This window comes from Nipponia nippon, unplaced genomic scaffold, assembly GCF_047370975.1.
Source record: "Nipponia nippon isolate SJK-2023a ecotype South Korea unplaced genomic scaffold, ASM4737097v1 scaffold_5, whole genome shotgun sequence".
NCBI lineage: Eukaryota > Metazoa > Chordata > Aves > Pelecaniformes > Threskiornithidae > Nipponia > Nipponia nippon.
In genome coordinates this window covers 16,966,885-18,084,244 of record NW_028262369.1, presented here as the reverse complement: position 1 = coordinate 18,084,244, position 1,117,360 = coordinate 16,966,885, and the positions used below count along the sequence as shown (strand labels likewise).

The following is a 1,117,360-nucleotide window of genomic DNA, read 5'->3' as shown; positions in this document are numbered from 1 at the left end:
CCAAACTGCGTGGAGGAGCAGCCAGTGTGCTGGGAAAGCAGCCTGAGGAGCCCAGCCAGCAGCTGAGCTAGGGGACAAGCAGCCCCGATCTCAGTGCTGGGTCATGACAGACCCGCTGGGGCATGCAGAGTTGCTGCTCCCCACACCCCACATCCCTCTCCCCTGCCGCAGTGAGCTATGAAGACAGACCCCAGTGCCAGATGCCTGAACCTCGGGGCCACGGCTCAGGGAACCATCTGAGCCCTGCAGGAAGCCTCTCCCTGGCCCTCCTGCCTTTGGGGGGTGCCAAGGGCACCCTGCCACAGCAGGGTCAGCATGAGCAACCCCAGCTCTGCTGTCAGTTAGGTGTGACCTCTCCCAAGGTGCCTGCTCCACCTTCGTCCTTCGCAGACGATGCAAAGCCCTTGGCCGGTAGCAGAGCAGCATCCCTCCATGCTCTGCACCAGTCTCTGCCAGCTCCGGTTCAAACTCTTGATTTAATGGTCCCGCTTTAATCCAGGGGCCACCCTCTGGCAAGCGGCCAGTCTGGGGGCACTCCAAGCATCCCCAGGCACCACAGGGAAGGCCTCACCCATTGGCAAATCTTCCAGGGCATTTTCCATGTGTAAAGCACCGCATGTGGCAACGGGACCGTCGGCCCTACAGTGCCTGCAGGGTGTCCCTGCCCAATAGCTCCAGGCTCGTTGCAGCGAGCCCTGCCTTTTAGGTAATATCAGATTTAATTTGGAAGAGATGAACTCATATAACACATCTTGTATGCGCTGGTTTTGTAAAGGCATCCCTTCCCCTTCCGCAGGGCTGTTTTTCATCCCGCGCTCCGCGTGATTCTTCGATCCCTCTCATCCCCACCGGATCAGAGCATCCTCGAGCTGCACGTTAAATAACGTGACTAACGCCTGCCTCCTGCGAGTCACCCCTTCTCCCCCGGACAAGGGCTGCCTTACACAGGGTAACGTTTCGTTTCAGCAGGGTTTTGTCGCTGCTGCTTTAGTTCATTTGTATTTCGATGTACCTACTCTCTGCACTGAATTTATTGGAGAAAGCAAAGGCAATTAATTGATTTGATCTCAGGTCTTTTTCCTCTCAAAGCCTTTTTCCCCAGGGAGGGCTGTGGGGGGTGGGGAAGGGGTTGTGAGGGAAGTACGATGCTCCTGATGGTGGAAATACGGCTAAGAATATCAATCCTAACCCAGAGAGCCAGAAGACTAAAGAGCTCTAGTTATGGTTTTAAAATCACATTACTTTTCATCCAGTGGAACAGTTTTCCAGGGACTATTCTGGTTGTTACTGCTCAGCGTGCAAACTAAGACTCAGGCTGGGGAAGATGAGCTAACACTGTTCTTAAATGAGAAGAAAATTCCTCTCTCCCCTCGTGTTGGTTGGCTCAGCCAGGAGGAGGAGAAGTCCTGGGGCAAAGTCACATTTCAGCACTCCGCTCTCTGCACCTCCTGATAAATTCAAGTGAGTTATCTTCTAAGTTGTGGTTTACAGTAATGACCTTCCTAAAGATACCTCGTCACACCAACATTTGGAGGAAGTGGTGAGGTCATTATGGTTTAAGTTCTCTGAAAATTAATATTTGTTGGAGAATCAGATGTCCAAGCTTAGCTGGCAAGTGCTGGGGTACAGCCTGTGGCACATCCTCAGAGATGCTCAGGCTCTACAGTCCCTTGAGTAACAAGAGCAAGATACCTAAATATCTCCAAGGAATTAAAACTTCAGGGCTCATCTTTTTTTACCTCCCACCCACCTCCCAGATGCTTGGAGAGATGGAAAGAAATTCATCTTTACTCCTTCCCTTTCCCAGCTTCACGCTCTGCGAGGGATCCTGAGGCTCTTTGCATAAGGTCCCCGGAGTGAGATTGCAAAGCTCTGGGGTTTCAGGTCTCCATCACCCAGAGACCAGCGGCCACCGCACAGGGCTCAGCTCAGCCAGCACGGGAGCGCTGGCACTGAGCAGCTCCCACACGGCAGCAGCTGTCCCATGTCCCCAGGAAGGGCTGCTGGGTCCCAGCCACTCCCCAGCATCTTGTTTGCCTCCCATATCACAAAGTCTTCGATACAGCCCAGTTTCAAAGACAACACAAGTAGCTTAGAAAAGTGTCAGGGAAGGCTGGTGGGATGGCTATGGATGTCCCAGACCCGTGGCTCAGAGCGACCCAGCTGGAAGAGCTGCTCAAGCCAAGGACACTGCCCAATCCAGCCACCTTGGGAAGGGGTCTGCTCTCCTTCCAAAGCCAGGGAAACCTCGGGGAGTCAGGCGAGCACCAGTCCTCGCCATCAAGTCGGTTTTGTGACTCCTCAGCCCATAGGCTGTCACCGCTTCACACATCCATCTGTTTGCTTAAACTGCACTGGAGAGCAGCTAAATTAAGGCAAAACCTGTGCATTGGTTTAAAAAAGCCCCCTATCCCACGTTACTCTGTAGCCAGCAGCTCTCTCCTTGTTGGGATGGGTGCTGGGCTCCCCACCACCAGCCAGTGGGACGAATCCTCCTCCCCAGGACTGAGATCTCCCCACTAGCACATCCCCATCGCCCCAGCGGCCCCACACCAGCTTCCCACCAGGGTACCAGTGTAATCTGGCTCCATCTCTACTTCACACTCTCTCCCCCTCTCTGCGGTGGTGGTTTGTGTCTGAGCAGAGTCACCTACACAGATATGCCTTTTCTGAAGGATTTTTTCCCCATTGCAAAAAAAAAAAAAACAGTGGAAAAACACCCAAGTCAAATGAAACGAGCGCAACAGCAAGGAGGCGGCAGAGGTGGGCTCTGCGGTGCTGGTTGGATGCTGAGGCCAGCGCAAACACACGCTTGAACACACACACGGCAGTGCAAGAACTGAGCCCCCCCTGTGCATCCCCGACAGCTCAGTGGGATTTGGGGAGCAGCACCCAGCTCCGCGCTGCCCGTGATGGGTGTCCCCATGAGGGACACGTCGGGGTGGTCACGGGCACAGCCCAGGCACTCACACCCATGAGTGGACTGGGAGCTTCTGCCAGTTTTAGCCTGTGAGGTGCCGGCGATCGGCGTGTGTCACGGAGACTTTACTCCCTCAGCGTTGCTAAAAGGAAAAAAAAAAAAAATCTACATTTTGACAGTGACTCATCATCTCCCATTCTGGAATCTGTGGGGTTGTTGCAACCTACACAAGGCAGTTCAGAAAAGCAAAACAATTCTGAATAATAGAGGAGGAAAAAAGTTTGAAAATGATGGGTAATTTCTAGCACTCTGCTTCAAGGGTTGAGCTTTATTTTTCTCATTATAAAAGTAATCAGGTAACGCACTGGAGCTGCCTTCCAGGGTCTCCCCCATGCTCTGCTAGGTTTCCTACCTCCCTCCATCCTTCCACATCAGTGGAGCTCATGGCAGGGAAACGCCCTGCTGCAAGCCTGGCTCCTGGAAAGATGCCGGGCTTTCCTGGCCAGGATGAGGTAGGAAGGTGCAGGGGGCTGTGGCGAGCACAGGGACCCAGGGTGGCCCCTTCCCTGCAGGGGGGCCAACGCATGGCGGTGCCCTCCACGGCATGGGAATGGGCAGCCGGCTGCCAATGCCAGGAGCCCCCGGACTGGGCTGGGCAGGAGAGCACTCATTAGCATGTCTAAGGAAACCATTTCATGTTTTATCTTTAACAATGAATAAACATTGATTTTTATTTTAAAAGGTAATTGACATTCCTGTAATAGCAAAATGAGTACTGGAGCAGCCAGAATCAGCGTAAATAAGCCATGTGCTAGAAATTAATGAGCTTTGCTGATTGAGTTTATCCATTTAAACTAATACAATTCTAGCAATTAAAAGAAAGTAATAATCTTTTGTTTGTTTGCCTGCTCAGAGATGTTGATGGTAAGAGACGGGGCAGGAGCAGGAGCCCTGGCCCCGGCTGAGCATCCCCGTGCCCGATGTGCCAGGACCTCCCTCTGCACAGACGCACTGTCAGGATCCTGCTTGCACTCGTTTAATGAACATTTTAGGTTCACTTGGGTTAATTGATGAGCTTCTGGGAAGGGTTTGCCTTCCAGCCTCATCTTCGACTGTCAGTAACAGGAGCGGCCAGCTCAGCCCCGGGAGATTCCTGGATCACAAAGCTTTTTACTAACAGGACATGGGGAAAGGAGGTCCGACCCACAGCGTGGGAGCTCTGAGCCCATTTGGGGAAGGAGGGCTTGGGTTAATCCCCTTCCCATCGCCGCTGAGAACTGGTGCATCTGAAAGCTCCCCGCAGGGATCTCTCCATGTTTCCCCAGGTGAGTGTTTTCCGCCCTGTGTGCATCCTTCTGTCCTTGTCTACAGCAGACGCCATCGGCCACTTTACCCTCCAGCCACGGCTGCCACACGGTCCTTGCCACAGACCTCGCAGGGTAACCCCGTCCCCTGCTCGCTGCTGCGTGCCTCCTTGGGGCTTGATAACATTTTGGGCAGAGCACGGGGGGGTCCCCGCTGGCACCCCCCTGCCAGAGCTGAGCTGGTACGTCCAGCCCCCAGCTTCACCCCTCTGTGAAACTCCGCAGTTTCACACATCTGTCCAGAGGCACAGCAGCCTCACCTTGGGGAGAGCGACATGGACCTGCTCCCATCCCATGGCCTTCCCAAACCTCACTTCTCCTGCCAGCTCCCCAGAGCCCTGCCCCACAGAGAGATCTGGCAACCACCGCCGCAGGAAGAAATCCTCCCATTTCCCCGCAGGGAGCCAATGCTCCCTGAGCCACAGCCGCCTGCCAGACAGCAGCCAGGGACGTGTTTGAGAGTAAAGATTTTATTATTGCTTTTTATGCCTTCAGCAAGTTGTCCTTCATGATCATTTCTGCCTGCCTTATAATGGCTCCTCATTTAACTTGTCAAAAATCATGCCCTTTTCTGTTTCTCTTATTTGGACACAACTTCCATGCATCAAACGATGTCTTTTTCTCTCCTTTGCTCTTTCACTATAATGTTTATTTGGTCTTCTTCACTGCTGGTGTACCTCTAGCCTGGCTCCATCATGTTTGCAGCCATCGTACCCCATCAGCCCACTCTGGTCACCTCACAGACGTGGGACGCAGGACTAAACCAAGACTTGTGTCCCTTGCCAGGCTGCTGATCAGCTCCTCCAAAAAGTGTCATTCATGGTGTCTACAACTTCCATTTCTGTGTCCCATGTCAGGCTGCCCTTTCTGCAGCCTGTGGAATAACCAAAGTTTCCCATTAACACAGTCCATCTTCAGCCTCTGCAGCCTCTCCAGCACAGCGCCGTGCCTCATGTCAGCAAACCTTCAGCAGGGACTTGCACACAGCTGCACTTCTGCTGCAGAGTGCAGCAGCTCCCGAATCCGCCCTGAGAAGGCTGGAGCTGGAGGTCACCGCTCCGACAGTGACGGCCTCCTCGGCAGCAGTCAGCAATGCAGAGGCATTAACCAGCAGAAAAAGAGGAAGGAGGAACCAGGGAGCAACCAAGCCCTTCTCCAGCACGACGTCAAGATGGCGAGAACAAAACTCACCAAGAAAGCAAAAGGCAGCCCTTCAGTCGCCTGCGCATCCTGGCCACAAGCTGGGATAACGAACAGAAGGATCCGGACTCGCTCATTTGTTGGAGTGAGTTTGACCCACGTGGCATTTCTGAGCCCTACAGAGACCTATATGGCCAGAGAGCTGAAAATCTATGACAATGATGCCCAGAAGGGACCAGGTGGGAAAAACAAGGGTCAAGTGTGTAAAAACCTGGGATCCTCTGTCTGAATCATAGACTCATTGAGGTTGGAAAGGACCTCCGAGATCATCGAGTCCAACTGTTACCCTAACTGCCTGGTCCACCTCTAAACCATGTCCCTAAGCACCACATGCACACTTTTTTTAATACTTGCAGGGACCGTGATTGCACCACTTCCCTGGGCAGCCTGTTCCAATGCCCAACCTGAGTTACTGGCAACTTGTTTAACCAAAGATGATCCATAGATACGGAGAGCTCTGGTGTCGTCTTCAAACCCTGAGCTGTGCCAGAGGCCAGACCATACCAGAGGCTGCTTAAGCACCTACTTATAATAAGCAGGAGAGAAAGCTGCATTATGATGGGAAGCTGGAGGTTTCACTTCACCGGTATTAAAATGTCCTCTGAATTTCTAAAAACCTATAAATGACCATTTCATAGCTCTGAAGCGTGGCATCCAGCACAGGGGAGTGCTATTTTAGACTCTGTGTTGACAGCTGAGGGGAATGGATCACAGAATTAAAAACTAGTTGCTACTCAAGTCCAAGCAATCATGACTTGATTACGCTTCTTATGGGCAAACAGAGGCAAGTCCAAGGCACTAGCATATATTCTTGGTGCTTTGAAAGGTCAATTCACAGAGCAGAAAACAATTATAAGCCAAATCAGTTAGAAGAATGGACTTAAGCATAAAAGCATGACTGTGAATAGAGAATTATTTAAGAGTGTTTTACCCCAAAACTCATAACTGTGACAGGAGTTTGCATCAGTTTAAAAACTGCCTGGCTAATATGTAAACAGCTATAAAAATAAAACCATGCCCAACAAAAAGAAGAAAGGAGATATTCATAACTCTGAATATAAATCAGCAACTAGAAATTGTAGAGCACTCATAAAGGATGCAAACAAACAGTAGAAAAACCATCAAAACATCTTTCCCCAATGCATTAGGATGAACAACAACAACAGAAAGGAGCAATGCTATCGCCCGTTACCAAACACAAGTGGCAGAAGCGTTAGTCACAGGACCGAGAAATGTTAAATAACTGTTATTAGAACCGCGACATTTCATATTCAGCATATTCACATCCCAGAGCTTGAAGAGACATGCTGAAGGAGCCGACTGAGCAATTAACAGCAATGCTTAATGCCTCGCCAGGACGTTCCCGAGGACTGTGAGGATGGAGATGCTCCGCGGCAGGGCAGCAGTGGTGTGGCTGCCTGTGGCTGCCTGCAGCTGCCTGCCCTCCCCGGGCTCCAGCACAGCGAAGAGCAGTGCCGCTGTGTTCCTTCGACTGCTCCAGGTGCTGGTATCTGACGGCACGAGTAGGGACTGGGAACAAGGGGACAGGCCACGGACACAGAGCAATGAGGTCACTGGTCACCAAATTTGCTTTGGTGCAACCGATGGCAGGCTGTGGGAGTGCTGGCAACAGGGGCTTCGTGCCAGCAAACACAGACCTTGAGCTCAAGCAGCTCGGCAGGCAAGCAGGTGACTATAAACATGATGGCCAAAAGAGCTAACCTGGTGCTTTGATGCACAGCAGCCTGGAATAATGGCTTCAAAGTTTTATTCCCTATTTCAAGGTGAAGCAGCTGCTCAAATTTGTGACTAATACCATGGTCCACTTTTCAAGGAGGATGTTAATAAAACCAGGGAGGGTTCAAAGAGGCAGAAGCGTTGGAAGGTGTGCTGTAAAGAGCCCGACAGGCGAGCAAGCGAATCCCTCTGCGCCCTCTGCACAGCCTGATCTCAGCCCAGCGCTGCAGATACCGAATTGCATTGAGGGCTGCGAAAAGCATATAATTTTCCAAAGGAGCCCCACAGTGCAGAATATCAAGGCTAAAAATATGTAAATCGCTATGGAAAGCACTGTCAGAGCTTCAGCAAGACTAGCAAGTTGCCAAAAGGCAATTTCGAATTTCCGAGCTCGCTGCACAAGGCATTAAAAAGGTCACTATTTCTGAAATAAGGATCTTTACAAATAAACACATCTGCTGAGGACTCAGTGAGTCATGCTGGAGCGGAGCACAGAGCATTTCCAACCTAATGCTTTTGACAGGCCACGAGCAGGGCGATCTTTTCATGTTTACAGTTCATCAATAGTTTTTACAGCTGCACAGTCAATCTTTAAAGCACATTTAGCCTGGGAGGAGGCTCAGCAGGTTGTTTTCCTTGCAAAAGTGATATTAAATTTATTTCTTTCTTCCTCTTTTATAGCATTGATTTGAAGGTAAGTATTTGAACTTCAAATATAGGACTGCCACTCAAGCACCTGCCTTTTTTTTATATACATATATACACACACACACTTCTGCTACATCTCCCTAACAATATAAATATTTGAAGTTTTCAGCTGATGCGCTAAAAGGGACCCGATCCATCAAAGCCTGTTTATTTCAGGGAATTTGGTGGGCATCGTGCTGCATGTTTGCTGGTGCGGGACTGGGGGGTGCTGGCAGCTTGCAGATGCAGGCTCCCCACTTTCCCTTACCCGGCTGGCACCAGGCATGCTCTGCTCAGTGTAACCCAGGGGTCAGGGTCCAGCCCAGCCCTGCTCGCTATCGCAGGTACCAGAGCGCATCCGGCACTGACGGATTTAGCTCGCTGCCTGCTGGGAGGCAGAGCCGCCTCCTCACCATCTGCGGGAGGGGAAGAGAGCCCCGGGAAGCCGGTTCCAATGCCCCAGATGGGGAAAAGCGATATTCAAGAGTAGCACCATAGTTTCACTCTTGGCTTTTTTGGGAGAACTAGAGGGGACTATCCTACAGACTGAGCATTGGGAGAGGACTTCGCTGGTGAATGAGTGAGTGACACCAACCTTGCCTTCCCCCTCCAAGAAATGAAAGATGCCTACCTATGCCCTGGTAAGCTCTCCAGAAATTCAGAGCAGTTTCCAACGCACAGCACTCGCTCTGCCTCGCTGCCTTGGGGAGGGCTTCGCCATTGGAAACTCCTCCACGCTGCCATACAGGCAGTGTGCTCCCTGCCTGGGGGCAGCAGTGAGGACAGCTACAGGAGGATGGTGCGTCCTGTCCATCATCCATCGCTTTGGGCTTTCACAGCACCGAGAGACCCCACCATATTGCAACCAGCTTCTCCAGGCCCTTGAAACGCTCTCCTGCCCACAGGCAGCGTGTGGGACTCCTCTATTTAAGGCTGTCACTTCCCCTGCCCACACCACAGCCCCAGCACTGCAGGCTCTGCGTTCAGATAACCTCAGGGCAGGGAACAGGACCATGCTGCCAGCTACAAACCTGCTCTGCTTTCACACAGGTCAGACCCAGGCAAACTGCCCCACGGGTCCCCGAGCCACTCATACCATGACCTTGGCCATAAACCAGCCTTGCCTTCCCCCAGCTTCCCAAATCTGGCCCAAAGCACAAAACATTTTGCTAGAACAACTCTGGGGCTTCGAAACAACCCCAGCTCCCACACAGCTCTGCCCTTCCAGGAGGCGGCAGCAGCCAAATAGAAATTTGAAGGGGAAGAGAAGAAAACCAGAAAAGACCCTGAGATGGATGGGCAAGCAGACAGCTTCACAGCTCGTGCCAATGCTTTCCATCTCCTTCCTATTTTGCATGAAATCACACAGAAGAACCCATCATGCTGCCATTGAAGCCAGGTAATGTTTTGCTGTCAGCTTCAAGGACAGCAGGGCTGCGCCCCACGGCACAGCAGGGAGAGCCGGAGGGGTTGTGCCTGCCAGAGGCACAAGATTCCCCCAAGCATGCAGGAAGCCTCCCAGGACGTGCGCTGCTACACCTGCATGGCGCAGGCTGCCTGCGCTGCCTCGGCACTGCCCCGGCTCTGCCGGCACTGGACCCCCCCCCCAGCCCTGCCTCTCCCCCGGCACTTACCTAGGCCTGCTCCCACGGGTTCATTCCCCCATTTTCAGCTCAGGCTCAGTGCCCAGGGTCTGTCGCTTTGCCCTCAGCACTGCTCAGCCCACACCGCACCTCCCTGCAGGGAGATCAGTGCCCCGTGGCAGCCCTTTTAATGGGTCTGTGCCAGCTGCAGCCCAGCAGCTCCCACCTGCTTAATGCTTGCAGCACACACCTGCTTCACTCTTGATGAGGCACCGACAGTTTTGGCTAAAGGAGATGATGAAAGCTGTACTGAGGGCAGGGCTGCAGGGATGGGGCAGTCTGTACAGCTTGGGGCCAGTCCCCACGAATGTTGGGTTACCAGTATTTGCTACGTTATTGCTTCCCATCCCTCACCTGCTCCCACCTCTGCCAGCTCCCTCGGAGCACGGCGCTTTCTGCTGGAGCTGTGTTCGTTATCTGCCCTCGGTGCTCAGCGCGTGGCCCCCAGCCTCATCCACCTTGCCCCGAGCGGGGAGCTACTCCCCCTCCACCAGCTCCCCGCTCGGCTCTGGCAGCACGGGAGTGTCTCAGAGGCTCCTCCGGCTCCCGCGCTGAGCCAGGGCAGGTGATGTTATCCCCAATTTACAGATGGTAGGACTGGAGAGATGGAGATCACAAGCGTCTGCTCATTTTGGGCGCTCAGCTGGAGCTGCGCAGAGCCTGGGATTTCACAGCCCTCAGCACAGCCCTGGAAATAGGCTCTGCGCGGGAGGTGACAGCGCTGCCGCCCAGCTGGCCGGACGCGCTGCCAGAGCCTGCGCTGCGAGCGGGGCTAATGACGACGACACCCGGGCCCCGAGGAACAAAGCTTCTGGATGCCAATGGGATGTTCTGCTTCTCTTGTTTTCTGGAAGACTTTTCCTCATTCTGGGTGGGAGATCTGTCCAAATTGACAATGCAAATCATTTCTAAACAAGTGACTGAACTTGCATATCCTGAAAAACCTTTGCTTAAGACACAGGGCTGCTTCCAAGATCCCCTGGTGAGTGGCACAGACATGATACCGGACGTACGCACTGAGATGCTGCAGTTTTACATACGCTGCGCTCGTACTGAACCGCAGGTGATGGAGACCAGCTCATACATACCAAATGCCTGTGACAGACTTGGCCACTGCAGGCAGAGAGGGCCATTCTGTTGCAGTGGTCCTGCACCCCAGCGTACCATACCGCACCCCAGCGCACCACAACGTACCATACCGCACCCCTTGTTCCCCCGGGCCGAGCGCTCGCTGCCTGCAGACGGGCTGCTCTGCGGGAGCGCGGCTCAGGGGCGGAGGCGCTGACACGTCTGTCTCTCACTTCAGCCGCAAGCGAGCTAGGAAAACCATACGGCACACATCTATAGGGATCCACAGAAGCTCAGCCAGGGGGTGCCTCTGCCCCGAGGGGACGAGCTGGTTGCCCCTACCTGGCAGCAGAGACCTGCTCTTCTCCAGCTGAGGCTGTGGGGCAGCAGCAGCTCTCCTGCTTCCCACAGCAGCAGCAGGAATTGGGGCAGGTTGGGGCAATATGCAGAGTAGATATAATTTAAAGCTATTATTACTACTTAAAATTATTTAAAACATGCATGCCATGTCCCCCTGGCCTCACTGCCGTCCCTGTGCCCTCGCTGGAGCACACTTCAACTGCTTGGTGACAGAAGCAGAAGACCCAGTTCCCACTTCTCCCCCAGCTAAGAGGTCTCACACCCTGGGCTGCAGCTCTCCTACTTCCTATGAAAGGTGTAATCACTCCTGTCCTCCTTCGGCTTCTCACGTTGGAGGGAAGGCCAAAGACTAATGTATAGAAAACACTTTCATCCTTGGCTGAAGCATGCTGAGGAATGACAAGAGATTCTCCCGGCGCAGAGAGGAGCCTCGGGGCTGCGAGAGGCTTCCAGACACTGTCGGCAGCTGCCGGCTTGCTGCCGCACCACGGGCTGGCAGGTGGGAGCAGCAGGTCCCCGTCCGGAGGGGACCCTGCTCCGCTGCCTCACGGGGTCCCCGTTTCCCCAGCCCGCTCTGCGGCAGTGTCGCCGGCTGCTCGGCAGTGAAGCCGTGCGGCGCAGCTGCTGCGCCGTGATAAGGTTTGCTCAGCTGAGCGAGGCTGTTAAGGCAAATGGAGGATTTGGCAAGGATGCTGTGCAGCCTGGCAGAAATGACTGCCTCGGCTGGCTGGTAAGGCAAAGCTGGAGCTGCTGCAGGCTCAGGGCAGCAGGGAAAGTCGGTGTGAGATTGCAGTCTGTCTCACAAAGTGACAGTGACCTTTCCTGGCCTTTCCCTTTTCCGAAGTCAGGGTTGGGCAGGAGGCAGCCCGAGGGAAGGCAGCCGGTGACTCTTGCAGCCCCTTGCAATTGCTCATGCGATGATGTCATGTGATGCAATTGATGATGCTGATGCATCAAAGCATTCTGATAGTTGCAAAAAATAATTGTTAGTTGGTCTTTTACATCCAACCGAGCATCAGCCGGCCTGTCCCGAGGGGTTTCTGCTCCCTTGTCAGGAGGGAGCCCAGCCTCGCCGGGGGGACAGAGGTGCCACCCCTGGGACCAGGGGTAGTTCTGCAGGACATGAGCGGCTCGACGAAGGTGCCAGTAGCATAAGCCAACACTGATTTTAGGAAGCTAAAATCAGGAATAGTTTAAAAGGGTAGTCGCCTGTTGGTAGCCTCTTTGGGGGTTGCTTTCCCCTCCCCTTGCAATTCCAGGCGCGAACCGAGAATAAAGGTATAATTAGGGGACAATTACCAAATCACCAGCAAAATTGGAAATGTGAGCGTTCGAGAGGCACAAACACAAATGTCACTCTCAAATGCCACCTTTTGTCACTGCTTTCCACTGCCCGAGTCCCACAGGGTGTATTGTGAATGCCAACACCCCCCGCAGGCTCCCAGCGGCCCCAAGCAAGGCTGGGAGGTCACACATCCCCCTCCGCTCCCTGCGCCCACCCCAGAGCTCCTGTCCTGGCCCAATTCTCCTCCTTCAGTACAAACCACTTGGCAAAAAGCAAATGCACAAAGCCCCCAGTGAGAGTGGTGGGATGGCAGTGAGGTGCTGCTCCTGCTCCCACACCTGCCCTCTGCTTTCCCTTGCCTGCCTTATCATTTCTTTATGACTCTGTCTCTGTACAATAAAACAACACAATTCCTAATAATCTGACGTGGGAATGGCTAAGCCATCCTCTGCAGCGCAACAGTGCCAGGTTTGTCTATAGATTGTGGTGTCAGGAGATAAGAAACAGGCAATATCTGAGAAAATCATCATGCAATATCACCCGTCCAGCAGCCACAATCATTTCTCCTGCCTCTCCCCATGATGACTATGAAAAACCCTGATATTTTCAAGCCTGTCAAATGCAGTCACTCACTCAGTGTGCAAATGATTTTTGCAAGGGTTAGGGAGACAAGCAAAGCCCAGGTGTCCTGCCACATGTTTCAAAAGGGAGCAAAATCCTGTTGTGAGAAAACCTTTCCACCCCTTCTCCTTTGGGCAAGTGAGCCGTGGGGCGGCAGCAGCCCCAGTGCAGGGAGGGCAGCAGCAAGAGCATAGCCAAAGCAAGGGGGAAAGGTGGGATGGAGGAATGGACCATGGCAGTTTTAGCATTAACACCCTTGTAAACCCTTGGAACTGAGACTGTGGTTAAATGATGGCGAATCAGCCCTGCTGCTGAGGCAGCCTGCACGGCGAGGACGGGAAACCCGCCTCTGGGAGCCTGATTACCAACGATGTGCAAACAAATGCAAAACATCAAGTTGCCATAAGAGCAACTCAATTACAATCTGGCCCTTTTGCCAGCGCTGGCCCAGAGGCAGAGCTGCTAAGGGAGGCCGGCCGGGTTTTCTGGTCCTGCCAAAGGCAGCTGGCCCTCCTCTGGTTGTGGAGCGTGAGCTAACCCGAATGCAGAAATCCCACTTTGTCCTCATGTTTCTCCAGAGACCACAGAGCGAGCAGACCTTCCTTTGTGCCAGCTGCTCTGCATCCCTCCCAACCTTGGACAAGTGAGAGACCGGACCAGGCAAGCGAAGCCATCGCTCAACAGCTTTAGCTAGGGAAGCCCATGGCCAGGCAGAGGTGTGCTGCTCGTCACGCAGCACCTCTGGTCCAGAGAGGGACCGTGAGAAGTCAATGTGATTCTGTTTCTGATAGAATCACTCCAAAGGACATGGGACAGTTTAAAGCACAAAGCATACCCCGGCCTGAACTTTTCATTTTGAAAATACTGTTAACTACCTGCTGCAAGTAGATGGTTAAAAGATAACACAAATGTAAATTAAGAAAATTTCAGAAAGCATCCCTGAGTCCCAGGGCTGACCCACCGGCCCATGACACAAGCGGTGTTTTACGCCGGGGGTTGTGTAACAGATCTGCCGCGCGGCGATGCAGCCCGCTGCTCCTCCCTGGAGCCGCCGCAGAGCTGTCAGCACGCACAAGCCGAGGGAGAAGACACCAGTTGTCACCCCGGCACTGTCATTCTTTATCACAGCAGGTGTCTTCTTAATCAAAGACATATCTCGAGATGCCCGCTGCTGCGGTCCTCTCAGGCAAGCCACAGCTCATTACAGCCTGAGCAGTGGGACTGCGCAGAGCGAGCGGCAACGGATGCATTCCCGGGGTGCTTCACCCCAGAGAAAAGCTACAGAAAACCTCTGCTGCTGAGCCTGAAGTGTCAGCCAAAGCAAACCCACCCTTGAACCCTTAGGAAGGGACGTGAAACCACCCTCTACACACCAAGCACTAACCCAAAACGCAGTCAAACACCAGCTTCAAGGAACATGCTTCCAAGTGTCATTTAAAAAACTGAAGTGAGTTTTAGGTGTTGTAGCACAGTTGCAGCCCATACCGATGAGGGAGCAGGGCAGTGGGCGGGCAGGAGCCCTCCCCAGTTCCTCCAACATCGCAGGCGCATGGAGAAAACCCTCGCCAAGTGCGCGGCCCTGCTCGCACCCCGCTGTGCTTCCCCGCTCGCTCCCCATCTCCCCACGGGTGCTTTGGAGTGACTCAGTAAACGGGGTGGGCACCTTTCCCCTCAGATGTCTTTGACTAACTCACCCTCAGCACCTATCAGCGCTGATGTGCATTAATGACAGTGGATACGTCGCATCTGCATCCTGCCAGTGCACAGCCGTGAGTCAGCCAGTGACACTCATCAGCAAGGTGAGCCAGGGATTAACCCCCCTGCCAAGCAGGACCCCTTGGGCAGCGGCTTAGCAACCCCCCTATACTTATGGGTTACCCCATTTATATAATTTTAAGAGCAATTTTGATTTGCTGGAAAAAGGAGCTTAATGTCTATTTATGAAGTGCGCATTGCGTTCATTAAAAATCCATGGTGAAATCCATGTGAAAAGTAACCACCGAGATGCAAGAAGCACTGAGCAAGTTTAATACCATGGCTGTCTCACCTCATCTCATCCCAAATAGCACGGGCAATTGAAGAGCATCACAAGTCTCCACATCTGGACCATCACCCTGAACCACTGTGCTAAAGAGCACCGCGTGGTGCAGGCGGGCTGTGCCGGTGGGCAGGGAAGGGTCTTTACCCTACGGACCAGCGATAATGGTGCTGTGTGCCTTTCCAGGAGCTGTATAAGAGACAAACACTGATGAATCTACGTGGCCTCACATTACAAAAGGCAAAACTCATGCAGAGAGAAGGGAAGTGATTTACCAAAGGCCACATAACTCTCAGCAGCGGAGCCAACCCTCTCTCCCCGCTCCCTGGCTGCTCTCAGCAAACATCATCCACTGGCACCTCCTGGCCAGCCCGCGCCAGCGCCCCACCTTCCCGGGGAGTGGGGAGAGGAGGATCCAGCATCAATCCGTGGGGCATCCTCCCCCAAACCACAGCTACGCTCCCAGCCGCCAGCCCCAGCACCAGGGCTTGCAGCCTTCATTAGCCATCCCTAATTATTTACAGCCGTAATGGAGATAGTGACCTTGCATGGGAAAAAAAACACTTGAGCCTCATTCAAATTCAGACTTCCACCTCTATTAAACAGTAACAGCTCTTGAGATGACAGACTCTGCACCACGCCTATGCAGCAATAAAATGCCTGTTTCTGAGCTGTTCACAGCATACATTTTACTCATCACGTGCTGCTCACAGGCAATGTGGGAACCAGCTCTCTACACCACCCCAGAAGACCGGATTTTTGTAAATGCTGCAGCATCCCAGTAGGGTAAATTCTACACCCCCTGTTTGAAGTGACAGTTTCTCAAAGCAGAGCTGGTGGCAGTGAGCTGGAGCACGGCTCCTCTCCGGACACCTTCCGAACAGCAGTGAGATCCAAAGGCACGGCTGCCTGGATGCGCAGCCCCGGCTGGCAGCGGCCTGGGACACCTCTCTGTCCAGAAGGATTTTTATGGCTCTTGGCACTTGGCCACATGCCACAAGAACATGGGTCTGGAGCAGACCAAGGGTCCAGTTAGCCTGATTTCCATCTCTATCAGAGGACAGTAATTAATGCTTATTCAATACATCCTCCACTAAGCCGAGGTTCAAGGATTTCCTAAGTCAGCGGTTATGCCTGGGGCATCGTACGCAACACCTTGCAGACCCCATGCTCAAAGCATTCGTTCAATCCTGTTTTGACCCCGGTGACACAACTGACCTCAGTGCCGGGCATGTGGCCTGTCCCCCCCTCAGTGCCGTGCTGGTGGAAAGGCTTTCTGGGGGTGGAGCGGAAGGGTTGTTAAACCTGCAGTCTGGTAATTACATCAGATATTCTCAAATGAGTAACTGGTCCCTCTTCACCTTCACCCACCACTATCATCTTCAATGTCTCCATCATCTACTTTCCATCACACAAGTTAACTTGATGCCTCCTAGCTCTCATATAATGAAGAGCAATTAACCATTCCCCATTCACCTCCTCCAACCTCCCACGCTGTTACAGACCTGTCCTGTCTCCCCTTCCATCACCTCCAGCCCATGCCGATGGTCCCCCCTCCACACAGCTGTCATCCCAGGGCTCTCCCCGCTGTGGTGCCAAAGCCAGTGAGCACCCCCAGGTCAGAGCCACGTGCAGTGGCATCGGCGCAGGGGGCCATGCTGGGAGTGACGGCTCGGTGGGCTGGAGCAGCCGCCTGCCAGGGAGGTCAGCGTGGCTGCGTACGGAGAGCTTGGAAGCCACAGCAGAGTCACCATCACCAGCGCTGGTGCCGCTGGCAGCACCGCGAAGCTGGACCAAGAGCACCGTGGAGAAGTGTTCAATTGCAAGATGGGTTGTTGATGAGAATCTATTACAGACACCAACCAGACAGAGGAACAGGATGAGCAGCTCCTTAAATACCTACCTATAATGAGTAGCGAGAAAAAGTGCTCTATCATGGATGATTGCAATCTCAGGGACATTTGCTTGGCGCTTTTAAAAATTAAAGATAATAACTTTCTAACAGAAACAATATTGCTGTCACCTTGGGGAAATTCTCTGCTTGGCCTCACTCAGAAGGACTGAGAGGAGCTGAAAGCAGGGGAAGAGCTGGTGGCTGTCCAGGGGCAGCTGCTTCCAGCCCAATTTAACGCCTTCGGTGCAAACCAGCTCAGCTCAGCAGAGCCAAAAGCAACCACGGACAAAACCAATTGAGGGAAAAGCGTAAACGCAGAAGCATGATTGCTACTCAGGAGCAAGGGCAGAGTGCTTCCCCCGCACCCCACGCTTCTGTCAGGCCTGCTGAAAGGGGAACTGAAAATTGCAATTAAAAAATTAAAACTCAGGGGTTTTAATATTGGAAGTAGCAGTCAGGACATGCACGTGGCTGATAAGAGAAGCTAATGGGATCAGTTAAAATACATCTGCAACCAAAAGGTTTAAGCAAAACAAGGAGGAATTCTTTAGTCACGTTAGAAGAAAGGAGCTTTACCGCTGATGTAAATCACTACCAGATCATGATGGTGCAACTGTCAGTCATGAAGGAGCAGTGACACACAATTATTTATTCATCAGCTACTTCTGTTCTGTACTTGGAGACAAATAGGCTCCTGTATTCCGCCAGGAGTTAGGGAGGATGCTAAACAGCAACTATTAAGTGTAAACATGAAATTGGTAGGACTAGAGAACTTTCTCCCAAGAGCATTCAGAGAATAGGCTGAGAGGTTTTTCTGAAGATCTAAAATGGATTTTAATAAATCTTGGCATTCTGTTGAATTTCTAGAAGACAGGAAAAGCTGGTTTAATGTTTAATCAGCCTGTGCCACGAGCAATGGCGATGGGCAATGGCAGGAGCTGTGTCCCCAGCATCGCCTGTGGGTTAGCTGAGGTGGGCAGCGGCAGGGAGGAACCAGGGGACGAGACAAATGTCAAACAGCCTGGTGGAAAACAGATTTATCAAACTTCATAAATTATTCTTCATATGGTTACAAATTCAGTTGATAAAGGAAATCAGTAACATAATACATTTAAGAGTTCCACAGGGTATTTGATTTAGCTCTCCTGAAAAAGTGAAAGACCAGTATTATGCAGAATCAACAGCACTTTATTAAAGGGACTGGGAGGCAGATTGCAGAGATTGTACATTGTCATCCGATGGGATATTTCTACACGGGATCACCTGTTACCGGAATAGTGTCAAGCTATAACAACTTCTTTATCAAGAGTATTAAAGAAAACATGAAATAATTGTGGGTAAAAGAGGCAAAGGGCAGAGATTATTTCTTATGTTCAACAGAAGTTTGAGGGGCTCATTTCTCTTCCCAGTGCAACAGCTGGCCGAGGGACACGGCAGACTCACCCTCAGCTGAAGCCTCCATCTATCTAAAACGCACCAGGAGCCAAGCAGGAGCTGGAGGTCAGGTGTAGCAATGGCTCAGCAGGGTCCTGTGGGCTGTAGGGGTCAACTGACAATAGGCTTAATATTAGGTTTTAATCTAGACAAAGAAATATTAGGTTTTAATCTAGACCCCCAAAAAAGACCAAAACCCAAGCCAAGCTCTCCAGGTTTGGCAGGGAGGAATTACCGGCTTGGCAAAGGCTGCATTGATGCTGCTGGCGGGACGCTGGAGGGGGGTGCTGGGACAGGTCCGAGCAGGACAGCTCGGCTGAGGAATGGCTCGGGGTCCCCGCATCCTTGCACAGCCACAGGCAGATGTGTCCGTCCTCTGCAAACCGCCCCGCATCCTCTGCAAACCGCCCCGCGTCCTCTGCAAACCGCCCCGCGTCCTCTGCAAACCGCCCCGCGTCCCACCGCAGCTGAGGACGCCCCAGCAGCAGGGACGGCAGGACGCTGTGCATCCTCCAGGAGGGAGGCAGGCAGAGCAACACTCGTGGTCCTCCAGAAATGACGGAGCACTTTATTCTGATGAGGGAAATGAAGGAGGAAAGGAAAAGTACCACGTTGCCTTAAAATACGGTATTTCAAGCAGCCTTGGCCAAATTCTCCTGCTACTTCTGCCTGTTTCAGCTCCACATGATGCCATGGAGCCAGTCCCAATCTATACCACGCAGCAGGGAGGACAAGGAGGCTCCCTGCGTTTAACGATGCTGAATTTAATTAAGTTTGATGAAAACCAAAGTTCTTTTACTTGCCTAAAACCAACACAAGCCTAAGCAGCTATTTCTCAACTTCAGCTTTCTCCCTGAAGTGCCGTGTGTTTCCCTACCTTTTATATTAACAAGGAAGTCACAGAGGAAAACAACTGATGATAAACAGCCACAGGGGACACACATTGACAAACGCTGGTCACGTTTGAGCGGGAAGTACAAGAAGACACCTACTAAGTATTTGCATATTGTAAAAGTGATAATTAGAATCCAAACGCTGCAATTTAAAACAGAGGCCATCCTAGCACAGCAGTCTGGGAACGCCTGCCTGGGCTCCAGATATTGAGTCAACCACTAATTTGTGTTTTCCAGCGTGGGTGTCTCTACATAGGTCTGCGGCGGCTTCATTCAAGATTTATCCGCTCTCGCCTATGGGCTTTTGATGCTCACGTGGTGCAAGCGGCTCCCACGCAGGCGCTGCGCGTGTGTGACTGACATGGATTTAAAGAGCATCTGCGACGGAGCGTGCACCCAGTGCTCACGTCGGTCATTTCAATAATCTACCAGGCACACTCAGCCAGACGAGCGACTGGAGCTCACCACTTAATTCCTCCGTTGTTACACACATTAAATCCCCGTTAGCGGCAGAAAGTTCAAGGCCGAGGTGCTTTCCGATGGGCAGAGAGCACTGCTCAGTGCTAAAAGCATCTTCTGCACCACAGGAGAAGTGGCCCTTTCAACTGACCATGTTCATTCCTAGCACAGGATGATCAAGTGCAACTTCTGTCCATTTTTCAAGCCAGATCCAATGAGTGCACAGAAATTAGAGACACAGCGAGGCCCTGCCAGCAGGAATCAGACAGGACCTGCTGCACGTAAAAGTACTGGGTGCAGGGGCTCAGCACCCAGCACTGCCCCGGCGCAGGGCGCACTGGTGGAGAGAGCGGCCAAGTGGCTGCAGCACCGATCCTCAGCTCCAGGGGGGCTCAGCCCCTGCTGCAGCACCGTCCTTCCTCCGCGCGGGAACGTGCGTGATGAGCTCTGCACAGCTCGGCTGGGGGAAGTTTTCCATTCCCAGCATCGCATCAGTTAACAGCCTGTGAGACACCCGCTCATTTCTCCAGCGAAATTCTGGAGGGTGATGAGCAGCACCGCTGCGGCCCCCCAGCACCATCGCAGCCCCGCGTGCTCACCCCGAACACTGGCTGGGACCCTCCCCGCCCGGCCGCTGACTCGGTGCCGTGTGCCCCCCACAGCCCCCGTTGCCCGCCTGCACTCTCACGCACACGCAAGGGATGACAGAGCCTGTGCCCAGCGCCAGGCCTTGATTGTGCCACGGCCACGGCAGAGCAGCACCGGCACAGCACTGTTCAGAGCCACCCTGTTCCCGCTCCCACCCCGGCAGCTGTCGGTGTGCTGGCCCGGGGGAGAACGTGCGGCGGGGAGCGACGAGCCCCACGGTGAGCACATGCCCCACTGCTCCCAGCCCCACAGCTGGGCTCAGGGCGAGGGACTGTGATTCAGCTCTGAGCTCTGGCATGGCACTGTTAAGCCCTTTCCTGAGTGTGCTGTGCCCAAGAGACCAGGGCCTCACTGGCTCCTTCCAAAGCAGTGATTTATCGCAGTGAGGGAAACATAAAACATTCGCTGAAAAAAAATACAGCCAGCAAACCCAAGAATTTTGGAAATTACTCATGCCTCCAGTGATCCCATCTTTCACAGCCCTGGCTGCTGCCTCCCTGGCTCCCTCAGCCCAAGAGGGGAGACAGATTATCTCAAATTATTTATTATGGAATTAGAGCCTGATCCAAACCCTCCTTGAATCAATAAGGAAGCTCTGACTGCCTTCACCGGGTTTAGGACCGAGCACCAGGAACAGACAGGGTATTTCTGCATCTGTGGCCGTGACTCACCGAGAACTTTCCAATGTGGAGGGAGCAGCTCGGCCACCGCGGCTCGCTTGCCCCCACCGTCGGAGGTGTCGCTCCTGGGCTGGGGGGAGCCTGACGCCCCCAGGGCCCTGTAGGACAGTGGGGCAGGTCCCCCCGAGTACACAGGACACCAACTGCTGCCGCTAATTTTAAAAGTTACAGCCCAGTGTGATTCCATCAGCCACTTTTTGCTGCGCAGGTACCAGCACCTGGCTCCGTTCAAGCTCATGTTTAAGCACAGCCTACTGTTGCTCGTAAAAATCTCAACCAGTAGCTTTGGGGCAAAACTGCCCCCAAAGCGTGGCCTGCGCTGCAGGAGGGCAGCAGCTGCCGTGGCCTCGCCGGCCAGGCGCTGCTGCAGGAGTGAAGCAACGGGGCGAAGCAGCGAGGCCAGGCAGGCGGGAGCCCAGGCGTGGGGCAGCCGCGGCGGAGCAGCCCAGCCGTGGGGCAGCCCAGGCAGGCCATGGGGCGCAGTCCCCGAGGAACAGTGGAGGCACAAGCTACGGTGGGGCAGCAGCAGCACACCTTGCCCAGCTCTGCAGTTCAGAGGGGAAGGGCTGGCACTGCTGGTGGGGATCGGCCATAAAAATGCCGGGTGTGATGGGTTTCCCCCGGATAGGGACACGGTGCCTGCGGAGCATCGCAGAGGGGGAGAGGCTGAGGGGCTTTGCTCTCGGAGCCATTCACATTAAAACAGCCCCCGGGGCCGGGAGAGGGACCTGTGGCCTCTCAGCCTGAAGCTCCCCGTCTCCCCGAGAGCGGGCACAGGCGCCGCGCCGCCGGGAGGATGCACAGCGCGGCGGCCCAGGGACAGCGCCGGTCCCCGGGCACGGGGGACCCCAGCACCCCGCGGCCGCACCCGCGGCCCGGCTCCACCCGGACCCCGCGTCCTGCGTGCAGGAGCCACCCGCGAAGTTTCACCCTCGCCCGCGGCGGTGCCACGCCAAGCGCCGTCTCCCTGCCCGGGGAGGGGAGGGCGGCAGCCGGGGGGCGGCGGGGCCGCCCAACAGCCCGGCCGGGAGGGATGCTCCGCTCGCCGGCCGCGGACGCCGGGGCTGGCCGGGCCCCGGCTCTGGGGTGGGGGAGTCCCGGGATGCCCCTGCCCTCCCCCGAACTTTTGGGCAGGGCCCCCCGCGGGGCCGGGGCGGGGGGGGGGGGCGCGGCGGGGCGCCCCGGCGGGGCGGTCGGTACCTTCCAGGCAGCACGTCCTCCAGAGCCCCGAGTGGGTCATCACCTCCTCGTTCTTGCGGCTCGTGTCGTTGTCGCTCGTGGACTTAGTCCTGCACACGCCGCGCGAGTAGAGCCAGTAGTCGGTGCCCACGGCGATGGTCATCAGGCTGAAGGCTGCGAAGGCTCCCACCGTGGTGATGAGCATCTGGACGCCTCTGTCACACATCCTCATGCTGCTTCATCCTACGGCGGCGGCTCGCAGGGGAAGGGCCGGCGCCGCCGCCCGCCGCCGCGCTCCGCGCTCGGCGCCTCATGCCCCCGCGGCCCGCGGCGAGCCGGGCCCCCGCGGCGGCGCTGCGCGGGGCCGCCGAGCCCCCGGGCCCCCGGCCGGCATGGCCCCCGCGGCGGCGCGGGGCGCGGAGCGGCTCCGCCGTGCGCCCGCGGCGGGAGCGCGGCGCCTCTCCCGGCGCCTCCCCCGCGCCGCCCGGCCAAGGCATCCGCGGGGGGCGGCGGGGGCGGGGGGCAGCGGAGGGCGGGCCGCGGGGGGCCGCGCCGCCTGGAAACCGCCCCCCGCCCGGCCGGCGGCGGGGACAGCGCCCGGGGATGGGGACCGGGACCGGGGCGGGGAGCTCGCCCCGGGGTGCCAGGACCGGGAGGGGAGCGGCCCCGGCGGGGCGGCCGGGGAGCGGGAAGGGGAGCCCGCTCCGGGGCGCCGGGACCGGGCGAGGAGGGGGACCGGGACCTCACGGGGGAGCCCACCCCGGGGTGCTGGGACCGGGAGGGGACTGACCCGGTGCGGGGCCGGGAGCCCAGCCCGGGGAGCCGGGACCGGGCGGGGACTGGACGAGGACCGGGACCGCCCCGGGGGACCGTGACCGCGCGGGGAGCCCACCCCGGGGTGCTGGGACGGGACTGCCCCGGGGGACCGCTCTGGGGGTGCCGGGCTGACACCCGCCCCCAGCCCGCCGGTACGGGGCAGCTCGGCTCCCCGATCCCCTCCCGGCCTCGTCCGGGAGCCCTGGAGCGCGGTCCGCCCCGGCACCCGAGCTGCTCCCCGGTACCGAGCTGGCTGCGAGGGGCCGCGCACCGACCCAGCCCCCGGGGCGGGGGGCACTGCACCCGCGGCCCCGGGGGATGCCCCAGCACCGGCCCCCGCTGACACGGAGCTTGCCCCCAGGAGACCAGCTTTTATCACCTGCACAGACCAAAACCACCGCAGGTGCCACCGAACAGCCGCTGTGCCTTGGGGTTTTCCACACCACGGTCCTTAATTGTTTGCCACCAGTTAAAGCCCTCTCTCTCTCTCTGCCCCTCTCTGTTGCCTCCTCATCTCTCAAACATTTTTGCAGCCAGTTGGAGGAGCTTATGACTCATGTGACCTTTCAAATAAGCCCTATAATATACTCACCTCTTAAATTAATAGTATTTTAAGGGCTACGGGTGAGACAGGAAAGTATATGATTTACCTTATAGTGTGTACGTCCACAGTTCTCATTTGTATGCACTCACATATAAATACTAGTTATTTACTCCCAAAATGCAAACAGAAAATTATGAAGGTTACCAAAAACTCAGGTACTGAGAAATTAAGAAGTGTGAAAATTAAGTAGCCTCCTCAACCTTAAATCACCTTCTTTGTGCAGACTCATTAGGCAGGGCATGCCGATTGCAACGCTGCTGTATTTCTTCCCCAGCACCCTGCCACGCGCAGTGCACCTGCTGTACCGGCTGCCCAGCTGTGGGTCACCCTGGTTTATTCCCCTGCTTCGTTACGGGCCCTTTGCCTCGTTTACTGCCTCTGTTGAGAGCCCAGGCTCTCCCGGGTGCACCGCGCCAGTTCCTGCTGTTCCGGTGTTTCCACCCGGGGAGCTGCAGTGCCCGGTGTGCTGGGGGCCGCCAACATTCCCTGATGAGGGTGAGGATGGACACTCTGGGATTGTGGTCAGAAGCATCCACCCAAGCTGAATCACAGGGCTTTTTTCTGTGCATTTTTTGAGGAGAGGTTATAGTTGCCCGGTTTCTGTGACTGGCATTGGCAGTGGTGCATGGTCACAGGTCACACCTTGGTGTCACAGGCCGGACACCAAGATGAGCCCTGCGCAGCCGGAATGCTTCTCTGAGCGATCGGGTGGGTACCACGAAGGTAGCTCGGGGCAAGGTGCAGGGAGAGACGGTGCCTCTCCAGGACAGCTGCCTCAGCCTTGGCATTACGCTCCCTCGTCCTGCCACCTCCAGCACTCCCACCGCCTGTCACCCAGCTCCTGCAGCGCGTGGGGCAGAGCCTGACACCAGCACCCGGCCTGGCCCCCATCCTGCGCAGAGGCAGGCGTCCCGGGGAGGAGGCAGCAAAGATATCTCACACCTACAGCGAAGGGGCTGCAAATTGCATTCTGAGTGGGGGATTTTGCAGCCTTAATTGTGTTATTTTAACATAGTGTGTGTAGGTGTGTGCAGAGTGCACATGTACCGTTTCCTAGGCTTTTAACAAAGCAAGCTCAAACAGAATCAAAGTCCATGTCAGATCATGTTGGACCTTGTAGGGGTTGGTGGCAGGGCACCCCTCTTACCACCCCTCTTACCACTCATTGCATGGAGTAGCCAGTCCCAGGAGTGAGCCTGGAGCTCTGCCCAGAGCAGCCACCCCAAGGGTTTCTCTAAGATTTGCAGCCAACAAGAATCTGGGGACCTTGCCACCCTGCTTTGCAGCTCTGGCTTTGCAGCTCAGGCTCTGGAGGGCAGCGTGCTCTGGTGGTCACAGCCTGGCGCCCTGCCCTGTGCAGCCTGGGCTCCTCCAGCCCCGGCCCCCGTCACCCCTTGCTGTCCACTGCCTTATCCATCACCTTCTACCTGCTCACAGATCTGGACTCTTCTGAGTTTGGCAAAGTGGAAACAAATAACAGAAACCAGCTCATGCTGCAAAGATTGTACAACTTGTGCAAAAAAAAAAGCTGTCCTTGCAGGTAAAAATGTCCTAAACCGAGATCTGCTAGGCTTTGTCCTTCCAAATCCGGTGATGAAAGCTCTGCTGCATTTAAATTGGCAAAGTGACAGAAAGTAAGTAGTCAGAAATAATCCCTAGCTGGATTAGGTTTTTTCCTTGAAGGAAGAGAGGTTCTGATACAAGGCGAGTTTAGGTCATTAGCAATGCAGTGAGATGCTGAGCTCCAGCCTTGCCTAGTCCTCACTTCATTTCCCTGCTCCTGGGGGCTGCAAGGGGATAAGGACTCCAGAGCCTTTGGCACATGTGTTCATCCTTCCCCACTCCTACGAGGGGATTATTTATATCTGCACATGCTTTGGAAATGCTGGTTGCAATCTACTGGCTCTAACAGGACTCCAGTGGTGAGGCTGGTGTGTCCTTATGTGATGAGCTACTGAGATCAGGAAGGTTCTCCTAGATGTGACACGAGTGAGCAATGCCATACGTGCGAGCTCCTACAGTTGCCTACCAGCTCTGCAGCTCCCTGCTGGACTTCCGACAGTTCAGTAGCAATAAAAATAGCAGGGGAGAGAAACAGAAATCCATTCTTATTAAGCCTCTTTACTCTGGGAAGATGCAAAGGCAGTGCAGGAGTGGCCATGCATGGGCTAGCAAGCAGCACGCAGCCTCTTGGGAGACCCAGGTGAATGCGCTTACGGCAGCTGCATGCTAAAGGCCACCTTGCTTTGCCCACACTTCTGCTTTCACATGCACCAGCTGCATACACTGGCGTGCCTCACCATTGCATCTGCTTTTTTTTTCCTCTGCACCAATACCCCGGGTAGACAAAACAAGTTCAGGAGAGGGAAGGGGATGACAGGGGACAGCAAACGTCACGCAAGTGCCACAGGGTTCCCCCAGCTGCTCTGTGCTGGGTACGGGGTGCTGTGTGCAGTTCAGCAGTTCCCCATCCCAGCAGCCCTGCCGGGGACATCCCAATCCCAGGCTGCAGGAAGGAAGCCGAGGGAATCCCTTCCCCAAGGTCATACACAGACCAGCCTCTACATGGAGCATGACTGCATGGGATGGGAGGGAAAGGAGGGAGATTATCAAAGGGATTCTATGAGGCAGTGGTACCACAGAAGTAATAAAAGAACAAATAGCAGGAGATTAAAAGATATTTTGTAGTCTGAGTCCAACTGGACCATGCTGAACCACCATAAAAGGTTTGCTGCTGCTCTGACCCACTGCAATTTAATTGATTTGATTTAAATTCTTTGAAGAAGAAGTGGATAACGAATAATGAGGCAAACAGGATTGTAATGCAAATGAAAGAGATGAAAGATGGCTTTAGGGAGACGGCTCTTGAAGGTCAGAGTCTAACGCAAAGCTGCTTCTGGTCACTCATTCAAACATTAATGAGGCTGTGTTCCTCCTGATGTCTTTGATGGATGGAGGGATGGCTCGGGAGGCAAACGCTGTGCTGATGTCTGGCCTTTCTCCTCCTCGCTCCAAGCGCATCATCCCCTTGCAGCGGTGGTGAGGATTTTACCTGGCATGTTGTAGGGACTTGGGGTTTTGCTGCCCATCTTACACTGGGTAAGCAGACTTCTTAATAGGGTTCTTCCAGATACTCCGATGGAGACTCTAACTTCAGAATTAATTAACTTCACTATCAAAAGCTGAGTCATTTGTCACAATGGTTTTGTCATTAGCTCCCATAATTAAGGAAAGTGTCACAAAACCAAACGTTTCACTTACACAAGCCAGGGTAACTGAGGCTCAGAAGCATTTCTGACATGCTGGGAATGGGCACGTCAGCAAAGCTGGGGAGGAGCTTGACGGGCCACCCCGAAACCCTGTGCCGGGGCAGTGGGAGACCTTCCTGGCATGGCCCCACAGACCAACCCGTCCTGCAGCTTGCCCTGCCCCATGGCCGGGGGCTGTAGAGGAACAGTAACGGTGCCAGCAGCAGGACACAGACCAGGACTCTCCGGCCTGGAGGAGAGATGCTAGGGGTACGCGGGCAGCACCAGGACCGGTTGAGCCCTGCAGTTTTCCCATCCCCATGTGAAATGGGGTGGACCCCGGTGACCACCAGCCAAGCCAGGTGGGAGAGACGAGGACATCTTGCTGAAAGCTTAGCTGAAGTCTGCAAAGGGAGAAGGCAATGCCCTTCCTAACATGCTCACCAGCTTTCACAAGGGCACTTCCTAAAAAGGCAAATTTCCTCGATGGAGAAAAGCACGTCTGTGCCGTGCAGCTTTCTGTGCAAGTGAGCAGAAAGCTGCATAACAGTGCACTCGGCCAGGAAACCCTTCACAGCTTCAGGAGCACGTGCAGACATGAGGGGATTTGCAGAGCTCCGGCCCTCCGAGCCCGCAGCTCGCCTGCCCTCACTGCCGTGGCAGGGCAAGGCTGTGCAAAGCGCCTGCAGAGGGTCTGCCCAGCACCCAACCTCCCCAGCGCCAGCCAGCCCACCCCCCGCAGCCCTGCGTGAGTACAGGGACTGGGAACCAGTGCTGATGGGGTAGTGGGAAGAGCATCTGCAACAGTGTTAATTAACTCATCTTAATTAGCAATTAACTGACAATCCAAAAAACAAACACCTTCCCTCCCCCTTGGTCTATACTGTTATCTTTAAGCACAGCCACAGCCCAACCACAAGTCTCCACTCCTGGCCCTGCATTCAGGCAGGCTCCATTTGCGAATATTCTCTAGCTGTGCAGATATGCTTCTTTTTTACCGAAAAGCTGCAACATTTCAGCACTTGCTGCTGTAGCAGTGCTTGGCGGGACCCCTCCAGGTGACCAGGCAGGCGGCCAACAGCCAGAACCAGCTGTGGATTGCCGGGGATCCCATGGCATGCCCAGCCCGCCCGCTCTCCCCCCGCATGCCACTGGAGTCTCGCAGGCAAAGGAAGTCAAGTTCTCAAGGTTTCTTTAAAATTATATATTTTATTTTTTCATACATGCAGCAAATAGAATAAAGAGTATATGCCCATCTAAAAGGAGATCTTTATGAGAATCTTTTGACAACACACAGCAGGTAGTCTAGGATGTAGAAAAGTCATCAAATACTTGCAGGTGAAATCAAATTCACAAACACAAACTGTTCAACAATAAACATTTTCTTTTTTTTTTTTTTCTTGTTTTAATTGCCACTTTGAACGTGATCAGAAATAAACAGTTTGGATGACACTTCCATGCACGGAGCAAGATGCTTGTTGCTTCTTTTGCTGTTGCAGGCTCAGTGGCTCACCTGCTTCCGCAAAAGCAGAGAACCTGCACTTAGTATGAGCTAGTTCCACCCTCCAGATGGAAGCCCTACCTTTTGAACAGCTAGATCCTTGCACTCTGCACTAGAAATAACCCTAGTTCTTCGCTTGTATTAGAGCTCCTGGGATTAACAATTATCAGAGCGTATCTACTGCCCAGAGCGCTCGCTCATCTTTCCATCTTTCAGACTACCTATACGGGTCGGCCACTATGCAAATTTGCATGTATTGATTAAATGGATCGATAACTCCTTTGGTGATGGCTCTCTTGTCAAGAGAAGGCTGCTCAGATGTTCAGCCAGGGGAGACAAGAGCAGCAGCAGCAGGTCCCCCTTGCCACGTGCAAATGACATCGCGCTGGGGCAGTCCCCGAGCATGCACTGGCTGGAGAGCAGCTACGTTTGGGCCGTGCAGCAGCGCTGACAGCCCTGCACAGACCTGCCCTGAACGGCTGGGTCAGAACCAGCTGTATCCCAAACAGCCACGTGCAGCTACAGGACAGCAGAGTCGGAGTGGATCAGGGTTTCCAGTCCCCCCTCGCCTGCCCACAGCCTCACAGCCCTTAACAGAGCCCTGCAGGCCTCCAGGACCAGGCAATTCCTCAGGCTGAGCCCAAGCAGCCAGCCCTGGCTCTCCCCTGACTTCAGGCAGGTCCCTGCTCAGGCTCTCCTCCATTCCCTTCGCTCTTCCACTGTCCCAGTGTGCCATGCAAGCTCTCCAGCAGCGCTCCACCGCTGCAGGCACCCAGCAGCCTCCCCACCGCTTCCCAGCTCAAGCTGGGCTGCGCTTTAGACCAGCAACGCAGAAGGCCTGCACAAAGAGCCGTAGTCCTCTCTCCTTTTCTTCAGCAAAATGTCCAAGTGAAAGACTAGGGCATGCCCAGGGAGCACCGGCATTTGCAGCCCTAACATCCCTGCAGACAGGAATGGGAATCTACTCCTGCACCAAGGTACCCTGGCGTATTTCCAAATACCAGTGTTGGGAATGAAATCCTTAGCCAGGGGGTAAACACAAGCAGTTATTTCTTCGCTTCCAGGCGCCTCAGCCCTCCTCCCCCATGTCTTCTTCAGTATGCCATCTCCTTTGCAAAGCCCATGCTGCCGATCAGCCCCCCCGCTGGGTGCTGGAGCCGTGCAGGTTCTGCTGCCTGGAGCAGTCACCGCAGCCCCAGCTGCAGCTGCCGACCAGCAGCGAAGGGGCCGACACAGCCCCTGGGGGGGATGTCTAATCCACCCTGCCCCATGGGGAACCACCTCAGGAGCCTGAACCCCACTTACCTGCCGCGTTCAGGTGTAAGCCAGCCCAGGAGAAAGAGTCAGGACTTGCCATCCTTGGCGGGTGGGGTAACTATATGTCCTGCCTCCTCGGTCCCTCCTGCCTCACCTGGGGAGGTGCAGGGCTCTGGGTCCCACCCTGCCACTGCTGGACCCCACTGCCCATCCCACCGCAGCCAGGCTGCTCAGTGTGGGACACCGGACTTGCAGCCAAACCCCCTCCAGCACGCAGGCGAGTGGTCAGGGTGCACCCTGCAAGCCCTGGCGGATTTTTCTCTCCTCTGTAGCTGCAGGCTGAGATGTCTCCTCTGTTCCCCAGAGCATCCTTCTCCTGCCTCACCCGCTGCTCGCTCACACTGTCCCTTTGTCCCCCCGGCACTGCATGCAGCAATGGGTGCACCACATGCTGGCAGCGCGCTCAGGTGTCATTTTCTGAGCTTTATCTGTGTATCAGAGCACCTGGGGACTGACTAACGGGGCTCTTCTGAAGCCTCTCAGCTCTGAGCACCTTCCTGAAGCATTGCTTTCCCCATCCAATAGTGAAGACTAAATCATCAAATTACAGCAAACAGTGACTCAACCACTGTCACTCTGCCCTTCCTTGGAAGAGTTTGTACAAATCTCAATGTCTGTGCAGGGCCAGGCGTATCCCATTTTACATTTCTCCACAGAAGAAACAGGTCATCTGGAAATAAACCTTGAAATAAGAGTTTGGCAAGTAGCAGAATGGACATCAGAAATGCACACGGTACGAATCCTGCAAACAGGACCTAGCCTTTGCTAAGCTCTCCCTGGAGCATGGATCTTAACCCTGCAGATCCCGAAGATGCCACCGAAGATGCCTGGCGGCACAGCTGAGCACGGCCATGTGCTGGCCCGGCTTCCCCGCGGGGCCCCATCCGAGGCTGCCCGGCTCGCTTGGCGGTCCAGTAACGCCTGCTCCATGCAGAAGTGTCACCCCAACACGTACACAGAAGTCCCGAACAGAAAAGACGTAACTCCCCCCACAGCAGCCCCTGCGTGTAACCACGGCCCCGCAGTGCCCCTCGGCACGGGAGACCTTACAGCAGCATCCTGGACAGACCCTGGGAGCGGCTTCAGAGCTGAAGATACGGAAATTAAAAACATTCACCACTGAAGTAATACTAATTCTGCAGCAACAGGTTTGAAAGTTACAGTAACGTACATGCTCTGAACATCAACTGTGGTCTGCAGAGGATGGCGAGACGTCTTCTGAAACGTGTGCTGGAGTTACGAGAACCCTCACCAGAAACTAGCCCACGCGTGAGGCTTCCCTGGGCTTCGTCTGATGCAGAGTGTCTCATAAACTCTCTTGGCAATCTGGCACAATTTGCAGTTTTTCTGGGTTTGGTTTTGTTTCCTCCAGCCTAGGTCATTACCCGAGACCATGGACTCACAGCTCACATCCCCCACACGCACAGGGCACTGCCTGCCTGCAATTTAATAACGGGGCGAGGACACCCGGCTGCCCGCTCCCTGGCAGGCGGGACATCAGCTTTAGCTTCTAGCAGCCTTTTTTCCTCAATGAATCATTAAAAGAAGAAAATAATTTCAAAAGGTAGAGTTTGATATTTATAAAAGATCTACAAACCAGAATTTCCTTTATAGGATTCCTCGTGATTCATAAAATTCCACCCCCATTTTCCCCTATAGGCATGGAGTAATGTGTATTTACATTAGAATTGGTAGTGGTTCAGAAAATATACATATGGGTTTTCTTTTTTTTTTTTTGCAAACCAACCAAACTGGTGTGTAATAAGAGAGGAATAACAGCCAGTGACTCAAAGGATGCTCACGCTGGGGGCTCAGCCTGCTGCGGACCCAACAGCGAGTCCCCCCCCCAGCTGCCGACGGACAGTCCCTGCCTGCCCCTGCCCGCCCCTGCCTGCCCCTGCCCTCCCGCACGGCACTGCTGCTGCACGCGCGGCGCAGCTCGGCCTTACAAATAGCTGCTGGAATTGTCTCTTCTGATTCAGAATTTTTGAAATGATGCAGAAGGTCCTGGTTGGCTGAATAAAACCCCCAGGAATTTTGGCGGAAATCAGGTAAATCAAGATGCCTGTGAAATTACCTGGGTTTTGAGCCTTTAAGATAATAGCAGAGGGTGTAAAGTAGAAAAGTTACCTTTATAAATAGCCCTCAGTACAGCCCTTTTGTAGTGGGCATATTTTCAGTTGGTAAATTGTAAACCGAGAATATAAATGTGTTTTGTTTTGGTAGAATATTAATATCCTTTACAGAGCTGTTAAATTTTGACAGTGTTTGTGAAAAAACAGGAGAAAGATTTATGAGAGTGCTGACAGAGTGTATCAAAACTGCAAACTGTTCCAGATGTTAAAAAAAAATCCCACCTTTCACTTAGAAAAAGATTTGCTCTGATTTACAAGAACTGGCATGGAATTTGTTTGGAGTCTTAATGCCTGAGTGTAGGAAAGGACGTGTGGCGAGGCGCAGGCTTGCGGGAGGCGAGGGAGGAAGACGGCTTCGATGAGCCAGGCTGACGGTATATACAATGCATTTAAAAATATATGTCTATAAGCAGACTTTTCCACACTGATCAAATGTATCCATGTCTTGAACAAAAGGCTCCTCTAAGACAAGCTCACAGTCATCGCAAGCTTCAGCACAACGGTTTAAGATATCAACCATGCTTAGCATTCAACAGAAACGATTTGTGAGTAGCTAGGGTCACTGGAATCTCAGCATCCGATTTCAAAAATTACAAAGACTGTAGCAATTTGGTATATTTCTGTTTAAAAACTCTATTAGTCACCACCAACTATAGTTCCTAGAAGTATTACTGACTGTCAACTCGAACCCCAAACATCTCCAGCTAGGGAAACCAAGCTAGCAAGTGACACAGACATAGAAAGGCCTCCTAAAACAAGCGGTCGGCGTGTTTCGCATGAGGGTATGTATGTCTGCATTGCTAATCCCGGAAGACTAGTGTCGGTATGTACAAGGCGATCTGGAGTTTCGGACTGCGAGGAGAGGGCGGGCGGCGGCCGCACCGCGACTACACGTTAATGACAAACTCGGGGTTAGTGTAGGAGAATCCAGCAAACTCGTTCTGGTCCAAGTTCATGATGAAGAGTTTGTCCGTGGGCGTGAGCTCCACTGGCTGCCGGGTGAACTCTTTGTCGAAGTTGGAAGTGTCTCGTTTGTCCTTCTGTTAAACGGAAAGCACAGAGTTAAACGCAGTAAAGCGGGGAGCGCGAGCGAGCAAGCGAGCGAGCGGTGGCAGCACCCAAGGGCGCTCGGCCGGAGAGCTGTGCTGTCCCTGGGCTTCGTGCCCAGCACTCAAGATCTCCGCGCTGGTTTCTACAGCCGCCGCCGCCGATGAGGAATACACACCCAAACAGGCAGCCGCAGCCCCTGTACAACAGAAGCAACCCCACACCACGGGCAAGAACGGAAGAACACCAGTTTAACGCGCCTGAAACACACAACCAGACAGTAAAGGGACACGATGAGAGCATGGGGCGTCGGGGAGGGCTGCGGTGCTCCCAGGCCGAGCATCCCTCCTCTCCTGGCTGCTGCGAGAGAGAGAAACAGAGCAGTTTCTCAGCATGCAAAACCATCACTGCAAACAGAGATTCGCAATACACAGGAGGAAGGAGCCTGGAGGAAGCAACATGCCTTGAAATAGAAGTAAACATTCAATACGATTTCAAAATTTGCACAAAGTAATCAGCTGTAGGATCTCCTTTTGCTTTAAGCTTGATTTTTGAAAATTATGCTATGATATAGTATTGACCGACACAGTGTTTTATTGATTTGAGGATGTGATTTGCTCCAGGGCTGTATGTAGAAAATATACAGTAGTTCAAAACCTCGAAGAATGAAAATTCCACATATGCAACCTTTTATCATTTTAATTTCATAAGAAGAACAACTTTGCAGCTACATCCAACTCAAAAAAGAAAAAAAAAAGTTACTGTCTCGATTAGCGCTGGTAATCTGCTATTGGCACTGCAGAGCCCATCAGTCAGGAATGCTTGGGCCATTTTTATAAAAGGGTGTGCATCAGAGATTGCCCAATTAAGCTATGTTCTGGCTGCGGGAGGTTACCAGAGCACGGAAGATACAATATAAGCACCCAGGATCCTTCATCAGTAAAGAAAGCCCACGGAGGGACGACCCGCTCCCTGCAGCGCGGCAGCAGCGTGAGCAGCCAGGCAGCCCGTGGGCTGGGAGCCTGCTCTGCTTCATCTCCTTATTAAAGCAAACTTTCCCTATCTCTTTTTCTGTGTCTCTATGTAAGAGCTTAAACGAGCCAGAAGCACAGTCATTTGCAGTCCTCTCCCAGTGTTCCTAACTACCCGTAAAGGCTGTGCACAGGGTGCGGGGCTGGGGTGCTGCTGGGTGGGAGTCCTGCAGCATCGCCCCGGGGCCGGACAAGCCTCACCACAGAGCACTGCGCTTTCCACCGCTTTTTCATTTTTACGAGCAGGCGCAGCCACCCCCATGCCCTGACTCTGTGCTGGAGGTGACCTTCCCCTGATGTGACACTGGCAGGACCCTGTCACAAATTTGATGCCTTACAGGAACCTGCAAAACGGCCTGGTTTTTTGGGTATTTTTTTGACTCTGCCTTTGGACCAAGGCCCCCGTAGCTTGCCTGCACTCTGCTACGATGGGAGATTTCCAACTCTGGCTTATTTTGTCAGCTCATGGCAGAGGGGTAACCGCGGGGGGGCCCCGCCGCGCTCACACCCCTGCCGCTCCATCACCGGACACGTGCGTGCCATGGGCCGCAGGAGGGACCACGCTGGCCGGTCTGTGGCCCCACCCCGCTCCCTCCCGCCGCGGCCATCCTCCCCACTGCTCAGTACTGATGAAGCACCTGGCGGGCGATATGTTGTGTCCTCACTGCAGCACCTCTCATCCCACTGGCTGCTGCTGGTCCAGGGATGCGGGGGCAGAACCATCAGCACCTTCATGCCTCAAGCAAGAGCACGGCCAGAATACCGCCAAGAGCCAGGTCCTCCCTGCCCTCCTCCTGCCAGCCCGGCCAGGCCAGGACCACCACATCACAACTGCAGCTGGATCGAGCCTCTGGAGATGAGCCCTGTTGCCAGCAGTGGACCAGGACATCCACGGCCGCTCAGAGACTCCACTTGCCGCAGGAGGCATCCCATTAGGATGGCTTCAGCCTTGCAGGGGGAAGACCAGAGAGCAGAGAGAGCCAAGAGTGGCTGAGAGGAGACGAGGTGGGAAGAAAAACAGGGCCGGAGCTCAAGGAACAAAGAGGGAAAAGCCAGGAGAAGAGCCAGGACATGGCTGTGTCATCAAGCCAGCGAGGCTTTGAGCACGCAGCAGTGCTCAGGGCACTGGTGTCCCGACCTGCCGGCGCCTGTTGGGTCCCAGCCTGTCCCTGAGCAGGAGCTGGGTCTCTGCCTTCGCTCTCGAACAAGTGGCACTCGGGAGCCAGCGCAATCCCTGCAGGGCTCCTCTCCCCAACACAGAGAAGGAAGAAGAGGTGGATTTGGGCGCACAGAGCAGGAGTGAGGAAAGGCAGGCAAGGTGAGGGAGCAGACTTCAGGTGCAGAATTCTGCCAGGCAAAGGGTGAAGTGGTTGAAACATAAGTGTAAGCCCACCTCGATGGAGGGCAGCATCCACCCTAGGACGAGAAGGGCCAGCGTGGAGCTATGGAAGAGCAGAGGCACTACCCTTCACTGCAAAGAGGCTGTTCCGAAGCAGTTGCACAGCGGCTCTCTCTTGCAGGCCCACCACATGCAGAAGGAAGGAGGTGACGGTGGCACCAGGCTCCTGCCCTGCTCCCGGAGGGATGCTGAGCTGACCAAATGGTTCCTGAAGGCCACATCCACTCGAACCAACATGTGCCAAAACAACACCGTCCTACCAAGCCAGGAGCTTCTCCCAAGCAGGAATGCTGTGGGATGCTACAAAGGGGAATGAAATGTCCACATTTGCTGCTGGTCCAAATTGCCACCACGGTCCCCAGCCCTTCGGAGCGGCCTCTGCTGATGGCACCAGAGAGGGCAAGTGCTCAGCCTGGGAGCCCTCGGGTGAGCAAAACCTCCTGCTGCTTTTTGGTGGCAGAAAACTCTGGCAAAGGCTGTGATGTGCCTGGGAGGGGGCTCAGGGCAGCCCATCTCCCCCCTACAGCATCCTCAGGCAGCTTCCCCCCCACACACTCCTCCAGGGGCTCGGCAGGAAAGCACAGCACCATGAGGGCCCAGCTGTGAGAGCAGCAAAGCAGGGTTTGCTGATTTCTTACCTTGAGTTTTGTCTGAAATTGGTGGCAATTTGGCCTCTGTCAAAGATGATGAATAGCCTGGGAGCAGGTAGGGAATGGCTACGTGGATCTGGTAAACAGAGAGAGGGGAAAGGCAGGGGAAATTCAAGGCTGAAAATGCCTCCAGCAAAGGGCTAATTGACTCTGGGAGGTAAGGAGGAGCACGGGAGGGACCCTGGGCTCCTGCATGCCCAGGGCAGTGGGCCTGCAGGGCACATCTGGCCCAGAACAGCATTTGTGCCTGGACCACAGGGGATGGCCATCCTTCCTGACCACCGCCGCTGTCGCCCCTTCCCTGTGGCAGAGCTCTCGGGCTTCCCCAGGTGGAGGGAGCCGGGGAGCAGCTCCTGCCGGCGCCGTCGGTGCTGCCGTTCGGTGCCTTTCAGAACATTCCTGCAGAGTTCAGAACCGCAGCAATTCAGCAGAAGCGGATTTCCAAAGACAGAAGGGAAATTCTGCATGTGCTCAGGAGAAGGGAAGTTAAACAGGAACCTGTAATCCCTCTTTAGCTGAAACTGCCAATTGCTTTTAACAACTGCTCCTCTGAGAGCGCAGGAGCAGGGCGATGAGTCACCGACACACGGCGCTGCCTCACCGAGAGCCTTGCCTCTGCAGTCTCCAGAAATCCAAAGCGCATACCGCAGTTGTCTCTGTTCAAGGCATTTCAAGAGATCCCCAAGCGGCAGAGCTTTGCTTGCCTCGGCAGCACCCCGCAGGAGGGCCATCCTGACGCCCCAAATCATTCTTCCTCCAAGGGACATCAGAGAGAAACTCCTTTCCCTGTCCGTGTTTCAGCGGCACGAGCGAGCAGGATCAGGCGCTGCGCAGCACGAGCTGGTGCAGAGGGCACGCAGGCATTTACTCTCCACTTGGAAGATGCTTCCAGTACGTCGCACCTCAGTTTGGGGACAAATGCTGCAGAGGACGGACAGGCCACGGCTCCGCTGGCGGTGCAGGAGGCTGCGTTGTGATGGGGGCTGCTGCCTGCGCTGCTGCCTGCGCTGCAGCCGCCGTGCCCCCGAGCCGGCATCCCCGAGTGGCTGGGGCAGCTTCCAGCCCTTGGCACGGTGCAGCCCCATCTCTCGGCACTCCTGGCATCTCTTGAGCCCAGAACTGTAGAAACTCATTACTGCCAAACACATGCAGGTTTCTTTGACATTATTTCTCACTTTTTATTTTATAATCAGTATTGGAAAAAAAAATTGGCACATTACAACTTAAAGCAGATTGATACAGTGACAGGCCACGAACATCTGCAGAATAGTATAAAAGGAAGCTGCATGATTGTTATTGGTTCAAGAGAAATTCATCCTTCCCGAAACTTTTTCTTTGATGCCAGAAACAAAACTTAGGCCATTTAAATATTGAGCGGCATTTTTTAGAAGTAGGACTATTAGTTGAAACAAGTTTCTTTACAAGCTTCATATCAGAATTCACAATACTGTTCAAAGTTAAATAGCATCCCATTTGTGTTAATACCATTTTTTGACACATTTAAAGCGCAGGTAACAAACTCAATCAACTGCTTTGGCATTTGAAAAAAAGAAAAAGTTTGCTATGAAAACCAATGTTGTGTGGTATTTACTAGAGTGACCATGGATTTGAAAGCACCTGCAACAGCTCTTTCAAATTTCCCATTTACAACTGAGTATGTTTCTTTTAATTAAAAAATGCTACTTAGAAACAGCATAATCACGAGAAATCTCTGCAAACAGCAGAGCTGGCTTCCCTAATGATTCATCACCGCTGCTGAAGACCCAGCACAGAGAACCATGCCTGCCCAAATCCGCGTACGTACGAGTCTACAGCGGCAAGGGGTGCTGCGGTGGGTTTCAACAACCAGCAGGACAGAACTACAAAAGAAGCCAGAATCAGCATTTCAGCTCTCCAGAGCAACTGCTCAGTTTTGGGAGGAGCCGAGAGGCTCGGCCGGCAGCACCCGCGCTGCGGGATGCACGTTCACACTGGGAAAGGTTGCGTTAAAAACACTTACTTGCCACTAAGGCTAAGAAGGCTATAATATTAAATTTTCATGATTATATTAAAAGACTAGGAAAAGAGAAAAGCAGGAATCACATGCTGAAGAGATTTCTCCTAATTGTCATGGCCTACACCTCTCCATTTTACCTCCGTTAGCCAATGAACAGTTTTCATTTTCTACAAATGAAATGTCAGAAAAGCACATTTGCAGCGCTTCGTGCACGTCACCTACCCCTCAGGCACGCCCCAAATCATGTGAAGACACTTCTGGCTTTGAAATATGGTCACTCTAGTAGTAGTACTAAAGAAAAACCATGAATGCAAGTTTTGCAATGGAAAATGTCACCACAACAGCAGTTGGGACTGGATGATAGAGATGCAGGAATGAGATCTACACAGCTACTTAGCTCTTGGCTTCAGGTTTAAAAAACTGAGAGTTAACAAAGGAAAATCCTTCGAATTCTGACTGGTCAATGTTCCTGATGACTTCCTGGTCAGGAGGTGTTAAGACGGGTGGATGTCGGGTGAAAAACCGGTCGAAGTTTTCAGCATTGCGTCCGCACTATGAGAGGGGAAGAAAAGAACGTATGGTGGGTGGAGAAAGAAGCATGCGGGATGCGGCTGCAGCCACCCGCCCAGCCTCGCCGCGCGCCGCCGCTTATCTCGGTGCAGCAATGACAGAAAAGAAAAAGGTGCAAAATACGTATGAGCTTTGTTAGTTGCAAGGCGATGTTATCTCATGGCACAGCTAGAGACCGGCAAAACCCCCCGGCTGCGCCATGGCAAGTAATTGCAGGAGAGGAATGAGATGAGAGTGCAATTACTTGCTGTTGTTCCCTGCCTACACACAGCACTGTCCCTTCTCTCTGGCTACGCCATGCACATGGCAGCTTCTTCTGAAAGACCCCTGCAGCTTCACCCGCTCGGCTGTCCCTCCTTCCCTGGGAGCGGGAAGTTTTCATCATGTCTGGACTGCTTAGAGGATTCTCCTTGCTCCTGCCCAAGGAGAGAGCTTCTCACCTTCCGCAGAGCTCTTGTAAACTGCTGCTGGCCGAATGCTTAGTGGAGGCAGTTGTGCCTGGGAATCTCCAGGGCTGCTCCGTCCCTTCCTGACATGCCTGTCAGACCCTGACGGTGCACGGGGTGCCACTCGGCTGATGCAGGCGGGAGCTGGGGCACCGGGGTGCTCCTGGCCACCAGCTTTCTGCCATGTGGCAGCCAGGCCCTCCACACGGCATCCCTACAGCTCTCCACTGCAACTGGGCAAGGCTGGCTATCCCCAAAACCCTTGCTCACAGTGACGTTTTTCTTTCTTGCCCCTGAAAGCAGCTAATGACAACCCCTACTTCAGGCAGGGCAGGAGTCCAACAGCACTGTTGAGCTCTCTACAGCCAGCAAAGCCAGACGAGAGAAGAAACCAAAAGCTCTGGAGTCCGGGTGACCACCACCCTGGCTGGCACGGCACTGCAGGGCAGGAAAACATGGGGCCTGGAAAGCACCCGAGCGCGCCAGACCCTCATGGGGGGTCGGTCAGCATCCATCGCTCCTGGGCTGCGGCGGCGTAGGAGCCCTGGGCAGCCGCTGAGGATCCGGCTGGCTGCGCTGCGGTCTCTGCAGCGGAAGGGGGAGGTCGGGAGCAGGGAGACATGCCAAATGCCTTATTTAATTTTCTCAGCAATCAAAACAAGCATCCTGTAACTTCCCGTGCTTCAAGTCATGATTTAATATAATAATAATAGCAACAGCTAATAATAGGTGGATACCGGGTCACTGCAGCAGCTACAAATTGTGCTCAATTACTACCTATCACACGCATGTCACATCCCTATGAACTGCACTTGATGACTCTCGCTCTAATGGTTGGCGAACTCTCCCTCCTATAGCAGCCGTCACACAACCGATGCTCTCCTGGCCCTGTTTTCTCAGAAGAGATGCAGAAGCCAGCACCTCTCAGTCCCTTTGTTCTCTCCTTCCATTTCCCCATGGAGAACGTACACTTCAAGTGCTGGGACAATTTTTCCTGGCATTTAACTTTCATTTGCTAAGGAAACTGATTTACATTTTTAATAAATGTCAGACTAAATATAATAAAATATTAAAGACAACTACATGTAAACTTCAACATTTCCCAGTTCCTTCCTCTGCCACAAAGGTTTCAGGGAAGACAATGTGAACATCTATCAGCCTCCAATGGCATGTTCCTTTGGCAGCTCTTATATGTTCTTATAGCACCAAGTGAGACACTTATTATCCCCAAGTCTCTAAAAAAAGTTCAACGGTAACGTTTGAGTTGATTGAACTCTAGCTACAGCCGTGCTGAATGCCAGCCCATCCAGCCTCTGAGCCCATCCTTCCACACCACTGTACCTCTTGTATTTTGTAAGGCCATGTCTTAACCTATAGCGCCTTTCTAGTCAGGATTTGTTAAGCTTCTGCTCCCAAATGCATCTCCTGTCCATGACCATGAGCTCAGCATGGTTTCTAACTCAGCCCTCAAACTTACTCAGAGACCTCGGAGGCACTTTTTCCCTCCTGCATCTCTTCTGGGCTGCCGTGGTTGCACACAGTGCAGCATCAGCCACAGTAAACACAGCTCCTGCCTCTGGCCCCATGGCTGAGCCCAGGCAAGAGCAGATGCTGCTCTTGGTGTGGTAGCTTGCAATGCGGTTTGCTCTTTTTCAAGTATTTGGATGCAAAAATGAGTTGGTGCTGCCTGGGGGGGGAGGGGGGGGGGTTAGGAGGAAAAAAATAAAAAGAAAAGAAAAAAAATCCAAACAAAGACAAACAAAATCCCCCCCAAACCAAACATGCAAACAGTGCAAACCAGTTTACCAGGAGGGTACCAAAGATGAGGGCTTCCCCAATGAGCCTGAGAAGCCTTTTCATGCAGCCTATGAAGAGCATTGCGTTGGTGGGGGAGAACCTGCCCCAGCTGCCCTTGGCTGTGGTCCCAGCACGATGCCGTCTGCATCGTGGCCCTCCAGGAGCAACTTTTTGGAAATCCCTGATTTCAAGCACAGAGACCCAAATGGAAAATGACCTCTCCAAAGAAAGGGTGAGGCTCCCTGCACCAGAAAACATAGAGCCCCGGCCAAATTAACAACAGAAACCCAGTAAGGAGATGGAGAATGAAGACACAAGCACAGCAAGCAGACTGGCAGACACAGGGCTTGTTAGCTGCTCTTTATAAGAAGCCCAGGTTCTTGTACCTTGCCAATCCCTGACTGCTGTACGGACCCCATCCTGAGGCAATTCTCCGCATCTTTTCTTCTCTCCAAACACCTTATTCCTGAGAGCAGCAGGCGGGTGCAAACTAACAGGGATGTGCCCATCTCCTGGGCAGGTGGAGGCTCTGCTTCACATGAAGAAGTGGCCAAACAGGGACCTTCTGGTTACCTTCCCCTCTCGGTGACTCCAGCTCCCCTCTGCAGCTCATGTCTGATCCCAGCCCGTTGTCTCTGCTGAGGCCGGGAGCAGTGGGAAAGCAGCACCCCAGCCGTGCTCGGGGATGGAGACGAGGGCAGCACACACCCCGAGCCTCCCCTGGGGGCTGCTCAGACCAGGCACCGCATCGCCAGAGGGCTCAAAGGCCGACAGATACCCCCTCTCTAGAGCAGCAGGACAGCAGCGAGGTTCATGGATGTCCAGAAACAAACAGCGAGGTTATCTGCTGATGAGCTGAAAATTCCCACCATAAGGAACTTCAACAAGAGCTGTCACAGCTCCATTTTTTTGGGAAGAGCTGGTCACTGCTCCAGACCATGCCATCAAGTACAGCTTTAGAGTCTCGCAAAAGTATGTTTTAGATGTTTGGCAAGTCAGCATCAGCCAAATGTCTTCCTGAAAGCCATCATATTAACATCAAAATAGAAAATAAATTCCCAAAATTGAAGTTGCCAGTTCTACAAAGCCTGGAAGCTAAAGTCATGAAACAAAGAGACAGGGGCTTTTCTAGGCCACGTTGTCACTAGTCGTCCCCCTCAGCGCTGAGATAAAACTATGAGCAAGATTACTTAGAAAGTCTGAAGTGCTTAAGGTTATCAGTGCAGTAACACATAACATAGCAGGGTTTACCTACTAATAAGCCACTCACCTGCAGATTCTATCAACTTCCAACATACAGTGAAAGCTTTACAGTGCTTTGAAAATATAGCTGTCATTGCCTATTAGCTTCATGAGATCTTGGTGGAGACATGCAAGGCAGTTCATGTGAAATGTCTGACAGAACTAACTTTCTTTTTGCTATAAAGAAATGTGCTGTCTTAAAAAAAAAAAAATCAAACAAAAGCAACCCCATCATTAAGATGTAAAAACTAATCCTTGTGAAATGCTTCCAGTTATTGGGATAGAAGGTACAAATATATTTTTAATATGTACATTGGCAAGCAGTAATTTTCACTGTAATGCAATAAGGCAAGAATATGTGGATGGAAAATTTAAAAAGTTGCATCTATCCATAGTATTTCATGTCCAGCTTTGTGAAGTTCGCTTTTATTCCTGCGGACTTTCTGTTCAGATGCATAAGAACTTGGCCTGGTCAGCAAATCAAACAGCATATCCTCCTCTTTGGGAGCTTTCACATGGACAAAATATGTACTTTAAGGCTGGAAATTGTCTTTGGGTTTATAGAAGCCAGATCCAAGCCCAAAGCCAAGGTCTAAAGGCTGTGACCATGCACCCGTGCTGTTCTGCACGCCACGTCCCGAGCCACCCCCACGATGCCCTAGGCGGCCACTTGGCTCTTGGGATCATGGCAGATTTTATTCCAGTGGCCAAGGCCCAACACTGCTGGAGTTTCAGACACAAGGTCTGGCCCTTGTGTGTGATAAGAGAAAGCAAGAAGGATAAATGCCGCTCCAGACGGCAAACAATCGCTATCTGCAGGAGCACCATCTTTAAAGCTTCTGAAATTAAGTTCCTCTTTAAGGGATGGGAGACATGCTGGATGAATTTGTACATTTATCTAAAGCCACGTTGTGAAAAATCTGCCTCATTTTCGTACTATATTAATGTACAGGCATCACTCCATCCTGAATGGAGAAAGGGGGAGGGTGGGAATTTATCTTACATAAATCCCCAATGTGTCCTGTCTAATATTTATAGCCAGCACAGAATGACTTTTTTTTCAAGCTGCAGAAATAAAACTGTCAGCTTAGAAGATAGCTTTTTTATTTTATCAGTTTCTAGCTTGATTTCAAATAGAGACAAAAGGCATAATAAAATATTTTCCATTGATCCCCGAGATGCGATCAAAGATCATAAAAAGCCAAGGATGGCTGTTCTCCTGCTGCGACGAAGCCCTCGCTTCCAGCGCCGAGGAGAAGCAGTGGGCTGAACATGCCCTCCATTTCCCAGTTTTTTGGCCCAAACCAGTGGTACAGCCACAATCCTGCTGGCCTTGCAGGCATTTCTTGGGCAAGTCTGACCTTCCTGGTGCTGCTCCATGTTAGAAACCTGGCTCCTTGCCACCCAAGGGAGGATCAGGGCTCTCAGACACTTCTGCCAATAGATGCATCATGTTTGGGGAAATTTGGGTCACATCATGAACCTGGGGCCACACCAAGGGCCCCTTTGCGCTGGTCAGGGGGAAAGATGGTGCTTTTCATTCCTAAATGTCTGGCTAACAATCCCAGGCCCCAGCTCAGGATGCTCCAGCGCGCGTTCACCCTTGCTCAAGGCAAAGGCTGCGAGGGTTTTCTGATGTAGGACCCTGGCTTTCATCTCTCCCCTATGAACAAAGCCAAGTTTCTGCCCAATATACTGAAAATATTGGGTGAATAATCAGAGGGGAATCTCAGAGAAAGCCTTTACAGGACCCTGAGGCTACCAGAGTAAATCTTGTCTCGATTACGAGAGGAGATGTTTAACCTTAACGCATTCAACCGCCTCCCCACGGCACGCTCCTTGCCCACTGTTGGCCTCTTCAATCCTTAAATCTCATCTAATTAGGAAATTACTTATGCAAACATTTGAACTCACCTTGTAAAGACTGAAAATAAGGCTACAAAAATGCACATGCAGGAGAACCAGAGTTTTTACAAATCTGGGTCTATAAATGGCATTTCAATATTAATTAATTCAATGCAGTTAGAGGAAAATTAATTTATGCAATTAAAAATTATTAGATTAAAAGCAATTTTTTTAAACCACTGTCCTGTTGTGATTAATCCTGTGCTCTGTCGTGTGATTTCAATGCTTTCAAAATGAGGAGACTTTTCAAATCACTACGCTTTATGTAAAGTAGAGGAGTAATTAGATACCAAAAACAATAATTATCTCAATGAGAGACAGAGAAGCAGGCAAGTGTAAATACACTTCCCAGGGTAAATGCAGACCCACGAAAGGAATTGTTATGCACAAGCCAAACCACGGAGCAGCCAAGCACAGCCCTATGTCAAAACCGCTGAGTTTCTGCACACCAAAGACAACCCAGACCCTGATCTGTCTCGTTACCGTCTCTGTGATAAAGGTTAATCAAGCACAAAGCAGGAAGCAACACATGAGCTCTTGGGAATTTATCTTCAGCTCTGGGTACATAACACCCAAGCCAGGCAGAGGGCTGAAGTGTCCATTTTTCCTGTTGGTATAAAATGAAGCAGGTTTCTGGGAAGTGATGTGAAGCCCTTCCCGGCAAGCAGACGCTGGGAAGGCACGGAGAGCCCTCTCTTGTACCCACGCTCACTACCTGTAGAGATGCTACAAAATCGTAGAAACGTGGCAAAAAAAATGTGGGTGCTACGGAAGAGATAACTAGCAAAGATGCTTCTGCGGAGACCAGGTGTGGAGAGGGGACCACCCGGCAGGGAGAGGTGTGGAGGCAGCATGGGAGATGCCCACCCGGCTGCTCTGCAACGGGACCTTCCCCGGTGCCTCCATTTCACCTCCTGCACCCACCCTGCCACAGCACTCACATATGCAAGAGAAGGCTTTGTGCTACTTGAGCAATGAGCAAACATGAATTAATGATAGCTTCTGATAAGCAGAATCTGTTGACATGAGGCTAAAGACAATTTGGACCGGGTTCTGCTCACCCCTGACTTGTGTTCACAGGGCTGAAGCACTCAGGCACTACATGGTGCTGGAGCACAGGAAGGCTGTGGGCATTTGCGGGCAGATACCAAGCCCACATCTGCATATTATTCCATATTTTGAAACTTTGGCTTGCAGACAATCTCTGTAACCTTATCTTTAGAGAAGTTAATTTAAAAAAAAAAAAATAGACTTAAGCCAAGGTAAAAAGCCAGGCTAGCACAAATCCCCTGCTCCAGCAGGCACTCGAGCCCTGCATGAATGGCTGAAGGTCAGAAGCAGTAAGCAATGTCTTTCCTCGTGACCCACCTGAATACATTGTGAAGGTGCACAAACCCAGATTTTCATTTCTGTGCTGCTCTGATCTGCGCTCACAGCTGGCATTAAAGGAGCAGCATTTTTCAGCACAGATGCACTGCTGTTGAAATATCAGCTATCAGCAGGTACCTGAGTTGTCTTAATCCTACCTAAATCCTAAATCAGCTGTGCCTACCTTTCTATTAATCTTCCTGTCCTATCAAATGGTGAATTTTCCCCAGCACCAGCCATTAGGTGAGACATGACAGATGGCAGCTTACTGTCCCCCCTCCAAGGTCCAGCGTCAAAAGGATTTTCAAAGAAATAAGACATTTAAAGTAGCACAAAAATTGCACATTTTAGAATAGTAAGAAAGCACTTTTGGCAGAATTCAATTGTTTTTAACTGTAAAACACCAAACAATAATGCTATGCCACAACCCATGGCAAAGAGCATCACTGGGGATCTGCTCAGGAAGAAAGGGCAGACAGAGGAGCGACGCAGCAACAGCTTCATTGGCAAATGACCACAGAGGTCAGAAACAGCAGGAGTTACGGATATCAGGAGAAACGAGCTCTTGCAGAATAAGACCCCCGCAGCCCGCTCCGTGTGCGGAGCAGCGTCCCCGCCACGGCTGGAGCTCACAGACCACCCTGCCTGGTCTCTCAGCATCCTTTGCACAAAGGTCGGATCCCACCCTAAGCCAACAAATCATGGTGTTACAGGCAGTCCCAAACACTTTTGCACTATTATACTTTAATGTCATATATACCATTACTTCCCAGTAACGCCTTTCCTACATGGTCTAATGGCTTGAAGATGCCATTCCTTCCGAGGGAAAGGAAAGCAGGCAGCAATTCGGACCTCTGTGCTACCCATCACTAGCTGCTTACCAGCAACCTGGGTCTCCACATTTCTGAGACAGATAAAGAGAACAGGACATTTTTCTCCTTGCTGATGCAGAGGGCAGCCCAAGACTGCACTGCACAGAAGCAGCTCTCAGCCATGGAAGCAAAAGACTCTGAGGACAGCACCCCATATATAGTTTCCTGCAAAGGCATTGCTGCACAGGAGTTAACTTTGTAAAAACATTTGTCTGAAATTAAAATATGCCAAGTGCACACAGGGCATCCCTGGCAGACCTGGGGCAAGGAGCAGACCTCCCAGTCGGCAGCCGCTCTCCCATCAATACTGCATGCCAGCAGGGAGACAAGGCTGTGGAGGCTCCTGCCAGGCCCAGCTAACGGGCGGTTTATTCATATTTGATCAGTCAAAGCAAGGACCTGTAGAAGGGAAAAGGCTGCTAGAGCAGAGAGGCATTTAGAGGGAGGAGAGCTAAAGGAGCTGAGCACCCTACACCAAATGGACTCCATTCCATGTTTTCCCTGAAAGCGGAGTTTTTCCAAGCACTGAAAGGGTGCCTTCAAAAGAACAGGTTTACTGTAAAGCACAGGAAAAGCAGACGCATCCAAGGTTCTTAAGGACAGTGGGGCAGGGGAAGGCTCAGTTAAATACATGGAGCATCTCTGGACTCCAAGTTGTGATCCAGGATGATGGATTAAGACAGCATGCACTGTTCCCACCTTCATCACTGGGCATAAATATCAGTCCATGTCAGCCATGTAAATCAGATTTAACTTTGGATTCACAGTTTTCTGTAAAACACCAGTGCCCAACTAGGGCACAGCAGCTAACAGGCATGCAGGAGGTGGAAACGTATGAATAAGCCCATGCCTTAAGGACCTGGATCACTGCAGAGAGACTCAGACACAGCTGTGACCCTGCCAGTGCCAACAGTGGGAAAGAGAAATAGAGAAATCCAGGGAGAGATGTCCCTGTCCCCGAGTCTATGTGGTCACTGCTGCCTGTGCATCCCCTCTCGGGAAGGGCAGAGACCACAGGCAGAGAGGTGCAGCAAACCAACGTGCTCGGGGTCACACAGAGAAGCCCGAGCACCGCAGCTTGCAGGCTTGTGCCCTCAGGCTGCTTCAGCATGAACCGCGTACGCAGCAGGCAATGAAACCCGCTCAGGCTGCAGCCCTGCACCGGCACAGGCATTACCCAGACAGATACCACTGCAAAGACGGCTGGACCAAGGAGTAGTCAAGTAGTCTCATCTTTTTTGACAAATAGCTTTCAGATTACTCATGCCTCCACCTCAGTTTCGCTGCTGGCAGCTTATCTCCCCCTACAGCCTCGCACTCCCAGCACACACAGCATCTCTCTCGCTAGTAGAACCCATCTTAAAGCAAGGCAGAGACGAGAGAGATCAGGCAGGTTCTCCTCACTGCAGAGCTCCTCTCCACCCGCGTCAGTGCCCACACGCGAGCCAGGCTCCAGCCTTCCACTGCTTTACCTTGGAGAGAAACTGTTGAGTGAAATACAGCTCCAGTGCCAATTCAGACAGACTACGGTGCTGAGCTAGATGTTGAAATAAAGTTTCAATTAAAAAAAAAAAAAAAAAAAGAGACCTGTTCAGCTTAAGAAGAAAGGATGAAAAGAAACAACAGAAAGACTGACCCCTGGGATAACAAACAGACAGTATTGCAATTAAATCCATGAGCTAAACGCGTGGTGTTTCTACCCCTGCAAGTCAGAGCAAGACAAGGCATCCGAGAGTTATCCTTTCACAGCAGTGGTTTGACATGTGCCAAATCTGAGGAGACGTAATCTTCTAAGCAGAGAGAGAAATGAAACCTCCACGTTGCGGGCAGGATGAGCAGCGCCTGCACGTATACCTGCGTGCGTGCACCCAGGAGCGCGAGCGGGAGAGACTGTGCAAGAGAGAATCGGCGTGTGGGAGAGTGAGAGGGGAGAAACACGCTTAACGCAGCCACACTTACAGCCTTTGGCTTGAAAGGAGGCTGGATCTCCTTGCGCTCCAGCTTATCCCAGTCGATGTAGCGGAAGAACGCATGCTCCTTGATGTCCCGCTCCCCTTCTGGGCCACATCCCAGTCGCTTGGCAGGGTGCTTGGTCATCAGCTTGGGGAGAGGAAGAGAAGAAACAGTCACTCACAGAGTGGTCAACTGCTTCACAAAACGTCCACTCTGTGAAGTCCCCAGGGTGCTGCAACGCCCGGCTGGGCAGCCTGCACCACGCGGCCGCTGCCCCAGGATGCCCCACATCAGTGCCCAGACCCCAAGAGGGGCTCCCATCTCCTCTCCTGGCTTTTGGTGCTCAAAGCAAAGGACAGAGGGAGAAGCTGGAGCAGCTCCGGGGACAGGGAAGGTTGTCAACTGCTTACAACAGCAGACTAAGCACATCACAGGTACATGAGCACTGGCTGGGATGAGCACATCCCCTTCTCCTCTGGGAATGAAACTGTTTCACCAAGAAATAATGTCAGGGTGTTGGCAGACCCCCCCACCACTGCAGTCTCACCAGCCTGCTACAACGGGGGGAGCAGCATGTGTGCAAAGCTGCTTAGCAGTCTGCTTGGTAGCAAACTTCTCAGCATCTGCATAACTAATTTTAAAGGCCACTGCCCATTTAAGATGAACAATCTGCTCTCAGAAACTTTCATTAGCCCTAGAAGCAGACCCTTCACTTCTCTGGAGCCGCGGCAGCACAGACGAGAGGCGTATTTCTACTCAAAGAGTCAATTTGGAGAAAAAAAGCGCAAACAGTCCATTAATGTTGTTTGTCATCTAAACTTCTCCTCTTCACTGCCTCAATAAGAAAAGTAAAATGGGCCACAGGAATTAAGGGCGGCTGTACAAACATTAATATCCTGGGGGCATTGTTTGAGCTGTGTTCAGAGATCAGATGGAGATTCCAGAGATCTGTAAGACATTGATAAGTGCGGAGAATATGAGCTGTACGCCTGCAACAAAAGGACTACTTTATTAAAAGCAGGGCAGTTAAAACTGATGCCAGAGCTGTGCAGAGGTTGCAGCAAGCCTGACTCCATCTCCTGGGGCTGTGGGTCTGCAAGAGACCTCCACTGCCCTCCCGTGGGCCCCCGAGAGGGGACAGTGCACCCGCGGCTCTGCAGGGAGGCACTAACACTCCGAGAAACCTCCCCACCTTTCTGTTGAGACTGACCCACTCTCGAAATAAAAGTTTTTTATAAGCAAGCATCTTCTGACAAAAAAACCCCACATCTGCCCAAGCACCCAGGTGGCAGGCAGCCCACCGTGCCACGGGGAGCTGATGAGCCCCCACCAGGTCCTGCGTCCAGGCAGAGGTCCTCTGCCCCAAGGTGTAAGTGTTTTGACACAAATCAGCCCTGCCATCCATGATTGCACAAAACAAACTTGTTCAGGGAAGCTGATCTTTAAAAGTAATGCTACAACAGGGAGCTGAAAGCAAGGAAAAGCCTGCAAGAAAAGAAAAACCCCTAAAAGAAAAAAAAAAAAACCACCAAACCAACAAACGTGAAGTAAGAGTGGAGCCACTAACCACTCTGCTAGCAAATAGCCCTACATCCATGGCCAGCCGGTTGCGAAGGCAACCTGCAGCCGAAAGACTGATGGAGCCAGGCTTCCTTGAACCAGCGTCACCCCCTGGAAAGCCCATCTGCAAACAGCAAGGGCCCACCAGCCTTCGCAAGCTGGACAAGTGATTTTCCAGATGGTGAGATCTGCCTCTCCTCAGGGCAAGGACGTGACTGGCATCAGCATCAGTCTTGCAGAGCCCATCCCCGTGCGAGGAGTCCCACTGGAGCTGCTGCTGGTGGGCTGGAGAGGGAGGGCCGTGGGGGTGCGAGGTGGCAGTAAAAACAAAAGCAAGATTTTTTTTCTAACTCATGTTTTACTTTTTTTTGTAAATAATACAGTTTCCCTCGGTATTGCAGCATGCCGCCCTTTACAAAAAAAACCAAACCCCAGCGTAAGAAGCCTGGCAAGGTGGAAGATGTTATGTGTCTTGGTCTCTTGAATGAGCGTGGCAGCAGCGTGGACAAGCAGGCAGGGCTGGATCCAGCGCCGCTGTCCCTGCCAGGAGAGGGCAGCGGTGCCACCAGGTGCTGCTGGCAGCGCGCGGGCAGGTGGCCCTGGCAGGCAGGCAGGCAGCCCCACCGCGGGCTTACGTGCTGCCAAGGCAGCACAGCGAGGTGGGCAACCCGCCAGCCCCTCGGTGCCGCTGGGCAGATTTCACATCACCCTCGGCACACGGACAGGCATCTGTCTACTCCGGCTGTGGTCTGTCTGCCCCGGCAGCAGGCAGGGCGATGTTGTGCCCCGCTGAACCTCGCCACCCCTCGGCTTTCACTACATCCACTTCAAGCTGACTCGGGTTCAGCTAAACAAGAGGATCTTTGCATCTCCTTGGCAGGCTCCGGACAGCATCCTGACAATTCAATTGGGTCCCACTTAGCTGTGCTAAAGCAGGAGAATAAAAAGCATCCTGTGACTCAATAAGGTTTTCCTAAAGCAAGTCCCTGACAACAATGCGAGAGCCTGAAATGTGCTAATAAACTGATTTGGTGATTTGGCTGTCATGTCAAAGAGCTTAGTTTGCTTTCAGCAAACATGAAAAGAAATCTGTTTGTGGGTCTTTTCTGTTAAGTGCTGATCCTGAACACACTGACACGCCTCTAGCTTTTACTGACAGAGATCATTTGGGACAAGGAGGGAAAGCAGGTCTGTGCCGCCAGGATCTGTGCCTCTGTCGACACTAAAGCTCGCAGATGCCTGTGCATAAAATTCAGCTGTGAAAGCATCTGACGGTGGGAGCTGGACAGATGTGTGCTCGCTCACCTGCAACGGAGGCGTTAGGAAGGGGGTAGGCTGCAGCCCTGTGGAGGATTTGAAGGTCAGCAGTGCTGGTGGGCAGGCAGCTCGCTGCCCTGTCCCCATGCACCCCGGTCCGCTTCCCGGCTCCGGCTCCCTCCTGGAGGCCAGCAAAGCTGCTGAGGCTGCGCCACGCCGGGGCTCCCCCCGAGCAGACCCTCCGCTGTGGGAGAGCGATTCCCCCAGGTGCACCCAGTGAAAACGTCTACAACTCCGCTCGCATCTGCTGAGCCTCAGCCGCCACGCTGCCCTGCACACGCTTCCTACACCCGCCCCACTAAATCCAGTCCATGCTCTTTTACTAATTAGATTTTCCAGTCAAAGCCCAGGTTCGTACCTGCCGCATTACGCTGGAAACTTTTACATACACCCACCCCCAAATTGAAGTGTCATGGTTAAACCCCCCGCTTCCTCAGTGTAACACAAATGCACACCAAATTCAGAGCAGCTCAACCAACTAATGAATTGTAAAAGATTTTCTACTTCATGTACCTGCCTGTAAAGCTGTACTACAGTGCAGTTATTCAGTATTTTCAATATATGCATCCAGAAATTAAATTTTCTTATTTTCCTATTGTGCTTTTATGCATGTGAGCATGAAGGCACCATCTGTTATTGATATATAGGACCCCATCAACATGCAGACTGATTCTCCTGGCTCACATAGGATAATTATTTAGTTTTGTTTGTATTAAACAGGAAGAGGTTGATTTAATCCCATACTAACGCAGTGAAAACCCTTCAGGCTTCTGCAGGTAAGGAAGGATGCTTTAGACCAAATCACCTGTAATGGTACATCTGATGTGTGGAGTTCAGATACAGGAAAGTCCAAGTCTGGACTCAACTGCTTTGCTAAACTGCAGCTTTATTTTTTGTCTCTGGAAGGCAAGCGGGTGCTGCATGTTCACGGGCTTCATTTAGCAGCAGCATGTTTTGCACCAAGGGGCAAAGCTGATCCAAATGATCTTTGTCCACATTTGATGAGACCACAGGGCTTACGGGCAGCAGCCACCACCAGGACCTTCCCATCAGGGCACCGCTCCCTCTGCCATCCCGGCACACAGCCTGGGCACGCTCCTGCTCAGCACAGCCGTGCCACTGTGGCAGCACATCCCAGCCCCATCCCAACCGCAGCCCGGCGTTTCAGCCGGAGTCAGAGGCAGCAAACCCCTCTGCAGCCAGCAGTGCCCGCCACGCGCCGCCCCAAAACGCTCCCACCTTCCAGCCGCCCTTTGCATACCCACAGCCACCGAGACACGGGCACACCCACTCCTCCGAGAGGGCTGCAGCGCCGCGCTAAGCAGCTATTATGAGCTTTTCCCAGGCAGCACCACCAGTGGAAAGACCACTCAAAATACCTGTAAACTTTACTGCGGAAAACATGTCATTTTATGCCTTTGCTACCAGGCAGAGATTAAAGAGGGAGCTGATATTCGCAGGCAATCTGTTCACCTGGAAAGGGCTGCTTTGCTCAGGCACAGTCAAATCCCTCCATATGGGACAGAAAACGGGTGACGGTCTGTGCCAGTGCCTGTGTGCATGCACACGCACATCGCTCCACGGGTCTGAAACGGGCTCCTGATAACCAAACCAGAGCTCAAGAGAGCAAAGCTAAGCTACCTGCACCACGGAAACAGCAGCTCCGACATCAGCCTTCGGAAAAAAATCCAAGTTGACAGCAGAGGAGGGAAATGCTCCATTTGATCTGCTAATTGATGCTGACTGTCGAGTCAAGGAGCTGTGTTCTGGTTAACTCTCCATTTTGCTTCCCAGCCAACTATCTCTGATTAACACTTGTTTCTTGGCTCAGGCCGATACAAGGCTTTCAGGATCAAATGCTTTTCATCTCCGAGCTGTGCAACAGTAAGTGATGACTGGCACCGGCATGCCGGAGTGAAACCGCGTGGGAACAACAAAATTGTTTTGGAGAGCACGTAAGTGAAATACCAAACCCTTCATGTTGAGGAGTAGAGCCTTCTCCAATTGCTTGTTCTCTGGACTGACATAAGCCTGGTTTTGTGCCCTCCTGGAAGACCTACCACATACCACCACAAACAGCAGGGCTCCAATGCCCCTGTGGTTAATTGAGACATAGTTTACTGTATTCCAGAGGAAAATGTAAATACTTTGTTTCCACTTTACTGACAGTTTGTAAATACTGCACATATTTTTAATTAAACTTTCTGGTGTAGCAGTTTGGTGGCGGCAAAGAATGTCAGGAGTTTTTGTGCACTTCCCTGAAACAACAGTTGTACAAGGGGAACCACCACTTGGCTGCAAAAAAAAAATACAAGAATTTATAAAGAACCAAGCTCTCCATGCGTGGCTAAATGTCCTCCCATGCAGCCTCACATTTCCAAAAGCGAGAAAAGCCATTACAGCTACACCCAGCAGACGTTTCAGTCATGGTCTCTTCTTGTCTATTTACAGCATTCACATTTTGACTGATGCAACAGCAAACAAAGCCGACAGTGAGATTCATCCCTGTTCCAGCCCCCGCTCCCCCGAAAGCACCGTTCCCTCGGGCACCCTGGGGATAACGATGCTCAGCATCATGAAGCATCTTCCCTCCCTCCCGCCAGTCAGGGACACAGGGGACCTTCCCCTTATGTCCCAACCAACAACAGCAAGAGGAACGAGAGAGGGTGAGAAAGTTGGTGGAAACTCCCCCTTTCATCACCAGTGTGGTTTCTGAATTAAGGACTCGATTTTACTACATTCTGCTGAAGGTGAGTGCCAGATGGCCCAGACAGCATCCCCTCCCTGTGCCCCGCTCCAGGCGGGGAACACCTGCAGCAGCTTTTCCCCATGGGACAAGTGAATACTCCTCTAACACCAGCTCTGAATCCCGGCAACACTGGAAAGAGGCTTTGAAATGCCGCAGTGGGAGCGTTAAGTGCAAGATGTGTCATTTGTAGATAGAAACACTATTTTGAGATATAGAACATTCAGATATTTTAAATATTAACTATTAAAAGCAAACATATTTTAAGCTCCTACACAAACACTTATTTATAGCACTGTTTGACACTGGCTGGCTGAGATGAGGCTCAGTCCCAAGCAATAACCATATGCATAGCATCAGGACCTAGCCAGCCTTTATTCATCACTACCCAAACTAATTCAGACTGCACTTAAGTCTTGCCTAGGCCCAGTCCTTAGAGAGCTCAGGACACTGGGCAATGCAGAGCTTCACTGCAATTTAAGAGATATGATAATGAAAATACTGCTCTGACCCAACACAGACACACACCAGCACTGAACTTCATGTGCCCCTAAAGGGAGACTCATCATTGCTAAATGGAAACCTCTGCAGGATGAAGGCTTTGTATCTGATCTCAGGAAAACTATTTAGAAATCTCATTCATTTTCTCTAGGCATAATTTTTCTTTTCAGGCAAAGATGCATAAAGCTCCCCTGTTGTCACCTAATGGGGAGGAGGGTCTCTGGGCAGATGCCCTCAGCTCCCACATCCCATCCAACACTCCAGTTTTCTCCTGACCTTCACCTGAGCAAAGACAGGCCAGCCCTCAAGTCCTCCCTGTGTTTCTGCTCAGTGTAGCGGAAGGGCACAGAAAGGATCTAGCTGTTATTTTTAATTGTTTTTAGTACACATACACAAAGTAGCACAAGTTGTGGTTCTAGGAGCAGAGAGCAGGGGCACCAGAACACAACTGAGTTTTGTCAGATCCCCCTTGTGCTGGGAGCCTGCAGCTTGGACCAGGGCAAGGAGGGCAAGGAGGGCAAGGAGGGCAAGGAGGGCAAGGAGGGCAAGGAGGGCAAGGAGGGCAAGGAGGGCAAGGAGGGCAAGGAGGGCAAGGAGGGGCTTGGGCCCCCTGTGCGCAGACAGCGCTGTGCCCACCAGCTGCCCTTCTCCCTCCTCCCAGAAACCGAAGGCCAGCCCTTACCCCTTTGCAGATTGCCACTGCCTCCTTGGACATGGACTTGGGGTAGGCTACGTTGTGCTCCATGATGGACTGGAAGAGCTCATCTTCATCTTCTCCCTCAAAGGGAGCCTAGAGCAAAGCAAACAGAGGTTCAGCGGCATTTCTTCATCTTTGAGCTTCCATTTGCTGCTGCGATCCTCAGCCATGGAACCAGCCCCGGCTGTGCTGCGTGGTGACTCATGTCTCAGCCTTGCAGTCCCCGGGGCTGCATCCACGGCTTCATCTCCAGCACCGAGGAGATGGCCTCCCGCCGTGTGCCAGCAACAAAACAAATTACACGTCAGCATATGCTCACAATGGAGTTTAACACAATCCCATAGGAATCAATTAAAATTCAATTACCTGGCCAGCTAACATTTCATAGAGCAGGACTCCAAATGCCCACCAATCCACGGACTTCCCATAGGGCTGATAAGCAATTATCTGAAAACAACACAAACAGCAGGATTACACTCCCATTTTTAACCTGTTGGCACAATGCAAACTAATTTCAAGCTGTAGTCCAGGTCAAAAGGACAAGGTTATTTACTGAGACACCAGTCCCTGAATAGTGGGAAATTGCAATTATAAACAGAACACACGATAGGCAAAGGGTTCAGTAACTTTAAAAAAAATCATCAGCCTTCAAATATGCACTAAATATTAGAAAAAAACAGTAAAATTCACTGTGATTTCAGACAGATTCATTCCGATTCAGATGAAACTTTAGCATGTTTGTTGTGCTCCTGCAGACTCATCGCAGCCAGGTGCCTCGGAGCAGGAGCAGCAGCCGTTCCTGCTTCCCCTTGATGCACTTTGGGATTTTTTTTCCACTGACTTCAGCGCAGTTGGTTTGAAATAACAACACAGAGTTTGGTCCTCCGTGGAGGGTATGTGGCCCTTTAAAACAGACTCACAGCATATGGGTAGTCAAAACCCTCTGCATTCCAGGCTGCCAGTTTGCTTTCTAGTATTTATTGCAGAACATACCTCACAAAATAACGTAGTAACCAATGGCCCTATCCTTACCTGAGCAGTGTGGTTGTTTTGGAGTTAGGATATAACTTCAGGATTTGGGGTTTTTTTCTTAATTGAAAAATATCAACATTATTTTGGATAAGGCACCAAAACATGAATTTTTGTATTTTTCCATGATTTACTCTGGAAAATCTGAAATACCTTAAATTTCATAACCATACAACCCTGCAGCAAAGCCACCCAGCTAGCCTGCCTCCGCAGCGCAGGCGACCTCACCCGTGCGTGCCGGTGGTTTGCGGTACCTACAGCTGAGCCAGTGAGGGGGTCAGTCCCTCGCTAACAAGACCCCACATACAAACAAGACAAACAGCTGGCAGAGAAACAGACCCAGCCCTGGGAAAGCCCCGCGGCACCTTCCCACGGCACCTCTGCTGCTCGGCTCTCCGTGTCCCTCGGCCAGGTGCACAGCAAGACGCTGGGTCCGCACCCTTGGCGGAGGGCTGCTGCCAGAAGCCAGCCTCCTCCTTCCTTCCCTTCAGCACGGGGGGTCCCTCCACCTCCAGCACCCCGGGCTGCAGCAGGAGGCTGCAGCCACACCTATAGAGAAGCAGTGACAGGTCCAATCCAGGGACTGCAGAAGAAGCCGGGCTCCCACAGGCACCCTTCTACTTTGAAGGGTCTTTCAAGCTCTGGTTTATTTGCTGGGTTGCTGTTGCTGGGCGTCATTTCAGCGTTTGGGGTTTGACAGGCCTTGGGCTTTGCCATCTGTTACTTAATGCAAAACAATTACTCAATTTATTCATCCTAATTACAGAATTCTATTCTGCAAATATTCCTATACTTGAGTACAAATGCAAATTGTATGCTAATCACAGGAGAATGTACACAGCAATCCAGCCCTAGGGGTCTGCTCCTGCCTTGCCACCCCTGCTCGGGAGAGCAAGGCTCCAGTCCCGCAGCTCTGTGGCTGCGCAATCTCAAAAGTCCTCATGTTCAGCCACCCCTGTCCTTGCAAAAGACCTCTGCAATGTCCAACAGGATTTGACCAGGAGGTATGTCAAGATGCAGGTCAGGTGCTGCCACCCCACCCAAAAAGAGACAAGTTCCATCCTGCGAAAGCATCAGCACCGAGCCACGATTAGAGAACAAGACTGATACCAATCTTCTCTTCTGTTCTGGTCCTGGTCCAGCCACATGTCCAAACGCGGTGACACGACTCTGAGTGCCTTGACAGCGTCCTGCGGTCAGGCCTGACCCTTCCCACTGAGATCAGACATTAAGTTTCAGCTCTGAAATTCCTCGACCGAGTGCACTTGAAGTTCCTCCTACTTGTTCTTTAGATGAGTTACGGGTGCTCTGGGAAATTTAGGTGTGAACTGTTCACACCATAAAAGGCCTTTAAAAGAAAATAGTACTTAGAAGAAATCCTTGTAGAAAAGCAGTGTCTGTAAATTGAAGTCGCCGAGTGCACATTAGGGAAGGTCAAAACCCAACAGCTGAAGAACACGTTTTGTTCAGAGGAGATCATACACGCCGGATCATTTGCACTCAGTGCCTGTCACCTTGGCACGCAGAGCTGTATCTTAGAACAGAAAAAGCCCTAAAAATGGGTCAAGCAAATCACAGGACATTTTTACCCTGAAGACATGTTGGCTTGAGAACATTGCGGCTTCCTAACGGGAGGAAGCACGGTCCAGCAGAAGGGCCCTGGCGTGGAGCTACACGCAGGGACCCCGGCTCTGCCGCAGGCTTGGCCACCCAGCAGGAGACCACGCCAGAACTGTGTACCCCCTATTTCTATTGACAAAGTAGGGGATGTGTATATACACTCTTTTGAGACTCACTGGCAGCAGGCTTTAACACCATTCCGGGGTACTGTAGTGATTTGCACCTTAATTTCCGATCTTCTGTTTTTCTTTTGGAAAAAAAAACCCAGAGCAAGCAGAAGAAAATAAGAGTTTAAGTGATAATGCTCAGGCAAATACCAAGAGAGCTGGTCATTTGTCCTGCTTTGAAAGAGTATTAATCACACACAGCAACTGAGCTATGTACCAACAGGTACATATTAATCTTGGTAGGATGAGGATATGTAATACACATTTGAACGGGTAATTAAAAACCTCTCTGGCTGCAGCAAAACACAATGTAGTTCAGCACACAAGCACATCTAACTATGTCCTAGCAAAGAGAATCTCTTCCTCTAAAATATTTAAATGAATAAATATTAATCTCATCATTGAAAATTCCGCAGAGTGAGAAGATTTTAGAGGGATATTTTTATGTTAAGGGAACAGGCATTTGGAAATAATTACCTACCTGAATTTCACATGTCTGACATTAAATTGCACCCATCCAGCACTTCATGTAAGTGTCATATATGACTCCATCACATAAGTAATAACCAAACGCAAAATAATTTTGGAGCGATCTAGAGCTGTATATAGGGAGCCCCTCCTCAACAGGCGCACAGCCCTTTGCTGCAAGTAGCAAGCTGGAGAGATCTAAAGATTTCCACTTCACATGGAAATATTATCCACTGATAATTCCATTTTTCCCCACCGGTCACATTGTGCTGGAAGCGGCTGTCACACGCAGAGAGAGGCAAAGCCAAGCTCCTAGGCTCACCTTTCCCAGGAGCACGGGAGTGTGCGAGGAGCAGCCCTTGGTGGGTTTGAGCATGCCAAGGATCAGACAGGCACAGGGACGCCCATGGCACAGACATGGGAAAAACACCCAGAGAGGGAAAACACACTGCAGGGAGAACAGCACAGAGGATTTTCTGTACTTTGAGGCAGAAGCAGGGCACACAGCCAAACGAAGAGGCAAATCCAGCATTGCTGCTTTGTTAAAGACAGCTGTAGCCTTTGGGGGGATGGACAGTGCTGGGGGGGATGAACTTCCCAGGCTGACGGTGAATTCACTCATGTCCCTGTTTCAATCAGAAAGCTGCCCAAAGCAAAGTCATCCCATAGAAAAGAGCATCAGACAGGCTGCTGAAACACGTATGGAGCATCTATTGCCTTTCTCTACCTCCTACCTCAGGTGCAATGTAGTCTGGAGTGCCACAGAAGGTCTTGGTAGTCACCCCGTCCCAGATGTTCTCCTTGCACATGCCGAAGTCTGCAATCTTTATGTGCCCCTCGCTATCCAGCATCACGTTGTCCAGCTTTAGGTCTCTACAAAGAGAAAGCAAAACAATGACACAAAAGACGACATGCGAAGCCACCCAGCAAAGACACAAGTTTCCTGACTCCAGGGGCTCTCCAGCGAGTGAGCTCTGGCTTCATCTCACACCCAGACTCTTTGTAGGATGATGTTCGGGGAAATGAGTAAAAATAAGTCAGAGATCTGTCAGGATGAAGCGTTTATTTTACTTTTAACCCACAGGAACGCCATGCTGGGCAAATCGCTTTTAAATGTACGACAGAAAACACTCTCATCCAGCAGGGAGACAGATTTAATAGATTTTTTCTTTTTTTTTGCGCCTATGAAAATCAAAGTGTACTTAAAGCTCACCCGCAATGAAGAAGTACCTACTCAGCAGAAGTCCCTGCATCACCTATGCACATGAAAATACAAATCAACCGTGTTTCTCTCTGATCCTTGTCCACAGAATATCTGTTAGTTATATCCAGCCCTGCAGGAGATTTGCTCTTTAGCACAAACTGTAGAGACAGTTTCAGCTGTAGAGGTCCCGATCTGACTCCCGGCCCTGACAGGCCCCTCCGGAGGTGGGTGCTCCAGCCTGAAGGACAGTTTGGCAGCAAACACTCAGTATTTCAGGTGCAATTACTACCTTATCAGCCATGTAACTACCACACAGTTGTGTGATCTGTGCCATTCCTGGCTTATGTTCTATACAGTAAAGCATTACTCAAAGGTCTTCATTTCAATATTGGAGCATGTCTGCAAGATTTCCCTTGCCCAAAGGCAACATTAAGGGACAAGGCAGGTGACAGAGCAGCACACTGGTGCAGGCACAAGGTGTGCCCTGCCTGCCCATCGGCTCAGCTGGCCAGGTCCCTGCAGCTCTGCCCAGCCACACACCTCATCTGCAGTTGAAGATCAAATGCACATCGCACATCCCAGAGCTGGCGTGAAGGGCACACCATGTTTGTGTGAGCCCTCTTCTTAGAGACCCCCCACTGAAATACTCCATTGGGAACAGCCTGCTCAGCAGAGCTGTGGGGCTGCACAGTGCATGAGGCTTCATTTTGTTAAGTGAGAAGCCAATAAACGGAACAGCATAATTTACAACTTCTTGCTGGTTTTTAAGATTGTTTTTTCCAATTACTGTGTCAGTGCTCAGAACCCTGATGGGCCAAAGGCAGACGGACAGAAGTCTGGATTCAGAGGAAGGGAGGAAGGGAGGAAGGGGCACTGGGGACCAGCAGACCTAGAATCTCTGTGCAGCATCTGAGAGCAAAAAAAAACATCCTTCACGTCAGGTTTGTTCCACTTCTTTCATCTTCGGAACAGTCTTCAGCATCTCATAACTTCAGTTGCACAGCCGGCATTTCTTTTTGCAAAGCAGTTAATGGTATCTGACACTCATTAGGATGCTCTGCTCTACCTTGGGCTCTGCGAATACTCCCGAGCAGGGAAGAGCAGGGGTACACTAGTTTCAGTGCTTAACCAGCAGCCTCAGAGCCCAGTCCGGCACTTGGCAGTAACCTAGCTAACTCTGGATGCTATAATCATATTGTGAATGGAAAAGAACTTTTACTGTCTGAACCAGAAGTGACAGACTTGCACTGCACATCTCAGAATAAGCTATTCATAAGCACCTACTCTACTGTTAATGGTAAGAAAATAGTGCCCTGCAGCAAAATACGTGGCTCAGAACTGGTCCATCCTGCCAGTGAGCATTTGTGTCGTATGGAGAGAAACGCATGAAACAGAGGCAAGAGAGGAACCAAAGCTGCCTTCCTATAAAATGGGGACAAAGACAAGAACCTTCTCAAAAACCAGTGACAGTACGAGGCTCCCAGCTCCATTTCGGGTGTGCGCACCCGACAGGCAGCTGCCAGACCCCATCTGTGGCCCTCGCAGGGAGGAAAGCCCTGCGGCTGGTCGCTGTACCGCAGAGGCGGCAGCGGGGCTGCAGCAGCCCTGCAGAGCATCGCGGTCGTTACATCGCTCTGGCTGTGGCGGGGGTTCTGGGGGGAAGAGAGGAAGGAGGAACTCGCTCACCTACCGATAAATGATGCCTTTGCTCTGCAGGAAGAAGAGGCCGATGGCTATTTCTGCTGCGTAGAATCTGAAATGGAATATTTAAAAGGAAGACTGATAATTAAAGGAGATGAATCAAAATAAAAACCTTTCAAATCCAATCATACTAAATGAAACGCATTGGGCATACATGACCAAAGGATAAAGACAGCCACAACTTAAAAATACCAGACAAGTATCACACGAGAATGACACAACCCACCCTCCACTCGTATCGGGTAGGGATGCGATCAGGTTGCTGTGGGCTAGCAGGGGGCTGTCACTTCTTGTTACACAAATTCTCATTAAGCAAGAGCTGGGATCTACAGCTGTTCGTTACTGTGTGCTGGCAATGCGGCTTGCAAAGTTATCTGTCATCTCGGGGAGGCTGAGGAGATAACATGCACTGCCATCGCTTTCTTTAAAGAATAATCTGGGTCTCAGAGGACTCTGCCAGAGTGCAAAACACCGGTTCAAACCCAGCCGGGCTCTGCTCACTGTTTGTGTTTTTTACTTAAGCATATGAAGGCTTTCACAAGCACATTTTGCTCTGTCCAGGTTACAGGGAGCAGGAGCCAAAAGCCACCAGTTAACACTCGGGTTGGCAACCCCACTAGGAGAGTCAAAGACCCAACATGCCTTGTATGTCCTGGGGAAGGGCACGGGCAGGATAGAGGCATGCTGGCAGCATGGCGGGCTGGGAGCTCACCAGCTGCTGCCGGTGTCTCCCAGGAAGCTTCCAAACCTCCCTGCCTGGTGCTTTTATGAAGGTCAATTATTTACCTATCAACAAGTGCAATGTATCCCAAAGATGAGCTGGAGGCACCAGCATCCTTGGCACCAGGCAAAGAATCATCCTGAACCTTCCAATTCCTGCTGTCCTTCCTTTCCCTTCCCTTTCTGCCCAGGACTTGCACCACAAAAGCCTGTGCCTTGGACTATATTTCCAGCTATGTGACAAAGGTACATCAAATACGTACCCTGAAGCTGCCAAACTAGGGCTACTGAACTTACACAGCATGTGGCTCTTTAAACCTCCCAACCTGCTGGATCTGGTACATTAAGTCCCCACCATTCACGTATTCCATCACAAAATACAAGCGATCCTAAAGGAAAAAAGCAAACAATTAGCAGCAGAATTATTAGAGCAGGTAATCTGCAGAGGTCAGAAGGACGGACCATGGCAACTGACAGCTCCAGCCTGCATTTTTCATGGCAATACAGTTATCACCATTGCCCTCCCCAAGGGGTGCAGATGGAGCTCGTGTTCATATGGAGCCCATAAGACACGTGTACTAATTTCTTTCCAACACTCCAGACTTAAGCTTTGCACCACTGCAGATAGATCCGATGGAGAAGGCAAGTAAAGGAATTCCTAAAACAAAGGGTTTTCACTTCCCATTAATAAATTTGCTCTCATTCTTCACTGAGCCCATTTTGCAGGGTGTTTGATCAGACAGCTCCTTGCTGGTATTTCCCCAGGAAGCGCACGGCTTCAATTAAGAGATGCACAAGAGACGTGAGCAGCTCCTATGGGGACCAGCCTCCGTGCGCAGGCAGTGACCAGTAGGATTTGGCCAAGCACCAGGAGGGACGTGCGACATTCCCAGCTCACCAGCCTCACCCTCTCCCTGGGAGCTGCCTGTGGCAGTGCCAGGGACCCCCGTGCCTGCAGGGGACCCAGCAGCCCCCAGCCAAGCCAGGGAGGCAGGAGGAGGCTGCAGAGCCCCCCGCCTCCCCGCAGCCTCAGCACAGCCCTCTCCTCACTCCTCCCAGCCTGGTCTGAGGGTGCACTTAATGTTCACACATGTTTAATTAATTAATCGTTAAGAGCAGAACAAACAGGTCAATCAGTGACTTTGAAGGAATTAAAATACTTGCTAGTTAGTAGGTGCAATCACAGCCACTATAAGCACACACTGACTTTGCCTCTAATGTGTAATACGCACTTTGCTTTCATTAATTAAGACTCTCCAGATTAAAGCACCCCTCCTCTTCCGCAGTGTGGCAGCCACATAGCTGCAGACCTAAGAAATTTCCAAGTAAGCTTCTGAAGCGATGTGTACCGTCCCCAGGGAAAGCCAAGCCGTGTGGAGGGGCAGGCTCAGGCTTGCACCATGCACTGCCCTGGAGCCGCAGCGACTGCAGTGAGCTGGTGAGGGTCTTGTACACACAGCACAGCGCCTGCCTTCATTGCTAGCATTAGTCCTGCTAGATGTAAGCCCAGTCCTCTACAGATTGCTAGAAATTTGAGAAAGTATGGGCCATGATCAAGCCCGAGGAGAGCTACAAGGCAAGAAACAAGATCCGAGCATTCCCACAAAGCTCAGAACTGTGGATTAATAAAATAAAAGCAGCGGGATCTTACCATGCCACATCCCGAACTGAGCTCTAGCATGAGCTCTGCAAGTCCTGGGAGACACAAGATTTGGGCAAGCAGGAGCTCCTCACCAGTGACACCTTCACCTTGGGGAATCTGTGTCCCTGAAACGCCACTTTCCTCTGATGTTTCACAGCTCTTTTCTTTAATGGGAAATGGCTGAGAAGAAAATCGTGCAAGACTGCCAAAACCACCAACCTGAACCTGCCAAGAGCGCAGGACGTTTCTCAGGGAGGGAACAGCGACGGCTCTGGACCACCGGAGTGAATGCAGGAGGGGGACACAGCCTGCCATCTGAGTGGATCTTCCCTGCCAGCAGGCATCTGTGCTCCAGCCTGTGCACGTGTTGGTTATGGATGAGAACAGCAAAGCGCTGCGTAACATCAGGCCTGAGTCACCTTTCTTACAACAAGCAACTTTCTACAGCCTTCAAAAACCCATCGTGGGGCCTCGACACACAGGAGCCCAAAGACATCCGTGGGCTCACCCAGCCCCACACCACGGAAGGAGAGACACAAAGGCTGGAGCACCGCGAGAGCTTCAGATTGGCAATATTACATAATAATTCATAATATTTCCTGTTCTTCATTTCCTCCTTAAATAAACCTTGCCCTGCTTTTAACACAGTAAGGACAAGGAGCCCAGAAGATATGCAAATGTGAGCATTACCATAATAAGGGCTGCCGAGTAACTCGGGTAATCAGTTCTTCCACCCCAGGTGCAGCACAGCCTGGTGATGCACAGCCCACCCTGACAGCGGGGCGGCCTCAAAGGTCATTAAATACGGTAACAAAGGGGCAATCAGGCTATGTAAAACATGCGGCACTGATGGGACAGAAAAGAGATTTCGGCGTATCAGATGACTGGGAATTTCGGCACATACCCCTCTGTAAACGACTGCCTCTGCCAAGGCGTCAATCCAGTTCAGCAGTAAGGCACAGGGCAGGCAAAGTCACCTTCAGCAGCCACTGTCACGCTAGTCATCCTGTGACAGTAACTGGAAAGGAAAGCAATATTGTGCTCATTTGCAGCTGTTTCCTAAATATATCGATCAACTTCAAGAAGGAAGAATATTAAAAAGATGGTCTCTTGAAACAGCCAGCTGAGGTCTAAAAGCAGAATTTGAGCTTTCCTCATTTGGGTGGAGAAGAGAATTCTGGTGCTTCAGAGAAAAAAATGTCATGAATAAAGCAGCCAGATGGCTGGCCAGCCTACAGGCTGGAAGAGAGGGATGGATACAGAAAGCTGTCCTGGCTCTTGTCTGTGGGAGAAAAGGATGGGGTCTATCCAAGTCTGGAGCATCCGAACTCACTGAGCAACAGCGATTTACAGATACATAAATACCCCCTGCAGAGACTTGCATGAAGCTAGTAAAACATGCACACCCCTTTCCTTGGGCTGCCAAGGCGAAACTGCCAGGGCTCCTTCCAATGCCCTCCTCCTCCTAATTAACCACTCCTTAGGTCCTCCTCCTGCCTGACTCCCCACTGTGAACACAAGTCAGAGCCAGGACAACAGCCGAGTTCCCCATCCACCCGTTATTTATCATTTCTCAGTGTCACTGCCACTGCTGTGCCCTTCGCTGCTGAGCCCCAAAGGGAAGGGAGGTCATCAGCGAAGGCACGGCTCACCCGGGGACACCAGACTCGCCCCCTGCTCCCGGGAGCCCAGGCTCAGACCCAGGACCTTTTTGGGGCACAGCACCCCAAGATCCCTCAGTCAGAACAGCATGGGGCTTCTCTTGTCCTTCAGACTCAGGCAGGAGCTCTCTCATTGCTCATCTTCACTTACTCTTTAAAACGCAGTTTTAGGGCTTTTCTCTCTCCCACCAGTCGCTGAACTAACAGCCCCGGCGGCGAAGTGCGCTCCGGACTGTGCTCCCAGAAATCAGTGTGCATTGTGCCAGCATTTGATAATACACCCTGCTATACATTTTGATTACATTACAAATACGATTACTATTAAGCTACTATAGGTCTGCCAGGAATAATCCTGCGCTGACTCACTTCAGATGCCAGAGAGATGCTGTGTGAAATAGCTTCTCCTGCCACATTTTGATTACTGTGCTGCAAAGCCGGTCCGCAGACTTTAAATACAGTGAATGTGTTTGGTAAATGAAATTTCTGGGATAATATTAAAATGTAATCCTCCTGGATAGCATTGTCATCGTTCTAAAGGACTCTGCTGATTCCCTCTCCCTGCTCCCGCTGACACGTACCTGGACATTTTCATTCACAGGTTGCTCGACGGCTGGTCAGAGACTGTTTTAAAGGTCCCCCGTCCCCTTCCCCACTCCCCCTCCCCACTTCCGATTTGTACAAACTCAATCACATGCCCGTTTCAAACTGAATTTCCTGCAGTTTGTATTAGGTTTCACTATCTACTCCAATTTTTGATCAAAAGAATGAATCCTGAGAAAAAGCGCAGCACTTTGCTATCGAATCATAACAGACATCACGGGCCGGGGGGCCACCTGAGGGGTCGGGAAATCACATCTAACACCATCAACAGCTCCCTGATGAAAAAATCTCGGGGATGTAGATATTCTCCATTACAGCCTCCAGTTTAAGACGCATACAATTTGTTCATGGAGGCATTTTTGCAAGCACATTGGACAAATTGCGAGGTTGCCAAGGCAGAAAATACATGGCTGCTTTTGCAAGTGTAGTGATGTATCTCCAGAAAAGAAACATGAATAAAAGCAAAGGCATGTTTTCAAGAAGCTAAAATGTGTGACCAGGGCAGAAGTCCCTACAGCTCCATCCACACAGCTTCCGGGCGCCCTGCAGCCACCCCGAAAGGCACTGGTCCCGGATAACTGGTGACACTGGGTCTCTAGAAGAGGGTTTCTGCCCACAAACTCACCACTGAAGCCAAGTGACTAAAATCCATTTTGCAAAGTGTGAGACTCCCCCTGCTCAATGTTCAGGGTCCAGCAGGGTCCCCAGCCCACCCTTTGCCCAGGGACAGACTGTGGCGGCACTGGCACTTACCATCGTCTGAAAGCAGGAGTGGAGCTGGGTCAGGAATGGAGGCTTCCCGGAGAGAGCCAGGACGCGTTTTTCAACCATTGTGCACTCTACGTCGTCGTCCTGGATAACAACGTCCTTCTTCAAGATCTTAACGGCATAGAGCTCGTCGGTGCCCTTCCTCTCCGCCAGCATCACCTGCATGAGGGAGAGGACACACACAGGATAAAGGAAAACGTGGATCTGCGATGCTTCTAGCTTGCCACAGCCAATAGTTAAAAATAGCAGCTTGCTTATTATTCTTTCGGCTCCCATCATAGTCCTGAAAAGAGATTCAGGAGCCAAATGATGCAGAAAGCTACCAGTGGTATCTCCAAAATTATTCAGGAACCCTAAGTCTAACAAGTAAGACATCTAGTTCCTCGCCACCTCATCACCTCGAGGAACCCAGTCCAAGGGGTTTGCTGATGTCTGAGTCACAGATCACCCTTCCTCACCTTTCACCCCCGAATCGGGGCCTGGTTCGGCACCCTCAGGGTGGAAGCAGCATCGGGGAAGACGTCAAGAACTTGAACACAGAGTCCATCAAGTTACAAAGCAGTAAAAACTTAAAGTGGAAAAGAGTTAGTATATAGCCAGTAAGTAAGAAAAAGCCAGCAAGGTTTTCCCTGCCTCACACACCCCCTCCACAATGTGCGCAGCGATCAAAACTCAATTACTTGCCGGTCCATCACCCAGCCAAAGCCCCTCTCATGCAGAAGAATCCATTCAACCTCCCATTTTAAACCAGTTTCACCCATTTGCAAGTTTATTTATCGCAATAAATGGGATGCACTGGTTCTGCTGGTGCAAATTTCCCTCATTAATCACATCAGCCCCAGTGAGGATCCCCAGACCGATCCACCACGCTCCATCAGTGTAAGCTGCTCCTCGGGCTCCCGGCAAAATAAACGGACTCTGAAACCACACTTTGCTTCCCATTTTCCCTCCTCGCACTCTCTCATCATGTTAGATCCGAGCGCTCAGTGGAAATGAATTGCTTTCCGTTTGAAAGAGTCTGCAGAAATCCTCCAGTCACATCAGGAACAGGAGTTCGGATGTCTTAAAAATAAATTATGAGAAGTCAACATCAATAGGGTGGAACTGAAATGCATTTCAGACTGCAGCAGACTGGTAGAGGAAACACGAGCAGGTCTCACAGATGACTTTTGAGACACTAAGGACAGCAGAATTAACCCTCTTGTCAGCCCGAGGCAGACGACACGGGGCCAGAGCCCTGTGTTCCCGCTGCAATGTGCCCAGCTCCCCCACAGAGTCCCGGGCCTCCCCGGGGAGCAGGAGCTGGGGCAGAGCAGCCCCCTTTGGGGCTTGGGGAGAAGGCAGCAGTGTGCCAGCCCTGGGGCAACAAGGCAGGGGACACAGCCCAAGGACTGAGGTCTTCGGTGCCCACCCACTTGTTAGAGTGAAAATAACAATACAATTGGGAACAGTACTTTTTGAAAGCACATGGCTCTGGCTCATTTCAGGTGCTTGGCTGTGGCGCTGGAGAGGCTGGCTGTCCTTGACACGCTGCTTGTCAGGCTTAGCTGGGAAAGGCATTGGGGCTCCTCAGCGCCAAGTGCTTTGGAGAAGCCACTGACATTTACATTTTCATCAGCAGAGCCAGGATTGCAGTGACCGCACGCCACACTCATCCGTCGGCAGTGCTAAAAAGCAGACTGACAGCATGCCAGCGACTTCAGTAACCGATTTATTTACTCACTGATGTTTGAAGAAAGTTGAGAACCCAGAGCCCGGAGCAGCTGGGTGTGCTGCTGTGAGGCAGCCCAGCAAGGCACAGGCACTGGGACTTCATCCTTTCCTGGTACCAGCTCCCTGAGGTGCAACAGCCCATTGCACCAAATCAAGGAGCTCTCCTCGCAGGAGTGCCCACGGGCATGGACAGACGGGTGCCCTGCCTGCAGCCGCGGGACAGGGTGCCAGGGCAGCAGACACAGCAGCTTCACACGGATTCTGCACCTCTGCCCTCCCCTGCAAGTCTGCACAAACTGAACCGTTTCAGTTCATTGCCTCCATTTATCTTCACCATTTTTACACGAGTTGAGATACACAAGTCACTGTGTGCAGGTGCTAAAAAATGGGGCTGATTTTTAAGTGATAAAAGCAGATGGGCTTCAGCAGCACAAAGTTGGTGGAAAAGAGAAGCGACTGCTCCAAGAACACAGTTTGTGGAAAGATGAAGCCTGTTACCTGGGAGTAAATGCATTGTATGCAATATCAATTATATGCAGACCTACCTTGCTATCCATAACCCTTTCAGAGAAAAAGTAACTAAACCAGGGAACTTCTGAGCCTGGCATCTGCTGCTGCCCCAAAGGGACTGTGCCAGGGCAGGGGGTGGCAGCAGCAGCCCTCTTCAGAAGCAGAGACTGCAGTGCCAGGCAGGGCTCGGAAAGCATCCTGGTGCTTCTCCAGACATTTTCCTTGGAGACTTTTGGGAAGAGCGTGTTGTTGTTAGTAACGGCATGTGTTTGGGGATAAACCCACCAGGAGACTTCCCTGGGGGTACACACAGATCAAATGTAAAGGTAAAATCAGCTGCTGGCAAACAGGGTTTGGCTGTAGTAAATAACACCGTAGGGGAGCTGAACTCTGCCGGGGCGATCGGAGCTTGTCCTGCACAGCAGAAAACCCCAGCGAGCACAGTGGGTGCCACTGAGATGTCAGTGCGCGATTCCCACCCGACCGGGGACACGGCTACCACCAACGCGCTTGGTCTCTGCAGCACAGCGAGAGGCAGAGGTTGGCCGGTGTACCACACTAAATGCAAAAACTGCTCCAGGGCTTACATGGACTGTAAATGTTTCATGCGGTAGCTTCCCAACGACGTGGCAATCCTGAACCACAGCTGAGCCAACCAGCCCTGCTTTACTGAAACGTGAAAGGCAAAAGGACTTTGCAGCTGCCTAAAAATCAGCTGCGCTACACCCACAGCAAAGAGGCCAAGTGTGAGAGCGTGTGTCTGGGTGAGTGCAGAGGGATGCTGAAAGCCACACGTTACTATGTTTCTCTCTCACATCTGGGCTGGCAGAGCGAGCAGCTCCAGAAGCGCACATTGAGACTAATGCTGTTCGGGATGCTGTAATCACTGTGCGTTTGCATATGCAGAAGAGACTGCAGGCTCTGGTCTATGGCCAATCGAGAAAATACCTTCTGCGCCCTGAGTGACAGGCACAAAGTCTGCACAAGCATTAGCAGACTCGGCCTTGTTCTCTGAGCAGGAGACAGGGCTGCTCACAGCCTGTGGGGCTTATGCGACCATCTCCGACGCCTTCTCGCTCCGACCCTGCCCGTGGCAGCTGGGCGGTGCGGTGCCAGCGTGACAGCTTGCAGCACGGAGCCGCAGCCCGTCCAGCTGTGCAGAGGAGTCTGCTCCGAGCTCAGTGCTCTTGGTGTGCCAAGGGCTGTCTCAAAGCTGGCTCCAGCATGCTGGCATCGCAGTTCCTATGGTGACTGCAGCACGGATACAGCTAAGATCTCAGGATGACAGCCACTGATGAGCAGGCTTCAGCAACGGCTGATAATGGCACAGCGAGTAAAGAAAAAGATTGGGACCCACTGCACTGTAAATACAAAAAGATTCAAACAAGCGAATGCACCCAGCGCAGGGGTTTGTGTTTGATAATGCCCTGAACAGACCTGTGCACAAGATGCACGTGGGTAAAGGAGGGAGCGTGCACCCAAACCTCACCACATGCCCAGGGGCCAGAGCACAACTCCGCAAGTCAGAGACCGAGTCCCTGCCCGAGTGCGCCAACTGCCAGCTCTTCTGCCACGTTTCATACCAAGAGAGGAGAGGAAAGCATTTTACAGCTTGAAGATTATCACAGGACGCAAAAATTGTCTCTCATTGCACTCTAATCCATAACTGCAGAGGCAATAGAATCAGCCCCACTCAGAAAAACACCATAAAACCCCCAGAAAAGATTGACAGCTTGATAGCATGACATTGATTAGCTACAAAAATACGAGCAAGCCACATAATTTAACTTTCCTCTATTTATATTACAGCAAAGCAAGCCCAGGGCGGGCTGTGCCAAGTGCTGCCTTCTCCAGTCAGGAACACCCTCCTTCCCCTTGCCAGCCCAGTGGAGGACCGCCACCAGTTGCAGCTCCCGGGGGCTCTGACGGACCCCGCGGCAGGCAGCAGCGGGGCACAGCCCAAGAAGACCCGAGACCACCAGGGAGCACAGAGGGTCACCCTGCGTCCTGGGGCTGAACACGCCAAGCTGGGACCACGCACACCCGAGCCCTTGTCCCTGAGCTATTTTCCAAACCAGAGCTGTTTTCCATCCCCTAAACCTTGATGCCTGGCTCTGTGGGGACCTCCATCTGCCAGCTCACTCTCTGGAAAGTAGACTGCATTCTTTTTTTTTTTTTTTTTTTGTGCAGAAAAAGCTGATATTTAACTTGATTTATTCCTGTAATATAGAGTATTTGTTTGGGAATGCTCCAGCATAATAACCGGAGATATTCTGATTCTGAATGTAGAGAAAGCAAGTTTATTAAACTCCACCAAGGCCAACACATAGGTACTCCTCACCCTGGACAGCCACAGCGGTGGAGAGATAAAAACACTAAGCAGTACATCCCAGCTACTGATGCCAAAGGGTTAACAAGCTTATGCCTGAGACAAAGACTCACTAAAACAGTGTGATTATACTCAGAGCTCTCACAGCCTGCTCAGCAGCAGGGACTGGGAGGAGGGAGGCTGGCAGCACACAGCCAAGCACGGGAGCAGGCAGTGCCAGCCCTGGAGAAGGACACTGCTGCCACGGACAGGACCCGCTGCTTTGCACACCAAGGGCAGGGAAGCCACTGGAAGCGGAGACCAGAGAGCTGGGCTCCTCTCCTTGCCAACCGAGTGCCGGCATGGCACAGACCCGTGCACCTCTGCCTGGCTCCTTCCGAAACATCTGGCACCTCTGTGTAAGTGCAAACCGAGCAGGTAGCAAAGCGTCTCCTGCAGCAAGGCCCTGCAGCTGGGCACCCTCTGCCGTGCTGCCTCGGTGTCCCCGTGCCGGGGGGACAGGCAGCGGGATGCCAGGGAGGCAGGAGGGGAGCCGCAGGGGAGCGCTCCCCGGTGAGGCGCAGGCACACATGAGGGTGAGGCTGCATCTAACTGTAGAAATCAACGTGCTGTTTTAATAAGCACTAATTAGCATATTTATAACATTCTGTTCCAGGGAACAGTTTCTGTCACACATTCCCTTATATAAGCCATGATGCCGACTGAAGAGTTTGCTAATGTTTCTCAAATTAAAGGGGGGGGGAAACGAACACAACTACAGAGTTTCCAGATGCCAAGCACAGACTTTAAAAAGGATTAGGCGGTGGGAGGGAGAGAAAAGAGGGCAAAAGTGACACAGAAACGGGGATGTGTACGCATTACTGAGTGAGAGCAGCATGAGCACAACACATGGGGCTTTCCTGCTCCCCTGCATCGCCAACCCGCAGCAAAGGTGTAAAACACAGAGTAACGGCAGCCTCCTCCCCGGCGGCATTGCTGGCAGGGGAAGCGCAGGCTGATGCTCTGGATGCTGGGGACCACCAGGAACTCCCCGTTCTCCTCCTGTCACAGATGCTTCAATGGATCTCTAAGCTCTCCACCTCCAGAACAGGAACAAACACCCATCTAGAGAGGCTGGGACCTCCCAGAGCTCAAACACCAGGGACAAAAGGCTGGGGGAGGGAATGGGTGCCAGCTGTGAAAGGTGGGTTCACCCCTTGTGCTCAGCAGGCAATGGGTGAGCATCACTCCCCTGGCATTCTCTCCTTGCCTCCGCTGCCCGCCCAAGAGATGTGCCCAAAGGCAGAGCAATATTCCCTGCAATTAAGGCAATTCACTAATCAGAGCAGCATCAGGGCATCCATCACACCGGCAAACACCATGCTGGTGCACAGCAACAGCAGCCCATCTCCCTGCCCGCTCCAGGCTGCGAAGCCTGAGCAGCCATCCAAGGACTGGAATTTCTAATGGAAATCATGACAAAGTTGGCAAAACCCCAAGAAAAATCAAGGCTTCAAGTCACATAATTACTAGAAGAATGAAATTCTGTTACCACTCATAACCGGCCTGGAAAGTTAATTAAAATGTTCATGTATATTTGTAATTATTAGAGAAAAAATGGCCAAATAAAAAAAGAGCTTTAAAGACACAGTACACACCCTGCTTCCCAAAAAATGTGTCTGATTTTTGTGATGAGACACCTCAGGTCTTCATCACTGTAACACAGCAGTCCCACAGTCCGGATGGAAGCCAACAAACTGGGCTCCCATTACCGTGACACCAGTGCTCCCAGGCAGAGCAAGGACAGATCACACTGGAGTAGCCACACAGACACAGCCCAGAAATGCTAGAAACACGTGTGATAAATACAGAAAGTGCAAAGGCCTATGTTGTACCACACCTTCCCAAAGCTTCCTTTTCCCAGCACCATCAGGAAATTGAAATCCGAAAGTTTCATCCGATCTCTGCTCCCGTTGTTGTCAAATTTAGAAATGGCATTTGTTGTCTTCTCATCCGCAGCCTTGGACCCTGTTCCAATCTTAGCTCTCTGCAAAGACAGACATGGGACAGAGAGAAAAGAGAAAAAATTACTGAAAACAGCGTGGAGAAAGGTCATTACAAAACCAGCCAGTGCTCCTGAAATCCCATGTTAATGAGCTCTTTTCCAGGTCAAACCCTACCTGAGCTACGGGAACCTCTTCTGTAAGCATCACAGGGACAGCACCAAGAAGGGCACTGGGGAAGTTATCAGCCCCAACACATTGCACTGTTCAGCTGGTTCCCAGTTAACCTCTGTTGGAGCAACCGGGAACCGCATCTGCCCACTACCCCTTTACCCCTCACCCCACAGCCAGCGGGACACGGCAGCCTGTGCGCCCAGGGAGCTACCCCGTAACATGCTGCAGGGCATCCGAAGTATAGAACAGAGGCTTAAATAAGCTTTCTCTTCTCAAAGCTGACTTCTGTCTCTCACCTCACCAGCAAAGGACAGGTGAATATAAATACATTAAGGTAAAACACAGGACTTTTTATCCAGCTCCACCTCCGTTACTATCTGGTATCGAAGAGAATTGCACTCCCGTGCCAGTTCAGGCTGAACGTAGGTAGCTACAAATCCATTTTGAACAAACTAGAATAGAAAGCACTCCTCCTGCATCCCCGAGCAATCGCGCAAGCTGCTGCAATCACAATTACTTATTAAGGAACCTCACAAAACCCCCACATTTTTAAACACAAAATCTCATCAGTGGCTCGGCACCTCCTCATTGGTCCAGGGGCTATCTAATTTGCTGAACCACAGTTTGTAAAAGCTATCTCACAATTTATTCGGTTTTAATTTTTAGAAATATGCGACAGTGTAAGGCTTGCACTGAGCTCAGTCTAGCATGAAATTCCATTAACCCGATTCCAGCACTTCAATTTGGCTGCTACTCACAGCTCCTCCAGATAGGAGCCTCACAAGTAATCTCCAAGCCTTTGCTGCTGCTGCTAATTGGTTCTTGCAAGGTTCCCCGTGCTGTAAAATTCTCCATTCAAGGTCACCTGCAGCACCTACAAACATCTGAAAAACTCCCCCACTGAAAACTAAAGGAATGGTCTCCAGGATTTGCAAACATCATCATTGCTAAGGCAGCTCTGCCCCAGGGAGGAGGCTGAAATCATTCAACAGCCACCGGTACCTGCTCCTGCCGCGAGCGGAGCCACACACAGGGCACACCTGCTTTCCAATGGGAAAAAGTGCAGACACTGAAAAGGAAATAACATCACCTCTGCCGAAGTACAAGGGGTTTTCCCGATTGTAATGTTTAGGTTTTCACAACATCCCAAAAGAAGGGGACGCCCAGCCAGAGCATTTTACTTCAAATCAGCTCAGGTGACAAACAGCAGCTCTGGCACTGACGGAAAGCTGCTCATTGAACTTGGCCAAAGAGGGATCCAAACACGGGCAACCAAACAAGAGCAGCCCCTGTGACTCCACAAAGCCAGCCCTGTGTTGTGTAACTTTGCCTTCAGCAATCCTCACCCTATTGTATTTCAAAGCTATCTCCAAAAGAAAGGTGTACTTATCACCAGGCAAAATAGTCATATTCTGTGAAAGCTTCCTAAATACTGCATCACAGCTGAAAAACAATCTTGTCAGATCAGATTTGACACTAAATTAACCTCTGTGAAAACAAGCTGTAATAAAATTCAAGGGCAATATTACGCTTCCATTAAACAACACCCAAAAGCATACCTCTGCGTTTCAGACGAGCCCATATTCTCCCGCACCCCTGCAGCCCAGCAGCACTGGGGCTGGCCACAGGACTCGGTGAACCACTGAGCAAAACAGGGGGAGGCTTTCAGCCCTGAGCAGAGCGGAAAAGAGCAACATGAAGAGGGGGGTAGGAAGAGGATTTTCATTTGCTTCATCCCAGCAAACTGGCCAGCTTCAGGCACAGCGTTACCAGCAGCACCAGCAGACACCCGGGCGAGCAGCCTTCACCCAAACGTGAGAGCGACTTCAGGTCCCTCCTGCTGCCTACAGCTGCTCCCAAGTCTGTGTCTGAAGAGGGGCTGCTTCAGTCACAGCCAGTCTCGCACTTGACCTGAATTTACAGCATCACGGTATGTTCACAGGAGACAAGATGAGGGTATAAACACAACACGACTTCCCTGATAAAACAGGCTCAGCGTATAGCTTGGCCAGGAGGGGGAAAGGTCCTTCCAGAAAAGAGCCCTAAGTAAGAGTCAGGAAGACGTAAAGATCGACATCCCCGAGTGAAGTGTCTTGCTTTTGCTATCAAGTGTCTCTAATGTCTGTCTCTAAGTGAATAAAAAAGTCCTTTAACCTGTTTTTAATACACTCCTGACGCTCACACTATCTTGAGACCTCTTTAAGGTTTACAACTGAAGTGTGCCAAATATTGCTCACAAAATTTTTTTAAAAAAGCACTTGACCTTCGTTATCCAACACCATTTGTCATAGTTAATTTACTACATCTGAATTTATGCAATAGCAGCTGACGTTCACATCTATCAAGCTGTCCCAGCAAGCGGCTGATAAAGACCGAGCAGAATTGGCAGGGGATGTAGTGCGAGGCTTCACGCTGTGCTTTTGTCTCAGGACGCTTTCTTGTCAAGCCCAGGACGTGCCCGCTGCAGACAGAAGGCTGTAGGAAGCGCAGCAGCAGGACCTCAGCCAAGAACGGCACCGCAGGCTGCCAGAAAGGGGCATTTTTCCAGCCGGCAGCTCTGCGAGCATCCGTGCATCTTCTGCGTCGTCCAGGCTGACACCTCAGTCCTTTCAGCAGGGTGCTTTTGCAGCGTTAAGTCCACTCAAAATATAAACCTGTCATTCACGTCTCAACTTTGTCCTATTGATTTTTGCTGCCCAGGAACGGGCAGGATCAAGCAGCGCTAATGTAGATCAATTGGAGGATTCTTTTTAGTCCTTAGTGTCTGAAATGCCGTGACAGCACCCTGGCTGCTGCATCACACCCAGGCTGCGGCGCACTCCTCGCCCCTCGGGACGCCAGCACAAGCCGTCGCTCAGCTAGCCAGGGATTTCTTTCCTTGTAACACTGACTTGCTCACAAAGGAGGATGCAATAGGGGAAGACGCAGCCAGGTGAGAGTACAGATGCAGTCTGGCAGAGTGGAATGACACCTCTGGACAACGTATTTTCTGATCTGTAGACAACTCATCATCTGACTTCCAACATACATACCGTTTTAACGCCACTGGAACATCAAGAAATGCAACAAAAGCAGGCAGTTAGTTCTTTATAGAGCTGACAACCACTGGTTGTATGCCAACTGTTGTGTTAGAACTGTCTTTTTTTCTTGGATATTCAGGAAAGTTATATATAAATGAGATAAACATGAGATTAAAAAAAGAAAGGAGAAAAAGGAACTAACTCTCCAGTCCTGTGCTACAATTATGGAGTTCACGCTGACAACCATAAGGGCAACTATTTTATTTTACGTATGGCTCATTTCATGTAAGTCTCCAGATGTACCACATTCATTCTTAAGAGTCCTGGGAAGACTTTAGCTATACTGAAAAATGGCAAAGACTTATTAATTCAGTGATGTCTGGATCAATCATTCAGCAAGATCTTCCATGGCTTACTGAGTAGTAAATAGACGTTTCTCCTTGAAGCCTCTTTGGGGAGCTGGACCCAAGCACCACTGAAATCTTTCTGAGACTGGCACAGAAATCTCACCAGCTTCAGTTCACCTCCGTGCAGATCCTTGGTGCTGCCACTGCAAAGCCCTGATGCTCTCCAATGCTGACAGTAGCTTAGCTGGGCCGGCTCCTCGGGGAAGCCCAGGTGTGATAAGGCTCTGCTGAGCCTTTTTGGCGCCCTGAAATCCCATATCCACATTCACTCAAGAAAGCCCATCGCTTTTATGTCCTTTGCTTTTCACAGGCACCGCCAGCACTTTCCCCGCGAGTATTCTGCACCTCCATCCGCACGGGCCAGAGCCGGCAGCAACAGCAAGCCCTCACACCCCGCTGCTCCCTTTGAGCACTCCAGCCGGTGCTGCTGGCTCTCCCCTCAAAGTTACAGGCTCGCTTCAGACAAGGTACTGTCACTCATCTGACCCTCACTGTCACTTGGCCATACCAATTAGCCCGTAGTTCAATTAGCATAGACTCCATGCTTGGTTCATTAGCTTACCCCACTATCCGGGCTGAGAGCGCAGTGCTACACAGCACGGGAAGGATGGATTACTTAGGTTATCGAAAACGACATCACTGGCTTGTACGTATTCCTAGTGTTCCAGGCTTACACCTCCAGCAGCCCCAGCAGCGTTTCTGTCAGTAACACCTCGATGCAAGGCACCGTCAGGGATCGCTGACACCACGTGCCAGCTCACCCAGCCGTCACCCTCTTAAAAACCCAGCCTGGTCTCAGTGCACAAGGCAGGGCATAGAGGCTGCCACAACATTTAACAGCTAAGAAAGGGTTTCTTTCTGAGATTAGCTCCAAATCCAATTATATTAATATCTTAATTTATCTTAGTTAATTATATTAATTCATAATCAGCAGCATGACAGAAAAAACAGACGACCAAATCCTATTATATGGCACCTCAGAACGAGGGTAGAACTGCTGTACTAACAACACGTGCACATGCTGACATCAGAAGCACAGTTACATCAGGTCATCCTGGGACATCCAGGATCTTCATCCCTTTTTAATTGGAATATAGTATTGGAAATACATTAAATGAAGTATCTCTTTATTTAGCTACGCTAGACTCGTTTTGGCAAACACAAATTGTGAATTATGTAACCCTAACAGAAAGACAGACGTGATCTGAAACAACGCAAATGAAAGGGGGATGTTTGCAATGCTGCTTTCTTCGCAGTAAGAAGAAATAACTTCTTAAAAATGATGGCATTTCAGACTTCTTCCTACCCACAGGTAGCAGAGACACGGGATCAAGCATGCTCTTAGTGGAGCACAAGGCACAAAGCAACCATTACACAAAACTGTGCATGGTGCAATATTCTCTGTTGTATTTTCGACCTGACTTAAGTGCCAAAGAATCATTTTCATACCTCCCATCTCCTCATCCACCAGAAACGACTGTTCCCTTTCCCAGCTAATCCACTGCCTGCTTCTATCGCACACGAAATCAGACACACACATGTGCAGGGAGGTCACGGTATTTTTAAATTAGAAGCGAGTATTCCAGAAGGGTGACATGGATGGCTCACTCAGTGTGCTACAATTAAAAACCATCCTGTCAATCCCGTCAGAAAATTGCATGCAAACGAACCCCACACTTCCAGCTCCTGGTGTATCCAAATCCTTTTGCCTTAACTTGTTCTGTTGCAAAACTCTACAAAATGACCCCCTTTGGCTCATCTGTCCCAGCTCCCCGTCATTCCTCGGACCGCTGTGCAGTTGCTCCTGGCCCCCCATGTGCCTCGTGCTGGAGGAGCCGTGCACCTGCAGCGATCCAAGGAGCGACCAGATCCCTGCTCGAAGCACCCGTGGTCTCTCCGCTTTCGCCTGCCCTGGAAGCACCAGCCTGGCGTGCTGACGTGACCCAGCGCTGCACCAGCGAGGCAGGAACCGTGTGCGGATGCATCACAGACTTGCCGTTCCCAAATGGATCCAGCAAGGTCCTTGTTTATTATTTAACATAGCCAAACAATTGCTGGAAAGCTTCAAGTCTTCAGAGTGACTTTTTTTTGTTAAATGTAACTGAACAACTTACCTTCTGGAAACACCATTCAAAGGTCGTGCCCCCGAGCCAGGCGTGCCATGGAGAGCTTCGGGAAGGACCGGCCAAGGGCACGGGTCCCCAGGAGTGGGTGCAAAGCAAAGAGAGGGAGGAGCGATGGGCCATACCCTGTTCCGCACTCCCCGTGCTGCCGGGGAAAGAGCTGGCAGGGAAAGCCCCTTGCCGAGGGCATGGCAGGCAGGCAGCAAGGAAAACCCCTGAGTTCCCAAGAAAAATCAATTCACCTCAAATTTCTGCCTCAGTTCCTCGTTTCCTTCTTCTCCCTCGGGAGGCACCGGGACATTGAAATACTCCCCCTCCTCCTGGCTCAGCAGCTTAAACCTGAAGGGACACAGTGAGAACATCGGGTCAGGATGGCAGGCAGGACCGCAGGCAGGCAGGACTGCACCTCCCGCTCTGAGCACAGCTCTGCCTCCCTCATACCGGCATCCAGGTGACCCTTCCCAGGGTCAGAACACCCCCCCCGAACCTCACACCCCCAAACCGTCCCACTCAGCAAGCTCCCAGACACGCACCCGAGTCGAGGGTTGTTTCTGCGGTCCCTCGCTGTACTGGGGACCTCAGCCACCACAGCCTGGGAAGCACATCCACCACCTGCTGCGGTGGACACCACAAAGCACTGACATCTCTTCCAAAACACAAGCCTGACCCAGAAACCCACAGACAAAGCACATCTTTCTCATGATGGCCATGGGCACACATGTGGGCAAGCTCCCTCCCCATTAGCTGCCAAAGCAGGCCAGGCTCCACGGGGAGAGCACGCAGAGCCTGCCGGTGCCGGGCTGGTGCCAACAACCCTGAGCACAAAGCCAAGATGTTCACCAAAAAAAAAAGGAAAAAAGTTTAAGCAGCAATTATCAGAAATCATGGAAATGTCATTCAGGTCTGAGGCGTTTCACACAGCCGCAGGCAAAGCCTTGGCTCCATCGGCGAGCCCCTCCCGGCAGCCAGAGGAGAGTTATCAGCTGGGTGTTATCTACAGAGGCTGCACTGAACGAACAAAGTGCTATTTGCATAATATAGGGACAGACTCTTCCTTTGAGCTTGTTTTCTCCATTAACTGCAGTTGTTTAGATATGAAATATACATCAGAGCTCATTCTAGAGTTTATTCTAGCCAAATACTGTGACAAGGAAAATTACTTAGATCTCCACATACATGATTTTTAAAAGGCTGGGAAAACGATCAGGCTTTGGGCCGCATCAGAAGCCAGCAGCGCACCAACCCCAACCAACACACGTGCGTCCTTACAGGTGACTGGAAATCTGGGGGGAAGTGATTGTTTTCTTCTTTTTTTGCAGAAGAGAAAACGTGTCTCAGTCGGGGTCTGGTTTGTGACACGCGAGGCTCGCGGGCTGAGCCCTGCCACGCACCACCTGCGTGATAACGCAGCCAGGCTCTGCCTGCAGCCCCACGATGGGGTGGTTTTCCCTGGATGGGGTGGTTTTCCCTGGGGTGACGGCACACACTGCCTGCAGCGGGCACCCGCTCGGCAGGACGAGGCGGGCGGCGGCAGGGAGCACCCCCAGCTCTGCCCTGCCCAGCGGAGCAGGCACCCCAAGCCCCAGCTGGGCCGGGGGAGGCCGTGGGTGCCCTGCATGGTGCCAGCCCTCCAGCCCACCTCTGTGTGCAAGAGATGCACAACCCGGCGCTGTGCGGGCAGGCTAGTCCGTCTGCTAATTCCTCCTCCTCTCTGCTTTAAGCGAGACACGGGCAGCTTCCACGGTAGAAAAGCCAGAGTCTGGGGTGTTTGCTCAACTCGTGGAATGCAAACTAATAGCATGCAGGTTTTGGTTTCCAAAAGACATATGATATCTATTTTCAATTCTTACACTTGACATGGAAAGGTAACACAGCTCTCATACATTAGTGGCTAGGGGAAAAAAAAGGGAAATAAAGCGGCATGAGTCCTGCTGGGGGAGATAAAATGGAAATGAAGAGCCCCATTCAGTGCGGGTGTTACAGACCCAATGTGTTCATCTTCCGTGCGGTAAGGAGTAAAGGTAATTACACACTTGGGTAGCATTCCTCCTTTTACTGAACAGTGCCCCTCGGCACCGGTTCTGCTAGTCTGCGTGCTACACAACGGCTGCCCCCGCCACAAATCACAATTCAAAGCGTGTCCCCTCAGCCTTTCACCCGCTCACAGCCTTGCTCTCCTGCACGCCTGATGAAGCCACGTTGCCTCCCCAGTACAGAAACTAATGGAATCCAACCAGAAAATGCTGGAAAATGCTTGCTCAGCAAATGCTTGGCAGGTGATGCCATCTCCTCCTGAAGCCTACGTAGCAAGAGCCCGCAGGGAGCACCAACCCTCCTGGCCATGAACACCAGGCGGAGCAGCCCCGTGTCTGTGCGTGCCCACGGGAGGCAAAAGCCCCTCGAGCTCCGAGCAACCCTGCAAGGGGCAGGAGGACACAGAGGAGGTGATGCAAAGCTGGCCTCTGGCCATCGCGTGGGACACCCCATAGCCCACCACAGCACCAGTGATTCTCACCAGTCTGAGAGGTGGAGCGGCACCTTACACGGGAGCCAAAATGCCTGGTGGTCCTTGAACAGAAGGATGCTAGTAAAGTACGATGGGCTGCCACATCTTCCACTGGGTACAAAAAGATCAGGACTGCTTTTTGCCCATAGTATTTTTAAAATAATTGCAACTCTTACCATCCATCAACTCCCGACTTCTGCAGCTCAGAAATCCCAAAGGACAAGGAGCCCATGAAATCATTCCTGCTGGTCAGATCCCAGTCCCAAATCTCCACAGACAACCGTCTGTCTTTGTCCGCCTCTTTCAGTTGGCTGGAAGGGAGGAAAGAAAAAGGGATGGTTTTATTCTGGAAGCTATTGCTACACCACCATGCCCCTCCATGCTCCATAAGAACACGGATGCAAAATGAAGGGATGGTCTTCAGCTCTCTAATATTTAATTTCCCGACCGCATCCGTTTCAAATGGAGAATGCAGAGTTCCTGCCCTGAAATGCTTGGCTTTGATCAGGGGCCAGGGCAGAGGTCTGAGCGTTTCTGAGCTACGCTTACAGGACTGAAAAGAATTATTTCTCAGTTGAATCAGCTTAATGTCTGAATAATTAAATCAGAGCAAATACAATCACATTAATTCTTAGGGGTGAGAAAAATTATTTTACAAGTTTAAACATTTTTTTTGTACTTACAATTTAAATGTCTCGTTCCACTCAGGATTCAGGGAGCACTTGATAGTTTTGGTCTTCTGTTTGCTTTCATTTTTGGGGTCAGGGATTAGTTTAAGCTTCACGTAGGGATCTGACAAGCCATTAGGATCCATAGGAACTAGGTTTTTAGCATCTCTTACTGGGGAAGAGAAAAAGGATTAAATTCAGTACTCAAACTATAAAAGCACCCAGTTGACAACTTCCCTCTGTGCCAAGAGTAAGTGTGAAAATAGTGATTAAAAACAGAATTAAAACTGAATACGTGCAGAGACGGACATTACATGAGAAACGATACACAGTTATCAATGCAAAGCAAATATAGCTCTAATGGACAAGGGAGGCTGAAGGATCAACTCAAGAGATTGGTTTTACTTTCTGATAGGATGATTTGTTGTTTGCTCTCAGTTTTAAACAGTTTACAGCTGCTTTGTTTCCTCTTGCGCCTTGGTAAGCAGAATTGCACTGATTTGTACCTTCCTTTTGGGAGAGGCGGAAGCTCGGGGACGGTGCTTTCCATGGACAGTGGAAATAGCAACGAAGCAGCCATGACCAGGGGAGAGCAAGCACAAGAAAGCACCAGCACAGTGGCCAGATCCAGCACCGAGCTCTCCTTTTGGGTCCCCCTGGGCTCAGCTGCCGTGGCCTCGAGGGACCAGGGGGATGCCTGCAGGGAGCAGCGTGGCTGCCGGGCTTGGCAGCATCACCCCAGCTCTGGAAGCCGGAGCATCTCCTTGGGGAGCAGGAGCAGAACAAGGAGCAGAAGAGGGGACAGCAAACCTGCGGGCAACCTCGACTGCCTGTAATCAGATTGCAGCTTTGACAAATTAAATACAATCAGGCTGATCTAAGTCTCTTTCCCCACGTTAAGTCTAAAAGGGTCTGTCTTCTGGGAGAAGGGTCTCATCTTCCCTTCAGTCCAAGGAAAGATATCAGAGATGGAAAGTCTGACAGGATATGATGGAGCACAGCTGTAACCAGGGGGAGAGCTGCTTGCAAGAAAGTCCAGAGCAGAAACCCCCCTCCCCTGCACCGCAGCCAACAGACACAGGCTCTCCTGCCCAAACCGCCCAGGCCTGAGCGGGCAGCACTGCCCGAGCAGTGGGGGGGGGCTTCCCTCCTGCCCAAGTGTTGTGGTTACGGAGCCCCCCGCCCCTCCTCAGCAGCCGGCACGCTGGCAGCCCCTCAGCACCGCACGCCATCACCTCCCCAGGTCCAGTGCACACCTCAGGGATCAGGCACAAAGGGTCATGCCGTGTCGGGAACAGGGAACTTGGTGCTGCCTGAAATCCCACCAGATCACACCAGCAGCTCTGCTGTGAGGTTCACTGTGGACACAGCTTCACCCCATAATGCTGAGGAGGAGAGGACTCCAGCTGTGTCTGCGGTGCTGCAGGATGTTAGAAGATGCTTTCAGAGAATCAGCAAGAGTAAAAACAATTGCTCGGTTGCCAAATCACCAGCAAGGCATAAGGCATCCTGATGCAAGGTTGGGAGCCAGATAGTTTTGAAAAGCAAATTAATGTTCTGAAATCTGCAATCTACTGCTGTCCTCCTGAAGTATCGCCCAATTTCCGGCTCTATGGAATAAAACTTGTAGCCAAAATTCAAATCTGAATTTATAAACTAGCTCATTTATCAAACACGATGCCCTTGACAGCAGCTCCTGAGACAGAGAGAGGCAAGCCTGCCAGGAATCGCCTGCTGCCCATTTACAGGTGCCCAGGCAGCCTTATCGATTCGGCAGCACTAGATATTCTTCGGACTCCTGAGACGAGGCAGCCACAGGAGCCAGAGCCGTCTCCTGCCCCTCTGGCAGAAGGGGAAGGAATGACTTCATTACTGATGGCCCCAGAAGCAGCGACATACAGCGACCTTGCCGCATATGCTGTCATGCCCAGGACAGGTCGGACCTCTTTGCTGCGAGGTTGAGGCCTGCCAGCGGTCGGTGAGGTCAGGGATGCAGATGCAGCAGCTGCTCGGCATCGGCATTTACAAAGAGCTTTCTCTGCTCGTGTGCAAGAAGCAGCTTTGCTGTCTGGAAGAGGGGGAGGACACGTGGCGAGGCTCCGGTCCCTGGGGCAGTCCCCCCCCACAGGTTGTTTAGGCAGCAGCGATCTTGCTTTCCCAGCAGGAATGAACGCCAGGACCTGGGGACCCTGCACACCACACCGCTCCAAAATCTGCCGTCGTCCCCAGGGAGGGTGCTAAGGGGGGTTGTGGACACTGGACCATCCTAAAAGCACTTGTGAGAAGATGCCCAAGGAGGAGGATTCACCCTTCCTGTACCGGAGAGGCGCGAGGCCTGAAACTTCTTTAAACAGACAACAGGCATCTCTGGAAGACAGTAAAATATCAGACCCAAGCAGCTTTCAAGCTTCTCCAGTTATTGCCCATTTGTTATGTACTGCACGGGCTGCTCTCCAAGTTAGGGCCAGCTTTGCAGAAGCACTGGGCCATCCCTCCACAGACCCCATAGGGGTAAAAATGCGTGGCAGTGCCAGGGCTGGTGAAGCAACAGCACGCGATGTGCATTACCTGCTCTGCAAGAACCTCATCCACATAACGAACCTGCACAGCCCCACGTCTTGTGAGAGCAGCCCAACAGTCGTGCCTTCTTCCGCCTATAACTGCTTGCCGCGACACACGCAGCATGACTTCATTTCTATAATGTCCTAACAATTATTTTCATGTGCCATTTAATAAAGGAATTATTTTTTTTTTTTAAAGTATGGACAGAAATACCGGCTCTGCACTTCAGAGGATGCACAGCAGTTTATTCTGTGGCTTAATTTGGACTCTCAGTCAAAATCTTCTGTGGAAAGCTTTGTACCATCCAAGCAGAAAGGCTTGCAATCTGCTGTGTGAAATCTCTAAGTAATGAGTTTAATTTCCAAGGGCCCCGCCAAGGCTCTGCACTGATACAGCTGAAATGCCTTCCTCTCCCTCACCCCTTATCAGAGGAGAAGAATACATATTTTCTCATCACCATTATAAGCTTTTATCTGTTCCTTTCTGATAGGAAAAAAGGCAATCTTTATAACCATGTTCTTGAATTATAAAACACAAAAGCGTATCAGAGAGAAGACCCACAATAGGTCCTGCCAAGGCACTACCTGACCGGCAACGAGCCCGCAGGGGAAGCAGTCTTCATAGGCTTTGTAAACAAACAGCAGGAATTGCTTTTGCTGTTTTTGCAGACATGGGAAGTGCCGTGTATGGGGAGCCCGGCACTCCTGTACCCCTGCCCCCAGCCCAGAGCCCTGCCAGACTTTCCCCTGCCCCACGCCATACACTTTCATAGCTCCATCCTTAACTCCTCGGCTGGTCCGACCACAGCCGTCACAGCCGCAGGCAACCGCCCCGCTCCTTGCGCTTCCCTGCAGGCTCCTGCCTTCATCCAAGCACAGGGGACCAGGGCTCTCTGCCTGCACCCCGCTGTGCTGCCATGGCAGGGGGAATGATGCTCCCAAGTGCCCTGCTGAACCAGGGCCTCTTAATACCCCCCACCGCAACTCTGCTGAGCTGTTAGTACCTTTTATTACCTTCCTGGCTTTAAAATTATTACGAAAATGTATTTTCAATGACCCTGACCATCTGCAGCACAGGGAGAGCGAGAGCCCTGGGGGGAGATCTCATCTCCATGCCAAAAGCGGACAGCCCACTGCCACTCGCTGTCATGCAGGACCACTTAAACCAGGTGTGTCACGGTACTGGGCACCAAATCGTGCCCACCCCAGCGCCAGCGCAGGTCCTGCAGCCAGTATCTGGGGCAGGCATGGTCCACGCTGGTGACCATTGCTCTTCATGTGCCCTGGGGGTCAGCAGAAATCCCTGGGGGCTCCTCACCCCCCCAAGACAGACAGCAACAGCCACTGTGCGACCAGCAGAACTAACCCAAGAGCTGGAAGGAGCTGCTCGCTCTCAAGACTCAAACTGGATGATGTCCCCTTAGAGAGAGAGGATACAAAATTATGTCACACTGAATCAACGCTCTGACTTTGCTCCATGTTTCACTGTCCAAACGGCCAGCGTAACGTCCTCTGGAGACAAATGAATAAGCCTTCATCATTTATCAGGCCATTGTTCACTTCTTTAAAGAACAGGAAAAATAATTCCTGACCCTTATAGTCAATCAGTTTATGCCCTGAAGCATGAGATTTGATTACCTCATGTTATTATCTAAGCACACAGACCTAAAAATTTCATTAATGGGAATAATTTTATCTATTCATTTAAAAAAACTAAAATGCTTCCACTTGACCTGAAGTAACTTTCTGACTTTTCAAGCAGAAATCAACAATTAAATGAAAGAAAAATAAAAACCTCAAGAAGCGTAGTAGCAATACCTCGTGTCGGGGGAAATGTGCTGCTCTCCAACCGCTTATGGCATTTGTTTGACAGTTAAACTTCATGTAAAATAGTTTTACATGTCATATTCTGACAGTTTTGTGCATCATTAAGAAATAGTAACATCATTATTAATAGTGATGAGTAAGAATATTACAATCCCATTTAAAGCAGCCGGTCTTAAATCACTTTGGGTACCAAGCCCAGCTACAGTTCCTGGTGCCTGCTGAGGAGAAGCTGCCCTGGTTTCAGGCTACGGTCAGGAAGATGCATGGGTGAGTCCTGGACTTCACCGGCTCTGGGGGGGTCTGGGGCGAGGGCAGTGCTGGCAGTGCCCACATCCTCCTCCACACACCGCAGGTGCCTGCGCACGCTCACGCTCAGAGGGGACACGTGGGTGCGCGTGAGCAAGCGAGCGCTGGGCGCAGGCTGCGGCTCCGCTGGGGGCTTGGCAGCACCCGGCATGCTCCTTTTCCAGCGCCCACGGCACCACGGGCGTGGGGAGCATCACCGCACCGCCAACGGCCGGGATGCTCTCACTGCTGCGCACCGGGACTGGCCCAGGGGCCCCGGACAAATAACCCTGATTTTACACCAGTTCCTTCCCCCTCTGAAGCATTTGCAGAACATGCTGCCTGTGACCCAGCGCCCTGGTGAAGCCTCGGCAGACCAAGACCACCAGCCACAGCTCCGCAGTGACAGCTGCTCGGCCAAGGCTCTACAGGGGCAGTGGTGATGCTCGGGGGGAGATTTCTGCGAGGAAGAGCCTCTCCTCCGCCCGGGAGGCACTGCAGGAAGGGGTAGTACTGGCCTGGGGACACCGCTCCACGGCCATGGGAACGAGATGTCACCCACTCTGCCTTGTAGAGCCAGGGCAGGTAGAGCTGGTTGAATGATATTTGAATAATTTGTTCTGCAAAATTTGCAATAGTTTCCAAATAAATTATTCAGACAACATCTTTTAATTACTCAGCCAGCTGTAACTGCAGGAACAGGCTTGGGAAGAGACGCTTATTTCAGACACCCACATCTCCAACGGAAAACACAGGGAGAAATATCACTATAACAAATGCCCAAAGCAGGAGGGAACACAGCCTTTTTAGGCAGCTTGTTCTGGCCATGGAGGTTGCTGCCAGAGGCTGTGAGAGCAGGGCAAGGCCCTTCCTCCAGCTCCACTGAGAGCTGTGCCCTGGAGAAGCGAGCCAGGCAGCTCTGGAGCAGCCAAATGCCACTGGATCGGGGATGGATGCAGTGCGCAGGGGTGCGTGGCATCCCCCTCCCTGCCTGACTCAGTGATAGGGAGGACTCCTGCAGGTCTCCACCAGGAAAGGGCCCCTGGAGGCCACTTCACCGCCAGTCCCACCACCACATGGCATGGTCCTGCTGAGCTCTGCTGCCAGCCAAAGGGGTGGCAGGCACGAGAGGATGGTTTCTGACTCTGCTCCCAGGACTGTGCTTCACCTGGGGTAAAACCAGCCCCACATCAAGCAAAGGGTGATGGTGCCCCATCAGCAGCTCCCCAGGGAAGGCAGCAGCTGAGGCAGACCGCAGCCCAACTCCAGGTCTGCTCCCCACCTCCGAGGTGGTTCCAAAGGGACACTGCTCACCTGAGCCCCAGAGCAGCCACCCTGCCCAAACGGGCTGGGCTGGCCTCATACCTGGGGGCATGGGAGATGCTGCATAGCCCTCCAGGAAAGGGCTGCAGCTCGCCCCATCACCTTCCTGGGGTCCTGTGTCTTCTGTTCGCAGCTGGTAGCCAGGCTTCCATGGGAAGGCAAGATTAATATGCTGGATAAATAAAGACCAGAAAGTTCTTTGCTAAATATGCAGTGCCATATGGGGGTTCACTTTTATGTTTAAAAAAAAAAAAAAAAAAAAAAGCCTACAACAAAACCCACTCCTACCCCGCTCTTAAAGACAGCTTACACTGGCTGCCAAATCCTTTACCTCCATCTCTGAGTAAGCAAGGCCATTACAACATATTCAGTGCAGATAATTCTGCTCCCCATAGGCCACCAAAGAAAAAAAACCCTTCCGAAGGTCCTGCTCATTGCAAGGAGAGGTCAGAGCTCAACCACCTCATCCCAGCCCATTCACCTCACCATGGCCTTGGACAGCAAAACGCTGTGCCATGCCAGTGGCACCCCCTATTTCACATGCCAGTGGCACCCCCTATTTCGCACCTCTTAAGCAGGATTTTGGAGAGGGGAAGGCTCTCGGGCTGACCTGCAGCACTCATCTTCCTCTCTCCAGCAGCACGCACCCAGCTGGGAGAAGCTGCATTCCAGCGAGCATCCTGTGCTTGGATTAACACCCTCGTGCATTAAAACATTTAATTAATGCTTTGCAGAAGAATATATTTGCACATGCTTATACAATAGAAAAGGCACAGGACTCATTATGGCTGCATCTTCCTGGGCCGGTGATTATTAATTAATGCACTTCCAGCTCGTTTATCTAATCACAGCATAATTGGCTTCAGTTTTGGTCAATGTTTTACTTCATCAGCTCGGTAAATAGCAAAGCTCCGGTCCTGGCAGCCTCTGCCAACACTGCAGGTGCAACAGGGATATCAGCTGTAACCCCGAGCTGGCGCCGCTTTCCCACAGGTCCTAATGGGGGTCTCAGCTTTGCAGGAGTCACCGGGGATGTCAGCACACTGCTGGGACACTTGAGAGGGGAGGGAACCCAATATTATCCCCATGCTCCAGCAGCCCTTGCACGAGGACAGGCCATGCTCTGCTTTCAGATGCACACAGGTCAAAGTCACCTAAGCATACTCCATCTCCCATATACACCCCGGGATGTGCAGCATAAACCTATCATGTTTTTTCTGCATTTTAGTCCCTGTAGACCACCGCTTCCCTGAGATAAGTGACAAACTGCCCAACGCCCCGCTGGGCGCAGGGAGCTCCCCGACGGGACACACCAACAGCCGACGGGCTGCAACTCCCACCTGAACAGAGCAGCAGGAACAGCCAGCTCTTGGCCACAGGAGAGGAGCGATGCACAAGCAGAGTCCTCCATGCAACCTACTGTCTCACCATCTCAGAGGCGCAATAGATTTAATGGCCTCCAAGCCCAGCCTTCATATTCTCTCACTCCTCCATTCCCAAAACTCAGATATTCACATCTCTTAATACCAGAGGCTCAGAATAACCTGCATTGGGAAGCTTTTCTATTATGGAAGCAAAAATGTGCAACGCCTTGATGACATTTTAATTTGCTACAATTTCCCACTTTATTCAGCAGTCTTTTCCCACTAGTAAGATACTTGATCAAAGCCCAGACCAGAACACAGACTGTGAATATACATTTGCTTTTGTCCAACATCAGCCAAACGATGCCCTGCCACACTCCATCACATCTGCCTCCCGCATGAGGGGGTTGAGACACGTACCCCACATCGGTCCCACTCCACAGCATCCTGACACCACATCCTAGCCAGACCTCACGCACCGGCGGGCGCGGATGTGCCGTCCCATGTGCTGGGATTGCTGTTACGCTCACAAGTCTCTCTTTTCTTGTTTCTTTCAGAAGAAACTGGGTGTTACTGTTGATGCCAGGGTAAGAGGCATCCATCCTCACTGTATGGCTGCCCTTGGAGCCAGCAGGACCTGACTTGTGGACACAAACCACCTCCAGGGAATCCTCTCTTTATATTTAAGGCAAAGCCAAGAGTTGTAACAATCTTGGAGTGGGAAATACTAATGACAAGTATCTGCAGACTCGCTGGGTGTACAGGACCGGATTCCCTGAGTGACTGGGGTAGAAACTGCCCAAGTCAATTAAACATCTTTAAGTGACATCTGAAGGGAATTCACTTGCTGTGGCAATTGACACATCTCAGAGCACTGCTAAGTACCCAAATTTTGTTTACCAGGCCCAAAAGATGACTTCTCTTTTGTCAAGCAGCTCAAGCTAAATAACCCAGCCCACACTACCTACTTTGTATGACAAAGCTGCGAGCAGGAGTTTGCCATGGTTTACACAGTGGGCGAGAGAAGCAGAGATCTCATTTCGCCACTGGAGGAGAAGCGACAGAGCCGTCCCCGGGCTGGGCTGCGCTCGCTCCCCAGCCCGCTGCCACATCCAGCACCATCCGACTCCACAGCAGCTGCGCAGCGATGCTCAGCTCTGGTGGCCTCCAAAGCTGCTGCCGGAAAATGCCACACAACTTGCATCCACCTCTTCCAAAAGTGAAAGAAAGTCCTAATATTGTATTATGAAAATCATGGTATTGATGTAAGAAAGTCAAAAAGCTGGAGAGACTTCGCCCTGAAGGGCCTCCCAGGAGGCAAAGCCCACAGCAGCTCAGGTCACTTGCTTCCAAGGACACTCATGGGACCCTCTCCCGGCAGTGCCGTGCACAGCACCGATCGCTAGGATGCTTTATTGTGATTTAAAACAACACATTTAGCAAGTGGAGCTGTTAACGCAATCAGCCATTTCTAGCCAGCTGCTTGGGGTTTACCAGCCTCATGCACTCATTCCCTGGGTCCGGGCTGTTCAGTGCTGAAGGTAAGCGCTTTTAACTCCAGCCAGCCCAAATGCACAGGAATGCCGGCCATCCAAACACAATCCTCCTGCTGCTGAAATCCATCTCGTCTAATTAGGCTCTGAGCCAAAGCCTGCCTCCTACCAGGAGGCGACGCAGGACGCCGAGCACAGCCAGAGCCAGTCTGTGCCAGGGACCAACAGCCAAACCAGCCCCACAGAAGGAGCATGCCTGAGCCAGGGACATCACCTGCAGCTGGTTCCCCTTCGCACAAAGCAAAACCCTCAGTGCCCCAACATGGAGAGCACATCCTGGTGAGGGGAGGCAGCGTGTGGGTCAGGGCTGTCCCAGCCGGCTCCATCTCGGGGCCTCGCTCACGCCCCTGGGCTTTCGATGATCACAGAGTCCCCACGCAGCTCACGCTGACACTTCAGAAGAGAAGTGCTTGCCAAAGGCATGTATTTAAGTGCTTTGCTGGATGAGATGCAGATTGTTTTGTGCCCTAATTAAAAAGGCCCTCAGAAACCTCCTGTATTTTGGAAACCGCCTCTGGCTGGTGGAGCTGCGAGCCCTGTCCCCAGCACGGAGCTGGGGGGACATGCTCCACAGCCTCACCTCGCTGAGCCAAGGGCGCAAAGCCACAGGCATTAGGAAGGTACCATTTATTTGTCCAGATGCCCTATTATTAGACAAAGCCACGCATTTTTCATCACTGGGAACACCAATAAATCCCAGTGCTTCAGCAACCCCCGAGCAGGAGCAGACAATGGCAATGCAGGGCTCTGATTGCAGCGTGCAAAGCTGCACTCCCGGGTGCACCCATTATACAATTACATTCAATGTACAGCATGAAAGGAGCTGTAACAGAGCCGCTCTCTGAACATAAAGGAGTGATTAACACCACAGACCCAAGAGCTGGGAAGCTAATTAGGAGGGCCAGCTCTGCAGGTTCCCACCGCTGCTGCTGTGGGCACAGCCTTGCAGACTGCCAAAGCCACGGCTGCACCGGACCCCAGCCCCGGTCTCCCCTGGTCCATCCCGGGCCCTGGTTGGCAGAGGGGCGGCCATGCTCGGCCTCACAGAGGTGCACTGGGGCTGGTCCCGGCTGCCGGCCTTCTCCCCCCTGCCCTCCGAGCAGGCATCAGCCAGGGACAACACTGCTGGCTTATTAAACCACACGCAGCTGATGGAAGTCAACCTCATCGAGAGGCAGCCAGGGCTGTCTTGTGCATATTTTGTAGATTTTGAGAAATCTAGGGGTTTGGCTACCGAATTTCAATCCCCCGCTCTACAGGGGCCAGTGCCTGAAGTCTCACCAACCCCCCAGGAACCGATACAAATGCTCTCACTAGCCTCCTACCCTACAGCTCTGAGGTTCATCCTGGTTCTTCAGAACTAAGAATAGGTTAAAAACATTGAAATTTGGATCTTTCTCATGTTATTATTGTAATTTTTACAATCTTAGTATCTGGCAGACCGTGCCGTAGGCAGGCCCGTGCTGTGCCAAGTGCTGTAAAAAAGGAAAGTGCAAGCACAGCCCTTGCTGAAGGAAAGCACAGCCTACGGCCGACCCCAGGACTGCTCCGTCCCTGCAAAACATCCATTGCTCCTTCCCTGCACCACGGTACGTTTTGGGGTCAAAACCGCACCTCGCAGCAGTGAGGTTCACAGTGCAAGTCTGTGTTATGTTTAAACTCGTCTCCTCCTTTGTTGATCTTCATTTTGTGAGCTGAAGATGGTGAGCATTCACTGCACTGGTAGCACCAGTGCCTCCTACCTGCTGCCATCACGCAGAGTGCAAGGGGGGAGAAACGCTGCTGGAGCAAGTCATGGTCATCTTCAAAAAGGGAGACGCAAATAGATGCAATTTTTTGGGTCACTAGCTAACGAAACAAGTAATTCTAAGTCAAACAACACACTTTGTTTAACCAAAAAGCTGTGCTTTCCGTTGGGAGTAAAAGGTTATCTGTACAAAGAAAAAAAAAAATTAAAAAAAAAATCAGAGAAAGGGTGAGAAAAGAAAAAACACACTGCCAAAAAGCATATGGCAAATTCCTGTCGAATTTGTAAAGTCGATGAAAAAATAAAAGTATTTGGTTCATCGTCTCCATTGGCCATGCCTGTGCTGCCACCTGCAGGCACTTGCCCCTGCCCAGCCAAATGCTGCCTGCTCTGCCTGCTCCTTCCAACAGCCAAGCACTCAACGACCTTTCATGTTTTAACACTACAGTTGTGATGCTCTTTGCCATGGGAAAGTCTACTAGATTTCTCAGCAAGGGTCTCCACACCTGGTGGGATGGAAAGAAGATCTTGCTCCAACACCAGAACCTGCGTTTTACCATGCAGCTGGGACCAAAGGTGCCCAGGCACCACGGAAAGTCCCTCAAAACAGACCCCTGCCCTCCACCACCCCAACAGCTTCAGCCCACTACAGCATCCTGCACCGCCTGCTTAAACCAGCAGAGGTGTATTTAGGGAAAGCAGGCATCCCAGCACTGAAATCCCATTGTCTGGCATGACTGAGGCTCAGCGTGCCACGATGGGCAATGCTGCCTGTGCTTGGCTGCATCGCTGCCCGGAGCTGAGCCTCTGCCTGCTCCATGCTGAGATAGGGACAGTCCTGGCACAGGGAGAGCATACGCAGTGTGTGAAAATGCTGACAAATATTTAGGATTGACCGTAGGGGTGATGGGAACAGTGGCTCATCCGTCCCTCAGTGCAGCCGACCCCGGAGCCATGAAACCCTGTCCACAAGCTGGACAAGGTCCATCTTAAAGTTGGTTTCTGATCTCACTGCTCAGACCTGACCTCCTTGCTTTGTAGAAACCTCCTCCTCCTTTCCTGCTAACCTCCGTGCTCATTTGTACTTCAACAATTAGTTGCCATATGTCTTCTCCATCCTGAACTGCTTCCAGTCCCACAGCACCCACTGGAAGGGCAGGCAGGTGGGTGAGCAGCCAGGCTTCCACCTGCAACCCAAAACCCCCAGCCCGAGCACCCCAGCAGTGGGGCTCGCCCCCCCAGCCAGAGCTGCCTCCCCACCCCTGCCAGGTTCGGGGCGCTCCGCCACCCACCCATCCATCGCCGCACTGTTGCTTCCCGTCCTTGATGGAAATCCACCCCCTGCCTGACCCAAACTGAAATTTCCACAGAAAATGTGTAAAGGGCATTTTCCACCAGAAATCTGTTCCAGCAGAAGCCTGCCGGCTAGCTCAGCCCGCTGCCTCCCCATGCCGGGCACGGTCCCCGTGGAAGCCGCTCTCTGGCTGTGCCCCCCTATGCCACCCTGGGGTGGCCGAGGCAGGTTCCACAGGAAGAGACACCAGTGGCTTTTTTGGCACACAGAGTCAGCGGCACAGACCCCTCCGAGCAGCCCAATGCCCTGGCCACGTCTGCAAGAGCAGCTGCCTCCATGCAGAGCGGCCAGCCATGCCATGCCATGCCATGGCTCTTCCAGCCCAGCCATGCCATGCCATGGCTCTTCCAGCCCAGCCAGACCCCCATGCCACTCTGCAGGCGAAGGCCCCAGCCGCTCAAACCCAGACCACCCCTCCGCCGTGCTTTCTGCCACCTCTGCAACAAGCCCTGGCCACAACTTGAGGGCGAATGTTTCAGGATCTGGCCTCTCCCTGCCAAAAACGTGGCAATACAAACCCAGTCGTTATTTGAGGGCTTTGCCTTGTTGAAGCAAACAGACACCAGGGGAATGGAAATGTCTGTTGACCCACCGGAGAAGAGCCAAAGCTAGCAACCACAGCACCCAGCCTGCGGTCTGCACGGCACGCGGCTCCCACATCTCCCGAGGGCTGGCTGACCACGTTTGCTTTGGGTCCGAGCAGACCTTTCCACCTGCCCTCCAAGTTCCAGAGCGAAAATCCCGAGCCCCTCACCTGCCGGAGGGGCAGGAGGGAAGGCAGGGCTCCCCACCTCGGCAGCCAGCGCACAGTCTCTCCTCTCTCAAAGTGCTCCCACTCCTTCGTTAGCTATGCGGCAGAGCTGGAAAGCACAGTACGTTTCCCTGCCTTTCTGGAAAAGCCAACAGATGACATGTTTTCACCAACACCTCCATAAAGGGCCAGAAATAAAACAGTCTTTCAAACCCAGCTGAAGAAAAGAAAATCCAGCTGCACAGAAAGGGGCCGGGGGAGTTTCTCCCCTGCCTTCGGAGCTATGGGAACACAGCTCCAGTGCCAGGGAGCCTTGGTGCCAAGCGGGAGGGTGAGCTCTGTGCCCCATCAGCCTCCGCCTGGCCTCTGATGGGAGGCTGGCTACCAGTCCTGCCTCATCCTCTGGAGGGAAGGTGCTGGGAAGCAGGATTTCTGTGAAAGAAAGTTCTATGTGGTTTATTGAAGCTCTTCTTTAAGAACAAATAAAATTAGAAAGAAAATACAAAAAAGAAACACAACTTTTTTCAGTTTTTCATTAGTATTTTCAATAACTTGGTATTTTTCTTGAAAATATTTCTGACAGCTCTCTAGGCCAGAAAGGATCCTGGCTCTTCTCCACGCTCCCGGATCATGCCTGAGCATTTCCTTATGCGAGGCTGGGGTCACCCATGCCACCTCCTGCCCACCCTCGGTCACCTCCATGAAGCGCGAGAGCCGCTGTGCCCAGCACGGACCAATGCTCCCCTCGGTCTCCCATCACCCTGGGGGGACTGGCTCGGGCTACCCCTCGCCGAAGCAGAGAAGGGGCAGTCGGGGCTGGTTTGGGAGCGCTGGAGCCCCGCCACCAGGATCACACGCGTTGTAGCTGTCTCTGTTTGGATCTGCTCTGCTGAGCCTGCCCTCCCAAGCAAGAAGGAGTCAGCCCAGAGCAGCGAGACCTCGACAGCCTCACACTCTCCCTGGGGAACAAAGCGCCTGTTAGAGCGGCGATGAGCGGAGCGGGATGCCTCAGAGCTGACTCCATCCCACTGAAGCAAACCCTGTGAATGTCGCGGCATCTCCTGCTGCCAGCCCAGCCGCCCTGCGGGATGCTGGAAACCAGACTTCTGCAGGGGGGAGCCAGCCAAAGCTGGTGGGACCACAGAGAAGGATCCAGTCCTTGTTATCAGTGTCATCAGCCTGGTACCCCCCGGGGCCTACTCAGAGGGGCTGCTGACCTTTGCAGCGTGGGCAGGTAGGTGGCATTTTACACCCCACGGTCTTAAATCATCCTGTGAATAACCGTGAACAGCTCGGCAGCCCCCTGCAGAGACCGTAACCGCCCGGAGCTCCCTTGGTTACCCAGCGTGGGCAGAAACCTCCTTCCCCAGCGCAGCACTGGGCTCAGCCTTCATGAGACAAACCCCAGCTCTTCTGCAAGCTGCCTGCCTTGCCGGCAGAAAGCTCTCCCTGCCTCCTACCCCCTGCCGGCACCCGCACCACAAGATGCCGTCACCAGCGCCCAGAGAGTCTCACTTCTTCAGTCTGATCTCTCCATGCAGGGGACAAGAGGCTTTATAAGAATATAGCTTGTATTTCGTGAGATGCTTACAGGTCACGGGGGAAGAAGTATCTTCTGGGAACTCAAAAGCTGGGTGGCTAAAGACATTAGAGACAGGATAATCCTGTTACCTGCTACAGACTGAGAATGGAGGAGTTCCATGACAGAGGAAACAGGGATGGGGAACAAGGGGTTTCCCCCTGGGTGGCCATCAGGTCCCTGGGACACTCAGGGCAGGGCAGGAGCCTCTGCTGAGCCCTCCTCTGGCCCTGTCTCCCCCCGCCTGGTGCATCCCCAGAGCCAGACACTGAGAGATGGCATTGCCACTCTGCACCTCTCCTGGGGACGCGCCCGCGTGGGATGGCTCCTGCCCACCACCCATCGCTGGGGTAGTCAGATCCACGCAGCCCACGGATCCACACCAGCCCCACTCAGGGCACCCTGCAGAGCGCTGCAGCAGCCTGACCTGCGAGTGCTACACCGTGCCGCAGCTCTCCATCGGGGCTGGGAAACTGCAAGGAAATGTGAAGAACGACGGTTATCTTCACCACGGCAGTGTGGAGGGGCTGATGTCCCTCTGTGCCCCCCGGTGTGTAACCACACCACAGGGACAGCCTGCCCCAGCAGCCTCTGAGCACCAAGGGGAAGGCAGCACGTGCCTCAGATAGAGGGGGAGGCTGTGGAGTCTCCAAACTGGCAGAAGGAGGTTGCAAAGCTCCAGTTAAATAAAAGGACCATCCAAGATTCCCACCAAGATCTGTACTGGCCCAGGTACCATTAAAGGCATGGAAAGAACAGCAGGGAATGGATGTTCATCACAGGGACAGCACAATGCAAACAACATACTTTTTCACACAGCGTAGCTAAACAGAGGAACTTTCTGCCACCCCTTCCCAGCATGCTGTGGATGCTGAATTTTACATGATTCAAAAAACAGTTCGAAAAGTCTGTAACTGGAAAAGCTATTTAGTACAGATAGCCCCTGGAGCCCCAGCCAGTGCTAGCCAGAGGGCAGGAGCGTGCCCAGAGAAGGCTCAAAGCCTTGTCCTGCCTTGCCAGGCACCACTCCTGACCAGCCAGACGCTGGCTGCTGCACTCCCTGGACCCGCCGCAGCCGGCACTGCTGTTGGCACGGCACACGCCAGCAGCGAGGGGCAACCGGGCGACCCCGCGTGCGGGGTTTGTACCTGGGTCGCACACCTACCTACGACGGTGAGCACATCCTTCTCGATGTCAGCCCTGATGTATATCCGTCCCCGACGCTCGGTGTGGTCCGTCCCACACAGACTGGGGACGTTCATCACGCAGCGCTTGTGCACGTTCATCATACAGGCTGCGGGGCAGAGAGAAAGAAAGCGACACTCAGCACTCCTGTCACCTCTGCCAAAGTTCATGGGGTGTTCAGCGGGGACGGGGGGGGAAGAACTTGCCCTCCATTTAAATGGGTATGTTTGTGAGGGATTCTGGGATAAACATGCAGAAAATGGACCTTCAAATGCAGCCAGAGACTCTGACAGAGCCCTGCATGGACACAGGGACCTGCCACCACCAGCAGTTCTGGGTCTTGCCTACAGAGATTACACGGCTTTTAGCCCTTACTCTAATTGCTTGAGTTCTGCTGATTTATCAAACTTCTCTTCCGTCACACCCATGGTGCAATGCTGGGTATTCAAGCAGATGCACCAGGAGCTGATAAGGGGCATTAAAAATTACTTGCGTATGTGTATACATATATACATGTATAAAAATTTTTATATCTAAAATATATAAATATATATCTATATAAATTTATATTTTAAATTCATTTCCACTCGGTAACATTTTAAAGGTGATAATGAATACGCTGTTCCCACAACAGTCGGCAAGCTTCTATATTTATGAGAAAGCCAGCACATGGTGAGCAGCAGAGGATGCTGTTCCCCGCAGGCGGCGTAAGCATGTAAGCAGACGCTGTATATTCACCGTCCTTTTAAATAGGAACGTACAAGATTAACTTGGAAAATAACTGATCTCTCTCTCCATCCCCTCCCTCTTCTTTCATCCCCCATTTTCTCCTCTCTGTACAATAATTCCCCAAGTACTCCTGTGCCCGAGGTCAGGCTTGCGCAGAGCCAAGGGCTCTGGAGAGGCTGTGCCACCGCAGCAGGCACTGCCACGGCCACAGGGTGTCAGTCAGAGCTAGCGCTGCAGAGAACCGAGAACTGGAGATGATGCTGCAGGGGGGATGAGGGTGATGCTGCAGGGGGGATGCAGGCGGGATCCCCCCCGGCTGGGTGCCTTTCCCTCCCCTCTCCCTACAGGACTCACGGGGGCTCCCCACAAGAGGTGAGAAGGTGCCCACTCGTGTCCAGCCCCTCGGGTACCAGCAGCATGCTCCACACCGGTGGCGGAGGGGACAGGCTCCTGGCCACAGATCAGGCAGGCTGAGAGCCCCTGCCCAGGATCTCAGGGTGCCAGAGCCCCCCACCGCTGCAACCGCAGCCACCGGTTACGTCACTTACTGTCACATTTCATCCCCTGGTGAATGAGCCCGTACAGCAACGACCCGCAGTGGTCACAGAAGGTGGGGCTGGAGTACGTGTGGATTTTAAATTTGTGTTTGCTCCGGGGATCCTAGGAGGAAAATACAAGGTAAAGATTATAAACTTGCATCAAATATTGGCAAGGCACCACCGCTCTCCGCATTTCACATGCCAGCTGGCTTCGGAGGTGCTGTTAATGGACTTCAGTCAACTGCCACCGACTGATGTGGACCTTTTCCAAGAGTCGCCAAGATCCAGCTTTATTACTTTTTATATGTGTTGCCATAACAATGAAAAAGCAACGCATTGGCTAGTCTGGGGATTTATCGTTTTTAAATAACTTGGTCTTAGCAGAGAAACCACCAGGTGAAATTGGTACATAAGAACCAACATAAGGGCTGGACACTACTCAACTTCCACGTCAACCCAGTGGGGTAAAGCAGGAAAAAACACCCATGATTTCCATCTATATTAAGACTACCCAGTAAACATCTTTGTGCTCTGGTGCCAACCCCTCCCCAGCACACTCCTAGGGAATCAAGCCGCTCAGGATATACTTTAATATTTCGAGCTTTCTTAAAACCAACAGCACACTGTTCTGCAACAGCAGAGCATGCGAAACCAAGAGAGCCCAGTTTACCCCGGACACTGTTTGCCGTCTCGCACAGGCACCTTGCAAACAGGGCTCCTGGACTCCAGCAAGGGCCTACAGAAGTTAAAGCCAGACAAATTCAAATGAGAAACAACTTCTCAACAGGGAGATAGGATCAACCACTGGAACAAATGACTGAGGCAGTCCAAGGATTTGGTATTTCTCGGTACCTTCTCCATGCAAGGCAAGACAATTCTGGAAGCCCTGATCAAACCTCAGTTATTCAGCCCAATGCAGAGCAACTTTAAGACAACATAAAGCTACACAGGAGACAGGACTAAGCAACAGAACATTTCCTACTGGCCCCAAAGCAGCACAGACAGCATTGGTTTAAGTTGCTGTGGTTACTGGAGAAGCTGGGGCAGCAAATGCAGAGCCCCAGCAGCAGCCTGCTACTCACTGCCCTGCCCCGGGAGCTGCAGAAACCCCAGTGGAGGGGCAGGGATGTCACCACCGGGACCAGGCGGGGACCACGGCACAGCGGGGCAGAGCCAAGGCCAGTGCTGGGGTGGGCAGCGTTGTTCCTGCAAGGAGAGCCCGAAGCAGCATGGCTTTGCACAGGAGGGTGCTGGGGCAGCCTGCCCAGATGCTCAGCACGCTCAGTAGCAGCACACACACAAGGGGGAAGACTATGGCAAGTAGCAACTGGCTTAATTTCATCTCAGGTTAATTGTTTACGGGTTAGGGATGAGGCATAGCTCCTGGCTTGGTCATTTGAGCTGCCTGGCTTTTTAATGGCCTGGAAGAGTGCCCGGGCATTAGGAAAGACACCTTTTCAGGGCACTGTAAGCTAAGTAAATAAATGAAGAGTGGAGTCAGAACCGAGCTATAACATAGCTGCCAATACATTACCTTCCCCCAAAATTAATTTTCTTACCACTATTGCATAGAATCTTTCAGTTGCATTAATCACTAACACTGTATCACTATCACGGCATCCCAGATAACTTGAGTGATACCAGAAAGGTGGAAAAGTAATGAAGCTTCGTTTAATTCTGTTATGTGCAAGGGATTAGGTACATGCTTCAGCAAATCTGTTGTACTTGAAACTGAAAATATCTCACATTTAACCCTAAGCAAACCACTTCCAGATTACAGAGTGCAACGTGCCTCTGTCTGGTAGCTCATGTGTCAGCTGTGTCACAGGAAGCCTGAGAGGACAAGGGTTCATGATTAACGTGTCTTCTGTTACGAAAAAGATAGTTGATTAAGTGACGGTGTGCACTTGAAAGCCTTTTGCATTCCCCAGAGATGTGAGAGCACAGAAAACTTAAACCTGGATTTTATGCTAGAAGAGGAGGTGGGGGGGGAAATCCCCCCGTGAGCGCTTTGGGCAGGCAGACCGCAGGCAGCTGTGGCTTGAGCCGGGCAGCCGATGGCAGGCATGGTGCTGCAGGCAGGGTAACACCCAGCATGCTGCCCAAAGCGCAAACGAACACCATGATAAACATACACCTTTCAAAGAGGCTTACAGGTTTCATCAGATCCTTCCACTGGACATGTTGTAAGCCCTTGAAAACTTACCCTGCTTGATTCTATAACCCAAGCTCTGTTTGTACAGCAGCTCAGGACCATCTCCGTAAGCAGCTTTGCCTGTACAACACAGAGCTCTTTAATCGGCGTGAACCAGCTCCCTGCATCTCCCAGGGACCAGCCCTGGCAGCCAAATGCCTGCAGGGACAGGGGCAGTGCCCACAGGCCCACAGTACATGTGCAGGAACGGCTTGGGCTACCTCCCTGGAGATGGGGCACCCAAGAAAATGAAAAGCTTCCTCTTGCCACCATCCCAGGAAAAAAAGAGGTCTCTGGCCAGCCGGACACCAACCCACGCATCCTGCAGAGCCCCCTGGGCACAGCACCCACACCCTCCACCCACACCACGCGGCAGGGGAGGGCAACCCCAGGGATGCCCGGGCATCGGCCCGCCACCGCTGACCCTCCATCAGCAGCAGGACCAGGGCTGGAGAGGCAGCACGGGGGCAGCTCTAGCAGAAGCCACGTGCCAGTCAAACCCCAGCGTGTGACACAGGGAGGAATCGCCCCCGAGTGCTCCAGTTTCTGCGTTCCCTTCTAGAAACAGATATTCCTGTTTAGGCAAATGAAAGCTTTAGTCATTCATAAAAAACACAAGCTTAGTGCAAAATGAGACAATTTCCACTTCATGCGAAGGATTTTAAATTCCCACTGGGAGTTCAAAAAAAGCCAGAAGTAGAAAAGAAAAGCATGCAACGAGCAGTGCTGCGGCGGCAAGAGCGTGCTGGCACAGGAACGGCCACAGGTTTCCAAACCGCTCCCTCAGCATCCCAGCCCCATGAGCAGGGACCCTCTGCTCGGGGGGAACCGATGCCTCATGGCAGCATTTCAGGCTTCACCTTCTGCTCCCACCCCAAGGGGCTGTTTTGGAGGGACCCAGCACCCAGTGGGCCAGAGCCCAAAGGGCGCGAGGGTGACGGAGGCAGCCGGGTGTGGGAGGCAGAGCCGCTTCTCTGGCTGCCGGGGCGTGGGGGGGGGGCCCGTTTCACCTTGACCAGTGCTTTAGAAGGTGCCAGAAACTGGAAATTCTGGATATCATTTTTGAACAAGGCTGAAGTCGTTCTACAAAGAGACTATTTTTGTACCACAGACAGGGATGACGAGATCACTGCGTATGCAGATGCTGAGAGACTTAAAACAAGAATGGTTAAAAGAAGTTTGCCAAGAAAAGAAAAGGCGCTCCTCCTCCATCCTACCAGCGCAGAGCCATCCCTGAAGAACAGGGCAGAAAAAGCTTTCTTTGGAGCAGAATTGAAAAATGCCATTAGGAGTGTTTTACTGCACTGAGAGGCTCTGACCTTTCTAATCAGCGCTGCCGCAGATCTGTCATCCTCCGAGCAGAGGGATGTGTGCGTGTCCTGAGGATGTGAGCCCAAACGAGAGAGTCAGAACATGAGCCACGGAAGGAGAGGAGCAGCTGTTGACTTTGAACTGGTACCCTGCAAGCACCGACCATCAGAGGCGGCCGGCTTCTGCTTCTCAACTTGACGGCAGGTTTCTGGTCTGAAACAAGCCAGTGGAACACTGCATCCCTGACTTACTGCATCCCTGACTTGCAGAGCAAACCTCGCAGCCCCTGGCTTCCCCCAGAATCACACACACCTCTAGTTGCTCCTAACGCAAGCTGACCCCAGCCATCCCACCCCGGGCACAGGTGGCTGTGTGCAGCCTGCGGCTCTGCGGGCCTGGGCTGACAGCAGCCTGAGCTCTCCTGCTCTCCCAGGAACACAAGAAATTTGATTCATAAGTGAGTAATCAACTCGTTGCCTTGAAGACACTCTGAGCACAGCCCAGCCGGACCCTTATTCAGGCTCAGCAATCACCTGTGCCTTTCTTCAGGGTCATACCCACCACCGAGCTTGCTCAATGACTGCATCAATGTAATGTACGCTTTCCCGCTGAACCCTGATGGACATGCTGATGCAGGAGCCACTGCTTACCAATTACGTGCAGGCAGGCAGCTGGTGGCATTGATCAGCTTGACAATTTATTCACTGCTTCTAGTAGTTAGGAATCTGTTTGCTCTTTTGCGGCAGTCTGTCAGGCTGGCACTGGACAGAGGCTCGTCAGACAGCAGCAAGCCAAGGCGTGAGAGCAGAGCAGGGCGAGCAGAGTGGCAGGGCAGCACAGCACTGACTGGCAAGCAAGGGCGTTTTGCTTCAGCTATTTTTCATGCAAAGTCCATGTCCTGGCAAGGGCAGCAGCCCTGTCACACCCAGAGTTGCAAACACTGCGCTGGATGCCGTCTGGGCTTTTATTTACTTCTGCACCAAATTCAGCTTTGCCTGGCTCAGAAGGAGTGCAGGCATCGCCTCTCCCTGGGGCAGGGAGGCGGTGGGAGGCAGAGGTAAGACCAGACCCTTCCTCAGGCCCAGCAGTCTGAGTCGTAAAACATTTTTAAAACAACATGTCCAGCTCACTCGGGTTCATCTCTAAAATAAGTTGTACATGAAGAGCACTTCTGTTTTTTCTGCTGGCCCCAGCTCCCATCACCCTCCCGGAGCACCACACTGCTTGTCCTTCAGCAGAGCCTGGCCGCCCTGCTCTCCCCAGGGAAGCAGGCAGCCCAGACCTGCACCCACGGAGCCGATGCTATTTTAATCCTCCATACTGTCAAAATTTCCTGGACTCTACAGAACAGCCACAGAGGTTTGATTCAAAATTATGCACCCCTGCTTTCCCCACCTCATTGCAGAGAAAGCTTTAAATTATCTCTTCCCAAGAAGAATTAACACAGTTCCTGTGAAGAGACTATTTTAAAGTGAATTTCTAGCAATTTAAATCGGCATGATAGCAGAGCAAATACAACACAGTGACAGCTTACTGTCTGATGAAACCCAGGCAGTGGACATAAAATCAAAACCCTTGCATTTAGTTCCCACATTTCCCCTGGGGAAAATCCCCCGCCCCGCTATGTAAGGAACAACTCACAGCAGAGAGACAGAAGTGGCCTAACAGTGACTCTAAGGTGATGCCAGAGAGAAAAGCCTGTCGTTCCCTCCAGGGAAATAACAGTTTCTAAGAGACTGGGTCAGGGACCTGAACGAGACAGCTCCGGGCAGCAGCCTCTTACTGTGCAAGTTCTTCTTACTGAAGCCAGGAGGTGGCAGGGGGAGATGAAATGAAGACAACTGCAGCCACCAGAGCCGAGGACCCCCTGCTTTTGGTGAGGATGGGCTTCTGGCAAGGACAGGCTTTCGACAGCACTCGGCTGCCCTGTCCTGTTTGGGAACTGCAGCCAGGAGCTGCTGCCCAGGGGATGCACCTCCTGCATCTTCCCACCTACTTGCATAGGGCTGGAAAAACGCCTTTGGTGAGAAATAGCTCCAAGTCCCAGCAAAAACCAAGCAAGGAAGTTAAGGAACAAGTGAACAAGAGCGATGGGTCTTTGTTTCAATGAAAAGAGCCACGATAAACCATAGAGACTCCACTGAAAGAAGGTTACACACAAGAGGAAAACACAGGTCCTGTTCAAGGCAAGATGGCAAAGGTTTGGGCTATCTTTTCTATCAACATCATAACTCCATGGAAGCCTGCTTCAGCATGCCACATTTTAAAGATGATTGACACTGCTGCATCAGTAAGTGATACCAAAACTATTTTTCTATCATTTCCAGTATTACAGCCACCAAAAACCTCGCACAGTGCAGGGCCTGAGGGCACGGCGGTGCAGGCAGCGAGATGCAGGCAGCTCCTCCGCCTGATCCTTGGCTGTGGAAGGGCAAGCAGTCCCCAAGCACGGCCAGCAGCACACCAGCAGCTAATGTGTCTGTGGGCACAAGCATCGTGGCTAGGCCTGCTTCCATGTCAAACACACAGCCGCAGATAAAACCTGCCCTTGACAGCTTTCCTTGACAGCTTCCAGCAAGTTAATACATTTTTATTGACAAAAGATCTCATCTGCTAGTCAGACAACTGCGGAGCGATATGGATGACAGTTATTCTTCTCTTGCTGCTGCCAACACCGAATAAAATACACTCTCTTACTGAGCAGCAAAAAAAAAAAAAAGCCAAACTCAGCTTTTTTCCCTGAGCAGCGTTAGCATCTCAACACCATTTAGAAATGTTTATCATCTTTCACACGCCTTGAGAGTCATTTTATTATAGCGTAAGCCCTCCATGAGAACGGGGCTCCCACAGCGCTTTCCCTGCACCCTGCAGCCTCTGGGTTGCCTGAAACAGCACAGAGAGCCCCTGAAACACCTCCTGCCTGCAGGACGCTTCGTTTCTAGACCCCCCTCACTGGTGGCACCCGGGTGGGCGCAGGCTGCACCACCCACCTCATTGCCCTCCCGATAATTATGCTCTGCACAAACCCAGCTCAGACCCAGCCACCAGGTCTCCGGAGCCACAGGCAGGGAGAGAGGCTGCAATCTTAACAGGCGTAACTAGACACACACCCCCCGAGGAAACAAGAGAAGACGTTTTCAATTACAGGGCTGAAGACATGTGCAGGCTGGCAAGAGAAAGAGTTGGGCTCCGGCAGAGCCAGGGAAGCACCAGAAGGTGCTGGGAGGGAGCAAGGCAGATACATCTTCATCCCACGGGAACCGTCACCGGCTGCCTGCGCTGGCAGGAGCAGCGAGCATGTGCCCTCGCGCAAGGGGCAGATGGCATACCATGAGAGCTGGAGAAGTTAATTAGCAAGACAAAAGAAAGCAGCAAGTTGCAGCAAGGCTGTGAAGACCTGCCTATGCACCAGACCTCGGGCAGCCCAGAGGTATGTGAGAGGCGAGGAGAGATCGGGGTCCTGGTCTCTAAGGCAGGACTTGGGCAAGAGGGTGCTTGGTGCCTTCAGGAAGGTCCTGGCTCAACAGGCACATCTGGTGGAAGGGAAGGCAGCTGCGCATCCCACCTCCACCCTCCGTCAGGCAGAGCCTGCTGAAAACCCCATGATGCTATCCTGTGCGGAGGGACTACCCTGCAGCAGGCATCCCTTCCCACCAGAGATAATCCCAGAAAAGAGAAACTTGAAGCAGCTGCTAATTTTCAGGTAGTACAAATGACATCTTCATTAGTTCTGCCGCTGAAGTCTCATTGCTAGTTGTTGCCAGCTCACATTTGCCCAAACGCTCTAGAGAATAAACCAAACTTGGGAAAGTAGAGTGACCCTCTTTGCACTCTGCTACAAGTGTCAGCTTGGGATCTGGTGATGCTGTGCATGAAGGGATAACGACCACGTACAGATGCTGCAAAGACAGCTTCTGACTCTAATAACACCTGTATGACCCACACCCTGTGAGGTTTCTCTCTTGTTCTAAAAGAGAGTGGCAGCAACACTTTTGTCAGTACAAACACTCAACTCTGGGGCTTTTCGAGAAAGGCGGAGCCCAAGACAAAGATGAAATGATTCTGCCTCCAGCAAACAAAGCGTGGAACAACCAAAGGTGCCATGGTGATAGCATTACAGAAATCCTCTCCTAAATCTGCAAATGGAGGAAAAATTAAATGCAAAATCAAAATGAAGCTACGCTGGCCTGTTACCTTCCTCGAGCAACTCTGATATTTATTAATACATCCTGATTAGATGACCTTTAACAGGATAATGCAAAGAAGGTCATTTTAATGATTATTTTCCCTACAATTTAAATAATTATGCATTCTACTAATAGCTCTGACTATAATTAGGTTTGCCAACTGCATTACATTACACATGCCTGACTTCAGCTCCTGAAGACCTTGCCATATTTCAGAAAACTTCAGCTGGAACGGTCATGCCAGCTTGGCCTCCTGCGAACAGGAGAGCACAGGAGTGTCAGAGCTTGTAATGAAAAATAGCAGAGTTTAACACTGGAATTGGTGGGTTTGGGCTGGCCATCCTCACTGGAACAGCTCACCAGTTTTGACTTCAGGGATGCAGGGGAAAGACCACAACCTGATGGCACATTAATGCGAAAGCTATGGTGAAGCTCAGACCATTTGGAGGAATGCATGCCCACGCAGCCGTGGGAGCCCAGCCCAGCGGTGCAGCCCTCATCGCCAGTGCTTCAAAGCTCTGCACAGCACACATTTGGACCAAGTTAGAGACGTAAATAGTAAAAATGCCATTGCCTTCAGTTAGCCAGTACTGTGTAACAGCCACGCTGTCGTCAGCAATGCCGCTGCCCAAAACACAGACCCACTATCACATCTTCAGCCATCAAAAAAATAAAAAAAATCCTGCCATGACTTAAGAGCAATCTAGCATGAAAGCAGCCCCGGTGCCTTCAGTACCAGCATTTATAGCTACAGCTTCATTCTCTATTGCAAGAAGCAATTTTTATTTTTTTTTTTTACTTAGAGGTCCCATCATCGCTGTATAATTAGTCCTCCTCTCCTTAGATGGAAGATTCCTACTCGGTAGGCTTTGCAAGGTTAAACACACACACACTCGATCTCCTCAAGGAGGCTCAAACACAACCAGATCAAACAGAAAACTGCTCCAGAAGTAGGACTAGTCAACGGTAACAGAAAGAGACTTTGACATTTCACTGCTCTCCAGTTATTTTGTTATGCTCCGAGAAGTGTAAAATGTCAGCCTCCCCCAGGTTTATTTGCTTGATACATGCACAAGCCACCATCCCATAAGGCACTTAAGCACATACTTAACTTTAAACAGAAGAGTTTTATTTAAATAACTAGCACAACTCAGGTGCTTAAAATTAAGCATCCATATATACCATAAGCACTTTACAGGATGCACAATGTTTTTCTCCTTGATTCTCAAGTAACTATGAAGCACTACAAGATACAGAGATCAAGGAGCAAAGTTAGAAAAAAAAATTTTTTTAATATATTTTTTTTCCCCGGGCTCCATGACTAGCACACGAGAATAGAGCAGCTCTGGGGATGAAAACCAGCAGCCAGCTGGCATTAAAAGCTCCAGCCCAGGCTGGGATCTGGCTGGAACTGCAGCATCTCTTGTCTGCAGCCCCAGCCAGAGCAGCCTCTTCCAGCCGCCGCTCTGCACTGCCCCTGCAGATGCCGAGGACAGGGATGCCATCTCACTGAATGTGTCTCTTCCCTCTCCAGCTCAGCAAAATCACGTGGGCCACTGTAAGGACGAACACACCGCAAGGTTTAAACAAATGCAATAAAGTAAACTCATTCTTTCTGCCAGATTTCACTGGATATTAATGTCTGTGAAAGGAAAGACAGTTACCAGACTGCTGCATCGACTGAAAAAATGCATAGCTATAATCGTTACAACCTAGATGCTAGCAGCATTTGACATAATTATGGGTCGCTCTGGATTCATGCCGTGGTTATTAGCAACAACAGCACAGAGGAAAACTTGAGCTTCGCATCAGTTCAAAATGAAGCCCCTATTCTCGGATCACTCCCGAAGCAGACAGGACATTGCTGTTTGCTGTGGTAGTTTTCCATCTCCTGATTCAAAGCTCCTTAAGGATTATATTGCTGTAAGAAGCTTGATTGCCAGTGCAGAAGGAACAAAGTTTGCCCTGCATGCACCCCAGCTGACAGTTGTGCAGGGGTACAAACCAGCCTCCCAGAGGGCTTTGCTAAATGGCAAAAAAATCCCGCTACAAAAGGGCCATTTTTGCTCCCTGCTTTAAGTCCCAAGCATCTGCATTCCTCTCTTTGTTTTCAGAAATAATGTATTAAAGATTAATTAACACCAACTGGGCAGCTTTTACCCATCTGCTCAATGAGCCACAGAGGCAACTCTCACCCAGCAATAATAGCAAGCAATAGAGAATTCCATCAAGGGCCTTTATGCATGCCCTGGTATCAAGTGGTGCCTCTTAAAATACGACAACTTAGATTTAATTTAGACCTTTCTCTTCTCAGGCAGAGGCTGCCCACAGTAACCTACAGCCAGCCAGAGGGCCGCAGGGTGGGAGAGACCTGCTGAGCAGGGGCCAAGGGGCTGCGCTCGGGGAGCGGGACCAGGCTGTCCGAGGGCTCCTCGCTGCTCCTTGCTTGCCCCAGCTTGGACAGGGCTGGTGGGGAGAAAAAGAAAAGCATTGCATCCACCTTTGGCCAAAACTCCGCGCAGAAACAGGCAAAGCATCTCCCTGGTACCTGCTGCCTTCCCTGCCTGATGCGAGCTGCTATCCAGATGACGAGCAAGGATGAGAAAGCAGCGCCTGGGCGGGCAGGCTGCCCAACGCCTGAGCAAAGCTCCGGAGGCGGCATCTGGATCACAGCCGTCCCTGCTCTCCCACTGCCAACCTCCTTTTCCTTGAGCAAGGTTAAGTGGTTTCAGTGTTTCCACCTCCCTCTGCCCTGATCGCCTTTGCTGGCACTGTTCTGCTGGTTTTGCACCACACCAGGGAGGGTTCCCAGCTCTGCCGCCCAAGAAGCACCCACAGCGCCCCGGAGCACCCACCCAGCCGCTCCCAGGGCTGCTGCAGCAGCAAGGGGCCACTTGCAGCTGTGGGGCCAGCAGCCCCCTTGCCTGCTGCCATCACCCTCTCTGGGTGCCTGCAGCCACCCAGCCCCACCGCCAGCCCAGCCAGGGATGGGAGCCCGGGGGTTCTGCTCAGACAGCAGCTCCTTCTCTGGTTACGTTGCACCTAAAGCAGCCTTATAAATAACATTTCACCTCTGTGTGCACAAATATCTAAATACATACCTAAACTTATATATTTTTGGATATATGACATATAGCTCTTGTAGCCTGAATCAGGTCTGCAGGGTGCTAGACCCGCAAGTGGGCCTTGCTGCCATTTTCTTTACATGTTTTAGATGACAGAGAATAGAGGAGAGAAAGCGTGAGTGTCAGAGCTAAATCCGCATGGCCAGAAGGAATCTCACAGCATGACATTACTTAGCAGCAAAGGTCATTGTAAAACCTCCAGCACCCCTGGCTACATGATGGAGGGAGCCCGACACGCCTCGCTGCCCAGCGGGCACAGGGCAGGCAGCGCGAGTGGCAGGGCGTCTGCCACATTACCCACACCCTGAGCGTTGGCACTGTGCAGAGGGACCTGGACATGTGCATGCAAGCTTCTTAGCTTCCCTGGATGGCCAAACTCAACCCTAAGGGAAAGGGAAAGTAGATTACCTTCTACCACCCTTACCTCATTTCCCCATGCCTTCTCCAGTTCTCCTTGCCCTGTTACAGCAGGCGCCCACTGCAGAGCAGCAGCAGCAGAGGCAATGAGTGAAACTACCCAGAAAAAAACAGAGGCATGAAGGCAAGTGGTACAAAGCCATCGCTTCCCTCTCATGCAATTCCACCCCCTTGAGTTACCCGCTCCCGACAAGCGTGCTGGGACAAACGCCGTGTGGGCACACTGTGTGTGCACATGTGCACGCTCACACACAGACCTTACCATGCTCCCCAGCATGGATCCCGATTGTGCCCCTTTGGCATAGGCCCAAAGCATCCAGAGATGGAGACAGAGGGATGCTTTTATCCCAGCCGAGCCCAGTCCCAGGAGCAGAGTGATGGAGCCCCGTCCTTGACCGCCTCCGCCTTACTCCCTGTAAGCAACGCACTGAGCAGGCAGCAGCTCCTGCCCACGCCTCGCTGGAAGACCCTGCTTGCTCCATGCACAGCAAAGACCCCGGGACCTTGTGCCCTGCAGCCCAACACCAGTGCCACCCTGCCACCCTCCCCTCGGGTTTGCTGTACCACCAGAAAAAGGGCCATCAGTGCCACAGCTGCTCCCACGGAGGCTGTGCAGGATAGAGCCGCAAACACCCAGATGCCACAGTTCAGGCAGAGGGTACGGCTGTCACCCGGGCCCAGGAACAAACCCTGCTAACTGCTTTGGGGTCAGGGTGTTCGGACAGGACCCCAGCAGCCTCTCCTGACCTTCAGGTTCATAAAGATGTGTTGTGGCCCAACAGTCTGCAGGACCAGAGTAGTCATGGATGCATTAGTCTCTCTTGGGTTGGCATCTCTACTGCATCTCCTTTTCCCCTCCACCAACTAATTTTTAAGGTTCAATAGCCACCAATACACCGCAATTAGCAGTAGCCCCTATGGAGAAGAAAGCCTTCAGGGAGAAAAGCGATAGTTATATGCAAAGTGCCCAGGGCAGGGGTTAAAAAAACCCATGTAATATCTTAACTAATTGCCTGGTGGGAAGTGGAAATAAAACTGGACTTATCAAACTGTGCACAAGCTGAAGTCTGAAAGCACCCTTTTTTGGGGCTGCTCTTGCAGCACGCCCCGCAGCCACATTGGCAGCACACGGGAGCAGGACCCAGGCTGCTGCGGCACCAACCTGGGCAAGCTGCAAGACGCCTACCAGGGCAGCTCAGCCTGTGGGAAACAGCCAAAAGCTTCATTATCAGCTCGTTACAATTAACACTCTGCCAGGTATCCTCGGGACACGCTGGAGGCACCACACTGTGCAGCCAGGGCCGGGGGGGCTGTGGGGCTGCAAGCGCATGTGCCCCGGGAAATCCGACATCAGGGGCTCAGGGTCAAAACAAGGTTTTGCACAGGGAGGTCCCTTGATCAGCCACAAACTGGGCATTGGGATAAAGTCACCGCTTTGCTAGAGCCAGAGCTAGAACCAGGTTCAAGGGCAGTTCTGGGGATGTGGGGGGTGTCAGGTACCATCCCACCCCGTCCCCCTGCCCGAGGTCCCCGACAGCTCTGCAGTGGAGCTGCCCAGTGGTTCTTTGGGACCAAAGCCCAGCCAGATTTCTCTGATCTGACCTAGAAATGCCCCAAATGCAGCACACACATACGGAAGGAGAAACCAGACAAAAAGAGAAGCCAGCAAGCCTGCCCCCTGGTTTGGCTGGAAAAGAAACGCAGTTTGGGTGAAGGATCCCAGACCACCGTGACCCACGCTCAGCCCTTCCCCTCCACGTCCCCCCACAGCCTCTCCTCGCAGCATCTGCCCGAGGAGCACAGGCAGCCCCTGCCCACGACTCCCTGCCCAACGCTACACCCTAACGGGGCTGACCCCCCAGCTCTGCCCCATTCAGAGCTGTCACGGCCCTTCCCTGCGAGCCTCACCCCCGTCCCCAAAAGCTCCCATTTATCACAATCACGGCACACAGCTCCATTTCGGGCAGGGCGACTGACAACGTGTGTTTAGCCTCCACCTTCAGCTGCCTGTTACACTGCCTGCTCCCACTGGTTCTATTTTTAAGGGTGAGAGTTGTGGTGCACTGTCGTTTCCCCAATTCGATCTCTTTTCTCCTAGCAGTTCCCCAAATTAGCTAGTTTCCACGGTAAAACACAAAAACTGCCAGACAGACCTGAAAGGCGCTGGCAGAACCACGCCGGGGAGCCTAAGCCAGCTCCGCTCTGCTGCTCCAGCTCTCCCACTCGCCCCCAAAAGCCCGGGGAATTCACCAGGAAATTAAGCCCTTGTGAAGATAAGGATGGGGACTTAGTCACTGGGCATTTGGGTGGTTTTCTGGTTTTTCAAAGACCAAAAGTTACACCTAAACTAGTATTTCCCAGTAATTTTGTTGTCCTCGATGATGCTGCCTGGTCAGTTCTGTGTTTTCTGAGGGAGTCAGAGCCAACGCAGCAACACTGACCATGCAAATCACAAGCAAGCATGAAATATGCCTGTAGGTTTTTTTGTTTTTCACCTTGAGAAGACCAAACATATATCTTGGTTTAATTAAACCTGCAAGGTGATATGAAACAGACTTGAAAAAACTGCGCCTACTTTTAGTGAGAAGCCCCCAGGGTGAGGAGCAGGGATGCTGCAGGCGAGTGGCCAAGAGCCCTGACCCCAGGTAGCGCCGAACAACCACGGGGCAACACAAGACTGACACTGAAATAACGACACAGGGCAGTGATGCCTTAGAAAAAAGTAACGAGCTGAGGAGGAACAAGGACAGGCACAGTCCCCGGGGCTGACTCTAGTCTAGCAACACGGTGGGTTAAACGACAGCTAATTCTTTCAGGTATTTCACTTGTGACAAAAGGAATGGATCAAGATGTCAAACCAAGCCCTGACAGAAGAGAGAGTCTTCTTCAGCTCAGGGCATGCTGGCCAAAGTCTTAAAGCAGCTTTTCAGCACTTAGTGCTTAATGCATGTTCATTAACCCCAAACCTAAAACCTTGGTTCAGGTGGCAGACCCTGGAAACATTGTCTTACCCATGGGGAAACTGAGGCTGCGACTCAAGGGTCAAAAGGGAGACGGGGCAAGGCTGCAGACTCGGCCCCAAGCTGAAACATCTCTGCATTCCCATACATTCTCCCTGCTCTGCTGAGAGCAAGTTATTGGATGATTTGAAGGTGTTTTAAGTGTCTCAAAAATATACGAGAGCCCACACAGCTACGAATAACAATGAATTAGAGATGCCTGTGAAATAACGGCACAGAAGTGTCATCAGCCAAGAAACCTGGGGGAACATCTTCTGCAAATTGCTGTGAAACAGAGTGATCCACAAACCACCGCGCTGTGCCTTCACTCGAGGCGCTGGAGCGGGTACTTACATCCGAAGCAGGGCCTTTATCAGCACCGGGGCAGGAGAAGGTAACGAATTCATGGCACCGCTTGTGCACGACGAAGCAGCAAACTGCAAAGAGAAGACAGCGACAGCGTCAGGGGTACATTAAGGCATTTGCACCACGTGAACCCAGAGCTTAAAAAATAAAAAGCTATTATGTCTGATTTATGAAAAGAGACATCTAGGACTGTAAGCAGGTTTCTTTAAGCAAACCCGTGGCAGATTTTTAAACCTTACTGATTATCGTCAACTGGACCAGGCATTTCAGTAAAACTAAGCAGAAGCAAAATGTTGAACAAACTTCAGACGAGGGCTGGGAACCCTTATGTTCGCTTTGAGCTCATTGTCACTCACTGCACATGCTCTGAGGTCACCACCGCGTATAAAAAGAGGGAGAATCTGGCATTTGCGGGTATCTGAGCTGAAAAGTGCATGTGTCCAAAAATGGAAGATTGTACCGATGGGAACAGGTGGGCAATTTTCCTCCCACAGCTCTGCTTTTCTTCAGCAACTCCACAGCCTCCATTTGCCAGACCAGAAGACACGTACGTCTTCCTCTCCTCACGCATGCATGTCGATGACAGTCACCCTTCTGGGAACAGCGCAGGAAAATTAGTCCCAACATGCCATTACCCAGACTTTCAAGTATGAGTATCCAGAGCTAAATCCACATCCCTTAAACCAGCAAACCCTTATAGCACATGCTAATGTGAAGCTGCCGGCAGTATTTTTGCAGTCTGTGCAGTCAAAGCGCTGTACTTAAAGGCTAATTTTTTCCCTAAATGCCAAAGTAAGCACCTTACTTTCAGTGGTAGATCTTAAAAAGGCCGCTGGCCACTGTAGATAACTTCAACTGATGGCCCAGGTCCTTCTCCGAGGGTCTCAGCCCACCTCACCCTGCAGCTGGAGGTGGCACTACTGCTTTGTTTGCCACGTTGCCCCAGGTCCGGGGAATGGAGGCACCACCTCACACCCCACGTCACCTCCTCCTGGTTGCCAGCCCCCCAGGTCCAACCGTGCCCTGCACCGCATCCGCACCGTGCCCCATCCCGAGGGATGGGACCTCAGCTCCGAGGCAACACCGCGCATGAAGGGAGCCCAGGCAGGAACGGAGCAAAGGGAACAAGTGCTGATTTTGTGAACAAAGCAAAGCTGTGCAAAGGCTGCCTTTGCCTGGGGGAAACCTGGGCACCAAACTCAGCTCCGTCTCATGTGTCTCATTTGCCACGTCCTTTTCCCGAGAGCTGTAGTTACACTGAATGAAAGAGCAACTGCAAGATGAGATGCAGTCTACCAGGCTTCAGAGAAATTGAGCACATAAAACAAACTGAGCAGCGCAAAAATGAAGCAAGTTTCAGTTGCCTTGATATCAGACTTTTCCTAAGGAACAAGGAAAAGACAAGTGACGTTTGCCATTAAACTCACAATCCCCTTACTGTGCCCTGCCACATCCAGCTTTAAACTTGTTTTCCTTTTCACATGTTTCATTACAAAAAAAACAAACCCAGAAGGTTTGAGAGGCACAATAGCTGCCAAGAACTCTCACCTTGTAGGACCTCTCACTTGCTTTTCTGAGTCTAGCAAATAAACATTTTCTTGAAAACATTATTCACCATTTCTGTCATTTGTATGCAGAGACAGAAGCATCTGGGAAGCAGGAAGGAAGAAATTAGAACTCTATTAGCAAAGATTTGTCCTGAAGTGTGTGTATAAACTCAATAAGGCTCCACGACACTCCGGAGCACAGGCACTGTTGGGAGGTTGCACGCTGATGTCAACATCTAGGCTGCGGTGAGGGGTTCCCAGCAGAGCCAGAATAATTTCAGTTCAACAGAAGAAACAACATTGTTACTAGGCTGAACTTCCTAATGCCATTCCTCTATGCCATATAAAAATGCTGTTCAATACAAACCTGACTCTGAAGAGGTAAAAAAAAAAAAAAAAAGGTAAAGCAAGAAAAGCAGGTCCTTTGGTGCTTTCCCAGCTCCTAAGAAGCTTTTGGACTTTGGGGACAGCGATATTTGTTCCTGCTCGGGGAAAATAACCTTCCTGCCTTTGGGGTGGCAGAAGCTGGAGAAGGGAACAAGCAGGAGTTGTCCGTACCGGTCTTCCCACCAGTCGTGGCTCACCCACGGGTCACACCCGGTCCCACTTTGCACGGCGTGAACCAGGCGCTGGCAGCAGCTGCCCTCCCACCCCTTGCCTGGCACCCAGCATCCCGCTGGCTCTGCCCGTGCTGGAGCCTTCCTCCGGCTGGATACGTCCAGGGAGGCCACCACGCACGGGCCAGGCTTGGCTCCCCAGGGCTTCGGAGAACGAAGCCATCACCAATCTCTTCCGAAAGGCACGACAGCCGACCAACCTGCCTCTTCCACCGCCGCAACCTGCCTGGCATTACTAGATTTCCTTGCCACACTCTTCCCATCTCCTAACCGCTCCTTCCTTCTCTCAACAGACCCACGTAACGCGGTGCGCTGTCTGCTTGCCGAGCTGACCCCCACGGCAGCTCCGTGGAAAGCCCTTTTGAACACAGGGCAGCCCTGCCAGCACCCACGCGCCACCAGCCCTGCCAGCAGCGCTCGTCCGGCTGAGCACACCCCACCTAAGCAGCGCTGGGTGCAACGACAAATTTCCTGCAATTCAAGAGCAGGCAGAGGAAAGCAGCCTCCCCAAACACTGCTACTAGCACACTGAGCACTGGAGGTATGATGGGGATTAAAAAGGTTTGTTTCTGTCCCTTGTAATAGCAGCTTCACCACCTTAGCTATTTCTGTATGTGCTCACTGCTTTACTTTCCACATGCACCTCCTCTGAACAGGGCAAGGGCAGGCTGTCAGTTTGGCTTTACTTTATGGAAGGTTGGAAATCTGACCTTTCTATTCTTATTCTCACAGAAAACCACGGTGCTTTGCTTTCAAAAGCAATGCTCCTGGATGCCCTCTGCACCAGGCAGACAGGACCCGGACCCTGCTCTGCCAGCACGTTAACAGGGATGCATCGCTCCCCGGAGTCTGCACTGCATAGCCAGGAGATGCATTACATCAGCAGAGCTGTGAGTTTCAAATGCATTTGATTAAAAAAAAAAAAAAAAAATCAAAATCAAAGTCTTAAGTTCTGCTGTGCACAAGAAGAATCTGCAGTGGCTTTCTATACTCTGCTCATTACACATTTAATTTGACAGGCAGAACTTAGGCGATAAGGAGAAACAAAGAGGGAATTTGAAGAAGCAAGGGAAAGAGCACAGAGCCAAGTGATTGATCCTCACAGCCGTGCGAGAGGAGGACTGGAGCAAGCGAAGCGCACGTGTGTGCACACCAACCCTAGGCGAGCTGCTCGCTCTTGCCTCTGCAAAGACACTAGGAAAGCAGAACACATTCGTTTTACATTTCCACTTGCATAAGCAGAAGAGGTGAAATACCCATTTCTAGTGGCAAGAGAGATTAGAAAGCCAATGTCTGAGAAGCTCAAAACCATCCCAGATTGTTATTGCAGCCTCTCCCCCATATTCTTTTAAGGTTTCACTGAAGAGTTTAATTATTAAAGATGACATTAAATATACACACACAGATAACACCTCCTGCCCTTTGAGCAGGGACCTAAAGAACACACTAGAAATGCAGTATTTTCTCTTCAATTGGCAAAATAATTGTCGTGCGATCAAAACATTCATATTACAGTTCAATTAAGCAGATGATATCCGAGTCACTGCAAGTCATCTTTGTGGCAACTGCATATTTAGCAAGAATAGCAGGTTCTCCAGCAATCAATACTAATACAGATTGTAAGGACAATCTGTTGGAAGATGGTGAAGCGTTAACACTTCCCTATGCATCCAAAGCAAACAAGAGGCTATCCGCTGACTGCAGCGGTGTGGGCTCTGCATCCAATGCCTCAAAGGAAGTTCTGCAAGCCTTGGAAAGATCCATTCAAACATTTCATGCATGCTTAGGTAAATAGTCAATCCATGCAAAAAAAGGGCCAATAGAATTAATCAGGTATAGGAGCTTAGGCCAGTAATCCTGCCTTAACTCCTAAACGTGCATCCTACCCAAGAGATGTGAGAAGATTTGATAGATCTTTCCTCCTGTGACTAATCCCGTGTGTTACGCTGGGAAGCGACTGCTCACTTTCCACCCTGCCAAGCACGAGCCGGGCGCTGGCTCCCCACAAGCATGGTACCAGGGCAGGCAACGAGGCAGCTACGGCAGCTCTGCTAGGACGAGCGCTGCCGTGCCACTCCTGGTTTCATCACGCTTCAGCATTTTAAGCCTGTATCTTTGTCAGTTTAGAAACTCCAGTACAAGCAGCAGTTTTCCCAGGTTGCTAATTAGACAGTTAATTTGTAAATCTTATTATATGGATAATAAAGTTATCAAATCCCACTGGTGAGCTACAAACATCCTGAGTCATTTATATACAACAAAAATGAAACATTAACCTTTACCATTTCTTATTACATAATGCAAGAATGTTTACTGGCTCTAAATTCTTCTTTAGAGCTATCTCCATTTCAGGCATCTGGGAAGACATCTCTGTCTCGGGGGAAGTAAAGGCTACAAAACCCAACAAAAGACAAGAGGTAGAGCCCTGGAGCTCAGTGACTCTCCACAGGCTTACGAGACTTGCTGGAACACACATTTTTAATAGCAGCCCCAGCACAGTTTCTCAGATCTGGGGAGACTTGGACCAAAGTGTCAGGGTAAGATCACGCACCTCCATTCCCTGTGATCCTGATGCAGTTTTGGGAAGAAAGGCCTCCTAGAAGGTTGGTTTTCAGAGCCAAGAAACCACAATAGCAACAGGGCAACAGGGTATTTTCAAACCCTAGGAACCAGCCTTATTTTGAAGGATGAAAAGAGATAAAAAGCTAATGGTGTTGCTTAAAAAAATACATATATACACCTAAAGGCTCCTTGGCCTAAACCACTGCTGAAAAATCCTCGAGAAAAACCATAAAGCAGTTTCCCAAGCTGATCACAGAACCTGTCAACCAGAAAAACCTTATCAAAATGCATTACAAGAGTATGAACATTGCAGACCACATGTCCAGCTGCACCTCCAGCATGGGAAGGGAGCTCCTGGGGAAGCAAGGGCTGCTAGCACAGCTCAGCAGTAGGCAGAGCATCCCTCAGCTCCAGGCCGCTGACAGCCAGCCAAACCAGGCTGCTGAACGCAGGGAGACAGGCCAGCAAATTAAAGCTTTATTTAACAGCGTGCGGTTGGGAGCAGTCGTACGTTTGCATGTTTGGGAACAATGCTGCAAATTATTGCAGCAGACAGAAGCCCCTGGTGTGTCCTCGGCAATGGCAGGAGGGACAAATCCAGCACTTAACAGCATTGCATGGAAATATTGCTGCAAGAAGCTGGGTAGAAGTCTCCTAATTGCTAAGGACTTTTGTCATCACAGACCCACAGCTGGTGACCAACATGAGCTGATCTTGGAGATGCCTTCCCTCCAGCACTGCCTGCCTCGCGGTTGCTCTGTGTGCCCTTGCTGTAGGGCAAGGTCTTGCCCCCGTGCCTGGACCCCAGCAGTTGTCCTGCAAGTCAACAGGATAGAGTGAATAATAAAATTTTCAGTGAAAGTAAAAAATAAGAGAGGACAGACCTCGACATTAACCAAAGTGCAATTAGAGAAGAGCAGGTGCTTCCAGCATCGTGAAGCAGGAGCAGCCAGGCAGGTTTTAAGGTACATCACCTCGACGTGTGGGAGGGCCGACGGGAACAGCCACCTCCCAACACTGTGCTCTCAAAGAGCTGCACAGGGCTCTGGCACACCAAGTAATTAGCCGAGGACACAGGGACCCGTCACAAGCATCCAAGTTAGTAAGGCACCAGGCAGAGCCACTAAGGAATCTCCTTGCAGCCACTGCAGCTTGTCACTATGGTGTAGCCAGTCCTGCAGGAACGGAAAGTCCCCTTGTCCCTCCAACGCTCCCAGTGAAAGCAGTAAAAACCTCTTTGTTGGAGGGGACAGGGAGGGACGTTGCAGCATGACCGGGCCAGCATTTATGCCCCTCAAGGCTTGCCAGGACAGGCTGGGCAGCTGGCAGCCCTGGGCAGGGGGATGCACCCGTCCACCCCATGCTCTTGGGGGCTGCGGAAGGAGCGTGGTCCCCCCTGTTCCTGCCTACCCTGTGCAGGGAGCAGCCCCCGCCCATGATGCCGAAGCCCACCCGTGCAAGGGGCTCCCACAGCCGATAGCCTGGGGCTCTGCCCTTCTCCACGCGGCAGCCTGGGGAGAAGCAGGAGCAGCCCTGGCCATGCTGACTTCCCCCGTTAATGAGCAACGCAGGTATCGCTGCCTTTGCCTCACCAGGTTTGTTTATCGCAAAGACAGAGCTTGTTTGCTCTGCGTCGCCTGCACGCGCACCTTCCCTCTCCTTCAGAGTATTTTCTTTTTTTCTGTTTACAAAATGTAAACAAATGCAAAAGAGTTTCCCCACCATATGCACCATAGCTCACCTCACATGCTCTATCTCCATTCAGATGCTTTCCCAAAAGCAGACAGTTGGGCGGTTTGCCCAAAGATACAACAATGCTGAAAGATTTGCTCTTAGAATACAAAAATCCTTCCCAGTTCCAGTGGCTTCTGCCCAGGAAAAGCCCTTTATCAAAGCTTTAAGCTCCTTATACTGCCATCAGACTACCCAGGGAGGCAGCCCAATGTGAGCACAGGTATTCTGAGGAATATGAAAGCCCAGAAAAGTCTCAGGGTTAGCGTTTTATTTGCAAACTCCAAGTGCCTGAGACTGCTGAGTCTGTCCTGGACAGCAGCACGGCAGCAGCAGACCCAAGCGCTGGAGCTGCATTCTCTGCCCATGCTGTTACTGCCAGCACACACGTTTATCCAGTGCAGTGGCCAGTCCTGGTCAGAGCGATCTTTTGGGGTATTTTGGAGCCCCATTTTTCCAGCATACTTTGACCTTGCTGTGGATTAGATTTTGGGGATGCTAGAAGCACACTCTAGAGGGAAAACTGCCTTGCCCCATACCCTGGCCATGCTGCATGGATCCACTCTGTGCAAGGAGCTGGATGAATGACTGCAAAGGGCCACAGATGCTGGAGGGAAAGCAGTGGCGTTGTGCCACCTGAAGCACCACATCTCCACACAGCCCAGAAAAGCCAGGAGAGCCCCAAAGCTGCCGACAAGCTGCAGCAACCCTGAGACAAACTCTTGGCCACCTGTACAGGGCCCTGGCACCAGCCCACAGCTGAGGGCTTAAAAATGCCAGGAGAGCACAAACCTGCAACGTACCTGGCAAGCAGAGCAAGGCTGGCTCAAGATGATAAATCATTTCCTGACCCCTGCATGCTATGGGCTTGGAGCCTGCCACATGAGATCTGATTAGCCTCATCTCCCACATGAAACGTCATTAGCTGGCAGGAAGGTATCCAGCCCTCTTCAAAAACCCAGACACTGTGACAAATGACTTCCTGCAGGAATGAACCCTGCCTAGCAACTCCATGCTGCATAAAGCAGTGTTGCCTTTTATTTGATCTCCATTTGTTGCTCTAATTTCATTGCATGAACTCCTTGTTCTGATGTTCTGAAGAAGGGGCTAATCAATTTTCCCCAAGTCCTTCGTGCAATGAATAATTCAGGGAAGTCACCTCTAATGCTTCCCCTCTAGTACATCTCTTCCCAGAATACGCATTCCCGCTGCAGGGAAGCCCTTTGTCCATCTCTGCTGGGCAAGGGAGAGGTCTGGAGGCACCAAGAACAGTCTCAGATACGGTATGTCAAGTAAGGCAGACAGATGGAGAATTAACAGAGCCAGAAGGATCAAGCAAGATTCATCCGAAAATCAAACCCAGGGAGGAGTTAAAACCTCCCCAGAGAGCTGACGGAGCCGTGCTTTAGCAGATGGTTCTAATATCATGAAGCTCAAAGATTATTTCAAGCGTATCTCAGTGCGTAGCTACTCCCTTACAACATGTGGAAATTCTCATTTGGATAACGTTTCCACTTCCTAAATAACATGAGAGTCAGGAAACAGCTTGGAATTCGGATTATCAAAACTGGAGAAAGCAAAATAAGCAAAAAAAAACCCCTATTTTTTAAAAGAGCTTTGTGTTGATCCACCTACGCTGGGCAAACCCACGGGGTCAGATGCATTAGCCCGGCTTTGCCCCGATGATGTACTGAAATGCACCACAGCCAGCAGTTGCCCACAATTTTCCATTGCCACATTAAAAAATAAGACCTGCTACATCAAACAAAGTCAGTGAAGCATGGTAATCATAAAATAACGGGGAAGAAGGTTTCCAGGAGGGGAAGCCCTGAATTTCTGACAGCACTTTACAGCCTTTAATCACTTATAGCACATAGAGAGAAGCTGAGCTAAAATTTGTGCTATTTGGATTTAATCCCCAGCTTTGGTTAAAAGCTTTCTGGAGTTCTCACAACACAACAAAGATCTTCAGCTCCACATCAGACTTCAGTGGTTTTCCCGTTCTCAGCTCCAGAGAGACACAGTAAAAACAACCGTGCTCTGGGATTTTTGGGCTGCAGTTCTCCTTTATGGAAACCTACCAAGAAACAGCTCCGGGGACTGGAATGACCTGGGGGTTACACCAGGCTGATGCACTGGTTGCGTGTGTTAGTTTGCTCGTTGGACCCAAGGATGGCCACGCCTGCCTCCACCGTGGGACAGCAACCCCAAGGAATGACGAGCAACTTTTATCCCGTAGAGGCCACTGGGGTTTTGCTGATTTGCACTGTTGGGCATGCAGCCCCAGCAAGGCAACCTGCACAGCAGCATCCCGGAGTCGGGACAAGCAGGAAGGTTAACAGAGGGGACAGGGGCCCCCGGGGAGCAGGGGTGGAGGGAGAGGGGGAGATGCTGCTGATTCAAGCAAAAGATAAAAAGAGGGGTGCAGGAGGTAAGGAATGCAAGAAGGCATTTCTATACAGTTTGGGTTTCTTACAGAAAAGGAGAGCTGTTTTTCTTAAGGAAGATGGGGGGGAGAAAAAGAGTGAGTGAGACAGCAGGCTTCTCTTCTGCGAGGTCTCGCCAGCCTTATTTTTCTAGAAGACTCTGATTGCCTGAACAGCTACAAAGATTTTCAATCCAAGAAAGCGATTCTTATTCAGACCAGTTAATTCTGCGCCAATGGTACAAAGAAACCTTCATTACAGATTTGAAGAGGCCCAGCCTTGCAAATTAGTGCTGAGAAAGCTGTCATTCAGTGCCAGGAAGATAAAACTGCATTTCCTGGTATTTCTGAAGTAAAAGCAGCACGATATATTTTTTAAAGCTATACAATCTTCCAGCCATTATAAAAACAATTGGCACTGTCCATTCTGCTCTCCGGCAGATCCCATCAGCAGTTCCCGAAGCAGGGACCACGTCAGACCCTACACCACAGGCAGGACTTTTACCCATCATTACTCATCCCAGGCTGGCTCTGCAAAGGGATGGAGCATGGACACAAACATGTGCAGGATCAGGGCCTGCCATGGGCTCCATGAGCCGTCCCCAACCAAGCAGCCCCTTGGCCGATGCCGTTTCCCCTTTTTGCAGGGAGAGGAGGATGCTCCTGCTCCTCCCAGCCCCCCAAGGCCCTTCCCCAGCACCACGGGAAGGACTGAGCCTTCCAGGCGAGGAGCTCAGCAACGGGGATTATGTGCCTGAAGAGCAGAAATCCTCTCTTGTATGAAATCCTTGTTAGGGAAAGGGCAGACTGAAACATCCTAATTTATTTAGGCTCCTTGTCTGCCCACACACCTGGTACCAGCTCTGGGCTTTTTGCTCACATCTCCCATTTACTCTACAGGGAGAGTTCCCAGTTCTCCAAGAAAACTGACCCCTCGCTCTTCTGCTTGCTTGCTGTTTGGGGGGGGGAAGAGGGGCAATATTAGCTTTCGAACAAGGCTGTGTCTGAAGAGATCCAGGATCCTGCAGGAAGAGCCCATCTCTTGGAGCCATCTCCCAAAGCCTGCAGTGCCGACCGTCCGGCAGTGCCCGTCGCTCTGCGCACCCACGCCAGAGCTGGCAGCTATTTCCAGAGACACAAAGACATTAATTTTACATTAGAGAGCCTCGGCTCGGCTCAGAGAAAAGCGGCTCAGACTTTAAATACTTCATCAGCGTTTCTCCCATACCAAGCTGTAACAGAGATTCACTTTCAGACTGAATAATTTAGTCCCATGCACGCTCCTGGCCAGCGCAACACACGAGGCAGCAGCCGTGGCTCTGCCAGCTGTGCCAGCAGGAACCAGCAGGGCCAGCAGCAGCTCAGTGAGCCCCGCCGAGCCCCCCCAGCCCCGACTGCACAGCCAGAGCCTGAGGCGGCTCGGGGAGGAGGCACTTCTCAGCAGCAGCATCAGGCAGCAGAGCCCAGCTCACACCGGGCTCTGGCGCAGGCAGCAGGACTTGCTGCAACCTCCAAAGCTGGGCAAGAACCCAAGCTGCAATAGCCCAGCTTTACCCTGTCCCCGATTTCTCCATGAATTAAAAGTTTAAGGAGTGCCCAGGAACGTTCCTGCATTACTGATGCCCCACCATGGGGAGGAAAACGCATTTAGGTGCTGAGGGGTTTTAGCAGGCAGGATCCGGGCTGCTCCTCGCGCTGCCTCAGGCTGGGTATTTTGGAAGGCTCCTGCAGATGCCGGCGTCGTCCTCCCCTCTCTCCTCCTGCAGTTCATGGATGATTGAGCCTTTCAGCTTGTGCTGTCTCCACGCTCTGGTGCTCATCCATATTTCCACGGCATCTCCCACCCGTGGCTCAGCATGGCAGCACCTGCCTAATTTCCAAGACCTGACCAGCTCAGATGCAGACGCTGAGCCCTCCCTCACCTCCAGCAGACGAGACTCTCTGCTGCCCGTGCCCCTCGCCACACCACCACCCACACTGCCCCAGAGACGCCCCAGAAAGCTGTCGACACATCCAGGTAGCAGCGTAACTATCCCCATCCCTCCCACATACCCCGCGCTCGCTGTGTGGCTGTCATTTATCTGTGCCCTTTCCTTGTAAGCCAGCTATGACTTGTCTGCTCTTTGAGCTCCTCCAGTTTCTCACGCTCAAGGGCCAGATGAACTCAGCATGTCCCAACACAAGTTTTGCCCTGACCCTCGGTGGTGGCACCCAACCTCGGTCCTTGGGAGGGAGAGGACATGGTGGGCAAAGTCAGAGTTCAAAGCACGCTCAGCTGCCCACGGTCCCCCCCTCCACAGCTCTGACCCCCAGCAAGGTCCCTGGCTGGTCCCAGCAGCACCCATTGCTCCCCCAGGGAATTGCACGTGTGCCCCTGGAACGGCTGACTTTTCCTCATGCTCCAGTTCCACCCCCCAAAAGGCGCCTGCGGTTCAGATCCCCCCCAACACACACCTGTAAAGCCTGTCGCTTCCTTCAGTGCAAGCGATGCTTCTGGGCACTCATTTCCCTGCATAATTTAGGGACTTAAGAAAATACAAAGAATACAAAAATACAAAGGAAAATACAGCCTTACAGAACTCTTAAAGGAAGCCTTGCTCCTCCCTTTGCACCTGGAGGGCAGAGAAACCCTATAGGAGATGTAGGGTCAAACGCCTCCCCTGCTGCAGCAGGGCTGCCCCCTCCCTCCCGGGGCTGCCCAGGGAGCGCAGGAGCGCACGACCCCAGCCCAGCGACTGGGGAACATCACCCTCCAATGCCAAGCCGAGCAGCAGCGTTCAGGTGCTACAGCTGGGGGGTACAACTGGCATTTGTGGCTTCTCGGGGTAAGACCTTGTCAACAAAAATCAAGTGAATCCAGTGCCCGCAGAGTCCAACACGCACAAGCAGCCCACAGCAGCTGCGCTGAAGAGCAGGGGGAAGAAGGCTACTCTGCTGTTCACTCCTAAAAGAGACATCTTCAATATTCCTTTTTTTTTTTAAAGGGGTTAAATATTTTGAGCCCAGCCATGCACTTTTAGAAGGATTTGAGTACATATGAACAAAACATTCAAAAAAAAAAGTCTGCAGCTTTTATATGAAATACCAGTAATGAATTGACAACATCCTCTGCATGACAATGAATGTATTGAAGCCAGGCAGGATGAGGAACATCAATCATCCATGGCAATATAATAAGTGTGGGCAGGGAAGGGGATGATGACAGCATTAGAGCTCGGATCAGGGAAAGATCTTCATTTCTCCCACTGCCTGTGCCAGAGGAACACCTAAAGACACATCCAGGCTGCAAGGGAAGGGGGGCTGCCCAGGCAGGGGTGCTGCTCCGGGAAGCAGCACGGGTAACGCAGCTGGTCCTGCTTTCACAGCCCTTGCTGGCACAGGGTTTGTTGGACATGGCAGAGGGTGGGTCCCTCTACCCAGGGCATGGCAAAAGTTCAGCTCCTGCTTTCTCTCCAAATTGCTTGGGCCAAAAAAGCTACTCGGGAGCAGTGAGCAGAGCACCCCAGCAGGCTCGTTCATCCCTGGCATCCTAAAGAAACCCCGTGGGAACTGCTCCTTGCTCCCCAGGCTGCGTGCCTGTCATTCGACCGCGAAGGCAGGGATGGTCACGCAGGTACACACCCCAGTCCCACCACAAAGCACGCTATTAAGAGACCAACAAAAGCCCCTGGCAGAATGGCTTGCCTGCAGGAACCTTTATGGAGAGGCTGTTTGCAGCGAGCGGAGCTGCACGCCCCAGCGCTTGAACGGGGGCGGCCACGCAGACCACGCAGCATGCAGACACCATGCTGCACTGCTCGCCTGCTCTCCAAACCCAGCCACCTCCCGGGACGCGTCCAGGGCCAGCAGAGAAGTTCAAAGCAATGAGAACAAAGCCGCCAATATGTTTCCCTGCACAAAGTGCACAGGAATCGCAGACACCTTTCTTCTCTGCTCCTTTTCCCTGTGCCAGGTGCTGTGGCAGAGACCCACGCACAGAACCAGGAGGAACCGTACCAGCCATGAAACTGCCTACACACCGGCCCTGACAGATGCCCTGAATGAACGAGAGGGAAACGTGCCATTCTCTAATCTTTAATTATAGCCAGGTGACACGTTGCAGAAACACTAACAGGTAATTTTTCAAGTTGGAATTTGTTTCTTTCCATGTTAACATCCCCTCTAACCTGTTTCTTAAAAGCCCAAATTACGAGCCTCATGATACTGCATGCAGAGAAGTTCGTCACGGCCTCAGGTGGCGAGAAGGACGGCCCCGGGCTGGAGCGGGACAGCCCCAGCTTACGGACCACAGAGCCATCCTGCGATGGTCGAAGCAAGCAGGGACACTGACGTCTCAGCGGCTCCCCTGGGGATCGCAGCCGTCGGAGGAAGAGCACCCAGGCACTGGCTGAGGCTAGGTAGATGAGAGGTTTCTCGAGATGCAGGATTGATGGATAAACTCAGTTTCTACCTTAGACAAACAGGACAGGCAGCATCGAGGAAACTGCTGCAGCCCCCTCTGAGCCTGGTCCCTTTGCAAGGGGACGGAGTCTGGGTCCCCGGGGACATCCCTGGGGACACCCCAGTGCCTGCGGCCAGCTCCGCTCACAAACACCCACGCAACAGCTTCAGGACCTGTCCCAGCCCCCCAACGACACCTTCAGCATCTCCACCAGCGAGAAATGAAAAATAAGCACTCTGTGATTAATCAAGGCCCCAAGGGACCAGATTAAACAGTCTTGGCAATTAGCTCTGGATTTCTTACGAAGGCGCTGGAAGACAGTGGAAAGCTGCAGCAGTCCCGGGCGGACGAACACTGAGTCCTCTTAAAACCCTGCCTCGCCTGCACCAGTTACACAACTCACCGCTCGCTCGCTCCTCGGCCTCGCTGTTGTGATGTGTTAAATTACAGATGGTCTAAATTAAAAGTGCATAGATGGAAAGGAGGCTTGGGGAAAAAAAAAAAAAAAAAAAAAAAAAAAAAGCCCGCACATGACAAGAAAGAGAAGATCATTAAAAACTTGGCAGCCTACTTTAACTCTGGTGACCTGGTAATTTAATATTGTAATTGGAACTCCAGGTCAGCCTCTTCAGAGGAGGTAGAAATATGGAAAGGTATCCCTGCAGGATCAGTCCTACCCAGAAAACAAGTCAAACATTAAGAAGAGGGCAGTCCCAGGTGCAGATAACCCACCATCAGCCCAATTATTATACTGGCATCTCAGAGCCCTAGAAGATGGCCGCTAGCTTGCTTTAAAGACGCATTTCTTTTTGTAACAGCATATTAATCCTATTTGAAGAAGATAAAAACCCAGCCCCCAAAGTGCTAATAACATAACCCAGTTAAAGCTGAATTTTGTCACTTAAGCCCAAGACAGAGACGGGAGCTTCACTCCCATTTTCTTCCTCGCATCCTCCCCCTGCTTAAATTTTAATATTCTGAACATTGTCTTATTTCCAAAACCAGAGACCAAGGTAATTATTAAGTAGCAATGCTCAGATAACACTACCTTCACCTCCAAATAAGCCAGGAGGCTTCAGGGACACCAGGCTGGTGAAGGATCTTTCAGCATTTACACAGTTGATGGCGCATGCATCATCACCTGGCGTACCGCTGCCACGCGGCCACGTCCCACCACCTCCCACAGCTTGTCGCATCTTGTCCCGATTCCAGCTCTGACTGAAGCCCGGTGCCTGCCTGCCTCTCCCGGCGCTGGTGCTGCCTTGCACAGCTGGCTGCAGGGTGGGCACCAGCCCCTTGTGCCGCTCCCTCTGCCCGCAGTAAGCACCGTCGCAACCTTTGCAGCATCAAGTGAAAAGTCACTCCAACCTCTGTACCCACTACTGACTGCCCTCCGTTTCCACCATCAGTCTGTCTGCCCCAGGTCAATCGGATGGTTATTTTAAAATCCCTGCATTTGATCACAACGCTGTTTTTTGTCTCTCTGCCCCACCAGCATTTCAAGATGCTCACCCCAGCAGCAGCTTTGTCAGGCTTGTCTGACATAACCAGGGTAACCTCCAGTGATGCTTTCGCAGATGGGATTTAAAATTAATGACAGTTTCTCAAAAGATGCCTTTCAAACGCTACAGACCGAGGATTAGCCTGCTGGGAGTACCAGGGTGTCAGACTATGCGGAGAGGATCGGGAGACTCCCACAGCTCCTGGAGGGAGACGTGGGCTGGTTTCTGTAAGTTCCCTTCGGGAACCTCAGCAGGATCTGCAGGGGCAGCTGCTACTCAAAGTCCCACAAAGGCAACAGGATCTGAATAGATCTCTTTCAGGAATGTTATGGTTTTATCTGCCTAAAAGAGCTGGTATCACATAAGCCTCAGTGGTGCACCAGAAGCCGTGGGCGAGGAACTGTACAAGTGGCCCCAGCCTGGGAACAGGGACACCTCACTAAGGCAAGCAGATTAAGGAGCCTTATCTAGAAACAGCAAGCATTAAACCAGTTTCCTGTATAGATCATGGACTTTGCATACACTCAGAGCATCTCAGGGCGATGGGATCAGGTGCCAGCCCCACGCCTATGATGAAGTTTCAGCAGCTGACCTGTAACCATCCTCTGCTGCTGGCGTCCCCACCACCCCAACTGCCCCAAGGCACCATGGTGTCTCGGGGTGCAGGTGTGCTCCAAATGGACCGGGTCTTCCTCCTGAACCTGCAGCACATTGAAACCCATAGATGGAAGTCAAACCAGAGCGAGAACACCACTGTGCTCGTAAGCCTCTGGCCAAGAGGCTTTATAATTCTGATACCCAAATTAAGTTTTCATGGCATTGGAGATCCAGAGAGACTGAGCTGCTTTTTGTTGCTGAAGACTACAGCAAGACAAATTTATGCTGAGCACATATTGTAAGATAACACACTCATTTCCTTTAGACAGTCTATTTAGGGTACAGAGCTAAGCCCATACACGGGTGAGAAATTTCTCAAGCACTCTTGGCCAGAAGTGCCATTTCTTCTTTCCCAGTTACCCTCCAGGAGCACTCGTGAGCACTTGTGTTACTTCCAGAAACCTGTAACCAGGTGAGTCAAGGGCTGGAGTTCAAAACTGGCCCTACAAATGCGAAGAATTTAAGGTCTTTGACCAAGACAACATCAAGAGTAGACCACAAACACAGAGTTACTGCACAGCAAAGTTTGGGAGGCATTTTTATACTGCTAAAAAGACAGCATGGCCTGTAATCATGTTCCCCTCTGTCCCCATGTATTTCTAAAAAACAGGCTTTAAATAAATCAGACTAATCCAAATTTGGGGAGATTTGTAAAGTAAATCTATTCAGAACACTAGAAGGGTGCAGGTGTTTATTTCTCACCTCATTTAAGGAGCTAATTTTCTCGGTATTAATCACATACACCCCCTAGCATCCAGATCCCACACACTTCCATGGTTCGCAGCAGGGCTTACTCCACCAGCCAGGATCACCTCCCGTTCAGCCGTGCACCCGTCGCACCACCCGATCTGCAGCCCCAACGCTGCGTTTCAAGAGAGACTTGCACTGGGTGGGATGCATTTTACATCTGCACAGGGCTTAACATAGCGTGGGCATAATGTACCGGTACCGCCGGGCCAGCGAGCTCCCGTGCTGACTGCCTAACCCTGCAATTTTGCTAACTCTGTAGTGAGGCACCGGGTGAGCCCTCCCTGTGACTCGCGCCGAAGCGCCCGAGTTGTTGCACGGTCCCTTTGCTTTTCAGGAAGCACAGGGGAAAAAAAAATCGTTAATACAACAGCAACATTTTTTTTTGGCCGATATGAAGAGTAATGACTTCCCTGCTGCTGCCTCTGGCTTATTTTGAGCACGCTGCATCTTGGGAGTTTTTGTTCTCTGCATACAAAGTGATGTTTGAAGGGTTTCTTGAACACCCAGAAACGGTAACACGTTAATTTAAGTACAGCTGAAAGCAGCAGTTAGCCAGGGTCCTCGTAAGGTGAAACTTCCTACATAGCATTTATTAAATGTTGCAATTGTTTTGTGTAATTGTGCCACAGTCCCGGGTTTCCTACAACAAAACGCTCACTGTTTCTCTGCTTTGCTGCCTCACCACTAGCAAAGCGTTTCCCCAAATAACCGAGTGCTCGCCAACACCAGCCCATCGCAGAGAGCAGGAACCCAAGGCACGAATTTGCCCTGACAGCACTTTAAACACAGGCGCAACCTGCTCCTGACACTAACACACCTCCCATGCATGCAACCTATCAAAAAGTGAATGGGAGGGTTCAAGACAATCGCAAGATACTTTTCAGTTTATCTCTGGCTGTTCTCTTCTGCAGACTGTTGCATGCCACGTTCTGCCCAGCTGTGCGAGCCACCAGCATGGTGCTGGGCACCTGAGCCTCCAGCCCGAGGGTCAGACCACAGCACAGCGTGTCCTTCAGCACTTCCACTTCTACCTAATCAACGCGCAGGTCTCCCCACCAGCTCATCCAGACCTACATTAGCCAGCGTGTTTTGGAACTTGCTAGCCCATGAGACAGCCACAGGACCTGCCAGATGGCAGGAGATGAAGCTCCATCCCTGCTCCTGTGTGGTGGGAAGCCAGAAAATGCTCCTGCGAGCCCAGTCTGCTCCCCTAGCGTGGCTGGCCATGGCCAGGCAGGGTCCTGGAGCCCCTGGGGGACATGGGATTGTGCTGCTCTCCCCCCCACACGCCTGCCAGAGGAGAGCAGCCGACTGGACTTTATCTTCTCATTTCAACCACTTCCTCCTGCAACACGCCAGCAGAAAGCACGCTCATCTTCAACAGCTCTGAAGCAGAGTAAGGTTTCCTTTAGTTTTTGATTCTTCCAGGCTCTCCCATAAGAGGAGCATATGCCCCAAACCTCCACAGCTGAAGGCAAAGAGGGGGTTCAGAGGATGGACCCCGGGGGCGCTGAAGTACGAGCACGGCAGCATGCACTCACCTCTGTGCTGCCAGGCCCCCAGCAGCGTTATCGAGGCAGCAGCTCCATCTGCACGGGCGGCTGCTGACTCACATTTCCCTCACGCCCCACCCTGTCCCCCCCATGCTCTGCACCTTCCCACACCACCACCAAAGCACCAGCACCCGGCCGGGGAGGAGGATCAGAGGGGCTGAGCGGGGCTTGGCAGCCAGCAGCCACCCTCTGTGAGCAAGACTCGTCAAGAAGTTGTTCCATGTTCATTAAGTCTATTTTAAAACGGGGGGAGGGAATCAAGTGGTATTTGGATCTCACTGTCTTTCTGCTTTAAAAAGATCACTACTACCATGGGCAGGAGCATCAAATGCCCCAGGAAGCAGCAGGCAGGGCGTCCTGTGATAGCAGGGATGCTCTCCATCAGCAGCTCCCACTTGAAGTACCTCCCCGAATGGCCACCAGCAGCTATCCCCCCCCACTGCAGCATCTTCAAACAGGCAAATAAATGCCCACCGTCAAGTATGGGCACCTGCAGAAGACATTTGGTCCCCAGTAAGAAAGCAGCAGGTTCACACCATGGCGAAGAGGGAAGGAACGCCGGGCCCCCGGGTTCTCACAGGCAGCTGCCCTCTCAGGAGGGGACTCTGCGTTGGTGCAATGCTCGCTGCAGTGACACGCGGGGGTGCCCCCACCAAGGCGTCTCTCTGCAGATGCACCAGACCGAAGCAAGGTCGCAGACTGCCAACCCAAATCTGGAGGATGCATGCCCCCACCGTAAGTCAGCAGCCAGGTTTTCTGCTAGCAAAGGAGAAAGCACCGAAGCACTGTGCAGCAGCTGGCAGCTCCAGTCGCTGATCAACTAGCAATCGCCTTACTAAGGCTAACAAGCAGGCTACGCTGGAGCTACTCCACCTATATCAAGCAAGCAAAAGCCACACAGTGCACAGGACACAGCAAGGAAAGAGCAAAACCCAAGCTCTGCAGCCTCATTCCGCTTTTGCTTGCTGTCACAGCTTACGCGCTCACCCCAGCGGACACTGCCAATTTGATGAGCTTAATTCTCCGAAGCTGTTTTCAATCTCTCTTGTGCTGCAGCGACGGAGGCAGAGAAAGCAAACCTCCTTGCAATGAATACTGGACAAGGTGGTGGAGCAGGGAGCCGCTGCCCGGGTTCCTCCAGGCACAGCCACGTTCTGCAGGTCCACACAGCACGCAGCCTCCCAGGTGCCTGAGATGGGACCCAATTTCCACTCCTCTCACATCCTCCACACGGAGGGGGCTCAGATCTGCACCCCAGCCCCCCTCCCACCCACCACCCTCCCTCAGGGCTGCCGCCAGCCCCCTCCACGGGGCATCTCCCCAGGGTGGGCAGTGGAGCCCTGGAGCCAGTCTGTGGGACACGTTATAATCAGCAAATGCAGCAGGAGAGCCACAGCCAGGGTCTCCAGCGGCAGCTGAGGCCCCGCTACACACACCAGGAGGTTGCTCGTCTTGTCGGTCTGGGGACAGGATTTGTCCTGAGCCACATGTGAAGTCTGTGGCCAAGCAAGGGACAGAGCTTGGCTGTCCTGGCGGAACACCGGCCTGACCACAGACACCCTACGAGCCTGTGGAGAGCAGCGGCACACTCACTGTCCAGAATCTGCTGGGGAATCGTTCATGGGAAGCTCATTAGAACAAGTTGTTCTTATTTTCCAAATCCTGTTCAAACCAATGGCTGTTATCAAACCTCCCCACCAGGTCGGCTGCAGGCTTGTCCCGGTGATGCACCAGGCAGGCTCCAACCTCTGTGCAGCATCCTCTGTGCATTGCCAGGGTCCGTGCGCCCTGGGAGCCCTCTGCCAGCCCGGGCTCGGCTCCCAGCCCCATGCCACAAACATCACCCCTGTGAGCCAGGAGGGGAGAGCATGAAAAGGACACGGCCACCAGCCAGCACCCCGGCAGACATGGAGCGCTGCTGAGCTTCAGGCTCTTCTGAAGCAGCAAGCATCTCTGACTTTACGTAACAGACGCACAAACTGGATGTTAAGAAGAAAGGACACACTGGGGTATGAGATGCTGTGGACAAGGCTCCCGTGAAACAGCTCTGCTGAAGGCTCCTGAGCTCATTGGCAGTGCCGCGGTGCCTGTGCCAAACCCGCTGGAGCCACAGCCTGCCAGGGGACATGCCATGGGACAGGACAGCATCCCCGGCACAGTGAGTCACAGTCAGATCATTTGCAGGGGCAATTTGCTCTTTTGGAAACATCGCCTGTGCCAGGCACTCTGTTAACCCCATCGCACAGGGCCCATCCTTCAGCACACGTGCTAAGCTGCCAGGGAAGAGGAGCAAGAGAAGGGACCCCCACTATTAGCAGCCTCCTTCGAGAGCCCTTCCCAGCTACACAGACTTCCAGTCTCCTACCGACTCCCTATCCATCAGGGGAAATCCCATCAGAACCACCATACTGGAAAACATTTCACACGCTCACCTAAACCACGTTTCCCTCATGTGCCCACAGAAATGGGAAACGAGACCATCCCAACCCCTTGCTGAAGTCACAGCCTCTCTGCACCGCTCTTCCCTCTCCCTTCTCCCCACAGGACTTTGAGCCCCATTCCATACTGTGAAATGAAGAAACTCCCACAGGGTTTGTCCTGGGACAACTGAATTCCTTGGAAAGCCTCAGAGCACTGCTGACATTAAACCTTTTCCTCCCATCAGGAGGCAAAAGGAAAGCTGGTGAGGAAGGCAAGCAAAAAAACCCACAAAAAAGCTCTATTAATTTGGAAAACATCCAATCAAGGAAAAAAAGCCATTTATCAAATGCAAGCCTTTTCACACAAGAGCAAACAGCAGTGCCGGGGGTCAAGGGCAGCCTGGGCAGAGCCAAAGTCCAAGAGACAGACGGACGCCCGCAGGGGCCCCTGTGATGGGGAGGCTGAGTTCGGTGGAGCAGGAGCGGTACCGGGCAGCCTCCCAGACAGGTCTCAGCACAAAGAGCACAGCAACGTGCCCAGTTCTGGCATAAATCGGGCACAGACAGAGCTGGGCACAGAGCTACGAAACCTCAATTTTGCTCCAGCAACTACCTCACCCTCCCTGCTATCAGACCTCTCCAAAACGCATCCCCTGTGCGGGGACCGGCACCGAGGGCTGCAGAAAGCAGAGACAGCGATGGAGCACCCCAGTAGCAATAGCATCTGTAACCTGCTCTCCACTTTATTAGAAGCCTGCTCAGTCCCAAACTCCACGGGGGAATTTTGGGAGGTCTTGCAGGCTTCCTGCTCCGTGTGCTGCCAATGGGGACGTACTGATAAGAAATCCAGTCACTTCCTCTGCAGAAAAAAACAGCTTTAGTGAACGGAGGGCGAGAGCACAGCAGCTCCAGCAGCATGCGGCACTGGGTCAGAAAGTCTTTCACCACCTGGGAGGATGCTCAGTGCTGACTCCTGCCTAGGCTTTGGTTCTCCTTGGTACCACTCGCGCTCGTCCTGCCAGATCCCAGCAAAGCTGGGGCAGCGGGGATTGGTACAGGGGCACAGGGTTAATGCCGATTGTGGGTCCAGCCAGGGCACGAGGGTTTGCCCACAGCGCGTTGCCCATCGCTGGACCCCACGGGGCTTCGGGACCACCTGGCACCTTGTTAACGCAGAACGGCATGTGGGGCATGAAGCTGAGTCTCACCCGATGGAGGATGCTTGCCATGGTTTCAAATGCTTTCCTAAGCTTGCCTTGGCTGCAGCCAGGAGATGAATGTTCACTTCTCCGGAGAGGCTTGCCAGCAGCACTGCAAACAGCAAAACCCCTCAGTGCTGACCCTTGCAAGACAAGCGCTACCACACTCCAGCCCCCACATGCCACAGCTATGCTGCTGCAGGAAAGGATGTAGATTACACCATTTTTTGTTGTTTTTCTTCCCTTGAAAACAGGCCATTATCTCATGACAGTTTGGAGCACTATATGTTATTATACAGCAACATTACTGCCTTTAAGACATTCAAAGGGCTGCAGCTGGCAAGATCTCTAGTGTATTTGGCACTCCTTTTGATGCTATACGGATAAGATATTAAAATAACATTTCCAACATGTAGATTTACTGTGTCTGCTCACTCCTCTCTCTCCAGCCAAAGCTGTTTAGAACAAGATTTTTATTGATGCTGCGAGGCAGGCAGTGCACAGTGCAGACCAGGCTAGAGGAGTCACCTTGCTACGGGAGGGAGCGGGGCAGCTCTGTCCTGGGGATCCATCTGTCCCTGCCCCAGGTTTCATGAGGGAAGGTCCGGGATTCAGCACTGGGTAGGATGCACTCCAACTTGTTAGACATGATGGCTGGGGAGAGCTGAGAGCACAGAGGTGCACCAACGCTCGACCAAGAGAAAGTGTGTTTCAGACACTACCAGCAGCATGACGTTAAGGGAAGCATCTTAAAACATTGCGGGGGGGGGGGGGGGGGGGGGGGGGAAGAAATCAGATCTGCTTAGTATTTTTTTTTTTTTTTTAAAGCCATTACTGTTTAGGTGAATTTTGCTTTAGCTGTAAGTGACCGGTATGCTTGGCTTCTGCTTCACTAAAAAAAAACTTCAGCAAGCCATGAATTAAATTTGTTCTCCTTGGTCCTGTACAATTACATGCCACTGGGCTCAATTAAAACATTATCTAGGCAACCAGCTTCCAGAGGAGGAGAAGAAAAACACAGAAGAATCGTTTTATTTACAAGGAGCTCTTCAAAGAGCTTTTTTGGCTCACTTTCCACGTCCCTGTCCCTGCTGGCAAATACAACTTTATTAATGTTAACGATATGGCCTACTTTTTAATGCAACTCTGTCCCAGTGAAAGAATCCATTTGCATTTTTAATGAAGTTTGGATAAGCAATTTAGCCTATCCCCCAGCACACTGGCCTCCATAATCCTCGCACAAAGCCTGTGTACTGTCAGCCCCTCTAAGCAGGCTGCTGTGGCTTGCTTTCTGAACGTCCAGGTGTTTTACAGAGCCACCTCTTCGCTGAGGAGTGTCATTTTATACAGAGTTTGTGCTGCTGCAGCTGGCACAGCATCCACACCATCCTCAGCACAATAAATGCAGGCCATCACCGGCTAGCCCAAAGGCAGCTTTACATTCAGTTTATTTCAATAAAGCAATGAAGGGAAAAAAGCCATAAGATACTAAATGGAACAATAAAAATCTTTAAGCTTGCCTGAAATTTCTCCTAACTGTTATGTAGTACTTTATAGAAATGAAATAGGGACAATTTCAGAAATACTGGGCTGAGTTTTGCTTGTGTACCCCTGGCAAGTCTCTCCAGCTCACACTGGCCTCTTCTCCTGTTTTCCCTTTGCTATGCAGGATAAAAAGAGAGAAAGCCCTCTGCTGAGGTGTAAGAAGTTGTCCGCGAAGCTGGGGGAAGAATGAACAGAAGCTTCTAGTAACTTATTGGAAGTTTCAGTACCAGCTCGTACAGCAAGCAGCAGCCCCCAGCCTGCGTGCCCGCCTTCGCCAGCCTGACAGGCGCACACGGGCTCCGACACGCCGGCTCCTCCACTGCGCTCAGCTGGCATTTCCACCGCTGCATGCTGAGATCTGCCGTGCCGTCCTTTGGTTTGATTTTTGGAATAAAAACCTGATCTTCAGCAGAAGAGATGCTCACACTTTACCTGTGACATGCTTACATGCTACAGGGCTAGGCCATCTCACCAGGGCAGAAAAATGAGCTGCAGCAGCTGGATCAAAAATTCCACCGCACCTCCAAGCAATCTTCTCTTGAGTCATCTGAAGTTCCCCGTTCTCCTTGCAGGAGAGTATGGTGCAGCATCACTGCAGCATCACCCCACCAAGCCATCTCAGACATCCTGCAACACCTCCCAGCACATGCAGAGCCCAGAAAAAGTCACAGAAATGTCCCCAAAAACTGCTTTGTACAGCAGCCTCTTGCATACCCCTGCAGGAAGAATAATGTTCCTGTGAGCTTAAAGGTCACCCAGAATTGTTGGTGCCGAATGAGGAGGCAGATACAAAACACCCGGTCACTGGTCAGGCTGTGAGCTGGTGGGCAGGGACCCACCTCAGGGTGCTTATGCAGGGGGAGCTGCTGCACAGGCCCCCCACAGTAAGGGATGCTCCGTGAAGCCAAGGGATGCTCTCCCACCATGCTGCCTTTGAAGCTCCCCGCAAAGCCACTCAAATGCTCTTGCAAACACAAACTTGTGTCTGTTTGAAGAAGTCCGGGGTGAGAAAACCTCTAAAATAGGTGCCTTTCCAACCAGATCTCATTTTAAAACCTGCCCTTCAATGCTGCCTTCCAGTCTCCCCCTCGCACCTGCACCACGCTGCCATGCTCGACCATCCCCCGGGTCCTCACCGGCCTGCCCTGCTCCCCAGCACCCTGCAGGGCCAGGCTGGAGGAGCACCGACAGCCCCAGTGGGACCAGGCTCACCACCAGCTGCTCCCAGGGCAGCGCTGCTCCTGGCCTCCCGCCGCTGGCTCCTGCCCTGCCATGTCAACTGCATCTCAGATTCAGGCTCATTTGAGATTGGCAGCTGCTTGGGGGCGGCTTTCCATTTCTGAATGCACAGCACCCGATCCTCAGCACATGATATAGTAAAAAAATATTTGGAAATATTTGTTATTTTTATATAAACAGTAACAACACATTGCAGAGGCTCGGTTAAAGAGCCTGCTCCTCACAGGGAAGCTCTCTGGGAGTCCACAGCACGGCTCCAACCCCCACCAGCCCCAGGCCACCTTCATCCATGTGCCTCAGCACCCAGAGAGGGAGTGGCAAGGGATGCCAAACACAGGACTCGCTCATCCCAAGCTGCAGAGGCTCCTGGTTCTTCACTCCAGATCTCCCAGCTGTAAACAGCCTCTCTGAACCCCCCCCTCAAAGTTTTGCCAGAGCATGGCATGCCAGCACACCTGCTGTCACCTCTCCCAGCCCTTCCCCATCACGGCAGCCCTGTAACGCGGGAGACCTCAAGCTCATCTCACCTTCTTCCTGCATCTCCTGGCTGCTCCCATCTCCAAATGGGCAACCTGTCAAATTTGTAAAAGACCCCAGAGACCCCTGCACGCAGCCCCTTCAAGCTAGAATAAATAGGGTGCCTCCATAAAATGCTGCATACCAAGTAAGCTATTTATCTTGGGATTTATGAAGACTGGAGCTACAGAAGAGGAAGCAGGTTCAGCCTAGGACAGCAAACTCATTTGCCAACCGCCCCCAGGGAAGCACTTCTCTGCCCTTCAGACTCCAGGAACATCAAACGCACACCCACAAAAAGGTGTTTCCCAAAAAAATTCATCCGTTTTACACCCCGCCTGGATTCTAATTCACTGCAAATATGGTTCTCAAATAGAGCATATTTAGGCGGTTGAATCCCCTTCTTTATTGCATGTTTTTCTGCATTACATCATCCTTCTTCCTTTAGCAGCTCTGGGATCTTCCTCCCCTTCCATCATCACTGGGGCACTGCTGCTCGGCCGTGGCCCAACATGACACTTGCCTGTCTGCGTCAGCCCTAGTCCAACTTCGGTGCCATTAATAATAATTACATTATAATTCTATTTCATTATAATATTATTTTGGATGGCAAAGGCTGAACCCAGCATATTCCTATTGCTAATGGAATTACCTCTCCCTCTGCAGCCCTGAGCGCCCGGGGAGCGGGCAGACAGGCGAGAGGGAGCTACGTGCTCCTCTCGTGCAAGAGAGGCCCCGACTGCTCGACCTGCTGCATCTCCACCTTCGTGAGCCGGAGGGGGATGAGAGACAGCAGGCTCTGGAGGCTTTGTCTTTGCTGAGCAAGCAGCTATTCCCACCTGCATCAGCTCGCTCCGGGCTCCTAACCACAACCTGCAGACGGGCGCTCTCCTGCCACGCTCCCCTCGTGCGAGTGTCCCTCTGTGCCAGCACAGTCCCTACGGCTGCGTTCCACGAGCACTGGCAAGCTCACAGCCACGTGCCTGTAGCTACCTGGCACATATTTAATCACCCACCGGTCCCCCAGTAGACTGGGGGGATCTAAAGCTACAGCTTTAGAGAGCTACAAGGCTTACACAACCACCCAGTAGTACCCAAAAGTAAAAAACAGGTGACTAAAACAAGGCTTCGATGGTGCCTGAGCCTTTTCTCCTCTGAGGTCAGTGTTCACATGCCCACAGCCCCCGTTCCCTGCCAGACCCCCTGACTGCTAACAGCCCCGTGCTGCTCTTACTGCTGTCCCAGTTCGCATCCCGGGATGTACTGCAAGGAAAACGTCAACACGCAGGGACTGTCATTTCAGATAAGCTCTTTGCTATAAAGTTGTAACTCAACAAAAATGCATTTTGCTGCTGCTCTTTTCAGTGCTACAAGTTCCCAAACCAGCCAGTGCAAGCGGCTAAGCCCTGCCAAGTGCAGCAAGAGTCGGGGCAGCACTCTGGAGCTGTGGTCCCAACACACACACATGATGTTCATCAGCACCTAAACGAGCCACTACCACTAGCAGGGGGGCTTAGAAAGCTAGAGAGGGTAAGCAAGCTCCCAGGAGCAGAACAAAACCACCTGAACTGAAGGTTAATTCCCCTTACAGTATTGTTCTTCTAAAGTTGTAGTGCCCGCTCACATGTGCCAAGCTCAAGAAGAGGCCAGATTATTTTCAGTTGGGCTGATATAACTGAGGAACAATTCCTCTGAAGTTGCTTGCTCCATTATAAGACAAGAATTTGGCCTACATAAATCCCGTTACTCCTTGAGCAGGCTGCTGAAGTCCCTCTAGCGAGATGGGAACGTTCTGGACAATATTTGTTAAAAACCCCAAAGGTAAAGGAATAGCTACAGTTTTGATCATCGCCTCCATCCTGCAAATTACAGGGCTTGCTAAAGTCCTCCCCTTATGTACCTGCCACCAGTGCACCTTACAAAGACAGCATTCCCAGCTCTTGCAGTTTTAAAGAAAAATATCCCAAATATCAATTGATGCAATATTGGAAGCCAAGCTACTCTCTATGGCAACCTGAAAGGTCTTAATTATCCATGCAGGTGGCATAGCAAGCAGCCCCGAGGCGCACGGAGCTTGTAAACTTTGCTTTTGATAGTAGGTATTGGGGGGGGGAAATCTCATTCAATCCCTTGAGAGTTCAGGCAGCTCTTTCATTAGCAAAAGATATTCTTGAACTCCCTACACAACCTGAAAAACTATTGTATTCGCAACTTAAAATCCATCTGAGTGTCTTAACTAGCAGGGAGCGGGGAGGAGAAGAACGAATTAAATCAGGTTTCTAACCCAAGAATGCCCGTTCCCGTAGCAACGGCAGCATTTGCGATGGCTCTGGCGGAGCACAGGCGGATGGGTATGCTGCATGCAGATTTTTGCCAATAACCCGTCACCCAGAGGACCCGAGAAGCCGCCCTGACGGGGAGGCTGCGTCCAGCAGTGGTGGCGTGCACCACGCAGCCCCGGCACGGCCGATGCCGCACCCCGGGGCTTGGGGGAGGCTAGGTGTTAGCAGAAGTCTCCAAGAAAAAGCACAGCCTGGTCTTGCAGGAATTTCAGTGTACAAACAAGCTAGTTTTTAAAGATGTGTTCTGATAGCTCAGAATAAACAGAGGGGCCGGTAGCACCTGCAAAGAGGAGAAAGTGTTTAACCACCGCTGAACCAGTAATTTTCTCCAGGGGAAAACGCATCCAGGTGGGCATACAAGAAACAAGAGTTACCAGCGTACGAACATTTCCTTTGGGGAATTATCAGCTCTCCAGTGAATTACTGACCAGCCGGTAAGGTGGTGCTTAGGCGTCATTATTTCTACAGATACAAAGACCAGAAAAAAAACCTTAATCTTCAGCAGGGTCATTCTGAAGTCAACTTTCAGGTGAAATTTGCTGGGTGACTCTGGAGCAGAAAAAGCTCCTTTTTAATCTAAAAGTAATCCTGAGAATGAAACATAACTCTTCAGTCTCACCACTCCTCCAAGACTGAGGTATTCTTTTTTCAACCAGCTCAATACTGAGAGTGACCCAACATCATCACACAGCAACACTGAGAAAAACAACAAATATGCTCCCACCACACTCACTCTTTCAAAGCCTGACACACAAATAAGCAATTCTGGCTAATTTCTCTCTCAGTCATATGGAGCAGATCTGCTAAAACCACCAAAAAGCTTCTAACAGAGTTAAGAACGACAAGCTTGGTTGTCTCCATATAAGAGCTGAGTGCTATAAGGGTTTACAGCAGCATCCATACGGCACAGGGGAGTTACATGCATCAGAAAACAGGCTGCCATAGGCGCAATGAGGGCAAGAGCTTGCCGTAATTTTAGCATGCACTTCTCAAACACAATCACGGGAGTTTCACCTCTGCACGCCTGCAGAGCAAGAACTGCACCAGCGACCAGAGATACCAGAGCAGTGGTGGCACCAGCACCATGTTGGGCCTTGGCCACACCAAACTGATGTGCCAACGTCCTGCTGGAGTTGCCCGCATAGGTAGTGCCAAGTGTTACCAGCAATCTGATGTCTAAGGACTCGGTAGCTTTCCTTCCTGCAGCACCCCTGTTCCTTACAAATGGTTTCCATGCAAGCGTGGACAGAGCTTGTTGAAAAAGATTCAAAGGTTGTGCCATAAAGGTTTGGGCATGCTGATTGCCAAGAGACAGGAGCACAGTTCTGCTGTGCCACTGCAGCTCTGCGAAGACAAGACACTTCGGGAGGCAACACCTCACCATCCACTTTCAGCTGCCAAAGCGGCCACTGAAACCTTGCTTCGAGGATCAGCTTTAGCAGATTCAGGACTCCAGATCTGTACAAAAGCAAGTGAGCACCCATCAGCCCAGTGCATTGGACAGGAAAGAGGCAGCAGATTTTAAGAGCTACAGGCAGGTAGGACAATGCTGGTTTTGAAAGGACTGACCCAGCTCCTGCATGCAACAGCATCCCATTAATATTGGCACAACCTTCAACTCTCTCGATAGAAGTGCTCCTTCTGTAGGAGCACTGGTGCACGGTGAGAGATGTGCCCACGGAAAGCTCTCGCTCCATCGTACCCATCTCTGGGAGCTGACAAGCCTCAGCACTAGCAGAGTCCACATGGGTTTGCAGGTTGCCACGCAGCTTCATTACAGAGTGGCCCCGAACTATTGCCTCAGCAAAATCCAGATTTCCACCTCAAAGCCCAGCGTCAGGATTGCAGCACAAGAGGCTTCATGCAACCCCAGACCACGTACAGCCACCCACACAGATCAAGGGAGCTCTTCCTGCACACCCCCACACCTTCTACCAGACAAGCCTCCTGCAAATTTTATTGCCAGTTTCTAGTAGCAAGTCTGGAGCAAGGATTTCCTTAAGAAAAGAAAAAAAAAATACTCAAAAGAGCAAGCAGTAGTCAAAGCTGCCATCTTCATGGGGGCTGCAGCAGAGAATTCCCCTCAAGGGCAGCATTTTCACCTTCCTTGCCTAAAAAGGGCCCACCACAAACTAGTGCTGCTCAGCTGATGTGCAGAAGCTCTAGAAAACAAACTTTCGCTGAGCACAGACAGTTATCTCATCCTCAACATTTGAAACTTCGGCTGCTACATCAGATTTTCATTTGAAAAGTGCAGCCTCGTGGGAGCAGAGACAAACACAGCAGCCGGTGCTCCCACCCCAGCCCACGCGCAGCCCCCCCGGCTGCAGGGGAGAGGCCGGGGTGGGCAGCCCAGCCTCCCGCACGGGCGGGCAGAGGGACCCGACGCCTGGGGACCAAGTCCTGCTCCTACGCCATCCCGCTTCTCATCAGCCCCAATGGGAACAGTCCCGAGCGCTTCTCGCCCCCGCTCGGGAGGTTTCACTACAGCCCTTGCATCCTCCACCACATCAAAAGGCAGATGGATCGCTCTCACATCAAAGGAAAGACGGACCAAGTCAAAACAGAGAAGGATGCCTTTTAAATTGACCGATTGCGGGGAGGGTCCCGGTGCAGCTGCTGGGGATGACAGAACCAGGCAGCATCCCCAGGGACGCAGCTCAAGACAGCTCTTCGCTCGCTCAAGTACAAAAGTGGGAGAGCAATTAGGAGGAACAGCAACGAGCTTCTCCCCCTTTCAGCCTTCCCACTCGCGAACACCCTCCATCATGCCGCAGTGCCGGAGAACGGCTCCCCGCTGCAGCGGGGCCCCCCACGCCTCCCAGCAGCGCAGCCCCAACCCTCCACACCAACGCCAGCTTGGGGGGACTTGCTCCTGCGAGCATCGCAAGAGATATGACAGTCAAAGACTTCATGAGGGTGCAGACGGGCTGGGGATGGAGCTGCTGCTTGGTCTCACCAGTGGCCAGAGATGGACTACTGGAAAGCCATTGCTGCCAACAGAAAAGCGGCACAGCACCACCAGCAAAGCAGCTCTCCAGCCCTAGCTGCAAGCTGGGGGTCAGCACTGCAATCAGCATCTTGTTTTTAAACTGAGCAAGTGTAGAGCAAAGAAGAAAGGTTGTACAGCAGAAGAGCGCAGGACGGGGAAGGTGCGGAGCTCCTGCAGGCTGCTCCCGGGGTATGAGCCATCACTCGGTCCTTACAGAGATGTACAGTCTTCGCTTACAAATCCTGAACCACTCTCAGGAAGCTTTTTCACAACAGGGTAAGTCTAATTTGGCCCCAATGCCCTAGTTCAGAAAGCAAAGGTGGAGAACCATGGTACCAACAGGGAGGATCCAGGAGAATGGTGCTCCAGCACAGAAGGAAGAAGAGAGACAACTCAGAACCAGAAACTGCACGTGGCAGCAAGGAGATGCTGAGCACAGCACAGAGGTCATCTGCAAAGGGAAGGGTCCCAGCTACTTGCCAGGGAAATAACTAGGGGCTTCAAACCTCAGACAGTCACCAAAGAGCGAGCATATGCTAGCCACTTCCCTTTTACTGCAGGATTTCCAGAAGCAAGACCAGAGAGCAGCTGGGCGCAGGGTGTCCAGGCTTCACCGCGCTCGCCAACTGCAGCCATTTGACACCTTGCCTGCAAGCGCAAGCACAGCCACTACTCCTGCCCCCAAAAACTCCTCCTCGGAGCAAGGATGAGCAGGACCCTGCGAAGGATGCACTGTCACACCACAGCATTAGTGCTCGAGCTCTGTCAGACACAAAGCAAGACAAGTTCAAGCTGGTTAGTGAGAACCTCCAGGCTTCAGAAATAGCTTTGGGGAAGCGATACTGCAGATGATGCTTCAGGGCACACGCGGGGACTTCTCGGGGCACAGCGCCTGGCACTGCTCTGCTGCGGTGGCTTCCTGCTCTCCCACGGGTGCCAGCAGGCTCCCAAAGCCCTCGCCAAGCCACAGCACTGCGTTTGCCCGGGTGACAGGGAAAACCAAGAGCAAGATGAACACCGCACTTCTGGACTGGATGGAGACTGGAGGCCTTTTCTCCACCGCTCTGCAAGTCTGGAGGGCAGGCATCTGCTGTCGCTGGATCTCCTTCACCTCCAGCCTGGTCCCGCTTGCCCTCTGCCCCAAGTGCAGCCTGACCTCGGCTTGCCCAAAACAAAGCCCACAGGAACAGCCTGCCCCAAGCCTGTGCACTGCAATCTTCCCTTGTTTTAATTTCTGCTCTTCTGCCTTGATATGAAGTCATGTGTTGAAGTTATCAAAGAGCTGGAAGTGAGTCAGCACAGTAAACCACAGCCTAAGAATGTACCTAATTAAAACTATTCACTCAAGCCAGCATGTTCCAACATACTCAAGACCCTAAACAAAGCCAATTGCATCAGTGGGACGCAGCACACAACCCCAGTACATTGGCTCCCGTTTTCTGCAGCAGATTGTACTAAGAACGAGTCATATACCAACGCAAAAGTCAGGGCTTCGCTACCTAGGGACTGCATTCCTCAACAGAGATCAGCAGATGAATTTTGAAAGCTTTACTTCAGCCTCATAGGCTGCAAAAGTCACACTTTGGTTGAGGGAACACCTGAAGCCATTACCAACCCACAAAGGGGTGAAGGATAAAGAGCAGTGGTTGTACAAGACAAAACAAATGATGACTTGGACACAGCAAGTCAAACCACCAACAAAAATGAAGTGTAGCCCATCCCCAGTCCGTGCAGGATGAGCAAGGAGTCAGTCAGCCAAATACCTTGCTACCTTTAATATATTTATCCTCCCACTCTTTTGTAGAGGTAGGACTGTAATTTGCTCACCAAGACTAAGAGACAGAGGTGACACAGGCAGATTACGGCAGAACGGGGATCTGAGCCCCCAGCGTTCCCTAGGTCCAGAAGCAATGCCTTATCCAGGTCTGCTCCAACTCCCAGCGACCGGGGAGGACCTAAACACTTCACTGTCACTGAAGGGCACTGCTGGTGTTATGCAAATAAATGCTGGGAGATCCATTTGTAGAGTGATACCCACAGGACAGGTCTCAAAGGCTAGGAAGAGAAGAGCACGTTGTGAGTGTACACGGGCATCCCACATGTACAGCAGCTGGCAGGGACATGGCTGCCTCGGTCCTCCCCTCCGTGGACACATAACCCAGGGAGACACCCCCCCGTGAATGCTGCCAGATGAGTGGAGAAGGCACCTTCTGTACACCCGCTGACATCCATGCAGGCTGCCAGGCCAGTCTAGTGGCTCCTTATACACCAAAAACACCCATTATGGAGCACAGGAGCAAGGCAGAGCAAAAGCTTTTTAATCACTAGCTTACATGAATAAAAAGCATTTAGTTAAGGACCTCTCTGCTGCAGAGAATGTTTCCTTTATGCAATTGAGATGGAGTACGAGAGCATGAAACCAAATCCAGTAAGTGCAATGGAGATGCAGCAGGCGAGGAGGGCAGCAGAGCCTGGCAGCAAGCATCAGCCGCACCAGGTCCTCAGCACAGCCTCCCCAGGACAGAGAAGCCATCTGACCCCATCACTGCACACAGGATAGCAGGGAAGAAGCACGGAAGACTGATTTATGAGAACTCCAGAGCATTTCTTTGGCATTAAAATACAGAGATACTGAGCATTTTATCACACCACTTGTCTCCCTCCCAACCAAGTGACACAAAACAAAGATCCAAGACCCTATAATGATCCTCCAAGATCTATTATTTAATAAATACAAGTATGCAATAAGACCTGGCTTATGCTAACAAACTTCGACACAAGATAACTAACCATCCAGCTATGAGCACTGCAAAAATAACATCAGACAATTAAATGGCATTTCTAAAAATAGACTACCTGACCTGCTACCACTTCTGACTATCAATCCAGCTTTCCCTGCAGAGAAGCTGCTAAAGTTGAGTCAAACCTCAAAATACTACCTCAAAATAGTTGTTCTCACATCTGAAACGGTGCTGTGCCTGTAAGCGATCCACCCCTTCCTCAATATAGATTGCTCAGAAACCTTCACAGAAAGAAAAATCACTACGTGTCAAGGCAGAAGCAGAGAGAGACAGATATTGATTGCAGTAACAACAAAAGCTGTGGGAAAGGTTGCAGAAAAAGGGACTGCAGCCAGCTGGGGCTTCACAGCAAGAGGCACTCGCATCGTGAGAAGTAGGCGATGGGGAAGGAACAGGCAGCACTCGGACATCAACACACAGTTGCTGGCGAGCTCAAGCCGCCCTTCAGGAGGTTTGTTAAGAAATGAGGAGTTCGAAGCCTTCAAAGCTCATCTGTTGCGCTTTCCATTACTATTTGTCAGCCCATCAACACCAACACACGCAAACCCTGTGCAGCGCAGCCCTGGCTGTGCAGCACGGACTCGCTGCCTGCATGGGCAAGCGGGGCTTTGCCTGCACACTGCAGCTGCCGGCGCCCGCCCCGCAGCCTCCCCGCCTTGGCTTTGCCGATTTCGAGCTGGTTTACAGGAACGCCGTGTTTCACGCTGATGAGTTGCATCGCTCTTGCTCGGCAGGCTGTTGAGGAGCGAAGTTGGCTCTGTGCCACCACGCGACGGGTGCGCTCATCTCAGGTTTTGTAACTTCTGTGCCATGTTGCTTCAGCCAGAAAACCATATACAACTTTTCCTGTCTTCTAGCTTTTCTGGAAACGGAGGTGAAGACTGAGTCTGAAGAAGCACGTGTGCTCCTGGTTTCAGAAGGACTGACAGCAGCACCATGTGAAGGCAGGCAGCACAAGCACGGTGGGCTAGCACGGCCTGCCATGAAGGGTGTTCCTGCAGGAAGGCAAGGCAGTCCATGGAAGCGAGCTAAGCCATGCAGGGAAAGTTTTTATCTGGGTATGACAACACCAGACAGGCGGGATGTCACCTCCCCAAACACACAGATATGTTACCCCATACCCCATCTGGCCACCCAACAGAGCAGGCTCCTGAATCAGTCACATACATGCAAATAAACATCCAAAAAATGACCATTTTACACATCTAACGTACAAACACCTGAAACGTGTGGTTTGATTCTTCATTTAAGTCTTTAGGTTTTTTTCAAAGACTGCTCTAAAACCTACAGGGTGAAGAATGAAAGTGAAAACTCAGCTTCTTGATCTGATTCCAAGCGCAACATTGCAGGCAGCAGGGCTGCACGGCGAAGCCTCCAGCCACCGCAGCCCAGGGACAAGGTTCGAGAGCCCCCAGGCCACCCACTGCACAGGAACATGCTGTGCATCAGAGGATGCTCCAGAGCGCCCGGCCATGGTCCGGCCACTGCAGCACAGGGCTCTGCTCAGTCTCCCAGCCCACTGGTACCACCAGGGCAGAGAGAACACAGTCCCCCGTCACACCCAAGGGTGAAGAGTGCTGGTGACAAGTGAACATTTTGCTGGTGCATCCCGTGGTCAAAGCACCCACGCCACCCTCCTGCTGGCACCCCGGGGGCCGTGCACAGCAATGCAGCTTTTCCAGGTGTTGGCAGCTCTGGGGACCCATCTGAAGCACACGAACACTGCTCACGGGGGGCCAGGGGTGACCCCATGGCCCAGACAAACTAGACCAGGAGTGACCCAGTTCTGCAGAGACTTTTAAGCAGCTCTTCCAAGGCTACTCCAACACTCCCGAACCCAAAAGCTCTCCCAGGTCCTGTTCTTTAACCTTTCTGCTAATAATTTGCATTCCTCTGCCAGTGAGAGAAAGCAATTTACAGGAAATTACTCTATGGTTTCCGTGTTGCTTCAGCATAGCCCTACTTATGAAACCTCTGCCTGCGCCAGGGAACTCTAAGATGCACCCAAGGAAGGACCAATGCCAATAAAATTGTGCTGCCAGGATTTGCCGTCTCCTGTCCAGTTCACCAGTGTCCCCACAAGCCCTGTACTGCAACTCCCAGTGGTGCTCTAAATTGTGGCTGTACAGAGGAGCCCCTGGACAGATGCCCTCACCACTGTCAGTGGGCTGCCCTACCGACAGACCTGCTAGTGGTAATAGCATGGACCAGAAAAATAAAGAGAAATGGGGACCATTTCCCTCACTGAGGGTTGTGCTTCCCTGGCATAGCCCCCCTTGCAAAGTGTTATCAAACTTTGGGGAGAGGGTGCAGGGTGGCCGGGGGGACCAGGGCTGGCAGTTTTGAGAGGACAGGCAGTGTTACGGCAGCGCGGGAGCCAGAGGCTTCATAGGAGACAAGCAGCATCCTGAACTGCTCCCCCAGCTCTTCCACACAGAACAGGGTAATTATCATGTCCTTCCTTCCCCCTCTGAAAACAGCTATAAGGCAGTGGTGGGATGTTATTTGACAGCACAGCTGAGCTCTGCTCCTCGGAAGGGGAGACATCATGGGAACAGCATCACGGTGCGCAGCACCCAGCATCAGCCAAGGAGCCCTGTTTCTGCCATGCAGAGGGCAGAGGTTCCAGGCAACCTTCACTATCACCAAATACAAAGCAAACACATGGATTTTAGTGGTCTGCCTCTGCTGTCTAAGGGGACTCTGCCATCAGATCCAACCGTCCTTACAGAGCATCAGCCCCGCCGCAGGCTGCTCCGCTCGCTCCCACCCAGAGCTCATCCCCTCCAGCATCTGCTTCCCTCCACTGCTGCGGAGGGAGGGTTGCCAGCTGCATGCCCCAAACATTAACAGCTTCAATAACAAAGGAAAAGTGTTTTTTTCAGGACATCACAAACTGCCACTTTCCTCAGCTATTTCGGCACTGGTTTGCTACAGTCTCTTTGGGCGCAAGCACTGCTCCCTGGTTTAGCGGCAATGCCGATGCTCCCAGCCGGCTCCGCTGGAGGACACGCATGGCTCCCACTCCCACTGATGCAATCAGTGATGCCGAGCCACAAGCCTTTGCAATTAAGCTGCTCATTTCAGTGTAATGTCTTGGCAGTTCACATACAGCAGGGCCTGGACAGCAAATAAAACTTCAACAGGACAAGACCTGAATGTGCAATAACCCGATCAAAGGGGAACAGCTGCCCTGACAGGCAGCCACCTCCAGAAGGCCACTGCAGAGCAGTTAGGATTCCAATGGTCTCCGCAGTGGTGGAAAGATGAGATATGAGTTCTTTATTAAGACATCCATCGGCCCTGGCTCATTAGAGGAAAAATCACATCAATGCCGATAAACAGGAATTTAAATGCGAGCAGCAGGGATCCATTTACAGACACCTCCATTACTAAAAAACCAAGCAATTACACAGCCACTGCCCCAGCGTTTCCAGCACAGAGGCACACATTTGTGAGCTCTTCCACATTTCAGGGTCATGTACCTGCCCCAGAAATTTTATGAATAAAAGTGTTAAAAGAAACTGTTTGACCCTAGCTCTCCTCAGAGTTCAGTTTTGGCCTTGTAATAAATGGATGAGTAATAACAACTCCTCAAAAATCACAGGATATTCTAACAGCTGGGAGATCATGGTCCTGAGAGCGACCATCTCAAAGCACACGCCCTATGGGGCCAAGATGCACACACCTCCAGTCTGGGTAGAGCCCACCAGCATTTTCATTTGCTGTCATTCCTAAAGCCAAAAGCTTTAGCACCCCATACAAGTCAGCAGTGAGCTGACAGCTATTATTTTAGGAGTCTCCATATGGACCCATTGCAGCATCTTGCAGCTCTAATTTAGGGCACAGACTGACTTGGAGTGGATGGCTGTTTCCACCCCCCAGGTCTGTTGAACAATGGAGCATTTCCCAGCCGGCTCCAGCAGCTTGGTGCTGCGACAGCTCTGGGCCCTGCTTGCCCCGTTTGTTAAATGCAAGCAGCTACAGAAAGAAAAGATGAAAAGAAAAACACTGGCCAAGAATGTACATCCCAAAAACATATTCAAGGAAGGAGTTTCTTTAGAGAGGGGGGAAATATGCTGCTGCTGCTTGTGCTGCCGAGGAGGGCTGAGGGGACCGTCCTGGGGGGCCTGCCTTCAGCACCCACACGGGACTGTGGTGCCCTTTCAAAGGGTCAAGGTGCTTCTTGCTCTTACGTATAATACAGTTTTGCAGAGTCACACACATCACAGTCCCAAAGGCAAGAAGGGCAAGAGAAAGGGCACTGGCACAGCACAAGTGCTTGCTGTACAGTGGGAGCGTCCCCCCTCCGCAGCCACGCACGTGCAGAGGGAGAAGCACCACGAGCAGACCAAGAGCTTTGAGCCTATTCTGTCCCCAGAGCAGCTTTGCCACCTGTGCATGCCCATGCAGCGCAGAGAGGCAGCATGTGGGTACAGCTGCAGCAGCTGAGACCTTGGCTGGAACCTCCCTGTACAGGCTCGCATCAGCCATCCTACACAGAGGACGTCGGCCAGCAAGGGACAAGCATCGCTCGCCACTTGACATTGAGAAGGGATCCTGCTCCAAATAGAGCAGCAGCCACCCAGGCAGCTAAACACCCCTGAGGAGCTCTCGTCAGCAGCACTGTCAAACCCAGGAGACATCTGACAGCACCACCTTGCCCTGCTTCAGCAGTGCTGAGCAGCAAGCAATGCAAACTGGTCCCACTGCAATGCCATGGGGCGTGGGTTCTGCTCCTGCTGTCACCCACACCAGTCAGCATGTCTGCGGGCTCTGCAGGGACACCAGCCTCCATCCCCTTGCCCCAGCCCTGCTTTTTCCCCGCGCATCCCAGCGCAGGGGCGAGGACGGCAGCGCAGCCTTACACCAGGCAGCCCTTTGCTTCCCCCCTTGGAAGTGACCAGATCAGCCACGTTATTTTGAACCCTCTCTAAATGCTGACATACCACTGCTTACTCACATGATTTTCCTCTTGCTTTTTAAAGAAGTATTCTGTTTCACTCTGACATGGTGGAAGAAAAATTACAGCCAAGCAGGCAGCGATAAGGGAGGAACTTGCAGCAGAGCTGCAGAGTCTGAAGCACCCAGCCGCTGAGACACCCGATTCACAAATAAGATAAATTGCTGTGCCCCACAGCTAGGAAGGGGCCCCCACTGCTGCCAGACAGCCCGGTCCTGGGGCTGCACCAGGGCCAGGGGACACGCAGGGCAGCCTCTCCACTTGCATCAGAAAAGGCTTGCTGCCTCCAAATCCCCATGGACCAGGAAAGGGTCTAGAAAAGGCAAGATGAGCAAAACTACGAAGTTGCTTGCATATGGGGAATGATGGAGTGGGCTGCAACCCCACAACCTGGAGAGGGAACAGATGATGGAGGACACCATAAAGCCTACAAAATCCTAGCTAGCATTGCAGGGGTGAGAACTGGCTGCTCTGCCTCTTCCAGGGTGAGAGCTAGAGACCACCAAAAGAAGCCAGCAACAGCAAGGGCAAAAGCAAACAAGAGGGTGGTTGTTCACGCTGTGTGAGAGTCGAGAGCGCCTCGCTTGTGCGGGTTACCTCTGTAGCCCTCAGGTCAGGTAACCAGCAGAGTCACGGCACGGGCAGCACCAAGCCACCAAAGCACAAGCTGTACGGTGTAAAGTTCATTTTGGTGGCTCTGGAGCATCTGAACAGCAATTCGCAGGTAACCACTGGATTTGGTGTTCCTTTACAAGAATCAAAGCCTTATAATTTCTGCAATTAGAAAGGGAGTTCTTCTACCGTGATCTAAAATAGAAGTTTTTGTCACAAATTACTAGCTTTCACTCCCCTCAAACCTGAGCTTAAACCGAAACTTAAATGGAAATTTACAGGAGAATGAGAAAGTGAGTCAGTCTGCCCTTCCCAACAGTCGTTTATTTTCATCCTCCTGGACTCAGTTAATAGTAACACCAGAGAAATTAAGTTTCTTCCAAATTTACAAAACCCAGAACGGGGGAGGCAGTTTTGGAAGGGAACTCCGCCGTGCCGCAGGCCGTCGGCAGCACTGGGATTTGCCGCCAGCCAGGGATGCTGTGCCTTGGTTTCTGTCCCTGTCCCGGCAGGTGCCCCGGGAGGCAGGGGGGGCTTCCCGCTCCGTCCCACCCCCTGCAAGAACTGCCCCCCACCCAGTGGCACGGAGGTATAGGCAGCGCATTGTGTCACAGCACTATTATCCCATTTTTCCTACCCACGTGAGCAAGCAACTCCTGTACCAGCTTGGGGAAAGGGCTAAAACCAATCTAAAAGATAAGCCTCTTGCCTAGTAATCTGCTATTTGGGCCATACTGTAGCCAGGTGAAGGCAGAAGGGATTTTGTCTTCTGAAGTGCAGCACACTGAAGCCAAAACATCTGGAGATCTCTACCTTGCATTTGGGAAAGGAACAGCAACCACTTGCAGCTAAGCCTTAGCAGACCAAAGAAAAACAATCCTCCAGTGATGCAGACCAGAGAGATCCATAGAGAGCCTCCCCAGCAAGCTGAGGAGCTGCTCACGAGGAAAACCAGCCCCAGGTTCTCCGTAGCCCGGCTGAGCAGGGGGTCCCGGGGACAGCCTGCAAGCCCTCTGCCCCTTTCTGCTGCTCTCCCAAGAGGGAGCGGCACATTGCTGGAGAGATGGCCGCTTCTGCCCTGTGTAAACCCCTGGTGACAGAGCCATTGCCTTCAAACACCCAACCTGTGAAAGTCAGCCGCTGTCCTCATCTGTTGGGTAATACAGATGCAGAGACTCTGGAGCAACAGCCAGTCCATGGTTACAGAGGTTTGTTCTCTTTTTGCATTGGCAATGCTCAGCTTCGTCTTGTGCAAGCTGACAATGCAGGCAGAAACAAAAGTTTCCAGAATGTATTTCAAAGCGCCTTATTTTCAGCTAGCAGCAGAGCCAAGATTCAGAAAACATGCTGCAAAGCTTCCTGCCCCTGTACATGTCTCCTGAGTATTCAGGTCAATAGAGGTACTGCTGCTAGAGAAAAAAAAAATCCTTTTAGGTATATAATAAGGGAGAATTTAATTCTGCTCCAAGGTTGAGAGAAGCAAGCCATTTGTCATGCAGTATTTGATGACAGTACTTGTCCACAGCCCAGACAAGCATTCGTTTCCCTCACAGCAGAGCAAGAGCAGCAAACAAAGGAATTCAAACTCCAAACTGTTCAGCACCAAGACAGATACTCATACAGTTTCAGAGAAGGAAAAAATTTGAACTATAGTCTGAAGTTATTTTAGAAAAATTCTCTACAAGGGTTTAGTACTCAACCAAAATGCAAATCATCATCATGGTTTCCTAAGCAAATGAGCTATTGTTACATTTTTTCCAGTCCAGCAGCATCTTGCTCTGAAGATCTAATAGCAGCCCTACTGAGCAGCAGCTAATTAAAGCCTTTCCTCCTGCCAAAACCCCAGATTCAGAGTCTCTAAATGACCCAGTAAGTGAGACTTTTTCCACCTCAGAAGCCCTAGGAGACTCCAGGTCAGGAGCTATGCTCTTACCACTGCTGCGGCTGTACATCTGCCATGCCCTACCCACCGATGGTGTCTAGGACAGAGGTAACACGGACTGACACCCGGCTCCTCTCCCTGCTGCTCCTAGCCACGTGGTGCAAGAGCACGGGTCCAAAGACATCACTCCAACCAGCATCCCACCTTCCTACAAGCCCGGTAAAGGCTGCGGACAGACTGGACACCTCTCCCCAGTGCAGACCTTGCTGCTGGCACAGCTCACCCCACTGCATACGGACCTCACCACAGGTCCAAGAGGCAGGTCTGAAGGTAGCCAGTCTCCCACCCTCCCACATTGCCTGCGGGCCACCACTGCCTGCTGGCACTCTATCCCCAGCCGTCCTTACAGCCACAAGCCCCAGCACCAGCCCTCCAGACACGTTCCCCAGGCTGACATGCATCCTTCAGCCCACCCCACACGTGGTGGCGTGGAGCGGCTCCAGGCACCTGGAGAGACCTGGAGGACAAGGGGCAGCCCCAGGAAACCCAACGGCGAAGCAAGAGCTTCACTGTTTCAGGACAGGTTCTCTTCCACCAGCCAGCTCCTCCAACTGGGAGAAGATGGCATCAAGACGGTGACATGATGGTAGAAGGCTTCTGGGACAGAGATGTGCCAGCCTCCGAAGAGGATGGCTCACACGACCAGCTGCCAGGCCACGAGCGTGTAGATACAGATGTCCAGGGCAGGGAAAACCCCCAGAAGCAAACTCTGAAATCAGTTTCTCAGCTGCCACGAAGGTCACTTTGTTTTACCCAGGAGAATAACTCGCTGCTGTTACAGACCTACAAGCCTCATTTCCAGAAGAGCCTGGCCCTGAGGCACCTATCCATCAAAGACAAATGAATAAGACAAATTTGGAAGTTAATGGACTGAGCTATTGGAGACAGCCTTTAGATGCATGATCACACAAATGTGAATTACTTCAGTTTTACAGCCATTCCTGGGGCAGCAAGCTGAAAGCAGCAGAATCTCCCGTGGCAGGCTGGGGGCGGGCAGGCAGCAGAGGTGTCCTGCTCAGCCCTACTCTCCCGTCACATGCAGGGATGTCCCCTCTTTGATAGCTCTACCATCTTCAGAAACTCTCTCCACTGGCAATTACAGCACAAGAGAGCACTTTGCTCTGATCAGTCCCCCCAGAAAGCGAGTTACTCCATCAAACTCTTCAGGAACTAAGTGAACATGGAGAATTTTAGTCTCTCCCTTAAAAGCCGTTTTCCCAAAGCAGCCCATAAGGCAACCAAAAAACGAAGCCTGTACAAAGTTCATCTCCATCATGACGACATGGCAAAGGTCGCTCCACAGCAAAGACTGTGTCAAGCTCTGAAGAGTCTATAAATAACTGTTTGGGGGATTATTTTAAGCTGTGCATAAGTCTTCCATCAGTACGGGAAAGGTGACAATGCACTGACTTATCCTGAGCAATAGCGACTGCTGGGGACAGAGGGGCTCCAGCACAGTGACCGAGGCTGAAAGTGGCAAGCGCTGCAGAGACCACGCTGTCGCTCCTGCAAGCTCGCCGGCACGATTCAGCCATACCTTCTGCTGCTCGGTGGGGAAGATGCACCGGTCTCAGAGACCAGGGACACAGGTCACACTGTTTTTAATCGCTTAGGCAATCTTTCTCCTCTTGGCTACTCTAGGTTAATGGCAAGCTATGGAGCATTTCCAAATATTTTTCCTGAACCAAGCTAAAGCAGAAGTATTTAGTGTAACGAATGCAAAGAAAGAAAAAAACCTAAAAACAAATTACTCAGCCTCTTGGGGTAGGCACAATATTAACAATCTTGACAAGCACCATCATTTTGCTTACAAGGCAAGTGTTAACCGTCCCCGCCAAGTAAAACACCAAGATGTAATGATCTCTGAATCAGCCTCTCTCCAAACCATTGCACTGATAAAGGCAACAGATCTGGAGACATGGTAAATAATGACTTTGCACTGCGTCAGGAGCTAATCCACTCTGATGCAAATTAAATTCGTGGGCCACTTCCCCCTCACTCCAGCTTCTTACTGATATTATAAAACAATCTTCGTACTGACTCCTGACTTCATAGCTCTGTCACTGAGCAAAGCTGCATTAAGCCATTCAGGAGAGCCAAGACGACTTTCACTCCTCTTCACAACCTCACTTTCTCATTCTTCTGCTATAATTGGAAATCATGAAAATGCATTTGTTCATGTGCTAAGAGTGTCAACTATTAAATGTGCTTGCTGTTCAGACCATCAGAATAAAGGTATTTAGCTGTTCTCTCCAAAGGTGAAGCTATTACTGTTGGATCATTTCACATGGCAACAGAAGACGGGGGAGGAATCTACCGGCATGATCAGCTAAAACACACCAGCATCACAGCGTGAGGAAGAAGAGGAGCGGCTGAAGGCTGAGATTTAGGCATCAGAATCTTTTTTAGCTTCCCCACTGCTGACTCAATACCGACTGTAGGAAGACCAGATCAAAACTACAGGAGACTGAAGTTTTTAAACATGACCCCCAACTGGCAGCAGAGGCAGAGCCACCCCGAGCAGCCAGCTATTGCCATTGCCCTCAAGAGCACATGTACTCGCCGAACTCACCCTGCCCTCCATGCACATGCCCGCTGAAGCTGCCTGCACCAGCAAGGGCATGCCCTGCTCAAGCCCAGCTGCTCCCAAGACTTCCCTGCAGAGCCACTGATTATCCTCCCATTTCCCCAACCACCCCAAAAAACATTCACCTGTTTTTTCTCCCACTTGGAGCCAGAACGATTTTCTTGCTTAGAAGATTGCTCTGAGGAGCAAGCACTCCCACCCAAAGAGGAAAGTTCACAGCCGACTGACTCTCTGGAAAAACAGAGATTTAACTGGATGCAAAAGAGCCAATTTAAGAGGAGTTGTACTGTAACAAGTTTCAGGTTAGCAAGTCCAGTAACTTGCATGTACTGGAGCCTATTAATATCGGGTGTTTTGGCAGGCATTGCCTGTCCAGCTAGGATTAACAGTGAGTATATTCTGCTTGTCATATTTAAACAAGATGTATAAGTCTGGCACAAAAGCAAGACCAAATATGGAAACAAATTATTTAAACCAACAAGATGTAACTCAAACACATTATATATTCGACGATCAATGCACATCAGCTGGGGCGGGAAGATTTGTGCTCCTGTGCTACAGAAGTGAAATTCTGAAAGCAAGAGACCAATGAAGTTACAGGTGTTCACCCCAAACACTTGCTGATTCAAGTATCATGCTAGAACTGTTTTTCTCCACATGATGGGAAGGGCAGGACAGCTATAAACAGCTGAGTAAGTCAGCCCAAATCCCTCAAAAGCAAACAGCTTGAGCAGTGCCGCAATTATGCCTCAGGTCAGCTATGAGCCACAAAGAGCTGGCCAGCCAACACGCCTGGTTCCTGCCTGCGTACGCCATCCCCATCAGCTTGCGAGCATCCCCCTCTCAGCTGACACACGCCAGCAGATACACTGTGCAGGCAACTCAGGCATGCCGGAGAAATAAGGGAAAGAATCATGTCATCTAAACAGCATTTATCAGCACCTAACAGCAGAGCAACGATTGCCACAGCCCAGGTCTGCCCAGCCTTGGACAGCTTCCAGAAAGAGAGGCACTTTGTAAACAAGAAAAGAAAGTAACTGGCTTCCAGTAACCTCTTCACAGGAAGATGACGACGAGTCCTGCTCCAGTTTGCAACGAGCGTTCAAGTGCAGGGGAACCGTTCTGAAGTGATTTACGCGCTGCAGACCAGCGCGCGGCCAGCAGACAATGCCCATCGCTGCCAGCAGATGCTGAGCTGAACAGCAGCAGGCAGCTTCATCTGCACAGTGATGCTGCAGGAGCAGAGCTGTCACGTTTCATGAAATGCATTTCCTTTTACAGGGAGCCAGGATCAGCTGTTGGAAGCGATGGTGAGGACTGACTTACTGTATAAAGTGGGACCCTGTAAGGACTCGTCTTGCTTCCTCCCATATCAATGAACAGTTAAATAATCCTGGAAAGGAAAAAAAAAGGACTGCTGCTTGCAAGTTACTGTTTTAATTATATAGAATTCAGGTGGCCTACTCACAAGGAGAACATTTTAATTTATTTCATTTTTCCAATGGAGGCTGGTCTAAGAACAGGACAGATAAATCACTCACAGCCTATATTAAGGTAATCAGAACAGAGAGCACAACATTGCTAACACAAAACAGCCATGAACCATGGAGATCCCCCTCTCTTCGGGGCACAGCCCACATCAGCCCCTGCAGCACGCCAGGGCCAGGCTCTCACCCCAGCGCCGCACCATGCCGGGCATCCCCAATTCCTGCTGCTCCCTGAGGAAGGGAAGGTTTTTGCTCATCCCCCTTCTCCTCACCAGCAGAAAAACCTGCAGAAGTATTTCTCACAGGGCAGCACCTGTTTTAGGTGGCAATGGCTTCCAGCCATCTCTGTGCACAGCACTGGGGCTGACCAGGACTGACACAGAAAATCCAAAGCAGCTGCTTGGCCAGAGCCACCCCTTGGCTGTTTCAGTCAAGCCTTGGCCATGTGCCGCAGGAGGACGCGCAGGGGAGCGAGCACTCGGGGTCTGCAGCACAGGCAGCTCCCCCGGCTCAGCTCCCTGTTCAGCTTGACAGCCACCCCTGGAAGCTGCAGCAGTGGCTCACCACTGTCTAAGCCATTTGGCGCCCCACAGCCCTCAGCTCCTTGGGATGAGAGACACAGAGGGTAGAGCGATCCCCTGGGAGAGATCCCATGGCTACTGCTCTGCATGTTGTCTGCAAGAGTCCTTATCATCCTGATAAAGTGAGCCAAGTGCTCGACTGCTTCTGCCCCTGCACAGCATCAGGTGCAACTCTCACAAGGAGTTGGCTGCGTACGCTGCCTTCCCGGGAAGAGTTACAGTCAGCACAGCTACTTCTGGGAATTGCTTCTGCTTAATACGAAGCATTTGGCTGCTACCAAACACCACACAACTGGAGCTTTCTTCTCATCTCCCCCACCCCTCCTGTGGTTTTTGTGGAAAAACTGACTTCTCGGTGATGGCTGCTCCAGGCTGGCAGGACAGGGCCAGCCAGGGTCAAGTCTCTCCCAGTGAGGGCCCCTTCTCTGTTGGGGTAATAGCCCCTGTGCTTGGGAAGCACCCCCTAACGCTCACCCTGATGGGCTGAAAAGCTCCGGAGAGATTTTTACCTTCATCCATCAGGTCACCGTCTGGAGGACTACAGCATTTACTGCATCCATTTTACATCTCTGCTGGTACTATGACCCCTCTGCCTCAGCGGACTCCTGGCCAAGGCACAGTGGTCACCAACACCAACCCAGCCCTGGCTGGCTGGATCATGGGATGGGGAAAGCAGCCTCGAGCTGACATACCTGCCTCCAGAGGAGACAAACCCTCCGTGGCTCAGAGTGGGGGAAGCAGCAGCCCACAGCTGTCCTTTCCCCAGGGAATGGGAAACCCAAGGGATAGCCCTCGTTTCTAGACACCCTAGCCCGTGTCTCAGTTTAGGTACAAGATTTCAGGGCAATGCCTCAGTCCAGGGAGTCTTTACAGGGGTCCCACTCTGACGAGTGCAGTGGTTCCGGTAAAGTAAGAGTTTCTGCTAAAACTTGTACAGAGCAACGCCAGCCCGCAGGATGAACAAGTCCTCTGCTGCGCTTCGTTTTCTACAGCATCATTTAAAAAACCTGGAGGGTCTGTGGAGCACTTGGCACTCTCTCCTCCCTCTTCCCCTTGTCCAGCTACCAGGGACAGCGTGCACATTGGCCACCAGTGGAGTGAAGGGTATTTGTGCCAGGAACACACAAGATGACATGAGAACACAGCAATGGAAACCCCAAGGCTGCATCCAGGATCACTGCACAGGGACTCCTGCTTTTCTGGTTTTGTTTCTATCGCCTTTTTCACAGGGCTGGTTCTCTGCAATCTGTCTTGGGTTGCAGCCCTCGAAGAACGTGAGGAACATGCTGCCCAAAAGACCTACAGTTACTCCTCTCCTACAGGGAGCTTGTTACTCACCTTGTCTAAATGGCTCTAATTTACGGACTTTCAGAATAATGATTCATGAAGCCACGCTAGAGGAATTAATCGCACAGCACTGCAAACGCCCTCCACCGCTGCTCCATGCTGTCCTTCATGCTGGAGCCTTACCACATGCATCAAAAGGCAACCAGCCCACGGTCAGAATCTGGCAGGTCCACAGCTCTGTTTGTGTTAATGTACAGCACTAATCCTCTGCACAGCTGGCTTCTGCAGGAAAAATCCACCCAAACATTTCTCCTGGGCAAAATCCCATCCCACCCACCATTATAAGCACCCCTTCTCGTTACCGCACGCATTCGATTCAGACCAGGGGATGACACTTCAACATTCCCCTTCTGATTGCACACTTTATAATTGCATGTTCCAAGAAGTTCTCCCCTGAACTAAATTATGGGCACAGCTAGAAGTTAATTTCTTAGTCGCTGTGATCATGCGACTTACTTGCTGATAAATCCAAAGGGGGACTGGATGGCATTAACAGGCATCTCAAACATTTTCAGATTTTTGCCTTTTCAAATGCAGTCAGAAGAACGAGGAGCCGTGCTTGCTGGTTGGCAGGGCAGCAGCCCACCAGAAGAGCTGGTGCAACTCCTCTAGCTTGAGTTTCTAGATAAACCTCTATCAGTTAACAGAATTCACACCAAGTTCTGAGACAAGATTCAATCCCACCTCCTGTTTTACACCAGATATCAAACCCTCAAGGTCTTGCTCTGTTTTGCAGCCCCAGCATCTTTTGCTGGCGCTAAGACAGGTGAGTGTTCACCCACAACTTACTGATAGTGCAAGGATGCTCTACACACCCTTCCAGGAGCCTGCGTGCTGTAGGAATTTGTAGGATCGCATGCGAGTGAGCTAGCAGACGTACAGAAATGCTTGTACTGTTTGCTGAGAAGTCTCCTTAGAGACAGCCCAGGCATTAAATTCCCCTGTAAGACTCAATACCCAGAGAATAATCATGGCAGAAGCTCATATACCGAGGTGGTTTAAACTCTGCAGTGGAGTCACAGCTGACAGACACCAGCTAGACAAGATGCAAACCCTCCTGTCGCCCCCAAGGCATCCAAACCCCCCCTCCAGGGCCAGCCGAGAGGCCCTCTGCCCAGCTTCCTATTGCTGGCACTGGTCAGTGACAGATACCCCGGGAAGGAAACAGACCACTTCACTATCGAAGTCTAAGATCATTTTAGGATGACAGCTATCTCGGGAGGTAAGAAAGAAAAATCTACCATGCTAACTGCAAAGGGGGAGGGAAAAGAGAAACCACTTCCACTGAGAAACTCAAGTGAACGCTTCTGCGCTGTAAGGAGACACTAACTGGGCTTAACATATCAAGTGATGCCTGCTGAACCCAACAGCCGCAGACCCTGCGCTGCAAGAGCCTTCTGCAGGTCCAGATTTCCTTCCAAAACAGATCTCCTTGCCCAGCTGCTCTGCTGAGCTGCAGGAATCTAGCACAGGATTAGGGAAACCAGCTCAGGCTATAGGCTTTACAACTAGTCTTTGAAGGAGATTTGATCCTTCGACCAAAACGTGAAGGGGCACATCTTCCCATTTTCCCTGTCAACTCTGTTTGTATTCACAGTTCTGCAGAACCGCAGACCATCTGGTGCAGCACAGGGGACCAGACCGACTTCCCCTTTCTATTTCTACCTGCTCCAAGGCGCTGCCCCAGCGGCCGGAGAAGCAGGCTCCCGCTGCCCGAGGCTCCACGGCTACAGTACCAAGAATTGTATTGCCACTGCAAGGCGCACAAAAATCCTCCAAAATTATGTTTCCAATTTCTGCAGCATTATATAATTAGCATCATTTGTGTTGCAAAAGTAATTGCAGTAACATTTTTAATTAGTCTATTTGAACACTAACATTTCTCCAGTGTGCATAATATGTTGACACGAAATTACGGGGTTTGAGGCAACTCTGAATGATTGGAGTTTGTTTTGCTTTTGTTTCTCCCTTGCTTAATACAGTCAATAAAAGCACGCACTGAACGCCTGCACGAAGTTAATGGCGACAAACCAAAACCCATAGCAGCAGCACGAGCTGCAGTTAAGACCAGAGCTGTTATGGGTTTCACTTCCGTCTGGAGGGCAGCGAAGAGGTGGGGGAAGGAAGGGTGGGTTTTGAAGGCAGATAGCAAGAGAGAAACACTTGCTTGAAAGGTAAGGCCTGTCTGACATTTTCCAGCTGCTTAGTTTTGGTATCAGACATTGAATTGTGAAAAGACAAAAGAAACAAGATTTGGAGGATGGGGAGAAGAAAGCCTGGAAGAAGGAACTGTATTTGGTATGAAGCTGGGAGAGAGATTAAATCTGAAGAGTATCTTTGCTTACTGATTCATAACCAGGGATAAGAAGCAAACATTTTCGCCAGAAAAGGTATTGCATGAGATCTAAGCATCCATTACTAAATTATGCTTTTTTTTTTTCCTTCTCCTCTTAAGGAATCAAGATTCTTCTTTCCAAGATCTTTTCTACTTACTCTGTACACGTGAAAGCAGTAACAGATGCAGGTTATTTTTTGCTCCTAAGCGAGAATCACGTTACAATGGCTCTTCACCTCTACGTGAGCACCTCTTCCCCTGCTCTTCCCCAGTTCCCATGGTGAACACCCAGCCCAGCCGCCACGATGGCAACTCCAGGTTAAACAAACCTGTCTCTTAGCGAGGTGCCCCCCTCACAAAACCTCCAACCCAACCAGTGCCCTGATCTGCAGAGGGACCACGAGCTGCTTGGACAACAGAAGACAGATACCCCAAGGACGGCAAGGAGGGAACACGAGCAAAGACAAAGAGAAAGCTGCCAGTTTCCAGAAGCGGCACATTCTGAGAACGAGACCAAGAATTTCCCTCTCATGGTTTTCAGACCAGTTCCCTTTCTTTACCATCCCCAAAGCACTTAGTAAGTTAGGAGAACCGAGACAGCAAAGCCATCAGCTCTAACTTAGCCCTACGTCATTCCTTCACTGAGACAGCCTGCAGATAACGAGATGCTGCTCTCTCCCTCCTCATGTATTCCCTGGTAATGGTATCGGACAGATGGATCTCGAAGCCCGGGAAGGGGAGAACATGTACACCCCTCTCTCTCTGTTATTTATGAATTCACATGAGAGCTCACATACCTTGTAGCTACAACAGATCGCTATAACAGAGCCAGAAAGCCCCCTCTGTACCGTGAGCTGACATGCAGCCAGTGCACATTGAGCTTCCCCCAAGAAGAGTTTGTCTTTCTAGCAGCTCCAGGCACATCCACAGCACTTCAGTCTTCCAACACCCACAATATATTGATATTTTCTGTTAACCTGCAGGAACCAGCCCTGCTCCTCAGGGCTGCCTGCGCACAGACCTCCTGCTGCCCAGCACAGAAATGCTTTCTGGCTCTGAAGAAAAACGTTAGCCCAGGAAGTCTTAAGATGCATACAAGGATAAGGAGGAGATTGTATACAAGGATAAGAAGCAGATTAGCAAGCAATTAAGTGGCATTTGTGGTATCCATTAGTATTTCAAGCTACAAAGAGTCAGTTTCTGCTAACTTCCTGCCAAAAGTCACAAGTAATGAGCTAATTAACAATCTAATTATTGCAAATGCCCTAGAAAGAAATCAGGGCATGGGTGAAAACCTACTTAAAGCAAGCATGGCCATAGGACACCACTCAGAACCAGGTACATGCCTGAGCTACATTTCCAGCCATCCCCACTGAACAACAGGATAAAATAGTTGGGGAAGTTGTTAAAGTTGAATTAAAGTTGCATTCAATAAAGGGAGAGCTAAACACTACAATCAAAGCTTACTGTAAGCTTACTGAAGAAAAAGAACTCCTCAACAAAAGCTAGCCCCGAGGTTTTTTCCTTCAATGGTAAATAGGTTGTATTTACCAAGTTCAACAGCAGCCGCAGCACAACCTGCGGGGCACAAACCCAAAGCCTAGCGCTTCTCGCCAACAGGAGTGGTGCCCAGCACGACCCGGCACTACAACGGCTCCGGCGCAATAGCTTGACCCACGCTGGGGGCAGGAGCAGCACGCGGAGCCAGCCCTGGCACCCCGAGTTCTTCCTCCTGCTGCAGAAGGACCACTCTCCCTCCCGGAGCCTCCCGGCGTAGCTGTGATTTCAAAGCAGATGGCAGGCAGTAGCAACTTCTAGCTCGTGCTTGACTTTCCAACCTGGAAGCGTTCTGCACGGAGACACGGCGTGCCTTCCGTCGTGGGGCACCAACTGCACGATGCTTTTGCTGTAATGAGGATCACGCCCACGGTCTGAGTTGCAGCTACCTCACTAACGGGAGCGCTTTCACTCGGGGATCCCGGAACCTCACAGAAAGGGATGTATGCAAAAATCCACATAAGATAATGGATTTGGGGAAGGTATTCGGGGTAAAGATTGGTCCATTCCACATATTGCACTCTGCAAAATTTCCTATTGCAATACAGTAATGCGGTTTTCATGTCTGTAATATGAGAATTATGCGGAAAGTGGTTTCTTAAGGCAGAAAGGTGTGTTATGGACCAGTCACGCACCTTTGGAGACATCACTGAGCACAGCGTGCTACTGGGAATCCTACTGGTGTTACTGCAGCCTCATAAGGGCTCCTGCTCCAAGTACCACAGGACAGGATTGTGCTGTTTAACACCTAGTAGTTGGCAGAGGGTCTCTTCATTTGGAGGCCAATTGCTGTGCATCAGCAAGCCTGAGACCACATTCACAGGTCCCTTTTACAGACCTCGCACTGAAGAGTGATTTAATACTGGTTAAAACCATTAAAGGATAAAGCTTGAAGCAAGTGCGCAATTACAGGTTTGGACAACAGTTCCTAACGGCTGGAAGAGAGACTTGAAAAGGCTCAAATTATCTGATACTGAATGCTATGGGTAGAACTGAGCGAAGCACTAGAAATGACAGAGGAAGAAAGAAAAACCCTGCCCCGCCAGCAGATGATCCCCACTAGCTTTTCCAGCACACTTCAAATTTCAGGGGCGTTGTGTTTGCACAAATAGGCCGGGCGTGACGCTGCCTGCACCATAAGGAGAGTCAGAGCATTAATGGCTGCGTAAACCTGGGAAGACCCACAGTAAGACATATAAGCTGCACAAAACTCCTTGGCATAATGTGATTTAACCACCCATGTACGAAACCTCAGGTACCAGGGGAAGCCGTGACCTTGAGTAACGCCCCTAGGACATGTTTTAGTCTCCACATCTGCTTTCCTCTGCTTGCCAACACCAGCCCAGGCCTTCGGGTGGAGGTTTGGGAGGTGGCAGGGAGATGCTTTTGGTATTTTAAGGTTATATTCTAAGGCAAGTGTTAAGGATGAGTAGCACCACCATTCAGATTGGGCTAGACTTACACTGCTTGTACGACCGCCTGCAGAGATGCTCCTGAGGGCACCCAAGACAGAGTCCCCCTGCCTGCAGCCGCCCCAGCCGGCGGGCGCAGCATGGGCAGAGCGGCCGTCCCAGACTCGGGCCCACCGCGGCACCTCGAGTTTTGGTTCCGTGCCACACCGTAACCCAGGGGGATCCTGTTTTCTGCTTCAGATACAAACGAAGGCTGCCAAGGCGAGCTGTTCAGAGCTACACAGCAGTTTTATTCTCATGCAAAATACCTCAGCTTGGGATTCAGCCACCTGCCAAAATAAAACTCTGCCCCAAATATTCATAAGAGCAAAATTTCACTGCCAGCAACTGCAAGCACCAGCCCGGTTTGAATCTCAAGCCCAGACTTTAACCTCACACAGGTGGGACCCACACCATCACTGCCAGGATTAGCTAGGCATCTGCAGGCATGTGCAAGCTGCAGTTAGGCTAGCTAAAAGAGCACCAAGCAATCAGATAAAGCCTGGTGAATTCATCCCAATTTCCTGAGAGGACATCATAAATCCCTGAAGAGCCCCTCCAGAATCCCAGCATTACCAGAACAAAGAATTCTGGCTGTAGTAGCCCAGAAGCTATTGCAGACATATTTTGTTATAAAGCCTCATTTTTCCCCAGCAACACAACTAAGCCATTCAAGTTCTTCCAGACTGCATAGTTACAGCATCGGACTGCCACCCAGCCAGCGCGCAGCCTGTTTGCCATTAAAACACACGTTTTCACGTTAAGTACGTTAAAAACAATAAACTTCTTTCTGCCTTTTTCAGGGGGATTTACCTGAAGTCTTGGGCGCTTATCTCTGGTAACGAAACCCGACAAGCTTAAAAGCACCGACCACTTGCTCGGTTGATTAAAAAAATGACTAAGCTGCTTCCCCGGCCTGGGCACGGCGGTGCCCGCGGGGATGCTGCCCGCCAGCCCCGGCACCGATGCTCCGCCGGCGGCTCCGCGGCCGGGGCCGGTCCGGGGAGCGGGGGACGGTGCCGGCCCGCCCCCACCCCAAGCCCCCCGGTTCGCCCGGCAGCGCGGCACTCACCTTGACACTGGAAGCCCTGCTTGCCGAAGCCCCTGCGGAGAGAGAGGCGGCGTGAGGCACCGGCACCGCAGCGCAACGACCCTGCCCGGCGCCGCCGGCGGGAAGGGACGGGGGCCCGGGGAGAGCGGGCACCGGGGGGGCTGAGGGGAGCCGGGCCGGGATGGGGTGCCCGGGGGGGGGGGGGAGTCCCGCCGGGCTGGGTGCCGCGGGGCCGGCCGAGGAGGGGTCCCGCCGGGGATCCCGGAGCGGGTGAGGAGGGGAGGTGGGCGTCCCCGGGGTGCCGGTGCCGTCCGGCGGGGTCCGGGGGGGGCTCACCAGATGAAGTCGGTGCAGTGGCTGCAGAAGGTGGGCTGCTTGAAGAACCGCGCCGTGAACTTGTGGTTCTTCACCTCGTGCACGTTCTTCTGCCGCAGGGCGCCCTTGCGGGCGAAGCGCACCGGGCCCTCCTCGCCCTCGGGGCCCGGCGCCGCCGGCGGCTCGGCCATGCTCGGGGCGGGCTGCCGGCCGCCGGCTCCGTCCGGTCTGGCTGAGCCGGGCTCGGCCCGGTCCGTCCGCGGCAGCTGGGGCCGGGGCTCGGCTGCGCTCGGCACCTCTGGGTGCAGCTGGCGGGAGGCACCGACACACAACCGCGCCGCCCCGCCCCCTCATCTACATAACGCGTCCGCCCCGCCCCTCATCTGCATGGCGAGCCCCGCCCCTCCCGCCGCTTCTCTGCATGACAAGCCCCGCCCTCCGCTCGCGCCGCTCGGCCATAGCCCCGCCCCCCTGCTTTGCATGCTAATTTGCATAGCGCCGCGCGGTGGGGGCGGGGGCGCCCCCCCTCGCCCCGCCGGGCTGTCGTGGGGCGCAGTGGGCGGTGCCGGGAGAGGCTCCGCCCACGCATCTCATTTGCATACAGCACCTGCATCCCCGGGCCGATGCTGCCCCTGCCCTGGCCCCGGCCCCGCGGGGTGACCGGCAGCGGTGCGGGCAGCGGTGCGGGCAGCTGCCCCCGTGCCAGCCCCGCCGGGAGCCCTGCGTGCCCCAGGTCGGCACCACGGCAGCGACATCATCCTCTCCCATTGCCACTGCTGCCCAAGCGGGCAGGGCAGGGGGACGAGCAGGAGTCGGGGGGTGAATAAGTAATAATAATGGTAATAATAATGATAGCAATAACAACAGTAAAAAACCACCAGGGAAATCCTGTCTTCAAGTCAGTCGCAGCGAGCATCTGTGCTGAAGGGAAAATGCCCACTGCAGGACTGGCAGTGAGAATGACGTTTTTTCCCAAACTCCCCCAGGAGTCCAAGGCTTTCCAATGTCAAGGCCAGAATTATTTTGCTCCACCCTGATTTTCTGTGCAACACAAGTCAGCAGCAGGAGCCACGAGTTCAGAGGGGATCCAGTCTGGAGCTCTGGCAGACACAGAGGGGGCACGGCCCTGTGCCTGGCCGGGCGCAGGGGATGACTGCGGCTCAGGGGAGCCCGAGTGTGGCCACGAGCAGCCCAGGCAGGGCCACCCTCCTGGAGGCAGGACAGGGCTCACACACAGGCAGAAGGGATGCAAAGCCGACCAGCTCAGAGGTCCTCTCAGAATGTTTTTCTAAACTTACAGTTCAAATAATTACCTTCTTTTACCCAACTCACTGAAAATACCTCAGCTGACTAGCATGGAGGAGTTTTCAAACCACATTTGCCATTCATCTTTCTTGCTACCTGCCGGCATTCACGGACACTGAAAATCAGATCTGTCAGCCTCCTCCTCCGTGTCCCACTCCAACATCCAGGTCTCCCTGTGCCAGCCCAGTGCTGCATCGTGCCTGGTCTGGGAGCTGAAGCAATGAAAATTCAACTCAAAACAGGAGACAACTTTGTTTGAAACATAATCGTGAAAATATTTCTGTGAACAACAAGTCTTTCTAAATTCTCATTTGTGGGATTTAATTCTGGCTCTGCAGCCATTGATCATTTTCCCTCTGTGGCCCGAGACCGTCCCTGCTCCGCTGCGATCCAGCCCTCCATCCTACAAGCTTTTTCTCTGAAGAATGCCCGTTGAGCTCTATGGAATTAAATGCCCAGGAGGCTTACCAGAAATAGGCCCAGAGCTGTTATTATGCAGCTGCTTTAAAAGGTTCATTACAATAATAAAACGTAGCTGACCTGTCCTGCTGATGTCGTCTTTCCATAAACAGACAGGCTTGTTACTAACACCCGGCATCATGTGATTTTAATGCTAAGGAGGAGAAATAAATTGCAGGCATCCCTCCTCGTGCTGCGCTTGTGTCATGAGGGAATGAAGGGGAACCTTCCCGCGGCCTCCCGCGGCGTGCCAGAGAAAGGGGGGCCGAAGGTGGTGCTTTTTCTCCCCATCATCATGCCAGCCTGTGCTGCAGGGTGTCTTCTGCCTTGGGTGTGAGGCCCTATTCACTGCTGGTTTGCACATAGAAATCTTGGCAACAGAAATAACTCCTCCTGCATGCAAAGGAATGAGAGTAATAATGAAAATAATAACAGGTCGTTTTGATTCCTTTCCTGTGTACTTTCGCAAAGGAAAGCGGTATATTACCCTAAGTGCATGCTGCACTTAACATGTAGCTGTGCTAGGCTGAATTCTTCTCATTTTAATTGTAAACTCTGGGCTTTGCCTGTTTCTTCTTTGTTGTTCTTTTACTGTATGTACCCATTTTCCAAACGCAGCCTGCATAGCTGCTGCATATGAAACCCAGCGGCAGCAGAAACCACTGAGAATATGTCTTTAATTTCCCCCCTATAAGTATTGATAATCATGTCAGTATTCATGCGCAAGCTTTTTTCACTCTGCTGGGCCAAGAACTACAAAAGCCAGGTACAGTTCCTGCTCTTGGGAGGTTATTTTCTTTTTTCCTTATTTCACCATTTTCATTATTTAGCACGCTCAAAGTCATATCATCTTAAAGCCAGGATTTTCAAGACCATGCTAATTTTCATGGGAGCTGGGTATCCAGATTCCCTCAGCACTTTGAAATGGCAGGCTGAACATCCCAGCAGCTCCTTCCTCTAAGGAAATTGTTGTATTTGTTAATGCAAGTAAAGTCCCCACAGGTGCGATGAGAGGACTAACACACAAACAACTCTGAACTGGCACTCTCAGGGGAGCACAGTGCATGGAGCAGAGAGGAAATCAGCCCAATTCATTCCTGTTTCCGTAAAAGCGCAGGTTCCATATCACATTTTCCCCTCCATCGGCTCCTGCCATCAGACGGAGCTGGGCACCAATACCCAACCGGCGATATGGGCAAATGGGGTCTCCTTTCCCTGCCTGCAGCTGCAGAGCACCTCCGTGGAGCGCAGCGCTGAAAAATCCAGGCTCACCTTTACCCATGGGCTCTGTGGCCTCACTCCGCTGCCGGGGGGTGGGAGAGCAGCCCCGCAGCCACAGGAGACACGGAGACAACGGGTGCAGGAGCAGACTCCCATAGAGACATGATTCACATCCTGAGGAAGGGACCTCATCCTCCCGCCAAGCAACCGAGGAGCTGCTTTGTGGAAGTGAAGGCGCTGAGCACACCGCAGTGCTGCCGCTTGCGCTGGGAAATGGATGAGCAGAAGAGCCTGGCATGAGGCTGTGGGGTCAGGGTTGCAGGAGACAAGTAACATAAGCCCTTTCTAACAAAAAGCCAGAACCACAACTAACAAATTGCAGGGATTCAGGTCAGAAACCCACTGCAATCACACAACCCAATCACACAACCAAGGCACGCTGCAATGGGGCTGCAGTGCCGGCCGGCTCCAGCCCTGCAGCCCCGCAGGGGCTCGCTCTGCACCGGGGTGGAGAGAGTCAGCCCCAAAGCCCAGCAAAGAGGCAGCATCCCAAAAGACAAGGTAATTTATCTCCGTTTCCCCAGCAAGCTCTGCCTCCACACGTGCAGGAGCCCCTCACGCCGCTGGCACGGCCGGGACGTGTGCAGGAGCTGCCGTCCCGGAGCAGCGGCTCGTGTGGGAGTGCAGGCGAGCTCCTGGCAAGCACGCTGCAGCCTCCAGCCTTGCATTGATGTAGGGATGCTGCTCCCTTGGTGCCCATATTGGCTTTCTCTAAAGAACTCAAAGAAGCTGGAGAACAGATTTTCTCTCTTTTCAGCATTTTTTTCTTAGGGACCTAAATCCGCCACAGGAAACAGGTGGAGGAAGAGTCAAACTCTAATTAAATATAAAGGTGTCTCAGCAGCACTCAGCGGCCTCCGCCTCCGTTTGCGGATGCTGTCTCACCCCCCCAGCACGCTGGGAGGGCCGAGACAGGGACGGGGGACCCTAGAGCAGGGATGGGAGACCGTGCAGCAGGGACCTCCTGCCCCCTCCCTGCGGGTGCAGCCAAGTGGCAATCACCCTGCGAGCAGCAAGTCTTAGCTCTGGCTCTTACGCCGTGCATCTCCCTGTGCCTCCTTGCAGCTCTGCAGAGCTCGCGTGAAGCTTTCTGAGGACACGTCTGAGCGCACTTAAAGCTCACAGGAGCAGCAGGCTGGATGCAGGCTGGCAGGGGCCTGGGAGGGGTCTCCCAGTGCTTGGGGGTGCATGCTGAGGCAGCAGCACTGCTCCTTTGGGTCCAGGAGATATAAGCAAAGTTTTAAAAGCTTTCACCTAAAATGTTCTTGCCAAGAAAGGGCAGATCCCTCTCACACACACGCACATTTTCTTCTTTATTTGGAGGAAAGCCCTGGTCCCACCAAACTTTGGAAAAGCTTCTTGCTGCTCACAGCAGTTGATTCTTCAGGCCCTGCAGCAGAGGCTGCCTGGGCGGTACCCGGAGGGAGCGCGGCCGCAGTAACACTGCACAGGGCAAAGGGCCCGTGGGGCAGAGCCGCAGCTGGAGCCACAGGCTGGGGCATCCGTGGCCGTGCTGCCACTCTGGGCAGCGCTGTCCCCACCGGTCACCCGGGCCCCACGGGGACACTGGGGACGGAGGGGGCGAGGGACACCCCCTCTCCCCCCCCCCCGCAGCGGGGTAACGTCAGCTGCGCTGGTTTTTCCCTTTCTGCTTTCACAGTTTTTGCATGTTTCACGTCCTCCATGCAGGGAGGACAGAGCGAGGAAGAGAGAAGCTGCGTTCATGTGAGGAGAGACCTAGTTACACACCCACCAGAGGCAAGAGCATCCTTCGCAGCCAGCCTCTGTGTGAAAACAAAGCAGCCCAAACGTTAGCGCCTGAGCGTTACATAAACCCTCACGAGTGGCCGGCAGCGGGGAGAGCAATGGGGAGAGCCGCAGCGGCACGGCCGGGCAGTGATGCTCGGCTGGAACAGCCGCTGCTCCGATCTCCAACACAAGAAGCAATCATTTTCATTTACTTCCACCCGACTTTTTTAGCAGCCTTGTTTTGATCCGGCAGCGCAGATGCCGAATGGCTGTTTGCTCTGGGTCTGCATGGATGTGCTGGAGGGGAATCAAACAGGGCTGTCACTGAGGGCGTCAGGACCACTGCTCATGGTGGCAGCGCTGCTGGGGGACACTGCGGGCTCCTGGCTGTGGCCCCACAGAGCACCTCTGCTCACTCAGGGGAGGTTTCAAACACAGGGAGCAGAGACACCCAGGTATGTTAGGCAGAGAGGAGGAAACCTGGGCAAAGAAAGCAAAGAAATGTTATCCCCAAGGGTCCCCAGAGTGCAGGTTACTCAGCTGGCAGAGAGCTGCCACGTGCTGACCCTCCACCCAGCCATCCCAGGGCAGGAGGGCACGAGCAAGTGAAGGGACTGCAATAAAAAATGTTTGTTAAACGGGGCTCCGGCCACCCCAAGTCCATCCCCCCTAGGGCAGAGCAGGCAGGACAGCATCTCCCCATCACAGCAGAGAACACAATTTCCTGCAGAAGCAGAACTCGTGCCCTGTTTGCAGGCTTCCAGCCTGTCTGTCCTCCTTTGCCCAGGACTCACAGACACCCAAGAGCAAGATGGGGTGTGAGGATGGCCCAGGGGTGCAGTTCCCAGCAGGGAGCTGCCAGACTGTGAGGGGCAGTGGGGCAGAGCCAGAGAAGCAAGCTGGTCCCTGGCTCAGCGTGCAGACTTGCAGTGCCTGGTGTTCAGGGCTTGTGTAAATGCATTGCTATTTTTCAGGCCCACCAACGTTTCTTCCATCCCTCCTCAAGGCAAAGCACACTGCAGATGAATAAATGAGATGAGGAGCCTGTGTCTTTCGCTGCCCCACAGCGATATCCCCTCCACCCACTCCAGCAAGGGGCACAGGCACCAAACCTGCCAAAAAGCTGCAGAAACGGAGTGCTCCAAACCTGCACGCGTGGAAAGCGCAGTCACACATCGGGTACTTGCGTGGTTCGGCACATCACAAACATGGTTAGGCTATTTAAATATTTCATATTCCTATCTGCTGGCTTTCAGGGAGAACAAATTAATTCTGTTTCATGTACCCAGAAATGGCCCACATCAAACCGCCTTCCTGCAGAGTTGGTTAAACAAAGTTAGTGGTAAAATCCTTGGGGTTTTGCTGCTTGTTTCCAAACCTATTTGATCGATAAATGGCTTTCATGTCCTGTGACTGTAAGATAGGAAGTGGTCATTACTTCTTGCTATTGATCCAAACCGGTAGGGATTTCCCTCCGCCTTCCGAGCTGGGTTAGCACACAGGTGAATTCAGTGTGGTGGCAGGAGCCAGAGCGGCACTGCCACTTGCCACTGGTCCCACCTGTGTGCAAAGGGGAGCTCTGGGCTCAGGATGGCAAGGCAGCAACATGCAGAGTTAAGGACAGCTCTTAAATTTTCTGCTGGATTATAAAAGCGGGACCCAAACTGAACAGCAAGACCGAGCTGTAAGGGATGGGCTCAAGCTGATGCATGGCTGCTTTCCCATCCAGCTGCACTAATGCAGTCCCTGCACCCGTGTGTGCACCCCAGAGTGCCTGGCATGCTCCCGGCCAAGCAGCTGTTCACCCCTCTCCCTGTCAGTCTTCTCCAGGGACTAAGCCCAGCTCTGGAGGCAGAGCAGAGGGGGAGCAGAAGTGCCGCACACCCACCAGCGTCCTGGTGCCAGGAGGCCCCTGCAATCCTCTCCCATCTCTTGGGACGGGGCTGCAGCACCTGCCTCCTCTGGGATGCAGAATAATTCTGCTTGTGCCATAGCAAACTCCAGCTGCCATCCCCCAGGAACCGGATTTCTCTGCAGCACTCCTCCTCATAAGGGATGGCTGCTTTTATGTACATGGTTCATCACATTGCTCAGAAAAATCAGCTGATCATGAAGTTATTCACCCAGCCCTGCAAGGAGCTCCATTTAAATAACAATAAGGCTCAGTTACAGGCGGCAGGGCTGATCCCGGTGCACAATGACTTCTTCATTAAGCTTTGCCTGGGAGTGCTTTCCTCACAGCTGAGCGATTAACCTCTTCCCTTACAGACACTGTCTCTAAGCCAGCAAACCCTCAGCCCACAGAGCCCAAATGGGCCCTGCTGCCGGTAAGGGCTGCACCGGGGGATGCTCTGGAGCCTGTTTCTTCAAGAATGCTGTCTCCTGGGTGCCTTAAATCCTGGGAGATGGAAATCCTCAGATAGATGTTCCTACGATGGCTTTGGCCTTTGTCCACCCCCAGCTTATCCTGGCATCACTGCTGGCATGCCCTGAGCACATAAATCCCTTCACACAGATGCTTCACAGAAAATTGGGCGGCTCTGCCCTGCTTGTTCACTCCAAGTGAGCACGGGTCTTGTTTGGCTTATACAGCTGAAGCATCATGCTCATACTCTGCTCCCTTTCCTGCAGCAGCTCTGCTCCTGGGCCGCCATCTCTCCAGCTGCTCCAGTCATTTCCCAGCAAAAACAAGCTTGGGATAAAGCACAGATCTCCCATTAGCACAGGGTGGGGTTTGTCTTTTCTCACTGCTTTTATCTCGTTATTTTCCACTGGAGATTATTCCAGCTTGAAGGCGAGCACGCAGGCGAGAGCTGTGGGCCAGGCATGCCGGGATCCTGCCTCGCTGTCCCCTGACATCCGGCTGGCCACCCTCCCTGACCCCGCAGCTGGCGGGACTGTGTCTGGGCGCTGCGGCGGAGCTGGCGGAGAGGTGCAGGGGAGGCTCATGGAGGATTTGCAGCCAGAGACATGGGTTTCCCTCCTCGTTCCCCCATCCACGGCACTGTCCTGTCTGGTGTTTCTGCCTTCTCGGTGGCTTCACCCTCAAAAGCCCACGCACACACATGCACACCCTCCACCACTCAGCGCTGCTCCTGGCGAAGGCTGTGGATGCCACTGCTCAGATGCCACCAAGCCCTTCCCCGGGCTCTGTGCCTGCCGGGGTGGACGACCCCGGCCGAGCCCATCCCAGGTGACACGTCCCCCCGCCGCTGGCGGCTGCCAGGCTCCGTATCCTTATGTGCAGGTTTCTGTTACCGGAGCATTGCTGATGGGCTGCAACAGCCATGGCCCAGGCATCTCGGCTTCCCTATGAGGAGTGGTGACCCTGGGAGCCTGTCCACAGCTTTACCATCGACATTGCTGTCATCTTCAGCCGTGGCATCACGTCTCTGCAGTTTGGTTACTCCTCTCCAGCCGGGTTCCCTCCAGCAACACCATTGCAGGCAAGTGAGCTCCTGTTTGTGATGGCTTTGGGGCTCCAGCACCAGAGCTGCAGGCAAGCTGCTCTGCTCTCCACAGTGTGGAGCATCGTGGGACCTAACGGTACCACGCAGACCACAAACGTTTAAAGTCAGACAAAGCTGGGGAGGAAAAGCAATGAAAAAAATTTTGAAAACAGAGAACAACCTACCTGTTGATGAATTTCCAGAAATATTTGAAAATGTTTCATCAAAAAAAACTGAAAAAAAATCCCACAGAAAGACTTGCTACTTTACTAATTTAGAAATCAAAAGAATTTTTTAATGGAAAACATTTGCATGAGGTTTTCACTCCTCTCTAACTAAATTACTCGTTCTGGTTTTGGACAGCAGTGCTGCTGTTGGGTTTCGTTTACCCCAAGGGCATCTCCCTGGGCAGCGGGTTGGAGGGATGTGGGTGCCAGGCTGCCCTGGAGTGTCCCCAGGGTCCCAGGTTCTGTCCCAGCAGCCCACACCACTGGCCCAACGCAGGGAAAGGGAGGGAGCTCAGCACTGGCTGAGTGGGATTTTTCTGCTGTAAATCACAGCAGGTTGTTTTACTCCATGAGCTGCAAGGTTTATTTATCCCTCCCTTACGCTTGCTCATCTGTGTTTGTTAGCCAGATCGTACCGGTTGCCATCTGGAGGAAGCTGTAAATTGTTTTCTGGCTTTTCCCTATGGACCGCGGCTCCTCCAGCCCCTTCCTGCCCCTCTCGGAGCTGGGAGCTCCACAGCACCCCGGAGCGGTGGACATCAGCTCCCCAGTGCATGACCCAGCCCCTGCCTGCAGGCAGCTGGAAGGGCCATGGAGACCTGGGAGCAACAGGTCCAGGCAGCACAAAGTACCATGGAAGCTTCTGTCTTCAGGAGGATTTTTACTTGGTTCCGTGGGGGGATGTCAGGCCGTGGCCAGTCCGCTCACTGCACCCAGCCTGGGAGCTGCTGTAGCGTGCTCAGGTGGAAATAATCCTCATCATTCGCAGTGGTCACATTTGCAGTGACACAGGAGGAAGGTCTGTGCTCCACCAGCAGTCCCTGAGCCAGCTGCTTTCTCCATCTCTCCCTCTATATTCCTCTTTCCAACCTTTCTGTGAAATCCAGGTGCTTCTGCAGCCCCCCAGGGCAGCTCTGGGGCCTGAGGACAACCCACGAGATGTCACCTGGGCTTTCCCAGGCATCTTCCCTGCTCCAGGGCTGCCTGCTCCTGGAACAAGTGGAAGGTGAAATCCTCAGCACTCCCAGCTCAGTCTGGACCACATCCATCAGGGTTCTGTGCGCTCCTTTATAAACGAACATTTGGCACATTAAGGGCCATCCTGCCATTTCCCCCCGCCCCGATTCATTCGAGGTGGAATCTCCTCCCCTGAAACGACTTGCTGGGCTGTCAGCAGGTGTCTGAACATAATTAAATCCCGCTGCTTTTTCGAATGTCCTTGGAAGCTTTCTGCCTGACCCATTTCTGATGCATCCCAGCAAGGACAGCGCCCGCGGGGTGCCCTGCCCGCTCTCCAAGCCCCGCTGCCCGCGCAGGCAGCCTGCCTTGCCTTCACCTGGGCAGCGCGGCTGTTCTCGGGTTCAATGATCAAACGGTGAAAGCTGCTGACACGGGCTGTAATCAGGGCTGTAATTAGTGCGGGAAAGGAGAAGCGCAGCGCTGGGCGGCCGGGGGGGCCCCGCCGCCCCCGGCCCCGCCGCCACTTGCGGAGGGAGCGCTGCCGGGGGAGCCCCCACCCGGGGGAACCCCCATCCGTGGGAGCCCCCACCCGTGTCCGGGGCGCCCCGGGCAGCCGCGGGCTCCCTCCGCACCGCCCGGCAGCTCCGCCCGACTCGGGAATGTCACCGTTCCCATGGCAACGGGAGCGCTGGGAAAAAAAAAAAAAAAAAGGGAAGAAAAGGCGAAAAGAGCTGAGGAAAGCGCGGGGGGGGAGGGGAAGGGGCAGCCCGGGGCAGGGGGGGGCTGCAGTGCCCAAAGGCCACCCCCGCCCCGCAGGGACAGTCCCCGCCGGGGCGGGTCGGGGGATGCTCGGCGGCGGGGGGGCACCCGGCCCGGCCCCTGCGCCCAGCCGGGCCCCGGCTCAGGCGTGGGGGGCTCTGCAGGCTGGCCCCGCCACGGAGAGGGGCTCCCGGGCCCCAGCCAGACCGGCAGCATCACTGCTGCTGGGGCTGGGGACAGCCACCTCCCCTGGTGCCACCACAGCGTGAGACACGGCACACGCTCGGGAACCGAAAGCCGTGGGTCAGTCCACTCTGCCCCGCGCTCCCCCGTGACTACAGTTTTTGTCCATGTCTCCATTTTTTTCTTAAATCAAGGCTGAGAGTACATCAGGGGATGGGAAGCCAGGACAGACAGACACAGTCAAGAGAAACCCGTGTATGTGAAAGGCATTTCGCAGCTCAGCATCCTCTGCCCAACCATCGCGCGTCCCCTTTTTTGCAGGGTCCAAGCTGCCGAAGCCCCCGGTCCTGCCCCCTCCCACCGCAGGCCTGGGCGGTTCGGCCGGGGACCCCACTGCCCCACCTCGCCCGGGCGCTGTGGAGGCTGGGGCTGCCCTTTGCCATCATCTTCACCATGGCTGCAAGGAAAAGGAGGAAGCCCCACCAACACCAAGGTGCCAATTACTCTTTCATTAGCAGCCAGTGTATTTCTTTATCAGCCCTGTGCTTCTCTGCACAATGTTGATCATTTTGATGGAGCATTTGTTTTAATTTCCCAAATGAGGAAGCAATCTTGTAAATATTGTGCAGTAATTAAAATGGCTATTTATTGTGCAGCATTCTGGCTGCTGCCACCACAGAACCTGATTAGCATTCCCCTTCCGCCGAGCCTTTGCTCCAGCCTGTCCTGCTGCTCCGGCGAGGTCCTTCGGCCTTGCGCCTCTCGCTCCGACATCGGTGAGGCCAGCAACAAGCAGCCAAAGCACCTCCACGCCTGCAAATCCCACTGCTCTGATTCCTCACTGCTAAAAAACAAATGGAGGTTTGATATCCTCCAAAAGCTGAGAAACCCAGCAAAGAGTGATGGAAACTCTTGTTTCTGAAGCAAAACCCGCTCCTTGGGGTCTTGCCAGCAGCATTGGGATTGGCTGCTATGGGCAAATCTCCGTGTTGCGGACAATGGAATAACACAGGGGCTGGAGGAGAGGGGCCGTGCCCTGGGGCAGTGATCCCATTGCCAGCTTTGACCTCAGGTTAGGGGGTTCCTGCCCGCGCTCTGCTTGGTCCTTGGCACCTGCCCAAAGGCTCACAGCGGTCCTGCAGTGCTGAGACAGCCGGTGCCCTCCTGGCCTGCCCCATCTACCTGTAAGGTAGAAGGGTGCACATCCAGACAGAAGTCCCAGAAAAGGACCGAAGCATCCCGCGGAAGGGGTGACAGGCCCTTTGGGAGCTGCCCTTCTGCTTGGGCTCACAGCCCTGCCATGGGAGGTGGCTTTAGCCCATTTCAAGAGCACATGCCTGTGTCTCAGTGAGGGGACACCGTCCCAAGGCCTGCACACGGCAGCAGTGGGCTCCCCACTGCCTGGTCTCAGCAGAGCCCATGGGTCAGCACCAGCAAACTCCATTGTGGCTGACCTTGGCGGAGGATGGGGACGAGGATGGGGATGGGGCGCACAGTCACGTGTTGGGTCATGCAGTCGGCTCTGCAGCCCCTGCGTGGAGCTGGGCAGCTCAAAGCTGCAGCTGGGCGAGAGAACAGGCTGTGCATGGCTGGGGGTGTCAGAAATTTCTCTAAGATGGTTCAAAATCCTCCTCCCGGGTCTCCATGGTGACCAGGAGTCTGTGCCGGCTCCGGCGCTGGGTGCAGGGGTGGAGGGCAGTGCTGCTGGGGAATGGAGCGGCTCTCCCACCGGAGACTGCAGGGTGCTGGGGACATGCTGTGGGGTGGAGAGGGACCCTGTGGCCTGGGGAGCAGGACCGCCGGCTGCTCACGCACCTCCACCCTGTCAGTACTCGCACCAAGCCTGGCAGCAAGGGTCAGGAGTTACATGTCTGAACCTGGACTTCCACTCTCATCACATTTGCATGAGCACAAATTAGTTATCATCTGAGACTTTGCCTTGTGCGGTTTCTGCTTATTATTTCCTCTCCACAAACACTGAAACTGGCAAAAGCTGAAAAAAAAAATACTTGGAAATAAACATCTTTCCAAATCCATTTTAAAAATCCTTTAAAATGTAAATCCTTCAAGCTCGAGTGATGCTGGGTAAAGGAACACTGTGGTGCTGGGGGAAGCGAGGCTGAATGTTACTGGGTGTGCAGAGAGGAGGTGCAGCGCCTGCTGCCCTGAGCGGCTCAGCTCCCTTGACGGCCAGGGGAAAGCGGGGCTCTGGGGGTCCCGGGCCCCCGCGCCACCCCGTCCCCTGGGCTCCCTCCCAGGAGGCACATTTCTGCACTGGCTGCTCTCTAGGGAGCCTGAGTGGGCTGCTAATGACAGTGAAAAGAAATTAAAGATCAATAAAATGAGGCACAGAAGCAGAAGCAGGGGGTGGGAAGCAGGGGGATAAGCCCCTCTCTCCTCCGTTTCCCTTCCACCAGCCTTGCTCCGGGGCCTGCCTTGCTCTGCTGCAGGGGTCAGGTCTGGGACCACTTGGTCGGGCCCCCAAAGCGAAGCTGGGGACGTCCCTGCCTGCCCCCTGTGAAACACCCCCAGCTCTCCGGCTGCCGTTGTTCACAGAAGTGGTGATGCTTGTTAGTACTCTTTGCATATATGCTAATGGGCGGGGAGGCTGCTCTGGCATTTGTGGCTTGTTCTCGGGCTGCAGAGTAAATATAGCAGTGGAGGCTGGCACAGCACTCTGGGGCGGCATGGCAGCAAGGGACATGGCACGGCAGCAAGGGATGCTGCCCAGCCTCGGGGCACATCCCTGACCCCACGGGCACCATCCAAGCATAGCGGGGCACGAGCCCATCCCTGTTCCTGCACCGCCTGGACCCCACTAATGGCATGGCTTTAAAAGCTTCCCCAGAATACGTTTAGACTCCCACTCCCTTTACCATCGCCTTGGTCCCCGTCTCCTACATACAGATGCCAGCTCACGCGCGGTACCAGCTCTGCACGTCATCGCCCACCTCCGCTGTCCCTCGCACCCCCGTGCTGGCACCCACATGGCCACCGCCACGCTCACCCCTGGGATGCCCCGACCCAGCAGTGAGCACCCATGGGAGCTCCCTATGGCGCCAGCACCCAGGGTGGCAAGCAGGGTGCTCTGAGGGCTCGCACAGAGACCCGGGAGATGAGTACAGGGTAGGCTGGAAGAGATGTGCCAGCCAAATTATGAGCTGCTTTGGAAGCTCCCTCAGGGCTGCCGGCGGCGTGAGGGCTGCAGGAGCTGCGCTGCTCCCTGCTCCCACACAGCCCCTCATGTGGGGCCGTTGCTGCAGGTGCCCCCCTGGGTGCACCCTCCATTGCAAGGCTCATGTAACACCCACGAGCACTGGAGGAGTCCAGGGGCTGCACATCCCTTGGTTTTTCCACGAAAGGTTTGCAACCCCCCGGCCCTGTGCTGGTGCTGCCACTGCCCTGCCTGCATTCGGATTTTAGTGCCATTCATGGTTTTTGAAGGTTTTTTTTTTATATAGGCTGGGGCCAGAGTCCCCCAGTTTGCTCCTGCAGACAGGAGGGAGCTGGGAGGTGCCGGGAGGTGCTGGGGAGCTGAGGATCTGGATGGTGCAGTGGGAACAGGTCCATCCCGCTGCCCCGAGCCATTCCCACTCACTGCTGCCTGCATCTGCCCTCCGCAGCCACTGCGGTTCCACCTGATGGACAAAATGAGCTAAAAGAATTAAATCACCTTTTATTTTTAAGGCTGTGATTTTTCCAGCTGTAGACTGGCAAAGAAAACCTTTACCGCAGAGCAAAGTGAGAATTCCCAGATGCTCTCATGGGGCATGTTCCAAAAAGCACTCATCCATCATACTTCGCCGCAGCCACACTCTTGGCCTCTGCTCAGGGATGCTGCTATTTTAAGAGGAGGCTTTTGGGGGAGCACACTGCCAGACACCCCTAATCCTTCTGAGGGGAGTATTTGGAAGGAAAAAATCTGGGGGCTCCTTCTTTCCTGGACCACTGGATCAGGAGTGGCAGGCGAGCGGGTGGAGGGGAACAGGGAGGTGGTGTTCAGCCCACGGATGAAAAACCTTTTGTGAGCCTGGCGCGGCGGCGCGGGCGGGGAAACATCACCCGTGAGGCTCCACCGCCGAGCAAATAACCACCATGGGGCCAGCACTGCTCGGTGCCTTGCTGAGCTCACGGCCCGGTGATTTCTTCTTGTTATGAGCGCTGCTGTCTGATTATTGCTAACAGGCAGAGTTACTGCTTCTTCAGCCCATTTTTCCCTACCATCTGGACTGTCCCTCTCCTGCAGGTGAGCTCAGGGGTGCTCGGGCATCGGTGCAGCGATGGAGCCAGGTCTGCAATAAGGGATTCGGTCCTGCAGCGTTGGTGTTTGGGATCCCAGAGAGCGGCCGGGGAGAGCAGAGCTCCCTCCTGGCTGGTTCATCCCTTGCCTGGCCAGGGGGTGCCAGCCCCTCGCATGCAGCAGAAAGGTCAGCCCCGCTCCCACAGACAGCGGGGATGAGCTGCCGCCCCCCAGCAGGGACCAGACTGCTGAGGCAGGGCTGCACTTGTGGCTATGGCCACACACAAGCATGGCCACGGGGCACTCGCAGGCCAGGTACAGGGCTGCATCCCACCCAGGCTCTGCATAACAGCAGGGGGGCAGGGAACCCCCCCAGACCAGACACGGCCCCGTGTCACTGAGCTCAGGGCTGAGCTGTGCTGCCCCGCGCATGGGCACTGCATGGGTGACGTCTGTTGAGCACCGTGCTGAAGCCGCAGGCATCCTGGGCTGCACCTCACTGCCAGCCCAGCTTCCCATCACGGCACGGTGTGCTGCCTGAACGGCTGTGAATTCCCTGTTCCCAGAGGGGCTGCAATGCAGTGGGGCTGGGCAGGTCTGCGAGCCAGGGAAGGAGAGAGACTCAGCCAAATCAACCAACTTGTTAATTTGCACATTTGCACGCTGGATATCAGCTATTTCCAGTGTGATGCTGCTGCCAGCAGCTGCGTCCCACGCAGCCACCAGCCAGGGTGGGCAGGGCCGCCCCCGCCAGGGACCGGGGAGATCGGCCGTGGGTAAGGGCACAGGGCAAGGCGTGAAACGCAGCGAGAGCTCCTGCGTGGCTGGGGGGATCGTGCAGGCTGGGCGGCAGCCCAGCTCGAATCGGGACCACAAGCTGAGGTCTGGGCTTCCCCACTGCTGGATGTGGGCCACAAGCGAGCAGCCCAGCTCAGTGTCCATCCCTCAGCACTTGGGGCTTCAGCGGGAGCCTCCCGTCTTGGACAAACATGTGGCTGCTCCCCGCGGGTGGGCTGGCACCAGGGAGCCCCACCGCAGGCAGCAGCGCAGCTTTCTTCCCCCTGTCAATGTTTAACCAGGTTGTTTATCCAGAGTGAAAGAGCTGCAGTGTGAGGGCAGGAGGGGCTCAGGCAGACACAGGGACAGACAAACATCCTTCTGATGCTGTTCCCAGAGCACACCCTGATTTTTTTCCCTGTGTCCCCAAAGGGCTGGCGCCAGCCACAACCGATAGCACCTGGGCAAGCACGTGCATGATGTCTGCAGAGCCTTCGGCGGCTCTTGTGGGTCCAGGAGGTGCCCTGGGCTCCCCCCAGACTTTTCATCACGCAGGGGTGCGAGCATCTGTGTCCTCGCCAGCTCCAAACCATGGCAATTACTGCCCCATTAGGTACAGGCACCCGCAGCATCGGTGCCCCACGCCTGCCCTGCTCCTGAGCAACATCTCCATCCCAATGGGCACGAAGAACCTGGAAAACACCAGGCAGTGTCCTGGCTCTGCGGCAGATCCATGTGCCGATAAAAACATGGTGCAGACCCATGGCCAGGCCTGATGTAAATTTAATTGAATGGGAATGAGATGTATTTTATGTCCTTAAAGCACATTAAGTGCTTGGAAGTTAATTGGTATTTAATTAGCATAAATTAAGCTCTTTAATAATACTCGGGGAAAAACAACGCAGTATTACAGATGCTTTATTAAAAGTCACCCTGACAAATTAAAAATGAATGTGCTGAACACATCAACAGCAAAACAGGGAAGCACATGCGGCCATGCATGGGCCATCCCTCACCTCCCGCCCCCCTCGCCTGTGCCCAGGGACCGCGAGCAGCATCACTGCCTCAGTGGGACTCTGGCCCCTTGCCCTCACCCGCCGGGCCCTGGAGCTGGGGTATAGGAGGAAGCCGGGGTGCAGAAGGGAGCCAGGGTGCAGGAGGGAGCTGGCCCCGCGCAGAGGCAGCTGCAGCCAGAAGCGTGTTTCCTGCGGCGCTGCGGGGCCGTGCTTCCTCTCGAAAGGGGAAGGTGGGCACCCATCGTGCCGGAGTGCGGCAGCTGCCTGCAACCCAGCTCCCGCAGAGGTCTGCACCCCGAGCAGGGGCCAGGGCAGGTTGGGGCTCCCACGGTGGCTCCCCACAGCCCCCAGCTCCCACCAGCACCCACTCCCGTGCCCCCCGGGGTCCCTCTGGGGAGGAAGCAGAGACTTTGCTCCTTGTTTGGTTTGGCATTTTTTGTGGCGTTGCCATGACAACCGTCCTAGTGACATCTTCATGCTATTTGTCTCCTGTTGCTTGCATCATTTTCCTTCCTGAATGAGCAGCTGCCTATGCCCTGGCTCACCTGGGGCCCATGCTGCCCACCGTGGGGCACCGCGTCCCCCTGCCCAGCCCCGGGAGAGCTGCCTGCAGAAGGGATGCAGGCAAACACACACACACCCTGAGTCAGGGATGCTTTAATTCTGGCATTTCCTCACTTCAGCATCTCTACAGCCTTGTCCTTTTCGAAAAAATACGTATCTTCGTGCGTGTGTGCGTGCATGTGTGGGTCACTTCCCAGGCTGGAAAAAAAAGAAAGCCAGCTGAGAATAGAGAGGTGACATTATGCAGGGCTCTGCCAGCCCCACGGGGACATCAGAAAGCCGGGAACATCCTCTCTGCCACAGCAACAGCTTTTCTGCCTCTGCGTGGAGCAGCCCAGGAGGAGGGGTAGGAAGCACTTGCTTTGCCCAGGGCTTTCCTCTGGACCCGCTGGCAGCCAGAGCCCTGCACACCGTTCCTGGCCCTGGGAGGGTGCTACTGCTCCTGCTTACAGCATCCTGGCCCTTTCCCACTCCCCTCTGCCTCTGCTCTCCAGCCCTGTTTCCAGACTGGTACCCCAGTGCTGGGCTGGGCAGGGTCTCCCAGCACAGCCCCTTCCCCAGGGCCAGCCCAGGGGCACCTCAGAGCCACACGTGTAGGGGCTGGGAAAGCAACAGACATTTCCCAAGTTAAAAGTCTGCAAAATTAGGAGTGACTCAACCCAGGTAACTGGAGGGGTTCCCTGCTGGGGCTTGGAGAACCCGCAGTGATACTTGTGTGCCAGTTTACCACCCAACAAGCCCTCCGAGCAGTGGGGACGGGGTCCCTATGAATTCCCCTCCCCAGGGGAGGCTGGGGAGTCCACACAATGAGTCAGGGCAGAGCTGCCATAGGGGACGGCTACCCGGCTGACGTAAAGCTGCTGCGCTGGCTCCTCTCCCCGTGCCCACACAGCTCCATCACTCTCCTTCTGCCAACTCCTCCTGCTTACGGCAGCAGCTCCCTCTGCCAAGGCAGCCCCCTCCCCTCGCCCCCCAGCACTCATCCTCTGGCAGGGGAGAGACAGACCCACCCCGAGCTCTCAGCTGGTGCTTCACCCCGTGACCCTCCTGACACTGAGAGGGGTCAGAAATCGGACTGCCACCAAAGCTCCCTGCTCCCGTCACCCTCCTATGTGGCAGCCTCTGTGGGGCAGGCCACAGGCAAGAGCCTCTTGGCATCGCCCTGGACCTGCACGAGGGACAGGAGCCGACCCATGGCACAAGCTGGGGAGCAGGCTCCCATGGAGGAGCACCCTGCCATGCTGGAGCATGGGCTCCCCACAGGCTGGATGCTGAGGAGGGAGCTGGTGGAGAGAGAGCAGAGATGCTCGAATGGGAGAAAAATGCAGGAGCCGGCGTAGGGCAGGGCACGGAGCCTCGCAGGGCATTCGGGACTGGGGAGCTCCTGCAGGTGTGTGCCAGGGCAGAGGGAGCTAGCTGCATCGGGCCTCAGAATTAATACTGTCATGAAGAAGTTAGAAAGCGATTAGTGTCAGCACTGGCGAGCGATGCCGCACGGTCCCCAGGCACAGCTGCTTGACTCAGCTTCTTGCCACCTTAGCAGGATTACAGCAGGCTCCTCACAGGGCGTTTAGGAACCAGCAGCTCTCACCACCTCTCCTGGGGAGCTGGAGAGGCTCCTGGAGAGCAGCCCAGTGCTGGGCTGCTGAGCATGTGCTGAGCAGTGGTGCCCACCCTGGAGGGCACAGGGCTCCCTGGCACTGCAGACACCCAGGCACAGCCCTGGTGGGGCGGACGCCATGCACGGCCAATGCCGGGGGAGGCTGGGACCTCATGGGCACTGGTGTGGGTCGGAGGATGGTCCTGGCAAGCCAGTCCTGCAGCTGTGGCAGGGGCTGGCAGAGCCCTGGGGACCGGGGTGGGTGCGGTGCTGCCCAGCCCTGCGGCCAGCACAGGGCTGCGTAGTTCATCTGGGCTGCTTTCCATCATCCCCACAGCATCAAGTGAACCATCTCCCAAACACAGGCTGCCTGGGAGACACAGAGGGGAGGTGGGATGGTGAGGAACAGGGGCAGGGGGCTTCACGCCGGCTGTGCTGAGCTGCACCGGCTGCCCGCGGCAGGTCAGCGACAATGGCGCGCACGTGGCCCCGCGCCCGGCATCACTTCAGGAGCAGGCGGGTGGTCCGGTCACCGATCAGGAGCCTTTGGGGAAGTAAAAGAGAGAGAAACTCAGGGTTAGTGTTTTTGCCGTTGCAAGTGTGTAACAGAAACCCAGCAACAGCCCAGTGCCAGCCCAAGCCTGGATTCGCCCCACAAGACGACACAGATGGAGCAAACACATGGATCTGGAGACAAGCTGCATCTTTGCTGTCGCCCTGTCCTCATGGGAAGGAGAAGGGAAAGGAGTCTCCAACCCTTGGACATCTCTCTGAAAAAGCGGCTGCTTGCAGCCTTGACCCAGGGAGCAGGGAAGCAGCTGGGCAGTGCGCAGGGCAGAGCCCCCGGGGAAAGGTGGGGGTCAGCCTGCAAGGCTCCGCTCTCCTTACCGCTGCGGGCATCACGTACCTCACCAGCACACCGACAAGGAGGGCAGCGACCATGGGCCCTACCCAGTAAACCCAGTGATAGTCCCAGTAGTTTGCTACCACAGCTGGCCCAAAGGCTCTGGCAGGATTCATGCAGGCTCCGGACACGCCACCTCTGAAAGAGGAACAAACCGGCTGCGTCAGCCCTGCGGGACACCAGGCTGGCACTCGACTTCCTTGCTGCCGGGACAGGGGGATGCACGGGGTGGGGAAGGGGTGCTGGGAGAGGGGCAGCAGCGTACCCCTTGCCGGGGGTCTGTCCCTGCTCTGGGTGGGTGGCAGGCTTGGACCACCACGGCTCCCATTCAGGCACAGCTGCTCGGTGCCCGAGCACAGTTTACCCTGGCAGCGTAAGGAAGCCCAGACCCGAGCGGCTGCTCTGCTGCAGCACCGGGACCAGCTCGGCCCCGACAGCCCCATGGCGGCTGCTCGCCGGCAGGCACCTGCCTTTGCTCACGAGCGTTTGCAAGCTATTGGGGAAAACCTGGTGTGGGGTGGAAGCATGAGTGCCGAGTCTGTTTTGGGGCTTACCGGGAGCCGGGCTTTTAAACAGGGAAAGCTCCGCGCCACACGTAGGTAGCGGAGCGGGGCAGGAGAGACAATAGCGTTTGCAGATTAAAGAAAACTGCAACAGATAAATATTTGCACACGAGGTTTGTGCAGTGTTTAAATAAGAGCTCTGAATCCCGCTAGAGGGGGCACTGCCTTAACTAAACAACCCATTAACATTCATAATTGCGTGCACTCGTTATCTGCTTGCAGTGGCACAGGACCCAGGCTGCTCGCCCGCAACGCCTGCCTCTGCTGAGGCTGAGCTTGGCAGCGTTTCCAGCAGCCATGAGGACACACGGCGAGGAACGGCTCCAAATAAACCTTCTCCTGTTTGCTCAGGCTTCCTACAACAAACACCACCCATGCAGCCTTTTGGTTTTATCAGCCCGTAAGAGGTACTTGTAAAGGCTGCTCCGGCTGAAGCGCCACGCGCTGGGCTCGAGCCGCTGGCCTCTCCTGCACCTGACCGGGCTGCGCCCAGCAGCTCTCCCCAAAAATGTCAGGGGGGCTAGGGGGCTCATTCACTGGCCTCTGCAGTGTGCTCAGCTCTCCTCAGTTGCCCTGGCCAGCAAGTCCTGTGCTGGGCTGCGAGGGGGCACATCCCATCCCACCCCACCCCATCCCACCCCATCCCAGGCACGGGGACTGTCCCCTCCCTGATGCAGGAGGCAGCGGCCACAGCGCCGGCCAGGGAGGGAGCCGGGGAGCCCTGATGCGGGGAGCCAGTGCTTAGAGCTGCCCCCCGGGCTCTGCTCAGCCAGCACCGCAGGGAGCTCTGAGCACCAGCTCCATCCCCGCAGCCTGTGGTCCCATCCTGACCCCCCGCTGGAGGCACCCTGCCCGGTGACAGCAGCTGCTGGGGCGGATGGCACTGGCTGGCTGGTGGGAACATGCACGGGGAGAGGACTTGCAAGCTCACCCTGCCAGGATGTCAACCGTGACTGTGAAGCCGATGCAGAAAGGCGCCAGCGACGTCTTGGTCTTCCCATTGATGGCACCCATGCAGACTGCAAGGACCAAGAAGGTGGTCATGACGATCTCGCCCACCAGGACGGAGGGGATCTGCTCGTCGGCCACGATGCTGCTGAAGGCTCCTCCGCTGGCATTCACGTACCGCTCGCTCGCTGCCACAGCCTGTGCGGGGGGAGCCCTGTTTTAGCCATCCACGCTCCATATTGTGGGCTTTAACAGGCATATGTGCTCACTGTCAGGACAGCGTGGGTGGGCATAGTATCAGGTTAAAGAGGAGCTAATCTCATCACTTTCCTCCTGAAAGCCAGCCCTAAGCCCTGGCAAATATAAACTCATTAGCAAAGGCTCTTAGCGTCTCCCAAGATAATGAGCCAGCCACTGCTCTCCCGGCGGGATGAGCCTCACCCGGCCGCCCCGGGGTTTGCAGCGGCCACATAGCACAGTGCTGCTGGGTGCAGGCTGCCTGGACGCTGGGAACATAAATTAACCTTACAGCACAGTGCTGTAAGTGGAACCGCAGGCAAACACCATGTGTGAAAATGGCTGGAGCTGCAGAGGTACTGTGCATCATTCTGTGCCTGATTAGCACACCATAGCAAGCCTCTGGAGAACAGCTGCCACTGAGAATTAATTAGCCAGGCCCCAGAGCACCGTGCAGAGGCGGCACCCCCACATCTGCACAGCACTGCCAGACCTGAGCCTGCGGCGGGGGCCGAGTTGTCCAAGTCCTGCAGTCAGACCATGGAAGACCTGGGAGGACGAACCAGGCATCCTGGCCTTGAGCGCCAGACAAGCCCCACAGCTACGCAGCAAACCTCTGAGCTGTATCACCTTGTGAGAAATCAGCACTCTTAATTACATGCAGAACCGAGGCACCCAGCCCCCCTCACCCTCCCCATCACACACGCTGCTGCTGGAGGCTCCAGGGCTGGGCAGCAGGTTGGGGCCGGCCAGGCCAGCTCTGGCAGAGCAGGGGGAGTCCCTGCACCCCAGCGTTAGCCCTGGTTAAAGAGACTCCCTAGGCATCCGTACCTTTGCCAGGCCAGCTCCTATTATCCCTCCGCAGAGCTGGGAGACCCAGTAAGGAATGAGCATCATGATGTTCAGCCCACCGATCAGCCACACGCCCAAGGACACGGCGGGGTTGAAGTGGCCTCCGCTGCAAAGGGGAGAGGAGCATCAGTGAGGGCTTCACCCCCAGGGTGGGGTTCACTCCCAGCACGGGCTTCCCTCCTGGGGGCTCAAGTGCTGCTCTTGCCATGGGTTGGAGCCACAAATGCTTTTTCAGTCGTTCCCATGAGAAGGTGCTATGTACTGCAGAAGAGCAGAATCCAGCCATTTCCTTCCTCTGCAGTTACTGCTTCAAAGCTGCAGCACCTTCACGCTGGATACCCAACCCCTCCTACAGTGCTGTCAGGGGCAGGAGCTGCCGTGGTGCAGTTTGAGGGACGTGGTTTGGAGCTGGGTCTTTGGAGACCCTCAGGTGCTTCCAGGAGCTGCCACAGCACTGCCAGGGGAGGTGCAGGGAGAAGGGGTCTCTCCCGGTGTTGCAGGGTGCTGCAGGCTGTGGAATGCACTGCAGCCCTGCCCAAGGCCCTGGTACAGGGAGGGTTACGCTGCTGTCTCCCCCAGCAAGAGCTTTGCCTGTGGCAGCAGCACAGCCCGGCCACCAGCGCGCTCTGGAGCAGCTATTCCGGGGGCAAAGACTCAGGGTAGAAAGTCATCCCCCTTTACGTACTGATGGCAGCCATCCCTGCTGCTCAGGGGGTAGGAGACACACAGACAGAGCTGGTACCCAGCCTGGCAGGACACACATCCCCCAGGGAGGCAGGGAACGGGACAAGCGCTGTCGGGCAGGGCTGAGGCCACCTCCCAGCCACACCAGCACTGCTGGACTCTGTTGGGATTTTCAGGGTTTATCTCCCTCTGCTTGATGCAAATGCAAAGGCACACGTCTCCCCGCATCTCTGCGTGCGGCCCACCATGGCCCTGGGAAGGGCTGGCAGCAGCCGGCACTCACCTCGTTACAGGACCTAAATCATTCATCTTGAAGACCACATGCAAGACTATGCAAACTCAGATACCTTCTAATTAAAACAGATTACCACAGGACACGTGTTAATGAACAAGTTTCATAACCAATCAGCCCTAATAATAATTGCTAGTGAAGGCGATGAGTCAGAGTGTCTAGGAACTATAACTACATCTTATTCTTCAGCTGTAATTAAAGACCTATCATATGAGAGCAAGAAGTTGTGTTGTTTAGGCTAGAAAATGTCTCAGCTGGACAGAGCTCTGGCTGCAAATGCCCCTGCAAAGGGTGGGAGCCTGGGAGCTAAAGGAGGACCTGCCTGCAAATAAACCCCGGCCGGAGCACCCACCTGCCCACAGCGTGGACCACAGCCCGGCCAGCGAGCACTCATCCTGAGCCAGGCTCCTCTCCAGCCTCCCTGGACACAAATCTCTAAAACCTGACTTTAGGCTAAAACATCTCCCCGTGCAGGACCCTGAGCCGGGTCCTCCTGGCTTCAGAGCTAACAGGGGACCCCCAGGAAGCCTCTGCAGCCCCTCATCACAAAGCCCCCCCGTGCTGCTCCCCCTGGCCCGTGGCTTCACTGTGACAAGGGTTCAGGGTGCAGCAGGCATCCAGCTCGGCTCTGCCAGCACATGCACCCCAGGTCACTGGGTCCCAATTGCACAAGCCTCACCCTGCGGCATTATCCCTCCTAATCAGGCGCTGATAAATTATCAGTCCATGTGCTCTGGACTCCAAGGCTTGCATGCGAGCCTGGCCAAGGCACCATCCCTGGGGGAGGTTTGAGTCCCAGCCCGGCGCATCAGGGAGAGGGGACAGCCCAGAGCCACCCTGTCCCCGGGCTGCGCGGAGCCGACCAGAGATAAGGGAATGAAACTCCACAGGGACTGTTTCAGCTTCTCCCTTCAGGATAAATCTATATCTTAGCATCAAACAACACAATTTTCAACAAGCAGGGTTGTCTAAATGCTGCTTTTGAGGAATTGAAACCGTTTGTAAGTGGAATCCAAATTTTTCACCTGAAAATACACAGGGGAGTAGCATACTCAGGTCAAAATGTTTCATTCTGACATCCTTTTAAAAGGAAACATCTCAGTTTTCCAAAGGAATGCTTCTGTTTCAGCTTTAACCATTTTTATTAAAAGGGGCTAAAAATAAAGCGTTGCAATCAAAAGCCAAGTGAACTCCCCCAAACCCAAGGCGTTATGGATGACCAGCCCCTGAGCAGCCATGCCATTAACCGAGAGGCTCGATGGCAGTGCAGCGTCGCTGTGGTCACCGATATTTGGGCAGGAAAAATCCTAAAGGCAGCGTGTGGGGAAACACGAGCATCTCCTCCTGTCCACGCGCGGAAGCCATGCAGGTGCTGCAGCAGGGACCATGCTGCCCCGGTGAAGGGGTGCGGGGGGGGGGGGGGAGCACGCTCAGCCCCAGGTGCCAGCCCCCCCTTACCTGATGTCTCCCAGGATGGCGATGGTGAGCCCCAGGGCCAGCCCGTGTGCCAGGGCGGGCTGCAGCCTCCCCGTGCCCTCTGCATCCTCGACCACGGAGAGGCAGCCGATGAAGATGAAGAGCGCACTGCCCAGCAGCTCGGCCACGCAGGGCTGGACGTAGCGCTCGTACCAGTGAGGCTGCGAGGACTTGGACTTGCTGTCGATGTCCACCATCGCCTCCTTTGCTGAGGGGTGACCACACTTGGCAGTAGCCATGAGTGCGGCTGGAAAAAAGCAGGCAGAGCCCTGGTGGCAGCCAATCCCGTGGGCACGATCAAGGAGATGTTGTGGACCAGAGGGCTAAGGTAAGTGGAAATGCAGGCTGCCCACTCAGGTCTCTGAGGGGTCCTGGTGCAGGGACGAGGACCCTTGAGCACCTTGCTCGTCCCACTGAAAGACTGGCAGGCTCCCCTTGACCTGTATGAAGAGGTAGTGGATGGGAGGCTCTAAAAATGGATTGGATTTGCATTGCTAAAAAAAAAAAAAAAAAAAAAAGGGGGCAATAAAAGCTGATAGGCCAGCCCCCAGGCATATAAAAGCTCTTTATCACTGCCATACCTTGGTTCAAGGCTTTGGGTTTTTTTTTTCCTGTGTTTTTTTTTGTTGTTGTCATTACTGTTGTTTTAGGGTTTTCTGCCAAGACTCAGGATATGATTCCTTCCATGTAGATACCTGGAGTGCCAGCAGCTGTGTGAAGCCCAGCTGGACTACTTCACCGGGCGGCTTTTACCTGCTTGTGCTGCCAAAAGGTAGCACGTGCCAGAAGGACCACAACATGGTGTGCGTGAGGGCAGCACCCTAGGAAATGGCTTACATAGCTCTGGGGAGGGAAAAACCACTCCTTGTGAAAAATCAATCCTGCCCAAGGCTTAACTCTCTGTAATTAAGTCTAAGCCCAGGTGTAACACAAGAGACCAAAGCCCTTCCTGGCACGGTGCAATTGAGCCCCGAAACATGTGCGGAAGGGGATGCAGGAGGAGCAAAGGGGAAGGCTGCACCTTGGGAAAGGGCGTTGAGTCGCCACTCTGACTTGGAGGAAGGCAAACTGAAGCCCCTTGGAGCAAGCCCAGGACTCGGAGCGGTGTCTGGGGTTAGGCGTGGAGGGCAGATGCCTCCTTCAAAAACTGCCAGACGTTGGTACCTTCATACATAGCAAACATGGGATTTACTTGTGTTACTACAGTAACACTTAAGGGGTTTTAAATCCTTAAAGACAGCATCAGCACAGAGAGACTTACTGCTGAACCTCTTCCTACAGACCCCAGAGAGCAGGTAAAGTGACCGATTTGCTTCAAGTTACCAAAGGAGCCTGCCTGAACCACAGTCAAAGCCGATTCCTCTAAACCTCAGCCCACGTCCTGCCCAGAGCTCCTAAAGCAAGATCAGCTGGCTCTGATGGTCTGTATCCCCCTTGCACTGATCTCAAATAAAAGATTGCTGGCAAGGGTACCTACAGATCCACCAGCAGCTTTGAAAGCTGACATTGATCCAATACTTAAAACCTCCTCAAACCCCCACCGCACCGCATAAGGGATCACCGCCTGGAAAGCCACATTCAATCCACAGCCAAGGCCATGGAGCTGCAGCCGGCAGGCAAGGGGGGACAGCCAGGAGGCTGCAGCCTGGCAGGGGACACTGGCACCACCACACCGCCCGTGCAGTGATGGGCACAGCAGAAATTGCCCTGTCAATGCAAGCTCGTGGGCCTCTGCAGCGCAGCTTGCACCGAGCAGCAGGAACGCGCCTGCCGTCTGAGTGGGGATGCAACCCACCCGCTGCGGCATTGCACCTCCTTGAGCAATCGCCTGCAGCATTTCATGTTTGTAGTGGGTAATTAAGGATTGGGGTTTATAGATATTTTTTTCCCTCTCGTAAGCAAGGGTAAAGAACGCCACAGATGTTTTATGATGTTTTCACAAGACACTGGGGATGGGAAGGAAATTTCCACTTGCCTGTCCCAGGGAGGGCTGTTGCTGGCCACACGCCAGACAAGGGTCAGGCCAGAGCTACGAAGGAATCCCAGTTCAGGCACCTCTAACTGAGTCTCTGTCAACTCATTTCCCCTCACAAGAGCTTGTTTTCTACAGACAAAAGGTCTTGGCAGCAGGTTATAGAAATCACTGGCATATGGAGAATGAGTGGTGGGGTTGGCTGGTCTTGGGGGCTCCTCTTTGAACGCCCTGCATGGACCTGCGGAACAGGGAAATCCTTGACTCAATCTCATCAGCTCACAGAGCACAGTGACCTCAAGCAGGTTTCCAACAGGTACTTCGAATCCATCCGCCACCACACCTCCCAGCGCAACCAGACAAGGATTTCATTGGGAAGGATTTTAACTTGGGCAAAAGGAATCCAGATTTAATTTATTTTTCGGGGTGTTTATTATGAGAGATAAATGTAACACATATCCAGATTTCATCTGGTGCTTCTTACCAGCAGCTCTCAAAGTGCTGTACAAACGATGCTGGCATCGCATCGGTGCACCAGGAGGCAGCTGAGCTGCCCCGGATGGCTGGCAGTGCCGGGCAGCAGCGCCGGGCAGCGTGGGCAAGCCCTGGCAGCCAGGCCCCGGCTCTGCCGCTCCTGGGCCAGGGCAGAGGCAGCAGAATGGCCCCTTCCAGACACTGCTGCCACGTACACACGGTGCAGGAACACTGCAGATGGTGATGCCATCTGGCCGTACAGGCTGCTGCAGATGTCTCCCAGTGGAGCGATGGCTTCAGACCACTGGAAGGTCACAGCCCAGAAGTGAAGATTAACTCCGCGTCCTTGGCTTTTAAACATTTACCATTATTGTTTGGGGAGCAGGGATGTTTGCCTGAGCCTTCTAGAGGAAATGCTCCACATTCAGGCAACAAAGGAATTAATTATTACTAAGCGCAGGACTGAAACAACAAAACAGAAGCGTGATCTTGAGGGAACTTGTTTCCCCCATCGGTAGAGCTCCAGCCAAGCAGCTCCGCACCAAGCGCCAGCCAGCACTGCCTGGGCATCCCATGTCTGCCCCACGGGACTGACAGAAAAACCACTGGAGGAAATGGGCTTTGGAAATTTCAGCACTGTGCAAAACCCTGACTGATTTGTTTTGGAAGACTGGGGAAAAGGAAACATTTTTTGCAGGGCCACGGCTGATGTGCCACTGGCAGAAGAGTTCGGTTGGAAGCTTCTTGCCTTTCTTCCTGGGGTCCAGGGAACGCTGCTGTTTTCTAACCACTGCTTCGGCGTAAGAATGGATACAAGGGAAAATAATGCTCCCCACGTGTAGTTCAAGTTAACATTAAAAACAGGAACAAAACCCAAACAATAAAATAACGATTATTTTTTCAGCACCTGTCAGCTGTGGCTTCTAAAGCGCTCTCAAGCACATAAATCCTACCTGAACCTCCTGACGGACAAATGAGGCAAAGTGATCACTTGGCTCATCCCCAAATCATCTCTGGCTCCACGTAACAGCACGCAGCAAAGAGGCAGAACCGGACCTGGCAGTGTGGGAGGGCAGGCGGGCAAAATACAAACTAGCCACGTAGGAATTATCTGAAGTTTTCAGCTGCGCTACGCTGAGAATTGCCAGAAGAGTGTGCAAGACAAAGGGACGCAGTGTTGTTCAGAAAGTCACACCACTGGCAAGATGACCATGGGCAAAGCAAGGAACTCCGGACTGAGGAGTCCACCGAGGCTCGAAGGGAACGGCATCATCTCAGCACGCTCGCGTCTGCCTGGACTCTCCCATGCAGTCAAAGGGTTACAGCAGCAATACACATGATCTATATTTATCACCACGAATTTGCAGAGGTGGTGATGGATTTCTCTTACGTTTACCCTGAACTGTGACTTTCCTGCACTTACAACTCTTCAGCATAATACATTTCCCATAACACATAATAAGTGATTGCTACGGACCCAATTTAAGCTACATCTCAATCCAACATTCCTCCTGTGTCATTCTGAGAAGAGGCTGCTCCAGCACCTGTTTTTTGTTTAGGGGTGCCACTAACGTGCAAAGAAAACCACCCTGCTCTTAGCACCCTTTGCCCCTCACAGATAAGATTAAATACTTGGCACTAAGATTTGCTCAGTAAGCTTCATAGAAACTATGCTCGTGGGAAAAGGCGTGGGGATAAGAACAGATAAATCTGTTCGTATTAGCAGACACTTATTTTTGTCCTTGTTTGTGCTTGCACCAATTTGCTAAATAAGTGACAACAGCAACTGTGTCAATTAGTAGAGGAAATGGTGGTACAAAACAAGCAACAGCTTCAAAAGATTCTTTTTAGGAACCATAGAGAACATTTCCCATGTCCATCTACCGGGATAAAAAAATCAGAACACCTCTGCTTTATCCAGCCCCTGCCAATGTTTCATTCCCTTTCTCCCTGCTTCATCACACAGATCTGCAACCTTTCGTTTGCTTTTCTATACGAACCATAGCACCCAAACTCAGCCACCCCAACTCAAAAAAAGCACTTAAGCAAGCACTTAAGGACATGCTCAAGTGCCATTAACATTTAACAATGCTTAAGTGCAGGACTCGAGCATACGTGGAGTCTCTGTTGAATCCGCGCAGGTACATTTTATAGGACAGACTTCCGACTGGATGTCTATAAAAAAGTCACAACAAAGTATTTCAGTGCTGCACAACGGTGTTGCTGCAAGGAAAGACTACAGCATAGCCAGCATCCACGGTCAGCTCTTTTAAAAACCAATAAAGAAGGCAAAGGCAACTCATTTGACACTGCCTTATCTTTACAGTATTTATCTTAGAGACTGATAGTCTTAATGATTACACAACTGTTACTGAATGAGAGCTTGCAGAATTATTTGCGGCTCGTAGCAGTAACACAGGTTAGCTGACCTCTGCCCATTTATAGATCCTATCTTGCATAATAGTTTTACTTCAAATGGCTACCATAATGCTCGAGTGCAGATGGAAATTTCCAAGGGTTCTTAATACAGACTTACCGTTGTCTGTTGGAAAACAGGGACAGATTTGGGTCAGTTCTACACACACAGAGTAGACTGGTTTGTGAGAAGGGAAAATAACCAGCAGGATGAAGCCACACTTCGACCTTAATTCTGGTATTTAACATTAAAATCCACCAAGCTCTCAAAGAAGGGATGAAGCCACACTTCGACCTTAATTCTGGTATTTAACATTAAAATCCACCAAGCTCTCAAAGAAGGGACGGATGCTCCTAGTCCCATGCAGCGTACACATGTGCACATCTTCCCTGCAATTACCTAACACTTGGCTCCCCGCAAATATCCTGTAAGGCCGACTACAACAGAGCGTTTCCGTCCTCAATAACCGCGTTTCCCTGTGCGCCAGCAGCACAGAGACCTGAAAAATCTTGTAAGCACAAAATGAGGAACTGGTTACTCTTCAGAGAAGCTTGAAACGCTATGTGCTAAGCTAACAACTGCTTTTCATTCAGTTCCTAGAGCTGGATAATCCCTGTAAGGAACTAAATAATTTAATTTTCTAGAAAGAGACTTCTTTTATCCATCTTTTAAGAGTGTGTAGGCAATGCTCAGGCATGGGTCACTTGGCTGGAAGACAGGCACAGTAAAGTGTAATCACCTAAACTGTGGTTGAAGCTTGGACAGAGTGAGGATCAACATCCAAGAATCAGCATGGAGCAGATATGAGGATTTTCTTGTACCTGTCGGGAACAATTTGTGACAGGCATCTCAAAGGCAGGCAAGGACCACATGCTCCGACTCCCTCGGTTTGCCATGGCAACCGGACTCAGCATCCTCATTGTGCAAATGCTTCACAACCACAGACACAGGGAGAAGCAAAGAGGATTAACAGCATCTTGCTTCAAGAACGGCAAGCATGACCAAACACAATTTTTCTGGCTGCCCCTTCCTGCTACCCATGTTCCCTGGTAGAGCTCCTTCAGCAGGACCTTCACCCCCGCCACACGCCCCGCACCCCAGACCCCGGGGCCGCCAGGTCAGTCTCCTTTCAAAGCCCCATGTAGGGCCGCAGCCAGCCTGGCTGTCATCCTCACTGGAGGTCCCATGTCACCTACCCTTTCCAAATACACGGCACATGGGAGGGACAGCATGCCACCCAGCCTGCAGTCGAAACAGAGCAGGAGGACAAGGGGCAGATGCAACTTTTCAGGTGCTCCACAACCCATTAGCAACAGAGCAAGGAACAACATCACAGGCTCCTTGCCGTAGGAGACTTGCAGAACTTTTCCTATTGATGACATCAAATCTCCTGCTGTTACTAGATTTACAGACATAGAAACTGTATTCAGTAGGAAAGAGGAAACTATTTCAAGTACTTTTTAGTGATCTTCAACAAAATGACACAGGTGTGGCTATGACATGGAGATCAGAGCTAAATTCAGGGCCGATATGAGATATCCCAGTGGCAAAGATGACAATGAAGCGCCCTTATCTAGAGGCGGGTACCAGCCAGGTGTGGCTCTCAGCCTCTTCAGCCAGCACCAAGAGTCACAGGCAGTGACTCTACCACAGACACTGGCCGGCGAGCTCCTGCAGGCAGGGCCAGGCAAAGCCCTTCAAGCATCGGGGGAAGCTGCCGGCAGGGCAGGAGGTTGCAAAGGGAATGATCGAGCTCCTACACCATAGTTGGCTTGTTGGGGCAATGCAGCCGACTGTCACCTTGCAGCTCGCTCAAGCTTAAATGATTTTTTTTTTTTTTTCCCACCTTTAAACAAACCATTTGCAGGGATGAATATTGTTGTACTGTCAGTACCAATAACCCGGGCAAAAGGCTGGGCTGGGAGCAGAAGACAGAGAGGCAGAGATTCACCATGCAGCTCAAGGGAGCCGCTGCTGACAAGCAGAGTCACACAAATCACAGCAAGCAGCCACAGAAGGCAAAGGCCATCTCTCCTGGCTAGAAAACGTTTCTCAGCGCTTTTCAGCTAGTGGCTTCCAGCAAGGTAGCGTTGTTTCAGCAGCACCAGGCACTCTCCAAACCCAAATATTCCCTGAAGAGAGGTGAAAGATTTATTTATTTTAGTTAGCGTAATCATGAGAGCTAGACTGCCCACACCCATCTTCCCCCCACAAGCTCCCGAGGTATCACAAATTCCTTTGATCCTCTTGTAACCCTGAAGCACAAGGTAACCTACTTTCTTCACCACTGCGGGCAACCGAGCTAGAAGAGACTCTTGAAGAGTTCTTGCAGGAATGATTTCCCTTCTCCTAGCTGGATGCTGAACCATTTAGCTGAACCGCTGCAAGATGGAAAGTCAGACTCATCTAGACAAAGATTGAACAGGGCACCGTCATGCCTTTCATCCCACAGCACCAGCTCTATCCCTATGCCACATTCTTCAGTGCTTCCCTCAGATGAACAAATTATACAGGGACCTAAAATTGAAATTGATGAGCAGAAATTCCACCAATATCTGCCTCATGCTAGCAGAGACATCATTTCCAGAGAGGATTAAACTATGACAAATAAGATGACAAAAAAGACTAACTGATAGAGCACCGGACCTTCTCCTGTAGCGAGCTGCATTCAAAGCCCTTTTATATGAAAAATGCAACAGCTCGGTGGTTGCACCTTAGATGTCAACCATTTCAACGGGAGCACATTTGTTTGTTCCAGAGGAGGCAAGACTTCAGCTTGGCTCCCACTCATAAAGATATGTTACAAGAGGCTCAAGGAATATGCTCTCAAAGGGGGTCCTGCCAAAATTAAACTGATAGTAGAGATGGGGCTTTTATGCTACTATGCATTTGTTCATTTTATTCAAAAGAAATCAGCAGGATAGTCTTGTTGTCACAGAGCAAGCATTAGTCACTGCACAAGAAGACTCCTGCAGTGCAGAGGGCGTTATAGGGCTTTCGGTTTGTTGGTGTTTCCGTTTTTTTTTAATCCCTGATTCTTACTATCAGAAACATTAACTGTCAGGTAACCTGTCAAACTTAGCTATGAGCACATTTGTGACACTACACATTGTCTCGTTTCCCCCATCTTCATATTTAAGCACCTTTGACTCAGCTATTTCAGATACTTCTTGCATGTTAATTCAAATCAAGAGGTTTTTCAGGATAGACACCATCTCTCACTGGGTGCTTGTGCAGCACCCAACACAGGTAATGCTAACGGCAGCAAGTCAGATCAGATCCGTTTGTGGACAGAGATCAAGGAGCAGAACATCAAAGGGTACTGCAGGCCGAATCAGATATCTTGTCAAAGCCGTACCAAGGACTCCCCAATACCAAGAGGTTAGTCATCCCTTAATAAGTTCTTACTCCATAAACCACAAGGAGGAAAATTGCATCTATATGAATACACAAGAAAGTAGGAACTAGCTTTTATATACACTAGAATGAGAATTTTGAGAGATCATCAGAGAGATTCAAGGACAGTTAGGTACGCGATGTGGCTAGAAGGGAGGCGAGATCTGACTCCGGGTGGCTGGAGAGCAACGTCAGGGCAGTCACCACCACGCTTTGTTTCAACAGGATCCCCTGCCAGCCATCCGCAGGGATGCAGATTCAATGTGGCTCATTTCCAAATGATGGAAAACACCTCTACAATAGGCTTAACGCACACTGTGAGGACAGAGCAGGTATAAGCCTGCTCCCAAATGACAACTATTCTGCTGATTAAATAAAAGCATCAAATTCCATTCTCTGTTCACCTGAAGCAAAAGGAATCTCAAATACAGCACCAGCTGGTAGAACAACAGGTCCTAGCTCAACCACATTCCCCAAGTGCCACAGCCCACTCTGAAGGAGGAAGAAGTCAAACATTTACTGTTGTCCATCTCAGGAGCACCTTACTGTTTCTTAAAAACGGAAACAAACCAATCAAGTACCCAACCTCTAGTCACGCTTTCATAACATCTCTTCTTTGATCTAGCAACCGAGTTTGCAAGACAGCGCACACACCCCACAGGAGCAAAGCTCTCATGTGAGTCAGAGCATCTGTAGGTGGGAGGCCCTCGTATGCTATAAGCTCATTAAAAGCAAGAAAAGCAACTTAATGGTCCACAGCATGATCCAAGATGCAGTACTAATGAAGTCCAAACCAGTTTGAAGATGGCAGCATCCAAGTAAAAGACTTACCAGGATTTAGACTTGGGAAATAGCCTTTGGGTAAAGGAAAAGGGCTGGGTGGGGGCAAAAGGGCATGAAGATGAGACAAGCACCTCAGAATCCCAACCTAAATATGCGGCTGTAATAAACCAGTTATTTTAGAAAGTTATTTCATTTCTCCTCAAATGTAGAACAACAACAAAGAAAACAAACAAACCAACCAACCAACCAAAACCCAACAACAACCCAGTCCAGACCAACTGTCAGTTAAGAGATCATGTGTTATAAAGCCATCACAATTTCAGATGGCTCAAGGCCTGGATTAGCAAAGAAGTTAAAAAGATCACAACTAAGTATATTTTCAGAGTAACTATGCTTTAGATATCAATAACCAAGCTTCTGGGCAGCATGAAACCACGTTAGCAGAACTGAGAAGTAAACTTTTACTAGCCTGTGGCTCAGTCAGTAGAATCAGACCCATCTTTCCATCAAAACTTAGGCTGGTTTCATCCATAATAAAAACCTTCTGTTCCAATTGATAGTGACTAACAGCGAAAGAGGAGAAAAAAAATGTTGCAAATATAGCAGAGCTGACTGAAATTCTCGAGTTGTTTTACCTTTTCTCAAGCCGCTATCTCAGCCTAGGAAGAGACTGTTGCCATGTTTTCAGTGTCACATTAAAGTTCACAAGCCCTTTCAGCTGTCACGCTCTGCCTCCTAAACAAAACCAGGATGGTACAGAGGGAGGACAAATGTATGTTTCTGTAAGGAACCTCTTCAGTTTCTATGCTCTGAATAGGGACTGCAGATATAAATCTGCACTGGCAGTGTTTCAAATGAAGTTTTATCCATATAATTTTGCCTTTGTGACCCTGATACTCCTGTGCTCCAGCGGTTATCAGAGTCGTCTTTGCTCAAACCTAAGGTTTCAGATCTTTAGAGGTGTTTCTTGCGCTGACCTTCTGAAGGGGCAGACACCAAGAAAGTAGTTGCATACTGGTATTCCTCTTTATGCCAGCTGAATATCTACTCTTTACACAGCTACACAGGTTAACTCAGGAGAAACTGTACACTGAAGATGGGCAAGGAGGCACGATGCTTTTTTCTTCTTCCAGGTCTCTTGCATAAATGCTGTTTAGCTAGGCAGTAAGTTTGGAGGACTCAGAGGTCTAATTAAGACAGATTCATAGATCCTTGTTGAATTTAGCTCCTTGGGTTCATGTTAGGGTAAGACAGAGCAATTGCACAGTGGGAATGAAAAAAAATATTCAAAAACTCTAAGTAACAACAGTGTGAAATCAGAAGGCAAAACCCAGAAGCTGCAGGCCATTAAATGCAGCAGGTTAACTGCCCCTCCTTCCCAAGAAGCAGAAAGGTTCACCAGCAAGTCTACTTCCCCATCTAGACAGTAGGCAACTGCCATGGGAAACCACCCAGTAGCAAACCCTACAGTCCCTGGTTACAGCTGCTGTGCTCAAGAAGGAACTTTGATGGTAAGGTGAAAAAATGAGACATGCTCTTCTGGTCTCCTGCATCTGCAGAGAGAAAGGGTCAACACTAATGCAGCCACAGCTTGCACATGCTTCTTAATAGAAGAGGGGTACAGATAAGCCCAAACATCTAAAATGTGCAGGTGTAAGCATACCATTGATATTGTTATCTAGGAAGCAAAGGTTATAAGCTCCTTTCATAATTGCACAAAGAGTCCATCCCTTCCCTTTGGGGGCAGAGCTATGCGAACACCTTGCAAAGACCGAGCAGAGAATTAACCAAATATTGTATTTCTGTGCCTTGTCATTTAAGAAATCAGTTTGACACAAACATAACAGGAGGTGGCCTGTAGCCAGTGATTAAAATCGGTGACTGAGAGAGAGGAGGGCAGCGAAGGGAAGGCCGTTTCTTTTTACTACTTCTATTCCTCTGAAATTGTGACTGTCATTTCTAAGAACCGTTTACTTTTTCTGGTATCTCAGTAGCCTCCTTCCCTACATCTCCAGTCCAAGCCCATGTCAACTATTTCCAAAGCCAGGTATTCTTACAGTACAGAAAGTCACATACAGTACGAAAATGGTTGCTTATGCTTGCAACTGCTTTAAAAAAAATACTCTTGGTGAGGCGTTTGGCGAGAGAGGAAAAATGTAGTCACTGAATCTGATATAAATAGGTAATTTCTAATGAGTAAAACACTAGTCAAATTATAAATACTAAACATTTATTATTTTTCTCATAGGAAGGTTGCAAGATTCCATTTCAAGCAACAGGGCAAGGTCTTTTGTTGCTGTTGGGATTTTGCTTGTTTCTTTTAAGGGGAAAGAAAGAAGAATGAGAAACTGGTATAAAGACACTACCAGAAGCAGTGCAAATTTAGATTAATTTCTTTCTTACCTTTACCATCCCAATGCTGAACTGCCAAGCTAAGCACTTCCCAGTTAAATAAAGTCTACTTTAACATCATCCAGTTTCTTGTACATCACTGAACAAGAATCACGGCCCTCCCTTCTTCTTTCACCTTTCCCCTACAAGAACATACCTAGTATAGTGACAGCCTTGTATTGACAATAAAGCCTGGAGAAAGCTAACATGGTGATGCTTCATAAAAATTAAACCTGGACAGAATGAAAACTAACAAAATTTAACCTTCATGACCAGCCGTGCACAGTGCAGAGATATCCAATAACGCAGCTCACCAGCACTGATTTTCCAGCTTCCTGTCACAAATACATTTTACACATCCACAAAAAGACAAAAGAGGAAAATCATATAATCCAAGAACACTTTACTTTCAGTTTTAAACTAAAGAAGGCAAGCTTTTAAACAGGAATTACTGACATCTTATGAAAGTCCGTCATTATATATCTGGAAATGGGAGGTGAGTCTTGCCTCGTTACAATTGCTCACAATGGGCAAAAAAGATTCCTTAGAACTACCAAAAGCCAACAGGACAGTCGACATCAGCAGCGCTCGCTGCTTGCTGCACTGGCGCCGCTTACACAGATGCGCAGACTGAAGTTGGCACGTGCAAAGTCCCATCATTTCCGTGATCTTGTCTCAAGTGGAAGGCAGTTGCTGTGGCTTCTGGGCCCGCAGCTTCCCTCGAGCAAAGACATTAGAATGTGATGTTTGCAAGACCTATTTGAAAAGAAAGGGGGATGGGGGGGAGAAACAAGTGTTTATTCTTATACTACCCATACTTCACTACTATTAGGACAGTCAGACACAGAAAGAAGGATGCTTTCTGTACTTTTTTTAACCCTTTTTTTGATTGTGATACAGCAATTAATTTGAATAAGCCAATCTGAAAGAGTACTGAAGTTATTCATGGCAGAAAGAACACAGAGGCTGCTGATGAACTAAGGGTCTGCCCATGAAATTAAAAAGAGAAAGCTAGGGAAAATACCATTAATGAGGGCAGTAAATTCACAGTGGATAAAGAAAAACTGCTTTAGATTAAGGTATATCCATGCATTAGACATTTGATTATCTACTTTGAGATTTGTCTTTTTTGACTTTTAAGATATGCTGCATCATTTAACCTCAGTACCCAAAATTCTTCTAGAGTACTTCTCTAACCACAGCAAAGAATAAAACCAGAGATCCCAGGAATACTGGCTACTATGAATAGCTGAACTTTTTGGCCTTAGCTCCTCTAGAAATAATTTCTGTATTGCAGTCATCACTTTTAGCCATAAGAAATCAAATGGAAAATGTGCATTTCTGCAGCTCAAAAGTGTTGAAGTTGTAGGATTCAGGTCAGCAGACACCACAAGCTAGCATCTCTGTTACAGCACCAGCAACAGGGAATTGAAGATCTAGTTTTACCAGCTGTATCAGATGCTTTGCTACTCAGTCTGGCTGCACAACTTCAGCAGAGGTTCCATCTATTCACATTTGCTAAGGAACAGCAAATAAAATTTGTTCTTGAATACTGCTTTGTCAGGAGCAAGGGAAGGGCAGAGAAGGAGAAGGGGAGGAAAAAGATATAAACTGGCAGGCAGAGAAGTTTTCTGGAAAGACTAAAGTCCCTGAAATTACAGACAGAAGTAGAGATAAACTGTGTCTGCAACAGAGTTGTCTTTCTAATTTGGACAAATAATGGCTGTAGACATCCATCATTCACCCAAACCATAATTCTTTTGATTTTATTATTTCTTAAGCAGCAGCAACATACATAATACTACCTAAAGCATAAATCAAGTCTCTCTGTTTCAAAGAAATTCCCATCTAGGAGAGACAGAACTTTAAGAACAAAAGGAACATTTATAAGTGTTAACTTCAAAGGGAATTTTTTTCCCCCAGGAGAAAGCAGCGTGGAAAACTTAAGTCTCAGATGGATGTAAATGGAAGCAATGCAGAAGACTGGGCTAAGTAATACGAATTTATTTTTATGTTGTCAGGACACTGTGATTTCATATACCGTGTGCCCATATGGCACTTTACATGCATAGGATTTGTAAACCTTTCAATTAGCACTGATAGTATAAAGCAAGCAGTTATTTAAAGTAACCCATACGGCATCTTTCTGTGTAAAAATTCTAACTCCCCTGTACTGGACAGGCTTCCTGTTGGGCAATTCAGATGCCAACACAAACCCTCAAAAGGCTGTGGAGAAAGTCATGAGACACCACCTGGGAGGTGTTCACAGCCCCAACGACAGAGAAGCAGACCCCATTCCTGCTACAGGATACTTCTATCACACATCTGGTGTATGTAGTCCCAGTCTTTCCACATAAGATTTCAATGTGAAGGGTCACCTCCTAGATGTTGGAGAACATTACCCAGATTACTGCTGTCCTTTGAAGCCCAGCAGATGCAGTAGTGCTGCATTAGTTGTTCAAACAGCTCCTTTTCATCTAGGAATTCAAGTCCTTCTATTCTGTAGGAAAAAAAGAAAAATTGTGATTCAAACTGGAGTCTCAGTACCGTTTTTAATGTGCTCTTCCTCACTCCATAGGAGTGAAAACTATGGCCAATAAGGCAGTTACTGTTCTAGTAAATTAATACAGGTATTTGTCCATAATGAAGATACCACCACTACTCCTAGCCTTTGTTGTCAATACATGAAACAAGTGACCCAAAAGATGTTTCCAACTTCTCATCCCTGGAATTTCACGTTCCAGGACTAATCTGTGTAACTTCTCATGAATACCAGTATTTCTCTTCTAACCCCTTTTACTGCATGTATCTGGTCTTGTTGGATTTAAGTAAACACAATAGTACAGCCCAATGGAAGGAGATTTATCTTTACCAAAGGATAACAGTGAACAGCTGAAGACAGTATTTTCTCCAGACAATCACAACAAGTCCATATTATGTCTTAGAAGAGTGATGGGTACACCAGTGCAGCTTCTAACAACTCTCCCACATGAGCTCATGATGAAGCACAAACCAAATGGTACATATAAGATCTGAGAATTTTTTTCCTAAAATGGTTCCTACCTAGGATTCTTAAAGTAAGATCTTCGAATGTCTTCCACCAAACAAATGGGAGAACTTCTCCCTCCAAGCTGTGCTTCCTTTAAAACGTTTAACCTGGCATATTCCTCTCTCTCACCCTAGATTACTTGTTTATTTTCCATGCTAAATATTTGGAAGGGCTGCTACTGAGGATCAAGAGGGGCTGAGGGGCAAAAGTTCCTAAACACACTCACAGATGTGCAAGTGCTGCACAGGAATACTTTGGTAAAGATTTTTATAAATAGGAAGCATTATTTGCCTCATTAATACTGAAGGACAGAGTTTACGTAACCTATTTCTTGGCATTTGGAACAAGTGGAAGAAGCTGAACAGATCTAAGGTAGTAAAAAATGCTGCAAAAAAAGTACAAGCTATGTCTCTCCACAAGTGCCATATGGTACAATCACAGAGTCATCGTTCCTATTTAAACAACCTATGATTTTCAATCTCACCTGTTCAGTTCCATGGTTTGAGAAATCCCCATATGTCAATACTTATTTTGACCAAGGTAACTTGTTCGGCTAATTCAAACTATAGTTAATGAATGACTCATAGCAATTCACACTTCATATCATATACCTAAGAAGTCACTCATTAAAAACAGTTTCCCCCTTTTTAGCTTTTCTTTAATGCAAAAAATGTAACAAAATCCATGCAGATTACTGACTGTTACAACAGCCTTTAGTTATACCCTCTATGTACTAAGCTCTGTCTGCAGGCCCAGCAGTCTAGCTCATGAACACGATATGAATGGAAGATGCATCAATCTGTTGAGAGATAGTCAGACGGCGCTGCTGGGCACACCTCTCCTCTCTCTCCCTCTTTGCTTGCATAGTAATATAGGTCATAGCACTAAATTACTGCCCTGCCTTGGCTCATTACCTAAATAAGCTGCCAAGGGAGAAGGGAGGGAAGAACAGGACCAGCCATTTTCCACCCACTTGTAGTAAAAAAGCAAATGGATAAGTAATCTTACCTAGGCCTATAAGACTGGAGCAAACACCTGGATGTCATCTCCCTTGGGGACATGAAAAGTGGCTGCCTGTTCTGAGCGTATTTTAGGACTCCGCTCCACCCATCTAATATTGTGGAGGCTGGATGTTCACAAGAAACATCTTAGGTACTGTAAAAACTCAATACAGCATTTCTGTAGCATCTGCAAATTTCTGTCATGAGATGCTTTATATTGCACCCAAACAAGTCATCACCCCCGCCAGTCTAGTTCTGGCAGCAATAACCCTCTGGATCATTAATGTTGCTCCAGGCATTATCCTTCAGGCTCTGCAGAGCTTCAGACTCAAGACACATTCTGTCTACCTAGCTAGCATCTGCACACAGCCTCCTCTCTGTTATACTAGAGGATCCCATACTACATATTGACGTGAACTACCTTGGAAATGGCATCTGAAGATGACTTTTGGCCCCAAGCAAGCTATCAATAATACCTTTTGACATCAGCCTGTGGCAAAAAGCTGTACACTTTCATCATATCAATGGCACGTGCAGTTTCCCAGCCATTTAACAGCAATCGTTCCCTCTGTAAAATAAACAAGCAGCACAGTTTTCAGAGGACTCGAGGAAAAATACCAGAGAGCAGTTTTTCCCCCTAAGGATTTCGTAGGCCATCTGCTTGACCTGTTCTTTGAAGACCTCATACTCTTTTCTAAGCATCTGCTGCTAACCTCTGCCCAGAGAGGACAGTGGGATAGATGGAGCTGTGCTCTGATCTACTGCAGTTTTTGTACAACTACCGAAACTAAGTGGTATCAAACAACCATGGCATTGATAACAGGGAACCACTGTAACATGGATAGGAAAAGGTTTCAGTAGGTAGCAGCTGCCCACCCCAAACCTGCTTTGGTCACTACTCTGAGCCTTACAGTGCACACACAGAGGCAAAACTTGCAGACAGATTAATTAAGTTTAATAACAGAGCTCTGCGCCCCTTTACCTGAGAGTCCAAGGATCTGCAGACTTCCACTCCAGCCAGGTTACACTGTCGTCTCTGCAAGTTCTCAATCATGATCTGTCCAAACCGGTCCATCATATTCACCTCAGGTAGAGAATGAGACAAAAGTGTTCCCCCTTCCGAAAAGAATGTAATCGCAGCAAAAAGCAGTAACTTGGTTAAACTCTTGAATTGTCTACGTCATAAAACATACAGGATAACATTAAAGTAAGTTTCACATGTTCTTACACCAGGTCTCATTTCCCACTGCCACCACCTCCTCAGCTACCTCATGTTTACAAATTGAGTGCCAGTTTAATGGTGACAATGCTATTGCCTTTGCAGACACAGGGACTCTGCACTGGGCACTGAAAACTGACTCTGCTTTAAGTTGTCAGCAACTTGGTTCACCTCTCTAGCAGTGATTTACAGCTTGGAAGATCCTGTTACTAATTCCTGGAGCCACCTAGCTCCCCTGAGGCAGCATTTTACCTCCATAGAGAGAAGCTAAGTTCATCCTGATGTGATTTTTTGCTCCACTTTGTCAAAGAACATAGAGAGGTAATTATGTAGTGTTATACACTCATATCCAACATTCAGCATCATTTCTTTTTCCTCTGCCTTATCTAAACCAATATTCCATGGTTTTCTCCACATATGGATTAAGCCTCAGTTCTCTTGGTTCAATACAGTCCAGCAATTCCCTTTCCAAATAGCTATGTATTCTTTAAAATGAGCTAATAGACCTACAAAATAAAACACATTACTAAAGAAATTCAGCAGAAACTGCTGTCTATACATAAGGATATGACCCACTCTTATTTTACAAGCCAAACTTCCACTTTTGAGAGCAATTTTTATGACAATAATGCAGGTCTAAAAATGCCATTTTTGTTTTACCTGCTCATAATTTATAAACATCGCCACTGGAAAAGTGCTTGCTGCCCACTTTAAAAGATTTGCAGATTGCTGCGGTGTCATGTAAACCAGTACGCACTCCGCTACCAGAAGCGTTGGCAAACTTTAAAACAAAAAAACAAGAGAACTATTTCTAGCAAAAGCACAAGAAAAATCTATAAAGAATTATTAGCAAGCAAATAATTCCATGTCCCCAAAAATTCTTAAAAGAGCAACCCTTTTTATGAGCTAGACATTTAAGACTGAATGAAATCACTTCATCAAGTTGACTAGAACTGGGTTTTCTGGCAGTCAACAGGGGACTCCCATGGTTACAAACCAGAGATATTAGGAAACAATCTCCCCTAAGTCAGCCATACTATGAACACAGAAGAATGTGTATTCTGTAAGTCTTCTCTGAACTGTGACAGCATGAACTGAAGTGCATACTAAGACTCATTTTGCAGAAGAATCGTACCCTATATATGCAATCTGCACTCTTTTAGAGATCAGTAAAATTAGGAATAAAATATGGATTGGAAAAAAAAGTTCTCTCTTTAAAAAGAGTTCTAAGAAGAATTTTAATTAGACAGATTTGTTCAGTATCTGTAAAACAAGCTTCACGTATTATTATCTAACAAAATGCAATCTATAGTTTGCACGTTGTCTCTTCCCCCTCCATCCACAAAACCACAAAAATAGACACCTACACAAGTCATTTTCCTTAGAATTATGGAGTTTTCTTTTAATTGCTAGAATGAACAGGAAAAAGAAAAGTCACTAGAAGCAGGAGAAATTCCACAAGGAGCAGCAATGTAGGCAAGCAAGGCAAGACTTCAGAGGATGGAAGTGTAAAGATTTAAATGGCAATTTGATGCATTCTGCTTACCCATATGCTCTCTCCCACCCAGCCAGATAGCCGCTATTTATATATCTTATATTTGAAAGGTATGTCCATCATCCACTCTAAAAACTTAAATCCTGCCCCCTCCAGAAGCCTAATGCTTGAACAACAAAATCGCAGATATTAGCTTCCGGACTTAAGTTCTCAAAGGACTCCATGGCAATCACTTTACCAAAAGGTCTAGGGGTTTTAAGTGGAGGCAATAGAAAGTAATTACAAAGATAAAACTCTGAAATAATGTAACATTGACAGAATTATTCTTCATTTTACCAGCTAAGCTCTCAGAAATCTTGACTCATACAGCCCTTACAATAGGGGTGGAAAATGTTCACTGATCTAGGTACTGCCCATCAATCAGCATTAAAACTAAATGCAACTGAACCAACCCATAAACAAAGCAATTTATGACATTTTGATACATGTCTAGTTTAGAGATTCCCCTTGCATAACTTATAATTCTATTAACTAAATTTCAACCAAATTCAAGCAAGGGGTAAATCTTTTAGAAATCTCTAAGAGTTAAATTCATGAAGTAGAGAAAGAAAACTCATATGAGTTCTGAGGCAGAAAATGGCTGCTGCGGGAACTCATCCCACCCAGGGCAAGGGATGGGGCGGGGAACAAGATAGAATTACAGCTGCCTACCCTGCAACAAGAGCTTTAACTTGCGTGAAAGGATCATAGACCCCAAAGAGAACCAACCACCAGAAACATATTCACAGAAAACCAGCCTTCACTCCCCTCAGCATTTTAAGAACAAGAAGCAAATAGTTCTGTAATGTTTGATCTTCTCAGGAAGGACGAAAACGCAGTTTGCAGAATAGACTACGCAAGGAACAACCTTGCTTCAGACTTGGAACTACCGAGCCGTCATGGCAATGCCAGCCTGCTCGGCTCAGTGAGGCTGCATGAGGTGTCTGAACAATTCCTTCTGCTCAAGGGCTCAGGAGAAGGTAACCATGGAAATAGCATAATGAGCACTGGATGCAGATGCTGTATGCCCAAGCCTGACTTTACTCTCACCCATACGATTCCACAAGCCCTCATCAAAATAAAAAAAAAAAATAATAAAAAAAAAATCTTACTGTATATCCAGGTTATGTTTCTTTAGCTTTTCCTCCAGATCTGATGAGAAACGAAGATCTGCTCCTACTATGGAATATCGACTGGAGTCTAGGCTGTGAGAATCTGCAAGTTTAAAATTTTGAGACTAACAGTTACAAATAAGAGGGATGCTGAAATTATAAATTAAAAAAAATACATAGGAACACACAAATTTGAAGTCAAAGTTTGACCTGTGATACCTAACAATTAACAGCAAACTCTTCTTTTAAAACATTAACTTCCCTTACACCTGATTGTTGTGGTTTACAGATGGTGATATATTAGCATCAGACTCGGCAACAAGCCTACTCTTTCACTCCGCAGCCACTCTAATGCAGATAGGTTATCCCATCCGTTACCATGGTTTCAAGGAATGCAGAGAGAAGAAAAATGTGAAGATTAAAGGCAGGGTTTTTTGTTTTGTTCATAGAGTCTTTTTAGATGACCCAACGTAGGTACATAAGGAACTACATTAAAAAAAATGTACATCAATCTCTGAAAAACTAAGAGTAACAATGTTCCAAACATTAACAATAGATATAGCCATATAAATTAACAACACGTTTAGCTATATAATATATATGGGTACCAGAAACATATTTGAGGGCCAAAACCCGTTATCATTTAGCCTTTTCATATGATCTAGCAATGGTATTTAAGTGTAGAGTCAAATTAGAAAAGGTATTCTGAGAAACAAATATTCACCCTCGCATACAACAGGCAGCAAGCTCCTGTAAATGCTTTTCAACATGAAGGAGGAACTAATATGTCAAAAGACACTTTGCCATACTAGCCAAACTGTAAGGAAGCCAGCAGCAACATGAGTATCTTGCTGTCAATAATTCTGATGACCAGTTGCAATCAATTCAACTAGATGAGCCCAGTCCCCATAGAAAGCATTTTACAAGTACAGTATCAAACCCACTTAAAGAAGTAAAGTTTTGTGGGAACATATCAGAGCGCTCTTTCACACTTTAGCTTTATTAGAGTGAAGTCATGAGGACAGAATAGCACATAATTTTCCCCTCTTGCCATATGAGTGCAACAGAGCAAGATGCAAAATAAGTCAAACAGTGGAAAAAACCCAGAGTGAGAGTTTAAAGTGGTCTTGTAATGGCCAGTCAATGTCAACTTGCAGTAGCAAGCTCTGGCACAGCTCCATTTGGGATCCTGCTGCAGACAGACACAGCTCCTGAATGGTAATACGGGAGCAGATGTCAAGAGCTAGGTGAAGAGAGAAAGAGAAGCCAAATGGCTGAAGAGACAGGATGAAAGGGTTTTTCCATTTCAGGAGAGGGGAAAAAAAAGGCAATTTATTAAATTAAGCAGTGCTTCAAACGTTCTGGAAGATGTACCTCAGTTTAGTTTTCAAGTGACCAACTGTTTGAAAATGGCACTAGAAAGTGACAATTGCTGTCTTTCCAGCAACATTTCTGAACAGATACAGAAACCAGAACAGTTCATGCAAAGAGTTACAGGGAAAAAAAGAAAAAAAGTGTTGTGTGGCAAATGATTCAACATTTTGAGTCAATGCTTTTTTCCATGTGCATGTTCTGTAATAGCTTTACTACTTCCCACACCCTTCTATTTAAGTTATTATATCAAGGCCATGATAATGGCATCAAAAAAAGCCACACAAAAAAACCCCACCACACACAGGAAAGTAGTTATATAGTGATTGGTTTGGTGTCCAGAGATAGAGCACAATAAGCATCAGTCACCAGAATTAGTATGAAATTAATGCAATCTTCCTGTCCAGCTTCATTGACTTGCACATACTGGTATGTTAATTATAACCAGAAACAAACTACAAAAAAATTTAAGTGATCCAGTATTGGAAGTAGTACAAACACTGCACCAGAGGTGAGAATAAATGCTCACACCATGTTGATTCAAGCATTTCTATTACTGAAGAGCAGGAAAGAGCAAAACCTCCCAAACCTTATGTTATAAAACTGTCCTTCACAATGGTTCAAATTTCAGCAATCTGAATTACTAACATTGTTTTTAATAAGCTTGATACACATGAACAAACCCCACAATTTCTGTTATGCCTTGATGTGGTGGGAGAGGGGATGGCTAACAGAAGCAACTGGGCAATCCTCAGTGCAGCCCAGCACAGTTGTTTTTGGAGATGTGGGTTGTGGACAAGTGAAAATAAACAGCCATATAGCCATAGCCCGGTTATTCCAAGTTACCTACTGGGAAAAAACCCAAACACCAAACTAGAACTGGTTTCTTTAAGGGTGATTTGGCTCAGTGGAAATATTCTTTAAACCTTAAAGCCAAATATACTTAATGCCTTAATACAGGACTCCTTGCAGCAGAAACTTTTAAAAGGCCAAGAAAGCTGATGAGGAATGGATTGTGTTCCTCTCCTCAAAAGCTTTTTACTCCAAATGCCATCACTTTACTCCCATTTCCAATATCCGGGCTGCCTGGTTCTCCTTCTTTGGTCCATTCAAACAGAATGTACTTGTTCCTCCACACATTTTCCTGCCAACTTCCCTCGACTCTCCATTGATGGTTGTTGGCAAACACAACCACAGATAGTACCGAGGCAGAGAAGCATACACGTTAGACACAAGCTGATACAATTGCTAAAAATTGTACATTTTAAACATAACTGAAAGCACCTTATTAAATATCTTCATAATTCACATAGTTCAACATTTATGATCAATAATTCTATCTTGAAGGAAGTCTTAGGGAAAAATATGAAATTTACACTAGTCAATTTTAAAATGCAAAAAGAGAGGCAAAAGGAAAAAAAGGCAAGAGGAAAGAGTTTAAGCTAAGCCTCTTCCAAACTTCCTTGTAAGAGTTTCTGCTAGCTTCCACCTTTGGCCTATACATGGCAATAAAAAATCCTTTTATATATAAAGTCAAAGGGATGAAGAGATCATACTTAACTAGGCAAACAACTTCAAAATTTTGAAATCAGACTGACAACTGCCCCATCACCTCACACTTAGATAGCAGACACTCACTTATTGCGAGGCAATGGCAGCTGATGATAGCTGAAATTGCCATTATTCCCAGCCTGGAGGCTAAAAGTTGAAGTACGGCCATAAACACCATGCTGAATATATGTAAAATAACATATAAAAAAAAAAAAAGTGCTGCTTTTTTATGGTCTGGCACCATTTTCTACTTTATTGCAGTTCGATGCTCTAAGTATGAAAATTTGCAGATATGCTGCTACCCTGACTAAGCAGCATGGGTGCAAATGTATTTTACAATACCTGCCTATCTACAGAGCAGCTGAAAAAGAAAAAGCAAGTTTCAGCTTGGTAGCACAGTCACGTGGTCTCCATTGATTACTTCTTATGAACAAGAAGTTTCTCTTAACTGAATCAATTTTTTTGGTGTTAAAAACCCTACTTTTTTTTCCCCACCATAATCTCACTCTTCTGAAGGTGTCTGCCACAGTGACCTCTCACAGACGAGAGCCCTGCATGCTCCATCAGATCTCTGCTGCTGCCAGGAGCGCTGCTGCCTTCCCTCCTGGCCGGGCCAGAGAACACCACCCACGCTGCACTAACACACAAGTCAGTGGCAGTTTTCAAATAAATAGGGCCACCTTGTGACTCAGGCCAGCTGTCCTAATGCTGGCATAGCCAGCAACATTTGGTGGCTTAATCTGTTGAAAATCCCATATTTCAAGCATTAATTCCCATCCAGAGGCCAGTATTTCATGTTGGTTTTTAGCGAAGTTGTTTGGTCATGATGTTCTTTTCTAGAGCATGGAGCTACCTTACAGTTTTCTTTGTGATGCTCACACTCAGCATATTCAGTTATGTACAAAGTTTCTCTCTTGTACTTGCCTGAAACGAAGGTTTGAGAAACACCAGATTCAGACTGCATTTGAGAAATACAAGGGAGGGGAGAGGGAAGGAAAGAAAGAAAACGACCCCCATCACTCCAGCCAACCCCATCTACCAAACACAGACTCTCTCAGCCTAGATGCACGCTTCTGTTAGCCGTGCATAATGCAACAGAGAATGTTCTGCTCCGATCATACCACTTGTATGTATATTTTCCGTGACTTTTGGTACAGAAGTAACAATATAAGTGGTTCGAATTTAGACATCATTACAGTAACTGAATGGTAGCAGGAGTTGCTTATAGTTGCCTTTTGACCTCACTGCAATAAATTCTTTCTGCACAGAAACATGCTACCAGCAAGTAAATGCTCTGTTTTATGGTGGCCCCCAGGCACTCACCCACTACCTTAATCCATCTGCTGAAGCAGCATTACAGAATCACAGGCGCACGAAGTGCAGTGTTTCCTCTGCTGCAAGAATTCAGAGTTTTCTTTTCTTACTCTCTTCTCAGATTAGTGAAACAAATTCCTGGATGTTTTCCAAGAGACAGCATGCAGGATACTATTGACTCAAACTGATTTCATTAGGATTTTCATCCTAAGGTATCTTTGGCAGCTCTACAAACAACCAGCCCATACAACCTATTCTGCAGACTCACAGGCATGACACAGTATTGGTTTCACTCAGGTTGTTTATACCTACAACATCAGAACAGGGTACACATCAAAACACAAAGACATTTAGTTTGTCTTGCAAGCGTAGGATCCTCCCCAACGCAAGGCATGCAAGTCACCAAGACAGCAACAACCCTGACGCCTGTGTTGGGTCACAAGCAAGTTTGGAAACGTAGGGAAAAGAAAGTTAAAACAACCAACTCCCAAAGCTGGACTAGACAGTGCTAGAAAGTGTATATGAGTGGCACTGAAAGGTAATAAATAGTTCGCTGAAGTGTAATTTGCACTTGCAAAGTAGCAAAGGTAGAGTACAAACTTCCCAACACTAGCAACTGCATCATGAACCAGATAGCACCACTGAACTTTGAAAACAATTTAACCTGATATTGCCACAGCAGTGTCAAATTACTGCAGAAATTTACCACTTTCCCCTGGAGATCTAACATTCCCTATGAAATGGCAAAGCTGTTCAATGACAAGTGTCATCTTGCTGCATTCAAGGGCAGGGCCCACAAATATCTATACTTGAACTGCAAGCCATGCTGCCATTGTTTTGTCTAAAGGGCAAGGAAAAAGCAGACATTGCCCTGAAGTCTATTAGCACTAGCTTCATGAAATGAAAACGTTTAATGTGAGAAGAAAAGCAGTAAGAGAACAAGAGTCACATCAATCGATATTACAACAACTCAAAAGCCAAATTCCAAAGCATCTAAACCAATTATTCCTGGTATACATCAAACAGCACTGTGGAGCTGATTGGGGGAGGGGGGAGGGGCAGGGAGGAATGACAACAGGATGGGACAACCTCCCTTCCCAAGATTCTAAAATCCTGGCCCATATCCCCACCCCAAAAAACACAAAAATGAGTAACATTTCCCTACCTGGAAATGCTGCTTCCTGATGCCCCATTACAATCCCTATGACAGGTGGTATTCCCAAAATATTGCATTAGTCTAACAGCTGTATCAGGTCAGACCAAAGGTCCCCCTAGTATGGTATCCTGCCTCTCATAGATGCCAACAGCAGCTACCTAGGGAAAAGACAAAGAGAGCGCAAATATGTACTACTAATACCGGCATCTGTGTTGTCTTCTATCTTTTTTCTAAGAATTCTTAAACTTGATTTGTATTTCTGGACCATTACTGAGCCGATGTTTTCATATATCTATTTATTATAATACCCAGATTTTGAACGCAGGCAGCAATAATCAGCCAGCAGCCTATGATTTACATGCGAGGCACAAACTACTTTTTCCACCCATGTGCACCACTTAATATAAATCCACATTGAATTTATCACCAAGTCACTAATTTCACAAGATTCTTCTACAGTTCTTTACCAATCTGAAGAGTTTGGACTTGCCAACAAGCTGCCACTTACTAGTCACTCTATTTTCCCAATCATTACTTAGTGTTAAACAACAACATATCCCCAAGTACAGCTCTCCATCTCCCTCCATAATGAAAATTAACAACATATGCCTACTCTCCATCCCCAGCTCTTTATCCATATGAAAACCATTCCTTCCCCCAACAACAACCGTGCAATTTATTTCGCAAACTTTGGTAAGGGACACTGTCAAAACATATTTTTTGAATTCAAGCACTATATTAATTGGATGTCCTTTTCCAATATATCTGCTGGGTCCTAGAGAACTCCAATAGGTTTATGAGGCATAACTTACCTTTACAAAAGGCATGCTGACTCTTTCTCAACACATTATATTATTCCTGTGTTCCACTAAGTCTGTCTGTTAGAATTTCTACTAATTTGTCCAGTAGAGACATCAGTCCTACTGGCTTGTAGTTCCCTGGATCTCTCCTGGAGCCCATTTGAGTCACAGCCGCCACCTTCCAATTCTCAGGTACTAAGACAGTTTCAAAATGAGAGGGTATATACCAGTTAGTAGCTGAGCGAATTCATTGTCAAGTTCCTTTAGATCTGTAAGAAATCTCTATTCATCTGCCTGTTTGATTTGTCTACTTAGTCCACAGCCTCTTCTGGTGGCACTTCCACATGAAGCAGTGCCATTAATTTGTCCTTAAATGAGAGTTCCCACATGGATTTCACTCAAACTGACCTGTGTTTATCAAGTGCTATCTCCAAATATCTGGACACCATGCTACATCTGAAAGATCTCAGCGTAGTAGAGCCTGCATCAGCTGGGTTACAGTAAAATGGCTACTCTAAAGTATTTAAAACCCAGTACTGAGAAAGAACAAGAGAAACAGCTTTAGAGAAATAAGCCACTCCAATGCATTCAGAGAGTGATACATTAATTGCCGTTGACTGCTGTGACTTGCTAATTAGTAGCTTTTGATTACAGTACGCTGCTGCAACTTGTTTTGCTGTACTAGATGTATCTACAGCTGTTCAGTAACACAAATATTATCAAACCCTTCTGATCGACCCTGCGTTAATGCCTTTTCAACAGTGCTTATGCAGCACATCTCATTGTATACAAGAGACATGTTATAAGAAGGTCTCCTAGCTGAAACACAGTGGTACTTAGGAGCCCTTTTTCTGAGATGAGGCACTGGGCTTTCATCTTTTGAGACCTGAATGTACAACGGAGAATTCTGCCATCCAAATGACATCTAAAAGGTTGGTAAGACCCTCTAATATCCAGCAATAAAAGGTGTATAATATGCATAAATATGCACAGTCAAGTCAGTGTGTGGCAGTACTCTGATCCAAGTTAAAGCACTAGAAGAGCCTTAGGGTGAAGCACCTACACCTTGCCACTAGCAGCACAAGCACACCTCCTCGCCCTTTGTACTCTTCCTCACTCTTTGGAGGGCCCTTTCAAGCCCTCCAGATCCTCAGCTAAAACTGTGCTTATTAAAAGCACCTATAGATGTAATCACATCAGGGAACACAAAACACTGCCAGCTCTGTTTTAGGGTCACATCTGCTAACACAAATCAGTTGGTATCGTAGATGCAGATAATTACTGTTCCTTGTAAAGGGTCCAAAGCAGCTACTACAGTGCAGTATCTGCTATTCAGGCACTGAAAACATTACTCAACGGAACCTGTTCTTTTTTTCCACAAGTACAGAGGTTTTTGAATTACAATCCTGACACAAACATAATGAGGCTATAAACCAAGAGAGCACAACCACATGACACCACCTGAATCTAATATCCTCTTAATACTAAAATGTAACAAATGGCACGGGCTCCTGAGAACGGACTTTGCACGCTGCATTACTTCTGTGCTAAACGTAAAGACTTGTGCTCTTAATGAGACAGAAAGAAGAAAGAGGAAAACACTCAATAGATATTTTAATCCAGTATACATGACTACCAGTAGCATTTTTCCTTTTCTGTGACAGAAAAGAAAACATAACTTAAGCTACATATGACAGAAAAAGAAAGAAACCCAACAACTTTCTGGCAGAATAGAACTACTTCAAGAGAAGACGTTTCTAACATGACACAGAACAAATGGGCAGGAGTCTGTAAGAGAAGAAAAAAACCTTTTTTCCCTCCCAATTCTCTGTCCAAACAGTGTTTCAAACATTAAAAGCCTGCCCACATAGCAGAACAAAATGATCAGAAAAGTTTTAAAAGTGCTGCAGTACATTGCTGACTGATTTTTAAGATGACTCACCTATTAGAAGAGAGTCCCCTGAATGGGATTCCATAATTGGTTTTGACAGGGGAGGTTTTGATCTGGGGGAAGAAGGAAGAAGCATCTCTGAGCAGTTAAGCTTGTTTAACAGTGTGCTTACAATTTTTTTTTTTTAACATAGATATGTGTGTGTGTGCGCGCGCGTTAAAAACAGACAGGAGAATACCTCTGCCCTCTACTGGAAATAAAGACGTTTGCAAGTTAGACTTAGTAATATGTTGCAGTTGAGTTTTATACCAAATGACACTTCAGTTTTGAGGTAATCTTTCAAGAGAAATCCAGACTTCAAGTATCCTCCATAAGCCTTAATGTATTCATTCAAACAGAACATTCAGGTATAGTACCAGCTATCCTACCTCTGTAACTGAACGTGCAAGTCTGAGAATTTACTACTCTCTTCAACAGTAAGAGAAGACTTAATCCCCTCTAATCACTGTGAGGCTTCCCCTGCCCATTATATTTTACATAATTAAGAATAAAGTCTGCTTGCCTCCCTAAAGCTTCCAGATATCAACTTCTCCAATATGAAATAGCAGCTACACAGTCACACATATGACCTGCCTGCATAATGAAACCTTTATTCTAAATCCTAGAGCATGAAGAGTTTCTTGGAAGAGAGATTAAATAATTGTAGCTTGCAGTTCATGACATTTTGCTGAATTACTTTCAGTTTCATATAGCTAAACATAAGTGTTATACTTACTTGATATTATGTATTTTTCTTGCAACTATCATTGGAAAATCCACTTCAAAATATTTTCTAGGGAGAAGATTTTCATCCTGATAATTGGAGGAAGACTCTAGAATTAGGGACATTCAAGTTTCACATGCACATGATAAGAAGATATAGCCCTAAGTCCTAAACAGTTTTGTTTTAGCTTACACTGGCATTTGTAATAGTAGTATAACTTAATGTCTTACGATTTAAAAAAAAAAAGACAAAACAAAAACAAAAAACAAAACAACCCAAAACAACAAAAACAGTTGAGAGACATTAGAATGTCCTTTAAGCATTATGGAAATTATTTAACATTTTATGTAATGCAGCAATCCTAGATACTAGGTCACTGAAACATATATTCCCACAATATATTATCAGAATCTAGAAGAGCACAGCAACAGGAAACTATTACAACATTTACCATGCATCTTCAGTATATTCTTCTAAGAAAGGAATCAGGAACACTTTGCACAGGTTTACACAGAAAGTGACCACATTCCACAATTTGTCCTCAAACCGACAGTCAGATTACAAGCACATCAGTATTCCTCTACTACAAAAAAGGGGAAAACCTCTTCGTTTCATTTGACACCAACAGATAAGCTGTACCAAGTTTCTCCCTATGCAGCAATCCTTTTGTGATGGATATGTAAGGCTAGTTCTAGCTTGTCAACCTCATGCATTTCTGGACAGTAGATTAAATCAGTAATCAGAACACTGAAGCGCACGGTTAACTGGGTCCAGTCTTCTGTCCGTTAATTATACCACACCTGCTCTTTATAAGGAGAAAGAATTGGAATTACAGGCCCCACTTCAGCTTTTAGAATCGCTGTTACAGGAAAGTTCATCAAAATGTGTATTGACATAGTTTTCATAGGAATGCAGGTAAGAAAAAAGCTTCACATCTCAGAAAAAATTCATTATTTTAGTGGTGGACTTAGTAGTGCTAGGCTAACGATTGGACTCAATGATCTTAAAGGTCTTTTCCAACCTAAATGATTGTATGATTCTATGAATTGTGACCAAGCAAAATGCAACTGGCCCCTTAGGCTTTCTTCCAGAAACCAAATTTACAAATGTAAATGTTAATGAGAGGACAAGATGACTTAGAGGTGTGTTCACTCAAAATGATACTATGTAATATCTGAATAATCTCAATTTTTGTGAATGACATACATGCATACAGATATATATATTTACATATATAAACTCACATTTATATAAATAATTCAGAAACATGTAAATAGAGCCTGTACAATCCTGTACTTTGGTACCCGATTCCTGTTTTAATATAGGATAAAAAAAGTGGAATCTTAAGGCTTAAAGAGCCTGGAGTTCAAGCTCTGTTCCTGAAAGTCCACTAGAGGTCAGACTCTGTCACGCACTTTTTGGTAAAAGCCATTGAAAACCGCAGCCCCTCCTGTGCACTGAGGTTTAAAGATACCTAAACTAATTCTAAGCAAGCTGAGAACCGAGGCAAACCAGCCAGGGCAGTCAGCCTCGCTGCACACCTCCACGTTGTACTACAGACTGCAGCACCGATAAGCCCTCACAGAGGAGTGCTTCAAACGTCCACACAAATCTTTGTCTTCAGCCAAGTTCATTACTCTCAGCTATCATTACCTTTAATCTCCAGAACAGGGTATCCATGCCAGCACCAAGATTAACAATTTGACAGTTGCATTCTGTCTTCTTTAGAAAAGCTTTAATCAGATAACTGACTCCGTGAACACGAGCATAATAGCCTGTTACCAAAAAAAAAAAGTTTGTTTTTAATTATTATTTTCATAGAATACTTGATGTTTAACAGTCATTAAGATTTTTAGGTAGTCTATTTAAAAAATGGTGTTTCTTAGGAAGAATAATGCACTCTTTTTGAGATACCTAAGGGTTTGGGGGTTTATTTTTATTACTAACAAAATCTGATACACTGATAAAACAGGATTCCTTGGATAAATAAAAGTTTTAGTCAAGTTTCACCTCAAACTGAGCAGAATAATTCTACCTGGCGTGCACACTTTTGCAGAGACCAGAGCTGACACACCCTGGGTCAAATCAACATTTTTGACTGCTTTGTAGAGATTACCGCACACTAAGACACACAGAGACATTCCATTCAGAATACAGAAAGCAAAGGATAAGAGTTTTGATTTAAAGAATAATATTTAAAAGATCAGATACCGTATGGAATTATTACTGTGAAGAAAACTTGTCTCATTCTTTACTTATTTCCTACACTCCATAATAGCAAGTATATGGAGGTTTTGTCAGGTGCTCTTCCAGACCAGTTAAGAACACGTTTGCACTGTCTTCATTCAAGTTCACATGCCAACTTGCCTCTATTGATTTCAGGTGCTTTTCTCTCTTTGGCTTGTCTCACAAAATATTGGATGTAGGGGTCTTTCCAGTAGCCAACACTTACAGCAAACCTGCCCAGCGGAGGAAAATAAGAAAAAAAAAAAAAAAAGAGAATTATGAAATAAGGCCACCGATATTTACTCAGTAAGATACACAAGCTGAAAAGGTCACTCTCTGACCTGGGTGTGTCCATGCAGACAAAGTTTAAAAACCCTGTTGAACACGTGGAACTATTTCAATGAATAAATTATAGAAAGTCTAGTAAAAAAACGTTGGCTCTTGCCATATTAAACAAGCATCTGTTTAATAGCCTCTGCACTATTGGATGAACTTCTGCAAGAGAAGACTCTTATCTCAAATATTTCCTCCTTGAGGACCCAGAAAACAGAGGAATTGTCTGTGTAACGCTCCTCAGGCTGCACACAAAGCATGCCTTACTTCTATACGTCATTATGCTGTGAGCTGTTTGCACTTATTCCAGAGCTTCTACATATCACTTTAGCACAGACAACGGTGCTATTCTATTCTAATAGAATAGTACTAGTTTTACAACCGATTTGAAAAGGTAAACTCTCAAAAACAAACTCAATCACCCAACAATTTGCTGCTACACCAATAACAAAAGATAGAACAAAAAAGCCAGCAATAACAGAAGTTAAATTCACACCCATGCACAACAGGGCAACAAAACTCATCACTCTCCCAGCACCCATCCTCCAGAGGAGGTGACATAAAGAATTCTGAAAAATCGCAAGATCTTTTTTCCTGAGATATCATCATCACTGAAATTGCTGATCCCCACTATTAGACAGTGTAACTCTAGTTATTCCTGTATGCTGTTTTATAAACAAACTCTAAGTTGAAAATTGGACAGGCGGTTAATAACAGGACTGGGAAAGTTTATGGCAAAGCTGAAGACTGGTCCAAGTGAAAAGCACCTTCGGAGCAAACGCCCACCCTTCCGAAGGGGCGCTCTGACCGCGCCCTGAAGTTTATTCTCCCCCACGCAGCTTAGCTCACAGCTATGCAGCCCTGTCTGTGCCTCCCCGGCCAGCCGGTCCTCGCAGCCCGTCGGGCCCGGGGTTCCGCTCTCGGCCTCGGTGCAGACAAAGGCCACCGGTACCACCGGGCACGGCGGCACCCGGCAAAAGAAGGGGCTCGTCCCCCTCTCCTCCAGCCCGGCTTCCTGGGGGCCGGACCGTGCTGCGCCGCCTGCCCGCCGGCTCTGCCTGCCCTCGCCCCCGCCAGCAGCGCCCGCGGCCCGCTGCGGAGAGACGCCGGAGGGGCCCGGCCCAGCCCAGCCCACCCCGCCCCGCCCCGCCCCGCCGCTCCCTCTCCGGGCGCCGCTACCGTTTGCAGACGGACGCGTCCTCGCACGTGCCCCGGACCGCCTCGTCCGCCTCGTCGAGGCCGGCGGCGGAGAGGGGGTCGCGGGCGGCGGCCGCCATGGAGGGCGCGAGGGCCGGGCCCAGGGAGCGCGCGAGGCTCGGCCGCCCGCCGCTGCCGCCACCGCCCCTGCGGCCCGCCCCCCGCCGCCTCTCATTGGGCGGACTTCGCAGGGCGGTCCGCCGGAGCTCGGCAGCGATTGGCCCACGGCCTCGTCTATTCCCATAGCGCCCAATGAGAGAGCGCGAGCTGCACCGCCCCGCCCAGGAAACGGCGGCGGCACCGCAAGGGAAGCCGGGAGCAGTAGTCTTGGAGGACGCTCGGCGATAACGCCGCGGGGGGTGCGGGACGGGGGTGGGTCGCGGAGATGTCCGCTCCGGGAGGGGCGGCCCCCGCGCACCGAGCCCGGCCCAGCTGCCGTTCCTGAAGCAGCAGTGGCCCTCGCTCCCGAGAGAGCGGCGGGCGGAGCAGCCGCCCTGACGCTGCGGAGCGCCGACATCCGGGCCCCGGGCGGAACATCCGGGTTTCCAGCCGCCCCGCTCCTCCCAGGGACCCAGCTGTTCCCCGCGGGCACGTGACGGTGTGGGCGGGGCCGGAAGCGGCGGTGGGTTCCGGTGTGGGCGGGGCCGGTGGCGCCGCCGTGAGCAGGGAGAAGGAGGAGGCGGCGGCTGGAGGCCGGGCCGGGGTGGCGGCAGCGGAGCAGCGGGTGCCCGGCGGGAGGCTGGGGGGACGGCCGCCGCCATGAAGAAGCAGTTTAACCGGATGAAGCAGCTGGCCAACCAGACCGTCGGCAGGTGGGCGCTCGGCGGCGGGGCGGTGGGCGGCCCTGCCGGGCTGGGCCGGGGCGCCGGCGGGGCTCGGGCGGTGGCTCCGCTCCGCGGCTCCGCTCCGCTTTTCCGTGCGGGGCCGCCGCGCTGAGGCGGTGCTGCTGCGGGGAGCGGGCGGACGCCATCCGCAATCTCGGCCGCGCGTCGGGGCGCGGAGGGAGCGGGCACGGCGGGGTCCCCCCCTCCCCCCAGCGGGGCCTTTTGGGGAAGAAAAACTTGTGTCAGCTCAGGGAGAAACTGGCGGGACGGGGAGGGGCGGGCAGCCTTCGTTGCTCGAAAGTTAAAGCAGCGAGAAGGTTCTGGTTCTCGCTTTTCGAGCCGGGAGCGGGGCCTGGGTGGCAGGGTGGGTGCCGGCCCCGGCCCGCTGCGAAACGCGGTGTCGGTCCGTCGGTGTCCGCCGGCAGCGAGGCCCCCGTCTTACCTGTCTGTACGCGCTGTCAGCGCCAGGCTTTGCTCGGGCAGCGGATTGAGCAGAGCCCGGCTGCGGGCCGGGGGCTGCGGGCCGGGGGCTGCGCCGAACCGCCCCTTCCCGCGCAGCGCCGGGAGCGCGGGTTTGTGCAGTTCGCGTTTAAGGTTGGTGTCGTGTTTAAGGCTTGCGAGGGCAGAAAGCAAAGTTCCCCTCGGGGCTGGGGAATGCCCCTGCTGGGGGCCGGGGGGTTCCTCAGGGGGTGTCCGTGGCTCCCGAGCCCCCGCAGAGCTGTTTGCATTGCGGGCTTCCTTCTGTGACTTTCGTTTCCTTTGTCACTGCTTAATATTGAGTTACTTGATCTATTTCTCACTCTTCTTTGCATTTAAGAAGACTTAAGAGAGTGCATTCTCTGTGATTTAATTTTAACAAAAATAACAGAAGTCTTGTAGGTATGATTGCCATTGATTTACAGACATCAGGGTCTTGGAAGGTCTTTAGCCTGATGCTGTGGAAACAAATCTGTGCGTAGACACCGGAATGTCCGCCTGCAGCTCTTCTGTGTGCTAAAAATGCAAATGTAACTTTACTGTGTTTCTAGTAGAGTTCTGTATTTTCCCCCAGAAACTGCTCTCTGCTTTAAGTGAAAACTTAATCTGAAAGTATGTACCTGTACCGAAAGTATAAACTTTCATAGTATCTGAGTTTATACTTTCATGGCCTCCACTCCAATAATTCATTTAATACAATGTTTATTTTCTTTGGGGCCTGCATACATATAAAACAGGTCAAGTGTGTCAGCTAATAATGGCGAAGTAGTAGATTTTTTAATAGGGTATCTGTTTTGCTATAAAAGAGAGCATGACTTCCAAACCGCTCTTGTGTCCTTTCATTCTCATTTCATATGAATTAATAGAATTTTTTTTTATATTGTCAGAGTGCTTATTGGCATTCCTTTTTTGCATGTGTTGGGCCCACAGCTCCAAATCCCAAGTGGAATTTCAAGTAATCTGCACTGTACTGAGTAGGATAAACATCTTGGGCTGCTTTCTACTTCAAGGGGAAAATCAGAATTAAATCTGGAGCACTGTTTATAGTTGTGTATGGGTTGGCAGGTTCATAATGACCTTTGACTAAATGCAGCTGAAGCCTGGTGGAAGCTGTGGCTATCGGTTGTTTCACCATGGAGGTTCTCAGGGTGTGGTTGTCTGTGTGCACGATTATTGCTCATACTTCTTCGCCAGGTAGTCTGCTGGTGCCTTAGCAGCCTGGGTCTAGAATAGCGACGTTTTCTAGTTTCATTAAAATACAAGTACCTGGAATTGTTTTTCATTAAAAACTATTTAAAATGACACCGACTCATGTGTTTTTATAAGCTTAATATTAATAGTTAGTTTAATTTAAACTTAAACTCTGTTCCTCTCTTTCCTGTTTTAGTCAGCATTAAATACAAGCATGCCCTTATTGGTTTTGTCTTTGCTTATAGAGTGTTTTTTAATAATACAGTATCTTAAGTTAGTTGTATGGATTCTTTACCCAAGAATATGCAAACATTTCTTTTAATTGAGTAGAGGTAAGAAGACTCTGAAGAGTGAGGGTAATCATAAAGTTTTGACCAGTGCTTGTTACCTTTTTCATGTATAAATTATATCCTCATGTTTGTAAGTGCTTTGAATGAACCAAATTGACCCTTCTAGGGGTTTGTTTGTGTAGCCTTGTTAGCACAAGGTGGTACTTACTCTTTTGTTGCTGACCTTAATATTTGTGTCTTTCCAAGAAAGAAAATGTTCAAAGAAAAATGCTTATGTAATTGAAATAATTTTCATCACTGTAAATCTGCATTAATTCTAATGAAACTCAAGAAACTTAGTTTATGGACACGATTTGGGGATGGGAGAGAAAGAAGCAAAACTCAGGAGGTTTGTGTTGGCTTTTGCAATGTATGATCACCTGTATGTTTAGAAGCTGTAACAGTGGAAACTCAGTAAAGATATTTTTACGTTTCCCAGAGTGCAGTGTATTCTTGTGGACAACCGAGCACTGTTTTTCCCTAAACCTGTTTTTCTTTAATTTTTTTGGTTCATCATCGCAGTGCTTTTATCTGACTTTCAAGATATCCTGTTGCCTGTAAAGAGGTTTAAATTAGTCATTTATGTCAGATGTTCACTTAGATACAAACAGCATCTTTAAATAGTTACTGCTTTTGAGGCCCGTCGAAGCCCACAGTCTAGTGAAAACTTTGATTTGACAGAGTCAGAGAGAATTTCTGGAAATGCTTCTGCATCTGTCCTCCTCCAGTCGAGGCAGCGAGAGGGGTGTCTCAGTCCTGCAACACTGAGTCAAGAAATCAAGCATGATTAGACCAATCTGTGTACAAAGGAGGAGGAATGGTGCACTTTACAGTTTTAATAATAGTTAACTTGAAAAACACTTTTTTTCAAGAGGTATCAAATGTGCTATTAAAATTAATCGGTGAATATTTAATGTTACTAGCCTCCTTACATTTCATGTACTAGCCAAGCATTCAGATAGTCACCAGGGTCTTATTTCATTTCCCAAAGTAAAATCACTTAGCAGTGAAAGATTTGTGATTGGTTTCACTTGCAAATATCAGGGCTGAGGTTTTCAAACTTTGGGCAGTGCTGCATTCTGTGGTTTTAATAAGCGCTGTAGAACTCAGGGAAGACGTGGGAGATGTGACAATCATCATTCAGTAGGATCTTGCAGGCAATATTAGCAGAGGCAAGTGTTTCTGGCACTGGGTACCAGAACAAGGAGCGAGCCATTTCAATTTTTGTAACATTGAAGAAAAAAGGAGAGAAAAACAAGAAGAAAAAAAAAGATTGCAGTGTGCTTCTTATCTGTCAGTACTGTGGCAACTTGCTGCTTTCTGAGATGGGTTTATATTGAATTCATGTGACTCATTTATTAGCCTTTTATTCTTGGGCAGAATGAGGAGACAAATCCTATGTCAAAAGGACTCTTCTGGTGCTGTAAATGTCTTGAAGAGGTGCAGAGTTCAGTATTTCAACACCCTGTACGCTGTTGGGAGATCCAGCTGGTGGATAAGCCGCCCCACAAGAGAAGCAGTGTTCGGAGGAGCAGTTTGGGCATCTGTGCTGAGGGGTCACAGCCCCCGTCTCTGCTGGCTCACCTGGGGCGCTCAGGATGTCGTGTGGACTGCCTGCTCCCATTTGCCTTCTTTGGGACATCTACCCTTCCACTGCTCCATAGGGCAATCTTTAACTGGCTGTTGCTTTTCATGGTGGTGTATTAGGAAGGTGTATTTTCTACTGCTTTTCTTTTCACTCGTTCACAGCTTTTTTCACCATAATTGAGAGGTGGGGAGAACAGGCATGTTATCATGAGGTCAGCAAACCTTGGCTGTGCATCAGTGATGTCTTTACCATGGTTTTGTTCTCTTTAACTAAGGGGTGTTTAAAATAGTTCAGGATTTATCCCGTTCAGCTTGCCATAGGTATGAATGATACTGCGTTTCTTACAGCCAGCTTCCGAAGGTTGGCGTCCTTGGCCTTGTACCACAAATATGTGACTTAGGACCAGAGAAGTAACTCCTTAGCATGAAAAATAAGAAAAGATGTTGAAGAGCTTTGTTAAAGCAGAGGAATGGCATTTATGGGAAGCCTATGAGTCTGCATGGATAGTATTATATAGAATTATGAAATATATGTAGGAAACTAATTAACTAAGAGGGGATTAGCTGAGTGGAACAGGATTCCACAATAATTAACAGATGTGTTAAATATTTTGCAGCAATTATCTTGTGGATGTTGTTGGATGCCTTAAGACAAGTATTCAATCTGCCACCGAGTACTTTATGTATTGGACAGATCGGTTGTAAGTGCTGCAGGTGTGCAAGCAAGCGTTTCTACTGAGGGGAACAACTCAAGCTCTAGTTAACCCATAAAGTAAAATATCAATTACTTGTCTGTGTAAACCTGGAGGAAAGGGGAGATGAAACAACATGCTTTGCCTTTCATTGAAAACGGGCAGTTCAAGCACTAGTCCCTGTAGTTTTGTTGGCTGGTGTCAGCTAGTGTTGGCTGCTTCAGAGAGACGGTCCAAGTCTGGGCCAGGCGACTGAGACAACCTCCCGTTGGGAGGTGGCATCAGAACTTTTCAGGGCAGTCTTAGCTAGCGTAACGAACTGTGGATCTCGGTGTGTGTTGGTTCTCATGTCAGCGTGAGGGATCTCGCATCTTCTCAGGGATAACTCGCAAGAAGCAGGGCCAGGGCGTGCAGGGGAGTGGAGGCATGGCTTACCAGGAAATCATTAGTTCCGTATGGGCTGAATTAACATGTCAGAATAAACTGGCGTCTTGACCATGACAGATAACACAGCTAATCATGCAAAATAAGCAGCTCAAATCTGACTTTATTTTGAACTACGTCCAGACTCCAGCATAAACAATTGGAAACAGCTTGAAACTTTTAGTTAGGCTTGAAAAATTACGGGGGAGAGGGAGTGGAGAAGAAACAAATAACCTTCATGCTGAACTTCATGACTTTCAGGTGGCCTGGGATTCCTTAGTGACTATGTGCTGAGATTGCTTTTAATGGAATTTATGTACTAATTCCTCTAAACCTTCATCTGTTTTGAGGGTCAAGGCTCATGCCCACAGTTCTGTTCTACACACACGTTTCATGTGTGCTTTGTCTGGGTAGAATACCTTATGAAATGGAAGTCGTGGAATAGGCTTTACTACGTGCTGTCTCGCGAATCTGAAGAGGTGAGGTACTGCCTGCCTGGTGTGTTTGTACCTTTCCTTGGGATGCTTCATAAGCAGATACTCATTCTAGCAGACCAGCTGTGTGTTAGGTTCAGAAATGAAAAGGATTATATTGTGTATGACATCAACAAGGTAATTCTTCAGATATCTACGCTTGCTTGTCTTACAGTTTTTATACCCTTTTATAAATTACAAAGGGAGACAGGTTTTGATTACAAGCTCGGGAAGTACTCTATAGTTGCAGTCATCTCTAATGAAAATAAATGTTCAGAGCTATTGTCATTAAAGGCTTCCAAATGATACACTAATAAGCATTTGAACTACATAGCTACGTAATTCATATGAGGAATGAGTCCACAGAGGTGTTTGTATTGTGCTGTTTACTTACAGAAAAACAGGTTGGTAATTAATGACACTTGTTAGACTGTCTAACAATTTTATGCGAGTTAGTCTTTCCTGCCTCTGGGGACACAACTATTAATGTTGTTCCCTTCAATTTCTTTTTTCATTTTTTAGGTGCAATCAACAGAGTACCATGTAAATTAAAAATTCTTCTAGCCAACTGGCCTGGAAAGTTTAGATCTGGTGAAGTCATCTAAGATCAAGACTGACAGATAGGTGGATATACTTACTAGGAGAGATACTCTGTCTGCCCTTAGGCTGTTACAGTAATGTAAACCAGGGATGAGCAGATCTAACTAATTAGAAATCTGGAAGAGACCACAAACCACCTTTAGAAAGATCTTTTTTTATTTAAGAAGCTAACTTACTATAGCTTATTTTCTAGTTTTCCACTGTTTAAATACAACTTCTTGTATACAAATAGGTTTTTCCAGGCCCTGTACAGATGACATTACTGTGACTCAACAAGAGTATTTGAATGTATCTTTTAATAGCTCATGCCCTGCATGAAAGTTACTATGCTAAACTATATTTAGTGTTTCTTCAAGCCACTTGGCAGTCTATGTCGTAAGTTGGAATTGGTATTATTGTAACACAATTATTACATTAAAACAATTATGTTAAAATGACTATTATTGAATGATTGTGTCAAGTAAGGAGCTACCTACATTCAACCAATATGACATTAACCCTACAATGCCATTTGATGTCAAAGAAATACTTCTTTAAGGTTTTTTCTAGATCTTGTGTGGGGAAAAAAAATTGAGTATGACCCCAGTATTTGAAAATTTCTGGCTCATCCAAACATTCTTCTAAAAAAGTAAATATGATAAGCCTTATTCACTTGTCATTGGCAAAGATATTTGAAAAAGTGATAAACAACATTGAAATATGTTCATATTTATGGGCAGAATCTGCTTTGTGCTTGGTCTTCTAGGTTGCCATTTGTCTACATCTGACTACTCCAGAAAAAGAAAAATCTCATTTCAGTGTTTATAATAGTTCTCTTAAACATTTCCTGTTTATCTCCAAATGGAGTTCAAGGTCTCTTTAATTAGAAGATTGACTTAGATCTTTCTGGATGGAAGATTAACTCAATGACAGGTTTAAAGAGTCCGAGTAGATTGAATTAGGGAAGATCCATTTCCCTGAACATGTGCAGACCTTTGGACTTCATGTAACTAACTGTCAAGGACTGATTGGAATAAAATCTGTGTGAATGCGAAAGCACTCGTATACTAATAGCGAAGGGAATGTGTTATCTAAACATCTGCATGTTAGTATTTTGGCTGTTGAACAGGCAGAGCAGGGAGGCGGTAAGCTTTATATTGACTGAAACACTGGAGTTGGCGTATGCAGCTGCATAAGCTGTTAATTACCTCTTAGCCACTTCTCTACTACTACTGAATGCGCTACTGAATGGGCTGCGCAGACGTGCAGAACTTTGCGAAATGGTGTTTCCATCTGAGATGTAAGCATGAAAAGAACTAAGTTACCCCTTTAACGCTGCCTCTCAGCCTCAGCAGTATCAACAAAGTTTCTTGATATCTGCATATTTATCTATTTCCTGCACCCTTTGGGGAAAACTGACACAATGTAATGCGTTGTGCAGCTCAGGAATCTGATTTTTCCAACAGCACAAACTTCCAATTATAGAAAAACATGCAGCTATTATGTTTTCAGTTTGGGGCTGCTGCTTGTGGTAAGACTTGGCACTCGTCAGTGTATTTGCGACTGCCATTAATGCAGCAATAAGTGGAATAGCTTGTGGATATAAAATGTCCAAGCTGTGGTCTAGATTCAATTTTGTAAGCATGTCTGTTAATCGCATTGATCCGTGTACTATTCAAGTGGATTTCTAAAGCTAAAGGCAGAATTACCTGAATTTACTTAAGTTGTAGTGACTTAGTAGTTTGCAGTGACTTTCTTCAGTTGTTCTGTCTCAGCGGACAACCTGTGAGCTGGTAAGGTCTGTAAAGCCAAACGTCTGTTGCTGCTGGGGAGAAGGGGCATTGCTGTACTGGAACCTCTGGTGAGAAGAGAGGTTTTGTCTGTGAACAGATAGTCAGAAAACAAAGGAGCGTATTCTGGCCTGCTTTTAGCTGTTCCCTCTAAGTTTTGTAAAGTCAGTTAGTTTATCAGCATCTCTTAATTCCTCAGGGACCGAGATGATCTCGTGTTGGTTTAAAGTCTAGGTCGTTGAGAATCCTTAGGATAGAAACTGTTAGGAAATTAAGTTGTGTTTTTAAGACACGTGTTTCTCTGCAGAAGTTGCTCACTGTGTAATGCTCTGCTCTTACTGCATTGCAGTGTGGTGTTTTCCAGAAAACCACCGTATTAAACTTTCTAGATACAAGTGCAACATGAAGTAGTGCTCTTTTAAGGGCAGCGACAGAATTTAAATCAATGAGTAAGTATTTGCTCAGCCCGCAGTTTAAAAAGCCTCATCACTTGTGATCCGATTCCAGACCACATGAAAACCCAGGAATGTCTTGACTGGGCTGCGTCTGCCTTGCCCAATGTCCAGCGGCCAGAAGCCGATGACGCAGGAAGGGTGGGAGGCTCAGCTATCCCGTGGCATTTCCCACGCGTGTTCTCACGGCCGCCAGCTGTGTCTGTCTCAGGAGCTTCCTGAGCCAGAGGTGGCTTCTGTGTGGCTGATGTCTGATAGCACCAGGCTTGTGTTGGTCCGTGCGTTGACTGCACCGTCATTGCTAGCACAGAGCTCCACCTTACCAAACAGCTGAAGAATGTAGTCTGCTCCCCTGCTTCTCTGAAAGTCCAAATTTTGATATTCATCTATTTGTTTTCACAAGTGAAATTGTGTAGGAGAGAAACATGTTTCTCTGTGCCTGCAGCATGTAAGAATGAGCTCCTGGGTGTGTTACCTTATTTTCCTGACCAGTGGGTGCTTCCCAAACACGTGAAGCTTCAGTTATTTTGCTTCGCCTTAATAGATGCAGAAAATGCCTTTCAAACATACACAAAATTTTCTGGTATTCAGTGGTGAAGAATGACTTGTTTTAGTTGTGCTAAATTTTGTTGACTTGAAGATACCTTAATAAAATGTTGTGCTTTCTAGTAGAGAACTAGCTAAAGCCTGTTGGTTAGAAGAAAAAAGGTAGTATATAACTTTGTGGCAGACTTGTGTGTCAACCGCTGAGTGGGCAGCATATAAAATACTTCAGATTTTTGTTGCAGAAAAAGAAATTAAAAGACTCCAAACTCAGGGATGTGGGAAATATCAGTTGCCCTGTTGCATGCGTGTCCTCATCTCCTTTGGTTCTGTTCATCATGCTGCTGCTTGATGAAGCAGATTAGAGGACTGATAAAATATTCACAATAGACAGACAGACACTGTAGGATCTGTTGTAGCTGGATCACCTTGGGCTTCCTGTTTTGCTGGCGGGTCAGGGCTGCACGCAAGGGTGAAGGGAGCATCTGCCTCAGGAAAGCAGAGTCTTATGTTGCCTTAAAACGATAAACAAAATGTCGTTTTTCTGTGCAGAGATTTCTCGGGTGGTTTCACAGGTTCTGAAGGGTCTCGGGCAGCAATAATGATTGTGCCAAACCTGGTGCCCTGTGCTTGTGTCACGGCCTGTAACCGGAGTCTGAGTCACCATCCATGGCTGGACCCGTGCGGCTGCCGGGGTTGAAGCATCACAGGGAAGCGGAGGAGGAAAGGATATATTGTCTAGGGGTGTTAGGTGCATCCAAAGTGGAAGTTTTGGTATCTGACATAACAGCAGAGTGGTGAAGGTAAAAATATACTTGAATCTGCTATAGTGACAGCTGTTCAGCTAAACTGTTGACTGTGCACCTGCACACTGGAGGTGGAGTCCAACTCTTCTGATATTCATATAAACAAAATCATCGTGGTATTACCCTCTTTGTAGATGAAGCTGTGATCTCTTGATTCTAGCTTGATCTGATGGTGGTTCTTTAGAGCAAATAATTTTAATACCAGGTTATGCCCGGAGTCAAAATCCTAAAATAGTCATGATTTAATTTGCTAAAATAGCTAGAAGTGATCTAACAAGCTGTTTCAACCTGATGCTGTAATGTGATACACTTGGGATTTAGGAAAGCAAATGTATTTCTTAGGTACTTGCATGGTATTTTTAGGTTCATTAATGATAATGGATCAGATATTGTGATAATGTGACCAGAACTGCTCTTTAGAGGTCATTGTATTAGCAAATGCTAAAATGGCAAATACATAAGATCTTTTTAGGATGTGGTTAAATGAAAAGTGTCTTAGTGTGTTAGAAATGTTTTCTAATATTATGCACAGATTCCAGAAAGAAAGGTTTCATAACTTGTTAAAAGAAGTAGCTCCATTTCTTTGGTGCTTGAGGAGAACCTCTGGCCCACTGTGTTTGGTCTTACATAAGGCAGCAATTAGCTGTCCCCCATCTGCTATGGCACAGCTCTGGTCTGAAACCTATGGGAGTTCAATAATGCAAATTAAACTGGGGAAGATATGGCTGATCTCTGGTAATTCAGAACCAGGTAGCTTCACAGTAGTTGGTGGTGACATATCAAGTGATTTTAGCAGATTACTGTGCTTGATTACCTTATTTTTTCAGGGCTGCTTGATTGTTATAGGTACCAGTCTTGAAAGCAAGGCTAAACTTGATCCTCACGGACACTGTCGTGCTTAAAGCAGCACTTGGTGTCTAGACAAGAAAAAAATAGGGAACTTCTGAGTAGCCTTTTTATTTGCAACATTTCTTTGTTAACTGAGTTGGAACATTTTGGTTAAAATTGATTCCTTAGGAACCAAACAGCCTTAAAGGCTTTGAGTTTGTAATCACTATTCCGTTGCTGATAAAAGCATGTCAGAATAGTCATGCATCTTATGCTTGGACAATCCTGCTGTCTCAACAGGAAACCAGCTCTCATAAGTACACGCCAGCTGGGTGAGGTCACAAGTTCTTCTAAGTGAGGTGGAGCCTTTTTTTTTTTTCTCCCCTTGACACAGGTTGTCTTCTTGTGAAGTTAATTGCATTGTAAAATGACAGGAACATCCTGGAGTGACTGCAGCAGAATGAATCAAAGAGCCAGGGGATCTGCAAAAAATGACTATGCAAAATATCCAAATCAGTTTTAGGTGAGAAGGATCAATAAGGGAGGAGTGTTTTCTTACTGTCTTACAAGTTGTCCTGTGCCAGAAATTGCTGGACTGAGATTTTTGTATAAATATATTTGTTGGCTATATTGCGTCTTTCTCAAGATCCCAATGATGCTTCCAGAGTGAAAACGAATAAAAGGAAAACTGTTAACTTGTACAGCTGAGCGTTGCACAGAAAAGGTAGGTCATTGCCGAGAGCTGTTAATGCTCTTGGAGCATGCCGCTTGTGGCATACCCATGCACGTGTCCTTGGTGACAGAGGTAAGGCTATGAAAAACTACTTTAGCCAGTGACACGAAAATTAAGTTATAAGGTTGGCCCTTTTTTAGAAGATAAATTGCCTTGCATGCAGATCGGAGGGTTATGGCTGTGATATGGCTTTGAAAAGTACAGCAGTTTATTCAAATGCCAACTTTTTTTGGCATCTATGAACTAATTATCAAGCAATCGATAGGAAATGTTAATCCACCTTAAGTTCTATTTTCTATAGAAAATGAAGGGAAGATAAAAAGCTAACATTTTCATACAGAAAAATAAATGTGAGCTAAACTGTTGCAGCTTCTGTTTCAGTCAAACATTTAACTGGTTTGTCTTGCTGTAAGCCGATTTAATACGCAGATTAAGTGTTCTGATCTGATTTTTTTTTTTTGTAGGAATGGAACAGTAGGATAAAGTAATCCTGCTTTTGTAACAGCAGGTCCAAGTGTGTATTGAAGTGCAGTAGAGGTTAATAAACCTTGATTAGACTATTCATCCGAGGCTCATGTTTCTTGGAAATCTAGTGATAGAGTTAACTTTCGGTTTCATGCTAGAACAGCAAAAAGCATCATGTGCAACACATGGCAGGACAGTAATGGCATAGTTCTGCATGTTATACACATTAATATGGTCTTGTATATACTGTATCTAAGCAACATAAAAACAGAGGTCTATATCCAGTGCTGTAAAACCCAGTAATGGGATGAGTTGTTTCAATTGCGGGCTAATGATCAGATTCAGCTCAGAAACTTGCTTTCCTGTTGGTGAAACATAGTAAAGGGTTCAGCCATGAATTGTTAATCATGGCTACTGATAAGAAAATCAGTGCAAAGGCTTCCTTGTGAAATAGTAGGCATAAAGAATAATCCCTGTTTTGTCACTAACCTATTAGTCAATTTTATGTAACTGCAGGTCCCTGAAGTCCCTTATACATTTTTTACTGTTACTTCAAAGTTTCCAACTCTTTTTTTGCTTTCTTAGTTTCTATTCCTACTTCGTTGTTCTGCCTTTTCTGTGTTTCCTTGTTTTGCTTTTTGTGTTGATTCAGTTTGGTTCCTTTTCAAAGGCTTTCTCTTGCCAATTTTGTGAATCCCCGAACTTAAAATAGACCTGTCTGGGCAGTATATTAAGAACAGCATTACCTTTGGTGAAATGCTCATTTTTGGATTGGAGTTTTTTGACACTTAGGTAATATGTAGCTGAAATGTCCTGCCAAAGTGCAAAAAAAGCAAACAAATATGCAAAAAACACCCAGGATTTTTTTAGCAGTTTAGTGTATTTTGCTCATTCCTGTACTACCTATTTTTCCTATTCAAACGTGTCTGCACTGTAAAAGGTTTGCCTTTGCAAAAGGTGGTACTGCTTCTTAGAGGTTTTTTTCCAGTGATTGAAAATGCAGGGCTTCTGGTAAAAGAAATCATAACATTTAAAAATGCCTTGAGTTAGTGGGCAGTCCACCTGTTTTGTGGCTAGAATGGAAAGTAGTGTCTTGTTAGAAAGTTCAGGATACATTTGAGGTTTTTTGGTGGGTTTTGGATTTTTTTTTTTTCCTTCTTTCCTTAAATGTGAAGGAGTTCTCATGTCAGCAGGTGGTTTGGCAAGGGGACTGGTCCTTGCCTGAAACTAAAAGCTGCCAAACCCACGTGTAGGAAATTCATGAGGCATTCCCTTATCGAGAAACATGCTGCTGCCTTAGCTCTCTGGTCAAGAGGTACCACTGCATCATGCTTCACAGCAGTGCCCTTTCTGCCAAGCGTTGATTCCCTAGCTGCCTTTCTGCTTATTCCCACCGCTTCTTTGCACTTGCATGCATGATCTTGGCGGTGAAGTTAATCTGACTGAAAAATGGGTTTTCTTCCAACCAGGTTAGTTTTCAGCCGGGTCAGTCCTTTGAGCTGTTGGCTAGTGCTGATGCTTGTGCCAGGTAAAGGGAGATGCGAGCAGCCGAGAATGGTAGGAGGGAGGACACAACAACTTTTTTCAGCAGCTCTGCCAGCTGATGTCACCTCAGTGTTAATGAAATGTTGGCCCCAGGGTGCAGTTTCATGATCAGCTTAAGCTGATCTTAAGTAGCTGCTGTTGCTAAAAGGGACAGATTTCCCCTCTCCCTGCCCAGCCTGCACTGGTGCCAGCTCCCTTGCCTGGGGACAGGCAGTGGTGCAGCCATGGGGTGGCCAGGGGAGGGGGCCAAGACAACTGGAAACCAGCGATTTCTTTTATTGGACGTAATTCCAGTCTGAGCTGCCTGTCACCGCTACTGATGCGGGGGAGGGATGCAAGGACCAAGGATCTGCGCCTGGAGTTTGGGGAAGGGGGACTGCTTCAGACAGGACTCTGGAAAGGAGAAAGGTTGTAGGAAAGTGCCTGAGGGAGGAATCCAATGTTTGCTCCTTGCTGTGGGTTTGATTTGATGGTGACTCCAGCTGGCACAAATTCAGGCTGCTGTGAAGGGACAAGGTGAGCAGCTCTGGAGAGCTGGCCTGGGCAAGGGAGGTGGCTGCAGGCTAATTTATTGCTATGGTTTGTTAGTTAGTTTTTAACTAGACCTAGTTCTCCGGTGTGACTCTGGTTGTGAATGCTGCTAGAGCACACAGGCAGCAGGAGGACTTCCCATTTGGGCAGCAGCAACGTTTATGTTGGCATACAGGGATTGTAAAATTGCACCTTAGATTAAGGAATAACAAATTCAATAATTATTTAGGTTGCTTTCTGCTCTACTGTCTCTTATATCAAAATTGTACCCAGCTAATTTTAGTTAAAATTCTTCTATATACGTAGAAGAAAGGTGGTTGCTGGCTTGGAGGAGGGAAGGGCCTTGTGTGAAAATAAACTTTTTAATGTAAATAAATACTGGGCAGTTAAATATTAAAAATAGTTCTTTACCAAGATATTGTGTAGGAGTGTATACATTTTTTTATAAATTATATTAACTGACATGTTTGGAAAGTTCAAGTTCTATAGTAATGTTAAGTAGTGGGCACTTAGCATGAGAAATGTATATTGTAATACTTAGAGGGGAAAAAGCAAGGCATAGAAAATACATTATGATTTGATAAGTTTAAAAAGTTTTTTGTGTAGCTTAGCTTTGTCTCAGATTCCTTGGGTGTTTTTAATCACTAATTTGTGACAGCTTGACATAGTTCTTTCTTACTTCGGGGGGGGGGGGGGGGGGAACAAACACAAATGACCGCTGCTAGATTTTATGCTGACTGGATTTAAGCATTTAGAAATTTAATCCCCTACAGCAGCACTTTGCATTTCCTTCTGAAGGTATTAATACTTTCACAAATCAAATGCACTTTTCAAAAATAAACCATGTTTTTTTTATATTGGCCTAACATACACTATGAGTGGAGGCTTGGTTTTTTGAAAGTTGAAAAGAATACAGGGAGAGCTTTGCTAGCTAAAACTTTGTTCATGGTATGAAATAGTAGGTTAGCAATAAGAATTTGATTTGCTGGCACAGTAGTCAACTGGAAGCACTTAATTGTGAATTTTTATTTGTATCCAGAGTGTTTAAAAGCTATCAGACTCATCAAAGACCATTTACTGAAACTTTGCTTCCTCTGTCAAACAAAATTGCTTTAAATCTGGTTCTGCATTTAAACCATTATTGTATTTTTGGCATCTAGAAAGTTCAGCTTACATTCATCTCTAATTTGTAGTTCATGTGGTTCAAAATTATCTACCTGGATTTGTTACGTAGACTTAACTGAACAGTATTTTTTCTCAAACTGCACCATATTTGGTTTCATTCTTAATATCTAATATTAAAACCATGTATATTTCACAAGGAGGGGTTTGGAGTTCTGAAGGGCAGTGCAGGGCCTTGCTGCAGTGACAGTACCTCAGAGTGGCCCTAAAATAGGATTTGGCTTGAGCTGCAGTTGTTCTAAATAGCTAAATTCACTGCCTCGCTTGGGAGAGGAGCCTTGGATCCATTTCACTTACAAAGGAATTTCAGATCCCCTAATGCGAACAGTCTGTCATGGGTTTCCCTGCAACTGCAAAGGAACAGTCTGCTTTCTTTCCAAGATGATTATCTTTCTAAAGCCTGGTCTGCCTTTAATTAGAGCAGGCAGGCTTCGTTCTTCAACATTGGGTGGCTGAGATTATAGAAGAGATCAAAGTTGCAGCTTTTAGATTTGAGTGACCAAGCAAAGTTTGATGGAGGAACTCAGTGGAGAAAGGAAGACAAAGGAGCAGAAATTTTCATCTGCTTATTGACGCCTGAATTGTAGTTTTGCAGCTCCCAGGGTTCTAAAGATAAAGATCTTGATTAATGAAATATTTTGGTGCCTTGGAGGTGATGCATCTTTTTTTTTTTTTTTTTAAAGCACTTCCTGCATGGGTTAAAATTGGTGACCTGAGCATCACTTTAGTTTGAAAACTGGTTCTGCACCATAAGAAGTGAGCTGGGGGTTATCTCCTTCGAAACAGCAGCCTTTGGTCTGATTTCTGCTGCTGCCACTAAAGCGTCAGTGGTCACCAGATTTATGATGAAAGCGATTTTAATACTTGTGCAGAAGTTCATATTGTTAATTTGGGTGAAAAAACAGGGATAGTAGGCAAGCTCGAAGTCTAACTGGTGACTGGTTGTGAGCAGTGTTCACTAAATACTAAATAAATATTGAAAATGGTGACTATTGTCTGACAGTCATTCTGAATTGATTTTAAAATGTTTAAAAATAACTCATAGAATATTGATACTTACCTTGGGTCATGCTAGTTTCTTTTGAAAAAATTCAACTACACTGAGGATCCCAATTCGTCACCTTACTTTCAGTATAAGTGCTGTTTCTTTTTATGGTACGGAGTCAGAACGGGATTAATTTGGGGCTTGTGTGACATAATGAACTTGGTTTCTGTGGTGAGAAGCGTACTTGGCCAAACATGTTTCTGCTCCGGCTTGTCTTCAAAATGCTGTGCAGGTGAAACTGAACTGCTACGGTATATCCACAAAGCTGAGTATTGCCACAGGCTGCCAAAGGAAGCAAAATAAATCTTTCGTAATAAAGTGTTTTTGAAAAGTAACCTTTAACATACGTGTTTATGAAGGCCACAATTGTAGGATTTTTGATTTCCAGTCGCACAGAAAGATCCTTTAATGTGTTAAAGATCTCAGCTTCTGAAAAGCATATAGAAATGCAGAATCTGGGTAGAATATGGGAAGTGAGAAATATGTTGCAACACGTACTTTAAATTCTAGTTCAGGTAAGCAGCCCTTGCGTGAGCCTGGCTGTCCAAGAGGAGGAGGGAGCAGGGAAAACCTTGTCATGTTCTTCTGAGCTGGAAAACCAGCGGTTCCATGCATCACCTTGATTTCTTGAAGTAAAAACCAAGTAAAAATTAAGGAAGATACTGCCATAAACAATGATTTACTTCACATTTGCATACTGACTGCAGCAATCTCTTTCAGTGTATAGTAAATGGCCCTCAGGAGTCACTCCTCCTGCGTGTTGGTGGTGCTTCTGCACCCTGATTGAAAAGGCATCATTGAGTTTGTCTCTGGTCTTGTACAGCTGTTTCAGCTCTTTCCCCTGATTGAAATTTTCATTTAGTTTTAAAATGATTTGTTGTGTTTAATAATTAAGTTCCATAAACTTAGATTATAAAATATAGGGTTTACCCAGCACAATGTTGAATGGGTTAAAGTCAGCTGGTGTAATCCTTTAAGTGATGTTTTCTATGAAGTCTGTCTTAGTGAATGTTAAAAAAGCTAACCTTTTAGAAGGGAAATTGTCCTCTAATTCTGGATTCCTTGTTTTGGAACAGAGCTGCTGATTCTTTCATTTTTCCTGGCAGCAAACCCTGCCTATTGTATGTGGAAAGCAGGCAGGATGTGCTGCCAGCCCGGCAAAGGTGCTCTGAAGTGTTAACTCGCCAGCAAAGTTAATCTGGTTACTCTTGGTAACAAACAAATACTTTGTTTTAGGAAAATCAAACAGCAGGGAGGGCTAGCTTTAATTTTTTCTCATGTTTTGGGTGGACGTCTCCTTGCTTCTGCTGAAATCTTCCCAGAGTTCAGGAACGCGGACTTGTCGTTTCGTCATGAAGTCAGCTGCCCTCCCGTGGCATCACCTACCGCCAGCTCCACCTCTCATCCTCAGTGCATGAGTCAAGGTTTCTGTTTCCACTTTGACATTTGAACTGAGTCACTTGTTCTGTTGTGAATGTCCAAGTTTTTATGGCTCTTCATGTCAGGTTTGCTCTTGTCCCTTCCTTGTTACCCTTTCAGGAGTGTAAATTTTCACCAGTTCTGTAGCTTTGACCTGCCTTTGATATCAGCCCCAGGGTCAGGACTGATGCCCTGGTGGTGGACAGGACCCTGCTGGGAAGCCAATGAGATCTCAAATATTGTTTAGATGAAGCTTTATTTTTTTTTTTTTAACTCTCCAGTGTTGGTTTAATAGAGCCTCTTCATTTTATACAGGGAAATGTAAATTCTTTCCCTGTGGAAAATAAACACTTTTATCTCAGGAATTCTCATCTGCTGTTTCCAGATGTACAGAGAAGACTTCTGGCCTGGAAGTGTGAAGGAGCTGTAAAATGAAAAAGTGAGGGCACAAGTTTTAAACCTGAGGGGTGAGAACTGTTCTGCCCACCCTGTTCACAGCTGAGCCAGGCAGTAAGCCGCAGCAGAGCCCTGCGCGCCCAGCGGTGTTTCAGGCTGGGCGGTGCTGAAGGGCCGTTCCGGAAAGAAGGAAAGAAATAAAACGAATGATACTATAAAACACTTAAAGAGAGGAGGCCAACTGGGGGCACATGCAATAAATTTTTAAAATGTCATAGCAAGCTAAGGTATTGTAATTAACGTGTCTAGAATAAAAAATAATACAGTCTTTCCACTCTCAAACCTCTTGGTTTTTTGCTTGGAGTGAGTTAAGGCAATTACTTCTGGCCATGCCATCCCCAAATAGAAAATGGCACCAGCATTTATGCGGCATGGCATATTTCATGTTAAGTACACTATTTGCTGTCTTGAAAAGAAAAATTGTTTGAAGAATCAATTTGGCAAAAAAAATTTTCTTGAAAATTACAGTTTATCAGTGTTACGCTATCAGAATGTGAAAAGCTAGCTCTGCTCAGGTTTTTTGGCTGTCTTTGAAGAATCTGACATTCACTAACTGAGCTGTACTCAGAGCCTCACCTGCTCTTTGCTACCTGTTCCAACCCCAGAGCTGTGTCAGCAAGGTTATTTGTCTGAAGGGTGAATCTGGGGAGCTGATTTGGCTGAAAAACGACTATTTCTGTCAGGTTATTTTCAGTCAGCTTGGCTGCCTGAGCTGGCTTACATGGCAAAACCAATTGTTATCCGTGCAGGAAAGGGACAGTGAAGAGATGAAGAACTGCTTTTGCAGCTGCTGCTACTGACAGCAGCTCACGGAGCTCTGCACGGTGCGCAGGATGTTGTGCTAACTCGGTGTGAAAAGCGGTTTGAAAGTACTGTTTTTACTGAATTCAGTAGTTTTAATCCTCTTTATTTGTTAAGGAGTGATTATAGCTGTAACAAATGATTGTTCACTTTTGTTTTTAAAATCAGTCTTTTAAAATGCACTGCTGAATGTTAATCAAAAAACTTTGTACCAATTGATTCATGTAAAGGTTCTGGCGTAACAGGTATCCTGCCTGCTGTTGTAGCAAAAAAACTGCACCTTCAGTTCTCAGAAACCATCCTCTCCCTGGGGGACCAGCTCCGTTCCTGCTTCCAGTGGACTGCTGCCAGTGAGGCAGCTATCTTATATTTAGGCAGCTGAACAGCCTGTGTGCCGCTGCTGTGGCAGGGTGTGATGCCAAGCCCTGTGCGCCGAGTCCGGCGTCCTCTAGGCTGCTGCTTGTGCCGTGATCTTTCCCGTCTCAGGCGAGCACCACCTCTGTCACCAGAGGTGTCGGGAGGCTCTGGGCTGGGCAGGCCCCGTTTCCCTGCCGCGTGCTAGCGGATCCTGCCGTCAGGAAGCGTGGGGATGGCTCCTGCACAAACAGCTCGGTCACAAACCCGCGTGTTTGGGGCCTCCCGGCGTGCGGGAGGAGCTCGGACAGCAGGGCGTGCTTTCCCCATGAGTAATGGCTTGGAGGGACCTCGTTTTGCAACTGAGAATTAACTGTTTGGACTGTATTGAGTTTAGCTGCTGGGAATGTAAACAGCCATAGCTGCTGTAGTCTGGGCTTCATAATCTCAGTTTGGGGTGGGCTGTGTTCCTGATATCTCATGGGGCACACTTACAGTGGAGGGTCTCCAGGCTGGAGGCCAGCTACCAGCAGTGCTGGGCTTGATAAGGCCCTAGGGAACACTCTCTGCAACTAAATCTTCCAATTCTTAATCGGTTCCTGATTCCAGAAGGATTTCTTCATTGCTTCGTGCTACCAACTAGATAAGATACAAGTAAGACCTAACAAGGGATAAGGATGGAACTTTAGCAATGAAAAAGAAATTCTGTTATTTTCTATAAGTTTGCTAATTGTCTAATTAGTCGGCAGAAGGAATTAGTGTCCCATTAAGCTGCAGTTAGATGTAAACTTTAAACTAGTAGTACCTGTTATTCAGAGTGAGACAGAGGTACCTTCGGTTTGTTGCTTTTTCGCTGCTCAATAAAGAGATAGGCTGTGCTGCTATCGCAAGGTTGCATTTTCTGTTTCATGGTTGTGGTCACTGAAAAACAGTATTATTTAGTGGCTCTTTCTTGGCTTCCTTATTAAAGGTGGAATGTGGGCCTGCAGGAAGGGTGAGGTCTTTCCTCTCGCATTTCCGAACCTGACATCCTCAACAGTGGCTTTTCTAAATCGGTGCTGACCTGGGGACGCTGTCCTGCTGCCACCGATGACTGGGTAAAACATCCCTGACTTCAGAGGAGGAGGTCTGGATTTTCGAGTTGTGACTTTAAATCCTTGATAAACCAGTTAGATGTACAAAGAGTGTTTAAGATAAATATATGGAAATTGTTTTGCACTTCATATAATGATATATAGTCTGCGGGTAACCATATTTTAAATGGAAGCAAACTTCTGCTAGGACATTACTGAACTATCTTTGCTTTTCACTCAAATGAATATAATTTCCTAGGAAAAAGGAGGGAAGGAGAAAATCAAACTTTTGATAAATCTAAAATGGAAGTTCTATACTGTTTGATGGCTTTAAATTAATGCTGTGGCTAAAGCCATTCAAAAGCATCCAGTAACTTTATAGTAGTATAATGAAAGGCTCTGTTGAACACAAATATGGAATAATATTAGAAGGAACATTGTTTCCTGTAAAAATAATTTCTATAAAATGCATTTCATGATAGCTAAAAGTGAATTTACAAAATGTTATAGTAATAGAAATTTGATTATTGCTGCATGGGTGGGAAAAAATCTGTGAACTCTCAGTCCATATCTATTCTTGTGATTATCAGCAGTTCAGTGGTTTTAATGATGTGTACATATCCAGTTATAAGTACTCTAAATGTTCTTAGAAGTTGTTTTAAATTACGCCACCTGAGGTGGCTGTTTTATTTCCTAAAACTGCCGGTTAGGTTAAGGTTGTGTTCTCTCTCCTGGTATGTCAGATCTCCACTTCTGTGGTGTCTGTTTCATATCCCATCGATACGTAAGTGTGTCAGCATCCAGGGTGAATGAACTGCTGAAACACCTCTGTCTAATCTAATTTACACTGAGCCAGACTAAGGACTAGAGGGATATACAAGGGAGTCAGTGCAAGCTTCAGTTGCATAATGTAGGTGGAGAAACCAGTTGCATTTTTTTCTTAAACAGATTTCTAGGCAAAAGAAGGAAACTGAGACCTGGATATATGTGAAGGTGAAGGCAGCTGCTCTCCCATTACTTTTGCCATAGTCTGTTATGCATAGTTAATCCCCTCACGTCATGTGTGTGGCACTGCTGCTGGCTTGCTGTCTTTCCAAGTTACCCTGGAAAGATTGAGTCCACTAGCAAGCTGGCTGCTGGAGCACTAGTAATACACTGCCATGCTAATCTTTTGTTAAATGCTGGTTGCTTTAACTAGAAAATCTTAATATGGTTGGAACTGCAAGTGGTTATTCTTAAATATCGAAATCATTTCCAGTAGGCAGTTTTATTTATAAATGACTGCAGCTGTTGTTGAAAGAAGTCCATGTTTTTGCAGAAGACACCTTGAGCTGTGGTGTTTAGTGACCTTATGGCAGGTAAACACAGTTTGCTCAGCCTGTGTCCTTCTCAGGGCTGCACTCCGTCATCTTCAGTCTGTCGATCCTGGTGTACAGTGTGCTGCCTCAATCAGAATGGGATTTTACCCGACAGGTACTTGAATTGGTGCCTTTTTATATGCGTGGCTTAGCGTGACTTGGTATTTAAGATGAGCCATTTGCTAAGGTGTGCATAGGTGAGGTACAAAGCTAAAGCGATATGCCGTTTGGTAGCATCGTATAGACTCTGTGCCATACACGCTTTCTTAAAGGTGGGTAAAATTTAACTTCGTGAAAGCTGTTAGTGAAAAGCATCCATTCAGCTGTGGAAAACAGGACTGAGAAGAAAATGGCGTCTGAAACCAAAAGCCATGTCAGCCATGGTAAATACAGCACCTTCTTCATGAAAGGCATGTACACTATCAAATTCAGTTTTAGAAATAGAGGTGGCTCATCTCTTAGGCAGTCTGTTGAAGGACAGAAAACTCTGGCTGCTCAGGAATTTTGTGTAAAACCATTATCATGCACAGCACCGCGTTCCTACAGAAATATTTAGTAGCTCTGTATTCTATCAAATCAGTTAGCTGATGTGTGTAGTAGTTGCCACTTAAGATTAAAATCTGTTTATCAAAGTGGTGCTAACAACTGGAGTATTCTTACGCTGTAGTTCTTCCATGTAATTTCGGGGGAGATTTGCAAGAATGAGAAAGAAAAAAAAATAAAAAATTGCTCTCTAACAGGATATAATTTTGATCAGACACTGTTTTTATTTGTGTGGAAGAAAAGTTTGTCTTCTATGCATTTTCTTAAATAAATATTACAGTGCTTGCAGTTTATGTTGCTATCAAAGTATTTAAGTGGCTTTTGTCTTAGTCTTGTTGAGGTTTTGAGCATTACTGTATTCTGGTATTTAATTATTAAACACCTTATGGTTCATGAATAGTTCAAGCAGATAATGTGCCATGAAACTGAAGTCAAATGCCTGAAAACAAACAAACAAAACCCCCAAACTTAAGGTGAATTAATATTGTCTTTGGAGGCATTTCACATGTTCAGCTGATGAAGCCTGATCAAGAAAATGAACTTTCTGTGCATGACCAGTCTTGCAGTAGGTTATTAAATGGATTGCAGGATGAGAAGGAAGTCAGTGTCATAGATGAGGAACTCCGACAGCAGCGAGGGAAACTCCTTTGAACAGGAAAATAAGAGTACTGGAGTACCTCCAAGTCCTCTATAGCAGTAGACATGGAGTAACGGTGAACAGCCAAGTAGAAGAGATCACGGGTGAACTAAATTTATCTTTATTTTATAGATCTACAAAGGTAGGATAAAGCACTGTTATAGCAAATGAGTCAACACCAAACAAATCTGTGTCAACACTAAACAATTCAAAGTTTATGTGTAAACTGGGATTGGAAAAAGGTGTGGAACTGTACATGTAAAGATTTGAGTATGTTTGTAACAACTGTTAATATTTTGTCTAGAAGTATGTAAGTATTCAGATAGTTTTCTCTTGAGGGTAGACCTTTACTGGGAATACTATTAATTTCTGATCTTTTTAAGTAATAAATCCTTTCTGTTCTTTTAGTATTATGGAAGTCGGCAAAATGAGGTAATGGGAAATTTCTGATGAAGGTTGTGGGCATGTCAGGTTAAGGGAAGGTGTGGAGGCTACAGTTTCCACCGATTGCTGATTGATAAAGCTCTGCAGTGGTAAAATATAAAAAGATGAAGTTGGCTGTCCTGCTTTTCTTGTGTCTTTATATTCCTTTACATCAGGTGCGTTCATAACATTACCTGATGAACAACATGGAGTGAAATTCCGGTTGCTTCAATACATCTTTGCATTCAAGTGAAGTTACTCAGGATTCCAGTTTGCTTTGTGTTAAACCATGTGCAGTCTGAAATGTCGTTAGAGCCTGGTGCAGTGGATTCGTGCTGTGGGCTGGGCTTTCCAGGAATATCGGGCTTTCCCAAGCACCCTGTGCTAGGCAAGCCATCCCTGCTCACTGTGCCAGGGCCAGGAGCCAGTGCTACCACCTATGGCATAGTGAACATGGTGGTGTTTGCAGCAATGGCCCTAATGGGATTATAACTTGAAACTGAATGGGTTTTGTTGAAAGCATTGTAGCAATCTTTGACCCTGAACATGTTAATTAGTCTGACAATGGTCTTTTTTTCCTCCCTTAGGGCTGAGAAAACAGAGGTACTCAGTGAAGACCTGTTGCAGGTATTGTAACACAGTGAATATGTTTTGTTTGTTTTTTTTTTTAAATGCTCTTTGTGAAGTTTGAGCCTCGAGTTTTGTGGACTACCCAATGTGGGGGGAAAAAAAAAATACTGCAAATGACAGGGATGAAAAGAAGGATGTCTTTGGCTGACTTCTCAGCACATGAAAAAACTATGATACAGTTTGAGTGGAAAAACTCAGGTGCTTCTGTTTCTGAATCTGATCATATGGCTTGATAAAGTGAAGGAGGAAGCATTTTTGCTTTTAATTAAATGAACTAGCTTGTTAAGCTTATGAACTATTAGTGCTAATGACTTGCCAGTCTGTCTGGTGGAGGACGATGAGCTGGGAAGAAACTGTGATTAGGCACAGCTGGTTTCTGTCTGATTTCTGATTTTCTTGGAGGTCAACTTGAGCCTTAAGAGAAGTGGCAAAAAAACATGCCAACTGCTTGCTAATAGGTAATGTCAATTTTTTCTGAAAGTCTGGAATTGCTCTAAATAAATGTACAAATGCTTCTTGTTTAGCTTGTGATATTTCTTCTCAAATTTATCACACTGACATTTGATTTGTTTGCAGACTTGTCATCTTTTTGAAAGTATGCCATCTAATCAAGCATTACTTTCATGGTGGAATTTTAGTTGCAACGGTTAGATTAACAAGGTTGACTGATTACGTGGAATGCATTTGGTTACAGATTTGTTCTACATAGTTTTCTTCCTCTGGTTACTTTGTGAAAGACTTAAAAAAAAAAAAAAAAAGGCAGAAGATAAATTGGCAAGGCAAGTCAGGCTAGCTGTTCCACATGACGTGGAGTGTAATGGTTATTTCAAATTGATTGCAGAGCATCTTAGTATGCTTAAGTTCAGGACCTGTATATGAAACATGGAAGCCAAACAAACGATGCAAGTGCTTTTATTTCATATGACTCCAGCTGTTCAGATTAAAGTAGATGAGAGAATGTATCAGCTTTAAAACTTGAATTCAGCACAAATACATGAAATCATCTTGAGTAATGGTGAAATGAGTTGACCTGAAACATTTTACCCTGCTTTTCAGGGGACTGCTCTCTTTGAACCATAAATATCTTAACAGTTTAACAATACTATTTTTAATTTCTAAAGAGATGTGTCCAGTTAAATGGCACAAAGGATGTTAAAACACCTTGATAGCCTTCAAGGGCCCATCTGTTTTCTTGGTTAGCTGCATAATAGTAACAAGAAGTGAAAGCTAAAAGGACTGCTGCTTGTTGCCAAAAAAATTTTGCAAGCAAGGCTTTCCCAGGCACGGAGCAGACTGGCTACACCCAAGTGGAAGAATTTACTCACTTGTTTGTTTGCTCTTGGGGGCTTGGGGCGGGGGGGGGAGGGCTCTTATCTAACTAAAGAGCTTAAAAGCGTGGTACTGTTCACTTTATAAACATGTTTCACAGTGTTCTTTTTTATATTTAGCTCAAGCTTTGACATAGGATTGCCACAGCTTTTTTTCTGTTTTCTGAAGTGTAATACTCCATTTCAACTATCTCTGTCAAATGTGTTCCTGTCTGAAGACAAGGGATATATTTCAGTACTGGAAAGGCTTCTACAATAGACCCGCTTTCTGGCATGCCCTTGTAGCGTATATTAAAGCAATTGTGTGATGTTTTGTACACTGAAGATGCCCTGTGGGTACAGGCAGCATGGCCTGTAGGTCACATTTTCAGTTCAAAGGTAACTTAATGGAGATTAATGTCCTTCATGGTTTTCCTGACATCTTTGAACTAAAAAGCAGATCAGAGAGGGGAGTACATTATCATGAAGTTTTGGGGTCATGTTCCTCCTATCAGTCTTCTGCCCTTTGAGTTTGGCATTCAGACTGCCTGGAAAGAGGCTGTTGGGAATATATGTGCTCCAGAGTCTAAGGAGTGTAAGCCACCATGCCTGGCTGACAAGGGCTGTGTTAGTCTGCTGGGTTCTGTAAGATGGTTAAGTTACAGGATGTCACCATGTTTTAGGTCACTGTGCTCAGTATTTTAAAAAGTCTTAACTACGTGACCTTGCAAAAATAAATGCTTTCACAAATAGTGGGTGGTTTAGAATGTGTTGATGGAATTTAATTTTGAAGATAACACAACAGAATGAATCGTCTTAGCTGCAACAGTAGACGACAAACAGTACCTTCTTGTTCATGTGTCTTCATATGGACTTTTTTGAAGTGGACTTAATTTTGAGCTTGTTGATATATACTCTGTAAATAAAAGGCAATGCCTTGTGCTTTCAGAGCAGTCTTTCTTGGGCAGTTTCTCTGCACCTTACTCTACCGTAATAGATTTTTAGTAAGCTTTTTGAGCACCTCAACTTGGATTCATCTTGTGGCTGTCAAGAGCTTTTAGTCCCTTCAGTGCCTCATGTAGCCAGTGAAACTTTGGTCTTCCTACATCGGTCCTTCAACTCACCAGCCCTCGTATACTGGTTCTTTTTCACCTTCCCTTTGGGCTTGCAAAGGCTGCTGATGGGTGGTACAGCCCCAGGGCCCGGCTTTGGGTGCTCCTCCAGGATACAGCTTAGCAGAACTGCTGCCTCCCTCTTCTGAAAGGAAATGGGCAGCCCAGTTCTGCACTTGCTCATATGTTCAGGACAGGGCTCCCACGTCCAACAGCAGTGATTCTGTCCTGGTCCTCACCAAGTCCCTGTCGGTCTGTGCCTCCCTCTACTGCCATCTTCTTTTTTGCAACTTCTCCCAGTCCACACTCCTGAAGGCTCCTCTTCTGTTGGATCTGCTGTCCTTTTTAGTAGCTGTAGTTTTTACTAGCTGCTTTTGTTGAGACCTAATTACATCCTTCCAATTGTAACCACTTTAGGGATATACACATCCTGTCATAGTAGTGCCAAATAACATTGTGGTAGTGCCAAATAAACGTGTTGGGAGGAAAAAGCGTGTCATTCTTACCTGGATGTATAGCATTCTAAATGAGAATTTATAACATTTCGTGTTCACTAGAACATAGCAGTCTGCCTCCTCTGGAAAAACAAACAGTATATCTCCTGCTTTAAATCCAGGTACAGTGCCCTTAACAGGAGCTAACACAGGGCATAATAACTTATCACTAAAATTACTCCATCAGCTAATCTGTATTTATGATTCATAGGAAAGCTGGGGAGAATTATTGCCCTCCTGAAAATGTAATAGTAGTGATTTTAGAGCTGTATGAAAAACTGGAGTCTGTTCAGATTATTTCTACAGATGAAATCTACTTTTTTTTTTCCCCCTTTGCTTTTTAAATAGAAGCCATTCCAAAGGGCCTCCTTTTATTCTTGGTGAGTCATCAAAATGCAGATAAACTGCATTCTTTTCGTGCTGTGCATAGAGAGCTTGGTGCCATAAGCAGTTCTGTCCCAGTGCTCATCACTTTGCTTTTGGCGTTCTTTGAAATAAAATAGTCCAAATTCCTTATTTAAAATCCCTTAAAAGAACAGTTTATTAATGCCTATCTCTGTCATATTCACAGTCTATGTATTAAGCCATGTCTCAAATATACTATGACAAACAGAGCTCTTGTTTGTGCATTTACGCTTATTTTTTTCATTCTGCATCCCTTTTGAATCTAATTTCTCCCTGAAAATATTATTTTACTTAGCGTATGGGAACTTTGTCCTTGTATTTAACAGCCAGAGAAGGAAATGCAATAGAAAGCTTGCAGTACATAGTTTGGCCCAGTGTAGAGGAGTGGTCAGATAAGTCTTTAGCCTTCTACTTTACAAGGTCATAATGAAAAAAAGAGAAAGTTTTCCCACAGTTTTCTCCCTAAATTAGCGTCTTAGATATCTGCATGTGCCATTTGTCTCGGATGGCAAGCATCAACCTGATTCTCTTTTGCTGAGACAAAAAGTAGGGGCAACATTTTTCTTCCTCTTCCATTCTCCAGTCTTGTGAGCATTGTGAGCTTCGACTGAATTGCTGTGCCACTGAGGCAAAAAAGCAATTTAAATGTCTTTCCAAGCATTTTTGCTGTCAGGCACTTCTGCTAAGCATCTGAACTTTTTGTAAGCTGTAGAACTTGAGAAACACACAACCCAGAACTAAGTGTCGTACAGGAGGAAGATTTTCTGCTGAGGCCAGGGAAATAACTTCTGTTTTTTGTTTTGTTTTCTCTTCCTCCTCTCTCCCCCTCCTGCCGACTAGATCGAGAGACGTCTTGACACTGTGAGATCTGTATGCCACCTTGCACAGAAGCGATTAATTGCATGTTTTCAGGGCCAGCATGGTACAGATCCTGATAAGAGACATGTAAGTACAATTGCCGTTTGGCTTGTCTTCTGAGACTAGTCTGAATGTGGTCTGGCCTTCTAAATACTGATCAGCTGCTATGCCTCAAATTATCCAAGAGAAGAACAACTCCATAAAATCATCTCACATGTTGATGTTATTTGGTAAAATGCTGGCTGTAATTCCCCATCCAGATATAGTAACATGACCTTGGACTACCTTAGTAGTGTCAGGGCACTCACTTGTTTCTGCAGTGCGCTGAGTACTTACAGCTTCCATAAGACCTGATTAAGAAGAGAAGATACTCTGCAACTCTGATCATGCTCCTCCTATTTAGAATTACCTTTGTGCACTGACATCTGCAGTTAACTGTAAATGTTCTTCTGTACACGTTTGATTTCTGCCCCTCTTCAGCAAAGCTGTACGTAGGCTTTCTTAAAGTGTTAGAGCCAGAAATAATTAGCATTCAAGTTTTCACCTTTTATTGAATAAAAGAGACCTCCTGAAAACAGGGGGACACAGAACGAACCTCTGCAGAGAGACAGATGACAAGCTAGTTGCTTAGATTTCAAGTTAAAACTGTTTACTTGTCTTTGACAGTAGTTGAGATTCATTTGGGGCCAGTCATTCCAACTAAGACTGAGAAGAAAGTGCTTTTCAAAGTATCTGAGAACAGGAGTCTTGAGGCGTGAAACTTTTTGTGACTTGCTGTTTTCTTAAAGTCAAAGAATGAGCTGCATATGTGTGTAATAGAAACCATATGGAAGAAGAGAAAAATCTTAGGGGGGATGTACTGGGTAAGCTGGAAAGGGTGGATAGCACTAAGCTAAGCATTGTTCCTTCTGTTCCATAGAAAAAACTTCCTTTAACAGCTCTTGCTCAAAATATGCAAGAAGGATCTGTCCAGCTAAGTGATGAAACTCTGTTGGGGTAAGTATTTGGCTTTATAAGTTGCGGTCTGTCATTTTACTGCCTGCAGGGCTCTAATTAGAGACTTTGGGTACATAAAGGCTGTTTTCAATCTAATGAAGCTGATATTTCTAGATCCCTTCTCTAATCCAAAGGGAGAAAAAGTGAGCAAGCGTTTCTTCTGGAATGATTCTGGGGGCAAGTTTTAGGCTTGCTGTGAATTGCATTCCAGAGGATTCTGATTCTCTGCTATCTTAAAAGCTTTTGAAAGTGGCTTTTCTCCTTGTGGATTAGTAAAATTATTATCTTCATTTAAAGTTTAAAATTTAGTGTAAATACTGCATTCTGCAGTTTTGTGTTAATGACTTAAAATAATGCCAATTTGCATTAAAGGCTTCTAGTTTAAAATAATGCCAATTTCCTTATCCTGGCAAAGTGCATATTTGCAACTTACAGGGAAGTGGCTGAAACAAATGAATGTCAATATGCTGAATTCCTAGAGCAAATGTGTTTCCTCATTGCTGATGGGAATTCTAATGAGGACAGTGTAGAATGACCTTAAAAACCTTTACGTGCATTTTTGTGAGCTGTTGCAGGAGATTTAAATGTGGGTAAAAATCTTAGAGAATATGAAAAAAATCTTAGAGAATCTATTTCCCTAGAACAAGCTTAAAACAAAGATCAAATTATGGTTTTGGAACCTGAGACTGCTACATATGTGATTACTTAGCATTATGGTGTTAAGATTTTTTCACATTAAAGGGGCTTAGGAGAAAATTAAATACTGCATTGAGCAATTTTCCTGCATCTGGTGAGATGGAAGGATGGGCTTTGAAATAAATACTAACTTCTCTGCCCTTAGGGCCAGTATAATCACCTAGATGACTTAAAGCCTCCAAAAATGTTGTAATGTCTAAGGAATTTTAGGAGACAAAGGTTTAATAACACTGCTTGCCTATCCCAAATTTGCCCATGACAGCATAGAGCGTCTTGGTTTTATGCCATTAAGTCATGCCTTGCTTTATACAACACAAAGCTTTCCAAAAGGGTAGCAGATGACAAAGGGCCACAACTGTTTTGTTTTGAATCTTTCTTCTTTAGTCAGTAGTAATTCACATGACAACTTCCCATAATTCTTAAAGGAAACTTCTAGATACATGTGGTGATGCAGAAAATAAACTGGCAATGGAGCTCTCTCAGCATGAAGTACAGATCGAAAGAGAAGTTTTAGATCCACTGTGTCTGCTAACAGAGGTAAGTCACTTCAGCCTGACTGAAGAAATAAATCTATTTATGTATAAACTGAGCAAAAAGGGTTTATCTCGTTGCTAATAATAAAGCTGTTTTAACGGGTCATACGTTAGTGGTGGAGAGTGGATATGAAATCTACAAAATGTAGTTTATTACAATACACAATTCAAAAATAAATATAAGCCTTGAATTCTTGCTTTAGACAGAGATCCCGAACATTCAGAAGCAGAGGAAACAGCTTGCAAAGCTGGTGTTGGACTGGGATTCGGCAAGAGGAAGGTAAGAAATAGTTTTAATTACTAGGTCCTTTTCTATTCACGTTAACTTCTTCTTGGCATCTCATGGCATCTGATCTGATGCTGGTACTTGCTTCTGAAATGCTACTGTATGCATGTTAATACTTTGCTAAAAAAAGACAAACTTACATATAAGTTATTCAAAAAAGTATTCATAACTACTAGATTGAAACAGAATCAAGATTTTGGAGCTCTGACATGCCTATATATAATTGGAAAAATGCTGAAAACTCATCTTATTTCCAGTTCACTTAAGTTGCCAACTTAAATAAAGAATGGGAGTCTAATTTTATAATCACGCCAAGTGCTTTTACAGCATTATATTGGGCCACCTCATTGGTAGGGTCCTAGGTTGTTCAACTTACCCTTAAGTCCCTTTAAACGGTCTTAAACTGTGGTGATATTTATGTAGCATTTTCTGGGATTGGTAGTTCTGACATATTATACACCCATGTTAGAGGTTGTAGAGAATGAAGGATTTCTTGTGGATTTTTAGAGTTGTTTAGCTCTTTGTGAATCATGCCAGCATGTCATAAATGGTGTATTTTGAGCACCTTCCTTAGTTCTGTTGGAAAACGTCTGAAACTATGGGGTTTGTTTTCTGTCAAAAGAACGCAATTTCAAGGGAGCCATAAATGCAGATTCTTGTTTAATATTAGTTGTCACCAAATGGCTGAAGCCTTTCTTCCACAGGTATAATCAAGCCCACAAGACTTCAGGAACAAATTTTCAAGTGCATCCTTCAAAAATAGAATCTCTTAAGGAAGAGATGGATGAAGCTGGAAATAAAGTAGAACAGTGCAAGGTATGACAAGATAAGTCTCTATCCTTTATGCACCTCTCATTAGCAGCAACAGCAATCAGAATATGGCTGCTTCTGTAAGCCTTCCATGTGGAACTGGCTGTCTCATTACTGCAGTCGCAAATTATGTGGCTGTTAAGAAGCTGTATGTCTTAAAGGTATATTAATGCTAGCTGATCTCTGTCTGAATTGCTTGAATTTAACGAGGAACTACTTTGGGTTGTTGGGGTTTTTTTTGTTGTTGTGGTTTTGGGTTTGGTTTTTTTTTTGAGATGGGTATTTTACATTATTTTCTGTTTCAGTCTGAGACAGGTATGAGACGGAACTGTGTCTTAGCCTTGCCTGAAATGTTCAGGGTGTCCGTGTGCTTCAAGCCACTGAGTAGCCATGCAGTGTGAGCTACCTGGATGAAATTGAGGCTGCTGACGTAAAAGGAACATTCTGACTATTAAAGCTCCGAGCAGTTCACATTCAGTTTCACTTCTCAGTTGTCAAATACTACATTATGCTGCAGTTGAGCTGAGCACCAAAAACCTGTTAGTACTACTTGTCTTTGTGTGCAGCGACTGGCTGTAAATAACATATTGCCATACAATCCAATTGTTGACTTATATAGCAAAGCAGTTGCCCACTTAAAACAAAGTTAGGGATTTTAAATTAACTTTGCTTGGAAGAATACATGTAGTAGAGTAGGTGGATTACTGGATTCCTGTACTGCCTGAATCGATAGTTCAAACTTACTGCAGGCAAAATAAACAAATGTACTTCTGTCTTTCTGTATAAGCTGAAATGCCCCTGTAAATTTGATGTACTATTTTGTGTTCCTTTCTTTTTCAAAGGATCAACTAGCAGCAGACATGTATAACTTTGTGTCCAAAGAAGGGGAATACGCTAGATGTTTTGTTATGGTGAGTGTTTTTTCAATATGACTTTGATTGCAGCACGTATGTGCATAGACACTCAATTCTCAAAGATTACATTTTGTGTGCTAAACCTTCTAGTCTTGTATTATGTGCTCATCAGAAGCTAATGCTCTTTTTGTTTTTAAAATGTGGCTTCTGTTCTCAGTTATTAGAAGCACAAGCAGATTACCATAGAAAAGCATTAGCAGTCATAGAAAAGGTCCTACCCGAAATTCAAGTCCATCAAGGTAAAGTAACCTGTGCTCTGGCTGATGCTTCTCCTTGCCTGTGCCACCTATGCACAATATTCTCCTCCTTTATCTTGATTCTCTTGCATGCAGACTTATTTAATAAGGCCATTTTGATCTACTTAACAATTTTACATTCCCAAGCATAATTCCATCTTTGTGTTCTCTGGAGTTCTCCAGCCATATTTTAACACACTAATAAAATATTAAGGATCTGGCTGATACCTGAGAGGGTAAAGGAAGGATTTTTCTATTTGCTTGCACTTCTTTCTTGATATCATGTGACCTTTTGCTAATTCATACCTGGCTTTTTAGGCCAATGAAAGTTTCGTTGTGATTTAGGAACTTTTTAGGGTCCTTGCTCCTTGAATTATTACTAGGTGATTATCAGAAAAACTGCCCTTAGTCTAAGGAGTTTGATTTTTTTTTTTCCTTCTTTTATGCAATCCTTTTTCCCAGTGTGCACACTGCACTACAGCTGGCTAATGGAGCGTTCACGTTATTGTGTTGAATATCAGCAGTTAAGAAAAGCGAGTAATACAGCTTCATTTCTTCCCCACGCTACTAAGCTTTTCATTGTCAGTGGGAGTTAAGGTGTATCATTAATGGTTTGGTATGAAGATGCACTGTGTTGTTGAAAATGCTGTCCTTAATACTGGCTATACTGTCTCTTAATCTGCTAATTGCTTTGAAAAAGAAGTAGACTGAACAAAGTCTGAGAAAAATATAATCTGAGCTGAGCAAGACTCAAGTATCTTCAGTTGTGGACCACATGCAAGTTGTAAAAGATGAACCATTAAAGTAAATATATCAAGAAACATGAGCATCTTGCTGAAAGATGATATAGAATATCTGTAGTCTGTAGATTTGATGGGAGGAGAGGTAATGCAAACAAATGATGCTTACACAGAATCAGGGCTGCATTATGGCTGTATGGAAGGCTCTCTGTTTACGAATGACTGCTTTAAATTTGTTGTTGTTGCTTAGCTGCTTTGTACAAACTTTTCATATGACAAATGCTTCAGAACATATTAGCCATCCTAGAAGGTGGGCTAGGAGGCATGTTGTCTAAGTGGTCCAGTATCTAACATCTAAGTGTAGGGTGTGACTTCAGTTGTGTTTCTAGCTGTTGTGTATATTACTGTGACTTTGAACAATTACTAAGATTTCTGTTCCTAATGTTTGCTGTAACTTGCAAAACGGGAAAATGACATGCGCCTCTCATGGTGTGTTAATACATAAGGCTTTGCCTTATGAGAGATGTAGTTGATGTGGTTTCATAAACAAAAGGGTAAATTAAATCCTTTGCAGAAGCACATTGAAGAGGACTCTTTCAAAGTCTTCATCTTTCTTGACCTTTTTTCCACATAAAAGAAATAATGCATCTGTACTAACTAAAAGGTTATTACCTTTTACATCTGCATTTTTTCAATTAAGGCAGCAGAAATGGGTGAAAAAATAAATTGTAGGAAACAAGAAATTCACATTCAATTTGGAGAGGCTTGTTCCAATTTAGACTTTCAGAGTTAAGCAACAATCGAGAAATTGAACTGAAAATTTGTGCAAGCGTTAGTGATGGGCTGTTAATGTGGTACTTCTAATGTAAGACATTGGGGCTGTTTAACATCAGTTTTAAGTTGCAGATTCCTTAAATCAGCAATAAACTTCATGTTAACAGCTCAGTTTTTATCCACCTTAAGTACAGTTAGAACTAAGATCAGCCCAGGTCATGCAATCTGGACAAAACTTTCCTCAAAGATTCTTGCGAACCTAAGCCTTTTGGTGTCTTGGCAAATCAAAATTAATGTCAGTTACAGCCATGTGGTGGCACTTTAGTAGAGCCCTAGTGGGACATGCACTTCCAATTACATGTGTGCGATATTCCATCCAGAAAGATGCAGAAGTATTTTTTTTTTTCTCTTGAATACCAGCAGTCTCATTTTCTATTTACTCATGATATACGGGACTTTACCAATCAAGGGCTGTAAAACTCCTACTGTATTCTTAAAATTTCTTTGCTGTCCTGGAGGCTTTCTTCTTTTCTTGTCTGGGACATAATTCAAGTGTTCGTTAGATATTTTGCTCAGTGTTTTGATACTCTCCAACTAGACAAATGGACTGAAAAACCAGCTTTTGGAACTCCATTAGAAGAGCATCTCAAGCGCAGTGGTCGTGAAATTGCAGTCCCTATTGAAGCCTGTGTAATGATGCTTTTGGAAACAGGAATGAGAGAGGAGGTAGGTAATACCATATCGCATGCTATGAAGGACAGGAAAAAAGACCTCAGTCAAACTCAGACTGGTGTCTGTACTTTTTAACAAGTTGCTTAAGTAATTTTGTTCATTAGTGTAGATGATAAATCTTTTGCAACAGAATAACCTTCAGCACTATTTGAAGTATCTTTTCTGATTAATGCACCTGGAATTAAAAACTAGGGATGGGCCAAGGGTGAGAGGGAACTAAAATATTGTCAGATGGCAGTGACATGTTAGGAGCCAGCTAGGTCATAACAGTGTAAGGTGAAGATGCCAAACTTGAAACTGTTCTGAAAGAGGCTGTCATAAAACTTATACTGCTTCATGCTTGTACTAATGTGTTGTTACCAGTCAAATACATTTTATTTTTATTATGCAGGGCTTATTCAGAATTGCTGCTGGAGCCTCCAAGTTAAAAAAGCTGAAAGCTGCCTTGGACTGTTCCACTTCCCAGCTTGACGAATTTTATTCTGATCCCCATGCTGTTGCAGGTATTGTGAATGTTCTGAATCAAAACCAGGTATAAATTGATACAAGGCAAGTTTATGCTGTTCATTTAACTGTTGACTTGCTGCAGTGTATGGTGTTGATCTCTGCAGATAACCTATGAATGAAAATAAATTGAAAGTTCACTTCTTTGCACAACTTAGCGCAGATAAGTATAGGGTGCGCATGCTCATCACACTTGATGTATTCATGTCTGCATGACAGAGTGGTGTTTAAAATTCAGGTGATGGTAGTAATCCAAATACCATATTTCCTCTCATGACAAGAGTGTTAACATGATCAAGGGAGATTAGAGCCATGTGTAGACCTTTAATAAGGTCTTTGTTCTGAAGAGATGATTCATAGTTTTATAGTACATGTTTCTGTCAAATTACAGTAGTTAGTGGAAGACCTTTTGTGTTAAGTGTTGAGCAGATATACGGTGGAAGTGTCGGGTCTTCCCACTGTTTCAGTGGAACTTGGGTCCTATTGCATAGATAAAATTGCAAATCTGAGGACAGAATTTTAAAGGAAGACTGAAAGCACTGGCTAAGAAGCTAGCCTGTTTCTTGTCTGCATTGCAGGTGCCTTGAAATCCTATTTGCGAGAGTTGCCAGAACCTTTAATGACCTATGGTTTATATGAAGAATGGACACAAGCTGCAAAGTAAGCATACTAAAACCAGTTATATAGGAAAACACTCTACATATTTTTATCAAATTTGGTTCTTCATATATGAATTCAAAAGAAAAGACCAAGCTCACACAGTTTACTTTCTCATTTCTGCTTTAACAGGTAAATATTTTCTTACACAAATTATTTTAAATTTTGTGGTTTATCTTAATACTAATTGCACAAAAATGTGGTGAAATATCTATTTTATGTTTAAACATAAGGGCTGCTTCAGACTATTGGCTGCATAGTATTGATGCTTAAGCAGTTTTCCTTCATTGCAGGTAGAGATAATTCAGGGATTTGACTAGCAGATTACTGAATACAAAACAGTGCATTTATTTGGCATAAATGGAAGGTTATACAGTCATCACTGCAGAAACAACAATTTTTTGACCTGAACACAATATGTAACGGAATTTTTTCTTTCCCTTTCAGTATTCAGGACCAGGATAAGAAGCTACAAGAGCTGTGGAGAATTTGTAACAGATTACCTAAGCATTATCATGCTAATTTCAGGTATGTATGAACATTTGTTGACTTGCAGCACAGCTGCTTTGATGCTAGAGTACTACATTTCAAAGCTCATTAACCAAAACGCTAATCCAGGGTATGTTTTCTTGGCCAAATTCAGTTAGGTTTATAAAAGGACATCCTGTTTTATCAAGTAGTTGGTGTGCATTGGTGGTGGTGACTGAAAAAGTGTAAGTTAATTCACTGTTGACTGTAATGAAATAGTGATGCATAGAACCCTTCTACTTAAGGGTCATGCTGTTGGCAATAGTACCTGACTTTTCACCAGCTGTGCTCTTCGTTGTATTTTCCAGTCTTAGAAATCAACTGGATGTGTCTTACACGTGTTATTTTTTTCTTTTGGTTTTGCCTTTTGGGAATAAATCAGAACAAAACCAACACTCGTGACTCCTAGAGTTGTGGAAGTTCCATTACAGGATATGAAAATAGCTGTTGAGTATGCATTCTCAATCTAAACAGTTTTTTCTGAAAATATAATAGTTCTGTAGTTCCATTTTGCTAAGTTGGGAGATGCTTTCTTTTCTACCCAGTTCAACTTTTATCATTCATGAGTAGAGACTTAGCCAGCTACCAAGCCAGAAGGCTGTTCATTTTATTTCTGTTTTGTTGGGAGCTGTCTTTACAAGTTTCTGAATTTTTACTTAGTTGCTTTCAGCAAGAAATGCTCTTAGTTCCTGCTGTTTAATTATTTCTGTCCTTTTTGTAGGTATTTAATAAAATTTTTAGCAAAGCTTGCACAGAACAGTGATGTGAACAAAATGACACCCAGCAATGTCGCAATAGTCTTGGGCCCCAACTTGTTATGGGCAAAGAATGAAGGGTAAGTTGTTTTAGGAAAGCTACACAACAGAACTTCCATGAAGCTGTAGAATTTCTTGTCAGATTGTTTTAAATCATGTAGACTACTCACAGCAACAGACTATTTGCCTAAAAAATATTTCAAATGTTCTTTCAACCTGTGCATGCATCTTTTTAGGAGTGTCTTCAGATGCTATGAATGTTACTGAATAGTCTAGATTTCATCAAAGCATGAAGTTGCTCTTTATGAGGTACTCAGGAGTCTTGATACATCATGCTTAGCATAATTTCTCATTTAGGTAATACGACTTTTTTCTTACTTTGATAGAATTCTATATAAAGTGTTCTACAAATTTCTTCTGCAGATCCCTTGCTGAAATGGCAGCAGCAACTTCAGTCCATGTGGTAGCAGTTATTGAGCCAATTATTCAGCATGCAGACTGGTTCTTCCCTGGAGGTAAATTCTTGCCATAGTTAAAAAAATTTTGTATTTGTGGTAACCCTACGCAGGGAAACCTCCAAGTAGCTTTTTGCAGTGAGGCACCATTTTGTATATGTATGTCTTAGGATGCATTCTGTGTGTCTCTCTTTCAGATCAAGATTTCAATGTGTCTGGGGCATTTGTTGCAATTCCTGCTGTTAATTCAAATCACTTGTCACACACTGGGAATGAATATGAATCTGGGACACTGGAGCGGAAGAGGCCTGTTAGTATGACTGTAATGGAAGGGGATTTATTGAAGAAGGAAAGGTATGTTTTATTCTCGGGTTAGGTTTCAATTATTAGCCCACTCCTGAGAACTGGACTACTGAGGAGGCTGTAATTGGACACATTTTATTGGTCTCAGGAGCAGAATTTCATGGAAATACTATAGGTAACGATAGTGATTTATTTCCCCCTCCATGTTGTTGCAGCCTGAGGAAGGTTCAAAGGTAATGTACTGGTATTTGCTTTCGGTTATATTCTATGCATGATGAAAAACAAGCAGATAATTACTACTTCCAATTACCATTTTCCTATTACAGATTTGGGGGGTCTAAAATCCACTGAAGCAGAAGTGTATATAGTAGCATCTATCAGTATCTAACTTCTGATATTCCATGGCTTCTTTTTCAAAGCCCATAAGCTGAGGTGGTGTTACCTGGTGCCTTCATGATAAGACTTCTGAATTGATGATGGTACAGTATACCACAGCAAACAGTAGAGCGCTAAAAAATAAAAATAAAAATAAAACATGCTGTTTTCCCATATAACATGTAGTGTAACATTCATTTATTATCACTCATATCATGAATATTCAAGTGATGTGCTGTTTTGTTTCTAGCTGTTTATGCAAATGTTAAATTGTTACCTAAATGTTAACTATGGCTAGCCACATGCAAATTTATCAGCACTGACAGAAGAAGAAGAAAATCAGTTCAAGATTTGCTGTCTTTAGCACAACAAAATAAAACTGAATTATAGAATGAATGTGCTGTATGCATTCTAAAATCTGTTAGAATTTTAGTCCGTTTATCCCTAGTTCTCCTTTAAGCACTAATCATAGCGTATATCCAGTAGCTTTTTTTCTGTCCTGAAATCTGTACTGCAACTTAGTGTGTAATAGAAACAAAATTCATGTGGCAAAATGTATTCAGTGAGGAGATACTCTGGTATGTAAGGAAATGTTATGTATTTACATGTAAAATTACTGAGTGGTTTGACCTCATTGTCATCAATGTCTGTCTTCAAATGTAATTGAGTAGTTTGTTCCACTTATGTTTAGCTTACCCATCTGTGTGGATAAGCCAGTGTTGCATGTCTTAGCATTAATGGTGTTATATGCAGAAAGTTGAAGCTTTCCTTGTTGCTGCTTTGCATGCTAAGCAACAGGGGTTGCGTTTGTCTTTGTGGGTTATAACATCCAGTTGTCCTGTTGCTTTAGTTACCTGGTGTTGGCTGGCGTGGTGTGTTTACTCTCTCTTCTTTCTGTAGCTTTGGTGTCAAGGTTATGGACTTCCAAGCGAATCCTCGGAGATGTGGCACTATAAATAGAAAGCACACATCCCCAGCTTTCCAGCCACCACTTCCACCCACGGAGGCTGGCGTGCTAGCTCAGTCTGGAGCGGAGCAGCACTCACAAGCTTCTGGGGCTGAAACAAGCCCAGTGGGTGCTGGTTTTGCTCTCTCTGCTGGCACAGCAGAACAGTTACAAAGTCAAGGAAATGAGGATGTCAGGTAAGAGGCATGGCTTCTGCTGGCAGTGGCTTAGCAGGCTGCTTCAGCAGCAAACTGATGTGTCAACTGTATCTGCTTCACAAGGCACCTCTTCTAACTGGAATGCATGTTGTCATGTGTGAAGCCTTTTCAGATGTGGGCAAAAACATTATGCAAGAGCTCTCCTGCCATGCGTATTGTTCCAGAATCGATGTTCTAAAATAACATACATTGTTCTGTATGTTCCGGAATTGACCTTCTAAAATAAGAGAATTCTTGGGGGGGGGGGGAAGATGATGAAAAATACTAAAAAAGACTGTACTTCTACCCACATTGACCTTTCCAAGTTATACCCTAGAGGTGTCCACACAGTATGACTATCAGTTTGCTGTTTTTTGTTCTTTACAAAACCTACCAGTGGCAATACTAGAAACCTGTTGGTCTTGTTTGTTGTTACTTGTACATGTTATCTGGATTTGTCTTTTTTTTTTTTCTCGTCTGTAGCAAGTATTAGTGATGACCAGACTTGCTTGCTAGAAAACCGGAAATCGATTTATCATACTTCAATATTAGTTTCTTTAGGACAAGCATATATGCAGGCTTTTTTGCTGCTTAATTAATGTTGAAACTCTGCAATCATGTCCCCAGCATTAATATACATGTACTCCAAAAATAATTGCAGTAGCCTTGACTCTTCCTTTCATGTATGGTGAAAGCAGCGTTTTGCTTTCAGTATTTCTGTGGTCTGAGAGATGTAACAAACCGCATGTAAAGGCCTGTAGTGCTCTCCAGGCATCAACCTCTTGCACCACATCTTACAGTAAAGCACCACCATAGAGTTCAATGCAGCACTGACTCCTTTGCATATAGCTTTTGTTCTCAGGTGATATTTTTACAAAAACAACTTCTCATTCGGAAATCCCCCACAGACTAATATTTCCTCCACAGATGTCTTTTGTGGTATAAGCAGCTAAAACAAAACCTTGAGAATAGTGTACAAAAGCTGCATTTAAAATCGGCACAAACTCCGCGTTCAAGTACTTGCAATTTATTGACAGCATCTGGAGAAATTAGGGTTGTAATGTGCCAGTAAAAGTGACTGAAAGGCATTAGTTCTTTTGAGATGACTAAGATGCTGCAAGAGACTATAGAGAAGTGAGTGAAGACTGCAAGGGCATAGCGAGAGGAGGTGGCACTGCCCAGTACCACCTCACTTGGTTCATACTCCAGTGCTGTGTTTCCCCCCCCCCCCCCCCCCCGTTCTATTGTCTTCCTATCCAAAGGTCAGGAAGAGCTGAGTTGTCCTGATCTCAATCTCAAAGATTTTACAGGGGTTGCTCCCTCAAAACAAGTTCTGGTCTCCCAGCAAGGTAAAAGCTTACTTCCAGGTAGGGTGGAGAGAAGACTTCAGCCAGTCAATGAAGGGAAAAGAGCCTCTGCTCCCTCCACATCTGGCTCTTGCAGTCCCTGGGCGCTCCCAAGGGCTTCCAAAGGCTCCAGGGGCTTCAGTGGTGAGGACTACATCTGCCTCACCTGTATACTATATGTGGCAAGTTGTTCACGTCCTTTTTTTTTTTTTTTCTGGCAGACCTTCACAGATTGCCATCACTTGGTCCTTAGTAGCTAGGTCTATCAGATAACTGCCAGCAAATTGGATGTGACGCTGTGACAGAATATTTTGAAAAGACCAACAGTTGTAGGGGTAATAGGTGTATTTGAATGAGGAAATTGGAGAAGTAATTTTATATGAACTTTCATGTTGGGAGTCTGTTTTAAAGGATCTGCAAATGTACTGAGGGTGCGTTAGCATGGAGACTGTACTCCTAGGTATCAGTACTGCATTCAAACAGGTACTGTGACACTGCAGAACTACTTGGATTCCTGATTTAATTTTGGTAATTAATCTTTTGTACAGGCTTGCCTAAAGCCTACTTGCCACTCGTTTGAAGAGTTGTAGCACTGTTCAGTCTGTCAGTAAATACCAGCCAGTGCAGAAGTTTTTCTGAAGTGTTTGAGGGTCAGAACTATAGCATAGTTCGTAACATAAACCTGAGCGGGTAAAGCTGATCTGGGCAAGGCGTTTTACAATCATCTTCTAATTTAGGATTTTTAATTTTCAGTACCTCAAAATCTAAGGACAACACGTCTTCAGCTACTCCTTCACCCGTGAGAAATGGTGGGCATGCGGGCACTGTCCAGAACCAGTCAACAAGCAGCACTAATCAGCTTTCTGTTAATCAGCCACAGAATGCAGCAGGTCCCAGTCCCCATTCAATGAGGAGAGGTGTGTTTTTCATTTGATTTTCAAGCTACTAAGTTCCAATTCTTTGTTTTGCAAAAAAAAAAAAGTGCTTACTAAAATAACTTCGTCAGCGTCTCTTCCTTTATTGCAGACAACAGTTGAATTTGCTTGCATTTCACTAAGGCCTAGCTAAATGCATCTTTGACTTTTGGACTCTTTCACGAATGTGGGTAGTAACGCTACCAACGCTGTTTAACAAAATCACTCAAAGGTTATTGATCAGTAAACCTGTGACACATTTCTGTAGCTTCCTATTGATATTGCTTTTATCTGATAATTTACCATTTTATTTTGGTAATGTACTTCAGTATTCTTTTTTGCTACTAATTTCTTTCTTTCAGGAGTTGGGTTTCACAATACACAACCGTGAAATCTCACCTCTTCTCTTAACAGCTGTTAAAAAGCCTGCACCAGCCCCTCCCAAGCCAGCCAACCCACCACCAGGGCAGCCAGGAAGCCAAAGTTCTGCCCCAGCTGCTCAGCCACCTTCTGTCTCTCCAAAACCACCTGCTAGAAGTTCTTCTCCTCCTGCTCAACAGGCAAACCAAGGAGCAGCCCAAACCTCCACTTCCCAGGTTTCTGCACCTCGGAGATATTCCAGCAGCCTCTCCCCAATACAAGCTCCCAGCCATCCACCACCACAGCCCCCAACACAGGCTGCTACTCCTCCACTGCAGCCCAAATCAAACAGTCAAGCATCTCCTCCTGCTGCACCCAGCAGTGAGCATGGACCAGAGCAGCCCTGTTACACTCCTCCACAGACTCCAACACCACCTGATACACCCCCTCTAGGAAAACATAATGCTAGTTCCCCATCATCACAGCCACAGCCATCTACTCAAGAAACCTCCCAGTCTCACTCTCCACCTCAGAGTGGTACACTGCCAAGGCCACGGCCGGTACCAAAACCCAGAAATAGACCTAGTGTTCCCCCTCCGCCTCATCCTCCTTCTCAGCTGGCTGGAGATGGTATTATTGCAAATTCCACGCAAACAGCTTCCAAAATAGTAACTGGTGAGTGGATTCTTTCATATTCAGTGTCTCCTCAGGGAGTGGAAATGAAGAAAATAATGTCTGTAACTGTAAATGAATTGGGGGGGGGACTGAAAACCACAAAAAAACAGTTAAAATACTAAATTGCTCCTTTCCAGTTAAAATGCCCACCCACCTGTTCTGTGCACGAGGATTTGGGGCACTTCCATAGTGAAGGCTGTCATTCCTGAGGCAGAGGGGTTTGGGGAGAATTGTAGATTAGCTTACCTTTTTTTTTTTTTTTTTCCTGCTTTGGAAGCAAAATGTTATTATAGCAACCAACTCCCTAGGGCTTTCTCCAAGCTCAACATCATGGCAGTTTCAATTATGTTTATACATCTGTTGCCAAAAGCCCAAATATTTGGAGGAGGGAGAAGGCATAGCCAAGGATAGTATATTTCAGCACATACAGAAGATAATAAAATGCCAAAAGTGGTCATTGATACATGTTCTAATAGGCAAGATACTAACACAGTGAATGTTTCACCTTATGAGAATGACGTCTTCTGATGTGCTTTTAAGTTGGACATCCTGAAGCTGAAGAATCCATACACTTAACTGTGTATCTTAGGTCAGTTTCTAGATAGATCTTCATAGTTTAAATGCAGCCTTCTTTTTCTCTTTTGAGACATTAGTGAAGTAAAGAGAAACTTTGTCTTCTCACAGGAACTTTGTGAAGCTTGTAGTTACTAGTTTGATAGGGATAATGTGAAGTCTTGCAGGGGGGGAAAAGGTAGCTGCTGAGGACAGTCAAAACTAGATCATCCTGAAATGTTCTCCTACTGAGTCTCTGCTTATTTTAGGAAATTCTGACGGAAGAGATAATGAATGTAGGAGACTAATGCTTTTAAATCTACTTATATTTAATGATGGTTAAAACTTTCCAATGACACTGCAGCTTCTCTAGAATAAGACTAATGTATTGGAATGCAAATTACAAATTCTGTTGCCTAACAGCTTTACCCCATGATGCCTTCACAGGTGGGGATGGTTACTGCGAATAAGGTTTGTACTTACCAGAAACATGCAATATAAGCTAAAATGCTCCCGCACAGCAATATTTTATTTGTAGCTTTATTTTGTATATGTGCTTTGGAATATGTGCTCTCTGTGTTCTCTCATTACTACATATCATTCTGTTTGTAAGAGATATTTAAGACCTGTACTGCTTAATTTTAATAGTGCTGTGAACATTAAGTTATACCTTAAAACAAATTGAAAAAATAACTGTAATGAAGTGAGTAACACTTCACATAAAGTCACCAGAACTACTAGTCCACAAGTCAAGTGTGAAGTAGTGACCCCATTTAAAACAGGTTGGTTCTCATCAATGCAGGCAAATATTGAAGCTCATGTTTTTTCCTACAATTCAGTGGTTTATGGTTGCATTTTAATGTAGCTTTCACTTTAGGTTTTCAGTTATTTTTAACTACTTGGAAATTATTTGGCAAAATACACGTTCATGTGACTAAAACCCTTTGCAGAAAAGCACCCAGCAGCATCTGCATCCTGGCGTGTTTGCATTTGCATCCTGTCAGCTCCAGCCTCACTAATAGTACTAGTTTGTTCAATCGCAGCTGCCAAACAACACATTAATAATCTTACTATTTATATGTAATGGGTTAGAGATGCTACCTTTTTAAGGTAACAACTGCATGACAGGCTGAAAAAGTTGAGGCTGCATTCCCGAATTACATCAAGATTTGACTGCTTACAGGAAAGACCAAAATCAGTATTGGATTGAGAAGTCAAGTTGGAAGTACAGTTTTCTTAAATTCAAGAAATTAGCAGTAAATGAGCTGCTTAAGCAACTAAAAAGTAGCTTTGCTTTTTAAAATAACAGACTTTTCCTTACTGTACTTCTGTTCTTTTTGCCAGTATCTTTAAAATACAAGAGCAATTTATTTGAAAACTGAATTCAGAAATAAGGCTGGGGTCTGAATTTTTACAGCACTTACAAATAAGTTAAGAATGGGAACAGTGCTGATGAATCAAACTTAACAGAAAGACTTAACCTTAATTTCTAAGTCATGTTTCATAGGTTGACCATGTTTGTTTTCATTTGGGAATTTTTCTGGTTTTAAGGAAATTGCTTTAATGATAGCAGACAAACAGGATTTGTTTTTCCCCAAAGTAACTGGACAAATACTTGCCTTCTAAATAATATCTAGCTGGTGTGCAGGGGGCTGCTTTGTTAGTGGGGGAGTTTAAGTTACACAAGGCAGGCATCTGCCATAGGGGAGCGATTGGCACAACTGAGGTTATATATGGACTGTGAATACAATGTAGTGCTGACTCCTTTTCAGCTAAGTTACAGGCATTAACAGGTACGCAACTGTCCTGAAGTCTGTGGGTAAAAATAAAAAAAAATTGAAATCAACAGTGTTGAAATGAAACAGTGTTAAAACCAGAGAGACTTAATATTCCTTTCAAGTGCAAACCGTAGCAAATTGGCTGTGTAAGTTGTGTAAACAATAGTATGAAAGCTGATGTGCAGGAAAGCCAGTGAAAGAAAGCTGATGATGAAGGATTCTCTAGCAAAACTGATAAAGGAACCTAGAAAATCTAGTATGTTTTGCAAAAACAACCCACATAGGGAACAGTAGAAGTGATACTCAGGCTTACCTACAGCAGTACACTTGGTACAGGATTATCCACCTTTTCCAGATCGACCTTTTTTTAAAGGATTAATATTTGTTCTGAATTAACACCACTGCGTATTACATAAGAGTATCTGCTCTAACATTTACACGTGCACATATAAGCACTTATTATAGACTGACTTATCTAATTCACAATGTGAAACAGCTGTTTTTAATTTTAACTTTAAATAGTGGAGCAAGGGAAGACAGATGGGAATAATGGAAGCCAAAATAAAGTTGCCAGCATACTTCATAATATCAGAACAGGAATTCTGAATTGTTTTCAGGATACTGTTGAGTTCCTTTTGTCCATGTACTGGACTTTAGTAATGCCTCAAATTCTCTTTATGGTATGAAAGTAATAAGCCCTAGAAAAGAATATTCTAATCAAAAATTTTATTAAATAATCTAGATGTTTGACCTGCATTCAGTAGGAACTGTATTGGAAAGTTCAATGGTAAGGAAAAGGCATATGATTGGCCAAAAATGTTGCTAATTCATAATCATGTGTGTGCTAATGCCCACTACTAACCTGTCACAAATAACACTGCTTGCTTGCATTATCATTAGCGTGGCATGCAAAAAGAATGGCTGTTTGATGCTCGCTCTTACATTAACGTACTAAAAGTATTGGAGACTAGAATGTGTAAAGTCATTCATGTTTTGACTGGCCAGTTTCACGTTGTACTTTTTCCATGTACAGAAAATCCTGTCTAGAAAGCCATGTGTTTATAGAGTTTCATTTTGTATTTGAAGTAGCCGTACCATTGTTCATCACAAATACTCCTTCCTTGTGTCACCTCACACTTCCAGTTACCTCCTTTTCTGATTCATCCTTCAACATGCACTCATGGTAGGGAGAATTTCTGTGCCTGCATCTGAAGTTGAAGTACACCTTTTTGAACTATACTTTAAATGAAAGTTCAAAGGTAACAGTAGGTACGGTTAGATATTAGGGAGAGTGCAGTGCCTCTGCTTCTTGGTTCTGTGTTCATCTCTTCTGTGGTCAAGCTCAGCATGGAACATTTTTGAGTAAGGGGAAAAATGCAAGAAGAATTTGGGAACTCACATGATTGCAGTTTATTCTTCTATGTAATGTTGCTTCTGTTAGCAACAGTAAAAATGACTATGAAAATCTAAAGTCTAAATCAACTGACTTTAAAAGTACTTAAATTTTCATCTGTTGTAGAAACAACAGTTATACAGTAGGGATAAAGGAGGCCTGCTGATGTTATGAAACTTGGATTCATGGACCAGGGACTTAGTTTAAACACATGAATATGAGGCTAAGTGAAAAGGTTTGGTTTTAAAGTAGCCCCACTAATTATTTCATTGCTATCAAAGGTCTGTTGAACAGTGACCGTCTTGTAGGTGCCACAAGGCACTGTTCACTGGATATAGCCCACTAACCTGGATGCTGATTTTCAAAATGAGAATGAGGGCTGGGGAGAGAAATCTATTTAAAAGATTCCCCCAAGTAACAAGTTATAACAGTACCGATGGTTTGTTCTGTGCCTTCTGGATGATTTCATTTACCACTGAAACGCTACCTTAGCAGAATATGCTATTCCCCAAGACTGCGATACAAGACTTGGGAGAAAACTTATAGTTCACACCTCACAAGAAAACATAAATCCTGGAATCGCGTTTTTGGGAAAGTTGCAGCAGTAGGGACGAGAACACTTAACCGTCCTGCACAAGACAAGCCCTTTGGTGCCAGGCCACCAGGTGATGGAGTTCCAGCTGCTACATTAACAGCATCACTGAATGCATAATTAGTGCATGTTGTGTGAGGCTGGCTGGCACTAGTAGTGGGCCGAGAGAGAAGCGGAGGAGGCTGCACTCGGATTTCAGTTCTGTGTCTGCTTTCACCTCTTCCATGTCATTTAGCTCAGAAACTTTGAACTTCAACATTTATAAAGTAGCTTCTCAAGCATTAAGTCTTAAATTTAGCCCAGATACGAGACAAAGTCTTTATAGGATGCCTGTCTATGCCACCTATGTTTAAAAGAAAGGTATTTATTTGGATTCTTTATTGATTCAAGAAACCTAAATGAGTTTCTATTTGGATCAGCTGCTGTGTTGCAGTAAGTGATGTCGTGGCATATTATAAATCAGCTTTACAAAATATTGACTTAATATTTTCAGTTATGTTTTTTGAACTGTTATGGATTTTTCTGGTCTTCTAACTACCAGTACAGTCAGTCACCAAAAATGCAACATTTAGAGGTCCTTCTTCGACAGCTTGGCTTGAATAAAATTCTCCTCCCCTCAGAAGAGGCAAAGAACATGATGTTCCCTTTTATACACAGGAAAGGGGTTTAATCTGCATTTGGTTTAAATAATTTCTTCCTCTTCTTGTGACAGTGCCTCCTTTTGACACCATACATGTTCCTATGGCTTCTGAAAGTCCTAGGTGGTGGTTACCTGGCTGATGATTTAGGTGCCAAATTTGCTGAGTGACCATTGTGTTTTGATGTGAAAGTCTGCAGTAACGTATCACTCTTAAGGGGCATTGAGGAATCTGATACTAAATTGTACTTGCTGTCTTCCATTCTTCAGAAAGAAATGTTTTTCTTTTTATTATGTACAAGACTAAAAAAAGGTATGTAGGAGAAGCAACTCGGACGTAAGCTTTTTAGTTTGGCTTAGCCTTTTTGTGTCCATGTGTGCATGTGCACATATGTGCCAGCCCTCTGTTTGAAAAGCCTTTGTTGATCTTTCCTTTCCCTTCTCTTTCTAAGGAAATGTACCAGAAATACACTAGTGAATGAGATGTCACTGTCCAGACTGCTAAACTTGCTATTCCATTTTTTGTGCAGACTCTAATTCCAGTATTCAAGAACCACTTCAAAATCCTTCTCCAGAGCTTCTTACAGAGACAGCAAGCAAAGAACTGCACAACCATCTCATGCTCGATATTGACAATGATACAGAAAGCACTGCTCTGTAATGGAAACTCTCAAACTTTTTAAAGGTTCCTCTCCTGGTGGGAAAACTAACAGACCTAACAGTGAGAAGCTTCTTTTGACGATATGGCAAAACTGTGTAGAGTTTGACTTGTGCATCACAGAGAAAGTGATTTAGCCATTCAGAAGAAGTTTAATGATCTGTGTCTCAACAATGGTTTTCAAAATCTTGGATGGAAGGAATTAATTACCGCAGAAACTTGCATAGGAAGCATAATTGCTGCTAATACAAATGGTATTAGCAGAAATTCCAAAAGAGTAAGAAGCAGAACATTAGTTATTTAAAGTGCATGTATTATGGAAATAATCTTTTTAATGTCACGGTTAGACTTTTATTTCTAGTTCTTAGACGTTACAAGGAGATGCCTTGCAAGAGACATTCCCTCACTGATTTGCTGCAGATTCTTTTTAAAACCTGAACCAAAAAATGCCAGAGTGCTGGTGGTGACTGCTGGTTATCAGTCGCCTTGTCAAAAACTGTGGATGTATTCTAGTGCCTTGAAGGACTGTCATACTGTAGAAGGAAACTTACTGTATCTTTAATCATTTCATTGCTACTTAATGATCAGTACTTAATACTTATTTCATAGTTATTTGTATTAACCAAGCCCTGCTTTTGTTTATGTGAAACTTGCAACTGTTTCAAGATGAAACTGTGGAAGTGTTTTTTGTGCTTTCATTGAAAATGGTTGAATTTTGAAAGAACTTTGAAACAGATGTTTGGCTTTGTCAGTTGGGTGAACATTTATAAAATTAAAGATTGTCTTTTGTCAACTTAAGGCATCTTTATTCACGTTTGTGAGTAACGTTGCTTCTAGTAAACATTGAAGATTACACAATCATTGCCTGGGCTTTTGTAGCTCATGAGTCTCTGGCTGCTCAGTCTTGTTCTTCTAAGGACTGTAGCGGAAGCATACTGGGAATTAATATGTATCTATTCTTTAATGTGTAGATTCATGTTTAACACAAATGAGTCCAGCTGCCTGGAGAAACTCTGGATCATGGAGAGAGATGAGATGGAACAGGCCATACAGTTTCTGTTAATAAGAGGGAGGGAGAGGAAAGTAGTCAATTGAGGTAACATTCATATAATGACTTAAACTAATTTACTTAAACTATAAATTTCTTAATACTCCATAATACATTTTATTGAAGCTATTCAACTAGACATCAGGCTTAACTACAAAATAAAAATGCATTTCATAAAGGTCTTGACAAGACACATTGCACTTGGTGACGTGATAAATATATTTTAGTTGCTATCTCACTGATGCCCCAGTTTGAAATCCCGGTGGCTACCCAGTTGTTTCCTGTTCAGACATCTCTTGCAGGGAAGATGACCCCTGTTAGTGGGTGTAGACCTGCTTTCCTCTGTCACTACACTAGCACTGTAACAAACTCTTGTAACTCAAAATTCAGTGTTCTGAGCCACAAATTCTAGTTCTGTTACTAAATTTGATGTTTATCTCTCAAACGGGATGCAGTGTACCTGAATCCAGGGCAGGCTCTGCAGGACTTAAATAAATTCTCAGAAAATCTTCTGGACTTGCACATTCTTCAGCATTATACAAATAGTTAATATTCTCTGCCGGGATTAGCAGCTCAGGTGCAAGAGTGTGTACGCTCTCATTCGTATCTTCATTGTCATCCTTGATAATAAACAATATATTTCAATGCAGTCACAATCAGAGCACAGGGCTATGACACAGTTAAAGTTGAGGAAATTTGCCTTTCTCTACCAAACACAACTGTATCCTGTGTTCCCAAGAGTGCACAGCAATGGGCAGGGGTAGGAGGCAGTGTAAGGTATCAGCTTCACAAGTGACTCTCGCCTGGCTTTAAGCTTAGTTCAATCAAATGGCTGCACAAAATAACCCTACAGAGGTCTAGAAAGAAACTTGGAATAAAATAATAAGGTTTTGTAATGCATTAACACTGCTTCTAGATTCCTCTCGGGTGCATATGCTTGTAAACTCTGCTTGAAAGACAAGTGCGGCTGCTGGCTGGTGTGGTTTGGGGGGGGGGGTTTATGGGGGTAAGCTAGGTAAATTTCTTACAGCCCAGTTATTTGAAGTTTACCTCAAAACTCTGAATATAAGCTGCCGCTTTGAGTAGGAGGGTAAGGCACTCTGTGACCACCTCTGCTGTAGACTGTGATTGCGTGGAGCCTTGTGGACATGTCACAGGAGATGTTGCTGTTGCCACGTACCAGTCTGGGAACAGTCTGGTGGGGATGTTATGTGCCACCGCTAAAACTTTAATTTCCTGGAGTAAAGCACTGAGTAGAAAGAGAGTGAATTCCATCCTCAAGTACAGCAAGGAGTTTTTATCAGATAGTTGAGTTTTATAAGCTATGCTGTGAGTGGTTGTTTGCATTCCTAGAGCTATGCTAGAGCATTGTATGCATACAGCTTGGTGCACCCCTCCCACCCCAGCCAGCGGAAACCTTTTCTAATTGTACTCTGACATACTGTGCAAGGGTCTTGAGTGGACTGGTCAGGTGCAAGGGTAAGAAAGGAGCAAAAGAGCAGTAGGGGTTTAATAAGCAAATGCAGGAGTGTGATGTAGCTTGCTTTGGTAGGAATTCCACTCACAGCAAAGAAAATGATGCAGCTTTCATGAACCAGGATTTCAGTGAATTAATATGGGGCCCTAGACCAGGTTAAGCTAAAGACAGTAATTGGCTGAATGCTGTGGGACTGGTTGGGTAGTGTTGAAAGGACAAATAGCAGGCTGGAAGGCAGTGACTAGTAATCTAAAGATAATTTTTGGAATTCCAGTATGTACATCTACAAATGTTTACGAAGCAGGGTACAGAAATAATAACAGCCGATTCCTAAGGAAGGAATTTTCCTACTTTCTGAAACCTATGAAGGCTGTTGACAGTTGAAGTCTTGGTGTCTGGAAGATGGACTCCAATGCAAGGCTGGGCAAGAGAAGAGCCTGCCATCAGCTGGTCAGCTGCTGACTGCATCCAGAAAAGATGTGTTGTGTTAGCTGGAAAATGTCAGCTCCTCTGTGATCAACAGGTATTCAATGGGAGAATAAAAGCTTGATATAATCGTAGCTAATGTTCAGTTTAACCTTAAGGAAGCATTCTGCCACTTTGGCTGAAATTTTGTTTCATCTAAGTGATATGAAACACTTACCTATGACCTTGATTTTGGAGAGAAGCTAAATCTTGGATGATGAGATGGATTGTGCTACTGCAAGACTGCAGAGGAAAGGGTAGAGTTTTTACAGAATTGCGTTTTACAAACTAATTTCTGAATATAAAAATAAGTCATCAGCTGCCCTACATGGACTTTCCCTTTGAGTCACAGGTGCTGAGGACAACACATGTTGTTCCTATTACATCTGACAGAACACGTCATATAATTTTGTCAGAGTAATGTTCTGGGGCAGTTATCTGAAGCACTGGGTGGAGGAAATCCCAGAGGTAAGCTACTGAGCCCACCACAGCATTATTCAGGTCTTTAAGCCTAGGTATGGAGTAAGAGATGGTTACACATTTGTAGTTAGCTGGATCTTAGAAGCCAAATTTGTACAACGATGAATCAAGGTTACTTGATCCCACTAGGAATTTATGTAACTTACCTCTACTACATGAAAAATACAGCTGGAATAGAGAAGTAGCAGACCTGAGACCTGTTCTCTTGAGTGGTCTTCTAATGCATTTTCAAACAGTCGTCTGTGATAACCTTGTTTCAAAAGAAAAACTGGCAGTTTGTCAAACTGTTCATAGCGGTAGTTCCAGCAAGTTAGTGTTGTGGGGTCTGTTCTGTGTTCCCTCTGCTGCCACAGACAACAGATTCACAGATTATGCTTTTATTATTCAGAAGAAACAGGAAAGCATTGCTACCATGGGAATCTCTTCTTGACATATGCACCAATGCAATTCACACTAGCGCCTAAAACTGCACCAAGCCCTGCAATATTTCAGTAGCTGAAGTCTAAAATTCCCATTAGCATTTTACTCTGAAGATGCAGTTACATTTTGTAGATCCAAATGTAGAGCACTTCAGAAGTCTTGCATGTGCAGTTGAACCCTTGCCTCTGCTGGACATGGGCACTAGCCGATGGGCTACTACAGGGCTTTTATGCATCCCTGCTCCATACTGCCCGTTACGTTACTCTGTGCACAGGCAGTGCCGTAAGCTTTAGTAGGTGGTACAACCATGCAATATTTCATGTATTCTTAGAAACTGCATGGCAGAGGAGCATGAAATGCCAGCACAGGAGGTGGGACTCCCTGAGCCCCAGGGCCCAGCAGGTCCCCGGCCGCTGCGGCCCTTACCGGCCCGCCCGCCCTGCCAGGGCCGGGGGATTCGCGGGGGGCTGCGTGTCCCCTCCCGGCCGGGGCACCCACCTGCCACCTCCGCCGCCGCCGCCCCCTCGCCCAGCCGGGCCACCACCAGCAGCCTGTGGAGCGGGAACCGGCGCTGCGGGGAGGAGCGGAGATGCCCTCTCGCACCGCCCGGCCCTGGGCGGGGAGCCCCGGCCCCGCCGCCGCCTCCCCACCTGCGCGGCGCGGTCCAGCCGCTCCCGCCGCACGGCCAGCAGGCTCTGCCGCTCCAGCGCCGGCGGCTCCGGCGAGTCCGCCCGCCCTAGCGCCGGGGCCTCCTCCGACATGGCCGCGGGGCCTGGAGCCCGGGAGGGGCCGGTGGAGCCCGCGAGCGGCCGCGCTGGGCCCGAGGCCTGGGGCAACCCCCCCAGCCGCCCCCGCGGCCCCCACACACTGCAGGCAGGCAGGCAGCAGCAGCAGCAGCAGCAGCAGCAGCAGCAGCAGCAGCAGCAGCAGCAGCAGCAGCTCCTCTCGCTCTTTAATAAGTTTATCTGCAGCTACACAAAGCCCCAGAGGAGAGGGACAGGCTGAATCACACGGCCAGCACAGCCCGGCCCGCCTGTCCTCCCCCGGGGATGGACGTGAGGCGGAAGGTGGTCGATGGCCCCGGCCGAAGGTTTTCACGGCGTGGCAGTGCTCGCAGGGTGGCTGCGGGGTGCCCGGCCCTCCCCGGGAGGCGAGGGGGTGCGCCAGGCCCTGCGCTGCCCTCGTCCCTGGCAGCACCTGCTGGGTTCGGCCCGGCCGAGTTCCTTCAGGTGTCCCTGGGGACAGTTTTGGAGCAGTTTCCACGCTGGGTGCTGGCGTTGGTCCGTGTGGGCTCGCTGGCCAGCCCCGCCATCGCGGCGCTGCCAGCGGTGCTCGTGCTGTGCGGGGAGGCTTTTAAGGCAGGCAGGCCGGACGGCCGGACGGCTGCGAGAGCTCCCTTCGCTCGGCACAAACTGACAGAAACGTCAGGGGGCCCATGACCGCTAATTGCATATGTGCTTCTGCCCGCTGCGCTGACGGAGGAAGCTAAACCGGCGGGGCTGAGGCGGCGAGGCACGGCTTGCTGCTCCACGGCACAGACAGCGGGCGCTGGCCCTCCTCCGGGCACTCAGCCCTCCAGGGCAGAGGAGCTGAACCACAGGGGAAACAAGTGCTTGTAGCTGGTTATAGAGGCATAAATAGGAACGGAATCCAGGCTTCCTGAATTCCGGGCAGTGCTCTAACCCCAAAGAGCATAATTAAATATTTAAAATAGCCAAACAAACCTCTTCTGCCTAGCTGGCTTCCTTAGCCCTTTACACCCATCGTGTTGTTGCCCGTTCAGGTCCAATAGTGACGGTGCCGAGCGCTCAGCACCTTTCACAGCCAGGCCCCCATTAGAACTAAGGAAAGGATTAGGGAGGAGGGTCTGTCTTCTTAAATAAAGAAATAAAATTTAGAAAGCATTAAGAATTACATTAACCCTCTGCTAATTATTATTATTTACACCAATTAAAATTAGTTGATGTCATCTGGAGTGGAATAGCCAACTGCTATGCGAAGTAGGCCCAGAGAAAGACCCCAGCACATACACATAATAACAAGTTGATGTTCAGGACGTGTTTCACCAGCGGTTTCTCCTCCAGGGAAGCCATGGGAAGCGGCTCGGGTTTAGTCGGTGCTGCGTTCTCAGCGTTTTCCTGTTTGCGCTCCATCCCACAGAGCCACAGAAAGGCGGTCATCAGCTTCGAGTTCCCTTTGGCGTTAGTCGTACCTAAAAAGACAGTCAGTAGTGAGGTACAAATCTCACCAGCAAAACACATCCCAGGAATGTATCAGTGTGGTCCTGTACAAAGGGTCTTGATGCAAAAACGCACCAGCGTTCTTTAAATGAATACACTAGCTACGCTGAGGTGTAGGAAGCCCTTCAATTAGCATCTTTTGGGGCTGCAGTACCAATTTCATTCTTCCCTGGAGCTCTGAGCTCAAGTTCTGCTGTTCCCAACATTTAATAAACAGTAACAGTAGACCAAACCTAAGCTCAGCTGTAGCTGCTTGGTGCCCATCAGCTTCCTCTCGCAAGTGCATGCTCTAGTCCATTTAGGGTTACACCACGCCACACGCGTGTAAATTGAATTCTCCCAGCTCTGGTGCGGGTTAGGGCATACACGACTAAATGCTGGGAAGGCAGCACTCATGCACAACAAACGTGAGGCTTCCCAGCAGTTGGGAGAGCTGCACAGCAATTCATTAACTTACTGATCCTTTCAACAGCTTTTTATAGATCAAAGGAATACACAGCAAAAGCTGCAAAGTTACATAAACAGTGTCCCAAGCCTGGCAAAAACAAGTGATGATAATCATCGCTGGAAAATGCAGAGTGAGTTGCTATGCATGTTTGTACCTAATACCGACAAGTACAAGTTTTAAAAAATGTAAATCCTCCTTCACTGATCTGTCAAGAACTCCGCCCAGGGCTCTGGGTTCTCCCTGCTGCTAGAGTCGATCAGAAAACATCACTGAAAAACAGAAATGGAATTTCATGAAAATAATTGTGTTTTTCCTCCACCCTCCCCTTTTTCAACCAGTTCTCCTTGCAGCAGGTGCAAGCAGCACCAGTCTCTAGTGCAGGGTAAGGGGCATGGCTTTCTGTATCCCATCCAGCTCCTTCTTGATTTCAAGCATATCTAATGCCATCAAGAGATGGAAAAGAAACTAAACTTCTGCTTAGGTAACACTGTCAGGTAAAAACCTTTTAGCATGCCCTGAAGTTACAGAAATCCAGAGGAAGTAGCTTTAACGTTTCTTGTCTTCAAAGCCTTTACATAATGCCTAGGGTTGTTAAGTGTAGGTATTACTGAATACGACGTTGGAGCACTTACATTTATTATCATCTGAACTATTTTCAGAAGCAATGCTTATATCAATCTGGAGAGCTGGACGCTCAGCTTCACACACTCCTTTTGCAGCATCAGGGGAAGGGCTGACTGCTAGGTCTTTCTTGACTGGTAGATCCCCACGTGTGAACCAGGTAAGCCGACTTATCTGATGGCATGAAGAGTGGTGTTAAAGACAACTGCTTTCATGGTTGTTTAAAGGACTACCTGAGCAGTAGAGCAGCCTGCAGAGAGAATACTTAGAGGGGCTGAAATCTGTTCTCCCACTCTGTTGGAGCAGGTTAACAGCAAAGTGCTCAGCTGGTAACTACAGAAGCGACGGCTACCACCGGCATGTTGGTTTTAGTTCTGTCTGGAACACGACAGCTGTTTGTACAGCTACACTCTCTGAAGGATGGCATTCTTCACTCTCTGTTACCGAGGAGGAGACATTTCTGCACGGGACCATCACTGGATGCAGACTGTGAGCGGGTCAGTGAAGGGAGCAAAAGAATGGAAATTGTGGCCAGGGAGGAATGATTCAAAGAACTGGGGTTGTTGAGAGAAGAGAAGACAGGTGGGAGATATGATAATTTTCTTCAAATATGTGAAAGACTCATTAAGGAGGAGTGTTCTCAATATCAACGATAGGGCGGACAGGAAGGGATGAGCACAACATGAAGCTGGAAAGATTCAGGTTGGAGATGAGGAAAAACTGCTACTGGAGGGGCAGGTGAGGTCTCGATTTGATCACACACCTCCCTGGGCATTCCCCCTCTCTGGGGACTTCTAAGAATAAGTTCACCAGGTCTTTCAGAAATGTGTCGGGTTAATCCTGTCTTGAAGCAAGAGGATGCGTTGGCTGTATGGTTTCTGAAGGTCCCTCTGGCCCTTCTTTCTGCTATTAATGCTTTTCTGCAGCCTCAGTGTATCTATTGAAAATAGTCAAACTGGCACAAACCTGTTCCAGAGGAAGTGTGCTCTCTGCCCTTGATTTCTTTTTTCTGCGAGTAAAAATGGTTCCTCACTAAATTAGTAAGAGAGTTGATAAAGATGACCCAGAAGCTGGAATTTCTTGGAAAATAGAGGGAAAAAGCTAATATGTCATGGATTAAACACACATGTTTGAAACTTAAGAACAGCTCTTTGTAGCATCTACTGTTGACCAGTTTCCAGGGTGGGACTCTGGATTTATGGGACCAAAATCTTAAATGGCAGCAGGGTGCTGGAGCAGAGGAGGGATTGCTGTTACAGGTTATTGCAAGTGTGATCATAAATAAAGAATGAATGGAAACTTCCATTTCCAGATTATTTATCCCCAAATTATTCCCATGGATGTAATGTGGGGCATCCTGGAAGCCATTTACAAATAACGAAAGAAATCTGAAGGGGTGACGCACCATTTCTTCCGAGGGGGGTTCAGTGAGCATGCTCACGACCAGCACAGTGAGCGTGGAGATTGCGGCCAGGACCATGGAGAAGTAGAGATAGTGCATGTACTTCACCACGCCTGGTCGGAGGTCGATCTCGCCGCACTGGGGCTCTGGGTAGATGAAGTCCAGCACCAGCCGAATGACGCCCAGCAGCAGCCCAATCACCAGGCCCCAGAACGCGCCCTAGGAAAGGAAGGGTGTTCTTTATTGGAGCAAGCAGCATGCATCCACCCAGGATCCAGGGCTATACCCACATTCTCAGGCTACAAGCTGGCCAGGCTTTCTCCTTGTTGTTTTTTTGGCAGGATTCCCTCTCCTCCCTTTTCCGCTCTTGCTATCTAGGTCCGCCAGTGCTGCAACAGCAGCCTGGTACCTCTCCTCCGTGGGGTCAAGTGGGTCATTAATTTTGGTATGGAGGGGAAGGATAACATCTTATGCCAGAATATTTTGAAGAGTGATATCTGTATCCTAATGGTTGCCTTAACCCTGGGGGGCTGACAACTACTCTCCGCCTAACCAAAGCCTGGTTTGGGAAGATTTTACCCTTTACCCAGCAACAGTCTGTGGAGAAACTGGAGGTTTAGGACTCCTGATGCCAGTTGGTCTGGCTGCTTCACTCTCTGGGCTCACTGTGCCTTCTGTAGCCCCCCTGATGCAGATAATACAAGTCCATATAATAAACAAGCTGATGGCTCGTAAGCCCCTAGCAGGCTTCAAGATTTCTGAAGGACACCCTGCAACAGAGCAATGCAATCAGGAATTGCTTACTCCTGTATTGATGATGGTTGCTTGGGTTGTGCAGAGGTCTGGGTGCATTTGTTCTCCCAAACACTACAAGTGGCGGCAGAACTGCAGTCTGGGGTGGTGGTTGGAACTGCAGGGCTCTTGTGAGGACAGCAAGGCCACAGAGGCCACTGTGCTGAGCACAGCGGAGCCATTACCTTTTCATTCGCTCTTTTCCAGAAGCAACCCAGTATAAACACCATTGCCACGGGGGGCTGCAGGTAGGAGCTGATCGACTGGATGTAAATAAAGAGCTGCCCTCCCTGGCCAGCCTGTACCAGTGGGATCCACAGGATGGAGACCACAGTGAGCAGCAGCACAAAGACCCTGTGCAAGAAAAAGATGCCATTACTGTTAGTTCAGACCGTTCTTTTCCAATTGCTCAGCTAGCAAGACTCCAACTGAGATCTCTCGTAACCGTAAAGCCTCCACTTAGTCCTCCACCAAACCTGTGCAATATGAAGATACTACATCTGTACAGGGGCAGCAGGCTGCGAGGTGTACTGAGATGTGCCTCTGATGCTCAGGCTCTGATATAACATGCGTGTCCTAGTTCTTCCTACCTGCCAACGATCATGAGTTCCCACTCAGAGCAACGAGGACGGAAGTGTTTCCAGAGGTCCATGGTGAAAATGGTGCTGGCACTATTAAAGATGGAAGTCAGGGACGACATGAGAGCTGCTATCATCACTGACATCATCAGGCCCCTGAGTCCTGGAAACAGAAGAAGTACAGCCGCCCTGAGGAATCCCCAATAACCCCACTGTAGGATGTCCTCGAATTCTTCTTTGAACTAGAACAGACTTTTAAAAATGTTTTTAGCCTCGATTTTAAAATGGCAGTGTTAGGGAGGTGTTAACAGTTGATTCTCATTGTTAAACATCTGCGCTTTATCTCTTATCCAAATTTGACTGAATTAGACCTCTAGATACTTGATCATCACCCATCTCTCCTGTTGCATGCTGTCCTTTGCCACTGTCTCACCAAGCCCAACATAAACCCCACTGAAATTATAGTTGCAGGGTATTTTCCTCTCTGAACTTCTCTCACAGATGCCTTTTGGCTGGTGCATACCCATCAGTGCCAGCACCATTACCAAGCTCCTTACCCACAGGCAGAAGTTCTATGACCAGCTTAGGATAAGCAATATCGGAACAGCCAGACGGGTTGCCACAGATTTTTCGGCAAATTTCCGCATCTGCACAAGCCACCAGATCTAAAATAAGGAAGGGAGAGTGAGAGGCAGTATTCCGTAGCCACAATAAACCAATGTATCTAAACAAGTTAGGCTACTGAATGTTTTAATCTGCTTTCTAAGTGAAATACTGGATATTGGAAATCTTGGAAAGCTTCCAGAAAGTAATGCAGGACTATTCCAACGCAGTGAGGTAAGAGCAGCACTGGGCTTCCCTGTTTTCCCTTTTTTCCCTTCCATGCAAAAGATACTACCCGTATAGGTAGCTGACCTGCTTTGAATGTCTAATTCTTCTGTAGCAATGTTGCTCCCGTGAGGACTAAGGCTATCCACCCACCTCTGGCACAGCCCCTCATGGACAGGCACATCCATACATTCCCACCCGGTGAGCAGTTTACAACCTTCAAGGTGGTATGTTAGGATTTCTCCGAGTGCCTCAAACTTAAATTGCAAGAGGAGTAACATGTTGGGTGCAGGAGAGACCTAAGTGCATGATCAAAACGCAGAGCAGCTGCAGGTAGCAAGCTCAGAATAGATCAGCACGACTGTTGTGAGAACAGATGACAGCCAACTGCTCTAGCACACGGAGCAGTGCGTTGTGCAGTATGTGTCTGGGGTCTGCTGTAGGAGGGTGTGCATTCTCCAGCTTATAACTGGAAGAAAATTTCTTCATACTTTGGGCATTTGATGCATTGCAACCTTTTAACTTATTCAGTAAAGGCTGTTCCAGCTCCATAGAGTAAGCACAACCAGTAGTGATAAATAGAGGGAACAGATCTCTCCTTCAGCACTTACCTGGGAAGAGAATCCGGCTGATCATGCCTGGCATTACCATCATAAAGAGGGGCAAAATTTTCAAGTAGGAGGTCATCAAGGAGCCTCCTTTGGCGTGAGAGAGGTTTTTAGCAGCAAGGGACCTCTGAACGATGACCTAGAAATTAAGAAATGTGTTTGGTCTGCTGTCAGCAGAGAGGAGCTAGCTGTAGATGATGGGATACGGATTGCATTGATGAGTATACTTCGTCCTCCTCTAAACTATTGAAATCTTAGAAGGATGAACACAGAGCCTGGCTGTAGCTTTATAATTCTTGCTTCAGATTCTGAATACCTTACAGAAACGTAGACCTGAAAGGCACTGCTTGTGTCATCAAATCTGAGCCTTGCTTCTGCAGTATACTGTGTTGCATAATCTGTTCCTTAAACTAATCATACTCAGGCTTAGAATTTTATTTTCTTCTTCTTGTCTTGGGGACTTCCCTGACCCAATGGCTAAATCTGGCCAGTTCAGCAGCCCTCCTGCCAAAGCAGGACAGAGTCTGAAACAAGCAAAATGAGTTAAATAAAAGAGTACTACAGAAACATCAGGAGGTTGCTTAGGGCTTCGGTCTTGCTGCCTCTGATGTTGTCGCTAGGAGGGATGGTAATCAGAGCCCTGGAAAGTTGAAGGTGTGAGTGCACAGGTGGTTCAAAAGAAGTGAGAGGCTTAAGTTAGAAAAAAAAAAATCAAATCATCTTTGTAGACTGGGATTAACTCATACGTACATTCTCACCCCTTTTTATGTTGAAATGATTCCCAAAACTTAGTTGTGCGTATTAAGTTTTGCAGCTTTACTATTGAAAGCGTCAGATTTTACTGATTTCCCATCAGAAATAGTAAACCAGTCCAGGCTACATTGCAAACCTTAGGTTTGTAATCAGATTCATACAACCAATAACATGTTTTTGAAACCGAACAAAGAAATAAGCAGTAACCCACCTGATCTGTACACCAGTACCACAGGGATGGGATGGTCATTCCCACCAGAACTCCTGGCCAGGGAAGGTCAGAGTTAACAGGGTCTCGGAAAATGTGAAAAGCATCTTCTCTTGGCAAGCCACAGCTACTGTTTTCCTTGCGGGTGCTGGGAATGGCATCAAAGTATTTTGTCTGCAAACCTTCAAGACCGCCAACTTCAACAAAGCCTAAAATAGGTCATGAGAAGCAGTTATCACATCTCCCGGGTCGGTACTCTGATTTTCAGTCTCTGTAGTTTGCTATGGGTGATCCTCCACAAGTATTCTTTAAAATCGGAAGCTATTGCCTCTAACATTGGGCCGGGGGATAGCATAATGCTAAAACTGCTGGCTAGAGAAGGTGCTTGTTCATCTATGGTATTGCTTCAGAAAGTGTTTCTTTAGAGGTTTTTCAGGGACTACTCATGCATTTTTGCCACATAAAGAACTACTATAAGATTATTTGTATAAACATATATTCCAACAGGAAAATACATAGAAAGCAGTTACCAGAACATCGACTGAGTAATCAGTTGTAATGATCCAGCTTGTCTGTAGTACTTGGTAAAGCATCTATCATAGTTTTAGTAATAAAATCCTAGGGAAATACTCACTGAAGACCATGAGAGTCACAGCCCCGATCAGCATGATGAAAGTCTGCAGAGCATCTGTGTATATCACAGCTGCCAGGCCACCTAAGAGAGCAGAGAAGCAGCAAACAGTGGGAAACTGGGTTTGTTCTGTGGTAGCATCTCATCTGCTTTGCAAAAGTTTTTGACAAGCAGCATAAGCCGAGCCCCAAGCCTGGCAGGCTGGCGTGTTCTGACCATGTTGGGGGCAGCTCGGCCAATTCCTGTGCATGATACTTTGGCTGAAATTTCTCATGTTTTGAATCATAATGAGTCACCATTTTGTCACTAAAAAGCCAAAGTCCAGTATAAGTACTTCTACGGGAAATACATGGAAAAGCTCCAAAACAAGGCCCAAGCTGAATAAGGAGGAGAAGAAAAAAAAAGCGGGGGGGGGTATCTTTATGAGCAACATCACTAGGGATGAGCACTGGGAAAGGAGCAACCTTTATTTGTTTGGGATTTGCTGCTTACTCCATGCATGGCTTTTTTCCATTTGGCCACCCATTAGCCCTGAAAGGACACCCAAGATTGATAATGCTTTCCGCATTACACGGCTCATTGTTATGTAAATCACTCATACCTCCAAATGCCCAGAGGAAAAACGTATTGTGCAAATGCCTCGAGCAAAGCTTCTCCTTAAAGCAGAACTGACATGCATCCATGTCTGGTATGGCCTTATAAGGGGTATTCATTTACGCTTACCTGGTAATTTTTTTCTTAACAGGCAAGTTATCAATTGCTTTCTCCCCCCCCATTATCCATACTCATGGCAAAACCAGATGGTATGGGAAGCGCAGGACTCCTATCACAAGCACGAGGATGCACGGTGCATTGCGTGAACATGCTCAGCTCACTAAGCGGGATCTGTGGTATGATCTGAAACTCAGCCACGTACCCGCAACAGTGTAAACGGCTGTGATTGCCAGCAAGCCTGCCACAGCGATATAGAGGTCCCAGTGTAAGGCTTGCTGAATGAAGAGGGCCCCGGCATACATATCAACCTAGAGAAAAAGATAGTTATCACAGTTGCAATGATATTACTAAGCCCCTCAGAGCTAGTAGTGCCAGGGAGCGTGAGCATTTAGCTGACCAAGCTGTCTCCCTTAGTGAGACCAGTCTGGTTTGTAACTGTTCGTGACTCCCTGGCTCCCTGCAGCATCTTCTCCACATGGCACATCCCTCTGCAGCCCCAGCTCCTGTCTCCTGTGCATTAGGAGCAGGTTTCGTGCAGTGTTTAGGCGGTTTATTATTACTGGTCATGCGGGGACAGGGAGGGCAATGATGGAGCTGTCCTGAGAGAGGGGGAGCATGCACAGCACTGTGAAAAAGACATCTGAGTGGGATGAGCTTATCTCTTCCGCAGAGCACTGGTGAGCTGGGTGGGGAGAGCTGTGCTGGGGGGGGAAGCGGAGCACCTGCGGTGCAAACCCCCTCGGGTGCCTCAGCCTGCTGCCAGCCCCAGCACCGGTTTGCCATAATGTGAATTCCTCCCTGCTGACACGGTGACAGCGAGATAATAAGGAAGAGTGTCCTCGGGGCTGGGAGCCAGCCCTGACCAACTAGCTCTGCAGCTACGTGAAAATGCTGCGTTTTAGGAGAGCTTTAGGATAGGGAAACTGCAGACCACAGAATGACAGACAGATACAAAAGCATCCTGAATACAGGAATTGCATTACCAGAGATTTCCATCCAATGGTTAGTTTTTTCTAGGGGAGAACCTGACCCCAGCTCCTCGGTGCCACCTGAACCCCGTGACTAGCATCCATTTCAGGGGGCACACAGGCAGGCGTGTGTCAGACAGCGCGTCCCACTTTGGCCCTGTACGTACAGGAAAAACACCAGCAGGGACTTGTCTGATTTCACAGATTTATGCACTGCTGCATGGTTAATAAACAGCTAGTGAGGTGTTGCACAAGGGTTGATTCAGTTATTTATTCAAGGCCCTACATCAAACAGGTGCAATAAATCACTAAACTCTTTTCACCTAAACACACACCAACTCCTACGTTCTTATTCATCCTGCACATAACAGTGTTTGGTGTCTGCACAGGCAATAAATATGCAAAGGGATGAAACTGGGTAAGCTGCCAGACATACAAAATCTAACAACAAATGCTTCCGCACTCACAACTCAACTTTTCAGTGAACTATTGCTCAAGACATTGACACCTAGCTTTCCCTCCTACTGTAGCAAGCTTTCAGATCCTTAATGGAAGTTATTCTTTTTGTGTAGTTTCTCAAAACAACTATAGTCTAGCTTCCTCAGGTATTTTGATAATACGCCTTTTTCTGCTAATATAGAGAAGGGCTGGTAGTTGCATTTCTCAGCCTCGCTGATCAGCACATGTTTCGAAAGTGAATTTAATTCAGTCTGTTTCCATGGGTTTTTGCACTTACTGATATTTTGGTGAAGATATAGATGAACAAGTAGAGAATCGCCAGGAACATCTGAATTCTTTTGCCTCCAAAACGTTTCCGCAAGTACTCAGGCATGGTAGTAACCTACGCAAGAGACATGCTGTCAGAGAAGGTGGTACACAGTCGCTCCTGCGAATTGCAGAGGGCTCACCCACGGAGCCGGCGTGGGCGGTTTGCACTGGTGGAAGGCCAGAACGGCCCTGCCAGTTGCATTGTGCTGGTATTTGGTTCTCAGCTGCCTACTTAGGCCAGCACAACAGGTTAGCAAGCACTGACTTTGCTATAATGTCTGGCATAAGGCTCACTATGAACTGTGATATGAGAGCCTCCGTCCGTCTCCTTGGGAGATGGAGCAAGTCTACTCCATTGCCAGTGGAGCAGTCTGACCCCCACACCCGAACCCGGAGTGGTGTTCCCAGGCAGCAGCTCTCGTCCCCGTTAGCCCAGGCCACTGGAGCAGCCGGGTGCACCATGACTCACGCCCTGCCTTCCAGAAGAAGCACACGTACATCAGGAGATGGTTAAGCCCATGAGCCAAACAGGTGGTTTAAATACCAGCAAATCATTGATGGCCACAACATCCCATCTACTTACTCCTGCTGCTATGTAAATTGGAAGGAATAGCCAGGCCAACACCAAAACACAAAACATCCCCTGCAAAGCAAATGGAAAGGAAGGTCAGCGATGCTGGTCAAGGCTGTGATGGGGTGGATCAATGGGGACATGGGGACTGGGTTATCCCTCAGAGGCCTCAAATCCCCAGCGGCTGGTGGTGACTTCTAGCTCATGCAGCAGGAGTCTGAGACTTTTGAGCTGCCAGACCTCTACCCTTGTGTGGCAATTTGTTGGTGTTGGAGTTGCCCTGTACAGGACAACAGAGACGGCTACAGAGCCGCTGTGCCACACTCACGTTCCACTCATAGGCTGTTGCGGCAATTCCCGAGGCGGCTCCTGACCCAGCCAGGCCGATGAAGTGGCCACTTCCAACGTTGCTGGCAAACAGGGATGCGCCCACCTGGAGAAAGACAGGAAATCGGATCTGGCCTTGGCACAAGGCGTTGTTCTCAGCCTGGTGATGGACAAAGGGGTAACCAGAGTAGTTTAGTGCTCCAGTGCACCCACACACCCAGTGGATTCCCACCGTGGACGTTACACAGTGGTGCTGTTCCCCCACTCATGACTATGGGGGACATGAAATCCTTATCACCCCCTGCCACCTTCTTTTGCCTACATGTTCAGTGGCTCTGGCACTTCTCTCCAGCTTCTTTCATCATTCGCTGCCTATTGCTGATTTGTGGGCATGTTTAGGACCATCCTGCTTCCAAAACAGTGTCTAGTCTTTCGCGGAGAAGCAGGGCAGAAGGTGGAGGTGACAAGTAGAAATGTCAGGTCATCAGGTTCTTGTATTAGTACAAACTGACTCACCAGACCAGCCCAAATGAAATACCCCGCCTAGCAGACTGGCCCAACATAAAGCTGTGTCTGCCACGGGGACCACCCAGTTAATTCTGGAAATCTCCAGGTCAAAGCATCCAGAACCAGACAGGCTTTGCAAGACAGCGGGCTGGCTGGCACGGGGGCGCAGGGCTGTGGCAAGGGCCCTGCAGCAGCTCCACTTCCCCAGTCTCAAATATGGGAAAAAAATGCCAGTATTGTAACTGGGTCTTTGCAAAACATGGAAGGCTTTTTTATTTTTTTCCGTTTGGAGAAAGAAGTTCTGCTTGGACAAAAGTGCTTTTCAGTCTTGCTGTAGCCTAAGGGCACAAGCAGTGTAACGATAAAGATACTTACAGGCCACCAAACCATCTGTCCTCCAGCTAGAAAGTAGCCTTTTACAGTGCTGCGCTGTGTCTTCCACATGGACTGGGAAAGCAGAAAAGCAGAACACAGGTTTCAGTAATCATTTCAGTTGCTGCTCAGAGCATCACCAAGCCATTTCCCCAGCAGGAGACTCTGTACTGTCATCAGATGAAAGCGAAGGGTTTCTTGAAGGACCTGCAGTTGCTGCTGGGATATCCTGGGGGACAAGAGAGCAGCAGACGAGGGAGGGGACTGGCCAATGCTGTAAGCCATGTGCAAAGTTTTCTATCATCTCAGTATCCTGATTAAATGTTTTCTGTGATAAGCAAACTAAATCACTCCAGATCCGCAAGGAAGACAAGCAATTTTGGACAAGAACTACAGACATCCCTAGTTATTAGGCACAGCCAGGAAAAATGCTCAGCGTTGCACATATTACTCGTTGACTCCTGTTCTTCAGAGATTTCAGGCAGTTTCATGCAACACCATGAGAGTTATGCACCACATTTGAAGGGAGCAACTATTCATCTCTGCCTCATGACAGCCAAATTGTGCTTTTGCTGTTACAAAAGCCATGCCAAAAAGGATGTCCTTCTGCCTGATATATATGAACAGTATTTTCAATTTACGGAATCTGCTGTCGAGACCACTGTGGACAAGCACAGGTGATTTATAGGACAGCAATTCCTTCCTGGATGAACAAAACATCATTAGCAATACTTTGTACTTAGACGACCTCTTCCTTACAAGCATTCTCAAAACCTTGGCAAACACTAGAGCTGAAGAGCTCTCCTCTGGAGCAGTGAGGACACTTCCCCCCGCTGAAGTGAGGAAAAGGACCTGTAAACTCTATCTTTCCACTTGTTCAGTTGAATCCAGTGAAGTGCAGCCTGATTCAAGACAAAGTAAAATAATTTGAGGCCCAAACAGCCGTATTTTTCAGTATAACAGGGCACGTACGAAAGCTTTTAACGATATCTGCTTACCCATAGCCCAACCGCGAGGACAAATAGGAAGTACAGCACAAGAACAGCAATGTCTATGGAGTCTAGCGTCTTCTGGGGAAACACATCCCACGAGGGCGTCACAGAGGATGGCATGCTGCTGGTGGTCTCCATGGTTTCTTATGCAGGCTGAGGGCTTCTTTGTCTTGATGCATATATCTGTTAAAAAATGGGTTACATGGTTAGGAGAGGATGTGGCAGCACTGTGAAGGTGTTGACTGTTTCTTGAATAATTCAGGGGTTATCGGCTCTGTGGCTCTGGCTGCGGTGCTGCTCGTGCCAGAGCTGTGGCGAGGGCTCTTGTCTCTGGCATTTGCCTTCATTCATGACCCCCTTTCTGTGATGTGAAGATGCTGCCAGCAGGCAGGCCAGCTGTGGGTTGGTCAGATTTCCTTTGCAGTGGATAATTGTCTAACAGGTGGAGAAATGGGCGCATTAAGTGTAAATAGAGGAGGTATAAATAGCTGAAAGAGCCAGAGGAAAGGACTGGGACGTGGCACAGCTGATGATGACAAGTCCCATTGGTCCCAGTGCTGCCGTGAGACTGGCCTTGGTGAGAAGCTGCTGCCAGAAACGTGCCTGTGGCAAGCCACCGGGATGTAAAGACACATGAACTGCTCCAGCGGCGGTGGCATTTTCCTCCTTGGCTACAGCGAGAGCTCGAGCCCGGGGGCAGAGAGCGCTTGGGTCTCCTCCTGAGTACAGCTGACTTCCCTCATCAGGAATAGGGGCTGGCAGCGTGTCGCCGAGCAGAGGGATGGACGTACCCTCTGCCACACCGGCGTGGGCCGGGGCAGCAGGGATGAGCAGCAAGTACCGCCGGTAGACAGTGCAGTGGTGTGGGACCGGCACCAAGCGGTGGAAGAGCCGGTGCCAGAGCTGGGGCTCCCTCCTGCACACCAGCCCGCAGAGGCATTTCCTGCGGGTGAGATGAATTCATGTGCTTCCCACAGGAATAAAAACTCGTTTTCTTGTCTAGAAATGCCTGATGAGGAGACGTGGCACCACTGAGGGACCCCTGCAAGGGCTCTCTGGAGCCCTCTGGAGCGCCCCGTGGTGCCAGGCTGCTGCCCTTCGGCAGAAGGGACAGGATAAAGTCCACGCAAGGCGGTTGGTCGGATATTTGAATTAATGCAGTTCCTCCTCGTTTCCTCCTCCTCCCCTCACCCAGGCTTGGCCCCGCTTTGAAAGCAAGACAGGAGGCAAGTGGCAACCCTGGTGCGGCCACGGCAGGGGCAAGGCCCACCTCAGACAGCCCCTGGCTCGGCGGTGGCCGTTATCGGTCACCCAGGATCCCCAGGCCCAGCACCTCACTGCCGCGCTCCCGCCACGGACCAGGTTCGGGATTATTTCTCTCACCCTGCTGAGCCGAGGAGACGGTTCCTCCGAAGAGGGGCAGAGCCGGCACTCCCTGGCCTCGGCGTGGCCTCGCAGCCAGCTCAGCTCTGGGTCCAGCCCCGGTGTCACCAGGATGGCTGGGCCAGGTGTCTACTGGTCCTCGTCCTCCTCCTGCCTACGCGGCTGGCCAAGTCCTTTGGCCCCTTTGCACTTGTAAGGCGATACTTTTAAGCTCCCTCCTGCCAAAAAGCTGAAGAAGGTGGGGCGAACATGGCCTGCACCAGCCCGGGGCTCCTGGCGTGGACGGTCGGACAACAAGTGGTCAAACGAGTTCTTCCTCTGAATGCCCGGCACGCAGCAAAGCACAGACCGAAACAGCCGCCCTGTCCCTCGGTCACGTCTTTCACAGCGCCCGCCGGCTTTACCCCTTCGTCAATGTGTTGAACTGCAGCTGGAACCTTTCCTTAACTCACCTGTGGCCTGAAGACTTGCCTGAAGTGCAACTGGCTGCTCTCGTGCACCGGTGGCACCGCCAGGCGCTTAATGCCCAGGTATGTGAAAGAACAGAGAGGGAATGGAGTCACAAGTGCCGTGGTGACGGAGATGCAGCGATTTCTCCTGCTGGGCAGCATTCAGGAGGACAAGCCCTGCCCTGTGTCCCCGCTACACCCAGTCCTGCAACACGGCTCTGCCTGGAGCAGGGCTGCTGGGCTCATGCATTTACGAAAAGGTCGGGCAATAAATAAGGAGTTTTCTGGTGGCAGATACCATCCCATCACCCACTTTCCACAGTTGGGGAGTTGTATCCCGAGACATCAGCAGCCTCTAGCACAAGAGCCAAAGATGGTACAGAGCCATGTTCTGGTTGAGTGGCAGTGGCAGCAGCGCTGGGCTGGGACTGGGGACTTGCAGCACTTTGGCAAAGCCTTTTCTGTGCGTTATAAAGTCCTGCCTTGCAAGGATGCAGGGCACTGATGATCAGAAGATCAGTGGTATCTTACCTCTTTAAGAGGCAACGTGTCTTGGCTCTTGCCGAGTTTTTACTGGCATGCTTAACCTCTAACTAGGAAAAGAAAAATAGGATTTGGTATGCCAGCCTTGGGAAGTTCCTAACTCCACTCTAACACCTCCTACTTTCTCTTTCGCAGCTCTGATATTGCTGTTTCTTTTCATCTTGAGAGAGTTCCTGTATCAGGGCCCGCAGGCGGGTGGTTAGCACCGGCAGCACAGCCAGCACTATAAGCTACCTACGCTCAGTCTCACACGGGATTCAGCCACACATGCAGGAGAGTGTTGTGTCTTGCCCTCTGAAATGCGTGTGGATCTGGGGCAGAGCTCTGCAGGCATTTGCTGTGCCCGTCAGTAAAGAAACGAAATGCGGGATACACTCCAGGGGAAATTCCTGGAGCTGAACGCAGGTGCCGGGTTAAAGCTTCTCTTGCGGCTCCCCGAGCCAGCAGGGAGGCTGGGCATTAGGAAAAAAGCAGTAGACTCAGTTGCTCTGATTTCAGATCCTAACTCTGCCGCGGCCCAGTGGAAATTTTGCCCGTTTTGTAAATTCAGCTCACAACTCGGTCCCCCTCGGTTCCTGGCACAGGCGGCAGCACTTTCCTCGCCAGAGATTGTGAGGAAGGAACATCCATGGCATTGAAATGAAGCTGCTGAAGCCAGCCCTTTATCAATGGTCCCGGGAGAGACGCAGCCCACGTGGGTCTCGAGTAACCCGTGGGGACTGTATCGCTCTAAATGCCTCCTCAACGGGATTTTTTAAAGCATTCCCAGGTCCATCCACCTTCTAAAGACACCACCGCTTGCCGGGGCTGGAACACAGCCCAGTGGCAGCCCCAAACCCACGCATCAACCGGAGCTCCCCGACTTGAGGTAGAAGCTGAAAGGGAACTTACTGTGCTCAGCTGGGTCTCATTCTGTTCCCTGCGCCGGGCACCACCAAGCCTCTGCCAACTGACAGGCAGCTTAAATATTGCCAGAGAATCGGGATTTGCCAGCAGAGCTGTTAACGGTGTCACAAGGAATGAGAAGGAATATTTATAGTCAAAGTTAAACTAATTGCCCGAAGTTACTCTTTCGGTCTCCTGTGGCTCTGGTGAGAAGTGTATTATTTTCACTATCAGGGCTCATGGGTCAAACTCCAGAGAGTGCCATTCTCTTAAGCAATCTGCACAGCTAGAGAAGGGACAAGTAACAATAAAAAAAGTCTGTGCTGATGTCCTCTCAAGCTGACAGCCCGCGACACAGGGGGGAGCTGACAGCTAGTCCTATCTATAAGTTTATGCCTAAGCCTTGCAAACAGCAGAATTCATCTGTGGGGTGGGGTTCATAACTCATTTCTGAGTCTGTAGGTTAATCCCAGAATCGGGCCCCCTTCTTGGACCGGCCTGGAGGTTTTGACTTCAGCATCATCTGCCTGAAAAACCTGGTAAACACTCACGGCAAAATCACATGCAGAGAATGATGCTGAAGAGGGACCTTCCAGCACAGCGAGAGACCGTGGCAGGAGGCAGCTCATACAGCTCTGAAATCGGGGTGCACAGAGCCCCAGGGCAGCACTACCGAGAAGCCCCATGTCTCAGCACCAGGCAGGTAACCCACTAGCCGGGAGGGCAGATCAAACATGGGCACTGTCTTTACACAAACCTAATCCATGTCTGACAGTGGAGTTATCAACCTGAATTTTACTGTGTGTGATCCCCTAAGGGCATGTTTTACTGGCGAGTCCTCAGCTCTTCTGCGACGCCTGGGTGAAAGTCTCAGCCAAAGCAGGGCAGCCCCCGGGGAACGCCCGTCCCGCGTCGCTGGCCGGCCGTGAGCCGCATCTCTTAGTGCAGGTGCTGCTTTTGTCTCTCTCCCTCACTAGTCATTTAATGTTGCAACTAACTGCACTGCTTTTACCAAACGTTTTGTGAAACTTATCCCTTCTCTGACAATCATCTCAGCTACTAGAATCAGAAATTCAGCTCTCTCCTTCGCTTTTGAGTTTTCTAGCTTGACAATGGAGGCAAGTTAAAAAAAAAAAAAAGGCACCCCAAAGTCTAAGAAACCAGAAAGCAACGGAGGAAAAAAACAGTATCTGTATTTTATCTCATTGTTTCACACTCAGCTCACAGTTCTTATGGGCATAACTAAAGGTCTTTGAATCTTGTGATTGAAGATGCTTTAATTTGGTCTGATAGAATTTGGAAAACCCAGATTTCCCTAAACTGTGTTAGAACAATGCAGATCCTTGAGGGCTTCAAATTCAACATGCAGGTGCCTTGTGCTACCTCCCAGTCTATGCCACTTTTTTCTGACTTCCAGACCTTCCAGTCTGCAGCTGAGACTTCTGTTTGTCTCTTCGGCATCTTTCATGGCACCTGGAAAATAATTATGGATTGTGGCCCTTCAAACCATTATCAAGTTACTTAGAGGGAGGGTTCATATGTGGTTCCAGTTTGGCTTGGAGATGCCAGCCTGGTACTATCTTAGCCCAGCCAGTCCACCAACGGGAGCTGTGATCTTGTCCTCACCATGACTTTACTAAAGCTGCTCATTTTCTTTTTGATTTTTTTCCCCCCATTTCTTGCAGGAAAGAGCAAAAATCCTTAAATAATCCGAAGTTTGGAATGTAACCTGGGATTTTCATGGTGACAGTTTCCCTGTCTCTGTCAGAGGATGGAAGTGGCACCCCGTGGAGCAGGAGCCACGCCACGGCTGCATTCCCCGCACTGACCCCGGGCTGCTGCCTGAGTTATTGTTTCCTTTCAAAGGACAGGCTTTCCTGTGAAGATGATCCCATGATCGAGGCTGACGCAGGCATTCTGTTAAGGCTGGGCTGTACAAGGCTAAAAGGAGAGCGCCCAGCCAGCACACTGATTCTGGGGAAAAATTACCTAATTGCTTGCAGTTATCAAGCAAAACAAGCGTGTGCGGTGAATGATGCCGACTGTCGTATGTACCCTGCTGCAAAGGAGGCTGCAGGACATCATTTCTGTGGCGGTTTATGGACTGCAGCCTGGGCTGCGCTGGACGTGCAGTGTGAGGTTTGACAGCCGCACTGGGCAGCTCGAGATCCCCGAGGCTGCAGAAGAGCCAGGCTTGATCGGCCAGGAGGGCTAAAGAAACATCAGGAGGGGTTCAAGCACCTTAAATACATGTGCGCGGCAAGGGACTTCTACCCATAACATTTTTATTAACCCTGTTCAGAGCCGTTTTACAGTTGCCGGTGCAGTGGCCTCCAGGGAGGACCCAGTGATTGAGCAGGCTGCTGTAAACAAGCTAAACTACAACCAGGAAATCTGATACGAAACCGGTCCCTATCTATCTGCTGTTAGTGTAAAGGGAGATAAATTGCTCCAGGGACATAAACTCAATCTCAGCCAAGAATTCCTTTTCAGAGGGAAACAATTCACTGGCTCATACGCTCACTAAATGTTTTCTTCTGAAGGCTGCAGAAAAAATCCATACTATTTTAAGAATTTGTTGCTCGTATTCATCACACTGTCCTGAATGCTGGCACGCAAGCAACTCTCTTCACAATTATGCAGTTATTTTCCCCATACCAGCCCAAATCCAGCAAGATCGGGTCCTGCATCTCTCTCCTATAGGTGTAAGGGGCCAATATTAAGAGGTGCAGTCACAGAAGTGCCAGATGCAGAATTCCTCACACCTTCACCTGCGGCTGTCATACGAAGCAGTTTTTGACAGGACACAGAGGTACATGCAGTCAGAAGGCAGAAGGCAGTAGCTTTATTTTAGGAATAGCACATAGGCATTGGGTAGAGACTGAATTGTGAATATACATAGTCCCATTATCAAATAATATAACCATATGTCAGAAGTTCTGGTTCTTTGAAAATATTCACATAAAAATACCAAAGGGATTGGAGTTCTAACTATTTTGGAAAGTTACAACATGTAGCAAAATCTATGTACAGCATTTTCACATTTGTAATGACAGTTTCAAAAGAACCTCCAGTCGTTTAAATATTGAATATGTTTTTAGAAAAAAAAAAAATCAACTGAATGCAGCGTGCAACATCCAAAACGGAAAGAGGAGCTGAGTGAGCCCTGTCACTGCTGTCGGGGCAGAGGAGAGGCAGAGTCAGATGGGGCTGGAGCTCTGGGAACGCAACGCTGGGAACTACCTGGCACTTAAAGCTGTATAAACTGAGAACACTCGTGAAAATATACTTCACTTTCTGCAGCAGGGTTTAAAAAAATACTGAAAACCAAAGATTTGATGGTGATAAGGTCTCCCATAAATAATGCACCAGTTGGTGATTCTGTACTTGAGCAGAGGCTGCAGTAAGAGCTCTTGCTCTGGCAATAGATGGGAGGAAGGTTACCTATGCTACGGCTTGCTGGAGCGTGTCAGGTTTGAAAGGCAACGGATGCATTTTGCACAGAGTAATGCCTCACAATATTAACACACTGTAGGTTTGCTGCTGTAAAGCTCTCCGGGCACTGTGTCACCCAGAAGCACATGCACTGACCACGGGATGCCTGCTAGCCCTTTCCTCCCGGGGAGGTCTCAGAGGGAATTAAGTCATCTAAATAACAATCAGCCGTTGTTGAAGGATGGACCTGCATGCTTCTAGAGTTCCCTGGGTCTACTCAGAGGGAACCACTGGTCATACAGTAAAGGACTCCCAGTACTCCAGCCCTCGGGAGTGAATAAAGGAGGGCAGGGGATGTATTTCTCGCTGGTCTCTGCCCTGCCTCGGGGGCGGTCCTTGGGGCTGCAGAGGACTCCCTCTCATTTTTAGGCTACCAAGGGTTTTGTACTTTCCAAGGAGGCACCAAAATGCTCAGGGGTTTATGTCTCCTGGCAAGTTTAAATAAGTCTACTGCTGCTGCTGTTAAACTCTTGGGAAGATTTCAAGACCTGCCAGTCTCTGCCACACCTTTAAGTGAAGCTGATGGCCAGGAAGGACTCTGGGCTTTCCTTCCTCTCTAGCACAGCTGGGTAGAACCAGACTGGATCTGTTTTTGGGACCACAAGGATGTGCCAGAGGGGTTCTGCAAGGTCATAGTGCTTTCCATTGCCACTGGCCAGCAATGGCAGGGGATTAAAGCCTCTGGGCCACCTCCAGCGGTCTCCACTCTGTTGTGCAGCTCAAGGGCAGAAGGGCTTGGAGAGGGACTTGAGAGGCGCTCAGCAGCATTGCTCCTCAGGGTCCTGGCGGAGCAGGCACTGGTGGCAGCCCTCATCCCTCCCACACTCCTTTCCTCGCCTGACCCGCTCTGGCTCCCCAGGGAGTCTGTGGCTGGGCTCTAACCCCAGCCCCGAGGCTGGCGGGGGCGAGCGGTGCCTGCATGGGGAAAGCTGTATCCTGCGAGGGCTGTCTCCTTGCACAGCCATGCTCAGGCAAGTGGTCGTGGGGACGTGGGGAAGGTCTCCAGCAACTGCTGGTGCCAGTTATGCATGTTCTGGAAACACGGGAGAGTGGGCTTTTACCCAGATGTGTGTGAAATGCTTGACTCAGTAATATACTGGAAATGGAGGGTGCTAAGAAAGCTGTTGTCAAGACCATCACGGTGTTTACCTTCTTGTCCCTGTGCCTCACCCTCGCATCCATCCACTATCACCTATGGTGGCTTTTCAGTGTTCAGACTGCCCTGACCCCTCGGTCCGTGGTTCTGCTTGGTGGTAGCAGGTGACAGCAGCGTATTTACAACCAAACTCAACGGGAGCAAATTGCACTTTGTTGGCAATAAATTGTTGCACCTCACGTTGCTGCAGGCCCGTCACCAGGCAAGGGGGGAGGTCATCCTGGGGCTGCGCTGGCTCTCGCTGACCTGCACATCACTGAGTGCTCGCTGCAGGGAGAGAGCAAAGAGCAGGAGCTGAGAATCAGGCAAGGGCAGCTGGTGTGGACAGGGAGGACATTTCAACAGTACTGGCCACTACAGACTTAATTCTCCCCCGGCTTCCCGCTGGACAAGCCCTGACAGTCAGTGCATCTGCTCTGTGGTGCTCCAACCCAGCCGTTGTTAACCAAGAACGTCAGACCATGACAACATCTGCTTTACTCTCCATGGGGCCGGTGCTTGGACCATCAGCCCTCACCTCAGCCTCTTGCACCAGACAGCCAACTTGTATGTTAGAAAAATTGCACTTTGCAGACACTCAGGTACACATGCTTACAAAAAGCTCGTCTCGTTCCCACAGGTCACATGCAAGTAAAACGCTTCACTGACGCTTAACAGGAAACCCCTTGCTGGCTGGCTTTGAAAAGTATAACTCACCTCAAACTTGCTCATAAATTCTGCAAAAATGCCAAAGAAAGCTTCAGAAGTTGTCATTTTTGAGTCTTCCCCAAAGAAGGACAACACCTTGCTGAATTCTTCCATGGCCTTGTGCTGCAGGTCGTCCAGGGATCGGATGGCAGGCTGGGCGCTCTCCAGGAAGGACTGAAAGAAATGGCTTAAGGAAAAACAGCCGCACTGTGGGTCTGGTATGGATCAGAATCACTTCTGCTTATCAAATGGCTGGGTTTCATCTCAGGCTGGGTTTCATCTCAAGTCTAAGAAAGGACCTGCTGCAAATGCAGGCTGCGGCCGCATGCGAAGGGAGCCCGCTGGCAGGCTCAGCTGTCCCTAACAGCACTTCTCTGGAAGGAAGGACGACTCGGCAAGCTTTCTGGCCTTGTGGCACTGGGATTCTGCCATGCAGAGGCATGTGAACCGGTGGTCATCACAAAAGCTGGTTCCCATGCTGGCTAAGAGTGAGTGGAAGGTGGAGATTTCCACCATGCTCTCACCAAGTGCTGAGATGGTCCTTTCTTACCAGCCGGACACAGCCCTGCTGTTTACTAAGGAGGCATAAAGACAACTGAGTGGTTTTACTTGAGGGCAGTAAGTCACATTGGTGTTTTGCCCCTTTTACAGAAGGATACAGTCATCACAATTGCAAATCTGTCCTCTGCGGTAGCTGGCATGTTGTGACAGGCCATCTGTATGTCACTGATGGTGGTGTGCAGGTCCTTTAGGTCAGCCGTTAGTGTTCTCTGATTCACTACATGAGAAGAGAGGAGTCAACAGTGTTAGGAGACTTAGGTCTGGCTTGCTTCCTGCAGCAAAGCAAGGGCAACGAGCGTGGGCCATCAGTCAGGGTGGTTCAGGCTGTCTGTCTACATGGCTTTGCACAACCTGTCTGCATTGTCCAGGGTGTGGTGGACAACCAGACCTTCCTGCTGGCCTCCAGCAGGTTGCCAGCAGCTGCCATTGGGCGCTTGAGCCCAGAGATGCCAAGAACCTCAAAAGAAGCTTGGAACATGCCAAGTGCAAGGAACATGCAGGAGTCAGGAGCACAAGGGCAGCGATGGTTACACAGGTACTTGACTTGGGAGGGGGACAGAGGGAGTGTACAGGCTGGTAGGACAAGGGGTAACATCCAGGCTGCCCTCCATGGCATCTCATCATAGCACCAGCATTCAGGAGAGTGATGAGCAGTTCAGACTCATTGCTGTCTTAGGCAGCCAAGCGTTAGCTCTCCTACAGGCAAGGGAGAAGGTGAACTGCAGCATGTCAGGAGGGTTTGGGTTATGTGCTGCAGCTGTGTCACTCTGTGGCCTGTATGAGAGCGAAGCTGGGCAGCCCTGGATGGCACACGGTCTGAAATTGGGAATAAAGTGGCAGGAGTCTGGGCAGCAGGGAGCCTTCAGTGGCAGAAGTATTATTTAACAGTTAGGCCAGATACAAAATCCAGCTAGGAAAGCTACAGGTACAGACCTTCATCAAGTGGAAATTTACATCTCCAGGCCTGAATTTTCTCCTTTATTTATCCACTTTATATTATCCACTAATTCCCAAGGGAATTACTCACAAACAACAGGGGATGATGTGCAGCCCATGCTTTGCATGCAGCCAGCCTATTGTGACCCCACCAACACAAGTGGACGGATGATAACCCCAGCATCTGTGTGACTTTTTTTATTGCAACTGTAGGATCCTCAGTCAGCGTGACATACCTGTGACTGGACTGTGAACTCATAACATGAGGGGTGCTGTACACTCTGTACACACGCAATTGCAAGCAGTAATAATGCTGGCAGCCGCGCCAGGGAGGCTACACACCAGAGATGGAAGGAGGCGGAGGCTGGGTGGAGCAGACTGGCTCCTAGCACTTCCCTCTTCTGTTCCTCATTTGCACTTACAAGATACCTCTGAACTTGGGAACCACTTTTGGAAGTCAGAAGGAAGGTTCAGGTCAGGGACAGAGCCTTGTCTAGACACTCCCATGTGCAGCAGTGTGAGACGGATGAGACCTCCCCTGTCTCTAAGCTCATCCCTTCCTAGCCCTGTCCTCTCACTCAGGACCATTCCTCACTTGTTTGGGCCGCCATCCTGCTTGTGCCAACGCTGTGCAGCTCATGACCAATTCTAGACCCATACGAAACCAAGAGACAGTGCAAAGAGACAAGGAGCTTGCAGATGCTTTTGTTCATTTACCTTTGGCAGCGAGCGGCACTGTAGGAAGATCCTTGGCAAAGCCCAGGAGCTCTGGGAAATGTTGGCTAAGTGATTTGGCAAGAATGTGCAGGAAAGTGGATTTCCCATCAACAGTCTTGGTTGTGTTCAGCTACGGCAAAGCAAAACAAGTAAGGAGATTCCTATGCAGAGGAGAGCGCGTTTTGCCAAGCACCCAAATACACAGGGGCTCTTCTGTTGTGCTCAGCTCACCCTGCATTCACGTGTGTGGCAATTTCAAGCCATGCTATGTGGATTAATGTTTAAATAGGACATTTAATGTTTACACAGCATGTTACGCCCAGATTAGTAGCATCGAGATGCTAAGCAATGCCTCCTTTCCACAGGCCAGGGCTGTCACCCCGTCCCCCACCCCTCAGGAGTCCCACAGCAACCCACGTGGGATAAAAGGCCTTCATTTTCTCCTACCCCACAGCCAGAAGGCCTGGGTCTCAGGTCCCAGCACACTGAAGCAGCAGACCACCGTTAGGGCCTCTCTGAAGTCAACCCTGCACATCGATCCCAGCTTTCCCACCGGTCCCACCTCTGGGAGCCGCTGCACCCAGGAGCCTTGCACAAGGACAAGCACGATAAATCGGCACTTGGAGCTCCCAATATTAGTGCCTCCTGCACGGGAACAAGCATGCTTCATCTTACCTCGGTGAGAAAGTTGATTTTAAAGCCTGTTGTTTTGCTGGTCTTGGGCTGCCCATTGTTCAGATAATTTCCCATCGCCAGCACAAACTGCAAAGAGATACCTCAGTGAATCACTGGCCAGTGATCTCCAGCGCTTATATCGTACCATCTCCCATCTCCTTTTGTACCCACTTTTGGGATACAGAGACCTACCAACAATGTGGTAGGAGCAGAGGTAAAAAGCCTCCCTCTGTCTACAGGACAGTGGGAAAATACCCTTTTTTGTGCCAGGTCACTTCTGCTAAGGGGCCCTGTATGTGTGTTCATAGAGGATTTTTAATAAAACCTTATCAGTTCATTCAGTGGGTTAGATTAGGTGGATGAATGCATGTTAAAGGCAGACTTTCCGCTGTTTCTGTACACACTGTTCATCCTATCACCCATATGGCACACTGGGAGAAGGAGGGCTGCTAATGCGCCCATCAGCACGGCAGCCCCAAGGGACAGGGCCGCGGGTCCGGAGGCACAGGCTGTTCTCTTCTCCATGCTGCTCCCATATGAAGCCTGCACTGAACCCTCAACAGCAAAGCCCACACTTCAGCTACAAGAACTGGTCCTCATCCACCACCTCTCCTGTGTCTTCAGTGGGAGCTAGAAAACCCACCCCGTTTGTCATCTGCAGACCCAAACTTCCAAGCCCTTATAAGAGAACTCATTTGATGCTTCCCTATGTGGTTTATGTGGATGCTGCCCAGGAGGCCCCTTCCTTCTCCTGCAGCCGTCCAGAAGGTCTGTGCTGCCAGAGAGCTGCAGGGAGCCCATGGCACCACTAACACCAGCTTGGCTCCTTTGCCACTTCCAGACTGACGATGCAGGTGCCCAAGCTTTGTTAATGTTTAAGGGGGGATTTTGTCTTGTGTTATAGCCTCAGGCTTTGGGCGTGCATAATTTGGTTTTGCCTTTTTATTTCTCAGTTGTTTTAACTTGCAGGACCGGGCTAAGTCTGGAGGTCCACTCTGAGATCTCCTGCCTGCAGGACAAGGACTCTCCTGCTGACTGGCAAGTGCCTAAGCTCTCCTCTTCCCAAAGCCTTTTGCAGCTGTTATCTGCAGATCTTTAAGGGGATATTTTAAAGGGAAAGTAGTGATCCAGCAGAGCAGGCTTTCCCCTCCAGAATGCTCTGATTCCTTCTGCTGTGGCTTTGCAGCCTTGCAGGCACAGCAGGACCCCAGACTGGGCTCACTCGAGTCCTGATGTCCCTCCTGGGGCCTGGAGAGTTGCAGGGACCTCAGGACTGCCTGGATTTCAGCCTGGGACTCTCTGAATTTCTGTTCAGCACCCGTTAATGTGCAACGAGCCGTGGCCCCCCAAGGATTTAATAACGTGTTGGGGGGTTACTGGCCAGGAGCCACTAAGGAGCTTCATCTCTCATCTGGAAATGCTTTTTGTCACATCGTGTTCTCATTTATCCCACCTGCTTTACTTAAAAGCAAACCTGAATGAATTAACATTAATTTGGGGCAGCTCATCTCAGTAGGGTCAAAGAGCAGCTGCAGCAGGATTCGTTCTCTCCTGCGAATGTAGTGCCCCTCTGCCAGGCACAGCCCGTCCCCGGGATCCCGAGGAGGTCTCAGAGGGACGGGCAGCATGCGGGACCCCTGCCTGCACCGCGGCAGGGCTGGCACAAGCCCACGGCCGTGCACAGGGACCAGCCTGCAGTGCTACCTGCATGTGTACATGCCCGCAGCGACTGCTCGGCCAAACCCCGCATCCTCCAGCTCCGTCGCAGCTAAAGGGCAACCTCGGTGGGCTCTGCTGTGTTACTGCTGGGTTTCTGGCTCCTGCAGCCCTGCTGCGTGCTGCGGGTGCTGCGTGGCCGCCCGCAATCTGCCCTCACACATCCTCCCGAGGCCACGATCCCCGCAAGCCAATGCCAGCGGGAGCTGCCAGGGGATGGAGCCTGGCCAAGCCGGACCCGGAGGGGCCCAGGGCACAGCCGTGGGGCTGGAGCTGCCCTCCGGCTGCCCGCGAGCTGCCCGCGAGCTGCCCGCGAGCTGCCCGGCTGCCTACGGGTGCTCCCGTGGAGGCTGGGGACCCCCGGTGGCTGTTACCAGAAGGAAGGACTGTTCTGACCTCCAAGATCTTAGCCAGCTTCTTGCTGCTTTTCAGCTCTAGAGAGGCCTTGCAGATGCACTCGTAGCTAGCTTTGATCTCCTCTGTCTTCTCCTGCAGGGTGGTCTTAAAATGTAGGCTGCGCAGACGGATCTTGTATTCTGGTACTGACAACATCTGAGAGCAAAAGAAGGAGAAAATTACTACTATCACCATTAGCCATAATCCCTCCTATATGGTGTTTTTCCTGACATATTTCCCTGTTCTTGAAAGCAGTATGCACTTGCTTAGCACAGGCAACACCCCGGAGCAGCTGGGATGGCTGCTGTAGCTCGCAGAGCACAGCCACTTTGCTGCCACAGGACGGGGAGGTTTCATGCCAATATCCACAAGTGACTTTTTGTCAACAGAAAGTAAGTCAGAGTTGGGCAAAGTCACTCTTACTGTGGAGTAAACATTGTGGTATGCTTTGGCTGTAAAACAGCCGCCATAGGAGCTGCCAGACACCTCAGGCACCAGCCCGAGCGTCGCTCGCAGTCCCTGTGCGCACTGCCACCAGCTCTTCCCATCCCACAGCATGCCTGGGCAGACCAGTGTCCCGCGGACTGCTTCCTCTCTGCTGTGTGTTTTCCTCCCCTCCAGCTCGCAGCGGAACATCCCGGGGACATTGCACATGCAGACCTCCTCACTCCCAAAGCACGTCCCTGCCCACAGGTACCTGCAGCACAAACTGGTCGGGCTCACTCAGCTTGCCGGGGTTCTCCTTGTAGCTCTGGAAACGCTGGACTTCCTCCCCATCTGGGGCATACAGCAAGAGCTGCTTGATGTGGGAAGGCTCCAGGCGGTCCGTCTCCATTGTCATGAGGATCTGGCGCAGCTCGATGTGCGAGAGCTTGAGGTGGGCTATCAGGATGGCTGCGGGGAAGGGAGGTCCGTCACTTGGGAGGGGAGGAGGACCAGACCCCGGGGGCTGGCTGCGCTGGGACAGGGGTCTGGCAGGATGGGACCAGGAGGGGAAGCTCAGTCTCTCCACAGTGTGAGTGGTGTGGACTTCTCCACGTGCCCGTGCTGGCACAGGGTCAGCCCTGGGGAGAGGAAGGGCTTTCTGCTCCCCAAGGCCCTGCAGAGGCTGCATGGGGCCCCAAGGAGCCACTCTGGTCCTGCAGACCCCCCCAGGATATTGCATCATCGTGCGTGTACATCACCAACACATCAGGCTGGGCTGCACTGGAAACCACCCCCATCGCTTCCTTCTCTCCCATGTCCCCCACAGCCAGGAGAGCAGGGGCTCACAGGGTCCCACCAAGCCCTCCCACCCTCCTTCTGCCAGAAGCACATCCTGGAGAAGGGGCACTGACCCTCGGCGGGTGGCAGGGTGGCCCCACACACCCTTGCTGCCCCACGGGCCATGCAAGCTCTTCCCCTCTCCCTCCCCAGGCCAATGAGTCACATCCCATCTCCGTCCTTTCTTGTAAAGCCTTCTTCTTCCCCCTGCCTGGTGCTGAGCCCAGCCTGGAGCAGGTCTGGGCTGCAGGAACAGTCCAGACCAGCAGAGCTGTGCTGGGATTGCCCTCATGGGATTGTGCTCATGAAGCCTCCCTCCTTTTACCTTTCCAGTTCTCTACATCCCCGGTCCCATCTCTGGGCCCGTTTTGGGGGGTACGTTCACCGTGATGTTTACTTACATGTGTTGTAGGCCTTTTTGTGGGACAAAATTTCAACCACGTCTTTCTTTTTAAAGTTTTCAGGCATGAGAGTTGGCTCTGGAAGAGAAACTGAAAGATTTAATCATGGGTAAGGACAGGCTCAGCCGGCTCCAGCAGGAAGAAAATTGTCCTGAAAACAGTGAAACCATGAATGAAAGAGAGGAGAACTGATGCTTTGCACACAGCAATGGGTCCAGGAATCCTTGAATTCTGCGATTCAAAGATCTCCTCAATGGAGGACTCAGTTGGAGCTGAAAAAGGTAAAACAAGAGGTGAAACACACAGAAAATCCCAGACTGCCCAGAAACATCCCAAAAAAGATACCCCCTGAGAAGAATCCTATCCCACTTCCACTGCCAGTCCCATCTGTATCTGGCTGCTCCAGCTTAGATCTGCCCACACTGCCATCATGCATCATGTCCCTTGCAGGAGAGCTCAGACATCCCACTGGCATTTTACTTTTCCCAGTGTAAATGAGGCAACCACGCTGCCCCACACCTCCCTTCGGGCAGGCTGCGAGGGGGCAGGAGCACACCGCTGTCACCCCAAGCCCCAAATGCCTCCCACTGCACAGGGCAGCCACCCTGGCCACCGCCGCTTGGCACCCCCAGCCTGGACCTGCTCTCTGGGTTTGCAGTGCCCAGAAACCCCGGGGGGTGGGAGATCCCAGTTGGTGGGTCTGCAGGAGACCCCAATTCAAGAGCAATGGGAAGGCTGCACTGGCGGGTAGCTACGGACCTCATACATAGGTTTTGGGGGGAACTAACTTAATATATATGTAGAAAGAAAAGTGTTGCTTGTAGTGCTCTCTATGGACAGAGAAATGTTTTCACGGCTTTTTCAGGGCTGAGTTCTCAAAGCAATAGAGCTGCAATTCTAATTTGCAGCTGTTACTGCTACTGCAGCACAACGGTGTCCGTGCGTGCCGACGGCCCAGCTGACTGTCCATACTGCGCAGACCGTAACAAGCAAAGGCCTTGCACAAATCGTTATAATATGTGGTGCAGGTTTGAGCTTCTGCTGTGTTGCAAACCAGGCCCTTTGTGGCACTGGAGAGCGGTGCTGGCACACCGGCATTCCCTGTGGTATGGGGATGGCCGGACAGGCACTGTGAGAGCTGGGAAGCAGCACTGAGCACAACAGGGAGCAAAGCCCTCCAGCTGAGTTTCACTGCCCCAATCGACTGAAATGCAGAGAGAAAACAGATAATGGCAGCGAAGAAAATTAAGGGAGATACACTGAAACAATCTCCACCTTAATGATCTGCTGTGCCACCAGCATCCTGAGTATGAATGAATTCTGTGCCATGGGTGATGCTAGGACCAGGCACTGCTTTGGTGCCCACCGAGCCCCAGTTCCTCCCAGTGCCCTGGTCTCTGGCCAGTACCAGGACCTATTCTGGGGCTCAGGTACTTACTTGTAGGCTTCTGCGTCCCAAAGTGCAGCTCCAGGTCGAGGTATTTGACCATATCACTCAGCTTGTCGTAATCCGAGTCTTCCCCGAGCTGCAGGAGGAGGAATAGTCAGGAGCCTTGCTGGAGCAGGGGACAGCCCAACACTGCCCGCCTGCGCTAGGCCACCTTCCCTCTGCCCCACACTAAGCTCTGCATCCCTAGAAGAAACCAGGACAGGTTGATGGCACTGTCCTGTAACTGGAGACTCAGCCATCATAAACCTTGCACAGAAACCAGAGCCTGGTGAACCGTTCACTTCTGTGGAGGCAGTTTCTACACAAGTTGCTAAGCCCATCTGAAACTTTGGGAATTCTTTGCGTACAAAAAAATCACTGAGAAGCATCATCTTGTTCTCTGGAGTGCTGGGGCAAGAGACCCACAGGATTTCAAGTGCTTGGTACGAGGTGGGTGCCTGTGGGACTGGAATATGATTCCACGGCTCCCCTCTAGATGCTCAGGGCACGAAGAATATGGCACATCTGAACACAGTCATCACCATTCATCATTCCACAGAGGCTGGAAGTTAAACTCCAGGGAGGCCAGCTTCTCCCTACAGGGACTCGAATCCACCTCCAGAGTTCTGCATCACTTCAAGTCCATAATGCCAAAGATTATCACATCTAGTCCCACTCTTCACCTCTGCTTTCCCCCTCCAGTGTCCTCCCCTGCCTCGGTGCTCTCCCCATCACTCTGCTTTCAACCATCTTCGTGGTTTCCCAAACAAAACCTCCTACAGCTGCAAAACATGGCTGAAGGCAGCTCCTGCCTATGTCAACCCACAGAGAGCAGGAAAGCAAGCGCTCCCCAGGACGCTGCAGTCAAAACCAGAATTTCAGATGCTTTCCAGAGCCTCTTCTCAACCTGGCAGCTTTGGTCCAAACAATTAGAAGGATGAAAAGAAATATGAGACTTTATGTAACATGGCATCTTCAGAGTTCATTCCCTTGGCTAAGGTATTGAATGCGTGGCCCAACAAGAGGTTAGGATGCGATGCTCCAGGGAGGGAACAGCCCCCTCCGCGCACTGGGCAGGGAGGAGAGCAGTGCCCGTGGATGCTCCCACCGACCTGCACAGCCTTGGCACAGGCAACCACTCCCCAGGCCACAGTTTGGACCCTCACCCCCTGCCCCACTCCCTGGTCCCTGTGCCCGGGCCATACCTGCCCCCAGATGGTCCCTTCGGAGTTCTCCACCTGCTCCCATCGCAGCCTCTTGACACTCATGTGGTTGGACTCACTCCTGCGGTGCAGCAGCCCCCGGTGCAGGGGGGGCGCGCAGGGCACCGGCGGGGGCGGCGGCGGGGGCGGCGGGGGTGGGATGGGGTGCAAGTGGCTGACAAGGGATTTGGGGGCCTGCGACGTGCTGGTCTTCGTGGCCTCTGCCTTGGTGGGGATGGTCTGGGGGTCGTGGAACTGCAGGGGGGGCGGTGGGGGGGGGGGGCTGAGCGGTGGAGGGGGGATGTGGTCTGAGAGCGTGGAGTAGGTCAGGGAGCTGCCCTCGTCACTGCTGCTGATGTACTCGCTGCTGCTGGCGTCATTGGTGACGTAGCTGCCCTGGTCATCGTGGAAACTCATCTGGGTGAGAAGAGAGGCTGAAGGTGGCACCTCATCCTCCACCTACCCAGCCCTCAGGGGTGTCCTACTCCCCAGCCGTGCAGCCCTCGCCCCCCTCCACCACCCACAGAGCCCCAGGATGTGTCCCCAGAGGTTCTGCACCCATCCCAGTGCAGTGCAGGCTGCACGATGGATGCTCCACAACCAGGACAGACAAAGACTGTGCACCGAGCCACCCCTGCGCCATGCTCACCTCCTCATAGTCATTCTCAGGGGTGAGGAAATCATCTACGATGGTGACCCGGTGTCCCAGCTGCTCACTGAGGGCATCCAGGAATCGGTCAGTGTCACGGCTGCGTGGGGGCCTGGAGAAGGTGAAGAGCTTCTTCCGTCGCGACAGAGGGCTGAGCGAGTAGTGCCGGTGCTTGGGGGATGGGGCTGGGCTGCTGTCGAGGCTGACATAGGGGTTGGACTCGGTGCTTGTCGGGGAAGCCACACTGCTGTGCAAGCGGTAGTAACACTGCTGGGAGGCCAGGGGGTCGCTGGGCCATGAGATCGTCATCCCCGGCTTGCGAGCACCTGCAGGACAGAGCGCTGTTGAGGAGGGCCCTGCAGCAGGCATTCCCTGGACCCCCCCACCCACGGGCTGCGACGAGCCCCAGCACCATGCTGAATGTGACCCAAGATAATGGTGCAGCCTGGGGGAGGAGAGATCCCCCGGGCCATGTCATCCCATGTACTCCATTGCCCTCCTGCAGATGCAGCTTTGCAGAAGCCATCGCTGGGCTCACACATGGCACTGTCACTGCTTTGTTATAAAATGGCACCAAGAAAAAGATGTCTTCTTCTCCGCCTGCCTGGCCAGCACCATCCACCATTGCCTGAGACCACCCCAGAACTGCCTCTCTCACACCATGGGAAGCCAGACGCTACCTGCAGCGTGTGCCAGCTCTGGGGCAGGAGGCGATGCTCTGTGCAGGGCAGCGTTGCCCATCTTGCCAGCAAAGCTGCCGATCAGGCGGTTTTCTAGTTCTGCATAGACAGCCGACATCTGAAAAAAAGGGCAAAGAGCCGCTGTCAATGCCTGCATCGAGATGGGGCTTGTGGAGCCCTCAGAGATCTGTGATGTCCTGGGGACAGGACAGCCACCACTGACCCTCCAGTCCCCAGTCTCTTACTCTTTAAAGGAGTGCTTCACCCCAACCCAAGGGTACTCTGCCTTTTCTGAAGCTCCCCAAGAGCCTCTCACTCACATGGCTGCAGGAAGATGCTGACAGACACCAGCCTTATTAAAGCTGACTAATTGCCCAGGGAAGCGATCTCAGAGACAAGCTCTGAGGCAGGGATGTTGTCAGCCACCAGCAGGTATTTACATGCAGACACATCCTTCCCCCGTTCCCTTTTTTCTGCTTTCCTGCGTTAACATGAAAGGAGTCAAACTGTTGACCCTCCCTGTGAACACAACGGTCCCGCACATGTCGGCAAAGCACTTCCCAGAGGCATCCCCCCCAGCCCCACGAGGTCACACCATTTTGGGGTTGGGCGTCTCCGGGAGGGATGTGCCGTCACCAGCCTGTCTCTCTCCAGGGATCAGGCGAACCGGGACCTCCACGGTGTCGCTCTGGCCTGCTGGGGAAGGAAGAGACAAACCAGTCAGGAGCCGCTCCTTCTGCCTCTGCCCCCCAGGGCTCTTGATGGTCCTGACCCATTAAGGTGTCCCCCATCTCCTGCTGGGACCCAGAGCCATCCTCCTGCCCAGGCGTGCAGCGAAGCACTGGGAGCTCCCAGGTCTGGGGGTCCCAAGGGACCCATGCAGGGCAGCTGGCAGCCCGATGCGTGGGCTGCCTGTGAAACAGGGAGCGTCTTACTTGAAGGTTCCCTGGGCGGCAGCAGAAGTCACCCGGCAGTGAAGCATGATGTGTGCTAGAAAACAAGCACAACTGAGACAAAATCCTCCTGTGCCTTGCCCTTTACCTCTCCATTTTCAGTTTCTTTCTCTATAAAATGAGGATATTCTTTATCTCTCAGTCTACCCAACTGGTAGATTTGGAAGCTGCCTATAAATCTTCAGCACCCGAGCAGTGCTGCGGCTGCAGTGTGGTTAGTGCGTTCCTCACTAGTGCTGCACACAGTGGACAGTGCCAAGTCAGGGGTTTCCATCACAGCATTTCAGGGGAAGAGACATTATCCAGGGCACATGCGGGAGTTTGCACTACATCCAGAACTCTCCAGGTATCAAGGTGCTGCAGTGCCATGGGTCTTTCTTTTTTCTTGGTTTCTTTCCCTTCAGCCTCCCCCAGGACAGTCAGGATCACCACACATGGCAGTTGAGGTCGCAGTTTCCAAAATCTGGTCCTTTCGGTTGCAGATGCATGGGCAGTGCTGGCTGCCCCAGCAGTGTCCCCTGGGATGGGGCTCTGCAGGGGACACGAGGAGGGAGGGAGGGAGGAAGGGAGGGAGGGAGGTCTGGACCCCTGTGAAGGCACAAGGGAGCTCACTTGGAGTGACGTTGATTTGACCAGCTCCAAATGAAACTGTTTTTCCAGTTACATCTATGGAGAGCTTCTGTTCAGAGGTTAACGGCTGCAGCAGTATAAGCTCTCAGAGGCGTGTCCAGACCCCCGATTTATCTCCAAGGGTGTGTGAAGGGCTCCTGGGAGGAAGCAGGCTGCAATCCCTGCCTTCCCCGAGCTGCTGGAGGCCAGGTTGAACAGGTTCACGTTCCCTTCAGCCACAATATTTCCACCCAGCAGTCAGGGCCAGGCTGAATACTGGGGCAGGCAGGCAGAACTTGGGAGAGCCCAGCGGAGCAGCTCTGTTCACACCAGCACCAAACTGGACCCATGTGCTCAGAGCCCAGCGTTTAATGGCAACAAAGAAAGGAGAGTCCAGGAGGGACATAGCTGGCTGTAATGAGAAAGGGCTCTGGAGTGGGGCTTTCATCGGGAACAGGAGGTGCAGCCTCCCCACCGCATCACCTCCCTCTCCAGGACTGAGGAACGGTGTCTGCTTTTCATAAATAAAAGGGTTGTGCAGGGAGGTGAGCTAGGAGCACCCAGGGCGGGATGCATCCCAGAGCCTGCTCAGGGTTGGGTAAGGTGAGCACAACAGGTCACAGGCTGCTCGGCTCTTTCCGCAGGGCAGCTGAGGACAAGGCTGCTCCCCAGCAGCTGGCGAGCATCTGCTGGCCGAGCGGCTTCCCTCCGGCGTATGCAGCTGTCGGCCACTTTCTGTGCTGTAATCACAACCAGAAATGCTCCTCAGAGGCAGGTTAGAGGATCTTCCTTGGGGAAATGTCTCGGAGTTGACTGCTCCGGCAGCAGGCCTCTCCGACAGCTGAGGAGCACCACGCTCCTGGTGAGGGCTGCCAGGAGGAAGGCGTGCAGCCCAAGTGCCGGCAGAGCGTGGCTGGTTGCAGTGGGGAGGTTGTGGTAGGGAGGTCGTGGTTGGAAGCCGTAAACACAGGTCAAGTGCCCTTTGCAATCAGCTAAGGGTGATGGAGGAATAAGCAGGATGCCTTGTCCTGCCATCTGGGAGAGGAGGGCAAAGACCCGAAGGACTGAAAACACAACAAGCAACCTGGGGTGCATCTGGGGGAGAGGGTTAGAGATCCAGGGGCTGTGGAAGGCCCTGCAGCAATACCAGGAGGATGGCATTTTCAGAGGAATGCGGAGATAGGGGGCTTCTCTCTGAAAAGAGGGAGGGTTTGTGCCGTGAGTGTAGTTCATCAGGAGTCTCAAAGAGGCTCTGAACCATGATCTTATTCCTCACATGGATTCCACAAATGCTGTTTTCCCTGTGAATTTGATGGTGTCCAAGAAAGTTCACAGGAAAGCTAGAATCTGCGCACCCCAGAATGGAGGGCTCAGACCAGCAGCATCAGTTCACATCTGAGCAATGGAAGGGATTGGAAACAATGGTCAGCCTCAGCCCAAGTGGCCTCTTACTGGAATTGCTTATTTGAACTGATTCTGAAAATATGGACTTCCAGTCAAAGCCTCTGCACTGGCTCTATGCTGACCTCTGTCTTTTCCCACTGTTCATGCTCAGGCACAGCCACCGGGACCCCGGTTCCTCCTCCCTGCAGAGGGAACCCCTGCGCAGCCCCCAGTCACTCACCTGCTGCCCCCCCTTCCTCGGGGCGGGGGGTTCGGAGGCTTCCCCGGCACAAGGAGGCCCCTCGAATGGAGCTGCGGTAGCGATCCTCTGCTTCTGGCTCAGCTGCAGCAGAAAACACCCTTCGTAAGGCATGGCTGGTATGTGCCGGACCCCACAGCTCCCCCATTCCTCCTCGCCATGACATGGGGGTCCCCCAAGCCCATCAGACTCGCAGCTGCTCTCTGAGCCCTGCACCCTGACCATGACCCCATGCAGAGCCTTGCGGGCACTGCAGCTGCCCGTCCCCCAGGTAGCCACTCACCTCGACCTCACACTGGCCCCGGGGAGTGGAACAGGTTACAAATGCTCCTGCCAGCACAGGGCAGGGGGATGGATGCCCAAAAATGGGACATGCAATTGATTTTTCCGGCAGGATTGGCATCCACCAGCTTATGGTGCACATGGAACTCCAGCCTTGAGCTAGGCTGGTCCAGAGGGGCTCGGCTAACTCCTTCCTGCCCTCGAGGGACAAGATGGGAGTGGGGGCCAGCACTGAAATGCTGTCTGGAAGAACCACATTGTCTAATGGATCAGTTCGTGTGCAGTTCAGTGCAACAGCTCAGAGAGGCTCAGACTTACAGCAGGATGAAGATACCAGAGCATCAATCCCCCTGGTATCCGACAGACCAATGCTTGGACAGCCCAATATACACACACATCAGAGATCACCACCGAGTTGGAAGAAGCCCAGATGAAGGACTAACCCAAATTCAGAGATCTCTGGCCATCGTGGTTCCACGCATGGACACACATGTAATGCATGAGAACAACCAGAACTTGACATGGTCAGAGATCGCCCCTTTCACCTGAGAAGCTGAAAAGGAGCCAGGGACCAGCCTGCAAACTGGAGACAACAGTCTGAAACAGCCTGGTCCTGGGAGATTTACTCCCGTGCTTTCCTCCTCTGCCAGTAGCTGGGGATACCTGCTTTGTATTCCTGAAATATAGCTGCAAACTGCAAATATATTGGCTTCCCCTTGACATCTTCTAAAGTTCTTTGGAATATACAACACTTTAGGTAGGTTGGGCCATGATTCTGCACACACAAAAGCAGTGGTAACTGAGAGTACAGATTAGGTGAGCAAATACCCAACAGGTTTCCATGCACAGCAAAGAATATTTGCACCAGGACTTCGAGCTGTTTCTCCCTGCAAGGGGGAAAGGCTGTGCTAAAATAACTGTGTTCCTCCAAAAGTCTCTCTTCAAGCAACGCCTCTTTTTACCTACATTGAGTCTAAAATAAACACATCAACACAATGTAAATAGCTTAGAATAGAAGAATTTGAAAGCAATTAAGGAGTCCAAATCCAAAGATTAAAACATTTCACTCCAAATTTGCCCTCACTTTTCTGCTGTCTGACTGCAAAGCCCACAATCCTCAGCAAACCACAGCTGGTTTTTGTGTTGCCACAGCCCCAGGTGATAGCAAGGGGAGCGGGGGACCGGGGAGGAGGAGAATCGCCGACTGCCTTCCAAGTGTCTTTGGGAGAGCCGCGCTCCCGGGCAGGCACAGCACTGCCGGAGGAGCCGTGCTCCCTACCTCCTCTAACCATGGATACCTGCGTACATCAGACCGCTGGAGACATCCCGAGGGACACCACCGTCATTGCTTATTTTGCCTCTCTGATCTGAACACTGCCCCTAAACGAGCTATTTCCTTTTGGGACTTCCTAACCTCTAACGACCCGAGCAGCTTCCAAAAACCTTTGCTCCCAGAGACAACCTCTCAGGTGCCATCTCTCTTCTCAGTGCAGAGTTTCCTTCCAAAACTACACAGCTCCATGGTGCAGAAAAGATAACCTCCTGCCTGACATTTTCAGATCAACCTCATCCGTAACAGGAGCTGGAAACTCCTCTGCACTGCTCTACATCGCGTGCAGCCACTGCTTCTGTGCAGGCAGCGTGTGGGCAGGAGCCAGGCAGGGCAGAGCCACAGCTGCCACCCCTGGGGAGAGCTGGCTGCTCCCTCATCGCCCCAGCCTGCTCTCAGCATGACGGACCAAGGTCCCCAGGGACCCAGTGGGACATGGCATGTCCGTTGCAGAGCGCAGGGGCTTTCCTCTCACCTGCCAAGGACTTGTAACCAAGAAACCTGGCAATCTTTTGCTGGCAGTGCTCCTGCTCTTCATACGTCAGCAGCTGGTAGATAAACTGCCAAATGACTTGCTTGGCCGGTGTGTCCAGCACCGGGTACACATCCACAATGAGAGTGTCAATATTCCTGCAAAATCGGAAAGAGAGGGCTGGGCAGTGAGCGCATCCCTGCGGCACAGCCCCACCACGCTGCTTCCCTGGGCTCTGGCGCTTCCCAGCCTGCCTCCACCTGCGTCTCAGCTGCCGCGCTGCCCCTCAGTCTTTGGCACAAACAGATTATTTCAAAGCAGAGGTGCCAGGCTGCAAGCAAGAGACCAAGCCCTTTGGGAAGTGGAGTTGTGCAGCTGGTGGTAATGGGGAAAGCAAACTCCCAGGGACCAGCAGCACCTGACAGCCAGGTATAAAACCTGGTTTGTGAGTCAGCCAGGGTGTCTGGGGTGGAGGAGTACTAGGAAGCAGAGAAATGCCCTGGAAAGACCTGAATTTTGTCCAGCAGCAGGTAAGCAGGCTCAGGTAGAGATGCATCAGAGGGGGCAGCTGGGCTGGCAGCCTTGCTGGGCTGAAGGCTTGGTCTCAGGTTGGCTCTGTGGTGTGTAGAGATGGTGAAAGGGCTGTTGAGAATAGCAGGGGTGTGCACCTGATTCAGTGGGGAGGCTAAAGCAGCCTGGGGGTGGAGGGCTGTCCTGGGTCAGAGAGCTAAAGTCAGGCTGCTTTTCTATTAAGAAACTGAGGCAGAGATGATGGGTTAAAGCTCATTGCAACTATTGCAGCCTTAATGCAGAAGTAATAGTAAGAACCTCTTATAAAGAGCTGGAAGGAGATTGCATATGTAGGAACAAATCTGTCGTCTTGATGTTAATTGAATGGACCATCACTGCCTTCCAAGGGGCAGGGACCAGGCACATAGGGGAGAACCGAAGGGTGAAGAGGCTCAGGTACTGCAAGGACTTCATAAATTAAGTGTCTTGGGGGTCCTCAGAGGCCAGCAGGGATGAGAAGCGGTGGGAGCCATCTAGAGCCTGCCAGAAGTCACCTGCTAAGTTTCTCCCTAGTTTTGGGTTAACTTGCCTTTTCTGTGGAGCTGGACACAGCTCTTGGCTGTCAGAAGCCTATTTCCCATTCAGAAAAGTTAAAGTTTTGTGGGGGAGCTGCTGAAGCAGGTGGCTGCTCTGCCCTGTGCAGGCACTGCTTCTTCCAGCTGGTGGCCAGGGCCAGCTGGCTTATCGTGTGCAAGCTGGCTGGGGGACCAAAGCCCAGAACAGGCATGTCCTGACTCCATCTTCTGCGTTTGCTGCTGGGAAATGCTGGTATCTGCATGCTGTGGTGGCAAGCAACGTAAACTTAATGTTTGGGGATTTCCCTCCTTGTTGGGGCAGTTAGAGGTCACAGCTGGCTTGTCTGGGATAGGCACGCAATTAGGTCATGATGAATTATTGTTAAATGGAGCAGTGGCCTCTGCATCGAGCCATCCAGGGCAGATACAGGCAAAATGAGATGGCTGGAGGAGAGGATGGGCATGCTGGTGCCCCTGGTGAGCCTTGCTCCCCGCAGTGGGCAGCAGCGACAGCCCCCAGTAAAACACTGCTGGAATACCAAGCAATGTGGACAGCCCTGCATGGTGAGGGGAACCTGGGGACTTGATTCATGGTACTTGGGGTTCCCACCCTTGTGCCACTGAGCAAGAGCAAAGTATCCCACTAGGATCAGGTCTGCATTTCCCAATTGCAGACCCCGAGGACTGGATCTGCTCCCACAGCTGCCGCTCCTCGGGTTGAAATACCCAACTGGGGAATCCTGTAGAAGCAGTGCAGTCTCAGGAGAGCACAAAACAATGATTTCTGCTTTCCTGGGGCAGCGTTAGTGATCACAGGGCCTCAAGAAAGTTCACTCAGCTGGTGCTGGGGGGGTTTATGCAGCTGTGCCTCCCCCAGCACCTGCAGATACAGAGGCAGCCCAGCCTCCCTGTAGGCAGGGGGATGCTGCAGGGTGGTGCAGCCCTCAGCCTGAGCTGTGGTGCACAGGGGCAGTGTCACGGCATTGTACTTGCTACTTTCTATTCTCTCTTACCATCAGTAACCTAAATACTGAGTGCTTTACTGCATTTCCTTGTCGAACTGAGGATTCCAGTCCTCTGATCCTTTGATCTTTACACCAGCAGATTACCGCACCGTGCAGCGGGAGCCTGCCTGGCCCTGGCCAGTGCATGTGCAGCTTGTGTGGGACCTGGGCTCCCGAGGAACAACTGGGCAGCCTGGCTCAGTTGGCTCAGCAGCTGTGGGAAGAGGCAGCAAGCATCTCCCAGCACCTAGAGGGATGGCTTATTCACTATGGTGTGGAAAGATTAAAGATCAAGGGCGTAAAACAAGGTCACTACTGAAAGCCTCGAGTCTGCTGAGGGATTCGTTTTGACCCTTGCAGCAGGGCGGGGAGGATGTGCTCCACTGCAGGACAAGGGCTCTGCCAGCCACAGCTGTTCCCACACTGCCACCAATGGAGTACTGCAGCCAAGATGCTGAGAAGAGTGAGAAGATAAGGATGAAACACAGCGAGATTTACTGAAAGAGGTGAAACAGGATCTGTGGCCATTGGGGTTGGCCAGACAGCAAGACAGCCTGCACTGCCAGGGACTGAGGTCATTTTATGAGGGATTAAGGGGTGACTGAATTAACCCCAAAAGCTAATGGGTCTGCCCTGTCCTCAGGCAGGACACCTGGTGAGAGATGGGCTTGTGCCCTGTGGACATGTACAGGGAAATACACAGCTGGGGAAATTGGAGAACAGCAGAGCTCAGTGCTGGCAGCCTTGCAGCCGAGGTCTGCCTTCTGCTTGGAGACTGACTCTGATATGGGCATTGCTAACAGGCCAGGTACCAGCATTAGAGGAATGGAGCTGCTAACAAGTTACCGATGTTGGAAGAAGCCTTCCAGTGCTTTGCAGATGGTATAGCGCTCAGGTGGAGTCAGCAGGTGCTCCAGCTGCTGGTTGAAGGTCCTTCCTTGAATCTTGATGCTAGAGGGGAGTATCTCTGCAACCCACTGCAGGGAGGTGAGGGCGGAGGAGGTGCTCGGGGACTCAGCAGAGTCAGAGTCTGCAAGGTGCAGGTAGAAAGAAAAAAGAAAATTCAATGGACAAAGGGTCTTAACCATGGGTTAAAAGGCTTGTCCTGAAACGAGGCGTCAGTCCTGGGGACAGCTGGGGCAGCTGCACCCATGTAAAATGCATGCTCCACAGAAATACAAACCCTGATGTGCTGATACAGATGTTATTATTGCAGTAAAACCAGATTTCAGTCACTGGAAGGCAGCATGGTGACAAGGTGAAATGGCTCATCTTGGATCTGTCTCTTCAACCATGCTGCTTCCGCACTGCCTGCAAATGCATGCAGATGATATTCCTTCTCTGGCTCTCTAAAGCCTCTGCTCAAGTTTCAGAACACTTTATGATAGTCGTTGACTTCAAAAGAAGCATCAGTCAGGGGTTACCTGTGAGTGAACTGAGGCATGGAAGGTCATTTGCTTTGCCACACTCATCTACACTGGTCCCTGTGCCACAGCCTGGCTGCCTCTGCAGTGAGTGCAGGGCAATAAGCATGGCTGGGAGAGGGACCTGACCACGTCTGTGGGATGCACTTATCCACACAAGAATATGGCCAAGGCAGTGGGAGCAAAAAATTCCATCTTTTCTTAGTTTCTTTTGGGCGGCAGTGAAGGAGTTTGAGTGCTACTGGCTCTGGACTGTGAACTATCAAGGTGCTCATTTTTGTTTCTAAGGCACATGCAAACAAGTTGGTAACACCAGGCTCCTAACTTGAAGCTCAGGAGAGTCCACTGCCACTCTGGAGGCAAGAGCCAGTCCCTAATTCCTGGGCCTATGCGTTGCAGAGCAGCACCCCAATAACGCACCAACCCTCCTGCCTTCGCACAGCTTTGGAAAGGCAGCAGTGGCCGTGCTCTTCCCTGAGCTGCGGTCCTGCCTCTCCATTGAAATCATGCTGACAACCACCCGCGTTGCCCCAGATACCCTCATCTCCCGCTGACTTTCTCACCAGTAGCAAGCTAAATTATTCATAATAGCAGCAGTTTTTCTGAACAGCGCAGTCCGTACACAACTGTGGGATTTGCACAGAGACCATGGATGCACAGGGTTGGATTACTTCAGTCAAGTACACAGCACAGACTGCACGTAAAGGACATTGGTAAGGGCTGTCAAGGACGATCATACAGTAGGATGAACCCTTCTGGAGAGCAGCCAAGCCTGAGATCAAGCCTGATCCCAGAAAGTGGGCAGCCACGTGCCCCAGCGAGAGGAGCAGCCCTCCAGGCAGCACGTTAAATCTGCTGAGCCTACAGGAGGTATTAGGCAATTCCCTCCTGTGCGGGGAATTTGGGAGCTGGCATGGGGCTTCTGCTGCTCCGGGCCCTCTCCTCCCCGCACTCTTACCGTTGGAGAAGTTGACGATCCCCTCTTCCACCACCAAGGTGGGCATCGCCCCGCTGCCCTGAAGCATCGACACCACCTTGTCATGGGAGCAGTTCCTGCGGGGCACAGGAGAGCCCGGGTCAGAGCTGCCAGGCTGCCCGCACAGGCAGCACTGAGGGCAGCAGCTCGTGGGAGAGCAGCGGTGAAATGGAGTTTGCAGCTGGCTTTGTTTATCTTGCAGAAAGCCTCATCTTGCTGCTCAGAACCAGGCAGTGTTGGGCTCTGCTGCAATTCCCCTGGACTGTGCTTGGCTTTATCTGTGCTGCTCAGAAAAGAGCCTCCCCAAGCGAAGCGTGAATCACCCCCTGTGACCGGGCTCTCTGCTGTACCTGCAGCACGGGATAACCACAGGGCATGCCTGCGAGCACCCTGCGGAGCTGTTGTGGCAAATGAAGCCAGCGTTACTTTAAGCTACGCTCAGACAATGAATTTTCCATTTAAATGATACAGTGCTGTGGGTCTCTCCTTGCCTGTCCTAATTCTGCATGAAAAGAAAATGCAAGGTGGATGTAAAGTGCATTTTTAGGCAAAAAAAAAATCTTGGAATGTCCTTCGAGAAGGGTACGGGCTGACCTGAGACAATGCCTGCCAAAACGTGGGCTCAGGACAATCTCCAACTCTGTCTCCTCTATTTTCTGGCAATGCCGCATCAGCCAACAGTTTGCTGGATCAGCTGAAATGTGAGAACCTGAGCACTGACAGAAGCAGCATCAGATGTTTAACCTTTAAATATTCATCACTTTCTCTTATCGTGTAGCCTCTTCTAACCCTTTGTTCTTGCTTTCTGTGCAGAAAGACCAACCCAAGGAAACACGGGCTGCTGCCACTGTGCCAGCAAGGTGCACGCTCAGCTCTGGTTTGATTGCTTTTGTTGTGCACAAATAATATATAGAAGAATTAACTTCTGGGTGGAAAAGCGATTGCCCGTGTGGTTTTAAACTTATGATCCCATTCTGGGAGTGATTCATGGGCTGACTGGTGCTCTGTTCCTTTCAAAAGCAGAACCCCAGGTGTTTAACTTGTACAGCTTAACTCACAGTGGCTCGAATCAGGGTCTGCCAGTGGGTTGCAGTCAGGACACCAATTATACATAGTGTCATGCATTATACATGGTTATTTGCACAGAGAAGTCACAGGAGTAGCAGGGGTGGAAACAAAATACTACTCCTAGAGCCAGTTTTTGTAAAAGAATAGTAAAGGAGATGCCCGTATGGGGCAAAACACCTCGTGCACCTCTGTAGACAGCTCTCAAGCACGACCAGCTCTCGTTTCTTTTGCATAAGAGGGAGCAAGCATGTGCTTGGCCACCTACAACCCGCCGGGACCCCCTGGCACAGGTCTTCTAAAGAGCCTCTTACCTCATGTCCAGACCATTGAGGAACAGGATCCGGTCTCCAGCTTTGAGAGCAGCCTTCTCAGCTGGGCTCCCTAAATGCACAGGGAACGAGAGGGGCTTTAGCTGGTGGGCCCCTGCTTACAGGGATGGGGTCCCAGCTCTCTGGCTGCTCTGTGCCCAGGGACACCCCCCAGGGCAGGGCATTCACTGCAGCTGGATTATCTGGGTGGGTTGGGGCTGTTCACTGGGTGCAGCGATGCCAGTGCCCAGCTTGCACTGGAAGTGCAGGTGTGATTTTGGGCTATTCACAGAACACAGACGTTTTCCACCTTGCAAAAGAGGGAATGCATGATGCCAAACTAAATTGTAACAAAGACACTAATTATTCAACTCGGGGGACTCCATCACTGAGCTTTGTAAAAGTCCCTTTTGCTATTTTCTAGCAAACAGCAGGCCCTTAAAATTTCAAGTTCAGACCAGAGATAAATAAGTATCTTTGAATCTTGTGGCTAGAGGTTTTCTTACCTGGTAGAACAGACTCAATCCATACTGGGGCATGGCCGCGTAGCGTGAAGCCAAAGCTTCTGTTGCCTTTATAAACTCGCACAGTTCTGCAGGTGAAAAAAAGCAAATGTGAAATCAGAGCCCAACAAATATTTGGTTCTTGTTTCCTTTCCCAGCCCCACCAAAGCCCTGTTAGCCCAGGTATCCCCCGAGTGCCCAAGCCCTCAATGCTCGCAAGGGGCCCTTTCATACCAAAGTGTCTTTCAAACGGGACTGCCCAGACATGCCCTGCCCGCAGGGAGAGGGGATGGAGGGAAGGTATGTGCAGGTTTGGTGGCCCCAGATGGCCACAGTGCAGCTGCCTGTCCTGCCAGCATTGCTAGCTTCTCCTGCCTGTGCTGGGGAGCAGAGGCAGTGAGCCAGCTTAGGGTGGTGGGGTGGGGAGTGATCCAGGGGTGCTACAAATGGCCCAGACAAAACCTCAGGGAGGGCTGGGGGGATCCGGGTGCTCTGGAGGCAGGCAGAGATGCCACTGTTTTAGGGGCAGAGCCCCTGAGCATGGCCTGTTGCTCTGCATTAATTACTAAATTCATAGAACCATTGTCCGGTCCTTCAAATCCAATGTGTTTTTAAAAGTGGAACATGGGATATAGCTTATATATTACATAGAATAAGAGAGACAACGTGTTTTAGGGGACAAAGGCTGATGAGAGAGAAATTAAATTCAGCTAGGAAATTTTGGAAGGAGCATTAAGAAGTCTCTCTGCTGGGAGGCTGATTAGAGCTGGGAGTTGTTCCCCACAGGGAGCTGGGGGAAGGCAACATCACCGAGATCATTTACAACCAGAAAACCTGTTGTAGGGACCGATCCTACACTGGCAAGGAGGGAGACTGTGCTGGAACTGGATTTTGGGTAAGTCACACCAAAAATTATCCTGGCAAGAGGGTGTGCTGCAGCCAAACACCCTGGAGATACCAGCTGGAGGCAGGGAAATAGCTCGGGATGTGCCTGTGGCAGCGCAGCCCCTCCTGGGAGGATTCCCCAGCCGTTCTGGCAGACCAGATCCTGCTCTCCTGTTCATGGGATGGGGCTGGGAACGGAGCAGGAGCCACCACCAGCATGGCAGGGCTGCTGAGGTCTGGCCCCTCTAGGGCTGCTGAGGTCTGGCCATATGGGCAGCGGGAAATGGGTTAATCCTCTGTGCACCAGGGATTGTCCTTCTTGCCTCCTGCGGCTGAGGCCTCGCACCCAGACACGCACCGGGGCACGGCAGGACGATACAGCCTGCTCTGCGCCTGGGTGCCCTGCATCCCACTGGCACAGCCAGGTGCTCGGCATCCCACCAGCACGGCCAGGTACCCACATCCTGCTGGCACGGCCATGCACCCTGCAGCCCACCCAGCACAGGAGCCGCCATCCCTTGCAGCCTGCAAGTGCCATCTCAGCTCCTCATGTGGCTTGTCCCAGCCAGCCCTGCAAGAGCAAGGGGGCAGAAAGGGTGGCCCGGAGCTGGGACAAGGGGTGCAAATGTGCCCAGCCTTCAAGAGGGAGAGGTCTTTGCTCATCCTCATCCCAGGAGGATTTCACCCACTCTGCACACCAAAGACATCTCCTTTCCTAGTGCCTTCCCCCCGTTTCCCTGGCATCCCTCCCTGTGCTGCCATCCACGCCAAATCAAACACTGCCACCGTGAACTCCAGGGTGTCCAGGAGAGGTGTTACCTGCGGGCAGCCCCCGAGGCCACATTGCTGCTGATGAGCGAAGTGGTTTTCCGCAGGCTTTTGCTGGCCTCCTCATGGCTGCGGGGCACGGAGCTGGCACGGGTGGAGACAAGGAGCCGCTCCTGGTGGTCCTCGCTCCGGCTGCGCCGCAGCCGATTGCTGTGCTGCTCACTCTTGGAGCGGCAGAGCTTGCTGATCAGGCTCTGCGACACCACCTCGTCAAACCGCTGCCGGTGCTTCTTGGGGATGAAAATCCTGGAAAAATGAGACAAGGGAGGGGAGTGAGGAGCAGGGCTGGAGTGGCCATAGCCCAGAGCTCCGGATCCAACCATACCTGGAAAGGAAAGGTCAGAGCAGCCCCAGCCCCTCCTGCGCTCTTGGCCTCAGTCCTCCCCGGAGTTGCAAATGCCAGGTTGAGGGATGCTGGGGATGCCAGGGACACTGGCTGCATCCTCTGCCCTGTCCTGTGCATGGCTGCATTGGGGCGAGGAGGTCAGGCCCCTCCACAGTGCAGTGCTTGCAGAGACAGATTCAAACAGCTCAGTTCCTCCTCACGCATCCCATCCTGGACCCCTTCAGCTGCCGGTCCTGGTACGCCAATGACGAGGTTCAACTCGAGTCGCAGATTAATTGCTTCCCCCCATGCCAACAGCCAGGGAGCCAGACGGGCAGGGAAGAACCCTTGTCCCCACCGTGCCCATCCTGTTACAACCCCGCTCCTTACTGCGTGGTACCCACGGCCAGGCATCCCAATGTGCAAGTGCCCCCCATGTTGCCCATGCCAAACCGCCTCCTCCAGACCTGCTTCTTCCCTAGCACATTCTGGGACCCCCAAAATATTGGTCCCCATCTCCTGCCCCAGCCCCTCTGCCGGGAGCCCTGGACTCCACTCTCCTGGGCTCCAGCCTTGGCTTCTGCCACCCCCCAGCTCCCACCACAGCCAGGTAGGAGCCTTGCACCCCTTGGGAGACACTGGTGTTGCAGGGGTGGGGATGGGCACAGTGATGCTGGAGGCAAGGGGACACCGCTGGGAACTTGCTCCATTTCAGGCCACCTCCCCTCTGCCCGGTAGGAGCTGCTCTGCCAGCAGCCAAGTCACCTTTGTGCCCCCCACAAGGACCCCCAGGACCCTCGGGGGATGCACAGCAAGCACAAAGCGGGATCCCAGGAGGGAGCGGGGAGAGTGCCTCTGCACCGCTCCCACCTCAGCCAGGGCTTCACCCCTGTAACACAGCGAAATGCTTTTTCTTTTCCTTCTGCCATCACAACAGTGAGACGCTGACACCCTGCTCACCTATTCCTGCCCTCCCATTTGCACATTTGGGGGCTTCTGGAGGAGCTGTTATCTCTGTGTGTTTCTATAGCAACTCTTCCCTGGACCTGTGCAGGGCTGCCTGTCGCAGCTGCATTTGCTCGTTAGACAATACCATCTTGTGAGGTTCATTAGTGCTCTTCACCTCGTGGCGGATGAGAACGTGCTCCCTACATTAACACAAACTCCGACACTTGCGGCGGAAGAGGGATGTGAGCATCACTTCCAAGCCACCCGGGGACCACATCTCCCGGGGGGGCACTAACTGGGCCAAACTCACAGCTGGCATCAGAGGATCCAGAGAAACTTGTTCCGAGGGGCTGCACCTTCCTGCTGCCAGCACGACATGGCTGTGATGATGGCCGACTGCTAACGAAGCGCAGCTGGAAAGGCTGGGGCTGGCGGGGGGCTCCCACGGGTCTCCCCTGTCCCTCAGGCAACTTTGCCAAAGGAACCTGAAAGCCTGGGTGAAGCCAGAGGAGAAGGAGGAGGAGGCTTCAAATCCCAAATCTACCAGGACCAGGATATCTGCATTTCCCCCCAACAAAAGGCAGAACTCAAAATAAGAGCTGATGCTCACGCTGAGTAGGAGCAGACAGATCGCAAGCCATCCCGAGGCTGACATATGCTCATGGAAAGCATTTGGTGATAATTTAAAATAAGTAACACATTGGTACAATTCACAGTCAATTTGTGATTAAGCAGCAGCTAGAAAAGAATGAAATCATGCTAATAAATAGTTCACCCAGCTGTAAGCAGGCTCCTGTGGGAATGCAGGCTGCCGCAGCCCCGTAGCAAGGGAGGACACGGCACGACGGCAGCAAGTCCCAGCAGGACCCCACGCCTCTGCCCTGGGAAAAGTCCGGGTTCCATGCAGGCAAAACGAGCACGCTCCCATTTAAGTTGGCCAAATTAAATTGGCCCTGCTCATTCCAGCAGGGCTGTCCCACTTTGCACTGCTGCTACTTCGCCTGCGGGCTGACAAACTTCAGGGTTGAGGAGCAAAGTACGGCTAGCTCAATAACCAGGCACAAGGACATGCTTTAAGGGTTTCACCATGAATTGACTCAGTCGTAGAAGTAAAACGGTGTCTTAGCAAGGAGAAGAGCTAAGTGACTGGTAAAAATAATCCTATTAAAGCATGCACAATAGTTTCCTTCTGCAAAACCCTTTGAGAGAATTTGCAGTGTGGACTTGGGGAGCCTGGGATGGCCCTGTGCTGCTGGGGGCTGGATCCCCTGAGCTCCCCGATGCCCTGTGGTTCAGTGGGTGCTGGCTTCCAAACTGTGTGTGCTCAGGTCTGATCCTTAATGAGGGACCCACCAAAGGCAGCACTTGGGGTGTCATTAGACAGCATCGATACCTCAGCCTGTCCTCTGCTCTGGTGCAGTGCTGCCTGTGCAGCACGCACCAGCACTGGCACCGGCACCAGCACAGGGCGGATGGTGCCCAGTGCTTAGCGGGAAACCACGGCTATTTCTGCAGCGCCCTGCCATCCCGTGGGACAAGCCCAGCTTTGCCTGTCTGCAGGGAGCACGATGCGCCCACCCTGTTTGCAGAGGTCAGCCTGGGACCAGGGGCAGACCCACTGTCCCAGCAGCCCCACAGGCTGCACATGCCTGTGGGAGGGCCTGGGGGCCGTGCAGCACTCGGCTGCCTTCAGACCTCATGCCTTCAGCTTCCTCTTCCTCCTCTTTGCATGCTCCAGGTCAGCCCTGGCTCTGTTCCCTGTTGGAGAGGGGATGGGAAAGGTGTTCCCAGCCCTGGGCGCTGCAGCCCTGTGCCTGCTCCCTGGCCCCAGTGCACTAACCCTCCTCTGCAGTGGTGTCAGCACATGCTCTTCAGGAGGATTCAGCCTGCTCTAACACATGAATGCTAATTCAGGGCATTTTCCAGGCCAGGAGAGGCCCCAGAGGCTGCAAGCTGCTTCACCTTCACTCCCTCTCCGAAGCAGCCCAGCCAGGAGTCCCTGCTCTGGGGCTCACTTCGGCAGAGGCTGTTTAGCACATCTCAGTCTTTGTCACACTCACTGTTTGTAAAACTCCCAGGCGGGTCACTTACAGCTCACCTCTGAGCGGACAGTCCCATTTCTGCAGCCTGCACTCACTGAGAGCTGCCTCCCCCACCAGCCCAGCACCGTGGAGAACCACCTTTCACAAGGGCGCATGTCCTGCGATGGGCACTAAGCTCGCCCGAATGGTTCCACCCTGTGCTAGGTGCTGAGACTCGCCGGTGCAGGATGCCTCCCCTCGAGTCGGGCAGCAGCAGTGGCTCCAGCCCCATTGGGAGCAGGTGAAAGCAGCCCCAAGTTTCTCAGAGCCTGAGCTCAGCCGGGGCCAGGAGTGAGGGGTCCCCAGCCCTTGCTCCATCACAGCCCCTGCAGCACCCCCAAGCTCCTGTCCTCATTGCCCATGCCTTTGCTGGACTATAGTCACGGAGACAAAGCAAGCCAGATGTGCTTTGGTGGACAAAGCAGACCCAGATGTGCTCTTCCCGCCTCTCCCCAGCCCCCCACCTCCAATTTTTCATCTGAGCTTTGCTCGGCTCCCCCCAACCCTTGTGCCGCTGCTGCGGTGGGCGCAGGTTGGCAGCAGGGCCACACCAGCACCGGGAGGCAGGGTCCCCGCAGCTCAGAGGCAGGAGAGACGTCGCGGGGACGTCTGCCAGGGCGTGAGGCATTCCCAGGACATCCAACGCCATGCATGCCACGCGGAGGAGCGGAGCAGAGAGACGTACCGAAAATGCCGAGAGAAACTCCGGTCCTTTCCCATTTGTCAGGATGCGGTGGGAACAAAAGGGAGATGCTTCAGATCCTCATGCAGCTGAGTCTCAGCCTCGGCTCACGCCCACGACGCGGCCGGATCCAACAACCAAACCGTGCGCCAGCCGGTGCCCCCCTGCCACTTGGCACCCCCGCGGTGCGCAGGGACCGCGGCCAGATGGGCCAGCTCGCCAGCAAACTTCACCTGGGCTGAGTCCCTGCCTCCCTTCGCCCTCGCCTCCCCACAACGCTCTCAGTCCCGGGCAGAGGTTTACCATCTACCGAGTGCCTCCTTTTTTTATCAATTTGGCTTTAGCGCCTGCTCTGCCCTCCCTGCTCCGGCTCTGCCCCGGCTCGCAGCGATGAAGCCTCTCGCTTTCCCTAAAAACTGCAGTCGCTGTAATTTCCAGCTGGAACGATCTCGTAACAGAAAGGAGGCCACGGCTCCACCGAACTCCAGGGGGATGCCTGCCTGGTGCTAATTAGTTGACTTCTAAAGTGCTTCTGTTTAAATTACATGCCTCTGTAATGGGTGAGAAACCTTAAAGGCAAACGACGACGGCATCGGCGGCGGGTGCATGGCTGCTGGGTGCACAGGCAGAGCTGCCCAGGGTGGACCAGGACCAGGACCAGAACCACAGTCATGGTCCCAAACCTTTCCCTGAGCTGCAGAGCATCATTTACCCCCAGGGTAACACAGCAGTGACTTGCATTAGGGATAGAAGATTAAAAAAAATCTTTAATTTAAATAACGCCATCTTTAAACATAGCACTCATGTTTGATGAAGAGGATTTGAAGCCTTCCAGAGCTGCCAACATCAGATACAATCTCCAGGTAGTTAAGGAAGGAAAAATGAAAAATGTATAGTTTAGCTCCAAGACAACTAGCAAAGACCTGACCTTGAGTCTGTTGGTTGTGCAGAAAAACACATCCCAGGGTGGATTAAAATACTGAGCTACACTTGGATTATGTCTGAACTGTACTGTGCAAACAACTACCAGTCTGGAAAAGCACTTCTGCCCCAACAGCGTGCTGCAATGCTAAAATTCACATGCTTTCGGGAGAGAAAACTCGTGTACTGCTTTACCCATGTAACAGGACTTCTGCTTATGAACCTGCGCAGATTTTCTCAAACCTAATCTCCCTGTTACCCCGGTATGCATGGGTAGGGGTGCCGGCAGCCCTGCACTGGCCTCCAGCCCCGGCAGCACCAACAGCCACGGACAGACGTGGCGTCTCCAAACCCCTGTGCACAAGCAGGACACGCTCCAGCCTGGCAGCGAGCACAGACCTGCGATTTTCACAGGGGCTGTTATCCTGTTATCCCGGTAATGGGAGGCTCAGTAATCACTCATCAGGCTGCAGATGTTTTGCAGATGTGACCATTGTTATCATTAAATAGGAATGAAGGTGCTTTTCCACCCGGGAGCGCAGATGAGGTGGGATGCAATGGCCGTGCGCTGGGGCCGGGAGCCCCTCGCAGCCCTTCCCCGGCCACCCCACTTCTGGCTGCGGACAGCCCAAAACCCCCAGTTGCACACAGCAGCTTTTGGGGAGGGTGACCCTCTCATGACACATCCCTGCACCAGCTCCAGTAACGACTGATGCGTTATCTGCTGGTAAGAGCCTCCCTGGAGCAGCATCGCAGCCCGTGCCCAGCTGGGGGTCACCTTCCCCATCAGCAGCTGAGCACCGGTGCCCTGGGGTGCTTGCGCCTCTCCCGAAAACAGTGTCAGCTGCTGGGGACACAGAGACCTTCAAAGAAACCCCCAGAAAGGCTTTCTCTGCAGCTTCCATCCTGCCCAGCATCGCCCGGCAGGTATTGGGGATGGTGGCCCGGTCAGTGGGTGCAAACGGCTGCTCCATGCAACCCCGGCCTCACGGGACCCTGCCAGCCACTGTGCTGGGGAGACGCAGGGCCGCCAGCAGCTCCCACACACCCCATGCCCCATGCCAGCACCCCACGCTGCCCTGTGGCACAGGGAGTTTTGTCACCCCCCTGGCTTTTCGGAGCCGCAGAGAGCAGTCACCTCCGCCAAGGCACTGCTCACAACCTGCTTTCTGCTGGGAACACCAGGACAAATGCAGCTTTCCTTGTTTTTTTTTAAGATACTGGAAAACACTCAGATCAAGTAACCACTTCCCAAAATAAAAGTTACAAATCAGTGGTGGTGTGCAAGCAGGCCAGGCTAATATAATCTGCCTTACAGCTGTAGTTCGATTTGTCAAAAGAAATTAATCTCCTAACAGGAGATTTTACACCGAGGCATTTTGGTCATGACCTATTTGAACTCAGCAGGTAGAAAAGGAACTCCGCTCCCAATTGTTTTCACCACCGGCACATTTTTTTCCTGCTGCCCTAATTCCCATTCCTGGGCAGTTGACCATATGTCCGGCTATCAGATTAGGGATTTTTTAAAACAGAGGCAAACAAGAGCTGCTTTTCCTCCATTATCGTCCTGCCGCCTGTGTGGTTTCACAGTGGGTCTGCCCGGACCGCGGGCAGGAGGACAGTGTCCCCTTGCAGCTTGCAGTGCTGCATCAGGCAGCAGCCAGAGCAACGCAGGTTCGGGGAGTGACCGGGGCTGCAAGCCGCATCGGCACTCGAGAGCACCAGAAAGCTCCCCCCAACCTTGGAGGAGTGGGTACGTGGAGGGGGGGGACAAGCAGGGTAACAGCACAATCCATAATATATAAATCCTGATGGCTTAAATGAAATTTCTTATCCAAAGACAGTCACAGATGGCTGGAGTATTTTAATACGGGAACATGCCAAGTGATTTTATTGCCATGAAATACAAGCTGAGACAAATAGATTGTGTTTGGAGCATTATTAAAATGAGCTCGGTAGAATTTCTCCCATAATAAGGGAACCCCCGATGGGCAGCGATTTTATCTTTGTCAGAGATCAAAAGTGACTGCAATCAAAGCGGCGCTCGCCTCGGCCCAGCCACCGCGGGCCAGCAGCTTCAGCTGCACGCCTTGGTTTTCCCCCAGGAGCAGAGGCTGGTTGGGAAGCAAGCGGACTGTAACCAAAACAGCGAAGTAACAAACTACCCCTAACTATTCTCCCTGCAGCAGAGTGAAGCACAACGTGACTTAAAGGGGATCCATGACAACATATAGCAGTCTGAACAGCCTGAGAGTTATCGTCTAATGAATTAATACGGCTGGATGTGCTCCGGAGCATACAGGCATCCTGCTATTTAAATCCAGGTTAATGGGACGATGTCCACGTACGCATCAATGCCGGTGTTTTATGCACCAGCTTTTGTAACACCACAGGTCAGGGGGGAGGAGAGGATCTGCGTTTCCATCGCTTCTCAATTCTACTGCAAACAGATGTTTCAAAGCTAAACACCGCTGCCGGGAGCTGGTGCAATGGTGGCACAGGCACCGCCGGTGCTGCTGCCAGCACAGGGGAAACGCACGGTGCAAAGGGAGACAGCAACCAGTACGCGGTGGTGTGCAAATACTAAACCCCTGTGCAACGCAGGTGAGGATCCCACCTGTACCGCTCGGCTGAGAGGGTGACTTTGGCCCCCAGAGTCAGAGGAAAAGCCGACGGCCGCTGCGACGGCACTGCAGACCACTTGGGTGCAGAGCCAGCGCCATTCCTCTGCTGGAATTACAGCTCTGCCCTGGTTTGAAAACAGCTCAGAAATAAGAGCAGTGCCAAGAGGCGCACGCCCCTGGGACCCCGACCTGCCCAAAATAACCCGTTCCCCTCCCCACACCGGTGCGAGATGCACACAGCCCCTGCACACACGCTTGGCACAGTCACAGGGAGCAGAGGAGATAAACCCTGCGGCTCCACTGGGACTAGACCCGGGCTTTGGCATTTGCAGGTGATGGAATAACACAAAATAAGAGATTTCCCTCTCCCCCAGCAGAGCTGTGATGCCCGCGGAGTCCCTGACGAGAGCAGCTCTGATGCAATACGGATGCTAAGAGTTAATTAACTTTTAGCACATCTCATTTTTGCTGTGCTAGGGGTTGCTAGATTCGAGAATTAAGCTGCTTTAAACCCATTCCCCTCCCAGCCCCCTCGGCTCCCAGGAAAGGTCCGTTCTTACTCACCCGAGACAGCTCATCTTTGCCCCTCGCTGCCGTATTTCATCATTCTTGAGCAGAACTACAATTGTGCACTTTACTACACACCAGCCATATGGGCAGGGGATGGGAGCAGGGAGGAACCAGAGCAGCACGTGCGTTATCCCTGCTATCCACAACCAAACGGATGAAGAAAATGTCAGCAAATTAAAATCTGCAGGAGCTTAATTCTGGGCAAATGGGATGAAATCCATTTGAGCTAAAAAGAAAAAAAAAAACACCAACACTGGAAAAAGCCCAGCCCGAGGACAGATGGGAGGAGGAGAGGTGTCTGCAGCCCCGGGTCTATCTGTGTGCTGAGTCGGGGTATCTTGGGTTACGCTGCACCGCAGCACCTTGCAGGGAGCACGTTAAACCTCGGGGGGAGCCTGGGGAGGGGACAGACAGGGGAGGGAGGACAGCTGGCAGCAGCAGCGCCCGAAAATAAATACAGCTGGTGCAGAGAGAAGATCCAATCAGGCCAGTGCTAGGGTCAGCGGCAGACGGGGACATACCGGCCGCCTGGCTCTGCATGGTGGGGGCCACGCGGTCACCCACAGTGGGCCACCGCCACGCACCCCGTGGCAGGGCTCGGCCAGCCTGCTGGGGCCTGGGGCTACCAGTGAGGTGAGTGTTGGGGACCTTTGCTGGCATCACCCCCAGCATTGTACCCAGCATCCCTCCCCAGTCCCTGGCCCATGGGCACCACCATCACCAGAGGGAAGGGCCTTGTCCCAGCCCCTCCGAGGGCTCCTCTCAGCAAGCTTTGCAGGGCGGGAGGCACGGGCGAGCTCGTGGTGTGTGGGTGTGCGGGACTGCGCCCCGCGTCTTGGGTGGAAGCAGTCTCTGAGAACAGGGGAGCCAGGCACAGCCTCGCAGGGACACCTGGGCTGGCCAATGGGTACCCGTGTGGTCCCGAGCCTGTCCTCGCACAGCTCCACATGCCCACAGGGTGGTCCCGCAGAACGAGCCCCAGGATGCTCACTGGGTCAGCTCAGAATGGCTCTGCTTGCCCGAATTGCACCAACACACACTGCTGCCTAGGGGTGGCTGCCCTGCGCCCCAAGGACGGTGAGACAGCGACACCAGCACCCCACCCTTGCAGCCAGCGCCGGAGCCAGGACCCCTACTTGCATGAATCCCCTGCACAGCTCTTCCCCAGTCCGAGGGTGCCAGTCGGGGCACAGACCCCTCCTCAGCCAGCGATGGACCAAACCAGCTTGAGCTGTGCAGAAATCACCCACGTGAATTCACAGCACTCCCTAAATCCAGAGCACCTGGGAGCTGCTCACCACCTTTCAGTGAGTTATTAAAAGCATTAAAAGCTCTTGCTCGGCAGCAAACCCATCAGATGGGAGACCCCAGGATAAGTGGCTCATATCATGCATGGCAGCGCACACAGAGCTGCCCCCACCTCCCCAGCACCCCTGCAGCTGGGAAACCTGCTCTCCAAAGCACCTTTTTTTTTTATTTTCTTGACTTCATTTCATTAAGATTAGACAGTAAATCTTTTCCCTAAGCTAAATATTTCATTTCCATTGAACCAAGATTAGCTGCCTGATTTACGGCACCTCTTGCCCCGGCATTAACCTTTCGCATGGGGGCACAGGGCGGCTGCGGGTTTGACGGCATTACTGGGGGGCTGTAACAAGGCGCTGCCCCACGGCATCGCAGGGCTGGGCATGGGGCGAGTTCTGCACCGCGCGGCGGGGACAGCAGCACCGGGTCCGGCCATGCTGTCTTCCGCTGGGACAGGGACACCCTGAGGGGAGCCTGCTGTGCCCCCTGCAGAGGGGCTTGGGTCCAGAGGAAAATTTAGACACTTTTATTCAAATACTCTCTGTAGGGAAAAAAAAATCTCGTCTAATTCCGCAGGGATGAAGACAAAAGGGCTCACCGAGGTGTTCAAAGCATTTCCATGAATCTTTTTGGAGAAAAGATTTTTTTTCTGAATTGTGGGTGGTGAGGTTTTTTTGATTGGGACTAGTTTGGGGTGATGACTCAGGCAGGGCTCAGTGCCATCCGTCCCTGCCTCCAGCCCCGGCCATTTGCAGGTCGGGTCCCCCCAGGACATTCAGGGGGAACAGGACAGCCTGGACGTGGGCACCTGGACAAGGCATCTGCCAGGGAGGTGACGGCCCCCTCCGCACCCCAGCTCTGCAGGGGTCTATGCCAGTCCCCGCTCAGTTGGGGGAGTCCAGAGGGTCCCCAGGTGGCCCACACACAGCCAGGGCAGAGCAGGGGGATGCTGTGTGGCAAGGGCCACTGACCCATCCTCCCCGCCACTGGATTGCAGCAGGCACAGTGGAGACCCCGGCACGGGGACGTTGTTATGGTAACTGTAATAACTTGCAATTCCACTGATTAAAGCAGGAATTGGAAAGCTGGGCCCAGAGCGGGGCCAGATGGAGACCTGATTCCCTAATGGCCGTCATCTCAGCCTGGCCGTAATCCCCACCACGTGTCCGTGCACCGGCACCAGCACCATCCCACAGTGCTGGCCCACGCTGCAAGAAGAACAGCAGACCCACGGCACGGCCGCTCTGTTGGAGGCTGAAGAGGTGCGGGGAACCCTGAGCCCAGCAGAGCATTGCCAGAGCATCCTGGGATGAGTGACCACAGCCCCGGCCACCCCAGGATGCTGTGGGTAGTGCTGGCCTGGAGGCAGCCCATGGCCCCAACAGAGACACCCCCCCCCAAGACACCACTGCTGCCAGAGCTGCTGGTAGCGCTGGCTGACCCCTGACCCACCGCCAGCTCTTGCCTTGCTGAGCTTGGTTTATTTTCTGGCCAAGCTCTTGGAGAATCACCAGCCAGTCTGCAGCTAATCCCATCTCCCTTCAAAGCAATGGCCAGAAACAGGAGCCACGTCCCACGCTGCAGGTGGAGGCAGTGGCTCTGAGGGGCTGGTGACCACCGCTCCTTGCATGTGGATGGCCAGCTTTTGGTGCGGTGGTAGCTAGTGGGCAGGTGCAGGTCCCCCTGTGCCACCCTGCGCAGGACAGCCATGCAGGCTGGCGGGCACAGGAATGCCGGGCTGAGACCCCACCAAGCTCAGCTCAGCTGCCCCTTGGAAAGGGGGTTGGCATCTTCCCCACAGGAACCTCCTGACCTGTGCCTGCACCGCTCAGCCCTGCACACTCGTCACCGATGGGCAGATGGATGTTCGTGGTTTAAATGACCAGCATGGAGGTTGCTGGCATTCTGTACCTGATGTTGTCAATCAGATGCTGGTGAGACTCCTGGGTGAGAACCATGCAGAGGGCATATGCCAAGTACTCCACCTTCCGCTCTGCGGCGTACTGCTTCAGGACGGTGAACACCTTCTCCTTGACCTCCGGCTGGTCACCGAGGATGTCATCCACCTGCAGCATGGGCACCGGGAAAGAAGAGGGAAGGGGCATTGAGCAGCAGAGCAGTTAACTGTGCATACAGAGGCACTGATGGTGCAGAAAACATGTCCGTCTGGTTGCAGCATCTGGTCAGCCAACGAGGAGGGAACCCATGCAGGGAGGAAAGAGAAACTTCAGACGTCGGCCCATCACACAGCACCCCGGGGCCTCACACACGTCCCTGGTATCACTGGTCTGTGTGTTATAAACATTGCACCGGAACAGCGGTGTGACCCCAAACCCCGAAACTCTGCTTGGGCTGCAACCTGGCAGATGAGTCTGGAGTCAGCCTGGCAGAGGGCACCACAATGGGCTTTTGGAGGTATTCAAGCCTCTAATCACACCCTGATCCTGCCAGGTGGCACTGTCCTGCCATTAACTCCGGGAGGCTGCAGGGAAGTGGGGACAAGGAGCGTGACCACGAGCACCAGCCCTGGAAAGCATCAGCAGCTCCCAGCCACTGTCCTGTCCTCTCCACCTGTGACAGCCATGACAGGCAGAGTAATTAGCTCATTACCATCCAGCCAATTACCCTGCATGGGATCCTCCTCAGTAGCCTCTTCCCAGGCCAGGAGGCTGTCCCTTCCCCTGGGGTTGTGCTGAGCAGTGGGTGCTGTTGCTGCCTTATGTGCAGCCTGGCTGGGTGCAGCAAATATGTGCAGGATGCAGAAGGCTCCTTGTGACCACCCTGCAGTCCCTCCATGTGTTGGGTTTTCCTATGAGGTGATGGTTTTGTGCTGACAGCAGGCATAACTGCTTCCCTCCAGCTCTGCGAGCGCAGGGGGAAATGGCAGCAGTGAGGGAAGGGGAACCCCTCGCCCTTCCCCAGCGCATGTGTCTGCACCCCTGTGGCAGCACTGCGAGGGAGCTGGCAGGCATCGCCCAGCAAAGCTGGCTGGGAGAGGCCCTTGCCCAGGGAAGGGGCAGAGCCATTTCCTCCAGGCGCTTGTCCCACTTGGCAGCTCCCTGGGGAGGGCCATCGCAAGCGCTGCGACCCCCAGCACAACCCTCCGGGTGCTGCTGGGTTTGCGCAGCCGCCATGCAAGCTCTGTGGGGGCTCCTGGCAGCAGCAGCACTTCAAGGTTACCGAATCTAGGGCAGCCAAGGCAGCTGCATCCCCTGGGCAGACTTGCATGCTTTTCAGTCCCAAGGTCCAGCACAGAAATGACAAAGACTGTGGTGTTCGGGGTGGGCTGAATCCCAGGGTGCCGCTGTTAAATTTTTGCCTGGGCTGAGGCTGAAGAGCTTGGTGAGTGGCAACGGGGGGCTGCTGCCACCCCTCATGTTGCTGCAGTCCCCAGTGTATCCCCAAGCGCGCAGGGGACAAGAGGAGATGTTGACCTGGAATGGAGATTGTGAGCACCTCCAGTGCTTTCTGGTGATGCCCCCAGGCTGCCGGGATGCTCGGCTGGCACAGCCCCGCTTCAGCCATGGCCCTGCTGCCACTAATGCTGCCACCGATCTGTCTGCCAGATGAGCGCAATTCAAACAGGGGCTCTGCCAAACGAATGAGGGTGGGAAAAGCCTCCCTACTTCAGGCTTGCGAGTGACCTGTGTGCAGTGCAGGCATGAAATGCAAGCCACCGGCACCCTCCGACCTTCCAGCTTTGTGGCGGGTGGGCAGGAGTACCCGAGTGCTCATGGCACCAGCAGCACCTACCAGAGCCAAGCTCCCAGGTAACCGAGGGGGTAAAGCACCCCACTGGGTTTTATTATTTTCTGTATCATGTTAAAAAATGAAGCCACTTAAAACATCTGTGCCATTAACTCCCTGTAGAGAGGTGTTTGCCAGCCGAGCTGTGCTCCAGCGCTCAGAAGCCAGCGACGCACGTGCTCCGCAAACCTGCTTCTGCCCAGGCTGGCCGGGGCCGTCATGGGTGGCTTTGCTGGGCAGGGAAGGGAGGTGGCAGAGGTGCTGCTGTGGGCGCTCGTGGCATCACAACCAGCTTGCTCTCTTCAAAAGTGCTCTCCTGTGATCATCCAAGAAACATTTACATGGTTTAATGGAGGCAGCATGGAACAACCTTTCATCCTCTTGTTAATCTCCTGTAATCAGCAGGTATCTGTTTCACATGCAATGCTCTACCTTATGAATCCAAACCTCAGTGCGTATTTGTGAATCTTTAATGTAAAAGCTGACTGAGGGGATTCAGCTGATACCCACGAATCTCTTTATGAATGTCTTGTTCCTTTATTAGCTCGGGATCAAAAAAACACAAGCCTGGTTATTTTCATAACAGTATTTTAAAAGGTTACTTTGAAATGGAAATTAGAAAGATTAAAAAAACAACCATGATCAAATTTATAATTAGCACAAGGCGATGTGTTTGGTAAACTACCCACTAGGCAGCCTTCAGGAACACAATGAAGATGTAATCACATCGATGTTTTCCCTTTGCAGTAAAATAGGAGCTAAAATGTCTGCGGAATGACATGCTCAAACTTTGAAGAGACATCCAGACGCCCAGGAGGGAGGGATCTGCCCCCATGCATTTCCACACACTCTTGTAGTGCAATGGAATAAGTACTTGGGGTCATCCCCCAGAGGATCTCCAAGCTCTTTGCAGCATCCATCTATTCTCCCAGTGATTATCAGACCCTTTTCTTGGGCACTGAAGTCCCCAGTCTGCACCCCAGCTCAGTGACCAAACCAGAAGCATCCCCCCTTCCGAGAGCACCGCAAAGGCTGAATGTGGGGGTCTCCAAACCGCTCGGTGCAGGGGGTGCCCACAGCCCCAGCTGCTTGCCCCATGCCCTAGACTTACCTTTCTGCTGAATTCCTGCGCTTTCTGCTTCCTCTCTTGGCGCACGGTGTCAGCACTGGGGACGAGGTCCCGCATGCCAGCCCCACGCTGTGGCCGCAGCAGCCCCAGCCGCAGGGACCGCCCGTGGCAGGACCTCACCAGGGCGGCTGCCGCCTCCTGCAGCATCACCGGCATCCCGTTGACTTCCAGCACGTAATCCCCTGGCTCAATCCCACAGGCAGCAGCAGGCGAATCTGGGCTGATGCTGGCCACTTGTGGGGGGCTGCTGCTCGCCAGCTCGAAGCCAAAGCATCCCTGGGGACCAGGGGGAATGTCGGCGTGCTGCAGGCGGGAGACCACCCCGATGCTGGGGGGCACGTTGCTGCAGCGCCTGGCCAGCCCGAGCAGCGCCTCACAGCCCAGGGAGGAGACGGGCTGCCCCTCAATCTCCAGCACCTCATCACCCGGCCGCAGCCCCGCTGCTGCTGCACTGCTGCCCTCCTGCACCCAGAGGATGTAGCATGGACCAGTCCCGCTTATCTTGAACCCGAAGGCCTCAGGCCAGCCCTGGTTGGTTGCTGGCATGGCTGCAACTGGAAAAGAAGGAGGGAAAAAAAGGAGTTGTGGTGTGTTTTCCATCCTTAATGTTAGCTCCTGTTGATGCCACGTGGATCCCATCAGGTGTGGGGGCTCTAATCTGTGCTGTGTCCCCCCCAACATGGGGAAGAAATGCGCCAAGAGGGACAGTTTTCCTCTATATATCCCCTAAAAATGGCTTTTATTTTTCTATCATCAGGCTGCTGGCAGTGACACTGCCACCAGCAGTGAGGAAGCTGAGTTGGCTGGAAAGGTCAGGGCTACACCTTGCACCCGGACCGTGGCCTCGCACAGCCCTTGTCTCGCCAATCGGTGGCACCTAACCTCCCTCTCCCAGCGAAGTGTGTTTAGGCACCTGCTGGTATTTATTTGTCTAGCAAAATGATTATTTAATTTCCCTGGCACGTCATGTTAATGAACAGATCATCCAATGACTTAAGACAGCCTTATTTTAACTAACTCTTCTCAATACTCAATATTTTAGCCGTTTGCAACTGCAAAATTACTGCAAATTCATTAGAATTTGCCAGATCCTCTCAGCTCTCCTGGGAGTATTTCTTTGTGCCCTCCGTGTCCCATGTATAGCATTAACTTGATCACAGCATCTTGAAATACAAAGATGAGGATTTTCAAAAGGACTTCTTTGTGGTTCATTTGAAGGGTTAGGACCGGCTCCATGGATGCTCAAGGAGAAATCAGGCACATCAGCCCTAAGCATCTGCAGAAGCCATCTTTGCCCAAGGTAAATCAGACCAGCTGATCTAGGCGGCTCACTTGGATGCTCTTTCGACACCACTGATGTGTAACTGCCTGCATTGTCCACTGACGCTTGCTAAAATAATTTGCATGCAGATTTTCTCTTCATTTGATCTTAGCTGTCTAAGATGCTTTTTACTCCCATGTTTATTCCATCTGTGCTACTTAACACATATTAAGCATTTACAAAAAGGAACCACAGACTATTTTACCTGGGCAAATTATCTTACAGAGACTACAAGGACTCAGAATCGCTCAAGAAAACATCCTCACGAATGCACCTTGAGTTTTGTCCTCTTTGGATCACAAAGTCTCAAACACAGGCACAGAGGCACCAAGCCCAGCAGCAGCCTAAAGCCAGCTCTTGGTGTGTGTCCCCCAAGCGGCTGCTCCCCTCCCAGTTCATTCCGGTCCATGCTCCTGCCAGCACAGCAAAGGCATCCCTTCACACCTCCACCTCACCACTTTTGGGGCGGCTTGGCTCTGATATGAATGACTGAAAGACATTTCTTCTCCTTTGAGACCTGGGAAATCTTGGTCAAAATTCAGTAGCATCAAAAACATTGTATAATACCCTATTATAGGCCAGGGAGATGAAAGGAGCTCTTCTCATGTCTGTTTTCAGCACAGATAATATGGACCAGCTTGCTCTGAGAGCAGAATCGTGGGGATGGGCAGGGAAAACAGCATTACCGCAGAAATCTGTATTAATAACCTGAGCCTGCTCTGCTGTTGCAAACAGCTACTCAAGGCTGTATTATAGAGGGCGCTAGAAGTGCCACCTTCATAAGGAAATATTAAAAAGGACCAAGCAATATGCTGTCACTGACATTATAAGTGTAATAATCTTGTCCTCCTTTGTACAGCAGTGCTGATTAAAATACTACATAAAAATCAGGGATTATCATTATTGTTATTATTTTAAAGAGGAAACAAAGCTGTTGCCCATGTTAACAGGTACAGAGATGCCAAGGACCGGAGGGGCAGTGTTGAGGGTGAAGCATGGGGCAAGTCTGGCAAGAGCGGGATGAAATCCATCGGCAAACAAATGCCAGGGCATCCCTGGGGCTGGGGAGCACAAGCTTTGAAGGCTCCAGCAAGAGCCCAGTAAGCACCGAAACAGCCCCACCACTGCCACTGTGGGCTGAGCTCCGCGGCAAAGCCCAGCAGAGCAGCAGCCATCGCCTTGCTGCAGGGAGCTGCATCACCCCCTTCCACCGCTACACCCTACAGCTCGAGCACTTACAGAAGTCTGCAGCCATCCAAGCGAGCCTGGTGGGCTCTCACCAGCGGCAGGTTTGTCCCGCTACGGGGTCAAAGCTTTCTCAGTTCTCCTCCATCGCCCCTGGAAGCGTGTCCCACCTACCCGCTGGGCTCCCAGGGGCATCTCCCCTGCTCCTGTGTCCTCGCTGCAGCCCCCAGGGTGCTGGGGGCACAGCCCTCGCATGTGATGCCGGTCCAGGGGTGGGTGAAACGGCCACTGTGCTGTGGTGCTGGGGCAGAGCAGTGGCTGCCCCTTCCTGGGCTTCTTACTCGAGCCCTGCGCCCTTGCAGCCGCTCTGAGTCAGTGCCGAGCACGCAGAAAGGTCTTTCTTGCCTCTTCCTTTCCTAATTAACTTTATTTCCATCGCAAAGAAAAGCACGGACAGACTAATTGCTGTGCTGGTCCTGGCTGACCTGAGCCCACAGATCTGAGGGGAATTAGGAGCTGGAAGGAGGTAAAACAGATTAGTGCCTGTGGAAGGAAATCCCTTACCCACAGGGCAAATCCAACGTAATGGCGCTTTGCAAAGCAGCAGAGACGCAGCAGGCCGTCACTGCTCCCAAATGGCAGCTGGGCGTGCTGAGACCTCGCTGGCCCCGCTGCTGGCAATTTGGGTGGGAAATGAGAGATTTTGGGAGTATGTCTGCCAAACAATGCACAGTTTGCTGCAGGGATTTGGGGGTTTGAACCGACTTCTTCAGGGCTCGCCAGGAGAGCTCTCCCCAGCCAGGCTGCTCCGCGCAAGGGAGCAGGGGTCCTCGCAGCGGGGAGCAGCTGAGAGTGTTTCACAGCAGAGACCCCCGTGCTGGCATCCCCTCCCCGTTAAGCTGCTATTTCTGGTTTTCTCCTTTGCTTCCTCAGCACTTAGGGATCCCAGGGCTTAGCACACTAAGAGGTTTTAGGGTATTACACATCCTGCTGCGGCACCAGCGGGAGGGGCCGTCTGCATCTCACCATGGACCACACAGCAATCTGGTCTTCCCTTGGCACCGGCGCAGGCTGAGCTGTCGGCAGCGTCGGGCTGGGTGGGAAACAACCTCCCCAGGAAAGCTGGGAGACTTGACATGGGATCGGGTAAAGCCTTACAAAGGAGAGCTGCAGGGACCTGCTCTGCCCAACCTGAAGGTGAGCACAATGTGGTGGAGGGTCTTCCTCTCGCTCGTGCCCTTGATATTCATACATGTCACTGCTGCAAGGGACTTGGAGACCCCCTCCTCCTCCTCCTGTCCTCTCCAGTTCTGCTGGTGGTGATGCTCTGCTAGAGACGGGACGCGGCTCCTTTCTCGCAGGTTCTGCACAAACACAAATCTCCTCCTCAGCAGCTGAGATCCACGGGCATGCGTTGCGGGGAGTGTGCACTGCCCTCCCGTGTTGACACAGAAATGCACACAACTTCCTACAAAATGTCAGGGCATCTTCGCTACTCACTGCCCAAACTGGCAGACAAAAAAACTGCAGTGGATATTCTTTTTTTTTTTTCCCAGCAAGTGAATTAACTGCTTCTTTTCCCACCATTTTTAAGTGACTTGAGTACTTTAAAACACTGACAGTGAATTTTAATCCCTGTAAGAAATAAGTTATAGGATTCCACGCTAATGAAAATATGGTTTCCTTGAAGACCTTCTGCTAGACTTTGATCAGACATGACTTTTCACTCATTTTCACAGCATCGGATTGAATCAGCTTCATTTCTCTCAGACTCAACCTGCTATTAAAGTATTTGCTGGCTGTTTTGTCCTTGAGAAGAGCCTACAAGGCCACCAAGAGCAGATGGAGCTCCTCGGCAGTGCCGGTGCCCTGCTCGGCGGCACTCACTGCAGCTCCGGCTGGTAGCGCAGGTAGCTCTGCACCGTGCACAGGGACCGTGGCGCACAAACCCTGCCTGTCTGCCTGCAGAGAAATAAACCATCTTGAGCCCATGCTGCCGCCAGCCCCCCATCCTGGGCCCCCTTCCATGCTGCCAGACAGGCCAGGTTACATCCAATGTCCCAAACAAACCTACAGCTGTACCTGGAGCAGTACAGAAATTTTGCTGTATCAGTAGGAAGGAAAAACTGGCTTTTTCACAACATCCTCTATCAGGAGCAAAGTGCCTCAGGTTGCACTCTAGGATGGCTGCGCCCTGGCAATATTTTGGCTGCATTTCTCTCTCTCAGGTTCCGGTTTGGTGCATTGAGGGCCAAGAACTTAGCAGGGAAAACAAGATCCCCTTCCTGAAACCCAATCTCATCTCCTGCCACCACATCTCAACCAAGCCAATTAATTTCCTCTCGGTGCCAAAGCAGCCCAAGCACCCCTCAGAGGGCTTACCTGTCGTGCCCGAGTCCCAGCCAGCGGCAGAGCTGGCAAAACCATCACAGCAGCTTCGAAGCTTTTGGATCAGTTACCCAGTGGCAGCAACCGCCTGAGTTTCTATGGCAAACTCTACCCAGGCACCGTAACCCAATCGGCTGCTCATTAGCAGCGCTCCTGAGAGCAGGGACCACGCCGGCTGCGGGGACGGTTTCAGTTGACAGCCAGCGCGTAAGGAACAAGCACGGGACTTTTATCTCTGGCAGCTTTAGTCCACCCCAGCTCGGTTCTAGCCAAGATCCCGCCGGTACTTGAGCGAACTCACCCCTGCTTCTAAAGGCACGTGGGATGGGATGGTAGGAGAGGAGGCTCCCTATTAAAAGGGAAGATAACGCTCAGAGCTCCTGTAGAAGACAAAAGGATTTTGCTTTAGAGGAGATTTCACCAAAGGCGACAAATCTGAAGACATTTTCGCAGGTTCCTAAGAGATGACACAAGGTGCACGGCGCCAGTCGGCAGCCTTACACACACCCCCTGCGAACAGCCGAAACCAGCACATCAGCCGCACTCAGCCCAGGTAACGACCTGCCCGGGACCGTAACAACTCCACTCACAACGCTGGGATTTATAACAATGAATTCACTTTTATTTCTACTGCTTTAATCTTCGTTTTCTGCCGCGGAGGAAGGAAGAAGGCCGAAACGAGCGGCAATCCCCAACAGCCTCGGCGCCTCCAGGAGGCGACGGCTGCTTTCTCGCTCGATCTGGGGACGCTTCCCGGGGTGCGGCCCCGTGACGCCGCCAACCGGCTCCCCTCCGCCTGGGGAAGGGCCCGGGCCCCGGGGCCGCTCGGCCCCGGCGGGTGCTGGCCGCCGGCTGGAGAGCCGCCGTCCTTGGAAACGGCCCTTCTGAAGGGCCTGGGCAGAGCGGGTCGGCCGGGCTGCTCTCCCGGTGCCGGGGGCCGCCAGCCCTGCGGCTCTGCCGGGCGAGGGGCACCTCCCGCCACCGCGCCCGCTTCCGGGTGCGACAGGCCCCGCCGCCGCCGCCGCGGATCCCCGAGCGGGGCTCGGCGATCGATTAGCCGGCCTCGGGCGGGGCGGCGGTGCGCGCGCCCCCTGCCGCGGGGAGGGGGGGCCGCCGGTGCCGGCTGAGGCGGCGTCCTGCCCCGGGGGCAGCGCCCTGCCGCCCGGCGCCCCTCGGCGCTGGGGACCGTCGCCCTCGACGCCCCGCAGGCCCCGACTGTGTCCCCAGGGCGCCCTCGGGCTCCTGCTGCCCGGAGGCCGCGGGCCCCAGGCCCTGGCGCCGTCAGCGGCCTCCCCGGGCCGGCCCTCGGTGCCGCCCTCGGTACCCGGCGTCGGGACTCGGGCGTCCCCGCTGCAGGCAGGCCGCGGGCAGCCCCGAGGCCTGGCGGAGGCCCGGCTGCTCCGTCCCTGTCAGAAGTTGCCCGTCGCCGGGCCTCGGCCGTGCAGAAGTACATCGCGCCTTGCAATAAAGCCTGGGCTGTCGCGGAGGGGCTCGGCCGCGCTGGCCGGGCCCCGGCCGCTTCGTTCCTGTGTTTCAGTGATGCACGACAGGGCGTGAAGCATGGCTAGGCCGAGGGGCGCTAATCAGCTGCTTCCATTGCATTGCAGGGCTCAGGATGGACTTTCTGACACTCTTCTTGATTTACTTGTGTTTTGTTCTCGCTACTATTGCTCTACTCTGCATCTGCTCGGGGAGGAAGGAGAGTTTCCTCGCAAGAAGTGTCAACGGTGCAAGCCAGGTAAAGAACGGAGTGTTCAGAGCGATGACCAGCTCTCATTCTGGTGGTCTGCCCTAGTTCGTTGTGCTAAAATTAGTGCAACTGCTGTGTTTCTCCTCCATAAAAAACGCTAGTATACGTGGTTAGAGTGATGATATGGTGTATTTCATACCTCATCCTGTTTTGACAACTGCTCTCAGGTACGTGCTAATTGGGATTGGAAACAGAAATACGTTTCCCTTTGGCTGATGAGATTCTGCCCAAGCAGGGAGTGAAAAACCATTTGTGTCTTACAGCTCCTGTTCCTGCGTGTGCCAGTCTGGACGCCTGCAGTCACCGCAGGGTAGTAGTAGGGATAGAACTTCTCACGATGCTAAAAGTACATTGTTCAGTGACACCGTAATATGTCAGCTTTGAGAAATTTAATAATAATGAGGCCCCAACTGTTTGCAATTTTATGGTATTTGCTGCTGTCATTAGGACGAAGAAGATGGAGGGAGGTTTGAGAATTAAAATAGGAAGAGAATTTTAACTGGTAGCAGATATTTTAAGGAAGGCCCTTTAATGTGAATCTGTAATAATGCTGCAAGCTGTTGTTTCCTAAGAAAGAAGGAGGAATGAAGAGCTTTAAAAGAGGATTAAGAATTGGCATTTTATTGTAAAAACAGGGAATGAATTGAAAAGGCACTAGCTTATGTTTTTGTCTGTTGGGCTGTGTCTGAATGAAGAAGGAAAAAAAAAGGTGTAGCGTTCTTGGAAGGGAAAAGATAAGGGAATCATCATTTAAGTTGTAAATAATATTTAATGCTGTTTACATGAGTCTAAACAGACTTTGATTTTTGCTACTAGTGTTATACTTTCTTTTAATTTTGCTTTATTGACACACAGGTCATTGTGCAGAGACATTTATTATTTTCCCACATTTCTTAATGGCTGCTTCTATGAAACATATGTTACAATCAGCAATTAAAATACTACTGTGATGTAAAGTCATTGTCTGGAGAAATGTAATTGATACTTGTACGCATGAAATAAATATAGGTAATCTAAATAGTTTCTCTAGATGCTCTATTTTAAATTTATTTCTGACTGTAATTAATGAAGTGTATAAGCCTGGAAGTTTGTTGAAATTTTTTGACCGCACTCCTGTAAGATCCTTTAAAGTATTCATTGTGAGCAATATGAAATAATTAACTGGCACACAGCACAGTTGTTTCTAGCTCTGTGACAAGTCAGCTTCCACCCCCCAGCCTGTTTTCCTTGCTGCCAGCAGTTCAGTTGTGCGAGATGGTTATATGCACTGTACAGGTCTTCTCCTACTTTTGTCATCGCTGCAAGCACAAATTGTATTTGTAAGAGCCTTTTGCTGTGGTGTAGGGAATGGCTGAAATACAGGGGATTGCTGTACTGTATGCGGGGGAATAATGGACATTGAATGTAATGTCAGACGGTACTAACACACATAGAGTTAATTTAAATTTGAATTTTGCAATGGCATGCAGGCTGCTTTTCTGTCTAGTTGTGTGTTTCCTATTGCAGTACACAGCCTCTTTTAAAAAAGACTTGTCACTTGAACTGCTGATAGGAGGCATACCAGTTAAAAGAAAAATATTTAACATCTTCTTAACTCTACATATGCTTTTTGCCTTCTGGTCTTTCACATCTGAGACAAGAAGCTCTTGCTGCATGTTTTCTTTCCATGTCAGCTAGAAATAGGCTCAGCTGCTCTAATTCCTTCACCACTGATGGAGAAGCATGTTGCTGAAGAGATCTGTCATCTTCTGAACAGCAGAGTCAAACAATTCCGCAGTTGCAGACTATTGCTGAGGACTTTGCTGAATGAAGACAGGCGGTTTTCTTCTTCATTGTGTCTAGCTGTTTTTGAAATTGCAATTAGATAGACGTGGAGTTAATCAGACTGGATCATAGCTGTAGCTGAAGGAACTGTGGATTTTTTTGTTTTGGTGGGGTTTGTTTGGTTTTGGGTTTTGGTTGTGATTTTTTTTCCTTTTTCTGGAGGATAGCAGGCTTTATCCCTTTGCTTATCTCTGCTTGCATCTGTCAGATGTCCTGATGAAGCATATTGTAGTTCAGAAATTGCTCAGTTCTGTCCCCTGCTTAGCCAGTTACCCAGTCTATAACCTGATATAAGCTCCTTATAACTTTCACACATTAACCCAGATAGATTTGTTTGTGCCTTCTGGGCTTCCAAGAATATGGAACCTCACTCCCATTTTGAAAACCCCAGCAACATGTCTGCCTATATTCTTAGGAGCTCCGATGCCCCTGAAAAGGAGCTTCTTCCCCGGTGATAGGGCTACAGTGATATATAACTGAGGGATTAGGTGACATGTTTTTTATTTGAATGTTCCACAAGGCAGAAGTGATGTGCAATTCAGATAACGCAGTGTTTTCATTTGCTTCAGGTATTGTCATTTGTAATCCCCACACAGCTCCGGAGTGTGACACAGAGGGTGCTTCACAGGCTCTTCCACACCAGGTATTGCACTTTTTTTTTTTTTTTAATGCTTTGACCTTATTTTATACTAGTATTTCTGGCCACTATAGGTGACCTCCTGCCACCATCAGAGCAATACTCTCGCTTCATTAGGGATGCTTGTCGGGGATTACAGATTCCCTGTAAGGTTTGCCACACTGTTGTCTTTCTGTTCCTTGCTTATTGTTGGGAAGATGGTACCCCGAAGTATTTTAACATATTGACAAATAAAGATAATGTGGCTCAGTAGCTTCCAGTGTGACAGATGTTGATCACACTGATGGGAGACTGTATCCGCGAGAAAATTACAGCAGACTCTCTGGCAGCTGCAGAATGAGTTTAGACGAGCTAGCAATCCCCCTCCTCTCCCTCAAATCCCATTAGTCTTAGTCCAGCAGCTTGGATGTCCAGGTGGCTCAAGGGGAAGCTGCACAGCTGCCAATGTGCAGCCTGCCGTATTAAGGTGAATTTTGTAGCATCCTGTAAACTTTGGTGCTTTAGGGTCTGCTTCAGGAACGATTTAAGTAGCTTTCCTCTGGGGGCAGCGACTCCAGTATGACAGACACTTCAGGGGCGTAACATCTACAGCTGTTGAGCGTGTGCTGCAGTTGTTTTGTTGCCTCCTGTGCAGATTCTCTGCTGTTAACACAGTCCAAGAGAGGGTGGTTACACTGTCAAATGTGCAGTCAGCAGCAGAGCAATTCTCTGATGAGCCTGGTGTAGTTGTCATTGCCAGATTATGCTGTGCGCTGGAGGCCCTTTGATCCTCCACGCACACCCTTCGACCACATCACCTCATTGAAGTGAGAGATTTTTCAGTTCATGCAGAAGTCCAGTGAGGTGCAGCACTTGAGGGTGTCTTCTTGTAGCCCTGCAGCTGAGAGGAGACTCCGCAGGATCCTGCTGGATTACACACAGAAATGGTGTAGGAGAGAGCAGTAGAGGAGAGCTTATCTGCAACGGGCTTCCCACTGTAGTAAAATACACATCACTAGTTATTTAACACTCGTTAATGTGTCCAGCAAACTGATGTGTAATGCAGAGAACTGTAGTAAGTGAACAGTCCTCTCCTAATGTGTGGCTTATCTGAGCATCTATTTGCCAGCCTGCTGAAAGCTGTTGCTCAGTATGATGCACCCCAAACAAACCTGCATGCCAAACTGTTGTGCAACTTGCCTTGCAGAAGCTGTAGTCTGCTGACAGGTTGGAACTAGCGTTCACCATTGTTCACCTCCTGCCATGCTTATGTCGTAACGACTGCTTATATTATTACAGTTTTTTTAAGATTACCTTTTACTCGGGTTTTCTTTGCTTTCAGAGCAGCACACAGCTAATGTCTTCTGGCAGAACATTTTGTGGCCTATTGCTGTGGCATATTTTGTAAGCACCAAGGGTGCTTTGTATTTGACTCTACCGTTGGAAAAAAAATCCAAGGGCCATGACAATAATGGAAGTGAATTTAGCTGGCATATTTAAAGGAGTGTATGTGGGAAGAAGAAAAGAAGCCATTGGATGGAGAAAACACTATTAATATGCAATCCATGCTGGCCTGAAAACCTAAAAGAGGTGTCTGCTTGCATTTGGAAAGTCTTTGCTGATCACCTCTGAGTGTACTTGACCTGTTAATCAGGATGCTGAGTATTAAATAGACTGTCCCCTTTCTGTTACAGAAGCTGTTTGTTTGTTGTCCTGCACATAGCCTTGCAAGCTGCAGTGTATGGGGAATACACGTGGGAAGTGTTTGTTTACTGCTGGGAGCTGCAGTTCCACCTCCTCCTCCTCCTGCTGCCCTACCTGCTGCTGGCCGGGAACATGGGCTGCTTCATTCTCTGCTCCCGGGCCAATCCTGGTAAGCTCATGCTGATTGATGGTGAGCTGTAGCTGTTTGAAAATGGAACCTAAAAAATGTTACAAACACCGTTACTTTTACTATCTTTCTTGTTTCTTTCGCAGGTATAATAACAAAATCAAATCAAGCGTCATTGGTTAAGATTTATGCATATGATGGTGTATTATTTCAGAAAGGCATCGTGTGTCCTACATGCAACATGGAGAAGCCAGCCAGATCAAAACACTGCAGTAAGAATCTTAACTTCCTTGATAAGCGTAACAGTAATAAGTTTCCCAAATTAATTCTCCATCAATAACTGCAGTTCACACTACATCTGTTCTGTTATCCAGCTCGATGCACACAGGATTGTGTTCGTTTTACTGGGGTCCCAGATCACAGCTGCCCTTTGCCCATCCATAGAACTGTTTTGCTGGTATTTCTTCTCACAGAAATTACCAGTGGCAAGGGTATCATTTTGGGTCACGAGTAGGCAAGCTTTTGAGGATCTAGAAGTTAAATGAAAAATGATCACCTGTCAAGACCTGAGTTCAGGGCTTTGTGTTTCTCTTGCAGAATTTGCTGTTATCATCTAAAATAAAGCTGGGAGCTACAATCTCTACCTTTCGTATGCTTTGCTAGGCAGTACTGTCAGGGAAACCAAAGTCTTTGAGTCTTGGTGAATAAAAGAGGAAATGAGATACAGGTCTTTGTTTTTAGTATTGGGTTTTTTTATGAAATTAATGTACTTTCATAAAAAGCTATCAGCTAAATCATGACCATAATTCATAGATTTTTTTTCAGATGAAAAACTGTCCTAAACTGTGTAAAAAATCAAATTGATGATTACTTAAAAACCAAAAAACTGAACTGTCTTGTCACTCACTCCTCATCAGGTTTCTGCAGTATGTGTGTACATCGTTTTGATCACCACTGTGTGTGGGTCAACAACTGCATCGGAGCCTTCAATGCAAAGTATTTCTTCCTTTACCTCTTCACACTGACTGCCATGGCTGCAACCATTGCAATCATCACAGCAGCATTTCTCATCCAAGTGGTGCTGCTGTCAAATATGATGCATGGGAGTTACATTGATGACCAAGGACAAGAGCATGCTGTTGAGATTCTCTTCCTCATTCAGGTAAGTTAATGCTGTCTGGGTTATTAGCTTATAAAAAGGTTTATCTCAGTCTTTGCTTTCAGGAATCTTCTAAGTCCACCTGTTCTCACAGGCGGGATGTGGACAGGCTGCAGGTTTTTTACCAGCTTTACACAGCTAATTAAGTTTAGAAAATTGCCATTGCAAAATACTTTAAAAATACGGGATTTTTCTCACGGCGCTTCATTCCGCTCTCCCATTCTTCATATTTCCGTCTCCAGGCTGCTTTCACTCAGCAGGTCTGGTTCATAAAGAATGACTTTACATTCCAACGACCATCTACTGTAGTAACGCTTAGGAAACAGTTGACAGTCCTTGAGATACCTTCATGGAGGTGTTAAAGCAAGACCCTACTACCCTGGAATTTAGATACTTGAGTATTTTCTCTCACAGACAAGCAAAGGGTGACTTTGAGTCTCTCTAGCACTTGAGTCATTTGCATTTCAATCCCCTCATCCCTTTCTGTAGTATGGCAGGAAGGTGATAAGTAGCAAATACTTTATCTTCTCCTCATCCTAGACAACAGGTATTTCAGCCTTATACTCTTATAAAGGGATCTTGGTCAGGGAATGTTTGTTCATGTTTGAGCAGTACCATTACCACTCACCAGTATTGGAATTTAACTCAGAAAAGAGCTGCTTAAACTGCATGATGTCAGCAAAACCTGAAGTTGTACCAGATTGTAGCCTCTTCATTTGGCAGTTTGTTTTCAGATGATCTGCATTAATGATTTTTTTCATTTAAAGAAACAACAAAAAAAACCAAACAAGCAAAATTCCAATATGAAATACAAACATTCAGAGACAGACGAGCGTAGAAAATACTCCCGCATATTAGCAAGGCTTGCGAGGAAATACATTTCTGGAAATCTTTGTGCTTTACTCAAAGATTCAGTCAGGATCGAACCATCACCGAGCTGGATGGGGGACAGGACTGTGACCTTGTTTCTGGGGCTGCGCAGTTACGTGTGCGTACGGATGTGCATTTCGGCTGGCGCGTTGCAGTGGTCGCATGCCTCCATGTGACTTAACGCTCCAACTTCTTAACTAAGTTATTATTTTCTTCCTTTGCAGCACCTTTTCTTGACTTTTCCTAGGATTGTCTTCATGCTTGGTTTTGTTATTCTTCTCACACTCGTACTGGGTGCATACTGCTGCTTCAATCTATACTTGGCCTTAACCAACCGAACTTCCAACGAATGGTGTAAATCCAGAAGATACGGGTGTTCCCACCATCTAACGTTGCAGCCTCGTGACAGACGAGTTGTCTACAAAAACATTTATTCTAAAGGAGTCTGGATGAATTTAAAGGAAATCTTTAAGCCTCCTACAGTGTTGGAAAGAAAGAAGAAAACATGAAGCTATTATTCTTTATATGTGCATTTTTTAACTTTTTGTAAAAAGTCATTTTAGCAGTGTGCTTTCATGCCCCAAACAACTTTTGTAAAAAGACTACTGTATTTCAATTAAATAATTGGAAACTGTGTTTTCATAAAGCCAACCAGTCTTCAAAAAAACTAGAGTTCTTCCGAGTTTATCTGTAACGCTACTCATACCAGTTGTGACAGCAGCCTGTTAGTCTTTTCAGACACGATCGCAGTATTGAAGCAAGCTGTACTAGAGAGGTTCAGCTAAGGCGGCACACGTACGCAAGGAACTTCTTTTTTTTTTTTTATGATTACTGTTTGTATGCTGCATTATAGCACTGTATAATAGGCAAACTGAGGTCCCGAATTACTTTGGTACATCTTAAATAGGTCTTCCTGCAGGAGACTTTACAGGAATATAGCGGTCACACATGTGGAAGTTGTAAACATCTGAATGCACCTATTTGTCAGCTATTCACATTTTTCCCCCCCCTGCATGAAAACAGTAACTCCCAGCTGCCTGTATTCAGCTGGGAGTTGCTATTTTCAGCAGTATTCTGATTAACAATGCCTCAGCAGAGCGCTGTTTAAGATGCTTCACGTGGTGAGATCTCTGAGGTTAAGCTTAGTCCTCTTCTTTCCTTGCTAGAGGGAGCAATATTAAATTTGCTGGTATGGAGAGGCAAGTTTGGTCCATCCTAAGCGAAGTGAATCTTTTCCTTTGTGTGTGCACTTGCAAGGGAAGAGCTAACAAAGAGCAGCTGTGAACTTGGAGGAAGCTTCATCTTTTTGTAAGTACCTTTGTTTGGCAAATGATTAACCCGTCACTGTTAACAATATGTAGAATAGCTTGCACGTATTTAGCTGGAAAAGAGCATAATTACTGGCAGAATCTTAACCTGCGGAAACCATGTTCTACTGCAAATCTGTACTAGTATGGAGGACCTTAATTTCAGAAAGGAAACTACCGCACGTGCTACTTCTCCTTACCTGCTAAGTCTCTTTCTTGATGCCTATTTTCAGCTCATTCAAAGTAAGATGCCATTTCAGCCTTAGAGTCATGAAAGTGATGGCCTTCTGGACAAAATTTCAGCATCCTGAAAAGGGTATCAGAAATCTGATATTGAGCTCTGGACATCCAGGTCTTACAAACTTAACCCTTCTGGCATTTCTCATCTTTATCGCATTGTTTGATATACCTGTTCTCAACCATGTCTTAGGAATTTCTTTATATTTGGGGCATTTTGCAGTCGGGGAAGTTACAGTTGCTGAGGCTGTTTCTAGGGCTGCCCACCTGCAATCACTGAACATGCCACTTCAGAAGCACAGCAGCGATGTCGTCTTCCACTTCTGTAGAGGGATTCTCTAGGCACTTCATCTGTGTCCCTCAAGAAAACCCTCTGCCTTCACAGTCAAAGACAAAAATAAACTTGCAGCTATGCAGGTGACCTTCTGAAATCCCTTTAACCAGGGATCACTTGAAAGATCTCCAAGGCATAGATGTGCTGGCTGCTTTTAGAGGCTTGCATTTGTTTTGGGAAAAACAGCGTATTTGACTCGCCCAGTGACAAAGGTTTCTTAAGCACAACGTTAAATGGCCCTTTCCTCCTTCCAGAAATTATTCTGTTTGCGTGATAATAGAGCAGAAATTGGAAAAATATAGTAAGAACTTTAAATAACTTTATTTTTAAAAATGTATTTATTTACATGCCGAATCTGTACAATATGCAATTAAAAATCCATATATGGTTTAAAAAAAAGAAAATCATATACAATATGGCTTTACACACCAACAGACTAGCTCTCAGAGTAGCCTGTCTGGCATTGCAAGGGTACAATGATGCATTCTTTCATAGACCAGTACGTAAGGCTACTTGTCCAGGATATAAAATAAAATACTGCAGTACCATGCCTTAGGAGGACTAAAGTAGTGAGGTTAAAGGCATGAAAGTTTCTGAGTGGTGGTGGTGAATGCACACCAGAACTCCTTAGGTTTGGTTTTCTTGGTTGGTTTTAAATGCATATGATTAAGTAGTCTCTTATGAGACCGTACATACTTGCTTCACTTTCTGAATCCTTTTAAATCTAAACACCAGAACACTACTGTCCTGTGGTCAGAGGTAAATGCTTCGCAAAGGATCTTTCTTTATTTGAGGCAGCTGTACAAAATACTGAGACTGTCAAATATGGCGTATCAGTCACTTCCACAGTATAACCATGCAGAGGCTTTTAACTACTGTTATTTCCATTTCAAACAGAAAACATCTGTACCATCCTGTTAAGCCACTTACCTATAGAAGCATTCTCTCCCTTGCTCTCTGAACAATTACAATGGCAAACTGATCAAATTCCCCAAACTGGAGAAAAAAGAGTAAGCTTTACATTAACATCTGTCACTAGCTGCATGCTGTTCATTACACAATCACAGTCTGGACTTCCACCTCCCCCTCCTGGGAAGCGATCACAAACTCTCCTGCATGTTCCATTATTTCAATGTCCTCGGATGCCACCATCGTCACCGTTGCTTCTTCCGTCTCGATGCTACCCTCCGTAGTCAGCACTGCTCCTTCTCCGATGGCAGAAGCCAGCGTCATAGCAACCTGCTCCGTGAGGCTTTCAGGGGTCGCGATGGTGATGGTGTCCGCAGCATCGGTGGTTACTTCAGAGTTTTCTGCCACAGTGACGTTCTGTACAATGATCTGGTGACCGGAGTTTGCTTGATTTACTATTTGTTGCACAACCTTCATAATGTGGCTGTCAACCTACATGAAGAGAAAAGAGGCCACGTTATTTCTTGGTGTATTGTACTCCGTTAGAAGGCAATTATCATCACCATAAACAGTGCTTGATGACCAGCAGGGCAGTACAACAAGCAGCATTTAACTCCAGTTTCCTCCAGCTGTTCACCGAAGTTCTCATCACCCCGAGAACAGCAGACTCCGAGGACGTGTCACACCTCATGTTGCTGAAGATGTTTTGCCAGCAGGGTACTTCTCACAGAAAGTCAAACTACTGTTTATAGAAAAATCTTAACGATGCATGCCCAGACATTGAAACTGGCTGCAAGTCAAGAGCCTAGCCAGCCTCCGACTTTGCAGCAACCGTTATTTTTAGCATTCAGTAATGCCTTAAGAGGATCATTTCCCCAAGGCTGAAGTGTTACCGTACAATTCGACTTAGCCAGCAGCTGCGCTCTCATGTGTGAAGCCATGCAAGTCACTAGCCACCACCACTGAGAGGATCTGGGCTTGAGAGAGCTCAGTCAAACCCAGTATGACCAGTATTATGTTTTTATACAGACAGGTCTGCAAAATTACAGAGGTAGGTACATTAATTATTTGAAGTTGGGTTTATTTATCATGACTTTTAGACACTAAAAATGATTCATTTCATCTACAGCAAGTCCCCAAAATAACAGTTTATGTGGCTGCTTTACCTCATGTCTTGTTCCCTCTATTATTTCAGTAGCTTCGCTGGTCTCCATGTCTTCAGTAGCAGTCTTGAAAGACAAAATATGATGATTCTCTTTTTAGATTATTATAAAAATATTTTATTACCAAGATATAAGACACTAAGATCTTTTACAAAAGTCTTTCTGTTCCCCCTGTGATGCAATAGCTACTCTAAAGACAGCTCCTCCTTGAAATTCTGTCCAAATGCTATTATTGAGAGCTACTTAAAAGTAATACAGAGCGCTCACAAATAACTGAAAGAGAACATCCTCTCTCAGCAGGACGTGGCCAACTGGCAGATTTTTCTCCTATTGTAGAAAAACTGTGGCAGCACTAAAGGGGCTCAATAAATGAACTGTGTTATTCTGCACGGATGTCTGCTCTTTGTCACGAAGGGGGAGAAAGCAAAATGTGTAATTCATTGCTTTTGGCAGCCGCAGCCAGTTAAAAACAACAGAGATTATTTCAGACAAAATAAGCTAAACAGAAATGGGAGAAAAGAGTAGGTAAAAGTTGAGGGAAAGCTGAAGCAAGTTTGTGAGGACATAAAATCTGGTATGGTGAGAAGTTCTCAGTCTCAGCCTTCTGATGAACTACTGTCAGTCTTCCCTGCATTCTCATTTTCCTGCCTGCGTTACACGCAGGACTTCAGAAGGGCGGTGAAGTAGGCTCCCGATGCTCTCCTTCTGAACAAGATTAATCCTACTTATTCCTAGGGTCATGCAGGCAGGGGTAGCACCAGATTGATCCTATTTTACCTTCTCCCAAAAGCCTTGATGAGGAACACGCACAACTGCAGTTTTTACCGACAAAATACCCTGCTAAGTTCAGAATGAAAAGGCTGTTTGCCCCACTTCTTACCTCAATGATGTATTCCTGAGTGTCCGCCACCACTGAAGAAAACTCCACCAAAACAGTGTGAGGATCTTCAGAAATGACTGTTGCAGCTAAGTTGTCAGCTGACTGACTCTCTTCAGACACCATCACTTCTTCCACCTCTTTCAAAGCAAGGAGGCAGCCACCTGAATGGTATTCCAAAAATGCCAGAAAAACATTATTTTTCATAACCGTCTCAAATACAGGAGTACCTGGAAAATACTACACAGCACAAATGAGACTCCTTTAACAGGATGCCACTGACAAGCAAGCAGCAGTCAGACGACAGGCTCTCATCCCACCAAGACAGGCCAAATAACGGCCTAGAAGAGGCCTACGTGACACCAGACAACTGAACTGAGCCTCGAGCAGAGCCACTGTCCAGTGTAATTTCAAAAAAATAGACAACTAAATTCAGATGCGTAAAACCACATAGGATTTCAAAAGCCATATGTGAAGAACATACAGTAAGACTTCTGGTATATTTTAAGTCGTGTATCTTTTCTGCTTATACATTACATTTCAGTATCTACCTAGGAAACTTTTTTTTTTCCTTGTATTGTCCTTTACAATCTCAATACATCATCATCGCTACCTGAAGAAGTTTGAAAATCCGTGCTTAGGAGCTAAAGGAGCAGCAGGTCCACTGCAGCTAATCTGATCAAACAAGATTGTCTATGAGAACTTAACTCTACTTAAAGACATTTTCCTCACAGAACATCCACACTTTGTGTTTTTACAGCGTTTCATAAAACCCCAAAATTAGTATGAACTTAATGCCAAAAAAATCCAATCGGTAAGTTTAACCGTAACACTGTGTGCCACATCACAAGTTTTACGGTCCTCTCACCTCTTCCGCAACACAGAAATCAAGATCTCTCTGGCATTACTTTACAAAAATGTTAATTTTCTCCCTCTTTGTGTATACCCTTGGAACAGAAGCACGTCACAATTCGGGGTAGACTCTTGTATGGTATAGGGTCTGTCTTCCCCACTTAGGACAGTGGCAACACCACAGAGACCATTTAAGCCAGAGTTTGGAGCAGAGAGACCATAACACCCCTGTAGTTAGATTCTTAATGCAAATTCTGTTCTGGTTATCTTTATTTAGATGATCTAGATTATATATTTGGTTTATAGCTGTTTGTTCAGCATCATTTTTGGCCAGAAAGATCACAATAGAAATATTCATTAACATAGATGAAAAAAAAAAATAATGCATCTCCTTCTAATGCAACTGCGATGCAGAGAAACAAATGGCCTTGGACAAAGGTCGTTAGATCCACTCTGAAAAAGCCATTACCATTCCGCCAAAAAGCAGCTTGTCCAAACCCAATCCTAGAACAACACACACACCCCCCACAGACAAGCTTTGCCATCTCACCTTTGGTTTTTAAGTGCCTGTTGAGAGTGCCGTGCTCTGCAAACCCTCGCCCACACTTGTAACACTTAAAAGGCTTTTCCCCCGTGTGATGGCGGATGTGGCGGACCAGCGAGCCCTTTTCCCGAAAGCCCCGACTGCAGTACTGACAGACATAAGGCTTATCCTCTAAATGCGTACGGAAATGAACTTGCTGGGCATTCTGTACAAAGAGAGAAGCAAGAGAAGGGCAGCTAAAGGGAAGGACAAACTCAAGCAAGCAATATTTTAGCTTCCAGGGTAAAAGTCAACATCTTTGAGGACTTCTTCTCATGTAAGACACGATAAATACTGGGTTTTATTATTATTACGTAATTTTTTCACACATGAAGGAACAGTTTCTTAAGAAACATGAAGGTTTTTCCAAGACTGTTCCTCTTTTCCCCACTAAAACAAAAGCTCCTTCTGGAGCTTCTGCTCTTACAAGAGGCAAGTGAGCTGGCAATTTGTTCTTTCAGAAGCACAGCCTCCAAACTTCTCCCAAACCCTGGCTCTGGAAAGGAAAATCTGAAGGCAAGCCTGTTGTGAGGGAGGCACACCTTTGTCTTGTACCGCTTGCCACACTTCGGACAGGAATACGGCCGCTCATCAGAATGTACTCTTCGATGCCCCTTCACATGTGCAATGGTCTTGTAGAGCTTGCCACACTCTCCACAGCGGAAACGCCGTTCGTTCACGTGCACTTCTTGATGCTTTTTTAGCAGATAGCCCTTTGTGAACTCTTTGCCACAGTCCTCACACTTAAAAGGCTTGTAATCTAGAGAGAGAGAGAGAGAGAGAGAGAGAGAGAACGCGTGGTTGATACAGGACAACCAGCATTAGCAAGTATCTAGTACATGCTGTAACAAAATTCTTACAAAAAAATTAACCCGGAGAAGGAGGGAAATTATATGTTTAACTGTGTGTATGGGCTTTGTCTCATTCGTAAGTAAATTCTGCTCAAATGTTGCTCTTACGGCCTTTGGTGCCTTTCAAGCAGCAGTTCCAGCCTATCAACCTGTTCTGCCTCACTAACCTTTTTATTGGCCTTGTCACAAAATTCTGCTTTCAAGGATGCAGTGCAGGCCCTGAAACATGGAAACTTTTTTTTTTTAAAAAAGTATTTCTTTCACCCTCCATTCTAGAGCTCAACCAAAGTCAACCTTTTCATATTTGTGTGTTACGCATCAATTGATTTTGCATGGCTAACGGCCACGTAAAGGCAAGGAATTTGAAACAGAGAAAGCTGTACTATGCTTAAGATCATAATAAGACACAGTGCATTTTAGACAACAGCTTAAACAGGAGAACTTTACCTAAATGACCTTTGATGTGTGTTTCAAGGGAAGTAGCTTCACTGAAGGCTTCATTACAGTGAGGGCAAACATAACTTTTGTACCCATTTGTTCTTTCTGCATCTGTCTATTGGAAAGAAAATGGTACAACATAAATATTTTTGTAGTAGTGTGTACAGTAAGTGTTGCTAACCAAATTCCCAATTAAATACTCCAGCTTTCGCAAGAAAGATATCTATATTGTTAAAAGGAGAGAGAGAGCATGCGTGTGTACTAACACTACACTTAAAGTATACGTGAAAAACATAACTAAAAAAGCTGACACAAAGGCACAGGCACAGGGAGAGATGCAGCGAGGATAACATGCGGGACGGTGAGGCTAACAGTGCTGTCCACAACCAAGCGCAGGCAAGGAAGATTAAGAAATTAATCTAGTTATAGAATACAAACATACAGACTCCGCTTGTTCTACTTCAACACGCTGTTCCCCACATGGCTCCTCTTCCGCTTCCACCACTTCATTTTCTAGTTCTTCTGTAGCAGCTACAGCAGGCTCATCTGGCTTTTGCATTTCCTCCATAGCGACTCTCTCTATCACAATACCCGAATTCCTCATGGCCTGCCTCAGCAGATTCTCGCTGTTCGCTTCCCCCTCGCATGGCAGCTCCTCAGGATGTGACTGCTGGAGGAATAAACAGCCCAGTAATTGGTACAGCAAATACACAGCTAGCCCTTTTTTTACAGCAACACTGCTACGACAGTCATTCTTTCTAGGGTGTCTAATGCTGTGATACAGGGTTGAAAGATCAACAAGGGAATGACCTTGGACTGGGGAGGAAGATGAGGTGAATCTGTACTCTGAAAAGACATAGTCCAAGGGATGATAAGCCTTTGCTCCTACCACAGAATCTCGTAGCAGGGAATGGTCAACAAAAACATCCTCTCACCTTCTGTATCGTCCAGTATGTGGTGGTGAACCCTACACATCCCCCTGTATGCTATACACGTGCTGCTAAGCTCAGCAGCAGCAGATGGCCAGACAAGGTCAGAGCAGAGTGCCTTCTATGTTCTCAGATGAAAAAGAGCTAATTAACCATTTACTTCCACCACACAGATTTATTCTCAGCACCTAAGAAAATTTTTTTCATGAGGTGAAATACTTCAAAACATTTCTTTGCATAAAACACATGAAGGGTATGTAAGAGAAATGACACTCACATCTTGGTCCAGGGATTTCCCATCGACAACAGGAAGTTCCTGCATTTGGACGTGGACTTCATGAAGAACGTTGCCTTTTGCATCTGTCACGAGATGAATCACGGGCGAGGTCTCGATGGATTCACTCGCTATTGATGAAACGGTGTCTGCGTTTGAACTACAGGATCCTTCAAGAAAAGCGGCACAATGAATCACTTGGTGTACTACCACCCCTCATCAATCAATTTGCTGTGCCCTACACAAAATGTGTCTTAGAATATGAGGTGCCTGTTAAAGCCAGCTTTGTACCAGATTCTCAAACGTTCTTCACAGTCAATGCCTGACTACGTGCACTTCAGGTTAATAGTTTAGCTCTATAAATTGTTTTTTCCTGTATAAAAGACACGAACTGAATACCACAGCGATGTTTTTTTCATAAATGAGAAAGAATTTGTAGTTCAAGTGCTGGGACCATGCTCGGTTTTATCAGACGCAGGGCAGCTATTAGCAGCATCACTGACCTGTTGGCAAATCATCTTTATTGACCACTATTTCTTTGTTCATGTTGAAGCGAATTTTTTCGGTGCAAGGTGTCAGAGATTTCAGGTGCCGAGTCAAAGCTCCTGATTCCCGGAAGCTTTTCCCACATTTCTTGCATTTGTACGGCCTTTCATCTGGAAATGACGAGAATCGAAACAACAGTATTAAACAAACCACGGCCAGCGACAGACTGCTAGAAGAACGCTTTCAGCTTCCTACAGTGAGCAGACACCGTGTTTATCCCAGAACCTCACATTGCCTCCCAGCACCCCAGATATCAGGGAGCTCCACAGTCTCAGCTTAGCAGAAGATGGAAAGCAGCAATAAATCCCACTGGAAGGTAAGCCGGATAACCACACACAGTGCACTCCCAGCAACAAGGAACTCTTATTTTGGAGAACTGTCTTACCAGTGTGACGCCGATGGTGTCGAATCAGAGACCCTTTTGTCCTAAAGGAAGTTCCACAGAGTTTACATTCATAGTCCTTTCTGCTGCTGTGAGTGATCATGTGAGCTTTGAGGATGCTGGCCTACAGAAAGAATTTCATTTTAAAAGATGTTCCAAGTGGTTAAGGATTTTACATTTCAACTGTGAAGAAAAACAATGCTCCTTCTGAAAGCAGAACTTTGCTTTTGAAAGTGTAGTATGCAGTAGAGAAGCACATTGTTGTTCAATCTTGAGACGTCTTAGTTAACAGCTAGCCTAAATAACTCGCTGACCCGAATGCAGCAGAAGTGATACTTACTGTTTTAAATGTCTTCTGGCATAATTCGCATACGTATCGCCCTTCTTTGTTAACCAGCAGCTTAACCTTTATCAGCTCTGTGGAAATATCCTGCTCCTGATCATCAGGGTTGCCTTGCTCTTCAGCGACTTCCCCATCAACGTCACCATTTGGGTTTTCAAAAACATGGTCTCCTGCAACAATGACTTCTTTGATGTGCCCACTACCTGGGAAAAGGATAGGAAGACAGTTATGTTCTTGACAAAAGAGAGCTTTACGCGACTAGAGCAATGTTTCAGCGTTTCATGCAGTAAGCAGGGGAGACAGGTGCTTTAAACCTGGAACACGGCTCTTTTCAAAGTTCTCATTATCACAGCATAAATATTAAAATGGACATTTCTGGAATGGAGTTTTTAATCGAGCTTGTGTTAATAGGGAGAGAACTGCAAAGCTGGCCTAGGGATGCCTGTCTCACAGCTCTGAGGTAATGCTCCGTCCCAAGTCCCCGTGCTCAGTCACACAGAGGTGTCACGTACCCAGCCGCAACACAAATCAAACAGAAGAGGTACACCGGGCAAGTAAACTCTTCCTAACTCGGCAGGGGTATAAAGGCAAGCGTCTGGAGGCTCACCTACTATAGCTGATGCGTTGCTGATTTCCTCTGCTATTGAAGATGCTTCAACAACTATATGAGCAACAGTTATCGACTCCTCGACAGAAGGAACAACCTGCTGCAACAGATAACGTTTTAGCAGAAAGGTTTTATTACCTTTAAAAACATTGTATTCTGTTCTTTCCCCTCCAACCCAACAGACCGTTGCATCCTAATTATTTTCAGCCACGGCTTGGGGAGAAGCCTGCTGTCACCTTTTGTACTTCTTGGTTGAGGAGCCCTGCTGATGCAGCAGAGAGAGCTTCTGGAGCTCGCTGGCAGACCTTTTGTAATTTGTGTTGCACGAATTCTTCCAAGGAGGTGAACTCCGACTGGCAGCGCCCACACTTATGCACGTCATCTTCATCTGCGATTTAAAATTCGGGCATCGGTTTAGGAAAATATGGCACCTATTAACGAGCAGCGTTCACATCAAAAACTTGTGTTCTGCTTGTCCGGGTGAGCTCCCCCGCCAGGAGAGAAGGGAGCCGGGGGGATGCGCTGCCGGAGGGTACTTTGGCTCCTGCGACGAGGCGATTTCTGGAGCGGGGCGGGGCGGGGCGATCCCCCCGGCCGGGCTCCGGGAACCGCTCCCGCGGCCCAGGTAGGAACGGGGCGCAGAGGGGGACGGAGACCCCGGCCCCAGCCGCCTCCCCGACCCCCGCTGAGAGACCCGGCGCAGCCGGGACCTCCCTCACCCCGCGCCGAGTGCCGCAGGGGCCGGTTCCGCCGCGCCGGGCCCCCTCAGGGGCCTCCGGGGGCCCCGCCGCCGCCCCCCAGGCCCCGCTTTCCCCTCGGCTCCGGCCGGGGCCCTGTCGCGGCGGCACCGCCCGCCCCGCGCCTGGTACCTTCCTCGCTGAAGGGCGCCGGGAGGCTGAGGAAGCCGGCGGGGCCGGCGGGCGGTGCGGCGGGGCCGGAGCCCGCGGCCGCCGCCCCCTCCCGCTCCTCGGCCGCGGCTGCCGTAAGCCCCGCCGGCCCCGCGCTCGTTGCCATCGTGGCCTCCATGTCGCAACGAGCCGCACCGCCAAGATGGCGGCTTTACGGCCGTGTCGTCATAACAACGGGCCGCGTGCCGGGGGACGGGCCGCCGCGGGGGCTCGGCGGGGAACGCGGTCGCCGCGCAGGGGTTCCGGGGCCGCGCGCGGCCCGGGAGCCGTTGGGCGGTGTTGGCGGCCGGCCCCCGTGGCCCCCGGTGACCTCTGACCCCTGTGCCCAGGCGGACCGGAGCCTAACGAGTTACCTAACGAGCCCCCGGGGCGGCCGGATGGCCCAATGGGCCGCGGAGCGCCTGGGGTGACCGCGCGCTCCCGGCCAATGGCAGCGCGCGGAGGGCGGGCCGGCGAGGCGGTCGACCAATGAGAGCGGAGCGGCCGTCAGCGGCGCCGTGCGGAAGGGCGGGAGAGGGCGCCGGGCGCCGGCTCCCGGCGGGGTGGGCGGGGCCGCCGCCGCCACCTCCCAATGGGGGCGCGGGCCGCGCGAGGAACGGCCAATGGGAGCGCGGGCCGGCCGCGGCGCGGCCAACGGCGGCGGACGGGGGGCGGGCGCCCGGCTGAGGCGCGGCGATGGCGGCCATGGCGGGCGGCGGGCCGCGGCGGTGCCGGCGGCTGGAGGCCGAGGCGGCCCGCGCCGTGCTGGGCGCCGCCGACACGCTGCTCTTCGACTGCGACGGCGTGCTGTGGCGGGGCGAGGCGGCGGTCGGCGGCGCGGCGGCGGCACTGGGCCGGATGGCGGCGGCGGGCAAGCGCCTCTGCTACGTGACCAACAACAGCAGCCGGACGCGCGCGGCCTACACCGAGAAGCTGCGGCGGCTGGGCTTCCCGCCCGCCGAGCCCCGCCACGTCTTCGGCTCGGCCTACTGCGCCGCCCGCTACCTCCGCCAGGCCCTGCCGCCCGGCGCCGCCGCCTACGTGCTGGGCAGCGCCGCGCTCGCCGCCGAGCTGGAGGCCGTCGGCGTCCCGCACCTGGGGCCCGGCCCCGCCGCCCTGCCCGGCCCCGCGCCCGCCGACTGGGCCCAGGCGCCGCTCGACCCCGCCGTGCGCGCCGTCCTCGTCGGTTTCGACGAGCACTTCAGCTACGCCAAGCTGTGCCAGGCCCTGCGCTACCTCCTGCGCGGCGGCCCCGACTGCCTCCTCGTCGGCACCAACCGCGACCACCGACTCCCGCTCGAGGGCGGCACCGCCATCCCCGGTGCGCGGGGCCGGGGGGGGCCGGGGGGCGGCCGGGCACCTCGCCTGCCGCCCGGCGGGTGCGGGGAAGCGGCCCCGGCCCCGCCAGAGCCGCCCGAGGCGAGTCCCCAGGCTCCGGGGCCTCCCCGGCCTCGGCCCTGTGTCTCAGGACAAGGGCAGCATTAGGCTGGTACCTCGGTGTGGCAGCCCGGGTGGCCTGGCGCCTGGGCTTCCCCTCCTCCTCACTGCACCCCCTAAAAGAGGGAGAATCTTTGTTGATCCTTTACTCGGGGAATAGTGGTTCCTTTTTGATCTGGATGTGGGATGGGATTCCAGCCTCCTGGCAGAATATGCACTGCCTCTTCTGGAACTAACCTGTTTCTCTGCCTGTCCTGCTGTGAGGCTGAAGTGTTGTGTTTCCAAAGCATCGCGTGGTTTTGTACTGGCTCGTGTGGATGCCCAGAGTCTCCTGCAGCCTCTAATCAATGTTTTCTGTTTTCTCCCTAGGGACCGGCTGCCTGGTAAAAGCAGTGGAGACGGCAGCCCAACGCGAGGCATTCATCGTCGGAAAGCCCAACCGGTACATGTTCGATTGTGTGGCGAGCGAGTTCGACATCGATCCCGCTCGTACCATCATGGTGGGAGATCGGCTGGACACAGACATCCTCATGGGCAACAGCTGCGGCCTCACCACGCTGCTGACGCTGACTGGGGTCACCACGCTGGACGAAGTGAAGAGCCACCAGGAGAGCGACTGTCCTGCCAGGCAGAGCCTGGTTCCCGATTACTATGTCGACAGCATAGCCGACCTTCTCCCAGCGCTGGGGGATTAATATAGCAAAATGCTCGCAGCCTCTGCAGCAGTACCCCGCAGAGGGCCCCTGTTAATCACCTTGTGACAGTAACGTACTCACTAGGATACCACCTGGAGTTAGCAACCCTTAGCTTTTTAACCTTTGTGTCCTCTCGATATGATGTTGTTTACATCTCAGTCTTTAAATGCACTTTGAAACAAAGAGGGCATTACGGTGTCACCCGTGTCCTGTGGGCTTGGGGCGTTTTTTTAAATTATAAGCAACACATCTCTCCAAATGTTTGTGATACTTGATGTCACGTTGTCCTCTAGACTGAGTTGAGTAAAGTAGAGCTGGTTGATCTGAGGAAAAGAACCCAACAACTTGCAGCGCGTCCTCGCCTGGACGGGCCACGGCTCAGTCTGGTTTATTCAGGGAAATGACTCTTGGAGCATGTAGCAACTTAGCAGCTGTGTTTGGAAATGCTTGCAGTGGCTGGCAGAATTAGCGTTTGGCCTTAGATTGATTATTTTTATTTTTTTTTTCCCCTTGGACGGGGTCCTGTTTAGCAGTACAGCCCGCTGCAAGCGCAACGTCAGGTCACAGAAACGGAAATCCGTCTCCTTTATTTGATTGTTGCAAATTGCACTTGTGATGCGGATGAGGATGATTCTACTTGGAGAACACAAATGGTGTCTTCTGTGTACTGTGTTTGTCCAAGTGTTGGATGTATGTGTAAAGTGCATGTACACACAAGAACTACCCTGATCCTAAATATATATCAGAATATATTTAAAATATGAATTTAAGTATAGTATATGATAATATATCTTGTTTCCCACAAGGGAGGATAAGAGGAATGTACTTTGATCACAGTAGGTTTAATTCTCCTTTTGCATTTGGTAATGCAGAAAGTCTGTAACCACGTAGGACTGTCCTTCACTGCTGCTGCTTCCCAGAAATAACTGAATTAGTACCGAGTTAGTTCTTACGCTTCCCTCAGCATCAAAACAGCCGCTTGCTTTGGCTTTAGCTGGAGAATCCAAATTAACGCTCAGTCCGCGGGGGATGGATGTCATACAGGGTACAGCTTTCCACTGAAATAAGGCTGTAAGCGTACTGGCTGTGTGCGACGATGGCACGTGCTTCCTTTAAATACCTGAGGTTAATATCTTCCGCGTGTGTCTGGCGTGGGGGCCCGGCACAAGTTGCTTGCCTGAAGAGGAGTGCTTGCTTGCTTGCTCAGGTGATGATTTCATTTTGGTCTTTAGGTGGGTTTGGGTGATGCACGGCTCAGGCCACGGGGTAGAGTTTTATGCTGGCTGAATCGAAGGCCACAGTTGAAAGCGTTTGCATTACAGAATTAAATGAAAAATTATATATGCAAATAACATGCTTTTATTCCATAGATTCCACTATCAGCAGTTAAATTGAAACACTAGCCTTCCTTCATCTCCCACTGTGCAGCTGAATAGCTCTAGCAGCGTGTCGATGCCGTTTCCTTCGGCTCGGACACTCGGAATGAGTAGACTTGCCACCTCGTTTGTACAGCAATAACCGTGCAGTTCGTATTGTCTTTCAGTGTTACCAGAATATGAGCTGGATCTTGTAAAAGGGTGTTCGTTTGTAACTCGGAGTTGTGTAAGGAAGGATGGATAATCTCCCCCCTGTTCCTGTCTCCAGCTGGAAGGCTGTGACTGGGTAAAGTCGCAGAGCGATGCTTACAGATAGAACTTTCACTTTGAGTAACATGGAAATGGACATTACGGGTTTACTGCAGGTAGGGTCCGACTTAACGATGTGTTTGATTCCGTTCCAGTATCTGGTGCTTTTAATTTCAGAAAATGTCAAGTAAAGTAGTAGATGCCAGGAGAGGCGTTCAGCCTCGTTCCTGCCGAGTACTGGTCACTGTACAAGGGAACCATTACCTCGATTCACGTATGCCGAAATGTACTGGTGAAGGTGTCAATCATGCTTCAAAACTCTGTATCAACTTCCAAACGGTTTTTAAGCCTCTACTTGAATTCACATTAAACTTACAAACCTGCTTTCCCCTGGTATTGTCTTATTTTGTAGTCTTTTCTCTGTGAGCTTTGGTGCAGCTGTACGGTGTGGAAATGTTGGGAGTTAGGGTTGCAGTTTGTGTTTATCATCTTTACTCCTTACATACAGTATCGGGGAAAGAAATCCAAGCCCTGGAGTATATTTCTTCGGTTTAGACACCCAGAGCTGTGCGGGGCTCTCAGCATGGGCTGGGATTTACTTCGAGTAAGAGTACAGCACAGAGCAGAATGCAATAATCCTTTCACAAGCAATGTTTTACAGAGGGTTTTGTTTCATTCCTGTGCCTTGGATTAGGCAGGGCATAAATTTCTTAAAGTAGGAAAGTGTCTGCTGCATGGCCGTTAAAACCTCTGCAGGGAGAACACCCTGTCTGCGTGTTGCAGCTTGTTTTTCAGATTTCTTGTGCTCGGCTCGGCTGCAGCAGAAGCCAGCTAGCAGGCTGCGCGGCACGGAGCGCTGCCCGAGCTCTGCCACGCCTGGGTTGGCAGAAGCAGAACTGGTGGTCTGACTGTTCCCGTTTCCATCTGAGCCGCAGCACGGGACGCTGAGGTCTGGCGTTCTCAGTTTTGCCGTTTTAAAGGAGTGACCGTGATGGTTGACTCTCACTGGCCGCAGCGTTCAGGTGTGTGAGTTCACGTCCCACAGAAGCAGCGTGCTAGAATGGGGTGGTGATCTACTGAAATAGCTCATTTTTGACTTAGAGAAGGAAAGAGGCTGAGTGAGGAGGAGGGTTGCTAATGCTCTGATGATGAAAAACTCCAGGATGAGCTGCCCTCTTGGCTGAGTTTGATCCGTCCTGGGCTGTGCTTGATAGGAAAATGTCTAAAAGCTGTATTTTCCCTTGATAGATACCACGTGAAGGAATTCTGTTGAGCTTTTCCTTGCCTCCGTTCAGTTGGTTACGTCTGGCTGGCAGGTCTCAAAAACACAAAGCCCTCATGGGGAGCTCCTGGACTGCTCAGGAAAACCACGCTCTGGGAACACTGTTCCCCGCGGGGTGTTTCTCGTCGCAGGGCAGGGGTGTTAGCACGAGTGCAGCCCGGGTTGTGGCGATGACTTTGTAGCCGAGATGGATCCTTTTCCCCGGGGTCTGAAGGAGGCGAGGTCCGTAGGTGGAGCACAAGCGCGTCTGTGCAGACAAGGCTCGCAGGGCAGCAGCCTGCAGGATAAACAGTTGGCTTCAGCCCGCGGAGCTCCGGCAGCACAAAGTTCATGTTGAAATGTAGAAATAACTGATGACAAGGGCAGGCTGCCACTTTTCTCTATTCATTGTACCTCTTAATGAGACTCTCCCAGTCCCGCTATTAGGGCCTGCCAGCAGGGAGGGCGGACACAAAGCCCCCGATTGTCGTCCACCTGCCCCCCTCCCGCCGGCCCGCAAGGTGAGCAGGAAGAGCAGTTTTATGCACCGACAGCATCGCTCGGCAGCCCTGGGTTTTACCCCCCCTTCCCTTCTCCTCTCCCCAGGTGGCAGCTCTAAGGTTTCACCCTCCCCGTAGGTCTGAGTTGAGGAGCTCCTGGCTGGGAAGCCCTTTGGCCGAAGGGACACGTATTTATGTTTCGTGGGTGCACGCTTAGGTTTCCCGGGCGTGCCTGGAGTTGGGGATCATGCACAGTCTGTGGGCTGGCAGGAGGCAGAGCTGCAGGAGCGAGGTCCTCGTCTGAAGTGGAGGATGGAGGGCAGGAACGGCACCGGCAGTGCTGTCTCTGCAGTGAGTATCCCTGGTCCCCCAGCTATCGCAGAGTCCCTACTCTGTGCTTGCTTGATTCCTCTTTTGAAGGAGCTGAGCTCCTGCTGCTCCCATGGATCCTGGTAAGATTTTGTTCATCCCCAAACTCAGCACGCCACGGTTCAGCTCCTTGTAAGGCAGCTGACTCCATCAGCTGGATTTTCTTCTAAGTGCCCGGGCTTACCCGGCATAAACCGATGGTACAACAAGGCAGGGCAGGGCCGTCAGGTTCGAGATGCCAAAGCAACCCGGCTCGCAGCTGCAGAGCCGCTCGGGATGCGTGAGCACGTGTGAACTGCAGCCTGCCGAGGGACAGGAGTCGCTGGATTTCTTTATTTGCACCTTTCCCACTTGAGAGAATTTCGTTAGCTCTTGAAAACCTGCCTGTTATTGTAGGGCTTGGCCTCTATTGCATTTGAATTGCTGAGCTTTCAGCTTTGCGCAGTTTTAACTTTGTTAAGACTCGCTGCTTTTCTAGTGGAATGTATCTGGAAGTTACAGATGCCTGAAAAAGATCAGTAACTGACCCAGAGGCGTGAAGAGCCAGTTCCTTGTGCGGCTGTAGCAAATCCAACCATGGGCATTTATTGGATTTCTCTATGTGCTTCAGAAGATTGAGAAAGAGATTATTTTTTTAAGTGGGGTTGAAACTATTATTGAAAGCACATTCTTTCTGCTTTGTAAAAATTTTTTAATGTGCCATTAAGTTAAATTTAATTGTTTCTATATAAGAATCAAAGTGAATTTTAATCGAGCCACTAGAAATGCCACATGACTGCCAAGCTCTTTTGCTTCAAGTAACAGCTTGGTCTGCGTGAAGAGCAACTTATCAAGAAAATAAAATACAACCAAATATACAGAGGGGGGTGGAAGCAGGATCATTCCACACAGGGCCTGTTTCAAATGCTGAAGGTTCTCCTGGGGATTTCTGCTATAAACCACAATAATTTAATTTGCTGCTGAAGTGCAGCAGCAGCCCCTGTTTGTGGAAAGCTTCCTGCTCCAGCCCTTCCTCAGCAGGTTTGCAGCGTTTGCGTGCTCCCCTGGCCGCAGGAGGAAAGTGCTCTGCTGCGGGAGTGCTGGTTACTGGGATGTCAGATCTGAAACCCCATCGCTGGGGGATAAAAGTGACATTATTCCGGGGCCGCTGTGATGTTCTGGCAGTTCTGCATTCAAATCCCAGCAGTTTGCACAGTGATTTGTGTCGTGAGCGGGAAGTGCGTTTTATGGTGAAGGATAACCAGCAGAAGGGTTAACTTTAACTCCTGCTCTTTCCTTCTTTCGCCTTGGCTCCCAGGACAGGAGGGCCGCAGCATGCTTCACAGCTCCATCCAGGACGTGCTGGATCATCTTGTCTGTTGCCTTGTTTTTTGCAGTTGTTGGCATCAGCGTTGTGGGGGTTCTCAGCTTCTCCCCCAGCTCTGCCCAGGTAAGGGATCCCGATCCAGGCAGAAAACCTCCTCCTGCCTGCAGTCCTGATTTGTGTCGGAAGCACTTGCCGGGAGGGAGGAACGGGCTGAGATCAGGGCTGGGTTTGGCCAGCTGCCCCATCGCAGGCAGCCTGCAGGCAGAAGGGCAGGAAGGCGCCGGCAGCGCTGCAGGCAGCGAGCTGAGCAGTGGCTCTCGCACCCCTGCAACGCGCCTGCCAGAAACCGTTGCTTAAATTAGAGGAACTTCAGTGCATCGTTTGTAATTATAGCTGCAAGCTGGTATTTTGCTAAGCAGGCACGTTCCAACGTGCGGCTGTGGCCGCTGAGGCGCGGGGGGAGCGTGCCTGCTGCCAGTGAGCTGCGCTGGCTGGGGAGGCAGATCCCAGCCTCCCCCCGTGCGCGGCTGCGGCAGAGGCTGGCGAGTCCCCCGGCCCTTTCCTCCGGCACCCTGGCAGGGTGGGAGTCTTTGGCATGAGGGTCACTGGCACCTCTCCCCCAGCCCCACGTGTCGGAGAGCGGTCTGCTTCACAGATCTGCTCCCCTCCCTTGGGTCAGAGCTTGCTGCTGTCGCTAATAATTCAGAGAAGCAACAGGGACCAGCGAGGGGGGACGTCGGCAGGGAGATGCTGTGCACAGACACTGAACGGCTGATGGCTGGTGCTGCCCTCCCTCTCTTTGTGCCCAGGCTGGCTCTCAGCTCGTCCGGCTAACGCTCCAGGGCCAGCAAGACCCACTGAGGAACCAGACAGCCTTGGTGGACGAGTCCAGGAGCACCGTGACCTACTACATAACCTCGCAGAGTAACCACACCGCCGTGGTGCTGTATGACAGCAGGAATGTAAGTGTGTTGGGATAATTACCTGCCTTGCTAGCCTGGAAGCAAGCAGAGGAGCCCAGGCTGCTGAGAGAAGAGCTACTGGGGTGAGAGCAGGAGGTGTAGACCAGGAAAAACATCAACCAGCTACTGTTTGGTGCCTTTCTCTGCACCTTTAGTTAGGAAAGATAAGGCAGGGCAAAAGAAGGAATGTCCGTTTTTTGGGCTCTTAAGACAGCTGCAGGTGCGTGCCGCTGCCTGCTCTCACAGGTCACAATCTGTCTCGCAGGGCTATGTGTGCTACAAACCCATGGAGCAGCGTGCATGCTACCTGAAGAGGATGGACACCTGGGACCTCCAGACCCTGCAGACATCTCTCAACACATCTGAGCAGAGAGTGAGCAGCTGCTGCAGCCGTTCCCTGAGGCGGCTGAGTGGACGGGGTGATGAATTAGGCTTTGCATGGAGTCCTGGCTCGCTGAAGGCCCTTTCCTGCATGGATATGTGTTTGCAGTAGCGACTCTAACACCAGCATCCCAAGCGTGGCTGAATGAGGGCACAGGCTCTCCCAGTCAGGGGTAGCAGCAGCAGCCCCCTGTTCTGGGCGATCCACTGCTCAGGGCGGGCTGGGTTGGTGTCTTGCATAGGAGGAGAGCTCTGCCTTGCAGCACTGGGCTCAGTGTGCGAGCTCAGAGCAACAGCTCCTGGTTTTATCGATATCCTATCTTCTGTGAGAAACAGCAGAGTTGCGGGTCAGGGAAGGGGGCTATGTCCCACAGAGGTGAATAGCAGGGCTCTTGCAGGACCCGCTCCCACTGGATTCTGTTACCTGCTTAAAAATCTGGTGAACAAAAAACAAAGGGGGTTTGATAGCAATTCACAGGGAAGAAAGTTGGAGTAAATCATGTATACGGACCCTCTGAACAAAATGTTAATGAATGCACGGGCAAGGGGCAGATTCTGTTTCAAGAAGACAGAAGGCCCTGCGTTTTTGTGCCCCTGCCATCTGCTCTCCATTTCGTTGGGGGCCCCTGGGGGTTCCTTGTCCCTCGCCTGCCGCTCCCCCCAGCCGGGAAGCGTTTAACCCAGAGGAGTGTAGGAACACAGCACCCATGAAAGCAGGGTACCAAAGGGGATGCAAGGAGGAGAAAGCATCTGCCAGGCTCTGAGGTTCCTTAATGGAGGTAAAAGAGTTGGTGGTGCTGGGGCTGTCAGCAGCCCATGCGGCCACCAGCAGCCCACACGGCCATCAAATGGGAACCAGCACTGAGGAGCCTGAGCTCAGCCTTTTCTGGTCCCAGCCACCATGGGGCTGAAGGATGCTGATTTGCGTCACACCCGGCGCGGGGGGCTCTGCTGCTGTGTGTGGCGAGGGGACATGGCTGCCGTGGGTCACCACAGCTGTGGGCCAGCCGAACCCCGGGGGTGGTGGCGGTGCTGGGCAGGCAGGCGTGGCTCAGACCAATGCTCCTCTGCCAGCAGGCTGTGGTGGTTGTGACACCTGGCACAACATGGTGTTTTAGCTCCAGGCCTGGGGACAAAGCAGCCCAGCGAGGGGCCCAGGAGGAACCATCCCCCCGGCTTCCCAAGCTGCAGGGCTAGCGAGGGGCTGTGGGCTGTCCCCGCTCCAGCCTCGCCCCTGGCAGCCAGGCTTCTCCTGGGAGGCTGCTCCGGGCAGTGCGGGCATCCCGGTGGGATGGGGCAGCTGTTGGGAGAAACCCACCCTTACTGCTGGGGTAGAGACTGCTCTTTGGGTGCCTCGAAAGCGAGAGCAGGTCTGCGGGGCTGGAGGGCAATGCTGGGAGGAGCAAAGTGCCTTGGGAGAAATTAACAGGGACATTTCTTTCAGGTTGATCAGATGCTACGTCAGAATAACCAGACCAAGTACTACCGGGAGTTCCTGGGCATTCTGGTGGGGGAACAAGTGGACCCCAAAAGCCTGGGGGAGGCTGTCCAGACCCTGTGTGAGCAGACATCCATCTTCTGGGTCAGGAGAGGGGAGGGTAAGTTGTATGCGTCCCTTTCCAGAAGAGGAAAGCGCAATTGTTTCTAGTACATCTAAGAGGAGCAAGCTCTGCTGCGCAGAAGCTGACGCACATCCCAGGACTGGCTGCCAAGGCCCGGGACGGGACAGGTGACCTCTAGTTCAAAATCAAGCCATTGTTTAGCGATCACCGGGTGCTGGCTCGGACCCACAACCTGCAGTGAACTGTGGTGCTGGCTGGGAAAGCCCCCTTCCCCAGGCAGCGCAGCCTGTTCGCACGGCCCGACCGCAACACAGAGCAGTCCCCTGCAACGCTGTTGGCTTAATACTTGTCACCTTAATCTTCACCAAAAGCAGCCTGCCGAGCTCTCATTCTGTTCTGTCTCACTTTAGCTTTAATGAGAAACCTCGTTCCCTGAGGCTTTCCACTTGTTTGGCTCCCCAGGGACTCGTATCTGCAGGACTGCAAAAGCATTCCTCTCACCCTGCTTCTGTCCTTGCTCATTTGGCAGGTCCGGGGAAGCAGCGGCTGATCTACCTTTGCATTGACATCTGTTTTCCAAGCAACGTTTGTGTGTCTATCTGCTTCTATTACCTCCCTGAGTAAGTCCTGCAGCCGAGGATGCCTTCTCGCTGCTCTACATACTTGAACTGGATTCCTGAAAAGCCTCTGATTTCAACAAGGAAGGTAACATCTACAATATTCCCCAAAAGCTTCCTGCCGATTTCATGCTGCAGTTCAGGAGATTTTAGAAAAATAACAGGACTCTGTTCAGCACTGCCAGTACAGACTCTTTATTTGCAGCTGTGCTCCAGGGCTGCATCTTGTACGTAGGTAGTAGGAGATCCAGGCCTAGAGGAATCACGTGGAGTAGCTAGTGTTTTATGGCTACATGCCCTGTTCAACACAAGGTTATTAAATTTGTCGGGGGTGGTTGGCTTTATAAGAGTGCAGCTCTCCAAGTAAGTCTATGAAGTACACTTCAAATAAAGGGATTGCAAAACAAGAAAACAGCTGCGTTTCCTCTCTTTGCTCAGCCTATTCCATCATTTTAAAAAGCTGATTTTTTTTTTTTCCACTTTGGCGTATAAGAACATCACAAAGCCGTCAGCAGCTGATGCCACAGGGATTCCTCCAGCTGAACCGTACCCAGCTCCCCTCAGTGGGATCGTGCCTCTCTCTCCCATTCCCTTTTGTCCAAGCGGCCTCCCTTAGAGGCCACGCACGTTTTGGTAATGATCTGCTCGGAGCTGAAGCCTGGTCTCACTCCAGGCAAATGCAGCTGCTTCTGCCAGAGACCAAGCCCTCTCCATCAGTGCAGGGGATGGTTACAAGTGCATGTCTCGGGCTCCAGAGAGGGCGCTTGCCGTTGTACGACAAGGGAAAACAAGCAGAGTCCTTTCCTTCCCACACGGGACCATTATCCCAACACGCTGTCATTGAAAGCAAGGCAGACGACTGCTTTCTGGTGACCGCTGTATTCCCTCTTGATCTCTCCTGTCTCCACGCACCAAAGTCTGGCCAGGTTATCAGAGGAGGCTGGAACAGAAAGTGAAAAGAGGAGTGGGATATATTGCATTACCCTTTAAAGTTCTTTTTTTATAAGAAAAAACTTTCCTCTTGCTTCATTCAACACCTTTATTAGGGCTGCTGATGACAGGTAAGGGAGCCATGCAGAGCAAGAAGCTTAGTGCACATTTCTGTATTACGCGAGGTTTTAATTATTTCAGAGAGAAGTTACTGTGGAAATTACAACATGTATGTTTTGAAGGGACTTATCATGCTGTGTACTGCAAGCAGCATTGCTACCAGGTGAAATAAACTGCACACGTGAAGATCATCTCTCCAGTTTAAACAGATGCCCTATTGCAGCACAGGCAAAATGCTTAAAAGAATGAGTAGACTGCGCTGCAGGCGCAAGGCTGGGTGCTCTCTCCTTACATACTGGTGGATGAGGGTTTGGCAACGTCCCAGTTAGAAAACTGCTAAGTCCTGTGCTAATGCAGGGCCCTGCCGCTGGGGGCCTGGCGTAGCCCAAATCGAGCAGTGGGCCAAGGGCAGGAGTGCAGCAGTGCCTCACCTGTGACGATGTACTGGGAGTCCCCGGAGAACGCGCAGTCCCACATCCAGCCCCGAGACGTTTCACCTGGGTTATTGCTCTTAATGCTCAGCTCTGTCATCAAAGAGAAGTTTGAAGTCCTCCAGATCTTACACGTCTGATCTGCAGAACATGTGGCCAAGAGCCTGCAAGGAAGAGACAGGCGAGGGTAACCTTATTAGTCACGCTATACACCTAAGGGCCTCTCGTTAATGTTGGCCCGGAACAGTAACGAACTGGAGACCTGCGTTCATTGTAATCAGATTTCTTTACACCTATATCATCTGCCTTATGAGATTCAAGCCGAACAGACTCAGTGAAGGAGTACACCAAGTTCGCCACTTTGCTCCCAGAGATCAGCAATTCAATCCCAGCTGTAAGAACAGCTCGTGGCTGCAAAGCTTGCTGAGATCACAGGGCACGAGGCTGGGATGCCACTGACAGCAACCCAGTCCCAGTGTGTCCCGTGCCTCCTGTCCCACTCCTCCCTGGGGGACCTGCAGGGCAGTGTGGAGCCAGCATCAGCCAACAGCTGGAGGCACAGCTGGTCTCTGCCTGCCCGGAAAGGACCATCCATTCCCATCGCAGGTGGGTGAGAGGCTGGCACGCACTCACGTGGAGTCGGGGCTGAACTTGCACTGAAGGGCGTAGCGGTTGTGCGCTGGGATCTTGGTCTTGGGGATCAGCTGGGTCACCTCCTCTCCGATGCCACCTGTCAGGTTCCACACGTAGCAATTTCCCTGTGGCGAAACAGGGGGATCTGTGGCCGGGCTGGTGGTCACCCACGCAAGAGCCATCCAGGCTTTCCACACCCCACCACAGCAAAGCAAAGACGCAGGCAAAGCTGGTATGTGCAGACCGGCTGCCTCTGCCCACGGGAGGCACAGCCCATCCCACATTCGAGGCCGTCGGAGCTCACCGAGCTGTTGACAGCCGCCATGTAACTGGCATCGGGGTCAATGTGAACCGAATTCACGGAAACTTCGGGCTCTGGAATCAGCTGCTCGTTGTGGTCTGTCTTCAGGTCCCAGATGTGAATGGCACCACTCTGATCACCCACAATTAGCTCTGCCTGGAAGAAAACAGCAGTCTCATCTCTCTGAAGAGAACCCCACAAGCAGCAGCCCCACACCAATGCCCAGATCATGCCCGTGCAGCACCATGTGGAGCCTTACTCCGGTTTTGAGCATCAGGGTCCTGTTCTGCCTAATTATTACCCAGCACAGGGCTGTTTCAGAGCTCCAGCAGCCTGCTAACCTCCCCTGCGCGCTGAGAGCAAGCAGGGTACCAATCTCACGTTACACTCTACAAAAAGGCTGTTTACCTTTGCAGAAGTGTTTGCTAATTTTATAAACCCCAGAGCAGACAGGAGCTGCCTGATTTCCAGAACCGTTGCACAGCTATAGCTCCAAACAATATCCACAGAAGCCAAATGATTTTCAGCACGTCTGAGAAGAGGGCATTAAGATGCAAGTTGGCCAGTGAACAACTGAAGCACTCAAGAGTGTACAGATACCTGAAAAACACAAGCCTAAATGGGTTTTTCTCTCTCTCCCCTTCTCAGGGGAAGGGCAAGAGCCAGCTGAAGGGCAGGAGTTCTGGCTGCGATCCCGTGCTCAGACCAGAAGACAATGCTGGCGGCTCTCCACTAAAACCAGGGCTTTTATCGACAGTCTTGCGCTGCCCATAATTTTAGCAGAATCCCTAGAGGAGATCAGGTCATCGGGCACAGCTAATCCTGTACCTGTGAGCAACGGCTTGTTTCTGAGGAAGACAATCATCACTCGATATATTTAGCTGACTGCACAGTGCAGAAGCATCTTCTGGATGCCTCAATCCTCAGCCCCCTCTTAGCAGGTATAAATGCAATTGCTAAAGCCATCATTACCTTACCCAGGCCATGAGAAATCTCTCTCTGATAACTGGATCAGCATCACTGCAGCAGGGAATTGCAGAGTGATGAAGCTATCTGAATAAATACTGCCACCTTTGGACTAATTAACTGTGTTCTGCTCACAAACCAACACTTCTCCAACTCAGCAGCACCTTTGTTAGTGATTATTTCACATGTAAGATGTATGTACAACACTAATTGTTTTAACATAATACATTCTCACAGCACCGGCACTATAGGAGCATCGGCAGCATTTGGGTAAAGTCTGGTCCAAATAATTGATCCCAAATCTGGTCCAAAATTCAGGACTCATAAAATCAAACTTTCAAAAAATCAAATGCAAAGAAACATTTCTATTACTCAGCTTTTTAAAAAGGTTTGCACCGCCATGTCTACAAACCAACCCTGCAGCACTGTGAATACAAAATGAACAGATGGGTTATTAACACTGCAATGATATGTATTGATTTTCACCGCTGTCCCCGCTAATGCACCTCACTCCCTTTTAGCCTCGTTTCCCAAGCCCCAGCCATTCCTCTGTATATCAACAGTCTCTGCACAGACTGGTGAATCTTGAGCAAATCTTACCAAAGTCTCGAAAGTAATGGGGGCCACAGGCCCTGAGATGCTTTTTCTTGACAGCAGTGCCACCCTCAAGCTTCCCAGCCCGCCCTGCGCCACCAGTTCCACTCCCATCACATCCCCTTGGTTATGTTCTTGGGACAAAGATGGCCCCAAAGGACTGTCCCCTCCTATGGGACAAGAGGCCCAGCGCGGCCGCTATGCTGTCTCTTTGCAACAGCCAGCAGGCAATTAGCACAAACATGCCGGCTGGCAAATAAGCTCAGCGGACAAAGCCCCCGGGCTGCGGCATAGACACCTGCTGCAGGCACAACGTGAGCCTGCGGTACCTGCTCGCTCCCAGCGCCGCTGCTCAGAGAGGTTTGCTCCACCGCACGAAGCAGCGTTGGCTTTCCTGGGGCAGATGGAGGGACTGCGCGTCTGTTGTGCTGGCTCCTGTGCCACGTGGGCTGTGTTTCCACACCAACCCAAAGCTCCCAGCAGCAGCAGCTCGGGGAAGGAGCAGGCGGACAGGTGGCCTGGGTGCAGGACACTTGTCCAGCAATGCCACCGAGAGCTCGTGGGTCTGTGCCACCGGGAAGGCCACCCTCCCCAGCCAGCCCCTGGATCTTTTGCTGAGTCTGCCAGTATAAAACCCTGCAGCCCCTCAGGTTTACCCAGAGGAGCCACAGCAAAGCATGAGCTGGGAAATTGCGGAGGAGCCGGTGCTCACCTGGTTGGGGTGCAGGCAGACACAGTTAATAGGCGCGTTCACCTGGAAAATCCGCTGACACTGGAGGTTACGAGACCTGCAACGGAACGGTGAGGAAGGAGCATGTTTAAGGGCGTGCAATCAGCTCCACCGCCTCCGGGGTGCCACTGGAGGGGGACACCGTCGCCTCTGCCCACCTCAGGTCCCAGATCCTGGCCATGCAGTCCTCCCCGCCCGTGTACATCCACCGCCCGTCCTCGTGGAAGCCCACGGAGGTGATGTTCTTGCTCACGCCGTCGTAGTTAATGACGGGGTTGGGGTTGTTGGAGTTGAGGTCATACATGCGGATGTGCTGGTAGCCTGCAGCAACGACCGGGCAGGGGGTGACCAAGGTCCCCCCGCCCGTGCCCGGTGCCGCCCGTGCCCGGGGCAGCGCGGGGGCTCACCTGCGGCAGCGATCATGCTGCGGTCCGGCGTGATCTCCAGGGCGTTCACCTGCTGCAGGCGCCTGTTAAGGTCGGTAAGAAGAAGCAGCAGCCAGGACCCGGCCGGTGAGACCGGGTGCTCCCAAACGTGGGGTGTGACACCGAGCTAACGGTGTCCGTGGGGCGGCGGGGGCAGTCCCCCCCGGCCCCGCCAGGCCCCGGCCCGGGGCGGCGGTGAAGGATACGGAGTCCTGGTGCTGGACGGTGCGGGTGCAGATGCCGCTGTGCGCCTGCCAGAACCGCACCGTGTGGTCGTAGCCGGCCGTGGCCAGGATAACGGGGTCGCTGCCCACCGTGCCCTGCGCGGCGTTCATGGTCCCGCCGCCGCCGGGGCCCGCTCAGGCCCCGCCGCGACCCGGCCCCGGCCCCAGCCCCGGCCCGCGCTCGGCCCCGCGCTCACACGTGGGCCCACGCCTGCGCCCCTGTGCCCGTCCCGTGCGCTCGTGCCGCGGCGCGGGGGAGCCCGGAGCCCGCTCCCCCCCCGCTGTGCCCCGGTACCGGCAGCGGCGGCCGGCGCAGGGGGCACGGCTCGCTCTGCGCATGCGCCAGGCCGGCGGCGCCGCTCACTGCGCGTGCGCCCGGAGCCCCGCCTCAGCGCGCAGCCGTTCGGAGGGCGCCGTCCCTCGGAGGGCGCATGCGCAAGAGCGCGGCGGCGGGCGATACTACGTGCAGGGCGCGGGGGGGGGGTGAGGCGAGACCACGGGGCACGTGTGGGGGTCGGAGACCGTTCCCAGCAGCGCCGCCAGGGGACGCAGCGCTGAGGGCGGCTGTGCAGCGCCGAGCACCGCGGGGCGGGGCGGGCACCGGCGGACGCCGGCGGGCACCGGGGGGCACCGGGCACACGGGGCACCGCGGAGCCGTCCCGGGGCCACCCTTTGGGCCGGTGCCGCCCCGGGGCAAGGCGGATGGTGGCCCCGCGCTGTGGTGGTGTCCCCCGCCGTGTGGGTGTCGCACCGGGGCGCGGGGCACGATTGCCGCCCTGCCGGTGCCGCCCCGCTGTGCACGGCAGGTGGCGGGGGCCAGAGCATCCCTCCTCGCTCGGCCCTGGCCCCGCACCGCCCCGCGCCGCCGCAGCGCCCGCGGCACCGGCGCCGCCCGGGCCCTTTAAGAGCGGTGGCGGCGGCGGCGGCTGCGGTCCGTGCTCGCGCTCGCGCTCGCTCCTGGCGGTGCCCGCGGCGGCCCCGCACCTGCCGGTAAGGGCCGGGGGAGCCGGGGATGCTCGGGGCCGCAGGGGGGATGCAGCGATGGCCGGGAGGACCGGTGCCGCAGGGATGCCCGGGGGGATGCAGGGATGCCCGGTGCCGCAGGGATGCCCGGTGCCGCAGCAGGGACCGGGGCCGCATGGATGCCCAGCGGAGCCTGGAGGGCGCCCTGGGATGCGGGGATGCCCGAGGGGTACCTGGGGGCGTAGGGGGACGTGGGGTGTCCCAGGCTTGCGGGGTGCGGGTGCTGCCCCGGCAGCGCCGTGGGCTGGGCAGGGGCGGCCCCGTGTGCGCCCCAGGGTCCCGGGGGGGACAGGGGCCGTCTCTGCCGGGGGAGCAGTCCCCTCTTGCTGCCACGGGGGCTGCAGCCCCGCGGGGGGGGGGGGGGGGGGTCTGCAGCCTCCCCACGCAGGAGCCGGCGGCCGTGGGGCTGCAGCACCGTCGCCCCTGGCAAGGAGCAGCTCATCCCGTGGGGGAGACGCAGGCTGGGGATGGGGACAGGACGGGGACGGCCTCAGCTGGACTGGCCGAGGAAGGCTCTGGAAGCGTGTGAGCGTGTGCACGTGCGTGTGAGCGTGCACATGAGCGTGCATGGTGCAGCGTCACTCTTCCCACGGCCGCGCCGTCGTCGTGGGCACCGACGGGAGCGAGGGTTTGGCATGGCAACGGCTGGGGGAACACCAGAGCGGGGCGGTGGGCAGCCAGGCGGCATCCAAACCCTGCGGTGGCACCTGAAACCCTCGCTGCCGGCCCGTGGGCTGCGGTGGACACCCGCCACCCCCGGGGCAGCCAAGGGTGCTTGGCTCTGTCCTCCCCATGGCCCTGCTCTCTTCAGGCTCAGGTTTGGGTTTGCTTCCATTCTCTTCTCCTCTCCTCTGGGCTCAGGAAGGTAAGCGGGGAGCTGGGCTGGTTTCAGGGAGCTTGGAGCAAAACCCACGTGGTCTGTGTGGAGGCAGGGGAGGGGGGCGAGGGCCTGGCCCCCTCCTCGCACAGCGGCTGCTGAGAGCGTTGAGCCAGGCTAGTCAGTTGCGAGGAGCTGCAGGCTCTTCCCAGCCTCCTGGGGACCGTGCCAGTGCCGTCCCCAACGGGTTGGCAGAGGAAGATGTCACGTTAATAAATATAGCGGGTGCTAGCGGCGAGATGCCGGGTTAGAGCAGCGGCATCAATCAGCCAAGCCCTCACTGCAAAGGCATCTCCTGCCAGTACAGGGGTGCAGAGCCGCAGCTGCCCCCAGTCACCCCTTGTGCTGCACCCCACTGCCAGCGTGCGCCCATCCCACCTGCCCTCGCCTGGGAGGCCAGGGAGGCTCAAATCCTGGAAACCTGTTCTCTATTTAAATAAGATAACATATATTAAAAACGCCAAATCTTGGCGAGCTGACAGTGTCTGTCTAAATATTTATCCCTGTTCTGATCAGGAGCTGTGTTCCCATGACAGCGCGATTAGCACTTTGCATATTTATGGCCTTCCTGGGTGCTGGGCTCCCCATGCCCACCTCCCCCGTGCCCAGGGCCACTGAGCCTCCCTGCACCTTCCCGTGCATCCCAGCAAAGGTGAGCCCCAGGCTGGCAGCTGTCCCTGCCAGGCTGTGCTGGCTCTGCCAGGAGCATCCAGGACCAGGCAGGATGGAAACACAGCAGGGATGGGCAGGGCAAAGAGTGGGTGCTGCGTTTGTCCCCTGCAGCACAGGAGGTGCAGCGCCGAGCACAAGGCATGTTTTTCGTGCACGGACATGAGCGCAGAGGACAGCATGGGCACAACCTGCCCCAAAAACAGGATCATGCCCTGCCTCCTGTGCGTGTGCAGCAGGGGACTGGGTACCCACAGGTACTGGGTGATGGGGATGGAGCAGGGATGCTGCAGCTCCCTCCCACATGGTGCTGCCCTGCCCCATGCCGTGGCCTTGCCGGGGCCTCGTGCTCTGGGGACAGCACGTCCTGCACTGGCTCTGCAGGACATGCCAGGGGTCCTGGCCGCTGCGCCCGCCCTGTGCTCGTGGCAGGGTGCAGGAGGAGCATGTCAGGAGGGATTAGGGCTGTGTCTAGAAAAAGGGCTAATTCAGAGCCGGAGGCACGGGGCAGCTCAGCGCAGCTCTCCCCCGGTGCCACTGCTCTGGCAACGCAAACAAAACGCTTGCGATCAGCTGAGCCGCTTGTGTGCTGGGCCCAGCCAAAACCTGCTTTTCAGTTCTCAAATCTGGCAACGCTGAATTTAACCCTAAACTTCAGCACGTTTGGGTGGCAACTCACCAAACAGGCTGGTGGAGCTGCCTGGGCACTCACAGTGGCTGCCAGGCTGGGGGGGCAGGGGTGCTGATGCACTGCCCCATGCCTGCCCCACTGCACATGCCAGAGTTGGCAAAAAAGGAGAAAAAAGGGTAGAAATTATGCTAGTGCTTCTCGTGTGCAGCTTCCAGGAGAATTCATGCTGCTTCCTGCCTGTTGTGCCGTGGGGAACACAGGAGAGGTGCTGCCCACGGCAGGGTAGCTCTGGGCTCCTGGGGTGGGAGCAGGCAGGTCCCTTGTCACCTGGGAGCAGTGCTGCGGGCAAGGAGGAGCCCTGAGGGGGCTGCAAGATTGGAGGACACAGGGTGCGCTTGGTGTTCCCCCCCACAGCGCTTTCCCAGGGAGGCACGCTGGGGCTGCAGAGGTCTGGGGCTCGCAGGAGCGGTGCCCCCAGTCGTGGCAGTGCCCCCAGTCGCGGCAGTGCCACCGGTGCTGTGCTCCCCAGGGTCTGGCCTGGCTGAGCACCTCAAGCTGCAGCCGCGGTGCCGGCTGCATGGGACACTGCTGTGGGTCTTGGTGTTGGGGCTGGTCGCGTGCCAGCGGGTACAAATCTCTGCACAATCCCTTGAGCTGCGACTGGGGGGGGGGGCAGGGGAAGGGGAAGGGGCGCCTGCTGCCTCCCGCCCTGTGGAGACTGCCTTTGGTTTGGGCTCACTTTCATCTCAATTGGTAGATCCCCATCTCAGGAGTTCTCAAAACTGGTATAGGGAAAAAGACTTCAAATGAATTTTATTAATCTTACTGGTGACAACTCTTTGACACAAGCTTGTCCCTACACCCCATGTGGCCTGTCCTACATGTCCCATGAGGGATCAAACATCTGTTTAACCAGACCAGCCTCCCCCTGCCTGGCATGGTGCGGCATCTTGCAGCCCCCAGCAGTGGCAGCACAGGCCATCCCGCCCTCATCCCTATCCCGCTCCATGGGGGAAGCAGCAACTCCTCTCACCAGGCTCAGATCCTCGGTGGCCAGACCCCACCAGGCTCCTGCCCTGCTCCAGTGTTGTTTTCCAGCAGGCAAAGCAGCTCGTGCCCCTTCCCCTCCATGGTGCTGGATGGGACTCGCCTCCCCGGGCACATGCTGTGGGCTGCATGTGGCAAGCGGGTGCCAGCGGGGGTCCAGGCTGCCACCTTTGCCCCGGTGGTGCCTGTGGCTGTGCCGATGCCCATCCCCAGAGCAGCCAAGTGCCAGCATGTGCCCAGGCAGTCCCCAATCGCCTCTCTTCCATCCACAGGGGCGTTGCCTGCTGTGCCTGGCCAGCCCCGGCTGCACCGTACCTGCCCCATGATGCCACCCCACCCAGCCACCCCGTGATACAGCGCTCGTCTCGGAGGTGACACGGCGGCTTGAGGGGATCCCCCGGCGGAGACCTGCCCTGCAGCCATTGCCTTGTTTGCTCCTGCGCTGGCAGAGCCCGAGGAGGCTGTGCCCTTGCAGGCAGAGGCAAAAGTAGATCTGGCCACCACCCCTGGTGCTGGGGCACATGAGGTAGGAGGGACACAGGGTACCTCTGTGCATGGTCCCTCCTGGGACCAGGGTGGAGGGAGGGGTCTCCCCCATGTCCCCTTTCTCTGGGTCTTGTGCTGCCCTGGTCAGGGTAGCAGGGCATGGTTTGTGGGGCTGCGTGGGGTTACCTGTGCTTGGGGTCCCTTGGGGTGCTGTCGTGTGGCTGGACCCCCGTGTGTGCCCTGCAGAGATGGCCTTCCAGCGGAGCCACAGGCTGAACCTGCTGCGCCTCGTTGTGTTGCTCCTTGTGGCCTTGGCCGGCATCAAGTTCCTCTTCCGTGACAGGTGAGGTGACAGCAGGACCCCAGGCGTGGGTGGGGGCCCCAGCAGGGTCGGGGCCTGTGGGGAGCCCCTGGGTTGTGCCCGTGCAGCAGTCTGTTGCTGGGGAGCAGCTGGTGCCCCCGTGCCCGGCAACACCCCCAGCCCTGCTCTGCTCCCTGCAGCTTCACCCTGGAGCTGCACAAGCACGTCAGCAAGGACAGCAGGTTCTGGGGGGATGCAGGGGACGCTGCCCAGGATGCTGGCCCCCAGAGCCAGGCTCTTGAGCTCCCCGTGGCAAAGATAACAGCCCCGAGGCAAGAACCTGGGCAGCAAGTCCCCAGGGATGTCAGCACCACTGAGATGAGGCTGGTCCACCTGGACCTCAAGGGAGCTGCACCCAGGGTCTCCTACCTGGAGCAGGTGAGGATGCCTGGGGACCGACGGGAGGTGCCGGGGAGGGACGTGCTGAGGGGGCAGAGGCAGAGCAAGGCTTGACCTGCCGGCTGTCCTGCCCTGCCTGCCCTGCAGGTTTTCCCCCTCCTGTCCCAGCTGGGAGCCAATGGCATCCTCATCGAGTACGAGGACATGTTCCCTTTCAAGGGGGAGCTGGAAATCCTCAAGTCCCCGTACGCTTACAGGTGAGCCGGGGCTGTGTGCTGAGCTGGCCGGGGGGCTTCTGGCTCAGTGTGGCCCCAGCAGGTGCCGGTGTGCCGGGGGTTGGGTGTGACCCGCCTGGACCCGTGCCTGTGATAACTGTGGCCGGAGTGTTGGGCTGTGCCGCCGGTAGACCAGCTTCCTGCCCCGCCGGGTCAATATTTGTGTCCCTGTAGTAAAGTCCACACAGGTGTGGGGAGGCCAGGGCTACACGGGCAGTGCTGGAGGAGGAGGAGGAGAAGGGAGCGCCCTCATGCTCTGCCCCCTGCCCCGGCATCCCCTGGTGAGCCTGTCCCTGCCCTCCCAGCGAGGAGGACATTGAGCAGATCCAGCAGCTGGCAGAGCTCCACAAGCTGGAGGTGGTTCCCCTGGTGCAGACTTTTGGGCATGTGGAGGTAGGAGGTCCCAGTCCCACTCCTCATCCCACATCCCTTTGGCCCATGGCCTGGAAATCCCCACTGACAGCTCCTCCTGCACAGTTCATCCTCAAGCACGAGAAGTACCAGCACCTGCGGGAGGTCGAGCGTTTCCCCAACAGCTTCAACCCCCATGTCCCTGATACCCTGCCTCTGCTCAAGAGCATCTTGTCGCAGGTGATCGAGAAGCACAGGCGCTCCACCTGGATCCACATCGGTGCAGATGAGGTGGGCAATGGGCCATGGACTCCAGCCCTCAGCCTGGGCACCAGGCATGCTCCCAGGGGTGCTGAGCATCCCCCTTACCTGCTCAAATCCAGGTCTTCCATCTCGGGGAGGGGATTGACTCCAAGAACTGGATGAGCCGCAACAAGGGTGACACGGGGACCATGTACCTGAAGCACATCAAGGAGGTGCTGGACTTCATCACCACGCAGCACTGGGGGCTGCGGGCACTCATGTGGGACGACATGCTGAGGAAGATCAGCGTGGGAGCCCTGCGGGGTGAGAGGATGGGGACAGCAGCAGTGTGGCACGCGAGCCAGGGGTCTCAGCAGTACCCGTCCGTGTGGCTGCCCTGGCAGGCATCATGCCCAGTGCCAGGCAGGAGCCCGTGCCTGGCCCTGCGGGGGTGTGGATCTCGGGGAAGCATGAGGAGCCCCAGGCATCCTCCTGCCTCTGGCATCAGCGTCCACGTCCCCGTCCCTGCTTCCCCTACAGAGTCCGGGATAGCAAAGCACGTCTCGCCCGTGGTGTGGTTCTATGCACCTGACTTCGAGGCTGATCAGATCAGTAAGGTGGCATGCTGGGCTCCTGGGGCTGGCGGGGGGGACACCCCACACCGAGCCCCCCCAACCTCCAGGGACAGTGGCACTGGTCATTTGTGCCTGTCCCACTGCAGTGCCGTTCCTCGACAAGTATGTGGAGAGTGGCTTTGAGGCAGTGTGGTTCGCCAGCGCCTTCAAGGGCACCACAGGACCGGCGCAGACCTGGCCCCCCCTGAGCTACCACCTGAAAAACCACCTGAGCTGGCTGAAGGTGATGCAGGCCCTGCCGCGGTTGGCCCCGCTGCGCTTCCAGGGCATCGTCCTCACCGGCTGGCAGAGGTGAGGGGCGGCGGGACCCCCGCCCTCCCTGGCACCCATGCAGCCCTGCCGGCGGTGGCGCAGGAGGTGATGGCGCGGCTGGCCCCGCTCCTTAGGTATGATCACTACTCGGTGCTCTGCGAGCTGCTGCCCGTCGGCATCCCCTCCCTGGCCGTCTGCCTGCAGACCCTGGTGAACGGTGAGCCACCCCCCTGCTGCCGGCACTGGACCAGCCGTTGCGGACGGGCTTGTCCCTCGTCTCCCCATCCCGCAGGCAGCCACTGCCTGCAAGACCCTGTCCTGCAGGCAGGGAAGAATACCGGGAGGGGGGTGAGAGGCAGGGGAAGGAGAGCTTCAGCTCCCCCAGTTTCGGGGGTGCGGTGAAGCTGGGGGTGAGTGCCTGACAGTGGGGTGGCCCAGGCCCCTCTGCCCCTCTCCTCACCCTCCCCAGGGGGCTTCACGGAGGAGACAAAGAGGAAGGTCCTGGACACACTGGGCTTCCAGAGCATGCAGCTGGAGCAGAGCACCTGGTACATGGCACAGCCTGACCATGGCAGGGGGTGGCCGTGGCACTGCCATTGTGGTTGTGTCAGAAGGGATGCGCTGGAGGGGAGCGGGGGGTTGGTTACCCAAATGCCCCAGTCCCAGACCTGCCTGGGGTGAGGGCACGTGCCCTCCACCTGCCCCAGTGTGGCCAGTGCACCCCACGTGTTGGGCTCTCACCTCCTCCCCCCTTTCCCCAGCGAGGGCAGGGGAACGTTCCCTGGTGCGGAGATCTACCACATGGTCGAGCAGGTTAATGGCCACCTGAAGGAGAGCATCCTTAAAGCCCTGGAGGAGGAGAGGTAACGGGTGGCGGGAGGCAGTGAGGTTGGCTGGCTCTCACCATGGGGCTGGAGCACAAGAGATTTTGCAGGGGAGGGGACCTGCCTGGCATGCAGCTCCCCCGTCCCCGGGTGGCCCCCACGTCCCCCACTCCCCTCCTGCCTCCCCAGCGCCATCAAGGGCTGGTTCAGCCCCTATCACCGGAAGCGCCAGTTTGGCAACCCCCGCAACATGGAGACCTTCGGCAGCAAGGTGCTGAAGTACGTGGTGCTAGGGGCCGGGAGCCCCCCTAGGTACCTGCATGGGGCTCGGAGGGGTCCCGGGCTTGGCTCTGGGGTCCTTCGCAGGAGGGAACTGGACCCTCTGCTCCCCCCCTGCCAGGCTCCACGAGGACTGGGAGAGCTTCATCCGCGACCTGCATGCCCGCCTGGAGAGGGTCTACTTCCCCGACACGGTGGAGGAGTGGATGGAGGAGAATGTCAACCCCTACCTGGACCAGCTGCGGGACCTGGTGCGGGACTACCGGGCCATCATCCGCCTCAATGCCAGACCCAAGGCAACATAGGGGCTGCGGACCCCCTGGCTCCCGCTGCCCCCCTACAGTGGGTTTTGGGTGCTGCTGTCATGTGTCTGTGTGCTGGTGACTGCATTGCTGCTGTTGGTTTGTACTGTACAGAGAGGTCCCGCGCATCCCACTTCCACAATAAAGTATTTTTGTAGATGCTGCTGGGTGATGGAGGGGGCCGTAGCTCTGCCCCCCGTGCAGGCGAGAGGGAGGTGGGGCTGGCGCGGAGGGCCAGGGTCTGTCCTGCAGACGGCTCCTGGGCCCATTGCTCCTGCTCTGCTGGAGCTGGAAGGTTTGGCAGCTGCAGGACAGAGCCGTGATGGAGAGCAGGGAGAGGGCAGCCCATGCCCCGCGGTGCTGCCAGGCCCATGGGGACGCCCGTGTGCCTCATGCTGGCCTCGAGGGCAGCTGTGCCCTCCCTGCAGGATGGGATCCAGCCTGGCACAGGTGCTGGGTGCTGCAGGCCACGGGGTGAGGGCTGGCACCCAGGATGGGGCAGTGCCCGAGGGGGCTGTGTGGGGGCCCTGCCAGGCTCCCACCAGCACCCTTCCCCAACCCCGTGGCTGCTTTCAGCAGTAGCTGCCACCGCGAGCCCCTGATTGCTGGGAGGGGGGCAAGCACGGTGCTCGCTTCCTGCGCCGAGCCATCCTCCAAAGGCTGCTTTCATCTCTTCCTTCTTCTCCTTTAATCCAGTGCCCGGGGCCCCGTGCGCTCCCAGGCCCGTCCTGCCTCCCGCGCCTGGGCAGGGGCCTCTGCCGCACTCCTCACCCGCGGCTGTTGGAAAGGAAGCCGTGGCGGGGGGATGCGGGGGGACCCCTGTGCAGGGAGAGCCCTCCTGCTGCCAGTGGTGCCTCCAGCTCCTGCAAGCGAGAGTTTCCACGTGCCTGCTCCTCTATGGTGCCCATCCCTGCAGCGGGGGGAGGCAAAGCCAACCCCCCCGCCCCGTGCCCACAGCTCTCCCCATTCAGGGCGCCGGTTTCGGCTCGGCGTGCACAGGGCAGTGACACGGACATTTCACTGCACATTTTTCTGCTCTGCAAAGACCAACCAGACTTGCCAAGAGCCCGGAGGGAGCCACAGAAATGCGAGGCGGTCTGGAGCTCCTTCTGCAAAAGCCGGGCTCAGCCAGGGGAGGAGGGATGGCAGCTGTGCACCACACTCAGCCCCACACCGCCCTGCTACGCTATGTCCTGGCTCGATCACAAAGGTCCCAGTGCCTGGCAAGGGCATCGGGGTAGGGGCTGCCCCATCCCATGTCTGTGCTGGGTCCCTGGGTGCTGGTGCTGGGTGCGGGAGCCCGGCAGGAGAGAGCTGCGGGGCACAAAGGGACCTTTGTTGAGGAGTTTTGTTTGTTATCAAGTGATGGCAGATGCGAGGGAAGCCCCCAGACCTGCCTGGGCCCCCGGGCATGTGCAGAGCCCCAGCCCCCAGCCCAGGGAGCCCCGCAGCAGCTCAGGCCCCCCATGCAGCCGCGCACCGCCAGGCTGATGGATTAGAGGGCAGATTAGACCGCGTTTTGCTCTGGCAACCCAAATATCCTGGATTGGAAAGTGGGGGTGGGGAGAGGAGATGGACCCCGCTGTTCCTGAGGGGGGGGTCAGCCTGAAGCTGGGGGCTGTGGAGGGAGTCGGGGGCTGCAAAGGGCATCCTTGGGCTCCAGCTCAGGGGGCATGGGCCAGCACGGGGTGGGCAGGGGGCATCAGGGAGGAGGTTGGTTCATGTTTGTCTAGAGTTTGCTTGGTTCTCTCCATCTTTCCCTCTACCACAGGCACTTACCCAAGTCTGCAGTCGCCTGTCCCCATGCACTGCACCCACCGATGCACTGCAGCCGCCTGTCCCTGTGCAGCTGCCTGCCTCGCTGCCCCGCAGTGACCAGCGCTGTAGGGGTAAGCTGGGTACCAGCCTTTCGGACTAACAAGCCCCAGTATTATTTTGCTGGAGCTGGGACCTCCACAAAGCTTTCAGACAGTAACTTGTCTGGGAGAGCAGAAATTTGGGCGTGATTTTGTGCAGGTGACGGCCGTGTTCTGCACTGACTGGGCACCATGAGCACATTAATGCCTTGTCCATCGCTGGCCCCATTTCCCATCTGGTTCGTCAGCACCCTCATCCCTCAGCACTGGCACCCTCCACACCTTTAATGTCTCAGTCATTTAAGCCATAAAAAGGTGGAAGGGGATGAATGTCACCGGCCATTGCGTCCACAAAAGTGGAAAATTAGGCAGTAATAAGGGCTTTATTTAAAGACATTGAAAAGCTGCTCCAGCCTGGTTCCCATTATCAGCCATCACAGGCTGACGGTCGGTGACTGCAATGGCCAGGCAGCGCAGCGGGTCGGGCACCGGTGAAGGGCACCCCGGAGCGGGGCCGGGGAGCACGGGGTGCCCCGGGGGGGTCTATTCGGCCTCGCCAGCCCCCGGCTGCGGCGCCCAGCCAGCCCCCAGCCCCGGCTCCTCTCGACCGGGGAGCACTGCCGGCCCCGGGGTCCAACCCGAGGAAGGGGAGGCCCCGGGTAGCCTTGCTCCCCGCTCTCCCCTCCGGCTGCCGGGGCCGCTGAGACCCGCCAAGCTTGTTACACGCCACGGCTGCGTGGCAGCGGTGGCTCCCGCCGGGGCGTCCCCCGGGCCCCGGCACCTTCCCCCGCGCCGGGGAGGGGGATCCCCGTGCCCCGCCCGCAGGCACCGGGGCGGCCCCGTCCCCTCCTCCTCCTCCTTCTCCTCCTCCCCCCGCGCTGCCGGTGCGCCCCCTCCTCCCGGAACTCCCCCCCCCGCTGCCCTCCGCGCTCCCGGTGCGGCCCCCCCGCCCCGCCGCGCCCCGCCCCGCCCCGGGCGCCCGCCGCCGCCGCCGCCGCCGCCGCCCCCGCCTCCGGAGCGGGCTGGGCGGGGGGGCCCGCGCCGCGCCGTGCCGAGCCGTGCCGAGCCGAGCCGTGCCGCCCGCCCGCCCCTCGCCGCGCCGCGCCGCGGAGGATGCTCGGGCCGTGAGCCCGCAGCCGGCAGCCCCGGCGCCGCGGAGCCATGGGCAAGGACCAGGAGCTGGTGCAGGCGGTGAAGGCGGAGGACGTCGCGGCCGTGCAGAAGCTGCTGCAGAGGCCCAAGCCCGGCAAAGCCAGTGAGTGCCGCGGCGGCGGGGCCGGGCCGGGCCGGGGGCGCCGCGGCGGGGAGGGGAGGGGGGGTACACCGGCATCGCAGCAGCGGGCGCGGCGGCAAGGGGCCCGCATCCCGCCCGCTGCTCCCGGGGCCCGGCCGGGATGCCGCCCTGCCCGGCCCCGGAGCATCCCCGGCCATTCCCCGGTGCGGCGCGGCGCGGGTGGGGGCCGTAGACGTGCCGGGGACCCCCGGCGGCGCCCCGGGGAGGGGGGGGGGGCTGCAGCCCGGCGAGGGGGCTGGCGGCGGCGGAGCATCCCCGGGCGCTGCGCGGGTGCTCGGCGCTGCACAGGGTCGCCCCGCCGGTCCCGGTGCAACCCCCGGCACGGCCGGGCACCGGCCGGGCTGCCCTTGCCCTGCGCCCGGGAGCAGCTCCCGAGCCCCCGGGGGGCCGAGCCGAACCGGGCCGGGCCGGTGCAGCCGGGGGGCTTGGCCCGGGCATGGGCAGGGGGCTGCGGCCGGGCAGGCAGGGCAGAGCTGGGGGCATCTGCGTGGGCGTGGAGCGTGTGTGGACGGACCCTGCGTGTGTGCACCGGAGCTACCGGTGCCTGCACGCATTTGCATGTGTCTGTACGCGTGTACGTGCGTGCTGGGTGTGCATGTGTGTCTGTGTTTGGGTGCGTGTCTGTGTTTGTGTATCGGTGTGTACCCTGGCATATGTGTGTTTTGATGTGGCTGTGTTGGTGTTTCTCCGTGTGGGGGTGTTTGGATGTAGCTCCATGGGTATCTCCCTGTGTGCATCTCTGTGGCTGGCTTTGCACATCTCCGGGTGTGCGCCCAAGTGTGTCCAGGCGTGAGGCTGAGTGTACGTGTGTCTGTACGTGTGCATCTGTGTGTGTACGTATGTGTAGCTCCATGAGTATCTGCTCTCTGTACGATATAACTGCTCTGTTGAGGCGTTCCACCCGGGACTGAATTATTCATGGTGCTGATGCAGCCGCAGGTTTCAGGCCTGGCGCACGGGGCTGACCCAGGGGGGCCGGGGACAGTCCCTGGGCACTGGCAGGGAGCACTCGTGTGGCATCGGGTCACTGGGCACGCTGCCCCTTCGCAATGGCACCCTGCGTCCCTCCCTCCTGGGGCCCAGTGCTCCCCGAATGTGGGCATCCCCGTGTCCCTGGAGCCATGCAGGACGGGTGTGGTGTCCCCCATCCTTGGTTGTGCAGGGATGTTCCTGGCCGAGCAGCGCCAGCATGGTGTCCCCCGTGTCCTGATGCCAAGCAGGGCTGGCGTGGCTTCCCCCATGTCCCCACTGTAGTGCAGGGCTGGCATGGTGTCCACCATGTCCCCAGTGCCGCGCAGGGCGGGCATGTGGTCCCCTGTGAAATGCAGGGCTGGTGTGGTGTCCCCCGTGTCCTAGTGCCATGCAGGACCGGCATAGTGTTCCCCATGTCCCCAGTGCCATCGTTGCTGTCACTGTCAAGGGCCTGTGCAGGGAGAGAAGAGGCTCCAGCTCAGAGCCCCCTTCATATCCCAACCTGCTCCAGGTGCTGCCACTTCCATGGCCTCTCAGAGCGGCGTGCGGGGACCAGGACGACACCTAGCCTGTGCCCAGCGCTGTCCCCCTGCACACCCCTCTCCAATCCCTGCTGGCCCGGGCGCACAGCTGGTGTTGCTGTGGCAACGGCCAGCGGTGCCGGAGTGCCACCACCTCCTCCCGCATCCCTCTCCTTCCCAGCCCTGCTCTGCTGCATCTCCCGCTCCAGCCACTCTCCCTCTGCAGAGCCCTCCTGCTGCCGGGCGCTGCCGGGCGGGATGGCTGTGGGGGCCAGCGGTGTTCCCCATGCCAGGCTTGTGGGCAAGGGACGAGGGACACCCAGCAAAGCTGAGCCCAGCCAGCCTGGCCTTGGGGACATTCCCACTGTGGGCCTGGATGCTTGCTCTGTGCCCCAACTGGGCTGCATGTCTCCAGCTCTGCCAGACCCCCCAGTGCCCGTGCCAGGCTGCTCTTGTGCAGTTTCCCCACAGGACCCGACTCTCCTGTCCGGCAGCAAGGCCGTGTGCATGGCAGCAGGCGCCACGCTCCCAGCCTGGGGTGCACAAGCACCTCTGGCTGCAGCAGCGGGGCTGGGGGAGCAGTGTGTGGCATGGGGTGGGAGAGCATTGAGCAGGGGCTGTCCCCGTGCTGCGGCATCCCCACATCCCCTGTCCCCTCCACGTGCCGGTCCCACGCGTGCCTCCGGCGCTCCCTGCACGGCACGGCACCAGGAAGATTTGTAACTTAGCTCTGTTATCTGGATAATATCCTATTCATGTGGGGTTTAATAAATGAGACTTTAAAAATCCCTGCGTGAATTAACACGGGTTGCCATGGTGATGTGGGGCCCGATTTAGCATGTGGAGTACGAGTTTGTGGGGCCCAGGCCGGCCGCAGCGCGCACCGCGCTCACTTCCCGGGCATCCATAATTGATGAGGTTGTCTGAAAGTTACGCAAATCAGATGCAGGGATTTGGCAGCAAACTGTTTCCCTCCCTGTCCCCTCCTCCTTGGTGCTACCTCGAAGAATTGTAGTGACTTGGCGTTTTCCCCTCGGCTCTCCGGCTCCGGCACTGTGGGACGGGATGAGGCCCTGGGGTGTCCCCAGCAGTATCCTTGCCTGCTGCACCATCCCCATCCAGGGCACCCAGGACTTCGGGCAGCGGGAGACAGGGCTGTGCTGTGCTCACAGGGGAACCGCGGTTCCTCAGCTGTGGTGTGTTGGAACGAGCAGGCTCCTTCCCTCTGAGGCCAGTGCCGCTGGCGGCTTGTCCACTTTGGAAACAGCTTCTGCATGGCACCCGCCAGTGCCACGGGAGGGACCTCGAGCTGAGGGCTGGGCCCTTCTGCCCCGGCTTCTCCTCCCGCCAGGCTTTGCAAAGCACTTCCAAGCACAGCAGCTTCGTGCAGCAAAGGAGATGTTGGGGCACGTGGCCCCATGGTGCCGGGCAAGCACCCAGCGTGCTGGGGCTGGCTGCAGCCTGGCTGTGCAGGTGGGAGCCGGGGCTGTGCCCCATGGGGCACATGGGGCTGTGCCCCATGGGGCTGCACTGCCCACCCTGTACCTGGCCCTCGGTGACATCCTGGTCCCCCAGGCTGCTGTCGGGGCTCGCATCCTCGCGTGCCACTAAAGCTCTGGGTACCTCACTCCAGAATGCCTGGGGTTGGATGAGCCACGCTGCCTGGCTGGGCTCGGGAGCTGGGCATGGGGCCTGCTATGCCGGGGTAACCCAGCCCCGCCTGGCGCCACTGCCTGGGGGTGTGGGTGCCCAGGTGTGGGCAGCTCTCGGGGTGCCCCTGCCCTGGGTGAGAGACCCCCGCTCCCATGTTGCTGCCTGCACAGAGCTCTGTGTCCTGCCCTGCCTGTTGCTGGCAGCAGCCCTGGGGTCCTGCCCTGCCCAGGGAGCAACCCCAGCCCTGTTGGCACCACTGGTGCTGCGCCGGCCCCATGGCTGCCTCCAGCCATGCTGCTCCCGGCTCTGGGCCATGCAGGGCAGGAAGAGCCCGCTATGGATGAAAAAAATGGGACAGGAGCCAGGCAGCTCCTTGGAGGGGCACGCATGGTGCAGGCAGCATGGGCAGCCTGCCTGGGAGTGGGCAGCAGGGGAGGGACCCCAAAGCTCAGCGAGCACCCCCAGGCTTGTCACCCTCTGGGGTGCTGCCATTCTGTGGGGACCCATCCAGGATGCGAGCGGAGCTGCAGCAGCCAGGCGGGATCGCTGCTTTGCTGGTGCTCTGGGATGTGGGTGCAGCGGGAGGCAGGAGCCAGACCCCCTGGGGACACGGGTTCCCCAGGCAGGGCCTTGCTGGCTGCCTCCTGCCCTCCAGCGTGTCCTCCTGTGCAGCGGCCAGTTAATTCTGTTTTCTTTTTCCTTGCATTTGATTGCATTAATAATCTCCTCTGATAACAGTATTTAATAAAACCAGGCTAATATGGCGCAGTTAGGAAATGTCTTTGACATTTTACAATTCAATTTCCATGCAGTAAAAGGCAGGGCAGCTGCAAATCCAATTGTGGTGCAGTGCCCAGGGCGCGCGTGGCCGGCAGCCGTTGGAGCTGCCTGGTTCCCCCCCGGTAACGCAGGAAACATCCCAGGGCAGCAGCGGTCCCTAATGGCTCCTGCTGCTGCTCCTGGGCCACAGGCGCTGGGGCAGCCCCCTCCTCACTGCAGGGGAAGCCCGGGCAGGGGGGGAGCAGATGGTGCTTGCCCGGACACCAAAGCCCCCGGGTGCTACTGGCCTCTGGAGCCATCGGTACTGGGCAGGACGTCTGGAGCGGGAGGAAGGGGCTCTGGGGCTGGATCCTGTGGCAGCTTGGCCAAGCTGAGGAGGCTGCAAAGGGGTGCTGGGCCCCCGTGCATCCCCCCTCCTGTGGCCAGGTGCTGCTCACACGGGCCCCCCGATCCCCCCGGCGTGGATTAAGGGGCGAAATGCCAAGGGGGTGGGCTGGGGCACACGGGGCAATGCTGGCACCGGGTGATGTCAGTGCATCCCGGCCATGTTCCAGGTACAGGGCCTGAGGACTGTTTGGGATGGTGGTTGGCGCTGAGCAGCTCCTGCTGCTGCCGCTGCCATGCTTAACGGTGTGTCAGCGGGTCCCTTATAAGCTGCTTCTTGGGGTTTGTAGCCCATGTGTGAAACCTTGCTCACAGCAGGACTTGGCAGGCAGGTGCAGGCTGGCATGTGCCAAGTTTCCTTCCAGAGGGGGATTATTACTCAGACCGGGGTGACATCTAGTTATTTTACATTTTCTTGCCTCTCTCTCCAGCTGGGCCGGAGTTGTGGGTATGCACCCTCCTCTGCCACCCTGCCACCCCAGCACAGCTCCCCTGTTCGGGCTGGCCACGGGGTCCCTGCCCGCTGGGGGATGCTGCAGAGGATCTGGGGCTGTTGGCCACCAACACCGAGGAGCAGCGGGGCCATGGGCTGGCAGCTCTGCTCCCAGCTCGAGGCTCCCTCGCTGGCCTGGATTTTCTCACAACAGTCCCAAATTCACCTGGCTTGACATCAATTAGCTCTTTGCCGGTGGCAGGTGGCCCCTCGTGCCTGGGGCTCTCCTAGGGCTGCTGGCTCCGTCTGTTTCCTGCACAAGCACCTTGCTGCCGGGTGCTGTGGTGCTTGTTGCTGCCCATGCACTGTGGTGGGATGATGCTCCGAGGGAGCAGCCAGAGGACATGGCAGGGCCAGGCTGCATCCAAGGGTGATGGTGCTGCAGATGCTTGGGGTGCCAGCGGTGCAGCAGGGCTGGGTGCTGTGGGCAGCCAAAGCCCCTCCTCCACAGCCACCCCCTTCCTGGCCAGCCCAGCTCTGTTTTCAGTAGCCAGGCTGGCATCTGGCTACTCTCCCCTGCTCCACTGCACTCCCTTTAACCCTTCCCTCCCCTTCCCAGCCACAGCCCAGCCGCCGGGTAAGGCTGCAATCGGCCCCCTCCCTGGCTTGGCATGCCTGGGTGCCCCTGGCCCCTTCCCGCTTCCCCTGTGCCCGCAGGGCCTCACTGGCAGCTGCATGGGCTGCGGCGTGCTTGGCCCCACAGTGGCAATGCCCGTGGATGGCGGCTGCACAGCATTGTGCCAGGGCCTGGGCAGGTGCCGAAGCGGTGGTGGGTCCTTGGTGAATGTCGACCCCGGGCACATGGTGGGTGGGAGCTGCGGTGTCACTGGTGGGGTGAGCAGTGGAAGGGACCACCTGGCTCTGGGGCGATGCTCGGGGCTGTGCTTGCATGTGTTTGCACACAAGCGGTGTGTGCCGGGGGTGGTGTGTGCCGCTGCACCGGGACTGGGCATTGCTGGGGCTGGGCACTGCTGGCTGCCCTAAAGAACCAGGGCTGGTGAGCCTCTGGCTGAATGCTGGCCATGAACCCGCTACATGCTGCCCTCGCCAGCCAGCACTAAAGGTGCCTTTCGCAAGTGTTCAGACACTGTCAGGAGAGCATTGGAGAACTAATTTGCTGGTATTTAATGGCTGATGCTGTTACTGCCGGGCCAGGCTCCCGTGGGTAAGGGAAAGGCGTTGGGAAGCAAAACTCGCTCAGGAGCACCCAGGCTCGTGCTGGCCTGCACAGATGCTGCTGCCGCATCAGCGCTTTGTCCCCCGGCTGTGGCTGAGCATGACGTGAGGATGGGCTGTGCCGGGCTGGTTGCCGAGCTGGCGTGCAGTGCCGATGTCCACCTTTGCCCCGTGTTTCCATCCCATTCTGCAGCTGGGGCACGTGGGACTCACCCTCCCAGTCCCCTCTTCCCAGAGGGATGGGGGCCAATGCAGCCTGACTGGCGCAGGAGCAATCTCACCGGTGGGATGGCTCTTCGTGCCAGGCTGAGAGGGATCTTTAAGCTGTAATGAAATGTTAATAGTATTTTCCAACTCAATACGGGAGTAGAAAATGAGGTATTTAACACTGGGCTCCGCAGCGACAGGAGCAATCAGCCTGAGAAATGGGAAGTCAGGGACGCAGCGCCGGCCTCGGCATGGCCTGACAGCCCCGTGCTGCTGGGCCTGCCCCGGTGATGGATGGGTGCCAGTGCCCAGCACGAGCCATCCGGCCAGGGAAGCACGGTGCTGGGATGGTGTGGGAGAGTGGCTGGCGGGGTAATGCTGAATCTGCATGGGTCTCCTTGGGTCTCACCGGCAAGGTCACTGCTGGCCTCCTGGTGAGAGCCAAGCAGATCGAGGTGGTTATGGGGCTGGGGTGCCCCGGGGCGCAGCAGGCCAATGGCACCCCGGCTCTGTGCCCTGCCATGGCCTGTATCAGCTGGATATGGAGTAGGTTGGAGCTGCTGTCCAAGTAGCTGCCACAGGCACAGCCCGGGCACTGCTTCGCCGAGCACCATGCCTGCCGGTGGCTGACTTCTCTGCACCAGCGCTGCTCTGCCAGCATGCATCTGTGTGCACCTCTGTGCATCCATGTGCACCTGTGTGCATCTGTGTGCACGCATGTGACTGTGTGCATGCATGCATCTGTGTGCATGCATCTGCCCCTGTGCATCCGTGTGTGTGTGTGTGCGCGTGCCTGTATGCATCTGCCCCTGTGCATCTGTGTGTGTTATGTGCCCCTGTGCATCCATGTGCATGCATGTGCCCGTGTGCATCTGCCCTGTGCATCTGTGTACCAGGGGCCATCTCCACTGGCTGCTTCGGCAGTGCCTCCTCCCAGGCCTGGCATGGGGCTCGGTGCTGGGGCCGGCTCTCGGCAGCAGTGGTGGCAGCTGCCGGCTGATCCCTTCCAGATGTGGCTGCTGGGAGCCCAGCTCTGCACCGCCTCCTTGCCGAGGCCCCATAGGTTTTTGGTCCGTGGCTGCCGGAGCCGTTGGAGCAGACAAAGCAGCCGCCTGCCTGGCTCCTGCATTGCAGCTGGGCTGTTTACAGCGCTCTCCTCGCGGCTGTGCAGCTCCTCAGCAGCTATTCTCCTGGCTGTCTCCACTCTGGCGTGCGCGGATCCTAGGTCTGTCTCTGACTAAGCCCTGGCTCCCAGCAGGGATGGGGCAGGTGGTTCTGCACTGCCCCTGCCACCCCCCCCCCCCCCCCCGCCCCAGTGCCCACTGTGCTGGGGACACTGGGACGGGTCCTGTGAGCCCTGCCCTTCCCCTGCAGCGCTACCAGGCCCAGGGTGACACCTCCGGCCGAGCTCCCGGTGCTCAGGGCAGTTGCATGGCATTGACTGGCTGCACATCCACGTGCTGCCCATCTGCCCTGGCAGTGACCGTGGCATCACTGAGCTGCCAGCCCATGCGCCCAGAGAGCTGCCCATCGCCGTGCCCATCCTGCCCACAGGCACCACCGGGAAAGCCCAGCACTGCAGCATTGCTTATTGCCCTGTTAATCTGGGCTGCCCACATGCACACACATGCTCACGTGCACATGAGCCCACGCCCTGTGTAGATCGGGGAGCTCCCCACCACTTCCCAGCGATGTCTGGACTGCGGCTGGGTTTGTGGCAGTCCAGGTGACAGTGACCATCTGTTAGTTGCTTTAAGATACACAAAGCTACTGGTCCCTCCCTGAAGGGCAGCGTGGCTGGGGTCAGTCCTCCCAGGGCTCCCTGGTCCTATGGAGGAGATGGGGAGGATGGAGACAGGGCTGGGCAGGATCGTCTCTTCCCCAGGGTGGAGGTGAGTGGTGCCAGCATCTGCCCCTCTCTGCTCAGGCACCAAGGATGCCCGGTGCTGGCCATGCTGGGATGCAGACGTGGGGAGGGATGGGCAGATGCAGGCTGGCAGTGGCCCCGAGCAGCCCTGCCCTGTCCCCCGCCATGGCAGCCTCGCTGTGGCGGTGACTCCTTCCAGCCAGGGTGATTACTGAAAATTACCTGTTTGTTGCCGCCCCGGTGCGGGGAGGACAGGCTGTCAATTAAGGCTCCATGGAAGCAGCACCAACACGCATTTCCGCAGAGACGAGGGTGGGTGTATGGCTGGCACCAGGCTGGTGGCGACGGGCGCAACAGGGCTGCTGTGATGCTTGGTGCTGGTCCCATGGGGCCGAGCACGGCACCCAGTGTCCCACCTGCGGGGCCAGAGCCAATGTATCACTGTGCTGCCTGCACCCCTGCCCATCCCTGCTGCCGGCTTTCCTGCATCCCCAGTTGCATGGGGCCGAGTCACCAGCAGCCTCTGCATGGCACAGCAGTGCAGCCCTGTATGTTATTCAGGGGTCAGTGGGTTTGCAGGCAGCCTGGAGTGGGCAGGAGGCTTCCAGGACTTCACAGGCAGCAACCCCGCACTGGGAGGGAGAGTCTGCAGAGCCGGGGGGCTGCATGGCTGAGCGCCGAGCTGGGGGGGCTGCACGGCTGAGCCCCGAACTGGGGCTGGGGGAGGCCCTGCGGTGCTGGGGCTGCCCCGGGGGAATCTGGCTGATGCAGTGCCAGTGGGGAACAGCTCAGCCAGGCTCCACGGCACCACACGGCAAAGGTCAGGTGAGGATACGGCTTGGCGATGCAGGGAGAGCGGGGACGCTCACGGTAGCTGCCCTGGTACAGTGCTGGCAGGCACTGGCAGGTGCTGGGTCCCCTGGCTGGCTCAAGCTCCAGATTCTCAGCAGGTCGTCTCTACCGTGGGTACACCCACATCCCCCATCCCCGCCTGCCCTGGCAGCCTGCAGGGTCAGCCCCTCGTCCTGCCTTGGGATAGAAGTTTCCTTTTTTTTTTTTTTTTTTTTTTTTAAAATCACAGAGGAGTCTCCACTGCCTCTTGAAAGCTGCATTTAAGTTGCTTCATCCTGGCCCCAGGGGACAGCCCTGCGCTGCAGCACCGTGACTCAGGCTGCCACGGCCTATTGATTTTGAAGTGCAGATTTCTCCGCTCCCTGGGGAAGGCTCCGCGTGAGGACCGGCCGGCCAGAGCACCAGCAGGTGTGCTGGGCACAGGGCCAGCATCCTCCAGAAGTGCCTTGGGATTTGGGGAATGGCACTGGGTTACCCAGCTGTGATGGGGTGTCCAGCTGTGATGGGGTGTCCAGCTGTGATGGGATGTCCAGCTGTGATGGGAATGGGTAGGCAGCTGTGGCGGGCAGTCATTATCCGGCTGTGATGGGCACTGGAGTATCCAGCTGTGGTGGGCAGCGGGTGTCCAGCTAGTGGGTGTCCAGCTGTGGTGGGCAGTGGATACCCAGCTGTGACAGGCACTGGACTATCCAGCTGTGGTGGGCAGTATGTGTCTAGCTGTGATGGGCAGTTGTTTTCCAGCTGTGACAGGCACTGGGTGTCCAGCTGATGGGTGTCCAGCTGTGGTGGGCAGTAGTTATCCAGCTGTGCTGGGCACTGGGCTGCAATGGGTCCATCCCATCCCTGCCATCTCTTTGCCCCAGGCAATCCCTTCCCATGCAGCCAGCAGCTTGCGAGCTTCCCAGTGCATTATTTATACAGTCAAAATCGATCAGAAGATGATAACGGCTTCATTAGCATCCGAACATCATGTCGGCCTCGGTGCTTGACACGACCTTGGCTGCAGGAGCATAAGCCTTTCACTGTCTGACAGGGGCGAGGACTGGCTCCCCGGTGTCCCCATTGTCACCGGACCCAGACGGGGCTGCTCTGGCCACCTCTGTGGGGTCCCCACAGTGTGGACCCCATCCCTGCTGCAAGGAATAAGACCACTCATGCCAGGGCTCCTCGTGCAGCGAGTGCTTGCAGCGCCTGTTGTTTGCGTGGCGCTCGTCAGCAAGGATATAATTAAGAGCAGCTATTTTGGATGCTTCCTTTATCCGGCAGCTCACGGCGATGCCGCTGCAGGGTCCTCCCCTCCTCCTCCGAAATAGGCACTTGGCTTTGCTGTGACTGTCTTCCCCGTGGGTACTTGGTGTCATCCTGCTTGTGGGGTCGTGGGGATCCCTGTTGGGCAGGTTGAGGGGGGACACGCAGGGGTCCTGCTGCAGAGCAGGGGGAAGTGACAGGGATGGTGGGACTGGAGGGTAGGGGGACCACCGCAGTGGGGTTATGGAAAGGATGGGGAGGAGAATTTGGGGGAGGTTGCCCCGGCTTATTCAGTACTGCCGCCAAGCTGGGGGGGAGCAGCAATGGCTTTCCCCTCATTAAGTAGATGTTGATTTAGCGGAGGCTGGAGCCATCTGCTCAGAGCAGCAGCCTGCTCCCTGCGAGCTGGCGCGGCACTGCTGGGGGGAGCTGGGTGAGGATGTGCTTCATCAGCGGGGACTTGGCCAGGAGCCCCCACACCCCGGCCGGGCATTGATTGCTGCTGGCACTGCACTGGCTGCAGATGCAGGGGGCTGGCGCATGAGCACGCTAATGGGTGCTGCATGGCCCCGCTGCTGGGAAGGGAGGGGAGCCCCCGGCCAGGGGCCACAGAGGCACTGAGGAGTCCCACTGTGTGGGGCTGTGGCCTCAGACATGGGTGCAGGGGAAGGGCTGGAGCAGCCAGGCATGGGGGGTCTCCCCGCAGCGTGCACTGGGGTGCCCAGAGCTGTGGTTGAGCATGGGGGTCTCCCCATGGCGTGCACCAGGATGCCTGGAGTGGCAGCCAGGCATGGTGCAGGTGGTCAGGGTGACATACAGCTGGACCCTGGGGACGGGCAGAGCAGCTCCCCTGTGTATGCCTGCGCCTGCACATGCAGCTGGCTCGTGCATCGCCTGCCATTGTGGTGCCCACCCAGGGCCATCGCTGCTGCGGGGTGGCCGGCACAGGCCAGCGCATGGCAGGGGAGGACGGGGCCAGCGAGGAGCTCACTGCCCCCACTGCACACAGAGCGCTGGGCTGAATTCAAGCGTGCATTTAGCTACTGTGATCCTTGTGTTTAAGTAAAGGCATTTCTGGGAGTAGTGGTTGGGCTGAGCTCCCCGCGGCGGTGTTTACTCCTGGCAGACGCTGTTTATAGTCGGTGTCTATGGCAGACGGCTGCGGCTTCTGGTGCGCACAGGAGTTGCGGACTGGAGCCGGACTCGGCAGTGCCGGGGCTCGCTGGATCCGGCAGGGCTGGCGATGTGGTCCTGCCTGACCCTGCTCTGTATCGTCAGGCCCCTCAGGATGCTTGCAGGGTGCAAGCTGCTCTGAGAGCCGTGGGGGGACCGTGCCGTGGGGCTGGGGTGCAAGGGGAGCCCTGTGCTCCCACATGGCATGACCATCACCTGAGCAGCCCATGGGGAGCAAAGAGGGGACTTTGGGGTGTCCCAAGGACAGTGGTGGGGCTCAGGTGGTCTGAGCAAGTGCCCCAGTGCCGAGGCTGCCACCGTCCCTCTGTGCTGCAACGTCTGCCCGATGGCCCCAGCATCTGCCTCTGCGTGGACAGGGCAGGATGGTGCTTGTGGGTGCTTGTGGGTGCTCGCGGGTGCTCGGTGCTGTCCATCACCCCCCCGGCGATCCCGGGAGGGAGGACAGCCAGGGACACACTTGGTGCCTGCTGACAGCGTGGCTGTGTAGCAGCCCTGCTCTTCTCCCGGCTGTGCCTGTCTCCTTTTGTGGCCGGTATTTTTAATTGGCAGCACTCTCAGCTCCCTTCCCTCTCCCTTGTTAGTGGAAAAGTTTTCCTTGTGCTTCCCAGCCATTAACGAGCTCTGCTGTGTCTCGCTGCCCCAGACAGGCTGCAAATCGCACATGGCAGCAGTGGGGCCGAGACAGCCCCGAGCTGCAGATCTGGTGATGTGTCGGGGCGCCTGTCCTTCTCCCCCTGCTCCGGGAACCACGAGTACCCAGCAGTGGCGGGGCTGTGCCGAGGGCCTGGTTGGACTGCAGGCTCTGGCTGCGACGCTGCGCCCTCGGCATGGCTTCATCGTGCTCCATGCTAGGCTGCCAATGCTGTGCCAGGCAAGCGTGCTGCTTCGTTACAGGAGGGGCTTAATTGCTGGGGTGTGGGACCACAGCATGAACGTTTTGCTCACAGCCCTTTGGGAGATTTGGTGGTGCTGGCTGGCACGTCAGCCGCTGCCTTCCCTGCCCTGCCTGCTGCCGGTGCAAAGCCGCTGTCCCTCAAGGGCCCCAGTGCTGGTGCAGACAGGGGGTTGATTCTCCACCAGTGTCACGCTGGCTCCCACCATCTGGGCCCTTGGCCTGGCCCCGTGGGGGTGCCAGCCACCATACCGCCATCCATGCTACCATCTACACCTTGCCATGCTGCTGGGCAGCCAGTGGCACCCTGAGGTGCTGCACCCCAGGAGGACGTGGGACCACCCAGCTACTCCCCAGCGCACCCCATCAGACTGATGCCGCACCTAAAGACCTTTTCCTGGTAGCGCTTGAAGCCATGCTGGGGCCTGAGCTCGCCGCAGCCCGGCATGGGCACCAGCAGGCTCGCGGCTGCTGCCAGAGCTTTAATGAAAGTCAAACCGCTGCACGGCTGGAAGTCACTGACTAAGCACTTGGCACAGGCGTTGATGGAAGTGCTAAACAGATTTTGGCAGCCGCAGCCTCTCCTGCAGGTGCAGGGAGGAAAGATTTGCCGCTACGGTGTGTTCAGCTGATGCTGGTTTGGCCAGTGTCGGGGGCTGCCGACACGCACCTGGGGATTTGCGTCGCGGGGTGCAGCGGTGATGCTGTTGGCGTCACTGCTGCACCCCGTGATGCCAATCCCTGGGCATTGCCCCATCCCAACTCCTCACTGGGAGCAACCCGTGGGAAAGGCCAGGCACCACAGACCTGCTGACATCCGTCCGTCCGTCTGCGAGGACCGGTTAGCCGGAGCGGGGCCCGTCTCGGGGCCGGAGATTGGAGCCAGTGCTGGGCATGGTGCCGCTCCTGCGCCCGCCGGCTCCTTTTGTCCGCCGGCCATTTGCATCCCTGGGGGGCGGCTCGGCCCCCTTCTCCTGGGAGCTGCTTCTTGGCGCGGGGCAGCAGCGGAAGCGGCCCTGGGCTCCTCTCCACCAGCGCTGAATGGCACTTTTGTTGAGGAGCCTGGAGGCAGCTCGGGACTGGAGAGGACCAACTCGGCCCCGTCCGCTGTGGTCGGTCCCAGTGCTGGGGGGCTCTGCCCGCCAGCCATGTCCAGTCCTTCCCAGGGGAGCATGGGGATGCTGCAGCGGGGATGGGATGTGGGGGCTGTTCCCCAGGTCTGGCCACCCTGATGGGGATTCGTTGCTGGGGTGGTTTGTTAATGTGTTAAACGAACAGCACAGGCTGCCAGGGCAAGGGAGCTTGGGCTGGTGGCGTTTTGTTTGCTGGAAGGAGGGCAAGCGGGGCTGGCTGCGGGGACCTTGAGGTGCCCCATCCCTCCCCATGCCCTGGGGACCCTGTGGTGCCCCATCCCTCCACGTGCCCTGGGGACCGTGCAGTGCCCCTTCTCATCCCACTGCTGTTCGGAAGCCATCCTCCATAGCTCTCACCCATCAGCACTGGGCTGTATCATCGTTAGCAAATGTCCTGCAGCTCGGACTGTGAGGTGGCCAACAGAGTGCGGGAGGGAGCCGGTGCTGGGTGCCAGAGCCTGGGAGCCTCCACATGGGCAGGGAGAAACCTCTGCCACTGCCCCAGCTGCTCCTGGGACCGTCCGCTATGCGTGGCCCAGGCAGGGGTGGTTCAGCCCAGCACCGCTCCCTAGGCTTGTGGGTCAGGGTCAGGCACAGCCGCCCTTCCTGCCGCCGGTGCCCCCTGCACCCTGTTTGCTGACACAGCTCTTTGTGCCAAATAATTTAATATCTCACTGGGATGCTGACAAGGAGACACAGTACAGGGGGAGTAAGCAAGGCCATGGCTGTGGTGTGCAGGGAGCATCCTTCTGGACCCATGTCTCCCTTCCCTGCCTGAAATTGCCCCTTCCAGCCAGCTTCTCCCAGTGAGCACTTATCCCTGGCATGCTTGTCCCTGGCATGCTTCCTGCTGAGCTGCTGGGGTGAGGATGGCTGCCCGTTCTCCCTGCCAGGCCGTGCAGCCTTTGAGTTATTGCCCACAGGCTCAGGGCTGTGCCAGTGCCGGTTCGCTGTGGCGGGCATGGGGGCTGCTGCATGGGTCCCCAGCCCGGGGCTCTGCCATGCTGCAGCCACCCTCCTCTTCCTCCTCCTCCTGCTCCAGCTCCCCACTGGGTGCTGCGAGGAAGAGCAGGCTCACTGGAAAGCCTGAGTGGCATTTTTCTGTTAAATCTTATGTAAATCTGGCTCCATCCTTCCTCGTGGTGCTAATTGGATTTCCCCGAGGTGGTTTCTTTTTCCCATACCAGCAGGCGTGGAGTGCGAGTGGGGCAGTGCCAGGCAGGGGGCTGCAGGGGCAGGGGACGTGCTGGGGCACGGGGGAGCATGCCGAGCTCCCTGCCCTGCCAAAGCAGCCCAGCCTGGCGGCTCGGTGCAGCACTGGGCTCCATGGGGCCATGCCGGAGCCCCAGCAAGGTGAGGGAGCCAGGGAGGGAGCCCCGGCAAACCCACAGCAGCATGGGTGGACGGACACCCTGGTGCCAGGAGAGGTCCTCAGGCTCTGCCGCCATCAGCGGGGACCCCTCCACCCTGAGCCCTCTTGCCTGCAGGCTCGGGCAGCCCCGCACAGCACCATGCTGCATCCCGGCCCAGGCTGCAGAGCTGCAGGGAGCTGAAACCTTGGTGGGGAGGGAAACCTGGAGCTGCAGCCGCATCACCTCCCCGGTGTGCCCCAGGTCCCTGCCCCAGCTGCCTCCTGTGCCACTCTAACGTGCTGTCCCCTTTCCTCCCTCCCAGAGCTCCTTGGATCAGCAAAGAAAGTCAACGTCAACTTCCAAGACACCGACGGGTGAGTGGGAGCCCCATGCCTGGGCACACATGCAGTGGGGTGCATGGGCAAGGGTGTGCATGCCGTGGGGTGCACAAAAAAGGGTGCGTGTGCCATGGGGTGCTGTGAGCAGGGCATGTGTGCCTGGCGATGTGTGCAGCACAGGGTGCAGTGAGCAGGAGTCTTGTGTGTGTGTGTGGGCATGCCGGGCTCTCTGGAGCAATGCTGTTGAGCTGCTGGGGTCCAGACGGGCCTGGGCTCTTGCCTCTGTTAGCCAGCACGGCTGAGCCCTGCCTGCACCCCTGAGCTGGTGGGCTTGCACTTAGCAGCCGCGGGCATCAGAGGAGGCAGGAGGTGAGGGCTGAAAGGCAGAGGAAGAGCTGTGCCCCGTGTGTCACCGGCCTTTTCCCAGCTCTCGCCGCAGGCTTGGGGCTCTGTGGGTGCTGTGCAGGGGGCAGCCCTGCGGGGCACTGGGTGGGTGAGCTGTGACCCTGCTGGGCTGTGCTGCAGGTGCGCCGCTTCGCAGCTGGCATCCAACAGGCAGGGAGGAGCAGGGAAGGGGGCCGCAGGCTCACCCCCTGCTAATCACACTAATGAGGCCACTGGTGTGGGAAGGCAGCCGGAGCCCTGCAGAGGAGGGGGGCTGTGGTGAGAGCAGGGAGTGATGCTTGCAGGGCTCTGCAGCAGCTGCCCCCTGTGCCCCCTGTCTCCCCCTGCCCTGTGCCCCCCACACTGAGAGGGGCAGCAGGACACAGGGCTGGGCAATGCCGCTTGGTCCCTGGGGACAGCTCTGCTGTGGCCGTGGAAATGGCGCGTGAGCGCCGGGGCCGGATGGGATCAGGAACGGGAGGGCACGCCCTGGGGATGCGCAGTCGCAGAAGCCTCGGTCCCTCCTCATCCTCGCCCCCGAGCAGGGCCCTGGCACCAGGGCGGTGGCAGCGGGCATCCCCTGGTACTCACCAGCGCATCGGCTCTGCCAGCCCGTGCGCGTGCACGTATGTGCGTGCACGGGTGCATGCAAGCATGCCGATGTGCAGCTGAGCGAGCGTGTGCATGCAAGTGTGTCTGTGAGCATGAGCATGCATGCACAGCAGTGGGAGCGTGTGGGCACGCCAGCCAGCGGTGGGGCGGGTGCATGGTGCTGCCTGCGCAGGGCAGGGGCTGAAGGGCACGATGTGGGTAGGGCAAGGGGATGCATCGCCCCACGGACCACCTCGTGCAGCTGCTATTGGAGCCGGCAGGTCACTGGAGGGCTGTGTATTATAGCAGGGCTGAGTCGGCAGTTGAGAGCTACAGTCAGGGTCTCTGCTCGTGCCCTGCCTGCAACTGCCTGCGGCTACCGGCTGGCTTGGCGCATGCAGGAGCAGCCCTGCAGCAGGGGAGCAACCTCCAGCCTCCAGCCCTGCTCCTGGAAAGGATCATCCCCCAGCAATGTGCAGGGCAAACCCAGGCTGCAGCCCATGTGTGCTCTGCGCTGCCACCAGCATGCTGTGCCAGCTCAGCCAGCTTTGGTGCTGTGCCTCAGTTTCCCCATTTCTGCTGTACTTGCTGATTCCCAGGCTGGTGGGCACCATGGGTGAGCACTATGCTGGTGTCCCTGGGCTTGCCCAGGGGATGGTGCCATGCATTGTGCGTGGCCTTTGAGGCCGGCTGGGCCGTGCCGACAGAAGCCCCCAAGGCAGCCCAGGGAGGGCTGCGATTTGCACCATCTTGAGCGGATTTGAGCAGGGCGCTGGAGCAGAAAATGTTGACATTTCCCAGGCAGACGTTGGGGATCGACCTCCTGCGCAAGCTGTCTGCTCGCATCGCCGCTCCCGGCCAGGGAATCGCAGGCGGCAGCTCTGTGGGGAAGGTGGTGGCCAAAGTGTGCTCCCCAGTGGGGACATGTTCCCCCTCAGCTGGGGGTCCCGATGATGGGGGGCAGACGGGATCGCTGCCCCACCACCCACCTCTCGGGCACCAGGCAGCCACAGGGGTTGGCAGGTCTCACTGGCGTCTGCAGTCCGTTCCCATGCTCCGGTGACACCGGGGTGGCCCCGGGGATGGGACAGGGACGCCGTTCATGACCGGGGCCTGGAGCAGCGGGGTAGCGGGCGCAAGCGCAGCCACGCGGAGGATGCCGCTGCCGGGAGCAGCAAGTAGGTCAGCTCCTGGCCTGCTTCCCAGCAATGAGCCTCCTGGTTTCGCCAGTCCCAGGGAAAGCAGAGCGAGGTGTGGCATGGCAGGGCCGGCGGCTTTCCCGGGCTCTCCCTGCTCCCTGGCACCCCCCACCCTCAGTGGGACCCCCCCCCCCCATGCCTACCCTGCTCATTGCTTCCAGCCCATGGGATCTGAACATCCCCAGGGAGCATTTCATCTGCATCTATCTTGCTTCAGCATACCCAGATCAGACCCGCCAGCCCCTGCTCCCAGCTCGGCGGCATCACCAGCCGTGCATCCCACCGTGCGGGTTGGGTGGGGTCTGTCCTGTGGCTGTAGCACTGCAGAGGAAGCTAAATAAAGTGATGGGCTGGAGAGCAAACCCATATCTACACTGGCACATCCACCCTTCTGGCCCTTGTTGCACGCTGGGACGTGGCCGGCTCCTGGCTCAGCTTGTGGCTTGGCCATGGCTGGTCCCTGCGGCAGGTCTTTCTCTGGGTGCCCACAGAAGGATGTAGAGGTGGGGTTGCCTGGGGAGCGTGGGGACATGTGCATGTGGGGGGGCTGCGGGAGGCAGAACGGGTACCCTGGGGTGCTGTGGTGGGTGCAGCCTCGAGGCCATGCTGCCGGCAGGGGCTGGCAGGGCTGCAGAGGGGACAGGGTCGTGGGACCCCTGACACCATGGCCGGTCTCCAGGTTCTCGGCTCTTCACCATGCGGCGCTCAACGGCAACACGGAGCTCATCTCACTGCTGCTGGAGGCGCAGGCTGCGGTGGACATTAAGGACAACAAAGGTGAGTCCCTGGGTCCTGGCCATGGCCCCCCGCCCCATGCCCCTCTGCAGGCTCTGAGGGGCTCATGGCGTGCCTGTCCTGCCCACCTGCAGGCATGCGGCCCCTGCACTACGCAGCTTGGCAAGGCAAGAAGGAGCCCATGAAAATGGTGCTGAAAGCGGGTTCCTCTGTCAACATCCCGTCGGATGAGGGTCAAATCCCCCTGCACCTGGCAGCACAGCATGGGCACTACGACGTGGTACGGTGGGGCCGGCGGTGGGGGGCGGCGGTGGCAGGGGGGACTGTGCCGCCCTCCCTGCCTCTGCCCTTGCCGAGCTGGGGTCTCACTTGTCCGCAGTCAGAGATGCTCCTGCAGCACCAGTCCAACCCCTGCATCATGGACAATTCGGGGAAGACGCCCCTGGACCTGGCATGCGAGTTTGGCCGGGTCGGGGTAAGTCCTTGCATGGCCGGGACCCCTGAGAAGAAGACTGGGAGGGGAGGGGGCCACGGCCGGGTCCCTGGGGGTGCTGGAGCAGCCTGGGGGGGCACGGAGCAGCCCCCTGACGAGATGGCAGTGGGGGCCTGTGGTGTCACCGCTGTGGGGGATCTCCGGCTGCTGGAGGAGGGGCAGAGCATGGAGGGGAGGCAGGGGCTGGGGGGCCGCAGCCCCGGTCGGCGGCTGAGCTGCCCTTGCAGCCCTGCTCCATCTGTGTTTGCTGAGCCAGGTGGTCCAACTGCTCCTGAACAGCAACATGTGCGCAGCGCTGCTGGAGCCCAAGCCGGGGGACACCACCGACCCCAATGGCACCAGCCCCCTGCACCTCGCCGCCAAGAACGGCCACATCGACATCATCCGGTGGGTGCCGTGGGCAGGGAGGGCAGCGCCGGTCCCACCCCCCCATCCTCACTGACCCCGCCGTCTGCCCGCAGGCTCCTGCTGCAGGCTGGCATCGACATCAACCGGCAAACCAAGGCGGGCACAGCGCTGCACGAGGCGGCCCTGTGCGGCAAGACGGACGTGGTGCGGCTGCTGCTGGATGTAAGGCCCCCCCCCGACACCCCCTGACACCCCCAGCCCAGGAAGGGGCTGCGGGAAGGGAGCGACCCTGCACCCAGGGGCTGCGGAGCTGTATGTGCACCTCTCCTGCGGGATGGGGGTGAAGGTCCCAGGGGACACAGACACCAAGGCAGTGAGCTGTGCCCTCTGGCTGCTGGTCTCAGGGTGATCCAGGGGGTCCCAGGGGGTGGCAGGGAGGGGGGCAGCCTCCTCCCAAGCCCTCTCCGTGCCGTTGCAGAGCGGGATCAACGCCCACGTCAGGAACACCTACAACCAGACAGCTCTGGACATCGTCAACCAGTTCACCACCAGCCAGGCCAGCAAGGAGATCAAGCAGATGCTGCGGGGTAGGGGGCCGGGGGGGCACGGGGCAGCTGCACCAGTGCTGGGGGGATGCCAGGCTGCGGGTGACAGCCCCTGCGGTGGGGCTGGGTGGCCGGCGACCCTCCCGCTCTGTCCTCGCAGACGCCTCCGCCGCTCTGCAGGTCCGGGCCGTCAAGGACTATTGCAACAACTATGACCTGACCAGCCTCAACGTGAAAGCCGGGGACGTCATCACTGTGAGTGCAGCCGGGGGGGGGCCGAGGGGGCCGGGGGGACCCTGCTGGCAGCGCCGGCCCCTGACCCGGCCCCTGCCCACAGGTGCTGGAGCAGCACGCGGATGGGCGCTGGAAGGGCTGCATTCACGACAACCGGACCGGCAACGACCGTGTGGGCTACTTCCCCTCCAGCCTCGTCGAAGCCATAAGCAAACGAACAGGCAAATAATCCCCCCCCTGCCTCCCCCCGCAGGGCTGCTCCCCAACCTGCAGCCCCAGGGAGCCCTGTTTTTGTCAAGCGGTGCCTGGGGTGTCGAGGGGTGCAGCCGGTGAAGCCAAGCTGGGGCGATGCCCCCATCATGCATGTGGGGGTTGGTGTCCCTGCCATGTGCATGAGGACGGTGCCTTTGAGAGTGTGGGGTTGGTGTCCCCATTGTGCATGTAAGATCGGTGTCCTCGTTGTGCATGTGGGGTCAGTGCCCCTCTTATGCCTCTGGGGTCGGTGCCCACATGGTGCACATAGGGATCAGTGCCGGCAGCCCCGGAGTGCTCATGGGACAGCCCCGGAGCCAGGCTGGTGTTGGGCTGGGGGAGGTGTCTGTGGTGCCAGGAGGTCAGTGCATGGAGAGAGCTGTGGGTCTCACTGGGGTTTTGGGTGGGATGGCACAGCAATGGGACCAGGGGACCCAGTGCTCTGGGTCTGAGCAGGGGTGGCTGCAGCAGCCTCATGCAGGGCTGGGTACTGGTGCCATGGACCCGGCGCTGCCCCTCGGGGACCCTCTCCCTGGCCAGGGGCCGTCTCAGGGATCAGACCCTGCTCCCCTGCCCTGCGGCTGCCTGTCCCTATCCCTGTTCCCATTCCCTCAGGCTCCCAATGGGGTGCGCGGTCCCCTGGGATGGCCTGTAACCATGCTCGCTGCCAGGAGCACTGTGATGGGGCTGGTGCCTCTGTAGGCAGCGTTGAAAGCCCCCCCCCCCCCGCCCCATCGACCGGCTCGCTCCCCGCACTGGCAGCCACGCGCTGCCTAGCTCTGTGCGATCTCAGGGGCGGCCACATCTCTGGGGTGCAGGCAGGGAATGGCAGCGCTTGAACAAGATCCTAAGGGAGCAGTGGCACGAGTGCCTGCCGGCTGCCAGGCACTGCCACACTGGCTGTGGATGCTGCAGAGGTGCCACATAGCACAGGCAGGGGCAGAGCCACTCTCTGGGTGTGGGTCGTGTCCCGGTATGATGGGGATGAGGTCCGTGGCTCCTGGGATGTGGCCAGCTCTGTGGTGGTGTTTGCCAGGGTGTGGGGTTTCGTAGCCATCCCATTGGCTGGAGCTCTGGCTCGCGTTCAGCGGGGCGGCAGCATGGGCTGCAGGCGGCGGCTGCACCAGGGCTTGGCCAGCTGGGCACGGGGGAGCTGGCACTGCAGCCCCCAGCCCAGCCGTGCCTGCAGCCTGCCTCCTCCTGGGATGCCTTCGTGGGGAGCAGGACCCCCGGCAGCCCGGCTGTGGGAGGCTCACAGTGCCCAGAGCCCCACGGTGATGTTGCTGCCTTAAGGATGGGGCTGCCCTGGCATCCGTGCCCCGCTGGGGAGCCGTGGCGGGTCTGCGGGATGTGCCCGCAGGATGTACCCTTCCGCTGGGCCAGGCCGTGCGCTGAGCTCCCGCTGCTGCTCCTTGGCTCGGCTCGGCATCGGTTGGGTCTCGGTTCTGGCTTCTCCATGTTCCTTTGGTTGCTTTTTTTGTTTGCTGCTTTTTTTCCTTTCTTTTTTTTATTTTCTTTTCTTTTTTTTTTTTTTTGGTGGCGCTGAGCGTGTCTCTATTATTTTGATTCTTTTCATTTTGTCTCTTGTTATGTTTTATTATCAGGTTCATGGGAGACTGTAACAATCCCCCAACAGTACCAAAAGATCCCGCTCCCGGCTTACGGGGCTGCTGTGCTAAATGGTGACGCCTCGTCCCATCCGTTCCATTCCCTGCCTCCACCTCCACCTCCACCACCACATTCCCATCAGACTCTTTTCAGTTCCTTTGGCTATCACAGGCTCTCCCCTAGCAGTGCCGACGAGCCGCGTTACAGACAAGGTAGTTCACCGCTCGCTTCGTGCTCTCGATGGATTTCTTTCTTTTCCTTTAAAGTGTGTATCGAGTCTTTTCTTTCTGCTCGGCCTCTCTCCTCCTTGCTGTGGTGTGTTTGCACGCAGGTGCGTGCAGGTGCGTGCAAGTGCGTGTACGTGGGTGCGTGTGTGTGCATGCAGGTGTGTGCGTGCAGACGCGTGCATGTGCGTGTGAGCATGCAGGTGTGCGCGTGTGCATGCAGGCAGGTGTGTGCGTGCAGTGTGTGCGTGTGTGTGCACACGTGCATGCCATCGGCCCCCTCCCCTGCACGCCCTCTCCAGCGCTGCTGTAGCACTGTGTGGCCCACGGCTCCGCTGCCGGCACATCCCACCCTCACCACCCTGGTGTCCCTGGCTGCAGGGCAGGGCTGGAGGCAGAGCTGTGCTGCTGGCTGTCTGCACTCTGCCCACGGCCCCTGCACTCCTGCCCTTCCTCTCCGGGTGCGTGTGGACCCCATAAAACACTCTCCAGGCTCTGTGCTGGGGGCAGGGCTGGGCAGCACAGTGCCCGGCTGGGAGCCATGGGCGCAGGGATCCTCTGCCCGCTGCAGCCTCCCTCGCAGGGTGCTCGACACCCAACAAGCCGCTCTAGCTGGGTCGGGGCTGCGTGCTCAGTGTGGGAAGGGGCTGCGGCGCGGGGTGTGCTTTCCTGGGGGATGCTCTTGGGGCTGGCTCAGCACAGGCAGTGCCCAGCTAAACCCTGGGGTCTGTCGCTGTGGCACGGACAGGTCACAGATGCTGCAGGTCTATGTGTCGGGAGTGCCCGGAGAGCAAATATTTGGCGGGGGGTTTGCAGGGGTGCAGCATGTGCCATGCCCACAGGGGCTGCCACCGGCTGTCTGGAGCCTGGGGGTCTTTGCATGTGCCCCAGCGGTGGCGGCGCAGCAGGCTGTGTTGGGAGAGCGCCAGGCTGGTCATGCCGGTGATGGGGACAAGGGAGCAAAACTTTTCCCTGGGTCTTTTTCTCCCCGCTGGGTTGCACAGGGCCTTACGCCTGCCCGGGCAGCACGGGCTCCTCTCGGTGTCACTGCAGTGTGCGCAGCTCAGGGACGTCCCAGCCCAATTGCGACGTAGCCATTTGTTCCCCCTTGCGCTCCTTTGGTGACTTTATCACCTTGTACCATCCGCCCCCTGCTACAGCCTGGCCACTAATGGGGCGAGTGGCTTAATGAATGAAAATGGCCTGGGCAGCCGTCGGGTGGCAATGCCTCGTACCTGGTGGCTGGCGGCAGGGCTGCGGCAGTGCCGGGCCTCACGGGGCTGTTGTCCATCTCATCTGATGCTGTTTTAAACCCTGGGCTCAGCACTGGGTGTCCCCAGCCGGCCCAGGTGTGAGCAGGACCTGGCAGAGGCAGGTGGGCAGTGAAGGAGCAATGCTTTGAGGGTTACCCTCGAGCCGTGCCCCGCCAGGAGGGCCGGGTCCTCTCACCCACTGCTGTGTCACCCATGTGTCGCCGGCTGCCATGGGGCACCCTGGGGAGCACGGGGGGTTCAGCACCCGGTGCCTGGCCCCACATGGCCCCTGCATCCTCCTCCAGACAGGTGCAGGCAGCCACAGGGGCATGGCCAGCACTGTCTTGGCTGGGGGACAGTGGGGTGGGGACCCTGGTCCCCACTGCTCAAGTTTGCCTGGCTCCCTTTGCTCTCCTGCACCAGGTCGTGTCCCCATCCTGCTCTGCGCAGGGATGACACAGTCCCCATCCCCTGCCCGGGCCGAGCTGGGTCACTGGGGCATCCTGCCACAGGTCTGTCCCTGGCTGGCGGCAGGGAGGGGACACCCTGCAGGATGGGGTCCCAGGGCTGGTCACTGTCACCCCGTGCCAGCTGCTTGCTGGGAGGGACAGGCCCCTGGGACAGCGCTGGCATCCCTGGGCACGGCCGCAGCCAGGGACCCCACACCTTTGCTGCAGGGTTTTCCCTGTGTGCGGCAGGGACGGGCCCCGGGGCCACGAGTCACCTCGCCCTGTGCCACACTGATGCAAGCCCAAGTGCATGGAGCCACGCATGCCTGATGGCTGCTCTCTCTGCTCTGCCACCAAGGGTCCCGCGGGGCCGACATGAGCCCGTCCCACCTCTCGCCGTCGCAGGGGGGATCGACCGCGCCGGCTCCCGCAGAGGAGATCTGGGTGCTGCGGAAACCCTTCGCAGGTATGGCAGGCGCGTGCTGCTGAGACCCTCCCTGTCCCTGGGGGTGGGGGCACATACCAGGATGTCGCAGTGGCTCCAGTGGGGCATGGATGCACTGCGACATCCCCCAACCCGGCCATGGGGCTCGGTGCCCTGACGGCATCTCCTCTCTCTGTGCAGGTGGTGACCGCAGCAGCCTGGGCAGCACAGGCAGCGTGGCCTCTGCCCGCAGCTCGGGGAGCGGGCAGAGCACGGGCAGTGGGGCACATGCCCTGCACGCTGGCTCTGAAGGTGTCAAGGTAAGGCGAGCCCCAAGGCAGCCGTGCCAGCCTGTGGTGGCACTCGGCTCCAGTCCCAGCACTGGCGCTTGCCCTGGGGCAGGTGTTCGCTGCCTTGGCAGCTGCCCCTGGTCCCTGCTGGGATTGATGCTCGGCCAGGTGCTTTGAGCACCCAGCATGCCGCCAGCTGCGGCCGTCACCGACGGTGGCCACCAGTGTGTGCCCTCCTGGCTGGCCCTCAGCTGCTGGCTGGGCCCAGGCTCAGACCCCCCAGGACAACATCCTGCTGGGCTGCGGGGGCTGCCAACGTGTGCAGGGTCCGGTGAGGCTGCATGTTGTGCCTCTGCTGCCACTCGCAGGGTGCCTCCACACTGCATACTGCACGCTGCGCTGCATGCTGTGTGCTGCCTCCAGCATGCTGCCCACTGCAGCTCCGCACTGCACAGAGCCATCTGCCTGCTGCTGCCAGCACGCAGCCCACTGGACGCTCCTGCCTGCACACTGCACACTGCTGCCGGCACATTGCCCACTGCACATTGCACACTACATGCTGCTGCCTGCACAGTATACACTGCACATTGCCCCCTGCACACTGCTGGCTGCACGTTGCCCCCTGCACTTTGTGCCCTGCCCATGGCAGCCTGGGGTGTCCCGTCCCCGGGCCAAGGCACCCGCGAGCCCACCTCCCCTGGCATCCTGCCCGTGTTATGCCAGAGCCGGCTGGGCACTGGGGTCTGTGTGCCCCTGAGCCGAGCACCATGCTGACAGCCGTGGGGGCTCTGCTTTTCAGGCAAGGGGGCCCTGCAGCCCACGCTGGCAGCCTGAGCCGGGCATGCGTCAGGCTGGATTCGGGGTGCCGCGGTGCTGCGGGCTCCCGACGCCTGCAAAGCACCATCTGTGCTGCTCCCGCTGCTCCCGCTCTCCCCGCCACAGCCCAAATCTGCTGCGCCCCTCCCTGCCCACCCTCGCCCGGGCTGGCAGCAGGGCGGCCGCCGCAGCACCCACAGCACCCGCGGCACCCGCGACATGCACCCCCCGCGCCCACCGGCCCACGCCGCCTGCCCGCCTCACTCCTGCCTGCTCTCCCCCCTTCCCGGGGTGTTTTTCAGCTGCTGGCAACGGTCCTTTCCCAGAAGGCTTCTGCGCAAGAGACTGCCGTGGGCGATGGGCCGGCCAAGGCGCAGGACATCCCCGCAGGTGCGTGCCGCCGGCCGCCCGGCTGCCGGGAGCAGGAGGAGCCCTGGCCCTGCCGCGGGCGTGCCGTGGATCCAGGGATTTGTCTTTTTTTTTATTGCCACGGCACCCATCGCCAGAAGAAAAACGTGTGGGTAAAAAATGACTCTCTCGCCTTTCGGCTGCTGCCAGGCCTTCTCCTGCCTCGGTTAGTGGGGGCCCCGTGGGGGACGGGGGGGGCGGCGTGGGCGGGCGGGGGGGCGGCAGCGCTCCTCCCCAGCCCCTTCCCTTCCCTGGCCCCCCACCAGCCCTGCCGGAGCCTGAGCCGGGGTCCCCCCATCACTGCCAGCGTCGTCCGGGGGGCTGCGGGCAGGGGCTGCCCTGGCAGCGGGGGGCACGGCCATGCCGCGGGGGAGGCACATGCTGGGGGGGGGGGGGCACAGACAGGAGATGCACACGCGGGGAGGATGCACACGTGGGGGATGAACGTGCCGGGGGATGCCCGGGCTGCGGAGATGCACACGCAGGGGGGATGGAAAGCTGGGGAGGGGGGGATGCGCACACGGGGGGGGGATGCACGCGTTGCTTGGAGGGGGAAGCACATGCTGGAGAGATGTACATGCAAGTGGGATGCAGACGCGAGGGAGGTGCACGTGGCAGAGGGATGCAAATGTGAGGAGGATGCCCACGCAAGTGGGATGCAGATGCCAGAAGGATGCACACGCAAGGAGGATGCACACACACGGTGGGGGGGATGCACACACACACAGGAGGGGGGTACACACACGCACACATTGGATGCACACACACATGGGGCGGGGGGGGAATGTATATGCATGGAGGATGCAGTTGCCAGCAGGGGGGAAGGAACTGCTCTTGCTGGTCCTGATCAGAAATTTCTGGGCAGCCCTCATCACCCCCAGGGCTGGCAAAGGCACCAGCTGGAGGGTGGGTGCCACAGGGCTGCCTGGGTGCCTGTGCGGGGGTGCCGGGGGATGAGGCAGCTCGTGCCAGCCTGCCCTCCCCAGCCAGGCCCCTTGCTGTGGGGCACAGTGGGTGGATGAGCCCCATCCTGGGTTGGTGGCATGGCTGGAGGAGCGGGGACAGAGGGCTTTGAGCAGTGGGACCCCTCTGGCTGCTGCCTGGGGGAGGTGGGCAGCCAGGAAAACCCACTCTGGAGGAGGGGTCTGGCTGGGTTCCTCCGCTCAGGGCTGCACTGGGTGGAGGGCATTGCAGCACCCCGGCCCCCACTGGTCTGGGGGCTCGCCTGTCTCTGGGTGGGTGGACAAGGGCAACAGCAAGGGCAGCCCAGGCGAGCCAGCGTGGCACCCAGGAGCCCCATGTGCCATGGTGTAGGGGGCTGGGTGCCCTGCGGAGCCCCATGCTGATGCAACCCTTGCTGTGAGCCCTGTGCCAGCATGGACAGCCTCACCAGGATTCAACAATAGGAGCTGTGACCCATCCAGCAGTGCCTGGGCACAGTGCCCTGCACCACCCCTGCCCATCCCGGGGGAGCAGACCCCAGGGCACCCCAGGGTGCTCCAGGCTGCTGTGCTGGGGTGGCTGTTCTCCCGTGCCTGCCCTGGCCCTGCCAACCCGGGGGCCTTGGCTGTGCCATCCCATGTGGGGCAGGGGCTCAGCTCCCTTCCTCGCTTGGCCAGAGCCCGGGGGGTGTGTGGCCCTGGACCCGCTGACCACTGCCTCTCTGGCAGGTTCGTCGCGGTCGCAGAGCGTGGCCAGCTCCCCGTACGCCCCCCAGCCCCCTGCCGAGCCCCAGCTGAAGAAGATGGAGCCACCATCGGAGGGGAAGGTGAGTGGGGAGCACTGAGGTGGCATGGGGTGCCCTGCAGTGGAGTGTGGTGCCAGGGGAGGCACAGCCACAGCCACATGGGAGGCACCCCCTACACCCACAGCTGCGGGCGCTTTGGCAGCCCTGTGTCACGGCTGCCAAGGCTGGCAGGGCTCTGGTGTTTGCAGCGATGGCAGTGCCTGTGGGGAGCTGTGCCATGAGCCAGTGGTGTGAGTCATCCCTGCGGCTGCCAGCCCCCCCAGCTCCACAGCACCAGCCCCCTGCACATCCTGGGGGACAGACTTGTGCCTGGGGTACCCCAAGCCACAGGGCCACGCAGCCCCACTGTGGTGCCGGCTCCCAGCTGGGGTCTCCTGCCAGCACACAGACAGGTGTGGGGACAGTCCCAGGGGACACGGGTAGGGACGGTGGGTCCCCATCCCCAGGGCTGCCCCGAGCTGTGCTGTCTCTCTCACTCCAGAGCTCAGAGGCTGTGTACCAGTGGCTCTGCAAGTTCCAGCTGCAGCTCTACGCACCCAACTTCATCAACGCTGGCTACGACATCACCACCATTAGCCGGATGACACCAGAGGTGAGGCCACAGGGGCGCTGGGGCTGGCCAGTGCTGCGGGGGGGGCGGGTACAGCCGATGCAGGGCAGTGCTGACCCCTCTCTCTGCCCCAGGACCTCACGGCCATCGGTGTCACCAAGCCAGGGCACAGGAAGAAGATAGCCTCTGAGATCAACAACCTCAATATCCCTGAATGGCTGCCAGAGTACAAGCCGGTAAGGGCTGCGTGGGGCCAGGGACGCCGAAGCCACATCCAGGGTAGCAACTAGTCCCCTCTGCCCTGTCCCCTCCAGGGAGGGGGTGGCACAGGGGGACGAGGGTGGCAGCTGGCTCACCACTGCCAGATGATGCCCACATCCCGTGGTCCTGAAGCTGCACATGTCCCCTCCCAACAGCTCGGGGACTGTCAGACTGGTGCCAATTGTCACCGCATGGACATGACACCAGGTGTATCCCCAACACCTCTCCTGCTCCATTGGCTGGGCATGGCAAAGGGGCTTCCCATGGGAATGGGCCCTGGGAGCTTGTGGAGCACAGGGACAGTGTGGGGATAGGGAAGTCCCCTGGGGCCATCCCCCAGCAGGATGGGGAGACCCCACGCACGCTGCAGTGCCAGGGTGTGCCAGGGCCAGACCCTGCTGCCAGCCAGCACTGAGCCGTGCTCTGCGCCCCCCCCCAGGCCAACCTGGCGCTGTGGCTCTCCATGATTGGCCTGTCCCAGTACTACAAGGTGCTGGTGGAGAACGGCTACGAGAACATCGACTTCATCACTGACATCACCTGGGAGGATCTGCAGGAGATCGGCATCACCAAGCTGGGTAAGGTGCTGTGCCGCAGCGCTGGCTGTGGTGGCCCCAGCCCCTGGCAGTGGCGCTGATGCCCCATGCCGTCCCCAGGCCACCAGAAGAAGCTGATGCTGGCAGTGAAGAAGCTGGCAGAGCTGCAGCGTGCTGAGCTGGGCAAGTATGAGCCGGGTACACTGAAAAGGAAGGCAGCGGCGTGCCCGGAGGTGCTGGCCATTGAGTCCCCCCCACCGGAGCCGCCCGAGTGCCAGTCACCCAAGATGACCACCTTCCAGGACAGTGAGCTCAGCAGCGAGCTGCAGGTGGCCATGACAGGCGAAGGCCCCGAGGAGCCCCCTGAGAAGGTGGCAAACCCCGCGGCCCCTGGCTACCGCTCGCCCCCGGGGCTGGGTGGCCGTGCCAGGCTGATGAGCAGCTCGCAGGAGCTGCTGGGGGATGGCCCACGGGCCCCCCCCACCGCCGCCATCTCCAAAAGCCAGGAGTACCTGGCAGAAGGGGCTGGTGAGGGCCCCCCCGCACCACCCAAGGAGGGGCGTCCGCCCCGGCACGGCCACCCCGTCAAGCGTGCCAGCGTGCCACCAGTGCCTGGCAAGCCCCGGCAGCCCTTCCCGCCCTCCGCTGGCCACCTGACACCACCACAGACCCCCGGCAAGCCACGGCCCCCCTCCCCACAGGGCCTGCCAGCACCCCACGCCACCGCCAAGGTGAAGCCCACACCGCAGCTGCTGCCGCCAGGCGAGCGCCCCGCGTCGCCCCGCTCCCTGCCCCAGTCACCCACCCACCGCGGCTTCGCCTACGTCCTGCCGCAGCCTGCCGAGGGCGAGGGGGGACCCCCGGGGGTGCCCGTCCTGCCCGTCTCAGTGCCAGTGCTGTGCCTGCCGCCGGCGGGTGAGGGCGAGGAGGAGCCCGGGCGGCCGAAGAAGCGGGCACACAGCCTGAACCGATACGCTGCCTCCGACAGCGAGCAGGAGCGGGACGAGCTGCTGGTGCCAGACGCGGGGCCCTATGCCACTGTCCAGCGGCGCGTGGGTCGCAGCCACTCGGTGCGGGCGCCTGCCGGCAGTGACAAGAACGTCAACCGTAGCCAGTCCTTCGCTGTCCGCCCCAAGAAGAAGGGGCCCCCGCCGCCTCCCCCCAAGCGCTCCAGCTCCGCCATCTCCAGCGCCGGCATGGCTGAGGACTTCCCCAAGGAGGGTGAGGGTGAGGTGGCCACTGGGCCCCCTGTCACCGAGGGCGAGAGCCGCCGGGAGCAGCGGCGCGCCAGTGACCTGGGTGGCAGCGTGGACACGGGCAGTGCTGGAAGCGTGCGCAGCATCGCGGCCATGCTGGAGATGTCCTCCATTGGTGGTGGGGCCCGGGCACTGGCGCTGCAGAAGCCACATGGGGCCAGCGGGCCAGGGCCGGCCAAGGCACCCGAGGGCTACTACCTGCAGCCAGGGGCCCCCCCAGGCAGCCCCGAGCGTGCCCGCGTGGCCACTGTCCTGGCCACTGTCAAGCACAAGGAGGCCATTGGGCTGGATGGGGAGGTGGTGAACCGGCGCCGGACCATCAGTGGCCCTGTCACCGGGCTGGTGGCAGCCGCCCGCCGTGAGCGTGCTGACAGCGTGCGATCAGAGGTGGGTGCCGATGGCCCTGGTGAGCGGCTGCGGGTTGAGCGTGGCGGCTCCCCAGACGGCATCCCCTTCGCTGAGGAGGGCAACCTCACCATCAAGCAGCGGCCACGGCCCCTGGGGCCTGCCCGGGGGGAGGTGGGCGAGGGGCTGTCCCCGGCCCACCGCCACGGCGACCTGGCCAAAGTGGAGGCCAGTGCCACGCTGAAGCGGCGGATCCGGGCCAGGCAGAGCCAGCAAGATGGCGTCCGCTTCGTCCTCACCGAGTCCGACACCGTCAAGCGCCGGCCCAAGGCCAAGGACAAGGAGCCAGCACTGGAGCCGGCTCCGCTCGCTGTCTACCAGAACGGCACCAGCACCGTCAAGCGGCGGCCAGCCTCTGAGCTGAGCGGGGCTGAGCCACCCCCCACCCCACCACCCACCGCCCGCCCTGATGGCCCCGACTACACCCCGCCGCCTGCTGAACCCAAGAAGCCCTTCAAGCCGCCGGTGTCCCCCAAGCCTGTGCTGACGCAGCCACCCCAGAAGGTGCCCGGGCCACCAGTGCCTGTCCCCAAAAAGGTGCCCATCCCGAGCCCCGGCAGCCCAGGTAGGTGCCCCGCCAGCCCCCCGGGACGGGAGCTCCCCAGGGCGGACGCTGGGGGCCCTGGGCAGCCCTGCCGCCCTTCTGCCCCTCTCCCTTCTCTCTGCAGAGGTGAAGCGGGTCCATGGCACGCCACCCCCGGTGTCCCCAAAGCCCACGCCACCCCCCACGGCACCCAAGCCCCCCAAGCCCCACGCCGCCATCCAGTCGGTGAGCGCCGGCTCCACGCCGGCCCCATCCCCCGCCCGGCAGCTGGGCGCCGCCACTGCCAAGCCGTCCAGCACGCCGCCCTCGCTCTGCTCCAGCCCTGCCAAGCCCCTCTCGCCCGGCGCGCAGCCCCAGCAGGTGCCGGTGAAGCCGCCACGCTCCGCCATCACTGGTCCCTCCGTCGACAGTGCTGGCTCCGAGCTGGCACAGCAGAAGCTGGAGGAGACGAGCGCGTCCCTGGCCGCCGCGCTGCAGGCCGTGGAGGAGAAGATCAAGCAGGAGGACAGTCAGGCGGCAGAGTAAGGGGGCGTGGGGCGGCTGGTGGTCCCAGGGGAGGGCACAGGGCTGCGCTGTGACACCGAGCTGCATGGGGATGGGGGGTCGGGAGGCCATGAGCATCACAGGCAGGGGGTCAGGCTGTGCTGCCATGGTGGGAGCAGGGCCATGCCGGGGGTGACGTGGGGATACTGTGCCAGATCATTATGAGGCCCTGGCTGGAGCTGTGTTGGGGAGGTGATACTGGGGGACACCATGCTGGAGTGGCAGGGGGTGCACCAGTGGTTGCATTGGAGAGGTGACAGTGGGGGACACTGAGCTGCGGCATCATGGGGCTGGGCTGACCCCAGCTGTGCAGTGGCACTGGGGTCTGCATGGGGAGGTGACAGTGGGGACACGGTGCCGAGCACTGCAGGGCACAGCGGGGCAGAAGGGCCGCGCTCGGGCCAGAGGGGACTGTGCGGTGCTGCCATCCTGTGCATGGCACTGACCCGTCCCCACCACTTGCCCAGCTCGGCTGTGGAGTCGAAGAGCACCGTGAGCATCCTGGACGACATCGGCAGCATGTTCGATGACCTGGCGGACCAGCTGGACGCCATGCTGGAGTGAGGGGCGCCAGGGCCCCGCGAACCTCAGGGCTTACGTGGGCACAAGGGCACAACGATCCACGACTCCCCCCGGCCCCGCCGCCCTCCCCTGTCCCGTTTGTACAGCCGTCCCCTCCTGGACATCCCGTCCCTCGGGGTTTGCACAAAGAAGAAGATACCTCAGGATTGTGCTCACGGACTCGGCGCCAGCTCCGGCAGGACTCCCTTTTGCAGAAGCAAAAAAAAAAAAAAAACCACAAACAAAAAAACAACAGAAGAAACAAAGCAACACGCCCCGGACTGGAAGGCCCCCCCACCGGCTTCCAGGGCTCCAGGGGGGTCTCTCTACCTACCTGTCCGGTGGCCGCTGCCGTCGCGCCCGTGCCCTGCCGGCCCCAGCGCCGCGGGTCGCTGCAGCCCGAATGTAGCACAAGCCCTGCCCGGTGCAGTGGTCCCGGCGACGGCTCCGTCAGCGGCATGCCACGTGTCACCAATGGCGTTTGCTGGTGGCTGTGCTGGTGGCGGGTCCAGGTGGGCAAATGCACTTGGGTTTCTTTTCTCCTTTTTTAATTTTCCTTTTTTAATTTTCTTTCTTTTTCCGTCGTCGTTTGCTGGGGGCGGGCAGGGCGCGGGGTCCCGCCGTGGTGTTGCACCGGGCTGGGGGCTGCCCTGTGGAGCGATGCTGCCCGAGGGGCATGTGGGGGCCCGGCCGCGGGGCTCCCTTTCACGGGGGCTTCGCCTCGGGTGTGGGAAGGGGGTTTTGTTTGCGTTGGTTGCAAATTGGGGAGCGAACGCCCCGACTCGGGGCCCTTGGCGGTGTGGGCAGGCAGGCGGGGGGCAGCGGGCCGTGCCCCTGCCCAGCCCCTCCCCGCCGGGGGAGAGGACAGTGATAAGCTATAAAGAAGTATTAATTTATTGGAGGGGAAAAAAAAAAGATATAAACCAGATTTCCCCCATCCCCAAAATAATAAAAAGAATAAACTTTAACAAATATATATTTAAAAGATTTAAAAATATTAGCAATTATATATAAAGCAGTTTAAAAGAAATCAAGAGAAAACTGGATTTTAGCTTGAGAAAAACTATTAGATTATACTAAGCTGTGTGTCTTGTGGCAAACTCATTCTAAGAGTAGCACAATATTTACCTTTTCTCTGGGTGGAAGGTACGTGCAAGCAGTTCTGTTCGGGTCTTTCCGTTGGGATTCAGTGTCACATCTTTATTTTTACACCATTAAGAACTCAAAGGATGTGCCTTGTTTTATGGAGGTTTTTGTTAATTCTTATACTGGAGGTGTTTCATTTCTTTTGGAGTGTCTTCAGGTTTTAGTTTTGTTTTGGTTTTTTTTTTTTTGGCATTTGTTTGGTGTGCGCGTGTGTGGCTGTGTGTGTGTGTGTGTGCACGCGGGGGTGCGTGTGCTCGCGTGCGTTCTCCGGGACGCACCACTGTATATTCATGTATAAACTGGAGTTGGAGTCTGGTTCAGTCGCTTGAGTCCTGATGAATGCATTTTTTGCTTGTGGTTTCAAAACAAAGTGTTGCTGTTCCTTTCTTTTCTTGAGACGTACAGAGTGGTCTCTCCCTCCGCCTTCCTCTCCCTCCTCTCCCTCCCTCCCTCTCCCCCCCTTTCTCTCTCTCTCTCCCCCGTCTCTCCCGTTGTGGTCGCTGATCCAGATGTGTTTGGCACAACTTTGAAATTTCTTTAAAAAAAAAAAAACAAAAAAGACTTTAAAAATAACAAAAAAAAAAAATCACCCGCCTGAAAATATCTGTTGAAAAGGAAAAAATTATGTATCTAAAAAAAAAAAATCCATAAAGTTCTACATGATGGATATATACATATATATATTTTTTATGATTAAGTTATGGACTCTGTATCGTATCCCATCTGTCAAGCTATGCATCTTGGTGCTTCTCCCTGCTCTTCTGTGCTTAGATTTCACCTCTACTCGTCTTATTCTTCCTATTCTGAATAGTAGATGGCTCGTGGTGCTGTGAAGAAGTTTGCTCCTATACGAAGTCTGGCAACAAATATTTAAAGAAAAAATAAAAAAATAAAACCCCTGCCAGGCTGCCACCACTGTTTGTCTCCAAACAACATCAGCCATCACGTGTGATGGCTCCTGCCGCACAGCTGGGGCTGGCAGGCGGCCGTGAGGTCCCAGGCCGTGCCGGCACAGCAGGCGCATGGGTGCCGGATGCTGCGGTGCACGCGGGTCCTCGTGGCGTGGTCGTGTCTTGCCGGGTGTACGCGCTGCACGGCCTGAGGCCACCCTTGGGTGCCTCTGCCCTGGCCGGGCTGGGTGCCGGTGCTGGGGGTGCTGCGGGGTGTGTGGCAGCCTGGCTGGCTGGGAGCTGCTCTTCCCGTCCGGGTGCCCACTCCCAGCACCCTATTTTTCACAGTGGGTGCCGTGGCTGTGGCCACCCCTCCGAGGCAGCCAAGCGCGGCTCTCGGCAGCAGCCGCGGGGCGGATGGGCGCAGGCTGGAGGCAGGAGCTGCCGCAGGAGTGGTGCTGGCCGCCGGCTCCTGCCAAGAGCCTGCAATAACTCACGCTGGCCAGGAACAACTCTTTCCACTTTTATTGTCAATGAGGAAATAATCAAATCTATATTACAATCTTAAAAACAGTAGAAAATGTGAGTAAAAATGCAACGGAGGCTTTTTCTCTTTAATGTGGAGACCATTATTACAGGGTGGTGAACAATGGGTTTGTGTTACTTGACTTGAGAACTAGCTGTGGCGTAAAAATCGTACCTGGCTACTCAAGAAAACACCTCTTCCCAGATGGATCAGCCTGACATCTTGGCAGTAAAATTAAATGCTAGAGACAGAAAGGGGTCAGGGTCCCAACCCAGGGCAAGGCCTAATGCTCAGTTCTACCATTTACAAAGGGACCAGCCTCCCAGCGCTGCCGCCCTGGCCAGGCCGGCTCCCGCCTGTGACAGGCTGAGCCATTGAGTCCCATCACTGGCCAAGGGCTGCGCTGCATCTGCACTGGTGTCCTGTGGGGCTGCCCTGGCCTGGAGGCCCGGCTTTGCCCCAGCCCCGGCCCCAGAGGATGCTCCCCAGCTGGGGGGACACAGGCAGAGGAGGGCACCCTGCGGTGCGGAAGGCGCTGGCACCAGAACGGCTTCCTCTGCATTTCCAATCATAGACAGCAGATCTGAGGGAACATCTGGAGCATCCATGGGCCAGACCCGTCCTGAGAGCTGCCAGCCAGCGTCCTTGCAGGTGGGGGAACCGGCTGATGGGCAGCAGCAGGCAGTGGTCGGTGCGGAGAGGAGCTGCAGCAGTTATTTCGTAGTGGTGTTAGTCACCCAGCAGGCCGACGGAGGAGAGGAGTTTTTGGTCTTTCAGTGTGCAGGACTAGTGCGGCGCTCTCGCTAGCACGTCCAGACCTGCAGAAGAGAGACAACAGGAACCCATGGCAATGACTGTTCTGAGCAGCTCTGTGGGCTTCTCTTCATCCTCTTGTGGAGCTTCCCTTTGGGCTTCCAGCATCCACAACACCCTCTATCAGGAGTTAAACCTCCCACCCGTTGAGAACCATCCCTTGTTTGTTTGAAGATGGTTCCTAACTCATTTAATGCCCCAGTTCTGGTACTGGAAGACACCAAACCATCAAGGAGAAGCCTGAGGAAACCAACCTTTACAGTGCTGTCCACTGCGCCGGAGAAGAGGCGGCCCCTGGAGACTGCGAGGGCAGTGACGCTACCCTGGTGTCGCAGCAGCGTCTGAGTACAGATCATGTTGTCCATGCTCCACACCTACGGGCACACAGGAGGCGTGAGCCAAGCGAGCAGCACAGGGCTCTGGCACATCCCAAGCACTGGGAGGGACAGGGGATGCTGAGTGCCACAGGGTTCAAGCCACGTGACACAAATTAAATATGAGGCCACGTGGCATGCAGGAATGACGATCCCGTCCTCCCTTTCCCTCAAGGCTGTCTATGTTTTAACAACAGTCTTATACACAGACGCAGCTGCACATCCCTGGACACGTACCCTGAGAGACCGGTCATATGATGCACTGAAGACTTTGGTTTGATCCGGCGTGGAGATGACAGCGAGGGCGTAGACCGTACCCACGTGCCCAGTCAGCGTGCGGACTTGTTCCTTTGTCTCTATATCCCAGACCTACAGGAGGAGAGCAGGGCTCAGAGACTGCACTGGGCTGCAGACCACCAGCTTCCCTGAGAGGTTTTTCCACCTCCACGCACACCTCTAGGGTGGGTGCTGCACACCTATGCTCTGGGTGTGCCATAAAGGGGACCGGCAGAGCCAGGCCTCCATCTCCTTGCCCCTCTCCCCAGCCTCAAGCCAACAAATGCATCAAACCCCGCAGCCCTTACATGGATGAGGTTCTCATAGGTGCCACACACAATGTGGTGGTTTGTCACAGCGATGGAGTAGACGCTGCCTCCTGATGTCTGCAGCACGTGGACACACTCCAAGTTGCGGATGTCCCAGATCTGAAAGAGACAGCAGAGCAAAGGCAGGATGAGACCCATGCAGGGACCCCTCTCCAGGAGGGAGCTCCCTTGAAGCTCTTCTCCAGCCATGCACGGAGTCAGCCTGGCTCCACGTGTGTCCAGATCACATCTTTAAGGACAAATCTGTCCGGCTGGGAATGTTCGGTACTGATGAGCAAAGTCCTGCTATCTTATTTCGCTACCCAGCTTTGAACATCCAGGATGAAAAAGTTGCGGAGATTGCACACCGCGTGTGTGTGACTATGCACACACATGTGCACACACACACAACCCAGTCCTTGATAGCACTAAAAGCTGATGCAGACAAATTATCAGGGATTTATTAACACTGAGGAGGGAAACTTCAAATTCTCTTGTGTCACCCAGATGCTGAGAGGTGAACTATTCATCAAAGCCTGAGCCAACACAGATGAGGGCATCTCGGAAACTACACACAGATTTATGGTAACTCTGCAGCCAGACAGTGACCTTCTCCTCTTATCAGCAGGACTGTCAGCGCAGATAACGCTGCGGCAGCTGCGGAGGCAGCGTGAGGCGCCATAGCTGTGAGGCTGCGTTTTATCTTAGTGAGCATCCCCCAGCAGCTGTGCTCCCAAGGACCTGCCAGAGCCCAGCCTTTGTGCCTGCAAAGATGCAATCAGTGCAGTAAAATCTAGTGTGTCAGCAATGCTACAGCAGTGCTCTCACATCCTAGCAGCTACCTTTTGTCCTGCTCCACCAACCCATGCTGCAGAGTACAGATACAGAGAGGAGAGCGGATGGCTTACAGTTGCCACGAGTCTCGGGATCCCACCTTGATTGTTTGGTAAGATCCGCTGTAGAGATAGTTTTGAGAAGCCACCAGTGCTCGCACCCAGTGATTGAGACCTGTCAGCTCCTTCTTCAGTTTGAGCTCGGTACCTACAATATCCCAGACCTGCAGAAAGCACAAAAACACACACACACACAAACACAAGAGTCTCAGTGGGACTGGGCAGTGATGGGGCAGCCTCTAGCTCAGGGGCCAGGCGCTGCGCACTCCCACCCAGCCAGGCAGCCCAAGGTCCTACGAGCTCACTAAGGGGAACCTCGTGCTGGCTCTCCTGCCCTGTGGGAATTGCCTGAACCCACTGACTTGCAGATAAATCACACAATGACTATGCTGAATAGGCATGTTCCCTGAGGGCCTGGGAGAGCTTGCTTGGAGCCTGCATTATCACTGGCAGAGACCCTTCCCTAGCAGAGCCATGGGCTTGAAAAACCTAAACCAAATCTACAGTAAAGAACTGCTCTGGACTTCTACTCCCAGCCTGTCCCCACAAAGCTCCATTCCCACAGCTCATGGGAAACCCTGGCTGAAACCCCCAGCACGCAGCAATTGATGGATCTCACCTCACCGCTCCAAGCAGTGCTACTGGCCTGCTTGGCTCATCTGGCAGAAAGTGGCTGGGGACAACAAAAACAAAAGGCCCTGAGGTCTCCTTCTGCTTAGTGCTGTCTCATTGCTCCTCCAGCCCCAAGCACTCTCTAGATAGTTGAACCACTCCAGGCCCCAGATAAAGAAAAGAGCATGCACCCTCTTACAGATGGATGGTCCCATAAGCCATCTCACCAGGAGCTGGAAGCAGAACCAAGGGAATCTAGCCAAGGCTTTAAAGGGCAACTTGCAAAGCTGTTCCTTGATTTCTGCATGCTTTAGGTAAAGAATGCAGATTCAAGATCCTTTGGAGGGGGTTTCAAAACAGGCAGCCTGAATCCCCAGCCAATTCTGGACCCCAGACACAACTCCCAATGGTCTGAGCAGGTCCACTGGGGGCCCAAGGACACACACACTCATGAACTGCCAAGATACTCCCCCTGCAGCCTCGGGTTTACAGATTTAGAAGAAACAAAAGTTATTTTATCAGCCAGGTCCCAGAACATCTTTGACTTCAGCAGAGAGCATGGGCTAAACCTCTGCAGTGCTGGCTGCTCTGTGTACTGTGCTTCTTTGTGTGGCTCAGGAGAGCGTAGTAACAAGGTCACCTACAGACCAAAATGCCACTTTCTTCCTGTTTGGACACTGCTGCCTGACAGTTTGTACCATCGGTCCCCAACCAGACCAAGAGGAGCCACCCCAGAGCTCTACCTTGATGGCTTTGAGAGAGCCACTGAACAGCATGTTGTGCGAGGAGACCAAAGTGCAAACAGGATTGTCATGTGCTCGGATCGTGTTCACTTTCTGCAGGTTTTGAATATCCCAGACCTGCAAAGGAGAAGAACAACACCTGTGAGGGGCAGGGGCAGGCCCCTTGTGCTGAAGCCCTTCCTCTATGCCTCTGAAGGCAGGCAACCACACACAGGCGTTTGTTGTATGAGCCACTGTCCTGGCCTGATCAGGACTGACCACCCTGCCCCAGCTCAGAGCACCAGCCTTCTGCTCCCCACGCAGGAGCGGGGAGTGAGAAATCCAGCCTGCAGGAAACACCCACATCCAACCCATGACTAACTTGGCTGAAGGCAGTGGGTAAAGTACATGTGGGTTATCAGTCTTACACCACTGGCAGCTGAAGAGCCTTATAGAAAAAATGATGCAGGTCCCTGCTCTACAACAGCCTGGGGCTGGCCTGTAGACCTCACATCCCAACTGCGAAGCGGAGCAGGGGTCCTGGGTACTCACAATAATGGTGCAGTCAGCAGAGCCACTGTACAGCTTGTTCCTGTAATGTCATCAGAAAACAAAAGGAGGTCAGCGAGGAAGAGCAACGAGTGCAGGGTCCCAGCTCGTTCCCAAGCACCGTGCTGGGTGAGGAGCTGCAGTCCCACAGCCTCACTGGGCCAGGACTAAACACACCAACCCCAAGAGCAGAGCCCAGGTCTTGTGGGGAGGCCGGGCTGGATTGGCCCTTCAAGCAGGAGGACAGGCATGCCGCTGGTCACCAGGGAAGGAAGCGAGGACAGCAGGGGAGGCCAGAGATATGTGCTTCGTTGATTTTTAAAGAGCAAAGAGGCAAGATGCGCCTCTTATGCACAGTCTTGGCACATGCAGGACTGAGGACGGGAATTGTAAGGGTGTGCTCAGGAGCCCCAGTGCACTCCCCACTCTCTCCTGCAGGGGCAGGTGTCCCCCTCCACTCACCCCTGAATGCAGAGAGCCAGTACAATTCCATCGTGACCCTCCAAGGTCTTTTGGCACTTGTATGTGGTACAGGTATCCCACACCTAACAGGAAACAGAAGTCAGCAGAGGGTCAGATGCCGGCAGACAGAGCAGCTGGGGACCCGGGCAGGATGTCAGCAAAGCCACAAAAGCACCGAAACAAGGAAACAGGCTGTCACCTGGGCACCTGCTTTCCGGGCTCCCAGGCAGAGATAAGCTTGTCTAGGAAAGGAAATTTACTGCAAAGGGTCAGGTTGAAGTTAATGAGACACTGGACAGCAGCACGCATCAGCCCTCTCCAGCACTGCCTTTCACAGCCCAGGCCAACACAACACACTGAACCAGAGAAGCAGCTCTCAGGCTCCTGCTTTCGCAATTCACACCCGGTCCTAGGGCTCCAATGGCACAGCACAGCCTCCTCTGCCATTGCAAAGGTTTTCCCCACTGAGCACACACCCCTCTCTCAAGAAAGGGAACGTGGGAATGCGGTGCCCAGAGCAGCCAGGACAGGGGAGAAAGCTGTTTTCTTTCAACAAAGTACAGCAATGTCCGTTTTCTTCCATGCGGCTCTTGCTATCACTCAAAGAAAACTAAACCAAAACTCTGCTCCTGGCAGGGCTGGTCGCAGCAACCCGCGTGGCTCTCCAGCCCAGCCATCAGCCACCAGCAGCCAACACAGTGACACTGAGAACTGTTGTTTAGGTTGCACTGGAGCAGTGCTGTCAGTTTGAGTTACTGAAAACAGGACAAAGAAAAACAAACATGCCATAAAGTGGAAAAGGACACATTTGATCAGGGGAAAATGTTTTTTTCTAAGATGATTTTTTATAACAAGGGAAAATAAAATCAGAAGCCAAAATAGGCTTGGATGCCCTAAACACCATGTAAAGCAAAACCAGGAGCAGCAGGAATGAGATTCTAATCGGGGCTTTGCAAAAACCACTATTTGTCTCCTGATTTCACTATCACGTAACATTTCTTTGCAGAGAATTTTGCCTAACTATAACTGCAAAGAATCATTTAAGATTCTTTGGGAGAAACTTTGGGAAGTGACATCCCCCTACCCCACAAACTGCAACTCAGCTTCTGTCCCAGCTGAAACACATTTATAAATGTAGAAGATACACAGAAGAGACAAGCTCTTACCTTAATGGTTTTGTCTGAAGAGCCACTGAAGAGCAAGTCTCCTATGGAGTAAACGCACAAACACCAGACAGGGCCCTGGTGTCCCACAAAAGTCCCCTTGCACTTGAAGATCTGCTGAGGATCGTAGGCTACAGAAACAAGAGGGCAGGTGAGAGGTAGGAGAATGGTGCTGTGCTATGTCACGATGGGTTTGGAGGAGACAGAGCTCCCTGCACTGGCCTGGCAGGTCCTCCTTGCACTTCACGTTGCTGCAGGCCAGAAGGAACTGTGAGACCCTCCCGGTCTGGCTGGAGAGTCTCATGTCTCACCTCTGCAGCTCATTGACTTATCATTGCTTTGAGCCCCAGGACACATCTCCCTAATGCAACTCCTGGGCTGGATCTAGGGAGGCCAGAGATGCAGAGGCCACTTGACATCTCCCCCAGCAGCTAATAACCCTGCAGCACTGTCAGTTCCCCTTCAGCCAGTGCTTCTGGCAAACTCCCCCACCAGTATTTTTTTCCTGCAGCAGCGGTGATCCTGTGAACACATCACTGCTGCACCCAGAGACAACTGTGATCATGCCTAAAAGGGCTCACTGGGCCAGCAACCCAAACCCAGCCTGAGAGGATGAAAACCACACACATACTCACATCCAAGGATGCCCATGTTGAGCCGAGCATTAATGTGGGAGAGTTCATCCTGAAAAACAGAACAAGCTGCATGAGCTGCAGAGCCATCAAGACCAGTCTGTCCCTCCCTCCAGAGACCACAGGGCTCTGACAGCATCTCAGACCTGCACTACACTCCTCAATATTCAGGCAGGCACAGAAATACCTTTCAGAATATACTGTCCTTGCCCTGCCATTCACCAGACTGCTAAAAATAATCAAATTGGTTATGGGGACTGCTTGCTCAGCTGGGCTCCTGAAGCCCACTTTGCTGGAGAAGAATTGGAAGGTCTCTTTGTAGTCTCCTCCATGGCCCAGTCCCTACTGCATCCATGGGGACCCTCTTCATTAGTATGCTTAGGTAAACCAGGGTGAGCTCCTCCTGATCAGTACAGCCAGTGGGATGCAGTCTGCCTGAACTAGGGAGGGATGTCTATCTAACATCAGTGCTTGAATAATGTCCAAAATCATGAGACAGCTCTCACTCCCAGCTTGTTAGCAGGGATCTTCTTATCCTCCTGCTTTCTCTGCAGGCAGGGAGAAGGGCATACTGTCCCCAGCTAGTATAAAAGGTACAGGAGTGCCCAGGCTATGGACCAGAGGGCTCTCTCCTTGCTGCAGGGGTCCTTTCCTCTGATAACACATTTCAAGAGCAGCAACAGGCTGAGAAAAGACAGCAGGAACAGTTAAAATGGCAGCTCAGATGCAGTGACCAGAATGTACTCACTGAGCTGCCTTTAACTCAGCCTAGAGGAAACCTTCACCCAGACCCCAGTTGCACTAAAAGCAAACCGAACCCGAGGTGAGCAGAGCCAGCAAGCAGGGGGGAATCCAAAAGGTTCCCCCCAGTGCAGGAGAAGCCTAACTAGTAGCAGAGCCAGCAGCTAACTGCATGCAATCCCTTTTCAGCCCCAGGGCCTGGCCCCCTTCTCACGTTCAGCATGGAGGCGTCCCTGCGGAACTCCATCAGGTCCTCGCTCAGCTTGCTCTGGTTCTCGTCCAGCACATCTACGAGAGATGGACAGGCCCACAGTCACTGCAGAGTCAGTGACGGCGTTCAGGGGAACGGGCAGAGGACACCTGCTGCCACCTAACCTCTGAACAAGAAGGGAGGAGAACCCACTGCTGTTACCCGCAGGGAAAAGCAAGAGCGTGTCTGCTACTCAAATACAAATTGTACTTGGATGCTGAAGACCCAACAAATTTCAGAGGCAAGATAGGGCTGGGCACAGCAAAGGTGTCCAGGAACCATTCTTGCTCCAGGATGGCTGCATTGTTGGCTATTCAACTTACTGATTTTTATGGGGGCCTGTGCCCATGGACTGCACAGGAAAAAGTCACAGGAGAAAGGTGGTAGCTGCCTACAGACATTTCTAAGACTTGCCATGTGACTGGTGACTGTAGGATTAGGTCCCATGATGTTCTGGCAGCAGAGAAGTTGATGGAACTCCTATTTGTTCCTCTGCAAGGAATAGCTGAACCTCCTGAAACCTGCTCAGCACCAGTTTTAAACATGGAATGAATCCTGTAATGCACCATCCTAACAAAGAGCTGCCCTGTCCCTACAGCTCTGACCATAGAGCTTGTCCAGTGCAGACTCACCAAACTTGAGCTCCAGGTTCTTCTCCAGCTGGTCGATTTTCTCTGAGAGCTTCCCCAGCATGGAGCGCAGGAAGGCAATTTCCTGGTCCTTCTGGGCCATTGCCACCTGCATCTCATGGAAGCGATCGTCTGTCTGCTGCAGGAACTCCTTCAGACCCTCAAACTTGCATGTCTCCAAGTGGGTCTCATAAGTGTCTTGATTTCCTATGAATGTACACCTACAAGGGGAAGGCAGATGCTGGCTGGAGCCTGGCTCACGCTGGAGACCTCCTTGCTCAGCTGGTTCCCGAGAGGGAGGTTTGAGGCCTGTGTGGGTCCCCAGCTGTTCTGCTACTCCTACCAGGAGCAGTGGTACTGCAGTTCACCATCCTGCTGGGTGCAGGCAACTGCAGGGCAACAAAGAGGCCAAGCAGCTCCCATTCTTCCCATCAGGGCATTGGCCCCAAACTGAACTGTTGTCTATCTGTCTGTCTAGGTAGCTGCAAGAAAAAGCAGACTTTGGGCAAGAGACAGAATGTGGTGTCAGTTCGTGTGCTCACCAGGAGCCCAATCTAAGTTAAGCCATCAAAACCAATGGAAAAAACTGCAGCTGACCTCAGCAGATGCTGACTTGGGCCTGCAGCACAGCAAGGAGTCAGGGCTCCTCTGTCAGAACTTGCCTTGCTCTGCTTCTGCCAAGAAATCTCTTCCTGCAACAGTAACCTTAGCTGTATATCCTGCAAGGAACCCCCAGCCCGGGCTGCACTCCTGTTCAGGTGACAATCAACCCTCCGAGGCTGATCAGCACTTCCCTTGCCCTGGGACTGGGACTCGTTTGAAAGACACTTCTATGGTGCTTGCATTACTCTTGTACTCGTCCTCCTCCCTGCGTGGCTCCAGCCACATCCACTGCTCTGACTCTCCTCCAGCTGGTTCTTCTGCCTACGCACCTCAGCCTCCTCCTCGGCTGCCAGGAGGGCTTACAGCTGGGCAGCGTGACCTGCCTGTTCTCAACAAGAGGCTCGGGGGCTGCCTTCTGCAAGCCCTGCAACCCTGATCTCAGTCTCAGGCCAGTGCACATCACTGGGTAGGTCTGCTCAGAGACCCACGGGGCTATCCCAAGGCTGCAGCAGCCAAAAAGCAGCTCAGAAATGAGCTCAGTGCATCCTTCCCACTAAAAAGCACCAGCTCCTTACCCGTATTTGGAGTGGGGACATTTTATGTGCTCGCACTCTTTCAGATGTGCCTCCAGGTTCATTTTCAGGAGAGGTGGGCAGCTGGGGTTATTGGGGCAGCGAACCGGCCTGTAATCACAGCTGCTTTCATGATCTCTGCCCATGAAGAGAAGCAAAAGGAGGGAAAATCAGCGATAAGCAAAAATTAATGGAAACAACACGTCAGGAAAGGAGCAAACCAGCCCTGTGAGACTGTCAGGTGATCGAAAGCCTCCTGCTCTAAGACTGCAACTACAGCTCTAAATTCTCATTTGGCCAGTAAGTTGAGAGTAATAATAGGCCACATTTATGCAGGGAACATCTACTTGTGCAGCTGATCGACTGAGCCTTCAGGCAGCTAGCAACATCAGGCAATGGCCAGGTGACAGGGAAGACAGTGAATGCATTTAGGATGGGAAGGGAGGTAGATTTCAGATTCCTAGGATATAAATAGGATAATTCCTCTTACAAAAAGAATCCCAAGGTCTCTGCTTGACCACAGCCACAGTGTTTCACCCCAGATGTGAGGTGGCTGTTTTCTCAGTGTATCCCCTGTCCTGATGCTGAGACACTCAGGTAAGCTGGGAGCAGAGAACAGCATCCTTTCCCTGAGACCAGCCCATCTGCCATCATCCTAAGACTGAGACATAACAGAAAGAACTGTCCCCTCAAGTCACGCTGCCCATTCCCACACCCCTGCACAGCCCAGCAGAGCACTGCTGCTGGGACCTGCACTGTCCCCAGGAGCCGCAGGGCAGCTCAGATATGACAGCAGACTGCTGGTGGTGAAGCCCTTTCCCTGGAGAGGCTGCATGCTGGTAACAAGCCACTTACTTCCTGGCACTCAGTTTAATTGTAAAAGGACATCCACGGGGGTCCACCTCGAAGGCAGCGGGCTTGCTGCTGGCTGCAGGCCGGCAGCCATACTTGCAGTGAATGAAGAGCTCCCCGATCTGCTCAGCCACCGCAATGTTGTTAACCACTACGGTCAGTTTGGCATTGTCCACGGGGCACTTCTCTGCCAGGTAGGGAAGCAAAAAGAGAGAGAGAGAGAGAGTCAGCAAGGGCTGAGACACTGCAGGAGATTTTATTTTCTTGCCTTCTCTGGCCAAGACGGCCAACTCCCAGATGGGTGGCAATGGAACGAGCCATGAATATTCACATAAGGTCTGCAAGCCACTATCTCTGATTTGTCTTGGGGCTTGGTGAAAAGGTACAGTTTATGTTAATCCATGATAATTTGAGCTAGCTGCCAATGAAAGAAGGCCACACTAATTCAGACTACCTTGTGCTTGCTGAAGCGTGAGAGTATTCACAGGCAGTGACCACAAACCAGCAGATGCCCCATACATAACCCGTCCCCCCACCCAGGCCTGGGGCTCAGCTCCTCTGCTGCCAGCAGGGCACTGCAGGCCAGGGATGCTGCAGCAAAGCAAAGACATGAGCTTTGAGGGCAGGGCAAACCCAAGCAACTCAGGATTGCAACTGCAAAGCTTTTTGCTACAAATATGTTGGTTAGGATAGATATAGCACAACATGGAGACAGAGGGTTAGCATGCAAAGCAGAGGGATCCCTCACATGTGGAAAATGAACATCTTAAGAAAGAAAGAGCTGCTGTTTTGCTGGACTCCCCAGGGAGCCTCCTCAGGGCTCGCTGTTCTGGTAATACGAATGGCTTGGCTTTGTGCTGAACAATGGCTTTCCAAGAGGGGCACAGGCTCGTGTCAAATAAAGTCTTTTTTCGTAGTGCAGAGTCCAAACTAAGCAGGAGTTGGTTAGGCCAGGCCAGCAGGCAGATACTTGGGCTCCACCAGGTTTCTGGAAGAGCTGGGTGAGCTAAAGCAGCTCTGTGTGCTGCTGTGCATGGGCTCGGTCAGCGGCCAGAAAGCTGGCACTAATGGGATAGGGGAGGAGGGGTTTGATGGGTCTCTGCCAAACAGGGCCCCCCTGTTCCTTAGGCAGCCACAGAAAGCTTTCTGTCTGAAATCAATGGGTCAGCTCTGGGCGAGACATGTATTATCCTGGGATTATCCATTGCATATTCCAGGATTTGAGAACATCCTGTGCCCAAGAGCCAGGCCTAGCCCTCTAGTGCCCATGCTACAGTGTGTACCATCAAAGCTCCGAGCTGCACAGCCACCCGTGCCCCAGCCTCTCCCTGCTGCAGTGCCAGCCTGTAACTAACGGCTTGTTTTAAGCCCTTCAGACACCTTTCTGCAAGTGAAAGCAAACAAACCAGAAAATAACAGCGTTTTGGCTGCATCACACAAGAACAGTTCTGTACTCACCAGATGTTAAGGCACATCTTCTACAAAATGTGTGCTGTGGAGACAAAGAGGAACAGCAGTGTCAGCGTAAACAATATCAGACAAATTATTCCCTGTGGCTAATGATGGGAAAGGTGGGAGATACCAAAGCCTGTGGCACAGGGGCCTCGGCAGCTGTTCTGCCTGCTTTACAGCTCAGTGTGCTCTTGAGTCTCCACCACAGGGCAAAAACCAGCTGCTTGCTCCTGCAGCTAAGAGTCAACACAGGTCCTGTTCCTGAGAAGTATTAGGCGCATGGTTTGAAGCTTTGAGAGTTCTGCCCTGTTCAAGATCAGGCCATGATCATGGTGCAAGCCAAAGCCATGGACATGTTCTGCCACGCTCTAATACTCCTACCCTCCAAGTCTGCATGCGATTTCTCTTCACCCTCCACCGAGTCCATGTCACTCCTCTCATTTCCCTGAGAAGTCCTCAAGGGGAAGAGTAAGGGGAAGTCTGGCCTCTCCTTGTCCTTGGCCAGTCAGCTCATCACATATGTCCCTCTGTAGCTCTTCTAACGTAGCTGAAGCTGTCCTGCTGTCAGGTGGATGAGACGGCTGGTTTGTAAGCCCATTAAATGCACTGTAAATTTTGCCACTTTAAATAGCTCTCTATCTCTCCATTCTCACAGCAGAAATGTATGGTAACAATGTAACTTGATAAAGTAGCACATTAAATCTAACAAACTAATGAATATAAAGAGAAGAACAAAGGCTGCAGCATTTTACTGGTCCTGAACTTGCCCTGTGGGTTCCCTGGAGCCTCTTCAGCCACATTCCCCTGCCACAGGGCCAGTGCTTGGCAGCAGCACTGGAGAGGCTGCAAGTCACTCTTCAGAGCTGTTATCTGCTGCCCTGCTCACACGGCCTTTTCCTGCCCTGCACAGCTGCATGGTGCTCTCTCCAGAGCTGCCAAACCAGGACTGCAAATGGAGCCAGTCTGCTTCCTGCAGATTTCTGTTTTTCTGTATTAACCAGTAAATCTGTGTCTCCACGAAGAGCTGCTTACTGAAATGGTGCAGCGAAACTGTACCAACTTCCAACACCTTTGGGGATAGCACCCTCACTGCAATAAACAACCCTGCTCTCTGCTTTTGTTGCTACAGCTCCATCCTAGCAATCAGAAGCACGTCAGAAGCATTAGAGAGCCCATCACAAAGCCATCTTTCTTCACATGTAGCACAGAAGCAGAAATAATATACAGTTTCTATTAGATCCCAGTAAAATGGAATATACAAGAATATTCATAATACTCTGTGGCTTTCATTAGACAATCTCAAATCCCTTTGCAAGCATTAACTAAATGAAGCTTCAAGCCATTCTTGTTTTATAAGAAACACTTTCTTCACAACTGAAGAGCAGCCGTTCCTGGGGTGCCCAGGAGGCAGCAGCACTCTGCAGAGCCCTTCAGGACAGGGAAGGAGGAGTTTTAAACCTCACTGAAGCCAGACCAAGGAGACTGAATGTGGCCAGGATAGGGAGGCTGACAGTACAGCTCTCCTGGGAAAAGCAGCCCAATTTTAAGCAAGCCCCAGGCTTCTCCTGCTAACTACAGAGTGCCCCGCACACCCCACTGCAGACTGGTTCAGAGCTGCCTTATGGGGAAATCTAACGCATGTCCATCAGCATCTCTGCTCCTATGCCAGCCTGGCTTCCCCGGTCAGGGGCTGCCTCGTCTTTGCTCACTCAGGCTGACAGTCACTCCGGACAGTCAGGGCTTCGCTATAGGTGACAAAGGACGTCTGTGGAGCCCACACACATGATTTGGAAGAGTACTGCCTTACCCCACAAGTTGTGATGACTGGATCCTTAAACACACTACAGCACAGTTGGCAGCACAGCTTCACGGACGGTTGTTCAGCAAACACCAGTGGCTCCTGAAGAGGAGGAGAGAAAGGGACAGAGAGAGCACAAGGATTAGTCCAAATACAAGAGCTTCCAGCTCTGCAGATGGAACAAAACAACTCTTCAGCAGTGAGCCTTGGGGAGCCTGGGGCACAGGGCACGCTAAGGGTTTCATTATCTTGAAATAAACTTTTGTCTGGATCTGCTGACCTCCAGTATGTAAGAGGTAGGGGAAGAATGAACTTGGGAATGGCTGGAGACCCTCAGGTCATCACAAACTGGGGGCCACCAGCATGTGGCAGGATCAGGACCCAACAGCAAACTGCACAGACCCACTTCTTTGCCAGAGTGACTCAAGTCACCAGAACTGAGTGAGCTGCACTATCTGGTACTTTTTGCTTGGTTGACCTGAATAGTGCGCTGTCAAAAATGTCCCCCATACTAAGCCTGAAGTTTAAAAGCAATTTTAAAACAGCTTGCCCTTTTGTATTTTTGAAACATCCTGAAGGAAGGCTCTTTCATTCCCTTATGAAGCAGAAATAACATTGTTTCTGTTGCAATGTGCCCATCTCTCCAGTTTTGTTTACCAACTAAGACTGCTGGAGTGCGGGCTCTGAGCACGTCCTCCTGGAGCAGCACAGCTCTCCACTCCATGCCAGAGCAGGGCTTCACATTTCAGAGCATTTCAAATCAATCACGGCAGTTCGGTCTGTCTTTTCATCCTGTGCTGCTCTCAGAACTGCAAACACAACCCCCTGGGTTCCTAAATATGAAACACACACTTTTATGCCAAATCTGTGGCAAAATGCCGTCTGACCTTTTATGCATCCAGTCTGGGGTTAGTTACTGGGTCACAAGCTAAGCTCAGCTTAAAAGTGTCCTCCCCCCACAAGAGTCATATGTGGACGATTCCTTGCACTCTCCTGGGGCTCACAACCAAGTCAGTCGGGTGCCACGCAACCCTAAATGCAGGATGGGGCTCTGAATCAGCGGGGAATTGTATTAGTCTTGCTGCCTGGGGCTAGACCACCAGCCTAAAGACTTGCAACCCCCTACTGCTCTGCAGCAGAGCCAGGGAATCACACATAGCTTTGCAAAGACTTACAGTTTTACTGAGAAGCAGAAAAGCCTCACCATTGTCCCCTCTTTATGTATGGGGAAATGGTACACAAGGAAGCACAGTAACTTGCAGAAATCAGTGGTGGAAACAAAATTAAAACCAGGAGTCCTGACAGCCAGGCTTTTAGTTGCCAGACATCACGAAAATCTACCCATGATAGCTCTATGTACTCACAAGAGTCCACTAAGTTACTCATTTGACACTGAACTTCCTAATACTGCTCCTTCAGACAATCCCAAATACCTACTGGCTCCTCCTCTTCCTCATGGAGTGAGAACGTTGAGCGCAAGGACATGTTGGACTCAGAGTGCAATGAACGGACGGAGATAGCAGAGTCAGAGCGGCGTGGGGTGCTGATCGGAGGCTTCAAAGAGATAAAAACCAGTTCTTGTTATTGAAAATAACTCCCCCCGCTCCAATACCCTATGCACAGACTTCAAGTGCAGTCCCCCCCCTCCACAAAACTCAGCTGCTCCATTTGTTCATCCACTCTGCCAAGCTGCATTGAGCGGCCCCCAGAAGTAGCACGTCTCGCTGTTGTGTGCCCTTCCCGGCAGCCGGGAACACTGCACCATGCTCAGAGACAGGACAGGCATCATTCATGTTTAACTTACTAAACCAAGCTGACATGTAAATTCCAAACACTTAACTTTCTCAAAGGTGCATTCGTTTGTATACGTACCGTGCACACCCACAAAGCGATGGTTTGGAAGAATTAATCCTTCACAGAAAGCTTTGTAAATCTCCCCCAGAGACAGCTACCAGCTTCTGCAATTTCTACAACCTCTGCAGCAGCACTTGTTGTTTCACTCGCTATCTAACTTCTGCCAAATTTCTTTGCGTAAGTGTGGAGACTTCCTTCTATTCAATTCAGTAACAGACTGGCTTTGTCGCTTCCTGCTCGGGAGGGGAGGGCTAAGTGGACATCGCATGCACCAATCAAGAAAAATCCCACTGGTTACGGCGGCCTTGGGATTGGCTTTGAGGGAACGCTGCCACTGGAATATTAACCAGCAGCGCATCTCTAAGGGTGGAATATCAAGCAGCAGCACGTAGCCAAGATGCAATTTGGCATCAAAGCAAAACTGGGCTCTTTGGACCACGGAGTGATTGGATTTGGGGGTCTAGAACAGCTGGTAGCGCAGCCGCTGCTGGGTTACTCTGGAAGAGATGCTGCTGGCAGACTGGGAAGAGCACAGAGAAGCAATAGAAGTCTTCAAGGAGCATAACGGATGGGCTGACAAAGAAACGGCAGAATGAAGCCATAAGCTTCAGATGCTTAGCATCAAGAGATGACCAATGCCCAGGCTGCCTGCACCGGCTTTCAGAAGTATTTGGACTATTTTCTTCCCTTTCTCAAAAACTTCTTCTGCTGTATTGCCCCACACGATGATGTCATCAATATATTGCAGATGTTCTGGAGCCCCACCCTGTTCCAGTGCCATCTGGATCAGTCCATGGCAAATGATGGGGCTGTGTTTCCACCCCTGGGGCAGTCGGTTCCAGGTGTACTGAACACCCCTCCAAGTGAAAGCAAACTGTGGCCTGCACTCCGCTGCCAAAGGGATTGAGAAGAACGCATTAGCAACATCAGTGGTGGCATACCACTTGGCTGCTTTTGACTCTAGTTCATATTGAAGTTCTAGCATGTCTGGCACGGCAGCAGTCAGCGGTGGCGTGACTTCGTTCAGGCCACGATAGTCTACTGTTAGTCTCCATTCTCCATTAGACTTTCACACTGGCCATATGGGACTGTTAAAAAGTGAGCAAGTCTTGCTGATCACTCCTTGGCTCTCCAGTTGATGAATCAGCTTATGGATGGGAATCAGGGAGTCTCGGTTGGTGAGATACTGCCACCAGCGCACCATTGCGGTAGCAATCGGCACCTGTTGTTCTTTGACCCTCAGCAACCCCACAACAGAGGGGTCCTCCAAGAGACCGGGCAAGGTGGACAGCTGTTTAATTTCCTCCGTCTCCAAGGTAGCTATACCAAAAGCTCACTAATATCCTTTTGGGTCCTTGAAATACCCTCTCCTGAGGCAGTCTATGCCAAGGATGCACGGGGCCTCTGGGCCAGCCGCAACGGGGTGCTTCTGCCACTCATTCCCAGTTAAGCTCGCTTCGGCCTCCGATACAGTCAGCTGTTGGGATCCCCCTGTCACTCCAGAAATCCAGATGGGTTCTGCCCCTTTATAGCTTGATGGCATTAGGGTACACTGTGCACCGGTGTCCACTAGAGCCTTATACTCCAGTGGGTCCGATATGCCAGGCCATCGAATCCACACAGTCCAGTAAACCCGGTTGTCCCTTTCCTCCACCTGGCTGGAGGCAGGGCCGCTCTAGTCCTGGTCATAGTATTCACTACTCACTTCTTGTAAATGCGAGTCAGGAGTTCCTTCGTTAAAATCAGAAGTAAGACCAGCCCTTCTACTCTGTCTGGGGAACTGCCCACTGGAAACTGGAGCAGCAATTTTCCTGGAAGAATCCCCTTGTCTTATTGTTTTTCCTTGCAATTCACGAACCCATGCCTCTAAGCTTGAGGTAGATTTTCCATCCCACTTCCTCATATCCTCTTCGTGGTCACACAGGTAAAACCAGAGGGTGCCCCGTGGTGTGTACCCTTTATATCCTCTCTCTCGAGCAGAAGAATGCTGACTCCTAATAGCTGAGATACTGGTCCATACAGGTGGAGAGTAGGACCTATCCTCTTTGAGCTGCTGGACTTCCCGGGACAGTTTCTCCACAGCCGAGACAAGGGACGAAGAGAGACTTTCTTCGCATTCCCAGAGCTGGCTAGCCGCTTCATCCACCATTGGTGCCTCTTCATTTTTCCAGGTCAGTATTGCCAACAAGTTGGCATACAACACTGGTGCGCTCCATACCAACTTCTGCCACATGGGCCGTGTGCACTTGACTTCATCAGGATCTTTGGATAACTGCTCATTCTCCAGGTCACTATAGATCACCTCCAGCACAGCTAATTCCCTCAGGTACTGGATAGCTCTCTCCATGGTGGTCCACTTGCCTGGGTGACATATAACATCTTCCTTGAAGGGATATCTTTCATTCATACCTGATAGTAGTCGCCTCCACAGGCTGAGGGCTTGTGCCCCTTTTCCAATCGCTTTGTCAATGCCCCCTTCCCTAGAAAGGAATCCCAGCTGTTTGGCTTCCTTACCCTCTAATTCCAGGCTATTGGCCCCGTTATCCCAGCATTGGAGCAGCCAGGTGACAATGTGCTTGCCTGGACGACAGCTGAAATCTTTGCCCATATCTCGCAGCTCATTCTAGGATAGGGATCGGGTGGTTTCTGTCTTGTTTACAAGTTGTTCCTCTTCCTCCTCCTCTCCTTGTGATGGCCCTGCTTTTTCATCATCCCTTTCTAAACGAGCTGACTTTCACTTCCAAGATTTCTTCTTGTGTATAGGGGCGACTGATACCGGCACAGGTTGGTTCCCTGGTTCAGCCGCAGTGCCTGTGGCCGGGGTAGCCACAGTGTCTGTTGTTTTGTCATCAGATACAAAGACCTTCTCTTCCCCTTGAGGGTACCGAAGAGTGTTGAACAGGGCTCGGTAGGCCTGGGCCAGGCCCCAGCACATTGCAGTGATTTGTGTCTCCCTAGAATTGCCAGGGTGACAGCATACCTTTTCCAAATATTCTACTAATTTTTCAGCATTTGGTACTTGTTCAGGAGTGAAGTTCCAAAACACTGGAGGTGCCCACCATCCTAGGCATTTGCCCATGCTATGCTACACACCCTGTCACTTATAACTATCCAGCCTTGGGACAGATCTCTGAGTGATATTCTTAAATTGCTTATTAACCTTAGACAAAACCGAAACAATATTCTGAAGACATACCAATAGAAGTATCTTAACTACCCAAGGATGTTCAAGATATGAAAAAGTTATTGTAATGAAGGAGGAAACATCATAGAAGAAGGTAGTGAAGGTGCCATTCTGTACTTCCTCCATAAAAAACCTCTCAGAGGAAGAAGTATGTAATTGCTAATTGTCTCCAAGAGGTGGTACCCAAAGTACAGTAATGACTTCAGTACAAAACCCAAATACCAGATAAAGCTCAAGGCCAGTGTTTTAATAACAAATCTCCCAGGCAAAACATCACTAGTCACTGCAGAGCACAGGAAACTGCAAAACCCAACACCAATCTTTAATGTGTACAGCAAAAAAAAAGAGCATGGTGCAGATCAGATAAACTAAGATCGAGAACAGATGAATCAATATCGTGACCTGCAACTTTTAACAGATATAAATTCCTTAATAAGCTGTGGTTAATCTGTTATTATCTCAAGCCCTTCGTGCCCCACATTGGACACCAAAAAATGACTGTCGTGGTTTAACCCCAGTTGGCAACCAAGCACCATGCAGCTGCTCCCTTTCCCTCCCCCTCCCAGTGGGATGGGGGCGAGAATTGGAAGAGCAAAAGTTAAGAAAACTCATGGGTTGAGATAAGAACAGTTTAATAATTGAAATAAAACAAAATAACAGTAATAACAACAATAATAATTGTCATGAAAAGGAAAACAACGAGAGAGAGAAACAGAACCCTGGAAAAAACAAGTGAAGAAACCACTCACCACCCACTGACGGATGCCCAGCCAGTCCCCGAGTAGCGATCGCTGCCCCCCAGCCAATTCCCTCCCGTTTATACACTGAGCATGATGTCATATGGTATGGAATAGCCCTTTGGCCAGTCTGGGTCAGCTGTCCTGGCTGTGCTCCCTCCCAGCTTCTCGTGCACCTGGCAGAGCATGGGAAGCTGAAAAGTCCTTGACTAGTGTAAGTACTACTTAGCAACAACTAAAACATCAGTGTGTTATCAACATTATTGTCATACTAAATCCAAAACACAGCACTATACCAGCTACTAGGAAGAAAATGTAACTATCCCAGCTGAAACTAGGACAGTATCACACCTATACATGGCTTGACTGTAGTCTGCATCAGTCGCAAACTCCTAGAAGCGCTGGCTGGAAGGAGCTCTGGAGATTGCTGGCCCTGCTGCCCACTTGAAGAGGGACTTTCCCTGGCTCTGGATCAGGTCAGCCTTGGCACTGCCAAACTGGAACGAGGAAAGCTGCACAGATGAGACTGCCACCCCGGATTCCTGTCCTGCTCTACCTTGTGAGCAAAATGGTTCTTCCTCATGTTCAATCTGAACCCCCCGAGATGCATTTTGTGTGCTTGCCCTGGGTGAAACTGCGTGACATCAGACCAAAGGACAGACAAAAGCAATGTAAGAGGCCAGTGGGGCAGTCAGGAAATTCAGCAAAGAAAGATGTAAGATGAGCTTCAGAGACTACTGTCTTCCCCAGAGACAGACTATACTGCAGCCTGAGTGCAGTCCTTGCTGGGCTGCAGAAGAGGAGCAGATCAGGATCCTGCTGGTTCTTCACACTGCTCTGCTTCTTAATTTTTATGATACTGGGATCCTAGGAGCTCAGAAATGCTGCATCTGCTTAGAAGCCAAAGCAGAAAGCTCTTTTTCTTAAAGAAGGCATATTTATTGGCTAAATATGTAAACCTTGAGGAGGAATGGTTATAACCAGGTAAATCAATTTTATGTGTATCCGTTAATTTTATTCTTTTCCTCCACTAGTAACAGAAGTTATTAAAATAACAAGAATGACTGTGCATAGTTCCCATTCTGGAGGTGACCCAGAGATCAGGGCAGCAAAGGCAGGCTCTGCAGGGAAAGAGTTTTATCAAGAACAACATCCTGTGTGGATCACCGATGGAGGGGAGGGGGACTGCAGCCCAAGAGCACTTCCAGGAGGCAGGGGTGTGAGACACAGCCTTGCTAGGCTTGTGCAACACTGCAGGCTCAGCTCCCTGTGTCCTGGCTGGGCTAATGCTGGTGTAAACTACACAGGAGGGAAGCTGATGTGCAGAGAAAGGTCCGTCCACTTGGGCTGTAGTGACAATGCTGAATGGCAGAGGTGTGCACTGGTGTTTACTGCCCCTCTAGGTATCTGCAGCCTTTGGTTTTGCCAAGCAAGCAAGGCTAAGATGCAAGAGACCTCAGCACTGCACTCCTTCCCACTCCTAGCCCAGCTATATAGACTGAGCTTTGCAGCACTAGTCGTGTGTAGTGCAGCCAGCACAGGGGGACTGAATGCATGGTACTCTTGCACTGAACACAGAATAACAGAGCGCAAGGACCACAGGACCCCCCACCCTATGGGCATCGGACCAGGTTGGGGAGGACCCATATGCACCAAAGCCAAGAAGCACCAGGACCTGCCACAGGGGCAAGGTGGCACAAGTTGCACTGCTTTGGCCAGGCTTGGATTTGGAAGGATCTGTCAGAAGGGTCCCACCTCCCCACAGCTGTGCCAGGGCTATTTCTGCACTAAACATCAAGTCCATCTTCAAACAGCCCAAGGATGGAGTGCTCAAACATCTTTTGATGGAAGATGGGTAGCTTGTGGCTGGCCAGTAACTCAGTCCAGCCTCTGGTTCAGGGGTGAAGCTCCCTGTAAACAACAGAGACTTTGGACAGTCAGTCAGCTCTCATCCATTAGTATACATTTGCCCCAATATTCAGCTGTAATCTTTAGGTGCAGTTCCCATCATGTCAGCTACAAAAGCAGCCTCCACATGAAGGCTCTAGTACAGCCCTCGTTCCCACTCCCTGTAGGCATAGCGAGGCTGGGAACCCTTGGCACTGTTTTCAGGAAAGATGGCAACAGCCACTCAATAATCCCTGCCTTGCATGCAGAACACACTGCTCTGCTTCTGGTTTCATTAACAGAAGCTTTAAAAAGAAAGAAAAAGGGGTGGTGGAGGTCACAGGAGGGCTCTGTCTCGTCTCCAGCTGTCTCTCTGATGGCTGACAAGCGCTTGGCAGCTTCTGGAAAAGGGAAAACTTAGCGATGAGGAAGGGAAATCCCAGATTATTTCTTGACAAAGCAAAGGAAGCTTCATAAAAGGGTTAGTGAGAGTTTGTCTGGAGCAGCAGGCAGAGCAGGGCTGTGGCGCTTCTGGTTTATTAGCACCTAGGGCTGCAGGCTGCTTCCGGAACCACTCATTAATCCTCTTGCTATTTTTGCTTAAGAATATTTAGCACTCCAGGGAAAGTGGGCTGAGACTGTCCAAGAGGACTGAGGCTAGGTCCTAGGAGAGATCTCTCCTATTCTTGGCTGCATGCCTCAGTTTGCCATACTGTAGTTTTCAAAGGAGTCAGGGAGCTTCATCAGACATGGCTAAATGTAATGTCCCCAGCACTCCCCGCTCCTCTGGAAAAATCCTCACCTGTGCTCTGTGAGAACTGCACAGCTCATGAAAAGGGTGCAGTGAGCACGGCACTCAGCCCACGGGATCAGTGCTGACAGCCAAGGGCTTCCTGGAACAGTGGCCCAGCACCATGGGGTCAGTAATGTGATGGAGAGTTGCATTTGCCAAGGACAGGAGGCAAATGTTCAAAGCACTTTTTGAAAAAACAAACACATGCTCACATAAAACACAGCAAGATCTCTGAGCAATGGAAGGAACTTCATAGGATGCTGACAATAAAGCTCTTTGCAATCTGGTGTCAAATTTATTTTAAGAAGTGTTGTAGCTCCATACTGTTGCTGATCCCAGTCTCTGCTAGTGCCTAACTTCAGCAGCAGCAGTGACCCATTTATCCCTGGCTTGGAAGCTGGGTCTTGTGACCTGACAAAGTCTACAACAACTTACTTAGTTTGAAGAGTCTACTATTCACATGCTTAAATCCAAATAGGAGCTTGTGGTTATGAGATGTGGCTGAAGCACTAGGGATAGGAGAAGATCAAGGTCTCAGAGCTATCTGTCCACTCGCAGAGGTTTGCTTTGCTGTTGCTGTTCTTGATTTGATTGATTTAGCCAATCTAATTTCTCTTTAAGCAGCTAAGCCTGAGGCCTGTTGGATCACTGAATTCCCCAAAAAGAAGTTACTCAGAAGCAAGCGAGATGAATGAGAAGGCTAGGTACAAAATTGGGAAGTGCTTTTCTGCAAAGATATTGCGAGACATGGGAATGGTTAGCGTGAGAAGACCCCGATGATGTAATCCCCAGGAGTGAGTGTCTGAAGTCCCACTCTGCAGGTTTCAAACGTGCTCCCTGCGGTCAGAAGCCCCATCTGGAGGTAGAAAGAGGAATGGATTTTCTGGTCATAACTGCAGGGCCAGCTGTGCTGCTGGATGGTCCATCCAACATGCTCTGATCGAGACTGACCGGCCTCAGCCACAGCCCCAGACATCGTTGACAGTAGCTCTGTTTTCTCCCGAGCTCAGGAGACCTCACATCAGGAGGCAGGTACACCCTCCCAAGTAGGCCTGTGGTATTTGTAGCTCCTGGGCTTTGTAACCACATACCATTTTGAAGCAGTCTGAAAATGAGCACCAGCAGTGCCAACCTAATGCCCCAAGTCAGAAGCAACCTCTGCTTCCCCACTGCACCCACCCTGGGAGCAGTCAGGAAATGCTGAGGCTGGTCCTGCCTCAAGTGCAGACATCTGTCTCCGATATAACGCAGTGCATGGGAATGATGAGGGAGGCAGAGAAGTCCAGAGGAGCACCAGACATCCCTCATTTGACATATAACTAGCTAAGCCAGTCAGCAGAGGGGCTCACCTACCATTCCATCGTCCTCATCTCGTGGCGAGTAGGTGAGTGTGCTGGAGGAGGATGGGGTCCGACGATGCTGTTTAAAAGTATTGGTCCCGTCAGCTTTAAAGCAAATTAAAAAAAAAAAAAAAAAAGAAAGCAAGCATTTAGGCTCTTCAGTAACATTTCCGAGCTACAGGTCAGTCTGTAGCTGTAAGTGTTCCTTGAAAAAGGAAAAGACTACGGATTCCCTAACTCCAGTTCTTGACCTGGACATATCAATCCTGATCTCTGATAGCTTGCTGAAATGCATGCAGCCCTTTGAAAGCAGCTTGCCCAGAAAAGTGCACAGATAATATTCTACCAGGTCCATAGGTCAAAAATACTATTAAAAGGAAACCTTATACTCCCACATATTTCAGTCACCAACAAAAATTGCTTCGTTCAAGGGAGGTCTGGATATTCTTGTAGCACAAGGGAAACATGCTAAATTAAATTGGAGATATTTGTATAGAGATTATACTACTGACTTATATAAAATCTTGAATGTAAATATTCAGGAGTCCAAAAACATCTAGAGTCCAGAGTCCTGTACAAATGTAATCCAAACATTTCGCCCGGGCAGATGTTCATTTCCTTATCTAAATCAGTGTCAAGTGCCACAGTTTATCTTTACTAAAGTCAGGATATTTTTATTCCAAAATGAAACGAGACCTCTTCCTACATTCACACCACATGTCAGGGCTCAGACTCCTCACCTGCTGGGCTTTGAGGAACAAAGCACAAGAATTTTAAATGAGCAGGTACACTTGCACCCCCTCCTGTCTGAGTTAAAAATGGCCATGGGGGTTTTACCAAAGTGTCCAGAGTGACTTAACAGTCAGGCAGAGAGCGAAGATGGGAATTTTCAGCACTGGTAATGATTGCGTGAGAAGTCACAGAGATAAATAAGATTTGGGACTGAGCTCTGTATCAAACCCTGTTGTACTACCCTAGTTTCAGCAAGGGCTTCCCAGTGGTACCGTTAAGTCTGCCTAATGGGAGAAAATTTCTATGCATGCTCATTTCCATCATGCATGGTGATCAGATGCCATGATTAAATAATACTTGGGCTGCATAATACTAAAAACAGCACCTCGACACCTATCTTTAACAAACACAGTGATTCTCCCAACAGCTTTATCATCTGTAAAACAACAACAACAACAACAAATGGCAGGAATAGTGCGTTGGGGGAGAAGCTCTGTGCATGAAATACACTCACGCTTTGTGATGGTCGTCACAGCAGAGTAGGCTGGCCCAAAAGTTGTTTCCATTCTTGTCTGAAATATTGACAAAATGAAAGTCAGTGCGTATCACTGCAGCACAACCCAAAGGCTTGTTACCTTTCCTGAACTGGTAAAAAAAATGTACATATATATTCCCAACTTTTATCTGTGGATATTGTAATTTTTAAGAGGCAAGAAAGTACCATATTTTCAAAAGCCATCTTCATTTTCTCAAAAGAAAGGATGAGGACATAAGAAGCAGCCCTAACCCCTATCCTCTGCCAACACCACCAAGCCTTACCCCGTTAGTGTTTTCGGAAGTAGTGATGTTTGTTGTGCCACTGGAGAAACGATTGTAGCGAGCGTTCTTGTTTGAGCTCATAATCTAGGCCAGCATTTGTTAGTCATGGGAAGTTTGCTCTGTGGAAGAAGACAGACAGAAAGAGAGTTAGGTTTGTTGTACATATTTTCCTGGGCTCAGAGAACAATCTCCTGTAGCATGAAGTCCAAGTATTTACCAAAGCTCACATAAACCTGAATTTTCAGAAGCAAGTGGCAAGGTCAAAGTCAGGTTCCTTCAAATCATTCCTGGACGAATGTTCAGCATTTTCTAAAGATATGGTATCTTTTAAAATGACTCCTTAATCACCCAAATACTGGAATACCCATAATCATCAGCTGCTTTTACAAGTATAAACTGTTGTAATAGCAAATGAGACTTCTCAGGAGACTAAGACAGACAGCATTTCACTGGTCACAATACACATCAATCTTTTAAAAATAAGAGTATGTACCAGTTGTGACTGACAGTCCCAGCAGAGAAGAGCCCTATGCAGGCTCTGTATCTGGTCCTCTCTACCTCCCCAGTTTGAGCGTAGTTCAGAAAGCAGGTTACCTGCTGCTTCCCAAAACACTTTGCACAGAGCAGTGATTAGTAAGTAGGGTCCTAAAAGGGAGCCCCTTCCACAAGAGACAGCAATGGCAAGCACGGAGCAGACTGTACCATGGCAGGCAGAGAGATTTCGGCAGACGCCACAGACATAAGCCTGATCTTTCAGCGTGCCGGGCAACTGTGAGTGCCTGGAGGGCAGAAAAGGCCTCTGGATGTAAAGCTATACCAGTAAAACCTTTATCCCATTAACTGTGAGACTCAAGCTGAGCTGGCCTGGACTCCAGAGCCCAGGGAGCTTGTTCACTCGCAGCTTTGCAGCTCAGGCCACCTTCCAAGCACATGACAGAAACATCCCATTCAGTCACCGGGAGCTTTGCTTTAGCACAAGGGGTTGTGACTGCCTTCCTCCCTCCAGGACCACCCACCCCCAGATGAAGGAAGAGGTGCCCTGGAAGCTCAGCAGCCCCACATCCTCATCAGCTAGGGTGGCAGAAAGGGATCCCTCCAAGGGAGCCCCTTTCCCGGGCAGGCTATGCCACGCTTTCTGGCACTTCCAGCCAAGGAAACCAAAGCCTAAACTTCCCTGCACCCCCAGAACTTACGGCTGCCTCATATTCAAGAGTGTGATTAGCACAGGCCTCATCCTGTTCTTGTGATGAACTCAGTGGGAGTTTTGCTATTTAACTCAAAAGCCCTGGGCTGTACTGCTGAACACAAAAGCCAGGACTAGATCTCAGCAGAAAGCAAAAATCTCACGTTTGATCTAGTTCTGTTTGCATTAAAGGAGTTCTCTCCAGCATGGTCTGAGCTACGAGGTCAAGAAAACCATGAAAGAAACCTTACTTCAAGTAACACGTTTGTGGTTCTGGATCTCTCTCCCAGTTTCTGCTCAGAAACAACCGCAAAGTCTGGATCATCACCCAGAAAGAGAAACCCTCTCCCACAAGAAGTCAGCAGAGGAGCTCATTTCTCTTCTGGCGTTGTTTACACAGTTTTTTACTAGGTTTAAGTTTGCAAAGTCAAGTATTACACAATGATAATTTGCAGAAACACATGGAGCTTGCTTTCTTTAACCTCTGTTGAAACCTGATGCTGGCTTCAGGGCACAAAATTATGCTGGGGTCCCAGTGAATCTGACAAGATGCTTTGGAGCCAGGGTACCTATAGGAAGGAGCCACACCTCCTCTCTGCCATCATACGGAGATGCTTCTGAAGACAAGGGTTCAGCAGGGCACTGAACTCTCCTCCCAAGCTGCCCCTTCATCCTTGCAGCTGAAAGGTACTGCTTGCACTCGCGGGCTGTCCCAGCCTGCCCAAGGAGCCAGGGACCCTGCACTCCAGGAATAAGCTGCTCAGGATGGATCCGGATTAAGAGACCCCTTTCTGTCCAAGGTATAGTTAAGTCTTGGTACTCTCACTGCCAGCAGCAGAGTCCAAGGGCTAAACAGACAGACCAGAGAGACATCTGCAGTGAGGACAGACAGGCCAAAAATGGTTTATTAAGACACAACCTAAACCCTTTTTTGCAGGACAAGAGCCAACCACCAGCGAAGGGCACCTCAGAAGAAACACCCTGCAGACGCCTGCAATCGGCCGATGCAGAGCTCCCAGTCCCTTTCAGATGTGCCTGCTTCTGGCCCTGGCTGAGACGGCACCGCTCTGGCCAGGCTTTCACACTCCTGCTGCTCACATTTCCAATCTTTGGGGAGGTGAAATGTCTTAGTTGTTCCTAGCAATTTGTCTTCTCTTATCTGAAGATGACAAGTCCTAAATCTCTAAGCTCTTTATAAAGGAGAACACTTTGATTTCTCTGCTTTACAGAGAGGGAAACTGAGGCTCACAGAGAGACACACACAATGTAGCTGTGACCTGGGGCTGGCCCAGGGCCCCCTTAGTCCCAGCCCAAGAGCATAACCCACCTCCCCTGCGAGGCTGCCCGCACACAGGGCCAGTCGCGTCCTGCACTCACATTTTAAACTGCAAAGGCGACGCTCAGGATGTCCTTGGCCAGTGCTCTGCTAACAGCCAACAGCTCAGCCACGCCTGACACAGCACTTCGTGTTGCTCGCTGCAGTTCTTTATCGGACAACTGTCAGGCAGCCAGATTACAGCAGCAGAAGAGCCCAGGGAAACACTACTCAGGTCTAAACTCCCGAAAAAAGTTGCCGTTTAAAACAAAAAACCAAAACCCAAACAAAAAACCAACCAAACAAAAACCTCAAAACCAAACCTAAGACCATCTTAAAAATAGGGATCTGGATAATGTTTTCCACACATTTGAAAGCACTGTCCTGGCTGTTTGCAAATGCCAGATCCCTTAGGAGATGCTGAGCAGAATTGTTGGAGTTGTCTCAAAAACAGCAGGAATGAAGTAGTGTTGTGCTGCTGCATCGTGGAGACCTGCCGAGTTTAAAGCTGGGTTCAGCAAGTGAGAAGTTTGGCGTTGGCCATCAGGATCCTTTTATTCCTTTCAGTGGTTCCTTAGAGCACAGATAGCAGAAGGCACAGGGAAGGTGGGTGGTGGGGAAGAGGGCAGACAAGCTTTTGAGTAACACACTGACTGTGGCCCCACGAGGTCTGAACCCCGCTCAGCCCCTCACTCCCTCGCAGCCTTGGGCAAGCCACTGGAGCTCTCTGCTTCCTCCCTGCACAAGTCTCTTCAGTTTAACTCTTCTGCACAGCGTAGCTGGACTACAAAGCCTGAAGATGAAAGAATCTTTGGATATTTGTGCAGCGTCTAGCACAAAAAGGTCTCGACCTTAGCTGGGGGCTCCAAATGATGCAGTGCTCATAAATAATGTAAAGCAAGTACTTCCATGTGTGGTGACACAAACTATCACATTTTCTGTGATTTCATATCTCAAGGTTGCATTATTTCATGTCTAATAACATGCATGTATCCCTGCAGTTCCCCTCCTATATAGGTTCCCTATGTCTATCAATACAGCCAAGCTCACTAATCTCTGGAGAAGGGAGTCAGCACCCTCCTCCTGCCACGTTGGGGTGGAAATAGAGGGACTTGCTTTTCAGAAGGGCTATGAATTCATGATTCCTTCTTCAGAGAACCTCAGCAACATCCACCCAAACACCCTCTATCCTGTACCACTCACAAGGGAAGAGCAGGGGTATGGTCCCACCTCACGAGTCATGACAGCGTTAAGGGAACCTGGCATATCAAATATTCCTACTGGGTTAAGGCAAACAATCACTCTCAGATGGAAAGAGAGGAAGCTCATCCTTATGGAGGATTGTGGGCCGTCTGGAGACTCAGGCAAAAGCTTCATCCCCTTCTCATTTTCAGGGTATGTATTGCCTTCAAACATAACAGATGGAGACTCAAAAAAGCAATGGGAAAGCACTCACTGTGGAGCACAGAGAGACAGGGAAAACCAAGAATGAGGACAACTAACAGTTTGAGTAGTTTTGTAATATCATTAAACGTAGCATCAGACGTGCAACAGTGATATACAGGCACTTGAGCTACTGCAATCAGTGAGTTATGGTCTGTCAGCCAAGGATGAGTATGACCCTTTAGATAACTGCCTTTGAAACTTCTGTGCAGGCTAGGAGGTGTCCACCATGGTGCGGCTCACAGGGTAACCCAGCAGGCCACAGAACTGCTTACTGCTGAGAGGCATTAAGGAGACACATATCCAGTTCCACCCTGTCCCAAAGCCCCACTGAAATGGATATAAAATGCCTTCCAACTTCAACAGATCTTGGATATATCCAAAGCAAGGAAGGGAACACGGGCTGGAATACAGGGATTTTCCACTCGTCGTTTATAAGCACGTCCTGTGCTCTGCAGGCTAAGCAACCTACCTGCAAGCAGCAGCAGGGAGCCTGCTTCATGTCTTCTCTGAACAGAAACCAGAGGAATGCGAGCAATGGAAAAAATGTCGAGTGGAATATCAGCCAGGCTGCAGAACACCAGCTGCCACATGAATATCTGATTTCAGCCCAAATCTCTGCAACCACCATATACAGGAAGCATTTCAACAGAGCAGACATCTCTCCGGAGCACTGTGACAGGTCCTTCACATCTCAAGCAGCCTTCCAAGAGGTACTGAGAAAGGCCTTTTCCAACTGTATCAAAGAAGTTAGAAGGAGGCAGAAAAGAGCTGGTGTTGTCGACATTAATACCAGCTGCCTACAGCACTTGCAAAAATCTTCACCAGATCTCTGAACCTTGGATTGGCATCTGAATCCTGCTGGCTACACTGTCCTGTGCTCCCAGGCTCGGAGCATCCCTCCAGGGTGGCTCGTGTCCCTCCCTGGGGCAACCCTGCACCGGCCACGGGCAGCTCCTGGCCCTGTTCTGACTGCAGGCAGAGCTCCTCAGCCTGTGGGGTCCAAGCAGAACTGCGTCCCAAGGAGATACAGACTACGACACAGTGAAAGTATCAAATATTTTGTGTTACAAAGCACGTGCACTCTGTGACCTAGAAGAAACACTAAGATTTACTGGAAATCACAGCATCCTTTGGGTTGCTAAATCCTTCTCAGATGACCAAATACAAAGGGCCTCCAGAAATCCCCTGAGCATCTTCAGCACTCTGCAGAGCAGCAGCTCAGAAGCCCTCACGCTGGAAACATTCTCCCAATTTTCCGGCCCAGGACTCTACAAGGTCAGGTTATGATTTACAGCAAAACAGGTTGCAGAGGCACCCTGACACCTGCAGTGAGAGGACAGGCTCCATTTGCTCTGAAAAGACAAGAACTGTTGAAAGAACTTGTGCGTCCCAGCAGCACAACAGTACAGGGCTGCCCTCTAAACCAGAGAGGCAGGCCTGGACCCATGTGTCTGGAGATCAGCTTGGGAACCCAGCCTGTGATCCAGACTCTCCTTGCCTGGAGTTAATTTTTATTCTTTTTTTCTTTTCTTTTTTTTTTTTTAACATGAAACTTTAGTGGGTTTGACAGTATGTCCTGGTTTCGGCTGGGATAGAGTTAATTTATTTTTCCTTCTAGTAGCTGGTATAGTGCTGTGTTTTAGATTTAGTATGAGAATAATGTTGATAACACACTGATGTTTTAGTTGTTGCTAAGTAGTGCCTACACTAGCCAAGGACTTTTCAGCTTCTCACGCCCCTGGGAGGGGGCACAGCCAGGACAGTTGACCCACACTGGCCAAAGGGCTATTCCATACCATATGCCGTCATGCTCAGTATTTAAACTGGGGGGAGTTGGCCGGGGGCAGCGATCGCTGCTTGGGAACTGGCTGGGCATCGGTCAGTGGGTGGTGAGCAATTGCATTGTGCATCACTTGTTTTGTATATTCTTTTATCAATATTATTATTTTCCCTTCCTTTTCTGTCCTATTAAACTGTCTTTATCTCAACCCACAAATTTTACTTTTTTTTTTCTCCCCCCCCCCCCCCCCCTTCTCTCCCCCATCCCACTGGGGTGGGGGGGAGTAAGCGAGTGGTTGTGCGGTGTTTAGTTGCCTGCCGCGTTAAAGCACAACACAGTAAAAAAAGAGGGGAAGAAATCTACCCTGGAAAAAGGAAGCTGTGGGGACCCGCTATTCGCTAAATCACATGGCTGATAGTGACCAGATGCGAGGGAGGGGAAGGGCTAGGTTTCAGCATTTGCACACCACAGGAATCAACTCAGGCTTTTGAGACTCAGCAAGAAGAAAAGACTTAAAATTCCTACTTTAGTAATCCAGGCAAGAAAAAACCCAACCACCAGTAGTTGCAGAGAGCTGGGGAAAGCAGTGCTCTTTCTCCCCACTGCAGAGGCCAACAGGATCAGGAACAGAGCTGTTTACTGCTGGCTGTCTCACACTGCTGCCAACCCCATAGCTGCACCTCAAAGCAGGGAGGGGAATCACCTCTGGGACCAGTGTCGTGGCTGATCCTCTGGTCGTGCTGAAGAGTTTGCCCACAAGAGGGGTCTGATGGGACCGGCACAGTACCTCAAGGGTCTCATCTCAGCTCCCAGAGCACACACCCACGCCTGGCTATTCCCAACACTCAGCAAAAGATCCTTACAACCAACCTCAAGATCAAGGCCAGGGCTTTGATGGGGTACATGGCATGAGGAGAAGGGATGGCAGAGTATCTCGTCCTTCACAAACATCACATAACCTGCCTGGTCCCGCTTAGGAGCCAGTTCCTAATGCGGGAACCACACTATTGCAGGCACAACAGCACTGCTGGGGTTTGTGCTCCAGCTGCTCTCCGGGGCGAGACATGGGCATGGCACCGGGTCCCTTAGGTGAAACATGGCACTGCTGGGGAGTGCCTGGCAGACCCAATGCCCCACACTGCACAGTGTCTCTTTACCAAAAAACCTGCAAGTGTCTCTGCCTTACACAATCAACAGCTCATAAAGCTCAGTGATATGTCCTACATCTGCTTTATTCTTCTTTTTTTCCCCTCCCTCAGTTCACTGAAGCTCTCTAAGGTTATTCACCCCTGTGGAAACTGCTGGGCTGGCAAAATCATACACAGCAGGAGTGTTTGCTGGAGAGCGAGGCCAATGCATGCAGCTGGCCTCATAAGGCAGGCAGGCATGGGGTTATCCTGCTCTGGCTGGGAACGGGCTGCGGGTGACGTGAATTTCCTTATTTCACAGCCTGGGTATTTATGTCATAAGACACAAGCTCCTGTTCCTCTTACAACACCGCGGCCAGAACGGGAAGGGTTACACATCCTTGAGAGTGTTGGCACATCACTAGGGAAATACTCTTACGAAAGCTAAAATGCATCGTGCTGCTCCAACAGCCCAGCTCAGCAGGACAAGGGCAAGGCAAGGCAAGGCGGTGCCGAGAGCAGGGGGTGTGCGTTTGTGCACTACCCCCCCTTCCTCAGCTGCATCGCAAGCTCTCACACAGCCAGGGCTCCTCTGGGGAGGTAACAGGGCTAGTAAATCCGGTCCAGTTTGGGCAGGCTCTGTCCACTTTGTTCTTCTGCAGTACCGAGGTGCTGCCCACACTTTCTACCTGTGAACTGATTCTCAGTGGCCCATAGCAACCTGCAAGAGACTGTCTCAGACCAAAGCACAAATGAGACAAGATTCATGAGCTGAAATGTTTACTCTTCTACGGAGACAACCATGGGACAGTCACTCTGGCTTTCTTGGTCAGTGTCTCTGGTGGAAATAGCACTCATTTCGTAAGTGCTTGCGAATTTCATTAACAGGGCTTAAAGAACATGGTGACAAGGACTATCAGCATCTAGTCTGACTTGAAAAACACGGGCCATAAGAACCTGCGTCAGCTACAGCAGATCACAGAGATAGACATCTCTCAGGGTGGTCACAGGACAGGAGGCAGAGGGTGGAGCTCAATGGTCACTTCTCAGGTTAGAGAAGACTACGCAAGGGTTCCTCCAAGAACCACTGCTGAATAAGCTTTTTCAAGGTCATAGGTGAAGACGTTGAATGTGAGCAGTGAAATTGCCCAGTCTGCAGATGACACTAAGCTCCTTTGAGTAGTCAAATACCATGTTGATGGTAAGGAACTCAAGAACAACCTCACAGAACTGAGGAGACAAAAAGGTTGCAGATGAGCTTTTATGGAGATAAACGTCAAGCAACACATCTAGGGAAAAATATTGAAAGCGGGCCTATGCAATGCTCAGCTCTGACATGGCAGCTACAACTCAGGAAAGAGACACTGGGGTCTCTGTGGACAGTTAGCTGCAATTCTCAGCCCAGAGGACAGCAGCAGACAAACAAGCCAACAAAATGCTGAGCAGCATCAGAAAAGCTGTGGAGAACAACTGCGAGACTGTCATTTGGGTGCTACATAAAACCTTGATGTACTTGTCTCCTGAGTACTGTAGCGGTTCTGGGTTTTGCTTCGGAAGAATGCCACAGTGTAGAAACTTCAGGGACTGACAAATAAAAGGATCAATGGGATGTAGTCCCTAATCCAGCTGCTCTGAGTGGTGGGAAAATATGAGGCAAATGGATGGTAGAAATTGGTCAGATTCATGTGCTCTCCGTTAATAGTATCCATTTTTGGAACTGCTGAAGACAAAACTGGGGCTAGGCAGACTAATGCTCTGACCCAGCTGGGCTTTTCCTACACTCTTAGGGTGACCTCTCTAAGACCAGGCTCATACACTGAGAGGTGCAGTCAGTGCTAGAGGAATATAAAACGTGAACAGTTTCAGCCTTACCAACAGAGCACGGCACTTCCATCTGGTGGGTCTTTGCTTCTGTGGAACAGAGAGAGTCTTCTTATTGTTTACAAGTTTTTGCATTGCTCTTAAAAGTCATACAAACTTTTCTGAGCTACTTAAAGTGAGACCATAATTGTACTGAGCTGTCAGCAATAAGAATAAAAGTGCTATTTCTAATTGCTGCTACTTTTACCAGCTCTTCAATTGACTGCAGAGCTGAGAGAGCACATTCAACAGCTGTTTGAACATTGTCATTCCTTTGTGCAAATGCAGTTCAGAAAGGTAAATCATTTTGTACTAGGTGCTTTTCCTAAAGGGTAATGAGTCCTTGGGATAGAAAAACTTTTTGCAATACTTCATGTTAAAACCTGAAGCAGTAACTTTCAGATGTGCCTGTGACAGGATCAAAAGTGATTGCTCTGGTGGAATAAAGCATCTCATTTTTCCCAAAACCCTAAGTTAGAAGTTAGAACAGAGGCCAATGTTCAATGCTGTTTCCATGACACAAAAGCTATACTTGAAGCTTTACTTCCATTTTAGGAAACTTGGAAGCATCCACCTACTACACCATTTTTCTTATGCATAAGGCTGCAGACCAGGTTCCGGTAGTGCCTGACCCCTGCAACTGAGATTGGCCTGTCTCAGCTCAGTACCTACGTGGTTGCTGGTGGGGTGGCCAGGCTGGCAGAAGCTGGCACGCTCAGAGCTCTTCCACACAAGGCCCTTAATCAAAAGGTGCTTTAAAAGTTGGCCCTAACATTACACTGCTGCATGCTGTTCCTTTCACAGCTTGTGATCTTTCCCACATCCTCACTCAAAGAACAGACCCCATTCAGAGACCTTCGCATTATTAAAGTGCAGATTTGTTTAAGAAAAAAGAAAAAATAATCCAAGCCCCCAAACCAACAACCTCCTACCCCTCAGTCCTGCTGCTGTTTCTTGAGAGGGAGTGGCCATCTCCTCTGTGCAAGGCAGGTCATGATATAAGATATCATTGATACAAGGGATCTCTGAAGATACCATGCCAACCCTATGCTGGGCTGCATCACAAGCAGCGTGGCCAGCAGGGCGAGGGAGGTGATTCTGCCCCTCTGCTCCGCACTGGTGAGACCCCACCTGGAGCCCTGCGTCCGGCTCTGGGGTCCTCGGCACAGGAAAGACATGGACCTGTTGGAGCGGGACCAGAGGAGGCCACAAAAATGATCAGAGGGATGGAACACCTCTGCTGTGAGGAAAGGCTGAGAGAGCTGGGGCTGTTCAGCCTGGAGAAGAGAAGGCTGCGGGGAGACCTTATTGGAGCCTTTCAGTACTTAAAGGGGGCTTATAGGAAAAATGGGGACAAACTTTTAGCAGGGCCTGTAGCAACAGGACAAGGGGTAATGGCTTTAAACTAAAAGAAGGTAGATTTAGACTAGATATAAGGAAGACATTTTTTACAATGAGGGTGGTGAAACACTGGAACAGGTTGCCCAGAGAGGTGGTAGATGCCCCATCCCTGGAAACATTCAAGGTCAGGTTGGACAGGGCTCTGAGCCACCTGAGCTAGTTGAAGATGTCCCTGCTCATTGCAGGTCCCTTCCAACCCAAACTACTCTATGATACTATGATATCACGCTTCAAAAACCAAGAATAGTCACCTACACAAATCACACCAGAACTGGTGCTAACTGGTCTTCCTCAGCCTTGCTTGACAGAGAGCAAGCAGCTGCCAAGACCCCACAGGGTACTGTGGACTAGCTGAGGCTCTGCTGCTGGTTTCCCTGCTGCAAACTGGCCTGCAGGAATGTGGTAGATAGATGGGCTTGCAACTCATTTTAAAAAAGCTCTTAAGACATGCCAGGTCAGCAGCAAAGCCTGGTTCTGGAGCGATTCAGCCTCTGTCCTGGCAGGACAGTACATGAGGAAGCAAAGCCTCTGTTTGAAGGGCTTCAGTCTTGGTTGATCAGTTCAGGAGCAGCACGAGCTCACACAGAAAAACCCCTGCACAAACAGATCCTGAACTCCCTCGCACATCTCTCACCTCTGCCCTGCGCAGTGCCGACACGAGCACTTCAGCAAGGCTGTGAACGAGAGACTTGCCCATGAAAAACAGAAACTAATCCATCCTCAAGCACTCTAGTCCCACCCTTGGCTCGTAATTTACCAAAGTTCAAAAGCTTCCTCTCAACTGGCCTGGGAAAGGAGTTAAACACCAATAAATGTACTAAGTTTTTAGCAGACACTGCACCCCATGTCCTCGAAGGAAGCCAGAGGAACACTTGTCTCACCTGCTGCATTCTCTTTTCCTGGAGCCACCCTGCTAGACCCAAGGTGATCAGAGTTTCTTCTCTACTTTGTTCCTCAATTGCTGTGCAGTCACCAAGGGCTTTTCAAACTGCTTTGCCTTACAGGTGGCTGCATGTCTCTGGAAAGGTTTAACCACTCCTATCACATTATGGGATTCTTCAAGATTAAATTAATAAGAAACCTGAGCCCATAATCATTACTCAAAATGCAGAAAGTATCACTTCCACCCCCTGCTCCCCCCCAACATCCTCCAAAGCTTTAAAATTTCGTGACATGCTCTCGCTTGCCCTCTGGGTGCAATTAGATCATTTTAAAGATTCATCTGAAATGCATCAGCTCCTTCACAAAAAAAAAAAAATCCAGTAAATTTCAGTCACCCGCTCTTTTTTTGTACAGTTTCCTTGGACTTTGCCACTGAGAACAAGCAGGAGAGCACAACGTAAGACAGCTACACTCACTGCTAGGGAGTGTTAACCAGCGACTGAGAAAGGGAGAAAACTGTAGTGCTTTACAGGTAGCATGTCAGCTGGGCAAAATATAATCAAACTAGTGACGTCCTGCCTCTTGATAAACAAGCATTGAATCCTTGATTCCTGAAGAAATCAGTGGATGTGGATGCTTCCACCATACCGTTAGCAGCTGTACTGTAGCCACAATGACTTAGGATGCAAAGGAGAGGCAGTGAGAGATACTGCCTCTTCTCACAAACTTGGCTTCTTTGCTCACAGCTTCACTTAAAGAATATTGAGGATCTCCTGTTTGTGAAACCACCAGAAGCAACCACAGAAAACTCTTGCTGGGTGGTTGCACAGTCAAGCGTTACACGTCCTTGCAAAGGTCACTCTGAAGGATCACAAAATCAGCATAATGCAGCTCCAGCTAGCTGGACAGGCGACAGGTACCCACTTCTAAACTGGCGTTGGATTTCAGATACCTCCCACCTCTTCACTAAGATCTAGACATGGCCATGAAAACAGTTCCTCCCTCACTACTGTCCGTGATGGCTAAAGCACAGCAGCCTCCCGGGGAACACTGCTGACACAGCCCTGACATCCGGCACCCAGGGCAAACAATTTACCTTGGAGGAAACTCACCATCAGCTGTCCAAGCTGGCACGGAGTGGCAAAGCCCAGCAAGACGCCACCATGACCGCGTTCCTAAGCTGTGGGCAGGCTTTTCCTCGGTCAAAATGTCTCTTTCGCTATCTGTGTGCGTGTATGTGTGTATCGCTCTTAAGTGATGTAAACAGAAAGGCATGCAGAGCAGTGGGCGATATGTAAATTCAGCTGGAAAATCCCACAGCTCAGCCAATCTCTGCGCTGCCTCACAGCTTTGCCCTGGCTGCTCTGAGACTGACAAGGTTTAGTCTAGTGCAGAAAAAACAATCACTCTCTTAGCATATGCAGATTTATTCCTCTGATCAGAGAAATCTCCAGGGACAGGACGGTCCATTGCTCACTTTAAAGGGAGTTTGAGTTTCTCACCCTCTTTAGATAGTTCCCAAACTATTCATAATACTGAATACCAAGCAGCCAAACAAACAGCAACACAGTCTTTGCTTGGAGAGACAATCCAGGGAAATCCAGTTAACTAAGAATTGCCACAAAAAGGCAGCGCTTTCCTGGGCCAGTGAGCAGGGATCGCCTAAAAGACAGGCATTGGCAGTGGGGGACTTCTACTGCTGGGACAGCCACCCAACACAGGAGAACAAGTGTTCCCACAGCTGAGGCTCTCCCAGGAGCAGGTGCTGCACGGAGAGCTCTCACCCCTCTCCAGCACCCAATATGCTTCCTGCTGTTTTTACACCCCCTTAAAAGCAGCAAGGTAACTCTGATGAAGCTCCGAACTCGGGCTGTGCTAAAGGCAGAGCGGGACCAGTCTGTAAATGGGTACTTTGGAGTGCCACTGCCCTGGACTCCTGGGGGAGTTGCTGAGCTTGAAAGATGGGTGACACGTACCCCTGTAAGCCACCACTTGCCTCCTCCCTTGCCCCAGGCAGCCGCTACATCCCCCAACCCAACCCATGGGCAAGGGGATGTGCCAGTGTGTGCCTCATCATGCCCACGGCAAAGGAGTACAGCCAGGGAAGGGAAGACAAAGGGCATAAAAATCAAAAGGAAAGAGTTCTGACAGACTGAACTTGTTCACGTAATCTGAGTATTTAGTTAGTGAAACCAGGAAGGATTTTCTCACAAATGCCTTTCTCCTGGCACAGCGGAGCTTGGCTGAGACAACCTGAGAGGCAGGTACGATCACGCTTCAGAAAGTGCCACAATCATGGCTACCAGGGGCTAGGAAGGTCCCGCAGAACAGGCAAACACTCAGCCCATGAGGTGCCTAAGTGCTGAATGCCAGCTGAAGTCAACCGAAGCTGCAAAACGCTCAGCACTGCTCAGGACCAACCCTGTCTGACATACAGCCGCTGCATGGCAGGGCAGAGCAGGCACCAGCACCATCACACAGTGCTTGGCAACGTCCCAGAGCCCGCGGGCCTCCCTGCAGCTCCAGCAGCGCAGTTGTGTTTGTGGAGCCCCAGGAAGAGAATGGTTGACTGCAGAAGGGTTTCAGTCAGGGGACACAAACCCACCTGTAGTGCTTCACAAGTGGCTTAAGGTCATCTAAGGCTGCACTGCCACAGGAACAGGCAGATGTGGGCCCAGCCCCACCACTCTCACGCTGCAGAGTGGCTGGTATCACCATGCGATCCCTCCAGTCAGGAAACCAAACTGCCTGAAAACTATGGATTTGGGTTTTCTTCCTTGGGTTCAATCAACACCGTGAAAATTCCTGTTTGGGTGTTATCAGTGATGGTACCTGCATTCCCTGACTGAATGTTCTGGTCACTCCAGTTCAGCTTAGGTTTCCCACTGCCAGCTGGTAAAATTTAACCTCCCTCATTGTGAAACATTCCTTTCTGCAGGGCAGTTTCACCTGCAAGCCATCTGCTGCTGCACGCTGCAGCAAACCAAACCGCAAAGCTAGAGCTTTCTGTATTGTTGTGGCTGGATTTACCCTGGCCTTTCTCAGCCTCACTTGAGACCAGCAGTGCCCAGGGTGGGGGACCCCAGGACTTGGAGGGGGACCAGGTAGACTGCAGACAGTTCCCTGCTCCTACAGTTTTCTGCATGACAGTTAGGAAATCCCAAAACTCTTTGATCTTCCACTCCCCAGCTATGCAATGAGGACAGCACTGTCTGTTCTCTCGCTCCTTGTCAATGGTGATGGCCAGCTCTTTGGACTTGGAGTTAGTAGATGTCTGTACAGTATTTGACAAAACACAGCCCCAGTTTTTGGTAGTGCACTGAGTTATCTTCACCACAATGCACTTTCTGTCAACTACCTCCCCTCCTCGCACAGCTCCCAGGGACCTGTGTAAAGGCTGTCATGAACATGGTTGACTTTCTCACGCCACTTTCCCTCAGCAAGGGCTTTCTGGAACAGTCCTTCACTCACACAGACCTCTCCCTGCAAACCCAACAAACGTCGTTGTGGCTGTAAGCAAGAGTCATTGACAAACGCTCAAAGCCAAAGTGCAACAGCTATTTAAGGCGAACACTAACTGCTTAAGACAGGCTGAAAAGAATACATCACTGGGATGAAAAAGGAGGCAAAATTAAAGGGCTGGGATTGGAACAAAGTGTTTGGCAACATTGTCAAAGTTGAAAAAATAACTGCTAGGCCAGAGTTCTTCACAACACACCTACGCCCCAGGGGGTACAATAGTCTGGACCGCGCTTGCTACGTACATATCAAACCTGACTGAATTATGTACCGGCCTTCTTCTCACACTCATTGGTCCCCGGCAGAGCCTGTCTGAGCCGTTGCCTTTGACACCAACAGAGCTCAAAAGCAAGCTGAACTGAAAGAAAGTCCTCGCGTCTGGCTTTCACACAACACAACAAGATCATCAGCTCACAGTCACGGCTCAAACTGGAGTAAAGCGTGTGACAGCAAGTCAAACAGCTGTGAGCTGGCAGCAGAATAAGGCAGAACTAAACAGCGTGTTTGAAATGAAAGGACAATAGCGCAATTTCACTGCCTGCTCTGAGAAGAGATGTGTAATTGTCTTGGGGCGGTTACGGAGATCTACCACCAAACATCCTCTATTGCTTAAGATGTAAAACCAAAGCACAAGGAAACGAGGTTACTGGGAGACCGAGAGAGAACCATCAGCAACACGTGCCACAAGCCGGACAAGTAATGGAGCAGAAACAGACAAAACTAAGCACGCCCCGCGATGAGATACGCCGAACAGCCAAGGGAAGGCAGACGGGACGAAGAACGCAAGACACGGACAGGACTGAACACGGCGGGAGGTGACACGCGAGCTCCTCTGTGCACTTGCAAAATCACGCTGGCAGCTGCACAGAGTTTAACGCCCAACAAGCGAACCCCCAGGGGAAGGGGCGCCCGCAGCCCAGCGCCCCCGGCCCTCACCGCCCCCAGCGCCCAGCCCGGCCCTTCCCCTCACAGAGCAACCTCAGCCCCGGGCCCGCCCGGCTCCCCTCAGCCGAGGGCTCCCCTCAGCCCGGCCCCGCTCGTACCTGGCAGCGGCGGCGGCCGGAGCGCCAGTGCCCGGCCCCGGCACATCGCGACCGCGGGCCTGCTCCCCGTTCCTCTAGCGGCTCAGCTGCCGCCCGGGCCGGAAGCCCTGCGCCCCGCGCTCCTCGGGACTTGTAGTCCGGCACGTCGCCTTCCGCCCGCTCTTCACCGCCCCTCCGTGACGCTGGGACTACAATTCCCAGCGGCCCTCGCGGCCTAGCGCTGATTGGCGCTTTCCCGGTCACTCTATGCTACAACCACTGTTGCTACTGGCTTGGCTCGGCCTCCTCCAGGGGCCAATCAGGCGGCGGCAGACCACCGCCTCGGGCCACGCTGCGCCGCGCGGCGCCATTGGAGGGAGGGAGGGCGGCGACCAATGAACGCTGGGAGAGACGGGAGGGCGATCACGCCAATCGCTCGCGATTGGCTGGGTTCGCGGGCAGTCTGACCAATAGCGACTTGGGAGGGGTTATAAAGTCCGCAGCGCGGACACATGCTGGTCTTTCCGGCCAGGAGGTGAGGAGCAGCGGGCAGCGGCGGTGGCGGCGGGGCGGCCGTTACCGGGGGCGGGCCGGTGATGATCTCTATCCACCTTTCTGACACCTCGGCTGAGGGCGGCGGGCGGCCGCAGCCCCTGCTGACCATCCACGGCTGAGGCCCGAGGGAGCCGCGGCGGGGCCGGGACGGGCGGTGCGGCCTGCTCTCACCGCGCTGCCTTTTCTCCTCAGGGGCCGGCGGTAACCGGATCGCGCCGGCGAGAACAAGATGGCGGCGGCCTGAGGGGCGGTGAGGCGCCGGGGATGAACGGTGACGTGGGAGCCCGGCGGCGGGCGGGCGGCCTTCCCGGGGCCTGGGCGGTGCGGCCCGGGCACCGGCACCCTCCATGCCCGGAGCGCGGCTGCTCCCCCGCCCTGCCTGCTGGGAGGCTGCCGGGCAGACACTGCGGGCTGGGCCCCGGGTTTCGGGGAGGTAAAATGCGGTATCGGTTGTTTGTGGCGTACCGTGCATCCCCGTAAGCTACTTTTGGGATCTGCAGCCACGGGGAAAGCACGAGTGGGTCTCAGGCGGGTGAAACTGGGGCTGGAGTAGCTACTTCGTGGCCTTGGTGTAGCTGCTCTTCAAGGTATAGCGTAGGCTGCAAGCTCTGGAGCAGAGCAAGCGATGCAGCTCTGAGTACGGCTAAAAAATGCACTCTTTTGGGGTTGCTGTATCACACGGGGAAGCTGCTGTTTCTCATGCTGTACAGCTTGGAGTCAGGGCAGTTTTTAAAGCACAAAGAAGCAGCTGCAGAACTGCCTGAAGTACAAGAAATCAACAGACATCGACTTTTACCACATGTGGTAGCTTAAGAGTGGACATAATGGCAGGTGGTGGCTGCAGTAGCGTGGGTCACTGAGAGGATGCAGACAGCAGTTCTTGTAGTACGTATGAACTCCAGTGCTAGATGTGTAAATGACCGATTTAAATCTTGGAGACCTTGAGGCTAACTAGTTTTTTAATAAAGTTTTCAGAAAACTTGTTTTGCTTTTGCTTCTGTTCTTAACAAATCCCACGGGGAGCATGTAAAACCACAGACCAACTTCAAAGTTTGCGTTTGGGCGCCCAGCAGACCATTTCTGCTACTACTGCGCACTTCAGGGGAACTGGAGCGTCTTAACGTGTGTGCTGCAGCTTGGCTTAGCCCAGCTCCCTTTAGTTCTTGCTGGGTGTGTTGGAGCACCTGAGCTGGTAATAGAAGGATCTAGGGGGGTTCAAGAATGGGCTGAGCTCTTTGAATGATTAAGGAGTGCAGGTGTGTTTGTTAGACAATCAAAATACCATTGTAGCCACAAAGATTATTAAAAAAATTTATTAACAGGAATGAAACAAAAGCTGTAAACAAGAGCCAGCAAAAATGAGAAGTTGCATGTAATGCTGAGTTCTCTGGCTTGTTTGAATGCACTGAACAATTAATTCTTCGTCGCTTGGTGGCAGTAAAGGCCCGTGTAAGAAGATGCCGAGTAACAGTCTGAGGAAGAGCTTCGGAGCGAGGTCAGTGCGCAGGCACTGGGAGACCAGTCCTATAGAGGGAACTTGTGACTGGGTGTGATGGGGGCTGAGTCTGGCTTAATGTTTAGGTCAAATACCCCAAATGCGGTTGCGATGTCTCTGCTGTAGTAGAGTTAGCTCCCAACAGGCATATTTAAATACTCCAAAAGGCAGCATTTACATCTTCCTTATTTAAATTAGTTTTTAAATTGGTTTTGGTCCCACACTGAGGAAGTTAGTTAAGAGTTGTAAGCTTTTTCTGCAAGATGCAAGGCTCTCCTGACCTGCAAGGAAGAGAAGGCAGCAACCCGATGGGAGCATTAAGAATACCGCTGGTTATTTCTGCCTTCGGGGAGACTCCCTGCAGCCTCTGGGGTAGCGTGTCTGTGCAGCCACCGGCACCTCGGGACAGGGGCTGCTGCTGCTGCACTGCTAAGGTTGCGCTGAGAAAGTGCAGTGCCAAAGGCGGACGTGGGCACAGATCGGGCACGGGAGCTGTTTGAGCTGTTCTGTGCCGCTGCCAGGCTGGCCCTTTCCTGCGCAGCTGGGAACTGGTACTTAGCAAGCTCAGGACTAGAGAAAAATCCCGCTCCCTTTTTTCTTTTTCTTAACCTCAGCCAGCAAGCGTGCGCTACCCAGCCTAGCATGAGAATGGAGGAGGCTGTAAGATAAGCGGCTTCGTGTAGGAGACATTTGTCTAGCAGCCACAGGAGCACAGCGAAGCTCACCAAAGCAGCATGAAACAGCGAGTTTTGCAGATCCCCGCGCGCTTGACAGTGCCCGAGTAACTTGCAGCGCCTCCCCTGTGTTCTGTTGCTACTTGCAAACAAATCTTAAGAGAGCGCTTGTAGCAGGCACTACCACCTTTTAGAGAGGGTAAAGGTGAAGAGCGTTGTTCCAGTTATTTCAGAGAAAGTCTCGGCTGAGAAATGGATGGCTGCTGCTCCGGCCGGAGCAGCTGTGCCAGTGCTGGCCATCCCCTTGGATCTGTGGGGACCACTGCTGAGGTGGGACATGGCGGGGGGTCCTGACTGCCGTGCCCCCGCGGCCCCTGCCTGGTCCTGTGGTGCTGGCACTGGCAGCAGGGGTCTGCTCCAGGCTGTGCGCTGCAAACATTCCTGCAGGAACGTTTTTTCAAGAAATAATTTAAATAAAATTTAAATCAGTTGAAAGATTTATTTCTCCCTAAAAACCTTTTTAGGAAAAAATGCTCTGTTTGCAGTAGGTTTATTTTGGGATCCTTTTTCATACTGTTACTGTGCAGGACCCGCTTTAAGCAGTAGCTGCTTGTTTTACTGCAGCTCCCTGAGGAGCATAGCTCTGAGGAGCCCCTGCCTGCCTGCCTGACCACGTGCAGGAGCTGCGGAGGGTCTTTGCGCACGCCAGGAACGCAGCGCTGGAGCGAACACCCTGAGCAAAGCAAGGGGCAGGGGTGCCTGAACCCGCTGCTGAGAGCTGGTGCTTGGCTGGAGAGCGAAGGATGGGTTATTTTATTTTTAAGTGGCCCATTTAGGGCAGCGTGGGGAGGTTCGGTGTGGTTGGCACCTGGTGTCGTGAGTGTGGCGTTTTCAAAGAAGAAAATTGCCAAAGGCCAAATACTTCATCCAAATTCAAATTTGTACTTAGAAGTGCAGCTTGAAAAAAAAAAAGCCAAATGCCTGACGCAGACCAAAGGGGTGAGGAGTCCCTTGAAGAGCGCTGGCGGGAGAGTCTGAAGCCTGTGAAATCAACGCCTACAGCGTTCCCCCCAGCTTTCTTCAGTTAACAGAAAGAGGTTTCCCAAGAGAACTTTGAAGATATCAAAGCATTGTTGCAGTCCAAAAACGCTATCACGCTTACATGAAGGTATTTGAATAAGCTGCAATACATTAGATTTCTTCTCAATTAAAGTACTAGAAACAGCAGTAGTAAGAGAACCAAAGCCTTTACCGAACAGATAAACATTCAGGAAATCTCTGTACAACAGATAGGTTAGCAGGAGCTTACTTAAACAGACGGCTAAGCTCTTGTCTTCTGCAGGGAAGAGGAGAAACCTTCATCAAGGAGGTGTGCTACACCACATGAAAGATGGACAGACCTAAGTGAGCAACTATAAAAATGGTTGCCTCGAAAACAAGTCTTTCCTGCGTGACCCAGGCCAAGGGTTCAAACAGCTGAATTCCAGCTACGCAGGGAAAGAAAAGGGAATTTGGGACTTTTTCCTACCCAGATGTTTGGTGTGGAGAAGGTGTTCTTTCCCCTTAGTCAGACCATAATTCCTACTAACATTAAAGAAGCCTCATGACGCTCCTGGCTGCTGCTGAACGGGTAGAGACAGCCGGGTCCGCTGACTGCCCCGGCCCTGGCAGGAGCGACAGCGAGACCCCAGCCCACACCAGTCCGCTCCTGAACACCCACCTCCAACCTGCATGGGGACAAGTGGCTGTGAGCCAGGCGGGAGCAACCGGTGAGGGAAGCCGGAGATCTCGCAGTGCGGATGGATGCAATGGGGGCTCGGGGAGCAGTGCCTGGCTCGTGGCTGCAGCCTGGCCAGCGGCCGCCCCAGCCGAGAGAGCTTTTTCTGCTGCTTCTTCCATTCCCCATGTCTCAGCTCACCTTTTAGGCAGATACAGACACGACAGACAGACATGCACACACTGTCCACGAGGAGAGAGCGTGGCGCACAAACACTTGGCATGAGTCTCTGTACAAATGCACCGAGCGCATTAGGACCTGCAGCAGCCCGAGCCTCTCACTTCCTTCTTCACGTAGTCGTGGAGCTTGAATTTGGGCTCGTTGGGCAGCTTCATGGACCTGTGCTTCAGTTCTCTGTGGGAAGGGGAAAACCACATTACTTTTCCACCTATGCTGCCTGCTTCTAAGCTGCCTGGCCCAGCTCAGTTGAACTCGACTTGGTCTAGATGGTTTGCTAAAGCTCCCCCAGAAGAGATACTTCATAGCTCATGTGAGATGACAAGTACTTGCCAGCACAAGAGCTGGAGGTGGGAGCCCAGGGAGCGAAAAGGTGGGTGACAGTGACGGCCTTTATCCCAAAGACTGCTGTCCCCCCCACGGGAGAGGTGCCTAGCATGGCCGCTGCACCAGTCACTTACTTTGCAATGGCTGTGAATGCTAATTCAACATTGAGGCCACTTTTTGCGCTGGTCTCCATAAAGGGCACGCCGTACTCCTGCAGGACAAGACACACTGGCGTCAGAAATGCCACCTGGGGTGTCCCCGGGGGTGCGGGAGCTCCTGGCTTGCACCGAGCCCTGGCAGCCCCGGCCGACATCGGTGCCTGCTGCGTGAGCTCGTACCCCACTCTGGGAGAGGGGCTCTGCCGCCGTGGGCAGGAAAAGCCAAGTGAGGGTCCACAGCTCAGGCCTTTCTTACACAACTTCAGAAATAATTTTTGAGGACAAAGAAGCGAAAAACATTAGTGGAAGCTTAGAGGAAGAAGAGCAGATGAAGAGAAAGAGGAGAGCAAGACAAAGGAAGAAAAGCAGACGTATTTTGGGTCAGACTGGTCTCCAGTTAACCATTTCACTGGTGTACATCAGCAAGTACACGTTGGCGTGCTCACACATCCCCAGTCAGAGCATGTAACAACCGAGTCCACTGCAGCAGACGGACACCCTCACGTACCTTGGCTAATTTTTCTCCATCTTCCCTTTTCACCACTCTGTCCTGGGCTGAATCCACCTGCCAACAGTAATGGCAAAGAGGAATTTGGGATGATTCAGAAGGTTAGCAGTAGGCAACCCCCATGTCCCCTTATGCCCTCCCAGGCTCCCCTGCCCGCAGCTGCAGTTGCGGGACTGTCAGGGGAGGAAGAGGAGGCTCTGATGAAGCCATGGGGCTGGGCTCACCTTGTTTCCCAGTAACATGAGGACCACGTCTTGCTGCGCATATTCATGAATCTCTGTCAGCCAAGCCTGGAGGGAGACAGCCGGAGAGAGGGGTTAGCAACAGCTCCGGGAGGAGGAGGGGGAGGATGGGGGGCTGCCCTGGTCCTGGGCACCGAGCACCCTCTGTGGGAAACCCTGTTGTCCCTGAGCCATGCTGGGGTGTGTTACACGGACACAGGGAGGAGGTGGCTGAGGGTTAGATGCAAAATGAAATGCCCAGCTCAGACACTTGGCTGTGCAGGGCAGGAGCTGCAGGCAGGGAGCTGCAGGCAGGGAGCAGCTGGTCCCACAGATCCCCTGTGATTCAGCAGCACCCTGGAAGAGGAGCTGCCTCCTTCCCTGCCGTTCGGTAGAAGACAGCCAGTAGCCAGCGACTCGGCCCCGAGCCAGGGTGCCACCGAGCCTTGGGGGACCCACTTTGCCGAGCAAATCTGGCACCCCGCTTTGGCTGCTGACCAAGCCCCAATTCTCAAGGATAATGGCAGCCTTTCAACCCTGCTGCCCGCTCTGTCTGACCATAGGCACTTGTAGGACTTTAACCCAAATTCTTCGTTGGTTGGGACCTTAAGACTAAACACCCTTTTGGAGGGTAAGGCCAAAGGTTTGCTCTGGGGTGTGCCCCATGCCCGCATTCTGCACGCGCTGCCCCCGTGCCAAGCACGCTCAACCCGGCAGGTGGCCAAACCTGCCTCCCCGAGCCATGGGGCGGCTTCCCTGCCCTCTAATCCAGCCTAATCTAATCAAACCTGCCCTAATTCCCTGTAATCCCTGACCCCGCAGTGTGAGCGGTTGCTTGCCGCCTCTCGGGCGGGCAGCGCTGCCACAGACCATGCCCCGGCTCCGAGCACCAACACTGGGCTCACGGCAAGCACCGGGTGATCCCAGCTCCACCACCGCTCCTCACCCAGCAGCATCCTGCACCAACCCCCAGCTGGCCAGGAAAGTGAGGGGTGATTTGGGATTAGACCAGGAGCCCAATGCACGCGGATGCAGCCCCAGGACCCCATCACACCCAGCTGGGCTCGGGGCGCTCAGCTCCATGGATGGGTTGGTCCAAGGGACAGTCGGTCACTCCTGACAACCCCTCAGCTCCCTTCTGGCACTGCTCACCCTCCATCACTCTTTCCAGTGCCTCACACTCACCCTGGGCACTCATTCCTCCCCACTGGGGCCACACGTGCCCTGTGGACATCCCTCCTGCAGCCGTCCCTCCCGCGTCCCTGCGGGGCCAGGAGAGCTGATGCTGCAGATGGGGCCACGTTACCCAGCAGCATGAAACCTCCAAGTGATTTTCCGTCTTGTTGCAGGATCACAACCTCAGCGCAGATCCACAGCCTGGTTAATGACCAGCACTTACTCTCCATTACGCCCAGCAGCAGACGCCTCTCCTTGAGCCAACCAGCTTGTCAGGCTGGAAAATGCCACCGTTGGCCAGCCCCCAGCTCCCACGCTTGCAGGAAGCATTCCTGGTGCCGGTGACATGGGAGCAGGGTGGCAGGACGTGCCCCGTTCCCCACCACGGCACTGCAGGCGCAGCGGGGTGGCAGGCGTGGGGCTGCCGATGGAAGGATGCTCCAGAGTAGGGACAGCTCCAGGCACCCGGGGCCAGAGGGTCAGGGTGGTGCAGGACCCCCAGGAGCTGGTGTGGCGGATCACGGCTCCCCGCTCCCCGCCTGGGGTGTTAATGCTGGCACGGCACCTCCCGCACTATCGAACAGGGTGTTTTTGCAGGCATGCAGCCTGCTCACCGCAGATGCACACGGTGTACTCCACATCTGGGACATGAGCAATTATGTCCTATTCATTCAGGGCTAATTGTTCCCAGGGCTCATGGTATGCTCTGCCACCACTGGTGTAGTTCGCCCCCAGAAGCCACACAGGTCCTGCGGGGCGAGAGGAGAGGACACCGATGCCAGGTCCTCCTGCCCCCCCGCACAGCGAAGTACCCACGGGCAGCATTTGCTCTCCCTGCCTCTGGCAGATTTAACAGAGCCCTCTACTCTGACACCACTCCCCAGCACCCCTGAAGCACCCGTGTGGGGGCTCAGGGCCAGCCGGGGGAGCCGGCTCTGCGGGGAGGGGGCAGACTTGGGTGGCACAAGGGGCCCCCACAAAAGCCATCAGGAAGGGCAGGTCTGCTGGGGGTGAGGAGCGTGCAGCACCATGCGACCCTCTCCCCTGCCCAGGTTTGGCACTAAGGCGAGTGGGGGCAACGCGTGCCCCAAGCCCAACCCGTCAGGACCAGAAGGTGCAGAGGAGGATGAGGGAGCACCTCGCTCGGTAAAGCTACCTGCGCTCCTTTACCGGAGCAAGTTCTCCAGCTGCTGCTGTAATGATACACAAGATTAATTTGCTGGTGAAGTGAATCCGTCACCCCTTTTATTTGCTATGAAAGGGAAAACCTTCTCTGCTGTCCTTGTAGGCAGACCTGCTGTCAGAGAGGCGCTCGGCATTAAACACAGCCCTTCTGGAAACAATCACGGGTCATCCCTCCAACACGCACATCCTGCAGCACATTCCCCTCCCTGGGCCGACCCACAACCGCGACCCAGCATTGCACATGAGGGACTGGCAGAAGGGGCCCAGGGGTGCTGCCGTACCTGGATGTTGTCAAACGATGCTTTGTTGGTGACATCGTAGAGCAGGAGCAGGGCTGTGGAGAGAAGGACAGTGCATTACTGCCAGTGCCGCAGTGCCAGGCAGGAGCACGGCCAAGCAGAGCCCACAGCTCAGAGCTTGCTCTGCACTGTTCCCCAAGGCAGTGCACGCCCCGCTGCGGGTCACGCCGGGGGACGCAGTGTTAAAGCACTGCTGAGGTCCCCGCTGCAAAATGTAAAGCAACATGCTTAAATCCACTACAGGCAATGCCTTAGACACATGGTGTTTGCACCTCAACATGCAGAGGCTCCTCCATCTTCTTCCCATGGGGAAACTGCTCCGGTGATTCCTGATTCACCTGGCCTGCAGTCGCGGCTCAGGGCCCTGAAAAGCCGGAGGGAGGGAGCTCCCCCCCGGGAAGCAGAGGTGGCTGTGCTTACCGTGCGCGTCCCGGTAGTAGGCGTGGGTGACGCTGCGGAAGCGCTCCTGCCCGGCTGTGTCCCAGATCTGGAAGGCAGATGGGAGCAGGGGGTCAGCCACGACCTGCCGCCACACGGGCTGAGGGACCCACCCAGCACCAAAACCAACGCCAAACCAAACGGCACGGTGCAACCCCAGGAAGCTTCTTCAGCCTTTTGCTTCTAGGGACAGTAATAGGAAAAATGGCAAATGCAATAAATATTGAAGCATCACCTCCCCGCTCCTCGGTGCGTGGAGATGATGGTGTGTGGCAAAGGGCTCCCAACATGTCCCTTAATCGGAAAATCCATCCAGCAGATGGATGTGTGGGGACCCGCTAATTTGATTTATCAGTTTTTAATGCAGCAATACATTTGCAGAGTGCCACACTGCTGCCAGGGGAGGATCAGCACTAATGTCGTTACTGAGCTCTGGGCAAAGGGGTCAGAGAAACGGTCAGGTCTCAGGGGGCTGTAGGGGTACACAAAATTTCCCATGTGTCCCACAGGCTGGACACAGGCTGAGCCAGGGGACGTGGATCCCTTTGGAGGATCTCTGTTGCTCTCACCATCCCCCAGCTCTCCCAAAGCAGGAGCCGCCTGGAAAAGCTGGGCAAACCCCGCAGGCACTGCTCTGGTCTCACCGGCTCCCGCCATAGTCATCGGCAAGGAGGCAGATTGGCTGGGATGGGGATCACCGCGGCCAGAACAGCCCCCAGCTTTGAGCAGGCTCCCGCCGAGGGGACAGAGCAGCCGAAAGGGCTTGTAAGGCTGTCCCGGGGTGGGAGACATGATGGCAAAGGATGGAGATGAGGGACCTGCTTCTGGGGTGCTCCTCTGCCGAGGGGCTTTGCCCAGCCCCAAACACCCAGGCGGGGCAAGGGAGCTGCTACCAGGGCCACAGGGACATACCTGCAGCTTCACCTTCACCCCATCCACTGTCAGCACCTTATTCTGAAAGAGAAGAGAAAGGGCGGTGAGAGGCGAATGTGGCTGCGGGACGCCAAGGACCCCGGGGAGACATGTGCACCTCGGCCTCCCATCCCAGGCTGCGTTTCTCCCTGAGCCCTCGGGCTGATCTCCGCTCCCTGTTTTTTAAACTTGCATACATTGATCCCAGCACCTGTTGGAGCTGTTTGCACCGTGGCCCAGCCAGAAGATCATTCCCTGCGTCTGCTGCAAGTTGCATCTATTTGGGTAGTTAAATCCTCGTGTCTGCAAGGCTGATTTAGTGCGGAGTGCGGCTCAGGCTAGAAGACCTCTGGCAATAAATTAATGAGCACCAGCATCCCATCTTAATAGCCTTCAAAAGACACAGCCAACTACTTCATATTCAGTTACCAACTTAAAAATAACTCCTCTTCCTGACGTTTGTATCCATTTTTCTCCCAGTGAGCACCGGGTTCTCTCTCAGTTTTTTTTTTTTTTTCCCCCTGTTTTGCTTGTTTTAGCAGGAAAGGTAGGAAGGAGGAGGAGAGAGGGCAGTGCCCCTCTGCACTGCCCCACAGGGTTTTCTCCAAAGCCAACAGGAAACTTTTTGTGACTGCCCAGAGCATGCCCTAGCAGAGCCGGGAACAGTGTGGGGCCGTGGGGGAGCCCATCAGTGCCCCTCTGGGCGGCTGTGCCAGCCAGCGAGAGCAGGGGACGGATCCTGATGGCATCCCAGAGTGACTGCCAGCCCGGCGAGCTGCACCGGGCTCTCCAAGCTCCAATGAAACCCAATCCTAACAATCCAGCAGTCCCAGGGGAAGAAGCAGAGAAGAGATTAATTTGCCTGCTCAATCCACAGAAATTAGCACGGTAATCAGCAGGACGTGATGAAAACACCGCCAGGGAATGGTGCACCGGTGAGGCGGCGCAGCCATTCACTGCTCCACTGATACCCAACTTAAATCCCGTTTCTCTGGAACAGGCACGGGGTGCTCTCCCCTCCCCAGACACGTGGCAAGGGGACGGCCATGGCTGCCCCGACCCTGGCTGGGCTCCGCCAGCCCCAGCCCCGCTCCCCACCTTCCCCAGCATCGACCGGCAGGAGCACAGGCTCTGCCCCGGCTCACCCCCTCGGCACCGGACACACCACCAGCTCCGGTGCCACCAAAACCTTCCCAGGCAAATGGCGGCAGACGTGTGCCGAGGGCCACCCCTGCACATCCCACGCTGCTCAACACCAAGTACCAGGTACCTCGGGATGCCGGTGCCTGGCATCACCCTACCAGGACAGCGCCAGTGGGGCCTCTTCATTTCTGTTTTGATGTCTTTAATTAGGGCAGAGAGAGCATCTCGGCTCCTGCACATCTACGCTCGCCGAACAGTGAGGATACAGACGAGGAGAGGGCAGATGTGGGCCAGAGCGCTAAATTTACACAGTCTGCTAAAGCAGGCACAGGGGAGACGATGGCAGATTATAAATACCTTCAAAGGCAGCAACGGAGATGAGGGAGCGGAGTGATTCACAGCCCAGGAGCAGTAAAAATAGGCAGGCAGGCTGTGGGGTGGGGGAGCCGAAAAGGCTCAGGGAGCCAGCCAGGGGCTCGGGACCAGCTTGCCAAACCCCACGCACGGAACCAAGGCTTTCCCTAGGACACAAAGCTGGGGGCTGCTGAAGGCTTGAAGTGCTTAAAACCGAGGGTCCCCACTGCTGCGAGGTGCTCCCCAGCCCCCAGTGCCTCCGCATACTGGCTGCCAGGTGAGCGCAGCCATGCCAGGCTAGCCGTCCCTGAAGTGGAAGCACGCGCCACGGAGAGCAGCGCTGAGAAAATCCAAGCGGAGGAGCTGCACCTTCACCACCATCCCAGCGGACAGAGAACCAGGCTGCCAGGCACCCGTTTCATGGGTGAGACAGAGCAGATTTACTTTCCACAGAAGATCCAGTTTCTACACTCAGTTTGCCCTCCAAAACCCCAGTCCTACCAGAGGTCCCAGTGCCGCACCGGAGGTGCCAGCACATCCCACGAGGCAGAGGGGCTGGGAGCCCCAGGTTCTACATCAGCGCGATGCTTATCCAAATGTTGTCCCCAGTTGGTGGCAACCAGCTGCCAATGCCACCTGCCAGGGGCTGCACCAGGGACACCGTGCCGGGAGCTGCAGAGGCAGGAAAACACTCTGCATGTCCCTGTTGGCCCCGGAGCACCCGGCTGCTCTGGATCCTGGCACAAGCACCAGCAGCCCTCACAGAGAGCACTTGGTGTGATGGATGATCACAAGGTACAATGACAACAGGAGCTTCACATTAAAAACCGCACCAAACAAGTGCCCTTCCCCACACAGTCCCATGGCCGCACCAGCACCTCAAGCTCGGAGGAGAGCACGTGCTGAAGGACAACTGTGCCCAGGGACGCGGCCATGTCCCCAGCGTGGCCATGCTCCAAGGGTGACTGGCCACTGCAAGCAGGAGGGAAGGAGAACATAGCCCTGGCCCTCAGCATGGACCAGTCGAGCCGAAGCAACTATGAAGCATCTGGTGAGCAGCCGAAAAAGCTGAAGCTCTAATGCTGCACTTCGTGCATCGGCCTCCACTTCAGGAGCTTAATTAAAAGCAAAGCTGGCAGCAGCAGGATTCACACTAATTACGACTGACCTACATTTTAGGGAGGGGGAAATGTTTAAACCTAATTAAGCACATGGATCCAGGTGCTGCTGGACTGGGCTGGGTAAAAAAAAATGGATTCCCCAGGGTTTCGGTGTGGAACAGAGCGGCATTTCAGGGCAAGTATTTGCAGAGATGCTCCTGCAGGCAGGAGACACAGCCGGAGCCATCCGGAGCAGCATCTCCTGCCTGCATCCCTGCCTGCCCCCGAGCACAGGGTGGCTGCAAAATGCAGGTGAAGAAGCCAAGCAGAAGGTGGGAGGAGCAGGGTGGGAAAAGGCAGGGGCTGCTGCCAGCAGCACACAACAGCTCCTGTCAGTGCCACGTGAACCAGTTGCCCAAGTCTTCCCCCATACCATGGCTAATAGACTTTCCAGCTTCCAATTATTATTATTTTTCCAAGGAACTGCAGTTCAATTCCATACTCGCAACCCTTCAAAGGCACAGCTGGGGGGTTTAATGACTAATAAGCATCCAAAGACAAAAGACGACATGTGTCAATGCACTGAGACATGAAATACACTGCCAGCACTGCCAGGCCTGATCACAATGAGAGGGGTTGTGCTGTTCAGGGCTTGTTCTTAATCTTGCACACTGTAGAGGTAATACTCACAGCAGGCCACCCGCTACGCAAAAGCGGGCAGGAAAGTCGTCCCCGCAACTCAGCTCTGTTGTTGCCCTTTGCAATTTCAGTTTTTATGTGTCCTTTTTCCTGGGGCTTTGACAATGTTATTAAAATACCTTCTAGCAGGGGCTGCAGTAGAATGCCTGGAGTGCCTTTGTTGGAGGAACATGATGCTCGTGAGTTAAATAATCCTCAGGACATCAGATAAATAAAGTTGGAACCTTGCAGATGCAGGAAAAATTAAATTACCAAGTGCAGATGGTCCTCAATTAAGAGCAGCGTTATCAACACACCATCGGCCCCGCTGGCTGCAGCCCTGGCGCGATCCCACCCCAGCGACCACAGCATGAGAGTGGCCATTTGGAGGCAGAGAGGAGGGAGGAAAAAAAATGCCCGTGACAGGGTGAAACTGCACTGCTCCCTGAAATGCGCACCCCGTAACAGATGATGCTTCCACCCAAACCAAGGTGCCCTCGCACTCCTCTCAGGTCAGCTTGTCAGCAGCTGCGGTTTGCATAATGCCGCTCCCCTGGTCCACAGGGTCCCCACGGTGCTGGTGAACCAAACCAGGAGTGACTGGCACATCCCGGCCCGTCCACAGACACCCAAGCCCATGCCAGCGAAGGCTGCAGTGTAACCCAGGGTCAGCAACTGTGTGACAACCCGGTTGCTCCCCAGCTTTTCCACACATTAGCTCATTAATTAAAGCCTTAAAAATTAAATCAGATACATGGATTAACTCGCTTTGCAATTAATCTGACAAATGGAAAGCTGGTTGCTGACACCGTTCAAACTCCAACAAGGGGAACCCCTCACCCTGGCTCCCCGGTGCCTCTGATGGGTGCTGGCTCAAATGATGCTGCCCAGGAGCACCCACCAACACCCACCTGCCAGAGCATCCCCCTGCACAGGCAGGCACTGCGCAGCATGGCACGTCCCAGGCACGGCTGCAGCCCGGCGTGCACAGCCCCCAAGCTGGGAGAGGGGACGGGCAGTCTTTGGGGACTGGCTGAGGGACCCTGCAGTGCATGGCCCACAGCCCTGCTCCTCCCCAAACCGTTGGGGTTGTCACCTGGGGAAGGGGAGAGGAGAGAAACCCAGGGGCTGCTGGCAGGGACTGAGAGCACCCATCCCCGTCGCTGCTGCTGGGGCCTGCAGCTGCGCCAGCGCCTCTGCTGCAGTTGGCTTGTCCCTAGAGCCGGTGGGGGTCTGACCCTCAGTCATCCCCATCTCCGCTTTTACAATGGGAAAAAAAAATCCCCCCAAATGTCATTAGTGCACTTTGGAGGCAGCCCCTGCAGCTGACCAGGGGCAAGTTCCTGCGGAAAATAGAAAAAATTGCATTAGCAAATATACATCAAACCCAACCGAAGGCAGCTGGGGCACTGGCTGAGTTAATTAGCGGCAGTAACGGCTCTGCTGTGGGCTGCAGGACTGACAGCGCAGCCACCCAGCAAACTTCATTAAGGCTGTGGTGTCACACGCTGGCCGGGGCCGGGTGGGTTGCCAGGTCCAAACTGCCGCTCAGGAGCACACACGGAGCGGGTGATAGATTGGGGCATCCTTTATTTTTAAGAAGCCAGGAGGAAAACAGCATGGCAGGGGCAAGCTGGCTGCAGGAATGCTGGGGGACCCCAGCCCCGTGTGCCAAGGCAGGACCTGGATCCAAATTCCCCCTTGGCAAAGCCCAGGGAGCCCCCGCCTCCACAAGCACAAACACTCTCGTGCCGGGAGGAGCTGGGATGCAGTTGTGATGGAGCCATAGCAGACAGACAAATAAACACCACCTCCAAAAGCGGCTGTAAAAATAGATTAAGGATCGATATGGAAATCTGCCCAAAACAGCAGGACACTGCATTAAATTTGCTCATTAAAACCCTGAAGTTTTCCCACACACGCGTGTGCCACTGCCAGCAAGCTGGTCCTGGCGGCTCAGCATCTTCTCCAGCCACAGCAGCCTGGCTCAGGGACAGCCCAGCCCTTTGCCAAGGTCAGGGCTCGAGGAGCAGCCCCACCTTTGCTCCCTCATTACAAGCAGTTCTCTAAAAATTTGGTCTCTCAAAATTAAAGCAGCCAAATTGGGTGATTTTTGAGACTGAAAATGTGAAAATTTCATTTGAGGGGAAAAAAAAAAAAAAAAACCCACAAAACCCAAACCGAATTGGCCAACACAGGGTGCCCAAACAGGGGGTGCTGGGAGGCTGGGAAATGGCAGCAGGGTCTGGCTCTGAGTACGGACCATCCAAGCAGGCTCTGGGTGAGGAGCTGGAGCTTTTCCAACTCTCCAGCTCTGCATTATTTACAGCCTGCACACAACCCTGGCATGGCACAGGGAGTGCAACAGCAGCTCGGCGCGAGCCCAGGGCCCCCGGGGTGAGTGAGCACCCGGCAGGTTTCAGCTCTGCCATCCCCTCTGCGGGGTTCAGCGGCCGGGAGAGCGGCTGCGCCCAGCAGCCCAGCACAATGCCATGGGGGAGCCACGGGCAGGAGCCCCGAGTGCGGCTGTGCCCGAGGCTGGTGCAGTGGACCTGACCTCAAGGAAAAAGCTGTCCAGAGCTTTTGTTGGAGAAACTGCCCTGGCAGCAGCTAGTTTTAAAACATCCCATTATTTCTGCAGGGGGTAACAAAAGGGAAGAGAGCAGGAGGCTGATACTTCTGCACTTCTGAAATCAAGATGTGTTCAGCAAGGTAAACAGTAACCGGGAACAAATATTTAAGTTTCAGCAACAGCAAGCAGACACCAGAGCAATAAGAGCAGCCCTTAGCTCTTATCTCAACTTTGTGCAAGCTTTCAAAGCATGTTATGGCAGCGCTGCTCTGCCCATCACCGATTCACAGGGCAGCGTAGACATTCCTCCTGGCCACGCCGCCAGCACATCCAGCACAGCCCAGCCACGCGGCGCCTCGATGGAAAATCCAGCCAGCCAGCCCACCAGTCCCAGCGCAGGAAAAAAATATTCAGAAGCATGTTCCCTGCAAGAGAGGGGAGGGAACAGCCCGATGCTGTGCTGGAGCCTGCAGAAAGCTGCCAGGGATGGGGAGAGCGGGGCAGGGACACAAGCTGGATGCAGGGGGTCCCAGGGCTGTGCCACAGCGCGGCTTGACACAGTCCCTCTCCAGCCATGCCGAGTCCTGCCAGAGGACAGCCCAGCCACTGAGGAACATCTTCGCTGATCCTCCTCCTCCTCAGCTGCAGAGCAGCAACAAATGCAGCTCTGCTGTGCCACCACTGACAACGTGCCCAAGCAGCCCCGGCACACATCCCGGGGGAGACCCGGGCAGCCAGCACACCCCGCCACGGTTCCCTCCACCTCATCCCATAAATCTGCTCAGAGAGAAAACCCAACCATTCATCTTCCAGGACAGGTGATTAATTTCCTCGGCAGCACTGTGCATTTGCACTCTGCAGCTAAAAATAGAAACTTCTGCCTTGTTTCTTTTTTTTTTTCCCCAGGACTTGCACACTCCTGCCTGCAGCAGAGATGCTCCAGAGCCAGCTGCTGATGCCCGGTGCCAAGATCCTTTCAGAAATGATAATGCATCGGTGCTTGCTGCTCAGTTCAACAGCAGACCCCACAAAAAGGAGATTAACACAGCACCTTGCAGCATACAGCACTTCTGATCCGCTCTGCTGCTGGAGCTGGCCCCATGCCCCCTCGCCTCTCACTGCCTCCTTCGAGGGGTCACCCTGCCGTGTCTCCTCTCCCCCTGCACGCCGGGTCCTGGCCACGGCACAACATGCCCCGCACGCTGCAGGCAAGGCAGGAGAAGCTGCAAGCCCTGCCCTATATAAATCACCCCAACCTGTCGTCTCCAGGTGGGCACGGACCCTCTGGGCTGCCCTGCAGAGCTCCCCAGGCAGCGCAGCCCTTTCCCTGCACCCAGCAAACGCCCCAGGGATGTCTGCAGCACTAGTCTTTGTCAAGAGCCATGTACACTACATTAAAACACAATTAACATCTCCCTGGCTGCCAGTCCTGAAGGAGATAAGAGTCAAGGCTCTTGTTAGAGCAGACACACTGAAGAATTAGTGACTTATCATCTTCTATTCACATCAGTCTGCACATAAAAGGTTTTTCTGGCAAGAAGTAGAGAATCCTGTCTTAGGGACAGATTAGAGGTAAGAGGATCTGGTTAGGATCATATGTTTTAAAATAAAGTCATGCTCTGCTTCTCGGCATCGCCCGTGGCAGCCGTGTCCTGCAGCCACCCGGCTGCCGGTGGTGGTGGAGCGGCACCGGGTCGGTCAGTGATGCTTTCCCTCCCCAGCCTGGCTGCTCCATCTAACCAGCAAGTCAGTGCCCCAGGGATGATCAAGGGGACAGTTCCTTGAAGGAGGCGCAGGCAGACAAGACTCAGACTATCGATGCTTTTAAGCCCAATGGGGCTGCTCCGGCTCATCCCAACAGGCGGGAGACGTGGTCGTGCAAGGCTTTCAGAGAGAGCCTGCGCCCCAGCCCCGTGGGCAGCCAGCGAAACTGTGTTTTCCACCCTTAAAAATCCACAGGATAGGATCTGCTACAGCCGCTCCAGAGACCAGAGCCACCAAAAAGCCAAAGTCAGCAGGAAGGCTGCAGCCCGCCCCTGCAGCTCCCAGCACGCAGTCGGGTCCTGGCAGTGGATGGAGCCCACGGCCACATCCCTCCTCCCTGCTCGGGGACAGTCTGCGGCAGCTCCCCCACCACCCTGGGCTGCATTACTCACCCCTTCAGTCTCTTTTTTTTTTCTACTTTATAATAGAAGAGATATTTTTAAAAATATCCATGCTTACTTCTAAACCAGGCAGCCTTGGAAACAAAGGGGGCAGAGATGGCTCACGCAGATCTGTGCCAATACCGAGAATAAGTAACGTGGCGCTCAACATATTTATCTTCATTTTCTTCATCAAGGACATACCGTGCTGCAAAGCAGAACAAGAATCTCTACAGAGCATTTATTGCAATATCATTTCTCATTTACAGCAAGCACAGCGGCTGTCAATGCCACGAGAATGAAAAATGGGTCATCAATTACTGTTATACGGGGAACTGTTTACTCTACTCCGGGGGGGAGATAAAGCCTTGCATCAGTTTTTATGTCAAAGAAGCCAGTCCCCGTGTCAGAAGTGCTGCTGTACTCAGCACTCCCATCACAGCAGCCTGTGGGGCATTGGAGCAGCAGGAACCATGGGACGAGCTGGGCAGTCCCGCTGCAACAGCTGTGCTGCTCACCGGCCTCCCGGGGCTGCACCCGGTTTCACCCCCGCCAAAACCCCAGTGACAGCAGCCAGCCCTGGGCTGTGCGCCGCGGCCCCATGTGCTCCATTCTCTCCTGCCTCCAAGGATGATAAATAGGACGATCCCTCCAGGGGAGCCACCCCAGGGGGGACGTGATTTGGACCACCCCAGTTGTGCCCAGGAGCAGGATCTCAGGAACCACATTTAAGTCCTGCAGCAGCCATCTCACTTCCAGCGCAAAACCCATCCCAGCTCAGAAGGAGTTTAACTGGCTTGGCCCCAGAGCAGCCAGGCAGCAGTGGGGTTCATGGAAGAGAAAGCCACCGGGAAACACCCAGCGAGGGGACCCCCAGCCCAGCAGGATGAGCCCTGAGGGGCTGCAAGCCCGTCCCTCCTCTGGCTCACCCCCACACACCCAAGCAGCCCTCAGGCATTGCAGGCAAATTAGGAAAGATTAATTTTTCCTGCTGTTACCCTTGGTCCAAACATTTTCCATTTGGCCTATCCTGGTCTGAAGAATATTATAATTTGGTTTTGGAACTGCAAAACCAGCCTTCTGGGCAGCCTCATCTGCCCTCAGTACGATCCCTGCTATAAAACATAGCTTTCCTGAAGGCAGCGGAGGAAGATGCTGCTGAGAAAGGCTCCGGGACTCTGGCCACCAAGACTCTCCTGCTCAGCACAGTGCGTGCAATTAGCTGTATCTGCAACTGCAGCCAGAAGCGCAGCCAGGCTTCTTTGTATCAGAGGGCTGGCACCTAAAGGGATGGAAACTTGCCCAAAAGTTTCAGAGAAGACTTTGCAATCCAATTAAAAAAAAATCAGGCCTGAATATGCAGCAGCAAACATCCCAGCAGCATCTGGCAGTAACACAGCATCTTCTGCAGACGACATTGCAAACAGCATTATTAAATAGCACTTCTCATCCCTAAAGAAAAAAAAATCCCCAAAGACCTGACAAATGAATCTGTAGCTTTTTATCACATACAGACACAAACACACACATCCTTCACCTGCAGCTAAGGCAGACAGCTCTTGAAAGCCATGTTCTTGCTGAGCGGCAAGCCCGAGTCCAGCTGAAACCTTCAAAGGATTCAAGGAAAAAAGAGAGTGACTGAACAACTATAATGAGATTTTCTGAAGTCCACACAAGTCCATTAAGACGCTGGGAATGGCACATACCAGGTCTTGATCCTCACTGACACCCCAGCCCATTTCTGTGGTGGTGCAGCAGCTCCCATGCACGGGGCGGTGCGGTGGCAGCAGCGGCGGCGGGGGCTGACGTGTGATGACCTCTCCTCAGCCCTGAGTTTGCTTTCCAACATCTGGGTGAGAATTTTCTGAGGTTTCATCTCCTCCTTGCTAACCAGAGCAGCTCTGCTTCGCTGCAGGTGGCAACGCTGCTGCAGTCCTGCCCGGCCTCTGGCGGGCAGCGGGAAGCCCGGGCAGCACAACCAGGCTGGGCACACAGTGCAGACCATCCTCCTGGTCAGCCAGGCGCTACTGCAAGACACAGGCACTTGCAAACCATTTTGCAAATAAAACTGAACCAAAACCCACACGCAGTTGCCTTGATTTTTTCTGTTGCACCAGGAACATCCCCTGGAAAGCCTGACCACAGACAATAACTCAGGCTGGAGCGGCCGGGTCTGCGGGAGAGGATTTCCACCCCACTGCTCTCCCTCAGCAATACCCTGGCGATGCCAGGCCCCGTGGGACTGCCGGAGCACCGAGCTTTTGGGAGCAATTTGATCTCATGTGTGTATTATTCAGGAGGGAAAAAACACATCTGCCATGCATTAACGCTTGCTCGGGAACAAAGTTATTTTAGGCATTGTCAAGCACTTCTCACATTAATTCATGCACATTTACAAGTGCAGCACATTAATGTATTTAAGAAAGTTCGGGCTGAACTGCAATCACACTTGCCGAGCACCGGCCCTGCAGGGAGCCACCTCGCCAAGCTGCGACTCACCCCGACGCAAAGGGGTACGGCGCGCACCCCCACTGCAGCGAGACCCAGCTCTCCAAGTTCAACTCCTCGTCACTAACCAAATTAAGTGCTCTCAGTGCCTCTCTCCGAGCTCTGCCAGCACCACAGCACACAAGACTACCGCTGGCACCACTCTGATTTTGGTGCATGTCCTGCATCCTGGAGCAGGGCAATGCCGCAGGAGCTGGTCCCTTCCCAGCAAAGCCCTCGGGAAAGCCACTGCAGCAGAGGGGCAGGCATAATGCTAAGGCCTGGGAGCGCTCGTTCCCCACGGCAGATCATGCTCCAGCGCCATCGTGCTGGCATGTTTTGGGTGCTTCCATCCCTGCAGCTCTCTTGGGTCAGCAAAGCCTCAGGACAGGCAGCAGCAATGAGCATCCCGGTGCGTGCTGTCATTCAGCTGAGCGCCGCTTACCTACTGCGGTGACAACGGGCAGAGGGAGAGAGGACAGTCTCCTTCTTTTACTCCCCCTCCTCACAACACAAACCTCTGGTCTCAGGCACAGACAGGTGGGGTCACCCCTCTTAGGGCTCCGGCTCCCCCAGTTCTGCCACTGCTGTTTCCTGCAGGGCTGCTGCGCCTGCACCATGGCAATGTCCTGCAGGGATGCACTGCAGGGATACCCTGCAGGGATGCCCCGCAGCCAGGCCTTCTACCAAACACAGCGCAGCAGGATTCACAGGGAAGTGATTCCCAGTCCAGCTCTGGTCCTGTCACATCAGCCACGTGTTCCCAAGCCACATCGGCAAACTGTGGCAGGTCTAGGGAAGGAACTGGGGAAGGAGTCGGCCTTCCCCATGGCTGGGCTCCCTGAGAGAGCATGCCCACAGGGCTCAGGACCCAGCATCGTTCAAGCTGCTCGGGGTTGGCTTCAGGCTGTGTGTGCCTCACCACTTAGAGGAAAAAGAAAAGCCCACTCATCTGAAACCTGTGATGCGTGATCTCCCGGGAATGCTTTTCCTTCAGAGAGCACTGACTCACGGAAGCCCGAGGAAGCCCACACCCGTGGTGTAATGGCTTGAGATGCTTCACAGCCCCAACCCCGCTCCCTCCACCTGCCGACCCACACCATGACCACACAAGACCCCACGGCTCCTCAGCCCCTACGGAAACACCCAAGAGTGTACAGTTAGATCAGAAAATAAATGCAACCGGTGATGGCTGCCCAGGGCAGTGTGGCACAGCCGTCACGCTGCCAGGGTCTCTTTCCAGCCCTGACCCCTGCTCTGCCCAGCCTGGAGGGGCCAGCCCTGCTGTGCTGGTGCCATGGGGAGGTGCACGGGCACACGGCACGGCAGGCTCACCCCCAGAAAGCTGCATCCTCACCAGCTCCGCAGAGCTGCCAGTCCTTCCCCGAAGCTGGCACTGCTCGGGGTTGCGTGGGCTGGCCGGCACCACTGCCAAAACCCGCGCCACGCTCTAAAAATTGATGCCGAGAGTAGCAGCAATCCCCCGGCATTTCCGCTGAGGCACGCGGCACACGGGGAGACGCCGAAAGCAGTAAGCCCATGACGGCTTTGCAGCCGGTGGGGTGGGAGGGTGAGCACCCGGCCATGCCGGGGAAACGATGCCATCCTCCCGCAGCCACAGCCCCGGAGAAACGGCTGGTTCCCTGCAACTGCCGAGAGCCGAGCGTGCTTAACACTGGGGGGGGGTGGGGGGGGGGGAGAGCAAACAACAAATTAAAGCCCAGCCATCTGGCTGCACAAGCATCGGAAAGGGCTCCCTGTGCACCCAGGGAAGGGACTGGACTGATCCTGCACCGCCCAGGGCACCGAATCCCTGTTGCAAGATGGATGCTCATCCAGGGACCAGCCCCCTCCAACAAGGAGGTCCCCAGACAGGGTCTTCGCTACGAACTCCCCAGTAACAAGGCTGGACTGAATTATTCATCCAGCCACGCAGTTGTGTTTTTCTTAGTCATCAGGCCAGAGGAAGCAGCAAGGTACGGAGGCACTGGCGGGGACTTGCTGCTGTCGAGTGGCACAGGGGAAGCAAACCCTGGCAATTTGGACCAAATTCAGCATCGTCGATCAAGCGGGCAGGCAAGGTCCTGCCGGAAGGGCTGGGGCTCCCTGTCTGCCTCCAGCAGCCTCCTGTGCTTGGCTTTGGGGGACAGAAAATCATTAACAGGAGGTTGTTTCAAGGTTGAGAGCAATGGGCCCAGGAGCGCCAATGCCAATAGCTCCTCCTGGAGAGAATGGTACTGGGAGCTGAGGTTGGTTCACCTTCATTATTGGTAACAAGCAGTAGCAGCATCGGTGCTGGGGCAGGGCCCCCCGCTCCTCCTCTGCCACCCCGGCACACATTGCACCGCAGGTGCATATCGCAAATGGCGGCAGCTTGGCAGTGCTTTGCTAATCACTGCGTTAACGCCATAAAACGGTGCGCGTCGGACGAGGCGCTCGCCGGCGGGGGGTGGGGGGACGGGGACACACACGACGACACACGGCCACACCGTTGCTGTGGCGACACCCACGCAAGCAAAGCTGGAAAAGCCAAAGCCTCCATTTCCCCAGCGTGTCACTGGGGCCCAGGAACATCGCGCCTCGACGGGAGGGAGAAAAACATCCTCAGACACAGGCAGACTGAACAAAGGCTGACGAGGTCTGGGCTCACCGCGGGTGGACAGCTTTGCAGCCTCTGACCCGGGCACGTTCGACTGCACTGATGCAGCTGGGCACAGCTCCCCACCACTCCCCTCCTTTCAGTAAATTAAACATTAAAAAACCCACACAAAATGAAACAAAACCTGTCCAGATGTTCACAACAGGACCAGTTGCATCCTCAGAGACGTGCTGCCAGTCTTATGACCTCTAAAAAACCACTTTTCCTGCCTGCCTGCAGGCAGCCCTGACCCCAGACCCACCACGTCTGCAACACAAACATCTCCCCAGCCTGAAGCCCCGAAGCATCACTAAGACTCCCAGATCCTGTTGGGCTTCTCCTCACCCTGGGACAGCTGCAGACCAGGGCAATGGGCATCACCCTTTAAAGCTGAAGGAGCACAAGCTCCCAACACATATTAGTTATGATCGAGAAGAAATATTTTTTCCGATGCAGGCATAAAGATGAAATATTTGCTGTTGCTTTCGAGAGGTTCTGCAATCCTTCAAGGCAATGACTCGGTGCTTAGCCAGGATTAAAAATGCTGTATGCTCCTGTTAGACAAACAAAGCTGTATGAGTTACACCACTCCGCTGGAGATCCCTTGCTGCGGGAGCAGGGACAGCTCTGTCACGCTTGGATGGAGGCAGCAGCATGTACAGCAGCACCGCGGCTTTGCTACCCTTCTCGCCAGGCTGTGAGCAGGGCCAGGAGCCACGCAGGCAGCACAGCGCAGCCAAGCAAGGTGAACATTGCCCCGGCTCTGCCCGGCTGCGGGCATACAATGGCACAGCACAGCACTCAGCCAGTCCCATGCTCCAGGGCAGGGATGTCCCCATGGTGCCACCAGCGCTGCTCCGTGCAGGAATCCCACAGGTCCCCATGCTTCCCCAGCTGCCCTCCTGCTCCTCAGGTCCCCCTGCCAGTGGCTGCCCCAGGCCCCCCTGCTTGCTGCACCCCTCACTCACCCCCAGGACAATGTCGCCGACAAAATATTTTGCTTCCCCATTGCCACAGGAACCAGCATGTGTGTCCCCATCGCCAGCCAAGGACAGATGGACAACTGCTCAGACACGCATCGTGGCTCCTTCCCTCATAAACACTGCTCTGATCCACTTGCAAAGGATTGTTTTTCCCTCTTTTTTTTTTTTTTTTTTTTTTCCCCCAAAGGGGGATGATCTGCTGGCACCCACTGTTCCAGGCTTCGGAGCAGCCAATCGCTGCCCTTCCAATTTGCTGCGCTGATGCTCGGTGTTACCATCGCAGGGCCCAGCAAAAGCCCCATCACCAGGACCTACCTGACCCCTATCTCCATGGCTCAGGTCTCTCCACCCTTTGCAGATGCAAGGAGGAAAGCAGCTCTTTGGGAAGAGGACGAAGGGGCAGGTGGAAGGATGATGTGCAGTCAGCACCCAGCGAGCTCGGCTGGAGACACCTCCCCCTGCACCAGCTTTTCAGGAAAGGTGGTGATGCCCCGCTGCAGCCCTCCCCAGCACCGCCAAACCTGGGGACCAGCAGCTCACCCTTTCCCGCATGCACACAGAGATCACCAGCATCCACACCAGCAATAAAATGAAGACTGCTGGGGGCAAATAATTAATCAGCAGTAACAAAATGAGTCAGCGGCTCAGCGGAGAGGCAGTGAGGGCTGAGGGGGGATCATGGGGGCTGAGCAAGGTGAGAGCCATGGGGCAGGGATGCCCCTAAATGCCCATCACAGGCATGGCAATGGGGGGCAGAGGCACCCCAAAGCCCACTCGTTCCCGCCAGCTCAGCCACCTCCCTTCTGCTTTCAAAGAAAAACCCGGTTCTGCACAGCTGAATTCAATATATTATCGCAAATAAAAGATGAAAGCGAAATTAAGCCAAATGTATTCCATTAAATATTGAAACCATTTAGACTTACTCTAGACCCATTTAAATGTTTTATTGGCTATAAAATGCTCCCTTGCAGGCCCTGGCACCACAAGCCGACCCAGGATAATGCCTGGCTCCGCACTGGGGCAGCTGATGCTCCAGCACCCAAATTGGCCTCCCCAGGGTCAATTTCTCACCTGGCACCATCCAGAGAGGTGCAGACACACCACACCTATATGCCCACAGCCTTCCTCCAGCACCAGCCTCCTCTTCACCCCGCTCCTTCACAAGGAGCCTGCTAAGCTGGAGTGAAGCAGGGAGCAGGGCACTGACCCACACCTGTGAGGATGTGGGGAAATGCCTCTGGCTGCCGCTCATGGGCAGAGCAATCCCCAGTGGCAGCTCCACCGCACCCACCATCCCCGCAGGTAATGGGTGCTGCAGCGAGGACACTTGCATTGAGTGGGTCCATCACCCCACATCAAAACCCAACTCCTGCAGGGACCTCGCAGGACACTTCGAAGCATGGCCACCGAGCTACTGCCAAAAACTCGTACAATTTTATGACGCACAAAGCAACACTTTCCTTCCCATGCTGCTGCAGGAAAAACAGAATTAAGATAAAGGCATGGGAGGGCTCCAGGAGGACAGGTAGCCATCCCCACGGCACGGTGCCATCCCCACGGCACGGTGCCATCCCCATGCCAAGGACAGAGGACACACACATCACCAGCCCCGTGCACCTGCAGAGCCAGGACTGCGCCTGCTGGTGGCCCGGCCACAGTGGATGCTGGTGACTTGAGTTGGGGACACTGCAATGACACCACACGCACATGGGCGCCACTTCCCAACCCGCCTCTGTGCCACAGCACAACTTGCCTGGAAAAGAAATCAAAGGATTAAGAAATTAAGCCGTTCTGGTCAGACACTACAGGGCCCGGAAAGCGACTCAGCTCGCGCTTTCCGCATAGGCTCGCAGCGGGCTGCGGATGTGCAGGAATTGCATCTTCCACTTGAGTTTCCACCGTGTTGGTCCCCATCCTCTTACGGAGTTTTGAGCTCCTGTACAGCTCTAACAAGTAGGACAGAGAAGCAGATTATGGTGAACAGCTTTACAACCTCCCTCCTTCCACCAGCAGCTCACGAGTGTATTATTTTTCCCATGCCTGTGCCCTGGCTCTGCAGCTCCTGAGCAGCCCAGGCCTCCTGCCCTTCACCTGAGCTAATTACACCTTTTATTTCAACCATCCTGCACTGGACAGACTCACAGGAACACCGGCTGTCAGCACGCACCAAGAAGCCACCACGCAGCAGCGAGGGGGTGGGAGAGCACCCGGCATGCCGAGATCAGGGCAGACACCTTCACACCATCCTGCAAACTGGTTACGAGTTTTCTTAACCAGGCTCTGGGTCTCAAGGCTGCTCCAGCCACTCGTTTAAACAGCAACTCAAGCACTTCTCTGCTTTGAAGACATTAATCTTATTTCTTTTTGCCTTCCTCAAGGCAGGAATCAAGTCTGTTGTCCACTGGGATTACCACCAGCACACGGGTGTTTGCAGTTTACCGGTGTGCTGCAGAACTGGAGCACACTGAGGAGGTTTATTATTTTTCAAAGGCAAGAGCCAAAGAAACACGAATAAAATACTAGCAGATGTGAGAAAGCGGGTGCAGCCCGCCACGGGTGCTGCTCACAGCATCTCTTGGCAACTGAGCCCCTGCATGCAAATGACAGGCTTCGCCGACTGCAAAGCTGTGTCCCTCTGCAAGGGAGGAGAGCAGCAGCTGAAAGCAAAGCAGGGCTCGGTTTCCCAGGAAAAATGGCTATTTACTCCCCTGAGAGCCCATCCTGGGAGCAGGGAACAGGAACCAGCAGCAGCTACGGAGAAGCTGTCATCCTAAGAGTCAGACAAGACATAAATCGATAAAACCAAGGCGTGTTCCAGCTAACAGCACCTGCCCTCCCTGCACGAGGTCTCTGGGACCTGCCTCACCTGCTGCCAGATTCGGGCAGCACCTGCTCTTTACAGCACCCAGTCCTTCCTGCACCGGTGCCAGCATCTCATCTGTCCCCCAAAACCAGGCAGAAGGGGTGGAAAGCATCACTGGAAAGCTCCTCTGGGCAAATGTAGCCCAGCTTTTCTTACAGTGAGAAATGCAAAACTATGAAATCAGCCTCTAGCTTCTATTAAAATTCATACAGCAATAGGAGATGCAGAACAAGCTTATTTCAGACAAAGAGCTGCTGGAAACACATACCCAAGGCAGGCACACGGGCATTCCCCTGCCCGTCCTGCCATGCCAGCGCCCGCACATGGCTCCTTCCCCACGTCCCCTGGCCCAGAACGGTCGCACCCATGTTGCTGCTGGCATGGCAGCCCCAGGGAGGGACAGGCAGGCCCTTGGCTCAGGCAACGCAGGCAGCACTGAGATGCCCTTCCCAGGGGAGGGCCACTGCTCTTGCAGGGGTGCGGAGCCAGGGCTGTCCCCTCTGGTGCTCCAGCTTATGTCCCCAGGACCCACTCGACTGCAGCCTGCAGCAGCCCCCCGCCTGACCCTGTACATGTCGCCACACTACGTGGCAAAGCGTGCGAACAGAAGAGACTAAACACTCTGTTCAATGCCCAGAGTCCCTTCCCTCGAATGTTCAGGACTAATTTTGTACAGAAAGACATGCTGGAATTAATTTATTTCCGTTTCTTTCTTCTGGCCTAAGCAGATCCCCTCCCACTTTTTCCAGATTGATCCATCAGAAAATTAGCCCTGCTAATGCTCCGTGCCAGCCGCTGAGATAAAAGCCAGCCCTTGGCTTTCAGATGGCTCCAGGCTGCACCAACCCTTCAAAGGAGGCACCATGGTGAACGCTGCACTGGAGCATCACCTGGAGGGCAGGGATGCAGGCACCTGCTGGGGACCCATGGGTGCTCAGGGCATCCACACCTCCCTCCCCTGAGCACATGGAGACCCAGGACCAGACTTGCCAAATCCAGACCGCAGCCAGTGTTACTTTGCACACCCTGCGTGGCTGGAACGAAGCTTTCCATCTCCTGCAAAGTTAAGCTTGCTGAGGGAGTCAGCAGGCAGCCAGCAGCTGCTGTTTTGCCGACGGAAGGTGCACACACACACGCTACAAAAAATAAACAGAGATGCAACAAATCTCTTATGCAAAAAAACATATTATATACCACTGATTCCACCCCCAGAGCAGCACAGGGCTGAATGTAATCAAGAGTCCTTAAAGCTCAGGGTCACAAGTGACAGCTTTTATTTACAGCGCGCAGCAGCTGTCCTAGCAGGCAGATTAACTGCGACACAGCCAAGGCTGGAGCAGAGAGTGCAACCACTGCTGGCTTGCCTGCACCCAAGGAGGCTGCGGCCGCGGGGAGCTGCAGGTCTCCGCAGGGTAACAGCCAGCAGAAACCCTTCCTGGGCATGTTGGTGCAAACCGGTGGACGTCAAAGCCCAGACTTCAGAGGAAATATTCCCTGTGCCCAGCCGCCTGCTCGGGAAGCCCAAAGCTGTGCCAAAGCACCGGTGCTGGCTCCCTCCTCCTCCTCCCGCAGCACCTAAGTGTGCTTTGCACCAGGAGGATGTTGGTTTGCTCCCTCTCCTTGGGACAGCAAGAGAGGAGCCATACCACCACACACCTTGGAGAAATCGAAGACAAGCCGCCCTGCTCTGAACTCTGCCAGCAAAGCGCTTCCTAATGGTTTCATCCCACTGATTAACGCAGAAACCATCTCCCCTGCTAATGCAAAGAAACTCATTAGCACCTCTTCCCAGGGAGAAAAGGCTCATCTTTAATTTTTTTCTTTTATGTTCTTCTCCTTTCAGGTCCAATTAGTACAAAAATCTTAACTCACCTGACCCTGCAAAGCTCGGGACAGAGCGTGGGGCTGCAAGCACCAGCTGGGCAGCAAGCATCGGGGCGGCCCCATGGAGCCCGGCTGTCATCGGGGAGGGGGCACACAGCGGGCTCACGTGGCCCTTTGGTTTCTCAGCTTTGGCAAGACATTCCTCCCATTAGTTAGCTGTTACAAGACAGAAGTACCGTCGGCTGCACAGCTTTAATTTCTGACAAGGTTTCTGCTGCATTCCCAAAATTACAGCAAAAGGCGGCTTCTTCAGTAGTACCGAGAAAAATGGGATTCACACTCCTGAGCGATAAACCTGCTCTTTTGCAGGAGACCCTTCTCCCTGAAACTCCTAACGTATGAAGTTAGAAAAGCATGCACGACCTGCCCCAGACAGCCACTCTGCCTGAGCAGGCAGGACCCGTCCTGCCCTCACCGGCAAGGATCTGCAGGGAGAGACCCAGCCCCACCACTGCCCCCAAGCAGAGGGATCTGCTGAGACCCCCCAGCCCCGGGGAAGATGAGGAGGAAGACCTTGCGCCACGCCTTGGCACAGCCTCGGCCACACTGCGGCTCATGGGAAGGAATAATTAAGCTGCCTGTTATCTAGCAATGGCTGGAAACCCCAAAGGCAATGCCTGCAACCAAGATGCTGGAGGCAGAGAGGGGTTTGCTCCCCCAGGAGGCTTTCCCCTCTGAGGGAAGCAGCTCAGTAACTTGGACAGAAATTTCTATCGCTCCAAGCAAGTCCTGCGCTCAGACGAAGCCCCTGCTGGGAGCAGGACCCCTCACCCCAGGGCTCTGCCTCGCCTCAGTGGCACCCATGGCGGGGGGTGCTCACCCCAGCAGTGCACCCACAGCCAAACCCTCCACTCGGCACCCTGGACACACCGGCACTGCCGCGGCTGAACGGGGAGGGCTGGTGCGTTCCCGAGGAGCTAAAGATGTTTCCCCAGTAAATGCCATTTTCAAAGGAAGGAAAGCCAAAGGACTCAGCATCTCCAAAGCTAGAAGCCAATAGGTACCATTTTGATGCACTTTTTAATACTACGATCATCTTTATTTCCCTAGTATCAGTGGCTTGTTTTCCAAATATATTTAGATCAATATCTTTCTTTGTTTAAGAGACGATGATAAACAAACACAACGCGAGAGGTTCTCCATAACATAAAACAGTAGGAGGGAAAAAACCTAGGGGGCCATTAGGAATTGTAATGCCAGATTAATTTAAAATGGATTTCTATTCATTTACATTCACTCAGGCCTACATAATCCATTAGGCATAGCTTTGTGTGTATCTAATGGTTTGACATCCTCAAAAACAAGCGGCTGATCCTGGAGCCCACTGGGACCAGTGGACAGACTGGGAAAGGAGGTGGAGAGCAGCTGGGCGGGCATGGGAGCTGCCTCCCAATGTGGCTCCGTCCCATCCCAGGGTGCTTCGCAGAGACCAGTCAGCATCAAGAGGAGCGGAGACAGTCCCAAAAACAGCAGCAAGAGCCGTGCAGCTCCATCCCCACAATGTCCCCAGCCTTTACCCAGGCTCCTGGCTCCCCCAGCCAAGCAAGGACACGCGTGCACAGGAGCACAGCTGCCACAAACCCTGGCCTTGGGGAGGTCCCTGCGGTCTCTACCGCCAGCAAGGCTCAGCAACAGCCACAAACCCTGCCGAGAAAGCCTGATGCACCAAAATAATGCCCCGCGCTTGCTCAGCACCTCTTGCAGCAGTCCAAGGCAAATGCAGCAAAGACCCAGCAACCGCCTTCCTCAACCACAACCGCCTGTGGTCACAAACAGCCTCGCCTGCTTCAGCCAGAAAACTCAATGCCAAATTCTGGGATTACAGAGAAAAGGAGCTGTGATGTGACAGTTTTGTTGTTAGATAGACACAAATTAAAACCCAAGCACGCTCTCGCAGCAGAGGCCTCCAGCGTTACCACCCCAGAGTTTCATCTGCATCGTGATGCAGATGGCAAGAGTGGGACAATTACATGGCGCCTGCAAACAGGGTTATCTTAACGGAAACGGAGATGTACAATCAAAAAACTATTTCCATGTCCCCCCCAAAATTATGAGTGCCTTACAAAGATGATAATAATGAGTTTTAGGGCATACACATGATCTTTCCCACTGTATAATCTGCCCATTTCAAACCTATATAGCTCTAGCAGCTCTATTACAGAAGTAAATTAACCCTAATTTGATTGCTTCTCAGTAGCAGTTGTTTCAGCGCTCTAATCAATAAGTCACAGGATTTTACGACTGCCCTTGGTATCAATCATTGCAATCAGTAATAAAACGCTTTTCATTTTAAGAACACCTGAAATACCATGTAATTACCTTTGTATGAAATTATGGACTCCAATTTACCAACTTCACCAAGCCGCTGCTGCAGCATCGCTCTGCACCGAAAGCCTATTTGCAGAGAAGAACATCACTTTCTTTCTAAAGGCTTTCTGAGCTGTCCCTCATCTCCTCCACTTCTCACTGTACCAGCAAGTTATTATTCACACCCCAGCAAAATAGCAGGTTACAAAAGACACCCATCTCCCAGAAATCCTCCAAGAAAGGGGGAGATCCGAGATCCTGCTGAGAACAGGCAGTTGGGAAGATGCAACACTGGTGCGTGGCATCACCATCAGCTCTTCACCGCACCCACCCATCACCACCGCGGCACCAAAACAGAGCCAAAAGCCATCGCACAGCAAGATAACGCAGCCAGTGCCCCAACAGCAGGGCAGGGAGAGCACAGCCACCAGGCATGTCCCCAGTCCCGAGGGCTGAGCCTCCCATGGAGCCTGCGGCACCAGCCAGACACCTCAGGGGGTGACGAGCTCGTGGTTTGGGGGAAGCAGATAGTTGGGGAACCGGTGACGGACAGGGAACACCTGATCTTCAGGCCAGAGACCCAAGCCAGGCGTGCTGCTGGCTGCTGCTTTGGTAGCAATAGCTCAGAGGAGCCACTGAGGCCTTGGCAGCATCCGCAGGGCCCCCTCGCTGGCCCTTCACAGCCTGCTGTAAGGTTTCTTTGGTGCCATCTCTGTAAAGTCACTCTCCCCGTTGCTCTGCTGTCTCCCACCTCAGGGGTGCCCGCTCCTCAGCCCGTGGCAGCACTGCAGCCTCCCTTCACCAGGGGCTGCCTGGACCACAGCGTCGCCAAGCAGCCCCCGCCCAGCCCCAGCAAGGTACTGCCGCGGAAATGCAGCCAAGAAAAGGCTTCAAGGGCCCTGGCTGGCACTAAGATATTCCTGCCTGGCAAAGGATGCTCTGCCCACACCAGGGCATTGCAGGATCTGAGCTGTCTCCCCTTCTGTCCCCCATTCCCCACATTATCCCCTCTGTCAAGCAGGTTCTCGCTGTCCTCACTGGTACTGCACAGCCCCAACACGCTGCCCTCGGGGCTCCCCTGGCACTGGGATGCTCCGGTCGCTGCCAACAAAACAGTTATTCTCCCAGAGCTGGGACCCCTCGGCACAGTGCCCCTCCTCTGTGCCAGAGGGACCAGGGCTACCCCAGCACTGCACACCCGTGTCAGCACCCCAAAGTTGTGCTCAGGAGATGTTTCCAGGGGATTTTGGTTTGTGTCAGTTTTGTTTTGGGTTTGTTTTTTTTTTAAAAAAAAAAACACACTCTTAAAAACACTGAAACTGACTTAGGAGAATATTTTCACTGGGCAGATGCTCAGGCCTCAGCAGTTGTTCTTACACAAATCATCCCCAGGATGCAGAGCAGAGGACGCGCTCCCCTGTCCTTGTGCAAAGCAGTAACAAAGAGGCTGCTGCGCTGCTGCCGCCATCAGATGGTTGCTCAGCCCCGAGGTGCCCTGGCTGGAGCTGACACAGGTCGGGATGATGAGGTTTAAGTTGTTGGAGCAATATTTTGTTACTCCTCTGCAAAAGCCATCACTCACCTGCCAGACCCTGCGGGCAGGGACCAAGCAGGCAGGAGCTGAGGACCTCCACCGGGGACAGAGGAGCCCCCCAGGCACTTACCCTGAAGTCGATTCCAACCGTGGAAATGAAGCTGCCGGCGAGGAAAGCGCCGTCTTTGAACCGCACCAGCAAGCAGGTTTTGCCGACCCCCGAGTCGCCCACCAGCATCACCTGCAAGGGAGGGAGAGGGGGGCGTTAGACACCAGGTTTCAGGACAGAAGCCCCACCGTAGCCATTACCCATCTCCATCCCAAAAGCCCCATCCTGGGAGCAGGCAGCGGATCCTGTATTCTTGAGAGGAGAAAAGCACATCCAAGGGCGATGTCCTCAGACCCAGGCGAGGGTGGGGGAGAGAAGGGGGGGGGATACACAGTCAGATTATTCCTCACCCTGCACCACATGTGTACCTGAGCACTGGCCAAACTCGAGACACCTTCCCCCGACCAGTACTTAAACCAGATCCCTTGTGGGGGCACAAACGCCCCTTGAAAGCCAAGTGTTGCTGTCTAGGTGACCCGACAGCTGCAGGGCCCATGCTGTCCCCAGAGCACCCACGAAACACGCTGCACCCTGCCATGCACGGGGCTTTCTGGGAGGGTGGCACTGCCCACGGGGAGACTTCAGGGGGGCCCCCAACCATGAGTGCCAACTCCAGGGGTGCACTCTGCCCTCTGTGAGCAAACTCCTTCAGTGGGACCCGCACAGCCTCATGGCCACCCTCTCAGTCCTCAGCAGGTGCTGAGGGAGCAGCTCCCGGTGCTGCCTGCCTCAGTTTCCCCACCCAGCAGCAGCCCCGGGTGCAGACGGGGCAGGCACCCACCCTGATGTAAAGAAATCACAGCAGAGCTGAAACTGCTCCCAAACGCAGATCCCCAAAGCCTGTGCTTTCGAACCACAAGCCCCCCAGAGCCCTCCTGCCCGCCAGGGCTGCCGACCCCACTCCCCTTGGCAGAACGACAGCTTCCCGCCGTCGAGAAATCCCAGACCACGCAGCCAAGCAGCATTAGTGGCTTCTGTACCCGCACTGATTTGCATGGCTTCAGACTGACATGGCAGGGTTCCCTCTATCCCAAAAGTGCTGCCATTAGCCTTCTGCAAGCTATTAGCCTGTGACCAAATGTAAATGGTTTTAAGAAGGCGCTGCCCTGGGTCACACCGAACCCACACAGGAGCCATCAGAAGCAGCAAACGCCGCCACCGCCGCCACCACCACTCTGTGGCTCAGCCTCCCGAGAGGCGGCAGCAGCCCCGGCCACAGCTGTAACTTGTTTCGGGGCAGGGGGGCACCACTGGGGAGCGGAGCGGGTGGCCGGAATCCAGCCCCACACCAGGTCTCCCACAGGAGCACCACGCACAGCTGCGCACCGAGCTCTGGCACAACAGGGGAGCCAGCGAGCCCACGGATGTATCTGTGCAAAGCCAAGGGAAGGGGGGAAAAAAAAGTCATTTTTAGTACAAAATAGTAATATTGATCTTTTTAAACTTCCCAGATCTCTGTTCTGGAGCAGGGCGACCCTTACAGGCAGCTTCTCCCCGCCCAGCACGGCCAAAACCTCAGCCGGGGCACGCAGCAGCACCCAGGGCCAGGCTCACGCCAAGGGCTCAGTGATCAGGATCCGGCCCCATGCCCGGGACTCATGTTTGGCCACTGCCTCTCGCAGAGCTCAGGAGCCTCAAGAGAGGGGTAAGGGAAAGAGAAAGTTTAATAAACCAGGTTTTTACTGAATATTAAGCAATTTCTCTCTGCCACGGTTCAAAACCAGCCAGATGCCAGCAGAGGTTTTGGCTACCTGGCATATTTGGGCTTATCTGAGACCTCATTTGGCTCATCCCTGTGCCATGGGGGCAATCCCCAGCCCAGGCAGGGAGAGGCAAGCTCCAGGAGCTGAGGACCAGTGTGAACACGGAGGTGGCTCCATTTTAGGGAAGCTGTTGAATCGTTACTGCAGCTGTGTCAGGACCAACCGCCTGCCAAAGCGACCAAATTCACTTCTTGAACACCCCTCACTACGTCCCAAACCTTAACAACACGATGGCCACGCCGACTGCCACAGGCACCGAGCTCTCTGACACAGCGTGCCAAGGCTGGGCTTGCCATAGCAAGCACCGTCTTCTCAAAGCTTAATCCTCTGTGCTCGGTTACGAAGATCTGTGTTAGAAATGCAGTCAGATGGGTCGTGCTGAATTGCAGCCTCAGCCAAAATCGCTAAGCGAGCTCTAAGATCGGGTCGTATGATGGAAGGGGGGGTGGGTGTGTGTGCAAATACGTTTGATCTGTGACTCGCTCGCCAGAATCTGAAGCGTCGAGAAGAAGCCATCTGAGCCCTTAAAAGAAGGCGCAAGCTGGAGACATTTCAACAGCAGCCAGAGCACATTCGATGCGACTCAAGGAATACTGTCACCCCGCTTTACAACCGCATTTTTTATGTTGTTAAAGAGGAACTAAAAGGTTACAATAACTCATCTGAGCAGTAAGCCTTTTGTCATCACTTGCAAAAGTTCCGCAGAAGCAGCCCTGCTGCCGAGGGCTCTGCAGGCGCAGCCCCCCGCCGAGCCCGGCCGCCGCCGCTCCGGGAGCCGGGCCGGGGCCGACCCGCCGCCACAGCCCCGAACCGGGCGGCAGCAGCAGAGGAGGGGCGGGAGGCCGGGGCTGGGAGGGAGGGAGGGATGCCCGCCCGGTCCTGGCCCCCGGGAACTTCTCCGGCTGCTGCGGGGAGGCTGCGCCCAGCCCCGCACCCAACGGACCCCCGCACCGACACCCCAGCACCCTGCACCGGGTCTCCCGCCTGCGCCCCGCTCCCCGCATCCCCCGGCCCCCGCACCTTGAAGGCGAGATCGTAGAACTCGCCGCTGCTGCTCAGCGACGGCCGCCCGGTCGCCGCGCCGCCGTTGCGGGGCAGCTCGGGGGCGGGCGCGGAGCCCCGCGGGGCGGTGGCGGTGGCCCCGGCGCGGCCGGGCCCCTGGGCGGCGGGGGGCAGCGCGGCGGAGGGCGCGGCGCCGCCGCCCTTGCTGCGAGCCGCCTTCTTCCGCGACATGCCGGGGCCGAGGCCGGGGCCGCGGCGGCGCCGGGCGCTGGGGGGGCGCGGGCTCTGCCGGCCGCGGCCGCCGCCGCCGCCGCCGCCGCCGCCGCCACCTCCCCCGGCCCGGCCCGGCCCGGCCCCGCCGCCAATGGCAGCGCCGCGGGGGCGGTGGCGGGGGCCGGACCGCTCCGCTCCGCGCCCCTTCGCTCCGCCCCGGCCCGCGCGCGGCACCGCGCTGCACCCGCCGTAACGGGGAGGCGGCGGGGGGGGGGCCCTGCGCGGGCACGGGGAGCGGGGCCGCAGCCCCCGCGGGAGGGTGCTCGCAGGCCCCCACGGGGGTGTTCGCAGCCCGGGAAGCGGCGTGGGGTGCCCCACGCCGTGCCCGCCGCCCCCTGAGCCACTCGTGTGCCCCAGCCCCGCAGCGAGCGGCGGCGGGCGGGAGGGAGGGTGCACGGCGGGGTGCGGGTGCAGCTCCCCAGCCAGGTTTGGGCTCCGGCCCCCGGCAGCTGGGACCCACCCCTGCTCCGGGTTTGCCACAGTGGCACGGGTGGGGGGGGTCACTCGAGGCAGACAGGGCCCATCTGCTGCGGGCAGCATCCCTGCGAGAAGCTGGGGCTGAGGGCAGAGCCTGGGGGGTGGAGGGAGCGCAGGCTGCCAGGGCGGCAGGCTCCAGTTTTTCTGACGGGAACCCGCCTTATCCCCAGTCTGTCTCAGCAACTGGTTTCAGCAAGCAACACTTGGCATCTTTCTTTCTGACTGCAAATGAAGTGTCACCTGAGGCGCCTGTGACTCTCTCGACTGAAATAAGTGTCTTTCGCTGTGTGACATATTTCCAGTGGTGCGGCCTCATCCTGACTGGAAAAGGAGGTTTGAACAGTCACATCCAAGCAGGAGTGGAAAATGAATTGCTCTGGTGAGAAGCCAGGCAGGCACACAATGAAGATGTAAATAAGTAACAGCGTTCGCACAAGAGGGAGGGGAGGTGATGGCCGACACGGCGGGGCTCAGGCAGCCCGGCAAACCCGGGGCCAGCACCGGAGCTCGGGTGCCAGCCGTGGTGATGCTGAGGTGCCAGCGCTGGAGCTCGGGTGTCTGCCACAGTGACGCTGAGGTGTTGCTCTGAGGGGACGAGCTTTTCCCTTTGCTGCCCCGGAGGCATTTACATCTATAGTTAATCGCTGTTCAACCATCTTAAAGCACTCCGGTGAGAGGAGGAGTGGGCAACAGAGCTCTGGTGGCTTTTGCCACGGACAAGGAAGATGACCCAGGTCAGGAGCTCCTGTGTGTAGTTCCTGGGCGAGACCCGCCTTCTCCTATCCCAAGTGTCGGGCACGGCCACAGCCATTGCAGGCCCCAGGGAACGCCGAGGAACTCTGGATTCGCAGCACTCCTCCAACGCAGCTGAGGCCAGAGAAAAGCTGTCACGGTGGAGGCTTATCGCCCCGCTCCCCATCACACTCTCTTCATCCTGACAATCTAGCTGGGAGATGGAAGACCTGACTCGTCAGAGCAGACTCGATGCCAGGGTTTTGCGCTATAATCTGATTTTCCGGGACAGCTGCAGTCAATAGAGGCCGAGGCCTCGGAGCGAAGTGTGATGCCGGAGCCATCTGTGGGTCTGTAGGGTTTTTAACTAGTCCCTGTGCAGCAACAAGGCTGTGGTGGAGCTTTTCCCAGGTGCTGCCTGCCTGGAGGAAGGGGGTACGCAGCCCTGGCACCCCGCGCCTTCGGGGTGCACCTCCCCGCAGGCTGTGAGTGCTGACGCACTCTCTCAGCCACAGTCGATGATGATGATGATGGAAATCTCCGTCAACAGCCTCGTGTTCAGGAGCAAACAAAGCCAGCTGCTTATCGCCACCGCATCAGGGCAACGCCGGAGGAGGATGGCCCCTTATCACAGGCAGCAGCAGGGAAGCGTGCCTGGTTAATTCTGCCTTTATCAAAGGTCGCGTGCTCCAGCGCCTGCAGCAGTGCTGATCCCCACTGCCCCCAGCCCCCGAAACTCAGCCTCGTGCAGCGCCAGCGCTCAAAGCACTGCGTCCACGAGCGCCGCAGGGAGAAGCATCTTCAGCAAGTTTCTTTCTTTTAGAAAACGTGCGTGCAGAGACACAGTCTGCTCAGAAATCGCAGTCACGCCTGGAGATGTTGCTCCTCGTATAGTTAGAGGAACTAATCAGATAACTGCAGCTGAACTAAGGGGGATATATTTACTAAAAATAGATTAATGGAACAACAGACGCCTGAAGATACAGTGTGCCTTGGGGAAGCAGGACTGCAGTATCTGGCAGGGCTCGGAGCGGGGCCAGCCATGACAGTGGCTATCTGTACTCTGATACATCTACATATAAGTAGATTTGTTTTTAAGGGCAGAAAATCAGCTTGTCCCCATCAGGGCTGTCAACCCAAGAGATCTGTTGTATTGCAGCGGATGGGGGACTGTCAATGCAAGCACCAAGAGGCAGCTAGTGCCAGCCACTTCTGCCTGTGCCAACAGCCGAGCAGCAGCCTGGGGCCCGCGGGGGACAGCACCTGCCCTTGGCTCGGCCATCCCCGCCTGGGGACAGAGCTCCGCGCAGGGCTGGAGACACAAAGAGCCTGCCCAGGGCTGAGCACCGGGCTCTGGCCAGCTGCTCTGCACAAACACTGTGCTTCGGGATTTTAAATCTAGCTGTTTCCTTTGACACTGAGATTTGCAGGGTTCTCTGTGTGCCAGAAGTTGCATGCCATGCTCGGAGCCAAGTGAGCTATTTTGGTGCGAGGCCGGCCCTCCTTCCTCCCGCTGGTCCATGTTGCTCCATCGCTGGCTCGTGCCGCGGCTGCCCCCGCGCTCCTCCGGCCTCAGCTGTTCCTCGCTGCTCCGTCCCCCAGGCAGGGACACACGCCTTGTCCTGGCCAGGCTCTGGCAGTGCCTCTCCCGGCAGCCCAGGAGTGTGCCGAGCCTGCTGCCCTCCTGCTCCCAGCTCTCATCGCCAGCTCAGAGGGAGCGGAGTTGTCTCTTCAGCAGGCAGGCTGCAAGAATGAGCTATTCCCAACAGAGATGATGTCGGCTGCGCTGACTTGGAAGATATTCATCTTCTTTGCCTGGTGGCTGTGAGAAAAGTGGTGCAGGCTCTTTCCATGTGCTGCTGGTAACACGGCTCAGCTTGCCTCTGCTGTCACCTATTGCAGTGCCACTAGCCAAGGTTCAGGGGACTTTTCTCCTAATTGCATGTAAACCTGCCAGCTCTTCCCACTCTGTTCTGCTACAGGCCATTTGCCAAGGGCACACATGGTTCCGACTCCAAAATCCTAGAGATGTTGTGGAGAAAGGGCCTGAAGGCAGTGGTCACCTCCTGGATGGGAGGCATGGGAGGGCAGCCGGGGACAAAGGTGACACCACACAGATGGGGCTGACACATCACCTGGGCAAAATACCGAGAGCTCGGTTTCATGTTGCACACAAGCAGACATCAGACATCCACCGAAGATGTCGGACAGAGGGGCCAGCCCTGCTTCAGCGAGCATCGACCTGCAGAGCAGAGTCCGTGCAGGAGGCGCGGGGGTGTGCGGGGGCGCAGGGAGGCGAAGGGAGCGTGCACCGGGTGCGGGACGCGGGCGGGAGATGGATCCCAGCACCCTGCCATGCTCAGCGAGCGAGGGCTTTCTCTCTGCCGCCTTGGGAAGGGCCCAGCCCACGCAGTGCTGAGCAGGCACTGTTCCCTCCCTCACCAGTTATTGTTCTTCCCTCCCCATCACTCACTTACCTTTGAACACTTCAATCTCGTTGCTTTTGTCAGTGTCACTGGCTTTTAATTGAAATTCCTAGGACATCTTCTCATCAACGCAGCCCATCAGTTATTTTTGTGTGGGAAGCGATTGTTTTCCTTTTGCAGCTGTGAAAGTTAAATTCCAGCGTTTTGCTGGGAGACTGCTTTTGTCTCTTTCCTTTCTTATATTGCCAAGTCAAGTGTTACATTGCAATCCTCCTTCCTTTGTCTGGTTATTTCATTTTTGGTCTCTCCTATGCCCAGTCCTTCTGTTTCCATCTCAGGCTCCTCAGCTTCTCTGATCCCTCCTGAAGGGCAGCTTCCACCTGCAGCTCCCTCCAGCCTTTCATCGCAGTCGTTTTCTCTGCAAAGCACCCAGGAGGTTTGGAGAGCCCAGCCTGTTACTAAGTCTTTGTTTCTTGGCATTCAAATCCATAATTTATTTGCAAGGCAAGCCCTGTTGAATGCGCTGTGCCGTGGGGCTCTTACCAGCGGTCTCGCCCAGCAGGTCTGGCTCACCCAGCGGTGCCGGAGGGCTCTGTGCTTCCTTCAACGCCAGTGGGACCCCGGGAAGATTGGGGGTCGGGAGGATGCAGCCCACCACTGCACAGGGCAGCTCTGGTGCGCTGCAAACCAGCCCTGCAACCAAGCTGACACGTTAATGCATTGCACAAGTTGCTGCTTTTGGAGCAATTTATGGTAATAGCAGCAGACGGCTCCCCGAGGGGGTTTGTAAGCCATGGAGCTGGTTAGATACTGTTATCTCAGTGCAGGCCCTGTCTCACCATGTGCAGCCCAGGGGCAAAGCCTGAGCACTCCTTCGCCTACCGAACTGCCCCCATTAGCCCATTTTCCCTCTCCAAAAGTCAAAGTCAAGCAAAGAAAACATCTTTCCCAGCACTCTGCAACCCCTGTTCAAGAGGAGGAACCACGCCAGCAACAAAAGCACCACCCAAACCACTGCCAAGACATCATTTCCATGGGTGGCAGGAGGACAGGACAGGGTCTCTGCCCCAAGTGCAGCCCTGCAGGTTGAGTCCCTTCCCCTGCTCCAGAGCCTTGCAGCTGAGGTAGCTCAGTCCCCTCCTCTGGAGCAGAGCAAGAGCCCTTCAGTGTAGCTGGCTGGCTGTCCTGGGCTCAAGCTGGCAAATGAGATGTGGGGTACGGCTTCCCCCTCTGCCCTGCTCCAGGGCTGGCACCCCAGGATTACCCACAGCATAGCACGGCCCTGCAAGGTGGCAGCAATAGCCAGGGCCAAGCAGGGCACAGCGCGGCTGCTGGCATTGACTGTAAAATAAACCAAACCCCAGCCAACCCAGGGGCCCCCCTTTCCCCTGAATGGTTTTGCTCCCTGCAGGTCAGCATCCCACGTCCCTGCCAGCAGCGTGCCGGGACGCGGGCCCTGCCTGGCACCTCCTCCGGCCCTGGCATGTCCTCACGGGCATCCCCAGGGAACCGTGGCACTGCCCCAGTCCCCTGCCATCCCCTCCTGCGCACAAAAGGGTGCTCGTGCCAGATCCTAGTGAGCCTGCACTGGGCTGAGGCCAGGAAATTAATTTTCCTTGTGCCAAGACTGAAATGAGCCAAGGTTTCAGCCAGTGGAGGACCGAGCACAGGAAAGTCCCCAGCTCCAGCAGTCACCCACGAGAGCTTTCAAATGTGATGAAGAGTTGAACGTTCAAAGGGCCTTTGAAATGTGTCCTACTGAGATAGAGGGAGGGCCAAGCAACAAACGCTCAGCCTCCCGAATATGAGATATTTTCAGGCTATTTGGCTATTTTCAGGCTATTTCAGACATGACTCAATAGCATCAAATATTTTAGAAATATAACATCTCAGCTTAAAAACATCCAAGATATTTTGTAGCCATATACAGACACATCCTGCGATTGGGAAGGGTTAGAGTATGGTTATGGTTTCAAAAGCAAGTGTATAAATGTCACAGGGTGCGTCCATTATTCGTGCGCACTCAGCCGTTTCCATCCCAGATAGGCTCACACCAGTCAGACCACGTCTGGGAGCACGAGCCTGGCTGGTGGCCCCGAGCCTGGCTGCTTCCATGGCACTGCCTGCAGAGTCACCGCAGCAGAGCCCAAGGAGCTTGAGCAGATAAACCCTCTGAAGACCCTCTTCTTTGGAAACAGCAAGTTAGGCACTGCATAGCTAGAGAGCCACCTGGGCCAGCCCCAGCGCTGGGATGCATGCAGCACTCTGGGGCCCTGTAAAATAATAAGCAGCGGTAATGAGCGAGCATGGAAATGTGCAGAGCCAGGCTGGGAAGAAGCTCCCACCAGAGTGAGGCATTGCATCGCTGCCTGTGCTGGGCTTGCCTGCACCTTCCCCTGCGGCAGCGCATGCTGGCCCCTTGCCGGACAGGAGTCCAGCTCCATGGGCAGGTCCCTTGAAGGGAAAAGCAAATCCACCTCCTGAGAAAGCCGTGGACGCTGGGGAGCAGCAGGGCCCCGTTTGTGGCTGTTGCAGAGCTGGCAGATGAAGAGCTGGGCCCCTGCTTGCCAGGGGAGATGCAGATCCGTGCCCATGGCTTGTTCAGCTATTCATCACAGCAAACTGGTGGCAGATCGCTGATTAGACATGGGCAGCAGCAGGCATCAGCCTAAGGATCAATAGCTTCTGTCTTTCTGCTTGTCCTCTGACACACCTGCAACAATGTTCCCTGGTCTGAGCTGTTAGCAAGTGGCACCACTCCAGGTAATTAATAATCTGGAGGATGAAGATGCAGCTTAGAGGTTTAATGGTGTTTGTCAACGTTTTCCAAGAAAGGCTGAACATTTCCTCTTAACAAAACTCTAGTCAGTTTGGGCAATTACTTTTTTCTTCAAGGTGACAATGTGTGAGCAGCATGGCCAGTCCAGAGCCTGACGTTTCCAGGCACCCTGAGCTCTGAAATGCAATCAGCTTCGATAGATCCGCTCAGGCAGCCTCCTCTTGTCTTCCCTTTTCTGTGATTTTACAATTTCCCGGTCTATTTAAAAGTGTTTCTTCTTTATTGCTGGTAACATCTTCTTCCCCAGTGAAGCTAAGGGTTGTCCCAGCCCTGCAAACTTTTTGTCTGCAAATAATTTGATTTGCATTAGTTGTCCTTCTGCGATCAGAGGGACTGATCATATCCATCCAGCTGAGCACATGTGGGAGCGATCCACTCTGCCTGGGTAAGGCAGGGAGAGAGGCACAGCCACATGAAATCAGCTATAGCCAATTCAAAGCCAAAAAACTGCTGGTAACTTTTTCAAGCTGGCTTCTCAGAAGCAGATTCGTTGTGTCACTGGCCCTGCTCCTGCCCAGCGTTTTGGGGAACACCCTTTCCCCCCGCTGGGGTGCTGGTACCCTGGGCTTTGCCAGGCTGGAGGGGTTGGAAGGAGCCTTAAACTCAGCCTGTCCTAAACGTTTTGAACGCACATTTCTGCCTCTGTACCTCTCACTGGATGCCCTCCGCCTTCAGCTGCATCGGCACATTTGCTGCACCCCACTTTCTCAGTGTGCATGGTCGCAGGGGCCCCTTTGCAGAGGGGAGGAGAAGCCTCAGCCTTCACCTCCTCTCATCGATGGCATCTGCGGTGGAAATGGGACCATCACACCCCGAGCTTGGTACCAGGCAATGCTTCTGCTGGGCTCTCTGCAGCAGGCTGGGAGCCTTCCCCTTGTGCAGGGCAGGGTGATGCTACAAGGGTGGGTGCAAAAGGTGAGGGAGAGGGGAGACGGCTTCCTGAAGCCTCCACGGTGGGGAAATGAGCAGCTCTGGCTGCCCCCTGACTTTTTACCCAGCTAAAACCCAGGATGGCTTCAACTCGCCTCAATGAAAGATGCCAACTCCAGCACTGCAATGCCTCCTGACAACGCTATGACATCAGCATTGCTATAGCAACGGGCCCAGAGCAGCAGCAATTCGGGGGACCGTGCTGCGGCCGGATGAGTGCCGCTGCCCCCTCGCTGCCCGCTGCCCCGTCCCACAGTCAGCCGCCATGCAGCGAGGCCGGACCCCCACGGGGCACCCACCGCACAGCGCAGCCCTCCTCCTGGCTCCTGCAGCCAGCGCTCACCAGCATCTTCCCAGCTGAATTGGTTATTACCTCCCTGTGCTTTAGACTTTTCCAGGAACACAAGAAATAAGAAACTGGGGCTGGTTTGTCCCTGCTGCCAGCACGGATGCGTCTGCAGCCGGCAGAGGGGATTTCAGCAGCATCAGCTCTTGAGGGGACTTGGTACATGGTGGCCAAAGGTGACATAAGGCTAGCCCTGTGGCTGAAAGCCCCCTGCCATGCTGGCCCCACCACCTGGCCCCTGCCCCAAAGCTCACATCCTCCCCAAACAGTGGCGTGTGCTACAGCTGGGCATGCAGGGCACGCGGTGTCCTCCAAGCGCTGCCGGCACATGGCCAGGTCTTGGCTGGGCCTCGCAGCACCAAGCACGCTCCCCGGGAAGCTTCTGATTAACAAATGCCAGAGGACAAACCCCTTCTCCATCCATCCTATCTCCAGTCAAAGCAACCCCTCTGACCTTGCCTTTGCTGGCGGGCAGGGACCTGCATATAGGAAAATCCTGAGTGGCTATAAACCCCTCCAGTGTGCACAGGGCTCCCTGGGGAGCTGATGTGGGGGAGAGCCAAGTGGGAACAGGCAGAGAGCACCCACAACCAGAAACCAAGAGTCTGCAAGTTCAGCCTGTCCCTCCCTCAGCCAAGGACCCCCGAAAGCCCTGAACGTTGAAAAATATTGAGAGAGAAATCATGAAGTTTTGTTTGCTTTGAAAGAGTGTTTGGTAAAGAAAAGCGGAATCGTCACCAATTAGTTACTGAGCAGAAAGTGTTGTCACTAAAACCGCTTGGCTCTGTTTTGCATTCACACTACGTCAAACGGATGAAAACGATCAGTGTGAATAAATTCACTTCCTGAGCTGAAACCGTCCACAAAAATAATCCAGAAAAAGCCCAACGGGGGCTTGTGCCGGCGCTGCTGACTCACCTCAGCCCCAAGCAGTTGAAAACCCAGCACTAAAAGACAACCATGTGCCCCACTGGAGAGGACCGACCCCGAGCACAGGGGTTGGGGGGGGTCCCTCTTCCAGCCACCTGGGGAGAAGCCGGGTGGCGGCATCCAGCCCACCCGGCTGTGGGCACCCCACGCTGCCGGGACAGCTGTGTGGAGCCGATGCCTCCTTGCCTTGTCCACAGCATCCATGTGCCCAGTGACTGCAGACCTGCAGCTGGGAGTCGTTTGGTGGGCAGATTGCTGCTTAATTCATCCCGCACAGCTTAAATCTGCTCGGGACACGGTGTGAGATGGTTTTGCTCTTTATGGTCGAGCTGAGATACTTACCCTGCACAGCAATCGGTCCATCACACATAGGTGACACTGACCGCATGGATTTTGTGCCGCTCTCAGTGTGTGCACTCACGCCCAAGGCCGAGGGCAGGAGCTGGGATCATCCTCACCCCACGGCGGTGTCCGTCACCGGCGGCAGGGACAGCCGGGCTGCCCGGGGCGCGCTGCACCTGGGGGGCTCCCTTTGCGTCCCATTTTACGTCACGTTTGCTTGTGGAGCCGCTTAAGCCTTTTTCCCCGGTTTTTATCCCGGAGGAGTGCGGGGAGGCGGTGCTAGAGGGCGCCCGGGGCCCGCGAACCGGCACCGCAGCGCCGGGAGGCCGCGGTGAGGGGCTGAGCCCGCCCGCGTCCCGCCGGATCCCTCTCCCCGGGGCGGGGGCAGCCCCCTCCCCACCCCCCCTCGAACGGGGCCGGTCTGTGCTCCCGGTGCCGTCCTGCCGCTGCGGCGGGGGGTGATGGGGGTTATGGATCTGACGGGGCGCCTGGGTCATGGATTACAGCTGGGGAACGCTCCTACCGGGAGGCGAAGCAGGAGCCAGGCCGGGGTGGAAGGAGATGGCTCTTGTGGGGGGGTCACTCTCCAGGTACCCCCTTTGCAGGACGGGCCATAACATCATGCAAGCGCGGTCCCTCTGCAGAGCGAGGGGCATGCAAAGTGTAGCCAGCGAGCAACAGCCTGCAGGGATGGAAACAGCCCTTTCCTCCCAGGAGAAACAGACCTGCACCTCCTCTGGGGTACCCGTATCCCGTGCAAAAGCACCCAGGACAGTTTTTTCCTCCCCGGACACCTGCTGAGGGCAAGCCATGCTCCTTCCATCAGGCAGGAGTGCTTTCTAAGCAGGGAAAGAATAGCAAACCAAGCACTATGGCCATACGTGAATACAGCTGCCCTCCAAAGGGACCAAAGCTCATGGTAAGGGGGCAGAAAGTTCAAGAGGGGTACTTTTTCCCACCTTCTTCAAACCACACACAAGGTACATCAGACACGTGCTGCTGGAAGTGGAAGGGTCCCTGTCCTGGCCCAGCTATCCCGGCTCCAAACCAACCTCCGCCTGCACAGAGCTTCCCCTCCGTGGGCCATGGACCCGCCTGGGCGACGAGGTGTCCCACCGTTCCTGCCAACCCACTGCCCCGTGCGTAAATGTGACAGAGGATTCCTGGGCAAGAGAAAAAGCAGCAGTGTGGGAGGGCAATGCAATGAAGATACTTGCTCCCAGCACATGCTTTAAAAGTGGCTGCCATCGCATCTTATGTGAAGCCCCTGCGGGGCCCATGCAGAGGATTTTTGCAGAGCATGCTGGCTGCAGCACACAGCAGCGGGGAGCCCAGCCCACTCTGTACCAGCTGCTCATGGCCTTCTGCACAGGGGCACTGCAAGCGTGAGCAAAACAGAGCTTTAACGTATAGAAATATAGTGCTGGAGAAGGGTTGCCGCAGGGTCTGGCCATGCACAGTGGGGTTTCGGGGCTGGCCGGGTGCCGCTGAAGACATCTGCAGCGCTTTTGGGATCTGGCCGGAGGGGCCCAGAGGCAGCAGCGACATTCCCGGCCGGCCACAGCTCTGTCACGTTTTGCTGACCACAGTGTATCTGCTGCTGATGATGTTCTGGGTGCGTTCAGCCTGCAGGACTGGTGGGACAGGGAGAATTAACACCCTCTTAGTTGGGGGTTTAATTCTACTTCAAGTAAACAGTGTTGAGAAACTCTCCGTTTGCTTGCCAGTAGGAGGAACCAGAAGAATCCCTTCCCCACAAGCCATTCCCAGCCTCACAGTGAGCAACAGCCTCCCAGCCCCAGAGTACATTTTCCACTTCCATCATTTTCTGCAGTTAGCGTTTTAAAACCCGTCCCGACCCAGCGACAAGACCTTCCCCCAAGATCAAAAATTGTGATTCGATGTGAACAAATTATTCTCTTGCAGCTGTATCGAGATTTGCTGTCTCCTTTCCCACTCACTCAATCATTTCCTTGTGCGTTGCCCTCATTACAGCTTGGCAGCCCTAACTTTTGGGGAAGAGCCCTTAACTTCATTACATCTGCTGGATTACATTAGTGATCTAATCTGCTGATTACAATCCATACACAGGATATTTTCTCCTTGCTGTTATCTGAAAAAATATGGGCATCAGTACAGAAGAAAGGGAAAAAAACCCAGAAAGCAATTTACAATTGAGGGAGCGGAAATAAATACATCGTAGTCACATGAGGAAGTAGTAACCGCTGAACTATTTTGAGCACAATACATCATGCAAAAGGCAATGTGTCTTTCAAGCAGATTTCAAGTCCAAAAGGCACAAAATGTTTTCAGAAAGTAAATTCTCACATACATTAAGTACCATGCCAAGGAGTGAAATCGGATGCTGTCAGGCTTCTTATTTAAGGTTTGTACAGGATTTGGATAAGGAAAGCCAGAGCCTCAGCTGATATAAACCGGTATCACTCCTTTGGATTCAGCAGGACAATACACGTACCTAAACGCACTCAGGTGCCTACAGACGTTGTTGGATCGGGACCGCCCAGGATCAAGCACCCCTGCTAGAGGAGGGAGGCGGTGAGTAGCTCTGGAGGTGTAACGCAGGCTTCATAACCCACAGTGGATGTACACCCTGTGCTAGCAGGTCAGTCCCTTGTTCCCTAGAGAATCCTATGTGCCCGAAATCACAAGTGGCTTAAAAAATCCTGTGTGATTCAAAACCAAACTGTCAGCCTTGGCTAATTGTCCTCCTCTTTCCTGAGCATTCGAAGGTTACAGTGTGCCCAAGGTGGAGGGAGCTCAGCAATGATCAGCTATTTTCTCTCAGGCAAAAGAAAGATGCCCGTGTTTTGCCTGCTTGCAGGAGCTGGGGCTTGCAGGACCACAGGAGCCATCACACGGCGCGTGGTGAAAACCCATGACCTGTCCCCAAAGCGAGTGTGCGTACGCAGGCGTCTGCACGCGGGAGGACTCCAGCGAGGGCGTTTTGCACCGACAGAGAGACAAGGTTTAGGCACAGCCAGCCACCGAGAGAGGCAAACATGCCCCCACGGCCCTCCTCTCCCCCAGGTCTATTCTCAGAAGAGGAACAGCAGGGGTAGTAGGCTCTGAGGCTCCCGTCGCTTGTCTGGTACCACCCCGAACAATTGTTCTGGCTCCCTGCTGCTTGCACTCTTTGGATGCTTGTGGACAGCTAGCATGTCTCTCCCCCACCCCGTTTTGTTGTGGTTTCTCCCTTGAAAGCTGCCAGGCAGATTTCCTGAGCCCGCCAGTTGACAGAGCCCCACTGACACAATGCCTGCTGTAGAGTGTCAGGACAGCAGCTCCCCAGCATGCTCGCCGTTGGAGTGCTGGGGAACGCTGGGGAACGCACGCCGGAGCGGCAAAAGCCGGCAGAGGCGAGAGGTGCAGCCCCAAGGGGCAATGGGAGCTCTGGATGGAAGGTAGCGCTGCTTGGCTGTGCAAGCTGCTTCCAACAAGTACAAAATGCCCCTCACCCTGGCATCGGGGCAGCTGTCTGTTCGAGGGGTGCAACCTCTTTGCAGGTGGGTGACTCACCTGTACGGAGGAGGCAGCAGCCCATCTCACAGAGATGCTTGCCAGACAGCACTTCCAGAGGTTTTTGTAAAGAGAGTAATTGCTGCAACAGCCATGATTGAACAGACCACGGCTTCAGTTTTGCATGCGGGCAGTCCCAGGGATTCCCGTGGACACTTGCATGCTTGATGCCAAGGCTGAGCTGGAGTGATGTGCTGCACCGAACTTAAATGTTACATACGAATATCTTAAAGGGCGTGAATGGGTGCAAGAATTAATGGAATTGCATAAATGAAGAGCAAGATGCTCTTGTTTCCGTTTAGCAAAAACCCTCTGAAAGTTTTGTCCAGATCAGCAAATCTCAGAAGGAGAAAGTGCCTTTGGTTGGCACTTCAGATATTAGCGCTCACTGAGCAAAACAGCACCTCTCCCTGGAGGACGTGCAGGATTTACCACTCTGTCGTTGAGCCCATGCCTCTCAAATGTCCCTTCCCAGGCCGCTCGCTGCAGGGAAGCTTTGGGCATGGCGCACTGGTCCGCTGCTTCCCCCCAAATCTCCTCCCTCTTTCCCTGGGTCAGCCAGCCTCCAGCAGCTTGCTGTCTAGGGCCGGGCTTTCACCTCTCGCACAAACTACCACACACTATATATGCGTTTGTGGTGTTTATGGTGAGAAATCCCTGCTCAGCTGGACAGGAACCACTGGCTCTGGTGTGCAGAGTGAGTGATCTGGCATGAAACAAGACGAGTGGTTCAAAAGCAAGAACTTCTTCCATGTTTTATTTGAGCTTCCTTGTATCCTCCCCTCAGCTGATGGCTGGGGCCATGTTCTGTACATACCATCACGCAATAACACGGCACATATTAAACACGAACAAATTAGGATCCCTGTAAAATTAACAGCTATCACACCGTCTTCTCCACTTTCAAACGGGGCTGGGTTTGGTTTTGGAGAGATGCCCTCTATAAGGACAGAATTGTGCTTCCTTTGGTTGCATAGAGACTTTATTTTAGCCATATTCTCCAGTCACTTTAAACTAGAACCAGTTCAGATCCCTGAGGAGCCACTGGATCCCTGAGGAGCAATCATACAATGACAGGATTGACCTCACCAGGTCTGTCCTGGTCTGAACCATGGCCAATGGCCTGGGCCAGTGCAGGGTGCAAGTGGCATTGAAACCTGGTGACTTTGCTACTACGGTTAGCATTAAAAAACTGCACTGAAAAGTACCTGCCTTGTTCTTCGTCTCTCTCCAAGATATCTGAATTACCTACTGTGCTGTATGCATGTAACACACACCGTATCCTGCAAGTCTTACGGGATTCAGTGGGCTTGCGGTGGCCTCAGGAATGGGCACCAGCCGCGGGAATGGAGCACCAAAAGCCTTCAGGGAGGGTGCGGACGAGTGCTTGTGCTCCCCTCTGCCCATCACCCCTGTGTGCAAAGGAGGGAAAGCCCTCCCCTGTAATTTTGAGACAACCAATACTTCTATCCAGCAGAACTCCATGCTGTGTTGTCTGCCCTGCCCGGTTTCTGAGATGCCCCCACCAGGATAACCCCTGCTACCTGGGATGCCCGTGTCCCCCGGGATGGCCCCTGCTCCCCTGGATTCCCTTGCTCCCCAGGAATGCCCCTGCCCCTCGGGATCCCCCTGCTCCCAGGATCCCCCTGCTCCAGGGATCCCCCTGCCCCCCGGGATCCCCCTGCTCCCGGGATCCCCCTTCTCCCGAGATCCCCCTGCCCCCCGGGATCCCCCTGCCCCCCGGGATCCCCCTTCTCCCGGGATCCCCCTGCTCCCCTTGCCGAGCAGGGGCCGGGGGCGGCGTGCCCCGGGCCCGGCCCGGGAGCCCCGCGGTGGCCGCCGCGCCCGGCAGCGGAGCGCTCCCCTCGCCCCGGCCCTCGCCGCCGGCCGGGGCCGGCCGGGGGGCGGCCGTGCGGCGGGGGCGGCGGGGGCGGCCCGGGCGGGCGGGCGGCGGAGGCTGGAGCGGCGCCGGGTTTCCGCCGGGCGGGAGGCGGAGCGGGGAGGCGGCGGCCGCGGCCCGGGCGGAGCGCAGAAGCCGAGCGGCGCCGGGCCGGGGCTGTCAGCGCGGCGAGCGGGAGCCCAGCGGGCCGGGCCGGGCCGGGCCGGGCGCCGCCGCCGAGCAGCGCGCACCGCCAGCCCTGCGGGGGAGGCCGCCATGGCGGGCGGGCGCTGAGGCGGGCGGCGCGGAGGGGGGCGCGGAGCGGAGCGGCGCGGCGGAGCGGGGCGGGGCGCGGCCGGGCCCGGCCGGCCGGCCGGGGGAGCGGCGGGCCGGGGCCATGCCATGCCCGTAGGGAGAGATGCCTTTTGGAAATGGAGACACTGGATCACAGCGCAAACATGGCGTCCCCGCGGCGCGGCTGCCCCTCTCGGGCTGGTGCCTGCTCTGCTCCCTGCTGTGCGGGGGGCTGGCGGCGGCCCGGGCGCCCCCGGCCCCCGCCTGCCAGCCCTGCGCCGCCGACTGTACCTGCGCCGGCCCCGCCTGCCTCGTCAACTGCTCTGCCCGCGGGATGGAGCGCCCGGGGACCGGCATCCCTCCCGCCGCCACGGCGCTGTGAGTACCGCGGGGCGCGGCGGGCCGGGGCGGCGGGGCCGGGGCGGGCCGGGCCGGCGGCTCCGCTGCGGGCGAGCGCCGAGCGGCCGGGCTGCCCGGCAGTTTGATTTGACCTCCAGTGTTTCCTTGAGCGTCGTTGTGGTGGAGATGGGACGCGTGACAGCAGGGAGAAACACGGCGACATCGCGGGAAGTTTGCCGCGAGCCCGCGGGGTCGGGCGCGGGCAGGAGCGGCCGAGGGACGCGCCAGGGAAACGAGCTTCGGGGGGCGAAGTGTGCGGGCCCGGCCTGGCAGCGCGGCTCGGGCTCGCTGGCTTCGGCTGCGGTAGGGCTAGCGCGGCTGGGCCGGTGGCCACTAGAAGTCACGGGCGCGGGGATGCGCCCGGCTGCGCACCTGGAGAAGCGTGTTCAGGATTCGGGCCGCAGCGGGTCATCGCGTAACGCTGCTCGCGTCCTGGCCAGAGTTGGCAAGCCGTGGGGCACGCTGGATACGGCGGTGGGTGAGAGCAGAGACAGCCCGGCAGCTGTGCTGGGCAAAGCCAGGGGTGAGGCTCCCCGTGAGCACCCCAAGAGAGCTGGGGACTGCTGCGCCGGAGGGCAGGAGGTTTTGTGCCGGGAGTTTCATTTCTGAGGTTCTGGGGGAAATCGCAGGAAGAGAACCGTGTCGGGAAACGAGCAGTTGGATGTGGTTTAAGCACTGTTCTGTTAACAGCAAATCCCAAAGACTCAATTAACAAGTTCAAATAAAAAATTTCTCCATGAAAGTGCGAGGATGGGATGGATGACAGTTGTGTTTGTGTCCAGCTGCTCATTTTGTTGTTTTGGGAAAATCAGTCAGAAAGGTCTGTGACTTGGAGGGGCATTAGAACGGTCTGTATGTCCAGTCACTTTAAAATAAAGTTACTGTATGATGCAAAAAGCACACCTAGGGGAAAAGTGGGTTTTTAAAATTTACTTTTGAACCTGGACTTGTTTTCCTTAGGGAGCAACTTTTCTGTTCTTGAGGAGACAAAAGCATTGAGTGATGCGTGTAGGAGAGATGACGTGGGGCCCGGCACAGTAGAAAAATCTCACATGAACTAATTTCTACTGGTATTTCAATAAGTTAAGGGTCTGCTTTTCTATTCGGATATTTTTAACTAAGTTTCCACTTCTTACTGTCAATATAGATTAAGAGAGAGTGCAGAAGTTGCGAAGTATCACAGTAAACATTAAATTGTAGATCGGCAAGATGTATCTAGACTGCAGGAAAATGTGCACGTCTCTCAATCCAGCTGACAAGGTGTTTTCCAACTGTTTTCTTACAGGATACGTTTAGACTTTTCCAAACAAACTAGCCATTGTTTGTCGCAGAAAGTCCCTAACTGGGAAAGACTGATTTTTATTACGGGGTTTCTGACGCTGCGTTATCTGTTGTCTGTTGGACACGGGGATCTACAGCTCTGGAGACTGAATATGCTGTTTGTGATAGAGGTGGAACGTGCCAGCGCTTCGCTGGTCACTTGTAGAGCAGCCTTCTGAAGACTGTGATGATAAGTCCCTCATTTGGCTTTTTAAGGATTTGGGGTTATTACAGTGTGTTTCTAGGATTATTAATTTCGGTAGTAAGTGTTTGAGACTGTTTATATTATTGTTGTTCAGAGGTGTTGAGTTGTAAAAGCTCCCAGAACGTTTTGGATTAGATCCTATTATGCAATGACAAATTGAAATTGGACATAAAGCTCTTGCAGGTCAACAAAACAAAGTGCCTGGAATGTGGGAAGGGGAAATCTACTAAAGCAAATGGACTGAAACGGCAGGATAGTGTTACTGACATCTTCCTCTGATTTCGATGGAGAAATGTTTGTTTACAGCACTGTTGAGAGCCGTGCGGTAAGGAGAAGGGCTTTGCTCCGCTAAGGGATGATTGTGTTTGGAATTCAGACTGTAGAGTTGTCTTTGTCAGCCAGCAGATCATCTTATGTGTACAGTCACGACTCAGCTGAAAAAGTGTGTGCTGGTAATACTCTGATGACTGGTATAAGATGTGCTGAAGCAGTCTGCAGTGGCACATGGATTTCCTTTGGGGAGAGGTTTACTGCCCTGTTTGACCTCCTGATGATGGGAAAGAAGGCACGTGTACTTACGTTGTCATTATAACCAGGAAAGATTTACAGATTCATTTCTGCCGGGATGAGGGGACTCTGGTTCATGACACAGTGATGTTATGCAAGCGGTTTTGTCTATTCATTTCATGTTCCCTTTATTGAACACTGACAGATAAAGTAAATAATGCTTTTAATGATTTGCTGTCTATTCTCTCATTAGAGGAAAGCATTTTTTTAATATCTCGACCAAACTTTTTTTTTTTATTAGTCTGAAACAAAAACAGCCTTTAAGAAGGCCGAGTTCAGAAAATAACCAGCGCCGAAGCTGCCTGATTCTGCGGCAGGCGTGTGTGCTAGCAGTTGCACTCAGCAAATGCGATACCGTACCTCTAGCTGTAGAAGTAAGGCCTAGGAAATGAATTCCTCTCGTATCCGACATTATAGACGTAGCAACTTTGAAGAAATACATGCCAACTTCAGCAGCACTGTTACTAGGAGTACAGAAGAAATGCCACATCCAAAGAATCACTAAGGAAATAAGCTCTGCTGCTTGCAGACGCTACATACCTAGCTGGAAGCAGTCTCCAGGCAGACCAAAAGGGAATATTGGCCCCTTCCCATCGCCAGAGTCGGGTTCTTGAAGTGTAACGCAAAGTCTGGCTGGAATCAAGAGCAAAATCTGTTTTTCCAAATAATCTGCAGTGCGCAACTTAAAAAAACTGTACTTCAAGAGCAACACGCTTCAAGTGGCAGCATTTGCACTTCTGAGTTTCTCCATCTGAGAAATGATCTGATCTGATCTCTTTTGAAGTGCTCTGCTTGCAGGGCTGCCGGATTTTGTTCGCATTTACTTTGAGACTTAGCTGTTTCATGAGCTGCTATCACTGCTTTCATTCCTCAACTGGAAATAAACCTCATAAAGATTTTCTGACTTGCCCTTGCAAATATTGACTATTTCTGACATATCTTCAGTATCGTGGTACTTTTGAAGTGGAGATTAGAGTCTCGATTTATAAGACTAGAGTTGAGACTCCCTTATTTTTCCTTCATTAATGTGGAATACTATTTGTGGATGGGTAAGAAGGAGAAGGTGAAAATATCAGGGGACCTCTGCTATCACCACACTCCTGCAGAAGCAGAAGCTTTGCAGATTTGGGGGTTATAACTTTCATCTAAAACCCAGCGGGGGTTTTTTGTGGATTTGGCAGTGAGCCCTGGGGTTACACTGCCTAGCCAGTGACTTCACCTAAGCAAACCTTCTTAAAATAAACAGATTTTATGATTCAGGAACGTACAGTGTGTGATATTTTAAATTTCAAGAGTTGGCAACGATCGGTAGATTTTGTTATTGTTACATGATGCAGTAAAAGCCTTTTCAAGGCTCAAGGTGTCTTCAAAAGCTATTGGAGGAAAAAAAATTGCAATTAAAACTAAAATCCAATTCAGGTAAAACCACAAGCAGTGGTGTGCCTGTACAGTAGGGTCCAGTCCACAAAGGCAAAATAGCTTTCCTTCTGTTCCTAGAAAAAGCTTAAACAGCCTGAAATGTCGTTCTAGTAAGAAGCCGTATCCCCAGCAAAAACAAGGCTGTGTTTCTCTTTTGTAAGAAATTTTGGATGGGGAAAAAGGCCCAAATGAGGTGCTAGATGAATATTTTGCAAATGAGATTCATTCAGCCTATGGAAGGGACCAATCACATAAGCAAATTGTAACTATAGTTTAAGCACCAAACAAGGAGGCAATTCTGTATTATTCTATCAGAGCATATCTCTGGTGTTAGTGAAGTGTCACCATAATGCCGTTACAGCAATGGCACGAGCAGAAGGTCTGGGTTGTTCATTGTGCTCCTTCTTAAAGCTTCAGAGAAATTTGAGTGCTGTTCCCATGAGTGAGGAACTTGCCCTTTTTAAAATTAAAGCTTTGGCTCTTTATGGTGGTGTTTAAAAATGTACTAACAAAAATGTCCTGCTAGGTAAGAAAAGGCATCCCCCAGAGAGATGGCGTTCGAAGGCATTCCTGCTCCGTGGCAAATGTTGCGATTAATCCCTAGCAGCATCAAGGTGTCTCACTTCTTTGATGCTAGCCCAGCATTTAAAGATTTTGCGATTTGCAGTTCAGTATAGCCAAACCTCCAAACCCTGGTAGTGACAGAAAACCACACATTGAGAAACCGTAGCTAAGTATCTCACAGCCCCGCTGGGCAGAGGGAAGACCTGCTGTCTAAATGCCCACTCCTGACCCTTGTCAGACATCAGTAGAAAGGAAGACTGTGTCTCTGCTCACCTCATCTTTTGGGGTTCTGTTGACATCTGGTGTATTTTTTACCAGGTAGTGTTTGCATTGATTTTTCTCTGTATTTCCTGCAATTTTTAAGTTTACTGGTGGTGTCTTTCTGCGTGAGGCTTTTCCTTATTGGAGTGAAAATGTGGGCCCGATCCTGCTCTCCTCCTGATGGCAAGCCCCCCCCCCCAGGTCTCTCTTGCATTTCGCCCAGCTGCTTTCATTCTGCTGTCATGAAGAGGGGTTTTAAAAAGAAAAACACTCAATTGGAAGGTAGGGTGAAACAGACTCATATAGTTGGTTAATGCTTCTCTCCCTGTTTGCTGTTTAATGGGTTTCCTTGTTTTATCTCTCATCATGCCGTGGTTTCCACACTGTGGTTTCCATAATGTGTTTCTGCGTCATCCGTTCTTCATTTCTTCAGGCTTTGTTGTCCTTTGATTGATCGTTGCAGTTCAGCTTGATTTTGTATCTTGTCTCTTATTTACCCCATATGTCCCCAAACACTTCTCTGAGTTGTAATAAGTGAATAAAGAAGTGAGTGGGGGTGAAGGACAGCTCGCGAGCCAAAACATGCTTTCCAGTGCCAGGGTGGAGCAGGCTGGGAGCTGCACAGGCAGAGGTGCTTGCTCTTATTGCGAGGAGAGTGCACGGGGGAGTGGGGGGGACATGGCACTTGTGAATTAGTCCCTCCATAGCCAACAGCACGATTTAGGCAGTTGCTGTCAGGCTGAGAGAGAAAATTTCTTTCTCTTCCACAGTGGAAAGTTGGCAGCTCCATTCGTGGGCTGCACTTATGGCACTGCTGCTGTTTGGAGGAACGGCTGCTACCCCACATCAGCCCACCTTTCTCTCCAGGCTTTGCTGAGATCGGGCTTAAAGGCTCGAAAGCTACAGCGACTGCCGGGCTGCAGAGCTACTGACCGCGCTCCCCTTGCAGCTTCTGCCACCTGCACGAACATGCTCTGCCGAAGGTTGCTGCCTTCCAGGAGGATGAGGGCTTCAAATCAGACCTCCCCAGCCCTTACTTATTAACCTGTCTTTGCAGTAAAGAATTAGCTTGTTTTTCATATCAAAGGACTCTTGTTTACTTAGACACTAAAGCTAAGTTGGCATCTCTGTTTGCCAAAACTAAAAATGTCGAATTGAAATATAACATTAGTTTTTTGCTTTGCAAGGAGCACAAAAAGCAAAAACCATGTGATTACAGCCATTTCCATTTTTTTAAGGGATAACTATCATCAGGAAGAGCATCAACAACGTGCAAGTTGACCATCTGTAGCATTTGTGGTATATTATAGGAACCACGACCAGTAAATGGATTCTGTGCTCACTTTCCAGCCCCTCCCTTTCCCTCAAAAGATTGCATCCATTTTGATGATGTGCTGCCACTGGATTTAAACAGAGATAATCAAAACAAAGTGTAATATTCTTCAGTCAGCTGTTTCTGCCAGTCTAACAGTAAAAATAATTCCCCTCAGGTTAGGAATGAGTGCATCTCTTTGGCTTCCTGGCATCAGGCCTAGTAAAAACTTCAATAAGCTGAGATCGGAGACAAAGTTTCAGATGCGGCATACGGTCTTGTGTTACTCTGTTTAATCCAGTGTCATTTTTAATTGAATTAGCAACCCGTGTTAAGATAGTGTGATACGCTGGGTTGGTAGCAGTAGTTGATGGAAGGAAATGATGATATTCACTTTGTGGTAATGAATCTCCCACCTACAGCATTTTTCCTACAGCATTTTTCAGTCGCGGTGCATGTGTGTTAACCGTGTGGCCCTACTTTACTTCCAGTCTGGGGTCTACGGGCTGCCCTCCAACAGCAGGGTGTTGGGAGGCGATGGGACTCTCTCTTCCTTCTGCAGTCGTGCTGGCATATTCTCCTGAGCATCACCGGGAGAAGGCTGTATTCACTCTGGCAGCAGACGCAGTCGGTAGCAGCTCTTGCCTTTGACGAGCCTGCGGGACGATCTGTAGTGACATGAGTTCTGGATCCAAGCCAGGACTCAGCCAGCCTGTTCCTATTCATTTGAAATTGTACCTGGACTCCATACCATGTCCTTTTTTCTTCTAGCAACAGCTGGGCAACTTGTATTCTGCCCGCCTGTACAGACAGCTCCTTGTATTAAGAAACACATTTGGCTCTGTGCAATGCTATTTTGCATGTCTGTGATGAAGTCATGAGGTCTAATCAGTGGTTTGAAACTGAGATTTCCAGGGTGGAGTTTGTAGCCCTGGCTAGAGCCTGTGCCCACCTCCTTGGACAGACATGGCTAATGGTACTTGCAGATCCCCAGCAATGGCTTCTTCACAACTCCATTGCAACATCCCCTGGCAGGACCTCGGCCCTGGCTCCCGCAGGATCTGTGCTGCACTGGCCTCCTCTAGCAGGGAGGAGGACTTCTGCAGATCCAGAAGCAAAAGAGCAGTTTTCCTTGCAGCTTTGGTTGAGACAGACAGTGAAGCCTCTCCTTCCTCTCCCTGGCGTGGGGGCTTGTGTGAGATTCTGTAAACACCTTTCCCTGCTCTGTCATGGGGCACGGATCCTGCTGGGAATGGGTTAAATAGGTTCTGCCACAGCAAATGCTTCATCGTCGGGGAGAGGTGGGAGTGGCTCTCTAAAAAGAGGATCTAGGGTGTGGGTTGAGTCCTCCTGAGGGAGGAACCCGAGGAACAGCTAAGCCTGGGAAAGCGAGAGCCCAGACGAGTTGTGTTGGCCAAAGTTGTTAGTTTTTCTCTCAAAGCCACGCCTCGGGAAGGGGGTGGAGTGAGTCCGGCCTGAAGCATGCAGATTTTGTTTTAGGTCAGGTTGGTGACACATCTGTGTCTAGTCCCATTAGGGACCGTGTGTGGGAGCTGCGTGTGATTCTTGCTGCACTGCAGGGACCCAAGGTGGTCAGCTGGCGGGTGGTGGGAATGCTGTGAACACAGAGCTGTGACTCGAGGGGATGCATCTTTTACCTTGTTGTGGTGATGGGAGCGCATGGGTCCCTCTAATAGCTGAAAAAAACCCTGTGATTGTTCCTTTTTGTGTATTTACTTTTGTAGGGCAACCTTGTGTTGCTTGAAAGAGTGCTACAGAAGTGGCTATTTTTATACTTTTCTGTTCATCTGCTTGCCTCACAGCTGGGCTGGTTGTGTTTTAGGGGTGGAATACAGCTTAGCCTTTCCAAGTGTGGCTCGGAAAAACCAGATGTTTCAGTTCCTCTCTCCACTGCCGATGCTCCCATATGCCACATTTCCAACAGTAGGACATCAGTGCTGTCACACGGGGCCGGCCCGTGCAGGGGGAGGCCCTGCGGGGCTCTCCAGTGTCTGCGTGCTGTTTGTGGAGCTGTCGGGAGAGCTGGCCAGACAAGCGTTAACTTCGAGGCGATGCACATGGCTCCTCATCAGCACCTGCATGCAGCCCAGTGCCGGCACCCCAGCGTCTTGCTGGCAGCTGGGATCAGCGCGCTGTTGGTATGGGAATGTTCACGGGTTTTGCCTCATGGGTTGCTTCTGTGCTATTGCTTAATGGCTTTCACATGCAGAGGCTGCGTGGCTGTGAGCAGAGAGAACCATCTGAGCCACACTCTTCAGCCAGTGCCAGGCAGTCCATGGGGTGATAAGAATAATAATCATGGGCCCCATCCTGCGACACGTGCTGCCAGCACAGAGTGTGTGTGCTGCATTTCCTCTCCTGGGGCTTAGAGAGCTGAGGGAACAGTTGGAAACGGCAATGAGATGCAGACTAGAGTCTCCAAGAAAAGCGTTGCAGCCACATTCCCTACACTTAACTATGCTTTTCACTCCCTCAGGCACCTCTGTTTAAGCTGCATTTCTTCCTCAGAAAGAGGAGCGGGACAGGGTTTTCGGGACAGTGTCTTGCCTTGTCACCCGCAGACAGATGCTTGCACAGGAGCATTGTGAAGACCTTGTGAAAGGGTCTGTGCTCTGCCTGAGCCTGTGCGGTCAGGATTGTGTGCTGCCTGGAGTGTGGAGCTGGCCCTCGGCGGAGGGTCGTGTTTCACCCCTCCCCAGATGAAAAGGGTTGGAAAGCCTTCTGGAAAGAGTGAGTTTTCAAAAGAATGAGTCTGGATATGGAAAGAGCAATCAGCTGGCACCTTTAATATTTTGTATTGCTGTACCATCTCTGGGATCTCATAGCTTGGGCACAGTGCAGACACGGCAAAGAGACAGCTCTTACCTGAGACCTGCAGGTGGTCCAAGCGATCCTGCAAAAGCATAAGCTTGGAATATGGGCACTTGCCTTTGAGGTGTTAGCACAGCTGCTGCCATTCCGGTCTCATAAATGATTCCAGCAGGCCATATAGTGACTCTTCAGTGATTTGTGTCATGAAACTGCCCTTGCACCAAAGCATAGCACAATTAAAAAGAAATCTTCTCCTATTTCCTAAAACAAAACAAAGCACTCGTCTGAAATATGATGCAGGGTGATTCCCTGGGAGAAGAGTTTCCATTGGAAAATATCTTGGCTCCTGACCAACCATCTGTAAAGCAGTTGTAGAGGGCGGCTCATTATTGCTACCTGGGTGATTTTTTAGAAGAGGACTGTTACATAAGCAACTGGTTGGTGAAGCCATTAGTCAGGATCCCTTCTCAGCTACTTCATTACATGGTAAAAAAAAGGTTCCCTGTCCTCCTGGACACAGGAGGCGACTGCAAGTAGAGAGCCACTGAAATGAACAGTGACGCTGGCCAGAGATTCATAAGTAATGAATTAAATCTGTGCGGATCAAAGGTTTCTATCAGAGTGTGGGAACGTTATTTTATTCCTACAGAGGGAAAACATGAAGTCACTGGCTTTATGAACTGAACTCTGCCTAGATATGCAACCCCTGATTGTATGGATCAGTGCAAAGTTTGTATCAGAAGCCTTAAAAAATGTAGTGTAGACAAAACTGAGGTGGTAAGACAAAAGCTAGAAGAGGCCAAGGGTTAGACTGTGTTAGTCTTCCAGTTGTGTTAAGAAAATTCACTGTAACGAATATATGTGGTAGATTGGGTTCACACCAGCAGTAAGTGTAGCTTTACTTAAGAAAAAGAAAAAAAGAAAACTGCTGCCCCTTTGTGCAGTAAAGCTGTTATAGGGCATAGCTCATATTAGGACCGCACCATGGAAACAAAGCTTAAGCTGTCTGGGTGGTACTCAAGGCTCTGCTAGACTGACACAACACAATTCCCAAGTTTTAATTTAGAGAGAAGACACACCCCATTTTTTTCAGGGAGTGCCAGGAGCATCACTGGTTCTTGACTCTGTGTTCCATACAACACAAAATAACTTCAACAGCTCAAGAGCCAGACCCTGAACTCTGAGACCCTTGGCCCTCACTGCTGCCCCTGTTGTCACTCATTGCACCCAGCAATTAGCCATTTCTTGAAAAGCTTTCTGCCTTTCCAGTGCTTGCAGGAGAGTAAACTGTCAAGGTAGCAATGTCACTGTCCTTGGACAATTTAGTTGCTGATTACATGCGCAGATTGTGTCTGATACAGCCACCAATTTAAGTTGCATTACCTTGGATTTGCTTTGCGCTGAGTGTAGTGACCCATGTTATGCAGCCAGTCAGATTGGAGTATTACCCTCTGGCATAAATTTGCAGCATTTAAAGAGTTAATTACAGCTAGCCATCAGATCTCTAAAACAAGCCAGCAAAGCCCACTGCTGCATTCTGTCTTCCTGTGGATTAGCTGTGACACATCCAAGCCTGTAGCTTGATCCCGTAACTTCAGAGAGAACTGGGAGAGAAGACTAAGTTTGGAAATTAATCTCCAACACCCCCGCTCCCACAGGACACAAAGCTTCCCCTGAAGTAGATGCACTCTTTAGCTGCTTGGGAAAGACATTTCATAAGTCATCAGGGAGTCCTGGATCTTTTGAGGGCATGCAGCCCTAGTCCAGATCTCTCCTCTTGCAGGTGATTGGTCTGATCAGCAACATGGAGCACCTTCTTCTCCTTGTGCACACTGACCACTGTTCATTCCCATAGAGAGGGGAAATGGCAGTGGAGCTGGCGTTGTGTTTATTGGCTTGCTCTGCAATTCCTGGAAGTTGCTAAATTCTGCAGCAACCATGGAGGCTGTGTACAGCATGCTTAAGGCCAGGATTTGCTTTCCCCTCTGTCCTTCTCCCCTCCGCAATCAGGAATTGAAGTGCATACCTTAGTTTGGGAAGAAAGCCGAGCTATTGGGGGCAGTGTTGTCTAACAGCTTGAACACAGAGGGGAAAGCGGGACTTCTTGGTTTTGTTTTCAGTTCTGACCCTGGTTGTGTGGGCTGGGCTGTCATTGATTCATCTGCACTCAGTCTCCCCGGTCTGAGCAATGGGGCTGGTGCTTCCTTGCCTCACGGGAGTATTGTAGTGGTTATTTATGGGAATGAAATGCTTGTGGAGGGCTTAAATGCTTGGCTGCTGGATAAATGCCCTGGATTTCTAATTCATACTTGCTTGGTGCTCTGCCATCCTTGTGAGAAGGCAGCAAAACATTATCCTATACCAACTCTTGAGAAGCTGAATCTTCACTCTGAGCAAGGTAGATGGCAGGGCAGCAAAACACACATGCACACTCGTTTTGACAGGCTTATTGGTAATCTTGGTCCTGCCTTCCTGCCCCTGCTTGTGCTTCAACCCCTTCCTGCCATCGTCCTCTGAACTAAACAGGCAACCTTATGCTTCGCTGGTACGTAACGTGTGGCAGGTACCAGAGCCAGTGGGATCTCACTGTGCTATCGTGGCTGGAGAACCATTTGTTTTTCTTTTAAAGCATCTGACAAAAGCAAAGTTTTGTTTTCTGCCCAACTTTACTTTTTGTTTCAAGACAATGCCATCACTTTCCCAAACAGAGACGTCCCAGCCCCAAATGGGAAGTCAGCGCTGACTCCAGCCCAGGGTGCCAGCTCCTGAGAGAAATGTGGCTGCTCCCTGTGGGCTCCTTGGGGCAGAAGGACATGGGGCTGGGAGCATTTTCCTCACCAGGAGCAGCCTGGGGAAAGGAACTTGTGTAGCCCCAGGCTGCAGGTACAGAGATGCATGTGCAAGGCCAGAGCCGTGCTGCTGGGACAGGATGGCCTGTGCCCCCACGGCAGGCGTGCGGCCATGCTCGTGGGCCTTGCTCCCCTTGGCGGAGAGCGAGGAATGGGGTGGCTTTCCAGTGCTGCCAGCGCCTCTGCTCTTTCTCCTGCAGCCAGGAACCAGTTTACCTCAGCCAGGAACTATTTTACGTCAGCCGGGTGCCATTTTACTGCAACCAGGCGCCACTTTACCTCAGCCAGGCGCCATTTTAATCTCACCAGCTGCCATCTTACCTCAACTATGGGGCAGCTTCTGCTCTCTTGTGCCATTTACCCCCACCCCAGGTCAGCCAGCCTGCAGCTCAAGGGATCTGGCAGGCACGTCTCTGTGCTGTTAGCAGTCCCACCCTGTTTCTTGGCCCCGGGCAGCCCTTGTGGGTGCCTTCACCCAGGCAGCCTGTTGCAGTCACTGTGGCACTTCAGGGCCTGTCATGGCGCTTGGCAGCAGCGTGGTCTCGCAGGTGGGCACTCTGGAAACATAGGGATTTGTCTGGGCTGGGGAGAACCCCTGCACATCCATCTCCTTTCCTGCCTCGCACCTCTGCTGTCTCTGCGGGCTCTGCACAGTCAGCACCCATCAGGCACACAGGGCCTTGGCGCTGCACGTGCCTCGCAGCGAGACCGGGCTCAGCCACGGGGACGGGGTGCCATGAGCTGCCCCATCTCCTGGGCTGGGCGCCCCGGGGGCTGAGCCGGCTGCCCTGCCGCGGGCTGGGCCTGCTGACACCGCCGCCGTGCGGGTTCAGGATCAGGCAGTCGGTAGCTCTTGGCTGTAGTGTGTACTACAAGATCCCTGCTGCTAGTTGTTTATTTAATGATGGCTGATTAGAGGGAGAGGAGACTGGCCCTTTCCTCCTCCTTAGGAGGTGCATTTCGGTATTCCGACTGGGAGTTTGAGGATGTCTTGATCCTCTGCCTAATCAAACTCTGTGCAGGGCACGAAGAGCTGTGTCTCCACTGCGCTGTTGCCACTGCAGCCTGGAGCACGGCCTTCCAGAGGGAGGGTTTCTGTCTTTTACAATACAAAACACATTTCAGCAGCAGCATTTTTTTTTCTTTATTGAATCTAGAGCAAAAAAGCCCTCAGCAGGAGCTTGAACTTACTGTTGGGATGAGACACAGGCCTGTGGCAGGGATGGGTCCCAATTCTCCTTCTGGCCGCAACTCAACTTTTACACTTGTTTCTTTTAACTTCTTGGGGTCCTAATTCTTGCTGGCTAACGGGCTGTCTGGCAGCGGCGAAGCCATCGTTGGCCATCTATGGGGAAGATAAGAGTTGACAATCAGTGGCAGTGTGGGTGGCAGAGGATCAGCACGGGGGCAAGTATGAGTGTCTGGTGTGACCATGAGAATGGTCTTCTCAGATTTATATTACTGAGTTAATCTACAGAATTAAAGAGCATGGGAGACTTGGGTTGTTTTACTCTGTTTCTGCGCAGGCCACAGACAGATGAGAGTCTTGGCGTTGCAGCATCAGTCCTGGCTTCTGCAGAGGAGTGTTTTAACCCTTCCCACCTACCCTTTCAGATGCACCGTGTTGTGCTGAGCAAGGGCTGCTCTTAAATCCCACTTGGCCATGAGTATGTGCAGGCCATGAAATACCCTGTCTGTCATACTGCAAGAACAGGTTTCTGGGTCTTGGGATACTGGGAATCCATGTATTTCGGGTCTCAGTATACATTTTCAGCTGGTGTCTCCCCATCCTGAGTGTGCACCATGAGGGTCCTGGTGTTGAACAGTCTGAACAGACACTTGTTGTGGTGCATGGGCTGAGGCTGCACGAGTGGCTCAGCACCACTAATTGATGAAACCCAGGCGTGGCAATGGGAGCGCAAGAGCCATTTACTCACGTGTTGTTCTTCATGCCAGGGACTTTGGTGACAGGCTGTGGTGGTAAATGGCTTTCAGCAGATGCCTGTAAAATTGTACAGTCCTTCTTCTCCTGGTGGGAGGAAATGATGAACTTTTAATGTTGGATCCAAAGACTTTCTGTCCTGACAGCAGAGCAGGAGTTTCAGGCCTCTTGCCTACTGCTAGTCATTGGGTGATGAAGAAGAAGCTAGGGAGTAAATTGCTGACATATCAGCAGTGCTGTCATCTTTTTGTATGTAAAGGTGCCAGAAAGCCCAATTTAAAATGCAGAGATTCAGTTGTATCTCTACTGCATGGTACCATGGTACATGTGGGTTTGCAGAAAAGACCCAAAGCTCTAGGAATTGTTTTTTTATGTGCTGTGCTGCGAGCCCTGGGCAGGATTGGGACCTTGTAGTGCTGGGTACTGTACACAAGCATACTGAAAACAGACCTTATCCTCAGGATCTTGCAATAAAAATAGACAAGGCAAAAGAAAAAGGAAGTCTTCCTGTTTTTCAGCTGGGTAAGGCTGTAAAAGCTTCATGCTCATAGAGAGTAAGGGAGTTGCCTGAGGTCATACAGGGAGTTTGTGTCCGAGCCTGGCACTGAGCCCTCCCAATCTTCTGAGGTGCAGCTGAGTGTGATAAACACGTGGGCTTGCACATGCACATGGGGCCAGTCTGACATGAAGATCTTGCAGTGTGAGATGACTTGCTGGGGGTGCACATGTATCTGCTGGGAAACAGTTGCTGGACTGGGCTGGTGGAAGCAGTGATTCCTTTCCAACTTTGTTGGTCACCAAAAAGCAGCAACGCATCCCACTGTGCAGTGCAATGTGCTATATCAACTGTAAGTAATTGATTTACAAAGCCAAGGGTCATCCTGTAGGGTAGGAGTTTGGCGTATTTTGGGTTGAGCTGCACCGCCAAGAGTAGGTCTGCTGAGACATGTGTGTTCAGCCAGGGGTTACATCTAGCTGCCACTGGTCTCTAGCATCTTCAGACTGGCAGAGCTGCATTTGCTGTCTTGTCCTAGTCCCAAAGGCAGCACAGCATGGCTTAGATGTGGTTCATTTCGGAGTGGGGAGAGCAACACCTAGTCATCATATCCTTTTGCTGCCTAGTGAAGAGCTGTCCTTGCACTAGCCCCTGCTCCTGGTGTGCATGGAGGTCCTCCCTCTGCAGGCCTGTGTAGAGACCGTTCCTCCATGGTGACCTCCAGGAAGCAGGATTCATTTAGGTAAATTTGGTGTGACAAGACATTTCAACATTTCAACAACATTTCATCATGAATTTGTGCTGGGGTTCTGGATTAATCATTACTGCACTTAATGTGTTTTAACTCAAAACTAGAACCATCCGCATCACCTGACCACTCTGCAAGCAAAACCAATGGGGTATCAGATTTTGGCATGGCTTTGCTACCCGGAACTGGGGTTTCTGCGAGGCATGAGAGAATGGAGAGCTTAATAGGTAGGATGGAGTTAATCATTCACTGAATTCCTTAGCTACAAACTCTCTCCTCAGTAATTTTTTTTGGTGCATTGCTGGAAAGGAAATCGGGGTATGTGAAGCAAAACCGTACTTAACAAGTCACAGTAGCCCTGGTGTGTGTAGGATTTCTTGCCTTTTGCTGAGGGTGGAGCTCCCCTGTGGCAGGAGATGCTTGAATAACCTGATAGAGCTGAGTAGTGCTGGGAAATTTGATATATCTGCACCTTTCACTTTGGATGCCTGGGCCAGAGGTTGAAGAAGAAAATGTCTGGCCTTTCACCTGCCTGAGACCCAAGGCAAAGATCTGTATTTTTCTCGCAGCAGTCAGTGGCATCACCAACACCTCAAACAGAAGTGAGAAAACTTACCTTAATTAATAAAATAGCGAGGATGCAATTACTTACAAGAGTCCGGCCCTGCCAGCCAAAATATGAGTCAGCTACCTCTCATAAATCTTGAGATTAAAAATAAACTAAAAAAGGCGAAATGTTGTTGCCTTCTGGGATTTGAGCCTGAAGTCCCATGTAGGAGACATTTGGAGGCATCTGTACTTCTCAATGAGGAGATGCAGAGGAAAAAAAGACTTCAGCAAAATAAAAGGGATGGAAAAAAGCAGAGATTATAATTTAATGTCATGATTCCAGGAGACAGCTTTAGGGAACCCACCACTTCGCTTCTGGCAAGGCTGAGTATATCTTCTAATTCCCTTTTTGGGGTAAAAGTGAGTCCTCTAGAGCCATGTACCATGGGACCAGATACAGGAGTTGGTTAGGATTCTAGCAAGGTTGATGCAGGCTTTGAGGTTGCTAAAGAGGCAGCTGAAATCTTGAGGGTCATTTTTAGAGGATTTATCATGTGATCAGATAGATTGTACAACATTTCTGCTGTTTAGAGGTAAATATTTAATCTGTAGGTAACCCAAGGCTGAACTGAATACTCTGCCAGACGGAACTAGCCTTCTATCCAGGAATCTGAGTCTGCCTTCCACTTCCTCCCAGCCCTGATTCACCTCCCAAACACCACTCAGACCTTGAGAACTTTTATCCCTGGGCTTCTGGCTTTTGCCTCTTTCTGAGGCCAAAGAGTGTTTGTAGAGTTGGGGATGGTGGTTACAGGGTGGTTGCAGAGTTGGAGATGTGATGTGCCCAACTGTGACAGATGCGCTGTCACAGCTGGAGTGCTGACTGGGCCCAAGAGGTGTGACTGTAATTGGGACCTGCAGGTTCAGGATGTATTTAGTGGGTAGCATCAAATTCAAGTACTGTGAAGTATTTAATGGGAAGGGCAAGTTCCTCCAGCTCCGTCATTGATTTCAGAGGTCTCTTCTGTTCTTCCAGCCTCACCTTCTCCATGTGCTCAACAGGGATATCTTACCAATGTTTTTCTCATGCCTTCTCAGGACTCCAGTGAAAAATTGTGACTTGAAGCCTGATTCTGATCTGTCTCATAGCAAAGATCACAGTGTTGTTCAGCTGAGTATCGTAAACCCATGCCAGGAGTACATAGATGGGAGAGCAGATTCAGACTTTTCCTGTGCCGGTAGAGCTTCTGAGCCTTTGAATGCCAAGTCTAACGGCTCGTGCCAGCCCCTGGGGTGTCCGCACATAATAGACGTGGATGGATTGCTTGTGTAGCTGATTGTTTCCAATTTGAAACTACACCCCCTAATTGCTCACTGTAAGTTACCAGGACTCCCCACGTGGAATCTCATTAGACAGCATAGTTAATGGGAGAGCAGAGGGAGCATTTTAAAGTGTGTTTGATGATCTGTTGAACTAAGGAAGATTTGTCTAAGAGTACAGATGCCATTAGATGGGGAAATCTTGCTGTAGTTCTATTCCCCACTTAGGAGCCAGCAGTTACAGGGTTCGGGCTGTTTTCACATCAAGAAAGGTAGGTTATTACAAGAAAAGGATGGATTTAATTTACTGACAATTTCTTGCATGGCTTTTTTTGAGACTTCTAAGATCCCAGGTAGGATGAGCATGCTGGCTGTTTCCAGGATCCTCTGGGAGCTACTGTTGGGCAGGGAGGGGCTCCTGGAACCGGCTCTGTGGTTGCATTTCTTGGGAAGTCTCTCCCATTTCTTTCCATGCCATTAGTGATGTTCCCAACCCAGTTTGCCTCCTTCATTAAGATGAAGCCACAGACTGGCAAGGAAGGGGAGGGGTCATGGAGGGAGAATTCTGAAATCACTCAAATCCGTGGTTCAGAGATATCCAGTTGCAAAAGACTTTTCCTGGTAGGGGAAAGTGTTGGTTCCACAGGGTGTTTCATAAACCGCCGCCTGCGTGCTGCTTCCTGGGCCTGTCTCTGTCCCTGCTGCCAGATTCTGGCCAGTTAAGTGCATGCAGTCAACCAGAGTCTGCTGGTCTCTTTTCAGAAAAAAAAAAAAAAAAAAAAGAAAAGCAGGGGGAGAAAATCCCCAACCTCTTGGAAGCACAGGGCAAAATATTGCTTTCAGGAGCATTGGTGCAAATGCAGAAGAGCCCAGATAAGTCAGGAAAGGTCCTGAGGCTCTTTCCTGAGGGCTGAAGCCAGCCTTGTGGGGAGACTCACCTTCCTCCTTTGACTTCTCTAGCAGCGACCTGTAGCTCTTCATCTTTTGCCTTCTGCCATTCTGTCTTACTCTGCCACATCAGTTGCAGTTACGCTTTATCTGAGAGAAAGTCACATCTGCACATTGCTTTTGGTCACTGAGTCAGGGAATGCAGTGGCTTGTCCCTACACCTCTTCTGTCACAGATCTGCTGGTGAACTCTTATCCCTGCTCTGTGCACATCCAGCACACTGTTTATCACTCACCTGTTACTCTGCTGTTCTGTTCTGCTCTCCTGTCTTCTGTGACAGGCATAGGAAGCCAAAAAAAGCCAAATGAGAATGAAAAATAATGCAGTTGGTGTTAGTCATGCTGCAGAATGCGTTAGCAGTTCAACAGTGGCCTTAAACACCTTGTAGGATCCAATTTAAACCCATAAAAGTGAGGAAATCCAGACTTGGAGCCTGTTCTTCTACCTGTGTAAGCAGCCATGCGTGTAGTAGCTGTGGCACAAGTAGACTAGGAAGGCATTGGGATTTTTTTTTACTCCATTAAACAATTGTCATTTGTTTCCAAGGATTTGATTTTATTGCTCCTCCTATTTCACACAGCAGGAAATTAAAAAAAAACTAAACACACAAGACAGATGCAAATTTTTATTTGCTCAAATTATGCTGAGTGTAGGAGCTAGGCCTCCAGGTAGCTTCACAAAAACGTCATAATATTTGATGATTCTGAATGTAGTAAAAATATGCAAAATCCATGCTCAGGCCTCTGAGACCAGGAGATTTGCCTTTGTGTGATACGTGGGAACACTAGTCACAAGTACAGACGCCTTCCTGCATTTACAGCCCAGGCCTGAGCATGAGCAAATAATGGCTATCTCATTTCTAGTCCATTGCCTTCCCTCTTCACTTCACGTGCTGTAAACCTCAGCATGATCCCTCTATCTTAGAAGGCTTCCAAACCCCATAGGAGCTGGGGAGCTGGCCTCCCTCTGAAGGACCCAAAATGCCTAATATACTTCAGAGTCACCCCTCACTCTCCCTGAGTCTTCTTTCTAGGATATCAGAAGAGTCTCAGCCCCTTGGTGAGGAGCGAGGACAGAGCTTTGCGAACGTCCTGCCACCTCTCTGAGCAGTGCAGCAGCAGTCAGCCCTGGTGTGGGTCCCTCCGTGTGTGTGTGCGTGCATGTGTGAACTGGGAGGACTCTGCAGTGGGAAGCATTTGCCAGACATGGCAGGCAGCTCCCGGAGTTTTCTTGGCAGGAAGGTGTGGAAAATGTTGGAAAGGAAAAATGGAGCAAAGGCAGTCTGTAGCTCAGTCTGCCTCGAGATCAGATGTGTGCGCAAGGCTGGGGAGCTCTGCATCACACGCTCCTCGGTCCCCCTGCCTGTATGAAATCCCTCTTCATTCACTGCTGGACTTATAATCCCTACATGCTCCTAATTTTATTTTATTTTATTTTGAGGGAAACAGTAGCTCTTTGATAGCCTTCCAAGGGATAAGATGGGACAGACAGACTACTTACTGGGAAAAGCCTTGGGGTCTTTGTCTTCCTGAACCCACCGACTAACACAAAGCATGGCTTCCAGCAAGTCTAAGCTGCTGTTTGTATTGAGAGACAGAGAGGGGTGCAATCAGCGTGGGTTGACGCTGTTTGAATAGGCATGACTGGGCAGCGATCCCAGCATGACTTAGCCGAATAAGGGACTGTTTTTGTCTTTTAGTGCATGACCCAAGACCTTTTCTGACCACAGGTGCCTGGGCCGTGGTTTCCTCGTCTGCTGGAAAGCAGCATTGCCAGCAGCTCTGCTCTCCCAGGCACGCACAAGGTGCCCAGCAGTCTGTTGGGGCAGTGTGGCCCCGAGATGAATGGGGGATGGCACAGATGTCCTGCCCCATTGGCTACTGCTGAAGAGGGGGAGCTCCAGCACTTGTCCTTGTCCCAGAAAGAGCTGTGCTTAGTCTTGTCAACAGAAAGCAGCCCCTCTCCTCTGACAGACCTGCAGAGAGCAGACCATGGGTCATAGTCTACCTTTCCTCACATCAGCAGCATGATGGAGGATTCAGTTCTTTCTCCATGGCATCTCTTTCCTAGTGCAGTGGCAAGTCTTCTTTCCATCTTAAACTCCGCTTTAATGCTGGGTTGCACCCTTAAAGAGCAGCGCCTGTATTTCGGTGGTGGAATTACGTAATCCCTGTGCACAGAGTGTGCTTCAGTGAGTTAAGCTGGTGATGTCCTTTTGGATCCGAGAGGAAGAGGGGTGCTATGGAAACGTAACTTGTTATTATTATATGGGAATGAAATTTGTTATTTTGCTCTTCTGCCTCGGTTTGTGATTACACCATGGAGCAATTTTTAGCCTTGGCAAGACGGTGATTTAACATAAGACCAAAGATGCAGTTTAACTCAGTGTCTACCATAAATCCTGAGAAACGGTGATGCTGTCTGAGGCTCGGTGTGCCTTGAGAACTGGGCAAATGTTCTTTCTGCCAGCAGAGCTGATGTAAGGTCTGATTTATGAATGTGATACTTCTTGACATTGCTGTGGTGTCCAAAGATTACCAAGGGTGTTTACTGAAACCTTCCAGAGTCTCTGTGTGGAGCCTAAGAAGGGATCAGACTGAATTTACATGTCCTGCTGTGCCAAGCCTGCTCTTGGTAACCTTCCAGTCTCTGCGGTACTCGGAGCAGAGGCAGTGGATGGTGTTAGCAGGGCGCAGAGCACGCTGGTGCCCACTTCGCCTGCCACACAGCACAGGAGAGCAGGCCACATGCCTCTGCTTGTTGGGAGCACTATGTCCTTAGTCCTTAGTATTTTATTGGGCTTGTCATTGCTTGGATTCATGCTCTTCTTTCCATTTTAAACAAGGCAAATTTACTGGTGGTTTGTATTTACAGCAAACACTCTCTTACACAATCACCCTTATGGTTCTTTATCTTCAGGTTATGAGGAATAGGGTAGAGTAATCTTGTATTTAATCATTAAATTGAGACGTAGTCCACGGCAGTTGCCTGAACCTGAAGTGAAGCATCAGCCTCCCCAAAGACTCCTCAGCCGGCACTGTCAGTGTTTTGTTTTGAGTAGCGCTGTGCCAGAGAGGGGACGGAACTTTGGGTTTCTGTTGTACTCAACAGAAAGAGAAACAACAACAACAAAATCAGTTTGTTTACAGTTGGAAAAAAAATCTATGAAGTGGAAGGGGTGTGACTTTTTTTTTTTAAATTGTCTGTCTCTGCTCCAGTGACATCTGCCCTGTTGGGTCTTCAATGGTTGTTTCTCCTTTGTTGGTGTCTGCTTTGACATCTGTGTGATGTGCAATGACTGTGGGTGTTAGACAGCAGTAAATGCCTGTCATTAAGGTGAATCGTCAGAGGACCTGTGCCTGGGAACTTTAGAGAAAACCTGAACTGAGGAAGATTTAAGCTGACTAATCAAGAAAAGATTTCTGAGAGGAAGAGTCGGCTCCTGGGGACTCTCTTTGCTGCAGCCGTTTGAAACTGGAGTGGAGGAGGGACAGGGCGGGCTGTGCTGGGGCAGACCTTCATGTACCCACGCTCTGTTCTCTGTGAGCCTTTGGCATCTCGGCTCCACGCTGGGTATTTTTGGTGAGGGGGGCAGGTGGGAGCACCACGGGGTGCTGAGCCCCTGAGCCACTGTGTCAGTCCCAGTGCATGCTTGCGTGAGGAATAGGCAATAATTTAACAGATTTTACAGTTTGACGTGCCTGTACATATTGACCTGGGAAAGAAATGTCTCTTGGCCTTGCAGATGAAAAGAAAAAGAGAAAAGTACATAGTATAGGCTGCTGTTGGTGAGGTTCAACCCTGGGCACAGGGCCAGCACAAACATGGCCCATGAAACCACTTCAGCCTTATTCTGAGGTCTTGAGGGGGACAGGAGTATTTCGCAGGCCTTGTTCTGGTCTTGTACGCGGGTGAATGCTTAACCCTGGCTAGCTGAACCACAGTAGTCTTCGCCTGGGTCTTCTCACCAGGGCTGCGGCACATGGCATTTTGAGAAGATGCAGAAATCAAACCGTGGACTCTGGGATGTCCCCTGCCTGTTCTTGCTAATATGATGAAGAAATTGGGGGAAAAAGCATCACAAAAGCTGCAGGGAAGGGATGCTTGCCAGAAGAAAAGAATAATTAAAGAAAAAGGGTGGCTGTAGTAGAAGAAAAAATGCTGATTGTGAATCATCAACTGTCTGTGACTTTCCCACTGTAAAAGGTTGAATGGTCCAGTCTATGTATTTGTGCTGGCAGTGAATGATCTCTACAATAACAGCCATACCCTGTTTAGCTTTGCTACTATTTGGAGGATCTGTGCCAGGACTTATTGGAATCCCCCAGGCAGGCATTTAGAAGGTCTTTTAAAATTGGGGGGGAGGCGGTGGGAGCTAAAACCCCTACTCGGTCTCCAGAGAAATTGGCTTTGTTTAAAAAAAAATATCCACAGTAGGATGCTGAAGTGTGGTGAGACGTATAATACGACAGCTTTTAATGCGATCAGGAAAGGAATACCTCCCAGTAGTATTTGTAGGTATTAAATCATTAGGAAGATTAGCAGAGTTGCAAGGCCTTTTTTTTCCCTGGACAGTTTATTCCACATAATGATGTTTCAAAAAGAGGATTATAGGCGTTGGTCCTGTGGGAGAAAGGAACAGGCATTGTAGCGATCTTCTCTTTAACAGATCACTGACATGACCTGTAGTTGGAAGTGAATGAAATTATCCTTTCTGTAATTCCCTCACAACAAAATCAAACCAAGTGTGTCTCCATTACGTGTTTAATTTGAGGGAGAAACATCTCTTTTCCAAAGTTGATCAGAGAAAGGAGTCTGCAGAAACAGGCACCTCCTTGTGAAGAGAGGGATGTGGGTACAGCTAGCCTGGCGCGCCAGCTCTGTGCCCACTGTGGTTCCTCTAGGAAGCACACTGGGACCTCCGAGCTTCTTTTCTGTAGGCTATGGAATGGCTGCTGTGATTTCCTCCTATTTTTCCTCTGGCTGAGTTGAAACAGATGCTCTAGAGATAATGTGTTCTTGACCCGAGAGCATGTGTGACTTACATACATACATCATTAATATATGTGCCAGGACAAGGGATGATGCTTGGCACTGAGCTGTGGAAGTTGTGAAGGATCAGGGCCTTCTGTGTCTTTCCCCCAGGAAGCATGGAGGTTCTCCGTAAGAAGCATGCATCTTCTGCTTTCTCAGCCGGTGGTTGCTTTTGAACACAGCCTCAGCTTCTCCACTCCAGGACTGCAGCATGAGCCCTTCTAGGCAGCAGGTAGTAGGAAGAGTCTGCAGTTGCTGAAGGTCTTGTGGGCTGCAGTAAAGTAGCACAGAAGCTGTGTTACAGCTGGCAGAGGCAAGCCCAAGAGGGTCTTCGACTGAGCTGGAGGTCAGAGGTAAATTGTTTTCATTGCTCTGCACAGCTAGAGGTCAGTCCATGTCAAGGGGGAGAGTTGAGCTGAGGGGAGCGGTGTAAAAGCAGGTTATCTTGAGGTCAGTTGCATCTTTCCAGGGTAAGCTGATGACTTGACTGGAGCATTCTTCCAGACCTCTTTCCAGGGATCTGTCCTTTGGTCTCCACCCTGTACCTCCAGATATCTTGCATAGTGGATTTATCAGCCATTAATATTTGGCAGCAGTGTGGACGGTTACTCGTCCCAGGCAGATCATGTTAAAGTTTTGGCTCTCTCCTATCTGGAGTTTAGATTTTCCAAGCAATGGGTAGAGAGTTAGATGTGCAAGTCCTGTTTAACCCCTGCGATCCAAACCCTTCCTTTCTGCAGCGTCAGGCTCATATCATTCTAGCTGTATCACTGCTAACGTGTCAGTTGTGCCATCTGCACCCTTTGCACATTGAGGAGCTGTTGGCATCTCTTGACGTACAATGCACAGAAATGAGTACATCCCTGGGGTACATCTGTTGGCTTCAGGGCTGAATTTGTCCCATCACTGCTTCACAAGTTTTGTCCTAAAATTCCCTATAATTCTCGTGGTTTTGTCCTTTGCCCTTCTAGCAGGAACATTTGTTGGCTGTTTTGATGGGTTGAGCAGTGAAAGGCCCATCTCCTCTGATGAGGGAGATATGACTAAAACCCAGAGTTTGGCTCATAGTGAAGAGTGCTAAAACCAGGATGGGTTCAGAGGAGGACACTGAGCAGACTCCTGTGCACAATGGTCCAGAAAAGAACCAGAAATGTACATCACCTACACGTGAGCCTGGCATACGATCTGACTTGATGAGGACCTCCACCATGCTAGCAGCAGTATCTGCAGACAGCGAGCCTGACAGCCCACTGAAGAAGCATAAAGCATGGCCAATGACCAGAGCAAACCTCCTCTAATGGCTTCTGGGTGATGGGTCTGTCCTGGCTGCTGGAGGAGCCTCAAGAGAAAGGAGATTTCCATCTTCATGGTTTTCTTTGAAACTCCGAAGAGGGAAGGGTGGACAGTTTCTGTGGAGTGTGTGGTCAGCTGTCTCTGTTGAAGCCTCTGTACTTGTACCTAAACCAGGACTGGCTAGGTGATGGAGGATAAGGAGTATGGCAGGGGCTCCTCAGCCTGTACGCACTCCAATCCCGGCAGTGGAGACAGTGCTAGGGAGAGGAGCAGTGTTGTGTGGTTTCCACAATTTTTCTGCTTGCTTGTCCTCTCTTGTGGAGCAGCACAAGGAACTGTCAGCTTTTTCACTGCAACAGCAAAGAGACGTTCTTCTGGAGATCTCGTGCAGAAGACAAATCTGTTGCTGTTTCCCACGCCTGTTCGCAAGGTCTTCTAGAGGGGGCGGCTCTGCCGCAGAGCTCGGGGCCCTGCAGAGGCCCAAGCAAACTGCTCATTTCCCTTTGTACCTACTTTGGGGCCTCTGAACATCAGCATTTTTTGGAGTAGAAATATTCTGACTGCATCACAGAAGACTTTCTAATGCTAAAAGGAAGCAACCCAACCACACAGATTATTAATGCCAGAAACATGCAAATGCATTTTGTACTGGAACCAGCAGGTCTATATTGGGTTCTAATTGTTTTTTGTTTTCAGAAGGAAGATGTTTAAGGATCTATAGTGAACATATTCCAAAAACAGTCAGAGCAGAGCCCTCCAACCCAAACAACCACATTTAAAAAAATACGGGAGAGCTTGTATCGCTGTCAGCACTGGAACACAGGGAACGTCCTTCGGTGTCTTGTAAACCATTTCCCCTTTCTCTGTCTGTCCGTCCAGTTGCAGAGCAGACTGGTTCTGGGTCTTTACCATGCCCTGTGATTTATGGCACATAACGTCAACCAAAGCTGCTGTTTAATGAATTCCTTGAGTGTTTCTGTTCCAATAGGGATTCATGGGCCTGACTTTGAATTATGGTGCCCTTGTGCTAGAGAGATGTTTACAACAAAACAGTAAATAGTAGTTTGGAAGCCCTTTCTCGCTGGGAATCATGGAAATACTGTTATCTCAAGCTTCAGAAGGAGCTGTGGTGCACGGAGACCACCTGAGGCGCAGGCCCACCTGCCACCAGAGCCTCTGGTCAGTCTGCTCACCTCCATTTGGTTTAGGCCACTTAATTAATCAGGTTTGCTTTTTTTTCCACTTAAATAGAAGAAACCTCTAGGGTTGATTGGAAATCTCTGTTATTGCTCAGCAGACCAGAATGTTAACTACACATTTAGGCAGTTTCTCCAAAAGTCTTTTATTTAGCTGATAGACACAGCAACTCCTGCAGAACTGCTGCCTGGATCCTTTAATGAAACACATCTTTAGGCATTTAAAACAACAGTCCCAGATTGTTTCTGTATTTGATAAAATGTATTTGAATAAGAAAGTCCATTTGAGGGCATACTGTTTGTCTGTATGTGTGTCTGTTTGTCTGTCTGTCTATCTATCTAATTTCAAACCCAGAATATTGTAATGCCCAGGGATCCAGGGGGCATGGAAGTGCGCCAGAAAAGGAAAGGAGATGTGCTTTAGGAACTAGCATAGATGATGATTGTTGGTGGATACTGCAGCAACACTCAGAAGTAGAAGAGATGCTGCAAACCTAAAACTTTGGCCAACATTTCAGAAGTCATGCCTGATGTTGCATGCCCAGCCTGAAACAGAGGGAGAGGATCAGGGCTTCAGGAGCTGTCGTCTGCAGACCCACAACCCTTCTGCTGGGCTCAGCATCTGATGGGACCCCCCTCGGCACACGGGTCACAGCAGCCTGGTAGCACCTTTCTCTGGGCCACCTGGAATCGTCTCAGTGCTGGCCCCATGGCTCACACTGGTCTGACTTTGCTGCTCTCACACAGCCTCTCCTCACCTCCCATTTTCCCATCAGCCTTCCCTGAAACGACTCATCCATTCCCATGTCTCTTCTGCCTTCACAGCTCCCACCAAACACTGCTGTGGTCATGCCACCCCCATGTTCATGCTGGGTACCTGGGGGGAGGCAGTGAAATTTGGCACAGGCTGAGCTGAGCCCTCATCACCTGGAAGGGCTGGATCCCCCAACACAGCTACGGACTAGGAGAGATGGAGAAGTCTTCATCAGCAAAGTTTCTGGCTATTTTTGTGGTGTCTTCAGCCTGATGAATAACAGAGCTTTGCCCTTGGTACTGCTGAGAGAATATCCCTTCCGGAGGGCCTGCAGGCTTTTCTGTGGTTGCTGTAGCGCAGGACTTTTTTCCCTTACATGCTCATTTCACTTCTTCTCTTCCTGCTGCTGGTACAGGCTGCCAAACGTTTTGTTTCTTCCTCCCCCATAGATGTGTCTGCATCCACTGCTGTTTGTGTTCCTGTTTTCCTTTAGAGGCTTTTTTTTTTTTTTTTGAACATCAGTTGCATTTTTATCATATTTGGATCCTGTGAGTTAGAGATCGCTGCACAGCGCAGGACGAGGGGGAGGACGCTGCGCAGATAATGTCTGTGTTCTGTCACCTGCCCCATGGCCATCAGGAGCAGACCAGGCTGGCTGAAGACCAGTGCCCAAAGGGTTTAACCAGCAGACCTGTAGCTTCCCCTCCTCTGCAGGCCATGGTGGGAAGCAGCCAAGCCTCCCTCTGGCTCCTCTGGTGCTCATTTTGCTGTGAAGAGCTGTGGCAAATGCGCTTTTCAGAGGTGACTGTGAGAAACAGCCGTTGTCCTTGTCTCTCCTGGGGTTTTCTTTAATACAAGAGGGAATTAGGCACCTGGAAGAAATGCGGACCCAAGGCCCAGCTGAAATCTCTTGAAGGAGACCTCATAGAGGGGGATGCTTGTCCTTGTGGCCAGCATCAGCGTGGCAGGGCAGCGGGTCTTGGGTCCCTCGGTGTCTCCTGGCCCTCGGGACGGGGCCGTAGAGGAGCCGCGCTCCGGGCTGGAGCTGGACGAGCGTTACATAACGCACCGCTCCGTTCCAGAGACACGTTCAAATGATTAATTTGAGGCTCTGGCAGCCACTTCCCTGTAATAATATTTTAAACATTACTTTTCCACTGGTCCTTGCCAGCAATCGTTACTTTGTGCTGTGGAGGCTGTAAAATTTCACTTCAAGGATGGGTTTCACTCCCGTTACAAAATGTGTCTGGAATGTGCAGATGTTTCCTTCAGGGAATAGCGAGCCAATCCGCTCTAACACATCATCCCCATGGGGAGGACTCAACGTGCTAAGCAGCCCTATTCACAAAATCACAAACAAACACACACACACAGAGCCCTGTGGAGCTGTACCCGGGCCGGGCATGTCGCTCAAAGCCCTGTTGATGTAAAAAGCCCAGCATCTCTGCTGGAGCTGCAGAAGGCTTTGGTCTGGGCTGCTGCTGGGCTGCAGGGACACATGTGCAGAGAGGTCCCTCTCTGCAGCCCGTGGGAGCTGTGCATGTTGATATTGCAGCTTGGCTTTTACACAGTGCCACATATTACTGTTTTCTGGAGACGGATTGGAAGAACTATGAAAACTTTGGCTTACTGGGTGCAAAATAACATCCTGCAGGTATCCAAGGGTGTGCATGCCAAGGACAAAGAAGAGTTGCTGTAGATGCGCCAGAGTTAGAGAAAATGGAGAGATGGGATTTAATTGAACAAAAAAAAGTTTGCATGGAGAGTGGAGAACACTGAAATACGCTTTTTATGGAACAGCCACTGGCAGACAGGAGCCCCAGCAACTGGGACCTCAAATAAAGGCTGTAACCATGCCTGAGGAATATCTTATGGGGCTGGTCCTGTTTTTACGGGAGGATCCAGGAGATCACTCATTTTTTTACTTGTGTAATTTTATCTTTCAGTATCACCTTTACTACACGGGAAGGGAGAACAGACCTGTTAGGGGTGTCAGGTCCTTGGCGCTCTTAAAGGGGTGGTCTGTCGTGCACACAGCAATAGGTGCCTGGAGCAGATCTGCTATAAGTGCTCCTGGGGTCTTCCCGCTCTGCCCTGCACTGGCTGCTCCCCTCTGCTCTGAGCCTTGTGCCTCCTGCACAGCTCTTCCCATAGCTGCAGGTCAGGAAGGCCAGTCTTTTGGGGATGGATGCTGTCTTTCTGCAGCTCCAGGTGGTATATCTGGACTGTCTTAATCTGTGTTGAGCCGTGTTGCTTGAAACCCTGCCTCCAATGTTGTGAGAGCATTTTGGGCCCATAGCACCTCTAGGGAGAACCTCATTTGGGGTGCTAGACAGGTTTTGGTGATGGGATCTGCCTTGATCCTGATGTGCACCTCTTTATTAATCAATATATAGGGCTACCTTGCCTTATACCCTTCATAAAAACCAAGTGGAGCCTGGAGGAGAGATTAAGGCAGTTACAGAAAATAAATGTACAAGATAGAGTACTGGGAAAGACAAATGTTGATAGTGATGAGTATGGACTGAGCGCTCAAGCCCATCAAACACTGATAAGCAAAAGAATGCCAGGAAAAGTCTGTGGCCAGCAAAGCTGAGAAGAATAAAGAGTTTTTCAAGTATATTGGGAACTAAAGGAATTAAATTATACTGGTCTGTTAATAGATGGACATGGTCAAATTTTCAATGAAAATACAGAAAAGGCAGGACCGTTCAGTAAATATTTCTGTTTTCTGTTTGGAAAAAAGCCAGATGATGTATTTGTATCATATGAGGATGATGAAACACTTTCCACTCCAACAGTAACTGAAGAGGATGTTAAACAGCTGCTATTAATATTAGACCTTCTTAAACTAGCAAGTTCAGATATTTTGCATCCAAGAATTTTAAAAAATCTGGCTGAAGAGCCCTCTGGGCTATTAATGTTCACTTTTAGTGGGTTTTGGGGCAGTAGGGAAATTCCCAAGGACTGGATCAAAATGAATGTGGTGCCAGTGTTAACAGAAGGTAAATGGGATGGTACAAACATTAATTAGCCTGATGTCCTGATTTTCTAGCCCAAGGAGAAACCATACAGTGCATAACATGGACATTAGCTAGAAGTTAAAGGGGATGGTGTAGTTAGTGGCAATCAACATGGAAAATTCATTTATGGAAAATAGATCTCATGAACCTCTGCCTTTTAAGTAAGTTTACAGATGGAGTAGATGAAGATGATGATGTTGATGTAATACACATATGACTTCTGTAAGGTATTTGACTCAATGTCACATATATTTGTCAGAAATTGGAATGAAAAAAAATCAGCAATACATACATTAAAGGGATTAGACACTGGCTTCAAAATGTAAGGATAAACTGGAGTCATCATGAAGACCCGTGCTGCAGTGAAGTCTCAAAGATTGATTGCTGACTGCCTCCATAGTGTGTTTGTCAACAGACTGGAGGAAGACAAAACCATGAGTGATACTGTACTGAGAGTGCCAAAGCACAGAGAAGGAAACGGAGCTCTGCTTTGGTTGGAGACTTGGTCACAAAAAAGAGCAACGACGCTGCCGAGTGTAAGATCATATATCTGGGACCAAGGAAGGCAGGCCTGGTGTATAGGATGGGAACCTTCTCCTGGAAGGCAAGGACTCGGCATGGGAAGGTGTTGTAGTCAAGTGTGCGATGAAGGATATGGCCACCAAAATGATTAGAGCAACCCAGGGATGTGTAAGCAGGGAACTATGGAGCAGAGGGGTTGTATTTCCTGGTGTCCTCACTTCATGGAGACAGTGATGTCCTAAAGAATCTGGCCAAAAGCGTATCTGAAGGACTGTCTCCTGCGAGGCAGTTGGTGTTTGCTGCACCAGCAAGAAGGTGGTAGGTGACTGCAGCCGAGGGAGTATTTGTGGTTAAAACCAGGAAGCATAATAGAAGGACACCCTCAGTTTAGTGGACAGGCAGAGTGAATCCTACACCTGGGAACTCAAGCCAGGCAAGTTCAGACCAGAAATAAACCTAAGTGACTAACCCTGCAACAGCTCACCAAAGCCGACCCGGCCCTGGGAGTATTTACGTGAAGATGGGAATGTTCTTTAGAAGGATGGGGGACTGCTTGCATAGGCTTCATGCAGGAATTTATTGTGAGGAGCCCGATGGCTTGCAGTACATGAGTTGTTGGGATAAATGATCACGTTAAAAATCTGAGAGTCATTCACGTTGCTCTTTGTTAGTGCAAGAAGCAGATTGCCAAAAGGGAAGGGTTAGTAGCTTTACGTCCTGTTCCCCCTTCCCCAAAACTGGCTCATGTATTGGGTAGGTCCCAGGGCTTCAGAACATCTGGAGAGCCTGTCCCTCGCTGAGGAGACCACAGAAAGCAGACATAACATCAGGATTGCAAGGAAAACACAAACCGGATTGCGCTGCAGCAGTGGTTTGGCCAGGTCTTGTGTCCTGAACATGCTGCACTTTTCTTTTTGCTTCAGGCTCTCCTGGTTTGTGGATTTTCTGTCGCAGGCAGTGGGCTGTGAACTCTGTGGTTGTGCTCAGCATCATTGTTTTCACAGAGCAGCACCATTTACTTTGTGCTATTTTTAAACATATTAAGTGCTAATGTGACTGCCCCAAATCCCAGAGTTTTCTCTCTGGAGAAGAAGAAAATAAGTAAGGGGCTCAGCATCTCTCCAGCACAGGCTGTGCTGCAAAATGTTGCTGACAGTTGTTCTCCATCGCTAACGACACACTGCCAGGCCTGGACCTGGTTGAGTCGTCCTGGTCTTTACTTGTCCTTTCCTCATCCTAGCTATTTTTTTGTTAGCATCCCATGCTTTGAGCTGAAGGGTGTTGGTGAGAGCCTGGAACAGGGAGTCTCTTAAATGAAATGTTGTTGGTGAAACATATCAGAGATGAAGATCAGTTGACAGACAGGGCTAAAATACACACAAAAATTTTCTTACACACAAAAGTTTTCTTAAGCAACCACCCAGGAACTTGGAAAGCTTGCTTGTCTGTTAGAGATTACTGTTAGCTAAAGATCAAACAAATTTGTACTGTCAGCTACGAAGGGGAAAGCGTTTGAGGGAGTGTTATCGCCCGTGGGAAGTGACTGTTGAGATCTGGCTCCCGGGCCAGCGTTACCAGGGGTGGGTGGAAGTCGGGTCCATTTCAGCACCGAGGCAGATGCCGGTGGGTCTGTGCCGGAGCCTGCGGAGCCAGGCTGGTGGCACCCCTGGTTGCCTCTGCTCCCCGTGCCCGGTGGGAGGTATGGGCTGGGGGGTTTTGGAGCAGGACCTGGGGAGCTGGAGCTCAAACTTTGCAAACGACTGAGGAGGAAATGGCCGCAAAATCTTTCTGTTAGGTCCGTGTCGCCTTTGTTCTGCTCTGACAGCGGAAGGGCCAAAGTGGGGAGCGCACTGTGCTCACCCCAGGCTGCTCCCACACCCGGAGGGATAAAGGGACACGGCAACTCTGTCCCTCAGCCGTCTCGTGGCTTTTGGCCGTGAGACTTTCCCCATCTGTTCTTACACTGGTTTGGATCCAGTGTGCCTTCTTTGTGTCCACTTTACCTGCCATGTGTGTGTGGCTTTGGCTGGTAGGTGATGTTACTCCTAAATCCTCAGTCCTTCGTGAACCCCCATAAATGCCATGTTTTGCTGCCTCGTGGCTGTGTTTTCCTCTTGGTTTTGTGCTGCTGGTGCCATGCAGTGCCTGACAGCGTACTGGCTATTCTCCCAGTGCAAGAAATGAGAGACGTATTTCCCGACTGTTTGAAGAAATTGCTTTTGATCTGATGCTGCCTTATCAGTCTCACTCTCTCTGCTGGCTTGCAGTCTGAATTCAACTAGGAAGTGGCATTAAGTTTTTTACAAGTCTCACCAGGGCATTTCAGATGATCAGGAGGTCCCTGGTTGACAGTTCTTGTGCTGTATTGATGCCCAAGTTGTTCCACTGTTCCTTTTGGGATACAAAACACGGATGCCCCAGAAGGTTTCCAAGGAAGAGGCTATGCAAATATTTTTTCATACACTGTCAGTGTTTGCAAACTGGACGCGTGCTTTGGAGAAGACTTTCCTGGATTTCTCTGCGTCTCTTGGCTCCAGCTCCTGTGTCAGCTCAGCGATGTATCGCTGCTGTCGGTTCAAGAGCATCCAGAGACTCCTGCATCCTGCGAACCTTGCCTGTGGCTCTTGTTTGTTGTGTATAGCAGAATTTACGGTGCTGGGGAAAAACAGTGTTGTGGTTTTATTATTTCTCACAGAGAAATAATATCCCTAGAGGACAGCTATTCAAGCAAAGGCCTCACAATTAAACAAATACAAATAGGATAATAAAAAAACCAGGACCCGAAGGTTATGTACTCCATCCTCTGTCCCGGTGGTGAATTAATGTCAACAATACCTAAACATTTATTGAAAACTCTACTTTCTGTGAGGAAGATTAAGCACTTAGTAGCTCAACTGTGTAATTCCTAAATTACAGTTTACAGAGGGCTCACTTTTCATGGTAAAATAAAATATCACTGGGCTCCGAACATGCTGACTTGGAAACACTCTGGGTTTCCAAGAGACCAGAGCTGGGCGTTGAAAGAGCTGTGTGTTGGCATGCAATGCCACAGGACCTGGGGGCTCCCTGGACGGATGCTTTTTTGGGAAAGAAGTGGGTATCTGTGTGGACAGTGGCTGGATTTGGGCTGCAAGCATCTAACATGGTCTCCTTTCTTGAGCTCTGCCATGTGTGCTGGGAAGATGCTTTGTTTTATTGCATCTTTGGTTTCCTTGCAAACTTTCCATGAAACAAATATATATTTGCAGGGCTGACATTTAGCTGGATGAAACTGCAGACAGCTTGTTTATGTGCAACACTAATTATGGACGTAAACTTTATTTAAATATTTGGGTTGCTGCTTTCCCAAGCTGAAGATCTTCTCTGTTCTCATCTTTTAGTGTGATGTTACAGAGGCAGAGTAGGGCTGGGTGATGCCTGATGTTTCAAGCCTTATTTTATGCCACATTAAGTCACCTCTTGGCAGTGGAGGGGAGGACCACGTCCAGTGCCAGCTCCGGTCACTGCTGGCTCCTGGTCACTCGAGCAGCTCAGAAGGTGGGACCTGGTGTGAAAAGCCTCTCTTGTAACAGTGGCCATCCCTGTAGCCAGCTCCTTGACCCACTGGAGCACCCTGCAGAAGCTCTTGCTGACCTCCACAAGCACAGGAGGCCCCTGGTGACTCCCCAGTGCCCCCCTTGCCTTTGGCTCCATTGTTTCGGTGTTGGGAATGAGGCGATGAAGTCAGTGGCAGTCTAAGAATAACTTGTAAAATGAGCCGTGCTGCGGGTCCCTGTGCAGACAGCAGTGCTCCGGTTCCTGGGAGCCTCTTGTGTGAAAAAGCCCCCACCCAGCCCTCCTGGCCGGGGAGGAGAGGGATGGAGCGCATGATGCCATTGCCTACGAGCCAGCTCTGCCAGAACATGACGTCGCTCCATGAGGTAACACGTCCCCTTTGTTCGAGTGGCTTCGTCCCTGGTCCGACTTTATAACCATATTTGGGAAAGTCTGCAGAAAGCTGCTGGCTGCAGGGATCCGAGGAGCTGCTCTTTGAGTCTCAGCTGCCCTGCTGACAGCTCCTACCTGGAGCTGGGCAGACAGCTCCCACCTGGAGGGTAGGAATGCCCTGGTGTGGTGGGAATGCCCTGGCCGCGGTGGGGATGCCCTGGCCATGCACCCCTCAGGCATGTGCAGCATCACCTCCTCTGCTCTGGGGATGAGGTACGGGCACAGGAGCAGAGGGAGTGTGGGCGAGCAGCAGCTGGGTAGGGACCGCTGTGTCACCTGGGGTGTCCTGAGCTCTCAGCTCAGTCTCATGCAGGGCTCAGGGATCAGTCTTTCCCACGCTTCTTGAAGCACAGGCTCTCGCAGCCCCTTTTCCTCAGCCACCGGCAGGGATGCAGACACTCACTGCCTGGCTTCAACCATAAGCTCACCTGCTCTGCCAAGAGCTAAGGGAATGTTTTACACTGCCCTGTGGGCAGCTGCCTGCCTCTCAGCAGGATCATGTGGCCCCAACCCAGCAAGACAAGTAGGATTTACTCCTACAGATCTGAGGGTCGTGTTGTGCTGGTGCTCTGGGAGAGGCTTGTGGCAGGATGAGGCAGGGCAGGCTGAGATGGGGAAGGAGCATTGCTTCACCGCCATTGCTCAGAGGGGAGCCCGCAGTGATGGGGTGACCTGCTCGTGGTCCTGCAGTGAGTCTACAGTGGAGCTGGGAGTTACATCTGGGTCTGCTTCATGTCAAACCCAGCCGCCTCCTGGCACAGCTGCCTTGCAAGGGCATATGTGAGAGTGCTTTGCAGTTCTCCCAGGAGAGCACAAAGTGTACAGAACATTGCAAAAATGCTTGTATCCTTGCCTTACATTTTCATATCAACAAGTACGATTTTGCTGTGGGAAGAAAAACATTTAGTTTTTAGATGAATATTTGTGAAAAAGTCTTTTGGGGCAAATTCCTTAGAGAGAGCTAAGACTTTGGCCAGCATTTGAAACTCATAAATTCAAAATGAACAAATAAATTGTCATCATGCTGTGACAGCCTTGGGGAGACGAGGGTGCTCGCCGCTGTCTGCCAGTCCCAGCATGCAGCTCTCTGCTCAGGGCTTGCTCTCAGCAGCTGCCAGTGTCTCCCTGAGCCTTTCCCTGGACACCCTCCATCTCATGCATTTACTCCCTAACAGCCTTGCTGTTCTTTGGAGGCTGATCTCTGCAGTGGAGTCCCTGGGCATACGGATGAAATGCAGCCTCCTCTGGGGTGGGATGCATCAGTTCACAGTGACCCACTGATAAATGGCTTTGGGAAAGAAAGAGGTGAAACCCACTAGTGAAAGGCCCCTCTTCTTGTTCGGCTGCAGCTCTCAGAGGTGATGTGTGGAGGAGCTGGAATCCCTTTGCCTTGGAAAATCTCTGCTTCAGTGTGATTGAAACCAGTAGCTGGGGATGAAGATCTCCATATGCTGTTGCCCTCCTGTCTGTGCTGAAAGACTGAGAGCTCATCGTGCAGGAGAGCTGTTGAGGCAGCGTTCCTCCCAGCCTGCCAGCCAGGGTGTCCCTGCACCTAGTGCAGGATGACAGCGTTGCTTCCTGCACCTGGCACACAGAAAAATCTGTGTTTTTTCAGATTTCCCTAGCCACTGTGGCAAGAATCTCTGCCTCTCTGCACACAAGCGCTGTTACTTCTACTGTGCTTCCTAGGAGAGGTGCAAGCCGAAAGACAAGGAAAAAAGGAATCAGATCAGCAAAAACCTATAATTTTTCCTGGCTCAAACATGCAAAAACACATCGGGTTTTTCATCCTCTTTTCTGGAAAGTCTATTATGTACGTCAGGCAGTATCAGCACAGCACTGCTGCATGGGGCACTGTGCTGCCTTTTATTCCCGGAGACTAGAAAAGTGTTTGCCATGGTAACTCGTAAGACAGCATTTCAGTTGTGCAGGCGACCTCTCGGGCAGTTTGCTGCTCTCTGAGCTGATGGAGGGCTCTGGAAGCAGTGGGCTTCGTTGTGTCTCGCAAGCCATCTTGCATGTCCCTCTGTCACTTGTCTTCCCTGGTTGCAAGGTGTGGGACGGCGCAGCCTGGCTTTTGGGTGGGCGGTGAGAAATGGGAACATTGCTGGGCATTGCTCGGAGCATTGCTGGGCAGCTGCTGCCGCCTGTGGCGTTTTCTGTGCCTCGGTTTGCTGCTCACTTTGTCGTTGCCTCTCCTCTCTGGTTGCTGCAAGGCTTTAGCCATGAGAACTGCCAGGGGCTGAGCACCTTCGTATTCTTCAGTGCATGTCTGAGTGAAGCACGTGGAGTTTGTTGAGATCAGAAAGGGGAAACTGTTTCCACTGGAAGATGTGCTTTGGAAAGAGAGGAGTCAGGCAATCTGGGAAAGGCTCTGGAGTCAGGAGTGGGGCAGAGAAGATAAATAAGAACAATTATTCAGTGTTCACAGTGCAGAAAATTAGGCAGTATCCAATGAAGTGACGCCTCTAGCAGGTTTCAACAAACCAAAGAAAGTACTTTTTGTAAAGTACATGAATTGTGGAGCTTGTTGCTGTAGGCTCTTATGGAGCCCAGGCTGGCTCAGGAAGGGGTGGATGGCATCGTGTAAGATCGGTCTGTTGGTGGCTGTTAAATACGACAGTCCGATGCAGTCTCTGGCTCTGAAGGTCCTCTGTTGCTGGCTGCCAAGAGCTGAGAAGTGTGTTGGGGAAGGATTGCTCACTGGAAGCTTTGCTCATGCATCTCCCTGAACACCTGGTACTGACCACAGCTGGGGGTGGGATATGGGACAGGATGGACCCTTGATCCCAGGGACAGAGCTGTTCCTACATCCCTGCACCCACTCCTGCCGTTAAAACACAGTTGCTGGGCCAAAATGGGGCCCAGCCCTGCCCCCATGACTCTTACTTTGGTCACACAAACATGAGGCAAACTCTATTTTGGGGAAGTCTGTCCTGGATCATGAAGACTGGCTGGCTGGGGGAGGCTTGTGGGAAAGCCCAGCCCGGCTGATCCACAGGGAGAAAGTGATTTTCCCAAAGGACAGGGTCTCTCTGTTGCAGATGCTCCTTTTACTCACCCTGTGTGTCCTGTCGGGCCAGCCCAGCTCAGGAAGATGGTCTGGGAAACAGAAAAGCTTTTCCCTTGACTGCAAGCTGCACCCGGCAGCCTGGAGGGCAGATGCTTTATCCCTCCTGCACTGTTGCAGGCCCCTTAGTAGCCACTGTAGAGGCTCCTGTGCAGACTCTGGATGGAAATATGGTTGTACCCAAGCTACCGTCTTTCCCTAACACCTCTGGAGCTTCACTGACCCACAAAAATCTTAGCTTTTACTGTGGCTTACAGACCTGGAGCTTCATTTCTACTGAACTGCTGCAGCTCTCCCAGCCTCCACGCAGGCTCCTCTCTGCACAGACGCTTTTCTCCGTCTGCGGATGCTTTTCCCATTACTGTTCTGGCTGGGCTCCACGCACCAAAAGGGCTGGGGAAGGCACAAGCCAGCACTGCCCCCCCTTCCCTTCCCTCCCTTTTTTGTGAAATGAAGGCAGAGCAGGCCCACAAATGACATAATGAGAGCATGACATCAGGCTTGGCAGGCAGAGGCATGCTATACTCTGCTCAACATTATATGTTCTGTGGAATTAAGAAAAAAACAGCAGTGCACCAAAAAAAGCCTGTCCACCACAGTGCTGCAGAAATAAACCCCTGGCTGCCCCGGGCTCACAGCTGCAGGGCTGTGGAGCCCATCTGAGCATCATGAAGGGACAAATTGGGAGGCACCAAGCCCTGCTGCTCACTTCCATCAGCAGCTGCTGGAGGGCAGCAGCTAGATGAGGGCACGCCAGTGCTTGATGCTTTTTACCCCCAGAAGTTACCCGACCCCATCTGCAGGAGATCTTGTTGGCTGTGACTGATCCATCCTCGCACTCTCTGGGAGACAGGCTGCTGTTAGCCCTGCGGCACACACAGCTCTGGAGAGGTTCAGTGGATCACCCAGCATCACTCAGGGAATTGGTACCAGAGCTGGGATGGAGCTGAAGGCTCCCAAGGCTCAGGTTGATGCACTCATTACCAAATGTTCCCTTATCCAAAGCTTCACCTTTCCCCCATGACTAACTCCACTGCCAGAAGAATTTTTTTTAAAACTTCCTTTGCTAGGCCTGTAAGTTAAATGTGTGAGTGTTTGCTGGGGCACTTAGGGAGCTGCAAGGGGGGCTCTCTGTAAGGCATCTTTCACACACTTCTTGTTCTGTACCATAGTTGTTGGTGGGTTTTGGTGCCCCTTGTCCCATGGAGATCTGTGAAGTGGGCCAGCCCTCCCAGCCTCCTCTGGCATTACATGGCTCCATTTTACAGGTGTGGAGACTGAGGCAGGATCGAGAAGTTGTGACTTGCCCATAGTTGTTCTCTTCCAGGCAGCACAGCGTGTTCTCAATATCCCCCATGGCACAAATAAACTCAATTTTTCTTTCTTCTCGTGGGGAGGGTGGCAGTCTGCGTGCGCAGTGCATTTCAATGGAGAGCCTTGTTTTCTGCTGGCTTCAGCTCTGCTTTGAACCTGCTCTGCATTTCCTCCAGCCTGGCAGTGGGCTGGGAAAATACAGTCGTGGCAGTTTGTGGCACCGAGAGGCTGAGCTCTGTCCCACAGCCTTTGCGTTGGGTTTTATTGCTCACTATTTCCTGATTATTTTTTCCTGCAACCTAGCTTGGTTCACAGCCATCTTTCCCATGCCAGGAAGGCATAATATGATTTTCCACACAAGTTGGAGAGGGACCAGTGGGAGAAGGCAAGCAGGCAGCTGGGAGCCCAGCTCACTGACTCGCAGCTGGAGGTGGCAGGCGCTGGCATCGTCCACCATTCCTCGCTTCTCCAAGCTGTCCTGTCAATAGGAGCTCTGCTTCCCTTGCAGGCTCTGCACCAAGGAGATCTGGGGAGGCTAAAAGCTGGGAGATTTTATACCAATTCCTCATCAGATCATGAAGGCAAGGCTAGAAAACAGCAAGGGAATTGTACTCTGGTTTGTACGTACCAGTGGGTTGCCATCTAGTGCCTGGTCTGGATGGAGGACAGCAGCTTCTCTGCAGGTGGTGGATGGGTGCTCAGGCTGTGGAAGATGGAGGGTGGGAGCCAAGATCCTGGGATCTCTTGCAAACAATGCAAGTTGTAGTTAAGTGACAAAGTGTCAGGGTATAGACAGAGCTTGGGTTGATTATAACCTCCAAGGGTTCAGAGTGTCTCTGAAGCAGCCTTGCCTGGGAACTGAGCCCCAGCTTTCTCCTTTGAAGCCCACTGGTGGAGCTTCTCTGCCTGCTGGGCTGTGGGTCAGCGTTAGCTTTGGATGACAGTGGTGAGTGCTGGATAGATGGGTGAGCTCAGATGATAATATCTGGCAGCACCAGCTTGGTGTTGGTGTGTGCGGAATGACAGCCAAGCAGTCCTTTCAGGAGAAGAGGAAAAAGGCACAGGAGCCCCCTCCAGCCCTTCTGCTGCAACGCCGTGGAGGCTCACTGGGGCACGACAGTGCCAATACCCCAGAGATACGCGTCCGAGTGGCCTGAGACCCTCACAAGCTGTCCTGGCCATACAAAGCAGCACAGTTCCTTGAGCAAATCAGAGGACTGAGGGTTGCCACTTATTAGTTTATGGGGGACAGCTCCTCCTGGCCCTTCCTGAACAAAACCCGCTGGCTGCAGCCGCAGCACCAGGCATCCTGCACCCCGTGAGTCCCCACTGGATCACCCTTGTTCACCAGGAGCTCCTTCCCCCGTGCATGCCGCTCAGTAGGCAGTGACATCTAGTGTCAGTCCAACACACTGTGTAAAAGCAGTGCTGTGTGGGGAATTACTGCCTGTATTTGCATTTTACCTGTTTGCTGAGGCTGGTGGGAGCAGCTCTGCCACTGTGCATCTTCCTGGAGCAGGTACCAGGTCACAGTCATCCCTGGTCCTGCTCTCGGGTAGGAATGGAGCTGACTGACCCCTGGGAGCCGAGGATTTGGGGTCTTAGCCTTTACTTATCTGAAGTTTAAAAGCTTTCTCTGAGATGAAATGGAAATGGTGATAAGGGATGTTTGTGAAGGGCTGGGGAAGGCTCAGGACCAACCCCTCCATGCCTGGCACTGTGGCAGAGGGATGGAGAAGAGCAGACCTGTCCTGCTGAGTCAGTCACTTCCTACTTGGGAAGTAGGAAGATGGGAGAGATGGAGAGAAAGCTGCAGAGAAGGTGTCTGGGCTTGGGGCTGGCTGTCCCAGTCCACTGCGTGGCTCAAGTGCCCACTTGCTGATTGTGCCACCTGTGATGCTGAGAGCTTCACCCTGCCCTGCGCGCTCTCTTCTCCGTGCAGCCAAGCAGCACTTTTGAAGAGTCTCTTTAAAATGCCAAAGCCCTGATTTTGTAGCAGCAGAATAGTTTGGTTTGGAGGTCTCTCTTGTCTGGGCAAGGAGCAAGAAGGCATGAGAGCTGAAACACCATTTCCTTCTGTCTTGGGCTTGAGGTGCTGCCTAAAAACTAAATGGGTTATTTCCAGGTATTTCAAAGAAGAGAAATAGTTTTACTGGTCTCCCCGTAAGGTAATTGGTTGGTGGTCTGGTCTTTTCCAAAACTGGTCAAGTAATGGAAGGAGGCACAGAGGAGTACAATTTATAGAAAATACTTATGGAGAAGTGGAGCAGGAGCCTCCCTGAGAAAGGATCTGACCTGGCTGGCAGCAGTTGGGATTCCAGTCCAAGCTGTCTTGTGTGTTTGTCTTGCAAGTGCGAGCTGGAAATGGGTTTGGAGGTGACTTTTCATGTCGCCTGTGCAGAATGTGGCTCGCATGTGGTCTGTGACACTTCAGCAATGGATGCTCTGTATTCTTTAACTATTGTCCCAGCTACCCTGAGACAAAAGAACATTGGCTTGGTCAGATATTTTTGCTAGTGTCCTTTTTTTAAGTGTATTTGTTGAGCTTTCATTTTGCACATTTCTTGGACTTCTTTATTGATGTTGCCGGTGAACTCTTCTGAATCCATTCTCAGCTTGGCAAAGAAATCCTGGACAGCAAAATCAGGGAAAATAAACTCAAAGCTTTTAAAGAGACATCCATCCCTGTTACTTATCCCCAGAGTTTCCTGGAATCGTATATAAATTTCCCGCCAGTTTGGCAGAATTCTTTTCATTCGGATAAATTAAGTTTAAATGTCAGGTCAAACCAAGAACTAATTGATTAGGGGATAAAAATAAGAGGTGAGACAGCAAGGAGAAATTACGGGAGATGCTTGTAGGAAAAACAGTGAGAAAGGAGGTGGGTAGGAGAACGCCTCTGTTGACACGACACGGCTGCGGCTGCAGTGACTCCAGCCCTGTCCGCTTCCCTGGAGCTCTGCCAGGAATCCCTGAAGGATAATAACCATTGCATGGGCTCAGAATAAGTATTTCGATGCTGCTAAAAGAAGGTTTTGGCCAAAGGAGATTCATCTGAAACCAAAGAGTGAAGTTTATTGGGAATGAGTGGAGACTGATCAGCAAAACTTTCACTTCTTAGCTGAGTGACATTTTAAAATTGAAAAAGAGGACATGGGGTGAAAAGAGAGAGCTGGACTGGAGGACAGAAGCAATTTTGCTTTGGATCAGTTGAAGGCTATTGGTGTTACAGGGAGTGATTAGAGATTTTTTAAAACAATGTTCCTTTTATAAGGACAATCTAACCTGATTTGAAATGGAAAATATTTTTTCTTACTTCTTCTTTTCTTTTAAGCTTTTCCAAAGAGAGACAAAAAGATCTTTAAAATGTAAAAGTTGAACGCATCAATTGTGTAATTAATGATCAGTTCTTTGGCACTAGAAATGGACTTGGAAGTTCCTAATAATTTTTTCTCTAAGTTAATTACTACTTTAGTCTAAATTATTTCTTAATTACTTCTTTGAATATATATTAGACTTGAATATTGAATATTGAATAGTCCTAATCTGTATCTACACATCATACAAAGCTTTGAGCAGCAAGTACTTTACAGCTGGGAAAGGTGTTTTCTTCGGCTGGGAGAAATGCTCTGCTTTAACACATCAAAACCTTCCAGTCTGGACTCTGGATGGAGTTTGGAGAGAGCCTCTTCTGAGGTCTAGTAATGGAGGAATGACAAAATGAAGTTGAACAAAAGCTGAAAATTGTGTTTTCTTTCTCTAGGGATCTTTCCAATAACAAGATCAGTGGTTTAGATGCTCAGATATTCGAAAGCCTGACTTCTCTGGCAAAACTGTAAGTACATGCTGTGCCCTTCCAGTCCTCCAGCTGACCGTGCACGTTTGAGCTGGTACCTAAAATGCATGCTTGTGTTTTCACAAGTTAGCCTTGTTCTTGCTTGACCTCATCTGTCAAGCCCCAGATAGATGTGTCCATAGACTCCTTCCTCAAGGTGTTCAGCTGCGCAGTCCTGTGAATGACTGATTCCCTCATTGGCATTCAGAGAATCAGGCAGGATTTGACCCGCTGTCCTGCTAGATGGAAAGGAGATCAAGGTTGAGAATGAGATTTGTTGCAAGATGTGTGTTAGTTCATGGAAAATTATGATAAAGCTGTGGTGTCCAAATCCCACTTACTTTCTGAGGGAATTGGGTACTGAGTATGAGGGTCCTTTGAGGAGCCCGCCACTAGTGGGGGAAAGGCCCAACGTCCCGTTGCTCCCCACACCCTGAGCTGTCCCCAAAACTGCCCAGACTCTGTGTGGGCCAGGAGAAGAGAGCTTTGACCATTAGCAAACTCACTGGTTCACCTGCTGATCAGATGAGTTTGCACTGTTACTTGCTAATGGCTCATAGAGAAGATTAACTGTCTTTTAAAGAAAAATTGGACTGTCAGATCAAAAAAGGCAGCAATAGAGCCAGCACCAAAACCTGCTTTGGTGGTTCCAGCTGAGTAGCTGGCAGCCTGGGCACCCTGCCATCTTTACACCTCAAAATCTCCTAAAAGGAGAAGGCCTTATGGAAGGACTCGGAGCACGGGGACTGGACTTGAACATGGAAGCAGGCTGCCCAGAGAAGTTGTGGAGTCTCCATCTTTGGAGATACTCAAAAGCAGTCTGGACATGATCGTGGGCAGCCTGCTGTAGGTGACCCTGCTTGAGCAGGGGGGTTGTAACAGATGACTTCCAGAGGTCCCGTCCAACCTCAACCACACTGTGATTCCATGGCTTAGTGCCTGACTGGACATCTTGCTATCGTATGCATGTGGCTGTTGAGACTCAAGGTGCTCAGAGGGTAACCAGTACCCAAGCAGAACTTGGGACAGAGGTCGATCATGTATGTTGGCTGGGAAGTTGTTACCAGCATAATGAACTTTCCTTTTCGTTTTCCCTCTTTTACAGAGATATAAGCCACAACAAGATTTCTACATTAGAAGATGGAATATTTGATAATTTATTTAATTTAAGTGAAATGTAAGTTCATCTTGTTTGTTTCCCAGCTCTCTATTTAGACCTTTCCTTGAAACAGCTCTTCCCTTCGTGGTAGGGTGGGATGCGGTGCTGTCTTGGAGAGATCTGGGGCATGTACCCAACCAAGCAGCTGCCTTTGGACTCTCTCCAGTTTCTTCCTCAAGCTGTGTTCTGCTCCTGTGTCCTGTTGGTGTCCTTCAAGGGTAACCTCTTCCCAGACTTTGCTTCTGTCTCCTGGATACCTCCACCTTCTGCCACTGCCTTCCTGGCTTCCCTGCTTCTCTCCCACACCAGCTCTACTGAGGTTCTTGTCTCTGGCCATACACCAGGTCACACTTGCTGTTCCTGTTTGTATGGTTACACCTTGGGACTGGGGAATCTGATGAAAAGGGCACTGACCGGCAACACAGGAGACCCTGACTGAGGTGTCTAAGTCACTTGAAGGCACTTGAAGATGTTCTCCCTAAGTGACTCAAGTTCTTAGGCTTATAGTGTTTTTTAATTGAAGTAATTAAAATCTGTGCTGTTATGTGAAGGGCAGCAAGGGGTTGCCACACATTTCCGGGAGAGATACATGAAGTGACAGCACAGAATGGCCGTTCTGTATCTGAATGAGCCAAAGGATTAACCCCGTGCAATCACTCTTGGCAAGCAAGAAAAAAGCTAAGCCACACGTTCTCCCTGAAGACAGGGCACAAAGGGCATTTTCAGTTCTGCATTTTTGCTTACAAGTGGCACTGAAAAGACACAAAGGATCCAGGCTAGGTCCAAGTGAGTCTGTCCCTGCTAAGGCTGGCCGGCAAAGTGGTGCTTTCAGTATAAAAATCCCGGGTTCAGCCCCTGCGGCAGCCCAGCCCAGCTGGCGTCAGCTAAACAAACAGCTTTCCATCTCTGTCCTGTTCGCAGCTGAATGCCGAAGGCTGTAATTTGGATCAAGCTTAGCTGCAATTAAAGTTTCCATCTTTTCATTAAATTGCCACATGGAAAGATTATCATTGACTTTGCGTTTCTTTTTTGACAGATCAATTTTATTCTCTTAGCTATTTTTTAATGGAGCTGTAAATAGTCTCCCTTAGCTGTAGGGGCTGCCATTACATCCAATGGCTGTTAGATGGCAGACTATTTTAAATATAAGATTGTGTCTGTAATTTGCTTCTAATTGCAACAATTATTTGTAGAGTGAAAAAAGTACTTGGAGTACTTGCCTAATTCTAGCCTCTAGAAAAATCATGTTAATTATTGCTTGATTCCCTATTCATTAACTCCCCTCGCAGTTCTTTCTGAAGCATTTCAGTGGAGTGGCGCAGATGGGAACAGTGAGGGATCTGCACACTGCTGTAATTAACACTTAGCACATGTCAAGTTAATGCCTAACTTTCGTCTGATCTCCCTGTTACAGAAACTTAAGTTGGAATCCATTTGTTTGTGACTGCAAACTTTCCTGGTTGCCCCGTTGGGTGGAAGACAGAAAAGTGAAAATTATTCAGGCGTCAGATACGAGATGCGCCCACCCTCCTGAGGTGGCAAACCTTTCCCTCTTCGATGTCTTGTTCGTCAATGCTACTTGCGGTAAGGAAACATGGGCTGTGGTGAGGGAGATGACTAAACCAGTGGAAATGATGGGCCCAAGGGGAGCTGGGGATCGCATCTAGACCTCTTTAGGCCTCAAGTCACCAGTTCTGATCTAATTCAGTAAATAATGGTAGTGTATGACTATACCCTGATGCCTTAAGGCTGGAGTCAGTCACACCAGGGCTGAGATCAGCAAACTCATTACAGACTAAGCTTCAAGCAGCCATCAGATGGCACTAGCTCCATGGCCTCCAGACTTAGGCTTTCATTCTCTCAAGCTTTTAACAGTCTGACTTTAAGCAGTGAAATCTCTTGGAGTTGATGGGGCCTGAGGACATGCTAAGTTGAATCTTTGCAGGTGACAAGGCTCCACGTCAGGAGCGTTGAATGAACACTGCTGTGATCTACAGCTCGTCACCTGCTCCAGGTGCATTTTTCTGACTGCCTTGGCTAGCAGAAACACGGGGTGGTGTTTACTTGGAGAGTGGGGGGGGGAGCCCTAAGAAAACTAATCCCTCCTGGATGCTCAGCTATCTCGTAAGTAAGAGAGAGGGAGGGAGAGTGAGTGCTCCCACCAATAGGCATCAGGCATCTCCTTTAATGCATGATGGGAGGATGCAGTGATGAGAGCTGGGGGAACCAGAGCTGGTGGGAGCCAGCTGAGCTGCCTCTTGAAGTGCAGTGCTCCCCCAGGGCCAAAACTCGGGTGGTGGTTGCTCCGCTTTCCCCAGCAAAGTTACCCCAGCTTTGCAGCACCTCAGTAGTGCACTGTTTGCCTGGTGCTGGAATTATCAAGGGGAATAACACTGGCACTGTTATTTCCCTTGATAATTAGTTGTTCCCCTCTTGAACTACTTTAAATTAGTGTGGAAACAGTAATGTGAGGCTGTCTTCTGGGTAATTCAGTGTAATGGGAATAGCCTGGGGACAGCCTGCCAGCTACTGACAGTTGTTACTGATGGGCAGGGAATGAAGAAGTATGACCAGGCTGGTGTTAAAAAGCAAAGTAGTTCCCATGCCGTGGTCCTCCTCACGGGACTTTTCTTAAGAAAACTGGCTCAATGTTTGCAGGAAGGCCATGGAGAAAGCTGGACAGTTGGATGGATTCGGTATGGGAAGATCACGCAAGGCCGGAGCTGTTGAGATGTTTGGGGGGAGATGTTGTAGCAACCAGCAGAAACAGAGGAGCAAACATGGCTCGGTTGCGTGGGCAGAGTTGGAGAGGAGGCCAGGCAGTCCCAGCTGGGCTGCGGCTGTGCACGTGGCAGAGGCCCTGCCTGTGTGTTTGTGGCAGAGAAATGTCCCACCCCTTGCAAGCCGGTGAGGGGGAAGTAAACTCAAGGGAATGAGTTGTTGCTCTGAGAATGGGGCTGTTGTGGCTGCCATCATTGTATGAGTCCATGCACGTGTGTGTTTGTGCTCCCTGTAGCCAGGCATGTGTTGTTTCTGTGCATCCTTCCCATGAATGCATACATGTGCATCCTTCCACGCCCCTCGGGTGTAGGCCGTGTGTGGCACTGCCTTCTTTTCTAGCAGGAGATTTTGCCTGCAAGTAGGTGGGAAGCTCTTGGCTCTTCCCAAGGAGGAAGGTGACTGCAGTGTCTGCCCACCTCCAGCCTGGTGGAGAGTCCAGTGGCATTTCCCCCGTGCCCCCGATGTGCCACTCTGCCCACCTGTGTTTGGTTATAAACTTGTTGCTGGAAGCCCCAGGCAGCATGCAGTGAAACGTGCTGCACTGAACCAAGCCAAGGTACAGCCAAGGGACAACCTTTCCTCCTGGTCTCACTTGGTGGCTAGTCCTTTGGGCTCCTTTGAGGATCAGACTCAGCGGCTCCATGTCCCATGGGTCTGTCAGGCTCTCCAAAGACCCCATTTATGTGCTGAGTGTTGCTGCTCCATAAATCTGTGTGACTGGCTTGTTATTTCTGTCATCATTAATTAGCATAAAGAGTTTGGAAATCGTTGCTGAGGGATTAAAGACTTCCCCAGCAAATCTCAAAAAGGAAATGCTTGGAGTGGGAGCTGCCCAGGAGAAGTCCATTCCCAGGGGTGTGGGGTGGTTGGAGGGTTTCAGCAAGCCATGACTTCACAGTGTCAGTTTGCAAGAGGATCTTCTGTTCTTTCCCCAGGAGCTCAATACATAACGTATTGTATGACAAGCAACCACACAGAAGGGGCTGAACTTGTAATCCTCTTCACGTCTCTTCACCCTGGGAACCTCACCGAGGAGACCTGCAGTGCCCTCTGTTATGCCGAAGACCAGGAATATGGAGGTTTCAGCAGCCAGGGGCAGTGTTTGTGTGGTACTGCCCATGAAACAAACTCTTCCTCCGGTTGTTTGCCATTTTGCACTGAGCATTTGTCCGGGCAGGCCTGTGGTGGCCTATCACTCGTTCCCTCTCCCTTCCGGGCACAGCTGCCTGTGTCTTTCACAGGACTCCAGCCCCGGTACAGCCTACACCAGGCCGTGCTCTTCAATGTCAGTATTCCCATTGCTGTCAGCACTTTACTGTGGGAATTTGGGGACCAGACAGAGGTTCTCAACACCACTGGAAATGCAGCTGTCCACATGTATGCCTTACCTGGGCAGTACAATGTCACTGCCACCATCTTTGTGGGCACCAAGGTCTTATACGTGCAGGCAGAAATTGAGGTGGTGGCTTCACCCCAACAGTTAGAACTGCAGTGTCCTTCCTTGGTCAAGAAAAATGAGAGTCTGGACATACGGATCCGCAACAGAGGTGGCACTGGCCTTGTGGTGTTGTACGGTATCACCGCAGAGGGTGGAGAGCTGGGCAGAGGTAAGCAGGGTTGGCTGGGTGCTGGGCAAGGGAGGGGTGGCGCTGGGTCCTGGGCCTTCCCTTTCCATTCCTTCTCAATGAGGAGTAAGGGATGATTCCTTTGGGCACTCCTTGCTCCCCTGACTGACCAGGCAGTGATTTGCACTGTCGTGGGCCAAGAAGATGACTGCACAGAGCGCAGTTCAACAGTGAAGGGGATTTATGGGCTTCAAGAAGGACAGAACATACCTGGAGCCTTGCTCCCCAGATTGGATTGGGGTGTGTGGGCCCACAGAAAAGGTATCATGCTTGTGTTCTTCTACCTCATGCAGCAGTTCACCCCATGTGTCCCCCTGATGGCTTGGTTTTCCCGGGCAATAACCACTGCTATCAGCTGGTGGTGGAGAAGGCTGAGTGGCTGGAGGCACAGCAGCACTGCCAGGAGCATGGCAACGGAGAGCTGGCTTTTGTGAGCAGCCCCGAGATCCAGAGCTTCTTGGTTGCTCATGTCATCAGGTAAGAGAGGAGGGTAAGGGTTAAGATTTCTTAGGGACAGGTCTTGTGTTCCTGGGGTCACACCTGCAGAGGGGTCCAGAGGGAGGGTCCTGCCGAGACTGACAGCAGGCAGCCCTGTGCGGCCAGTCAGGCTGGAGAGAGACACAGGTCCTGGCTGAGTATGGGGAGAAGGTAGGGGTGAGGCTGCTGAACAGAGAGGAGGAATAAGGAGAGCTTGAACCCTTGCTGAACTTGGCTTCTTTGCTTAAAGGCTGTTGAGGGAAGAAGAGGAATGGGGCAGAAAGGCTGGAGTCAGAACTGGAAATTGTGGGATTGCTGCTGGTGGGCATCTTGTACTCCATGTTTGTGCCTGTGGGTGCATCTGAAATGGTGCAGAGAGGTGCAGGGTCAGGAGCAAACGGGGCATGTATGAGCAGACCTTCCACCTGGGAGTTCAGCAAAATCTGCATACTTGCGTTGGACAGCGGAGAGGGTCAGATGCTCGTGTCCAGAGGGTGTTTGGCTGCCAGGCAGGGCCTGAGGGTGACCTTGCAACCAGATCCCTCCATAAGTAGAATTACAGCTGGATTGTCCCATGCATGACACCGTGGCATCCAGCAGCTGCTCTAGCAGAGCCCAAGCCTGTGCTGCAATCCTGCCTCCCATCTGGGATCCCGCACCCTCCCAGACATGGCTGCAGCCTGAAGCCCAGACCTGTTCCCCTCTTCTTTCGCCTCCTGAGAAGGAGCAGTGCTCCTCTCCAAGTGTCAAGCTCCAGCAGCATCTGTTCCACCTCAGAACTTGGGCTTTATAAACAGAGAGCACTGAAAGTGTCAGCCTTTGATTAAATCCGCCCCTCTAAGTGCCCTTTCTGCAACCAGCCGCCTTGGGGGGGAGGACGGCCAGGAGAGCTTTCAGGGACCTAACAGCTCTTGTCAGCGCTCCCAGATGCAGATGTTGGAGATGGCCTCTTAATAAACACAGCCGAGAAAGCACAGGCAAAGGGAGCAGCTGCTGGTGATGTAGGCTTTGAATGGTCCTGCTGAAGGTCTGACAGCCCCTTCTCCCCAAACTTGTATCCTTGCCCTGTTCCCTTCACACTGGGATTTATCCTGAGATTGCAAACATGTGGTCCCTGCTCCAGGGAAGAGGAGTCTGTCCCTTCCCGTGGGTTAGTGACTGGTCACTTGGTGCTCTGAGTTATCAGGCATTGCGTGCAGGGCTTTTGATGGACTGCAGTGCAAGAAAATCATGAGACCTCAGAAGGGAAAGAGCTGCCCAAGCTGTTTCCCAGCTGCTGCCCCACGTTGCTCTCCTCCCCAGTCCCCTTTATTTCATGTATTTATTTTACTAATCCATTCAGATAAACATGAATGAGGCAGTTCCAGGATGCGATTTCCCTGGTGATAAAAGACAAATCAACCGAGCCGCAGGTTTTTGGAACATGCAGCCTCCATAGTTTCTTGTGGGAAAATGACAGAAGCAGAAATCTGTTTCCCATTAGAGCATGCGGCAGCGAGGACTGCTCTCTCCTCTCCTTCACTCCTGTCATTCAGTGGCCTCCCCAGGAGCAGCATGCGCTGAGCTGGTCCCCTGTCTGCCTCCAGAAGCAGAGTGCTCCAGCCCACACCCCTTCCAGAGGACCCCACTTTCCCCTCTGAGGCAGTGCAGGGAGCCCCCTTCCCCTTCCAAGCCTCCTCAGGCTTCATTCTGCTCCTGCTGCCCTGAGCAAGGCAGCTTGTTCCTTCCTCAGAGGCAGAGGGATGCTCACATCTTGCTTCAGAAGAGGGTGTTGAGAGCCCTCTTGTTCTTCTCTGCAAGGTAATGGGCCAAGCAGCGGGGCAGGGGTGGGAAGCAAGCCAGCCAGCCTATTTCTTCCCCCCTCCTTTTTTTTCTTGATGGCTTGCAGTTAGGTCATAGCTGGAATTAGAAAAGGAAAATCTCTATCGAGTTTTACTCATGGCAGCAAACAGGCAGTTTCCTAGGCTGTTCTCCCTAATCCCCTGCCAGTGGTTCGGGAGCAGAGCACAGCGGTTATTTATTTTTTAATCTTATTTGCAATGAAAACTACTGATTCACAGAACAGTTATTTTTGTCGTCGTTTTTCAGCATGGCCTCATTAATCATTTCATCTGGCGTGAGCCTAGCGGTGGAGAAACACCAATTATCTCCCTGGTCTGCTTTTTGCAGAGCAGTTTTACCACCCTGGGAGCACACTGGAGCAAAGGGGCAAGGCCTTAGCAGAATTGATTGCAGCCTGCAGGAGGGAGCGTGGAGAAGGAGCTGGGGGCATGATGAGGCTGTTCCCCCTCCCCAGAAGTTAATATGGAACAAATGCCTCACTTTCTGCTGGGTGCGATTAGAAGCAGTTGTCCAGGCTGTTTGTGGCTATGAAAGACCGCTCAGCACTTTCCACCAGGATCTCTGCTGGGATTCAGCCAGTTTCCAAATGTAGAAGGGACATTTCATGTTCCTAAAATGATCCTGGCAGTTTCTTTTGTATGTGGGGTTCATCTGCCTGCAGTGCTTTGGCCTCTGCTGCCGGTGTCTTGTCCCCCTGCGCTGCTGCCTTTCAGTGGTGGCTGAGGAGTTGATCTCCCAGCAGCTGCATCAAAGATGCCGCGATTTGAACAGGAGCTCCCGTACCTGGCACTGTCTGAGGTTTAATCCTGCACTGGTGCCACTTCCACATGCAGTGGAGAATTGACTAGTGGTAAATTCCACAGGCCTGCACAAATGAAGCCCAAATTTTCTAAAGGATGCAGCTTTTTCAGACAGCTTTGTGTGACCATACCATTCCTCTTAAGTCATGATTCAATAGGGGCTTAAAAGTGTCTGTGAGGATCATTCAAACTGCAGTGCAGGCAGGCCATTTTAACAGACTGCTCTCCTAAGAGGTGTCTGAGGTTCAAGTCCACCTGCTGATACTCCTTAGTTTGGAGATAGTCCCACTTCCCTGTATTGTGTAGGGTTTACTCCGCCATGGGAGAGCTGGTCTCAGCCCTTCCAGCACCCACAAGTAGCCGTCGGCCTTCCATGCCCACTGGGAGGGGAGGCCAGGCTGCATGGTAATTATTAATAAACATATTGATACGAAGGAAGCGACTCCAACTTGGGGAAGCAGAAGATGTGCAATTGGAGGGAGTGCTGGGAATTTCTGAAAGCAATACAATCTCGTGGTTCTCTTCTCCAGCCAGTGTCATCTCCTGTCTGTGTTTCGTTACCCTCTGTGATATCTTTGTGCTGTACCAGTTGCAGCTGGTATGAATCCGTGCTTACCAGTATGTCACGAGCTATGTGGTGCTGACAGAGCCTTTAACTGGGTCGTCTTGTAACCTGAGTGAGAGGACTGGCATTTTGGGAATGGGGTGACTCAAGTTGTGGGGCAGCAGTTGTCAAGGGTCTGACTCAGCTGCACGCAGCAGTCCCCTGAGCTGCTTCTCTCTCTCAGCTCTGCTTCACTGTAGTGTTGGTGTTGATTGCTCTGTCTGGATCCTTTCGGCTCAGATGTCCCCTCAGTTTATCAAAGGGCAGGTGGCTTTCTGTAGCCCTTAGGACAGAGGTTTGAAGGGCTGGTAGACAGCAGGATGATGTGCCGTGAAGGAGCTGTTATTGAAGAGCTAGGTTCTCGTGGTAGAATGGATACTGAATTCTTTTACTAACTAAAAGGCTCCATTAAATGCAGCCTGTGACACCTGGATGAAGCTGTTGTTGTTAAGATTATTATTTTCATAGAGAACCATAGATGGCATCTGTCCCAGATCTTTCTAATACTCATGATTTCCTGAAATCGCCCCTCCCCTTCTTTTTTTTTTTTTTTTTTTTTGAAGGAGCCTCGATGTCTGGATTGGATTCAATGATTTTGCAAGCACTGGAGCGCAGCAAAGAGGCGAAGGATTTAATCTGGAGAGCTGTCAGAACTGGCTGCCAGGAGAACCTCATCCGTCAAATGCTGACCACTGTGTCCGGATGGGCCCAACGGGCCAGTGTAACACAGACCTGTGCATGGCCAAGCACAGCTACGTCTGCGAGTACAAGCCAAAAGGTGGGCTCTGCTTCTCTCCTGCTGTCTGCTGGCATCATGGGCAGGCGAGTATCCTGCTCACTGGCGTGTGCTAAGGAAAAATAGAGCTGCATGGAGGGGGTCATCCAGAGCATCACCCCAGATGAAGTGGGACTGGCAACAACCATAATTTTCCCAACAGAGTTTTGACTTGATAAAGTTTCAGAAACCTGGCCTCATCCCAGAAGGAAGAAATCGACCCGCTCCAATCTTTGCCGTCAACAGAAGTAGAGAGAGGAGCGAAGCTCTGAGGCAGAGCTTTGGAAATAGCTTTTCTTTCTTATTTGAGCAGTCTCTGCTGCTGCCAAGATCTGAGGCCATGGTGCTGCCTTGGTGACTCTTGGTGTCCTTCTGTGGCATCTTGTAGTTTGTGAGATGCTGGGGTCTTGTGACTTAAAAATAGGGCCTTGGAAATCATTAGGTGAGCTTTTATGGGATGTGTGCTGTGCAGGTTTGTGTTTATGCAGCCTCCCAAATCTCACAAAGCAGTGTAGAGAGTAAGAAAGAGAAGCAGAAAGGACATGAAATAGGGGAGAAGATTTAGGTAAGAAGGAAAAGCCAGCACTAGGAAGAGATCCCACTGGCCCTGGTAGGAGGGACAGCATCAGCTGGTTGTGCTCAGGCCCTCAGAGCCTGACCTGGCTGTGAATGAGCCAGAGGTGTTTGCCACTGGTGGAAACCAGCTGGTCCTGGCCACATTTCCCATGAAGTCCAGAGGGACAGGGAGGATGGGGAGTGCACCTTATGCTCAAAAATTCGAACGAAATCATGGGGTGCTGGAAGGGAGAAGTATTTGCAGAGTTCCTAGAAGTCAAAATTGCTGAGAATTGCAAATGCAAACATTACTTGTGCAGGATGAGAAAGAAATCAAAACATCTGTAAGAAGAAGGAAACGACAGGATTACAGCAGCTGCTTCTCCAGTAAAGCTGGAGTTACAGATTCCTGAGTGGTCTAAGCCCTGCTACAGCTCTGCTGCATGGTGGGAGCAAGCATGAGCAGGGTGGGGGAATAGCTTCAGGCCTTGCTGAGTCTCATGGGCTTTGTTCAAATATTTCCTTTGTAAACAGGAGTTCTCTTAAATGCCGAAAACTTCTTTGTGGGAGACCCTGTGTTTGACACACATGAAGCTGTGAAAAATGTGACAGAAGATGTGCTGTCAGATCCATGGCAAGCTGTGGAGGTAAGAAGGGTTTGCTCTTCCTGCTGCTGCAGAGGGAGCCCAGGAAGATGCAGGAAGGTGAGAGCCTTGTTTGTTTTGCAGGTGATGGTGTTCCCTGAGCTGGCATTCAGGCACGAGGGATATTTGACTGCCCTGGAGTTTGTGACGCAGGAACTGCATCAACCCGTTCAAGTGAGGTTCCAGGTGCATAGACCAGTAGATGGAGAAGGTAAGGCACCTCTTTTCAACACTTGCGGTATTGTTAGAGCTGACGCCATCAGGGTCATGTCAAACTGAGTGTGTGTGGCCGCCTTGTGGTTCTTGTGGTTCTATTTTTTGAGGAGACTCAAGTGCAAAATCTGCAGGCATGGTTGGACAGCCTGAGGTTGCCTTGGAGAAGTGGTTGTCCTGGAGAAATTAATAGAGGGAGAAACATGTCTCAATGTGTGAAGAAAATGTGAGTGTAAGGAACATACGTAGAAGTGAACTAATCTTCTGAGCTATATTTTTATACTTTGGGAAGACATGACATGTCAAATGGGAATGTCTTACGGTCCATCTGGCCCCACAGGTTAACAAGGAAGAACATTTTCCTGAGCCCGTTTCTTCCTGATGGATGAGATAATCTAATAAGCCTTTTATTCCTTGTACAACAGCTCAATAGTCACAGTTTTGGCAACAATTAATTTTGCAGCAGAATGTTTGCTATAGCCATAGGGTTGGCTGGTTACAAAAGGATATTTTTTGACATTGAAAAGCTGATACTTTGACATGGAAACATTAACTTAAGAAAAGTTGCTTAATGTGTTTTCAGTGTCAAAGCCAGCTCTGCTTTTACTTGGACTCGCTTTCGCTTGAACATAGATCTCTTTTAGATTGCAAATTGGTGCATTCTCACTGGAAAAGAGACTAACTTTGGTTTTTAACAATCCTCGTGCCTTTGTGAAATTTTCGTGTAAAACAGGACGCTTGTCTTATGTAGTACCAGGATGCGTTGCAGTTGCAGCTTGTACTAAGAGTGGAGAAAAATTATGAATTTGGAGCAAAGAAGTGCACTAGAAGTGTTACTTGTCAGAATGGTGATCTTTGCTTTCTCTTTCACTTCTTCCAGACTACCAGGAGGAAAAAAATGCTACAGAACCATTCCACACTGCTCAGGATGATGGGAACTGGACTCTACTTGAATGTCCTCCTGGTTTCCAGTGGTGTCATTTGACTAACTTGTGCTCATCACTAAACAACTGCTGCAACGCAACTGAGTGTGCCAACAGTTCTCTTGCCAGCAGCCCTACCCCCATTTCCCTTCAGCACAATGAAAGTCAGCTCAGCTATGAACTCATCAAGGAATTTCTCTTTACAATACCAGCTGGCCCTTCTTCCCAGTATCTGGTCAGTGTTTATTAGCTGCTGTAACCAGTGAGTAGGTGGGGCAGTTTTCTCTTGAGCGCTTTCAGTAAATAAAGAATTGTTCCCAATTTGTAGATGGAGATACTGAAGTCCATTCAAATGAAATGACTTGCCCAGTGTCGCACATGCCACCACTTTCTATCTTCCCCACCCTAAGCCATGGACTCCCTGCAGTAACCTGTTGCAATAGCACAGTTGGTCAAAAGGCTGTGCAGATTTCCTGGGCTATTCCCATTGCACTTATGAAGTGGAGATAGGGCATAAAGCTGACTTCCATGTTAGCAGATTTGATTCAGAGTGGCCAAGGAGAGCAGAGTGGTAAAATGTCTCCCCATGCTGTGTTTGGATCTGTGGCTTTTCTGTTGGGTTCCACTTGGCAATAAATCCAGCTGTCTTGCCCAGGTGAGAGTTGGGTGCTGAGTGCTCTTAATTTGAGGCATTAATCCAAAAATGTCTTCTCTCTCTGCAGGTCACATTCAGAAAAGAAAGTATTTTTGTCAGGGCCAAGGACATCTTCAGTATCGAGCACAATGCAGGCTTGGGCTTACTCCTCCAGTGCCAGCCAAGTACCACAGCTCCTTACAGAACCAACATCTTAAGCACGAACTCTTCAGGGTGGGCACTTGGCCTGTCCGACAGCTCCGTTGGTGCCACCTGGATAAACAACACTGTTTGCTCTCTCCGAGTTCGCTATGCCAAGGAACAGCTGGTCCCGGTGATCAGCCTCCACAATGCAGGGCTGGAGCATCCAGGTCGCTACATGGTCAGAGCCAGCGTGGACAATGGGGTCTTCAGTGCCAATCTGTCTTGCAGTTTCTGGGTGACTTCCTGGGTGTCAGGCCTGCGTGTCATCCATCCCGCTCCTCAAGGTGGCAGGGTCTACTTACCATCCAACCACACTACCCTGGTCGTCAAACTCTCCTCAGGGGTGAATGCGACAGCTAGCTGGCTGGGAGACAACCACACCTTCCCCTTCGAGGGGTCCTGCCCAGCGGCTATTGCACTGCTGACTGCAGACTGTGCCAGGGAGACCAATGACACCTGGTTTGCTGTGGTCAGCCTGAGCAGCCTCAGGGAGGGGATGAGCACCCACGTGCTTGTTGCGGAGAACACCGTGAGCTCCCAGAACATCACCGTCACAGTGAAAGTGGAGGAGCCCATCCGCGGGCTGCGGGCCACCCCTGACCCTGAGAGCAGAGTCCTGCTAAATACACGAGTGGTGAGTGATCACTGCTGCTTTTAATTTGTCGGTAACGTTTTTAGCCTTTACCACTAACAGTGTGGGTTTGGCTCATGAGGAGGGCCGGGGCTCAGCACCACACTGGTCAAAGGTAGCACTGCTTGTTGCTAAGTGCTGGCTTCCAGGCCATGCAGACAGCGCTGCTGCAGACGCAGGCATGTGGCAGAAAGCTCTGGTGCTCTCCAGCAGGAAGGCAGCTCAGCTGTATGTTCACTTTAATTCCCTCAGAGGTAAGGCAGCACCTTCTGTGAGGGGAAAGCTGGCTTTGCAGTTACACAGAAAAACAGAGGCATTATGAAAGGCCGGTATTTACCTTCTTTTGACTTGTCAAGGTAGTTATTCCTTTAGGTGTTTATATTTACTCTACTAAATCCTTACATCACCTGGCAGAAGCTATAAAAATGTTTCGTCCATCCATCAAAGTCTTGGAGTTATTCTGGTGTTTGCAATCTTCTTTTTCTCCAATCCCTGTCCCCAGAGCTACAGCCGAGCCCTAGGAACCTGTTCAGTAACTGCCCATCAGTATCTGTGAAATGCTCTGTTCAGTCTCTGGCTGTTTATGGCAGAACCCTGTACCTGCAATGCCTGTTGGTCTCACCCTTCCTAGCTACCACAGTCTGCTCAGGAGGCACTGTAGGAGTGAGGAGGAGCCTACCCTGTCCAGTGCAGGTCAACCACTTCAGCCTTTGGGTCAGGCACCATCAATGGACAAGGATCAGAGACTCAGCTTACAGGTGTAGCTAAAGCTGAGTTGTTTCCGCAAAGATACCGGAAAGCTTTTTAGCCAGCAAGAAAGAGACCTGATCACAAGAGCAGAGCACTAGGGTGTGGGAGCAGGCAGTACAGGTTCTGCTCCCAGCTCTGCTGTTGATTTATGAAGTCAGGGTTGGCATTTATCTATCAGCAGCAAAGCCACAGATGGTCTTCCACCTCTGTGTCATGCTCTGAGGGTGCTGTCTTACAGGTGAGTGATGCCTGTCTCTGCTCCCTCTCCAGTTCAGCTGGAGATCTCCTGGGAAGTGCTGTGCATGCTTTTCTCTTCTGCTAGTATAAAATGTCCTCGTGCCTTTCAGAGCTACGTCCCTGTGATGGAAGCTGGGTCAGATGTGACTTTCCGATGGACAGTAGATGATAAGCCATCTTTCACTTTTTACAATGTTGTCTTCAACGTTATCTACCAAAGCCCAGCTGTGTACAAGCTTTCGGTAAGCCAAGGCCTTTCCCATGATACCATTTCAATCCTGCATTTCCATCTCATCCCACAAACTCAGCAGGAAAAGCAGCAGGGAGAGAAGAAGGCAGAGTTGAGTTGAGTTGAGGAGGTTTTCACTGTGCTACTAACAAGCTTGTCTGCTATTTCTCACTGAGCTGCTCTTGTAAATGCAAATACTAAGTTTATTCCTATTCTTCCATTACAGCTGACTTCGCTGTCTTCCTCGTCTTTGCTTTCTCCTCTTTTTTCCATGTTCTCTTTTCTGTTCATGGAGTGTCTGTCCTTACTCCTCCCCAGCAGGAATGAGGCAGGGAGCCCCACTGCAGGGTGCTGGCCACTGCTCTGGCAGGCAGGAGATGTGGATTCAGAACCAGGCAGAGGCAGGATGCAAACGTAAGACTTTCATAGGCAGGACAGAGTTTCTGCCACAAGCTTTTCTGGTCTGTGTCCTATTCTCTTTCTACTGGTGCAGACTGGAACAGTGGGTTTTGTCATGACCCCAGAAGAAGGAGAGATCAGAGAGTCTGGGCAGAGGGAGGTATCTGTTGGGGAAGAGGAGTTTATCTCTCGCCAGAACATCTTTCTGTATCATGCCCTGTATTGCCATGCAGAGTCCTGGAGTGGCTCCAAGCTGCTTGATCCATTTGCAGGGTAGCTGCTGGCTTCCTGAAGAGACACCAGCCCTAGCTCCGAGGGCATGCTAGCACTAATTTGCTTGGTGCAGCACTGTGCTGAGTAGCACTAATTTGCTGGGTGAAACACTGTGCTGACAAGCCTGGATTGCTCTTACTTACAGAGTTGGTAAGGTGGCACTAGTCTGGGGTTGACAAGGTTTAGTGTAACAGATCCACGGAAGCCTAGACACAAACTTCTTTTATCTGTTCGGGTGGGAAGTCTCTATTCAACCGGGTTTGAAGGATCCCTTCTGTCAGCAGCTGAGCTCTCCTGCAGGTGAGGAGGTGGCAAGATGCTTCGTCATTAGGTGCCGTGTCAGTGTTACATGCCTAGAAAATCTTGAGGATCCTGCTCTACTTCTGTTACGTCTCTTCAGTCTCTTGCCCATCCATTCTCCCTTTCCCTCCTCTGCCCAACTTTGCTCTCCCTCTCTGTGCCCACTACTCCCAGGATGCTGGAGCTGCACTTGGTGTGCTTGGTTTTATGAGTATTTTCCATCCCCACTCTGTGCTTGGAGCCACTCATCTGCCACTGTCCTAAGGAAACTGGGTGGCTGTTGCCCCCTTGGAGGCATCAAGTGCCTGGGCTCAGCAGCTGGAGACAGTGTGTGGGGCACCTCGGAGCAGGTAAAAGGGTAACTGGCAAGTTCAGAACCAGAGGAGTCTCAGGATGAGAAGCTGTTCTCCTTGTCCTCTTGATGTAGAACCAGTCCTTCCTTGGACTGACTTTAGTGGTGGAGATGTGGTGGTTCCCGCAAGAGGTGGCTTTGCCAGGTAGGTGGCCTTCCAGTCTATGCTGCTTTCCAGTGCCCACTCAGGCTATTGCCCCTGCCTCCCTGTCCCACAGGCTACTCTTCTCTGACCTAACCTGCTCGCCTGCCTGGGGGGACCTCTTCAGCACAGTGAAGCCCCACTCTCAGGAGTGGGCAGCATGGCAAGGTGATCCCAAATGCATTCTTTGTCCCACTGTCCTTCCCAGCTCACCGCCTCCAACCATGTCAGTAACTTTACGGTCAATTACAATGTCACGGTGGAGATGATGAATAAGATGAAGAACCTGACTGTGTTGGGTGTCCTGCCGGTCCTCCCTCAGAACAGCACCGTGGAGCTTACAGCAAGAGTTCAGGTTGATTCAGCTGTGGATGCTATGTTCCTGTGAGTCCTTTGGAAGTTGCCTGAATTTAGGATCTTACTGTGCATAGTGTACCAGTCTTGCCTGCACTATTTCTCTTCCAGGGCCAGCTGATGTCAAATGGCCCATTTCTCAGCTGCTGTCTAGTTATGAAATCCCTTCAAGTGTGGTTCAGTCACACTGGCTGGGACCTATAGTTCAGGCTGAAATACTTTTCTTTTAAAGGAATGCTTTAATATTGGGTTCTTCCTCTTCTTACCAGTGCTGTACTCCTCTCACAGCAACAATTCTGCAGCACTGGACGCAACTATTGCTTTGATACCTGCCATTATGTTTCCTATGGCTTTTCTGAAAACCCCAGCCCTGAGCCTGAAAGACAGCCCTAGACCAGGCCAGGGTTCCTCTTGGATTTCGATGATTCTCCTGTTGTGCAGTGTAACACAGTTTGCATGTTTCTCCAGGTGGGATTTTGGAGATGGTGTCCAGGAGACGTACCTGTTCAGACCTCCCTACAACAAGTCTTTCCTTGTTCCTGATCCCAGTGTCCATGAGGTTGTAATTGAACACAATGTTTCACACATCTATCAAGACCCAGGTACGCTCAAGATGGTTCTCTGGGGAAGAAGGGGCTCAGATATTTTTGTTGTGAGGGGGTTACAAAGCACTTTCCAATAAAACAATGTCATTACTTTGTTCCCGAGGAAACAGCCAGAATGACTGGAAGTCTCCAGCAATTGCCATCCTCTATAACTCTAGGAGAAGTTTGTCCATGCTGTAAGAAGCAGGTCCACCACACACAGTCCCCTTTTTAGACAGTCTCAGCAGACAGATGAGTGGCAGGCCAGCTCTGTGCCAATGGGAGGTGGGGTAGGGAGTGCTATTGCGGGGAGCAGGAAGGGCGTCTGTTTTGTGAGCGAACAAAAAGAAAATCTTTTCTCTGTACCTGTCAGACTGGCTTCTTACTTGGTGTTTGGTCCTCGCATGCATGGCTTGGTTGTAATTCCTGCTTGCCCTGGACTGGAGGAGGGAAGCCCAGGGTGTGCGCAGTGCAGGAGCAGAGTATCTCCCTGCAGTCCCCCGTCACGCTCCCCACACTGCTGCAGCACTGAGGAAGCTGTTGCACAAGCATGTCCTCACAACCGGTCGTTTTCTGCTCTCCTCCTATGCAGGTGAATATGCCTTGGTGGTTCTTGTGTCAAACCAGTTTGAGAACCTCACCCACTTGACCCCAGTTCACATCCACAGTTACCTGATTGATGTGAAGATGGAAGTAGAGGAGGATGTTTTAGTTGTGAGCCGTCCAGTCACCTTCAGAGCCAATCCACTGCCGTCTCCTTACGGTGTCATGTACACCTGGGACTTTGGTGACGGGTCCTCACTGTTCACAGAGAGCCAGTCTACAGTGACATACAGCTACTCCAGAAGAGGGGTATACAACATCACCGTGACAGCGAACAATACCATAAGCAGTGTGGAGACAGTTGAGTGCTACCAAGTGTTTGAAGAGATAACTGGGCTCCATGTTTCCGCAGATGAGGCAGCAGAGCTGGGAGCATCTGTGACCCTTAATGCTTCAGTGCAGACGGGAGACAGTATCACCTGGATATTTGATATGGGGGACGGGACAGTGCTGAGGAGTCAGGTGCCAGTGGTAGAACACGTGTACATAAAGGACATCAACTGCACTGTGAACGTGACAGCTGTGAATCCTGTGAACTCTGTCTTCCAAACTGTGCCTGTTCGGGTATTTGTCCTGGAAGTACTCAAAATAGAGCCTACTTCTTGCATCCTTGAACACCCAGATGTGCAGCTCACTGCGTATGTGACGGGCAATCCTGATGAATACATCTTTGATTGGACTTTTGGAGATGGCTCGTCCAATGTCACAATCAGTGGGGACCCTGTGGTGAGGCACAACTTCACCCGAAGTGGGACATTCCCCCTCTCTCTGACTCTTTCAAGCAGGTTTAACAAGGCTCACTATTTCACCAGCGTCTGTGTGGAGCCAGAGATAGTCAATGTCACCCTTCTCCCTTCCAAGCAGTTTGTGAGGCTTGGTGAAGAGAGCAGCTTCCAGGTCAGTGCTGTGCCTCTCTACCAGTATCGCTACCGCTGGGATTTCGGGAACAATGAGTCCACTAGATCAAGTGGGACTGAAGTGACCTACACCTACAAGAACACAGGGGTCTTCCTGGTCACAGTGACGGTCTCCAACAATGTCTCTTTCAACAATGACACAGCGTTTGTGGAAGTCCAGGAGCCTGTTGGGGTAGCAAAGATTGAATATAATGGGACAAGTGTTTTGGAGCTGAACCAGATCTACCTGTTCTCTGCCAGCATGAATGGAACCAAAGTGAGTTACTGTTGGGACTTTGGAGATGGCACTACCCAGCCTGGCCAAGTCGCTACCCACTCCTACAACAACACAGGCCATTACACTATTAGTGTGATGGGCCAGAATGATGTCAGCTTTAACAAGACCATCATCGATGTCACAGTGAAACGTCGGCTCCATGGGCTGACCATCAATGCCAGCAGGACAGTAGTGCCATTAAATGGCTCGGTGAGTTTTGTAGCCACACTTGCAGCTGGCAGTGCCATCCGCTACTCGTGGATCCTCTGTGACCGGTGCACTCCCATCCAAGGCTCTTCCACAATTTCCTACACTTTCCGGTCCGTGGGCACGTTCAATGTCATTGTAACAGCAGAGAACAAGATCAGCTCGTTGCAGGACAGCATCTATGTCTACGTCCTGGAGCAGATTGAAGGCCTGCAGGTGGCTAGCAGTGACCTGGTGGAGGACATCTATTTCCCAACTAACAAAACACTCCATTTGCAGGCAGTGGTGAGAGAGGGAACAAACATCTCTTACAGCTGGGTAGCCCAAAGGGATGGCAATGCTGTTCAGACCTTCACTGGGAAAACCTTCTCCCTGAGCATCCTAGAAGCTGGAAACTACACTGTCTATCTGAAAGCCACTAATATGCTGGGGTGTGCAACTGCTAACAGGACACTAGAGTTCATTGAAAGCATTGGTCTTTTAAAGCCTTATGCCTTCCCCAACCCAGTTGCTATTAATGCCTCTGTTAACATAAGCACCACCGTAACCAGTGGCACTGGTATTACGTATGTTTGGTACCTAGAGGATGGCTTCTCTCCTGTTACCTCTGAACCCTTTATTGAACACTCCTTCCAAAGCCCTGGGGTGATAGAGGTCGTCATTGAAGCAGAAAACAAGCTGGATTCAACCAATGCAACAATTTATATCTGTGTAGAGGAGGTCATAGAGGGGCTGAGTATAGGGACTGCAGAACTGGACTGTAGGTATGTCTCATCAGGCTCCACAGTGGTCTTTGAGGGGGAGCTGCAGAAAGGGACTGAAGTGACATGGCTTTGGGAGGTGCCAAATGGCACATTGACTGGCCAGTCCGTGGCAGTCATGTTCCCCACAGCAGGGTTTTATACAGTCTATCTGAATGCATCGAATGACATCAGCTGGGCTCTGGCCAGCAGGAATATCTCAGTGCTGGACAGGATTCAAGGACTGGAAGTTCTTGCCAGCAAGAAGGTGGTGGAGCCAGGGGAACAGGTTACGTTTGTGATCCGGATGTTGTCAGGTACCTCTGTGAGTTATTTGGTGAGCATAAGTGGGGACTACTCTGTGGTGCTCAATGGGTCCAAGTACACACATGAGTTCACCAAGAGCGGTGATTATTTGGTGACTGTGACAGTGCAGAACCAAATCAGCATTGCACATGCCCAGGTGCTCATCTCTGTCCTGGAGGCCATCCGCGATGTCAGGCTCCTGAACTGCTGTGAGGAAGGCATACCCACAGGCACAGAGAAGAGCTTCAGTGCCCAGGTGGGAAGTGGCTCCCGTGTGTCATTCTCCTGGCAGTTCTCCCTGTGGAAAGAGCAAGGTCGATCCGTGGTCACTGTGGCAGGAGAGAGCGTTTCCTATACTCCAGAAGCTGCAGGGCTGCTCGAGATTCACCTCAATGCCTTCAATGACTTGGGAGGTGTCAATATCACCAGAATCATCCAGGTCCAAGACCCGATAGTCCAAGTCTCCCTCACTGCCTCCAATGCCTTTGTCAACAGGACAGCACTGTTTGAAGCAGCAGTGGTGCCCAGCAGCAAGAGTGTTGAGTTCCTGTGGACCTTTGGGGATGGCTCTTCCACTCAAATGACCAGGGTTGCAGTTGCCAACTATTCTTACCTGAACCCTGGGGATTACCTGGTGGAGGTGAATGCCACCAATCTCATCAGCTTCTTCATAGCCCACCTCACTGTCACTGTCAAAGTCCTGGAGTGTGAAGAGCCAGAGGTGGAGTTAGCTTTGCCCCCTCAAGTAGTCATGAAGCGGTCCCAGAGGAACTACCTAGAGGCACAGATTGACCTCCGAGGATGCATTAAGTACCAGACAGAGCACCTATGGGAGATCTACCGAGCACCCAGCTGCATGAACTTGGATGACTCCAGCAGAATCCGTCTGCCGAACGTTGATGTGAACAGGCCCCAGTTAGTTATACCGAAGCTTGCCCTGGAAGTTGGGAACTATTGCTTCATCTTTATTGTCTCCTTTGGAGATACCCCACTGTCCAAAAGCATCTTTGCCAATGTAACTGTGATACCAAGTAAGCTGGTTGCTATCATTGATGGGGGGTCATACCGGGTATGGTCCAACACTCAGGACTTAATCTTGGATGGGGAGAAGTCCTATGACCCGAACTTGGATGATGGTGAACAGACTCCATTGTTATACGATTGGTCTTGTACATTCACCTCCAAGGTAAGAGCAGTCTTGCACAGCCAGAGAGGGTGATCATTTGGGAGATCCAGCCACACGTCAGCTCCGCTACAAATGTGTCTGGGTTGAAATGGTGTTGAGGGGAGCTTTTGTGAGCATCTTTAACAAAGCTGCTCTGGAAGGAAGGTTGCAAGGGTTTCCCAATTCCCAGCCCAGGGTGATGGTACAAAAATTGCTGTGGAGAGTTCTGCAGTGTAGCCTGCTGCAGTCTGGTGCTGCGCAGTGTCCCTGGGCAGGGCAGAAGTGTTGGCACTGGAAGCTGAGGCATTTGCATTGCTGCTTCCTTTGTACTTGGCCTCTGGTTCACAGTTTCAGGGTAGCTGCTTTCATAACCTGAGGGCATTACAGAGCTGCTGATTGCAGTCTGGGGGCCTGAGGGCTCTGGTCCCTCTCCCATTAACAGTTAAATGTCTCTGATTTCAGCAGGGGCCAAAGTTAGGCTTCAGAGGAGTCAAGTGACCACAAGTTATGGTCACTATGGTCACTAGCAGGTCACTGTACTCACACACTGAAATGGTCTGACCCTACAGTGACAGAAGGCAAGGAAGAACTGCCCTTCAAATTCTTAGCGGAGATCCACCTCAGGAGCACTTTTTGATTGAATGTGGGATTCTTTTGCTTGTAAAAAGTCATTGTTTTCTATCTTTACCTCAAAACAGAAGGATGCGGAGCGTATGTGGATTAGACTTTTGAGTTTAATGTGAGCTTTTTGTGTTGTTTGGCAATGTTTATAAGCTATTTAATGAAGAATTAATTGCTATAAAATAAGAACGTGAAGCTCAGATGAAATACAGGAGTATTCCAAGTACTGCTTACTAACCTGAAGAATAGGATAATGTACTTTACTGTCCACACACCACCCTGTTTCTTCCACCCCAGCGGTGGCATTGCGCAGTAAGATCTGTAAGAGTGACTTTGTGTGGACCTGAATGTTTTGGCTGTGGACTAACCCGATGTGCACCCATACCAAGGAGGGTTTGAAAGTTCTTTTCTCCTTGCAAGCAGAGCTCGGCTGCAGGGTGCTCTCTGAATTTCAGTGACAAGGAAGGAATTGTGACAATTCCCAAAGCTGTATTAGAAGCAGATGTGGAGTATACATTCGACCTCACCGTCAGGAAGGAGGGTATGAGTCCTGAGGCAACAAATCAAACCGTACGTACCACAGACAACTGTCGCTTTCTGTCCTTGTGTGCCTGTTGCTGGACACAGCCAAGCTGGAAGTCCGTGGCCCTTTTCATAAGGAAGTTTCTAGAGGAGAGCACTGATGGCTCAGGACCATGCCCAGCCATTGAACACTCCCCAGGTTGCGTCCCCTGGCCTGATCCGAGAGCCAGTGCCCGTTCAGCTAGGGTGTGGAAGTACCGCTATCTACCTGCATCAGCCAGCAAGGTAAAGCAGGGGAAGCAGATTTTAGGGCATCGCTGGGCCTCCGTAACCGATCCTGTCCAGGTGATTGGCAGGAACAAACACTGGTGTTTCCGTGATATATTCATCTTACGCTGACTTGGGCAGCACTTTTTGCTTGTCCTGCCAAGTCCTTTTAGCTTCTTCCTTCCTTTAGACCTTGCGTTAGTCCCTCTCTGTGCAGAGGCTGCGTTAATGACGCAGCCCTGGACGGTACTGGCCGCCATTCCTGGAACTGAGTCTGCAACCGCAGATCTGCCATAGGAGGACAGCAAAGGAGCCCGTGGTTGGTAGCTCTTCCACCACTGTGTGCAGTCCTGGGCTCTTCACATGTCACAGCACCAGGCTCTTCCCTGGTTTTTGCCCAGAGAGAGCTTCCTAAGGGCTGGTACTTAATTTTACTGTCAACAGTTCCTCTCTTCTCTGTTTCTGAATCTTTTTTAAGGGAGGATTTTTTTAAGTGCATGTTGTTTATGTCAAATTAAGCCTAACGCTGAATGCATCTGCAGTCCGACAGCAGTTATGGTTTATGTCACAAACATTCATCGTGGTGCGTTTGGCAATTAGAGATATAGTTAGTCTGAAAGTGGAAACTCTTACTGCCTGGGTTTTAAACCAAAGCTGGAGGATAAAAAGAAAAAAAATTAAATTTATAGTCTTTCAAGGACATTCCGTACTATCTGGTTTCCATGCATGAGCGCAAAACAATGATTCCAGTGTCGCAGGAAATTTGCAAATACTGTAGGAATGAATGAAGCTTCAATGTGCTCCGGCTTAGTGCTGTGGAATATTTATCCTCTTTTAAAAGTCTGCCATATTAAACAATGTCTTCATTACTGTCTTTCTTTGAATTCAGAATATTCATTATGCCAGGGCAGAGGGCTCTGTCAAATGCTGGACAACCCCGTTTCCTAGGGGATTAAAGGAATTTAGACAAAGTACAGGGGTCAGAGCTCAATAGCCGTTGTGTCTGAGCCACCGGTGCTTCTAAAGCTCTCCTCTCTCCGAGTGCTTTGCCGGGGAGGTGTGGTAGGCGTCTCGAGATGTGCAGCTTAGATCCAAGCTAAAAGCCTGGAACAACATGACACTCTCTGGAAAAGGTGGTTCTTCCAGGCTGGAGAGCAAAATGTGTTTGATGCACGGTGGGAGCTATGTTTTCTGGCTATTTTTATCATCATTCCTGTCTCTCAGGGACATAGGTAGTGTCAGAAATGATGATGGTTCTGCGCAGGCAGTGCAGTGCACTCGAGAGCCCAAGGGTTGGACCCTGAAACGTGGCATGTGGTTCTAGTCCAAGCTCTGTAGATCAGAGCGGGGATGCGGGAGACAGCGGGACCATGCTGGCTTTGCACAGGGCAGCACATCTTCAGTAAACCCAGGCTCCCTGTCTCACCCTGAGCCCTTTATTACTCTGGACTGTAAACGCTTCCCAGTTAGCCATCTTCCAAGTCGAGAACAGGGACCCACTCTGTCCATGGCAGATCTGCTGTGACCCCACCAGGTCAGGCACTCCACAGCCGCAGAGGCAGGGCCAAGCGTTTGGCCCACAGAAAACAAAGGAGAGCCTCAGTTGCTTCCCAGGGCAGGTGCTCACCAGATGTTTAGTCTCTGCTGTAATGGAGGCTTTCCTCCTCCCAGTTAGGTTGCTCCTCTTTTCCAAACTCTAACACAGATCCCATTTTTGTAGGGTTAATAGCTGTCCTGAGATGGTCAGTACAGCAAAGTGCTTCAGTTAGCATCATCCCCACCTGACAGCACAAGCAAGACTTGCTGGGAATTCAGCACAGGGTACCAGAGGGACATTTTGAAAGTGATTTATGTTGTTAAAAAGTGTAAATAAAGTAAATGCAGAATTATCTAGATTGGCCCAGCTTGGCATTGGGTGGCTCTTGAAAATCAGTGACAGAAGAACTTGCCCTGGCAAGTGTAAGAAAAGTGATGTAGCTTAAGTCTGACCTGAAATTCTTTGGAAATCCCTTTCTGCTGTTTTCTTAGCACAGACTGGGCTGGTGCAGAGCGGTTCCTCCTTGCAGAACCAGGTGCTGGGATGTCTACTTCCCTGTTCGATGTCTGTATTTTTGTCTCAGACCTTCTGATGGAGCCTCTTGCTTTCCCAGGTACTCATCAAGAAGGGGGGAGTCCCTATCGTGTCCCTGGAGTGCGTTTCCTGCAAGGCTCAGTCTGTCTATGAAGTTAGCAAGAGCTCCTATGTCTACCTGGAAGGGACCTGCCAGAACTGTCACAATGACTCCAAGCTTGGGGTAAAGTCATTAGCAACGCTGGTCTTTGCTTCACCTTTGGTGGACTTCAAGAAGGGGAGAGTCAGAGAGGACAGGCTGGAAAGAGCTGTGTGAGAAATAAAATCCTGGACCTAAACTGCCGTAGAGACAAGGACGGGAAACAATCTCTGACCATAAATGCAGTGACAGGCTGGGTCTGGCAGAGGGGATGAAGGCGGCTGACTGATACTGGTCTCTTCATCACAACCCCTGGAACTGCCTGCAGGACTGGCTTGCAGAGTCAGAAGTTTAAAACAGGCCCTGCACGGAGCTTGCCTTGTGTGACATGGGGCTCCCACATGCCGTGCCATGTCTCAGCAGCATGGAGGAGGCTAGGAGAGCCTGTGAAGCAGGTTCCCCATGACCTGTAACCACTGGACCCCCTGTGAGATGTCCAGAACTTTTCTTTGCCCTGGGTTGTGCCTCCAGGCTGCTGGACACACGGTCTGTCAATCCTCCATCAGTATCTCAGCCCACCCAAGGGCAAGTCCTTGCTAGGTCATTTTCAAGCCAAGCCCATGAGTGACCAGCTCTTTTCACACAGTAGCCATTTTTTTCCTATAAGAGGTCTGTAAAGTGTTTTCTTCTCCCTTCTGATTGACATTTTGCCTGTGATTCTGGTGGCTCAAGCAGAGGTTGTTCAGTCTCTTCTGATCCCCCAAGTCCTTCATGCCCTCCTCTAATGAGAGATTCGTCTACGCAGCATCTCTGCAACCTGTTGAATGAAGCAGGTCTCAGAAGTGGAAGTCCTGTTGCGAGAGCTAGTCTGTATTACTCCCAGCAAGCCCAGCATGTACTTGCATGGCATTTTCTGGCTGGCTATCTCACTGTTCCTCTTGTTATCGCAATTGTACATTTGTGCTATTAACAGTAACCATCCAGGACACGTTCAGCTTGAAGCATATAAAACATGGTATCCCGTGGAGGCTCCATCAGTACTTAATTTATTTCCTGTGTTTTGTATTCTGTATTATGAAATACTCTGTCGGAGGGTGATGTAATCCCAGAGACTAAAGTAGATCTCACAGTGGAAATATTCCCACCAGACATTTTGGAAAGGTTCCAGTTCTTGTTGCTGTAGCACACAAGACTAAAGCTGAATTATCAACTGCAAATTTGGCAGACGCTCCCACTAGAAATCTGTTACTTTTTATAAGAGACTCAATCTGAAAACATTTTAAGGACATAACTTCAGATTTAAACAAAACCTCTCCTGTCTTTCCCCTCTATAGAGATGGGCAGCACACAGCTTTAAAAACAAGTCTCTCGTCCTGGACAAAAAAACTACCTCCACTGGCGACACGGGAATGAACCTGGTCTTGAGGCAAGGGGCACTGAAGGATGGGGAGGGATATACTTTTACCCTTCACATCACAGACCTCACAACAGGGGAGGAAGGATTCGCCTCCATCGATCTGCTCCCAAACCAGCCGCCCGTTGGAGGATCCTGCCGGCTGTCTCCCAAAGGACCCCTCAGGGCACTGATGGCAAAGGTGCACTTCGAGTGTGCAGGTGAGAGCATACGGACAGTGGTGCTGGGCACCTGCCAGCCCACTCTGCGGGCCATGGGCAAAGGTTTCTCATGACCAGTGTGGTACCAGCTGCCCTTCTTCCCACAGATGTTTTCTTTACCCCGAGCTCCTACCCCAGGGCACTGTTGGCCAGGGCTGAATTCAGAAGTGAATCTTTCCATTTCTGATCCCCAAAGCTTGGACCATGAGCAGCTTTGTGTGCCCAAATTATGGAGCTCTAAAACTCATGGTAGCAGGCAGACACTTTTTTTAACCCTAATTCATGTAGTTGAATGGTGATATCCAGGCCAGGACAGTCCTTGTGGAAGAGGCTGGTATTTCAGTGCAGGAAAAAGAAGGTAGGTGCCCAAAACTGAGTCACATATATGTGGGAAGAGTCAAAAGACAAAGCGCTGGGGCCTTCTCTGCCACGTGGGCTGGATGTTCCCCTTGGCAATTACCTTCTCAACCAGCTGCAGAGACAGCAATGAGTCTAGCTTTGGAAAAGTGGCCTGGCTGACATCCTGTAGCCTTGGGCCAAGGAATAAGCGCCTCTGAAAGCCATATTTCCCCAGTGATTAGTGTTAGAGATTAATGCTGTCTGTGCACAAATGCTGGGAAGCCACGCTGCAGAGGAGGTGATGAATTCTGCTGGTTCTGGGGGGGCTGGTTACCAAAGCCCAGCTTAAGCTGGGGGAGAAGCAGAAGTGTGTTTGGCATGATATGGTTGTAACTTTGGGAAGTTTTGAGCTACCCGGAATAATTATGAAATCAATACCTCTTTGGAGTGGTGGGAATTTTAGCTCTTAGTGATTGTTGCCAGGCTGAAGTGAAACACACAGGATGCAGACCCACTGGTGGATGTCTAGTGCAGCGAGCCCTGGCAGAGCCAGCACCTTCGCTGGTGCTCACTGGCAAATGCGCAGCGAATTTCGTAACTGCCTGGCTCCCACAGGACTCCCCATAATTTCTGGGAGCTCCAAGGAAACCTTTGTGCAGGTTTTATCCTAGACTCAGTCATTCCTGAGATGTTGAACTGCCTGAGGGCTGTGCTGACCCTCTGTCTAATGTCAGGCTTTGCAGTGCTTGTACAGAAGCTGTGGCCTTGGGTCAGTGTTGTTCCCAGCCCCAGCAGAGTCATTCCCATTTTTATTTTGCTCATGAACTCTTCTCAAATCCCTTTAAATGTTACAGAACCCAAACACCTAGGCAGAAACCCCTAAACATCAGAAAAATTCAAAGAAGGTCAGACCTTTACATTGCAGGCCCTGGAGACATCTGTCCGGCTTGATGGAGTCCATAAGCCATCCCCTAATGGTGGGGACAACCTGTCCCTCTGCCAGAGCAGGGTAACCCCTTGCTGGGGACAGCAGTAAGGGGAGATGCCATGCTGAAGGGCTGAGTGGGGTGGGACACACCAGGGGAGGGAACGGGCACTGCCAGGTAGTGCCAGCTCTGATGGATGGTGGCTGCAGCCCCGCCGTGCCCTTGTCCCCATCAGAGCCCCTGTTGGGGTTTGCTTTGCAGGCTGGCGAGACACGGAGGATGCGGAGGGCCCGCTGGTGTACATCCTCCTGGCATCCCGCCACAGAGCCGGGCACTACCACGAGTTCTGCGTGTACAAGGGCAGCCGTGCCGAGCACAGTGCCTTCCTGCCCCCGGGCTTTCACGAGAGCGGCTTCATGGTGTCTGTGTCAGTCCTTGTTCAAGACCAGCTGGGAGCAACCGTGGTGGCCATTAACCGGTAAGACCCACCGCTCGCAGGCTAGGCTTACACAGCAGCGCAAGTGTCCAGCCTAGGCTCCCGAATCACAGTCTTACGGCTTGACCACTGGTTCCCTGTCCTGAAGGGCTCAGCAGATCCTGGGTGAAATGTTTGCCTCCTGGAAGAGGCTGTTGGCAGGAAGGCTCAGCAGAAGTGCAGTACAGAAAATTGCAGTCTTTGTGGATCATCGTTCAAGGGGGAGACTTTCCCATAAGTTACTGCTTTCTTGACCACCTCCTTAATTCTGTGGTGACACTTTGCTTTGAAAGCACAATGTCACTTTCTCAGAAGATCTCTATGCTCTGTGCTCTGCCACCTTCTCTGCATCAGGAGTCCTCAAAGGAGAGCTGGCAGCAGCAAGCTCTGGTGCTGTGGGTGGCCTGATGTCCCGCCGCTGAGAGCCAGGGAGGTCTCATGTAGCCAAGGTGGAGAGCACGTGCATTTGAATAGGGTGGAAGGGACTGCAGCTCGAGTCTCAGCAGGGCCAGTACTGTGAAAGCCCTGTTATCCTTCCTGCAAACGCCCCTTGGTTTCCACTGTGCTCCATGCAGGCCACAAGTGCCCACATGTCTTTGGGCAGCATCCTGAGCTGGTCTCTGCTGCCTGACCGAGCTGTATGGCTGCTCCTTCTCAAGGCTGGTTTGCAACTCCCTGCACTGTAGATGTGGTCCCAGCCTCCCAGGCTAGAGTGCACGGTCCTGCAGTGCCTGCGGAGGAGGATCTGTGTTCCAGCTGTTCCTCAGACCCCAGGTAACAATGCCAGAAGCAGTGCAGCTCCTCCCAGCACACCGACACTATTTTTAAGTGCTCTTTATGCTCCATCAGACTAAACCTGGATTTTTTCCTCTGGGTTCAATGCATCCTCCACCTGCAGCTTCACAGAGCTGGACCAGTGAGGAACCAGGTTTCAGGTCCACAATGTTCCTACATAGAGCTGGTGCAAACTGGGCACCAGGGCAAGCATCAGCAATGCTGTCCTTGTTGTTTAACCACCTGCTTCCCCCCTCATCTTCCTTCCCAGCTAAAGGGCAGATTCTGCCCCCTTCCCTCAGTCCCATTTGATAGTCTGCACTTAACCCAAATGCCTCTTTCCCTTGGCAGCTCCATGGAAATCAGTTTACCAGAGGGATTCCCCAGCCTCTCCCACTGGCTCTACAATCAAACTGACACCGTGCTCCAGGGCTTAGTGAAACAAGGGGACCCTCAACAGGTCATTGAGTACTCTCTGGCCCTCATCACCATCTTAAATGAGGTAAAGCAGCACTCACTGCCCAAGAGGGACCTCCAGAAGGCCTTGCAATCTCCAGCAATGTTTTTTTGGCCAGGTTTTGTACAGCAATGTAGGGAAATGACTAATGCTACAGTTTTTCATGTAAATCAGCATATGTGCATGCTGGGAGCTGGAGTGGAGCTATTTTCATGCATCAAAAAAAGTAACAAGCTCCAGGCACACAATCACCAGGGAAAGTAGAGGGGCTGCAAAATAAAACAGAGGTCCTAGAGAAGGTAGTGGCCTGGGTGTCACCCATGCAGCCTGCTTTTCTGCCCTCATATTCAGATAGTTTTTCCTCTTTACTGCCAACACGAAGTCTAAACACCGAATTTAGAAGCATAAATCTTAGTCCAAATTCCCCCACCTCCTTCATGCTTCCCCTGAGCCAGCCACCCCACTCCAACTCAGGAAACTTCCTGTGGCTGCTCAGGTGCTGCTCTGGGTGCTGAGGAGACCTCGTTCTGACTGCTGAGCTAGTGCAGCTAGAAGGATCTTCTGGCCACATACAAGGCTCTTAATCCACAGTGCAGGAGCATCATCCTCCTGGCAGCATTCACTTTCACGCCTACCTAAAGTAGGGCCCAGTCCCTCCACGTGCATCTCTATAGGCAGGGCAGGAATTTTGGTCTCTACTCGTGCTTTCCTGCCCAATAAGAGCCTGCTGCATGCCTGGAAGCCAGGCAGGGGCAATCCCCCTGAGCACAGGCACTGTGCTTAGCTGGATAAGGACTGCACACTGGTGTACTACTTAGCTGTCAAGTGCAAGGCTGTTAAGATAATTGGTTGGAGAGCACAAGTGAAATTGAGGAAGTTCTACTGAAAAAACAGCTCATTAGATCACCCTCTGGGGAGGAGCACAGGCAGGGAGATAGAGAGTGTGGGGAAAAGGTGACCAGCACAGCTCATCGTCCTCTGAAACAACCTGATACAGTTCCTCACTCTGCCTACTTTTCTCCCTCCCACCAGTACGAGCGGTCCATGCTTGTGGAACCTGAGACTGGGAATGAATTTGAACTCCGGACCTGGACTCGCAACAATATCACAGAAACACTGAACTCGCTGAACGTGAACACAGTTGATGATATCCAGCAGATCTCAGCTGCCTTGGCACAGTGCACGGTATGTTCCCCATCACCACCTCCAGCCTCCTGCTCTTCCAGGTGCGGCTTAGATGCTCTTCAATTCTTGTTCTGCTTCCCTGTCTCTCTCTCCCACATACATACCACACAGGGAGGACAGGTATCACTTGTTGACATCATTAGGGTTTCTGTGGTGATGTCCTAAGTGTTGTCAGCTCTGTCCCTTGTCATGCCACTGATCTAGCAGGTGTGGATAAGATGATGTATTCATCAGCTGGAAGACAGCACCTAAGAACTCTCTGCTTCTCTGGTACCAGTGCTGGTGTGGCAGCTTGCTAGCAAGTAGGTTCCTTCACTTGCAGATGGAGACTGTAGAAGAGGCCTTGGCAGACTGGAGAAGCACTGGAATAAGTTGGTGGGGGAGCTGCAGAATCTCCGAAGACAGGCTGGGCTCCCATCAGGAGTAACACCAGTAGAGCCAGACCTGCCTTGAGCCAGGGGACAGCGCCAAGGACTGACGTTCCTTCCAGCCCTATTTCTGCTATAGGAGATTAGAAACACTGCTCTGCTCTGCTCTGCTGCTGACTGGAAGCGCTGTGTTGCCCAACCAGCTTGCAGTTTCAGCTCCCTGGTGCTGGGGCTGCTGCCTGGTGGATTTAGGAGTGGCTTTATGTGTTTTGTCAGATGGGCAAAGGGAAGAGAGCCCAGTTATATAATGTGCTTGGGGTTTGGTGGTCAGCCAGTCAGCTCTGGCATGCTCTTCCTCCCCGCCCTCCCAAATCTTTGCCTTCAGGACTGGAGTCAGGTACCCTGGCCTTGGCTGCACGTCGTCTCCCCAGCCAGGTCAGCAACCTCACTCAGTAGGAAGAGACTGTCATTGAAACGATGAACAGACTGCTGCGTCCCACCCACAGAGTCCCTATTCTGCTGCTCCTTTTTCTGCTTCAAAGTCTGTAAACCTTAAAAATCACATGTTTCTGTTCATCTTTGTTCAGGGATTTGGGGTTCGGCACATCCCATTCTGATGCTGGATTGGTTTGTTTGTGTCTCTCCCATGTGCTCTTGCCTTGCGACTTGATCTCGCTGTGGAAGCTTAAGTCTAGAAATAGAATTTTTGTTCCATGGGAAAAGCTGATGTTCCAGGATTAGTTTGTGCTCCGGATTGGAAGGAAAACGGTAGAAAAACAGTAGTCTAGAATTTCCCAAGTGGTTGAGACTAGCACGGAGTTCACACATTTCCTTTCCTGTAGAAGTGTCAATCAGTGCTGATACTTTTTTGATTTTACCTACAGGGGAGAGGAAAAAGTCAGAATTAATTTCTCCTGGAGGGGAAAAAAAGAATCTCAGTCGTCTTAGTAGATTCTCCTTCCTGAGCAGTAGCTCCTTGGGTGGTTCCTCCCCATAACCCTTTTTATTCCCTGCCTCATTGATACCTGACTGTGCCTTGTGGACTCCCAATTTACACAGTATGTCCTCACTTCTCGTAGCTTACAAATAAAAGCAGAAAAGGGGGAATTCTAGACACGCAGATGTCGTTTTGATTCTTCACCAAAACATATGGTGAATCACGTCTAAATCCTATGATGATTAAAAGAAAAAAGATGAATAAGAGCTAGGAACAGGGTTGTGGTAACAGCTTCCATGTGTTGCCTCAGTCCCTCCCATCCAGCCCTCGAGAGTGCAGGGAGCTCCAGGCCGTGGCTAGAACATTCTGTTTCTTGGACACCTCTGGGAGCAGAGGGAGGGACATCCATCATGCCTGAGTGGCAGGATCCCTCCCACAGCTTTCAGGAGTATTTGGACATTGAAATGGATTCAGTTAGGGCTAAACCTTGCTTCCATTGAAGACAGTGGTGTGGATGGAGGAATCCTATCCAGCTCCTTCTGGTTGATTTCTGTAGGAATAGTGTGTGGCCCTGAAGGGGTGCTCATGAGATGCAACAGCCGGAGGCGTGCTTGGTCCTTACAAGTGAACTCCAGGAAACATGAACATGCTGCCCTTTATTGCTCTTTCCAACCCTAATGCATCCTTCATCAGACTCCTAGCATGCCTACCTGTACACTGGCAGATTGTAACATGAGGGGAGGTGGATGGAAGAGTCTTGGAGACACCAACAACTTCTTGGCATCTCTCAGTGTGACCAGAGCAGCCGTGGTCTTTGCAGTCACCTTCCTGGGGCTGGGAAGAGCAGGGGGGACTTTCAGAGTGCAAATGGTGTTTGAACAAATGTGCTCAGGTCTTTGTAGGACTGAGTCAGCTGAACTTGCCTACAGCTGCCTTCATCTTTCCCTGGGGATGTTCCTACTGAATCAAACTGTGTTTCCCTTTGCAGGTGGTGAGCAAGGAGCTGGTTTGCAAGTCATGCCTGACAAGGACCTTGAACAAGCTGGAGACCATGATGACTATTCTGCAAGGGGAAACAACCCAGGGCACTGTGACACCAACTGGTATTGCTGACAACATTCTCAACATCACAGGTCAGTTTTGTTCCTGCAGGAACGGATGACATTTGACCGGGCACTGCTGAAGGCACAGGTCTCCCTGTACAGGGTGCTGGGCAGAAGTAGACTGAGAGAGGCTTTGCAGGCTTTCTCCTGTACCATTCGGGGTTTGGCTTATGCCTTTTCAAGCTGTTAGGGAGATTGTGTCTAACATTTGGAGCATGGCACCCCAGTACTTTCTTCTCCCTGCACTTTTCCCAGGGTTGTCCTGGCTTTGGCAGCTGTCTCTGCGGACATTTAAATGTGACAGTTTTTAAGAAACTCACTAATACTTCAGGGAATTGTCTTTTTAGTAAACAATGAGTAACAGCTATGGCTTTCAGATGCTTGCCTTCCTGGTTGTGATCTGAGGAGGCTGCCAAACTTCACTGGGGCACCCATGAACACTGCAGAAATTCCCACCTGGTTACCCTGGGAGGAAGCAGAGGCATCTTCTTTGCACTCCTTGTTACGTATTTCTGAGTGTTCTGCACTTTATAGTGCAAAAACTTAGTAACGTATGTTTGCTTTATGCATTCTTTCCTTGTTTCCCAACCTGCCATTCTAGTCACTTCACAGGAGGAAAATAAAGCCTGTTGTGATTAAGTATTCACCACCAAACTTTGTAGATTAGCCAAGAGAGCCTGCAAGAATTGCTGACAGCTCTATTTTTAGCTATGGGCTACTGAACACTTCCATTGCGGAAGGTCATGTGCACAGTGTAGAGTTACAGTGAGAAGACAGTACAGAAAGAGGTGTCTGATTGTTTTGTAAAGGTGTCAGATGTTATCTAGACTGTAACAGTTATCTAGGCTATTTACCACTTCCTCTGTTTGCACCTTTATTTCTTTCCTGGCAGGTGACCTAATTCACCTTGTCAATACGGTTTCACAAGAATCCAAGCCCCAGGAACTGCTTTCTGATTCCCACAATTTGCTGCTAGCTCCCAAAGCCTACAACCTGTCTTCCAGCCTGATGCGCATCCTCATGAAGTCTCGAGTGCTGAATGAAGAGCCCCTTGAGCTGGTGGGAGGAGAAATTAAGGCCACAGGCAAACGGTCTGATCCCTTTAACTTGCTTTGCTACGAAAACACACCAAACTGCCAGTTCTCCATCCCTCAGGCATTCAACACCACCCTTTCCAACCTGACGGATGTCATTCAAGTCATGTTCCAAGTGGACTCCAATCCTTTCCCTTTTGGATACATCAGCAACTACACTGTGTCCACAAAGGTCGCCTCCATGGAGTTTCAGACACACAACGGGGTGCAGATACCCATTGGGAGCCTGGACTCAGAGAAAGCCATCACCGTAATGGTGTCAAACAACACAGATGCTGACAATCTCTCTGCTGGCACTGAAGTCATCGAGGCAAGAACATCTGTGAACCTAATTGTGACTATGGAGAGCAACAACAGAGAAGCAGGACTGCACTTCCAGCTCACTTACAGAGTCCTGAATGGTAGTGCAGATAGATCCAACTCTTTATGCTCTTTGCTATTTCTTCCCGTGGGAAAGGAGGGCTGGGTGTTGCAGCAAAGGAAAGCTGTGTCAAGAGTTAACTGGTGTGGGAGGGGATGTCAGGTGTAGCCAGCAAGTTCCACACTGGATGGTTGAGGTTCCAGCTGTCACGGGCATTATCCAGTCCCCAGTGTAATGTTGCCTGTGGATTCTGGCACTGAGAAGCCTTTTGCTTTTCCTAGCCCTTCTGTTGAGCCACAGTGGCACAGGAGGGAGTTCGTCCAGTCCCTCTTTTGGTCACGTACAATGGCATCCAGAGTCTCTTGCTCAGGGATCCTCTGAACTGCTGACTGAGAGAGTGCAATCTGGGAAAGCATCTCTCCCGACTTTCTGCGTTCCTGATACTCCTCCCTGAACGTGCACTGCTGGCAGCAGGCTTGTGGTTGAGCTCTCCCAGGTGTTTATAAAGTACTTTCTGTTTTTTCTCCCCCTCCCCACACAGATCACTACATTGCAAGCGAGCCTGAGCCATTCATCATGGCTTATCTCCATCACAAACCAGAGCCCAATGAGCACAACTGCAGTGCCTCTAAGAAAATTGGCCTGGATGCCCTGGCTGGAAATGACCACAAGCTCTACACCTTCTTCACCTCACCCAGGTAAGAGAAGCCTCCCTTGTAATCCTTGTCACCCCCAGGCTGTCCCATGGATGCACGTGAGGGATGCTCAGGGCCTTGCCTTTGCAGGGCTGGTGCTGTTGTAGCTATCCACAGTGCTCCTCTGTCCTTGGAGGAGACAGCTCCTGGGCAGGCAGCTGCAATCTGCCGTTCCTACACCCCAGCATTGGCACCTCTTCTACCCTGGCACTGCCTCCTTCCCAGACATCTGCTGTTGCTGGTGCAAGAGCAGCTCAGTGCTCTGTGATTTGCTTTTCTGATCCAGGTGAGAGAGGGTTCCCCTTTTTAGAGCTGTAAGTCATGTTCTCTGTGAGTATCATGACCCTCGTCCAGGGCCTCTCCCGGTGATGAGTCTCCCCTCCACTGCCCTTTTCTCTGCTCACTCATCTAACAGCTGCTGTAGACTGTTTTTCTGTTCCTTGTCCAGACTTTCATGCTCTGTGCACTGCCAATCCCAGAGCTGCCCATCTTTACCAGGACTTTCCCCAAGCGACTCACACTGACCTTCGTAGATTCAGGGCTTGCTCCGTGCAGCTCATGAAACCGTTTCCCACACCACACGTTAGCCTAGTTCCTGAACTGCAGCACAACCTTCACAAAAGCACCTCTATCCTCAGAGCTCATCTTCCCAACATGTGACTGGAGGAGAATGCAGGTTCCCTCGTGGGCTACCGTCTACCCTGCTTGCCTGCTGCTTGGAGTGTGCTGGGGCTCACTAAGCACCGCTGTTGTGCTGTTGGGTTTTGCAGCAAAGCTCTCTTCTTTTTATCAGAGCAGTCATTTTTGTAACGTCAATTGCTGACTTGCTGTCTTGCCTGGGAGCATGTGTGTTCATGCCTCGTGTTATTTATGAGCCATTCCTAGGCGTTATCTAAGAAGAAAAGATAGGCAGCTTGGGAGTAGGTGGGGCAAGAGTGGAGCCACTGTTGTGTAAGTTGACACAGCTTCTATGGCTTTTGGTAACAGGATGCTCAAAGAGGGATTAATTGTCATAATGAGCAAATCTGCTCCCAGCCAAGAATCAGAGAGTTGCTATGGAAGTGTCGTGTGGGTCAGCGGGACACAGGGAAGGGCTGTGCAAGGCTGCCAGCACAGAGAAGAGGGTGTGCAACATAGTGCTCCAGGTGCTGAAATAGTACAAAGATAAAGAAGAACTCAAGTGGTCTGTAGAAACCCAGAGTTTCTGCACAGTCAAAGGGTGGTGTAAATTACACCACATTCACTGGGCTTTTCCTCCTCATTGTGTGCTTACCTGTTCCTGCAGCAGGGTGCTTTCCGTGGGCACACATCCACTAGAACGGGGTTTATGTCCCTTCAGCAGACGGGTTAATAATGTCTCCTTGCTGTCTTTCCTTTCTCCAGAACGGATGACACCATCCAGAAATACTACTTCAACATCACAAACCATTTCAGCTGGTCCCCAGTGGAGGTGACTCTGGGGCTGTACACCTCCCTCTGCCAGTACTTCAGTGAGCAGGAGAAACGGTGGAAGACAGAAGGCATCATCCCGCTGGAAGAGACCAGGCCAGACCAGGCTGTGTGCTTAACCCAGCACCTCACCGCCTTTGGGGCCAGTCTGTTTGTCCCCCCAAACTCTGTCCAGTTCATATTTCCTGTGAGTAAAACACAGCAGAGGCTGTGCAACACTGCCACACACTGAGCAGATTGTTGCTGCCTAGAGGAAAGCCTTGGGCTCCCGTCGGCTTCACATTCAAGCTGGGTCATGGCTGACCTGTGCCCAGCTGGCAGACCAGCACAAGTACCTGAGAGCTTTTGGGAGCTGCAGATGGGCACAGCTCACACAGGGGCTGTGTCCTCTGATCATGAATCCTGGCTGCTACTGCTAAAAACAGACCTTTACAGATGGCTTTGTTCTCTATTCTGGACACCTCTCAGTGTGTTCACCTCTTAGTGAGATGCCAAATGCTCCTCCCAGCTGTCACCCAGCACTGTTTTATCCCAGCGAGCTTGCACCTGCCGGCTGCTCCCTGCCTCCCAGGGGTGTTCAGGCTTTTTCTAGCTGTCGGTGTGACGTAAGTGGGAGCAGAGAGCTCTCGGCAGCTGCTACAGCAGCTTCAGCTGGCTGCTGCAGTCACTCTGCAGGGCTGTGAGCACACAGTCTGTGCAGGGACAGGTCTCTCTCTATTTGCATGTGGTATCATGTGTGTGAATGATGATTATAGCCAGGAAGGAGGCAGCATGACTCCCGGGGAACAGGGGGGTCCTCCTGGGGAAGGAGAGTACCTTGCAACATACTTCTTTTCTTTTAGGCTCCAGGCCCAGGTCTCAACTACATCGTTCTGCTGACATGTGCTGTCTGCTTTGTGACCTACTCAGTAGCTGCACTGATCGTGCACAAGCTGGACATGATTGACATTAACCGAGTGGGGGTGATTCCCTTCTGCGGGAAGAATGGGCTGTACAAATACGAGATCCTGGTGAAAACTGGCTGGGGCAGAGGATCAGGTTAGCCTGTATTCTATTCCTGTGCTTGATTCCTAGAGTGATATCTGTGTAGTTCCCCTGAGATCTCACCTCAGCACATCATGCACCAGGGCCCAGAGCTGAGCTGGTGTTTGGAGCAGCACTGAGCAGACAGTCAGTTCAGGGCTTCCCACAGCATTCACAGTTTTTATTGTGTGATGATGGGGCAGGTCAAGAGCTGTGGAGAAGATCATGCTGCCCTACTGCTTGCTGTTGCAGTGGAACAAGCAACTGTTGCTGAAAGGAACCACCCAGTATAGAAATACACCCACCCTGCTTTCCCTGACTGGGCTGTGGTTGCAGGAACAGCCAAGAGGCAGCGATTTTTCCTCACTTCTGACCCACTCCTGCAAAAGGATCCAGGCCTTGTGGGCCCTTTAGGTAGACCATTTTGCTGTCCTCCAGCATCCATCACTTTGTTCTGCCATCTGAATCTTTCCCAGCGGCATGAAGGCAGAAAGCTTGGCTTTCTGATCCGGGGCTGGGTTTGTAGCTAGAGCGGCCAGAAACATCATCCTGGACTTGGAAAGCCAGGCAGCTGGGACGTGGAAGCTCTAAGCAAGGATGGAGCTGGAGTGCCACCATGTCACTGCCAGAAACATGCTCCCGTTGGTCTTAGTGTAACCACTGGTTTCACTGGCAGCAGCTTTCTCCTGAAGCCACCCCAAGGACCATCCAGGTTGGGCAGGTGGACCAAGGAGCATCTGGCAACTGGTACCGGAGAGAAGTCAAAGAAAACAAGTCTTTCAACTACTTGGTGGAAAAAACATCCAGAATAAACATCTCCTCCCATTAGTGTGTTAGCAAGGCAAGGAATGTCAGATTCAGTCCCCTCCAAAGAGCAAAACCATGAGCATGCCAAGGTCCATGCACCAGGCCAATCTGAGCAGCTGCCCTCCAGGCTGTGTGTAACACTATCCCTGGGTGTGGGATGGCTGTTGAGCACATTCCTTCCTCCTGAGTCTTCAGGTGGCCCCTCTGAAGGGCCATTGCATCTGGTATCAGGTCACTGGCAGGAAGGCAGGGCTGAGGAACAGCTCCACCTTGGGTGGCCTTCCCTAACTGAGCCCCGTTAACTTTGCCAGGTACCACGGCCCATGTGGGGATCGCCCTGTATGGTGTAGACAATAAAAGTGGTCACAGACATCTGGATGGAGAAAACGCCTTTCACCGCAACAGCCTTGACGTGTTTCAGATCGCAACGGAGCGGAGTCTGGGGAGCATTTGGCGCATCCGCATTTGGCACGACAATAAAGGTGAGACGTGAGCGGGTGTGCAGGCCTGAGGCAGCCATCACACATCCCAGGTCAGAACCAGGCTCTGCTCCGCCTGGTGCCTGGGCCAGGAGAGAGGTACCTGGGCCTACAGTTTGGACTAACCCTGATGGGAGACCATGGTGATCCACTGGCTTGGGGGAAGATTGCTGGGTGGGGGGATGTGGAGTCTCCATCACGCAGAAGTCTGCAAACTGGTCAGCTGTAATCCCGTACACATATGATGCAGTGTGCTGTGACAGTGTCTGTAAATGTCCGTACAGCCTAGGAGGTGACCTGGCTATGCCAAGCCTTTCTCTTGGGGACTGTGCAGTTCCCACCGATGAAGACAGTGTCACAGGGTAACTGCTGCTGTCCCCCTGAGGGGCTCTTGTGTTGCCTTCTTGGCTTTGCAGGTCCACATAGGAAATGTGTGCCATGAAACACATTTCTTCATCTCTTAACTTTTAGGGCTCAGCCCCTCTTGGTACCTGCAGCACGTCATAGTCCGGGACCTGCAGAACAGCAAGAGCTACTTCTTCCTGGTGAATGACTGGCTGTCGGTGGAGAGTGAAGAGAACGATGGCATGGTGGAGAAGGAGGTTTATGCTGCTAGTGAGTGCTCAGCCCCTGGGGCGTGGGGCTGGGATGGCTGAGCAGTGTGGCAGTTCTCATTGCGTTGAGGAAGGGCCCACAACAGGAGACTGCAGAGAGACTGTAGAACCTACCCACTGGCTGTTCCTCACTGCACTGATGCCTTGTGCAGCCACGTGCTCTGCTGGGTCCTTTGTGCTAGAGGACAAGGCATGGCAAGGACCCAGCTGCGCAGGAGGGACCATATAGATGCAGTGTGGATACTTCCTTCACTGTCAGTCTGCAAGGAGGGACCGTGGCAGGCCCAGCTGGCTCCCCTCTGCGGTGCAGTTGGCCCTAAGAGTCTCTCTCTTTTTGTGCTCAGGTGAGACAGAGCTGAGGAGCTTCTCCCGGATCTTCATAGCAGAGTTGCAGCGAGGTTTCTTTGAGAAGCACGTCTGGTTGTCCATGTGGGACCGCCCGCCTCGCAGCCGCTTCACCCGTGTCCAGAGAGCCACGTGCTGCTCCCTCCTCATCTTCCTCTTCCTCTGTGCCAATGCTGTGTGGTACGGTGTGGTGGGGAACGTACACCTCAGGTGCGCTGTGTCCCTTGGTGCTTTGGCCAGTCTCTTACCTCCTCAGGGCCCCTCCTGTGCTTCCCATTATATAGGGCAGGACAGACCTTACATCTGCTGGGAATAGGTGGCTTGCTTGTGGCCTTGAGTCTGCCCTTCCCATTCCAAAGAATTTAGGACCAGTACATGGAGGATGGATGACCAAGGACAACCTGATCACCTTTCCCCCTTACCTGGTTTTGCTGTGTCATCTGTTAGCACAGCCCATCCTCATTTCTTTCTCTGCACATCTGAAATGCCAAGTTGTGCAATTTTATCTCACTCCTTGCTTAGCTGGCAACCCTGAGTGCTCCTGCTAACACCGGTCTGATCTCTCTTGATTCTCTCCAGCAATGGTGCTGTTTCCAACCTGATCCCTGTTAATGTGGACACAGTGGCTGTTGGTTTGGTGTCCAGCGTGGTGGTCTACCCTCTTTACCTGGTCATTTTATTTCTCTTCCGGATGGCTCGTGGCAAGGTAATGAGAAGAAGTAGTTGCAGGCTGCCCAGATGGGTACAGTGCCACCAGGTTTGCTCATCTTAGGCTAGATTCTGCCCTTTGAGGTACATCACTTCTCCAGCTGGTCTCTGCCTCCCTCCTGAGCTGAGAGCAGCCCCTGACCTCAGAGGGACAGATCATTGCCTGGATTCTGACAATGCCCAGACAGAGACCAAGAGGGCAGATTTTAAAAGCTGTTGAGGCACTTACTCCCTCTTGATTTCAGTATGTGATAGGTATCCAAATGCCGTTTGAAGGTATGACCCTTTGCTGCATTGGCAGGAGTTGAGAGATGCTCAGTGGAGCATTGCTAATGAAATGCCTAGCCTGGGTACAAATTCAGCTGTCTGAGCAGAGCTGTGGTTAGGCAGCTGTGAAAGGATTAGCTGGGGATTTAATGACTGGTTAGACACAATTAGCAGCCCCATTAAGTACTGCAGCCAGCTGCTCAGTGACTGATGAGCAGCAAATGTGTCTGATATTTCTTGTTCCTGTAAGCACTGCCTGCTTTGCAGAAGGCTGCAAACTCATGTGGCTTCCTGGGTATTTGTACCTGGGACAGCCTAGATGGCACTGGGCTGTGGTACATGTGAGTACAAGTGCCCAAGAGGCAGTGAAGGATGTGACTGTTCTCGGCCCTGCTGGGTAGGCCTGGGATCCTCTAGCCCTGCCTGCAAAAGCATGGAGCTCCCCTGCAGAGTAGTGAGCTGACGGGAGCCATTGAGCAGCAGCAGGGCTCTGAAGCACCGTGACATTGTCGCCTCCATCCCTCCTTTTTCTGCTCAAGCCTTCCTGTCTCCTGCAGGTCTCCATCAACCACACCCTGACTCACTCAGACCAGCAGTCCTTGGAGATCGACAACTACCTGGACTCCTCAGTCCTCGACAGCTCCTTCCCTGCTTTCCCTGGGCTCCGGGCAGAGGTAAGCTGCTTCACACCCGAAAGCTGGACAGGCTGCATGGGTCTGTGTGCTCCCCTGCACGGACATAGTGTCCATCCACAGCTGTCTGTGCAAGAACTGATGCACTCAAGTGCCTCTGGCAAATGGTGATGATGGGGGAGAGCCACAGCCCTTCATCTCTCACCTGCATCTCTGCCTAGGCCAGTCCCAGGTACCGAGCACAAGCTGTCTCCAGCTACTGCTCTGTGTCTGTGAGCATGGATCTTCCCAGTGTGCCCAGGTGTTATCTCCTGGAGGAGAGCAGGCTCTTGGAGGTGTGGACCCAGGGCTAATAGCAGCTCAGGCTCCAGGTTTCCAGTGACCTCTGATGTTAACAACCTGCTGTTTTAACAAGGCACAAACCAGTGTCATGTGCCTGAAATGTCTCCGCTTCCTCCACAGGCCTTCTCTGAGCAAACCAAAACAGATCTGTTCTTGGAGGACTCCAAAAGGTAAGTAGTTTACTGGGGACAGAGCAAGAAGGAGTCTAGTGTAGCTTTCTGCTTTGGTAGACTGCGGTTTGTGCTCCCACAGCTGTTCCCCTTCTGGACAGTTCTACGCACTAGCACAGTTGCTTTTCTCATGCTTCCTATTCCCCACACATACCTGGTTGCACCCATTCCTCTGTTTTCCCGCAGCCTCGTGCGGTGGCCCTCCAGCGAGGCCCTGCTCAGCTGGCCAGACCTCCTCAGCGACCCCTCCATCATGGGCAACACCATCCAGAAGCTGAAGAGAGGCCGGGCCAGCCGCCACCTTGGACTCGAGGCTCCATTGGCAACTGAGGAGGACAGCTTGTCGCTTGGCGTTCACCAGGGACAGCCTCGATATTTCTCTGCCTCAGGTGGGTCTGTGAGTAGTATTGCTCTGTGCCAGGGTTTGAATGCCCCAGGGAAGTGCAGGAGGAGCAATCCAGTCCCTAGGAGTCCTGGCACAGCTCTGGAGAAGGCAGAATAGCAGAGCCTGCTGCCATCACCACTGGCTTCAATTTGAAGGGCAGAGGAAGGGGGTCATATTTTCTTAATGGGGATTTCAGTCTGGGAAAGCAGAAATCCTGATGTGGATCGGTCTGAAGTGAGCGGTCACCATACTGCCAGCAGACTGGGAGCAAGGAGAGATGTGTTCCCATGGGATCTGAATGTTGCAAGCCACCAGCACTTCTTCACTGGTTGCAAGGCCACAGTGTGTCTCTGAACTCTGTAAATGGCAGGAGAACAAGAACTTGGCCTCCTATACCAGCAGTTTCATGCTAGGCTCCATAGCCAAGCTGGGGATAGACAGGAGCTAGAAGACAGGGAGGAGGGGAGGGCTGTCCCATGGAGGAGGACCTCACCCTAGCCCTCCTCTTCCCCAGCTCCACAAATGTGGCTGAGCCGGAGCGGTGCAGAACCACACCAGTGCAGCACTGTGTGCTGTGCTCCTGCCAATGCTGTTTGCACTCTCTCTTTCCCCAGATGAGGATCTGATCCGGCAGATCCTGGCAGATGGAGCTAGCGGCATCTCCCACTCCCAGGACCTAGGGCCATACATGAGGGCTGAAACAGATCTGATCTCAGGCCTGTAAGTATTCAGGGAGCAGAGTCCCCCAGACAAAGCAGCTGAGCCAGTGCCTCCTGTCCCTTGCCCTCCCACCCAGCTCTGCAGCAGCTGGTGGCACCCAAGCCACAGTGAGCTGAGCTGGGCTTTGTGACATTGCAAATGCCTGGGTCAGCCTTGTTACAAGTCACTATGTTCTTGCTGGGCATGATTCCTGCAGCCCCCACAGCCGGAGCTCCAGGAGGGCACTGCTGCCCTTCCAGGAGCCACCTGGAATATTCCCTTAAAGCCCCAGCTGAAGATGTGTCTCCAGAGCTTTCTGGTCTGCTGACGAATTGCTGGGACGTGGGTTCACTTCATGGCACTGACAGGAGGGAGAAGGGGGATTGAACCTCTGTTGTGTTATCGTGCCCAGAGCACCCTGCTTTGGGACCCTGACCACCACCCAGCCGGGCTGGCTGCTCACCGCTGGGTAGCCAGTGCAAAGCGGCTGATCAAGGGAGGGGAAGGGCTTTCAGCCCTCCTCCACAAGACACAGAGCAGAGTGTCTGCGTGTCTCGGCAGCCTGGGCCTGCTGCTTTAGAGGGAAGTGCTTCTAACTGGTCTGGGGCTGCTATGCTGGTGTTAGCACTGGCGTTCAGTCCTCCTCAGTGTCAGCCTGCTTACTGCATAGCCAGCAATGGCATGGCTCACCAATATCACCCCTTTGCCTTGGCAGGTCCAGCGTGTTTGGGGAGAAGGTGGAGACTGTCATGATGCAGAAGCTGAATGACAAAGGCCAGAGCATGGCAGCTCCTCCCAGGGAAGTGAGCAGATCAGCCAAGTCGACATGGACAGGTACCAGGGCTGCAGGGCTGTGCCAGCCTCAGGGCAGGGAGGGTGGGGATGTGCAGGAAGAGGGGCGTTGCACACAGTAGCACTTGGGAGGCACAGGCAGGTAAATGGAAAAGGAGCCTTAGGAAAGGCTGCTCCCCTGCTTGGGGTATATTTGCTATTTCCTGCCAGCTTCTCTTGGAGCCTGAATCTCGGTAAGCCCTGGGCCACTGCTTGTGCTGTGACAGTCCCTGCTGTGCACCCTAGGGAAGCTCTGCTCACTGCTTCCCCAGTTACTCTGCTCTCTGCACCCCTCTGCAGCCATCAGTCCCTTCATCCATCCAGCATGAGAGAGTGAGAGTCTCTGTACATAACCAGAGGGGAAAGGGAGTCAAATGCCAAGGAAAGTTCAAATCAGCAAACAAAGCAAAGAGACGCTTCCTACTGGGTCATGACAACACAACAGCCAGCCAGCTGGGCTTGCACAAGGCAGGGAGCAAGCTGTCAGGCCCCACAAGGTCTGGGGGGGTGAAAAGTGCCCGGGTGCCCTGTGGAGAAGCTCAGCATCAGTTATCTTAGCATGAGCTCTTGGCTTTCTGAGGCACAGCCTCCCTGGGGCGGGCTGCAGCATGGAAAATTGGACACAGCAGCAATCCTCTTGGGTCTGTTAAAATCCAATCATTTTGTCTTCGTTGATGAATGGTTGTAGTATCTTTATGCAGGCATTGATTTGCATGGTTGGGTGAAAGAAGCTGTGCTGAGCAAGCCCTGGGGCAGGGTGGCTTGGCAGTCTGAAGGCAGCCAGAGCAACGAATCTGTGTGGCTTTTCATGGGTTTGACAGCAGCAGCTCCAGCCAGCCTGGGCATGCCCAATGTCCTGGGGCTCTGCGAAAAAGTAGGGAACCCATCACACTACCCAGTTCAGAATCCCATCTCCCGCTCCTGCCCAGCCTGTTGTCTGCAGATGGGAGGCTGCTCTTCTGAGGCTGGCTGTTTCAGTGTGCTGTCCGTGTTGCTGCTTAGTGGGAGATGTCTGGGATAATTCCTCCAGACTTACCCAGGAGGGGTGGGGAGCTCTCTGCTGGGATGAGTGGTGTGCTCAGCCCTTCCTGTGCCCATTGGGACCCTTCTGCAGTAATCTTTATGCTTGTATTTTCCTCCCTCCTTCCAGTTGCGGACCAAACGTTCAGGAAACGCTTGCTGCCACCCTGGTGCTCCTATCTGGCTCATGGTATCAGTCTCCTCCTCTTCGCCACCTCCACGGGGGTCTCTGTGTGGATTGGGGTGGGCTTTTCCTCCAGTGTTGCCCTCATGTGGCTCATCTCAGGGATATTCAGCTTTCTGGCATCCTTCTTGGTCTGGGAGCCCCTGAAGGTAAGGATAACATGAGTACACAAGCACTTATCTGTATGTGTGTATGTATTAGCTGTAATTAACATCTTGTCCAGGTACTAATCAAGTCATACTGGACACTGTGTGGATTGAATACTCTCTCCCATCTTCGTATCCCTGCAGGAGGGAAAGGATGTGCACACCAGCAGCAGTAGGAGAGGCAGGGCTGGTGGCAAGTTGTTTTAGAGGTCGTCTAGCTGCTCCAAGAGAGTGCTCAGCATCTGTGCCATGCTCACTGTCTGTGCTGAAAGGACCACAGGAGCTGCTGCCCATGGTGGTTTTGGTGGCACAGCTTTCTCTGCAGGCTCATGACACTGCTTGTCTCCCCAGGTTCTGCTGGAAGCCCTCTATTTCTCACTGGTTGCCAAGCGCTTGCACCCAGAGGAAGACGATACCTTGGTGGAACATCCGTTCGTTGAGCATGTTTCTGAGAAGATCAGCAAAGTCCGACCCCCACAGGGGTTTGCCCTTTTCCAGGCCAAGGAAGAGGCCAGGAAGGTCAAACTGCTACACAGGATGCTGAAGGTAAGACATCTCCTGGTGCCTGTGGTGCCTAGGGCAGAGGCAGAGTGCTGGCTCCAGGAGCTGAGATACAGCCTTGTGTGGGTCCTCCCAATCCAGCTGTGATCTCCTGAGAGAGTAGGTGCATGTCTCCAGTTTCTGCCTCAGTTTCCCCATCTGTAAAAGACTGGCAGTGACATTCATCTTCTCTGTGAAGCTCTGAGATCTGAGGTGGCTGGAAAGCAGAACTCTAAGGGGGTTGATTTGGAGTGTCTGATGTGTTTGACTGTAACTCAGGTGTTTGAGGTTAGGGCAAGGTTTGCAGTGTGGAGTAGACACCAGCTTGCACAAGAAAATCCATTAGTTGAGTCTTGTGAAACACAACTTCCCATCTAGGAGCAGAAGTTTCGATCTCTTTGTAGCTCATTCAGTACTTCCACACTTGTGCTGGGAACACACAGCTGCTTTAATGGAGTCAAGTTATTTTTAACTGAGTGATTTCCTTTTAAAGGATGGAAACCCCCATAACTATCGTATAAGCCGAGCTGGCAGCATATAGGAGCTCGTACAGGGAGGCTGTGCAATGCATATCAACTGAAACATCTGGTGCCAAGCTGGCCATTGCAAACAAAGAATATTGTTATGAGCCTGTGGTCTGGGTTTCATTTTAAGCTGCTTCCCATATGGAAAAAGAAAGAACAGCATGCTCTGGGTCCTGATCCTGCTGCATGGCAGTCAGCAATCAGTGGAAAGCACTGATTTGCTGCAGGATTGGGAATCAGCCCCCTCTCATGTTTGGGTGCAATCCCTTTCTACTCTCTGCTTGCCAGAATTTCCTCATCTACATGATGTTCTTGCTGGTGATCCTGCTCACCAACTATGGAGATGCCTCCCGCAACAGCAGGGCCTTCCTTTTGCAGAGCTCCATCAAGCAGCAGTTGGGCAGCAATGAATTCCTCCGCATCAAGAGGTAACTGTGAAGTCCCTGGGGATGGGGAGGAACGAGATGTTGCTTTATATCAGAGAAGCTGTGCGGGGCTACAGCAAGGAGTCGGGGAGAGGCTGGGGCTGGCTGTTGGGCTCGTGCTCCACAGTCACTCCCATAAGAGGTTCTCAACTCTGTGGGGAGCACTGGTGCCGCTGTGGAGCTGGGCACTCGCACACGAGCACAGCATGGCAGCGAGCAGGTCCTTTTTTGTCCCTGTGGTTCTGCTTCTCCCCTGGAGAACAGAGGGACCTGTGGGGGTTGAGAGCTTTGATTTCTTTGAATTTTAATTATTTCCTTAGTGGGAAGGGACCATGTGAATTACAGATGTTTATCTTTCTCTATCTGGTCAAAAGGACACAAGTTTTCTCTGTCTCCAAAATTTACAACTGTAAGGTTTAGCCATAAACAGGGTCATGAGAACCAAAAATAACATCTCTTATAAATACAGAGTCTTTCCCTTCCTTGCTCTGCATGTATGGTTTAACCTAGATTAAATTTTCCCAGCTGAGTTTCCACACTGCTGCAAACTCCGGGAGCCCAGACTGACATCAGAACGGCTGCCTGGGATTAACGGCATCTTTGCACCCATCTCACTACAGACCCCTTGATTCTTCTGTGCAAATAGACGTGGCTTGTCTGTGCCATGCAAAGTCACAGAAACTTTGAGTCACCACAATATGAATCAGGAATGATTCCAATGAACTCGGTGGAGTTTCTGGGGTGAAAGTGGTGTAAAGGGGGAGAGCAGAGCAGAATCTGGTCCTAAATATCATCTCTTTTCCACTGCGCTGCCACAGACCCACTGGTCTGATCCTCATCCAGGTGCCAAGTGGATTCAATCACCTTTTGGTCTTACATGTCAAATAAACATTTTCCTGACCCCAGCCCAGCTCTTGGAATGGATGGAAATGCTGTCTCTGCCTGCTAGCCAGGCACCTGGGAGGAGAGCAGCCCAGACTGGCTCTCCAAAACTCAGTCCCCTGTTCCATGTGAAACAGAGATGGTCATGGGTGAGACATGCAGAGACTGTCCTAGCAAAGCTGCCCCAGGAGTTCTGCCTCTCACGCCTTTTCTCCATTGCAGATCAGATCAGTTCTGGGTCTGGATGTCGCAGGTCTTCCTCCCTTACCTCTACAACAACCGGTCAGGTCAGGAGAGCTACAGCACCACGCTGGGGACAGCCCGGCTGCGCCAGCTCAGGCTGCAGGAAGGTAGGTGGGCAAGGGTCCGTGGCTCTGCTGTCACAGGATGGGTGGTGACATTCCTTCAGGGATGAAATGGCCAGGTCTGAGTGCAGCTGAGGCTGAATGAAGCAAGGCAGAGTTTTTTTTGCAGCATGTATATTAGTTCTGGAACATATCTGGTTCTTCTCCTGCAGAGATGAACTGGGGCAATCGATCATGGGGATTTATGCTAAAGAGAGAGGTTGACTTGATTTCTGGAGGTGTGACTGAGGATGTGGAGGTGGAGAGGGCTTAAGAAGGGAGATGCTAAGTGTGAAGGCTCAGGTGTGTGCCCCAGCACTGTTTGGCTGCGTTGGGCTCCCCACGGGATGACAGTGTTGGTCTCATTCCAGCTGAGTGCCAGCGCAGTGCCCAGGATGTCCTCCATGGCATGGGCATGGCTGCCAGGAGGAACTGCACCGACTCTCACAGCTTTTCTACTGCTGACTACGCAGCTGGCTGGGAAAGGGCAGCTGTGAACGTGACGGCTGCGTGGTCCTACTCACCGCCTGACCTGACGGGGTAAGGAGCTGCCCAGCCTGAACCTATGCCCCCTGCTCCATCTGCCAAAGACATTGCGTCTTTACAGTTGATTTCGTGCCCAGGGTGGTTCCCAGCCCTCACCTCAGTGACACCAGCTGCAGCCCCTGAGCCTGGCAAAGTGCAAATAAACATAGAAATGCTGAAGGCCTTCCCTGAACATGTCCACACTGGCAGTGTGAATGGTGGGAGGCACATAGCTGCCGCTCACCCAACTTCCCTGGAGATTTGCATGTCACCTCAAGCTGTCTGAATGGCAGCGTAGTGCTGTTCTCAGGGGCCCAGGAGCAGAGGGTTCAATTCTCCAGCTTCAAGGGCAGAGACAAGCTGCAGAACAAAGTAACCCAGCCACCCACAGAGACCACAGAGCAGCGCTAGCTTTCTGTTAAAGGGGGTTATGGGAGATTGGCCTTTATCAGCATACTGGACATTAAATCACTGTTGGTTTCCGCTCTGGTTTGTTCCTGGATGCATCTTCATTGAAGTCTGGAGCATCACAGGGCTTGGGGCTGTTCTGAGGTTGGGAAGACTGAGATAGATCAATGCACATCTGTAATTTGTCTTGTGAAATAAATAATGAGGCAGCTGTCACCCTTGGGTGTGCAGCGTAGGGGCCAGGGTCTGCATCTGCACGCTTGCTCCTGGCCTGCCATGTACGGGAGCATACCTGTGGCTGCTCTGTCCTTCAGCTCTCACCCTGTGGCTCCTCTTCCTCTGCAGGGTCTGGTATTGGGGTTACATCTCTTTCTACGATAGCAGTGGTTACGTCCAGGAGCTGGGGGCTTCGCTAGAGGAAAGCAGGGCTCAGCTCAATTTCCTTCAGCAGCACGCTTGGATTGACAACATGTAAGTGTGGCAGGGGTGGAGCAAATGTTCTGCTGTCACCCAGGTTTTTAAGGGGTGCTGCTGGGGTGTCACGGTGGGGAGAGGATCTATGATCCTACAAAGCAGTGGCACCAAAGCCCAGGGTCAGTGTTGACCCAGAGCCCTGAGCTGCTCTTCTCCCTTCCACAGGAGCCGGGCAGTCTTTGTGGAGCTGATGCAGTATAACCCCAGTGTGGACCTGCATGCTGCCATCACCCTCCAGCTGGAGTTCCTGGGGGCCGGCCAGGCCATCGCTGCTGTCACCATCAGCCCCTTCCCACTGCTGCGGCTCAGTGGAGGTGTCACGCTGCAGCTTCTCATGATGGTCAGTGTGTTACTTCCCCTCCACACTCCTCTTCCCTCTCAACACTGCACAGAGAGCTCTGGGGACCCATCGCCTGGGTTCCCGGAAGGGCAGCGTTGGTCACTGTGGACTAAAGCTCCCCTGCCTAAGGCCACCTGTCCCCCTGCCTGTTGCTATCCAAGGCCTGGATAGCACACAGAAAACATTCCTGGCACCACTGAGGGGAAGGAGATTCCTCCTGTCTGACAGCATTTGTTGGTCATGTCTCAGCCTTTTTGCTTCCTTGAACTCATGCCTGTCACTGTGGAAACCTGAGGCTTTTGTTATTCTGTACTCAGTGGGGACATCAGCCAGCTGAGCCATGTCCCCAGAGACCCTGCCTGGGCCAGAGTTCAGTGTAAGCGGAGCCCTTTTCCCCTGGGCACTGCCACCCTGCCACAAGTGCATTGCATGTGGTTTGGGGAGCTTCACTGCTCAGGAAGGAGGGAACGGGGCACTGAGTGAGCCAGGAAGGCATGGAAGGACTTGGGGGCGTGCTCCAGCTGTAGGCTGGCAGAACTCAGCCTAGTACATGGGGCTTTTGCTGTCCTGGAGTGCTGCAGGGTCCCCCGGTGCAGCACAGCAGTCAAGTGTTGCCCTCTAATTCCCTGGTAACCTCTCCATTCCTCCTCCAGGTCTTTCTCATGATGTTTGTGGTCTACTTTGTGGTGTCCGAGTCACTGTCCATCAAGAAGGAAGGCAGAGCCTACTTTACCCTGTGGGGCAACTACGGCCAGTGGGTCTTCATCCTCCTCACCACTTGCACCGTGGTGGTGCATCTCAGCCAAGCCACTCTTGCTGACCAGCAGTGGCTCAAGTACCTCAACAACCGCAAGGGTTTCACCAACTTCTACCAGGTGGCCTTCCTCAACACCGTCTTCAGCACCTTGGCTGCATCCCTCCTCTTCCTCCTGACTGTGCAGGTATGGAGAGGGTTGGGTGGGAGCAGCATGTGGGCAGGGATGTGTGCTTTGATCCCCCTGTGCCAGCTTGTTGTCCATGCACAGTCCCACGGCAGGGGTAGCAAAGGGCCCTGAAGTAAAAACAAATGCAAGACTGTGGTCCTGCTGTGCCAGGCACTGATCGAATGCAATGGGGCTGCTGCCACATCCAGACTCTACTGCAGGACAGAGGTGGTGGGCAGTGATGCCACGTGCATCTCTGCTGTAGTACTTTGGGTCTCTAAAGCCTCTGGGCCCTCAGTTCCCTTGGGGAATTCAGCCTAGTGTGGCTGATGGGATGATTTTGTCTGCAAGGAGCCTGTTGACTAGGATGTCCTCTGCTCTGCCAGAGTTTGCACTTCTCAGACTTGTAGAGATGTTTGAAAGACCCTGCCCTGGGCTGGAAGGATCTGGCTGTGGCCTCTGCAATGGGCCAATGTAACACCGTTCTCTCTCTTGGTCCTAGGCTGCCCAGCAGCTGCGTTTTGTCAGGCAGTGGTCTGTGTTTGGGAAAACCTTTCAGAAGTCCGCGAAGGAGCTGACCGCTGCAGGGCTCGCGTTCACTGTCCTCATCCTGGCCTATGCTCAGCTCGGCTTCCTGGTAACTACCTGCTGTCCCTGCCTCGCCTTGCAGAGTGGCTGGTTGTCAGCAAGGGCTGACCAGGGTCGTGTTGTCCCTCATCCCTCCCCATGCCACGACTGTGAGCAAAGCCCAGCGGGCCCTCTGGGTGCTCCAATGCCCAGCCTGCGCAGGGTGCTCGTTTGCCACAGGCCAGGTGGCTTTGACCTGGGGCTGTGTCTGTGGCCTGTCCTTGTCACGGCCAATTCATGGGTCACGCCTCAGGGCTCATGCTTTCTAAGATGGGGTAGTGAGTATCGGGGGTCAAGGGGATGTTTTGCCACTGATCCCTTCTTATGCCTGCAATGTCCCCTTTGCAGCTCTTCTCCTCCTCCTCGGAGTCCTTCCGCAGCGTTGGCAGCAGCCTCCTGCTGCTCTTTGCCATGATGCGGGGCAGCGTGAACCTCCGCCCCTGCCTGCCTGAGTCCTCGGGCCTCTACTACCTGTTCTGCACCAGCTACGTCATCCTGGAGGTGTGGATCGTGCTGAGGCTGTTCACCGTGGTGCTTATCTACAGCTACCGGGAAATGCACTTTGAGCTGTACCGCCCGGCCTTTGAGCCCCAGGACTACGAGATGGTAGAGCTCTTTATGCGCAGGCTGAAAATGTGGATGGGCTTCAGCAAAGCCAAGGAGGTGAGTGCAGCCTGGGAGACTCTGTGGAGAAGGGGCCCAGTAGCAGGCAGTAGGCTGCAGACATTTGCAGAGAATCAACGTCCACCATCCTTAGCTTGCCTTTGCCTCTGGTTGCTTCCCACTGCTGTTCAGTCAGGTTCCTCTGGCAGGTGAGGAATGGAGCAGCGGCCATTCCTGGAGGCCCAAGAGCTGGGTTAGTGATGGGGCGTTGTAGGGGCATCTGCTGCCGCTTCTCAGTCCCACAATTCCACGTGTTTTTATTTGAGTTCTGTCCCCAGGTCTATGCTGTGGCCTGGCCCACCAGGAATGGCTGGGAGCAGCCCTGGGGGTGTTTGGAGTGGGACACGGTGCCACAGCACAGCGTTCCCACTTACCAGCTCCTGAAATAACTCTGCTCCCCTCTTCTCTTCCAGTTCCGGCACAAGGTGAGGTTTGAAGGGATGGAGCCGCTGCCATCCCGAGACTCCAGTGACTCCAAGTCCTTTCGGGGCCCCACTCCCAGCGCTGCCTCTGACAGCTCCAGGGCCTCCACCTCCTCCAGCCAGCTGGACGGGCTGAGCCTCGTGCTGAGCACCCGGGACAGCCTGGAAGTAGATGCTGACATCCAGCGCCTCCTTTCCCTCTTTGAGATGCTGCTTGCCCAATTTGACCGGGTCAACCAGGTGACAGAGGACGTGTACCGCATCGAGCACCAGCTGGAGGGCTCTCAGAGCCGCCGCTCCAGGAGGAGGTACACCCAGATGTCGGAGGATGTCCTGAGCAGGTACTGTGCAGGCAGCACAGAGCAGGGGCCCTCGCCCGAGATCTCCTCCGACATGGACCTGCAGCCCCCGCAGGATGCCCCACTGTCTCCCCACTCTCCTGCCGCCCCCCCAGGCAGCAGGGGCTCTGTGCCCAGCCGGCTCCTTCGAGCTAGCAGAGGGATCAGCATGGCAGCTTCTGTGCTGCCCCCACACAAACCCTATGCTGCTGTAGCTCCAGCAGTGAAGAAGAAACGGCCCCTCCGGGCTAAGAACAGGGTGCACCCCACAGTCAAGTAACAGGCAGCATGCCGAGCATCGCGGGGAGCAATGCCCTCGGAGGGCAGAGAGCGCCTGGGAAGGGGTTTGCAAAGGGTGGGCTGTGCCTGCCGTGCAGACCTGGAGCCTCAGGAGCTGCTGCTTCTGAAAGCTCCCGTGGCAGCGGCTGTGCCTGCCGGGGCACCTGCGGCTGCTGCCTGCAACATGGCTGGCAGAGCCGCCATTCTTCATGGACCTGACCGTACCCGTCAGATGGGCTGACCTCCTTGCTGGTGGCTTCCAGCATTAAGGGTTGGTTGGAGAAGGCTGAGCCTTTCCCTCAGGGACAGCTGGGAAAGGCTGCGCAGGGTACGGCCAGCGTGCAGAAAATCCCTCTTAAGGTAGGGCAGTATTAAAAAGTTGCCTCTTTTGTTAAATGGCCCCATCTGCAAACAGCCTGCATATGGCGACTGTCACAAGGACACTTTACTGGGGGCTGGCACAGGGTGACCGGTACAAAGCTCACCTCCCTTCCCTGCTGGCTGTGCCGGATGGAAAGGGGGTGAGGAGAGCCCCAGGCCTTGAAGGTTTGAACTGAATCTTGGATTTTTGTCGACCAGACACACTGTGGAGGAAAGCTACAGGTTTTGAGAAGGTATTTAACCCATCTTTTTTTTAAGCATAAATATATATAGATAAATGATATCTACACCCAGATCAGTTAATTTCCAGTATTGGCTACTTTTATCCTCCAGAAACTGGTACTATTTTTTTGTATTTAAAGAAATCCAATATTTAAGACAAATGACGTTGCAAGCTGCAGCGAGCTGTCAGCCCTGCTACCTGGCCAGGCTCAGAGGGGATAACGAGCAGCGGCTCAGCCCGGGGGGTGCGGAGACCTGGGGCTGCTTTCAGCCGTCTCTGAGCGTGGGGTTGCCAACGTGCTGGCTTCGCTGCGGTCCCCCACCCACCCCCTGCGCACCAGCGCTCGCCCCCCGCACGGTGGCCCACGGGCTGCTGGCCGCTTGGCTTCTCTAATCCAAGGAATGTATTGACATAAGTATATGTATTTTTTTGGTTTACTTGTTCGTATGTACTGCCCAGCACTTTAAACAATGCTTTCCTCGGCTAACAATGACACATGCAATCTAACAAGAATGGGATAATATATCACAAAAGCAGTATTTTTTTTTGTTTGTTTGTTTAAATCATAAACTGAAATGAGCAAGTGCTGATGAAGTGAACTCAGCCCCCAGCATGTCCCAGCCTGAGGCAGCCATGCTGGTACCTCCTGGCATCTCTTCCCTCCGAGAAGCACAAAGGCTCTGGGGGAGGCAGGTGAAGCCCTAACGGAGCGTTTGTCAGGGTCCTTCCAGCCCTGGCACCCCGCAGCTCCCCGGGACCTGCCGTGCGCTGGGCTACAGCTGGCCTGTGCTCGCCGTGCCTGGCCGGGGAGGGGCTGCACCGCGGGGCACCCCCTGCTCGCAGTGCAGGGGTGCTGAGCAGCGGCTGAAGCTGCCCCAGGGCCTGCGTTCACTTCATCAGCACCATTTCACGTTATGTATATTGTAAGTAATTTATACGGTGTTTTTTTTTCTTTTTTTTTTAAATGTATATATTTTTGTATGTTTGCTATATTTTCATAGCATCGGTAACGTGTTTGAAACATGTAGATAGGAGACAGAATACTATTGTCAGAGTTATTTAAAGGATGTATTAAGTGCTTCTTCCTGGGAATGTCCCGTGTATATAAAGTATTAGGTGTCTGTGTGCATGTGGTGCGTGTGCTCTCCTCCCAGCTGAGGTTCGGCCGGGCTGGCTCTGGGCCAGTCCCTGCAGGTGGAGCGGCGCGTGGCAGGGGTGGGAAGCCCTGCGTTGTGCTGGTTGGTGCGTTCCCAAAACCTGCTCCATGCTTGGAGGGAAGCCTTGGGCAGCGAGACCAGGCAGGCACTGCGCCTCGGGTTGGACTGCATCTTGCCTCTGGTGCTGGTGGTCCTGGACGCATCCTTCCCGTGCCCCTGGCAGGGGAGACCTTTCCGGGCAGAGAGAGAGGGGGTCTGCTCAGCCACTTCCACTGCTGATCACATCACCTCCAGAGTCTCCCCATCCAGCTCCCAGCACTTCTGCCGTGCTGTGTTAGATACTTTTAAAGATGATTTCATTCCAGCTGTCCACATGCTTCCTTGGCTCCAGGCACCTGCCCCCGTCCCTTATGGGTGACTGAAGGAGGATGCAGGAGGACACAGGGGTGCTCTTGGTGATGGCTTTGGGACTGGTGTAAGTTACTTTTGAAAATCTCAGTTGATACGAAGGAAAGGTTGCAGAAGGATGTGGGCAGGAGAAAATAAGTGTGCTGTAGCCTGAAGATCACTTAAAGTGAGATGGTGGTTGGTCACGATAGAGGTGGTTGAAAGAGCAGATTGCACAGAGGGAAGGAGAGTGCAGAGGTGAGAAAACTTAATACTAGTAACCATGGAGCTCTCATAATGGGAAGGAACCGGCAGGTAGACGAGGAGATGACAGAGACGTGCCTGGAGTTCAGTAGTTGGAGATGGAGGATTCCAGCTTGGAGGCAGCAGGTGCCTGGAGCAGGGAGAACCAGCAGTGGGGTCCACAGAGCCCAGGTGAGCCCAGGGCTGGGGCCCAGTGCCGGCTCAGGTGCTGATGTTAGTAAGCTTTGTGCGCTGTGCAGAAATGATTTGTTACTCCTTTTACAAACAGCTCCATCTTCCCCAGAACTCCTGGTATCATCTGAAACTGCCTTTCAAGCCAGAGATTTAACACTCTTGGCCTTGTAGCTTTTGGTTCCTTTTACTTAGCCAAGCAGTGCAGCCACCAAGCTCAACGCTGGTAGATGCCCATGACTCTTTTTTTGGTGACAGGTACAGTGCTGGTGCAAGTGCCTGCAAGCTGTGTCCAAAAACCCCTAAGGCAGTAAAACGAGCAGCTGTGAGATGTACCAGGCTACCTGGGATGTGGCACTGCAGCTCTGGTAACGGCACTGGGCACACCTCTGCAGTTGCCTCCAGCCGCTAAGCTCAGTGCCCCTCTGATGTTTCCTCCCTGGCGCTAGGAAGGATGTGGTTATAAAGCAAAATCCTACTCGGTGAGATAAGCACAGACCCTCGGTGAAACTCAGGAACTCTGTTCAACTTCTGTCCTTAAAGCCAAAGTTTCTGACTCTTTGGCTACGCCTCAAAAGAAAAGGCATTGGAGAAGTATTTAGTTGCATAAACAGCAACTACCCACAAAGACAAAAGCGGGTTGCTCATCTTCTAACACTACTGTGTAAGCGTGCAGGAATTTTTTTGGCCAGCAGAGATGGAAAAAGGCGAGCGCTTGCTGGCATGTGCTGCTGGGTGGGCCACCAGCTCTTACCCCCTTTTGGGTTATTACGTGGGAGATCTCCTCAGCACAACTGCACCAGAACAGCCACTTTTAACCTCCCGCTCCACGCCGGGCTGCACCCGTGCATCCCTTTCCTGCTGCAGTGGAGCAACGCGTGCAGATCCAGCCCCCCGAGGGCCACGCGGGAGCGTTCCGTGAGTAAAATGAACCAAGCAGGTCTTGGAAATCTCTTGCATCTTCAAAAGCTAAAAAATTCAGTTCAAGAACCACAGTTCAGTTCTCAGCCCTCCCCAGCCCCACGCTCATTTAAAAGAGGTTGTGACTAGGAGTTAAGTGCAGGAAGGAGAGACGGCGGCAAGAGGCAGGGGCGAGCAGGGACGCGACTGCTCGAACAGCCTTGAATAAGCTAACGGGAGGCGAGCGGGCAGGTGTAACAAGGATGCTCCCCAACTGAAGCGTCAGGATCTTTTGTTCCCAAGTGCCTGTTTCTTACCAAGCTTGCTCTGCGTGTGTGTGAGTGTGACGTGATGCGTGTGACTTACCAAGTGCTTCTTCTAATCAAAGAGGAGCAGAAACAGGACAAGACAACTGCCCTACTTCTTTCCTTCACTTGAAGTACGGAGAGCAGCTCTGGAACCCACAGTTGTTTCTTGAAAAGCCAAACACCTCCGCGAGGGCCCACGTGCGTGGTGGGCACCACTGACAGCTTTCAAGCACTCCTAGTTCTCATCGCAGCATTTATTTGTACAAACTATAGCAACACTCACAGGGTTCCTTCACTGTCCCAGCTAAGGTACCGCGTATGCATGCACTTAGCTGCAGCCGGAGTTACAGCAATAAACTTGACTTGCAGCCCTAGCCAATAAATACTCCTGAATGTATATTTCTGTGTTTGTAGTCACGGAGAGATGGTTTCTTATTTATTGTCTTAAGTCTCACAAAGATGCAACAGTATCAAGCTGCTTAAATAAAAAACCCTATCCATTAGTTTAAAAGGGAGAGGGAGGGACTTATATAAGTGCTTTTTTTTTTTTTTTTTAAAGAAAGAACAGACGATTGTGACCAATATGCCAACTGTTACTGTCTGGTCAGCACTTCACTGCAAACAAAAATACCGTATTTTGTAACTGTGGGGATGTTTCTTAAAAAAATGACAAGGTCAAATAAAAGATGACTGCTACGACCTGGCTGTGGTGCTTTTGTTACGCTCCCTCCAGCCCGCTCGGCGCTACCTGCGAGTGCTCAGCAAAGCCACGGGGGCAAAGCAGCGCTAGCCAGAGCTAGTCCAGAGACGTTCCTCTCCGCCCCACTGTCATTCTCTTTGGGACTGGAATTTTAATTAAGGTCTCCTGCACAATACAAGACACTTTATTAAATCAGCCAGCCTATTAGGGCAGCTCTGGGCTGTAATTAACGACATCAGGTTGTCAGTGAAGGGTCTGCGGTTGACTTAAAGGAGACTGAGCCACGACAGAGTAGGGCACCAGGGCTCGCGAGAGCCCAGGCTGCCACTGCCCAAACCCCCACCAGGGCAAGGGAGCTGCTCTGGCTCAGCTGCGGTGGGAAACGCCGACAGAAAACCCCCGCTGTAGAGGTTACCTGACGCTGAACCAGAGGGAATATCCCCAGTACAGGGACTGGAACGCAGCCAGGTATCGCACTGTGTCCAGCACTGGAGGTGCGGCTGGTGGTTACTGAAATATGAGCCATACGGATTGGAAAACTGAAAGGGGAGAGGAGGAGGAATTTACATTTACATTATTACGAAACAGTTTGAATCTTCCCAGGCCAGCAAGAACCCACTGACCATACAAATATTTTATTTCCTTTACGACTTATAAACACTCAAAACACAACATACACTTAGAGTTCCCAAACAGCCCTGCACAAGCTAGTAGCATCACTTTTGTCCCCTCGCCTGTCACTTCACAGTTCCGTGTGCAGATTGCACTTGTCTTCATCTCCAATGCAAGGGCGCTGCTGTTAACCTGTTACCAAAAAGCCACGCTTCCCATTTATTGACAAAGCAGGAGATAAAGTACTCACAGTATAGTCCAGCTTACATGGTTTCTCCCAATTTGGTAGTGTAGTGTCTGATGACCATCTTGCCACAAGATGGGCTACATAATCCCATTCCACCTGTACACGCGTGCACCGAGAGGACCGCTTGTTAACTGCTTCAACAGCCGAGGTCCCAGGAGGAGGGACTGTCACTATGCGTTAGTGCAACAGGCAAAACTCACCCGGAGACGATGCCCCAAGACACGTCAACAGTCTTTCAAAAAGGGATTTACCGGGTGCACTGAGAAGGACAAGAGTTATCCCAGCACCGCTGCCACCAGCGGAAATTCTGCAGCTGAACCTCGAAGCCAGGTCTGGCCTCTGGCTCAACCCTTGCAGTCAGCCCGGCGGGTCAGACTGCTCATCGCAAGTGATGGGTGCCCCCGCGCTCTGCCATTCTGCTGCTCCGGCGAGCAGCACCCACCTCCCTCTTCTGTGTCGCTTCTGGTAGCAAAATCATTTCTGCTTGAAGGAGGGAGGGTTCGCTGCGTATCTCTCAAAATGGAGACAAATCCGTGGGAATGGAAGCAGCATGATGGCAGGTCACTCGAGAAGCCAAATTAACTCTCACCAGAGCTGGCAGCAGAACAAGACTGAGAGCCTGAAGAGTTCAAATGCTGAGAGGCACCAAGGCCTGGAGAGGAGCCGGGATTCTAGGGTCCTTAGAAATAGTGACTGGATTTTCAGTACTTCATATTTCATTCCCAATAAAGTTGTCAAAATTCCCACAATTCCTGCACCTTCCAACTACATGATCAACTGCAGAATATCCTACTTTGTCTGCTTCCACCAGATGCTGGTATGGAAGGAGTCCAAAGAAAGGTTCTGCAAGAAAGTCCCCATCAGAGATGGAAGCCTTGAAATAGCTCAAACCAAATAAAAACAAAACACGTAGAGTTGGTCCTCTCTTGGAGCATCTGCTGGGGATACAGTGTCCTCATCAGGCAACGGTGGCAGGCTGAGACACTGAAATATTCAAGCCCCCCGGTACGGTTCAACGCTGAGTCCGCTTGCAAGCAGCACAGCCACACTGCGCCTCCCAAACCCTACTCCTCTGTGTCCATGCAGCCGCACGGAGTCAGCACGCAGGTAAAACGCTCTCGCTGCCTCGTCTGTCCCAGAACAGACACACCGACCTGCTGGGACCTACACGAACTCCGTGAAGTCGTCCACTGAGGAGATGAGCCGCTTCCTCTGTCCAGTCTCATAGGTGGGTGGAGGGTCCTGAGGGATCTGGGGAGGGGGCTTTGTCGGGGCAGATGGATGCATCTGCAGGGGAAGGCCAGGAGTCTGGTACTGGGTTTCTTCACGTAGCTGAAAGTCAAACGAGAACAGATGAGCTCCATTCTGTCTGAAACTCTTTTCACTCTCCATTTGGGGAGGGCAGGGCAGGTTACTCAGGACAGCCTGTCCGAGCATCCCTAGCACGGTGCCGAGTGGGTGCAGCTCTGTGTCCAGATATTGGGGGGTTCCCAAACCCCTTGCGGCCAGGGAAGCTCTTTGGAAGCTCTCAAGTCCAGACCTACATGACTACACTTGTCATTCCCACAAGAGCTGGATTCTAACCTTCATACACACATTCCTCCTCTCATTCGGCAAGTTTTGATAGCTGATTTTACGTGCCTTATTTGTAATAAGGCTCTAAGGTAGAGCCCAGTTCTAACACTAAGAACAGACAGCTTTACCTACCCGGTGCCTTAGCCTCTTGATATGACGTAGCCTTGCAATCCATTTGGATGGGTAGGTGTCAGTAGGGTTTGATCGACTATGATGAACCTGGGAAGCCATCTAATTTGGGAAGCGGGGGGAGAAGCAGGAAAAGCAAGGAGGCACATTAACATAAGCACGATGATAAAATTAATAGAACATTTCAGTACAGTTTGACAGCAACTGAAATACAGCTTAAGTTATAACTGTTCACATGCTAACTCTGACTTAAAGGTTGACAGCAATAAATGAAGCAGAAAACTTATTTGCTTTAGCAAGCCCTACTCATTTCCTTGGAAGCTGGTGATGGACCAAGACACCAGCTGAAAGGCAGACTGTCTCAGGGAGCTCAGGGGTACTCACGTTAGCGTGCAGGGCCATCTGACGGGCTACAAACGGCAGGTTCTTATCGGAGATGATCTTAGCAACACTCGTGTCTACGAGACCCTCCATGTCTTTGTTTTAAAGGAAGGAGAAAAAAAAATCTTGTAAGACAGTTAAGAACAAGCCAAAGGTTGCCAGTAACTAAATAGGTAAGTAATATAAACCTGGGGAATTGCATCACAGAGTCTCAGAAGTTCCCGCTGAGCTCTACAGCTCCAGCTGTAACAGAACTTGCACTGCAACTTAACACAACTGGCTCTCAAATTCTGGCTGCTCCGTGGAGGTCTGAGGAGAGCCTGCTGGGCTCTTTATCACATGAACCAAAGTGTGAGCGAAAAGCACCCCAGAAGACCCTCTTTGGTAAGAGGAAAGCAAACGCCCCTGCAGATCACTGCACCAGCACTGCTGACCTCACATGGAGCCATGATCAGTTTCCAAGTATCAGGTCCTGCAGTGCCGGGAAGGACAGCAGAGGCCAAAGCCGCAGGGACCTCCACCTCCTATCTCCTCCAGTATTCCCAAGCAATTGATGGAGGGACCTGCTCTGCTCTGCTGGCACTTTGTCTTAAGCTTGAAGATAGTATGAGTGGTACAATGGGAAGATACCTCTTATCTTGGGGAAGATAAATGAACAGGACATATCCAGACATAACACGGCAGCAAATTGGTTTCAGAGAGTTTCTCCTGGAAGTTTTTACTTTCGAAACACAAAAACTTTGTGAAGTGAAGGCAGTTATTGCACCACCAATACAGGAAAGACTGAAAACAAAGGCTGGAGGGATTCCTACCTTTCCGACACTGCAGCGTCACCAGGTTACAGTCATAGTCAAGTGGTGTGATGATAACATGCACAAAATTGAACTGACCCTAATGAGACAACAGTAAAATAGTCATACACACTTTACTGGCAGCCATCGCGATTCTTGTGAATGCCATGAACTATCACATGTGAACCCGCCAAGGCAAATAACCTCCATGTGTGATCTCAACACTGCTAAGATAACACACATCAGATTAAGGTTTTACAAACAGCCACATGCCTGTTTTATAACACACCCACAAGTAAAATCTTGTACCTTTATTGTTCCCAGTTTAAAGTCTTCTCCAGAATCGTTGTAAATGATAGAAACAAAATCATTCCCAAGGTGCCTTTTCTTGTCACAGCGATATTTATCTAAATCCTTTGTGGGCATCAGAGTAGCAATGTGGAAAATGGCTGAAGAGGAAACAGAAAAATCCTTAGGCTGGCCTGGGAAAGCAGTGCTGAAGGCAGCAATGGTCAACATGCAGCACTTGCCTGGAAGACAAAGTAGTACCAGCACCACAATAGTAAAAAATGTAAGTTGTGCTCCCTCGATAGGTTTGGCCCCATTTGTGACAGCCGAATCCAGTCCCGCTGGATTGCTCCCATGGTACCCGCAGCACAGAGCGCAACGGCCAGCGAAAAGGCAGCCTCTGAAGGCTCTGCTCTTGCCAGTTTTTAGGTACTGCCCTGCACAGTCTTTTCTAGCGCCAGGCTCAGCAAAGCGAATTAATGACCTGGCTTTCAGCATGTGCCTGATGTATACTGGAAGAATCAAGCTGGGGTAGCTATCTATCTGTAGAAAATAAAGAGAAGACTGCAGAAGTGATTCTGGGTATTTTTTCCATGGCCACAGTAGCATGGTGAGTAGCATCTGGTTTGAGGAGGAAGAGTTAAATAGCTTAAACCAGGCGTTCCCCTAATTGAGCTCTGCAGAGCACCAGGGTCACAGTGAGTAACCTGCAGCTGCTCCACTGAACCCGACTAAGTATGATGACTGGGATGCACAGAGCTGTACGAAAAAAATTGGGAAGTTCATCACAGCTTGTTGGATCCTGGATGATATCTGCACTGCTTGGTGCTGCAGGAGCTGGGTACCGCTGCAGTTCAATTAGCAATGACCACAGTAATGACAACCCTCCTGCTTTCAATACTGTTCTTCAGAGAAACAATTAGCAGAGTTTTGACATGCAAACACTACTCTCAATTAACAGCCTTCATAGCAGCTCAAGAACAAACAGCTTATTCTACAAACCTCTACACCAAACGATATCAACCTTTAATAGAGCAGACTATTTGAAAAGTAAGTGGTGTGACTTTTTTTTTTTTTTTTCTTAAATAAGGCAGGCACCTTTCCCAAACTTTAACACATGGCTTGCAGAGATACGGAGAGAGAATAGTAGGAGAACAGAGCCCGAGGTCATCTTTACTACATCCCTGGAAAGGAAACAGTCTGTAGAAGGCAGGTCAGTCTTAAGATGAGAAGAGACCATCCTTCCACTTCCAATTTCTGGAGCCACCTTACCTTGCATAATGTCATCGTGCCAACAGTAGGTAAACTGTCCATCCTCCCCACACACGTCCAGGCCACCAAGGTAAATTTTATCTGGCTGACAGTCTTTGAGCTCAATGAGCTTCCCTAACCCAGTCAGGAACTCTGTATAGCGATAGGATCCGTGCTCATTTGACAGAATTGCGATTTCGTTGTTGCTCTAGGAAATAAGAACATGGGAGTCCCACACTGAATCCTAAGAGCACTCAATCAGCGTAAGCGATTAGGTTGTGACCTTCCTACAAGGGCTTCATGCAGGCACTGATTTTTAGTGCAAGAAACTAAGGAAAAGCAAGGCTGCTGCAGGGGCAGGACAAATCTCACAGCTGGAGTAGTGGTGCCTGGCCTTCTGTTGAGATGTAACCATTAAAGGATTACTGCATCTGCACACAACTCACCTGGCCTTCTCCAACGTAGAGCACTGCAATCTTGTGTGTGTCATAAGAAGGAATTTGATCCAGGAGCTGCACCGACCTTTCAAACGTCTACAATCAAAACATTGGTCACATCTTTAAAAACTTGCCTCCACACACTCACTGCCCTCCCTAAAACCCCTTCAGGACAACAACAGCACAATGTAAGCACAGATTTCTGACCTTCACTAGGGTCTTCCTTGATAAATGCTGCCCTACCATGTTCTGCAAGCGCACAGCGCATCATCAGTCCAAGGTACAGAGCAGTGCTATATGGCATTTGTCACCACACTTTCTTGGTTTTATACTTCAGATGAGATTAATCTGGCAAACTGCACAGGTTAGATGCACTTGCCATGACAAATTACATCGTATCTTCATTTAAGCTCCAGGCATGAAAAACTGTCATGTCTCTTGCTCTGAAGAACATTTTTAGCACAAGGCATCACCTCATCTCACCTAGGCTCCCTGCTGCCTGACCACCTGAACCTAAAGTGAGGGGAAATTACCAGCCGGAGGCCTGTGGCGCTCAGTTCACAAGAACCCCATTCCAGCACTACTTCTCCAGGAAGTTTATAACTAATTTCTCATATGGCCACAGGAAGCTTCTTGGCCACTCCCAGTTATACGGAGGCCTGACAGGTTTGTCTAGTGATGTTCTGCCAATATCACCTAATGCTCAGTTTTCATCCTGCACTCCTCCTACCCACAAGAACCAAAACTCCAAAACCATCCTGCCTTCTGGTTGGGATTCTGAAACAGCACCAGCAAAATCTCCAATAGCTCAAATTCAATCCAGAGCCATAAAGCAGGAGCCACCAGGACTGGGGTACAGAAAATCCTCCCATCTGTAGCACTGTTGGTAGGAAACACCTTTAAATTGCACCATCTGAGCTGGACATCCATTACTATCATTTATGTTCAAAAAAAAGTAATGAGGTTAGAAAAATTAACTACAAGAATTTAAAAAAAAATCCTTGCCTACCTCATTTGGCAACAAAAGGGGCTTGTTGTTTTCATCACCGAAGAATGGGGAGTGATACAACTGCAAAAACACAAAGCTAAGGGAGAGAAGGGGAAAAAAAGTCCTGTTACTATAAAAATTAAGGCAATTTTGATCTGTTGTATGTAAGAATGTTACGTACAGAAGAAAAAGAGAAGCAATTAAAATGCTAACAGAGTATTATTCATCTTCTAGAGACACTTCAGGTGCCTGGACTACCTGCAGTTTGTAATAGAACCTGTCATAAAAAACAATGGTTATATCAAACAGCAGCAGCTGCACAAATTCCCCCATTCAAAAGGCAATCTTTACACCGAACGGAGGAATAGGAGTGCACTCCTGCCTCACAGCTACGGGGAGTATTGCTAGGCTAGCAGATAAATGATTTTACAGACATTTGCATTTTACCTGCCCTCAATAAGATGAAGATTGTCTCATAATGCAATTTTGGGCAACAATCACTATCTAAAGCTCAAAAAGCAACTATTATAACCCCTTCTTTTCCTTCTTCTTAGTATTTTGCACATTGTATTTCTTGAACTGCAAAACTAGTAATTCATCCTGTTCGCAGCAAAATTAACTCTAGGTGACCTGCATTCAAGCCACATGTGGATTTGGACCCTAAACTGGGATAGATTAAGAACATGAAGAAACTATTTATCTATTTCTTTGACCATGTAAGAGACCTGTTCCCTAAATCACAAAGTTAATTTGGTGGTTAAACACGTCTGTATTAGCTCCTGAAAGAACAGGTAATTAATCTTTCTTTTTAATCAGATACTGTTTTGTAGATCCCCCAAAACCAGCAGACCACTTCAAATGAATCCAGCCATGGCTGCAGCAATTCTGAGCTCACCATTTCTAGTTTCAGATAAGCCCCTCCACCCACCTTGGGTTTATTCCGGGTACTTTCTCAGCATTGGAGGCTGCTGTTCTGCTCTTGAAGGCATCTCTCTCGATCCTTTTTCCCCTCCTTGATGGGGCTGAGTCAGAGATGGTGTATCCTCGGGGCCGGTGCCCAGAGGGAGAGCGAGGTGAGGTGACAGGACCAGTGCCATTCAACCCGCCTGACCCAGTCACTCTGGCGTCCTCCCCCTTGCCCAGCCAACTGCCCAGCCCTTCCCCTTCCAGGTTCCCAGACTGGGATTTTGATTTCACTTCTGTGCTCAGCCTCCTTGTTACTTCTCTGCCATTTGCATCTTTAAGGACCTCCTGCAGTGTCTGTAGCTCGGGGGAGGAACTCGACTTGCTGAGCGGCTGGGATGGCTGGAAGGAAAGCTCCTCCAGTGTTCGGCCGTCCTCTGATGGCAGGACTCTCCCAATGGGAATTCCACCCTCCACCAGGTCTTCCGACTTCAGAGATTTTTCTTCTTGGCTGGAGGTTGAGGAGGACTTAAAGAGGGAGAAACAAAGATGAACAGTTTTCCTGATAGGCAAAATAAAAGCTGACAACAGTAACGCTCAAGGCACCCCCTGACACTTCCAGTGAAAGATGAGCAGAAAGGTGCCAAGTACAAAGCAATGCAGATAGAGGACCCTACATAAAACAGGTATTTACTGCTGCTGGTCTGCATGCAGTCCCTCACAAGCCACCCAAACTCTCAATCATGACTGCATGTGCATTTTGGTATCATTAGTGAGTTCTTTCAGAGGGTGCTGAGAGGGACTCATCTGAGCACAGACAATTCTCCCGTCTGTCTAAAGACGGGGCTGTCATACAGGGCAGAATGGGTTCAACTGTTTCTTCTTACCCTGCTATAAGACTCCTGGGGTTTACCAAACCTTTCCTCGCTCAGGACTTGTTCAGAACATGAAGTCTCAATGTCCTCACTCTCTGGAGACTCAATTGGGGACTCGGTTTCCTTTAGCTCCATTTCCGACGGGCTCCCTTCCTCCAGCACCACCGCTGATTCTATCGAGACACAAGGCAGAAGAACTGAAGTCTGTAGAGAGGCACAGACTGGCAGGCCCCCATCCTCTCCTCTGAAGTACCAGCCTTTTCCCTACGGGATTTCAACGGAAGGCCATATTGAATGAGTGCTCTGGTTCTTTGATTTCTTGTCATGTCAGACTTGCTCCTGGTTCCCCTTGTGTATAGAATAACTTATCACCTTACCCTCACAGCAAAGGGCTGCGTCTGCTTTGGTCAAAATAAGTGCAGTTGTTTCCAATTGTTACTGATGAACAAGCAGGGGACAGAATGAGGAAATGGGACCTTGTACATCAATGCTCGGTTATCAGGACAGACAGGAACTACAGAGATGTAAGAAAGTACAAGACTAGCATTAAAAGTTCATCATTATCCAGGCAATGAAGACATCAGTTCTATGCAAGTGTGCAAAAAAGTAAGTTTTTCTTGTATTGAAATGCAATGCTCCTGTGCCTTGTAGTGGCCTAGAAGGAGATAAAAAATTTTACTAGGAGCCATTTACTTGCAGTTTGGCAGTTTTCCTAGTATGTCTCAGTAGAAGTAAAACAATTCAGCCATAGACATATGAAAGGACAAGAGAGCAAGAGTAATACATGCACTGCAGCAATACTGGGAAACCTGCATGTGCCATCTGATCAGACAAATGGTTAATGAAACCACACTGACAAGAAAGTTCCTTGGAAACCCTGCCTACAGTGGAGGAGGTTATCGCAGCATTTAACGTTGTCTCTACTCCAGGCAGCGCCCCTGACCACAGGGATGAGTCTGACCAAAGGCTCCTCTTGGCCTTGCTTTTTTGTCCTGAGGAAAAGGCTGGAGAACAGGAGGCTTCCCATTACGCACACAAGGGGCTGGAAGACCAATCTGAAAGGCCAAGATTTGTTTTCCAAAGTAAAATAAAAAAAAAAAAAATTAGCACACACAAAAAATAAAGAAAATCAGCAAAATTAAAAAAAAGAAAAAAAAATCACTAAAGCAGCTTTTCCTGGATTGATTTCAGCTCGCAGGACCAAAGTTATTTCAAAGAAGCAATAAGAGTTAGCATTGCACACACATACCTTCTAAAAACAAAACAAAACAAAAAACCCCAAAACAACGTGCTGATCTGGTTAGCTGTCCAAGCCAGAACACACCTGCATATAGCCAGTGTTTCCAAGCTTCCCTAGCTCTTACACTACTGCCAAGATTGCTGGTGTTTTTAAATAATGCGAGCACTCACTAATTATTCTTTAGGTGGGAAGAGAATAATATAAACAGAGAGAAGTACAGAAAAATACTTTACTGCAGCATCTTTGTGTTGCTTTAAGAGGCCTATGTCAACAACAACCAGCAGTTAAGAATACCCCGCTGCTCTACAGAGAATTTTCCAGCGAAGGAAAGAAAGCAGAATGACATTTCAACCCTCTAATTAAATTCACAAAGCATTGCAGATTATCAAAGCAATGCAGGTGTTGTGCTCATAAGGTGTGCAATTTGATCTCCACCTCATTTAATTACGAAGGCAGTTTTACTGAAGTGGATAAAGATTTTTACACTACTATAGAGCCTCCAAAAAGCTATAATTTAGCAGGTTTTCCCCTGAAATATATTTCTTCTTTTCTTATTTAAAAAACTTTTAACCAGCATCCGTTGTAACATCAAACTTTATAAATATAGATATCTCTCTCTTATATATATATCAGCTCCTTTTATCTTTTCTGTGTCCGATTCTGACAGATTCCTGTGGGCTGAGTAGCATGGGACTTCATTTCAGGGTAGCTTGGCCTGTAGCATACTACGCTATTCTCAGATGTGGGAGCTTTTACATTTAGCAGAACACAAAGCCAATTGTAAAATGAAGATGAAAATAAATAATTCAATTAATCAAGCCACTCAGACATTTTGACGGGTCATTTAACACCATGCCTCATGACTCACAATCCGCCCCAGCTAAAACAAAAGTTGCTTTAAGAAATTGTCTGCACTTGCAAATGTTGGATCTGGCTTGGACTTCTTCATGCTAGTCAAGATCCCATTTGTTGAGAGTAATGAGACTGGGTACAGACAGGAGACATGGAAGGGGAAAATGAAGTATGAGGGATACATTTTCTATGAATCAGAGGTGTTCTTCTATGGCAATACTTTTTTTTTTTTTTTTTTCCTTAAAGATATATAAATATACCTGCCCAGGATATGCTCCTGTGCAACTTCCCTTGACAACTGGACTGGTACATGGAAGAGAAAGAGGCCACTGCAAAGGGAAATCAAGTGAGCAGCTACATCAAAAGGAAGGAGAGACTATATGAAAAAAAAAAAATTAAAAAGCACAGAGTTTAAAATGTAAACAAGAGCCTATTTAAAAATAAATAAATAAATAAATAAAAACAAAGGAAAGAACAAGCTGGGATAAGCTCACTAGATGCCAAAGGGATACTTTAAGGGTACAAGGTCTCAACATGAATAAGGAGGCATAAACACATTCAAACAATGCAGACTCGAACCACTCTCTTTGAAGAATGCATCTTTGTGAATTTTAGAAACAGAAAATTCCTTAGTGATACCCTAGCACATGCAGGAAACCAGTCTGAGCTTTTCCTGAGCTACACACTTTTGGCAAAAGATCATTTTTAAACCCACAGAAGAGTCTGAAGAGTAGAAATATGGATAAAGATTCACACAGTTTTAACCTCTAAAGAAGAACAACAACATGCATATGACAGTCTGACAGCAAAACTTCTTCAAAAGGTTCATTTGCCAGCTAGCTCCGGCAAGTCTACTGTAGAAGTTGTGTTACCAAGAATGTGGCCAAAATTATTTTCTCAGACTGCCACAGGAGTGGCATTCAGGTGGGTGCTTCTTTCAACTAATCACTTAGCACCTATATACCACAAATTCGTAGGAGTCTATAAAAGTGTTCACAGATATTAATTTAAATTTTTTTTTAAAGGTGATAATTTGATTTTTGACTCTAATTTTGTGTTTACGCATTCTGAAACCCTAAAATTATACCCTGCCCTGTTTAAAAAAAACCTGAAAACTAGCATTTTTACCAGATTTCCAAACAATCCATACGATTGATGCCACCTCCCCAGAAAAGCCTTGTCTGCTGTTACCACTGCTGAGTTTTGATTGTGCTAGCAGTGCTGAGAGCCTCAATGTTAGATGATGTTGGTAGGAGCTCTGAGCAGGGGTTACATAAAGCTTTACAAATGTCAGCTGTTGGTCAACACTAACCTCCCAACATTAGCAGCTGTGAACTAGCACCAAAGTAAAGAGAGTGAAAAGCCCTGGCCACTATGTTAAAATAAAGCCATCAAAAGAAACTCAAGTGATTCAACTGCACCAGTCTGAAGGCTGAACAGTCTTTTTAAGAGGTGAATAAACCCGCAGCCAACAGGATTTGCATTCTGCTGTCTCATGCTGTAAAAGACGGTGGCAGCTAACTGACCCTGGCTGGCAAGGTTTGTAATAGGCCATTCTCCCAGGAACCTAGCGCTCTTAGTGCCCAACACAAACTCCCACACTGAAGACAAATGGAAATGGAAATGCTCCATGGGAAGATCCATCCACGTGTGGGATGCCCAGATCAGCCCCAAGAAAGTGGAAGAGGGAAAAGACCCATGACTTTGTTCACTTTCATTTGGGAAACAGCTAGCAGTAAACACGTTACTTCTCCAAAGAAGCTCTCTTACTCCTCCCTTCTTTAAGAAAGAGAAGTACTCTTCTGATGGAACATGAGAAGCAAGGAGGAAGGGAATTTTTTACTGAACATTTCTATGGACAAGAACTGATTCCCCTTCTCATTGCCATGTTATTCCTCATGCTAACTCTACTGTTCTAGAAGACCTGCAGTAACTTCAACAGACTTTAAACAGGCTAGTGACAGCTATGCTGGACACGCTACTGGCTTGACATCCCTCACCTGTGTTGGAACGCTGGAGAAGCGATGGTTTGGCTGTCCCGGTGGCCAAGCTGGAGGAGGGGACAGAGAGGGATTTATATAGAGCCGTTTCTCGGTGTTCTTTAAAACGCTCTGCAGCCATGAGTGCATTAGAGAGCTCTTGCAGGGGCATATTGTTAATATCTGAAGAAAATGGACTGAGTGGGTTTTCCAGACTCATTAGCCAGCTTGTGTTACCTGGTAAGAGAAAATTAGGGAAGAGTATTAAGCACTCCCAACTCCAGAAAGTTCACAACTCACATCAAAAAAAGCACAAATTGCTTTGGATTGTGCAAGTAAAAATCAAAATGGACCAAGTTCCAATTTCCTAGTTTCAGTAAGTAGCTCCCAAAGCTCTTCAAAAACCATCCTTGGTAACTCATCACTACAGCAGATTCCCAAAAGGCATCCAAACACTCAGGTATTTTAATTAATGATACCAGGTCAGTTATTTTCTCATGAAGAGCTAAAATAGACAATTCCCTATTAATGTTGTGTCACACACCAGTATTCAAGAATTCTGACCTTGAACATGTCATTACTTCTTCCCTAACAGCAGACACAACCATGCAGCTGCTCTAGCCATAAGCCTCATTCATCTCAAATCTAGCATGGGAAGCTCAAACATAGCACGACAGATTTTCAAGAAAGACCATAGAGCAGTGTAAAAATGGAAAATGCAAAGTAGGGTTGATACTACCTGGCTCTATTTCTGTAACAGTACTTAATATATAAATTTAAGTCCTTGCTTCAATCTTTTCACAGGTTTTTTGTAGATTTAAAACACTAAAGAGTGATTTCAAAGAATCAAGTATCAGACGTATTAGTTTCAAGAGGCAGCAAGCAATAAAGAGATCCATTTGCAATTAAATATGGATTTTTCTTCCTTCATTCAGGCTCCGGTTTCTTAGCAAGTCAAAAGAGCTCACTCCACAGTCAGGTAAAGATACCTGTGGGTCTGCGCACTAGGATTTCTGCCCATCCCTGTGTCAGCAGCGGGACATATGCAGCTAAGTTTGCTTTTTCTTTCTGCAGAGGTGTCTGTGGAGCAGGATTAGTCTTCTCTGATCGAGATGCAGGAGCAGGAGGACTCTGTGTCCCTTGGGAAGCCGAGCCACTGGGGAAATGGGAGGCTGAGCTGTCTAAGGCACCAACACGTAAGGCATGACCACCTAGCAAGACAGACACAAAATAGAAGGGAGAGCCATGCTTAGTTAGTACTAAAAATATCTCAGAAGTACTAAGTCTTTTAAGCTCCTCTAGCAGCTGCGCTCACAATATTGGGAACCTAAGAGAACTTTACCTTGAATGTGTTTCTTACAAACCATGAGGTTAGATAAACATAGGTGATTCTTACTGCAAGTGCTCACCACTTAACCAATCACCAAAGCTTTCCTGCAAGGAGAGCCGAGGAGGAGGAGCACCACCACTCCTGAGGCCATCAGCTGCTGCTACCTGCCCATTATTAAATACCAGACAGGTCCAGATTCTCAAATTAGTTTAGGCACAGGTCTCTTCAGTAGGCACTTGGACATTTAAGACTGCAACATGGATCCAGAAACGGCAGTAAGACTCCAGGATAGGAATTTACCAGACATGGATCGGACTCTGTTGCGAGAGCTTCTGCAAACCTGCTGCCCAGCTTGAGATTCCAGTTTTGCTGGAGCTTCTTTAGTTTGTCTCACTTGGAAAACAGGGTCTGAGCTGTGGGGAAAAAAAAAAAAAAGATATTGATGATATTGAGAGAGGAATCAGTCACGCTGGACAAGAAGACATTCCTCTTCTGGTAAGTGGAAAACCTAAAAAGATGCATTGTAACAGTGGTTTAAGTGAATCCGTTAGGTGGAAATTTCTAGAAATGGGAGCAAAATTTACCTTGATTCTGTGCTGCTTTGGAGCTCTCCAGAATCTAGGCCAAGCAGCGATCTTGTCCCTGTTCCAACGCTTGTAGTGATGGTCACCAGCTTGTTACCAACCAGCCACGTCTTTGTCCTTCCTCCAGCCAGCAGAAACTCACCCACAGGAGACCTAGAAATACATTTGTGATGAACACAGCTCTCAGGCTGCAGAGCACAGAACCTACACAGGTGGCTTGTTTCATGTAACTACGTAGGAAGTACTGCCTGCTTTCCTTCTTTATACAGCATTTTTAACATACCCGCTGGTCATCAACATACACATTATCCATCATGGGAAGGGATGAGCTGAATTTAGTATCACTGGATAGCAGTACTACTGGACACACATTACAGAGCAGTCTAGTTCAATCCTGGATGCACATCACAGAGCAGAAGGGAACAAGCCCCGTCTGAGCTATGTGTCTCCTTCTGGGAAGGGCTAGCAAGAAAAGATTTACTTTTCTTTAATTGGAGGGCATTTAGCCCTCCATTTGAAGCCAGCTGGCGTGACAGTTCCGTAGAGAAGATTGCAATTATCCAGCAAAGACATGGAGCAAAGCACTGCTCACAGACAGCATGCCTTCAAGGCATATCGTTCTGGACAGTTCAACGCTGAGGCAAAGGCTGGTTGGCTCCAATGGACTTCTCTCATCTAACCTCATATTTAGCCAAGCCAGATTTTATCTGCGAGGAATGGCTTCAGAGCCTGGGCCTGCCAGAATCTCAAATGTGTCATGGTAATTTTCCACTAATAAAGTGAAATATGAACCTCAAACAAAAACATCTCTCCCACGGTCACCGACTGACCCCTACCTCTTAGGCACCGCAGTGAAGTTTGAGAAGACGTATCGAGCCATCATATCCAGACAGGTCTCAGTAAGTTCCAGGTGGAGATTTTTTAAGTTGTCATCAGCCTGAGCCATTGAATTTTCATCCGCAGAGCCCAGGCTTGAACTAGTAATGGATGTTTGTATCCGACTAGAAGAGAATGTTTCCAACTGACAGATCACATTGCAAAATGCTTGTCCCTGTCACCCGAAAGACAATGTGATGCAGAACAACCTGCGATACATGCATGTGCCAGATCAGAGACGTGGCCAGACATCAAACCCAGGACATAATAAAAATATTTTTGGATCAGCCTCATGTTGTGCTTTGTAGATTGTCACTACAGAAAGTGTATTTCACCTTGAGAGACCGAGAAACATTTAAATGTCTGTCAGCTGACTGGGTCAGGCCAGTGCTCTCTGATGTTGGGTGGCCCATGGGCAAGTGCACCAAGCAAATAGTGAGTGGCAGCACCAAGCTTTGAGTTCGCTAATCTACAGTGAGGGCAAGCGTCCCGTGATCTGCGTTTCCCAGGCAACATGTTGCCCATGAGCCATAAATCAGGGCACTTTAGACTTAACTTTATAATGCTGTGGTTTGCTTTTTTTCTCTGTTGCACCCCTTTCACATACTGATTTTTTTCTCTCCAAATTCAATAGCTATGTAAAACCTAATTTAACTTGAAATAGAAAAAAATTGCACTCTGAACAGGACATTGGCACAAGAATAGATAGCAACTCTGCCTTCCAATCAGCCAAGTTAGCAACGCAATTTAAAACAATTGCAATAACAGACTGGATGACAATATTTTATAAAGACGACTCCTTATGCCATCGTAATACAAACTAAGCTGAAGCACAGCCAAATTTTTTATGACGTGGCAACTTCTTTGGCATCGTTAAGGGTAATTATCTGAACTTTTAGTTGCTACCATTTACATATAAATACAAAAGAAAATCACCTAATAGATTAATGGGGATATCAGAGAATGAAGTGCCAGAATTGTATTCACAATTCAGTCACTTGAGTGTCTTTCCCCCAAATACCATATAGTCATAGCCAAAAATAAAACCACAGAATATAAAGTTCCACTGACAGCAATCCTTATAGATTAAGGCACAAATCTTCAGATTCAGATTTTAAACCAACATGTTATAGACAGCAGTTTAACACTCAAGGGAAGTGATCCAGAAATATGTTTTAAAAACTAGCATAAACTGTTTCATCTTTCATGTGATCAAATCAACATCTGCCATCAAAACTTGTTTTCTTTAGTCGTGAAAGCAATAGCTTCATATGGGCTGAGCATACATTTCACTGCTCTATGGAAAGACAAATTAAGGTTTTCATGGCATCGTACTTTAGACCAGAATACTTCCGTCAGCTCCTTTTGCCTCGAAGGACAAATCCTAAAGTGAGGCCAGAACTATTCCTCATAGTTTGGGAGCAGGGCCTATATATAAGTTTGCAGAGTACCAAAAGCCCCTCCTGGGGCAAGTCACTGCTTAGAAGGCTGAAGTTTCAATGAGTTTTAATCAGGACTCACTTACACAGAATGCAACCTTTTTCCTTTTTTTTTTTTTTTAGTGTTTTTTGTTGTTTGTTTGTTTCCCCCCCCCTTCACCATCTTTACTTTGAAAACAGAAATTTTTGTTGCTGAAGCATCAGAGAATAGGGCAAAGTAACGACACACAACATAGGGTGTGATGTGACAACCCAACAGCCAGCATTGGGAAGCCATGGGATATCCATGATATTTTCCCAAAACCTGACTGTGGCTAAGGCCAGTTTTTTATTGCGTAACAAAGTCATGCAAGCATCCCACATGCAAATCCACCCTGCTTCCACCCACCCTTGCAGTAAAATTTCCAAGTGCTGAGTTGCTCTTGGATTCTCCCCATTTAAAGTGCCTCTACCTGCGGACCACATGTTCAGACACACTGATGCTGCGGGATCGGAAGGCATCAACTGCAGAGGATTCTTTCAGCTCTTTCACTGGAGGAGAGTTATTCAAGCCTTGCTTTGCATTTTTGGCTAGTCTTAAACTACTAGGTGGAGAAGCACCAAGCCCCAAAAGAGGTCACAGGAAGGGAGGAAATCATTGTAGGGATGTAGGTTGAAAGGTCACAGGTCACAGGGTCAATATTGGGGGATCCCGGAGGGTGATGTAAAATAAAACAAATGCCAAAAAAGGAAAACAAAAATTAAAACGTACAAACAAGCAGAGCTGAAAGCATTAAAAAGACAAACCACATTTTGAAAACAAGATTTTAAACGTGCTACAAAACAAATGAAATTAGTACAAGTTAAAACAAAAAACTGATTGAAATGATAGTTGGAATACTGCGCTGTTAAACAAAGGCAAGAGCACCTGAATGCTAGTTCGGCACAAATTTCTCAAGCCTGAGAAGTTTTGTGCAGTTCTACCACCTCTTGTGTTGCCCCAACTCACCACTTCAGCACAGCTGACAAACCTGACTACTTCCACAGAGACCAGATCCTAAAATGCTCTACCAATACCAGGTAGCAGCACATTTTTCTAAGAGACACAGGAATATGTCAGCCATCTCTAGTTCTGTTAGGCCTGGCCCAAATCTGAGCTTCTACCCTGAATCACAGAAACACCCGGGGCCAGTCAGAGGTGCCCCTTAGCTCAGCTCAAGACACTGGGGGAGACTCAGCCCATCTACACAACACTGATCCTTCTCACACTGCACAGACAGAAGAACGAGAAGACAAACATCCTCTTGGCTGTTGCTGACTGCATGATGCTTTTCTGTCAAACAAGCTATCTTATTTCAGGCCGCTTGAGGTAACCCACTTGACTTTCAACTGGAACAGAAAGGAAGATAAGCCTTTACACTGTCAGGTGCCAGCCACATGTGGGAGATGACAGCAATTAACATCTAAGAGGCACTTTAATTAGTCACAGCTGAGATGCATGCCTGGCTCAGTACTAATTTGGACATAACAGTTGGTCCAGCAGTTCACATCCCTGTATATAAAATGCAGGTACTAATCTAACCCTTCTGGCTCTTTCTAAACATGATTTATTTGCTATCCTCCTTTCAGTGAATTATTCCACTTCAGATAGCCACCTGGAGGGATTAGAATTTATTTGTCCTTCTTCTCCCAACAACCTCTGACAGATCACTTTTGGCCACAACTGAGATAATCTCCGAGATAATCACCTGCACCAACATCATGCCATTCAGCAACCTGGTGGGATCTTAATCTCTTGGAACACCCAGCACCTCAGCTAGGCCACGGAAATGCTTATTCTTTGGGCTTAATGGGTGAAAACCAAGCACACAAGCTTCTCAAGCAAGGAAACAATATCTGCTCGAAGCTATTTCCTCTCTCATTTAACCCGAATCCAAGCTCAGACAGACTCAGGGGCGGTGGCACCCTGCCATTCTGGCGTTTCAGGTTGCTGCCTGAGTACAGCCTACACTCCTTAGCAGAGATTTCCATGGAAAGTGATCCAGCAGCGTTAGCAAAAGCCTTTAGATACAGTAGTATTCCAACCTGGTAGAATTTAACAGGTTTTTTGGAAAAAAGATTAGTTGAAATTCTAATTTGAGAGACAAGTGTCAAAAGGCTTCTCTTCCAAGTTTCTGAATGAAAGAGGAGGAGATGGGAGAGATGAAACACAAAACAGGGTTTACAGCTATAGCATTAGGGCAGGGATGGTGTTTCTTCGTTGCAAGATACTCTTCGAGCCTTGCAGTTAAAGTAGAGGCACTTTCCCCAGGGTTCAAATGCCACTGTAGGCTTACTGCACATTAACACTGAAGCAAGTTAAGTGAACCAATTTAGGTAAGCCCTGCAGGTAAAAGGACATTAGAGAAACCCTGAATGCCTTCCAAGGAATATTTTCCTATCCCAGCAAATGTTACTTTGAAAGACTGTTGGCAAGATACATTCTGACTTCTAAAGACATTAGGCTTTGCTTAAAACTGACATAATGGCTTCAAAATAAAAAAAAAAAAAAAAGGATCAGGCCATCCAGATACACAGAAGGCAGCTGTCTGCCACCCAGTCTACACTGACTTGACAGATAACACTATGGAAAACCACAGCCTTGGCTCTCTCCATTTATACAGGTTGCTAATCACAACAATTTCTCTGGCAATCATTTAAATAGTCGTTACAGATCAATTATCAAAAGGAGTTAACACCATCAATATGAACATGGTATTCTACTACTTCTGGTATTACCCTTCTCTATTACTTCTGGTAGCATTGTAGAGACACACATCAACCTGAAAGAACTGCTGATTTTCAAAAATTAACAACAAAAAGCCCCCCACCTTACTGCAAAGGCTTACAGAACAGCCAGTGATGCCCTCATATGTACTATGAGACTGTCAGCTTGGTTTGGTTCCAGCTTCTCACCAACCTAAGTTCGTCTTTTACCAATCCCCTGACCTAAAGAGGTTTACTTTGCTTGCTTAAATGCACTGTCAGATTTTGGATAACTAGACACAGCCTTCTTCAGAAAAACACAGGGAAGGGTGTGAGCACTAGAACAGGGAACACAAGACCCTGCTGGAGTCAAATATAATTTACCTTTTTGGCCTCTCATTCAAGCTTGTACTGCGAGCCCTGAAACTGTCCTTCTCAGGCGTGTCATCAAAGGAGAGGAGGACATTCGAGCGCAAACCCTGCCAATTGAAACAAACAGATAACAGCTTCAATGGCTAGGACGTGCAGCTGAAAGACTGCAATCATGGGCCAGCACCCAAGAACTCACAGTCAGTTTTGAGAAAGATATTGACAAGAAAAGGAGAATTTGTCTAGCTTCGAACAGAACCTTTAAACTTCTCAAACCAGTTTTAAAGTAATGATTTTTATTATGTACTGTTTGATTCAGTAGTGTCCATTACCTTTGTAATATAGGGGACAAAGTCCTTTCGGAAGGGAAGGCGACACCGAATGAACCACATAGCTATCACATGATGGGCCAGGCAAACGATGTACTGGTTAAACCTAAAACAGCAGAAGGATCTCCACAAAGTTTAATGCTGCATTATCATGCCATTCCAGAACTGAACTGAAGGACTTTTCAATCTGAGAAACAGAACTGTTCCTTTACCTACTGTAAGTATAAACAAAAAAACCTCAAAAGTTCTGTTCAAGAAAACCAGGTATTTTTTCCAAGGTGAATGTGTCCCTTCTTCAGAAAAAGCCCAGAGATACCAGAATGAGCAATATCCCGTCAATAACTCTGACCCAAGTACTACAAAAAAAGCATGTCTCATTCTCTTAATTTTACAGATGAAGAAGCAGCACATTTGCTATGAACTTACTTGGAAGGGTTTGTGTATGGTAGGGAGATGGCGAACACACTGGCATACTGCTCTGCTGCAAAGTTCCTGTAGAGGTGAGGCAGCCTCGCTAGAGCTAGAAGAAAACCAACACGGGTGAGGTCTGAACACAAACTATTCCATATCACAGTTCAGTTTCATTTGAATTGTTTTGTTTCTTCTAAGTCATCAGCTGACATGGAAGTTAACATCATGGTGTAGTTTCACGCTATTTAAGTTATGAACAGCAAGGTGGAAAAAGCAGCTTTGTATTTCCCATCACTGCATGGCTGCACTACACAAAGCATGTCTTCACTTCAGTGTGTGCAAGCAGTTTACATAGAAAAACAGTAACAAACAAGAGACGATCAAACATTTATATCTTTAGGATGGCGCAAGGGCATCACCAAAAACCAAGAAACCCTTACAATGCATTCCATTTCACTAATACAATCAAAATACCCATATTCAGTGCGAACAATACATTTACAACTACAGAAGATCAAAAGTAGAACAACATTACCACTTACTTGAAAGAAATTCTAAGAGAGGGATTGCCATATTGGCTGTAGCAGAAATGTGGGTTAATTTGACTATTAAGACAGGAAGGGCCTTTATGATGATGTCAGGCATCTCGACACTACAGACAGAGAGTGCCACAACGCACTGGTTTGCACAGCGATAAATAAGACCGTGTTCCAGGCAATACACTATTTCACGCTAGAAGAGTAAAAAAGAAAAAAAAGTCATAATACAGGGAAAGAGAAAACCTCTGATGTACCATCTCCTGTCTTCAGTTAGCATTTCAGAATGGCTTGCAAGGTATCACTACTGTGGGGCCTGTAGGACGCACAAAAATTCTTATCCAAAATGCACTAACACACAACCTTAAATAGTATTGCATGCGTTCTAAGTCAAAATCTTAAGATTGGACTTTAATCAAGCAGACATTTTAGAAATTAATATTTAAGTTTCTGATTAAACAGAATTTTTATGTTTCTCAGGGTCTTCCAGGAGAAGGTAAAGTCACTCGGCAACCTGTGAGGGGGGACAGGTATAGAGAGAGAACGCTGAATCCAACGTGAATCCAACTGACTGGACAGTTACTGCTGCACAAAGTTAGCAAAGTATTTTTTCACCCCTGACCCCACCCCAAATACAGCAGATGCAGCTTTTTAGAACAGAAAAGGGCAGTGTTACCTTGCACTTAAGTCTCCTAATCAGCTAGTATGAGAAAATGCTCTACTATACAGGCTCAGGCCCCGTCCCCCCTACACCCTCTTACTTTCCCCGTACCTGTTTAGCTTTGTCCAGATAATTATGATAAGATATTAATGCCGTCAGTACTGGAACTACAGCCAGATGCAAATCGGTGCGAGAAAAGCCTTCTGGGGTACCATGGAGCCTGTCAGTAGTCTTTTTGTCTGTGAGCTGACACATCACACAGTAAGTTAGAACACCTCACACTAAAAATATTCTCTAAAAGGTAGTAGACAGGCACTGCCCACAGCTCCCTTTTCACACATATACATACATACACAGAGAAAGAACACTCACTAGTACCTACTTCTGTACCTAAAACAACCCTCACAAAAAGGGAAGGTGAGTGAGGAATGACAACCAGCATGCTAATCTTCAAAATATTAGACTGAAGGAAAAAACAAACAAACAAACAAACAAAAAACCAACCCTCAACCCCCACCCCCAACTCTCAAGCAAACTAAGGATCTGGTGATTATACACCAGTAGGGTGCATGGCATTACCATGTAGCTCAGTGCAGAGGCCAGGAGGTCTATGTTACAAGGAGAGGTTAAAAATAGCACTTTATAGCGGAGGGATTCAGGTAATTTGTTGAGGACCAACTTCAACACCTTCCAGTCTGTCTCCTGGAAAGAAAGAAAAAGTTAAAGTGGAAAACTTTTGTACGATTTCAGTTCAGTTTGAAAGTAAGACCAATCAAGTTTCAGACAGCATGCCACTTCCTAGGCAGAGGTATGTCTTGCCATGGTAGCTGCATAAAAAGAAGTGGCATTTAGCGGTCACAAGTGACTTCCTGCCTGTCACGCAGCTCTAGATGGAATATTGGCACCGCAAACTGGAAGACAACTTGTATCCAGATCTGACTTGTATCCAGGCTCAAAAAGACAGAGCCAGAATTCAATTCTCCTAACCACTAGCACAAATTAACTTCCAGAGCAAGACAACCCCTCAGCACATAACTACGTCCAATACAACACTAATGAACAATTTATATTTACAGTTTATTAGCAACTGAAACATTTATCAATTCTCAAAATACTTCAAAAACTTGCAGTAGGAGGGTTTCTTTTAGTTTCAAATGCCCTTTCAGAAACAGGAGGACTTCTCTGATCTTTGTTTAACAAATGCATTTTTTGCCCTTGTCTGCTCTGAAGCCGAGTGAAATGAAAGCTTTGCTCTAAGTTTCTGACGAGCTGAACTGGTGCTCCCACTGGTGGTTGTAAAGCTGCACAATTACACACAGATTATGCCCAAGAAAGAGGATTTACACATTGCTTTTCAGATGTTATTTAGATACTCTGGGATAGAATTCTCCAGCCAGCTGGTTTAAGTTGATATATTGCACATGAAGATGACAATTGCCACGAAGAGTGCACATACTTGCTTCAAACACTGCAGAAGGACTCCAAAGACCATTGAGTATGGCAGGTGCCCTATACGAATGGTGGCGTTCTGGGAAGGCACACTGGGACTTCCTGAAGGCGGAGAGAGCGTACCAGTAGGCTTTTTCTCAGAAGCCCTCTTCTCTGCTTCTCTACAACATGGAAAGAGAGAAATAGACATGTAATGTAAAATCAAGAATCAGAACAGCCTATTCATGTGACTTACAGTGCTACCCTATTTGGTAGCCAGTTTGATGACCAAACAACAAGACAAATGGCATTTTCAATTAAAAAACACAGGATTACCCAGTAGATGGACAGCAATGAGTCAGTTTGGTCAGGTTAAGGATTTTTCTATGCATGCCCCTAGTGAATTTAGAAAGATATCCTTTGGGGCGTGTTACACAAAGAACTTAAGACCAAGCTCTAAAATTAAAAATAACCAGATTTGTATAAATCATCGAATCAAACTTCAACGTGAAAACTGGTTTCAGGCAGGAAACTGCCAATATTTTTGTTAAGTTTATGAGCAGGAACAGAAATTTCACGTCTGAGATTGAGAGCTTTGTAGCGAAGTGATTTGTAAGAACAATTCACCAATGAATAATTAGTTGAGACAATCCTAGGCTGTATCTATAGAATTGTCTAGCAGCTGATTCAATAGGATTTGGAAGATTTAGAAAAACTGCTGATTGCTACTGATGGACCATTAAGCTCATGCAAAAATATCAAATAGTTTGAAAAACAGCTTTTGCTTAAAGCAATGAGAAACCTACACAAAATCACATAGACAGTAAGGGCTGAACCTCACTGCTCCATCCTTGTTGGAAAGGCCAAGACGGTGGAGGGAGTCAGCTCGAAGCATCAGCAGGAAATCAAATACCTGTAACAGAGAAGACACTGGAATCACTCAAAACCCAAGCCAGCAGAATACTCTCCCACCTCCCCATGGAATAGTTTTGCAAGTACAAAGGGATTTTTAATAGATACTGTGGCTAGTTCTGTAGGAGGCATCAGTTCTGGTGTTACAGTACATATACATACGCCTGTTAGCCAAGAAACCTTTAATTCTACTTCTGGCAAGCTCCAGAGCACACATTCCCCACCTGCCACCCAAGAATTTCAAAGACAGCATGCAGCTCTCAACCTGAAAGCACAGGTTCCTGCTCATACCTGCAACCTGATGCTGCTAGCAACAGCAAGGCTGTACGCATATATATAATGGCGTTGGACGTGGTGAATCAGCATCTCGTACACCCGCATTGCGTGGCTAGAGGGTAAGCTGTAGAGTTTCGTCTACAGAGGAACAGAAACGCAAATCAAAAGGCAGACTGACACTTGTTATTCAGAATGTGTATCTGCAGAGAGAATTCAAGAAAAACACAGCAAAAACTTGCTCCTGAAAGCAAGATGAACAGATGGCTCTGGACAGAACCTCTGCAAAGGCTCCAGAGCAACTCTGCCTGGCTCCAGAAGGGCAGTGAACCAGCTCTTAGCAACTGCTTAACCATACCTCAGGACATGCTACCCAAACACAATGGATCTATTCAAGGTTATGAACCACTCCACTTCTGCTAGTTTATGAACACATCTGCCCTTCACACATGAAAATGTGCTCACATTCATTGCACAATGAACATTAAGAAAATAAAACATTTAGCAAACAGTCATACAGTACCCAAAAGCAAAAGGAGTGACCAAACCAAGAGTTAAAATATTAAGTGGCCAAAAGTCGGAATATTTAATAGTGGGAGAATGGTTATTTAAAACACCAAGTCCAGCAGAAGACTATTCTGAAGAAGATGTGTTTAATGCTCTGCAGCATTTACCTGAAGAATTATCAGGAGTCCAAGAACTGCTGTCTTGACATCCTCCAAAGAAGCTGAATATGATAGCAAGTCCCTCTCTTCCAGTTCAGAAGGAGATGAGAGAGAATGCGCAGCCACCTTTTAAAAAGAAAAGCAATACATGGTTTAAATCTGCAACACACCTTTTCTTTATTTCCATCCCGGAAGGCCAGGAAAGACTACAGCAAGTCATCCTTGCAGGATATTCTGCAAGCCCTGACAGGTAGCTCGGATGTACATTGATAGGGTTTCTAAAGCTCCCTTCTGCTCTGCACTTCAGGCTTGCATCCTCCAAAACCCAGCAATTTTACAACAGCCTAGTGAACCATGCAAGTGATAACAGTCATAGCTTAGTCTTCTCAGTCACAGTAAGAGGATCTGGCAAAAGATGTGGTTATGCTACTGACAATTGACCAAACTCTGCTTCACCTTTTCTATGATATCAAGCAAGCTGTTAAAGTGATGTGTGTTGCAGCCTTCAGCCAGGTCTACAAGTAACTGAGTAGCCAGTTTTCGGACTTGATGGTCTTTATCCTCTGGAATGTGAGCCAGCTGAGAGATCACAACCAAGTTTATCAGCTCCTCCTGCAAGAGGACAGACCTTAATAAGCCTTGACATTTTGCTGTCAGTTGTTCAATCAGCATGTTAAAGAGACAAATAATTACAAATAAAAGAACACTGATATTCTGATATCAGGCTTGTTCCTCAACTAACTGCGCGGTTCCTTGATCTTTCCTCTTCCTTCCAATTAAGTATTTCTGTATGCCATCCCTCCAAATATTTATGACTTTTGTTGAACTTGGATTCACTGCTTTGGTTTTCATCTGTCCTACAGACTTGATAGCCCGGGCTCAAATAGACTGTTGACAAGGGATTTCTAGGGCTTGTTTTTTTGAGAGAGAGAGGAAACGTGCAACAGCATCATGTTTTCACAAATCTTGAAAGAATCCAAGAAGCACCTCTGCCCCTTCCTGTCCTCTGTCATTCTGAGTACATTCCAAGGAGGTGAAGACATCCTCAGAGCTCTTCTGTAACTCCTCTCTCAGACAGCTTTCATCTTGGATTGCAATTAAACTGCAAGCACCAAGACAAGTCAATCTGCTCACATCAGATTAATTCCAGACCTCATCTTTTTACAAAGCTTCTAAATAAACTCTGCATCTCTCCCATTGACTTTCCTTTCTTCTAAAACAAAATGTATATGGAATTAATAACCTTAAAACAGGGAAGCACACAACCAGGTATGTCCTCAAAACACAGCAGCTCCTACTGCAAGTTGCACATACCTGTATCCAACTAAGGACAATTAAAAGGCAAGGCCTCCTACAAGCATCCTGAAGAAACATGTCTATCGTGTGCAACATTTAAAGCACAGTTCTGTGCATTCCCCAGTGGCAGAGACGACCTGAAGCACACCATAAAACATGCCTCACCAAAGCCTTTCCCACCCACTTAAGATCTCACATGTGATCATCAGAAACAGATAAACACACACCTCATAGAACTGTCTGTTAATACTCAGGACAAAGGACAAGACATCCAGAACTTTAATACGAACAGCACTACGACTTTCGTTCCTAAAATGGGAAGAGCAAATTCAAGATGAATAAAATAAAGTTGCTGATATTTAGGGAAGGGGGGAGAGGAGAAAAAGAAAGTAAAACTAAAGTAAACTAAGAAACTTCTTAAGAGTTAAAACAATAACTATTAGAGATCAGCTGAGCCTTCAGTTAATGCCTCTACAGATGAAATCAGATTCAAGAACAACTGGAAACCAGAATCCCAATTCAGCTTTTACTACTTCTGGAGACCTGTAACTGCAGTTTTCCCATTTCCAATCCAAACTAGGAAGCATATGTCAGAAAAACAAGTGCTCTGGTGAGCAAATTTAAAACCAAACACATGGCATCAAGGAAGAGTTGCTCTTTGGCAGCATTTCACAGATGAGGCAGAAGTTTGTTACTGCTATATGTTGATATTTTAGAGCACAAGAATACTTTTAGGAGTACCAATTCAAAACCAGATAACTTTAATACTGGATAACCATATGCTTAACAGGAAAGCCTTGTTTGGTGTCAGAACTACAAAGTGCTGTGGAGTGGAAACGTAACTGCCTAAGCTAATTGGAATAGCACAATCCAATGGAAATAAAGGAAAAAAAAAAAAAAAGCATAAATAACTCAGTGGAAAGTTTTTCTTCTGTTAAACAAAATCCTTTCATGTACCGTGCCCTGGCACTACCATACTTCTTAGCAGTCATTTACTAACATTAGAACTTCAGAAACAAAATTATCTAACACAAAAAGGTGGCAAGAAACATTTGAAAGTGCCTTGTATTCAGAAAGTTATGATTTCATACCTGAAGAATCTCTCCATTAACATCTGCAGGTTGTGAATCCAGCCATCTTTGGCAGGATGAATGGACTGAGCTCTGTATGTTATCAAGTTTAATACAGAAGATTCCTTTCACAGAAAGATCAAGAATTTTTTTTTTAGTGTATAAGCAAATACAATAAATCCATTCTCCCAACACCCCCCCCCGAGAATAAGGCTTATGTAAGTCCTTGCGGTGATTTTCTGACCACTTGCTATTTTACAACTCCCAACTTCCAACTGTAGTGAGTAACAAAATGGATTCAACTGGCAAGAAAGGAAGACAACAATAAGTAAAGTCTTACTGGTCTCTGATCAGCACATCTTTCCACCAGCTCAAAAAATCTCTCTTCAGAGCCATGGAATTCATTCTGGTCACAGAGTTCTTCTACTGTAGTCAAAAGATCATGTACAATGGACTTAAGTTCTTGGCTCTCCAGACTCTGAAATGGAGACAAAAACATTCCTAAAAGAACTCTACCTTACCAGAAAGCGCTAACTTTTAAATACAAACAGAAAACTCAGTTGAGAAGCACAGTACTGACAATTGCGCTAAACCTTCATTCAGCTTCAAAGTTCATAAGAGTGTACAAACAGGAGATCAATTTGCAAAAATATTTACAGCAAGGTCTTTTGATTGAAAGCACATCGAGACAGGCTCAACACTTACCTGCAGCTGTTGCAGTAATCGGTCCATGATGTCCAAAAGGATATCCCACGTTACAGCTTGCAGCTCCTTCCCATACTTCTTTATTAGACGTGTTATGGACAGAACTATCTCATAAGACACAACTGCATTGGGACATGTCATGGCCTGGAATACAAAGCATTTTGGTCAGTTAACAGTTGGAAAGCAGTGATCAGAAACCTTCTTAAATTCAAATGAAACACGCCTTACTAATTAGGAACTTAGCCTGAAGGTCTGAGATGAATATATTCAAGTCTATATGCACAAAGGGCAAAGCAAAGACCCATTTTATAAAGTGCAGTTATGCACTCTAGCAAACAGCTGTAGATCAGATGTCAAATACAGTCCCATCTCCCAGAGCAGACGCACGGGGTTAAAGCTACTAATTCCTGCCTGATGCACTCAAGATGAGAAAATTTTAAAAACGCTCTGCGGCTGTCTCTGAAGACACCGTCCCTCACTTTTTGTACCACACACTGGAAAGAGTGAAAGTTTTTGCTATGTTTTTATTTTTTAAGATGAAGTATCCACAATGTAGGTATTTGATAAAAAGAATTCAGACTTTGCTTTTCTGGTCAACAAAGGTATTCCAGAAGGAGGCCTCAGTTTCAAACTTAAATCCTCTGTTGTTTTACTGTTTCCCCATGCTTCACGCCATATCCAATTGCTGTCTCCTGTTTTTCAGGCATACAAAGATCTCTTTGGTGTAGGGGACCACATTTTTGTTGTAAATTTGCATGGGTCCAGATGTATACCTGATTAAAAAGTTCATCCAGCATCCCATCCTACCTTGAGGAATGAAGGCAGCACTGAAGTTGGGGAATTCTTGAGTGAATTGAGGCGATGAGCACCCCACAGAGCCATCCCAACAAAGAACACAGCTCCTCTCAGCAGCGCTGCATCTGCCATGTAAGCTCTAAGAATAGATGGAAGGAAAGTCTTGGACCATGCTACAATTATTTTAGCATACAAGAGTCAATAGGAGTATACACCGTCACAACAGGAATTCCCAGCTGTTATACATCATAGCCTTGCACAGCAATTTACAAACATTAAAAGCAGAAAATAATTTAGCACAACTTTAAACAAAGGAAAATTAAATTCAGAAAAGCCAAAAAATGAGCACTTCAGCAGCATAACTAGGAAGGGAATTAATTTCTAAGCATCAGAACCTTCAGCTTGTTCTGCTGAGGTCAGTGACTCCCTACCTATCTCCATGGGACCTCTACTGAATTCCTTGTGTTTTGTTAGATACCTGTCTTCCATGATCCTGCACATGTTGTAGATGGCACTGTGTCCCAAATGAGTTCCCAAAAGGTTGCGCATAAGCTGCAAATTCAAAGAGAACACTTAATTATCCAATTGTTAAAACACTCATTAGCCTAAATCTGTAGTTAGCTGGCTGATCATGCCCGCTTATGGTAAGTAAATGTGTCTGGCCATTTCCATGCCACTAGAGAAAAGGCAGCCTATTGCATCAGCTGAGAGGAAACTATGAGTAAATTCCACGGACATGACAGGACTTACACTAACAATGTGCTGATCCCCTAATACTTGAAACAATTATTAATTTACTCTTAAAAGCAAACTGAAATTTATGGCAAATGTGCACAGACACATCTGACACTTCATCTATGAGGCCAAAACAGCAAACTCATTAAAAAAAAAAACAAACTACAAGAAAGTTCTGACCTTCCAGCATGGCTCACAGAGCTCCTTCACATTGATGGTACGGCACAAAGTGATGATAAATACTGGCAGGTTCTCTGATGGCAGACAGTTATAGCAAACAACTGCATCTAGGACTTGCAAGGAAATCTTTGGGAAAGACAAAATGGTTATACACTTCTCTAGGAATAAAGCAGGTCAAATCCTAACCTGGCAGACCAGGAAATCTTCTGGAAGTCAAAAGGGATACAGATATGTCTTTTTTTTTTTTTTAAATAATTGCAAGATGGAAAGTAAACCATAAAAAGCACTGTTGAAAAATTGATTCGCTTATCAAATTTATCAATGCTCTGTTTCTTTTAGAATAAAACGATTACTGGCCTATGAGATCCAATGGCTTACAAATACTTTATAACACCGTATTAGCTCTCTTGTAAGATGAGAATAAACTGAGCGGAGAGTCTGATGATCTGATTTTGTTTGTAAAAGTTACAGTTTCAAAGAATTTCAAAGAACTCTAAAGTACTAAGAGAGACTCAAATTACTGACCTCTATGTCCACAGAGGATGAAGTCTGAATGCACAAGAGGCATATCTTGCTGTTAGGAAAGAACATTTAATTATAATTGTTTGCTTAATATGATTTTAGGCAAATTACAAAGAGCCAAAACAGACAAGTAAATTGGCATGTTATTTTCCTCATCCTTCCCCTTACTGTGGCATTGCTGATAACATTCCTAGAGACACTGAACACTACAATCTCTTTTACAAAGTTAGCTTAAAGTTGCACTTAAATGCAACTCAGTATGCCTACACTAATACAACAGCAGAGACCCTCTGCAAGACTAAGCATCGCAATCAGGTCCATCACATGAAATGGGGAAAGCACACGCAGTTAAACTAAAACAGACCTGAACACTGTAAGAACTGAAAAACAAATATTTGTCAGAAGTGTCAGGTATGACCTGGAATGAAACAGATCCAGATCGGATGAAAAAGATTCCACTTATCTGTCTATTGATCTGCAACTTTTCCCTGTAGTTTACCAAGAATGCAGGAGTTAAAAAAAGCCAACTTACTGGACCATGTCAGCTACGTAGTCTTCCAGATAGCAGCTATTGAATTTCACCAAGTTCACTAAAACCAGAAGGAACTCAGAAGACAAACCAACATCCATCCACTGTAGTACAAAGTCAGCTGAAGAAGGAAAACAAATTGTTACAATATGCTTTCTACCCAGAAGTGTTACCACTACCTTGTTCTCATATGACTGAATGCCTGCCCCTTGACTTCTTCCCACCAAATTGAAGAGGGGTAGAGACAATACTCACCTAACTCTTCTTCTAAGTAGGTGATGTATCGTCCATTCTCCGTTAGAGCCTTGAACACTTCAAGCCGTTCATGCAAGTCTTCATTGGAGGGATAGTCCTTAATTACTTTAAAAAAATGTGCTCTGAGGATCCCTAATCTCTCACCCTTAAAAAAAAAAAAAAAGAGGAGGGGAGGGGAATAACAGTGTCACTGATGAAAAAAGACAGTTAAGGCCTGGACCTTATCAAGGTCTATAACAGTAATCTTCATGCTTGAAATTATTTTCTTGTCCTACAGGCTATGAAAGTCTCCTGAAAATACCTCCAGCCTCTACTGGCTATTGACAATGGCTCAGGTCTTCTCAATCTGTTATACCAGCACCCAGGGCTGGAGGCATTTTGTCCAGCAACACAGAGACAGCATCCAATACACAAAGTAATCCACGGAAACTGCAACTGACAGCACTGCCAGCAAACCGTTTAAAAAAAAAAAAAAAAAAACAAGCTAACAAACCAGAATCAATGCCTATTCTTTTCATAAGCGTCTACCCCTACTTTTTCAGAATAGTGAAAACTAGAACTTTGGTCTGACACAGTCTTACGTTTGTATAGCACATTGTGAAATCTGAAGAATTCATAGTATGTTTAACTTGGCCAGGCTAGAAAAGTATCTCATACAGAACTTCTTGCATACTTGACATGCTGACACATCAAAAACAGCTGCAGACTAGGACTAATAGGTCTGGGCTATTAAAATATATTTAATAATTTAATATATTAAATAGGTCTGGGCCATATAAAATTTGCCGTACTATGCTGAATTTAACCCAAAGTATTTCCTCTTTTTCAAGAACATTGCCACAAAACAGAAGTTTTCTACAAGTTGTATGAAAAATTTTGCTATAAGGTCAAACCAAGACTTAAATTTAAATGCTTCCTCTCCCCATTTACTAGGCAGAACCAAAATAAGAACCATGGAAAGTTGTAGACAAGAGCCACCCAACGTTTTTCACATTCACACTCTGAACAAACCCTAGTTGAAGTGTAGTGTTTCTTCTACAGTTTGTTTGTTTTCACCTGTCCTTGCACGATTGACTTTAGCAGATGAAGAACAGCATGTCTGGCTTCGATGGGGCGCTCTGGCTGGAGCATATCAGCTACCACTTTCCATATTGCTTCCACTGCATGCTGAAAACAAACATAGGAGACAGGCAGTAGTAGGAAAGTTAAGCTGGTTCTGGGATCTTTACCCAGTAGGTCAGTCATTAATTATAGCAAGTTAACGAACAAGATCTCCAGGGATTTCATGTCCGGAGCCCTCTTTTCTGAGGAACACTCTCACCTGCCCAGTCATAAGCTCAGATGAACCACATAAGAGACACCAAATCCCATCCTACATGAAAACTTGCACCCCAGTAACTGAAGTTCTTCATTCACACACTTACTTCAGTGTGAACATTTGTGCAAAAACCTTCACCCAAATACAAGATGAGTTTAAAACCAATTTGAAGTTGGTTGTTAACAAGACAGAAGGAGCTAGCAAACGCCTCTTCTACAGGATTAACAACATCTCCCATGAACCGTCCTGAACAGGCCTGCATATTCACAGCACTCTCCTTCCATTCAGTTCAGGAAGCCCGTCAGCTATGTCCTCTCTGCTCCACAGTTGGTAGGTTGGACAAAACTAATTTCCTTGGCACATGAGCTATCCTTTTACAGGTCTGGACAGCACAAAACAGCTTCTGGGATTACCAATTTTAAAAGGCAGCCTAAACTACAAGAGCCTCTTACGATAGGTTAAGAGCTGTTGCTTAAATTTTCATCCTTCCAATATTCACTGAACACTTTGAAACTTACCTCTTCAATTTTTTTTGTTTTTGCCACTTCACAAATTTGACTGATTGCTCGTATTCTGTTACTTAATCCACATTCTATGCTCAGTTCCTGGAAAGAAATGTAGAAATAAGCTAACAGTTTATCTTACTAGAAACACTTATCCATTTCTCATGGATCATGAACCACTGAAGAATAAGTTACACATTTGTCCAAAATGATCTAACCATTAGTCATCACTGCAACTTTTCAGGAATTTCTCCAAAAACTTTTTTTCATTAGCAAATGATTTGTCAAAACTAGAACTTTCACAGAACTGGAGCCATGCAGCTTTTCACCTCCAGGACAGAACATCTCATTTTCTTCATAAATATTAGTAACTCACTGGCTGTGGCACTCGCCCTGTTCACGGGAGAAGGGCAGGGAAAGGAGGGACATTAAATCCGGCTCCCCAGCCTTCCAGCAGGTAAGAGCCTGGCTGCTCCAGCACTGACGGGAAGGGATTCTGGTCTCCTTCTCCCTTTTATATGTTTTCCTCCCTGCGTGCCAACTATTCTGCTTACACACTTGCTGTACCAATTACTGGAATAATTTTTTTTTTTTTAATTTTCACAAAACTGTAAGGTTTTCATAAAATACAAACAGTTTCCAGCTTCTGCTAACTGCCACCACATAAATTTCATCAAGCTCAGACAATAAAAAAAGAGCAATATATTTTGAGGAAACACCCTGTAACCCAACAGAAGACAACACCATCCTATCAAATATCTCAAAAGTATTCAAACACTGAATAATTAAAATGCCGTAGCTTCAAAGTAGGTGAGTTTTACATCCATTTCACTAGAGAATGAATTGAGAGATAAGGTAAAAAGGCATGATCGGAGAGCAAGTGAATGGCAAAACAGAAAGGAGAATAAGCAAGCCCTCCTTCCGATCCTCGCAGCTCAGGTAATCCAGGCACTATCCCCACCTTTACTACGGTCAGTTCTCACACCTTGAGTATTTCTGCAGTGATGATAAACTCTGTTTGCTTGCCCTCCGATGACTTTGAACTTCCTCGGGATGTTCCCAGCCCCAGGAGATTCCTGAACTTCTCCTTCAGTCCTGAATCCTTGCTCTGAGGCTTTGCCATCGCTGACAAGCAAGCAGCGCTGAGCCCCTGCAAATACAGAACAGGGTTTCTGTTAAGGGAGGCCCAAGGGGAATCTTTAAGCAGGAAAACACCAGTAACAGCCATCACAACGTGGCTTTTACAAACAGCTCTGATGTCTCAACCTGTTTCAAACAAGGGAGAAGCCCAACGCTGAGGACAAAACAGCAAGGAGCCTGCACGTATGAGGAGCCTGCACTGTTCCTGCCTTCAGCACCCACATCCTGCAGCTATCCAGGGAATGGGGAGCTCAGGGTTACCATTTTCTGGGAGCTCCAAATGCCCAGCACCACCACAGCCCACACAGAGCAATCACCATTTTCAAACAGCTGAGCTGATTTCTGAAGTATAAACATACACGCACACTTTTTGGCGGGTGTGAGCTGAAGTACTTGTTCCCAGTTGAAAAGCAATGGACAAGCACACAGCACTGTAAAGTAGATGTTGAAAGTAGCTAGATGTGAGGAAGGACTTACAAATCGGAGTGTTCGAACATCCAAATGCTGCCACGGCAAGGAGAAAGAGGGGGAGCGAGAACAAGCACACCCATTACAGCAATGGCACATCGACAGCAACATCCTTCAGAAACTGTCTCCCCAGCCCATGGCCCCTCGGGGACCCCCACACCCGGCTCAAAGAAGGACACCCGCTCCTGGCATGCCGGCGCAGCCCCAGCACCCTGCCCTCGGCACACGCTCCTGCACAAAGCCGGCAGCCCCCCATCTGTGCCCCGTGCCCCCATGGACACGCCGCAGCCCTCCCCATGCCCTGGACACAGGCCACAGCAATCGCTTGTGCTCCCCGGGGACACGCCACAGACCCTGTCCCAGCGTCCCAGGGGACACGCCACGGCCCCCAGCCCAACATCACCAGGGGACACACCGCAGTCCACCACCCCGGGGGACATATCACACCCCACCACCCCGGGGGACACATCACACCCCGCCACCCCGGGGGACATATCACACCCCGCCACCCCGGGGGACACATCACAGGCCCCAGGACACGGCACAGTGACCCGCCGCCCCCCCCCAGACACGCCGGGATCACACCACAGCCCCCACCACCACCCCGGGACACGCCACAACCCCTTACGGACACCCAGGAGGGGACACGCCACAGGCCCCCCCCAGCACAGCCCGGCTCCCTGACGGGGGACACCCGGAGGACCCCCCCCCGGCCGGGGGCAGCTCCACACACACCCCCGGGGCACGGCAAGGCCCCGCCTCCCGCTAGGCCCCGCCAGGCCCCCGCGCACCCCGGCCCGGGCATCGCCCCCCCGCCCGGCCAACGGGGACGCCGCTCGCCCACTCCCTCCTTCCCTCCCTCACTCACCCGCCGACCCCCGGCCCGGCCCCGCCGCCCCCGGCCCAGCGCCCCGCTCCGCGCCGGCCCCCCCGGCCGCGCCGCGCCCCGCCCCCGGCGGAAGTCCCGCCGCTTCCGGCGCCCGCGCCCGCCGCGGGGCACGCCGGGGCCGGTAGTGCCCGGGGCCGCCGCCATGTGCGCGGCCGTGTCCGCCGGCCGTGGGCGGGCGGCGGCCCGGCGGCTCGGCAGGGCCGGGGGGGCGGCCGGAGGTACGGGGCGGAGGGATCGGTGCTTCCCGGGCTGGCGGGGTGGTGTGCGGCCTTGGCACGGGGAGGGGGGCCTGGGGGCCTGCAAGCAAGGGGGAGTGAGGGCCCAGCCCGGCCGGGGGACAGGGACATGGTGTCCTTGTCCCCTCCCCCTCGGAGCCCGGGATGTGACAGCACCCCGGCGGCTGTCCTGCCTGTGGCACTGGGCGAGGACCTGGGGATGCGTCTCGTCCTTCAGCAGCCTCCTGTGCGTTTGGGAGCCGCGTCCCCGTAGTGTGACATGTGTCCCCAGCTGTTGTCACCTGTTTCCTAGGTCCTTCCAAGCCACTCCTCACCCCACGGCTGGCTGCAGTGAGGGCTGGGTGGATGTGAGGGGTTGCTGCTGGGTTGGGACTATGGGGAAGATGAGTTCCACCCTTGTCGGGGTCCCCCAGGTGGTTGCTGGCACACGAGGCTGACGCTGGGCTCTGGTGGGAGACCAGAGCTTCTTTTCCCTGGCCTCAGGCCTGAAAATCTCTCTTCTGTCTCTTGCAGCGAGCCAGGTCCATGGCACAGCCAGCATCCCGAGGTGCAGCAGGAGGAGGAAGAGCGTCGCCATTGCCTATGAATCTGGGCAGGGGGATGGTGCCGAGCAGGGGATATCTGAGCCCCAGAGATCACGCTGGGAGCCAAAGGACTGGCGGCAGCAGTTGGAGCGCATCCGGGAAATGAGGCGGAACAGAGATGCTCCCGTCGATGAGATGGGAGTGGAGAAGTGTTTCGACAGCAGCGCACCTCCACAGGTAACAACACCCTGCTGCCCTGCCCCGTCAGGCAGGCACATGAAAATACAGCCTCGCTTCCATAGCCCTCCGGCCTTCCTCATCCTCATGTTGCCCCTGGATGTGTCCCATTTTGGATATCTCCAGAACAGAAAAATAAACACAAGGTGTATCAGGACTCTAGGCTGGGACTGGTCCCACAAGAGGTTACTGTACAAACATGCATATGAGAGAAACCATTCATCCTGCTAGAGGAGGAGAGTCAGCCACTGCCTCTCCGGTACCAGGCTCGTTGGCTTCAGACAGCCCTTGTGAAATGGCAGTGGGTATTTTCTGAGATGTCCTCTGCTCGTATTCAGCCCATGCTGTGCATAGAGACCAACTAGCAAACACAGCTGTGAAAGGTCCTTGTCCTCTGCTTAAACTGCTGCCAGAGGAGTTAGCAGGCTGAACCAAGAGTAGGAGCTGTGGCAAAAATAGGATGATTTTGGACTTGGGAGTGAAAAACCTGAAAGTGTGTTGTGGCAGTGCTGTCTTCTGCGGCAGGCTGGCAGGGTGTGAAGGCATGTCCCTTTCTTCTTAAAAATCTCTGTAGGACTCCAAGGAAAGTATCCAGCAAGATGGCTCTGTAATACAGAGGAAAAACAGTACGGAGAAAAGGCGAGGGGAGCTGAGAAAAAAAACTTTCCAGGCTGCTTTTATGCTTTTCAGAGCAGCACAGAAGTGTAGGTTGGCTTCCTCCCCTCTTGCAGTCCACTTTTAAGGGGATACTGATTGAAAGGAAGGGCCATGCTGGGGTGGCACTGTGCTCCCCAAGCCTGGGAACACAATCAAAGGCCCCAGATGACATCTCCCTCCAAGGGGACCATTTGCATCAGTACAAAAAACAAAGCGGAGTGAGGCCGTGGTACGGCGCTGGGATCCGGGGCTGCAGGGCTGCACTCTCCATGCATGGCGCTCGTGTGGGAACGTGGAGATAACTCGGAGGCAGGCTTGGCAGAGCAGCGGGAGTCGTGTGCTGCACGGCGACCTGACTGGCTCTGAGGGAGGGGTCTCGAAGACACAGCTGCACAGCTTCAGCGCTTGTAATGCTGTCCTTATTGCTGGCATCGTGCCTTGGGCTTGGATCCCTGGGGAAAATGGTTAACTTTGACTCTGGATTCAGACAGCGTCACACGCTCTGCAGCCATGTGGGCTGGCACCAAGTGCAGCTGTGGGGCCAGGAGGACCACGGTGCACGATACGGAAATAACTTTTCTTCCCTAGGGAAGCAGGGTTGTTGCTTCCAAGAAAAAGTGGATGTTGTAACCCTCAGCACACACCAGTGCTCCTCACACAATTTCCATGCACTCGGAGATTACCCTACTTCCATCTACTCAGAGATTTGTCCTGGTGCACTTGCAGTTCTGTAAACTTTGTAAGAGAGCTGGAGGAAGGATTGCACCCCACCTTATCCTGGGTCAGTCCAGGTTAGTTGCATCATCCTCCTCATTCTGGTGGGGACAGAATCGCATCTGGGGAAAAATCAATTGAAAAATAGGAGGTGAATAGTCTGGGCTAAACGCTGCATGACAGCATCAGAGGAACTTGTGGGTTTTGTGCTTCATCTCGCAGTCTCTGTCATCCCAATTCTTTAGATTTGGTTTCCTAAAGAGCTCACTGGAGGCAGATAGCCAGTTCCTACTGAAGCCAGGTGGGAAAGGGATGGGATTTTCAAAAGCAGCTTTACAGCAGAAGTAGCATAAAAAATCACTGGGTGTTTGTACTTCTATGTCCTGTGGGGTCTCCTGAGAATCCCATCATCAGGAAAAGCTTTATCTCACCCTCTGTGGCTAAGCACTGGCATCTTTGGATGTGAGATCCCAGCAGACGGTAGCTGCTCTTTGCCCTTTTACACATGCTGACTGCTTGAATTGAAGGTGTTTCTTTTCTCTCTTTATTGTGTGGTAGAAGTAAAAGGTTATGGATCATTTCTGTTGCAGCCTTCCAGTCTCTTGCAGATAGATACGGATGAACCAGGGTAGGTCCATATTATGCACTGGACTGAAGATGGTGCTGGGTGGGAGAACCGAGCCCCAGAGGTGGCCAGATCTCCTCTCATAGATCTTGGGGTGTCTCACTGTCTCCTTTTCCCCAGGTTATGCGCTACCAAGTTCTGCTGTCGCTGATGCTCTCCAGCCAGACCAAGGACCAGGTGACATCAGCTGCCATGCTGCGCCTGAGGCAGCACGGCCTCACAGTCGACAGTATTTTGCAGATGGATGATGTGACGCTTGGGCAGATCATTTACCCTGTAGGATTCTGGAGGGTGAGTGCAGGATCGTGGCAGCATGCACGTGATGTGCACGTAGAGGAACCCCCTCCACCGTCCTCCGCTCCCATGCAGCTGTCTGAGACAGCTCAGAAGCCCAGGAGAGGAGTGCGAGGGGGGTGCAGGCTTGTCCTTCGCAGGCTGTACTCATGGCCAGTCGCCGAGCTGACAGCAGGTGATGAAGGCAGGAGGCGGGTGCGAACCAGCCCCACTCCTTGGAGACACACCCCCAGCTGGTATTCAGCCTGCGTGCCACACCCCGTGGTGATCTTTCCCCTGAAGTCAAGCTGAAGGATGTATTTTACGCCAGTTTTAGCAATTTGTATTCACAGCAAGATTGTGTGCTGCAGTGCCTGGAGTGTGCAGGGGGGGTTAGAGCTAATCAGGTCTCAGCATTTTGCTTTCAAAGAGAAATCAAAGACCTCTGCCTCCCCTCCGCAAACTCCAGTGTGTGGCCTCACGTGTAACATACGCTCAGGAATAGTTTGTTTTCTGAGCTGTTTGTCTCTTCCCTGCATTGGAGAGCAGCTTGGATTTTCTGCCTTTCCCCTTGGTTTTCCAGAACAAGGTGAAGTACATAAAGCAGACGACAGCCATCCTGAAGCAGAAGTACGGGGGTGACATACCAAGCACTGTGGAGGAGCTGGTGCAGCTGCCAGGAGTTGGGCCCAAAATGGCCCACTTGGCCATGAACATTGCTTGGGACAGTGTGTCCGGGATAGGTAGGCTGGACCTTGTTTTCCCCATTCCTCTCCTAAATCCTGCCTGATCCATTCCCTGGGCAGAAGGGAAGCACTGCAGCTGGGTAAACTGCCTGCCCCAGGAACCTGATAGCATCACTTCAGTTTAGTCATCTGCAGAGTATTTGGGTGAGTGAAGGATGTGACCCTCAACCACTCACAGCAGATGAGTTGCTATAGTATTTAAGCATGGATCCAGCTACTGTTTTACCCCAAATACGATAGCAAAAATCCCCAAGGACAGTCAGTCCCTCCCCTCAGATGCTGGTAAGCAGTGCAAGCATTGCCTAATTGGGTAGGCATCCAAAAAGATGTGCTAGCAGAATAATGCTTTGAAATCTCTTCAGTATCAAGTGAAAGAGAGGTGGAGATAATTTTGTGATTTGGGGATACTTTTAGGATAGTCTGACATTATTTTTTTCTGGGGTTGCTTCTGTTTAAACAAATCTCATTTGGGATTTTTGTTTGGCAAGCTGTAAGAGGGCAAAAGCAGGGCTTAGTCAAAATTACCATTTGAAATCGGTAATTCATGATGGGTTGTAGAAGGAAATGGTCTCAGGCAATCTGTAGTTACAGAATTTCTGATCTGTTTTAGTTCCTGTAGCTGGGTAATAGGTGACAGGTACATTTGTTTGTTTGCTGTGTTTATTGAACAGAGAGCGCGTAGCCGTACGCCATGGAGCTGTGTGCTTTAGCAGGGATCAGCTGGGAGGAAGTCTGCGGTGGAGATGGGCCCAGGCCAGACCCAGGGCAAGTTTGCTCCTGCACGATGCTTGTCTGGGGAGCGTGGCTGGCAGCAGAGCTGCCCTCAGCAGCCGGCAGATGGGGCTGGACAATCAGCTGCAGCATCCCAGCAGGCTGCCCGGCCTGGGGGCCCCTGGGGACAGATTAATATTCCAAGTGTATTTGCTGCTTAAAGGAGGAGCCCTGGGAAAGCTAGGAATGGTGCCACCTGATGAATGACTGCCACCGTGGCGAGCACACAGCCCAAGGTCAGTGTGGGCGGCAGCTGAGTCCTGCAGCCCCACTGGTGACCGTCAGCTGTACAAAATGTGGCTCTTGCACTAGATTTGACAGAGCTTGGGGTCTGTTGTTCTCTCCCTGCTGTGGGGGAGGGAAGTCTAGAGGGAGCCAAACTAGCCAACTATTTTCCAAATAATTGTGTGCTCAGTTTTGATTTAGGAGGCAAGACTTAGTCTTCCTGTTTACAGCAATTTCCTGGGGTTTGCCCAATTAGCCATAGAGACAGGTTTATCGCTGCTGATCTAACAATAATATACTTTGCATTCAGAGCTTTTTAGCTCAAAGCACTTTATAAACATTCGTTTAAGCCTCACAAACCCTCTTGTGTTGGTAGGTATTATGAAATGTGTTTTCCATCTGGGTAAACTAAGGGGCAGAGATTGCAACTTGCATAACATCAGCTGAAACACAGGGAGGAAGAGAACCTGGGACAGGCTGCCCTGTGCCTGCTGGATCAGAGCACGCAAACCTTTGAAGGAAGGTTAGGTCAGATTGTGTGAGCATGTCGCTAGCTGCGTGGTGTGAGGTATCTATCCTGTCTTGCTTTTGACTCTGGGCCTAGGAAGAAAGCAGCACGTTTGTTCTGAGTGAAGTGAGTCTCCCCTCCTGTTCCACCTGCCTGTTCCTGCTGGCCCACCGAGGAAGCCCGTGCAGGGCACTGTACCTGGTGTGCTGTGACAGGCAGCTTTTGGCTGTGCTCTCTCCGTTCAGGTGCGTCTGCCCCCACCTAAACTCTGGGCTCTCCCTTCCTAGCTGTGGACACCCATGTGCACAGGATCACAAACAGGCTGAAATGGGTGAAGAAGGAGACCAAATATCCTGAGGAAACTCGGGTAGCGCTGGAGGACTGGCTGCCCAGGTGAGGTCTGAGACCCCACCCTCCTTCCTCCACACCAAGCCCCTCAAGCTAGCTGCAGGAGCCGTGTCTGCACACAATTCTGCTTATAGCATTTTCAGTGACTGCACTTTGGGTCCCTCCTCTTTATAGGGGACTAGTCTTCAGGTGTTTCTCCTCTCCCAGAGAGCTGCAGCAGCAGCATCTCAGCTACTTGGGTGTTTCATGGCTATCAGATATATCGATCACCACTAGCGCAGCCAGGTGCTTTTCTACACAGGACTTTGCTGAGTCTAATGGCCCCAGGCCTATCAGACCATGGTGGGATTCTGGCCTTCATTGATGCTTAATCTTCAGTATTAAATGCCAGCTGACAGGTACACTGTTGCATCTCCACATTTGGCACATACCTTAGCACAAGAGAATGACCACAGGCACTTCGTGTGTCTGTCCTCTGCTCCCCACCCCAGTTCAGAGGGATCAGGAAAGGTTAGGAAGGTTGTTCTTAGCAGGAGGCTGGGACCCACCTCCAGGCACCTTGAGAAGCCAAGAGGAACAGGCAGTAAGTGAAAGGGATCCATTTAAAAGCACGGGCTGTTCTTTAACCCCTCTGAGCAGCTGTATCGGAAAGCTCATGGTTTTTTTTCCTCTCACTGCAGAGATCTCTGGAGGGAAATAAACTGGCTCTTGGTGGGCTTTGGCCAGCAGACCTGCCTGCCTGTGAATCCTCGCTGCAATGAGTGCCTCAATCAAGACATTTGCCCAGCTGCTAAGAGACGCTGAGGGATCTTCCGGTCTTCGTAGAGCAACAAAGCTGCTTCGGCTCAGCGGCAGCCCGGAGCTGAGCCCTAGTAAAGCTGTGCTTTGCACGGGGCTGGCTGTGTGACTGCAGGGAAACAGGAGACTGCTGCAGCCAGCTCAGCATCTCTGAGGAGGGAGCAGCCGCTGGCAATGGCTGAGCTCTTGAGAGGAACAAGGGTCTTTCAAAGTGCAGCAGTCCTGCTGTGTCAGTGCTAAAGGCTCCAGCCTCCGTGTGAATGCCCGAGCATGCCCCAGCAGAGCAGCAGGCTGTGCCGCGTCGGGAGTAGCTGGAGAGAAACGCTTTGTGCTAGGGAACTTGCTGCTGCTTGTAAATACACATTTAATAAAGGTGGTGGGGGTTTTTTTCTTTCACCTGTGAGGTTTGCTGGCATCTGTGCAACACAGGGCAGGGGGAGGAGAGCACGGGTCACCTCACCAAAGCGTGGGACCATAGCAACCAGCCCTGCCAGCTGAGAGCAGGCAGCACGCAACCTGCCAAGCCGCCTGCATAGCCCGGGCAGCGAGGGGCACTGCAATGAGTAAGGTACAGCTGAAGACTTTATGAGGCAGGACCAGAGGAGGCCACCGCCTGGACAAGTGACCTTTGGGTCCTGGTAACAGAAGAGCAGGGGTAATGCAGAGCTGGGGCAGACAGGAGACAAGCCAGCGTTACTCTTGGTTTTGTGTGTGCCAGCAAGGGTTACAGTGGCCACAGGAGCCAGGCTGGTGTGTGCCTCAGAAGCTGACAGAAGGGACACCACCACCATCTGCGTTTTGTTCTTCAAAGAAAGGGCAGTGCTGACTTCATTGTAGAGCTTCAAAGGAATAATTTCAGCTACTCTTTAAACAGGCAAGGGAGGAAGCAAAGTTTATAATGTGCTAAAGAGGGCTGTAATTCCGCTCTGAAGTTCCCTACCAAACAGATGAGGAACGAGCAAATAAGTACTCGGTACATGGGAAAACGAAGTTTATTACTGACATTACAGTGTACATTATGTTTTTACAATGCAGCTGACAGCCTTATACTTTATTGATTTTTTTTCCCAAGTTAAATGTACAGGAACTAAATAATTACTACTGAGCTACAAGATGTCAGAAATACGATGAGTGCTTTAACCAGGAGCAGTTTCCATGGACTAAGCAGAGATTAAGATTTTTAAATCTTATCAGTACAGATTTGCACACCTGATTTCTTTTGATCTGCATTCAAAACTACATATTCTTTTTTTCCCCCCTCAACTGCAGTGGTCCAGTCTTGTATGAGAAATGCGGTATTTACAAACAGGTCTTTGCTCTCTGACATGCATCGGAGAGCGCGACGTTTAGGTCAGTGTAATGGGGAATGCTCTGCCTTGTGCAGACCGGGGCAGTGCCTGGGGTTTGGCTATGCAGGCACGGGAAGCAACGTGCATACCATGAAAAAGAAGGGCTCCTTCAAAAGATTACTGATTTATAGAAGCAAATATTTTGGGGGCCAAAAAGAGAACAGATAATTGTCTTTGAAGCAGGGTAGGGAAGAGGTGTCTTGTTAATGGCAGAGTCCTGGAGGGGAAGCAAACCTCTCCGCATCCTGAGCCATCGTCCTGCTGCCAGTCTTGTCACCGATAGCCAAACACCTGCACCAGATCCTCTCCAAAGTCATTATTTTCAACCTGTTCAGCCCATCAACATTCCTAAAAGATAACTTTTGCAAAAGAGAACTCATCTCCTTCACCCCTGAGGCTTTCAATGCTCTCCTGCCAGCCAGCTAACAGCCACAGGCGTCAGCTGCTCCCCACGGTGGAGCCAAACATCCCGGCTCTGCTGCTGCTGTCCCCCTGCCCCACACCGACCCACCGCTGCGCTGAGCCCCAACCTGCTGCCAGGGAAGAGCAGTAAATGTTATAAGGCACCTTCTAGCTCAATACTTAGGAAATACACACAGAGCCATTACAATACCCGTAGCGCGCTGACTGACCCAAAGGCTACGGGCTTCTAACACAGCAGTGCTGGAGTAACGCAGGGCAAAAATCACAGCCATGTGCTTCAAAATGGTCATCGATGTTCAAGTGATTGCTGCTATTTGCTTTTAGCTGGGGAAAGTGGTTTTGTACTTGACTGTCCTGCTGTGCCCAGTCCCTTCCCACTGCTGCCTTGGCATTTGAGCTGAAATACCGGGCAGCCACCGTGGCTGGGCTTGGGGAGCTGCTGGAGCGTGGGAGGGAGGGGACCAGCCCCATCGCAGCTGGTACCCTGCCCTGGTAAAACACCTCTGCAACCTCTGAGGGAGTGTTGTAGTTCAGCTTAGTAGTCATCTTCCCTCATTTACAGCCAAAGGCAAGTAATAAAGAGAGTAAATGGGCTTAATTTGTAATGCTTTAAAGATACGTTTTTGAGGCTCTAATACCAAGAGCAGGGTGTTTTCAAAGGAGGCCATAGAAAGCCAAAGCAACCACCCACTCCATTACACTGCTGCCTGCTTCACAGCCAGCCCCATGGAGTCCCCACAGCTTCGGAGGACACCCTCCCGATGGCGAGACAGCCTCAGTTATGCTCGCGGGCTGGAGGCATCCAATACCAGCCCAGCAGTAACAAACCAGCTGGACCCAGACCCTGCTCCAGGACCCAGCACCCAGGCACAGCCACAGCTAAGCCCCACTTCCCCAGCACCAAGCCCACAGCTAGAGCCTGATCCCCGCGTTCCTCCCTGGAAACAGACGCTGGGTTGTGCTCACTTTCAAGTCTGTCCAAAGAGGTTTTGTAGCATCCCATGGCTCTTGTCTTCTCCCAAGGCTGCCGGAGCTGGGCCAGCAGCACCGCTCCTCGCACTGCAGGGCAGGATTGGCCCCGCCCCCTGCCTTCCCCTGCCGCTCAGCGCTGCATCGATGACTGCAAATGGTGAGGCCTGTGGCATTTGGGCTGTTGGGTTTGGGTTTTGTTTTTAAATCCTGCCCTCTCCCCTCTGCAGAGCTGTCGGAGATGAAAAAGGGGCTTTTATTGCCAGGGTAGAAGTCACTGGTGGGGAGGGAGGTTCATAAACTAAGTGGAAACACATGGGACTTCATTAAAAAAAAACCAAAAACAACAAAACAAACTTTTTCATTTCAATAGCAAAGCCAACAAGAGCGATTTACAGCCACTGTCCGTTTTCCCATCGTGTGAGTATTTAATGGTGCAGATGGGGTGCCGGGGAGGGGGTGCCAGGTACACCCCACCCTGCGGGCCCCCACCACGGCGGGGGCATGAGGCCATAAGACATTTGCACAGCGGCACAGAGCATCCCATGGGGCTCAGTCTGGGACACCCGCAAAACCAAAACACACCCCAAATTTAAAAAAAAAAAAAAAAAAAGTAGTAATAGAAGCCTAAATGATGCAGGTAAGAAACAAGAGTTAAACTCTTCCAGTCCTTTCTCATAGGAACAGGGGACGGCGGGCAGCCAGAGCCAGGCTGAAGAGCAAGCAAGAATAGGAGCTTTGGTCACATTTGTCTTATGAGAATCACTGGTGAGTAACAATAATAATAATAATAATAAAAAATAAAAAAGGACTTTAAAATACGCCTTGTAAAAGCAACCAGTGAAGAGCAGAGCACAAAGCATCTCACATGGACACTGAAGGACAGGGCGTAGGCACCTCAGAAACGTCCGAGCTGGGGCAGGGGCAGGAGAGCGGCAGATGGCAGCCACCAGCAAGGCTCAGAAATTGCTGAAAATCTCTCGCTTCTTGTTCCAGTCCATCTGTGGAGCTCTCTTCTTCACCCGCTTGGCCCGCACCTTCTCCTTGGCCTCAGCAGCCGTTGGGCTCAGGGTCAGCCCGCTCTCCTCAAACGGGTCTTTCTTCTCTGCATCTCCATCCTGCATGGAGAAGGGAGAAAAGATATCAGCCCATGGCAGCATCCCCCCCACTGCCATGAGCATGGCCATGGTGTCCTGCAGCGTTTCACCCTGCATGGCCCTGGGAGAGGCGTTTCCTCCAGCATGCACGATAAGCAAATGCACAGGGGTGGGTTTTTTTGGAGCAGAAGGTCAAAGTCCCTCCCCCATGGCGTGTCTGTGGTTTTGCTGGCATCCCTGTGGCCATGGAGTTAATTACTACATTGTGTTTTATGGGGTTTTTTTCCCTGCCTGAAGAATGTGTGGCTGCCACAGCTGGAAGTGGAAAAGCAGAAACACAGAAGCTGCTGTCAGAGGGAAAACAAGCTGCTCCACTTGTTTGCTGGGAAAATGAAAAATAAGCCACTAGTGCAGGCAGGATCCCCGCAGGAAAGTGGGGATAAGGGAGCAAGCTGGGTGAGCCTTGGGGCTCGCAGGGAGGGGTTGTGGCAAGGCTCCCCTGTGTTCTCCAGCCCAGGCACCTGTTTGCTCCCAGAGCACCCGTGGCTAACTGAGGCGGGGACAGGGGGTGCGTAGGAGGACAGCAGTGCCTGCCTGATTGCCCAGCTGGCCATGCCCAGCACGGCCACCGTAAGACACCAGTCAAGGCTGTATTTGCTTTCGGAACTGTATTGAAAACAGCATCTTTCCATCTACTTAATAAAAGTACTTTTGTAATAAGAAAATTAACTTCCCTTTCTAAAGTCACTACTGCTGCAGCAATGTGCCCTCAAGCCAGAAACCCCAGGTATCCCTCCACTAACCCTGACCCTCTTGTTCTTGCAGTAGGTGAAGGACGGCCACCACGTCCTCAAGGTACAATTAACATCCTGGCCAAAATGCTTTTATTCCATTGCATCCCTGCTGGGGACAGACCCAGCACCGTGTCTCCGAGCCCCTCAAACCCCACAGGTCTGGGAAGCATCATCCCTGCCAGGACTTGGTTCATCAGAGCTGGTTTCAGCAGGCAGCATGCTCCATAGCGGGCGCAATGTAAAGCTTTGGCTTCATCGATCACATCTGTACTGAGGCTTTGCCAGGTCTCGGTGCCAGGCAGGGCGGAGGTGCCCGAGGAGACCAGCTCGGGGAGAAAAGGCTGCACTCTGGAGCTGCATGACTGCGCTCCGGAAGCGCCTCGCTCGTGTCAATAGTGGGCAAACATACAAAATCAAGACCTTCAGTTTTAAGGAAACATTTTAAAGCCTCCCTACTCACATTGCTGCCCTAGCATGCATGAGAAACTCCAAAATAATGATTTCACAAACCCTTCTGATAACCATGGGCAGGTCTTCCACCAACGCTGCAAGATAACGGCTCCAGCTTTGCTCTGGCTTACGAATGCAAACTGAACCGGGCGGTGGCTCGAATGAGCATGCCAGGCTACAAGCTGGGGGGCAGAGCTGCAGGCAAACCCCCTGCCACCCCCCAGGGACTCTGGTTTTAGTGCAGAGGTGGGACAGCAATCTCTGAAAGAGCCCAAAGGTGGTGCCATGGCAGGAACCACTGCACTCGGGCACCAGGACACAGCCTGGTTTTCCAAAGGCAGCAGCCATTGGATCAGGACATGTATTATTTAATGCTTAGAGAGAAACGGAGATGCCAGACTGCAGGCGCTTGGCCACAGCTCTCGGACACAGCTCACAGCTGGCGTTTGAAATGTTTTAGAGGCTCTGGGTGCTCAGAGGAGGCTGCATGAGCACTTGCCACCGTCAGACTCCCGCTCCCAGCCGTCTCGGGGCAGGCGACATCACAAGCACTGAGAACCAGCAGAGACCCCGCAGAGCACCTGCGTGGAGGCACTCCTCTCTTTTTAGCAGAGCCTCATGCTAAAGATAAATTTTTGAGTACTTTAGAAATCCCCTACTTATTATTTTAAGAAAAAAACCTGCTAAATTAATAACACCAAGACAATACCAATGTATGCCTTCTGATTATTTTTGGTCGCTCATTCACCTTGGACAGCAAGGTCTGCCTCTTCTCTGGCCCTTCGCTGCAGCGTTCAGCCAGGCTCCCCCAGAGAAACAGCCCCAGCCCTGCAAGCAGCCCTGCAGGTCACCAAATCCATACTCCTCCCATCTTGAGCAGTTCCTTTAAACACAGTGATAAATTCACTGTGCTCCAAGCTAAAAGCAATTTGGCTTTTTTAAATTTTAGCCTGCCTTGTTCTTGCTAGCAGCCCTTGAACCTCACAGCTCTGCTCCTCCTGCCCTCCCGGCTTCCCAGCCTTGCCTCCTGCCCTGTAGCTTGTCAGTATAATTACACTTACGATCCAAAACTCCTGTAGACATCCTTTCATCTTATACCTCCATTCAAACTATTCGAGCACGAATCACTGCCCAACAAAGCACCAATTAACTTGCTGCCATTACCGCTTGACGTTCTCCCCTGCTGGGTTTGGGACAGTGCCACCTCCTCCCCGAGGTCACAATGCCCAAAGGGATGAGCCCGTATGAGTCCTCCCAGAGCCAGGACAGAGCACGCATCTGCACCCTTGCAAAACCCGTCCGTTAATACAGGACATCTGCTGCTGCTGGCAGAGGTCACGCAACCCCCACGAGCTTTTCTGTCCCCCGGACAAAGAGGGGAAAGAACATCTCTGTGGCAGCAGCTCATGCTGCTACAGCACACGTCACCCTGAGGGTCCCGAACCCTTCACCAGCCACCCGAAGGAGTTATTGACCCATCCCAGCAACGTGGCCACCTCTGCACTGGAACCAGCAGCTGCTGACAGCTCACGGCTCCATTTCGTGCACATCTACAGTGCAAGGGATGAAAGAAAACTCTGTCTTTTGCTTACTGGATGGATACAAGTGTACCTAAGCCTGCGAGACAAATCTGAAAATACATTGAAAGGCATTGTTACACAGTACCATAAGGCAAGTATGTACCTACAATAGTATGTGAAAGGCAGGGGGAATGTTTAGGGTTTTTACCTCTGATTCCTTCCCAGGACTTTGAAGGTCACTGTGAGATGAAGATGTAGATCCTCCATTCAGCTAGTGGAAATCAAAATGTTAGTCCAGTTTGCACAAAGACAGAATTAGAAAAAAGTAAAAAGCCAGGCAGAAAAATGCTCCAGCCTGGTGGGGACAGACATCCCAGCCTGGCTTGTCCAGGGACAGGAACAGAGCCTGGAGGGGAGGGTCGGGTCCTGCCGATGGGACCCTGAATGCACATGTGCACACACATGGGAGCTCCCTGCGATTTGCCGGCAGAGCCGCTGCTCTCCCACATCCCCCACGCCAGGCTGAGCATGGTCCCCATCCTTGCCAGCACCGGGCAGCCGTTCACCTCTACCCTCCATCACTGGGAACAGTGATTAAACAGGGCTGAAACCAGCTTTGTTCAACCCCTAAATTAAAGCTGCAGCAGGAAGCAATTAAAATCAGCCAGCAGCAGTTAAGCTGAGCTAAATGAGCCTTGGGGACATTATGAGCATCCCTCTCTGCTCTGCAGGCTGGCAAGTCATCCCGACAGGCTCGCTTGTCATAGGTGGGAGCCAAGGAAAGCTGGCATGCCAGGACCCCTGATCCCTCTTGATCACTCCAACACATTCCCCTAAACTGAGCAAACCCGAGATGCTGCCGAGCCACCTCAGCCGTCAGGGCATCCTGGAGCAGGCAAGTACTCACTTGAGTCTGTGCGGATCCATTTGTCATGGGCTGAGGTACCACACCTATAGACCACATAAAGAAAATACGCTGTAAATAAACTCAGCTGGGATTGCTGGCCTCAGGTCCCAGGCAAGCATCCCTCAGCATCGCCCACCCGGCCATCCCAAGCCTGCCTTCTCCCTTGCCCACCCCACCAGCTCAGTGCGTCTTGTCTCTTGACTTTGTCCTGTGCTGCTTCCGAGCCCATGCAAAAGCCTGTCCATCGCCTTTGTGCCCTTCCGGAACCAAATTCTTTCCAATTCCCCTGACTTCACTTGATTTCACTCTGTTTTCATCAGAAACACCTTCCAGGAAGGGGACCAAGTAACTCCCATGAGCACTAAGTGCAGCACACACCCCTTTTTTTTCTTTTTTTTTTTTGTCTGTTAAGTGGTTTTTCTTCAGAAGCTGTTTAATCAGAAATCTTGAAAAAAAAAAAAAACCAACGTTCTTTGCCAAAATCAGCATCTTGTTGGTGTCACAACAGTGTGTGGCAAACAACCTGCTCCCCAGGTACCCTGGCATTTTTTTTTACTCACTTCCAATGATTTGCACTAATAATATTCCATATGATGGCAAATCTTAGGCAGATAAGCTGCCAGTCACCACAATCGAGTCATTGCTAAAGGCATTACCATGTCTCATCTGTCCCAGACTAACAGATGTGTTAATTGTGACAAGATTAATAACTGAATTATGTCGAGTCTGAATGCTTCTTGGGGCAAAGCCCTCACTCTGTGCATCTCTCCAGCAGCAATGACGTGGATGCACGTCGCTGCGTAACCCGAAATCCAGTGAAGCGAGAGCAGCGCGCGGTGCCAAATGCAGCTTGCAACTGCAGAAACACAGGGCAGCTAATTGCACAGCTCCAAAGCCATCATCTCCCTGCACCACGTACGGACACGGCTGGGCTTTCTGATGGACCGATTTGGGAGCTGCATCAGTGTCAGCTGCAGGGATTCCTAGTGCGAATCAGGGCACCTTTGCGTTTAAAAAACATAAACCCAAATCGTAATTTTGAGAGTGTGCTGGTGCAAAAGCCTCAGTTATGGTGTTGGGATCCTTAAGTATTTTACCATACTGAATGTCAGACTCATGTTTACAGTATGATAAGCTCTGAGCAATGGTCAACAGAAGAAAGTCAGCTCGTAGCAGAAATGACGCTAAGTCTCTGGTACCATAAGAAGCTAAAAGATAATGTTATTTAAATGAGAAGCAAGCTTCAAATCACAATCAATATTAAAGTGGAAATGGACTTCAAAAAAAATGTCATTTCAAAATTTGGCATGTCTGGAAATATTTTCGTATTTCCTTAATCCTGAAAGGTGCATAGCTCTTAAAATACACTCATTGGCTAAAATGTTGAGGTGCTTAGGATCAGCTGTAAGACTTTGAAATTGTCAGCTTGAGGTCAAAGCAGTTTGATTAAAGAGTGCAGTTATTATTTCCTCTTACCCTGCAAACAACAGAATTTACCAGAGCACTTTGTCACCAACATATGTACTGTCACCAGCCAGGCAGACCCAATTCTTGATCTTTGACAAGTGCATCAAGACAGCAACGAGAGCTGCAGAGTCAAGGCAGGGGCTCGAGCACCCACCCGCACCCCTCCGCGTGTCCGTGGCCCTGGTTACGTCCCCACCCCGGGGAACAAGGGCTCCTTTATCGCTCATGCCAGCAGACAGCTCTCGCCCCAGCTCCTCCTTGAACCGATACGGAGCATCTGACACCGTTTTCGCCCCCGTATGCTTCTCTGCATTGTTTGACCCATTTCTTTGGACAAATCTCCCCATTGAGCATCCGAGGAAGCCGGAGTGCAGATCACATAAGGAACAGTTGTATTGGGAAACAGAGCTCCCCATTCAGCCGGGGGGGTCAGGACAGGCTGGGGAGCACCGCACACCCTTCCCATCCAGGAGCTGCAGCACAACAGGTTGGAGAGTGGACAGGCAGCTTTCTCTGCCAGGTTTCAACAGCAAGGAAAACATTTCCTGCAACAGCCACCCCTGTGATCACTGTGGCATGAAACCCTTCCCCCTGTGAGCACGAGGTGATTGCTCCAGTATTTCTCGATGCGCCCTCAGGCTCCTTTGTGAGAGCAAAGAGCAACGGGGGATTTATTGCACTCCCCCTCCTGAGACCCCAGCTCAGCACCTCAGGCAGACCATTCTGCTCCCCCGGACCCTGCGGGTCCACTCGCTCCAACGCCAGACACCCCATCTCCCAGGGTGCAGGTGCTGCAGCCAAAAACGGAGGGGCCCGAGGAACAGCCGTCAGAGAGGCTTCCCAGCCCCAACCAGACAGACCAGTCCCATCTGAGCATCCCTCCACAAGCTCATCGCTCACTGAGCAGCCAGCTCCCCCCGAATCCCACCACGCTTTGCCTCAGCCACTTTATGGCAGCAAGTTCCTAAGTTAATTATTCACCGTGTAAAAATAACAAATTGTTTTTTGGCTAGATTAGGAAGTATTCTCACTATTTATAAATAGCTGGGTGGTGCTCAGGAAACTACTGAGGGATGAGACAGAAGGGAAACACGACTCTCCCTCACTTCTGAAATCCCACCCATGACACGGTGAGTCATGGGAACAGCGTAGGGTCACCCAGGGAAAGCGAGGTCTCACCTTTGGTGTGCTCCTCTGTCGGGGTCACCCCCAGCTTCTTGAAGTAATCATCTGTTTCGGGGTCCACCACCAGAAGCCTGGCTTCGTTCTCCCTGGACTTAATGTGGGACACCACCTCTGAGTGCCGCAGGCCTTCCACATTTATGCCGTTCACCTGCAAAGCGATGGCATGAGAACTCATGTCCGTGCCCCCTGCAGCAGAGATGCTGGTCCTGGCTCACAGACTCCCAGAGCAGCCTCCCCATCCCCTAAGGGATGGGATTTTCCTTTTTTAATTTCCATTGGGATGATAGAAAGGCTACAGGCTTTTTCCTTCCCCCTCTCAAGTCAGCCACAGCCTCCTACCAGCCCCCCAGTGCCTCTGCCAGAGCATCCTTCGTGTTACTGCACACCTCCACCTCTGTCCGCATCCCAAACACATCCATCAGGAACCACAGCCCCCAGACTCTGCCATCACCTCACCCACCCAGGTCCTGCTCTTTTTAGTGATTTCAAACCCAGCCTTCACCTTGGATGTGCCCTGGGTATCTCCAGCTGCCTACGAGGTGCAACCATGTGCATGGGCTGGGTGCTGCTGGCGTGTCCTGCTCCCCAGCCCTGCCCAGATGGCTGCGGCATCACCACACCATCGTTCATCCCTGTGTGATGGAAAACTGTGGATTTCCCGTGTCCCAGGAGGGCGAGTCCCCATGCCTGCTGCACAGATTTATTTCTCCCTTCCCTGCGTGCGAGCCAGGACCTACCAGGGAACGTGATCCTCTGCTCCCAATTGTTCCCGGCAGCGAGGGCCAATTATGATTTTCAGGCATTGTTCGGGTGGGGAATGAATCACCCTTTGTCCTGCAGGGGAAGGTCTCCGCACCACCCGGCCCCTCGCTGCTGGACTCGCTTTTGTGTGATAAACTCTTTTCAGTGCTCCAGCCCGTCTCCGGCAAAGCTCAACCCACCCTGCTCAACCCACCCTTCGCCGCCCGTCCTGCCTTTGGCATCCGAAGGCGCCTGCCCTCAGGACAGCAGGGTGATGTGCTAATTCAGCTTGGATGGAGAAGGGGAGAGAGTGCTGGTGGTACAGAGATCGCTGGGAATGGAGTAACCTCCTCCTCTTAAAAATAGCTACTCTGTTACTACAGCTTTCTGAAACAAATCAAAGACTTCAGAAATCTGTCCAGCACAGAAAGGCCTTCGTTAGAAGTGGACAGCAGGTTTTGTTTGTTTCTCTAAGCCACACATAACGTTGTAACTGCATGCTTTGGATGGACACGCCTGCTCTCCTGCAGGGCCACGGCTGTCTGGGATCACCAGCATCAACTGATTCTTATTCCTCCTTCTCCTGCAGACAGACAACTGCTTTCTCCTGCACCAGACCCTGAAGCACACTGATGCCAGAGTTGGGGACTGAGCCTGGGAGTGAGGGCAACCCTGTCCCAGCAGCCCCCTGAGGAGCTGAGCTACACCAGCGTGGCATTGCCCCAGCAGCACCCAGGACATTGCAGCCTGTCCCAGGGAAGCAGGACAGCAGATGAGGCTGGTCCTGGCCCAGCCATGGTCCCTCTTGCTGCAAAGTCATGACTGCATTGCAGTGGGGACAAGCAGCCGCCTCCTCTGGGTTGTGCCAAGGCTGTCAGGGGGCTGGAGACAGCCCCGACAGCCTTGACACAACCCAGAGGAGGCAGCTGCTCATCCCTGCCGCAATGGAACAAGGCAAGCGAATGCTGCAGAGCCTGAGCTGGGCCAGCTCCAAACTTTGGGTTCCCATTTGTGTTTTGGAAGCCTGAACACAAACCTGGGGCAGAAGCAGGTCCTGAGGGCCAGGATACAGCTGTAAGGACTGGGATGGAAAGGGAACCCTCTCCCCAGGCTTTGCACCTCACTGGCAACCTCAGCTACCAGCTTGTAACCCTGCTCCATCCCCGGCAGCACCCTGCCACCTCTCCCGGTCACCCTGATTCACCCCTGGTTGAGCTCGGTCGGCAGCACGGGGCTGCTCTCCCCCTGCCCCGGCACCCCAGCCTGCCCAGCACAGCAGGGCTGGGGAACATCAAATATTTATCAAAGCCCCAAAGAGCGGGTACGGAGGGGATTGGGTTTCCGAGCTCGCCAGCTCACCCCTTGCCGCTTTGTGTGTGCCAGGCGCTCTGCCAAGCACTGATAAATAAATAACACAACCCTTCGCCGTGACACTGTGCTGCCGAGAGCTGCTGCTGCCGGCACCCCACTCCCGGCCCCACGCTGCTCCCGGCATTAAACTTTCAGGTGCTGGGAAGAGGCAGCAGCTCCCACCGGCTGGGGAATGATTATTCACGGGGCTAGAAACCAGGCGAGTGCTTTGGTCTTCGTATTTCCCCAACTTGCTTGGCTCTGCAGGATGCGAGGGTTTTCCTCCAGGAGTGCAAACCCCTTTCCCTCTCTCGAGCTGGCGGTGAGGGCCACAGCTTGGTCCCTGCAGGAGGTGTTTTTGGGTTCACCCTCCTGGGGAAGGGCCATGCATCACCCTGAGCAAGGGACATCCACGTGCTCCCGCAGTACAGAAGTAAAAAGAGCGATGGCTGCTGTGCCTGCGGTACTGGCTGCCAGATCAAGCCCTGCCTGTCACTCTGTCCGTGTGCTGCTCAAGCCCTGCCCAAAGCGCAGGCAGCTCTGGATGAGGAAACCTCGTTCTTCAGGAAAAACACAAGACAAACAAGGCGAAGGGTGAGCAATTCCCAGACACATCAAAACTTGTGTTGTCCAGCACTCAGTGACCAGGAAGATGCCTCCAAGAACAATTTTTCCCCCCATCTTTCACAATTTCATGTCTTAAAATCTCTGCAAAGCTTTTTCCCCTCTTTTTCCAAACGCCTGCCTGGCAGTGCATCAGCTCAGCCGGCGGCACTGACCCATCCCTGCGCCCATGGCATGATGCCAGACTGGAGGGTGGCTGGGTGGGATGTCACCCCCTCCCCTGCGCTGGTGGTGGGATGGGTCCCACATGTCCCCATACCCCTTTCGTTGCAGAAGGCAGAGCCAGCCCCAGCACCGAGCAGCATCAGGCAATGCCACCAAGTACAGCGCTCACTGTGGTACAAGGTGGGAGATAGGCACCCATCAAGCGCCCATCTGTCCGCAGGATCCCGCTGCCACCCCCAAGCCACCCGGGCGGGTACAGGGGCAGCAGTTTGCCTGCTCTGACCCTCCTCTGTGCCAGCCAGAGCCAGCAGCATCATCTAGATTTCAGCGCTCAAAAGTGCCCACTTTGAATGAGTTGCCAAAGGACCACAAAGCCACTGCCTAAGGAGCCACATCGGATTTATGGCTCCATATTACAGAGGAATACAGGGAGGATCTGATGGAAAAGGTCATGGGATGGGGGCTTGTTTCAGCTTCAGGCTTCCCAAGGGTCCCATCACTTCTGCTGTCCCTCTCCCCACCTGCAAGAGGGGGACAGGACCCGGCCGCTCCTGCCAGGCTGGGCAGGATCAAACATCCCTGTGCGGCACGCGCTGAGAAAACCCCAAAAGGCTTCCCAGGAAGGGAGGTGACGAACCCCCGCGCCATTACCTCCACCAGCCGGTCCTGGGGCCGCAGCCCTGCTCTGGAGGCCGGTGAGTCAGGGTCGACTGAACGGATGAACTGCCCCGGCCGGGACTTCTCGCTGTGCAGGTTGAAGCCATAGCCGTTGGGGCCTTTCTTCAGGTGGCAGAGACGTGGGCACAGCTCCTTCTGTCCGTTTAAATCCTGATTAACAGAAAAGGGGTTGGGGGGAGACAAAATATTTAATTTACAGGTTTGGTTTTGCTCTAAAGCAGATACAATCATAAATAAAGCTACCAAGGAAGCACCATATCTGCACCCTGTCCTCCTGCTCCCCTGAACAGGGACAGGTTAACAAATGAATTTCCTCTCATTGAGTCTATTTTAGAATATCAATTGTCCGAAACCATTCCAGAAAAAATTAAAACAAAACAAAAAATGCATTTCCTTCACCAGAAGCAGCCCAGATAAAGTCCGCCCATACACCAAGACCCCTCCAGCAGCGGCCGAGCCCCAGTGCCACAGGCCCGGGCAGGAAGGAACCAAACCCGAGAACCGAGACACTGGATTAACCTTAGTAATTTATTTAAGGCAGTGCCGTGCCCTTGGTCCAGGTGACATCGGCATCACCTGCAGGTCTGATCACCTCCCAGCGGAGGGGCTCTGGGGGCCAGGGTGATGAACCCCACGCCTGATGGCTCCCCGCAGCATGGAAAGGCTGAGCTTGCTGTAGGAAGAACAGTACAGGTGTATGTGAGGAGTTTAGTGCCTTCCCCCCATCCCACGGAAAACGCTTTATGGCTCCTCAGGGCAGCTGGGGGGAGCAACAAATACCAGCTTTTCTCCAGGTCTGCAGGACCCATTACACTCCCTTGGATGCTGCTCTCCCCACCACTCTCCGCACAGCCCCCTCCAGCCCACACGCACTGGGCAGCACCGGCTCACGGCACAGCACCGCTTTGCTGGCAAGAGCCTCCATGGAGATATAGGTTTTCATTTTCATCTGTGGTTTAAGGAAAACACCCCCTGTGGCTGAGTTTTAATCTTTCATTAAAAGAAATGCTGCTCCCCTCCTGCTAACAGACCTTATTTTTTTCAGATCGACCTTATTTTTTTCAGATCACGTTTATGGTGAAATCTCTTACAGCCTTTCCTTTCAAATTAAAAACCCACACGGCAATTGCCTCCACGTTCCTATCTTTGCTGAAAGGTACTGTGAAACACCAAACCTGCACCCCATCCCCTCCCACCGCACGCCCAGAGAAGTCCTCCCTCCTCAAACAGCCCCGGGGCTCCTACACTCCGTGCTGGCTTCGCACTGGAACTGCCCGTTGCGCTCACAGCACCTTGGGGTTATTTCTGCAAAACACCCTCAGCGTTGCGTAAAAGCTGCTTCCTCTCCAGGAAGGGCTGTGGGAGCTGAAGGCAGCCGTGGCTGATGCCCAGGAGACCTGGCACGGCCGCCACTCATGCGGGGGATCCCAAGGATGATGCCAAGGGGCTTCAGCTGCGCATAGACCCTGCATGCCAAGAGCCAAACAAGCCGAAGGATGTTTCCCACTGCCAGCGTGGAGCTGGACTATCTGCAGGGCCCTCGCGGATGACGACAGGGAATAACTCCGTTTGCAATGATACAAGGTGATTTTTGGCCGCTGTGAGTTACAGTGGGGCAAACACAGAGGGCAGCAAAGAACTGGATCAATTCACCAGCACTCGCTCATCTCCTGGCTCCCTGTGGGGACAGCAGTGGCCCGCAAACGGCACTCCCGGGGTCGGCACCTAATTCCCGTAGGAGGAGCACAGTGGGTAAGCAAGCCGATTACCGGGCAGCCGGGCACTACCAGCGAACTGCTGGCTCCTGCCACCAGGGCTGTCACGGCTAAGTCACTTTGGGGGCTGATCCCGTTTCCATCATCCCCTCAAAGAAGGGATTTTCTGGAGAAGCATCAGGCAGGGACACACAGAACGGTCAGCCCCAGGGACCCACCATGCTGGGGAATGGCTCTGCCGCCTTTCCCCTTCGGCACAGCTGTGGAGCCACCGGCTGCCAACTTGGATGGAAAGAGCAGCCCCGCAGCACCCTTCTGCCCCCAGCGCACCACTCCCCGCCCAGTACCTACGGGCACCGCGTTAATGCAAATGGCAAAACATGACTAATATTACTCAATGTATGTCCCTGTCCCCAGCTGGGTTCCCCACGTTGCAGAGCTCAGGGCCAGAGGATCCCCAGGCACAGAGCATCAACCATCACCTGCACCAAGCACAGGCACCATCGATCACACGAAAACACCCAGCTGGGGTGACACTGCTGCCGCTGGCAGGGCACAGAGGCCACAGATGACGAGAAATAAACCCAAATAATCCCAGCAAGAAATACCTGCTTCATGCCACAGAGAGAGTGTCCCCATGCCGCGAGCCATGACCATGGCTGCCTGGCGAGCAGGGGCTCCGGACGCCCCCCCAGCACCGACTGCCTGCCGCGGGCTTTAATGAGGACGAGACCTGGGGATGGCATGAGACCTGGGGACAGGGCAAGGGGAGGCAGAAACCCACCACGACTGCTTCACTGCAGGGTGAAACTCCCCCTCGCTCCGTCCGGCGCTCGCTCCGACCCCACACGCACCCACCAGCTCAAAGGGATGTAAATAAATATCCCAGCACAGCCCTCCTCAAGCTGCTCATGAAATACTCAAGCTGGTGGGGTTGGAGGAGTTGGAGGAGTTCAGGGGACAACTCTGGTGTGACTGAAGCCTCCATCCCTGCATGGCCCTTTGTTGGGAATACAAAAAGATGCTTCCCTCCCCCATCACTTAAGGCTGCATCTTCCCAGGGCAGCTGACCACACCAAACCACCTCCTCCATTCCCTCTGCAACTTGCTTCCTCACGTTGAGCTCTTCCAAACAGCCGCTGTGGGGCTGACAGCCTGAACCCCCTGTGGGCCCCCAGCCCCACTGAACCCCAAAGCAGGGAGGCGAGAGCAGAGCCTCCCCCAGCGCCAAGCGCCAGCACTCAGCAACCCCTGGCCAAAGCAAGAGCTGGAGCTGCACCCCTCTGCTCCTGCTTGCACCCATCTGCTCCCGCATGCATGGCTGTGTGCCAGTTGCACTCTCCAGCAGTAAGCAATGAGATCAGAAGGAATTTTGGCTGTGGCTGCAATGCCCAGGGGGAACAGAGGTGGATAGGGACTCAGGACCAGCTTGACCAGCTCAATCCCAGCATCCAGGAAGAAATGGGATGCGAGATGACCAGCCCTTGCTGGACGCCAGGTCAGAGCCGCCCACGATGCCGCTGCTCTGGCACAGGAGGGACACCTCGGCCACCCCGACTCCTCCGGGCCAGAGCAGCAAATTCCTCAAAAAGCACTCGCAAATGAGGGCTGCTGTCAGCAGCACCCATCACGGGCATCAGGGCGTGCTTGGACCAGCTGCAAACTGTACCTGAACATTTACAGAGATTAACTTGGCAATACAGTTTTTTATTAAAAAAGCACAGAGGGAGCTGCAAGAAAAGGCTTACCGACTGCTCACGTGCACACTCAATTTTTGGAGGAAAAGAGACCTACAGACACCAGCCTGGGGAGATGCTCTTGGCATCGACACCTCAATGCACAGATCAGTTTTTAAAAGGGAAAAAATCATCAGTGCAACATCCACTGAGCGATAAAACCCAGCTCCTGCAAAACAGGGCAGGGCTCCCAAAGCACTTCAGCTACCTGCTCAGCAAAAGCCAGGACCAGCCCCTCCGCCTGCCACAACCCTGTGCTTCCATCCTCTCCCTCTGCAGATTTAGCAGCCTGTATTTTTCCCATGGCCCCGCAGCAGTTAGTTCACCCTATCTGCAAACATTTCCAGCTTGCCTTGGAGTTCTTCAAAAACTGAAGAAAACAGGAAATGATTCAACCGGCCAAAGAGGGTCGGATCCGCGCGACCTTAAAGGATGCACGGGGCTTTGTGCAGCTAGGAAAAGGGGGCATGTCTCGCAAGCAGAGGGGAACGCATCTGGGATCACCTATTTGGGTTTAGAAAGGACCTTTTTAAATCATTTCCCTCTTGCTCCACTTTTATGGAGTCAGCGGTGTGAAAGCACTGAGAAAACCACCTGAAAATGCCACGCTGTGGCTGCCGTCCCAGTGCAGAGAGTCCCGGGGCTCAGTAGGTGGCTGCAGGGGGACATGCCGGCAGGGCCAGTCCCTCCGCCTTCAGGGAATTCCCTGGGATCACCAGTGAAATCAAATTACTCAATAAATAAACCACTCAGGGGAAAGCTTTGTCTGCAGGATCTCTGTGGCTGCGAGGGTGGTAACCAGTGCCATGTCCTACGCGGGCTGGCTCTACTTTCACCACAGAATCTTGAATTCAAGGTCCTTAGCTGAAATGAATTCAACATCTTTGTTTTTATAAATAAATAAATAAATAAAAATTCCAATTCAGCATCTATTCTGGGCAGAAATCCTTGGGCAAAACTGCTTATCCTCCCGCAGAGATCATCTGGGGCTTTTGCTGGGCTCTTAAACCTCCTGACTAACGCAATCCTCGGCCACTGGAAAAAACAGGTCTTAGACCACAACTCTGCAAAGCCCCTCTCTGGGATTAAGCAAACACTGATGCTTCTCTTGCTTCACCCAGACCCGAGTACAGGCTCAAGCGCTTTGCGCTTACGTGCTCTGTTGACACGGAGCTGCTGTGGCTCTTGCCAGCTCTGCTATTTATTTTCTTTTTCACTGATGCCAACATTTCCCTGATTGTGTTCTGGGAAGATATTTCCTAAGCTCCCGGGGGGATTTTGCCTTTGTGAAACCCAAGCCCTGCGACGAAGCATTCCCTGTAACAGTGGCACGTTACCTGGGCTCCCCAGAAACCCATCAACACTCATCCCTGCAGAAACACTTCGGTATTGCTCCGGAGGAGGCTTCACCACCCCTTCATATGCCAAGAATATAAAAGCCAGTTTGGCTAAGTTAGATACACACGTATACTAGAAAGCAACAGAAATTAACTTTTTGTTTTGTTGCAAAAAAATTGCAAAAGAAAGCAATTTTTTTTTCCTAGGTATCCAGATACAACCAGTGGCCACTAATTCCATAAGTTGGATTAAGAAGCAATAGCATGTCATAGGTCACCTACAAGTATCACTCTCTATACGCATCCACAGGTACATATGTGCGTGTGCAGATAAATAAGCTGCATTGCCACACCGCCCTTGGAGCTGCTGCTTGAGGCAAATCATTGTCATTGTAGAAGGAAAAAGGTTTCGGAAATACTGTTCAAGCTGGTCCATTTAAAAATGCACAAACAAGACATTAAATAACAATGAAACACTTTCAATTAAAAAAAAAACAACAAAACAAAACCAAAAATTGGTTGGGTGTTGCCAGTTCTCACAATCTCATTGCAACTCTTGCAGCATCTGACTTTTTTCCCTTAGAGTTTCCAGTGCTGCTGCTGGGAGCCGGGGACCCCTGGGGACACCCCTTGGCTCACCAGGGTCCCCTGGGGACAACCCCCCGGCTCACTGGGATGCCACAGCACAGGCTTCATGCCACCCCCGTGCAGCTCCCTGCAGCGACCAGGACCATTCCCATTTCGTACACCTGGACGTTTCAGGCACACTCCACCATGGAGCCAGTATCATAAATGTCACTGGCTCTGATTAATGAGGGGTTTCCATGCAATTAATCAGTAGGTGCCAGCCTCCATGCAAGCAGAATCCACTCACAGAAGCACCAAACCGCCGGCACTTTGGTCTTTTCTGTTTCCTGAAACAAACTCACCTCCCGGCTTTCGAAGGGCAGCAGAGCAGCCCCCCACGCTCTGCTGTCCAAGAAAAACCTACATGCCCCTAGAAAAGTCCCTCCCTGGCTCCAGTGCCCACCCACCAGCCGCAGCTCAATGCCGCGAGGCCACCAGTGTCAGAGACCCGCTCGCCATCGCCGCTGACCCGGCCCCAAGCTCCAGCTCTGGGACAGGGTTGCCCCCATACTCCCCCTGCCCACCACCTCCACCTTCCCAAAGGGCACTAACTCACAAACCTAACCTGTGCATTCAAACCATCACCCGCAGCGTGACTTTGAGCAGGGCTGGGGATAAAAAGGGCTTTTCAAAGACCCCTCTCACACAGGCATCAGTACACGCCTTTCAGCACGATGCAAACTTGCTGCCAGCCCTGCGAGCTGTTGCCCAGCCTTGGACAACTCAGCCAGCATGGCCACGGGTCTCTCCCTGCCCGGGGTGCTCAAAGCCAGCGGTGGCCCAGTGCAGCCATGTTGGGTCCCAGCACCATCTCCAGCCCCTCCACCCCGCAGCTCCCCACACTGCACAGGCTCCCCGTGATGGGCTAAAACACCTTGAAAAGTCACGCTTTAGGGATTTATTCCACGAATAAAACACCAGTGCCAGCGTGGACACCCACCCCTCCCGGGTCCTCCAGGAGAGGAGGAGGAGGGCTGAACACACACACACGCACAAACACGGAGCTAGTCTAGCGGCCGAGGCCAGGTCGGTACCATCTGCTGCAGGAGCCCAGCGGGTCCCAGCACGCCACGGGGCAGAGCAGCTCCTGAGAACAGCGCGCCGAAGCCACGATGCTGCTGTGCACCTCAGCAAGGCGGTTCACCCCCGAACCTCCTCCGAGGCTTCTCAGCACAGCCAGGAAGCGCGTGGTGTCCTGTGGCGGCACCGTGAGGGGAGCGGGAGCTCTGGCCCCACTCATTCCCTCGGAACAGGGATTTACTCAAACCAAGCTGAGCTCATCTGCTGCGGGGGTGACAGCCGCCTCAGCCCTGTCACAGCGTGTAATCACCGGAGATCAGGGCTCGCCACCTAATCGGCTCAATCCTGCCTGGGACCACCTCACCCGCAGCACTCCGCACCCACTGGCACTTTTGGTGCCACTCCCAGCACCAGCTCCATCCCTCCATGGCCCAGCCCGATGGGCTTTGCTCTTTGCTGGGGCAGCCAAATAGGCTCTAATCGCTGCTGTTAGGAATCACACCGCCTGGATGCACTCCAGGCTCTGGATCACCCTGCGACACGTCAAGCCTTTCCGCCTCTGCTCGGCCGAGCTGGAGAAAACACAGGCAGGAGCATTCCTGCCTAATTTACATTGTTAACATATTTTCTTTTAAGTCAGCTCCTGTGGAGTCGTTTCCTCTCCTTTTGCATGTGGTTTTGGTCAGAAAATGGCTCCTTTGCTCGCCTGCTCCCTGCAAAGAAAACCTCCACCAACAGAGCCCGCCGGGGCTCGGGGACACTGGGCTCCCATCCTGCTCCGCGGTCACCTTGGGACACCAAGATGTCCTGAGGGGACAAGGGACATTGCTCAGGGCCTCCATGTCCATCCCCGCTGTCTCACCTCCAGCCAGGACCTCTCCATCCTCTGCACTTTGGCTTCTCCACTGCAGGCACAGAGCACCAAGGGATGCATGGGAGGGATGCACGGCTGCCTTTGGGGGTTGCAGAGGAGAAGGGCAGCTCTGGCAGTGTAGGTTCCTGACCAAAACCCAAACGCTGGCAGGCACAGTAGTGAAGGGTGATGCCGGGAGCTGGGAAGGAGCCGAGCGGGCGGAGAAACCCATGCAGGATGGGGGCCTGGGATGCAGCACCACCAGAACAAGGGGCCCATTTACACCCGCCCTGACACAGGCACCCTCCCTTGGCAGTAATGGTTATACTAGGAGCTGAGCGGAGCCGCAGGCAAGCTTTAATTGCCACTATTATTACCACAATTTGTTGGAAGCTCAAAGGCCACTGCCTTTGCTCAGATTTAGAGATGCACTTAACTTTAAGCAGATGCTTGTTGCCCTGATCTGGGAAGGGGAGGGGGGTCCTCGCATCCCTGACATGAAGACCCACTGTCTTTCATGCTACAAAAATGAGGAAAGCTGGGAGAAGCAGAAGCCCTCACCGTGCCTGCTGACAGTGCCCGCAGCCCTGCTCGCCGTGAGAACCGGGGAGGCTTTGGGCTCGTGCCACAGCCAGGAGCGGGATTACTGCCTCCATTCACTGCTGTGCCAGGGATCTGCCGCCTGCTACAGCAGGGCTGGTTTTCATTCCCCTTCCTCCAGGAATGACTCAAATTTTCCCATTAAAGCAGCACCAGAAAGGGGGCTATTGTAGCCCTGCATCCCCCCAGGCCAGGGGGAACTTGGTGACACTTTGCAGGGGGACAACAAGGCGGACTGCTGATGTCAAAGGAGCCTCAAACGTAAAAGGAGCCTCAAAAACCAGCCAGAAAGTGGGACTGCTGGCTGGCAGCGCTGCAAGGGGGGAGGCAGAGCACCCCCAGGTCTGTGACACAGGGCAAGGACACAGCAGCTCTCCCACTGTCCCCATTGCTGGGAAAAGCAGAGCAAGAATGTTCCTGGGGTTTCCCACCCCCCAGATTCAGGTCCACACCAGGACACTGCGACCCCCCACATGCTGCTGAGAAGGGCTCGGGGGCTCCCTCCCCGGCTGTGCACACTTCACCTGGCTCCATCCCCCAGCTCAGAGTCAGCCAGCGCCGAATCGGCTCAAACTCCAGATGTTGGTGAAATGCTATAAATAAAGGAGGGGGAAGGGGAGAGGGTGCTGGTGGGATGCCAGGCCCACCAAAACACAAGCAGATGTTCCCCTTCCTCGCAGGGCTGGGCTGCACCCATCCACAGCTGGGGTTGGGGAAAAAGGTGGCAGTTCCAGCACCCAGAGGTGCCCCGGCTGGCGAGACCCGCCCCCCCCAGCACCTGCAGAAGGGGGGCAACTCAGAGGTTTTCCACCAGACAGGCCAGGAATAAATCCTTGGGCAGGACCAGCTCTGTAAACAGCCTGCTTCCATTTTTATACAGCCACAACTCTAATTACCACCCGCCCTGTTAGCTGAGGAGGTGTTTCAGCTCCGACACCAGCAGTGAAAAGAGAAAAATGTCACTTTGTTCTTCCAATACAGACATAACAGCCTGACTGACACTTGCTCTTAAAGTTCATAGCTTCACAGCATCTCCTGGGCAGCAGTGGCTTCTGCCTCCACATCACGACAGCCAGGAGAAAGTTTTGGTTGCTCCATGGGGATAAGCAGGGACTGCGTCAGTGCCCACAGCAATCCCTGCCCTGAGAGAAAAGGAGAAGCTCAAACACAGCTGAGCTGCCACAAAATACCTTTTGGCATGGCCTGTGATCACCCTGAAATGAGCAGAGTTATCTTAAATATCACCAGGAGGAGAGGAGGGGTGCTGCAGGTTCCTGACGGTGCTGGCACAAACCGTGCCGCAGTGCCATCGTCCCTCGCCTTGGTGTCAAAGCTTTGTGTCACCACCAACCCAAACTGCCAGGCACCTCACCTGCCCACGTAGGCTGCCAGCCCCGAACACAAGGTCTGGGCTTTTGTAGCTTATTTAAGTTACTTCCATTATTCAAATTGCTCCAATTATTTAAATTGCTCCAGCTGGGTTTGAGTGATAGAAGCATAAAAAAAATTATTTATTTGTTTTTAAAGGGCAAAAGACATTGAGATTTGCATTGTTTTCCTCAACAGCTGCAGCACTGCTGCCCCAGGACCCTCATGCCAGCCTGAGAGGCTCAGCCAGGCGCTGTGTCTCTGCCTGGGTGGCTGCTGGAGGAGCAGGGGCTGCACCGGCATGCACACCCAGAGCCCTTTGGATGCGTCCCACTGCTTTCTCTGCCAACACGCAGCACAAACGGAGGGAGCGAGGATGGCAGGCGAGCTGGGAGACAGACAAGCAATCCCAATTAGCAGTGGAAAGCGTCCAGCCGCGGGTACTCAGCAGGACCCACAGCCAAGCTGCAGCTGATATGGTAATTTGGATATTTTCAGTGGGTGAGTGTCCAGCCCTGCTGGGTCTGCTGCAGCAGATGGGAGCACTGAGTCGGGCCTGGCTGTGCTGGCCGGGGTGATGCCGGGTCCCTGCTCCACCCTTGATCACAGCCCAACAGTGGCCCCTGCGAGGAGGAGGATTAGCGATGAGGAGGATTAGCCATGCAATGGAAACCCTGTACTCACAGGACGGCTCCTTCCAGCAGCGGAGGGGAAGGATGATGGCCACAGCAGGTACCAAGCCTTAACAGGGATGTGCTGTTCCCAGGGATGCTCGCCCTGAGCCCTGCAGCAGTTTCAGACACAGCAGAGGGGATGGTGGCTGGTCACTGATGACCCTCAGCCCCCAGCAGCCCTTACCAGGGCAATGCAAAAGCAATCAGAAAAAAATAATGAGGTCCTTCACTGTCCCCTGGCACTGCGGGAGTGGCGTGAAGAAGAGGTACACACCCTCCCCAAGCCGTGCACCAAAGTGTCCAGGTCTCCCCCAAGTCCATGCACCCCAACCTGGTCCCTTCCAGGCGCTATGGGATGCAAACCCCGTGGGAGAGCGGGATAGCCATGCCAGCACCCTGCCACAGAGCCAGACTTTGGCCATGGCGCCAGACATGACAAAAGGTTATTATCCTGAGAAACTGCCGGGCAGGAGAAAAAAAAGAGCAGGAAGGATATGAAGGGTGGGGAGGACGCCTGATCTCCAGCCTGTGCTGACAGTGCCTGCCAGGCTGGGCTGCCCCACAGGATGGCACAGCTCCTGCCCCCCCAAGCACCCCGCACCAGAGCGGGGTGATGGGAAAAGCGTTTCACTTACAGCCTCCCACCAGTGTTTCACCTTTAAGCAATTTGCTGCCAAAGAAATAAGAGCTCAACCTTAGCTGCTGATGCCCTAAGGTGAAGGGGTAAGCCTGGATTTGCCCCTGTCTGAAATCCCCGGCACTGTACCACAGCTCCGGCCATGGCATTACAGAAATCCCAGAGCACAAAGGGGCTTCTCAGAAGAGGGGCTGCAGCCAGGGCAGTGTCCTGGTGAGGACCACACATCCCCAGTGGGGACAGCCCCAGGCCATGGTGCCTGACAGGCACATCACCCAGAGAGGGCGGCTGGCTGGTGCGGGGACGCCACCCTGGTCTGGCTCCGTGGGGTTCAACTGATCCCCCCAGCAGCGATACCTCCAGCTGAGCTGTCCCTGCCATTCCTCAGCAATCCCACAGCTGGGGAATTTCTCAGCCACAAGCAGCAGCTTTTTTTCCCCCCGCATTTGCTGGCGTTTGAGCAGACTCAGACAGCGAAGGCACCCACGCTCTCCCCCGGGCAGGGCTGGAGCCAGGAACAGCAGCACAGGCTTGGCTGGGAGCAGGGAGCAGCTGGCCCAGCCTAGGGAGAGAGGACAGACAGAGGAGACCAAAACCGCCACGTGCATGTGTTTTCTTTGAGAGAGACAACTTTTCCAGCATGATCTGCCAAGGGAACATGCAGCCAGGATACCGGCAAGCTCCCCTGCTCCAGAGGGATGGGCTCCAGGCCAACGCAGGGCAGCAGCACGGGTCCTGGCAGGCTGGGATTTGTCCAAGAGGAGAAACACTGGATCTCCACTCTGGATGCAAAGGGATCTCATCAGATCTAGAGGGATCTGTTTTCCAGTGGGTAGGAGGGAAAAGAGGCAAAGAGCATCAGTCACTGTGCAGGGCTCAAACCACAGCTTGAGCTGCTGGAACAGGGGGAAAAGTCCTTCCCACGCTCGCCACGAACCCCCCCGGGGCAAGGGGAGGGATTGCCGCGGACGATGGGAAAGAAGCAGGAGAGCTTCCCCAATCGAACGGTGCTCCCTCCCTCTGCGGGGGCCATGCTGCAGTGGCCCCCGGGGGGGAGATGTGCCCCGCTCAATGGCACCCCAAATCGGAAGCACAACTGCCACCCACGGCAGCACATCTCAACATCCTCAGCACTGCTCCAAGGACAGGCAATGGATCCCAAATGGAGCCTCCTGTGCAGGGCAGGGCCCAAATCACCCCATATGCGAGCTCGTGCTCGCTTGCAGCCCAGGCAGCCAGAGGCTCTGGCCAGAGCTGCACACCATAAAACCGCTGACCATGCCGTATCAGCCTGCCCTTTGGACTCCTCAGCTTTTTGCTGAGGCCAAGCCTTGAGCAATCACCAAATCACCCGTTAATGCTGGCCCCACTCGTTGCCTTTAATAACCACAGGTCATTAACAGGAATCCAGTCATACCAGCTTTGCACTCCCACAGCAGCAGAGAGCCCCGTTTGCAGCCACAAGCCTCCCAGCCCTGCGCTGGGTGAGTGTGGCTGCACTGCGGTGACCAGCTCAGCACCACCGACACTGGGGGAAACCCCCCTCAAGAAGGTGGGGGCTCTCATGTGACGTGCCAGGGACCACCAGGGGCTCGTGCAATGCACTGGGCACCATGGAGAGCACTGCTCCCTCCCCAGACCCTGTGGTGGGCACAGGGGGACAACTGCTGTGCGTGCCACCATCTCCTTGTTACAGGTGGGGATCTCTCATCCACACACCCAGGGAAGGAAAGATATTTTCTGAAGGGTATAGGTTGCTCAAGCTCTTAACTCCTGGTTTTCACCCTGCGGGCTGCATGGCTGCGCTGCGGTACCCATGCAGGACCCAGGGGACACTGACACAGTGTGGCTGCTGTGGGACCATGCACCGCACCCCACATCCCACAGCTGCTTCCTCCCTGCTGCAGTGCCAGCTGTGATCCACGTCCCATGGGAACCAGCACCAACCTGCTCAAACCCACTGAGAACTGCCCTGAAAGCCTGAATTTTGGGGATGGGGTGCAGCCCCCAGCAGGTCAATAAATATCCCACAGCCCTGCAGAAAGCTGGCTGTTAGTCGAGACATCTAACATGGAACGGGGAAGCCTGTGTTCTGCACCATGGGCCAGTGAAGACATGGCTCCCAGTCCTCCCCCGGTCCTGGAGGAAGAGATCATAGATGCTATATTTAGACCTACAGAGCCCAATAAAGCACATACAGGGTGGGAGAGACCACGTAAGCCATCATACTGGCCCTTCAGGGCGACCTTCCACCCCACTCCACCACCAAGCTCACCCCATGCCCAGCAGGATGAGCTGGGTGCAGCCCCACAGGTGCTTCAGCTCTGCGGAGCATGCTGCACGCTCACCGCATGCTTGCGGTGTGCTCGCCGCACACCTTCAGCTCCCACTGCCACACAGCAGCATTTCACTGCCCAGCTGTCCCCAGCACAGGGACACATCTGCACCTCCCCAGCCTGGCCCCTGCCTGGGGAAGGGGGGAGAACAGGCACTGCTCTGTGAGCGCCGGGGAGCACTGGGACCAGGGAAGTTCAATAGTTTACTACCAATATTTGTCTTGGCCAGGCAGCATGGGTTGCTGGAGGAAACGGGGCAGGGGGAGGGCTCCAAACATCCTCTGCATTCCTTATAATGAAAGTAAAGCCAGTGCTGTGGCACCCGTGCTTGGGGTTAACCAAATGTAAGGCCTTTTGTATTTAAAAATCCTGCAATAAAATATCCAGGGGTGCAATTTTCCAAAAAGCAGGAGTGAGGGGCCTCGCTGCTGGCCCTCAGCTTGACATGTGAGCTACCCCCTCCTCCCAAAAACCCACAACTCAAAGCTTTTGCACAAAATCTGCCCATGGAGCTGATCTGAATACAGCACTCAAAGTCCATGGCTCTGCCTGGGGCTCTCAACCTCCTCGACACGACTCAACCCTCTTTCCACAGCAACCGTTGCAAAATGCTGGTGCCGGCTCCGTCCCACAACACGGCTGGAAAACACAGGATCAAACTGAGACCTGATGCCATCAGGGCTCGCTCACTCAGCCTGTACCACTGCAATACTCAGCTCAAAAAATGATGTTTTAAACCCAGCTCCTTAAAAAATGAGAAGACCACAGAAGATGCCCCTTGCTTGCTAAAGGCTACAGGGAGCCGAGCCAAGCACCCTCCCGGACGCTGCTCCTCGGGCGAGGGGCTAGTGTTTATCTCTGGCTGGGACAGCTGAACAGCACCTCCGTTCTGGGGCAGATAAGGAGGTTCAGAGGTGGCTCTGCCAAAGCCCTGCGTAGTAGCAGGTGGTCCAGGACAAAGTGCATTTCCCATGCAGTGTGGGAGGACCTCCCGTGATAACCCCCGGAGCCACCACCAGACTCCAGCTGCTCCTGCTGATAAACCACGGGTGAAGGTGGGTGCGCAGTGTCAGGCACCCTCCGGTGCTGGCTGCGGGGCTCTGAGCATGCTGCAATCCATGCCCATGGGAAGGGCTGAAGAGGACCAGAAAGCCACAGGGAAAGTCGCTGCCCCAGAACAGCCCTGGCACGGCACTTGCAAAACCAAGAGATGGATCCAGGTGTCCAACAAAACCCAGCAGTCGCTTCAAGGAGTGGCACAAGGCAATTTTTATCCCCACCTGCTGCCCCAAGCATTCCTCCAGCATGACACAGGATCTCCCATGTACTCCCATCCCCAGGACAGACTCAGCCTCCCCGATGTCAGTGGGAGCCCTGTGCTCATTAACAGCTGCCAGACAAGAGCAGGGAACTCTTCCAGGCACAACAGACTATTCACCCCGCTTAGAACTAATTAGGGCTTGTCTTAATTAAATCCTGCTAACCATGAACAACCACAGGGCCAGAATTAACTGATTTACCTGGGATGGCCTTTGGCCGCTCCTAAGGGACTGCCTGCCTGGTACGAGTGAGCCAGCCCTGCGCCGGCCACGGTGGCTGCAGACACGGCAAGGCAGGAGCTGTCGGGGCTTGGGAAGAGCCACTGGAGACCTGCCCCACGGCAGAGCATCACACCCCAGGGGACGCCGGTCCAGCCAGGTGGTACGGCCCTCTCCGAGGGCTGCAGGAAGAGCTGCCGCAGCACACCCCAGGGTGGGAGCTCAGCCCTCCAAGGCAGGAGAGGAGGGATTAGCCCTCCTGCCGCCTTTTGTGCTGCTTGTTTCTTTAACAGGATTAGTCCCTCTAAGTTCATAAGAGGGTTTAATCACATAACACCATGGGGTGAGCAGCGGGACTCCTGCCGGGTCCGTGCAGGGGTGACCCTCACTTAACTGGGTTTACCACAGACAGCGATGGAGGGGCCCGGGGCTGCATCCGGACACCAACTCACTGCTGCTCCCTGTCCTGCTCCTTTCTCGAGCATCCCTGGCCACGGGGCAGCGCATGGGACAGCTCAGTGCCGGGGCTGGAGACCCCACCAAGGGAAAGACCCTCTGCTCATCACTGGCTGGGCAGTTGGAGCCCGAGACGCCCACAAAGCATCCCTGTGCACTACTGCAGCACTACAGGGAATTGTCTTTCTTACCTTCCCCTTGCTCATAAAATTACTTTTCAATTTGGCTTTCACAGACTCACCACTAACAGACATCTACCACCAGCTTATTTCACCTGGTAACAAACTCTTGCAAGGTTTTAGTGGAAAAAGAGAGACATTTAGCCAACATGACCCAGCTCCAAGTCTGGTTACGGTTTAAATGTACGCAGCGTGGAACCAAAGCACTCAGGAGTCCAGGCAAAAGCTGTAATGAAATTAAATTACAATATGGATCTTGCCAGAAATAATTATGTCGACAACTTGGGTTTTAATTCCTTATTTATAGAGACCTGTGGATCTAGAGAAACCCTTTGCTGATTACAAGTTCAATTTTCTCTCTCTCTCATATCCCAGCCTGGAGTCTCCCAAGACCACTGCCTGTAAAATCTCTGTACCTAGAGATAGAGCCAAGGACTGGGAGCCCAAACCAGCTCAATTCAGACCTTAATTTATACACTGAGTTCTCTGATAGTGCTGGGTAAATCACTCAACCTCACAGCCTCAGTGTCCCCAACTGAAGGGCATGAACAAAGTGCACAGAGGCAATGCCACGGCCATCGCATCGCACTTGAGTGCTGTTAGGGCTGCAAGCAGTAAAGGGATGTTGGATTACAGATTAAAAGGAGCTCTTTAAAGCCTCGTTTGGAAGTCAGGTGTGCCCAGCTGGCAGCTGGATGCCCTGCCCCGCTCCAGCCCGGGAATGCACAGTGTAAGTCAGCATATGCGTAGCACCTTTGCTCCATGTGTTTCTACTCCCCACAAGCAATGCCGTAATGCCAGCACCTTCTCCAGGTAGGAGCAGCCCTGTGCCCGGGAGACTGGGCAGGAGGAGGTGGGATTCACCCAGACCCACAGCATCGCCCGCAGCACCGCCCGGTCCAGGATGAAACACCCAGAGGTGTTTTATCCAGCCACACTGCACAGTGGCACCAGGGACAGTCCTGGATAAAGAGAGCTGGGAATGTGCGGTGTGCCCCCTCCTCCAAAAAAAAAAAAAATACCTGTTTTAAGGTTTCCTCAACCACAACAGGACCATGAGCCCAACCATCCCAGAGAAACTCCAAGGGATAAGCAGTCACGGCAGAGGCTCTGTGCAGCTGCCAGGGCACATGCATAAGGCCCTGATTCTGCCAGAAGATTTTTAATTTATTTGAAACCATTTAATAATTTTACTATTGAACAGAACCATTAAACAGCTGGCAAGGAGCCCACTTGTAAGTGGGGCTGTTATTAAAGCAAGCTGCTCGAGCGCATCCCTGTGAGCAGAGGGGGCCGGGACCAGCTGCACCAGAGCAAGCTGCATTTTGAATGGCTCCCATTTAATATCAGTTTTCAAATCATTTTGAGGGAAAGCTTTTGATTACTGAAGGATGCAGAAAGGAACATCACCGGCTGGACCACACTCAGCATCTCTTGGTGTCAGCAGTGTCACCGCTCTGCAGCCAGGCAATGGGCTGGGATGCAAACACCCCCTACACACTCCTGCCCCCTCCCAGGGAGGTGACAGGTCCCAGGGGTGACCCCGCTGTCCCCTCGAAGGACTGGGTGTCCCTTGGGAGCTTGTGGCCCCGGGAACAAAGGCTCTTGGCAGGGCGCAGCTCCTCCCGATGTTAATCTGCCTCCTGCCTCCCGCTCCCTTCCACTCACTTTGTGTTTCACTAAAAATATCGCAGCGGAGGAAGTTTCTGCCGCGGGGTGGATGCTCTCCTCCCCGGGAGGGGCTTCCTGCACTGCCCCGGCACAAAAATAACCCCCCAGCCGAGCTCCTCTGCAGGACCCACTGCCCACATCGAGCCTGGGCAGGCGAGCCACAGCCAGGGGACACCCACTCAGCCCCCTCCCTCTGTCCCCGCAGTGCACCTGTGGCTCCCAAACATTTTGGGTGATAGGACACAGCCACAGTCCACATGAAAGGAAGCATTTTGCATCCAAACACCCTTCCCACAGCACTGGGAGGACGCAAGTGTGTGGGATCCAGGCATTTGGCAGTGAGGGCTGACCCTGCCATGCTCCAGCATGGAGAGCAACACACTGTTTTCTTCACCTTACAACACCGTGGGTAAGCGTCCCATCTCGTATCTGGATTGCATCCAGCAGGACAAGGCTCAGATCCCTGCCGGCACCTCCTCAGAGTGCTGCGGCAACACCCAGCACACACTGCTCCCCCACAGGCTCATCACAACCCGAGCCGAGGCTCCAGCAAACCCCACTGCAGGCACTGCCATGCCAGCCCCAAACTGATACCACAAAACTGCTCTCAGCTGCCTGCACACCGTGGGGGGCAGAAGTGCAACCAGCTTCTGAAACACCCCAATGCTCACGCAAAGGCAGCTCTGCAAAAACAGGTCTTGTCCTGCTCCTTCTAACCAAGCACCAAATCACTGGACCAATGGTCTGAAAAGTCAGTTATTTTTATGCATTTATTCTCGCGCTGCCTGCACAGGAAAGGGGCAGGCTCCCAGAAAAGCAAAACACGCCAGGCTCCACTGAGCAAAGCCCACGGTGTAGCAGCCTCCCGCAGCCCAGATTGCCACGAGCCACCACTCCATTGCCCAGCAGGTGAGGGGCAAGCATCCCACTGTCGTCCCTGGAGACAGCCCCTCTGGCTGCCACACACCCCAACCTCCATCCCCAAGATGCTGCAAGCTGGAGCTGCTCCAGAGCCCACCCACACCACCTGGGGCCCCGGCACCGACTCTGCCCAGCCCCATGACACACGATGCCAGCAAGCCCAGCACCATCAATAATGTAGCAGGGTCAGCACCAGCACAGGGCCACCGGCTTCCCCACAGCTCCGCCGCACACCAGCCCAACTGCTGCCTCTGGGATGGCATTGAAGCACTAATCCCAAAAGCAAGCCCGGCTTTACAGCCGCTCCTCAGCTGAGTTCCTGCAGTAACCAGACCTGTGTAGCCCAGCCCCCACTGCAATGCTGCTCTTTGCGGGGAGGCAGGGGGTCTCCAGCCCTGCTGTCCTGCCTCCCATCTCCCTGCAGGCATCTTCCCTTCCCCAGCAGGGACATGGCAAGCCACACTCCCATCCCACACCCTCATCCAACCACTGCAGAGCAGCAACCCAAGCTCCCTGAACCCTGGTGCAGCTCCACGCTGCAGCTGCAGAAATGGCTTTGCAAAGTTGTTTTTGTTTACGCAGAGAAACAGAATGCATGCAGTCATGCATCCTTGTTCTGATGGGGCGCACACATGGCTTTCTTTCAGCTTCGCCCTTTCGGGCCCATGATGAGCACTGCCAGGCTGGCAGCATCCACAAAAATAGCTGCTGTGGGAAGGGCAAGGAACAGTGCAGGGACATGGCCACAGCTCCTCAGGCTCTGTGCTGGAGGGTTTCCCCAAGCCTCTGCCTGCACAGCAGGAACCTCACCCAGGTTGTACCAGGATGAGCCCTGCTGTCCTCCCCGACCACCCTCTCCCCGCAGGTCCATGCCTGCCACCAGGGCCCAGGGAGCGCAGGATGCTCCAGGGAAGTGCTTTAATTTAAACCATGCACTTATTTTTTGGGGTTGGTTTTTTTCTAATCGCGTAATTACTGCAGACATTTCTGCTCATGTTAGGTTTTATTACATCTTTGTGGTTATTCTACAAGCCCTAAATTTTGGGCCTCAACTGAGTTGGCAAAGTTCTCTGAAAACATCTGTCCCAAGTTACTCCCTTTCCAGCACTCCGGCAGAAAGCTGGCGGCTGAAGATGTTGCAACGCAAAGTTTTACTTGCGACAGGAAAAGTTCTTATTCCTGACCCAAACAGAAGTGTAAATATTTACTGCCTCAATGTCAGGGCTGGCCCCACACCTGTGGGTCCTGACAGGCACCCAGGCACTCATCCATCCTCCTCCAGAAAACAGCACATCTGTCCCCAGGCACATCAGCTCCTCTCAAGCGCAGGCCGGCAGCACGCAGGAGGCTCAACACCTGCCCGCTGTCACAGCAAAGAGTCAGCCAAAGTCCCCTATGTCGACAGACAGACACCCATTCTCCTGCTGTTTGCAGTTGTTGACAGCAGCAATGCTAAGGGTGACACCGTCCCTCCCTGAGCAGGGGCTGATTAACAACCTGCCACTAATTGCCCCACATTAAAATTTCTGGACACAACAGGCTGCTTCAATCCAGGAGCTACTAAACAAGACCTAGGTTTGTTTTCCAAAAGCTGGTTGTAAAGGTCCCTTTGCACACCCACCCCTCCCCACAGTCATGCTTTGGTGTCACCAGAGCAGAGATGGAAGGGAATTGCATCACCCCAAATGCATCTCGGTGACTTTACTGTTGTTCTTGTTTCTCCTACAAACACACCTGGAGAAAGCAGCAAGGCAGCAAGTCCCAAGGACACTGCTAACATGGCTCATGAAGCCTGCATGGCCGTAACAGGGGTCCCAGTAACAGCACATCCATCCTGCCACACAGGAGCAGCAGGGGCAGCCGAGCTGCTGCCTGCAAAGGCACTGTCAGCCCCAGGCCACGCTGCCTGCACACCATGAACGCCTCTGGGATGGCCGGCAGCATCCAGGTGAGCTCCTAGCAGCACTGCTCAGCACTAGCCAGGCCCTGCAACACACCTGCCTTTTACACACCGTTAGCTCAGACATTTAATGAACAGCCACCGCTGGCTCACACTGCTGTCCCAAAGGCACCTTTGCAATAAAGGCCACCACCACCAAGCACCCAGCGCCCAATGCACTCAGAGCAGCCCCTGCCACGCTGAGACCCTCCAGCACAGCCCTGCCTGCTACCTCCCAAACCCCTGGGGACTCAATGCTGGGTGCCTGACAGGGGAGAACCAGATCTCCAGGGAAAAGCAGAAAACAGCCCAGTGACCACAAGAACATGTTTGGGACAGGGGAATGCATGGCATGGGGGCATGGGCCCTGTTGCTTCCCCTCCCAGGGGACACAGCATAGGGCAGGTAGCCAGCAGGCAAACAGCACAGCCAGGCATGGACCTGGGTGCAGCACTGCAGGACGGGGCAAGACAGACGCTGCTCCCCGTGCCACCATGGCCACGCAGGGCATGAGTCCCCAGGGTGCTGGGGATGGCAGAGCTGTGACAGACACGGCTGCTGGCAGCCAGCCCTGCCAACCTGCTCTCGGGGCAGGCAGCCTGATTTTAAATACGTGCTGAATTATTCATGGCATTACCGTGGTTCCTGGAGCACAAGGTCCTGAACACCAGGTCTCTGCCAGGGGTGCGCGTTGACCTCCCCACCCATGGCAGCTCTCCAGGGGGGTCACTCCTCTTGCAAAATAAGACTGGGGCAGGGTGGGGGAGGCTGGCAGGGCTGTGCCCACCCTGCCTGCTGCATTGCCTCCCTGCTGCCCACTGCTACGGCCGCCCCAGGTGCCAGATTTCCCTCCTCTTTGTTTCAGTTGCTCATTCCTTCAGGCTGCACTGAACAACCCGGCCTCAAATCAAGGAGAACTGCAGCTTTTACATAAACAAATGCCGCTCAAAAAAATGCTGCTCCCTGGGAGCAGCCTGGAGCATCAGCACCAGTTCCCACAGGGGCAGGTTGGGGCCAGGGGTCTGCAGGGGGAAGGGAGCTGCCTTTTCTCCTCCTTTACTAAGTGCCTCCAGGGAAGCTACACAAAAGACCCAAGCGCTGCCAGCCCAAGCCCAGCTTCTCCCAGTGCCACCTAGCTCAGAGCCTGGTCCCCTCCAAACACAGTTGAAGGCAAGTCTCTAACTGGACCCCAGCTGCCACAGCCCCGTGTCAGGGATGGAAATCTCTCCCAAACAGCCCCTGCACTTGGGAGCTGTGCACCCCACGTGGGCCCAGTGCTGGTGATATACAGGATTAGGGTCAGGCTAGAGCTGCTCCATGCAGGGGCACGGTGCTGGAAGGCTAAGCACTGCAGGAACTGGGGTGCACCATTGCTCCCCTGGCCTCCAGCCATTTTGGACCTAGGATGAGAGCCACATCATACAGACCAAAAGCCTGAAGCAAGCAGGACTGCAAGGCACAGGAGCAGGATGCAAATCCTGCTGCTCCGGCCACCCGTGACCTCGTACCATGGTCACTCATGGCCCCAGCACAGAGAAGTGACCTTGGCCAAGAAAGGCTGCAGCACCCAGCTCTTCAAAGAGCTGCCACCCGCAGAGGCAGGAGCAAACCAACCGCTGTCCTGAGCCTCTGCAGGCACCCAACATGCTCAGCACTGCCTGCTCAGCAGCCCCCGTCCCCAGCCCCACATTGTGGGCAACGTCCCCAGAGTCAGCTCCCTTTGTCCAGCTCAGGCTCCACCAAATGCCAGCCCCAGCTCCAGGACAGTGAGCACCAAATGTCCCAGCCACACTGCCCCAGGCAAGCCCCCAGCCAAGGACCCCAGCCCCTCTGAGGGGAAGCGTGGGCGCTTCTCCCCCCTTACACCCCAGCCCTGCCTGGCTCTCCCTGTCCCACCCTCTCCTTGGAGGAGCCAAAACCCAAAGGCCGGAAAGGACCGTCCTGTTCCCCTTGCCTGACTTCCCGTCAGCACACGCTGTTGGATTGCAACCAGCACACGAAACAGAGACAGGATAGGAAATCCCCAGCTTGGAAAGCCGCCCCGGCCGTGCCCAGCCGCCCCCCGGCCCGCCCCGGGAACAGCTCCTCTCCCACCAGTTGTCCCGGGGGTGACCAGCCCCCCACTGCATCAACCCCCAGGGGAAGCACACCCATCATCATCATCACACAGACATTCAAACAGCTTCAAAACATGCAATAAGTAAAAAAAAAAAATACTGCCCCTGTCCCTGCCAGACCCAGGGAAGGGGGGTTCCTCCTCTGCAAGATGCCGAACAGCTCTGGAGGGGAGGGCCAGAGGCGAGACCCCCTCCTTATCGCTGGAGACGCACGTGCCTCCTGCTTCATACCAGCATCGCCTCTTATCTGCGCGGGGGAATTTCTTCAGCTGTTACTCTGTGGGGGGCTCCTGAGGACGCGAAGCTTTCCTGACTCACCCACCTACGTCCTCCCCGCAGCCCCACGGCCACTTCTGGGCCAGTACCCAGCCACCACCCCTCCGCTGAGGGGGCAGAAGCCGACCACCAGGCCCTGCAGCCCCTGCAAGCTCCCCGGGGAGGAGGAGTGTGCTCATGGCAGCTCTGCAATGGAGGAGGCGGTTGAGCACCAGCACTCCCTGTCCAGTGGCACAGATCAGCAAGCACAGGGGGGCTGCAGGGTGGGGACATGGAAGGCAAGGGGACAGATGGCTGCAGAGAGGTGACAGTCATGGACTCAGCCACACAACACCCACACCGCTCCTGCCACGTTCACACCCCAAGCAAGGGCAATGCCAGCACCAAACCCTGCTATCTGCCGAGTGCAAGGCTGCGCTGTCTCCGCCAGCCCAGCCCCAGCAGCAAGGCAGCCATGGAAATTGGAAGTTTTCCACCCCAAATTCTTTCCTTTTTGGAAAGGAGTTTACCAATAAAAGGCACTTACTGCAGAATCACAGTCCAGACCCAGGCCACTTGAAAAAGAGCTAATTTCCTTCCTATTTAAGCAAAGAGCTGAGAACACATTCGCCCCAGATGTTCCCTCCCTCCTGCAAATAAAGGAGGAGAGAGAAGCTCATTCATGAGCTCCAGCTCTGCCGCATGCCTGGTCTGTGTGCCCTGTCCCCCCGTAGGGGAGCGAGACCCAGGCTGGGTCACCCATCCCCAGGGCTGATGGCCCCCCACCAGCCCCCCAGCAGCTCCCCAGGCTCACGAGACCCTTGAAGGGTGCAGGAGGGGAGAGAGCAGTGCAGAGGGAGGTGCTCCCAAGGTGGCTGCACCCAATCCCCGGCTCTGCACCCAGCAGCCCCATGCATTGCCTGGCTCTACCCTCACCTTCCTGCTGCCGTGTGAGGAGAAGCTGTGCGAGTGCCGCTGGAAGCTGCCCCCGGTCAGATCCAGCTGTGGCTTCCAGACCTCCCCGTTGTCGCTGCCCACCGATTTGGTGGGCGAGATGCCAGAGTTCAGCAGGATCCCACTGTGCACCATCTCCTCCGTGCACGTCAGGCGCAGACTGCACAGGTACTCATCTGTCTCCTTGTCCACCACGAGTAAGCGCGTCTCTGTCTCCACGGCTTTGATGCGCTGCACAACCTGGAAAGGAGAAGAGCAACTGAGTAGAAACACAGGGACCTCCTGGCTGTGGCAGGAGCTGGATCTGAGGACCATCAACTCCCCCATGCTCTCCTGCAGCTTTGGTCTTGCTGCAGGGTGCAAGTTTGCTGTTACTTCCAGCCATCAGTGATGGGGGGAAAAGGGCAGACCAGGGCTTTGGGGGACCCCCAGGATGGAGTGCCTGTTGCCTGCAGCCCCAGGTGATGATGGTGATGGCTCTTTCCACTCCATGGCCCACAACCCACATGACAGCTCTGCCCAGGGTAGCTGTACAGACCACCCGGGATCACCCGCTCTCCTCAGACACGAGCTTTCACAGAGGCTGCTTCATTGCCCCCCCCCTCCGCCCCCAGCATCAGAAACCCTGCTGCCTGGTTTTGTCCTTTAGAGGGACAACACAATCTGTCCCACCAAGCAAACAATCCTGCACACTCATTTCCTTTATATGGGACTGATTCCTTCCCCTATAATCAGTGCAGGGTGGAGAGCCAGGGTGCACAGGGAAGCACCGAGCACCCATGCATGCATTTGGTGGCTGGGCTGCCTTTGCTGGCTACCCCCCACCCCACATGGATTTATGAAAGAAACAACCCGATCTGCACATTCATCCCTGGTCTGTGCTGGGGGCCAGGAGAGATAAGGGAAGCCAGTGCTGGGAGCGGGAGATGGGCCCGTCCCTGCTGGGATCCAGCTCCAGGCAGCGCTGAATGGGGACCATTGTCCTGCTGCTGCCCGGCTCCTTCACGGGGATCGGTGACTGGCAGAGACTCTGAAAGGAGCTCGTGGTGTCAGCGCAGCGGGGAGAGCCAGGAGGAGCCGATTGCAGCCGGGCAGGGGGGTAAAATCACACCAGGGTGGGCTGTGATGGCAACAGGGCAAATCCAGGACGTGCACAGGAGCCAGGCAAAGGGAAACAGCCTCCAGACTCCCTGCCAGCACCCACATAGGGCTGGCTCTGCTCAGCCACCTCATCCCTGCACAGGCCTTCATCCCGAGGAGGAGGAGGAGGGGTAGTATCACTGGCGATGCTGCTCGGCAGCCATCCCCAGCCATGGGGTGGCCCTGAAGACCACAGACCCATGACCCCCCAAGGGCATGCCGGGAAACCCCCAAAGCAGCTGAGCTTTCTTACAGGGCTCCTGCTCTGATCTAGGTCACACTGGCCAGACACACTGCAACCACCAAGGTTATAAGCGGCAAATGAACCTAATGCACAATTAGCTAGCATTTATTTACTCCCCTGCAAGCTCCATTCAAGGTCAACAGAGCTGGTATCTGCAAATGAAAAAAACAACCAAGAAATTTATAGACTGCAGACAAGGCTGCTTGTCCTGAACCAACTAATCTGCTGCAGGCTGCAGCCTCCGTCTCCACACGCCGCGTCGGGCAGCAGCATGCCCAGGGTTCCCATCTGTAACTGGCCTAAAGGGTGCTATTCCATCAAGCCCCAGAAAATCCATCTGCTCCCTTTCAGATCTATTTACATGCGACATCAGACAGTGCTGCCGATACTGCAAGGCAGTGCCTGTGCAAGGCCACTTCTCCTGGAGGGGACCCGGGAGCAGGCAGCCGACATGCGGTGGCAGGAGATACAGATGGGCAATGCCTGTGGGGAGCACGCAGGAGAAACATGCTGGGTCCCGCAAAGCAATATCCCCCAGCCACCACAGTTTGGGTGCTCCAGGCATTAGGGCAGCACAATTAATCACTGCAGGGAGCAGGGTCCCGCAGACCATAACCAAACACAGAGGGACTGCAGAAGCAGCCAGCGGAGAGCAATGCTGGGGCTCAGCCCGCTGCCGCGCTCCCCAACAGCTATGGCAAGAGCAGCAATGAAGCAAGCATCCCCCCAGCCCCGCGAGTGCTGGCGGCTGAGCCAGGCAGGGATGGAGAGTGGGCACAGAGCAGCCCCTCATCCTCTCCCCGTTGGTGGGGATTAGCAGAAGGAGCTTTCTGTGACGAACTCCCCAGGCTTTGGGGACAGAGCAGTGGGGTGAAGGCAAAGCAGCAGCCAGGCACACGGCAAGGTCCTGCCCGACATGGGCAGAGCCCAGCACCCTACCCGTTTCCGAGCCATGGTCACAGCCTTGAGTCTGTAGCTTTTCTGAAGACGACACAGCCTTCCCTGCACATCCTGCACCTCGGGACCTTCTCAGCACCGGTCCCAGACGCATGATTTCCGCAACTCCACCCAAACAGACTTTCAACTCTGGCTACACCAGCACCAGCCCAGGCCCTTCCACCCTTGCCAAACACCAGCTGCCCAGGAAGGAGACTCATGGTGCCACTGGGAACAGCTCAGTTCATCCCTCCAGCTCTGAAAGAGATGCCTCTGCCTATGCACCACACTGCCAGTCTCAGCAAGGACCTGGAGGCTTTCCTGTACCACCTTTTAACAGCACAGTCGGATCGCCTTTGTGCATGCCACACTGGCGCAGAGACACGGAACAAGGAAGAATGGGTCTTATCTGAAAACCATACATATCCAGGGAGACCATCATCCCCATCACTACCCCTAGAAACACCATTTTTTGGTGCTGTACAGTGGACCCAAGCCAGGCAGATGCTGGTCCAGAGCTCAGCCTCCATGGCCATCAGGCTCCAGGACAAGCCACCCACCAGTGATCCCAGGAGAGGCAGCTCAGCTCCTACACCCCACGGACTTCGGGCACAGAGGGAAGGCAGGAGCCCGCTGCTCTGCCCCGCACACCCACTGCCCGCCTGAGCAAGGAACTGAGGAGCCAGGATGCAATTTTGCATCCAAGACGTGAAACGCCCTGAGAACACGTTCTGCCTTCGCTCCTTGGGTAAGGCCAGGAAAAAACAGAGAACAAAGACACCGATGCCAACAGCTTCAGCTCGAAACACAGTTACACCCAAACAGCAAGGCCTTGTTTGCTGTGGGCTCGGTCCCACCGCAGCTTCAGAAGCACATGGAGAAGCGTTACTTATTCAAGGTCGGGGACCTCAGCAGCGCAAGGAGGAGAGGCCACGGCAAACTGACTGCTCTAACGCATTGGCAGAAGCCAGCATCTGACCTACCACGGCATTGCCCTTCCCACAGTCCATCAGTGCTGGGTACTTTTTGAGTGGGGGGGAAAGGTTCTTGCTGTATTAAGGCAGGAGGAAGGACGATCCCAGAGCATGTCCCGGGGCAGGGCTGCTCCTGCTCACGCCACTCGCACACTCACACACACTAATGCCACCACAGCAGGAACCCAGCATGGCTGTGAGCTCCATGACACCCCGGGTGGGACACTCCATCCTATTCACTGCTCTGCAGCAGGGAGCAAATGCCAGGACTGAATCCTGCCTCCACAGCAGAAAATGGAAGGCAGGAAAATTTCTCCCATTTCACTTGACCTGCTGGAAAACCCTGCATATTTCAAAGACACAGCTGGCTGTCTCAGCTCCGCTATCGCCCATCCCCAGCATCCCAGTTTCAGCAGGGAGTTCTGATGGCTTCCAACACGACACAGCTCCTTACGGGAACACAGCCCTCCTTTCTGCCCAGCCAGATCAAAGATGTGGATCCTCCTTCAAGGGTTTTGAAATCACATTCAAGACAAACATTAACTTTTACACAGCTGGCTCAGATGATCTAAACGGGCTCAGTTAACCATGAAAACCCACCAAGCCCATGGAGAGGAGTCTATGAGGCTTCACTGGAGCCACCTGGCCTTGCCATGATGCCGGAAGGCTCTGCCTCACCTTGAGCACAGCAACATCCACGTCTGCCCATGAAGCCTGGGAACCCACACCCCCCAAAACGCTGCTGGGTCTGCAAGCTACGTGAGGAACATCCCTGCCCTGCCCCAATAAAGCGCTGGCAGCAGGGGCCAGCCATATGTTTTAAGTTACTAAAGCACTAAACCCTGCAGAGCCCACGAGCCATTAGGCAAACGGGCACATTCAGCGCTGTGCCCCTGCCAGGCTCCGTGTCTCTGGTGGGACAAGAGCAGCTTGAATCAAATTACTTGGTTTTTGGACTAAACTGTTTAACAAACACAAGTTTCAGTTTTATAAGCAGAAAATGACACAGCCTGAAGTGTGCAGCTTCTGTTACAGAGCTGGGAAACAGCTTGCTTTGACCCCCCCCCCCCAGTCACAGCCGTGGTCTAATAACAGCCATTATTTCCCTACAAGCCCTATCTCACTTAAGCCAGTCAAACTGCTGCACATCTGCAGAGCTTTATCAGTAGATTTTAAGGCATCCTTACACACTCCGAGCTGCATAGGCAGGAGCAGCTCACCCAAAGTGGCTACGAAAGCCCAGAGCAGAGCCAGAAATAAAGCCCAGGTCTCCCCATTCCTTTCCACCACAGATTGCATAACGCAGCGCTGCCCTGCCCATGCCAAAACACCTTCGCTTTCCCACCTTCACACGATTACAACATCCTTTCCCCAGCAGCGAGACAGACCACACCACACAACCGTTCTCGTGGGAACTCGGCATCCCGGGCATGCGAAGCCCTGCTACAGCCCAGGCCTAGGATTTTGAGGGGCACCCATCCCATCCCAGCGACCACCAGCACCAGGCGGGCCAAGGATGCTCCGGCACTGTTATTTTGGGAGAAAACCAGCCCTCTAGCCCACCCCACGGAGGCTGGAGCCGGGCAGAGCCAAGCCGGCGGGGAGGCTCAAAGCCGGGGCACTCGGCCCCGGGGGTGCCACGGTCAGCTAGCTAGCTGCCTGCCCTGCCCGTCCCCTGCCCGTCCCCCTGCCCGCACCTGGTGGTGCGTCTCCTGCTCCACGTTGAGCCCGTTCACCTCGACGACGCGGTCCCCGGCGCGCAGCCCCGCCGCCTCGGCCGGCGAACCGGGCTCCACTTTGCGGATGAACTGCCCGCTCTTGCCCTTCTCGCCGTGCAGGTGGAAGCCGTAGCCGCTCTCCCCCTTCAGCATGCGGCACAGCCGCGGCTTCAGCTGGTCCTTGGCCATGGCCGGGGCGGCCGGCGGCGCGCAGCGGCGGGCGGGCGGGGGCGGGCGGCCGCGGGGCCCCTTTTATGCGCGGCCCGGGGCGGGCGCGGAGCGGCGGGGCGCGGAGGGGCGGGCCGGGGCCGCGGCCGGGGCCGGCGCTGGGGCTGGGGCTGGGGCTGGGGCCGGGGCGCTGCGCAGCGCGGCCATGCTGCGCGCTGCCCCGCGGCGGCGGGAGCGCGGTGGGCGGGGACGGGGACGGGGATGGGGATGGGGCCGGGCCGGGCGGAGCCGGGGCGGAGCCGCAGCGAGGGACGGGGACGGCCGAGGGACGGGGCGGGCGGAGCCGGGACCGGGACTGACACCGGCACTGACACCGGGATCGGGACCGGGACCGGCACCGGCACCGCGACCGGGCGGACGGAGCCAATGGAGCCCCGGGGCCGATGGAGAGGGGGTGCCCGGGGCTGATCGCGGCCTCCCGGGCTCACGGGTCGGAGCCACCCGGGGCTCTGCGGGCTGAGCTCCGGCTCCGGCTGCCATAGCCCCCCCGGTACAGTACAGAGCCCCCGGGCTGGGGGCAACCCCGGAGCCCCTGGGGCCAGGGCAGTGGGCAGCCCCGCAGGCAGCTGGCCGGAGCCCACCACCCTCCAGGCCAGCCTGGGGACTGAGCTGGGTCCCCCCTGCATCTGCAGGCCAGGCCCCCCATCCCCACTCCCCTCTGGGAAGGGGGACCCGGGCCAAGGCTCATTCGTGGGGCAGCGCAGCTCTCCGGGACACAGGCAAGGACCACCCCGTGAAGGGGAGGCGATGGGGAGCAGGGCCTGGAGCAGAGGCTGCTCAACCGGAGGGAGTTCATCCTGAACCGATGGGATATGCTGGGAGCCCCTGGTCCGGAGAGGGGAGGACACAGCCCAGCAGCTCCTCTGCCCACCCAGTCCCAGCCCATGACCGTGGGGAGATGCAGAGCTCTTTGTGGGATGTCTCTGCCAAGCCAGCCGGTCTGGCACACATGGGCCTCATGGGCTGATGCACTTCATACGTTCATGTGAAAGAGCTCAGAAATATTTTGTGTTTCGTTTGTGTTTCAACCAGAGAACAGCTCTGCTGTTCTAGTCCCAGACATTCCTGGCAGGGAAAGGCTCCTGCTCGATCCTGGGTGCACCAGTGGACAGGCTGTCCAGGTTTCACCTGGAATGAGCTTGTTTTGATTGAACACAGAGATCCCCATCTTCACCCTTTTGCATTCCTGGTCTTCATTTCCTTGAAATCTCTTACAAGGAGGAAATGACCCAGGTTAGTTGTCAGAGCATTCGTTGGTGCTGCGTGTCACGTTCCTGTCTCACAGATTTTCTAGCTCTCCTCCGTGGCACTTCTCCTTCCTCAACTGCTTTTTTTTTTTTTTTTTTTTTGTCCTCGATTTTTATAGAGCGGAAGCAAATGCAGCGGCCAGCTTGAGGCAGTAAATAAGACTCCAGAAATTAATACTGATTCACTTTTAATTTGTAGTCTGCTTTAAAAAAACTACTTCCACTGCAGTTATACATAAAGTCACTCTTCAAAGGAAAGATGCTTGAACCAAAAAGATGCTTAGTGATGTGTCTTAGAGGAGAGATGCTATCCTGGAAAAAAATGGCATTATTTATCTCCGCCAATTCTTCCCACCTTCATTTCCTATAGGTAATGTGGATATTCAGACGCTGCATGCGAGGAGAGCACACAGTGTGGCTGTGGCTGGGTGGTGGGCACCAGCCCCCGTGAGCGCTCGGTGCTGTCCCTCGGGGTGCCCGTCACCCTCAGCCGGGCGCGGGCTCAGCCGCCAGTTCAGCCCCGGCTTCGGCTGCAGTTTGCAGCCAGTGAGGTCCCAGCAGGGAGGACGCCGGTTGCCTTTGCTCCGAGGCTCCTTTGCTCTCTGCGGCACTACAGAAGCACCGATCTCGGCACAAAATCCTGGGTGACACAAGAGGAGGCCAGAGAGCTGGGAAATTCAGAGACTGTTTTATTTGCTGTATAAGGCAAGTACTCCCTTGAGCCTCTTTGTGGAGTCCTGAAGCTTTTTATCAGGCTAGAGGAGTGCAAATAATTGATTTTTCCACTCACTGGCCAAACCAAAAAAACTGGGGGGGGGGGGGGGGGGGGGAGGAGAAGGAATTGTTTCAAGTTTATTTAAACAAAAAAGTTTTTCTTTTTATTCAGTGCAATAAAAACATGAGGGAGAAAATCTTTTGGGTGGTCAGACAGAATATTTTAATCCTTTTCAATGTCTTTTTAAAAGTGTTGGTAGCTTGCAAAATAAAAAAGGCAGAAAATATAATTTCAAAAAGGTGAAAATGGGATGTTTGAATTTTTCAAAAATGCTTATTTTTTTTGAGCACAAGCATTTTCTCAAGTGTGACCTGAATTTGTTGATTTTTTTCAACCTCAGTGTCCCCAAAGGACTTTTTTTTTTCTGAAAAAAACATCTATTCATTGTAGAGAAATGCAAACCTTGCAGCCTGAGCATCCCTGCCCATCTCTGCTGGGCTCAGGAGGCGGCAGCATCCCAGGACTGGCTCCCCAGGGCATCAGGACCCTGACTCAGCTGCTGCTGGGTCCCCTCTCCTGCTGGGAAACGTAGGGGACTTGGTAGAGCCCCAACTCAGCACAGGATTTTTGCCTGCCTGCTTCAGGTCGCACACCTTGCGAGCCTAAAATGGAGGATTTATTTCATGAGCCCACTACTTTGGGGACTAACGGAGCCGTGCTGTGGTTGTGGCTCTGAGCCCAGACGGTGCATGGGTCTGGGATGTCCTCCCTGTCCTGGGATGCACAGCTCAGTGCATGCTTTGGCATGGATGTGGTTCAAAGAGGAATGCTGTATTTTTTTCACTGCACCTGATGGGGAAGGCTCCTTCATGTAAAGGAGCTGGAAAGAACTTGAAAATGTGTCGTGCAAAGGCGCATCCTCACACGGTACAAACCCCCTTCAGTTCTCAAGGCCATCCTGCCATTTCCCATCTGTGGCCCATTGTAGAAAAAAAGGAGAGAGCACAGGAGGGCTCCTGCACTTACTGGTATAACAGAGCCATGATTAAATCCAGCAGATACTGCACAGGTGAGGTTTTTCCATTGAAATTTCGGTGTGTTTTGATTTGGGCAGATACTTAAGTCCGAATTGGGCCAGCCTGAAGGCTGAGGAAGTTCATGGGATCTGTGTGCTTACTGGCTTGGAAGGGTTTGAAGCTCTTTTTGTTTGACATCTGCTTCTAATTCCTTCACTGCACTTGGTTGAGCAGCGACAGAGAATTACACCTGTGTCCTGAACCCTGTTTGCCTTAGGCCTGATCCTGTTGCATCACTAATGCAAAATACAGATGCTGTGAAAAGTTTCACAATTACAGAAATAAGGCTCAACTGGCAGGCTCCCTGGTGCGTCGGAGGGAGGGATTTTTGGAGCCCATAAAGTCCATCTTCATTCAGGAATTGGCAAAACCTCCGCTGATAACCCGAGCCTGTTCAGGCTGGCTTGTTTCTAAGACGGGTGGAAGGTCAGGGTGAGGGGCTCTTTGAGGGGGAGTATGGTTTGCCGAGGCTGCTGATGGAGTCGCTGGGCTGTGCCGGTGCTTCCAAAGAAATGAGAGGTTTTGCACGTGCCTTTGGGCCATCTTCTGCCAAAGAGCAGACACGTTTTCAAGACTCCAGGAGCCCCATGTCTTGCTCATGGCTCCATCTCATGCCTGCTGGGTGGCTTTGTGCAGATCTTGTGGCTTCTACGTTTCCTCTCTCCCCAACCCTCTCCCGGGATGTGGGTCGCTCCCCTGTGCTTGTCCTACTTGGGGACGGGAGCTTTCCCAAAGACAGGGGGAGGGTGAGGGAAAGGCTGGGCGCTGCCGGACACCCCTCCCTTTGGCTTTCGTGAGACACCAGTTTCCATCTCAGCCATGGGAGCAGCTGGCAGGGAGATGCTCTTCCTCCCGCTCAGCCTCCTCCTCCCCATCAGTGCGCTTTGGCCGGTGTTTATCCGCCCCCCACTCCACACCCAGCTTCCCGCCACAGAGCCAGAGCTCACTGGGCTGGTTGCGGCCGGGCTGCACGTCCCAGGAGACCTTGGCCACCCACAGCACCTTCTGCCTGGGTGTGGAGGAAGACCCGGGTGCCTCTGCCCAAGCTCAGGGACATACCCTTGCCGGCAGTGGTGTTTGACAGTCCCCGCCAGGAGCTGCAGAGAGCTGTTGCTTCTGCAGTAATTAGCTCTGACTATTAATAAATGAAGTCTCGGGCTTTCTGCGTGGCGTGGATGCGGCCGTGCTCATTGCTCCCTTGTCTCGCTGTCACTCAGCATGGGGCTGCTTGGTCCCGGCTGCTCTCGGGGAGCAGTGGCTCTCAAGGAGCGGGGAAAGGCCGATGAGTTATTTACACTACCGGAGGAACTGGGAATGAGAGGAGAGCTCATAAAAAACACCATCTCATTTTCTCTAGGCCTCTGTGTGTGGCACTATTGAGCTGTAAACATTTTCCAGGTTAGATTTATAGAGATAGAAGGAGAACTGATCATTAGGAGGATTAATTATATGCTTTGTGGATTGTGAAAGTCCAGAAAGTTCAGTTACGCTGCTGAGAGCTGGGAGATCCCTCTTGCACAAGCTGACAGGTAGGAATCTGCCCAGGTCCTTTATTATTCACAATCAGATAGCAGTGCTATAGGTACCAAGCTGGAGGGGGTGCAGCAGCACTTGGTGCTGTGCAGGCACGGAGCTGGCAACAATCCCCAGGCAGGCTGGGTGCACCTCAGACCTCCCACATGCCAGCACAGCCACGGACAAGTGTGCAAGCAATGATGCTGCTCCCACACCCCAGCAGCATGCAAGCTGCCCTCTGCCGCACCTGCCGTGCTCCCGCGGCACAGGCACCCCGCTGCCTGTGCTGTGCAGGGTGACACCCTGCTGCTGACCACCATTTTCCCCTAGAAGAGCCAAAATGTCTCTAACTGCTACAGGAAAACCACACAGATAATACAACTGCAAAGGGACTTGCTCCTGGAGAGGCTGATGTTGGCACAGCTCGTTTCCTGAGCTGGACGCCAGACAGTGCTGGTGCTGGTGCCACACCAGTGTGCCGGTCTGCCACTGTGTCTGCCGCAACAAGGACATGGATGTAAGAGCAGCACCGAGCCCTCCAGCTGGCTCTGGGGTCCCCTGTCCCTGGGAGCACCCGTCCTCGGGAGCACCCATCCCCAGGAACACCCATCCCTGGCAGCACCCATCCCTGAGACCACCCATCCCCAGGACCACCCGTCCCCTGCAGCACGCATTCCTGGAAGCACCCACCCCAGGCGAGGCTGGCGGCAGAGCAGTGCAGGTGAGCACGTCCACGGAAGTGCCAGCGTGGCACAGGGACCTCCCTGGGCAGGAATGTGCCTGCGAGGTCCCTGCCAGTGCCCAGCACTGCTGCCCAAGGAGAGTGTCAGCGTTCATTCACGCCGTGATCCGTCTCAGCCACCTCCTCTCCTGCCAGGAGAAGCAGAGCAGAGGCCCCATGCCACCAGATGTGGGAGCTGGACCCAACCCCAGGGGTGGTGGTGGCCTGAGCGCGGAGTGGCAGAAGCACCTCAAGAGGCTCTTGCAGGGCTGGAGGTGGATGGAGAGGGGGGGCTCATGGTTTCACCCAGCTGGGACACCCCCTCTGCCAGCCCAGCCACAGCAGCCCGGGGGGCTGGGAGCACAGCCAGTCTGTGCTAGTGTTTTAGCATGGCTGTGCCTGGGTTTAATCCTACCATACCATGACAGTCATGGCCCAGGCTAAAGGTTTTGGAGGCATCAGCTCTTCTGCTGGCATGTCCAGCCCTGGATACCACCCCAGCACCCAGGCGACTCCGCAAGGGCTGGGACCATTCCTGCAGCATCTTCGTGGCATGAGCAGAATGGCGAGGACATCCCCAGAGACCTTTGCTGGTCCCTGAGGTGTTTGCAGCTCTTGATGGGGCTTGGGGAGCACAGTTTGATTAAGGGGCTGCTTCTCTTGCAGCAGCTGCATGGCCAGGCTGGGGGACGACGGCTTCCTTCCACTGCCCGATGGGGCTGTGTCTGGGTTTTGCTCTCTCCTGCACACAGTAGAGGGAATATCCACCAGAAAGTAAGACAGGGAAAATGCTCAGACCTGGGAAGGTGCCTTTAGCCCAGCGTCTCGTCACCCAGGAGGGGGTGAAGGGGGGCTGGAGGGGACCTCCAGAGGACATTTTATCTTTGCTGCACCACCAGCCACTCAGCCATTCCTGTGCCGGACCCACCAGTGTGTGTGCACGACCCCAGGAGAGGGGCACGGGATCTGGCAGGATGCTCAGGGAGCAGGCAGAGCCGGGCAGTGCAGGTGGAGCAGTGCTGACACGGGTCACCTCCACTGCCGGTGGCACATGTCCACGGCAGGTGAGCTGTCTCGACAAAGCAGCGCGGGCACTCCCCAAATACAGCCCTGTGTACAGTCAACACAGCAGAGGCACCTCCAGGGCGGCCTCAGCACGGGGCCAGCATGGCTCTGGGGGGACACTCATGGGTGGGATCGTGGGGCCCGCAGGAGGGTCCTAACCTGGCGTTTCCCCTTGGGCACCCCAGGAACAGCCCCGGGCTGCTGCAGCTCGGCCAGGGAGATCTCTGCCCGTGTCTCTAAGCCACTGTCACCTTATCAGTCCTCTGGACATCTTGGCAATAGGCAAAGCAGCAGGCACAGAGGTACTGTTATCTCCTGTTCTCTGCAGATCCTACCCCTTATCTCCAGCCTGGGCCAATTCCCCTGGGTGGTGTCAGTGTGAAGGCGTGGACAGCCTGGCAGTACGGGAGGGGACGGGATGCGATGAGACCCCTGGCAGACCCTGGCTCAGTGCTGGGTCCCGCAGCCTGGGGCTCCCCGCAGGGACATTCGGGGCCATTGCAGGGACCATCTGGGGTACCCAGCTCTGCCCAAGGGCTTTCCATCCCCAGCCACCACCGCACCCAACAGGGGCCACCTGCTGGAGAAGGGCTCAGCCCTGGCCCAGCTCAGCGTCAGCCTGGCTCAGCCCCAGCCGCATGCATCCCAGTGGGGCGAGGAACAGCTTCTGGGCAGAGCCGACGTCGGAGGAAATTCCTTGGGGAGTTTTCTTCCTCCTGGTGCATGCAGGGGCTCTACAGCCATTGTGTGTGTGTGCGGGCCAGCCCTGGCGTGAGCTCACACTGGCTCCTCCGGGGCTGCCGGTTCCTGTCCCAGATGCTGCCCTCCCCAAAGCCCCCAGCCCCGGTGTGCCTGGCTGCCTCAGTGGATGCTGCTGGTCCCCTGGGAGAGGCCAGGGAGCCGGGAAGGAAAGGGAGCCGCCCTGGGCTCGGGCTGGGTTGGGGTGGGACGTCTTCCTGCCTGCCACAGCCCCTGGGATTCGCCTGCCTCTTGGACTGGAACAAAATGCATCCGCTGGCACGGCAGGCTGGGTGATGGCGCACCCTGTCCAGGAAAGCCTCGCTGCGTCAGCCGGCCCCGGCTCCAGCTGGTGGTGCTGGATCTGCAGAGCTCCCAGACGGCACCTCAGGGATGGACCTGGATCCAGGTCCAAACCCCACATGTGCTGCACAGGGATCCAGAGCCCAGGAGCAGCCTCATCCCTGGGCTGCCCTAATACAGAGCAGTGGGACAGGCTTTAGCCCAGAGCTCCCATCCCCTCCCAGGCCTGTGGTCTTGGCTGGGGCTGTGCAGACAGTGGGGCACCCATGGGGGCAGGTCCCCACTTTGCAAGGGCGCAGGGATGGGGACATGTTGGCAGGGCTCATCCTCACCCCTGCTGCCCCGGCAAAGGCACCCGGGTGCCACTGCATCTCCTACACCCTGCCCACCACCCCACAGCCTCAGTCACCTCGTGGAACATGGTGGGAGGGAAGGGGTGACGTGTCTGGACCCACATCTCCCAAAGCCCAAAGCAGTGCTGGGAATTGCACTCCTCGATTGCAGTTACCCCCCACAAAGCAGCTCCGTGGGGGTCAGCGGGCACCTGGACCCTGAAGGGGGCCAGGAGCCAAGGTGCTGCTGCAGCTCTGGGCCTGCCCGTGATCCCCCTGAAAGCTGTCATCCCCCCACTTTGCTCCCAGCCACAAACCAAGCCCATGGCAGGCAGGGACCCAGCATCCTCCCCAAGAATCCTTGGGGCTGCATTTTGTCTCCGGGCATCCATGGGGGCCAGGTCAGGGGGCCCCCGTGGTCCCAGTGGCAGGGTCTCCGTGGTCCAAGTGGCAGGGTCCCCATGGTCCAGGCATGCAGCCCCCCAGAGTGAGGGGGACGGGAGGCAGACCATGGGGAGTGTGGTGTCTCCCCTGGGACCAGTCTTTTAGAAGGGATTAGATTAATGTCCATCAGGGATGGCTGGGTCCTGCCCCGGGGTGGGAGGGGTAATTAAATGCCTTCTTAAACTTTCTTCCATTTTATTGGGCTTGTTGACCCCTGGGGAAGGCCCAGACCTCTCCAGAGAGCTGGGAGCACAGCGGAAATTATTGTACGGCCCTGGTGGGGAATCAGCTCATGCTCCTTAACAGCAACAGGAAAAATTATTTTACAAGATGAGAAGTGAAGGACTTGTGGTTAACTGAGTGCGTCGCTGGTTTTGCCCCAGTAACTGGCACGTACAAGTGTTCCTTTCCGACAGACGCGGGCAGGAGCGCACACTCGAGTCGTGTCTCTCATCATATCGCCCTTCATTCCCCTCTCTGTGTATCCTCCTGTGCAAAGCTGACCTTTACATTTTCTACCTCATTTTATCACTTACCTCCATCAAGAACGGCAATCTGCCTCAGCGGCCACTCCACAGGCTGATTGGCACCCTGACAGGTAGGGCCCTTTTCAAGTGCAGCTGCCTAATGGGTTATTGGCAATCATGTCTCATTTGGCCCATCCGAGCACCGCGCTGCGCTAACGAAGAGCAGAAATTGGAAAATCATGGGGGGGAAGGGAGAGGGGACACGGCGGAGAAACCGGTTGGGAATCAACTGGGAGAGAACGATCCTTCACATGTTACAGCACCTGAAACCCTCCTCGAGACCTGGCGAGGGGTGACGGCAGCCCCCTGGGTGCAAGGGGCAGTGTGGCAGGCAGGGCTCGGCGTCCGCCCGCCTCCCCTGACAAGCACCGCGAGGGGTTTCTCCTTTCAGATCCGAACCAAAGGCAGCACAAACCCTGTTGTCCCCGCTCCACGGTCAGCCACAGGGGCTTGGCAGGAGCAGGCAGTTCATGCAAGAGGGGTGGAAACGTCTCTTTTTGCCAGATTTCCTGCAAAATCCGCCAGCGCTGGCAGGCAAGAGCTCAGCAATTCACGGGAGCCGGACTCAGCCCCCCAGACCTCGGTTTTCTTTACAGCCCAGATCCCACCCACTCCAGCACACCTTCACCGTGCACTCCTGCCTGGCCCCAAGGCTTCTCCCTGTTTTAATGGGGAGTTACATTATTTTCATCAGCGGAGACATGTATAAAATTAAGCTCCAAACAGGCAAATAAACAACTAGAGCAGTGAGGACCTGCAGAGCTTTTGTTCAGCCCAGTCCAGGAAAGATTTCTAAGTTTGTCATCTTAATTGACACTTAGCCTGGCAGTAACTCCCTGATGGGCAGTAAAAGAGATTTACTGTAAAGCTGCAGAAGAAATTGTGTCAAGGAGTTAAATCACGTCAGAAAAATCTGGGAGTGACCCGACCACTGAAGTGCCTGCCCTGTGAGGAGCCATACCAGGTTTTGCTTTTAAAAAAACCCCCAAAACCACAACAGCACAATGAAGCCAAAGTTTCCTTTGATCAATTGTCATTTTAATGAGGGCAGGTTCCTAGGAAGCAAACAGTACATGTTTGTATCATATTGCAAACAAGCTAGTACAGAAATCTAAAAAAAATAAACAAAAATAAATATCTTCCCTGTTTATTTCTCCCCAAGTTTATAGCACTAGGTTGACCTGAAAACAAGATGAATTTACCACTGTGTCTGGACAGCGGCCATGAAAAATTAGATTTTTTTGAATGCAATTGTCTATATGGTTTCAGAGAGGTCAGAGTACCAGGAGATCCGCTGATGAGACTCTTCCTCGCCAGCTAGGGTGAACGGTTCTACCTCAGGCAGTCAATGCTCCTCCGGCACCTGAAGCACCTCGCCAGGCCCCTTCAGCGGACCAGAGCCATATCTTCAAGCGGGAGAAGCTGAAAGAAGAAGAGGGGCTGGGTTACTTCGGAGCCTCACCTGGGTGTCTGGCTGCACACCCGAGCCCCGCCAACACCTCCCTTCCCACGCGGGACCACATTTCCCCTCTGCACAGCACTTAAACCAACGCTGCATTCGCGATATTCACAAAATATTCTCCTCCGTGGGCTCAGATCCGACCTGCGGTGACTGCAGACTCCCTTTCTGCCACTATGCACGCAGATAAACCCCATGCAGACACCCAAATACCAGGCTTGGACCTGCCTGCGAGGCTCCTGTGGGGATTTTGTTCTGGAATCAGAGGGATGCACGCACATACTCGGGTCCAGAGCCACGACCGCGGTACCCGGGACTGCTCTGCCTACGCACAGCCAGGCTGCGGGAGGTAACGGGACAGCGCGGACGTAACGCAGGGCTGAGCTGACCTGTCTGGGCTTTCCCAAAAAGATACTAATCTCAGATTTCCTCCAAAAAAGAAAGCGGGGGAGGAATACAGCTATGTGTTTCAGGCGCTGCTCCAACAGCTAAAAGCCTCCGTGGATTTCAGCTGGATGTTGGCTCCAGCTTTACATAAGTGGAAAGAGATTTAGTGTTTGGAACCAGCCCTGAGCCAGTCCCACGCAGCCTGGCTGAGCCCCAAGTGGGCAGGGAGAGGGGTCCTGCGGAGGGGCCACGCCAGCAGCGCCTCGGCATCGCCGGCCTGCCGGCCCCACGGACACCCCTGCCGGCACGGGCAGCTCCGTCCCGCAAGGTGCAGGTTTGTGATGCACCAAACGGGGGGCACAGAAATCATCCAGCTCCTTTTTCTGCCCTAAAGCCAAAGTGCAGCTCCTTCAAACACTTCCCATGGGGAGGAGGAACCACATCCCCCTCCTCCCGGCTCACTTTGCTGGGTGCAACAAACCTCGTGGTTCAAGTTTAAAAATGCAGCGGAGACTCAACTCATGCAGTCGCACTCATGCAGCGGTGACAGGGCTGTAAACCCCCGGGGACCTGGGCTGTCCCGCAGGGTCAGATCTCCCCTCGCTCCCCCACACCCTCCCAGCCCATCTGGGGCTAGGGTGCAGAAGGTGGTGCGGGTGTCAGGGGGACACCTGGTGCTTGGGGCACCCCGAAACCCCGATGCCTGTGGGATGGGAGACCGCAGCAAGGCTCTGTGCACGCCCAGTTACCTGGTAAAACCCCTCCATGGCTCTATGTACCCCCAGTTACCTGCTGAAACTCCTCCAAGACTCCATGAACCCCAGTTAACTGGTGAAAACCCCCCAAGGCTCTGTGCACCCCCATTACCTGCTGAAACCCCCCCAAGTCTCCGTGCACCCCCATTACCTGGTGAAACCCCTCCATGGCTCCATGCACCCCCGTTACCTGCTGAAACCCCTCCAAGGCTCTGTGCATCCCAGTTACCTGGTGAAACCTCTCCAAGGCTCCGTGCACCCCCGTTACCTGCTGAAGCCCCCCCAGCACCCCAGGGTGCTGCAGAGAGACCGCAGCAAGACTCCTGCACCCCGGGCACCCCTCAAGCATCCTCATCCACGAAGAGACCGTGCCCCCCGGCCTCGGCACCACCCCCGGCGCCACCCGCGGGCTCCACCGCCCCCCCTCCCGCCCGTCGGGGCCCCGTGGGGGCCGGGGTTACCTGAGCTTCGCGGGGACCGGGCGGAGGCCGGGTGGGGGCCGGGCGGGGGCCGCCCCAGCCCCAGCCCCGCCGGAGCAGGCGCTGGAGGAGGCGGCCGGGGCCGGGCGGCGGCGGCGGCGGCGGCGGCGGGGCGGGCGGCGGGGTCTCCCCGGCGGGGCGGCCCGGGGGCGGCGGGGCGGCGGCGGGCGCCGCTCCCCCGGGGCGGCGCGGGGGCTCGGCCGGCAGCTCCCGGCGCCAGAGGTAGGGGGAGCGGCGGACGCCCATGAGCAGCCCCGAGGCGCGTCCCACCGTGTGGTACCGGGGGCTGGCGACGTGCTTGTACCAGGCGCCCGCCGGGGCCGCCGGCAGCATCAGCCCCAGCAGCACCAGGGCCCCCCAGGCGCCCCCCGACAGCTGCCCCCTCGCCATCGCGCCGGGCTGCGGGCGGGCGGGCTGCAGGCAGGGCTGCAGGCAGGGGTGCAGGCAGGGGTGCGCCCCGGCCCCGGGCGCCCCAGCGAAGGCTGCCCCGCACCCGCGCCCCGCCGGTTTATACCGCCGTCGGGAGGGGCACCCCGCGGCTCCGCCCCGGCGGCCCCCGGCCGCCCCGCTGCCAGCCCCGGCCCCCCGCACCTCCTACCCGCCGCCCTCAGCGGCCCCCCGCCCTCCCCCTGCAACCTCCCCCCCGGGACGCCGCATCCTCCCCATGGCCCCGAGCATCCCTCCCACCCTTGAGCATCCCCCTGCAGCCCCGAGCATCCCCCTTTGCCTCCCCGAGCATCTCCCCTGCAGCCCCCAGCATCCCGAGCATCCTCGAGGATCCTCCTTGCAACCCTGAGCATCCTCGAGCATCCTCAAGCATCCTCGAGCATCCTCAAGCATCCTCCTTGCAACCCTGAGCATCCTCCTCATGGCCCAAGCAACCTCCCCGTGGTCCCCTTTGCAGCCCTGAGTATCTTCCCCATGGCCCTAAGCATCACCCCGCAGCACTGAGCATCTCCCTGCAGCCCCACAAACCTCCCCACAGCCCAGCATCCTCCCCAGCCCCTCGATAGCAGCAGGACTTACTGCTGGAGGAAGAGATTTTATAAACTGACTGCAAGTTAGGACCTTCAGAGGGGATCTGCACGTCCCCTCTTTCAGGTATGACCCCCGGCCTCACTGTGTAGAGAGAGACCAACTGCAAGGTACAGGAACGTGCCTTGGAGAAACAAATTGCAGTGATTTTCAGCAAAATTTGTCCTCAGCGGGGTACCAGATGGAGGTGGGCAATGTGGACTGAAGCCCTGCTTTGGTTACCTGCCTCCATGCAGAGACGATGCTGCTGCTGGTGGGGTGCAGAGGGCCCACATGTCGCAGGGAGCATGGTGTCCTGCTGTGCAGAGCTCGGCTGGCTCCTCTCCACCTTCGTAGCGCCCACAAAGTGGTGAGCCCTGGATTTCACTCCCATCTCGCTCAGCTCAAACTAACATCCCACCTGCAGTTTGGGGGTCCTAGTGCCCATGAACTTGCCTCAGTGCAGGGCTAAGTCATGACTGCTTAAGAGGTCAACGCGATGGGAAGAGATGAGACACCAAACACGTGCAGGGGGCTCAGACGGCTACTGTGCTCGTGCCCAGCTCAGGTCCCCACGAATGCTACCCCGGGGATCACCGTCTGCTCTTGGTCACTTCTCCATCACGGTCAAAAGCAGCCAGCTGCTTCTTACCCAAACGGCTACTTCAGCGAGTAACTCCAGCTCTTCCATCTCTTTTTTAGGAAAAAAACTGATGACCCAGGACATGAATACCTGATTCCCATTGGACACCTGCCAACTTGTCTTCCTCTCACCGAAGCCTACTGCCTCCATAATCCAGAGAAATTAGAGGACCTGGTATTTCCAGCCCCTTCCAACACTCCTCTGGTGCCACTTGTTAACCAACAGGAGGACAGGGGATTAAGTAACACCATCCCTGCTGCCTCCTGCTGAGAGCCACTTTATGTTGCCTGGATCGAAATCTTGTGACCACACAATGTTTTGCCTGTAGATATTTTGGAGGGATGTGAGGAGCCAATCGTTCTGCTCCCCCCCTGTGACTCGGGAGCCTGCAGCTGACAGGAGCGAGCAGCCGCTTTGCACTTTCTCCTGCAGTGAAGTACTCGAGACCATTTGCAGTGGATTTGTCAGGCTGCTTCCCCTCCTCTTCTGCAACTCCGTTCTTCTTAAATAGGATATTACTGTGAATTTTGCCATTCCAGTCAGGTGACTTGTCCCCCCAGATTCCTTAATAAAACCAAGCAGGTCGAATTTATACTCATCAGGGAGCAATTCCAGTTCCTCTTGCTTATTAGACAAGTTCTTGGCTTTATACACTGAACTATGACTAAATAATTCTAAATAATTTCTTTTTCTTTTCAGGCCACACAGTAACTTGATTAATTTTATTCTCAGCATCTTGCATGCTCCTGTGTGTCCATTTTTCCTTGTTGATATTATCTTAACATGCTCCCAAGGCATCTGGCCAGTCTGCTTCCCACTGTCGGGCTCCCCAGCTCTTTACCGGCATTTATCCAGCCCCCATCTTCTTATAGCCCAGCAAGCACAAGTTCCCAGCCGTGACGCTTTCTCCATCAGCCCAGCTTGCACACGTCGGTGTTTTGTGACCCTCTGCTCAGGCATGGGGATGACTTTGCATGTTCAAACAGGAGACAGACCCATGCTGGGGACCCCTCGGTGTGCAGGAGCAGGTTCTGCTCATCTCGGCCAAGCAACAACCTCTGCCTGATGGAACCAGCCCCTTGGGCAGGCAGGGGTCGGAGAGAGCGGCGCTGGGGGCTGGGGGAGAAAAGGAAAGTGCAAAGCAGCAGTAAGACATGGGGAGGTGCAAGATGGTCAGTGCAGAGCCTCATGATTTTCCTCTTCTGGGAAGGCTGGGAGCGAGTGAAATTCCCAGTTGGCAAGAAGGGGATCCCAGCCTTTTCCCAAGCAGAGTGCTGGAAGTTACGTCTGTGCAGAGCATGACTTGTTTCTGTTAATGAACCAGGCCCAGAGAGTCCAACTCACCCATGGCCCAACTTCTTGGAAGCACCCAGGCTTACAGTAAGGACGAAGCTGGGCTCCCATCTCCCACCGAGCAGATCATTGACGGGTGGGCTATTTTTGTCACCCTTTGAGTGCTCTGGGCATTACAAACGGCCTCACCACTTTCATGTTTTAATAGAGCCATTAATGAATGGCATCGGTACAGCACACAGACAATCACATCGCATCCCTCCCTGGTCACCAAACCCCAGTTCACAATGGGACACGCGCTGCCAGGTTTATTTCACTCAATAAAAAGCCATTATACTTCCTTCTGCCCCTGAGAGACGGATCAATTCTGAACAACCTGACGCTCAGTCTCGAGAAGGCAGAGGCTTGTTCCTACCTCTGCCCCCATTCCCAGGCAAATCGACAGTTTTAGCAGCTTATGTTTCGCTGCAGCAATACACCAACGTGGGCTCAACCTTCCCACCCAGAAGTGGAAGATTTTCTCATTCCTAGAGATCTGCCTGAAGTGTCTTTTATGTGTGTTTTTGGCATAACTTGAACAACTTGTCACGCTGATAAACTCCCCTGGAACTGAACTGAACTCTTTCCTCCCAGTGCATTGAATGATTCCTGCTTACAGCCAGCCTGTTGTGTCTGCAAGGCACTTTGAGACCCTTCGGGCTGATACAGTAAGGCTCCGGATCTCAAGCAGAGTGCATGTTTCCTCTCCCAAGTATTTTTAAATATCTTTCGAACGAAACAGCTGACAAGCAATTTGTCTTCTATTTATATTCTAAGTAGCTAAAATGTAATTTTAGGATTCCTATTCCCCTCGCAGAAGCCGATGCTCCCACAAACACTGTAGCACGTCAGCAGACTCATTGCACCGTGCTGTTCCGCGGTGGTCTTCGTGCCAGGAACTCCCTCGGAGGAACAAAATCCTGGTTCTTCTTGGTAGATAAAAAGCTTTTGAACAAAACCTGGCTCCTATGGAAGTTTTCTACAGACTCCCGTGACATTAAGATTTCAGCCTTTTGGGTCACTTCTATAAGCTGCAGGTGTTTGGGTTCACCTGAGCAGAGTCCAGCTGATCTCAAGCCCTTTTGAAAACCCCACTTTTATGTTTTCACTTAATAAACACAATTATTAGCTCCAGCATCACATTTACCAACTACACAGACGCTGAGCTGAGACTTTGCTCAGCAACCCCAATGCTCGGCTGAACCCTTAATGATGTTATTCCACATTTGTCGAGGTGAAGGGCAATAGGATCTAACCATATGGCTCTGCTGCTGAAAGGATTTAAGGTCTTTTTCTTTTATTTTGGAACGAAATTAATCTTTTTGTAAGAGGAAGACTCCTCTGTTGGAAGGGTCCTGGCTCCCGGTCACTAAGGAGGCAGCTGCAGCCCCTGCAGCTCCCCGTCCCACTGGATGCTGGGGCTCTCCAGGATACAACTTGCTCTTCTCTGCTGGACCAGCCATCTCTACCACAGCTCTAAGCTGAGATACCAGAGCATGAACTGGGATTTCAGTCTGAAACCCCCCCCATCTGGGGGGGCGGGGGGGGTGAGCAGCCGGAGGCATTGCATCTTAAACCCCTGCAATAAACTCAGCCGAGCTCTCTTGTCAGAGCCCCGACTCTCTACCTGATTTAATGCCTGTTGTGTTCTTGCCTCCCACCACACATATTACTGCACCCATTCAGGATTTGTGGCTTTTGAGAATGATCTAAATGAATTTGATGTCCCAGAAAGAGGCACTTGAAAAATAAACCGGTGTGGTTTAATGATAGCATTTTCCACATTTTTATTATAATGACTCTGGTGTTTATTGGAAGGTTAGAGACTCAGCCGAGCATGAAAACAAAGCAATTGAAGAGGCCAGCCCTGTGATGGGGTCTCTGCACACTTGGTCATTAATGCTCATTCTATACATGCTACTTTTTGGCCATTTGGGCTCTACAGTATCTCCCTGTGGGAGTATGATGAGAGGATGGAGGCAACATCATTTGGGATGAGGAGCCTCATGCGCTCTGATACAGAGCCTGGCCTCCTCCTCCAGCTGCGGAGCACTCTGCAAACTCACACCGCCTTTGTTAATTGTGATCATCCTGTTTTTCAGGTTGGGAAACTGAGGCCCAGACAGTTCAAGTGAGTTGCCAAACACCACACAAGCAAATGGCAGGTCTGGCCAAGTAACGGAGCCTCCTGCTCCGAGGTCCTTCGCCTGAAGACTCTGCCTGGCTCTGCCTGGTTTGCCTCGGAGAGACGGGCACAAACAGCCAAAAGGCAAAAGAGGCTGCGCTGCTGTGAAATCTGCCTGAGGCACAAAAAATAGCAAAGGAGCTGAAGTCAGAGGTTGCAGCAGGGATGAGTTTTGCTGCCCATCCCCTACCGGGCAGCACCATGCTCACTCTGAGCCGGTGCAAAGCCCGGCGCTGCTGCAGGCCGTTGTCTTTCAGATAAAGTGTGAAGCTCAGCATCTGAGCAATCTGGTACTGAAGATCCCATCTGAAAAGGTGAACGTGAGAAATACCCTGCCTGGCTGCCCAGGAGGTCAGTGGCCTGCGTCCCCACCGCTCCATCTCTGCCTGCACGCCGAATTTCGGCGGTTCACCCTTCACCTACTTTCCCAGATTCACATCCCTCCTGCCTCTTGCATTACTTCAACCCAGGAGTAAGTGAAGACTTAATGACAAGAAAAAAATATTCCCACACATGTGGCTCCGCAAACCCTGATGCTTTCCAACACCCAGCCCACTGCTGAGCTTCCTTGGTGAATCAGAATGAGTGTGTTTTGCTAAGGAGCGTGGATGAGCCACTTAGCGAGCGGGACCCAAGCAGGCTCGGTCCCTCGGGTACTGCAGTGACAGCACCCCAGGCAGATACTCCCAGGAATAACAACCTTTGCCATTTTCTTGCATCTAGAGTGTGTCCTCGTGTAATAAATTCAGATTACGGAGCGATTCCTTTCACCAGTGATTCAGAACATGCTGATTAAATGCTATTTCTTTGTTCCTCTGAAATAAAGGAACTGTAGCTGATACAAACAAATTACGATTTCAAACTGTGAGGCAAGACACACCTTGACTCCACGATAAGGCTGCTGCATATGTTGGTGGCTCTGAAGAGAAAGAGGAAACAATAAATGGGGTTTCCTAATGTTGCCGATCTTCCTATTAAAGTGCACTAAATTAATTATTTTACTCCTAAGAAACGACTAATTCCTCGCTATTTTTAGACTCGTGTACTATTTTAAGAGATTTTTTCCCAGGGTCCAGTCACATGGAAGTTAAACAGCAAGCAGTAAAGTCTCCAAAGGATAATAAACTATCTCAAATTACTTTGCTAATGGAACAAAGAGTACTGTAAATGTCACACACGATATAACAAGAGCGGTAGAAACCTTTACATGAAACAATGGATCCATTAGCACTAAGTTAAAAAAAAACCCCACAGAGTCGCGATACTTTTGCATGGCTTCACGGAGCTTGCTGCTCCAAGCCAAATGAACTTGTTTGTTCACTCGAATTCTGCAGCTGAGCTCACAACACAGCATCCAGCTTACTAATCACACACACTCTCAAGGCATCAATCATTTAGGATTTCAAAGCCCTTTATAGACAATAATTAAGCCCCATCGCACCCAGCTGAGTCAGTGGAATTATTTCTGCTTAAAACTCAGGTACGGAGAGGGAATAACTGAATCACTGATTGGAGACCAATACTGAACCGAGGTACAGACCCAGGTTCTCTGCGCTACCCACCAAACTCCACTAATCGGTCCTCGCCTATCCAAGCTTAATGAAGTAGTCCATCATCTTACAAGCTACAGGCATGATCCTTCACTTCTTACGTGACTCATCAACGTGAGAACCTGACTCTGATGGGGCTACTTGGGTGAAAGGATGAACTGTCAGAAACCATCGCATTGCCCATCCATCCAGCCCCGTCGCTTGCCTATTTTGCCTCCAACAGCTGCGGTTGGCAGAATAGTAAGAGAGTCTCTAAACATCTCAAGGGCTGAAGCAATGTCATCATAGAGTGATTTGGACACAACATAACACCACCAAAGAATCATGATGAAAAAATCATGAGGATGCAGCATGACAGCGTTGCCTCAGAAAAGCAGCAAGTAAGGAGCAAAGACAAAAACCTGAAATGCGGGTAAAAGAGCAGGGAAAAAAGATGCCATCAGATGGCTGTCTCTAAGGCAAGCAGATTTCTCAGCCCCCTCCAGTCCATGATTCAGTCTTTCTCCTGGAAGTAATTTACAATAACGAAAGCGAGCTAATACCCAGATGTGTGAAGTGCAGAGTATATTTGGCTCCAATCTGAAGCATGTTTACTGTAAGGAGGAAGAGTTGTGAGATGAATCTTTTCTTTGGCAGCTCTGAGATCTCTTAACCAAATCCCACACAACCCCAAAGTGCTCTCCTATTTTCCTGAAATTTAACTAGGTGAGGCTATATAGTACACACAATTATATACGTGTAAGATAATTGGAGTAGAGGGCTCTAAGGCATGTAGATGAGACCAAAATTTGTCTTTAAGCAAATCTGCACAGGTGGAGCATGTTTTGCTTGGCATGAACACTTTGCCAGATTAAGAGCTATATTTGTAAAACCCTCTGAGATACCAAAAAGGAGGCGTGTTAGCAGTCCTATTCCTGGACCAGCACTACAACTAGAATTAAATATGCTACAACTGTGTTGCAAGAAGCACAATGCTGCAGTAAGAAGCCCAATGTCCCACATTGACCGCACGCAATTCTTACTGCTGTTTATGATGTCCCTGTAGGTGTGAGATTGACACCCCTCTAAAATCTAGCAGCAGACCAAAAAAATCAAATTATTCAGAGCAGAGAGGTTGGGCTGGCAGGGCACCAAACGGGGAGTCAGGGGCTCCGAGCTGCACTCCCAAAGTGATTTTGCTATCTGACCTCTCCGACTTTCTGAGCCTTAGTATTGCTGAATATAGAAATGGGGATGAAAACGTATCTTGTTGTTTGAAAAGCACGCTCTGATCACCAGGCAGAAGACCTTGCATTTGCCAAGTCTGATGCCGGGCTGGGTTAGATTAAGCGTGGTTAAGGTTTGGTCACAGCTGATCTCCACGGACGCTCCCGAGGCTCCCACCCTGCCAAGGGTGCCCCGCTCCGCCTGCCCCGTCCCCTCTGATGCGCCCCAGCACGAGCTCTCCTGTCCCGTACGAAAACTGGGGCACGAACAGCAAGGGAGCTCTTGCTGCCGAGCTGTTTGCTCCTGTCCGTTGACGTTAGCTCCCGTAATGTTATTTGAAAATCGAGCTCTCTCGAGGCGCTCACCCTCTTCTGGGAATTTACACACTGGCGCTGCACCTTGAAAGCTTAATGCCGTTTCCTTCCCCCACTGTTCCTTCAAATTCCCATCTAGGTACTGTATTTTCTGCTAGCTGCACTTACCTTGCTCTCATCCTCCAAGAAGCCGTTGCTAAAGAAAACTCTGTCACTTGACTAATGTTCATGAATGCCTTAAAATACAACTCTGCTTCCCAGCATGTGTCTCTCTTTAGACTTTAAGGATCCTTCCCCTCCCTGTTCATCCTTCCCCTCTTTAAGGAATCGCTACTCTTCAGAAAAGCTTGTGTCACCAAATTATCGTTTTGTTGCAAATGTAGATTTTGGAGGCAATCTGAAGTTGTGCATTGTGCAAAGTGCATTGTGCCTACTGACAAATCAAAGGACTGCAGTATGTGTATGCCTCTACAACTGAACCTTTAAATCGAAAAATATGCTTTTGTTAAAAAAAGGTGAACAACTGATGTGATTCCAGCAGACCGAGATATTTCTTAAATGCAGGAAAAAACCAGACTGACTTCCTATCAGTCCCACAGATAGGGCTGTCGGTATATTTGACCCAAAACCTCGTAGAGTGAAACCCCCCAAGCCTGCTGACCCCTGCGCGTTCTGGAACGCCGCAGACCGGCTTCACTGCACGCGGCGACACGGTGGAAGGGAGGCCTCCGAGGAGGGCAGCGTGATGTGTCTGGGACAAACAACGCTGATCTTACAGCAACCTAAAATGCTATTTTCAGCCTTAAACTCTGAACCATAAACTCCGGTCTCTAAAGACTATGGATGGTCAGGGCTGTAAATTTAAACCTGCTCTCAAATGAGGTACCTGTGTGAAGCCACCGCTAATAAGAGGCTGTCTGAAACTTATTAAAAAAAAAAAAGAAGCCCTAAGAAAATTATCACTTTTAACAGAAACTTTGTCAAATGAAAGCAAATTTCACTATTACGCACTAAGTATCTTGGCTGCAAATGAACCGCATCCGCTTCAAGCTGTGAATATGAAATTAATCTAAGGCATAACCTTTAGCTCTACACTTTGACAATATTTTAGTGCCGAACTATAAATATTTGATCTGTTGCTCTTCTGAGTGAAATGGATTTGTTGTGCTCATCTGCAGAGTTATCAATTATTCCAAAGTATATTTATTGCTGATTAAATGACTTGAAAAGTGCCTTTTTCTTCTGATGTTATTCTGTGATATTTAGCGAGTAAACATGGAAATTAACTAACCCTAGCATCAATATTAACCCTTTACCTCGGGACGAAAACATTGCCTGTTTGACAACACACAGAACTAAGTATCAACCAAGATATTTACGATACACACTGTTAGTTAACGATATATGATTGTATTTCTTTATGTTTTGGGGTCCCACTTAGTGCCAAGATCCAGCTTCCATTTGCAATCACTAGAGAAATAAAACAGCATCCTTAAGTCATCAGCAAAGAATGATTCAATCCATTGAAAGAGCGTTATAAAAACCTCTTTGCACTGTGAAATAAATTAATCTAAACCCATGACTCACATACACCAGCAGCATGAATTTTCAGAATGATGATGAGTTGAAAAACAGGCTTTGGCGAATTGTTTGAATATTGGCTTTTTAGCAATTCTTTGTTCTGTTTGCTGAAGGTGCAGACATCAAGAAAGCAGGAGTACCTTATGCGATGATATCAAAATGGCACAGAGGGGTTTTTTTTGGCATTTTACACCTGTGTAAAGACCTGGCAGACCGCTGGAAAAGCCGTGTTACAGACAGAGCAGCTTGCAGAAGGACTGTCCGGACCTGCTATCTGGTGTGCCGTGGAATAAGAAAAAGTGGCAGGAGTTAAGGAAACCCAAGCTTTGCCGAAGGCTGCCTCGGCAGCGTGCCAGAAGCTGGGGGTCTGGGTTGATGTGGATCGTCGTCTGTTTGCATGTAGGGGACGGGGCTGGATCTGGCCTCCCAGCCTGCACTGGAAGGATTGATAACCTCCCACATTCTTTTTGTTCCAAATAAACTTCCTGGATCTCTAGTTTAAAATTGAGGACTCGGTGGAAGTGCGAAATCTGACTGGTATGAGCTTTCACTGCTGATGGAAGTTTAGCTGCACCATGAAGGGACCCGAAACCTTCAGCGGTTTCCCCCTTCAGACACTGGTTATAGTAAATATTGTCCGAGAAGCAGAAAATGCCGCAGGTGATGAGTTGCCAGCAACGTTGCCTGCAAGCCGCTGCAGCACCCAGTGCTTCCTTTGACCAGTAACACCGCCTGCGCTACCGGTGGGAAAAACACGCTGGTACGAACACGCTTGGCAGGATCCCTGCAGGCAGCGCCACCACCGACCCGCTCCTACCCACACAACCGAAATCTGAAAAGTACAAACTCGGGTTCTGCCCAGTCGCTTTGTCACCGTGTTCTTTGTGATGAGTAATATCACTTTTAAGCCTAATTATGCAGGTATATTTATTATCCTATGCTTGGCCATAGCGCTGGGGTACTTGCGTAATTTCACAGATGAGTGACACTTAAGACAGCACATTACTGTCAGCAGCCTCCATCTCATTTCATGCTAATTGCTCTCCAAAATTGTGTGATGCAGTTTTGACACAAAAACATTTTCAACAGTATCATTAACTCGGGGGGGGGACACACATTTCCTGAAGTAATTACAGCCAACATCCTCAGTCATTCCTAATTATTTAATACAGCCCCACCCAAACACACTTTAATGTTGATTACCAGAAAGACACATATCATCTACTCTACTTTGAAGTGTGATAAATGGGTCTCTTTAGGAGAAAGTAAATATTACCTGTTGTAGCCAATGATCCAAAATGTTGAAATACTTAATTTATCTGTTTTCCAAAATACTTATCAAACCTATTACTTAAGTTATTTTACAGCACAGATGCAGTTAAATGATGCTGGTGTTGGACTAGATAACATGATACATTTTAATGAACTCACTATGTTTTATATGCTCCTTTGTCCTAAAATAATCATTTATGCATCAAAGAAAATGAATAGCATCTTTTAACTCAAATGACAAGGAATTTGGTGAAAAGAAAGCAAATCTGAATGATAGAGATGCTGCTTGTCCAATCTTCCAGCTAGCCACGATGCACATGAGTAGATCCTAGGAATTTACCATACATTTTAACGTGGAATTTAACATGGTTTGTCTCCATTTCCCTTCCTAGAAAATGTAGTTTATCTTGTGGTTTATTTTTAAGGGTTTTCATATTGTGCCAGTGAGTAACCCGAGCATTGACCTGCTTCACTGAGGCACGGTGTGTCCTGGAGTCATTCTTCAGTCATCCTCTAACACCAGCTCCGCACGTCACGGGAGAGGGCCATGAAAAATTGGGCCACTTTGTCATTCCTGTGACAGATGGCAGCCCTTGACTCAGGGGACAGGACTCCAGGAATGTTTGCCAAGCGGGGTGACGTGCTGCTCATCTGGCCACACATACGATGACGTGGCAGAATGAGCGCCTCACACCAAGATCTTGGGGTTTCTTGAGGCTTTTAGGGTAGATCTAGAAGCAGAACTTCCGTGTTTGACAGGGATCTGCTATTATTTTTCACATGTGGAAAGGAAAGTGACCCCGCACAGGTCATTTTTGTGGGAATCCGGGAGAAAAAGAAGTAGGAGATCCTAAAGTTTGAAAAAAAGTTTCTGTCTCTTCCTCTGTGCTGTCCCCAAACAAGCTTTTAGGCTTTTTTACTTTACTTCCAGAGGAACATGGCTGCTGAGCCCGTGTTGACGTTGTTCTCCGTGTTCTTGGAGCACCCTCTTCTGTTTAAGGAGCTGCAATTCTCATCTCTGAGCCCCAGCAACACACAGATCATTAAAATACAAAATCAGCCCTCAAAGCAAGTGCGGGAACATACATTTCTTTACCAACGAACCAGACATATTGATGATTAACTCTGGCTCTGAAACGCTGGGCAGCTGTCATGCTGAGACACTGAACACATGAATCACAACCCGTGGCACATACACGAAGATTTCTCTAACAGACTGTGCTCTTAACGTACTGACACTAACAGAGCCCATTTGTGGTGCTGCTCTAATGGATGCAATAGCCTATTTTCCACAGTCTTTCAAGTACACTTTTTAACAGTTTTTCTCCAATCGCACCTAGTTTACACAGGCTACCAGACGCCTGCGTTATAAAATCAGATCAAGAGGCAGAGCTGCAGGTCCGAGGCACCCATTATGGGGGTGCTTGCCCTGGCACCATCCCACGCACACGCACCAGCCCGCCGCCTCCGCTGCTGGCGGTCGCCACGCTGCCGCATCTCCGGGACACCAACCCCACCACACACGCTGGGGCCGAAACGCCTTGTCCGGGGCAGAGCCAGTGCCGTGCTGCCCCACAGCCGCCCGCCGCAGGGCCTGGAAGGCGCCAGGCAGCACCCAGGGGTGCTGGGGAATGGCCCCGGCGTCCCCGGTCTCCCCAGGGCCAGGGGTGCGGGGGCCTGGGGTCCCCAGTCTCCCCACGGACAGGGGCTCCAGCTCCCCACGGACAAGCCCTGAGGTGGCACGGTGCAGGCCGCAGCCGCCCAGCGCTGCTCGGCCTCTCCCGGGGCCTGCTCGGCTGCCACCGGGCAAGTGGCAGCCAAATGGCTCCCGCAGGCCGCCTCCGCCTCACGGGAGGCCAGCGAGAGGCAGCTAGAGGGGCTCTGCCGCGGAGGCGCTCCGGGCGACGCTTCTCCATGGTCAGGGGCCTGCAAGAGCGAGGCTAGCGCGGCCCGGGGCGATGGGGCGCTCTGGGCTGCTCCTCTATGGTCGGACACTGGAGGACGCGGGGTGACGTCAGGAGGAGTGGCGCTCGCGCGGTCGTGGGGGGTAATTAGGGGAGCGAGGCGCCGCTCTAGGCGGAGACTCGATGGTCAGTGAGGCAGGCGCCGGGGATCCGCGAGGGCGGATCTCTATGGTCGGAAGCCGGGCGGAGAGTCGCGCGGCGGGCCGGGCGGCGCTCTAGGCCGCCTCTCTATGGTGCGGGCGGTTGCTAGGCGGTGCGGGGCCTAGGCCGCGGCGGGTCGGCGCCGCCATGGCCGCCTCGGCCTCCGGCGCGGCGGCGGGCCCGGCGGACGGGTCGTGCGTGCTGTGCTGCGGGGAGCTGGAGGTGGTGGCGCTGGGCCGCTGCGACCACCCCATCTGCTACCGGTGCTCGGTGCGGATGCGGGCGCTGTGCGGCGTGCGGTACTGCGCGGTGTGCCGGGAGGAGCTGGGCCAGGTGAGGCCGGGACCGGCGCCCTCGCAGCCGGCGGGGCCGGGCCGCTCCCTCCGCACGGTGCCGGGGCCCGCCTGGGGCTGGGCTGGGGCCGGCTGCCGGGGGGAGCAGGGCCGCGGCGGGAGGGAGGCCTCGGGCCGGGCTGGGGCGGGAGTGGGGCCGCGGAGCCACCCGTGAAATCTGCTGAGTGGAACCCGAGGGTGGAAACACCCCCGGCCCGGAGCTTTCCGGGTTTGTCCGCCGCCTGCCGCGCTCCCGGCGGCGCGGCTGCCGTTCAGAGGGGGCGGGAGGGGTGCTGGAAACGAAACGTGAAGAAAATGGAATTTAAAGGGGATGTTTTTTAAATCAGCAGGGCTTGCTCTCCAGAGCTGGTATTACGTGATCTCAGATGACTCTGTCGTCCTGCCGAATTCCTGACTTGATTTTAAGCTCGGGGGAGAACATCTTTTGTATTCTTTCGTGCCTTGCCTTACAGCACACCACGCTGCGTTTGCCTCCAGTTCCCGTTTGCGTGAGCTTGTCTGTCGGGCCTGTGCTTAGAAAACAATTTCCCCCTCAGTTATAAATTTTGTGATAGATTTGTGTTTTCCTCACGGCCCGCGGGTGCGGTAGCGCAGGGCCCTGTTGCGGAGTCCAGGGGAAGCCGCTCTGATGCTGTGGCTCGGCTGCGCGCAGGGAGCCCAGGGCTCGGTGCAGCGGTGAGCTGCCTGAAAGAAAGTTGTTCAAGGATGTTTTTATAAGCAAATCTTCGTACGTGAATTTGTTTCTGCGGAACTAACGCAGGGAAAACCAAACCCTTTAAAAAGAAAAGAATTGGTACTAGCACTGAAAGGAATACACTGAGGTGGTTTAGGAAATGAAATAAACCAAACGTATCAGGGGAGGAGGCTCTCCCCTTGGCGGAAGGAGAGCCCCCCAACTAAACTTGGCATTGGCCGCTGTTCGTGTTGTTCAAATGGCTGGAGGGATTGAAGCTCTTGGGCTGCATGCTGAAGATCCTCAGACTTTGTGGAGGCCGGAAAGGTCAATGTGGTTTTTAGACAGAGCTTACTGACACGTGAGTAGCTTCTGTGTACAGAAAGATACTCGGTGGAAGTAATTTTTATCTCTGATCATCCTGCAAGGAGCTGCTGCTCTGCTTCTCCCGCCTTAGGAAGAAGCAAGCTGTGATGTTGCTCTTCATCCTTAAACCTGCTTGTCTTAGGGTCGCAGGTGGACTGTTAAATCTCAAGAGCTTTTCAGTTCTGTAATATTGCTACATTATGTGGCCTGACCTTTGCTTCATTCAGCCGTCTCTCTCCCTCCTTTATTAACTGTTTAAAATAGTCCTTTTATTATAATTGACTGAGAGGTCATTTTTAATGTCTGTGGTCTTTTTTTTTTTTTTTTCCCCCTCCTTGTCTTTAAGTTACAGTATAATACTGTTCTGTCTGTTCACCCATCTGCCCCAAGGAAAGAAAAAAGATACCGGGGGCATAAATCACATCAAAACTGCCTTTGAATGAACTGCATGTATACGTAGGACCTAAAACTGGGTCTCTTAGTTTGCATAGCGTGTGTGGAATTAGAAGAGGCAAGTACGACACTGCCACATCTCAGCTAGTGGTGTACAGGGTAGCGTAGACCGAACTGGTCAAGTGTCACAGCAGAATGTCCAAAGGAAATGTAACTATAAAGATGAGTGGCAGTACAGAACATGGCGGAGGAGAAAGCAGGATATACCTGTTATGGTAATATGGGCTTTCAGTGATGCGTAATTGTTGCAGTGAAGTTAGGAAGGATTACTTGTTGACCTGTAAACTAACCCTGATGTGTACGTGGATCAGGCTTGGAGGATCTCCTTCTCAGCAATCCATTCCTCTCTTCTAAAACTCACTTTGGGCTGAAATGAAATGTCAATACAATTTCACTGAAATTAGTTTTTTTAAGTAATTGGTGTTAGACACAGTTGTCATTTATCCAACAAACTTAAACTTGTATGCTCTTTATTTTAACTTGCTATCTCAGCAAGTTGTGTGTGTGTTTTGTTTTGGTTAACTTAAAAGTAGCCCTGCTGTAAAGAAAGCTTTAAAAAACCCCACAAAACCAGACACAAAAGACTTGTTCCGTCATATTTCACCCCAACAAGGGCAGAGGAGTGATTTAACAAGACTAAACTACATGTGTATTGTGTAGTTGAATGCTTTTATTAAGGTTGTAGGCATTTCTAGACTTAAAACAGTTACTGTAATAACTGAAAGGCACTTACTGTGTTTGTGTCTTGGCCTTTCTGAGCTGGTGCAGGTAACTCTAGCTGTTTCATAAATGTTGCTGCTACCCCAGTGCTTCCCAAACTGGGAACGTGTGCTGGAGCAGACCCGTGGTAGGTGGCTTCTAAAGAAGGATGCAATATCGTAAACGGCTGCAGTGTGAGACGCAAGCTGCTTGGAGGTCAGCGGGAGCAACTGTGAGCAAGCAGGTTCCCTTAGAAAGGGGTATGTGGTACAAATAATTTGGAATGCGATGCAGCGTTTTTTCTCACTTTCCTGGTAGTTAAGGAAAGAAGAAACAGTGGTTTCCCAGTCAGACCCTGAGTAATGTCACTTTGCACTTACAGACCATAGGTTTCTGTGTGATCTCCTACCAGGAGATAGGAGGGAGCTGAGTGCAGGGCTCTTGACAGGCCTTCGCTCCAGAAGGGATCGAATTGGTTGAAGATATTTACTCTTAGCACAGCTGTGGTAGCAAAACATACCATAAAAGAGTTTCCTGATCTACTTCAAAATCCAAAGATCAGGCTGGTCCAATCCACCTTCATCTAAGCTGGCTCACTCGCTAGAACTTGATAAGGAGCAGTCACAGTGGCTTTGCTGACAGTTGGGGCAGTAACTGGGGGTGGGGACGAGCAGCTGGGACTGACGCAAAGCTCCGCAAGTGCTCTCCAAGCTTCAGGCTATGGCGAGTTCCCTAGCAAACAAAGTTTGCGCTGAGGAGTTTATCTGGAATCTCAAAGACTGTGCAGCCTGAGCGTGCTCTCGCTGATTCTTGTGTTGTGTTGCCTGCAGGTTGTCTTTGGACGGAAGCTTACATCTTTCTCAACAATAGCACTTAACCAGTTGCAACATGAGAAGAAATATGACATTTATTTTATGGATGGAGATGTTTATGCACTGTACAGGTATGTACTGGAATCCTTTCTGTAACGTAACCCTAAAGCAGCGTATTCTTATCTGCGTTACGTGGCAGGAAATGCATGCTTTAGTACAACAGTGTGGTTTTGTTTCCTGGGAATAGAGTGGCTGCCGTGCTGTGTACATTAGTCACCATGCAGTGCACGGTGACTTGGTAGGATGAGAGGCTGGAGCGGCGCGCTTGGCGTGAACGCTCAATACCACGGTCGGCAAAGGGGGCAGCTCCTCAAGGCTGTAGCGTTAGATTCACCGACGCATAATACAGAAGCGTTGCTCTGTCAATAAAGGCTGCTCTTTGCTTCTTTAGCAACAGCAAACTTGCTGAAAGGCTTTTCATTCCTTGCATGGCTGCTGTGGAAATTGGTAAAGACTGAATTACTATTATAATTGTACTTATTGCTGTGCTGTGTAAGGACTAATCAAAACCAATTGTACCAAACATTGTATGAAAAGAAGAGCAACCTTGTCTGCCTACAAAGATCTCAATTCTAAATGGGAGAGAAAAAGGGTGAAGTAACAAAACAATGTAGAGTAAAAAATGTGGCATCAGCATCATGTTCTAAAAATATTTCTCATAACCTGCTTAATTGGAAGGCTTTAAGATAATTAAAAGCAGTTAAAGGGAAAGAAGAGTGAAAAAAGATGAAACCATGTAGGCAATGGTACCTTTTTCTTGGAGAATTGTGCATTATATCCAACCTCATTTGGGCTAAGAATGTAGCTTTGCTGATACATTTACGGTTTTGTATGACTTCATATTTATGGAATTGGGCAATGGGTTTAGTGAGCAGAATCAGCTGGAAGCATGTTCTGATGAATTATACACCAGCTCTGGGAATTGCTTTTGATGATACGATTTCTGGAGAGTTGCTGAGATTACAGTTCCATGGGCAGCAATCAAGCGCGAGGGAGTGGGGTCTCCCACCGAGACCAGTGCTCTGTCTTCACCTCTTGTTGGGAATCATTGTGGGTTTTTTGTTTGTTTCCCCCCCTTTTCTATTGCAATTTTTTGTCTTCCCCCACCGTATTCTTCAGTTTCTGACAGTAGAAAATGTAATTAAATTGGATGTGAGTGTTGCATATATTAGCTGAATCTTCAATAACCAAGGGGTTTGTTGCACAGACATGTTACAATTTTATAGTGGCAGTGTATTACTTACACTGTGACTGTTCAGCTCTTCTCTTACAGTTGACGCCTCTGTGTAATTTGGTTCTGTTCTGCTCCTGACGGATGACAAAGTATTCTTGGAATAAGCAGGACGCTAACCTCATTACAAATTGCTGGGGGAGCTATAAAAACGCAGCCTTCTGCCACTGATGGAACATTTGTTTTTCAATAAAGGTATCAGGTTGCTAAGAGGGAATCAGATAATTTTTAGGAAATCTTTCTTGTCCCTTAGGAAGCTGCTGCAGCATGAATGCTCTTTGTGTCCAGATCTGAAGCCGTTCAATACCTTTGCAGATCTGGAACAGCACATGAGGAAGCAGCATGAACTCTTCTGTTGCAAACTCTGTGTTAAACACTTAAAGGTGAGCTAGTTCTATGTTTTAATGTGTGTGAAGGAGGGGTGCTTCCTTATATGACCTGCAAGAGTACTTGGGGAGGTGGGAAGAAGGGGGTGGCTGAACAGCACTGATTCTATTTTTTAAGTTTCCTTGTCTGCCTGCAGTGAGGCCAGTTGCTTTGTTTTAAGTCTTTCTTCTTCCATAAACTGATTAATGAAGAAGGCCTGAAAGTTCTCAGTGGATTGTATTTTAAATTAAGCCCAACCATATTAATAACCTTCTGATGTTAGCTTCTCTGCCATGACCTGTGTAAATACCAAACCGTAACTGTCTGGTAGGAAGTTAATCCTGAGTTGTAGGCAGACTTCGTTACAACTGGAACGGTAGAGATTTGATGTCTATTAAGACTTATACTCATAATGACTTTATGAGCTAAAACTGTAACTTAAGAAAATATTTGGTGCCAGTTCAGAAAGCAGAACGCATCATGGAGTGATGGATTTATTTCTCAGATCAGAGTCAACGTAACATTTACAGTTGGATCAGGTACAGGATGTGAATCCATCTTGCTGGTTTAATGAAATACAATTATATTTCATTATCTTGTTTATTTGTTCAGAACAAATTTCCTGCATCTTGTTGACTTGATTGGAAAATGAAACTTACTGTTGCCTGCAATTGAGGTCTGCTGTGTTTGATGTACACATGTAGAACGTGACCAGGGGCTGTTTTAAAATCTATTTTGCAACCTGCTAAAGATAAAACAGTTACTGGAAAGCTGAGTTGTCTGTGTCTGAAAAGATCATGTGTATTGGGCCTTAAAACTACACATCTTACCATCACCATCATCATCCTTCTTTATTTTTTTGATCCCACCAAATTTCACTTAGAAGGGCTGGTGTTATGTCAGTCAGGTGATGCTTTTTCACATTCTGAAAGTCAGAACTCCACCTCTCCCTGGAGCTAGAGTGGGTTTTGTATTTCAGAATTACACATCACAGAAAATCGGCAGCTGCTGTTAAATGAACTTTAGGGCTGCTAACCTCTGTGTCTAATAGTTGTCAGCATTCCTTATTGTTGTAGGAGGGAATTTAATGCATGAACGCATATTTTTAGAACTCATTACACATGGTTTTGCATGTGTGTTTGTTTTCTCTGAAACCAATTAAGTATCAAATCGGAAAAATGCATTTGTCCTGTGGTGCCACAGTTGGTTTATGCCAAGTAGTTTACTGCTGAAAGGGACAGGATCCAGAAGTGGTCAGATTGATCTGAATGAATGCTAATATGTTTTTTTGGTTGTGGTTTTTTTTGTTTTTTGTTTTTTTTTTTTTTTGCAGGGTTAGCTTTCAGTGAACAGATTTGACTCTCTTTCCTGTAGTAGTGCAATCACTAGAGCTAATTCAAAGGAAGTGGTCAGGGGAGGGCAGGACTGCTTCTTTCAGTTGCTGTGTCCTTTGAGCTCTGGTGAAGGTGTTTCCACAGTCAGCTTAATTAGCCAGCACTAAAGGAACTTGTTTGCCATCATCTCTCCCAGAGAATTCACAAACAACAGTAGAACTTGTTGGCTTTTAATTTCAAAGTATTGCAGAGATTTTTATTTCTCAGAAAAAAGTTCCATATTACTAGTACCAACTGAAAAGGTGTTCTTAAACTTGCGGAAGCTTCAGTCAGTCAATCCTAGCTAAGCTAAATGAACCTTTTCCCCGAACAAGTTAGCACTCCTTCTCTAGGCGAGAAATAAAGGATATTCTGTTCTCAAGGATGTGTTGATCTTTTTGGCATCTTCAGAACCCTTCCTACCAAAATAGCTCACGTGTTAGTAGGGACAGAAGATGGGCTTATAATACAAAATTTGTTCACTGAACTGTATTCTTTGTATGTAGCTATCTTGGGGTGGTTGCTATCTGAGGAAAGTAAAAGAGCTCAATTCTAGTTTATGGGGTTTTTTTTCAGTTTGAGTGTGCAAAATACCGTATGTTCATAAATACATATTTGGGATTTTTTTCCACGCCAGAGATTATAATTTAAAGTTTGTTGCATTATGTTAATACACAAAAAAAAAAAAGTAAAAGCAAAAAAGGTGAATTAGATCTGTTTCCAATGTTCAAACTGAGTGAAATGCACGTTAGATTTAATTTGGCTCTATCACTTGAATTTTGTTTCCTATTCACTGAAAATTTTAGGTGTCGGTTGTCAAATTGCATCTTTCTGAAGCAAATCTTCCACTCCTACAAATGAACAAGTTGTGCACAATCTGGCTTATTCCATTTTGTTCTCTGTTCACAAGAAGTAATACTTTTTTTTTTTCTTCAGATTTTTACTTATGAACGGAAATGGTATTCTCGTAAGGACCTCGCCCGTCATCGAATCCATGGAGATCCAGATGACACCTCTCATCGTGGGCATCCCCTGTGTAAATTTTGTGATGAGCGTTATTTGGATAATGATGAGTTACTAAAACACCTAAGACGAGATCATTATTTTTGTCATTTCTGTGACTCTGATGGTGCTCAGGAATACTACAGGTCTGTGCAAGCAGTTTACTCCTCTTTCTGTAGCTTCAATTTTGAGGAAAAATTGTTTGGATTGGCTTTGAGTTTTGGGGAAAGTAGTGCTTGAAGACAGAGGGCAAGAATGTGAGCAGGTTGGCTGTGGTCTCTTTTGTTCCTCAAACCAACAGTCAAAGTAATCCCTTTCTGTCTAGTTCATGTTTTGAAGTTTTCTTCATTAATGTTAAACATTAAAAGTTACATTTTGCAGCATGACAGCAGCTGTCTGCAGCTGTCTAGTGTGTTAACTCTAATACTCCAAAGTTCATGGGCAAAGCAGATAGAAGTAAATTCTCGTTTATGAAATACATGCCTTATGTACAGCTGTATGTGATGAGTATCAGCCAGTAGGTTTAGTTTAACGTCTGGGATCATGCATTAAGGTCTATGTTGACTGTACACAAGTGGTTTCAGCTGGAAAGTTTGCCTGGGGATAAAGAAAGAACCAACCACCTGGGCTTGTCTTCATTTCATCTTGTGAGAGTAACCATATACCATTAGTTACTACATACATTTGTTACATACAAATATGTTGGGAAGGTTGCAGCTCAGCCTCTTTTCTCTTTCCAGTGATTATGAATACCTTCGTGAACACTTCCGCGAAAAGCACTTCCTTTGTGAAGAGGGACGGTGCAGCACAGAACAGTTTACCCATGCCTTCCGCACCGAAATAGATTATAAAGCGCACAAAACGGCCTGCCACAGCAAGAACAGGGCAGAGGCCAGGCAGAACCGGCAGATAGACCTTCAGTTTAACTATGCTCCTAGGCACCAGAGGAGGAATGAGGGTAAGTGTGGTCGTGGGATGAGGTGGACAGAAACATATTCATTCTTACTGCTTTGAGGGTTTTCAGGAACATCTGGTGAACATTTCCTAGCCAGGAAGAAATTCTTTACAGAGAGGGTGGGCAAGCCCTGGAACAGGACCCTGAGAGGTTGTTGAGTTTGTCCTTTAAGACATCCAGAACTTGACCAGACAGAGCCCTGGGCAACCTAATGTAGTTCCAGAGTTGGCCTTGCTTTGAGTGAGGGGATGGAGCAGATGACATCCAGAGATCTCTTCCAACCTGAATTGCTTTACAATTTTTTTTCCCCATGTGTGGATTTAATGATGATAAATCAGGAAAATTGCTGACTTTCTTCTCCAATTTGTAATTACACGAATGACTTATATTACAGTTAATATGAAGTAGTGATGAAGGCGGAGCATGAGACCAGGGTAGCATATCTACTTAGGAGTACAGAGATCAACATACACATGAACTTTTCTTCTGTGTGGAACTGTATGTAGAGAGATCTGTGCATAAAACCAAAATTGTTCAAAACTCACATCACAGGTTACAATACATGGAATCCATATACTGCAGAATATATTTTAATGTAGCAATCCTGAAGGTTATATAGACTACTTAATCATCAGAAAGAAATCAAGATAGATTTGTTTGTACTAGTATATTTTAGCTTTTTTCAGGCATGGTGTGATGCCCAGATTAGAGAAATAACTTTGAGAGTGATCAACCATCCCTCCTGTTTAGGTGTTATAGGTGGAGAGGACTATGAAGAAGTTGACAGGTATAACAGGCAAGGGAGGTCAGGTAGATTGGGCGGCCGAGGAAGTCAGCAAAACAGAAGAGGCAGCTGGAGATATAAGAGGTGAGTAGCACAACATTTTGTGGATTTTTATTGCTGCTTAGTGTTGTTTTTTACTTACCAATTAACAATGTTTTGGTGGACCAGTAGGAAGGAAGTGGGTACAAGATTTGGAAGCCTCCATAGTGAATCCTTGAGAGTAGAACTAGCTTTCAGTCTCAGCCTGTGTGCTGAGTACCCGCTTGGTCAAAATGAAATTGTATTGTGTGAAGTTTCAGCTCTCTGTAGTTGACACTGGAAGCAAACAATGTGATCTTCAACTTGTGGGTTAAGTACTCGGAATCCTAAATTAATTTCAGCAACTGTTTTTATGCTAACTTTTCTAAATAGGATTTTCTGAAGTAAGTGACAAGTGTTTGCAGGTTTAATGGACTTTTTGGTCTGGGTAGTCCTGAAGTTCCTATTCTAAGGACCATGCTTTTCATTGAACTAACAGATCTCTGTGTGGCCAGACTGAGTGCTTTGGAAAAAGAAGAGGGTTAAGTATTGAAATGAAATTTTGCATTTATATGTCTCTTCATCCACACAAGACCTGAGCGCTTTATACATACTGCACATCTATTTTTCTTCTGTTTCTTGCTGGACGGTCAGCTAGTTCATTACTGGTGATTTCACTGGGGGAAAAGTCCATCTCTAAACACTTATATGTTGGTGTCGCATGTGGATTGTGCATGTGTTGAGAGTTCATGACAAACCATGTTTCAAAGAATTACTGTGGCCTACAAGTATGATTTCATACGTTTGAAAATGAGTGGGAGAGACAGGTGTCCCCATGCATCCTTGGTACTGTCTCTCCCAGTTCACCCCGGTTTCTTCTGGCCTGGATTGTTATTACCACATGTAGAACTTGCAAATCCAGGAGGTGAATGTTGCCTGTCTCACCAGCTGGCGCCAGGGTGTTTTGGAGTAGTGGGTTTGTTTTAGCCTTCTCAGCAGGTGGCAGCACAAGATCAGGGACAATCATCGGAGCTGACACCGGAGAGGTGAGAGCTGGAGTGAGACAAAGATGCTCGGTAATCCTTACTGTTTGACCAAGAAAATCTGCCCTGTCCTGTAGGGAAGAAGAAGATAGAGACGTTGCAGCAGCAGTCAGGGCATCTGTAGCAGCTAAACGGCAAGAGGAGAAAAAACACATAGAAGACAAAGAGGACAGCAGCAGTAGAGGTAAAAAGGAGGACTTGAGGGATTCTGAAGTGCTCAGCTCCAAACGTGTGCCAAAGTCTTCAAACGATGCTACAGGTTAGTGTTGAACGTGTTCTGCAGCTGCAGGCAGGCACGATAGCTGTGGAGATCAGCCTGGCAAAAGTGGGGATTGCCATGTGTTGTTCTCAAAAGCTGGTGGATGTGGATAGAGCTATGCAGAATCGTAATCTAGCAACACGGATTTGCAGTGAAATGTGTCCGAGTGGGCTGGGATTCCTGCAGTAGGTTATACTTGAAATGGAGCTGGGTAGAAATATCGAATGCAATTAATGTATGAGAGTACGTGTGATGTTCCATCCAAATCAATATAATCTAAAAATGTGCCATTTCCTACTCTAACATGTAAGAACTGATTTATTGTGATGCTTGAGCTGAGTTTCCCCTTTTTTGAGAACAAGTTATTCCCAGTAAAAGTTTATAATTGGTGAAAGCAAACCTTTTAACTGTTTTGACCCAGGTCCAGTTTGGGGCAAATAAATATGATGCAGTGGTGTTTTGATATTACTGTTGCTCCAAATCCATTTTCCACTGTTCTATTGCTCCTACAACAGGATTCCCACTTAGAGATTATATGTTTTCATTATGAACTGAGAGCTGCTGAGAATTCTGTTTGGTTAATGGGTACAGCTCAGCTGGGGATGACAGGCAAGGTTATCTCCCCCAGTTGCCTGCCCGGCTTTTGCTGCACGCATGTCAAAGCTGTTATCAATCTGTCCCTGAATTGCTGCAGTCCGCAGCACTGGATTTGGATTTTAAAGCAAATCTAAATTAGGAATGAGTTATGTTTCAATGCAAAATGACTGCCCAGGAGCTAATTGCTGGGCGGCTTGGGCATCTGTGCAGCAGAGGTGTGATGGACAGCTCAGAGGAGCAGCTTTCCAAGAGGAGCATCAGCATACCGCAGTCAGAACACTGAGACTCTCACGAGCATCCTGACCCTCGGCAGGCAGTTGAGTGCTAACCTCTGGCAGAAGCATGGAGCAGATGGCTGGGGGCATTGGCATCTCAGTCTCTAGAGGGTTCCCTCACAAAGTACTTATCAACCAATGTTTTGCTCGTGTTAAGTATCATGAATTTCCCACATGCTACAGCCAGTACACGATGACATAATGGTGAATGCAGTTAATTGAAGGAAATAGTGATGCATGGATTTAAATTGTCCTTTTGGAATGTCACAGTTAATGACATCATCAGCTGCTGAAAATAGGACTTGTTAATGCTGCTGTCATGTTCATTGATAGCTTCCACTCTGAAATGAATGGATTTTAGTTGAAAACATTTCTTTGCTCTTTTTGTCAATACTCCAAAAGAAGCAGCTGCTAACGGTGCTTTAAGCCAAGATGACTTTCCAGCAATTGGTTCAGCAGTGGGACCTCTACAAGGGTAAGTTTGTGCAAGGCTGCAGCAATGAGAAAGCAGATTTAGAAACTTACTTATGTTCTGCCTTTCTGGAGAAAATAATGTTACAGATGACAAACTACAAATGCTTCCCCCCTGCCCTGGCCCCCTTCTGCCTCAAGCTGTTTTTGTGCTAGTCACCTGCATGAACGGCATCAGTTGTTGCTACAGTTCATGGCTTCATCTTTTGGTGGTGCAATTTCAGGGAAGTTCTCAATATTCTCTGTTCCAGCTATTTTTAACTTGATAGCTTACCTTGAAGGAGCTGTATACTGCGAGTTTTAAAATTCATCATCTCCTGGAATCAGTGATGGTTAGAATAGTGTCTTTGCAGGATGTGGCAGTTCGAATGTGCCTGTGCGTGCAGCTCTGGTCAAGGTGGGGTGTACTAAGACAGTACTGATAACACGGCAGGGCTGTAGTGTGACTTCTTTGAGGAGACCCATTCCAGGCACAGTTTACAAGCCTGAGTGCATTTGCATCCTGTTAAGTTCGGTCAGTTATGCCACCCTAAGTGATAGTTGGATGAAGAATGCAGACAGGTGTGGAGCTCATTCTGCCTGTTGGAGTTGTGCTGCCTCTGCAGCACCGGTGTAACTGGGTGTGCTTTTCCTTTCTCACAGCTCTGCCCAGCTAGCAGCGGTTAAGCTTAAAGAAGAAGATTTCCCAAGCTTGTCGTCCTCTGCAGCACCCACCATCTCTTCTGGGATGTCTTTGACATATACAGCGACTGCAAAAAAAACAGCTTTTCAAGAGGAGGATTTTCCAGCTCTGGTGTCCAAAATGAGGCCTAACAACAAAACAGTAACTAACATCACATCTGCATGGAACAATGGTTCCAGTAAAAATGTGGTCAAAGCCATTAGCAACCCCTGCGTAAACCAGATAGCCAAAAAAACGTCCTCCTTGAATAACACTAAGGGCAGTAAGAAGAGCAATAAACTCTCTCAGTCAGACGATGAAGACAGCGGTAGTGGCTTGACAACCCAGGAGATCAGAAACACGCCGACAATGTTTGATGTATCGTCCTTGCTAGCAGCCTCTACCTCACAAACTTTTACAAAAGTGAGCAAGAAAAAGAAGATGGGGGTTGAGAAGCAGAGACCGTCATCCCCGCACCCGTTACAGGAGACATCGTTTCCCAGGCCATCAACTGAAAAGCCGCCAGAAGGCGAGCAGACATCAAATGCATCCTCTACTCTTCACGCCCCTGATAGATCTGCAGCTGTCATGAATGGTCATTCGGAAAAATCATTAGTGATCTGTAGTACACCCAAAGAGCCCCCTGGCCTTAAAAAGCCCACAGTGACTAACAAATGCCCTTTACCTCAGGAAGACTTCCCAGCTCTTGGGAGCTCAGGATCAGCTAGAATGCCCCCACCACCAGGTAAGCACTGCAGGGCAAGGCCAGCTTTGCTTGGCTGTAGCTTAGAGAAATGTGGCATGTGGATGAGATGTATAAACTGCTCCTTCTGGCTCTCATGTGAAGAGCAGTTCTGCCACCACGTGCTAGGTTAGCCTTTGAAGTTTAAAAAGGCAGTCTGGGTGACATGGATGGGCTTGAATGTCCTCTGTGAAACATGGTTGAAGCGGTGGCAATGTTGGGATGCCTCTGCTCCATGCAGCTGCAGGTGTCTGCTCGCTGGGGGTAACTCGCTGATGAGCAGCCGGTCTTTACCTGTCACTGCTTTTCCGATGAGTCATGTCTGACATGTATGTGTGCTTTTGTGCTTTAAGACCTAATTTGGAAGCCCCTGCGGGCAAAGGGAATCTCTTTAGCCGAGACCTGTGCCTGTTGGTACTTGTCAGTTGGCTTGCTTGGTCACTTTCGTTCTGCATTTGCAGAGATTTAACGCCCTTGCTTTTAGTGGTGCCATAATCTTGTAAAACTGGAGTAACGTAGCAACAAATGTGACTGACAGTGGTTTTAATGAAAGTAGAATCGCATCAGGAGATGCTTGCATAGCTGTTTTGTTCGTGCTGCTCTGCAGATATTGCTCGGTGGAGTATGCTAGAACATGCGATGCCTAGTGCTGTTGTGACTTCTGAAGTGATTTCTGTTCACTTTAATAATGTAAAAGTGTTTTTCATCGTGAGTTTGAGTGGATTTTTAAAAATTATTTTCTTTTGAAAAAGTAAATTAATAATTAAAGCACTTTCTCTGTAGAGTAACATCAGCCACTATGAAGTGCTTTTTGACCTAGCAGTTAAGGCAACAGATCTCCACGTCTCTAATTTTTAGGTTTTTTCCAATATAGTGATGTCTGCACTGCTGACTCTACTTCCTAGTGCTTCTGGAGAGTACGTCAGACCACTGGTGTTAATTTTAGATGGTGGCATGTGGGTGCCACAGATACGTGCTCTAACTTGCTGCCCGTTCTCTGCTTTCATTTAGGCTTTAACACTGTGGTGCTATTAAAGAGTCCTCCTCCGCCCCCGGGACTGTCGGTGCCTGTTAGTAAACCCCCTCCAGGTTTTGCTGTTATTCCATCCACCAATATCTCTGAACCTGTCACTACATCTTTGAAAGAGTAAGTAAAAGTCCTTCGAGTTAAAGTTACTTTACACATCACGTCTCAGTTATGTCGTATGGGCTTCAAACAACGCATGAAATACTCTGAGGGGATTATTCTAAACAGGTGCCGCCGCAGAGGCCAGCCACTTAATGATTCCCACTGGGGAGTCCCGTGGCTATTGTGGGCTGGATCCAGGAGAGTTGTGTAAAAGAAAGTACAGGCATTGTGTAGATGCAAGTCTGAGGAAATGAAAACCTGTGCAGTGTGGCAGCTCAGATTTTTGTCTTTTCTAGATTTATTTGAAAATCTGCAGCTCCAACATAGTTCTTAACCTTTCTATTGATTCTGTCTGAGTCCCAGAAGCAAGGCGCTGAAGCGTGTTTTCCTTGGTGACCTCTGAATGCCTTTATTGCTCTGACCTTTCCAGTAGCTGGTCTCTGGTCAGTCCCCTTCTGGGCTAGAGAGATGAGTTTATAGGAAAAGGGGGGGGGGGGGGAAATTTGTGTAAGTTTAATACAGACGTCTGTATTAATCTGCTCAGTTTTCTTTGTGGTGCAGTCTTTGTTGCTCATGTCTTTTTAGTAAACCTGGCTTACAAAATGGCTAGTCAAGATGACGTTAAACTTGTATTTTAAATATTCCGTCTAGGTAAAGCTGGAATCTGATACAGTAATCCCACAGGACGCATTTCATCGTCCTGTCAAGATAGCTATGTGCTGCTTATAGTAGTTGCATGTGTAGCTGGGTGGAGAAAGGGAGTGCATCCTATAGAACAGCCATATAATGTATATCCCGCAGCATCTTTGTGTAACACGAAGCAGTGTCAAAGTCACTTTTGGTCTTTTCAAATGCAGGCCAAAATCCTGTCATGGATCGTACTTGATACCCGAAAACTTTCAGCAAAGGAACATTCAGTTAATACAATCTATTAAAGAATTTCTTCAAAGCGATGAGTCCAAGTTCAATAAATTTAAAACTCATTCTGGACAATTCAGACAGGTGAGTGGGCAAGAATCTTCAGATTCCTGGAACCTTCCTCTCTGGGAGAAAGTGAATCCCAGTGAGATTTTTTTTTTTCTTAATATAAATTTTTCTAATTTATTCCAATTTTCTTTTCACGGAAGGGTCTGATTTCTGCAGCACAGTATTACAAAAGTTGCCGAGAACTGCTTGGAGATAACTTCAAGAAAATTTTTAATGAGTTGTTGGTGTTGTTGCCGGACACAGTTAAGCAACAAGAACTGCTTTCTGCTCACAACGATTTCAGAATCAAAGAAAAACAGAGCTCAAACAAACCCAAAAAGAACAAAAAGAATGTTTGGCAGACAGACTCCAACTCTGATCTCGACTGCTATATCTGCCCAACGTGTAAGCAAGTACTAACTCAGCAGGACGTTGTCACCCATAAAGCTTTGCATATTGAGGATGAGGAGTTCCCTTCCTTACAAGCAATCAGCAGAATCATCAGTTAGCTTTCCTGAAAACCAATAAAACAGTCTCTGTCTATGAATATGCACTTTTTGGAATGAGGTTTGGCAGTGTAGTGTGGCTGAGAGCCGGTGCCGGTTGAGTAGTCAGGTAACTGTTAGAGAGCCCTCTCAGTGCTGTTCATAAATACTGTGCAAAGGGATCACTGGACTGCGCCGTAGCTAACGAACATCCAAAGTCTGAGCTTCCGAAACGCCTGAGTAGAATTAGGCTGAAATCGCAGGGTGGGCAGGCAGGGGGCCACCTTTCTCCTGTAACATGCAATAGCTGAGGAAAATACTTTCTGATCTGAAGACTGACAGGGGACACAATAGGGGAATAAGCATCTGGTTTGGGTTTTTTCTTTCTTTTTTTGGGGGGTGGGGGAAGATTATGAATCACTGAAATGAACGGAGGCAAAAGTGGCTTCCTTTATAATATTCTGATATTTTTTTTTTTGTGCTATTTCGGTGACCGCGAAGATCACAGTAGTCAGGGGTACAAAGGTGCAGAAAAGGAAAAGATGCTACTCAGTGGTGAGTAAGACCATTACAGCTGCATCTGTGTACACATTGGGCTGCTCATATAGCAAAGAGTATTCCTGTCTGAAAATGGAATTAATTCTACTACTTGAAGAATTGGACTGATCTGTGTGATGAGTTGAACGTGAGATTTGAAGTTGCCTCTGACCTTTTATGTAACATGTTCTTTGAAGAAACTTATTTTGTAGCACTGCATGTAGAATAATAACGTTAAGGCTTTACTTTCTGTAAAGCACACTTCACAGTAATTTTATTTAATGACTGCCATGTTTCTAATTTCTTGGATGTATTAATGGTGGTAGCTCCAAAGGACAGCATATTGGGACATTAAATGCTGCTGATCACTGACCATGTTTATCTGCAGTGCCTTTAAGTGCATTTATCTGTTTACGGCGGTCTGCACTAACAAGGACAATTTAAGACTGTACGGAGCGTTTACATCCTGTACCTCCCTTGGTGATACCAGTCTGAAGTAGCTTTGCTTATGTTGCTTGGCATCTCTAAATTCCACCTCTCGGAGCCAAGAGGGGAATCTATCCATCGTTTGAAGTAACTCCTCCAGCAGCAGCTATGACGTGATGGAGTGACAAGAGTCCTCCCTGCAGTGCACTTTCATGGCTGTAATTTGGTGTCTGACTCTCTCCCATCCCGGCAGACCAGGTTTAGTTATTTTTAACATGCAAGAATAAAGTTGAAATTAATTTATGTAATTTTTAGTGACAAAACGCTGCTTTTATATAAGCATCATTTCTATGAAATTGAGCTCAGAGTATTACTGAAGAGCTAGTCCTGGCTACAGAAAGTTTCCCTTGCCTTATACTTTTTATTTTTGCTTGCTGTCAGGCTGCAAAGTGCTTTTGGTTTCTTTTCCAAATAATTAAGACTGTTTTGAATACCTGAAAGTAGTTGCATTCAGCACAGGGGCCAGGCTGCACACCCTGAAACGGGGATGGGGGAGGATTATTTGGCTGCATGGCTGATGATAAAATGCATGAATACGCGACAAGTAGCGACACGTCTGTGTTGCTGCTCCGAGCTGGGTTCCTCTCGAGCAGAGCGGGGCACAGCGCCCCTGACACTACCGTGACACAACCGACTGCAGCGGCGCTTCGGTTCGATGCCAGCTGCCCCCAACCCTGCTGGTCAGCGACGGATCTCCGGTGTCACCTCTTCTCCCTCTCTCTTCCTTTGGTTTGTCAAGTTCAGAGGAAATGAAATGCGTGTTCTCTGCAGGAGAATCTTCCCTCGATTCTTTCAGTTAATTTCTTCTGTGTTGGCAGATACGTAGTTCCCACCGGCCGGGTGCTGCTGTAAGTTTCCTCGAGGCGATCGATCTCTTTGGCCTGATGATGCAGTTTCCTTGTGCTCACCTGATTAAATAAAGTATTACCAAATTTTTTTCAGGCCGCTTCTATTCATTTTTAACTCTTTATTGAAAATAAGTTGCAGTTGGTACATGGACACTGAAAATACATAATCACAGATTGTTCTCTCAAAAGATATTTTTATATATATAATATATACAAAAGTTGTAAACATTTTTAACTTATTTCCATACACAGTCCACTTTATACTACAATGCACATAAGGTTAGTGACAACTGCAACTCTTCAAAGCGGTCTGCTTATACAGAGGTATCTGCAAAAAAACTTAAATTTGCAAACACATTTGGTATCGGTTTGATATTAAAACTCTTAAAGAATCTGAGGTTTAAATGCATATTGCAACAAAATACAGGCAGCTGAACTTGGGTTTCAAGTTGATACAGCGAGGGCTGTTTCTGAGCCTCACTGGTGGGGGGAGAGGGTCTTCTGACACACGCAGCTTCAGGACGCTATCTGGAAACGTGCTAGGGGCGAGCCAGAGCGGAACGAGACCCATCCGCCCTCCCCAGCACGCTCTGGGAAAACAAAGGCTGAAAGGAAGCTTGCAAATCTATACGGTAGCTTTTATGGAGAGAAATACTGATCCCACAAAAGTAATGATGTGATTTACTAATGAACGGACAACGACCACAGTTAGCTTAAAGTGACCTCATAGCTGCAGCAGGCAGAACTAAGGAAGAGCCAGCCATCCGCCATTTTGGGGGTTGGTTGCGGAGGGAGAAGGGTACGAGTTACCCCTGTAAGGATCTGCTGGTCGGCAGAAGTGGAAAAGAAATGCCATAGTTGTCACTTGCTGCTGTAGCACGAACTGATGGGAAACTCATCCTACAACGTGTCGAGGCAGAACAGCCAGTGAAACCCCAGCTGCTCGTAGATGTAACTTAAAGGGAGGGGTCTGCTCAAACTGCGTGAGATACGGAAGCGTGTAACGGGGGGAGGTCTTTTTTACTAAGTGTCAGTTAAGCAAAACTTCCACTTTTCTAGGAATAGCTTAAAATGTTGGAAAAAAAAGTCCAATTTTTTTCAAGTCTTTTAATATGCTTAAAACAAATATGCAAAACCCGTGATGTGGTTAACTTCAGTGCTGAGAAATATCTATGTTGTCGCAACAGAACCTCCTGGAGCAAGGTGATTTGGTAGAACACATCTCCAGGAAAGGTCCAGGATTGTTTGAATTCTATTCTGTACACCCAAATTCAGTGCTAACACTACGCAGAAGTTTTCGGCATGCTAGTCTGAGAGCGGCACAGTCCTGCCTTCTGCGAGCTCGCGTTAGCTGCTGGGCTTCTGAGATCTCCAGGAGAACAGAGGCTATATTAAACAGCTTGCGAGGACGGCATGGGGGTAGCAGCTGGCATGGCGCAAATTCACAGCACAATCCTGGCATGCTTTTAGGACGTGGCCTGGCCGGTTACAAGGAAAGCTGCTAGTGCTACTGTGCCACAGCGAATGCGCCGGGAGGAAGAAAAAGTGGGAGAAAGAAGTACAAGGATTGATGTTACAAATACTTGAACCCCAAATAATATGCTACAGTTATTACATCAATGGATCTAATTCTCTAACCATAAGCCCGTAAGGTTATATTTAGTTACAGTCCATACCTGTATACACTAGTCTGCCTGACGAGTCACGGACACGCCAGTGTGCTACGACAGTTAATGCACGGCACTACTGACACTGAACGGCTAGCGGGGACGCTGCGGGGGCTTGCAAAGAAAGAGGATTTCGTACAGCGGGTAGGCACGTGGCATCGCTGGCCAGGCTGGGGGCCGGCGTCTCACCCTGCCTTTAAGCACGTTTTAATTCAGCAGGGCCTCGGCAGCTGCCAGCCCATGCTGCCGTGGGGTCAGGGAGCTACACAGGCGTTCGGCAACGGCCTCGCCAATAAACCAGAAAATGGTTTTTGTTCAAGGTGGGCAAACGCTCTTTCCAAGGCATGTGTGTCTTTTAGGTGTTGCGGTATCGCATTAATTACAGCTTGTCCCGTCCTGCCTGGCTGACACAGCCTCGGCGGGGCGACCATGTACATAAACTCATTGCTGTTGCCTGGAAAAAATGCACCAGTTGTGGGCTGCCTGCCCGTACGTGCTGCCTGCCTCTGCAGACCCGGTCCTTCCCAGTGCCACCCCGGCGGGGACGTCCTCCCCTCCACCGACAGGGACTACGGCAGATTTTTGGTGGCAGAGGGAGGAGGGTTGAGATTCCTTGAGGTGCCTGTTGGTGTGGCTGGACATGTTATTCCCGGCTCCGGTTTAATCAAGGAGCAATCTGTTCTGCCTTCCTGCTGCCAGGAAGCCTCTTGGGCGCCCAAGCCCCTTCTCCTCCTCCTCTCCTGCCCAGCAAAACACAGCCAGGTCCTTGCACGCTCACTGTGCCGACTGCAAGTTAAAGGTAACACTGACTTTTGGGGTGCTGTGAAAAGCCGCTGACCTTGAGAAGAACAACGGTGCTTCGGCCGGGGGCTGAAGTCGTCCCCATTTCACCGTTGCTGCTCTCAAGGTCGGGGCTGGCGTGAGAGCATGCGTGTGCGTGTGTGTCCCTTCTGCGTCCCACCGCCGGCGGGTGGGAGGGTGGGGAGGAAAGAAAGGCAATGCAGGCCTCGGTGCGTACATTCAGATGTTGTAATATTCAGCATGGTTACACCAGGGGTCAGGACACGTCCCGCAGTCAGACAGAGCTTTAGTTCTTTACGGTTACAAGGAAACTCTGGAACACTTATATAGTTAGAAAAAATACAATGTACTGAACAAACATTATCTCACATACAATCAATTTAAACATTTAAATTGATTATAATTTTGCTAAAATATTAACACAAGCACTGTTTGTGCTGCTAAAATTTCAGTGTTCCCTCTAAGGAAAATATTGCTACAGTTCTACCGTACCCTGTATTAAAATCCTTTGCCCTTTTTTTTTCCCCCAGCAAGACTGACTCTGGAAAAATCGCAAGGGTCATGTAATTAATTTAGGCTTATGCCATACTGGGGTTTGGGTGTCCCTGGTCTACTTAATGCAAGGATGTCTCACTGTTCACTAAGCCCTGCTGGCACAAGCCACTGCCAGATGCCCCTCAGTCACCTCTTCCTTGCTCCTTGCATTAGCCAAGCAAGTGACACCTCCGATAAAGCAGTGCAGCATCCTCCTGCTCGTGCTCCTGCCTCCGCCGCCGCTGCGGGCAGCAGGGCCAGGCAGCGGGGCTGAGCGCTGCCTACCCTGAAAGTGCTGGGACCTCAAAGTGGGTGCAAAGGTGTCCAGAGGGAGAGAGGTCTTCTCTGCTGTCGCTGCTGGGAAAGCCCGTGGTGGGGATGGCGACGGGACACCAGGTCTTGGTACCACTGCATGTGGCCACGCTGTGTGGGGAGGCTGCAGTGGCGCAGGAGAAGTGTCCGAGTTGGGAAACGCTGTCTGAAAAATCCCTGCGCAGCTCCAGTGGCTCTGGTGCTGCCAGGCGAGCAGGAGGAGCTCAGCTCCAGCCAAGCAAGCCTTCACTGCAAATGCACATTTTAACCCGGCCTGAATAGTAGGGGATTCAAGTAACGCATTTTGTCACTGATAATGACTGCTCAGGATGAGATTTGCTGCTTATTAATTAATGCATTTATTTGCAATTTAGCAGCAGAAATGAGCGTGTTAATGATGACAAAAAAACTGCTGGGTGTTTTTGCTACAAGAAGAGCTGGGGCAGTCCGGTAACTATTGCTTGTCACGAGGTCAGAAGGCAGCACGCAACTTTTGCTGGCATAAACCAGCGAGGCAAAACCCGGGCTCACCAGGAGCCGGGGGCCTCTAAGGATGGAGCTGCCACCGAGGTGGTTGGGAATTCAAGTTTCAGCTCCTTTGCTCAGTTCTTAGTGACAAATAGCTCAGATCACAGCCACCGCGCAGGCAGAGAGGCAGGGAAAGCAGGCAGGTTGCTGACAAGGATCTACTGGATTTCGCACACTGAGTTGTTTTTGACAAGGCAGGAATTTTGCAGCTGAAAACCAAAACTCAGCCTCTTTCCCAGGCATTTTTCATTCACTCTCTTCTCCCACTATTTGCAAACAGGGGGCCGTGTGCCCCCACATGATGGACTTCAGTGGCCTGTAAAGTCTTTCCAATTCTCTGCCTGAATTCCTCATTTCTAGAGACCGCAGGGTAAATGTATGTTCACCCCTGAGGTTCTGCTGCAGCTGATGGCAGATGGTGGCTGCTCCCAGGATAAAAATACAGTTCAAAGCCACTCCTAGTTGATTTGGACTTTTGAGTCACTGACACCCCCCCCACTTTTGTGTTGGTAACTCTGGGTTTGAGCGTGAGTAAGTGTTCAGTGTTGCCAACCAGAAACTTTGTAAATTTGCAAACTTTCCTAACCCCTCGATGAAGTGGAACTGCAACGCGCCGTATTGTCCGCTGATAAAATGCTATTCCTAATTAGCAGCCAACTATTGCTGAACTGGTTTCCAGTTTCAAACAGTAACTTTTTACATCCTCAATCAGAACCATGTTGAAGCGTAGAAGCAATTTGGATATTCAACACAAACCCCAACCCGCTGTGCCCCCCCATGCCGCTTGCATCCTAAGCTAAGTTTTAAACACCTGTTTGGATTTCTTTTTTTTTTTTTGTACAGTAAATATATACAAATAAAAGTAACACAGACACCGCTATTTCTTTGTGAATTTGGCACCTTCCGTGGAACATGTACAGGAAAGCTCTGTAGCGGCACGGGGCCAATCTCCCCAGCGCCACCCACCCACCCTCGCCACCATGAGACCGATTCTGTGTTAGCTCTGGAAGAACGAGATAAATAGCAACTCCTCAGCTACTGCATTTTCTAACAGGAAAAGGTATTCTGGGCTTTCCCAGGCACTCAGCAGAGCCCAACGCCGATTGCCCGGTGTCAAGCCTCAGAGAGGGCATTTATTCATCTTTCGTCACGTGTAGGTGATGTGGTAGCAACCTTCCTTCCTTCTGACTTAGAGGGAACACTGCTTTTATAAAACCCTTGGACAGGTAAGACAAGAACCAATACCACTGTACAGAATTCACTGCACAACTAGCTAATAGTAAGGAACCCAGCACTGACTTGCCACATTAAGGAAATGGGACTGAATACATTTGCAATCAACCGGTTAAGTGTACTGCACCGTAGGACTCGGTCTGTTGGTACACGGCCCTCGCCCCTCAGTACGCTGGCACTTGGTAACCTTTCGGGTTGGCATCTAAGGTTTCGGTGAAGGGGGGGCTCTGGTAGGTCTCTGTGCTCTCGATGCCGCTGCCGGTGGGGTAGCCGGGGTACGCCGCGTTGGGGTCGGTGGGGAACTGATCAGTGGCAAAGAGCGACATGTCCGTCCCCAGGCGGTATCTCTGCAGTGCCTTCACCGCCAGTGCGACCTGCCCCAGGATGGAGGAGGGTTAGGGGGGGATGGCAACACCGCAGCCAGGACCCCACATTCCCCCAGGACCCCACATCCCCCCACAACCTCGCATCCCCCCACAACCTCGCATCCCCCCAGCTTGCTGCAAAGCACCGAGCACACCACAGCATCCCAGGCGGCTGCTGCCCCTGCTCCGTTAAAGCTGAGAGCTAAAGCAACCCTGAACCACAACCCCTAATGCTAAAGATGCCATTTCTATGTGACTGGATGACCCCCAAATCTCTGCCTAGGGTGGGGGTTGCAGCCTGGGCTCAGGTCCCTGGCCATGCAGATTTGGCACCATTGGCACTAATAAACCAATCATCTGCTGCGGGGAGGGAAAGCTGCTGAGTCCCGGGCCAGCAAAATAGGTCAGTTCTGCCGAGACTTCTTCACTCTCTTCCAGGTTGCCAGTATTCAGGCCGCAAACCATGGGGAATGCGGGTGGCAGAGATGTGAGTGCACCACGCTTGCTCTTATTTCAGGAGGTTTCATTAACAATTCAATTAGTTTATAAATGACAGGCTCAGGGGGGAAAAAAAACACCCACAGACACTGAGAATGGCTTCCCAACCACCGCCCAGTGCCTGCTCCCCAGCGCTGGTTGTGTGCCCATCAAGCAGAGCACCTGGGTTTATTAATGGTACCAGCGGAGGGGCTGCCGGTGCAACCCTACAGCCCAGCAAGCCTCTGTGCCGGTGGTGAGGGACTGGTGTCCCCACTGTCCTCCCTGGGGTGGGAGCAGATGCTGACGGGACAGGGGAGAGCATCCCGCCCAGCTCGCTTCCCTGGCGGCTGCATTAAACGGGCAGTCTGGCAATACAGCAATGGAGAAGAGCTGTAAGGGAGCTGGGATTAAAAGAGATTTACTTGGATAACAGTAGAGCAGGGAGCAGTTAAACTGGTGAGTAACTGGAGCCAGGCCTGCTGCTGGAAAGCCTCAGACTGTCTTTTGCCCCAGTTCTTTAAAGGCAATATGGAATTACTGCACATCTTGGGTGCTCTGTGCCTGTGAAAAGCCGGAGGAGGGGTGGAGGTGACGCAGGGGCCATCCCTGCTTCTCCATGCGTAGCCTCTGGAGCAGGAGCCCCCTGAGTGGCGCAGGCACCCCCAGGTACATGCGGGGTCCAGCAGCTGTAGGCAAGGGGCCCCATGGGGTTTGGCACACCCCTGGCAGATGTCCCTCTGCCACTGTGCCCAGAGATGCATAAAGCCTAGAAGCAGGAGCAAAGGGGGTTTCTGCAAGCCTCTGCCTCTGGGGTGGGCAGCAGAGGAGCCAGCCTGGCTTTCCCAGAGGGTGAGCTGATGAGCCTGAGAGCTCCCAAAATCCCCCTGCCATCCCATGAGACTGGCTCATTGCGGTGATCCACTCCTGAGGACTCGTTTGCTTCCAATCAAGCCGCTCCCAGGGGTCTAACGAGGCCCTGAAATGAGGGCAGCTCATGGCTGGCAACACGTTTTCAATGGGAACGCAACTTTCCAGCCTCAGAAGGGGAAGTCTGGAATTCCCCATCAAGAGGGGACGAGAGCTGATGCTTCCTCAGTAAGAAACCACAAGTTTCATCTCTATTTGGAAGGACCGCAAGTTTCCTCAGTACAGCCCCTTGCTGCCCACCAGGATTCACTTCTCCAAACGGTGCCCCAGATTCTTCCTCCCAGCTCAGCGCTGAGCCCAGGGCAGGTTTCATTTCTCCTCTCCCCACCTTAGCTCCAAAGCTGAACTCACCCAGACGATGATGGAGAAGAAGGAGAAGGTGATTGCTGCCCGGGCAGCGTCTGCTCCTTGTGAAACCCCTCTGCTCATTGTCGTCCGCTGCCACTGGTTTGCTAGGAAGCAGAAGGCTACAAACCACAGGAAGGACACGAAACCTGAAAGAGAACAGAGCTGGTCAGTGCTGTCCCTGCCCACCGCTGCCTCTGCTGCCAGGACCCCCGTTTGCTGATGCACAAACATGCTGCCATCAATATTTTCAAATAGCAACCGTGATCTTGGGTGCCTTGGCCTGTGCTGTGGCCCAAATGGAGCTATTTTAGAAGAGGCTGATTTGCAATCGCCACAAAAACAGGGATGGAAGGAAGCTTGTAGGGCCACCCAGCATATTGCCTGCCCGAAGTTTAGCTCACCCACATTTCAACCTGATCTCAAAGACCTACAGGGACAGCACAGCCTCTCTGGACACGCAGTCCTCGCAGTCTGTGGGATTTCAGCCTGCTCGCAGGCATCAAGGTGCTAACAACTCATTTCCAGCAACCCAGTGTGTCGCTCCACCATTCCCTCTGTTCCATGGACACCACCGGCTCTTAAAAACTTTGGGCTGGATACTGCAAACCTCACCCAGGAAGAAGAACAGCACCAGGCTGCTCGGCTGATGCAGGAGATGGCTTTACAGCTGTTCTGTGACGGGCTATGCCTTGGTCCTACCCAAGGACACAGTTGGAGAACTTAAAAAAAGGCAAGGAACAATCACCCAGGAATATGGACAGGTTGAGATTAACCCCGCTCTGAACACGGGGATCACAAGTGACCCAGGGATGTCAGTGCATCCCACAAGCGAAGCAAACAAGCAAGTGCTCATCGTGCACCATGCCCAGGGCAGTGATGCAGCAGGGCTGCCCGTGGAGCTGAGAGGCACACGGGCTTCATGTGAGGGATCTCTGCTTGTCCCTGCTGCCCTGCGCTGACTGCGCTCCTGTTCTCAGCCTCTCTGGGCTCTGCGGGATTGAGCAAAAACGCTCTGGTGATTATTCCTTACTGGAACCAAAGCTGGCTGAGCAAGATAGGGCTGCAGCTCCCCTAATTCAATCACCAGCCAACAACACTGACTGATGCCAAGGAGCTCAGAAAATAGTCAAGAAGCAAGCCACAAGCACGCAGTGTACGGAGCAGTGATGCTTTCCAGTGCTGGGAAGAGGAGCTGCATAACCTGAAGCCTTCCATGACGCTGTTTTAAGGGTCTCCAGCTTTCCTGAGGATTCCCAGTGCAAAGGTCCCCCCACGCACCAATTCTGTGTGTCAGTGCACATGGGGACGTTGAGCTACCCAGTATCTTCCAAAGGATGGTTAGCACATCAGTATGAGCAGCCACACTGCCAGTCCCATGGGGCAGCCAGCTGCAAAGCACAGTCTGACTGCAGGGAGAGGAAAGGAGCTTCTTTATTCCCCTTTATCTTGCCAGTTGTTCCTAAGTACGATATAAAATCCACGCATGCATCCATAACCAGAGTGAGAGTTACAGAGCTCATTGCACACCCCGCCTTTAATTCAGAATTTGCTCCTAAATGCAGTTTAAGAAAACGCACTCCTCATCTCCTTCTCTTGCACGATGGGGCCTGGGGCTTCCTGACCAGCGGATGCTTTTGTCTGCCTGGCTGTGCTTGAGCCCTTGAACTGCCCTCAAAGCAACACAAACTCCAGCCAGGATCATCTAGGCTTTCATTTTCCAAATTACAGACTAATACCACAGCCTCATTTTGCTTAATACAGTTAATGCCTGCCACCAAATCTGCCCCAAACCTCTGCATACACATTTTCACTTCCCCTTAGCATGACCACTTGTTGTCAGTGTTAAATGAGACCTCTGGGGCTTATACCTCAAAGGTCATCCTCAGGGACAGAGATGCTTTCTAGACCCCCAACTCTGTTATAATGGGACTTTACCAGCAGCTGGCCCCCCTTGAGGGAAGCAGATCCAATCCCTAAATGTGGACACAGGAAGATGCACACCTGAGATATGGCACTGGCTGCAGCTCGGATTACCAGTAGTGGTCCCCAGGTCTTGGCGCCGGAGATGCTGAACAACATCTCCAGATGTTGCCCTGCTGCAGCGCTCCCACCTCCAGGTACCTGGGGAGCAAATACCATGGCAGCGGGGAGCACTGCCCTCCCGTGCTCGAGAAGCAAGCCTCAGTCAGGAGTTTCTTGCTCAAATAGGCACCTTCCTGGAGACAGCGGTGTTTGGAAGTCAAAACACCAGTGATCAAACATAAGAGCAGTTCCAAACAGGCTAATTCGGAGCCGCACTGTGGGGAGCAGAAGGATGTTCAGGGACAAGCTCTGGGGCCATGCAGGGCTGGCACCAAGGGACACAGGGGCTTTCCAATAGGACTGGGCTGTTTCGCTGGTTTATAGAGGGTGAACTTGTTCTGGAGGACTGTTTCTTTGTTTAACACTCAATTGAGTGCAGTAGGTCCTTCCTCATATGCTCCTGGGCAGGACACTACCACAGAGCATGAGTCACAGCCACGACACGAGGACTACCTGCCAACTAGTGCCACAAAGCCCCATCTATCACTGGTGTCTTCTAAGGGTTTTCAAGAGTTAAAATGACATCATGCACATCTCTGAACGTGCACCGGCTGCGCTGAGTATTGCAGTTACTGGCTTCCTCTGCAACACTGAGATACGCAAGACGCTGACCTTCCCAGTGCTAAAACCATTAGCTTTTTCAGCCAGAAACCTCTAGCTGGGGTCACTTCTGCTGCTACCCGTGTGGAATTCCTGGAGGTTTCGTGACACAGACAAGCCTTTCCCCTCCACATCCAGCTCTGCCTGGATCCTTGAGAAGAAAAAGGATTCCCTCCAGTGCCCTGTGGAAGCGGGAAGGCAGGTATCGCTGCCAATGGGGGAGACAGGGTCAGGCATGGAGAGCATCTCCAGAAACACCAGCCAGGCATTGTTCGAACATCAGACCTCCCAGGGAGCTCTATGGAAACTATTTTTGTTTCTGTACCAGCACTTATTTTCATTTGTGATCATGTTCACCTTCTGCTAGCACTCCTTCAAGATGAGACTTTGCACCTGATAATGTGAATCAGACACGCAGGATTGCAGCTGACTCCCCTCGCTCCTGGCACCTCACCGGGAACACGGCTGTGCCCTCATCCGGCACCCACGGCACCACGTCCCGGTTCCACGGAGGGGCTGGCAGTGCCTGCACCCAGCCTCCGGTGTATTTGCAGCATCAGGTGTAAGTGGGTGTTTTGGAGGTGTCTGTCACTACCCATGAATTTTAAAACCTCACGAAGAGGGCTGAGCTGCCAGTGGTGTGGTGTGGCTACCTGTGCCAGTTCCGACTGCATCTGGAAACAGGCACAGTAGCAGCTCTGCACCCGCCAGGACGCTGGGGAAAAGGAGCACGCCAGGAAGCACTGTAAGAGCCAGTAGATAATTATCGGTTTAGGATCTGCAGACAACAGAGTGCAAACACCAGGAAAGATGCGTTACAGCCATAATTACAGCCTGGTCCCAAGCAAGCGCACATCTATGGGAGCAGCTGTAAGAGCAGATGGAAGAGAAAGTCATAAATGCCATTTGCACAGCACCGTGGCCCTGCCTGCACCCCTGCCTGCACCCCTGCCTGCGCCCCAGCATTATCTCCCAGCCAGCTCAGTGGCTCTGATCTGCCACTGATCTGATACACGAGTCCTTTTTCCATCAAGAGAAAGTAAGTTGTGGGTTAACGCTTTCATTAACTCCCTGCCCCAACCTCCAGAGACAGCAACTGCCAGTCGACATCTGCTTTGCTGGCAGCCGGCATCAGGCTCCTGGGTGACCCAGGCAAAGGGCCAGAAACAACCTGCTTTTCTCACACACACCCCCACACCGCCCGGTTTGCAATGCTTCCTCGTACCCAAGCATGTTCCTCACCCGGTTACCTCCCAGATGCATTTTCGGCTTTTATATTAAGCAATGATGCAGAGATCACATATGGAGAGAAAGGATGAAACAGTTGCAAGGAAAAAGGGGGAAACCAAGCATCTCATCCTTAGTGGGGAGGAAAAAAGAAGGGGACAGCGTAAGACAGTCCCGGGGTGAAGTCTCCAGGGGATATTAACATGGAAGTAGTTAAACAAGGCAAATTACATAGGTCAACTCTGCCTCCTGGCAGGTTCGGTGCCTGAGGCCACTGGGAGCAGTGCAGAGGGGTACGGTGGGCTGCGATCTCTGCAACTGCAGAGGTTCCACGTGCCAACAAAACCCTGCACTTCATCTCTGCTGCGGGATCTGCTTGTATCGAAGCTTATTCTGGGAGCAACCAACTGCCTGGCATTTCCGTGTGAGTGGGTGTACAGGCTATGGCAGTAGGGCTGTAAGAAAGGTTTGGGGCAGCCATAATTTTAGAGAAGGGAAGGCACAGCACTAGGAATGGGATAAAATACACTGGGCAGGAACCCACCCTGGCATCTCCCAGTGAAATGAACCCATTGCTTGTCCATGCAGCAGAAGGGTGCTTTGCACACCGAGCATCCATGCAGCTAATGGCTTGTGCCACTGCTTCAACTGCTGCAGGATTTGGGTGGGAAGGGACCTCCGGGTGCCACGTGTCCAACCTGCCCCTCCAAGCGGGGTCAGATGGGGAAGGGAAGGACCAGACTGAGCAATTGCTCCTGCTGGACCCCAGGGACCTGCACCCTCCCCGGGAGCAAACAGGGCAACTGCATGTCAGCAGCATTTCACGCAATTTGGGCTCAGGAAATGTGAAAAACTGACCTAGGTGGAGATGTGTTTACCTGCAACCATGGACTTTGTTACAAAAGCCCTGGGCAATGCTCCTGTTTATATCAGCACTGAGCTGGATTTCAGCACAGCATTTGCTAGGGTGCCCTGTGGTAAATGATTCGTTAAGCAGGGAAAGCGGGGATTGTACAAGAGCAGCAAGAAAGGTAAGGACCTACTGGGAAGCGTTAACAGAGGCAATGCCAGGCTGGAGGAGAGCTATAGAAGACCGCTCTTTGCAGACCCCGATAGGTGACACTGTGTCGGTCATAGGCTCGCATCCACACAACCTGCATGTAAGTGACTTATTTGTTTTACCAGCAAGGAAGCAGCTTGCCTGTTTTCTACCAAGAAGCCTGCAGAGGAGATGGCCTGAGGGAGCAGGACGTCTCTGCCCAGACACAGGCTGAAGACACGATGCACCTGGAGCACACACAATGACCCAGGGTGATCCTAGGGTGGATTTACCAGCACAGACCTCTGGTGCAATACTGCAGCCTGTCCCCAGGGCAGAGCACAACCCCTGCACGGCAGAGGCTTTGCAGGGCAGAAACCATCTTCTCCAGCTCGCTGCTGAAGCCCCTGAATGCGCACGCAATCCAAGGCAAGTGCAAAAGAGAAACGAGGCAGAGATTGAGAGTGGTACCATTTCACATATGCCTGGCAGGGGAGAGAATGGCTGTTACAAGGTGGAAGGCAGGGAGGATCACAGCCTCACACCGTGACACGCAGCATCAGCCAGAAGATGGATGTGATGTTCCCCTTCCGTTTGAATTGAAGGGTTGCAGGCACCGAGCCCCACGGAAGGAGCTGTAAATATCATCTAACAAGGGCTGGATGCTGGCGCTCTAGGACCATGGAAATAAGCTTTCTAGCAAGGAGAGAACATCCTTAACAACAGGCAAGTGCAGGGAGGCGATGACGGATGTTTTCATTTGGGACCAGAGAGCCATCAGCGACGCCTGTGCTGGATAAATCACCTTCAGACTTTGTTAACACAAGAGCCTGGAAATGGAGAACATCAGCTGGCAACTCCCACAGCAGCCAAGCGGAGGACAGCCTCTCCTGGCTCAAGGCACCCCGCCTGCTCATGTTCACATGGATGAGCCCCAGGTCAAGGGGCTCAAGATGGCACAGAAGATCTGTGCCAGCCCTTGGGAGACCCGGACCCACCTGCACACCGCAGTCCTTGAGGCAGTGAGGGATTACAGCGGTATGTAAAAGCGTGTTTCTGCTTTGTTCCAAAACACACATGCACAAAGTGAAAACAGACCCAGATGTAACTGATGAAATGACATTTGCTTGAGCCAGAAACAGGAGATGTGGGAGGGTAAAACGCTCTGGTCTACGAGATGCAACCACCAAGCCTCACTTCTCTGGGCGGCCTCACTGAACCCAGCTCAGCAAACGTCTCCGGTTGCAGAAGTGACACAGACGAGTGGGACACCCCGCTGTCCCCAGGCTGCCACGCACCGGCTTCCTCGCTCCTGCCTCTGAGCTCACGGCTGGATGGGACAACCCATCTGCCACCTCTGTTCTCCCCAACTGAGGCACACGAGTTGTGCCATGCTGTGGGAGGAGAGAGGAGGACTCAAGCACGGAGCTGCAGGGCACAGCAACGACCTTGCGCTGCCCATGGAGCCAGCATCATCCTTCACAAGCACAGGAAAGCCAGAGACGTACCTGAAAAGCCAAGGTCCAGCAGGACGGCCCGTTTGCGGTCCTTCACACTGCTGATCTGCTGGAAGTAGAGGTCCACGACAAAGAAGAAGATGCAGCCAAAGAAGGCAATGATGCCAACGGCAATGCCATAACTGCAGGCACTCTCATTATCGTTGAAGATGCAGAGCAGCTCGGGGTTCTGGCTGTCCTTGTTCACGTAGCACTCGTTCACGATGGAGCCAAACACCACGATGGAGAAGATCTGCAGAAGGAAGGAGAAAACACAACTTGCTGCTGTTTACATTTAACTCTGTTTTCCAACAGCAACGTAATTGGATTCAATCCTGTCTTTGACTCCATGGCAACATGGCATTTGTTAGACAGATCCCGACTCTCGTCTGGTTGGTGGCCCAAAGCAGTGGGCTGGTGGACAGTACCTAGTCCTCCTTTGCTGTGAGCTTGTCTGCCTTTCAGTGGCTTGGTTTGCAGAGTATTTTAAGAGATGTTATTCTCCAGACAGACTGAGGAGGGAAAAAATAAATAGATGGGACAGGTCTTTGCACAGTCTTTCTGCTTGTGCTGCTCTCCTTTGTCAGGCTGTGCTCGATAAACCCCCTTGTGTCACTGTGGAACAGGGAGAAATGAAGTTACAGAGGATAATTGAGTTGCTGAGCAGGCTGACCCAGGAAAGGACTTGATGCCCAGTGGAGGGGGGACGGGATATGGCAGAGTGGGGAGGTGGGGAGCAGCTCACCTGGGCACAGCAGGGCAGGGGGACAGGCTGCCCTGTGAATGACAGGGCAATTTTTTGCCTGGCTTAGCAGGGGTTGAGGGATGCAGCACCTGCATCCATTATCCAGTGACTTGGGTTTGGCCCTGAGAGGGACAAAAGGGCAGGAAGGTTGCTGGTGGCTGACCAGGTCCCACTGCTGGGACCTGAGCGTGTTTCACATCCCTGCAGGCAGGGAAGGAGCTGGATGGCGGCACACAGCCGGCTGCCTAAATTAATACCATTGACGATGCTGCATGCTAAAGTAATTCCCTTATCCTTCTGACACCAAAGGCAGCAAGCGGAAGCCATGGGACCAGCTGCATTATAATTCACTCTGGAACCTGCTCCTTTAGATCCTAGAAAGTGCTGCACCGCCGGCTGGATTTCAAGGCTGCGAGCAGGGAGGGAAGCAAGGCGTGCAGATGCCCCTCCATCACGCTGCGAGCCTCTGATCTTGTCCCTCACTGCCAGCACCAGCTCCTCACATCCCTACACGCCTCCCCACCCCGCCGGCTCACAGGACACAGCTGGAGGCCATGTATGCAGGCAGAGAGATAAGAGGCTCCTCCAGCACACCCCAGCGTGGCGGCTGCCTGGGAGCAGCTGGGGTATTGGGGTACGGTGCAGCTCCCACTCTGGAAGCCCTGCTATGTCTTCTGCAGCAACAGCACAACACAAAGTGCACGAGACCGAGACAGGCGACAGACAGAGGCGGCAGCTGAAGAGCCACATGATAAACTGCAGCCGGTGGCCTTTGCAAAGTCACCTGTGTCTCACCCACAGACCTGATGCCCGGCCGTGGGCCACCTCCTACAGCCCCGTGCTCCCTGAAGCGCAGCGTTAGCAGAGCTGGGTGAAATGGAGCAGAACCACTATGAGCAAACCACTCAGAAAGCTCTAACCACTCTTTAACATAACATTGTGATATACATTTTCTCCCAAGCACTGGCCAGATATCTTACTCTTGCCTGCCCCAAAGGATTTCATCCAGATTTCTCTCCTCCAAACTCCTTCCAGTGCTGGGGTGAAGCTGCACCAGAGCTTCTGTCTGAAGCGACTTACAAATGCAAGTGTCTCATTAGCAAACACATCTTAGATAGTGTCCACTAAGTCTCCCCCAAGTTGGAGGGAACAACAAAGAAATGGATCTGCAGAGGACTGAATTACTAAAATGTGAAGGACTGGTGAGGGATATTTTTTTTTCTCTGTAGGGTGTCATGTGAAATAAATGATGAGCAGAAGCAGCAGAGTCTCTGGAGTACATCCTGCCTTAAGTATGTAGGAGCTCCTGCAAGCAGCTACCCCAGCACCCCAAGCCCGGGACCTTGCCACCAGCTTCTCATGCTGATATCTGCAACCCGTGATGGACAAGCAGGTTGCACTATGCTCACTCACACCTCCAGAAACCCACCAGCAGGACAACCAAGGGCAAGACTCATCTTTAAACCCTTCTAGCCAGGAGCTTTGCTAGTGACAGCAGACTCCTATTGCTTCTAGCATTTAAAATTCAGGCCAGCAGTAAGCTGGTCTGTATCGGGTGGTGGAGATGCTCTGAGACCTGCTTGCTAATTTAGCTGGCATCCCTGAGCTACCTGAAGATGTGCAGGAGGAACAACACGTTGTATCCAGCCCAGAGACCCCCACACTGCAATGTGACAAGGCTGCAGGGAATCACGCAGACAGGCTCTCCTGAAATGCTCTGACACCGCAAGGAAACAAAACGCGGGGTTCCCACCGTGGGGTGGGAAAGAGAGCAGAGCTCGCCCCCAACACCTGGTGCTGCTGACAGCAGCGGCCGGAGAGGGCAGCTGTCCTGCCCTGCACAGCTGCTCGGCCGGGAGCAAGCGACGTCCTGCAAAATCCCCCAGTGATTCACCTGCGGGTCTCGGCAGCAGCTATTTGGAGCTCTTTCCATCAAAACACCTCCTGTACCTCCCATGGCTGCCCTAGACCCCCAACAACTCTGCGCTGGCCCCTTCTCTCCACGGCCTGCTTAGCCAAGGGGATCGGCATCTCCACCTTGGCAGAGGCGAGCACGCATCCCTGTCTATGCGACTGGCAGCAGGAGTGGGCTTCTGGCCTGGAAACACTCCTCAGCCCCAGGAATTAGCCCGTTCTTGAGTGATGCCCTCCTAGAAATGTGGGTTTCCAAATGTGCATCTGCAAAATTCAGGTGCAACCTTTGATTTCCCCTGGAGTGTTGACAGGGGACAGAAAGTACGTATGTCCCACGGACCTCTCCACAGCTGGCATGGGGAGATAATCAGACCTTCCTCCTCTCCGAATTTAACCACTACCCGGGGTCCTGTTCCCATCCATCCCTGGCTCATGTCAGCTCTGAGCACCAGCCACAAGCTCGACGGCAACCCGAGTCACCGACTTGTATTTGCACCCTCTTCCTCACTGGCGCTGCACTTGCGGAGCGGTCGGCTGTCACACCGCGACGGGCACATCATCATCATGCACAGAACAAGAGGGTTGCATTGTAAGAAAGAAACAACCACAAACAGTAATAATAATTTTCCCAGTGCTTTGGCAGCAGCTGTAATATCAGCAGTTGTAAAAATCTGTTCATAAATAATGCAAAATTGTTATTTACCATCAGAAATAGCAGCAGCATTTATAAAACAGGCCCTGGAAGAAATAATGTGATTCTGAAAAACATGAATAATTGAGAACCTCTGATTCCACGGGATTATTTCTCTGGCAGGCCAGCAAACTCATACTCAGCTTCTCCGATAAGTGTTTTGCTTAGTTCTCCCAGGATTAACAACCTGGACTACTCTGTGCTTTTGGGTGCCAGTTTCAGTGGGTGAGGGAGGGCTCCCATAAATACGATTATGGACGTTACAGGACAGGGTATCTGGCTGCCTGCATGCAGGTTTGCACACCTGGGGCTGTCGACGGAGGATGCCCAGGAAGCACTACTGGGATGGAAATGGAAAGAACAGACATTTCATTGCTTAACTTCAAATTCCAGAGGGTTTTGCAAAGCAAGGCATCCTTCTTGTGGCTGGACAACCTGAGCAGCTCACCCTGTGAGAACCCCTTGGCCGGGTGCCGCCCGCAGCATTTCGATGCAGGCAACATGGGACATGCGGCTTCTTCTCGGGAGGCCAAAATAGCAACGAATTGCAAGCACACGCACTTGATAGATGCGCTCAAAACATCAGCGCTGGCTAAAATACTCCTTGTCAAAACATGCTTTTCAATGAAAACAAGTCTTTCCATGGGTTTTCTCCCCCTCCCCCCATGATTGAAATTTTATAGTTTTTCTTAAAGAAAACAACCGATGCTGGTAAAAGATTTTAATGAGAATAGATTTGGTGTTGTCTTTCTAAGTATAGGTGAAAAAAATTTTTTTTGAGAAATTGTGGGTAGGTGGGGGTAAATAAAACCCATACAATTTTTTTCAACTTCATGCAAAACGAGTGGGATTTTCCAATGACCTCTACAAACCACACTTGCTCAAACCCACAACCAGTTCATCAGAGTCTGGAAAGTGAAAATACAAGGTCAGATTTTCCACTGCAATTGAGATTTTATGGGTCCTGAGCAAGGATGCAGGGATCCTGCTCTCCAGAGGCGCTCCTCTGACTCCCACCTCCTCCTGCCAGTCAGGTCAGTCCCCAAAACTGCAGTCCCCATGACCAGGCATGGCAGTGATGGGACTTAGGAGCAAGTGCCAAGGTCACTGGCGTGCACATCACAGGGGCATCTGCCATGCAAGCCACTGTGTCCCAAGGCCATCCACCCTTCTAACAGGGCTCCTCCATATCTCACAGGCTTTGCAAAGGAGCCTGAGCATTCATAGGACACTCCATTTTCCAGCTGAACAATCCAACACAACCAGCAACAAATTTTGCTCTCACTGGGTGAACTGGTGCAAGACCCAGTAAGAAAACTGGATTACCTCCAGCCATCCCAATATGAAATTGCATCCCGCCTGCCAAAGCTTTCACATGTATCTGCTTGCAGCTCGGGGTCTCCTGGCTCGTGGGTTGCTCAGCCCTGCCTCTCCCCAGCGTCAGAGAGCGGCTGGGAGCCCCCGGCACACGGCACCGGCAGCTCCGCATTCAGCTGCAGGGAGGGATGGGAAGGAGGAAAGCTGTCTTCTCCCATCCCTTCCATTAAGGCTTGCACTTCAGCCACACAAAGGAGCTTCTGTGCCTCAGTCACACCCTGGGAGGGAGAACAACACCAGTCAGGGAGATGCATGAAGTGCTTTGAACCAAAATGACACAGCTCAGCTGCTCATGCAAGTGCAGATGGAGCTCATGTTACACCAAACCAGTGAGAAGCCAGGGATCTCACTTCTTAATGAAAGCCAGCTGCCCAGTTCTCCCAGTTTAAAGCTTGCTTCCAAGCAAGACTGGACACCTTGCCAGGCCAGCCAGCATTTCTGTAACACAGGACAAAGGGACAGGTCTCGGCAGTGGTCACTGACAGGGTCTGGGTACGCCGGCCATGATGGACTCTGGCAAATGGCTGGTGCAAAGCCGAAACCAGAGGGGTTTTGAGTATCACCCTAAAAACCTGGGGGACAACCCTAGGGACACCGCTTACCCATGGCTGGAGGCTGCGTCTGAGCAGGAGCCTGCAGCTCCAAGGCTGCCTTTGGTATCCAAAGTGCTGGACCCAGATGCAAATCTCGCCCACTTTCCTTGCCTGCTGCCCACCTCGTATTTTCCCCGCTCACCCTATTTTTGGCAAGACCTCTTGCCTCTTTTGCCCTCTCTGGCAATGGCTGTTGAGTGCAGGGAACTGTGACCGAGTGCTCGGTGCCCTGTGCTGGTGGATGCCCCAGCAGGGGCTGTGCTGGAGGGGCAGGGAGGTGATGGCGCACAGCGGGCAGGCTGCCGGCACCACGGACATGCAGGCAGCCCTGCAGCAGGAGACCAAGTGAAATCTCATTCTTTTCCCCCCAAAAAAGGAAAGGGGGAGCCTGAGAGGACAGGTTGCTTGCTTGGCAGTGTCCAGGCACTCATGCCCAGGCTGCTGGACCTGCAGCCGTTGCCAGACAAGAGTGGAACCCAGGGCGCTGGGGACACCTGTGAGCCCCACGACGGTGACACCATTTTAGGTGTGCATAAAGCTGGGAGACCTGCGGCTGCCTTCTCTGCACCAGATTTTTACCATCTGGAAGAAGGTGGCTGGCCAGGCTGCCTGGCTTGGTTCTGTAATTATACTTTGCAGATCCATGTTCTCTCCCAGGGCTTGAGCCAGCTGGACCCCAGGACACGGACATTTTTCATCCACATTGCTTTTAGCCTTCTGTAGCCCAGGCACCTAAAATGTGCTTCACGAGACCTCGTGGTGTGAGCACAGCCATCACAAGGAAAACAAAAAGCAAATCACGCAAGAGACCACAAACTGAAAACTTCAGCGTGCGAACTGTCAGCCATTTTAAGGTGAGATGTTTCCACTGCTGATGCACTGTACTTTGATTTGGGACCTATAAAAAGCATCACCAGAAGGTGTGGGGTTGTAGGAGACTGCAAAATGCTGCTTTGATTACACATGCAAGCAACCATTAACGTCAACATCAAGGAAATGTAATGCATGAAGAAAAATCCACTGCTAATTTGCTCTGCTGTAGCTCACAATCCATGGTGTTGGGCACAAACCGCATGTACAGAGAGCCAGTACCAACGTCCGGGTGATCCTTCGCCACCCTAACGTGAGCATCAGTGAGACAGATGCCATCCTGCTTGGCACTCTCCCCTCCTCGAGCCACCACCCAGCAAGTGAAGGATGGACTAGCAAATGAGAAGGGAAAACAATTAAGGTCAAATCAGCACAGGTCAAATCCTGCCTAGCACTGAGTGTTTTCATAAGCCCCAGTTAAGCCCTTGCCTTGAGTTGCATACGTACCTCATGCAGATACTCTGCTCAGGGATGAGTTAGACCCTTGGCAGAGGGCCAGCCTCCTTCAACACCCACCAAGCTCAAATTCTGGGGAAATCGGGTCCCGTGTCCCTCTCCAGTTTATCTTTACAGTTGTCAGTCACGGGGAAGTTTCCAGCACAGATCTGCATAATTTATTGGAGGGTGTGAAGACTAAAGAACTACTTTAAGCACTGCCAGATCTCCCACAAGGGCTATGGATACGACCACAAAGGAAAGACCTGACGCAGTTTCTGGCACAGAAAGACGTGGTATGATGCTGGCCGTAATAGGTTTATGGACATGTCTACCAGGCTAATCAGCTTGGGAAGGATGCATATTGATGACCACATGACCGATTTTTACTGAATTACTTTTCCTAATGTGGCAAAAGATGCTGGCTGAAACACAGCGCCCATTCAAAGTTCTTAATCTAGTAATGCAATCTGAGCACATGGCAAGCCAGCAGCGTTTTGAACCAGTGATGACAGGAAAATGATAATTTAGCAGCATTTTAAGCTCAAATGCAGTGAAACTTCTGTATAATTCCATTACCAAAAATGTTAAATTTAAGTTCTGCCTTTAATCTACAGCCCACGAAAAGAGAGAATTAAGACGGAAATCTGGTGACCCTACTGAAAAGCAGCCAAGACCAGACAAAGTCCAAAGCAGCTAAGATCATGCTAATGATTCTCAGCATCGCCACAGGCTCCTTAAGTGCCAGACCAGCCTCACAGTCCTTCTCTAAGAGCCATGAGGGCTCAAGAGTCAGTGAAACGCCTGAAGGCTGCAGGAGCTATTCGGAGCTTGTAGCGCTGGGGCTCCCACCTCATATTTCTTGTCGATGTCTCCTGGGGAGTTCTCAGCCTGGTGCTGGGTATGCCAAGCAGCCACCTCCATCTGTGTCTGCAGGACACGGTGAGCAGGCAAGGTCTGCTCCAGTGAGGGAGCCTTCCAGGCTCCAACTCCAGCCCTTTACAAGAGCTGTGTGTTGTAGCCCTGCAAACCCAAACGTGCGCCCCACAGCACCTCAAACCAGCACTACTGCAGCTTCACCCTGGGTGTGAAACTCCCTAGAAGGGAGGATGTGCTCTGTCCCGAGGGTGCAGGGTAGCAACAATCCTGGAGCCATATTCTTCTTTGTTTACCGCCTGGCTTTTCTGCTCTTGAGCTTGTTTTCTAATGAAAATAAACACACCTTTTACCATGAGCACAAATACCACCCTTTCCATCCCTCTGGAGAAACAAAGCAAACCTGGACCAGGATGGCAAGGGTACACCCCCTCCCTCCAAGAACCACCACCTATTCCTAATACATCAAACCACCACATGGCACATCTCTTACCAAAGTCACATCTGCCTTGCTGAAAGACAATGATCTGCTGTATTATGGACTAAGACCCATATCAGTACAAAGCAGAGCACATAAAGACTTTGCTGGATCTGAGCCGAAGTAACCTCTGGTCATAAAAGTTCTCTACCGCATATCAAAGGCTACAGGGACTGCCACTTTGCTGCCATGCCTCTGCCAAGTAATCAGATTTCGCTGCCCTGGTCCAGTCCCTTAATAAAGGTTTTGCTCTTAAAAGCATAAGATTATTGCAAGGAAAACCCAAACAAAATACTGGGCCTAATGAGATAAAATACTGCATAGGGAAAGCTCTCTCCAGTGATCCACGTGATGAACTACAAATTCATTCAGCTTTAAGAAACAAGAGATAATGGCAGCAGATAGGGTCAGGCAGCTGACGACAGGTCGGTTGCAGGCAAGGTTGTCCAGCTGTGCAGGTCATGCAGGCAGCAACAGGGTGGTTATTGGAGCAAGAAACAACCATTTTAAATAAAATAGTTAGGTATTCCTCTATGTTGTCGTAAAACAGGGACCCGATCTCGTGCTGAGCTCCACAGAGGCAGAGGGAATGGCTGGGTGGGTGGAGGGAGGCGAGAGTGGCCCAGCCCTTCCGAGCAGGCTGCACCGGTGGGACCGGGCATTGCCCTTTTACTGTTGCTCTTACTGAAATTCACAGGAATTACTGAAAATATTTTCATAAAATCACAGAGTCACAGAATGCTTTGGGATGGAAGGGACCTTTAAAGGTCATCTAGTCCAACCCCCCTGCAATGGGCAGGGTCATCTTCAACTACATTAGGTTGCTCAGAGCCCCATCCAGCCTGTCCTTGAATGTTTCCAAGGATGAGGCATCTACCACCCCTCTGGGCAACCTGTTCCAGTGTCTCGTCACCCTCATCGTGAAAAATTTTTTCCTTGTGTTCAGTCTAAATCTACCCTCCTTTAGTTTAAAACCATTACCCCTTGTCCTGTCACAGCAGGCCTTGCTAAGAAGACTATCCCCATCTTTCTTGTAGGCCCCCTTTAAGTACTGAAAGGCTGCAATAAGGTCTCCCCGGAGCCTTCTCTTCTCCAGGCTGAACAGCCCCAGCTCTCTCAGCCTTTCCTCACAGCAGAGGTGTTCCATCCCTCTGAGCATTTTTGTGGCCTCCTCTGGTCCCGCTCCAACAGGTCCATGTCTTTCCTGTGCTGAGGGCTCCAGAGCCAGACGCAGGGCTCCAGGTGGGGTCTCACCAGAGCGGAGCAGAGGGGCAGAATCACCTCCCTCGCCCTGCTGGCCACGCTGCTTGTGATGCAGCCCAGGATACGGTTGGCTTTCTGTGCTGCGAGAGCACGTTGCCAGTTCATGTCCAGCCTTTCATCTACCAGTACCCCCCAAGTCCTTCTCCTCAGGGCTGCTCTCAACCCCTTCATCTCCCAGCCTGTACTGATACCGGGGATTGCCCTGACCCAGGTACAGGACCTTGCATTTGGCCTTGTTGAACCTCATGAGGTTCACACAGGTCCACTTCTCAAGCTTGTCCAGGTCCCTCTGGATGGCATCCCGTCCCTCAGGCATGTCAACTGCACCACTCAGCTTGGTGTCATCTGCAAACTTGCTGAGGGTACACTTGATCCCGCTGTGTATGATGTCATTGATGAAGATATTAAACAGCACTGGCCCCAGTACAGACACCTGAGGGACACCACTTGTCACTGAGTTTTCCCGAACTGCTTTTAAAAGTCAATCCTAAACCTACGTTAAATGAACAATGCCCCTGCAAAGCTGCATGGCCACCTGAAAGTCTAGCTGGTGCTGGCAGTCACAGAGAAAGGAACTCATGATTCTGCGGGTATCCTTTGTGAATATCAAGTTTGTTTTACTGTGCAAAAAATGTCTCAAAAGGAAACCACAAGAGCGATCACATCTTCATCTGACAAACTGCATCAGACAGAGGGGGAAGAGATGAATGAGGAACTGTTAAATGGTTCTTTCCAGCTTTTGATTTTACAGCTCACGCCAGGAGTGTTTTTTTTCCCTTCCGATACTGAGAATTACTATATCTGTCAGGAAGAGGTTGCTGTGTGAGGTAGAATCAGGAATCCCCTTTTGCCATCACTTACATTTGGGGATTTCTACATTGAAGTCACTATTCACCTGCCAGTCCTTTAGATGTTTGTCAGCACAAGGTCTGAACCAACAGCCCTGAAGCAACCACCAGAGTCACAAAACGGAGCTGGACCCTCCTTTGGGTAGCTTGTCATGGAGCCCCAGCAATGGCCATCAGCCAGATCAGCACCGAGTCGCTCGCACCAGGTGCATGAGGCTGGCCCCAAAGCCTCACGGTGGTTCTCCATCGCCCATATTCCTACCCAAACCAGCACATCTCAGGCAGCTCCCTCCTTTTCTCACCAAAGGAACGTAACGTCATACGCGCAGCAAGGGTTACGTCTTCAAGGTTTGATCCAGCTGCACAGGTTAAACATGTTTAAAAAGATGCAATAGCAAAGCACAGGAAGGAAAACCACATGAAGAAAACCCACCCCAAATATCTAAACTCAGTCATCCTCAAAGCCTCAGTCAAGGGCTTTCTGAATAACCATCCACAGCTGTTATGTGCAGCCACAGGCAGCTCGTCCTCCCCGTGATGGCAGGCAGGAAAGCCCGGGAAGGTTTCTGTTTCCTTTGTGAATCAGGGAGCATCACAGCGGGTCTGTGCCACCCGCCCGGCCACCAGCACAGTGCGGTAAGAAGCAGACGCTGCCACGTGCCATGGTGCTGCCATGCTCTCCCAGGGCAGCAATTACGAGTGTCAGGGCAGAACAGAAAGGCAGCAGAGACCTCGCAGGCAAGCCCTTTTGGCTGCCTCCTCCGTCCAAGCTGTCCATCTTGACATGGGTCCCATCTGGCAAGAGCAGCAAAGCAACTGCTCAGAAGGAGCCCAGGCACAGGCTGCTTTACAAAACCTGCAAAAAATAGCAATGGCCATGCAGGCAAGTGGGCAGGAAACCTCCGCTCATACCTGCAACCTGCCTAAAGTCCCTGCTCACACTGGAAAGGAGCTGTAAATTCTGAACTGGTTTAAGATGCAGGTAACAGGACTGCAACAGCCGAGCAAAGGCCAGCCGGGGCTCTGAACACCCAAGCTGGAGCAGCGATGGAGAAGGGTCCCCAACAGATCTGCCAGCAAATGTGAGACCTGGGAAAAGTGGTCCATAGGGCTTTTAACATGAGCTTCCACAGCCTGATCCCCAGCCCACTGAAAACAGAAAAAAAACTTCCTTTTAGCTCAGTGGGCTTTGGAACGACTCTAAATATTGCAAATGTTTACGCTTGGGACAGCACAGTGCGCATCCCACACTTGTCCACATCAGTGCTCCTCTGCACTTGTTTAGAGTTAAGTTGATGCGCTTCTGTAGTTGTAAGTGCTCGGTTTTCACAGATTCCCTGTGAACACAGAACCATGAAACGAGTGACTTTGCCATTAAATAAACCAGCCAGTGAATATATGCACGATTATTTTCTAAGCTGGAATTTTTATTTAATCTCTATATTCCATATTCTGTTCCTGCTTCCCAGCAGCGTCCAATCCCCTTCTGTATGACAAGGATGCTGAGCTCTCTGGGTGTGTGATGGCAGATTTATTTTACGAGGTGCCTAACTCACCATCAGTGGGTCAACAATTTATCTAACTGTACCTAAAACCAACACCACTGCCAACAGTTTGCCATTTCCACTCAAGGAGGATCGAGGAGGATCCAGGTGGATCCAAACCAAGTTTTCTGGACTGAGGCAATGCTTCTAGGAAACGACTGCTGCCAGGTGCCCAAACCCTGCCCAAAACGCTCCATCCACCCAAGCTGGATGCTTCAGATCCATACCTGGCCTTCGTTCTTCTCCAGTAATGGGGTCACAGGCTTTCTCAAACCTCTGGAAAGCATGCTGGCTCGCTCCCATCCAGCAAAACACTTACAGAATTATAGAATCGTTAAGGTTGGAAAAGATCCTTAAGATCATCGAGTCCAACCGTTAACCTAGCACTGCCAAGTCCACCACTAAACCATGTCCTCAAGCACCACGTCTACCCATCTTCTAAACACCTCCAGGGATGGGGACTCAACCACTTCCCTGGGCAGCCTGTCCCACTGCCTGACTACTCTTTCGGTGAAGAAGTTTTTCCTAATATCCAATCTAAACCTCCCCTGGCGCAGCTTGAGGCCGTTTCCTCTCGTCCTATCCCTTGTTACTTGGGAGAAGAGACCGACCCCCACCTCGCTACAACCTCCTTTCAGGTAGTTGTAGAGAGCGATGAGGTCTCCCCTCAGCCTCCTCTTCTCCAAACTAAACAACCCCAGCTCCCTCAGTTGCTCCTCATAAGACTTGTGCTCCAGAGCCTTCACCGGCTTCGTTGCCCTTCTCTGGACACGCTCCAGCACCTCGATGTCCTTCTTGTAGTGAGGGGCCCAAAACTGAACACAGTACTCGAGGTGCAGCCTCACCAGTGCCGAGTACAGGGGCACTGTCACCTCCCTGGTCCTGCTGGCCACACTATTCCTGATACAAGCCAGGATGCCATTGGCCCTCTTGGCCACCTGAACACACTGCTGGCACACTTAACATGTTAACCCTTGAACCACTTAAACATGTGGTTTAACTTTAAGCATGTGATTGCAGGTGGAATTGCTCATATGCTTAAAGACAAGCACATGCTCCCATGTTGTGCTGTACAGGGCCTCGACCAGGGCACCCCACCCTGGAGAGCCCCACAAATGCACCCGCCATGTTGGCTGGCAGGAGGGCAGCCAGGGGGGCAGCACCTTCTCATCACACCTTCCCTTCACTCACTGCCTGCATTTAGCACTGCTGAAGGTGACACAGAGCCAGCGCAGGCGGCCGAGGGCCTCCATGCACAGCGGAGGCATGACACAGGTGAGGATGAGCCCCCAGGCCCAGCTCGGTTCACCTGCAGCCTCCAGCCAAGCACCAGAGCCAGGAGCCGGCTGCAGTGAGAGCCAGGGAGACCCTCCCCATTGGGGGCTTTTAGGAAGGGCCAGGCATTGCCAACCTCCCAGGGCTGTGCACGCTTCCAGATCTTAGCGGGTAAAAGCCAGGCTGGGGGAGGCGAATTAGTGGCTGCCCTTACCCTTCGGGCAGCCGGGCACCATGGCCCCAGCGAGCATCAGTGCGCAGCTTCCTGTGCTGCTTATTCACGGACCATCGGCAAGTGAAGCCTTCCCTGAGCAGTTGTACAGCATATTCCACCTCCTGCTCTCTGCTCCATGGCAGGAACTCGTAGATGGGAAACGGCCAAAAAATATGACATCCTTTCAGAAGAAAAGGGGGAGCTGGGCAGGGCTGGCTCTCAGGTTTCTCCTGTCACACACACACACATGCATGCATGGAGTGTGGAAGGAAGGAAAATGTCCTCTGCCTCCTGATTTACACCCCATCCCCTTACCATTTGCTCAAGCACCAGGGGCAAAATTGGTAAGAGGCAGCGGCACATCCACCCGCTGCACGTTGCCCCATTCCCAAGGAATCTCCCTGCAAACACCCACGGGAGCCGGCAAGCCCTGCCACCCCGGCCGGGACGCGGCCAGCCCCACGCCGCACGGCTGGCCGTCACCCGCCTCAGCTGCACCGGCGCCGCACGGCTGCAGAAGCACCGCACATTGCACGAACGCTGCACGATGCCTGCTCACTGCACATTGCACGGGCACTGCACAATGCAACGGGCACGGCACGCTGCAACGGGCACCGCGCGTTGCAGTGGGCATTGCACCCTGCACGGGCACTGCACATCGCCCGGGCACTGCCCGTTGCAACGGGCACTGCACATGGCACAGACGCTGCCCGGTGCCCGGGCACTGCCCAACGCCCGGTGCCGAGCCCCGCGGCCCCGTTTCCCCGCCAGGACGGCCGTTCCGGCTTACCCAGGTCGTCACCCGGAGGATGGTCTGCGGCTGCTTCAGGAAATCCACGGGATCGATGGCCCCCCCCGCCCGGCCCGCTCCGAAGGACGCTCCTTCCATCTTCCCCCGCCGCCGCCCGCTCCGCTCCGCGCCGCGCCGAGCCCAGCCGCGCGCGCCCCGCGCCGGCCGCGCGCCTGCCCCCCGCCCCCCGCGCGCCTCCCGCGTGGGCTCGTCCGCAGCGCCGCGTGCGGGCAGCGGGAGGAACCACCCGCCGCGGGGCGGGGGGGGTGGGGGGGGGGGGAGGGCGGCACCGGGATACGGCCGTGGGCACCACAGGACGGCCGTGGGCAGCGTGGACAGCCCGTGCCACCGTGCTGCGGCCGGGGACAAGACGCTACACCAGAGGAACACCTGCTACAGCCGGCGTCATGGCGCTGGATAACCATACGATAGCCACCGTCACCGTGCACTGGATGGGGAGAGCGTGCTGTGGTTGGGGACACCACGCTCCAGCCAGGGTACCTCGCTACAACCACCATACCTCGCTACAGCCACCGTGCTGCTTCTGAGGATAGCGGCGCTATGGCCAGGGGTAGGGTGTTGTCGCAAGGGTCTCCGTGCCACACCAGCGTCACCGTGCAATGGCAAGGGCTACCTGTGCTGTGGCCAGGGCAGCCCATGGGGCTGTGAGTACCTGCGCCGTTGGCAGGAGGGAGATGCCATGGCCCGGAACGCAGGGAGGTCACCACGCTGAGCAGGTCCCGCTCAGCCCACCTCCGCTGCAGACGCACACCTTGCTTCCCTGAAGATAAACACCCTTTCTCCACCCAGACCCACTGGTGTCCCCGCCGATAGCAGGGACAGGCAGATGTAAGAACAGAAAGGGCTGCTGTCACCTCTGCTGGGCAGCAAGAGCCCGGGAGGCCCCCGCGGCAGGCAGCACGGCCTCAGCGCAGGCAGGGCTTTCTGACCCACAGCGTGAGCGAGGGCCTGCGCCGGCAGCTCGCTCGGGGCCTTCGGCTGAGAGCAGCCCCTTCGCGTGGCAGAGGGAAAGGTTTGGCGGCTGCTTCACAGCAAGGCACGTTGTTACGCACCCGGTAGCTGGTGCAAGAAAAGGGAAGTGAAGACTGATGAGGCTGAAGCTTTTGCTTTTCTCATGCAGGAAAGGAGACATCCAGAGCTGCCGTGGGATGGGAGAAGGCCATACCCCGTCCCCGCTCCTTCCCCAGGGACAGTAGGAAGAAGGAAAAAGAGAGGAACCTTAGAGAGGGAAACCCTCAATTACTGCAAAGGGAGTTCCCCCCCGCAGCTCCAGGACCATCTCCTGAGTTAGTTTCTGTAGCACCGTGATGATGATCCCGGTTCCATAGATACCGATGCCATGACAACTCTGACATCATCTCTGCTTCGGACGGGAACTGCAGGGAAAGTCACAGGGAGGAGTACGCATGCACTGCTGGCACGGAGCAGGCCTCCGGTTGGGGCTGGGGGGGCTTCTCGTGGCTCCACCACCAGCTCTCCTCCCGACCTGCTGTCCATACAGCTCCGTTTCCCCATGCAGGGACTGGTGCCGCTGCCGCGGGATCACACAGGGTACGCGTGTAGCAGGCGTGTTAAGCCCCTTACATGTAAAACGCTGTAACAAAGTGAAGGATTCCCGTGCACTGGGCCCCATCTCCAGCTCACTTTGGCCTTTTGCGGCTTTGTCAGTGTGTTCTTTCTGGCAGGTGGAATCAGGATTTAACTGTTAAAGCTCATGATGATGCTATTCAGTTTTTCTCAATTACAGGTGAGTCATCATCTCTCCAGATCTATTTCTGACTCTCAACAGGAAAAGCAGAATTCAGCCTTTCGTTCCTCAATGTCACCAGCTCAGTAGAAATCACATTTTACTATGCAAAAAAAGAAATGGCTACAAAGAGAATGCCAGGTTGGTCCCTCCTGCTTTCTTCTTGCAGGATGTCTCATGGGGCTGGCCAGGGATTGCACCCCAGTGTCAAGAGCATCACCAGCTCATCCCTGAATGGCAGATTTAGGAACAAAGACCATATTTACTTAAAGGGGTTACCATAGGTGAGATTTTTCAAACAGCTTCAGCAGTTCAGAATTAGCTGTTCAGCGCCCTCAAAAATCATTTTCACGCTTTGAGAACAAACCACCCTGTATCCATCAGCCCAGAGGTACGTACGACAGCAAAGGCAGCCCTGCTCCCCGCAGGCAGCCAGTGCCAAGGAGGCTCCCTTGCTTGGGTCGGGCTCAGCACGCCCCGCACCCCGCCGTGTGAGTGGGTGTCCCGTACAGGCACTGCCACGCCATACATCCCAGGCGGGTCTGTGCAGTGCGAGCAGCTCGCACATGTCAAAGGCTGTGGACAGACCCTCAGAAAACCAACGGCATTAATAAAGCTGTGCGGTAGGGCGTATGTGCAGGAGAGCAGCGTGCTCCTGGGATACCGCACAGGGAATCACCTAGACCTCTGGGGTCTGCTCTTGGTTCTCCGGTGACATTGGAAAAGACACTTCAATCCTCCTGGGCCTCTGCTCCTCCTTTCTAAAATGTCTTGCCCAGCTTATCTGTCCCAACTGGGACAGGCATATTTCGGACAATGCAAAGCACAATGGACGAAGATACTGCCCGAGTCTTTTAGATGCTACCGTAGAAGAAATCCTAACTGTTTCCAGGCAGATACATGGTTTATATGCTTCAGGGCATGACCGTGATGCATCAGGCAAGTTCCCCACAGAAATCCCTTCTAAACTTGTCATCTTTCTTCGAGGTCTGTATCTCCAACTTCTGCTATGTGCAGTATGTTTATACAATCATTTTTCACATCATGTTGTGCTAGCTTTTGTCCCCTGCTACAGTGCAGATAAGGCACAGTAGCTATCTCTAGCCTACATGCAAACTGTATTTCTGTTTCATGTCCTATTGCTGCAAATAAGCTAACAGATACACAGAGCCAGCCAATAATGGGAAAGGATATTGCATCTTGGAACATTTTCCCTGTCAAATGGGGGAAAAGAACAGCGTTTGGAAATGGCACTTTCCAGAGCATTTGTTCAGTTTTAACAAGTTCTGTTTGCATTTACCATTCCCCCTGGATTTCAGTGATGGGGAGCAAACAGAACGGCACGCAGACAAGTGCCTGAGATCTGTCTGTGGTTTGATTTTACATGAGTTTAATTAAGGGTAGTGGAAAGCACGGGTTCACCTTGTGCTTCTTGTAGTCACGTTGACTTCTTAATCTTTGTCTCCAACACAAAAAAGCAATCCGTTTTTTTACCCAGGGGTAAGTACATAGACATGACAACCTTGAGGAGACAAGATGTGGGGCTTTCTCCTTCTTCAAAGCTTGAGTCAGCCCTATCCACTCAGCTAAGGGCTGATTTCAACTAGCTCTACAGAGCCAAGAGTGGCAATGTTTTTCAAGGGCATACGGCTGGACATAACCCATTTATGAAAGCTTACCAAGTTACCTGTTGTCAGCTGAACAACTGTAAGCGATGCTAGCGTTGCTCTGTGAAGCAGAACTTCTTTGCAAAAAATTTCAAGCAGATGGCTGAGGCTAACGCACCCTACTTCACAATCCCGGCACTGCGATCGCTGGGATCGGGACCTGGCCCATAGGAAGCCCAGTAACGGACAAGATGAGTTAATACGATTTCTTTAGCAGGACCGACCATATTTTCTCTTTGGCAGAGGGCAGCAGTGGGATGCTCCTGATTTGGCAGGCAAAACAATCAGCCACACTTTCTACTTAACTTCTCTAAAACAAAATAGTGATGTGAAACCGCCCTGCTCTCAGAACAGCTTTGACAATGTATTTATAGCGAAGCTGCTTCGGCCAAGCAATCCAAATAAGCAGAATGCAGACTCTCTGCAGCATGCAGCCCAAGGGAGCCAGCCAGGCTCCGGCCACGGTTTACAGCCCACCAACTTCAGCAGCTCTGCGAGGTCTGACACTGTCTTTTGCAGGGGCGTGGGTGGTAAAACGGCTTGCCCTTCACATTCCCTGGGCAGCATGCTTGAAGCAGTACTTTGATATATGTTCATTTACTTGTTACTCTGAAATGCTTTGCTTGACATTCATTAGAGTCTGCCTAATATTGCTTTCAGCCATTAGTCTCTGGAAAAACAGGAGAGTTGATGGAAGTACTTGAGAGGTGCTTAGAAATTCATAGTGTCCAGTAACAGAGAGAATGGACTTCCTGATTAGCAATACCTTAGCACACTATCACTAGAAAGCTACTTAATGCCCTCCACCCTAAGAGATCCAAAAATATCTGGAGGATCATTTATTAGCTGGTTACTCATCCACTTCTGAAAAGCAGCCATTTCTCATGTGGGATTGAGCAGTTACTGTGCAAGTACAAACACAAGATAAGTATGCTATAAAAAAAGGCAGAAAACTTTACTAACTGAAATCACCAGGGGAAGATTTGGATAGCAGAATTCAATTGAGATAGCACTTGTTTTGAACAGAAGAGTTAATATCTCAGTACTTACACAAAACCCAAACTGAACAAAAACCCCAAAGGGTTTCAAAATGCTTTTCAGTTGTGAAATTGTGGGCTTGACGTCTCATCTAGTAAACTTATTCTTTGCTTCTTCTCAAAACATTTCATAGCATGAAAAGTTCGGGGTTTTTGGCAAACCAGTAATCTAATCTGATTCAGTCACTGGGCTGAACTCTGCTACATGAAGGTGCACGCCACCTTGGGAGGAGCTAGACGAAAGGGAAATAAGATCCCTAGCTGTTTTCCAAACTGACCTCCTTAGGACCACAACAGCAAGTCACATCGTGTAGGTCCTGACCAACAAGTTGACTTCAGTGCTTGTCATCTGCTACCTGCTCGGCATTGCAGCTAAGCAGGTATGGTAATGCGAGCAGAGCTGACAGCTACAAGGACACAGGGCAGCCTCCGAGCAGCTCGAGCCATGCTCTGACACGCATAACTTCTACAATTCTCATTTGAGCTATATCAAGCTTTGCTGCCAAAGGCGCTCTCCCAGCTACTATTGTTTCTGCTCCTGTTACACAAGAATGCAAGATCCACAGCGCAAGTTCTGGGGGAAAAAAGGGACACAAGATTTGCATAATGAATGTGGTGCTTGTAGTGATACACTGAATATAAGAAACACTTTGTTTCTTAACTGAACATAGCAAGTACCCAACAGGTCCTTGGATTCAAAAGAAAGATGTAACCTGACATAAAGGGGATTTGTGGGATGGATTGAGATGAGTGATTTTATTGTAGTGAACAATCTTGGGCCCAGGCCTATGCAGTACAAGCACATTAAAATAGCCTCCTTGAAAGAGATTGTCATCTAAATAGGAAATACAGGCAAAGGCCGGTGAAACCGCTATTTTTATCCCCATTTTGCAGAAGTGGAAGTGTGGCTGCAAAAGATGAAGTGACTTACCTGGAGTCTAGCAAGAAGCTTATGACTAAGAACTGAATTTTGATCTCTTGAGTCTCTAGCCATATAGGCCTTGTCTTATATACCTTGTATATCTTTTACCCCATCTAAGAAGCATGACATGAGGCACAGTCACAGAATCCACTTTTTGCACTACTGGTAGCTTGGGCCAGATGTCAAGGATGGAAGAAGCCAGGAAAGCCCAGCTCTGCCTGACTGTACTCGGTGTTTGAAAGGAAAGCCCCCATCCAGCACCATCCAGTACTGGGACTTGAGTTTAGACCTAAAGCTTGGTGTTCTGGGAAAAAAGGAAGCTTTGAGGGACTGCATGAGATAGCTGCCTGGTGTCTGCTGTGGGAAAGACATTAATTTAACTCAGCTGTTTTCTTTCTCACAGATCTGCTAATTCAAAGCAAGGCTCCATGAAACTCTGGGATTTCTTCCTACCTCTTCCCATGCAGAAAGGCTGGGTTCCATCCCTGTATCTCAAAAGGAACAGCTTTGCTGAAGTCATGACTGCCATGAGATCTTCCTTCCAAATCCTGTTTTTCCTCCATAAAACATCCAGAGCAGATGACACCCATGCTAAGTAAGTTTGATCCCTTCTCTGACTAAAAATGATGCCTGTTTTCTGACTGCTGTATACCATTCCCCTTATCTACGTCTGGTCTGTGCATGAGCCCACACGTCTGCGCATCCACTGAAGAGCCTGTGTGTAGCACAACTGAGTTGTACCAGCATGGCCCAGCTCACCTTTAGGCAAGGTGCGCATCTGGCTCCCATCTGCTGTTGGCTCAGGTCACAGGAGGAACAAAGCAAGCCACGGGATCTAACCCAAAGCAGCCCCTGCCACCAAGAGGACCTCCAAAGGCTGGCCACAGCTGAAGTCGCTTTCCTACAAGCAAGGAATGCCCTATATATTACGCAGTGCTCTGTATAAAGTGACTGTTACAAAATTATCAGATAAAATTCGTTCACCCTTTCCAATCTGTTAATTACTTAATAAAAAAGCCAGAACTTCTCCATATATGATCAGCTATGGCATGAAGATCAGGTAGGAAACATGCTGGAAATAGCATCCAGACTATTTTATTATACTTTCAAAGTGCAGATTTTAGCTACAGGCAGAGAAATAACACATCCCTCATTTAGGTAATTATAAAAGAGGTATTGCACACTAGTTTGAAAAGTAACTGAAGTCACCAAAATCTCCTCCTAAAACCACAGGAAAGGGCCTAGCATGAGGTAAAACTTTTGGTATCTGGAGCAGTCTGCTATTCCTGAGAAGTGCAAGAGACAGGAAAGTCAATGAAATGCATGCTGTGTTGCCCTCTACTGTTTGCTTGGTTCAGATGCAAAGCAAATTTTCCCCATAGCTTCACCCCTGTGAAGCACATTGCAGTACCAGACAACAGAAGCCGAGAAGCATGATGGTAGGTGATATATGGGAGGGAAAACATGGGACCAGGGAGAAGCTTTTGCATTAGGAGTGCTTGAAAGGTGACCCAGTGACAAGGTCTCTTCTCCCAGGTAGCAAGCAACAGGATGAGAGGAAATGGCCTCAAGTTGTGCCAGGGGAGATTTAGATTAGATATTAGGAAAAATTTCTTCACAAAGAGAATGGTTAGGCATCGGAACAAACTGCCCAGGGAAGTGATGCAATCACAGTCCCTGGAAGTGTTCAAAAAAACGTGTGGATGTGGTGCTCAGGGACATGGTTTAGAGGTGGACCTGGCAGTTAGGTTAATGGTTGGACTTGATCTCAGAGGTCTTTTCCAACCTTAATGATTCTATGAAAGGAAAACCAACAGCCTGCACTAGCACAATGCGTAGAAGCAGAGGGCACCTTTCTGCAGGAAGCAACACAGCAAGGTCGTGGGAGGCAGGGGCAGAACTCAGCAGGCCTGAGTGCCAGGACCACCGTCTAAGTGCTAGACCGTGCCAGATGCTGTAAGTCCAGACAAACACCAGCATAACTTTCTGGGCTGTATTAGCTACCCTTCAGTAGCCCAGTATGTGCAGACGGGATTGTCACACACCAAGTGGAACAGAGCAGTTTCAAACTTGGCAAATGCTAGTGCTGCTTGTTAGACTTTACTTCCAGAAACGTTAAGAATAATTACAAAAATGAAGAACTGACAGCAATAACAGATACCCCAGCATCAGCACACATAAAGATACTGAATCCCATTTATCCTTAGTTGGTAGGAACCAACCTTTGTTCCAGAGTTTTGCAAGTTGTGGCAAGCTTTCTGACATGCAGTAGATGCATGCTGCATGCCAGCTACCACCATCTCTCAGCTCCCTCGACTGTGAATTAATTGTGCATCAGTGCAGACACACCTGAACTGGCTGTGTAAGCCAGCTCGGAAGCATCATGTGTTGTTCACATACACCTCCCTGCGGGACTTGCCAATCCAGGTCAGTGCTCCAGCTGACCACAGCGCTGACCCCTGTCCCCTCGGACAGTCCTCTATGTTCTAACTGCTGGTTTGCCTACATGCTGTTAACTGCGGTTTTGCTTTACTTGCTTGATTTTATTTCCTATTAGCCTACAAAATCAAGAGTTGACTTCACACAACCTTGTTGGCAGTTTCTACTGAAGTGTTTATTCCTGACTACACAAAATACTGAACAGCTCCTCTCCATCATTCAGACAAAAAACCTGAACAGCCACTCCAGAAAGGGGGGGGGGGGGGGGGGGGGGGAATGCTGATAGGAAGGAGTGAAAAAAAACAAAGCAAGATCTAAAATCCTACCCTCTCCAAGCCTGCAAAACTCCAACAGGAAGAAATATCACACACTGCCTGTAAGAGGCTGGAGCAAAAGACACATGCAAACAAAGCAGCTCTTGGGAATCTTACTGTAATCGGGAGACTGTATACACCCAACACATGGCAAAGGACCAGCTAATCCCTGGAAAAATGTTAAAGGCATAGTGGTGCTTCCGCCAACATCTGCACTTGTTACTTGCTTAAGCAACTCTGCCTCCCATTCATGAAGCAGACAGTTCCCTTGTGACTCCCTGCTCTTTGCTTTTGGGGGGGTGGGGGGTGGGGTGGGGGTGGGGGTGGTGAGGGGGAAAGAAGAAAAAAAAAAAATTACAGCGATGAATACAGACCAATCCATGAAAACAGTAAAGTCCTTTGTGAAGCTGAAAGGTTAGCCAGGTGCCTATTACACAGGAGCAGCTCTTGAGGAAGGTCCCACAAGCTCCTTAGGCAGCACCTGCTCCTGACTGTGCTTCGTCTTGCAAGGGCTCCTCGTATTGATAGGAAGCAGCTTCCCCTTTCTGGCAAATGTGATGGGACGTGCATGGTTGTCCAGTGAATACACAGTTAACAAACTGCCCTTCAGTAGATAACACCCTCCGCTGCCATCCTGCTCAAATTCAGCAAGATTTGAGCTACTCCCAAATGTAACACTACCCTTAATGCTGGTAGAAACATAGGACAAGAAAACCACTTGAACCCCATAAAAAGTCCCACTGGTCCCCACATAAAACCAAACTCTGATCTGATGGGCAAGGACCTGCTGTACAAAATCACTGCATTTTTGTACCTTCTTGGCCCAGAGAGAATTGTGTCATTTCAGCAGCACAACAGGGTTGCAGCCTCACCTCATCTGATCAATATGCACACACACAGAATCACGCAACCTCCGTTGAGCAATCAAACTCAGACAGTAATATACTGGCATGCAGAAGGTTAGACACACCAGCACAATATGATGCCTTTTCCTAAGGTCTCACACAGTAGGGGAGCCGGGAATAAACTCAGTTGCTTTATTATTTTCACATCAACAGGAAATATAATTTGAATACAGATATTTTTAAAACTAGATGTAATTAAGTGCATTTAGAAAAGAATTCACAATCTTCTGTACACAAATACAAGTATCTTCAATAGAAATTCCTTACATAAGATTAAAACTTAAGATGTGGTACAAATGAGCAGCAAAAAAAAATCCCCCCCCTCTCCACACAGTCAAGTCCACAGAGATGACAATATGCCCGAGAAACATCTAAGTGAAAGGTCGTCTGCAAAGCCAAAAACATGAAAGAACAGAGTGCAAGCATGTATTTTACCAAATGGCCTAGCAGCCACAGCTAATGGCCTCATTATTAGGAAGCATTTGCTGAAGATGCTGGCTTCAGCTTTAAGACTCTTCCCGTACCCCTGCACCACTGCCAGGACAGCAGAACAGTACATGCTAGCAGAAGGGGCTTTTCCTTCTGCACACCCCTACCACCTCCTTGAACAACACAAGGTGACAAAAAATGCGTTCCCACAGCTGCTCCCCCTGATTTTGAGCAGGATATACATTTATTTTCCTCTCCACACTCTTAAGATGCGGACAGAAGGTTACCATGCGCCTGCCTATCACCAACAGCTTGCCAGCACAAGACAGCAGCGGTCCCAGGACTCAGCTGCAGAGATCAAGTGTGCTTGCACAAAGTAAGTGCAACTCACCAACCTGGCCCATTTCCGGTATTAAGAAGAAAAAGCATGAGACAGGCGTTTTACCAACTTGCTCATTTACGCTGAAGCAAATTAGGAAGAAATCTCATCATCTGTTACACGGGCGATGAAACTGTCACAGAGAATAGTCGAGGGCAGAACAGTAAATTCCTCCTTTAGCACAACCAAGTTCAGAAGAAAATGCCTGTCCACTCCCCCAGCTGCTAAAGCTATCCTGACAGAACTGTGTAATTTAGGTCATGCCTGACAAAAGGGGAGCGGGGGGGGGGGGGGGGGGGTCTACAGCCTTTTTCTTGGTCCTCTCCCCACTAGTGGATACCAATGTGCTTCGTTTGGGGGACCGAGTTTAATACTAAAAAGACAAAACCCAAGGGCTGGAATTTATCTGTTCTAAGAACCTCAACGTGCTAATAGGGAAATTTTCGGAGCACTTTTAATAACCTGAATGATACCTTCAAGTCGTAAGTCAGATTGCATACTTCATCATGTACCTTATCATTGCTTTTGTTGGGTTGGTGTTCAGAAACGTTATTATATAAAAACGACTTCAAGAATAACCAGTCTATAAAGTTTGTCTCATACTGTCTTAACAGGTCCAACTTGAAAGAACTTGAATGCGCCATAAAACACTAAAATGTATTTCCAAAGTTCTTATTGCTTTTTTAAATGCTAAGGAGCCCCATGCACGCAGGTTTGAAGATCAAAGTTCTTAGATATGAGCTGTCATCATTGTAATACTATTACAAAAGTACCATTAACATTTCCAGGTAACACTCACTCTATCAGCAAGAGTAAATTTACAAACGTACTGTAGTGCATAAAATAAGTAAGCTCACCAACACACGCAAGAAAACCTCAGCAGGAAGTACAGAAGGAAAAAGCCTACTATTGTCATGGGTTGTGCAAACTCCTGCAAACTTTTCAGAGCCAGAAATGCAGTAAGGGCATGATATCACTATCTATTTTAAGAACTTGAAATTATTTTGACTCTTTTTTTGTAAACTGTCTCTTTTTATAGACACATGTGTTTATATGCATTGTGATGTAAATCATTTATTCTGCTATTTCACTTGAATCTGAAATTCACATTTATGTATCAATACGCTGATGCAGTATAACTGACCTAGGAAAAATACACATAGCATGGATTCTGACCAGTTTCTACAGAGGGAATCTACCCTAGGGACTCCTTTGAGTCCCCTGTGCAATAAATACTACATAAAGTGGACATGAAAGTCTTAAGCAGGACTCAAATACTGCAGGGGGCTTGTAAAGTCCTTTTGTTCTAGAGAGGTTTTCAGCTAGGGGATAACACCAGAATATCGACCAGGTCAGGAAGTACCAATCAAGAATTTCAAAACACAAGTGACACCTCAGAAATACTGTATGCTAACCAATGCTGAATACGCTTCATTACAGCTGTCAGTCTCAAGCTATTTTCACGACTGACAGAAGTTCACAGCAGAGATGTAGAGGTTATACACTTTAAGATTAAGTAGTTCAGTAGAAGTTATCATCATACCACTTCTGGATCCAAAGAAAATTAGCAATCAATTTAAAACATTTGAATTTCACCCAGTTGATATCTCATTCCATTCATCAGACAAGGTGTTTTTTTTGTCCTGCTTTAGTCTCCCTTTCTACAATGTCCTCTTACATGATAAGTTGAAACATAAAAATAGAATGAGAAATCTGGGATCCATGATTTTAGTATTTAAATTAAATATACCTGCCTTCAGGCCTTTTGTCAAAGGAACTGGATCCAAGTTTAACAAAAAGCATTGGATATCTCAGAAAGAGCGATCCAGTGGTACAGACTTGGCACAAAACACAGCATGAGTTTCGCTATCAGAACAACAGAAATTAAAAATTACAATTAATCAGATGCATTTTCTAAAACATCAGAATAATGCCTGCAGATAAACGTAAAATGCCACAGGGCAGCCCTCTACAACTGTGTTCAGGGAAAAAGAATTCTAGTCACAGAAATAACCAAATGCCCCTAAAATAAGGAAATGTCATAATGAAAAACTCTCCACGAGTTTGTCAGTGACTTAATTTCACAGGTTTCTGGCAATTCCTGCATCAAATGTAAGGCCTCAGTCCCTCAGGTAATACATTTATGTAATCATTTATCAAAATACTATTAGGATAAGATTTTCAAATTTACTTTTAGAATTGGTTTACGTTTATTTCCACAAGCCATATCAGTCACACACATAAGCAGGCAAACACAAAGTTATTGACTCACACATCTCCCTGTAGTGACTCGACACCAGATTCAATTGGTCTGTTAGATTTCCAAAGCAGTCTCTACGGATTAATCACAACTACCATCTTTCCAACCATCTCGCCAGCGCTCATCCACACGAGAGCAGTCAAATTCAGATTTCCCCAGTTTCCTGTTCACTTCATTATGAAGAAGACACAACCACTGGGAGAAGTTATTTCTGTTGCTAGTATCAGGCTGATTTGTACGTAATCTGCAAACAGGGAAGAGGAAACATATGTTACTTCTTTACAGTCACCAACTTCAATACCCAAAGCAGGCACATAGCACACAGACAGCCGGGGTCGCCTTTTCTGCTGTTGCAAGATGAGTCCCAAAGAGATCTCAGAAAAGAGCACACAGACATCAGTAAAAACCAGAGGCCGAACCTCCACTATAAAATACTGATGGCTGCAACTTGCTTGGTTTCATTCAGTGCCTAGTCTTGTCAACTGGAAAAGACGCAGGAGTCAAACAGCTTATCCATGATAAAAAGCAAGAAGTACTCGAGTTCATCAAAACACCAAATTAAAAAAAAAAAAAGGAGAATAATAAATGAAAAATATCGAGCAGTTGTTTTGCCATGTGATGGCTGCTAAGTCAATGAATAGGTTTCACCATCCAGAAAAGAGGAGGTTCTTTCAAGAAACAAGTTGCCAGTAACAGGAGTAGAAAACTTTATTAAACATCACAGCCCACGTTGGTCTTTGCTTCCACTGCTGAGGTTGCCAATAAAGAGGATTTTCTGGAGTAGAAGAACTCTTGCCTCCTGAATGCGAAATTATTTCAAGTCCTAGTCTAATTCCACAACTGAGCGCAAGTCCAGTTTGAACCAGAAAATCACAGAATCACCTCAGGGAGACCTTGGAAGCAACACACAACCTAACAGCATAAGAAAAGGCATTTGTTTTCTGAGTAAGTGTATCTCTGATTTATGCAATAATGGAAGAAACCCGTTCAGGTAGCTACAAACCCTAAATGCAGGAAGAGCTGCTGATATGCAAATAGCCGCTGCAGCCCAGCAGCCACGAAAAAAACCCCGATGAAGCAACTCACCTTTCCCTCAGATCCTCAGCGCAGTGCTCACAGGGGTAAAACTTGGAGAAGAGGTTGATGAACTCCCTCATCTCCTTCTGCTGGGCACCAGTGGGGTGGTCGGGGTAGTACGCTGCCATGGTGTGCAGGAACGCCCAGGTGTTGCGGCCCAGCTGCTCGCTGTCGAGGGGACAGTCCGGCGGTGGCTCTTTCTCCTCCACGACCGTCGGGTCCTGGAGCAGCAGAGAGAGTTGTGAGGGGACAACGGCGCTTAGTGAGGAAACAGCCCCTTTGCACTCTGGTGGGAGGACGAGATGGCGGGGGACAGGCCCTTCGCACCCTCAGCAGGGGACAACGGCTGAGCCCCCCTTCACACCCGGTGGGGAGAAGATGGAGGCCCCGTTCACACCCCCACAGAGGGGAAACCCTGCCCCTGGCCCCTTCACACCCTGAGGAGGGGGCCACACAGCCCTATCACCCTTGGGGGGCAGGACAGAGGCCCACTTCACAGCTCTGCAGGGGCTGGAGGTACGACAGCCCCCCGGGGCAGACAGGGAAGCCTCCCGCCGCCGCCTCACCCCGCCGCCCGGGGCCGCCCGCTTCCTCTGCTCGCGGAGCCAGGTCTTGAAATCCGTGCAGGCTCGGCACGGCTTCTTGGACGGCTCCTCCGCCCCGGAGCCCGCGGCGCCGTGCGGGACGGCGAAGGGGAAAGCGAAGGGACCGTTGTCGGTGCCCGGGAACGGGGAAGCGCTGCGACCCGGCCGGCCCTCGCCGGGCGCCGCCATCTTTGCGCCGCGGTGCACCACGGGCCGGGGCGGCCGCCGCGGGAGGCGCCATTTGAATTGTCCCCGGTTTCCCTCAGGTGGGAGCGGGCGGCGCGGCCCGGCCGGCAGCGCGGAGAGCCGGGGCCGGGGCCGGGCCCTCGACCTCGACCTCGACCTCGGGAGGGCCTCGCTGTACCCCCGGCCGGGCGCTGGCTCGAGGGACGGAGCTTTTCCCGGGTCTGGGTGAGGAGGCTCGGCCCTGGGCGTTCGTCATTAAACGCCACATGCAGAAGTGCACGTTTCTGATGGTTTTTTTTTGCCAATACAGCAGCAGGCTCTGGGTTTGAATCTTGTGTTTGAGGAGAACAGGGCAGGTTTTCCTTCACACGGTGCAGTGATGTGAGCCTCCCGCCTGCGCCTGTCCACCTTGCATCTGTATATATATATATATATATATATACACACACTATATATATATACACACTATGTATATATAGTGTGAGGCAGAGCTCATGGGATGGAAGATGTGGCCTACGTGCCAGCGGTGGTGAAGAGCACCTCAGCATTATCTCCAGCACAGTGATACAGTCCACAGCGTGATTTAAAGAAGAAATAAATGGGTAACTCAATTCCAACTCATGCACCTGTAGCAGAACACACCCGTATCAAATTTTATGTGTTTTAACACCTGTCACATGCTTGTAAAACTATATTGAGGAAGGATTTACTTACCTCTTTCCAAGAGCGTTTGCACGTGTTACGCAAGGGCAGGTCCGTTGAAGAAGTGAGCCCTTGCCTGCGGCCGGGAGCGGCTGGGCTGCTCAGGGGTGAAGGAGAGCCCAGGCCTTGCCCCAGTGCTTCGGTCTCGAGCGGACATTCAGCTGCTATCCTTTTACTCCTGTTGAGCCACGGGCTTGCGAGCACGTGAGGATGGTGACCCAGCTCCTGGGCAACGGTCCAGCACGGCATCAGCTTCAGAGCTGGGTCTTTTACCCCTTGGAAAGGTTAATTAGCTGTGGCTTGGCACTGTGCTAAAAGTGCAGGTAAAGCTTTTGGCCGATGCGTCCTGTAGTCTAGTGGGTGTGACCGCCTGAAGTGCACCCCACAGCCAGGCTCTGAGACACAGCACCCTTGGGAAGTTCTTGACGGGGGTTCAGAGGATGAAAAGTTGGGGGGCAGCACAGTCTTGCTTTTTTCCTTATTTTTGTCTTGACACTAGAGGTTTTGAGGCCACAGGATAAGTCTCCCACTGTGGACAATGCACTCTAGAACGTGAATTTTGTATCCACTTCCACTTTTCACCTCTTCATGTCCTGCAGGTCAAGTGAAAAATATGATTATTTTGCTTAATGCAAACAAATGTATGGCCAGCATGAAGGTGGACCAAAATATCATCTTAAGAAATCTTGTATTGGCTGGCTGGGATAGGTTTTTGCCTCCCCTCCCTCCTCTTCCCCTTCAGGCAGCACCAGCCCTTTCATGTCCCTTCAGGCAGTCACGGCCTTTCTCCTTAGCAGCTCCTACCCCTACAAATAGCTGTACTTCTCCACATCCTGTTCCTTCCAGGCTGTTTCGTAGCCTGTTTGAAATGCATCTTGAGTCTTTTGCCTGATGTTAAGTGCTGTTGTGCCGCCAGTTCTGCAAAGACACAATTTGTATGAAAGCTGCTGGAAAAATACTGCTCATTTTCAGCTGTTATCCTCTGATATATTTAACACAGCATGGTGTAAAATGTTTAGTAGGTAATGCATCATTTTAGAGAAATGCTTCAAAGACTTGCCTTTGAAAAAATTTCAAAACTTAGTGTGCTTTACGTGGAAATGGCTGATCTGTTTCCCGGTCTGTGTGGCACTGAGCTGATGATCTGGATCTCCATCTTTGGGCCTCCTATTTACCAGTGCTCCATTTTTTATTCATTTGCAATTTCATGAGAACATTTCTTTGCTGACAGTCGTGAGGGAGGGAGAAGAGATATGAGTAACTGATAGGAACTACTGAAATGGCTTTGTCTAAAGTTAGAGACAACTATATATCTAAATTTCACACACAAAGGAAAGATCAAGTAGGGGAAAAGAGATTCTTTATGTTTGTTTACCTTATCCACCAATAAATATTTAAATGATGTTGATGACCTCATTCTTTTTTTTTAATTCAGGAAAAAAGGTATGCTGGTATCTGGAAGAGAACCCCGGGGGATTTCCTACAGTGCTTTATTGCTTAGCCTTCAAGCAATTAAATAGTTGCAGAGATGTTTCTAAGTCACAGCAATCTCCTTTGGCTATTAACAGTCTGTTTGCTTCCTTGTTAGTGATTTCATTATTGAGTTAGTTAAAATATAAGCATTTTTTTTTAATTTATTTAAAAGGAAAAAGTTCATAACCTGGAAAGAAGCTGTTGCTTACAGAGAGATTTGTGCTCAGCATTGCTCCCCCTGCCCCTTCTCTGGTCGGCTGTAAGAGCAGAGCTGGCTCTTTAGGAAAAGGTGCTCCCAATTTTCTCTATTTGCCCTCACAGTCGGCATCATCTTGTTTCAAAGCAGGCAAGGAGAAAAATGGAAAAGTGCTCAGATTCAAATCAGAGCAAGGAAATCCACTTTACTGTCTCTAATTGAATCCAAGCACAGAGCCCAATTAATTCCATCCAAAGGAAGGAACATGGTGCAGAGCAGAGGAAGGATGTGGCAGCCCTCCTTCCTGCTCTCCCTTGGACAACCCTTCTGTTATGTCCCAGCAGGAGCCTGGTGGATGCCCCGTGGAGGGTCCCAACGGGTGACAGCATTCAGCCGTGTGTCCCTTGCCGGGATTGTGTGACACTGGAGCATCCCGGCGCATCCTTGCACCACCACTGCCCCGTCTGCTCAAAGCCTGCTGGAGGGCGCTCAGACCAGGCAGAGAAGCTGCAGCGCGGTCGGGTGACGTGTGAGCTTGGTGGGGACAGAGCTCTGGGGCTGAAGGAACCCATGGTGAGCCCTGGCAGGCCGGCGCGGTGCATGCTCCCACCGAGCCCTCTGGTTCCAGCACTGTGATTTAGGAGCTGGCAGCGTGGTAGAGCCTGTTACCAAACAAGCTCCTAACAAAGATCGCTCCTAAGAGCGGCTGCTTCCTCAGGGCAGGGAGCAAAGCACGGCTCCATCCCACGCTGCCCGGCCGAGGCTTCCTTGGTGTGTGGTTCAGGCACCTGCTGACAGTGGCACCTTGCAGTGCCTCTGGGCACGGGCGCTGCCAACAAAGCACCTATTTTTCAATTATTTATGCCTGCGAGACCAGACTCATTGAAGTTTACTGAATAGGTGCTACTTCCTCACAGCTGCTTAATCCGTGGCTGGAATAGGGTAATGTGCAGGATGGCAATGACAGTAATTACCAGGAAGCATTAGTAAAACCTGCGCTTGAGAAAATGAAAAGGGTGTGTTTGCCTTTCTCAGAGGAAGGCCGCTGTTTAATGTTCTGCTCTTATCTTTGGCGCTTGCTAAACAAGAGCTTGGGAACTGGCAGCTGACAGTGGGTGCATGGGGAAGGAAGAAGAAACGGGCAGGCAATGGGAGATGACCCATGTTTGAGGACAGATACGCATCCCTCTGCTCGCTCTCTAGCACGAGGGCGGCAGCTGGGGCTGGACACCCCCCTGGGGCCGGACGCCCCCCCCGGCACTCTGAGCATTGCTGCACCGTGGCCAGAAAGTCGAGTCAGGATGGGCAAAATGCATGGCACAAGCATACCCACAGCGGGCTTTGGGCAAGGACAGAGGCCTGAGCTTAAATGCAGCTCCTGAGCAAAAGAGGGGCGACCCCAAGGAGGGGACACCCCAAGGAGAGGAGACCCCAAGGAGCCTTCACGTAGCTCTTTTCCCAGCAGTGTGACCCCAGGTTACAGCAGGATGCTCATTTATGTATGGGTATGACTATATCTACAGAAAGGCTGCTAATGTTCAAAGATAACTGGCTTAACACAGAGAGGACAAAACTCTTGCTGCTACCCTTACAGCCCACTTTCTAGGATGCAATAGGATTGTTTGGAAATGCAATAGCCTGCAAAGCCAGTGAGCCCGGACTGCCTGCTGGCAGGTGTTTTGCTCCATTACTGCAATAAAAAGTTAGATTTTGACCAGAGAACAAGGAATAATATTCTCAGAGCTTTCTGCTTCATTTGGGAACCTAAACACCACTGACTTTTCATTAATTTATTTAAAGTTCTTTGGAAAAGTTTACCCCATACCTCTCAGGATTCTTACAAATTTTTTTGTGATGGTTTTGTAGATAGTTCCAGTTGAATGTCACTGTTGCCCTCTCCAGGAGAATACACCAACAGGAAGCTGACTTGTATTTACGTGTAAGGATGTGAGCCTAAAGTACAACCAGTTACAAAGCCAGCATCAGCAATTAGTCATGCAGTTTGAGAAATGACAGTCAACTAGGAAACAGCAACAACAACAACAAAAGTATATTTGCAGGTAAGTGAATCATATTGAACATTTTTGCTTGTATACAAGAAATGCATCACCTGCAAAATTTCCCAAGGCATGAATTTATCTCCCAATTATTAGGAAGGAGCCTGCTGCCATACTGACACACTTCACTGCCAGTGAATGGGTGAGACATCAATCTCAGTTCAGATCCATCCAGAACTATTAAAATCTGTTCAAAAGTCTGAGGTGTAAGACTTTGCACAGAGTATATCAAGACTCTGCCTTGCTCAGATCTGGGGGTCTATACGCAGGGACTGTGGTACGTTATTTTAAAGTTTGTTCTGTTTTTATGTGTAGATCCTCTTGATGATTAAAATGGGAATTCAGAAGTAGTAGTTTATATATTTGCAATGGCAGAAATAGGGAGAAAACCAAATTATTTTCTGCAAGTTGGTACAGCCAGTCCTCTGACGTTTGTGTCGTGCTCCAGTCTGTCTCCTACATCCCAGACTCTCTCCGAGCATCCATGGAATCAGCTAATGCATTCTGAGCACAGACACAGCAAACTTGGTGTTTTCCTTTTGTGCTCTTGAAAAATAAAGCACAAAATCTTCAACGAACAGCTCCCATTCCTCTTGGCTTTGCAACAGGAGGCTGGCCCGACTGCCCTCTGTGAACGCCAGGAGGGCTCAGGGTGGGCTGCAGCGTGGACAGGGGCTTCTGCTGCTGCGGCAGAACTGACTGCACGATGAGAGCACCCTTTGTTTTAGTAAGAAGATACTATTTGAAGTTCATTAAAAAATGTTGTAGCATGCTGTTTCCCATGTGGATTTTGAGGGTCCTTCCTTATCAGAGATTCCCATTTTTGTCTCCTAAAAATTAATGACCCTGATGTTATGAGAGCTGTGCTGTTAAAATCGCTTGTCCCGTACAGGACAGGTACACCTGGTGGTTTCTGTCTTTTTCCCCATCCTTAAGCAGCTCTCCTTGATTTTAGGGTGATTCCTTTTTCTAGAAGTAGGTGAAAGCAAGTGGACAGTAGTAAGTCTCAATCAGTGGTGGAGGAAGAGATTTTTCTCAGATAACAATTGCTGTGAGAATGTGTTGAACCGTTAAGAATTAAACATTAATGAAACAACAGTTCTCCTTCCACATTACTCTTGTCCCCGCCAGCTTTTGAGTGAAGATTAAATATTGTTTTCCTGTTTTCTGAAGGGGGAAAGGAACACAAAGACCTTTCCTCTGAAATAAAGGTGAACTTTTAACTTGAGATACCAGCACTGGTGGAAACCCCAGGAGAGATAAGGCACTTTGCATATTCTGGTTATTGAAGGCAGTGGGGAATGAGGAAAGGGTAAGAAGAGGATGAGCATTTCTCTGACTAATCTGGGAGGACTACAACAGTCTTGTCTCTGATCAGACTTTACCATATTTAGCATGAAGTAAGAACAGATTTTGCCCAAGTGAAAACAGTATTTCTACACGTTCACCGGTGCTTGCTTCGCTTGCCGTTGGCCATACAGGTTGTGTTGCTGGGATTTTCCCCTGATGGATTTCGGAGCATGCGGGGCAGGCTGTGCACTGCGGAGGCACAGCCTCCTCGAGGCTTGAAATCCCTTGGAAACTCAACCCTCCTTTCCATCTCCCTTCATATCCCGTAGCTGGGTCCCAGCATGTACAAATGCTGCATTGGCCTCATACCACGCAACGCACTTATCAAACACCTTTTTTTTTTCCCTCTAGGAAATGATGCAGGAAACTTTCTCTTGCAGCAGCTTGAGTAACATTCTCATTCTTCCTGGAAGTTTTCTTCTTGAATCATGCTTTTGTCCTTTGCATAACCTTAGAAAAACATGCCACTTTTACAAAGGAGCTATGAAATTGTTGCAACAAGTGCTTGGTAAACTTGGGCTGGTCCATCATGCCCTGGGTGACAAGCAAACCTCCTGCGAAAGGCTGCTTTGTCCCTGGGCTGGGTGGCTGGATCCCAAGGGCATTTCAAGGAAAATTTGCTCTGTTGCTTTAATCTCTCCCAGCCGGCTGGTGCAAGGTTTGAGGGAGTTTGATGTGATGCTGTGATTTTATACCAGCCCGCTGGCTGCAGCCACGTTGTCAATGACCAGGGGTGGACGGGACCCCGTGTCCTGAGCCCTGGTCTCCTGCACGGGGGCAATAACCAGGGATGCCCTGGGCATGAGTCCGTTGTGGGATATTGCAGATTAAAAGGAGCGTCACTCATGCTGAGGTGAGAGGGTGGCAGAGGAAAGCAGAAACAGGCATGGAGCAGAGAGGAGAACAAAAGTGCCCAAGGGAGCCAGCCCCTGATGTGCCTCTCCATGGGCTGGCTCGTGAATCCATGGTGATTGTGTGCAGTTTCCTTGTGGAAAAGGCAGATCAAGGGCTTGTAGAAAATGAGCACTGTCTTTTCCCAGCACTGCCGTAGGAGGCCTTGCTGGCTGGGACTGTTTCTAAGACAGATCAGGTAGCAGCACTGCAAAATTACTTTTTCTTCCTTCCAGCAAAAGCTGCCTTACCAGCCTGAGCTGGTGGAGAACAGAGAAACATGCTCAGCCTTACTGGATCTTTGGTCTCAGTAGCAGGAGGAAACTGTTATAAGCTGCAGCAATTCACTGTGATCCGAATGAAAATGCTGCTTGCAGTTATTGCAAAATCCATTCTTGGTGCTGTGCAGACACTGCAAGTTCATCACCTGGAAAGGAAGGTCCTGCACAGAGCCCCGGTGCAGATACCTACCGTCCAGCTCCCATTATTGTACATACAATGCCAGTTACTGCGGCTCTTCATGCTCGAGCCCTGTTTATCATGAATAAATCTGCCCATGAGTAGTTAGTGAACCCCTGCACTGAAGATGGATGTGCATCTTCGGAAGCTTCTGCAATGCAGCCGCTTCTAGGGGTGGAGAAGTGCTGTGCTGCTGCGTGCGCTCAAAGTATTTCTGAATCAGATTCATCTGGCCACTGAGAAATGCTTTAGTGCCTGCAGCAGCTGCTGAAATTAGGAGGAAATGAAATACCTTCTTCTGGGTTAGATATTGCAAAATCTCTCATCCCAGCCTGTGTGAAAGTTCAACTGCTTCCTTTGTTTATGAGATGAAGGATATTTTTGTCAACTCCAGTGTTTGATTTTTTAAAAATTTTTAAATAAGGGTCTGTTCCTCTATTTATTGGAAGTCTGAAACCTCTTTGTACTCTTAAAATCAGCTTTTAGCAGCTGGGCTTTTCATTAAAGGTGTTGATAGGTCATGTGTTATCACAGGTGACCTTCAAGAACAGTAAAGGGCAGTTTTTGATCCTGAAGGTGATGGTGGGAAAAGATGAACCTCTCCTACCGGCGTTGTTCCAGGCAAGGGCCCCCCGCGGCTCCTTCTCATTTTTGTGTGTGTGCATTTGTGACAAGGCCATTGCTTGTGAGACTTTGAAAATGGCTGTGGTGGAGCTGGTGAAGAGCTGCCTTTGGCTACCCCCAAGTGCTCAAACTCTACTCTGGCTCTCGCTGGACGCAGTGAAGGATTGGTCCAGGCACTTGTCCCACCGAGGCTGCTCTACTCTGGTTAAACACACCAGATTAAGTTACTCCTGATCCATACTGAAATGAAAAGAAAACCAGACCCTCAGTGTTTATTTGTCATGGAGATTTTACACTTGGTGGAGGGAAGCTGGTCTTGCAATGGAAATAGCAGAGGGGACAGCCCGGGTGGCCAGCGAGCCTCCCTGAAGCCACTGGATGATCTACCCTGTCCTTCAGACCGTGGACTCTTTGGGGCAGGGACTCTTGGGTGACTATACCTTAGTCACTTTCTGTGACACAAGCAGTATTTTATATACCCAGAGCAGCTGTTTTATGGTGGTAGCGATGTTCCTCGAGTAGCAGGAGGCAGAGCTCCACCTTTGCAAGGCATGCGTGGCTTTCTTGAAGCAGGCTGCAAAACGTCTGCAGTTATTATGGAGGAAAACTTGTGTTTCCTCAGTCTTGTCACAGCTGGACAGTCCACTCCTGTATATTAGTTGTTAATTTATGTTCTCTTTTGTACCTTGTAAAACAACTAAAGAAAATAGTAAATCCCGTCCTCGAAAACTATGTAAATAAACACTGATGATGAAATAGCAGTGCCCAGCAATACTTGCTGAGTTTTACTTCTTCCGGGCAGACCACTCCTACCTTTCAGTTAATTACACATAAGGAAGCACCAATTTATGGCAGGATGATACGGAGGTAGTAGAAGACGCAAAGTAAACTTGACAATGTCAGGAAAATGGTGTTTTGGTTTGTTTTTTCATAAGTGTGCTCAAACGTATCCAGCAAAGAAGTGGAATTAATAGCTTCTTCTTATCAGTTATCCATCCTTCCCAACAGAAATGGCCCTGATCTGTCAGGGTTTTGCGAAGGAGGTGCAGCAACGCTGTTGAGGAGCGCTTGTGCTGATCCAGAGGCAATCTGGCACAGTCCTTCCTTCAGTTTCACAGACAGAGTCACTTTAGACTAATAATAGTCATTAACGTGACTCATTAGATCTTGAGCAGACAGTTTCTTGACATCAAACTTGACAACAACAAGGCAATGATACTGCTGTAACGACTGCAGAGTCTTGAACTGAGCTCTCTGGGATGACACCCAGTGTTGTTATCTCTGAGTAGTGCCTGGCCATTCTCCCCCCCGTAGCTCTGTTCTGCATTGCAGTGACCTTTGCTTCTGCAATACACTTTCTCAAGAACTAATTCTTGAGTTTTGAGTAGTTTTGCTCATACTTCGCTTTATCTGAGATCTCTGTCACCAACCAATCTCCCCCAGAAAATCAGCTCTCCAAACTGCATGGCTGGCCCTTCAGCCTGCGGGGACTTGCAAAGCTCCATGTAGTTTCACCTTCCTGTTGTAACATTTCATTATATGTTTTCCACACCCCCCTTCTGCTTGAATTCCCTGAGAATGGTGAAATACGGCAAAGCCTTTGGAACTAGCAATTGCCAAAACCAAGGCTGTTTCCTATGCTTCTTGTTTTCACCGACAGCCACAGTACCTGCTGACATGGAGCGACGTGCTGTCTGACCCTCTCCTGGCCGTCTCCTATGTGTAGAGAGATTGCAGCTCCTCTAAAATCTTAATTGTCTTTGGCTTTTCCCATTCAGGGTAAATATGTTTAAACCTTTACGCTTGTGGAAATACATTGTGTTTTGTGTTTGCTCTGAGACAGGAAACCAGTCAAATGTACTTTGTCAAGAGTCTTGATTCCAGCTTTTCTGAGAGCTACATAACAGAGCCATGTAAAGGCAAGCTTGTCCCCGGCTTGGCTGCCAAGGAGAAGCCTGTGAGCGTGGGTATGATGACAGGGAGTTGTGAAGGTTTTTGCCATCTCAGAGACTGGTAGCTTCTAGATAAGCACGATCGTAAAGAATAAACTCACTGGATGAACCGATTTCCTCTCTCTCCATAAAAACCTTACCTTCTGTGCCAGGTAGACTTAACAGCACATGCTTTTGCTGGACCCTCTGTGAACAGAAGGATGGAGGGTCCGATTCCAGGGCTGTTGAGGGCAGCGAGCCTCTTTGCATTGCCTTTCCTCAGGGCAGCTGCTGTCTGGCTTCATGAGCCAGGAAGTGCCCTGGAGATGCCATCGAAGGGGTTTTCCCACGAAACTTGCGCAGAGGACCAAAGTGCTCTCTGTATAGCTTTCCCTTCCCAACAGAGGACAGATATCCAGCAGCAATAGATTGAACTACAACAAAACCACTTCCTTTGTCCCCAGAAACTGCCATCCTGCTGTGCAGCACGTGCTCATGAAACACAAACCAAGGCCCTACTCGCCATATTTTCTGGCCATCCAGAAGGAATCTTGTTTAGCTTCCTATTCAGATTCTGAGGTTTTTTTTGGTAAATGAAAAATAATCCACAGCTGTTTTGAGGGTTTTGAGACACCAGGTGTAACTGGAAAATGAAAGGGAAGGCAAGGCTGAGCCTCTCAATTTGGGCTCCAATAATGATAATGATCCAATTTAGGCTTCATCAAAGAAGAGGGGGAGGGAGGACGGAGAAGGCGGTTTGATCACACGGTTGCCCATCAGCCAAGTCATAACCTGAGGCATGCTAAAGGCAGCAGTTGAGTGAAAGGATGGGCTTTCCAGGGCTGTAATTACCGGTCCTGCAGTGCCTGCGGGCAGTGAGGAGCTGGTCCATGGGAAGAGCTGCTGGTTGCCCTGGGTGGGTATGGACACCTGGCTTGATGTGGGACAGAGCACAAGGCACTTGGAGCTGAGTCTCCGTCGCATATTTACACCTGAGAAGCTTTGGGACTTTTTAAGTTACACCCTGGGGGATGCGTTTGTTCATCCTTTGCTCCGGCAACATTGGCATCAACATCTCCCATTAATTTCTGAGAGAATGCAAACGTTGATACAGCTACCAGACATCCCTTTGAAGTGAACTACCTTAGCAGAGGGGACAAAGCAGTAAAGAGATTTGTAAGAGCTGGCACACATCAAGTCACCCCTAATTTGTACTTTACAACAAGCCACGTTCTTAATCAGTTCTTGGGACTGGTGTGAACGTAGCCCAAGCTGCAGGCAACTCTGACAGGCACGTCCGTGCAATATAGCCATAAACACAGCATGTCCATCCCTGGAAATGTCCTTCAGTTCACAGCAGGTGTTGCTGCCCCGGTGACCTCCTCGACACCCAGGGATGATAAACGGACCCAGCCACAGGGCCAGGCTCACTTACCGGCACTACTCTAGTAAGGATGTGATAAGATAAGATGCTTCCCTGAACTATGGCCCTGCCATCTGCACCCAGGAGTATTTGCACGTTAAAAGCAGGAGGCCAAGTAGAAGGCACATGGTAGTTTGCCAAATTACGGAATTTCTGCTAGCGTTAGTGGGCGGAGGAGGAAGCGTGGGAACACCTGCGCCCTGCCTCCCGCTCCAGCGTATTTAACCACCGGAGTTGTGCCCGGAGCTGCATCTCTGCTCAGCCTCCAGCTGTCCTGGGGAGGGAGAAAGCAGGCTTGGGGAAGATGAGCTGCAGCAGGTACCCAGTGGATGTGAAGGCTGTAGGCTTGATGCAATGCAGAAAGCAGAAGGTACTTTAATGGTTTTTTTTGTTGTTGGATTTTTTTTCTCTCCTTCAATATTTACAAATCAGGGAACTAGAGGGCTTTTTGAGTTACTCTTGCAGGGGTATACTTGCTCATTTCCCCACAGTGTTGGGATTAGAGCCTTGTGATTTAGGACAGGCGTCCTGGACTTGTTTTTTAATGGTCTTAATATCGTAAGAAAATGGTTATCTTGGATTCTGCCATCTTTCTGTTCACAGTGTTATAAATTTCTTCTGGTTTTAACAATGATTACCCATTTGGGGCCCTAAAATTAAGGAAATATTTCTGTAGGTCTAATGTTTAATTAATTTTTTTAATGTGACAGTCTTGCAGCCTGAAGCCAGAACTAAACCACAGGTCCTGCCTAATGCTGATTGCTTGAAAGCCTCCAATGTTGAACATCGTAATTAAAAAAAAAATGCACTTTTTTATTTTTTCCAGAACTACATGATGTTTGTGTCTTGGTCAGATCAGAACAACATTCTCATCTACCGGACTTTTGAAGACTTTAAGAGATTCCATGTAAGTGAATATTTCCCTGAAAATAGGATTCCCGTCCTGGGGAGGGGAGAAGGAGCCCAGCTGTGTGTCGGGGCTGCGAAGCATCACTATTCTCTCCTCCTCCTCACTTTTAGAAAGAGCTGAAGAGAAAATTCCCCATCGAGAGTGGCTCACTCAGGAGATCTGACCGGACAATACCCAGGTTTAAAGGTAAGGAGAACAAATCTCTGATGGACCAACAAACACAATACAGCTGTTGGGGACAGTCGTAACTGATGACATAGAGACTGAAGTCTCTGAGTCTCACCTTCCTCTGGAACAGATTACAGCTCAATCCTGCTCATGGCATGGTACTGCTGGGTTACATCAATGTGCTTGCATCTATTTCTGAGTTAAAATAACCCAGAAAGATTTTTTTTTTTAAATAGATAATTGCACTTGGTAAATTAATATTACACTTTAAATATTGCCCAGAGCTCCTCGCAACATTTATGTGTGAACAAAGATAAGTTTTACATATTCAAAAATTATATCAGGAGCTATTAAAAATGATAGGGAGGCAGGGCAGCTTCTGTCTCGGCTTCTTACAGTTTGGGCTTGCGTGGGGAAGGGTGGTGGGTGAGGGCACCCCTATGTTCAGGCAAAAGATGCTGCTCTCAAGGCATCCAGATCTGTTGTTGTCTTACACGAACTTTGCTCTTGTTATTTTAAAGATGCACACGTGAAGCAGAGGAAGAGTGGGAAGCTGAACAGGTGCCTGGAGGTACTGAAACTGCTAGAAACTTACTCGCAGGAGCTGCTGAGAACGGACGCTAAAATCTCCCAGGGTGAAGACGTGATTCAGTTTTTCAAGGCACAGACCCAAGACCTAGATCCCTCCTTTCCTGAAAACAGGTATAAAATCATATTTGTATTTTTTGTTTGTATGTCTTCCTGAAACAGAAACGTTATAAAATACAGGTAAAAGAGAAACAACAGTTACATACCGCAGCAGCAGAGCAGGGAAGTTCTGCTGAATGCTTTAATGCATGTTTATGTTGTTTCTGATGCCTAAGCTTTTCTTGGCCTATTGCATAGACAATTTTACCAAAATTAATACTAAACTCAACCTTCCATGTGAGTTTTCAGTAAACTGATATTAAACTTTACTTTTCAGTGTTGTGATCATGCCATCAGAAATTGGAGGGGAAAAGAAAAACCGTCCACGGCAGCAGCTCTCTATTACACACCCCCAGGCATCCCAGAGCTACAGATGCATAGAAACCTTTGAAACCAAAGATGCAAAGAACAAGACTTTCAAAGTCGCTAAGAAGGAAATTGTGGAAGTGTTAATCAAGGACATGACTGGTATGTGTGACAGGGATTCTTCGGTTTCAGGGATGGATGGTGTAGATTGATTCATAGCTTGGCAAACGCTGAGTCGGTAGTATCACAGGTGCGGGTGGGTGTTTGTAGATGTGGTGTGCTTACCCGGATTTACATGGGAGGAAAGAACAAAGGGTCAGCACAGCATCAGCCAGGCACCGAGCTGCTCTGCAGAATGTCCCTCCTGTCTCTTGTGGCAGAGCAGCCCCTACCCAGGGATTATGGTCATCTCTCTACTTGCAGGCTGTTCAAACTTTTTTTTTTTTTCTGTTTGCTGCAGGATGGTGGCTAGTGGAAAATGCAGACAAGCAGATAGCCTGGTTCCCAGCCTCGTACCTGGAAGAGATTGATGTCCACAAGGATGTCCAGAATGCCTTGAGCTCGAACGAGGAGGGTAAGTCTGCTTCTGACTCCCTGGGATACCACATTTCCTCCTTCAAAAAATGAGTTCTGCAAAAACCCCACCACTTTAACCATTGCTTGGAGTCCCTGCCTGGATCTCTGACTTTTCTGATCAGCTCCGCCATCAGCTGTGGGGCTCTGAGCAAATCAGTCACTTACAGGGACGCTTGTCATGCAGCTCTCGCTGGCTCCCCGGGGCTGCTGAGCTGGTTGGTCACAGGGATGGAGGCATTTCTCCGCAAGGCAAAACTGACCTTCCCCTTCTCTCTGCAGGCAGCCTGTACTTTGTTGTGCAGGCCTACGAGTCTCAGAAAGCAGATGAGCTCTCGCTGAACAACGGCGTTGTTGTGGAGGTGGTCAGGAAATCTGACAATGGCTGGTGGCTGATCCGGTAAGGAGGCTTTTCCGAAGCTCTTATTCCCTGAGGGAGCTGGTTACCTGCTGCAGGTGCTTCTTGCCTGCTCCTCCCCAAGCGGGGTGCAGAGGAGCTCCCCCTGAGTTGACAGCCCTTGGCTAGGGATGGTTTCCCCTTCCTCATGCCCTGTGTACAGCACTGGGCTGAGTCCTCACCTGCTTCCCCCAGGTGCTCTGCTCCCTCCCCTCGGTCTGAGCTGGGAGAAGGGCTCTTTTCAGTGTTGCTTTTCATCCTTCCCCTTCAGATACAACGGCCGTACTGGCTACATGCCCTCCATGTGCCTTCAGCCCTACAAGAATCCTCACCACAAGCTCCAGACCATCATAAGCTGCGGGCTCAATGTCTCCACCCCAAACCTCTGCTCCTCCCTGATGGCTCCCCAGCCCCAGGGTGAGGCCACGGGACGGCGCAGGGTGCAGGCTTCCTCTTCCCTTGACGGGACTGAAGAGGACGTGAGCTCTCCGAGAAGCAGATCAAGGTCTCTGCCCAGGGCCAGCTCCACCCCGGACCTGGAGTCAGACAGCTCGTCCCTCAGCTCGGGGAGCAGCAACGAGCGGGATGGCCGGCTGAACTGGAAGCCTGACTTGTCAAGATCTCTGCCCGAAGTCGAGCAGGCCAGGAGCTCTCCCCTGGGGCATGCCTTGGCCGCACACAGCAGCAAGTCTCCACACCTCACCCACAAGGACAGGAATGATTCTGGCTTTGTGGAGTCATCTGCACCTGATCTAAGCTACTCCCTCCCTGACCCAGACTTGGCCGCTTGCGTCCCCAAGGTGCCCGTGCGCCCCTCAGCCCACGAGATCCTCCAGAAGTGCAGCACCCTCACGAAGCGAGCCATGCAGCAGTCCTCCCGGCCAGCTCTCCAGGCTCTGCTCCCTCTCCCAAGCGTGCACTAGTGCCCCCGGCGGGGGGACAGACCCAGCCCTGGGCCACCACCACGACCGAGAGCCGAGCACCCTCTGCACCGAAGTCCCGTGGGAGCCGTGGGCAGTGGTGCGGGGACTGTCAGGGCTTGGGACCATCGCTTTCCAAGGACACTGTTAGATCCTGATGGAAGACGCATGCAAATGTTGCTTCCCTGGGTAACACCGATTTGTGCTGCAGCTTGCACAGGGAGGCTGGGAAGCCACGAGGGGCTTTACTGGAGTTAGCGGGAGAGGATTTAGTGGTTTAACTTATCACGTGAGTCAGGGCAGCCGTAGATCCGGCAGCTCCTGTGTCAGGTAGAGGTCACTTCAGATTCAGTTAATTCTCCCTCAGGCAGGTATTTATCCTGCAATGTAGTATGTGAAAATTTCACAGTTGGTCTTGCGTTACTCCCCACAGCGGGGCTGGCTGGCAGAGTCCTGCAGCCACCCCGGAGAGCGGGAGCGAAACCCAGACACAGTAAGTGACTTAGTCACCCATGAAATCCAGAGCTACACTTATTGGTATTGGGTAGGGATGGGATGGTGCAGCCATGAGAATGTCATTTATCTGAACTGCCTATTTCAGATATTCTTTTAAACTCTTTAATTTTTGGTGTTTGTTTGGTGTGGGTTTGTTTTTGTTTTTTTTTAAAGGTTAGATCAACTTGGGTAGTGGAGAACTGGCCATCAAATATATGGCTGGATCTGCTGAATGGCTGTGAGAACAAAAACACCTGTTAGCTAGAATCGAGTTAGAAAAATAGTTATAGGAAAACTTAAGCCTTTTTACATAGATTGCTAGTTTTAGTTTTAGTTATTCTCCCAGGTATCTGTTTTTTGGGGTTTTTTTGAAACAAGCAATTTAACCAACTTGTGAGGTGTTTATGTTGTTCTGAATTTTATACATTTTTGTCTCTACAATAAAATACACGTAAATATCTATGAAGGCTGCTTGTTTTTTATACTTCAAAAATTTGCTAGCTGGGGAATTAAAATTGCCCTTATTTCCCTCCCAGGTGCTACCATTTGAGGTGGGCACAGATGAGAGCCCTGCCTTGGCCCAGACTGCATTTTGCCCAAGCAGAGAAAATATTGAATGACACAACACTGATGAATACACACTGCCCTGCTGGGCTCTGGGATGTGATACGACGTCGCCAGTAGTGTCTCCCAACTCCGTCAAGTCTTTAAATCCCCAGTAAAGACCAACCGCTTACTCAGAGCCAGGTTCTGCCTTTTCTCCAAACTAAGTGCTGTTTAAGTGTCTGGGACTGAAAATGTAGGGTGTGAAAATACAAATGGAAACCACAGCTTGGCCAAAGGAATGACCCCTTCCTCTCACTAAGCCCCAAGGAGACTGAATGCTGGACTTGTTTTAGAAATTCAAACTTTAGAAATTTATTACAAAATACAGGAATAGTCCAGTTGCCATACCTTGTGGGAAAGCAGTTCAGACTCTCCCCTCTGGAAAGAACAACTGGTGGGAGGAGGGTCACAAAGTCATGTCTTCCTGCTGGGCTGCATCAGCCAGCCTCATGTTTTGCCACATGAAATCAATGAACATGGAGGCCTGTAGCAATCGGCTCAGTCTCTGAAAATGGCGCTCTGCAAAGAGAGAAATCCGATGGTTAGCATCACAGAGAGAAAGCTCACCAGAATGGGGTGCAAAAATCTCTCTGCTCTTTAGAGCAAGGCAAACAGGGAATATTCACAACACAGGAGGAGACCTCAGGCTCACAGCCCGGCCCTGCTGCCTGACTCACCGGTGTAAGGCAGCAGGGACTCCACAGCAGATTTAATGCCCGAGTACTGCAGGAGGCTGTCCGGTGCTTCGTGCTTCAGAAGGGTTTCAATGACAGCTTGGGCCTCGTGGCAGTTTCGAGAGTTCGTATTCCACGTCACCAAGAACGTTAACACCGCCTCTAGGGAGGAAGGAAATTTGTACACGCTGGCTGTGCCACGGGCGCCGGCATGCAGAGGATGCCAAGTTGGAAAGCATCTCTTCTGCCGTACAGAGGGGTTCAGCTCCCACACACCGTGACTGATGAGCCCGGAGGGGCAGAACAAGCACGCAGAGAACCGTTCCTTGAGGGACATCCTAAACAAGGGGGTGGTAAGGCCAGGCAAAGCCACTTGCGCAAGCTCAGAGCAGCTGCTGGTGTGCACCACAAGTAGCACCGTAACAGAGAAGCTGACCCCGGGCAGCAGTCCTGCTTGAGGGTGGTGGGAGCTCAGTGGTAAATGCTGAGCCTAGGGAGATTCTTCTCCTTTTAATTTCAGTTGAGAAAACAAGTTTTTCTAACATGAAAGGTTTTAGGACTTAAACCATGTTGCAACAAACCTTTCTGATCCTTCCGGAGCCGAACAATGTTCTCTTCCAAGTGCTTTCTCCCATCAGTTTCCTTGAGGATGGCTGTGGAAAAGAGAAGTGAAGAGTCCGCACTAGAGTCCAGCCCATGCACCCATGGGCTGAGAGCAGGGAGACCATTTGTTATCAGGGGTGATTTCACTTAGGAAAAGGGGAGTCATAAGAGAAAGGGAAAACTGAGGCTTTTGGGCAATTAGACTTTGTAGTCTTCATCTACCTGGAAGAGATGTTCTGGAAAGCAGAGAGGGCAGAAAAATGCCTTCAGAGCACAACTCACCTTTGACCACCATCAACACTGTGTGCGGACGATCCAGAGAGATTGCCAACCCTAAAGCTTTGAGATATCTTTTCTCATGAAGCAGGTTAGAAAGCTCTTGCTCTCTGGAAAACAAATCAGGGTTGAGAGAGTGAGACAAATATTTGGTTGGTGGAACAAAACACTATACAGAAAGTAGCAGATTTGGCAATAATAGTGTGCAGAGGTTTAAAGCCAAGAAGCTGATACTGCTTGCCAGTGAATGCCTCAGTGCCCTCATTGTGCAGATAATCACCCCGGCATGTTCAAGGGCTCCCTGAACTATTCAGTGCTGGCTGAAGCAGGAAAAAGTGAAAGTAGGTTTCGGCAGTTTGACTTTGCTTATCTTAGCAGTGCATAAACATGAAACGAATCGATTGTTAAGCTGACAGTATTATAGCAAGGCTTTGCACGAACTAAAGATAAATTACTAGGTAGAAGAGACTACTGTGCCTTAACAGCCTCTAAACAGCTAAATGATGTAATGTTCGGATTAGATGGAGCTGGGTGGCTGTACGCATGGACGGTTTCACTGGAAAGAGTTTGCCTTTCACAGCTCATTATCGCACAAGATCAACTTACTTCATAATCTGCTCCTCCTGTTTAGCTTGTGCTTCTTTCTCTTCAATTTCAGTGACATCCTATAAAAAACCAGGATACAACTTTGTCAAATCTTGCTTTAATACAGATGAATTTTTATTTAGCCATCTAATGATTAGGAGACCAGTTTCTGCAGCAAGATCTCTAGGTCAAGTAATTTAAGTGTTAAATCCAGCAACTCGCAGCTTCCCTCCAAACCACTGTTAGAACACCAGCGCTGGGCAGGCTGCTAAGGCCCATCTGCTGTTCCTTTTACAACATCAACTTGGGAAATACAGTATGACCAAAAAAAAAAAAACCCCAAACCCCAAGATATGCCTTACTGACCCAGTTTCAAAGGGCAGAAAATGAGGAGAGCACGTGTCACGCTGGAATAGTGAGGAATGAGCCACTGGGATCCTGAGCTCTCCAACTGCCTTCTGATTACTAATCCAGAGAAGAAACATAGAAAGACCGCACACTGTACCTTCCACAGTGTGATGCAGGAGTCACTGGATGCTGTCACAACCATATCATCTTGCTTGTTAGAGTGAAGACCCCAGATTTTATCTTCATGACCATCTAATGTTTTCACACACTCATTAGTTTTAATTGTCCAGAGTTTTAAGAGACCATCAGAACCACTTTTGGAAGAGAAAGAAACAACAAAAAGAATCACTGGATAGATCCATTGTCACTCTGCCCTACCTCAAATATCAGATAAACTCATCCCATTCCAATGCCTTTCAAATAGGAGCAGAATTAACAAAAAATGTCAAGGGCGAGATGCACCCTCAGCTCTGCCTAATGGCAGTGTATGTCACCAGCCCAGCAATGTCACAGCAGCTAACTCGAATCCACAGCGTGATGGGAGAAGAGGAAGAGAAGTTAGCCCCTGCAGAAAGTTTGGCATAAACATGGCATCTTCCTATTAGTCTTTCCAAAACTAAATCCATTGCATAAGACTCTTCCCTCTTGCTGCTGATATCAGCTAAGAGATTTCTCTTCTGATTGGTTTTGGCATCTTCCTCTAGACTCCTGGTATAGGTGCTTACCTGCTGAGCAGTTGTGTTCCTCGGCTTACAAAAATGATCTTCAGCACAGAGGCATCGTGACCTTCAAATGTCTGGAAAACAGCAAGGAAGCTCAAAAGTGTTAGAGTTGTTGCTGGGTCTTTCGAGAGAGTCCTCTTTCAAGAGGATAATAGTTATTCCTAAAGCCCAAACAGGTAAGTTCCAAAAAGCAGCCTCTATCCTTGGGACTTTTACTGTAGATTAAAAGGGCAGTAGGAAATGACTTGTCCCTGTAGCATTTCTTCAAACAACCTCCTCACTTAAAACTTGCTGCCCAGGGTCATATTGCAAATGGTCTGAATGGTGAGGCCAGCTGCATAGGCTATCCCCCAGGAAGGCTGATTCCCCTGCCACTGCATGAAGCACCTTTTCAGTGAGGTAACGCTGCTGGGCAGAACATGGCACAGAGTAGCCACTGCCGCCTCATGGTCTTAGTGAGACACTACTGGACTGGAAAGATAGTTTTATAACGAGCCAGTCTGAAATTTAAACTTGCGTGTTTTCCCACCATGGCCACAGCTGTGTCAGGCAAAGCCAGCTTTCTATCAATAGCTTGAATGTGCTTTTCTCCTATGATCAACCATGTTGCTCACTGGCTTGCTAAAAAAGAAAGACCACTTGAACACTGGGCAGATGCTCTTGTCCTGGGGCTTTGCATGCAGCTCACACATCCAAGATCCTGGAGAACAAGGCTAGACCTGGATAGCTCTTCCTTCAGCATGGCCATGTTGCTACATTTCAGCTGCATTAACTAGCACATACTTTTTTGAAGCAGCCTTAATCAATCTCCATAACATGCAAGGGCTGCCTAGAGCAAGGGGCAGTCTGAGTTCTCATTACCTTCAAACAGCTGAAGTCCTGAAGACCCCAGAGCTTCAGGGTTCCATCTGCTGAAGAGGTGGCCAAGATCTGATCCACCGGGGAGAACTGCACACACCAGATTCCACGCTTATGTCCAGTGAAGACACCCAGCAAAGAGCAATCAGAACAGGACCACAGCTTGGCCAGCCGATCCTGTGAGCCGGTGGCAATGAGCTTGTCATTCGGAGAAACTGTCACGCTGTTTATGTCCTAGAGAAGTCGCACAAGTACAGAGAGTGCAAAGCAGTTTAAGTCTTTGCTCTTGCTGTCAGACAGGTAATAAATGTAGGGTACAACACAGGAGAGAAGGATTTAAGTACTAAAAGCATGTTCTGATGTCAGGTGGAACTTTACCTTGTCATGACCCCTCTCAGTCACTTTTGCATGAAGGGTTTCTGGACTGGAGATCAAGGCTGCTTTTGCTTTGGAAGTGAGGGATTCCGGGATAGTCCAGATCTTGATTGTGCAGTCCTGGCTGCTGGTCACTATGAAGCTTTCTTTCAGTCTGAAAGGAATAAAAAAGTCAAGCGTAAGGAAGCAAAACCGTGGCTTCCCCTGCACAGAAAAAAAGGCCTTCTCCTCCCCTACTGGTGTCTACACACGTTCAGTCACTCTGCCGGGATGTGAAACAGAGTGCTTTAATGATTTTTCAAGCTGTTTTTCATTTTACTGAGGTCCCTGGCATAGTCTCTAGCAATTTAGACATTAGGCAAGAGCACTGCTAGCTCTTCATTTACAAAGGTATACTGCAGCTCTTGAACAGGCAAGCTGGGCGTCCAGACTGTTAGGCAGCACGAAGAAAGGAAAAGAGCTGATAAACAGACATACTATTCAAGCAAGCACTTTCATAGACACGTTCTCTTCACTCCCCAACCCTCCTCTCCAGACCACTCAAGCTTTATCTGGCAACTTATCCAGCTGCTGCTCTTTACGGTAAATGGGGATTAGACTGACAAAGAAATGCAAACTTCACAACTTATGGACAGACAGATGTGCATCCAAAAAAAAATCCTCCTTCCTGCAAACCCAGAGCACCATGACAAGCTGGCATCAAGAATGAGAAACAGGATGGCTCAGAGGCAGGCATCCACCAAAACATTCACCCTGAGGATCAGCAAAGCAGCCACGACTCACGCTTGCGAAGGTAAACCCTCATCCAATTTTTATTACCTTGAGCAAGAGACAGCGCCTACCCCGTGCGCATGACCCAATCCTTGGGCAACACAGATCACCCTTCCATCTTTGTTCATCCGCCACACTCGAAGGCTTTTGTCCTGTAATGGGAGAGGACAGAAACCACTGTGCTTTTTTGACAAATGATCAGTTCCCCATGTATTCACCACGTTTGTGAGCCTGACTATTCACTTATTTTCAAGTTTGAACCTTTGCCTGCATTCATCAGAGCAGGTGAGGGCAGACACAGCCAAGCAGGGTGCACTGCAGTCTGGGATTCCAGCGTGGAGGTTTATTTCTGACTGTATCAGGGCACTCGGCACCTTTTCTTCCAACATGGTTTTTACACACAGCTCCCCATCAGACTCGCACTAACAACATCTCTGAACTCTAATGCAAGACCAAGATGCTTGGAGAATGAGACATCTCCTTTCAGGCTAATAAAATACAATCAACCACATTTCCCCAGGGACAATGTTAAAAAGGGATAATGGAAGAACCTTATATCTGGGGGATGTAGCAGACAGGAATTCCAGCTGAACAAAAGCCCTTTCTGGATCACCAAAAAGGAATACAACGCTGCCCATAAAGATCACTAGAAATGAAAAGTTTAATTAAATGAAAAAAACTAACACACCTTAGCACAGCTGACAAACATCAGGCCTTTTCTGAAGACATCCAAAGCAAGAATTGTTTCTAAACAGAAGAAGAGAAAACAGCTGGATGCAAAGTAATACTGAAACAGGACAACAGAAATGCATGAATTCATGAGTCCACTGCTTACTGCCTGGGGGACAGGTTTGGGACACTCGGGAACATATCCACACTCCCTGCGGAGTGACTGGCTGCTTATGGCATTGGTGCGAGTCTGTCACTTGCAGCCACAGAACTGCATTCAGAGCTCACACTCACGTACCTACATCTTTAGCTCCAATTTAAATCGATCTCACTGCTAGTGAAAGGGACTGAACTGACAGACCTGGAAAAAAAACCCTAGTGTTTGCAAAACCAGGACAGCATAATATACCCTTTCTTCACACAACTCCAAAAACCTGTCGTGATGCTGTTCCAGAGAGAACTCACGGACTCCAGTGTCCACATAAGAGTTGTGAGAGAAACTGGATAAAGAGATACTTGCACATCTCCCACCCGCCCACATCAGAGCTGACCGCACACACCTGTGTGGCCATAGAGGATCTGGCAGTGTGATGTTGCCAGCTCAAACACTTTCAGCTGAGGGCTGTTGGTAGCCACAACAATGTGAGAATCACCAGGCCCAAGGAACTTCACATCCAGAACCTCATCGTTGTAACCTGCAAGCTGAGGATGGCAGAATAGAAACAGTTTAACAGGAAAAAGTCAGCTGGTTAGAGAAGTACCAAATGGCACCACGCTCAGTGAGGCTGCATTACTGTTACTTTTCATTTAATTCCATATGTAAAAATCTTTTTTACGTATAAGCTGGAGCACGGGAGAGATTTCTGGCTAGGCCTGTTCTGCTTTCTTTTTCCTATGTTTGTCTCTGTACAATATTCCTCCAGACAACCCCACCAGTGAAACTGGCTTTCCGGCTTGTAACCAAGGAACAGTTCAAGAACAGGCAGGAGACAAGGGCAGCCCTGGACAAAGCTTTCACCAGAAGCAGAGCTGATCCTCAAGTATGGGTAAAGGAAGAGGAAAAGGGAGGCCAAGGGTTGTTACCTGCTTCCTGAGCTGAAGAGTTTGAGCATCATAGAAAACAATGTTGTGTTCCACGGACACCGTGACAATCTCATTTCTCTCGGGCACAAACATGCACTGGGTGAGACTGCGCTCGCTGGCCTCCTCCTTCAACTCAAAGGGCACAGGCTGGGTATACACACAAGCAGCTGTGGCAACTTCCCAAACTTTCAGGATGCCTAACAAAAATGATGATATAAATTATCTGTCAGAGCCACTGTTTTAGACAGTGATTGTCCAAAGAATATAAAACAAACCCGGGCCTTGCCTACTGGAAAAAGCTACACAGCTTTAAGGCAGGACTGCAAAGAGATCCAATCACAGTGGCACGAAGGGGCATGAAGTTTTTCTTCTTCAGTCCAAATCAAACTTTGCTGCAGCTTGAAAACATATATAGGTAAAGGTTCACAGCATGCCTGATCAATCCTGCTCATCCCCTACTGTTGGAGCAACTCAGGAGAAAGCTCTGCTCTCCAGCCCTCAGGAGCTCAGCCCAAGGCTTCTGCCACACAAAGAACGCACATCCCAAGAATACCAGCAATGCAGTGTCTTAAGCACTGTTCTTTCCTGAGCCTCCAAACCTGGCAGTGACGTGGCAGGACACTCACCTTTGCTGCCAGCTGTGACAAAGTGCAACCCTTGTTTCTTCACACCCAGTTGAGAGAAATCTCCCTTTTCAGGTAACAAGATGGCAGCTTCCACGCTCTGCAAGAGAGTTGGCCGAACACCAACTAAGCACAAGGGACCGGAGTCCCGTTTCAGCAACCAGAACTGTGCAACAGCCCGCTAGTGCCGAGAGACGCACACACACCACACTCCACTGCCCCAGACTGCACGGCTACTGAGGAGAGGCAGGCATATACAACGAGAGAACAAAGTTTTTACATGACCGTCCTTCCTTCCTCCTCCAGCACTGGGGCAATGGAGGCAGCAGTGGCATATATTTCCTCAAACTGCCCAGGCACGACCACACCAAACAAGGAGAGAAAGAAAATCAACAGCTTTAGACACAGAGTTTTAAGGTCTCTGGATAGTACAAGGGGGAGAAACCTGATTTCATAATACATAGGAACATAAAGAGGGAGAGGTACCATACAAACTGTGACCTAGAAACTCCAAAGGATCTCAAAGGAATAAACGAAATGCAATTTCACCTCGTAGACAGGGACGGTTCGTTTACTTTCTCTGGTTTTCAGGTCCCACACCATGCAGATTTTATCGCGGCCAGAACTGCAAGTTAAAAGAGCAGTTTCAGTGCTAAATCCATTCAACTTGGGCTCTGAGTGCAAATTTGGAATTGTGGGAAGAGGCCCATATGAAAGAAGGCACCAGCCTTCCACGTGACAACACGGTATATTGCCAGAAACACAAGATCAGTCACTCGCTTGTATAGTCAAGCAGAGACTGAACACTTGTAGCAGTCCTTCCCCTCACAGGACAACCTTCCCAGACACTACACCCAGTCTCTGGCAGGAGGCAGGGTGAACGGAAGAGGAAGGCTAAACCTCTGCAAGGTTTTACCTAATGAGTGTGTTTCCATCCGCAAATGCCAGAGAGGTGACAGCACTGAAGTGGCCGTCCAGCACAGCAACACACTTGCTGGAATTCAGGTCCCAGATGCGGATTTTGTAGTCAATTGAGGAGGAGAAGAGTTGCAGACGGGAGGTATCAGGGTGGAACTCAACAAGGCTAGACAGAAGGAGATGCGCTTGAACAGGACAGATTAAATGATCTGGCATGCTGCTGTCAGCCCAACATTTAAATAAATATACATTCTACACAAAGAGTTCGACAGATCAATTAACATGAATTTATATCAGGACTTTCTTTGTAGGACTTCATTCCTCTGCCACTCACCAGGAAAATTTACAATTGATCTTTGCCAATCTTACACATTCTTGAAGTACAGATATTCCATTTAGATCCCAGCACACTTCTTGATCAAACTCTTTCCTCTCCGGGCTAAAGTCAGTCATTGCCCTGCTCCTTCACTAGACATCTCAAGAATCAGGAAACAGAAGAGCCCAGAACCTGCTCGGAATGGGCCTTTACATTCCATTAACTCAAGACATTTCACATCAATCCTAGTGTTCAAGCATCACACTAATGCCAGCGACTGACAAAAATGACTCGTCCTTACTGTACAACTCCTGAAGATCCTTTTAGGTTGTGTGTGCAGTACTGTTTGATCATATCCCAGATCTTAATGGTGCTGTCACAGCCACCTGGGAAAAGAAGGGCATAGAAGAATGAATGACAGAGGAGAGAGACACAGGAGGCCCAATATATCAGCAACTGTAAAATGTCACGGGTTGCAAAGGCAGCAGGAAAAAAACCTGAATGCAATAACAACCACCCACACCAAGAGAAGCTCACGGAGCACCTTACACTTTCAGAGAGCTGAGCAAAACCTGACTGCACACAGTCAAACCTGAAGTACAATTAAGTTAGAGGTCATGCCTGACCTCCTCCATCTCCAAGAGTCCCAGCTCTGCACCAGGATAACTACGTCATGCTGTGCCATAGATGCCTGATATTTATCAGCATTTTACTAAGTATATTTTAGGTAGAACATTGAAAGGATCCCTTGTTGTCTGTCAAGACATCACTTCTATCTAATTAAAACCTCTTCTGATTGTGTCTGAATTCAGGAGATCACTACCTCAGGCTGTATCAAAAGCAGAAGGGCCACTCAATGTCATTCCCATCGCGTGACACTGAAATAGGACTGTACCTGTGGCTAACAACGTGGAGGTAGAGTCAAAGGCCATGCTAGCAACTGGTGCGACGTGCACGGCTTTCCATGTGCGAACACATTTGTTCTCTCGCCAGTTCCACTGCTTCAGCAACAGGGCTCGGCTCCCTGTCACGAGGATCTACACAAAAGCAAGGCAAAGGAAAGCCTTTAACTGCTAACTTAATTAGCTGCTAATTAGATTTCCATTTCTTTCAGTGCCCACACACAAAGCACAGAAATGCTAGTTGCTAAGACTCTTGAAGCTCAGCCTCTCAGCATTCCTATGTCTGTCTTGAGCCCAGAAGGGAAGACAGACAGAAGCGCCTGAGAAGATTCCGTAGAGATCTCTGGAAATGCAGGGTGCTTCCAGGCGGAGCGGCCTTCAGCGCTCACTGGCTTTAGCAGGAGGACTGACAGAGCAGCACAGAAAAGCACGAAGCAAACACATACCTCATCATCTGGGCTAAGAACAAATGAACTGATGTTCTCTTCATCGTCCTACAGAAACAAAAGGAAAAAACCCACAGTTAAACCCCCCGTGGAGCAGCGTGCTCTCAGAGTTCCCTCCTCTACGTGCTTCTGCCGACACTGAGCGCACCCAGCAGCTCCCAGGAACAAGACGAATAACATCTGTCTGCATTTAGAACTATTCTCACCCTCCCCTCCACTTCTTGCTCATGGGAGCTTTAGAACAACAGCTGGCGATAGCGGCAAAACACCTCAGGAGCCCTGGAAAAGTCCTCAGCAGTTTCATCACCAGTCAGCAGAGGCTGGGCCTCCTCACCTGCTGGAGGCTGTGGAGAGCTCCCGTTTCTACATCGATGACATTCAGCTTGGTCCCGCAGGGGCAGAACATGAACTTTCCATCCCGGTTTATCTGGAGAAAAGGGAACGGAAGCCAGGAACGTTAAAGCCGGGAGACGGGGTATCCCCAACCCTGCCCCTCGCCGCCTCAGTACCTGGACTCGCCCTCCTTTGTAGAAAGGCTCGATTTTCCTCGACACGGCGTAGCTGGAAGGAAAAGAGAGAGAGAGAGACGCAGAGCGGCAGTTAAACCAAACCGCGGCGGCCCGTTAGCTCCCGCAGGCGAAGGCCCCGTGCAGCGCCGCCACAGGCGCCCGGCCCCGCCGCTCCCGCCGCCCCTCACTTGCTCTTGAAGCGCAGGGGGTTGGTGGCGGCCGCCTCCATCTTTCGCTCCGCGTGCCGGCCGCTTCCGGCGCTCCTGGTTGCTACGGGAGAAGGGCGCCACTTCCGGCGCACGTAAGTGACGTATGAGGCCACGCAGCGGAGTTCGCTGGGCGACGAACGCCATCTTTACCGCGGGCAGGGGGGCGGGCACGGCGGAGAGAAAAAACGCCCAGTACCGCAGTGTCATTTTTTTAGACACTAGGAAGGACAAATAAAGACTCGACCAAGAAGCTTTCGAGTAATTCACCTTTTATTACATATAAAAATACATAGCTAGATCATTTCAAAGCGTTCCAGCTGCGAATACTCCGTCATCGTCCGTAACAGCATCCCCTTGGCTTCGCACGGCTCACCTGCGCCAGCAGCAGCGAGGGAAGAATCAGCCCGGAGCTGCGAGGCAAGCGGAGCGCCGCCCGCCGCGGGCCGGCAGCCGGTACCCGGGAAGGCAGGGCCCAGCTCTGCAGCCCGGGCGGATCCGTCCGGGGGCCGCGCTCAGCACCTGCCGGCGGAGGGAAAGGAGCGCTCAGCAACAGCCGTTACCCCGGCACGCGGTACTGCCCCGTATCTGCTCGCTACAGGGGTTATGGGAACATGGGTTTCACTGCCCACGCATCGCCGTAGGCAATAAGCTTAATGTTCCCTATACTGTCGGCACAGTTATCTCACCGGGGGCCACAGGAGACCCTAAGTGATTTTCAGACTGCGCCTGGCGCCCTCAGCTAACGCAGCCCCAGAAACCCCTTCCCAGGCCGCTCACCCAGGCCCAGCCCAGCCCAGCCCTGCCCTCCGCACCACCCGACACCGGCTCGGACAGTGCCCTAAGCACATCCCAACAGGTTGGGTTTTTTTTTTTTTAAAAAAGCTCAAGGAGGGCAGAAAGCGGGAGACGCCAGCTCCCCCTCACAAGCCGGGCCACAGCTCCTCACCTTCCCTCGGCTCGGGTCGACTCAGACTAAACGCTGCTCGTCTGCGCGCCCCATTATATAGCACAAGGCTGGCGCATGCGCACGGCTGCCGCCGTGTCTCCCTGCCCCGCAACCTGTATAAGTGAGCAGAAGGCGCCGCTCCGCGCCGCGGTGTATTCCCCATTCAGCGTACGGGGCACGCACCGCCGGGCCGTGCTCTCGCGAGACGCGGCGGAGTATAAATAGCGAGCGGTGCGGGCGGGCGGCCTTCTACGCTGAGAAATCACGTAAGTGAGGCGGGCGGCATGGCGCCGGCGGAGCGGGGCGGCGCGGCCTCGGCCCCATCCGCACCCATCGGGGCTGCCGGCGGCGCGGGGGCAGCCGCGCCCGGCCGCATCGGTCACCGCCGGGCCCTGCCGTCGCGCTGTTATTTCCCGCCGGGGCGGCGGCGGCGGTGTCCCGACTGACGCGCCTCTCTTTACTCTAGCAAATGGCGGACGACGCCGGTGCTGCGGGAGGTGCAGGAGCGGCCCGAGGGGGCTTCCGCGGCGGCTTCGGGACCGGGCTGCGAGGCCGCGGGCGCGGCCGCGGTAGGGGCCGAGGGAGAGGCCGCGGGGCCCGTGGAGGCAAGGCCGAAGATAAGGAAGTGAGTGGTTCCTGGGGCTGTGTGGGGCCGGGCCGGGTGGCGGGGTCGGCGGCGGGGCCGGGCTGTGTGAGGCGGGGGGCTGTGTGTGTGTGTGGGCCGTGTGAGGGGGGGCCATGTCTGCTGCCATCCTGACAGCTGGAGCAGAAAGTGAACCGGTTCCCGTGGGGTGCTGGCAGTGACCCTTGTCCACGCATTTTTTTTCTAGTGGATTCCTGTCACCAAGCTTGGTCGCCTGGTCAAGGATATGAAGATCAAGTCTCTTGAGGAGATCTACCTCTTCTCACTTCCAATCAAGGTAAGCTGCTGTGGGCATTTAAGTAACATGTAGCAGAATCTTAATTTGAAATGTAGAGTTGGCTGTCATTGTTGCACTTGCTGTTTGGGATTCTCAGCTTAAGTGTGTTCAAGTTAAAGACATAAATCAACAGAAGGCGAGGACTGATGCAGTCAGCTGTAGCGAAGCATGGTGGGTTTTGTGTTGCATTCTGCCTTAGGTGGAGATGGTAGCACATTGCTCAAGTGTTTCTGTAATAGTTCTGCTCAGTGATGGAAAAAATGAAATTTTGACTTGATATGTTGGATTGCCTAGCAAGCTAGAATAAGTTTATGCCTGCAAAATTTAACGTGTTCAAGTACCTATTATTTAAAATATCTTTGTATAGGATTGTTGAACTTGAATTGTAGGAGCCTTAATAGCTGTGTTTGCTTTGTTTAGAAAGTGTGGCCTTGTGTAATTAAATGACTGACTCTTGTAGGAGTCAGAGATCATTGATTTCTTCCTGGGGTCTTCCCTGAAAGATGAGGTTTTGAAGATCATGCCTGTCCAGAAACAGACTCGTGCTGGTCAGCGTACCAGGTTTAAGGTAGCCTTTTTCTTCTCTTTTCTCACAACAAAAACTTCGTGTGTGTTGTCTGCTGGTTTTTCCGTATTGTATTAATAACTTAGTTCAAATGCCTTTATTTTCTTCTGTAGTATCTAGCAAATTTTTTGGTATGGGGATCAGCTTGTGTAGCTTACGAAGTGTTTGTATTAATTTTAAAACCCTAGTAATATGCTGAGATGTTATTTGAAACAGCCTTAGCACAAAATTAAGTCGCACTTGTGCAGCAGTGCTGGCTCTTCAGGGGCTGTGGTGGAGAGAGAAGTCTTGGGTGTAAAGAGGGAATGCTGCTTGGAAATTATCCAACTTTTGACCAGTACGAGGCTGTAGCAGGGATTTGAATCCTAGTTCTTCATCCATAGCTGTTTTTGATGGAAGGATGAGCTCTAAGAGGAAAAATGGGCTTTTTGAAGTGCGAGCTGTGACTGTTTGCTGCTGAGCGCACACCTCGGGTTGCCCTTGGCGGGAGACCCTGACGGATCGTGCTCCGCTGAGAAGAGCGTTCTGCACAGCACAGCCACCACTGAAAATTTTTCTTTCAATCCTAGGCTTTTGTCGCTATCGGGGACTACAACGGCCACGTTGGTCTTGGTGTTAAATGCTCTAAAGAAGTTGCCACCGCTATTCGCGGGGCGATCATTTTGGCCAAATTATCCATCGTACCTGTACGACGAGGCTATTGGGGGAACAAGATCGGCAAGCCCCACACTGTGCCTTGCAAGGTGAGAATGACTTGCCGGGCCTGCTCTCGGCGATGGTGCCATAGCGTCTGTTTTGGGAGCCGTGACGCGTTGTGTTTGCATAGGTCACTGGCCGGTGCGGATCTGTCCTGGTGCGTCTGATCCCGGCGCCCCGTGGTACGGGGATTGTGTCTGCCCCTGTCCCCAAGAAGCTCCTGATGATGGCCGGTATCGATGACTGTTACACCTCGGCCAGGGGCTGCACTGCCACCCTCGGCAACTTCGGTAAGCTTTAGGTTTTTGTGCTGTAGCTTAGCTGTGTGTATTGCCGTTTTTGTCACTGACATGCCCATTTCTATAGTATTTTTATTCTGTGTTGAATCAAAAGCTTCTAGCAGCCAAGCAGAGGCAAAGACTTCTGATACCTTTAACGGTGCAGGTTAGTCCTGCTGTAGATGATCTTGAAGTTCTGTAAAAATTAATTACAAGAAACTGTTTTTTTTATACGTGCACGGATATTAAAAAAAAGAAATCTCCCAATCTGCGCGATTGCACTTGTTTGAAGTAGTGTAATTGTCGTAAATGGCGAGAGAAAGAAACTCGAGTTTTGAGCGTATACCAGAGAGACCCTGCTGTGATCTCCCTGTTCCCTTCGAAATTCTACATTTTTGGAGCTGGGTGGGTGCTAGCGAGCGGGTTTCCGTAGCCCTGCTATGTAACGTTTGACTTCTGTCCGTAGCTAAAGCCACCTTCGATGCCATCTCCAAGACCTACAGTTACCTGACCCCCGACCTCTGGAAAGAGACTGTCTTCACCAAGTCTCCTTACCAGGTGAGAGTATTTCTGCAGTTTGCAGCTCAAATCTCACCCTCCCTCCCCTGTAAAGCTCAGGTGCTGTGCCCAAAGAGTTTGCAGCTGAATAGTGGGAGAGGGGAGTCGCAGTCGGAGCTGACTGCCAGGTAGAGTGTGAATTTTCAGCATGCGGTTTTGACTAATACTCGAAAATGGCATTTCATGGATAAAGGAAATAGGAAGTGGGAAACTTTGAAATACTAAGTAAAAATAAGTTGTATCTGAACTACCCTAGCCCCTGCCTACATGCTTTGTTGGAAAGGGATGCAGTGCTGAGAAACCTGTGATAGTGGCTTAAGAAAATAAACAACTGGTTTTTGTTTGTTTGTTTTTCCAGGAGTTCACTGATCATCTGGCAAAGACCCACACCAGAGTCTCGGTGCAGAGAACCCAGGCAGCTGCTGTGGCAACGACTTAAGTGGTTTTTGTACAAGACAATAAAGTGATCAGTGAACAAGAAATTGCGATTGGCTTGACGGGATGATTAATGCATTGGGCAGATGGATTAAACCTCTGCTGGGGATTTGAGTAGGTTCACCTCTGTGGGCCAGAGCCTGACCGTCTGTTGAATGAAATAGCGTGTTACGTTATACTAATCCTTGTTAATCATGTATTAATCCTAAATGGGGTCCAGAACCAGCTCTGCAGATTATGTGCTGTCCTACAGCACGCAGTCCTTACCCTAACTGAGGGAATTCTCTGCCAGGGCTGGGCAGAGCAGTACAGTGTGTTTCTGTGGTTCACGGAGGTGGGGGAGAGGTCCTGAGGGGAAGTCCCAGCTAACGCAGCCAGGGGTGCCTGGAGCGAGGGGCTGACCGTGGTTTAGAGGATGGTAACAATCAACTGGAATTCAGCAGAGCTGAAAAAGGCAGAATTCTGTAAGCGTTTGCAGATCTCTCCAAAGAATGAGTCTAGAGTCTCGTCGTATGGCAGATGTCTGGCCTGCACATTTATTGTAGAGCTCAACAGCGTCAAAGATGCAACATGCAGTATTCGATACAAGCACCACAGAGGGAGGTGCTAACCATTTACATCTACTGAGACGCGCTTGCTTGCGCCTTCCTCTCCTCCATCATCCTGTGCTTCTGCTTCATCAGGCATGTCCTTGCATTTCCATGGACACCAAGATCACCATCTAAAAAGGAAGTAAATCTCTGAGGAGCGCCCCTCAGCAGCTAAAAAGAAACAAGCCTCTGTTCCGTGTGGAAGTCGTGCCTTAAGACCCCCGTTTCCCCGCCTGCTGTCACGGCCGCGGCAGAGGCGCGCGGGTGTTACCGTACTCACATCGGTCCTGGTAGGCCTTGGTGACCTGCGCCAGCTGCTCCATCTCCTTGGCGCAGTTCTGGAACTGGTTGGGTCCTTCCCTCTGCTTGCAGGCGCCCAGCCTCTCCCGGATTATCTCCACGATTTCCTGATCAACCATCCTGCGGGAAAGATGATGACAAATGCAGCCGCAGCCAAGAGATGATAGAAAAGCTGAACAAAGGGGCGATGATGCCCTGTGGAAGGTCAGCTCTGGGTTTTTACAGGATCCTGGTCTGTCCTGCAGCGGTGCTGCAGGAACCAGGCAGCGCAGGAGGGGAGGTGTCCTAATGCCACCCTGCTCAGCTCAGGTGCGCTGCAGGGGAGAGCAGGATTATGAAATGGGTGTTCTGTAATGAAGTGGGCAGGAGGTGCTGGCTCAACACCCCAAACTCTGCAAAAATGCTGTGGGTTCAAGCCAGGCGCTGCAGCTCCCGGGGCTGACTGACCGGAGCAGCACACTCCGCTGCGGCCTCACCTGCGGGCAGCCCAGTGACAGCCATACCTGTCCCTCCTCCACTGTGCTTCGGCCTCGAAGAAGCAGAGGTAGTCGCCCTCCAGACACTCGCTCAGGTCGGGGACGCGGCGAAACTTCTGGTGGTAGTAGTAGAACTTGTTCTTGGCCTGCTGGCGCTCGATCCACTCTGCGGCGACAGCCCCGCGGTCAGGCACCCATGGCCCATGACTAGCTGGCGGACCCCCTGTCTGCCTGCGTCCAGCCCTGCGTGTCTGTCCCTCTGTCCCTGTCTGTGTCTCACGTCCTTGTGTCTGTCCCTCTGTCTGTGTTGTGTTCTTGTCTGTGTCCCGTGTCCCCGTGCCCTTGCGTGTCCCACCTCCCGGTGGCCGTGTACCTGCCCCGCTGTGCCCGTGCCCCCGTGCCGTGTCGCGACCCAACTCCCACGGAGCGGCGCTAGTGAGGGGGCCCGGCCGCCCCGGGACGGCGGCGGGAGCGGGAAGGGGCTCGGCCCGCCGGTACCTCGGACGAAGGTGACGGGCGCATCGATGACATAGTTGAAGACGGTCTGGATGAAAGTGACCGGGTTGGGCACCGACGTGATCCTCTCGGAGACGGGGGTGCGGGTCGGCGGCACCTTGTACGCCTCCCAGTCCCTGTCCTCCGGCATGGCGGCGGCGGCGGCGGGCCCGGCGGGCGGCGCGGAGAAGATGGCGGCGCCCCACACAACCCCGGCGGCGGAGGGGGACGCCGGGGTCAGAGGGCGCCGCTCTGCGCATGCCCCGCTGCGCCCGGTGCATGCTGGGAGGTGTAGTCCGTGTGCGGCCCGGCCCGGGGGAGCGGCAGGGCCCGCCCTCACAGCCAGATCTACCGCCTCCATCTGTTTTCCAGTCAGAATCCCAGAGTCTTTCTTTCCTGGGCTGACGGAGGGATTTTTAGTCTGTCTCTACCCAGAGCAGCCGGCTGCACCGAGCTGGGGGTGCCTGGTGCGGGCGTTGGCAGCTCTGGGTGTGTGGTACCCCATTAGGAAGCAATCCTAATTCCTGCCATCCACGTCCAAGTTGTTTAGGGGGCAGAGGTGTAAACTGAGACACCGGCAATTGACCTTTATCACACCGCAACTGTTACGTCCAACCTGCCAGCTTGGCCGGGTATGAAATGAATATAGCGGCGTGTGAAGCTAGTAGCTAAATTTGTGTCTTCAGACTGATAACCATCTTAAGTATTAGGCTGGGGAGGCACTTACTGAGAGCCTCTTTCTGCGGCTGACCTGGGCTGAAGACGTCCCATGGTTTGTAAAGCTCGGCACTGCTACCTTTCGATTGTGTGGAGAGGGACAGCGAGCAGGGCTGGGCTACCAGCGACGCTAGCGCAGCCGAAATGGGGTCGAACTCAACAGAGCTCCACTTGGGCTGGAAAATAAGCTTGGTGGAAAGCGTGACCAGGTGCCGCGGTGGCTCTCAGCAAGGGCGGGAGTTGCAGTGGATGTAGAACTAACTCTTCGCTGCTTGGGCTGACCCCCAGTTCCCCTGCCTGGAAGCCAATTGTGTGAGAAGTTGTCCATGTCTCTTAAAGCGCTGTTGCTTTTCTCTGCCTGGCTCAGCATGACCTTGCAATTGGGGTTTATATATTTAGCTCTTCTAATTTGGTTTTCAAGGTGCATATTTAACCTGTGCCTGTTCTTATTACTGATTCCTTTGGGCATCCTTTCCCGTTTCTTCTGATCGTTAGCTGTGCTTGTTTGGTGCCATTTGCCTTGACGACACAAAGCCCATGAATTCTGAGCAGGCCCTTTTGGTGCTGCAGAATATAAAACAAGTCATTCTAATTACCATCACAGAAGGGCAGACCTATTAAACAACATATTTCTCCTTCAAAGTCCTCAAGCAGAAGGAGGGAGATTATGTTCAAGATTTTTTATTTAATCGGCATCACTTGTCCAGAAAGTTACTAAATTCTTCCATGCACATGATGGAAGCTTGAACAAAATCCCATCCTGTTATGAGTTCTTTTTGTCGTGTTAGAATCGAGGAAGAGCCCAGAATCCCTCTAGCATTCACTGATGTTAAAGGGGAGATTTCCTACTGTGCTTTGGGTCCCAGCATCTTCTGGGACCTGAAAGTGAAGCTGATCTTTTTTGTTCTTCCTCTCTGCAGTCCCACCGCAAGTTCTCTGCTCCCAGGCATGGCCACCTGGGCTTCCTCCCCCACAAGAGAAGCCGTCGCCACCGAGGGAAGGTGAAGACATGGCCTAAGGATGATCCCAGCAAACCAGTCCACCTGACGGCTTTCCTGGGCTACAAAGCTGGCATGACACACACTGTGCGGGAGGTGCACAGGCCTGGGCTCAGTAAGACTTGGCTGATGGAAGCGGGGAGCCACATCCAGGAGGGAAATGAGGGAATAGACTAGTGGTGGGAAAGGCTGCTCCTGGGAGTGGGTGGTGGAGCACATAGCTTCCAGGCTATCCTCTGTAATGCCGTCCAGATCTTGGATGGCCAAAGGCCACCTCACGGCCAGTGTGAGCTGAGTCTGGGGGTTCCTGTGAAGTCCTCACACCAGTATGGTGACTGGTGGTTTGTTGGATCCTGCTGGCAGAAGGACCCTGCAGGGTAACTACCTGACAAATCCTGGGCTTGAACCATCTTGCTGGGGAAGTGTATAATGTTACCCTCTGGGATGCCCACAGGACTGGAGCCAAACTCCAGGGCAAGAATCATCCGATGTACTGCTTCCCCCAGCCTGGGGTAGATGGGTTAAAGTGTGCTGGGCCACCACATCTAATCTGTTCAGTGTCTGGGGATCAAACCCTGCGTGGTTCTCCAACAGGTGGGAGATGGAAGGACTGAGGCTGGCTGTGAGAACAGAGTGTGACCTTGCCCTCAGCACGTTGCTTGCTTGCTGTAATGGCAATGGCTCCAGGGAATGATCTGATCCTAGATGATGCTGAGCACCATTTCCCTTTGCTATCTTGCAGAGATCTCCAAGAGGGAGGAGGTGGAGGCCGTGACCATCGTTGAGACACCCCCGATGGTGGTGGTGGGGGTTGTGGGGTACATAGAAACACCAAAGGGCTTGAGGAATTTCAAGACTGTTTTCGCTGAGCACATCAGCGATGAGTGTCGACGGCGCTTCTACAAGAACTGGTACGTGCCTCTGTGGCTGGGGAGGGTCCCTGGGGGAGTGGGGCATCCCTCGCAGGTCTTCCCCGCAGGCTTTTCATGATGCCCAGCCATTGCAAACAGCTCAGCTACTGGTGGCTGGCTCTAAGGTGGAGTGAAACTGCTATTTATTTAGTCATGCACAGAAATACTGCAAACAGCTTGGTGCTGGGAATCAGCATACGCATGTGTAAATTTATTCTAATAGTTGAACTAAGTTAGCTCTCTCCACGATATCATATGGCAGTGCGTGCTGCAGGTTCGTTTTCCTTTGTGGAGGTCAGGCTCATCTACTCTCCATTAAACTGGAATACTTGAGCTGAGGCACCAAATGAAGGGAGTAAAACCAGATTTGTCAGGGAGAAAACTGATGCAGAATGTGACCCTTGGCCCTTGTAAACATCAACACCCCAAGTCCCACACCAGCAGAGAGGAAAATTGAAACATGAATTTCATAACTGTAGGAATCGTGTCTCCTGCAAAAGTGCCGTTGAGATCCACCCACCACATGCCTCTGATCCCTGTCGGAGTCTGTTTTCTCCTTTCTCCACTTAGCTATGATTTTGTGCTTGTATTTTGATGGCACTGAGCCAGTCAGTGGGAGACAACTGGATTCCTCATGCAAAAAGGTTTGAATTACCAGCCCTTTTTTGCAGCTCATTATTCACTTTCCTCTTCCCACCTCACAGCCTTGTGTCATGGCCTTGGCAGCCAGGCGAGGTTCAGGTATCCACAGGTACCTTGTGCCTCGAGGGAAGTGCTTGGCTAGGTGATCTGTCCCCCCACGCTGCACCGTCTCAGGGCACAGCAAAGTTCAGAAGCACTTCACCATTCAGCTCTGCTGGATGTTAAACACTTCTGTCGTAGGCACAAGAGCAAGAAGAAGGCGTTCACCAAGTACTGCAAAAAATGGCAGGATGAGGATGGCAAAAGGCAGCTGGAGAAGGATTTTGCAGCTATGAAAAAGTACTGCAAAGTCATCCGTGTCATTGTGCACACCCAGGTCAGAGCCACACCCCGGGGGGTGGGCAAGGGGGGCTCAGGGTCTTCCTCAGCCCTGGAGCGTGGTGAGGGCCTGGGAGCCGGGATCACGGGGGTGTCATGGTGGGGTCACAGGAGGCTGAGCAGGCAGACGCTGGTCAGAGAGTGTGGGACAGGGTGTGCAGGTGATGGGAGGTGCTGGCTGACTTTTCTGGCTGCCTCCTGACACCAGCCCGGTCCCTTTGAGCCAGGCTCAGCAGAGCTCCCTGCTGGGCGATTGCCCGAGGGGGCTGTGGCTGGGGCACACTGGGGAGCCCACACACGCCGTGGATGAGAGCAGACTTTGGGCAGAGCCTCAGCAGGTGGTGAGCCCTGTGTCAGCAAGGGACCTTAGGCCCCATGATCACCTCAAATTAGCAACTGGTGTCAAATGTTTGGGCAAAAATAACCCACAGGCAGGCACAGTTTTGCCAGATGCTGATTGCTGGATACACAGGGCCTATTTCCATGCTGATCCCTGGAGTTAACGGCTGCTTTGGAGTCTGGGGCAGAGCTAAGCTGGCTCAAGGCTTCACTTGTGGCTGGCACAGACCCTCAAAGTCCCAGTGTGGCAATTTGGCAGGGGCTTTGCACAGGGAGCTGGGACTGGGAGAGAGCGGAGGCACCTCTTGGTGGGAACTAGAAATAACTGCTCAGTCTGGAAGCAGAAGCAGAGCTTGACCAAAGGAAAGGCGCTGACTCTGGCTTGGAGCACAGAGCTGCATCCTGTCTGGTTGCAGTGTTCAGCCTCCGACAGTGCTCTGGTGATGGGCTCCTCTGGGGCATTTACGATGGCTGTTACTACTGTGCTTAACTCTTGGGGTAGGACGAGGCTGGCCTGCTCCTGTGCTCCCTGGAGAGAAGGTGTGCGTCAGCTCCTGCCTGGAATGGGAGCGCTGGGAGATGGGATAGTTGGGCTCAGGGACAAGGAGTTGAGTCCAAGAGACATGTGGGCGTGCTGACCCAGGTCACTGGCTGTTATGAAAGGGTTGCCAGTGTGACAGAGAGAGGTGGTGAAGAGCTGGCCCTGCTCACCCTCTGTGCCCCTCACAAGTGGTGGGTGATGCGGCCCTGCCCTCATGCTCATGCCTGGGAGGTGAGGGGAAACATTTTGTCCTAATGCACTGTCTAATGCAGATGAAGCTGTTGCCGCTGCGGCAGAAGAAGGCCCACGTGATGGAGATCCAGCTGAATGGTGGGACAGTGGCTGACAAGGTTGACTGGGTCCGCGAGAGGCTGGAGAAGCAGGTCTCTGTGCACAATGTCTTCAGTCAGAACGAGATGATTGATGTCATTGGCGTGACCAAGGGGCATGGGATGAAAGGTACGGAGCAAGGAGCAAGGAGACCTTTTCCAGGGGCTTGGTTCTGTCCTTCTCATATGACGCTGCCCATAAGGTGGTGTTGAGGGAGGGGAGTATTAGCCGTGCTGAGAACCCACCAACTTATTACACACAGGGAGTGGCAAAGAGCCTCTGAACCTCAACCAGGACATGCAGTTCCATTGTAGCAGAGCTTGGTTTCCTTAATCTCAGTAAAGGCCATGTTTTCTACTGTGCCCAGAGTCCTCCCAGGAGGCTCAGAGGCATTGTGAGTACGTAAAGCCATTGCTCTTCTCACAAACCCCACGTGTGTGGAGGTGTGGGTGTTTCTGTGCATGTGTGTGGATGTGCTCAGCAGGAACATATCACAGTCTGATCGAATCCATGGGAAGTGAGAACAGTTCTGTGCTCTGGCCTCTCATGGTGGTGACAGCTCTTGGTCTCCTTCCAACACGGTGTCTTCCGAGAACTGCAGAAGAATGATGAGACTCTCCCCTCCCCAGCACTCAGACACCAGCCCTGAATCTCCCAGATGTTCTCACCACCCTGTCCGGTCACACTTCCAGGGGTGACAAGCCGTTGGCACACCAAGAAGCTCCCCAGAAAGACACACAAGGGCTTGCGCAAAGTTGCCTGCATCGGAGCCTGGCACCCGGCCCGGGTTGGCTACTCCATTGCTCGGGCTGGCCAGAAGGGCTACCACCACCGCACGGAGCTCAACAAGAAGGTATGGCCCAGATGGGGTCCCTCAGAGCACCACTGCGCCCTCCTGCTTCCTTCCTCCCATGCTGTCACCATCCTTTGCAATGTGGCCTCTGTTCCCCCCAGCTTCTCAGATGTTTCCCTAGAGATCTGCAGTGCTGTTGTTCTCCATGCCTTTCCCTATTGTTCCCCGTTCCCTTGTTCCCTGCTCAAGGGACACATCACAGGGGGCACATCTTGGTGAAAACTGCATCGTCCCTGTGACAACCCTCACTGAGGGGGTGGGAAAGTCGCCGTCTCAGTTTCCTTTCTGTTCCTAGATTTATCGCATTGGCCACGGGATTCACGTGGAGGATGGCAAAGTGGTGAAGAACAATGCCTCGACGCACTACGATGTCACAGAGAAGACCATTACGCCTCTGGTAAGGGCTGAGGGGGTAATAGGGCTGTGACTGGCCCTGGCTACAGGAATCCTAGCCAGGGAAGTAATTCCTTGGCTGGAGACAGCTGCATGAGAAATGATTTGAATGAAGTTCACTGAAAGAAATGCAGTGATGCCTTTCCTCATGTTTTGGACATGGAAAACCATCTCTGTGAGGTGTTTTTTTGGCAGACCCAAACATATAACTTTTAGCTGATAACTTGGGCAGGGACTGAGAACTTTGTTTAAAAAGAAAAAGAAGTATAAATGACATTAAAAATCTGATACTTGACAGATAAACGTTTGTTACTTGGTTTAAAAATGCACTTTTGCTTATTAAAAACTGTTAACTTGGGAGTCTAGCTAGCTCTGCTCTCTGTTCACCCACATCCTTCAGAGAAGGAAGCAGGGTTGCTGGTTCCCCAGCTCTTATGGGGTGCTGCTTAGCTGGGATCATGCAGTCAGTGGGGCTGACATGCTCTGGTGGTCCTGAGCAGGCAACCTGAAGGATGCAGAGTGTTGTTAGCTGGAAGGGCTGTCAGTCACTACCTTCTCCTTCCCTAGAAAATGCCACCTGTGGACACGTCTGCTCCCATCCAGCTCTCCTGCCTGCCAACCCTCTCTCTGCCTCTCCCCACAGGGCGGCTTTCCTCACTATGGGGAGGTCAACAACGACTTCCTCATGCTGAAAGGCTGCGTCGTGGGCACGAAGAAGCGTGTGCTCACCCTCCGTAAGGTGAGAGCGCAGCCGGCACTGGAGAGGGATGGGCTGTAGCTCTACATGAACAGATTCACCACATGGAGAATGCCACTGCCTCCAAATGCTGGGCAGGGAGACTGGTCAGGTCCCTGATGCTGTGTTGCAGAGGGCATGTGGCACATAAGTGTGGTGCTCAGTGAGACCATTCACAGCTAGATGGTTTGTGGCAGTGTGCAGGCAGATGTACTCTCTCTGGAGACAGAAGCTGCAAGCCTTTGAGAGCTGTGATGGGGGCCCCAGAAATGCAGACCTTGGCCATAAACAGATTGTGAGCAAATGAAATGCTAAGTGAAGAGTAGGCTCATTTTAATGCTGCTCTGCAATCCAAGGCATCACCTGCCTCCTGAGCACCGGGTTTCTCTGAGAAGGCAGATTTTCGTGGAGATATTTGTTCAGCACACGCACCTAGGATATTTCAACCCTGCTTCCATCAGAGCAGTTGTCCAGATTTTCTGTAACGATAAGCCTCATGCATTGTGACTCTTAGGTTGGATATTAGGAAAAACTTCTTCACCAAAAGGGTAGTCAGGCACTGGATCAGGCTGCCCAGGGAAGTGGTTGAGTCTCCATCCCTGGAAGTATTTAAAAGAAGGGTAGACGTGGTGTTCAAGGACATAGTTTAGTGGTGGACTTGGCAGTGCTAGGTTACGGTTGGACTCAATGATCTTAAGGGTCTTTTCCAACCTTAACGATTCTATGATTCTATGATTCTATGATTCTTTTCCAGTCCCTTCTGGTGCATACAAGCCGCCGGGCTCAGGAAGCCATTGAACTCAAATTTATTGACACCACTTCCAAGTTTGGCCATGGCTGCTTCCAGACAGCTCAGGAGAAGCGGGCTTTCATGGTGAGTTATGCTCTGTGCTGGCTCCAGCTCCCAGACCATGCTCGCAGCTGGGGCTAAAGCAACTGATTGAACCCAACCAAGCATCTGCTTCTCGATATAACAACAGCCAAATGAGTGATCAGGACCGTCTTGCATAAAAAACAGGCATGAATTCAATTCACACAGCAGATATTATGCTAAGGAAGAACATGATGGTTGTGTGAGTGATCCAAGACAACCCAACTAGCAAATAATTCACCATATGGGCAACCAGTTTCCATTCACCACGGGATGTTTTAAACAAGCAGTTAACTTGGCAGGCACTGCCTTGGACATATGGTCCCTTTCACCCGTAATTGTGCACTTCTTTGATTTGTTTGGAATGATTTATAACTTTAATGTTCTTAAGAGGAAAAGGTTGGGTCAAATTCAGACACAAATTTGCAATTCTTTTGTCAGGAAGCTTTCAAAAAGGCCAAGCAGTATATTTTTCTTAAACCCAGGGCAAAAAAAAAATTTAAATAAATCCAAAACAAGCAGAGTTTCTTGAACCATTTTGCAACCTACACCAGGCTGGTGCGTAACTCTGAATATGAAATTGAGGAAACATTAAGTAAGCCAGACCTTCAGCTAGCAGAAATGAAAGAAACAACTGCCTGGATACCACACAGGCGTAAACCATGTCTGGATCTGGCCTGTCAGCTAGAAATCCCATGTGAAACTGGCTAAGCCTCCTTAGCCCCAGGAAGGGGGATTGGCTATGCAGCGCCTCTGCAGAGCTCTTTAGAGGTTAAGCTGTTTTCCTTTATCTCAGTGTTAGGAGCTTGTTCCGTGTTCTGCTCTTGCTGTCGCTGCAAGTCCTGAGTAGCTGTGACGTGGACCTTAGTGACAGCAGGTGGTTTTACCCAGTTGCAGGTGTTTTCTTTGCCATTTTCTACTGTGGGGTGAGAGTTTCCCTCACATATAATGTGGTAAAACTTTACATTTGGATGGAAGTAGAGGCACATAAGTAATTTTTGCCATCTGCTCCCATAGGGCTTGGTCTGGGACAACCCCATTTCTTAGCTGGTGGAAACCCCTACGGCTCTGTTGAGTTGGCTGGTGAGAATCTGTGCCTTTGGCTGTGGGAGGCCTTTCCTCCTGCAGGGCTCATACAGCAGCTCAGCAGCCACTCTACCACGGTGGGCTCCGGGTGGCATTCATCAGCACAGTTACCGCTCCGCTCCACGTCCCCTGACTGCAGGCCAGCCTGCCTGGCTCGGAGCAGGGCACTCATTGCCGCTCTCTGGCTGCTTTTGCGCTGGCCAGATAAACAAACCCTTTGTGCAAGTGCAATGATGTTCCGCTCCTGATTCCTGCAGGGCTAGGGAGGCTCCGGAGGTGGCTGGGGAATGGTGGCACAGAGCTCCCAGCTGGAGAGCAGAGACCAGGAGCAGCCTTGCACAGCAGAAAGGGGCCAGAGCTGCAGTTCTGCTCCACACAGCTCAGGTGCAGCCTCGTAGGCCAGGTTTGTCTGCCACTAACACTGAGACCTCTCCTCTCTGCTCTCTTCCAGGGCCCTCAGAAGAAACACTTGGTGAAAGGGAAGCCAGGAGGGCAGGAAGAGCTGTAAGGACTGAAATATGCAAGTCTGCCTAACTGGGCACCTTCAATAAAAAGGCTTCAAGCCATGCCTGTGCCTGTCTTCCTGCTGGAGGGGTGTCTTGCTTGTATTCAGTGCTGCCTGTGGGCAGCAGTGTGTCCTCGGGGTTCCTCAGCAGGTGGGGATGGGACAGGTAGCACTTGGGACTGGCCCATATGGACAGGGACTAACTGGGACAGCCAAGTGTCTGCTCTGTCCTCTGGATCCTCCCTTTTCCTTGCCCAGTGAATTTTTCCCTGCTGCCTGCACTCACCCAAACCACGGTGAAGACTCCCCTTCCTCTCTTCCAGAGGAGAGCAGAGGTACCAGCACTTCTGCCCCCGTTTCCGCTGGGAATACAGGGCCTCCACATTACTTGCCTCTGCCCAGTCTCACTGACCATCTCTCCCCTCGCCTCCTCTCACACACACACCCCCAGGCCCTCCTTTTGCTGAGCTGAAAGTATGACCTGTGGACTTCTCTCTGCACAAAGCCCCATGATCCTGGCCGGCATCCTCAGCAGACGTGGGAACTGGTGTACAATAAGATGGCTGCTAGGTAAGACTGGGCATTGATGGATTTATTCAGATTTTGGATTCATTTCCCACCCATGTTCTCCTTGCAGTCCAGCTGCCTGCGGGGAGGGTGTGATGTGTCTTGGAGCTGTGATGTCTTGGATCACAAGTCCTTCAGTGCAGAACCGGTCTGGGCGTCCTGCACCCTCTTTGGGAACCAGACAGTGGAAAGCCCAGCCCTCTGCTGGTCTAGAGCTGCCCCCTTGACCAGGAGTCCTGGTAGGAGGTGCATGAAGTTCTTGGGTGTCCAGCAAACCCCTTGCCCTGGGTCTGCTTCTGCTCTGAATGTGTGCTTGCAGTATTTAAGGAGGCTCATCTACAAAAGTGCTGAGGAGGAGATGAACCGAGAAGCTCAGATCCCACAGCATAGCCCTGGATGCAGTCAGTGGCCAGGCCCTGGCTGGCTCCGTGTCCCAGCGAGGTCCCTGAGCTCTGCGCAGTGTCTCTGCCCTGCCTGTGGGGCTGCGCTTCAGAGCCTCTTCTCTCCCTTGGCTGGTAGGTCCCTGGGCAGCCCCGCAGTGGGTGGCTGAGGATCCAGGCCAGAGCGCATGATGGGAAGGACGAGATCGTCCATGTTTGGCATCACCAAAATTTTCTGAAAAGAGGAATCCAGAATAACAAGTAAGTGATTTTGAATGCCACTACCTGATCGGTGACACATCTGCCGGGAAGTGGCCTTGGAAGGAGCCACACTTGGGTCAGAGACCAGGGCTGTGAACAGAAGACCCTGGGCTCCCATCCCCTTGTCAGCAGCTGACTGTGCCTGGCTCTAGAGGATTACCAGCTCTGGATATCTCAGGATGGGGACAAGCAGGAGCAGTTTTTCTTTGCCCTGCTTACCTGTATGTATGGCTTCAAGGGTGGTCATGGCAGAGGGGAGGGACCAGCACTTTGAAGCCATTCAAATGGGCAGCTCTTTGGGGGGATTTGGGTACCTAAATATCTGTGGGGACATTTCTGCTCTTTGACCAGAGGTCTCAAACGTGAGAGGCTGAAAACAAACCAGCAGGTACTTTGTGATGGGAGATGGCTGACCTTGTGATGGTAAATCTCCCAAACTTGCTGGCACTCCTAATCCCCCCTGCTTGGGGCAAGGCTGCACATACTGAGAGGAAACCGCTTTTCCTCAGGCACTCTAGTGCTCAGAGCCCCAGCCCTCGGAGCTGGTTGCTTAGGTTGTGTTTCTTGACTGTCCAAAGCTGGCCAGACCAGACCAGATGTTGGCTTTTTGTAGAGATATCCCTGGCCCAAACTGAGGTCTGGTTATCCCTGATCACAGCAATGCCCATGCTTCAGCAGGGTTTGCTGAGCCCTTTAACAGACCAGGCACCTGAAATTCGTGCTGCAGCTTCTTCTCGATCCACTCGGTGACATGGAGGAATGTCACCTCCCGCTCGCCCAGCTTTGGGCGCACCTTCAGCTCCAGCTGGGGTGGGACTCGGAAGCTGTACCTGCGAGGGAAAAGGAAAGAGGCAGAAAGCATCACGTCTGGAATACGTGGCACAGCTCATGTGGCCCCACTGCTGGGTTTTAGGGACCTGCCTCCTGGGAGGAGGTGGCTGGGTTGCAGCAGGATCTGGGTTCCCAGATCCTGTCTTGGCCTGGGTGGAGACCAGGAGAAATGAGTCTGAGGTCTGTGAGTCCCTTTGGGAGAACGGCCCTGGCTTGCTGGTGCCCCCGATGAACCCAAAGCCCCAGAGCTGGCTCCTTGGCCAAGCTGCAGGGAGCAAGGGGAGCTGGAAGGAGGATGCACGTGTGTCCCCGCATGGGAGGAAGGAGAGCTGGTACCAGACACGGTCCGTTGGTGGTGGGGGGATGTTCACAGCCAAGGTGCCTGCCAGCTCCTGCACCTCCACCGTCAGCAGCAGCGGTGTGTTGGAAACCTCCTCGATTTTCTTTTTGATGAACTCATTTTCAGTGGCCTTCTGGAAGTACTTGGACTTGGCGATCTTATCCACAAAGCGCAAGATCTTCCGGCTCGTGCTGTTGCCGCTGATGTGGCTAAAGCGAGTGGAGCCACAGCTCAGCAGCAGGATGAGACCCAGAGCCATGCTGGTTTTCGGCATCCCCCAGCCGTCTGCCAGAGCATCCCGTAGGGACAGGAGGCCCCTATGAAGGGCTGCCATGATGTGCCGGGGTGCCTGTGTGCACCTTTCTGGGGAAACCGGCCCCAAGCCCCTGTGCTGACATAGCACCGTGCCTCCCCCAGCATCTCCCCATACACCCCATGGCGCAGACCCCAAATAGCCCCTTACCCCTCAGTGCCAGGCGGCGGGACTCGCTCCCCCAGGGCTCCCGCGGGCTCTGCAGCAGCGATGTCTTCCTCATCGGACGAGCCGGCACTGGATGACTCCGCATCGCTGTCTGCCAGCAGGATCAGCCGTGGCCTGGTCCTGCGGGCCCCGAGGAGCATCATGGGGGTGCCCTGGGGCCAGCACCCTCTCACCTCACTGGGCAAGAGGAGGAGGAGGAGGAGGATGAAACCCAGCCATGCACAGTCTCCTTACCCCTCTCCACCTGCCTCTCCCGGACCGCTCTCCTCTGCAGCGCTCTCCTTCCCCAGCTTGCAGAGGTTCATCTTTGTCTCAAGCGTCATCTGCAACGAGCCGCTGTAGGTGACCTCCATGTCCACCCAGAGCCCTGCCAGAGAGAGGGACGGGGTGAGCCCCTGTCAGCACTGCAGGGGCCAAGGGCTGCTCGTGTGCCTGCTGAAACCTCCCTGCTTCAGGGACCGGGCTGGCACCTCAATAACAACTGCCGTGGAGCCAGCCCTGGGGTCCCTGCTGCTCTGCGGGGCTCTTACCTCGGTCATTGACAGTAGGGTTGGAGGCGCTGAGGACGGAGGGGATGGATGTGCCCATGTCCAGCTCCGTCAGCGTCAGCTCATTCATGAAATATGGGAGCTGATGGAGGGAAACCACATGGGGATGGTCACTGCAGCCTGGAACCCGCTGTGGGGCCTCGGGAACAGGATTGGGGCTCCCATAGGTGCTGTGATGCTCCTGCTTCTCACCTTGATCTTGCTCAACTTCTTCTGGATCTTGTTGGACACCTGCTCAGCCCAGTATCGCTCCCGGAGGAAGTCCCAGAAGATGCGCCCCACCAGCGCGTTCATCCAGGCCATGCACGCCTCGCTGCGCCCGGCCGTGTCCTCGCCAAGCTGTGGAGGGACAGAAGCCACGAGCCCCTGGAGTGAGGTGGCCCCATGAGTGGTGGGACCCGCTGGCTGGGCGCTCCCCTGCACCATGGCTTTGCTGCTCAAACCATGGCGCTGGGAAGGAAGAGAGAAACCACAGGACTGGAAGAGGCAGCATGCAGGGTCCATCAGCCTCTGCTCAGCATTCATGTCCCGCTCCCAGTGCTGGATTTGTCCCACTCACCTTTGTGGGCGGGGGCCTGCCCAGTGCTCCGTGAGAGGGGCTCTGGTCTGGGCTGCCCCCCACCTGCGCTGGTACAAATCGGGCCATGTAGGTGCTGTAATCCAGGAAAATCTTCTGTCGGACGCTTCCTGCCAGGTCCTTGGGTGGGACAGCAGAGGGGATGTCCTCGGCACTCCCCCCGCTGCTGCTGCCACTGCTCTGCAGAGCTGGTCCCACGCCTGGGGACGTGGGGACATGAGCGGGTCAGGATAGCATAAGAAGTGACAGGCCACCTGGCTGTGATGCACGCGTGGTGATGTGCCACAATGCACATGCGGTGATGTGCTGCCTGTCCGCGATGCCAGTGACATGCCACCCACTCTGTGCTGGTGAGGGGGATCCTCCAGGCTCTCTCTGCTGCTGCAAATGCTCTTGGCTATACTCTGGGCTCCTTCATGTCCCCCCATGCTCACTGCTGCCTACCAAGGGCTTGTCCTCCTGGCACACGTGCAGCTCCAACCCCGGATCAGTTCCGGCATGGAGCAGAGGCCATGATGGCTGCTTCTCACCTGCCCTGGCTTCACCGTGGCTGCTGCAGGGTGTCCTGTGGGAGGCTCGCACGAGGTGCTGGTACCACTCCTCCTTCTCCCTCCCCGTCCGCCCGAAGAGGTACAGGCACCTCTCCCTGCAGTCCCCCGGGATGTCCTGCCCTGGCACCGGCGCCTTCTTTGTCCCTTCATCCCTCTGCAGCTCTGTGTTGTGCTCCTCGCTGCTCCTGCACTCCACCTCCACCGGGTCAGGGAGGAGGACGCAGATGGGGTATTTCTGGTTCCACGTCCGCTTTCGGGCCAGGCTGGGGGGGCAGAGGAACACCTGCAACACCGAGAGTGGTGGTGAGGCTGGGCCAGGGCGTGGGGTGTTGGGGTTCCCCGCAGGAGGGTCCTTGGCACTGCCAGGCTCACCTTGGCATTGGTCAGGTCATAGCAGCAGTGGCTGATGAAGGTGGCATCAAGGATTTCCTCCTCAAAGGTGGCTCGGCGTGGGATGTTGCTCTTGGGGTAGGAGAGCTTGAGGGTGGCCCCATCCAGTGTGGCAAGCACCGAGTGCGTGAGCGAGGGGTGGAAAATCTCGGGGTCGTAGATGTGCAGCTGGTTCATCCAGCCCTGGGTGGGAGGAGAGGGAGCCGGCTGCTTCCCCCTGTGCTGTATGGGACAGCAGCCTGCACCCCCTCAGTGCTGCACCTCGAACCCTGGGCTCCCCTTCAGCTGCCACCCAGCACCCCATCCTGGACCACCCGTCTCCTACCTGGAGGCGGTGGGTTTCCCGTGGCTCCCCTGGGAGCAGCTCAGGGTGCAGACGGCCCCGTGGTCCCCGTGCTGCCGGTGGAGGCTTCGGCACGAGGAGGAGGACGGCGAGGAAGCCCAGCACCAGCCCACAGATGAGCCCCAGGCAGAGGCCAGCAGCGTAGGGTGGCAGTGGCAGGACGAAGTAGCCGTAGGCAAGGAGGGCGATGGAGGCGAGGGCTCTGCCTGGCACCATGGCCCCTGGTCGTGCCGATGGTGGCTCCTCGGGGGGTGGCAGCTGGGGTTCGGCATCCCGCTGCGCCACCTCCACAACCTGGATCACGTCCCCATAGGAGCAGATCTCGTAGCGGCAGTTCAGGGTGGGCTCCCAGGGGCTCCAGTCCTGTGCCCGGCGTCCCCCAGCCCTGTGGCCCCCCACCTCCTGCCCCCCGGCACTTGTCTTTCCCCGGGGCGTGGGGCTGCTCTCCTCAGCCATGAGCCGGCTGAGCCGGCTGAGGGGCTCCTGCACAGCCTCCGACAGCCGCCTCTTGGTGTCCTCCAGCCTGGCCTCCCGCAGCCGGAGCAGGGCGGCGCGGTTCTCTGATGGGGAGATGCTGGGGGAGGACGGGGCTGTGCGGGACTTGGCTGGGCTCAGCCGGGGCTGGGGGGCCCGTGGGAGGTCAGCCAGGAGCATCCCCCCGGGCTGGGGTGAGGAGGGAGGCTTCATGTCACTGTCCATGGCAAAAACAGGCCCACAGCTGTCCTGACCACCGCCATCCTCCCTGGTGCTGGTGGGATGGGGCGTTAGCCCATCGGTGTCCCCGCGCCGAGGTGAGCCCGGGGATGGTGCCAGGGTTGGAGAGGCATCTGCTGCCGCCGCAGCCTGGTCTGCCATCGCTCGCATTGCTGATGGCACGGTGCTGCCGAGGGAACGGGAGGAAGCAGCTCAGCTTTGTGCCACCTCGAGGCGCAGCATGTCCCTGCCCCGGTCCTGCCTTCCCCATCAGCATCACCACGAGCTGCCGAGCAGGAGTGGGGTGTCCCTGGGGACCTTATCACCACGGGCTGGGTGACCCCTATTTCGGGATGCCCTTGGGGCCACAGGGCTGCCAATGGACAGGAGGCTTGTGGCTCTCCCTGTGCTTCCTGGCAGGGATGGGACAGAGAAGGCACCACGGTAAGATGAGCTCAATGATAGCACGCGGGGAACTGCGTGTATAACGAGGATAAACCTCAGCCAGGCAATTAGCAACGGGGCCTCCAAAAACCCGGAGCCGTGAGCCAGGTCTGCAGCAAAACAAGGGGGATTTTCCCACATCAGGACATTACATTGGTCCCAGTGCAAGTGCAGGGGCTGTGAGGAGGGATGCAATGACAGCGGGCAGGACTCTCTGACTCGTCTAAATGTTTCTCACTTAACTGACAGTGGTTTGGGCCTTGCTTAATGCATTGCATAAACCTGAAAAGAAACAAGCCCAAGCTGTGACCCCAGTTCAGCATGAGGATGCTCTGGAAGTCATCTCTGTCTTTACTCTAGGGGTACAAAAGTTTTCCTAACATATAAAGTTCCCATAGCCCTGAGGGTGTTCCTGGCCATAGCAAAGTATCGTCCCATCCCCAACAGCCACTGTGATCCCTCCATTGCCGCACTCCTGCCGAAGCAATGGGGCTGGCCCTGCTCCCGATTTTTGGGAGGGAGGATGGAGGCTGCAGGATGGGCTCTGCAGGGCTGTTGTGGGGCTGAGCCCAGCACCCAGCAGGTTTATGGGGTGCTCGAGCTCCACCACTGCCCCCTTCCTCTCGCAGCATCCCTGTGGCAGGAGCGGGGATACTGTCCCGTGGGAGCTGGGGCTGAGCAGGACCCTGCCACCAGTGGGTGCTGCCCCTCGGGCTGCCTTACACCGGCATCTGCATCACCCTGGATCTTCAAAGCACTTCACTGCCACGAATTAATTACAGGCTGTGCCGCAGCTGCCTCCAGCACCTTTTATATAATCTCACGCTTTGTGGCTTTTGCTTTGCTTCCGATTTACAGGAGCCACTTGTTAACCCCAAATAATCTGTGGGTGATCACCCCAGTGATACCCAGCACCTGGGAGAAACCCTGGCTGTGGGGATGGTGCCATCCAGCCTGTGGCCAGGGCTGCTGGCACTGGCAGCACCATTGGCACCCCCCGGCAGACGGAGCAGTCCAGGGCACCGCACAAAGCACCAAAACACCAAAACAGGGAGCGAGCAGAGGAAAATGAGTGGCAAAGCTGGGCCTTAGAAGGGACCCCTTCCCCGACACTGCGGGGCCCTGTACACCTCCTGCCCAAGCATGGCAGGTGGGGGGCAGCCAGGACCCCCACTTGCCCCTCATCACGCAGGTTTCCTGGTGGCCCCCATGCCACACCATCCCCCAGTATCCCCCAGTGCTGCCTGTTGCCCTCCCCAGCCCTCAGCCGTGCCTACCAGAAAGCCTTGGGGCTGGTCCTCAGCTGGTCCTACCCAGCTGCTGCTGCCTGTCCCCCCCAGGTTAGGGGGATGCCGGCTCCTCTGCGCTTGGTGAGGGCCTGAAGCTCCACTTCACTGTGCCTGGCTTTTCGTTACCACCACTCTGGTATTCGTGGGTTTTAAAAGCTAAAAAAAAAAAAAAGAAAAAAAAAAAAAGACGACTGTTTCCTGAGAGACCATTAGCACAGTGGAAGACGGAGATAATAATAGCCTGGGTTTGTATGGGAGTTTTCATCTGGCAGGGACATCAAGTACAGCGGGGGCTATAGATACACTGCTGAAATGCAGCCACCTCTGGGGAGTGTGGGTGGCCGGGAGGGTGGGGAGCACTGGGGATGGACCCTGCTGGGTGCCACGGCTGGACCACCAGCACCCTGAGATGGAGGGTCCACATGCAGCAGCCCCGGTGAAGGCTTTGCTGCTGGCTCAGGGTTCAGAGAGTAAATAGAGTCCAGAGGTACCCCTGGAGCTGGCTCCTCAGTATCAGTGCTAACCCACCTTCCAGCCCAAAGCTAATCCCCAGCCTGTGACCACAGGGATGCACAGGATGGGGGATTCTCTTTGCTCTTTATAGGATAAATCAAATATGAAGGTCCTTGCAAGCATTTTCATCAAATGCTGGGGGTAGCTGGGTGGGCACAGCTGGGTGATGGATGGATGGGGATGGCAGCGGCTTCAGACTTGGTGCTTGGGACAGGCGGCCCTGGAAGGTCACACCTCTGCAGAACCTTGAGAGCTGCGAGTGCCCCAGCTGGGCAGGGACACAAGATCCCAAATGGCTGCCAAGCCCCCTTGCCGCTCCTGAAAACACTGAAGCCATAAACATCAGCAAGCTTCTCTGCTGGACCCAGGCTCTGAATGCCTGCTCCTTGCTCTCAACTCTGTTTCAAATTCAGGGCTTGGACTTGACCTGACACAGAGACAAGCTGCAGCCTGAACTGGGCTGGTGTCTTCAAGGCAGCAAGAGCCTCCACAGCACGGCACGGCACGGCACAGCACGGTGCACCCCATGGTGTGGTGCACCCCGGTGCTAGCTCATCCCAGGGTGCAATACCTACAAACCACTCGGAAAGAGAGTTTCCCGATGCCAGGGTCTGCCCCATCAGTACCCTGAGCCGCTCGCTCCCGGGTGGGCACTGCCTGACTGGTGTTTGCTTTTGTTGTGAAATCAAGGAGAGTTAATTGAAAAATTAATTTCCAGCAGCCCTCTCCCGTTAATTAGAGGTGCCGGTGGTGGGGGCGGAAGGCTGGCACTGCTGGCAGGGACGGTGGCACAGCTCTGCCTGGGCGCAGAGGAGGCTTTCATCGCCCAGCCAAACGAGCTGGAAATCCCTCATCTAATCATCTCCACAATATACCGCTACAGAAACCAAATTGCTGTGGTTATTAGCACTGTAACTGGAGAGGTCTCTGCATTGTCCTGTGATTAAGGAGCATAGGGCTTTGAAGAAAGTCTCACTGCAACCTCAAGACATAACCTCGGGCAATGGGTAGGGCAGCATGGGATCCCAGCTCTGTCTTCTGCTCCCACTTCCACATCACACTGCTCCTTCTCAGGGGGTTTACTGGTGGATACTGGAGCGGATTTCATGCAGCTGAGGGAGTGAGGAGCTGGGCAGGTTTCAGCGCTGCAGGAACGGCTCCAGGGTGGCTGTGCCTGCTGGGATGCTCAGAGCCAGCCAGCCTCAGCACCCAGCCCCAGCACCCAGCCCCAGCACCCCGTCTGGTCCTCCAGTGACCCACTCCCAAAGCCTCCCTGCCACCCTGTGCTGTCCCAGGGTTGAGCTCAGCCTTTCCACCGCTATGGACTTTGCTTTGCCCCTGTGTCTCAGGTGTCCCCGTCCTCTGCCCATCTCCCACACCTCCCTGCCCAGAGATTGCTGCTGATGCCGAAAGCAGCTACTAACTCAGGGCAGCCATCAGAGAGCAAAAGGAGCCTGGGCCATCCCAAGACCTTTGCATCCCTCGTAGCATGGCCCTTGCAGCTCACAGGAGAGGTCTCAGCCCTGATTTCACCAGGACACAGCCCTGGGGAAGGACCTGGCTGGTTTGCCCATCTCTTTCACTAGCACAGGCACAGCTTCGCCTTCTGAAAAGGCTTTCTGGTTAGCAGCAGACACCTGGGTGGATGATGCTGCTGAGACACGGGGTCCTGCTGGCCACTGTGGCTCCTTCCACTGGCTGAAAATCTGCACCCCAAAGGTGTACACATCCCTGGAGTCTATTTAGAGCCTTTCCTGACAACCTGCTCGTCTGATCTTGGTGGATCGTAAGGAAGGTGCTTTCAAAACAGCATGTCACCCGTTCTCCATGTGGTGACACGGCGCACCCTCAGCTCCCTGCTGCCCCACGGCACTGCAGCGAGAGCCCCTTCCTCCCCCTGCCCGGGCGCCTGCCACGAATCATCAGTCCCTGGGGCTGGAGAGGGGAGCTCAGCATGCCGGAGATGAAAGCCTGACCTAATTCAAACTGGCAGCATCCAGAGGGCAGGAGCACCGCCAGTGCTGGCCCCACGCGAGGGTCTCCATGCTGGGCACAGCCCTGGGGTGAGCTCCTGGCTGATGGACACGTCTGTTGGCATTAGGGAGCAAGGACCTGTCCAAGCGCTTTGCTGCAGGCTGCAGGGCTCTGGCAGCAGGGCCGGCTCCTCCGGACAGTCCCCGGCTTCTGTCCGAAGGGCACTGGCATTTTTGCTCTTGCACCAAGGAAGGTGCAATTTCCATGAGAGCCCACTGGATGAGGACTCATCCAAGGGTCCTCAGATAAAACTAGGGAAGAAGAGACTTGTGGTGCCTGTTTTTTTGGAAGGAAAAGGAAGCTGCACGCAGCTCATCCTGTCCAGGAACCTGCCAAGGAGCTGGCTGCCTGCAGTTCACCTTCAAAGCCCTTACCTTGCCACATGCCGGGCTGCTGCCTCCTTCTCCAGGAGCCCCATGCACCCCACGAAGGGACACAGCTCAGACCCCGCATCACCTCCCCGTGCTGGCCTCCGTGGGGAGGTCCCCACGGGTGACCCCTGACTCTGCGCTCCTGGGGTGGTGGGACGGGTGGTCCCCGCCGAGCCTGTGCCCGCACCCCATCCGCTGAGACCCTGGCATGTGCGTGGTGCGGGGAGCCCCCAGTTTGTCCCAAGAGCTGCCCTACCTCCATTGCCCACCCGGGGCAGCGCTGCCGGGGGGGCTGCCCCGGCCCCCTCCCCGCGGGTTCCCGGCTCCCGCAGCGCCGGTACCTGGGCCAGGCGGGAGGTCCCGGTGAGCCGGGGAAGGGTCGGTCCTGGTGCTGGAGACGGACGAGAAGTCCCGATGCCGCCGGGGAGACGGGCTGGTCCCAGTGCCGGGGGAGAAGCGGTGCCGGTGCCAGGGAAAGGGGGGGAGAGGAGGAGGGTCAGTCCCGGTGCCGGGGAAGGACCGGACCCTGTGCCGGGGAAGAAGAGACGGTGCCGGCGCTTAAGGAGGCCGGCCGGTCCCGGTGCCGGGATCCCCGGACTGATACCGGTGCCGGGAGAGGAGGGTCGGTGCCGGTGCCGGGGGTGAAGAGCCAGTGCTGGAGGCGGAGGGTCCGCCCTGGTCCCGGTGTCGGGTGTGGATGAAAGCCTGACCGGGCTGGAGCCCGGGCTGGAGCTCACCCCGCTCCAGCCGGCGGTGCCGGAGCATCCGCAGGACCGTGCCGGGTCCCCGCTCCGCTCCGCTCCGCTCCGCCCCGCCCCGCCCCGCCCCGCCCCGCGCAGCTCCGCACCGCCCCGCACCCACCCCCGGCGTCCGCAGCCCGGCGGGGCGGCCCCCACCGCCCCCTGCTCACCCGGGAGGCCTCGGCAGGGGCTGCGGGGCCCGGCCCGGGCTTTCCCTTGGCGGGGGGGGGGGGGGCGCGGGGCGGAGCTGGGACCCCCCCGGCTACCGGGACCCCCCCCCCCCGGTACCGCCTGCCCCACAGCGCCCCCTGCCGGCCGCGGGGAGGCGCCGCGGCGGAGGCGGGCCGGGGCGGGGCGGGGCCGGGGCGGGCGGAACCGGGCCGGGGCGGCGGGCGCAGCCATGTCCTGCTCCTTCTTCGGGGGCGAGGTGTTCAAGGACCACTTCCAGCCGGGTGAGCGGGGCCGGGGGCGCTGGGGGGGGCGCTTCCCCAGGGGCCTGTCCGTTCCCCGTGGGGTCTGGGGGATCCCCTCCGTGGGGCCGGGGTGGGGGGCAGGGGGTGTCCCCCGCAGGGGCTGCGGTCCCCGGGGTGTTCGGGGGTGCGGGTGTCCTTCCTGTGGGGCATCCTCCACCCGTGGGGACCGGGCTGGGGGTCCGCTCTCTGGGCTCCTTGTTGGGGGATCCACCCCGTGGGGCCGGGGGGGGGAGGGGAGGTGCTGCCTACAAAGGTGGGGCTGGGGGGGGCCTCTGTAGGGGCTGGCTTGGAGGGGACCCATCCTGTAGAGGAGCCCCTATAGGGGATGTGGGTCCCAAAAGCCCCCCTGGCCCTGGGGGTCTGGCAGCAGCAGCAGCAGCAGCTGGCAGTGGCCCATGCGGGCAAAGTCCAGCACGAGTGTCCCATGTCACCCTGCTGATGTGTCCCCACGGCTGCCCCCCGCCCGATCCCTGGCAATCGCTGCTGGGAGCCGGCCTGGGGCCGGGGGGCTGCCCCCCAGCACTGACCCCTCTTCTGCCGCCCTCCCCAGGCATCTACGTCTGTGCCAAGTGCGGCCATGAGCTGTTCTCCAGCCGGGCGAAGTACGAGCACTCGTCCCCGTGGCCAGCCTTCACCGAGACCGTCCACGAGGACAGCGTGTCCAAGTGCATGGACTGGCCGGGGGCTTTAAAGGTGCCGATTCTGAAACCCTTGGGAAGCAGCAAAATAAAAAAAACCACAGGCTTTTTTTCATGAGCCTGTCTGCTGAGAAAGACTGCTTGCTGTCGAACCTTCTCCTTGCATTTCTAGGTGTCTTGTGGCAAGTGTGGCAATGGGCTTGGCCACGAATTCCTCAACGATGGGCCGAAGAGGGGGCAGTCCCGTTTCTGAATATACAGCAGCTCGCTGAAGTTCGTCCCAAAAGGTACAGACTGTGGCTTGGCAGCTGTTTCAGCCCACGTAGTTATTTTTGGGGAAGCTGCTGATAGCCAGGCCACGCTGTGTGCGATGCACTGCTTTTGGCGGGGCGTAGCTGGCTGTTCAGATAAGCCAAGGAGCCATTGGCATCCTGAACAAATCTCACATGCATCAGTCTGCTCAGCTGGCAGCTCGGCGGGGCTCCCTGACCTCCCACGGTGAAATGCAGAGCGTGCTGGAGCTCCTGGATGTGGCTGCAGGTGTCCGAGGGGTGGCTGGGCGTTGGGGGGTTTCTGCTGGTGGTGCAAGGCGAGGGCAGGGAGCTCCTGCCGTGGCATAAACAGGGCTGGGAGAGTTTGCTGGTTTACTCCTCGTGGAAGTCAGGTGGGAACTCTGAATATTGCAGCTGCCCTACCGGTAGGAAGCAGGTCTGTGGGGAAGGGCAGGGCTTCTTGCCGTTGTGGTTATCATGCTGTTTGCTTCCCCAGAGTCAGAAAAAGGCTTTGGGAGGCCAAGTTCAGGGCAGCACCCTGGCCACAACTTGCTGTCCTGCTTGCCGGACTGCGATGGTTGTGAGATGTTAGCTGCACGTAGCAAAATAACCATATAAAAGGGGCTGGGGGTTCTGGAGCAAGGAACAAGAGCTCTGACTTTTCCTCCCCCTCTTTTAGGCAAAGCCGACGAGAACCTGAAGGAGAAGTAAGCGAGCTGCTTTACTTGGCACACTGCTCTTGGGCTGATCCTGCGTTCACACCTTGGGGTGCACCATCCAGTCAAGGGGGCACTGGGAGCAAGAGAAACCCTAAAGAAGCTCCTGGTTTCCCCAGGCTGGTTCCCTCCTCAGGGCTGCTCCAGTTCGGGGTGCTGGGAGGAGCACGGAGGAGGCAAGGGGAAAATGAGGTTGCTGAAGCTCTGTGCTTGCCAGGTGGTGGGTTGTATGACCTGTGCCCGAGGATGTTTCACATGAATTGGGGTGATGCAAAGGCTACAGCTCTTCATTTTACCCACCCTTGCCTCCTCCCCAACCATCTGTTCTCCCCAGCATCCTCGCCTCTGCAGGTAGCAGCTACTACTGAGTCCTTTCGGTTTTGTCCATAAAAGCAGCACGTTTCCTGCGGTCCTGCCTCTGCTGAGCTCTGGGGCAGTTTTGCTGCTGAGTTCAGCTGAGCCAGGATGCTCTCCGGACCACAGCCAGGAGGGGCCGATTCTGACGTGGCACTGATGCAATCCAGAGTCACTCCGCTGGCATTTCCAGGGAGTAATGCTGGATTAGCTGAGGTCAGAGTCTGGGTTAATCTCTGGTGCTATTCTGGGCTGGGATCATGGTATGAATTGCCCTATATAAACCCTTCCAGGGTGCTAGGGCAAGGATGATTTTATGATCCTGCTAGGCAGCATCCAGGTATTTTACCCCTCTACCCATCTTGCACACAGTAGAGACAGTTCTAGATTTCAAGTGTCCTCTGGGCTTGATTCTGGCTTGGCCTTACACCAGATTTATCACTGTGCTATAAACCCCAGTGGCACTAACGGTTCCTCCTTGCTCTACACTGGTGCAAGGGAGGCCAGGATCAGGCTCACGGGCTGCACTTTGCCCAACTCAGGCTTTAGGAATCACGCCTGCATTCCCTCTGCGCTCGGAAGGGCTGTGACACCGATTTCTCCTTAATTCAGCATCTGATTCATGGCCTTCCCTCCCTGTCCCAGAAACCAAATCCTCCTCTGAAATCAATATGCAAGGATTTCTGAAGACAGCAAACCTTTTGCTGACCCATGGGTCTGGTGGTGCAGCTCTAGTGAGTGGTTTGGTGAGGCTGGGCTCACGGCACGTCAGAGACTTTTCTCTGCGTGCATTTTGCTTCAATCCCGCCGTTACAAGGGCACCGATAAAAAGTGCAATGCGCCAGCTCATTGCCTGGAGCTCACTGCAGGTCTTGTACCTCATTCAATACTGAAAATAAAGCACTGATTCACTGTGTCTGAGAAATAACCTCTTTTTTTTAAAAAAAGCACTGGTGATGGCACCCTGGTGCATCTGCCCTGGGATTGCTTTTCTGCTCCATTTTCCCAGTTTTGCATGCAATGGTGGGGAGGGTGTGCTGGCGGTGGGATGCTTGCAAGGCAGGCATGAATGCAGGTACAAAGCCCTGGCCAGAGAGCTGAGAGCAGATTTCATCTGGAGTCTCTGTCTCCAGCTGTGGACCTGGTGACCCGAGGTGTGGACACACACTGTCTCGCATCCAGCGTGGTCTCGCAACCCAAAGGGTTGGCCTGAGGTTGGTGTGTGATTTTTATCCTGGATCTGTTACCGTCACTCCAGGTTTTGCCATGCAAAAGGGGGTTGCTGATGCACTGGAGGCCTTTGGGCATTCCCAGGGTCAACAGTTTCCTTGGGGAAGGTTTCCTTTTCACTCCAGTTAGTTAGCATTTTTGCCCAACTGAAGCTGATTTTAGCTTGTTTGATAGTGTGTTCTTAGTACCTTCTGGGCTGGCAGGATTTTCTGGTCAGAAGGGGTATGAGTTTTAGTGGTGTCTCACGATAGTTTCCCTGCATGAAGCTGCCTGCAAGACTGGAAGCTACAACCCTTCCCTGCCTCCCAGAGATCTCTTCGCCCCGCCAGGTTTGGATACCGGGTTCATGGAGGCTGGAGACTTTGAGCTGGGCTTTGCTGGATGCCAGTTCCCTCCTCCAAGGGGGTAAAGTCTGCTCTGGAGCGCAGGACCCAGCACACGTCTCCCTCCTGCCCTGCCGCTGGCTCGTGCCCCATGGCATCACCCTCGCCGTCTTCCCCGTGTGCGGGATGACGTCCAGCTCTAATTACTAATCAGGTTCCAGCCTGAAGGTTCAAGCTGCTTTTCAATCAATTAATCCTCTGATGTGCTGCTTTGCCCCTGGTCCGGTGATCCCTGCGCAAGCCCCGGAGGGCAGGAGCTGCCCCTTTGTTTCCCACCCTGGAGCACCACAGGACCATCCATCCCTGGGACACCTCCCGCCCACTGCCCCTCACCTGCGGCGCTGGGAAGGAAGGTATTTTTTGGGGTGGTTTCCCCTGAGACGCTGCGGTGGAAGGAAACCTCCTTGGGAGTGCCAGTGTCGAGGGGACGGCGATGGTTCCTCCCACTCGTGGGCTGCCTGGCACCGTGTGCCACGGGGGGACCCAGCCATGCTTCCACGCTGCCTTGCAGTTCGTGGACGCAGGCACGGGAGGGTGCAAGTGCTTTTCCTAACGCTTCCCCAGGCGTTGCAGGGAGGGAATGGGGTGGGCACGGCAGTGGCCTCGCCTTCCTGGGGATCCACCCCTGCAGCAACGAGAAAAAAAATTACCCGGAGCCAAAAAACCCCTCAGGATGGTTTAAATAGGGATGGGACATTTTCCTGGAAATCTGGCCGGAGCCACCAATGCCAGCAGGGATTTTGGCCAGGAGTATTGGCAGCACGTGATGCTGAGGGTGCAGGATGCGACCCTGCAGGGCAGATCCTATCCGTGCCCCTTCCCAGCTCCGCCGAGCACCCGCAGCCATCCCGAGCACCCTGGGGTCCCGGGTGCTTGGGGCAGGAGGCAACCTGCTCTGCCCTTCCCTCGCTCTGCAGCACCAGGCATCCCCATCGCCTCCGCTGGGCCGCGGCCAGTCCTTCCCCTCTGCCATTCATCCTCATTTTATTATTACACTAATGACAATTCTGGCTTAATAAGAGGATTTTGCTTAGTCGGGCAAAAGTGGCCCCACATCAGCGACGCGGGTTTAATGACAGAAATTGAATTACGTTACCAGGCCGACACAAACTTCCCTGGTTGTTTAAAAAATCATTAATTTCCTCTGCTGTAGCCTCCAGCTGACCTCCCTTTTTAATTTTTTAATTTTTTTATTTGCATGCCATGAAGAGGACCTGCCTCTTTGACCCTCCTCGGGATGGCTCCGTCGGACGGCAAAGCGGACAGAGCACAGAGAGATTTAGATTAATTTTCCTAATAAAGACGACAAGCCCTATAGAAATTACGTTACGCAAGGAAAAAGAAAATGACCTGGAGGCATTAGGAAACTCTAATTACCCTTGTTCCTTAGAGCCAGCGCCGTGGGAGGAGTGAGCTGGCTGGCCAGGCAGTCCTCCGCCTGCACCCGGCTGCTTTTACTTGAAATTTTCACTCGTGTTTCGAGTGGGCTGCCCAGCCTCACAGGGATGGCTCCTTCTTTTCTGTTCATGTAGTTTTATTTAATTTTACACTTTGATCAACAGTTTTTCCCATGCCAGCTGAGTCCGTGGGCTCCCCTGTGCCAGCAGGTCTGTGGGCATGGTGGCACGCCGAGGGCAGGAGGATGCATCTGGCTGTAGACATGCACCGAGACCCCAAAGCAGCGCTTTTGGGGTTTTACACATTGGGGCATCCCTTGGGACAGGGAGCACAGCCTGATCTGGGGTGCTCTTGCACAGTCCAGTCCCAGCAAACAGGCGCCTTCGGCCCCAGCCATGACCCCGAGCCGTGCCAAAGTCCCATCCCGGTGATGGGCTCTGGAGCACCAGCTTGCTTAAAAGGGATTATTTGAATTCTTTTGGGGCTGTGAAAATTCAATAAGGGCCAGAGCTGGTTTTATGTCGATTACAGAACATAAAGTGATGGTAATTAAAAAACCACTACACCCACCTGATTTCCCCAAGACATGGAGGGCTGTCAGGCAGCGAAGGTGCCTCCCCATCACCCGGCTCGCCCGCTCCATCCCGGAGAGCTCACCTGTCTCTCAGCACATCCAGCAACAGCTGGAGAAAATTAAAGGCTTATTCCACTTCATTCGCCAATAATAACTTCATCTCTCCCTATTCCGGGCTGCCTCCCACCCCGAGACGCCTCGCCGGGCAGGGGGCAGTTGCTGACCTCGTTCCTGGGGGTTGTTTAATCCAGCTGAACCTCCCAGAGCCAAGAGGTGGGGAAATTTGTTTTCAGTTTGTGGTGTGCGTTAATTAGGGAGATAATGACTGGAAACATTCAGAGCGAGTCTAAGCACGCCAGAAAAATGTTTAGCCCAAGGAAAATTTAAATCTTTCTTTTTTTTTCTTTCCCTAGCTGTTGAGATCTGACTTTTTAAGGCAATTAGTGAGGGTTTATTTATTAATCAGTCATACTTATACGCTTGCTTTGGGGTCTTATCTCACGCTCCCAAGTGCACATCGCTTCTAATCACGATCTTCACTTTTGATGTGGGAGATACCTGTCCCGGGCTGGCTGTGCGTGCCATGGTGCAGGCACGCTCCTGTGCTCTGCAGTGGCTGCTTGCTGCACCAGGACCTGGCGTGGGCTGACTGCGGTACTGCCCTTCCCGTGCTCAAAGAGCCGTGTCCCCTGCAGGCTCCATCCTCAGCCCAAGTGTATCCCAAGTTTTTGGGGGTGGCTTTCCCTGCATGGGTATCCCAGAGTCTGCCCAGGGTGGGACAAATCACCCCAGCCAAAAGCCCATCCCATGCTGTGGGCACAGCCAGAGCCGGTACCAGCCTCCGAAATGGCAGTGCCGGTGCAGGGATGCCCGCAGCACTCCTGCCCTCCCCACACCCTGGCGTGGAGCTGAATGCACCATCCCCAAAACACATTGCCCCTGTGGTCCCCAGGAAAGGCCCCGCCGCAGAAAGATGCTCTGGGATGTGGCAGCATCGGTCCAGCTCTGCGCCACCATCGGTCCAGCCCTATGCCAGTATTGGTCCAGCCCCGCGAACATCAGTCCAGCCTTGCAAGCATCAGTCCAGCCCTGCACCAGCATCGGTCCAGCGCCGCAGCTGCTCCTGCGGCCACCCCGATGGGCCTTGACCTGAAAACCCACCAGTGGCAGGTGATGCCCAGCCAGGGCTCTCCTCTCTGCAGAGTCTTGTGGCGCGTGTTTTTAAGCGATACATTTTACTGTCTACAATAATGATTTGTGGCTTGTAAAACCACCGTGATTAACTACAGTTTAGCCTCCTGGTTTCATGTCTTATCATGTTTCATCTCACAGAAAAGACATTTACAGTCTATTTTCAACTTCAAAGCAAATGCTTCTTGCGTGAGCATTAAGGAAGGCAAATATTTAAGCAGAACCTGTATGGTATTAGCGTCTCTTGATGTTCCCTGCTGAGTGAGGATTGATGGCTGCCTCAAAAGGCAGGTTTTTCCTATTGTTTTATGCACCAGTGATTAATATTTCATGTTCCCACTGTTATATATTTGCTGGCTGGCACTGGCCTACCCTGACAGTGCTTTCTTCATGTCTTACATGTCCAGCTTTTATGCACTTCAATATAGGAAGTGTGACTCTTGGCAGGGTCCTTTGGTCTTATTGAAGCCTCCTGCCCGAGTTTTTCAGATTAAGTTCATCTTGATGGTGTTAGGGCTGATGGCATGTTCTCCTTCTCCACCGATACCTCTGTCCCGTTGCCTGACGGTGCTCTGTCCCAGCCTGGACCCCTTCACTGCCCCAGCTTTTGGGCGGGTGCTGCAGGCTGTCTCCCTCCCCACCCGGCCGTGCACCCACCTGGATGGGGACAGTGGGGACAGCACCATGGGGACCGGATTCTGCAGCAGCAGCAGGGTAAGGCTGGATCCTGGCCTACCGTAGCCCTGCAGAGATGGGGGGATATGGATCAGGGGGATAAGCTGCTCCCGTCCCTGGTACCACCCCCTGCTTGGTGCCCGCGTGGCACTGGCATCGCCCCAAGCCCATCTTGGTGCTGCCCCAGTGGGGTTTCACCTCCCCAGTGCCAGAGGAAGAAACGCCGCATTTGCACTGGACTTGCCAGTGCTTCCGCACCACAAGCCCCCAAAAAAACCCCGAGTTCCCGGCCAGCCTTGTCAGGGCAGGATGAAAATAGCCCAGGACCAAATTCCTCTGCTTTGAACACGATGACACACTGGTGTGCATTTGTCTGAATGCTAAACATATTAAGACCAGGAACTGTAAGGGACGGCTCTGCTTATCATCCAGCTCAGAGTTAATATAATTCAATTAGCATGAACAGTAAATATAGCTCGTTTTAATTTAGATGGAGGGGTTGCTGTGGCTCGATCCTTTAATTTCAGGAGTAGAGAAGCTGTGGGAGGACTGCCAAGAATTTCTGCAAAACCCACATTTTCTCCGGGGCCGCGGGCTCTCACTCCGGGTGCTCCGCAGCAGCGGCGCGGAGGCCACCTCCGAGGAGCCTGCACGCTTGGCCGCGCGCTCGGCGAGCAGCACCCAGCGAGGGGCTTCCCGGAGGGACCAGGAGGAGATGGTGGTTTTGAATTGCATCATTATTAGAAGCAAAATAAAGACTGGGAAGCCACCAGGAGGGAATAAGTGGTGCAGTCTATTTAAAGAGGAAAAGATCAGCTCGGGAGAGACACTGGAGACATGTGTCTTCAGGGCTGTGCTGCATTCTTCGGAGATTATTTTAAATGCGTGCATCTTTTCTGCATCACAATCTATCTTTGTTCCCCTCTGACGTCTTGAGTCGGGGCTGGTATTTTATGGCTGGGGCTGTGCCTGCCAGCAGCACGACAGCTCTGCTGGAAATTAACTTCCCTGCACTTTAAAAAAAATCTCACAGGCATAAAATTCAAAGTAAGAGATCAAACTAGTTAATCTCAGATTAATTTAAGCCGCTGGCTCTGGTGGGCGACGCGTCAAGGCTCTGACGGGGATGCAATGCTCAGGAAACACTCAGGGCAGATGGGAGTTGCTGCCACGTCCCGTGTCCATCTGTCTGTCCATCCAGGCATGGGGCAATGGCCCTCTGCATGGCTCAGCTCCCTGCTGTCTGCCCAGGTGAGCTAACCCCGACTGTGGTGCTTTCCATCTGCCCATCCTGGACAGTAGGACAGATATTGGGTGGCCTGCTCTTTTCCTGGGAAGTCTGTCTCGAAGCGAGCAGGGTTTGTGGGTGCAAGCGTGCAAGTGTGCACAAGCACGCGCGTGGGGCGAGGTCGGTGACGGGTCATGGGCTAATGAAGCTCATGAAATACATCCTTCTCTGCTGGCTAGGCCAAGTGGAGTGTTTTCTATCATCTCTCCTGACATTACCACATAACTTAGATTGCACTTAATTAAAATAGCTCATTTAACTGATGGCTCCTAAGATGCAATACTGGAGATTGTCTGCTTTTCCTGTCCAGCCTACACACAGCAGAGGGATGGCAACAACCGGGCACGGTTGCTCCAGTGGGATGCAGGGGACACCAGCACAGATCGGCTGCCTGTGCTGCTCCAGCTTAGACAGTGCTCGGATGGAAACAGAAACCTGAGGGATCATATGTTCGGTGCTCAAAGTGCTTTTGAACCTCCTGGGTTGTCTGGCACCTCGGGGATCTGACCCTCCCTGTCCCCCAGCTCATCCACAAAGCGAGGTGGAGACCAGCAGCCCCCATGGAGCTGCTCTGGGTTGTCCCATCACCCCACAGCGCTGCGGGACGGGAGCTGGAGGCTCTGCCAGTGCCACCGGTGTGCTTAGCCTCAGCCATGCTTCCCGGCGCACCTCCGAGGTGGGGAGACAACCTCTCCTGTTGCATTGCCAAAAAGCTCTTATCTTTATCTACTTTTCAGGGTCCACAGGCCTCACAGCAGGCTGGTTCATCAGGCTGGCTGCATCTGCCTCCCGGCTCTTTAAAGCACGCTGTAATTAATGACCTGCTAAAAAGCAGCCTCAGTTTCAGCAATGGCAAATATGTCCTTTCCCAGCCCAGAAGCACCAGCTGATGGGCATGGAGAGCTGGGCCCTGCTTGCCCCATTGGTTTGCAGAGTTGGATGCATCAGCTGAGGATGTGCGCAGCTCACTGGTGCATGGACCCTTGCTGGAGCCAGGCATGAGCCTGCTGAGAGCCCTGCAGAAACAGGGCACCAGGAGGCCCTTCTGGGCACCGCGGGCCTGATCCTGCCTGCACAGCTGATGGGCGAGTGGGTGGCACAGCGGGAGCACAGGGCAGGGCAGGGCTGGGTCTGGGGATGCAGATGCAGATGCAGACGGGGCTGAGTTGCTCCACCTGGGCTCAGGCATCACCCAGAGCAGGGCTTAAAGGAGGGAGCAGCCAGTCCTGGCCCCTCTTGGGATGAGCTGAGCTGCAATTTGGGGCAGAAGCTGCTTGGGGGTCTCTGTCAATGCTGCAGCCCTAAAACCCTTCAGGTGGAGAAGGCTGGAGTCAGCAGGAGTAAACCCTCTGCCTGATGGCCCCATTCGGTGAGTGGATGCTTCAGCTGGACACAGCAAAGTCCAAGACCTGACTTAAATGTCAACCCTGAGCTGCATCCTCATCTTACGCTCTTTATTGTGTATTCAAAAAACTGAAAAATAAATGTTGCATAAATGCTAAGAAACATCAGGGTGAAATGTGGGCTGTGGGGTGGGAACTGCAGTGTGGAGCCCCTGGTCTGAGTGGTGGATCATGGGGGTGCTGCTCAGCAGGGCTCCTGCACCCGCTGCCCTGAATACACCTGCAGCCCCTAATGAATACCCTGTTTTGTGGATGCTCAAGTCTTCCAGTGAGCTGTGAGCCCAAGCATGTCTTTGCAGGGAAACTGTATTACTGGAGCTTGCGTCTATCCCTGGTGAGACCCATGTGGATGGCGATGGGCTGCCAGGGGAGCCAGAGGCATTAGAAGGGGGGGCTGCAGCTCTCAGCTGCGTTTCCCATGGGAAGGAGGCTGCCGTGGGCCCTCAGGCTCTTTGCAAAGGGGTTTCCTTGCAGAGCGTGGTGGTCAGCGTAGCCCAGCCTGGCCACAGGACATGTCCCTGAGCCCTTGGACTCCCTGGGCCTGAAGGAGGCTCCTTGCAAGGCTGGGTTGCTGCTGGGGCTCCTGTGCTGCGTGGACAGGATGGGGCTGCAGTTTGCTGAGGTTTTTTTTGCTGTCTACCTCATTCCAGATTAGCCTGGAAGTACCATATTTGTGGGGGGAAAAGAAAAACACAGTGGTTGCATATTCCTACATACTCAGGCTCCCCGGGGCAGTAGTCTGCACGCTGAAGACCCCCACGCAGCACATCCCGGCTGTGCCAAGCACTGGGTGGCACAGATGTGCCGAAACACCTGGCTGGAGCCGAGGCAGCTGCCCACGTGTGTGCCGGGCTTTCTCCGTACGAGTGTTTGCACGACGGGCGAAGATAAGCCTGGGGTGTTTCTTGTTTCTGAGGAATAGGCTGGGAGCTGGGCTCCCTGCGAGGGGTGAGTGTGAGATGAATGTCTCTACCTTGATGCAGATTAAACTCGGGGAAATAACAAAAGACTGTAATTTGCCAATACACGCTGAAGGGCGAGACGGATCGTGTCTTCAATTACAGCTGCTCACGTGCATGAGTCGCCAAAATATGCAAGGTATTTGTTTAATTTCTCCATTTGAGGCCAGCGTGGTATTCTTATACTTATCAAGCCTGTGGCTTGGACGTAGGCTCTGCGCAGGAAAAGTGCTCTCACAGACAGCCTGTGCCAAGCGAAGGCACCACTGAAATCTCCAAAACTGGGCCCAGATTGAACCTGTATGTGGGCTTGTGCGGGTCACTGTTGGAGCAGGATCATTTTTATCCAGTATCATGCAGGATCTGAATTTCTGCTTCACATGACAGCAGCGGGGGGGGGGAGGTATTTTGGATCCCAGTGTCCCAGGGAGGTGGGATCACTGGAAGGGGAGCTGTGACGGCCCCAAGCTCAGCCTCAGCCAGGCTGAGTGCCTCCTGATGCTTCCTGGGCCGTCCCCAGCATCCTGGGGATGGGGCTGTGGCTGGCGCCAGGGGCCCTGCTCTGCTGCCAGCACTGCCGCCCCGCTCTCCCCAGGGAGCCGATGCAGAGCTGTCCTGATGCCCACCGGGAGAGCTCTGGCTGCAGGGCTCCAGCCCATAGGAAAGGTTAAATGACTGCAAACCATAAAGAAGTCTGTAAAATTAGTGGCTAATTAGCAGCAACTGCAGTGTACATCATACCACGCTGCTGCTCCGTGCGGGGACGGGTGCATGTGCGATACTGTTTTGCTCTCCAGCCTGAGGGATTTGCATTTGCTTGTAGCCCAGAGCTACCATCTTGTAATTGCAAAATTAGGGCAAAACAAGTGATTTGTTGCTACAAATGATAAGAGCAAATGGAAACACCTCCCATCAGAGGTCTGGCAAGGCAGACATCTGCCTCCTGGTGCTGCAGTCTGCAGGAAGGGAAGGGATGCACAGCGAGAGCACGGCCATGCCTGCACCTCCCGGGCAGGACTGGCACCGCTTGGTCCAGATGTCAGCAAAAATTGGCCAAAGCTTGAGCCCCTGGCTCCATATGTGGAGCACAGAGCACAGCAATGGATGGATGAGGGCTGGAAACGGGACTGGTGCACAGTCTGGTGTCCTCTTCCACAAAATCTGTTGTCCCCTGCTGCTGCATGGAGGGATGGGCTTCCACAGCCCCTGATAAAGGCTCCCACTGCCTCTGCATTGCTGCTGGTGTTGCCGGTCAGACATGGGTTATTTGTTGGTGAATTTACAGGGTTGGTATTTTCCCTTCCCTCTCCTCCAGTTGCAGGCAGTCCCGAGCCGGGCAGCCACCAAGGCGAGCTGAGCTGATGACTGCAAAGCATTTGCCGTAGAATCTGAAGAATTTGGAGTGAAACCCCCAAAGAAATTAAGGACATATGGGTTACAGGGGAAAAAAGAAACCCGAATTCCTTCTGCTGCTTGATGCCTGCCTCCAAGGCAGCCCCTCGTTCCTGCTGCGGCTCTGTGCTGGCCATGGGGCTAGTTGGGCACCCTCCTGCATGCCAGGTGAGCCATCGCGGGGGCACTGGCACCTCTGCCCCAGGGATGATGCCAAGTGGGGATGATGCTCCTGCAGCAGCCAGGGCCATCCCCGCTCTCCGCCTGTGGTCAACCCTTGCCACTTCCCCAGCGATGGCCCAGGAGGACTCGGGGCTTCCTCCAGAGAGACCCCGCATTCCTGTCCCGCAGTGGAGCAGAGCCCCGGTGAAGCATCAGCTCCTTGAGAGGAGCAAAGTGCTGTGGAAGACACATGGCAAGAATTAACCTCCTCTCTCCTAATTAACAGCTCCCGGAGAGGCTCTGGGGCAAAGCCAAACCCACCTGCTGTGGTGGCCGGCACTGCCTGGGGTGTGGTGGGGTGTGAGCCCCATCCCCACGCCCGCATTTATGGGCTGTAATCACGGGGATTAGGAGCTTTCTACTTGGGCTGGTGCTGGCACGCTGCTGGGCGCTGCATCAGCCCAAACACCTGTGGGCTGACTTCAGCACCTCAAATATTTCTGATGCAACTTTTTTTTTTCTCTTAAAGCAAGCTCAATGCTGTCGAACATGTTAATGGGTAGAAATGAAGCATAATTGTTCCTTTGTGTAAAATCGGTCGGTAGAACAGCAGCGGCTTGGCTGCAAAACTGGAACTGCAAACAGGTTGTGGTGTGATCCACCTGGGCTTCTCTCTGTGCTCGCCAGGAGAGCAAACCTTCTCCTGTGAGAGCGGCTCATAGGAGGAAAATCAGTGGGCTCCTCTCCCCACAGACGGGCAGGGTAAGGAGGGTTGGGAAATGGTGCATCCTTTCCTCTCTGAAGGTGCTGTGGATAATTGCTGTTGTGTAGGGCTAATTTTATTATGGTGTGTTTGATACATTCCCATACACCAAGCCATGGTAAACGACATCCAGATGAAGCCAATGCTGGTGCAGCCGCGGCTGGGCTGGGGAGGAGGAGGAGGAGGAGGCAGGAGGAGTGTGTGCGGATGCAGTGCTCCAGATGCAAACAATAAGGCCAACGGATCTTGATTTCATCTGTCAAGTAATTGGGCTGGAAGTCTGTGCATGCTAATGACTCCACATCAAGCGGCTCAGTGCTCAGATGTGACCCATCCCGCTCCATGGGGAGAGCGGGGGGCTGCAGCCCGCGGTGGCCATGATGAATATCCCCCAGATGTTATCCCATAGGGGAAGCGAGACCCACATGTATGTTATTAATAATGCCAAAGATCTGAGGTTAAAAATGACCACGGGGCGTTCACATGAGCCCCGGGATGGTGGGTCCCGTGGTCCTGCTGCGGGGGGCAGCGGGAGAGGGGCTGGGGGGGGTCTGGCCCCATGTCCTGGCTCTGTGCCTGGTGCTGCATGGGGTGGGTGAGCACTGCCGGGGCTCCCAGCACTGGAGTGCCCCCCAGCACCCTGTCAGGCAGCCCTGGCTGGTTTGGGGAGGCAGAAGATGCTCCAAGGAGCTCTGACAGCCGTGAGAGTTAAACATGGGGATGACACAAGGGAGAGGGATGCAGGGATGGATGCCCTGGGAGGCATGGCCAGGGCAAAGCCAGCAGGTTTGTCCCAGACAAGCTGAGGGGAGACCTTATTGCTCTCTACAACTACCTGAAAGGAGGTTGTAGCGAGGTGGGGGTCGGCCTCTTCTCCCTAGTAATGAGTGACAGAACGAGAGGAAACGGCCTCAAGCTGCGCCAGGGGAGGTTTAGGTTAGACATTAGGAAAAACTTCTTCACCGAGAGGGTGGTCAAGCATTGGAACAGGCTGCCCAGAGAGGTGGTTGAGCCTCCATCCCTGGAGGTATTTAAAGAACGGATAGATACGGTGCTTGAAGACATGGTATAGATGGACTTGGCAGTGATAGGTTGACGGCTGGACTCGATGATCTTAAGGGTCTTTTCCAACCTTGATGATTCTATGATTCTATGACATGTCCCTGTTTGGGGAGCTGCGGGCAGCTGGCCCCTGTGTCTGAGCTCCGCCAGCTGCCCTTGGTTTGTTGGCTATCTTGCTCTCTGGCCTCATCCTGGCAGTCTGGGATGCAAAAGCCTGGCTATGGCTGTGTGAGACCCTCAGCTTGAGAAGGTGCCTGGAAAACCCGCTGGTCCCCCGTGCTGGGCTGCTCAGGTCCCACCCTGGTACTGCAGTGGGGGCTTGAGCCCTGGTGCAGGAGGGACATGCGGTATGGACATGCGTCTGTCTGGGTTTCACCCCCAAGGTGTGATCTTAAAACCTGTTCCCAGCATTTTGGGTTCATGGGCTCTTGTGTTGTTTTTGTCTGTGTTCAGAAGCTGGGTCAGGTGATGGGTGAGACCCAAGGCGGGGACATACATCACCACACGCCAGTGGCTTGGGGAGGATGCTGCAGCCCAGTGAGCTGGTGGGGATGTTCCCGTGCTCCCTCCAGTGAGGGCTGTTGGCTCTCCTCTTCTCCTTGGGGCTCCAGGGGTTTATCCGTGAAGTTCACACGGGCACAGGGGCTGGTGCTGTTGGGATGTATTTGTCAGGAGGTGGAGGAACAGGCAGAGGGTCCTGGGTGGATGAACCAGGGCTGGGGGCTTCTGCCACTCTGCAGCAGACCCCCATGGCTGTGCTTGGGACTGTGGTGTGGGGGGTGGCAGGAGAGTCCTGGAGCACAAGCACCCAAATATTCAGATGAAGCTTTGAGGCATGGGATGCTGGTGGGTACCACGAGCCCACATGGAGTGATGCTGGCCCAAGGGCCCCCAGGGTGGCTCTGCCTGCGGAGTGGAGCTCTCGGGCTGACGAGCCTCAGGTTACTGGTAGCTTCAGTCCCAGCTCCATCTCTCCCAGACACGGCAGAGCCCGGGTGATTCGGCTGAAAGCTCCTGTCGTCGGCCCAGCTCCAGACAAAGCTCTGGCTCCTTCCCGCAGAGCCGATGAGCGCTGACCTGCCTTTTTGGGGAGGGGATGGGGCCCGTGGGGTCACACAGCACATGTGGGTGCCTGTGCTATAGGAACCAGATGCCTACTGTCCCTGGGAAAGGGGATCTTCACCACCAAGGGCTTTTGTCTCTAGATGGGGCTTTTTTCCCCAATGCTTTTCCCTGCCATGTGCGAGCCGGGAAGGGGCCAGGGTACTGGGAGGCAGGATCCGAATGCTATTGAAGTGCGTGGGCAAGTGCTCGCAATCCCCCAGCACCTGCAGTTTATTGGTGCGGGAGGTATTGCAGCCCCGGGGCTGTGGGAACACGAGTGTACCCTGCACCCTCTCCCATTTTGGAGGCTTTCCAGCCTTTCCCTGCTGATTGCTTCAGCATGTGCATCGCAGATGATGAGAGATGAGTGGGATCAGCCCTTGCCTACTGGGCGAGGCATGGCAGCCAGGGCCAGACCCTGCCCTTGCACCGGCAGCAGCTCCCGGCAGGCAGCGGTGTTCCCTGCGGCTCCCTTCCACTTGCCTCTCCTTGCTCCCAGATGAGACCCAAGGTCTTGCTGGAAAGCGGGTGTTTTTCACCCGAAAAGCAGGGTCTTGGCATGTGCGGCTCTGGTGTGACCTGATGGCTGCTTGGGCTTTGACTTCGGCAGCTGTAATTCATGAGTGCACATCATGCATGCCACTATTTGGGGGAATGAGAGTATTAGCTCGTTATGTTCATTACCAGATTCATTATCCATTCATTAGCTGTTCTTAATGGTGCAATATTTTGCTGTCGTAGGGGTTTTGCAGAATTAAGACTGGAGTAGACAATGAAAACAGACAAAGAAAATGTATTACAAGTATGACTTACATACTGTTGGCAGGGCTGCTTAGGAAATGGAGCCTGTATGATGCCGGGGGCACCTGCAGCTGCTGCCCCATGCCAGGGGCTGCCCAGCATCAACCGTGGGATGCAGGGAGAGCTCCGGGGTGGCCCAGGGGGTGGGACTGTCCCCGTCTTGTGGAGGCTAAAAGTCAAGATTCTGACCCAAAGTCACAGTCTGATCCCTCTGCTGCTACTGAAAAACTTCTGAAATTCAGGTTTTATCACATTAAGCTCTGGAATCTGTGTTGCCCGCAGCAGAGGAGCAGGTTTTGCTGGGGGCGCAGCTGGCCAGGGTTTAATCCAGTGGTTTTGCCTCCCCCTTTGACACCACATTTTTTTCCCCTGTTTCCAAAACCCGACCAAATGCATGACAGAAGGACACTTGGGATCCTGTCTCCCTCCTTGCTGGCAGCGGGGAGCCCTTTGAACTCCGCTTTTTCTCCTCCATCCATTTGATACATTTTCTTTAAAACTTTGCTTTGTGTTTCCTTATTGCTCAGCTCCGCTCCAGATGTTCCAGTTCTTGATCCCACACCTTCCTCTACCTTTGGCCACTGAATATTTGGCTGAACCAGAGCCAAATGAAAGCTACCCCCCACCTGTGCATGGAATTAGCAGTGGGCATGCCAGAGCTGCATAGGCTCGTAAATGCGGCCATCTGCACCTGGTGACGTTATTTTTTAAAGGCAGACAAGCAAAACCAACCCCCTACCCCCAAATGGTTTTAGTTTTGTTTTGGTTTTGGTTTTTTTTTTGCAAAAAAGAGGAAACTTGTAAACTGATTTGCTTGAAAAAAGCTGGTTCCTGCAGAGATTGGGCACAGCAGCGTGGAGCTTGCCAGCTGTGACTTGGGGGAAGCCAGCGCGCCACAAGCAAGCAGTGAGGATGCGTCCCAGCTGCGCCAGCTCGCTGCTTGATTGGGAACAGCTCTGTGCACTTAGCAGCTGATTTTGCGAGCACTTAGGATATAATTCTCCAGCTCTGCCCTCCAAGGCGACAAGTTGTGCCTGTCTTTTACGGCACGGAGCTGGCCCTGCCTGCCCGGTGTGCAGGGCAGCTCGGCTGGGCTCCAGCCCTCTTGACTCCGTTGGGTTTAGCACCGCGATGACAGAGAGAGTGGGCTTGGGGCTGGCATCCCTCCCTTGCCACCATCGTTTTGTGGGGTGCTGGTGCATATTCCAGGCTCCCCAGTCCCACGCCAGTGCTGTCCCAGTGCCTTTGGTGGAGCTGGCAGCCCCAAGCCAGCAGGTGAAATGCAACAGAGACATGACCCAAGTGGAGTCAGCTCCATTTTTAGGCTAAAAAAGTGGGATTAAACCATGCAGTGACCCTATCACTAGCCTGTTCTAGATACATTTTTAAGAAGAAATAAGGAACTTTCAGTGTGGCATGCTATTTTATCTGCCAGACCGGCCCCATCCTAGCCATGTTGCTACCAGAGCTGATGGGTTTGGGGCTGACCCCGGTGCTGGTGCTGCCGTGGGTTGGGTCTTGCCCGCTATGGCCAGGAGAGGTTCCCCTGTGTTCATGCCCTGCCTGGGAGCTGAACCAATGCCGCATCTCCCCCCATCCTGAATGGGATGATACTATTGATTTAGACCTGCAAATAAGCACGGGGTGGTGAAACACCCAGCAAAACAAATATCTGCATTCACATATATATTGATGGGCTGCTCAGAGCCTTTATTGGGATGCTTCCAAGCACATTAGAGATACGTCTATTTGGCATGTAATTAACTCTAAATGAGATCAGCAATGAACATATAATTATGGTTCCACCGAGTTACTAAGCTTGTAAAGAGCAGGTAAGCAGTTGTCAGGATACCCCTGGCTGGTCAGTCAACCGCTCATTGTGCAGACTGATGTAGCAGACAGCCAGAAATAACTGCAGGGGATGTGAGGGGTGTTGGAGAGGCTGATAATGAGGAGCTGACGATAGGACCTGAGACCTTGTTCCCTCCCTGCCCAAGAAAGGCAGAGGTGCTGCCAGCTCGCCCTTGGGTTGTGGCTCCGGTAAACCCAGAGGGACTTTGCCACCTCCACAGCACTGAACCCACCTCATCCCCAGGCTTTTTGGGCTGCAGATCCCCTGAAGCACCCATCAGGGCACCGTGCACCGTGCTGAAAGTCCTGCTGCAGCTGGATGGGCTCCGCGCTGTCGGCTTCGGCTGCAGCCATCGGCCACCTGCAAAGAGAGGTGATGTGAAAAATGTTTCATTGTCCGGTTGCATGCCATCACCTGCCTCCTTCAAGCGGGGACTTTCTCAGCTGGAAATGGCCTTGTCATTCCATACATCTAAACAAAATAAAAAAATCCCTCTGCTTCCACAGACCTGTGTGACCAGGCACTGGGTAACAGCAAATTAAACGCAAAAAAAGCACCTTTGCTTTTGTGCCTCCTCTGCGTCTCTGTAATTGCTCACTCCCAGGATGATGTGAAACTGTTGTCACTCTTGCGTCTTCACCCAGGGAGGCACCAATAAAGGAATAATTGTAGCCAGCTTCAAGTTTGTGTTTGCTTGGGAAATTAGAAGGAAAGCGGGGCCAAGGCAGAGCTGGGATGCTGTGTGAAGGATGCCTGAGCGCTCTGGATGGCACAGTTAATAGCTGGCGTCCCGGGGACAGAGGTTTGGTTAGCAAAGGGCTCTGTGATACTCTGCAGCTCTGCCTACTCTAATAAAAATCGCACATTTCATGTATATTATTTTTTAAATTGAAGTTTAAAAAAAAATCAGTGGGTTTTGGCTGCTTTATCCCCTTATTGGGATTATTTAAATCAAAAGCAGAAATAGGGGGAAGGCTCCTTTTGTAACTCCAGCTGGCTGGGAGCCAGCCATGTCTGCGTTGCCGTGAGCAGGCAGTGTTCCCTGGGCTGGCGTGGAGGCAAAGGGCAGTGGGGCAGCTGGGGGTCCCGTGGCCAGGGAGGCTGCCATCTTGCTGGGACCCCACCACTGCCCCAAAACGCTGTTAGGAGAATAAGGTGGAGCTGTTGAACCCATGTCCCTCCCAGGCTGATGGAGGGAGTGGAGACCTGCAAGTGCCGAGGGTCTGGGAAAAGCCTCGTCCTCCCTTCAGTGCTGCCAGCACCAGCTTTTGCCTTCTATGAAATGCCGTGTTGCTGTTTGGTTGCCTGCACTGCTGCAGGAAGGTGCATTGTGCTGTTCAGCCACGTCCTGCTGTCCTGTGGGGAGTTTTGTAAGGCTGCAGCCAGTACCCGATGCTGGGGGCATTGCTTCCCCTGCTGAAACCCTTGCTCCTGGGATGCTGCTCCCTTCCCAAGGCAGGCAGGAGAGTGGCTTTGCCCTGGGCCACGCAGCCTCCACATGACTCAGCCCCCAAATCCCATCGGACACCCGGCTGGAGAGGTGAGCTAAGGTGGCCAAACGTCCCATCGGTGGCAGGGGACAGCAGGCTTCTTGGAGTTGGTGGGTGTTTTTGTTGTGCAAATGCCTCGCCTCCTCCCCCGGGGGCTGTCTCCAGCTCGCTGGTATTGCTATAGCTACGGGCAATTTTCTGTGTTCAAGTTTTGCAAAACCATATTAAGAAAAATCTCGCCCTGGTGCTGTTGGCTCTCCTCCAGGCTGGAAATTGCATTCCCCTGCTTGAAATTCCTCCCGGAGTTTCAGATGGAGAATGTACAACTTCACTTTCCATCTTGAGCTGCTGTCACACATTTTAATAACAGGGGCTGTGCTACACCCCAGAGGTGGCCGCATGCCAGGATTTTGAAGCGAACCCGTTGGAGCGGTTGCGGTGAGGTTTTGGATGGCCGCGAAGGCGCTGGAGCCGCCGCTCAGCCCCAGCCCCGGCCCTTCCTGCCCCCCCCAGCCCGGCTCAGCCTCTTGGACCGAGGACGGAATTTGCGGGTTAATTTTTCATCCTCTGTGTGAGCGCAGTGATGAGTTTGTTGGTGTCTCCTTTTCCCCAGGTGATGGGAAACCCCCAGATCCAGAGGGGATCAGCTCTGTTTGCTGCACTGCAGCACCCATCATCCTAGTTAGAGGGAGACACGATCCATTCCTCCTCCTTTGTGCTCGTATCCATCCCCGCTCAGCTGGCCCTGGCAAGCTCGGGCAAAGCCCCGAGGGTCCCATCTGGGTTTCTCCCTCTGTAAAACCTGCCTCTCCCCAACGGCAGGATCAGGGCAAATCACCCCACAACATTATGTTGAGGATACGTTTTTTTTTGCAGTACCCAGTGGGTAAACCTCAAAGCTTGCCAGGTCTCTGGGGAAAGGCTTGCTAATGTCACAGAGCAGCTGAGCTGGGTGACAAGGGGTGGCCTTTCCTAAGACCCTGGAGGGGACTACAGAGGGGTGGCCCTGACAGGGACCCTGGTGGCATCCCCTATCCAGATGACTTCAGGGCCCCAGCTCCTGGTGGGGACCACAGCTCAGAGATCCTGTCTCCTTGGCTGGCGGGGCTCTGCTGCTTTAGGGACAGTCCCACGGCTGCTCTTCCAGCAAGCGCCACTGTGCCTGGGGCTCAGGCATCCCATCCCCTGTGGTACCCCCATCCCTGGGGACAGGGACACCCGCATCCCTAGGGACAGGGATGGGGTTTGCCTTCCCTGGCTGCGGGCACTGGCTTGCCTCTTACCGAGCTCCCTTTTATGAATTGCTCTTTGAACCCAAGGAGTTGTGCTGTATTTGTAAAACACACCACCGTAATCAGGGAAACAGCCTTCCTAATTGGATTGGAACGGCCCGGAGTAATTGGCTGTTTGGGAGCAGCCGTTTCAAATCAAGCTGTGCGTACCTTAATAAGTTTGCTTGCCTTTATCAGCTTGGCAAACTCCGCTGTGGAGGTGACCTGTTAAATGATCTCCCGTGTTTCTAAAGCATTTTTCATCCCCACTGATCCCTTGAGCCCTTTTCTTTCTTTCTTTGTAATAACAAACTTTGGGAAATCCCAGAGCACCCACGCTGCGGCTCCTGCCTGCCTGCTGAAGCGGGCAGAGGGGAGGTCTGTGGAAGAGAGGCTGGGCTGTGGTGCTGTGGTGGCCAGTCAGGATGCTCTGGCTGGTTATCCGGGGTCCCATCCTGCTTGGACCTGCTGGTTTTGGGGTGGGAGAGAGGATGGACAAGGGAAGCATTGAGCTCATGTGGCACCACACTGATGTTGCTCTGTTTGGCCCTTGGTGGGGCTTGTCACTTAGCTGTCCTGGATCAGGCGTGAACCTCACTCGCTTTGGGACCAGGATTTCAGCCTGCAGTGGGACTGGCCAACCCCTCTGCTCTGGGTGAGCCCTGGGATGGGGCACAGCGAGTTTTGGGGACGGCTGCCCTGGGAGCCTGCTCTGTCCCAATGCCTCCTCCCTCCAGGGCTGAGCCACCCGAGGGAGGCTGGCAGGTACAGCCCCACATTTGGAGAGGAGAGGGCAATGCACCTGGCTGGAGGGAGCCCTCCCCCCCAAAAAAAAAACCCAATTCAAACTACACGTTTGTGTGCAACCACGGCTGGCATCAGGCTCTCGCTGCTGTGCAGGCACATGCCCTTTGAGACGGTCGCCAGATATTTCCAACCGATGCTCTGACACAAGATCTGCCAAGGCAGGGTCCAGCCCGCAACCCCGCAGCCCCTGGTGCACCGGGAGGCATCTGCAGCCCAGGCGGTTTGGAGGGAGAGCTCACATCACCACTGACCCAGCCAAGCTGACTAGGGCAGGAGGCAGCCCGCAGCCATCCCAGCCTTGGGGACCACACAGGCAGGCAGCCCCCGGCAGCACGGGGACCCCCGCAGCTAGCCAGGCTGGCCTGTCACCCACAAAAGACAGCCCTGAGGCAAACTGCAAATCTGGCATGGATCACCATTGTTGAGCATCCCGCATGGAATGAGCATACTGCTCATGGCTCCCTGGTGCCTCCTGCAAGCCCAGCAGTGCTGGCACTGGCCAGGTTCAGGCCTCTCTGCTGCTTTACTTTCCCCTTTTGCTGCTCACCCATCAGCTCCGGGCATCACTGCTGTGGGAGCTCCCGGCCAGCTTCGATGTGTCTCATCTCTTCCCCTTGGCAGCAACCAAAAGCTCCTTTGGCATCTTTCTTCCTCCGCATGGCCGCCATGCCCTGGCTGCCCCTGGGCTGCTGTAGCCCCCAGTCCCTGGGGAGCTGCCAAGCCGTCAGCCAGGTCACGGGGCTACCCAGGGACCCGCTCGCTCCTGCTGGGACCCTGAGGGGAAAAACCGACCCTTCTCATCCTTCAGTGGAGACAATTATCTCTGAGGTTCAAAGCACCCTTGTCCCGGACAGAGGGCTGAAGCAACAGTGATATAGTAAGTGAAACGGCCGGCACTTGCATCTCATCAATCAGGGGTCGGAAACGCAGAGGCTCCCTCCACATCCGCAGTGTCTGCGTGCCACTCCCCGCCAGCACTCGCAGCCCATCTGTAACACCGGTGACAGCCCCAAACACTTTCATCTGCCTCTGCCAGAGCAGCCCAGTGGCTCCTGCGTGCTGTGAGCAGCCCTGGGGACCAGCTGTGCCACAGAGGTGCCTGTGGGGCCGCTGCCCCCAGCCGCCCTGGGGCGATGGGTGCCACCAGAGGGTGCAGACCCCTGATGCCAGGGCTTACGCAGTGACCCAGGGCAGGGACTGTGATGTGCACCAGCCTTGGGAGCAAGTTGAGGTGTCGGGGTCCAGGGTACAGCAGTGCCTGTTCCTGCTCTCGCAGGGGTGAGGATAAACCCTCCCAACACCGTTCCTGGCTGTGCACTGCGAAGGGCCGGCAAGCACAGACAGTGTGGTGGCTGCACTGGCTCCATGCCCTGCTGCTTCCTGCCTGCCCGCTTCGGCTCCTTGGTGCAAACACATCGATGCCCATCGCAGCGTCATTGCTCCTGCCCGGGGAAGGCAGCCCCGTCCCCTGCTGGACACCAGCACCACCAGCAGCCCGATGAGCGGCTGCAGCAGGAGACCTTTCAACAAGATCACCAAACTCTCAGAAGGCTGTGCTCTCCGGTAGGTTGTGTTATCAGAGCCGCAGATGAAGATGTGCTAGTGGAGGGGGAAGACACATGGCAGATGATGCGGCCAGGGCACCAGAGAGGCACCAGGCGCTGGCCCTGCTTGCCTGGGTTCACATCCTACGTCCCGCACAGCCCTTCTTGGGCAGCCACAGAGATGTGAGGGCGGCCGCTGCCTGCCAAGGGCACTGAGCATGGGGAACATCAGAGCTGCTCATTTCAGAACTCCTTTTTTTCAAACAAAATGTCCTAATTTTGCTTAAAAAAATCACACCTCAGTGCTTGTTGTCCTTAATTGCCTGAGCTACCGGCAAGGCAGGGAGCTGGTCTTTGTCCAGTGGGTTCTGACTGAAGCCAGGGACCCTCCTGCAGGGCCACCCACTGGCTCATCTGAAGGCGGGGATGGGGAAGCCTTGGGCACAACCCAAGTGCCTGTGGTGCTTGGTGCTTCCTCTCCTCACCGCTGGGTGCCTGGGCCCTGCAATGAGCCCCGAGCTCACGTTTTAAGCCTTTTTCCCCAATTTTGAAGGTGAGAAAGGAAAAGGCGCTGCTCCTCCAACTGTGCCCGAGCAGCAGCAGCGCCAACGGTGCAGGGGGGGAGCTGGCAGCGCTCACCGCAGGCAGCCCCAGCCCTGCGCCCCCGAGGGATCCCCCTGCGCTGAGGATGAGGAGGGTGGCTGGGCTGGGCTGGGCTGTGCTCCCCTGCCTGCCTTTCCTGAGCCTCCCTGGCTGTGTTTTGACAGAAGTTTGTCAAAATGGATATATTCTTGCCAAACGTTTCCATTTTTACAAATTGGCATTTTCCAACAACAACACCCCCCCAACCCAAACAGGGAGCTGGAGCGGTTCCCACCCGCTCTCGCCCGGAGTGAAACAGTTCCTATTTCTAATCGCTTACGTAAACCCAACAAGAGCTGGCAAGTGCCGCGCGGCAGATTTTGGATGCGTTTTTATTTATCAGACTGCTCCCGATAACAGATTCACTTCCTCGGCATAATCTTTCCTCCTCGTTTTTCCCTGGGGATCCTTCGCGTTGCGAGTTGGAAGGGATCTCCAGTCGCACTCGCGCAGTTATTTTCTCTCGTTGAAAAGCTACCGTGCAGGACGGGCCAGGCAGCCCCAGCGCAGCCTCCTGCAAGCACCAGCCACGAGAGGGCACAAAGCCCCATCCTGCTGCAGCCCTGCCACCCTGCAGCCGTGCCACCCTGCAGCCATGCTGTCATGTAGCCTTGCCATCCTGCAGCCATCCCACCCTGCAGACCTGCCATCCTGCAGCCTTCCCATCCTGCAGTCCTGCCACCCTGCAGCCCTGCAGCTGTGCCACCCTGCAGCCGTGCCACCCTGCAGCCCTGCTACCCTGCAGCCTTGCCGTGCTGCAGCTGTGCCACCCTGCAGCACTGCCGCCCTGCAGCTGTGCTGTCATGCATCTGTGCCATCCTGCAGCCATGCCACCCTGCAGCTGTGCCATCCTGCAGCCGTGCCATCCTGCAGCCGTGCCATCCTGCAACCCTGCCACCCTGCAGCCTTGCCACCCGGCAGCCCAGCTGTCATGCAGCTGGGCAGTCTTGCAACTGTGTCATCATGCAACCATGCCACCTTGCAGCCATGCCATCATACCAGTGATCAACGGTGCAGCTGTGGCACCACGCAGCCACGCAGGAGCATCGGTGCCTCCCGATGCAGTTGTGTTTGCGCAGCTCTGTGCCCTCCTCCGGTCTCAGGCCACAGATCTCCCCCTCCCTGCCATGCTCTATCTCTTGGAAGACTTGAGGGATCTAATTATAAAAAGAGCTAATTATATTAATAGGTTAATTAAGAGACTGCTGATTTCAGATGCAAAAAAAGACGACTTTAGCACAAGACTGGAAATCAGCCTCCGTGTTGCGAGGTGTGGGGCAGGGTGGACCCCAGGGTGGACCCCAGGAGCATTTCAGTGAAGCTGCAATGGGTCCCAGGGGTGACGGCTCAGTGGGATGGCATGGGCACCCCGGGGCTGGGTCTCGGCTATTTTGCGTTTGGCGATGGCACACGCTGCCCGGAGGGGCAGGAGGGAGGGCAGGAGCAAGCCAGGATGGTGCCATTGCTGCACACGAAGCCCAGGCCTGGCCAGCAGCACCTAGGGACGCTGCCTGCACAGCCGCTCACCGCAGGGTCCAGCTCCCATGTGTCACCAATGCTGCAGCACTGAATGGGATTTATTTAGCACTCAAGGGGCACGTTGCTTTGGGTCCCAGGGAATGGGGTTTCCCCAGCAGTAGCAGGAAAACCACCTCATCCCTCCCCACTGTCCATTACACACGTGCATTTTAAATCACGACACCTAAACTGCTGCTTTGGGGCTTATTTCGGAAGGTGCGGGGGAATGGGTAGAAACCCAGGACTGTCCTTTCCATCCCAAACAATAAATACACACACGCGGGGGCTGTGTTTCCACGCCTGCAGCAGGACCCCGTGCAGCCTAATTAGCACTGCCTCTCCGGGTGCCGCTTGCTAATTGCGTGCCACCGGGCTACCATGGCGGTGATGGCTCGCTATTTCCAGCCCGGCGCCTGCCTGGCACCCCGCACCGCCGCGGAGCCGCGGCCTCCCCTGCGCGGCCCTTTGCGTGATGCGAGCGGCCGACAACACCCGCTTGCAACCCCAGAAATTACAAAAAGAGGGGGAAAAAAAAGAAAATCGGATGGGAAAAGATGGGAAAACTCATCCTCCCGGCGCAGCGGGGCCGGGAGAGTCTGGCTCCGCCGCGGCTGCGGCTCCTCGGAGGAGGCGGGAGGGCGCGGGGCTGCCCCGGGCCGGGCTGGCACCCACGCGGGGGCTGCCCACGGGCACCGGGGGGCCACCCCGCTCCCCCGGAGTTATCCCGGCCGTGCCCCACGCGTGTGCCCCGCACCCCCCCCCCCCCGGGGCGTTGCCGCCCCCACGCGCGTGTCGCGCGCCCTCCCCCGCCCCGCGGGTGGGCGTGGGGGGCGGCGCGCGAGGGGAGGGGTCGGGGCGGGTGCGCGCGGAGCGGAGCGCGGGGGGCCGCGGCCGGGCGGGGCGGCGGTGCGGGATGCGCTGCCCGGCGGGGCCGGGAGCGGCCCCCGATGGGATGTAGCGGGCGGCTGCTGGGACCCGTCGGGGGCCGCCGCGCCTCGCTGCTCCTCACCATGATCCTCTTCTTCACCTACTTCTTCTACTGCCTGCCGGGGCCCTGCGAGCCGCTGCCGCCCGCCCTGCTGCTGCCGCCGCCCGCCGCGCTCCCCGACGGTGCGGGGCCGGGGGCGGCGGGGCCGGGGGCGGCGGGCGGCGGCAGCCGGCGTTTCCCGCAGGCCATCATCGTGGGCGTGAAGAAGGGCGGGACGCGGGCGCTGCTGGAGTTCCTGCGGGCGCACCCCGGGGTGCGAGCCGTGGGTGCCGAACCCCACTTCTTCGACAGGTGCTACGAGAAGGGGCTGCGCTGGTACAGGTAACGGCGGGGCGGGGGGGTGGCCCCGGCAATGGCTAATTAAGCGCCCAGGCGGGGTTAATTGCCTGCCGTGCCGCGATAGGGTTGCTCTGCAACAGGCTGGTCCGAGCGCGGGGGGAGGCTGCGAGTCCCGGGCCGGGATGCGACGGGAGCCGAGCGGCGGGTTGAGGGGGGGGTGGCAGCTCCCACCCTCCGCCTTGCCTGGGGAGGGGGCCGGGGGCTGTTTTTGGGGGGGCGCTGCTGAAGTTGGGAGCGTGAGAGCCGGTCCCCGTGTGTCCCCCCGTGTCCCCGTGTGCCCCGTCCCGCAGCCCGGCCGGCCCGGGACAGGCGGAACGGCCGGTAGCAGAAATTTGCTTTTTTAATTATCCAGGCTTTGCGATTTTAACCTTTAACGCTTTATTCTCAGCTGTCCCACAGTTTCCCCACCGGGTTCCGTTGGGAATTTTTTTATTTCGAGTGGCTTATAAAAATAAAGGGAGCGAGGACCTCGGCTTGCAGAAGCGGGCTTGATCCTGGCTGTCCATTAAAACCGGCGAGGGAAGGGGAAGGGTAAACCGGTATCGCTTGAATTCCTCGGTAGGTTTGTGTCAAAGGGCAGAGCCGTATTGATTCAAGGGAGTTGTCTGGTTTTGAGGGTTTCAATGGAATTGAACTCTTGAGGCGATAAAGCATTGGGAAGAGCAGCTACCGTGCATGTGGTGCCTATTAAAGCCCCGACTCCCGGCCAGCTCCGGAGCGGCCGGGCCAAGCAGAGCCGGGGCGCGAAGTCCCTCGAAGGCAGTGGAAGAATCTGGTCCGTTATTTTGAAGAGAGTCCAAACGTGTAGATTTATAAAAGCTCTGCGGTGTTCTCGGGGAAACATCTGAAAACAATAAAAGGAGTAGCTCTCCCTGTCCTTCCTGCCTCTCCATCCTATTCTCCCCAAGCCCCGCGGGAATAGCGTATTTCTTACATGCTTTTAATGTTTTTCGGTGTTTTGGGGGGAGGTTGCAGTTTGGCAATCCTCGCCAAAATAATAACCTGTGAAAATCGGCGTGTTTAATGGAAAGCATAATTTTAGTGGTAATTTTACCCGCAGAGTTTCAGCTCTGTAAGACCACATCTGGACTGTAAAGTTATTGACTTAACACACCTTCAAACGCAGTAAGTAGCGCACTTATTTTTACGACTGTATTAATATTGCCGTGATTTATTGGCTCATTTCTCTGTTCCATTTGTATCTACGTGGCTCTAGAAACAATAATGATGATAACTAATCTTTTTGGGTGAGGATTGCAAGATAGATCTCTCTTGGCAGAAAGGGAGTTTAATGACTGCGAGCACATAATTAAAGTGTGGAAGATCGAATGCTTTCCTATCGCTCGCCGTAGTCCGGCGAGATGTTTGCAGGATGGACCACAGCGAGAGAAGAATAAATAAATCTTAGTTTTGGATTGCTGTGTAGTGAGTTTTTAGTGCTGTAAGTGCTTGCAGGGAGCCTGGCCTGATACCAGCGAGATGTTTTAAGATGATTCTGCATATGGTTGTGGTAAATTTGGAGAAATAGAGCAGGGGAAGATTTTCGGCGCGGCCAGATGCATCGCAGGAAAGCGTACGTTGTGCTGGGAAGAAGTTGCATCCTTTCTAGTGAGAAAAAAAATCAGTAGATGTTTTGCTTTAGCTCTGCATAGAGCAAGTGTGTTTTCAATCACGCGCACAACTCTTTTCCTTAGTTTCCTCTTCTCTTTGCCTCTCTTGTTTTGTCTTCTTACAAGACCTTGCTATACTGAGGGTTTTTTTTCCCCGGGAAAGCCAGACAGAGCTAAATGTTTAAAGCTGGGGTGTGTTTGAGTGAAGGAAAAGAGAAGTTGGACAGAAGTTCAGGTTTTTCCAATGAGTATCTCAAAGTGGTGTAAACATTTTTAAAATATTTGAACTTGCTAGGAAACCAAAATTACACCAACTGCTTCTCACGCCAAGATATTTGGCCTGAAGGCACCTGTAGGCCATTGGTTGTCTTAAGTAAATGTGAAAAGAAAAAAAAATCCCTTGGAAATATTGCCACAGAATTATTTTCTTCTTTTTTGGTAGTTCAATCCTGTAGCAATTTCATTGCTGTGGCAGGAGTATCTGCTTGTGGGTGCCGAGTAGTTTACATTATAACGTAAGTCGCTGACTGAAACCATTTGTTCTTACCAGAGTGTTTTATTTTATTTAAATTTGAAATAGCCCAAAGTCCCTTTTTTGGAGTAGTTCTTTTTGCTAGTGAAAAGAAAATGTTCTGCAAAAGCAGCAAGCCTCTCATATGAAATTCCTTGAGTTACTATAGGTTTAGCTAATTATAAGAAGATTAAGCACCTTTTCTAGACTGCAACATAAATTACCTAATGGATAATCCAAGCATGACGTGACATTTTATCCTAAAGCAAAACACTATTTTAATTTTTTTGGCACTCAGTACTGCTTAAAGTAAACCTAAATAAAAAGAAGTAGTGATGCTGGCGTGTCTATTCCTCTGCTCATGCAGCAGCTTGGGGAGCATGAGTGTCCTGTTTGGGAACCTGTGATCCTTGCTGTCTGTCTGCTTTGGGGGAGCGTAGGCGAAGGCAAACGTAAGAAATTAATTGAATCTGAGATGTTTGCCAGTGATATTTAGAACTTTATTGCAAAAATTTGAGGAGATGCTCAGCGTGACGGCACAGGGCCAAATCCTGCCCTTGCTTGTGTGAATTGAGAAAAACTGCACTCGTGGGCCGGGTCGCTATGGGGTGTAACGGCTGTGACCCCCTTGGCGCCTGCAGAGCAGCGCCTGCTTTCAACCTGGCACCCACTTCCAACCCTTCTCGGTGTGAGGAGGAGCAGAGTCAGGGTCACAGGTGGCATTTGGGGTGCTTGGGGTGTTTGCATTTTGTACGATGCCTGTGCAAGCGGGGCTGCAGAGTGTGTGCTCCGGCGGGTTCTCCAGCAGACGCTGCTCTGTCCCACTCTGCTCTACTGGCGATGTTTCGGGGGCATAGCTGAGATCTTTGCACAGGATTGTTCCCTTTTCAGTTGCCAGGGCTGGGCTTGTTTCCCACACAGCCGCCCGATGTTGCTCAGAGGTTCAGACCACTCCATCTGCCGTGCACCATAACTCAGCATGGCCTCGGCAGTTCGGGTGCTGTGGGGAAAAGAGCAGAAGTAGTGGATAACGTCGGCTTTGGGGCATGAAGGTGGTGCAGGGAAGGGGCTCTGCAGATGCTGGTTTGCATAAACGGGAGTTTTGGGGAATTCAGCCTGATGGAGCTTATCCAAAGAACAGTTTCCTCGTCTCCATCCAAAACTTTGCAGTAACATCAGCTCAATATGACAGTTTTGCTCTGTCTTGTATTTCCTCATATGATCTATGACCCGAGTCCCTCTTTTCTGTCTCCTCTTCCTGCTTTTTTCCAACAGCCAAAGAAAGAGTTACACAGGAGCGGGGCTGGGCCGAGGCTCCCAATGCCCTTCACATCTCTGAGTGCAGCACACCGTGAGACAGCAGCCACTGGGGTTGTGCTCTGTGAAACTGCGCCCTGGATGATGGCGCACACTGGGTTTCATAGGAATTGTAAAGAATTCCTTATTTTCTTATGGTTTGGGCCAGAAGTAGTAAAAAGTACTATGGGATGGCTAGTAACAGTTGGCCAATGCTTCTTGCTGGAGCTCTGCAGCTGGCTGCGGTGGCACATAGTGAGCGGGCATCGCCGCTGAGCGTCCTCCGGCGCTGCAGAGCTGTCCCAGAGCTCTGACTCTCTTGGAGGCTGAATTTAGCTTTTTATTGTCATTTCCCCTTTTGATCAGATGCAGCACATGCAGGTTTGCGTGCGGGGCGGAGGAACTTTTCATGTGGCTTGTCATGCTTACGCTGTGTGCTTTGGTGCATGCATTAAACAGTGCTGGGGGTGTCCCAGCTTGGGAGCATGCGTGTGTGCCCAGGGGAGATGGATGGGTAGCAGAGAGCTGCTATATGCTACGTGGTGGTTTTTGGGTTTTGTTTTTTGTTTCGCACCCCCCCCCCCCCCCCAACCCATTCATGGGAGCTCATAATGTTCTTGAAAGGCATCCAGGATTTCTTGAGCCAGACTTTGTTATCTCCGAACCTTGCAACCCTGAAGCCTTTGAGCGGCAGGGAAAGGACGCGGCTCCAGCGCTGCTCTTTTGACTTTTGCTGTGAGTGTTATTGGCAGTTGAAAAGTAGAGCTAAGTAGATGCCTTGAGGGGTTTTTGTGTGTGTTGTGATTGTACAGACAGATCAAGACACTCTATAGCGCAAGCTGTTGAATAAAATCCGACATTTCAGCTACTCTGGAGTCACCAGGCTGCATTTTGGCACGGAGCTTGTATCCCCTTCCAGGGAGAGCTTTTCACAGGCACATTTAAGAAATACATAGGTGGGAACAGACAAAAGGAGCTTGCGAGGAGTCAGATGGCGATGCACTGAGAGCTACTCCGGGACATTATCTTTATTCATTGACACCGGCTAATCTGTTCTGATGGACTCGTGTTTCAGTGTTCCATGGCTGAGAGCAGCCCTTGTTTGTCTTGGTGCATTTGCAGAAACTCAGTCCTGCAGCATGCTTCTTGGGTTCATTACTTTGTGATTTCTTCTTTCTTTTTTTAACTTTCATTACAAAAAAAAAAGGGCCTCTCTGTATCTGCTTTCCCTATCTTCACCCTCATGTTTGGAAAACAAATCCTAAAATGCAAAGAAAAAATGCAGGAAACCTGAGAAAAAGCTGTAATTTTATAACTATGAAGAAGATATTTAAAAGCTTTTATTTAATGCACAGTATTTTGGATTTGCTTTTATGCAATGTTTTAGTCCCGGCTCTACACTTAGGACAGGGCTTAAGTGCTGTGTGCGTCCGTGCCAGCCGGACAGGTCTCCCTGGGATGGCGTGCCCCTGTTTTACAGCTCCCTAACCCACACCACTGCCTGTCCTTAGGAAGCAATCTGTAATACGTGCAAAGTTTGGTTTCTTCTGCAAACTGCTTTCACGTGGGATTAAAAATAGCTTTTACTGCCACGATGAGGAATTAACATTTGAAACCGTTTAAAGGGATCCTAGGCAGCTATTATGGACGGCAGGCGAGAGGGGCTGTGCTTGCCTTGTTTAGGGGGGGGTCTTTCCCACCAGCTTCAAGTCGGCGATGGGGCAAGGAGCATGACTTGGCCCTCCTGCCCCCCACGTTCACGCTGACATTATTCCCTCGCTTTCATGTGGCAGTTCCTGAGTTTTGTTCCCAAACCAAAGCCCACCGAAGCCAATGTGCTTCTTGCTGATACAAGCAGGTTTGTGAGTCTGAATTTTAGCCTGGCTCAGCTGCAAGGCAAAATTAAGTCGGGTTATTCCATGTGTTGTTACGTAGATAGTGTCAGGCTAAAGTGATTAAAGCTGCGTGTTAGTGTTGGCTGCTATTTTTCAGATAAAAGCTGTGACTTGCAGAGTGGAACAAGTCGTGGTCTTCCTGACTGAGGAATGCTTTCTCTGTCGCTGTCTCTTTCAAATAAATGGGGGTTTTATATACAGGCTGTGCAGTGGGGTGTGCAGAAGTAACCTGAGTTTCTGAAGGATTTCAAGTCTGCCAGTGTTGCTATCCCAGACTGCTTAAATAAATATCTAAAACTGGGCACCTAGAAATCATGGGGCTGGTTTAAAAAATTAATATTATGTGAATCAATACCTTTGGAAAATAGTTCTTCATTCATGCCCTTTTTCTTGTGCTCCCCTGGTTACTCTTTTATAGCCTCAGGGACTAGAAATGTAAACATATAAACATGGACAAGTTTTTTTTATCACCTACATGTAACTCCAGAGAACTTCTGAAAAGATGTCAAATATCACGAAAAGTTCACAAACAGCAGTGAAAACTGCAGGGTTTCTGTTAGTTGAATTATTGAGGGGCTGGAGAAATAGTCATCACAGAGTAAGAGAGTTTCGGAGTTTCTTCTTAGAAGTATTATGGTTTTTTTTTTTCCTAGATTATTTTTAGATGCAGACAGTGACAGAAGGTGGAAAAGGCCAGTGGATTTAGAGGGTGCTTTTATGCAAGGAGAGACTATTACTTGGGAGAGTTCAAAGCTTATTTATAAAACAGTAATTACCATCCCCTGAGACGGAAGTGGGCAGCTCGCATCGAGTCGAGGAGGGGGTTACAATAGTTAATTGGTAAATACGCTTAAAAGCTTCTTCCTGACCTTTTAAAAACTTTTTGCTGAAACAGGCTTGGGCAGAGATTGAAAACCTGACTAATGAAAGGCCAGGTTTAATACCAGGACTTAGCTCTAAATGGCTTTTCAAAGGGCTTTGGAAATCCGCCTGCTTAGGGAGCCAGCCGGCATCAGAGGGATGCTCCCGTGTCCTGCAGGACCCGGAGCGAGAGCTGATGGGGCTTCAGGAGCTGGGTGAGACCTGAGCCCTGTGGCTCCTTCCCCTCACCCCAGCTCTTGGGATTGCCGAAGGGGCTCAGGCAGGACGGCGTCACCCGGCCGTCAGCCCAGAGCCCCTTGGGGTGGTCTGCTCTCCCCCCAGCTGCGTCCTGCAAGGTGCCCCCCACTGCTAGCCTCCTCTGTGGAGCATCTCGGACTGCTCGGTTTAATTCCTGCCCTTCCTCTCATGCTACGTTTCAGCCCTCCAGCGAGGACCAAGCCGTGTGCTGTGGGGGAGACCGAGATGATCCGAGTCCCCCAGCACTGAGGAGGTGCAGCGTGCCCAGCTGGCCCCGCCAGCGAGCCCTGCTTGCGGTGCAGAGCTGTGCCAGGCGTCTCTGCCAGCCGTGCCCTCCTTGCCCTGCTCCAGCGGGCTAAAAAATCATCAGCTCATCTACCTCAGGGTGGACGACAGAGGAGCTGGCAGAACTCTTGGATCTCCCTCTGCGCCTCCCACCACATTTTTCTGGTGTGTTTGTTTAGAAATATATTAAAGTGAGGAGCAGAGGGATGTTCTCGACCGCTTTCTGCGGGTCTTTGAAAAGCACTTGGTTGAAAGCCTGGCCCGCAGCTGGGAGGCGCGGGGTGGAGGCAGGCTGGCCAGGTCTGGTCCAGCCCGGGCACCGCCTGGGTAGTGGTTTAAGATGAGTCTTCCCTTGCAAGATGATGTACGGGTTGGATGTGGGAAGAGGTGGTGTGAAGCACAGTCCTCGCTCCCCAGCAGCTTGCAGGGCTCTGGGGGATGCCATGCACTGCTCTCACGAGTCAGGGTTTGCAGGATCTGACTCAGATCTTTCTAGCAGAGTGTCTTACCTTGGGCTTGTCGAAGTTAGTCCCCCTGAGTGGGGTGGACCAGCTCTGCTCTGTAATAAAGAAATGACAGACACGCGGTGGTTGCACACAGAAAATATATTGTAGCTTTCCACAGATGTGCTGAGAGAAGTGCAGGTCTGATCCTGCACCACTCCGTTAGTTACTGGGGCTCTGCCTAAACTCCCGGGCACCACATGTCTGGCATTACAGTGGGCATTGCATGTCCTGGGCTGGGGGAGTCTCGTGGGGGCTGTGCCATTGGGGGCCTTCCCCTTGGCAGGGTCCGAGGTCCCGACATGTTGGTGCTCAGGGTCCGGTGTGCTTGTGGCTGCTCAGGTTTTACACGCTAACCTTTTGTGGTAGTGGTCCTGGGTGGAAAATTCACAGCAACTCATTTGATTTCGCCTCCTTCTCCCTCAGTGCAGAGACAGCTCGCAGATCACAGAAGTCTAAATGTCTTCAGAATTATTCATGCATCTCTTAAGTGAGTCACTCTTGATCTGAAGAGTCGTTTGAAATGCAAATGGGGAATATTGCAGTCAGGCAGACCACTGGGGCTGTAACCAGGGCACAGAGGCAGCATGCCCAGCTAACTGAATTTGAACCTGCAAGTGGTCCCAGTGCATGGGGTTGTAAGTGCCCGACCCTGTGTGCTGCTGGTATTTGCAGACAGCAGGGATGACTCTGCCTGCAGATACCTGGGCTTTGCACATCTGAGGTGCTCTAGAGCCACAGACCAAAAGGAGCATCCCTGTTCCAGCACGTGCTGCTCGGTTTGGGGCTGCTGGTGACATGAACCACCCTGACCTGGAGCATGCAGAGTGCTGGGACCAGCACCGTTTGAGACTGAAATACGGGGTGAAATGGCTGAAATGAGCTTCTCATAAGCAGTTGCAGAAAACTTTCCCTGTTTGGGCTATTAAAGCACCAGCACAGAAATGTTTTAGGCGGCCAAGGGGAACAGCAGCACTTTGGGAGTGGGATGTGCTGGTGGGAGTGATTCTGTATGACCAAGCGTGCTCTGCCAAGGAAACCCCACGGCCAGGCAGGGACACATGGGGAATAAAACTCCTCTGTCCCATCCCAGCCAGCAGCTCCACAGTGCTGGAGGTGGCACAAGCATCCCAGGCGGCCAAGATCACTGTGCATTTTAACACACAAAATTGATTACAAGCAGGAGAGAATTACATTAATATAGTCACTTGTCACTGAGGTCTTATTAGTAATCTCCACTCATTAGTCTGGAGAGAATAAGGATGTGACCTTGTTAAGTGTCCTTGCTCAGGGAAAGGCTGACCACTTTGCTATTGATTTATTACTTAGCCCTTAAAGAGTGCATGGCCGTGTCTATGTGCACACCTACTGCGTGCACACGTGGGTGCATGGGAGGTGTTTTTGCAGTTGTAATGAAGAATTGGCCATCTCCTCACCTGCCCCTGCTGGCACCCTTTGGGCTAGTTCCGCTGGTGAATTAGCAGCTGCTTATGGTGGGTACTGTATTGTGCAAAATAAAAAAAAAAAATGACCTGCTGGTGATTGATGGGAAGGGACAAGAAAAGTGACAGATCCCATCCCCAGAGGCCACATCATGCTTCTGCCTCCTGCTCGGCGGGGGCTGGCAGAGCCCTCCTGCACCACCCAACTTCCCAGCTGCTCTGGAGCCCGCAGCATCCCAAACCCCAGTCCTAGGGGGGCCTGAGCTGTGGGCAGGGCTGGCTGCCTGCGGCTGCTGCCTGCCCCCCTCTGCTCCCTGCACCAGCACCTGGCTGAGGGCAGGATGGCTCCTCTGTGAGTGCAAGCAGACTCTCTTCTTGCTGCAGGTGAAATCAAACCCCCAAAACAAACCACAGCGCAGGGACCTGGGAGCAGAGTCCTGCCTCCCTGCTCTAGCTGAAGGCAGAGCTGCCTGTGGGTACCCGAGCTGCCTCCTGCAGTGCTCTGCCTCTCCGCGCCAATGGGACAGGATCCTGAAATGCCTCTGCCACCTCTGTGGTCCTATGTCATATTATTTTACTGTTTTTTCACTTCTTCAAGGCTGTTTGTGGGTGCCGATTGTGCCTTGAAGGTTTCCCCTGCCTCTCCCCGCCAGATGCCTTGCACCCCATGCTGTGCTGTGTGGTGCTGTGCCATACCATTGTTCCCAATCCCGCCTGTGCAGCTCAGCTCTCCTGTAATTCCAAGTGACAACATACCCCCATGGACACCCTGCCAGGGAGGAAATGTCAATAAGCATGGAAGAAGAAATCCTCCAATTACCAGGAGTGCGGAGGGGGCTCGATAAGTGCCATTGATCAGGTGCTCATCAGCGCAATCCCTCATCACTGCCACTTGTCAATAGTGGCTGCAGCGCGGGGTGGGGGGCTGCTGGCCGCCCCTCCAGTCCCCAGCCGACACAGCCCTATCATGGCAGTGATGCTCTGGGGCCGGGTGGGTTCCTGATGGCCCAGCAGAGCTTTTCCCAGCCACTCGGACCTGGCCAGCCAGGACCTGCCGCCTCTGTCCCTGCGAGTGACAGCCCAGCGGGGCGCGTAGCTGGGCTGGGGGGGGATTATTCTCCAACAAGAGCATCGGCTGCTTCCTCCGGCTGCTTTTATATTTCAGAAAGTCATGTTCCTAAGCCACACAAGCCATGAGAAAAATTTCAAGGGGCTGCTGCCAAGAACTTTCAACTGAGAATTTAGGTTTTGTTGAGGGAAGGGATCGTTTGTCTCCATGAAAAGCCTATTTTGGGGGGAGGGAGGGAGTTGAACGTCCCCCCGCAGCGTCAGAGACCCAAGCGTGACAACCTGCATCCGCTCCGCTGCCACCCGGGTGGCGCAGAGCTGCCGCTGGTGCCTCTCCTTCACAAAGGAGCCATCGGGCAGGGGCTGGGCTGCTGCCGGAAAGAGAAGGGAGAAAGGCGTCCCCAAGGGCCTGATCCTGCCCCGCAGGGAGGGCGAGTGCTGCTGCTGGATCAGCGCACACGTTGGAGATGAAGGTCTTGACTGCGGTGGTGGGAGCATCCCGGCGCCCCAGTCCAGGGAAGGGGCCACGTGCAGGTGTGGAACCAAACCTGCCATGGCAGCGCATGGTGCTGAGCAGCCAGGGCACCATCCTGCTCTCACCCACTGGGCTTTTCTGGGGTCCAGGCTGCATCTGGCTGGCTCCTGCAGCTGAAGTCGTGCTTTATTATTTATTTTGAGTTTGTGTGGAGAGAGAGGTTTGCTAAAAGGATGGCAGTGCTCTGCATCTGCTTAGGTTTGAAACTCAGATCTTGCCTTAGGTAGGGTGAGTTAGATGGGAGGATGGTGGGTTATGGTTTTATTGGAGGATGGTATCCTGGTGTCAGCCCCAGCAGACGGCTGCAGGTCACTGATGTCCCCTGGCTCCATGATCAGAGCTCTCCGTGTGCCGGCCACACATCCCTTGCTTTCTTCCAGGCCATGATGAAGGGTGTCCCCAGCCCCTCCCCAGCTCTACTGCAGGCCCCCGTCTCTACAGTGTGCCTGGGATGCTTTAGGAGACTACCAGGGACAACCGCTGCTGTGATCACCCAAACCTGCCCCGGACCTTGGGGCACGATGGCAGGGTGGGTATTGCCCTGTGCTGGGCATCGGAGCTCACCTCTGGTGCTTCAGCTGCCTCCCATGGGGAAGTGGAGGCGGCGTCAGAGCCCATCGGCCTCGGGGAGGAGATGAGGCTGCTGAGCCTGGTACAGCCTGCCCGGGTCCCAGCGGGTCACCATAATTAGCCCAGGCATGGGCTGCAAGCGTGGCACGCTGGCTAATTACCCAGCTGCGCAGATGGGAAGGACATGCGGTGCCAGTGTAACCCAGCCACCACATCCTCCCTGAGAGTGTGCTCGGTTTGATCCTGGTCTTGTTACAAGGCAGATAACAAAGGATAGCCTTGTTCAGTTCTGATCTTGTTATGTATATTAAAAATTAATATTTCTGTGCTTCAAAGTGTATCGGGAAGTGTGTGAGGGCGTGCTGTATTCACGGACCTTAGCAGGGATCACAATAAGGTCTCTGTCGTGTAAAAGGTTCATAAAACTTGAATTACTGAACAGGAACCTTGAATGAGTGATTCCTTTTTAGCATTAATCACTCTGATGGTGCAAGACCTCTTCTTAAAGTTTTTTTTCTAGTGGAACATTCTTTAAAATAAAGGCAAATTTGGGCTTAAATTATGTGCTAGTCCTGCCAAGATTTGGTGACCAGCTAACTCCAGCTGTGTCCAGCTGTGGGAGCCTCATGTCAGCGTTTCCATCACAGCTCAGCCAGTTGCCTGTAAGTGTTAACATACACCTTGTTGTTAGTGGGTTTCTGGTTGCATGACATCATAGGCTGATTAATTACACAATAGGTTGTGTGTGTGTGATGTACCCAGCTCTGACCTGAAAACAGTCCCCAAACCCCATGCTTCTGTTTGGGTGAAGTTGGAGCCAAGTTCATGGATGAAGAGGAGGGATAACCAGTGCCCTTTGGAAAGAAATCTGGCCGTGAAGCCCTCCCGAGCTCAGCTGGGATGCTCTCTGACAGATCCTTCTCTTCGCATGGCAGCTGAACATAAATTTTTAAAGCACAATCTGGGTGGAGGGCAGGGTTGGGAACTCTTCTGATTTTGTTATGAATCTCAAGAGACTTGGTGGGTTTTTTTGGAGCCATAGCTCCTGGAGTCATGGGATGGGGAGAGTCTCAGTTCTTGCTTGAAGCAAGTATCTCCTGAAGACAAGAAAACAGAAGGCTCAGGAACCAGAAGAAAGCTATGAAGAACCGTGGTCCGTATAGCTGTATTTGAAGACAATCCCAATTTGAGCTGTGGTTTGGCTGAAGGTGGTTAGTGTTCCCCTCACCTACAGCAAAACCTCAGCAGTTATTTCTTGCAGGGTTATGAAACTATCCAGAGACAGTTTACAAGCCCAAAACGAGTGCTGGCTGCCTGGTGAAGGATGGTGGCTCCACCATAGTTTGGAGATCTCAGTGGATCAGAAGAAAGCAGTTAGGAGCAGTTCCGTGTAGGATGGTATGAGGTTCTGAAGAGACCTGATTTCTGCAGAAATCTCCTTTCCTCCAGGGTCTGGAGGAAGAGCCTTGAAGCAGAAGAAGGCAGAAGGACAGCTAGGCAGTGGCTGGGTGTCCCCACCAGCAGGCAGGTAGGTCCTGTGCTGGCTGGGTCACCTCGTCCCTGGACGGCCGTCAGTGTCAGGCACTGCACATGCTTCACGTTAGTTCCCTGAGTCACCGTGCAGGATGAAGAACAACTACTTTAAAGAACAAGTAAAACTGTTGCCACTTCAAAACTAGTCTCAGAATTGATGCCAGGACTCCAACAGACTGATGCTCCTTTATTCTCCTTTTAATTAATTCCTTTGCCTCCAGTGAATTTCCATCTTTTATTTCTGCTGCAATCAAAGGACTGCGAGCAGCAAGGCTCGCATTAGGAACAGACCGATTCCAACCTTTTTTTAATCTTCCTGTATCAGTTACTTGTCTTTTTCTTGTGCTGCCACAATGCATCTGAAGCACATATGCCAAGAGATGACTTGTTGAAGGAGAGATGGGGCACGCAAAACCCTGGAGTTTGCTTTCAGCAGATCTCCTTTGCTGGCAGCAAAGAGTAAGAGTCCAGATAAGCTTGCTCAGATACACAAATGGGCAATTACGTGGTCACCTGAGAAGTGCCTGATGATTTATAGCGTTATTAAAAGGTGATGGTAAGAGTAGAAAAGATTTGTAACATCTGCATCGAAAACCTTGTCTCTGACCCTCACACCCCAGATACCAACATATTAAATATCCAAACAGGCATTCAAGCCTGCGGATCGCTTTGACAGAGATCCCTGAACATCTGGTAACACTTGGCCTGATACTTAAGACCCTGGACAGTGTGTAATTAAATGTAATTCACTCCTTGCCCTGCTGCGGACTCAAAGAGACTGTTCCCGCTTGAAGGGCAGTCTTCGGAGGAGCCTCGTGGAAGAGGAACATGCAGCCAGAGCTAATGCGAAGATGAAGACGTGCTTTGCTGTGGGCTGCTGGGGGATGAAAGTCATGTTGCGGGAAAGCAGCCATCTCTGGGTGGCAAAAGAGCCAGGGCTGGAGTTTTCATGCTTGGTGGAAGCTAAGCCTGATCCCAACCAACAGCTCTGTCTTCTTGCTAGTGATGATTGCAGTTCTGAAACAGCCTCCATGGCTTGTAGGTCTCTTCCCATGTCCAACACTGGTGTGACAGCATTGGCCATCCTTGGATAGACTGTTGGATCTCCTTGTTCTTTTGCCCTCTGAAGACTGTAGAGGTCCAGGGTGATGCTGTTGGCTCAGGTGGTGGGAGCCTGTGTTGCTGGAGCAGTGCAGCATTCCTCTTTCTCCCTTTCTATCCGTTATTTGCAGTTCTGGCTTCTGGTGCTGCTGGATGGGTGTTCTGCTCATTAGAGGGAAGAATCATAGCTGGAAATGAAAGGTGCAAAGAGTGGGCTGATCAGAGAAGATGGTTTGTGGTGCTGTACCTTGGCAGGGACGGCCTGGATGTGTTATTGCACGTGTTAGTGTACAGCGGAGCCTGTGTGTAGTAGGGTTGAAGAGCAGCGTGGAATCTGCCTCCTTGCTTTGGCATATGTGTGCTGCGATGTCCCCGGAGAGACATGCTTTTTGTGCACTCTGGTCCTCCACACCTTCACAGCTGGAAGAGATCTCTCCTTCCAGACCCTAGCTGGCAGGAATCGGTAGGATGCCAGTGGCTTCGGTGGAGTGATGCTGCTTTACATCAGTGTGGTTCCCAACTCAAAATTACATCTCAGTCTGCCAAAGCTGCCTTGTTTTGTGCAAACACTGATTTTTAGGTAGAAGTGGGAGAAATCTGTTGGTGGAAGCAGCTATAACAGGCATGTTCACTTGTTAGAAATCTGCACTGTGTGCTGAACTCACAGCCTCTGCTTTGTGCTGAGCTGAAAATGAGCAGAGAGTGAAGGATGCACATGTTTTCAGAGAACAGGGGAGAGCTGGCAGTGGCAGGGATAAAAGGAACATATGTCTGATTGAATAAATGGGGAAATGCAGGCCAGATGGCTGGAAATATGAAGAACTGTTTAATAATTTCTAAACTCTTTGCTCTCTGGAGCAAGATTATGGGCACTTGCAATCTTTTCCTCTCTGCTCAATTTGCCTCCTGTGTTGGCTGCATTACTCTTGGCTTTGGGTAGAGCTCTTAATATTGTTTGTGACCTTCAGAAATTTGTGAAATTATTATCTGGGGTATAAATGTTGAGCATCTTTCAGGAAGCAGCCAATGATTTGTAAGGATGACCCCTCCATCCCAGGGAGATGGGGCTTTGGAAGTGCCTTTGTGGCTGTCCCAGTCCAATATATGTTATAGGCTCTGAACAACCCGGCAGTAACTGGGGTAGGTCCTGGGGGAGGCTGGTCTCTCAGTCTAGTTCACCCTGACCTGGCTGGGCCAGTTTGAAAACAGGAGTATCTGTGACAAACGCTAGCAAAATCACTGTCCGCTCCCTGGAGCCCAGCATGAATAGATCTATGGGACAAGCACACGCTGTTCCAGCCTGTGAACTCGGGCAGAGCAAGGTGTTGTTTGCACCGGCTCTCTTCTGGCTCCTACCAAACCGTGTAACTCAGCAGAGGAGCTGAGCTCAAACCCTTTGTGTTGCAGCAATCATCATTCCTGGGTGAGAATTTAGAAACCAGGTCCTACGTGGTGCTACCCTCCTCCTGATAGTGGCTGAACCACACGTTACGTGGGGCAAGGGAGGAGGGAGAATGAGTTTGAAGGGCTTTGGGGATGAAGATAAAGGTGCCTGAAATGTTTCTAGGGATGGGTCCTCAGGATAGTTTTCTGATGATTACCCACTGCTGCATTGTCCTCCCTGGAAGCTGGGAAGGACTCGGAGAAGCTGGGAGGACCCTCCCAGCCCATGCTTCCTTCAGATGTCCTGATCTTCCCCATACTACATCTCCATGGCCAAATCTCTTGTCTTTGTTACAGGGATGCTAGGAGGTGGTGAGCGCAGTGGAATGAATTACTGCAGAGGGTGGACAGGGTGGTGTTGCTGCGGGCTCAGGGCATGATCAGGGTGGTGGTGTAAGGCCAGGGGCCAGGCTGGAGCCGGCAGGAACCTGCGTCCTCTGGTCTATCCCCGTGTTCAACCTCTTGTGAGGTTAGCAGCTGATTTTCTCCCCGAGTTTCCAAGAAGATCTGGAAGTGCCCAAATGAGATGGAAAATACTGACCATGCAATATTGCTGGCCCGGACAGGAGAGGAGGGGTTTGCAGCGTTGAAGAGTTGTGCTCTGTCGTGACCACCAGCCAGCTTCCAGATGTGGGAGACTGGGACTGTGCAGGCTTGCGGCTGGCTTTGCAAATGACCCAAACTCACACCTTCCTGAGGGTCCCTGGTAATTAGAGAGGCTGCTTTGGGTCGGTGATTCATCTCCTCTCCAGAAAAGCTTCTCTCTTTGGGAAGACACAAATCGAAGTCCTCTGCAGGTCAGCAGGGAAGTCAAGCTTTGGTTTCTTGCGGTCAAAAGTCTAATTTTCTTCAAAGCAGGAGTTTGAATTTTCTTTTAAATACAAAGAAAGCAACTATCTTCCAAGTGAAATCTTGGATTGGGTCAGTGTTGGTGTTTCAAAATTGTCGAGGTTTAGAGCAGAAAACAGATATCTGTGTTTTAGGGGAAAGGCTGATCTTTTTGCTGCTTCAGAATCTCATGATCGGCTGTCAAGTTTCTCCATGGATCGTTGTAAAAATAGATAGTTATATTTTCTCTAAATTATTTGTTGTTTTGCACCAGACAAATTGCATTCAGGGTTGTTGTGTGGTCTCTTCAGGGACAGATCCTGCTGACCCCTGTGCATGTACCACTGATTTCAGAGCTGAGCCCTCTTGGTTTTTGTGTGCTGCTAGAAGAGCTGTTGTGCTCCTCCCCAAGGTGCAGACACTTAAGAAATCTAAAAAATTGTATTCTTTGGGTGATCTTTATTTATTAAAAAAAAAAAATAATTGTCCTTGGAGGCAAAAGGGATGGTAGGAGCAGAAATTGCAGTTACATTAAGTTGGAAATCCTAAATAATCCAAAAATAAAGCAGGTTGCACTTTTTGAAGTTGCTTTCTTTCCTTGCACAATGGAAGGGAGGAAAAAAAATAAATCTGTGTATATACCCTGTTTCAAGGAAAATGAATTGCAAATAAGAAAAACAAATTTGAGTTAATTCTTCTTTTCCAAGCACAGCTCCATTCAGCATTTTAAAAGTCAAGGGATTTAGGGATCTGGAGATAGTGTCAATGTTTTTTGGTAACAAGTACAAACTGCAGCAGGTTTTAAGACTTCAGAAGCTGTTTCTGATTAGTATCTTTTCTTTTGACAACTTTTTTTTTCTTTTCAGAAAAAAAAAAGGGGAAAGGCTTTTTGTAACACAATTGGGCTAGAGATGGGGAAAAAATCTGTTTGAAATATGCAGGGACCTGAAAGAAAATCTTGAGTGAATAATAAGTTTAACTGACCTTAAAATATCCCATTGCCATGAGGGATTTGAGAGTAATACTTCAAATGGATTTTTGATGAGGCTCTCCAGGCTGTGGGGAATTGAATATTTTACCCAACACGTTTTCTGATCTAAATTTTCACAATAACTAGGAAAAACTATTCTGAAATGCCTAAAGAAGTTTTTGTTTTGTTTTTATGTTTTTTACTTTAAAGCTACTGCCCTGCAGGGAAAAATCAATTTACTCTTAAGGTGGCTTTTCAGAACTATTTTTTTTCCCCAACATTAAATTTCATCCTAAAGCAGAATTCATCCTGGCCGCAAGTGTGTGTCCACATCCTCGGCAGGTACCCGCCGGCGCGGTGGGATCCAGCACGGCGTTATCCGTGTGCCCGCTGGGTTGTGTCCCCGGTGCGGGGACAGCATGTGCCCTGTGCCTGGCACCAGCCCGGGGGCTCTGGTGGCACCCTGGTGCGGTGTCACTCTCCCTGGGATCCCTGTCCTCCCCTCTGTTGGCAGAAAGCCCATGCTGATGGGGGTTCCGTGGTCAGACACCCCCGGGAAAAGCTTTCCGAGCGGGCAGGGCATCCTTTGCTGGGGCACAGAGGGACCCCCAAATCCCAGGACAGACCATCCCTGCGGTCGCTTCTCTCTGAAGCGGAAATGACCAGTGCTGTCTGGGCTACCTTGCTGTCTGTTCATCTGTCCGTCCATCCATCCATCTGAGGTGCCGATTCAATCACAAGCGGACAGAGGGACATCTGGTGCCCATAGGGGCAGCGGGGCTCCGTGATGGGCTCCATTCATTCCCAGTACCCTGGAAAATGGAGCACAAAGCGGCATTAATGCCCCATCCTGTCCGCCCCCCCGCCCCTCTCTGCACAGGCCCCTCTGATCCCGAGGCATTCCTGGACGAGTCCCTGGGATTGGGACGGGAAACCTGAGGGCTCTGCCACTGCAGGCAGGAGGTCCCATCCGGGGCCGGGCGCTGCCTGCCAGTCAGGCACAACCCCCCATGAATTATGGACGCGCTGTCATAAGACGGCCGGGGAGCTTTCACAGCGTGCGCCGCTCTCGCCATTGAGACGTTTGACTGGGGGAAGCTGCGATCCAGTCAGATGCTGTGGGGAAAATGGGACCTTTATGCTCTCTTGGCACACGTCCTGCCCCGGCTCCGGCCAGTGTATCGCTCTTTTTCTTTTTTTGTTATGGTTTTGTTTTTTTTTTATGTGCTATAGACCTGTGCAACCCATGCTGAAACTCATTCCTTGTGCAGAGTGTCTCCAGATGCCAGCTCAGGCAGAGCCGCTCAAGGCCCCTAACTGCAGGCTTGTCCTTCTGGGTGGCTTGCAGTCGGCAGGCAGCGGCTCTGCCCGGCTCTCGGGGTGTTGGTTACGTGTGCTTTTTCAGCATCTTTTTGACTTGGTGATTATGAAAACAAGCTTGGTGAACTCAAGCTGGGTGAGCGCCCTGCCTCTGCTGGCAGGTAAAAAATAGATCTGTTTTATCTGCTAATAAAGTTTGAGTTGTGGTGTCGGGGAGTGGAACAGATGAGTTTAGCGAGTGGTGTGAGCCTGTATAAATGCAGCATCGCTGTCAGCATCCCCGACATCCCCTTGGCCTGCGGAGCACCTGGGTGGGCAGGGAGGGCACCGGGCAGGGAGGGCGCAGGCAGCTACTGCTCGGTGCCATCCCGCCCCACTGCCAGCACCTCTCTCCCTCCTCCGCTTGCTTTATTTTGCTTTTGTTTTTCCTGTTGCAGCCATCCCTTGGTGTCTCAGCCTGGGGCTGAGCCCAGCCCGCTGAGCCGCTGTCACCGGGAGGAGAGCTCTGCTCATGCCCACCATTCCTGCCCGTACAGACCAACCCTGGATTAAAAGCCATTTCCCATCAGGGTTGCTCTGCAGCTCAGAGGGCCCAAGTGCCCCTGGCATCCCTGCGAACACTGCTGACAGCCAAGGGTTAATTTTCCATGTGCTCTCCATTTTCCTCCTTACACAGCTGGGTGGAAAACCAGAGCTGAAGGAGAGGTGGCCCCGGTTCCTCTGCCTCTGCACAGGTCCCATCGTAATGGCAGCCGCTGGCCTGCCGCGGGCTCATTGCTGCTGCAGTGTCCTGGTGATCTGTGGGTCTGTGGGCTGGTGGGACCATGCAGACGGGGCTGTGACCCTGCAGTTCATGGTGGTTCAGTAGGATGCATCAGTGCAGTGTGCTTACATGTGCTCATAAAGCCACCCAGCATGAGCCCAGCATTTGCATCGTTCATGGTTTCAGCGTGCCTCTGTACGTGGCTTTCTTGGAGTGGGGGGACCTGATGGGAGTGTGATCTGACCTCGGGGACCTCGTGGCTCCCTGCAGTGGGGCAGCTCCTGCCGCCGCTCACCCCAGTGCCCAGCTCTGCCTGGGTCCCTGCTCAACCCCTGGTGAGGTTTCTGGCCAGATCCTCCAGCATTCTCCTCACAACATCCCCTGCGTCCCTGGAGGCTTTTGAGCTGGTGCTTCCCAAGCTGTGGTCTGTGGCAGCGGTGTGGAGCAGCAAGCCTCTCCAGGAGTACGGTCTGTGCTGGTGCTCCCTGGCAGCTCGGTGCCAGTCGGCTTTGGAGCTGCATTGCATGGGAGCATGGCTCCCTGATTTCCAGCCTCTCCTTCCTCTGTGGCTTCAGCCATGCGAGGGGGTGCAGCGACCGGCTGGGGAGGGAGCAGGGGGCTCAGCCTGGCGGGTGCCTTTTCCACATCACCAGCTGCAGAGATGAGGACAAGGATGCTGGAGGAAGATGTCCCACGGGTGGGGGGGCCATGGTGGCACCCCAGAGGCTGAGAGAGCGGCAGAGGGGGGCTCTGGGAAATGCTCCCGTCAGCTCATAATGTCCCACCCCACGTGAGTCCAGCAGCAAACAAGCTCCCAGTGTCCTCCCTGCTTTTACAGAGCAGCAGGAGTTCCCAGACGTGCCGGCCGTCGGCTGAACGTGCCTTGGGAGGAACGCCTCTTGGCCTCCCACCGCTTAATGCGCTCCAAACCGCCCCAGATTTTTCCACTGTTGCATTCAAAAAGGGGAAGAAAGAGAAAATTGTGGTCCCACAGCAGCCCCCAGGGCCGTGGGCTGGGGAGCTTCCCCCAGGCCTCCCAGGGGCACTCAGACCATGCAAGAGTCCTGCTCGCTTTCTGCCAGTACGGCTACCAGGAATGCTGGCTCCCTGGCTCCCTGCTAAGGGGGTGATCCTGCCAGAGCCATGGGATCATTGCCTTGTTCCTGGCTGGTGGAATGTTGGGCTCCAGGATGTGGCCCTTGCCCTGCTCATGACTATTTTTAACAGAGATGCTGTTCGGTGAACGCATGAGCATGGGTGTAGCTGTGCGGGGGCTAAAAGACCTGTCGATTCAGCTGCGTGGTGGCTGCATGGCTGCTCTCAAGCCCTGGCCAAGGGACACCGGTGGACCGGTGCGCTGGTGTTGGTGAGCAGTGGGCTGATCTGCCCCACCACGGTTATTTCAGCACCAACCGGGGGTTCAGCACTTCCCTCCGTGCTGTTCTAGGAGCTGGTCCCAGTTGCAGAAATGGCTGCGGAGAGGCCAGGCTGCATCCCGCCGGGCAGGAGCAGCCCCTCTGCAGGAGCACACGAAGCCGTTGCCTTTGTGGGTGCTCGGGCGCAGGGCTTGGGTGCCGGCAGTGCTGGGCTTTGTCATGGCTCAGCTCTTTGGCTGCAGTTGCTGATTGATGGGACAGGGACGGTGGCAGGAGAGCCGGGCTGCCGTCCAGTTAGTTTTCTGTGCCTGGTGCTCACTGTCCCCATCAGTTGTGTAGGACAGGGTTTCCATGACTGCGGCTTGTTGACAATTTCTTAGGCTGGGTGTTAGCAGGCAACAGCCCAAATTGCACTGCTACCCTTACTGTGTCCGCGGCTGTGGTCTCCCTGGTGCTTTTCCTTATCAGTGGCTGTTCATGAAGCTTCTTCACAGCAGGACCACCACCCACTGCAAGCCTTGATATTACCAATCCTTTAAATACAGCCTGTCTTACTGGTTACATGCCCTGGTGTGGGCTTGGCTCCATGTGTCCTAAGGCTGTGCAGCCCAAACACACCGTCTGGACCTCTGCTGTGGGCCCTGGCCCTCGCAAAGCCTCTGGCTGCTGGGTTATTGGGAGCAGCTGCCAGGGATGCGGGGATCGATCTGTCCATCTAGCTCCACACTCCCATCCATCATCCCTCCACCCATCCATCATCACCCAGATATTGAAGTGTCTGGTTAAGGATGCTAATGCAGTGCGCTGTAGGAGATGAGGAATAGATTCAAGCTCCTGGCTGGTGGAATTACTGCTTTCCTTCTCACCCAGGTACACCAAACCATTCCTAGTGCTGTGTAAGTGGGTCAGTGTCCACGTCGTCCCATGCCAGGCCCTGGGGTAGCGAGGAGCCCATGGGAACATGGCTCTTGCTTTTTCATGTCTCCAGAGTGCCAGGTGGCTGTGGTCTTCCCACATATTGCAGCCAGGTCTGACTCCCTTTGGACCACGAGAGTTTTGTGCTGCAGGAATTGGCTTGCAAGTCGTTAACGGAGGCGGCTGAGGTGGCCACCAGCATGTCTGCTGCTGGTGCCGCAGGAGAAAAATGAGCTGGATTAAAAAAGTGAGTTGGGTTCTCACCTCTCCTGGGAATTACTGTTTGTTTCTGGACACAGCCCAGGGAAGACAGTGTCAGTCCCAGGCAGCCTTGGTCTCTGCTGCTGCAGAGTTACTTACTGTGCCTTGCTCCCTCCCTGCTCTGCCAGGCTGCGAGTTGGGAGGGCCTCTGGTGCTTATGGAAACTTTTTACTGCTGATAAATTTAGGGGCAAAACCTACAGGCTGTGAGTAAACAGCTGAGGGCAGGGAGGGGGGATACACGGGGCACCCTGCTAGTGCCCGTGCCCCTCCAGTCCTGTCCCAGGGAGATGCCCTCCCAGGAGCGGCTGCACCTGGAGCACAGCTGTGTTAGACACCAGAGAATCCACACAGGCAGCTTCAGTATGAGCTCACCCACATTACGAGACACGAGCATTGGCCACTGTGACACTGCGGGGCTGCCTGTGCTTTTTGTCCTAAATCAGTCTCCGGGGGTGAGGGGCAGCGGCACTTGGGGGCCGGTCACTTTTGGAGGAGCAGCAGCTGGGAGCTGCTGGCGTTTACAGCCCGAGGCTCCTGCTCCAGCAGCAAAACACGGCTTGAGGGCAGACAAGCATTTCCTCCCGCCCTGCCTCGGTGGTCTCGGCAGAGACACGGTGGTCTCAGGATCCTGAGAAGCCATTGCTCTTGTAAAAGTGAGGCAGGGTCCCGTCCGGCTTTACAGGGGCAGCCCGATGGAGCCCCAAGCATCCCTACAGAGCGGAGCCTCGTGCGGTCCTGCTGCCTCGGCAAACACCGGTGGGATGACGTGGGCTTCCTGGCAGCTCTGGGAGAGCAGCCCTGTGGCCTCTGATGCCCAGCCCTGGTTTAGATCACGCTTGCTGATGGAGGCATTGCTCTGTTTGCCGTGAGCCAGGAGAGGAGCAGCTCACTGGGGAGAGGGGCTGGAGGTCTGGGTGCCCCTTGCTCTGCCGCCACACGGAGCTGGGCAGCACCCGGGGGGCTCAGCCGCGAGCCGTGGAGGTGGCAGCGTGCTGGCACAGCTGGCACAGCTCTCGGGGGAGCGCCATCTTGGCTGGTCGTTGACTTCCCAATTTTCAAACATAGAAATGAAAATTAACATATTCCTTCCTGTAAGCGCGTAAAAGCTGATGACTGGAAACAGCACAAATTAAATTAAGTACGTATTATCACTGCTGCATCAGTGGAAAAGGCGGTGAAAGATTTACTCCTCTCCTCTACAGGGGCAGAATGAAGAGCAGCTTTCTGCTTCTGCCAGCCTCCACGTTTCAACCTCCGCTGCTCTGCTGGCCACCAGCTTCTGAGGGCTTAAGACTGTCTCGAATCTATATGATGACACGTAATAACATGGGAGCAAATAATGTAGCCTTTGAATTCCTCTTCCCTCTTTCCAAAGCCCCAAGCCTGGGGCTTTGCAGAAAGGCTTTGCTGCGGCTTCTCTGCCCCGCTTTGCCAGGGCTGGGTGAGTCCCTCCTGCGCTGCCCTGCCTGCTCCGGAGGCGGCACTTTGCCCAACCCGAGGGTCTTTTTCCAATTGGGAAGAGAGGCTGTGGCAGCGAGACACACTAATGTCGTGGGGCTGGGGTGTGCTGGGATGCTTCCTCATTTTTTTCCTCATGAAAAAGGCAATTTGGGGACAAGCCAGCAGCAGGCTGTCCCCAGAGGCTGGCGTTACCCTGGGGTCTGGGGTCAAGACTGTGACCCTTAGGACATCTGGCCTGGCTGCTGTTATTAACTGATGCCCAAAACCTGGCAGAGTCTGGCCCGTGGCTCCAGGACTTCCCTGCTTATGAGCACAGCTCTGCCTAGCGTGGTTGGCAGGGACACCTGCGAAAGGTGGCTCTGCCTGGGGAGCTGCTTACTGGGAAGATTATTGAGAGTGTTTCCAACTTCTGCAAATGATTTTTAGTTGCAAGGAGCATGTTTCTCGTTCCTCTGCAATGCTGAACACCCAAATACGCTGGTACTGAGCGGGACCTGGGGAGCCTGAAGCCCAGCAAAGCTGGTATGGATAGGGCTGCTGGGTTTTGGACCATGCTGGAGTTGCCTTGCCCTGAGCTGAGGGCAGCGGTCAGGGTCCCAGCCGCCACTCAGCTGCACTTTTTCATGGAAATGTGCAAACTTCCTATTTTTGATCCTTGTCCTCCATCAAATCCGTCTGGAATTGGCCGGTGGGATCAGATGTGGCTGGGGGAAGACGGGCAGACAGCTGGGCAGACAGGCAGACAGACTATGTGATTGCTTAAGCCACATTTCCTTAGGAAGCCAGGCTAAAAATAATCAAAATCCAGTCCTTTCCCACAAACAGCTCTGGTTGCCACAAACCAATGCTTTTCCAGTGAAGAAATGTTTTGTTAGAGAATTCCCAGTTGTTTCTGCTGGAGGGAGGGAAGGAGGGAGGGAGCACTGACGCTGGGACGAGAGACCTGAACCTGCCGGGCTGCGGATGGAGCCCCTTCATCTCTGCCCAGGCACCTTGGGCTCATCCAGCGCAGGCGATGGGGAGCTGGGAGCTGCCAATGGCTCAGCCTGGGCACGGAGCTGGAGAAACCCCCGTATCCCCTGAGCCTTCCCCATGCCTCCGCAGCCCCTTTCTCTAGAGCTGGAGAAACAGCTTTTATTTTGCAGCAAAGTACGTAATCCACCCACGTCTCCCTCCTCGGTGGGGGATTTCCTTCGCCTGGGGACCAGCTGAACTGCAATGCAAGAGGAGCGGGGGGGACAGGCTGCTGCCCCGCTGGGTGCCCAGCAGCATCCCCAGCATCCTGAAGCCTTGTTTTCCGAGCTTGGCTGGATTTCTAAGGCTTCTCCCTTATCTGCAGAGGAAACAGTTATTAGCTCCCATGTGATGGGCTGCAGATTGGGGAGAGAAGTCCTGCACACGCATGGAAGTGGCTGAGCAGGTTGTCAGGGAGAACAACCATTTGGCAGCCGCTCTGGGGGCTGCGAGCTGGGCACTGGGGCTCCTCTCCCAATTCCCTTTGCCCGGCTCCTGCTGGCATTTCGACACATGCCGTGGGATGGAATGGCACGGAGCAGCTTGGGCTGTGCAAACGGTGGTGGCTCACGTCACCGCTGCGCTCTGGGGCAAAGCTCGGCTCTGCTCTTTGCCAGGGAATGGGGCTTTTTATGATAGCAAAAAAAAGAGCTAAATTTGTTTCCCATCTTCCCCCAGGATGTATTACAAATTTGACACAGATGGGGAATCTTTTTTGTTTCTGTGGAAAACTGGATGCATTTTCCATTCCAACAAGAGCAGCATAACAGCATTCGACCTGAGACAAACACCAAACAAACTGTATTTCTGTTTTTTGTTGTTGACGGAGGCAGGGAAGGCAGACGAGCTCCTCCAGCGCAGAGCCATCATGAGCTGTAGCACATGTAGCATGTGCTTTGCAGCGATGGTGACCATTACAAGGGGGTTTTAGGTCAAAGTTTCCCCTGTTGACCCCCAAAGCCAAGGACGGAGGGTGCAAACTGCAGCACTGCTGCAGAAACTGGGGGGATGCAGGGGTTTGGGCTGGTGGATGCTGTCGCGACCTCTGCTCTGGGGAAGGGGCGACAAGGGGATGGTTTGCCATTGCCCAGGGGCTGTTGGGAACCGTCTGGGCTTTGCTCTCCAGCTGAAGGGTGAAACCTCTGTCCTTTCCGATGCAGTTATGGCTCCCTCACCCTGCTCGGCTGGGGAAGGCAGTGAGGAGGAGGGCTGGGTAACCCTGGCTCCATCCCTGCCTCCTTGCAGGCAGCTGTCTCGAGGAATTGGGGGGTAACCATCACCTTCGGATGGGTTAACCTGGGGGTAACCTGCTGCTCTGCAGAGCTGCTGCCTGCTCCAGGGCATCAGGCAGCATGCAGGCAGCGTGCAGCCGTGCCTCCTGCCAGGGCTGGGCAGGCAGCAGCCCAGCGATCACCCGCTCGAGCTGTCAAAGGCATTACAGCAGCACTGGGGAGATGGGAATGGCTGGATCCTGCCTGCAGCCCGGCCACGGCTGGGGACCAGGGGGGTCTGTGATCGCAGCACTGCTGCCTCAGCACATTTCTGCCCCTCCTGCCTGCGCGCAGCTGCGGCATTGCTGCTTCCCCGTCCTCCCCTCTGTGGGCAGCCCCCCTTGCCCCACACCTGCAGTGGCTCCCGGGGCCACATGCCTGTGGGACATCTGCTCCCTGCCCCGAGTCCCCCGGCAGCCCCACAGAGGGTCCCCGTGCACCAGCCGAGAGCTGATGCTGCAGATGATGCCGCTCATCTGCCAGCTATTGAACCCAGCCCAGGCACCCGCAGAAGTTTGTCTAAGCTCAGGTAATTGCACCAATATGGTGCTTTTCCTCCCTTGGGCCAAACCCTACAGCTCATGCATCACTTTGGGCTGTTTCTTGAAGCTGCTGCTTGCTCAGAGCAGAGCTGGGCTGGTCCAGTGCCATGCAGTGAGAGTGGGACTGGTGCTGCTGGCTTCTGTCACCCCCCGGTCCCCTCTCCTGTCTCCCCTCTCTGTGTGCAGCCTGGGGCACCCTCCTGCTCAAACCCAAGTGCCAGCAGCAGCTGCTGGCAGTGGGTGTCCAGCACTGGAGGGTTTTGATGCTGCGGGGCACAGCGTCCCCTCATGTAGGGGCAGCGTGGGGGATGCTCCTGGCAAGCCGAGGTGTCGGCAGGCTGGGATGGAGGGTCGGGAGAGCTGGGGCAGAGTGAGGCACCAGCTCGGTTCTCCTCCTTCGGAGGGCTGGGACAGCAGCAAGCAGGGGATCCTGTTCGCAGGGGGATTGAGGTGCGCAGTGACCGGCGATTTCAGCGAGCATTAGGTTCCCAAATACCTTTGTGGGTCTGGCCAGAAGAGCTTAAAACTGTCACTGGAAACTGTGCTGATGGATCCCCACGGCTTCGTTGCAGACCTCAGACCTGGCTCCAGTTCATGAGCGAGGACTGATTTATGTTTTTTTAGGTAGAAATGAGACAGTTTTGGATGCGTTTCAGAATGACTCGTGGTTAGTTTGAAGCTGAAGCTTTGAGCAGGACTTGGTGCTTGTTCAGCAGGGGAGAGCCAGACCGGGAAAGCATTTTTGCAGAAGCCTCCATGAAATGTAGTCGGTGGACACGCCACGTGCTAAATGGGCGCACAGTGATGGGAGAGGCGTTACTCTGATGGCAGGGGTCGGGCTCTCACCTCGCTCAGAGTATCTTTGATTTCTGAGTCATCAGATCCAACCAGTGCAATTTTAAACTGGATGTGGAAGGTGCTGTGGGCAGGAGAATTCCATTAAAATTGCTTGTGTTGAATTTGCGTGGTTTAAAATAGGGACTGTGTGCCCGGCTTTTACTGCTTGATTTACCTACTGGAGTGGGACCCGGGGTCCTCAGTCAGGGAGATGCAGGGAGACCCCCAGAAGCATCATGGCAAGGGCTGCACCTGCTATGGTCCTGGGTCGTCTTCTCCCAAAGCCACCCCAGGAGGAGCCGTGAGAGGAACCTCAGCTCTCACCCTGGGCTCAGACCCCCTTTCTTCAGCCCTGGCCGGGTCCGTGTGCCATTGTGCGCCATGGTGCTGGGGCAGAGGAGCTGAGCATCCTGGAGGCACCCCAGGGAGGGAGTTTTTCTTCATTCTTTCTGCTGGCGGCATTTTCCACTGGCTGTCCAGTTTAAAGCCTGGGCCAGCTCTCCTTTCCACCTGACCCCCCTCATTCACGGGGGAGACCCAATACCTGGTGCAGCGTTTGGGTACGCTGGTTCAGAGGTAACGTCTGGTGGGTTTGTGTGTCAGACCATGGGGGTTTATGGCCAGTTCGTTACTCTAAAATGCATTAATTGCTTTCTAATGAGCATCCAACCCTTGGTGATGCCAGCAGGACCCAGTGGTCCTGGCACATGGCTTCTGATCCCAGCTCTGATCTAGGAACCAGAAAGTGCGAAGTTCCCATTTTTGTCCATTTAAAAGAAGAGAAAAGGTAAAAAAGATTTGAAAATGTTGGAACAAATTATGTTATAAGTTGTGAGGCTGGGGCGGATCTCTTCCCCAAAAGCTGCTAGGGGGTCCCTTCCTCACCCACAGCCCAGTGGCTGTGCAGGAGGTGTGGCTGGAGGATGGAGAAGAACACGGCAAAGGGCTCTCTCCTCCCGGGAGCATGAGCCGGAGGGGGACAGCCAGCCCTGCCGGCGGTGGCCTCGGAGCAGCCATCTGGACAGCCCGGCAGCCCCTTCCCCATTTCTCTGCGAGGGTCTGGGCTGGGGCTGGGCGAGGCGGCGGGGCCAGCTCCATACTGAGATCAAATAAACACAAATACACTGAAATTATTCATGGCTCTGGGGACTTGTCTCGATGCCTCGTCAGCATCTGCTAATCAAATCAAAGCAGCTGTCAATTCACCGGCCAGCGGGAAGGTCTCGCTCTGGCAGACGTGTGGATTCCTCCTTTCTTCCTCCCTCGCGCGGGTTCCCGCTGCTCCTGCACCTGCGGCGGGGCTGGGACCAGGGTGTTCAACATGGGGCTCCTGCCCACGCGCCCTCCCCAGGGCTGGGCAGGGCTGCCCCGGCTTCCGGGGATGCCCCTCGCCTACATGCTGTGATCGAGGCAAGGAGGGATCCCAGGGACCCATCACTGTGGAGGGCAGCGCAAGTCCTGCCACCGGCACTGCGCCCTGGCTAATTAGTCTGAGCTAATTAGCTGAGAGCTTGTGGCTTGGGCTGGCATTGCTCATGGGCTGGAACTGCCTGCAGCCACTGTCCCCCAGGATGTGGCACCGCATGGCTGCGGGGGGATGGATGCACTTGAAATACTGGAGGATTTTGCCTCAAATTTGAGTATTGCAACTCTGCGGCATGGTGGGTGCTGGGGTGCAGTTGCCCTGCAGGCAGCTGCAGAATTATAGATAACTCTCTTTTTTTTCTGTCCCCTCCCAAAAGCAGCGGACGCTGCTGTGCCGTGCATGGGGTTAAGCCATGGGAGGGAAAAACACCGTCTGCCCGTGGGCACAGAGATGCTTGGGGAAAACTCGCTCGTGCATTGCAGAGGCTGCATGCGGAAACCCCTGCGCAGGAGGAGCTCCCGGGGCAGAGGCGAGTGCGGCTGCAGTGCTCGGTGCACGGTGGGTGCACGGCTTTTCTGTCCCTGGAGCATCCAGACAGGATCTGGCCATAGTGTGGCTGCGTGGGGTGAGGCGGAGTCGCAAGGGTGAGGGAGGAGGTGGTCAGAGGGATGGGTGTTGCACCGCTCATGCCACGACCTGAGAGACCTTGATGTCCTTGTGCTTTCTCATTTGTCTCTTAGGAACTGCTTTTTAACTAGAGTTGTTTTCCTTTTGCCCACTCGAGCATCAGGAAGTGGAAGAATTCCCATTTCTGCTGGCCATGTAACTTTAAACCTGAAAAAAATGAGGTTTTGTGGGCTTTTTATGTCCTTCCTGTGCTCTCCTCCATCTAGGTGGGAAACGGAACAATCAGCCCATTGCTGCAAGAGGATAATTTAGTGAAAACCAATATGTGTATTTTTTATTTGTAATTGAAAACAAAGACCTTAGACATACTTATAGTGATCTCAGGGATTTTTTTTCTGTTTTTTTAAACAGCAATAAATTTTGCATCTGAACAGCCTGCCAGAAGCGCACTGCCTGCCTGGAGTGCTCAGGCTGGGGACAACTGGTCCGTAAAAAAATAGCTGGCCATTGGAAGTATATAAGTATGTGTTAATCGTGTTATGTCCGTCCGAGTGGCGTGTGCCTTCTCGGCAGGGCATTGTAATTGCCTGGGTTAGTGGGGTGCTCTCCCAGAGCAGCGGCCGGGGGGCCCTTCCCCTCCCCAGGCTGTCATGCTGCGGTGATGCAGAGCCCCAGCCTGGCAGCCCCGTGCAGCTTTAAGAGCAAATTTTCCTTATTTATTGGAGCGCCCAAGGATCCCAGTTACCAGAGGTATAAAATTTGTCACTGGTGCCTCTAGTCTGGTTGCAGAAGAGCATAATTTGTGTTTCACTGCGCTCAGACAGCAAGTCAGGTCATAAAACACAAGAGGCATGGCGAGGAGAGAGTGTATTTAAAAGGCTGATTCCGCTGAAAGGTGTAATAATCTGCTGGATTACTTGCCAGGGTAGCTGCAGGAAAATTTACTGCCTTGGAAAGAGATTATCAGCAGCCACTGCTGCCAGCAGATTTCTTCCTTTTCTTTTCTAAGAGGAAGGAAGCTTTTCATTGAATTCCTGCTGCTCGTGCCTGTGAGCGATGCTCTCCCCCCCCGCAGCCAAACCACCACATCAGTTCTCACAATTTAGAAGGGAAAAAAATAATCCCAATGATGCCAATTTTTATCCTTATCTCCCCTCTCAGGTGTGAGAGGGAAATTCGAGGCTGTGTTTGAATTATACTGGTGTGAGCTTACATAGGACCCCTTGCCTGCTCGGAGCCTGAAGGTGCTGAGCTGGTAGAGGGAGGTCGGGTCTTGCCGCAGGGGCTTGCTCCAGAGGCATAAAGATGAGAGGAGGTTTGTTCCCAGGCAGCCCCATGCCTTGCTCCCAGGCAGCCCCTGCCTCTCTCCGTGGTCCAGGGCTCCAGGAGCATCTCACCAAGCCCCAGCTGCAGGAACAGGCTTTGCACGGGTGGCACCGGGGCTACCTCCACCACGAGCCGAGCAGAGCCCCCGACCCTGAGCATCCCCTCCTGTGAGTGGGAACAAAACCTGAGCATCTGCATCCCCCCATCCCGGGCAGAGATGAGCTGGTCCCTGGCAGAGAACGGAGCTGGAGCAGCTTCCCAGGCTGGAGCTCAGGGCCACTCATGCGCCAACTTTGCAAGTCCTTCTGCAGCGCCCCCAACCATACGCTGGAGGGACCAGACCGGGGCTTGGTGGGAGCGTGTGGGGGGGTTGGTTTTGTTTGATTTCATTCCCCTGGAAGGGAGGAGGGTGGTGGCGGGCCGGGGCAGCTAACCCCTTTAATTGTGTGCAATGAAGGCTGACAGTGCCGAGGCACAGCCTTTAAAAGGGGTACTGAACCTTTAATTCCTGAATAAATCATCTCCAGTCTGTTGCTCCTTCATCTGCAAGCTGTTTGAGCGCGGGTACATATTCACTGCTGGGAAGGGTCATTTGGAGATCAGAGCCCTCGATTGACCCGGGTCACAGGCAAGACACCTGCCACAGGCTGTCCCCGCGCCCCTGGGGCCGCCGGGAATCAGGAATCAAAGGGACACCGGGGAGTGAGCAGCAAGAAGAGGATTTCTAATTGCTGCCGTGCAGACGTGCTTCATTCCAGAGGGATGGAGAGGGCTGTGCGTGCCCGCTGCAGCCCTGCCCTTGCCTTACACCGGCCCCAATCCAGCATCCCACCAAGGCTGGGCACACGTCAGCCCACCCTTTCAGTAGGGTTTTTGGGGATTCACGTAGCTATTCTGTTTCTCACCTGTTTTAGCCCAAGCAGTGGGTTCAGCTGCTTTTTCACTAATGGTTGTTCGAAATATATCTTTGCTTGTGGCAAGCGAAGTATTGCTCCTGGGAACACGAGGTTGGTTTTGCTTCAGGTCCCCCTCCTGTAGCTGAGCACTGCAGGCGGCACTGTCCTGCCTGTCTCTGGGTGAGCTCTGGAGGTAGCAAATGTCCCCATGGACTGTGGGGTGCCCGATGCTCACTGCTGCAGCTGTGGGCGATGACTCCAGCGGCGAGCAGGAGTCACAGGGTGGCCGTGGCTCTGTGCCTTGGCCAAGGAGCACCGCCTTCAGCAAGAGCATGGGGGGACCTGAGCAGTACCGGCTGTGACGGGTCCCTGGCAGACGTCAATGAGGAGTTCAGTGGCTCTGCATTTTTGGGGTGACCCCATGCAGCATAGCTCCACAGCGGAGAAGGGTGAGGAGGGACTGCCTCCTAATCCCATGGATGAAAACAGACGCCAAGCAGCCTCTTCCTCCAGCGTTGTCACTCCTGAGCAGGGAAGGAGCTGTGCCCTTATTAGCTCTGATTTCTGCTTTTCATAATCATATGCCGTTATGTGCATTCGTCGGGAGCCCTTTGGCCCTAATGACCCTGCTGGAATAACCATGCAAAGAAAAAACTTTCAGGGCCTTGAGCTGCCCATAATTGCAACCCCCAGCCATTAACATGAGCACAATCGCGATGCAAATGCCAGGCAGTGGAGGGGAGTGGGCGTGGGTCTGTGTGGGAGTGGGTGCAGGGGGCTGCAGCTGCCCCGCAGTGTTGGGGGGGGGGAATGGCCTTTTTCTCACCTTCCTGCCAGGGCTCAGGACTTGAGGTGCACAGAGGTTTGGATAGATGGACAAAGCAGCCATGGTTTCCCAAATGGCCCTGGTTCTTATCGCGGTTAATAACTGGGTGTCGGGTGACTTGTGAAAGCAGCCACACCATTAGAAATGCTAATGAGCTTCTTCCCTTTCCATGCTCCACATTCCGTTGATCTTCACGCTAAATAGGTCAGAAAGCCAAACGCAAAACTCCCCAGCTCCTGGCCCTTCCCGGAGCCTCCTAACAGACTCCATTGCTGCCTCCTCCTGCTTTGCAGCCCATGCCCTTCACAGGACGAAGCAGCCAAGCTCTGCAGCCAGCGAGGGAGCCCCTTGGGAACGGTCTGCAGGGGCTTGGACCCCATGGGGAGCAGCCCTGCCTGGTGGCACCACCCAGCCCATCGCATTTCCCTTCTCCTCTGAGCCTCTTCTGCAGCCTGGCCTGGCTAAATCCCAGTCCAGGGACCCTGTCTGCTTTGGTCTGGTGGTGGGAGAGCTCTGGGTTCCTTTGCATTGGCTGGACACCCTCCAGTTGTGGTCCTGGGCTATTGCCCTGGTAAGAGGCTGCTTGGGGGCAGGAGGAGATGCTTGGGGCTGTGCAGGGATGCTCCAGCTGGGAGCAGGGCTGCTGCCGGACCCGGCAAACCTCTGCGATGTTTCATGTATCAAACTGTAATTAGGAGCAAAGGGCAGGAGAGTGCAAAGGAGCATTAATAAATTATCTTCCTTGTTGTTAATTGACGTGTCTCAGAGTCAGCTGATCGTTGAGCCGAGGGCTTGGCTCCCCTTCCAGGCGCATCACAGGCTTGTTACTGCCATCATTAGCATATTCAGGTTTCCCTGCTTAAAGCCAATTAGCTCCTGGCCAGGCCTGATTGGGAAGCCATGGCCTCATTTGCACATTTTTGAATTGGTGAAAGAATCAAAAATAATGGAGGCAGGCCTGGGATGGAAAGCGCCTGGGGGGCTCTGCCTGCTCGGGGAGGTGCTGGCAGGACCTGCTGCCTCCTCTGAAGGGGCAGCGGGGAAGGAGAGGGGGAAGATCACAGTAATTAGGAATAAAAAGGACCATGGCCTAATTTGCTCCCGGGTGGCTTGCTGGCGAGTTCAGCCTTCCGTGCCTTGCACTGAGGTTCAACAGATGCCTTGGTGCTTCCTCCGGGAAGAGGAGGTGATGGAGGGGACTGGGGTGGGGGGTCAGCATGGCTGCCCATGTATGCCCCCCACCCTGCTTTGGGGAATGGGGGGTCCGGCATGCCCCCCCGGCAGCCAGGGTCTCCTTGGCAGAGCCAGGAGCAGGGACACGAGGCTGGATCTGTCCCCCCTGACATCCTATCCCCCTCGCTGCTTTCTCATGCCTTGCTTCCTAGCAAAGGTGCTGCTATTTTAGCTGCCTTGAAGGACAAGGCTGGTATCTTAAAGTCTACATAACTGGTTCCAGTTTAACAACTTCATAGCTGCTGTGTAGCCACAAAGGCAGCCTTGTCCCGCCGGGTGAGATAAGCCTGTTGGGGCGATTCATATGCAGATCCGGGTGGTACCCGATGTCTGCTGGGAGAGGATAAATCTGTCCCCAAGCCTTGTCCCCCTCTCCTGGTTCCAAACTGTTTTACATTTACACAAAAAAGGTTCTGTCCCCCATTGAGCCCGGTCCCGGGCAGCCTGTCACCCCGCCTTTGAGAGAGGAGGTCCCCTGGAACCGCAGCCGGACACCACTGGGTGCCCCCTGCCCAGATGAGGCCGGGCTGGGGCGGGTGAGCGGAGCTGTCATCGGTGCTAAGCTGGGCTGTCCCGGCCAGTTTTGTCCCCCACGTTATCCCATCGCCCATCTTATCGCCTTGAAAGAGTCACTTTCTTTGGCCCTGCAGAAAGCTCTCAACCATATCCCTTCTGGCAGAAATCCCCTTGCCTTTCACTCGCTTTTGGCTTTTGTTGGGAGCTTTTTTTGTCAGTGCTTGTTTTTTTTAATAATAATGGAGAAGGGTTTTTTTCCCCCCTTTTCTCTTCCACTTTTGGTGATAACATAGAACCTGCAAGCCCTGATCCAGATGGCACCCATCACCCAAATCTGCAGTTTATCTGGGGTTTTGGGGCCTCACTTCATGCTCCTAGCACAGGTTGGACCTGCATCCATGCTAAAGATGCTGCCTGGTGTTTTCAGGTGGGATGAATTATGGGCAGAGCCTGTCCCACACGTGAAGCTGCCGGGTGAGCAGATGGTGTGGGTGCTAACGCAGGGATGCTCTCGGGCTGTGAGCGCTGCCGTGTTTCTGTAAAGGCCCTTGGAGAGATGGCTGCTGCTCCCCATGCAGCCCCGGCTGGAGGTGCCCGCTGCAGGCATCGCTCAGCAGCTGGACGTGGTGCAAGGCACTGGCGTGGCCTCCAGCCCGGCTCAGACACACATTCCTCCCCCAGATCCTGCACGTGGGATGTTCTTGGTTTGGAGTCTTATTTATCAGCAAGGCGGTCCTCTGACAGGCGCATCCATTACTTCATGCTCTCAGCTCGGTACTGGGAGGAGTTCTTCATCGTCTGCCACAAAATCATCCTGGAGTTGAGGAATCATGAACCAATTAACCCTGGAAAGTTATGTCAGCCCAGGTTTTTGAAGTCTGCTTTGATTACCTGCCTGCTATGGCTGTTAATCTGTATTTAATGCAGCTTTCTGCATTTTTATCAGGGTTGTAAGTTATTGCACCTTGCTACCTCAAGAGAGGAGGTAATTAATCCAAACGAGGGCCCCTGGGAGCACAGACGTAATCTGCAATTTCCCATTGACTATAATAGAGGGAACCTCCAGGAAAGGTCTAGCAGCCCTTAGAAACACACCTCAGCTGAGAGCAATTAGGGGGTGTTACAGACTGGAGCTTGTTGGCTCGGCCCTTCGGTGACTGGTAACCGCAGCCCCGGGTTGCGCCTGGCTGCCTGTGCGGAGTACAAGGTGGTACAGCAGTGACCACACAGCCTCCAAGCGAATGGGTACCACAGCTTGGAGGGTGAGGATGGGTCACTGGGGTGAGTGGAAAGGAAAACTTGGTGAAATCATGAGCGAAACGGCTCCCGGGAGGCTCTGAAGTAGATGGTGGCATTTTCTATCCCTCTCCATGACTTTGCTATTTTCTTTAAACGTTAACAGTTTCACGTGTTGATATCTCTACGTAGGAAAGCCCATCTCTGATGCCTCTCAAATGCCAGTTGTTGTACTAATTATTAAAAATTGAAATTTATCAGCTTAATAGAAAAATAAGAGTTTTATTCCTCCTCCTGGGCACATGGTCTCCTCTTGAAATACAATTTCCCTCCAAGGCTGCTGGGGTGCTCCTCCATTGCACTGTCGTGTACCTGTAGGCGACACTTAGCATTCCCAAGGCGTTTTCTTAAGGTCAATAAGAATTAACTGTAAATTTAATTAAAGTTTCCAATGCTTGTGCTGTAGTGGAGCATAACAGAAGCCTGGTCTGCTCTTTGCCAGTTTAAGCCAGATCTGGAGGGAGACAGGGGTTATCAATAATTAACTGGGGTAATTTAGGGGAAAGTATTAGGGAGTTAATGAAAGTGTGAAATAGCGTAATTATCTTGCAAGTAATTGGGAGTGATTGAGCTGCTGAGGAAGAGGAGGTGTTGCACAATTAACTGCTCGGAGGCTGCTGTTCCCCACGCGGTCCCGGGATGACGTTGGGACCCGGCTTCTCTGCCACCACCCTGACCCCAGCAGCTGGTGGCTCCGCATTAACTGAGTGCGGGATCGAGGGTTTAAAACCAAGTCAGCGGCATCCAGCCCACGGGGGGTCATGTACCTGTCGTTCCTGTTGGAAACAAAGCTGTAGATGTGTTGGAGCCTGTTCGAGGGTCTGCCTAAATGAGAGAGAGCTTATGGCTCTGATGGAGCAGCCTTGGGGGGTTTTTGCATGGGACATCGCTGCCCCATTGCTGTCCCCAGTGAGGGGACCGAGTATGTGGCTGTGCTGGTGAGGGGAAAGGTCTGTGCTCCCTACCACAGATCATAGGATTGGGAGCCGGTTGCCACTGCTACAGCGGTACCTGTGCAAACAGAGTTGGGAATCCCTGCCCCAACACGGGCTTTTATTAAAAATTTTATTTCAATTAAGCCTAGGATGGTGTGGTTGGCTTTAATTAAAGCTGGTGCTGCTCCTATGTGCTGAGAAGCCCTTGGTCAGCAGGATGAGTGCAGGGAAGGTGCTGGTACTGCTGGGTGCGGGTCTCCTGGGCTGCCTGCGGTGAGTGGGGTCCTGGGGGTCCCCCTGCCCCACAGACCCCTTAGGGACAGCCTCGGCACTGTGGGGCTCAGCCTGGCCCTTGCTGTCCCTCTGCAAAAAGGAAGAGGGGGGGTAAAATGGCTTTTGTTGAAATATTTTGGCAAAACCTTTGCTGGGGCATCCAGACTCACGTTGTTTTTCATGGGTGCTGTGTCAGGGCTCTTGGAGAGCACCGCTGTTGCAGGGGCAGCTCATAGGTTTCCTCTCTGGTTTATGTTCTTGGGAACACCATGGTGGCAACTGCAGCAAACCCAAACCATCGTGTTTTACGAAAGCTGAGCACAGCCATGAATTCCTGAGCTCAGGTACAATTGGTGCTGGTTTGTGGAGCACAGGCTGAGAAAATTGACTCTCCAGGCTCTTCGATCACATCATCCCAAGTGTTTGCTGTTTGATAATAAACATTTTATTGCCCATTGAGGAGAGTGACAGTTTTAGGTTTTAAGCCCATGTTTGCTGAGAGAGGGTTTTGGGTGTGTGAGCAGCGCAAGGAAGGAGCTGTTTTGCTGTACAGAAATCCCGGTGGCATCCAGGGAAGCGCTGCAGAGTGGCAGAAATGCCTCAACAAGTCGCCTGGAGAAGCTGCATGAAGCAGCCTGGCAAACCCTATGGCAGGTTTCTGAACATAATTAGAATTAAACATACTTTGCTGGCTTGGCTCGGGTGGAGGTGAGGCCCAAGCAGCAGGTTGGAGGTGTGCGAACAGCAGCATTTGGAGATGTGCGGTTGGTTTTTGCGTTGCTCCAGGCAAGCGCAGCAGGGAGGGGATGGGGTGTGGGGTGCAAGGGCCTGATCCTGGTTTGGGAGGGCATTTACCAGCAGGAACGCCGGCAGTCAGCCCCTCTGGTGAGCGTGGTTATTTGGGGCAGGGGGGAAAGGTGCTGAAAAGGTTGGGGAAAGCACCCATCACTGCCCCCAGGACGCATGTACCCCCATGTACCCCCGAAGGGCATCCCACCTGCCCGGGCGCTGCTGGTGCCAAATGGAGAGGCTGGGCTGTCGAGTGGTGATGCTGGGGATGAGAAGTGGCTCTGAAAACACTGGCACTGTCAAAAAAAAAAAAAAGGGGGGGGGGGAGCCAAGCCACAAGTGGCTTTTGCCTCTTGTTTGGGGGAGGGAGTTGTTCGGGGCCCAGCACTGCTAGCAAATGCTTTTAATAAAGTGTTCTTTTCTGCATCCAGGGGAAAAAAACCCCCAAACCTCAAGCCTTTTCCCATTACATAAGGAACAGATGCTGCTGGGCAGAGCCCTGGCTTCCCCACAGCACAGCCCCGGCTGCTGCGTGGCCCGTCCCCTCCCGCCGTGGGGACCCCGCTCCCCTGCCAGGCACAACCCTCTGGTGCTGCTGCTCCGAGCAGTGTGATGGGGATCCCTGAAACACCCCGTCCCGCCCCAAAGTGCTGCTGCCAAGAGCCGGCCCTGCTGTGGGACCCAGCTGCAGCCCGGCGGGAAGCTCCATCCTCATCCTCCTGCTCTGCCAGTGTTGCTGCAGGGATCCCCCAAGCAGGGTTTTGGAGCTCTCACTGCCCTTGGGTGGGTTGGCTTGGCCTCAGACAAGCAATGTTAAAAAAAATCCTTATCCCACCTGGGTGAGGGAGGAGAGGAGTGCGGGGGCAGGCCAGGGAAGTTCCTCTCCTTTCCAGCGAGCCCCAAGGGACACAGGGTGGAGCAGCCCCAGGGATGCAGGGGAGACCCCAGGGGGAACCTTGAGTTTTAAAACCGGAATTCTTCCACGTTGAGGCAAAAGGGAAAGTGCTTGTAGGAATGAGTCTGTCCAGTCCCAACTCTCCTTTCAGTTAAGTGAAATGTCTCAGTTAGACTTGATTTTTTTTGCTTTATTTTATCCCTTGTCATAGTTAATATTCAGGTATCGGTATTTTTTCCAAGAGACTTCCTGATCCCTGGAGCTCGTCCTGGGATGCCTCTGGGTGTGGAGCAGCTCAAGCTGGATCCCCATGGGTTTGCTGACCCATTCAAGGGATTTTGTGCCAGGACGGTGGATGTTTGTTGGCTGGATGAATATAGGCATCTACACAGCAGCTCCTGCACAAGCCATGTCATTGCTTGGTGCCTCAGTTTCCCGTTGTAAACCAGCGCTTGCCTGCTGGGTTAAGTGCTCTGCCAGCTGCTGAGAAAAGTCCTAGGTGGGAGCAAAGGACATGCTTATTCTGCATATGTATTTCTGTGTGCACACAGACATGTAGTTTTTATTTCAGAAGAACTATTCAAGTGGTTTGGTCACTTCCCAAAGTATTAGGCAAACCTCTGAAAGCTTCGCGTCCCCTCCCTGTTGGAGAGCAGCCTCCTGCTTGGGACAGATCCAGTGCAAGGGCAGCCGCCCAGGTTGGGTGGACAGCAGGGCTGAGCCCCTGGCACCAGAGCAGAACACTGCTGTGCTCCGAGCAGAACGAGTTTCCAGCCCAGGGCTTTCAGCAAGAGACGCCTCTGGTTTAGGTGGCTGGGGAGGGGGAGCATGCATGTCACCCTGAGCACGATGGAGGGAATGGGGACCGTGGCTTGTGACAGCACAGAGGAAATGAAGCTGTTTCAATCCCAGATGAGCCCCATGAAGAGCAGGCTCCGTCTCTGCATCCACATGGGGGTCTGTCGGCAAGGCCTCCTGTGCAGGGTGCCGTGGGAGTGAGCTGGTGGGACGTGGCTGGGACGCAGCAGCAAGAGCTGCCGGTCCCCTGGTACATCTGCACTGTCTGCCAGCAAGGGAAACCGTGGGGAACAGCAGCAGCTTGGGGTGGCATTGCGTGTCAGGGAGCCACGCTGGGGACTGTGCCCGCAGGGAGCCGTGGGCTGCCTCCCGGCTGGCCCTGCAGTCTTGGCTCGGAGGGCTCTGCCGTTGGGGAAACCAAGTCCCCTCTTCACCAGGATGGCCAGAGGGAACGTGTCCACCCCCAAGAAGAAAGGGGACATAAAGTGCTCTGGAGGATGTGGGGGGCTCTGGGGCAGGTGCCTGTGCTGGTGGCAGGGGGGGACCCGTTCTGCAGCCCCTGGCTCTCCTCATAGGGTGACATGCCTGGGTAATTTCTCCGCCAATTAATGCCTCATTAAAGTGCACGAGGGAACAATCAGGGCAGTGAATTTTACACAGCACAATGGCTGGGCCCTGAGAGGTTTTCTGCCTTTTTTAAAAAAAGGAAACAGTCTTTTTCTGGCCTTAACTGCTTGCTGTCTGGAGGCAGAGGAGGTGGGAGCCTTGGTGGGCATCTCCATTCCCAGCCGCTGCTCGGGCTTAGCCCACATGGGTGCACACCCCTGTGATGAGATTTTCCTCTTTGCCACCCTGTGTGGCAAGTCGGCACCTCCAGGCCACGTAATCTGTCTGGAGGCTGGGATGAAAACCAGCCCTGTCCCAAAACGTGCGTGTTGAGATGCTGGTCGCCACCACTGAAACTCACTGGGGTGGAGGAGGAGGAGGCAGGCGGGATTTCCAGGGCTGGGAAGGGGGTCGTGGGAGACCTCTGACGGGGACCAACAGCCTGCGAGTGCCCTCTGGATGGTGCTGCTGGTGGGGCAGAGTGACAGGGAGTCCCTTCCCGGGGACAGACCCTGGGGGGACAAACGGGAGGCTGAGATGAGGTGAGGAAAGGAGAGACCCAGACGGAGGGGCTCCTAGGAGGGCTTTTGAAGATGAGGAGGTGACCAGTGGGGTGTGACAAGGCAGTGTCCCTGGCTGGCAGGAGCGGAAGGAGAGAGGCAGTCATGGTTGGGGAGCCCCTGGGCATTTCTGGCCAGGTTTTGAGGTTTGCTCCTGCTTGTCCCCGTTGTGGCATCAGGTCTGAGCAGCCATGCCTTGAGCTCTGACTGTGTCCCTTTCTCTCCCCAGGAGCCTGATGCCACGGACACTGGAGGGGCAGATCACGATGGAGAAGACCCCCAGCTACTTTGTCACCAAAGAGGCTCCCCGGCGCATCTACAACATGTCTCGGGACACGAAGCTGATCGTGGTGGTGCGCAACCCCGTCACCCGCGCCATCTCGGACTACACACAGACGCTCTCCAAAAACCCCACCATCCCCAGCTTCCAGGCCCTGGCCTTCAAAAACATCAGCACGGGACTGATCGACACAAGCTGGAGTGCAGTGAGGATCGGGATCTATGCCAAGCACCTGGACAACTGGCTGCAGTACTTCCCCCTCTCCAAATTCCTCTTCGTCAGTGGGGAAAGGCTTGTCAGCGACCCAGCCGGGGAGATGGGCCGTGTCCAGGACTTTCTGGGTCTCAAGAGGGTGGTGACGGACAAACATTTCTATTTTAATGAGACAAAGGGGTTTCCCTGCCTGAAGAAGCCAGAGGGCGGCAGCAAGCCCCGCTGCCTGGGGAAATCCAAGGGGCGGCCACACCCTAAAATCGACATGCAGGTGGTCCAGCGCCTGCGGGAGTTTTACAGACCCTTCAACATGAAGTTTTATCAGATGACAGGGCAGGACTTCGGGTGGGACTGAGCCATCCATAGGGCACGCCGCCGTGCTGGGACCTGGTCTGCCCAGCAGTGTGCGGGGCCAGCACTGCGGTCCAGGGATGCTCGTGGCTGCTGCGGTCCAGGGATGCCCGTGGCCGTCCCGCCAGCAACCTCCTCCCTTCATTCTAATTTATATCGGACCTTTTCTGGTGAGAAACGGACCCTTCTGGAGTAGAGAGAAATATTTAAGAAATAAAACCACAGATGACCCCTCTCCCCTCCCTGACCAGATTAAATATTCTTCCATATAAATCTTGCTAATCTATATTAACTGTGACCATTCTCAGTGGCGAGTGGGAGTGTGAGAGTGCGTGGGTGGGTGCGTGTGTGTGCGTGGGTATGACGGCTCTGCCATCCACAATAAAAGCTTTGGAAACCAGTTGGCCTCTGGGGTGTGCGGCCAGTGGGCTTTGGCTAAAGCAAATTCCGGTGCTGAGCACAGGCAGTGGCTGCTGTCGAGTGGTGCGTGAGGCCGGCCGAGCAGCAGACCCCAAGCGTGGGGTGTGTTTTGCAGACAGAAAATAGTCTGCAGGAATTTCCTAGTTAAGAAAAACAATTAATGGCAGTAGTTTTGAATAAATGCCAGGTCTGGGGTTAGGGAGAGGGAGCTGTGTATCACATAACTTCTTATGTTCTTTGAGTAACCCAGATGATAAAGCAGGGCATTTCTAACCCTTAGGATGAAAATCCCTGCTTCCCCTGGGTTCACCCAAGCAGAGCAAACAAAAGCCCCAAACTCTGACCTTTCAGTTCAATAATCTCAATAGATTTTAAAATCTGCAGCCATGGAGGGCCATCACGGGAGGCTGCAGAAATTAGTTTAATCTGAATTAACTAGTTTTCCCTTCATTAATGATGAGGAAAACATTTAATTAACCTCTAATATCTTACTAGTGACTTGTATTTGTCTCTTTAGTGAGCTAATTATGTGTTTTCAAGGGCCCTCAGGCCCTGCATTGTTTGCAGATATGCTTTGGCTGCGGTTTCTTCCATCCTGCTGCATCCCAAAGCTGACTGTCCTGCCAGGCGTGCCCTGCCAGGCGTGCCATCGCCTCCCCTCCTCGCTGCTGGTGATGGAAGCGGCAGGTACCGCTTCTGGGCTGCACGCCGGGCACTGACCCACTTCATCCCAGCTCCGGGGCGGTTTTACACCAGCATATCATGCTTTGCCCTGCACAACTCTCCCTGCTCCTGTGTCCCGGCCGCTGGCACCTCCTTCGTGCCCCTTGGAGGTGATGTATTTTCTGTACCAATGCTCCGGGCTGTAGCTGAGGTCAAGCACTGTTGCCCTGTTCGGCCCCTGGGCTCATCTGGTTGCTTTTGGGACAAGTGACATGTGCAAGGACAGGCTTAACATGATGTTGGAGTTAAATGCAAACAGTCGCCTGTTTCTGCGCGGGGAGCGGGACATCGTGGTGTTGGTCCATGCGTGTGGGGGGGGCACTGGGGACAGATACGGATGCCACCGGTGTGGTGCCAGAGTCTGGAGGCTTTATGGCCAGTATTAAGAAACTGGAATATCATAAAAGAAGAGATGAAATCAGGACTGGTTTTCTGCCGATTAAAATCTCAGAGCCCTCCGAGCGATGTGGCCATTGCCGGGAGGGGCTCAGCACCCCGCGCCCAGTGCAGGGTCCCCCCGGGACTGCGAGTGCCCCGTCTGCCGACCCGCTGCGGGTTGGATGTCGGAGCGGCTGGAGCCTGTTGTCAGCCTCGCTGGCAGCTCCGCATGATGGACTGCGCTCTGCTTGTTTAGGTTTTGTTTCCAGCCACGACATTCGACCAAATTATTCTCCACGAAGGGCTTTAAAGTTTCCCAAGTGCCTGTGAAAGCCTGGAAACGCTGATAGTGATCCTATTTCTCAGCTGAGTGACTGCATTCAGCCCCAGCCATATTGATATGCAAAACGTTAAGGGTCCCGGCTCTAAAGATGGTTTCTGTCTGCCCTGTGAAAGGGAGCCATACTTTTTTAAAGCCCGGGCCTTTCTAAAGCCGCACAATACCATATAGACTATGCCATTTAAAGCATCTGAAGCGACCCAAAATGTATTGAAAGCTTGCTTTGCAGACTCATTAAGACTACTCAATAGGTTCTGGCAAATACCGTGCCAGGGCTGACCGCACGGATTAAGACTTTTGAAGTGTTACACAAACCCCCTGCTTAAACTAATTGCTGCCCCGCAGCTCATGAGGTCAAGTATTTGTATTCATTGCCTCCGAGAGGAGCCACTTATGGATCTGTCCAGGTGAAGTCTGCACTTCATTAGATCAAGACAATAAAAGTGGCTTTGGGTAGGAAGGGGGAAGGTGCCCAGGATGAAATCTCCTGGCTCTTGGTCTGAGCACAAGCACAGGCTTATGTCCACCACAGCAGCATTTTGGGTCATTTCTGTTGCTTTCAAGAGCTCCCAGCAGAGCGATGTCCTTCCAACCGAAGCTGCTCAGTGCAGGATGGCGGCTGGGCTGGTGGCTCTGCCAGGATCTGTGTTGAGTTGCTCCCTGGTCACCTGCGGCATGTGGGATGCAGCGCCCACGTCCCACTCATGCTGTCCTGTGGCGTGGGCCCATCCAGCGTCATGGGGTTTCGGCTCAAGAAGCGAGTCAGCGTGCAAGGGAAGGGCTGGGGCGTGGGAAGGGTGGGCATTGCTCAGCAGCGATTGCTTGAAATTCAGTGTGCTCAGCGAGCAGTTCTCCACTGTGATGTTTCATTCCCCAGGCTTGGGTGGGTTCCCTTCACTGGCAGGACAGGGATCTCATCGCATGCTAATGCAACATGTGTTTCTCCTGTCTAACCAGAGGAGAAACCACCTTTGTCATCGCTGCCTCACCCCCCTAATTAAAAAAGGAGATTTAAGAAAAATTAGCAGGTGATTTTCTGAAGGTGTCAGCTCACACCTCGGCGGAGGCTCTCGTGCTGTGTCATCGAGAGCCGAGGACTACTGAAGAAAATTTGCCTCTTTATTGTAGGTGCTTTGGTGGACCCTGTTTGGGAGCTCTTTCCCTGGTAACAGGCAGTGGGCTCTTAGGGAAATCTAAGCTCAAACCCCCTTTGTCTTTTATAATCATTGGTATCAGCCCGTGGACTTCGGGGCTGCTGCTGCCAGTCTCAGGCAGAGGCTGGGGGGTCTCACCGGACGGGACCCTGCGGTGCTGCCTGGGAAGCGGCACTACTGGGGACCGCTGGCCGGCCGGGGTGGTGGGGCTCCGACCGCTCACCTCGGCGCACTGCAATCCCTGCACAGGAGGTGCCGCGGGGTCAGGAATCATTCGGCAATGCCCCCAGAAAACTCCCGCGGAGGCTCAGGGACAGGTGTCACGCTGTATCTTTCTGCACAAGACTTCTGGAAATAAAGCTATAAAAGATGATGCTGAGCTGTGCTGATGTCTTCTGTGTGTCTGCTATTGCGCACTGCTGGGGTGGGCTTTTATGACTTTTTCCCTTCTTTGTGTCTATCTCAGATTGCTAAAAATGCAGAAACCTGGAAGGTGATATTTTCCCCCAGGACAGCAGGTGCTGGGAGAACGGCCTTAAAAACTCAGGCGAGCACTTGACATCTATCTGCTCCCCAGCATGCTGCTGGCGCTTCCTCAGGGAAGTGTTTCTAAGTGAGCTCCCAAGAGCATTTGGGTAGTGGTATAGCCATATCTGCTTGCTCAGAGGACGATGGCAAGATCCCCTGTGCTGCCAGAGCTGCAGAAATGCCTTTGGGGCGCCAGGCTAAATGGGGGAAGTGCCAGAGCATGAGGGTGATGGAGATCTGGCTTTGCTGCCAAGTGCAAAATGAAGATTTCATCCCCATCTCAGTTAACCAAAGTTTCCATTTCTAACCTCATTTTTGTTTTGAAAATCTAGCTGTCCAAAGTGTTGTGGTTCCTGTGCCCTGGGCCTCCCCCTCCATCCCAACCATTCCATAAGCCAGGAAGAGCAGGGTTGCAAGAGCTTTCCAAAATTTTTATTTACTCCTTTTTCTTTTTTACCAAATTTAGGATGACAGAAGGGAAAGAACAAAAATATGAAAAAAAAAAGCAAGCTCCAAAAGGAAGACATTAAAGCTTCCCTGCCTTTGCGTAGGTCTGGAGATGCAGGAGAGCAGCAGGGCTGATTCGCAATTATGCATTTCATCTTGATGTGCCCTGGGAATGTTTTATAACCTGTAACAGGGAAAGCCACGCGTTTCCCTGATAACGCCCCGTCCGTCCCCATTCCCTGCTGCAGTGTGTGTGGCTGCACCCGTCCCATGCCACAGTCCCCAGGTGGGACTCGTGCTGCCAGGGCTGTGGGGCATCTGTGGGCTATAAATGCAGGGAGGGTGGTAGGGCTGGTCCATCCCTGCAGAACCTGCCCCAGCTGTGGAGGGTGTAGAGGGCTGTCCTGGCTCGGGGAGCAGGACCTGGCTGGTAAGGGGGAGCTGCTGCTGGGGAGGTCAGGCATCCTTTGTGCTGCTTGTGGGGGCTGTAGGGGCAGTGTGGTGTTTGGGGATGGAGCAGCATGGCCACGCATAGCAGCGCTCAGGGAGCGTCTGTGGGTGCTGGTGCATCTCAAGGTTTCTGGCATTTGTGCTTGGGGTCTCCAAGAGGAGCTTTGTCTCTCCTGTGGTGCAGTCCTGCTTTTCCCCTGGGCTACTGGTGCTTCTTTGGTGCATGATGGTGGCTCCGCAGGAGCGGGGCAGCAAGCAGGGCTGTGCTGTCCCTGCAGGACATGGCTGTGCTTCCTAGTGATTGCCTGCAAACCTCTACTGATCCTGTGCTCGAGGATGTCCAGAGCCATGATGCTTCTTGCTGCAGGGCACACTGTGGTGGCCTCCCTTCCTGGCCAGCACAGAGGAGAACTCCTGGGAGGGACGTGTGTGTCCTTTGCACTGTCCTGCCTTCCCATGAAGCCCCCATGGCACCACATGTGGCCCTTGAGCAGCACCTGGGGCTGCCAACTCTGATGGCTTCTGCTCTGGTTTCCATCTTCACATGAGCTCAATACACAGAATAAACAGGCCATATTACCCAATAGACAAGAAAATGCCCATGCCAAGGGAGAAGCTGCTGTAATTACAACCAGGTGCCCGGTGGTGGCTTCCTAGTCACGTAGAGCGTGGGCTGGATCCCACATGTGGGCACAAATAACGACCATCAGGTGTAGGCAGCTCTGGGGTATGCAAATGTAATGAAGAAAACGATACACGGTGCTTGTGTCTAATGCAGGGGTGAGCTGGGCTGCCTTGGTTCAACCTGCGCCCTGATGTTGGGTGACGTTGTTAACTGGTTTAACTGGAGTTGGGGTGAGATGGGTTGTGTGAGCACACACAGCCTGTGTGCTCAGCTCCTCTGGAAGCCTGTGAGCAGGCAGCAAGATGTGTCTAGGAAAATAGTAGTTACTTACTGAACTAATTAACTGAATTATTTATTTGTGAGCACCCTGCTGGGATTAGTGCCTGTCTGAACTGGGACATGGCACGCTGCTGGCATGTCCCCATGCGAGGGCGTCTCCTGGGGTCCCACTGCAGGTGAGGGCTGGATCACCCAGCCCTGGTCCCCCACTGCCACCGCCCCGGGTCCTCCCTGCTGCCTCCAAACCCCGTAGCCCCCAAGAGCAAGTGTAAAAGACATGCAAGTAGTGTGGCTGCTGGGAGGAAACCAGGTCTGCTAAGTTTATTTGCATTTCTTGGTGCAAAAAAAAGTATTCTTTGAGCCATTTTGAAAATGCAAGCTGCTTCTCCGTTTGGATTTTAAATCTTCCCTGTGCATTCAAAGGGACATGGTTTCTGAAGGAGGAGGGGTGCCAGTCTCAGCCTCCTCTTGTGCAGGTTTAACTCAATTGCAGGGACATCTTAAAATGCTCTGGTCACTCTGTTCATTCTGGGTGCTCAGGGTCATCTCCACCCTGCTGGCGCTGCCAGCAGAGCTGCAGCGCGTGCGTGAGCTCGCAGAGGTGCTGCTGCACATAGGATTTGTGACAAATGTGGTGAGGAAGAAGAATGTCTCCTTTGCTTGCAGCGTCCTTTTTCCCCACTCCAAGAGCTGTGATTATGGTTGCGCGAGGGGGCCAGATCCTGGCCAGAGGCAGCGTGGCCCCATAGAGTCGCCCCATCTTGCTGTGCACCCTCACACAGGCTGAGCGCCTCCCTTGGCTAACACGAGAGCTCTGACTTTTTTCTTTGATTAGAAACAGCAACATGTTGCCTCACATAATTAATCAATTTATATCAATAGAAAGAATAAATTGGTGCCATTCTGGCAAGCTTTCCACTGGCAGGAGGCAAGCCCCAGGCCTTAATCATGTACCCTCCCATTGCTTCCCATGGGCGCAGGGTAGAGGGAGATGTGGGGTGGGGCACTGCCACCACTGCTCCTTGCCCAGGGGCCACAGACCCACGACATGGGCAGGACGAGAAGGGGGATGGCTGGAGCCTTTGGGGCTGGCTCGTGGCGGGGCACTGAGCGATGCCACAGCTCATTACATGAGGGCCAATGTTAGAGGTGAACAGTGGTGCTGGAGGGTCTGATTCAGCCCCATTTCTCCCAGTTTACCATGGCTGGTGAGGGGTGGTGCAGACCACAGCCAGATGATGAAGCTGATGCTTCCACCGCCTGGGCATGAGCAGGCTGGTGTAGCCATGCCAGCTTTGCCCCAGCACTACCGTCTACGCAGACAGCTGCTGCCTCCAGCCACGCCTGAAAGTCAATAGGGAGAGAATTTTTCACTTTTTTTCCTTTTGCTATGAGAGCAAACTTCTATGTGACGGCAGCGGCTGATTGCTGGAGAGACATCCCGTGGCAGCTGCAGCACGCTGCCGGCAGACGCCAGTGGGAAAGAAAGTGTGAGGGATGGAGGGCAGCGGGGGAGAGGCCGGGAAACTGCAAAACACTTCTGGTGGGGATGGGAAAGGGGCTTGTGCAACAGCCAGCCTTTAATTAAGGGGTCTTTAAAGAGTTTTCCCAGCTGGTAAACATTGCCTTGCCATATTGGAGTGGTTTAGAAGCAATGCTCCTTGGGAATGACTCCCATCCTGTCAGCCCTGTGTGCCGGTGATGGGTCCCCACCCCACTGTCCCCAGTCCCCCATGCCTTCTGAAAAATGAGGCAGAGAAAAATGGGGCCATGCCTGGGTGGAGAGGACAGGGAGCCCTCTGCAATCGCAGAGGGGCAGGGCAGGGAAGAAGCCCGTTTCTCTGACCTTGTTGCAACACCCAAGTATCCTTAATGCAACTTCTGCAGCACCCGTAGCGGTTTGTGGGGGAAGCGTGCTGGTGGCATCAGTGGGCACTGGGAGGGGTCAGTGTGGTCTCGCACCCAGCACACAAATGCTGGATTGGGAGTGCTGGATCCAGCTCTGGGGTGGATATTAGTGCCAGGAACCAGCCCTGGGACTGTGGCTGGGCTGCCGGGAGGTCTGGGGACAGGTATGAGAGGTCAAAGCTACACCTGAAGTGCAGGAGCTCCTGTCCAGCAAGGTGGGCATGGTGAAGGTACATGAGTACTGTCTCAATTGAAGTGGGCAAACCATGCTCCTCTGTGCTGTACCTGTGGCTGCACTGATGCTTTTTGTATTGCCTCTAGAAAAAAACAAAAACAAACCCACATAAAACTATCCGAGTCAGAGAAGGGTCAGTCTGGAGTGACCTTTCTGCGTGTGCAGCTGAGCCGGTGTTGTGGAGCTGCTTCACAGCCGGCTAAGGGTGGGAGCATCCTCTGAAGCCGCTTGCTCCCCTTCGGGCACTTGTTTGTGCCTGGCTGCTTTTGGTTTGGTGCTGTGGAGCTGTGCTTGCAACAGTACATGCCTGCTCTCTCTGCTGATGGTGCTCAGATTCATTCTGCACATCTCCTGCCCCTTGTGCCTCAGTGCTGGGCAGGACTGCCCTGCCTTTAGGTCTGTCTTCAGGCCTGTCTTCACAGCAGGTTTACATATGGCGATACAGCCATACGTTAAAGTCCACCCTGAAAGGTTTCTGCTCTGATCTTGCTCTAGTTGCAGTGGGAAGAAGATATCACGGGGGCCCTCTCTGCTGCAATTCTCATCCTGTTCCCCCTGTGGGGTGCTGCATCCCCCCTGCCTGCAGCTGTGCTGTCCAGCCCCTCCTGCCTGCAGCCTCAGGACCCCAGGGCAGGGGTACCCTGGGGCAGGGGTGATGGGGGTACCATGGGGCACCCAGGCATCTGCTGGAACTAATGGCTCTGCCTCGTTTCTCCTACTGCAATAAATTTGCTGAAATGAGCTTCAGAGTGAAAGCATTTGCCCACCTGCCAGATGGGGATAGACTTTGCTTTGCACATAAACCTGCACAGAGGTGTTTATGCTGAAACTACTCAGGGACTTGTTCTGCCTTTTTAAGCTTCATCCACTCACCCAAATCCTCCTGGAGCCTTTCCCTCCTCTATCCCACGCACCACCACCAAAATTGCCTTGTACAAAATCCTCTTGGAGGTGAGAGCAGAGATGCCCGCTGGCTGCAAGGATGGTATGGGTGCGTTCTGTGATGTGCTGTCCCCGCTTCGCCGGGAGATTTATTAGTGTAATGAAAGGGAGGAAAGTGCCCCATGAATCACTGTCACACTGGGACGTTGTGATGCTCTGTAAATAATGCAGAGAGCTGGTATTAGCGCAGTGGTCTGCTCTGGTGGGCACGGGTGGCTGCAGCGGTGCCCCCGGCCCTGCCTCTCCTCTTGCATTAGGTTTAAGCTTCTGGCAGCAGGGGGTGGGGGTGTGGGCAGGGGGTGCTGCGTTGCTCTTCCTCGCCAAGGCCAGAGCTGCCTGCGAGGGCAGGCGGTATGTTTGCAGATGGAGGATATTCCCTCCGCTCCCACTCCCCTGTGGGCTGGGCTTTCCCAGCGTTTCCAGGCTCAGCGGAAATCTGTGGGTGCCAAACCCTGCTGTGGAGCATGCTGTGTGCGGAGTTGTCTGTGTATTAAAAGCCAGTTTTGTGCGTTTCTCTGTAACCCTAAACCTTTCTCTAGAAATGAGTGCAAACTGACAGTTGTCCCCTGTCTGGGGTTTTTCTCCTCCTCCTGCTGAAGTTTCATCCACCAGCTGCATTTGCAGAGGAGGTGATGCAAACCCGGCTGTGAGCGGGCTGAGGGCATTTTGCTCAGAAAGGGAAGAATCCCCCTTTTCCAGCAAAACGTGCCCTGGCTGCTGGAGCAGGCAGTGTTGTTGCAGTTTGCTCTCCTGGTCCCTTCATCAAAATTGGGGCCGAGTGACAGGATGGCTGAGCACTATCCTCCTCCTCTTCCTCTGCACACCCTGGCCTCGCTGCAGTGCTCCTAGCTTGAGGCTTCCTACTCGATCAATTCCAATGACATGGTTAGCGCTGGGGTTCCCTCCAGTTCCACAGTGCTATTTTATTTTTGGAAAAAAACACAATAAAGGCTAAAAAGCAACTTCAATAGTGTAATGTTTAGAGATGGCTGGAAGGGAAGCGCTGGGAGAAAAGGACTCCTGCCTGGAGTCAGGCCCATGGCACAGCCAGGGCTCCCAAGCGTGGATCCATGGCTGCCACTCAGGGATGCAGAAGTGGGGGGAAAAAAACATAAAATCAAAGTTTTCTGGGCTTGTCTGATGTGTGCCGATGCGGCATGCTCAGGCAGGGGAAGGACAGGCTTACCCCAAGGCTGGCACAGCAGAGACTCCTACTGCCTTTAGGACAGGTCTTGGGTTATTTAGACCTGTCTGAGTTAAAGGCCAGTTGTATACCTGCTTGTGGAGGATGCGATCTTGGTGCAGCCTGCCCAGGGACTGGCACGTGTTGGCAAGCAGGACAGTGCATAGCCAGGCAGCAAAATGTAGGCACGGGCTGAAGTGCTGCCCAGAGCAAGCTCTTGCAACTGGTAGAAAATGTTCCAAGTCCGGAGAGGCTTTGCAATAATTTCCACATTCTGTAATTTTTCTCAAGAGGGGAAGAGAGGCAAGCCTGGAAAAATTACCCACACAAGCAGTCATTGAAATGTTCTTTACTGTGAGCATTGATCACTTACTGTATTTAAGAAGACAATTTTGGCTCTCAGGGCATAAAAGCAAGCAATGATTAAAGCTCTTGTTTTTGGGATCTGTGAGCCAAAGCACAAAAGTCTGTCGCTAGATCCAAGTCTGAGTTTGGCAACCAGCTCCTACCCAGGGAGCAGGCCAAGGTGAAGTGGCTCCGCTCAGTATCTGTGGGGTTTGGGGTGCTGGGGAGCACAGTGGGTGCTGGTCCCCCCACCACACCAATGCTGGGTGCATGGGGGCATCTCCAGCAGTGGGGACTTGTGCCTTCAGCCCTGGAAGCGAGCTGGGGTATTTTGCAGGAGGTGGAAGATGTTGCAGCTCCTTGGGGCTGTGAAAGGTTCCTTGGTGGTGGAAAGGGGCAGGTGCTGAGCTCAAGGGCAGCTTGGGAAATGGGGCCAGCAGGTGTCTTCTCCATCTGTGCCTATGGGGCAAGAAAGGATATTTGGAGGGAGCCTGGGAAGGCAAAAGGCCCAGCTGTGCGCAGGCAGCGGTGCAAAGCGGAGGGCTTGGCTAAAGGCAGAGCTGTCTGATGCCTTATGCTGCATGGAGTCGGGGATCCCACTTTGGTCTTCAGGGTGTCTCGGACTGTGCTCACCCCCTTTGGGTCAGTGGCCAGCTGAATTGGAAGAAGCCGTCCCCTGGTGAGAGGCTGTCAGTGTATCACACTCGCCCCAGGGTAAAAACTAGCAGAGCTGATGAAAGCATGCTTTTGTGCTGTGTACTGTCCTGCTCAGAAACCATGCCCTGAGATGAACCAGGACCAGCATGGCCAGAGCTCACAGCATTGCTGGAGATATAGCTGCAACAGCCCCATTGCTCCTGTCACGCAGCAGAGCGGACGGGATGCTGCAAGGTGCAGGGCCCTGTGTTAGCAGAGGATGTGGGGACGCTGCAGGTGCCATCAAAGGTGCTGCAGCTGCTGTGTGTGCAATGTCACCCAGGCAGGCAGGCAGCACGAGGGGGCCTGTACATAAAATCCACTCCTGATTCGCAGGTTTGCACAGCTCCACTGCTCCCCTGTAACCTGCTCCAGTCTCTGATCAGGGACCTTCTTTGAGACTGGCTTCATGGCTGAGACATGAGTTTGATGCAAGATTATCTCCTTCAGGAAGTGATATTTTTGCAGCAAAGCCAAGAGTAACTACCTGTGAGTGTCCATTGGGAGAGTCCCATATGTGCCATGTGGTGCTGAGGGTCCCTCCTAAAACCAGGCTGTGTTTAAGATGCACAGCATCCTGCGGTGACGGGCATCGTGCGAAACCCAGAGGAGTGTCTGGTGCAGCACCTCCCCTTCTGAGGGTCTTTTATTTTACCCTGAGACTTTTAAGGCTGCCGATGAGGCGGGATGCCGAGGTCAGTGGTACAACGTCTTGGTGTGAGTGTCCCACAGAGCCTGAGTGTTGGTGTCACATCATGGCTCCGCATTGGGCTGCTGGCAGTCCCTGAGCTGCTGGGAGAGCTGGCATTAGGGAGATGAGCTCTGCCCAGTGTGGACAGGCGGCTCCAGCAATGCTGGTGGTAGTAGGAGCTAGGCATGAATTCAAGCCTAAGAGATTGGCTTCTTGCTGGCATAAATCAACCTTGTTTGGTTCAGCACAGCTGCATGATTGACACCAGGTCAAGATCTGGTTCAGATCTTCCCACTTTGCTTGTTAAGCTCCTGTCCTTGAGGACAGTGCTGGTTCACCTTTGAGCTAAGATAAATGAGTCCCAGTGTAACAACACTAAATCTATCCAGCCTTGTGCTTGGCTTTCCCGGGTCTCTCTTCTTGCTGCAGGACAGGGAGGGCTTCCAGGGAAATACTTGGGACAGCTGAGAGACACAGTTCTGCATGGACAGCATTATGCAGAGTCCCCTGTTGCCTTTCCCCTGGAAAAAGTGCAAGAATTCAGATGTTGAATAAATTCCACAGACATTAACTATGCTAATCAAGCAACTGATTATACACAGGGCTGTTATGTACTGCCTTCCTCTTCTCCCCAAGCGCGGTCAAATCAAACCAAAAAAAGGTCCTTGCAGAGAGCTTTTATTTCTAGCAGCGGTCTCCTGGCTGTCCTGGAGCACCTGGTGCTGAGGGTGCTGTGGGGATCCAGCTCCCAGTGTGCCTACTTGTACCCTGGGTGCCTCCGCTCCAGCTCGGATGCAGTCGAGCAGTTGTTTTTTGTCTGTCACTGCCCTTCTGGCATTAATGGGGAGCATCCCATGGTGGGCACAGGGCTGCATCCTGTGTCCCCAGGGACGTCCCCACAGCACTGGCCATCCTGGCTGGGAGCCCTGTGCCAGCCCAGGGCACAGCTGCCACCGGGACCCGCCTGGGAGCTGCACTGGCTCTCTTGGCTTCATTTTGGATGAAAAAAAGCATTTCGGGAGCAGCTCTGTCAGACCTGTGCTGCTGGTGCAATCCTGCCAGCCCCGGAAGGGATGCGTGTCGGGCCCTGGCAGATGGGCAGCCCTCAGCTGTGTCCTCTGCTTGCTTGGATGAGTTGTGCTTGTTGGAATTATTTACTGCACTGATCAATAAATACTATAGGCAGTGGGCTGTATTTCATGAGTGCAACGCTATACACGTGCCTACTGCTGTATTTCAAGAGCATAAATAACACTGGGGCATCAGCAGAAATTAAAACCAAACAGATATAACTTAGAACAATTTACACCCAGAATTTTTCAGCACGGGGGCAATGAAGGAAACAATGGCTTCAGACAATGCTCCTGGGCTGTGTCCCTCATGTAATCGAGCTTTTCTCCTGCCTTTCCTGGGGTGCTAGGTTGGCCGCCCATGGCTCTGGCTTTGCTCCTGCCTCCAGCCGAGGCAATATTGGCTGTTTCCCACCAGCACAGGCAAACCACCTGCTTTCCCCATGTCCCCTCACACATGGGGACACAGTCCCGGGCCGGCTGCTGCCACGTGCAATTCAAGAGCTGCCTTTGGCACATCCCGCCTGCCATCAGCTGGTCCCGGCAGTGGCACACCGGTGTTTATTTTGATAGTGAGCATATAATCCAGCAGCATGTGCTGCAGTCGCTAGGTTGTTTGTTTTCCTTCAAAATGCAATATAGATCTAATTATATGAAAACAAACTATAATAAGTAGAGGGGTTGTTTAGTGCAACCCCCTAAGCGCAGGCAGCAAGCCCTCGATTCCCCTTCCCTCTGGTAATGTTTAAGCATTTCCCCCGCATTGGTGACGCAGACGTTCTTCATAAATCAGCGGAGGTAGGAGCACATTTGCTCCCCCGTCTTTGAAGAGGCGTCAGATCTCTGAACAGAGGCTTCTTGCTGGGTGATCCTCCGGGGCTGGTTCTCATTTCCTTGTAGGAGGTGGGTCTGGATCCCATTTTGTGCGTTTGGAAAGGCTTGGGGGCGAAGGGGGAGGAAAACAAATGACTTTGCTTCATTGACAAAAAAAAAAAAAAAAGCCTTAACACCACGAGCACTGCACACCATTAACATCCCACTGACACAATTATTTACCAGGAAGACGTGCATATTGATTTGGCAGTAACCGCACACGCCACGGCAGGGCTGAGGCTGCGGGGATGCTGAAAGGTTCCATGAGTGTAACTTGGGCTCAAAGCTAGCCTTAGTTTGGCCCTGGTCCTGCCCAGGTGCTCAGCAGGCCTGATCCTGGCTGGGTTAAGCCCACAGTACATTAGGTACTGCTGTGGCTTTTGCTGCTCTGGTGTCACCCCAGCTTTGCTGTGTGCCCAGACCCTATGAGGAGGGCAGTGGGGAGCAGCTGCTGGTGGTGAGGGATGTGAGATGGCTGCACTCCCCATCGACTGCTGCCAGTCCTTACTGGCAGCTACATCACCTAAGCACTCCACTCAGCAGCTTTGGAGACCTTTGCAAAATGTCAGCCCCTGTTATGGATCTGTGCTAGGAACTGCATGTGTGGCCCCTCAGAAGCGGGGATGGTGAAGGATGGACACAGCATGGGATGCATGTGGGACCCTGGATGGGCAGTTGCTGCTCTCTGCTGTGGGGTCCCTGTGGTGCTGGGGGGCTTGGGCAGGGTCCCTGCAGTGCCTGGATGGTCCTTGTGACTGGTGCAGCTGGCATTGGGGCTGGTGAGGGCCCTGCACCATGCCTCTGCTGGGGCAAGGGGTTTCTTACTGTGGTCACTGCTGTAAGCCCTCGGGAAGAGCCTCTGGATGCACCCAGCCTTTGGCTGCAGGAACTCTCAGGCAGTTGGGGGTGAATGGCAGCACTGGGGAAGGGCAGCACCCATGGCTGAAGGGGATTGCATCTTCCCTTGTGCATTTTAACAGAAGAAAAACTACCAAGGTGAGGCACTGAGAGCCCCCAGCTTCTGGGGGCAAGCTGCAAGGGAGAGTGATGAGGAGGGAGGCCTATTCAGCTCTGCCCAATTTTGACTGTCTTGGAGCAAGGGTGTTAATGCAAGACAGCTGCATGGTGGCACAAGGTGTCCATCTCTGTACTGTGGCCCCAGCCACTGTTGTACCCCTCCTAAATATCTCCTGTGCATGCTTTAACTGGGAAGAGCCATCAGAGAGATGTGTCCCTGCACCAGCTTAAGCTCCACATCAGGGCCAGATTGCCTGAGGAGGAGCGTAAGAGGCTTTTCCTGCTAGCCCATCACCCCTGTGGCAGCCTTGGGATGTGCCAGGCCTCCAAGGAGCTGGGCACTAAGGACGGACACCCTTTGGACATGCCCTGGGAGATGCCTTCACCCGGGAAGGGCTTGGGTGTTATCCCAGGAGAGCATCGCTGGACCACTGTGGTCATGCAGGCAGCCACAACAGGAAGAAACTCCCTGGAAGAATTTTAAGGAATTTATCTGGCATTTTTTTAAAGGTAATTGTAACACGAAGGTTGAGCTGGAAGATTTCTGCCTCGCTGGGCCATTTCCACTGAGGAGCTGGCAGCCGGCAAGCTGCTGAGTGAGGAGTCAGCATTGCCATATGGAGCTCTGCTCTGGCTGCTTGCTAAAGAAAAAAATCATACAGGGCCAGGACTTGGCAGCCCTTCTCCGCAGAGACCACTTGTGTGAATAAATGTTACTCATCGGCGTTACTCAGTGCTACAGGATCTGGCCCGCATTCATAAAGAACAACTGCATTTTGGCCTGGGTTCAGCAAAGCACTCACATATGTGCTCAGTGCGAAGCATATGAGTGGTCCCGGTGACTCCCCGGGAGAAATTTTGTGCTTAAACACACTCTTTGCTGGAGCTGTGCTTTCATCTGACTTGACTTTTGTGCCTTGAATCTCCCTTGGCTTTCCCAGTGTAGGCAGCCTCCGTGTCGGCGAAGCCTGTGCTCCTTCCACGTCTCCATTGAGTTTGGCTGAGACGGGAGCCTTGTAAAAGGGGAGCTGAGGATTTGCTGAAGAAGGTTGCAATAGTGAGGCTGAAGCAGGCTGGCAGGGCTGCATCTTATTTCTATTGTTAAGAGCAGGGAAGAGGGAGGAAGAAATTCACTGAAATTGGAAGGCTGGGCATGTAAGAATGATAAAGAAAAAAACCCAACCAAACCCATTTTTGTCTGTGTTATGCGTAAATAGTCTGTGGGACTTTGTAGCCACAAGGTCCTCCAGAATCTGAGCGCAGAGGATGAGACAAAGAAAGCGTGAGGCGCAGATAATGAAGTTATTCCCATTGCTATTAGATGGGAGAGCTTTGGAAGGGAATAAGACTTGAAGGCTGGAAGTCACAAACCCATCTCTTGCATCCCAACCCGGTTCTCCACAGGCTCCCTGCTGCCTCTTTGAAACCATGGATTTATCCATGAGACACAAGATCCCGAGTTAGATGGGCTTTCATCTGCATGGCGATGGCTGCTCCTCTGTTTCTGCACTCATCTTTAATCCAACTCAACCGGCTGCAGCACAGTTACATCAGGGACACATTTGGCCTCCAGTACTTACAGACGCAAGTGCCAATTTCCCCTTTTGTTTCATAAATGGGTAGTTAAGTACATTAGCGAGCCACGTGAATCGGGACAGCGATCATAACGGGTGAGCTCCAGAAAAGGAAATACTAATGTATAGCAAGACAAGAACAAATTCAAAAGAATAGAAAAAACTCTTGTTAGATACGAAGCGCCTTGCCAAGCCTGTGAATCTGGATGTAGTTAGAGAGGTGTACAGTATACAGAAGAAGTCTGCAATATTTTATTCCAGGGATATATATTTCCGGGACAAGTTGTTAGATTGACCTCTAGCGTTCATTTTCTTAAGGGAAAATTTCTTGATAAAGTCCTGTTTTGATCAGATCTCGTACCTTTGCACTCTGAAGAGGCTTTGAGGGGAAGTTTTGTTTTTCTAATGGATAAAGACTTAAAATGTCAGTGTCAGTCTGCAGGAATCTTCCAACGAGCTGGCTGACAGGCAGTCAGGCCCACTGTGGAAATGTTGACACATGATTACCTAGGAAGGGGCTGGATGAGGTCCTGGCTCTCGGATGCAATGGGAGGCTTGCCACCACCGCGCCAGGGCCAAGCGCTCAGCCAGGAGATCAAAGGTATATTTTTGCTGGAAAGTTTAGCTTGGACGGGTCGTTTGGATTTCACTAGTGCTCTGTTCACTGAATTCTGTGGTGAGGAAAAAAGTTTTATTTACTCTAAGATCCTAGTTTTCTCTTACAGCCATCCCCATCTGTCTTTGAGAATTATGTCCCAAGTTTCCTTCTTTATGAACTGCTCATGCAGGGATCGAGTTTTAAGCTTGGTTGGAAACTGGAGAAACTGAAGATTGGAAGGGTTTTCCCCCTCTTCTGTCGCTGGAAGATGCTCATCCCATGTGTCCTAATTGGTATTGTTCAGTATCATGTGTCTCAAACTGAAATCCAGATATAATTCATTTGGTTTTGGTTTCATTGATATGAACAGCTGAAAATGTTTGAATGGCAGCCAACCAATGCTAAATATCTTCTCCCAAAGCACTATTTTTAATTGTTGTATTTTTTAATTCATGATGTTTTGTTGGAAAATATTCATCGTTTTTTTGCGCATGGAGGGAGGAAGAAATTCTGGTCTTGGGGAAAGTGATGAAAATCCAAGTAATTTCACTGACCTCACTTAAATTATTTTGGAAATATGTGCGAGAGAAGTTATCCTCTATTGCCCGAATGCTTTCATGCCTCTTGGAGGCTCCTAAAAGAAGCACTTTCCACCTCTGTAGTTTCAGGCAAGCTAAACAGCAGGCTGAGGGCTTTAAAATCCTGGGCAATCAAAGCCTGATCTTCAAAAAAGCAAGGTAGAGTATCACTGTGCGGAAAAAGAGAATTGAAGAAAAAAGACTTGTCTCAGTGTTTTCAAGCAGTGAATTCCTGTATGGACATGTGATTCTGACTTTTTGCTATAAAAAAGACACAGAAGGATTAGTTCTGGGACATGTTTGTTTGCTAATTATTTGCTGAAAATATACCAACTACTTAGCGACTATCCAGAAGGTCTTAGATTTCAATTGTGGTGTTTATTTTTTGCTAAAATTCTGTGACGGCCACCTGACGTGAACTGATTTCAGTGTACGGGCTGGTGCCGACAGCTTGCTTTCCTCTCAGGGTTGTGCTGGCTTGCTTGCATTGTGTGACGTTGCTGCTCCACCCTTGTGCGAATGTTGCAGAAGAGATTAATTAGTGTTGAAATAGTTATGAACCGAACTTGCTGATGAACGGGCATTCAGGTCCTGCCTTGGAGAGCGAGGACGCTGCCTTCCCTCAGCACAGACTGCTGCAGAAATGACTTGCTTTCTGCATTCGGGCCCTGCAGATGCCACTCACTCCCTGCTGGTGGGGAAGGCTGGGTCTGGTTTTAAGCAGTTTCATGTGAATTCATCAGAGAGAACAGGGAAACTTTGTTGTCTTGAGAGCAGCTGTTGTTTCAAAACACTGTCCTTCCTGGACAGCTGGAAAGAGCAGAACTTACATGTCCCACATAGCTTTACACCTGAAAGGCGGCTTTTTTTCTTCTTTGCCAGCAATAGGGCTTTCCTTGTGCAGAAGAGAGCTGCTGGCATCCCCACCTGAGCCCTTGACACGTGGTCCCGTTTGCTCACGCACACGTTTGGCATCTGAGCTGCCTGCAGGCATGCAAGCACCACTCATGCTGCTGCCACGCGGATGCAGCAGACTTGGGCCTTGGCGTCTTCCCTGGACCAAAGAAGCCAGAATTAGCACAGATTAGTCGGGAACCAGCCATAGTTCATGTTCATTTTAATTTTAAAATAAAACTCTGGGTTGCTGGATTTTCCTGTGCTGCAGGAGGTCCTGATGCTGCTCAGAGCGAGGAAATCCCACTGAAATAGCACCAGGATGACTCCAGTGCTGGGGACCAGGAGGGGGGACATGGGTCAAAGCAAGAGATGAACAATGACTCGCTGCGGTGACAAGGAGAAATTTAGATTAAATATCCCTCGACACACTGAGCACCTGTTGGCTGCATCAGCACCTGCATTACTTCTGCTAAAGATGTCCATCATTACTCCATCAGCACTCCCGATTCGCAGACAGTTCAGGTATCAGCCAAAGCCGCTGAACAGTGAATACCTTTAATAATTTGCTGCTTTTAATGCATTCAGTCAGGCCAATTACATAAAATTACAGGTCTGCCCTTTTCATTTTACGGATTCTTTTTGTCCTAAGAATGTATAAATATTCAATGAGCCCACTCAGTAAATGCTGTGGGCAGGGTAAAACTCAGAGAGCAAATATTTTTATATTGCTCTAGCTTTGAAGATCGTTTTGAAGATGATTTCTGAAATGTCCCTGCTAGTGCTGGGTGGGGACTAGCTTCGTCTGCATCCAAACGATACCAATCGTCACGTAACAAATTGCTAAGTGAATTACTAAATGGCATTTGCACTCCTTGACCATGCCAATGAGTGTAATTTAAATAAATCCATTCATGAAGGCCTAATTAGCAGGGACCGTGCAATTTGCAGCCATGTATGGGAAGTCTCTGCTAATCACAGATTGAATCCGGCAGAGTGCTAAGTGCCGCTGAAGTGCTGGAGAGTTAAAATCACTCAGACCTTTCAGGGATCAAGCACTAGATCAGAAAAATACTGAATTAATATTGTTGCCCTCCTGCAGGGGCTGGTGCTAGTACTGGAGAGGGGAGCAGGTCCTCGTGTGGTGCATGGCCCTCAGGAAACTGCTTCTGGTCCTTCTCTTGCCTCTGTTTTTCCAGCTGTCAAAGGGAGGCAACGATGCTGATTTGTTTTAGAGACTACTTTGAGGTCAGTTGAGGAGGAAAGCTTGAGTAAAGCTGAGTACAAGTTGAGCAACTTTTGTTTTTGCAGGCTCTCTTCAGTGTTTGTATTAAAAATTCCTAACTTGGAGACTCAGCTGACATTGTAAGTTAGCAGGAGACATTCAAGTTAGACATTTCTTTATTATAAGCACCAATAAAGATGTTATTTGTTTACAGGAGTCCAAACTGCTGGCTGTCCCCCATTGTGCTACGTGCCTAATGAATGGCAGAAGTCACAGCATCACTGTGAGACAGGTACATCAATCAAATGAATTCTTGTCTCAGTATCTGCAACTTAGAAATTCAGCATCTAATCACATCTTCCAGGGAAATAACTCTGGTCTCACACCCACTGCCTTTGTGCCTGTGGCCAGATCGGTGCATCCCTTCATGCTGGTCCTGATAACATCTTCCTAGCAGGAGCTATCACGGGAAAGTAAAAAGCAGCTTTTTTTCAAAATGTAGGCAGATTGAAAGTGGGAGCGGGACTAAACCACAAAGCAAAACCACCTGATCGTTAGACGTCTGCTGAGGCTATGGGGATGCAGAGGAGCAGTGCACAACAGCATCCTTGTTCTTGTGGCTTTGAAACGAAATAATGCCTGCGGCCTGGGGCCGGAGACGCTGGCAGCGTCTGGTTTCACCTGCCCTTTGTGCCTGTGGGAGAAAAGCAGCTCAGCCTGGACAAAACCTAGCAAAAGTGGTGACCGTGCTGGGCAGCAGCACAGGATCACTGCTCAGTTCAGCAAGGCTCCATTGAAGCAAGTGCTTATGTCCCACCAAAATCTTGCTGAGATACTAGACAAGCTCAACACCTGCAAGCCCATGGGCTGTGATCCTGCTTTTGTCACCCTCTGCAGCAGTGGAGACCCTGCAGATCTCACTTCAGTTTTGTTTGTTTGTTTGTTTTTCCTGGTTTACTTTGCAGTCATGGTGGTAAGAATGAGACCTGTACCTTTGCCAGCATTTTCCAGCTAGTGTACAAGTTCTCCTTCCCATTCAATTAGGATCCCATCACCATGTTCATTATCTTCTGCTTGTTCATTAGCTTGAGATAATTAAAACAACAGAACTAACAAAAAAATCACCTCATTCTGTTTACTGGAGACCTCAAACCTATGGTACAAAGTTAGATCCATGGATCATACTGTATGAAAGGTGACCTAAAAAAAAAAAAAAACCCACCCAGGCTGTCAGTTCTCTGGCATGCCGTTTGTCATCAGCACAGTGTAATTATCGTGGACTTTAGTGACACAATAAATATGAGAGCACAGGTGGTATCCATTTTCAGCTGTTTAATTGAAGAAATGAAAGATCCTGTAATACAGAGTCAACACAGAGAATTTGTCAGGCTACACTAAAAACTTCAATAGCCATGACCTTGAGGTCATAAAATTACTCATCAGGAGTAAAATTTTTTATGATACAGAAGTGAAAAGTATCGATTTTATAAAAAATAATTTTATATGCAATATAAATGGACAAAATGGCTCACTCCAGTCTTCTGCAGGGCCTGAAAACCCAGGAGCGCTCTGTGCAAATCAATACAAATAATATCTTAGAATATAAATTTTAATTCATTTATAAAATACAGGCTGCAATATTTTTTTCCTTAGACCTACCACAAAAAAAAAAAAAAAAGAACTAGGGAACGGTTCCTCCAAAGCTTTCTGAAATTTGCTTTGTCTTGCTGGTGTGTTGTGCATTTATAATTGTAGCAAAATAAGCCTGACTTTAGACTTCTCGGCTGGTGTTTTGTCGGCTTCGTTAAGTCCAGGGACTTGAGACCCGCTAGCGATCCTGCTGAGTGCATTTGTTCAGGAAAAAATCTTCCAGCGCCTGCTGTGAAGTAGTACTGCAAGGAAATACAGAAATTTTGTTAAACAGCAAGCAAAAGATGCAATCAGGTGGTTCAAATTAACATCCTACCTGGGAAACCTCGTATATGTCGGGATGAAGCTGCTGCCCCAGAGGGAGCGACGGGGCAGTAATGGTGGGAGATGCAGGTAAAGCCCCACAGATTGGAGGATTCACAAAAAATGAAATCTAAGCTCTGAACCCTCAGCTCTGGACCCGATGCAGAGCTCACTGATGAAGCTGATGGTGCCATGCTCTGAGCTGATCCCTCTGGGCTGAGCGCCCTTCCTCCTCAGGTGTGTGAAAGCCCCAGGACTCTGAATTTCTGGTGTGGGTTTTTTTTTTTGGCAGCCATCCTCTGAACCCCAGGGCCGTGGCCAGTGCCCGCTGGGTGGAGCCCTGGCCACCCTCACACCGCTCCCCCTCACGCCTGCGCTGGCCCTTGAAGGAAGGTTGCATGCAGCGAGAGGGCACTAAGTCCTTTTCCCGCCCATGGCGCTTGCCGCCATTTTGTCTCCCTGTCCTGCACACCTCATGCCTTCCTTTCAGGGCGCTCCCTTCCCATCCCGGCTGGTCTGTGTCTCCCCTGAGACCCCTTGGTGGCAGGTGGGGCTGTGGTAAGGGCTCCTGCCTGCCCAGCCTCCAAGCTGACGCTGTCCCTGCCTGTGTGGGAGGGCCGCCATGTGTTGCTTGGGCTTGGGCAGGGAAAGAAATGAGGATGGTGATGGGCCCATGCAAGAAAAATTTCTTTGCAGTGTAGAGCCCAGCCTGGCTTTGGGGGTGCAAGCTTGTCTGGTGCCAAACACCAGTTTGGGATGGGGTGGTGGTGCCAAAGGCTTCATACTTTTATTCATTGTGATTTCCATCTTGTTCTTTCTCTCAGAAGAAGGTCTGATCCTGGGTGGTGGTGAGAGAAGGTCCCTCAGCTGTCCTCGGGAGCTCAGCCCCTGCCTCTGAGGGGGTACGTGAGGGGTGCAATCCCATGCTGCAGCTTCCCCTCTCGGGGCCTTTAGCATTTTAAATCCTAAATTCCCTCTCTAATCTTCCTTTGATACATGTGTTCCCAGTGCTGTTTTCTTTAACCTGATTCAGCTGTGGTGTGAGGTATGTTATTTAGCAATATTTAACTTATTTTGAGGCAAGAATATTAACATGCCTTGGAGGGATAGTTGAGGTGACTTTCCTACATAAGTGAACGTGAATTCTTCCATATAATGGGATGGGAATAGGTTTGAAGGCACCATTGTTCAGTAGTTTTTGAAAGGTAAATTTGGGGTATCTTTCTGTGAGAGTTTAGTTTGAAATGCTCTTTTAGAGAAATCACTTTGTTCTCAGATAACTGCTTACTTTTTTTAAAGGGCAGACTGTCTATTTCTTTTCTAGTGCGTTCAACAGATCATTACACTAATGCCCAAGGAAATGGTTAACGATTCTCACGCAGGGTGCCAGGTATAAAGACTGCGAAAGCCATTCAGAACTTTTGTTATAAAGTTTGAACAGGCATCCTCTGAAAAATGTCAGCAGTTCTCTCATATTAAAGGTTATTACGATTTGGACAACCGATGGTTCCTTTTACAAAAAAATAGAATCTGACAACTATTTGCTAAATATCAATAATGTCTCTGAGGGTACCCATGGAATAATAAGAGGCATTCAGACCGGCTAACAAAGCACCCATGGCCCGACTTTGGCACCAACAGAGAGGACTCGAGTGCACAGTAGCTCACAGGAATGGACAGTAATGCTATGTTGGCAGCCTGAAAATAACTGTTTTTTAAAAAATTTTATTTTAATAAATTCAAAACTTTTCTACTTTGAGGAAGGAATGAACTCATTTTAGAGTAGTTTAATATTAAGTCCAAAACCTCAATTAAGGTGGTTTGCAATGCAACACTTTTCTTTCCTCCCATGTAAATGGCCTTTTATATATGAACTGCCTCATTAAATTCAGTTGGACTTCCCAGACAGGAGAAGGAAGGTAAATATTTTTCAGAGGCTGGTGCTAATGGAGTCATTTAGTGCTGAATAAATAAATAAATAAAAATTGCAGACGTTTATTTGAGAAGCATAGGTAGAGTAGTTATAGTAAAATTCATAACTTACATCGCCAAATACAAACAATAAAGAATTGTCTACTTCAGATGGCTTGAAATGGTTTTTATTGAAGACAGATGCTATTTAGGTCAAAACATTTGTGTTAAAAAAATAACTTGTTATTCTCACTATGAATAGTTTTAAGTGATTTGTTTAGATTTTTTAAAAAATCTAAATTAGTTTTCTCAAGTTACAGATAAAGAATGGCTTATTCTAGTTCAACACGGGACTTTGTTGCACTTTCAGATCTTCATCCAAATCTTGCTCGTCCTGTAAGTCTCATAGACATAGTACTTTTGTTCTCAAATGAAATTGTATATGGCTGTATCATATTACTGCAAAATTATGTAATTGTCATGTATTTAGATACTAATAGCATTAGTATAATTGTTAGATATAAAGTACCCTACCTTCTTTGTGTATAAACCAGCAAAATGAAAATTGATGCTGCTGTTGTCCATAGTATGTGGATACCACAACTATAGATATTGACTGGACAATTCAAGGTCTGAAAGTATCAGAGGCTTCTTTGTAATGTTTTAAATGGATGCTGAATTAGTAAAGACATGTACAGAGTCAGCATTATGTAGTCACAATACATCTGTAATCTACAATAGTCTTTCACTACAAGCTGTGAACGTAAGGCCCAATCCTGCAGTCTTTACTTGTGTGCTCAATCCCTCTGAGCTAAATAACATAGTCCTGAATTATTCAAACAAAACTCTTGTTGAATGGTATGGTGTTTTAACCGGATAAAAATCTCACAATTACATGTCAGATAGGATTGTTTCTGTTTCTTTAGAACAAAAAGCAGGTTTTGCAGTTGTCAGTTTATGAGGAGCTAAGAATTTTGCTTGTGGGAGTACAGGAGAGTAGGATGAACCAAAAAGTAAAATTAACAAACAGCAAAGCTTTGTAGTTGGTAGATTCATACAGATGTTTGAGTATGAATTTTTTTTTGTTGTCCTGATATGAGTGAGGACCATCATCACTGGAGTAAGAGCTGAAGAGGGGAGTGTGCTGTAAAAGTCAGTATTTTTCTCTTTTCGGTTTTAGATGGTTGAATAAAAAATAGGAAGTCTTGGGGGGGACACAGTTTTTCATTCTTTGCTCTCCAAGATTATGGTTTAATATGGGAGGGAGAAGACTGTATCATTCTCTGTTGCAGTATTTCTCACCCTTCACTCTGTAGCCCACCAGCGATAACGTTTCTTCTAAGTGTTGAGTGCTGCTGGGAGTTGGAGACTGGAGAACAAAACAGAGAGGCAGCATTTCCACATGGATGCACTGCGAGCTGTGGTGCGGTGTTACAGCCGCATCTCTCCACGCAGCTTAAAGTAGATGCATGTCTACAGAGCTGTACGCCCTGTGGAAATCCTGGTGCTTGTGAAGAGAGTGAAAACAGGGAGTTTTCCTGTTCCCACAGCTTTTTATTTGGGAGGGGCACAATTTAGCCCCTTTTTCTCATTTATTTTAAACAAATGAAAGATATATCACAGAAAAGGGGTGAACTAGAAGAGGGAGTTTTATGTGCCCTCATAGCGGTATTGTATATTCTTTCCAACTTTTTATAAACTCCTGGTCTCCAGCAAAGTTAATTTAATCTGTCATGCAGTTACTCCCAAATACAGTGATCCACTAACTCAGTTAAAAGCTTTTATTTTACAAATAAAACTAATCTTAAGTATTGCAGTTAGCAACATATAGTAAAGAAAGTATTTTTATAAAAAAGTAATTCACTAGTATCTCATGGTAGAACACTCAGTATGTGTTTAGGACTTTAAAACAGTTGAGCACACATAATTCAAAGTCATATTTTTTTGCTTTGCAGTTTATTTTTTAAAAGTGAAATAGATCAAAGACTAAGAAACTTGCAATGTGTTAATGCTGTAGTCTCATGACTTGGTTGAGCGACCTTAAGCAATGCTCTGCCAAAAAAGGCAGTATGGCCCGCTTCCTCATTGCAGGCGTGGTCCGCTCCTCCTCTTTTGGTGAAACTAGTGCTTGTGTAGTTGCACAATAAGCTGATCAAGGAAATGATCTCTGGAAGTTTTTCTACCCTCTTTCTCCCCCCACCCCCAATAGTTTCCAGCCAGATCACTTCCTTCTGCCAGCTTGCTGTGCAGGCTTAGCGCTAATAGGAGAGAGGTGAATATATTTGCAGCAGGGACAGGGGAGATCTCTTTTGGAAACTGCAGATTTACATGAGCTTAATTCATGTGAGGAGTAATCCTAAATGTCAGTTCTTTTGACTGGTGGTGAGACACAGGGTATGTTGCACTCTGATTTAATTGAAATGTTTTTTTTTTGTTTTGTTTTGTTTTTTAAGAAACAAAACCAAAAATAGAAAAATAAAATCCTAATCTAAATCACTACATGTTGTGGACAGATAGAAAGTATTCAGTTAGAAAGACTGGAAGAACTAGGATATTACACTGTTGTACATATACTTCCTCTTAATGAGTTCATTTCCATCACTGTAGGATAAGACAGTTACCTTGCTCCATCTAGTGATTCAAAGTAAACTGGGAACATGAGATCTAATTTTTGAGCACATGTCAATATTGTCACAGTGAAGTCAGTCAGGTTGCATTACTTTGTGCAAAATTCAGCCTGTGTGGATTATTAAATTGTTACTCTGCCCCTTGCTGGCTGACTGCTAGGGTTCCCCTGCTCGAACAAGAAAGTCAGGCAGTGCTGCAAGTAAGTGCACATGTGAGTGGAAGAGATGTGGCACACTCTGTGTTTTGAAGGACCCTTTGCAAGGACCCTATTGCAATGTCAGTCTCTCCTTCCAGTCCTTGTTACCATACCAACTTTCATTGTTTATCTCTTAAATTCCAAACTAGCACTGCAATACTCCTCTCTCACACTGAGGAGGACCTTTTTTTTTTTTTTTTTTTAAAAAAAAAAAGAAACACCACGCAGCTATATATTAATATATATATATATTCTCTCTCTCTCTCTCTTCCTGTGTGTGTTTGCTCCTAGTAGTTTTGTTTGACAATTGAGACTGGGGTGCTTTTGCATAATAAATACAGGTTTAGCAAAGCAGAGTAAGATTGATTTTGTTTTGAATAATCAAAAAAGTTCATTGCCTAAGCTCCCTTCGTAGTTGGTTGAGAGACAGACAGCAAGACAGAGGCATCTGTAGAAATTTATGTTGCTTAGATGAGGATAGGATAAATGGCCCTCCCTGTGGATGTACACGTGTGTACCTTGGTGCTGACAGCAGGGGAAACCCTGGATGCTTAACTGTAAAATAAATCCTGTCCAGACTTTTCATGGTGCATTTAAGGAGATCTGAGACCTGTGCAGAGAGCGTGTAGCAACAATATTGCTGCTTACCTGAGGAGAGATTACTGTAGAACAGCCAAAATTGTGAATGTTTTGGGTGAACTTTTGTCCTCCCATTGTCTTTACAAACAGAAACAGATGTATTTATTTTAATATTTTTATTAGTCACTCTTTTTCTTAAAGTAAAATTATATGTTTATGTTTTAGTCTTTACTTCATATGGTAGTGTGGAATAAATAGATTAAAATGATTACCAGTCAGAAATATGTTTATTATCATCAGTAGAGTACAAGTCCATGAAATCTAATTCGCCATATACATCTGTGTTTAATACTTGTATTCTATAATCTTTTTATTTTTTAGAATGTAATCGGTGTGGTTATTGGGAAAACAGATGTCAGAGGCTTTCCAGACAGAAAAAGTACAGTCCCTTTTAACTGTTTTTACTTCATTTTCTTATACGGTATAATTTGGCATATATGACTGAAATCAATATTTAAATGATAAGCAGACTTCTTAGTGTAAAATGTATAGAATAAAAATGCGCAAAAAAAAAAATTGTGTGTGTTTGAGAACCAAAATGAAAGAGCAGCATTAGTTTGGCTAAACCTTATCAATTAGAATTTGTTTGGAAAAACTCCATCAGGGAAGTGTTTCGGAGTCTGAAGAAGATGGTACTGCTATGAACCCACTATTATATACATACTGCTGGAATTGATCTGGTCCCTTCATATTCATGCTCTCTTAAAACAGAAATGTTAAGATGTCTTGAGGAGTGAAACAAGTAATTTCTGGTCTGAGTAGCACCAGCTTCATCTTATTGTATACTCCTAAAGAAAAAATGGGAATAATACGTTGTTAGTACAGCATTAGCTGGAAATTGAAGTAACGCATCTACAGCTTAGGGCGGATCCAGGCACTGTTAGGAAGCGTCTCCAGTCCTAGAGAGCCATTCCAGCCCTGTGCGAAGCGCTCAGCTATTCTGTTGGCATTGGCATCATGCTGAGCTGCTCCGGTGGTGGATTTTTAGAAGGAAGTCATCATCCTCACCAGAAACAATTCTACATAGTCTGAAAATGTGGTGTGCGTATTTATGCCTCCGTGGAACTACGCTCAGATTATGCTTACTCTATGTGGATCACTATACGGTTTTCATTGCTAATTTAAAAATAACGCATTGCTTAATGCTGTATGATTCATGGAAAGCTTTGTTAATTAGCTGTAAGAGAAAAGGAGTGCAGTGTTTCAGAGACTGATACCCTCTTGACCATGAACTTTCCATATAGCTGGAAACACTTTGCTTTACTCCGTCAAACCCCTTGGTACTATCTGGACAGTGATACTGCCTGTGATCTGCAGCCTTGTGTGTCATGGCGGTGCTCTCGTACATGGGCACAGCCATCTAAAGACAGCCTACCTACTACAAAATTTGGGATAGTATGTACGCTTGTTCATAGCGTTGCTTCAGGTGTTAGCCCTGTTTGTGTGTTTGTCCATGCCTTGAATGTAGTAGCATCGTACGGTTCTTTTATTTCTCTTGCATTAGATCTGAAAGTTTATATGGTGCTGCCTAAAGTTAAGTCATATGTGTACGTGGGTGGGATGGTACGGGCACAACCAGGGCATGAGTTGTAGCCAACCCCATTCAGGAACACAAGTGTGTTTACTGAATAGTCTGCTGACCTCTAGTGGTACTCACGACATTGCGGGCAGTAAATTCATGACAAAATCCAGGGAAGCCTCGAAGTAATAGTTTTTATACATATATTGCAGATTGAAATCAAGCTGTGCTAATGAATTGTAATAGTGCTGTTTATTTTTGCAGACATTGGGTCTGAAAGGTACACCTTCAGTTTTACTATTCGTGATTCACCAACTTATTTTATAAATGTAAGTTCTTGGGGCAGAGAAGAGTATATCAGATCACTTTCAGAAAGCTTTAGAGTTGGCGACTGTGGTAAGTCGGAGTTTATTCTTAACATGTTTGTGTTTGAATGTGTTTTTTTTCCAGTAAATCAGTGTTATGTGTTTGTGGTTTTGCTATATTTTTCTCTGAGGACTCAGAAAACAGTCTAATTGGAAACAAATTGTTCAGTTATGTTAAGTATAAAGAGGAAAGGAATAAGATTTCAAGGGTTTAAATTTAAAGCCAGTGAATATGTCAACAAAAAGCCTAGATACAAATCCACTGAATGCAGCCACCAGAACTTATCTATAGTTAATTGATCTAGATTCTTACTTATATTCAGTTCTTATAAATTAAGAAAAATGAACTCTGTAAAGTAGTTTGGGGTTTTTCTTTGTCTTCATTTAGTTACAGGTATGACTATGATTGTTCATAAAAACACAACAAAAATCTTGTATTTATTTATAGGCTGTGTTTTTATCTTGTTAAGTTAACAGAAAGACTTTGCTGCCCATGGCTGCTAGATCAGTGTCTGGATAAGACTTAGGACTATGAAGAGTACACACACAAGAACTCAGTGTTATTTTGTTCCATTAAATGTCTTGAGGACTCCTGTGGGACTTTGGCTTTAACGTGAGCTGTCTGGACAGATACAGTTTTCAGTATGAAAACATTTAGCAGTAGTTACTGCATGTATCTTTTCCTTTCCATATCAACCTTGAAAGCAACCATTTTTAAAAGCGACTTCTCTTTATATGTATCTATATTCAGTTTTCTAACATTACTTATCAATGTTTTATTTTAGTTACGATTGAAAATCCTTTAGTTCAGTCAAAGGAAGCAGAAAGGGAAGAAAAATTCAACCCTGTAACTCCCAGGTAAATTTAAAGCATAGACTGGTAGTTCTTTTCAGAAAGATCCAAGTTAATACTTGCTTTAGTTGCCAGTCAATTGCAGCAGCATGCAATTGATAGAAGTATTTGGGGTTAGTCTTTTTATGTAGCTGTACCTTCCTCCCTGTGTTCAACCATGTGTGGTCAAATAATCTCAGAAGAGAATGTATTGCTCAGTATATGGTCTTTGGAGTTTTGTCATGAAGTAATAACGCTCTTTGTAACTAAACAGAGTAAATTTCATTCTTTGAGTAAAGTCCATTCTTTGAGTAAAGTCTACTAAAATTATTTGAAATTGATTTGATTCTGCCAAAGTGTTTTATGAGACATAACTGTTTTATAGACAGCATATCCTTATCAAAATCCATTCGCATGACATACTTATCTAGAAGGTATTTTAATACACTGTGATGCTATTTGTTACTTATTTGGCAAGGCATTGCCATTCCTTTTGTCTCATGCAACGTATATATGTTGACTTTCAGTGTATTCTCTAAAATCTGAACAATTTGAACCGGTGTATGAAACTAACTAACACTGCAAGTCGTAATTTAGATATGTTTTAACTTATCTTAGATAACTAAGATGTAGATGTTAGATAGACTAATACACCTGTTCTTTAATTAGGGTTTCTTTCCTAATTGGTCATATTCTAAGATTTTTAATCATGTATCAGTCATAAGAATATTGCATATATGCACATTAAATTGGCAAATTAGAAGTTTTATGCTCTTGCTTACTGATCATCTCTAAGCTTTGTAGCAAATGTATAGCTGTAGTTGTTACCCTCACTTTCTGGCTAAGCAGAAAGAAGTAAAAGAAGAAATGTCAGGTAGAAACTTCACTGAGGAAAAGAGCTCCTCTCTCAATCTATAGATTTCATAAGCATTTGTAAAATATATTTATCCAGAATATATTGAATATATCTTATCTCCACTGGCTAACAGTGCATTATAGATATTACTTTTGAAAGCACCTTACCAAATCCAGTCTGACTATAGTAATGTCTTATTATGTCACAATGCCAAAACCTCTGAATTACCTGGATTGCAGACATTTCAGAATTTATTTTATTTTTAGTGACTGATAAGGGCTGAAAGACTCACAAATATGTATTGTACATTGCTAGTAATTCATGCTGGCTTTTCAATTCTAAATAAATATAAAGTACACAATAATAAGTCTTCTGTAAGAGAAAAGTATATAATAATAAAAAAATAATTTCAGAACAAATTAATTCCAACTTTTCCATACCTTTAGGGAAAACAATAAAGGAATAAATCAGCGCTTATTTTCTCACGTGAATTGAATTAACATTTTACACTGTTAACATATTGGTGAGTGAAATGTTGATTGATGTGATTTGTTTTGTGCATACCATCTAGTTGCTACAAATTATTGCTCAGTGAAAATCATTCAGTGGTCAAAACATCTTCATGTTATGAAATGGACACCAAACTGCTTTCTCTGTTGCATCTGCCTGTCAAGGACCCTCAGGACTATTACTCACTGGGTGATATCATCGCAAACGGACAAAGCCTCGATGGAAGAATCCTTAATGTGCTTGCAGCTGTAATGTCAGTAAGTTAAGGAGCCACAACAGAGTAGTGTTTTTCTACTGTACCACGGGTAACTTAGTTGATTTAAGTGTGAATATGGATTTTTGGGACTCATAGTGGACAGGAATCACTGGGTTTGTTTGTTTGTTTAGGTTGGCAGTCACATCAGCTGAGTTACAATAGCCATACAAGCTACTTGATGAGATTTTTATCAACAACAGGAGGGGGGAAATTAAGGAAATGGACATGTCCTACATCAGTTGTCTTTTTGCAATCACGCATGTGAAAGCAGTAGATAAGTTGAAATTTGTAAACCGCAGATTTTTAGAAAATAAAATGTGTCCCTTTATCTTGAAGTAAAATTACTGTTGTTAAACTTTTAGTGGTGTACATTTTTTTTTTGGTGGTCTACAGGCTTTTTTCCCCCTTTTTTAACTCTTCTGTTTTCCAGGTTATCACTTTTATTCTCCTGAACACTTAGTAGAGGAAAAGTGACTGCTTCTCTTTCTTCTTAAAGGTTGGGGAGCCAAAGTATTTTATGACTTCAGACAAAAGAAAAGGTCAGAGATGTGAAGTAAAGCTGTATGATGAAACAGAGATGTCTTTTCCAATAGTATGGTAAAATGTTTTTTAATTCACTAAAATACACAAATTAATGCAAGAGTAGGTAAAGAAATTAACTGTAATACATACTGTTATAAGACTGTCTTTTAATTTAAATGTATTGTTATTTGGGTGGCAACTGTGATGAGGCAGCAGTGTGCACTGAACAGAGGCTTAAAGAAGAGACTCATTAGAGTGACCTTATATATATTGTCTAGTTTTATGACTTGCTGACAGACTGCTAGCTGATGAATGGCAAAATGAAGCTTATTTCCAAATAGTTACATTTTTTAATGTGGAAATTTTAACTCATTCAGGAAATGGCATTTTAAAAGAGCTACAAAGGCAGTATGTTTTTTTCACAAACTAGGGGGAAAAAAGAGGAGCATCCTTAATTTTTAAAGCCAAGCGGAATTAACAAGTGGAATGGAAATAGGTTGAATAGTTTTTAAATGTTTAAAATAGTGCAGTAACATTTTGATACTACTTTGGCCATATTTTCAAACAGTATCCCGTTTACAAACATGATTACATCCATACCATTTACACATGTAAATAGTGATTTGTTTACACAGGAACTTTTGCATTTTGCCCATAGTTTGTTAAATAAACTCGTGGCTTATCTATGTGCAAGGGTATGTGGGTATTTGTTTGCACTGGGTTTGCTGTCTGTTGGTTGAAATGACCTTTGTTCCCTAGATAGGAGTAGCAAGATAGCATTGCACTCTGTGTCTGAGCTAGAAACTGTATTATCATTCAGTGTAATGTTTAACACAGTTAATGTATACACGCAAACACTAATAAGCATCTATGGTGTGAAGTTTTCTAGCCCTTGAGCTGCCGCCAATGTTAATTTGCAGCAGCAGCTCCGATACTCTTGTTTCAGTGCTGGTACGTAGGGATACAGAGCTGTATACTTCAGGAGTCCTCAGAAGCAGAGACTAGGTGGTGTTATTGTGGTTACCCTAAACAGTGCCTTTTGCGCTTTCATGGAGCCGTAGGCAGACGCAAAGATTCAGGAAATCCTTGAGCAACAGTGTTGTGGTTTAACCCCAGTTGGCAACTAAGCACCACACAGCCGCTCGCTCGCTTCCCCATGGTGGAATGGGGGAGAGAATCGGAAGAGTAATAGTGAGAAAACTCGTGGGCCGAGACAAAGATAGTCCAATAGGTAAAGCAAAAGCCACGTGCACAAGCAAAGCAAACCAAGGAATTCATTCACTCCTTCCCATCGGCAGGCAGGTGTTCAGCCATCTCCAGGAAAGCAGGGCTCCACCACACGCAATGGTTACTTGGGAAGACAAATGCCATCACTCCAAATGTCCCCCCCTTCCCTCCCCTTCCCCCAGCTTTACATACAGAGCATGACATCATACGGTATGGAATATCCCTTTGGCCAGTCTGGGTCAGCTGTCCTGGCTGTGCCCCCTCCCAGCTTCTTGTGCACCTGGCAGAGCAGGGGAAGCTGAAAAGTCCTTGACTAGTGTAGGCACTACTTAGCAACAACTAAAACATCAGTGTGTTATCTAAATAACTAAATACTAAATATACTGTATAATACTAAATAACTGTGTCATACTAAATCCAAAACACAACACTATACCAGCTACTAAGAAGAAAACTTACTCTATCCCAGCTGAAACCAGGACAAACAGCATCGTAGTGAAGATATTTCAGAGGCTATCAGTGAAGAGGTGGCTGAGCAATGCTAGATGAAAAGTAAATACCTTAAATCTTTTTCCAAGGATTAAGAAAAAAGCCCACCACAACAAAACTGTGCTTTGGCAGTATTCTTGCCATCCAAACTTATGAGGAACTGAATGAGATTTTATGAAGGAACCTAACCATCAAATTATCATTTTTGAGGGATACCACTGACCTCACTCTAGTCTCATCATCCACAGTTACAAGGATTCCAGTGCTGGAAAGCTGGCTGAACACCTAGCCTAGTGATGTGAGCAATCAGCTTGTTCCCACAGAAAAGGCTCAGCTGATAAGCAGTTATTTTAACTGTGATTTGCTTTAGTTAGAAATTACTTTTGTCAAAGCTCTGAAATGCATACAGTATTTTTCCAGATGTATTCTGCATTGAATCATTTTGAACAATCTAATAGCCCTTTATTTTACCCTGTTTGGCATGGGATAAAATAGGGACTGTATTAGACCGTACATAAAGCATCCTGGCTGGCTGCAGACCAGATGCCTGTGGATATACATGGCGTTTCATTTGCATGTGCATGTAACAAAGGAGTTGTGTCCCCTTTGGCCAATTTAATTATAACTGTATTGTTTAGTAGTTTAGTACTAAACAGTTTGAGTGCTGTTCCAGAAATGTTTTGATACATTAACTTTTTTTAATTTAGTTGGGATAATGAATCTATCCAGCTTGCACAGAGTTGGATCCCACGAGAAACAGGTATAATAGTCTTGTTTTTATGTTTTTACTGTAGTTCTTAATGTGATACTTATTCTACAGTAACAGGTTTGGGTTTTTTTTGTGCACAGTAATATTTGCATCAGATGTGAGAATAAATTTTGACAAATTTAGGAACTGTATGACTGCAACTGTGATATCAAAAACCATCATTACAACTAATCCAGGTAAGAGCTGTTGAAGTATGGCTTTGGTATTAGTAATCATTATAGACTAGAATGCATGAATGATTCTATTAGAGGTCTGATTTCTTCTGCCTGCTTGCCTGAGAAAGCTCCCTGCTTCTTGTCTGTTACATAGTGACCATGCTTTTGGCTTTCACGCTTTTATCTTTTTTTTTTATTATTTTTTTTATTTTATCTAAGCAGCCTTCTTATATTCCATGTAGGACTAACAGTTAAAGTAAAAAAGAGAAAAACATCTCTTGGCTAATTCCAAGAGACAATGTGTTGGTGCTACCAGAATAAAAAGTTGTAAAATATAATTAGGCTGTTATTTTTACATGCTACATATACTAATAACTTTTAAAAATACGTTTTCAAGAAACAGCAGAAGCAAATGTTCTCTTCAGCTTCATAAAAGAGAGTACACAACCAGGAGCTTTGCATGATAAAATGGAGGAGCAGTCAAAAGAATCCATTAACTGTAAGCATGAATCCAAACACTGATTTTATTTAACTATATAGTGTAGCTTCACAGTGCAGTTCAAATTTCAAGTTCTTGCTCTGTGTGTTCATAGAAACAAAACTAAGGTATAGCCTAGCTGAATAAAGTTTGGACTGTTGTTACTGGGACTATCCCTTGCAATATCAGTTCTCTATCTTCAGGGTTGGTGACTATGCCCACTTGCAGCCTCTCTGGCATGTTCTTTCTGTCTTGAATAAGTACGAAAAACGGAAAGTTTTTTGTCAAAAACTCATTTTGGGGGATACAAAGATTAAATATTAGATGTTTTCCTGGTTTGACTTCCCTTTTGTTTTATTTTTTGTCCCCAAATGATAAGCCTGCTTCAAAAGGAAGGTGTGTGGGGCTTTTCTGATGCTTTAGATCAAATCCTCTCATTTTTATTACCTTAAGATATTGCTCTTCTGTGTTGTTTCTTTCTCAGACACACTTAACATGTCTTTTAAACTTCTAGTGGAGACTATAGCTGATGTTTATACTGTGGAACAGCTGAAAGAAAAAGCTTTACAGAGTGACGGGAAACTTGAACCAGTCTATGGCATTCTTTATGGCTACATTTCTACACTGGACATTGATGATAATGCATCTAAAGTTATTCGCAACAGATGGTAAGCAACTGCCTGCTTTAAGTTTGTATTAAAAAGCGCATATCCTTCTTTCCCTGACCCAAGTTATATGGAACAATATTTTAGTCCAGTTTCCGGACAAGAAATAAAACTCCTCTGGAGGACGCCATGTGAATTTCTGTTGTGTAGACTTCCAGAAGTACCGAGGAAGAGGAGGTGGCTTTATGAAGGACTTGCTCTCTCTGGTCCTAGAGGAGTGAAGAAGAAAGAGGCCATTTTGTCTCAGACAGACTTAAGAGTTTAGAAGATGAAGATTTTTTTTAAAGAGGAAAAGTCTCTTGGGACATCTCAGTCTAGAAAACAGTTTCAAACAAGGAGGAATTGTATATATGCATTAATTATCTTCTTATGTTTCAGTTCAACATGCCGTTTTCTGGTGAATGAAATGTCAAACACATGCACTTTCTGCAGTGACATCTCTTCAGATTCAAAGTCAACTTTTGCAAGCTTTGACATACTCATTAATCTGACAGATCACACAGGCACTCTTTATTCTTGTTACCTGTCTGACTGTGTAGCTGAGGAAACATTAGGCTGCACAGTAAGTAGAAATGAATTGGGTTGTTCTTATTTGATCTGAGCTGTGAAGCCTGATGAAAATTACAAATATATGTAAATGTTGTTTGTATATGTGTGTGTGTGTGTGTGAGTACGTTGGCTAAAAAATTGCATATGGATATGGATACACACACACACACACTTGGCTTTTTAACAAGTCAAAAGTTAGAAGTCAGTAGCTGCTAATACAAAGAAATGTGTTAAACGTAAGAGTGAATACCCTATTCAGAATACCACTTTATTTTAATTAATTTACACTTTTCTGAGAACATGGTTGGAATTCCCTAATTTTGATTCTCCAATACCCTGCAATTTATTCTGGTTAATCTTACTTTCTTTGTACATATATTACACCAAACACTATGTTAAAAGAGAGAAAATACAGCTTAGAAATGTATAAAAGAAAAAGCATAAGATGCTCTTCTCATCATAATTTTGTTGTGGAGATGTTATAACTATATGCTGAAGAAATGTTCTGTGATGTCCTGTTATTAACAGGTCCATGAGTTCCTCACTCTAACAGAAGGCAAAACTACTGCATTGAAATGGCAACTTCTTTTGGAACGAAGCAAGATTTATTTTAAAGTTAGTATTTAATGTTAATTTAAAACAGTGGCTGTTTCCCATTCCATAGTATATTTCGTACTGAAAAATTCCATGTCGGTTCTGCTGAACTTTTTAAAATAAGGATTAGTTTTTGTACATATTCTGAATATTCCAAGTAAATAGTCTTTGTCATAATTTCAACATCAGGGATGTACCTGCAGGATCAGGTATGCAGGCCTCTTTTGGGCAAACTATGAAAGACACAAACTGCTCTTAGCCAATACCGATTAAGGGGCTGATATTTCAAAAGCATGTATATGTGATTTAGTCACGGACTTCTATAGTTGTAGGTTTATAATGAATAACGTTAACACTATTAAGTTGCAAGAATAAGGCCCGGTCAATATATGTAATAGAATGTATGGTATATGGGGTTACCTAAGTATATTTCTTAGTTACCTGTATTTTTGGAAATAATATGATTAGGTATGTCTAAAATCTGCAGTTCTCCTTAAAGCAACAACAATATTAGATTCACACACCTGGAACTATTGTTAAAAGATCTGCTATTACTTGCAATATTCTGTACTTTTTTAGTTGCATGCTGTATGCTGGATTGGATTCCTTTTTCATAGAACTGCCTGTTCTAGGACAACTCTAAACTGACTCCCCTTTTCAAACTTGCCCTTCTTAGCAAGACTGTTCTTACTCTCTCATCTCCCCAGCCCTCTGCCTCTATTTCCAGGAAAAAATGAAAGTAATTTACTTCAATAGTGACATGTATATAGCATAAAAAGTGTGTACTCATGTATAAAATAATGTAAAAGATGTATAACCAAATCTGTCAATTAAACATGCTGTGTGATACTTGAAAATAATATATTTCGAAGCGCTATACAGCAGTAAAAACAAAGACGCTTCATTATTTTTACAGGTTACTTTGTCACCCAGTTGGAGAACCGGACTGAAAGTGAATGTTCTTTCATGCAAACTGGCAGACCCCATAGAGGCCAGTCAGAGCTTATTGGGAAAAGAGACTGGAAATAAGAGATTACACTATATGGCTTGATAACAGCTAGGGAAAAGACTACGTCTTCACTGTATCATTAGAGGTAGAGTGCTGTTGTCGTCATATTTTGCTAAGTATGTTCTGATGGCAAAGAAGGAATATGCATTACTAATCCCCGTAAGCGGGCTTCTGTGTTGATCTTTTTCAGGGATTGCACTTTAAGAAGTGTACTAAGGCCTCAGCTTAAGAAAAGTTAGTTCTACCCCCCTTACAAGGGGGATGGACGCTTTCTTCACTCAGTTTAGCATGCATTTTTAAAGATCAGAAATAACAAATAGTACAAAACAGATCTGTTGAGCTTCTGTGTTTTTAACTGCCTTGCTACTTTTGTGTTAGTTCAAAAAATAAAGTCTCACTTTGAAATACTGCCTGGGTTTGCGGTGTATGTTGGTGAGTCCAAACACGGAACTTCTGGCAACTGCAGTGGCTTGGAAACAGCAATGTTTGCAAGGCTTCTTTTCTTTAGGGCAAACTAAGTCTTATTAGAATGGAGTAAACAATTACCAGGGACCTCTGACAACAAAACAATCAAGCTACGACTATAAGCAGCAGAGAAGAAAGGACTCTTCTTCACCAAGAAGAGTTGTTGTTGTTAGCTGAACATAAAGAACCTAGGTATGTACATTTTGCCCTTCTCCATGTATTTTTCCCTTTTTTTTAATCTATTTCTGTCCTTAGCTTCCCCTGCCGCTGGTGTATTTGCTACATTCACCAGTCCTCACCTTCCGAGCATATCAGGTGTTGGCCTGTTTCAAATGGTGGGAAGATACTGCGGCCCTTCTCTTGCAAAGCATTTGTTAGGCTACAGCGCCTTCAGGAACTCCGATCATCCCTGGTTCACTACCTACCCGTTAAAGCAACGAGGCAGAGAGAAAACAACTACAGAAACAGTGAATTTTGACAAGCAGTACTGCAAGATTGCATCCCCCTACTCATGTGAGTGAGAACAAGGGACTAAACGCACAAAAAAAATGTTGCCAGTGTTGGGTCACTGCGTCTCTCCTGTTGCAGCAATAAACAACTTCAGAGTATTAGCTGTTACGGCTGGAAAATGTTGAAGTGGATGTTTCGATTAATTTTAATCACAACTTGGCTCAGCAATCAATACACGCTGCTTAAGACCAAACTACAAACGATGCATTGTTGCCATTGCCATAGATGGTAATGTTTGACAAGCACAAAGAAATGGAAAGAGTACAGAAAGTGAATTTTATCCTCCCTCTTTCAGGATTATTCACCCTAACTTCTCTGCACATCCCAGCTCTGTTGGCCTGACGTCTCTGCTCGGTCCAGCTCATGGAGGTGCAAGAAATTCAGAGCGTAGCTTCCCCGCTGACAGAGGCAGGCTTAAATCAAGGAGCATTTTGACTTCTGTCAGCCAGGGGCCAGCCAGGGCTGGTTCTGTTCACGTGCAACGGCTGAATGTTTGTTTCAGTCGGCCTCGGTTCCGTAGGCTTCCTTTGGATGAAATCTGAATTACGTCCACAGCATTTAGGCCTCATCATACAAAGAACATTTACACGCGCTTTAAGACATTGGCTTAAGTCAAAATACAGTGAGCTGAAACGCGCGCGTTTGCAGGATCGGTACCCAGTGCGGGTGGCGTACGGGTACGCAGTGGTGTGCTGCAGGTGCGTGCAGCTGAAGAAGCGAGTTGACAGAAAAATGTCTGTTTTCCTTCTGCAACATGTTCTGCTTTCTTTTTACCACGCGATTTGCAGCGTCCTGGACCATCCTGCTCTGTCACAGAGGTGCTTGTCTTTGGGCTACAGTAATCTTCTCTGCAAGACTCTCCAAATGCACTTTTAAAAACAAAGTGGTTATTAAGATCTGGCTCTAATATATGGAAGCATTTAACTTTGGTGCTTGCACATATGTAAAAAAATAATCCATCTGGTTTTGTTAGAAATTAGTCAGTTCTGTGCAACCTTTGAAAATGGTAAGTTTTGATGTTTGGGGGGAGGGGTTTTTTTAATCATATTTTACAACTTTGTCACTCCGTTGAATTGAAAGAGAACTCGCTGTCATGCAAACTGGGAGAGAGTGTTAGATCAGCTGGAGTTTGGAAACGGGAAAAGTTACACAGCATGACTTTTTAACAGCTGGAAATATTTAAAAATTCCAACTGTTGCACTGCATTGTGCAAGTAACGGTAATTGTGGCAGCTAGTTTTTTATTAAAAATATATTTAAATCAGTAAAAGTAAAGACAAGTTTACGGGTGATCTTTACCAATGAGCTTCTTTATTCTTGATCTTTTGCATTATTTCACTTTTAGAAGCATATTTAAAGCGCAGTTCAGGAAAAAAAATCTGCCAAGCATCTGGCACACTTCCTGCTGCATTACACCCCTTGGAGTGGGAGGGAAAGCAATCCTCATCTAATTTGTACATCTGAAAAATGCACGGAGGAATCGTGAAACTAATCTAAAAAGCAAACATCTTTTTATTGTAGAATACCCCAAGGAGAGAAACTCTTTCTGAAGCTGTAATTCTTGATTTACTGTTACACATACATCTTTGATTTTACATGGCATGGGTGAGCTTTAGCTCTGACATGACCATTTTAATGGTTTAATTTATGATTTAAGGCAATACATTGGCAAAGCTCAACGCATCAGCAGAACCGAAAAGCACAGGCAGCGACAGCCGTCCCAGCTGTCCGGCACACCGCCTCCATCGACAGTTCCAAGGTACGGTTTGGGTATCAACCACCTGCCCCGAGCTGGGTTGGGACTCCAGGCTCGCAGCCTCGGAAGAGGCTGAAGCCTCCGTGGAGACGGGGCTGTTTTAGTCAAATGCCTTTCGAGCTCGTGGGTTACGTGTCTTTGATGCGTGACAGTCCATTAGGCGCCTGGGCCATGTAAGTGTTTAATGTACAGGACAGCTCGTGTGCCTCTTCCTTCACCAGATGTTCCCAAAAGAGCCTCTTCCTACGCAGGCAGGGTCCCAGCCCAGCTCCCGGTCAGGATCCACGCGTTTGCTGCGCCACCTTAAACCGCATGGAGAGGACGCCGCTTATCCCAGCCTCTATCTCATCGTTGGCCTGCACTGACCCAACTCCTTTGGGAGACCCCGTCAGAATCAAGTCCCCTTCTTCCAGGGTGAATATTTCGCTGATGTAGCTGATCAGATAAGGGATGGAGAAGATCATCGAGGAGGTCTCCCCCTCCTGCCTCAGCTTTCCGTTCACTTTGAGCCAGATCTTCAGCTTGTGAGGGTCTGGGATCTTCTCCTTGGGCACAAAGTCACTGACCGGGCACGACGAACTGAAGCCCTTGGCCAAGGTCCAGGGCAGACCCTTCTTTTTGCACTCCTCCTGGGTGTCCCTGGCCGTCATGTCCAAGCACAGGGCATAGCCCGCCACGTGCTCCATGGCGGCCGCCTGGGACACGGCCTGGGCTCTCTTCCCGATCACCACCCCCAGCTCCACTTCGTGGTGCAGGTTGTTGCAGTAGTAGGGCCGGAGGATGGGCGAGCCTTCGCGCACGTAGGCCGAGGAGGGCTTGAGGAAGAAGAGGGGCTCCCGGGGCGGCGCGCTCCCCATCTCCTTGGCGTGCTCGGCGTAGTTGCGCCCCACGCAGACGATGTTCCTGCCCCACTCCCAGAAGCGGGACAGGGGTTTGGAGGAGGCCATGGCCGCGGCGGGTCTCCTTCCCCGGGGACCGCGGCCGCCCTTGGCGCGTCCTTGCCGGGCCCGGATCCGCGCTGCCGCCGCCGCCGCCGCTCCTCCGCCCCGCTCGCCTGCCCGCCCGCCTGCCCGCTCCCTGCCCGCCGCGGATTGCCCAGGGCAGCCGCCTGCCCCCCGCCTCCTTACCCGGGTTAGCAAATCGCCCGGCCCGGGCGGGCCGAGCGCGGCGGGGAAGGAAGGAGGGGGCCGGGCGGGCGCAGCGCCGCCCCCGCCGCACGCCGGGCCGGGGCCGGGGCCGGGCCGCGCCGGCCGCCGCTGCCCGCCTCCCCGCGGCCGGCCGCAGGGCGGGGAGCAAAGGTAACCGGGCCGGGTCTGGGCACCGGGCGGGGCGCGCCGCACCGCACCATGCTCGGCGGGGGCTGGCGGGGCCTTGGCACCGCCCTGGCGGCTCTGGGAGCTGGGGCCCTGCTCCGAGCCGGTACGTAGGGCGGGCGGGCGGCGCGGCTCGCCCGGCGCCGGGGATGCGCCCCGGTAGGACCCGCGGGGCCGGGCGGCGCCTCCTCTGCGGCCGGGCCGGGGCGCGGGGCCGGGGCGTGGGGCGATCTCCCCTGGCAGCGGGGCTGGGGTCCGCGCAGTGACCTCCCTGCAGCCGGTACCGGGGCGGAGGGGGCGTGCGATGCCCCCCTCGCAGCTGGGAGCGGGGAGGGGGCGTGCTGTGCCCCCCTGCAGCCGGGACCCGCAGGGAGCCGGGCGGCTGCAGGCACCCGGCCTGGGGCTGCCGGTGGGGTTCAGCCCGGCTGCCAGCGGGTCCCCCGGCGAGCTTGGAAGTTTGACGGTGGTTTTTCTCTTCTCGTTTCCCGGCTCAGGGGTGCGCCGAGGTTTTTAAGCTGACTCACAGCCCGAAGTAGGTCAGTATCTGCTCAGCTGGAGCCTGTCTCTTTCGGTGGCTTTTCGCATCGATAACCCATCTGGGAGGCTCCTGCAGAGTTTTTGGGCTGCCAAAGCGCTGGTTGTTGCCCTGGGAGGACGGCTTGGGGGACGGGGGCTGGCATTTAAACTGGATTTGATGGATGGCAGACTGTATTGGCAATGTAGACAAAAAAACAAAACCAAAACTGTCTAAGCTCTGCATTAAATTTAGGGCCTAAATTCTGAAAGCATCTTCTTGAACTAGAGCTTGGGCTTTAGCTTCACAGCGTCTCTGGGAAGTCTTGCCAGAGACCTTTTGCATCACTCCAATTTTAAGATCTGGCCTTAACGAGTGAGAATCCATTGGAGTTAACTGCCAGACTTGGAAACCCTGATGCTATCTTGGGAACAAGCATGTCAAACCGAGTACCCGCAGCTCATGAGTTCCCCAGGTTGCAGGGTGGGTGTTGCGCCTTCCACGCAGGCTTTGCTCCCCCCGTGGGTGGGTGCGTGCCCTGCCCACGCTGGCTGGACCCGGCTGTGCCGCCGGCAGCGTATGCCAGGTGGGCAAGTCGAGTGGGAGTTACCTGGGGTTTGTGGAGTCAACTCACATGGTATCGTGTCGAGCCACAAACTCGCTGGGTATCCAAAAAACACCTGCGTGCAGGGTATGTAAAAAGTGAATGTAGTCTGTCTTCTTATGAAGCAACGCAGGGAGGTTCATCTGAGTATTTATGTGCAGTCATTTTTGACTGACAGCCATGTTTGAAATAGGAATTTTCTACTCTTCTGTAATAAAAAGAGTAAACCAAAATGCTAGGAAGAAAACGTATGAAGCACCCCTTTTCTGAGGGAACCTACTGTTAAACTGTGCTGCTGCCTGCTTGCCTTCAGTCTCCAGCATTTATGTGATATGCGTTTATGTGATAACATTAACACTTCCCATCTGCAAGCCCTTTCGTCTTGGCGACCCAAGCTGCACTAACAAACCGTTCCAGAGAGCCGAAGCGTGTGATTCAAAGGCTGCTGGTGTTCTGCTCTCCCCAGTCCTCTCCGCTTCAGGCGTGAAGCTGGGAGGGACGCGTTACGAAACTGAGCAAAAATGAAGTCATTGGGCATTAATTTTGGAGCAGACCTGCGTGCATTACAGCCATCCTGAAATGATCTGTGCTAGTGCTGGGCCAGGGCAGGGGCTATGTGTCGCTCGGGGAGCTTCCTTGAGCAGAACGAGGTCCGAGAGCAGCACTGGGCGTGCGTGAGAGCGCTTCTGGTCTGCTCGCTGAGGGGGCAGGCTGGAAAGGTGCAGCTTAGCTGCAGATGGGAGTTCAGAATGAGTTTAATACTTCGTGGATGTTTTCTCATTCCTTCGTTTAAATTATATTTTGGAAAACATTTCCTTATGTGGTGTAGCTTGTTTGTTTATTTTGCAAGCGTTGTGTTAAACATGCAAAGAAATTTTGGGATCGTGGCCAAGGTTAGAAATGGTTCATAGGAAGAAAGCATTTTAAGTATGTGAATAATTCCTTTGACTTGAAGCTGAGGTTGTGTTTTCTTTCGGTTTTGTTTTTTTTTTTCCAGTTAGCGTCTAGCATGCAAACAAACATGCAGTATATATAGCTCTTGTGACTGATAGCATCCAAAAGAAAGTGCTTCGTGTTAGGGAGCAGTTAAAGAGCAACTGATTTTTGTTTTTCCTGTCAAGGAATAGTAAGGGGGTTTTTTTTGTCTGTTTTGTTCTTTTTTGAAAGGACTCTTCTGCTCCAGAGGAACATTCAGCAGGTACCGATGCTTTTCTCAATACTACGTGCCTTCACTGTCAAATACCCAGTGCATGCCTACGCTGTTGTGCCTTGAGGTTTCCTTTGCAGCACTGTGTTTAATTTTACTGCCATCTCTCCTCCTTACCTCCCTTCTCTCATAAGCAAGTGAAATGGTGGAGGTAGAAGGGGAAGAAGTTCTGGGCAGGACAGTTGTACCCGAGGGGCCTTACAGCTCCCGCTGCCGTGGGTCTGGGTTTGCAGCAGCAGGAGCTGCATGCCTCAGTCAGAACTTGGATCTCAGTTTTGCAGCCTTGTTGGTCCCGTCGGTCTGTGGAGCTGCAGGGGGCCTGTCCGCGTCGGCTGCAGCCCGTCTGTGGGGCCTCTTCTCTCTAAAGCAGGCTCTTATCAGGGGCGGGCAGGACTGACCTGTTTTGGGAGAGTGGGGCAGGTTGATTACGAGCGTGGTGACCCCTCCCTTTGGCACTGATGGAGGTGACCAAGCACCCAGCGTTGGGAGCCTTAGGGCTAGAGTCAGTGCTGCAAAATGAAACAGCAGCTGAGCCAGCACTGTTCAGACCAACACAGTCACCTTCAGCGGTGTGTGAGGGTCTTGGGCATTAAGACAACTGATTTCTGACTTGCAGAGACTGACACCTCCTTCCCTGCGTGTGTATGGACCCATGCCTGAGTTGCAGGGCTCCAGCAGTGGAAGACCTTGACCTCTTTGTTTCCCTTCCTTTATTTTTATGGCAGAGCCTCTTAGGGCTTGGTCGTTTCTTTAAGAACTGCATATCTGTGAGTTGAACAGTGAAGCCCAGGTTATTTGTATCTGGAATTAGATTTGCTTCTTGGATCTGATTAAACATTTAACCAAAAGCAAATAAGAAAGCACTGCTGTTGCATCATGGTAGCCCGTGAGCAAGAAACCTGCCCACGGCATGTGCCTGGTACCTGGCCAGGTGGGGAGCCTTGCCTTCCACTCGGAGAGCTTGTCTTCTCTCCGTGCACTGTGCAGGATGTGATTTCCCCAAGTAATGAACCAGATGCTCCTGTTCTAGCAGTGTGGGTATTTCTGTATTTCTCCTTTTTTGTTTTTCCGCCCTCCTTTTTTGTCTTTTGGCTGTAAAATGGCCTTTTGTGCTTTTTTTGCAAAGTCACTGTCCTGGGCTGACCTTTGTCCAGCTGTTCCCTCTCTGTTCTGCTTTCCTGCCCCTTGATATCTTCTTTCCAATTGAGGTATAGCGCTTTGCCCGCATGAGCACATCTCTGGGAGCAAAGTGTCCCATCCCTCTTTGGTGCAGCTGTAAAGCACCAAGAGCCTCCCACGCTGTGGGGCAGAAGGTGACACAGCCAGGCACTAATGCTCTGTCCTGTGGTGGCCTCTCTCCTCTTCCTCTGAAGGAGGCAGGTTGGGCTGTCCATACCCTTCCTTCTCTAGGGCCGTGGGCTGGGGGACCTGCTGTGCTCTGGGCCGGTTGTTCCCCTCCTTGGGCTAACCTGAGGCTTGACCCTGAGGTTTTGGGGTCCCCAGGTCCAGCGCAGCTGCGAGCTCTCTTCCTGCACACAGAGCACGAGCAGAGGAAGTCGAAGACGGTCACACAAGCCGACATGAAGGTGGAATTACTCCCAGCCCTCACAGACAACTACATGTACCTCCTCATCGATGAGGAAACGAAGGAGGCTGCAATAGTTGATCCTGTGCAGCCCCAGAAGGTAACGCTCTCTGCTGCCCTTGTGAGCGGGGTGCTCGCTGCTGCGGCTCTGGGAGATCCTTCCAGGTTGCCACATCCACAAGAGAATTAGTCACATGCTGACTCAGGCGTGGGGGAAAGGCAGGAAGTACTGGCCATGCATAGGTACGGACAAGGCTTCACAGGCACTCTGCTTCTGGGCTCAGGCAGCTTGTCCCAGACTTCAAGGGTTATTGACTTGATTTTGTTTTTTGTCCTTAGTTTGATGTAGTGCAGAAAAGAAGAAGTGGGACTGAGGCCTTAGTCATGGCCAGCTGGATCAGAGACCTTATGTCCTGACCTGTAACTACAACTTGGAGAGGGATGAGCTCTCTGCAGAGTTGCTGATGTGGCTCTTTCAAACCTTGGAGCAGTTGTGTCCAGGTTAGGCCAGGCACTGGGTGTGCTGTGAAGTCATTTCATGTGAGTTGTAATGCTTTTGCCCTGTGCCTGCAGGTTTTGGATGCAGTCAAAAAGCATGGCGTGAAGCTGACCACTGTCCTGACCACACATCATCACTGGTAACTATCTGCTGTAGTGGGATCCTTCCTCCCTCTGCAGGAACACAAGCAGTCAAGAATTGTTGCTTTTCTGGATCAAGTTCGTCTTCTCTAAGCAGGAGCTTAGGTGTGGGGAGAAGGATCAGAGCTCAGGAAGTGTTCCCTTGGGCTTGCTGCTAGCAGATGGGTTGTCTAGACTGCAAGCTTTGTGTGTCAGCGCCTTTAACCTTTAAAATGCCAGCTTCTTCCAGGTGGCCAGTGAAATAAATGTGTGTGAAGGTAGCTGTGGAGTGCAGGAGGGAGCACGCTCACACTGAGGTGCTAGGACATGCCTGTAAGGCGTGCTGCTCACAGTCAGAAGTTGTGGGAGGATTACCTGGGTTGCAGATTAACTCTGCCAGGGACGTAAAGATGAATGTTTTGCTTTAGCAGTTTTGCAGTGCTGAACCTGAGTAACCTCTCCAGTGGGTCATAGTGGAGCCACCTCTGTGGCTGGAGAGCCAGCCCTGATCTGGCAGGACCAGCACCCTGAGCGAATGCTGAGCTATTTGGACATCTGTGTGCCTGCTTCACAGTGCCTTGTGGGACACTGAATTACGCACCTCCCAGTTATCCCAATCTCTCCCTGTCCTAGTTACTGGAGGGTTGACTGTGAGCCCCTAAGGCTGGTGTTTCCCAATTAAGTATGAACTTGTGGGGGGTTCTTTCCCCTCTCACTGCCCTAGTTACTGGAGAAATTATCTCCACTCATGTTGATGTGGCATATCCTTTGATACGAGGACGATGTTAGATACTGGGAGAATAGTTTATCAGAAATGATCACCTGGAGGTTACCATTGCACCATGAGTTACAATAAATTTGTCTTCATCCCTGCCCAAATCCATTTTTCTGACCTTCCAGGGACCATGCTGGAGGAAATGAGAAGCTCGTGAAGATGGAGACAGGGTTGCGCGTGTATGGGGGAGACAGCAGAGTTGGAGCACTGACGCAGAAGGTGTCTCACCTTACATCACTCAAGGTAAAGGGAGTGAGCTGCAGGACTCAGTTGGGTGCATCTCCCGTCTGTGTCATGGCTTTAGAGCTGGACCAGTCTGGTCCAACTTGAGTTAATATTGTGGTCACAGCCCTTTTACCTTTTAACATCTCTCAGATGTAGTTGATAATTTAACTACAGCTTTCACCCTTTTCCAGCCCTATGAACCATAAACCTTCTCTCTTGTTTTGGCTGGTGATACTTCGTTGATGAGAACATTGGCATGGCTCAGACACCTGCATTGCCTGGGGCATGCTGGGTGACCGTGTGCTCCTTGACAGCTACCTTTACTGACGTGGAAAGGACAGGGCTTATGCTCTGCTTGGAGCCTAGTTAGCACCCAACAAATGCAAATTGTCCTCTCTGAACGACGGCTGAAATACAGGGTGAAGAGAAAGTGGGCCAGCAGTGCTAGCTGCCTGCATTGCTTTTCCAGAGCTAAAGCAGCAAACCTTGTTGGAACCTAGCTGTTTGTTTACAGACGAGCTGGCAGATGACAAAAACTGCTGTGAAACGTGCAGGATGGCATGAATGTCACTGCTAGTCTTGCGGTGCACCTTTGGGGGGGGGGCAGCAGCAAAGAAGGGAGCACAGAAATACATGGGAAGGTATGCAAATTAGGGCTGTGGGGGAAACATCCCCTTGGCCTCATGAATGTGTTTAATCCTTCCCTTTTCGTGACTGTCATCCACTTCTTCCCTTCGGCTTCATTTTTGTTTGGAGCTTTTTACACTTGATTAACTTTGTTTAGGATTTTGTGTTGCTCTGGATCTGTTGGCTCTTGCTGCCAACCAGACGCTGAGTCACCCTGCATTTAAATGAAAGAATCTGGCAGTTCTCTTTGTCGCAACACCTGCTAGGAGGAAACAGCTCCCTTCCAAGTCCCTGCCATAAAACTCTTGCTGGACTCTCCCAGGAGCAGAGCTGATGTTTACTGGCCAACTATGTGAGAATTTGCCTGTAGGACTATTAAGACCATTGTAATAGTTGCAATTCTTTTCTAACCATACAAATGCTAGTAAACAGTAGCTAAAGCTCTAGTCTTCTGCCTTCTTCTCAGGTGGGATCTCTTAATGTGAAATGCCTCTGTACGCCGTGTCACACTTCTGGACACATCTGTTATTATGTGACTAAGCCAAATAGCTCCGAGCCACCTGCTGTTTTTACAGGTGAGGAGTTGGGAGGTTACATTGCCGGCAGTCTGTGTTGCAAAGAAATAAGCTACCCCTCTGCCTGTGTGCTCCTGACTCTGGATGTGCATTCATCCCTTGCTGCCAGTGCAGCTGGTTAACATCCACATCTTGCCCCCTTACCAAGAGCTACCAAGTAGTAGCTGTAGATGAAACTGGTGAAACCCCTCTGGGTTTGTAAACTATTGCTGGACACCCTGCAAGCAACATCAACTCAAGCAACTCATGGATGGGTCCTACATCTAGCATAATCTTCCTTGAAACAAGAGCTGTTGTTTTACTGTCCCAGGCCAAACTGTGGCTTGATTCCAAAACCTGTTGCTTTTCTGTAGATCTGTACTCATATCTGTAAAAAAACCTGAGAGAAGAGAAAGTAGGGGAGTAGGAGAGGGCTGGTGCTCCATCTTTGGTAGCCAGGTTCTGGATCCTGTTTTGGAGAGTAGGGTTCCCCCTTCCCTGAGACTGTGCCCAGTCTCCCCAGACTGCCATGTCATCCCTCTCCTGATGGGCGTTCTCCAGAGCTTGCACCAGCTGCTGCATGGAAGAAGTAACGGCTTAAGCAAGATTTTAGGGAGCACGGGGGAGAAAATGCAGAGGCGACTCATCTTTGTTCAACTTCATAGCAAAGAGAACAAGTGTTCCTTGTCCACTCTAGAAAGGACAAGAGGGGACAGCAGACTGCCCACAGGTAGGGAAGCGCTGGCATGGTTTGCCTGGCGAGGCTGTGGGGTTTCCCGCATTAGAAGTTGCATTTGCCACGTGGGTTTACGTAGTGCTGAACCTGTGTGGGGCAGCAGCGTAGCCTGGCTCTCCCTGTGCCTTCTGTTGAGCTGCAGCGGGGACAGCAATGGCAGGACTGAGCCCTTGGGGGCCATGTGCTCACGCTTTGGTGTGAGGAACCTTGTCTGGTCCTGATGCCGTGTCACGCCTCCCTTGCAGGTGACACGCTGTTTGTGGCCGGTTGTGGGAAATTCTTCGAGGGAACCCCAGAGGAAATGTACAGAGCGCTGATTGAGATTTTGGGCAGCTTGGACCCCAAAACGGTATGAACCTCTCCTTTTGTGCTAGTAAGTTAACCGGCCAGAAACTATGACAGACAGCAAAGGAACTGCCTTCCTCATAATACTGTTGTTCAAAGGGAGAATTTCTCACGTGTTGAAGGAATGAATGCTTACATCAGGAATTGTCTTTGATGCTGAATAACTGGAGTCCTGTGGGAAGGAATGCCTACCCCAAATACGTTTGTGCTTTGTGAGGGAAGAGTAGGGGCTGCTTGTTAAAACAAAGGCTAGCGAGCTGGATCACCTGGGCTCTTTCATCAGGCTTGCTGTTAAATTGGCAGGTAGTACTGGTTGATAACTCCTGGCACTTCTCTTCTGCATGTCTCCAGTGGAGAGTGTCGTGTGCCCTGGAGGGCTGACTCTGTTGTTCCTGCTGTGCCATAACATTGATGATGGTACCTGGCACTCCACCTTGTACCTTCAGAGTTACCCAGTGTCAACTCTTCCTTTTCCTTCCTAGAGAGTTTACTGCGGTCATGAATACACGATCAACAATCTCAAGTTTGCTCGACACGTTGAACCCAATAATGTCAGTATCCAGGAAAAGCTTGCTTGGGCCAAGGTAAGCCGGTTCATCCTTTCCCTAGAATTGCTGGATGCTGTAATGGAGGCAGTGCCTCTCTGAGGAGGTAGAGGAGAGAGGACAACATTGGGGAGAAAGAGAGGCTGCAGGAAGGGAGTTCAGAGCCAGGCACTGCAGTATGTTGTGCATCCAGGGGAGCGACACGTTGGGGAACAGGGTTTGTGCGTGGCCCAGAGAAGATGGTTTGCTGTCTGGTGGAGATGTTACTCTCCCTGGAATCTTCTTGGTATAATTACAGGCTGATGTCCACGTCTGTCTGGGAGGGTCAGCTCTGTCCCGAGTCTCTTCCTGCGCACCTCAGTGCTTGTCTGTCTGTCTGTGTGCGTGGCCCTGGGAAGGGCCTGGCCTGAGGAGCAGCTCAGGCAGTTAGGTGCAGCACTGACCCTGCCTAGTTAATATACAGGACGTTTCTTGTTCACCAAAACATTCCTCATCAAGTAGAAATCTTTCCCTTGTTACAGGCAAAGTATGACAGCGGTGAGCCAACCATACCCTCCACCATCGCAGAAGAGTTTACGTACAACCCCTTCATGCGAGTGAGGTATGGAGGAGATGTGGGTGTGGGAATGGTCCTTGTGTTTGGAGAGGGGATGTGGGAAGGAGGACGTGGCCAAAAAAGAGCCGTAAGCGGGAATTACTCGCCTGCCTCACACATTCCTGTTGTGATGCCTTCAAGACCCTCCTTAAAACGTCTGCCTTCCAAGAATAAGTACAATAAAATGTACTTGCTGTCCTGGCAGAAGCTTGCTGCAGTGAAATTTGAAGGGTTGTGGTGAGCATCTCTGCCAGTGCTGAAGTCCCTGACGCAGGAGACGGAACAATCTTTCTTGTGTAATTATGTTCCTTCATCAAGCAGAGTCTGGCAGATGGGCGTGGCAAAAGATGCTGTTCAAGGCACAAGAGCGTTGCAATTTCCTCTTGCCAATGAGCATTTAAACCAAGGGAGCTGATAAGCCTGTGCCAAAGCCCTGGGTCTTTGATCTTTACATGTAACATTTCCCCTTGATGCAGGCGAAATCTGATAGTAGTGACTTCATATATGAGATTTGATCTTGCAGTCTTTGCATTTGCTGTCTCTGGTGTTCCCTCCTGGCAGGGAGAAGACGGTTCAGCAGCACGCCGGGGAGACCGACCCCATCCGAACAATGGGTGCCATCAGAAAAGAGAAGGATAACTTCCGAGTCCCGAAGGACTGAGCGCTCTGCCTGGATCACTTTAACGTCAGTTTCAGTGTAATTTAGACTACTCAGATATTTTAGGAGTTGAACCTTCTGTTGTGGTTGAGACAGTCCTATTTAGGTTTATATTTTGTTTTGATTAAGGAAAAAAAAAAGCACTTTGCCCTTGTTGAGATGTTTTACAGCCTATTTATATTATGACGAAGAATATTTATCCTTCTGTTGCTGGCTCTCAAACTGTCACATGTGTCACATGCAGATCATTTTACAAGTGTTGGTACGTGGCTCAGAGTCTGGGGTGGGGAAGGGTCAAACCTTGAGGTCTAGGAAAAAGCTCCTGTTATTTTTGTAAGAGCCTGATTCGAATGCAGACAGGGGGACTGTGGCCCGAGATGTCTTCATTTAAGACAGAGACAAAATGCAGTAACTATATTGCCAGCTGCAAAGATTTGAACTTTTCTTCCGTGCTGCTACTTAAACTCTTCTGGGTCTGTTGCTTCTGGCTCCACTAAAACCAGTTCTCAGTGACAGACCTGCTCTGCCACTGCCAGTTCAGGGCTTAGTTTGTGAAATACGCAGGGTGGCCTGGCTGTGGGAATGGCACATGGGGACTGGCCAGCTTTCCTCTTCTGACATTCCTTGTTGTGGACTGCAGTAGCTTTTCCAGGCAGCATGCTGGCTTAGAGATTGCACTGTTTCTTATTCCCTTTGATTCTTAACTTAAGCCTGTTTGCATGTACCTGCTTACTGCTCTTATGTGTGATCTGTATGTTACTTGTATTAGTACCACACAAACGAAGAAGGGATTTGTCTGCTGGTTCAAAATCCTGAGGAGAACTTACCTAGTGACTAGCTGCGTGTCTAACAGCGATGAGATCCTCCAAAGGATGCCTTGCTGCCGATAGCCAGAGCAGCTGCTTTGTACCTTCCTGTGAGTAATGTGGCAAAGGAGCGTTTATTAGCTGGGCGCTGTTCCCCAGCGAGAGAGCAGCTGTTCTGGTGAGCACGGGCAGTAGCCGTGCGGGGCCTGGGGGGCTCCAGCTGACGGGCCTGACTTAGAGCAGATGCTGCGTGCTGCTGGGGCTGATCACCCGCCCTGCAGCCCCTGCCTGCTCCAGCCTCTCCGCTAGAAAGGCCGCAGAGGGGATGTTACAAATGGTGAGGGCGTCCACATATTGCCAGATTAAACAGGGCTCGGATCTCTGACCCCCTGAGAAACCACCTCAGTGTGGCACATTTCTTTTTCTTGGTTGGTCCGTGGGGCTTAAAAGCCATCTCTGTTCTTGGACTAGTGCTGTATGACCCCAGTCTGCATCCGGCTTGAAAACTGCAGAGAGGGAACTTCTCCTGGGGCTGTGTTTCTGACAGGGGAATAGTGTGTCAAAGGGGATGAATGGGATAAACTGGGGGAAAATAAATCCAGGTTTTCAGCGAGTGGGTCACCCCCTCCTGCACTTGTCATCCTCCAGCTCGGTGTCTAAACAAGCGATGTACATCTGAGCGAAGGGTGGTAGGACCCAGCCTTGCGGGCTTGGCCTCTGCAGCTTTAATACATCTTCCTCCTAATTATATTTTCTTCCTTGTTTCTTGGTCTCGGCTGCGTACTGCAGATCTGCTCAAGTACAAGAGATTTTCAAACAAATGTTTTGCGGCTGAAACTAACAAAAGATTCAAACGATTTTGGTTCCAGTTTCTCCCCCTCTCCCCAGTGCATGTCGGTAAGTAATGCCACGATGGAGCCCGTAACCACCTGGGTGTCACCAGCGTAACTTTGGTCTTGTTCCAGCCAACACGCTGAATGGCAGTGTATGAGCGGGATTTGGTGTAGCACCGTTTCTTTATTTGCTTTAAAAAGGTAAATTTTATGTAGTTCAGAAAGAAAAGTGGTACCTAAAACTTTACTGCCTCCTTAACTTGAACGCTGTGCTGTTACAATGGAGCATGACTGTACTGATGGCTGTTTGACAAATGAGCAAATAAATAACAGCTGTAAACCGAGCATTGGCGGGGCGGTCTGGAAGACGGAGATTTCTTTATCTCACAATTTTATTTATTTATTGTACTAGTGATTGAAGTCAACCAACTGGAAGCATCTCTCTACCTAATCCTGGGGGAAGCAGGTGGTATTTTGGGATCTTCTGGGGCTTTATTCAAGGTCTTGTTACAACTTGACTTGGAGTCAAATCCAGTTGGCAGCCGGTCACGAGTGGTGTTCCCCAGGGCTCAGTGTTGGGACTGGTCCTGTTCAACATTGATGATCTGGATGAGGGGAATGAGTGCACCCTCGGTAAGTTTGCAGATGACACCAAGCTGGGCAGAATTGTCGATCTGCTGGAGGGTAGGAAGGCCCTACAGATGGACCTGGACAGGCTGGATCGTTGGGCCGGGGCCAACTGTATGACATTCAACAAGGTTGAGTGCTGGGTCCTGCACTTGGGTCACAACAACCCCATGCAACGCTACAGGCTGGGGGAGGGGTGGCTGCAGAGCTGCATGGCGGAAAAGGACCTGGGGGTGTTGGTTGACAGCCGGCTGAACATGAGCCAGCAGTGTGCTCAGGTGGCCAAGAGGGCCAATGGCCTCCTGGCTTGCATCAGGAATAGTGTGGCCAGCAGGATCAGGGAGGTGATAGTGCCCCTGTGCACCCTACACAGGTGAGGCCGCACCTCGAGTACTGAGTTCAGTTTTGGGCCCCTCACTACAAGAAGGACATGGAGGTGCTGGAGTGTGTCCAGAGAAGGGCAACGAAGCTGGTGAAGGGTCTGGAGCACAAGTCTTATGAGGAGCGGCTGAGGGAGCTGGGGTTGTTTAGTCTGGAGAAGAGGAGGCTGAGGGGAGACCTTGTTGCTCTCTACAACTACCTGAAAGGAGGCTGTAGCGAGGTGGGGGTCGGTCTCTTCTCCCTAGTAACAAGCGATAGGACGAGAGGAAACGGCCTCAAGCTGCGCCAGGGGAGGTTTAGGTTGGATATTAGGAAAAACTTCTTCACCAAAAGGGTAGTCAGGCCCTGGAACAGGCTGCCCAGGGAAGTGGTTGAGTCTCCATCCCTGGAGGTATTTAAAAGAAGGGTAGACGTGGTGCTTGAGGACATGGTTTAGTGGTGGACTTGGCAGTGCTAGGTTAACGGTTGGACTCGATGATCTTAAGGGTCTTTTCCAACCTTAACGATTCTATGATTCTAACTGTGTTTTCTTTCTGAAAGAACAGAGCGTGTTCAGCGCTTGTTTCCTGCTTGCAAGCGCCGCTCCCTCCTTCACAAGGGGCATTTGGGAGACCGCGGTCAACCCCGAACTGGGGCTTGTGCCTGGTTGGGAAAAGAGCTGGGGCACGGCTCTGCTCCTGCCTGCCCCACACCTTTGGTGATTTTGGGGCTTGAGTAGTTCGGAGGCTGTCCCTGGAGCTCTGGCGTAGTCGTGCACGAGGCCCAGGACCTCCCTCCCGCTGAACAACAGCGCTGGTGTCCAGGACTGATCCGTACCATCTTGTGCTGCCCATGTTCCCAGCAGCTGGTGGGAGCTGGCACCCCCCAGGGACGGGAGACCCTCGTCCCTCTCATTTTAGCACCTTGGTGGTGGGAGAAGCGGCCATTTTTGCAGGCCGGTGTGCAGCACCTGGCTGGCCTGTGGCGAGGGCGAGGGGCCAGGCCGGAGTTTTGGGGTCTGGCGGCGGGGAACACCGTCTGCCCTGGCCTTCCGCCTCGCCGGGCTCCCCTGCGCCTTCAGCCTCGCCAGCCTGGGTGCTGGTGGGACCCGGCGGGTGGCAGGATGGGCCGTGGGGCCCCGCAAGTGGGAGTCCAGGGTGAGATGCAGAGTGGGTGTTTCACCCCTCCGCCTCCCACGGCGGGGGTTCGCCCCTCCTGCCTTGCACCGGCAGCGCCGGGAGCCGCAGTGCACCGCGACGGGACGGGACGGGGGGAAGCCCCCACGCACCGCACCGGCGGACGCGCGGGAGGTCACCCCGCCCCGCGCAGCGCGATCCGCCCCGCACTGCACCGGCGGGGGCGGGACGCGCCTGCCCGCTGCGGGGAGGGGCCGCGCCGCGGCGCCCGGCCGCGCCGCCCGCAGGTAGCGGCCGCGTCACGCGTGGGCTCCGCCGAGGGTCGCGCTGGGGGCGAGGCGGCGGGGCTGGGACGGGGCGGCCGCACGCCCCCGCGCGTCCTCGCCCTGCGGCTGCGTGGGGCCGGGGCCGACCCCCGTTTTCCTGCGTGGGGCCGGCCCCCCCGCCTTGTTCTGCTGCGTGGGGCCGGGACCCCCGTGTCCCGCGGCCGGCACTGCTGAGGGACCATGAAGGTGAAGGTGATTTCTGTCCTGGAGGACAACTACATGTACCTGGTCATCGAGGAGAGCACCCGGGACGCCGTCGCGGTGGACGCAGCCGTCCCCAAAAGGGTGAGAGGTGCTTTGTCCCCGGAGCGGCCGCAGCCCCGCCACGTCCCGGGTGGGCTGCGGGGTCCCACTCAGGGGACGTGCCCGTGGCGGCGGCCCCGCGTGGGGTTGGCATGCGGGGTCTTCGCGTGCAGCGGGGTGCATCCATGCGTGCGTGGAGCATCCCACCGGCGGGGTCGAGCCCTGTTCAGCCCCCACGGAGTGGGTGGGCGTGTGTGAGACCCTGCTCCCACCCACCCCTGGGCCGCAGGGGGGTTTCCATGTCACCTTAACTGCTACCTCCCAGCCCGCTCCGTGCCAGAGCTGGAAGCCTTGCAGACCCCAAAGCAAGTGAGAATAATCCAAAACAGAGCTTTGGAGCGTCTCCCATGTGAAGTCCCGTTTTCCGAGAGCCAGCCTGCGGCTGTGCGGCTGGAGGCAGGCAGGGAAGGCAGTGGCCAGGGTCGCCCCTCACCGCCGTGGCCCCTGTGTCCCCCCTGCCTGGTGACCCCCTTGTGCCACCCTCAACTGCTCCACATCACGCAAACACTGTCGCAGTTTTTAAGCGTTTGTTGCTGACTCGGACGTTTCCTTCCTCTTTGAGGAACGTAATCAGGAGCAGCCAGAGGGTTTGTTAGTAGCACTGAATTTTAAGTTGGCATTAAACGCCTCCTGGCAGCCGAGTCACGGGGTTGGCAGCCCCACACGGGCCCTTGCTGTAGCCAGGATGGGTTGCATGGTCGCCATCTCTCCACTGTGGTGGTGACCCTGTGCGTGGCCTGTGCCGCACCTCTGTGCTTACGCTGCGAAGGCACCAGCCATAAAATGCTGCCGTTCCCGTGGGAGCAGCATGTTCCTGTCCGCCTGCTCCGCTCTGCATGACGGGGTCCGGTGCGGGGAGCCGAGCCTTCGTCCCACTCTCGGCCCTTCACTGCTCAGCGGGTGTTTTTCAGTGCTTTTCTCTGCACCGGTCTGCTGGGCCTCTCGCCTGCAGAGCGGTGCCGTACGGGACAGATCCTGTGCTGGGATGGGCACGGTGTGTGTGTCGCCTCCTCTCTGCGCGCTCACTTCCTTCTGCTCTGGGTCCGTTTCAGTTGCTGGAAATCATCAGGAAGGAAGATGTGGTGCTCAGAGCGATCCTCACCACCCACCACCACTGGTAAGTGCTGCTGGCGCGAGCCAGGGGCCAGGGGCGGCCGTGCCTGGTGTGGGGCTGGGTGCCCATTCCCTCCTCTGCCGGCGCAGGGACCACGCGAGGGGCAACGAGGAGCTGGCGAGGCTCTGCCCTGGCCTGCGGGTGTACGGCGCTGATGAGCGGATCGGGGCCCTGACGCACAAGGTGACCCACAACCAGGAGCTGACGGTGCGTGGCCGTAGGACCACGGGAGCGCCCTGGGGCTCAGCCCCCCATGCACGGATCGTGCCCTGCGGGGCTGGCACAGTGCCGGGCCGGCGGGGAGTGGAGCTGGGCCATGGCACAGTCCCCAGCGGTGCGGCACTGCGCTGGGAGCTGACAGGGTTGGTGCCTGGCCGGGGCTGTGCTCGGGCTCCCTGTGCCGTGAGGTGGTTGCCGATGTGGCACTGTGGATTTGGGGCTGGGATGGAGCACTGGACTGGAGGAGAAACCTCGTCCCGTTCCCAGCCCATTTGGGATTGCGCTGGGGGACCCAACCTTCTCCTGGGGCCCCGCTGCTAAATGCTGTCGGAGCAGATGTGCAACCTGGGACTCGCCCAAACCACCATCCCCTGGCATGTCTGTGACCCGCTGAGCCCCGAACAGGCGACGCTGTGGGGCTTGGGGAGGTCTGGGGGAGTCTGGCTGCCTGTCAGGGCAGGGGTGACCCCAGCAGGGTCCTGACCCTCTCTCCCCACAGTTTGGGGCCATCCGGGTGAGGTGCCTCTTCACCCCCTGCCACACCTCGGGCCACATGTGCTACTTCATGTGGGAGGACGGCTCCCCGGATGCTCCGGCTCTGTTCTCAGGTATCCCACCCTGCCGACATGCACCCTGTGGGTACCAGGGACATGGGGCATGCTGCCTGCATGCTGCCCGTCCCCCCCCTGCTTGGCGCTCACGGGGCGAATCCAGCGCGTGGGGGGTCCCACCCGGGTCCCTGGGAGCGGGGCCAGGGTCCCCTCCGTGCCCAGACCCCTTTCCCCACAGGTGACACCCTGTTTGTGGGAGGCTGCGGGAAGTTCTTTGAGGGGACGGCGGAACAGATGTACACCAACCTCACCCAGATCCTGGGGGCTTTGCCGAAGGAGACGGTGAGTGCCCTGCATCTTGGCCCCAGCCTGGGGAGGGACCCCAAAATCAGGAGGGGGCTCGAGGCTGGCACCGCTCAGGAGGCAGCACCCATCTCCAGGGCTGGGGCTGCAGCGGGACCAGGATGGGTTGGACCTGGTACTGGGAACACGTGTGACGCCAAGTGCTTCCCGCTGGCATTGCAGAAGGTGTTCTGTGGCCACGAATGCACCGTCCGAAACCTCAAGTTTGCCTTGAAAGTGGAACCGGAGAATGAAATAGTGAAGAAGAAACTCGCGTGGGCCAAAGTAAGTGACTGTGCCCCTGCCGGGGTGGAGGCGGAGGGGGGGGTGTTGGATGCCGGTCGGTTTTCGGATATCTCTGGTTCCTCGGCAGCAGCGGGATGACGAGGACTTGCCCACGGTGCCCTCCACGCTGCAGGAGGAGTTCCTCTACAACCCCTTCCTGCGGGTCACGTAAGCAGCGCTGGGGCCTGGGGGGCACGAAGGGCCCCACCGTGGGTCAACCCCAAACCAAGCCAGGGGTGGGCAGGCCCCAGCTGGCTGCCCCCAAACTCTGCTCCCGTTTTCCCTCCAGTGTCATCCCTTCTCCTGTGGCTTCACTAGCCGGTGGGAAATTCAAGCCCCGAGGGAGGGGAGGGTGCCCAGACCCGGGGTCCTGCACTGCCCAGCACGGGTAGCTGCAGACGAGCCCCATGTGCCCCAGCAGTCGCCTGGCACGAGGATGCGACTCCCCCATTGTCCATCCCGGTGTGCGCTGGGGTCCCAGCGGGGAGGTGGGTCCCCGTCCTGTCCCCCGCGGTCACAGCAGAGCTGGTTTCCTTGCAGGGAGGAGCCCTTGCAGAAGTTCACGGGCAAGACGGACCCAGTGGAGGTGCTGAGGACCCTCCGCACCGAGAAGGATAACTTCAAGAAGCCCAAGGAGCGGCCCAATCCCCAGGCCATGCTCGCGTTTGATTGGGGACTTTTCAGCCCCTTCCTCGAGAAGAAGTGAGCAGCCGTGGCGGTGGCTGCCGAAACGCAGCATCCCCGTTGCGGTGGGGGCTCCTCCTGGGCTGTGTCCGTCCAGCTCTGACTTACTCCCGTAAGACTTGGAAGTTGGGAAGTGGTTTCTGTCTTTAACCTGCTCATTTTGAGGCTGCTCTGCTTCGCTCCCTCTGGCGCCATGCCTGGCTTCCCCTGGCCTGCGGGAGCTTTGCTGAGTGCCTGGTCCCTATGGGAAGGGAGCGCATGGGTGCCTTCAGTGAGCTCAGGCAGCAGTTAAGCCCCCCTGGCCGCTGGGCTGCAGTTCCTGCTGGGCAGGAGGTGTTTCGGAGGAGAGGACACCCACGCTCACAGCATTGGTGGGTGTGGGAGCTGCTGCCTGTCCTGCAGCTCTTTGCCTGCGGGAGCCAAGGGAGGGTATGGAAAAGGTGGGGACGCTGGGAGGACCGCGATGCTGTACCCCACGGACCAGCCGGCACTGGTCGGGCTGTGAGGCTCTCCTGCCTGCAGTCCCGCCAGACATGGGTGCTGCATCGCGCTTCCCGGGGGTCAGCGGGAGCGGAGCTTTGCAGCAGTGCGGCTCCAAAGCCGCTGACCTCCTGCACGGCCGGGCTGCGCTGGGGCTGGGCTGGCGGGGAAGCCCTCCTGGCTCTGCCTGCTCGGCTCCAGCCATCCCTGTGCCCATCTCAGGCCGAGGGCGGGCAGGGATGAAGCACGGAGACTTGGATGCACGAGAGGAAGCCGGGAAGGGGACTGGCGTTTTCACTGGCATTCATCAGTACCTACTTGACTCCAGACCTGCGCTAACAGAAACCCTCACTTCAGTGGGGTTTGGGTATTTTTTTTCCCCCTTTTTTTCCCTATTTTTATAGTAGGCCAACATAGAAACATTGCGTAGGGATTTGTAACGCAATCGCTGACTTAGGGGAGCCATCCAAACCGCTTAAACCATGCAGAGTGCGTCCAGGTGGAGTTCAGGCCTGGAGGAAAGCATGCTCTAACCCACCGGCTTTGTACAATACTTTTCAAGGTGTGACAGTTTCTAGGCAGCAAACAACAACGTGCTGCTATGCGTCCGTTGCTGCCTTTTTTTTTTCCCCAAGGTAAAAAACTGGGAAACGCTTGGCTGAAAGTGTCAGTGAAACCGACCTTTACGTTGCCTTCTCTTTAGAACAAGAGCTAGGGAGCAGCTGGGTCTCTTAAGCCTCTGCAGCTTGCAGCCTTCAGTTTGTGCAAAATCAGTACTGTATTTTATTTTTTTTTTAAGTCTTGAAAACTGTGCAAAGCTTTTATTTGCAGGTGGTGGGGAGGTGCATTACAAACCAGTAAAGTAGTTTTCTCTTTTGGTGGGGAAAAAAAAAATAGGGCTTGATGGTAGCTGTGTCAATAGCTGTGAAAATCCCTCCAGAGGGCCTGGACGTGGCAGGTTGCTCCGTCTGGGACAGTCGCATGTCTCTCGTTTGTTCTTTACCTCAGTGTGCAGAGTGCGTGTGTGACCGTCTCGGTGTTGCTGAGTTTACAGCCGTTGTGCGTAGTTCAAATGAAAACACAGAGGAGCAGAGGAGTTGGTCCCGTAATCCTTTACCGTATGTTGTCATTTTAAACAGTGTTGATTATAAATGTTTTAGCTCCTAACACTGGAATAGAGTTGACTTCAGGATCTTTCATGTGTGGACTGTGAACTGCATCCGTTACCACTGAAGCCTGGTTTGTGGCCGTTTCTTCCCTTGCTAGAAACTAGACTAAGGTTTTCTTTTTTTCCTTTGAAGTTATAGTGTTAGAATTCACTCTCCCCCACAGGAGGGGAAGAATTAATCCTGCTGCACAACTTGCCTCAGTACTATGGCCTCAAAGTTCCCCAGTTTAGATGCAGTGGTACAGTTTGTAGATGTTACCTGGGTGTTCCCCTGGGTGTTTGTTTATACTGGGAGCAGAGGTGCACCCCTGTGCGTTCAGGGAGGGTTCCTGAACTAGCAGTAAGTCTGCTCACGTTGATAGCAGCAGCATGCAGCTCAAAGGCTGCGAGAAATTTGAGCCGTTCTTGATACCACGGCAAGAACGGACGCCCAGGAGTGCCTGTAGGAGCTGAGGTCTCTGCATGATCTGAGTGGAGAGTCCTTGGACGGCTTTCGCAGTGTGCATGTTGGTAACCTGATAACTGGAGAAAAGACAAAATGTAGACCCCCAATTGTTTAATCTACAGCTAACTTTTAGCTTTATTTCTTTGTGCCCTTCTGGCCTGACGTGCATGTTCTCAACAGAAACAGAATGTGTTTCTTTTGCACTGATGTAGAGAGTTTATGATCTCAGCACTTCAGCATATTGGACTGACTTTGCATTAGCAGTGGTATCTCTTGCTGTAGATAAAGATTCTGTGGTTTAGCATAACACTGTGTGTTATAAATCTATGCATGGAAAAGGGCATTCACTGCAACTACCAACTTGCTTGTAAAATGAACAGGGTGGGGAGGGGGAAGCAGTGGGAGATTCTTGCCTTATGAACACTGTGAATTCACCAATTGATCAGCAACACCTGAAAAATGTAAAGCTTTTAATTAAAAACATTTAAAAAAATGTCTTTTACACTGTTGGCTTACTTATAATAAAGAGGGGAGGAGGCTTTGAGAAGGACACAGGCAAGTACTGCCAGAGAAGCCGTAACAAGAGGCAGGTCAAGGTCTGACAGCTTTGCTTTTTGACAGCCCTAAGCTCAAGGTCTGCAGTAAGTGGGTGAGGGTGATCTTTGAAGAGGGCCCGGGCAAGGTTTCAGTCTGGGCTAGAGGCAGTAACCAGCTCCATCTATTTGCTCTGAAGAACAAAGCAATGTGGCAGCTTTGTTTTCAGTTTTCGTCCACTTAGCTCTACTTTCTGCACAGTCCTTCTTCCTCGCATAGCAGTAAGTGGAAAAAGGAGAAATAATTAAGTGATTCAATAATGTCATTCTGAAGTTCATGTTCACTTGCAGCTACAGCAGTCACAAGGAGAGATTCCACATCTGCCAGCGTCCCTTCCCCTCGCATTCAGGTACAGCTGCAAATCCTCCCCACACGCACTGTAACTCCAGAAAAACTGATATTCAGATTAAATAGACCACAACAGAGTTATTCATTCAGTAGTTTTTCTGCATATAGTTTTGAAAATACCCGTATGTAAAAAATACAGATAGCAAGACAGACACGTCATCTCCAGTAACAAAAGACCAAATCTGTTTCACATCCATCTGTCTTCTGGCAAGGCATCGTAATGCGCTGCATTAAACCAGATGTGTTTTTACTAACCTCTTGGATTGTTCTGGTAAACTACTTGTTGTAATGATTACATCTCACAGCTTGCTTCTATTAACTTTTGTAAAGTAACACCTTTCAGAGACACCAAGGACTTAGTCCTTTATTGGAAAGAAAGTTGGCAGTAAGTTCTTACTTGAAACACTGTAAAAAATTGTTTTCTCTGCATGTAGGGATATTATCCATCAGTATCCGGCTGTTGAGGATGGGGTAGATGTGACAATTCTGTGACTCTCTCTACAGTGTATTTAGGGAGAACAAGAGAGAGATGTAATTGCCCACAGTTATAGACAATTGTTGTAATTAAAGGGAAAAAAAAAAAAACACTGTAGCTTTTTCTTCTTAAACATTCATTCAAGTCACATTTCAGCAGGCAGTAAAACAGCTCTACAGATGCTGCTTCTCACGTCATCCCAGGCTGCTGGTACCCACCCCCTCTGCCAGGGCCAGGATACTGCAGCTGGACCTCAAGGGCAGCCAGTCGGGGCAGTGAAATGGAAAAACAGAACCCAAGGTCTCATTAGACCATTTATAACTAAATGAGGATGTCCCGACAGAGACAGGTGTAAAACTCAGTGCTGTGAAAATACAGCAAGGCCTGGACAAGTAATACTCTCACGTAGCATAAAGCTCATGTCAGCGAGGCTACAGTCCACTGCAACCCAAATCCTTCAGTACCTTAAATTCATTGGTTCTCGTAGGAGTAGGGTTGTAAAGGGAGTGCAGATTTAGTCCTTAAAGACCGTGCAGAGGCTAGGATGCGTCACTGCTTCTTTTGATGTGTGTTTTAAGTCAGTGTTTGGTTTTTATTTACATCATTTCAATAATTATAAAGCTGTAGGAATTAATATTGCCTGCCTATAGGCACATTACCTTCTCATCCCTAACAAGAGTCAGAAATCGCAAACTCCCAGTGATGGCACAGAACTTGTAGCTGTCTTTTGAGAATCTTAAATATAACTGAGTTAAAAAGGCACCGAGTATCTGTATCTGGGCTTCACAGCATCAGTCTTCACCATTTGATATTAAATCCAGTGCTTGTTTTCTCCACTGCGTGGTACTCTGTATGCAAAGCTTTCGCAGCCTTTTCTGACTCCACGCCACCCAGCCACTGCTCATACAGTTCGCTTACAGTCTGGTTCTTCTCTGGAATTTCAGTCTTAAGAGACTCATACAACCTCTCAACTTGCTGAAGCTGGTCCTTGCTGGATTCACCATCTGGTTTGATCTGACCACCTCCATTTAAACAGCCTATGTGCAACAAAGTGAGAAAACATCACTGAGTTTAGAAAGCACTTCAGCTTTATCAGAAAAAAAGAAACCAACTACAGTTAATTTACTCTGCACCTGCAAACAGTTACAGACATGAAAACACCATTATAATTGTGGTCTACTCCCCAGTTATCTAACACCAGCAGGGCAGGCTGTAGCCCTACAGGGGAGATTGTTGGCCTGGTGTGCCCCAGTGCTAATTCAGCCTGCAGCCAGCTGTGAGAGAGGGCTGCCGAGGCAGGCTGTGACCTGCCAGGGAGAGAGAGCTCTGGCTCTCATCTCCTGCCTCCAGAAAAGGGCCAGAACACAGCCCAGGTGAGAACAGCCTTGGGGTCTCAACTGAAGGTAAGATGAACACCCCTGGGGTATGTTCTGGGTTTGCTGTTGGGGCGGAGGCGTGCTATGAGCCGAGCTACGCAGCGTGCAGTTGCCCTAAGCAGCGTCCCGGTGCTGAGCAGCCCTCTGGGCTGGGAGTTGCGCAGACCCTTGGGGAGAAAGCAGTTGCTCGAGAGTAGCAAGGGTGGCAGCTCAGCGTCACTTCAGGCTGGGTTCAAGCTGCCTGTGCTCTCTGCTAGCAGATTCAAAGAGAACGAGGAGAGAGAAAAAGGAGGGCTCGCACAAAGCGGAAAAGGGAATAAAATAGTCAGAAAGAGACTTTCTTCACCAGCCATAGCAAGTGTTCTCTAAAAGCATAATGGTCAATTTTTTAGACCTCCTTAAAAGCACTAGTTGTGCAAATTTTGTGCAATAGAATTTAACTGTAATTACTTAAATCCTGAAGAATTACTAGTTTCTAGGTAAGAAAATCTACACGCAAACAACTTTGAAATTCTGATGCTGTGATTATCGCGTCTCAAGAATTTGAAGGCTTTGCCACAATATTCAGGACATGAGACATTGCCTATTGTTCTTATATTTTAGTTATAATTTCATATAACTTCTTACAGCTATGGACTTTAATGGTGAAATCCCTGTGCAGTCTTACCTGATGGGCAGGCCATGACTTCAACATAGTGATAGGGCGATTTCCCTCGTTTCAGCTTTTGCACTAAGTTCTGTATGTTTCGAAACCCATATGCCAAAGCAAACTGGAGCAGGACTACTCCATCCTTCTCCAGTGTCACCTCCTGGAAGTCCTTGTTTCTGAGGAACAAGAGCAGAGAAAATGTCTTATCCAAATTAACTTCTATTTTAAACTTCAAAGAGCCCTGTGCTAAAACAAAGTTCTTTGTGAAATCTTATGCAAGAAAGCTGTCCTAGTTCTTTGCCACCCAAACAAAACAGATGAAGGAACTCACTTACAGATCCTTTTCCAGTCTTGTTTGAGGACCTGCCACCTGAACTGAGTTTGCTGAAGAACACATGTGTTGAATAAATGCTTAAAAGCCAAGCAAATGGAGCCTAAACAAAAGTTTCATTGTGACAGGCCTTCTGAGTTGGCTTCAGCCAACTTATGCATTAGTGAGGACACTGAGAAAACTTTTAAATTGTGGTAGGTCGTAAAACCAGGGAGCAAACCATTATTGAAGGCTTCCAGACTCCTAAGGTTAGTGGAAATACCTGTTCCTGATAAAAGAGCAAGTAATTTTAATCAAGTATTTCATATTGAGACTCAGAGGGACTGTTTCTTCTGCTTCCTAGACCAGAGAATCCTAAACATAAATAGTGCTAATCAGGGATAGAATTCATTACAAATGGTACATTAATATTATAAATGGGAAGGTAGAAGGAATCTCAGCTGAATGAGCCTCCATGCCCAAACTCGAGTGACTTTGTTTTCTGTCTTACCACAACATAGCTAAAACTGAGCCCCAAAGCCCCGACACAAGATTTTCTGTTCTGTGATAGCTAGATCAGTAACAAATCTACTTTATTGGTTTGACTGCAGGTGAAGAAGCCCAGATTCATGTGAGCCCTGTCTTCTAAATTACTCTAAAAATTGACTGCAACTTGATACTGGGAAAATCCAAAAGGCCAAAATAAAGTGTGTGGGTGGTGAAGGGGCTGGAAGTCTCCAAGGGAAAGGCTGCATGGAGCGCTTGCTGATTTATTGCTCAGCAACTGTGGGAGTAAGAAGCCAATTCCCATGCCTTGAAGTAAAATGTTTAACATTGCAATGAAAGTTTCAGCCCATTAGGAAGATAACTGCATGAACAGAATTGCAATAAAAATAGCGCTTTCTGTAGGACCTTAAACTTCTTACTTTAAAGGTTTGTACTGAATTGTATCCACTTGAATTCCAAAGAGTTCCTTGGCTGCATGTTTGTATATGTGCTCCAAATAGCCACCAGAGCCACCTCCCGAGTGGCTAGTGAGCTCCTCTTCTGCAGCACTACTAAACCTGGGGGAAAGGAAGAAAGCAAGCAGTTTTAGGGGAATCTTTGATAAAACAGAACAGCCAGCACAAACACAAAGGTCCAGGGGACTCAAAAGCAACAGAACAAGCCACAGACCAGCTCCCTTTGAGCTCCTAGCTTTTCCCTTTCTCCTGGGAACCAACTATTTATGGCTTCAGAGCCCAGCAGGTTTAACCCTGTGCTGCCTAGCATCCTTTGGGTCAAGCTCAGTGGAAATACTGTCCCATGCCACAACAAGGCCTGACCCATGCACTGCCAACTTAACCTTCACTTACCAAAAATATGTTTGGGAATGTTTGAGTTACAAGGGCAGTTATCTGACATGCATATTTTGTTAGCTTCCTGTTTAATACCTCTACAAACATCCTGGGTTTTGCTTGGAAATGGGAGGAGGGAAATGATGAAGCAATGGTGGTATGGGTCTCTGCAACCTATGCTTCTCTTGGAGAACACTACCCAGCAGAAGTCCTGTCTCAGTCAAGAGACATCTCAGCAGTGCTACAGCTTTTCCGCAACATCAACAAAAGCAGAGTTCATTATTGAAAGCTCTGTTTCTGTGTTACAACACATTTTTTGAAACCAGATACTTTAGATGTGGTTGCTGGGATGTGAGAGAACATTTCTGGGAGGTATCAGTGCTATGATCACAAGCACAGAGAGATGAAATCCGTGTTGCTGTGGTTTCATGTGCTTAATGTTATGTAACAACGTTCACAGTTTACGAACAAACCTAACGATGCCAGGACATTTGCTCCATGTGCGCCTGTCCTCAGCGGGATCCTGGTTCACGTTCAACACGTTTTTGATGCTGAACAACTACATTAACATAAGTTCTGTAATACTAGTTCTGCACAAATAATTCCACCTCGCTGGCATGCCAAAACACAACCAGCTATTCAGAGGTCAAGATAATGTTTCTTGAGAACAGCTCACCAGATGGAAGCCACAACAATAGCTTTTGTTATGAGAGAATAACAAGATGAGGGATCTGCTTATAAGCACTCATCAGGTAGTGACACTTGCATTCTCCTGCTAACAGCTGCAGAAGGGAAAACACTTGAATTCCGGCCAAACAGCTTCAAGTCAAGTCGAAGATGTTGCCTCTTGCAGATAAAATCTTAGCTTTGGAAGAACTGCAGAAGGCAACACTTTAGCCTGCAATCACCCTCAGAAACTATTTTTAATTTGATCTTGTTTACAGGAACTGAGCTTCATTAACAAAATGTTTCAGTGTGTCTGGCCTCACGTACTGCTACTCTCTTAAAATGAGGCTGCCAGTAAGCTTCAGTGCTGGCCTGGAGCAAACGGTTATACCAGCAAAAGTCCTGGGATTTCTGGCATTTTATCTCATTCTTGCTGCCAAATGTAATAACCTCTTAATGGGCTTTTCCACGTGCTGGAGGATAAAGCAGAACAACAGCCACTGGACTGCTTATGTGAACGCTCCAAGTTCTGAGGAATACGTGCTGTTTGTAACCAGTCAATTTACTGAGTATGTTAAAGCTAGCAAAAGGTTATAGAGCCACTTTATCACCACAAGCATGAGGCCTAGTGCTCAGAATGTACTCCTAAGAAGCTGGCCAGAGATTTTTATCAAGTAATTAGACATTCAGTTCTACGTTATAACTGACACTTCCATAATGTCATTTCCTAAGGGAACCCAAACACTTCAGAATCTTTTTTTCTCCTCAATTTTCTGTTAGTGGTGTAACAATAAAGCAGGTAGAACAGAAGTACTTGTTTACATGAGCAGCTTTTGAAGCTGTTCTTTTGGGACTCAACCATGCAGACATTTATTATAGCTGAGGATACTTTTCTTTTTTGATGTGAAAGCAATCTGTGCATATGCTATGTCAGAAAAAGACACTTAATCCTGGAAAAAGTGTGCATAAATAGTTCTGTGCTAGTAAATTTGTTACGTGAAACCCACACCTACTGATCCACTGAAATGCAGCAGAAGGAAACCAAGGCTCTGGGCATGCACATTATTTTAAATGTCTTTTTTAAATTAAGTATCCCTTACATGAAGGGGATTGGATGGCAATAGACCGTCTCTATCTCACATTCTGCTTCTTTTCAGAAGCACAGGAGTGACCAATGTTTATAACAATTAAAACTAATCTAGGAAATAGGCTGCATGTAAGGATGCTTCCCTTCACAGCTCTGTCAACATACATGTGCTGATCAGACAATTCTTGAGCAAAGGCTGCCAATGGCACTTGGTTGTACCAGGAAGACTTGAAGCCTATTTAGAAAGAAACGAAATTTCCAAACAAGAGTGTCACATCTGCAAGGGGTACAGCTGAAAACAGACTAGTGTCACATTCCAATCATGTGCTAGATGCTGCATATTTGGGGTATCAAAATCTCTCCTAAAAACTTAGGGAGCCTGAGCAGTAAATTTTTGAATCATGTACTTAATCATCTTTCGTAGTTCTTAAAGGTTGCCGCACATGTAGCCTTTCTATTTATTAATGTGCGAAGTGCTACAAAGACATTTCTTTTAAACTGAAGAAGAGAATGCTTTGGTTTAGTGTTCAGCGTGGAACCACCACTGCATGTGAATTTAGACGAGTAAAATGGGATTTTAATGTTTCCGTAGTCACTTAGATCTCTGCGCAGTTGTCACTTACCAGATGTTACTTTTCAGTTGAAGCAACTGAAGTCTCATCTGGTTTGCACATGTTTTAGATATCTTTTTTTTTTTTTCCCCACAAATATAGACTCCTAGAGATTAGCTGAGTGACCTAAATATTTCTTATTTACGCTTTAATTCTGGAATCCCTACAGTAGCTCTGATAACTAGAACAGATACAAGCAAACTGAGTACAGTGCAATAACAGGCTTCTTTTTAGCAAACTCTTCTCACTGATCTACATTTTTTTCACTTTTCAAAGCTTGCAGGTAGATTTTTGTGGGATTCCACCAGCTATACTGTAACAGTAACTGAAGTAAATGACTGTCATACAATTCGTACTTTTCTGCATGATTATTCTGCCATTATACTCTTCTGAGCTAATTCTAGCAATCCAGCTAATTTACAGTGAGAGCTGCTAATCCTTGGACTACTAAAATCTAGAACAAATAGTTATAGATTCTCCAAAAGTGGAAATTCATCATATTCTGTAGATTAAGTATTTTAATGCACAATTGTACTGATTGAAGTGACACAAGAAAAGAAATCAAATGCAAACACATGCAGCCTTGTGTAGAACAGTAGTGGAAAGGCAAATTCTGTTGAAGAACTCTATAAATATTGGATGAAAAAACATCACTGAAGATGTAAATGAGATTTTGGTCTTACATGGTATCCAAAGGAGCAGGATCTACCTCTGAGAGAGATACTCCTTCTTGTTCCAACAACTTTAGCACTTCTCCTAAAACAGAACCACAGATATAAAAAGTTATTATTTTGGGGATAAAGGAAAACAAAATCCACAGATAAGTACATAAGACTGCATCTGCAATCTTTACCAGGACATGATTTGCATTATTGAAGTGTAATATACGGCAATATCCACACACTACGTCCTCTATCAGAGACAAAGGGTTTTTGAAACTAGCGAACGCCTTGCTCTGAGGTTTACAGAAATTAGCTGGACTACCTCTGGCTCTGCTTACCTGTGGTGATTACACAGTCCACATCACGAGTTTGGTACTCTTGGTTGAAAAAGTCTGGCCTTGAAGCCTCCAGCTTTTTGTCATAACAGGGCATTACTGTTACATGGTATATCCGATCAGGGGTTAAGTGCTGGAAGAAAGACAAAGCTGTACAGTTGGATTGGCCAATATCAAACCTATCTTGAGAGAGATGTTTTCCAGGTAAAAATGAGAATGATGAAAATAACACCACCATGCCTCTGGAAATACTCTCCACTGCTACTGAACTTTTATTTATATGTATATACACACACACATGCATTTATATTCACATTAAATTATTTCTCTCCTAGAACCCGATTTCAGTTTGCAGCAAGTGTCAGCAGTATGGTCTTTTACAGGTTTCGCCCCCTCTCCTTTTGCTAGTGCAGATGATCCAAACAAAGTCAGTCAGTGAAGTGAATTCCTAATTATGCAGTTAGAGAATATGCTTCCTCCGCGCTACTAAAACCCAGCCCCTGCATCAGCAACTGAGAAATGATCTGGCGTCAGACTAAAACCTCATGACCATCCAAGAAATAAGTACAGGCCAAGGAAACAAGTCATTGACTCAAGGCCATTGTTTCAGTATCTTGTGCCAAATATTCTTAGTAGCTGCCAATTTTTGTAACAAGTATGCAGATGTCAGCATTTACTTAATGCAAGCGTTAAACCACTGCTCATTAATGGACAATAAATCATACAATCAGAAGTGGTGCTTCAGTTTCTTACTGGACAAGTCTAGGTTGTCAGTACAACTCTAGTCTGTAAATATCAAATTTACATTTGGAAAGATTCCAAAGGTTAAAGACTGAGAAGAGAACTAAGTCAAACTGAAACAGAACATTAAGTTGGGAACGAGCAAGTAATTTTTAGACAAGACATGATCTGCACGTATGCACTGACTGAAGTTTTGTCTTAGGATAATTTATTTTAAGTTATTCACCAACTTTGAACAACAAGAAAATACCACACACAGACAAGATGGGAGCACAAGGACACCAAAAACTAACTTTATCTAGCCTTCCCAAATAACACGCAGAGGTTTTAAGCAGTCCATGCAGCATGAGCTTAGTGTTACTGCCCTAGTTGCTAACTTCTCATTAGATAAAATGGAAGTGAGAAAGATGCTGCCTTTGCTGGCTTCTGCAAGATAATTTTAACCTTTAAAATCTAATGTATACCATGTAGCAAAATAAAAAAAAAAATCAGCTTAAAGTGTTCAATTTTAGCAGTTTGCCATTAAGCATAGTATACTTCAGACCCTTACCTGCTGTTCTGCAAAGTGGCCCTTGATCAAGGAGCCCATGACTTGCTGTGGAGACTTGGTGGTACTGATATAAGGAATGATGAAACTACCATGGGTTTTCTCTGCATAGCAGATCCAACCTGGGAAGAGTGTAATTAGCAGATTAAATTAAAAATAACAAGCAACCCTTTACTCTGCTCACCCTCCCCCCAACCCCAGGCTTAGTACCCATTAATAATCATTTTCAGTCTCACTTCAGCACAAAAAGCAAAGGAAGTGTAACACAAAATTCATTTTAGAGAGCTCATTAGGTAACTGTACAGATAATTACTGCTATTAACACCAAGGTCTCTTTGTATTGTGAAAGGAGTAGTCCTCTAAGTAAATTTATCCATTTAAACTTTTCTGACTAACTTTCTGAATTTTTGTTCTAGTGTACTATTAGTATGACATTTTATTATTTCCATAACTAATCTAATACCATACCTGGACAAGCAGAAGCTAGCATTGGCAAGGCCTTTTTGTCTTCAGATTGCTTTCGAAAGCGTTTTACAAACTCTTGTTGGCTCTCCAGTAGGCTGAAGTTTCTTGAGAAAGTTGTATCAAATACATAGTGCACACCTAGGCAGAACAGCATCTGTGTTAAAATTCATCGGAAAGATACAGCAAACTACAACAAAAAGCCTCCAGTCAAACCAGATTCAAACTTATTTCCATCTTATTTACAGGTATCAACCTCTGCAGTTGACAGTGAACCTTCTTCCCTAGCACATCAGCACTGTAAGATGAGCAAAAGTGACAGGAGGACTGCGAATCTAAAATTTGAAGTTCCTTCCTTCCATCACTCCAAGTTTATTATGCGACTGAAGTTGTAGACAGTTTGCATTTTAGCTAACGCCAATTACGAAACATTATGAGTCCATGGAGAGGTTAAATCACACCAACCTTGTGCACTCATAATAGTTATGCTTAACATACACCCCACAGTTCCCTCTGATTAACAGAACGCCATACCACACTTGCCTAAACTCTTCAAGAATGCAGTCAACTTCTTTGCTGTTTCCAGAACACCCATTTTACATCTTGCAGCTAGCGAAGCTCTGGATTGTGGTGAAACAGAAACCACCACCAATTTCTGTTCACTGGGAGAGGCAGTCTTTGAAAAAAACAAACAACACTGTTCAGAACAATATCAATAAGGCACATGCAGAACTTTCAGCACACTAGGACATCAGAAAGTATCTCCCAGCTTAACTTTGAAGTCAGTAACTTACTACATTAAAGGCCCTTTCCAAACCCATGATTACCTTTTAAAAATTGGAAAAAACACAACGGCGCGCTGAGGATGTCCTCAGATCCTTCAGATCTCTGAAACTATTTTTTATGCGCACTGTTTCCACGCATGCTTCTGCAGATGCATCATACCAACCTATTAAGACTTTCAAACTCTGCAGCCTACCTAGCCATGACTTGTCACCTACCTTGTTAAAAGTTAGCATTTTGCAGAGCTCTTCATGGCTCTGTTGAGTGATTAAAATACTCTCTGCTGATGTAATGCAGCCACTACAAGCTAAACAGTCGTTCAGAGTAATTTTAGCCTTCTCCAGTTTTTGTGCTCCTCCATCCTAGAAGGAAACAGATAAGACTCAGTTCTGACCACAGTGTAGAATTAGGTAGCAGTTTTCCCACCTTTACTATATTTAATAACAAAGATGCTGCCATTTTTATGCTCTCGGTCTACCATTTAAAACAAGTATCTTTTATTTTTAGTAAGATGAGGAAGAAGACAAGTATCTTTGAAGTTTGCTGCTTTTAATAGGATTATTTGGCACACAGATGCAAATATGCTGAGGAACTTCAGGAAAATTTTAGCAAGACCAAGAACGTAACTTCCATCAAATACAGAACAGTTGTTTAGGCCACAATTATTGGTGCTATCTGGTGGGCTGATATTGCTCCAAAATATTGAAATTATACTTTCCCAGAAACAAACTGGGTCTATCTTGCTCGGTTTTTCAACTTGTGGGTGGCTGAAGACTGGGTTAGCATGGCTAATGTGCTACAGATTGCAGCTGCTATTTTAACCAGAAAACTGTAGACCACAGAGATCCTAAGCCTTTAAGCACCAGTCTCCAGTGTGCATTGAATATTATGCTGGAGAAAGCATGCCAGCTTTGTCACCTCTATCAGATGCTGCTCATGTTATTGAATAGTACTGGAGCTGTTTCTTCACGGGAACTTGAATTTCACTCCTTCTATACAGATTGTGTAACCAGACTACAAGCTCGCTAACATTTTTAATTGATACTGCGTGCTCTGCAATCTTTCTACGTGCAAAACTTACGTGGACACTGATAGGAGAACTGTATGGCAGCATATCAAAGACAGTGTGTGGCTTGCCACTGGAAGGAAATATTTTTCATAATATTTGACCTGAATAAGTCAGTTTTCCCATGAGACTCTCCTCTTAAACTTCACTTCTCAAAAAAGTCAGAAACAGACCGAGCAATTAGGTACTACTAAATTAAAATTTTAAAATAAGAAACCAGACTTCTGTGGAAGTGCTGTATCCCCCTTTTTTAAGTTGAAGGGTCATCATCTGCTTAAAGTTAAAAGTACCATTTCTAAATGAATTCCCAGCTTGACTAACTCAGAAATGCTAACCTTATCTGTGTAAACAGGAAAATAGTTCTCCAAAACTCGGCATTAATTTTGTAAGCAGGAGGCTTATGAATTCTGCAGGCAATTTAACAAATAATTTCAAATATTATTAAAAAATCAGAGCAAAATTTAAGAGTATCTATTTGAATCTCTTTGTGAGTGAGCACTCCGCTGTATGACATAATGTAATAAGAAAAGACATTGTCTCAAATAATCTAGGAATTGCTAATACTTAAGTATTGATGGCAAAATAGACTTCTCAGCTTATCCGCTCTTATACTGAAAATCATCGCTAATTAATGTCAGTGTTTCAGAGCATAAAAGATTGACACGAAATTGGAATTACTGCTTATAAAACTGGGTAATTAAAAAGTTGGACTTTGGAAAAAAGCTATGAGAATGCTGACAGCAATAGCAACACTTTTCTAATATCTTGGTCTTCTTTGAGGCATTAAATAGCTGTAGACTATTCAAATACTTAACAATACACTCACATTTTCTGGATATTTTACACAATAATGAAGAAAAATCACATACCTGATTGATCTGAAAATAGCTTCCATCTGCTTCAATTCTGATCTTAGCTGCGGCTTTTCCAGGCTTTTTTTCCACTTTGACAGGTTTGATACATTCCTGAAAGAGAAATAAAGTCTGAAAGCGAGGAGATAAGCAACAAAGTGTGGAAAAGGTAGATTTAACAGAAACTAGAATGATCAAACCCAAATACCAGTTCTAGAGTGAATGCCACTTACTCTCCTTTAAGCTACGCTGGATTTACTTACAGCGTCTATAACAACGAAAGGAAAACATAAAAGCAAAAACTGCTTACCCCTTTTTTACAGAAGGAACACTTTTCCAGCATCATACCAAAAACACAGGACAATTTTGCTGTTCTTTCTGAAAACACAGCTGTGTTTTACAGAGCCTTGAAAGGAACAGAGGCTTGCCTGCACTGTCCTCCTCTCTAAAATCTTACAGATGATCATGCATTCTTCACTGCAAATTTTAACCGATGGAGGCGTGGTCACCACAGTCAACATGTGGCTAGTGCCAATGAAGTTTCATTTAACGTCGAAAGGACTCTGACGACCTCAGATGGACTACTTCCAGTTTTCTGTATTGTTCTGTGATGAAGTCTCAAGGGTGTTTTTGCATTTTGTGTGATTTTTATTGTTTAGGCACCTTATGACTCCTTGTCCTACTTCTACAGCTATGATTCTCTTTGCCTTTCACCATCCTTGCTCTGCCAACGTTTTCAGTTTTCAGTTCTCCCCCCACCCCAATTAATCCAGCTTTACTACATTTTGCAAGATTCAAAGACTAGCAGGAACAAGTCATTATGATTCTTCGGTTATGCTCACTGCATAAAACAGTGATCTCTACTTGAAACAGAGAAGTGAAATGAAAGACTTCCCTAGGAAGCCCAAGTACTGCAAGGAGAGTTAATGGGGTTTGCTATGCCCCAGTCCACTGATCTCATTTCAGGATAGTTTTTTCTGCTGTACTTGTCAGCAAATACATCCAGGATTACTATTTTGTACTTTTGCTAGTGCTTGAAGACTCTGAAAGGAATAGTCTTGACCCGTTCTTGCTGCTCACTCCCACCTGCCACCCACTCCTGTATGCTGGCACGAGCATCTGTGCGGCTGAGTAGCGTGTAAGGAAACTTGTTTAGGCTTAAGCTTTTTTTTTTTTTTGGGGGGGGGGGTCTAGATTAACATTTAATAGGGCACTTTCCAGATCGGGGTGGGAATGACCGACTGGCTGCTGGGCCAAGATTTCTCTCTTCAGCTGCTTACAGAGGCTCGCACCGATCAGCGTCGCTGCCCTCTCTGCTCCCTGCGCACCGGCTGGAGGAGGCAGCGAGGGATCTCCGTGGGTTTTTCCTTTTACCGTTTTATTTCGCGGCACCCGAAGGACAGCCGGCCTCGGCCCCTCTCCGCCCCTGTGCCGCCTCCCTCACGCTGCCAGGCCGAGGGGCCCTGCCGAGGCCGAGAGCTGCTGTCCCGGCCGGCGGCACGGCCAGGGCTGTCACCCACCTCCCCCCCCGCAGGCGGCGCCGGCAGGGCCGACCCCGCGGCTCCCGGGGCAGCGGGCAGGGCCGGGCCGCCCCGCCCCGTCACAGGGCCGCGGCCTCTCCCCCGCGGCCGGCCCCGGCAGCCCCCGGCCCGCACCCACCTGGGAGGGCCCGATGTAATCGTCCAGGTCGGTCAGCTGCAGCACCCCGCTGAAGGGAGACGCCATCCCGGCCGCGCCGCCGCCCAGCGCGGCAGCCAGCGGGGGCGGGCCGGGGCTGCCACACTGTCGTAAAAGGGGGAACGCCACACTGCCGGAAAGGAAGGCGGGGCGGAGGTGCGCATGTGCGGGCAGAGCGGGGCGCCCTCCTGCCGCTGAGCGAGGGGGTTAGCGCGCATGCGCAAGGCGTTCTGAGCGGCCATGGCGGCGGGAGGCCATGGCGGTGGGCGAGGTGGCTGAGGCGGCTGAGGCTGAGGCGGGGCCGTTGTAGTGCTGAAAGGGCAGGGCACCCCGCAGGCAGGCTGCCTGCAGGACACCTGTTGATTTATAGGCTACGGTGGAAGGTGTGTTAGGCTGAGGTAAGATGTAGATGCTATAGAGAGGGAGGTATCATGGGCCTTGCCCTTATAAACAGTGTGAGGCCTGTGCTGGGCTTCTTGTTCTTCCAGAGAGTAAGTTCTCAAAGTCCTCGAGCTTGTGGGGATGGCCTGAATACCCGTCACCCTTCTTGGAACTGCTCTCCCACCAGGGTGGCAGCTGGTGAGGTTCCTATGTGCCACGGGGATTTGAAGCTGTAAATCCTCCCTGAGCAGCTTGCTGTGTTCATGTAAACGTGTGATGCTTTGTGTGTTAGAGGTTTAAAGCTCAGTGTGAGAAGTCATAGAATCATTAAGGTTGGAAAAGACCCTTAAGATCATCGAGTCTAACCGTTAATCTAGCACTGCCAAGTCCACCACTAAACCATGTCCTCAAGCACCACGTCTACCCTTCTTTTAAATACCTCCAGGGATGGGGACTCAACCACTTCCCGGGGCAGCCTGTTCCAGGGCCTGACTACCCTTTTGGTGAAGAAGTTTTTCCTAATATCCAACCTAAACCTCCCCTGGCGCAGCTTGAGGCCATTTCCTCTCATCCTATCGCTTGTTACTAGGGAGAAGAGACCGACCCCCACCTCACTACAACCTCCTTTCAGGTAGTTGTAGAGAGCAATAAGGTCTCCCCTCAGCCTCCTCTTCTCCAGACTAAACAAGTGATTAGTTTTTGAAGGAAAATTTTATTGTACATGAGATGCAGTGGAGAAAGTGGTGTAACAATTTTTCAAGGTTGCTGGTAAGGCCATAGTGCTGTCTGGTTTAGAACTTTGCATCTTCTTGATTGCAGACCCTGCTTGGAGATTTCCCTATATCAGTGGTGTTTCAAGGAAAGCCTTGCAAATTTGGGCTCCTACAGAATGGAACCTAATACACGTGAACAGGAGCTTTAGTTAACAAAAAAATATCTTTGCACTGTTTGTAGAGGTACCCTGAGGTGCCTAGATGGAAAGTGCGAAGTGCAGTGTGCTCCTAATAAGCAGAGCTGCATGTCATTTCCAGGCATAGCTGTAGGCAGAATGCAATGACAAACTGTTAGTGTCTAGGGCCTGATCCTGAAAGCACTGTTGGGTATTCTTGAAGCTTCAAAAGCTCTGGTTAAGGTGTGAAGATGGGGCTCCAAACAGCATACTTCACCAACAAATGCATCAGACCCTGCAGATTTCTATCTGACTAACATCCTGAAATTGCACCTCTACGTGATTGTTAAGAAGCGATGAGCTCTGAAGAAAATAAATGCCCTTGTTGATTGAAGTGTTGTGTAGCTTTCTCTGTGCTTGAATGCCTTATCATTTAAGGGTAGGATATAATCTTATGAAACAGTTTTTAGTAGCCAGAGGGGGAGAACACAGTAAAAAATCTGAAACGTGTGGGTTTTCATATATGTTGTTGCTCTTCCGGTTACAGGAGGTGCTGAAATAAATATTAAGGCACCTAATCAGTTCTGAATCCAGAGAGATTGTCCACAGAGACAATGATCTGTTCAAGGGTCTGGAATAACCATTCTGCCCCCTGATAGCTTTCCCATAAGCCCATTTGGAAATGTTTTACTAGTGGAGTAGACTCCCAAGGGAAGGAGTGAAAGTCATCTGCAAAGTCAGTTACAATTAGGTTGTGCAAAGCACTGGGGAACATGCTGTGTGCAACAGTCCTGCCGCTCCTTCACAGCGAACTAAGTGTGACCCACTGTGACTTTCCAATTGACCCTATATGCGGTATTCCATGCAGTGATACTGAGCGTACAGCAGAGCGTATTCCAGGAGATCCCACTGCAAAATCTGGCACATCCTTTCTTTCGTGTGATGAGCTATTATTTTCTATACAGTGGGAGAGAATCTGCTGTCGGGCAGACAAGGAATAACCTTTTTGTATACTTTTGCTATGCAGATATAAGCCTTTTGGAATTTGTTTGCATTCTAAACAAATATAAGGGTGTCAGTACTAGGGAAAATTTGATGGTAACTCCTAAGTCCTCTTCACTCACCTGCTGATGGCTGTTGTGAATATCCTGCTTCAAGGTGAAAACAAAAATTAGGTCCCAGCAAATCTTTCAGGCTCTGAGCACTTAGTTCCTACATGGGAAAAATAATAATACAAGAATTAGGTACATTCATACAAAATTATGGGGAGTTGCTCATTCAGTAGTTACATAATAGAGACTTCTAAGCTGTATAGCAATGCTTGGGTCGTGTTAGCTGTTCCCAGGCAAAGTGCAGGTGGGATTGTGCAAGAACCTGGCCCTGCTCTATACACAGATGGTGGTGTCTCTGAGGCAGACCTAGCAGCAGTGCTCAATTTTACTGTGTTATGTTCACTTTTTCTGGATTAAGGCCTATGAATGTATTAGTGACCATGATGGGGTAGTTGGAGGCAAATTTGATGACCTCTTGGGCTGTAATTTGGCCTTTGTGTAGGAAATTTTAATTCCTCTGAAGCCCAGTACAATACGTTGTTACAAAGAATGAGCTATGGCATTGCTGATTGCTCTGTACAGACTTTCAGCTCAATACCTTAAATTTGGCATTGAAGCGAACAAGATCTTGTGTGGAGGATTGTTCTATGAATTTCCCAAGATTTATGTCAATCCAGTTTCTCATTCCTCTTTGGATGTCGCAGGCAATCCCTAGAAAGAGGAAAAAAACTACAGGTTTATTGACAAGGCAGTGTCACAAACTAAGACAACCTATGTCCTTTCAGGGCAGCCATGATGATACTAATGAAAGGCACAGAAGTAGGACACCATTCCTGTGGGTGTTGACTGTTTTAGATTATTTCTTGAATTAGACTATATTGGAGCCAATTCTGACTCTGGGAAATATTCCCACGCAGTGCAAGTGGGACCCACAGACAGGACCAGCTCCAAGGAGACTTTAATGAAGTCTGGACCTGCTCTATTCCTGCTCAGTGAAGTCAACTCCAGCCACATGGACAGCTGAGTGAAGGTAGGAACCCATGACTGATATTTTGTAGCCTGGAAACAAACTCTGTGATCACTCTCTGTCCTTTGGGCTTCAGAATTATTCTTTGGTGCTTTTACCTGTTGAATGTGATTGTTGGCTCAGGTAGGTTTTAATGTAGCTGTTATATATGTCGATTTTGTTGGAAGGTGAAAGGGACTCGTAAGTGATGTTGAATCCTTTGATTCTGGGAAATAAAAGAGGACATTTTCAGAAAGGACCTGCATTTGTTTGGATTTTTAAGGAAGTTGACCCATTGTTTCTAACCTTCTGTGTGGCCTGGGTGGTGCCTGAGGCTGTCCCATCTCTTAATTGGACTTCACAGAAGAGGCTCATGAATATTTCCATTTATATGAACAGAAAAATGTTTTAGAATATATGGGATTTGCTCACAGCTTTCCAACAGTGACAAGCAAATTAAGCAGCCTGGAAGATCTCTATGCAATTTGAGCCTAGTGGTTCTGTGTTTGGTTTCGGCTCATAAACAGAACAGTAACGGATCCAGAGCTCAGTTCTTCTGTCTTAGAAATCCAAAATGTGGAGGTCTCAGCTGAAACACTAGCTTTTAACTGTCATAATCCTAAGAGTCATGGTAAACTTACATTGCTTGATAGGAATCACAAGAGACGTTGGTCCCCAGCCATCCCAGATAGGTTTTGTTCATACTAGGCAGCAATAAGGGCAGCTGCTGCTGGAACCAGGTTGCCCAGCTTTCACTGGAGAAGTTTTGGAGTTCAGGTCTTAGCTTTAGTAGTACTGTTTTCAGTATCACGTCTCTAACCAGCTTGCTGGGTAATGAGGTCAGATTTACCTATGGTATAAAGAAGAGCAAAATCATCAATATGGCTTGAGGTTCTGGATAAGCATTTAAATCAGAAGAGGCTATTAAGGAAACATCTGCAGCATTATCATAACAAAATTAAATATTTTAGTTGCCTGTCCCTATCCAGGGTTTAAGTCTATTTTCTTGATCACTAGCTTGTCCCTTGCTGAGATCTCTCCTTATAAAGTTGTCTAGTATTTACCACGGCTCCTCTCTGCCTTTCAGCTCTGTTACATGTAGACAGCTGCCATTACATTCAGAGAGCAATGTGAGCTGTGCAGTGAAGGCAGTTAATCGTGGCATAGGCCTTCTCCCAGTGCAGTGACATGGGAGTCAGAGAATACCTGGGATCCGTTAGGACTGACCTGGCGAGCACACGCGTTAAACTGGCTCATGTATCTGTCGACTGTGTTATAGGATCCGCACTCAAGTATTGCCATGATTGAGAGTGTGGCTTCCAGGCTGGTCAGTGTTGAGTTAACAGTCAACTGTGCCATGTCTTCTGGGGTACTGAGATCAGGAATTTTAAACTAAGAAGAAACACATGCAAAAGAGTTGTCCAAGGGCCATGTTGGTATGTCTAAAGCAAAGTCCTCCACCAGACAGGCAGGGAGAGAGAATGTCTTTGTGGTACTGCAGATGTTTGTGGGCAGTGCTCTTTATGGAGGAGACAAAAATTAGGCTATGCTGGGGCATATCTGGATTTCCTTATGAAAAAGTGAGGTGGGAATAGCCTGGTGCCACATCTGTTGGAGGATGAGGGTGAAAAACCCTTCAGTTTTGTGTAAAGATCCTTCCAGGGGAGAATGTCAGGTATCCCCCTGGAAATGGGCAGTTACATATCAGCAGCAGTTCCTTGCTTGTGAAGTGTTTAGTTAGTAAGTTAGTTTAAATATAATCTGTACATTTTAAGCTTTTAGGAGAATCTGATAAAACTGCCTGAAAACCTGTAGTTAGTTAACATTTGTTGATTTCAGATCTGCCAAGGAATATTCTTTTGGATCTTCAGCTTCCACTGTCTCCTGTGTGCAGCATCCATCTGCAATAGCCCTTTCTCTTCCACCTCATCACTTCCATTTCCTTTTTCCTCCCACCTTTCCCTGCTCCGTCTTGACTGTTTTTTTTATTACCACCTTTTCCACACTAATCCCTTTGGCAGGTTGAGACTGTTCATAGGACATTACCCTCCCCAGTCTTTAAGGCCCTAAAGGAAGCTGCCAAATAATAATTACCAGGTTAAAGGGCGTTGTGTAAAGCTGGCTTGTAATTAGTGCTTAGTTCAGTTGTGTGTAAAATTGAACGTATGCTTAGTCTGTATCTCTCTCCACCTGCATACTAGGTGGTAGGTTTTTGTTCCAGGGATTTTGACCCCTTGTGTTACCCCAGGCAGCGTTCTCTGCTCTGTGGGAATTTAAATAAAAAGCACAGGAAGCTGAGCTGTGTAATGCTGGTGTAAATGCAGTATCGTCTTTAGCAAGGTAAAGATGTGGGACATTGCCAGACTTAATGTGTTTGTGTGCAGTTGTCTACCCAGTTAAAAGGCAACCTTGTACTGAAATGTGATTCTGTAAAAGTGGTATTGAACTAACATTACTGTGTTTTCCTTCTCATATAAAACTGTTTGTTTTGCTGAGGGGGGAGAGGTGCTTTTTTCTAGCTGCTCGGAAAAATTCACACCTAAAGACTTTCAGCACTGTATTTGAGAGCAAAGCAGTCATTGCTAAAAAGTTACAGAGAGTTCCATGCTGAGGAGGTTAGATGAATCAAGGCTTTCCCCAAAGCCAGATGGGTTTCAGATTATGCGTTCTGATACAGCATCGTTCCTCACAGAACGAGGTAGATTGTAAGAGAATAGGAAATGACATCAAAGCAATGGTAGAGTCTCCAGTTTGCAAGCCTTTTTGAGGTATCATTCATAGACCAGAAGCCTCTCACCATGGCTTTGAAGGAGGTTTCTTGTTTGCTATAGTGTATGTTCACAGACAGAGAGAGGTCCTTTTCTGTGATAAAAATGAAGGATTTTTAATGTGGCAGCATTTCGCAGGGAACTCACTAAGCAGAGTGAATGCCTGCAAGACACGCACATCAGGGTTTCTCCTTCTAGAGCTTCAGCTGCAGAATGAACGGGGATATTGGATTGAGCTGCTGTGGTGCAGATGGCAAACATCAACACAGACAAGTTGTATTGTTCAGGGTCCTACTGGAAGTTGCTCAGATGCTGTGGATGTGGTAGGCTAAGATGTTTGGTATAGAACAGTATGCTTATCTTTTGACTTCAAGTAAATAGGGGAATTGTTGTGAATTTTGATAATGTTGGTGCTTAAGGTTTAATCTAAGTGTTAGAATGGAAAGTTTTCTTTATCAGTATAACCCCCTTACAAAAGTGCCGTGTGTCTGCCTGGTATATGGTAATGGGGTGTGCTTTCAATATCTCTGTAAGGAGTTAGCAAACTGGTTCGTGTTTTGGGATTACAGACTTTTTTGTTTAGTTCAACCAGTAGCAACCAGTATATTTGTGCCACTACCTACTTTATCGGTTTAGTTTAAGTACCATCAATAAGATTGTCTGAAACAATATGAAACATACCAAGTGGGTTGTTCAACATTACTTTTATTGATGATTGGGTAGGTGGTGTCACACATTCTTTAAACAAAATCAGCATTTTAATAAATACTAGCACTGGCTTACAGAGTGTATGAAGTTAAAACATTGTCTAAGGCATGTTTTCCAGCTGTGCAGGATTTTTTTTTAGAACATCATATGAAGGGAAAATCTTTGTTTTTCACATGAAAGCAAAATTGTTGGATTTTTCAAGTTGTACTTGAATTATTTCATTAATGCAATTTCTGTCTTTGCTGTGAAACCAATATTATAATAACATTTAGATACATACATCCCAATCAAATATTGGTCTAGCAGGATTCAATTCCTGTTGGTTTTTCTGCTGTTGCCCTTTGTCACATCTTTTCTTAATGCATCATTTACATTGTTGTAGTTACAGCTTGCTATCATAATGCAGGCAGCTTGAAAGATTAATTGACTGTGTCCTCAGGATGTGCAACCCATTGCTACTGATTAGACTAAACTTGGGATACTAGAATGTATCTGGTATTTTAGTAGACCTGAGCAAATAACTTCTAGTATTTTTGAAGACAAAGCGTAATTTGAAGAGTCATTGTCTGGACAAATTAGGAAAGGCAATACCCACATGAGCAATTTTACTGTGACCTTTAAGCCAGTTTGATTTTAAAGATGATTTAAAAGAAGTTACCCTCACCCCTCATAGTGGAATATGCCTCTATATGTCCGATATATGCCAGGCTCTTAGCATTGGTTCTGATAATCAATGATACCAATTAACATCTTTCATCAAAGAGAGGCTGTGAAGAGAGAGGCAAGCAACTGGAATGTGTATTTCAACCCCTGATGCTGCACATGGGTCATATGTAGTAATCTGTCCCATATAAACCCAAGCTGATCCCTGCTTTAAGAGATGCAGCCACTGTGTGAGGAATCACCTGCATCTTGCCATTACCGATTATTGGAAATGCAAAGCCCAGGAAGCTATCTGTTTTGCTTGGAAGCTGGTGCCAATTTTACTGTTGTTCAGTGCATAGACTAGTAAAACTTACTCCAGCAATGTCTGGGTAAAAGGTTTGAAGTTCACTTAGTTTAGCTATTGAACAGATCTCTCCCAGATTCTTTTGCAACCAGTCTTTGGTCCCAGTTATTCCATCCTGGCATGCTGATCCTGTAACCAAAATAGATCCAAAGAGTCAAAAACCACAACATGTACTGAAGGAGGCATCTAGTCGTCTTTCACGTGAACGATTAAATATCTGCTAACAGAAGAATGGCTGATCTTGCTATTGCAAGTGCAGGGTCTGATCTTCTATTCTCTGATTCAGTTCCAGAATGGGGAAATGGTTACACCAAATGGAAATCCTATTTCTCTGCCTATATCCTGTTCACTCTAGAACATCATACCTCCTTACACCAGTACTCCCTGTAGCTTCCAAAGGAGAAGTGATTTCCCTTCCTCTTTCACAGGGTTGTTGTGAACTTCCCAGGGTTGTAATGAACAGCAGAAGTGACTGAATCTCAGTGTAGGGAAGATGTGTGATAGTTAGGTGTAAAAAATCTTCAATGTTTGCGATAAGAAAGATGCTCCATACAAATACTAGTGCTTTACAGGAAACTTACGTGTAGGCACCTTACCTGAGTCTGTGAACTGGGCTCTCAAATAGGCCTTCTGAAACTCATACACATCGTGTTTCTTCCTTGCTGACAACACTGGGTAGACTCCATCGATTGCTGCAATGCTGGGGAACAAACCATATAACAGATGATTTCCATGTGGGTAAAGCAGCAGAGATGAGTGTAATGGGGTGAGGAGGACTTCTTAATGTTGACAAACCAAAGGTGGCAGATGCTAGTAGTTGGCCTATAGCATGTGGGTAATCAGTTTTGTTTTCTGTTGAGCCATATGATTTATGGTGTGCTTGAGAATAAGGATTAATATTTGGTATCCATCTACAAGAAAACACCCCCTTTAGAGCAGAATCATTGACTGATTTTGGTTATACCCAATGATAAACATGAAGGTAAGAAGCAGCTCTTGTCTGATCGATAACTAGTGATGCAAGAGTGACTGCCCTTGTAGCAACACAAAGCTAAAGCAGCTGCGGCCCTGCAGGCAGGCACTTACAAAGCTTGATAGTATGGGCACGGCATGCTGAGGGGCAGCAGCTCCAGCACTGTCGCGTTCACATGGGGGAGCAGAATGCGCAGTCTGTGCAGCCATGTAGCTGTGTCTTCCAGGGACATGTCAGTAATTTGTGGGAAGATGATCTCAGCTGACATCATTAGCATCGTTTCTCGAACTTTAGTGCTTCCTAGGAAATCAGAGCTCTGAGGAAGGAGGAAGAAATTAAAGGAGGTGATGAGCAGAGCTGTTACAAAGCCTTGAATATTGAAGCTAAGCAGAAAAAGTGGTGAAGGAAAAATTGGCAAAATAACCACAATTTCTCATCTTTGCTGCTCTCCTCCCCTTCCTTCCTCCTGTTTAACAATAAAAGTTGGAAATACGACCTGACTGTGTCCTTGTTGGGGAGTTGACCTTGGCAATTCAGGTTTTCTTTTGTCAGCAGAGTTGGACAGCAAAGCAAGCCAGGTGCTTGAATTTCCTTTCCCTTACACTCCCACAGCCACTGCTTTTGTTATGGCAGTCAGCAGAGTGGTCACACTGTGTATAAAGCGAGGCTGGGGCATGCTCAGGCTTCTCAGCTTGGCTTATTGTTAACTTGTACAAACAGCCTCAGCCCAGCAGGAGCAGGGCAAGAGCAGTGTCTCTCTCTCACTCACTCGTACACAAATGTTGTAATGGATGTTAACAATTTTAGTAGGTTGGTCCAGAACTTTTCATAAGTCATTAGACTACCACAGATCAGCAGTAGAAAAGCCCTTGCTGTTTACATCCTGGCTCTAGGTTGGAGTGGTGGATGTGCTTCCCAAGCCTCCTCTGGGGAGGAACTTTTTACACTGGTCTATGCACAGAGGTTAAGCCAGAGTAAGGGCTGGACTGAAATCAAGATCATACTGGAGCAGGATGAACTCCTTTCTGGCTCATCTTCCAGATTTACTTTATATCTGGCCATGAGAGTCCCAGGGTTGGAAGTCTGAAAGTTCACCTGTGACCTGTTCTGCTCCCCAGGACTTGATTATCACAGGCACTTGGGTTACTTACCTTCAGGACAAAAGTGTTGAAGTCCTCTAGGAAGGCACTGAGGTACCGGAGAGGCTCCTCCTTGTTCCCAATTATGTCCAGGACTACCTGGATGGCTGAGGGGCTGTAGATGGTCTTGCTCTGAACGGTCAGCTGGGCCAGTGCCTCAGCTGACAAAAGGTCTAGGGAGTCATGCTGAAGAAGACGGAGCATAAAGTGAGGCCTGGAGATGAAGCCACAGCATTCTCCCCCTGCTCATCTCTCTCAGCCCACCTGAGATTTGACACATATGGAACATTAACTTCTCTCTGGACAGGGTTTCAGACAACAAGCAGTGCAGAGTGTTTACTGGGATTAAATTTAATAATAGCTGTTCTCTGCTGCTAGGCAGGTGATTTGTGAGAATGTTCTCAGCAGACCATGTGTCACTGAATATCTGCTCTTCCTCTTATCAGCCACTGCTGTTTGGAGCTTGTCATTGAAATCCTTGTCTTCCTACGGAATTTATATTCTTCTGATAAGATGGTAATCTCCTAGAGGCAGTGCTTTTGACACTATTTTAGCATTAAAACTTAACAAGAAGAAACTTAATGAGAAAAAAATGGAAGCACATAGGAGAAAATGAGCAACACAAATAACGGACTAACGCAGTTGAACTCTGTTCCTGTGAGCTTGTTTCATGGCTAAGAATAGAATGCCAGATATTTTGTATCTAGCCCTTACCCCACGGAAGTTGCTCTTCAGCGTTGCAAAATCTGAGTATGATCCAAAAGCAGTGAATAAACCAAAATACCGTAGCAGCCATTCTCTGTCTGCTGCAGTGCCCTGTGTGCAGGCAGAGCCTACAAAAGGAAAAGCAAAGCTCAGAAGATACATCATTTCTTTCACTGGACCGCTGAGGCGTGTAATACTGTGAGTCCCCATTGGCAGTGAAATATATATTATAGTTCATGTTACAAGCTCCCTGTGGGATCCAAACGCTACCAGACAGGAGATGGGGGAATCATTTAGCCTTTGAGCATACTGGGGTTGCCAGATTTTTGCAATGTCAGCATGTTCTAGTCTCATTCTTGATACAGCTTCTGCTTTTTCACTTCAGCTCTCTGTGCTGTTTGAGAAAGATTTCAGTCCTCCAAAGAGGAGAATGGTACCTTTTTCTGACCACTGTGAGCTGAAGGGCTAAGCAGCAGGCTGAGGAGTGAGGGAGGACTCCATTAGGTATTAGCAGGAGATTCAGCTCATTTGTCCTCCAGGGAAGCAGCTTATCCAAAGGTAGAGATGCTTCTCTGTCTACTGACTTCAGGGGACCCTAAAGGCCTAGCATTGGTTAGGCACTTCACTGTCAGATTGCTAAAATGATAAAATGACTCTTTCCCGCAGAAAGAACAGGCCTGCATGTCACCTGAAATCAAGGACGTTTTACAAGGTGGCCGAATCTTTCCACCCTCCTGTGTTACTGAATGCCTGGAGACGAGCAGGCCCAGATATTTGTTACCTGAGTTCTGCAGCTGGAAGTGAAGAACTCTCTTTATGAAGGAGTAGATGTGCTCTGGGTTCTCGTAGGGCACCTGGGCTTTGTGTTCGTTCAGGATCTTCACTCTGCAGGACATGGATAGTCAGGGTAAGCCAGCCGCAACCAAGTAATCCACAGCCACTGGGACAGAACCCACAGAGCTCTCTGCCAGTGGGCGGAGAGGTGTTAGGGCTGCATTCAGGGAATGTTTCCACTCCTTTGATATAAGGGAACAGATACTTCAATCAGAGTGTGACCAAAACTTCCTCTGGAGATTAGGCTCTTTGGTTGGTTTTATATGGATTTGCAGATGTATGGGAGTGAAGCAGAGTCTCTGCTTAGGGTCTTCTGTTTGTGGCGTGAAATGCAAAACTGCAGTGGCAGCCAGGCAGAGATCATAATGGTATTTACCAAATGAGAATCTCGGATTTGGTGTTGATTGTTTGGAATAGTGGAAGCTGCTCTCCTCACCTAGTGGTTGGGCTCCCATTTTTACAGGCACAGAGAGAAGTAAGAAGAGTGTCACTGAAATTATAATGGACTTGGTACCTACATGGCTGCAAGAGAGTTGCATGTCATGTCACTGGGTAAGAAGCCAAGATTCTGTGCGTTGAGGCTGCTCAGGAAGAGGCCAAGCCTTCCCCCAAACCAGGCAGCGTAGTCCTCAGTAGAGAAGAGCTCAAATACTGTGCTTAAGTGACAGAAGATCTGCCCCAGGATGAAGTGTCTCACATCACCATGAGGAAGCTGAGATACATTATGCTTCAACCAAAAGAAAAAGACATCATTAAAAGTGTGCGATGCAGTTAATATTAAAGGTGGGACTGGTAAAAAGGAGTCAAACTAAGGGCTGAGAAGTACGCTACAGTTCTGAGATAACCCTACTGGAGACTCATCTTAAGACAAGAAGATGTAATTAATTTGCTTTGCAAATGCAAAGATTGCTGCTGTGTGTGCAGTTCTGGTGGTTTGTCTGGTCGCTTGCATGTGGGGCTGCAGTGACTGCGCGTCCAGGACTTGCCTCCTCCTAGGCAGTTAAGGGTGCATGTAGACAAACTGCCTGTGCATCCTGCTGGCCTCCAGCATGTGGCCTATGGGTACAGGTGTCTGCGGGATCCTCTGAGGATCCTCATGGCTATAGTTAGTGAAGGATACAGGGCTCTTGCTGTTTGATCAAGGAGACCATAACACAATGCCTACATAAGGACTCCTTCATTCTTTCCCTGAGACTTGTTAGTCTTCGTGACAACACTGACATTCATACTGGGTTAAAGAGTGGCAGTATTGCAGACAATCTGTATCCCTCCCAGCATGGGACCCAGGCTAATTAAGAGTTGTGGCCTCTTCCTACACTGGAACCTCAGCCCCCACATCAGCGTGCACTTCGTGTAAACTGTTTTATTCCAGCCTCTTGAACAGGAGGTGAAGTTGCTACCTGCTTTGCAGCTGCATTGAATGCATCCATGAAATCCCCAATGGTGCGAGAGCTCAGAGAGCTGAAGACCTTGCCTGCTTTGTCCGTGTCACGCAGGACATCGCTAGCCAGTGTGTAAGCTGCCAGTTGCTCTGGGCTGAGTCCTGCCACAGCGTCAACCTGTGAAATCAAATGTTAAAATTACTGTCCTTGCCTTATGGCAGCAAGTATTTGGCTAGCTGTGAAAGGTTGTCAGGCAGGATTTGGGCCTTGCACTAGGCTCTGTCTTGCAGAGTTACTTACAATGCTGAAATCTACATTCATGTCAGTCAGGTCTCTGTATGTAGCCAAGGAGCTGAAGGAGCCCAGATTTGTTTGTAGCCAACCCAAGCTTCCCCTGGTGTTCTCAACGCACGAGCCACCTTTTAAACAAAGCATAATTTAAGGGTAATATAACCATCAGTTCAGTCCCCTGATTCCCCTGTGGGAATAGTATGACTGTGCTGATACAGGAGTTGCCTGAAATGCCTAGGTGCCTAAATCCCCCGGTGATATTGGCAGCGCTGAATTGATTAATGCCCAATGTGTACCTTTAGACATGTAAGCATACCTGGTAAGGAAATAGCATTCCCATACCTTTGGCAAAGGCATAGGGATCAGAATGTTAAATTTGGGAGATTCTCAGATATTGTGGTAATGGCAGCCAGAGAGGTACCAACGATGGTCTAGATCTCAGCTGGTGAGCTGCCACTGCAGTGAGGGGCAATGATTAACAGGAGGGCTTGTCCTAGGCTTAAGGAGAAACACAGCTTTTGTTCCCCTGCTCACTGTGATAAGCTATAGGGCAAAAAGCAGTTGACATCTTCGAAATTCAACTGGATTTTCTTTTTCATGGGTATATGCCCAGCATCCTGTAATTTTGTGAGTATCAGACTGCTTCTGATAGAGATGCAGGGAAGTTACAGGAAGGAGAGAGTGTGGGACACCTTCAGCATACCTCCTTGAGAAGCCTTAGCAGACAGGTAGCTCTTTGCAAAGCTGTAAACATCCTGGTGGGTAGCGGGGGACATCTGTTGAAAGCTGCTTTGGAAGCCGCTCATTCTGTGACAGAAGGGAAAGCAGGAGGTTCATTATAGCAGTAAAGCCTTGACTGAAGTCACCAGAAGTTTGTAACATGATCACACATGAGAACTCTGCAGTCTATGGCCTGTTTTCTCAGTGGTAACCAAGCTTCTTTCTTTAGATCAATTTGCATTGTTAAGGAAGCATCATTATACCAAATACATAGTTGGATAGAGATGACACAGCACTGGTCAGAAACTGGAGCTGTGAGAGATTTAAGCTGTTGGGATTGAAAACAGGAAGGAAGGGTGAGCCTGGGATTTTAGGAGCCACGATATACTTCTGTTTCTGTATTCAGACAGGATCAAGCAGGGCAATGGGAATTCTCTTGCTGTGTGCAAAAGCTGAAGTGAAAAGAAAAGTTGAAGCGAATGCAGGCAATGGAGTACTCACATAATTTGATATATCCTACAAGGTATGTTTTTTGGGATAGCTGCAAGGGCAGAGGCATTTATGCTGCCCAGCCACAAGCCGAGCTTGTTCTGGAACCAGTCCTTGTACTGGGAGGCACTAAAGGTAGGGAACTGGCCTTGGAGTTTGTGAAAGATTGCACTGAACATGGCATCTCGGACTTGCACATTTGCCAGGGATGGTAAGCCGTGCTGCAAAACAAAGCAAGTAAGAACACAAATCAGCTGTGACCAGAAGCTGTTTCCCAGCTCTTGCTGTAGCAAGTGTGTGGGTCTGGGTGTAATAAAGCATTTGACAGGGGAACCAGCTCAGGGAAGATATTCTCTAGATCCATACAGGCTGAAGCCCAGTTGTTTCTGCAAGACACTGTTCTTGCAGGTCACTGTGTACTAAAACATCCCCATGCAAGGGTTGGTATCTCACCTGAGAAGCAGTGGCCACAAACTCAGCAACAAAGGCAGAGATGTCCAGAGCTGGCCTGCTCTCCAGGGAGACGAGGAGGGTTTCAACCATGCTGGTATCATCCAGGACTCCAGGGTCAAAAAATACATGGGCAAGCTGGGTAGTCGTGAGATTGTCCCTTACACTGAACTGCAAAACCAATGGGACATGATCAGAGAGAAGTAAAATACTGCTAACAGGGGGAGACCTAAGCCATAGAGTTGGCTGGATTCCCTGCATTGGGAAGAAGACTTCTGCTATGGCTGGAGCAGTGTCTATTTACTGAATTAGATCATCTGGGAGTGTGCTCAGCCTTGCGCATGCAAGGAGCTGTAGCAGAGCAAGATGCAGGACCTGAGCAAGGCAAAGCTCTCGGGTCTGAGTCAGAAAACAAACTAACCCCACTGAAATCTGTCATTAATCTGGTGAAATCTTCATAAGAAGCGTTGGCTGCGAAGGCCCCCAGGTTCTTTTGCAGCCAGTCCAGACTTGTTTCCTGTCCAAAAGCACATGCAGAACCTGCAGCACAGGAGAACAAGTGAGCGTCACTCGCTTTCCCGCGTGGTCTTCCAGAATGCATGGGAATGCTGATAACCCATTTTAGATTTTGGCTCATGTTACCTGTCGTGGTGTGTTGGCTTTCAAGGAAGGTCAGCAAAGTGCTACAGATGCCTTGCTGATTCATGGGCAACAGGGACATGTATGCCTGGCTCAAGGAGGACACACTGTGGAGGGAAATCATATGAGAAAGATGTAATTACTGCTTTCCAGCTAGTGCCATGATGCTATAGATGGGAGAGGTGTTACTCCAGCATGAACAGAGTTTCACGAAATGAAAGAAAGGAAGAAGAAAGGAAAGCTTACTTGTTATGAAATGGCACATCACTTAATGTCTTACATTGCTTAATGTGATCTGTATGTGAAAGACTGGACTGCCAAGGGTGTTTGAGAGATCTCTGACCCAGGGCAGGATTAGCTCTGTGCAGATGTTTGTCTAGGCTGCTGTCAGAAGTCTTGAGAGACTGTAATAGTACAGCCTCCCCTAGTGATCTCCTTGTGTGCTTCGTGAATCCGTTAACCCCCCCGAACAGCTCATGAAATGGGTAATTAGCCTCACTCCCTGCATTGCCAGATTCATTTCAGAGTGTTTCCTGAATAGCCAATATAAACTGCTAGATCTGAACCATTTGCTATAGATACAGAAGGCCCATACAGATGCAAGAAGCAGAGCTGTGCCATGCCACTGGATGAGAATAAAGTTGTGCCAGAAAAGGGAAATTCAGGACCAGATTGGAAATGTGTATTATGGGCCCAACCCTGCTGTTTGTTTTCCTCCATCTTTCCTGGGTTAGAACAGGACTGTTTTTGGCAGCATGTTCTTCCCGGCGCTGCATGGCCCAGACGTGACTGTCTGTGCGGTTTCCTTCCAGTGCTGCCCTTTGGAGTTTATTTCTCGGCTTAATCTGTTTCATTAGACAGGATATTTCCTCTCATCTCTTCCTGATATTTTTTCATGTTGCTGCTCCTAGTTGCACTATTTTACAAACAGGTAAAATCTATTTAATAGAAATTATAATTGACCTTGTACTGTATTAGCAAATGTTCTTATTTGCTTTTGCAGAGTTTTGCTCAAAGGAAGGAAGATCTGACCCTGGCTATTTTGTTTGCCTGATGGAGCATTTCTGTAAATGATATTCTCTTGCACAGATGTTCTTTAGCACAGTGCTTCCCTGGCAATTCCTTGCTCTTTCCTGACAATCCCCTTTTTTATTTTGCACACAGTAAAGAGGACGCTTCCCTTGTGTACTTACAGAGCTCTGAAACTGTCACAACCAGAAATGTGGGACAGGAAGAGTTTGGTGTCTTCCTTGCCAGCACTTGGCAGTAGCAGAGTGAATCTTGCAAGCAAATGAGTCCATTCAGCAGGGCTGAAAGCTGGAAATTCTGCCTCAAGGTCTCCTGTGAACTGGCTGAGCATCTTTTTCCTCACATTGTTATTCTTAATAGTGGTTATTGCCAGCTGAAAGAGAGGAGTAATGAGCATCAGTGAGATGGCAGGATTAAAAAGAGATCCCAGTGTAAAGCCACAGGGAGTAGCATTGTAGAAAATTACTCTAAGCAAGTCCCAGCAAAGGGAAGATACATCTTAGGGATGTCCTGTGAACCTGCCATATAGGCAGCCAACACCAAGGGGTAGCTATCAGAGTCTCAGCAGGTGTCCCTGAATGGTGCAGGGACACTGCCACTCCAGGGCTCACTGACAGCACTGTCTGCACGCTGGCCTCTTGCGACCACTCAAGCACAGGCAGATGCATGTCTCGGGAGAAGTGGCTGTGAGGATCAGCTTCCTCCACAGGGCCGCAGATCATGAGGTTCAGTAGTTCTGCCATGAGCATGCATTTGAGTATCATCCAGCCATTAAGCACTGGCCTTTGAAGACTTTGGGCCAAACAGCCATGATGAAAGGTTGTACGTGATACGCTTTGTTGCAGTTGTTCATACTTGGAAGCAAAAGCTCAGAAACCATCTTTGAGGGTGTCTTTAAGATTCTGGATAGCTGAAGTCTACACTGCATGAGTTTGTGCTGGACTTGCAGTGTTAGTACCCTTACCCGGGCTGCCTCTCTGTTGAACTGGTCTAAATACTGATAAATTTCCTTTGATGGTTTGTTTTGTAGTTTTGCAAGGATCTGACACATCTCCTCTTCCTCGTTAATGGCATCAGATAAAAGCGTCAGGGATGCTAGTTGTGGTGGGGATAACTTGTCCAAGACATCCATCTGTGGAAAGGGACACAAAGCAGACGGCAACCTTTTTAAGCATGTGAGAGTGATCTGTAAATGCTAGTGCTTCCAAGAAGACTCAGGACAAATCTGCAAAGCTGGAATATCTACAGGACTTGTAAAGTCCTTTTGCCATCAGGATGTGTGGTATCCCATCTGAATATTACTGTAGCTCTGCAAGTGCCATTAGCCAGTGAAAAGCAGTGAAAATGTTTGTGATAACTGGACACTAATGCCGGAGTATTTTTTTAAGGAAAATGACCCCATCCCCTCCCATGCCGCACGGAGCATAAAGGTATTGCAAATGCATTGCAAATGCTGGCAAAGTAGTGTATTTCATGGTGGAACACTGCCATGTTCTCACAGTGAATGCTAGTGAAAAAAAAATTAAAAATACTTACTCCCTCAAAGTGTTTGTTCCAAGTGACTAAGTCCTGATACTCAGCATATTTGCTAAAATTTCCAAGGTTTACTTCCAGCCAGTTCTGAGTACTTTGGGTTGCACTGCCGCATGCAACACCTGGAAAAATAATGACACTGGGAATGCTGGGGACTACATATTCCTCCCTGGTGTTCTGACTGGAAACCCTAGACGCTCTTGCAAATTCCCATTAAACCTTTGCAGATAGCAGAATACTTCCAATTCACATCGGTATGAGAGAGACCAGAATCTTCATTATTACGTAATAACATTTTTGTGCTGTTGTCTAAATTTGGGCTTGTTTATCTTTAACAGTGTGGGGCACCCTAACGTTGTGGCTGGCTATGGTTAAACATACTAGCGAGCCATCCAAAATACAAGGGGAATTGTGAGAATCCCGTCAGTAAGAGGAAAAGGTCATAGTGTTGAAGCCACAATGTAATATATGTTTCCTTTCCCTTTCTTGTCATTAAGAGCATTTCAGACATTAGTACAGGAATTTCTGCTGCTTCTCAAGCTGAGAGTGTGCTGGAAGGCTTTCAAAGGACATTCCCAAATTAAGACTTTTGATGCCATTACCTGATTTCACTTTTGATGTCAAGAAGGTTTTGCAGAATCCAAAAACATGGGGAATGTTTTCTGTGGGGATGCCAGGATAGATTTTGTTGAAACCCTTTAACCTGCAGAAGGGAACGCCAACATGGTCATGGGAAGTATTTTAATTTAATCAAATCAGAATTTTCCAATAACAAAAACTTTTCCATCGGAAAAAATTTCAACAGCTTTGATCGTTATTCATTATTGCAAGACCTTATCAGAGAGGTTCTTAAGAAGTAACTGCAAAGTATCTTCAGATCAGACTGAACATAGCCTACCTATGGGATGAGGCCATTTTTATTTTTAAAAAAGTATGCTCTCTACTTGGAGCAATTGCTTAAGATAAAGGTCACAGAATTGCTAAGGCTGCTCTAATTAAAAACTTTTGAGTTTCAGTGTATTTTGCATGCAAGCCTGAAAACGCTGAGTGTTTTACTGTGGTTACATCTGCTTTTCAGCAGGAGCATTACACTCTGCTTTAGGAATATGTGAATGTATTGCCAGAAAGTCATATACAGCGTAAGTAAATAGAAACGCTCAGTTAAGATAAATGTGTATGGAACAGAAGACTCACATTTGCTGATAGGAGTCACATGAAATATTGACAGGTATCTCTGCAACAATCATCTCATTCACTGCATGCAACACGTTTTGTAGAGTATCTTGAAACCAGTCAGCAAAGCCGTCAGCTTTCATCTTGGGAAAACTAGGACCTATTTTATGCAAGGCACTGCTTAGCAGGACATGGGCAAGATCGCTGTTCTGAAGCTCCGCCTGCAATCACACAACATCTTTTCAATATAGTTGACGTGTAATTTATCATGCTGACCTTTCCCCAATTTAAGATATTGTTCAGGATTATTTCATATCTCTCCCTTCATGCATGGGAAGTCACTGTAAAGGTGACTGGGTTGGTAGCATCAAGTGAAGGATCCAAGCAGGGAACCCTTGGAAAGAGTGCATAGTGCTTGTTGTAGGTCTGTTTTTCCTGAGCTATACTCAGTTATATTGATACTTCCCAACACATCCTGCTGTGGCTCAGTATAGACCCTTGGAGGAAGAATAGCTTGGTATCTGGGCAGAAAACCAGAAGATTGCTACAACCCCAGGCCTTTAAGGAACAGCTATCCAAGGATTTGACCTGCAGCCTTGTCTCAGGCAGGTTTCCCTCTGATGACTGAGTGAGGCTGTAGGATGAGCCCTTCTTTTCTACGGTCAGGGCTGGGGCCAGACATCAGCAGGCATTCATTCAAGTAGCTGCAGTGTTCGGGTGGAGAAGCTTTGGAGGGCAATAAGGGAAGTTACCGATGCCATGTCGTTCAGCGTGGCAAAGACCTTAGCAAGATCTGATGGTGTGCGTAGGTTGTCCATGATGGTGATCACGCTTGTTTCATCAGCCAGAGCCCCTGTTTCCAGTGTTAGTTGTGCCAGCTGAGCTGGTGACAGCTTTTCCAGAGCTGACATCTGAAAAGGAACACAGAAATACCTGTATATTTATAACAGGGATCAGTGTCAGTGCTGTGGCAAGAAGTTACAGATCAGCTATGTTTATGTAGTGAGGAACCGACAATGCTTAGATACAGTAAGCTTCAGTATGTGACCTACCCCATTGAAATTTGGATTGAGTGAAGAGAACTCATGCAGAGTGGCGTGGGCACTGAAGTAGCCATAGTTGGCAGCTATCCATGTGCTGCTATTTGCATTTGGGGAACAGGTGACACCTGAAATGCAGAGGAGCCCACAGTCAGTAAACCAGTCAGCAGTTTCCTGAGCTGTTGGTTAGCCTGGAAACAAAGCCTGTCTAGTGATGGGATGGGAGGAACATCAGGTCCACCTCAGCTGAATTCAACAGGATGTTAGAGTGAGGGGGGTAAGCACAGTACATCAGAAAGCATCTTGTTGCCTGTCTAATTTCTGTTAGGGCACTTATACCACTGTCCATCACTGTAGCATCTAGGGACTTAACATGTAAAATTAATTGCAATAACAAGATCCTAGCGGGCTTCACAGAGGGTCTACACAATTCTCTTTTTGCAGTTAAAACACTCTGCTTGTGTATAGTTTTTGGATTGGAAGATTGCAACCCAGGAAGTATTTGCCAAGCACAAAGATTAAATTCTACAGTGGGAGAAAAAGAAAAGCTCTTGAGCAGTGTGTGTGTGCTTGCCTTGAGTGTTACGGTAGGTCTCCAGAAAGTTGCGTATTCTGTGATAGATGGAGAGTCTCTGGTCGTCTGTGTAATGCTCATACACCCTGTCCATTGCTTGCACACTGTATCAACACAAGAGCAGAAATAGGGTATGGGCCAAATATCTGCAGAGAGCACTTTCCCTTTGGAGGAAAAATTCAGGTGCACAGGAAACATGAGGTGAAAGTACTAGTGTCAGTAAAACTAAAATGTTTAATTTGATCTAAATAAAACTATTCCCTTTTCTCCTTGTTCCCTTGGTAACATCTTGGAAAATAAAATGAAGGTATACTCAGACATTTTATACTAATCTGATGAATGGTTTTGGCTGATGCAAAACTGTTGTGAAGCTCAGTACGCTAAAAGTGGTAAGATGTCAGATACTCTGAGGAAAGCGACCCTGTTAGTTTGACGGGGTAGAGAGAGCTTGCCACCCTTAGGGGAGCTGGCTGCTCATGACTCACAGGTTTTGATGAGACGGGCAGTCAATATCCAGAGGCAGGAGCTGCAGATAGTTGGCATTCATAGCTGGCAGGAATAGTTGCAGCTCCGACCCAAACCAGAAGGCATATTCATTGGCTGTAAAGGTGCTGAGCGGTAAAGATTTAAAAAGCAAATCGAAGAGCAGCTCACGAATCCGGGGATCAGGAAGGATAGTGAGATCTCTCTGGAAACACAATGAGGACACAAAAATGGATTTTAGCAATTAAAGCTTTCCACAGGTAGATTAAACTGCGTAGTGGCAAGAGAGGTTTCCTCTTCTCCCCATCATGTGGTGTGCAGCTTTCAGGAAAGCCACCAGTGTTGTAGCATGAATGCACAGTAGTGCAATACAGTGTAACACTGGAGTAATGAATTTTGGAACTCAATGAGATTATTACTGTAGGGAATTAATGAAATAACTGTGCTCTACATTTTCCAATAGAAAAGCCATTTGACCACAACCTTAGCTAATGAAGATTGTTATTCCTCTTCTGTAATGAGGTGAAGGGAAACCAAGGTACTAAATAAACATTGTGAGAGAAAATAAATAACCTTTTCAAATGAGTAAGGTGTCTGCAGTGTAGCCCATAATAGGCACAAGAATAATCACTTTGTCTGGATACTCCTCTGTGAAGCCCAGGCACTTGAGCTCTAACCTAGCAGTCTAGAGCCCAGGGCTTACATTGCTGTAAGAAGGGGAGTTTGTCTCCACTGTGGCATTTTTAGTATTTCTCAGATTTGTAACAGGATGCTGTTCTCTGGGGTGGGAGCTTTAACCGTACCTCATCTGCTGCAGCGTTCAGTGCCTTTATGAATTCGGTCAGCTCCTCAAAGGAGCGTTTCTCCATCTCCAGCAAAATCTGGACAGTAAGGCGTTCCCTCTTAAAAGCATTTGTGAGAACTGTCATCTCTCCTATTTGTCTGGCAGACAGAAGGTCAAGAACTTCATACTAATGAGGAGAACACAGCAGAAAGAATAAAGACTTAGAAAGCCATTTGCTCACCCACTAATTACAGTTCTCAGCCATGTACATAGTTCATTGTTTATGTTTCTGACTGATAATGACTCATCAGAGCCCTAAAGCCACCTGAATGTCCCCACCATGCTATACAGCACCAAGTGAGAGCCTTCCCTAGCCTGGGGGGATAAAGACCGTATTAAGTCCTAACACAGAAGACTGAGGGTCATGCTAATCATCAGCTGTTGTAGCTAACTAATGTAATAGCCGTTCTGTTCTCATTGCTAATCACATAACTTACTCTACTGCAGTGTTAAAAACCTGTATGGCAATGAGTTCTGCAGAGGAGTGGAAAGCGGGGTAAGAAGTGCCCCTACTTGATTGTTACACTTACATAAAATGCATGGAAGAATCATGAACTGCATTTAATACTAAAAGTCTGGAGGAAGTCCTCCTGATTTCTTTGGTGAGGATCTTCCCTTGGGGATAGTTCTGAAGAGGATAATACCTCCTGGCAGTTCAGCTCATGAAAAACATTCAAAACTTTTGATACTTTTTCAGAGCTGTCTGAGGGTGGAAACCTTGTAAGAAAAGGCTCTTTGTGAGATTCCTAAATAGTCGTGGGTTTGTCTTGGTTTCTAGTCTTGGAGTATCAGTGTTGGCGAAAACAAGGATAAGAGGATTATAAACCGTAGGGTTATGTCTGAAAGTTATAATAAAAAAATTTAGACAATGTTTTTGACTCACTGAAGTCATATCAGGACTGAAAGACAGCCCCAATTTTTCCACAAACTGTTTGTAAATTTTGTGCTGTCAGAGCTGCGCATGTCCTTACCCCATTAAAGTCTTTGTAGAAGTCAGTGAGGTCACTGTAAGGAGCAAAATGTAAAAATCTGTAGAAGATAAGTTCCAGGAAACTTCGGCTGCTGTCATACGTGCCAGGATATACCTTTTCTGAGAAAGTACAAGAAGTCTGTCAGTACACCGCGGTAACTGATCTTTTTTGTCAGTGTCCCACAGCGTGCCTGAAAACCAGGTCTGCGAGCTATGCTCTCCCTCTGTCCCGAGCAGCTACAGACCGTGGGGGATTCGGCGTGCAGAGGGCTTTGGGGAGCTGTGGGTGACAGATGGGGCTGGGGATCCCTGGTGGTTGTGGGGCTGGTTTGGGCACAGCGAGCTGCTGTTTGCTGTGTGGTTCTGGCAGCTACCAGGGGGTTCCTGGTAGGGCGTTACTGGGAGAGCAGTGGTGCTGAGGCATCATGGAAGAGAACAGATGCCCGAGTGTTTTGGTTCCTTGATTATAAGCTGCAATCAATACTTGATGTTTCAGAGGAAAGGCAGTACTCTGCCCTGGGAAGCCCAATGACTGAAAGGCTGCTGGGCAACCTCATGTTGTACTTCCTCCCGCGAGTGAATTCCTCTCTGAACCAAGGAGGGACAGGCAGTTGGCAGAAATTTTAGCACAGATGTGACAGCTGCAATTCAAATATGCCATGGAGCATCCCTGAAAGCAGACCAGTACCTGAAAAAGTAAGTTGAGATTCCAGGATCCTTTTGATGAAGAGGTAGATAGCATGGGATGTGTTTTGGGGAAGCTCTGGAAAGACATTATCTAGGCCTTGCACTCTGCAAGGGTCAAGAAATAAGATATCATCAGCCTGAGACTGTAGAGACTTGTAATAAATAAAGTAATAAAATTATTTATGACAATATGTAGTGTAAGTCTTGCCTCAACTGTAAGACATTACAGCAATAATGGTAATAAGAAGTGCAAAAGGTACAGGATTTATAAGGCACGGGAGAGTTGGCATACATCCACGCCGTTCAGAGTATAATGTTCTGGAGCAGGGAACAAAAGAGGTGGAGGGTATGTGAAGATACCTAAGCAGAGCACAATACAGTACATGTATATGTGGAAAATGATGCCTGAATCTCCTTTACTGCAAAAACCGCATTGAGACTCTTTTTTTAAAATCCATGTGAAATGCTAGCACACACTTATGCTGGGAAAGAAGTTGCTAAAATGTGTGCTGCTTCTCCTGCCAGAGCTTTCCTGCAGTATGAGTCTGGCAGGCAGCACTCCTCAGCACATGATACTTACATGGCTGTGTAGGCTGGGAAGCTGAGGTCTCCTGGGATTAACTCTAGCAGATCTGTGTTTATGCTGGGCAAGAGGAATCTTAGGCTCTCCAGGAACCAGAATTCATAGTCAAGATCAGCAAATTTATAAAAGTGCTTGGAAAGATCCATGAAGAGTGTTGTCAGCACTTCCGTCCTTACTTCATCATTTCTGATGCCCGCAATGCCTTCCTGTGGGGAGTGGAAATGTCTGTTACTTGGGAGCTGTTTGGTGGTGGCATGGTGAGGGCGATGATGACTCCCTTTCATCAGCATCCTTGTTTTACCTGGCACCATGAGCAGGACTTCCTCACACATGAAGTGCCTGAGAATCCCTGCCTTTTTAAAGGGGAAAAATGTTCATAATGGAAGTTACAATACCTGTGTCAGAGCCAGATTGAACTTCATCAGGAATTCGCTCATTTTAGGTTCTGGGATTTGGGGATTTTCACCCCTCAGGGCATTCAGGATGTCCTGCATTGTGGTCACGTTGACCAGCGCATCAGAAGTCAGACCATATTCCACCAGCTGCTCGATGCTCAGCACATCCAGAATTTTGGCCTAGGAAATACTGATGTCAGCCACTGAAGGTGAGCTTATCCCCCCTTCACTAGAACTGGCTGAAATATTTTTTTACAATTTTCACACTTTTCTTTTTGCAAATTGTGTGTGTATGAGTCATGATTTGTAGAGATTTGCTTATATCCTGCAGTTATTTCTCACATCCCAGGCAAAGCTATTTCAGGAATAGTTTCAAAATGCTGACGTGTATTTTTGTTTTGACTGTCTGAGGGTGCCTTTTCAAAATTGGAGCTTCTTTCAAAGTCCTGCTACTTGAAAACATACTATTATTTCTGGTTTTAGAGTTGCTGCGTAGAAGTGGGAATATATGCTATTACAAATCTTGAAATTAAATCCTTTAATGCTCTCTACTGTACGATAGACATTTCTGAAAGACCCAGTTACCCATATGCGCTTAGTGTAGAGATCATACATACAGGGTCAATGTTGTTGTTGGTTGCTATGACTTCCTGGAGGGCTATATTGTGGAAGAAGGATTTCCAGGTGACTTGTATCCATCCAGTAGCGGACTCGGTTAGACCATCTAAGTGGGAAAAAGATGCAGTGACTCTTAGGGAATTACCCACCACAGTATGACCTTCTTTTTAAACAATGTAGTTATTGCAGACAAGTGGAAAACTCAGATCCCAATTGACTGAAAGAATAGCTGCCTACTTAATGATACATTGCAGTTTCACTTCTAGCTCAAGAAAAATCTGAGCTACAGATCACTTGGAAACCAGGGAAAAGTAAAGGGGAAATACCAGATTATGCTGGTTGGGTTCCTTTACTCCTACGTGGACATCTGCTCCTGACTAGAGCTGGATACAGGATGCTGGACTAGATGGGATTTACATTTTTTCAAGGGGAAATGAGACTTTGTACCTTGAGAAAGTAAAATCAATGTGCAATAAATAGCAATAGAGAGAGAGAAGAAAGAAAAATGAGGATTTGAGAATCGGGTCAAGATACCAGAGATATCCCTTAATCCTTTTTTTTTGCAGTTTCCAGGAATATACATTGTGTCTTAGGACAGTCACCAGAGATCAACAAGGCATCCTGGTGTGAGGTAGCGTTGCAAAGACAGCATTTTTCCACTTGGACAGCCCTCTAGTGCACTAGTGCTCGCCTTTGTGTACAAGACTATATTGCTGTTGTTTAATACATCCTGGGCGTCTATCAGCTGAGTCTCTGCTTTCTTGGAAGAAGCTATTAGCTGGGATGTGTGGCTTCCCAGTGTTACCTTTCAAGATCTGGAGGTTCCGTGCAATCCAGAGTGCTACGTCTCTTCTAGAGGACTCAGTCATGTATCCGTAAGCGTTATCAAGCGCAGTAACACTGGGTGGACAAGAAAAAGGACCCAGGTGAAATACATGGGATGACGGACTCTTTCTAACTTCCTCTAACTGGAGCCTTGGACAAGAAGAACAGTCTCTTCTCCAAGATATTGTGGCCAGTTCCTTCACCTGGAAATTTCTGCTGAGGGACTTAATACTCCACCCCTATTGTACAAATATCATCTGTGGACCAAAGCCTTAGATTTGATACGGCTCAGCTCTGTAACTCCATCACAAACTTCTGAGAAAATTACTAAGGTATGGGTAAGAAAAAGTGAAAAAGTACCCAGACTAGAGCCATCCAGGCTGACAGCGCATCATCTGTCTTTCGGATTTCAACCTGACTCCATAAGGAACAGTGTCGCCCTGTTTACTGGCTGAAGAGAGATCCCAGCAATGCCCAGAAGACTTACACAGCAACTAAGGAGTCATAATCGTGTAGCACAACAAGGGCGAGGGTTGATTCATTGATGACAGGACTCAGGAAGCACAGCTCATTTTGGAAGGTAATATTCCAGTCAGCAGCAGTGTATGTCTTCATTTGCTCGGACATGCTGGTCAGGTATTGCAGGAGGAGCAGCCGAGCAATGTCATCATTTGGCAGGACTGTGATCTTATGCTGAAACAAAATTATGTGATGAACACATTGGTGCTGGGGCAATTGGAACTGTAATGCTACAGTTGGGGAGGGAGCTCTTTAAGTGGTTTTCTGGGCCAGAATTTTGGTGAACTCAAAATGGAAGTGAACAATACTCTGAAGGGTGCAGTCTGTGTCACTGAAAGGACCTGATGTGTACAGATGTTTGAAGATTACTGTTGTAACAGTGTACTTTCAAAATTATAGTATTTGCAAAGCCATTTTTTCAACTAATAACTTAAGATGGCAAGTCTCTGCAAGGGGGATGGAGATTGCAGAGAATATGGGTAGTGTCTACCATGCGTGCAGCCTTGGTGAACTGTGTCAGAATCATCTGAAGATCCTCAGCTTCACTTTGCTGGAAGAACTGGACAAGCTGGACAGCTGCATCCACACGGGTCAGTGTGTCCGAGTATACCATCATGTCACCAATCTGAGTGGGAGTGAGGAGGTCCAAAATCGCATACTGGAGAAAGACAGAGGAATTGAATTCTGTTACCCCATACCTGGGCAATTTAATTTCCATCTTTTCTGGCACATCCTCTCTTGAGTGCAAAGGCAGCCTGGATATGTACAGACTTACCGCATCAAAAGGTTGGCGGTAGAGTGAAACCAGTTGAGTGTAAGGTGCTTCTGTGAGGAATTTTCCAAAGAACTGTAATAACCAGTCTCTAGTTGTGACCTGGGTGGAGCAGGCAGGACCTGTGGTGAGGGCACAGAAAAACAGATAACGTGGGAGAGTAGATTCAAGTACACATCAGTACCCAGGATTGCTAAAGCACCTCGAAGGCAAAGAAAAGGCTTGAAGTCCCTGACTTTGATGGCTTTTGCATCAACACTCCAGTGGCATGCTCTGCCCTCTTTTATTTTCATACTGTAAACAGCAGTGGCTTCTGAGAAGAAACACCTGTTACTTAATTGAGCAGTTTGGAAGGTATTGAGCAAAGCAGGAGATTGATTAGCTCTGTCCCACAACTTGCAGAGAGTGACAGGGCTCACAGAGAATTAGCTGAACTGATAGGGATTACCAGTGAGCTCAGACTGCTGGGAGAGGAATGCCACAATGTAGTTATATACATCCATTTTGCCAGCCGTAGGGATTTCAGAGAAGACTATATTGATCCCAGTAATTCTGTAGAGGAAAGAAACCTGGAGTAAGTGAAGGACTCTTGGGAGCCAGCCCCGTTTGCTGAATAGCTGTTGTGAAATATTCTGGGGTTGTTTTCTCTGACTGCCCTGAAAATAAATATATTGGAAGAATCAAAGTAAACTGTTGAAAGCCTGGCTACATTGGTGCCTGGAGAGTTTGTCATTGGTTTTAGTGGAGGCAAAGTGAGTCCAGATTGGGGTCTGCTTAATGTCATGTTGCAAGAAAATGTTGGAGTCCAATCGATACCTGAATTCAGCAGCTTGTGGGCTAATACATAAAGTAGATAAAAGCCAAATAAAGTGACTTGCCACAACATGCGAGACAAATGAGTGAGAAGAGTGGGAGTAACTGTCTTCTGGCCTTTTTCTGTAACCATGGCACCACGTTCCCTCCTTTTGCAGTTCATTCACTGCAGTGAATTATTCTTTTACTAAATGGTTTCAATCTCAAGTAACATAAAACAGCCTCAGACAGGGTGACCATGACTCACAGAGACTTGTAGGAACTGCAGGACATGGTTTTGGGGATGTCCTGAAGGATGGTGGCATGAATGCCTGGCAGAACAGCCACGAGCCTCTTCTGAAACCAAAGGTGATAATCGTCGTCTGTGAAGGTGGGGAGCGCAGAACGGAGCTGTTCCACTGTTCTTGCCAACATGGTGCGCTTCACCGCCATAGAGGTATTGAAGGTGTTGGCAAAAGGCTGCAGCAGGAACACAAAATGCAACTGTAAGGCTCTGGGAGAATATTTGAAAACTAAGAGAAGAATATTTCTCGGTGATGCAGTTTCTATTTCTAACCCAACAGTAATAGCAAATCGTGCAACATCCATAAGGATTTTACAGCATTGTAACAGAGCAGACAAGACCTGACTAAATTACTGTGAAGCATCAAGTTACACACAGGCAAAATTTCCAGCAAAATCAGCATAGAAGAATAGAGATTTTTTTTTTTTTTTATGTCCCCACCTTGATCTTCTGCAGCAGGGAAATGTTTTGAAACTAATTCTGCACAGTAGGAGAAATAAACTTTTGTGTTCTCCTCTAGACCTTCAGTTCTCAGGGATGTCAGCCTTCTGTATTTGGGAGTTGAGGCAGCCAAGCTGGTATAGCTCCCCGTGCTTACACAAGATAGAAGAGGTTTTCTGAGTTACTTTTGATTTATGATACTAAATATATTCCCTGGCACCTCAGACTCTTTGCACAAGTCCTGTATTTTATAGTACAAAATATATGCTATATAGTGCTATTTTATAGTTCGGCTCCTACTAAGCCTCAAGAAATGGTTTGGTCAGCTCTTTTCTTTGACAGGTGGGTTATTTTCACCATCAAGATCGTTTTCTTTTCTAGTTTCATGGCATTATTGTTTAAAGGAGAATTACAGGTCCAACTCTCACCCCTTTGCTATTCTTCCAGCTGTCACCTGGTGGCTGCTGCACCTTGTGTCTTGGTGCAGGTTATCAGTGTCCATCAGTGGTAGTTTAAGTGGATATTCTGGGCTAGGAACTGCGACACCTGAGAAGCAGGCATACAGTTCTTTCTGCCACCTCTGCTGCAGAGCCTTGAACAGGACTGGGGATACCAGATATCAATTACTTTGAGCTCTTGTTGAGCTTTGTTGCCTCTCAGAGAATGCTGAGCACCCTGAAACATTGAAGGACCCAGCTGATGTGACAAAGCTGCTAAGTGTCTGAAGCTCCTGCTGCCTCCAGGAGGTGCTTCCAATGTCTCTGTGAGTACAGCCCAGATGAGACTCTACCTCCACACTAGACTCCTGCTTTTTCAAGGAAAAAAGGTGGGAGCTGCTGGATTCTAAAGAGTTTCATTGTTTGCTGTTTTAAGCAAAAGAGTATCAATTATGATTTCTGCAGGCCAGAGGCTAGCTTTATACCATTCTAGGCATGTGCTTCATCTTCTGGATGAATGTGGAGAATAAAAGACAGTTGCTCTGGTACAAAGCTAGCTTTCATAGTCCTGGGAAAAGCTGAATTAGTTGTGATGCCATAACCCAGTAGGAAGTCTTCTCTCTGTATTCAGATCTTACCTGAGGGAGAGACCTGCAGGGTCTGAGTCTTGCAGACTGAGACTTTGCATATCTTCTGTTGGCCTGATGAAAGGTATTGTATTTACAAGGAGCCAAGAAGGGCTCTTAGCTAATTATTGTATTAGAGGAGCCTCAGCAAATAATTGGCACTGGCTGCACAGTCAGAACTGTGTATGTGTGAGAGGAGTTGCTACAGCCTGAGCCAAGGACAAATAGTAAATTTATGTGAATTAATATGATGTAAATTAATGGTGCTTTAGGGACCTCTTTGAGCCTTATTCTTTTACAAAGGCTGGAAATCTGGCCTGTGTCTTTCAGACAGTCTGAGGTGGGAAGGGGTTGGTGGCAGCTGTGTTGAACCCAAGCACAGACTAAGAGTATGAGGAGTGCAACATGCAATGGCATAATCTCTTTCTGGCCTCGAACCTGCTGCAAGGTTCCCTGGCAAACTTGTTGTATCACCTTCCTTTTACTCTAGGTTATTGCACATTTACCATGGGAAGACTTCTGTCCTCACAAACCTCTCCCACTGAGCCCCATTAACAAGCTGTCTGCAGTTACCTTCTCTAAAGCAGAGTTAAGCTCATCCCAGTAATCAGCCAACTCCTGGAGGCCTGGCAGCTTGGTTAGTCTGTCAAAGATTCGTTCAATGTTAGCAACAGAGCTGAACACGTCTTGGGACAGTGTTAACTGGGCAAGCTGGACGGCAGTCAGCTCCTCCAGGAGCGCCATCTGGAACAGAGAGAATGAATTATAAATATACATTTGTATTTTCTTGAATTGACACTGTTGGCACGTGTGTCTGCAGCCTTCCTGCTCACCTCGTCCCCAAGGACAAGGAGTCTTTCTCCTCTGGCAGATGCAGGTTATGATATTTAATGTTCGTGATGGAGCAATGGCATGAGACCGAGACGGAATCTGTTCTATTTTTTGTAGTCTTGAAATAGGACAGAGTATTTGCGCCAGAAGTGGTAGATTCTAATGGAAAAGATTCATTTTTGAAAGGCTAGTGAGAGATTGAGGGTGTTTGCTTGGCCCAGGTGAGCTGGATAGCTCTCAGAGCTCCTTCTCTTTTTGGGGTGAGAGTGAGGCAGGCCCCAGTTTAGGCTTCTCTGATACACTCCATGGAAACATCCCTTCAGTGCCCCGTGGAAAACAAACCAAGTTGTCTGATAACCAGCTCTGAACTCTTCAAAGACAGACAGAGAATCTGGATGAGATACAGAGATCCTTTGGCTCCCATGCAGGTGCACTAGCTGTGCACCCATCCTTTCTGCTGGATGTTGTGTTATGGCAAAAATGAACCAACTACACAGGGATTGTTGGAACTGAAATGCAGGGGAATAATCAGAAACTGTAGTTGAACTCTTCCCGTAACAGAGGGGAAAATCCTGTCTCTCCTGAGGAGGATGGAAAAATTTTCATTGTTTCTAATTAAGGAGGAAAGGGCAACACGGTTTTGTTTCATGTTTGTTGTTCAAACTATTTTGTAATACTCTCTGTCTCTCAGAGCATAAATCCCACTATGAATTGTGTGACTGTCTAAAAAGGAAATAGAAATGTTTTTGCTCTATGGTAGTAAAATGTTGCAAAGTGTCTAAATCAGTAGTCTTACCCCAGTAAAGTTTTCATAGGCAGCAACAAAGTCTGTGACGTTAGCTATGGATCTGAATCTCCGGAAGTTAAGAGTCATCCAGTTTTCATCCATCTGACAATCTAAAGTGCAGCAATAACAAATTATTTATGTTTCAGTTTAAGACTCACAAAACCTATCATTCCAGGGTATTTATGGAAATGATAGAGGAAATATTTCCAGTTATCATGCATCTAAGCAGTGAATCAACCTGGTTTTAACCAACTTGGCTCCTGTCAGTGCAGTTCCTGGAAGATTGTCACAAAGTGGTGTCTAGTAATTTCATGGAAATTGGGACACTGCTGCTTGGTTACTTTTCAACTTTTATTCCTTACAAACATTGTAAGGCAAGGACGGTGAAAAGGAAACATAATTCAATAGTTCAGTAAGTCCTAAAAGCAGTTTGTGCTTGTAATAAGGGCACAATTAATGTTATTTTTGAAAAACAATTCCCCCTCTCTTCAGTCAATGAGCAAATCTGATGTTGCTCCTTTGCAGGAACAAGGGCTGCTCTCCCTTTCATATTGGGGCAGCTGCACTGAGGTGGAACTGGCTTATTGAGGCATAATTGGAGTGCAACATTTACAGTTTACAAAAACCCTGGCTCCAAATTATTGAAAGCTCCTAGGCACAGGAGAAATCCAAGTGTCAGTGAGGTCTGAGGGATGCCAGGTGCTTGAACAAACTCAGTGGGAAGAAAAGGCTCACCTAAGCGAGGAAGAGTTTGGACGATCCATTGGGTTATGTCAGTCTTTGTCTCTGTTGTCATGTCATCAAATGCATAGTCCAAACCTCTCACTCTGCGAGACAAGGAGAGAGAAGATGCATGTCAGTATCAGTTATTTGCTGTGGCTTTCACAGATCCAAGCTAATAACATTTTTAGCACAGACAGCCAGAAATGTCTTCTCTGATGGGACAGGTGAATTCACAGCCGTTCCTCTCACTTAGATCCCTCCCTTTAGCCACAGTGACATTCTCCTTTACAGTGCACACAGATGAGAGAAACTGAGCTGGACTTATACTCACATCACTTGTACGAGTGGGCAGTCACTGATAGCAGGCAGTGTCATTAATTCATTGTGAGTGATGGAGCCTAGATACAAGGTCAGTGTCCCATTGAACAGGGATTCCAAGTCTGTTCTTGTCATTGAGGCAAAACGTGGCTTCAGGATCTGGAAAATGCCTTTGAGCATTATGTCACGAACCCCAGTGCTTGTTATGCTCTCCATGTGCATCTAGGGAGAAGAATAAATGAGAAGTGATGCAGTACAGCAGATTTCATGATACAGGGCTGGGCAGTGTAAATGAGAATGTGCTAGTTTTTTTCTTTTTTTTCTTTTTTTTCTTTTTTTTCTTTTTTTTTTCCTGCTGCTTAATCTGAGAGACTTGATAATTCTGCTTATTTGGAATCATACCATTATATTGTTTCATAGAAATTTGCTTTGGAGAAATCTGTAGATGATTGTGCAGTCAGGAGCAAGAGCAAATGAAAATGAGACCCAACAAGAGGAAGGATGGTGCCCATAGAAAATAAAGTCTGCAACTGGAGGAGCTCTCTCACCTGTGCTGCAAGAGAATTCACTTCATGCAGAAAGGTGTGTAGTTCAGAGACATTCCGGGTTTGAAGGGTTTTCATAATCTCCGTAACATCTGTCTCTGCACTGGGCCTGGTGCTTTCAGTTAGGATACGGGAGGTGATGAGTAGCTTTCCTAGCTGCACTGAAGTTAGCAAATCTGTCACCTCAAACTAAAAGGGAAAGGAAAAGAATGTCATCCTAGAGGCAATTAAATGCTCCCACCAGCTCTTGTCTTTCTGCATGCGAGTGGCTACTCAGAAGATTACAAGTGACCCCAGGCCAAGGACAGTGCCCTACTGCCATTGCAGAGCGACACAATGGAGCAGCCTTGTGGAAACCCAATGGGAGCTTTGCTCTGTGTGATACCTACTCCGTTGAAGCTGGGATTGAGGCGGAGGAAATCACTGTAGTCAGCGTAAATACTAGAGAATCCAAAGTTGTCCTCTAACCAGTCTCGGCTGTTAGAAGTGGTGAATGTACAAGCTACTCCTGCAAGAGATAGTGTGTTGGATGGTCAGAAGCTAACGGACCCTGTTGGCAGGAGAGAGGGGAAGCTTTATCTAACATGTCAGACACTCATCTCTGCAAGACAGCCAGATAAGCATGTGCTTCTGGAAAAATACCTCTCTATAAGAAGGTGAGGTAGTAATGGTACTGTAGCCACAGCTGGACCTTGAAAAAGCTCAGAGTGGCTGCAGAAAGTAGAAAGTGGTGGTCAGGAGTGCCAATCAAGAGGTCTCGTCCCAATTTCAGATACTGGAATCATCCTACCCTTCTGCAGTTTAGCTTGGCCATGCTGTACCACAGAGTACTCCTGGGACAGTTCAACCAAGAGAAGGCGGGGGTCTGTTTGTTTTTGTGAATTTTGTTGTAATCCTGAAATTATGAGTATTATTGCTCATGTGTTACTCAAAAGTAGTATAAGGTTTTAGTATTAAAGTGCTTAGAGGATCATAAAAGAAAGTAATATGCAGTAATCTGTTACCTTCTTTTGCTGCTTGCCCATTGAGAAAATCCATTCTGGCCCGGTATACAGTTCTCTGTGTGTCAGGATCTAACTCATGGTGCACAGAATTCAGTCCTTTGTAGCTGTATATTGATAAAAATGAAATGGGATTTCAGTGTTTCATATCAGAGTAGTTATGAGCCATGCTGTACCAAAAAAAAAGAAATGATTTTTTAAACCTAAGATAACCTTAGCCAGTGAAAGAAAAGTAGAATGGTTTTGAACCTTGTGGAAGATTAACATTCCCTTAAGTGTTGAGGTGCTTGGTTCATATATCGTCTGTGCAAGTTCAGCCTATGCTAATAGTTATTTTCATTGTGCTGTACTGCTTTTTCTGGAGAGACATAACATCGTTTATCTTGTGGTTATAATCTAAAAATTATCATTTCAAAACCTCCAGGGCAGCATTTGACAATATGATAAGAGAAGTGCTGCAGGTTCACTTTCATGATAGTCTTAGCAGTGACAGGTAATAAAAACGTATAGCAGTCACAAGGTTTGCAGTGAGGAGCCACGTTTATGTCTCTGCTAATTTTGTTTCTCAGTAAGTACAGATGACAGATATACTCACATATCTTGGAAATCAGTGCAGCCTATTTTCGTTGGGAAGAGCCTTAATATATTTGCATCAGTAACAGCTAGCATCCTTTTCAGTTTCACCTGAAACAAGTCTTTCAAGGAGGGTGAGCACAGATCTGGGAAGTTCTCTCTGACTTTAGTTAAAATGGTCTCCAGCATTGAGTACATCGCATTGTGGTCAAGTGGGGGCGTCAGTGGTAAAGTTGATAACTCGGTCAAGTAGTCTTCAAGGTAGAGGACATTATTGGTGCTGAGGACTTGTGTGATGGCAGCAGCTAGGCTGCTGTTGGAGAGCACGTTGCTGAGGACTGTAAGCTGGGCTAGCTGGCTGGCGGTGAGGACCTCGGGGGCTGTAAACTGTGAGTAGATAGACACGACTAAAGACCTGGTGCAAGAGTTAAATTACTGAACAAGTTGTCACGCAGGATAAATTCTGGTAACTACAGTGCTGTATGGAAGATTGTTGAATATATGATGTAAGTTTAGTAGGCAGCATGTGGGTGTGGACTGCTGAAGACTGACTGTTCACTGACCTATAGCTCTAGCCACCAATACTACAATCCTTAGGCAAGTGAAAGTTTCAGTCACTTTATCCCCCCGCTCCTCTTGCTTGAGTGTTCACAGCCTACTGGACGAAACAGCTGAAGGAAGCCCTGTTTTCCCAGTGATTTCTTACCCCGTCAAAGCTGCTCCAGCAAGAAGTGAGATCGTTATATGATGCATAATTTCGGAAACTCTTCCAGTTGGTCAGTAGCCACTCTTTTGCTGAACTTTTTTCACAAACTAAAACCATAAAATAATTTGTTATTTCTTGAGACAGGTAAGGATGGGTCTCCTTTGAGACCATGGGGATGGAAAAGGCTTGGAGAGAAAGTACTGGGAAAAAGGAAGATGAGTTTGACCCAAAGAACATCGGTCTCACTGATCTCCTCTCCTCTAACGTAATAGTTTGACCTGAGTTCAGAAAAGCTGTTTAAATGATCTCATTGTGCTGCTGAAAGCATGGGCATGGTACTGAATAATTTTTGTTAGAGTACTTTATCATCTGATCGCCTTAATGGCTGATCCTCATTCTGCAGACAGCAGATGTTAGTAGTTTATATGGGGATCTCTGTTGAATCTATTGCAATTACACCAGGAAAATTTGGACTGTAAATGCTGATCACTAACCATGTGTGGTAAGGAATCTCCTAATCCAGTCAGCTACCAGTTGCCTCATGCTGTTGTCCATCTCAGAATAAGCAGTGTCCAGAGCTTGAACCCTAGAATTCAAAAGGGGCAGATGAGAGAAAACCTGTTGCCAGCTCCTCGTATGGATAACAATTTGTTAGCTCATATTTCCTTTCACTTCCTTCTCTAAGTTGAACATTAGAAATTCTTTTTGGGTGCATGATAGAAACTGAGATAACCCTTCATGTTCTAAGGTGAATTTGTAGAGCCCTGTTCCTTGCTAATTTCTTCACATCTCCATCCTGCTTCACGTCTTCTTCCAAGTTTCTACCTGTCTCCACTCATCTCTTTCACCAGATCTTCCCTCTGGGAGGGGTCCCCAAGAGGCACAGAATATAGTAGCAAAAAATGTTATTTACATCTAATAAATATCTGCTGCTTTCTTATATGGCTGGAAGAGAAACCTGCTTACAGCTACCTTCTGAACAGCAGTGAAAATGTGTGAGGCACAGGTGAGCGTTACATATGGTTGTACCCTATACAATCATGTGACACTGATTCCAGTGAGCACACTGCACTGTCCAGACAGTATACTGCATTTGTTTTGTTCTTTCCTGGCAGCTTTCACACACTGGGTCCTGGGATCTCGTTCGGTCGTTCTTTTTTTTCTAGCCCTATCTTAACTGTTTTGTGGATTGATCTTAATAAGACAAATTAGGACCAGAGATAACTGGCAGGAAAATAGAAATAAAAATTCAAGTCTTAAAAAGTACTGTTTGACAATGCAATGTATTTCCTGGTTCTATCAAACCACAGGCTCATGCATACCATCTAATTAGACCCTGAGCTTAGATCAGACGTACACTGTGGCCAGTCCATCGCAAGAGACTGGAAGCTGTGCCATGCAGTCCAGGATGCTGGTGCCAATGGAGGGAAGGTAGGCGTGCAGGGTCTCCTGGAACCAGGATGCCAGGAAACCTGCATTTGCAACTTTAGGATCAGACTTCACGACTTCCCATGCTGCATTTAATATGAAGGCTTTGGTGGTTGATGGAATCTGGTCACTGCGGACCTGAAAACAAGATGGAAAGTGCTGAAAGTATTGCTAATTTATTATAGGTATTATTGCCATGCTTAAGGGTAGTGCCAAGACCAGAAACTCTTTGTGATAGATTCTGCACAAACACTGGGACAAGAATGCCGTCCCCAAGATCTTCATGTTAGTTGTTGTCATGCTTGTCCAACTGTAAGCAACTTGGCTTTTCTTGAGAAGATACAGAAATTGCCTTTGTGCTTTTAATCCCCATATGTAACCTCAAATGAGTTCATCTATACTGCCTTGAAAATTACTCCTGAGAGTGGCTTGAGCAAACCTATTTTCCTTGGTGCTGACACTGTACTAGGAGCATGGACATGGCACGAACTGTGTCCGGGCTGGAAGGCAGTAACTTGTTCAGGTAGGCTGTGCTCTCTTCAACAGAGACAAGAGGTAAATGCAGGTAGAGAAGGAGAAAGAGGACATGTTCAGCTGAGTAAGAAGTAGATTCACCACCTCAGTAGCCAGACTTCTCTCCTGTTCTTGTTACAGAGAATGGGAAAATAAAGTTTTGAGGAGGATTTGGAGGAGAAGAAGGGAAGAGAAGGCTGGTTTGTACTGAAACTTGTGCTCACGTTTTTGTGTAGTTGTAGTAACAACACACTAGAGACCCGGGGCTCCAGACTCCCCAGGTAACTATTGACTAGTCTCTGCTCACATGGGGAAAAAAAGACAGTCACGTACTCAAGCAACTATGGATGTAGCCCAAGCTAAAGAGTCCCTGCATATGGTCTGAAGAGGGAGCTGCTGTCCTCCCCTCTGATGCTAATATTACCTGCACACTGATTTCATTCAGAGCAGTTTGCAGCACTTCACTGTTGACTTGCTGAAACAAGAGCAGGAAAGCCCCTTGGTCCAGGAGAGCAGCAGGGTCTGTGATGTAGCATGTGAGGATGGAGGAGAGTTGTCTTGATGTTAGCTTGGTAACCTGAGACAGACACAAACATGTTACGTCAGAAATAGGGTAAAGATCTACAAGTCCAGGGTCAGAGTTTGCAGTTCTCTTGCTCTACTGGTTCCTACTGGCAATCTCTACAAAAAGAGGAGTGGCCAGGCTTGCTTCCTCTTGCCTGATGGGAGTGATTTCAGAGCAAGGCCATCTGATATGCCTGATCTGACTGAGAATGTCTTAAAGTAGCTAGAAAGGAATATCTGGGGAGTTAGTAGGAGAGACCTGTTGGAGGTGACTTACCGAAGCACAGGCGTACTGCTGGAGGGAGGGGCTGCACCAGTCACCACTCTTCAGGATGGACCTTAGATTTGAACTGGAAAGGAAGCAGGAAACATTGAACATTTTCCATTAAATGTCTGATGAGAAAAGGGCTTGGTAGGCTGCAAAGGGCTCAGGTTCTTTTGGTGAAGCTTTTGGGAGATGGTATTTTAGCACTAGCATCATCTCTCCCAGGCAGTGTGGATACCAGTTCCCAGGGATGCCTACCTGCTTTCAGATGAGCAGTATGTTGGAGCTGTGAAAGAAGAAAGAAATGTATGACACTAATATTTTAGTCTCTCCCTTTGAGGATACATATGATGCTTTTCTTTGTATTAAACAGTCCTTCCAGTTTCACATTTGACAAACTCTCTCTTCAGCTCCTTGTGTTTGCTGTTCACATTGTATGTGAAATTGTGGGTGTATAATTTTCAGTGCTGGGCTGAGCCCCCTGAGATGCTCTAGAGAGCCCTTAAATAAATGATGTAGAAATTTTACATGGATTCTATTCAGGGAGGTTTCCTAGGGGCATCAGCTTTCCAAATACTTCCATTCTGCTCTTTTGTGTGCCTAGACCCTCTTCAACATCTCAAGTGCACAAATTGTGTCTTAGATACAAACAGAATTTTACTTACACACAAGGAATGCTGGACACTGGGAAAAGAAAGGAGAGAAAGCAGTAGTTAGGACAGAGGACAGAGTATTCTGAACTACATGAAATAGGATGTAATTTACTCGGGCTGCTGGCTGCGAAGCAATGACTCCTGTATTGCCTTGCCCTTTTTGCATGGATGAACCATCAGGATGGGTTGAAAGATGCCCAGTACCACCGCACATCCGTTGGTTAGAACAGACTGGTTGCTCTCAGCTCAGGACAGACTGACCAGATTCTCTGTTGGTGCAGGTCAGTGTCCTGCACTCTTATTCCTGCCAACAGAGCAGCTTTAAAGCAGAAATCCTCCCTGGCTGCAGTATTATACCTTCTCTTCTCCAGCTCGTGGGCTTGTAGAACTCTGGGAAGTATTGCAAGTGTTTGCTAGTAACCTCATGGAGGTTGCTTTGCACTAGATTGCTCTTAAGTGGCTGTTGTTGAGTGAATAAAATCGGATTTTGCCTATTGTGAGTGGCTATTGCAAGTAACTGATGTTACTTTTAAGTGTCTGCTGTATGACTGATAATGCAGAAACAAACTTTTTACAGCATTCAGTGATGTTATACACATACCTGATTTAAACTTTTTACACATGGCCCTAGGAAAAAAAAAAAAAACAAACACAGATGGAATAGTTAGATGAGTGGAAATAAACTGATTTTCTTCTATTATAGACCCCCACAGAAATGCAAGAACAAAGACCAGGCTAGTATGAAATGAAGCTCATTTTTCATCCTTCACTGGTTTATCCTCCTCTTTAAGTACTCAGTTCTATACTAATACTGAGCACACATCCTAATCATTCATGCTGTTTTTGTTACGTAGCACTAATCAGTATATTCAGCTGTGTGGGAATCAGCCCTCAGCATGGTTGTAGACCTGAATTGACTTACCTAGAATGAGTAAAATTATAAGTGCAGTTAAAAGTGGCGGCCTTTCTTTTCCCTTCATTGTTCTTCTTTTCTTGAGTGGATTGCCTTTTCAAGCCTAAAAAAGCATAAATGATCTATGAATTGTCTCTTTTGAGTACAGATACTCTCCTGAAATTCTGCAGAAATTCTCCTTGCTGCCCAGATTGTCAGGACCAGTACTCTGCAGATGGAGCTGGAGAACTGTAGAGTGCTCTGAGCACATCCACAGTCTGGCTGTAGGCTTCCTTACTACTTGCTGGAACCAACTCTCTTTAATTGCTGTAAGGGCTTTCTGCCTTTTCTGAGATGCACTCCAGGGGCAGGTGTGGATCCCTGCAGAGTGAATGGAAGCTCACTGCCAGTGGATGTACTTCTGTAAGTTGTCTCCGTGGTTGTATTGGAAAGCTGCTCTGGGTTTGTGCATGCTGCAGCTTGGAAAGTGAAGCTATAAGGCAAAGGATCCTCCTGGCATCTCTGCTCACATCGCTGGGAACCAACAGCGGCTCCACTATGGTGATGGTGACCACGGTTTGCCTTGCTCCTGGGGTGGTTGTTAGTGCCAGGGAAATTTCAGTGACCTTAACACTTGTGAAAAGAAACAGACTGAGGGATGGGTGCCTTGTACAAATAATAAGAGCTGGTAATAATCAACAGTGAACAAAAACATTCCTCCAGCATGAAAAGAGACTCCTAAAATTTTATTTTGTTTTTTCATAAGAGTATCTTTCTTTGTAAGTTGTTACTTTTTTTCTGCCTGATGTACTTTTTGTCAGCTATCACCTTCTGCTTGATGACCGGGGACAGTCAGATCTTGCTTATATTAGAAATTCTCAAATACAAACGTAGTGTTTTTCTCTGTAGCATATCTCGCTGCAACACAGCACAGAGCCTGTGCCACAGATCCCTCCAGTGTTTCAGTGTAGTAATACTTTGCCTTGATAGAGCAAAGTTTCAAGTATCCTATGTCCTAGAACAGCCACAACCACTGACAAATCACTGTGTTGAAACTGTGTCGTATTTTACCAATCTTTTCCACTGTGCCTTTCTGCCTTTATCTTTTCTCTGAGCACCTTGCTTTATTATTTTAAAAAAACTTGAAAGTGATAATGGAATGGCTGGAATAGGCCAAGAACAACATCCAGTTCAACTGAAGATAAGTAGCTCTGCCAAATTACATGGAAGAGCAGCAACATACACATTCCTACATAGAGTACCAACTTGCTCATTAATAATCTTAATTATTTAGCTGGAAGAGAAAGCAGCCATACCTCCCAAAACTTACTTTTTCTCCTTCCAGAACCTTGTGAATCCTAGAAAGCAGCATGTAGCCCAGCAACTGACTGCAGGAGTAACTCTTTGTCCAGTGTCACCTTTTTATATGGTGATATCCAGCTGATCACAGGGGACATGGTGAGTGATGCCAGGTGACTTCTTTGACTCTGTTCCAAGGAGCAAAGGCCCAGCCCTTCCTGAGGCATCCTCGGGTGTCACATAACTTGTGTCACTTGTTAAAAAAATTGAACTCCAGTAGTAGTCTCTGTCCTCTACCTGTTCAGCATGGAAATGAGCTGCCTTAAGTGAAAACAGCTTTTAAGTGGGAAGGGTCAAAGAACTGATGAAGACTTGATAGTTCAATGGCATAGACAATATTTCTGTATTATTTTCCCAAGTAGGTTTGTGGGGGGCAGTTTAGCATCCCCTGGAGAGCTCAGAATTTGGCAGAATTAGAGCCCTCTGTAGTCTCATGCTACTAAAGTCAGGACTAGCCAACAAAGAGGCATGACGTAACACTGTTTTAATAAACTGCCACTGCAATTACTGGTTGTTATGCACTTGTTCTGCTTATTGGTACAGGAAACATTTCTTCAGTAGTGGTGTAAAGAAAAGCATTAAGTCTATGTTAGCTGGAAGGACAGTTTCCTTGCAGGCTTGTTTGGAGATTTCTGATGTGACAGGATGGGCTAATCTGTTATGTTGTACTTCTGAACCCAGAGGGATTGTTTGAATAAGCTCACAGTCATTACATTTTCATGTGATCTTTCTTAGCTATTTCTTCTATTCAACTATCTCTTTTTTGGTTCAGAAAAATGCTTCTTTATCCTAAAAACTTTGAAATGGGTGCAAACTCTTGCTGAATTGAATGTAAGAACTTACAGACTCCTCTGAATTAGACCTGTGAATCCCTGGTTTCAGCTGTCTATGTCAAAGAAATTCCTGAGCCAGGGGATGGAACCACATCTTTGTGTTTAAGGGCCCATGGTGCACTTCTCTTCCATGAGTTTGTCTAATTGCATTTTGGCATCTTTGGTATCTTGTGGCAATGAATTCCATTCCTGAGTTCCCAGTGTGTGGAAGGATGCTTCCTTATGCTTCTTTGGAAGCTTCTGCCCAGGAACAGAAAGGTTTGATGGGATTTTGCTTCAGAGGAGGTAGGTCAAGACCTTGGAGGTATCAGAGGGGTTTGCCAGGGGCTGGACTGCTGCTGCACTAGGCAATACAGGCAGGTGGGGGAAGATAACAGCCACTGCAGCCACTTGAATGGCCAGAGCCATCTGAACTTCGGGCGGTCAGCGGTGAGCTTGAGGTCAGAGAGCTAAGGGAGATTTTAGAAACACTGATGAAGGCTGATGGGTGTGAGACCAGTTTGTCTTCTTGGATATCTCTGATTTTAAGAAGATGTGTGTGTTTTGGCTTAATGCCAAGAGGACAGTTTTGGAAGAGGAAGTCCTTTGTGTCTTCTTTGGTCCCTGGTGTAGTTCTGCAATGCAATCAGTTTCATTTCAATAGTGAAAGGAAGGTGACTATTTAGCTTTAGGGGAGGTGAATCATGCTCCTTTATCATATGTAACCATTGCTTTAGTCCTTTAGCCATTTGTAAGGGCTGTGCCAAGCTCCTGTTAATACGGACGCAATTGTTTTGTTATCACCTGTGTCTTTCAGAGCTTTACTTTCTTCAGTACATCAGACCCTCAGAAGCTGTGTGAGGCCCCTCAATGTCTGTTGAAAGCCTGACCAAATAAGTACTTGGGTGAGTAGTTGCACAGGCTGTGACATCACGGTGAGAGCAGATACTGCTCACGCAAGGGAGAATTATTGAATTAGATTGTAGTCAGAATCTGCAAAATTTGAATGCTATCTTGATATTTCCTCTTGTGTCACAAGAGCCCTGAGATTGAGCTGGTGAGAAATAATAATGGTTCAGACGTTTTTATTTTTTTTTTAAAGACATTCACTCCCATGCTGTATTTCAAAGCCAAGGTTTGCTTCCTGGTCACCTAGTCTTTAGCAAAGTATCATCAGTAATGTGTGATCCACAATATATGAACCAGTTCCATTTTAAATTAGCACTAGAATGAACTGAATGAGGTATTTTGCAGTCCCCATTAGGCATTTCAGAAGTTGTCAGGTACTTCGGAGACCAGCTGTACTCTGACAAGATCTTGCTGGTGAGATCAGTGGGTATTTTGATCTCTGACACATTAGGTTTGCTGCCTCTTGTTCTCAGGACAGATTCCAGAGTTTTATCTTTAACTGAGCAGCTTTTGGAATGGAAAAGAGGAGGAGCGAACAAGTCACTGCCACTTGTGCTGAGAACTCGGCGCAGGGGAAGTGGAGTGATACAAAATGTCTGGGTTTTCTGAAACAGTTTGGAGTTTTGAAGGAAATATCTTCTACTCTGCACCTCATTAGGAGCCAAACCAAGCCCCTGGATAAACCGTGAATAAAAACAGGCGGTTGCAAGACAATTGGGTGTGAAGAAATCCATCCTGTACAAGTCCTGAGAAAGGAAAACTGGGCTCCTCTGCTCGTCTGCTCCCAGGGACTGTTGTTTGGCTGGTGGAAGCGCCCATCAGGGGCACCTTCTGACATGGTTTATGACAAGGGCTTGTTGTAGACCACCTTTGTCATCTCTTTTGGCCTATTTCAATCCCCAAATTTCTGCTGACATTAAGGGAGTAGCCACATTCTGCTGCTCTCTACGCATCCTCTTCCAGGCCACTCACTCCAGCTCCAGGAGGTGTTACATTCCTCTGGGACTCTAATAAGGAGTGAGGCAGAACTTGTCCCATGCCAGGAGATATCCCTTGTGATATTTCTGCTTGTGGCTGCAAACAGGTTAATTTGAGGGGGAGGGTGGGGGCTTTTGTGTAGTCTGATTGCTTTTAATCCTACTTACTTCCCCATTGATCTGTAAGCACAGCACATACCCTGAACTTACTTAATGCACCAAAAGACCTCACCTTCCTCCACTGTTACATTGCAGGAATAGCAGCATTTTGCTCATGCGATCTCCACATGGGTGCAGCAGGAAAGTGTGACTGCAGGGCCCTGGGGTTAGGCTTAAGGACTTCATACATCCCTATTCAGCAGGAAATCCTCCCCTCAGAAATGCCTGGGGTAAGTATATCTTCGGGGCAGGCTGACCTCTAGGGAAAGGTGTTCTGAATGGTGAGCATGGACTGAGATTTACCCCAAACAGAAACCTGGCACACCACCTGCATACCCCGGTGTTCTCTGGGGCATCGTGAGAGGCAGCATTTGAGCTATCAGATATTAGGGCTGCAGTCTTCCTACCTAAGGTCAAGGATATGAACTTTCTTTAAATGAGGAATCAATCCCACGCTTGACTCTGCAGGCACTTGTCTCGTGCATTACTTCAGAGCACAAACATGTTCTGTAACTACAGCAATAAACCAGAGAGCTTTTATATTTTTAGTTGCACTAAGGTGAACTACATAGATTTTATTTGTTGCTTTCCTTCATATTTAATATTTGGCAGTGTGATTTACCTCCTCCTTCTCTGTTGGTGAAAGGAATTTTTAAATTAAATCCACAAATCTTGCCCTTTACAGCAATTTTCTGTTGGGGACAGGTATTTCTTTTGTTCTATTTTGGTTTTTCTAGGGTATCTTCTGTATTTTGCTTCACATGTATCATCTTAGATGGATGTGAGAGGCTTGGAATAAAATACCTGTTTGTTTCCTCCTGCACATTAAAACTATCTGTAAATATGAACACGAACCTGAGTTTAACCATCACATCCCTGAAATGGATCAGCGTGCATTTTTTGTGGCAGCCTGCGTGTACTGAGCTGATGCTCAGAGCTCCTTTCTTTCTGAGAGGAGTGCCAGTACCACCATGACCATCGATGTTCTCAGTGGACGTTTGCAACTAGTCCTGCCCGAATGTCACAGGGGCTCAGGAGGCCTGGGTGCGTTTTCATGTCTCTCCTGCAGTGCACCCTGCCAGATGGGGGTCAGGCCCTTATCCAGTGGGAGGGGAGTGTAACGGGATGGGGATTACACCCTATAGCATATCTACTCAGGGCTTAACTTAAACTCGGTATTAAAACTGGTAGCAAAGCTGAATCAGCTTTCAGGTGCTGTCCTCATGTAGGTATGCTGCTGTAAAACCAGATGACTTGAAATTCTCACTTTGCTGTAAGATGGCACAATCTTCCTCATCCAGCTAATCCTTTATCTCCAGGATTTAGCCACCACCATACGTCTGAGAGGGACTGTGTCCAACAATGGGCTGAAAGTCTCAGTGAGAGAGGGTTACAGTGTGTCACAAACCATCTGATGGGGTCAGGGAACTGAAAGGAATGTGGGTATTTTTGCTTATTTATTTCTGAAGAATGAATGACCCGAGAAAAATGTTTTTCAGAAGCACCTCATTGCTGAGATACTTTGTTATGCTTCATCTCCCAAAGCTTTGTGAGCCTCACTGCTGCTATGCCATCTATCTGCCTTGCCCTTTTTTATTGATAACAAGACAGTACTATGACAAAATCGTCCTTCTCTGTGAGTCTTTTGTGGTGACAGTGGAACTGGTTAAAAAAATAAAGGATCTGACTCTCATTGTCATTTACTTTTATATGAATCTGGACTCACTTCAGTGACTTTGACATTGTGTCTCTGCAGTGTGGCCTGTAGCAGAATCTGTCACACCTTCTTTGTTTCCTTCTTCCCCCATGGGACTCATCTGGGAAGTTAAGCTAGATTCTCCAACTGTTTTCTGCACTACTGTTGTCACACATAGCCCAGGGTTTCAGCAGCATCATTGTGCTAACCTGCACTTTCCTTCGGAGACTCTCCATTTTGGATTTGTCTGCTGGCATGTTACTCTCCTCACACTTCGAATGTAATTCTGTGCCTAAAGGTGAGCTCAGTTTCTTGATATACCTTAGCACATGAAGGAATCTTAGTGAACCATGACATAAAAGAGCATTAAGTGGCTTCAGAATTATTGTGCTGCTGTGATGACGTTTGGGTTTGATGTCCTTGCCCATCTCAGGAATGCTCTAAATAGCTTCAGGCGTAAACAAGATCACAGAACAGGCCATTTCTGTTCACTGGTGCTTAACTGTGGAGGTGAAAGTCTCCAGATGTAGCAGCTGGAAGTGAAAAAAATGACCGAGAGCGTGGTCACAGGCACTTTAGGGATACTTTTGGATGGATAAATCTAGTTACTTGCCACCACTGTCTGATTGCCCTCAGCACAGAGGTGCTAGAAGCTGACTTTGGCTCATATTGTTGCTTGTCAGTCGACCTCCAGCATAACATAGCCTTATTCTGGGATCCTCTGTGTTTCATTCTGAGCAAGAGGATGGAGCGGAGTTTTGCATTTGTCCATATGGACTCTTTTTTTTCAGTCTTGTCTCTTGATAGCTCTCAGACCCACAGGATCCCAACAAGGCATATCTTGGTGCTCTGACTTTTGTTCCAGGCAAAGTGTGAGGAATGTTTGGGAGAGGCCTTTGCTAGCTTTAAAGGCCTGTAATCATTTCACAAATCTTTTTTTTTCAGTACTGCAGAAACAATTTTTGGCACTTCTTGGTCTTAAGGCTTGCTGCTGTTCACAAATGATGAAATGAGAGTAAAGCACAATTCACCTTGCATTTGAGTGAGACCCATGTATTCCTCTTTGGTCTCACCTCAAACTCCCCAACATCAGCTGGAGCAAAGCCTAGCAGCCTGTTCCAGTGCTTGACAACCCTTTCGGTGAAGAAATTTTTCCTAATATCCAATCTAAACCTCCCCTGGCACAACTTGAGGCTGTTTCGTCTTGTCCTGTCACTTGTTGCTTGGGAGAAGACACCAACACTCACCTCGCTACAGCCTCCTTTCAGGTAGTTGTCGAGAGCGATAAGGTCTCCCCTCAGCCTCCTTTTCTCCAGGCTAAACAACCCCAGTTCCCTCAGCTGTTCTTCATAAGACTTGTGCTCTAGACCCTTCGCCAGCCTCATTGCCCTTCTTTGGACACGCTCCAGCTCCTCAATGTCTTCTTGTAGTGAGGGGCCCAAAACTGAACACAGTACTCGAGGTGCGGCCTAATCAGTGCCGAGTACAAGGGGACGATCGCTTCCCTAGTCCTGCTGGCCACACTATTTCTGATACAAAAGAAGTGTTGCTATGTTGAGTGATTGGTAGGTAAGAGTAGAAAAATAAAAGGAAGTATCTGTCACATGCAGCCTTTTGGTCTAGCCCAAGGCAATGGGAGGATAGAATCAATTATTGCAGTGTATGAAGCAAGAAGAAAAAAAACCCTGACTATTGTTTCCTAATGATGTTCACTTAAAGTTAGCAGATAAAATGGCCGAAATGGCCAAATCCCACATCATAACCCCAGAGCCCATTGAATTTATGTAATTGATAAAGGTGAATTAATAAGACAAGACTTGGGAAATATTTCAGATAGCTCTGTTACATGGTGATAGCCCATTACATAGAGAGAGGTGTTTCATTTGCATTGCTGGACATTACAACAAAAGTATTTGAGATTTGGCATTTGATAAAGTGGCATCTGCATTACAGAATCCAGCCCTGGCCCTTGGTGCAGACATGTGGCCCGTGGGATTGCAGGTTTGGGACTTGGGTGGTCTTCTTCCCTGCTTTGCAATGTATTATTGTGCTATAGCAAAGTTACTCTGCTGTGAAGGTGCTGCATGCTTGTGAAGCCACCTTTGGGTGTGGGAGACCTGAGTGAGTTCCTGCCCCGCAAAGGCATCAGTATTAGAAGGGTGTGACACAGAACATCCTGCCCAGAATTAAAAATCGATTGATGACTCAAATCTGTATCAAATCCAGTGAGAAGCAGTTGCCCATTTTCAGCAAGGATTGGCTGAAGGTGGCCCTGAGTGGCCAATTTCTGAAAGCCCTCAGTTGCTCAGTTTTTTCTGAACTTGTCCGATCTGGGCTGTTTCCTAAGCTTTGGGAGTCATTTGTCAATGTCTGATTTGCTAACTAACTGTGACATTTTCTTAGACCACATTCTCAGAAACTCAGAGACTCTTGCCGAGCAATATTTTATTCTAGGGATGGAGAAGGACTTTTTTTTGGCAAGTTGAAGGGCAATGTATTGTTAGATATATAAGGTAAGTACTTGAAACTTAGAGGATAAACAAGCACCATGGAAAGCTTTACAGTGCAGACTGAAGAATCATAGTATTAAGGAGGCTAAGTCAGCAATAATTTAACTCCTTTATTTTTTTCAATAGCGGTTAAATCTTTTTGGAAATAGGTGTTGCAGACATTACTCAGTTTCCATGTCTAGGCTTAAGTCAGCTTTGACAGTAACATCAGTCCATCTCACTTAGTTTCATATAAGCTATTACGGTAGCATGAAGACAGCTGTGGAGGCAGATTTTTACTTTTGTTCATTTGACAAGTCACCAACAGATACTCAGAGAGAAGGAGAGAACTTGCTGGATCGTGCAGGAGGGTCAGGGGCTGAGACACAGGAATGGCGGCCATCTGTCTAGAGGGATGTAGCGATGGGTACACATTTCTGTCTATGAGAAAGAGTCACAATTCAAAGTGTGTTTTTGTTCTGAATTGGAATGAAACCAGAAGTACAAGAATATATGACTGGAAAAAAAAATAGAAATGACTAACGTTTGTCTGGAATATTTTCCAGTAGAGTTTCCACAAGAACGGATATTGTTTTATGAAATCTTCCAGCTTGGTTAAAACAGCTTCTTCCCCCTGGCTTTTTCCCCAGGTGAGTGACTTAGCAGAGACCTCCAGTGGCAGTGGGAGAGAGTCCCAGGAGAGAGCTGGTGGGTTAGCAGGGCTGAGCTCCTGGTGCCCTCTGGTGCTTGCATGCTCCTTGTCGCAGCGTGGTCCTAGGGACGTGCTGGCAGATGGATGTCCTGGGCCCATAAAGCAAGGGAAGAGGTGCTGTGGAGGCAGCAGGGCTGTGCACAGCTCTGCTGGCTTTGTGCAGTGACCCTTATGGGTGGGTACCTGGAGGGCTGACAGGTTGCAGGAGGCAGGAACAAGAAGAACTGACCCTGCAGTACTTTTCTTGCTTTCCCCCCTCCCCAGTTCTCTCTACAGCTCTGACCTTGCCATGTGATTTTTGACACTTTGCTTAATGTCCTGTATTTCTCCTGCCTTTCCTGTCCTGGAAAATAAGGACACAGCCAGGCAAATTGCCTGCCTGTGGCTCATTGTGCTGTTTTGAATGTAATGTTCAGCCAGGTTTGTTGATTGTCCTGCTTGGTACATGTTTACTTTTCATCAGGCACATACATGCAGTAGGAAGGGGTTAAACCTTCCTTCTCTTACCCTACGGAGCAGGTCACTGCAAGGGACAGGACAAGGCTGGATACTGTGAGCTGAAGTAAATCCCTTGCAGGTGCTAGGCATAACAAGGTGCTAAGTGGGTGTGGGGAGAAGGTACTTAAGACTTAGGGCTGGTGGCCTTTGGCTGATGGGGGTTTAGGGAGAGTGAGAGATTGGTTTTAGTGGTGCTAGAAATTGAGTTAGGCTTTCCAGTTCATCAGCTGGATCTCTGACTTTCATAAGGTGGGTTCTCTCTTTTTTCCTCCTTCTTTCTTAGGGCTGTGTATGACCTATCACTCGCTATAGGTGACTATGCACACAGACATGCATGTATAGGTCTATATTTATGTATAAAGGAGAGGGCAGGTTAGACTGCTCTGTTGCATCGCAAGGTGTCAGCCTTGCTGTAAGGAGAAGCAGCTGAGAACAAAGTTTCTTAGCAGGTGGCTGACTCATACAGGAAACCATTGTCTTGAAGCTATAAAATAGAGAGGCAGAGCTTCTTTGTACTTAAGAATAAGGAGTGCCTGTCAATTATAGTTATCTTTTGCTGCACTTCAGGTTATGGTAGAGATGTTGAAGTGCTGATGATACTCACAACAGAGCCAGAAGGGGCAGGAGCATTGCTGGGTGCCCACAGTACCTCACCCTTTCTTGCCTGGCCCTCTGGAAGGTGAGTGTGTGCTTTGGGAGGACCCACTCAGCCAAAGGACATGGGAGTTGTGAGAACGTGGCACAGCAGCTGACACCAGTAGTGCTGTTCCTGGAGTGCTGGGTGCCAAATACTTTTAGTGCTGTGAACACCATTGTACAGCCAGAACCGAGGGCTGAGGGGCCAGTGTCGTGATAGCCTGGTTCTTCCTGAGCAGCCTTTCAAGGCTGGGCTGGGCTTGTGGAATCATGTTTCAGCTCTGAGCCTCCTCCTGCTGAAAACTGGTCTTCCAGTAATGTAAGTGACCTTAAAACTGGTAATGCTTCTTACTCCTGGCTGCTGATGTGTCAGGAGTATCTCCCACAGGTGTAGCCTCAAGACCCTGCCCTGATGGGCAGCTAAATGGGTAGCGTTAGGGCATTGCTAAATGACACTTCTGCTCTCTAGTGCAGCCAGTCGGTCATCAGCATGAATAGAAACCTTGCAGAGAGAGGAAAATCAGACATCAGAGTAATTACCTTTTTTTTTTTTTTTTTTTATTTAGCTTGGTTGGGCTTACAATTCAGGACAAGATTTGAGTGTTAGATGTAGGTGGTTTTTGACTTTGTGCAACGCAAACATTGCAGAGGAGATTATAGAGGAGAGAGGGAGGTAGAAAGCCAGCAAAATCTCTTGTGTAAACCTCTGGCAAGGTGTAATGTGGCGGTTGGGTTTTACTTCCAGCTATAAACTGATGTTTGATGCTATTTGGCCTTTTTATCCTGTCTTAATCCTCTCCGCTGCCTTTGTATTAGTCTCTGTGACACTTCCTTTAGCAGTGTGCAGAGAATAGCTTTGGGAGTGTCGCGTGGCCAGAGCAGGGTTTGCTCTGGAGTCACTACAACAGGGAATAAATCAAGATTGGGTTTTAGTCCTGAGGTGACTGAGGATTTGGGGTGTTTGATGGTAGGCAGGTCTCTGAGACACTTGGCTTTCCTCTCTCCTCCTTTGCAACTTAGAAGTAGCCTGAAGCAAAGGCTTGTTAGCACATGCAGGTGACAATAGATGGTCTTGCATGAGTTGTAAAACACAAACCTTCAGTGTCAGGTTCTGGTGACCCCAGTGGTATTTGTAGGTGTGGGTGCAGTAACATCTTGAAGCCAGTAATGTTTCTTTTCACATGTTCCCTGCTTGTAACTGAATGCTTAAGCAAACAGAGGTGAGACAAGCTGCTTATTGAACCAAATATTGCCTTGGTTATAAAAATCTCTAGCTGACATTTAACAAGCAGACACGTAATACCACGCAGTCCCATAGCTGGATGTGACCTGAGTGAATACGCATTCTTTTAAAGATCTACACCGAGATAAGGCTTAGTCCTGTCAGTTTGAAACTATACTTGCATTGATAATAAATCTGAGGGTATAACTTTTGCTCAGTCGCTTTTTGAACCAATGGCCGCTTCTAGTATCTGCCACTCCTTAAGACAGAGCTATGCAATTTAATTGCCTGTGTGGAGAGTCAACTCCTTTTGTGGTCTGAACTATCCCTCTGGTCCTGTGAATCCATTGGTTTGCAGAGAAAGGTGGCTATGCAGCCAAAATGCTCTGTGCTGCAAAGGCTATGATGCCAGGCATCATAGTTGCCTATTCATGCTAATGCTTTCTTATTACCAACACTGACCACAGCAGTACGTTCAAGAGAAAAACCTTATTTATAGGTTGCCTGCAAGATGGGGCTTTCCAAAAATGCATCTTCTGCCTTAACTCAGAACCTTCCTCCAGGCAAAATGGTTGTAAGACTGATCCGCTCTTAAGCCAGGAGATCTTCTGCTGAATGCCTGGAGAGCCCTCCTGACTTTCTCTTCTGTGATTCTGCAGGTAGGTGACAGTGGTTTTAGTCCATAGCAGCAGGAGTGAGGGCAGGACTGCTGTGCAGAGGAAGCAGTGAGCCATGGAGCAATGCTAGTTGGTTTGTTGCCACTGAAATCGTAGTCCTTACATGTGGGCGTTTTTTTTAGCAGTGTTTCCTTGTTTGCGTTTTTTGGAGAGATAAGGAGGGGAGAGGTTTCACACAGCCTTGCTTCAGTTCTTGGGGAGTCTTCCTTTATGTGCCAAGTCCCAGTAAGCCTGAGATGTATACAGGGAGGGTAAAAGAAGAGCTAACTGCAAGTGATGACTGTATCATAACACCATTTTTGTGGGCTACGATCTGTTTATACCTTAGACCACAGATTTTGCATCACTTCTGTCTTTATCCTCTTCTGTCAGCTCTAGGCACAACCCTTTGATGGGGGTTCACACAGCTCACTCTAGCAGCAAGCCCATCTGTTCCTTGCCCCACCAAAGAGAAGAGATCTGGTTTAGGCTGAGACTTGACCTTCGTGTCTGTCTCTTTCTTTCTGGTTCTCTGTTCAGTCTCCTCTGGAGATCCTCCTAAAAGCTGCTGTTGTGTCTATCACCTTTTGACGTGTGGTCCAAAGGGTAATTCAAGCAAATGGTTGGACACCGCAGCTGTGTCATGTTGTGCTCCTCCAGGACTCTTCCATGTGGTCTACCTTGTCTGGGCGTTTTGGTGTGACTTTGTTCTGTAACCTCTTCTGTAGGTGTCTACATGTGAGATTCATTCTTAGATCAGCTCATGTAATGAAGGACATGGAAACAAAGAATTAATTTAGTTTCCCTTTTAGAGCTGTATGTCTCCAGATCTGCTTTTTATAACTGGATCATGTTGTCCCAGCAGGGCCCTGACAGATTTCTTCTTCATGAGGCAACTAATGATCCTATGATTCTATAAGAAACAGAAAAATAATGTCAAGTTTTTGAAAGATACCATCTTATTTCCAGTAGCTTCCTTTGCCTTTCTGTTCAGCTACAACAGTTTGATTTTCTTTGCTGTGTGGTATGCGTTTGCTTTCAGCCTTCAGTATGCCTTTATATAATTTCCACAGCACCTGCAACATTTTAGCCTTTTAACTACCCCTTTTGGTTTCTCTTCAGCAAGCTTTCTTATGTTGTGCTCTGTTGTTCTTGTTCTTAAACCCTTCCTTCCGATTCTGGGCCATGCCCTGTGTTTAGGGTTAATGAAGAGGAATGCACTGGTGGGATTGTCTGGACCTAGTGAGTCGTGATGGCCCTTGCAAGGCTACAGAGGAGCTTGGCTGTGGTCTGACTTACATTAATAAAAGCCTGAGCCCCATCCTGTAAGGGTGCTCTCCTGAGCTAATGGGAGACCTGAATTTTCTGAGAAAGCCCAAAGCCCCTTTTGTTCTGGATGAAAACCATGGGGAAGTGCAGTGACTTTGGGCTGAGGAGGGTGTGAGGTGTGCCTGGTGGAGAAGCGATTGGGAAGGATTTATTGTCTGTTGCCACACCTGGCTTAACGCGGCAGGAACACTTTGGCAATCCATTGTACAATTTAGTGTTACTGAAGAACACTTAAGCCATACTTGATGCTACATACGCACAGTCAGGTCGGGTGAGAAGAGGGTTATTAAGGCACTGACTCATTTTCCTGTGGTACAAACCACATCTCAGACCTGTCCCACTCCTGCTCACCCACTGCAGGTTTCATTGCCGCCCTTCCTGCCCTAGCCTCTCGGTGTGTGCGTTGGAGATCGTGATACGGAATTGAGCTTCGCTCCCCACTTGCTGTCATGGGGAAATGCATGCATTTGAGAAGAGGGGGAGGTGACCTTCAGTGACCTGGCTGAAGAGGTGACCTCTTCATTTAGAGAAAAGGAAGCTTGTGGAGAGGGAGGAAGGGAGGGAGAGAGAGGTCTCCTGCATAATTGTATTGAGCTAGAAGTGATTGTTATTACAGATGAGCTCTAAAATCCCCCTGACAGGCCTGTGCAAGGGCAGGCTGGCTGCACCTCCGTCAGCCTAGCTATATACAATTGCACCATGGTGCAAAGACTGGGCAGTCTCAGAGACCCCTCCCAGCTCTGTACTTCTTGGATAAGAGAAGATCTCTAGTTGTCTCCCACTGAGAGCAAGTTCTGCCAGCATTCCTGTGACATGCTCTGTGTTCCCATTTGTCTGCAGCAGAGAAGCCCGATGCTGCAAAATTAGAAGAGTGCATAAAGGGTGGGGACAGCAGTGCTTAGGAAGGGAACATGGTACAGATGAGACTAATGACAGGGAGGGCTCAGCGTCTGGGGAGGTGATAGCTGAGGGCGTGCTAGGCTCTGTCCCCGAAAGACTCGTCTGCCTGGCATGGGCTGCGAGTATCTCATTCTTGCTTAGTCACAGTTGCCACCTGGATCACTGCATGCTGCTCAGGATATTCAGATAATAGGAATAAAGCTCCTAGACCAAGTCCCTTCTGGTTAGCATGAAGGTTATTGCTGAATTATGGGCATAAAACATGCTTTTCCAGAGTTGTGTCACTTTGTGTGAGACTGTGACATTCTTCTCTCTGGCCATCCATCAGGATGATCTTACACAGCTCTAAAAACTGCGCTGACATGCTAAGCAGTGCTGAGCCTCCTGCGGTAATGTGGCTGCGTCCCCGGGCCAGGCCAGGCTGGGATCTGGACAGTGCAGGAAAACCTGACACAGCCCAAACTGCTGTTCCCAGCTTTCAGTGCTACAAAGTGGTGAAGCTGGATGTGGTGTCACATCCAAAAGCTAGAAATCCTCCAGCTGGCGGCCTGTTGCAGGGAGCTGTAACTCTTACTTAGACTTACTCAAGCAGATGCAATACCACAAATCAGCTCCAGCCTTATTCTATGTAATAATCAGAATTTTGCTTTGGAATGAATTGTGCAAAAAATGTGATAGTGGTTCACCTCTTACTGTGTTGAAATAATTTCCTGTCCTCCCATTTTTGAGCTCCTCTGTCTGTCTTTATCTCCTCAACTGTATGCTCTTTGAATCAAAGACCTTCTTGTTCATACCACACCTAGCTCTTTTGGATCTGTGCTCATGGCTCATAGCTGCTAAAGGATGAACACAAATGGCAGGTACTGGATGCTTCTGCTTGGCCACCCTGTGTACAGAACTAAGAAAAGTACTGGTTTGTTTACAGAGGAAAGTTCCTCCTTGCCTTTGTGAACTCTGGTTTCTCTCCCTATAAGGGGGGTGCTCTGCGCACCCTTTAGGTATGCATGACTGACGTCCTGGCTGACGCGACCAGAAAATCCTGACATTCTGCTTGCCCCTTCCCCTGGTTTCCTCATCTGTGGCCAAGGCACAGTGTTGTTTTTTCTGCTTTTCAGATCTCTCCTGTTCTTGTGTTTCACCTCTTGATGCCCTGGGGAAGAGCCATAGGTCTGACTGCAGATGGTAGAGGCCTGCTGTGCCACATGGTCTTTGTTCCTTTCTTGGTTGACTCTTATGTGGACCTGCAGTTCGTCCAGCAGCATGTCCAGGGCTCCCCAGCAACACATGCCTGTCTGACCCTCTGTTGTGGACAGCCTGCTAGCAATGTCCAGTTTCCAAAAGGTGCAAGACAGTGAAAGCTTTGGTATTTGAAACCCGATTGAAGGGTCTCCCGTCCTTCTCAAGGATACCTCATTTGGATTTCCTGGAGAAGTGGCTTCTTGCTTTGAACTAGGAGTCCGTGAATCTGACTAATTACAAAATGATGCATTTCAAGTTTATATAGATTTGGGTAGCTTAGGATGGGTATTGATGAGAGTCACTTTCATGTTGGGCATCCTCTGCACTTCTGATGAACTACATTTATGAATCAGTGTTGCACTAGTTCCAAAACAGCTGATAACCATGTTAAGTGTGGTAAGAAAACTGGGAGTGTGGAGAAAGACAAGGTTTGGGTACCTGGTGATGTTGAGTCAACACTGGCTTTTCTTGGTGTTGCCACAAACATGAGTTACAGGTGGGCATGATGGGGCAAGCCTAAGCCTGGGACATAACGGGCTTATGGAAAAAACTTCTCTTGAAAAGCATCAGTGAAGTGACCAAAGATTTTCAAATCTGAGGATGCAAAATAACTCCGCTGCATGCAGAGAAATCGAGAAAGTTACTGTGGGCAATTTCTTAGTGACTTGGGAGCTCAGATCCAAGGGGAAAAGAAGTCTGAAATGGGTGGAAGATAATTTCCATCCCTTGTTAGAATCTGCAGCAGGTCTCATTTTTATTCTTGCAGATTATGCTTGCCAAGTTTTTCTTGCTGAAGTGCTTCTAGGCTGACCATTAGCTTGGGGAAAGACAATTCAGTCAACATCAGATCTCCCTGATTGCTGATGCACAGGCCTGGGGAGATCGTGGGGAACGCCACCACGTGTGATTCAGCTGAGGAAGGAGCAGGACAAACCCATTCCTCGGCTCCTGCAGCATGCAGTTACTGCATAAAGACCCCTTAAACCCAAATGTGATCTCTTTAATGAGAACATTGTTTAGTTTTTAAAATAGAGCAGCCTGCAGGAATTGGAAAGCCCATAAAGTTATGTCGTAGGAACTTTGCAGCAAGGAAATAAATGAAGGTTTTGTGGAATAAATGAAAACAAGGATCTCTGGGATTACAATTCTGGAAACATTGGATAATAACATCCCTGCTCAGTGGTCTCATTGCTGTGGTGCTTGTGAGTGCTAATGAGCTGACGCAAGAGGCCATGTGGCACTTGAGTGCAGATGCTGGGCACCTTGGTATGAGGCCAGCGTGCCATGAGCACCCCTGAACACCTCAGCAAGCCAAGGTTCATCAAGGAAATAAGACAGACGGCTGTGCTGTGGGATTTGCCTGTGCCAGTCTTAGCCCTTTATCCTATTGCAGGGCTGTGTTTTTTGATTTCAGCTATCCTGATTCCTCTGTCTTGGGTGGAGAGCTCTGTGTTTCAGTTCATCAACCTTGCTGAGCCTGGAGCAGAGTTCCCAGTTTGACATACCTGTGATGTGAAAATGGCCTGTCTGGCCACCAGTGGAGCTGCCATGTATTGGGGTTTCCCAGGTGGAGACAACTGGGGTAAGCAGAAATTTCAAGAAAAGGGCCAAACATTTCAAGCTCCGCTGAAGCAAAATTTCCTGATGACAAACATTTCTTTAGTAACTAGAGGAAGGTGGTCCTAGAGTAGCTCTGTTCTGGAAGCTCAGCTTTATTTTTGTCGCCTCCTGTAAATGGCGAACACATCCTGTGTAGGGCAGGGAGGGAATGCACCTATTCACTGCTCTCGTCCTGCTCACTCCACGCAGCCTTGCTTCGGGCTCAGTGTTTCCTACTGTATCCTAGGAGTGACAAGCATTAACAAGTAACACCTATTTATTTGTACTGCTAAAGATTTGTATTCTCAAGAACTTATAGGTGTGTCCGGTGCTCCAAATCCATCCTGTAGTTTCAGATGCAGTTTTGAGAGGCTAGAGACACACCCTGGTTTGCTCAGTGAAAAGCAGCCCTCTACGGATTGTAGCCTTGCACACTAAGTGCCCAGCGAGTAGTGGCTTGGAGGTAAGGGCTACAGTTAACCGTCCGAACGTGGTTGTGCAACCTCTTGTCGTCCTCTGCCAGAGGGGAGCCTGCTGATTTCAGGGTGTCAATAGCAGTGAATCTAGCTTGACTAACTCTGAATTCTCTGCATGCAATTCCATGCTTTCCCAGGCATAGCAGACCCTCAATAGTTTTCCGTGTGCTTCGGGTCTAGTTTCAGATAGGTTTTGTGAAGGGTGTTGGCATGTGTCAGTTTACTTGCGAGACAGTCGCCTTTTAACTTTCCTTCTCTGAGTTTGGTTTTGCAATTAAGCATTATTCATATTTGATTTTTCTTGGCTGAAATAAGGTGATTCCTTGCACGTATGGGCACTCTGAAGACTTTTGCAGAAATGTCGCCTTTACTCCCAGGGCTGGGCTTCCTCCTCTTGGTTGGTGAGTATCACTGTGAGGGTGGTGGGTGTCCTGGGAGGATTTTCCTTACTGGCAGCTGTAGCTGACATAATCCTCAAAGGGAAAATTGTGCTGAAAGACCATTGAACATTATGTTGGTGGTTGCTCTAAATCCCCAGCCTTTAGTTATGCTTGTTTATTATTGTACCTGTGAACCAAAATATGTTCGTTTTTGTAATAAACAGAGTGGAAAGACAAAATTGGAATTCATTCTCCTCCTGCCATTGCAGAGCTGTCTGCTCACTGCTCCTTTTGTTGGAGTATCCATGTGTCTCTGGGAAAGCGCTTGAGAAGTGATCTTAGCTGAAACTGATTGTGTCTATATTCCCCTACTTTCCCTCCTTCGTTTTTTTCTGGTAGTAAGTGATTCCAGAGCAGAATCTTTGTTTCTTTCAGAAAGTGTCAGTGCTTTATTTTTCCTTCCTCATCAGACTTGAGATCATGTTTGCAGTGAATGTTGATGACAATAGAACATGAGCTTGTAACATTACAAACAAGCTAATGAGCCACTGGCTGGGGACCACCATTTTCTCTGCAGTAGGCTTAGTTATCAGTACTAAAGGAAGGAAAAAAATAAACAGAACTTTTTTCTTTTCTTTAATTAAGTTGTTCAAAACTGACCAAGGTATTATGGACACCCTGATGAAAATGTGATTCTTCCAATTTTCTGTTAACATCCTGTACAAGGAGGGATGTCTCTGTCCAGCAGAAGTACTCAGGTTGCTTGTAGAAGTTAATGACTCTTAATGCAATTGCTTTTAAGTCTGGCAGGTCAGTAATTTTGGTGGTGTGTTTTTCTGTTGGCCACTGGCTCAGCATGTAGCCCTGGGAAATCATTCTGTTTCTTTGGGCTGTGCTTGCCCCCATCCATCTACCCATCTTCTTCTGTAAATGCCTTAGATAACTGGAGATGGAGGAAAGGCAGAATATTAGAAATGTGCTGAGCTTGTAGAGAATTTGTATCCAACAGCTTGCCTGCACTGCACTTTTGGGGATGGATCAAAGAGAGAAGAAAGAAAAAACAAGTTTCTGAGAGTCCCTAAACAGGTTTTGGAAAGGGAAGGATAGCAGATTTAAGTGTAGTGGTGCCACACTATCAACGGGAATGGCGTTGTTGTAAAGAAGCCGTGCTTCTGAGACCAGGCAGTGCTCAGCAACCTCGTGGCACAGAAGTGCCCTCATGGAGGAGGAGGGACTGTGAAGAGCAGGTGAACTGTGAACAGCATGGCATACATGGGTGAAGGAGACAGTCTCTTCCATTATGGAAGGCTTCACCGCAGCCTGGCGTGCCTGTGCACTAACAAAGCATGGGAGTGAAAGCAATGTTTTAGAAGGCATTTGCTCCCAAGAGTGATGTGCATATATCTTAGGTGGTTCATGACACGAGCTGAGTCCGTAGCCTTTGTTGTGATGTTGTGAGATGAAGGATTTATTGTCATACGATGAGGATTTTTGTGATAGTAGGTTGGGGTCCTCTCTGATCTTGCAGAGTGAGAAGCCACCCTTCCTCTTTCTCCTCCCTGCGTGGGTGTTTCTGAACACTGCTTTTTCGAGTGAATGGGACGATTTGCATGCTTAAACATATGTGTAAGAGCTTTCCAAGAGTGGGGCCAGAGGGCTTGGCTGTATGTTTCCAAGGTCCAGTCCTGAGGTGAGCAGGAAGTGATTGCCATGGTGGAAACAGCCCAACTTTGTCTGCCAGCAGGGAAGCATGGCATCAGGGCCAGCCTCTGGCACTGAACTCTTGGTTATGATTTTGGTAACTCTTTCGGGACTTTCTCTAGAAGTAAAGTTAATCTATGTTCAGCCTAGAGGAAAGCACTCTGTTTTCCCAGCTATGGGTATGTTTCCTTTACCTGATACTTAGTGACAGTTCTCTATGAATTAAATGATTAAAAAGGTGTAACAGTTAGTAATCAGAAAAGCTGTTATACTAATTAGGGACTCCTCTCATCCATCCCTACAAGCTATTTTTAATCCCCTTCCTAATGCAGGTCGTTGGGCTGGTGAACACATGCACACCCAGGAAAGCTGCTGCCTTCCTCCTCTTCGTACCCATCACAGTTCGTGATAAGGGTCTCCTGTGCTGTTGATTTCTGTGCCCAAATATCATCGTGGGTTTGACTGACACTGCCCTGGGCCAGCTTAGCCCAGTCCCTTAGCCATATGGTGTGGAGGAACCACAGGAGGTTGCTTCTGTGTTTTGGTTTTGGGGCTCAGCTCCTCCACGTTTCCTCCACATTTCTGAAGTAAATAATACTAATGCCAGGGAGATTTGAGTCTGTGTATGTTGTTACTGGTTTCCTAAGCTTGCATTTCACCACCTTTCCAGCTTCATGGCATTGGTAGGGGAGATGCAAGTTGCCATCAAGAACAATGTAAAAGTTGGGAAACAAGGAATAGACAAGTGGAGGGCTTGCACAGACCTGCCAAGAGCCAGCAGTGACAGGTTGACTTCTTTCAGTAAATCCCTGTCAAGCTCTTGGGCAGGGCTGGCACGAGGGCTGTTGTACACTGGTGTTAAGGTGATTTTAATCCAGTTGAGGACTTAGCAGGAAAAATGTATGAAATACAATACAGGCTTGGCTACAGTTGACATGTTGGTGGGGACACTGTAAGAAACAAGTAGAAGGTGCAAAGCTAAAAGCATCATGGAAATATAAGTATGGTGAGCCTGGCCTCCCGGGCTGATCGGTGACCAGGGGTTGGCTGTGGTGCACAAGGGATATTGGGCAAGGAAGTCCTGGAGAGAAGGTCCATCCCCAGAGTGTTGTTTCTGCTCCTTTGCCTGCCTTTTCCTCTTTGGGGACAGAGATGCATGCAATCCCTCATGTCATCTAAGAAACTGCATTTCTGTCGTCTGCCAGACTGACCCGGACCCGGAGTGGATAGAGGAGTACCCCATGTCTGCTCACCCAGTCAGCTGTCACAAAGTCAAAGAGAAAACAGCAGAAAGGTCTGACAGAAATGATTCTGTGAAATACTGTCAAGAATGAGGAATAAAATAATGTAGCGAGATGAGTGATGTTCAGGGTCTGTTAAGCCAGACAGGGGCTGGACTGTAGGAATGAGCTTTGTCTTGGATTTGCTGCTAAAATCATGGCACATTGTCTTCCAGGTTGGCTGGTAGCTGCTGCAACTTCTGTTGGGACATACCTGGTAAGACAAACTCGTGTGTTTAAAATATGCATCATCCATGTCTGTCTTACAAAGCGTGTGTGGGTTGGTGGTCAGTGTGGGCCCCTTCCTGATAGCAGTGCATTGATGGGAATCAAATGCTATGAGCCAGATCCAGTGTGTTGAGCATGGAGGTGGATGGTAAGTGCCCTTGCCCTTCCTGTCTCCCAAGCAGCGAGTGGAGTGGGGATGGCTTCTCCAGGTCTTTGCAGGGCTTCAGCGCAAGCACATCACCAGACAGTTCAATGAAGGTGACACCCATCCACCACACTCAAATCATCAGGAGAACAGTCCATCCCATTGGCCCTCATGCCTGAGTGATGGGAGGACTCACATAACCCTGAACTTTCCAGCTGTTTGAAGTACAGAGCCAGGACTGATGTGAATTGTGCAGGTGGCAACTACCTAGCATGGCAAGATGCAAGCTCTGGATCTAGCCAGTTGAGTGTTTTCAGGCCAGATTCAAGCACAAATGGTTGCAGCTAACATGCTTGTCTGTATGCAATGATCACAAATAATGTTGTGCTACCATTGTGACTGCATGATAAGATCATCTCTTTTCTCTTTCTCACGGCGCAGTGCTCCAGCTCCCCTGTCAATGGTGAGTTTCTTACCAAGTAACCTCCATAAGGAAGATTCAGACATGGTTCTGACACATATCCCTGTGACAGTTCCTTTATCTTTGTTTCTCTCTCTTTTTGGGGGAATCAGAATCTGCTGTGTGTGCTTCAGTGAAAAGGTATGTGAACCATCAGCAAATTATCTTGGCAGCGTTTTCCTTGGGAGTGGTACTGGTTTTTTTTGGGGATGTTGCTTCGGGTAGCAGGAAGCCTCTGAAACCAGGTGTAGCACCTTTCTCCCCACAAAGTCCCAGGGTTGCCTGGGGGCAGGGAGGGCTCTAGTTGTGCTCACTGCACATAGTGAAGGGAAAATGCCTTCCTGCGGCTCTGTGTCTGTGCAGGACAAAGAAAGGCAGGGCAAGTCCCTGGTGTGTCAGCCAGCCTGATGGGGTGAGGATTTACTGCTCTGAGAGCCTTGACATTGGTGCTGAACTTAGCTTGGCTAGTGGTAGGGGCCTAAGACTTAAGCAAGTCCACTTCAAGCCTTCATTGAACTTGATTTCTACCTAAGGGTCAACAATTTACAAGTACCCTCTCCCTGCTCCTGAATGGTGCCAGCAAATAATTCTCATCTTTGTTGTTTGTTTGTTCCTCTGTATTTGTTATGTGGGCTGTGCCTCGTTGTTATGGCTGCCTGGCATTGCTCCTGCTCCTTAATGGGTGGGCTGGACCCTTTAAATGAGAGTAGCTAAGAGCTGTCCCTGCTGCAGATGAATAAAACTTCAGTGAACAAAAGTGTGTCATCAGGGGCATTCACACACCTTTCACTGACTGCCTGGGCTTGGGCTTGGGCAGTTGTGTTCCATGCCTGTGTTTGCAGATGTATTGCTGACGGGGTGCCAGCTCCCAGCCAGTTCTGTACCCCGCTGCTGCAGGTCTGGGGCAGCTGGCGTGGGAGTGATGTCTTTGCTTTTTCCCCACCAGTGCCAGCCAGGAGATGCTTCTTGAGATAGCCCATGGTGAAGCTTCCCCCTGCCGCCTCACATTTGGTCAATATGCCTGTGCACAGGTAACGGCAGTCCCCTTCTTTTCCTGAGCTAGTGTTTTGTTTTCCTTGAGAATAGTGCCATTTCTATCTTAAAAGCAGTCCCGCTCTCAGCTGTGAATGGAGTGGACAGAGCCTTGTGCAGGCTTGGGGTCTGGGTTGTCAAGGTTTCCCTCACAAGAGTGAGAGAAGGGACGGGGTCAAACACACGGGGACCATCCAGATCACTGAGCTGTGGCAATGTCACCTTCCCAGGCAACACATGCTCTGTGTCATGAGGCTCAGGAGCAGCTACACCAGCATGAAGACCTTTCTGGGACTGTCTGTGGAAGTGGGGGATGCTGGCTTTTCCAAACCTTTCAAATGAGAAAGTGGGACAAAGGAGATTTCCATAACAAATTGGCTCTTAGAAACTGGTATCATAGTGTTGAAACAATCTCTGCATGAGAGTAGCCCTGGTTCATGGGGGTAAACCGCTTCTGAGCACAATACAAGGTAGTTGCAGCCTGGGAAATGTCATCTAGAATATTTCAGGTTTATTTCCCTTCCTGCTTTTGTCATTATCTCTAAGTTGCTGTGCTGCCACTAATTGCAATTGAATTGACAGATTTGTATTTTCCCATAAATGTTTCTAACAAAAAGATGTCACTTCTTCAGGTATTTGTTGGTGGGGTTTTTTGTTTGGGTTTTTTTCATTGAAAAATGTTTCTGGAATGAGGAAGTTTCTTATGGAAGTTTCCACTTTGATCAAATGGCCTTTTTTTTTTTGTGTGTGTATGGGAAACCATTTTGAATAAACTTTTTTAAAGCCACTCTGTGCTTGGGGGGAGCACAGATTAGGTAACAGAAGGATCCAGCATTTGGAACTGGGTAAGTTTAGACTTGCTTTAAGTCATTGTAAGCTGGACTTTCTTCTGACTCTTCTGTCAACAGGTTTCATCACCTTACAGTGCTGAATGCTCTCGTGTAGGTGAGCTAGTGAAGCAGACCTGAAGGAGATTGCATACTGCAGCATCTCTAAATATGACACACCTTTTATTATCTCTGTGTGGATTTCCCTTTTTTCTTTTTCAGAGTGCTTGGTTCCAGGACCTTCAGGATGATTTCCTCATATCCTTATATTCTTGCCTTACCGCTAAACCTGTTAGTGCTATGGATCCGGAATACTCCGTTCTCTTCTTTTCCAAGTATGATGCCAAGAAGCTTGTAGCTGCTCTGACTGTGTTCAGCCAGCAGGTGGGTATCACATTTCCAACTGTTTGATCATCTGTAACATTAATGCTAGTGGAAAGCGTTAATTCCAGAGAAGGGATTATTGCTAGGGGTGATTCTGTTCATAATGTTCATGGATTTATGTTAACGTTTGTTTAGAAGTCCATATTCACTTGAATTCATGTGTTTCTTCTCGTCTCTTGCCTGCAGTTTTCTCATGTGCCTCTTTCTCTTGAGTGGAAAGTGATCTTCATTAATGGCCTTTGGGAGAAGGTGCTGCAAGTACCTGATATTGACAGCCCATCCATTTTGTCTCAGTGGGTCCACGAGGGGCTTCAGCCATTCCTGCTCGACCCCGAGGCCTTTGCTTGCCTCCATGCCAAAAACGTGTTGTGTGAGACATTTCGGATGATGTAAGTGCTGAACACAAACACTGTTCCAGTACCTCCTTGCTGAGAGAGGAAAGGGGCCCTTACTCCAGCCTCCCAAAGCAAGGGGCTAAACCCTGTAAGCACTGCGAACTGATGGAGGCCCAGATGGAGTCTCTGAGAAGCTCTCTCCGAGGCTTCATAACACACCTGTTGACCCTCTAACTGGTCCTCCGCATCAGTCAATGTGTGTGTAATGACCCTGCTAGCACTACGTTTCCAAAGCAGTATCACAGGATTGGCAGTGCAGCCCCCAGATGATCATGGGGGCTGTTGTGAAAGGAAGTCACATTGGTAGCTTTGAAAAGGGATGCGATTGATAATATCAGTCTTCAAGTAACAGCTGTTTCTGTAAGAACCCAACTGTGCCAGATCTGACTTTATCTGTGTTTGAGATGTCTGCCTTTCTTATCCATCTCTAGAGTTGCTGCCCTGAATGGCATATATTCTGACCTTCCAGTGGAAGAACAGAGGAATCTTTACACCGGGATCAAATACTATCTCATCCAGGATGGTAAATGACTTGATTTTCTTTGAGAAACAACAGAATGCTTTAAGCCACTGATGTATGCTACAACATTAGCTGCAATCTGTTACAGGGCTGAGGCTTTACAGATTTTTTTGTGAATTTGTATTGTCTCTTCAATGGAAATAGGCTGGGAATATGACTGTGAAAAGTGGTATCAGGAATCGTTTCCCTGCCTGAAGGCTTTATTAATCTGGGAATTTTATACATCAGCACAGTCAGTCCTATGCTGACTTAGATCATGTGCAAATGTTTTTTGTTGTGAAAGAACCATGCAGGGTTTGGCTCTTACAGCTAAAGAATTCAGCTCAGAAGTTAACTCAGAAAGGGGACCCAGGTAAGAGACTCCCCTGTCTCCAGGCAGTAGCTCACATGCAAAAATTTAATGTCCTGCAAAAAGTTTTTGGCAGATTTGAAGGGAGGAAGAAAGAGACTGGTGATGAAATACTTGGAGGGCTGTGAAAGAATGAGGCATCTGTCCTGTCCCGTGTGCATTTGTAATCTGAATGCACAAACACATGGATTTGAGCATAATGTGTGGTCAGAGGCACTCTGCTGATAGATCTCTGATAGACTGAAGCCTGTTCTGCATTTGGAAATCTCCAATATCCGCTGATATCCTGATACAGTGCAAGTCTGTAATTTTATGATGCCTGCCTGTTTTGCAGGATCAAACCAGAAATGCTACAGTGCAGCCGATCCAGGTCTCAATTCCACTGCTTGGTTTAAAAATTATCTTGGATCCTTTTTGGAGCATGCTACTGTTGGAGACCTGCAGCTTTTTGGTGACGAACCAACAGTAAGTGCAGGCTCATCTTGGTGATGAAGAACCTGCAGTGTGCAAAATACTCTGTGCCTGGGAGGTCATCTTCCTGCTCTGACCAAAATTCATGGAGATGCTGCCAGCAAGAACATTTCTCTTGTTTATTTATGGTGAACAGTCACTTCCGTTCTTATTTTTTTTTCCCCCATCATGATTTCTTGTGATAAGAGGCACTTGTGCAGAAGTTGGTTTCACATAGGTAATTCTGCAAAAATCAAACTGAAGTCAATAAAAGAGGAGCAAACCCAACTTTATCTCAAGACTAGATCGATGCCTGGGCTGGTTTAGTGAATGACTGTACCAGGCCTGCATGTGTGAGTTATGCTGTAGGGGCAGGACCATGTCCTTTAGCAGCTGTCCCACCTTTGTGCCTTACAGCAGTCATAGAGTGAGAGGCTTACCATGCCCTTGGAGTGCAAAGATAAATAAAACAAAGTCCCAGTGTATTACTTGAAAACAAAAAATAAATTTCCTCACAACTTTAAAGCCAGGTGAAAAAATCCTTATTGCTTGAAGTGAGGTTTGTTCAAGCTGTCCCAAGTGACTGTCAGGATTAAAGTATCCATCTGAAATATTTTTTGTTTGTTTTGTTTGTGGTTTTTTTTTTTTCCCCATGTCAACACCCTCAGCTTCAAAAATTTGCCAGGGATCCAGTCAATATGCAGATGGCCAGCAATCTCACCTTGCTCCAGGAGACGGCTGTGTACTATACCTTGCTACTGACCTCTGGACCTGGTTTTCCGTTATTGAGGTATAGGACCTGACCTGACTTCCTATCTGACTTATGGTTTAGCATGGTACTGTGACTTACCAAAAGTTTTCTGTGTGGTGATTCTGATGGCTGCTTCCATGAAACCTTTAAAGCATTTTTCTGTTCCTCAAATAATTGCATTGTGCTTGATCTTGGGCGGGGCCAGACCACAAGTTCCAGATGTTGGGAAATGACTGTCATGCAGCGCCAGCCACGAAGTAATGACCAACAGTGCATCTTGCGTGTTTTTGCAGTTTTGCATGACACAGCAGTGCTCTCTGTAAACAGGAGCATCAGCATTGTCAGAGCTAAAATGAATCGGGGAAATGCACACTGGAAAAAAGCATCCTTTGCAAAAAGAGGAAGGATCTGACAGAGCCACTGTCTATCATACTGGCAACCTCTCCTCCTTGTCTCCCACCTGCAGTCTCCCAGACAGATTTGTTTGTTACCTGAGCCCCTCAGCAGTGAGCAACCTGAGCAGAGATGATGCTTTGAGCTTGGCCCAGAGGATCAGTAAGAACTGCCCGTTGAACCTGACGCACAGAGGATTAACTAGAGAGAGAGTTCCCTCCTCCCTGACAACAGAGGAACTGCAGGTAATCTCCTGTCCAGCCTCGCGACTCAGTTCTTCATTCACGTAGACAAAATTTGTGAGGGTTGAGGATTCAACTTTCATGCCTCCTCTTGTATACGCTCCTGTACACAAGTCCTTGATTTTTTTTTACTGTGGCATCTGACTGGTGTTTCATAATCTGAAAATTCTCAGTGGGTGGAGGCAGTCCGTCCACAGGCTTCATCACACAAGTTTGAGGCAGAAAATCCAGTGATTTAAGACATCCAAAGGCTGTAGGATCCAATAGGCTCACGTCATTGCTCCTCTGACTTTCTTTTCTGTCTGTGTGGGACCTTTTCAGGTGGCATCCTATTTGGTGAGAAAGCTTGAGCATTTCCCTCCTGCAGTCCTGCGTGCACTGGGCCAGGCTGCAGTTGGGCTGTCCATATCCGACATCGAAAATGGCATCAGTGATAAAGACCTTGAAGCATCTATTTCTGCCCTGGGTGAAGTTCGTGGCTGGAACGCTGAGCAGTCCAGCACTATTATCAACAAACTGCTCAGCTCTGGCTATCGGGTACGAAGGACAAGGTCTACAAATGCACTTCACGCCTGCCATAGCTAGCTGCCAGCAAATGATGTTTGGCCCTTGGTGTACTCATGCCTGCATGCATTACCTTTCAGATCCTGGATGGACAGAGCCTGGCAAAGCTAGGGAGCTTGGTGGCTGGCCTCAACAGCAGCACACTTCGAAGTCTGTCTCCAGAAGTGATCTTGGAAGCCGTTAAGTTGCCTGAGTTTGTTCAGCAAATGGTGACCCTGCCCTCTGCTCTGAAAATGATATTTGTGGAAAAGGTGAAGTTGTTTTTCTCTTCAGGCGTCATAAATTAGCAAAGCTCCAGTGACTCACAGTTAAGAACACTGGTTACCTGGGGCCAGGCATTGACACACACCTGCACACCCAGACAGCATTCCCTTGGGGGTATTGGTCATTGCTAAACAGAGTGTGCAGCAAGACAAGCATCTCAAGTCCCTGTCACTGTGCCTGTGTAGATGTCCTTGGCTGCCAGCCAGTGTGTCCTGCTGAGCCTCTTGGGGACGAGGGCATAAGAGACAGTTGTTTTGCAGCATGATCCTAGAAACTATTCCCCACTGACTTGAAAAGATGCTCTCAGAGAAAGGATGTTGTCACGGTTTGGAGTGAGAACATGTGAGAAGTGAAGGCAGCTTAGAAAGTCCCTTTTAGGGTAGGCCGATACTTCAGCAATGCACTGTTTCATCCCCCCATGTGATTGTGTAGGATTTGGACACCTCTTTGCCTTTTTTTCTTGCCATGACTTTAGCCTTCAAGTTGCATGTGTAGCATTTAAGTTTGTTGCTATTCATCCTCCCTCAAAGACTCTGACCTGTATTTGGCACCAGAGGCCCTGCCTATAACATGTCCTGGAGCAATGGGGTGCCAGGGCTCTGTGTGAAGCATGAGGGAAATAATGTCTCATTCACCACAGGATTGTTCTGCAACGTGCCCTCAGCAAGTTGAGACATTGTTTGGGTTGGCAGAGAGGAGAGAAAAGCGTCCCTCCTTTCTGGCCCGTTAAACGTTTTTAGGGCATAAAGCCAGGAGGTAGGAAACTTATAAGAGACTGGATCGTTCCCATTCATCAGGACCCTAGGTATTAGTTCCAAGCAGCTCTCTCCTAGTCTGATGAATATGTCAAACAGGAAATATTTCATAGTGTTAGGTCTCTGAGAAATGCCCAGATAATCAGCAGGGGAATTTGCCTGGCTTCTTTCCAGTTTGTCGTTTCTTCTCCAGCAACTGTGTATTTTAGCCACAGGATTTGAATGATATGTGGGTTTGTTTGTTTGTTTGTTTGTTTTTAAGATTTCCTCCAGTGTAGGCCACCCTGTTGACCTGGTTAAATATATCCCTGATGCTCTGGCCAGTTACATTCCAAAATCACTGCTTGTTTTTGGGGAAGAGAAGCCAAATATTCAGGATCTCAACAGCAAAATGTGGACCCGAGAACAGGTAATATGCTGGTGGCTTGTGTCCTTCTTATACCTCAGTGTCAGCCTTGGACTCTACAGAGCTATGAGTCTGCTCTGCAAATCTGTCTGAAAATACAGGTGAATGTTGCAGAAGAGCATGGTAAATCATTGATACTCTGGCTTTGCTTCACAGGCTGCCATGTTTTTCAGTGATGTGATAAAGACAGAGCCTGACTTCAGCAGGTAGCGTTTTTCTTCTCTCCTTCCGTTTTCCGTGTTTGCTTTGATTGCAGTTTCCGTGTTTCCTTTGGTACATGTGGCAGACTCACCATATTCAATCCATAGCAACAGATGGGAAATACCATTCAAACCCAAACACAGGCATGTAGCATCAAGATTTACCAGTGTGTCAGCTGCAAAATGTACCCACAAGTCACACTTGCTTTGTAAAACGAAGGTGCTGGCTCAGACTGCACCTGGAACCTTGCTTCTGACTGCCTCTGTGGAAGGTATTTCTAATCGGAGAATATGTCAGTCTTCCACAGTGCTATTCCAGGGATTAAATTTAGTGGGGCTGATATGTCTTTTGTCAGCTCTTGTATCTGAGATGAAAAATTATGAAAACCATGATATATATCTGGAAAAACAATGGAGTTGACATCAGTGTCCTGCTGATTTCACAATAGAAGCTTTTCCATATAGAAAGCAATTAAAGTTTTAAGGACTTCTCCCTGAGCTCTCCCAGGCTGTGTGAACTATGTTCAGTGATGAGGATCTGGACAACTCCATTTCATTTTCAACATGTGGTATGTACTGAAAACATAGGGAGGAGACCGATGTTGTAAATCAGGATATAGCAGTACTGCTTGGGGTGGAGGTCCCTGCATTTCTACTTCCAGTACGAGTCTCTGGATTATATTTATTTGACCAGTGATGGCTTCTTGATCTCCCACATAGGTCAATACTAGAAATTTTGAGGGGATGGAGTTTGGAAAGCATTAAGCTTTGAGAATGGGGGAGGCTTATGCTTGCTGTATTTGTCATTATATATGTGGGAGATCAGCACTGAATTTTCTCCTGAAGTCCTTGCCCCTCTGATTTGCTTTCTGTAAATGTTCAGGCTTTCCCAGTCAGTCCTCCAAGGCTTCACATGTGCAGCTGCCAATGAGATGGAAGCAGAAAGATTTCAGGAGCTGGCCAAAGTCATGAAGAAGAAGAATGTCAAGCTAGGAGAAGACCAGGTCAGTTCCCATATTTCAAAATGCCGTGTTTGATGATGTCATGAAGATAACAATGAGGATTGTTCAGCAAGAACAAAACCACTTTCAGCTAGGACAAATGTAACTGGTGCTGAGTCTCCATCCTACAGTTCTGAATTGCCCTGAAGAGAGAAGTCAAAACCGAGTTGGCTAGGTTTCTCAGGAATCAAAACCTCCAATTTTGGTCTCTTCCCTCACCCCCCACCCCACCCTGTCCTTACTTTGGAGGAGCAGAGTAAAATCTTTGTTTTATTTTTTTGTTTTCATGCTGTTTTCTTTCTTTGTAAACTGTGGTGTCCTTTCAGCTGAGTTGCTTAGTGAAGATGGTGACGCTGCATGGGATTCCCAAGGATTTAGACAGCTATCCTAAAGACCTGTTGCTGTTTTTAAGGTAACTGTGCTATGGTTTTCATGTTGTTGCCTTAGTACTTAGTAGGAAAAAGAGATATTACTTTATAACCTGACTGGTAATGATGAGTTCATGTTTGATGTATATTTCAAACTTGTTCAGGCCTCCTTACAGGGGGGAAAGAAATCAGATTGCAGAAAGCTTTCAAAAGGTTTTTAAGGTCCTTTCAGATTCACCCATCCATCATATTAATATAAACAGTATGAAGCTCTTTTTACATATATCTGTTTGGATATGAAACCAGTATGTGGTTTTAGTGCTTTTCTGGCCTCTGTGAATGTGCTTTTCCCTTACAACACCAAAGAAAACAGAGTAGAGTGGATTTCTTTTTTCCAGTAGCTACCCACTGTGGTTCTGTATCCAAATCTTGAACAATTTTAAGCTGAGTCTCACAATAGATTCCTTAAGGTGAAAACGAATTTTTAAAAAATGTGGACTAGGATCTTTGGGAAGAACAGCTGCATAGAGTTTAGTCTGCAGACGTGGAAGATGTTGTATTGGGCACAGTATATGTTGAACAGCCTTAAACCTGACCAACTGTTTGATATCGTTCACTAGAATTCATGGAGTATTTGTCTTTCTAGTCCTTCAGACTATGCAGCGACAGGAAGCTGTAGGCAGTACTTTGCTAATATTGGGAAAGCAAATCTTGATGTTCTGCACAGAGAGTCGTCTCAGCGGAAACAGCTGCTCTTGGAAGCTTTAGCGTGTTTGGTATGTGGTGAGGGGACAGCTCTGCACAAGGCTGGGGAGAACTTGGGGTTGAAGAATATGCTCTTCTACAGTGGCATCCAGTTCTATTTAATGCTTCTGTCTTGTATTACTTCAGGAAATTCCTGGCACACAAGTAGATGAGGAAAATGCAGAGATTCTGGGACGTCTGGTCTGTGACCTGGGTGGAGAATACATTAGAAGTTCTGGTGGGAATTTGCTGAAGCAATTAAGCCAGTGTGAATTTTTCCTGCCCAATCAAGAAGAAGCTATTAGGAGAGTAATCAGCAGTGGTAACACTACATTTGGGTATGAATTTTTCTTCTGGGCTTCAGCAAAACAGTTCCCTTAAACAAAACCATTGTCCTGTTAAGACCTAAGTGAACTCCAGCCAACCAGCTTGATCAAAAACTTGAATAATTCGTGGCTTTTGAATTTCACATTGGGCTTTTTACGTAGTTTTATTTGAACTTCTTTCAGCTGAAAAGTTTGGCTGGAATTCCACTGAAAAATACATTGTCATTCCTGTGTCTCACCTGCTCTAGTTAAAAAAGCCCTTCCTCTGGTCTGTTTTTTTCATTAATCAAACTTCTCTGAGACTGTCCTGATGAACACAGGTGGGTTCTAGCTGTTTGTCAGCCACTGACTTTCAGAAGACATTCTGTTTCTACCTGTCAAACTGACAGATGCTTAATAAATCCCTGGCTATAGCTGACAGAGACATTGTCCAGGGAGGCAAAATATTTTCCCTTCCTGTGTCAACTGCCCTGAGATCTTGGCACTGAATTGGGTGATAGTAAGCAACAGATATTCTTTTGGGTTTCATGCTTAAGAAAATAATGTATTTGTTAAATTCCATTTCCTATCCAGCCTTCCTTTTTCATGTTACTAACAATTGCTCCTGCTCTGGTGGAATGAAGTTTTGTGTAACAGGAAGCGATCAAGAAGTTTTAGGATTTAAATCTTGTATTTTCTTAACTTCAGATGTTACAAGGACATAATCCTGGCAGCTTTTAAGGTGTGGTGGGTTTTTTTTTGTTCTTCCTTGAAAGCTGATCCCTGCTAATTTTTGTATGCAGGCCTCCTGTAATGTGGTCAGCTTTTACCTTGAATGAGCTCAGTGGATTGATTCCTGTATTTGATCACAGCATCTTGCAGAAGATCCCCAAGGTGGGTTATTCAGAGAGGTGTGGGGAGTTTGGGAAGCGCTCTCGGTCCTGCAGTATGGAAGAAGTATGATGGGGGTTGTTCAGCCAGTATGTTTTCAGTAGCATCCTCATCTACAAGTGTGGTGCCAAAGGGGATGGATGGTCTATGAGAAGTCAGGGCTGAATCAAGCTGACAGCCTGGAACTGCAGATCTAGATTGCTCTCATCCTCTTCCTGTAACTGTCAGAAGAGTACCAGAGGTGGAATGCAACAGTAACTATATACAACACTTTGAGGAGGTAAAATCATTTATGGGGCGTGGGATATGATAGAGTTTAACCATTTAGAAATTTGCCTTTGGCTTACCGAGGAAAGGTCTCTAGGCTTACAGCAGCAGGTCTGCAGCCCATAGTACTTTCACATTGAAGTTTCTTGTCTGTGTGAGTAGCAACTTCTTATATTGGTGATAGGCCCAAGATTGCAATATCCCCCTGATGAAACATTTTCTTTGCAGAATGCTTTAAGTCTTTGGCTGAAAAACTTTGCACACGATTCACCTTTGTCAAGGGAACAGCTGGGCACTGTTGCTGAAGAACTCCTGCCTACTAGGCATAAGCGTGCTGATGGTATGGAAGCTTTCTCTGATCCATAATGGCAGCATTCCCCTTGTTAACAGGGTTGACCCTAGTGCTTGTGGGTCTCCCTGAATATGTCTGAGTTGAACTATGAAACACTTGGTGGTAGGTTACCCAGGAGGAGGGTGGAACTGTGATTGCATACGTGTCCATGTCCAGCAAGGGAGCATTCAAAGCTTGAAGCAAAAGGATTTAACACTGAGCACATTTGATAATTGCTTCAACAGGTTGCCCACCTGACAAGCAGATAACAGAGGTGGTTCTCAATGATGACTTGATGCCTATTTACTACACACCTGAGGAGTTACATGCTTGCCTGAAGAATGTCTCTCTGGAGAATCACCTCTCTCAGATACTGACCTACCCCTTCAGTATTCAGCAATTAGCTGTGCTGAAGAGGAATTTGGATGAGGTAATGCAGGGTTGAAGAATGTCAAATTATCTACTGATGAGATTGCTCAGGGACTTGTCCAGTTGAGTTTAAGTATCTCCAAGGACTGAGATGCCACCACCTCTTTGGGCTCCTCTTCCAATGTTTGACCACCTTTATTGTGAAAATATGTTTTTCTTAATATCTAATCAGAATTTTCATTGCCTGTTGGCCCTTATCCTTTCACTGTGCACCTCTGAGAAGAGCGTGGCTCCATCCTCCCTATAATCTCCCATTAGATAGCTGAAGACAGTAATAATATCCTTGCCTAGTCTTCTTGTCTTCAAACTAAAGAACCTAGCTCCCTCAGTCCAACTGCTCCACTTTGTATGTTGTGTGCTTCTGCCCCCCGGACCAGCATGGCCCCCTGCTAGACTCGCTAGTCTTTGCTAGACTTTGGCAAAGTCTTTCTTGTACTAGGGAGCCCAAAACTGGATGTTGTATCCGGATGGGGTCTCGCAAGTGCCAGCCAAATGGAGGGGAATAATCATTTCCCTTGACCTGCTGGCTGTGCTGCTGCTAGGGAAGCCCAGTATTTGATTAGCCTTCACCACTGCAAGGCATGCTGCCCACTTGGGTCCATGTTGAGTCAGTTCACAGTGCTTCAGGTTTTGTTCCTTCCCCGGCACCTGCTTGCCTGAGCAGAAAAAGGACCGATGGGCTCATGGAATCTCACTGGCTTTGGTTTCTTATTCCTTGCAGACCTTTAGGGCTTTTCCACATAGATTTTGCAAAGACCATAAATTCATAAGCACAGGCATGATAATGAGCGTTCATAGCAATAACAATGGTTTTTCCACAGAAATATCCTGATGGGTATCCTGAAAGTCTGCTCCCTAAACTGGGCCCTCTCATTACTTTCATCACCCCTGAGGAGGTTTCCAGATGGAACATAACTTCAGCTGACGTGCTGGCTGTCTTGCTAAAAAATGAGCCCCTTGATGATCAGGTGGGGATTTGGGTTTGCTTTCCTATCCATGTTTGCTTCCTGGTTTGGGAGCTGCTGATTTAGGACTAGCTTAGTGGGTTCAGAGATGATTGGCCCATCTTTGAGGTCCAAACAGATTTGAAATGATTCAGTTGTATTTTTGTAATTATTGCATTTGTTTTTCTTCTGAGGATGAAAACATAAATTCTGATTCAGGTTAACTTTTGAAAAAATTAAATGTGTCTCTAGGCTTCTGCAATACTTAAACGATATCTTGGGTTGGGAAATGCCTTGAATGCCACTGCACTGAACGCAATTGGTACAAAATACGTGTGCCTTCTGAATGCAGCTGAGTTGAATACGATAGACTCCAACAGCCTGAAGTGAGTGAAATATTGTGATGCTCTTGGCTTCTTGCAAAAGCACTTTCCCATCAGCAAGTGCAGTTTCTGTTTCTCTCCACTCAGTGAAAGGAAATCTGGGAAGCAACTTAGTACCTGCTCTGTGTCCAGGTTTGAAAGCCTGCTGTTCCCCATCCTGCCAGGAAGGGCTTAGATTTGCAATCAAACTCTTTGTTGCACCTCAGGTGACAACAGATATGGTCTGCATGCATGCTTTTATCTAGAGACAAAAGAGAGTTAATTAAATTTAATTTAAATTCCTTTGAAAGACTGCTAAATGAAATTAATTAAATAACTATATCTTTGCAAATACATAAACTTATCATGCACCATCAGAGCCATCATAACTTAGAAGACGTGTCATTTTGAGCAGGAAACTGAGCCTTTTTTTTTTTTTTTTTTCCCGCTTAGCTTCTTTCCATACTTCTTCTGTCTATGGGGGAGAGGGGGTAGCCTGTCCTATGTAGAGAATCCCAGAGAGATACTCAGAATAGTTCAAAATTTGTTCAAGTTGAAGATAATAAAAACTTTTCTCTCCTTAAATCTTCATTTTTCTGCAGACTGGCATCTCTGAATCCTTCAGCCTGTTCAGAGGTTACAAAAGACATCTTATATGCTAAAGCAAAACGTGCTTTCTCAGACCAGCACTATTTACCTGCTTACTATGAGCTTATTGAACCATATCTAGGTATGTAAAAGAACAGTATGTTATGGGGAAAGGGAGAGGTCTTAGCCAGAAACTGAATAGGTATCAAATACCATCTAAGATGTGGGAATTTTCGAAGCCAAGTTATTAAAAGTTTCAGAGAGTTTGGGTCTTTTCCAACTTGTAGATGGCATAAAACATTCTTGAAGGATTCTGTACCTGACTTAAGGTTGCCCAAATTGATTGTCAGACCATCACAGGGAAAATCAAACTCATGACTTCTGGGATGGGTAAGATTTGCTAGATCCATGAGAAATCAAGCTGCTAACGCTTAACGCTTATCTCACAGCTGTTGTCCATGTCACAAAACACAGATTTTTTTTCCCTGTTAAGCCAAGAATTTATTCACAGCCTGAGCAAACTCTTCTTACCCCTCTGTCTGGTGTCTGGCATTGTCACAGATTGGTTTAATGGCCAGTATAATAATACCTCCCAGCAAAATGAAGTAGCATCCATATATTTTTGCAGTTGGAACTCACTCTGTTAGCACCCCCAGCCTAATAAGTTTTGGAGACATCATTATAGCTCCAGCTTATACAGATACACAACACTGCTCACTTGAGGGCTGTCCTCCATGCATTGATAAGCTTTCTCTTTTGGGTCCCAGGGGGTGCTCCTGGTGTGGATCTCAGAGCTCTGAGCAAGGACAACGTGAACATGAAAGTTAGTACTTTGGCGACATTAAGGAGAGACTCCTTGCTGGTGAGCTGAATCTTGAAATTATTTGAGTCCTTGCATTTGTATCATGCTAAGTAGTTGGTTTTGGTTGCATTGTCCCTTGGTGTAAATCAGCAGTCACTCCATCAAAATCAGAATGATGCTAGACCAGTAGAAAATGGAGAACTAGCCTGAAATTTTCTTTAAAAATGTAAATTAGTTATGCATGGATGCTTAGCCAGTCTTACTGGGGAATTTCTTTAGAGCAGGCTCTCATGGCGGTAGTGGTAAGAGCAGGGGACAGGTGTCCACCAGACTACAGTCCACAGCTACGTGACAAATCTTTTAACAAGAGTGTTAGCAGTAATATCATCAACTTTGGAAGAAAGCCCAGTGATTTGGGCAGGGACTGGGGCCTCCACTTGGGTGTAGGAGACTTGTCATCAGAGGACAGCAGAAATAGGCTTTGAAGGAACCATTGTGTTCATTCCCCTAACCTAAGGCAAGAGTGTCCCAACTGAAACCACTCACCAGAAATTTGTCTTCCTTGTTCTTCACACTTCTTCTAACAGAAACCTCATCGATTCCTTGGCCAGAGGTATTGTTCCCGTTCCTGCATTTACACCTGTAATTCTTGCTCTTTGATTTCTCCTAGAACCTGACACTTTCTGAGGTTCAGGGCTTGCTGGGGATGAATCTTAGAGATCTGGAGAAATGGCAGAACAAGTCTCCCATCCGGGAGTGGGTCCAAATGCAGAAACAATCAGAACTGGATAAACTGCATGTTGGGCTCACCGGGGGAACACAAGAAGGCTACATCAACATCGTCATGCCCAAATTTCAGTGTACGTACTATGTTAGGACCCCTGATTGTTGTGCTTTAAATACTTATTTTTGGGTTACAGCAAGGAGAAGAACTGCCTTATGGAAGCAAGGTGCTTTCAGTTGTCCGTGAAAGAGAAGTGACTGCACCAAGCTGATGTAGCTCCTGGGGCCCCGAGTCAGTGCCTTGCTCAAGCAAGTGGTGGCCTTGGGCAGCACTGCCAAACAGCTCTGTTCCTGCTCTCAGCAGTGTTTGTGCCAAGGCCCTGGAAAGTCCTGCTGGCTGCTTTTGTGCTGAGAGAGCAGGGGCTGTTGATCTGGGCTACTGCGGACCCTGTGCAGTGGCACTTGTTACTTCCTGTCCACCCAGCCCAAATAAAATGCATTGGGCAGTGCTCACCTCCTCCCTTCACCTCCTGGTGTCAAGGGGCAGCAGGTTCAGTTCTGCCAAGGAGCCTTAAGCCTTGCAGAGCAAATTCCGGGTCCAAGATGAGAAGCAATCCTGTAATCCCACTGAGAGCATCCTTGCTGGCTGAACATCTCAACTGAGCAAGCAGTTCCAGAGCTTCCTCCTGTGCTGTGCGTTGGATTTGGGCTCTGACTTGGTGGTCCTCTTGGGGTGGCTATTTACCAGTTAGAAAGCCCCAGTCAGAAAGCCAAAGATCTTCCCTGGATGTGGCATAAAGAGATGTTCTCCCCCATGGGGGAATAGTTCAATTGTTGATTTGTTTGCACTTATGCCCCCTCTTTTTTTTTTTTTCTAGCACCATCCTCAGCCTCTCTGGGTACTGTGGCCATGACGCTCCACCTCCTGCCTACTCTGCTTATCAGTTTCCTGATGATGTTGGTCTTGTCTTGAAAATCTTCCCTCGAGAGAAAGCAAGACGAGGGGTACCAGCCCGTGACCTGCTCTGAGGCCTCTCGGGGACAGCCATGCCCAGGGGGTGAGGGGATGCTCAGTGCTAGCAGGCAACTGGTATGCACCCCAGGGTTTGCTTGTAGGTACTTTTCTCTTTCAAATCACTCAAAAAAAACCCAACCAAACAAAAAAAAACCCCAACCCAAACCCAAAAAAAGTGTTCTGTCTGAAAGCAAGGTTTCGGATTCTTCAGAGCAGCATCTTTGCCTTTTGTACAGACCAAGCCCAGGTAAGGCTCAGCCATATTCCTGCAACACAAATGATGTCAATGTTTTACTGTGTCACCCTGGTGGGTTTAAGGGTGAGCAAATTGGCTGTTCTGCATGTTAACGATGACATTTCTCAAAGAACTTGATCTCTTGACACTGCCAAGACCTCTGAGTGGCAGTGAAGTTTTCCGTCCGATTGTAAATAAATTATGGAGCTAAGTAAAAAATGCCAGAAGCAAATTGATGAGGTGCTACTGTCGTCTTTTCATTCAGACTGCCCTTACCTTTGTCTCTGCAGGTATCAGTCCAAATTAAATGGTCAGGCCCCCCAGACGTGCCTGTTACTTTTCTTTGGTGTTGACTCCTCAACTCTAAGGGCTGAGGCTGTTCTTGGCTTCCTCACGGGGAGGGTGTAAGAACTTTGTGTAAGACTTTCAACACTTTTTTTTTCCACATATTGGGAAGTTCTGTCAAAAAAAGCCTCAGTGTCACCTGCATCCAGCCCCTGAAATCACCCTTTTGCCTCTGCAGGCTGGCTCTCCTCCTAAGACATTATAAGTGTTCGTTGTCTATGCTTTACAGAAAGAGAGCAGGACAGTCTGCTCTGTCCTTCAATGCAGACTTCCCCACTGCCTGCATCCTGTGGTGCTGGGGCACTAGCTAGGATGGGAGAGAGCCCACTCTAAGTTAGACAGTCTGCATTCTTAACAGCGTTGATCCCCTGATAGAAATCTTAATTTGTTTCTTCATGCCTTGACTTGCTCTCAACAAATGGCATGCAAGAATTGCCTCAGCCTGTGGAGAATGAAACTAGTAAGTGGATGATCTGCAAGTTGGAGGGAAAAACACTCACTTGTAGTAGAGCTATTGGAGGAGGAGGTACTAGCTAATGAAGAACATCAGAGCAAAAGAAGTGGAAACTATTCAGGTTCAAGCTAGCTAGAAAAACTATAATACAAAGCACTAAACACATCAAAGAACACATTTGATTGGGGAAAAAAAGTTGATTGATGTTTTATTATATAGCATTGCAACAGTAATCAAGATAAAATATCTTCAGTTAATCATCCCTCTAACTAGGCTTTGTGTATTTTGAACAAATCTCGATGAAAAATTTCTTAAGTTCATGAAACAAGTTCAATGCAGTTTAGTGGATCTCTGAGCCCTCAGACTGGGCCATACTCTGCTTCTCTTGCAGTGGCCAGTAATTCAAATCCCTGAGTTGTCTCACTGTTCCAAGAGATTCCCAGTGGGACTGCTTAGAAGTAACATACCACTCAGTGTGAGTAAAGCTGGCAGAACTGGCCCTGCTGTCAGCATTAATGCATTGACAGACCGGTCAATATTGCTGATAATTGTATTATTTAGAGCAACTAGCTAGTTAGTACCTGTTGGGCTTCTTTGGGCTGGAAAAGTATCTGTCTTCCTTTCACTGCCCAGCCTCAAAAATAATAAGCAAATTCCGTGCTGATGTCAAATGGACAAGCTCTATTCCTTTCCTGGGTTTCTGCTTTTCAGCAGGGAATTTGTCAGCACCGTTATTTTGCAGGATGGTGAAAATTAAAGGAGGGATCTAGCGAGTATGGTGCTGGAGGTGGCAGCGTCAGAGAAGCCCTCGCAGCAGTGAGCTTCCCACGGCTGTCGCCAGTATGCGCACTAGGCAGGAGGAGAGTCTGGATCCTGATCCTAGGTGAAGAACACAGATGAGAAAGAATTGGATTATCCAGGTAAACAGCACACATGAGCTGCCAGGGCAGTAGAGTTGCTTTGGGATTCAGGTACTCCAGAGGACTGCACATGTCAGGACAATGCTTTTCTGCCTTTTGTGACACTGCCCATACCTGCATCTTCAGGCACTGCCCTGCACCCCCATTATAAATGTCACCTGGCCGTGAACAGTCAGGTGGACTGAGCCTTTCCTTATGTTCACGGCCATAACGCAGGAGTAAATGTGTTTCAGTCATTAAAGCTATGGATGTAGCTCTGTCAGGATAGAGGACTTCAGAGTTCAGGGCTTTTACAGCAATGCCTAGTCAGAAACACTGCGTGCAGCTAAAATACGGAAGGCCATATCCTTGCCTTGTGAAAAATGGCACAGTGCGTTGGCATTAACTCCAGCTTTCTGCAGAGCGGTTGAGGGGTGCTGTGTGTGACGAGACATCTTAAGGTGCACCTTGCAGAGCGCAGGGGATCTGAAGGCAGTACGCTCCACATCGAGGGGCTGTGACGCCCCGTAGAGACACCTTGCTACCTGTCTAGCCAGTAACGATTTGGGGTTTCTTGTGGACAGCAGCACACCAGTATTGAATCTGGCCAGGAACAAGGTGGATCAGCTACTGCTTGTCAGTGAAGACTTCACCATTGGTTCCTAAGCCTTTCCTGACTCCGAACATTCACACCTTACCAGCTTCAGGCTGCAGGTTGATGTATCCGCTGGGCGTTGGTCTTGGTGTCTCTGGCACGGCTGCGGGTGGTTTTTTACTGGTCTGGCTGCTGGTGGTGGTGGAAGAGGGGCCGAGAAATGCTGGAGGGGTACTGGTCTTGCAAGCCAATGTTGTAGTCTTGGCCGTTGAGGAGATGATACTCTTTTGGGTGGAGAGCGTGGAGTTGGGAACCGAGGTGGGCTTGTGGGGAGGGAGGTTCATTTCTGTGGCTGCAGTGGCAGCGGGTGCAGAGGTGGAGTTAGGGAGAAGGGTGCTGGGAGCATCGTGGGTGCTCAGTGTGGCGGTGATATGGGTGACAGGTGTGGGGTTGGCAGTACCCCCAGGTGCTGGGCGGTTCACAGACACCAGTGGGGTGCTGGTGTTGTGGGTGGTAACAACCGGGTTAGTAACAACGCTGGTGGTGGTGGTGGCCCCGTGTGTGAGAGCAGGGGGTGGGACGGAGCTGGGAGAGGTGGCGTTGGGGTTGACAGTGGCAAGGATGGTGGTGAGGAGGGTGACAGTGGCGGGGGTGGCCTTATTTGAGGTGGCAGGCTGGTGGATGGAGCATGGGACGATGGAGCCGGTGGTTGGAGCAGGTCGAGTGGTGGAGGTGGGGGGGGGACTCCCAGCAGCACCCGGGACAGAGGTGTAAGCGCGTGGGGGAGTGCTGTTAGGGGGCGTTGGGCTGACAGCGCTTGGGGTGGGGGTCTCATGGGGGCCGGTACTTGAATTAGTGGTAGGGAGGCTGTTAATGGCAGTAGGGGTGGGGACAGTGGGGAGGGTGGTGGGCGTGGGAACGGTGGCCGTGGGGGTGATACTGGCCGAGGTGGTGGGGTGAGGAGGGGTGGCTGTTCCCATGGGGCTGGGCTCCTCCGTCCCCCCTTGCAGGCCGATTCCCAGGGTACAGTCCAGTTCCTGCTGGGACTGTTTCTTCACCCAGCGCATCACTGAGGTCTCATTTTCAGCTTCCTTCAGGTAAGGGAGGTTTTCCCCAAGCAAATTTTTCACATCCGTGACACTGAGTTTCTGCAATACACATACAACAACATCTTTGTTCATCCTCACAGCCATGAAGTGCTTTTCTAAATGGGACCACAGAGCAAGCAATAACTTCCAAAAGAAAATTTTAAAAGGTAAAAAAATAGAGACTTGATGATCTGATGGGGCTGTGGCCTCGAACCCCACCGCTCAGCCCTCGACCAGCCCTGCCCTTCAGCTGGGAAAAGAGCAGCAGCGTACCAGGGACGTACCTGCAGTTCATCAGGATTTAGGGCAAGAAAGGTGTCCATGTCCATGTCTATGGCAGCCCCGCTTTTAGCCAAGTCTTTCAGGTCCTTTGCTGGAGCTCCACCTTAAAGAAAGCGTATGGGTCACCTAGACCTGTGCAAATGCTTCTAGTGCTGGGAGAGGGGTTTTGGAGACTGCTAGGTGTGACTCTAGTGCAATAAACCCCCCTGGCTGAGGAAGATGTATCCAACCTCAGTCACTGTGCGAAGGAGGGCAAAGGCTGAAACACCTACCCAGGTACGGCCAAATCTGGCAGTAATATGCACTGATGGTGCCAGCCTGGCCAGCAAAGGCCTCCTGGGCTTTTCTGTAGAGTTGGTCCTTCTTGGTTTGAGAGCAAGAAGAAATGTTTAATTGCCTGGCAGTCCTGGGGGAGGGAGGATCACAGGTTAGAGCTGGGGGCACCACCCCAAACCATGGCTAAAGCCCTTTTGTTGGCAGGGGGAGATGAGTGGCCTGTCCCTGCCCGTGGTGCCAGTGGCGCACGCACTGGCACTGGGAGAGGGACGCGGCCATCCCGCCATGCTGCCTGTGAGCAGGCAGAGTTGAAACGGAGGGGGGAGTTTGCCATCCCACCATCTGCTTCCCCTGCTGTCCCAGGGGCCTCGCAGGACTGAAAAGCATCCCTAAAAAGTGGCTTACCTGATTGCTTCTGGAGGTATTTGCTCGAGCTGCTCCTCCTGCAGATTACACAGGTTTCTGCCACCGATTTTCTGAAGCAAGGGCCCAGTCAAGGTGCCCCCCAGGACCAGGTACCTGCTGAGCAGCTGCCGGACCTGGGAAGCACAGTTCACGTGGTCGCATGCAGGCAGGGAAGGAAGATGCTCCCAGTAGAAACACGTATGTGTTGCAAAACTGCCATGCCACCTTCAGGCAATGCCTTTGCCCCGAGCTGGGCTCAGGCACCGAGCAGTCCTGGTTTGGGTTCACCGTCCCCTGCTGCTGCTGTGGGTTTACCTGAGGAGCCCCCCACTTGCCATCCGAGGGGTTGAGCAGGGCCAAGAGCGTGTCGCTGGATGTCACCGGCCACAGGCTGATCTCCTCCACCGTGTACTGACGGGCCAGCAGCCCAAACAGCTTCAGCTGCTGCTCCGGGATCCCCGATGGGTAAATCTGTAGGGCCAGGCCAATGGGGCAGAAAAGAGGGTCAGGGAAGGGAAAAGAAAGCAGAAATGGGCGCAAAGGACCCACTCAGGCATCTTCATCCCTGCAGCCAGCAGTGCGCATTCCTGCAGCGGGTCTTGCCCGTCCTGGAGCGTGCCCACGCAACAGGGGGCTGCGCGGGGGCTCCTGCCCTGTGTCACCCATCACCTGCTCCAGCTTTTTTTTCACGACCCGGAGGTACGCCACGGTGAGCGGCTGTTCCAGCAGAGGCTCCAGGTTTGCTTTTAAAACCTCATTGCTCAGGCAGAGGTCGAACTGCTCGCTGGTGTTGTAGCTGATGAGTAAGAGGGGGTCGGAGATGGTGCTGGCCGTGATGGGCACGGACAGGCAGCCTGCAGGCAGGATGGGCAAGTCAGGCAGATGGCGTTTCTTCCCTTCCCGCCTGGTCCTCATCCTGCCACGAGGCCCCAGAGCCCCTCAGAAAAGCCCCGATGAATGAACAGGGAATTGCAATAACGCTGCTTAAGCCATCCTGCTGGGTGGGACTGCAAATCAACCTCCCATCCCCTGGGTCCCTGACCCATGAAGGCACCTTTATTTGCTTTCATTCCTTCAAGTTATTCCTAAAGAACCTGCTGATGTTTCTGCAGGCCATGTGTGCTTTGTCCTGTTAAAGGCAACTAAAAATGCTCCGGCAAGGTGAACCCTTTCCCACGTCACCCACACAAGCATCCTCTGGTCTTGCAGCATCTTCCCCTGGCACTGCCCCTGCCCGGCTCCAGGAGTTTTCTCCCCACCTCCCAGTTCCTTCCTGGCTGCTGCCGCTGTATTCCTGCTCCCAGGTAAGAGCAAACACCCCAGCGTGCTGTAAGGACATTTCCCCCATCTCCCCAGTTACTTTACATGGAATCCCACAGCATTCTGCCTGGTCCTCTCCCCTTCCCTGGGGGGCAGCCAGATGCCAACCAGCCCAGGGGCATTTCCCCCCCCCAGGAGCTCTGAACTGGTCTGGACCGGCAGCGGCAAAGGGAAATGCTCACTGTTTGCACTCCGCTTCAGCCTGGGATGAGATGAAGCTGACGCTGCTGTGAAGGCCCTGAGGAGGGTCAGGGACTTCTCCCGCTGGGAACGTCCCTGGCTGCCGTACGTGGCCATGATGCTCTTGCCGAAAGCCTCCCGCACTGCCTGCCGGGGGGGCAGAGAGTGCTGGGTCCTGCAGCCTCAGGGCTGGCCTGGCTGATGGGCAACTCACCCTGAGGTCTCAAGGAGGGGCTTACCTCAGCCACCAAGCGCAGCGTGGTCTGGTTCAAAGCCAGCACAAGCGGCCCCAACTTTTGCAGGGTCCATAAATCCCAGCTTGAAGGATCCCTGTGGCCATCAGGAGAAGGACCAGATCAGCATCCTCATGGGTAGGCCATCCCTCCTGCTCATCGCCCACCCCCATAAGAGCAGATGAAGGCTCCTTACCCATACACTGTGCCCCCCTTGAGGAGCACAGTGTTGAGGGCGTCCCGCTGGGCCCCTGTCAGCACTGGGCAGAGCTTCAGGTTCTCCAGGATGCTGGGGTCTGAGGCTGTGATGGTGTCTGGCTCCATGTCACACACCAGTGCCCCAAGGCTGCTGAGCTGCTCGGGGCGCAGGCGGCTGTTCCTCACCCCCTGGAAGAGACGACCCAGCCCTCGTACAAATGCTCGGTGTGGGCTGTGGGGGACCCTGGCTGCCCCCCAGCTCGGCCCCCACTCACCAGGCAGGCCAGTGCCCCGCGCAGCAGCTCCGTCCGCCGGGCTGAGCCCCTGGGCAGCAGGTCCAGGTTCCCGCGGGAAGCCCGGGTGTAAAATGCTCTGCAGGTCCCACCGTGCACCTTGGCCAAGCTGTGGGGAAGAAGAGTCAGTGTGCCAGGGAGGAACGGGGCAAAGGGCTCCTCCTGTCTGGGCAGGAGATCTTTAATGTTGCTTTTTGTGGGCATGAGGAAAATAGTTTTAAACTGTTGCTCCCTTTTGAGCAATGAACTGTCAAGTTGCACGGGGCTGGGGGGTTAGCTCTTCCCCGGGGGAGGATGTCTCAGGCACAGGACTGGGGTTGCCCAACCCTCTGCACCCCATGCTGCGGCCAGCGTGGCCCCAGCCTCAGAGAGGAGTGGGGTGAGGAGAGGACCAGGGGATCTGCAGGGCTGGAAATGCTCTGTGCAGGTCTGAAGGTGCCCAGGGATGGACGTGCTTTTCATAATACTCTTCCCCCACACAGAATTCCCGCGTGCCCCAGGGCGTGCCAGGGCCATGCTGGCAAGTGCTGGATGGCGTGATTCGGCACCAAAACCATAGCCACGTGACACCCTTGATACTCACTCAAAGAAGAGCAGCAGGTCTGGTGGGTACCTGCCAAAATCGGCCGTCAGGTTCTTTGTAGTGAGCAGCCTGGCCAGGCAGGACAGCTGGGCAGAGAGAGGCTTGTCTTGTCAATGCCAAGGCGGCGAAAGCCCCTTCACCCCGGCACCCTCCGGCTCCCCATGCCCCATCGGCCTCCGTGGGGTTTGCAGCCCCCACTCCTGCCCCTGCCCACCTGGGTATTGCTCAGCTCTGCTGTTTTGTTTTGCAGGCCCTGGGTGAATGCAAGGATGTCGGCAGCGGGCAGGTCGCTGGCTGGGATGCACTGGAAATCTTGCAGGATCAAGGCTGAGAGGCTGTGTTGGGGAGGTGCAGCTGCATTTCACCATCCACTTTAGCTTTCCAGTGCCCCGTGGAGGACAAACCCGCTTGTTCCCTTGGGAAATCCCCCTTCACCCTGACCACGGCTGCGTTGGGTAAGTGGGAATAACATGGAGTGTCTTGAAAATGTCCCCTGATGTGAGTGCTGGGGTGGTGCTGAAGGGGATGCCCTGCAGGCATGAGGGTGCCCAACCCCACGGCTGGGGTGGTGGCACAAGTCCCCACCATACCCTGGCCTTTGGGTGAGGAAGAAACCAGCAGAACCTGGATTTTGGCTCAGGGGAGGCTCCCGTTGCATCTGCGTCAGCCCCATAAAGGAAAGGAAATTCTTGGTGTGTTTGTGCTATAACAAAAGCCAATGCAGCTGAAATCCCAGCCTGGGAACCGGCTGCACAAGGCTCTAAATCCTCTCCAGCCCAAGTGACCTGTCACAGCAGCCCTGACACGGATGTGGAGAGAAATGCAACAGCCACCCACACCAGCCCCACTGCGTGCCCCCAAGACCCCCACGCTTGTCAGAGACCCCGGCTGGGCCTGGTACTTACTCAGCGTGTTGCTCAGTGGCAGACAGGATGGCTCCAATGATCAGGGCAGCCTGGAGAGGAGGATGGTGGGGACACTCAGCCCCAGCAAGGAATGGGAAGAAGGGCTTTTAGACACAGGGACCAAGCAGGGAATGGGATCTGACCTGGCTGGTGTGCCCAGACCAGCGGCTGCTGCCCACAAGCCGCAGGCAGCTGAGAACAGCAGCAGCCCCGAGGCTGCCCTGGGGCAAAAGCCACCACAGCCGCTCTCAGGAGTGGGGACCCTTCAGCAGCAGGGCTTCCCTGCTTCCCCGGGGCTGGGGGGGGCTGGATGCCCATCAGATTTAGGGGCCCAGCCCTCAGTTTGGGAGCAGGGCAGGGAGGCTGCCAGGCAGCAGGTGAGCGAGGGACAGGATGGGACAGGGACAGGGCTACAGGCTGCACAGGGGGCCAGCAGGCAGGCGATGGCTTTGCCTCCCTGGAGCCGAGGACTGGGGGAACTGCAGCTGCTCTGCTGCTCCTGGCACTGTGAGGTTTTGGCAAAGCCCTGGTGTATTGGGAGCCACTGGAGGCACCGGCAGTGACTCACCGCTGCTGCTTTCATGAGGTCCGCGGAGAAACCTGCAACAAAGCGGGAGTGGGTTATAAAACATCCATGACCGTATGTACAGGCGGTCAGGGGCTGCTCTAAAGCAGGTCCTGGATTAAAGTCTGGGAAGGGCCTTTTCTTTGTCACTTTAATAATGTTTAGTAAATGCTGGCGAACACTATGCAGAGAGCAGCCCCCGTACCACCCTGCAGCCTGCGCCAGCCCGGGCAACCCGGGGTGCCTTGGGGTGGGTTTAGAAAACAAAAAGTGATAAATCTGCCCCTGGAAACCTGTCTGTGCAGATTTCTAATGTGGTGCCAGCTGCAGCTGGGAAAAACTCCCACTGCCTGTGGATGCTGACAGGAGCACAAGGCAGAGTGCAGGGAGTGCCAAAGCCAAGCAGGTTGGGAATAAAAAGCAGCATGGGCTGGAGCATCCCCAGTGCCAGGGGGGTGGAAGGGGGTCCTGGGGCAGGGGCAGGTTTCAGGGGACAAGATGTAACTCACGGAGGCAGAGAGGGATAGCTGCCAGGGCCGAGGCTGCCCGCACCATGCTGCCTGTGCCGAGGCTTCGTCCTTGGCACAGGTCAGGCGAGCACGGACACAAACAGGGAGCTGTGTCCCACACTCTGGGATGGTGCTGGCTGCCGGCTGGGCTGGGGAAGGTGCCAGGGGGTCCTGCAGCTGATTCTCTTGTCTGATGCTGGGGCTGGAGCCGTGGGAGCACGGTGGCTCAGTGTGCCCACCCGTGCTCTGTGAGTGCCTGCACAAACCCCCCGCAACCAAGGAAGAGATTTTAAATCCTATATAACAGAAAACAGAATTTCATTCTCCATCCATTATTAAAAGAAACTCCACAATAAATTGTCCTCTCTGACACCCTGAGCCCCCCTCCTGCCCGTGCCCTGCAGGGACAGGGTCCCCCTCCATCCCCCAGCTCTACATGGGACCACATCAGCACAGACTGGGAGAAATCCAGTGTAACCCAGTGGAGGAGCACCAGCAGATATTGCGCTCCCCCTGTACCTGACTCCACAACCATCAGCTAGAAACCCCCAATAGAAAATAAATCCCCGCTCTAGAAATGCCATCAATGGGCTGCTAAGTGCTGCCCAGAGCAATTAGCTTATTGCTTATTGCCTTCAAACTAGACGTGCATAATTTTTCTGCTAAGTCTCATTATGTTCCCTAAATCCCACCAGTGGCCTTGCCGAGTCGCTCTCCGTCCAGGAGGATTTGGCTCGCTGAAGAGGATTCGGTGCCGCTCAGCCGGGGAAGGTGCTCACCCACCTGCGGTGGCCGGGGATGGGCAGCGCCTGGGATGGCTCTGCACTTATCTGCTGTGGGGTGGGGATGTTGCTCTGAAAACCGGGTGTGACGGGGCAGTTTCTCAACAGTGTTTTGTAAAGCTGCTTTCTCTCTCGGGTTTTTTTTTTTTTGTTTGTTTTGTTTTTTCTTTTCCCCTTTGTAAAGGGTCACTTTGACATTTGGGGCAAATGAGTTAAATCCTCTGGTTTGGTGATTTCTGTGCTCCTGATGGAGACAAAGGTCCTCCCAGTTAGTGAAAAACCTTTGAGCTATTCAGGGGTGTATTTTATAGGGCAACCGGGGTGCAGAACAGACGAGTCCTCGGTGATGGGCTCAGGACCCCTCTGGGAAGTGCTTCCCTCGTGCCTGTCCTTTTTGCCTTGACTATGGACAGTCCCATTCCCCTTTTTACAACTTTCTCCCTGTAATTTCTGATCCTGCTCTGAAATGCTGTCCAGCACATGCCATGAAGGAGACGAAAAAGAAAGGAAGCAAAGCCTTTCCGAGCCTGTGTGATGAAAACTCGGCGGACCCCAGTGCTGCACGGCAGCAAAGGCATTTATCCAGGGAAAAGGGACGGGTGAGAGCAGTTGGCAGAGGTCGGCTGCGCTGGCCACCTGGCTGCACCACCCGCTCGGCCAGGTTTGGGGGCATCAGCCTTCGCAAAGGGTCCCTGGACCTGCTGGTGCAGCCCTGAGCGGGGTTTGCCATCGCCCAGTGCTCCCAGCCGGTGTCCCCATCCCTGTCCCCCACTGAGCAACCGGTCCTGCAGCACCAGGGCTTGGTCAATGCCCGTGGGTGTTTCTGGTTTCTATTTTGGAAGGGTTTGCTGTAAAAATAGCTCTTGTTGGAGTGGTAAAATTACAGAAACTTGTTTGCTATGAGGCTGCTGGTGGGACACGGCCCCCGCCACAGGCTTGCTGGCCAGAGGTGGCTGGAGTGGGAGGGCAAGGGCACATTGGGGCCCCTTTGTGGGTCAACGTGTCCACCATGTCCTCACGGAGCTTAAAACTGGCCCTGAAACAACCCCAGGGCCTGAGGAACAGGCACAGGAGCAACCACCCCAAACCCGAATGTGCCAGGAAGCATCCACCCAAGCCCCTTCTCCTGGGGGCCTTGGTGGGTCAGTGGTGGGCTCCGACCACATCTCCCCATGCCAGGTGGGCTGGAAACTCTCCTGCACTTAACCAGCTACTTCTCCACCCTTGCCAGGTTTATAATCTGAAAAATCTCACAACCTGAAGACTGCAAATAATTCCTTTGGATCTTCACTCACTTTTCCAGCTGCTCCAACCTGAGGAATGACCGTTGATGTACAAGAGTTACATAGAAATCATGTGTGGCAGCAGCTTTCCCTGTGCACCCCCTAAACACCATTTGCCCCAGGGCTGCTCCCCCCATTTCCCTGCCAGGGAGAGCTGCAGTGTTTCGAAATCAGGAGTTTTTCTTCCGCCTGTGCTCTTTGATTCAGGACAATCCCAGCTGTGGGTGTTGACCAGGGTGGGCAGCAGGCAGGGACAGGCAGGGGAAGGGCCGGGGCAGCGGCATCTGCCCCAGCTGCCCTGGGCATCCTTGGTTGTCTGTGTCAGGGTTACTAAATCCAGGAGAGCTTTCAGGTAACCCCAGTGGTTTCGGCCAGGGGGATTTCATCAGGGCGATGATGAGCACCGGTGCTCACGCAACAGGTTGGAGCCCTGGAGCCGGTCCTGCTGTGCTGGTCCGGGCTCATTCCTGGAAGACCCTGGCACCGCACTGGCCACGCTGCAGCAACGCGCTGGCCTGCGCGGCGCAGCGTGGATTGAGAGACCAGAGAGTGAACTGCAGGGTATATAGGCAATAGTTTACTATGGTAATGCGCAACAAGATATAAGGGTTATTGCAAGCTGTACAGAATGTCACAAAACACACACCTGATCACAACCCCCCGGTCCGAATGCACGAGTGGATTCACACACACTGCAGCAAATGGCCCCATGGCTGTGACGGCAGAGAGGAGGGAGCAGGACTGGACGTGGCGTGGGACAGGAGCTGGGGAACGGCACCTGGAAAACACCTCTCTGCAGGGTAAGGAAAATACATATTTATCTCTGGTTCCTGCAGTGTCAGGTAAAAGTGCAACACACGAAGGCTGATGGGTGCTGCAGGGTGCAGGGGCTCCTCAATGCAGATGGTGGAGTGAGCACTGGGTGCCAGCCCCCCAACATTGATGGTCCATCAGCGTCCCCTTATGCGTGGGCACTGGCATGTCCCCACGTACCATCTCCAGTAACCGCCAGCCCCACGGCCGAGGGCAGCCTCCTCCCGGACACATGGCTGCAGGACGCATCCCCCGTCGCGCAGCGAGGACTGTTCCCACACCGGGACCAGTGTGAAGGGAAGGCTGTGTCCCACCTCTGATGCTACAAATCTCACCCATAACTTTTCAGGACCTCCTGTGCACGTCACCCGCGTTCATTCTTTGGCAAACAGGTTCATGGCATTGATTTATAGCTTTGGGACCCGCCTGTGGCTGCCTCTCCCCTCCCCGGCCACTCCTGGGAGATGGGATGGGCAGAGATGGAGCCTGGGAGGAAGGAGACGGTTCTTCTGCTCCTCCAAACCCCCGCTCAGCCCTCTGTCACCAGCTCATGAGCCTGTCCGTGCTTGGTGCCCAGGGCTGGCACCTGCAGAGCCATGACCTGTGCACCAGTCCCCATCCTGCAGCAGATGGCAGCACTTTGTGCCAAGCCACGAAAGCAAGGTGACAGCCACCTCCTCCCCGGCCACGCACCACAGCACAGTGAGATTGCACCCACCAGCACCCGGGGATGCCAGGGACAGGCAATGCAAAACCCTGTGGGGCTTCGGTGACCCGTACGGTGCGCTCACCCATGAGAAGAGGGCTGTGCCATTTTATTTCCCCTCAGGGCAGCAATCTGAGTTACACAAAACCACCGTCAGGTGCATTTCAAATGGTACAGGGCCTGCGGGGTGACGATAAATCTGGGCACGTGCTGATGCGGCGGCTCGGTGCTGAATACCCCAGGAATCGGTGCTCTGTACGCAAGGGGCTCCAGCCACCCCTGTCCCCCCCAGCCCATGCCAGCTGCCCTGCTCTCTTCATTTTCAAAGCTTCCTCTAAGGGCTGCAGAGGACAAGCGGGGTGGGAAGGAGAGAGTGAAGTGGCATGATGTCGGCTGGCAAAGCATGGGCATTTCCAGAGAAACTCCTCTCTGCATCTTGCAAAGCTGAGTGCCAGTCTGAGAGACGAGCTCCTTCCCGCTCTTCACATCAGTCCTCAGCCTTTCTTTCAGCTTCAACCATTTCCTCGGCCGCTCTCGCTGCTCCAGAGCCCTCCCAACCCGCCCACCCGAAGGCCCTGCCTGCGGCACCCTCTGGAGACGACACCCCCACAGCAACCTGCCAGCGAGGAGCCACGTGATGGGACAAAAACTGATTCCCCCTTGTTTGGGCAAAGCAGAAAGGGGCTTGTGGCTTCTGACCTGTCTCAGCAGGGGTTACATCCACACCCAGAATAAAAGTGGGTGCTAGGAAAAGGCAATGCTAGGAGAAAGAATAATATCTATTAAAGAAGCTTTGGGCTGCTGGCTATTCTGACTACAGAAGTACTAAAAATACACGCATTTCCGAGACCATCGGTATTTCAGAACTGCTAAAAGACTAGATTCTTCTCATAGAAATTTGAAAAAAGTTTAAAATCCATTCATATCAACTCACTCACCTTCAACAAACCTTTAAAAAAACCACACATGGGCTGAAGCAGGAAGGAAAACACGAGGGCAGGGACGGGCAGGCAGCACGTCCTTGGTGGCAGGCAGGGACTTCTCCTGCACCCGTCGCATGGCCCAGCTCCACGGGTAAAACACCCGGGGCCACCCTGGGACTAGGGGGGCTGTCGGTGCCCCCAAGCTGCAATTCAGCCTCCTGATTTCCCACCTCCCGCACAATGCGTGTGCCAGTGAGCGCAGCAGGCTGGAGCGAAGGGAATTAGGGACATGGACACCAAAGCTGAACCTGGCACGTTCTCCTCTCCCTTTGCTGGGCTGCATTTTAGCACCCTAGCACTGAGGGTTTGCAGATACATCCATCGCGTTCGTGGCAAAGGCAGTGTCCGTGCTGCCCTGGCTGTGCCTGAGCCCCGGGACGGGGACGTAAAGCTTTGGGGTCACTCTAAGCTGGTACACGACACACTGACTCTGCTGCTGAGGCCCAGAATTAGGAAAGGGGCATCCAGTGGCCAGATGGATGATGTGCATATTAAGAAATAAACCCATCCTAATCACTGCTAAAATCTGTCTAATCCCAGCCCCAGAAGTGAGGGAAGCCACGGCATACAGAAAGTGCAGATGTGGAGTCAGCACTGGGCTCTGTGGAGACCCACTGGGACGAAAACAGAGCATTGGGCTGGAAATGCAGAGATGTGGTTTGTGTTCACTCCAAAGCCCACTCGGCCAACCACTGCTCGCACTGGGCTCGCTGCTCCTCTGTCTCCGGGCTTTTGGCTTCGCTCAGTGCCTCCTCTCCTACGCCACCAAGCACGGCTTCCCGGCTCTCCTCCTCTTTCGCCTTCTGTATCATCTTGTCCTTCAGCTCTTGGATGGTCTCATCCAGCCGATGAGTGACATGGTGGGGCACCCAGTTGCTGTCCATTGTGGTGACGAAGGGGTCGGGGGCGCAGACCTCGATGAGCTCCTTGCTGGTGGGGATGCGCAGGTAGTAGGCATGGAGCATCATCCTATAGGGACTGTTGTCCTTCTTGTGGCTGTAGGTGAAGTCCCCCACGATGGGGTGGCCAATGGCGCTGCAGTGAACCCGGAGCTGATGAGTCCGCCCTAGGGGGAGAGTGGGAGCGGAGGCATCAGGGACACAGGTTATCCCTGAATCCCTCCTTGAGGGCACAGTGGTGCAAGGTGACAATGCACCAAATGGCATTTGTCCTCCCAGTCTGAGAACCTGAGTCTTCCGCGAGCTGAGTGCAGCTCTCAGCTCCGCTCAGCCCTTTCTAGGCTTTGTTTTTTACTATAACCCCGTGTTGCAACCAAGGCCCAGGGCTGCAAGCGCAGGTCCCGCTGCAGCACCTCTGCTGCCTCTGTCTGTCCAGCCTCAGCAGCCCCCCATGCCCGCGCTGCCCCGGCCCCCAGCTCCCACCTGTCAGCGGCTGCAGCAGCACTTTGGTTACGGGGTCTCCGCTGTAGGACCCATGCTCGAGCACGATCAGCTCTGACTGGCAAGGCTTGGGATTTTCACAGCCTGCAACAAGATCCAGAGGGGGGTCAGCTCCCCCCCAGCGTGGCCCAGGTGGTCCGGGCAGCACAGGCAGGGCATGGGACCTGCTCACCCTCTGTCCCGTCGATGCACATCATGTGGGTCATGCCCTCGGTGGTGTTCTTCCCTATGGCGTAGCGGATCATCATTCGGCTCTGGCTGACATGGCCCCTGACCTGCAGAGCAGAAAGCCAGTTTGCAAACCGAGCCCCGGCACTCATTCCTCACCAACACCAGGACGACAAGAAGCAGAGACCAAGCTGCAATGGTGCAAACTCAGAAGATATGTCCAGAAGCAGGACCTGGTGGGGTGGGCTTACCAGGGCGAGATAGGCTTTGGTCACCAGACGGTCTTTAAAACACTTGTAGGCACTTCCCGCGGCTGCTTTGTTGAGTGCAACGCACAGGGCCCCACTGGTGGAGAAGTCGAGCTGGTGGCAGAACCTGGGGAGGAGACGGGAGGCAGAGGAGCATGCCTGGGCACCTGGGCAGTGTGCCCGGCTGAGGCCGGCTCAGAGGCAGGGCAGAGCCCAGTTCGGTCCCTGGCCGCTCACCTGAAGCCGTAGTAGGTGTCGGGGTCGGCCAGCTCAGGGAAGCGGTACTTGAGCTGGCTCTGCAGGGTCAGCGTCTCGTACCACATCTTGCTGTCGATGCGGATGTCCCAGTGCTTGTTGACCACGATGAAGTCGGAGCTCTGGTACAGGATGGACAGGTTGTCGATGGTGCCCGGCTCCATGGCCAGCGCCCTGTGGGGAGCGTGAGGGGGAATTGGGATGAGAGGGGCGGGAAGGGCCTCCAGCCGCAGCCTGTGCACCCCTGGGGATGGGCACAGCAGCCCAGGGGAGTGAAGGGACCCAGCGGGAGCGGGCAGGGAGGTACCCCCAGTGGGACTGGAGATGTACTGGTGCTGCAGTGGTATCGCTGTCATAGCGCACAGGTCCCAGAGCGACACCGATGTCACGCTGTACACGTCCCCCAGCCTTACCGGTGTCACAGGGCGTCACCGGTGCTGCGACTGTGCCGGTGCCACAGCAGCGCTACAGCCACAGCCGTACCGGTGCCGCGCTGCACAGGTCCCGCAGCCCTCCCGCTGTCCCACCGTGCAGCTCTGCCACTGTCCCGGCGTCACGCGTGGAGGCCCCGTCCCGGTGTCACGCGTGGAGGCTCCGCAGCCGCACAGTGCCGGGCCGATCCACCCTGGCGGTGGGGCTCGGCCTCATCCCGCTCCCGCCGCCCTGCCCGCTGCCAGCCGGGGCCGGGCCGCGATCTCGGCGCCCCGCAGGGGACGCGCACGGCGGAGGGGACCCAGGACACGGCCGAGGGGACGGTACCGACCGGACCCTGGCCCCCGGCCCCCCCCGTCCCGACCTGCAGCGCCGTCCCCGGGCCGGGGCGGGCGGGGCGGCGAGCGGCTACATTGTATCCACCGGAGGCGCCGGGCCCGGGCCGCGCGCCGCGTCCAATCAGCGCCGCCGCCGCCGCGTCCAGCCGCGCGTCGCGTCCAATCAGCGCCGCCGCCGCTTCCGGCCGGTGCGCCGCGTCCAATCAGCGGCGGCTCCGCCGCGGCGCGGCGGCCGGAAGCGCGGGGCGGGCGGGCGCGGGGCGCGGGGCGCGGGGCGCGGTGCCGGGGCGGCCCATGGCGGGCCCCGAGGAGAGCCCCGAGGAGGCCTTCTACCACCGGTTCGCGGCCGAGCTGGAGGTGCTGGCCGAGCTGGGAGGTGGGTGCTGCTGGGGCGCCGTGCCCGGTACCGGGGGTGGCGGCGGAGGGAGGGAGCGGGCGGGCAGGACCGGGTTTTGCGCGGCCCGCCGCGGAGCCGCGCGTGCCCGGCCCACCGTGGGTCCCCTCCGGTGACCGGCACTACCGTCGTGTAACACCTCTTGCAGATGACCCATCCCCACCCGCTGGTCCCAGAATCTCCCAGTTTCGAGGTAGGAGGCAGCCGCCGGAGGAGTCCGACCCCCCGGGAGACCCCGTCGTGGGCAGCGGCCCGGGGGGCACCAACCCCAGGAAGAGGGACCGGGGCTGCGTCCCGCCCGGCTCCCCGCCACCGCCCGCAGCCCGCAGTAGGTTTGGCTCAAGCTGGGTTTGTTAGAGGTTTTGCAGCCCCAATGGGTCGCTGGGTGCTGCTGACCCCTCTCCCCGCCGCTCCCCGAGCGGTGCAGGAGAAGCAGCAGGTCCCACCCTTCGGTCGACGATGCTTCTTCTCTTCTTCCTCATGCCTTGGTCTCTCACGCAGCGCCGAAGGCGAAACGACAGCGCTTGGAAGCTGTTAAGAAGCTCAATTTTGGCACGGATGATGAGTTGGCTACTGATGGCCTCCGGGATGCTGACATGCTTGTGCCTGGCCCAGAGGCACCTTCTCCTCCCCAGAATGCCAGGTTCGCCACCTTGAACCCCACTTTTAGCAGGGGTGAGGGAAAGGGGCCTTGAACTCCACCTTTGGTGGGGGGTTCAAGGCCCCTTTCCCTCGCCCCTGCTAAAGGAACCTGATGTTTTCCAGCTCGGACCGCCTGGAGATGAGCGGCATGGCCCCGCTGCAGACCACGCCGCCCTCTGAGAAGAAGCGGGTCCTCAAGCGGCCACCCATCCTGGAGGACTACATCAACGTGACGTCCACTGAGGGCACCAGGGTCTTCATGGTCGTGAGGGATGATCCCTTCAGGACAGGAGTGGAAGTAAGGAGGGATCTGAAGGCCGGGCTTGCTTCTTTGTGACCTCCATCCAGTTCAGGAGGGGATCTTTGCTGAAACATGAAATGTTTGTGCTGAATGTCGGTGCGTGTCCTCTGCTCCTTGCAGCTCCCCGATTCCCTGGGCTGGAATGCACACAGGCCTCTCCACTTGCTGGGGGTGCCTTTCTCTTACCTGAAGGAACAAGTGGATGAAGAGGTATCACATCTTATACTGACCTTCCTGTCTTTCTCTGGATAGCCGCAGTGTTGGCTCCCGAATCCCCGCTCCCCCCAGCCCCGGGTTAGCGGGGCATCTCTGACCCCCCTCTCGCCCTCTTTGTGCTCAAGCGTCGAAGGCGTGTTCTGGAGGCATCGCAGCAGCTGACAGAGATAATAAACAGGTGAGATGTTGGGATGAAATCCCACTCCTGTCCCTGCCACACTGTCGGATACAGCTCCCAAGATGCTCCAGTGGGGTCCAGGTTTTGGGGACCTGCGAGCAGAGGAGCCTCTTTGCCCTGAGCATCCTCAGCTTGGGAAGTCTGAGTGTGATTCCCAGCCCTGCCCCGACTCCCTGGGTGGTTTGGGGCAAGTTAATTCTTTCTTGCAGTTGCCTCGAGAGCGACACCAGTGCCGAGAGCCCAGAGCTCACCGGGGAAACGGAGCCGGCAGACGAGGAGGAGTCTGCGCTGCATTGCCTGTGGGTGGACAAGTTTACTCCCCGGCGCTACATGGAGCTGCTCAGTGATGATGTGAGGTTCTAGGATAAGTGGGGACTTGGGGTTCAGGTGGGCTTACCACTTTTTTAAATCTCCTTAATACTGTGAGGTCATGGTTTTATGGTGCTGCCTTTGCTCGTGGGGCTTTCGGAAGCGCTGGCGGGGGGGCTCTGTACATGCTAGCCCTGTCTGGGGGCAGTCCTGCTGTGCAGAGCTCAGGGCAGGGGTTTTTCAGCTGTAGGCCGTAGACCTTCTGACAAAAGAGACTATGAAAGATGACCAAAATAAGAAAAAAAAGATTGGGTGGACTTTAGCCAGGCATTGTTGGCTATTTTGACTTTTTTTTTTGAATGTTAGAAGTTTTGTAGGGAATTGGAAGTTATGGAAGAGGCTGAGAAACGCTGGGTTGAGCCGAGACAGACGAGGGACAGCAGGGATGGGGCCGATGTGACTTGTCCTCAGTTGCCCCGTGGGATGGTGGCCAAGTCAGGAAGGGAAACCACCATCTGAGTCTGTCCCACAGAGATGCTGGGTGGAAACCTGGGCAGCCTCTCCCGTGGTGGGGGGGTGATGTGCCGTGCGCTCGAGGTCTGTCTGGGCAGACATGCTCTGCGTTGCCTCCCTGGACTCGGCTCCTTCCTCTGCACACCATGTCAATTTTTAAGCTATGAAGGAGAGGCCATTCTCTGTCCTCGGCCAGAGCTTTTTGGGGTTCAACAGGGTTTGCCTGCTTTCTTGCCTGACACGCAGTACACGAACCGCTGCCTTCTGAAGTGGCTCAAACTCTGGGACACGGTGGTGTTCGGGAAGGAGAAGGCTGTGAAGAAGGCCAAGCCCAGTGCCGAGGCTCATCCTCCATTCAGCCAGCCCAAGGAGCAGCAGAATAAGTGGAAAACGAAGGTCCAGCTCACAGAGGAGATTCTGGAGGCTGAGCTGGATCAGCACAAGAGACCCAAATACAAGGTGAGCACCCTGCTGTGGTGGGTCTCTTCTCCTGTCCCCCTCATCCCACCACCATGGTGAAGAGCAGGGTCTTCCAGTACAGATCTAGCAGAAACTGGATTCCTTGTTTCTCCTTAGCAATTATGGGTTTTTCTCATTTCTTTTTCTGTTTTGGCTTGAGTAATGTGATAACAAGGGGAGGGGAGCAGACTTTCTCCAGCCAAATTAAATGGGCTCGTTGAAGAAAGACGTAACAGAAGCTGGTCTTGACTTTATTTGTTTGGGGCAGACGTGACATGCCTTTGAGCGAGAGTTTCTGCATCTGGAAAAGAGCAATGATGCTCAAATGCTAAAGGAAGCAGAGACAACATACCCAGGCCAGCTAACCAGCTTCAACCTGTCCAGTGAGAGGATATAAAAAAGGGGAAACAAAACCAGATACTAACAGTATTGCTTCTCAGGAGTGTAGCTCTGGAAGGGATTTTGTTGAGCTTTTTCCATTTACTGCCCCGCAAACTTAAACAAGTGCATGAGAGATGCTGCCAGGATGACTGTTGCCTCTCAGAGTTTCTCTTATATTCTCCTTCCTCTAGTGACTTTCTCTTTTCTGAGTATGTCTACAAACCAGTGCAGCAGCTCCCAAGGGTTGAAGCAGACCACTTTGCAGGCTGCAGAGCCTCGTCCCTGTGTGTGGCAGCCTTGGTCGGTGCTGGACGAAGCCATGCCTTGCTGCCTGCTGGGCTGACGTTACCCCTTTGCTGCAGGTAGCCCTGCTCTGTGGCCCGCCTGGCTTGGGAAAGACCACGCTGGCCCATGTCATCGCGAAGCATGCGGGGTACAACGCTGTTGAGATGAATGCCAGGTGAGTCTGCGCTGGCTGCCCAGCCCTGCCCAGCCCCAGAAGCTGCTGGAGGTGGTGCCGTGCTGGAGGTGGTGCCGAGCCGCAGCAGCCTGGAACCGTCTTGTCTTGCAGTGATGACCGCAGCCCTGAGGTTTTCAAAACCCGCATCGAATCTGCCACCCAGATGAAGTCTGTGTTGGGTGCCAACGAGAAACCCAACTGCCTGATCATCGATGAGATAGACGGTGCGCCCGCGGTAAGCCCAGCCTGGATCTGGCCACCTTTTGCATTAACCGCTTAATTATTGCCCCCTTAGCAGCTCATCCCCTGCTCCATTTTAGGAGCGGTTTCTTGCCTCTGAACAGCAAGAATTCATCCCTTCTGTGCTTGATTTTTTTTTCCTCAAGGCATCTATCAACATGCTGCTAAACATCATCCACCGTAAGGATGGCGAGGGCGAGGCGGCGGCTGGCGCGGGCCGGAGAAGGCGGCGTGAGGGCGGGCTGCTGCTAAGGCCCATCATCTGCATCTGCAACGACCAGTTAGTATCGTCTGCGTGTCTGGGGAGGGATGGAGGGCTGAGACCCCTGCCCCGAGCGAGGAGGCGGCTGTTGTTGCCTCCAGCCAAAGCCTTCCTGCACCAAGTTATCTGCCGTCAGACCTGCGGCTTTGAAGTACCTTATGAAAAGTAAAGCTACAATATGCTTAGGTTTCCTGAAACCCCCCCGAGGTTTTGTATCTGCTAGGGTGACTTGTAGCTAGGTATGAATGTATGGTCGTGTTTGTGCATGCCCAAGCGTGCAGTGGTGTACAGGCAGCTGCTAAATAACCCATCTCTCTTTGAGTGGAGCATTAATGGCTGGATTTCTTCCCCTGCCAGGGTCGCTCAGAGACCCCTGTGCTTCCCTTTGCCAGGTACGTCCCTGCCCTCCGGCCGCTGCGGCAGCAATCGTTCCTGCTAAACTTCCCTCGGACGGCGCCATCCCGGCTCGCCCAGCGACTCTGCGAGGTGCGGTGCGGCTGAGGGCTCTTCTTGTCCCCCCAGCCAGCGGGCCCTCCCTGCTGACCCCCCTCTCCTGCAGATTGCCCTGCGGCAGGGCATGCGGGCGGACACAGGCGCGCTGCTGGCGCTGTGTGAGAAGACGGAGAACGACATCCGCTCCTGCATAAACACCCTGCAGGTACTGGTGTTGCTGGGAGGTTGCTGGGGGACACGGCCTTGCGGCAGCTTTTGACTTGATCTGGGCTCAGATGGGATGGAGGGGAAAAAAACTGCCCGAGGCAAATCCCTAAAATGTCCGCCTTGTTGTCTTCTGTGTTATTTTTAACCTTGATTCCCCTCCAAAGCAAGGAAGAGCGAGGTGCCTCTGTCTCTGGCTTTCCACAGCACCAGCTAGCTGTTGTGGGCATCCCCTCCCTCCCTGCGGTGCCTGTCCCCCCCAGCCCCTCACTTGTGTTACAGTTCTTGCACCGCCGAGGCCAGAAGGAGCTGAGCGTGCAGATGGTGCAGACGATGAAGATTGGCTTGAAGGACCAAAACAAGGGGCTCTTCTCCATCTGGCAAGAGATCTTCCAGCTCCCAAAGGTCCAAAGGTAAAAGCGGGGATTTACTGGGTCTGCTGTCTGCTTGGGGCATGCTGCTTTGTGGTATCCCCTGACCTGCTTGCAAGACCTGCAGTGGAGAAACCTGAAAGGTCCTGGAGAGCTGGTCTGCCCTGCAGCAGACCCTGCTTCATTTCAGCAGATTTGTATGTCCAGATGCTCTTTGGCTGCTCTCTTTAGTGCCCAATAATTTGACATCGGTATTGCCTTCAGCCCAGTTTGCAAGGGTCCAAATATTCCTTGCTGGTCCGTTCAGCGCCAGGGTACCCTGAGCTCTTCCCTTTGGGCTCCCCCCAGGCACAGGATAGGAATGGACCCCACTTTGCCAGCCCAGCTCCTAGTGGGCGATGAGGACCTGTTGCACGTCGGGGGGACGGCTGGCTTCAACACGTCCTCCCACCGCTTCCACCACATCCTGCACCTCGCCATCTCCTCAGGGGAGCAGGAGAAGCTTGCCCAGGTAGAGCAGCCAAGGGGGAGAGCTGGGCAACTTCCTCTGGTGTGTTGTGCTGAAGCTGAGCTCAGTGGGATGCTCAGAATCCCAGCTGTGCTCTGACGGGACCGTCTGCCCAGCCTTGGGCTGTCTCTAATCCTGCATCCACTTCCAGGGTCTGTATGACAATTTCCTGAACATGAAGCTGCGGGACTCCAGTTTCAGCTCAGTGTGCTTGGCCCTGGAGTGGCTGGGCTTCTCCGACCTGCTGAGCCGGGCTGTCCTGCATGGACAGAGCTTCCAGCTGATGCGATACCTGCCCTTCCTGCCTGTGGCTTTCCACCTGCTCTTCGCGGCCACCAGCATCCCCCGTCTTGCTTATCCCAGCAGCCAGCACGAGGCAAGTACTGGGAAGGGCATGGTGGCAGTGTGGCTCCAGCTCTGTCACCCACAGGGACATCTGTGGTTGCAGCCGTGGCTGAACCATCCCTGCCCTCTCCACCCAGGCCCTGGCCAAGCTGAACCACATGCAGAACCTCATCATGTCCATGGTGTCAGGGATAACACCCAGCGCCCGCAGCCGCACGGGGCAGCAGTCTCTCGTCTTGGAGGTGCTCTGTCTGCTGCTGGAAGTCATCGCCCCAAAGCTCCGACCAGTGAGTGCCCATCGGCCCCCTCTCACTGCAGTGGCAGGAGTCCTGCCCAGGCGATGTGTCCCTTCTGCAAACCCCACCGTGAGGGCTGGGACACGTCCCCTGTGCTGCATCGCCTAGGCTGAGCTATCCCGGACCTCTGTCCCAAATTCGGGGTTGGTTTGACATTGCAGCTGATGCAGAAGCCGGAGGGAAGCTGGGGATGTGGCACTGAGATACCCGACTGTTGGGTGTCCGGGGGGTGTCCTGCACCTCCCGGATCCCTGCACCTGGGGGCTGGGCTTGGTCTGAGCAGGGATTTGGGAGCCCGTTGCAGTCTCCTTCCAGCAGCTGGTTCACCTGCACGGGGGGTTGCATTGGGTGCATTTACCCTTCGGGCCATCGGAGGGGACTGTCCCTGCTCTGTGAAGTACGTTTGTCCCTAATAGGAAACTAAACTTGGTCTGAACCTCATGGGTATTAACTGTCCTTTCTCACATAGAGACAAATGCTGTGCTCCAGGTTATTTTTATGTTTAGAAGTTATTATGGATTAGTGATGCTCTCCCCTTGCTGGGCTCTGCTCTCCTCCCCAGGTGAACACGCAGCTCTACAGCCTGAAGGAGAAGCAGCAGCTGGCAGACCTCATCAGCACCATGCTGGCCTACAACCTCACCTACCACCAGGAGCGCCTGCCCGAGGGCCAGTATGTCTACAAGCTTGACCCGTAAGTCCTGAGGGTGGGGGGAAGGCATAGGGTTCGAAAATAACAGCAGAGAGTTCAGGAAGGAGTTTGAGCCCAAAGTTGTTGTGGCATCGAGTTGGTTTCTTGCAGCTAGAGCTCAGAGGTTTCTCTGGCGATGGCAGCTGGCTTGGCAGGAGCTTCCTGGCGCTGGGGTGGCTGCAGGGACCTGACTTTCTCTGATGACAGCTCTGCGGAGATTATCTGGTTTTTTTGCCTCATTTTTTTTTTAAAGGAGGAGCCCCAGAGCCTTGTGGGTCCTTGGGGCTGCCGCTGGCTTTGCTCCAGCTGCAGCATGGTCTGGCTGCCCCCATCACCCCCTTGGACTGAGGCCGAAGAGGGGCTGATTTTGCTTTAATGGGATTATAGGAAAGAAAGCAGCTGCCTTTGGCTCTCACCGGAGCTGGCAGAGGAGGGACCGAAGCTGCCAGGCGCTCGTGGCAGCAGGGGAGAGCAGGTCCACCGGCGCACGTTGCAAACAGGAGGTCACTGTAGCCGTGGTTAATTTGTATATTAATAGCCGGCTATTGCTAGACTTGAGTCTCATTGTGCTTTAAGTATATACAGAGCCGTAAACGCTCCAGAGGCTTTGGTGAAATAATACAGACCCGACCACAGCTAGGAGCAATGCTAATGTCTTCCTGGTGCAAAGTTAATTACAAAAATTAGCCTCTGTTAAATCAAGCAGCTGCATCTAATTACAGTGAAGCACTCTATTATTTTTTTTCCCCATGGAAAGGCCTGCAGGGGCTGCAAAGAGCCATCCTCTCTTGCCCTCCCTGTGCTAGGCTGTGCCACCAAAATGTGGCTGTGGGGAAACCGTGGGACATTGGAGGCCATGTGACGCAAGCAGGTGCGTTGCGTTGCGTTGCTTTGCTTTGCTGTTTTTGTGAAGTCTGAGCTGGTTTCCAGGCCGTGCACAGCAATGACAGGGACCGCAGGGGTGACCATCCCGGTGGCACCTATGAGTCACGTCCCAGCATCTCTCTGGCAAACAGAGTTGTTGTCAGCAATGAAACCTGTGTTTTCTCTTTAAAACTTTTTAAATTGTAGATTTGACAGCTAATTTCTAAATGATTGCAAAGCCATCTGACAGATGACTTTGTTCCCTTTATTTTAAGGAGAATAATATTGAATGTGAATAAAACATAAAATATTTACGGCTGGCAGAGGAACTGGCCCAGCTGGCTCCTTGGTGCTGGGGCTGTGCCTGGGCTTTTGCTGTGCTGAAACAGGCCTAACTTCAGAGCTGGTGCACCAATCCATTAAGAATAAAACTGCTCTGATTAGCCAAAATTACTGTTCATGGCCGTATCTCAGTTAAACAGCTCCCTGTGGGCACCACAGGGTTCATGCGAAGGGTCTTGGTGCCGCTCATGCCCAAGCTGTGATGTGACTGTGGCTTTTTCAGGACAATCTATTCAGCACAGACTCGCCTGCAATTTCCTCTTCTTGCCTTAAAACCAAGATTAAAAAGCACGTAATCCCTCCTGAGTTCCCATTCAGCTGAGAGGCCCTGCAGCAACCTGGCTCCTCACGGCCAGTACTGCTTGCTGGCCATCTTCTAGCCTGCCATCGCACAGGCAGACTCGGAGAGGGCAGTGGTGGGGAAACTGAGGCACCGTGGCTGGGATCATACTGAGAGGCTGGGGGGGATGGGGCTGGGAGTGTGGTGGGTCTCTCTATGCCTGTGTCAGGCTGCAGTTTGCATAATGCTTTTTTATTTTCAGCATTGATTTATTTTCTCTGCTTCCCCTCCTCCACGGTGCAGGAACGTGGAGGATGTCTGCCGGTTCCCGGACCTGCCAGCTCGCAGGCAGCTGACCTACCAGGCCAAGCAGCTCATTGCCAGGGAGATCGAGCTGGAGAAGATGAGGAGGACGGAGGCTTTGCTGCAGGCGCGAAACCTGTGCGAGGTAGGGAGGGCTCACAGTGTCCTGTGGTTTCAGGGGGATGGTGTGTCCGTCGATGGGGATAAAGTCCTTAGGGCTGGTGTGGGGACCTGGTCTTTCCAAAGCAGCCGGTGGCTTTCGCTCTGCAAATGGAAATCCAGGATTAGCCCCCTCCAGTCACAGCCGTCTGCCTGCACATCTGCCTTCAGGCAGCACATCCATGCTGGGCTGACGTGCCCAAAGTGCTCATCTTTTTGCAGGAGTTCTGGAAAGAAACGCTTGCTGTGAGTTAAAGCTTTAAGCCCTTCAACTCTCTAATGAGGGTTGCGATGAGATGGGAATTTCAGTTCATCTGGCTGCATTTTGTACGTGTCTGTGGGGGAGCTGACCTGCTCTCTCCTGCCTGCACGTTCCCTTGCTGCTTCACTTTGTCCCAAAGGTCCCAAAGCCCCAGGGAGGAGCAGAGTTACTCTGCCCACTGCCGAAACCCTCTGCAGAGCGGGAGGCAGGAGAAGGTGGAAATGGGCAAATGTGGAAGCTGAGAAACGGCTTGGGTGTAGCTGGTGCCTGCCCTGCCCTGGTGCCACGGGAATAATTAATCCCTGAGAGCCCCTTCTTACAGCAGAAGGGCTTTCTTGGGGATGCGTGGGGCAAAGAGATGCTGCAACAACATCTCTGAAGGCTCCTTGTTTACACAGTGCCGACTGTGAAGTCCCAGGGAAAGGTGCTGCAAACAAGCACGTGCCTGAGGCACTGCTGGGACTAATCCCGCGTGCTGCAGTGAGATAGAAAATGATGAAAAAATACTTGCCAAGTCGTTTAGATACTGTAATCAAACCCAGCAGCAAATAGAGGGGGTGTGTGGGACGGGTGACAAGGCACCATCCTGCCCTCAGGCTGTGCATCAGTCACCTGGGGGGGATGCCCAAGCCTTGAGCTCAGTAGGCACCAAGGGGACCCTCGCTCAGGGCTCTCCTCCCTGCAGGAGCCTGGGAATGGCCTCGGTGAGGTGGGGGAGCAAGCGGACGCGGGGCTGGTGGTGCCCCCCAACCACCAGCAGCGCCTGGAGCACATCGTCCAGAGAGCGGCGGTGGAGGACAAGGTGAGGGGGGCTGCAATTTCTACCTAATTTCCTACCAGCACAGACCTTTGCTGCTGGAGACTGGCTGTCTCCATTGGTATTTATTTATTTTTAGTACCGTTTCTTTTAATAGAATATAGTTTGGCACCACGTGTCCCATAATTGCATTGCTGGGTTTATAGCATGGGGATGAATTAGATCTGGGTGACAGTTATGGCTGTGCTCCATGAAGCTTTCAGGGGTGGGGAAGGAAAGAGATGTGAATGGGTTAAAATAGCTGAATTTTGGCTCAGTGGAAGCTGCGGCGTTGGGGAGAGAGCTGCTCGACGGGTGGGAAGGTACACACGCAGCTCAGGGGCTGTGGGGACATCAGCAGGTGAGCCAGGCTGGTCCCACCCCAGGCATCCTGATAGTGGCCAAGAGGAGCAAGAGGTGGTCCCCTGCTACCACCCCTCTCCACAGGCTCAGCTTTGAGACCTTGGCCATCCATAAAACCCCGCTTTAGCACGATGAACCCTAAAGTTTGTGTTGCACGCCCAATTTTGAATGCAGTTTGCATTTTACCGAGGCTGCTGGCCCTTTCTGCAGGATTTGCATCCGGCTCCTGCTCGGCAGCTTCCTCCTGCGCCGGGTGCTTGAAGGGGGAAGGCGGCTGGTGCAGCCCTGAGCGTGAGGTGATGGCTCCACCAAGAGCCCCAGCAAGGGGCTCCTCTGAACTGCCTTAGACACTGTCTAGGGCTGACTTAGCTTAAAACGGGGCAGAGCTGAGTGGTGTTGCTGGGCTCTAGCCTTGCACCGAGCTGCCAGAGAGAAACTGGGTTTGCTTTTGGCTGTTTCCAAATGTGAGCTGTAAATGCAGGCACTGAGAGCGCCACACTCACCTTCTGTGTTTTGCTTTTCACAGCCTGAGACGGACTTCTTTGGGCGGCCGCTTCAGCGGCAGCAGGCGGCCACGGCCCTGGGTAGGTGGCAGAGGGATGGGGTGGCCACGGGTGCTGCCGGGGGTCCCTGTATTCACAGTGCCTGGACCCCCAGAGGTGCCCAAAGAGGGACTCTGTCCCTAAGCACTGTGCCCCGGGGGACATCAGCGGGGTGGGGAGGGGATATTGAGCGAACTGACCCCGATGCAGCAGGCAGGGGGGTGCCTGCGGGCAGGTCGGTGGATTCTGGCAGCATCCAAAGGGCCAACAAATGCAGTGAGCTGGGGAGGACGGTTGTGGGTGCTGTAAGTGTTTGCAGGATCCGGGACATGGGAGCATCAGCTCTGCCCTTGCAAACCCCTCCATGCCTGGTGGCAGCTCCCCAGCCCCTGCCCTCCCCGTGCAGCCTGGGCACAGGTTATAACTTTAAGGTTAAGAGTTTCTGCAAGTTTTTGACATCGATCTTCCCCCTGCAGCCCCTCAGGCCTCCAAGGAGGAGTCAATCGAGAGCCTGATGGGAAAGGCCGTAGGGAAGAGCGACGTCTGGTTCCGGTTTAACGAAGGGGTTTCCAATGCCGTCAGGAGGAATATCTACATTAAGGACCTGCTCTAGCAGGGCAGAGATGAAGCCCAGGAAATTATGTAGATGGAACTGAAGGGATAAGCTGATTTGACTTTCTAACCCATGGATGGGGTGTGTGTGCATGATCTTGGTTTGTTTGGTTTTTTTAGTACCCACTTGTTTTGTTTAAAAAAAATAAAATATATATATAAAAAATAATCATGAAGTATTGTTCTGTTTATTCCATTTATAAACCCTTAGTTGTCATATGTTATTTCATTTATAAACCCTTAGTTGTCATATGTTGCCTGTTTTGCTGCAAAATTATATCCTACAATATACAAAAGAATATTTAAAATCACTGAAAATGTTTTATAAAAGTTTTCTTCCTTTACAAGTTCAAACATCTGCCATCTTGGTGGCAATGGTGGCAGAGGTGAGTGGAGGTCTGCGGCTGGAAACTGCAGCCTAACCCAGCAGAAACCTTTGCTGCTCATGTCCCCGCACACTGCCCACCCCCTGTGTTTTCCCTGTCCCCCCTGTATAAAAAATAAACACTTCTACAGCTAAAAATAATAAGACAAGATGAGGGTAGGGTTTTTGTTCAGGTAGTCATATTAGGAAGCTAGCTAATAAAAAAGTACATTCATTGTGGGGGAGCGCGGGGCGGCGGGAGCTGACGCGGGCAGGGGGCCGACCCCTCAGAGGATGGTGCATTTGCCTTTCTCCACCCAGGGGTTGTTTTTCATTAGCTCCGGGTTGAGGAAGGGGTCTTCTGGAGTGCCATCCTCGATCCACTTCACAAACCTGCAGAGAGGGGAGCGGAGGGGTGGACATAGGCCCTGCCCGGAGCCAGTTTGCGTTGCACCGAAGCATTTTGCAAATGTGTCACTGCCACCCTCCGCGAGGGATGCTGGATGCTGGACGCAGGGCAGGGGCAGTGCAGCAGTGTCTGTGCAGCAGCAAAAAAATGGGGGGAGCCGGGGGAGGTGTGGCAGTGCCCGGGCTAAATCCAGCTCTGGTGGGGAGCGATGCTGGGGTGCACCCTGCTCTGGCAGGCAGGGACGTCGGGGTGCACCCCGCTCTGGTGGCAGCGTGCATGAGCTGTGCCAGTGCATGAGCCCCCGTCGTCCACCTGGTTTTAAGATGGGGAGCTAAACACAAGACAAGTTTATAAAAAGCCTTTTGTCCCCAGCGTCTGTAGCTGCCCGTGTGCTGCTGGTGGGGGATGGCCTTTGCGCTGTGTTTGAAAACTTCTTTGCTAAAGTTGCTTTTTTTCTGCTCCCCTTTCTAAGGGGCCAGCGAGCGATGGGGCCACAGGCTGGGTTAACTGGGGGGCTGTTCCAGAGCCCTCTGCGGTGAGGAGCAGTGAGGTACAAACCAGGGAGTGGAAATAGCTTTCCATGACTTTGTTTTCCAGGTTTAAATCTTTTGAGCTCGGGGAGGGGTGGGTCTGCACACTCATCTAGCTGAGCCCAGAGCACTGGGGGGGTCCCGGGGGGCACCCGGGTGTCAGGAGGTCCCATGGCTGCTGCCACATCCCAGCCACCACCCGAGCTTGGGCAGCCGGCAAGGGGCCAGCAGGGGGGGATTTGTGGATGGAAGCATGGGGGCTTTGCAGATACCGGCACTGGGGCTGGTGCGGTTTCTGCCACTGGGGCTTGGAGGGCTCGAAGAACTGTGAGGGGACAAAAAAAAAAAAAATCTCTAAACCTGCCTTGTTTTGGGAGCCCCCAGGTGATTTGAAGGGGGACATTGGTGCTGGCCGAGGGGGTGGAGAAGAGCTGGACTCTGCTCCTGGCTGTGCAAAGCCATGTCCTGCTGCTGGTCTGGTCTGGGGGGGGGGGGGGGGGGGGTCGGGGGTGCATGGAAGGGAGGGTGGGCACCCACTCACTCAGGTATTGTCTTGGAAGACATCTCCCGCTTGTAGGCCAGCTGGTACTTCAGGCTTTCCACCTCCTTCTTCCACTGCGGGAGGTCCCACTCGTCCATGGCGGCAGCCGGGGGCTCTGCGGGGCTGCAAACAAGGACATTGGTGCTGTTTCCCACAGCTGCATCCTGCCCCGGCTCCCCCATAGCTCTGCATCCCCAAAGCAGGCTCTCCCAGGACAGGGACAGCACCCTGTCACACTCCAGGGGTGGTTTCCAACCCCATGGTGGAGCAGCCTGTGGCTCTCGGAGCTTTTGGGGTTGTTTTCATAAGGCAAAGGCTGCACTTACCTGCAGGGTGTGAGGCCAGCCTGGCACAGGGTGGGTGCCTGGTGCTGCCTTCTTGTAGCCACGCTGTGCCCGCAGGCACATGCAAAACCCGAGGACCTGACCAGATTTGACTGCAATTTGGATGGTGGTATTGCTTGGCGTGGAGAGCAGCAGATAGCAACCAGAGACTATCTGGGGAGGTGGGGAGTGTCTGTCCTTCTCCTGCCCATCCATGGTCCCAAACAAGGCCAGGAGGGATTTTGGGCACCTGTATGGCTGTGTACACAGCTCTCGAAATGGCTCATGTGGATGGTCACCTCTGATTTGGGGAGCAAGACCATCCCCAAGTGGCCCTGGGTGCCGGCTAATGGTGGGGATGTGCATGATGGGGAAACTGAGGCACGGCAGCCGATGGAGCACAAGGAGTCGCATGAGACCTTCTGCAAGCACCTGGGTCCCCATGCTACCTCAAGAATCGGTGGGACAAGGGGACCTTCCCCTGCTTGTGGCCTGCCATGACCCCAGACCCTCTAGCACGCAGAGGCACTGGGCAGCACCCAACAGAGTCACTTTGCACCCAGGGAGGCTGAACCCTAGGGACACCCATGCTCCCCGTCCCACACCAGGCTGCAGCCCCCAGCACGGGGCAGGCAAGGACTGGGGGTGCTGCATGCCGGGGCACAAAATGCAGCCACACACCGGCACGGCTCAAATCCAGCCACACGCTGGCACAGCTCGGCAGCTGCATGGGGTGCCCCAGCTCAGCTTCTCTGCAGAGCATCCCCCGGAAAAATAACCAGCCATGGGAGGAGGACAAGCACCCAGAGCCCAGCATCCCCCCCGCACCCGTGGTCCGGCCTCCCCAGGGTTCCTGGTTCCCGCTGGCGGCTCTCCTGGAGGCAGACGAGGGACCAGCATCCCCATCCCCGCTCCAGCCATCCCAGCAGCATCCCAGCACTGAGGCCGAGCCCTCCACCTACCTTGGCTGGAAAAGATGTTAGCGGGGAGCGGGGGTTGTGTCCGTCCCCGCCGGCTTGCCAAGCCGCCCTGGCCTTGCCCACGCTGCCTCCCGCGAGCGTTCCCCTCGCTGCTGGTGAGCCCAAATCCTCTGTGTAATCTATTAATGCACGGCTGGTCCAGCTGCCTCCGACACGGCAGGAGCCGGATAATGGGAGCGTCCTCCCCCTGCTGCTCCCAGGGGATTTGGCTCTGCTGAATGTGAGCTCTCGGGATGGAGGCAGCATCCTGGTACCCAGCAGCCGAGCTCCTGAAACGGGGTTACCCCAGCCTCCCCATAGCCCTAAGGGACAGAAGCACCCCAAGGAGGGAGGGTAATGTGTGGCGGGACACAGCGGCACCCCAGGGAGGGCCTGCTCCTGCCTGCATCTCTGCCTGCATCCCTGCCTGCATCCCTGAAAAAGCCAGCCTGGCCATGGCTGTCCCCCAGTTGCTCCCTCTGTGCTGCTCCTGGATTTTGTGTTTCTTCCCACTTCCCGGGTGCTGGTGGAGCCGGGATGGGGGGGGTAGGGAGCACCAGGGGTGCACCTGGGAAGGGGTTAGTTCAAAAAAGGAAAAAAAAAAAAAAAGATAAATGCAAAAAGTGAGCAGTTGGAGACTAAACATATGGCAGGTGAAGGGGCAGGGTCAGCACAAGGGGAAAAGTGCAACAACATTAAAAAAAAATAATGAGTGACTTACAGGGAGGGGGAAAAAGCCTACTAACAGTTAGCTGATTAACCTAACAGATGCAAAAGCAAAAACACTAAGTGAGGAAAACCCCACCCCTACCCTTCATTAAACAACCAATTGAAAAAGAAACACTTCAGGTAAGCTTTGCTGCTTAAAAACAAAAGCAAAGCAAGGTTTCCACAAATTAAAACTGCCCAAATCCTGCCCCAAGAGCCCCTTCTTCCCTCTTGTCTGTGGTGATCCAGGGCCTGCGTCTGTATGGGTGGCTGTCTGTCCTCTCTGCAGCACACCTGGGCTGGATTTGTCCAATTCCACCCCAAACAGCTGAGGCTGGTGTTGCCAAACGCAGGGATCCCCCTGTCGCTGGAGCCTTAGCTTGCTCTCAGGGAGCAAATCCCCTGCGGTGCCCTGGGCTTTCCATGAAATGGAGGTGAAATATATGTATGTATATATATATTTATGATATGATGATATATTATGTGTGCATATATATACACACACATAAAAAACCAAGAGAGAGAGAGAGTGTGTGTCTGCATGTATATACACATATGTTTATACATACACACACACACATATATATGCCTATGGATACACAGTATATATGGTGGTGGAAAATATATATTATATTTATGTGCATATGTATATATAATTTATATCATATAATATCATATTTACGTAACACATATTATATACAATATATTATATAATATACATAAACATAATACCTATATACACACATATAATACATACATGCATACAAGTATGTGCGTGTGTGTGTGTGCACATATATATATGTATATATAGGATGCCTCTTCCAGTAAGCCTTTATAGCATCGAGCAGGAGGCCGATGCCCTGCGACACCAACTTGGGCAAAGGCGAAGCCACACCAGCCTCTGCACCGAGAATGCACAGAGAGCAGGATGGCGATGAGCACACGGAGCCGAGGCCAAGCTGGGCTCCCCTCCCAGCCCTCCGCCTCCGCGGGCGATCCGATCGATAGCGGTAAGAGCCTCCCCGGCAGCCTCATGGAGCCGCCAGCCCTCCGCCCTTCTCCAAGAGGATGCTGGAGCCTGGGGCTTGGCCAGGGATCAATGGAGCTGTTTGGGGCTGGACCCTGAGCCCGCTAGAGCCGCAGCATGAGGTTTTTCACCCAAAGGAAATAATAAATATATATTTTTATTGCAACATCAGTGCTGGGCTTTTCTTCGTTGCAGTCGCATGGCGCAGGGCTCCTTTGGGGCGGCTGCGGCTCAGGGCACATTCCCCATGCTCCAAACACCACCGGCGCCTATTAACGAGGTCAGCGATACCGAATGCTGAACCGCAGATTATCTGGCTGTTGACATCAATCGTAATCTCCCCGTGCTGCCTCCAAACAATTATGGGAAAGGCTTGGGTTTAACGATAAAATGACACTGGAGATGGGTTATTGGATTTCCGTGGATTTTCTGCAATCTGACGGCAGCAAGGGCTGAGCAGGGCCGGCGGAGCCGCGTGGGTGCGGGGCAGTGCCCAGCGAATTTAGGAACCACTATCAACATCAGCCCTAAGTCCAGGGGGTTCATCAAGCTCATCCCTCCTGCAGGCAGCACCTGCCTGGTGGCAGGCTCCCTCGCTGCAGGCAGGGAGCCTTTTCTTGGCCAAGCAGGCAGGACCAAGGCAACATCTGCCCAACCCTCAGGGGTCTGGGAGGGACATGGCTGTGGTGGGTGGGCAGCAGCCCCCAGCACAGCAGATTGCAGGCCCCGCATTAGGTACCCCCACCGGCCTTGTAGATTAAAGAATTATGAACTCCCGAAGTTTTGCAATATTAATGATTGTAGCCATCTGTTAATCTGGCAGCCAGCAATGAGATTGTTTTTTACTTCGTTTAGTCCAGTTATTAAAACAGACTATTTTTGGTTGGGCAGGCAGCTGGAAGAGTGCAACTCCTTTTTGTCCTAGGGTAGCTGTGCAATGACTCGCATCCCGTTCCTTACTGCTGTCCCCACGCTATTTCAGGCCAAGAGCAGGGAAAGAGGAGCTCCCCAGGCAGGAGCTGGCCTGCGGGCAGGGAAGGGGATGCTGTGTGCCACATAATACACAGGCCACTGCTACGCCAGGCAGGACCAAGGGATGTCATCTGAGGGTGGGGGACAGCAGCAGCAGAGTCAACAGCCCCCACCGCCCTGCAAAGCCGTCCCTGGGAAGCATGGGGTCTGTCCTCAGTGCCAGCTGCTAATTATGGCTCTCTTTGGGATGGTATTTTAGATAACTCAGTTCTCTGGTGCACACTCCCAAGAGATAAACTCATTTAGCAGGTTAATTAGTGTCCTTGGTAGAAATGGTACCAGCACTCTCCCAGCCCACCCAGCAGATGAGGCTGGGAAGCATAACACAGGCAGAGGCAGGGTGTTTGGGGATGGCCCTGTACCTCACCCCCGGCTCCACTGGAGCTGTGGCCATGAACTTGCTCACTGACACTTTTATCGTACAAATCCACTATTGCCCACATTGTTGAGACAGTAAAGCTGCCCACTTCACGCTTCAAGTTCTCCGTTTGGATGCGGAAAGATCTCAGCCTCATTGTCCAAGCATACCCTGTTGGGATGTGCATCGCCATTCCTCCCTTGAGCGGAGGTGGAAGAGTCACGCAGCTTTACCGGCAGCACTAGGCAGGGGGGTTGGTTTGTTCTTAAATACCGCACTGAGAACTCCCCACTCTGGCCTGTACACATTTAAGGTTTTTTAGCCATGTACTTCAGAAACCCTATCCATAATCAATGGTGATGCACATACTCAAAACAGGTCTGCTAACTGCTGACCACAACCAAGCAGCCCCGTGGCCCACAGGTACATTACGCTCCTGAGCTAGATGATTTTATTCCCATTCCAGACTTGAAGAACCTAAGACAGCTACACTATTTTCAAATGAAATTTTATTTTCAATACAGGCACTTACTTGCAAAGGTTCTATTTATCATTTGGCAGCATCAGCTGTACACACACTTGCTAGAACAGCAGAGTTCTGTTTGCTAAAATACAATATTTGGATGAGACAGGTCTAGCTGCCCATTTTCCTCTCCAAACTATGTATTTCAATTTTTAATGAGCTGTGTTTGTCTCAATTGTACCTGGAGCAAAGCAGACGAGATTAGCCTTCAATTTACCTTTGGGGTTATACTAGTCATCGTCTCAGGGTACTGGGAAGATGTTTTCTACTGTGGTTGATGGTAATGACCGTACCTGGCTATGAAACCCATGCCCAAAGTCAAGTGCCAATCTTCAGAGAAAGTCTTTTTCTCATACATAAAAGATTATATCATTATCTACAGTATAATCCCCACTATAAGGGCTGCTGTAATTCATTAAAATTCAGAAGTAGATAAATAATGAATAGACACACTATTTACTTACAGTAAATAAGCAGTTCCTAGCCTTTCCTTGTGATAGTAAATCCAGGTTCGAAGGAGTAACAAAACATCTGCCCTCACCTGCTCCCTCTCCCTCCTGTGCCCAGTCCTGCACCGGGCACCAAACAGGGCGACACTGAAGTCCATGCCCAGCCCAAGGTCAGTCCGATATTAGGGCTTACTTGGTTTTGCTGCTGTCTTTTTAGACCCACAACAAAGCGACAAAGCACCACGTAACACCCAATTGTTAGCACGCTCGGGGATTAACAAAATTTGGAGAGTTGAGGACAGAAGCCTCCAGGGCAGGCGGCTGCCTAAGCTCTCCGCAGAACTGGGAGAGCACCAGAGCGCACCACAGGCCAGACTGCAGGTCAGGAAAGGAAAGCTTTCACAGCAGGGCAAAGCAGAGAAAACAGAGACAGTGCCTATGAAGATTAGTGTTTGCAGCCTCCTTCCCGTTCTTTTTTCTCCCCCTCAGCCATACGAGGAACAGGGACCTTCTACCACTCAGGTAGATGAGAAAGGTTGTATTATTAGCAACATGAGAGAAACACCTCTTGTGGAAACTGGGATGAAACACCACAGTGCATCTTTAGGAGCACAGACCAGACCGAGACACCACGTGGCCAGCCCTGCCAACAGTCAGCAGAACCAGATTCCCGAGTGTCAGGGAACTTCACCGGCCTCCGCTTGTCCTGGCTGAACTTGGACAGCATGAGATAAAGGTGCGACAATTTAAAAAAAAAAAAACCAAACAAAAAAACAACCACAAAACCAAAACCCCAACCACAAACCAAACCAAAAGACCCACAAAAAACCCCAAACAGAACTGACAACATAACGACAGAATTTCTACAGTTTTACTTAACATTGGGTTGTTTAGATACATGTACAGTTTTGTAGAAAACTTGAATAATACCATAGAGCTTATTTAGGATAACAAAAGCTGCAAGAGCCACTGAAAGCCTTAAATGTGCAAAATACAGTTCATCACATATTAAGATTTTTTTTTTCCCCTGGCTGCCAAACCAAAGCAGACAGGTATCACAGCAGGGCAAAAAGAATATAAGCCAGGCTAGAAAGTATTTCTCTATTTCTACCTCCACAGTTCAAAAGTTAACTCTTAAACTTACCACTATAGTGAGGATTTGAGAAACCAAGAGAGCCATCAGCACCAGTCTAACAGTCACCTACTGTAGAAAATAAAAACAAAGCCCCACAACTTGAAAACCCTGAAAACTACATTTTTTTTTTTAATTTACAAACAAAACAAGCTATTTACTGCATTAGGCCTTCCTGAATCTGGTTTCTTGAAGCACGTAAGAAAGCTTCAATGTTCTTCAGCCTCAAGAGTGGTTTATCTTTTATAATTATACACTAAACAAAAAAGATGGTGTGCAAACAGCATTTTAATGCATACTGTTGTACACCTGTGGAGAGGCAGATCTCCCTTTTTAAAACTTTTGCTCTCTCAGCAGCTGTTCTGCTGCAGACATCTCGCCCACAGCGCATCTGTGCAACACAATGGAAGTAAAGACTTGTGGTGCTTTCCACGTCATCCGTATTTCTCTCACCTCATTCCCCCCCCATCAGCATCTCTCTGTAGACTGGCTTTTTTAAAAACTTAAACCCGCTACCTCTTTAAACAACTGCTTAATACATGGACCTGCAAGAAAGGAAATTTCCAAAACACATCTGCTGAAATACAGCCACTGTTTACCATCTTAACCTAGGATTTCATTTTTGGATTTGTCTGAAACCAGTTTTTAGCTGAATGTTTTTGGAGATGAGAACCAAAGCAGAACACAAGGGACTCCAGGAAGAGATTTCTCAGATTAAGACAAACTGGAAAATATTCCTGAAGATCTTGCCAAATTACAGTTTTTCAAAAATGTTTATGAACTTTGAGACTTCATGATGAGCTGTGGTACCAAGGGGCAGGTGCCTTAATCCCTGGGCAGAGAAAAAAAAAATTAGTTAGTATACTTCAGTAATTTTTGTAACAAGGTTATAATAAATGACATTGACATATATTTGATACATGATATATCAAATGATACATTTAAATATCTAACTGATAAGTAATATTGTTGTCATTGATATACTTTCTTGTTAAATTCTAAAATACAGAGATACTCACTGCATTGTGAAAGAAGTTGCAAAGATGCTTTGCCCATGGACACCTGAAAAACAGATAGAGATTCTTAATCCATTTTCTCATAGGGACACACCTGCCCCCAGTTTCAGCCACTCTGAGTTTTGCATTGATCAAAGCTTTCCAAGAAGGCTAATCCAACAATTCACTTCAACTTCCAAACGGAGATGATCTCAGCATCAGATGTACAGTAAAATAATTAAGATGAATATAGACCATAAGAAACAGGATTTCACCAGATTCTCTTGGGTCACTGCTGGAGCATACTGTAAAGCCTCACAAAACAAAAAAAAGACAGTTAATGGAATTGCAAATTTGTTAAATACAGCTTAGCTGTACACAACTGAGTGAAATTAGGTATTTTGTTTTCTCAACTACACACAGCAAAGGCTGGAGAGTAGAAACAAACAGAAGCCTGTCACAAAGAAGGTCAACTTACATGTCCATGATACCCACTTAAGACAGCTACTAAGTGAATTCTCAACATTACTCTGCTGCTGTCAGCTATGTGTGAATTAAAAGTGCCAGAGCACGCAATTACTCTGCCTTCCAGTCTACAACCACAGAGTCAATTCATTTTAAAACTATTATGTCAATACACTAAAGTCTATCGCTCTAAAGCCTATAATGCATTACTGCAGAACACAGGAGAGCAAGGATTATACTTACAAACAACTAGTGGTTTCAAAAGCGACATATCAGTGTTTTGTTATAATTTGTAATCTAAATAAAGTGCTCAGACTTTTTCAGAACTCTGTATTCCCCATCACTGAAGCTTTGTGCTGCTGCAGAGCAAGCGGTCTCTCTTCTTTTTAAGAGGATAAGAATGACAGGCACAAACTTAATGCTGTCCTCAGTTTGCATTACAGTGCATATATGTTCCCGAATCTTTAGTTTTTGGTGGGGATCTACTCCCTCACCACCACATGAAGCATTTCTTACAAGTTTAAAAGCAATGTTGATATCTGTACACCGATCGTATTCTTGCAGATACACAATAATATACATTTTGAGTGACTTTCAACTATTTTCTCTAAAGTTTTATGCAGTATTATGCCTCCTTAGAGTCCTGTAGCTACTTTGCTGTAGGTCCTAATTAACATTTTTTGTTTGTTGTTGATGACAATGATATTTAAGTAATAGAACTAGACTGTACCCTATGTAATCTGATGACAGGGTTGCCAAGAGCAGATAACACGTTTTTCATCACATTGGGCACTGGGGAGCAAGAAAGCCATTTGGTTGCAGCAGGTAACATAGAACAATTTCAAATCTACCCAAACCATTGTACTCAGTATCTTTATTTACCAGTTACCACTGCTAATAACAGGGAAGAATAAAAAACAAGAATGAATTAAGACTGTTAATTAAGAGAAAACTACCATCAGTGTTGCAACACATAATGGTTTTCTATTTGGCTACGATGAAGATTCACACTTACATATGCAGATTCTCTGTAATAATATTCAGAGTGAACAGGCCAATGGACTGCATCTTCTTATGTCTGCATGTCAGGAACAGGCAAAGGAATTCACCCACGTACTGGGGACCAAGGTTTTGCCACCTAAGCAATATAAAATCAGGAAACAGAACACAGCTGTTCAACAGGGACAACTTTCCTACTGATTCCTAGCATCTTATTTGCATTCCTGACTTACCCAAAGCACTGGGCTGGCTGGTTTCAAAGAGCTAAGGATTTTATCTCTGCTAAACATTACTGCTGCGGGACTGCTCTTACTGCTTCCATAAACAGACAGACTTCAGGCAGCAAGTGTTTACTCACAGTTTTAGCATTGTTGCTTTCTGACGATTTAGATCTCTCAAAATCAGGTTGACAGTGCCATGTAGAACATGTTCTTCATAGGAAAGATGCTCCAATAACAGCCTCAGAGCCCAAAAGTTATTCTAGGAAGGGACAAAATAAGACCAGTGATTTAACCTAATTCCCAATAATTTCTTAAAAAACAGAATAAAATTAAAGGTCAGCACAACTAAAGGGGAACAAAACCAAGTTACATGTGTCTAAAATCTCCAAACTGGTGCTATATAGATTTTAAATATCATTTGCTTTAATCCCTTAGAATAGAAATCAGTATCTAGGACTCACCCCAAAAGCCAGGGCTATCTCCAAGAAGGAAGTCAAGTATGGAAGATCACAAAAAAGCATCTGTTGTACTGCTTGCACTGCGAGAATAAGACAAGCCTCATGGTGCAACTACAGGAAGAGATATCAACAAGACGACACATATTTAAAAGCCCACTTTCCCACTACTTGTATATTGTATTCAGTCAAATCAGCACTAAGTTATACCATTCCAATCAGATAGGTTTGATGTCAGACATGACATCCACAAGAATCTTATGAAAACCGAACGAGGGGGAAATAGAACAGGTACTTCTATTTATATAGCATGTTTCACCTGGTGCTCTCCAAGTCCTCACAGAAACATGAAGTCTGACACCATCACAGAAGCAGAAGTAGAATTAAGTGGAAAAAAAACTCTGGCCTAGGAGTCACATATTTGGAGAGTAAGCTAAATGTAATTTCCTCAAAAGTAGTAAAAAAGAATAAGATAGCTCCTTAGATGTATTGACTGTATTTAATATAGAATACATTTCAAGCCATCTTTAAGCACATTCCACTACACTTGAAACCATCATTCAAAACAAGTTTAGAAATTCTGGGCTATTCCGAGTTTTGAGACGAATACATTGTCAAGTCTCAAAGGATAGTCTCCAGTTTGAATCAAACACCACAAGATTACCCTGTGTGCAGTTAAGACAGAATCAATTACTACCAACCCTCCCACTTTATAAATGCATAAATTTGGACAGTGACGAAGTAAGACTTGTCCCACGTTGAAGATGGTGACAGACCAGAACATACTCTAATAATTAGTTTTCCTGCCTTCAGATATCTGCTCTAGCCTTTAGACTGTGCTAAGAACAGTCTTATGCTGATTCCCCCCTCAAAAAATCTTCAAGCCCCCTCTTAAAAGCTTTTCATAATAATCCAACTGGTTTCAATACTACTGTATCTTCAAGCACAATAAAACAAATGGTAAATTTCCTTACTGCCATGTGCACACTTACATGAGGAGAGAAAATAGCAGGTGGTAAAGAAACATTAATTTTTGCCTTCAGTTCCTCCAAAAGGCCACCACTGGCAGCGAGCACTCCCTGCAACAGAACTAATGAGTCACAAGTAAAGAGGAAGGGTGTCCAGACACTCTACAACCATCAAACAGTGCCCAAGATGGTTCTTTAATGTGCTTTTACTTATTTTTTCAGCATTTTTACAGATGAGGTTGGCTGTTCAACATCATACTCAAGGAAAGTTGAGGCTCTACAGCACTTACCAAACCATATCACATAACCTCTTCATTTAGCAGACAGTTATTTCTGTTCTTGTGAAGAAAATACCCAGATACTGACTCTGTAGGACTATCTGAACACATTTTTCTTAAACTGTTTTCCTATCCATTTTGTTATCTGATCCAGCTCAACATTAAAAGGTATAGAATCAGTATTAGGCATTGAGCTGTAAGCAGAGTTAATCTGTTTACTGCTGTATTTAACACTCCTGTATCACAACATTCTGCAAAGTTGGCACATACCACAAGAGTATTTGATGAGGCACTGTAAAGTTAACCTTAGTATTTAGAAGAACAAGCCAATGCCCACATCAAATGAAGTCTCGTATAAAACGAGGCAACAGATTCTCTCATTTCACAGTATTGGTTCAGTTACCTTTTGGAAGTCAAGCGGTGGCTCTTTCAGGGATAGGGGATGTAGGTGCCCACTTTTTTCCAGCAAACTGCTACTACCCAAAATCATGATGAGGGAACTCCAGCATTTAGGCTGAAACACAGCAGAACATTTGTTTACAAAGTCAAACGCGTTCACAGAGGTGTGAAATATTCAGAAAGAAAAGGGTTCTGATAGTAAATCCTTGCATTAGAGAAGTAACTGGACAAAACAGGTAATATACAGGAACACTCGATGGGCCACAGAAACAGTTTTAATACAGACTCACATTCCTGTATAGCGACACATTGCTGTAAAGGAGTTTGAGCGCCTGCTTAATTAGAATACCATCTTTCAAGGGAGACCCTGCAAGAAGAAAAAAATCCAAAACACATCTTATATTCCCTGAATAACCATAGAGTGTGAACACAAACAAGGTATTAACTTAGTTACAGATATGTTTCTACAGAAACCTAACAAAAAGAGACAAATGAGTGTCTACAGCTATTTCACAATTTTTTGTAGGCTCTGAATAGAAAAACAACATCAACTGTAAAATGCTATTCCGGAGAGCTGCAGAGAACTGAATACAGTTTAGACTAAGCCATCACAGCAGGTGACCCACAACAAAGTCTTCGTTATGTACATTACACCACAGTACAGCACAATACACACTATCAGTATCTCATATGGCTAAGAATTCTACTAGTAGCTGAACATCTCCAAAATAAATCTTTCATTTCAGAATACACCTTGACAAGTAGCACGCACCAAGACAGGTGATCACAGTTATCAGTGGCGGAACTAATGACAGAATGTAATACACAAATCATGAAACCCTTTCCATCAGGAAACTTTTATTCTCAAGGTCAAGGCTGAGGCATACCATAATGCTAAGTTACACACTGCCATTGGTAATGCCATGATGTGATAGAGAGCTTTGTATTTTCTTTTAAGAGATTGCTTTCAGCAAAACAACTTCACAGCTGAAAAAGCTACCATTTTGTGTGAAGTGTACTAAACAAATTCATGCTCAAATATAAAGACATTCTTCCTGCCTAGTGTTATGTACCATGCTTTAGTCTGGACAATTTATTGTTGCGTTCAGAATCCCTCAGAATGTTGCCAGATTTAATGAAAAAGTAAAAATTGTAACTAAGTAAGGTTCTAAACATACGTAAGCAAGAAATCACACTTGCCAACTGTAATCCAGGGCCCAGAGTCTAGCATGTCCTTTCCAGTGGGGACACTGCCTGTTCTGAACATCTTCAGGTAGACCTCAAACTGAAAAGGCGTTATCCGGCAGGCAGTACAGCAGGCGAGGCTATTGACGGGAAACAGCAGCGAATGCGCAGCATCGAGGAAGTCTCCAGTTTTACACAAATAGAATGGGATTTTATCTCGAAGGTCTCTTAACCTGGAAAAGGGAAGAAATGAATATCTGATTTTCATTAACATGAAAGTTTTACAATATGTATGTATAGATCTGGTTATGCTTGACCACTAATAAGTTACATCCAATAAGGCAGAAGTTAGTTGCAATGCAGTATTACTTTCACTTAGCAAACAGCTGCCAAAATCCTACTGCTTTTCATTCTGCCGGTTTATTACACATTGAAGAAACGCAGACTGGGACACAATCTTAAGGCAAAGAAACAATTAAGAAAAAATTAAGAAAAACACATTTACCCTTTGGTATCATTGCATTTCACAGCTCTCAGGTAGCGAACAACTTCTTTATAGCTGGGGAAAAAAAGACGGTGAGTAGGAAGAGGAAGGAAGTGCAAAGCTATATACAGGTCAACCAAATATTTACTACAATTAATGACGCAGAACAGTAGATCTTCCCACACAAGACACATTGCACAATAGGGTAGAAATACAACTGGCAGAAAGAGACAGTTGGAAATAAGTTCCAAGAAGCTATCTACAGATTATCTCTGTACTCTGGCAAAACAAAACAGCAGGTTGCCTTTCAACTGAATTCTGTAAGTGGACTGTATTCTTTTGAATACAGACTTCTGAAGACCCAGAGACCAGAAAGCACTTTTTTTTGCCACCTTCCACCTAGTCAGCCTTTGATGAACAGAATTTGTTTTAAACATCAACATCTAAAACCTATTGGGTTTATGGAAACAAAGACATTATCCACTTCAACATTCTGTTATGGTCCCGAAGTGTTCAAAGGGCTTGATTCTACTTTGAAAGACTTCAAAAATGCTACTGGCCTTGTTGATAAGAAGTAATAGGCATGAATGGCTTCAAATGTGTCTTTGTTTTGTATGTTTCCCCATGATACAAAACTGCAGATGTTAGGAAAACACTATATTGCGGTCAATACCATGCAAAATGTAAAAGTTGAGTTCATAAAATGAAAAATCCAAAACAAGACCAAACCGATCTTACTTCTCTTTGTCTACCAATTTCTCCACTCGAGCCTCTATAACAGGGAGTGTTTCCCACAGAAATACTTTTCTTCCTTTCTGTGTTCTTTGACCGGTGATGTTCTGGCCTTTTAAAACAGTGGTCAGTAATCCATGGTCCCATGGCACAACGTTCAAGCTGGAAGTACAAAAATAAAGTCATTTTTAACCATGTTTTGTTTGTACACCACAATTTATTTCCCTTAAGTAACAGAAAGATTTACCAGTAAAACATTTTGAGGTTTACAGCTCAGTTCTGGGGGAAAAAAAAGAAAATAGGAAAAAAAAAAAAAAAAAAAGGAGAAAAGCTATATGGACAACAACTTCACCACAGCATCAAACAACAATTTTTCCTGTAAGGACAGGAGAAATACAAAGCAGCTATACTGAAATCTTCCTATAAAGTGCTCACACCTAACACTATCTGTGAAAGAACCATTCTATATAGCTGTTTTCAAATTAGGCAACTGTATAAAAATATATTCTGTAAACAAAAAACAAAGAACATACCTATTTGAGAAGCCAAAACAGTGACATGGAAGTGAGATGGACTGAAAAAAATTAACAAACTTTTCATACAAATTTTTTGGAAAGTCACACAATACCAGCATCCTCTGAAGTTGTGTTGTGATTCTGTTTTGAAAAGAAAAAAAAAAAAAGAAAAATCAAAATCTCTTAAAATCAGATTAATTACTATTAAGTTGTTGCAGTTTTTTTATCTTATGGGAAGCTATTCTACAGAAGTTTTGTGGTTTTTTTGGTTAAATGTCAGACAGTTTCGATCTATATTTAAATTTGTGCTTTAAGACTCTTAGTGAATAACGGTATTGCTCTTTTGTCATTATTTTTGAACACCAGTGAAATGAAGGTTCTGTAGTCTTAAGTTTTCAAACAAAGATCCCCAGTGAGCATATGCGAGAAACACTGCAGCAACATATGATGAACTTGACAAGCAACCTGATCAACCTGAGCTTCTGGCAGCTTCACAGCTAGTGAAACCATTTTTGTCTTAACTGAAACCTGGAGATAACACACTGACACATAGAAGAGTTTACTCCTTTAAAATTGGGGGAGGGAGGCAAAAAGTTCTTTTTCCTGTTCTTTTAAAGTAAGAAATTAAAAAAAATCAAGAATAGTAATTTAAAATGAAAACTGATACAGGATTTAGGTTATACCTGCCACTAGTTTCAAATAAGAGGTGAGCATATATAATTGTTTTTGAGCGCTCCTTGAAAAAGTTAATTCTTAATTCATTAACCTTCTGTTGCAAGTGAATTTCGGGTTAAAGGTGAAATATAAAGCTAAAATGAGAAATGAATTAAGCCAAGTGAGCTAGATGACCTCATTCATCAGCCCCTGGGGGAACTTTACTATGTTACATCCCTGACTACTCCATCCCAGTGGAGTACTACAAGGCTGCTGTTTTGATCTTTAACAGACACTATTTACTCTTTGGCTTAATAACCACAAGTAGCTACCTGACACCACCTTCTGGTCTGGCCTTACAGAACACTCCTAGACTACAGTTGAAAAGTAATCCATCTTCTTGGCTTTGAGTTCCCCATTGAGTTATTCTCCTTCGAGGCAACAAAGAAGGGTTTGAACACTTATGTGGCTCTAAATAAGACAGGTATTGCCCTTGCCCTTCACAGAAAGGAACTAATATTCAAAAGAACTTCTGAAAATCCTGATTTGTGGAGTACAGCTGTAGAACCTGATAGCATGCTGAGGTCCCTGCTCATTAGGTTGACCAGTGCATGTTATTGTTTGTATTCTTCTGCCTGTCCCTACCCATCTGCAGTCTACATGCAGGCAGCAGCAGGCTACCCTTGCTCCGCTCAAACAATACCTAAGCCAGTACAGTGGGGTCGTGTTCCCTGATAAGGAGTTCCTGATGCTACAGAACCATAAGATTATATACCTGTGCAAGTTTACTTTTGGCTTTTAAGAGCTAAAGCATTCACTTTTTTCCTTTATGCCTTTGAATAGAAGTCATCTGAAATGCATATTAAATGCAAGCAGAAAGTTTGCAGCCAGCAACCAACCCACTTCCACCTCATCATATGATAAGACAGCCTTACCTTTGCAACAGACAAGGGACAGCAATCTTTAATGAAGCAGTATGACCAAGGTTCTGCCAGCTTCTAAGAGGGGAGGAAAAAAGCACTAATTAATGTTTGGCTTGTTTTCCTGCCTTTTCCCCTTCTCTATACTCAACTGTTTAAGATGACACTTTTTTTTTTTAAAAAGCATTGGGAGCAATCATGCTAATAAAAGTTTTTCCAAACTGATAAAACAAGTGCAAAGCGTGTAAAACACATTCTAGAACTAACACTGTTTTACAGCAGTACCTAACCAACTGCAGCATACCTCCTCCCCAACCCAAGCAGAACCAAACCTTCTGACCTGCTGTATTAGACCATCATGGGCACATCTTTGCTTTTACAGGGCCCCTGAAGGGCTGTATACCATCATCCCATGAGGGCCAAACCACACCCCATGTAACTACAGTGAATGCTGTGGGACTCACAATAAGCGTACAAAGAGAGACCTACCCAAATAACGTATCCAGCTCGCTCCTTGCAAACCTTGAAAGTTCCTCAGAAAGAATTGCAGAGGAGCTGCTGTGTCTGGCCTGTCAAACCAACCCAGACCACATTTACTTCTCCTTTATAAAAAGCCTTGAATTTAAGCCCCAAAATATTTAGGTTTTGCAAAGCAAAGCTCTGTGACCTTGCTCAAGCCAGACAGTAATCTAGCATGAAACAGCCATGATATAAACAAGAAAATAAACAGCACAAGTAGTAAAGACTGAAGTATTTAAGCTCTGTTTTTATTTATTTATTTATTATGCAGTCCTCCCAGCTGGTAGGTCAGCCTCCAGACTTATGGGAGGCATCTGAAACTTATTACCCAAGGAACATCACATCCTCCCTTCCTTCCAGTTCAGAAGCAATATTTCTTCACACAATGCAGCTTGTGCACCCTCCACTCAGCAAAGCTTCCCTGCCCCTCTACCTTCTCCTGGGGAATTAACCTTACCGGCCACCATCTGCTGCCTGTCACCCTCCCTCCACCCAGTTCCCATCTCAAATTCCTTCCTCTTGTTGGAGACCATCTCCCCTCCTCATGACTCAATCCCACTTAACTTCTTCCTCTCACATCCAACCTTTAACCTTCTCTTTTCCCCCAAATCCCTCCCCATAACCAATCTCATTGCTCCCTCAGGTGTACTAATTTTCCTCTCACTGTGCTGCAGCCAAGGCTGTGATCTTTACACTGTCCTTACTCTTAATAAATGGAAAACCAGAACTCTCTCACTTAGTCTCCTCCCTTTGAGAAGCAAATGAAGGTTACACACTAGATGTGGAACTGGATACTTACAAAGCAGGGTCTTTATGAAGTGCTATCTCTTTAGCTGCTCCCAGAAACATGACAGCAGCAGCTTTAGGACTCTCTCTTTCTGCCTGATTTAAAAATCTTGTTACCAGCGCAAAAACTCCAGAATACCTAAGAAAGTTAAGTAGTCTATAAGATAAAGCATCTGCAATGATGTACTTTGTAAACAAATGGCAATTATAATCATTCTACAGCTTGAGAGAAAACTGACTTACTGTTCCTTGAAAAGCGTCTATAACATAATGAAAAGGTATTTGCACAACCATTACTTTAAGCATTTTAAAGGCACATACCGTTGAGTAAAAGCTGAACCCCATCCTAAAAACCAAATTAGTAAAAATACGGGCTTTACTTTCCTGCTTTCCCAGATTATAATAATGAGGGATATTATCAAGTGTCTTAGTACAGCATAACAGATGTATTTCAGATGTATTTAGAGATGTATTTAAGGGGGTGTTTAAACTACATCCAAGCACAATTTAACAGCTCACTGGCCAAGTAAGTTCTCTCAACTATGTTCCTGCTATATCAGGTGCCATGATTCTGATTATCACTTGACTAAAGGAAATCAAGCCCACACTGGCCAGTGCGTACTGCTAGTAGCCGAATTCTGTTGTCACTTACTTGTATACAACCTCCATGTTGCGTGATCTGCAGATATTGCACTGCCCAGGAGGCAATTTTGGAAGGCAAAAGCATTCATGTTGTGTGGGAGGCGCTCTTTCTCCAATCAGATACTTATTATATTCCACAGAAAGTTCCTGGATAAATTTTATTAGAAGACTTCCTAAGAGAGAAGACAGATGTGAAACTGTTAGTGCAATTTTTAATTTTTTCAAAACTAAAAGAAACAGACAATCATAAGTACCCCACGTAAAATATTTAGCAAGTTACTTGCACCCAATCTTATTGGCCAGGCTTTGTTGCTTCTTCCAGAGGGAGGACAGCAGGAAAGCACACAAACTGGACCTGCAGACCTGTGTCTGGTCTGAGTACGGCCCAGAAAGAGAGTAGCAACAGTAAGCTGCTACCTTAAAAATTCACCAAGCCTTCGCAAGGAGAGCTGTGGACCAGGCAATCCATCCATCAAGCCACAGACTGAGTAGCCATGGTGAGCCACAGGTCTCCTAGGACAGTATGAGAGCGTAACGCTTACCACCATGCCGAAGATCTGCATCTATATCTGTGAGCTCCAAATTGAACATTACAAGAACACCAGCCAAGGCAAAGTCACGCTGGTCCTTCCAGAATTTGCTTTTGTTGTGTGCATTGCAGTGACAAAGGGAAGGGGTTGTCCAATTCTGGCACTATTTCATAAAACATGAAAAACAGAGGAAGGTTTGGTTTTGTTTTTCTTTTTTTTTCCTCCAGTTGAGTAAACCAAAAGTTAGCTCCTCTGAGTGAAGGACTACAATTCATTTTATCCTTTACACACTTAGGCAAAGCCACAGTGAAGTATTTCGACAGTCAGGGCAAAAGGCCAATACAGCAATAACTCAATATCATGGTTAACAAAAAAAAAAAAGTGCCCATAGTAATTTACCGCCATTCCCGAATACCTTACAGAGACACTTGCGGCTGGCACCCTCCCCACTGTAAACTGCTAAGAGAGCATTGTCTTTGCATGCTCACCCCAACTTTGCTCACTATTCAAAGTTTTCTGAATTCTAAGAAAAACCCAAACAAACCCCACACACCCAATTCTCCCAACTCACCCACTCTAGGTCTAAAAGTCTGACATTTCTCTAGTGCAGTGAGAAGCAGTCTGATTTAGTAATTTGATTCCATGAAATATATGGTGTGCCTAAAGCAAACAGGAGGTACATTTGCTTGTATCAAGTGAACACCTACTCCAACAACTGACTGGACTACTAGAAACAAACCCAGACAGCAACCACATTTTTAGTAGCATTGTGAAGCAGACAGATACCAATATTTAGGAGAACTGTTAAAATAATAAAGTTTCATGTATCATTTATTCTTTTAGTGTGCTTAAGAATTATTTCTTTTTAAAAGACTGTTGAGTAATTTAGTTCCCTCAAAGTTGTGCATTTCTTGATTACAGCTCTTCTTACCTCAGAAGCTAGTTTATCACAAATATAGCAGTAGCACTGATTACAAATATCAGCGTTTTTCCCAAGGGGTGAGCACGTATCACATTCCATTCGCCTACAGAGTTGAAAAACAGAACGTTATTTATGGAACAAGTTACATGCTTTTCCAACTCTGTTTCTGCTTTCAGATGTTAAAAAGGTGGCTTGTCAAGACGGACTAAATGTGGAAAATATAACCCACATATTAACCTCCACATCACTGAACATACTCAAACGGGTGTATTGTACAGTCATATCTTGCATGAGGCATCACTTTTGCTTGTTTACAGAAAGTAACCATTAGTTCACATTCCTCATCCACAACTTCAGATTTCTCCTCTTCCGGGGCAGACTTCTCTGTAGAAAAGAGAATGTGCAGTGTAAATCAGCGTAAAGGTAACTATAGCTTCATCAAAATTCCACCAGCTATTGACATTTATTTTTTAAAAACACTTTAAGGCACAAATTTTCTTATGATTTCATATGGTGCTAATAAGAATGGTCCAGTGGCCTGAGAGAAAAAACTTCCACACGCTATCAAAACAGAGCTGATTTAACCAAAAAGGATCCAATCGACATTGAAAAGGCCCAGTCCCAGCTAACTTTGTAATATTTTGAAACTAACAGCACTATCCTTTAAGGTAATTAGTATCATCAAAGAAATGCCCAAAGTGATGGAACAACGGCAGTTTCTCCTGGTTTTATCAATTTTTGAAGTACTTTGTTTTCCTAGCAGCAGAAAGACACATTTCAAACATAATATTTCACATAACATTTTACTTCAGTTCATTTCAAAAGTTCTTTACAGAACTTCATTGACAACAAGAGCACAGTACTTACCCAACGGGTCTACTAACAGAACTGAATTCCCAGGGGTGCCCTCAGCTTCATCATCGCTGATCAGGATTATGCTCTGGTCTTCCTCTTCTCTTTTTGATGGCCCCATGGTTATTGAACTCCAAAGGAAAGGAACTACTTGGCAGCTAACAGGACACAAGGATAATTCCCACTTTGAAGGTCCTTTCGTCAGGAAGGGAAGAAAAAGACTTCTTCAGGATATAAACTCTTCATCTATGTTGAGTAAGTTATGCTAGGGACAGAAACGTTCAACCTTTACTGCAGTCAGCAGCTCAAAAAACATTGCAGTTTCCATCCAGAGCTCAGAGCACCCTGAAAACACGGAGGAAGGAATAGAAGGAAAAAAAAAGAAAAAAAAGGAAAAAAAGACGAAAAAAAGGATGAGAGCTGGCATTCCTGTGGCGGGACCAGCCTTGAAAGATCTATCTAATGATAACAACTATTGTTATTCACAACAATTTAGCTGCCCCGGCAGACTGCCTGCTCAAGGTCCAGAGATACCCAGTGCGGACCCGCCTGCTCTCCCTCCCCTCACTCTCCCAGTTCCCCCACCCCAAACAAGCGGACCCCCACCTCACCCCGCCCCGCCCCGCCGCCCCATAACCCCGCCTCGGCCCTCACGCAACAGCCCCTCGCCCCCTCCCCTCCCCCACCGTCCCAACTGCCCCCCAACCGACTGGATTCTCCCCCTTCCCACCCCAAGCCCCACGCTGCCCCCCCCCCCAACTGCCTGCTCCTGCCCCCCGCCTCCTAGTCGGCCCCAACCCACTCCCCAACCCACCGCCCCCCGCCTGCTTCCCCTCGCCCCGCAACTCGCTCCCATCTCGACCTCCCCCCCAATTCCTGCCCATTTTCCTCGGGCGCCCCCCCTCACCGTACGACCCCCAGCCCCGCTCCCGCCCCGGTGGGCCCGAACCGCTCCCGCCGCCTTCCAGCCGCTCAACCCCGCCACTCTTTGAACGAACAAGTGCTTCCGAGGTGGCGACCCCGGAAGGGGTCCGCGCGGTGACGCTACCCCCGCTACTTCCGCCCTGGCAGCGGGGTGGCAGAGCTGCGGTGGGGCCGCCATATTTGGTGAGGGCAGGAGCAGTGCGCCTCACGCCTGCGGGGCGCAGGGCCTGGTGCGGGCTCGCCTCCCTCTCCAAGGGGGCTCCTACAGTGTTTCAATAAACCCTTCATCCTCCACAGGCTGTAGAATGAAATCGGCGTCAGTGCAGGGTGCTGCGGGCCCTCTTGAGGCATGAGGCCCTGCAGGAGGGGAAATGGAGGTCATCTTCCACACTTCATGGCAGCGCAGCCCCATTGCGTCTCTTGTGGCCTTTTGGGGGGCGTCTCGGTGGCCCAAGCTCCACAGGCAGCAACCTGCACACACCCCCGGCTATGTGGCCCCAGATGCCTCCCCACAGCTGGGAGAGTTGCTTCCCTTCCAGTCGGGTTGGGGCATGCTCGTCCCAAGCCACCGTGGCCAGAACAGCAGCTGCTGGCAGTGAAAATGGTTTAACTGCATGTGGTCATCCCTAACGACCAGCAGTTCTGTCACGACAGGCTTTTCCTGCTGCAAACCCAGCAGGAGATGAGCAAGGAAAAGGCCACATCCAGCGACATTCAGGGTTCCTCCAGTAACACTAGATGGTACCAGAGCTCCACACAGGCCTCAGACAGGACCCGGACGGACAGAAGGTACCTCAAAAATGGAAATTCTGAAACATGGAAAGCTGAAGATGTAAAGCTGCAAGACATTAATGTGCTGTTGGCAAAGTAATCGCTTCTTCTATGGGAAAAAGTGGACAGGGGAGCTGTGAATAAAATAAGGACATTTTTCTGGTGTTCAGGGCAACAAGTGTAACATAGGATTTGTGGCAAAGTGAAGGTGTTACAGCGCCTGGTAGGGAAGCATTTGAAGACTAATTCTCAGGGAATTTTTCATTACTAGTAATTAGTTAATAGTTAAGGAAAAACTAGGAAGCATTTTAACTTAAGCAGAAATTGCCATTAAATCATAACAATGAGGTACATTCCTGGTATTGTTAGTACTAGGAGCTATCGAAACAGCACTCAGAATATGATCACCTTTTTCTGTAAGAGGCTGCACACATTGCAATGCGCCGCCTGAAACATTCATGCGTTCAAAAAAAAAGTCTTCCTGCAAATGAATATTTATTCCATGAATAATCTTTAACGTCTTCATAGCTTTCAACACATTTGGGCAAAATGTTTCAAGTTTCTGTGCTTACAATGAAAAATCAAAACCTGACACCTAATAGGTGACCTGATTTCAGCTGTATGGAGCACTTTCAGTAGAGACATCATTTCCTTCATACAGTTGCCTCTGTAGCATGACAGCATTTTAGCAGCCTCGAGTAACTCAACACAGCAATTTAGGTGATGAAATGAAGTATTGAGATAGCAGGGAGAAATAATAAAGGCAGAACTGGCACTTGGCCAGAATAATTTTTCTAAAACTCCACTCTCATGCAGAAGTCCTACAAGATGATCTTATGGCTAAATATGGTCAGGACTTCAGTGCTGCGCCTCATCCAAAACACAGTAACGCTGGTGTTTCCTCTCCTTCCAGATGAAGAGTTGGCGTCGGTGTCCTATTTTTAGTGGTGTGGGTGTAAAATATGTTGGTTAAATTTCACATCGCCTGAGCTCAGTCTGCTCTGCCATGTCGGGTTTCGTGCCCAGACCTAGCAAAGCTCAAGGTCTGGGGTTGACATCATAGGCTCCTGCTTCATGGTCTTTGTCTTGTAGGTCAGTGCCTTTTGCATTTGGGGTGAAGAGACAGCTCTCCTGCTCCTTGAGCCCATAAGTCAAACGCAACACCCTCTCCTGAGCCACAAGGTGTGTGAAGTAAAAAGAGAAAGAGCTTCCAGTGAACTCCCACAGTCACAGTGAGAGGACCAGGAGTAGGCTGGTGTTCAATCCATTTCAATGGCCAGCAAGAGCTGGTCCATAAAGTGCTAGAAATGTCTCAAAACACACCTGGAAATGAAGACAGATTCTTCTGCTCATGTTTCAGCATGAGAGCAACAGCTTTCCCATCACCTCACAGCACAGACTGCTCTGCCATGCGCTTGCCTCTGCCCCTTTCTGTGTGAAGGGTGCGGGAACTCTACTGCTGCTTGCTGGGGCTTGGCGCAGCACAGGGTCGTGTTTGTCAGCTGCCTAGAATGGGACCAGAGATTTGGGAATAAAGAAGATGAAGGTATATTTGGGAATATCTGGCAACCTCAAAATAAAGAAGTGGCATATAGACAATAATTAGCTGCAGTCTGGAAGGTGAAACATTAAGGAAGGAATACGCAATGCCATGCATCAGTAAAGCTGCTCCCAGCTGTTGGGACTGTGCCCATCATTTCCCCACAGAGCCCTGCCATACTCTCAGTTTATTTTACAGGGGAGAGGTGTGGAAGGGTCCCAAACTGGACCCACATTGGTGCTTCCAGGAGGCCTGACAAGGAGCAGTCTGGACACCAACTGAAGATACAGAAGAATTCTGCTCCCTGAGAATGAATAGCCGAGGGCTGGAGGAATGGGTTTCTATCCACCAGCTCCTGAAGCAGAAGGGAAATTTCTTTCTGACCGCAATAGCAGAGCTGTAGAGCGAACAGACCATTAAAATGTCCGTTCAAAAAAATTTTCACGTCCCATTTATATTTACTGCTGCTTCATTCTGTTGAAAGTCAAAGGCCCATTTGTGCCTGATGAAAGGCTTGGGATAGATCAATTGACTGGAAAAGGCTCTGAGGATTGAAACCTACAATTCCACATGGACAAGTGCTAATCCGTTAGTCTGCTGAGCCCAACCAAGGTGCCGCAGGTCTTTCCAGGCACTTGGAGCTGACTCATGTCATGCCTCTTCTGCTTGTTTGGCCCAAATAAGGATGTTCAGTGCTGGAACTGTAAAAGAGATTCTTATAACTGAGCTTCTGGGAAAAGAGTTGTGGTCTTTCCTACCTATCTTTGGCGTCTCTGCAGATTCATTGCCTCTGTTAACGGGCAAACTTTCCATGGTGACATGAAAGCGGGTTCCCCCCTGCTTTAATCTTTGAAATGCCTCCTAGTGCATCGCAGTGGGCTGACGAAGCGCCGTCTGCTGTATAGAATCAGCTCTGCTCAGGTTTCATAAGGAAACAGGACTTACGTGATTATAACGTGAGTATGAGTGAATGACGGGCCCTCTTTGTATCCTGATGTTGCTGAGATGGGAGGAAGCCATCCTTGTTCTCCAAAAAAACAGGATCCAAGAGGAGGGGTTGAGAAAATAACATGCCTTACTGTGCAGGAGGAGAAAAATGGTAGCAGAGCAAGGAAAACAGGTTAGCTCAGGGCCTGCCTTAGTGGCTCTCTACCTCCATCTAAATAAGAAACAAGCTTTTACTTGAACCCTGATTTTGTGAGGAAATGAGATTTCTGTGGTGATAGCCCACGGATGGGTGCATGTTTCCCTCACAGCTCCAACCCCCAGCAATTACTGAATTCTGGTGCCAATTTCAACCAAATGGAGAGCAGGTAGAAGTCCCAAAGGTAACACGTTCCTAAAAGCGTTGTGATAAGAGATGTGTGTGTGTGAGAGAGAAACCCTCCATTTATACCTTCTCTGAGTTCAACCACGATCAGGAAACTACAAATCCAGGAAGAGATGGGACAAAAATTTCCAAGCCATGGAAAAGCCTTGGTAGCATTCATGCCTACGAGACACCAGAGAGTCCGCACACGACAAAATGCTTAAGAAGGGGACTCTGGGGCAGCTGATCAGGCAGGAATTGCTCTGGGTGAGGTATTCATCATGTCTTCTTTCCCACATGGCTTTTCTGGTGTCTAAGAAGGGATGAAAGCCTGCTGCAGCCCCAGTACAATTCAGTTTAAAAGTCCATCAACCATGAGACACAAATCCATTGGAAACCAGGCTTCATTACTTCCAATGCTAACAGGACAACGTGGTTTTTTAATGTTTGAAAGAAAACTGTTCGTTTAGCTCTTTCCCCTCGTAATTTCTTTCCTTCCCCAAGACCAAATAAAGTAGAAATGAGATGCCGTGAGGAAGACCGTTCTCAGGGTATTTCAGGCCCTGTAAAAATGGTCTGGTTTGTTGGCTTTTCAGGGGGACAACAGCCAGGCCAGGGCAGGAGAATCACAGGGACCCACCGGTGCTAATTCGCCTTCGGCTATGAGCCGGCCTGTGTCCCGGGTGGGAGAGAGGAGAAGTGGAGATGCTCCCTACCTCGGCACAGTGGCAGCCAAGAGCTCTCGATTTAAGAAACAGATGAATATGAACCTCGTTGGAATGCCTTCAAAAATCTGCTAGCACTCTCCTCCCCGCCGAAAGCTGAATAAATCCCCTTCATATTTCAGGCTCCTAGAGAGACCCTGAAATATTATCAGTGCTCTTTGACACTCTACCTGCCCCTCATCCCACCTGGCTTTCCACAAAACACATTTCCTCTGCTTTCAGGGGAAAAAAAAAAATCAGGTTCATTCAAACCCTGACACTTCTCTAGCACTAGGGTGATCAAGTCTCCTCCATTTTATATTTGGTATTTTAATAGGGTTTCCTTTTAGACCTTTAATGAGTTTTTATTCCCCTTTGTATATCAGACGCTTCAGTCCGACCGACAGTTTTACTCACCCCATGTGGAGTAATATGAACAGTCAGGACAACCTTTTATTCCTGTGGCAAGGTTTGCTCTGCCAACATTTTTCTTTTGCTCGCAGTCAGGGGGATGTGCTTTGACCCTTTCCTCACCGCCATTTCACCCATCTTCCAGCCTTTGAGCAAGGACGTTCCCCCCGGTGCAGAGGCAGGAACAAACCCAGCCCTGCTGTCCATGCTCTCAAATGCTTGCAGCAGTTTATCAAGGAAGGAGAGGAAAAAAAAAAATCAAAACAAGAGCAAATGTGGGCTTTGGCTCATCTGAACAGCTGAGTTTTGTTACTTCATCCTGAGCCCAGACTTGCAGGACATTTTATTACAGTTTGCAGCAAGCTGGGTGCTGTCCTCATGCCTCTAGGGAGCTCACGGGCCGTGTAGGTTTGCAGCTGCGCTGGGGAGTCTTACCATTTGCACAGCACACACTGACGAGGGATCAGCTAGAGAACAGGCCAAGCTGTGACTCTGCCCTGTTTATTTCTAACATATCCCAAGCCCAGCACAGAGAGAGAACAAATCTCATTCTGCAAGGCATGAGGTGCCTGGTCTCGTGGTCATGCTGCAAGACCAGTGGGAAAAGATGAGTGCCTGAGCTGTTCGAGGGATGAGGCAGTCCCCACCAGTCCTGGACTGAGTCAGGAGGTGCCCAGATCCTGTTTTCTTTAGCCTCGGATGGCAAGCAGTCACTGACACCACACAGGAGGGTTGTTGCAGGACACCTGGCTGGAGTTATAAAGGATTATGCATGCCAGGCTGGGTGCTGCACAAATAAATAAATAGGTGTCAGTCCTGGCCCCCAGATGCTGCTGGACAAACAGTGACACAACAGGTGACGTGGATGGGAGAAGTGCACAAAGGAGGGGGGAAAAAAGCAGAGCCACTGTGAGAAACTGAGAACCCCAATGGGCAGACGGGTACGGGCTGAGCCCCCGCTCCAAGAGATGTTGGCATCCTCCAGCCACAGGGATTCTTAACATTTTTTAAAGGCAAATTTTGGGGTAGAGAAGATGGACGTGCAAATCTGTGAACACTTTTCTTGTTGTTTTGTTCTGCATTTGGGAGTGGGGGACTATCTAGGTACCTTCTGCTGTGTACAAGGCAGGCAGAGTGGTTTCAGGCATTTCTTGTGCTTAATTACACAGGTCCAATGGAGTCGTATAATTTAAAAACATATGCCATTAAAGGTTACATATTAAGCGTGGTCTTGGTTTTTTGATGTTGCAGAAGGCTTATACTCATCTGCTGAGAATTAGGAGGTTATTATTCTGCGGAAGCTAATCCAAATTGCCTGTTATCCATAGGCAGAAAATTAAAGGAATATTTAAGCCCATTCCACAGATTACAAACTCGGTGGCATAGCTCTGCAACCAGTAGTATTAGTATCTTGCATTTGATAGTTGCCAATAATTTAAGTCAACTGTTTAACATCTGGCATTACTATATAATGTCTGGCTTAAGTTGTAACCTTTTTTTCCCCCTGCTTTTAGAAAAGCTTTTTCTGCTTTGAGAGAATTTTGATTACTAAAGCCCTTCCCAGGACAGATTTATCCTGTGATTTAACATTTTGTGATGGAGTCTCATTTTGAATCAGTTGAATAATTGGCAGTGACTTTGGTATTAAACTGATTCATGATGTACATCCAGGCCCTTAAATAATTTAACATTATTGTCTTTATAATCGAAGCCCCTTTTTGCCCATTAAAAAGTATTGGAAACAGTCTAGTGATCTGCTTTGATTAAAAATAAAGTGCAGAGGATTGGTAATGATTAGAGATGGTCAGCCTTCCCCTCTGGGTCACCCTCAGCTGAAAGGCACTCTTGGCTCTGTGCAGCACCAAGCACAGGCTGATGGTCCTGGTGGTTCCCGGACAGTGGGCATGTTTACTAGCCAGCAGTAACTGAGGCTGCATGGCCCACGTGCAAGGGATTTGAGCTGTCTCCGTCCAAGTGATGAACAGGAAAATACTTCTGTCACCCCACCAAGCACTGTCAATACCTTTTTGCTGGCCGAGCAGTGCAGTCCTGGTGTTGGCAGGTCCGGGAGCAAGGCGCGTGGCCGAGGACAGCGTGCAGTGGAGCTGCGTGGGTGCTGCACTCCTCACCAAGGAGCCAGGATGTCCTTCCCGTGATGGTGTCCAACAGCCCTTGCCTCACCACAGGGTCTCCACTCAGTCTTGGAAGAAAACACTGTGCAGAAAATAGTTTTGTTCTTTTTGGAAAGTTCTTAACTGCGATCAATAAATCTGGGCAAGAAATGTAGAGATTGCATTAGAGCAGATCTACAGCTCTCATCACCACCGAGGGACTAACGTAGGATGAATAAGGTGCTTTGGGTAAAAAGTAAATGTAAATGGGCCAAATCCCATCTCTTTTGAAATCAACACCACAACTGCCGTTGCCGGAGCCCGGCTGTCACCCAGTGAGCTGATCCCTGGCGGGAGCCCACTGGATGAAGCAGCCACCGCAAGTCCTGAGGAGTCCTGCTGCCACCACCCGTGAGAGGAAGGCTCGGCGCTGCGGAGCCTCGGTACGCCAAATTAAAAGCTGTCCGTTTCACACTCCACTCTTCCCCGGCCTTTGGCAGGGGCTATGATATAACAGGTTTTGCATAGCTGCTAGACATCTTCCTAATAGTATCCCCTGTGAATTCTAAATTTCAGTCACAGCCTCTAAATTTTCATTAAGAGCAGTCACACAGAGAGAATGATGGATTAGATTTTATTGTTGGAAAATCTCCAGATAAAATTAAAGTGCTTCTTTCTTTTCTGAAACCTTTACCTTTCCCCTGTGGTGCCCTATAAATAAGGTATCAAATAATGTTTATCCTTTTGAATTCTGCAATCTTACATGTTTCATGCTTACTCCTGACCACTTTCCTGCCTCTTCAGAGATGTCACTCTTCAGTTAAAACCCAGGAACAGACATGCTACCTCACAGGCTTTGCTTTACTATAAAGCAGCCTGACTTTGTGTCCCAGCAGCATGCAAGAGACTTCACTTAAGCCCAGGTGCATATTTGTAAATACAGTGTTGTCTCCTTCCCTTTCCTGGAAGTCTTTCTTTCATTTCCTTCCTCCTTCCCATCCAATTCCCTCTGTCCTTTCTTTTTTCCCTAGCTTTCCATCCTCTCTGCGTACATCTAATCTGTCCAGCTTGCAGACAGATGAGACACCGTTTGGTATACACTGTGATCACGGGGCCCGGGCTGAGGCGCTTTCTGCTGGGAACCAGCCGCTGCCTCCAATAGCCAAACTGTGATAAGTGGTATCCGCTCCCACTGCCCCTGGCCAGCAGATTTTTATAGCAGATGTTGTTTCTTCCTACAGTGAAAAGGAGAAAAAAGTATTCTTTTAGGACAGAGGTCTTAAACAGTTTTAGATGCTTTTAGTGTTCACTTCAACTAAAAAGCAAGAACCCTGCAGGCAGTTGGTAGGAAGTGTTCAAGAGCTGGTAATGCTGGCATGATTCATACTGGTGTCAGCTCGTTTAAATTAAATTCCACGGGGATTTATCCAGCAAAGGCTCTGAACAAGTTTTAGACAGTATCCTCCACCCCCACACCTCTCACTTCACAGCATCTTAAATTAATACAGTGCAGAAAGGTCAGGACTGTACCATGACAAAGGGTTGGCCAAGAGAGGAGCTTTCAGGGCTCTCAAATGGAGGGAAGGGTCCCTGCTTCCCACCATGAGCACAGGGAATCAACAACCATACCCAGGGGAAAGAGAAAAGCAGTTTTCCTGCTGAAGTAACACAAATCATCATTGTGAATGGGACTTATTGTGTCTTGAGGTGGAGTCGGGGTCCCACACTGGGACTCAGCCCTGGGGGGTTACGTGACTTATCGTAGCTGAGCTCAAAGGATGTCCCTTTCCCTTGGCAGGGCTGCAGCCAGCAGCAGGGTTTCCCTCATCCCAGAAGGCTATGGCTGGCCCCACCAGCACTGCACAAGGGGATCACTCCTGGGGCTCTTGCAAACCAGCAGTATACTGCATTTCCAGGCTGGCCAAAGCCTCAGAGCAGGGTCAAGGCTCCCTTGCTAGCCTCCCAGGGCCTCTCCTGCTGCTGTTTCCCCACGGCACAGGCTGTTATGATGGGCTGATGGATCTTCCCACCATTTCAGTACATTTTCCTCCTGATTTACCCTACTTGGACAGGAGGATAATCCACACTACCAGAGAGCCAGGCCAGTTCCTTGTCTCAAAGGTCCTCCAACCTGCATGGATCAGCCAGGGCTCAGTTCCCTTGATGTCCTTCCTCTCTGCACAGAGAAGGTAGATGGATTTCCAAGAGGAATAAATGGCCCGTCTTCTCCTTATAATGCCTGCCACCAGGACCGTGCAATGGAGCTATCAGCACAGGTGATCTGCAGATGTCAAGCTCATTAAAATCATAAGTGTGTGACTAATTTGCACCAGCTGGGCATCAGGCCTTTGGTTTTCACTC

The 1,117,360-nt window shown here is 50.8% G+C and overlaps 45 protein-coding genes, 1 long non-coding RNA gene and 1 other non-coding gene across 147 annotated transcripts in view; 20 read left to right on the top strand and 27 right to left on the bottom strand.

Annotated features, from left to right (window-relative positions):
- Positions 1–22,385, bottom strand: part of CACNG3 (calcium voltage-gated channel auxiliary subunit gamma 3) — a 33,790-nt gene extending 11,405 nt beyond the window's left edge. The window contains exon 1 of the mRNA XM_009467852.2: positions 22,132–22,385. Coding sequence (XP_009466127.2) covers positions 22,132–22,342 — 211 coding nt within the window. The 5' untranslated portion in view covers positions 22,343–22,385. The remainder of the gene's footprint in view (positions 1–22,131) is intronic.
- Positions 22,386–30,938: 8,553 nt separating this feature from the next.
- On the bottom strand, positions 30,939–166,630 carry PRKCB (protein kinase C beta). Of its 2 annotated transcripts, none has more exons than XM_087731190.1 (17): positions 166,325–166,630; positions 166,010–166,041; positions 113,225–113,307; positions 98,647–98,758; positions 97,350–97,478; positions 81,856–82,012; positions 81,349–81,483; positions 78,909–79,005; positions 72,840–72,986; positions 66,394–66,567; positions 62,035–62,126; positions 61,007–61,069; positions 58,847–58,985; positions 55,195–55,275; positions 54,814–54,921; positions 48,014–48,154; positions 30,939–32,771 (listed from the first exon to the last, which is right to left on the bottom strand). In XM_087731190.1, exons 1-17 carry the CDS (start codon positions 166,492–166,494, stop codon positions 32,619–32,621), a joined length of 2,013 nt encoding a protein of 670 aa, XP_087587316.1. In that variant the 5' UTR covers positions 166,495–166,630; the 3' UTR covers positions 30,939–32,618. The 2 variants fall into 2 exon arrangements, with proteins under 2 accessions (XP_087587316.1, XP_087587315.1); XM_087731189.1 differs by lacking the exon at positions 30,939–32,771 and adding an exon at positions 37,023–38,406.
- A 17,142-nt stretch (positions 166,631–183,772) lies between these two features.
- On the bottom strand, positions 183,773–191,067 carry AQP8 (aquaporin 8). The gene is made up of 5 exons (XM_009467983.2): positions 190,811–191,067; positions 188,356–188,482; positions 187,271–187,485; positions 185,780–185,914; positions 183,773–185,416 (listed from the first exon to the last, which is right to left on the bottom strand). The coding sequence occupies exons 1-5, from the start codon at positions 191,065–191,067 to the stop codon at positions 185,374–185,376; spliced, it is 777 nt and encodes a 258-aa protein (XP_009466258.1). The 3' UTR covers positions 183,773–185,373.
- Positions 191,068–202,646: 11,579 nt separating this feature from the next.
- LCMT1 (leucine carboxyl methyltransferase 1) lies at positions 202,647–222,949 on the bottom strand. Of its 5 annotated transcripts, none has more exons than XM_087732027.1 (11): positions 222,760–222,948; positions 221,389–221,480; positions 220,675–220,796; positions 219,034–219,110; positions 218,310–218,371; positions 210,176–210,278; positions 208,190–208,310; positions 207,293–207,394; positions 206,787–206,878; positions 204,663–204,760; positions 202,647–203,016 (listed from the first exon to the last, which is right to left on the bottom strand). In XM_087732027.1, exons 1-11 carry the CDS (start codon positions 222,855–222,857, stop codon positions 202,994–202,996), a joined length of 990 nt encoding a protein of 329 aa, XP_087588153.1. In that variant the 5' UTR covers positions 222,858–222,948; the 3' UTR covers positions 202,647–202,993. The 5 variants fall into 5 exon arrangements, with proteins under 5 accessions (XP_087588153.1, XP_087588155.1, XP_087588156.1 ...); XM_087732029.1 differs by having other exon boundaries at positions 221,233–221,480; positions 222,760–222,816; XM_087732030.1 differs by lacking the exon at positions 222,760–222,948 and adding an exon at positions 222,348–222,673 and having other exon boundaries at positions 221,233–221,480.
- Positions 222,950–223,131: 182 nt separating this feature from the next.
- Positions 223,132–272,277, top strand: ARHGAP17 (Rho GTPase activating protein 17). 8 transcript variants are annotated; one of them, XM_087732017.1, is made up of 22 exons: positions 223,132–223,589; positions 246,924–246,963; positions 251,125–251,229; positions 252,062–252,138; positions 253,260–253,371; positions 253,571–253,647; positions 254,358–254,469; positions 255,306–255,374; positions 255,535–255,616; positions 257,726–257,853; positions 258,251–258,362; positions 258,942–259,023; positions 259,468–259,548; positions 260,270–260,383; positions 260,727–260,818; positions 260,956–261,112; positions 262,337–262,579; positions 264,679–264,842; positions 265,254–265,874; positions 266,874–266,897; positions 268,947–268,991; positions 271,357–271,494. In XM_087732017.1, the coding sequence occupies exons 1-20, from the start codon at positions 223,537–223,539 to the stop codon at positions 266,894–266,896; spliced, it is 2,544 nt and encodes an 847-aa protein (XP_087588143.1). In that variant the 5' UTR covers positions 223,132–223,536; the 3' UTR covers position 266,897; positions 268,947–268,991; positions 271,357–271,494. The 8 variants fall into 8 exon arrangements, with proteins under 8 accessions (XP_087588143.1, XP_087588141.1, XP_087588142.1 ...); XM_087732015.1 differs by having other exon boundaries at positions 266,850–266,897; XM_087732016.1 differs by lacking the exon at positions 268,947–268,991 and having other exon boundaries at positions 271,357–271,496.
- A 141-nt stretch (positions 272,278–272,418) lies between these two features.
- Positions 272,419–293,084, bottom strand: SLC5A11 (solute carrier family 5 member 11). Of its 13 annotated transcripts, none has more exons than XR_015698809.1 (21): positions 292,969–293,084; positions 289,709–289,885; positions 288,714–288,785; positions 287,833–287,937; positions 287,517–287,576; positions 286,902–287,006; positions 285,400–285,505; positions 284,487–284,567; positions 283,856–284,061; positions 282,895–283,030; positions 282,013–282,120; positions 281,468–281,618; positions 281,063–281,231; positions 280,089–280,304; positions 278,695–278,857; positions 277,405–277,586; positions 275,101–275,204; positions 274,653–274,717; positions 273,583–274,471; positions 272,993–273,152; positions 272,419–272,540 (listed from the first exon to the last, which is right to left on the bottom strand). XR_015698809.1 is itself a non-coding variant. In XM_009467851.2 (16 exons), the coding sequence occupies exons 2-16, from the start codon at positions 289,838–289,840 to the stop codon at positions 277,366–277,368; spliced, it is 2,031 nt and encodes a 676-aa protein (XP_009466126.1). In that variant the 5' UTR covers positions 289,841–289,885; positions 292,969–293,084; the 3' UTR covers positions 276,351–277,365. The 13 variants fall into 13 exon arrangements, 6 of the variants coding, with proteins under 6 accessions (XP_009466126.1, XP_087588151.1, XP_087588148.1 ...); XR_015698808.1 differs by having other exon boundaries at positions 272,419–273,152; positions 273,583–273,781; positions 274,361–274,471; XR_015698807.1 differs by having other exon boundaries at positions 272,419–273,152; positions 273,583–274,519.
- A 1,570-nt stretch (positions 293,085–294,654) lies between these two features.
- Positions 294,655–337,172, bottom strand: GRID2IP (Grid2 interacting protein). The gene is made up of 23 exons (XM_087732012.1): positions 336,861–337,172; positions 336,609–336,761; positions 333,662–333,816; positions 322,286–322,540; positions 320,585–320,670; positions 320,082–320,151; positions 318,685–318,779; positions 317,149–317,332; positions 314,217–314,371; positions 312,112–312,213; positions 309,521–309,618; positions 308,926–309,043; positions 308,246–308,571; positions 307,600–308,013; positions 306,404–306,491; positions 304,966–305,043; positions 303,999–304,195; positions 303,302–303,457; positions 301,190–301,276; positions 300,515–300,644; positions 298,960–299,078; positions 298,310–298,474; positions 294,655–297,880 (listed from the first exon to the last, which is right to left on the bottom strand). Exons 1-23 carry the CDS (start codon positions 337,170–337,172, stop codon positions 297,809–297,811), a joined length of 3,615 nt encoding a protein of 1,204 aa, XP_087588138.1. The 3' UTR covers positions 294,655–297,808.
- A 5,432-nt stretch (positions 337,173–342,604) lies between these two features.
- Positions 342,605–350,221, top strand: ZDHHC4 (zDHHC palmitoyltransferase 4). The gene is made up of 7 exons (XM_087732010.1): positions 342,605–342,967; positions 343,128–343,258; positions 345,664–345,737; positions 347,405–347,583; positions 347,688–347,813; positions 348,459–348,703; positions 349,795–350,221. The coding sequence occupies exons 2-7, from the start codon at positions 343,136–343,138 to the stop codon at positions 350,077–350,079; spliced, it is 1,032 nt and encodes a 343-aa protein (XP_087588136.1). The 5' UTR covers positions 342,605–342,967; positions 343,128–343,135; the 3' UTR covers positions 350,080–350,221.
- A 1,529-nt stretch (positions 350,222–351,750) lies between these two features.
- E4F1 (E4F transcription factor 1) lies at positions 351,751–361,487 on the bottom strand. 5 transcript variants are annotated; one of them, XM_087732007.1, is made up of 14 exons: positions 361,072–361,487; positions 360,439–360,590; positions 360,203–360,302; positions 359,593–359,798; positions 359,256–359,376; positions 358,828–358,980; positions 358,328–358,494; positions 357,564–357,788; positions 357,131–357,236; positions 356,375–356,592; positions 355,800–355,998; positions 354,401–354,561; positions 353,524–353,586; positions 351,751–352,849 (listed from the first exon to the last, which is right to left on the bottom strand). In XM_087732007.1, the coding sequence occupies exons 1-14, from the start codon at positions 361,226–361,228 to the stop codon at positions 352,502–352,504; spliced, it is 2,376 nt and encodes a 791-aa protein (XP_087588133.1). In that variant the 5' UTR covers positions 361,229–361,487; the 3' UTR covers positions 351,751–352,501. The 5 variants fall into 5 exon arrangements, with proteins under 5 accessions (XP_087588133.1, XP_087588134.1, XP_087588131.1 ...); XM_087732008.1 differs by having other exon boundaries at positions 360,203–360,299; positions 361,072–361,486; XM_087732005.1 differs by having other exon boundaries at positions 357,564–357,791; positions 361,072–361,485.
- Positions 361,488–361,769: 282 nt separating this feature from the next.
- PGP (phosphoglycolate phosphatase) lies at positions 361,770–365,240 on the top strand. The gene is made up of 2 exons (XM_087734282.1): positions 361,770–362,410; positions 362,896–365,240. The coding sequence occupies exons 1-2, from the start codon at positions 361,786–361,788 to the stop codon at positions 363,219–363,221; spliced, it is 951 nt and encodes a 316-aa protein (XP_087590408.1). The 5' UTR covers positions 361,770–361,785; the 3' UTR covers positions 363,222–365,240.
- A 1,058-nt stretch (positions 365,241–366,298) lies between these two features.
- On the top strand, positions 366,299–371,851 carry BRICD5 (BRICHOS domain containing 5). The gene is made up of 6 exons (XM_087733574.1): positions 366,299–366,958; positions 368,353–368,405; positions 369,092–369,244; positions 369,510–369,617; positions 371,070–371,223; positions 371,717–371,851. Exons 1-6 carry the CDS (start codon positions 366,802–366,804, stop codon positions 371,809–371,811), a joined length of 720 nt encoding a protein of 239 aa, XP_087589700.1. The 5' UTR covers positions 366,299–366,801; the 3' UTR covers positions 371,812–371,851.
- A 132-nt stretch (positions 371,852–371,983) lies between these two features.
- On the bottom strand, positions 371,984–377,500 carry MLST8 (MTOR associated protein MLST8). Of its 2 annotated transcripts, XM_087733573.1 has the most exons (9): positions 377,141–377,500; positions 376,917–376,968; positions 376,668–376,830; positions 376,492–376,567; positions 376,109–376,297; positions 374,223–374,375; positions 373,919–374,043; positions 373,286–373,449; positions 371,984–372,744 (listed from the first exon to the last, which is right to left on the bottom strand). In XM_087733573.1, exons 1-9 carry the CDS (start codon positions 377,267–377,269, stop codon positions 372,626–372,628), a joined length of 1,170 nt encoding a protein of 389 aa, XP_087589699.1. In that variant the 5' UTR covers positions 377,270–377,500; the 3' UTR covers positions 371,984–372,625. The 2 variants fall into 2 exon arrangements, with proteins under 2 accessions (XP_087589699.1, XP_009466252.2); XM_009467977.2 differs by lacking the exon at positions 376,109–376,297 and having other exon boundaries at positions 377,141–377,496.
- A 551-nt stretch (positions 377,501–378,051) lies between these two features.
- On the top strand, positions 378,052–385,913 carry LOC104015268 (hexosaminidase D). 6 transcript variants are annotated; one of them, XM_087732571.1, is made up of 16 exons: positions 378,052–378,148; positions 381,678–381,931; positions 382,138–382,234; positions 382,393–382,630; positions 382,739–382,848; positions 383,172–383,259; positions 383,344–383,382; positions 383,458–383,508; positions 383,601–383,784; positions 384,001–384,072; positions 384,182–384,386; positions 384,482–384,564; positions 384,817–384,895; positions 385,109–385,210; positions 385,361–385,442; positions 385,572–385,913. In XM_087732571.1, the coding sequence occupies exons 3-16, from the start codon at positions 382,140–382,142 to the stop codon at positions 385,908–385,910; spliced, it is 1,767 nt and encodes a 588-aa protein (XP_087588697.1). In that variant the 5' UTR covers positions 378,052–378,148; positions 381,678–381,931; positions 382,138–382,139; the 3' UTR covers positions 385,911–385,913. The 6 variants fall into 6 exon arrangements, with proteins under 6 accessions (XP_087588697.1, XP_087588693.1, XP_087588698.1 ...); XM_087732567.1 differs by having other exon boundaries at positions 383,344–383,508; XM_087732572.1 differs by having other exon boundaries at positions 383,344–383,508; positions 385,361–385,483.
- A 2,781-nt stretch (positions 385,914–388,694) lies between these two features.
- On the top strand, positions 388,695–422,656 carry CASKIN1 (CASK interacting protein 1). 5 transcript variants are annotated; one of them, XM_087733690.1, is made up of 21 exons: positions 388,695–388,863; positions 403,949–404,000; positions 406,818–406,915; positions 407,008–407,153; positions 407,257–407,348; positions 407,646–407,753; positions 407,828–407,936; positions 408,193–408,301; positions 408,420–408,514; positions 408,597–408,714; positions 410,350–410,565; positions 412,638–412,745; positions 412,905–413,023; positions 414,112–414,199; positions 415,888–415,985; positions 416,446–416,556; positions 416,649–416,750; positions 417,215–417,353; positions 417,432–419,537; positions 419,641–420,037; positions 420,527–422,656. In XM_087733690.1, the coding sequence occupies exons 1-21, from the start codon at positions 388,770–388,772 to the stop codon at positions 420,621–420,623; spliced, it is 4,602 nt and encodes a 1,533-aa protein (XP_087589816.1). In that variant the 5' UTR covers positions 388,695–388,769; the 3' UTR covers positions 420,624–422,656. The 5 variants fall into 5 exon arrangements, with proteins under 5 accessions (XP_087589816.1, XP_087589815.1, XP_087589817.1 ...); XM_087733689.1 differs by having other exon boundaries at positions 407,253–407,348; positions 407,623–407,753; XM_087733691.1 differs by lacking the exon at positions 410,350–410,565 and having other exon boundaries at positions 407,253–407,348; positions 407,623–407,753.
- A 510-nt stretch (positions 422,657–423,166) lies between these two features.
- On the bottom strand, positions 423,167–463,919 carry TRAF7 (TNF receptor associated factor 7). Of its 6 annotated transcripts, none has more exons than XM_087730798.1 (21): positions 463,786–463,918; positions 448,230–448,348; positions 447,925–447,982; positions 446,692–446,783; positions 438,321–438,437; positions 436,893–436,985; positions 435,092–435,125; positions 433,637–433,820; positions 432,785–432,919; positions 431,610–431,827; positions 430,942–431,015; positions 429,990–430,038; positions 429,358–429,485; positions 428,192–428,274; positions 427,733–427,772; positions 427,202–427,318; positions 425,888–426,010; positions 424,954–425,073; positions 424,607–424,738; positions 424,250–424,369; positions 423,167–424,000 (listed from the first exon to the last, which is right to left on the bottom strand). In XM_087730798.1, exons 2-21 carry the CDS (start codon positions 448,308–448,310, stop codon positions 423,986–423,988), a joined length of 2,013 nt encoding a protein of 670 aa, XP_087586924.1. In that variant the 5' UTR covers positions 448,311–448,348; positions 463,786–463,918; the 3' UTR covers positions 423,167–423,985. The 6 variants fall into 6 exon arrangements, with proteins under 6 accessions (XP_087586924.1, XP_087586925.1, XP_087586926.1 ...); XM_087730799.1 differs by lacking the exon at positions 463,786–463,918 and adding an exon at positions 460,336–460,484; XM_087730800.1 differs by lacking the exon at positions 438,321–438,437 and having other exon boundaries at positions 463,786–463,919.
- Positions 463,920–464,009: 90 nt separating this feature from the next.
- Positions 464,010–467,466, top strand: LOC148052059 (uncharacterized). Of its 2 annotated transcripts, none has more exons than XR_015698664.1 (2): positions 464,010–464,299; positions 464,512–467,466. It is a non-coding gene; the product is annotated as an uncharacterized LOC148052059 (long non-coding RNA). The 2 variants fall into 2 exon arrangements; XR_015698665.1 differs by lacking the exon at positions 464,010–464,299 and adding an exon at positions 464,300–464,357.
- Positions 465,617–499,458, bottom strand: RAB26 (RAB26, member RAS oncogene family). The gene is made up of 9 exons (XM_087730807.1): positions 499,246–499,458; positions 496,484–496,594; positions 473,667–473,708; positions 472,737–472,803; positions 472,299–472,351; positions 469,660–469,725; positions 469,436–469,492; positions 468,904–468,980; positions 465,617–468,619 (listed from the first exon to the last, which is right to left on the bottom strand). Exons 1-9 carry the CDS (start codon positions 499,456–499,458, stop codon positions 468,517–468,519), a joined length of 789 nt encoding a protein of 262 aa, XP_087586933.1. The 3' UTR covers positions 465,617–468,516.
- A 14,844-nt stretch (positions 499,459–514,302) lies between these two features.
- PKD1 (polycystin 1, transient receptor potential channel interacting) lies at positions 514,303–613,922 on the top strand. Its single transcript, XM_087730756.1, has 46 exons — positions 514,303–514,610; positions 555,920–555,991; positions 557,097–557,168; positions 558,565–558,734; positions 560,867–561,538; positions 561,850–562,033; positions 565,843–566,057; positions 567,144–567,256; positions 567,338–567,464; positions 568,347–568,624; positions 569,112–569,861; positions 570,956–571,087; positions 572,749–572,924; positions 573,363–573,496; positions 574,071–577,693; positions 578,717–578,863; positions 581,233–581,376; positions 582,627–582,906; positions 584,433–584,649; positions 585,772–585,922; positions 586,910–587,062; positions 589,356–589,500; positions 590,363–590,965; positions 591,467–591,623; positions 593,004–593,256; positions 593,912–594,107; positions 595,211–595,381; positions 595,850–595,993; positions 596,337–596,547; positions 596,917–597,043; positions 597,870–597,986; positions 598,407–598,456; positions 598,643–598,845; positions 599,456–599,561; positions 600,256–600,374; positions 601,522–601,724; positions 602,073–602,267; positions 603,074–603,213; positions 604,315–604,442; positions 604,808–604,976; positions 605,715–605,840; positions 606,009–606,183; positions 606,837–607,124; positions 607,609–607,743; positions 608,082–608,396; positions 608,810–613,922. Exons 1-46 carry the CDS (start codon positions 514,357–514,359, stop codon positions 609,434–609,436), a joined length of 13,167 nt encoding a protein of 4,388 aa, XP_087586882.1. The 5' UTR covers positions 514,303–514,356; the 3' UTR covers positions 609,437–613,922.
- A 137-nt stretch (positions 613,923–614,059) lies between these two features.
- On the bottom strand, positions 614,060–649,482 carry TSC2 (TSC complex subunit 2). 14 transcript variants are annotated; one of them, XR_015698659.1, is made up of 44 exons: positions 649,396–649,456; positions 648,537–648,563; positions 647,905–648,069; positions 646,935–647,021; positions 646,155–646,265; positions 645,099–645,243; positions 644,847–644,964; positions 644,318–644,366; positions 643,793–643,918; positions 643,356–643,429; positions 642,890–643,016; positions 642,083–642,226; positions 641,718–641,855; positions 641,399–641,502; positions 640,535–640,616; positions 639,468–639,623; positions 639,021–639,137; positions 638,365–638,487; positions 637,968–638,074; positions 637,190–637,343; positions 636,313–636,435; positions 635,845–635,979; positions 635,079–635,268; positions 634,552–634,645; positions 634,129–634,249; positions 633,812–633,906; positions 631,156–631,287; positions 629,225–629,389; positions 628,389–628,541; positions 628,105–628,217; positions 627,464–627,685; positions 626,496–626,711; positions 624,756–624,824; positions 622,416–622,576; positions 621,554–622,056; positions 620,647–620,722; positions 619,647–619,733; positions 619,222–619,408; positions 617,971–618,110; positions 617,683–617,761; positions 616,874–616,965; positions 616,493–616,591; positions 614,789–616,117; positions 614,060–614,465 (listed from the first exon to the last, which is right to left on the bottom strand). XR_015698659.1 is itself a non-coding variant. In XM_087730757.1 (43 exons), the coding sequence occupies exons 3-43, from the start codon at positions 648,040–648,042 to the stop codon at positions 615,950–615,952; spliced, it is 5,520 nt and encodes a 1,839-aa protein (XP_087586883.1). In that variant the 5' UTR covers positions 648,043–648,069; positions 648,537–648,563; positions 649,396–649,456; the 3' UTR covers positions 614,515–615,949. The 14 variants fall into 14 exon arrangements, 13 of the variants coding, with proteins under 13 accessions (XP_087586883.1, XP_087586884.1, XP_087586885.1 ...); XM_087730757.1 differs by lacking the exon at positions 614,060–614,465 and having other exon boundaries at positions 614,515–616,117; XM_087730758.1 differs by lacking the exon at positions 614,060–614,465 and having other exon boundaries at positions 614,515–616,117; positions 631,156–631,284.
- Positions 649,483–649,490: 8 nt separating this feature from the next.
- NTHL1 (nth like DNA glycosylase 1) lies at positions 649,491–659,435 on the top strand. Its single transcript, XM_087730771.1, has 6 exons — positions 649,491–649,634; positions 650,166–650,413; positions 652,530–652,700; positions 653,266–653,425; positions 655,220–655,325; positions 655,961–659,435. The coding sequence occupies exons 1-6, from the start codon at positions 649,559–649,561 to the stop codon at positions 656,082–656,084; spliced, it is 885 nt and encodes a 294-aa protein (XP_087586897.1). The 5' UTR covers positions 649,491–649,558; the 3' UTR covers positions 656,085–659,435.
- On the bottom strand, positions 657,053–698,108 carry NHERF2 (NHERF family PDZ scaffold protein 2). Of its 2 annotated transcripts, none has more exons than XM_009467971.2 (7): positions 697,722–698,108; positions 692,713–692,970; positions 669,771–669,947; positions 666,234–666,387; positions 663,588–663,631; positions 662,889–662,951; positions 657,053–659,937 (listed from the first exon to the last, which is right to left on the bottom strand). In XM_009467971.2, exons 1-7 carry the CDS (start codon positions 697,929–697,931, stop codon positions 659,779–659,781), a joined length of 1,065 nt encoding a protein of 354 aa, XP_009466246.2. In that variant the 5' UTR covers positions 697,932–698,108; the 3' UTR covers positions 657,053–659,778. The 2 variants fall into 2 exon arrangements, with proteins under 2 accessions (XP_009466246.2, XP_087586896.1); XM_087730770.1 differs by lacking the exon at positions 697,722–698,108 and adding an exon at positions 695,054–695,145.
- A 9,571-nt stretch (positions 698,109–707,679) lies between these two features.
- Positions 707,680–710,201, bottom strand: NPW (neuropeptide W). The gene is made up of 2 exons (XM_087733684.1): positions 709,716–710,201; positions 707,680–708,075 (listed from the first exon to the last, which is right to left on the bottom strand). Exons 1-2 carry the CDS (start codon positions 710,121–710,123, stop codon positions 708,040–708,042), a joined length of 444 nt encoding a protein of 147 aa, XP_087589810.1. The 5' UTR covers positions 710,124–710,201; the 3' UTR covers positions 707,680–708,039.
- A 12,729-nt stretch (positions 710,202–722,930) lies between these two features.
- ZNF598 (zinc finger protein 598, E3 ubiquitin ligase) lies at positions 722,931–740,667 on the top strand. 7 transcript variants are annotated; one of them, XM_087731177.1, is made up of 15 exons: positions 722,931–723,268; positions 726,310–726,422; positions 727,836–727,965; positions 730,258–730,469; positions 731,064–731,281; positions 732,029–732,146; positions 732,580–732,621; positions 733,201–733,382; positions 734,660–734,729; positions 735,368–736,131; positions 737,140–737,275; positions 738,115–738,259; positions 738,385–738,628; positions 739,210–739,263; positions 739,634–740,667. In XM_087731177.1, the coding sequence occupies exons 1-15, from the start codon at positions 723,083–723,085 to the stop codon at positions 739,687–739,689; spliced, it is 2,670 nt and encodes an 889-aa protein (XP_087587303.1). In that variant the 5' UTR covers positions 722,931–723,082; the 3' UTR covers positions 739,690–740,667. The 7 variants fall into 7 exon arrangements, 6 of the variants coding, with proteins under 6 accessions (XP_087587303.1, XP_087587302.1, XP_087587306.1 ...); XM_087731176.1 differs by having other exon boundaries at positions 722,933–723,268; positions 734,657–734,729; XM_087731182.1 differs by lacking the exon at positions 722,931–723,268 and adding an exon at positions 724,691–725,739 and having other exon boundaries at positions 734,657–734,729.
- Positions 740,668–743,316: 2,649 nt separating this feature from the next.
- On the bottom strand, positions 743,317–768,262 carry SYNGR3 (synaptogyrin 3). Its single transcript, XM_087731183.1, has 4 exons — positions 768,132–768,262; positions 754,231–754,471; positions 747,778–747,920; positions 743,317–746,028 (listed from the first exon to the last, which is right to left on the bottom strand). Exons 1-4 carry the CDS (start codon positions 768,228–768,230, stop codon positions 745,819–745,821), a joined length of 693 nt encoding a protein of 230 aa, XP_087587309.1. The 5' UTR covers positions 768,231–768,262; the 3' UTR covers positions 743,317–745,818.
- A 9,039-nt stretch (positions 768,263–777,301) lies between these two features.
- GFER (growth factor, augmenter of liver regeneration) lies at positions 777,302–782,145 on the bottom strand. Its single transcript, XM_087732242.1, has 3 exons — positions 781,895–782,145; positions 781,338–781,549; positions 777,302–780,495 (listed from the first exon to the last, which is right to left on the bottom strand). The coding sequence occupies exons 1-3, from the start codon at positions 782,099–782,101 to the stop codon at positions 780,333–780,335; spliced, it is 582 nt and encodes a 193-aa protein (XP_087588368.1). The 5' UTR covers positions 782,102–782,145; the 3' UTR covers positions 777,302–780,332.
- Positions 782,146–792,968: 10,823 nt separating this feature from the next.
- Positions 792,969–797,186, top strand: NOXO1 (NADPH oxidase organizer 1). Its single transcript, XM_009467966.2, has 8 exons — positions 792,969–793,574; positions 794,031–794,111; positions 794,225–794,300; positions 794,804–794,984; positions 795,247–795,437; positions 795,736–795,849; positions 796,131–796,248; positions 796,517–797,186. Exons 1-8 carry the CDS (start codon positions 793,509–793,511, stop codon positions 797,166–797,168), a joined length of 1,479 nt encoding a protein of 492 aa, XP_009466241.2. The 5' UTR covers positions 792,969–793,508; the 3' UTR covers positions 797,169–797,186.
- On the bottom strand, positions 794,376–809,240 carry TBL3 (transducin beta like 3). Of its 5 annotated transcripts, none has more exons than XR_015699321.1 (23): positions 809,133–809,240; positions 808,945–808,996; positions 808,770–808,862; positions 808,436–808,483; positions 807,983–808,124; positions 807,389–807,473; positions 806,770–806,937; positions 806,403–806,478; positions 805,857–805,953; positions 805,231–805,427; positions 804,708–804,849; positions 804,167–804,225; positions 803,527–803,630; positions 802,711–802,861; positions 802,336–802,566; positions 801,478–801,548; positions 800,910–801,066; positions 800,426–800,484; positions 799,826–799,929; positions 799,522–799,593; positions 798,944–799,102; positions 798,615–798,785; positions 794,376–794,974 (listed from the first exon to the last, which is right to left on the bottom strand). XR_015699321.1 is itself a non-coding variant. In XM_009467965.2 (22 exons), the coding sequence occupies exons 1-22, from the start codon at positions 809,171–809,173 to the stop codon at positions 798,673–798,675; spliced, it is 2,421 nt and encodes an 806-aa protein (XP_009466240.2). In that variant the 5' UTR covers positions 809,174–809,240; the 3' UTR covers positions 798,566–798,672. The 5 variants fall into 5 exon arrangements, 1 of the variants encoding a protein (XP_009466240.2); XR_015699322.1 differs by lacking the exon at positions 794,376–794,974 and adding an exon at positions 797,437–797,545; XR_015699320.1 differs by lacking the exon at positions 794,376–794,974 and adding an exon at positions 797,759–797,896.
- A 512-nt stretch (positions 809,241–809,752) lies between these two features.
- On the bottom strand, positions 809,753–809,877 carry LOC148052057 (small nucleolar RNA ACA64). Its single transcript, XR_015699382.1, has one exon. It is a non-coding gene; the product is annotated as a small nucleolar RNA ACA64 (small nucleolar RNA).
- Positions 809,878–810,346: 469 nt separating this feature from the next.
- RPS2 (ribosomal protein S2) lies at positions 810,347–813,602 on the top strand. The gene is made up of 8 exons (XM_087734695.1): positions 810,347–810,365; positions 810,566–810,724; positions 810,930–811,019; positions 811,480–811,587; positions 812,154–812,327; positions 812,411–812,570; positions 813,025–813,116; positions 813,475–813,602. The coding sequence occupies exons 2-8, from the start codon at positions 810,569–810,571 to the stop codon at positions 813,553–813,555; spliced, it is 861 nt and encodes a 286-aa protein (XP_087590821.1). The 5' UTR covers positions 810,347–810,365; positions 810,566–810,568; the 3' UTR covers positions 813,556–813,602.
- Positions 813,603–814,062: 460 nt separating this feature from the next.
- NDUFB10 (NADH:ubiquinone oxidoreductase subunit B10) lies at positions 814,063–815,653 on the bottom strand. Its single transcript, XM_009467845.2, has 4 exons — positions 815,416–815,653; positions 814,945–815,083; positions 814,422–814,561; positions 814,063–814,272 (listed from the first exon to the last, which is right to left on the bottom strand). The coding sequence occupies exons 1-4, from the start codon at positions 815,561–815,563 to the stop codon at positions 814,172–814,174; spliced, it is 528 nt and encodes a 175-aa protein (XP_009466120.1). The 5' UTR covers positions 815,564–815,653; the 3' UTR covers positions 814,063–814,171.
- A 197-nt stretch (positions 815,654–815,850) lies between these two features.
- Positions 815,851–825,169, top strand: RPL3L (ribosomal protein L3 like). Of its 7 annotated transcripts, none has more exons than XR_015699324.1 (10): positions 815,851–816,184; positions 817,050–817,242; positions 817,870–818,038; positions 818,921–819,056; positions 820,211–820,397; positions 820,961–821,121; positions 821,417–821,518; positions 822,082–822,253; positions 823,005–823,124; positions 824,659–824,676. XR_015699324.1 is itself a non-coding variant. In XM_087734692.1 (10 exons), the coding sequence occupies exons 2-10, from the start codon at positions 817,616–817,618 to the stop codon at positions 824,713–824,715; spliced, it is 1,134 nt and encodes a 377-aa protein (XP_087590818.1). In that variant the 5' UTR covers positions 815,851–816,044; positions 817,050–817,615; the 3' UTR covers positions 824,716–825,169. The 7 variants fall into 7 exon arrangements, 6 of the variants coding, with proteins under 6 accessions (XP_087590818.1, XP_009466119.1, XP_087590817.1 ...); XM_087734692.1 differs by having other exon boundaries at positions 815,851–816,044; positions 817,050–817,721; positions 822,158–822,253; positions 824,659–825,169; XM_009467844.2 differs by having other exon boundaries at positions 822,158–822,253; positions 824,659–825,169.
- A 192-nt stretch (positions 825,170–825,361) lies between these two features.
- LOC104015256 (testis-expressed protein 2) lies at positions 825,362–836,124 on the bottom strand. 3 transcript variants are annotated; one of them, XM_087734686.1, is made up of 13 exons: positions 835,667–836,124; positions 832,396–832,563; positions 829,964–830,861; positions 829,621–829,821; positions 829,228–829,531; positions 828,680–828,897; positions 828,313–828,486; positions 828,103–828,202; positions 827,807–827,939; positions 827,555–827,692; positions 827,088–827,300; positions 826,630–826,750; positions 825,362–825,894 (listed from the first exon to the last, which is right to left on the bottom strand). In XM_087734686.1, exons 3-13 carry the CDS (start codon positions 830,843–830,845, stop codon positions 825,769–825,771), a joined length of 2,610 nt encoding a protein of 869 aa, XP_087590812.1. In that variant the 5' UTR covers positions 830,846–830,861; positions 832,396–832,563; positions 835,667–836,124; the 3' UTR covers positions 825,362–825,768. The 3 variants fall into 3 exon arrangements, with proteins under 3 accessions (XP_087590812.1, XP_087590815.1, XP_087590814.1); XM_087734688.1 differs by having other exon boundaries at positions 825,364–825,894; positions 828,313–828,459; XM_087734689.1 differs by lacking the exon at positions 827,088–827,300.
- Positions 836,125–836,360: 236 nt separating this feature from the next.
- On the top strand, positions 836,361–839,434 carry MSRB1 (methionine sulfoxide reductase B1). The gene is made up of 4 exons (XM_087734696.1): positions 836,361–836,517; positions 837,089–837,231; positions 837,349–837,463; positions 838,128–839,434. The coding sequence occupies exons 1-4, from the start codon at positions 836,466–836,468 to the stop codon at positions 838,157–838,159; spliced, it is 342 nt and encodes a 113-aa protein (XP_087590822.1). The 5' UTR covers positions 836,361–836,465; the 3' UTR covers positions 838,160–839,434.
- Positions 839,435–862,974: 23,540 nt separating this feature from the next.
- On the top strand, positions 862,975–903,960 carry HS3ST6 (heparan sulfate-glucosamine 3-sulfotransferase 6). The gene is made up of 2 exons (XM_087732553.1): positions 862,975–863,336; positions 902,997–903,960. Exons 1-2 carry the CDS (start codon positions 862,975–862,977, stop codon positions 903,613–903,615), a joined length of 981 nt encoding a protein of 326 aa, XP_087588679.1. The 3' UTR covers positions 903,616–903,960.
- A 23,015-nt stretch (positions 903,961–926,975) lies between these two features.
- Positions 926,976–941,422, top strand: MEIOB (meiosis specific with OB-fold). Its single transcript, XM_009467959.2, has 13 exons — positions 926,976–927,044; positions 930,433–930,490; positions 931,895–932,026; positions 932,781–932,853; positions 934,254–934,449; positions 934,945–935,045; positions 937,394–937,446; positions 937,536–937,631; positions 938,008–938,109; positions 938,603–938,756; positions 939,132–939,315; positions 939,831–939,917; positions 940,813–941,422. The coding sequence occupies exons 1-13, from the start codon at positions 926,976–926,978 to the stop codon at positions 940,945–940,947; spliced, it is 1,440 nt and encodes a 479-aa protein (XP_009466234.1). The 3' UTR covers positions 940,948–941,422.
- A 1,946-nt stretch (positions 941,423–943,368) lies between these two features.
- Positions 943,369–944,729, bottom strand: FAHD1 (FAH domain containing oxaloacetate decarboxylase 1). The gene has a single exon (XM_009467842.2). The coding sequence runs from the start codon at positions 944,580–944,582 to the stop codon at positions 943,911–943,913; it is 672 nt and encodes a 223-aa protein (XP_009466117.1). The 5' UTR covers positions 944,583–944,729; the 3' UTR covers positions 943,369–943,910.
- A 77-nt stretch (positions 944,730–944,806) lies between these two features.
- On the top strand, positions 944,807–956,519 carry LOC104015140 (hydroxyacylglutathione hydrolase, mitochondrial). Of its 8 annotated transcripts, none has more exons than XM_087734391.1 (11): positions 944,880–944,933; positions 945,443–945,484; positions 947,234–947,264; positions 948,777–948,958; positions 949,432–949,496; positions 950,377–950,494; positions 951,570–951,678; positions 952,639–952,742; positions 953,221–953,322; positions 953,805–953,884; positions 954,440–956,519. In XM_087734391.1, the coding sequence occupies exons 4-11, from the start codon at positions 948,854–948,856 to the stop codon at positions 954,537–954,539; spliced, it is 783 nt and encodes a 260-aa protein (XP_087590517.1). In that variant the 5' UTR covers positions 944,880–944,933; positions 945,443–945,484; positions 947,234–947,264; positions 948,777–948,853; the 3' UTR covers positions 954,540–956,519. The 8 variants fall into 8 exon arrangements, with proteins under 8 accessions (XP_087590518.1, XP_087590519.1, XP_087590520.1 ...); XM_087734389.1 differs by lacking the exon at positions 944,880–944,933 and adding an exon at positions 944,941–945,054; XM_087734393.1 differs by lacking the exon at positions 945,443–945,484 and having other exon boundaries at positions 944,853–944,933.
- Positions 956,520–958,528: 2,009 nt separating this feature from the next.
- LOC104015138 (hydroxyacylglutathione hydrolase like) lies at positions 958,529–963,871 on the top strand. 3 transcript variants are annotated; one of them, XM_087734395.1, is made up of 8 exons: positions 958,530–958,909; positions 959,980–960,044; positions 960,131–960,248; positions 960,760–960,868; positions 961,050–961,153; positions 961,337–961,438; positions 961,530–961,606; positions 961,979–963,871. In XM_087734395.1, the coding sequence occupies exons 1-8, from the start codon at positions 958,805–958,807 to the stop codon at positions 962,142–962,144; spliced, it is 846 nt and encodes a 281-aa protein (XP_087590521.1). In that variant the 5' UTR covers positions 958,530–958,804; the 3' UTR covers positions 962,145–963,871. The 3 variants fall into 3 exon arrangements, with proteins under 3 accessions (XP_087590522.1, XP_087590521.1, XP_009466116.1); XM_009467841.2 differs by having other exon boundaries at positions 958,535–958,909; positions 961,527–961,606; XM_087734396.1 differs by lacking the exon at positions 961,530–961,606 and having other exon boundaries at positions 958,529–958,909.
- A 795-nt stretch (positions 963,872–964,666) lies between these two features.
- On the bottom strand, positions 964,667–978,902 carry CIAO3 (cytosolic iron-sulfur assembly component 3). Of its 2 annotated transcripts, none has more exons than XM_087734384.1 (11): positions 978,775–978,902; positions 977,134–977,229; positions 975,417–975,560; positions 974,959–975,091; positions 974,422–974,556; positions 973,957–974,075; positions 972,669–972,798; positions 972,352–972,424; positions 968,894–969,031; positions 967,676–967,833; positions 964,667–966,669 (listed from the first exon to the last, which is right to left on the bottom strand). In XM_087734384.1, exons 1-11 carry the CDS (start codon positions 978,838–978,840, stop codon positions 966,431–966,433), a joined length of 1,431 nt encoding a protein of 476 aa, XP_087590510.1. In that variant the 5' UTR covers positions 978,841–978,902; the 3' UTR covers positions 964,667–966,430. The 2 variants fall into 2 exon arrangements, with proteins under 2 accessions (XP_087590510.1, XP_087590511.1); XM_087734385.1 differs by lacking the exon at positions 978,775–978,902 and adding an exon at positions 977,426–978,733 and having other exon boundaries at positions 974,950–975,091.
- A 140-nt stretch (positions 978,903–979,042) lies between these two features.
- MSLN (mesothelin) lies at positions 979,043–1,057,300 on the top strand. 6 transcript variants are annotated; one of them, XM_087732098.1, is made up of 32 exons: positions 979,043–979,190; positions 982,032–982,144; positions 1,035,679–1,035,846; positions 1,036,214–1,036,326; positions 1,036,655–1,036,740; positions 1,039,877–1,039,917; positions 1,040,515–1,040,536; positions 1,040,647–1,040,674; positions 1,041,480–1,041,564; positions 1,042,615–1,042,776; positions 1,042,963–1,043,165; positions 1,043,603–1,043,694; positions 1,044,375–1,044,505; positions 1,045,159–1,045,280; positions 1,045,708–1,045,879; positions 1,046,198–1,046,413; positions 1,046,521–1,046,691; positions 1,047,722–1,047,868; positions 1,048,022–1,048,071; positions 1,048,949–1,049,069; positions 1,049,393–1,049,478; positions 1,050,081–1,050,210; positions 1,050,326–1,050,516; positions 1,051,287–1,051,377; positions 1,051,870–1,051,981; positions 1,052,218–1,052,402; positions 1,053,223–1,053,369; positions 1,053,598–1,053,731; positions 1,054,310–1,054,437; positions 1,055,063–1,055,157; positions 1,055,768–1,055,957; positions 1,056,699–1,057,300. In XM_087732098.1, exons 5-32 carry the CDS (start codon positions 1,036,671–1,036,673, stop codon positions 1,056,791–1,056,793), a joined length of 3,417 nt encoding a protein of 1,138 aa, XP_087588224.1. In that variant the 5' UTR covers positions 979,043–979,190; positions 982,032–982,144; positions 1,035,679–1,035,846; positions 1,036,214–1,036,326; positions 1,036,655–1,036,670; the 3' UTR covers positions 1,056,794–1,057,300. The 6 variants fall into 6 exon arrangements, with proteins under 6 accessions (XP_087588224.1, XP_087588225.1, XP_087588226.1 ...); XM_087732097.1 differs by lacking the exons at positions 979,043–979,190; positions 982,032–982,144; positions 1,036,214–1,036,326 and adding an exon at positions 1,028,469–1,028,531; XM_087732099.1 differs by lacking the exons at positions 979,043–979,190; positions 982,032–982,144; positions 1,035,679–1,035,846; positions 1,036,214–1,036,326 and adding an exon at positions 1,028,448–1,028,531.
- Positions 980,515–983,377, bottom strand: LOC148052056 (uncharacterized). Its single transcript, XM_087732104.1, has 6 exons — positions 983,348–983,377; positions 982,762–982,970; positions 982,240–982,346; positions 981,713–981,825; positions 981,187–981,274; positions 980,515–980,615 (listed from the first exon to the last, which is right to left on the bottom strand). The coding sequence occupies exons 1-6, from the start codon at positions 983,375–983,377 to the stop codon at positions 980,515–980,517; spliced, it is 648 nt and encodes a 215-aa protein (XP_087588230.1).
- LOC148052055 (uncharacterized) lies at positions 985,629–999,082 on the bottom strand. Its single transcript, XM_087733340.1, has 21 exons — positions 999,015–999,082; positions 998,715–998,873; positions 997,984–998,183; positions 997,392–997,492; positions 996,793–996,911; positions 996,221–996,388; positions 995,421–995,629; positions 994,231–994,334; positions 994,010–994,128; positions 993,592–993,759; positions 993,151–993,359; positions 992,633–992,736; positions 991,939–992,057; positions 991,657–991,815; positions 990,775–990,983; positions 990,204–990,307; positions 989,432–989,550; positions 988,730–988,903; positions 987,692–987,894; positions 987,202–987,305; positions 985,629–986,734 (listed from the first exon to the last, which is right to left on the bottom strand). The coding sequence occupies exons 2-21, from the start codon at positions 998,871–998,873 to the stop codon at positions 986,580–986,582; spliced, it is 3,006 nt and encodes a 1,001-aa protein (XP_087589466.1). The 5' UTR covers positions 999,015–999,082; the 3' UTR covers positions 985,629–986,579.
- Positions 1,057,301–1,058,581: 1,281 nt separating the features above from the next.
- Positions 1,058,582–1,066,246, bottom strand: LOC148052053 (mesothelin-like protein). Its single transcript, XM_087734283.1, has 16 exons — positions 1,066,201–1,066,246; positions 1,065,695–1,065,726; positions 1,065,127–1,065,176; positions 1,064,436–1,064,556; positions 1,064,222–1,064,307; positions 1,063,621–1,063,747; positions 1,063,344–1,063,534; positions 1,063,154–1,063,244; positions 1,062,917–1,063,061; positions 1,062,084–1,062,268; positions 1,061,730–1,061,885; positions 1,061,415–1,061,548; positions 1,061,006–1,061,139; positions 1,060,736–1,060,836; positions 1,059,467–1,060,511; positions 1,058,582–1,058,748 (listed from the first exon to the last, which is right to left on the bottom strand). The coding sequence occupies exons 1-16, from the start codon at positions 1,066,244–1,066,246 to the stop codon at positions 1,058,666–1,058,668; spliced, it is 2,727 nt and encodes a 908-aa protein (XP_087590409.1). The 3' UTR covers positions 1,058,582–1,058,665.
- A 2,574-nt stretch (positions 1,066,247–1,068,820) lies between these two features.
- RPUSD1 (RNA pseudouridine synthase domain containing 1) lies at positions 1,068,821–1,073,734 on the bottom strand. The gene is made up of 6 exons (XM_087733179.1): positions 1,073,252–1,073,734; positions 1,072,821–1,073,012; positions 1,072,587–1,072,710; positions 1,072,340–1,072,442; positions 1,072,150–1,072,251; positions 1,068,821–1,071,833 (listed from the first exon to the last, which is right to left on the bottom strand). Exons 2-6 carry the CDS (start codon positions 1,073,000–1,073,002, stop codon positions 1,071,433–1,071,435), a joined length of 912 nt encoding a protein of 303 aa, XP_087589305.1. The 5' UTR covers positions 1,073,003–1,073,012; positions 1,073,252–1,073,734; the 3' UTR covers positions 1,068,821–1,071,432.
- Positions 1,073,735–1,073,849: 115 nt separating this feature from the next.
- On the top strand, positions 1,073,850–1,085,470 carry CHTF18 (chromosome transmission fidelity factor 18). 6 transcript variants are annotated; one of them, XM_087733176.1, is made up of 22 exons: positions 1,073,850–1,073,984; positions 1,074,151–1,074,330; positions 1,074,504–1,074,645; positions 1,074,768–1,074,942; positions 1,075,066–1,075,155; positions 1,075,287–1,075,339; positions 1,075,549–1,075,690; positions 1,076,408–1,076,620; positions 1,077,364–1,077,461; positions 1,077,573–1,077,696; positions 1,077,848–1,077,981; positions 1,078,356–1,078,449; positions 1,078,523–1,078,621; positions 1,078,903–1,079,033; positions 1,079,340–1,079,502; positions 1,079,651–1,079,875; positions 1,079,982–1,080,131; positions 1,080,703–1,080,833; positions 1,082,620–1,082,764; positions 1,083,726–1,083,842; positions 1,084,726–1,084,783; positions 1,085,218–1,085,470. In XM_087733176.1, the coding sequence occupies exons 1-22, from the start codon at positions 1,073,903–1,073,905 to the stop codon at positions 1,085,352–1,085,354; spliced, it is 2,883 nt and encodes a 960-aa protein (XP_087589302.1). In that variant the 5' UTR covers positions 1,073,850–1,073,902; the 3' UTR covers positions 1,085,355–1,085,470. The 6 variants fall into 6 exon arrangements, 4 of the variants coding, with proteins under 4 accessions (XP_087589302.1, XP_087589301.1, XP_087589304.1 ...); XM_087733175.1 differs by having other exon boundaries at positions 1,076,378–1,076,620; XM_087733178.1 differs by having other exon boundaries at positions 1,074,151–1,074,334; positions 1,076,378–1,076,620.
- Positions 1,085,471–1,085,907: 437 nt separating this feature from the next.
- On the bottom strand, positions 1,085,908–1,088,899 carry GNG13 (G protein subunit gamma 13). Its single transcript, XM_009467838.2, has 3 exons — positions 1,088,483–1,088,899; positions 1,087,198–1,087,320; positions 1,085,908–1,086,110 (listed from the first exon to the last, which is right to left on the bottom strand). The coding sequence occupies exons 2-3, from the start codon at positions 1,087,293–1,087,295 to the stop codon at positions 1,086,005–1,086,007; spliced, it is 204 nt and encodes a 67-aa protein (XP_009466113.1). The 5' UTR covers positions 1,087,296–1,087,320; positions 1,088,483–1,088,899; the 3' UTR covers positions 1,085,908–1,086,004.
- A 4,534-nt stretch (positions 1,088,900–1,093,433) lies between these two features.
- On the bottom strand, positions 1,093,434–1,110,266 carry LOC104015134 (uncharacterized). Of its 5 annotated transcripts, XM_087732219.1 has the most exons (21): positions 1,108,137–1,108,211; positions 1,107,516–1,107,574; positions 1,107,245–1,107,424; positions 1,106,635–1,106,761; positions 1,106,387–1,106,480; positions 1,105,468–1,105,618; positions 1,104,936–1,105,098; positions 1,104,297–1,104,422; positions 1,102,994–1,103,056; positions 1,101,423–1,101,545; positions 1,100,896–1,101,051; positions 1,100,179–1,100,232; positions 1,099,689–1,099,906; positions 1,098,779–1,098,855; positions 1,098,493–1,098,603; positions 1,097,836–1,097,922; positions 1,096,850–1,096,957; positions 1,096,526–1,096,647; positions 1,096,184–1,096,306; positions 1,094,728–1,094,770; positions 1,093,434–1,094,540 (listed from the first exon to the last, which is right to left on the bottom strand). In XM_087732219.1, exons 3-21 carry the CDS (start codon positions 1,107,348–1,107,350, stop codon positions 1,094,463–1,094,465), a joined length of 2,130 nt encoding a protein of 709 aa, XP_087588345.1. In that variant the 5' UTR covers positions 1,107,351–1,107,424; positions 1,107,516–1,107,574; positions 1,108,137–1,108,211; the 3' UTR covers positions 1,093,434–1,094,462. The 5 variants fall into 5 exon arrangements, with proteins under 5 accessions (XP_087588345.1, XP_087588342.1, XP_087588344.1 ...); XM_087732216.1 differs by lacking the exons at positions 1,107,516–1,107,574; positions 1,108,137–1,108,211 and adding an exon at positions 1,110,248–1,110,266; XM_087732218.1 differs by lacking the exon at positions 1,108,137–1,108,211 and adding an exon at positions 1,108,228–1,108,252 and having other exon boundaries at positions 1,107,245–1,107,574.
- Between the last annotated feature and the right edge of the window lie 7,094 nt (positions 1,110,267–1,117,360).

Excerpts from the sequence above, each read along its gene's own strand:
- PRKCB (XM_087731189.1), bottom strand. The coding sequence starts at position 166,494 with ATGGCCGAGCCGCCGGCGGCGCCGGGCCCCGAGGGCGAGGAGGGCCCG. Across the intron at positions 98,759-113,224 it reads ATAAAGGCCCTGCTTCGGAT|GATCCCCGGAGCAAACACAA; the intron begins GTAAGTACCCGC and ends TTTTCCTCCTAG. Across the intron at positions 72,987-78,908 it reads AACTGAGGCAGAAATTTGAG|AGAGCTAAGATTGGAACAGG; the intron begins GTGAATTGATTT and ends CTGTCTTTGCAG.
- AQP8 (XM_009467983.2), bottom strand. The coding sequence starts at position 191,067 with ATGGCTACTGCCAAGTGTGGTCACCCCTCAGCAAAGGAGGCGATGGTG. Across the intron at positions 187,486-188,355 it reads TAGGAGCTGGCCTGGCAAAG|GCTGTGGCAGCGAGCGAGCG; the intron begins GTACGGATGCCT and ends CCCCCCGCACAG. Across the intron at positions 185,915-187,270 it reads ACGGTTGACATCCTGGCAGG|AGGTGGCGTGTCCGGAGCCT; the intron begins GTGAGCTTGCAA and ends TTCCTCTTTCAG.
- LCMT1 (XM_087732027.1), bottom strand. The coding sequence starts at position 222,857 with ATGGCGGCCGCCGCCCGCGACCCCCTCTCCGCCGCCGGCCTCGACGAG. Across the intron at positions 206,879-207,292 it reads GCAGATCCTTGGACTCTCAG|AGGGAACGATTGCTGTTAAA; the intron begins GTAAAGGGGCGC and ends TTTATTTTACAG. Across the intron at positions 203,017-204,662 it reads AAAGGACAGCAGTAATCTGG|GTCTTGCAAACATCACATTC; the intron begins GTAATGTTCTCC and ends CTTTTCAAATAG.
- ARHGAP17 (XM_087732013.1), top strand. The coding sequence starts at position 223,537 with ATGAAGAAGCAGTTTAACCGGATGAAGCAGCTGGCCAACCAGACCGTC. Across the intron at positions 261,113-262,336 it reads GATTTATTGAAGAAGGAAAG|CTTTGGTGTCAAGGTTATGG; the intron begins GTATGTTTTATT and ends TTCTTTCTGTAG. Across the intron at positions 265,875-271,356 it reads AGCTTCCAAAATAGTAACTG|ACTCTAATTCCAGTATTCAA; the intron begins GTGAGTGGATTC and ends TTTTTTGTGCAG.
- SLC5A11 (XM_087732022.1), bottom strand. The coding sequence starts at position 289,840 with ATGGAGACCACCAGCAGCATGCCATCCTCTGTGACGCCCTCGTGGGAT. Across the intron at positions 285,506-286,901 it reads ATATCTTCACCAAAATATCA|GTTGATATGTATGCCGGGGC; the intron begins GTAAGTGCAAAA and ends CTTTTTCTCTAG. Across the intron at positions 284,568-285,399 it reads AGCCGTTTACACTGTTGCGG|GTGGCCTGGCAGCTGTGATA; the intron begins GTACGTGGCTGA and ends CTGCTCTCTTAG.
- GRID2IP (XM_087732012.1), bottom strand. The coding sequence starts at position 337,172 with ATGCCAGCAACCAACCAGGGCTGGCCTGAGGCCTTCGGGTTCAAGATA. Across the intron at positions 320,671-322,285 it reads GCCTCGGGGGCTGCCCGCAG|AACTGTGCGAGTTTATAAAG; the intron begins GTAACACCTCTC and ends TTTCACCTGCAG. Across the intron at positions 298,475-298,959 it reads GATTTGCAATTGTGATGACT|TCCTTCCTGGAGAGCGCCCA; the intron begins GTATCCTTCTGT and ends CATTTCTTTCAG.
- ZDHHC4 (XM_087732010.1), top strand. The coding sequence starts at position 343,136 with ATGGACTTTCTGACACTCTTCTTGATTTACTTGTGTTTTGTTCTCGCT. Across the intron at positions 343,259-345,663 it reads GTGTCAACGGTGCAAGCCAG|GTATTGTCATTTGTAATCCC; the intron begins GTAAAGAACGGA and ends CATTTGCTTCAG. Across the intron at positions 348,704-349,794 it reads AGATTCTCTTCCTCATTCAG|CACCTTTTCTTGACTTTTCC; the intron begins GTAAGTTAATGC and ends CTTCCTTTGCAG.
- E4F1 (XM_087732005.1), bottom strand. The coding sequence starts at position 361,228 with ATGGAGGCCACGATGGCAACGAGCGCGGGGCCGGCGGGGCTTACGGCA. Across the intron at positions 357,792-358,327 it reads GGAAATCCCTGGACCAAGAT|CAGTCACATCCTGAGGAGCT; the intron begins GTGAGTGTCATT and ends TTATTCCTCCAG. Across the intron at positions 356,593-357,130 it reads ACACATCAAAGGTCATTTAG|ATTACAAGCCTTTTAAGTGT; the intron begins GTAAAGTTCTCC and ends CTCTCTCTCTAG.
- PGP (XM_087734282.1), top strand. The coding sequence starts at position 361,786 with ATGGCGGCCATGGCGGGCGGCGGGCCGCGGCGGTGCCGGCGGCTGGAG. Across the intron at positions 362,411-362,895 it reads GGGCGGCACCGCCATCCCCG|GGACCGGCTGCCTGGTAAAA; the intron begins GTGCGCGGGGCC and ends TTTTCTCCCTAG.
- BRICD5 (XM_087733574.1), top strand. The coding sequence starts at position 366,802 with ATGTTTCGTGGGTGCACGCTTAGGTTTCCCGGGCGTGCCTGGAGTTGG. Across the intron at positions 366,959-368,352 it reads CCGGCAGTGCTGTCTCTGCA|TTGTTGGCATCAGCGTTGTG; the intron begins GTGAGTATCCCT and ends TGTTTTTTGCAG. Across the intron at positions 369,618-371,069 it reads TCAACACATCTGAGCAGAGA|GTTGATCAGATGCTACGTCA; the intron begins GTGAGCAGCTGC and ends CATTTCTTTCAG.
- MLST8 (XM_087733573.1), bottom strand. The coding sequence starts at position 377,269 with ATGAACGCCGCGCAGGGCACGGTGGGCAGCGACCCCGTTATCCTGGCC. Across the intron at positions 376,969-377,140 it reads CCGTCCAGCACCAGGACTCC|CAGGTGAACGCCCTGGAGAT; the intron begins GTATCCTTCACC and ends AGGCGCCTGCAG. Across the intron at positions 376,298-376,491 it reads TCTGCCTGCACCCCAACCAG|GCCACCTGTCCGCCTGCTCC; the intron begins GTGAGCACCGGC and ends TCCTGCACCCAG.
- LOC104015268 (XM_087732567.1), top strand. The coding sequence starts at position 382,140 with ATGGCCTTCCAGCGGAGCCACAGGCTGAACCTGCTGCGCCTCGTTGTG. Across the intron at positions 384,073-384,181 it reads CTTCGAGGCTGATCAGATCA|TGCCGTTCCTCGACAAGTAT; the intron begins GTAAGGTGGCAT and ends GTCCCACTGCAG. Across the intron at positions 385,211-385,360 it reads AAAGCCCTGGAGGAGGAGAG|CGCCATCAAGGGCTGGTTCA; the intron begins GTAACGGGTGGC and ends CTGCCTCCCCAG.
- CASKIN1 (XM_087733689.1), top strand. The coding sequence starts at position 388,770 with ATGGGCAAGGACCAGGAGCTGGTGCAGGCGGTGAAGGCGGAGGACGTC. Across the intron at positions 412,746-412,904 it reads GCTGCGGAAACCCTTCGCAG|GTGGTGACCGCAGCAGCCTG; the intron begins GTATGGCAGGCG and ends CTCTCTGTGCAG. Across the intron at positions 416,557-416,648 it reads TTAGCCGGATGACACCAGAG|GACCTCACGGCCATCGGTGT; the intron begins GTGAGGCCACAG and ends TCTCTGCCCCAG.
- TRAF7 (XM_087730798.1), bottom strand. The coding sequence starts at position 448,310 with ATGAGCTCAAACAAGAACGCTCGCTACAATCGTTTCTCCAGTGGCACA. Across the intron at positions 432,920-433,636 it reads ATTAAACTGAGTGCCAGGAA|AGATCATGAAAGCAGCTGTG; the intron begins GTAAGTGGCTTG and ends CTTCATGGGCAG. Across the intron at positions 424,370-424,606 it reads CATATGACCGGTCTCTCAGG|GTGTGGAGCATGGACAACAT; the intron begins GTACGTGTCCAG and ends GTGTGCCCGTAG.
- RAB26 (XM_087730807.1), bottom strand. The coding sequence starts at position 499,458 with ATGTCGCGGAAGAAGGCGGCTCGCAGCAAGGGCGGCGGCGCCGCGCCC. Across the intron at positions 472,352-472,736 it reads CTACTACCGGGACGCGCACG|CCCTGCTCCTGCTCTACGAT; the intron begins GTAAGCACAGCC and ends TTCTCTCCACAG. Across the intron at positions 469,726-472,298 it reads CATCGTTTGACAACATCCAG|GCTTGGCTGACAGAGATTCA; the intron begins GTACGGCAGCAC and ends GTCTCCCTCCAG.
- PKD1 (XM_087730756.1), top strand. The coding sequence starts at position 514,357 with ATGCCTTTTGGAAATGGAGACACTGGATCACAGCGCAAACATGGCGTC. Across the intron at positions 571,088-572,748 it reads CAGCTGTGTACAAGCTTTCG|CTCACCGCCTCCAACCATGT; the intron begins GTAAGCCAAGGC and ends TGTCCTTCCCAG. Across the intron at positions 603,214-604,314 it reads GAATTCCTCCGCATCAAGAG|ATCAGATCAGTTCTGGGTCT; the intron begins GTAACTGTGAAG and ends TCTCCATTGCAG.
- TSC2 (XM_087730764.1), bottom strand. The coding sequence starts at position 648,638 with ATGTTGCTGTCGATGTGCCATTGCTGTAATGGGTGTGCTTGTTCTCGC. Across the intron at positions 641,856-642,082 it reads GATTACTGCAACAGCTGCAG|AGTCTGGAGAGCCAAGAACT; the intron begins GTAAGTGTTGAG and ends TCTCCATTTCAG. Across the intron at positions 616,118-616,492 it reads TCAAGAGGCTAAGGCACCGG|CTACGTGAAGAAACCCAGTA; the intron begins GTAGGTAAAGCT and ends TTTGACTTTCAG.
- NTHL1 (XM_087730771.1), top strand. The coding sequence starts at position 649,559 with ATGTGCGCGGCCGTGTCCGCCGGCCGTGGGCGGGCGGCGGCCCGGCGG. Across the intron at positions 650,414-652,529 it reads ACAGCAGCGCACCTCCACAG|GTTATGCGCTACCAAGTTCT; the intron begins GTAACAACACCC and ends CCTTTTCCCCAG. Across the intron at positions 652,701-653,265 it reads ACCCTGTAGGATTCTGGAGG|AACAAGGTGAAGTACATAAA; the intron begins GTGAGTGCAGGA and ends TTGGTTTTCCAG.
- NHERF2 (XM_009467971.2), bottom strand. The coding sequence starts at position 697,931 with ATGGCCAAGGACCAGCTGAAGCCGCGGCTGTGCCGCATGCTGAAGGGG. Across the intron at positions 663,632-666,233 it reads GACAGAGGAGCACACCAAAG|GTGTGGTACCTCAGCCCATG; the intron begins GTGAGACCTCGC and ends TGTGGTCTATAG. Across the intron at positions 659,938-662,888 it reads GTCCTGGGAAGGAATCAGAG|GATGGAGATGCAGAGAAGAA; the intron begins GTAAAAACCCTA and ends TTCTCCATGCAG.
- NPW (XM_087733684.1), bottom strand. The coding sequence starts at position 710,123 with ATGGCGAGGGGGCAGCTGTCGGGGGGCGCCTGGGGGGCCCTGGTGCTG. Across the intron at positions 708,076-709,715 it reads CCGGTCCCCGCGAAGCTCAG|CTTCTCCCGCTTGAAGATAT; the intron begins GTAACCCCGGCC and ends TTCTTCTTTCAG.
- ZNF598 (XM_087731176.1), top strand. The coding sequence starts at position 723,083 with ATGGCCGCCTCGGCCTCCGGCGCGGCGGCGGGCCCGGCGGACGGGTCG. Across the intron at positions 723,269-726,309 it reads GCCGGGAGGAGCTGGGCCAG|GTTGTCTTTGGACGGAAGCT; the intron begins GTGAGGCCGGGA and ends TGTTGCCTGCAG. Across the intron at positions 739,264-739,633 it reads GGAAAAGATGCTACTCAGTG|TGCCTTTAAGTGCATTTATC; the intron begins GTGAGTAAGACC and ends GTTTATCTGCAG.
- SYNGR3 (XM_087731183.1), bottom strand. The coding sequence starts at position 768,230 with ATGGAAGGAGCGTCCTTCGGAGCGGGCCGGGCGGGGGGGGCCATCGAT. Across the intron at positions 747,921-754,230 it reads GCTGGACCTTGGCTTTTCAG|GTTTCGTGTCCTTCCTGTGG; the intron begins GTACGTCTCTGG and ends GTTCTCTTTCAG. Across the intron at positions 746,029-747,777 it reads TCTTCTCCATCATCGTCTGG|GTCGCACTGGCGGTGAAGGC; the intron begins GTGAGTTCAGCT and ends ATCCTGGGGCAG.
- GFER (XM_087732242.1), bottom strand. The coding sequence starts at position 782,101 with ATGGCGGCGCCCGGCGAGGGCCGGCCGGGTCGCAGCGCTTCCCCGTTC. Across the intron at positions 781,550-781,894 it reads GGGCGGCCCCGGGCGGCGGG|GACCCGACGGTCGTGGAGGA; the intron begins GTGAGGCGGCGG and ends CTGCTGCTCCAG. Across the intron at positions 780,496-781,337 it reads GCTGAGGATCTGAGGGAAAG|ATTACGTACAAATCAGCCTG; the intron begins GTGAGTTGCTTC and ends CCCTGTTTGCAG.
- NOXO1 (XM_009467966.2), top strand. The coding sequence starts at position 793,509 with ATGAGCTGCAGCAGGTACCCAGTGGATGTGAAGGCTGTAGGCTTGATG. Across the intron at positions 794,112-794,224 it reads AAGACTTTAAGAGATTCCAT|AAAGAGCTGAAGAGAAAATT; the intron begins GTAAGTGAATAT and ends CCTCACTTTTAG. Across the intron at positions 796,249-796,516 it reads AATGGCTGGTGGCTGATCCG|ATACAACGGCCGTACTGGCT; the intron begins GTAAGGAGGCTT and ends CTTCCCCTTCAG.
- TBL3 (XM_009467965.2), bottom strand. The coding sequence starts at position 809,173 with ATGGAGGCGGCCGCCACCAACCCCCTGCGCTTCAAGAGCAA. Across the intron at positions 806,938-807,388 it reads GGATCTTCAGGAGTTGTACA|CCTTGTTGAGTTCCACCCTG; the intron begins GTAAGGACGAGT and ends CCTTCTGTCTAG. Across the intron at positions 805,428-805,856 it reads TGTCACAGCTGGCAGCAAAG|GCATCCTGAAAGTTTGGGAA; the intron begins GTGAGTGTCCTG and ends CATTTTTGTTAG.
- RPS2 (XM_087734695.1), top strand. The coding sequence starts at position 810,569 with ATGGCGGACGACGCCGGTGCTGCGGGAGGTGCAGGAGCGGCCCGAGGG. Across the intron at positions 811,020-811,479 it reads TCTTCTCACTTCCAATCAAG|GAGTCAGAGATCATTGATTT; the intron begins GTAAGCTGCTGT and ends TGACTCTTGTAG. Across the intron at positions 813,117-813,474 it reads TCACCAAGTCTCCTTACCAG|GAGTTCACTGATCATCTGGC; the intron begins GTGAGAGTATTT and ends TTGTTTTTCCAG.
- NDUFB10 (XM_009467845.2), bottom strand. The coding sequence starts at position 815,563 with ATGCCGGAGGACAGGGACTGGGAGGCGTACAAGGTGCCGCCGACCCGC. Across the intron at positions 815,084-815,415 it reads GCCCGTCACCTTCGTCCGAG|AGTGGATCGAGCGCCAGCAG; the intron begins GTACCGGCGGGC and ends CTGTCGCCGCAG. Across the intron at positions 814,273-814,421 it reads CAAGGCCTACCAGGACCGAT|ATGGTGATCTTGGTGTCCAT; the intron begins GTGAGTACGGTA and ends CTTCCTTTTTAG.
- RPL3L (XM_009467844.2), top strand. Across the intron at positions 818,039-818,920 it reads CGGCGCTTCTACAAGAACTG|GCACAAGAGCAAGAAGAAGG; the intron begins GTACGTGCCTCT and ends CTTCTGTCGTAG. Across the intron at positions 821,122-821,416 it reads GCACGGAGCTCAACAAGAAG|ATTTATCGCATTGGCCACGG; the intron begins GTATGGCCCAGA and ends TTCTGTTCCTAG.
- LOC104015256 (XM_087734686.1), bottom strand. The coding sequence starts at position 830,845 with ATGCGAGCGATGGCAGACCAGGCTGCGGCGGCAGCAGATGCCTCTCCA. Across the intron at positions 828,487-828,679 it reads GCAGGCCCCCGCCCACAAAG|GGGCTCGTGGCTTCTGTCCC; the intron begins GTGAGTGGGACA and ends ACCTCACTCCAG. Across the intron at positions 825,895-826,629 it reads AGCTGCAGCACGAATTTCAG|AAAATTTTGGTGATGCCAAA; the intron begins GTGCCTGGTCTG and ends TCCTCTTTTCAG.
- HS3ST6 (XM_087732553.1), top strand. The coding sequence starts at position 862,975 with ATGGGATGTAGCGGGCGGCTGCTGGGACCCGTCGGGGGCCGCCGCGCC. Across the intron at positions 863,337-902,996 it reads AAGGGGCTGCGCTGGTACAG|GAGCCTGATGCCACGGACAC; the intron begins GTAACGGCGGGG and ends TTCTCTCCCCAG.
- MEIOB (XM_009467959.2), top strand. The coding sequence starts at position 926,976 with ATGGCTTATTCTAGTTCAACACGGGACTTTGTTGCACTTTCAGATCTT. Across the intron at positions 932,854-934,253 it reads TTCAACCCTGTAACTCCCAG|TTGCTACAAATTATTGCTCA; the intron begins GTAAATTTAAAG and ends CATACCATCTAG. Across the intron at positions 939,316-939,830 it reads AGGAAACATTAGGCTGCACA|GTCCATGAGTTCCTCACTCT; the intron begins GTAAGTAGAAAT and ends TGTTATTAACAG.
- FAHD1 (XM_009467842.2), bottom strand. The coding sequence starts at position 944,582 with ATGGCCTCCTCCAAACCCCTGTCCCGCTTCTGGGAGTGGGGCAGGAAC.
- LOC104015140 (XM_087734386.1), top strand. The coding sequence starts at position 944,982 with ATGCTCGGCGGGGGCTGGCGGGGCCTTGGCACCGCCCTGGCGGCTCTG. Across the intron at positions 950,495-951,569 it reads CTCACCTTACATCACTCAAG|GTGGGATCTCTTAATGTGAA; the intron begins GTAAAGGGAGTG and ends CCTTCTTCTCAG. Across the intron at positions 953,323-953,804 it reads AAAAGCTTGCTTGGGCCAAG|GCAAAGTATGACAGCGGTGA; the intron begins GTAAGCCGGTTC and ends CCCTTGTTACAG.
- LOC104015138 (XM_009467841.2), top strand. The coding sequence starts at position 958,805 with ATGAAGGTGAAGGTGATTTCTGTCCTGGAGGACAACTACATGTACCTG. Across the intron at positions 960,249-960,759 it reads CCCACAACCAGGAGCTGACG|TTTGGGGCCATCCGGGTGAG; the intron begins GTGCGTGGCCGT and ends CTCTCCCCACAG. Across the intron at positions 961,439-961,526 it reads AGAAACTCGCGTGGGCCAAA|CAGCGGGATGACGAGGACTT; the intron begins GTAAGTGACTGT and ends GTTCCTCGGCAG.
- CIAO3 (XM_087734384.1), bottom strand. The coding sequence starts at position 978,840 with ATGGCGTCTCCCTTCAGCGGGGTGCTGCAGCTGACCGACCTGGACGAT. Across the intron at positions 977,230-978,774 it reads ATTACATCGGGCCCTCCCAG|GAATGTATCAAACCTGTCAA; the intron begins GTGGGTGCGGGC and ends TTTCTCTTTCAG. Across the intron at positions 972,425-972,668 it reads GGACTGTGTAATCACCACAG|GAGAAGTGCTAAAGTTGTTG; the intron begins GTAAGCAGAGCC and ends GTTCTGTTTTAG.
- LOC148052056 (XM_087732104.1), bottom strand. The coding sequence starts at position 983,377 with ATGAGCCAGTTTAACGCGTGTGCTCGCCAG. Across the intron at positions 982,347-982,761 it reads TGTGATTCCTATCAAGCAAT|AATCAAAGGATTCAACATCA; the intron begins GTAAGTTTACCA and ends TTTATTTCCCAG. Across the intron at positions 980,616-981,186 it reads TTCACAACAGCCATCAGCAG|CACCTCCTGTAACCGGAAGA; the intron begins GTGAGTGAAGAG and ends TATTTATTTCAG.
- LOC148052055 (XM_087733340.1), bottom strand. The coding sequence starts at position 998,873 with ATGTCAGCTCTGGAAAAGCTGTCACCAGCTCAGCTGGCACAACTAACA. Across the intron at positions 992,058-992,632 it reads TGCTAAGGCTTCTCAAGGAG|GTGGCTCGTGCGTTGAGAAC; the intron begins GTATGCTGAAGG and ends TTTGTTTAAAAG. Across the intron at positions 990,308-990,774 it reads TGCAACTCTCTTGCAGCCAT|AGTGAAGATCCTGAACGAAC; the intron begins GTAGGTACCAAG and ends CATGTCCTGCAG.
- MSLN (XM_087732098.1), top strand. The coding sequence starts at position 1,036,671 with ATGGGCACTCTGAAGACTTTTGCAGAAATGTCGCCTTTACTCCCAGGG. Across the intron at positions 1,048,072-1,048,948 it reads ACAGAGCCTGACTTCAGCAG|GCTTTCCCAGTCAGTCCTCC; the intron begins GTAGCGTTTTTC and ends GTAAATGTTCAG. Across the intron at positions 1,051,982-1,052,217 it reads TAGGCATAAGCGTGCTGATG|GTTGCCCACCTGACAAGCAG; the intron begins GTATGGAAGCTT and ends TTGCTTCAACAG.
- LOC148052053 (XM_087734283.1), bottom strand. The coding sequence starts at position 1,066,246 with ATGGTGCGGGCAGCCTCGGCCCTGGCAGCTATCCCTCTCTGCCTCC. Across the intron at positions 1,063,245-1,063,343 it reads AAGGGGGGCACAGTGTATGG|GGATCCTTCAAGCTGGGATT; the intron begins GTAAGGAGCCTT and ends TGATGGCCACAG. Across the intron at positions 1,060,837-1,061,005 it reads CCAGATTTGGCCGTACCTGG|GTGGAGCTCCAGCAAAGGAC; the intron begins GTAGGTGTTTCA and ends GCTTTCTTTAAG.
- RPUSD1 (XM_087733179.1), bottom strand. The coding sequence starts at position 1,073,002 with ATGGAGCCGGGCACCATCGACAACCTGTCCATCCTGTACCAGAGCTCC. Across the intron at positions 1,072,443-1,072,586 it reads CCAAAGCCTATCTCGCCCTG|GTCAGGGGCCATGTCAGCCA; the intron begins GTAAGCCCACCC and ends TCTGCTCTGCAG. Across the intron at positions 1,071,834-1,072,149 it reads GCTGCTGCAGCCGCTGACAG|GGCGGACTCATCAGCTCCGG; the intron begins GTGGGAGCTGGG and ends CTCTCCCCCTAG.
- CHTF18 (XM_087733175.1), top strand. The coding sequence starts at position 1,073,903 with ATGGCGGGCCCCGAGGAGAGCCCCGAGGAGGCCTTCTACCACCGGTTC. Across the intron at positions 1,077,462-1,077,572 it reads GCTGTTGAGATGAATGCCAG|TGATGACCGCAGCCCTGAGG; the intron begins GTGAGTCTGCGC and ends CTTGTCTTGCAG. Across the intron at positions 1,083,843-1,084,725 it reads GAGCGGCGGTGGAGGACAAG|CCTGAGACGGACTTCTTTGG; the intron begins GTGAGGGGGGCT and ends TGCTTTTCACAG.
- GNG13 (XM_009467838.2), bottom strand. The coding sequence starts at position 1,087,295 with ATGGACGAGTGGGACCTCCCGCAGTGGAAGAAGGAGGTGGAAAGCCTG. Across the intron at positions 1,086,111-1,087,197 it reads TCTTCCAAGACAATACCTGA|GTTTGTGAAGTGGATCGAGG; the intron begins GTGAGTGGGTGC and ends CCCTCTCTGCAG.
- LOC104015134 (XM_087732216.1), bottom strand. The coding sequence starts at position 1,107,350 with ATGGGGCCATCAAAAAGAGAAGAGGAAGACCAGAGCATAATCCTGATC. Across the intron at positions 1,096,648-1,096,849 it reads AGATAGCCCTGGCTTTTGGG|AATAACTTTTGGGCTCTGAG; the intron begins GTGAGTCCTAGA and ends GTCCCTTCCTAG. Across the intron at positions 1,094,771-1,096,183 it reads ATTACAGAGAATCTGCATAT|GTGTCCATGGGCAAAGCATC; the intron begins GTAAGTGTGAAT and ends TCTGTTTTTCAG.